This window comes from Ambystoma mexicanum, chromosome 5q (assembly GCF_040938575.1).
Source record: "Ambystoma mexicanum isolate Mex_15411 chromosome 5q, UKY_AmexF1_1, whole genome shotgun sequence".
Taxonomy (NCBI): domain Eukaryota; kingdom Metazoa; phylum Chordata; class Amphibia; order Caudata; family Ambystomatidae; genus Ambystoma; species Ambystoma mexicanum.
The window spans coordinates 1,338,947,432-1,340,094,718 of NC_090933.1; the positions used below are offsets into that span (position 1 = coordinate 1,338,947,432).

The 1,147,287-nt window shown below is 48.0% G+C and overlaps 1 protein-coding gene across 7 annotated transcripts; it reads left to right on the top strand.

Annotated features, from left to right (window-relative positions):
• Window positions 1-32,460: 32,460 nt before the first annotated feature.
• MFSD3 (major facilitator superfamily domain containing 3) lies at window positions 32,461-958,927 on the top strand. 7 transcript variants are annotated; one of them, XM_069621958.1, is made up of 8 exons: window positions 32,461-32,550; window positions 214,085-214,850; window positions 361,094-361,241; window positions 689,800-689,906; window positions 775,402-775,456; window positions 819,543-819,652; window positions 845,086-845,127; window positions 845,465-845,644. In XM_069621958.1, the coding sequence occupies exons 2-8, from the start codon at window positions 214,169-214,171 to the stop codon at window positions 845,470-845,472; spliced, it is 1,152 nt and encodes a 383-aa protein (XP_069478059.1). In that variant the 5' UTR covers window positions 32,461-32,550; window positions 214,085-214,168; the 3' UTR covers window positions 845,473-845,644. The 7 variants fall into 7 exon arrangements, with proteins under 7 accessions (XP_069478059.1, XP_069478060.1, XP_069478061.1 ...); XM_069621959.1 differs by lacking the exons at window positions 845,086-845,127; window positions 845,465-845,644 and adding an exon at window positions 956,356-958,927; XM_069621960.1 differs by lacking the exon at window positions 845,086-845,127.
• The last annotated feature ends 188,360 nt before the right edge of the window (window positions 958,928-1,147,287 follow it).

A 1,147,287-nucleotide genomic window follows, 5' to 3' on the forward strand; every position in this document is an offset into this window, starting at 1 on the left:
TTCCAAAAGGTCAGGGTTTTCCCAACTCCCTTGGAAGCAGATCCATAACCCAGGTTACGAGTGCCAACCAGTCCCAATTGGGACCTTTTGGACCCAGTCCTGGCGCCAGTGGCACCAGGCTCATAAATATGCCCAGTCCCAGCGCTGGAAGCGCAGGGCTCATAATGCTTGGGTGGACTTACCTGCAGCAGACCATGCTGCTTACTTGCCTGCCAGTTGAGCCTCTGATCCTCTTCTGTTTGGAACTACTTTTCCTGTTGGGTGGGGCTGGAGCCACTCCCTAGATTCAGAACACTGGAACTCTTCTGGAAGGCAGGAACTCTTTTCTTACCAGGAACTCTTTTCTTACCTAGGCGTGGCTGTGGAAGGAGACACCTAAGCACTACAGGAGGCTATTTAAACCACACCCGGTGGATGAATCTTGCTTTGCGTTATTCTGCAACCTCTGCAGCAGGACGCTCATCGTGTCTTCTGCATCCAGTCCTGGGCCTAAGGAAAAAGGCTTACCATCCTGAATCCAGTCTTCAGCAACACCTATAAAGACAAGAAAGAACAGGTTAGCATTCCGGCATCTGAAAGGCAAAGGCTTACCATTCTGAATCCAGTCTTCAGCAACACCTATAAAGACAAGAAAGAACAGGTTAGCATTCCGGCATCTGAAAGGCAAAGGCTTACCTACGCTTCGTGCGCTCCGGAGGCCTTCGGCGCTGCATCCCGCATCTGAAAGACAAAACAAGGTGCGTTTAAAGACATTGGGGAACTTTAATACTCACGTGCCATTACTCCTTTCCACATCTAATCCAGTGGGTATTCCGGCACCCTGCAGCCGCTCCGAACTCGTACCTGCAAAATAAAAAGACAGTTAGAGCGCATCGTGAAGCAGGCAACAAGCGCTTACTTACGTGCTTCCAGGCGCTTCTATTCATCACACGGGCTCCATCTTCAACTCACTTCAGCCCGTCATCCGCCATCGCCGGAACCCTGCAAAACAAGAGACATCATTACTAAAGACTTTAAAGACATTTGAATGACTCGAAATTTACCGTTCGTGCAGTAAACGACGGACAGCAGTCCTCTGAAGTCAAGAGGCCTGCGCTACCTATCCAGTGAAGAAACTGGTTACAGCACCCTGCCCCGAGGCAGATGGAGAGCTCGGCATTCACTTACCTAAGGTGGGAGCGTTAACCTTTGGGGGTCTACAGGAGAGGAGAAGAGGAAAGAGATAGGGACACCCCAATAACCCCAGTTCATTAACCCCATATTTTCTATCTGCAGAAATCTTACTCTACACGTCAGGCATACAGTGCACAGAGGTCCAGCCCAAAGAGCCAACCGGGTGCTACACATCACCTTTGAAGATACGGTAGTCGCCCAGTCAAGACCGGCGCCTCTGCGAGAATCAGGTGAGCGTCACACCAATCGTATGCATGCCATTAAAGCATACATTGATAGTGGCGCAATCGGCAATTACGACTGTGAATTGGCCGTCAGGATGAATCTATCTCTTTGTCCTAAGACGGTGAAAGACGTCATCACCACCGTGGACGGTATGGAAATAGCTTCCGGACCAGTAACTCACACCACCATGGAAGTGACTTTGGTAAACCAAGATGGACATCAAGAGAAGATCGTGTTTGATGTGATCAAGGCTCCGCAGTTTCAAGTTATCCTGGGAATCCCTTGGTTGGAGAAACACAATCCCCAAATCGATTGGCGAGCAAAGACAATCCGGTTTCCAGAATGCGCTCCTACCTGTTATCCTCAGCCTACCACTAAGCTAGTAGCAACTACTTCTGAGAGTCATCACCTGCCTCCTGAATACCGGGAATTTCAGGATGTCTTTTGAAAAGATCAAGCTAATTCGCTGCCTCCTCACAGATCATACGACTGCCAGATAGACTTGGTTCCAGGATCCACTCCTCCGTGCAGTCGAATTTATGCCCTCACAGAACCTGAAAATCTTCACCTGAGGCAGTATTTGGACCAGTACCTGGCTAATGGATTTATCCGTCCTTCGAAGTCCCCAGCCTCTTCAGCTTTGTTCTTCGCTCCAAAAAAAGAAGGAGACCTGAGAACATGTATAGATTACCGTGCCCTGAACCAGATTACGATTAAGAACAGATATCCGTTACCATTGATCCCTGAACTTCTTGACCAAGTTAAAAGTGCCTGTATCTACACAAAGCTGGACCTCAGAGGAGCTTACCATTTAGTACCAATAAAAGAGGGCGACGAATGGAAGACGGCCTTTCGTACTAAATATGGACTGTTCGAGTATCAAGTAATGCCCTTTGGGTTATGCAACGCACTGGCTGCTTTTCAGTATTTTATGAATGACGTCCTCAGAGAGCTCATCGACGTATGTGTAGTTGTCTATATTGATGACATTCTGGTCTACGCGTCCTCTGAGGCGGATCATCGAAAACACGTCACAGCAGTACTGGAGAGGCTCCGAAAACACAGACTTTTTGCAAAGCTGGAGAAATGCGTTTTTCATGTCACGGAGGTCGAATTTTTGGGATTTATTTTGTCACCTAATGGAGTCCACATGGACTCAAGAAAAGTGGACGCTATCATTAAGTGGCCCTCACCAGCGTCTGTGAAAGGAGTTCAAAGCATGTTGGGCTTTGCCAACTTTTATCGTAGATTTATTCCTGATTTTTCTCAAGTAGTCCAACCCATTACTGCCCTTCTCCGAAAGAATAAACGTTTCGAGTGGTCTACGGAGGCTGAACAAGCTTTTCAGGAACTAAAAACAAAATTCACCTCGGCTCCAGTTTTAAAACATCCTCGCCCGGAACTTCCCTATATCGTGGAGACTGATGCTTCCAGTCTCGCAATGGGAGCAGTGCTCTCGCAAAGAGACCCAGAAACAAACCAGTTACACCCAGTAGCATTTTGGTCCCGCAAATCTTCGGCTCCCGAAATCAACTATACCATTACAGATAAGGAACTTTTGGCTATTAAGTCCGCCTTTAAAGCCTGGCGGCATTATCTCCTGGGAGCCCGACACACAGTCACCGTCATCACGGATCATCGTAATTTACAGTACCTTAAATCAGCCAAAGCTCAATCATCTAGACAACTTCGCTGGGCATTATTTTTTGCCGAATTCGACTTTGTGATAATTTACCGACCAGGCAACAAGAATGGTAAAGCAGATGCTCTCTCCCGAATTGGAGTAGGTGAACTCACGACCAATCCTGAACCAGTACCCATAATTCCGGAACAGAGAATCCTGGGTTTAATAAGTGCACAAACCATTGAAGACCTTGAAGCTAAAGTTAAAGAACTTCTGACTCCAGCAGAAGTGCAAGACTTGCAACTCAAGGGAAAAGATTTCACAATGGATAAGAACTTACTATACTTTCGAGGAAGATTATATCTACCATGTACCGATTTACAAAGACAGGTGATCTCTTGTTACCATGACTCCTTAATGGAAGGACATCCCGGCATTGCCAAAACGTCGGAAAAGATATAAAGACATTTCTGGTGGCCGTCTTGGAGAAAGGACATTAAAGATTTCATAAATTCCTGTGGTGTGTGCGCTCAAAGCAAAAGCCAGAAGGAGAAGCCAGCAGGTCTCTTACATCCAATAGACATTCCTCCACACCCATGGCATACTCTCTCCATGGACTTCATCACGGATTTACCACCATGCTCCGGATTTAATACAATCTTAGTGATTGTGGACCTATTCTCGAAGATGGCTCATTTTATCCCATTGAAAGGGTTACCTACAGCTTCAATTCTGGCCCGAGAGTTCCTCGAAAACATCGTTCGGTTGCACGGCTTTCCTTCAGTTTTAATCTCAGATAGAGGAAGTCAATTTATTTCCCACTTCTGGCGGAGTTGTTGTCGCCTAGCCCAAATTGACGTAAGGCTTTCAACCAGCCATCTTCCCCAGACCGACGGGCAGACCGAGAGGACCAACCAAACCCTGGAACAGTATCTGCGCTGCATGTTACAACAGTCGGAGGGCACTTGGAAAGACATTCTCTGGATTGCGGAGTACGCTTATAATAATTCAGTCCATGCCGGAACCGGAAAAACTCCTTTTTTTCTTTTATATGGACTCCACCCTCGCACTTCAAATCTTGATCCACCTCAAAATCTTGGGACACCCGCTGTAGATCATCTGCATTCTTCAATCACTCAAGCCTTTAAAGAGGCCACGTCTCACCTTAAGCGGGCCAAGGAACAATACAAGAAGTGTGCGGACATACATCGAAAGGAAGCTCCTCAATATCTTGTGGGAGATCAAGTCTGGCTATCCACCAAACATTTACCTCTAAAAAGACCGCGTACTTTCAATCCGCGATACCTGGGACCTTACCCAATCACTGCCATAATTAATCCAGTGGCAGTTAAATTGGGCCTACCTGCCCATATGAAAATACATCCAGTTTTCCACGTTTCTCTACTAAAACCCTTGCAACCTGGAACCCGTTTGACGAAATCTCCAGACCCTATTCTTGTGGACGGAGAACTGGAATTCGAAATACAAGACATCTTAGACTCCAAGATTTCCAAATCAAAATTATACTATCTGATTGACTGGAAAGGTTATGGCCCCCAGGAACGATCTTGGGAACCGTCGGAACATGTTCATGCACCCCGTCTGGTTAAGAAGTTTCATCGAACTTTTCCTGATAAACCCAAACCCCCGGAGAAGACGAATTTGGGAGGGGCCTTGAGGGGGACTGCTGTCATGACCATTGCTTCCAAAGAGTCAGGACCTACCCAACATCCTTGGAAGCAGGCTCATAACATATACTATCGGCACCAGCAAGTCCCAATAGGGACCTTTTGGACCTTTTGTGGAAGAAGACACCTAAGCACTCCTATGGACTATTTAAACCACACCCGATTGGTGCAAGGTGCTTCGCGTTATTCTGCATCTGCAGCAGGACGCTCACCGTGTCAGCTCCAGCGAATCTTCAGTTCCGGATCCTGTGAATACGGAAATTTCCTGCTGGGAACCAATCCTCAGTCTTCAGCAGCTCCTGCAAAACAAAAGGCACAGGTTAGGCAAAGGCAAAGTTAGCGGTTCAACTTACCCGATCCATCGGCAGCATTCAAGGCGTTTTTTCTGCATATCTCGTCCGGCATCGGGCCTGCAAAGACAAAGAACATTGGTTAGTAACGCTTAGTTACAAAACTGCTTACCTGTGTTACGCTCGCTCCAAATCTGCTCACGCTGCATTCCGGCACCTGTAAAGACAAAAGAGACATTAAGGTGCATTCTACAGCCCTAGAGCAGCCTTTCTACTTACGTGCCTTCGTGTGCACCATCTTCTTGTTACGCTCTCTGCCACGAACCTGGGGGGAGCATCTTCTTCGGCACCGACAGCATCTGAAAGGGAAAAGACATAGACATTAAGGAGATAAGACATTTGAAGAGAGCAATCTAAAGGGAACTTTTATACTTACAAGTCACGCTCGTGCAGCACACGGCGGCATCGCTCTCAACTTACCCTCTGCAATTAAGAGGCTGAACTCATATCCAGTGAAGTAACTGGACCAAGCGCCCCTGCATGAGACGCAGGATGGAGAGCCCAGCATTCACCTATTTAAGGTGAGCACAACAATCAACCGAGTACCACGGGGAGAGAGGGGCTTGGAACTTCTCCCAACCTTCCAGCCACTAATACCTTGATTTTCCACTTGCAGACACCTCACCCTTCAGGTCAAACTTTCGGTGAGAAAGGGGTCAAATCCGGGAGCCAAACGAATCCTACGCCTGACATTGAAGACGGTTTCACCGCCCAGTCAAGACCTGCGCCTCCGGGGGAACCAGGTGAGCGTTACAGCTACGGAGTCCTTCAACTTGCAGGGGTTCAGTAACAGCCTCAGAGGGAGAGGATGCCATGGAGGAGGCGAGACCAGAAAAGCCAGTTTCGGATCTTCGTTCTAAACGTCTGGCGTCGATTTGAAGAGCCAAATCCACTAAGTCTGGGATCAACGTGGGCAAGGAGGGCACTACTGAGAGAGAATCTTTCATGGTATTATTTAACCCCTATAGAAAACAACAGCCTTCTTATTCTCTGGCTAGGAGGTCTCAGCAGAGAATTGGTTAAATCGCGTGAGGTATTCAATGAGTGTTCCTCTACCCTGGTGTAATTTCAACAGTTCCAGATCCCGGGATTGTACCTTATGGCAGGTGTCAAAGACGCGTGACATTTCGGCCACTACAAGGTCAAAGTAATACAATGTAGGGCTGTCGTTCTCAAGAGGGGGATTGGCCCAGGCTGCAGCCGTACCAGACAAGTGGGACAACAAAAAGGCCGCCTTTGAAGTAGAGTCGGGGAAGGAAGTGGGACGACACAGAAAGTGTAACTTGCACTGGTTGACAAAGGTGCAGAATTTGTTGGGATCTCCCTGAAATCTTTCGGGTGCAGCCAAGGGAAAAGGAGAAGGAAGAATCACGGGGGGGGGGATGCTGGTCTCGTGGCCTGGGGCACTGGGGCTGGTGGTATGGGGTTTCCGAATTCTGAGTCTGCGGGTAAAGGATGGCGGACGCTCTGAATGGCATCCAGACTTTGGTGAAGGGCTAAGGTTGCTGCGGCCATGTCTGCTCTTAGTACTGTGATCGCTTGAACCATAGCCGCCATGGGGTCATCCGTGGAGCCCTCCATACTCTGCACGACAAGAAGGCTTCACAGTCTGTCAGGTATCTTGATTGTCGAGTATGGAACCTCCGTCCCCAAGTACCACAAAGAGAGAATACAAGATCACTCCCTATACGATCATTGGGGCCACAGGTGGGTAGTCCTCAAAGCCCGGATCCACGGAATGTTGATAACCCAAGACCTCTGCAAAGGAAAGCTTAGGTTAGCAATCAAATGAGCACAGTACACAAGAGAGACTTAATAAGTATACAGGGGCTTACCTAAACAAGGGGTTGTTGTGACCCTATATCCTATGCTTGGTGTAGTTCCGTGGAGGATGACACGTGAGCAGGCTCTCCCCAATGGTAGAGGGGAAAGGAGGAACAGCAGGTTGGGCGTGAACCCCAACCTACCCGCCTGTAGTGACTGAAAGCGAGCTGGAATCACAAAGGCTGATGGAGCTTGAAGGCAGGAAAGACAAATCCAAAATAGGGCAGTCCGAGGCAGTCCAAATAAAAATCCGAGGTCAAGTAAACAATTCAGGCAGTTTAAGCAGAGAGCGTAATCCAAGAAGTCTGTGAAACAGTCCGTGATCAAAAGCCGTGAAACAAAGTATCCAAAGTGCCGTACAGAGTCCTCCGAAGTGAACAGTGAAGCGCGGTGCCGCGGGAGTTCACTGCATAAATAGTCACTGCCCCCATGTCACATGACCCACTGTCGTAAATCTCCCCCGTCTCACCTGGGATCGCTTCTTGCTCTGTTCCGCAGGAGGATTCCTCTTGTGGACGGATCGGGTCTTGTATAGGCTCGATCGAGTCTCGTCCGGCTCCAGAGCGCGTTCAGAGTTCCAGGAAGATCGCAGTTCCAGCATGTCCAGGAAGAAAGTAGCGGTCGCTAGGGTTGAGGATTCCAGGAGCAGATTTAGAGGGAAAAGGTGGAAGGAAGGAAGAAGGGATCATGAAACTAGGAATAGTGGATTCGCCGATCAGCACACATACGTCTAGTCACTACCTAATGATAGCGTTGAGAAGCGCGGGGCCGCGGGGGTGTGGCCAATTTATAGAACGTGCCTTGTCCGACATAAAGGCTGGTGCGAGGCAAGTCACTTGGCACGGCCATGTTGGGAGTAACAAGGAATATAAGCCCCGTCACGATAAGGACCAGGAAGTCCAGAAAGGGCAAGTTCTATGGGTCATGACACCTGCGAGTGAAGTGGAATAGCACATAACGTGATCCGGGGTTGTGCCACATGACCACTGGATTCGTCCCAGTGATTGCCGTAGCGACCGCCCCCGCGCAGCATCCCGCAGATGCCACGGAAGCTGCCAGCGGACGAATGGGGAATCCCTGTGCCTGTGTGAGCGGAGCGCTCGGCCCCTGGGGTAAACCCGCTCACGTGTCACTCCCCGAACATGGGTAAGGGGTAATGAGGTTGGGGGCAAAGTGATTGATGCAGTATGAGAGATGGGACGAGGTGAAAGCGTGACAATGAAAATATCAGATAGAAATATCAATGTTTCGCTACCGTTCAAAGAGACATAATGCCAACCAATAGGCTTCTATCTACCACAAGGTCAGCTTGTTTCAAATTGTGATACGTCATACATCATTACAACGTAAGCTTGAGTCACCAGTGCGTCCCCAGAAATTATGCCTCAAAGACATCTCCTGGTGCACAGATATTCAAAAAGCTATTCTAGACAAAATTGCCCTGCTCCAATCAAAAATTGGAAAAAAAAAGTTGAACTTCTCTCCTAACCAACCTGGGCAGATCCCTATATACTCAGCACAGAACCCTATCACCAACTTTGACTTAGCCCCTGTCACAACAACAGAAGTGTGGAAAAATATCAGCAGCCTCAAATCCTCCCGAAGCCAAAGCGACCTATGCCCAGCCTCTCTCATTAAAAAATGCACTTCCGAATTGGAAACAAACACAGTCCCTATCAACCTCAAAGACGCATGGGTTCTCCCACTACTTAAGAAACCTAACTTAGACCCTAACATACCCCCTAACTACCATCCCATAACAACTGTTCCTTTCCTTCTCAAAACACTGGATCGGGAGGCCACCAGGGGGCACACAGGCAATGGCACCTTGAATGTTGTGCTCCTCCTGACCTGGCCCTTAAGGGACTGAGCCCCCCATATAAACCCCCCCCCCAGAGACAGGAAACCTCAGAAGCTGCCGGCTGAACATCCCGGGCACCCCCTGGGAGCAAACCCGACGCTCGGGGGCCCCCGGGATACAAAGAACAAGCCCCTGCTGGCTCTCATCAGTGGTGAGCAGAGCCTACGCGAATCACCCCATCCGGGGACGTGGAATGAAAGTGGAAGGCCGCACAGTAGCAGAGACGAGGTGCCCCACTGTGAAGAGCACTGACTGAACGGTAAAGCCTTCCTGCTTCTCAACGGCCGCCCGCGGAGTGGAAAGCGGGGGCAGGGACAACAAGGTGCCGCAGCGCGAATGGCTGCGAGGCTCCAGTGAAAGGACAGAGGCTTGGGCCGACCCGCGCCTCGAGAAAGCTGTCTCAGGTGCACGCCACCCATCGTCAGAGGAGACGGGAGAACCGGTGGGGTGGCCCGGATGGGGGGGCCCGCAGAAGAGCATTGCTCCTCCCCAGCTTGGAACCGGAGTTGAACGAGGTGAGAAGCGCATAGGAGAGCGGCGTGCAGTGGTCTAACAGGCATGTCACAGCACCCGGAGGCAACCCAGGGAATCCCCCATAAAGAGGACCATGACAGTGGAGGAGGGGTAAGGCAATCACGGCCACAGCGGGCAGCCTCCTCCACAGCAAATATAGGGAGTGACTCTCGAGAGGGGGAGAACATACAGCCTTAAAAAGGGCCCAAACCAGCTTTCTCTGCGAATCACCAATGCAGTAACATGGACATTCACCAGTGTATAGATTCCTCTCCAATCTTTAGGCTGTCTGATGTAGGCCTTGGATCCACAAGCCCAAAAATGATCCATGATTACTGCTGTTCCGATATTCATTCCTGGTGCATCAAAGATTCGTCCACAGTTCTGATTCTCCCCCATTTGTCTTGTACAATTGTTTCTGAAGCACAATTTAGAACTCTCCAGTGGTACTATGTGCTCAGGTCCTCCTCTATCTTCGGCCCATGTCAGCAGTTTAGCATGTTTTGGCCATAATGGTTTACACATTTGTGCATTCTCGATTGTTGGTTGGTATTGACCCATTATTACCCAATCTCTGCAGATTACTACTCCTTCTTCCCAGACATCTGGTGATAGAACAGTTCCCCAAATCTGCACCTGGCCTCTGTTCTTCCATCTACGGATCTCTTCTGTAGATTGTCCTGCAACTTTCCGTTTTTCAATTGCTATGAAGATCTTCGACTTCCCCATGCTGTGTGGCAGGAGTGCACATAAGAAGCATTCTTCATCTGACGTCCTTCTTCCAACTTCTTTCATGCGTTTGTACCATATGTAGTTTCCCAAGTGTGCTGTGTGTATGGGAGGAAAGGTCTTCAAGACCCCCTCCCCTCCAGTCCAACCCACCTGCAGATTATGATTTGTCCACCAGCCACTCTCGCGCCTGTGGCCAGGGATGCGGGATGGCTACGGGATGACCCATATGGATGCATACCTAGACCAGAAGGCTGATCCCAGACTCCATTTTGTACCACAACCAGACTCAATTTTGTACATGGTACCACAGGCCCCATGGACAAAGGGCGACTGCCGAGCTGCAGCTCTCCCCTCGAGATCGCGCACAGCAAGCCAGTCACGTCCCTCACCCTCCTCCCCTGTGCATGTCGTCTAGGAGGCCCGTTCCCACGGGAGACCAGGCGCAAACAAGCTACATGACAAACACTGTATCTTTCACCTTCCGCAGTTCTTCGCTGACCTGTGAATGACCGGGCAAAGGCTTGGATTTGAGGAAAACAATTCACCTCCACACACATGACCTGTCCCCTTGCAGACCCTACATTTATGACATACACAGTGGATAACACCCCAACCTTCCTATCCCTTTGAAGTAACAGATACATACCCTACGCCTGTATGCCACTCTGTTTCACCCACACTGCTAATCCCTCTGTAAAGGTTATAAATCCCCTCCTGTAGGTGTGTATTAAGGGGCTGCATGCCACTCACAACGATGCAGCAGGACTCAGTAGCCGCGGTCAGACTTTCCGGTCTTTCTCGGGTCCCCCTGGTGTCTGGACGCCGAAACATTTCACAGAGTGTGTCGTTACAGTGGCAGCTGAGAGTGTGCCACGTTTCAGGTGGAAACTCAGAATGGTAACGAAGATAACCTGGTAGCCCAAAAAGGAAGCTGGTCAGCCACAGGATGATTCCCGGGCACTTCCGAAGGCGTTTTTTGTGCTGGACACCGAGTAGGCTTCGGGAAAGGACAGTCCCTCCACGTCTGGGGCTGTAGCACCTTCGCAGGCCTTCTGGAGATCACAAGATAGTCAGGGCTCCACTAGGACTGCAGCAGAAGTTTGTTGCCAGGCCTCCTTCGGACAGGTTTCAGGGTTCTTTGCAGGTCTTCTCACCTGGATGGATTCTTGGCTCCTTCAGGTTCTTCCAGGATCTTTCAGAAATGCATGCAGGGGCCCTCTTATTATCCTAAAAGCCAGGTAGGAGTCAAAGCTTCTACTAGCCAATGGCAGAACTAGCCCACACGCACACACCTCACAGTGGCCCAATCAGGACCACTGGCGGGAACACTCATGCATACCACTAAGATACACAGAAACCAGGATGTGTCTTAGGGTCAGACTGACCCAGCCCACATCCTGCCTGCAAACACATGAAGCCCTCCAGTAGCCCGCCAAAAGCTGCTGCTTTCCCGGGCACTGGAAGTCCTTATAAGGATCTTTCTGGCCTCTGAGGCCAGGAAGAAGGCTAAACAACAAGATGGAAAAAGAATGGGCGAAAAACCTTGTGGCAAAGCCATGTTTGACTAGTAGCCACAGTAAGTAGCCAAACGCGGTAAATGCGGTTAAGCTAAAACGAAATTCCCCAAAAAGTGGGGAAAAGTCACTGCTGCCACGAGTCCATCTTTTAAGCACCTCTAGAGTAACCAAAAAATCCTCTGAGTGTTAGTCTAGGGCAAAACAAAAATGACCCCATTGCACTGCAGTGTAAGCTGCTGTGTGTAATGATAAAAACTTACCACATGTGATACAAAAGTAACCACAAGTAGCAACATAGTCACAAGACTAAGGGAAACACTGTTTCCCAGTACTGATAGCCTTAAGGACATATCAGTTTCCCCATAACATGCGAGCAAAGGCCAGTACAGTGAAGCTTAAGGCTTCACTGCACTGCAAAAAGTACAGTTCAGATTGAAAAATAAAAGCAAAAAGTTTGGGGGTTCCATAAAGATGAATCTTTGCTAACAGTAGTAAGACGAGTAGTAAGAGGAGATAAATCAATGGGGTCTATCTTTTTTGTTTATTTCTAAGAAGTAAAGGATTTGGGGTAGCTTGATAGACGGGTCAGATGAGTATAGGTTAGAAGTATGCTTTGGGCGTTTAATAAGGAAGAATTCATAGATAAAGATTTGGTATTTTCAATGAAGGAGTTGTCATGTAGGAGAAAAGAATTACATTTCCAACTAGGGGAAATTTTAATAAGCAAAATCCATTAAGGGTGGTAAGAACAGCGGCATGGTCCGAAATGGTTATGGGGCCTATATCAGAATTAATCAAGATGGAGGCTAATGATGAGTTAACCAGAATGTAGACCTTTCTCAAGAAGGATTGGTGGGGGGGGGAGAAAAAGGTATACTCTCTAACATCAGGGTGACAGAAGGGCCATGAATCAATTAAATTCAGATTATTTATCATTTTTAAAAACTCTTGCGAGATTTGGAATTAACAAAGTTGGACAAGGATTTTCGGTCCATACTGAAGTCTAGGAGTTGATTGACATCTCCACATAAAATAAGCCGTTCAAAGTTTTTCTGTATCAATTTCAATTTAAGATTAGACCAAAACGATGGGTCGGGAACATTAGGACCATATACGTAGACTAAAGACACTGCTACATTATTGATAGTCGCATCCAGAATGATCCAATGACCCCCGGGTTCTTTTTCTTCATTTATCAGAGCAAAGTTAATACTTTTATTAATCAGAATTGAAACTACTCCTTTCTTTTCTAAAGCATTTGAGAACAAGGTCAGGCTGATCCAAGACATTTCAGGCCGATTAATGGAATTAACGTGCGCAGAAATTTTTGGCGCAAGCGTGCGAATTCGTGCGAATCGCAGCGCAAGTGCGAAAATCGCATCAAAACCTGCGCACAGCGATTCATGGAAGTCTGTGCGTGTGTAAATCCCAGGATGTGCGCCAAAATTCTGTGTGGCACATGCTGGCGCTCACGTCTCCAAACAGCGTGTGCTGCGCGCACAGCGAAATCGCATAGTGCGGCACACACAACAAAAGTAGGCGGAACAGGGGACATGACACATGGAATGGGGAACAACGCGTGAAAATGTGGGTGTCACGGGGGAAGTACAGGAGGCAAATGCGCGGAACGGCCACACGCACGGTATTCATGGAATCGAACGGGGCTAACGCGTGCACCAAAGAAGATGCACTAATCCGGAAACACGTACGCCAGCAGAAAGCAGGCGTACATGGACCCGCGCAGCATAAAAGTGCGCGCAAACAACAAACAACCTCAGACGCCAGGATGAATATACCGTTCTTAGCAGCAGTGGTCATGTTATAACGCAGGAGGAGGAGGAGGATAGTCAATCCCAGAATTTTTACACCCAGAACCAGCCTTTTTGGGATGCCTGATGACCAGGTGTATGGGAGGTACAGGTTTCCACCTCACATAATACTTGACCTGGTCAGTGAGTGGGAGGATGACCTCACATCACCCACCCTGTGCTCCCAAGCACTCAGCCCCCTGGAGAAGGTCCTTAATGTACTGCAATTCTTGGCCACTGGATCATTTCAGCGGACAACTGCTATAGTGGGGGGGAGGTGTCACAGGCCACTCAGTCACGCTGCCTACACCAGGTGTTGGCCATCATGACTGAACGCCCATCAGTCCGCAGGCACATATACCTGCCCAGAACACCTGCAGAAAGGCAGGCTGTCGTCTAGGATTTTTACGGGGTGGCACAATTCCCCAAAGTGCTAGGTGCCATTGATTGCACCCATGTGGCTTGTATGGGAGGATTGGTCCAAGAGACCCCCTCCCCTGCATCCTCTCCCCCGGTGAAGTCCATGGCTCGTCAGGGGTCCTCCCTGCCACCAGGGCCCAGGTGATGGGTGGGCCACTGGCTGAAGACATTGACCAAACCTGCTGAATTTAGCTAGGCCCTGGAAACCATTTTGTGAAATAAAGATGGTTTGAGCCCTGTGCACCGCAGCGCGGCCCCCACCCTTGGAGAGTTTCAATTATCCCTGTGGCCGCAGCTCTCTGGCAGATCCGCTGAGAGCCCGTTCCCCACGAACAGACGGACATGAGCTAGTGTTAGATACCAACACTGTAACATTTCGCCTTCCGCAGTGTATCGCTGTTTCCAGCATGACCCGGCCAGCAGGGCCTGGGTGGAAAAGAACTGTAAAACGGTCCCCTGACAAAAGCAGAGTCCCCAAACACTAATGAGCAAACCACCTGTGGTGAAACTTTTCTCTCCACGGCCCCTCTAACTAAAGACCTGTAAACTCCATAAAAATGGCAGAATGTGTGTTTATATGACATTAGGGATGAAGCACCCATATCCCTGTAGCTATGCGCAAATAGTAAAAGTGTCCCGGGGGGTTTTCGTGTTATGTGTTTCATCAAGAAGACTGCACCCCACGGTCCCGCGCCATAAATGAACTAATGCTGCTAGAGTGCAAAGGAAGACAAATGCAACCATATTGAGAGCTCACGTAAGGGGTGCACGAAAATGCACCATATGTATGTCCAAGCTCACCATGTTCCACTGCCGCCAGTCTCATTGGCGGGTTGTTCCTGCGTGCTCCACCAACCTTACTACTACCTCACTTACCGCGCATGTATAGGCATATAACAAAATGTTGTAGTTGTTAAAAACTTAGTGTACAAGTAATATGCTCTAATTGGCAACATGGATGTCACTAGCAATGTCAAAAACGTGAGCTTTGAAAAGACTCAATGAGTATTGTATATTATATGAATGTTTATGTCTCTTCCACCTAAAATATGCAACACACGAGGAAAATACCTTTGCAAGCACATGCAAGGCCATTCCCCATTCCCCCCAGTGAAGCCTGTCAGACGAAAGAGCAGAGGCCTGTGCTGCCCTGCTCCACCTCCCCCAATTCGGCTGGAGCCGCTTCAAGCATTCACATTCCCCCGCAGCACCCAAGGCCACGGCCTGCCACCTGAATTATTTACAACCCAGCAGTAAACCCCGGCCTTAAAACACAGATCCAAAGGTGCCCTTTCTTAGGCTCCACGACCCACTGGCTCACCTTAGGTTAATGGCCCCTGTAAAATTAGGACACCCAATATTATGGCAACACTACAGGAACACATCCATAATGACTTCTAACAAGACATGATAACGCGGACCGCCTGTTCCATGCCATGAGACCCAACCCTGCGACCTATGATACCCGGTCAACAGGACGATGGTAACCATGTATTGATGTATCGCCACAAGACCCCCCTCTAGGTGCATTCCTCCTGTGTTGCATTAACCTGTAGAATAACCTATTAGAAGATTTACCAGGGAAGATAATATTACAATGTTGAATGACTGCGGTGTGCGTGGCCCTAGGGCAGAAAGTCAGGAAAGACATTAATCTCTGACACTGGTCACGGTTGGCACAACAACACCATCCGGATGAGCCCAGCTGACCTGCCAGGCCCAGCCCAACCCACGAGGGTAACCAGTGACGTCCTCCAGCCACGGCAAACCACATCGCAGCAGCACCTATAGCTAGTCGTCGCCACCCAATCCCCACGAACTTGTGCCCCCTATAGCATGTAGGTTCTTATGACGCTTTTTGTAAATATATACGCCTGTCTTTGCTATTGTCAGACAGAGCGCTCTCAGAGTTTGCAGAGTTATTTGCATGCCCTATTCTTATTGATAAACTCCCATTTAAGCTCACCCGTACTTTGTCCTGGCCTTATTCCCATCCGGGGAGAGTCCATTATTGTCTCTCATTGTGGGGAGGATCGTGCTATCTGGGGACGCTCGCCTTCAGGCTCTATGTCCCCCCAGGGCATCTGAGCACATCTACAGAAACCGCAAGCACTGGCATTCCATCAACGTCCAGGTAGTATGTGATGCCAAGGGAATCATCACCTCAGTATATGCCAACTATCCAGGGTCCACCCACGACAGTTTCATTTACAGAATATCAACCCTAAACCGGGACCTAGAAGCTGGGCGGCATGGCGATACATGGCTGCTTGGTGAGAATAAATGCCTCTGCACATGCATGCATGTCACATACTGAGTAATGTCACAACCCCACTAATGATACCCATCATCACCTCCCCAGGGGACAGTGCCTACCCTCTGAGCACCCACATGATGATGCCAATTCGGAGCCCCACCACGCCACCCGAAGTAAGATACAACACAGCCCATATTGCAACCCGGGGCATAGTGGAGCGCACATTCGGAGTGCTCAAGTCACGCTTTCGCTCCCTTGACCGTTCTGGTGGGCAGCTACTATACGCTCCCCCAGTAGTGTGCAGGATCATAGTGGCAGCATGTGTCCTGCACAACGTTGCAACACGCCGGGCCTGCCGGTGGACATGGTGGTGCCCCCACATCCCCAACCACATGCACGCCCGCTGCACATGGGAGGGGAAAGGGCACGTGGTGAGGCAGCCCGTATGCAGCTGGTGGCTAATTACTTCACCTAAAATCACACCCCTGCGGATTGCACATAGCCCTGGCACATACCAGCTGACAATCAATGATGATGGCATAAGGGACAGTCAACTGTCAGTACCATACCAGCCTGAGATTGGTCACCTGGAAGTATTACATTGTGTGCATCCCTACCTACTTAAAGACAACCAATGATGTGTGATAAAAAAGACACATATATTTATGCTGCATGAATGACTACCCCCTTGCAAAATACAACATGAAACTAGTGCCATGTCACCCAACCCCTCCCCATCTCAGCTACCTAACACACCATGGCATGTCATACAATGTGAAAGCAACCAAATGAATGCACAACACATGACGCAAGTGTCACAAAGTGCACTGTCTGAAATGGAAACAGGCCACAGACAATATGCTCCCAGTAATCAATAAGAAACAGCACACATGAACAAATACTTACCAGCAACACAATACAGAAACACAGGATGAAACAGTGGCAAAATATGACAGTACAAAATCAAAGTAGTGCAAGTCTTACAACCTGAATACGCCAGCACATCGACCCCTTCCAACTGTACAGTGTTACTGCAACGCAAATGTCTCAGGGTACTGCATACAACATGAACTCCATCTGCAAAGAAGACGGCCTTGTGAAGACATGAGGAAGGAACCTGCAAATTAGGAGGAAGACATGGATGCACAAGCACATATCAATACACCATGCAGTGTACAAAACAACAACAATATCCACTAGGAATGTCTACATAGTATTGACTACAGACTGCCCACACAGCTCATGGGAGCCCAACGTCACTGTGTAATTCACTGTCACTTGGTCACACCCTTTGCAAGCCCATGGAAACGGGAAGCAGGAGGGGTGTGTGTCTCACAAACCCAAGCATCTAACCCAAACTCAGGACAAGCCTGCATGTGCCCAGCCGGAATACAGTGGAGGCCCACGGGAGCCACACAAGGCAACACACTGTAAAAAAAAAAGAAACATGGCCATGTGGGGGATGGGGTGGGAGAGGCCACCCATGAGGTTCGAGGACAGGGTGCACACCAACACCCACCTGTGTGGATGTTGCGGAAAAAAAAACCTCCTTGGGCTCATGGCCTGCACGGCTATGCCATTGTGGGAGAACTGCTGTCGCTCTCCTCACCCTCTGCCGCTACATCAGGAGGTGGTGGCACCCCATGCAAAGCCCTGGTATGGTCCTCCATGGCAGCAAGCATGCAGGTCTGGAAGGTCTGATTCTGGAGTATTAATGTGCAGAGATCCCCATGCAGCACCTCACGGGTTGCCTGCATTTCTGCACGCATAGCCTCGCGTGATGCCCGGATCTCCTCACGTGTTGCCTGCATCTCAGCTGAGAGCGAACGTGTGAGCTGTTCCAGCTGCTGTTCTGCCCTAAAATTAGTGTAAGCCTCAAGGTCAACCAGAGTCTGCCTGAGGGTATGTAGTTCTTCCCTCAGGGCTTCCCTGTGGGCCTGGGACTCTATTGATATCGATTGGTGCAGAGTCTCCAGTGCCACCCGTTGGTCCCTGTTGGACGCCAACATGTCTTCCCTGTGTGATTGGCAAATGGAGTCTGTTGCCTGCTGTAGTTGCTCCACTCTACGATTCAGGAACACTGTTAGCAAGGCAGAGAGCGAAAAGTCACTGGTGAGACAAAGTCCCAAGGCTGGGCCCACTCTTAGAGAGAGCAGAGCACAAATGCGCCCAAGATCACACAGTTACACTAGGCTTAGAAAGTCTTGCAGAGAGTTCAGAGAAGAGTTTAGAGAGGCTTAGAAAAGTTTAGCCAGGGTGTCCCAGACTAGCCCACGTTCAAAAGCCGGGGGCTAAATCTACCCCGTACAGTCGGTTGCAAGGGAAGCCAGGCGGGACACGGTACCTTAAGTGGGAAGGATCCTCCAGCGGTGGCAGTTGTTCCTGGTAGTGGTTGAAAGTTGCAGCGTCATCCAGGGGAAGAGAAGATTTCGACGTGGAGGAAAGATGAAGGTCGTTGCACTGCCAGGGCAGAAACCAGCCGCAGAGTTTTCCGGTTAAAGGTGGTACCTTTGTCTCGCGGTCGTGGTAAAACGTGGTATCCCGGTTGCCGGGGTGCTTGGCACGGGCAAGGCGGCCACGAGATACGTCGGGAAAGCGAAAAGATGGTGAAACTGGTTATCCCCACCAGTTAAAGGAAGAAGACTCTCCGGCGGGAGATCGCCTCTGTCGTTGGGAAAAAGTGGTGAGACAGTCCAGCAGGGCTCCACCGGTCGTGGTGTCGTGGCAGGTCGGCTCAGCTTCTCCCTCGTCGGATTCTTAGGTCCTGTGGCGACTTCTGAAGTTCCAGTCCCCAAAGACCTGCTTTTCTGCAGCAAACCCCCATTCACTCAGTCTAGCTGTCACTCAAACATGCTAAGTGGTGAGCCGGCCGGCTCACCACTTGGGCCAATCAGGAAGGAGTGCGACTTGAGTTGCCTAGGCAACTCAGTCCAGGGTGCCTAAATTCCCCTCCACCCCTCCTAAGTACCCCAGACATAGTGGCACCACTTTGGAGGGCTTCTGTGGAGAAGCCCGCCAAAAAGTGGAACAAAGGGCTCGACTTGGGTTGGAGTCACAGAAGAGAACACAAACGCCATTTTAGATTCAAGTTTTGGCAAAAAATACCAACCGGAGAATTAATATTAATGAAATAAACCGGCGGTATGTTCGAGGCTACCGTAAATAATTAAATAAAGATAGTAGCCTAAAACAATGGGAAATCCCATAGGAAAATATTTGCGGTCGAATATAAAAAGTAGTATCCACTGCCACCAGCCAAAACTCGATCAGGGGGGACGGAGACATGCCCCCTCGACTAACAGACCCTAGCAATCGAATTGCCCCAGCCAGTACGTCCACAATATGATGGTTTGTACTGGTTCTGTTCAGAATTTAAGACTAGTAAAGTCAATGGTGACTTTACATGCCCTGGGAGACAGTAGTCAGTCCCAGGGTATGGAGTCTATACTGGGGGGTCACTATGACACCCCTGTGTCACTGCACTGAGGGTGCTGTGTAACACACCTCACAAAAACACATGAAACCCTATGGAGTAAAAGACCCCATAGCCCATTAACCACTTCTAGATTCAAAGAAACACACTCAAATCATGTCCAAGAGTGAGGGTAAAAGAGTCTCACTCTTGGCAGGAGAAAAAAATAAACCCCAAAAATCCAGCAAAGCTGCTGGGGGACTCACTAGGTTAGGAAATTCAGCCTAAACAGAGAATTCTTCCTAACAGTGCCACACACTGAAACACATCCAGTGTCCAATAACACAGTCTTTGTGGGCTGATCAACGGTTGGTCCCTTTGACATCACAGGAAACACCTGTCATCTTCCACATGCAAACAGGCCCTTATGAAATGTTCTGCGGGCCAAGACTCCATCGGCCTGAATGGTCTAATCATTAACATAACCATGTGAAAATAGTGCCCCAGTGTGGGCTGTGAACAATGACCGAAACATAGCACATATGTCGCAATAGTGAAGAAAAATGTCTAGCAAAAAGGGGAGCATGGAAACAATCAGCCTGAATGAACACTTACAAAATGTGAACTATGTAGTTGCAAGATGACAGTTCAAGGTAAAGTGCACTATTGTGTGCCTAATTGGCAACTGTGGGCAGAAGGGATACAGTCATACCCAAATCCAAGGCACGTCAATGTATGGGAGGAAGCAAATGGGGGACCCATAACACTCAGGAGTACACACCCTCACCTGGCACTGAATCAGAACCCGTCACCCAAACAACATACACATGGATTACACACACACGCATGGCCACTCACCGGACAATGCTTCGTAATCAGGTAGATCTCCCACACCTTGGATCTGTTCCTCTGTGACGAAGGTCCCAGCAACAGACTCATGTTCAGTGAGTTTGTTGTCCTCTTGTGGAGACCCACCGCCAGTCACCAGAGTAGCAGCATGATTTGAGGCCAGCTTGTTCTTTGCTCTGCATTTCAGGTAATTCCACCGCTTGTAGCAATCATCAGCTGTGCGCCTCACAAATCCAAGGGCACTTATGCGGTCCGCGATGGTCTGCCAGTGTGCCCTACGTTGACCAGGTGTGGTCTTGCACCCTGCAGTCACCAACATTTCGCGGCTATGTGCCGACACATAGGTCACAAGTGCATCAAGTTCCGGGTCATTAAAGTTAGGCTTCCTTGACGTGCCGGAGTGTGTAGCCGTGTCTGGGGTCTCAGCCTGTTGTGCCAGAGCACCCTTCTTCCTCTTCTTCAAAGGTGGAGCGGAGCCTGAGTGGCTTACGCTGCTCTGGTCAGTAGGGGCAGAAGCGCAGGTGGACTGGGTACTGGGAGTGTGTGAATGCACAATGACCATAGGTCTTGGTGTAGGCATTGGTTGCAGGGTGATGTTGGCAGGGGGAACGTCAGTTTGATGGACCTGGACCGACACTGCCCCTGCAGCCTCACCACCCTGACTACTTGGGGCAGCAGATGACATAGCTGCCCCAGATCCACGTGGCTTGGTGACAACAACTTGCACCACCACACGTGGCCTAGACTTGCCGACCTGGAAGTCAGCCTGGGAGTCATCCTGTGCCAGGTCAGGTGCCACAATGGGCTGGTCCAACAAGGGCTGAGCTGGGATGGTGTCAGCCACGTTTCCCTCAACCATGGGGGGGGCATGGGTGTCCCTGATTGGTCCTCCACACATGGGGGTATAGGGGCACCCTGCAAATCCCAGCCATGTCCCCTACCGCGCCCACCACAGCCACCTTTTGAAGGTCGGCCACCTTTGCCTCCCTTACCGCTTGGTCGCCTCCCAACCATGGCACTGATGTTGTTGTGTGTATGGGAGTTGCAGTAAACAATTGTCCTGGGCAATTGGGGGTCAAAGGGGTAGGGTACTAGATGGAATTCGTACCCTAGTGCTCTACCAAGGCTGTCTGTGACCCCTGGGGGAAGATGACGGGTCGCGCAACGCACAGGCAGCTCAAAATCAAACAATAACGTGCACGCAACCCCTTGTAGACCACGTGCGTGAATAAATCAACCCGCACTACGCTGTGGCACCCAGAAACACAAAAATAAGCGTATGCGTAATACATGCAGCCTACAATGACCTCTGAAGGGGTACGCGACACACGGGGCAAGCACAGTTGTTAAATACGTGTGCGACTCACTGTCTGCCTGGAAAAAGAACGTGAAAAATACGCGCGTGTGCGCGTTGGCATCACCCCCGCCAAAAGAAGAATTGTACGCTGTCTGAGGAGACAGGACAAAAGAAGAAGTGAACGCTGTTTGAGGAAACAGGCCCAAAAGAAAATCAGAAAAAAGCTGTCAGAGGTAACAGGGAGTACGAACTAGAAACGCTGTGAAGTAATCGCGTGTGAACCGACAAGAAGTACAGATTTCACCCACTCGCTCTCCACGAAAAGCACGTAGAAGGAAATGGCGTCCTACACGTAGCTTTTAAACCGGCCCACACGTACATGTCACATACTCATGTACGCGGGCCCTTTCCTCCAATTACACGCGATGACACTCGGACGTGCAGTTTTTCCACGTGTGCTCTGTCATCACGTGCTATGAGGGAAATGCCCGTGCATGTAATGTAACTTACGCGCTTACACGCTAAGGCCCTTTCCTCGAATTACACGCTGACGTGCAATTTTTTCACGTGCCAAATCACTCCGTATCAAGCTGGCCACGTGAAAACACACGGAAGACCACGCTCCTGCCCTGAAGGCCGAATTACTGCCCCCCCAGAGCCCCGAGCATGCTCCCACCTGCCATCTGCTCCTGCCTGACTGCCTGCTGCCCACATGCCCTGCCATTTGCTGCCTGCACGTCAGCCAGGGGTGCAGTTGCTGTGACCACCCCTGCTGGAACCGAAGACTCCCGACTGGGATTCCATCGCTCCACAGCCCAGCCCCAGGACCCAGTTGCCCACCCACTCCTGCCTCTGGGGTTGCCATGTCCAGCACAACACCATCTGGCAGCACTGGCACCCCCAGCCAGAGAGGCAGAGGGCCACCAGCTTCAGTGCCAGGGAAGTTGGTGTCCTGGTGGAGCAAGTCCTGGGGCAGTATGATGCCCTCTTTGGATGTTTGCGCGCCGACAATGAAGGACGGACCAGGATCTGGATGGACATCGTGACTGCCATCAACGCGGAGGGGGTGGCAGTCCGCGACTTACATCATATCAAGAAGCGCTGGGAGGACTTCAGGTCCAAGACCCTCAACAAGGCCAGGTGCCTCGCTAAGGCAGCGGATGCCAAGGGCCGCCAGGGCCAGCTGTTGGACCACCAAATGAGGGTCCTAGAACGCATATGCCCAGCGCTCTACGTCCAGATCCTTGAGAGGCAGACCCGTCTGGAGTTGAGCGGTAAGTGTACATGTATGGTGATTAGACGCTGTGCGGGTCGTGGTGTGCCAGTAGTGTGCAGGTTGCACATGTGTTTTTGTAGGGCCATGTAGGGATGTGTATGAACATGGGCGTGAGGCTGCCACATGTGAGTCCTCTCAGGTGTGAGACACATTAATGGTGTATGTGTTGGTAAGCATGCTGGGCAAATGCAGGTGTGGGAGCACACATGTTTGAATTTCTGTGTATGTACATTCGCATGGTTGTGGCATGGATGGTGGTTCATAATGCATGTATCTGCGCTGTGTACATGTGCATGTATGTGGATTTCACAAGTGTGCAACTCTGATGCAGCATGGATGCACGTGACACTGATATGTAGAAGGCTGAATGTCAGATGTGACATGTATGGCGATCTCATCACTGCGACAGTTGGTGGAGATGTACACATGCATGTAAGTGTGGTGGCGTGTGTGCATGTCTAGTGCACTCCCAGTGTTTCATGTGATGTCAGGCTCACCTTTGGCTGTACATGCTGTTGTATGTGTATGGATGGTGCTGCCTGGTGCAATATTGCTGTGGAAATGCTCATGTGTGTGAGTTAAAATGACATGTGTGTCGTGGAGTGTGATACCGTGTCTGAAGTTTGACAATGCCACTCATGTACAACTGTCATGTGTGTATCAGTCCAATGCACTGTGCCCTGATGCCTGTGTTTTATCTCTCCCTTTCTGCAGCGTTGACTGATGAAGAGGGCGGAGAGGGTGCTGTGGAGCACAGCGGCAGGGATCGCACCACCAGCCGGAGATGCAAGGCCCGGCTCCCCTCCCAGATTGTCATCTCATCGGGGAGAGAGGAGTCTGGTGCCGCGTCCCAGGCCGCAGCTGCCGAGGGTAGGTCCAAGAGGCGGAGGTTGGAGGTGGACCCCTCGGCAGCAGAAGGGGCAGCTGAGACCCCACAGGGTCCGACAGAGGAAGGTGGCATGGAGTCATCCAGGTTGGTGGGGGGTTTGGTGGAGGAGGAGGCCGTGGAAGGGACACACACGGTGTCTGGAGGTGGGGATTCCACTGGTGCTAGTGGTGCAGTGCAGGACCAGGGACAGGAGGCAGCACAGGCTGCCGCGGAGGTGCCTGTGTGCAATCCTGTCCCTGATCCTGTCACTGCATCATCTGGCACCAGCAGGGATGCCTACGTCCAGACCCGTTTTCAGGGAGGGGATGAGCGCACAACAACTGGCCTTCCTCTCCCTGCAGACGTGGCTATCCGGGACCGTGTTGAGCCTGTCCTGGCTGGGATAGCGTTGCGTCAACGGGGCATGCGAGTTGACGTACGGTCTTTTCATGAAGAGACTGCACGTCATCTCGGGTGCCTCTTTGACCGTGTTGACCTACTGGGACGGGTCACCAGTGCTGGATTCCTCCGTGTGCTGGACCTCCTTGCGACCCCCTCCTCACCTGAACCCCCAATGCACCGTCGTCCTCCATGCCATCTTCCCACCCATGTATCACCTGGGTACCCTGTGGAGCTGCCTCTGACCCTGCGGCCAGGCTGGTGGAGGACACATCCCTGCCACAGTCGGGAGTCGGACGTCCAGCAGGGGTGGCCACCTCAACAACTGCACCCCAGCCAGAGGAGGATGTGCAGGCAGCAAGAGCCAGGGCACAGGCAGAGGCACAGCAGCAGCAGCAACAAGGTGGGAGCCATGATGGCTCGGGGCCTTCGACATCGGAGGGGTAGGCATCAGCAAGAGGGCAGGAGGACCCAGGACTGGAAGTGTCTTCCGTGTGGCAGCGGTTAGGCCATGCTATAGATGCGGAGCGGCAGTGGGAAGAAGAGGCACGGCTCACAATGGTCAGGGCGGAGAACTTCATGCGTAGGGCTCTGAGGCTGGCCGAGTGCCTCGAGGCAATTCGCAGGGAGTTGGAGGAGAACATGTCGTTGTCCCTGCAAACCCTCTGGGCCATGGAAGAGGACCGCCTCCAGGACATTGAGCAGGAGTTCGATGATGCCCTGGCCCGGGACATCCAAAAGTGAGCCGTTGGACTAGCCGGCTGCCATTGTAAATAGTTTTTAGAGTTAGGTTTCCTTTTCCTTTTCCTTTTATTTGTGGTCAATGGACAATGCCACACACATTTGTATATAGTTTTATTTTTAGGCAGTTTCTTAGGTAGATTTCATTTGTTTGGTTGGGCTCATGGACCCTTTACATCGTTGGACAATGGATTGATTTCTTTTTTTTTATTTTGCACATGGATTAATGGATTTTTATTTTGGACAATGGATTGTATAAAGTTAGATCATGGATTAATTTGGATTTTTTTTTCATTATGGACATGGAGTAATGGGTTTTTTTTCAGGAAAATGTATTGTAAATAGTTGGACTATGGATTGATTTCTCTTTTTTATTTATCATTATGAACATGAAACAATGGATATCTTTTTTTTACCTTTCCTTTGGATTTGCGTTGGTGGAGGGAGACATTGGACTGTTTTTCTTTCCATTTTGTTTGGATTGGTTATCATTTTCATTCACTCTTGTTTTTCACATGCTTTTCATTTCATGTTTGATATTTTGGTATGCTTTCATTTCATTTATTTATTTATGTACATAATACATTTTCATATTTTAGTTCCATGTGCGGGATTCGCTCATTGGGTTGATGCATGTGAAAATGTGGGTTTACACAATCAATGCCAACCGGTGTATGTGTGTGATGGACATGTGTAGATGTACATAGTTGACTTTTGGTTTGTGTCTTGAGATAGGCATGTCAGTGTGGGGTGGATTGGGAAACCATTGCGTCTCAAGAATGGGGTGGCGTGATGTGGTTTTTTGGTGTAGAAGTGGGCCATGATTGTGCATCTTTATTTCGTGTAGGGGGGGACATGAGTGGGACATGAGTGGGGGCCTGCTGGCAGGTGCCTCTGACTGCTGGGTGGTGGGGGTGCAGGGGGACATGAGTGGGGGCCTGCTGGCAGGAGCCCCTGACTGCTGGGGGGTGGGGGCACAGGGGGACATGAGTGGGGGCCTGCTGGAAGGTGCCCCTAACTGCTGGGGGCTGGGGGACATGAGTGGGGGCCTGCTGGCAGGTGCCCCTGACTGCTGAGGGGTGGGGGTGCAAGGGGACATGAGTGGGGGCCTGCTGGCAGGTGCCCCTGACTGCTGGGGGGTGGGGGCGCAGGGGGACATGAGTGGGACATGAGTGGGGGCCTGCTGGAAGGTGCCCCTGACTGGTGGGGGGTGGGGGTGCTGCGGGACATGAGTGGGGGCCTACTGGAATGTGCGCCTAACTGCTGGGGGGTGGGGGTGCAGGGGGACATGAGTGGGGTCCTGCTGGAAGGTGCCCCTGACTGGTGGGGGTTGGGGGCGCTGGGGGACATGAGTGGGGGCCTGCTGGCAAGTGCCCCTGACTGCTGGGGGGTGGGGGTGCAAGGGGACATGAGTGGGGGCCTGCTGGCAGGTTCCCCTGACTGCTGGGGGGTGGGGGTGCAGGGGGACATGAGTGGAACATGAGTGGGGGCCTGCTGGCAGGTGCCCCTGACTGCTGGGGGGTGTGGGTGCAAGGGGACATGGGTGGGGGTCTGCTGGCAGATGCCCCTGACTGCTGGGGGGTGGGGGTGCAGGGGGACATGAGTGGGACATGAGTGGGGGCCTGCTGGTAGGTGCCCCAGACTGCTGGGGGGTGGGGGTGCAAGGGGACATGAGTTGGTGATCGGTAGTGCAAGCTGACATGTGGCTTGGCTGGGGGGCATGCCCATGGTGGATGGGCTGCCTGCGGGACATGACCAGGGGTGCAGGGTAGTCCCCTGTGGTGTGGGTTGCCTGCCTGCAGGGGCCGTGGAGGGTGTAGAGGAAACACCTGGGAGGACCCATACTGCCAATTCACGTGTAGGACTTGTGTGTGAAACTACCCGCGCACCCCAGGAATACACGTACCCCACTCACACAGGCCCTTTCGCGTGTGAAACTTCCTGTGCACCCCAGTAATACACATACCCCACTCGCACAGGCCCTTTCGCGTGTGACACTTCCAGCGCACCCCAGGAATACACGTACCGCACTCGCACAGGGCCAATTGCGTGGTAAACTTCCTGCGCACCCCAGGAATACACGTACCCCACTCGCACAGGCCCTTTCGCGTGTGAAACTTCCCACGCACCCCAGGAATACACGTACCCCACTCCCACAGGTCCAATCGAGTGTGAAACTTCCCGCGCACCCCAGGAATACACGTACCCCACTCGCACAGGGACAATCGCGTGTGATACTTCCCGCGAACCCCAGTAATACACGTACCCCACTCACACAGGGCCTTTCGCGTGTGAAACTTCCCGCGCACCCCAGGAATACACGCACCCCACTCACACAGGCCCTCTCGCATGTGATACTTCCCGGGCACCCAAGAATACACGTACCCCACTCGCACAGGGCCAATCGCGTGTGAAACTTCCCGCGCACCCCAAGAATACACGTACCCCACTCGCACAGGGACCTTTCGCGTGTAAAACTTCCTGCGAACCCCAGTAATACACGTTCCCCGCTTGCCGTGTGCTGTGTGGCGGCCCTGTATACTGGTCCAGGGTTATCGCAGCCCTTTGCGCTGGATTGGGGATTTTGATGGCTTTTCGAAAATCCATGAATACGCTGTGCGCGGAAATGGATTTTAGCGCAAGCGGCTGGCGCAGAGATTCGCACGCGCACACTGTGCGCCAGCCGCGTGCGCCACTTGTGCGCTACTTGTGCGCTGAATTCTATGAATTACCCCCTTTAACTTTGCAATTTTCAATGTCTGAACTGAGGTGAGTTTCTTGCAAACAGGCAATGTCTACTTTGTGTCTAGTAAGTTGGGAGATATATTTGCTGCATTTAATGAGATGATTCATTCCCTTAACATTACAAGTAATAAGCTTATTTGACATTGTTATATTGTAATTGTGAATCAAACATCATTAGAGTATAATAAAAGGGGAGAGTTTGTATAAGCATAAGCAATGGCAAAACCAGGAGCATTGCATAAGAAAAAAATTAACCTTCAAGCATGTCATGGTGTAGGGACAATAAGAAAAACACAGTAGGGTGGGAATAAGGATAAGTAGACAAATAGTAGTGATTACAAAAAAGGTAATGTGGATAGTTGATGTGATAACAATAGAAAGAATTGAGTAATGACCACATAAAATACCATAGCATGAATGAAAAAATACCATGAGGGTTTCAAGAGCAGAACTGCGGGCAAGCATAGGAGGTAAGAGTTATCCCACAGAAGATAATAAGATATATCAACACTATATAATAAATAGGGCATCACATTAACTATTAGTGTCAGGAATTGGGGCTGGCGAACAAAAAGGCGTACGGTGCACTGAAAGACTACAGTTTCGAGCAGCCCTGGGGTGAATTAGCAGTAATTCGAGCTTTGAGCGCACGAATAGCTGAGAACTGATTGTATGGACTATTTCAACCGCTGGCCACCCGTGCTTAGGTGAGGCTTATTAACGGGTATGCAGCACAGGCGGTCACAGCGGTTTGCGTGAGGAGTTTTGGACATCTGTGGGACGCCAAAGGAATGATTCATCACCTTCATCCCGGGCTGCAGCGGTGAGCACGAAGCCGGTCCAGTGATTCTACGCTCTGCAGCATCTGGTCTGGGTCGTCCCTTGGGAGGCCCGGACCTTCATGTTAAGTGGTTGGGGAGTGAATGTGGGCATGTGTCTACATTATGGTTACCTGCATTGCTGAGCCCGACAGGCAAAGGGGTTACAGGGGTTGGAATTGGAATACATAATATGTACAGTTGCTTAAAAAGACATTACGTGCCTTCTCGCTTAGAGCGAATGTTTATGGACCAGACTACCCTTGCATTGTGTTTAGTTCCATGTTTGGTTAAGCAGCATTCCATGCTTTGAAGGGTCTCCTTTTCAATATTACGCTACTCGTGTTTGCTTTTGCGAGCCCAAGGGGCCATGTGTTTGTCTCTCTCGTGAAGGGGATAAACCCTGTGTGTGTTACATACAGCTTGCTCTTGTGATAAGTGTTTTCAGTGCCACAGCTCAATATCTGTTCCATGCGCTAGGCAGCAGGGATGCAAGGTATTAAGTGCTGCCCTGTGAAACTAAGTACTGGTGGCAGACTTCATGTTATGCATGCTTTATGTACTATGTCTTCTTGGTGTATCATGTTGTGTCACAAGCTACATGGTGGTAATCCCACACAGTGATAGGTAGGAGGAAGGTCAAAACAGGAGGTTACTAGTAAGCAAGCATCATAGCAAACAGGTTGTCAGGAAGGCTGGTGTTAGGATTGCATTTTTATGTGTGTTTTCTTTTTCCTTGAAAATCCCTTTACCTATCCAAGTTACGAAACCCTTACCCTTTTTCTGGTGTTCCTACTACCCCTTCCCTATCCACAACCTCTCCCTAATCCCTCTTCCCCCCATTGGCTGTCACGTGGTCACCTGTTATTCTAACATCAGGAGCCCGTGCCAACCACAGTGGGAGGGGTCGATCTATCCGGCTTCTGTGGTTCGGGGGAGGGTGTCGAACCCTCACCCTTTGCATGTGATATCTGACAATTAGAACCAAAAGAGTGAAATGTAAATATAATGAGTTGAGCAGGATACAAACATATAAGATCAAAGTGGAATACATCAGAAGGTGAATAATAAGATCATGTTTGTAAGGTAGCGTGAGTAGGGTCTATATTTTTAATAGGTGTTCTGGACTTGTCTCTGGAGCAATTAGAGTTGGGAGAGGAATCTAGAAGTGCTGATGGAGTAGGTCTATTTCGGGAAACACTGAATTTGGGTTGTTTGCTCTTAGATCTTTTGAACACGGGTTGCAATGAATGGGGATCCGAGTTAGGAGCATTGGATGTATTATCAGAGATCGGAGAAGTATCCATTGGTATTGAATGAAGTGACTGGAGTAGATTGTAAAGTTTGCTGGGTTCTGTGAATTCCTTGGTCGGGCCATCCGGAATAGTGATAATCATTCTCGCAGGATCAAGCAAGCCATGCCATATCTAATGCCTAGGGTTTTCATAAGCGGTCTTAAATCTAAAAAGGTTTTCCTTCTGGCTTGGGTGGATTTTGAGAAATCAGGGGAGATAAAGATTTGATGTCCTTGAAATATAATAGGGGATTTTTTCTTGGCAGCCAATAAAATGTGGCGTGCTTGTTGGTGCCTGAGGAAGCAAGCAATAAATGGTCTTGGTGCTGAATTATTGGCGGAGAATCTAGGTCTTATACGATGAACTTGCGGTAGTTCCAGTGGTGGAGAAAAAGTGATACCCAATGCTGCAGGGATCCAATCTGTGAGAAACCAAATAGGATCATCTGATTACATTTTCTCTGGAATGCCATAAAATCGCAAATTGTCACGACAGTTTCTATCTTCTAATTCCGTGACGTCTAGCTCCAATTGAAATGTATTTTGTTGCATGCCTTCAAAGCCTTCTACTTTGTCTTCTACACAGGAAATTCTCTGGTAAGCTTCATGTTTAACATTTTTATTTCTTCTTGAATATCAGAGGATTTAGAGTCCAAGGTAGTAATTGAAGAACATATAAATGAGAATTCTTCTAGGATCTTCTCCATACACAGGTTTACTAAGGGGTTGTTTAATGACAAGGCAGTATTTGCGGTCTTAGCCATATTAGCGTGCACACAGTATATAGTTTTACCACCAGATGTCAGTGTTGAGAAGGCCGCAATGGTTCTCCTGAAGCCAGGAAGGAGCGTGAAGCAACACGGCAGGAGCGGAGATAAGGCACCCCTGTGGTTACCAGTGAGAAACAACGATGCAGTAGGAAAAAGGTCAAATTGCTAGATGTGGACCATCTCGTGCAAAAAAAACAAAGATGTGCGAAAGAAGGGAACGAGTAGCATGTTAGTGTGCTGAGAACCGGAAAATATATTTACCTCTGAAGAGGGGAAAGAGTCATAAATAGCACTCTTACCAGTTCTCTTGTCTTTCTTATTGGAAATTAATGTAAGCCTTCAGGTGAGCCATAAAAGAATTCTCACAGTTTAGCATGGTCAGCATGTCAGTGCTGAGTAGGCCGCAGCGGGCTTCCCGAGGCCGGGGAGGAGCGTAGCGTAATATGGCAGGAATGAAGGGAAGGTATCTTGGCAATCTTGGGAGAGGGAAATGGTCAATAAATGGCGTTCTCACCGGCAATGTATGTCTATCCTCGTTCTTTTTCATTCTGAATTAGAGGGGGCCATCACTCATCTTCATGTATATAATCTGGCATGTGTCACCTGCTGGGCTCTGGGGCCAAGGTACGGCAGACGGAGCTTGTAATGTGCGTATCCCGCAGCGTCTGTCATTCGAGGCAACCATAAATGAAGTACAAGATATTAGTTAAAATGTATCATCCATTACTTTCTTGTATCTTGACCGTAGTTTTCATTTGGTTGATGTTACCAAATAATGACCGCAATTATGAAATTATCATTGTCAGGAGATGCTTCACAACTATGCGCCATCTTCGGTGCTGCTTGGCCACGCCCCCAATCTCCGAATTGTGTGCTTTTCAAGCCATCTTTCATAAATATAGAAATGTGTAACACATTTCTATGTTTATAAAAGATGGCTTGAAAAGTACACAGTTCAAGCCATCTTTTATAAAGCTTTGTCGACAAAGACACCTTGGGTTTTGTCCGTCCTCAAAGCTTTATAAAAGAGGGCTTGAATTGTGTACGTATCAAGCCATTTTTTATAAACATAGAAAGATGTTACATATTTCTATGTTTATGAAAGATGGCTTGGAAAGTACACAACCCATACTATGGTTTGTGCACTATGCATACCTCTCAACGCAAACGCTTTTGGCGGGTATCACCCGCCACTTAAGCAGCTCCATAGCTCTCAAGCTTTGGTGTCACCAAGTCGGGTGAAAACACTGATTTCTTTTTTGGCAGGTGAGCACTCATGGAAGTAAATGGGCATATACTGTGATTGGTGGGTGAGTCAGCTCATTGCAAGGCGGAAGACACCCGCCAACAGCATGTGAATTGAGACCTGTGCAGCTCTCTCACCCGCCAAGCTCCCTACACGCCCATACGAATCAATGGGCTTTCACCCGCCAAACATAAAATCGTGTGTTTTCACCCACCCAAGGGCCATGAAAGGTTGAGAGCTAGGACTATGTTTATAAAAGATGGATTGAAAAGTAAATAAACCATAGTAAGGAACGCACATAATTGTGCATACCTTACTATGCTTAGTGCACTTTTCAAGCCACCTTTTAGAAACATAGAACTATTTCTATGTTTATAAAAGCTGACTTGAAAAGTACACAAACTACAGTAAGGTAGCATACAAATGCGTACATACATGTCTATATTTGTTTGCACACTACTGTGGTTTGTGCACTTATTAGGCCACGCCCCCAAATGAGCCCCCCCTCAATTTCTTACTCCACTTAATTAAAGCACTGCCTATATTAAACTATTGTAACATAATCAGTTAGCTGAGCGCCAAGGCCTGGGTTTGTGCTGGGGTGGACCTCCAGAGGGAGGGTGCAACAAGTGGCTTCAGAGTGATGAGTGTGGTACTTCCCGGGCCCTGTAGCAGGTGTCAGTGGCATCCATGTTTGTGTCAGGCACTTTGTCATAGCATTGAAAAGTTTCATCAGAAGCAACAGACGCCTGATTCTAATATGGCCACCAGCGCAACTTGATGCAGCCAAGAAGTATATCCGGCTTTTCAGTACGCACTCACTTTGAACGTTTCGTTTGACAGGTAAGGCCTGGACACCGGGCACCGCTTTTGCTTGATTTGCGGAGAACCGCGCATTCAAATAGCTCGTAGCTACGCACCTAACCGGATAACTAAATGTGCAGAAACGATGAATTCTCAAAGGACGTGGAATAGAGCTAGAAGTAGGACTACAATACCCGTCTCTCCCGCGCCAATGACGTAGGGACGTGACTGAGATGCCCGTATGTTGTTGAACGTCACCAGCGCCGCCTCCTCACGGGTACCTCACACGACGGCTTCAGTCGACTCTCCTTAGACTCTGAGGCGTTCTGCTTCCTGGCCCCCGCTAAAACGCCTGACAGAACTCTGCCCGCGTTATTATAGAAATGTAAGGAAAAAAACGTATGCAGAAGGACACGAAAACCACAGTACACTTGATTTACTTATGTCTATTTATCATAGCGTAACAACAGTACGAATCGCGTACCTTCGCAGATAAAATAACACAAGGTGTATTTAATTGTTATTTGTAACGTGCAAAACGAGCTAGTCGCTCTGTATTTTAGTTCGGTATAAGGTAACTTTTGAAAGATGTGTTGAAGTACTTGGATGGAAGTTCTGGTTGTAATCTTGTCGGTACCAAGACACAAATTTCCTTTGAGGGGTGGGGAGTTGTATTTTTTATTTTATTTATTGCTTATTTTTCAAGGTGCCACAATAAAGAAAGGGGGAGGGGACAAGGGAGAAGGATACAATAACAATCCCTAGGCCTTGTGAGGTGCGGATCGTGCAAGTGCGGAACAGGGAGGGCGGAGTGCCAGTCTGCGAAAAACAAGTGCTATGGTGGAAAGGGGAGGCCAGAGGCCTAGTGCCTGGGAATGCAGGTAAGGGGGTGGGGGGGGAGCAGAGAAAGGTGTTAGTGGAGGAGAGAAAGAGGGTCTTGAGACGCTCCTGGAATTTAAGGCTCAAGCCGGAGTGGGTCAGGGAGACCATTTCAGAGTGAGACTTCTGCAGAGGAGAGACCCCCCCAACCCCCACTCTTTGCTTAGAGAAGCGCCTGACTCGCAGAGAGTTGGAACTAGCAGAGGAAGGGCTCTAGCAGGGAGGTATTTAGGAAGAGAGAGTTGGATGTAGCGGGGGTACCAGGCCCCAAAAAGCCTTGTGGATGATGCAGAGGGTCTTGAACTTGATCCTAGCAGCAACCGGGAGCCAGAGGAGAGAAATAAGGGTGGAGATACACGGTCCCTGGGCTTGAGGCCAAGAATACATTTTGCATTCCTATTCTGGATTAGTTCAAAGGGAGTAAGAAGGAAGATTGAGGAAGAGGCTGTTACAGTAGTCAAGCCTAGAGAGGACCAGAGCTCTGGAGACATAGGGGGTCATTACGAGTTTGGAGGTAGCCATGGTGCTATTAGCACCATGGCTGCCTTCAAACCCGGGTCCAGTGTCTCTGAATGCGGACTTACCGGCTCATTCCAACCTTGGAGGACCCGGTAAGTCCCCATTCAGAAAACCATTTGCATTTGAGATCCCATAGGGCTCAGTGGGAATGGGGAAGGAGCTAAAGGAAAGGAGCCTGCAAATTGCGGGTCCGTTATTAGCTCCAAGGCCCCGTAACGGATCGCTCTAAGCACGGCTGGTCAGACCAGCCGTTCCTTAGTTGGACCCGCTAAGGGACCTCGGAATGTGGTGGGAGGGGGTTAACGGCATCCTTACCAGTGTCGATAACGCCCTACAGCCATACTCTGAATGAGGCCCATAGACTTTATAGGGGAAGGTGAGGAAAGGGAGAATACCTCTGAGGAGGTGCAGCTGATAGTGGACCTTCTTGGCAAGGTCCGAGATATGAGGAGAGAAGCAGAGGGAGGAATGAAAGATGTCACCAAGGTTCTTTACTTCACAAGAGGGTGAGGGGAGGGGACCTATTGAAGGTGGCCAGAGGGAGGGAAGGTGGGAGCAGGGGTTCCAATGCAAAGGATCTCAGTCTTACTGGCATTATGGCAGAGATCTTTGACAGCACACCATGACTGAATAGCAATCAGGGAGTCCGGAATGAGAGGAGGAAGAGGAGGGAAGCTTGAAGGAGAGCTGCATGAAACTGGAAATGAGGAGATAAGGAAGCGATCCAGTGGGCCAAAGGGGCAAGGTAGACGTTGAATGTGGAGGAAGGTCGTCTGAAGGCGCACTGATGTGCCCTAGCGATGTGGCGGGAAGCAGTATCACAGGCAAGTGGAAGGTGCGTTGGCTAGGTAGCGACCATTTGCTAACCAGTCTTAGTTGTGTCAAACATGGTAACATTTCTGTCGGAACTGTTAGATCAAGTGAATTTGTTTCAGAAATGTCTTTCCTATGTTGACCTTATCAGTGCTTCCATAAGTATTAGGTTGACTATCTGACACTGACCCAAGTTCAGGACAGTCGGTACAAAACAGACGAAAAATCAATTTGATCGACACAAATTCTGATGAAAAGGGTCACATTTACGGACACGCATTCTGGATGAAGAGTTGTGATAGTCGGACCACTTGTGCTACATTTCACCTTCCCATAACTCAATAGATAATGATTCAAGTCACATTGACACAAAATGCAGACCTATCATTCATAAATATGATAGCTTTCCTATGTATACCACGGATTGAATCAAAAGGGTCCCTGTGTTTAACAACCCTGGGTTATTGAAACCAATAGCTGGGATTGAACCATATACGAGTATCCACCACTATATGTTCACAGGCCTTGCAAATTGAAGACCTAGTGAATTGAAGCACAAGAGTTTTAAGAGATGCTTGCAATGAAGAGATCAATCGTAATATTGTGTTATTGTTGACACCAACGACATTTGAGATAAAGTGCCCTGAGGAAGATCTTTTCAAGCGTCGAAACAGACGTTGGATATCTAGTAAAGCTATCATATTTTTTAATTGCCGGTCTGCATGTTGTGTCAATGTGACTTGTATCATTATCCATTGAGTTATGGTGAGGTGTGGCGCAAGTGGTCAGATTATCATAACTATTTATGTTCTTTGACCTTGGCCTTTGGTCACATTATCTTTCCAACTCATACTAGCCAACCCACAACATAGAATATGGTATTTATAGATTAGAGAGCTTCACGTATATATTGTGGTAGATGGCTCAACTTGGTAGCCTGCTTCTAGTATTCTATATTCTGGATTAAGCCAAATATCTTTTTCAACTTGTTCTCATACACTCTGATATTACATTAACTGTACTCTTGACATTGTCTAATTTACAAATATAACATGGAATATTAAAGGCATATGTAATCCTGTAAATGGGCATAGCCTATGCCGATGCTTGTGAGCTACTAAGGTGGACTGTTTTTGTAGGAGACTCATGACTCCTACATACACTCCAAGACTGGTTACAGGGAGAAGACAGCACTCTACCCAGATGTCAGAGTGCTAAACCCTGGGCTCCGATGGGAATGGAGTGCTACCAAGATCCTGGCAGATTTCTCACCTGGCAGAGCAGTCAATTTACATTTAAACATTCATTAGCATTTCAGCAGCAAACATTGTGGCAGAGGACAAAAGCCTATCTAGGCGATATCAATATACCCTATGATGGTGAGCTTTCAAAACTGTCTTGCAGCCACCTCTGAAATCCCTAACCTGTTCAAGTCTGGCACCAACACCGCGCCCGCTCAGGATAGCTCTTCAAGGCTTCCCCGTCTCATGCAAAAGAAAAGCTCCCGGCACCAGCAAGGGAAGCTTTTCTGTTCAGAGGACCCCGCTGACCCAGGAAATTCCCAGATATGTTCCCAAGCCCAGCTTCAGAAGACATGAGATGAGACTGAATGCAGAAACAGCCAGTCTCACATCATGTACAAAAGATGTCCAAATTGGTATTTGTCTTGCAATTTACAGACATTTTGGGTGCAGATTGTGATCAATGAAAACAGCAGAGTCAAACTTCCATAATTGTGGGCATTCTTAGTAAGAATGTCCACAATTTTAAAACTAATCCATGCTTTTTGCATAAAAGCAAAGGTCATTTCGAAAAAATGCACTTTGCTTTCATGCAAAAACCAGGTTTGGCCGCAACCCTTGGCTTCGCCCTTCTGCCCCATGGAGGAGGGAGAGCCCAGGGGGATTTTTTGGGCTGCGGCCCCCTATTTAAGTGAAAAGCTTCCCTCTCCATTACAGGAGCGGGAGCTTTTCACTTAAATAGGGTGCCGCCACCGCTCCAGCTCATGGAAGTCTTTCAAAGGCTTCCTGTGCTGGCATGGCAGCTTTGCTCTATTAGAGTGAAATGCTTTTGCTCCAGCATGGGAGCATGGTGCTTTTCACTTTAATAGGGAGCCGCCACCACGCCGGCTTGTGAAGCCTTTGAAAGGCTCTCCTGTACTGGCGTGGCTGAGGCACCTTATTCAATTGAAAATGACCTTGCTCTTGTGCTGGAGTTCCTAGCACATGAGCAGGAGCCCTCAAAAGGCTCCCTGGAGCTGGTGTGTCAGTGACGCCCTTTGTACTAGAAAAGCCGCTCTCCCATGCTGGCGTGGCAGTGGCGCCCAACGTTATTGGAATGCTTCTTCCCCATAGGGCATCTCTGCAGTGCTAATATGCGGGGGCGCTTTATTTTACATAGGGAACTGCTGCTGCGCCAGCACAAAGAAGCTTTTTAAAGGCTCCTCCATGATGTGTGGCAGAGACATTGGTGCTGTGTGCAAATGATTATTAGTTTGGCGCCCAGGTTACCCATTGTAAAGACAGGAGGGGGGTTTCTGTACTCCTGCTCTATATATGGCAGAGTAGAAGCACAGAGCACCCCAGCAAAGATTCGCTGTTTGGTAACGTTGGACAAGCAATCAAGGCTTAAGCCCTCAGGAGGTGATGCAGTATGGTTCTTAAGTGCAGTGTAGTCCCCAAGCCCGCACAAAGGAATGTCCACACACTATGTTAGTGATAACACAGTTCTTTATATAAATAAGGTTCAAGTTATAAACAGACACACACAATAACACACTTTGTGCTCAGGCAATACTATAATGATACATGTATAATTTCTATGTGGTACCACAATTACTCTTTGACTCCATTAAAATGCACCGACTGCTGACAATTTGAAATGGCATACAAATCAATAGCAAAAAGTGTCAACAATAGACTTGGGAGAAAAACAAGTTGGTTAAACAATTGGCAGAATACTGGTCCCCTACCACTAGGCACAGTTCTGTGTGAGGATCCCCCCCACCTGGGCAACCTGTAAATAAAGTATTAAACAATCCTAGTACATATATTGCTTAGCAGAGTCTTATTTCCTTCTGTAAATGTTCTACTCCAATGTACATGATTTAGCAGAGTTCTAAGATGGGTCATCAACGGATCCTTCTTGAGTGAACTCCCTTTAAGGCAGGAGCCACGGATCGTCGAGATTCCTCGAAGAAAGCGGTGAACAATGTTGTTGAGGCAGCAGTTTTGGTCTTTGCGGTGGTCGTCGACGATCAGTCGCGGACGTCCTGCGAAGAGGAGGCGTGCGGTGCACCTTGACGACAGTTTGTTGCCGCATAGTCAATGAAGAACGTAGGCCCAGCAAGGGCGTTGAGTTGTTGTCCATTTGGTGTCAGCGGTCGGAACTAGACCACGGCTGACTTTTGGATCTTCACGTCTTTGAGGACTTTGGGTGGCGGGAAACCCACCGGTGGATTCTCCTCGGTTTGTCTGCAAACTTGATTTTCTCCGGCAGGACAAATCAGTTGACAGTGATGAGCAAAGGAGTCCTTGATTCAAAGTGTTCTTTGGCAATGGAGCGTTGCAGCTCTGATCGATGATGGTCGTCAACAGTGTAAAGACTGGAGGGGGGGGGGGTCTGTACTTCTGCTCTCTATATGGTAGAGGAGAGGCACAGAGGACCCCAGCCAAGATTCTCTATTATTGGTAACTTAGTTGGACAATCACGGCCTAGCTTCTCAGGAGGTGATGCAGGCTGGTTCTTAAGTACCCCCACAAAGGAATGTCCACACACTGTATTTGTTAAGACACCGTCCTTATATAATTAAGGTTCAAGGTTATATACACAATGACAATAACTCACTTTGGGCTCAGTTCATCTACAATGGCAAATATATATACAGTTCTAAGTGGTACCACAATTTCTATCAGATTTAATTAAAGTGCATCAACTGTACTCTGGTTAAATGCCACACAAATCACTTAATAAAGGAAACCAACAATAGATATAGGAGGAAAGCAGTTGGTTCGAACAATTTGCAGAGTATTGGCCCCTACCACTAGACACAGTTCTGTGTAGAGATCCCCCCCACCTGGGCAACCTGTAAAATAAAGATATGCTACAAGCCCAGTCCATATATTGTTCTATAAGTCTTATTTCCTTCTATAATATTTCTACCACCCAAGTGTACCTGGAATAGCAGAGTTTGACGACGAATCTTCGATGGATCCTTCTTGAGCAGCTCCCTTTATAGCAGGAGCCACAGATCGTTGAGATTCCTTGAAGAAAGTGAACTCGGCGTTGAGGCGGCAGCTTCGGTTCCAGCGGTGCTCGTCAACGATGATTCGAAGATGTCCTGCAAGGAAGAGGCGTGTGGGGCACCTCAATGTCGAAAGTTCAGGACCACAAAGAGTTTGTGAAGAGCTGTGGCCCAGCAAGGGTGTTGAGTCGTCCGGCGTCTCTACGGTCGTTGGGTGTCGGGAAACCCACCGGCAGATGCTCCTCGGTGCGTCGAGGTCCTGGCTTTCTCTGACGAGATAAAGTAGGCGGCGGTGCGGACGAGTGCGTCTGTAAATCAAAAGTCTTAGGCAGGAGCCGCCAGGGAGCGCCGAGATGTGCTGGCGGGTCTTGGCTGATCTCCTCCCTTGGGTGTGGAATTTGACAGTTTGGGCCCCCCCACCCCATGGAAGTTGAGGTCTGACCCCCCCCCCGTGTGTGCTGAAGCTGGTGGGCGTCAGGTGACCGCGCCTGCGGTGCTGGTGGGATCTTCCGAGCCGGTGATCGGCCGACGTCTTGCAGCGAGCGGGAGTAAAGTGACAGTTCGCCCGGCGAGGGGAACCGCGCGGCTGCTGACTGCCTCTCGGAGGGGGAGGGGCAGAAGACTGGGCCGTGGCCCTCCCCCCGCAGCGAAGAGCTTTGGTGTGACGGTCGCGGACCCAGTGGGGGCTGCGAAGAGGGCGCCTCGAGCGGTCCTGAAGGGCCGAACAGCCCTGCTTGCGGGACCCTGGGTGTCGGCTCCTGTGTGCCTGGAGGGTACCCGCGGCGCTGTACCATTAGTGTGGCTTTCCGGGTGCGTGCATCCTGTGGTGGTGGTGCCCCCTTGATCCTGCAGGGCCCGGTAGCCCCCCCCATGTTGGACTTTTCCTGGGCCGGGACTGCCCGTGCAGTTTCTGGCGGGGGCCGGCAGCCAGCCTATAGTTCGCTTGCCTCCATTGCCCCGAGCGGGTTTTCTGTGGACTTTCCCTGAAGCTCAGACTGTTTGCGTGGTCAGTGGTGTGTTGGGACTGGGGCTGGTGTCCTCCGTAGTTTGAGGTGCGTTAGGAGGACTGTGATTTGTCTCTTTGGCAGTCCCTTTGTGAACAGTGACACCTGGACCGCAGAGGAATCCCGTGGGGGACACTACTGGCCCAGCTTTTGCCCTGCATTTGCAGGTGGTCACTAGGCATCTGGGTGGCACGGTCAGGAATACCCGCGCGCTGGTTATGGGGCACCTCAGGCTCTGTGGTTGTGCTTGCTGCTGTCCACTGCGCAGAAGGCTCTCAGAGGTAGTCCAGGGAGTGGGTGAGGTCTGCTCTGCAGTGTGCCGGGCCAGTGGACTTTGCTGGTGGGTCTCGTGTATGGGCCTGTAATGCTGGATCTCCTGGAGCTAGCTAGCAGTTGTGGCCTGCCTGGTATCACCCTAGAGTGTAGAGGGCTGAGCAACATCTGGATCGCTGGGAGGACTGTGGGGGGATCTTCTTCTGCCTGCCTCTGGAACGTCTCAGGTGGTTCGCGCCTCTCTCGTTCCTGGATGGACGGGGTGCAATGGCTGCAAAAGTATTGGCGTGCCCCTGAACAAGCGCCAGGTGGGACCAGTATGCAGGCGGGAGGTCTATCGGAGACATCGGAGGCTCAGTCTGAGCCAGAACATGGCGGCCCTGTTGGAGGATATCCGCGGCTTCAGGGCTGATATTGGCAGGCGGCTTCACTCTCTAGATAAAAAGGTGGACGCTGTTGAAGACCGGGTCCAAGCCCTAGAGGCCAATCAGACCTCGCAGACCTATTTGAAGCTCAATTCGACATGCGCTTGGCAGAGTTAGAGAGGCGAGAGGAGAAGGTCGCTCTTAAGCTTGATGACTTAGAGAATAGGGAACAGCGATCCAACCTCAGGTTCCTGGGTATCCCGGAGCGGGAGGGGAAGACCCAGCTGAACATTGTGATGAGAGTCAAGTCAATCATAAGTAAGCTCTTTGATGGAGAGAATAACAGCGAGGCCACATTTGACAGAGCCCACAGAGCGGGAGATCGTGCGGTCAAATTTCACTACTATGTAGAGAAGTCGAACATTCTGGAGCTGGCACGACGGAAGGGCCCTATCGAGTGGGAGGGTGCTAAAATATCGATCTATCAGGACCTTTCGGCGCTCACCCTCGCCCGCGGGAGACTGTGTGGCCCTCTGACGAAGTGGCTCCAGACTAAGGGAGTGCGCTATAGGTGGGGGGCACCCGTTCCCACTTACGTTCAAGTTGGATGGCTGTAAGTACTCCCCATCTATGGAGTCGGAGATTCAGAAAGTCTCTAGCGAATTGCTGGGGGCCACGTCCTCGGGTCCGGAGTTGGGAGCCGGGAAGGAGGGGAGTCGGCGGTGTCCTTCCCAGAGCAGACTGCGATGGGCCGTTGATGTGGAGGGTCCTGCTTATGCATGCTTGAGTGCCCGGGGACCTTATGGTTGGTTATCTGACCTTGTGCAAGAATGTTGAGACCTTCCTAGGTTCAGTCTGCAGGGCTATGTTTTGTTGGTGGGGGGGTTATGGAGTTTGAACTGTTGGGTTGTGTTTTTGTAGTTGGGGGAGACCCAGAATTTCAGGTTGCTCTTGTCGTATTCCGCCCAAGTGCAGGTGATCTTTGGCGGCCTGGTGGTGCGGCAAGTGGATGTTGTGTCCGTTCCAGGCACTCAGGGCTAGGTTGGGTGGGGGGTGGGGGGGTGTTTTGTTGGGGAAGGGTGCAGTGGGTGGTGGTTCGAAGTGGGTTTCTTATTTGGGAGTTGGGGTGGGTCGTTTTTTGCACTTAGGTCTACCTGGTTTATGGGGTCACATATGCTTTTATTTGTGCTTCACATGTGCACGGAGGTCTAGGGGTTGGGCACTCTCAATAGCCCCCCCTGTGGGGGCAGAAGATCTTCTTGGCTTTTCTTATGGTTGACTCTTTACAGCTGATGTAGGTGGGGTCCTTAAATGTGCGGGGTCTGAACTCTCCGACTAAAAGTTCTTTGTTGTTGAGGGAATTTGATAGATTGCAACTTCACTTTCTTTTCCTACAGGAATCCCATTGGGTCAAGGGGAGGGAGCCTGCACTCAGATCTAGAGCTGTCCAACAAATGTTTCATGCCTCTTATGTGGCGAAAAAACATGGGGTTGTCCTTTAGATTTCTCAGAATGCCCACTTCTCCCCCAAAGCCCACGAAGCTGACCCTGAAAGGCGTTATATTATGGTTAAGGGAGAGCTGAGGGTCCGACTTCACTTTTGTGGGTGTATATGCCCCGAATGAAGGCCAAGATGCTTTTTGGTAGGGAATGCGGGAGAAGATCAGAGGATTTGCTGAAGGCGCGCTAATTGTTGGGGGGGACTTTAATATGGTTTTGTGTCCGGAGAACAACAGGAGATCCCCCCCAAACCTTGCCCTGACCTCAGATCCCAATTGAGGATGGCGGAATCATTCAACCGGGCTAATGGTGAGCTGGGTCTCGAGGATGCGCACTCTGCTTGGCGCGACCGCGAATCCCTTTTTACGTTTTACTCCACGGTGCATCAAGCCTACTCGAGGATTGATTATCTGTCGGTGGATGCTGCGATCAGGGATTGCATGTCCGATTTCAGGGTTGTGGCTGTCCCATGGTCCGATCACAACTTAGTTCGTCAATTTGGGAATCCCTCCCCCGGCTACGAGTAAGTCGAGGTGAATATGCAATGACTTGTTGCTAATAGATAAGGAGCTGAGGCAGTCCCTACTGTCTTCTATTGAGGAATTCTTTAGCCTTAACGACACCGGTGAGGTGGAGCCTAGAATTGTTTGGGATGCATTTAAGGCCACGATTAGAGGGACGTTGATTGAAATGGGAGCTAGGAGAAAGAGGGAGAGGTTGAGGGAGGAGTCTTAAGTTGAGGGAGCAAATCGCCGCCATTAAGCCGGGGGGTAGGTTGAAAACGCAGATTGCCCCAGGTCTGCGTGAAGCGCTTCAGAACCTCAGAGCGAAACTATCCGCCCTCCTTGTAGGCCAGACGGAAAGAAAGCTTGCGTTCTTAAAACAACGATACATGGAGAAAGGGGAAAAAGCAGAAAAGATTTTAGCCTGGAGGCTGCGAGAGCTGCGTAATAGTAGGAGGGTTAATTGGGTCTCTGGTCGGGCGGGAGAGAAAATCTTGTAGGATAGCCAAATAGCGGAGCAGTTCAGGCAGTATTATGAGGGTCTCTATGCTTCCGAATATGGTGGGGATGATAAAGAAGTGGACCAGTTCCTGGACTCCCTCCCTGTCCCCTGTCTCACTCGAGAGTCCTCAGAATATTTAGAGCACCCTATCTCGGCTCAGGAAATAATTGACACTATTGTGTCCCTGAAGAGTGGTACTCTCCAGGAGATGATGGTTTCTCGGTCCGATTCTATAAGACCTTCCGCTCCACGTTGGCTCCCTTCTTGTCTAAGGTGTACAATGCGGCCCTGGAATCTGGCTCCCTCCCTGCTACCATGATGTCTGCCCTTATAGTGGTGCTTCCTAAGGAGGGGAAAGATCCCTCACCTTGTCAGTCTTATAGGCCCATCTCTGTCCTTAACGTAGATGTTAAAATATTAGCTAAAATGTTGGCGAATAGATTGTCTAAACTTCTCCCCTATCTAGTCCATGGTGATCAAGTAGGCTTTATCCCCGGGCGCCAAGGCTCTGATAATGTAAGGAAAGCCCTGGGCCTTTTGCATGAGGTGTCTAAGCGGGACTCGGAGGCTTACCTCCTTTCGTTGGATTCTGAAAGGCCTTTGGCCGCGTCGAATGGCCGTACATGGTGAAGGTCCTTCGTAAGATGGGCTTGGGTGACAATTTCTGTGGGTGGGTTGCGGCCTTGTACAATGGTCCTCTAGCGCGGGTACTGGTGAACGGCTGCACTTCGGGCGATTTTCCGCTCTCCAGGGGTACCTGTCAGGGGTGTCCTCTCTCCCCTCTTTTGTATGCTCTGGCAATGGAGCCCGTTGCCATCACGGTCAGAACTGATAGTGGTGTCTCTGGGGTGCAGTGTGGGGACTGCGAAATCAAGCTCTCCCTCTTCACGGATGACATTCTAGTATACCTGACCAGGCTTCACAAATCCCTCCCGCACTTATTAGGCTTGATCCGCTTCTTTGGGGCGTTTTCGGGGCTTAGAATCAACGTATCCAAGTCATGTACTATGCCGATGGGCAGACTGGACCGTGAGATCAGTGGTAAATCGGAGGTGCTTGGGATGAGAGTAAAGCGGGAGGCAACTAGGTATCTTGGCACTAACATCCCTAGAGATTTAAACAAATTGTATGAGCTAAATTATCCTCCTCTCCTGGCTGGGATCTTTAAGGATCTGACAAGGTGGGCTCCTCTCACTCTCTCTTGGTTTGGGCGCATGATCTCGATTAAAATGAATGTGCTCTCCCGACTCCTATCTTTTTTCGTCCCTTCCTTCCATTGTCCCAGACTCTTTTTTTGATTCTCTGCTATCCCGTCTACAGAGTTTTGTCTGGAGCGGTTAGAGGGCAAGAGTGAAATAATTCACCCTGACCCTCCCAAAGTCTCACGGTGGGTTCGGTCTCCCTGACTTTAAGCTGTACTATAAGGCAGCCCAGCTGCGGGTGATGCTAGAACATCTGAGGGACGACCTTAGGACGTACTGGACGTATGTGGAAGATGTACAGGTCCATCCTTACAAAGTCAGGGATTTACTTTGGTCTCCTCCACGATCCCTCCCAGCAGTGGCTAAATCGCACCCAATCCTGTCTGTTCTGTGGGCGTCCTGGAGATGATAAACTCCTCTCTTCTTGGCCTCCCCCCCCTCTTCTCTATGGGGCCCCCCACTCAATATAGGATCCAGAGGTTTCCACGAAACCCAATCCTGGTCTGACCAGGGGGTGGAGAGGGCGGCGCATATCTTTCACCTTGGTGAGTTTATTGAATTTGGCCAGTTGTCGGAGGTGTTGCGTGAGAAACCGCTTTCCATCTTCGATTACCTACGGCTCAGGGGTATCCTTACCCAGGCTGGGTGGCGGGCTTCCTTGACTCGTCCTTTAACCCCCTTCGAAAATGTTCTTGTGGAAGCTAAGTCCAGAAAGGGATCGCTCTCCAGTATATACAACGTGCTGGTTACAGCTAACTTGGAGGATAGACAACCGTTCAAGCGTATCTGGGAGGAGAGATTGGGCATGACACTCGATGATCGCACATGGCAGGGAGTCTTCAGATCTATCTTTAGGAGGGGTTTGTATACAGCTGCTATGGAGCATAATTTTAAGATTCTCCACTCTTGGCATCGTTCTCCGGTCACCTTATCTAAGATGTTTGCCAGGTTATCTCCTATGTGTCCCAGGGATTGCTCTCTCCGTGGTATTTGGTACCACATGTGGTGGGATTGCCCGGTCATTCAGGTCTTCTGGGCGGAATTGCTTAGTTGGATCAAGAGCATTTTGGGGTTGTGCCCTTCTCTTCACCCCTTGGAGATCCTCCTGGGTACCCCTTTGCCCGATAGTGAGTCAGATCCCTTCACTAGGGTGGTGAGTGCTATGTTACGGGCGGGGAGAATGGCCGTGGCTCAAAATTGGAAAAGTACCTGTGCCCCTTCTAAGGCGGAATGGCTCACTCAGCTGCTGGCAATTTTTACGTATGAGAAACTGTCAGCCATAATTAATGATAACATGTCTTCTTTTCTACAGGAATGGACTATTGTTTTGTTAAGTGTGGAATGTGATGCCTTGAAATTGTAATCAGTTCAGATGTGGGGGGAAGTTTGCAGCTAGGGGAATGTGGTTAGTTCGCTGGTAGTCCACTAGCTCTTGCACGTCCCACTGGGAACCTAAGACATCGAGGTTGTGTGGAAAAGTCTCAATGTATGCTGTGTCCTTTCTCTATTCCTCGTGTAGTCTTCGCTCTATGTAAACCTGGTAGCTTTTGTTGGGGGGGGTGGGTGGGTTTGGGTTGGGGAGGGAGCGGGTATGTTTTGCGGTCTCTTTGATTTGTGCTTACTCTTGGCTATTGTCTGTTTTAGACTGTAAAATGTAATGTATGATGAAATGTTCAATAAAAACTAAGTGGGAAAAAAAATTCTTAGGCAAAGGAGCATTGCGGCTCCGGTCATCAGTGGCACAGCGTCAAGCGGTCCCTGCTTCTGGGCAACACGGCTTCGACAGGCCTCCAGTGGTTACAGCAAACGGAATGTCCGGTGCTTATCTAGATTCTCCTCCGTGGTCCCCATCTCTGGTCGGCAACCTGTCGAGGGTCTGACTTCCAGGGCGCTTCAGTGAAGGTTAGCCCTGCTCTATGGTCCATCTGAGCACGGGAAGAGGGCGCCTAACCAGGCCCTCTCTTGGATCAGTCTCGACGGCTTTCGGCTTCTGTATTTCGGTGAAGGGAGACAGCTGTCAACCTTCTTTAGGCTCGGCTTCGAGATTAAGCGTCAGTTTCAACTTCAGCTTCTGAGTGAATTCTAGCAGTGAGAGGCCCCCAGATATACTAAAACTTAGGCTTGGTGACCTTTTTGTGATCTCACTGTGAAACCCCTACGACCAGTATTTTAATTTAGATTTGTAGGTATCGCATTGGTGTGTGAAAGACTGAAACTAAGAGATCCCCCCACTCCATTTGTTTGTAAGGTAATGTGTATTTTCCACACACCTTCTTTCTGCGCCACAATTGTGTATGAACAAAGTTCCAAAATCACATGTGTTGGTGCTCAAAATAGTTTTGTTTATTGGCCCTTTCTGATTACACGTGTTTCGGCATTTACAATACCTTTTTCAAATCGGGGCATATCCTTCAGCATTATGATGATGTAAAACGTACATGTCAGGTCAATTTAATGCTCACATTGATACTACGTGGCCATTGGCCCTCAATGTTTTATGGGAATTGTAGTCCCAAGTTGGTGAAATTGAAATGCCCATAAATTCACCAAACCTGTGTCAAGAGAAAGTACGCCTAACACCTCTTCTGCCAGTTCAGATGCAGAAGAAACTGCAGAAGGAGACACAGCCGTTACAGAAGATGCAAACAATACAGGAGATGGTTTCCTCAACCAAATAAGACGATACAAAAAAGGCAATAGAAACACAATGCAGAAACAAGTCAGTTTCCAACTGACAAATCAACCGGACAAGAAACAACCTTTACCCGGAGGAGAGGAAGGAGGGGGTCAGGTCGACTCAGGCAACCCGGAGGCCTTAGAGGATTACCGAAGATTTACAAGAGCATAGTCAATGACAACTGACAACCCTGACAGAAGATCAGATAAGTCTCCTGAACAGGGGCCTTTCATTCGCAACCTACATCATAGATCCATGAACAAAGGATTACTATAGGCCAAGCCATCAAAAAAGACGAACGGATTAGGTAGAGCATTCCCTACAAAAGCTATCGCAAAATGGAACACTCTACCTGAATCCCTAAGAACTGAAACTTGCAACGCTTTAAAAAGAAACTGAAAATCCTCTTATTCAAATAATCATCCACTCAATTGACCACCTCAAACTGCTTTAATTACACCTTTTTGTTGTCCAGTCACCAGGTCCCATGTCTCTGTGGAAAGCGCTCTGATGCCTGCGGGCTGCAGCGCTATAGAAATAAATAAATAAATGAAGGACTTCTGTTACAGAGACTGGTTTGAACTCAAAAGAAGGTGGATTATGTAGTGCAGCTTGGAGCTCGTGGGTGGGGGTTGCAGTTGCAACACTACTCATGGAGTATTTTTTTCATGGTGTTCTTTTTCTGGAGTGTTTCAGTTTTAAGTAGTAGGGCATTTTGGATGTTAACAAACTAAGTGCTGTCCTGTGTGCTGTTTGTAGGTGGGAGCGCAGGAGACTCAATCTTGCGCAATATGACAATGAGCTCACTTGAGTTTGCCTGGTATTGTAGCAGATCTTTTCTTGGATAATGGCCTTCTCGTAATCGCTTGCTGCGTGAAGCCATCTTTGTTTAGCCCAGTAGGGTTGTTTTTACACTTGGTGTCAGCTTTGCGTTTAAGTAGGCAGAGAGCTTTGAGGACAGGAGAAAGCCAAGCATTGCAGTGCGCGGCAGTTTGGGGTTACCACAGTGTGGATGGTGCCACAGTGTTGATAGCTTGAGTAAGTGTAAGGTTATACAGGTCTACTAGGATGGCAGGGTTGTTAACCGGAGACTGTTGGTGGACTAGCTCATCAAGCAGTGGCAGAATCCATGATTTAGTAAGGTTTTTGGAGCTCTTTGTGGCTATAGCAGGGAGTGGTAGGGCTACAGTGGGAGTGGGGTTGGATAATGGTGTAGTGAATAAAATAATGTTATGATCCGTCCAAGGGCAAGGCAAATTGGAGGTAATAGAGGCGTTCCAGTTTAAGTCGGCCTGCCAGTCAGGATTCATCCTTTGGAGTGCATGGGGCTGAGGATGCATTTTGCGAAACCTAGCGCATAAGAGAACTAGATAAGGATAAGGCATAAGAATCTGTCTCATTGTTGAAGCCAAGGTTGAGGTTGTTGGGGGTGGTCAGGAAAGGCCCCAATGATTGAGGGGTTCATGATGCGCACTGTGACTAACTGGGGGTGGCGGCAAGCTGGCTGCCATGTTGCAATTTCATAGGTATCAAAGTGTGGTTAATTATGGATGGGATATGTTACATCAGAGTTCCTGTTGGCCTAGAAATTGATACATATGAGCTTGCATGCACACAGAAACATAAAATGTTAAACCCATCAAATGTAAAAACATACATATGCAATAATAACACAGTAGTTGGGACCCCTTTTGCAAAATGTACTTTGACTTTTAAACTAGCCATGCCAGGTTTTTAGAATGCAGGTGAATGAGTAACTTCAACCTTCGCAGTCAGTACAGCTGTAGAAAATAGCCATGAGCTTTCATGGTCTGATAAGCATCGTAGATAGTAGATGTAATCTCCTGACGCCTGAGAGCGTGACAGAAGGAGTTTTGTTATTTATTTTGGTCAGTAGTAAAACATTGGGCAAGTCAGTTCCTAAGGCTATTCAGGAGTTTTCAGTTGTGCAATGAAGTGGGAGTTTTTGTAGATCGAAAAATGGAACGGTGACCTGGGGAATGAGATGGCATCTCTAATAAAGAGAAATCATTCACCCAGCCTTCCTCATATCGCGGGAAATATTCTTGCAAGACATGTTCAAATCAAAAGTTGGGGTTTAAACGACTTGGGCCAGTTTTTGTTAGAAATGAATTATGTTTTAATACTAATGTTCAACCATGTGTTGACGTAATGACCTACTACGGACGAATCATCAGAAGAGGTGTGTATGACTATGATCTGAAGATGATTAGTAACATAAAACCAATGAAAACATAGGAATTAGGAAAAGATGGGATTTTTTGGAAGAGGGTTATTTTTTCTTCTATTGTACATTTAGTTCCAAACAAAACCTTAAGCAGGGTTTGATGAGGGTTTTGTCCAAGCATGTTTGGGGGGTGGATTGCAATAAAATATTTGGTGCAAAACTGTTTAAAAAATGTGAACTGATTGGTTTTTGAGACTTGGGTTAGTTTGGTCCTGCAACACCATCTAATTGCTCCCCAGAGAATTGTACAATAAACCTGCTTTATGGACAACCGTGTACTCCACTCTTAAGTGGTAGGACTGTTTGGGTTAAAGTGATTAAAGGCCCATCCGCACAAGGTCAGTGAGGAGTATAGTCTTGGATGAGGATTTAGCATTGGAGAGAAGGTGCAGGATGTCTTCAAAGGAGAGGAGAGGGCCAGGAGCACGATATACCACATGAATGGTTACCGTGGAGGTGTGAGATAGGCTCAGTTCGGTAGTCAGGAGTTCGCCAGAAGAAAAGGGTTACACATTTCTCTAAGCAGTAAAGACCTAACTATGAGGGCGACTATGACTTTCTTTTAACATTGTGAACCTTTTTATTTATGAAACCTTCGAACCTCTACTTGTACAACAAATGATGGATTAAGCATAACATACACTAGACACTACCCTATACAACATCGATTGCACCCATCTGCACATAGCCTTGCATTGAAAACTTTTTCAGAGCCTTTTTATCATATCTATTTGTGTCCATTCTTGCTCACCTTACATTTTACAGACACTCATCTCACTAATGTCTTCAGCTGTATACGAACATGGTTTATTTTTGGTCATTTTATGTCTTGGGTACAAGTAACGTCTGCTGACATTGCAATTATAAGTAAAAACATTGTCAATAAAATACGTTTGTTTGCTAATCAAGAACATTTTAGTTTACAAACTCTGCACATTTTTTGAATGTATGCCTTGAACAAGCTTAAAAAAAAAGATACCAGACTCCCAATCCATCATGGCCACCATAATGAAATGAAAGAAGACTGCCAAAGCAAAAATAGTTCTAGCCAATAAAAGCTGTTATGTTATTTGGCTTTTATACTGCACAAGTCACCACCGTAGTGATTTTAAAGCGCTTAAAGATTATATACCACGTTAGCATATGTTTTGACAACATAAATCGTGACGCCAGAGACAATGATAATTGATGAAATAAACGTTGGCCAAGTATGACCTCTGTCCTCCGTCCAAGGCCCAGAGAGTGCCCAAGAAAACCAACCTTGCAGGGCAATCTAGCAAGAGCTGCGAGCTCCCAGCAGGGTAGGAGCTGCGTACACCCCCTCCATCTTCGGGCTATATCACGACTTATGTGGTGTTGATTTAGACATACTTCTATCTCGGGAAATGTTCCTGGTGTTGGGTCTCCTAGATAAGACCGGTTTGGGGTTATTCAGACAAACCTTTAGGTATTAGTTTCTATGTTTTTCATTCATTCCATTTCACCATGGGGAGTACTCTCCTGCGCCTGAATGCCTCTGGGCCTTGCTCGATTATAAATAAAATAAAGTAAAAAAGGTTCCTACCATGGCTTGCCAGTGTGAATACATTTGGCTACCTTGCTAGTACTGCAAAGGTCACTAAATCCGTTGAAGATCTCTAATGGAAGTATGGAAAGGCACCAATATCCCTTAGCAGTGGGAATCGCACTACATTGCTTACAGGGGACTGGGGAGCTATAACCCTGGATCATGAAGAAGTAAACCAGACACTATATTTACAGTGTAGATTACATATTGCAAGCTTGGAACTATGTTATAGTGAAGAGGACCCGTGGGGAAGGAAGCTGCTGAGTGCCATGTCCCTGTGACTGTAACCCAAAGTGTGAAAGACACGTGGGACACCTAGGATGATTCCGAGAAGGACATCCTTTTAATAAACATGTTACAAAGCCAGTATTGAAGAACAACGCAGCCATCATGCAATTAGCATATTAGAATGCCATCAGAATTTCTCAGGGTTCTTAAAGAAGAAATTATGTTGCAGATAAATTCCTAGTCCCTATATGTATTTATTCCAATAACTTCCTTTTTGTAAAAAGACTATTTTATCCTTTATTACATGTATATTCAATTTATTGCAAAATACAATGCAATCAGCACATAAGTGGAAAGCACATGAATGTACGAATCTGCATGGAACGGAAACCAGCTTTCAAAAGCAACATTCAACAAATCTCTCCCAAGTTTAACAGCTACAAAAAAATGGCTGACTCTATAACGCAGCATTCACCATGATGCATTTGTTCTGGATTACAGATTAGTTTATTGCCATCAGGTTCTCTGTGTCTCCAAAAGCCCTAGCAGAGAGCTAATGATTTTTCTAGCCAGACATTAAAACAAAGATGTATTGGCTACACAACTAAGAGCAATGGTTTCATTAAGCCCAGTCCATGCATATACACCACTATTTGAGGAAAGGACCCTTTTTTTGTTTACAGGAGAAGGGTTCTATAATAACACTTTAAAACGTTAAAATAATGTTTCCCAATTAGCCTCCTTGCACCTACCGCACTCCGTTATCCCAATGTGCTCTTTCGAAAATAACTACTCACTGAAAACCCTTTGACAAAGTCCTTACTTGTCAGTTTAAGATGTAGCAGAAAAAGTAAATGTTTGTGAATTTCAATTGCTTAGTGGAACTACTTTAAATCAGAAAAATCTAAAAAGGGAGAGAGCCATTTTCATCCTAATACTGACAAATGTCTTCTTTATGCATAGGTTAGGTTATGTAAAGGGATGGAAAAAAGGATTAAGGCTAAAAAAAGAGAGCGGATGAAGTGAATGGGACAAAGGGTCCTTCATATGATGAGGTGGAACCCCACTAAGAAAAAAAGGCACAAAATAAATCTGAATTAAAAAATGTTCCTCTTTTTTCCGGGATTTGAAATAAAGTCTCAAAACTAACATAAAACATATTTTAACTAATTCCCTGTGTTTCTCATGGATGCTTATTAGTTTCAGATGATATTTTAATAATATGTAGCATTCTCTTTGTTATTGCGCCTCAGCAATGGAACTCTTCCCTCTCCATCAAAATCACGGTCAGGCCACAACTTATGGGAGCTGGAACTGATCCTCTCATCTTCCCAACACTTCCCAGGAGATAACCGGGTGAATTGGAAAGGTTAGTGGGCTGTGTGAGAAACCTGAAGGTGTCTCCCTGGCTAAACCCCGGGGATCTGTCATCCAGGTGGTTAGGACACAGCCATCGCTATTGGAGCCAGTTCCTGGGGGTGGACCGGTGAGGGGGGATGACCTGGATGTGGGGTCCTCGTGGAGTGGGACAAAGATGAGGGAGATGCTGTATCCCCCTTCTTTCAACACTTTTCACCCATCCTACAGCTAGGACATTCAAAGCCACCCCCCCTCCTCTTTCTCGACACAAACACTTTCGCACGACACCCAATAGGATGGGCTAACACCAGAGCCGTTTGCCTGACATGTAATAGAAGGGTCAGGCAATTGATCAGAATCACACACACCTGATGGCCCTTTTCCTTCCTCACAGGGATAAAAGGTGGAGCAAGAGAGCACAGTGTAGCATGGCCGACCGCATGACGTGACAGCTATCCAGGCCCAGGTGAAAGGTGGCAAATATCGAGAGGTTGACAAGGAGGGTCACAACCTTGCCCTTTTCAACGCAGACCCGCGAAAACCTCCGCAGAGGGAATCGTAAAAGCTAGGACAATAGCCTAAGTGTTCTTCAACAGATGTCAATGGTACACGGAGCGAGGGAAGCTCCTGCTACTGTGGTACCGGCCTTGACTCCAGTTACGAGGAGAGCCAAGCGGTTTATCACAGCCGGCGAGTCGAGGGTCAAACCAATAAGGGCCGGCCTGTGGTGAATGAATGTCACAAAGTGGCAACTTGAACCAAGGTGAAAGAACTGTAAAAGTGCTAAAGGAGAGACCAGCTGCAGAGGGAACCAGCACCATGTGGGTTCTTACTCGAGAGACTCTGGTCGATCCCCGTCTGAGTGAAACTACAAATACCAGAAGGCCGTAGGAGAGCCGTCAAGTTAGGTCAAAGTGGTCATACAGGAGGTCAAGCAGCAGGTCAAGCAAAATCCCTGTATGATATGGCATTTATAACACGCCTATTACACAAGTGTTTCAGAATCGTGACCAGGCAAAGGAGGGGGAACAGAGGGAATACCGAGACCTCGATCATACTAGGCCAGGTGACATTGAGATCGCACAAGTGCAGGTGAAGGTGCAGGGGAAGGGGAAGTACAGGGGAAAGGGAGAGGGGGCAGTGCAGTACATAGGATAACAGTAAAAAAATAAGATAAAATTAATAAAGACAATAAATAAAAAGTACGGCCAGCGGGTGGCAAGTGCAAGGGTAAGGGCAGACGTCAGGTGTCAAGTGCTGGTAGGGGGCTGTAGGGATACAGAAACAGTCTCTGAGTGCAAGGGTTTCCAAGGGGGCAGTGCAGGTGTGCAGCTGGTGGGGGGGAGACCTGGGCCCGAGATCAGAGGGTGACCAGGTAAACCAGTGCAGTTTCAGTTTCAACCAGGAGATCAGCAGGGGAGAGGAGGAGAGAAAGCAAAAGCAGAAGCAAAGAGGAAGGTCTTGAGGTGCTTCAGGAACAGGAGATGGTTCTCACAAAGTTTCAGAGAGGCAGGGAGGCTGTTCCCGAGGGAGGCCCCAACAGAAGAAAGAGATCTACCACCAACTCATTGCTTGGAGAAGCGACTGACCCTGAGCGAGTTGGAGGCGGATGAGCGAAGAGCTTGAGAAGGAAGATATTTAGGAAGAGAGCGTTGAAGGTATTGAGGCCCCACAGTCGAAAGCCTTTGACCTAAGAACTATAAAGAAAGCAAGGGAAGTGAATCCGTAAACATTGAAAGTAAAAGTTGGCAAGAGTGAACCCGGAAGAGGGATGCTGACAAGAAGAGGGCAAAGTATAAAGTCCCAGGAAACGGTGTGTTGACAAAGATGAACCCAGCAAAGGGATGTTCACTTGAACTGTTTAAAAAGGCATTAAGAATTGATGAATAGAGGACAAGCCATTGTGAACACAGATGAGCGAGGCTGAAAGTATAGAGGGGTCTGTCTGCACCCGGAAGAGGGGGACACAGGGGTGAGCCATTTTCACCCTGATGAAGTGAGCCTGAGAAAAGGAGGTTCACAGCCAACTAACGATAGAATTTTACGAAAACGATGGAGGAAGACTTTGATGAAAGCCATAGTGAACCTGGCGGAGCGAGAGGGGTACGAGCCCGAACGAGGGAGATCCAGGGGTGAATCCATCACCCAAAGAAAACGTGAAAAGGAACTTTGTGTTTGTTATTTTTCTGATCCTCGAAGGCAAGAGACTTTTGTTGAAAAGAGATTTGGCCGTCGAGAACTGTTGTCTCGTGCTGGGGAAAGCTCGAGAATTGTGCTGTGCTCCAAGATCCTACCTTGTCCCGTGCTCAAAACGTGAGGAAGGGAGACCCAAGTTACTGCATCCTGACATTATTTGAGAACACTACTTTCTTTCCTTGAAAGCCACCCCACACCCTTTTTGTGTTAGTTGTAAGGTTTGGCAATAGTTTCTTAGTATAGACCCTTTTTATTTGACACAACACCACTAGGACTTCCTTATTTTCATTTGATGGTCGACTCTTCCTCCCATCTTAGATATAGGTTTAGATTAGGTGTTTTTCCAACCTGCATATAGTTTAATGAACACTATTGAACTGTGATCACCTGTGCCTGTCTTTACTGTTGCCACCAAGAGTTCCTTACAGCTGGCATTGTCGTGGGAAGGAGGAGCAGTCATCTTTCCTCAAACTTGTGGCATAGAGGTGAAGAGTGTCTGTAACAGCTGTGCAGTTGAAACCAGTGTAGCTAGAGAACCGAGAACAACCTCTTTAACAGGCTTCCTGAAATTCACACCCACCAGCTAATGCTCTGAGACTACTGTTAGGGACAATTCTCAGAATTTGCTAATTTCCCTTACCTTTTGATTCCCCCAGCAACGTTGCTGGATTTCTAGGATTTTATTTTATTTACCTGGGAGGAGTGTGAGCCTTTTTTCCCACTCTTCCATGTATTTTGATGTGTGTTCTACCTTTGTGTTCTTTGGTTGTGGAGTTTTAAAACAACTCCATAGGCATCATCTTTTTCTGTGTGTCACACAGCAACTTCAGCGCGGTTGCACAGGGATGTCTTTCAGACTTCCCAAGGTTTAAATACCTTCTCTGGGACTGACTACTGTCTCCCAGAGCATGTAAAGTTAAATTGACTTTACCAGTCTCTTTAAATTTATTGACCCAGCACACCCTATCTTCCTATGGAGTGCTGGAGGGGTTGCCTAGCATCCCCTGAGTCAAAACACTTATGTAACAGTCAAATGTTATCCTTTCCTATTTTAAATGGCTGGTGGCAGTGGTTTAGATCAAACTACCATGATTTTTCCCGACCACGAACAACGGTAGCTAAAAATCGGGTCAGCCATGTTTTTCAATATGGCGCCCCTGACCCAAATGTAAAAACAGACTCTGGTCAACTGTTTTCGCCATTTCTTTTAGGAAAGGTCCTTCTTGTGTTTGTCTCTGCGCACCAAACCAAGTTTAGCCCCTTTGTTCATTGGCCTTTGGCGGGCTCCAGTCCGAAACTCTGTGTGCTTAGTCTCCTAGGAGACCTGAATGCACTCTGGTGTGATTGGCCAGCTGGCTGTCCGGCAAGGACAGCCACCCTGCTGTGTGAGTGACAGCCAGGCTGGAATGAATGGGGTAAAACTGTTTAAAAGAAGGTCTCTGTGACTTGGAAAGCAGAGTCGACCACTGGTACGAAAGAGCCGAAGACGAGCTGAAGGAAGAGGACTGCTGTAACTCCTGGACGACCGGTGAAGCCCTGCTGCAGGTCTGAATTGCCTGGAACTCCATCGACAGAGAAGCCCTTCAAGGTTAACTTCCCTTGAGTTTGGTAGGAACAACCAACTCGTAAGCCGCCTGGACACCGTCCACTCCTAGTCAAATTTTCTGCAGAGTGCTCTGGAAAACCGGATAGCCAGTGGGAAGGATACCAGCTTGTGGTCTTTAAGGCATTCACACCTTAAACCGACATCTAAGCTTGTCGCCTCATCCCTGGGCAGTGCAGGAACCTCCCGACGTCCTCCTTCTTGTCCCCACGACTGAAGCTCAGGAACAGCGAAATCTGCTCGAACTGCCAGTGTCAACCGGCTCAGCTACAGCTCTTCTTCAATTCAAAGGTACTATGCAAACACTGTCTGGAAATCTTTTCGGCCATTACGAAAGTTTGTTGAACTTTCCCAACTTCGAAGGCTTGTCCTTCCCTAAACATTCGTCTAACTTTTCGCCTAGCCAAATTCTTTTAAACTCTGTGGCAAAGACTTAACCGTTTACTACCAGAACTGTGCTATCTTATACAAAGACTCTCAACCATTGACTTTGGCCCAGGCCTATGAACTGAATTTCTGGTTGTAGTTTACTGAAACCCTTTGCCCTGCCTATGAAAGAATTTGTGCTGTTGATTCTTATAACGTTGTCTTTTTACTCCTTTGTAAAGTATCTGAAGTGCCATTTTGCTCCCATTTCAGGGGAGCTGAACTAGTTCAGTAACTTGTTGGTTGTGTATTTGTAGTATATTAGTAGATGATATTGAGCTGCTCTTGTGAGTCTAATGTTTTCAAACTGACTTTGTAAATGTATATTCTTTTACCAAGAAACCTTGAGTAAGTGTTTGTTTGAACCACTGTATTTTATGGCCCTTTTGTTTAACTTATTCTACTGCTCACTTTACTCTTGAGATAAGTCTGGCTGCTCACCCACTTCTACCACATAACTGTGTAGTACAGGCTTGTACCAAAGGTGAAATTGTACTGGCACTTGTAGTCTTAATTGCATGTAGTGTTCCAAAAGGGTACTGCATGTGATTCTTCCTAACAACTACACCGTAGATCCAGGGCTTACCAAGGTGGTCGGTCCAACAAACAACACCACTGGAGGAGGACAGGGCTGTAGATGTGGTGGAGGATTATGAATTTCTGTAGAAAGAAGCCTAAATATGAAGTGATGGAGGATTGGCTGTAAGTTAATTGCAGAGATGCGTTTCGTAGGGCAAAGCTTTTGCAGGCAATGAGATGAAGTCTTCTTTGGGTTCAGGAGAGGAAGGTGAGATAACGTATGACATTGCGAGGAAAACGGCAGAAGCAGGGTTTTGCAGTCTATCAGCTTAGCTGTTCTGCATTAATGCAGTAACCTAGCACGTGACAAAACACTTAGTATGAACACTTGTGGTGCCCGCAGAGATCGCCGCTACCTGTGGGGCTGTTGATCTTTTAGTGGGTCTGAGATGATTCCTGACACTCGCCACCTTTATACAAAACACTCATCAGTTTAACATCTCCTTGGCCTCTTAACATTCCCCAGCTGCACACTCCTCCAGTTGTCTTATGCAATATTATTTCACCCTGTGTCTATATTGTTAAGCATGTTTTTACAATAGATGCATCTGGGCTCAAGAAACTCAAATGACTGCCTACATCATCATGACCACCTTCTACAATGTAAATGCATTGCTGTACAAGTACATATTCCCTCACGAACATCGTAAACAGTCTCCGAGTGATACTCCTCCCAATGTACAGCACACTATCATTTTTGAAGCAAGGTGTCCTCATCATTAGTTCACAAAATAACATAACCAAGTTCATAGATGGACAATAGACGTCTAAAGCTCCTTCTGAGATGGTTGCAAAATATAATATTTGATGACTGGTCAAATGATATTACTCCCATGTGGACATACTTTCTGAAGCAAAGAACAACAGCATTGTACTACTGAGTATCAAATATCCATGAAACGGACTGCATATCCAAAATGATCACAGATTAAAAGCCCAATAAAAATACACACTTTCAGAAGAGCTAACAAGGTTCATATCATACTGGTGCTGCCGGATATGTCTATGCACATTGAGGGTAGGGAAGCCCCCCATATTAGAGTCCTCTGATAGCCAAGCGTCCACCTCCCAAAATAGAAGCAAAGATAAGGCATGGATCAGTGGAACTCTTAGCTGTGAAGGTGCCTTTACTGTCCTATCTTGCTCGAACCAAAGTATCACTGTGCAATTGAATATGATTTTACAAACCACAAGGAATATTCAATTTGGTAATTCCCACCTCCGCCCCCCCCAACAACATCCATATTCCACACAATCAAAAACAGCAGCAAAGTCAATAAAAAGTGCATACATAGGAGAATTTGCCTTTTTTTTTAAAATGCTCTGTTTATTCATAACCTGTAGTTGTAACTCTTTTAACAATATTGTTGCAAATATCTTACTGGTATGTCTAATAAAGTAAGCAGCCTATAGTTTGCTGCATTAAGCCTCCTTTTTTAAAGACTGGTGTTAATAGAGATTTCTTCCAGGAATGCGATTTTCTCCACGTACACTTAATCCAATCCAATCCAATCAAATAGTTGTTTGATGAGGCAAGACCAGCGAGTAGGATTATTTTTTAAAACAGCATTTGGTAGACTGTCGTATCTCAGCAGGAATGCATTCAATGATGTCCCTAATATCCTTCGTAGTTATAATTTTGCAGTAATGGCAATTGATATTTTCATAAACATTTCTCTTAGTTACAGCTTGACCAAATTAGTTCTTTCTGTGACTATGCCACCGAAATTCGCTATTATGATTTATCAATCGTTTTGAATCGCACAGTCTGTCTGTTTGTTTGACATTTATTATGCGCAGCAGACCCGAAGGTATCAAGGCGCAGGCAAAGTAAGAAGTCATTCAGCTTGGTACATAGGTTATATTAGTTACAGTAGGTACAAGGTAAAGGGGGAAACAGTTCATCTGGGGATAATCGCTGAAAGACAACACTGACAGAAACCTACATAAGCATGGTCGTGACTATCCAATTACAATGGTGGGGAATAAATAGATCAACAATATACAAGAAAATGAGCAGTTATTTACAAGATAGGTGATTTACACTTTACAGGATCACTTTACAGGAACACTTTACAGGATCACTAAGCATCATTTTCTCTGAGCCATGTGATCAGATTTAGCCTGAATTTGGTGAAGCTTTGGTCCATTCTAAGTGTAGTGGGAAGTGAGTTCCAGAATTGTGCTGCTTTGACTGGGAAACTGGTGCCCCCGATTGTGGCTAGTTTAAAACAAGGCACTTGGATGCAATTAGAATTCGCTAGTCTTGTGGGTCTCGTAGGATTCTTCCTGGAGAATCTTTCTGTTAGATATAGTGGAGCTTTATTTTTTAGGCATTTATGGATGAGGGACCTAGATTTAAGTTTCATTTTCTCTAGGGTAGATGGCCACCTGTGCTGCCTTCTTGTTTCGGAGATATGTTCTCTTTTAGAGATACTAAGTGCCGCTCTAAGGGCATTGTTTTGGAGGGTCTGTATTTTATTGAGGATGCGTTTAGTTGTTCCGATATAAAGGGCATTACAGTAGTCTCATTTGGAAAGTATAAGGGCTCTGGCTAGTATCATGCAGCTGTTGGAAGAAAGGAATTGTTTGCCGGCTCTAATCGGCTTACATGTGTAGGCTGTCGAGGAGGCTGGGGTGTTTACCTATTTGGTGAATGATAGGGTAGCATCTAGGTGGAATCCTAGAGTTTTAAACTCTTTGGCGACCTTAATGAGGTTCCCATCAATAATGAAAGAGGAATATTCCTTGCCAGGTTTGGTGAGAAGGGATGAGGTTCCCAGAATGAGCAGATCTGTTTTGTCATCATTCAGGCAGAGGCCATGAGTGGCCATCCATGCCTGAACGATGCTGCACATTCTATTCACCAGTGCTAAATCCTTGCTGTAGTCCCCTGTGAGTGGTAGGAGGATCTGGGTATCGTCTGCATAATTAGTGTAGGTGATACCCAGATGGTCCAAATCATCAAACAGGGGCTTGGTGAATATATTATACAGTGTTGGGGAAATACATGAGCCCTGGGGCACCCCACAGGTAATGGGGATAGGGTCTGCAGCAGCAGAAGGAGAGAAAAACCTTATAGTTTGGTCGCTAAGGAATGATTGTATCCATGCTATTGCCCTGTTGGAAAAATGGGCAGCTGTTTCTAAGTGGCTACAAAGGACATTGTGATCCATCAAGTCAAACGCCGCCGACATGTCGAGCAGTAGGAGTAGTGAAGGTTTCCCATTATCCCTTAGTTTATCTATTTGGGCTTTAAGGTCAGGGCTTTAAGGTCAATGAGTGCAGTTTCACTGCCATGCAGTGGTCGGAAATTAGATTGGTGGGAGCCTAGGAGTTGATTAAGTTCGAAGAAGTTCTGAATTTGAATATATGCTACCTTGTCTAGAATTCTCAGCAAGAATGGTACAGTAGGGATGGGCCTGTAGTTTGTTGGTATAGAGGGGTCTAACGTCTGCTTCTTTGAGGAGTGGGAGTACCCAAAATTCCTTCAAGTTAGTAGGTATCGTGCCAGATGTGAAGGGGGCATTGATAAGTTTAGTGATGAACGGAGCTAGTTCCCTAGCGGCATGCTTAAACAATTGTGCTGGACATTGGTCTCCCTTACAGTTAGACGGTTTAAGACCTAGTATGACTTTCTCAACCTCTTTGATAGAGACTTTGGAAAAGTGGAATTGGATGATAGGTTACATTTTTGGTGGTGTTAGTGTTACTCCTTTGGCGGAGGTGGTGGTAGAGTTTAGTGACACTTTCTTTAAAGCTATTTTGTTTTGAAGGTTCAGAACTTTGTTAGATAGCGCGTGCTGAATGTCCGAGCACCAAGTTTTATCTTTGACACAGTTGCCTTGGGAACTGATGGTGTTTTCTAATTCTTTTAAGATGGTGAAGAGCTCCCTCATACTGGAGTTTGATTGCGTGATTCTATCGTTGTAGGTTCCTTGTTTGGCCAGTAGGATATCCTTTTTGTATTGGGTTGAGGTCTTAATTAGCTTTTGCTTATTTTCTGAAGTGGGGTGACGTTTTGAGGCAGTTTCACATTGTCTTTTGGCTAGTCCTAGGTTTTTTAAGTGAGGGGTATACCAGTTGTTGAGATGGCTTTTAGGCTTGCTACTTCTAAGTTTTAGTCGGCCGATAGTATCCAGAGATTTGGTCATGACTTTGTTATATGCTTTGACTAGGCGGCTGGGATCTGTGTTGTCAGGAATGGCGTTGAGGGTGGGCAAGATGCGGTGGAGTAGTTTGTCTAATGTGATATTTTTCGTGTTTCTGGTGAGTGTTGGGAGGAGGCGTGGTAGCTGTGTAATAGTTTTTTTGCTGGCTAGAGTGAATGATATCAGATAATGGTCTGTCCAGATTTGAGGTGAGATGGAGGAGATAGAAGCCTTTTAATTATGATCTGCCACCCAGTCAAGGGTTCTCCCTTGTTGTGAGTTGGTGTGTTCACTCTTTGCGTAAAGCCAAGTTCTGTCAAGGTGTTGGCCGCTACTATGGCATATTGGTCATTTGTATCATTAAAGCCTAAATTGAGGTCTCCTATCAGTAAGGTTTGGGAAGAGTCTTTTAAGTTTTCCGACAGAATTGAGGACAAGTCATCAATGAAGGTATTGATGGGGCCAGGCGGTCTGTAAATAAGGTGGATATTTAGAGTTTGAGAGTTGGCTGTAGGTTTTTTAATTCACATAGCTTCGCAAGATTGTAGATTAGCAAAATTGTAGATTATGCGAAGATGATAGTCTCATGTCTAGATTTGATTTTGCAATAATAGCTAATCCTCCACCTCGCACTTAAGCTCTGTCCACTCTGAGGATGGTGTAGTCAGTAGGAACTGCTAGAGTCGGAGCAGGGCCTGCTGCCTCATGAAGCCAAGATTCTGTGATCGCTAAAAAGTCAAGGTCTTCAGTTTGTATGGCTTCTGCTATTTCTGTAACATGAGCGACTAAAGGTCTTGCGTTAATTAGCGCTCATTTGAAGTTTTGTGAAGGCTTACCAAGAGGGGAAGGGATAGTAGTGTCTAGAGATGTAGGGCATGTGTGAGTCATAATTCTTTAGTGTAAGAATTCTGATTGCAGGTATTGGTCTTAAGGCTAATCTTTGATGCATATTTCTGAGATACTTTGCTTACAGTGTTAGACGTTGCTTCGTATCTGATAAATGGATCGTAAATTCTGGGTACTGGTGCCCGGAGTCTACAGTTTCTAAATTGGATGTTCCACGGGGTTGTGTGTGAGCATGGGTTAGACATATGCAAAGGTACTTTAGGGGGTGTGTGGAGGATATGTAGAGTGTCTACTATCCCTAATGGTGAAGACATTATGTAGAATACTATAAGTGTAACAAGGACGCCCAGGTAGACTAGGTTAGGAAGTCTAGTGTACATGTTGTATTGCTATAGTATGTGGATGAGATAAGTGGACGGCAAAGTCCAAAAGGGCACAAAGTGCTGTTACTTTGGAGCACAATGGTAACTGGAGAAAATCTGTATGCAATAGGCCAGATGTGAGTCATGGAACGCAGTTTCCTAGATTTGAAAGGCTGGCGATAGGCCAAAAACTAACAGTAGTGCCACTAAAATTGGAAGCACGAAATACAGTTGCCTAGATTCGACAGGCTAGCGATAGGCCAAAATCTAACAGCAGTGCCACTAAAATGGGAAAAACAGAGTACAATAACTTAAGCCATATGCATTATGCTAAATGTGGGATACAAATACAGTTGACTGAATTCAGGGTAAGCAATGGACATGATCTAGGGCAGTATGGCCAATTGGCACAAGGTGCAGTTAGTTAAAATCAAAGTTTGAGGTAAGCGCAGAGTCTATGTGCATGAACCTGTTGCCTGTGGACAAATTAGGCATACATGTGGAAATGCTTCTGGATTTGTAATCTAGTTATAGAATTACTGAATTGCGGCATCTTCTGGATATGTTATGCATAGTGTGAGCGACAGACACACACAATTAACAGCATAGTGAAGCAGACCTAGTGACATTGTGAGCATAATGTGCATATGACAATCAATTGCCTGACATGTCCGGCATAGGTATCCGCCCCAGAACGGCCAAAACAAAGTTGGCAGAGGTTGTTATACAGGTGGACAGGCAGCCCGACAGTATGGAGAAGTAGCGATGTTGTTAGGAAAGATTTCATATTTGAATGTAATTTTCCCTCTATGTGTCAACCCCCAAACCTTTTGCTGCTATTGTAACACCATTGACTAACCTTTGCCAGAGAAGCATGGCCCTCAGCTGCACTCCTCTGGACTTTCGCTCGCTTTTTATGGGGAAACTGACATGCCCTTAAGACAGTCAGTACTGGGAGACTTTGTTTCCCTTAGTCCTTTCCTCATGTTGCAACTTTTGTGCAACATGTAACAAGTGTGCAATGTAACTTACCTTACCGTACACTTGGATCTCTAGTCATTCCAAAGGCCCTAGAAACTCTTGCTGGACTTTTTATGAACTGTGCAGATGTGTCACAGACAGGACTGGTGGCAGCTATCGTTTTCTTATATTTTTAACCCTTTCTTGCCATGTTAATTCGCGCTTACCGCGTTTGGCACGAATAGGAGGCCTGGTTCCAAAATGGCCATGCCACGAGGTTTGTTGTCCTGTCCTTTGGCCATCTTGCCCCTTCACCTTCCCCAGGTCGAGTCGACCTGGGTCAGTCCTTTTTTGGTCATGCACTTTCCCGCGAAACCCAATGCTTTCACGGGCTTCTGCATGCCTTGTGTGTGTGCCTCCAGGATGTGGGCTGGGATATCTGTTCCCAATACACATCCTGGGTGCCAGAGAGTCTGGAGTGTCCTGAATGCCTGGGACCACCGTGGACAATGATTGGTCCGCGTATGGAGTGAGTGTTTGTGAGCAGATCTCCCATTGGGTCCTCTCCGTTTTGGCGCGAAGGGAACTTTGGATAAGAGGAGGCTGAAAATACCACTACCATGTCGATCTCCTGAGTTCACACGAACAAAGGATAAGGAGCCAAGTATCCTGCAACAAGAAACCGAGACAAGGAACCGCTGGTGATCCGCTGGAAGGTTTGGCACCCTGAGTCGACTGTCGTCCCGTGGGACCCCTCTGCATCTGTTCGTCCTAGAAGGTCTGCAAAGACGCTTCGACCCATTGGAATAGTGGGATCAACTATTCTCGGCACCTTCACCAAACCCTGCAAGTAAGCCTCTTCGGAAGTGTCCCTTGGCCAACCAGTGGGCTGACCAGCTTACACGGGACGTTTGCTCTGTCACTGCCGCCGTTTCAATGAGGCCCTCGAAACTTGGGATACTGCTTGCTCTGTGTCCACGGCACCCTCACACCGAATTTCGTACACTTGGCGTTCCCAGGTCTGAAGTGAGACGAGTCCGCCCGGACTGGAGTAAACGCGGTTACCGTGTTGCCCTGCTGTGACAACAACCTGTGCAAGTTCGCTGCACTGCATTTGTGACCCCCTCGCCCCTGAAGCCTGCTGCAGTGGAATTGGGCCGATTCCTCCACCCGGAGTGGAGAAATCGCCACTGTCCAGTTTGGGAATACTCGTTGCATCTCGGGAACTACACGGTGTCGAGACGTCCTGAATGTCACATTCGAACCTGCCAGCGAAGTGGACTGTACTGGCGAAGTTTGGGTCTGCCTGCGTCGGGGACCGATGAGTAGTCCTTACCCCAACCGGTGGTCCCTAGCGCAGGAGCCCATTTTTACGCACAAAGTGGCCCCTGAGGGCCCCTTTCCTTTCCACAGTTATTGCGAAATAGCGACTCCATCCCGCACTCTCAAACTGCCTCTGCCCTCAAGTGGAGGTCCTGCTTGAATAGTGGGAACTTGTTCTTCATCGCCTTATCCACTTTCCTGAGCTGCTAGAGACACTTGAAGAGACCCTATTTTGTCCATTGGCACCAGCGCGTACAGGTACTATTGAGTATAAGGCTCCTCTCTTCGTAGGGCTTGGACTGCTTCTTAGTTAGGTGTATTTTGAATGTGGAACTGGGTCTAAAGATTACTTGCACTGCCTACTTTCCTCCCAATCTAGGTGGTCTACATATTTCGTGCTTTTAACCCCTTAGACCCCATTGGTCTTGTATATATATTGCGTTGATTGTGATGTATTGGTTTACTTTAGTGTGACTGTGATTCTTTGCTATGGTCTATGTTACAAAGGCCTTGTAATAAATGTGTCTATATTTTTAATATAACACCTGCCTGGAGTAATTTGTAAGTGTCCTTGCTTTGTGTGCTCATTGATGTCTTTGTCACCCTCACCCCTCTTTAGACTTAGGGCCTCATTACACGGTAGGCGGTAAAAATCGGAATTTTACGGCATGGCGCCATTAGCGTGTCCGCCCTCGCAAGAGGCCGCTAATAGCGTCCCATCACGAGTACGCGGACACGAGCATAGCGCCATGCCGTAAATGACCGTTCCGCCCTGCCGCTAAATACCCCAAAAAGCCCCTTACCGGCGTCCGCAAAACCGCCGATAGCGCCTCCGCCCTCCCGCTACCTGTAAATAGCGGACACCGCTATTACCGGTGACCGTTAAAAGGCGGAACCGGAAATTACGTCATCGCACAGGAACGGGAAAGAGCACAGCGGCCATCTTTAAAAACACAATCCATTGCCATCCTCTGCATCCAGGACATATATCCAGGCAACTCCGACCAGGAACCATACCGGATAGCTCGAGGATGCCGAAGGCGCGTAAAAAAACTGCTGATCGCCAGCGCAAAGAAAAGTTTTCTAATGAGGAACTTATGATGCTGACCACCACACTTGCTGCAAATGCAGAAGTAGTATTTGTGAACGATATGCGGCGGGAGGCCCTCCTTAAGAAGAAGGCCATCTGGGCCGAAGTCGCGCTAAAAGTCAGTGCGGTGGGCACCACCACCCGGAGTGTCAGGGAATGCCGCAAGAGGTGGGACGACCTCCGGGTGCGTGTGCGCAATATTTTATCTGTGAACCGCAACATGGCAATGGCCACAGGAGGTGGCGCAGAGTCCCCCTTGAAGATGAAGGAGTGGGAGGAGATATGTGCCTCCACAATTGGAGTCGAGTCGATAGAGGGGGTCGGCGATATGGAGCATGGCGTGGCCGTTTCATCGGATGGAGGTGAGTGTATGCACCCAAAAATGCGCAGTGAAGGGTGAGGGGTCCCACAATCATGTCCATATGAATGCCGTGGATCCAGCCACAAACAGACATGCATGCATCATCACATACCCGCCAACACAGGGCCAATCATGCATGAGCCAGCCAACATCCCCATTCCATGCCTCCACAATGATGACCCCAAAATGCATCAAACTGCATGACGTATACATCTGCCATAATGCAGGTAGACCCATAGATGATGATTTACCCTTTTTATCACCCCTGCAGGATCACACACGGAAAATGAGGAGCCACGCACGTCAGCACCCACTCCCACACCCATGAAAAAAGCCAGGAGGAATGCCACCGGGGACCACGCAACATCCTCTAGGGGACCCAAGAGTAGTGACCGGGACAAAGGCAGCAGGAGCAGCAGTGCCACGCAGCCAGAGGCCATGCCTGCCGCTGTTGTGGTAACCACGGGAGTGTGTCTCCCATCAATTGAAGGCAGCATGGAGGGAGTGCACTCTGCTGCCACCAGCTCTACGGGTGAGGCAGCAGCCACTGCCCCACTTTCCGATGCGGAGGAAGCACCGGTGATTGAGGATCTGAGTCAGAGCCCCATCCCGACACGCCACTTACTCACATCCCCAATGTTTTCACCAGGTCCGTTTAGCCAAGGCGGATCGCCCACCCACACACATGATGTGCCATGGAGCCCCCTGGAATCCACACCTGATGCCAGTGCTATTGATCCAGGCGCATCAGCCATTCCACCGGCAGACCCCGTGCAACTTGAACTATCAGCCATCTTCCAGAGGCAGACCGAAATGGCTGGTCTGGTAGGTCAACATGTGGCTGAGACAGGGCACCTAAGGGAGGACATTGGTGCATTCGCACGGCAGACGAGGGAGGGCATGGAGGCATGCACCAACCGGATCTGCAATGAGATGGGGCAACTCAGGCAGGCCATGAACCGCATTGCAGAGGCTATTGAGCGCAGATGTCCACTCCCTACCCAGGAGGAAACAGGCCCAGCCTCCTCTGGGAGTTCACGGCAAACAAGCCCCCTACGCCGTTCTATGCGCAACCTCAGGCGCACAACATCGCAAACACCCGAAGAAGGAGCGGACAAATAGGGCCATCAAGGAATATCGGCCACATTTGGGGAAGGACATGTTCACGCCTTGAGACTCACGTGGGAGTGTTGTGGGGGGAGGAGGGGAGGGTGTATTCGGGGGTGTTGTGGGGGGAGGGGGGTGAGGGTGTTTGCACAGTTGGGGTAATGCACTTTCTGTTCACGTTATGTTCAAAATACACTCTTCTGCAGTTGAAAAACAGGCATGGTCTCCATCATTGTGTATGTGTGATTTTCTTTGGGAGAGGGCCCTTTGTGGGCCTCCAGACGGCCACAAGGGCAACAATGCACGTCTCTCCATGCATGATATTCCACCTTTGTTCCTGATGCTATTCCTGATTCCGATGCTGACGCGGATCCTGTCCCGCCATGCCATCGCCTCTTGCATGTCCGGGCTGGCCATTTCCACAATACTCATCCACATCCACATCATGCTCATCTGGTGTTTGCATGGTGCCATGGGCACATTCTATCAGATGCACATTTAGTTGTGCCTTACACATACCATGGTCATCTTCGCCTTGATTCCGGGGGTTTGTTGGCTGCCCTTGTGGTGTTTCTGGGTGCCCCGGTGGTGCTTGCTGCGCCAGTCTCGACCTCCTCCTCCTCCTACTCCTACGTCTCTTCGGTGCTGCCTGTTGTTGTTGGTGCTGCACTGCAGTCATGTACGCAGGCCCATGTCATGCTGCTGGTGTTGAGACCATCTTGCTGTGGGAAGGGGTGTGGGAAGGGGTGTGGTGTGCTCTTTAGTGCTGGCTGTCTCCATTGACTCCACCTGTGCTGGTTGTGTCCACCTGGGGCAGATGGGAACACTGCTCAGGTCTCTTAACGTGTGGTTTTCGATGCTGTTATTAGCGCCATGCCGGTAAATGCTTTTTGGGTCTTTGGGATGCCGGTATTGCCGTGTACGCATGGGTTGTGATTGCGTGCTATTAGCGCCATGGCGCTATTTACGGTGTGGGGGTCGCGCGCAAGTGGCCACGCCGCTATTGGTGGCGCCGTACTTTACGGGTCCACTAATAGCGGTGGGTCCGGGTCGTGATCGGCTTGGGAAAATACAGTTACCGGTATTTCGTTACCGGTAACGGTATTCCCTTACCGCCTACCGTGTAATGAGGCCCTTAGTCTTGACCGCCTGCCATAGCTACCCTGATTGGTCTGGCTTGTCCAGAGGTTACCCTGTTCCAAGAAACTAGGTTGGCCTTCTGAACCTCTGCCCCTCCAAGTCTGAGTTCAGAAATCCCTCTTAACAGATGTTGTAGATAATTATGGCGAAATATTTCTGCACAGCTGAATTCAGTGGGTGGCAAAGGTCTAACGTTAGTATGTCGGCAACAATAGCGAGGAAGCGGCCGGTCAGAGAGTTTCGGGTAAAGGAACAAATTGTCTGTGGATAGTGTTACGAACTGCAATGTAAATCGAGCAGTTCAGAATGTTACCTCATATGTGGAACTGGCAGGGGGTCGGGCCCTGGCCTCTGGACTACTCTGGACAGTCTCAGGACAGTTGGAGTCTTATTTATTACAGATTTGCAGATTTATTTTTGTATTGTTGGTGCATGGCACTTTTAACACCAATTGCCATTGTGTGTTTTTAATTGAGTATATGTAATTTTTAACTGATTATTGTAACACAGTAGCCTTTCTTTGTAGGTGTATCCGTTCTTTCCTCAGCACCTGTAGATTCTTAATACGTCATACGTTTTTTCTAAGCAAACACTTTTTTCATAGGATATCTTGGTGCCAAACACCTCTCCTTCTTTTACTTTAGAATCCCTAACACAATTCCTGAAACTCAGTGCTCCAAACGCAGCCATGGTTTTACGTATCTAGGCAACAATAGACTCAGGAGACATTACCGGATCTAAAGAGAAGTTCTTAAAGTTAATATTCTCTACAAATATAGTAATAATGTCTACATTTTGTACTGTCCAACTAATTCAGGTGCCATCCATGTTAATAGCAACCTGACCAACTACGCAGTTAATTTTAATGTATTGTATGCTGTGACCATATTCGATAACCAAAGAATCAACCTTTCTAAAATCCACATATTCGTTTAATACAAATAATCAATTGAGGCATATTGGCTGCGCAAGCATAAAGTCAAATTACAGTGTATATCACCCCTGGCTCTCCTATTTACTATAATTGACTCCCACATCACCATGAAATGTATCAATTTCTTCCCCTGGATGATCCAAGTCTTTTGCTTCATTTCCGCCGTAGGCTCACCAAACTGCACAGCACCTTTGAAAGTACCTTTTCTATTGCAGTGATGATGTCTCCCTCAGTGATCACAGTTGCATTGGAAACATGACGTCAACAAAATCAGCAAGAATTGCCAGCACAGAGACACCAGCTCTGCATCCACAGACCCACTTCCCGTCCCTCCTTGCAAAATCTCCAGACCCTGGACAACATTCAAGACACTCAACAGAGGACCTAAAGTATAAACCTGCCGCCCTCAAAGCCACAATGTATAAAGGCGACCTCCCAGCATCCTTTCTCAAGACTCTCCCTGCAGAAGCTCTCCTTCGCTACCTGGAGATCATCAACAACTCCCTAACTGAAAAGACCTTCCCATCAACCCTAAAATAGGACAAATCCTCCCTCTACTAAATAAACCCACTCTGTATCCTGACAACCTAGGTAACTATCGCTCCATCAACCATCTTCCCTTCTTAGGTAAGGTCATCGGGAAAGCCGTAGCCTCACAACGGCAGCAACACATCGACACCATCAATCTCCTCCAAACCTACCTAACCAACCTACCGGTTCCAGACCCAGATGCAGCACGTAGACAGCAACCATACAGGTGGTTGACGACACCCTCAACATCCTTGGTGACTGCCACCCCTGCCTCCTGGTTCTACTCCACCTCTCAGCCGCTTTCGACCTAGTGGACCACTAGGCTCTAACGGACACCCTACATCGGCGCATAGGGATCAGCAACCTTGTCCTATGCTGGTTCAAGTCCTACCTCGCCAACCGCTAGCAGTTTGTTCAGAGGACTCCTAGATCGCAAATGCTACCTGTCACTGCAGGGTTCCATCCTCTCCCCAATGATCTCCAATCTATACATCAAGCTGCTGGGAGCCCTCCTAGCCACACACAACATCCACAAATATGCCAACACAGCTATACCTCTCGACCGACTCCATCAGGAACATCCATAGGCCCAAAACCTGCCACTTACTGATCCGGATTTGGTTGTCCACTGCATACCTGAAGCTCAACCCCTCCAAGACCAAATTCCTACTCCTCACCAATAACACTGAACACCCAGGCATGCAGACCTGGCTATCAACCATGAACTCTGAGGGCTTCACACCTGAGCTCACCTCCTGCGCCAACTCCCTCTGGTTCCACATCGACAAACGCCTCTCCTTCAGGAGACACATAGCTAAGAAAACTCAGACAGCTTGGTATCAGCTCTCCCTCCTGCAAAAAGTAAAACCCTTCTTCCCTCCGGGCAGCTTTAGATCCGCTGTTCAAGCACTCGTCCTATTACACCTGGATGGGGGTAATGTACTCCTCGAAGTCCTCCCTCCTGCCCCTGAGAATTGTTGTTAACGCGGCTGCACACCTTATCAAGGGTCTACGCAGATACGACCACAACAACCCGGCCCTCGTTGACCTTCACTGGCTCCCAGTGTATGCACAAATCATGAATTGCTGCATCATCTATTAGGCAGTCGCCCTCGAGTCACCCAGCTACCTTGCAGAGAAGCTCAGCATCTCTAGCGGACAGCGCACTACCGGAACCCAGGACACATGCTGACTTGAAATCTGCTGCTGCAAAAAGGAAAGGACAAGAAAACGAGCCTACACCACAAGACTATGGAACCTCCTCCCCGTCGGCATCAGACTCTCATCAGGCTCTCCCCCACGATCTTACAATTCTGAAAACAACTCAAGACACACCTTTTCAAGGAATCTCTCTGCTTCAACACCTAGGTCATCACATCGATCTCGTGCCACCTGACTCGCTAGATGCTACCCGCCTCTCTCCACCCTGCCAACTGGTACAGCTGTACCCCTCCTCTGTGCCCCTCTGTATCCCAGCCCTGCTGTATACCTTATTTTGTTACCTCTGAAAAATGCTCTGTTATGCATCTGGGCTGTTTTATGCCTCTGTAAAGCGCTCAATTATGTATCTGTATTGTTGTACATTCCTGTGTTGCTTCTTGAAGCTAGGTCAGCACTTAACAAAATATAATATTAATAATAATAATAGCCATTGGGATTGCTTGGGGCCAGTAGGACACTCAACCCCTTTGCCATTACAAAATAATCTTAACGATTTGAGAAGACTGGTCCGGCACTAAGTGCCAGTGGTGCACACTAATGTAGTTCAAATCTTTGGGAGAAATCTCTCCAGTCTATAGACAATTACATGTATTAGGCTTAGTTATTCCTTAAAAAGAAACAAATGGATATTCATTACAATCACATTAATATCCTAAATGGAATTATTCACTTCATCTTTCTTTGTGTGCTTTAGGCATTCTTGGGATTATTTATGTATCTTTTTATAATGCGCCGGAGACGGCAGGCATCGCTGCGCAACACGATTTGCTAAAGGCAAACAGATCATAGGAGAGGAAAGTGTTTTGTGTGAAAATAGAATCTTCATATGCTTCCTAAAAAAAAAAAAATAAATAAAAAATATACAGGTCTGAAGTCATTCTCAGCTCCACAGGCAGCTTATTCCATGTAGTCCGGAGCTAGTGATGGAAAGGTGCAACCGTTACCCCTGGCTCTTTTGATGCGGGGGCAACGAAGGAGCATCGCGTCACTTGACCTAGTACTCCTCGTGGATTGCTTCAAATGAATACTATCCCGAAGATATGTTGGAGCTAGTCCATACAAGCATTTGTGAGTGATATTGCAAATCTTAAAAATGATCCTCTCCTTAATGGCTAACCAATGAAGAGCTTTTCTGGTTTCATTGACAGGGGCACCTCTTGGGATACATTTAACAATATGGACCGCTTCATTTTACAGTACCTGCATCCTATGGATCCACCTTTTGTTAGCCCCGGCCAGAACAGCATTACAGTAGTCCAGCCTTGGCATGAGTACTGCCATTACTAACGTGATGCAGTTAGCCTGGGAAAGGAAAGGTTTGATTAACCTAAGTAACCGATGATGGTATTGTGCTTCTTTGCTGGTATGGGCTTCTGAGCTCAATGAAGACTCAATCATGATGCCCAATGTCCTAACCTCCGTAGAGGAATGGATCAAGTGATGTTCAATTTCATACTCCGCTTCGCTCTTGATTGGGTGGCCCCAAATACAAGAAACTCGGTGGATCCATTTATACATAGTCCGTTTTCCATCATCCATATCTTAATCGATTCATCCACAAGAGAAATCTCCTCTGAGTCCCTGCTATAGTCCCCACTTAGTTCCATGACGAGCTGGTTGTCATCCGCATAATTAGTAAAGCGGAGGGGGGCGTGGCTTGGCAGCCATGGACTAGGCTGCTCTTCTGACAAGCTCCTGGATCCGAACATTGATCCGGACGAACGCAAGCTTTTTCAACATTAATTTCAGCAAAAAAACAAAACCAAGGCGATCGGAACGCAAGTGGACCCTAATGAATGCAGCCGTAGTCAGAACGAACGGATACGTGAGAAGTTAGGAGGCTTGGAAGAGTTCAACAAGTACTGCGGGGTCGGCAACAAAATGGCCGCAACTTCAGGGCAAAGGGGCCCCTGAGCGTGAGGACCATCACCGAACTGGAGGCTCAATTGGGCAGTTCAGTTGGCGCTACCAGGTAAAAGAAGACTGCATAGGGGCAGAAGGAAGCACGCCCGGCGGGACGCTGGGGCGCAGTGGAACGAGTCTGCCTGCACCGGAGCGCCGCAAGGCTGTTCTAACAGGGGGTGGCCCAAAAGCGCTGTGAGAAGGGACACAGAACCCCCCCTGACGGACCGGGACGCGGCTGGAAGCCCGCTCCCGGTAAGGCGAATTCGCAAATACATGCAGGCATACTGAAGAGGCGAGGCTGCATGGAATTAGCAGAGGAGCCGCACACAACAGGGGGAACACAGGTGTGCAGCGCCACGATGCTGAGTTAGCGAATCGTGCGCTTTATCAGTAACACAAACATTCCAAGACCACGAGGACTATAACCAAAAAGTGACGGATACTGTAAGGATGGCTCCCTTGAAAGTGCATTGCTGACACGATAAGCCTGCTGAGGGGAAGTAGCAATTCAGTGAATTTCGGCGGTGATCCAGATGGACGCCCAAGGCAGACTCTGCAGCAGTTTAGTGAGCGACACGCAGAACGGACCACAGAGCAGCGCATACGTGCTGAAATATGGGGCACACAGCTGGTGTTAGTGAACAAAAGTATGGTTGCGCTGTAAAATGGTTCACCAGATGAGTGGCGCCCGACATGACATGCGGATGAGTTTGTTATAGAGGCCACCGCACGCCCGGGACACAGCAGGGCTTGTCAAGGGCGCCTTCAGGAGACTGCAGTCATTGATACAGTGGCCCTACCCCGGATACACTAGCAGGTGTGGGGGCGGTGGCTGGAATGGTGGAGGTGGACAGTTCCACAGGTGCGGCGAGCAGAGTGGGGCTGACAAACGCAACAGGCAGCGCCATCCGGATATACTGATATGTTCCCTGCTGGATGGGAGCTGCACAACAGTTCCCCTTGAGGTGGGCATACAGCACCGAACTCCACAGAGGTCTGAGGCACAGTGGTGGTGGCAGGGAAGGTGTGCCTATTGGCCTGCAGGAATTGGCTAAAGAGACTTTGCCTACAGAAATCGGGGGAGGACGTCGGAGGACACAGCCCACTCGAAACGCAACCTCTCAGGCCACCACATATCGCAACTGTCTGAAGTAGGTGCCCCAGCGCCTGACTGAACAAGTGGAGGCATAACAACACTGCAGAGCCGGAACCAGACACGCAGGGAAGGCTACACAATGTCAGTGAAAGGAGCAAGGGCCAAGAGCAAACAACCTACCATGGAGACCTTTGCAAAGGCACAGCGGACCCCCTTGACCCCGGCGCAAAGTGTAGCGGTGGCCTCCGTGGAGGGAACCTCAGAAGGAGAAAATCATCAGATCCTGGCCGCCATAATAGAACTGAGCGCTAAATGGGGGACGGCCATGGCATATCTGCGGACGGCCTTGGAGAACAAAATAGACGCGGTAAGGGTCGAAGTCACCCTGCTGCGACAAGATGTTAGGGCACTGGCAGAATAACAAGTGGCCTGGAGAGCGCGGTCAAGACTAACACAGAAGTCAGTACAAATAATGCGAAAGAGGTCCACATACTAAAACAGGTTGCTAACCTCAAAAACCGAGTAGAAGAAGCAGAAGGAAGGGCCAGATGGAACAACATCCGGGCGGTCGGCCTGCCGGAGGGAGAAGAGGGTCAAGTGTGGAGAACATGATTTTGCAAGAGATAGGGGCAGACAAGCTCTGACATGGTTTCACGGTTGAATGTGCTCATCGGGCCCTGATGAGGAAGCCATGGCTTGCGGCCCCACCGCGAGCAATAATTGCGAAAATCCTGAACTATAAAGACAGGGAGAAGATCCTGGAGAATTTTCGGAAAGGGGGAACGATAGAAAGAGCATCCACTAACATCACAGCATATCCAGACTATACTATGCTGGTGCAAAGACAGAGGTATAGCTACGTGGCGGTCAAGAGGAGACTGTGTACGGCTGGAATCAGGTACATGCTCTTGTACCCTGCGAAGCGGTAGAGCGCTCTTTTTTGATACCCCTGAGGAAGAGGCGAAGTGGCTGGATTTGCAGGGCTGCCCAGAGCAAGACGAGGAACATGATTGCCAGAAGAACGATAAGTGAGGAGAATGTATCGAGAACACTGAGGGGATAAGCGGAGGGAATTCCTAGCATCACGTTTCGGAACATTTAAACTGTACTGTGTAGCTTACGGACTCTATAACCCTGTTGGACTGGAATATAGCAAATAAAATGCGCAGGTGAATTGGGTAGCACTAGGCATAGTAAATTTAGAATAAAGAGGAGCGACAGGACGAAGGCAACCTACCCCCAGGAATTAGTAGCATTGAGGCCATTAGGGTGACTTTACCCTGCTGAGCCGCGAGTACAGGCTTTTGCCAGAAAGGGCTAGATGCGGGGGTGCCTGAGATCCAGGGACGGAGCTGGGCAACAGTTGGGGAGGGTGTTGTTGGGGGGGGGGGAAGGTAGGGAGGTGGGAGGGAGGGAGGTGGAAGGGTTTGTTGTGGTTATAATTAGGGGAAGTTTAAGTTGGGGTACGAGCCTACATAGACAAGTTAAGCGACTGGAGTTGGATTGCATAGGCGGGGGCGGAGAGGGACTCTGATATGCCATGGGAGATCTTAAAATAATCACTTGGAATGTCGGGAGACTCAATAGTTACCTGAAGAGAAACAAGGTTATGCTATACCTACGGAGACAGAAGATAGATATTGCCTTATTACAAGAGACGCATCTAACACGAGTTAAGTTGGAGATGATTGGGAGGAAATGGAAGGGAACTGTGATGGGTTCGCCATATTCGCCTTAAGCCAGGGGTGTGATCATCTGGGTGGCACCGCTAGTGGAGACGGACGGGAGGATGATGGTGGTGAGGGGATTGGTGGAAAACCGGGAAATAAGTGTTGTAAATACGTATGCCCCGAACCAGAATACAGCGGCATATTTTAAAACCCTGTGTAACAATCTTAGTATGTGTGTGGGGAGTGCGGTGATCTGGGAAGGGGACTTTAACTGTGTATTAGACCCTAGGGTAGACAGATCGGATGGAAAAATGGATAGGCCTGCCCCGTCGGCTAAAGCGCTACAGACGCTGCTGCAAGACTTTGGGTTGGATTCGAGTGGATTCCTGCCACTGTCACTCCTACGCAGACCTACTCCTCTTTTGAATGCCTTGTCTGCCGACTCTCTCTCTCTCTCCTAGCCATTCCCTTACCGTGGCTACTATCTATCGGCCACCCGGTCAAATTTCCTCCTTCCTCTCTGAGTGGGCTGACCTCTCCTCCTCACTCCTGTCCTCAACCTCCCAACTCCTCTTTCTTGGTGACTTCAACATCCACCTGGATGCCTCCTGTGCCCCCTCTGGACTCTTTCGTGACCTCTGCGACTCTCTCTCACTCTCTATTCTCCCGTCTGGGCCTACTCATTCTGCAGGGCACACTCTTGATGCTCTGATCTCTTCTGACCTTCCCCTCTCCGTCCCTCTCTCCACTCTCTCCTGGAGTGACCACTTTCTCCTATCCTCCCACCTCACCTTCCCTACCCCACAGGCAAAGCCACCCTCATCACTGCCACCCACCTTCTCGGTCATCCGACCCATGAAGCGCGTGTCAGTTGAGGCTTTCGCTGCCACCTTCTCATCCCCCCACCCCCCTCGGCTGACTCCCACCCTGACACAGCCCTCTCCACGCTCCACTCTGCTATATCTGATACTCTCGATATCCTTGCCCCTGTCATGAGAATCCACCTGAAGCCCAAAGCCAAATGTAACTCCTGGTATGACTCAGATCTCGTCACCCTAAAACGCAAGTGCAGGGTGGCAGAGAGGAAATGGCGAGCTTCATTTTCATCCTCTGACAAACTGGCCTGCCGCCTGCTCCAAAGGCAATACCGCCTCTCTGTTCTCACCAAGAAGAGAGCCCTTATCCAAGCCTGCATCTCTGCGACAATTCGGCCGAACTCTTTAAAATCTGCAAGGAGCTTGCCAACCCTGCTGCAGTCTCTACCTCTCCTGTGCCCTCCCAGGCCCTCTGCACCGCATTGGCCTCGCACTTCATCTCTAAAACTCAGGACATCCTGTCCTCACTCTCCTCCTTTCACCTCCCTCCCTCTCTTCCCTGCTCTTCCTCGGGCCCTTCTGCAGCCACCCCTCCTCCCTCCTTCTCTGCCTTTCCCCTTTTTTCTGCTGACAAGGTTTCCAGACAAGTCCGATCACCCCTGTTCCTCCAAAACTATCAAGGACCACATCGACTCCCTGGCACCTACCCTGGCTGACTTTTGCAACCACTCCTTCGCCTCTGGAGTCTTCCCATCCCCCCTCCCCTTAAGCACTCCCTTGTGCACCCTCTTCTTAAGAAACCCTCTTCTGACCCCTCCTGCCCGGCTAACTATCGCCCAATCTCCATCACTCCCTTCCTGGGCAAGCTCCTGGAGAAATCTGTTGGTAGTCTTCATGACCATCAATCTGGCTTCAGAGCTGCCAGAAGCACGGAAACCGCTCTCCTGAACATCCGTGAGGACCTGCTCTCGAACCTTGACTCCAACACTCTGTGTGTTCTCATTCTGCTCGATCTCTCTTCTGCCTTTGATACTGTCAACCATGCCATCTTGCTCAACCGTCTCCGTGATAACCTGGGTATCACTGGTCAGGCTCTGGCGTGGCTGACCTCTTTCCTTTCCAATCGACCCTCCCAGGTCCAACTGGAGTCCTTCCTCTCTGACATCTTTCTCTCTACCTGTGGTGTCCCCCAGGGATCTAATCCCTCTCCCTGGCTGTTCAACCAGTATCTGGCACTCCTTGCCCACTGCATCGCCGCTCTCTGCCCCAACTTTCAGTGCTATGCGGACGATACCCAGCTCATTTTCAGGCTACCCTCGGCCTCCTCCTCTCCTTCCCTCATCTCTGACTGCCTGTCTGCTATCCAGGAATGGTGTGCTGCCAATGACCTCTGCCTTAATGCCAGTAAGACTGATATTCTACTCATCGGCACACGCACTCCCTCCTTCCCTGCAGCTCTCTGGCCAGCCTCTCTTGGCCCTCTTCCGGCTCCTACCTGCAAGGCAAAAAACCTCAGGGTCATCTTCGACTCCACACTCTCCTTCTCTCCTCATATATCTGACGTCTCTAAGAAGTCACACTACCAGCTGCACCTCCTCAGAGGTATTCTTCCTTTCCTCTCCTTCCCCCAGAAGCTCACTGTCTCCCGAGCCCTGGTTCTCTCGAAGCTGGACTACTGTAACAGCCTCTATCTACATCTGTCTGCCTCCACTCTCCGCCCTCTGCAACTCATCCAGAACAGGACTGCGAGACTTGTCCTTGGCCTTAAGCCCAGGGACCGTATCTCTCCAGGACTGAAATCTCTACACTGGCTCCCAGTGGCTGCGAGGATTAAGTTCAAAACCCTCTGCATTGCCCACAAGGCCTTCTGGCGTCTGGGGCGTAAATACCTTCAACTCTCTCTTCCTAAATATCTTCCTTCTCGAGCTCTTCGCTCATCCGTCTCCAACTCCCTCAGGGTCAGCCGCTTCGCCAAGCAACGAGCTGGGGGTAGATCTCTCTCCGCGGCAGGGGCCTCCCTCTGGAACAACCTTCCTGCCTCCCTGAAACTTGAGGAGAACCATCTCCGGTTCCGGAAGCACCTCAAAACCTTCCTCTTTGCTTCTGCTTTCTCTGTCCCTCTCCCCTGCTAAATTCTTCACTGAAACTGCACTGAATCTGCAACTGGGCCACTCTCACCGACCTCGGTCCTTGGCCCAGCCACTCTCCACTTGCACTGCCTCCCTGGCAACCCCTGCACTGCGGGACTGTCTCTGTAACCTTACAGCCCCCCCTTCCCAGCACTTGTCTGCACTTACCTTGCACTTGCCACCAGCTGGCCCTAATATTTATTTTTATTCTTCTTACCCTTTACTGCACTTCCCCCCCTCCCCTTGCCCTTGCACTTTTTCCCTTCCCCCTACCCCTGCACTTGCGCGATCTGAATGACACCTAGCCTAGTAGGATCATTGTCTGTCTTCCCCTTGTTCCCCCTCCCTGCCTCGTCGCGCCTTGAAACACTTGTGTATAGGCACGTTACAAATGCCATATCATATCATATCATATCTTGGAAGATGTATGGAGGGCGCGCCATCCTCACGAGAGGCAATACTCTGCCCTGCAACAACTGCACACAAGGCTGGATTATGTCTTTGTCAACCCAAAGATACACAAGTTGAATATAAAGCTAGGGTCCTTTCGGACCACTCTCCCCTGATCCTTAGGTGGCAATGTTGTCCCCCGAGAGCAAGAATCCCGATGTGGCGCCTCAGGGCAGAGGCGCTCAGAGACCCCCTTTTTAGGGAGGACATGAGAGAAGAGATTGTTAGCTACTTCGACACGAATACGGGCAGTGTGGACTTGGTGGGCACGTTGTGGGAGGCGTTCAAAGTTGTGATGAGAGGAGTGGTTATAGCAACATCTAGGGGGATGTAGGGTGGGATCCTGGCGGACCTGCAGGAAACTGAGGGAGAACTGGAAAGGGCACTTAAGGGAGAAGGCAGTACCAGCCAGGACGCTGATCTGATACTAAGACTGCGACAAAAGTGCGCAGGACACTGGGAGAGGTTGTGTAACCTTAACTATAAAAAGTACATAGAGAGACAGCATGCAGGAGGAGACAAACCAGGAAGGATCTTGGCATGGTTATATAAGAGTGAAACCCCTAGACCCCCAATCAGATCAATAACAAGGGAAGACGGAAGGGTGGTGGATACCCAAGAGGGAGTTAATCAGGAATTTGCAAACTATTATGGGCTGCTATATGGGGACGATGGAGAGGACAATCGTGCAATGATAGCAGAAACACTGGAGGACATAGGATTGCCGCAGATTAGTGCTGAGGAAAGGGAGGAGCTGGACACACCGATTACCTTAGAGGAGCTAGAAGAGGTGGTGAGACAGTTGCCAACTAGTAAGACGTCGGGGGCTGATGGACTCCCAAGTGAATTTTACAAAATATTTAAGGATGAGGTGCTACCCCCGCTGCTAGATATGTTGAACGAGGCGTATGAGCTAGGCAGATTGCCAGAGTCACTCAGAGAAGCAATTAAAATACCACTTCCCAAACCTAACAAGCCAGGGCATAGCTGCAGTTCCTATAGACCCTTGTCGATGTTAACTCAAGACAGTAAAATTCTGACTGCCGTTTTGGCAAACAGGCTAAGAAGAGTCATAGGCAAATTAATACACCCGGACCATACGGGCTATGTCCCCAATAGAAACATATCCAATAATCGTAGAAGGCTCCATAGAGTCATCGAATATGGAAATGAAAGCCAGGACGAACTGGCAATTGTGTCGCTGGATGCAATAAAGGCCTTTGACTCGGTCAAATGCCCGTGGTTGTTGGCGTCCCTTGCTGGCTATGGGATGGGTCCAGGATATCTACAGTGGGCTAAAATGTTATACAGTGAACCGTTGGCCAGAGTTAAAACAGGGTCGGTGATATCAGAAAGGTGGAAACTCCGAAGGGGAACCAGACAAGGCTGTCCATGGTCCCCCATGCTTCATATATTGGCCCTGGAACCCCTAGCAATCTATTTAAGGCAACAATATGACATGATAGGCATCTCGGTGGGAGGTGACCGACACCTGATATCCCTATATGCAGAGAAGATACTATTGTATTTGTGACATCCAAAGGAAAACCTCCAATATATTTTGGAGGTGATGAGGTATGCGGAAATGCCTGGTATAGCAGTGAATCCTCAGAAGTCTAGCATGTTCACATTAGGTGTATATAAAGGGATCCCCCAAACAACTACCGGTGTTGCAGGTACCATGGGCAGCTAGTACATTTTGCTATCTTGGAATAGATGTATACCACACGGTTGAAGAAGAGCACAAGTGCAACACGGAGGTGGCCCTTAAGAAAATTGAGAACTGCATGTGGTTCTGATTAAGGCTGCCTTTAGCAATGATGGGACGTAGTGCAATGTTAAAGATGGTGGTTTTGCCTAGGCTCCTGCATTATTTCGGGAACATCCCGCATTTGATACCAAGGAAGTTTTTCAGTAGACTGGACAGCATGTGCAGGGACTTCCTGTGGCACGGTACACGAAACAGAGTAGCCTTCTGGAAGCTGCAGAATTTTCACGAGAAGGGGGGTATAAAATTGCTTAATTATGAAGTCTATTACGTTGCAAGTCAGCTGCAATATGTGGCTAAATGGCTCTCGGAGGAGGTAACATCTGAAACCAGGTTGTTCATGCGGGATTGTGCCCCGTTTTAGCTGAAGGAGGTTATGTGGTTGCCCCCAGCAGTAATGCACGGGCGCCCAAAGATGTTGGTACTCGGGTGGAAGATGTGGCGTAGAGCTTGTCAATTGGTGGAGAACCCATACCCGTGCTCCCCACAGGTGCCACTGGTCGCACTGGTGGGCGGAGAAGAGCAGTTAAGGAAGTTAATCAGAAACCACTGAGAGCCGGCTGGGATAGCAACAATGGGGGATATTTGGCAGGATGGGACTATAGCAGACTTTGAGGAGTTGGGGGCGGAAACTGGCCTACACACTGGCCAATATATCACGTACCATAGACTGGTGCGGAAGATCAAGCGAACGTGGCCTGAACCGGTACTGGTAGAAGAACCGGACGCTACCATAGACATTATATATGATATAGCGGAGGGGGGGGCATGAGACGTCTAGAATATATGAGATGATGATGTCCAAAGTGGGAAAGGAGGTGGCGCAGCTGAGACTAGAATGGGAAAGGCAAGTAGGAGCCCCGATGGAGGACGGGATGTGGGAACGAGTCCAAGGGCATCGCAAGAAGGTGTTGAGGAACACAAGACTTAAACAGATGCGACTGTATATTACGCATTGGGCGTATCTGACACCCCAGAGGATAGCCAAGTTAAAAAATGCAGGACGGCAGGCATGCCCTAACTGTGACGAGGAGAACGCAGGCATGGTGCATATGTTTTGGTCATGCCCGATTATTGAATGCTTCTGAGGGGAGGTCGCACATAAACTTGCAGAAAAGGGTATTGAGATTGTGGTGGACACAGTGTGGGCCTGCCTGTTAGTGGGGTTCCCTAGGCCACGTAAACTTGGGCACGTAAGCAAACTGAAAGATCTGGCATATGCGCTTGCGAAAAGGAGAATTGCTATGGGATGGAAGACATGCCACAAACCACGATTGGAGGTATGGTGGAGAGATTTACAGAAATGGGCGGAGGCTGAAACCATGATATGGCAAGAAGCTAGCAGTGCTGGAGGGGGAAGAGGAGGTTGAGGCCTTGATGGCCTGGAAGCAGCTGATAGCAGACCTATTTGGGTCAATGCAAGACCCATCAGAACCCTCGGAAAGGAATACTCTATCACAAGATACAAGGATAGAACTTCAATAGAAATAGGCTTATAACGGGGGTGGGATAAGGGAAGCAGTAAACGCAATTGAAGAATGTATAATTGAAATGTTCTTGTATACACTGCAAATTTGGTTTGTGGTGTTTGTTTAAATATTTTATAAAAATTGTTAAAAAAAAAATAAACACTCAGCTCGTCTAAATGGTCACCCAAAGGCCGTCAAAACACATTAAATTGTGCCGGGGACAAGCAAGCCGCATTCCATGTATTCTGACTCTGCCCAATGGATTTTTGACATCCTATTGCTAAGGAATGCATCCATCCATTTGATTACTGCTTCTGAGCAGTGTCCTACTTCTCCAAGCCTCTCGAATAAGAGATCATGGTTCACCAAGTCGAAGGCGGCCGATAAATCTAAAAGCATCAGCAGCCCCGACTTACTGTTATCCACGATGGCCAGCCTCCCTGTCTGGCGATCTATCAAGGCACATTTAGTGCCATGATAGGCTCTGAAGCCTAATTGTTTTCCATGATATGCTATTTAGATTACATTGTTTGGTTACCAATTTCAGTCCTATTTACAGTGATATTGGTGGAACTGTTACTTGCATATTTTATATACATTATGTTCAAAATGACAGTAATGTCTTTAGTTACTGATTATTCCAGCACACTAAAGGCATTATGATTGGTGGGTATGTACACACCATTGTGAGCAAACCTGATCATAGGGCACTGTGAACAAACACATGCTCCATTACAAAACCATGCAGTAAAATATGTACGATTGTGGTGTTAATATGTAGATGATAGCTTCTTCCTATGGGATGGTACAGAATCAGATTTTAAAGAATACACATTATATTCCAGTCACAATAACTTTGGTTTAGAATTAGAGGGCCACATTATTAAAACAACAATATCCTTTTTGATCTTCTATTAAGAACAATAAAATACACGCACAGTCTTTCTATAAATCAACAATGGTTAATTCTACTCTGTTTGTAGCCGCTTGTCATCATCGTAAATGTATAATAGAGAACATACGACCACGAAGGAACTCTGGTGAAGAAAATATACTTGAAAGTGAAATCTAACGATTTGTTAATAAGGCAGCTAAGAAAGCAGTGCTCAAAACAAGGAAGTAATTACTGTTTCCAAATAAACAATTATGCCAAAATGCAGAGCCTTGACAAAGACCACGGGGTGGACCACATGACCATGCTGTTGGCCACTAAATGACTAAGCACGGGGGACCATAAAATCAAGTACATATGTGAATCATGTTATGTAATGAGCATTTCATCTGATAATATTTAATGTAAATATGATTGAAATTGTTAAGCAAACAATTTAATATATATAGCATTCGTTGAAGATATTAATTTGATTCTAATTAATATGAATCTATTTCTTTCTTTATAATGAATGAATAGGTCTTTCATGCTATTGTCTATAGGCTGGGCGATTTCTCTGAGATTTGAACTACATTAGAGTTCATCATTGGAACTTATTGCAGGACTAGTCTACTTCAATATATCTAAGTTTCAATAAGTAACATTAATTTTAACGCACAGCCTGAAATACATTGTACACGAGTGACAGGTTGATATTCACCTTCTATAAAATCAATATATTCAACGGGGTTCAGAATTGCTTCCAGCTATTTAGCTCCTGCTTTTAGCCCAGGAGAGCCTGGTTAGCTTGCCACCAACAGCTACCAGGACTACATTTGGCTTCCCACGCCAACTGGTGCCATACAAACCTACCTATGCGACATGAACTTTTGTTTGGCAATACTACATATGAAGAAGCATTAGAGCGCATTGTGAGGGGTCAGACATGTGTGGTGGTCCACGTTGTGAGGTTTTCTCAACAAATGCCATTTTATTATATTCCAAGGTTTGGTAAACGCCTCACTATGCCTACCCTGACAAGGATTTCCCTGCCTAAAATTAACTAAAGGAAACACTCTAACAAAGGATATCTGCCCCTCACACTGATGCATACCACAAATAAACAAGGAAATGCATGGCAGGTCAAAACAGTAATTATTGAAATATAACCACAGTCTCTCTTCACAACTTGGGCGAACTACCCTTCCTCAGGGTTAAACTTGATTCTGCTTCACAGTTCAAGAAAATAAATTCTTGGTCGGGATGATTTTGCCAAAATTGATAACTTCTATTGAAATATAACTTCTTTGTAACTGCTTCACACAACCCTTCATCAAGCATCACAAACAACATAAATGGTCTCTATCAGGACCACCTTGTAGCACTTCTTGAACTTCCACCTGGTATATTTTCATGCCTGGCCCACAACCTCAGTTCGCACCTGGTTTATTCCCATGCCAGGCCCACTTCATCAAAAGTTTGCCATGGTATACTTCCGTGCCCGAACAGCGTTTCACCATAAAAAGTGTTTTTTGTTGATGAAGAACTGACGTTCACAACAACTTCACATCATTCAACAAATTGCAGCTTCAAAACAAGATTCAAATTTGTGCTCTTTAATACTATTCTGCAAATGATGTGCCTCTCCTTCTGGATATCATTTCCCAGAACAGCAGCCTTTTTGCCACTCTTGTTTCCCCACTGCACAAGTAACCAAAGACTGATGTGTCTATCCCAGCTTTTAGCACCTGTCGTACACAATATGGGCAAAACGTTTCAGAGCTTATAAACCTTGCATTAGCCCCTTCTGCTGTTGGCAATATCTGTTAGCTTGTATTTGCCTTGGTTTTAGTCTCTCTTGGCTGGGGCAATGCTTGCAGGTATTAAGTCACCCCCTCGAGTTGCTGAGGTTTCCACAGATTCACACTTTTAAGTTTAGTCATTTGTCTTTCGTATAATAGGGTTTTGTCCCCTTTCCCTAGTTCGGTATTTAAAATTAACTTGGGAATCACTTTCACTCATACGCGAGTGCTGCTTCTGCTGATTTGCAATAGTTCAGCATTCAAAATAGTTCTCTGAACTAAGATACTTAAGTTTTTGTGGAAACAACACCCCGTGCTGGGAGTGCGCACGCCTAATAGATATTGTATCTGCTATATAGGATATAATTGGAAAAATGGCTGCAGCCGTGTGGTAAGTTAGGTGATCTTCCACTATCACCTATAATACATGCATGTCCTTAAAAGGACTGACCTCACAGACTGCACTCAAACTGCTTTTATGAGATATTTGTTTCACCTATGTTAGTTTAATTCAGTATTTGACAAACCAAAGAATAAAAGGGAGTCTTAGGGAAACATAAATTAGTAAATTCCTGGTTTGGTATTCAAACATATGTATTTGGTTATACATTTGAAGGTTTAGGTACCAGGTATTGGTCCAACAATCAGCATAATAGTAGTTCCGATCACAACAGTATTGGAATCATACCCATTGGGTGGTATTGGTACCCTGTATGGGTCAAGCATGAAACATAAGAGTAGTTAGATCACAACTGTATTGAATTCATACTTATTTTAAATAATGAATAAACAACAACACGCCAACGCGTGTTTCAACCCAACAAGGTTGTCATTAGGGCATCAAAACAAACTATATAACTTCAACAATTGCACTTGGAATTTGTATATATGTGGCTTTTTAACAGCTCCTGTAGCGGAAGGGGGAGGGGAGAAAAAGTTGCCAGAGAGGGGAGAAAAAAACAAAACAAAAAGAGACCACGTCAAATGGATGTGGACATAATAATCAGAGTGCTTCTTTTGTGTATACACATCATATGATGGTGTGCTGGTCTAGCTAGATAAAGCTGCGCCATGGCATGTATTGTAATTGCTACTTCGTCAAATTTTGTCGAATTTCTACTGATTTGAGAAAAAGTTGTAAACATAGACTCGGTCATATTAGGTATATACTACTGCGATATGAACATGGGGCACTTAGGGCACTACAAGATTGGTAATGGCCAAGAATTAGATAAATAGTAAATACCTATAAATTCCGTTACTGCAAGGCTGTCGTTTTAACAATTTTTGAAGCGAAAAGTTGCAGTAAGGTGTATCTTCACCTACTGGATTTTTGGTGCCTTTTGGTCCTGGCTGAGAGTAGCTGTTGCTAGTTAGCTGTAGTGGGGTAAGCACATATATGATCGCTTGAAAAAGTATATATATCTTGCATATTGTATACAAATTCTTGAAATGGTCTTAAATTACTTGGCAGGTATCATCTATTGGTTTTATCTGTGTCACATTGGCTGTTCCGTGCAATGGGTGACAGCCGCCATAAAAGTGTAGCGAGTTTGAGTGAGTTTCCTCTCCTAAGTATCGACGTAATCTAAAAGTAGAAGAAATAAGGGGGACAGATAAATCCCAGACCTACTCATGTCTACGTGAAAGTTAATGTGCGCATTGTCTCGCGGGATCATTTTAATCAGAACTCTGATCATAACAGTGTTCGGTTTGCACTTACCGGCAAGAGTCAGAGTGTAGAGAACACAATGGCAGAACGCCAGAGCGTCGGGCACCGCTAACGCATCGGCAGAAAGGGTACGTTTCTATGACAACAAAAGCTGACTTGTGGTCATGTGATGCATCACGTGTCACCTGTTGATAGGGAACAGATCCGTTTCCGGAAATAATGTAAAAAAGAAATGTTAAAGACAAATTGGTGCTTCGTAATGGTAATATATGCAAGATGTGTTGCTCTTGGGAACTAATAGTCAAGAGGATTTGTATACTTTTGCTGATGCTATACGTTGCAGGAAAGGTTTTAGCCACAAATATTATCTTACTATGTATATATTAATTAAATTGTGTTATATTATAGAAGCCACCTATTTTGCGGATGGCACGTAGAGTAGTAGTGGCTTGTTGGATAATATTTCGGCATACCCAATGGACAGAAGAAGCAGAAAAGGCCTTCCGGGAACTCAAGGTGAGGTTCACTTCTGCCCCGATTCTACGTCGTCCTCGTCCAGACCTCCTGTACCTGGTGGAAACGGACGTCTCAAGTATGGCAATGGGAGCTGTTCTCTCATAAAAGGACCCAGAAACTGGTCAATTACACCCTGTCGCCTTCTGGTCGCGTAAATTCACACCACCCGAGCTCAATTACGCTATCACGGACAAAGAACTCCTAGCCATCAAGTCAGCTTTTAAGGCCTGGCGACTTTATCTCCTAGGTGCCAGGCACACAATCACCGTAATAACTGACCATCGAAATCTACAGTACTTAAAAACAGCAAAAGCTCAATCTCCACGGCAACTACGCTGGGCCCTTTTCTTCACTGAATATGATTATGTGATCACGTTTCGACCGGGAGTCAAAAACGGAAAGGCCGATGCCCTGTCCCGTATGGGTATTGATGAACAGTTATATAAGGCCCCCGATCCAATAGCCATTATTCCAGGTGACAAACTCCTAGGAATTACAGCAACCATGACTCAGAGTGAGCTACATGAAGAAATCCGAAGCTTGATGAGTCCTGAGCAATTACAAGAGTGTAGTACACAAGGAGAACATCACACAATCAAAAACCAACTAGCCTATTTCAGGAACCGTTTATTCCTGCTGAATAAAGAATTACAAGAACAAGTCACGTCCGGTTATCACGACTCCTTAATCGAGGGCCATCCTGGAATTGCAAAGACTAGCCAAGGTAAAATGAAGTTCCTGGTGGCCCACGTGGCGTAAGGACATTATCCAATTCATCCTATCCTGTGGTGTGTGTGCACAAAATAAATCAAAGCAAAAACCAGCTGGACTTCTTCAACCATTGGAAATTCCACCAGCGCCCTGGCATACGTTATCCCTCAATTTTATTTTCGACTTACCACCCAGTCAAGGATTTAACACCATTCTAGTGGTTGTGGACCTATTTTCAAAAATGGTACACTTCATTCCTCTTAAGGGTCTCCCAAACGCATCCAGTTTGGCGAAAGTGTTTCTCGAACGCATCGTACGGCTCCATGGGTTTCCTTCGGTACTGGTCTCGGATCGAGGTACTCAATTCGTGGCCAACTTCTGGAGGAAGTGTTGTTCTATGGCCCAAATCGACATCCGATTATCCACCAGTCAAACGGAGAGAACGAACCAAACGCTCGAGCAGTACCTACGCTGTATGCTACATCAAGTAGAAGGAAGTTGGACCGGCCTGTCATGGATAGCTGAATATGCCTATAATAATTCTCTACACACCAGTACTGGGCAGACTCCCTTTTATACCATATACGGCAGGCATCCACGCACTTCCGAACTAGATGTCCCTACTACCCTAGAAATGCCAGCAATTAAAACCTTGCACGTGACCATTTCTGAAACCTTTAAAAGGGCAGTCGAACATTTACTCCAAGCTAAGAACCGTCAAAAGAAATTTGCTGACCAGCGTCGAGCAAAGGCCCCCAATTACCAGGTTGGAGACGAGTCTGGTTGGCATCTAAACATGTGCCCATAAAAGGAACCCGGACGTTCCTCCCACGATACCTAGGTCCTTTTACCATCACCTCTGTGATAAATCCAGTATCCGTTAAACTAGCCTTACCATCCAACATGCAAATTCATCCTGTGTTCCGCGTATCTCTCCTGAAACCTGTTCAACCTGGAACCCGTGTTACAACGCCACCGAAACCAATGGTGATCAATGACGAACCAGAAATTGAGGTGAAGGACACTCTGGACTCAAAGTATGTCGGATCTAAATTATACTATCTAGTGGACTGAAAAGGGTATGGCCCGCAGGACAGAACATGGGAACCTTGCGAGTATATCCATGCACCTCGTTTGCTCAGAAGGTTCCATCAAACCCATCCAACCAAACCAGGGCCAGACAGGAGAACTACCATGAGATGGGCCTTAGGGGGGAGTGCTGTCATGATCCCTGTCCCTAGCCCTCTTAGGCAAAACACTGGAGCCAGGCCACGATCCCCCACATGGGACCTTAAAGGTCTCCCATCTCATTTGAGACCCACTTGGAGTCAGACCTCTGGCGCCAAGCTCATACATGACTCAGAGGACAGACTTGGTAATGCACTTTGTGCAATATGGATGCCCCCACATAACTCCGTTCCATGAACTGAGCTATGCGGTCTAGCTTTTTGGGGGTGGTTCAACCTAGGGATACCTGTGATACATGGAGGCTATTTAAACCACGCCCAGGCAGAGAAACACGCTTTGCGTTACTCTGCGCCTGTAGTTTGACTCTCACTGCTTTCGGATCGGTCTCCCGAAGACCTTCGCCTTTCCGCCGTATCCCGAGTACCTGAAAGAACAAGAACAACATTAACACAACACTTACCTTGAGGAGAATCCTGCTTCCATCCATCGTTCCTCCGGTCCTGTGGACAGCATCTCGGCGGCGCCATCTCCATTTCGGAACGCCGCATCCTGGGAAGAAAAGAACGAAGGGAAGAGACATTAGTAAGCATTCTCATATCCCGATTCCCCTAAAACAGCAAGAAGAGTCACACGCTTACCTGGACTCCAGCCGCTAATGGTAATTTCAGCTCCGGAGCACGCCATTGACCTACAAAGGGAAAAAACACAGGTTAGCACATAAAGGATAAGAAGGCGCTGCACATTGCGCTTTACTCACCGCACCTTATTCTCTGCCGGCAGCCATACTGGGATGTTGCAGCGGCCTGCAAGGGACAAAGAGAGACATAGGTCAGCACAAGAAAAGGCGAACAGCGCCGCACATCGCGCTTTCACTCACCGCTTAGTGCTCTGCTCCCTTAAGCAGCACAACACCATCAACGACTCCCTCCAACACCTAAAGGGAGAAAGAGGAGACATTAGAGGCAAGAGACAAGAAAAGGACAGTTCACCAAAATCAACAAACCTACCTTGTTGGGCTGGAGTCACAGTAAGCCCAGACACATTGGGGGCCCGCACCAGTGAAGCAGCTAGGAAGCGCAGCGCCCACATCAAACAACGCATCCCTGCACCGAGGAGCAGGACGGAGAGCACACGATACATGATCAAATCCTCAAAATCCAGCAAAGTTGCTGGTGGTCTCTAAGGTGGAGGTGATTAGAACATTTCTGCAAATTCTCCCTAACACCGTTCGTCCAGAGGAATGATCCCTTGCTTGCAGAACCTTTCCTTCATGTGTTAGCTGAAGAGGAGAGCAGAGAGACAGTGGGGCCATTTTTTTGTCCTAAAATCTGAACTATTATATAGCAGAGATCCTAGTCCCTATGGTTCTCCGAGGTCTCAGAAAATGTTGCCCAGAAGCCATAAAGAATAGAAATCGCTCACTCCGATTCAACAGGTGGTCTATTAGGAACAACCAAGACCCAGGTACAAATATTAAGCTGTTTCTATTAGCTAGGAATATATGCCGATGTAAAAAGCGTTGTGCTTACTTGTGCCCTGTGCCAAAAGACCAGTTTTCGAATACCCCCTCCAACCCCATTACTACCTTTTACCAATAATTGAGGTGCCATTTTCCATTATAGGCATGGACCTAGTTGCGCCCCTCGAACCATCAAAACTAGGGAACCGATTATATATTGGTAATAGTGGATTACGCAACTCTGCATTAATACAACCCACCACCTTCCATTTATTTTGCGAGTTGGATACCTGAAGGAGATCCTAACGGACCAGGGAACTACCTTTATGAGTCGACTAATGTCAGAAGTAAAGGAACATCCTAGATATAAAAAGACTTAGGACTTCCACCCACAAACTGACGGGTTAGTAGAACGATTCAATAAAACCCTGAAGAATGTGCTAAAGAAGTAAGTTGAGGTAGACTGCAAAAACTAGGACCCCAAGACACCATGGGCCCTTTTTGCCATCTGTAAAACACCTCAATCTTCAACACGGTTTCTCCATTTTTGTTTATTTCTTTTATTATGATTCATGTTGTCCATACTCAACCTTACACAAGTTAAAACAAGAACAAAAAGAACAACATATTATATGCATTTATGCAGCCATATTTCATATAAAAATGTTATTTTAATACCAGAAAGAAATAATAAAAGTAAAAAGAAAGAGCACTTTTTTTCCAATAACGACAACACATATTCAACATTATAATGATCACAGAATGTACTTGGAAGAGAATGGAGGGGCGCTGTTGCGCGGCTCGCGAAATGGCCGCAGCCTGAGAGTGCTCCAGCAGAGGCTCGGGGAAATATTGGACTTTCCTGTGATCTTGGCGGTGTGGCTGTTCTCCGGACGCAAGGAAGAGACTATTGAATTAACCACCACGCATTTTTTCATGACATTTTGAAGTGTGAGAGCTGGTGGAGAGCGGCATTGAGGACTTTGTTCTGGCGGCTGGCCCCCCTCTCCCCACTGTGCCGGCCATTTCCACCTATATTTGCCGGTCCCTGAATTATTGTGAGCTATATCAGTATCAGAGGACATAATCTCACCTGCACTGCCTTCTGGAAATCAAATTACAATCGGGCTTTGTGTCCTGCTGTCCTAGGCTCTACTTCTCGCCCTCCCCTGTCTCCATCGGTGGTGTCTGTGGCGAGAACTGCATTTGGTGCACACCTATTTGCGATACGGGGAACCAGAAAAAACAATCTCAGATGGATCACTGTACTCGTGCTGACCCCCAACAGCAGAGCGACGATCCTGCACCCCATCACTTGGACATTTCTACTCTCAATCAGACCCTGCTGGTGCTTAAGAGTAGCATGGACAGCCTGGGCGCAAAAATAGATGCACTTACTTGCAAAGGCGATGTTTCAGCAGTTCAGATTGATAAACTGTGCGGCAGGATGACTGAGGCAGAACAACGGATTGGGTCCGGCGGAGATAAGATTACGGACTTGCAGCAGGAGGTGGCCTCATTACAGCAAACGGTCAAAAAGCTGGCTGCTAAGAATGATGATTTAGAGGGTAGGTCAAGGAGGAACAACATCAGGATCACCGGGGTAGCAGAGTCTACTCCAATGGATAACATGGAGATGTTTGTGGAAAACCTACTTAAAGAGATCCTGGAGAACCCGCCAGTCTCGGACATGTTTATGGTGGAGCGCGCCCATAGATCCTTGGCGGTCAGACCTCCTCCTGGGGCCCCCGAGAGAGCTATAATCGCCTGCATTTTTAATTACTGTGACCGAGATATATTGCTTCGGGCGGCGCGGGCCAAGTTGCCCCTGCGACTATTAGATTGTTCCCAGATTTCAGCCAGCAAGTACAGGAGCTCCGGAAACCTTTTTAAGTAGCAAAGAGCGCTCTTAGAAAGAAAAATGTACAATACTCTACGCCGCTAGGACATCGATTAGTGCTGTATTGTAAAGACAATTTAACTTGTTAAATTGTCTTTACAATACAGCACTAATCGATGTCCTTGCGACATCTGTCATCTCAGGTAATGCCACCTCAGCAGTAACGTGGTAGTCACACCGGGGCTATATCCCTCTGGTAACTCAGATATAACATCGCTAAGCTCAGGGTGGTGTATGAGGGAAAGACCATATTTTTCACTTCGCCGTAGGCAGCAGAGAAATTCGCTCAGGAAATTTGGTCCCCGGGTCATCGAAGCTGGTTTGGGAGACCCCTTGCCCGCCTTGTGGTGGGGATCGGATCTGTCTTTCAGCTGAAATGACCACCTTGCGTTCAGTGTGATATGGTCTAACTTTTTTTTTGGTATGAATGGCCACATTGTGCCAAACAGAATATGTGGTACCCGAGCCTCTGGCCATTGAGAGGCACAGCGGCCGCCGGCTCCCCCCATTGCCCAGCGGCGCTTTCTTGGGAATTAAGTGCTATGGTTGTTAGTTGGGGGTGGGGAGTGGGTCCTTGAGGCCTGTAGGTTGTTGTTTCTGGCGTGGGTGTGGGGTGGAGGGGGTTAGTTTCAATTGTGGCGTTGTATTCTGTTCTAGGGGGTGGGGCGGGGGGACTTCCCTTCTGGGAGTCTAATGTTCTCGGTGGGTCATAACTTAAATTGTCTTTATAATACAGCACTAATCGATGTCCTTGCGGCATCTGTCATCTCAGGTAATGCCACCTCAGGAGTAACGTGGTAGTCACACCGGGGCTACATCCCTCTGGTAACTCAGATATAACATTGCTTACATGGAACATTCAGGGCTTCACTAATGACAAAAAGGCACGGCTAATTGCTAACTATGCGAAGAATCACCGGGTCAATGTCCTTTGTTTGCAAGAAACCCATTTAGGAAAGAATCACAATCTCCCCGCCTTGCCGGGCTGGGATGTCCATAGATATGGGTCTCCTTCTCAACGCACTCCTGTGGGGTTTCAATATACATTAATCGTTCTTTGGAATTTAAACTTCATAAACAGGTCTTGGATGGGGAGGGGCGGTTCATTTTAGTAGCTGGAGAGATTGCTACTTGGTCTGTCATATTTATAAATATTTATGCCCCTAAATATGATTCTCCCGACTTTTTTCAAGCATGTTCGGCACACCCGCCGGCCTTTCCAGGTAATGAGATAGTTTGGGTGGGGGACTTTAACTTAGCCCTTTCCCCAGTATTGGATAGATCTTTAGCGGTCCAGAGGCAGCCCCCTCGTGCAGCACAAAAATGGCAGTCTATTGCGTCAGATTACTCGTTGTTTGACATTTTGCTTTTGCTTCATCCTGGGGAGCGGGAATTCAGATTTCACTCCGATGTCCATGGGAGTTCTTCTAGGATCGACTACATATATATGTCCATGTGGCTGTCCCGGGTGGCAGACTGGGTGGCGATACTCCCTCGTACTCTGTCGGACCACTCTCCGGTGCTCGTGAGATTTAGGGGCCCCTCTTCTCCTCCCAAGACACTCCGATGGCGGTTTGGGGCTCGGGCTTTGGAGGATGCGTTGTTCCGGGAGGATCTGCGACAGTCTATCGCAGAGTTCTTCCAGTTGAATGCAGCATATGTCCCCAGCCCAGATGTGGTATGGGAAACTTTTAAGGTGTTCCTACAGGGATGGTGTATATCACGTGAGGGGGGGCCCCTCAAAAGTATTCGCAGAGCGATCGCTCTGAAAGAAAAAGAAATCAAAACCCTAGAGCTTCGGCAGGACAGGGGGAGCTCCCCTGCCCTTTTGGCCGATCTAGCGGTAAAAAGACAGGAAATCTGCTCTCTAATGGATGGGGAGGAGTGGTATCTGGGTGACACTGTTGCTGCAGCAAGGTACGCGGAGGGAGATCGTCTAAGCAGAACTCTCGGTCTTCTTTGCTGGAATTACGTGCTTTTAACTGTGGAAACGAACAATTTTTTTTTCTTCTTCTCTTCCTTGAACTTGCCTGTACTGCGAGCTGCTACCAGGCTCTTGCAGGACCTCGAGTGCTGCAGTGAGGAGGCGGGGCCTGTGCTAGTCACGTGAATCATCACGTGACCAACTCCATCCTTAAAGCTCCCTGCCATCCACCCTTGCGGCGCTAAGCCCGGAGGAGACAAGGCCGCTGGCTGTTGTGCGGCTGTTCGGCGCTAAAGGCGTGAACGGGAGACTGCGGAGGTATCCCCTCTTTGATCCCGTTCCTGAGACTAAGGTAAGCCTCAGCAACACTGACTGCCCGTAGGTCTAGGGAAGAGTCCCGCTTCGTCTGGACGTCTTGACTCTTTCTCTGTGCTTCCCAGAAGAAGAGGACTGTTGCCGCGGACTACTCTTCCCACAAGGCATTCTGTAACATCCAGTGGGCGTGTGTATAAGGCAACATCTGCGCGTGAATCGCGCTCAAGCACCCGAAGAGTCCCGCTTTGCCGCTTCCCCGCGGCTCCCGGGGATCCAGAGGTGCTTTATTTCACTGCCCGTATCATTATATGTTAACTCAATTTCTACAGCTTGAGTGACCAGCACACATTGTTTGTTTGGTTAGAACTAAGGAGAAACACCCTTGCGTGACTTATGACTTCGAAGGGCATCTATCGTTTAACAACTGCGATGCCGGTAAACATTCGGCAGCGAATTATGTCGGAATCTCAACAAATTTATGAAGAGCAGCCAGCAACTAAGGCAGCCATGAACGTCTGTTCAACTCCAATTTTGCGAACTCCCCGACGTAAAACAACAAACAATAAGAAAAAAGGGGGAGTGCAAGATAACATTGATATTCGCAAATATGGTTTTGGCAATGTTGCTGTGTCTCTGCCGTCCATGAAAGATGTTTCAACAGCTCCTTTACCAGTTCAAAATATTGGCTTAGGTGACACGAATTCCAAAGTGGGAATGTCTACCAACGGTCCAGCAGGTTCCAAGGACAGTATACAGGTGGAAGTACAGCCTAATTCTGATGACACTAGTACTTCCCTTACGGATAGCATGATTCCACGCAATGCACTGTCAGGAGCTCCGGCTCAAGTAATTTTGAATTCATCCAACTCTAGCCAAGAAGCTGTGATTGAATTAGACTCTAAAAAATCCTGTTCTTTGGCTATCTCAGAGGATGCAAATCTTTCTCAATCTCTTGATTTGTTCCGGCAATCTGGCTGCAACATATCAGGAATAGACGCATCCTATAGAGCACCTACACCTCGGAGATCCAATGGAGACTTGCCAATGTTGGCAAAAAACATTGAGCCCTCCAAGACCCCACATTTGACCTTAGAGGTAATGAATATTGCCTTAATGGCACTTGCCAAATTATTTGAATCTGTTGATAATAATTTGAAAGATCTTTCTAAAAATGTCAACATTATGAGACATGATCAGTTAATTATGACCACAGCGTTTGATCATTTACAGAATAGTCTAAATGAGAAACTAGACAAGGCAATTAAAGCATCCAAAGAGTGTTCCCAGATGCTGGTTGAGAAACAGAAAGGTCCTTTAAATGCTATGGCAGTTTATACTGATGGTGACACACAAACAACCAAAATTACTGAGTGCCATTCTGTTATAACTGTTTCGGATTCTATTGCTTGTGAAAATATCATGCCTTTGAAAACTGTGACATTGAAAACATCATTGCCTTATGTTAAAGGAATAATTAGAGAAAAATGTGTAGCATCTGATTCAACATCTATTCCACTTGACACACAACACTCGAGTCACCCTAATAATCCTATGAGTGGCTCTCATGATTTGAAATCCCCATACCCTGTTTTTGATGTAAGGACCTCCAACATCTTGATCCCAAAGAATTTAAACCCTAAAAAAACCCATGCGCAAAAGAAAACGAAAAATGTGAAGACTGTGAAACTAGTTGCGACCTCTGCGACAAAACAGTTTATTAATAACTTAACGCGTGCAAATAGCAGAACTCTTGCTGTATCCAATAATATAACAAAAAAATATACAGCGCTGGTAAATTTAAAGAAAAACAAGTTCATTGAATCAAGTGTTTCTCCCAGAAAAATTATTGACCATCCTCCATTAGATGAACTGATTAAATTAGCAGTAACCCAGCAGACATCTCAATCAACAATCACTGAGAATCAATCGCGTCCTTCTCAAAATGTTCTCGCCAGTTGCGCCTCCAAAATACAAAATGGATCTCTCAAAAACCCTACTGATGCGAGAACAGCTTTAAGGCGAGAAATTGATTTGTACCTAGAACAGCGCACATTTGGTCCTCCTGCCATTCCTATCATTACAAATGGACCTGCTAAATGCACTTCTGTTCTCCCAATTTCAACTGCACTGTCAATGATCCCTAATGAGAATAAGAGTCTCCTGTCTAAAAAAGTATCATTTGCAGAATTGGAGTCTCAGGCGACAGATTACACTTTGTCCAAGAACACGAACTATGCACATTCTTCTCCAAACGAACTTCAGGAGTTAAGAGACTCAATTGCTCAGTTATGGCAACTGAATGAGAGACATGGTTCAATGTCCCAATCAGGTAATCCAGTAGAACGCAAAGGCCAAAAATCTCAAACAATGTATAGACAGGATTCTAGCATTATGCCGGGGTCATCTCAAAAGCGTCCATTACCCCCTAGCAAAAAAACAAGTTCCATGCCAGAAACGAGATATTCTATGTTGTTATCATGTCGTCCTGAAGTCTCTCCTGTGTATATTATGAATCGTCAGAGTATATTAAAAATTTTCTCTGATACTTTTGAGCTACAAGAAATTCGATCAGGGGACTTAGATCAGATTGAATTCCCCAACCAAAATAATTTGGGTTCAGCTCTAATATGGACTCGCTCCTTAATAATACATAATATCATTTGTGCTGCAGAGGTTGCCCTGTTTAACTTGGGATTCTTGGTTACATCCAATTATAATGTTAAAAGTCCTTTAAAATCTTGCCTTAAGAATCTGCGGTATCCTGTTTCTTACATTCCTAGACAAAATGTTCTAGAACACAAAGAATTTAATCACACCACCAGAGTGAAACTAGATTCCGTTACTGACAAAGTGAGCTTAACAGTAATTAGTTGGAATACCCGAGGTTTTAGCCATTTTATTAATAACTCTCGTTCTATTCTGGGAAATTACGATCTTATTCTCCTCCAAGAAACCTGGCTGACTAGTTCTCCGGTTTGGAACAACTATGATATTAATCTGGTACCTGCTATACGTGCAACCAAGGGTAGACCAATGTCAGGATTGCTAACTGCCTCTAAATCTACATCTAACTTGCATCTGCATTCCTTGCCCTCTGTTAATCCTTTTATACAATGCTCTTTTTTTGTTATTAATCACATCAAAATAGCATGTATTAACATATATTGGAACCCTGTGGGCATATCGACTAACCTGTTTTTTAAAAATCTGACATCCTCAATGGAGCATATCATGTTGGAAAGTGGCATCATTTATGTCATCATTGCAGGTGATTTGAACATCCATCTTGTAAATAAGCCCGTATCAGGAAACCAGGACCGAGTTAAATCATGCAACACTTTTTCCAAGGCTTGGAATTTGGTAATGCTGAATGGAACTAGTGTGGATGATTCTCCCCCAAAACCAACTTGGGCCTGCCGCAACCATAGTGCGATTATTGATTACATTTTTGTCACCAGAAACTTGCTTGTTCACACTTTAGAATTTGCAGTAATATCATCTGAATATAGCGATCACAAACCGCTAACTTTCAAACTGGTCATATCATCCCCCATTTGTCCACAAAGACAATGGTTTCAAGGTGTGGTGAATACAAATAACTCCCAGAACCGATTAAAATGGTCGGAAAAATCCCTTGTTAAATATAGAGATCATCTGAAAAGATTTGATCAGACGGGTATGAATGACACAGATGAGGACTATGTAGCGCCCTTTGACTTAATGCAGTTGGATGCTACTTGTCAGAACGTAAAATCAAAAATACCTCGCTTTAATGATAACATTGTTAGCATTAGGAAAGCATTATTTAAGAAGCAGAAACGTCAAGCCTGTTTGGTACCTGCGGCTTTTAGAGATGCAGCCTTGAAATCCATTAAAACAGCTTATAAAAATTGGATGATTGAATACAGACGATTTTTACAACAAAAAGAGGGTGAGAGCATGATAATGCATATTCAAAATAAGAACACTGCTCAGATCTGGCAGTTGCTTAATGCAACCAACAAGGCTCCACCATTAACATCAGAGCTAAATGGAGTCAAAGAAAATGTCTGGATAGACTACTTCTCGGCCATTTATGCTTCTTCTGTTCAACAGGTTGTTGTAAGTCCTATGCCTATCGTTTTCGATCTACAATTTGACAAAGATGACATTCGTCTTTATATTAACAAGGCTAGCATGTCTAGAGCCCCGGGTCCCGATGGACTTTCAAATGCAACATTGAAAAAAAATGTTGACCTATGGGTACCAATTTTGTACACTTTATTCAAACTGATCATATGCAACCAAGAGCTAAATCCTGGACTCATTCAATTATTGTGCCATTATACAAAAAGGGCGATCGACAAAATCCTTTGAGCTATCGGCCTATTGCACTCTTAGATGTGCCAGGAAAAATTTTTTGCAGATTAATTCTACGTGATTTAAATGCTTGGTCGTTGGGGCATCAGTGCAGAGACCCGTTTCAAACGGGTTTCGTTTCAGGTCTAGGTACCTCTATCAACCTCACATTACTTAACATTATCAAGTCCTCATGCACTACACGGAAACAACCCATATACATGGCTTTTGTTGACTTTCGCATGGCATTTGATTCTGTTGACAGAAATCTTCTCATAAAAAAATTGATAAAATACAAATGCCCTGAATCTTTGATAAAATTGGTGAATCTTTTGCACACAAAAACGTCCATACAAATAAAGCTGAATATGGAAGGCCTCTTATCTAGGACTATACCCACCGCCAGAGGCTTGAAGCAAGGCTGTATTCTTGCTTCAACATTGTTTAATCTTTTTCTGTTGGACATTTCGGTTGACTTGGCTCTAGCTGTTTCAGACTCTCCAAAGATAGAAAACCAAATTATATCTTGGCTGCTATACGCAGACGATTTGGTTTTAATCTCACAAACTCCAGCAGGTCTACAAACTCTCCTTGATACACTGGAGCGCTATGTATGTGCCAATAATTTAACGGTGAATGAAGACAAAACACAAATAATGATATTGAACAAACCAAAATCCTCCTTCTCAAACAAGCATGAGTGGTCAATTTCTGGGTCAAAGCTACAGATAGTCTCAGAGTACAAATATTTGGGGATGATGTTTAACAACTTAAAATCGGATAAATCGATTGAAATAATAATATCTTCAAAACGTACTATGTTAACATCACAAGCAAAAATAATTTTGGCGAAATATTGTAAGTTTACATGTAATCCAATTATGTCCTACTACCAACAAAAGGTCATACCTGTGATTACTTATGGAATGGAATCCATGTTGCCCAATACCCCACTATTTTGGAACCGAATAGAGGCTAAATTTTGGAAATCTGTGCTTAATCTTCCAAAAAGTACTCCTACTATGCTATTAAGATTTGAATTAGGGCTTTTGTCTATGCATTCGCAAATTACTTGGAAAATGTGCACACTGTTGAGAAAATGTATGCTGGGTATATCTAACAGAAATAGTCTAGCCATCCTAGCGAACCATTTATTGACCTCAAATCAGCTATTTCCATCCAAATGGCGAAATTATGTATTAAATGCACTTGCCAATGCAAAAATCTCAATTGAATTATTGCTCACAAATCCGTCTAGAGCTAAGAGCAAATTATATCAGTTCGATTGGACACTCACTCAAGATCAATGCATGAAGCTGAAAGATTTTGATAGGACTGTCTTTGGTCATAAGTGATTTCGCTTGATGGCTGATTATCTTGTGAAATGCCCGTCTGCTGTCCTCAGACAGAAAATTCTAAGATTTCGATTGAACCTATGGCCGGTAAATGAGATTTTGTTTAGAAGAGGGTTAGTGGAAAAAGATCTAATCTATTGTCGATTCTGTAAGAATTTATCTTATATAGAAACTCTTTGTCATATTGTCACAGAATGTGAGGCTTTTGTGGAAAACCGAATTAAATTGGCCAAATGCATGCAACATAAGTTTAATACAAGATCTGCAAATGAAATCTGGGCCGAAATTTTCAGCACTAAAAAGATTTCGGTTAGAATTGCAACCATTAACATACTTGATGCTGCATTTCCATTTGATCAAAAGAAATAACACAATGGTCATGTGATAAGGAAAAATGTAACTGTGCTGATAACATTTGACGTCTTTGGAAGATAATTGTATTATCTCCTAAATTTTATCCATTATGTGCTTTTACTTTTTCTTTTTATTGTGTAACTTGAATGATGTAAATTAATTGATTATATTGTAATAATGATGAATATTTTATATATTTGTAAAGTTGATATTCAACTAAATCAAATAAATTATAAAAAAAAAAAAAAGAACTCTCGCCTGGGCCATTAGGCAGGAGATCCACTTGACCCCCACACTAGAAATAGAGAACGTAAGGGGGGAACCCACCAGGGATGCTGAGGAGATTAATGAGACTTTTCGCCAATATTATGAGCAGCTGTATTCTGCTCATAGTTCTGCAGGGCATGATGATATCGTTCAATACCTCGACAGAGTGGCCCTGGGCTGGCTGGAACCGGAGGTGGTATCGCTTCTTAACGACCCCCCCACTGAAGAGGAAATTCGTAAGGTGATAAGGTCGCTTCTGAACAGTAAGGCCCCGGGTATAGACGGGATAACAGCTGAATTATATAAGGCCTTTCCGGACCTACTTATTCCCCACCTTTGCAAGATGTTCGAGGAAGCAGCATCCTCCGGAGTTTTTCCTGAATCCACTCGAACTGCGCTAGTTACGGTGCTACTCAAGCCTAATAAGGACCCCAAAAAATGCACATCTTACCGTCCCCTGTCACTGATAAACACGGACAATAAAATTTCCGCGAAGCTACTCGCAAACCGGCTTCTCCCTCACGTGCCCGCCCTGATTCTTCTGGATCAGGCGGGATTCATCCCGGGCAGATCTACTCAGAATAATCTCCGTAGACTTTTTACATTAATGCATAATGAGAATCCAGATGTTCCTATTGCGGTGGTGGCCTTGGACGCGGAGAAGGCATTTGACTCTGTTGAATGGCCTTTCCTGTTCGAGGTCCTCCGCCGCTCGGGCATGGGCATCACGTTTCTTCACTGGATCCGCCTTCTTTATTCAGCTCCCCGTGCACTGATATACACAAACGGGATTCAATCCGTTCCCATTTACCCAACACGGGGCACCAGACAAGGGTGCCACCTTTCTCCCCTATTGTTATCTCTTGCTATTGAGCCGTTGGCCTGTGCCCTGAGGGAGTTCCATGCCCACCGCGGGATAACAATCCGCTTGCATGTCTCTATTGTCTCCCTCTATGCGGATGACATGTTATATATAAAACACCCTCGGATCAACTTGCGCCCTGTGATGGGGGAGATATCAACATTTGGGGAGCTGTCCGGCCTACAAATAAATTGGTCTAAATCTGAAGTACTCCCGCTTACGGCCGGGGTTACCCCGCAGGATGTGGGTGAGTCCTTTGCATGGTGCCCACAGAGTATCCGTTATTTGGGTATAAAAGTGTCTACCTCCAACACACAGTTGTTTGAGGAGAATTATACCGCAGCCCTGAAACATCTGGAGCATGGAGTAGACACGTGGGTGCGTCTCCCTATTTCCCGGGCTGCCCGCATCTCATCATGGTTATTTTGTTAAAACTGTTATACATTTTTAATAATGTTCTGGTTTGGCCTCCCGCCTCCTTTTGGAGCCGCACAAATTCCTTTATGGCTAGGCTGATTTGGGCGGGGAAACATCCCTGCATATCATTGCATACACTGTGTAACACATGTGCCCATGAGGGGTTGGAGGTCCCCAACCTGTTTCTTTATTTTTTGGTTGCCCAGATACAATATTCAATTTGGTGTTGATCCCCAACGAGTGAATCCCCACGCTCACTCCTGGAGAGGTCGATCACCCAGACGGAGGATATCAGGGGCTTCTTTTGGGCGGCCCAGGAGCGTCATTTTGGCGCTTAGGTCCAACCCTGTGAGATTACGCTCAAAGCTTGGGATCAATTGGCTAAATGGGCCGGTGTTGGACCTTGGTATTGCCCGAAGTGGCCATATACAGGGTAAGAGGGATTCCTTTAACGCATGAACAGGTCTTTATTCGTTATTTTCAGAAATTGCAAGTTTACTCCTTGGGAGACGTGGCGCCGCAGGGTAAATTTATAACCTGGGAGGAACTTAAGTCCAGGGGTAACTGGACTCCTGTCACCCTGTTGTTGTATTTTCGCCTCCGGGAGGTGCTGAAAACTAAATGGCCCGACTTCCCACATGCCCCTGAGGTGTCTTCAATATTAGAGTATGTGGTGGTGCCGACCTCTCTTAGGGGGTAACTTTCGACCCTATACAGCCTGGCGTGGTCGCTTGGTCCTCCTGTCTCATCATCATACAGGGACAAATGGGAGGATTGTTTGGCTCGCGCACTAACAGAATCTCAATGGGGATATATATTAGCCCAGAATAAATTGATCTCCATCAATAATAGATTTAATTTGATCCACTTTAAATTTCTTCACCAGTTATATTACTCCCCTCTCACTTTACATAAGCTGTTCTCACCCAGACCTTCGAACTTTAAGAGATGTTTAGAATCTTCAGCTGATTTTTTTCATGTGGTTTGGTCTTGTTCTCATATTCAAACTTTTTGGGTGGCGGTTGCAGACGTGATGGAGCGTGTGGTGGAGTCTTCAATCCCCTTTGTCCTGGAGACCTGGGTCCTGGCCTGGGTGGACCTGCAGGCACATAGCGACAGGCGCTTGGTCGGTATGGCCTCAGCAGTTGCTAGATCATTAGTGGCACGCACTTGGGGGGCAGCTTTAGCCCCTTTTGTACAACAATGGCTGAACCTTATGGTGTCATGTGAGCAGAGGGAGACGCAGTATACTTTCACGCTCCCCTTACACAGTAGACCTAAAGACCATTGGCAAGCCTTTAGAAGTTTTATGTCTCGCGAGTCAGACTGCGAGAAGGCTTCACTGTCTCCAGATAATGGGGTAGTTTAGGAGTTGTCGCTCTTCTACTTGGACCAGTCTCCGGGCTTCGATGTGGGTTCCGGTTGGGGGCTTGTTTACTATATTATGATTTGGATTGCGATAGTTATGTGCTGTAGTGTATACCAAGGATTATTAGATGGGTCATAACTGCATGAATTCAGAACCTAGAAGGGAAGGGGGGGTTGTTTGGGGCAGGGGTTTTACCCTAAGGGGTGGTTCTGTTGGTGTTTTCTTTTCTCCCCTTTGTTTTATGGACTGGTTGTTTGCTTTTAACCGGCTGTATTGCATTTAATTGAAAATGTTAATGAAAAGAGTTTTACAAAAAAAAAAAGAAGAGAATGGAGAAGGCAGCAAATCCGTATATTATCTTAGCTTAATCCAAGCTGCCTCCTGCATGATTTTAATGACAGCAATGGTGCAAAGAAATAGTCTGTTTCCAACAATGCAAAATGATAAATGAATCGTCCCAGCCGTAGAGTTCTAATTGTTCCTAGAGCGGGGCAATTCAGAAAGCTGTACTCTCCATTTTGTAACACTTCTTGATTTTTGCATAATACACCGCCATTACCTATTTCCCTGCTCAAAGATCTAACATGTTAGATCTTACTAGTAGGGAGTAGGTTCAGCCTATATCTTAGGAATTGACCACCCCAATAAGCATTTGGAAACTTTTTCAGAGATTTCGGGTTAATTCCCTGAGGATTTTCGAATGGCGATAGACTATTAAAAAGTTTATACTGTTTCAACTTAGTGATTCTAGTTATCCAATCACTTCTTAGCAGGATCTTATTTGCTTCATTCGGATGTTTTATAAGATCACTAATCAATAGCTTTAAACTGTTCAGAATCCGGGCAGCACTTCTCCAGAAATGAGTCAAGGCACTCGGTGACGAAGAGTACAACATGCCTGCCAGATCTTCATATAAAGAGCCCTTAAACCTTCAACCTTGTGTGCAGTGAGACTATTCTCCAATCTAATGAACAGCTCTATGAGATTAGGCCCAGCTTGAATCTCTGTGTCGGGTAAGCCAATGCTCGCTTCCATACCCAGGACTCAATCTTATCGTAGGCAGGCAATCACAGTTTGAGATTTTTATAATATGTTACCAGCGGGCAGATGGAGAACCAACAATATTGAATTTTGGTCTTCTTCAATCTACATGGACGCTTGAGTAGACTTGGTCATCAGACGCACCCAGGGCTCCAGATAAGGCACGCAGTAGCCTTTTTATGCATGAAAATCTGATAAAAGGAATGGTTTCTTTCCGCTCAGCTTCAGAAGGAAGCACTGCATGTTTTCCTAGAATTTTAGGATTGTATAATTAATAAGATGGAAAACTAAAATGCAATTGAGATTTTTTTTTTGGATCAAGTTATGCTTTTTTTCCAGTGAAAGCAAACCAGTATTGCACAATTGTATTTTTCAGAGTTCCGGGTCTGTGTGCATAATCATGCAGAGGCAGATCATTTTTACACTTCTAATTTAATTTACAGTCAAATTATGAAAACAGTTTGTAAAATGATGACTATGCACAGTCTAGTTTACATCCATTCAACCTTGCAGTCAATGGGGTACATTACTGTAAATGGTCAGTAGCAGCAGATTTTTTGCTGAAGGGTGAGTAATTGTCATTACACTGATCACAGGTGTTCTAGCCTCTCAAATCTTCAAGACTACAAATAAAACATCGAAAACCTGACTCTCAAGAAAGTGCAAGCTGCTCAAAAACAAACAAATGAAAGTTACATTGGCAATTGAAATAGAAACTCAGCAACACCTGTCCCTGTGATAATCCATATAGGTATTTAACTTTATGTAGCGCTTCATAATGTTTTCGTCATCCATCTAGGTACTGTGATCATTATACCTCAGTCGATACTCAGTTAACCAACCTCTGAAGGATGTTAGCCAATAAGAGAGCTCAGCCGGTTGAGCACTCGTTGCTGCAATCTCTGCGTGATCTGGGTTGTGGGTTCGAATCCCGGCAAGTCCAACTCAGCCTTTCATCCTTCCGAGGTCGATAAAGGAGTACCGACTTTGGTTTGGTGGTGTGATAAATATGTTCTGTGTACAGTGTTTTGCCAAAAGAGCAATGTAAATAACAATTTGACCACTATATTAGATACAGAATTTAGCATGGAGTCCTTGCCTCTCTGCACTGTTGTATCATAACATTGTCATACCATTAGGTAGTAATAGCTCCAGGAAATTAGGTCTTTCATTAAACATTAAAAGACAATTCTGCTATCGAATCTCAAAACACACAATACAAATTAATGTATGCTTTACTATATAATTGGCTAGGTTTTTGTGATTTCAACATTTAAATATATACAGGAGAGATCAAATGGCCAGAAATAATGAAAGGTGTATTCTGTCAAAATGCAGAAAGCTGCCGCATAGTAATGATTTCCATACAGTTTTTTACCACGTCGGCTGGATGTTGCATACATTTTACTCTCTTGCAAAGGAGAAAAGTCATTTTTACTCTCTTAAAATCACATTTACTCTCAAAGTTTAAAAATAGAGAGTAAAATACTCCCACCTCAAAATCTTATCTGGAGCACTGGACGAACCATGTGCACACTGCATCCATTTTAAAACCTAGATAGGCTAGAGTTTGAGTAGGGATCAACTGTTGGTCTTACGCCCACCAGCTGTACCCATCTTTACTTTTTGTGTTACTTATGTATATATGTGTGTGTGTGTGTATTACACGGCCACAGTAGTGGCTATGTAGTTATGGTTAAGTTGCTGTTTCCATAGAAAGATCACTTTTTGGGTGACTTATAACTCCGCTCCCCCTGGACGAATCCACACCAAACTTTGCAAAAAAAGTATATGGGCCACTTAATTTTTTTGCAAGGTTTGGTGATGTTTGGTCTAGGGGGGTGGGGGGGGAATAATAGGGGGAGGTCCCAAAACGTCTTTTTTTTTTCCCCATAGACTGAATGGGGGAAAAACTTTGCGCACGCCTACAGGCCAACGGCTGGATGGATTTCCACCAAATTTGCAGCAGGAGCTTGGTCCCGAAAGCGTGCTTTTGTGAATTTGGTGCCAATCCATCCAGTAGTTTTCTTTAAAACAACCAAAAAGTATGTCTCGAAAAATTAGTGATATCTATGTCCACTCCGCGGGCACACTTCCCTGTTCGCTCCGTGGACAAGATACTGATTGGCTAATGCGTAGCGTCATGTCCACAGACATGTGATGCGTTCACTGATTGGATGTTGAACAGCGTGAAGTGCTTCAGATTCTTTCGCTGCGCCCGCCATCTTTCATTCGTGTTTTGGTTTACGTGGACACCGCCGCTAACACATATAAAACAACACACCATTCCACTTGTTAAACTTATGAAATACTGTTTCGGAAAGTGAGGGTTAATGAGGCTGGGATGGGATGTGGCAGCAGGAAGTAAAAAAGGGTATTTTCTTGTCACCAATGTCATACGGTAAATTGGAAGTTGCTTCTCAATATAGTGTCCATTAAGTACAGGCGAAGATTTACTGTGTCTGTGTTAAAATGTATGTAAAATAATATTGCAGTCAGACTGGCATCCTAGAGTTTGAAATCTGAGGCAGCCACCTGCACTGTTTGATGGAAACAGCGAGTCTGCAAGTGTATGGGATTAGCAGTTCTCATGAATGCATTCAGATATGTTGTTGCAAAGTCAGAATGTATTTTCATTCCGAGTGAAGGTAACTTGCTTTTTTGGTTGCAAGCTCAGTAGGCCCACTCATCCGAGTGAACCGATAAGGGTCAATTGGTTTTTGACCTTGAGCGAAAGGGAAAATTCAGTAAGAATGCAGGGAGTGACAGTTTGTAAAAAATACCATTTGATAAGGTTATGTATTCAAAACGTTTGTAAGACGCATGTAATATCAGTTCAAGAAGATTCTTTGGTGCAAGTGCATTGCTGTCTGAGTTTAACGAAGACAATGGAGACGATAAATATCGTGTATGTTTACTTTTGAAGACTCTACATCGGTACGAGTTTTAATTTTTTATTACCAGAACAATCATTTTGGCAATGTAACTGAGGTACTCTTTCTGTGTAGTTGTCATTTTTTTTTTTTACTTATGGAGAGTGCAGATTCTCGGCGTTTGTAGGCTATCACTAGATTCACCCATGTTCAACGCTAGCATTTTTTAAAAATGTCATGTATGACCACATCGATTTGTGTATCAGCTTCCACGTTCCATTTTTCCTTTTTTGAAATTGTTTGGTAAAGGATGGGTATTGATACCTATTTTCTGTTACGTTTTCCGAAAAGCTACATTCTGCCGTACTGTGATTGCCATGGATTCCAGATGCCAAGTCATGGCTTCTTTGCACGGCAGATGCACGTACTCGTGACCGGCTGCCTAACCGTCACTGTTTTGTGGGACGATCGCCTAGGACCCATATGTCCATAAACTGCAGTGGCCATTAGTAGTAACATGACATCTTTTATGGTGGCGTAGGCCAAAGTTCATGCTGACGTCTTGGAAATCACTGTGCGCCCGAAGAAGTTGCTTTATCGAAAACAAATACTTTGTGTATGCGAAAAGAACAACGTGTGCCTCACGATTAACATTTTCAATGACGACTGAGCAAACAAAGTTACTATTTGATTGAAAATGGGAATAGTCCGATGGTCTCGGACAGTTTATTGTGAAATAAAAGTACTTTACAAATTCTAAACTGTTAATGTTTTCTTTTAAAAACCAGTTTATTATTTCAAAATGTAACGTGCTACATTGTACGTCGCTGTGTGTTCATTTTCAGGTTCTGCGTCACGGCACGTAGGTGCTTATGGGCGCATTTGGCTACGCTGGAGAGGAACATCACCCAAAAAAAGTTTTTACCATATCATTGGGGTTGGTTATGTGACAAGATGTGGGAGTGTTTTCGTATTACACAAGTGTCATAATGTAGTTTAAAAACATAGTGGTATACATTTATTGACTGAGGGGTAGGCTGCAGCCATGGGGAGTGGGCAGAATGTCGGGGTCATGGTATAAGGTCATGACCAGAAGGGAGAAAATATAGGATTGCAGTGGCAATGTCCACCTGGGACTGGCTTTGTGGTAAAGTTGTTCGACATTAGAATACATTTGAAAGGGAGGAAAAAAGTGCTTGCGGTAATATGTTAACAGGGTTTCCTTTTTGCGGCTGCCATGGAAAGCGAAGAGGGGCCATGTATGGAACAACCGTCTTCCCCTTCTATGGTGGCCATCTTGGAAAAGGATTTTGTTTTCTAATCCGGGATGCCACAGGCGTCCCGGGTAGAAAGACAAATCCTCTTTTTTAGTAGCACACGTTACTGCTTTTCAAATCTAGATTGTTAATGGCATTCATCCCCCCATTGTAGGGGTGGAATGGTGGGCAATGATCCAGAGATCGCGTTATGCACTCTCGCTTCGATTGGCCTGATAACTTGGTGTGCTGGCCCTTTAATTCACCGTTCCAGTCCCTGGGGAACGGGGACGAACGCTGCAATATTCCCATTTGCATAAAACAAACTGCAAATAGAAATGTTGAAAAATATTATTGCGTCTATGTCCTTTACTGAGAAATATAAAGTAGATGGAGTGTAAGCGATTGTTTTAAAAAAAAAAAAATGTTTTTACACTGTTAAAGGTGGTTCCTAAAGGAACATTTACTTTGTTTACGGATGGCTTTTTCTTTTTTGGAAGGACAGGTAGGAAGGAAAGTTGCGGATGGAAATGAGCAAAGAGGTACCAAACAGTAATATGGGGGGGTAGGTGGATGGGGGAAAATGTTGTGTGTGTGTTATTTGTAAGGTAGGGGCAGTGTTTCTCCTGCTCCTTCATTAGAGCACTGGTGCTGTTCCTTGGGGAGGAGGGATGGCCTTAGCGCATGTCGTTTTCAGATAAATAGTACTTTTGCTAAAAGTATGTACTGTGTACTACATTGTTAATGGCTGACTTAGAAAAGGTGTTGGAGCTGTGCAAGGGAAATGTTGAAGGTGGAAGTTCCTACATCAGTAAGAAATGTATTTCCACACTGTCCATGAGGCATAGATCTTATTGTTACGTGTGTACGGATTCTCGGACACGTCACTGTGCTGTGCGCCAGCATATGGTCATATGGCATTCTCCACAAGGTGTGCAATGAAGTCAGATGTTAGATTACATTATGGTTACGTGCCACTACTAGAAACCGATGACCTTTAGTAAAAAAACTTTGTTAAAGGGACGTTATGGTTCCAAGTAAAACCGAAAATCCCTTGAAATTCACCAGTTATGGTAAGGTAAGCAACCATAACTAGCGCCACCACAGTGCACTGCTAAGACTAACACCCAGGACATCAAAGATGACATCACAAATGTAATTGATGACATCACTGATGACATCACATGTGCATTTACTTTTCATGAAAACTCTGTACAAGGGCTTCTTATTATAATGTTGACCAAAAAGTGTCAGGGATAATTGGAATAAATATCATGAGCTAATTAGTGCATTAAGCAATGCATTGATATAAATAGCATTCTAATATGAAGTTCTATCCAGTATACTAAGCTACTCATGCAGAAACATAGGCAGTGTGTGCAGCATACATGATGAAGGTGCAATATTCATAATCTTGCCATGTTGAATAGTGAAATGATAACTGCTTTCTTATTAGAGTTTTGCGTACTGTGAAACATCGAACAAGTAGCTAATAAAACCCACTTAATACATAATTGCATTATTACAGACAAAACACAAAGAGACAACAACACATACAAATATGAGTATATACAGGGAAAGTGAAGTAAGGAAAAAAGCAGCAGTAGTAGCAGAAAGTGTTCATAACCTAACTGATTATCTTTATGCAGAGAAATGATTTCTCTGTTTCAAAGCTGCTACTTACCCTGTGTATATGTATCACATGATTTGACTGGACCCGAAGGAAAGTAGTGCGAGTACAATGTATACAAATATGAGCATATACTGGGAAAGTACAGTAATAAAAAAAACATAACTATCAGAAAGTGCTGATAACCCTACTGATTATCTTCATGCATAGAAAGGATTGCTGTCTTTCAAGCCTGTGTCTTCCCCTATGTATATGTTTCATATGATGTGACTGCACCCTAAGGGAATTACTGTAAGAGCATACTTGAAGGATAAGTCTACAAATATATTACCTTTTCAATTTTTAGTTCCTGACTGTTACTGAAGAAAACCATGTGGCCCAGATATGTCAGTATAGGAAAAAAGGGGGAGCCAGACATGTGATGTCATCAATGATATTTGTGATGTCATCTTTGATGTCCTGGGTGTTAGTCTTAGCAGTGCACGGTGGTGGCGCGAGTTATGGTTGCTTAGCTTACCATAACTTGCGAATTTTAAGGGTTTTTCGGTTTTACTTGGAACCATAACGTCCCCTTTGATAGTTTTTTTTACTGAATATATATATATATATAATATTTTTTTTCTTTCTTTTTTTACCATTGATGCATAATTCATTCAACATGGAGTATTCCCTGACAGCGTCTAATTGTCTTTGAAGGCCCACGTCCTATCAATGAGAATAACGTCCACATATGTTAAAGACGGGACGATCACATAAGAGATCCTGGGTGGAGCAAATGAAAATCTAGAGAGGACATTTCCAAGAAATGACAAGTAGAGGTTGAATAAGCAGGGAGCTAATATGCAGCCCTGACGGAGACCCCTTATGGTACGAAAGACCTCCATCAGTGCACCCTGCCCATTCAACCGTAGCTGTAAAAATATGTACTCATGGAGGTGAACCAGGATCGATGGAAGGGGCCCTGGTGTCTGCCAATCCCTAAGCTTGCGCCCTAACAGATTGCGATTAACGCAATCAAAGGCCTGTGTGTAATCAATAGCCATATAGAGTAGTCCTTTTTCAGACCTAAGTGATTCTTCCCTTAGCCAGCTCTCAACAAGAGCATTTAGCTCTGTACCCAGTGCCCTTTTCGGAAGCCATTCTGGTACTTCTGTAGGCGGCCAGTCTGTGTGGCCTAGGCTACTTACTCACGCAGGACCAATGCTGGAAAGATCTTGCTTTCACTATCAAGAAGGGAGATAGGACTAGTCCAAGTAACTATCATCCCATCTCCCTTCTTGTAGATGGGCACAGTAACAGCAGTATGCCAGGAAGTCGGAGTCACCCTTTTCTTCAACACTGAGCTGAACAAAATTAACAGAGTCTTGGACCAAATCATTGGATCTACTTTTAAAACCGCATTCAACAAGCCATTTGGGCCTGCAGCCATGGACTTGGAGGATTTCATGATCAAAGAATCTATAAGTTCCAATGACATGGCCAATTCCCTCAAGATTTCTCCCAAAGGACAAGGTATTTCACATTCTGGTTTCCCATATACATTCTGGAAATGGCTCACCCACTCACCCTCAGAAATAGGGTTGCTTTGCTGGCTACCTTGGGTTTTGTTCATGACATTGATCAGGTCGCAGGCATTTCTGGAGTCATTCTTAGTTATAAATGCAAGCATTTTGGAGTCTTCATTATGTGTTAGGGTACATTTATAACTCTTCAGCCAGTTTTTAAATTTTTGTTTTAGATGTTTAGATTTAGCCGAATACATCTCCCCGCTGTAGCCACATATTTCTTAAAGCCCGTATTTCATGTACATTTTTTGTTGACTTAATATATCAAAAGAGTGAGTTACTGAGCATTCAACATTCTTATTACCGTGAAATATTTGTTTAAAATCAAGGGAATTCTGAAAAGAACAGAGTAATACAAGCTACTTTCGAAGGGATTGTGTCCTCCGACGTATTCCTTATCTTAGATAGAAATCCTTCAGCTTTGCTGGCCTCGGAAAATTTTTTCGCCAGAGGGCGCTGCGCGTCGATGATCGCCGAGTCGATGACCCTCGACGGCCTCCGTGCCGACGTCGACGTCATCCTGCCTATAAAGGCCGCGCGCAGCGTCCGTTGCTCAGTTCCGTTTTTCCGCGCTTCGTTGTGCCTCGGAACACCGTTGCTCAGTTCTCGATATAATATCTAACCTCGATATCGATGGCATCCTCCTCCGACCCGACGACCCCTCGGTCCGGTTTCAAAAAGTGCCGAGACTGCGGGAAGAAAATGTCGTTGACGGACCCTCACAGGGTCTGTTTGTGGTGTCTGGGAATCACGCACCAGAGTTCGGAGTGTGAGGAATGCCTTTCCATGACGGCGAAAGCCTTGAAGGAGCGTAGGGGGAAGCTCGAGAGAGGTAGGTCAACTTTAACTTCCTCGAAAGCTTCTTCGGTAGAGTCGAGACGTTCGTCTCCTCACCATAAAAAAACACTCTCGTTCTAGATCACGAAGTGGCTCCCACCACTCGTCGACATCGAGACACTCGAAGAAGAGACGTAGGAGATCCCCTTCGTCATCTTCGTCGAGTTCTCCTGAGAGAGTTCATTGCCCCACAAAACGCAGCTCGCAAGCTGAGTGGGAGGAATTCAGGAAAAAGATGCTAAGCGTCTTCGAGAAAGCGGCCTCGTCCCCCTCGAAGACAGCTGAGGGTGATACCCCGGGTAAAAAACCCAAAAAATCTAAACGCCGCGAGTCGCAGTACCCGGCGGAAAAGTCAACCCGAAAGCGCCTCGAGCCATCGGGAGATAAAGCATCATCGACGCCATCGTCGAAAACTCCTTCGAAACAGAGGTCGGCGCCATCGACGCCGTTGTCGAAGGATTCATCGGCGCATCAGTCGATCGAGTCGACGCCGACGTCGACGCCGATATCGACGCCGGTGAAGGAAAGAACCACGGCTACTCCACAGCCAACGGTTAGACAAAAGACCTCCGACTCGACGCCGAGAACGTCGACGTCGTTCTCGAGCAGGACTCCGATCCTTTCGAGTTCCTCGAGGCCTAGTACACATTTCTCGACGCTTTTCACGGCGCCTTCGAGTACTTTCACGTCGGTGTCGACGACATCGACGTTTTCAAGGCCTGTGATGATGGCTCCTTCTGCATTGGAAATGGGGTTTATACCATTCCAAAAACCAAAGTATCCCCCTTTAACCTCGATTTTTGAGGAAAGGGAGGATTCAGACCAAGATATTGATTTACAGAGGACCACATCACCAGAGCCAGAGACTTTCGCCTCTGAGGAAAGAGGATTAAAAAATCTTCAGGATGCACTTCAGGAAGCTAGTGGCTTGGACACTTCTCCTGAAGCAGAATTTATCAAACCAGACCCAGCAGAACATGCGGAGACTCCATATAGAGCTCTGATGTCTAGAATCATAGAATTTATGGGTTGGTCTGCACCTTCTCCTGCCTTTCAGCAGGATGACCTCACTGACATACTGGACAAGGGCCCACAGGAGGATCCTGTGGTTCCATTTCACTCTGCTCTACAGAGAAGGATTTTGACAAACTGGGAAACGCCGGAAATTATCCCGGCAGTAAATAAAAAACTGTCAACAAAATACAGGGTGGCTAGTTCTGACCCTGAATATTTGTCAAAACACCCTACTCCTGAGAGCTTAGTTGTACAGGCTGCAACCTCATCAGGCAGCACATCTGCATACCCCACTGCTCCGCAGGATAGGGATGACAAAAAGTATGATGCCATGGCTAAGAAGGTTTTTTCTGCCTGTAGCATGGCGTTAAAGTCTATTAACGCGACCTGTACGCTCGCTAGGTTCAGCCACACCCTTTGGGAGTGCGCTTCATCAGCGGCTGACTGCCTCCAAGAAGGAGAGGAAAGGGACGCATTTTTAAACATCATCAGGGATGGTAAAGATGCGATGTGCGAGACCCTACAAACTGGCCTAGATTCTGCTGACAGTATCAGCAGGGCCATGGCGGCAAGTACCACAATCCGCAGGCATGCGTGGTTGAGGAAGTCTGGTTTTGCCTCTGACGTGCAGACCAGGCTTTTGAATATGCCCTTTGACGGTTCTACCCTCTTTGGAAAGAAGGCGGATGACAGTTTGGAGAAACTGCAAACGTCCAAGGCAGCAGCCAAGTCATTGGGAGCTGCTATCCGTCAGAATACCTTTCGTCCTTCGGGATCATCGTGGAGAGGACGGTCCTTTCGTTACTATTCCTCATATGGAAAGGGCAGAGGACGACCGGCTCAAAGAGGCCAAGGAAGATTTACCCGTGGTGGACGGGGTAGGGGAAAGAAAGCCGCACCCGCAGGAGCAGGAGCCACTTTACCTTCGGCAACTGCATCAGCCGCTTCAAAACCACTCTGAGGTCTCCCCTCACAGAACACCAGTAGGGGGCAGGTTAACTCACCATCTGACGGAATGGCAGGCTATTACGTCAGATGCTTGGGCTCTGGAGACAGTGGCCCAAGGTTACTGCCTGCCCTTCCTACATATCCCTCAGAGTCATCCACCGGGGAACAACCCTTTGAAGCTTCCAGATCCGCTCCTCTTGCAGGAGGTTTTAGACCTGCTAGAGAAAGGTGCCATAGAACTGGTACCTGTAGCGGAAAGGAACAAGGGTTGGTACTCCCCCTACTTCATAATACCGAAGAAGGACGGAGGACTGAGACCCATCTTAGACTTACGGGAATTGAACAAATTCCTCCGAAAGGACAAGTTCAAGATGGTGACTCTCTCTCAGATCCTTCAGGCCCTCCAGCTTCAGGACTGGTTGGTATCTCTAGACCTCCAGGACGCTTATTTCCATGTGCCGATCCATCCCAGGCACAGGAGATACCTGAGGTTCGCAATTGGCAGCTCTCATTATCAATTTCGAGTTCTGCCATTTGGGCTAACCTCCGCCCCGAGGGTCTTTACCAAGCTAATGTCGGTTGTGGCTGCAAGTCTAAGGAGGGAAGGGATTCATGTCTACCCTTACCTAGACGATTGGTTGATCAGAGCTGTATCTTCGGAACAGGTTCAGAGACAACTAGATTATGTTTGCCACTTCCTTCACAAGCTGGGCTTCTCCCTCAATTTAAAGAAGTCACAGATGATACCATCACAGAGACTCCAATTCATTGGAGCAGTCCTGGACACTTCCCTGGGAAGAGCCTTGCCACCAGAGGTGAGGGCTCGAGATATTCTGCAGATGGTCATCAGATTTCAGAATGCCCAATATCTCCCAGCCTACGACTTTCTGAGGTTGCTAGGCCTCATGGCATCCTGCATATTCCTCGTGCCGGAGGCTCGCCTGAGAATGAGATCCCTCCAGTGGGCACTGAGAACTCAGTGGTCACAGTTCTCAGGAAGGATGACAGATCTCCTTCGGATCCCGGTCAAAGTAGCCCGAGACCTTCAGTGGTGGGCCTGTCGGGAGAACATCCTGAAAGGAGAAATGTTTTGGCAACCATGGCCGGAGATAACAGTAGTCACGGATGCCTCACTCACGGGGTGGGGAGCTCACGCCAACGACTTGACCATCAGCGGTCGTTGGTCTCCATCGGAGTCCAGACTACATATCAACCTGTTGGAGCTGAGAGCCATCAGACTAGCGCTGAAGGCTTTTCTGCCGTCTGTACGGGGAAGAAACGTCCTAATAATGACGGACAATACAGTGGCCATGCACTACCTCAACAAAAGAGGAGGCGTAGGCTCACTACCACTGTGCAGAGAGGCGATGCAGCTCTGGTTTTGGGCAATTCAGGAAGGAATCTCTCTATCGGCAATTCACCTAGCCGGAGAGAAGAACTTGACAGCGGACGCTCTGAGCAGGCAGAGCACAGTCTCTCACGAGTGGGAGATAGCTCAGGAAGTCCTTCAAGAGATCTTCGCCCTTTGGGGAACCCCTCAAGTGGATCTGTTCGCCACCAGTATCAACAGGAAGTGCGACAGATTTTGCTCAAGGGAATTTCCCCCGAGAGGAGCTCTAGGAGATGCGTTCGTAGTGGACTGGGAGTTCCCACTTCTGTACGCGTTCCCTCCGGTCCCTGTCATTCCTCAAATGATCAGGAGGTTGAGAAGGTTTCGGAAGACCATGATCCTAATTGCCCCGGATTGGGCCAGGAGAACGTGGTACCCGGACCTTCTAGACATGTCCATCTGCCCTCCAATTCGACTGCCATACAGAGAGGATCTTCTCTCGCAGAAGGAAGGTCAGGTTCTCCATCCAGCCATCAAGACCCTCAACCTTCACGCTTGGTGTCTGAAAGGTTGAGGTACAAGGATTGGGACCTTCCGGATGATGTTATGGAGGTGTTGCTTTCGGCCAGAAGGCCGGCAACTAAAACTCTATACCGCTGCCGTTGGAACAAATTTTGCAGCTGGTGCAGAGAAAAGAATATTGAACCCTTTTCTTGTGGTACACCTATGGTGTTGTCATTCTTACTTTACCTGGCTAATTCAGGCCTACAGGTTGGCACAATTAAGGGCTATCTCGCAGCGCTATCAATCTTTAAGCGCACTGCAGAGGAGCCTTCATACTTCAAAATTCCATTGGTAATACAATACCTAAAAGGATTAACTAATGTTTATCCCCCGAAACCTTTTCAAGTTCCCTTATGGGATTTAAACCTAATTTTAAACTTCCTAAAGGGTGCCCCTTTTGAACCACTACACTCTTGTTCATTGAAGCTTCTCACCCTCAAAACTGTTTTGCTAATAGCATTGACATCTGCTAGAAGGGTTAGCGAGTTGCAAGCCTTATCGTGTAAACCTCCACATACAATCTTTTACAAGGACAAAGTTGTTCTTCAGGTGAAGCCTAACTTCCTCCCGAAGGTAGTCTCGGAGTTTCACATCACTCAGAAGATTATATTACCTTCTTTCTACCCTCCTCCTCATCCGGGGAAGGAGGAAGAGAGACTGCACAGGCTGGACCCTAAGCGAGCCTTGAGCTTTTATATCAGCAGATTGGCTAAGATCAGACAAGCAGACCAACTCTTTGTAGGTTATGCAGGACATAAGTTGGGCCTTCCAATAACAAAACAAACCATCTCCAGATGGATTATTTTAGCCATTCTGGAGTGCTACAAATTGGCAGGAAAGGAGCCTCCTCAAAATCTAAGGGCTCATTCTACCAGGGGTATCGCAACATCCTCAGCCCTTCAAAGAGGGGTGCCAATTCGAGATATATGTGCGGCTGCCACATGGTCGTCCGCACATACATTTACCAAATTCTATAGCCTGGATTCCTCCTCTAGTCAAGAAACTAGATTCGGCAAGGCTGTGTTACACTCTGTCCATTCTGGAAGGGTAACATAACTTTTATTACTCCCGCCTCCAGTCACAATACCACTGCTATGGGAGTCTATCTAAGATAAGGAATACGTCGGAGGACACAATCCCTTCGAAGAACTAGTTACTCTTACCTTGTAACGTTCTTTCGATGGGATGTTCCTCCGACGTATTCCTTATCGACCCTCCCATCCATCCCCGCAGTATGACTTCCTGTGGGTTTGCAGCCTATGCTCCTTCAAGGTGATTAGTCTAATCCAAAAACATTACTGGGGACTACAAAACGGAACTGAGCAACGGACGCTGCGCGCGGCCTTTATAGGCAGGATGACGTCGACGTCGGCACGGAGGCCGTCGAGGGTCATCGACTCGGCGATCATCGACGCGCAGCGCCCTCTGGCGAAAAAATTTTCCGAGGCCAGCAAAGCTGAAGGATTTCTATCTAAGATAAGGAATACGTCGGAGGAACATCCCATCGAAAGAACGTTACAAGGTAAGAGTAACTAGTTCTTTTGCTATAAAGAGGATTTTTTTTAAATAAATGGTAGTGTTTGGCTATTATATCTACTGGTATTTACAATATATCGTGAGATTCTATTACCACTCTGATTCACTGTCATATGATTTAACCAGGGCCTTCCTACAATCGAGGCTCCATATTTCATTCTGATTTTAACCTGGGAATGGTCACTCAAATCTGTGTCAACTCTCATTTCCTCAGAGATGAAACAGGGCTTGTGTAAGTGCGACATAATCCAAAAAAGATTTCTGACCAGATCTCCAGGTCGGTCTTGTGGGAACAAGCCTTGGTCACGAAGCCTTGCAAATTCTTTAAAATCCCACTAGACCTGCAGGCCGAGTTCCTTAATTCACATATTCGACTTAAGAGAAATGCACTTGCCCCATGGTAACAGGTGACAAAATATTTACCTCTGGTTTCTAAAAAACGTTGCTTGTCACCAAAAGCACACTTCATATTCGGTGCAGTGTTGCCACGCAAAGGCTAGCCATGCACAGTGAAACCTTTATTTGCCATTTACTGCAAACAAGGTTTGTTTGCAGTAAATGTCAAAGTTTCAAACATACCCATATTCTCAAGCAAGGTTGAGTACCTTGCAAATGGTTCTCGCCCTTCAAAAACTCTTTATGCCAATGTGAGTGGGCTAGTAGATTTTGCAAGCCCTGGACACATACCCTAATGGATGATGAGGCCACCTGATCTCCACATAAAATAGTTAGCTCATTCTCCAAAGTACAACTCCTGGGCATAAGAGAGCTGCGGGGACCTTCCTTCCCATTACCTATGTTGCTGATGTTACATTGGGAGCCCATAGTCCTTATGTGCTATCCTTCTATACCAGTAGCAACCTTCCCCTCACACCTTGAGCTCCTCCAATATCACATTGCAGACTGTGTGAAACCTGGGGGTATTCTCCCATACAGATCCCGGGATTACCTTATTCAGGTGGTCTGTGAAGGGCCGACACTCTCAGACCCCAACCTTCGAAGCGGACGCGCGAGAGCTGATCACCTGGATGGGTTAACCCGGGGTTGTGCTCTGGAAAATACACCAGATGAGACGCAGTATTTTTCCAGGGAAGGAGCGGAGGACGAGATCCCTAAAACCTTTGTAGGCTGTACCACATGTGCCTCCCTTCCTCACCACATCACATCTCTTGCCCAAATCCAACAAGCCTGTTTCATTCAGAAACAACCTCTCCCAGAATCACTGTACTACCCAAATAATCTGTTTTTCTCCTTCCCGTCCCTCCTGATTATTGTTCCCGCACTCCCAATCTGATCAGACAACACACTACCGCTCCCACAACCTCCCCTGTTCATTTCAGGACAATAATCCTGGTTATTCCCGTTTGTTTCACAAACCCTACCAAATGTACCCTTCCAAAATCACCTTTTCCCTCCCCGCAGGACGAAGAATACAATTTCCCTTCTTAAAACACCTTCTCCCCATCCATTTGTTGACAAGAATGAACCCGGCATAGGGTTGTCCACAGTGAACTGTTTAAAAAGACATTAAGATTTGTGAATGTCAACAGAGGTGAAGGTATTTGTAAAAAGCCGTTGTGAACCCGACGGAGGGAGGCAAACAGTCGAGAAGGGTCTGAGCCCATAAGAGGGGGATCCAAGGGTGAAAAGCCATCACTAACTGACCCGTGAATGCAACAGAGAGAAGGCAGCAGAGTCTTTTGAACACAGGCCAGAGCATACCCGACAGAGGGAGGCTGATATTTGAGGGGGGTCTGAGACCGGTAGAGGGGGACCTAGGAGTGAAGAAGTATAACTCAAGTAGAATCAGAGAAGAACGTCAGAACTTTTGTTGAACTTTTGTTTATTATTTTGAACCTGTCAGGCCCTCGGAAGCAAGAATACTTAACTACCGAAGGTCGGAGAGGGGGAACCAGGGGTGAAAAGTCATCACCCAACGTGCCTGCAGAAAAACTTTTTTTAAAATTATTTTTGTAACAGTTCCAGTCCTCGGAGGCAAGAGACTATTTATAGAAAAGAGACTTACCCACTGAAGTTCCTGATACTTGAGAGCTGAACTGTAGTCTCATGCTGGGAAGGCTTGAGTGTGTGCTGTGCTCTGGAGTGCCATCTTGTCCTGTGCTCAAAACCTGGGGAAGGAAGACCCTGACTACCGCATCCTGACTTATTATTTATCAACACTTATTTCTTTCTTATGAACATTATTCCACACCCTACGTATTTAGTGTAAGGATTGCCAATACGTTTTTCTTAGTATAGGCCCTTTTATTTAACAAGACACCACTAGGACTGCCTTATCATTTGATGGTCGTAGCTTACTCCCATCTTAGATTTAGGTTTAGATTAGGCTTTTTTCCAACCCGCCTATATAGGTTAATAAACAGCCTTGAACTGTGATCACTCGTGTCTGTCTTTACTGTTTCCACCATGTGTTCCTTACAAGATCTACAGTGCTATGCCCCAATAGTGCCTTGTCAGGCTCCTGGTGATACTTTGGTCACTGCCATCTTCACTAGACCGAAAGGGTAAGGACCCCCTTTCTTTGGCACTGATCCATAGCTCCGCCGGCCCTCAAACGTTCCCTCCATTAAGGGCTGTCAAGGTAGAACATTATCGGATCTGTTCTTCTTCAACATTCGTCTCTGGTGAATAGATCTGACAACGGGTCTCAGTGTTGGTTCCTTTACTCCTTCACCCATAGTTCACTGCATTTCTACTTCCCCGTTCCCCTTTGGGATACTGGTCTCCACTGCATATTTTTCCAGGTCAAGCTGTTTTGACTGTATTTGCTTTGGCACCATACCAATTTCCCCAGGTTGGCCCTCAGTGCCTCTACTTTCAAAGCTTATAACCTGGACCCCTAGGGGCGCTGTTGCGCACAAAGCCAAATGGAGCATGGTGTGTGAGCTCCGTGGGCATGCTGTGGTCTTTAGACAATAGCTAACGAAATTCAGCCCGGTTCTACACCAAAATCTAGGAAGTGCTGGGGGAAGTAGCTGCCCAGCCACCCTGTGGGCTTGGTGCGATTTGGTCCGCAGGTTCCTGAAACATCGTGTGCTCGATGCGACCCGAGAAGAAGCCTGTTGGCTGACCCAGTCACCCGTGTGAGGCCGAGAGCCGCAGCGCCACCAGCGCCACTGTGTAGGAACAGCTGTGCTGATGCCCACTTTCACGGCTCGCCGAACGATCATGTGACCTACGGCCACTACAACAAACAGATGCCGAAATCAAAGCCACATACAGCCGTGAAGCAGGCAGGCGCTCCGGTAATTCACTGTAGAGCGCCTGCACATGCCCGGCTACTGTAGACTGCCCCGTGGAGAGAGGCGTGCATCTAGTCAATGATCACTGGCGCATAAGGTGAGGTTGCCCCGCCCACCCTTCATCCGACCCAGTCCCGAAGTGAACGACCTGAACAATTGGGAAGCTACACAGGGCCAACAAGGATCCATTTGAGAAACCCGCTCCACTCAACCCCTACTAACTCCAGCAGTAGCTGCGGGCTCCCGTACAGTTGCACTTGATCCAGTGTAACTCTCCAGGGAGCACTCAGGGCACATATGTCTCCGATGTGTCCCGGGAACTGTTCAACCCAGCAGGGGCTCTGAAAGCACTTCATAACCATACATAACTGCGGACCTGCCACTCGGGACATTCCGGTAATACGCCGTTGCAAGAGGCCAACATACTTGTAAGGACTGTACAGTAGTGGCCCCATAAGGAATCCACGGCACCAGAGGACTCTGTAAGGCCCACGCCACACTAGGGACACATCCTCTATGCCGCAACACCATCGCTGGAAGAAGTTGAAGCGACCCTCCGCCCCTCACGGCCACCCGTCGCTCCTTCCAAGGCGGATCATCAGGAAGTCAGGGCACACGCAAGAGGAAGCATACTGCTCCGCTGAAACACCCAACCCGATCATACCTTCCGTATCGTAGTGATAGCTGGATGCTGGGGCCCGCAATAAGGTGGTGAGATACCGGCCATACACCACACTCTATGGTCTGGCATTATGGTTGGCTGCATGAGAAGACGCGGGTTAGGATAGGAAGCACGGACCGCCCCATTGGAGAGACAGACAAATTAACTGAAGTGGAGGGACACGGTGAGGTCCGGGTGGGGCGGACCAGCCACCTAGCCATGGTGCAACAACAATAGAGCTAACGTAGGCACCGCCACAAGTGACTCAACCAATATAATATAACATTAAGGTCTAACTTACTCAAGACAAGACCTGCTCCGACTCGGGGAGAGGGCTGTGTCCACAACACGGCAATTCACGGATCAACACAGTTGTCACTGGAGGGGGAGGGATTAGTTACACTTCCAGAACAGATCACGTAAACTGGTACCTGGCAGGGACGGTGCACTGCACATAGCAGTCACAGCAATATACCATAGCTGCGAACAGGAGGCAAGATGGGAGGCATATGGTATATAAAATACTGCCTTAACATACCAGACTTACAGCAATGAGAGGGAAAACGACAGCTCAGCTGGACACTGCTCGGCTCTCTCTCTACATTGAAGTAAAACAGCGGAGAAAGAGAAAGCACAGTCACCTAAACCCGCATCACTATTGGGCACATTATCCACGATCAGCTCTGAAGGGAGAAGATATACAATGCCCAAGGGGCGCCGTCCAAGAAATGGAAAGGCACAATCGAAAAATACACAACATCAACACCCAAAGGCAACGACGGAAGCACCACGAACCTCGGATCAAATATGTAGAGCTCTGTAGGGACCACGTCTGCCACTATGGACCCTCAAGCGGTCTTTGCCTCGATGCAACATGGCTTCACTGCCCTGAATGATAGACTAGTTGGCATCAACACAAATGTGACCACGATAAGAAACCAACTGGAGAAAGCCACAAGCCACATCACAGAGGCGGAGACTCAGATCAGCACCACAGAAGACACGCTACAAACACTTCAGAGCACCGTGACAGAAATGGCAAAAGACCTGGGTACAGTAGAGCTTAAGGGCGAGGACTTGGTAGCCAGATCCAGACGTAATAACCGGTGGATAGTGGGAGTGCCGGAAGATGTGCTGAAAGGCCAGATGGAGGTAGCCGTGGAGGAGCTGCTGAAAGATATATTGGGTGACCCTGGCTGATCCTCAATGTTTGTTATTGAAAGAGCGCACAGAGGGGGGGGCGTGGCTAGCGCGCGAACGATGCGGACGTGAGCCGAGTGAGCTCCCGTAAGCGCTGATACAATCCTGTACTTTTATCCTGATTCCTGGGGATTTCGAGCGACATCAACGCCGCGATTGTGCCCACGAAGCTGTGGGCTGGGATCGACTGTAATCTGGGCACCCATCTGCCCACCCGGCGGGCCAAGTCTACAATTTGCTGAAGGCCGGTGGCCCCGTCCGAACTGTGAAACCAAGATGGCTGCCGGGGCCTGAGGGCAGACCTCCTTTGCATGACTGGGGCTCGGGGCGGCCTGACATGGTGCGGTGTGGAGCGGTAAACGAGGCGGACACCAGTTGAACCTGCTGACATCCGGAGGACGCCCGGACAGACCCGAGCCCGGTGACAGGCGGCTCCTGCTCTTGGGCCGTCTCGACCCAGCCCCGAGCGGTGGAGGACAGCAGCGGCTCGGCTCGACCGCGCCAGAGGTAGGTGGGTTCCCGCCCCCCTGCTCCATACAGAAAACGAACTCGGGTGTCGCATAGGAGGCATAAGGGGGCCACCACCTAACGGGTGAACTGTGAGATACAACGGAGGCCTGCACGGTCTCTGGAGGCCCCATCAAACCCCAATAAAGAACGCCGAGCCCCTGCCACCCAAAGTACATATTAGCCTGTTGGAAGACGCTCTGGGGGACCCGCGGCTCTCCATCTGACCCGCTGCAGGGCTGCAACACCACACACCGGAGAGGATCCAACTGAGTATAAATAATATCGCTCGACCCATTGTGCCGGATGCTCCACGCCCTTCGGAGCCATGGGGAAAGACAGGCAGAAAAAACCATCTACACAGAGCAGTATGGACCAATTTGCCGTCGCTACCACCCCGGCCCCGGCGGGCCCAGCAACACGACCGAACTCCCCCACCGGGATTGGCTCTCTTTCCCTACATGACGTAATGGCGGCCATTGCTAATTCCCGATCCTCCATGGAGGCCAAAATAGACAGTATGGCGGCGGACGTTTCCTTCCTGCGCCACGACCTGCAGAAACTAACTTCCAGAACGGGAGAGGCGGAACACCGCATTTCTGAAGTGGAAGACAACATTGGCGGGATCAATCGTCAAGTGTCCCAGGCCTTAAACCGCCTTAAAACCCTTGAATCAAGAGTGGAGGATGGAGAGGGAAGATCCCGCCGCAACAACGTCCGCATCCTGGGCCTGCCGGAGGGGGAGGAGGGACAATGCATGGAACTATTCTTGGAGCAGTGGCTCGTGGACATCTTCGAGGCCACATCCTTCTCAAAGTTTTTCTCAGTGGAGAGGGCTCATAGGATGCCGCCGGGCAAACCACGCCCGGGTGCTCCGCCACGTACTATCATTGCCCGCCTACTCAACTACCGAGATAGGGATGCCCTCCTGCAACTGTCACGGGCACAAGGGTGGATTACCCATAACGGCTCCCGAATCGCCTTCTTCCCGGACTATACCCGAGAAGTGCAGCGGGCACGACAATCGTTTGAACCACTCAAGAGACAACTGGCTCAACTGAATGTGAAATACGGCCTGCTCTTCCCGGCCCAACTAAAGATATACCATAAAGGAACTACGGTTCACTTCAACGACCCACAAGAGGCATGGAAGTGGGCGGAGGCCCACGTAGAAGGCGACTGGACAGCAAGACCAAGGAGACCGAGAGGAAGACCCCGGCCGAGGCCTAGGCGAGCTTCCCCGAGGAGAAACCCAGACCGGGAAGGACAGGAGATCCTGGAGCCAGTGGCAGATCAGGAAGAACATTAAACGGACTATTGCCCCCTATTCCGGGGGCCTAGGAGCAGCGCTCTGACATGTGGGCGTGCATTTTTCACACCCCTGAGCCCGACGCATAAGTAGTCCACCATGGAAGATGTTGACATTGGCGCAAGGGAGGGAACTCTGGAGGAGGCTCTCACCCCCCCCCCCTAGCCAAGTCCTTTCCCTTTCCTTTTCCCTTTCCCCCCCTCTCTTTCTTGTTCATCTAGACCCTGCCCAAGGGTCTGGTTTTCGAGCTGACACCTTAAGTTGAAGGTTCAGCTATGTTTGGGCGACAGGTACTTCGTGTTGGGGTGGAGTATAGGGTGGGGGTGAGTTGGGAATGTTCGAAACTTTGTTTGTTATTTCAAGACTGTCACATGTTCATAGGTGACACGAACCATTATCTCTGGTTGAAGTCGCTCTCTACCACTTTACAGAGCACCCCCCGCCCTTCTGATACAGGCGGGTACCATATCACCATCTCTCACTGATTGCTACACTCTTGAAAACCCCATCATGTGTAATAGGTATCCTCTGCACAGACTAACAAGACACCCATGCGACATACTAAATCCCTGAAATTCCTTATTTGGAACGTGAATGGGATGGGGTCCGGGATTAAACGGCGTCTTCTCAGGCAATTTCTAAATAGACACTCCCCTGATGTGGCCCTTCTGACAGAAACCCACCTGGCCGGATCACACTGTACCTTTTTTCAGAGGACTAACTACCACCTTTCCTTTCAGGCGGGGTACACAATGGGCTCCAGGGGCACCCTCATTCTGATACACAAGCGCATCCCATTTACTCAGCAAATGGTTGAACGGGACCCGAGGGGCCGATACGTGTTCGTCATGGGAACGATCTGGGGTCAGACGGTGGCTATTGCCTCAATTTATTCTCCACCTGGGCTGGGACAGGAGTTACTGGACGACCTCACTACCCTTATAGGGAAACACCATCCTGATACACTTGTTCTGGGGGGAGACTTCAATGACACCATGAATGATAACATTGACCGTTCCCATCTCCGAAATCGCAACCCAGACACTCCCACTAGATTAGCCAACTTTACGTCTGCTCTTGGGCTCCGAGATGTATGGAGGGAGTTACACCCGAACGCTAGGGAGTATTCTTTCCACTCCGGCGCTCACGGCTCCATGTCCAGACTGGATTACCTCTTTTTGCCACATACCAACCTTTACAGGGCAATGTCCGCAGATTTACTCCCCCGGGGTATCTCGGACCACTCACCTTTCTTAGTTGAAATGTGTATGCAGGGTCCCCTTCCCCCTAGAACGTGGAGACTTAACAACTACTATCTAGGGATTCCTGGAACTGATAGATCGCCTAGAGGAAGTATCTGCTGAATACTTCGAAATTAACGAGGAGTCGGTGGACAACCCCGTGATACTATGGGAGGCATATAAAACAGTGCTCAGGGGTGAAATTCTCTCCTGGACGACACATAAAAGAAACATCCGGCTTCGGGAAATACTAAAAGCCGAAGAGGAAGTGAGTAACTGGGAGACTAAGCATATTTCTGACCCTACGCCCGAGACCCATCGATCTCTCCAGCGCGCCCAAGAGTGCCTCCGGAACAGAGCGATGGATGACGCTAAGCAGGCCCATTGGCAGGCTAGAGCGAGGGTGTACGAACTAGGGGACAAGGCGGGTAAACTGCTCGCCTGGCTGCAGAGGAGGGACGAAGGACAACGCCATGTCCGGGAAATTGTTACGCCACAGGGCGACAGCTATCACTCAGACTCTGGGATTGCTGGGGCCTTCGCAGAGTTTTACGCAGACTTGTACGGAGCCCCGACCTCACCGCTAAACCCCTCCCTCTTAGATGCGGTAACGCTGCCAACTCTCTCGGGGCAACAGAGAGACCAGCTGGACTCTGCCTTATCGGAGGCTGAGATTTCAGAGGCGCTATCTCAGCTCCAATCAGGGAAGGCACCGGGCCCGAATGGATTCCCTGTTGAAACTTGGCAAAAGCTAGGAGCAGATAAAATGGCTGCTCCTCTACACAGAATGTTCCTTGCTGCCCGGGAACAGGGGACCCTCCCACCAGATCTTTGCAAGGCGACTATTGTGGTCATTCCCAAGCCTGGCAAACCTCTACATGAATGTGCCTCCTATAGACCTATATCACTGATCAACGGGGAGGCTAAGATCCTCGCTAAGTTACTAGCGAACCGATTACAGTCAGTTGCACCGACCCTGGTCCACCCGGACCAATGTGGATTTATGCCTTGCAAATAGACTCGGATGAATCTACGCCGCCTCCATTTAGCATTGGAGAGATCCCCGATCATAAACGAACCCTTGGCCCTGTTGGCAATCGATTTCGAAAAGGCGTTCGACTCCATTCGATGGGACTGCCTCTGGGAGATCATGCGCCGTATGGGATTCGGAGAGGCCTTTCTGGGATGGGTGCAGTTACTTTATACTAACATCAAAGCTGAAGTGAAAGTAAACGGCTGGTCCTCTGGGTCCTTCCCCCCTGGGTCGGGGTACACGACAGGGATGCCCACTGTCCCCTCTCTTATTCGCCCTTGCTATCGAACCACTGGCTCTTTGGCTTCGCCAAAACACCGCCTGGAAAGGATTCAGATGGCCGGAGAGACATGAGGATCGTACATCCCTGTATGCAGACAACCTCCTTGTATATCTGGGTGACCCACCAAGGTCTTCCCCCATTGTAACACAACTGCTCATCCGCTTTGGGGAATTCAGCGGACTCAGAATCAACTGGGAGAAATCAGTCTTCTTTCCGGTGAAGGGTGGAGAACAGGCAATTCCCCAGGAATGCCCGTACCGGGTGGAACGACAGGGCTTTCGATACCTGGGAATATGGATATCTGGGGACCTAACAAGTTATATAGAACACAATCTCCGACCGATCACAGACCGCTTCATTATTGACGTCCAACACTGGAAACTCCTCCCCCTGACACTTATGGGAAGAGCGGCACTCTTTAAAATGATGACCCTTCCCAGATTCCTTTACGTTCTTCAGAATGCCCCACTTAAAATCCCCGATCTGGAGTTCCACCAAGTGGAGACACTTCTCAGAGATCTCATATGGGGGGGAGGCCAACCACGAATTGCGTTAACCACACTTCAAAGATCGATCTTGGAGGGAGGAATAGGAGTTCCCCGCCTCCAAACGTACTACTGGGCATCACAACTGGTAGTGGTTAATGATCTTCTCCACGGAAACCGAGACCTGCCCCATATACGTGCTGAGATAGCCACTATGCGGAACACCGACCCGCTGTCCCTCCTCTATCAACCCCTCCCGAGAACTCCCCCACTCACAACCAAAACACACATGATTACGGTGTGGAGACAAGCACACCGATTCATTGGGTGGGGAAACAAAGTTACTACTGCACAACCCCTCTGGCAAAACAATAACCTAGCTGAGACCCGGAAGTTTGAGCCGTGGCCCAAGTGGGTGAATGCGGGGATTATTAGGATTGGGAATGTGCTCACGCAGGGGAGATTGACCTCATTTGATGACCTGCAATTGCGATTCCAGATTCCGAATACGGAACGATACCACTACATACGCCTGGCCCACGCCCTAAGACCTTACCTAACAGTAGATACACAGCTACCAGACTATACCCCTATAGAGCGTAACATCCTCCCGGCGTACATTCCCACCAAATGCACTTCCATCCTCTATAATGCCATATCCTCCTTTGCTACCCCTGAATTGAACAAGCTGAAGGCGAAATGGGAAGTGGATGTGGGGGAGATAGATCCAGAGGACTGGATACAAGTCCTCATGCACCCCCGAGAAATCGCTATTTCCTCTAGGCTTCGACTCGTGCAGCTGAAAATACTGCATCGGGTTTATTACCCTAGGATGCGCCTATATGGCTGGAAACGGGCCCCAAACCCGAACTGTTTGCGATGCGGGGACGAGGAGGGAACCTTCATTCACATTTTGTGGGCATGCCCCCGGATACAAACTTTTTGGAACGCATGCTGTAGGGAACTCTCCCGAGTTCTGACCCGCACCATACCACTGGACCCAAGGGCCTTGCTCCTAGGTGTGCCTGACGAGATAGAAGCTAATAAGTGGGAGAGATTACTCCTACACACGGCGATGGGACTGATCAAGCGCAACATAGCGCAGAAATGGGGAGCCCCTGACTCCCCAACACTGGACCAATGGAAATTAGATATGGACATATGCGCTATGATGGAGCGTAGGATTTACTCAGCACGAGGCTGTCCCAACAAAGCCTCGGAAATATGGGACAGATGGGAAGAAGGAGCGACCTGAGAATCCCTCCTACAGGCTAGGGAATGTGCACTGGGTGTTTTGTATTTGTATTTATATTACACATTACTACACATGCTGAGGAAGCCGCTCAACTTCTGATGTTATGGGTACTATCTCCACTGATTATGAACGACCATGACAGTCTTTGAGTTGATTTGTTTGCTTGTTGCTTTATTGTGATTATTTTATTATGTTAATAACAATAAAATACTTTATAAAAAAAAAAGAAAGAGCGCACAGATCTCTCGCACCTCGCCCCAAACTGGGTGCCTATCCCAGACCAATCATAGCCAGACTGATGAACTATAGGGATAGGGACTTGGCACTCTGCGGAGCAAGAGAAAAGCAAGAACTGAGACTGGACTCCACCATTGTCCGGATCTTCCCGGATTACACACTGTCAGTAAAGCAGGAACAGCGCTCGTTTACGGGAGTTAAGAAGATGCTTCACGAGAGAGGAGTGCCATATGTATATCCCGCTAGGCTTTGCCTACAACATAATAACAAGACATACTTCTTCACTTTCCCTGAAGAAGCTGTTTCCTTCGTTGAAGCTACAATCCCGTTGCCATCTAAACAGCCTGCTGGCACAGCACCCCCGGCGGGGGCGGAGGAACCTCGCCACGGTCTGGACAAGACGACTCAGCCATTTTACTCGACATCGCACTTCAGAGTTGTACATGAGATTACAGTGGCATATATCCATGATCTGTATTGTATACCTACATAATTCCTATTGACAGCGCATTGTTATAATACTGAAAGTCACTGTTCATACTGTGCACTGGGAACGAATATGTCAGCAGCCCAAGGGCAGAGAAGTCCATCTCCTTGACCTCGCCAGCCACAGATGTGCCCCCCAATGCGGATGCCTGGCTTCATTAAGAGGGGAAAAGGTTTGGGGTGGGGGGAGAAATGCATAGTCAAGGTCTGTGGGACTATGAGGGAGGGGAAGTTGGATTGTGAGGGCTTTGGGGATGCCAGTGAAGACACGGAATATAATGGCATACATTAACAGATCCAGCGCAAAGATTGCATTCCTCCAGGAGACGCATCTACTGGGTCACCAGGCAGACAAGATAGCTCCCGGCTGGGGCAGACACCGCTTCTACACGTCCTATTCAAGCAGAGCACGGGGGGTTCTCAGGTTGATACACAAAACCCTACCATACACACACCTAGCGACCGAGTGCGATCCAGAAGGGAGGTACGTGATTGCACACAGGAAATTGGCTGAGATGGAGGTACAGGATCACAATCAGGGAAAGTTGAATTATGTTTTATATCTCACCCTTAAGTGTTAATTAGAACATAGTTTTCACACACAACAACACTTCGTGGGGTCCACTATTTAGTGTGAAGGTTTTTCATTCTTTTTTGCCATTTAATGTTTGGCCTCAGCAGTTATTTCTTCTGGGGTAGCCCTCGTAGCATTTATGGGCTTCTGTCCTTAGGTGTGGGGTGATGGAGTCTTCTGTCCGTCTAGGGTTAGGATTTAGGGCTGGTGGGGATCCTGTCCCTAATGTTGAAATGAATTGGCTGTTGACCACCTGCTGCTTGGTGATGATCGTAGCTTGTCAGTGTCTCAGAGGACATTGGGGCCACATTTCTAGGAGGAGCTATTTCCATGGGTCACGGGACCGTTCTTCTTTTATTGACCATCACAAGAAGTGTGTGGTCCCCAGGTTATAGATCACTTATTGATTAAAAAGGGTTAAAAATCAAATTCGTTGTTGTGGACTCCTTTTGGTTACTTCAATAGATCCGGATGAGGTGTCCGGTATCTTTTTTTTGATGGTCTAGACAAGTGTCCCTGCTCCTCCAACTGACCCAGAACAGGGTGTGTTAGTGGTTCAAACTGTGCATGAATTGTCAAGAGATCCCTCATGGAAATCTGTGGAGAAAAAGAGAAGAAAGGAAAAAGGACCAAGCAAACGAGAACAAGAAAGTTCTTCAGAAAGCTTCACTTGACAAGAGGAAGCAGCTAACGCTGCCCAAGAAAAGAATATACAGGTAGAACTTCCTGAGTGGCCCCATTCCTTAGGGATACTTGGAGAAAATTGAACAGAAGTGGAAAAAGAGCAGGCCTACACTTCGAGTGAACTACAGGAGGGAGTAAGTGGTCAACCTAATATGGTCACTTTCCCTAACAGCCCCACCGCTCCAGACAAATCAGTGACTGCGGCATGTATCATCTCTAGGTTAATTTTCACATCACTTAGCTGTAAAGTGTGTGTATTGAGTTCCAGTCGAATATGGTCATATAGAGAATAAAACTAACTCTGCACCACGTTTAGTGCTGAGATTTGTGGAGCAGACAGTCTAATATGATTTTCCAGGTGCTGTAATGTGTGATGCATTGACTGCTGAGGTAATACAGGGCTTTGCTCAGCACCTCTATTTGTGTTCCATTAGAAAAGAAAACTGGTCCTCATCACCAGCAAGTACAGCTGGTCCGATTGCAGCCATCTCTTATCCAGACAAACATTGAACCGTATTAGCCCGGGGACACGGTTATAACAGACTTTGATCAGTGATAAAGGTGTAACTAGTTGTCTAACAGATTGTTTTGATTTGTGAAATTGTCTGGCGCCTAAGATCTGTGCTCATGATTGGGCCCTGCTTCTGAAAATATTCCAACTTTTTCTTCATGTTCTTATTTTTGTGCTCTGGCAATTTTTTATTCATCAGTTTTATTAATAGGCTTGCTAGTGGCTGCCTCCTTAGTTACCGTCATTAGATGTTGCAGCTTGTAATCGACCAGCCAGTGATTTGAAGGTTGATCTTTTACTCTATTTGCAATTCCGGACCCCCTCAGCATTCACCATATACTCAGCAAGTACTCCCCCACTACCAGCCAAGTCCCCCTCTGTTGTAACAGGGTGCATGCTGCGCAGGCTTTCGCCATTAGGTTCAACATTTTCACAAGTCGCCTGAGTTTCTCCTACGCAAGACAATATTAATAATGTCTGTAATCATGGTTGTCATAGTTGACATAGGGTTAACACACAGAGCGGCCTCACGTCGACCATCACCAAAGTCGAGTGCCATTGCTTTAGCTGGCGTATCAGTCCCTCTCTGAGTGAGTGTGCAGTGTTTGCACATTCTGATATTAAATTAACTGAGGATATCAGTGAATACCGCTGCCTGATTGGAGCCATTATTGCGTAATCCATCCGTTCACGATTACGGTCAAAGACCAGGATTTCAATGTAGTGTGTGAATCGGATGGAACCATTACAGCTTTATCCCCTGTACGGTTTATTTTCTCAGACAGCATGCAGTTACGAATGCAAGGTGATAACATTTCTTCAGTAGCTGCAGTGGTAGTATGCGAATTAAATAAAACTTCATCGCCCATAGGATTTATTTCCTTAGCAGGAGTGCAGCTATGAGCATAAGATGATAGCATTTCTTCATTAACTGCAATGTTAGGGAACAACATTCGAATACCAGCCCCATGTACGGATCCACACACACTTACTCCTACGTCCCATCCCCTTTTCTCCATACTTATGGGACATTCCTCCGTCCCGTGGGACGGGACCAGAGCACTTTGTAAAAGCATCCAAAATGTTGCAAAAAAATATATATTAGTAGTCCTTCCTCTCTTTCTACTCAGCACGCGGCCGCAGCCCTGCCCATCTCGGCTCCGCCCCGCGCATCGCCCATCAGTCCTTTTCTCCGCTCGTTCGGGACTGGACGCACTTGCATACGCAGAAGATTTTCTTCCTTTTTTCCTCCTCTCTGGCTCTCGCTAGCGATCGTGTACTAGTCTGTCTATGTCTTTCAAACTAGACTTTCCAGATTGTTCATCGTGTCATCGACGCTTCGCGAGGGCGGTTCCCCATCCTCTTTAGAGTGTTTGGGTCCAGACCACCGTTTGGATTCCTGTTTTTATTGCGATTCCCGTCCGGTCTGGGCACTTCAACGTGGATTGGAGCGGTGGGACGAGGTGTTTCGGCGTACTCCGCCTTCGCATTTTCAATCTTTTATCGACGAAAATAAGAAACGCCTGGTAAGTTCTTTACTTTTCTGAGCACCCCCGCCGGGAAACATCTTTCCGGGTTCTTCCCGGGCCGGGAGGAGCGTTGACCGCTCTTTCACTGGGGCTTGCCCCGAGGTGCCTTCTGTGCCTAATAATTGTACCAGAGTTTTCTCTGAGGGTCTCCGTAAGGGGCCTGTGGATACCGGAGTACGCTCTGAGGCCCCTCCTGTGGGGGCTGCTTGTAGACCTAGTTCTACTGAGTCGTGGGGTACCGAAGCTCGCTCGGAGGCCTCTTTACTGGCTTCCCTCAAAACTACCGGGGTGCGCCCCAAGGCCTTGGTTTGGCTTGGTGTTACTGAACGCATGTTCGAAGCCCGCGCTAGTAAGGTTGCGACCGGACCTGGGTCCGAGGTCCCTCGTACAGAGGCTAAGGAAACTAACATTTCTGAGAGGCCTGACAAGGCCTTATCGGTGAAAGCCGTTTCTCACCATTCCCGCTCTTGCGGCGACACCAGAACTGTTGAGGGGGCAAGGAGTGAAAATTCCTCCTTTACCGGCAGTGCCGAGGTCCTTCACTTGAAGGCTAGTTCAGCTATTGGTATGTCACACAAACATTCCAGGCCACATAGTACCGGAATCGGCTGAGGTTCCTTGTGTAAAGGCTAAAATTAAGACCCCTGATCCACCAACGGGGACCCCTGCCACACTTCCACATGTGCCGCAGTTCCCCTCGGGTGATGGCAAAATGACGTCCGTTCCCGCCACAACCACGGCGGCCATTTTGGGCGCTCCTCCTGCAACTACGCCATCTGCCACAGGTGTAGGAGTTGGTTCTGTGGGTGAACATAAGATTCCGTGTGTCCCTGCAATTATCCTCCTCATGAGAGGCCTCCTCTGGCAGCTCCAAAACCGTTTCCGGAGGATGCCTTTTTCGGCAAATTTCAGACGCTCATGCGTACCGACCCCATGAGAGAGTATTTCAAGGGTCTTTTTAGGGAGATATGCCCGCCTGCGCTTCCGGCTCCACCCGCTCCCCCGGTGGCTCTGTCGGTGCTGCCTTTGCCGACAGAGCCTCCCCCGACCCTTCCGCCCTTGCCTCCATTGTCCCCCGTGGACAAAGCGGTGCCTGACACGGTTCAGCAGGATCCTGACCTGTCGGATGATGCGCAGGGCGATCAGGACAGCGAAGACAAGCCCCGCTCTATTAGAGCTTTCCATGACCGGGTACTGGACATGATGTGCCTATTGGATGTTCCAGTGCCCGAGCCACCCGCTCCGCAGGAGGGTGTGCTTTCGTGGTAGTTCACCCTGTCTCCTTTGGAGCATACTGGCCTGTTCTTGCAGAAGGACGTTTTGGGCGAGGTCTGTAGGGTCTGGGAAAAGCCACACTCTGGACTTTTCGTCAATAAGAAAATTGACGCGCGATACAGGCTGCATTCTTCAGAAGAGGTTGCCCTGTCATCTTGTCTGCCCCCTTCCTCCACGGTGGTGGCTGCGGCCACTTTACAGTCCAGGCCTGCAGCATCCTCTTCTACGACAGCTACTCAGATCGTGGGGAAAGAGGACAAGCTCCTCCACTCCCTTGGGAGGAAGATTTTTGCTAACTTGACCCTGCAGCTCCGGCAGGCCAATGCAGAACTGGTGTTAGCGGGGGGCGAATATGAAGATGTGGAAAGGTCTGTCGGAGTTCGAGGAGTTCATTACGGTCGAGAAGCTGGAGGACTTTAAGGCGGGATTGTCCGATGCCAGGGTCTTGACCCAGGATCTGCTGGAGGCCGCGGCTCATCACGTCGACACTTCGGCTCTGGGCCTTATGCTGGGAGTTGATACCTCTCGACAGGCGCGGTTGCATGACACCAAGTTCTCAAAGCAGGTGCAGGACAAGGTGTTGGACCTGCCGTTTGACAGTAAGGAGCTTTTCCATTCCACAACAGATGTGGAGCTAACCAAAACGAAGGACAGCACCCAGACAGCTAAGTCCTTGTCCGTCCTGGTTAAAACTCTGTTTAGGACTTGGAGACCGTTGTCGCAAAGCCAGCCCTCCTCTGGCTTCAGGGGGTGTCTAGACCGGAAATCCCGCAGAGTGGATACCCCTTTGGGTAATTCCCGCCAGAGGCAGCAGCGGACTCGGTTTTTCTCCTGCTGCACTGAGGAGAGGTGGGTCTTGTCAGTCGCTCTTACCCCCTACCCCACCCTTCAATCCTCCCTTCCAGCAGTCAGTGTCGTCCTCCCTAAAAGCCAAGGTTCAGAAACTGCGGGACCTCAGAGCTGTAGAACCTGTTCCCCTTGGGGAGTGAGGGGAGGGCTTCTACTCCCGGCTGTTTACGGTGCCCAACCAGGCTGGCCTGCGAACCATCCTAGATCTTTCCCAGTTCAATCTTTTCCTACCCCAAGAGAAATTCAAGATGATCACGCCTGGCCAGATACAGTCCTGCTTGCAGATGGGTGATTGGCTCAGCGTGGTGAATCTTCAGGATGCATACATGCATATTCTGATCTGGAATCCACACAGGAGATAGCTCTGTTTCTCTGTGGGAGAGGAGCACTTCCAGTTTCGAGGGCTTCCTTTTGGCCTCAGCTCGGCGCCGAGTGTCTTCACGCCCCCGGAGTAATGGAGAGCTGACTTGTGCTCTAACTGTGGCGCCCTTGTAAGCAGTAGGCAAGGAGTCCCGCCGGGGGGGCATTGTGACTCGGAGACGGTTGTCAGCGAGCGGGGTGTTTCTGCCCCTCCCCAGTCGCCCAGCTTGGCGGGGGCCGCCGCGTTGGAATGAAGCGGGACGGGAGCCCATCAAGCAGAGTGCCCTGAGGAGGCGAGTGCGTGTGCCGGAGGAGGCGGTGGGCGGTGCAGCGCTCCTGTGATCATCCGCCGGAGGAAGAGGCGAGCTGTCTGCCGGGCCCAGGCACGGCGGGTGGGCTGATCCGGCCAGGGACCTGGCACGGATCTGCGGTGCTGGGCCGCCTGTCCCCCCCCCTGCCTGGCTGGTGGTCCATATGTGAGGAGGCGGCGAGGCGCGGAGACCCGCTGACCGAAGTGCCCTGAAGGGGCAGACGGCACGGCCCGGAGTGCGTACACCGGAGGAAAGGCGAGGTGTGCAGCGCTCTGGTGTTTGCCTTTCCATTCCGGTTGGAGCCTTAGCAGCCGGAGGAGTGAAGCGGCGAGGAAGACAAGAGGTGAGGAGGCGTGCTACAGTGGAAAGAGCCCTGGATTTGTACGCTGTAGGGCAGGGAAGCGGTGGCACCAGTGCTAACTGTGCTGTGTTGGGGCTGGAGTGAGGGGAGCCCCGAGGCATACAGAGGTTTTCCTCCTGGACTAGTGCTGCTGGAGCCGGGGGGTCGGGATGGAGACAACCTGAAGAGAGAGCCTAGGTTGCCCTAAATATCCTGAAAGGGACGCATTGTGCGGGTGGTGCCCCCTCCCCCCCCCCCCCGCAACGACGCCCGGCAGCCCACAAGGGCGACACGACTGGAGGTCCCCAGGGTGAGGTGGACCCAATTCCGGGGAACAGCGTTCAGCTACACCGGAGTGGAGAAGTGGAGCTTGAGGATCCCATATAGCTCCGATAACAGGCATTATGGGGCTAGTACCAGCACTGTAGTGGTGGAGCACCTCCCTTATATATAAGGACAGCACGGACCCTGGGCGACCCACCCTATTTACCACTGGTGGCAGAATGTCTAAGCAGGCGGGAAAGCCCAAAGGTTCGGAATCCGGAGATATTAAATCCATGATGCAGTCTGCGGAGGCTCAGAAGCGCAATCAACTACAGGCGCAGGCTCAGATCCACTCACCCTCTTCATGGGGTCTTGGAGGATCGCGAAGATCCACCGATTCGCAGATCGGACTTATTAGCAATGTTACAGGAACTGAAGAAGGACATCAAGAATAGCGCCACTGACTTAGCCAAGTCTATTGCTGATCTTAATAAGGGAATAGTGGCGGTTGAAAGGAGGGTTGACGAGGTGGAGACAACAGTAGCTGAACACAGCCATGAGCATGAAGAGCTAGCACAAAGGGTCCGGACCCTTGAACAGCAAATGGAACGGGTCCAGGACAGACAGGAGGATGCAGAAAATAGATCCCGGCGGAATAACATACGTATCCGGGGGATTCCGAAATCTGTCCCCGATGGAGACCTGCACCAATATGTGACAGAGTTGTTCCGTCACGTCCTGGGCCCAGATACTGAGAGGGACATTGTCCTGGATCGGACTCATAGGGTCTATTCATTGCTCCAGCTAAAGAACAACTTGATCCCAGATGTTTTAACCCGAGTGCATATGTTTCTGCTGACAGTGCTAATCATGCGAGCCGCACGGGAGAAAGAAGCTATACGTTTCCGCTCTACGCCTATTCTTCTGTTTCAAGATCTTTCCCAAGCCACCTTGAACAAGCGGAAACGGCTGCGGGTCGTCACGGACTGGCTACGGACAAGGAAGGTTCGCTATCATTGGGTGTTTCCGACTGGTTTGCGCTTCGAGTGGAAGGGACAAAGGCATACGATCACAAAAGAGGAGGAGATGGACGAGCTCATGGGAGAGCCGGAAGGCAGCAAGGGCAAGGACCAAGCAAGTTCCCCGCAGAGGAGTGAGGGAAGAGAAGAACCTTCAGCAAAGGAACAATGGAAATCAGTGCGCTCCTGCCAAAGAGGTCACAGGAGGGATCCTAAGGCCGGGGACCCGGTCTGAGCGGGGAGGGTGATGCTGCCACCCAAGCTGGTTGGAGCATTTTATATTGAGCTCTGGAAGAGCCGTGTTTTGATTCTATACACCTTGAGGGTATTGGAGATCTGAGCAGTGGTTGTATAAGCTTGTAAAAAGGGGGGAGGGACAGGACGGGGGAGGAGACTCCTACATTTCCTGGGGGGTGATACACCCAGTGATATTCCGAGGTACAGTTATGGGGATTGGGCTTGTTGAAGTTCAAGGGGTTAAATTATGTTTGGGTGTTGAGGGGGGGATGGTTGAATATTCTTTCGTGGTGGAATTTCTATATGGGAGGATTAAGATGCCTAGGAGAATGACCCAGTTGGAGAATATCATATTGGGCATATTGTTATGGTATATGAATGGCTGAACTAACCTTCGTCACATTAAATTTCCAGGGGCTTAATTCCCCAGTTAAAAGAAAATTGATTCTGACTAGACTCAGGGACATGCAGGCCTCGGTTGTTTGGCTACAGGAGACACATCTGCTCCCGCAGGATGAACATAGATTGCGGAGCAGGGCCTTCCCGGTGAAATTTGTTGCCTCTAGTAGTACAAAAAAGAAGGGGTGTGGGCATCCTCTTGGCTAAAGGGATCCAATTTGAGAAACCGTTTGTACAGAGGGATCCAGAGGGCCGCTACTTGATGCTAGGGGGATTATTGATGGGCCAACAGGTCACGCTGATGGCGGTTTATGCCCCCAATGAGAGACAAGATCGCTTTCTGTTAGAGATGTTACCCAAAATTGCAAAGGCGGGATTGGGACAGATCATGATTGGGGGCTATTTTAACGGGGTGATGGACGCGACACTGGACAAAACTCTTCCTGCCACCTCCAGTGATTCTGTGTTTAGACAGGCCTTAGCAAAATTCCTTAGGGACCTGCATTTAATAGAAACGTGGCGGTTCTTTCACCCCCTGGAGAGAGCGTACACCCACTACTCGGCAGTACACAGGGGGCATTCTAGAATTGAAATGGTCTTGATTTCAGATTCCCTTGTTCCGCAGGTCACGGGCTTGGATATTGGGGTGCGGTGCCTCTCAGATCATGCCCCGGTTTCCCTAAGGATGGAGCCTCTTACCCCACAGCCGCCAACTCGTAGGCCGTGGCGCCTAAATGAGGAGATTTTAAAAGATCTAGCCCTGAGAGCAGACATAGAGCGAGTCCTGAGGGACTATTTTCAAGACAATGTCACACGGGAGGTGGACTGGGCCACAATTTGGGATGCAAGTAAAGCAGTGGTACGGGGCGAGTTTATAGCGCATACAGTGGGATATGTTAAAAGAAAAGAGGGTGTGAGGCGGGAGTTGGAAGCCAAGATCAGGGAAGCAGAGGTGGAGTATAAGAAAAAAGGCTCACAAAGAACCTGGAGGGACTTGAAAAAGGCCAGAGCCGCCATAGAAACTTTACTTGCTGATGAATCTGCACAATTCCTTTTACGGAGTAAGCAATCTTATTATATACATGGGGACAAAGCCAATCGCTTTTTAGCGGCTAAATTGAGGCGACAGAAAGCCTGGAATCATATTGTACAGCTCAGAGACCGGGATAGGAACCTGGTGAGGGGAGAGAAGGAACTGGAAGGGGTTATGCTTTCCTACTATACCAACATCCTAAAGGGGGAGAACCTAGAAAAGGAAGCACAGGCGGCCTTCTTGGACCAGGTAACTCTGCCACAACTTAGTGAGGCAGACAGATTAATGCTGGAAGAACCCATATCAGTGGAAGAAGTGGGGGAGGCAATAGGGGCATTAAAGGGTCATAAATCTCCAGACCGGGACGGGTTAAGTAACGCGTACTATAAAACGTTCAGACCGATCTTGGTAGGCCCTCTAACGAACGTATTCAATTTTATCAGGGTCTCGGGGCGAATCTCAGGGATATGGGCCCAGCCACCACGGTCCTCCTGCTAAAGCCGGATAGGGACCCCTTAGATTGCGCCAGTTATCGCCCCATCTCACTATTGAACGGGGATGCAAAAATCTACTCCACTGTATTGGCCCGTAGATTAGCAAGAATCCTCCCAAAAATAATAAACCCGGACCAGGCAGGCTTTGTAAAAGGGTGGCATACATATGACAATATACGCAGGGCCATGGATACGATAGAGTGGGGGCGGAGGACTGGGTAGAGGTTCTCGGTGTTAGCATTAGATTCCTCCAAGGCTTTTGACAGCTTGCACTTGGGATACCTGCAACTCGTCCTTGAGAGGTTTGGGTGCAGACCAGCATTTATACGCATGGTGATGGCCAACTTTGTGAACCTGTCAACACGGCTGTTGATCAACGGACGGCTCACAGACAGCATTCCTATCCGCAGGGGCACGAGGCAGGGCTGCTCATTGTCCCCATTTGTAATAATTTCTGTTCAGATCTTTCTCATTTCCAGTAATAATAATATTTCCCTATAAACATGCACCCACTGACCTGATCCTGTAACCCGGACGTGTGGAATTTGAGAAGCCCCCCCGGGGGAATCCCCTCCTATCCCGTGATAGCTTACACCAGGAAGGAATGAACTCCCCAGGGAAACCCTCTGGGGAAGAAAACCCTGTCCGCCTTAGTAGTTGGAAGTCTTCTCTGTGAGCAGGTAAGGGCGAGTCTTTAACACATTTCCAGGTGACTGGATGCAGGTACCGTAAAGAAAAATAAGAAAGGCACAGATTAGAGAAAGGTAAGTATGTGCTTAAACACAGAGTAGAAGCGGATGTCAGTAGCCTAATATTTACCAGTATTAAGCGGATTGTGATCTATATTGCCTCAAGATTGCATACGTTCGGATTGCATCTGTGGAACGTTGAGAGTGATGACTCATGGACAACGTGATGGAACTTCGGAAGCCTAATATATATATAAAAGGATGCGTGAGGAGACTAGAAGGTAGAAGAGACGGGCAGGTAGTTCGAAATAACGAGAAGAGAAGGAGAAAAGGGTACCTGGCAGCAGATTCGAATCGAAGCAAAAGCCTTACGAACAACGCGGCTGGGAAATGAGTGAAACCGCTGACTTGAATCAATGTGTGTAAACTGTCCAACCTGGTGTGAATGGAAGCGGTTGTAGAAGACAGGAGAAGGATCTGTCTTGCTCCGCACTGGAGCTCGTAAATATAGTTTAGGAAGCGGAATCGCTGTCTTTGAAATGCAACAAGGAGGCTTCTATAAAAACAGAGACAGAAGAAGGTTTAGCAAGAAGTAAATGAGAATGCAAATAGTGGTAAGCCTAGAGACGAACTTACGAAGCGCTGACTGGGAAGAGTAGCAACGCACTCGAGCGTTGTGCCTGCCGCAAGATAACCGGATCTCTGCCGAGGAGGAGGAGCCTCCACAGCCAGCAACTCTTGCAAGACTGGAACACTGCCCTCGGACGGTGCCGCCATCTTGGGAGACAAAATGGCCGCCACCCGTGATTGGGACCAACGGCGCCACAATGACCATCTCCTTCTATGGAATATGACACCATTGATCTTTGCCATAGCCATGAAGCCGCTGGCGCAACCGGGCTGTCCAGGGTATCGGAGGGGTGGAGGTTGGGATGGATGGTCCTCAGAAGGTGGCCCTCTATGCAGATGATATCCTTTTGTTCACGAAAGACACGACAAATTCCCTCCCTAGCTCTATAGAGTTGCTGGATAAATTTGCTAAAGTTTCGGGGTTTCACATTAACTACCCTAAATCTAAGGCACTTAATATTACAGAGGCTACTGAACACGTGTCAGAGTGGGAGAACCGATATCCTTTGAAATGGGAACAGAAAGCTATAAAATACCTAGGTGTCCATTTGACCCCCACCTACGATAGGTTATATGGGGCTAATATCCCGGGCCTTTTGAACTCCTTGTCGCAAGATCTTAAACGATGGGATTTGCAGGAATTGTCATGGCTGGCACGCATAACGGCGGTCAAGATGAACCTGCTTCCCAGGTTTCTATACGTGACTGGTGCCCTGCCAATACGTATACCAAACCCAGCAATTAAAAAGTTGCAGGCAGAGGTGATGTCCTTCACCTGGAAGGGGAAGAAACCAAGGGTTCCCAAGAAAGTCCTATTCAGACCGCAAGTTCTGTGGGGTCTGGGGGTTCCGGAATTTCGCAGGTACTTATGGGCAGTACAGGTGGCCCCCATGTTGCAATGGTCACCTAGGGACAATCAAAATAGGTGGGTGATCTTGGAGAAAGCAGCATCAAAGATGCCTCTGGAACATTTGGGCTTCCTCGCAAGCCGACATAGAGATAAAGGGGGCACACTACTGGGGTCTTCCAAGGCCACCCTGTGGTATTGGGACAAAGCACTACAGGGGAATAAGGTGAGGGTGGGGGCGGCCCGCTTACCCCGGTAGCTCATAATCCAGATTTTACGCCAGGTTTGCTGCAAAACATTTGGAAGCAGTGGGGAGGCAAGGAACGGGCTCTGGTATTGGGGGATCTGTACTCGGAGGGTGAGCCGTTGACCTTCGAAAGTTGTAAAGCTAAATTCCAGATAACGGAGACGGAACGCTTTCATTACATCCAACTCCGACACTGGATCACCAACGGAAGGTACGAGAGAGAGCTGTAAGAGCTCCCACAGGGCTGGAGCTTACGGTACAAGAGGGAAAAGATGAGAAAGGGGTGTCAAGACTGTATCGGCTGATGGGGGGGGGAGCGGACCCGGAGGAGATCCTTCCATATGTGCAAAAATGGGCTGAGGACGTGGGTGGACCTATTTCGGGGGAGTCATGGGGCCGCATATGGCATCGCACTGCCAAGGGTTCTAAATGTACATCAATTAAAGAGGGGGCGTACAAGCTCTGCCTTCGTTGGTACATGACACCACAACGAATGCATTCCATCAACTCAGACCATTCCATCCTCTGTTGGAGGGGCTGTGGACAACCCGGGGATTTAATTCATATGTGGTGGAGGTGCCCGGTGGTGGAGACCTATTGGAAGGAGGTCCTAAATTATATAAAGGATATAACCGAGACCCAATTGCCATTTGACCCGGTGGTCGTCTTGTTGGGCGATGCAATAGAGGGGAGCTACGCCAACTCTGGAAGTAGGGCTGGCCTCATTACTCACACGCTGAGCGCAGCAAGAATTACCATAGCGCAGGCATGGAAGAATAAACAAGGGCCTGTGGTGGCCGCATGGTGGGTAAGACTCTGGGGGGTGATGGCCATGGAGAAAGTGACAGCAATTGCCGATGGCTCCTACTCGAAATATATTAATACCTGGGCACCACTACATGAATTCATGGACGACAGGGATCAAATGTACTTTAAACCTAGGTTGCTTTGCAATGTCTCTATCCTATAACTGGGGACACCTGAGTGGCGAGAAGGTTTGGGGTTGGAGGGTTCTCCCGGGTGATTGATTGTAGACGCTATATTCCACGCAAATGTTAAAGTGTTATTGAAGCGGGGGAGGAGGGGAATGTTTGGGAGAGGGGGTGAGGGAGTTGTATTGTTGTATTAGTTAAATTTCAGCAGCAAATTGCACCCCAGATGGGGGTAGTTGGCGGGAAGGATGCTGGCGACATTATTATTTGATATTCTTTTTGATATATGATCATTTGTAATCCATTCTGCTGAAAAATAAACACAGTTGATAAAAAAAAAGTTGTATTGATTTTTCAAAACAAAATAACATAAGACTTTGTGAATGACATCCAATGATGCATCTCGTTGTACATCTGCTCAACCCTCCCAAAACCCCCCTTCCCTCTCCCTGCCTATTCCACTTGAATGTCTACTCGTGGTGTAAATTATCCCACTTGAACTCCTCGCCACAACCCTATTCAGCCTTTTATGATGGTGTGTGTATCTGAATCTTAGTGTCATCTTGTGAAGGGGGCACCAGTTCTTGTATCATGTTTCCAGGCCAATACATTTATGTTTTGCTCCTCCTGACCATGGAGGGATGCTTCTTGCCACACAGCAGTTTCTGCCAGTGACCATTTCTAGAGGTCCCTAAACCATACACCCACACCTGGGCCTTTAAGTGCTTTCCACTCCATTGCTATCCTGCGTTTCGCCAAGATATACGCCAAGTCTCTCAATTTACTAACATGTCTCGTCTGCTTTGGTCTCAGGAAAATACCTAGCAGGCACGCCTTGGGGGAGACCGAATCTGCCAATAGGTCGATCCTAGCTAGGGTCTGGACTACGTCCACCCAAAATAGACGTAGTTTTGCACATGTGTATCAGTTCTGCGTTGATCAGGCTGCATTTCGAACATGCTTGTTTTCGCTTTACTAAATTTTGCAATTTTCTCCGGAGTTAAATATGCTCTGCGAGTAACATATAATTGGATCAACTGTAGTTTCGCGTTTCTGGACACCACCTTGTGATACCCCATGGTCCTACTCCAAGCATCATCTGACAATTGCTCTTGCAAATTTACTTCCCACCTTTGTTTAATCTGTATAAGATTGCTATCTGCCTTCGCCATTAGATTCTCATATAGTCTTGATACTGCATGTCCTCCTTCAGAGATATCATAGTGTTTCTATTGTCTTGTCTTCTGCCAACACTCCGTCTGTTCCGGCCATTTCAATTTCAGTCTTTGTAGAAGCGAGGCGCGAGTTATATTTTGTCCTACCTGTACTCCTGATTCTGCAGCGACATCGTTAAAGGTCTTTGGTTGTCCTTCCGTCAATATTTCGCCCAATGTCACCACCCCCTAGGCTTCCAATATTTCCTGACATTCAGCCTAAGTTGCGCATCCTCACTTTTAAGTGTCAACAATGAGATCTGGGGTGAATAGGGTGCGTTTTTGCCCAGAAAGCGGCAAGCCCTATGCCACGTTGCCATGCCTAGTTTCAGCAACATAGGGGGCTTGGAATCACGTGGTACCGTAGTCCACACCATCTCCTTCAGAAAGAACGGGGTGCATACCGGTTTTAGTAACTCTGTATCTTGGGTCTGTTCATCAGATAACCAATACGTGGCAAACTGTAGTTGGCTCGGCACAAAATACCCATCAAAATCCGGCAACTTTATCCCACCTTGCTCATGTGGTCTCTGCAATTTCTCCAGCGATAATCTAAACCTCATATTGTGCCATAGGAAACTCCGGCAAGTGGTGTTCAGTTTCTTAAAAAAGGCTCTGGGTATATTATATGGGACATAGGTGAAATAATGAAGCAACCTTGGAAGCGCTACCATTTTTAACAACGCGGCCGTTCCCATTAACAAAAGCAGCTGCTTGGCCCAACATTTCCTTTGAGTTCTCTATTTTATTCACCGTCTACACTGTGTTCTGCATATGTTCTACTTTAGGATTGTGGAAAATGTCAACTCCTAGGTATCGAAATGTGTCAATTTCCCATTTGATCGGCAATACTGGAAACGCCCCCCCAGGGACTTCCCTGTACCCCGCCAGGAGGAACAAGCTTTACTTCTGTGCATTTATTGTAATCCCGGAGAGGTCTGCACAGCGCTCCAACACATCCTATATATATATATATATATTCTAAATTAATCTACAGTTGTTGTAGGTAAAGAAACATATCATCTGCATACAGGGAGATCAGGTGTGTGTTGCCCCGTATTCTGATGCCAGCCTCATGACATTCTTTTCGTAAGTATACCGCTAGCGGATCCAAGGCTAATGTAAATAACCTAGGAGACCAAGGACAGCCCTGTCTGGTGCCCTTGCTTAACTGCCATTGTTCAGATATTGTGGTGCCCGTCTTAACTCTAGCCACCAGATTACTATATAGTAACTTCACCCATTTAATATATGTCAGGCCCATACCAAAACCTTTTAGCACTGCTAGTAACGCTGGCCACCTGACTGAATCAAAAGCCTTGACTGCATCCAGCGAGGTTACCGCCAGGTGCTGGGCGCTGTCTTGTGTGTGATCAATGACGTGGTGCAACTGTCTTAGATTACATGTAATATTCCTGTTTGGAACATAACCAGACTGATCTGAGTGTATGAGTTTGTGAATTACTGGCTTCAGCCTGTTAGCCGTCAGAGCCGCAATATCTTCCCATCCTGATTAAAGCACATGAGGGCTCTGTAAGAGCCACCTTCGGTCTCAGGTTTGTTAGGCTTCCGTAATGGGACTATAATTGACTCTCCTAATGACAGCAGCAAAATGCCTTTATCTAAAGATTCCTTCAGCATTGCCAATAATGGGGGCATAATGTCTGCCATAAATTCTTTATAGAACTTGCTTGGTAGTCCGTCTACTCCTGGAGCTTTTCCTGACGGCAGTCCTCTTATGGTGCGTTCCAACTCCTCCTTAGTAATTGGGGCTTCAAGCTTGTCTGCCTCATCTGAATTTAGCTTTGGAAGATCTATCAACTCCGAAGCATCTGCTATCTCTGCCTCCCGGGTTTCTGATGTCTCCTCGTATAACAATTTATAGAACTCAAAGGAACATTTATTTATGTCCTGTTGCGTCTCATAGTGTGATGCTGGAAATGCATTGGAGGGACAGGGCCTCCCTGTCCTTGACCTGTAGTCCTTTTTCATTTGTGTTCTGTATTGTTTTCTGCCCAGGAGTCCATGTCGGACTCCTGGCAGTGCAGCTCTTCCTGTTTTTGGTTTGGTGTACAGACCCATGGGATACCCTTATGGCACCCATGGTTGGGGGTGCAGCCCTGTGCCCCTAGTGTATGTTTTTGGGCACCTTCGTGTGGCCCACAGAGCAGGGTATGGGCTGGTGGCAGCTCCATGCTGAATTTGACAGGTGCTCTGAGTATCCTCCATTTTGGGATACCCAGGCCCTGCCATTGGGATACGTTGATTCCTGATAGGAACCAAGACGGCACCTTTGGCCTCTTGCTTTTTATTGCCTGTTACCTTGTTTTCCCAAAGTCCTGGGAAGCCCTGACTCTGTCCCTTCCCCCTGACTGGCTGTTGGGTGGAAGTTCCATATATGGTATTGTTGTGAAGTCCAGGCCAGACTGGCTGGAGCCTTCCCGGTGACTGTATGTTGTGGGTACACCCTGTGGGTGGGACCTGGGTGAATGGAGTGTGTGACCAATATGCACTTCTTGTTGTGGATGTCTGGTTATTGGTATGAGAGACAAAGACTGAGACAGCCCTGCCCAAAACTGGCATGAATGCAGTGTGTAGTGTTGAATGGCTGGGTACTTGTCCCAATCCACATTCCTTGTTGTGAGTGTCTGAGAGGGAGGAGTATGGCCTGAATGCACTGTATGCCTGATTGGCTGACTGACTGCATGAATGCCCTTAGGTATGATTGGCTGCCGAGTGTGACCCAGCAGTGTGAATGAGAGACAGAATAGTATATCTGGGGACCTCTCACCACTGGAAGTTGTTCAGAAGCTGAGTTGACACTTGAATAGTAACTGGAACTGCTTATCCTCGACGCCCAGCTGGAAGAAGAACTGCTGCTGCATTTGCTTCGACCCGATCCGAAAGCTGTCAAGTTCGTCGAGGACTGATCCGAGAGAGGACCCGGTTAGGCGCCCTCTTCCCGTGCTCCGAGGGACCATCGAGCACCGCTAACCTTTGCCGAAGCTCCCTGGAAGTCAGACCCTCGGAAGGCTGCCGACCGGAGACGGGGTCCGCCGAGGAGAATGAAGTAAAGTACCCGGACATCGGTAAGTCGAAGTCCATTGGCGTCGACCAGGGTTCGGAGTATCGCCGTAACCGCTGGAGGCCTGTCAAAGTAGTGTTGCCCAGAAGAGGGGACCGATTGATGCTGTGCCGCCGACGACCGGAGCTACCCGCTCCTTTGCCTAAGACTGTTGAATCGGAGGACGCTGATGCGCCAAGGAGAATCCACCGGTGGGTTTCCTGCCACTCTAAAACCACAAAGACTTTGATGACTCGACGCCCTTGTCGGGCCACAGTTCTTCAGAAACTCTTTGCAGTCCTGAACTATCAATCGCCGAGGTGCCCCGCACACCACCTCCTCGCAGGACGTCGCCGACGAGCACTGCCTGAATCGACGCTGTGGTCTCGGCACCCTCGAACTTTTCATCAATGCCAAGTTCACCATCTTCGACGATCCCTGGCTCCTGCTTTAAAGGGAGTCACTCAAAAAGGATCCATCGACGCCACTTCGAAGAACTCTGCTCTACCAGGTACATTGGGGGGGGGAGGGTAGAAACATTATAGAAGGGAATAAGACCCATAGAACAATATATGGACTGGGCTTGTGATACATCTTTGCTTTACAGGTTGCCCAGGTGGGGGGGGGATCTCCACACAGAACTGGGTCTAGTGGTAGGGGCCAGTATTCTGCCAATTGTTTTAACCAACTGCTTTCCTCCTATGTCTATTGTTGGTTGCCTTTATTAAGTGATATGTGTGACATTTGACCAGAGTATAGTTGATGTACTTTAATGAAATCTAATAATAATTGTGGTACCACTTTAGAACTGTATATATTTACCATTGATTTTCTGAGCACAAAGTGAGTTATTGTGATAGTGTACATAAACTTGAATATTAATTATATAAAGGCTGTGTTTTAACTAATACAGTGTGTGGACATTCCTTTGTGGGGGTTTGGGGACTACACTGTACTTAAGAACCAGCCTGAATCACCTCCTGAGAAGCTAGGCCTTGATTGATCGACCAGCGCTACCCTATAGAGAATCTTGGCTGGGGTCCTCTGTGCCTCTCCTCTGCCATATAGAGAGCAGAAATACAGACCACCCCCCCTCCAGTCTTTACACATAGGTCTCTCCATTCTCTGCCGTTATTGCGCGAATCATGCTCTTCTGTCTCGCTTTTGTATAACCAGGCTAGCAGGCGCCCAGGTTTGTCTCCTTCAGCATGTTGCAGATCGACAAATTTCCTGTAACTCAATTTACCTAGTCTATCCCAGTGTACTAAACACACCTGCTGCATGGCAACTGCCTCGCGAGTGAACTCGCTCGGGAGATCGCTCTGACAGTTTATGGCTTCTAATTTAGCCTCCACCATGTGCAAGTCATTCTCTATTGCGGCCTGAACCCTATTTGCCTTGGTGATTGCAATCCCGCTAATCACCACCTTAAAGGCTTCCCATAACGTGCCCGCTGACTCCCCACTCCCTGTATTGTGCGTAAAATACTCTTTTAGCTGGGCCCGTAATGCTCCGTCTCCCAGGGGCTCACTCCTAAGTCTCCACGTCGGGATACATGCTCTTGGGGGGGGAGGGAGGGGTATCTCGCCACGTAACCACCAGCGGGGCATGATCTGACAACACTTGTGCTTTATATTCCGCCCACTCAAATTCCCACAAGGTGTCCTCCCCTGTAGAGATATAATCTAACCTAGTGTACAGATCTTGGGGAGCAGCGTAATACAAATATCCACTGGCTTGCGGATATAGAATCTGCCATATGTCTGAGCGCTTAAATGCTTGCAACGGTGTGTGTGTAGGGCTTTTGCCGATGGGGCCGGGTGCATGAATTTATGTTGTGACCAGTCCAATATAGGGTGAAGCGTACAATTAAAGTCACCTCCACATATCAATTTACCTTCTCTATGTGGACTAACTAATGGATATAACGTGCGAAAGTAAGCCGCAGTTTCTTTGTTTGGTGCGTATGTGTTAATTATACACAATTCCCTGTGTTCAAACCGCCCTCGCAACACAAACTTTCTGCCCTCTTTATCTTGGAAGGTCTCAAGCACCCTCAATGGTATCAACTGTGCCTCCCATATTAGTACCCCCCCTAGCATAAGCAGAGCACGACAAACCCAGCGTCATGCATCTCCATCTCTAGGCAAGCGCCATTTGTTTCTCTTTTGTAAGGACAGTCTCCTGCAGGAATGCAATATTGATTTTCAGCCGCCTTAGGTAGGTCATAATCCTATTACGTTTGCTATAACTGTTAAGGCCCCTGACTTTCCTGGATACAATTCTAGGTTCCCACATAGCACTTGAATATTCTGACGCATACCAACAAACCGGTATTCAAGTTAGAGTTCAGTACATACATTTCGAATTAAATTTATTTTTCAGTAGAGGACACTGTGCGTCGATGCCTGGTCAAGTCGATGTCCCTCGGAGGCCTCCGTCTTGACATCGCCACAGGTATAAGTTGCGCCCGTTGCTTAGTTCTGTTTTTCCGCGCTTCACAGCTTCGGTAATGTAACGCTTAGTTCCTTGTAATAACCCTTTTGGCGAGTTACTGTGGAAATTCATTGAGTTTTCGACGCAATATGGCTTCATCTTCAGCTCCGTCTACTCCTCAGTCCGGTTTTAAAGTGTCGGGACTGCGATGCTAAAATGTCAGGGACATACCTGCACATGATCTACCTGTGGTGTCTAGTGTCAGACCATCTGTGTTTGGAGTGTGAGGAATGCTTGTCAATGACGACTAAGGCCTTGAGAGAACACAGAGGGAAGTTAGAGAGAGGTAAGCCTCAAAGATCTGTTACCCCCTCGAAACATACATCTTCAGACGAGTCGAGACCTTCGTCTCCTCATCGTAAGAGGTCTAAACGATCCTGTTCCCGTTCGAGAATGGTTTGCATCATTCCTCGTCTTTGAGGCATGGCAAAAAGAGGCGCCATAGGTCGCCGTCCACTTCTTCTAGTTCACCCGAACGGGTCGTTTGCCCATCAAAATCCAGTACGCCAGGTCAGTGGGAGGATTTTAGACTCTGTATGATGGTGTTGGAGAACACGGCTTAGCCCCCCTCGACAACACCTGGAGGCGATGCCCCAGTCGAAAGACCTGTGAAACACAAGAGCCGTGCGCCTTCAGACCTGGCCGTTGAACCTCCTCGAGAGCGATCTCATCCCTCGAGTCCAGAGAAAGCCTCGAAACATAAAAAATCGACGTCATTGATGCAGAAGGAAACCTATACAGGTCCGAAGAATGTGTCTTTGACGCAGTCGGCGCCGGTCCAGGAGAAGCCATTGACACATTGCGTGTCGACCTCCTCGGCACCGCAAGTGTCAATTCCTTCGACATTTTTGTCGAAGTCATCGTCGATAACGATGAATACATCACAACATTGTCGAGTCTATCGAAGTTATCGACGTTTGTGTTGAAGACGTCAACATCCATGTTTTCGGCACCTGTCATGACTTCTATAACACCTACTGCATATGAAAAGATATGTACACCACAGCCAAGGTCAGAATACTTTAAGAGCCTACCTTCAATTTATGAAAAACCAGAGGAGTCCTCTGATGAAGAGAGACTCTTTGGGTTGCAGTATGGTACTCCATCTGTTCCAGGTGAACTCATATCTGAAGAATCTCGCATGAAGAATTTACAAGATTGTCTTCATAAGGTGAGTGGTATCAATACTTCCCCGAAATGGATTTTGGGAAGGCAAATCCTGGGGACCATGCTGAGGTCACGTACAAACAACCCATGACTAGAGTCATGGAGTATATGGGATGGTCCAGACCCTCACCTGTTTTCGAACAGGACGATTTAACAGACATATTGGACAAAGGACCACAAGAGGACCTAATTGTCCCTTTCCATCAGGCTTTACCGAGGAGAGTGACTGCCAATTGGGAAACTCCTGAGGTTGTCCCGGCAGTAAATAAAAAACTAACAGCCAAATACAGAGCTTCTAGTGCTGACCCTCTATACCTATCAGAACATCCTACACCAGAAAGCTTGGTAGTGCAAGCAGCTACTTTCTCAGGAAGACAAAATGCCACGATTCCACAAGATAGGGATGATAAAAGATAAGATGCCATGGCCAAGAAGGTTTTCTCGGCCGGCAGTATGGCTTTAAAATCAGCCAATGCTACGTGGACGCTAGAAAGATTTACCCACACCCTTTGGGAGTGTATTTCTATGGCGGCTGACCATATCTCCGAAGGGGAAGAACGAGACGGTTTCCTTAACATTGTCAAAGATGGGAAAGACGATATGTGCAAATCCCTCCAGAATGGTCTCGACTCTGACGGCATCAGCAGAGCTATGGCGGCTAGTACAGTGATCCGCAGATTTGCGTGGTTGTGAAAGTCAGGGTTTGCCCCAGACGTTCAATCCACACGTCTCAACATGCCCTTTTGATGGCGCACATCTATTTGGGAATAAAGCTGATGAAAGTTTGGAGAAGCTGCAAACTTCCAAGACGGCCGCCAAATCCCTTGGAGCTGCAATAAGGCAAACTCCAAACCGCTGTACAGGTGCGCCCTGGAGGGGTAGGTCCTTTCACTATTCTTCCGCGTTCGGAAGGGGCAGAGGACAGCCAGCTGAAAGAGGTCAAAGATGATTCCCCCGTGGTGGACGGGGTAGAGGTACTAAGACCACAACAGCAGGGGCTGTCTTATCTTCAGCCACTGCATCAGCCGCTTCAAAACCTCTATGAGGTCTTTGTTCACAAGACTGGAGGGTTTAAGGTCAAAGATTCGAATACAAAGGTTTGAATAGCAATACTCTCGAAACAAAAGGTCCGGAAAAAAAAAATCGAATGCACTTTTAAAAAAAATTTTTTTTTGGGGGGGGTCCCCCCAAACGCCTGTTTTTTGGCCAAAAGCCATTATTTTTACTTATACCAAAACCAAAATAAAAAGACATTTAAAAAAAAAAAAAATGTATTCAGTCTGTGAGGAGGTCAAAGTGGCAATGGAGATAAAAGACGACCCCATTCTAACTTTCAGACCGAGCCCCCAAAAGGTTATATCCGCAGGACAAAACAAAACTGCATCTCCCATAAACCACCACGAGAAATGGAGTCAAGGTGGGGGAAAGGGCAGAATGAACAAAGTGAAGCGGTATAGGTACAGCCCAGTCTTGCGGTATAGTGACCGGTACACATATAGAAGTACAGGTTGGGATGGACAAACAGTGCCTGGAACGGGTTGGAGGGGAGAAGGAAAACTGGCTGCAGGTGTGGGAAGTGGGCAGGAAAGGCGGGTGGAAGCTGAATGGAGGGGAGGAGCAGAGCATGAGTTAAAAGAAGCCCCGGCAAACTCACCAGCTGTCTCGCATTACAGCAGCAGCACTGGCCGGAGACCACAGAGGAGTGGGAGGAATCCCCAGGTGATGTACATTGGGCGTACTAGGAGGCTGACGGAGCGGCATCGCGGAGATCCTTATCAAGAGGCAGACTCTCCACCAGGAAAGGCTCGAGGAGCGGCAGCGCAGAAAAACACACCCGAGGCTGATTCACTGACAAGGGACCCCTGGCGGTAAGCCATTTCAAAGGACAGTGCTTCCGTGGGTTTACCTTCTCTGTTTGTTTGTTTTTGAAACCTCATTTTGGACAGCTGGCGAAGGAACGGAAAGCTAGCGTCCGGGAAAAGGGAATTTATGTGAGCTGGTTATTATTCTTTCAAAGAGGCGAGAAGCCTAAGAGGACATTCCTATGAACTCTGAATTGATTAACCCTTTACAGCGCAAGCCGGCTGAGCCAAAAATAAGCATGTTTTGTTGTTTATACTGAGGGGCTGGTGGGAAGGTAAACACAGCAATAAATCTTAACTTGTTAACCCTGCATCCGACTAAAGCCTACTACTTTACACAGTCTTTTGTTTTTCGGTTAATGACTGGACACCGACTGGAGTAAGGAGGCAGGTTATCGCAACATCTGACAGAATGGCAGGCTATTACTTAAGATGTTTGGGCATTGGAAACATTTACCCCAGGTTACTGCCTACCTTATCTTCAAAAACCTCATAGTCCTCCACTGGGGAACAACTCTTTGATTGTTCCAGATCTGCTCCTTATGAAGGATATTTTAACCCTGCTAGAGAAAGGTGCTATAGAACCAGTACCTGTAGCGGAGATGAACAAGGGTTGTTACTCACATTATTTTCGAATTCCAAAGGATGGAGGAGTGAGACCCATCTTGGACTTAAGAGACTTGAACAAGTTCCTCAGGAAGGAAATGTTCAAGATGGTAACCCTTTCTCAGATCCTTCAGGATTGAAAGGTATCATTGGACCTCCAGGATGCTTACTTTCATGTGCCGATCCATCACAATAACCAACTGTACCTGAGGTTCGCCGTTAGCAACTCTCACTATCAGTTTAGTTTTCTGCCATTTTGTGCTAACCTCCACCCGAGGGTTTCACCAAGCTAATGGCGCTTGTGGCAGCGAGTCTCAGGAGAGGGGGATTCATGTCTACCCCTATCTAGACGATTGGCTGATCAGGGCCAGTTCCCCAGAACAAGCCCAGGATCATCTCAGCTATACTTGCCACTCCCTCCACAGGCTGGCTTTCTCCCTCAACTTCAAGAACTACCACATTATACCATCACAAAGACTCCAATTAATCGGAGCAGTCCTGGACGCATCCCTTGGAAAAGCCTCGCCACCAGAGGTGAGGGCTCAGACATTCTGCAGATGGTGACAAAATTCCAGAATGCTCAACATCTACGGGCCTTCGATTTTATGAGGTTGCTCGGTCTCATGGCAGCCTGCATTTTTCTAGTGTCAGAGGCGCGCCTGAGAATGAGATCTCTCCAGTGGGCTCTCAGGACCCAGTGGTCACAGTTCTCAGGAAGGATGTCAGATCTCCTACAAATCCCAAACAGAGTCTCACTGGATCTCTAGTGGTGGGCCTGTCGGGAGAACATTCTGAAAGGAGAGCCATGGCAACCATGGCCGGAGAAATTACCAGTGTCGGACGCCTCACTAACTGGGTGGGGAGCCCATACCAACGATTTGACGATCAGCGGTTGTTGGTCTCCATTGGAGTCCTAACTACATATCAACCTGAGGGCAATCGGACTAGCGCTGAAGGCCTTCCCGTCATCTGTACGGGGAAAGAATGCCCTGATAATGATGGACAACACAGTGGCCATGTACTACCTCAACAAGAGAGGTGGTGCAGGGTCACTACCACTGAGCAGAGAGGCAATGCAGCTCTGGTACTGGACAATACAAGAAGGAATCTCTGTCGGCAGTTCACCTAGCTGGAGGGAAGAATACGACGGCGGGCGCCCTGAGCAAGCAGAGCACAGTTTCCCACGAGTGGGAACTAGCTCAGGAAGTCCTTCAAGAGATCCTCACCCTTTGGGAACCCCTCAAGTGGATCTGTTTGCGACAAGTGCCAACCAGAAGTGCGAACTGTACTACTCAAGGGAATGTCCCCCAAGAGGAGCTCTAAGAGAGGCATTCACGGTGGACTGGGAATGTCCCCGTCGTTCCTTATGTAATAAGGAGGTTGAGAAGGTTCAGGAAATCTATGATCCTAATTGCCCCGGATTGGGCCAGGAGTACGTGGTACTTGGACCTTCTGGACATGTCCATCTGCCCTCCGATTTGTTTTCCACAAAGAGAGGACCTTCTCTCGCGAGAGGAGGGTCAGGTTCTCCATCCAGATATCAGGACTCTCAGCCTTCACGCATGGTTTATGAGAGGCTGAAATATAAGGATTGGGACCTCCTGGATGACATAATGGAGATTTTCCTTTCGGCCAGAAGGCCAGCAACCAAATCTTTATACCGCTGCCGCTGGAATAAGTTCTGCAGCTGGTGTAGAGATAAGAATGTCAACCCTTTTTCATGTAATACAGCTATGGTGTTATCCTTTTTGCTACATCTGGCAAATTTGAGGCTCCAGATTGGTACCATCAAGGGATATCTTGAAGCGCTTTCTATTTTAAAGCGCACTTCAGAGGATATCTCCTATTTTAAGATTCCTCTGTTAATACAATTCCTAAAGAGAATGTTTTCCCTCCGACACCCTTTCAAGTCCCACTGTGGGATCTCAACTTGGTTTTAAAGTTTCTGATGGGGGCTCCTTTCAAGCCTCTACATTCTTGTCCATTAAGACTTCTTACCTTGAAAACAGTTTTCTTAGTGGCAATAACATCAGCCTGAAGGGTGAGTGAGCTATGGCAGATTCAGGTACAGGCGAAAACCGGATGGAAACACAAGTGGTATAGAGTAGGCGCTGGACCTGCAAGGGAAGTGAGTGGTTAACACAACACATAATGCAAGGTCAACCCCAGAACTAGACAAGATCAAAAGCCAATGACCAACCCCAAAGGAAAAAAGGTTGCTAAAATGTTTGTGCGTTCCCCTATTTCTTGTTTTACTAAACTTAGTATAGGTCCCTCCTCCCCTTTGCATACACGTTGTCTTAATGAACACAATAATGGCTTACCATATTCTTGCTCTTTTCTTAGCCAGGACAGAATCCATGTGGGGGGAAGCAGGAAGGCAACATCCAACAATCCAAAAACAGAAAAACCAGCAGACTATCCCGACGGCACGAGGACGCCTAGTACACACTGGAAGTCTCTAGTCCGTGTACTGGACAAACAAGGAAGTCCCGAGTTCCAAAAGTTCCAAATATCCACGAGTGTCACACACGATCCAAATCAGTTATCCAAAAGCAGTCCAAAAAGAGTCACAAGGAAGAAGTAATCAGAAAAAGGGGTCAGGAGGCAGCCGGAGGTTGAATGCGGCGTAGTTCACTGGGCGTAGGCAAAAGAAGGTCCAATGGCAATCCAGGGTCGATACACAAGTCGGGCGTAAACCAAAACAACAGTGTTCCGAATGCAGTTCCAGGTAGCGGTCCGGGTCGAGGAGACAGGAGGTTCAAGATGCCAGGAGAGGTAGGAGGGGGAAAGGGAAAAACAGCAACTGGGAATACAAGTTACAAGGCAAACAGTACGAAAACTTTGTAGCGCCAATAATTAACAAGCAGAAGCACCGGCAACTACGAGGGTGGTGCTTAAGAAGAAGTCATGTGACAATGCTGCGCGTTGTTCGCGTCGGCTGTAGAGAGGACGCCAGTGTTGCAATGCCAACTTCCAGGCTGCAGAGTCTATAAAGGGCTACGCCACCGTGTTTTAGTGTTGCACGAACGCCCATACATGACAAGCTACAGGCTTTATCCTGCAAGCCTCCTCACACTGTTTTTCATAAAGACAGGGTAGTACTAAAGGTGAAGCCTACTTTTCTCCCCAAGGTGGTTTCTGAGTTTCATATTACTCAGAAAATAACTTTACCTTCTTTTTATCCTCCACCACATCCAGGGAAAGAGGAAGAAAGACTTCACAGGCTCGATCCTAGACGTGCACTCAGTTTTTACATTTCTAGAATGGCAAGACTGCGGCAGAATGACCAGTTAATTGTGGGCTATTCAGGTCACAAATTGGGTCTAGCCATCACCAAACAAACCATCTCCAGATGAATTATTTTAACCATATCGGAATGTTACAGACTAGCTGGTAAAGACCCCCCAGACCATCTAAGGGCTAATTCGACCAGGGTTGTTGCAACTGTTTCGTTGCTGAGGGGAGTTCTGTGAAAGGATATATATGCAGCTGCCACATAGTCATCTGTACACACCTTTACTAAATACTATAGTCTAGACTCCTCCATGAGCCAAGATTCTGCTTTTGCAAAAGCATACATGATCACTTCAGATTTTATACATGATCACTTCAAATTTTACTCTCTCCTCCAAATTATGTAAACTGCTTTGGGAGTGTATCAAAGAAAAGGAATACGTGGGAGGACACAATCCATTCGAAGAACAAGTTACTTACCCATGGTAGCGCTCTTTCGACTGGATGTTCATCCCACTTATTCCTTATCGCCACAGCCAACCTTCCCCGCAGTAAACCTCTCTTGCGGTTGCAGTCTGCTCTCTCTCAGGGGGAGTAACTCAAGTCAGTACTTCACTCTTCAAAATGGAGCTGAGCAACGGGTGCTGCGTGTGCTACTTATACCTGTGGTGACGTCGACATCAAGAAGGAGGCCTCCGAGGGACATCGACTCAACCAGGCATTGACGCACAGCGCCCTCTACTGAAAAGTCTTTTCCGAGGTAGCAAGCTGGATATTGGGAAATTCAAAGATAAGGAATACGTGGGAGGAACATCCAGTCGAAAGAACATTACCATGGGTAAGTAACTTGTTCTTTGGACTCATAGGCTAACTCCCAACTAACTACCCCAACTCCCTTACCCTCCCCCTTCCCAACAATTGCCCAGCTCAATACCTTGTGCTCAGGCATCCCCACTTCTGGCCCTCATTCCAGGGTATTGTCCTGGTGGTTGGGCTCAGTAGGCGGATACATAACTGCTAGTATCTGAACAAACAAACAAGCGAACAAACCAATCTTAGGGGTAGGGCGCTCCTGTGTGATGCGCTTTTAAGTAAGCACCACATCGTGGACTCCTGCATTTACAATCTTGTCTTCGTGAAGTCCCCATATGATAGGGTCTTCCTGTCGCTTCACTTTACATTTACAGACCTCTACTACCTGCAGCTGTCCTTGTCCACTGCATGTATCTATTCATCGCTCCTCGGACCAGCTTCTGTTCCTGTTGGCAGGTTCTGCTTGTCCATCCATTTGTCTGCATCGTTTGGATTATCGAAGAAAAGGGCACAACCTTTGAATCACTTTTAGCCTGGCCAGATACAGCAACATGTACTTCAAGTTAGATGCTCTCAATCTCCTTTTGACTGCTATGTAGTTTGTCCATTGCTGCTGCACTCGTATCCCACCGAGTCCAGCCATTGCTAGTAAAGCATGGTGCACCACCATACAGAACGCCCTATCCACCAAAATCAAATCCCTTCAAGACAAAATTATTATACAAAGAAAACTATTGGTACAGAGTGCTGACACCGCCCCAGTTGTTTTGACTGAGAATTCAGCACCAGCACCCCAGTTCAACTTCACCCCAGTCACCCAAGACCAAGTAATTAAGACCATCACCTGTCTCAAACCCTCGCACTGTAAAGGAGACAGCTTCCCTGTCAACCTATAAAGTCCTGCACCCCAACGTTCGCTCCCATCATCACCGCTTCCTTCAGTACCAACAGCTCTGTCCCATCAGACATCAAAGAAGCCTGGGTCACGCCCCTATTGAAAAAACCACCCTAGACCCCACTGTTAGGGTAATTTCTGGGGCTGGCAGAGCCATGCCAAGGGTCCGCAGACGCCCAGCTCACAGAAGGCCCTAACTCCTTCCCAGGTCCCAAGAAGCCAAGGCCCACACAAGGAGCAAAGATAACTGTGGTTTATTATACCAAACGCACAAAGGGTATATGCACGAACAACGCTCAGGCACACCTCGCCACAGTCTGGCTCGCAGGCCAGTTTTGTATACTTGTGACGTAATAACCTTTATCACTTGGCAAACTACCACCTAAACCTACCGAGGCCCCGGATTGGCCTCTGACTAGTAGGTCCAGTATAGGACCCTATACAAGAGTATTCTGAGTGAACATCACTGTGTCAGGTGGTATACTTGGATCATCCCCGAAAGTTGCTACTTTGGAAAAGTTACAGTGAGAAAGCCTGGTAATTGGTTGGCAACCCTCGCCATCTGCCCCCAAAACCCAGTGTCCTGATTGGTCAGGCTGCGGGCTCCCAAATCTGGGACAAACTTTGTTCCCAGCCCCCGAGACACCTGTTCCCAGTGCATGTCTACTATGTCTCAGCAATTTGCAACTATGTGTCTGTGTATTACAATATTGTGAAGACTAATGTCATGAGAGTACTCCATTCCCATCGTAGAAAGTGTATGGATGTAACAATTATGTTACAAGTCATTGCCAGCCGTGGGGCTGTTGCTTGTTCCCAGCCTCCGCTTCTTGGTCTGTTCACAACTCAGCCGGGTCACATGGTCCAAGACCACTCTCGCAAGCTCAATTGCCTTAAATTGGTGTGTATTTTACAGTGAACACTCATTGCTGCCGCCAATGTCATCTTGGCTCAGGATATAGAATCTCGCTTTGCAACATGGTGTCCTTGGCAGTCTGCTGCTTACGTCGGAGGTTATTCTGCAAGCACAGCACCTTTATGGTTTGGGATTTCTCTGCGATCACTGCAGCCTACTGTATTCTCCTAAGGCCTGCTCTGGCTTCCATTATCGAGTCGTCATAATGTCCATAGGTTAGTGAGAGCTTTACGGTTGGTCAGGTCATTTGGGTGCTCCTGTCCTTCCATAGGGTTAGTTGCGTGTAAGCATCTGCAAGCGTATACATGAGCTCATCTTTGCATCTTGCGTTTCTGCGGTGCTATAGCGAGCCTGATGACAAAATAATAAGCGTGCTAATAGTGTTTATGTCAGTCCTCTATCTCCCAAACTGTACGTGTGTGTGTGTGTTGCACGGATTGTGCGTGTGCTTCGTGTCTATTGTGGCTATGTCGTCGGGATGTCTCTGATGTTCCTGTCGGCTTTAGTACAACGTTTTTAGTCCAGTCGGTCCAAGTGGTTCTCTCCAGCTCTGTCTTGTGTCTCTTCGTCCATTTTGGGCAGAGTTCGTATTATGGCAGGAACGTATGGCCGGCCGGCAGGAGACCATTCGCATTAGTTTCCCCCGGCTGGAGCAGTGGGGATTGACATAAGGTCGTATGATCGGTGGCCATGTTGCTGCTGGTGCTTCTTCGGGTTAGGGGGTCGTCCAGGACTGAGGGTCTGCTCTGATTTTCCCTCTTCACCACTATTCCCACTAACTACAAACCCATTACCACAGTCCCCTTCCTCCTTAAATTAATCGACAAATTTGCATTTGCCTAAGTACAAACTCACTTAGAAAACAACCACTTACTAGGCGGCGATAGACAATCAGGCTTTCGTCCCAGACACAGCACCGAGACAGCATTACTCGAGCTAAAAAATCAGATGGACGCTATTCAGAGACTCGGGTAATGTATGCATCCTATTATTACTTGACCTGTCCGGTGCGTTCGATTTAGTGCACCATGACAAATTATGCCTAGCGTTATCTAATAACTTTAAATTTTCACAAAATGCAACCTCTTGGATTAAATCGTTCTTATCAGATCGCACTTCTAGACTGTGGAGGCGGCAGATCCTATACCAGTCCCCATAGGTGTCATGGCCACTAGTAATGGGGCCAGTCTTTCCTCATCCCCAGGGTCCCATTGGACCCAGTCCTGGTGCCTCTGGCGCCAGGTTCATGTTTAAGTGTGCTCTGCACACTCTAGGCCTAGGGCGTGTGCAACTGGGCCGGGCGTGGCCCATGGAACAGAACTGGAAGGCACGTGCTAAGGCCCAAAGAAGGGCAAGGTGGAGTTTGTAGGCGGAGCTAATTGGAGGGGCCTGAACCAGCCTATATAAAACCAGCACATCCACGTGCCCTCGCTTCGCGTTATTCTGCTTCCAAGCAGCGTAACGCTCTCCGCTGTACCTCCATGTGCCTCACTGGATTACAGCCTCATCTTTGAGATTTTCTGGGAACGCTTCTTACCTGCAGTGTTCCGCCTCATCACCGCAGGCATCTTTTCTCCAGCTACTTTGTCGCTGCGGACGCGTCTTACCTGCTGTCAGCCGCTCCATCTCTGGACGTGCTTCCCATCTGCTACCAGCCTCTATATTGCTGAGCACGCATCTTACCTGTTGCCAGCCACTACATCGCTGAGCGTGCATCTTACCTGTTGCCAGCCGCTCCAGCGCTGAGCGTGCATCTTACCTTTTGCCAGCCTCTACATCGCTGAGCACTCCAGCTGCTACATCGCTGAGCGCGCCTTTTACCTGCAACTCATTGCGGCCTGTGCCGGACTCTTCTTCTTACCTCCATTCCATTACGGCCGGAGCAGAGTCTTCTTCCTAACTGACATTCCACCACAGTCGGAGCCGGAGACGCCCTCCTGCAACCGCAAATCTTCGAGGACCTGGACACCACCCTTCATCGTCGGCCTGCACCTACGAGGGAATAAGACCAAACAGGTTAGAACTCATATGCATTCACACGGCCGCATATGTACAAGAGACTAAAGTTCCCTTCTAAAGACCAACTTACTTGTCACTGTTGAAACTCCATCAACCTCTAAGGTCTTCCAGACTCTCCTCAATCCAGATTCTCTTCCCGTACCTATGGAAATGGAATGAGACATTGCAAGAATTACCGCTAGACGGAATACAGTCATTCAGATCGAACTATAATCATACTAAAGACTTACCGCATACGTGGATTGGTCGCAGCTGGTCTGGATCAACCTTCCCACGGGCCAGTAAAGTAACTTGGTCCGTTCTACGCGCCCTTGCTAGGAAAGGCAGGACGGATAGCTCAACATCATAAAACTACAGGTGAGCGTCTATGGGAAAGTGCTTGCCCACCGTATTCTTGCATGAAAGGGCTGGGGGAAGTCACAGGGTCCACCCCCCATTCTCATTGCCGCTCCTCTTCACGCAGGGGCAACACCCATCTCCTGAGCCGCAGGTCGAACCACTCTCTGATGGGGAAGGTGATTTCGAGGAACCAGGCCAAGGAAGGGCTCCTGCCGTGCCCCAATGCTCCCGGGGAGACCAGGTGAGTGTAACAATAGGTGTACCACAAGATCATGTCCCTCCCCCATGCTCTATAATGTCTACACAAAACTTCTTCGCAGCCTTAGATGCCATGGGAGTAATCTATACCAACTTCGCAGATGATGCACAGATACTCATTCCAATCACTGGCAATCAATAACAAGACGCCATTCTCATAAATACAATTTACTCTCTAATCCAGAACTGGATGGCAACAAACAGCCACTGCGTGCCGATGCGTCCCTTGTACTTGAGCAATGCCACCGACTCTGTTATGGAGTTCAGGTAAGTCTTTCAGTTTCTGTTCCTTCGCCTGTCTTCTTTTCATTCTCTTGTGCTCTTAATGTCTCTTTCTGTCTTCCACAGGGGTTGTGGTGGTTGCGGAGCTGCAGCGCTGGATGGATAAGGCTGTGGTAAGTAGTTTAGCGCAAAGTGCGGCGCTGCTCAATGTGAGCTAGTTGCTATCCTGTATTTCTTTCTCGCCTTCTTACAGGGTGCAGTGCGCTGATGGTCCGGAATGAAGTTCAATCGGCGACCGGTTATTTAGGTGAGTGGTTATTGGTGTTTTAGCTTGTCACCTTTGCAGATAGCGTCGCGCGATGTCAAATCCGCTGCTTGCCGAGTACGGATTATTATTGATGCTGTCCTTTTTTATTTTGCAGGTTGTGGAGCACTCCGGAGATGGGTGAGGCCGTCGAGCGCAGTTGGATGCTCGGATGGACGCAGGAGCTGCTACTCACAAGTAAATGTCCTTTGTTAATGCTGTTCTTGTTCTTGCAGGTTGCCGATGGAATCCAGGTTGATGGCCTCAGATTTAAGCCTGACTCCATGTCTTCTGTTGGTGGGCTTTTAAGGCCCTTGTAGCCATTGTGGGGGGCTGTAGCCTCACTGCTGTCAGGGGGCTTTTGCATCTGAGGGGGTCAAGGATAGGGGCCGTGACACCCACCAGCAACTTATGACTGCTTGGCGCTATATATTGTCGTATGATGGCTCCGTGCACATCCATAAATTGGTTGACCACTGGGGTGCGTAAGTATACCCTGGGCTATTGCACAACCAGCCTTTTGTGTCTAGGGGTAACCAGGGGCGCCTGCTCTGTCCACTCACCCTGGATGCAGAATCCTGGTTTATTCGTGGTGGTGCCTGACTGTTCTCAGCGGTGCTCTACACATCCAGTCACCCCCAGGCCCACGTGCATAGTAGCTCTGTTACTTTCCACTTCAGCCTTTCAGGCAGTACTTGCATTATACCATCCGCTCCAGCTTCGCAGGGCACATCTGTGTCTCGTTCCATAATAGAGGCACAGCTTTTGAGTGTAATGTGTCTGTCTTGCTGCCGTCTTTGTACACTCCTTACGTCTTCCCCCTATTGGTAGTAGTCCGTTATGCTAGCTTCGTCGTGCACCTGTCATGTGTGAGCCAGCATTAGTATTGTCCTCCACAAGACCTCGGTGCCACATTTGTGCAGTTTACTCACACTGCCGGCGCTGCCTCCATACCCATGGCTACTGAAGAACGATGCTCTTGGCATTCATCTCCATCAGCTGTTGCTTTTGTGAGTCTTGGTTGTGCCACAATGGAAATTGGCCATATACCTTGCATGCTGGCTCAACTACAAGCGCCCCTCAATTCGGACCAGATCACAGAGGAAACCGTGTTTGCTGCGCTTACTCCTTCAGGCAGCCCTGCTCCTCCTCATGGGCCAAGCCATGATGTATTAAATTGTCCCGCTTGCTACTGTTCGTACTGTGGGCTATGCTCAGACTGGACCGCAAAGGAACCCTCATTTGGTTGCCTTCACTCCTTCAGTAGGCCCCGTTCCTCCTCAGGGGCCGAGCCAGGCTGGATTCTTCCAGTTAATTGTCCTCCTACTAGTCACACCGTGGGCAGCGCGTGTGCCGGACCACAGTGAAAACCACATTCAACTTAATTTACTCGTTCTTCCTGTCTCGCTCCTCATCGCAGGCCGGACTTGCTGTAGAATGTTCCATGTAGGCAGCCGCAGCACCTCTCACTGTGGTGCGGACCACTGTGGAAGGGCCCTGCAATTCCTTTACACTGGTCAGGCCTCGCTCCTAATTTTGAGCCGGACCGTAACAGGACCCTACAGCTTATTGCTTCCCTCATGCTGTCAGCAACGTTTGTTCACGTGGGCGGACCACAGTGGAAACCGGTCACAGTTCGTAGTACCTCACAGCCACTCACACGTATTGATGCAGCCGGACCACAGTGGAAGCTGTGCAATATCTGATGTCGACCCGTTCCCAGTCTTCCTTAGTTTACTCCGCCGGTCTATCCTGGCTTTGACTTCAAATATTACAGCTGACTGGGCCCCAACAGGCCTGTCACGCTGTGGGCTGAACAGCTGAACACTGCCATTTATTAATGCCATATCCTTGGCTCTTCTGCGGCTATGATGCCGTGCCTGCAACAAAGGATTACATCCGCTGGGCCTCTCCCAGTTCCGGCATGCCTAGGAATCTGCTACAACGTGAGAAGCCGCTTATCTTAGATCTTAATGGGTCTTCTGCAGGTACGATCTCGCCAGCAATACACAATCCGATGTGCGGCGACCACCCGTGACTCGTCACTGCTGAGCTGCGCTGCCTCTGTCAGGATCTGCTAGATCCCTTGATGTGCTTTCGCCCATCTTGTTTTGCTCCTATCTTATCGGGTCGGCGACTTACCAATTTGACATCTACCCCGTGCCAAGAATTGACAAGCTGATTGATCGCTGCTGTTTTCCTCTCCACGATTGAACTGACAAAGGCAAGTCCCTGTTAATCCAGAGGACAAGGAGAAAACTACTTTTTCCACTCCCATTGAACTATTTCAGTCCTATTCGTTTTGGACTAAACAGGGCTGCAGCCACCTTCCAAAGGTGAATGGACCAAGTCTTCTGACCGTACTCCTCCTTCTGCAGGGCTTATATTGCTGATATAATCATTCATAATTGGACTGGGGAAGAACATCTACACCACCTATACCTAGTTACCAGAGCCTTAAGACAAGCTGGGTTCACATCAATCCCAAAGAAATGCCATTTGGCACAGTCTGCATTTAAATTTTTTTTTTTTGTTGGTAACAGGCTGGTTCAACTCCAAAGTGATAAGGTAAGCTGTCCAAGAAACTCCTGTACCTAAGACCAAGAAAGATCTAAGAGCCTTGTGGGGTTTGGGGGGTATTATAGACAATTTATCCACAGTTATTCTTCCATTGCATCTTGCCTCAGTCATAAACTGCAAAATGTGGAACCCCAAAAGATAAAGCGGAGAGATGAAAATCAATTGTTTTGATAAACTCCAAAATATTCGGTGTAGTGAACCTGTGTTAAAGGTGGCCGATTTTAAAAGGGAGTTAATTCTACAGACAGATGCTTCACATATTGGGTTGGGTGCCGTACTTTCACAAGATCACAATGGCATTGAGCACCCCATTCTCTACATTAGTAGGAAACTATCCCCAAGTGAGAACTATGCCACTATTGAGTTATAGGCCCTAGCTATAAAGTGGGCAGCACCATATCTTAAATACTACCTCAGCAGCAGAAAATTTAGATTGATCACATATCGCTCTCCATTAACTTGGACGAGCCTGTGCAAGGACACCAATGCATGGGTCATGCGCTGGTTCTTAGATATGCAGCCCTATTGTTTCACGGTGAAACATCCAAAAGGAAGAGAATAGGGAAATGTAGACTTCCTTGCCCATTTCACATTAGACACTGAGAGAACCAGCAGCATTAGGGGAAAGGTATGTGATGAATCTGATGGGTGTTGTCACTCCTTTGGTGGCCTTCCCCCATGTGGGCAGTGGACGGCAGTCACTACCTGGTCCTGAACCTGGGTCTGGCTATATGAGGGTGGATCACATTGGGGGAGGGAGGAGGGCCACCTCCGGGAGGATGTCATGGCATCATCGGATGAGACATGGTATCCCCTTTATGATTTAGAAGGTACCCTATCCATGCCCAGTGCCTTCAAGGCATGTTGTCATGCTCCTCCTTGTCTACCTAGGAAGAGTACTGAATACCTCTTTATGAAATCTAATGGTAAAACATCAAAATCTAGTCTGCCTTTTAAAACTCAAAACATTTCCTCAGACTCAACCTATAAATCCTCCATAATGGACTTATCCTTAAAAAAAACATTGAAGACATTGCCCTGGACTCTGTATGCAAATCATCAGGTATTGACATCCATTCTCATGAACACCAACATACTGAGATGAGGAAGATGAGCCAAGCAATGTGGAGCAATGAAGGCCACGAGTGCAAGCAACCCTCTAGTTGTTGTGAGCGTTCACCTGCAGCTGGGAAAATTAAAACAAAGACAACTGCTTCAACAGAGCGAGAAGATGGCTGTCTCGGCAACAACTGAGATGGGGAGTCGTGAGAAGATTCTGTGGAGGCAGCCGGCTCTAGTGGGAGAAGGAGAGCTGTCCAGAAGCAAGAACATGCTGCAGGCATGTGTGAAGGAATCATGAAGTAGACAGACAACTGAATAGTATTTTGGGTTACACCTGTTTATTAATCAAAGGTTAGGGTTAGAAAAAGACCTATCTTGCCCTATGTGGGTTTTCCCTAATGAAATAAAACTAATGATAATCAGTGTCAGGAAGTCAAAAATAAACAACTGTCTGTGTCCAAAATCTATACTTTCCCTCCCTCACGTCTAACTGTATACAATGCGTAGGGATGTCAGCATCAAAGGAAAAGTCTTCAAATAAAAGTTCAAAGCTTTTTCCAGCTCTAGAATGGAAAAGGGGCTTACCTTCCCCATGCGTTCAAGTTTCTCAAAGTTCTCAAACAAAACAATCGTCCAGAACTTTGAATGTTCCAAATAACACAACTCCCGAGGATGCTCCCCAGCTCTCCTGGTTTAGTCACCTTTCACAAAGTTCTAGAGTTCAATTCCTCACTTTCAGTTCACATGTATCTTCTTTGGTTCAAACACAAACGTAGTTTCGAGGGGATTGTGTCCTCCGACGTATTCCATATCTTTGACATTGATTGCCACAGCTGTGCTGCTTTGGAAAACTTTTTCGGCGTAGACGTCCTGCGTCGATGACATCGATACGCTCCTTCGAGGATCTCCTCCGACGGTCGACGTCACTGGATGTTATATGTAGGACGCACAACGCCTGTAGCCTCAGTTCCGTTTTTTCCACAAACGTGTTCGCTTTAAAATCTCGGCGTGCCTCGGTTCTCTCTTGTTGAATCGGTTCTACTAAAGTTTTGTTACGAGAAAGATGTCTTCGTCTTCTGCTACCCTGAAGTCAGACTTCAAGACGTGTCGGGGCTGCGGTTCCAAGATGGCACTTATGGACCCGCACAACGTCTGCCTCTGGTGCCTCAGTGAGAGCCACGCCACCGATGACTGCGACGAATGCCAGTCTTTGACGTGGAAGGCCTTGCGGGAGCGGAAGAAGAAGCTGTCGGTAGGTAAGGTTTCCAAACCCCGTAAGTCGAAATCCGCTGGACTTTTAACTGACGATTCGAGGGGTGACTCTCTGCGTCGGCATAAGTCCAGGGGGTCTCGTTCTAGTTGTGGGTCCCGCCATTCCTCTGCCTCTTCGAGGCATTCACGGAAGCGCCGTCACCGGTCGCCTTCCCTGTCCTCGTCAGAGGACTCCGCCAGATGGCGGGTGGCTTGCCCCACAAAACACTTGTCGCCGGCCGAATGGGATGAATTCCGCCAGCAGATGATGGCGATTTTCGAATTGCAGGGCACCGTTCCGTCCGCGCCTTCGTGAGAAGCTGGCAGGGAACGCGCTAGAGCCACCACTCGCACGCCTTGGGTCGCGGTCATCGGTAACCGTCGAGGTCCTGATCGGACAAGGTTGATCGCCACCGTGCCCGATCTGGGTCCCGGTCCTCAACGCCGTCAAGACCATTGGAGCCTGTGAAGTCATCGGCACCTCAGTCGACGTTGACGCCACTCCCATCTGCACCCTCCACGCCTTTTGAGGAAAATTTGCCGGAGGTGCCCCGGAGAGCTATGGAAGCTCTGAGAAAGGCGCTCAGCAAGTCTGTGCGGCCTATATTTGACTCATACTCTGTTCCTCCTCCCAGGGTGGACTTGTTCCAACCCTTGGAGTACTATTCAGAGGTAGAGGGAGGGTCTGGTGAAGAGGGGGTTGTTCCTCCTGAGGTTCCTCATGACTTGTTGTCTGGTCATAGCCAGTTGGAAGAACTTTGTCAATCATTACATGATGCAAGTGGTCTTGATACCTCCCCGGAGGTTGAGTTTGGCAGGCCTGAGTTTGGTACACATGCTGACTGCTCGTACAGGTGCCTCATGTCTAGGGTGACAGAGTTGGGGTGGTCTGCTCCACCTGTGGATTTTCTGCAGGATGACCTGACGGATATCTTGGACCAAGGTCTACCCACTGACCCGGTGTTGCCATTTCATATGGCTTTACAAAGAAGGGTGGCGGCGGCTTTGATTGGTCCGGAGAGTCTCCCGGCAGTGAATAAGTCGTTGCCGAAAAAATACCGCCCAGCCAGTGGTGAGCCCTTGCAAGATTCACGCACACTCTGTGGAATTGTGTGTCATTGGCCGCTGAATATATTCCCGAAAGGAAGGAACGGGATGGTTTTCTTACCCTCGTTCACGATGGCAAGGATGCCATGTGTGAAACCGTTCAGTCGGGTCTTGATGTGGCAGACTGTCAGCCGGTCTATGGCGGCGAGCACTGTGATGCGCAGGTTTGCGTGGTTGCGGAAGTCGGAGTTTGCTCCTGATGTACAGTCCCAGCTTCTGAACATGCCCTTTGATGGTGTCCATGTTTTTGGCAGCAAGGCTGACGAGAGCCTTGAGAGCTTGCAGACCACCAAAGCTTCAACGAAGTCCTTGAGCCCTGCAGTGCGTCACCCTCTGCCTTTTCGGCCTAGGGGACAGCAATGGAGGGAAGGTTCCTTTCAATACTACTCTTACTTTGGTAGATTGAGGGGAGCTCCCAGTCAAAGGGGCCACCGTAGGAGTACCAGAGGTGGAAAGCAAAGTACTGGAGGTGCCAAAGGCACTCGGGCAGTTGCCTCCTTGCCCTCTGGCACTGCCGCAGCCGCTTCCACTCAGTCATGAGGCCACGTCCCATGGTTCGCCGGTTGGGGGAAGGCTGGCGCAGCATCTTGTAGAATGGCGTGCCATTACTTCAGATGTGTGGGTTCTGGAGATCATAACCCACGGCTACTGTCTTGCTTTCCGGCAGAGGCCTCACGCCATTCCAAAGGGCAAGCTCTCTTTGAAGCGACCGGATCTGCTCCTTGCGCAGAAAATCCTATCCCTGCTGGAGAAAGGTGCCATAGAACTGGTGCCTGTAGAGTAGAGGAACAAAGGATGGTATTCCCCATATTTTTTGATCCCAAAAAAAGACGGAGGATTGAGACCCATCATGGACCTGCGTGGTTTGAACAAGCTCCTCAGGAAGGACAAGTACAAGATGGTTACTCTTTCTCAAGTCCTCCAGGCCCTTCAACTTCAGGATCGGTTGGTGTCTCTCGACCTCAAGGATGCTTACTTTCATGTGCCGATACATCCCAAGCACAGGAAGTACCTGAGGTTCGCGGCTGGCGAATCGCATTTTCAGTTTTGGGTCCTGCCGTTCGGATTGACCTCCGCCCGAGGGTCTTCACCAAGCTGATGGTGGTGGTGGCAGCGCATCTCAGGAAAGGGGGGATTCACGTCTACCGCTACCTGGACGATTAGTTGAGCAAGTCCTGGATCATCTGTAAGTCACCTGTGTTAGGCAGAATCCTGTGCAGTGCACTTAGGGACCACTACACACAATTAAGACTACAAGTGGTAATACAAGTTCACCTTTGGTACAAGCCTGTACTACTATGTTAAAGTGGTAGCAGTAGCAGAGCAGCCAGGCTTATCTCAAGAGTATATGAGCAGTAGCAGAGATTACACAAAGGGACCACAATTACTGTGACTCAAGGTTTCAGGTAGAAAAATATAAGTACATTTATTTTTAAACCATTTGTTATAAAACACAAGACTTCTATAAATTCAAAACCACACGTAAAATACGCTGCAACCAACCAATTCTCTTGGCACAGAACAACTCAAGGTAAGTACCTTATGTTTTGGCAGACCGGTGTTGTGAAACAAAAGACGTTACCGTGAATACGTATGCGATCACTTTTTGACAGTTCGGTCTTACTAAAGATATGCGTATCCGCGGCAGGAAATGTTGCTGGGGCAAAATACACTTAGCACCTGGGTTAACCAGAGAGACTTGGGGCTAAAATCATAGGCAATACTTTTGCCAAGGCAGACAGAATCAGAGAACACTCGCTGACAGAAATTCAAAACTTATAGGCCGGAGCCAGTGTCAAGTGGAACCGGGTTCCTGTTGTCGAGGATCACACAGTCAGACAGTTCAAGATTCAACGTTGACAGGAGTACTTGGATATTGTCAACAGAGGAAGCAAAAGTAATAAGAGGGAAGGAATACAAGGGCAAGCCTTGGAGGAGGAGAAAAGGGGTTCACCCTAATTCCTCGAAACAGAATACAGTACCTTATTCAATAAACAAGCTGGTGCCACGGCAGTTGTTCCTGGTAGTTTCCTGCGGACCTACGGTTCCTGGAGCTTCGGTCGTGGAGACAGAGGAGGTCTGGAGGGGTCTGCACCACTCATGGATGAGGCCAGCAGCAGCGACGGTGAATAAAAGGTGTACTCCTCTAAAACAGGAGAGGCTCTTCAAATGGCTATCCAGACCACTACAGCAGGGTGCAGTGATTTCGACCACAAAGAGGATCCTCTGGCTGTGGAAGATGAGCTGGTTGACCCCACCAGGCTCAAGGGAAGAAGACTCCGGACTGGATCTTCTCTGGTCGTCGAAGGGTTGAAAGCTCAGGACTGCAGCAGAGCTTCGCTGGGACGGGGTAGCTGCAGCAGTCGTCGTCTTCTCCGCTGCTCTTCGGTTCCTTGCAGTTCCAGTGGCGACTCTTACTTCCAGCTCAAGAGTCCTGCTTTTTATGCCAGAATCCCCCATTCACACAGCCTGGCTGTCAATCACTCATCAGGGGGGTTGTCCAGCCTGGACAACTGCCTCAGCCAATCAATACAAAGTGGGACTTGGGTCTCCAAGGAGACCCTGTGCAGGGGGTGACTACACCCCTCCCTCACATTCAGCCCACCTAGACACCCAGGCGCCAGATGAGGGCTTCTGGTCAGAAGCCCGCCAAAGGTCAGCGAACAAAAGAGGCAAACCTGGTTTGCCGCACAAAGAAAGACCCAAGAAGGATGTTAACAAAAAGAAATGGCGATTAAACCCAACCAGAGCCGAAATAAAAAGTATTTGGCCAAGTGGGTTTAAAGTTCGAGGCTACTAAAATAGCCTAAAACAATACCACGTTATGTAATATAATCGCGGTAGGAAAATTAGGGTAGATACCACTGCCACCAGCCAAGTCTTGATGTTAAGGGAGCGAAACAATGCTCCAAGAGGTACAGATAAAAAGGGCGAAGAATGAACCCTTTCCAATACTCCATATAAGATGGGGTGTACTGGATCTGTGGTTAAATGACTATGTAAAGTTAATGGCAACTTTACCCTTTTCTGGGGGACAGTAGTCAGCCTCAGAAATGGAGTCGGTGGTAAGTCGAAACGACAACCCTGTGTTACTGCACTGAAGGTGCTGTGTAACACACAAAAGAGGGGGGCTACTGAAGTGGTGTACTCCAGAGTCCACAATCACAAAAACAGCTAAAATACACGTGGTAAAACACAGGTAAGAGTGGGGGAAAAGCTCACACTCTTACCAAGTGAAAAAAATAGACTCCAGAAATCCAGCAGAGCTGCTGAGGGACTCACTAGGTGAGGGAAATTAGCCATAGAATGAGAATTCTCCCTAACAACCTGCCACTCCCTTCACAAGCTGGGTTCGTGGTGGACTGGGAATTCCCACTACTTCATGCATTTCCACTGATCACCGTCATTCCTCATGTAATCAGGAGGTTGAGACGGTTCGGAAGCCGCATGATCCTAATTGCCCCGGATTGGGCCAGGAGAACGGGGTACCCGGATCTTCTAGAAATGTCCACCTGTCCTCCAATTCGTCATCCTAAGAGAGAGAATCTTCTCTAACAAAGGGAGGGTCAGGTTCTCCATTAAGAGGTCAATACTCTCAACCATCATGCTTGGTATCTGAAAGGCTGAGATACAGGGATTGGGACCTCCCGGATGACGTCATGGAGGTGTTGCTTTCGGCAAGGAGGCCAGCTACCAAGTCTCTATACCGTTGCAGTTGGAAAAGGTTTTGCAACTGGTGCAGGGAAAAGAATGTTGATCCTTTTCCATGTTCAGTCCCAGAGGTGTTATCTTTCCTCTTATCACTGGCACATAAGGGTCTCAATATTCGGACCGTTAAAGGTTATTTGGCAGCGTTTTCCATTTTTAAGCGCTCTTCGAAAGAGTGTTCATATTTTAAAATTCCTTTGGTAATCCAATTCCTAAAAGGGCTCACAAATGTGTTCCCTCCTTCTTCATTCCAAGTCCCAGTTTGGGACCTTAATCTGGATCTAAAGTTTTTAATGTGTGCCTCGCCTGAACCCTTGCACACATGCCCTTTAAGGTTGTTAACCTTCAAAACTATTTTATTGGTCGCATTAACATCTGCACGAAGAATGAGCGAGTTGCAGGCACTATCTTTAGAGCCACCCTATAATGTGTTCCACAAAGACCGGGTTATTTTAAGGGTTAAACCCTCATTTTTGCCCATAGTTGAGTCGGATTTTCATCTGAATCAGAAAATCATTCTACCAGCTTTCTATCCTCTCCCGCATCCCGGTAAGGAGGAGGAAAGACTCCACAGATTGGACCCTAGAAGAGCGTTAAGCTTTTATATTTCTAGACTCTCCAAGCTTAGAGTTGAAGATCAACTTTTAAGTCGAACTGTGATGCAGCGACTTGGTCCTCAATACATACTTTCACAAAGTTTTACAGTTTAGACGCTTCCCACTCTTAGGAACTTGCCTTTGGTAAGGCAGTACTATATTCAGCACTGTAAAAAAAAAAATGATGATAATAATTCTACTCCCTCCTCCTCCAAATTCCTACACTGCTTTGGGAGTCTATCTAAGATGTGGAATACGTTGGAGGACACAATCCATTCAAAGAACAAGTTACTTAACTAGTGGTAACGTTCTTTCGATTGGATGTTTCTCCAACGTATTCGTCATTGCCCTCCCAGCCTATCCCTCTGGAGAATTTCCAAGGTTATCTCTACTTCAACTCTCGCAAGGCCGAACCGTGTCGACCTACACTGACTGTCACCACGAGCAAGAGGGGAAAAAACCAGAACTGAAGCCAATGGGCGCCGCGCGAGCTACTTGTATACCCGATGATGTCACCTTCGATGGAGGCCTTCGAAGGATCCCGACTCAACGCCATCAACGCACAGCGCCCTCTGCCGAGAAAATTGATCCGAAGCAGCTAAAGCTGGACATGAATATCTAAGATGAGGAATACTTTGGAGGAACATCCAGTCGAAAGAACGTTACCAGTTGATAAGTAACTTGTTCTTCTGTCGCTATCCGAACAAGAGTTTCCCTACCTATGAAACAAAAACTAAAGATTAGTCTGTCTTGTCGTCAAACATATAAACTATCCTTGTGCCCAAAACATATTATTCTGACCCTCACACTAAGAAATGAACAACTAAGGGTGCAAGGCAATTTATGACTTATATTTTGGCAAAAAGGTGTTCAGAAATAAATAGATACATCCAACAGAAACAGTCTTTTCCAAAGAGGAGTTCTTCGATCAAGAGGGTGGTTTTTCCTTCCCCTAGATCTTTTAATTAAAATAACAAGAGAGTCTCTTTCAAATACCAAGACTGAAGACTGGCATAAACTGTCTCTTCCAATGAAAAGCTTTTTAAGGATGGCAAGTGTCTCTCTCAAACAACAGTTCTTTGAAGATGGATGGCAAATTGTCTCTTTCAAATAAGTTTTTTTAGGAGAAACAAAAATGTTTCTGGTATATTTAACCATATACTTTGTAAAAATAATTGTTTCCTCATAAAACTCTAATGGATCTACTGGTATACTCTCTTGCCAGGAATCCCTTTCTAGGTCATAGAGTTCTTCCGGTATACTTTACGCTTTCTGCCTCCCAATGTTCACTGCCTGGTGTGCTCCTTTTCACCAGGACATTTTCTTGAGTTTACTGTCTTTTAATTCAGCACAGTTGTATTACTTCTCTGTGCTCCACTTTTGTTGGATTGAGGTACTACTTGTTCAAACATTCCCCATGCTGACATATCATGTATGGAGACTTGTTCAAGTTTGCCTTTTTATATTCTCATTAGTATTAATTTGCTTAGGGTAATGCTTGCTCAACTTTCCCCATTCTGATCTCATGTATGGAGATTTGTTTAGGTTCTGTCTTTGTTTTTCGCTTGGTCGCTATTAAGATATGTTTATATGCTTACTATCGGTATGCCCCGGGGACCCCAATGTCTCTGAGTAGACTCACCCGTGTATTGAAGCGTTCACATCCCATGGCACATTTCTGCAGTGAAGCTCCTGCTTTGGAAAGGTCGCTCTTGCACGGCAGACCTCTTTCCAGCTCTCCAGACATCTTCGCGTTAACCAGCCAGCACAACCACTGCTTCCATGCACAACCGTGCTCCCGACAGCTGTGCCGTTGATGCTGGCTCCTTGACGGCTCTCTCTCGGTGCCTGCGCTGTCCCTTCTGGTCTTGCGCCACACTTCTATGTCAAGCTTCCAAGCAGCAGAGTAGAAGCAACTGTTTCTTCCAGCACGTTATTTTCTTGTACTGCTGTCTGCCTCGGCTCTGTTTCTCTCATCTCCGGCTTCTCTTCCTTCTCCGGTTTTCTTGATCTGAATGCGGATGCCATCTTTATATGTCCCGCTCACTTGAGCCTCCCTAAAACAACTAGTCTGCATGCTTGACTTTGTATTTCTTCGGATCCACATTAACTCCTTTTTCTTCTTACTCTTCTCAGTTCCTAAGGTTTTCTGGGAATTGGAGTCCATAGCGTTTTTTGGATTTCCAATGTGATATTGTTCAGCATTTTTATTCAGAAAACCATTACAGATGGGAAATGCTCAGTGTGTGTTATGAGTGTATGAGGTCTGAATTATTTTTGTCTAGACTGATTTTCAAGAAGGGGCTTCGGGGGTTTACAATGGATAGGACTTGTATAGGGACAACAAGCTATCAAGAAATTAGGAATGATGATGTCATCTTCGTTTGGAAGGGAAGAATAGCGCCCCACCCCTGAAAGGGTATTCACTTTTCCCCCCGACAGCCGTCTGCTCCCACGTCTCCCTCATAATACCACCCCGAGGGTCAGGTACAGGTAGCGGCTGGCCACATAGTAGGAGATCTTTATCGAGGAATCAGTGGTGATTACATAGGACTCATCACACCACTCTGGGCCTCTTGGCTTTTCTCCTCACTCTTGGGCATCTCTTTTCTTTACTCCTCTTCTCTGGAGTGGGGTATTATTCTTCTGTCCCCGCTGTGGGTTTGTTTCTGTCTTTCTCTTGCCTTTGTCCGCCTCCCTCTCCAACAGAGCCACTACGTACCTGCTTGCGTTAAGCATTGCTCTTCAGGAGTGGTGTTGGTCTCTCTGGTCTTTCTTCCATCACTGAGCTGCTTACGCGACTCTTCAACTGGGCTCTGCGCTGGTCTGCTCAGGCTCGTTTTCCTCAGTCTTGCAGCTCAATCTTCACAGGGTCGCTTACACGATGTGTCAACTGGACTCTTCGTCGGCCTGCCAAGGATCTGCTTCCTCTCTCCTGCAAACTCTCTGGCTGGCCAGCAGCTGCGTATTGCTGCATTCTTGATGCTCTTCAGGGGCCTCCCTCCAAGCCAGCCACCCTCTGGGTCTTTTAGCAAGTTTAAATGCTGCAGCATCTGTTCAGGACCTCCTGTGATTGGTCATCCTAAGTATAAGCGCCTAACAAATGTTCAATAAAATAAATAAATTAAACAGCTCTAGGGGGTCAGGGCACTCATTCTTTCAGACGTTTTGCAAGAGATTAGAGACAGGTCACGTCAGAAGCTTTATTGGAAGCCATGGAGGTATGGGGAAGCCGTGTGGCGCTTGTTGCATTTTCTTTAGTTACAGACATACGAAAATCAAGCCCTGCTTGAGACCCAGAGAATCTGCTGCCCCAGGAAAATTCCTGTCTGTTAAGAAGCAAAGCCTACGGTCCGGGGAGCTGTGAATCCTGGTTACACAGTATTTTGAAAACGATCTAAGGACCATCATGAATGCATATTTGGAAATACACTTTTTTGACTGATGTCTAAGGGTTTTGATCGTATTTAGCTTACTAACGGCTCATTTCTCTCATTTCCAGCACTGTTCCCACTAGTCCTCCCCCCACACTCTCAGTAATGCTTGTGCGACCATTTCGGCCATCTGTTTGCCTGCCCATCTAATCCAGCACTGCTACCTCTGTGCTTCTTCAGCAACGCACACCTTGCTGGGCCTGTGGTGCCTTTTATGCTTACTCAGACATGCCTCCTAGGTCCATGAACGTATGATTCTGATGTAGCGTGCAGTTCTTGCCATGCAAATGTAATTCTCTAGTGATGGTGATTGGTCCCATCATTGAGAGCATGGTTCTGTGTAGTGAGCTGTTAAAAGGTTTAGCCACCGTCTTACTTTCCCTAACATGCTGGGCACCAGCACTACCCCCAAGTTACGCTGCAGGTCGACGCGGGGTCCATACCCATTTCGGAGAATTAAGTCATAATCTTTCTAGTGTGGCCCTAAGGTTGATATTTGCCCTCTGTAAACGGCAGGAACCCCTGGATGATGATTCTCTTGCAGGTTCAGCTTTTATAAGTTGGTGGTTTGATGTATGAACCTGGTGGCTGCCATCACTGGATAATTTGTTCAAATCCAGCTTTGGGCAGTTGTTCGGGCAGAGGGCTCTGTTGCTCCTATAAACTTGAAAAAATATCCGGGTCTTGGGCTAGTAGTGACTTTCTCCTCCTATGTAGGTGAGGCCCTAGGCGAGCAAGCAGATTATTTCTGGTTATAACCTCTCTCCCTGGCTTTTCAACCAATACCTGGCACCACTTGCTCACTGCATTGCTGCTCTCTGCTCCAACTTTCAGGGCTATCAGATGACAGTCAGCTTGTTTTCATGCTCCCCTCTGCCTCCTCTTCTCCCTCTTTCATCTCTGACTGTTTGTCTGCAATCTAGGAGTGGTGTGCCGCCAACAAACTCTGCCTTAATGCCAGTAAGACAGAGATCCTCCTCATCGGCACTCCTGCACCTTCCTTTGCTGTCACTCTCTGGCCGGCCTCCCTTGGCCCTCTTCCTGCTCCCACCTGTGAGGCTAAGAACCTCAGGGTCATCTTCAACTCCACACTTTCCTTGGCCTCAAGCCCAGGGATTGTATCTCCCCATCACTAAAATCTCTTCATTGGCTCACAGTGGTTGCAAGGATTAAGTTCAAGACCCTCTGCATTGTCCACAAGGCCTTCTGGGGCCTCAATACCTTCAACTCTCCCTGTGGAAATACCTTCCTACTCAAGCTCTTCGCTCCTCCACCTCCAACTCCCTCAGGGCCAAGCAACGAGTTGGTGGTAGATGTTTCTTCGGCTGGGGCCTCCCTCTGGAACAGCCTCACTGCCTCCCTTAAACTTGAGGAGAACCATCTTCGGTTCCTGAAGCACCTTAAGACCTTCCTCTTTGCTTCTGCCTTCTCTCTTCCTCTCCCCTGCTGATCTCTATCTGTTACTGCACTGGGCTCCTGGCTACCCTCTGTATTCGGGCCCAGATCCCTGCCCACCCATCTGCATACCCTCATTGCCCCCTGGAAACCCTTGCACCTGGGTCTGTATCTGCAACCCTACAGACCTGCACTTATTAGACACCCGTTGTCTGCACTTAACTCTTGCACTTGCCACCTGCTGGCCGTACTACCTGTTGTTGTTTTGATCACGTGTTCATCACTTTCCACTCCTCCCCTGCCCTTTGCACCTTCCCTGCACTTGCACGTTCTCAATATCACTGGGCCTAGTAAGATCGTTGTCTTGTCCTCCCTTGTACCCCTCCCTTGCCTCGTCACGCCATGAAACACTTGTGTATGGGCGTGCTATGAATAAAATATATATCATACAGCCCTTCTCATGTAGCATTTAAGCAATTTTTGGTGTAATCTTCCCTTAGTAGAAAAAAGCTTTTTGGAGTTAGGTATGTGTACTGATGTGTTCTAACATTCCTACAGCTGTGACGCTATCACCATAGCATGTCCATAACAAACTACAAGAGTTTTTCCATATGCAATCTTCCAAACAGCAAAGTATCACATCACAGCAAATTGTTACGCTCACCTGGTCTCTGCAGGGACGTTGGGGCACGGTTGCAGCCCTCCCTGGAAGTGGATCACCCCTGTCAGGCTTCTTCCCCTGCACATATGCTGTGGCTGCGACAATTGGTGACACTGCTCCTGCGTGGATATGAGAGATCGTGAGAATGCTGCTATGTGACTGTTGTCTCTCTCAAACCCTTCTTCCCAAAGTGTGGTGAGCATGCGCCGACCCATATAGGCTCAACGGTTGATTAATGATGATGAGCTCTCCGTCTTGCTTCTCACTGCAGAGGTGCTTCTTGATGAACTGAGTTCCTTCACTGGCCCATTGTACGTGGCAGCCTAGACCAGCTGTGGCTTAGCCACTCCTGATGGTAAGTGTCTTAGGGCTTTAAAATATTGTGATGTTAGTTCTTGATTATTGTCTGTGGCTTTTAATGATGTCTCTCTTCTGCTTTCTTCTAACAGGTGAAATTGCGGCCATGCGGTAGTTGCAGTGCATGAAGCAAGGCCAAAATGGAAGAGAAAGGAGCCCACGATGCTCCGACAGCAGGTGAGTGTTGGTTTAAGGTTGAGCGCGAAGATTTGTCAAAAGCGCGACCTTAAATGTAATGGGCCTCATTCCGAGATTGGAGGTAGCCATGGCGCTATTAGCACCAATTGCCTCCAATAATGGTACCGAGTCCGCCCTCATTCAATGGGGACTTACCGGTCTAATCGGACCTTTGCGGGACCGGTAAATCCCCATTGAAAATACCATTCCCCATTCCCATTTGAGCCCCCACAGGGCTCAATGAGAATGGGGAAGGTGCAAATAACGGTACCGCAATTTGCGGAACCGTTATTTGCTCCCTGGACACTTTGCGGCTCCCGCTAAGGCCGCCTGGTCTTACCAGGCGGCCTTAGCGGGAGCCGCAAAGGGACCCCGGAATAGGGCGCAAAGGGATTACCGGCACCGATGTCCTTAACGGTGCCCGGTATCCCTTTGCGCCATACTCGGAATGAGGCCCACTGTCTTTGTAATTTCTAACCTTGTCTTTATCTTTTTCTCTTGCAGGTGCCGCCTTCGGATGAAATGCTCGCCGTGCCGCGATGTCGGGGTTGAAGTGCTGCTTTCCGGAAGTCTGGAGAAGGATGATGAATGCCAGAGTCAGCGGTGATGCGTGCCGACGAGAAGGTCCCAAGGTAAGTGCTGAGCATGGTAGCTGGAATCAAAGGTAAGATGCGCTCAGGTGGCGGTGAGCATTACGCTGCCATCAGTGCAGAATAACGCGAAGCGCTTGCATGAAGGCTGGGCGGACATATATAGTCTACCTCTGGCCAAGGCCGTTAGCCTTGGCTTACCGGCCCCACCCTGCCACTCTTAAAGGATGCTGCAGTGCAATCCAGTTTTCACCAGCAGCCACGCCCGGATAAATGCACTTGGATGTTCCTGCAGGTGAAATAAAGTACATTTGCACCAAATAAAGTATGTCGGCTTACATTTGTTGATGAGCCTGGCACCAAAGGCGCCAGGACTCAGCCCAGCTGGGCCCTCTATGCTTTATTGTCCCAAAGGGACAATTAAAAGTTGTTACCCTTTACCCTCTTCCCCTGATGGTGCAGGGTCGGGTGTTTTCGTGCCAGTGGCCATGACAATTATGCGGCATATAGCATTAATCATAAAAGGAGGTGTATATATCACATCAATGGATTGTTGTAGGTACTGTGAAGGCATTAAGAATCAGAAACAGACAAATGAATAAAACTTGGGTCATTACCTTTTATTCAAACAAGAGAAGATTGGGAAAAAGCCTAACTTGCCCTATGCTAAGGTGTGATTTTCCCTACTTAATTGAAACTAAGGAGAGTCTTTGTCAGGAAGTCCAGAGCAGATATCTGCCTGTGTCCAAAACCTATACTTGCCCTCACAACTACTTGAATATAATGTGTAGGGATGTTGGCGTCAAAATGAGAAACGTTCTGTCAGGAATAAGGGCTGGTGCCGCCGGGGAGTAACTAAGTTTGCTTATTAAAGCATTTCATTGGTAAAGAGAACTACATTTCCCAGCATTCCGGGGAGAACCTATAGTTCAGCGCAAGTTGCCGCGCGTTGCCAGCTGCAAGTAATGAAGGGCAGCATAAAGCCAACACGCTCGCAACCGCAGGTGTGGCTTATTTTGTGTTCCTGGATGGGTGCGGTCGGAGCGAGAAGTGAGCGAAGCTTTCCTTACAGCCCGTAAGACTTTGGAGCAAGACGAAGCTGGCGGACTGGCTGGCAGTTGTTACAGCGTTTTTCTTCAGACTCCGAGTGGTCCCGTGGGGCCGCTCGGAGCTCAGATAAGTACTGGGCACATTACGAGTTTCCTGCAAAGTGTGTGTTTTCAGTGAATCCTTGTTAAGGACTTCGATGCTCAATACGCGTGTGTTTAAAGGCACACGGCAGAGTGCCGACCATGTTTAAGGTTGCTAAATCAGCAACATACAGTACAGGACATTCAGGTTTAGGGGTTGTTTAGGCACAACAGTTATCTGTGTCCCTGTCTGGGCATGTACATTATGGCTATATGTGTTCAGTGTTGCTTCAGCTTGCCCAACGGGCCATGTGTCATGTATTTCATGTATGGAATCTAATTCCATTGTTGGTGTTCATCTATGCTTGCTATATGTTTATCTTGTTACATGTTCACACGTATTAAGGTGTGTTTATATGATTTAGGGGTAGGCTGGAGGCAAGATTAATAGCGCATACCCTGTGTTTGGTTTCGTAAAAGAACTAGATAAGGAGGTTTTATCCCTGTGCTTCCCCTTTCCTATCCACCTTAGGAGTTCCCTAACCCTCTATCCGGTGTTCCTACATCCCTACCCTATCCACAACCTCTTCCTAACTCCTCTTCCCCCCATTGGCTGCCACGTGTTGTCCTGTGTCTATAATCAGGCGCCTGTGCCAACCACGGGTGGAGGGTCGAATTCATTCGGCTTCTGTGGTTCGGGGGAGAGTGTCGATTTCTCTCCTCCATTATTGTGTGCATACTGACACGTTCAAAGAAAGGTTCAGAGCTTCTTCCAGCTTGTGGTTGGAAAAGGGGTTTTCCCTTCCCCAAGATTCAGGATGGTTCACTTTGTCAAACAGAGGGGTTCCCTTCCCTACGCTTTCAAGTCTCTCAATGTCCCAAAAACCAATTAAATTCTTTTAGGATATTTCTCAGCTTTTCTGACAGCTTTGTCTTTAATAAATTTCACCAACGTCATAAAAGTTCAGTTCAACAATATCAAATCACCTGAGTTTCTACTTGACAGTCAAACACAAGCATGTGGGTGAATTACGTGGCTTTCCTTGAGGGAGGTGTACTCTGTCTAGGCTCAGTTGTCGGACCACACAGTCCACCCATTACAGGTCACACAACCGACATACCTTACTTGCATCCTCTTCAGTTACACTACACTGTTTCAGCTTCATAGTGGTCTTGGGTTTTCCTACTGATACTTTCTCAAGACTTATTTTGCCACCATTCACTTGACATACCTTCAAGTAGTCTTCAAGCTTTTGCCACTGCTTGTTCTTTCAATTTGCACAGTTCTTTTCACTTTTGTGGAACTTGCTAATGCTTGTTTTCTTCAGTTTACACAATTCACAGTCCCTTTGTATGGGGGAACATCACCAACTGTTTGAAATTCAAATGGAGTTCAATCACAATTGCTTTCTCTTGGTTCGGCATTCAAAACTGTGTCCGGTCAAAGTTTTGACTCAAAAGTGTCGAATGACAAAAGGGTCGAGTCAATTCGACCGAAAACAAAAGGATCACATTTTTTTTTAAATGTATATATTTTGTTTTGTTGCTTTATTATAGGTTAAAAAGGTGTTTTTACACCAAAAACAGGGATTTTTTTCAGTCGAATTGACTCGACCCTTTTGTCGTTCAACCCTTTTAGTCGAAACTTTGACCTATAACCATTCAAAACATAAAGCTTCCTTTAATTCCATGAAGCACATTGCATCACTTGCCATCAAATTCCCAGTTTACTCTCCTGCTGAGAATTTGCACCCTGCTCACAAGCGTTTTCACACTTTTCAAATACTTTGATTCCTTCGTCCCTCTCCTGGCCTTCTCAATTTCATCTGTTTCATAGTTCGGTATTCACAAATCCTTCTATTCGTTTTTCTAAGCCTTCAAATTATAGCCTTCAACTTATCCTTATTGCATTATCAAAGTCTTTCTTTTAAGCTGGACCAGCCTTCACAGAGCCAGAACGTCCATCGCTCACTCGTGAGGCATCCAACCTGCTCGGAGCATGTGGTTTACCCCACAGCGTCCTCTAGTCATTCAAACTCCCTTGACTCAGTGGGTACGCTGTCTCCAGGTACTGCTATCCGAGTTGGCAGGCTCTCTGTGGCTGTTGCTGCTCCCGGCTCGGCACGTCCTGGTTACAGGATCTCCGACGCCTCGGTTGAACAGAGAAGGAGGCCTCCGACTCCTTGAGGGTTGCAGACCAGTTTTGCCAACAGAGACCTTTCCCACTTCCGCTGCAGCTCCTACACACTTTTAGCATGCGTTTCCCTGTTTTCTCCTTCCGGATTCTCCTGCAAGCGTTCCACAGGCGATCTCCTTGCGAAAGGGAAATGGGGGATACTGCATCTCACACAACGGTGCCTCATCCCCACTCCCCAAGTCTACTCCACCCAAGTGATCCTCCCTTGCATATCGTCATGATCTGAAAGCAACAGCCTTTCCCAGGCCACCTGGGAGGAGGGTATATTGGGGAAAGAAGTGAGGATGCCTTCAGATTCCTCACAATACCTAACACCATTCGGTTGTCCATCTTATTAATATCCTGACATTTACCGTAAGTTTTTTTTTAGAACACCCTATATGAGGATCTGCGTGACCTTTTTGGGGATGGCACAGCATTAGTTATTAAGAGCTTTTCCAATAGATGCAATAACATCCTGGGCACTTGTAAATTGAGAAAGACAGATTTGATATCTGACCCTGCTATGGTCAAACAAATGTTTTTAAATAGAGACTGGTGTAACAAGATAAAATAGATTTCATGGATAAGTCAGCTTGAGACATTTGGCTCAGGGACGCAAGTCCCTAGGAGAAGCAGTGTTTTATCTAAAGATATCCCCCTGTCCCAAGGATGGGTACGATTTTGTCCGGTTTAGATGGAATCTGTACCTTACCGGGGGTATTATGCTAAGACGCAAGGCGGCGAGGTGCAAGTTTTGCAATAATGAAGTATTGGAGACTTTGAAGCACCTCATTGTGTTTTGCACCTTCTTGAAGCACCTGAGACTATTGCACTTTAAAAAATTGTTGCTAGAAGGTGACTTCATTAACTGAAACATTCTGTTCGAAATGTCTCAGCAGGCATCCAACATCAATTGCTATTGCAGTTTTACATTTTTTAAATGATTTGCACTTGGGGGGAAAAGAGAAATTCATCTTGGGTGAATTTGGAAGGTCTGTAATGTCTTCCTTTTCGATAATTAATTGTTTATGTGTCTTATTATTGCTATGGGTCTGCATTTGGAGAGTAAGTTTTAATGTTAGGTAGTGTGAAATAATAAGCATGAACTGATTTTAAATTTAGCGATTTTGCACATGGACATAGGAACTGTTTTGAGGTGGGAGGCTAGCTGCATACTAATTTTAAATGTGTGAACTTCATATGTATTGAATTTATGATGCCTTTCAGACTCACAAGACTGGTATCGGGGTGCTGTGAATTTGCATGTTTCATACTTTTATGTAGTTGTTACGCAATGTGTTATTTTCTTCCTTCATTTTTATTACTTTTTTTCTCTTTTTTTCTATGAAATCTCATTAATATGTTTCAATTGTTACGGATGTATTTGATTATTTAACCAACTAAACAATTAATAAAAAAATAGATATCCTGCTTGACTTGGCAGATCAACAATGACGGCTAATTTACTTTGTGAAAGGCAGGTCCGATTTCTTTGCACTTTGGGCCTTGAGCTTAGATGATTGGTTGTTGCTTAAGTAGCGCGATTTGTGTTTGATACAGATCTGCAAGCTTATTTTATTTTGTCGTTCCATAGGCTATTGCTATTGTGCTTCCCCTTGGTTCTGCTATTGAGCAGCTGTGCAAGACTTTTGAGGGCACCACAAAGCAAATTCACTCATCGGATAAGCTTGATAGGGCCTGGGTCTTGTTCTGGTTGGGATGGCCAGTGTTCTAATTGTGCAATAACAACACTTGTTTTTGTTTTCTTTTGTAAATCTTTTTTTTTCTTTGGCAACAGAGATGTGTATCACAGCTTAAAATAAAAATATCTCATAGACCCTTTGTATTACATGCATCACGTCTTCCAATTTGACTCCCAACAATCCACTGAATCTCCGTTTTCTGTTTTCTTTCTAATTCAATACCTACCGAACTAAGAAAATCCTCCCTGGGACCAGAGTGGAGTCGGCTAAACAGTAGCTAACAATCGATATATTAAAGTTTAAGTAGCTTTGACATAACCAGCAACACCACCTCAAGAGATAAAGAAAGTAAAGAGGAAGAAAAGGGGGACACATCGTCTCTACCTCATTGTGTGTGTGTATATATATTTCTGAGGCTTGTGGAATCTGCTTAGATCACATGCTGTGCATAGGCTGACATCTAGTGGAAGCTGCTGAGTATTACAGTTTGTTTTTCGAAACGCGAAAATGAGTGTCGACACAGGGCGTGCCAGTAATACTATCCGTAGTGTGACGTCCGCTGTACCCATGATCCCTCACGCGTGTAGGACCCTCAGATTGTTTTTTTCCACCATACTTGTTGGAAGCATTGCGCGGAGTTCCCTGGCTTTAAGTCATTTTGCAAAAATCAATATTAATTTCCCCGTTCTTTCACTCCCACGTCGAGACATCGAAGATCGACGCCGGTCCCAAGAAGAAACAACCGTTGAGAGCTTCACGACGGACTTTGGGCCTCGGAAGGCCTCGGCCCTGCAAGTAGGGAGAGTGGGGGTTGGAAACATACTCTACACTCTTTATTTTCCTACACACACTAGCCCGCTGCCATAAGGTGACATATGAAGAGTACTCCATTTAAATTTTGCCCCAAGTGCAACCGCAAGTACCCTTGGGTTGACAAACACACCACCTGTAATCTTTGCTTGCTGAGGGACCACCCCGAAGCTAACTGCAGAGCGTGTAGGCTTTTTAAAGCTAAAACACTCAAGACCCACTCCACTAAACGTTGGGCACACCACGCCAGGCAGCTCAAGGTCATGGAAACAGTGGGTGCCTTCGGTGATGGCAGCGACGCCGCCCTTTCGGATGGCGAGGGCACAGGGTGTCTAAAGACACCCAAGCGCTAGTCCCCGACCTCGGAGTATTGTCCGGCAGGGTAGTTATGGGGAACACACCCGGCAACACGAGCGCTACCCAATCTTCTTCTACATCTAAGAACACTAAGGCCAACCGAGACTCGACACGCGTGTCGAGTTCACGGAAGAAAGAGGCATGAAGAGAGCGGTCCACCGAATCGGTGTCCTCTGGGCGTTCCAGGTCGAGATCGCCACATGACACACGGCAACCGTCCACAGTTGCCAAGAGTGCCTTGCTCACTAAAGTAACGGAGGTACGTTCGTCAGAAGACGAATCCGACCTACATCGCCAAGCCGCACACCCAAAGTCGGCTCTGGCAGCCCGTGCGGCATCTGCCTCCGAGTCCCGACGTGCGCACACAAAAGAGAGAGAGAGTACCCCCGAATCTCGACACCAGGCGTCTAAAGATTCCGGAAAGGCCAAACCGTCAGGGGAACACTCTTCCACTCACGGGAAAGGGGACAAACAGCAGAAAATGTCTACACATTCAACTTCTGCACCCCAGGTACACATGGACAAACACAGGTCGTCAGATAAGGACACATCTAAGACCCCTGTCCCTGTCACTACACCCAGGCTCATCCCTCCCACTCCTTACGATATGGGATTAGAAGATGAACCTCAACAGGAGGTGGTCATCCCCAGTTCCAGAGAATGGAACACTGAGGACATAGACAGGCTGATGAGGAGAATGTCTTCCTTAGCTAATTATTATGAGAAAAATCTACAGCATTTTCTTAGTTATACCCCTGACAATGCTACTCCTTCAGGATCCAAGAACCCTCAGCCTCCTAATAAGAGATCTCGGCTTGATACTCCAGCTCAGGGACTGTCTTCAGACCCTTACTTTATTCAGCCTTACCAACAGTATGATGATGACCCAGACGTACTGGTGCTGGACGACCAAACTGGGGTCGAGTATTATGGAGATGACGATGGCCAGGATGAGGAGGAGGAAGACGATGCAGAAGTTTACAATATGGACTCCCCGGTTAGCAAGGAACCACAGGTTACTGACTCACCTATAGATAACTAGCCACTCCTAAATCAGGTCTTGGCTAAAGCTGCAGAGCACTTCCACATAGATACTCAGGGGACCCAAGAAGAGAGGGACTTTGCAGAGGAGCTAGTGGGGGGGCAAGAGACCCATTGCTCAAGCCATTCCTATTCTAAAATCAATCCAACGTAGAATGGATCCTTCCCTTCTCACTCCTAATCTCACCAAAGCTGTGAACCCCAGAATTGAGAAGATGTTCAGGGCTGCCCAGTCAGACCCTCTTTACATAAGGGGTCAACTGAAGCCCGACTCCTTGGCAATCACAAACACCAGAAAAAGAGTGGGGACACCTCTATCATCATCTGAGGCTCCCCAAGACAAGGAGAGCAAAAGAATGTATGGGTTAGGAAGAAAAGAGACTCCACTTACCAGGCAAGAATCGCCAAAACACCACCACTCTTGGCAAGCTGTAATTTCCACCAGTGGGAGCAGATAGCTGCTCTCATTGACTCTGCACCGGAACCACTAAAGGGTCAGTTGGCCCAGATCGCGTTGGAGGGTAGAGCCGTGTCCGGTTGCATTCTGAAGACAACCTTTGACGCTGCAGATAATGCAGGCCGGCTCATAGCATAAAGCACTGTCATTAAAAGGCACGCTTGGCTAAGACAGTCAGGGTTTAAACCCGAGACCCAGGAAACACTTATTACGCACTGAAAACTGCCAAAGACGAGTATGATACTCTAAAGTCCCTGGGACAATTGACGAATAAGCCCACTAATCAAAGAGGGAATAGTAATTTTCGTCGCTCAGGAGGCCAGAATTCCCAGAGGGGCTCTAATTATGCACAGGCACAGGGTACATCATGGGGTGGCAACCTGCAGACTACCCAGAGTTATGGAAGAAGTAACAAGAGGAGCCGTGGTAGAGGTAGAGGCAGCCCCGGCAGAGGCCGTACGCCTCCCACAAAGCAGTGACGTTCCGCTCAGGGTCCCTTCCCACGCATCCCCAGTAGGTGGGCACATTTCCAACTTCACCCAAGCATGGGAAGGGATCACATCGGAGAGATGGGTGCTGTCCACAGTGTCCGCAGGATACTGCATCGAACTGCTAGAGCGCCCCCGAAACCACCCTCCACATCAAAAGATACATTCACTGGACCACCAGAAGATCCTCCTCGAGGAAATCGTCAATCTTCTCGCAAAGGACGCGATAGAACTCGTCCCGGGCAACCAGGTAAACAAGGGTATCTATTCAACTTGCTTCCTTGTGCCAAAAAAAGATTTGACAATGCGCTCAGTATTAGACTTACGCCCTGCAAACAAGTATGTCAGGCCCCAAAAATTTCGCATGACTACTCTCCAAGAAGTAATCCCCCTCCTAAAAAGGGGGGATTACATGGCAACATTGGACATGAAAGATTCCTATTTTCATATTTCCATGTTCCAAGCCACAGAAGATTCTTGCGCTTCAAGGTGGACAGTCAGCACTACCAGTTCAAGTTGCTGCCCTTCGGTATAGCCTCGGCTCCAAGGGTATTCACCAAGGTACTGGCGGTGGCGGCGGCGGCACACCTGCGCAGGGAGGCAATCCCAGTGTACCCTTTCCTGGACAACTGGGAGACCCCAGTAATTTGCAGATCAAACATCCAAAGAACGATCAACCTACTCTTCGTATTGGGTTTCTCTATCAATGAGAAAAAATCAAGCCTGGTGCCAAGCACCTCCAAGCAGTTCCTAGGAGCTGTGCTAAACACTCAAGAGGGGTTGGCCTTTCCATCAAGGAAAGAATTCAGAGTCTACTACTGCAAATTCCTCGTTATCAGCCCAGTCGCCAGATAAGGGTGCGCAAAGCGATGCGTTTGCTAGGCATGATGGCGTCATGTATTTACCTGGTCCCCCACGCGCGCCTGCGCATGCGACCCATGCAAGATTGGTTGGCGAAACAATGGTCTCAGGCAAGTGGTCAGTGGGACAATCTAGTGATCATTTCGCCAACACTTGTACAAAGCCTTCACTGGTGGACAAGAGAGAACCTGTCAAAGGGGAAAACCTTTTATGATCCGGAGGTACAAGCTGTAGTCACTTCAGACGTGTCCCTGTCAGGGTGGGGAGCACACCTCCTCCACCACACAGCTCAGGGTCTCTGGTCTCACATAGTGGCCAAGAATCATATCAATCTGCTAGAACTCCTGGCAGTCTTCAGAGCGCTTCGAGTGTTCGAACCCCACCTGTTGAACCTGTCAGTACAGATCCTAACAGACAGTACGACAGCGATGTTTTACATAAACAAACAGGGAGGGACTTGTTCGCCAAATCTGTCCAGGCTTGCCCAGAAAATTTGGACATGGGCACTCAGATGGAACATTTACCTGTCATCTCACCATGTTTCAGGGGATCTCATTTCACTAGCAGACGCTTTAAGCAGAGATCCACTCCCAGAAGAACACGAATGGTGTCTACACAGAAAAGTCGTAGAACACATCTTCTCACAGTGGGGTTTCCCCACTATAGACCTATTTGCCACAAGCGAAAACAGGCAATGCCCAGGATTCGCATCCAGCTTCCCTCAGCCAGACTACAAGGGGTACGCCCTGTGGATGAACTGGTCAGGAATGTTTGCCTACACTTTTCCACCAACTCCTCTCATGAGGAAGGTGGTCAACAAGATGCACAGGGAATCGATGACGGTCATTTTAGTTGCTCCCATGTGGACGAGGCAACCGTGGTTCCCACATCTACGCAGACTAGCAGTGTGCAAACCCATCAGACTCCCGTGCTGGCACAACCCACTATCTCAGCACCAAAGTCAAACAGTGCATCCTCGACCCAGCTCAATGAACCTGGCAGCATGGCTCCTGAAGTCATAGAGTTTGGACATCTCCGCTTACCACAGAGATGCATGGACATCCTAAAGGAATCTAGGAAACCAAACATGAGGCACTGTTATTTTGATAAATGGAAGAGATTCGTTATCTGGTGCGAGAATAAGCAAATCAACCCGGTTGATTGCACTCCTTCCAATATTGTCACCTACATGCTCCACCTGCTGGATGCAGGGTTGGTATTTAACTCACTCAAGGTACACCTGGCGGCGCTGTCAGCCTACACCAACTCCCATAACAAGGTTTTGTGGTGGAAAGTACCAGTGGTTAAAGCCTTCATGGAAGGGGTAAAGAGACTCCACCCTCCAATTTCTAACCCAGCACCAGGATGAGACCTTAATGTGGTGCTTGCTAAACCCATGGGCCCACCCTTTGAACCTATGCATAAAGCCAGTCTCAAACACCTGACCTATAAAACTGCCTTCTTAGTAGCCATTACATCCATAAGAAGGGTCAGTGAAATTCAGGCTCTGTCAGTGCATGATCCTTTCTTTACTGTTCATAAGGATAAACTGGTTCTACGAACACACCCTAGGTTCTCACCTAAGTTCATTTCTAAATTCCACGTTAACCAGTCCATTGAGCTTCCGGACTTCTTCCAAGAACCCAAAAGCTCTGCTGAGGAGAAACTACACACTCTAGAAGTGCGAAGAGCGGTGCTCTACTATGTAGACAAGACCAGGCCGCTAAGAAAAACAGACCAACTGTTTGTCTCCATAGCTACAGGCAGAGAGGGAGATCGCATCTCTAAAGGTGCCATCTCGAAGTGGATAGTCAATTGTATCCAGCTATGTTACTCCCTTCCTGAAAGAACTCTGCCTTTTACGGCAAGAGCCCACTCTACAAGAGGCACTGGGGCCACTCTGGCTTTCATTGCAAATGTACCCCTTGACACCATTTGCAAAGTAACTACTTGGAGCTCTATTCACACTTTTACTCGGCACTACTGCATTGACACTCATTCCAAGACAGATACTCAAGTGGGACAAGCGGTTCTAAGACACCTGTTTGCTCATGACCCTTCTCACATCCCATCTCCTTCTTCTAACACTGCTCGCTAATCTAAGCACAGCATGTGATCTAAGCAGATTCCACAAGCCTCAGAAGGGATACATTACTCACCGTGATCGTATTTCTGATGCTTGTATCTGCTTGTGTTGCAAAAAAGCATTTTAATCGATGCCATTGTGCACTAAGCACTTTATTCAAGACATTAGAGACTTGACAAATTGAAAATATTGGCAGCTATAATGCATTTTGCACTTTTGGTAATGACATTTAAGATTTCATGCTGTGGTAACTTAAATGGAAATGGCTTACTCTCAAAAGAATGTTTGGTCATTTTTGAAGAATTTGGTAAGACATGACCTATGACAGTATGAACGTTATGAAATGTGTGGGAACACACATTGTCATATTGCACAATGCACTTTATAGATATGGGGATAATACATTAGCCCATGAATATCTGAGGGTCTACTTTTGTAACATTTTTAGAAGTAACACATTGGATGTAGGACATATATGTATATACCTTTTACCATTCCAAGATGTCACTCAGAGAAATATGCATTGGGTTTGAGAAGGAAACATAAGGGAAAGTAAAGAAGGACTTCTTTCTTGCATGCACGAGTGTTTAAATGGGAAGCCTGTCATTTATGTTTACAACCAGACGAAGCCCTTTCGGGTGAAACGCGTAGTTGTTGTTTTTGTTCTCTCCTGAACAACTTGTCCACCATGCTTTACAAATAAAGGACGTTTGATGGAGATCCTTTTTTGACGTATTCTGGATGATTTCTATGACTAAGGAAGAGTGCCGTCCAGGAAGCGATATTCCGCTTTCTTTTTTCCCTCCTTTTTTTGTTTTTATATATATATGTATATATATATATATGTTGCTGATGAGTGGGTGAGCTCCAGGCATTGCCGTTCTCCCGATTATGAACATACAGGTCTCTGAGTGGGTGCCAGGTATCGCTGTCTCCCTGCCTTGAGCTTATGTGAAGTCATCATGAAGCAAGACACAGACAACAGATTCAAAGTTCAACCAAAATGGTTCATTAACTTAAAGGGATGGTGCGCCCAAAATGTTTTATTTCAAAAATAGATGGGCAATATTAAAAAAAAATGTTGTGAAATGGATGCCCGCCGCTGTGCTCGCTTTGGCTTTTGCGGCACTAATGAAGGAAAAGCCAGCCAGCTGTAGTAAACAAAAGCTACCACTGGGTGGCTTTTCCTTGGTGCTGTACGCGGAGGACGGGGACCATAGACTACAGGCAGAAAAGCTGCAGCTGCATCTCGGTAAGTGCTATTTTTTTAATAAAAATAAACACTAGCTGTGTTTTTTTGTATTTATGTTTGCGGTAGCTTTTTAAGCGACCGCAAACATAAATACAACGTTATTGTGTTTGAAAACGCTGCGGTTTTTCTTTCTAAGTTTCTCAGGCTCCTCTGGCTCGGAGGAGCCTGAGAAACTCAGAAAGAAAAACTGCAGCGTTTTCAAACACAAACGCGTTGTGTTTCTGCCTGCCGTGGCTATCACTTTGGGTCTCCGGTGCTCCACCGGAGACCCAAAGTGAAAGCCAAGGCAGGCAGAAACACAACACGGTTGTGTTTACATGCCGCAGTAATTCTGCCTACAGCTGATTTCCCATTTGGGGCTCTCCGGCTCCGCACGGGGGGCCCGAGAGCCCCAAATGGGAAATGCTAAATGCTGCAGTGTTTCTGCCTAAATCTGCTTTCCCATTTGGGGCTCTCGGGCTCCCCATGGATTTAGGCAGAAACACAACGCGGTTGTGTTTGAAAACGCTGCGGTTTTTCTTTCTAAGTTTCTCAGGATTAGAGGAGCCTGAGAAACTTAGAAAGAAAAACCGCAGCGTTTTCAAACACAATAACGTTGTATTTATGTTTGCGGTCGCTTCAAAAGCTACCGCAAACATAAATACAACGTTTTAAAGTGCGGTTTTATTTCTAAGTTTTCCGGGTTCCTCCAGCCTGAAAAACTGCAGCTAGTGCTTATTTAAAAAAATAAACAAATAGCACTTAACGATATGCAGCTGCAGCTTTTCTGCCTATAGTCTCCGGTCCGCATCCTCAGAGTCCCGGCACCAATGAAGGAAAAGCCACCCAGTGGTAGCTTTTGTTTACTACAGCTGGCTGGCTTTTCCTTCATTAGTGCCGCAAAAGCAAAGGCCAGCACAGGCGGGCAACCATTTCACAAAACTGATGCGCCCATGTGCTTGCTTTTGCAAATTTTGAGCTTGAATTGCTCAAAATTTTACATAGGGACTTGGAAAAAAAAAGCCAATTGTGTTTTTTTAATATTGCCTATCTATTTTTTGAAATAATAAATTTTGGGCGAACCATCCCTTTAATGTCAGGATGGTTGAAGGCCTAACTTGCCCTAGCTACGGTGGGATTTTCCTGCCGAAAGAAACTAAGGATATTCCGAGTCAGTAAGTTCAACTCAAGTTTGTCTGTATCCAAAACCTATACTTGCCCTCACAACTGAAGCTAAATAATATGTAGGGATATCAGCAACAAGAGAAATAGTGTTCCAAATAAAGGTCTGCACTTCTTCCAGCTCCTGGCTTATTCCCCAGCTCTCCTTCCACAAGTTCAAGACAGTTCCACAAAGTCTCGGGATTCCCCTCTGCAAGAAGACAACACAGTTTCAAAAAGGGGTCTCGAAGTTCAGAAAGTCTCAGGTTTCCCTTCCCCAAGACTTCAGCTTGCCAACTTGTACTTGGTCTCAGTCTCTCAATATTCTAAACCAGTTCCAGGTCAACTTTACATTTCTTTTCGTTCTTGACTGTTAATACAGATTGCTTTCTTCTGCTTCACTTTAGCAATCTCTTTCATACACTTGGATTTGCTCAATGTATGTTTCTTTGGCTTTCGCAGATAGGGTATCCCCGGTTTAGGCGCAGTTGTCAGACCACATGGTTCGCCCGTTACTGGTCACGCAACGAGAACCCTAGGCTTTCTTGCCCACACAGGTTCTTTTGCAACGGCACCTGTGTTTTGGTTCACCCTCACTTGGCTATTCTCCTTGCAAGCCTTTTGGCATTGCCACAATGTGTTTTTCCTCTTTGCCAGTCTCTTGACTTCACCAAAATGTGTTCTTTTCACACTGTTCACTTCGTGGTGCTCTCCTTCTTTCACCACATTTCTTTCATACTCTTCAGCAATATTCCATACTTGCTTTTCACTGCATTTCATAGGCTTCATTCTTTGCTTTCAATATATTATACGTGTACTTCACACAAACTTGTCATCTGTTTATAGATTTGTCAAAAGCTTACATTTAGTTTGGAATTCAATAGTATGGAGCTTTCTTTCTGCTGCTCACAGTTCATCTTTTTTTTAATATTTAGCACAACCCGTTGCTTTGGGTTTATGGTATCTTGCACACCATCTCCGATTCACTCTGCATCTACTGTCTCTCTAACAGCCCCCAGGAGCGCCCTGGTGTGCGTGCTCCCTCCTGTGCACTCACCGCTTCCTGGCGTCTCCTCTGAGCAGCTGCTTTCACTTCTCTTGCTCCGCTGACACGTGCTCTTTGGATTGCGAGCCCTGCTCGCATATCGGTCTTCTGTGGGTTGCCTGCAGCTCTGCTCGCTTCCCGCAGACGCTGGCAGTAGCTTGCAGCTACCAGTTCTCTTCTGTGCCCCGCAGCTCCTGCTACTTGCACCCAACCACTGAGGCTCCCACCTCTGTTGCTTTCATGGCCCGCCCGGGTCTTGGCTCCATAGCGCCTTCAGGATTCTTGCTGGCATCCTGGCTTTCCAACAGGACCCAACTCGTTCGTCTCCTTTTGCACAGGATTCTCCACTCGCTTGGTTGGCTTCTCACCTGCTGGTCTCTCTCCTTGTTGTTTCCACCTTTCATGCACCTGCAACTGTTGACAGGCTGCAGGTGTGAGTCCTCAGGCCTAATTGACCAACCACAATTAATGAAGATTTCTGGACAAGCCTGGCCTTTACAACCATCTGCAGGCCTCTTCCTCGTCTCAGCACTAGAGTGGTGAAATGGCATGTTAGTGTGCACTACTACTAGTCACCTCTTCCTCGTCCCAGTAGTATACTGCTATGAATGAGGGGAAATGATTTACAACAGCCTATAAAGGCAGAGGGGGGGTGAAGTTGGTTCTCACAAGGGAAAGTGGATACCATGTCTCGCCTGTGGACCTCCTCCTCTTCACCCTCTTCCTAGTGTCCCTATATTGATGATGTCTTCTGGCGTTATCCTGGGCAGAGGGAAAAGGGTAACAATATTCCATAAAGGCAGCAGGGACTGAGGGTCACTCATGGAAATGGGGGGATACCGCATCTTACCCAAGGACATCCCTCTGCCTTTCCTCAAGTCTCCTCTACCCAGGTGATCCTCATTCGCATCTCTACCCCCAGGGTTGGGATCCAAGAGCAATGGCCCTTCCCTGGCCACCTGAGCAGAGGATGATGGGGAGAAAGAAGTGAGGATGCTCCCAGGTTCCTCACACTTAGCAATTCCTTACAATTCCTTAAACCAGAGAAAATTGTTTCAGGAGACTCTGCCTATAATACAGGTTTTACATAGCCCTCACATACTCAAAGAAAGGGGCCCATGTGCGATAATATTGCGGGAATCCATTGTGCAGACGGGCAGTGATTTATTTCCATAGCTGCCACCTCCCAGATTTTTACCCACCACTGTGCTATGACCGGCCCCCAAGGGTCCTTCCAGAATTTTGCCAATGTCAGTCTAGCCGCGCTCAACAGGTGAGTGATTGAGGTGGCCGATACCCCCGACATGCAATACTCTCCTACCTCATCTACATCCCCTAGTACTACGACTAACGGAGACATTGGGAGCTCATGTCCTGTGATCTCCTTAATCTTTCCAAATATTTGCTCTCAGTAATTTCTACCCTTGTGGCATGTCCACTACATATGAGTCATGTTCCCTATCTGTGTGCAACCTCTCCAGCATGTTAGTGGGGTCAGAGGGCTGATTTTATGTAACCTTTCTGGTGTCACATACCATTTCTGTATGATCTTGTACATCCCCTCTTGGATAATTGTGCTCTTGGATGCCCTGTGGGCTCTTTCCCAGATTCGATCCCACCTGTATTGCAATCCCCAATTTGTACTCCCACTTTCTCATGCATATAAGCGGTTCATTATCCGCCGTTGGGTCTAACAATCTGTATAGTTTAGAGAGTTGTCCCCCCTCAATGCCCTCTGCCATCGCCAGCTCCTTTCTCCCTGCTTCTCTTGGGCCTGCTTCTTTAACTTGCCTCCGGGTGATCCAATGACAAATCTCAATTATAATTGTATCTTACTCCTTCTATCCCTAAATCAGTTTTGAGTTGTTCAAAGGTCTTTGGTACTCCCCTGGAATACATGTGCTGTAAGCGTAGTGTCACATAAGTCTCCCAGTCTTCCATCCCTTTTGCTTAACCCCCGAGCTGAATTTCGCATTAGGTAGAACTGGGTCAGTGGCCCTCTTTGGGGTATCCCTTTGTACTTGGGTCCCCTATCCCAGCATAGCAGTGAATGTTCTGAAGAGGGCAGGAATCTCCCCAACCCCCTGTTGCTGAGAGCCACCCGTAACAAAAGGTAGCATTTTCAGTGGGGTTGTAGTCGCCCATTTTTCCACTTTCCTTCATCTCTTCTCCCCTGGGGGATAACCCCACTCCATGATTGGCTTAATCAGGGCCGCTGTAGTATCACCGGTTATCAGGGACCCCCATTCTGCCCCAGAGCAGGTTCATCATCATTACTTGACGGCTGACTTGCGGACGCTTTTCACCCCATAGAAAAGAGAAAATCTTCCCCTGGATCTTCCGAAATTGCACTGCCACGATCGGAATCGGTGGAGCCCATATTTTTAACATCCTGGGTAAGAGGGTAATTTTAAAAGCTATAATTCTGCCTACCCAAGAGATTTCCTGTGTCTCCCATCTAGTGAGGTCCCTTTCTGTGTCCCATAACTCTTATGTTTGCCTTGTAAAGCCCTTCGTTGGAGGGGTTGCGGTTCACTCCCAGGTATGGGACCAAAGTCTCCCGCCATTCCAGGAGGCAGGCCTTGCGAATCCTCCATATTGCCTCCGGCTGTTCCGTAATTTAATTTCCTTGAGTTAATTGAGCATCCCAACACCACCCTAAGCTCTGCTGTGGCTCCACCTTTAGGGATAGTATGCTAAGAGTCTGCAGCAAAAACCATGTTGTCTGCATATAATGCAAATTTATGAGTCCCATGTCGCCCCTCCACCCGCTTGATCTCTGCATCTCCCAGTATCATAGCCCCCAGCGGTTGCAGCGCCATTGGCAAAAACCAGGCGGGACAAGGGGCTCATGGTCAGTATCTTAGTAAATATTTTAGTGTTGCTGTTAAGCAGGGTGGTTGGGCGGTGCGAATTACAGTCTGTCCGGTCCTTGTTCTGTTTCAAGACAAGTACTGTGTTCGACTCTGCCATTGCGGGGGTAACCCGCCCCATCCCCAAGAATGAGTTGTACAGAGTGGCCAGTCGAAGTGCAAGCATTTGTCTAAATGTTTTATAGAAGAGAGAAGAGATTGGAGAACCCATCTGGCCCCGGTGTTTTGTTTTTTGGGCGGCATTGTATAGTATAATTAAGAACATTCCACGGACAGAACAAATCTCAAAATATAGGAGAGGTCTCCATTGGCTGCCTGTACAAGACTGCATAGATTTCAAAGTATGTACCCTTGTCTACCGTTGCCTTTATGGCAATGCTCCATCCTACCTAAAAGCTCCCATCACCCACTATATATATGAAATCTAGTATTGTCCCAGACAACCTCAAGGATGCCTGGGTCATCCCATTAATCAAAAAGCCCACCCTTGACCTGAGTAACCCATCAAATTATAGGCCTATTACTACTGTGCCTTACTTACTAAATATTCGGGATCGCGCTGCCTACCTACAAATTCAGGACTACCTCGAAACAAATAAACTATTTGGTCTATCAGGTTTCTGCCCCAGACATGGGACTGAAACTGCCTTGATAGACTTAAAAACACAAATTGAGGACCTAAAAGATAAGGGAAAGTTGGCACTCCTACTTCTTCTTGATCTTTCAGCAGCTTTTTATTTGGTAGATCATCAAATTCTCTGTCCTTACCTCAAAATAGCTGCTCATTTCCCAGATGCTGCCACATCTTGGATCAGCTCCTTCTTGGCTAACAGAACCATGAGGGTTTTTTCACCATCTGCCTCTCCTGAGCCAGCACCTGTCCCATTTGGAGACCCACAAGGATCTTGTGTCCCTCCCACACTGTACAATGTGTTTACAAAGCCGCTCTTTGACATACTTGACTATCTGGGTGTCTCTTACACCAACTATGCTGATGACACCCAGATACTCATCCCCATCTTAGGCGACCATGTAATCGACTCTAAAGCACTCAATGAAGTCTACACAGTCATCCAGGCTTGGATGGCACATCATGGGCTCTGTCTTAATGATGAAAAAACTGAGTTACTTGTCCTCAGTTCTCACATCAAACTCACTAAACTAGACCCTGCCTATAAATCATTTACCATCGATGGGAACATTATTAAAGTGTCTAACGACACAAAAACACTTGGTATTTACCTTGATTCGACACTATCCCTCACCAGACAAACAAATGCTGTTGTATCTGCTTCGGCTTACACCTGCAAACTTTCCTGGCGACTGGCAACTGCATTATCCTTGCTAGAACTCTCATCATGGCAAAAATTGTTTACTGTAACGCCCTCTATTTAGGGACTAGCCAAGGAAACATCAGTGAGTTACAAGTTACTCAGAATAATGCCATTCGGGCTGCCCTTAACTTCCCAAGGAGATTACACACCTCTGATACAAGATGCAATTTACATTGGATCCCTGTTTCTCACAGAATATCGCTCAAAACCTTTGCTCTAACATACAAGGCCCAGAACAATCTGGCACCCGCATACCTGGCCAATCGCTTCACGCGGCACACAGCTAGCAGACCCCTGAGGTCAGCCCATGTCCACACACTGACTGTACCTAGCTACAAGCTTCAGACAACCAGGGGCATCAAGTTTCCCAGTCCTTGCGGCCAAACTATGGAACACAAAACCTACTACACTCGGAGGAGAGCGGTCCGTTCACTCCTTTAAGAACAAAACTAAATTCTGGCTCAATGAGCTTTACACAGCTGCCTCATCCACCTAACCACCTTGGCCTATTATGGCAATCTGTTCATATCGTATTCCCAGCCTTCCTCTGCACATCTATATATTTTTTGTACGCTAGTATACTTTGTAGTATGCACTTCATACTACTAGAAATGTCTATAGTAACCGCTGTAACTATGTGCGTGTCTGTAATACGTGTTGCCTTAAGAACTGCATTTTCATTGTTAAGATTTGTTTTCCCCCTGGGAAATTTGTTTACCTGTATGTAACCATTACCTCATCAAAGTATGCGCCCAGATGCTCCAGGGCAAGGTGTGCAATACAAATACAAGATTGTTGCGCTCCTCAAACCTTGCACAGCTTGTATGCCCCGCTTTCAAAAAATGGTCTGGGAAGGTCCTTTTCCATCAGGGCTGCCCAGTTATGGAACTATTCCCCCATCCCCCCGAATTTGATTGGTACAGAATACTTTACTATTCAGGTAATCGGTCTTCCCCAGTCTTAGTGAGTATTGAATAATGAATGTTTGTCTTGCTTTTGTTGTGTTGTCTCATGTGTATGCCGGCGCGTTACAAATAAACAAATAGAATAGTAATATCCACCTCCTCAGCCTGTATTGGTTGATCCAACTACTCCTGTATTTCCAGCATAATTTTAGGCTGGTTGGCATAAGCCAGGTACCTTCCCTGCGCTCTGGGATCTAACCTTTACCCCCTCCATTAGCCCATCAAAATAGGAGTGCACCACCTTCCATTTCTCTACCTCAGAGTATCTGGCTACCTTTGTCGGATCTCTTATTGTAGTTATGTAATTTCTGGATCTAAGCTAACAGTTTTGCTGCCAGTAGCCAACTTGCCTTATTCCCTTATGTGTAATAAATCTGTCTGATGCTGAAGACCGGTTGAGCTGACTAAAAGCGCTTCCAATTGGCTCCTGGCGATCCCCAGCTCCCTATTATTTTTATTTTATGATTTATTGCTCATTGTAATGTGCACTATGCAACAAGATGTGTGTTTCGAGGCGCATCAAGATGATGGGGAAGGGGATGAGGAATGTATAAAACAAACGTTCTTAGACGGTCTTGGAAGCATTCAGAACATGCAAGTACTATGGCGTGAGAGCAGGGAAGACGGGGAAGGAGGGGAGGTGCAGGGAGGGGGTACAATGGAAGAAAACTAAAACATTCTGACTAGGTCGTGAGACGATTTAGAACGTGCTGAATATGAAAAAAGGGAGGGGATGAAGGGAGGTGCAGGGTGCTGAAGGGGTTGAAAACAGACAGGAACATACAAGATGCAGTAAGTAGGCAGCAACAAAAGTAGTAGGGCTGCAGGGATAGAATGCCAACATTAAATGCAAGAAATACAGATTACAACCTTTTTAGGCAGCGCGCAAGGGAAAGGGCTGCAGAAAAGTAATGTCCACATGAGTGCAAGTGATACAGAATACAACATTAGTAGACGGCAGAGCAAGGGAAAGGGATGCAAAGAAAGAATGTCCTCATCAGTGCAAAAAATACAACATGGTCGGCAACAGTGAAGGTGATTAGGCTGCAGAGATGAAGTCCAGCAAAACTGCAAGGATAGTGGCAAAAGGTTCCAGCCAAGAGTCAAACAGTGAGGTACATCAGACAAGGACCCAGGAGTAGGCCTTTGAAACCAAGGCAGCACAGTGAAGTTATTGCATGAGTGAGCCACAGCAGGGATCTGGGTAGAGATAATGAAGTCAAGGGAGGGGCAGGCTCATGGATTGGTAGAATGAAAGTGAAGGCAGGCATTTGGACGACCATCAGAGCGCAATAGGGGAGCAGTTAGGGTCCCAGGCAATGAGAGAAATCAATCGAGGTGAAGGAAAAGGAGAGGTGAGACCGGGAAATGAAGGGCATGTGGCCGGTGCAAGGTGCGAGACATCGCGCTTACCTTGAGGCCACAAGTCTGCAGTTGCACTTTGGAAAGGTAGCAGGTATTGAAGAACATCAGGCAGGAGGGCAGAAAGAACAGTGGGGACATATCATCCAACTCCACCTGTTGTCTCTTTGACCCTCAAATATCTTGCTGATAAACACCTCTCCAATGACAACTTAACACGCATCCCAAATGGTTTCCCATTCGGTTTCCCCATTGGCATTCTCGTTAAAATAGTTGGTAAGTACCTCTGCTATTTCCTGCCGAATGACCGGGTCCCCAAGTGTGAGTTTATTTAGCACCCAGGGTCTCCTTTCCACCCCAAGGGGCTTCATAACCCGTATAGTAGCTGTAATTGGCGTGTGGTCGGACAGGATCCTGCTACCGATCTCCACCCCTACAACCGAAGGAATCAGCGAAGATGAGACCAGCAGCATACAAATTTCGTGAAGCTTCTATGCACATGTAAATAATACATGTACCCCCTACCTGTCCCATTGGAAAAACCTCCATGCTTCTATTATCCCCAGGTCTCTCAGCAACTGCCCCAATGCTTCTTGGTTTATTCGATTTGCCATGGTCACTGGGGAGGACCTATCAAGTGTAATGTCTAGGAATATCATTAAAATCCCCTCCCACTTTCACCTCTTCCTCAGCGAAGTTCACGGGGATCTCAGGGATTGCCGAAAGTATACATCCTGGCGATTGTTGGGTGTGTAGACGGACACCAGTCTATTATTAAGGAGCCCTTTAACCATGAAAAGCCTACCCTCCGGATCCTTATATACTGCCCTCTTTTAGAACCTGACACTATTGTGCAGTAGGACCGCCACCCCTCTCCTCTTCACTCCCCCTGGTGCAAAAAACAGCTCTGGGAAAAGCCTATGCCGCATACGTTTTTCATCGGTGGGAATTAGGCGAGTCTTCTGTAGGAACAACACCCCTGCATTCATTTCCAACAATCTACGGAAGACTGACTTCCTCTGAGGGGGATAGATTAGGCCATGCACATTTAGCGTTAAAAACTGCAATTCACCCATGGTCTAAGAGGAGGATATGTCTCTGTCCCCTCGTTTTGCCGGTTGGGCTCCAGGTTCCACCCCCCCCCCCCACCTCTATAATCCCATTATCAACCTTCACATTCCGATCAGAGAAAAACATGACCAACTTAACCTCAAAATGGTCCCAACGTAGCAAGAAATAGGAACTTAAAATGCATAACTTCACAATGAACGTTACTGCAACTCCATAAACAGTAAATAACATTCCTGTATCGTCATTCCGGATCCCCCCCACCTGAGGCCTCTCTCCCACAGTCCCGATCCCCCCTTTCCGAGCTAATCACACGCACCTGTGTGGCACGAAGCAGTGCAGCCTTCTCCCGAGCCCCACCCAATTCTCACAACTGGTCACAGGGAGACCCATTGTCCACTCCCAACGCCCCCCTCCCCTTGTGTGTCTGCGGGTTCCTCAATGACCTTTCAGCGTTCTCCCTCAATGCAGGCCTACCTCCCCCTGCCTACCCAGGTTCCCATCTTCGGCAACGCACTCAGTCACCCCTCCGCACCATTGAGGTAACCTCCTTGTCCGTTGTGGGGGATGGGACCCACCCCCGGAGCTGTTCTGCCTCTCCTCTGAGCTTCCTTCCTCGACATCTTCTTCTCCCCTTCCCCAGAGAGTGTCTGGGGTCGTTACTCTCTTTCTGGCTTGTTTCCGCCAGGCCTAGCAAGTGTCTAACTTTGTGTTCCTTCACAATGTAGTATTGTCAGCCTTCATGTTTGAATATCAGTCGGAAGGGGAAGGCCCACCTGTACCTAATTTCCTTCTCTCGCAACCATGCCATGACCGATCTGAGATCCCTTCGCTTACGGCAGCGTCTATTGATCCAAGTCCTGGAAGAGGAGGAGTGAGGAGACCCGAAATGTAATTCTGTTATAGCCTCTCGTAGCTGTCATTATTTCCGCCTTGGTCTTGAAAAGGTGGACCCTCATGAAAAGCTCCTGGAGGAAGCATTTCTCCTTCTGGAAGTGGGTGTGCACTCTGAGTGCGGTCTAAGGGGACATCTGTAGATTCCGGGAGGCTCTGAACTTGTCATAAGAACTCTTGTACATATCCTTCCAGGTCCGCATCCGCCACCTGCATCAGTATGCCCCTTATCCTAATGTTATTTCTGCGCGTTCTGTTCTCTAGGTCCTCCTGTTTAGCGAGCAGGTTCTCCACTCGCTCCTCCAGTGGCTGGACCCTATCACCCATCTTCCCCCTGTGCATAGTTCCGCTTGCAAAATCCGTCTTCCAGGTTTTCTATGCATTTCTTAGCTGCATTGACATGGTTATGGAGTTTTGTGATGGACTTCGTCAGCTCAGGTGTTGGACTTATGTTCCTTAGTCATGAAGTTCATGAGCTGTTGGATGCCCACCTTTGTCGATGGCGCCATGTTCCCTTCAGGGATTTGCTTGACAAGTGAACCAGCCCCCGCCCCCTCCATAATAAGGGTTTTTATGTCCGCCGTCTGGCCACTCCTGTTCTTGCCTGGGGTCTTAGCCACGGTATCTGCGCACAGGTCGGTCACTTCGTGGGGTACACCCGCCGACTTGGGCTCGCCATTTGCCTCTCACTGGCCCTCTGCGCTTGGCTGTGCTTCTCCTGTGGGGGAGTATGGCTTGCCGGGCTGTGTCCCCTTGCCGCAACCTGCCCTAGATGTACTCAGCCCCCACCGCAGGTCGCCCGCTTATGAGCTGGAGCTCACTGGGGTCAGTAACCTTTCAGTCCTCAAGAGTCAATGATGTTGCACTAGCACTGTGGTGGCTTTCCTATCTTGGGGCTACCCCCATGGACACACTGCACATGACCATTCCAGATTAACTGATGAGGAACCTGTATCAGCAAAGTCCCCATAGCCAATAGTGCCTCTTCCCATGCAAGGGAAGGCGCTATGCGTCGGCCTACACTGCGCATAAGGGGAGAAAAAGAAACTGGCCAGCTGTTTGGTCAACAAAGCAAGGCACAAGAAGTTCAGGCTCTGCACTTCTTTATTCAGCGGACGGGATGCCTGACATCAGAGGCGCGCATCGGGAAGTGCTCGGAAGTGCCTTTTTGTGCCGAGTACTCTGTTGCTCCTGCTGTTTGAGGATGCGTGGATTTACCAGTGGACCGTGGTACGCTTTCTACAGCCACGTCTAGGACTGAATTTACATGTGGACTTATACTGAGGACTTACTATTTCGAGTAATCTAATTTTTTATTTCCTTTATTTCAGAGTGTTTGAACGTTTAGACTATAGCCCTGCCCACCAACGTTCACTTCCCAACATATACGTGCGCATCGGGAAGTGCTCGGAAGTGCCGCTTTGCTGGTTCGCTGCAACACAAGCAATGAACAGCACTACGGGTGAGCTTTTGTTTATAATACACTGTGGTTGATTCCCGTTTACGGTAAGGGTGTACAGAGATCATTATTTGTACAGCCTAAGAGTCTTCATGTGCTGCAATCTCTTTTCTTTAAAGTTCGATATGCCTGTAAGAATGATGGTCGCCAGAGCCTCGGTGACGCCTGAAGCTATTACCCCGAAAGTATCAACAGAAATGCTTAAAAAAAGAACCTTAACTGGGGGTTTGATGAACTCTCCTGCCAGTAGGAACACAGTGGGAGACATTCGTGATTTTTGTTTGCCACGCGCTGAAACTCTAATTGGTCATGGAATCCCAGAAGGCGTGAGTATTTCCTCAGTTTCTACAGAAACGGTTTTTAATGTATTGAAAACAAAAAAGACAATACAGAAAGTATACCGATTTCAGATACGTTAATACTCTCTGATGCAAGTTGATCAGCGGTAACGTCTCTGTTATCTGATGTTCAGAATTCGGCAATAGGCGAGTTCAATGGTACTCAACCTGTTACAGTTGTTTTAACCAGTCAAAAAAGTGGCTGATTTCTCTGTACCTGAAGCGAAAAATGAAAATGTCATAATATGTAATAGTGTTGGGACAGAACAAGTGAATGCCGAAATGCTACCATAGTGGGGATAACGGAGGCTGACATCATGGGTGTGATTCCTTCTTCTCTCTCACCTATTAAGAAAGATGTATCAGTATTGGACAATAATCTATCAAGATAACCGAATATATTCGAAAATGCTATGCATGAATCTCGTGACTTGCCATTATCGTTTAGTCATCCAAGTCCTCATAACTCACATGCTCCCCTTTGCTTGCCTCAAACACCATTTCCTGTACCGAGTGTAACAAAAAGTCAGTCGCCCCTTTTGGAAATTACTCTGTCTGCCATGAACCTAATGATCTAATCCTTAGCTAAACTATTTGAGAGGTTAAATAACAAAATGATGTTATAATCGAAACAGTTGGAACAGATTCTGACTTGGATGGCAGAGGTTGTCAAGGAGAAAATGACCCATATTGAGTCTACTGCACCGCCTCCTTATAACATTGTGCCAATGTCTATATCTTTACCCATGGTGCAGTTCAAGAAAATTATAAATCTTGCCACGTTCCAAATAGTAATGGAATGAGTATATTACCCATATTTTCTCATATAATACATTCTGAAGGGGATATGTTTAATAAACAATCACCACCTTTGAAACTGAATGCACCTAGTAGAGCTAGAGAGCAAGTACATGCAATATCGGTTGACAAGCCATCATTTCTTAGGAAAAAGACTAAAAATCAAAAGACAGTAAAGCAGCAATCAAAAGTTAGTGTGAAACAATTTGTGCAGAGAATTCCAATCCCAAAAAACAAACTACCAATGCAAGTGTTGCTGTATTAACAAAGTATAAAAACATGGCACGCAATAAGCGAGGCACCGATGTATCAAATGTGAGTGTTATTAATTCTTACCCTTCATTGGATGACTTGATATGATATGATGGGTTATTTATAACGTGCTTAATACCCACAGGTTTCTAAGTGGGGACACGGGGATCGAACCTGTGTTGCTCTGTTTCGTCTTGCTTCCAAGGCGAGCACGTTGCCGCTGAGCTATCCTCCCAAGACCGTTTCTGCCATTAACTCAAATAAACAGGGAGAATCCGAGTCTGCTGCTCCTATTAAACCCAGTGTAAAGGAGGAACGAAGATCATCTAATTTGAGAGCGAATTTGCTTACGGTAAATTCTAATGCAACATCATTGCATAACACCTTACAAGCCCAAATCAGAAGTGAAATTCAAAAGTTCATATAACAATAATTGAGTCAAACACTGGAGAATGCTATGGCTGATAGCTTACAATTAACAAGTCTTGAGGAAGTCAAAGAACCCAGTCATAATGATTGTAATATGAATCATTAATCGAACCAATTTAACACGACTGCGTATGCAAAATTGCAACATGCTACAAGTAATTTTAATGGGTGGGCTTCAAGTGAACAACTTGGACACCAAGAGATTAAAACCTCAACCAATTTAAATCCAATGCATAGATTAATATTGAGATGTCGCCCAGCCCCGTTTCATGCATACGATTTGAGCAGAACAAGTGTTCTTGCAATTTTTGCAGAAATTGTGTTGCTAGACAATGTCACTTCAATTGACATTGAACAAATAAGAGTTCTTGAATGATGCAGACTTAACTATGGTGAGGTTGTGGATTTGTTCTGGAGTGATGAGGAATATCATCTGGCAAGCAAAAATTGAGCATTTTGCTCTTGGTTTCGTTCTTGCCCAAGATCCGACAATCTTCAATGAAATCAATAGAAATGAGCAGTCTCAAAATACAGAAAACATGAGACCAACGAGAAGATATAACCTTTTCAATCGGGGGAAAGCAGCAGAATCTGTGCATAAGAGCAACTATTTACCCACCAACAATGGTCTAAGAAGACAGAGATCACTATCATCTGAGAATCATCACACAGTAACTACATTCGCAAGTTGGAATACATGTGGGCTTTCCCATTTGCTAGGCCCAAGTGGTCAATTATTACATTCTTTTGATATCCTAACATTGCAGGAAACATCGCTTGTGGGAAAAACCCATATGGAATGACCATTATATTGCTTTACATCCTTCCAGGATAGTTCAAAAAGGATGTCCTTCTTCTGGTTTGATGGTTGCAGTGAAAATTAGCTTACGCTATAATATCCTCCCGTGGGAAGCCCCTAATTTATTTCTACAGACGGTAAAAATAAACCGAGAAGGTGCAATTGCATTAATTAATATATTCAGGAACTTGGCTGCAATTTCTGACACTAAATTCTTTGGTGATCTGGAACATTTGTTAGATCTGATTATACACGATCCTCATATTACCATACTATTCTGGCCGGCAATCTAAATTTAAAATGCCTATCCTTCAACAAAGAGAAATTCAATATGAGTTCTAAAAGATGGAACGCAAAGATGAAGGAAAGACAACTAAAAATGTTTAATGGATCTTTGCCAGGCAACATACCATCGCAAAGTAGATGGCGTAGAGGCAAGAGTGAATCGGTCATTGATTATATTTTTGTTCATGGCTACACCTTGGTGAAGTTGGTTGATTTCAAGGTGGTCAATCATTGTCACAGTGATCATGAAATGCTGACAACGCAGTGGTCTTGCGAGCACTCTGCAAGTATGGAAATATGTAAACGGTATAGTGAACAAGTGGTGGTCAACAATTCAAGAACTCTCTTCCGATGGAGTGTGGATTCTTTGAGAAGCTTAAATGTCTTGAATATCTCTTATCTAGCCAGAACACGCCATTTGTAGGAGAAGCATACACGTCTATCCTGCAAGCCTTTAAAATCCATTCTGTAACCAACAGCCGGCATCAGTATAAAAATACCCATAACTTTGACCCTGAAATCCAGAGATGAAAAAGTGTCTTGAGGAAGCAAAAGAAAATGGCCTTATCACTTCCTCTATCAGTAATATTTAAAACAGTAAGATCACTACAATGTAAACACAGAAATTGGCTTAAAGCCAGAAGAGCCCTTCTATTTCAACACTACATTGAAGCTATGTTGAGAACCATAGCGAACAAAAGTTCAGCGCAAACTTGGGCTTTACTTAACATAGCTAATCACGTTAGACAAACACCAGTTCAAATTAACAGTTTCCGAAAATCAATGGGTCTCGTACTATTCGAATTTGTATGCTAGGCCACCTGGTAGTGTTCGTCAAAAAGTCACAACTAAACCGACTAAGGGAACCTTGCAAATCTTGGAAGATGACATTTTATACTATATCGCAAGGTCCAGCAGCTCTCGAGCTCCTGGCCCAGATGGGATAAATAATTGGATGTTAAAGCAACATACCAAATAATGGGCGTCCATGCTTCATAAGATCTTTGCCCATATACTTGCCACTAGGGTCATTCCAGATACGTGGCAGAGATCGTCATCGTCCCTATTTTCAAGAAGGGAGATCGGTCTTGTCCTTCAAACTACATACTGATCGCCCTTCTGGATGTACGAGGCAAGATTTTCTCTCGATTTGTCCTTGGGGATTTCAACAAGTGGACCATTGAACAACAAAAACGTGACCCGTATCAGACCGATTTTGTGGCGGGTCTTGGTACTTCCATTAACTTGACCATCACATCAATCATGTTCGTCAGCAGCAGCAAAGCAACCATTATTCCTTGCTTTTGTTGACCTACGGGCAGCTTTTGATTCTGTGCCGAGAGAGCTTCTTCTGGATAACGAAGAACTTACCGGATGTCCTGGTTACATTGTTGAATGGATAGAGGCCCTGCATACGAACACCAACATACGAGTTAGACTGATGCTAGAGGGTGACCTGACTGCGTTTATTGATACCAGCAGAGGCCTCAGGCAAGGTTCTATCCTTGCCTCAGGTCTCTCTAACTTTTTTTATCTCTGATGTGCGACAGGCTCTGAGTGAGGTCATTGCTGATGCCCCGAAGCTGCCATCAGAATCGATTCCAGCTTTGCTTTATGCTGATGACTTGATTCTGATGTCAAAGACACCTAAGGGTTTACAAAGATTGTTGGATGTTCTATAAACTTATGTCCAGAAGAATTATTTGACCATTAATCTTGACAAAACAAAGGTGTTGGTTCAGTCTGGGGGAAAAATTAAAAAAAACATAGTTGAAATGGCTTTTACACAGTGTACAACTTGAGACGGTACATCAGTACATATACTTGGGAGTTAGTCATAAGTGATCAGAAACAATAGTGATGCTTATTACCCAACATTAGAGCCGAAACTCACTGCGTCTGTGTCACAAGCACTTATTATCCAACCTAAGTATGGAACATTTTCTGTAATGCCGGCTTTATTATATTACCAACAAAAAGTTGCCCCGATATTATTGTATGGTTCTGAGTCTAAACCATTTTCTTCTGAAAAAATATGGCAAAGATATATGAAGGGAGGTTTTGGAAGCAAATTTTAATGCTACCAAATTGTATACCTGTGGCATGGATGGGACATGAGCTGGGCTTAATATCTTTATATGCAAGACACATGTGGCAACTGATTACACTATTTAGGAAGCGTCTTATATGTCCTAAGTGTAACATACTGATAAGAACTCTCTCAAGATATGTTTTCTCTAGTAGTGACGAGTTCATCAGAAGGTGGAAATCAGTTGTGATTCATGCTCTCGCAGAAATTTAAACTTCTCTCGAGGTACTCATAGAGAATCTTGTACAAGTAAAAACTAAATTATATCAGAAGGACTGGATTAAAACTAGAGATGAATGTCAAAAGTATAAAGATTTTAACAACCATCCTTTCCATCATAAAAAAATTCAATGTTCCCGAAACTTATTTGAGTGGAAGTGTATCCCCCTCCCATAGAGGTGATTTCCTGCATTTGAGATTCAACTTATGGCCCACTAGAGATATCCAAGCTAAACATAAAAAGATTGATTGGCAAGAAAATATGTGTTGGTTTTGTCAAAAAGCAGGTCAGAGTGAAACGTTACAACAGCCACAAGCTGATTGTGAATGTTTACAGCAGACTCGTGCATTTTACTTGAAAAAAAGTTACAAGATTTTAATCAAATAACTTCTGATCTCTTATGGCAAATCATATTCAGTGGAACACTGACTTCAGTGAGAAGTGGTGCCATACATTTTTTACATGCATTGCAACTAAACTGATAACGTGGAAGTAATTTACAAGCTCCCACAATGAAGCAAACTATCAGAAGTGCCCAAAATTACATGCAGCCTAAGAGGAACCACAAATTTAATAAATTAAGAGAAAAGTGCATTTTAAAAAGTTTATTGTTTTGTATCTTTATAATCAAATTGATAAATTAATTTATGTAATGAACCTATGTAATGAACTAGTGAGAATTATAGTTTCGTGGGATATATATATACGTGACCAAGCTTTCAGGGAAGCGCGAAACGCGTAGTTCAGGACCTATCCTTGGCATCCTGCTTTGTTTGCTGTGTGTGTTGCTTTTTTTCTTACCATTATTAAAACTCGTGTCTTTACATTGATTCGAGTTTGTCATTTTTGGGACCAGCAGTACCTCATGTCTGGAGTGCGTTTTTTTCCTCTGCTGTGCTTTTCGATACATATATATATGGAAGTAAGTGATGATTTTATGATTGTGATTTTACATTGTGTACTTGTGTAATGTTGATTGTGCCAAATGATTTTTTTTCCTTCTAATTCTAATGAAACCTATTTGAATAATTGTATAATTTTAAGAAACCTGAATGTATATTATAAAGTTCATGAAATTCAGCTAAAACAATTAAAAAAAAGGTGCAAGTTTAAACAAATACTATTGAGGTCTTCACTGCAACACCAGGCTCACGACGATTTGAGCTATAGGGGAGAGGCATCCTCAGGCTGCTCACCGCTGCGTCCACTGCCTGGGATGCCAGCGTTATCTGTACCCACCTCCCTGCTCTGCCAAGCTGCCCCAGCACAACGCATCTCCCGGCTTCTCTCTGCACTCTGGAGCGAGGCTCCTCTCCCCGCCTCCAAGGCCTCTGCTTTCTTAGGCTTCACAACGTGGGGTAAGCCCAGGCCGCCTGCCTATCAGTCTCAGCCGCGCTCACTGCATAGCTGGCTCCAGTCCAACGGCTGTACACCATGAGGTTAGCCAACGCTGCCCACTCCTCATTGCCTGTAAGGGTGCCCCCCCGCCAAAGCCAACACCCCACGGTGGTCCGGGGCTCATCTCCTCCTTCCTCCTGCTCGAGGCAATGTCCAAGGGCCTCTTTACAGGGCGGTCGCGCCGTAACTGCACTATGGCACTTTATCCTGGGGCATACACCCTGTGCACACCCCCTCTCTACAGGCTGTGGGACAGTGGCCAAATCACTCGGGCATTTTCTCGTTGAAGGGACGGGGCTGGGCGGCTACAGGCAGAGGGTCGACCCAGAGCTCACGTGAACCCGTCTGCTACGCCCCTCAAATACCTTTCAATACACACACACTACCTTGTTTTTATTTTTTAGCTAGCGGAATATGAAGTAGATTAGTTATTTTATTTAATAAATCATGTACCAAACTTTACAAATAAATTTTAAAGAAATGAAAGCAATATTTTAAATGTGTTCCCAAGTTTAATTTGTTATTTTTTATAATCAACGCCTCATCCTTTATTTAATGCACTCAATCTAGAAAAAAGAAATTAACAAAAAAGCGAGGACCATATGTAGGGAAGGATGTATATGCAATGTCAGTGCTACTTAAAGTGGGAGTCTTCGCAAATATATTGTCCTAGGTTACAATGAAGAAGATGGGTACTGCAATTTACAACTACCATTGCGAATCGTACACATTGAATCTCTTGCGTGTTGCAGGATGGCATACATGGAAAGTGATTTTCAAACCTTTCTACCAGCTCACACAGAAATGTATACTTGGTTTCTGCCCGCTCATGCAAGACATAAGTAGAGGGTACATGTGATGTAAGAGGACGGTTTGGGTATGTTTGACCTTGTGCAAATTGCCCTCGGGAATTTGACCTAAAAACATTTGACCTTTTGACCAATTGACCTCCATTGTTAAGGATGCGGGGGACACCCCTGCAACCCCCCTTTGACCTACTCACATGAACATGAGGAGCGGGGAATACCCCTGCAACCCCTGCGCCTTATGTTCAGTAGGTATTAACCTATTTGACCTAAAACAAAAAGGTCAATTTGGACCACTCAGAAAAGGTCAATTTGGTCAAAAGGTCAAATGTTTGAGGTCAAATAGGCTAATACCAAGTGGACACAGTGTCCCTGCTATTTTTAAAGGAGGGGGTTACTTCCACCATAAGCTAATTATGGAAGAGTACTTTCCCAGTTAGGCATATAGGGTTAGAGTAGGGGTAATCACACGTAGGAAGGTCTGACATGTTACTGAATGTACCCAAACCCTAGTAGCTGTAAGAACGCATTTGCCTGTTGGGTAGTCAGCCAATTCCACCAAATCTCAATCCGCATCTATTTATCTCACAACCTTCTCACCACACAAAAGTCTCCAAAGCTCTTTGGCTTTTTCTGTGTCTCTTTAACCTTCCATCCAACAACACTAGCTCTCTCACTCTCTGTCCTCGGCCTATAATGTTTATGGAGAAATTTACCAATAAGCAAGTTCTCGCAAGGAGCTAATATGTATTGCGAAATGTTGGCCACATCTTGCACTGCCTGCACATGTAAAAGATTCTTCTCCAGCCCTTGTTGATTTAAAAGAGGCTACCCAAATGCCGGAAGTATTTATTTCTAAACATCCTCCCCTCCTACCAATCTTCCCCTCCTACCAATTTCACTAGCAGAGCATAGATCTTTGACTATGCCCTATACAGGGTCCCCACAAATATCTCTCTATGCTCCCTCTGACAGACAGCCCAGAGGAAAACCAAAGAGATTTCCCAGTAAGAAGTTACTCTTAGGGCTTTTGGGCAGGGGCAGCATGTCACTCTGCCTGAAATGTGGTTGGCTACTTCAGTCCTACTAGTCTCCACTCCCTGTTATAAATTGGGTTTCTCCATAGGCGTTTCCCATAGGAAGAAACAGTACTCGCCTCTAAATCCTTCTCATCCCCTCGCTGAAGTACAGAAACATATGCACCTTAGTCTTCTATATAATAAGGAATTTGTTCAGACAATGTTTAATTCCTTTGCTTTTCCATTCTGCACTCCATATTTGCTTCTTTGTTGTTATATTGGATTTAACTCAAAAGACAAAGTATTCGGCTGAGCCATATAGCAAGAAATTATTTGTCTGCAGCTGACTAGCTATTTTTCAGCTACAATTCAGCCTAAGGCCCTCATTACGAGTTTGGCGGTAGCCATGGAGCTATTAGCTCCATGGATGCCACCAAACCAGGTTTGTTTACCGGGTTCCTGCAATGAGGAATAACCGTGTCATTCCAACATTGTAGGACCCGGTAATTCCTCCTTGCAGGAGCCATTCCCCATTCCCATTTGTTCCCCCCTAGGGCTCAATGGGAATGGGGAGGGGAAAAACAGGCACATTACAGGTGTCCCGTTGTTACCTCCTTCTTCCCCTCGCGGCACCCGGAAAGCACGCCTGGTTTTACTAGGCGTGCAATCCGGGTCCCGCGATGGGAAGCTTGTAATCGGCCCTGACGGAATGAAGGGGGCCTGTTCTGTACTGGCCCCCTTCATTCCGCCAGCGCATGCCTCGCAATGAGGCCCTAATACTTAGTTGAAGCTGAAGTTTGGTACATCACTATTTTTTACATCCACCACTTCATTCCTTTATACCCAGTTCAGTATTTAAAGTGTCCTAGTTCCTGAAATAATAAAGATTGTATATCATGTCATAAATATTATTTCTATTTTAAAGGCCATGAGTCTCAATTTTAATAAACCTACCCAAAATGTTAGTGATGCCATATCCTTTAGCTCCTTTTTACGACTGTTAAAGCAACTATATCCCTCGTAAGCACTCAGTTACATGTATGTAATAGTACTGGTGGATCACTGAATATTTTGTGAACAGTAATTCTTTTGTGAATGCCTGGAAACACCTGTGTATAGGCGCCATACAAATGTCCAATAAAATAAAACTGTCAGATACAGTTAGGTATAATGCTGTGTATTTGTACTTTTAGGTCTGCATCGTGTTCCAGTTTTGCTCTACACATCCATAACTGTGGACACCTAATGTACTGAAAGAGCCCCTGCCTGTCATTGCAATGGCGTCTAAGTATCTGCTTCTGGGGATGCTGTACTTTGTACAAGGGATGCCCTATGGATTACAGTCCGGGTTATTGCCAATTTACCTGCGGACGGTCGGCCTATCCTTTACAAGCATCAGCTTAACCAAAGCTCTCTATTTTCCATGGATCCTAAAGGTTTTCTGGGCTCCCTTTGTGGATCAGTGCTGGAACAAGCAAACCTGGCTGCTACTGAGTATGTGTGGTTTGGCGGTAGCTTGCCTGACCTGTGCCTCATTATCTCCCGGGGAGAATTGTAAAGCTCTTGCAACAGTGCTGATCCTGATGAACCTCATGGCCTCCACGCAAGATATTGCAGTAGATGGGATGGCAGTAAGGCTTCTGAACCAGGATGAAGTTGGCTATGGGAACACCATCCAGGTGGTGGGCTACAAGCTAGGATCTGTGCTGGCAGGTGGTGGATTTCTTGCAGTCATCCACCTTATTGGATGGCGCTCCCTTTTTCTGCTTTTGGCTTCAATGTACTGTCTGGTAATGGTTTATACCTGGCACGCAACAGAGTTACAGACCAGACCTTCTTGTCGGAGCGACAGGGAAAAGCTTCAGCACAGAAGCCTGAATCCTTGCGACCTGCTGCAAGAACTTCTCATAGTCCCGGGCACTACTTGGACACTCATCTTTGTTATAAATTACAAACTGGGTATGTTTTTCTAATTTTCTAAACCTCATTTGTAATTTTGTTCACCGTTTGCAGGTTGCCATGGTTGTACAACATTGTAGAAAAGTGTATGTTGGGATACTCAATCTTTGTTAGCTGCATGGCTAAGAAGTTATTTGTTTTTGAAAGAAAGTCCCTACCTTCTCCATGCTTGCACCTACTGCCCCACCTTGCTGACAGTTTCTATCCAAGTCGCTGGCACTATCAGAATGACGCATCTTCTTTCCTGATAGATCACCCCGTCACTGAATACTCAACTCTGTCAACTCTGCTATCTCCATCATATTTTGTCTATCCTACTGCTGGCTGATTAGCTATATTGAGCCCTTTTGTTGGTTATCGTTTGGCTTGCACAAACACGTTTTTTAATGGTCATACAAAGATTGATATTGCTCGTGTAGAGTAAATTCTGGGTACATCCGTACCTCCTGCGACTCCAGAGGGCATGGACATGCCTTCTCTGCACCTCTCTGAGGGAGATTAACATTCAGAAAAGTTTGATTTTAAAGTCCTTTCTGATCCTGAAGCGGTTGCGTTGGAGCTGCATTGAGATCGGGAGTTGATTCCACAGCATATCGCTGAGATAAGATAAGCATCTTTTCACCCATGGTCTCCTTGATTTTCGGACCATAGTCCAGTGCCAATACAGTGGAAAATTATACAAGAGATTGTGAGGGTGCAGAAGTAAGGCTCAGACACAATGGTGGCATGATTTTGGGTAGCAACATTTATTATATGCAAATGGGTTGGAAAAATGCCTCTCTGTCCAAACTAAAAGGGGTTACTTGCCTCCAAGAAAACTAAGTAATTGTCAGAATATCCCAATTACTAAGTCTGTCACTGTTGTGTCTCCAAAAAGCCTATTTCTGCCCCTAACGCTGATATCTTAAACCAACTGTGCAAGGATGATCTCTTCCTACAGTAAAGTGTTCTGTGTAGATACAACCAACAGAAAGGTTCCCAGACTCTTGGAGTGGGAAAAAAATAAAGAAATGTTCAAAACTGTAGGACTCCAAGGTTAGGGTCGTAGTGCTTTCCCCTAGATTCCTTCTTGCAGTGTGTCTCTCCTTTTGGGCCTCTCAGGATTGTACTTGCTTATGCAAATGTCAATAGGCAGTTCACAATAATATGCTCCTTATGCTGCACCTGTTTATCCTGCCAACTTGGCACACTCCTTTTGCCAAGCGTAAGATTTGTTTACACAATGTATTCTTCACTTATTTTGGGTGCGGGTCCCAGATTCACAGTATTTCGGATGACTTTGTTTCTTCCTTGCCAAGCAAATATCCTCTCATGGACTGTCGCATTTAAAAAAAAAAATGTTTAACTTCTTTTTATTGGCATTTAGAATATACACGGCACCATGCGCCAACAGTCTCAACATCACCCTTCCCCGGTACTACCCCACATTTCAGATAATACATATTGTCCATCATGTCCTGTATCGTGTTTACATCAGACAGTGTTGTATTTAGTTAAGCATTTTGGATAGAAGGGTGTTGATTGTGCATCATATAAGTTCGTTTATGCAGTTTATCCATGTCCCACTCACCCCATCATTTCACGGTTTAAGCTAAGGTGTAGTAGGGTCCTCCACCTCAACACCAGACGGACTGATCAACTAGTGCGTGTAAGCATCCCACATACCTCTGTCACCACACCAGTCTCGAATCATTGACCCCCCAGCCACTTTCCATATCATTACAATATAGGACATCTGCATTCTATTGAGATATTTTTGGCTTTGTTTCTCCCCACAACATCGCTACTGGTTTCTAAGACATTATTAGGAGTAACCCAACAAGTTTCAGAGTATGTTTGGGCACGATTTGAGTACAACCTAACACTCTTCCTCATCGTGGGGCGAGGGCAGGAGCCCCCCCAACACCCCAGCCCAGCAGAGGAACACGGACAGGGGCCTGCCTGACCCTGTCCCCACACGCCGCCTGACTCGCGCATGCCGGGCGCAGCGCGGCCTGAAACCGAGGCTGAGCCTCGCTAACATCAGCTGTAACCGCCGGCAGGCGGATCGCGCCGGCGGCCAGCTCCAAGGCCACTCTAAGGCCTGTTGGGTGCCTGCTCACCCCCTCACTCCACTCTTCCTCATCGTGGGGCGAGGGCAGGAGCCCCCCCAACACCCCAGCCCAGCAGAGGAACACGGACAGGGGCCTGCCTGACCCTGTCCCCACACGCCGCCTGACTCGCGCATGCCGGGCGCAGCGCGGCCTGAAACCGAGGCTGAGCCTCGCTAACATCAGCTGTAACCGCCGGCAGGCGGATCGCGCCGGCGGCCAGCTCCAAGGCCACTCTAAGGCCTGTTGGGTGCCTGCTCACCCCCTCACTCCACTCTTCCTCATCGTGGGGCGAGGGCAGGAGCCCCCCCAACACCCCAGCCCAGCAGAGGAACACGGACAGGGGCCTGCCTGACCCTGTCCCCACACGCCGCCTGACTCGCGCATGCCGGGCGCAGCGCGGCCTGAAACCGAGGCTGAGCCTCGCTAACATCAGCTGTAACCGCCGGCAGGCGGATCGCGCCGGCGGCCAGCTCCAAGGCCACTCTAAGGCCTGTTGGGTGCCTGCTCACCCCCTCACTCCACTCTTCCTCATCGTGGGGCGAGGGCAGGAGCCCCCCCAACACCCCAGCCCAGCAGAGGAACACGGACAGGGGCCTGCCTGACCCTGTCCCCACACGCCGCCTGACTCGCGCATGCCGGGCGCAGCGCGGCCTGAAACCGAGGCTGAGCCTCGCTAACATCAGCTGTAACCGCCGGCAGGCGGATCGCGCCGGCGGCCAGCTCCAAGGCCTGTTGGGTGCCTGTTCGGAGCCACAGGAGCCAGGGGCCACAAACTCTGCCCGTGCTGCTCCAGGCATCACAAACACCTTGTGTAATCACCTTGTTTGCCTCCGGAGCCTCGGAGCCAGTGTCTACTCGGACCTTTAATCTTTTGTGAGTAAAGGGGATACCCCCAGTTTACACTATTGTGCTTTCTGGTATGTCTTCTGCTATTCCGCATTCATAAACATTTGAACTCGGTTTCTTTCACCTTCGATAACTGTTTTAACTGTTTGCTACATACGCTTATGCTTCCAACTCCGCCGCCTCTATGCGTTACTGCTGCCACCTCTTTAATAGTTCAGTCATTTTCAGCCCCTAGTGCTTTATGCCTCATGACTGCTATTGGCCGTGCCCTTTGGTCGCTAACTGACCACTGCACTGTATTGTGCCTTATGGTCGCCCAGAGACCACTGTATTATTGTGTAGTGCCTTATGGTCGCCCAGAGACCACTGTATTATTGTGTAGTGCCTTATGGTCGCCCAGAGACCACTGTAGTATTGTGTAGTGCCTTATGGTCGCCCAGAGACCACTGTATTATTGTGTAGTGCCTTATGGTCGCCCAGAGACCACTGTATTATTGTGTAGTGCCTTATGGTCGCCCAGAGACCACTGTATTATTGTGTAGTGCCTTATGGTCGCCCAGAGACCACTGTATTATTGTGTAGTGCCTTATGGTCGCCCAGAGACCACTGTATTATTGTGTAGTGCCTTATGGTCGCCCAGAGACCACTGTAGTATTGTGTAGTGCCTTATGGTCGCCCAGAGACCACTGTAGTATTGTATAGTGCCTTATGGTCGCCCAGAGACCACTGTATTATTGTATAGTGCCTTATGGTCGCCCAGAGACCACTGTATTATTGTGTAGTGCCTTATGGTCGCCCAGAGACCACTGTATTATTGTGTAGTGCCTTATGGTCGCCCAGAGACCACTGTATTATTGTGTAGTGCCTTATGGTCGCCCAGAGACCACTGTACCATCACTCTCAGCCCAGTATCTGACCTCGGTTTTTAGACCTACATCTGACCGTCGCACTTAGCCCAATATCTGACTGCTACTCTCAGACTAGTACGTCACTGCTGCATTAATCTCGCTAAGTATTTGTGAACTGTACTCTGCCAACTCTGCCCCGTATCCATCCACGGCAACTAATTCCAGCCCACCTAGCTCAGCTAGTAGTAACAGTATGTACTTCCACATGCCCAACCCAGTTCACCTTGCACAATTCTCCAAACTGACAATTATCCTTACCATCATCTACACGACCATGCCTACAGTTCTGCCTACAGAGGGCCTTGGTGCCCACATACAACTCATCGCTAAACCCTGCAACTTAGAACAAAGGAAGCTTAGACTCCGGGCTCGACTACCTAAAATATTCGAACCTATTACTAAATATAACATTAACCTAGAACACCTCCGACCCAAAATATGCCGACCACTGGTAATCACCGCCCCTCTCAGACACCAACCACACCATAAAATCAATAAACTTATAGCCAAACCTCCGCTCACAGCACAGCTAGAACCTGAACTAAAAGCTGCTCTAATCAATGCCAGATCATTAGTCGCCCATGCCACTGACATAGCAGATATCATATGGGATAATAGCCTTGACTTCATTGCCATTACTGAATCTTGGCTCCACGATGCAGCAGGTCCGGCTCTCACTCTGGCAGTCCCAGAGAATTATACCATTCTCAGAGCTGACAGACCAGACTCGCGCGGTGGAGGAATTGCAATTATCGCCAAATCTAATCTCTCTATGAGAATCACACCCACACCCTCCCTCAAATCCTGCGAGCTTCTCTCTATCAAATTACCGACTGCAAACTCCCAAACACTAAATATCCACCTTATCTATAGACCCCCTGGCCCCGTCAGCACCTTCACTGAAGACATCACCACTGTTATCTCTGAGAAGCTAAAAGAATCCTCCCAAACACTAGTACTAGGAGATTTCAATCTAGGGCTCAACGATATCAACGACCATCATGCTACTGCCACAGGCAATACTCTGTCAGTGCTAGGCTTCACGCAGTTCGTGAATACTTCCACACATATCAAGGGAAGAACACTAGACTGGATTGCCAGTCACAACTGCTACCCCTCTATAACAGCCATCACCCCCCAAATATGGTCTGACCATTACCTTATCTCTTTCACCCTCAACACCAAAAGACCCACAGTCTTAACACCCACGCCAGCCACACCCACCTTAACGAGAAACAAGAAAAACATCACAGCCGACAATATTCTGCCCCACATCCTACCCAAACTAAATTCCCTACCTGACCACTCTGACCCAGGCATCCTAGTGGATGCATTCAACGCAGCCATGTGCTCTGCTCTTGACAGTATTGCTCCATTTAAACTTCGGATCAGTAAACCCAAAAAGCATTTGAACTCATGGTTTACACCCCACCTAAAAAACCTAAGACTACAGAAGAGAAAATGCGAAACAGCTTGGAACCGACATCCGACCGCTGAAAATAAAACTAACCTAATTAACATCTCCTCGCAATACAAAAGAGACATCATCCTAGCCAAACAAGAAACCTATAATAATAGGATCTCCCAATCCAACTCCAGCATGAAGGAGCTATTCTCCATCCTAAAGGAATTGGAAACTCCTATCACAGTACAGGATGACTCCATCAAAGACAAAACTTGGTGCACAGACATACAACTGGCACTAACCAACAAAGTATCCAACCTCCAAACAAAAATTGCCCTAAAGAAAGCCTCTCTGCCAACTCAACCTCTGATAGTCAAAATTCCCTCATCCAACAATCCAGAATCCACCCAATTCCGTTTCTCCAAGGTCTCAGTAATTGAGGTAGAGAAGACCATTTTGACTCTCAAACCTTCTAATTGCAAAGGCGACCAATGCCCCGCACAACTGATCAAGGATGCGGCTAGGGATTTAGCCCCCTTTATCACAAAACTTATCAATGCCTCCTTTACTACGGGCACCATCCCCCGCAATCTAAAGGAATCTTGGGTACTCCCCCTCCTAAAAAAGCAAACATTGGACCCCAACATTCCTACTAACTACAGGCCCATCACCACGGTTCCCTTCCTACTAAAAATATTAGACAAGGTAGCATACACCCAAATCCAGAACTTCCTTGAGATGAACCATCTCCTCGGCACCCGCCAATCCGGTTTCCGTCCGCAACACGGCACAGAGACTGCCCTTATCGACCTAAAAGCCCAAATAGATTCACTCAGAGACGAGGGAAAACTAGCTCTCCTCCTCCTTCTAGACCTCTCAGCCGCCTTTGATCTGGTGGACCATAAAGTCCTATGTAATCACTTGGACTCGGCTGCCCACTTCTCAGAGGAGGCTATAGTCTGGATTCAATCATTTCTTAGTGACAGGACCATGAGGGTGTTCTCCCCCGCAGCGGCAGCAGACCCTATCCCAATCACCTGCGGAGTGCCCCAGGGATCCTGCGTCTCGCCGACACTCTATAACATCTTCACCAAGCCACTCTTTGACGATCTTGATAATCTGGGTATCACCTACACTAACTATGCAGATGATACTCAGATTCTCTTACCACTTACTGGGGATTACGTCGAAGATCTGGCTCTGGTGAATAGAGTCTACAGCATCGTTCAGGCATGGATGGCCAACCATGGCCTATGCTTGAACGATGACAAAACAGAGCTCATCATCCTGGGCACGGCAGCCCGTATCTCCAAACTTAACCAAAACTACTCCGCCTTCATCATCGATGGCAACACTATCAAGGTCGCCAGAGAAGTAAAAACCCTAGGTTTTTACCTTGATGCGACACTATCTTTCACCAAACAGGTGAACTCACTGTCATCATCCACTGCCTATACATGCAAGTTAATACGAGCTGGGAAACCATTCCTTTCAGAGGACAGCTGTCTTATTCTAGCTAGAGCCCTCATTTTATCGAAACTAGATTATTGCAACGCCCTCTACATAGGGACTACCAAACAAATCATCCACAGAATCCAAGTGCTCCAAAACAATGCACTTAGAGCGGCCCTAAGTATCCCCAGAAGTGCACACATTTCAGAAATAAGACGAAAACACAAATGGCTTTCCACCCAAGAAAAAATCAACCTTAAATCTGCGTCCCTTATCCACAAATGCCTAAACAACAAAGCTCCCCGATACCTCTCAGAACGCTTCAACAGGAAAAATCCAACGAGACTCACAAGGACAGCCAGCCCCAACTGCCTCCTAGTGCCCAGATTCAAACTAGCCACCATTGGAGGTTCCAGCTTCCCAGTTAAGGCAGCACAGTTATGGAACTCCCTACCCCTTGCACTCAGATCTGACCAAACCTTCAATAACTTCAGAAAGAACACCATAAAATGGCTTATTGAGAATGCGACATAGCGTATGTCACTTTATACGTAACGTCTTCTTATAATGTTTGTACTAACCTGCTTTTACTGTTTGATCGCCATAGATTTGACTGTTTAGCTACGCCTTATCTGCACTTGCACTTGCCTTACCCTGCAGATTCGAAATGTCCACTATGCCTGTAACCTGTAACGTTAACTAATCTGTAACCTGTAAACGTTAACTAAGCTGTAAACCTCCTTGTTCTCTTGCGCCCTGCTACCCTAGGGTCTGGTGCGCACAATAAATAAATAAACAAACAAACAAACAAACAAGGCAGTCAGCGGGTCTGGTTCGATCTCCTGGCCTGTGATACCACTGCCTGTCTCGAATACCTGTTCCCAATATTTTCTTATAGCCGAGCAACCCCATTCTATGCAGAGGAAGCCCGCCAGCAGCATACTGTTGCATCTGATGCATCTGCTCGAAGTGTCTGGGAAATATTCCTTCAGCTTAGCCAGCGTGTAGTAAGTAAGATTGGTGCAAGTATTTGAAATTAATTAGTTTAAACCTTGCATTGATAGCCCCCTTTCTGGTCATCTCACAACCGCACTTCCACATTTCTTCTGAAATTTCCCATTCTAGGGTCCCCTCCCATTTCCTCTGTGGCGAGATCCTCACTGCCTCCTCAGAGTTTATGCACATAGCGTACAATCCTGATATTACCCTACTGCCCAGACCTCCCTGAAGCAGTCTGTCTAGTATGCAGGAAACCTGTGGTTACTCAGGAAAGGTTGTTAACAATTGGCGCAGGGTTATCTTCAATCTGTAATGCAATATGTCCAGGGCTGATAATTCCCCCTTCTCCCTCAGCATATCCAATGTTATGAACTTCCCATTGGTGAAGAGTTCCCCAAAGTGAGTCACACCCAACCTTTTCACCAAGGCCACAAACCCCACCTCACTGGTGATAGGGATCCCCGGGATATGCATCACTGGGAGTTAAGCGGAGTAGAGGACCTCCCCCCCTGGTCTTGTGTACTATGGAAGTCCAGGATCTGCAGGTTACCTCTTCCATGTTTGATGTCCGTTGTGTTCTATCCGGTGGCTTAAGTGTCTTGTTAACATGTCTTCTGTCTCCTTGCATTTCATACCAATAACGGAGAAACCCCGCCTGTGCCACATTATAGTAGGTTTCGAATTTGGGTAGTGCCAAAACCCCCTCCTGTATAGGCGCTACTAGCTTGTCCCAGGACACCTCTAAGCAGGATTGCAGGTAAAGGCCCAATGTGTGCGCTTTACACGTCAGTATTCACAATATATGGAGTCGGGCTGCGTTGCTGTGGTCAATGAGCTGTGCATGCCTACTAGTACACAGCAAAATTAAACGCTTAAAGAGATGTTGACCCACAAATCGCGCTATCTCCTAAGCCTAGACTGTGGTATTGAATGTTTTATCATGTCTAGATTAATCAAATCATGAGTCCATATATAGGTGAGATTTATTAACTCTCTTAGTCAGCTGACACGTGTTTCGACATATGCGTCGTCTTCAAGTCTGATAATATTGAACACATTAACAGATCATTATAAAATGTACCCATTGATATGGTAAATAATGATGTGGCAGTTTGTCCAAGAGTATGTCAAAAAATATAACACAGCATTGTTTACATCATACAAATAAGATTAAATTCACATAGCAAATTCGTAGAAGTCAATATGATATGTCGCAGGAAATTGGCAGGAGAAAACATAAGGACAGTACATTAATAAAACTCATTTTGAACAAAGTTATGTAATCATGCAAAGCTTTTGTACGGATAGCACCTCAAAGTGACACCAGTACAGATCACCATAGTGTTGAATAGTTAATTAGTGTTTGTATTACCAGTATTGGGATAGTGATCAGTTCCGTGTTGGAATTACGGTTAATGGCATGTGTCACTTAGTAATGGAGAACTGCGTTAAGCAAAAAAACTGTTACAATAATTGAGTCTCACCTAGTTTCTTCTATATCATATATTGGTGATGTCCTGTTGTTTATTAAATTAGGATTGTCATCCATAAGATATTCCTGTCCATTACGTGCTTTCTGTACAATAAATCCCTGTAATAAGTAGTGCAAAATGTAAGTATTGATTTGAATGTATTTAGTATATTAGTCTGTGAGCCATTCTCAATATTCAAAAGTTAGAAACAAAATTGCTCACCCATTATCGGTTAAATTTGGTCTTGATTCTTAGAATCTCAAATTGAACGTAGTCCATGCGGTAGGTTTCCCTGTTGCGTAGGTATATGCAGTTCCTATCGTTTTAGTTTAAAAACATACTATTAAAAAGCGCACGCTTTATCTTTTACAATTCTACATTCAAATGATTAACTTGCAGGAACACCTACCTAGTCATAGGCTGAATCCCTGGTTCACAAAAAAGTATGGGCATCAAAGAGGGAGCTTTCGTTCCATTCGATATTATATACTGTTTGTTACGTAGCAACGCAACGCGCGAATATGCGTAGCTACGCATGCGTAACCATAAACCGCTATTCCTGAGCGCATGCTCTTGTTAATCCGGATAGTGTTATGTTTCTGCACATGCGCTCGCGATCTGAGTATCAGTATCTGATATTTCACTCATGCGCATTGCCATCCATATTGGTATCGAATAGAAATAAGCTTGCTCATTAAATTCTTATACTACACAAATGCCTGTTTCCATATTGTTAAAGTATTAACAATGTAAATAATTACGTTGGTTGTCGTGAGTCATTGTATACCAACTAATTCTGAATTACCTTTGAGTATTTAGTAATGTAGTGGGAAACAACTACTTCTAAGTTACCTGATGTATTCAGTAATATATTTGGAACCAGTACATTATCGCTATGTGATGCCATTGAGTGTGCTGCCCGAAACAAAATAGTGCATGGTACATTAACTACCACTAATAAGTTGAATGACACCATAATGTATATTGGCAGATCTTCATGCTGAGTGGAACCATCAATCATCAACCTCCAGAACATATAAGTCTCCTTATTGACCTCTTTAAAACATTGTTATGTGTGTAGTTTAAATATGACCACATCAGTATTCCCAAATAAATTCAGACGTTCACTAAACATTTTGCTCCTCGTTTATCTATTCAACCTCTAGATGCTTAGAAATCCCACATATTTCTGGTCTACTGTAGTATGTCTCATCTTCATAATAACATAATGTATTGTTGGCTATTGCTGTTGCCTGAAAGAATACTTTTGCTAGGGAAAATATTCACAGAAACACATGCATCTCATGGTCAGTATTGAGACCAATATGTGTACATCGATAGAGACAAATACATTTAGCCTCCGTTTGTCTGAGTTTGAGAGTGATGTCTCCCCCCTCTTTTACCTGGTTTGGCTTTCTTAAGTCCGATAAAATTCATGTCATCTTTGTTATCTGTTTGATGTTTGGTCCGCCAATGAATGGCTAGGGGCAATCTTTGATCTTGACTGGCAAGACTAGCCAGATGCTCCCGTATTCTAAAATGTAATTGTCTGATAGTAGACCCTATATAGATCTTATCACACACACACATTAATGCATAAACAACATGAGTACTTTTGCAGTTGATGAAATCTTTAATCTGGATGTTATTGCCATTAATGACTGTGTGTTGTATGGCATTACTGTCAGCATGTTTGCACATGGAACAGGTTCCACATTTATGAAAACCTGTCGGAGGAAGCAACCATGTTTTGCTAACTCTTGGTGTGGTTCCCTGAATCTGAAGAAAAGGACTAATTTTGTCCCGAATAGTCGCCGATATAGTGAAGATAAATTTGGGTTTGTCTGCTAAATAAGGTCTGATATCTTTATCAAGCAGAAGTATATTCCAATGTCTAAGCAACCACTTATACAAAGACTTTGAATCCCTTGAATATTGAGTAATGACATCCACTGTTCTGCGGGTATTATCTTTGTTTGTCAGACTGCAATGTGGTGATTCTGGCCAATGTATGATATTTGTTTAAGCTTTTCTTGATATTATCCTGAGAGTAACCTCTTTGACAGAACCGGGTTGATAGGAGCTCACATTCACGCTTGACATCATCCCTGTCCCTGTTACAGTTCCTACGAGCCCTGTAAAATTCCCCATTTGGAATATTCTGGATAGTCGATGAGCGATGGCAGCTGGTAGAATGAAGGGTAGAGTTGGTCTCAGATGGTTTGCGAAAGGTCTTATTGTTTATGGTCCCATCCTCTATAAAAATTGTAAGATCAAGAAAATCTATAGTACAGCTACTATGCTGTGCTGTAAATTTGATACCATATGTGTTATTATTGACATATACAAGGAAATCAGATAGTTCTTGAGCGGATCCTGACCATATCATGAAAACATCATCTATAAATCTCCTCCACATTACTATGTACTATCTATAGTGGGCATTATTTAGAATGTGATTCTCTTCCATCTGTGCCATAAATAAGTTAGCCAGTGACGGGGCATACTTGGCCCCAATTGCAACACCTTTCACCTGAGCAAAGTATTGTTCATTAAATAAAAATACATTGTTTTCTAATGTGAATTTCAGAAACATTTTGAGCATAGTTATGTGCGTTCTGTATGAAGTTGAGTCATTCCGAAATGTGTAATCCAAGCATGCCACTCCTAAATCATGTTCTATACTTGTATAGAGTGCAGAGACATCCAAAGTAACCAATAAATATTGAGGCTGCCACATGATTTGTCCAAGTAATTGCAGCATATGGGTTGTATCACTTATGTATGAGGGCATCTTAATTACATGGTGTTTGAGTGCATTATCTAAATATTTAGATAATCCTTCGGTGGCCCAGCCTATCCCACTCATGATAGGCCTCACATCTGGTAACTGATCAAAGGATTTATGTATTTTAGGCAAAAAATAAATGGTGGGCATGATAGGTTCCGTGATGCTCAAGAACCGTTTTTCATCATCCGTTAGGTACCCCAGTGAATGCCAATTGTTGATCACGGTTAACATATTCTTAACAATGGGCCTCATTACACGGTAGGCGGTAGTGGTTTACGGGCACCGGTACCGGTATACCCCTACTGCCTTACTACGAGTTCCCTTTGCGGGACCCGACTTTAACGGCTGGTTTTACCAGCCGTTAAAGTAGGGTGCCGCAAAGGGACCTCGGAGCTAATTACGGTACCGCAATTTGCGGTACCGTAATTAGCACCTTCCCCATTCCCATTATGCCCTATGGGGGCAAAAATGGGAGTGCGGAAGAGCCTTGGTGAATGGGGAATTACCGCCCCGCTCACCTTGGAGTAGGGCGGTAATTCCGCCATCCACCAAGGCGGACACGGTAAAATACCGGCGGCAACCATGGCGCTAATAGCGTGAAAGTTACTGCATACCGTGTTATGAGGCCCACTATCTTTAGTGGGATTTGCTTTTAAGCGTTGGTAACAGTTGGGGGTCCCTAAATGTTGGTAGGCCATCTGAAGGTAGTCTTCGGTGTTGAGTACAACTATGTTGCCCCCTTTGTCAGCTTCTTTTATGATAATGGATTGGTCTTTTGCTAGTTCATTCAAGGATGCTCTTTCCCCTTGCGTTAGATTTGAAAATATTTTATAAGACTGTGGATGTTGCCTGTCCATGTGATTATGAATGTCAGCTATTATGGCTTGATGAAAGGTTTCAATGACATTATCTGTTCCTAGGTTAGGGGTAAATCTGGATTTGGATTTGAGTTCATGGAGTTTCAACATAGCTTCTTCAACCCCTAAGTCTTTACTGACAAGGGTTTGGTCAATAGGGGTTTGCGAGCTGAGTGACAAAAGCGTGCTGGTATCCTCTGTGTCGCATAGAATGCATGCTCACTGGCTTCTTAGGTGGTGGTTTATAGGTTTGTACTTGTGTTGTAAAATATTTCTTGAGCTTCAGCTTCCGTACAAATTTGAACAGATCTATCTGAAATTGAACAAAATCTGTGCTCGAGGTGGGTCAAAGGAAAGTCCTTTGTTGAGGACAGAAATCTCATTGGATGCGAGTGTCTTGTTAGATAGATTCACAACTAGGTTCTGAGCATTTATCTCCCCTGTTGTTTGCGTGCTACGGACCTTGTTAAAATTCCTCTTGGTCTGTTTCCCTCTTCGGTGTTTCCTTCTTCCCCTCCTGCCCCTGATGTGGGAGTTGTTGTTGTAATACTCGATTATGGATCGATCCGGAATCTGACTTGCTTGAAAGATTTTACCTAGTCATAGGCTGAATCCCTGGTTCGCAAGGTAAGTGTTCCTGCAAGTTAATCATTTGAATGTAGAATCGTAAAAGATAAAGCGTGCGCTTTTTAATAGTATGTTTTTAAACTAAAACGATAGGAACTGCATATACCTATGCAACAGGGAAACCTACCACATGGACTACGTTCAATTTGAGATTCTAAGATTCAAGACCAAATTTAACCGATAATGAGTGAGCAATTTTGATTCAAACTTTTGAATATTGAGAATGGCTCACAGACTAATAAATTCAAATCAATATTTACATTTTGCACTACTTATTACAGGGATTTATTGTACAGAAAGCATGTAATGGACAGGAATATCTTATGGATGACAATCCTAATTTAATAAACAACAGGACATCACCAATATATGATATAGAAGAAACTAGGTGAGACTCAATTATTGTAACAGTTTTTTTGCTTAACGCAGTTCTCCTTTACTAAGTGACGCATGCCATTAACCGTAATTCCAACACGGGACTGATCACTATCCCAATACTGGTCATACAAACACTAATGAACTATTCAACACTATGGTGATCTGTACTGGTGTCACTTTGAGGAGCTCAACCGTACAAAAGCTTTGAATAATTACATAACTTTGTTCAAAATGAGTTTTATTAATGTACTGTCCTTATGTTCTCTCCTGCCAATTTCCTGCGACATATCATATTGACTTATACGAATTTGGTATGTGAATTTCATCTTATTTGTATGATGTAAACAATGCTGTGTTATATTTTTTGACATACTCTTGGACAAACTGCAACATCATTATTTACCTTATCAATGGGTACATTTTATAATTATCTGTTAATGTGTTCAATATTATCAGCCTTGAAGACGATGCATATGTCGAAACACGTGTCGGCTGACTAAGAGAGTTAATAAATCTCACCTATATATGGACTCATGATTTGATTAATCAAGACGTGATAAAACATTCAATGCTACAGTCTTTAAGCGTTGTCCCAGGACACCCTGGCTTGTTTACTCACCCAGATGAACTGTAGTATTGCTGATTTCAGGTCTCGGAAGTATTCCCATGATACCACTATTGAGGCTTACAAAGAGACGTGCAGAAACCTAGGGAGTAAGGTCATTTTAACAACGGATATCCGGCCATATAGATTAAGAGGAAGGTCCTTCCACCTAGACATAGCCTCCTTCGCCTGCTCCAAGACCCTCATATAATTGCTGGTGTTCACTACTTTATTATCCCTAGCTATGTTGATCTCCAAGTAACGGGTTTGGACCATATGCCATTGGAGTCCCACCCATCCTTGTACCGCTCAACCCCTTCTTTTAATGGGAAAAGGACCGACTAAGAAGCATTTACCTTCAGCCCCGAAAAGTTCCCCAAATTGCTGCACATCCCTCATAATTGGGTCTAGGTTAGTACTGGGATCCTTAATGAACAGCACCATGTCATCTGCATATAATGATATCACTGCTGTGAACATGCAATTCTCGTATTCTTTCCGACAATGGCTCTATTGCCAGGGTGAACAGCAATGTGAGAGGGACCACCCCTGAGGTGTCCCCCCTCTCCAATGCTATAGTTGGTGTTAACTGACCATAATCATTACAGGGCTTATCCTGCTTTAATACCGCCACTACCATTGCTTCCCTCGGTTTCTGGCAGATGCCTCTCCTCCAGGCTGTTTTGAAATATGTCCAGCAGGTAAGAGGCAAGCCTGTCAGCATAATGTTTGTAGAATTCTGCTGTGAGCCCGTCGGCCCCCGGGAGCTTCCCATTGGGTAAGGATTTGATTGCGTTCAACACTTCCGCCAATGTCAATGGGCGGCTCAGCTGTTCCCTCTGGTCGTCTGTGCACCAATGTAGAGCCACCTGATTCAGATCCGTGTCTATTTCCGCCTCGGAGGCGCAAGTTTTGGGAGGAGTATAATTGATCATAAAACCGAAAGAACTGCAGTACTATCTCATTGTCCTCAAATCGATCTACCCCTTGCTCATCCGCTATCGCCGAGATCCTGCCTCTAAGGTTCTCCATCTTAGCCGCCCTTGCCCTGGGGCCTGTTCTTCCCCATATTGACGTATCGCCACCTAACCCCCAATGTATTTATCCTCCCTAAGCACTGATGTCTGGTAATCCTGTAGATGTTGCAGGATCTCTGCTTGTTCTTGGTTTGTTGGGGTGGGAGCAGCCATCTGCATTGCTTTTTATACTACTCTCTTTATCAGCCAGTTCCCTTCTGATTTGTCTTACTATTCCTGCTTCCTTGGATATACATTCCCCTCTAAACACGCACTTGAAACATTCCCACAGTGTCCCAGCAGATCTCACTGATCCCACATTAATTTATAAAAAAAGTTATCTATGGTTGTTGTCAAGCTTTCCTGCAAACACCGTGTCTGTGAGGCCTTTGCTTTTGAAGTACCAGGGAAGTTTCCCCTTCACCCGGTCCGACAGCTCAATGACCAGTAGTACAGGGGCATGATGAATTCCCACTTCCCTCACCTGTTCCAGTAGTGACTGTGACACCAGGAAGAAGTTCAGCCGTGACGCCGAGTTATGAGGTGCTGAGTGGCACGTGTATTGCCGCTTATTGTGGTTTCTGACCCTCCAAACATCTTCGACCTATCATGTGAAAACCATGCTCAATATCCTACTTGTCCCTCTTCCCCCTGTCCGGTAGCCATCCCCTGTTCGATAGTATGCGGGGTTCATGACTGCATTGAAGTCGCCAGACCAAATCATCTCCCCCAGTGGCAACTTCCCCAGCTGTTGATCTATCCAATCCAATGTATATGCTGTGTCATCGTTTGGACCGTAATAATTAACTAGCATGTATAATTTTCTCTGGATAGTGCCCTGGACCACAAGAGCCCTTCCCTCCCTATCCTTGATAACATTGGTATGACGAAACCCAACAGAGCTGTGTATAAGGGTGCCCACACCCCTTGCATACAAGGAGTATGACGAAAAATATCTGACAGCCCCAGCTTTTCCCAAATTTAGACTCCACATCCAGTGTTAAATAGGTCTCTTGTAAAAAAGCAATCCTGACCTGATGCCGCTGCATATGCAACAGGACCTTCCAACGCTTCGAAGGACAGTTTAGCCCACTGACATTCTAGGTAACAAAGCTAAGTGTTGCCATTGCCCTTTGTTAGGACATTAATGTCTACAGGAGTACGATCTCTCAAACCTGTTGTCCCCTTGCTTCCTTTCGTTCACACCATGTAAGCTCTGAACAATGTATATGTAGTGTGGTACTCGTACCAGTCTTGTCCCTCCCGTCCTCCCCCACGGACAACCCCAACATCCTGCCAACAACCTTTGCACGCCTGATTCCCCCCCCCCCCCCACTGATACCCCAACTCATCAGCATTCCCCCTGCCACAACCACATACAGAACTTGGCTTCCGCTTGAGGGACAGCTATGAGACCAGCCCATAAGGATGTGTGGTTACCCCAACACACACAAATCTGGGCCCAAAGTATTGTGTGTTATTAAAGGATAGGCTTCATCTGGCGTGATTTCATCCATTGACCCCTCATGGCTGAGGGTTCCTTGGTAGCATTTCCAGAAAGGCAGTGGCCAACTCTGGGGTTTGAAAGAAAAGTTCTTGCCCTTCATGTTCAATATGCAGCTTAGCCGGGAACAATATGGTGTACCGGATGCCCCTATCACGCAATTTGATTTCTGTGTATGTTCTCCTAGAGGCTTGCACTTTGTCTGAGAAATCCGGAAATAGTTTGATCGCGTCTTCTTTGTATGTCACCGTCCCCTTTTCTCAAGCTTTGCAGAGGGCATCTCTGTCACGTTAGTTCAACATGTGGGCTGTGATCGGACAAGGTGGCGCACCTGGAATCGGCATCCTTCTGTTATGGCCACTAGTCAAGGGGCCAGTCCTTCCTCATCCCCAGGGTCCCATTGGACCCAGTCCTGGCACCTCTGGCGCCCGGCTCATGTAAAGGTGTGCTCTGCACACTCTATGCCAAGGCTGTGTGCAGCTGGGCCGGGCGTGGCCATAGAACAGAATTGGAAGGCACGTGCTACAGTCCCAAAGAAGGGCAAGGTGGAGTCAGTAAGCGGGGCTAAAGGGAGGGGACTGAGCCAGCCTATATAAGGCCAGCCCATCCATGTGCCTTCGCTTCGCGTTATTCTGCTTTCAGCAGTGTAACACTCTCCGCTGTGCTTAGCTGCCCATCACTGGATTCCAGCAGCCTCATCCTGAAGATACTCTGAGACTTACCTGGCCTAGTAGGATTGTTGTCACCCCTGCACTTGCGCGATCTGAATGACACCTGGCCTAGTAGTATCGTTGTCTGTCTTCCCCTTGTCCCCCCGCCCCCTGCCTCGTCGCGCCTTGAAACACTTGTGTATAGGCGCGTTACAAATGCCATATCATATCATTACCTGCAGACTACCGCTACATCGCTGTGAGTGCCTTTCACCCCAACTACTCCATCGCTGTGGGCGCTTCTTACCTGCTGCCAACCGCTACATCCCTGGGCGCGCATCTTAACTGCTGCCAGCAACTACATCGCTGGGTGCGCATCTTACCTGCTACCAGCCACTACATCGCTGAGCGCGCATTTTACCTTCTGCCAGCCGCTAGATCGCTGACTCAACTCATGGTGGCTGGAGCCGGACTCTTCTTACCTGCATTCCATCACGGTCGGAGCCGAAGTCGTCTTTCTCACCGGCATTCCATCATGGTCAGAGTCGGAGTTTACATCCTGCAACTGCGAATCTTCATCGAGAATCCGGACACCAGGTTAGAACTCAAATGCATATCGAACGCACGGCTGCATCATACAAGAGATTAGAGTTCCCTTATAAAGACTAACTTACTTGTCACTGTTGAAACTCCATCAGCCTCTAGGTCTTCTGGACTCTCTTCGGTCCCGATTTACTTCTCCATACCTATGGAAATGGAATGGGACATTGCAAGATTTATTATTAGACGAAATACAGAGAGCCTAATCGAACAATAGTCGTAACAAAAGACTCCCCTTATAAGTGGATTGGTCGCAGCTGGTCTGGATCAACACTCCCACGGACCAAGTTCTATGCGCCCCTGCTAGGATAAGCAGGACAGATGGCTCAACATTACAAAACTACAGGTGAGCTTATATGGGAAAGCGCTTGCACACCATATTTTGGCACGAAAGGGTTAGGGGAAGTCACGATATCCCCACTCCATTTTCATTGCCTCTCCTCTTCACTCAGGGGCAACACCCATCTCCCGAGCTGCAGGTCCAACCACTATCTGGAGGGGAAGGCGATTCCGAGGAGTCAAGTCAAGGGAGGGCTCCAACCGTGCCCCAATGCCCCTGCGGAGACCAGGTGAGCATAACACCTTCCACTGGTTATCCGGTGTGCCCTTTCAACTATATACACTGCTGAGAATTCCTCCGGTCCTAGTGCTTCCCGCAGTATCTCCTCCACGAGAGGACCCATATTTCTCTGCTCCACTGACTCCGAAATTCCGATTATTCTAAGGTTGTTCCTTCGCGATCTGGATTCCAGGTTGTCCTGTTTATCGGTAAGCTCCTTCAATGCCCGTCTTACCCATGTCATCTCACTGGTCACCGTTGCAGACTCGTCCTCCACCCTGAACACTCTTCCTTCTACCTCATCTAGCCTCCTTATGAGAGTGTCCAGTTTTCCGGTCCAGGGACTGTATGCTGGTTTGCAGTTGATTGAACACCTCCTTAATGTCTTGAAACGCTCCTGCTGGGTCCTGGGACACCGCCTGATTCTGGTCCTCCAGGGAGTCCTCCATTGGTGTATTGTTTTTTGCCTGAGAGGTTATTTGGCAGCAAGGCGGACGAGAGCTTTGAAAAGCTGCAGACCTCGAAAGCGGCAGTAAAATAACGCTATCAGGCAACCTCAGCAGCACTCTAACGCAGGCTCATCTTCCTGGAAGAGTCGCCCGTTTCGCTTCTATTCCTCTTTTGGAAAAGGGGGAGGGCAGCCCAGTCAGAGAGGCCAACAGAGAAAACCATTTTGTGGTGGAAAAGGGAGAGGCGCTAAATCAGCCGCAGCAGCGGCTACTACCTCCTCAGCCACTGCTGCAGCCGCTGCAAAGCCACTTTGAGGTCTTAGCCCACAAAACTCCGGTGGGAGGCAGAATCACTCAGTATCTGGAAGAATGGCAGGGCATTGCGTCAGATGCCTGGGCACTAGAGATAGCGACCCATGGTTACTGCCTTCCTTTTCATCAAAGGCCTCAAGATCATCCACCGGGAGCCAACTCTGTAAAAATTCCAGACCCGCTCCTTCTGCAGGAGATTTTAACCCTGCTAGAGAAAGGTGCAATAGAACATGTACCTGTAGCGGAGAGGAACAAGGACTGGTACTCCCCCCTATTTTCTCATCCTCCAAAAGGATACAGAGGATTGAGACCCATCTTGGACTTGAGAAATATGAACAAATTCGTCAGGAAGGACAAGTTCAAGATGGTGACCCTTTCTCAGATCCTTCAGGCTCTTCAGCTTCAGGACTGGCTGATTTAATTAGAGGTTTGCAATTGGCTGATCTCACTATCAGTTTCGAGTTCTGCCATTTGGGCTGACCCCCGCCTGAGGGTCTTCATCAAACTAACGACGGTGGTGGCAGTGAGTCTCAGGAGGGAAGGGATTCACATCTACCCTTACCTGGACGACTGGCTAATCAGGGCAGGTTGACCCAAACGAGCCCAGGAAGAACTAGCCATGACCTTTCACTTCCTACACGAGCTGGGCTTCTCCCTCAATTACACGAAGTCGCTAATGATTCCGATCCAAAGACTCCAATTCATCGGAGCTGTCCTGGACACCACCTCAGGGAAAGCCTCGCCTCCCGAGGAGAGAGCTCACCACATTCTGCAGATGGTAGCAAAGTTTCAGAATGCCCAACATCTACTGGCGTTCGACTTCCTAAGGTTGCTAGGCCTCATGGCATCCTGCATTTTTCTGGTGCCAGACCCTCGACTGAGGATGAGATCCATGCAATGGGCCCTCAGGACTCAATGGTCCCAGTTTTCGGGAGAGATGTCAGATCTTCTACAAGTCCCGTCCAAGGTGGCTCAAGATCTCCTATGGTGGGCTCGCAAGGAGAATATCCTCAAGAGGGAAACTTTTTGGCAACCATGGCCGGAGAAAACTGTAGTGACGGACGCCTCACTCACGGTATGGGAAGCCCATACCAACGATCTGATGATCTGACAATCGGCGGTCTTTAGTCTCCATCGGAGTCCAAACTACACATCAACCTTTTGGATCTGAGGGCAATCAGACTAGCACTGAAGGCTTTTCTTCCCTCTGTACAGTGAAAGAATGTCCTGATAATGACAGACAACACAGTGGCCATGTACTACCTCAACAAAAGAGGAGGCGTAGGATGCCTTCCACAGTGTAGAGAGGCAATGCCAAAGCTCTGGTTCTGGGCAATGCAAGAAGGAATCTCTCTATCAGCAGTTCATCTTGCCGGAGAGCTGAACACGGCAGCGGACGCTCTGAGCAGGCAGAGCACAATCTCCCACGAATGGGAGTTGGCTCAGGAAGTCCTTCAAGAGATCTTCACCATTTGGGGAACCCCTCAAGCAGATCTGTTCGCGACCGGGGCAAACCAGAAGTGCGAACTGTATTGCTCAAAGGAATTTCCCCCGAGAGGAGCTCTAGGGGATGCGTTCGTAGTGGACTGGGTATTTCCACTCCTTTACGCGTTTCCTCCAGTCCCTGTGATTCCTCATGTAATCAGGAGGTTGAGAAAGTTCAGGAGAACTATGATCCTAATTGCCCCGGACTGGGCCAGGAGGATGTGTTACCCGGACCTTCTGGACATGTCCATCTACCCTCCAATACGTCTTCCACAAAGAGAGGATCTTCTCTCGCAAGAGGAAGGTCGGGTTCGCCATCCAGAGGTCAAGACACTCAACCTTCACGCTTGGCTTCTGAGAGGTTGAGATATAAGGATTGGGACCTCCCGGATGACGTTATGGAGATTTTGCTTTCGGCCAGAAGGCCAGCAACAACATCTTTATACCGGTGTCGTTGGAAGAAATTCAATATCTGGTGCAGGGATAAGAATGTGGATCCTTTTCAATGTACCTCTCCCATGGTGCTTTCCTTTCTATTACATTTAGCCAACTCAGGGCTCCAAGTTGGAACTATTAAAGGATATTTGGCAGCGCTATCTATCTTCAAGCACTCCTCAGAAGAAGTTTCATATTTTAAAATGTTCCATTTGGAATTTAAATTTAGTTTTAAAGTTTCTTATGTGTGCCCCTTTTGAGCCTTTACATTCTTGTCCTTTAATGCTCCTAACTTTTAAAACTGTTTTACGAGTGGCTTTAACTTCAGCCCGCAAGGTGAGTGAGTTGCAGGCACTCTCTTGTAAGCCTCCTCGCACGATTTTCCACAAGGATAAAGTTATTTTAAAGGTCAAGCCTTTTTTCCTACTTAAAATAGTTTCAGATTTCCATCTGTCACAGAAGATCACTTTACCTTCCTTTTATCCTCCTCTGCACACGGCTCTCAGCTTCTACATCTCTAGACTGGAAAGATTTAGACAAACCGATCAGTTATTTGTCGGTTACACTGGACACAAATTGGGCCTTGGTGTGTCCAAACAAACTTTATCCAGATGGATAATTCTAGCAATATCTGAATGTTACAAATTGGCTGGGAAAGAGCCTCCAGATTGTTTAAGGGCTTATTCAACCAGGGGCATAGCAACTTCCACGGCTCTTCAGAGGATTGTCCCAGTGCAGGACATTTGTGCTGCGGCCATATGGTCATCCATGCACACCTTTGTAAAACATTGTTTAGACTCAACTTTTTACCATGTGGGCCTTTTTTGCAAAAGCCGTCCTTCATTCGGTCCCTCCTCCAAATTACTATTGCTGTGGGAGTCTATCTAAGATGAGGACTACGTGGGAGGACACAATCCAGTCGATTCGGCTGGATGTTCCTCCCACGTATTCCTCATCGACCCTCCCAACCTACCCCTCTGTACATTTTTTACGATTTTTTGCACTTGTACTTCCTTAAGAGCCCAACATCCGTCGATACCTAATACAACTGATGCAACCATTAACATTGAAAAAACAGAACTGAATCCAACGGGCGTGGCTCGAGCCCTTTATATGATGCATGACATTGACGCTCGACGGCAGCCTTGGAGGGACTAAGCTACGTGGCCTCGAGCACAGCGCCCCCTGGCGAACATTTTTTTCCAAAAGAAGCAGCAAGCTGGCTAATATATCTACGATGAGGAATACGTGGGAGGAACATCTAGTCAAAAGAATGTTACAGTTGGTAAGTAACTTTTTCTTCTCCACTTCACCCTGGTCAATGCTCGCTCTCTACCAGCCCATGCACGTGACATTCATGACCTCCTTATAACATGCAACCTGGATGCCTTGACCATCACTGAAACATGGCTACATGTAGTCTCCGGCCCAGCCCTTTCACTAGCAACCCTGACAAGCTTCACCATCTTCAGGAATGATGGACTTGACGCCAGTGATGGAGGGGTTGCTCTAATAACTAAAGACTCCCTTCCCATAAGGCCGTTCAACGCCTCCTTGAAGGGGAACTGCAACATCCTATCAATTAAATGGAGCACCTCCCCTACAAATACCTTCAAAATCCATGTGATCTACTGCCCACCGGGCCCAATCCTAACCTTTGAACAAGACCTTCTACACACCCTAAGTACCAATTTCAAGCCCTCATTTTAAGTAATCCTCCTAGGTAACCTAAGTCTGGGCTTTAATGACCCTACTGACTCGCAGGCGTCCTCTGTGGCAACCCCCCTAATGCACTTGGTTTTAGTCATTGCATCACCACTACCACCCATGTCAAATGTTGCACCCTGGAATGGATTGCAGACCTCAACTGCCAGTTCACTATTTGATCCAATGCTCCCTGCCTATAGTCCGACCACATCATTGTCTTCACGATCCCACACTTCAGGCACACCAAACCTATCACCGTACCTCTGCCGCCTTCAATGGCTCACAGCTAGGGTAAAGGTGGGCACTACTGGGTTCAGTAGAAGCCATTTTTCGTTATAATTCAAATACTCTTTATTTGTGTGGAGCAACCAGCCTATGAGGGTCCTTTTGACACCCAGCCCCAATCTGGCTAGTCACGAAAAGAAAAAGCTGGATAATCAATCCAACAAAGACTGATGCTCTCACTTTGGCTCAGAAACCTGAGTATTCCTGTTTAAGGTTTCTTATATATTTTTAATAGTAATGATTCATCAAGTCTCTTGTGATAAATTGTTGATTCACAATTTATTACTTTTTAGGAATACATTTGTGGAATTATTCCATTCGTATATTCATCTGCACAATAGGTAAACACATAGCTGTGTACATAAAAGAACCATCTTAGTTAACTGAGTTGGATTGTGGTTATCTATGCCTATGCATTTCGGAGACAAACTACTTCTTCGGGGCCTAAACCATATTCTGTTAGGTACGTTTAGGTATCAACCAAACATTATAAACAACAAGAGAAAATATGTGATTGTTCAACAATTATTAAATAATGACAATAATTAAATAAATACATACCGTATATCACTTACAGGTATATTGCAAGGAAAAAAGAATATAAGAAAACGTAATGGGAGGTCACAGCTCACGCAAACCTACAATAGAACGCATCATACTCCTCAATACTCTCACACAGGAGCACCATTGCTCACATGACCCTAATATATTAGCAGATCTATATGCCACGACCTTGACCATCGCGGCAGACACTATTGCCCCGATAGCTGGACACATCAATTCCTGGCTCACCCCTGACCTACTAGAACTGGGGACCAAAAAAAAGACTTGCCGAAACAAATTGGAAAAAAAAAACATCAGATGCACTGAGGTTCGTGCTCACAAGGGCATCCAGGTTGTACTAACAAGCGATCATTTGCGCCAAATCTACCACCTTCAACTCTAGAATAGCCAATGCCAAATCTAACACCAGAGAGATATTCACCATCCTCAGGTCTCAGGGAACTGGAAGCTCCCACAGCCTCCCCACCCGCCCTCCCACTCTCACTAAGGACAAAGCATGGTGCACCAATATACAAAATGCCATGCTCCTCAATATTGAAACATGACCCCAAAAAATTATCAAGAAACAAGCCACTCTGAAACCTTTGCACCTGGCCACAGCCGCCGCCACCTCTGCTATGGCTGGCTACTAGTCTAGACCTCCCACTGTTTTGCTTCCAAATTGTCTCAGAGCTGGAAGCCCTAATTATCTTAAGCCTGGAACCCTTGAGATATAAAGGCGATGTATGCCCAGCCTCTCTCATTAAAGAGTGCTCTGAAGTACTGGTACCTTTTATCACCACTTTCATAAATGCCTCATTTGCTGCTGGTACAGTGCCCTCCAGCCTCATGGATGTCTGGGTTCTCCCCTTGCTAAAAAAACTCTCTCTTGACCGTGCAGTCCCAGTTAATTGCCAGCCTATCACTACCGTCCCCTTCCTATTAAAAAGCTGCTTATGTCCAAATTCAGCCCTACTTGGAAGAAAACCATACCTTGGGAGTTCGCCAGTCTGGATTCCGTCTTGGCCATGGCACTGAGTCAGCTGTTCTCGACCTTAAAAACCAGCTCAACGAGTTTGGGATGAAGGGAAACCTGTCCTCCTCCTACTTTTAGATCAAGTCTGCAGCCTTTGATTTAGTTGACCACAAAATCCTCTATCACAACCTCACCACATCTGCCTTCTACTCACCTGAAGCCACGGCTTGGATTGCCTCTTTATTAGAGGGCAGGGCAATGAGCGTGTTCTCTGAGAATGCCAGTGCTCCACCGGCACCGATCAGTTGCGGCCTACCTCAAGGATCCTGATTCCCTCCCACGCTCTATAATATCTTTACGAAGCCACTCTTTGACCGTCTGGATTCTATCAGCATAACATACACAAACTATTGTAAGGAACACATGGTGGCCACAGTAAAAACAGCCACAAGTGATCACAGTTCAAGGGTGTTTATTTAACTTTATGCAGGTTGAAAAAACACCTAATCTAAACCTAAATCTAAGATGGGAGCAAGCGTCGACCATCAAATGAAAATAAGGCCGTCCTAATGGCGTTGTGTCAAATAAAAAGGGCTTATACTAAGAAACCTATTGCCAAATGTTACAACTAATACAAAATGGGTGTGGGATAGTTTTCAAGAAAAGAAAGAAGTGTTCGAAGGGATTGTGTCCTCCGACGTATTCCTTATCTTTGATGTTATCCATTCCAGCTTGCTGGCCTCTGAAATTATTTCAGTAGAGGGCGCTGCGCGTCGACGTCCCTCAAGTTGCTGTCCCTCGACAGCCCCCGTATCGGCGCCAACGTCATCGTGCGTATAAATAGACTCGCTCAGCTTCTGTTGCTCAGTTCCGTTTTTCCGCGCTTCGTGGGCCTCTGAAACATGTCGCTCAGTTCTTTTCCTCAGGAAGATTCTGTTTATTCTTCGAAGATATCAATCTAAATTCGATGGCTTCTTCATCCGAACCATCGACCCCACGGGCCACTTTCAAAAAGTGTTGACTGTGTGAAGAAAATGTCATTGACGGATCCTCACAGGATCTGTTTGTGGTGCCTAGGATCGGAGCATCACTGTTCGGAATGCGAGGACTGTATGTCCATGACGGCGAAAGCCTTGAAGTAGCGTAAGGGGAAGCTAGAAAGAAGTAAGACTTTTAAAACTTCCACTGCCTCGAAAGTTTCTTCGGCAGAGTCGAGACATTCGTCTCCTCGTCGTCACAAGAAACATTCCTGTTCAAGGTCTCGAAGTGGTTCCCATCAGTCTTCAAGATCAAAACACTCTAAGAAGAGGCATCGTAGATCTCCCTCTTCTTCTTCTTCCTGTACCTCCCCAGAAATGGTCACCTGCCCCATGAAACACAGCTCTCCAGCTAAGTGGGAGGAATTCCGTAAGAAAATGCTTAGTGTCTTCGAGAAAGCGGTCCCGACCCCGTCGGAGACGTCTAAAGGTAATAGCTGTCACGCTCACCTGGCTCCCACAGGGGCTTCGATCGGACCCGGACAGTTGTGGTCTCCTTCAACGTGAAGCGTAGTGCAGAGATGACAGACTGGACTGGCCCACCTAATCTCGTCTGCTTGACCCGTAGAAGTATTCTCCTGCAAGTGGAGAAAGGGATTAAGCCACCCGTGGATTCTAGTAATGGCACCCCACTGTTCTCGCCACTAATCACCTCCGATATTCCCTTTCAGTAATCTCACCTTATGTTTTGAATGATGAGCTCTCCATCCTGCGTGGAATGCAGGGGCGCGTAGATACCAGTTACTTCACTGGTTCGAAGGCGTTGGAAGAGCTCCGGATGAATATTGACTCTGAGGTTCCTGGCGAGAACCTGTAAGTATAAAGTCCAAAGAGTTCAATATGTCCTATGTTCACTCTTATCCCATTCCCTTCTTGTGTTGCAGCTGGGACCAAGAGAAGATTGTCTTGTGGCAGCTGATGGCGTTCAGGTAAGGGTCTGTATTACCCAACACTGTCCGGTAAAAGATGCGTGTATTTAACTTGTTGTTTTCTCTCTCCTTACAGGTGCGGCGTAAGAAGTTGCGGGATGTTAAAGAATAATGCCTCCGGTGGTAAATCAGGTAAGTCTATGGTGGTAAAAAGAGATTGTATTTGTTGGCCCTCTCGGCTCACCTTATATTTCTTTTGTCCCCTATATGCTGGAGTTCGGTGAGGAAAATGATGGAGGCAGCGCCTAATCGAAAAATGCTGTGAGGACTGGTGAGTATGGTGCGGCGCTGCAGCTGGCGATGCAACGCGTGCAGAAATAATGTCCTTTCCAAGTTCGAAGACGTGATGGATCCGGAATCAGGTAAGGAATTAAAATAATGTCCGTGTTCTAACATTTCCTTCTTCTTTCCTCTTTTTCTAGGAGCTCTGGATTCGAGGCAGGCGTGGCAGAAGACTGGATGCTGACTGCAGGCACGGTGAGTGTTACGCTGCTGGATGCAGAATAACGCGAAGCATGTGATGCTGTTCGGGCATGGTTTAAATAGCCTTCAAAGTAGTCCCAGGTAAGAAGTTTCCCCAGAACCACACCCGAGTAAAAAAAAAAGTCCCTGAAGTAAAGTAGTCCCATTCAGGCCTCAGGTTTGCTTGACTTCATTGCAGCATGGTCTGCATGAGGTAAGTAATGTACATGAGCCTGGCGCCTATGGCGACAGCACTGATTGCCTCTATGAGCCTGGTGCCAATGGCGCCAGGACTTTGCCCAGACAGCCCCTAGCCGGGGCTGCTGAGCTTTTAGTAAGCACCTGGATGCCTGCTCCCGGGGCTGATGGGCTTGGTCCGGATGCCCGGGGGTAGGCATCATGACAATAGCCTGGGTGAAAAGCCCGAAAAGTCAAAATGCTGCGAGTCGTTGAACCCGGCGAGAGAAACTGCCCGAGGGCGTCATGAACCCTCGAGTAAAGGCAGTAAGACCGCATCATCGACGCCGTCGTCGAAAGTTGCTTTGACACATATATCTGCGTCATCGACGCCTTTGTCGAAGGGCCCTTCGATGCATAAATAGGTTACATCGATGCCGTCTTCGATGCCACTGTCGACTCCGATAAAAGACAGACCTACAACTGTCACTACATCTCAGACAGTAGAGGTGTTGAGGATTTCAACCATTACATCGAGGATGCCGTCGACAATTTCGACGACACCGAGTAGGATCCCGATCCTCTCAGGCACATCGCAGTCTTTTTCAAACTTTCGGGATTATCGAAGCCTTTGACTTCTACGTCGACAATCTCAACGGTTTCTCAGCCAGTGACAACCAGTTTGGCTCCTTCTGCTTTAGAAATGGGTTTTAAACCATATCCTAGATCTGACTATTTTAGAGCTTTGTCTTCTATATATGAGGAAGGGGAGGATTCCGACCATGAGAGACCCTTTGGTTTACAAAGGACTACAACACCCATGCCAGAAGAATTAATCTCTGAAGAGAATTATTCACCTTCAGGACTCTCTACATGAGGCAAGTGGTTTAGATACTTGTCCAGAAGTAGAGTTTGCTAAACCAGACCCTGGGGAGCATGCTGAGACCCCTTATAGGGCTCTGATGACCAGGATAGTCGAATTCATGGGGTGGTCTACACCTACACCTTCTTTTCAACAGGATGACCTTACTGATATTTTAGATAAAGGTCCTCGGGAGGATCCTGTAGTTCCCTTTCATGCTGCCCTGCAGAGAAAAATCTCTGCAAATTGGGAAACTCCTGAAGTTATCCCGGCAGTGAACAAAAAACTTTCCGTGCTTCAGATCCAGAATATTTGAGCAAGCATCCAACTCCAGAGAGTTTAGTTGTCGAGGCAGCAACTTCATCAAATAGTAGGTCTACATACCCTACTATTCCACAGGACAGGGATGATAAAGGATTTGATGCCATGTCAAAGAAGATCTTTTCGGCATGTAGCATGGCGCTTAAATCTATTAACGCCACTTGCACGCTAGCAAGATTCAGCCATACACTTTGATAGTGTGCTTCATCTGCGGCTGACTGCCTCCCGGTAGGAGAGGAAAGGGGAGCATTCTTGAACATCATCAGGGATGGAAAGGATGCAATGTGCGAATCCCTTCAAACAGGCATTGATTCTGCTGACAGTATCAGCAGGGCCACGGCGGCAAGTACCACAATCCGCAGATTTGCGTGGTTGCGGAAGTCTGGTTTTGCTCCAGATGTACAAGCTAGACTTTTGAACATGCCCTTTGACGGCACTTCTTTATTTGGTAAGAAGGCTGATGACAGCCTGGAGAGATTACAAACATCCAAGGCAGCGGTGAAATCTCTTGGGGCTGCAATCCGGCCGACTCCGAATCGCCCCTCAGCAGCTTCCTGGAGGGGTAGGTCCTTTCGCTTTTACTCCGCATTCGGAAAAGGCAGAGGACAGCCAGCTCAAATGGGCCAGAAATGATTCACCCGTGGTGGACAGGGAAAAGGTACAAAAGCCGCAGCAACAGGTGCCACTTTACCCTCGGCATCTGCGTCAGCCGCTTCAAAACCCCTCTGAGGTCTCCCCACACAAGACACCAGTAAGGGGGCAGGTTAACTCAACATCTGGCAGAATGGCAGGTTATTGCGTCAGATGCTTGGGCATTGGAGACAGTTGCCCAAGGTTACTGCCTGCCCTTCCTACACACCCCTCAGAGTCCTCCACCGGGGAACAACTCTTTGAAGTTTCCAGATCCGCTCCTTATGCAGGAGATTATAGACCTGCTAGAGAAGGGTGCCATAGAGCCGGTACCAGTAGCGGAGAGGAACAAGGGTTGGTATTCCCCCTACTTTCTAGTACCAAAGAAGGACAGAGGACTGAGACCCATCTTGGACTTGCGAGAATTGAACAAATTCCTCAGGAAAGACAAGTTCAAGATGGTAACTCTTTTTCAGATCCTGCAGGCCCTCCAGCTTCAGGACTAGTTGGGATCTCTAGACCTTCAGGATGCTTATTTCCATGTGCCAATCCATCTCAAACACAGGAAATACCTGAGGTTCGCAATTGGCAACTCTCACTATCAATTTCGAGTTGTGCCATTTGGCCTGACCTCCGCCCGAGGGTCTTCACCAAGCTAATGTCGCTAGTGGCGGCAAGTCTAAGGAGGGAAGGGATCCATGTCTGCCCCTACCTGGACGATTGGTTGATCAGAGCAAGCTCAGATCCAGCTAGATTATGTCTGCCACTTCCTTCACAAGCTGGGCTTCTCCCTCAACTTAAAGAAGTCACAGTTGATACCATCACAGATACCCCAGTTCATTGGAGCGATCCTGGACACTTCCCTGGGGAAAGCCTCGCCACCAGAGGTGAGGGCACAAGATATTCTGCAGATGGTCAACAAGTTTCAAAATGCCCAACGTCTCCAGCCTTCAACTTTTTGAGGTTGCTAGGCCTCATGGCATCCTGCATCTTCCTTGTGCCAAAGGCTCGCCTGAGAATGAGATCCCTTCAGTGGGCACTAAGAACCCAATGGTCACAATTCTCAGGAAGAATGTCAGATCTCCTTCAAGTCCCAGACAGAGTAACTCGAGACCTTCAGTGGTGGGCCTGTCTGGAGAACATTTTGAAAGGAGAACAGTTTTGGCAACCATGGCCGGAGATCACAGTTGTCACAGATGCCTCACTCACGGGGTGGGGAGCCCATACCAACGACTTGACCATCAGCGGTCGTTGGTCTCCATCGGAGTCCAGACTACATATCAACCTGTTGGAGCTGAGAGCAATCAAACTAGCGCTGAACGCTTTTCTGCCATCAGTACAGGGGAAAAATGTCCTGATAATGACGGACAACACAGTGGCCATGTACTACCTCAACAAAAGAGAAGGCGTAGGGTCACTGCCACTGTGCAGAGAGGCAATGCAGCTCTAGTTTTGGGCAATTCAAGAAGGAATCTCTCTATTGGCAGTTCACCTAGCCGGAGAGAAGAACTTGACGGCGGACGCTATGAGCAGGTAGAGCACTGTCTCCCACGAGTGGAAGCTAGCTCAGGAAGTCCTTCAAGAGATCTTCGCCCTTTGGGGAACCCTTCAAGTGGATCTGTTCGCCACTAGCATCAACAGGAAGTGCGATCAGTTCTGTTCAAGGGAATTTCCCCCGAGAGGAGCTCTAGGGAACGCGTTCGTAGTAGACTGGGAGTTTCCACTTCTGTATGCGTTTCCTCCAGTCCCTGTCATTCCTCAAATGATCAGGAGGTTGAGAAGATTCCGGAAAACTATGATCCTAATTGCCCCGGATTGGGCCAGGAGAACGTGGTACCCGGACCTTCTGGACATGTCCATCTGCCCTCCAATTTGTCTTCCGCAAAGGGAGTATCTTCTCTCGCAGAAGGGAGGTCAGGTTCTCCATCCAGACATCGTAAACCCTCAACCTTCACACTTGGTTTCTGAAAGGTTGAGATACAAGGATTCGTGTTGCTTTCAGCTAGAGGCCAACAACATAGACTTTATACTGCTGCCGTTGGAACACATTCTGCAGCTGGTGTAGAGAAAAGAATATCTAACCCTTCTCATGCAGTACACCAATGGTGTTATCTTTCTTACTCTACTTAGCAAATTCAGGTCTTCAAGTTGCTACGATCAAGGGTTACCTTGCAGCGCTGACAATCTTTAAGCGCACTGCGGAGGAGCCTTCATATTTCAAATTACCCCTGGTAATCCAATTCCTGAAAGGGTTAACTAATGTTTTTCCTCCAAAGCCTTTTCAAATTCCATTGTGGGACCTAAATCTAGTCTTACATTTTATGATGGGTACTCCTTTTGAACCACTCCATTCTTGTTCATTAAGGTTTCTCACCCTTAAAACAGTATTCTTACTGGCTTTAACATCTGCCAGAAGAGTTAGCGAATTACAAGCTCTATCTTGCAAACCTCCTCATAAAACCTTTCATAAAGACAAGGTTGTTTTACAAGTGAAGCCTAATTTTCTCCCAAAGGTGGTCTCTGAATTCCACATTACGCAGAAAAGAACTTTACCTTCATTCTATCCTCCTCCCCACCCAGGGAAAGAGGAAGAGAGGTTACATAAGCTGGATCCAACGCGTGCCTTGAGTTTTTATATCAGCAGACTTGCTAGGATAAGGCAAGCAGACCAACTGTTTGTAGGATATGCAGGAATCAAATTAGGATTGCCAATCACGAAACAAACCATTTCAAGATGGATTATTTTAACCATTCTAGAATGCTACAAATTGGCAGGGAAAGAACCCCCTCAACATCTTAGGGCTCATTCAACCAGAGGTATTGCAGCCTCTTCGGCTCTCCAAAGAGGGGTTCCGATTCGAGACATTTATGCGGCTGCCACATGGTTGTTCGCACATACCTTTACAAGATTTTACAGCCTGGATTCCTCCACTAGCCAGGAGACAAGATTTGGGAAAGCTGTGTTACATTCTGTACATTCTTAAAGGGAAATATTCCAATTTTACTCCCACCTCCTCTTTATATCACTGCTATGGGAGTCTATCAAAGATAAGGAATACGTCGGAGGACACAATCCCTTCGAAGAACAAGTTACTTCTTTCCTTGTAACGTTCTTTTCCTTATCGCCCCTCCCATCCATCCCCGCAGTAAAACTTCCCTTGTAGTTGCAGCTTACGCTCCTTCAAGGTCAATAACCAATTCATGCACAGCTAATTTTAAGCCTCAAAACGGAACTGAGCAACGTACGCTGCGCGAGTCTATTTATACGCATGATGACGTTGGCGCCGATACGGAAGCTGTCGAAAGACACCAACTCGAGGGGAGTTGACGCGCAGCGCCCTCTACTGAAAAAAATTCCGAGGCCAGCAAGCTGGAATGGATAACATAAAAGATAAAGAATACGTCGGAGGAACATCCCATCGAAAGAACGTTACAAGGTAAGAAGTAACTTTTTCTTCTCAAATAATATGTCAGGATGCGGTAACTTGGGTCTCCCTTCCTCAGGTTTTGAGCACGGGGTAAGGTGGGATCTTGGAACACAGCACACACTGGAGCTTTCCCAGCACAAGTCGACAGTTCTGTTCCGGTCTATCAGGAGCCTCAATGCCCAAGTCTCGTTTCCTTGGAAAGTCTCTTGCCTTCGAGGGCCTGACGTATTAAAATAACCAAAACAAAAGTTCCTTTTATCAAAATTAGTTTGTTTCCTGGTTTCATAAATTAATAACAGTTCCTTCTCTTAATGGACTTTGGATGATGGCTTCACCCCTGGATCTCCCTTGTTCGGGCTCGGATCCCTCACTGGGTTCACTATAGCTTTCAACAAACCTTCCTCTATCATTCTTGTATAAAGTCTTTTCAACAGTTTGCTGTGAACCACCCTTTCTCAGGCTTACTTGATCAGAGTGCTACTGGATTACCCCTAGGTCCCCCTCTTCCGGGTGCAGACCCTTTAAATGTTCAGCCTCCCTCCACTGGGTTCACTATGGCTTCTCCTTCATTCACCAATCTTAATGTCTTTCTAAACAGTTCACCGTGGACATCCCTCGACCGGGTTCACATTTGTCAACACACTGTTTGTTGGGACTTTAGACTTTGCCCCCTCTTCGCCAGTATCCCTCTTCCAGGTTCACTTTTTCCAACTTCACATTTGCTTTTAATTACTTAATGATTTGCGAGCCTCGCTTCCCTTGCTTTCTCACGAGGTGGGATTCACTTCGCTTACTTTCTCTACAGTTCTTGGGTCCGAGGTTTTTGACGGTATGGGGATTTTGCTTGACCTCCTGTATGACCATTTTGACCTAACTTGGCGGCTCTCTGGCAGCCTTCTGGTATCTGTAGTTTCACTCAGACGGGCTGACCAGAGTCTCTCGAGTTAGCACCCACGTTATGCCGGTTTCCTCTGCAGCTGGTCTCCCCTTAACACTTTTACAGTTCTTTGTACTTGGTTCAACTTGCCACTTTGTGACTTTCATTCACCACAGCCCGGCTCTTATCGGCTCAACTCACCGGCTGTGATGAACCGCTTAGCTTCCCCTCCTAACTGGAGTCAAGGCCGGTACATCGGTAGCAGGAGTTTCCCTCGCTCCCGCTAATCGGTGTCGCCACGCTCCATGTACCGTTGTCATCTGTTGCAGCACACTTGGGCTATTGTCCTCGGTCTTTTGTTTCCGTCTGTGGAGGTTTCGCAGATCTGTGACGAAAAGGGCAAGGTCGTGAATCAGCCTCTCGATATTCGCCGTCCTTCTCCTCCTCTTGAACTACCGGGCCTGGATAGCTAGCTGCCTCGTCATGCTGTCTACCTTGCTTGTACTGTGCTCTCCTGCTCCACCTTCTATCCCTGTGGGGAAAATAAAGGGCTGTCAGGTGTGTGTGATTCTGATTAATTGCCTGACTCTGCCTGACCCTTGTGTCGGAAATCTCAGCTAAACCGCTTTATTGTTAAACCTTTGTGTTTTATGTCAGGAGGAAGAAGGCCATAGAGGTTCCAGATATCCTACAGGTTCGGAAGGGAAAGAGGTGTTGCATGGAACTATAACCCTAGTATTAGGGTTTGTGGTGATCTCGGAAGGGTAGGTTTTGTAGGGTTTGTGACATGAGCAGAAGGAGGGTTTGAGGGAATTGTAGTTGGTTACATTCGATCGGAAAATGATAATCAGAGGGATGGGATTGGTAGGGTTTGTGACGCAAACAGGAATAACTGGGATTGTGAGATGAACTGAGGGAATTGTGGGAACCGTAGTGGTTTGTCTGGGTAAACTGGGTGTTCTGGACAGAATAACCAGAGGGATGTGAAAAAGCATGTTCAGGGTTGTTTGGGTGGTGATGCAGGAAAACAGAGATTCTGGGGTAGATAATCCTTGGGTGCAAGTGGATTTGAGATCTTAAGGGATTGGTTACATACAGAGAAGTCAGTGGATTTGGTTAGAGTTTTATTGGGAGGCAGGGGGGCATATGTGGCACAGCTTATAAAGGTCTCAGGGATCTCACCCTCCTCTTCTTCTTCCTCAGTGACCTACTGCGTTTCCCTTTTGGGCATTCTCCTGAGCATAACCCGTGGGCTCCCCTACCCAGGTGCTCTTTCCTGCTAGTCTGCCTTCAGGGTTGAGATGAGCGACGCCCAGCCCTTTCTTGGCCACCTAAATAAGGGATTCTGGGGGTCTGCTGGGGAGAGTACCCTCGGGTTTCTCACACTATGCTGACGATACACAAATTCTCCTTCCCCTCTCTGGCAGGTACTTGAAAGACGTTGACACACTTAATGTTGCCTACTTGACCATCCAAACCTGGATGGCAATGCACAGCCTCTGTCTTAATAAGACAGAGATTACTTAGTTGACCCCTCAGTGGTGCAAAAAAAAAATCAATCCCCAATATGCAGCCTTCTATATCGATGGTACCCAGATTCCAGTCTCCACTTCTGTGAAAACACTGGGGGTCTACCTTGATGCCATCCTCTTGCTGAGGCGCCAAGTGAATGATGTCACCTCCTCAGCAGCTTACACGACTAAACTGATAAATACCTCTAGACTGTTCTTATCCAAGGGTAGTTGTCTAACCATTGCACGTGCAGTCATTAGCGCCAGGTTGACTACTGCAATGTACTCTTTGCTGGTACCTCTGCGGACAACCTCCAGATCATCGAAACAATGCTCTTCGAGTGCAACATTCCTTAAACACATATCGGCCGCATAAAGAGCTGTGCACTGGCTCCCGATTCGAGAAGGGATCATCTTCAAAACTCTGTCCATTACGCATTGGTGCATCTCCAAGTCTGCCCCAACTTACCTTTCTCAGAAAATCTCCAAGGCTCATTTCTCCAGGCCCGCTAGAACACCCTATGGCCCACCGTCTTGTCCAGCCCAAATTCAAATGCATAAAAGCGGGAGGGTCGAGTTTCCCGTCCATTGCACCTAAACTATGGAAATCCCCTCAACCTGCATTGAGGGCCGAAGATTTATACTGGGACTTCTGACGAGCTCTCAAAGCCTGGCCATTTCCTAAATGGGGTTCCTGCACAAGGTTCACCTAGGTCAATAGTGTCTGCATGTAACTGCCAATTGGTCTGCATGCAACTGTAACTGCTACTCTTCTGCACTTAACTGGTCTCTGTAACAGCAACTCAATGTCTTCAGGTTTTTGTGCGCTTAATAAATGAAAAAATAAATTAAATAATCCTACTCTGCAATTCTGGGACAATGCACAGCCTGTATTTGCTGTTAAAAGTCATAAATACTTAAATAAAAGAGAGCCAAAGGTAGTCCCCAAACATTTTGGTTGCTTGGTAAAGCACCACAGTAAACTATATTTACATTGATAACTGGTTTACAGAAGTCAAAATTGGCCTCCCTGTGAATATCTCACTTTGATCCAGTGGACCCATGCAGTCATTCTATCAATCAGATGATTAGTTTTCTGAATGTCTATTTCTAATAGATTGTGCAATTTAGAAGTTATTGTCCTAAATCCATAATCACATTGCCACTTGTAGGCCAGTGTGTTCAAATACTTACCTTAATATTTATTTCAAATTCATTTTCTTTTTATAAATGACAACCTTAAACTTTTTATTTTATTTTCCACAATATCAAAAACAAATATTGGTATCGGAGAAATGTTACACAGAAAAATGCATTTGCTAGAGATTTCCTATTCACAGTATGTTCCTGTATGCCACGTGGTGTGATTGGTTTCTAGTGTATGCATGTAAATGAAATCCTGTCTGTACTAAGCTACACTATCAATGTACAACACACAGAAGTTTGATTAATACACACAAGGTTATGATTTTCTGAAAGAGCAACCGTCACCTAATTCCCTTGGATGATTTTCATGTATCTAATTTGTGGTCCTCGCTTTAACGCAGTCTCATTAGTGACATTTCACTGTTCCTTTGAAATTGTGTCTTTTGTATGAAGTGGTTAAGCTAAGCTCCCTTTCATCACAATAACTATTTTTAAATGACTAGTTTTTCTCAGGTGACAAGATACCAATCCATCGTGGAAATGTAGAATTTACCCACCATTTCACAAATCCAATGGCAGACTGCACTTGTAAAAAGACAGGTTTACATTTACTTGCTATTGTCTAAAAAGACTGTGCTCTCTACGTTGGTAAATGCTGTTTATACTGTGCATAAAAAGGCAAAATGCTTAAATGTAATAATTGTTATAATTGTTCATTTATAACGCAATTAATACCAGCAAGTGGTTTCTAAGCGCGGGATCGGGATTCGAACCTGTGCTGTACTGCGTTTATTTATTTGCATTTTGAAAGCGCTCACACAACCCGTGGGCATTGAGGCGCTGTTGTCTTGCTTCCAAGACAAACGTGTTGCCCCTGAGCTATCCTTCCTCCCTGATGATCTCACTGTACTTTGAATACAGTGGGAAAAGGATATAATTGAGACTTATATGCTGCAGTATCATAGACCCATTATTTTGGTGATAGTTTATCAGCCTGTGTGCTATGCACAGGAAAATGCTATGGGCCTGATTCACAGAATGTTTTCCAATGGGATTATAAAATACGTCTGTGAATCAGGCCCTGTATGTGTTCTATAATAAATCAGAATTAACATGGCCTTAAATATAGTGGGAAAGAAATGTTGCATTTCACGCTAAAATGGTGTAGCATTCGATTTGGAATGAGCCCTCTGTAGTGGCAATCCCTCCGAGTCCACCCACTCCTGAGACTTTGCAGAGAAGTAGTTCTAGAGGGCCTGTGACTTTTCATAATCACTTTTGAATAATTATTTTGGACACAGAGCCAGCATGGACTCTCAAAGGTTACCAGGCAATGCCCAGTCAGCTAGGCCCCTTCTAGTTTCTTTCTCTTTCCTTTAGGGAAAGCAGGTCGGGTAAAATCTGCTTCTTGCTTCCTCATGGATAATGTCAAAACACCTCCAGATAGTATCCAAGCACGTCACTCCTCCATTCGAAACATGTGTTCCTTTTCTTCAGCCTTCATAATCCAAGAGCTCGTCTTTCAATACACTGTATGTTTCTGCTTACATAAGGTGTAATATGACCACACTATACCAATATGACCTCACGTTGCCTGATTGGTCAAGTCTTTCCATTGGCTTGCTTAACAGGTTGGCACACCTACAGAATGCCCCCCTTCATTTTATAGGTTGATCATATTTCTTGAGCTTGATAGTAAAGCACGCTGAACCATTCTTTACTCAAATGCCTATCACTTCCATATCTCCTCGTAGCAACATTGCACATCCATGAAATATGGATTTCTAGACTCCTTTAATCCCCCCAAAAATTCAGGAAATGCAGCATGAATTTGTGTAATGAAATATGGCTTGTTTATTAATTTGTATAGTTTACCATTATTCACATAATTATTCAAATGTTTCCACGCATTTTGCAGAGTAGAATCTCATATTCAAAACATTGTTTCTTTTGACTCTGTCACATTGATGTGGATTTGGAGCTAATCTTCATTTTTAAATGCATGAAATAATGCAAGTTTTGAATAGTCACAATTGTGAACATAGAAACCTGTGTTAGCATAATGAGTCATGTGAACAGCTCACAGAGGCCACCTTGTGAAGCATTCAGACGATGATTGATATGAGTAGCTGACTGGACTCTTTTGTGTGAGTTTCTATTAACTAGACCTCTGGTGAATTTTAATGGGTAATTCTATATTGGCAGTGACACTCTTAAGTGCAAAAAGCTGTGTTTGAAGCACTGGTCCTGTAAAGCATAGCCCTGTGTCATGTGCTCAGTCCAGATTCTTACTCTTCAGAGGACGGTAGATTTGGATCCACTGAAATGCATTTGAATACTTTTCTAAGAATATTTCTTGTGAAATGATTCCATGTGAGCATGGGCATCTCATTAACCAGAGGCCTTGAACAGATGGGTCTTTGTTATAGTGATTTTGATGTGTTTCTTTAGTGCAAGATAGATAGGTTTTTCTCCAGATGGACAAGCTAATCTCCTGGGTCTCCAAGCCTTCACCCATCAGAAATATGTCCAGAGCTAAACTAGAAATTAGCTTCTTGTAAAGTTCACTAGAAGACTCAGCAAAACTGGTATTGGCAAAGCTAGGTTAGAATACCAATCCGCCCATGTAGACTTAAACAGTAATGTATTCCCCGTTTAACATTTCACATATAACTATAACACTGAATACATTTACAATAAACTTCTATTTGCATCTTAAAGTGCATCGCAGTATTTTTCTGGCATATGTTTTTGAAAAAGTAATCCACTTGGTTTTGGTTGCTGTTGGGAAAAGAAATGCATACGTCGCATTCAACATTGCCACGTTTTTCAAATGAGATAATGTTAGAACTAGCGCCATTTCTTCTCACACTCTGCTCCCCTCTATTTGCAGGGAAAGTATTTGTAGAGTTGTCTACAGTACATTGTTTTGATGTAATAATGCACCACTTTTGCTATGAAAGAGCATTTAATATTGAAAATGGGGCTTTCAGTATTTCCTGCTGAGTGTTTATACTTCAAAAGAACCCAATATTGATTCAAAGTTTGTGGGCAATATAGTCATCATTTATCTGGTGCTATCTCTCAAGTTAAGTCTGCATTTTACAGGTGCACCTTTTTGTCATATTTGAAGAAAAACATAACACGCGAATAACACAAGATACAAGTTCTGGCATTTTTCGCTTTAAATTCAGGCGGTCTACATGTGTCTTAATTCATTCTACAGGTGCTTCAGTTTCAAAGTTCACTTTAACTGTGCATCATATGTATATATCGTTTACTTTTGACATTTGGTCTTTTAAAATGTACAGAAGTCCTGATTACAACAAAAACAAATAGCTGCCTGTGGTACCATCATACTGTGTGGCCAGCAAGGGGCATGTGAATGAAGAGCCATAAGCAGAGTAGTACGCAGTGAGAGGCTGGGCGGCCCTCCCCTAAGAAGCTGGTGGTGCATCGATGGATAGCCTTCAGTAGACTGGATCATGGTGAGCGCAGGTGCCTTTATCCCAGGAAAACGGGGGCCATGTGGATGAATAGCCTTTAGCAGAGTAGAACAGGATGAGCAGGGGATATGTAGATGAATGGCCATTAGTATTGCAGAACAAGGAGAGCTCAGGCACCTCTCTCCCAGGAAAGCAAGGGGCATTTATATTATTAATTGTATTATTATATATTGAACGCAGGACTAGCTTTTGGATGCAGGAGAGCACATTACAAGTCATAGGGGGGAGGACACAGTGAGGGGAGCAGAGATGCAAGGGAGAGGGGAGCTACCAATGGGTAGGGGGAGGGTGGGTCAATTTGGCAGCAAGAGATCTGCAAGCAACCAGGGAAGGAATCCGGTTGGAGCAGATTACTCAGTCACAGGTTAGGTGGGGATTGGAGGGTGTGTGGACCTAGGCGTTGGGGAGGAGCCATTATTCCCTTGAAGAGGAGAGTCTTGAGTTCCTTCCTGAAATGTTGAAGTGAGGGGTTAAGTCTAGTCTGATGTAGATGGGAAAGCGGTTCCAGAGTCTTGCTGTGTAGACCGAGAAGGCCAGCCCTCTGGTTCTTTCCCTCCTCCACCGTCAAGATTTCAAGTCGCATATGTTCTTACTTCTGGTGGCTCGAAGACTCCAGAGATGCTGAGTTTCTAATGGATTGGGTCCTCCGATGTATTCCTCATCTTTGATATAGCCAATATCCGGCTTGCAGCTTTGGAAACTTTTCATCAGCCGAAGGCGCTGTGTGTCGTCAACTCGAGGTCCCGCGGATGCCTTCATCCTGCTCTCGGCCGTGATGTAGACACTGGTATAAGCAGCACACTCCACGGCCGTTGCTTTAGTTCCGTTTTACCACACAGCACGCTTTGAAGCGGTTTGTTCGCCTCAGCGATTTTGTCTACTGCATTATTAACTTTCTCTGAGATGTCTATCTTGAAGACCTGGTTTAAGAGTCTTTCGGATTGTGGGACGAAGATGTCCATCATGGATCTACACTAAATATGCCTCTGGTGTTTGGGAGTAGGCCATAAGGTTGACGACAGCGGCTCATGCCTGTCGATGACCGTGAAAGCCTTGAAGGAGAGGAAGAGGAAACTCGCCGTAGGTAGGCCCTTGTCCACATTTCCTTCCCCGTCGAAGATGAGGTCGGACGACAAGAGCTCGAGAGAGGTTTCACCTCACGGAGCTAAAAAGCGTGAACATTCCAATTGCTCTCGGTTGACTTCCCGACACTCTTCATCTTTGCATAAGAATTCCAAGTGGCCTGGATATTTCTCCAGAGGTGGAGTTTGCCATGCCAGAGGTGGCTGGTCATGCTGATGCCTGTAATAGGTCCGTCCCAAGGATTCAATTCTACCTTTCCATATGGCATAGAAGAACAGGGTCTTGGAAAACTGGAAAAAGCCTGAGACTACTCTAGCAGTTAATAAGGTCTTGGCTATGAAGTACAGGCCTTCTGCAATAGATCCTGAATTCCTGTCGAGACATCCGTTTGGGGTTGTCCGGGTGGCCACATCAACCTCAAAGGCTGCTGCCTGTCGCACAATTCCTGCAGATAGGGATGATGAGAGGTTTGACGTCCTGGGAAAAAGGGTTTTCTCAGTGTGTAGCATGGCGCTGAAAGCAATGAATGCTTCTGGTGCCCTAGCAAAATTCTCACACACTTTGTGGCAATGGCTGTGGAGCATAATCCTGAGGGTGAGGCAAAGGAAGACTTCCTCAACATTGTGCAGGATGGCATGTGAAAGTCGCTGCAATCTGGTTTGGATACCTCAGATTGTGTCAGTCATGCGATGGCGGCAAGTGCTTTGACTGTATGGTATGAACGGTCACGCATATCCAGCTTTGCCCCAGATGTTCAGATGAGATTATTGTGCATGACCTTTGATGGCTCTCAACTGTTTGGTTCTAAGGCTGACAAGTGCTCCTGTGAGAACTTTGCAAGCTGGTTCCATCCCGCCCTGTTAGGGAGAATTCTCTGTTTAGGCTGAATTTCCCTACCTAGTGAGTCCCCCAGCAGCTTTGCTGGATTTCTGGGGTTTCTTTTTTTCTCCTGCCAAGAGTGGGACTCTTTTACCCTCACTCTTGGACATGTTGAAGTGTGTTTTCTTGGTTAAACCTTGTGTTGAATGGGCTATGGGGTCTTTTACTCCATAGGGCCTCATGTATTTTTGTGATGTGGGTTACACAGCACCCTCTGTGCCGTGACCCAGGGGTGTCCTAGGGACTCCCCAACATAGACTCCATACCCTGGGACTGACTACTGTCTCCCAGGGCATGTAAAGTCACCAAAGACTTTGCTAGTCTTGAATCCTGAACAGAACCAGTACAAACCATCATATTGTGGACGTACTGGCTGGGGCAATTCGATTGCCCCAGGGTCTGTTAGTCGAGGGGGCACGTCTCCGTCCCCCCTGATCGAGTTTTGGCTGGTGGCAGTGGAAACTATGTTTTATATTCGACCGCGAATATTTTCCTATGGGATTTCCCATTGTTTTAGGCTAACACATTTAATTATTTATTTACGGTAGCCTTAAACATACCGCCGGTTTATATATTTATTTTTATAACTCCGGTTGGGACTTTTTGCCAAAACTTGATCCTAAAATGGCGTTGGTGTTCGCCTCTGTAACTCTGACCCAAAGTGGAGCCCTTTGTTCCACTTTTGGCGGGCTTCTCCACAGAAGCCCTCCAAAGTGGTGCCACTCTGTCTGGGGTACTTAGGAGGGGTGGAGGGGGATTTAGGCACCCTGGACTGAGTTACCTTGGTAACTCAAGTCGCACTCCGTCCTGATTGGCCCAAGTGGTGAGCCGGCCGGCTCACCACTTAGCATGTTTGAGTGACAGCTAGGCTGGGTGAATGGGGGTTTGCTGCATAAAAGCAGGACTTTGGGGACTGGAACTTCAGAAGTCGCCACAGGACCAAGAATCCGACGAGGGAAGAGCTGAGCCGACCTGCTTCGACGACACCACCCGGTGGAGCCCTGCTGAACCATCTCACCACTTTTCCCGACGACCGAGGAGAACTCTTAACGGAGTGGCTCCTTCCCTTGACTGGTGGGGACAACCAGTTTTCGCCTTCTTTTCGCTTCTCGAGGTATCTCGTGGCCGCCTTGCCAGTGCCAAGCACCCCGGCAACCGAAACCCCACCACTTTTACCCCAACCACGAAAGTCGGTACAACCCTTTAACCGGAGGACTCCGCGGCTGGTTTCTTCCCGGGTAGTGCAACGACCTTCTTCTTCTGCTCTTCAGCGAGAACTTCTTCTCCCCTGACCGACGTCGAGCCTTGCTGCCACTGCCTGGAACAACTGCCACCGCTGGAGGATCCTTTCCGCTTAAGGTACCGTGTTCCGCCTGGCTTCCCTTGCTTCCGACTGTACGGGGTAGATTTAGCCCCCGGCTTTCGACCCTGGGAGTGCCTGGGACACCCTGGCTAAACTTTCTAAGCCACTCTAAACTCTTTCTAACTCTTTGCAAGACTTTGAATCCCTAATAACAGTGTGATCTTGGGCACATTTTCGCTCCGGCTACTCTAAGAGTGGGCCCTGCCTAGTGACTTTTGCTCACCTGTGACTTTGTGCTTCTCTGAGCCTATTGCAAGTGTTCTGGACCTTAGAGTGGTGTGTTTAACCCATTTCTGTTTCTTTTTACCCCTTTCTTGAACCTACTAGAGTGTCATCTAACGTTAAGCGCTCACCTCTGTTTTAATTATGTGGTGTTAACTTAGAGTTGTCTAGATAGGAGTAAGGGTTGAAACTGCTTTCATTATAACTGTGTTTGAAGTGTTTGTACTATATTTTGCTAGAGTGATTTCAACTTGGGTGTGTTCTTAAAAATAAATAACTATATACTTTTGAAACCAAGCTCTGGTCAGTGTTTGTTTGTGCTATTGTATTTGGGTACCTATTGTGTATACTTTACATACTGCCTAACTCTTCTTGAGGGAGGTCTGACTGCTCAGCCACAGCTACCAGGTAAATCTGGGTGGTGCGGACTGCTACCAAGTGGGTTTACTGTTATACCTGTAGTCTTAAATCTTTTGCAGTGTTCCCCAAGGGAACTGCACAGGTTTCTGCCTAACACTGGTGTACAGCGGTGGGATTTGTATTGAGTATACATTTTATTGTACTCTAGATACCTTAGTGCAACTAACCACAAAGCTTAGCACTGTAAAAGTAATCCTCTAACATGTCAGTTATGGAAAGCTATAGTCAAGAGTCCCTTGCAGCCAAAACTGCTGATTGTTTAAGAGTGCTCTGTAAACATAAGGATCTCCTGACTAAGGGCAAGAAAATGGAGCTGATTGAAAGATTGTTGGCTAACCAAAGTCTGGGTGATGGTTCAGAGGAACCTACCACTCCAGCAATTGTAGATGACAGTATTGAAGTTAACATGGAGCAAAATGTTGATGATTCTGAGGAAGAGTCAGAAGAGGAGGGTGAGGCTGTTGTAACTGTCCCCCCTAGGCCTCTGCCTGCTCTACCTGATGTACCTATTGGACCTTTACCAGGTCCCACATTTAGTCCTCAGTACTTTGAACTGGAGAAAATGAAACTAGAATTGGAGTATAAGAAACTTAATGCTCAAACTGACAAAGAACTAAGGCTAAGGGAAATGGAGCTCAAGTATGACTTAGAAATGAAGAAATTATCTGTTGAGAATGTTTCTCTCTCTGGCTCCTCTAGAAGTTCCAGTCCTAAAAGACCCCGGATGCCTAAAGAATTGATTGGTATGTATGAGCCTAAGTTGGATGTGTTGGATTGGTTGTCTCTGTTTGAATATAATCATGGGCTCCAGAACATCACAGGAAATGACTTACTCACCTGGTTGTTCTCTAGGCTTCCCCCTGTTGCAACTGATGTGGTAATGGAGATGGGGGAGGAGGATAGGAAGGACTATGAATGTGTGAAACTAGCTTTGATAGCTAGGTTTGGGAAGACCCCTTCCCAGTATCTTAAGAGGTTTAGGAACCTCAAAAAGCATGATGGTACCCCTTGGGCTACCTGGGTGAGTGAATGTTTGAAAAACTTAGAGGGATGGATTAAGGGTTACAAGGTGAACACTTATGAAGGTATGAAGAATTTGTTTATGTTGGAGACTATTTATGACGCCTGCTCTCCTGAGCTCAGACAACACTTGGCTGATTCCAAGGAATTAGATTCCCGGAAACTGGCTAGGGCTGCTGACTTGTGGGTTGCCAACAGGGCCACTCACAAGGATTCTGGGGTAACTCAGAAGAAGGATGGGGAGAAACAGCCAAAAACAGACTCCAAAGAGAATTCTAATAATTCCTATCCCAAAGAGGGCCCCAAACCACAAAATAACCAGGGTAAGCCACATGGGAAACCTATTCAGGCTACTGTACCTTCTGGCCACAAGCCAGAAGGAGGTCAGAACAAGCCACCCTTCCAGAGAGCATTTGGACAATGCTATGTCTGTCAGGGTACTGACCATATCAAAGGAGATCCCAAGTGCAAGGGTAAACCTGCAGGGATCAGCACAGTCTCCTTAGCCTTCACTCCTGAGGATGAAGTACAGATGGCTAGTGCCCACTTTGAACTCTTTGCTGAAGAACCCTTGGGTCTTCAAGCAACTGTAAACTTAGAGCCTATGGGTCTGGTTAGTCCCCAGAATAGGGTTGTGTATAACTCCCTACCTGTTAACTCTAAGGTGTATTATGTGGACAGTGTTCTTGTCAATGGCCAGGATACTCCTGCCAGGAGAGACACTGGGGCCAGCAGAACAGTAGTGGATGAAAGCTTCTTTCAACCTGAGGATGTGGCCAAAGCACCCAAAGGTCCCACTAAGATGTCTGGAGGCCCTGTCCAAATGGTTCCTATTCTACCAGCCCTCATTCAGTGTAACAACATGACAGTGAGGATCCCTGTCAGTGTTCAGACTGAGGTACCTGGGAAGGTCCTGTTGGGGAATGACCTAAGAACTCTAGGAGTAGTGTCACATACCCCCAGGCCTCCCAGTATGGAGAAGCAGAACTTAACCAAATTGGCTAGAAAGGCTACCTTGAAGGACCCTTCTAAGCCTGTGGGACCCTCTACTGAGAACCCCACTACAAGCCCTGGGTTTAGTAAGTTGACCTCTGACCCAGGCACCTTTCAGGATAGTATGCTAGGAACATGGGAGCCCCAACCAAGCTCCATCATTGTTCCCCTAGTCTCAGAGTCTCTGACTCCCCCTGCTTCTGAGGAAGAGGTGGATAGACCAACTAGGCCCCTATCTGGACCTGAGAGAACTGGTAATTCTCAGTGCTGGTGGAAAACCAGAAAAGAAAAGTCTAAGGCCAAAAACCTTCAGACTGTGGGACCTTCTACTGAAGACCCCAACTCAAATCCTAATATTAGGGGGGAAACTCCTAAAATAGGTAAGGGTAGATCTAAGAGGAAGGGGAAGCAGGTACATTGCCTAACCCCAACCCCTCCAACCAAGAGGCCTAAGACCCAACCTGCTCCCACAAGAGAGGTGGTGAGGAACCTTGGAGGCCCCTCTAGATCTAAGGGAATCCTTTATAAGGACCCCTTCAAAAAGCCTAACCTAGGTTCAGAAGTTGTACCAACTTCTGAGGGACTGGTCAACCAGATCCCCTATAACAAAAAGACTGATGTTCCTCAAAGGGTCTGTAGGTCCGTTAGCTTGCAGAAGAAAACCTTTGAGTTCTCCATTGAACATAGGTCAAGGTGTCACCATCAAAATGCTGATGGACTCTCTAGGATGTATATCATCGTCTAGAGGTATGAGGTTCATCCAGGAGTGGATTAAATCCTCCTGTCCCTTAGTCTGGGGGGGGCGAGTGTTAGGGAGAATTCTCTGTTTAGGCTGAATTTCCCTACCTAGTGAGTCCCCCAGCAGCTTTGCTGGATTTCTGGGGTTTCTTTTTTTCTCCTGCCAAGAGTGGGACTCTTTTACCCTCACTCTTGGACATGTTGAAGTGTGTTTTCTTGGTTAAACCTTGTGTTGAATGGGCTATGGGGTCTTTTACTCCATAGGGCCTCATGTATTTTTGTGATGTGGGTTACACAGCACCCTCTGTGCCGTGACCCAGGGGTGTCCTAGGGACTCCCCAACATAGACTCCATACCCTGGGACTGACTACTGTCTCCCAGGGCATGTAAAGTCACCAAAGACTTTGCTAGTCTTGAATCCTGAACAGAACCAGTACAAACCATCATATTGTGGACGTACTGGCTGGGGCAATTCGATTGCCCCAGGGTCTGTTAGTCGAGGGGGCACGTCTCCGTCCCCCCTGATCGAGTTTTGGCTGGTGGCAGTGGAAACTACGTTTTATATTCGACCGCAAATATTTTCCTATGGGATTTCCCATTGTTTTAGGCTAACACATTTAATTATTTATTTACGGTAGCCTTAAACATACCGCCGGTTTATATATTTATTTTTATAACTCCGGTTGGGACTTTTTGCCAAAACTTGATCCTAAAATGGCGTTGGTGTTCGCCTCTGTAACTCTGACCCAAAGTGGAGCCCTTTGTTCCACTTTTGGCGGGCTTCTCCACAGAAGCCCTCCAAAGTGGTGCCACTCTGTCTGGGGTACTTAGGAGGGGTGGAGGGGGATTTAGGCACCCTGGACTGAGTTACCTTGGTAACTCAAGTCGCACTCCGTCCTGATTGGCCCAAGTGGTGAGCCGGCCGGCTCACCACTTAGCATGTTTGAGTGACAGCTAGGCTGGGTGAATGGGGGTTTGCTGCATAAAAGCAGGACTTTGGGGACTGGAACTTCAGAAGTCGCCACAGGACCAAGAATCCGACGAGGGAAGAGCTGAGCCGACCTGCTTCGACGACACCACCCGGTGGAGCCCTGCTGAACCGTCTCACCACTTTTCCCGACGACCGAGGAGAACTCTTAACGGAGTGGCTCCTTCCCTTGACTGGTGGGGACAACCAGTTTTCGCCTTCTTTCGCTTCTCGAGGTATCTCGTGGCCGCCTTGCCAGTGCCAAGCACCCCGGCAACCGGAACCCCACCACTTTTACCCCAACCACGAAAGTCGGTACAACCCTTTAACCGGAGGACTCCGCGGCTGGTTTCTTCCCGGGTAGTGCAACGACCTTCTTCTTCTGCTCTTCAGCGAGAACTTCTTCTCCCCTGACCGACGTCGAGCCTTGCTGCCACTGCCTGGAACAACTGCCACCGCTGGAGGATCCTTTCCGCTTAAGGTACCGTGTTCCGCCTGGCTTCCCTTGCTTCCGACTGTACGGGGTAGATTTAGCCCCCGGCTTTCGACCCTGGGAGTGCCTGGGACACCCTGGCTAAACTTTCTAAGCCACTCTAAACTCTTTCTAACTCTTTGCAAGACTTTGAATCCCTAATAACAGTGTGATCTTGGGCACATTTTTGCTCCGGCTACTCTAAGAGTGGGCCCTGCCTAGTGACCTTTGCTCACCTGTGACTTTGTGCTTCTCTGAGCCTATTGCAAGTGTTCTGGACCTTAGAGTGGTGTGTTTAACCCATTTCTGTTTCTTTTTACCCCTTTCTTGAACCTACTAGAGTGTCATCTAACGTTAAGCGCTCACCTCTGTTTTAATTATGTGGTGTTAACTTAGAGTTGTCTAGATAGGAGTAAGGGTTGAAACTGCTTTCATTATAACTGTGTTTGAAGTGTTTGTACTATATTTTGCTAGAGTGATTTCAACTTGGGTGTGTTCTTAAAAATAAATAACTATATACTTTTGAAACCAAGCTCTGGTCAGTGTTTGTTTGTGCTATTGTATTTGGGTACCTATTGTGTATACTTTACATACTGCCTAACTCTTCTTGAGGGAGGTCTGACTGCTCAGCCACAGCTACCAGGTAAATCTGGGTGGTGCGGACTGCTACCAAGTGGGTTTACTGCTATACCTGTAGTCTTAAATCTTTTGCAGTGTTCCCCAAGGGAACTGCACAGGTTTCTGCCTAACACGCCCGCAGACTTGTATTATGCAGGTCCAGTTATAATGTGGCCCATAGACTTTTTCTCAACTCTGGAGAACGCCCAATGCCCAGATTATGCCTCCAGGTACTCACACAGGCGGTCCAAAAGGAATAGTTCCTCGATAACATGGTCAGGGAGATTTGCCTACACTTTTCCCCCAATTCTTCTTTTCAACAGGATAGTGCACAAGATGTGCCAGGAACAAGTCACAGTGATCCTAGTGGCTCCAATGTGGGCACGACAGCCATGGTTCTCTCATCTCATGAGAATGTCAGGCATCCTAGGAAACTGCACAAGACCTATGGAAAACACAGCATCCATGCCCCCAAACACTCAACTTAGCCGGTTGGCTCCTGAAGTCTTAGAGTTTGGGCATCTCCAGCTACCTCAAAGATGTATGGACAACATTAAAGAGTCAAGTAACACCAGGCACTGTTACTCCAATAAGTGGAAATATCAATCCTATTGACAGTCCACCTAAATATAGAGTCATATCTAACACACCTATTAGACTCGGGACTTGTTTTTAATTCTCTAAAGGTTCACCTCGCTGCTCTCTCTGCATATACCACAACTCGGAGCAAGGTTTCAAAGTGGAGAATTCTTGTAATCAAAGCTTTCATGGAAGGGGTAAAAAGACTTCACCCTCCTATTTCCAATCCAACTCCCGGATGGGACTTGAATGTTGTTATTACAAGATTAATGGGACCTCCTTTTGAGCCAATGCATAAGGCTAGTCTTAAGGTCCTCAACTATAAGACCGACTTCCTAGTGGCAATTACCTCTATAAGAGTAGTCAGTAAACTGCAGGCTCTCTCAGTTCAGGACCCATTTGTGACTATTCTCAAACTGTGGTATTGCGCACACACCCATGTTTTGTGCCTAAATTCATATCTAAGTTCCAGGTGACCAATCAATCAATCCATCTATCTTCATACTTTCTTTCAGAACCCAACTAACAGCTGTAAGAACCCTCCATATACTAGATGTTAGGAGAGCACTAGTAGGCTACCTTGAAAGACTAAACCACTAAGAAAGACAAACCAATTATTTGACTCTGTGGCAGATGGTAGAGAAGGGGACCATGTCTCTAAATCAGCTATTTCCACATGGATTGTAAATGCATCACACTGCGTTGCTCTCTTGTCAAGAGAGATTTACCCCTTATGCCTAGAGCAACTTGAAGCACAGGAGCTACTATAGCCTTTATTGCAATTGTTCCTCTTGATTCTATTTGCAAAACAGCTACCTGGAGTTCTGTTTATACTTTCACTCAACACTACTGCTTAAATACACACTAAGTTGGATTCTCTGGTGGGACAGGCGGTGCTGCGACATCTTGTTGCTACTGTTCCTTGGCCGATCTCCTGGTACTGCTAACTAGCCTATGCACAGCATGTGATTCTAAGCAGACTCACAAGCATCAGAAGACATACATTACTCACCGGAATCATATTTCTGATGATTGTATCTGCTTAGATTCACATGCAATCACCCTTCCTCCCCTCTTGGAGTAGAAGGAACATAGACATTGTACACCTCCTTCTTCTGTACTCACGCATTCTGTAGGCTCCCTCACGCAAGAGCAAAAACAACTGGTGGGACCTCGACGCGTGAATGGATTGAGGTACACTACACGCCACATTAGGGATAGTGTTAGAGTCACGCCCATGTCGAAGTGCCTTTTCGATTTTAGGTAAAAAAGGTGCAATAATCTGCGATTACCACTAGATGTCGGACTATATGCATAGCATATACTAAGCAGGTACAATCCTCTGAAATATGATTATGGTGAGTAATGTATGTCTTTTTAATTTGGAGGGGAAAAAATTGTAAGCGCGGTTTCAGTACATCATAGAATGAACTTGTTGGAGGCCTCTCTGAGTGGTTCTTTGTGCAGTGCCTATGCCACTATCCTAATAGCTTAAAATTCCCAAAAGTAGATCAGTAGATACCTTGTTGTACAATGATGACCCTTTGTAGTACACACCAGGAAGCTATTGGGATTAGAAACATATCCTGAAACTACAACGAGTGCTTTATTCAAGTTAACATTACTGTCCGTTGGCATTTGTGTCAGATGTTTATGGATCCTGGGGATTGATGTTTTGGATTCAAATTTGTTGAATTTGTCTTGTTAATATAAATATTTTATTTTGGCTATACCTTGTGTGGGGATCGTTATCACATGTTTATATTTGTATCTATAGGAGCACTCATATATGCTGTTCACAGATGTAAATAATCACAATTCTTGAAAAGCTTGTTCTATTAAATGTCACTATGTATAGAAGTAAACAGACTTACTTGTTTATGATGTGTGTAGATCAGAGGTACCTTGTTGTCCAAAGGTGACAAATAAGTAGTTTTTTGATTGGCCCCATTTAGTCATCTTTTTAAACCATTTTTATTTGTTTTCCATCAAAGGAGGTATTCAATTAGTCACAGCGATTCACAGAGCAGTGACATGCGTTTTCATGGTGATGGATACTCTTCCGCTAAACCCCCTGAGTGGAACCCTCCACTAACCCAGCCTCCCACCTTCCCTGCCCCACTCCCCGTGCTCTACACCCCCGTTGTCTAGTCCATATGTCCCTTATTTGAGGAAGGTCATCATCCCATGTCTTACCACTTGCCTCAAATCCGATGTTGCTTTTGGGGGCAGCCCCTATCGCTGTACACTCGATAGTCCAAGTCACAACAGTAATCAATTCCCTCCATCCACATTGAGATCCTCGGGGCGATCGCCCCACCCCCTCGCGGTATCCCTCTTTGCTACCATCAATGCTGTTATGATCAGACTCTTCACCATCCGGTAAAAATCTGTAGCCCCTTAACATGAAGTAGACGCAGCTTGGGGCAGTCCAGAGGCGTCCTGCCCACGATCCCTGACAATGCGTCCCTAATGGCACCCCAGTAGCTCCTGGTCCTGGGGCAGCATCAGATGGTATGCAGGAATGTGCCCTCTTCAACACCACACCTGCTGCTCTCCCCATCCCATGCAGGCGATCTCTGGTGTAGTAAGTACTCCTATGTCCCGTCCCCTTTCCTCCATACTTATGGACATCTCTCCGTCCCGTGGGACGGGACCAGAGCACTTTGTAAAAAGCATCCACATTTTTTTCAAACATTTGTCCCTCCTCTGTTTCCTGCGCGGGGCCCGGCACGCGGCCGTAACCCCGCCCAGCTTGGCTCCGCCCCGCGCATCGCCCATCAGTCCTTTTCTCCGCACGATCGGGGCCGGACGCACTTGCATCCTCGGAAGACTTTCTTCCCTTTTTCCCCTCTCTGGCTCTCGCTAGCGTTCGTTTACTAGTCTGTCTATGTCTTTTAAACTAGATTTTCCAGACTGTTCATCGTGTCACCGTCGCTTTGCGAGGGCGGATCCCCATCCTCTTTGTTTAGAGTGTTTGGGTCCGGAACACCGTTGGGACTCCTGTTTTTACTGTGACTCCCTTTCGGTCCGGGCACTTCAACGTCGGTTGGAGCGGTGGGAGGAGGTGTTCGGACGGACTCCTCCTTCACATTTTCAGGCGTTCATCGACGAAAAGAAAAAACGGCCGGTAAGTTCTTTACTTTTCAGAGTACCCCGGCCGGGGGATACCTTTCCGGGAGGGGCGTTGATCGCTCTGTTACCGGGGTTCACCCTGAGGTGCCTGTCGGGCCTAATAATTCTACCGGAGTTTTCTCCGAGGGTCTCCGTAAGGGGCCTGTGTCCACCGGAGTACGCTCCGAGGCCCCTCCTGTGGGGGCTGTCTGTAGACCCAGTTCTACTGAGTCGTGGGGTACCGGAGCTTGCTCTGAGGCCGCTCTTTCGGCTTCCCTCAAAGACAAAGCCCGGGTGCGCCCCGAGGTCTTGGCTGGGCTTGAGGTTACCGAACGGGTGTTCGAGGCCCGTGCCGATAAGGCTTCTACCGGGCATAGGTCCGAGTTCCCTCGTACAGAGGCTAAGGATACCAACAGTTCTGAGGGGCCGGGCAAGGCCCTGTCGCTGTAAGCGCACGTGTTCCCGCTCTTGTGGTGACACCAGATCTGTTGAGGGGGCAAAGAAGAAAGTTCTTCTTTTACCGGCAGTGCCAAGGCCCTTCCTTCGAAGGCTCAGTTGGCGGTTGGTATGTCGCAGAAACATACCAGGCCTCATAGTACCGGCTCTGCCAAGGTTCCTTACGTTAAGGCTAAAATTAAGACCCCTGACCCATCGACGGGGACCCCTGCCTCACTTGCTCACGTGCCTCAATTCCCCTCAGATGAGGACAAAATGGCGGCCGTTCCCGCCACGACCACGGCGGCCATTTTAGGTACTACCCCTACAACTACGCCATCGGCCTCTGGTGTAGGGTTCGGTCCTTTGAGTGAACCTAAGGTCCCTTGTGCGCATCCTTACCAGCCGGTTTATGATTGGAATGCCCGGATGCCTCTTCCGCACAATGTTTCGTTGCCCGCGGGGGCGGCTCCCTTGATTAATGTGGATTCGTCGGTGTAGGGGCCGGTGTGGCACCCTTCTCCGTTACGTCCCTGGATTTGTCCACCTCATGAGAGGCCTCCTCAGGTTACGAAACAATCTCCTGAGGACGCTTTTTTCAGTAAATTTCAAGCACTTATGCGCACCGACCCCATGAGGGAATATTTCAAAGGGCTTTTCAAGGAGATATGTCCACCCGCGCCTCCGGCTCCACCCGTTCCGCCGGTGGTTCCGCCGGCGGCTCCCTTGCTCGTGGTGCCTCCCCCTGCACTTCCGCCTGTGCCACCATTGTCCCCAATGGACAAGGCAGTGCCTGTAACGGCTCAGCAGGATCCTGACCTGTCAGATGGCCCTCAAGGCGATCAGGACAATAAGGACCTTCCCCGCTCTATCAGAGCTTTCCATGACCGGGTGCTGGACATGATGAGTTTCTTAGATGTTCCTGTGCCTGAGGCACCTGCTGTGCAGGAGGGCGTGCTTTCTGGGGCGTTCACCTTGTCTCCTTTGGAGCATACCGGCCTGTTCTTGCAGAAGGACGTTCTGGCCGAGGTCCGAAGAGTTTGGGAAAAGCCACACTCGGGACTTTTTGTCAATAAAAAGATTGACGCGAGTTACAGGCTGCATTAGTGGCCTTGTCGTCTTTCCCGCATCCCTCCTCCACAGTGGTGGCTGTGGCTACGTTGCAATCCAGGCCTGCAGCATCCTCCTCCGCGACGGCTAACCAGGTCTTGGGAAAGGAGGACAAGCTCCTGGACTCCCTAGGGAGGAAAATCTTTGCCAATTCGGCCTTGCAGCTCAGGCAGGCCAATGCAGAATTGATTTTGGCGGGAGCTAACATGCGGATGTGGAGAGGTCTGTCGGAGTTTGAGGAGCACATTCCGGTCGCAAAGTTGGAGGATTTAAGAGGAGGCCTTTCAGATGCCAGGGTCTTGTCACAGGATCTCCTGGAGGCTGCGGCTCATCACGTAGACACCTCGGCTCGGGGTCTGATGCTTGGGGTTGATACCTTGCGGCAAGCGTGGCTGCATGCCACTAAGTTCTCGAAGGAGGTGCAAGACAAGGTTCTGGACCTTCCATTTGATGGTAAGGAGCTTTTTCACTCTTCTACTGATGTAGAGCTCACCAAAACCAAAGATAGCACTCAGAGGGCTAAATCATTGTCTGTCTGGTTAAAGCTCCCTTCAAGTCTCAAAGGCCGTTGTCGCAATGTCGACCTTCGTCTGGTTTTAGGGGCTTCCTCGACCGCAAATCTCGCAGAGTGGATACCCTTGCGGGGAATAACCACCGTAGATAACAGCGTACACGGTTTTTCTCCCGCTCCTCAGCCTCCTCATCAGGTTCAGGTGGCACCGCCACCGATAAGCCTGCCAAATGAGGGTTTTCCGCGCTCGCATGAGACCCCGGTGGGAGGATGCATTGTGTCTCATTGGGAGGCGTGGCAGGCCATCACAGAAGACAGATGGGTCTTGTCAGTCACTCCAGCGGGCTTCCGCTTACCTTTACCCCCTACCCCACCCCTCAACCCTCCTTTTCAGCTGTCGGGCTCACCCTCCCTCAAGGCTGAGGTTCAGAAACTTCTGCACCTCAGAGCTGTGGAACCTGTTCCCCTTGGGGAGCAAGGGGATGGCTTCTACTCCAGGCTGTTTATGGTGCCCAAACCCAGCCAGGCTGGCCTGCGCCCCATCCTAGACCGTTCCCAGTTCAATCTTTTCCTACCCCAAGGGAAATTCAAGATGATCACGCCCGGCCAGATTCGCTCCTCTTTGCAGATGGGCGATTGGCTCAGCGTGGTGGATCTTCAGGATGCGTACATGCATATCCTGATTTGGAATCCACACAGGAGATACCTCCGCTTCTCTTTGGGAGAGGAGCACTTCCACTTTCGGGTGCTTCCTTTTGGCCTCAGTTCAGCGCTGCGTGCCTTCACGAAGATGATGTCGGTGATTGCGGCCTATCTTCGTCTCCAGGGTATCCATGTGTATCCCTATTTGGACGACTGGCTCCTATGCAGCCCTTGTCCGTTGGCAGCAGCGGAAAACCTCCAGTCTCTCCTTCAGCTCCTGTTCCATCTTGGGCTGTCGGTGAACTGGCGGAAATCCTCCATGACGGTCTTACAGGACCTGACTTTCCTGGGTTTTCGTTGGAACACGATCGACTGCCGAGTGTATCTGACCGGGGACAGAATGGCGGATCTGTTGGCCACGTGTCACATGTTTGCGCAGTCGGAGAGCATGTCGGCCTGGTGGTTCCAGAGGCTTCTGGGCCTCATGGCCTCGTGTGTACTGGCTCTTCCTCTTGCTCATCTCAAAATGAGACAGACCCAGATGGCTCTTAGGAGTTCCTGGCGTCAGGCTGTGGACCCGGATTCCAAGCGGATAATGATTACGGATTTCATGAGAGTGGACCTGGACTGGTGGTCATCTCTCAGCAGCCTGTCCGTGGGCGCGGGGTTCCAGGACCCAGCCCCCATGGTGACGATCACGACAGACTCCTCCCTTTTGGGGTGGGGTGTGACGTTAGATCTTCTTCAGGTCTCGAACCTCTTGTCGCCTCAGGACAAGCTCCTGCACATAAATCATTTGGAGCTTCTGGCGATTTTTCTGGCGCTCAAGGCGTTCAGACCTCTCATTGTCAACAAGGTGGTCCGCATAAGAACAGACAATGTGGTATCAATGTATTACATAAACAAGCAAGGGGGAACGAAGTCTCCCCCTCTTGTGGACCTGTCCATCCAGATTTGGGAGTGTGTTGTGCTTCATGGGGTCTGGCCGCTTGCCGTGCACATTCCGGGCCAGCTGAATGTCACTGCGGATGCCCTCAGCCTTCGGACAGTGGTCAGCTACGAGTGGGAGTTGAAGGCGGAGATCCTCTCATGGATTTTCTCACGTTGGGGCACACCGGAGGTGGACCTCTTTGCTACGGCGGTAAACAAGAAGCTTCCTCAGTACGCCTCCAGAGGGGATCTGGAGACGTGGGAGATTCCATGGCACAACATGAGAGCTTACGCCTTCCTGGCTCTTCCCCTGGTTCGAGCAATTTGGAAGTTGAAGAGCTCTGTCGACTGTTCTCTCTTACTGATAGCTTCGTGGTGGCCGGCCAGGTTTTGGTTCTCAGAACTTCAGCACCTGTCGGTGTGTCTGCCGATCAGGTTACCAGTAACTCCCGATCTTCTTCACCAAGGGGAGCAGCAGATGTGGCACCCCTCCTCACAATCGCTCAACTTGGTGGCCTGGTGCCTGAGTTCACGTCTCTAGAGCATTTGGGTTTGTCTGCGGATAACATGCGCATTATCCAGGCAGCCAGGAAACCCTCGACCAGATCCCAATACAAGAGTTAATGGCTCAGGTTCTGTCATTGGTGTTTGGAGAAAGAATTGGACCCGAGGATGGCAACGATTGACACGGTGCTGTCCTTCGTATCCTCCCTAGCAGAGTCAGGGGTTCATTTTCTGTCTTGCAGGACTTATCTCTCTGCGATTTCTGCTTACCTCTCTACAGACCGGTGTTCTTATTCTTTAACTAACCCGGTGGTGAAGAGACATTTTGCTGGCTTGACACGCATCTACACTCCGGTTAGTAATCCGCACCCGCCTTGGGACCTAAATGTAGTTCTGACGGCGCTGTGCCATGAACCCTTTGAGCCAATGGCTACGGTTGACCTCAAGTATGTGTCTTGGAAAGTGTCCTTTCTGGTAGCCGTTGCATCAGCGAGGAGAGTGAGTGAGCTCCAGGCACTGTCAGTGGAGCATCCTTTCTTGGTCTTTCACAAGGACAAGGTAGTCCTTCGGACGAACCCAGCTTTCCTACCAAAGGTAGTGACCGAATTCCATCTGAATCGGTCGATTTCCCTTCCGGTCTTTTTTCCGAACCCTGCCTCGGAGGCGGAAAGGGTTCTACACTGCCTGGATGTCCGAAGAGCTCTTAAGTTCTACCTGGACAGGACTTCCGAGCTTCGGAGCTCTTCCCAACTGTTTGTGACCTTGGGTAAGCCTCAGGGCAGGCCGGCGTCTAAGGCATCTATTTCCAGATGGATTACCGCCTGTATCACAGAATCTTTCACCGTCCAAAAGCTGAAACCTCCTAAAGGTATCCATGCACACCAGGTGCGAGGCAAGGCAGCCACGGTTGCTTTTCAGAAGTATGTTCCCTGGGAGTCCATCGCTAAAGCGGCTACTTGGGCCTCCCCATCTGCTTTCTGTAAGCATTACTGCCTCGATATGAGCTCTAGAGCTGACGCTCAGTTCAGCCAGGCTGTGCTGAAGAACCTGTTTTCAGTAAGGGGTATTTCCATCCACCCATAGTTCCTGTAAGGAGTGCTTGGGAATCTCCCATAAGTATGGAGGAAAGGGGATGGGACGTAGGAGTATTACCAGGTTACTCACCGTAGTGACCACCTTACTCCATAGTCCCCTTTCCTCCATACGCCCACCCGCCGTCCCCTCTAATAAGGTTCCTCTGTTATTGCTAATGGGTCTTTGACCCTGCGATAGAAAAGGGCTGATGGTCGATGCGCGGGGCGGAGCCAAGGTGGGCGGGTTACGGCCGCGTGCCGGGCCCCGCGCAGGAAAGAGAGGAGGGACTCATTTTTGAAAACAATTTGGATGCTTTTTACAAAGTGCTCCGGTCCCGTCCCACAGGACGGAGAGATGTCCCATAAGTATGGAGGAAAGGGGACTATGGGCTAGGAGTAAGGTGGTCACTACGGTGAGTAACCTGGTAATTCTATGTAAAATCTTGTATTGAACAAGCTGTAATTTACTGGAAATTCCCGCCTCACTGGGGGATCCCAAGACACCCACCCAGTCTTCCTCCTCTATCGTCCCCAGCTTTCCTCTCCCATTTTTCTTTCCGCTTCCTCAGGGGGTGTGTGGACAAGTTGTTAATGACTTGGTAAAGTGTGGTGACCACCTTCCCCGTCATCCTCTCCTCCAGTAGTTTGGCCTCCAGTGGGGAGCACTCTGGTAGATCCCACTCCTCCCTACCCTCATGCCGCATTGCGTGCTACAGCCGCATGTATGTGAAGCGATCGCTATCACGCAGCCCGTGGGAGTCCTGCAGCCGCTCAAAGGGGCCAGGTGTTTTTGGTCGATAATACACATTTTCTGGATGCCTGATGCCGCCCATTTCTCCTGATAGCCCAACATACCCACCTCTCTGAGGTCCTTGTTACCCCAAATGTGCGCTTCCATCGTCGCCATCCCATCCCATTTTTCCTAAGGCCGCGGACCATACTTCGATTGTGAGTCAACCTGGTGGCGGCAGGGAGACCCTATTTGGGTGTCTGTGCAGCGGTAGCTCTGGGGGGCGATTCCCTATTATGTGTCTTTCTAGCTGGATATGGGAGGCCCCCCTATCTGCATAAAGCCATTTGTTCACGGCCACCTACTGGGACGCTCAATAATATTTTTTTACATCAGGAATCCCCAGTCCCCCCCTCCCACACTGACCTGACCAGGATTGACCGTGCAATCCTAGGGGTCTTATTGCCTCACACAGCCTCCCTCTGCAGTCCCTCAATAATGCAGAACACCCCCGAGGGGACCTTGGTGTGTTCTGGAGGACATAGAGCAGTCTTGGGAGCTTCAATATTTTATACAGGTTGACACGCTCCATACCCGGTCTTCCCAGTCCTCGGACCAACGGAACCCCCTAATCCTGGGGTATGCCCTGATCTTAGCCACCAGCGGTTCCACTGCCAACAAAAACAGGAGGGAAGAAAGCGGGCACCCCTGCCTTGTCTCCCTTCATAGTGGGAACTCCTCTGAGTGCACCCCGTTCACCCTTACTCTAGCCGAAGGTTGTCATACAGGAGTTTTACCCACCTCTGGAATTTTGGGCCGAATACCATCCTGCTTATTACCGCCCAAAGGAATCCTGAGTCAAAACATTCTCTAAATCCAGGGCGATGAGGGTATGGGGTCCCTCCAACTTTGCTACCATACCCAGGATGTTGTGCAATCTTCTTAAGTTCATTTGGGTAGCCCTCCCTGGTAATAAGCCACACTGGTCACTGTGGATCAACCTGCTAATCAACCCAAGTAGCCTTTTGGCCAGCACCTTCACCAGGATTTCGCTTCATCGTTCAACAAAGAAATCCGTCTGTATGTGCCGCAATCATCAGTCGATTTCCTTTTCCTAGGGATACTACAATTGTAGCCTGTCAGAGGTCTTTTGCCAGCTCTCCCACCTCTAGACTATCAAAGAACATCCCCCACATTGCCGCATTCACCTTTTGGACCCGCAACCTTCCAGAAGTCCATGGGGAAAGCCATTGGGGCCTGGGGTCTTTCCTGCCTGCAACTGCTCCATCGCTGTTTTGAATTTCATCCTCTTTGGGCTCCAACTCCAGAGATTGGTTTTAATCTTCCCCTATACTAGGTATGTTCAAGTGGCCATTTAGGCCTCTGTCTCCACCGTCCCTCGCCCCTCTTGCTCCCCATACAGGTTTTTGTAGAACTGCACGAAAGCATCCGCAATGTCCCTTGTCTCTGTAAGAATTTGTCACGTATCAGTCCGGATCACTCTGACTCAACGACTCCCCTTGTCCCTCCTCTCTAGCCAGGCCATCATTCTACCACACTTGTCCCCGATCTCATAGATTCGGGCCATTATGTCGCAATGTGTCACTTTGGCCTCGTCTGTGGCTAACATGCAGAGTGGTTAGGAGCAGCTCTCTCTTGCTCTCCTCTGTCAGACGTTCTGCGTGGGTCGCCTCTGCCTCTGCTACCTCCTCCTCCCTCTCCACCATCTGGAGGCGCCTCAATCGTCTATGAAGTCTTATTGCTGCCTCCCCCTGCATCCATCACCATTTTATATCCCTCCCGCAGCTCTGTCCAGCTATCAATGGACCCCTCATTGATCGAAAAATATTCCTCCGACGCCTGGGTGCATCGCTTCGCAATCTCAGGGTTACGTAAAACGTATGCGTTCAGCCTCCATCCCCTATGCCGTCTGTCTCCTGTCCCATCTATGGTGATGGCGAGAGGGGAATGGTCTGAAATATCCCGGGGCAATAATTCAGCCTTAATCACCCTATCCATCATTGTGGCAGCCACCAATAGATAATCTTTTCTGGAGAAGGAGTTATGAGCATTGGAATAGAAAGAGAACCCCTTTGTCGTTGGCTGTAGCACCTGCCAGGTATCCCTCAATCCCAGAGTGTCTGAGAGTGTACAGTTTATTGTTTGAGCCTACCTTGCCCCCCGGAATATACGGAGCGATCCTGTGCAGGACAAACCGTGTCATTAAAGTCACCCCCCACTATTGTAATGTCTCCTCTGTGAGTGGCCAACAAGTACTGGTCCGTGGTGCACGTGCCCGCTTGAAGGGAAGGAGGCGCATATATATCGATACTATGCAGACACTATCCCCTCAGAGCAACCCCTTGACCAGAAAATACCTGCCATTCGGGTCACTGACCACCAGCTCAACAATCAGTGGGAGGGACTTCCTCGTCAATATCGCAAGCCCTCTGGAGCGACAGGAAAACCCTAGATGCTCAACCACGGCTGTCTCGCTCTACCCAGAAAGGTGCATTTGGGACCAAGCAAGTGCGTTTCCTGTAATTGCACTACATCCTTTTTGCGTGCATTAAGGAAGTTGGAGACAAGCCCATGATTGATTTTGTTCAATAGCTTATTGACGTTCCAGGACATACATGTAAAGGGGAAGACTCTCTCCGATCTCACATCCTAATTACTTCAGCTATTTGTGGGCCAGTTCTAGACTGACATTTTCGGGGAAATCCCATGGTTGTCGCCAACGCGCCTTCAATCTGAGCTTTGGCCGTACTTCATCAACAAAAACACCCACCTGCCCCCACCGAACTTCTCCAACCAGCTCACCCACCCCACTTCCCCCAACCAGAAGCATCTGTCGACGCCCCCCGCCAACCTGAAACCAGAACCACCTTCTGCATGCAACTACTCTGGGTGCATGCCAAGAGAGGGGCGTGCAGTCTCGGGACAGGATCCCGCTCCGGCAAGAAATGTCCTATCAAGTCAAAGAAAAACACAGCAGCCTCAGGACACTGTGGTATCCTGCCATCAGTTATCGATTCTGTTGTGGGTGATTTCATCCGCTCTGGGTTGCTTCATCTTTGCAACGTGTCCCCTCAGTTGGGTGCGCCTTCTGGTCCAGCCAGTCCCATGCATCAGCCAGGTCTGTATAAAACATTGCCCCCCTGGGGCACACCACCCGCAGGGTCGGCGGGAAGAGCATTACATATTTATGTGGCACCATTCTGAGCCACCTTTTAACTGCTTCAAACGATTGTCTTGCTTTCTGGACGGCCCTTGTGAAGTCTGGGAATATCACCACTTTTGCTCCATTCACCTGGTTGGTCCCGACTTTCCGGGGAGCCTGCAGGGTAGCGTCCTTGATTCCTATAATTGAGGAGCTTGCCAATCGCCTGCCTGGGTTGGGTACCCAGAGGGCCCCCACTGCTGGGGATCCTGTGGGCCCGCTCCAACGAGGAAAAATGTGACAGGCCAGTCCGATCCATCCACTCCTTCAGCCAGTACTCCAAGAATAGCTCCGTGGACGGGTCCCAGTTTAGTAATATTTGAGGGCACTCCATTATTTAGTTCAGATTATTTGGACCTGATACTAGGGATCATACCTTGTTGTACTATATAATATCCAAACACAGAGGGGCAAGGGTTCAGTGTTAGGCATGTGCGAATAAGGGAGAAAAGTTTACAGAGCAATACTCTGTGTGTTTTCAGATAGTAGGTAAGTTGAAAGAAATCATCTATTATATAGTTTAAAAAAAGGAAATGTACCACTAACTTCTAAGGTATGTCCGGTGCCTTTGATGCTTGGGGACAAAATAAGAGGAATTCAAAAAGATGTGTAATTAAGGCATTATTCGGAGAGCTGGAGCTGTTGAATGAGTGTCTCTCCTTTAGAGATGGCAAAAAAGACTAATGGAAATATATGTTTATGTGTAGAACTCCGGCAATTGAATAGCTGTGTGGTGGTGGAGAGACATCCCCTTCCCAGTATTGGGGAAATGTTAAACATGATTGGGAATTGAAGAGTCTTTTCTAAATGAGATTTATCTTCTGCATACCATCAGAATTGGTGCTAGCAGGGGGCGCTGTTGCGCACGGACGGAAATGGCAGCCTCCGTGTGAGCTCCGGCAGTGACCAGGGCCGAAAAGCCTAAAGAATCTGTTTATTCGCCTTGGTTTGGAGCGATTTTTTTTTTTTTTTTTTTTTTTTTTACACGAAACGTGTAACTATACCTCCTGGACAGCCCACGTGAAATCCAGACCCGAACGGTGAAGAGAGAAGCGAGTTGTGGACCCAGGAGTAGCCCAAGGCGGCGAGGGACGTGCCTGCCGCGGAGGGGGAGGAGGAGCCCGGTGCTGGAACAACTCGAGCAGTGGCAGTAACGGTCGGGGCCGCCTGCCCGGGAAAGGGAGAATCGCGGGAGCCCCGATCCTCGCTGAGCGCCTGCGGACCCCATTCACCAGCACCACAGCAGCGACATGTGAAGGGAGGAATCGCCCTCCCCCCTCCTGGCCCATCAGCCCACGGCGGCGAGGGTAGGCCGGGCCCGGGCCTGGGCCTAGGCCGGAACCTGTGGCGGGACGTTGTGTCCTCCGCTCTGCAGCCGCGGGGGACAGCGAGGTGAGTGGGCAACCACCCCCCCCAACGAACATATTCCGCTCCACCATATACAACAGAATGCGCGAAAAGGGTCTGACAAGAGCCGAGCGGGTCCCCCCCCCCTCTGCCCCGCTTAATCCACCATCGATTGGAGGGTATACTGGAAGACCGGGTCCTGGCCTCAGAAATACAGTGCAACTACGAAGCAATTGGCGAAGGCATCTAGAGGAAATTGCACTCGCTCCAGATCCGGAACGATGCCCAAAAACTTTGGCCATAAAAGGAGCAGAGGAACTATCGATAGGTTTACGACCATAATGCAGAAAGATACCGAGCCTGAAAGGGAGGGAGAAACGCCCGCACAGGCGGAACAGATTCCCTCTGCCTCTATTATGGATCCTCAGGCTGTTTTCCAAGCCATGCAGCAAGGTTTCGCAGCGTTGACAGACAAGCTGGATGGTATCACGGCTAGTGTTGCGGGTATAAAAACGCAACTCGACAAAACAGCTCGCATGACAGAGGCCGAAACAAGAATATCAGGCACAGAGGACACTGTGGAGACCCTGAAGACAACAGTGTCAACAATGGCCATCGAGCTAGGGACAGTGAAATCCAAGTGTGAAGATTTGGAAGCAAGATCCCGAAGAAATAATGTCCGTATTATTGGTGTTCCGGAGGGGGCTATTAAAGGATCAATGGAAAAAGCGGTGGAAGACCTGCTGCGCACACTGCTGGGGGAGCCGGGATTGTCGCCTGTGTTTATGGTGGAAAGAGCACACTGGTCCCTGGCTCCGAAGCCGAAACCCGGGGCATACCCCAGACCCATTATAGCATGCATACTAAACTACAGAGACAGAGACCTGATCCTAAAAACAGCTAGAAAGAAACAAGAACTGAAATGGGAAGCCAACACTATACGCATCTTTCCGGACTTCACCGTGGCGGTTCAACAGGAAAGGAAACTATTCTCAGGAATCAAGAAAATGCTACGCGAGCGACAAGTACAATATGCAATGCTCTACCCCGCAAGGCTCAAAATTCAACATCAAAATAAATCATACTTCTTCACATTCCCTGAAGAGGCCGCAAGCTTCATAGAGACACATATCCCCCCAAATAACGGACAAACCTGAAAGAAGAGCTATCGAAACGTCCATAGGGCAAGACTGCCACCGTGGCGTACAAGAAGTCGGAAAGAAAGGCAAAGGCTTCCTCGGGAGCCCCCACATTGCAGAGGATGTAACCCAGGGCTCAAAACACATGGAAAACGTTCATCCAAAGACGTCAGAATAAATAACAAGCCTGAACTGGAGGTAACGCCCGTACACGATAATGGCTTGGGCACTGGAGACGCCGCAGCCCCCCCTGTAGCAGGTGCTCATGTTGTTGTTGGGAGGGGGGGGGGGACACAAAGGCACAGTTGAAGTTTGGGGGACTGTGAGGGTGGGGGGTGGGACCGATACGGGGAAGTTGGGTTTTTGTTATGGGAAGAAGGTTGGTAACACAAAAAGCACACAGGTTCTAGGCACAAAAGAATTTAAGCATAATGCAGAGCTACATTGGTGGAAAGACACAGACAGAATCCCCATAGATAATGGCTAAACCCGACAAAGATGGTATTAATGTTCTGAGCTGGAATGTGAGGGGTCTAGGCTCCAAGATCAAGAAAAGGAAGATCATGGCCTACCTTAATAGACAGGCTGCTAAAATAATCTTCCTCCAGGAGACCCACGCAGGACCCAGACAGGGCGATCAGCTGAAACCAAATTGGGGGACTCATCAATTTTCACAACTTACTCAGAGCGAGAGGGACTGCAATACTAATACATAAAGCGCTGCAGTTCGTCTGCATCAAAGCTGAATGTGACCCAGATGGGAGGTTTGTTTTGCTGCATGGTAAGCTCTATGACAGGGAAGTAGTGTTCCTCAATATCTATGGGCCAAACATTGACCTCCCAGACTTTTACTCCTCAGTATTTGAAAATCTAGCGAGGTACCCTACGGCACGTGTGCTTTGCGGAGGAGACATCAATACAATTCTGGATGTTCAATTAGATCGCTCATCAACACAAAATGGAACACTAACCAAGGCAGCACAGACAATACTTACACAAATGGCAGATCTACAGTTAAAGGACGTCTGGAGAACACTAAACCCCGCCAGAAAAGAGTACACGTACTATTCCACCGTCCACGACACACACACACTCCAGAATTGACCTATGGCTGATAGACAGACAGCATGGCATGGGTCACGGAAACACACATACATCCTAGGACCTACTCAGATCATTCTCCGATACAATTGACATTGCACAAGATCAGGGACCGACCACCTTCGAGATTCAAAACGGCGGCCTTAAGGGATCTAGTATATAAAGATTCTATGGTGCAATACATACAGGAATATTTCGAGATCAATGAACACTCGGTATCAAGTCAAGCTACACTATGGCAGGCATTTAAAGTATGCTTAAGAGGTCATATCTATAGAGGGGGGAATTCTCAAAGACATTCGGGCTAGACTGGCTAGGTTGGAAGCACAACTAACATCACTGCAGACCCAACATGCTCTGTCCTCCTCCCCTCATCTGGGTACAGAAATAAAGATTAAGCTAGATGAGTTTCGGGAAGCAGCGGACCAAGAGATCAGATACTTCGACAGACACACAGCGGCGCGTAGATATGGAGAAGGGGAACACCCAGGGAAACTATTAACCAGAATGGTGCGCGGAGAGAGAGGCCCCACGAACATACCTTGTATTCAATTAACAGATGACTCGATGTCCACAGATAAGGAGAAACTGAAAAACATTCTACACGTTCTATAAAGAATTATATTCCCCCCAGTGCTCTGTCACAGAGGCTGAGATAGAACAATACCTCTCTCGGATACCGACAACGCTTATAGCAGATGCGACTAGGGAAGCGCTAGAGGAACCCATAACAGTGGCAGAAATAGGTGCAGCAATAAAAGATCTCCCCAACGGGAAAGCCCCGGGCTCCGATGGGCTGGGAGCGGAGTTCTACAAAGAATTCAGTCGGCTTCTAGCTCCCAGGCTGCATGCTGTATGGACGGAAGCACTAGATAAGGGTGAACTCCCAGAATCTACTAGAGAAGCAATAATCGCACTTTTACTTAAACCGGGGAAACCTCCTGGAGAATGTGGATCATACCGCCCACAGTCCTTAATAAACACTGACGCCAAAATCCTGGCAAAAATACCAGCAACCAGACTCGCACCATTGATGCCATACATGGTTCATGAGGACCAGGCCGGTTTTATACTGGGTAGATCCACAGCAACAAATATAAGAAGATGTCACCAAATAATAGCTTCGATACCCCCTACCACTCGGGGAATAGCCATCTCACTTGACATGAGGAAGGCCTTTGACAGTCTCCTGGCCCTTTCTCTTTGGAGTGCTACGGAACTATGGGTTCGGTCCAAAATTCATAAAATGGATCCGGATACTATACACAAGACCCTACGCTAGGATTAGAATCAATGGATCCCTCACAGACATATTGGAACTGTTGGGTGGCACCAGACAGGGTTGCCCACTCTCCCCATTACTCTTCGCGCTGGTGATAGAACCTCTAGCGGACATACTTAGGTCACGTTACAGTACGTTTGGGCAAATGCTGGAGGGCAAGCTCCATATTATAACGCTATATGCGGACGATATTTTACTATATCTCAAGAACCCGGATCGCACACTTGGCAGGGTGCTGGCGGAGGTGGGAAGGTTCGGTGAATACTCAGGGCTGCGCCTGAACCCCAATAAGTCAGAGATATTCCCGCTCACAGACAACACCACACAACCCCAAAACCTACATGGGCTTTTATGGAACATATTGTTTATTTAGGAGCTCATATAGCCAGAACTCCCCAACTGTCCCGTGCTCTGAACTACACGACACTCGCTGATGCACTGTGTGCCAAGATAAAACGCTGGAGCGTGTTACCCATATCACTGGCCGGGAGGATAGCCTTGATAAAAATGGTATTATTGCCGAAACTCTTCTACCTTTTTAGCACAGTGCCAGTGTGGCCAGGCCGCGCCCTGTTCTCTAGAATTAATAGCGCCTGCACAACATTTGTATGGGGAGAGCATCCCAGACTGAGTTGGAGGGTACTAACAGACACACACTCCAGAGGCGGACTGATGGCACCAGATATGGAACTATACTACCTAGCAGCGCAGGCGCACCATGCGGCTGGGTGGGCTACATCCTTTTTCAACCCCACTCCCCCAGCCCCCACACAGAGGGAGCACGAGGCGATACTGGCTCTGCATGGGATAACAAAGCCCACCCCTAAACAGTACAACACGACAAACCCATCCAGGGTCACTATCACGGCATGGTCCAGGATTGTTGACATATACGGAGCCAATAAGCTATACCACCCAAGTATGCCTATATCGGGGGACCCACACACACCCTTCCTTATCGAGAGTGAAATGGTAATGCACTGGAGTGCTAGAGGTGTCACCCAGTGGGGATGGTTGTTCCCAGATCATAGCTTTCTCCAATGGGAGGACATAAAAAATGTAGTAGGAAACACAAACACACGTAAGCAACAATACCATAGGGTGGCAGCCTTCGCACAACATATGTACCCACCATTCCCACAGGAACCTGAGATAAATATGGCACTAGGTTATATATTCACGGGAGGGACCCAGAAAATAACTGCATCCACTCTATATAAAACCATACTGCAAACATGCCCAGCGGCGACTCACACAGCTAAGGGCAAGTGGGAACAAGACCTGGGGCAGTCGATAGAAGACCAGGAATGGTCCCGGATCTGCGCAATGACCAAATGGATATCTTGTAATTCACGATTCAAACTGATTCATTATAAAATAGTCCATAGGGCACACTACGCACCGTCCAAACTTAAGCAAATATACCCCACCTCGGCTGGTACCTGTCCAAAATGTAACTCTGAGAATGCGAACATATTTCATATGCTATGGGACTGTGCTAAATTGAGACAATACTGGGCAGAGGTTTGCGGAGCACTGGATAAGATGGCAGACCAACCGGTGAAATGGACACCACGGATCTGCATGTCGGGGGCAGAAGGGAAAATGAACCCGACGTGGCGGAAACTATTGAATCTAAGCTTTCTAATAGCGAAAATGTTGATTTTATTGAGATGGAAGAATGCGCAATCACCCACACTAGAAGATTGGAATAGAGATATGCTGTGGGTCAACGATACTGAAGAACTTTACATAGACGCAGTTATGGCCCCCTGTACACCCAGAAACATATGGTCCCGATATAAACAATATCTGGCTGAACAGGCAGGCCTCGATAACCTGAACACTGAAGAGAATCGACCTGTATATGTATTTATGCTTGATTAATCAAATGGTATAATTGTAAGTACATAACCTGTGTGCAAATATAAATAAAGTTGTAAAAAAAAAAAAGAATTGGTGCTAGCATCACAATTGCTTTCATTTTTCACAAGGGGGTATTTCAATTTTGTAGAATCCCATTTCGTTTGGTTTTGACCTCTTCGGTTTTTCAAAAAGCAATGCACAAAGTATTTGGAGAATTAAGCAATTTTTTTTTTTTCAGGATGATTTTGTCGGTGACTGGAGAATCGGAGGACGAACATGATTAGACATTAAGCAAAGCTAAGATCTAAATCTAAAGGGGGTTAACTTTAATGACAAGTGTGTGCTCAAAAAAGAATTGATTGATTATTTAGGACATGAAATCTCTCGAGAGGGAGTGTGACCAAAATGGGAATTAGTTCCGGAAGTTAGAAAGATTGACACCCGGGAATAAGAACAAGCAGTGCTCCTTTCCTGGATTGAGTGTATCAAAAATGTCTCAAGAACTTTGCAGAAAGGATTGTAGAGATGAAGTTATTGAAAAAGTCAGTTGAGTATGAGTGGAATTGGAAGTGTGAGAATTAATTTAGCAAAATTATGGATGAAATTGACATGTTAATTCCTTTGAGCCAGTTTGACGCTTGCAGAATAAATGTAATTACTGTAGATGCAAATGATGTAGGTTTAGAGCAGTACTTTGTCAGATAAGTGATAATGGTAGAGAAAAGGGTATTGTTCATGCATCAAGAGTATTCAAGGGACTGGAGAAAATATATTCTCTGGTAGATAAAGAAGCGTTAGCTTGTCATTGGACGGTTGAGAAATGTCTGACATTTGTATGAGGATCAAAATTTGTTCTGCGTACTGATCATCGTCCCTTGAAGGCGATATTCAAATCAAAAGGAATGGATAAAGTGTCTCGCAGCCTAGCGGTATGGGTGGTAAGAATGCAGTGTCACTTGTTTACTATGTAGGTGGGAGCAGGTAAAAACAATAGGCTTCATTACAAGGATGGCGGTCTGGAAATAAACGTGCCGATAGGGTTCAAAATTGAGGGGAGCTATTTAGCTCCTGCTTCTAGCATAGTAGAGCCTGGTTAGCTTGAAACCAACAGTTACCAGGAGCTACTTTTGGCGCCTAGTGCCAACTGGTGCCTTCCAAACATGTAAATGTGACAGAGTATTTAAGATGCTTAATAAAGAATGACAGAAAGTTAGAGGAGCATCTCTGGTAGCTCCTAGTTCCCCTGCGGTAGCTCCTGCTTACAGGGTGATGCCGAGACCGAAGAGCTGGTTTTAGCTCCTGCTCATTGAATCCCAATTTCGAACGCTGTAACAGCACCCTTTCCAGACTGCCATACTACGAGAATGCCGGTAGGGTCATGTATCCCCAGCAGGCCTGACCTGCCGGGAATTAAGGCCCCTGCCGGCATGTCTCTCACTGAAGCACCGGCACGATTGGCAACGGTGCCAGTGCATAAGTGTCCCCATTCCCATGGAGTACTGTGGGACTCCATGGGGATTTACCGTTCTGCCGCCATTTGTAATATCCCGGTTGCACTAGTGTTATCAAACGGTGGAATCAGTGTTGAGGGTTTACCTCCAACTTCGTAATGAGGACCAATGAGTTCCAATCATTTGTCCCGGTTGGGGAGCAAGGAAGAGGAAGGTGTAGATGATTGGTGCAAATAGGTATTTGTACTTGACGATGGATAATAGGCCATGAAGGATGGATAAACGCAATGACGCATGATGAGGACCTGACCAAAGAAATGGAATGTATGAATTTAGAATGGCTGCAGAGAGATAGGATACAATGCTAGGAAGGATGAAGGTGAAACACTGGTGAAAAGCTGTTTTACATGTTCTTTAATTCTTGAAATAAAAAATAAAAAGGCAAGGTGCTTGGGGGTGCAGTTGAGCAACCAAGCAAGATGGCCGCTTGGCTATGAAGCTCTGGGCTGAGGCTGCGGATCCTCCATTAATTTGGAGGCGTTGATGGTACCTTGAGCGGTCGCTCATATACTCGCTGTTAGGGGAATACCTGTGGTGAAGAATGAGCCCAGCGGTGGCTCTGTTGTAAAACCTGATCGTATGGAGATGCCTGGTTTATCATCATTATGGAATCATTACCCATTGTTAGAGAATCATTACCAATTTAGGGATCCAGTTATCCATCATTGCATCCTATTTAGTTATCCATCATACATTCTGATTAGTACTGATTAGTAGTGACATGAGATAGTAACATTAGACTATCCACATTATTCTGCCACTTTGTATGCATTTGTAATTAGCTATAGAATGTGGCCTGTTATATTTGAAGTGCCATGTAGAGACACGTTATATTTGTAGAGATATGTTATGTATTGTGTATGCATCGTAGAGACACCATGAATTGAGTGTGCACTTAGAATATGCATTGAGCTTTGAGCATAGTGCTTGGTATGAATGAATGTGTTAGGCACTACATTCGAGAATAGAGAAAGCATGAAGCCAGAAGGGATGTGATCTAGCAGTTCGGGCTGGACTGCCCCTTTTGGGGTAGGACCAAGCCTGATTTGCATATGGTTTTGCCCCTTCTGTAATGGCTTGGCAGGCTGAAAACCGATGGTCTGGAGGGTTGCTGAGATCCTTGCCCGTGGTTATGATTAATTCAAAACCTTCCAGCCATCACCTTTCTGTTTTGCGTACTTCTTTACTGTGCCGGATGTGCCAATGAAGTTTATTGAGGCTAAAGTCCCGCTGCCAGAGCTGGGGGTGGATCCAGGCCCATACAACCTGAAGGGGCTGTCATGGTGCAAAATGTATTAAATGATATACTATCCTAAATTGCAGAAGCTATTGTAATACATACTTAAACAGTGGCTATGGATTCAGGTAACTGCCTTGGTCGGAAACAGTTTACCCCAGTGTGTATGCAATGCTGGTTGTTTAGGTGAGCAGGGAGTCACTATTAGTTGGGGGAGGGAAGTGAGTGTGGAGGGGGATTTGGGGTGTGGGGGTAACAGTTAAAAAACACTTGGCAACCGCAGGGAAGGGATGTTGACGCAAGATATACAGAGGGAGCCACAAAATTCAGTGACTGTCAGCGTTCAGGGTTGGAATAGTCCCAAACAGATTAGATTGGTGAGTTGGAACATGAGGGGGTTGTGCAATTACACTAAGGCTAGACAGGTGATGGCTCAGGCTGCGAGACTGGGGGCCCACATTGTGCTGCTCCAGGAGACTCGTGACAGAACAACTGGCAAAAAGAATAGCACCGACCAGGGAGGGGATCAGAGATACTACACCACATACTCTACTCAGGCTAGATGTGCGATTTTGCTGATACATAAATCACGACATTTAGCTGCACTAAATCCATAGTAGACCCTGCAGGGAGATTTGTGTTGGCACACGGTTGGTTGTGCAGGAAAGAGGTGGTATTATTGAATAGCTACGGCCCCAACACGGATGATCCAGAGGTTTATGAAAGGTTGTTCAGACACTTGGGAACGTTCCCAACAGCCGAAATTATTTGGGGAAGAGATTTTAATACAATACTGGATGTGACTTTGTATAGGTAATCCACGTGCACCCATAGTCGGACACAAGCTGTGGGGGCAATTTTGGAGGATATGTGTGCTCTGGGATTGCTTGACAAATAGAGTACTTGCACAAGGCACAAAGGGGTTACACATATTCTCCAGCATGGGGTCTGGCATGGATTTATATGCTCATGAATATTCCCCATCGTCAGGCTGGGAATCCTCGGTAAAAGATAAATCAGTTTCAGTTTCGTTTCTGAACTGTCTTTCTCCTAATAACCAATCGCTGGTCTCTGGGTCATACTGCCCCCAGCCAATGACTGCCCTCTACCTAAGCCACTCCTCAGGCAGCCATCTTCAGATTTTTACCACATGCTCAAGTGTTGGGAGTCCTTGTGCTTAGCTCTCTAGCTTTTACTGCGTATTGCGTTTTTCAAAAGAGTTTACTCTTATTTTTTGGTCAAATTGAGCCTCAAGCTCCAACGTTTCATCTTCCGATAAACAGGGACCCGTTTCGGAAATCTCTCCGCCCCTGAAGGGCACATTTTCGTCTAATTTCACTTCTTGGAGGCCTACCCCTCGTGGTCATGGCCGAAGACAAAGGAGACTCAACGCCTCTGTTTAGGATCTGCCCAGGATGTGAACTACAGAATGTCCTCAAGGAGGATGGGCACTCCCGGTGCCTCTACTGTCTGCACGCAGATAAATCGCACGTCGAGGAGGCCTGTGCGTTCTGCAAGGACATGTCCTCCCAGACCATGAAGGACTGTCACAAGCGTCTCACTGACTGGCTGGAGTTGAAGAGCCCGGCGGCAGGTGAGCCCCAGCAACATACCTCTCCCAAGAGGAAATCCAAGCCCATTTTCTAAGACCTTTGGGGGCACTCTGGCGACGGGGGCCCAACATAAGGCAAAGCACTGCTTTTGGTACGGGCTCCGCGGCTGCCGTCAACCACGAGCCAATGCTCCGGCTCGATGAAAAGGAAGTCGGACAACTCTGGTGAGCTTCTGGAGAAGGCGCGGTCGGTTCGGACAGAGAAAGCCAGGGGGGAGCGAGGCGGTGGCCCGCCCCCCACGGTGAAGGCCTCAGACGCGCCTAAGGCCGTGAAGGCCCAGATTCACCAGGCAAAGGCTTTGATTGAGGGAGTGGCAACGTCCCTGGCGAAGACCGCCAAGGCGGCCCCAATGGAGACGGCCCTCAAGCCAAGAGTTTCCCTGCCCGGCCAGAGGCAATCGTCTTTCAGACCCTGGGCGAGAAGAAGGGGGAAGCACGATAGTCCTACCAGAACCAGATATCTCCTCCGAGGACAAGCTTTTGGGCTTCAAGTCAGTTCTTGACAAGCAGTTCGCTGAAGTCCGAGCCTACGGGAAGGACCCCGACGAGTCGGACTTGAAGAACAACTGGGGAGACGACGAGGAACAGCAGATCGATGAGGAGCCGGAGGACACTACGCCGCTGCTGACGCTCCCGCCGCAACCACTGTCAGCACCGACGGACAGGTCAGAGGACATCTTGCCGGCCTTGCACACAATGTGCATAGAAATAAGGACAAGGATGCCTTTGCTTCCGGCGGACGATCCAGCGGTGCCTGGACTGTCAGGGAGCCCTCCATCCAAGCGGAGGTGGGTCAATTCACCCCAGCCTTTCATCCTTCACCTTCATCCCCTCCACCGAGGGACGAGACGGGTACAGAGACGACGGGGACGGATGACGGCGTGGACGATGGAACTGATCTCCCGTCGCCTCCCCCCTGGGCTTCTCCTCCTGACGAGATTGGCTCCTTTTACGCCATGATCGCTAGGGCCTCAGAGCTTTTTCAGCTATGCCACGAAGAGCAGAAGAAGGAGGTATTCCTGTGTCAGCGACGAGAGGCCAAGAGGAAGACAGTACTCTCGGTCCCACTGTTAGACGACATCTTGGACGAGAGGCTGGCCTTCCTGAAGAACCGATCCTCGGCCCCGGCAAATAAAGACTGGTACGAGAAGAAGTACCGGGTTCCAGACTCTGCCCCTATGTGCCTCAGAGTGCAGCTGTCCCTGGACTCAGTGATCTCTGCGGCGGCCAAGAAGAAATCTGCTGGGGCGACTGCATTGACTTCCACTTTCCCGCCGGGCGGTGAGCGGAAGAAGCTGGATACCATGAGACGTCGGGTCATCTCGTCGGCGGCGATGACCATTAAGGCGGCCAACGCTCTCGCTATCGTAGCCCGCTACGATAGGGGGCTGTGGTTTAAAATCCCCCCCCTCCTGGACTTCCTCCCAGACGACAAGAGGCCGGAAGCCCTTGAGATCTTGCAAGAAGGCGAGGTGGCTTCGGACCACACCATCATGGTGGCTACGGACATTGCTGACACCGGTTTCCGCCAGATTGGCAACAGCGTTTGCCTTCGCTGGCGTGGCTGGTTCAGGGCCACCGATTTCCATCAGGACGTACAGACGAGGGTACTGGACATGCCCTTCCACGGGAACAACTTGTTCGACAAGGCAGTGGACAAGTCACTGCAGGCCATCAATGCAGACACCGAGAGGGCCCGCGACTTGGGCACGCTCCATCGACGACGACCGCCCTTTCGGCCCTCTGGAGTCAAGTCACAAGATGCCTCCAAAGGATTCGGAAGCGGCTCTTCTTCATACCGTCAGGCGGCCTGTTCTTTGTCCCAGGAAGCCTACAGAGGCCGCATCAAGGCCGGAGGACATCGTTGTCGTCAACGAGTGTCCCAGAGTGGTAAAGCCTCGGCGAAGCAGGACTGAACTGGCCATGACGTCGGGCCCCCCCACCTGAGCACCCCAGTGTGAGGCTGGCTGGCGAGATTCGTCAGCGTGTGGAAGTCCATCTCCAACGACCGTTGGGTGCTGGATGCCCTGGCCCACGGACACACTCTGGAGTTTGAAGGGAAGTGTCCCCGTTTTCCACCGGTGGAAAGAAAACCACATTCTGCAGCTTCTGTTGGAAGTGCGAGCAATTCTAAAAAAGGGCGCAATAGAACTCGTCCCAAAAAGGCTCTGGGGCTCCGGAGTTTACTCGAGGTACTTCCTCGTCAGAAAGAAGTTGGCGACCCATTCTAGATCTTCGCCGCCTCAACAAATACATAAAATCCCAGAAGTTCAGGATTGTCACCTCCAGCACCTGCTGGGACAGCTGGAGGAAGGGGACTTCCTGTCGTCTCTGGACTTGGAGGATGTCTACTTCCACATCCCCATTGACATGGGACATCGAAAGTTTCTGCGCTTCGTGGTCCAAGGGCGGCATTACCAATTCAAGGCCCTCCCATTCGGGTTGAAGTCGGCCCCAAGAGTCTTTACCAAGTGCCTGACACCGGCGGCGGTGCGGCTGCGCCTGCAGGGGATCGACGTCTACCCCTACCTGGACGATTGGCTCATCCGAGCAAAGTCAAAAGAACTCGCCGTCAGGCACACAGCGAGGACTGTCCGCCTGCTCACGGAACTGGGGTTCTCGATAAACTATGCAAAGTCCTGCTTGGAGCCATCTCAGGATGCCCAGTTCTTGGGAGCCAGACTCAACACGGTGGCGCGCCTAGCCGCACCGTCAGTGGACAGGATAAAGACCATCCTGGGCAAGGTGCAACAGCTGTTGACCATGAAGGTTGCCAGGGTGAGGTCCATCAAGTCCCTGCTCGGCATGATGTTAAGGAGTTAATGAAAGGACTGTTCCGCTCCTTCCCGCCGGTGAAGGCTCCGGCCTTTGCGTGGGAACTCAATGTGGTGCTGACTAGGCTGATGGGTCCCCCGTTCGAGTCTCTGCATTCGGCACCCCTGAAATTGCTGTCGCGGAAGACGGCGTCCCTGGTGGCCATCACCTCCGCACGACTGGGAGAGATCCAGGCCCTCTCCTGTATACCTCCGTACTTGACTTTCCACGCAACGAGGGTCATGCTGAGGACGCACCCCTCCTTCATGCCCAAGATGGCCTTCGGACTTCCATCTCAACGAGCCCTTGGTGTTACCTGTTTTCTTTCCGTCGCCTTCGTCACTGGCTGAGAGGACTTTGCACTTGCTGGATGGGGCTAGTGCGCTGAAGTTCTATGTGGACCGCATGAAGAGTTTTCGCAAGACGTCACAGCTGTTTGTGAACTTTGGCCCTGTGAACCAGGGGAAGGCCCTCTCCAAAGCCTCCATTTACAGGTGGCTCTCCGGCGGCATCACGCACTTTCATCGGTTGGCAAACCGACCGTTGCCTAGTCGTCCGAGAGCCCCCTTCGACCAAAGGGATCGCTGCAACTACGGCGTTCATGTCTGGTGTGCCCTTGCTGGACATCTGCAGGGCTGCTACGTGGAGGTCGATGCACACCTTCAATAAATTCTACTACGTTGACCGGGATTCCAGGGAGGAGTCCAGAGTCGGCCAGGCAGTGCTGCGCAACCTGTTGAAGGTGAGCCTGGTGAGGAGGTAAGAGATGCTTAATGTTGAGCCTTACCACCTCCTGTGGTTGTGCATGTGTGTACTGCTATGTATTCTCGTATTCATGAGCATGTGAATCCATGCCAAACCCCATTTTGGAGAAGGAACAAGTTACTTACCTGTAACTGTTGTTCTCCAGCACGGCATAGCACTGGCGTCTGAATTTGGGATTTCGAGAACCATTTGGCGAGAATTGGGGGAATCGGAATGATGACTTGTGGACCTCCAAGTGAGGTATGCTCACGCGTCCTCTCCCGACCCCCGAGTTGAGGCTCGTGATTAAATTGGAACTAGACACATTCAGAGAGATCGCTGCTCGTGAGATTCAGCTGTTGCATGAACCTGGAATGGCCGGAAGGTATGGGGAGCAGATAGGCCAGGGTGCCTCCTAGCGCGAGTGGTGAGAAGGGAAAGGGGGAGGACACCAATAGCTTATGTGGACCAGGAGGCCGGGGAGCGGGTCTGCACAGAGCAGGGTATTGATAATGTGTTCCACAAATATTATGAGGCCTTATATCAACCTTAGTGGACTGCATCAAGTGCAGAAATAGACATCTACCTTCAAAACATCCCGACATCCCAACTGTCCCTGGAGGCAACAGAGATGTTGGAGATGCCCATGACACCTGATGAAATACGCGAGGCGATTGGAAGGTTGCCAAGTGGTAAGACAACGGGTATGTACAGCCTTGTAGCTAAATTCTATATGGAATTTCAAGCAGATCTTGTCCATTATTTGCTACAGGTGTGGAAGGGTCAGTTGCCAGAGTCGCTCCAAGAGTCCGTGATCATCCTTTTAATAAAGCCAGATAAGCAGCCGAGTGACTGTGCTTTATATTGTCTGCTGTCCTTGATAAATGTGGATGTCAAAATGTTTGCAAAAGGTATTGCGGGTAGGTTGTTTCCACTGATGCCACATTTGATACACAAGGACCAGAGCGGATTCATACCAGGCAGGGCTGCGGCTCTCAGTCTGCATAGGCTATATGTGTCAAGAGGTTTGCAGGTAGAGACGTGCTCACAAAGCCGAGGGGAGAAAAGTGCCCAAGATACAGGAGTGTAAGGAATCCTGCAGACAAAAAAGGATAGGCAAGTACTACAGACAGGCAATAATAGAAAGGGTCAGGGAGTACAAGTAAGACAAACACTTTAGGTTACCACTTGAGGTGTACGCAGAATGGGGGAAGAGTTGCCCACAGTGTCAGGGGAAACTCTAGCCTTCTGAGCTGGTTACTATTACAGGGCCCCACTCTGAATGCTCATGGAAAGGTCAGCAGGAGTAGGTGTCTGTGTCTGGACCTTAAGGCATGAACAAGGAAACAGTACTCACAAGAAGCAGGAATCAACACACTGTTAACAATATGGCACAAGGTACAATACTGAAATGTGACAAAGAAAAGGGTCAGAGATTGTCTGCTGGGAAACCCAGCAGCCAAACTCTGATCAAAGAATTACACAAGCATAAGTGAGGACAAGAACAGTTAAAAACATATCCAGGGAAGAATAGGAAGTTATAGTAAGCAAGGTACAGGACAGAGATCAGGAATGAAAGAGGAAAAGCAAGAAGAAAATAATCTAAGTGCAATGGTGCAGGAAACTAGAACTGCAGACTAGAAACTAAGCACCGGAATCAAGGAACAGCGGTCTGAACTATAGACCAGGAATAAGAAAACTCTGAACTGAAAATCTGGACTAGGAAAACAAGGACTGAGTAACAAGGAATTAAAGGAACTGTACATTTCTGACTGTGTCAGAAACCAGAAGGTGTCTCACCCGCTAGTCCCCCGGGAGATCTGTCATCTAGGTGGCCAGGACACGGCCATCGCTTTTGGATCACGTTCTTGGCGGTTGACCAGTGCGGGATGATCACCTGGATGAGGGGTCTTGTAGGAGTGGGACACCGGCTGGTGAGACGCGGTATCCCCTTCTCTGTAACATCTTTTCCCCATCCTACTAGTTAGGATACTTAGAAACTCAACCCCCCTTTGCCCCCTTTCCTGACACAAAAACTTTCTCACAGACAGCTCACAGTGAGAGAAAACAGACTAACACCCGAGCTGTATACTTGACATGACCCAACACAAGGGTCAGGCAGAGTCAGGCAATTACTGATAATTACACACACCTGACTTCCATCACACTTCCCCACAAAGATAAAAGGCGGAGCACAAAAGCACACTCTGAGCAAGGCAAAACACACAAGAATGCAGCAGTTCCGAGATGCAATTTAATAGGAGGAGAAAGACGGCAAGACCAAAAAGGGTTGCAAGGAGGGAATTGCCCTTGGCCCTTTCGGAAGAAAACCGTGACTTTCACCAGCCCTCGAGAATAAGAAACATAGGGCCGCGAATTGGACCGGGAATTAAAGCTTAAGAAAGGTGCATTGTGTGTCGAAGGGGCTCTCCCGCATCGATAGCCGAGGCGGGGAGGTGCGGTTGCCGCGGGGAGGTGCGGTTGCCACTGTGATACTGTCCTTGGCTCCTACAACAAAGCAGCGCCAGTAAAGTCAGCACAGCCATTGAGTCGGGGAGAGTGATAGCAGACCAGTCTGTGTTAGAACCAATGTTCTCCAGCATGGGGTCTGGCATGGATTCACATGCTCATGAATATTCCCCGTCGTCAGGCTGGGAATCCTCGGTAAAGAAAAATCAGTATCAGTTTCGTTTCTGATCTGTCTTTCGTAGTAGTAACCAATCACTGATCTCTGCGTCATACTGACCACAGCCAATGACTGCCATCTCCCTGGCAGCCATCTTCAGATTTTTACCGCACGTTCAAGTGTTGGGATCCTCGTGCTATTGCTCTCAAGCTTTAGTGCGTTTTTGCGCTTTTTCATAGGAATATTCTCTCTTTTTCGGTCAAAAGAGCCACAAGCTCCACTGTTTCTTTATCCGATCAACGGGGACCCGTGTTGGATTCTTCTACGCCCCTCAAGGGTGAAGATTTCGTCAAGCCACGCTTTTGGAGGACTCCAGACGTTTCTCAGGCCCATCTCGGACATGGCCCAGGGGAAGGGAAGCTCGACGCCCGGAAAGCTGTTCAGGGTCTGCCCTGGATGCCAGCTTCAGAATGTCTTTAAGGAGGACGAACACTCTCTTTGCCTCTACTGCCTGCATGAGGACAAGACGCACGTGGAGAAGGACTGTGCGTTTTGCGGCAATATGTCGGAGCGGACCATGAAGGACATCCATCTGCGTCTCGTCAACTGGCTGGAAGGGAAGAGCCCGTCAGGTGAGAAAAAGAAGAAGTCCGAGCGGTCTTCTAAGACCTTTGAGGGCGCCCCGGCGACGGGGGCCCAACAGAAGGCCAAGCACCGTGAGTCCGCTGGCACCGGGAGCGCCGAACGGTCGGGCTCTACGGTTGCCAGGCAGGGCGCATCTTCCCCGGCGCCATCAACCACGAGCCAATGCTCTGGCTCGGGTAAGAGGAAGGCCGAGCACCCGGCGAAGCTCCTGGAGAGACCCCGGTCGAGCTTGAGGGCCCCATCGGAGGGGGAGCGGGGCGGTGACCCTCCCCCAAGGAGAAGGCGGTGAGCGCACCTAAGGTGGTGAAAGCCTTGATCCACTCTGCCAAGGCCTCTATCGAGACAGTCGCAGCGGCCCTGGCTCAGCCTGTGGAGGCTACACCAGTGGAGGCGACCTCGGGGCCCAGAGTCTCCCTGCCACTGCGGAGGGAGTCCTCTTTCAAGTCCATCAACAGGACCCCCGTGAAACCTCCGACGGAGAAGAAAAAGGGGGGGCAGGAGGTCGTCGTGGATTCAGCCTCAACCTCTGAAGAGGAGCTGATCGAAGTCTTAAGCCACGGCATTGGCGTGGAAGAAGACCAGCCTGTTGGGAGGGACCCCGACGTAGGAGACGACGAGTACGTCGAGGGTGCCGACGAGGCTCCTGATCGCCCGTCGGAATCCCCTCAACCAGTGCCGCAAGACAACTCGGCGGCCATTTTGTTGGCTATACAGTCCTTATGCTCGGAGATAAGGACGAGATTGCCGTTAACACCAACGGAGGAACTGCTCCCGACGGGGGACCCGGAGCCAGGCCCTTCTGGGAGCCCTCCTCCTAAGAGGAGAAGGATTCATCCTCCACCTCCTTTTCAATCATCGCGCCCTGCTCAGCCCTCCTCCCGGCCCACGACCTGTGGGGATGATACGGGGACGGACACGGCCGCGACGGGTACAGACGACGAGGTTTACGACGAAGAACTTCCGTCGTCACCTCCTCCCAGGGCTTCCCTGCCCGACGAGATTGGATCGTTTCATGCCATGATCGCCAGGGCATCCAAGCTTTTCCAGCTCTGCCCGGAAGAGAAGAAGAAGGAAGGTTTCCTTTATCAACGGCGCGAGACCAAGAGCGATATCTGGGATGAGGGTCTCGCCCTCCTCAAGAACCCATCCACAACGCCTGCGAGGAGAAGGGATCGGTACAAGAAGAAGTACCGGGTCCCGGACGCAGCCCCCTTGTGCCTTCGGGCACAGCCGACCCCGGACTCGGTCGTCTCCGCGGCAGCCAGCAAGAAAGCAGGGGGGGCTTCGGCCTCTACGTCAACCTCCCCCCCCGGACGGCGAGGGAAAGAAATTGGACACGATGGGACGCAGAGTCATCTCATCGGCAGCGACGACGATTAAGGCTGCCAACGCCTTGGCTATCGTAGCCCGCTACGACAGGGAGTTGTGGTACAAGATCGCCCCCCTGCTGGACTTCCTACCGGACGACAAGATGGCGGAAGCCCTAGAGATCTTGCAGGAAGGAGAAGTGGCGTCGGACCACGCCATTACGATAGCGACGGACATCGCGGACACTGGGTTTCGCCAGTTGGGCAACGGTGTGTGCCTTAGACGGCGTGGAAGGCAACGGACTTCCGGCAGGACGTGCAGACCAGAGTTTTGGACATGCCATTCGACGGGAGCAACCTGTTTGGGAAAACAGTGGACGATTCCCTACAAGCCATCAAGACGGACACGGAGACGGCCCGGGCTCTTGGTGTTCTCCTGCGACGGCCGCCCTTTCGGAGCGCCGGAGGTAAGCAGGGTGCCTCCAAAGGTTCCGGCGGCGGATATTCCACCTACCGTCAAGCGGCCCGTTCGTCATCACAGGAAGCCTAGAAGGGGACGAGGCAAGTCGGGCGGACCCCGCCGTCGTCGCCAGGGAGGACAAGGCGGCAAAGCCTCGTCGAAGCAGGACTGAACCGGCCGTGGGGTCGGGCCCCCACCAAAGCATCCCGGTGGGAGGCCGGCTGGCGAACTTCGTCAGCGTGTGGGAGTCCATCTCCACCGACTGTTGGGTGCTGGACGCCCTGGCCCAGGGTCACGCGCTCGAGTTTCTAAAGAAGTGCCCGCACGTCCCCCCGTGGCCAGGGAGGAACATCATGTCCCTCAGCTTCTCTTGGAGGTAAAGGCGATGCTCAAGAAAGGCGCCATCGAGCTCGTCCCAAAGAGGCTTCGGGGCTCCGGAGTTTACTCAAGATACTTCAAGAAGAAGACAGGAGGATGGCGTCCCATCCTGGACCTACGACGACTGAACAAATTCATCAAGGCACAGAAGTTCCGGATGGTCACCCTCCAGCACATCCTGGGTCAGCTGGAGGAGGGCGATTTCCTGTCGTTGTTGGATTTGGAGGATGCTTACTTCCATATCCCCATCCTAAAGGGACACCGAAAGTTTCTCAGGTTCGTGGTCCAAGGGCGGCACTACCAGTTCAGAGCCCTTCCCTTCGGATTGAGGTCAGCACCCAGGGTGTTCACCAAGTGCCATGCACCGGTGGCGGCTGCGCCTGGAGGGGATCCACGTCTACCCCTACCTGGACGACTGGCTCATCCGAGCAAAGACAAGGGAGCTCGCCGCGGAGCACACGGCGAGGACCGTCCAACTACTCACGGACCTGGGATTCTCCATAAACTACGCCAAGTCCCATCTGGTGCCCGCGCAAGACGCACTGTTTCTGGGAGCAAAACTCGACACAGTGGCGCTTCTGGCCTCTCCGTCGGAGGAAAGGACGAGAGCCATCATGGGCAAGTTGCAGCGGATGCTGGTTGCGGACACGGCCAGGGTGAGGTCCATCAAATACCTCCTCAGAATGATGTCTTCTTGCATTTATCTCATCCGCCTGTGCAGGCTTCGGGTGCGCCCGTTACAGGAGTTCCTGGACGCTCGCTGGATCCAGACGACGGGCAGCTTCGAGGACAGGATCACACTCGACGAGAGCTTCCGACGAGCGATCCGGTGGTGGGGCACCCGCGCGCATCTGTTGGCGGGCATGGACTTCCAGACCCCGGGCCACCAGAAGACCGTGACCACGGATGCCTCCCTGGAAGGGTGGGGAGCGCACACCGAAAATCTGCACGCGAGAGGCCTTTGGCTTCCGACGGAGAAGTCCCTCCATATCAACGTCCTGGAGCTCCGTGCAGTGTTTTGGGCCCTTGGGTCCTTTCTTCCGTCCCTCAAGGGCAAGGTGGTGAGGATCTTTACCGACAAAACCACCACCATGTTCTACATCAGGAAGCAGGGCGGCACCAGGTCCCCAGCCCTGTCCAAGGAGGCGCAGGATCTGTGGCATTGGGCCGTCGCCCAAGGGATGTTTCTGGTGCCGTTTCATCTGGCAAGAATAAAAAACACCATCGCCGACTCGCTCAGCAGAGAGCTGCGCTCGTGCCACGAGTGGGAACTACGACAGGATCTAGTGGACCGGCCTGTTCCGACGGTGGGGCACACAGTGTGAAAACATAAAAAATTGATATGAGGCTGGGAAGCCCAAAGGAAACACACCAACACAGGTTACAAAGGACATACAAGTGCTTTATTTAAAAGCTACAACAGTTACCAAAAGTCAGTTGACAAACTGATAGCTATTCGGCTCTCAGGGTAACGTAACAAACTTCAACGAGGGTTCGATGCATTAGTAGAGAGACCGTACATTGGAATACTTTGGGCTTTTATATTCTTTATCCAGCCCTTGGCCAACCCCCTTGCGGGTTAACCATTCTTGGGACCAGGCCTAGGGTTCCTTGCCAGGTCAGTCCTATAATGTATGCATTTTTGATCATTTCCTTGATACAGTTGTTCATTTACACATAGGTCAGGGATAGGACAAGGTCTCAGTTCGCGACCCCGACAAGTGGCCTGCAGGCATATTAATTATTTGTGTGTGCGGAGGTCACAACGGCCAGAATCTCACTCAGAATGTCATTCGGCCTCCATTTTGATGTTCAGGGTGACTTCCACATTTACAAGAGAACCTAAAATGGCGGCTAAATCCAAGATGGCGACTTACATTATTTTTCGTTAAGGTCAAGACCTTGCCGCGGAGTCTATTTACATGATATTTTAGACAACTTGGCGTAGGCCAATACACATTCAAATACTACGATTGGAGGCATAATATCATTTCAATTCCAACAGACCCTCCTTTTGGCCTATGCCAAGTGCTAATATCATTTCTAATACTTTTGCAAATAACTCCATGTGTTGTCATCCATACATCCCGAATCATTGTCTGTAATATCTATAGCCATTAGGTCGTTCATCAGAACCTCTTGTAACACAAACTCTTTGGATGCTGCATCTGGGGCATACATTCTGTGCCCTATTGTGCTCACTGCTTGGGCACAACATCCCCCTAGCATTCCACATATACTCGGAAGACATTGAAAACAGCAACAAAGAAATAGCAGGATCCCCAAAATAACCAGAATAACAGAAAGCACCTTCCAACCCCAAGATCGTAAAGAATCCCAGAACCAGGTAATAAGATTCCAATCTCCTACAGGGATATGTACTTCAGAACTAAGAATATGCAAGTTCTGTATTGCTTTAAAAATTGTCGGCGAGGAATCTGGTATGAAAACACAGCAAGCGGACCCCACTAATTTGCATACTCCACCTCGTTCTGCCAGAATGACATCTAATGCCATCCGATTTTGGAGTGCTACCAATCTTATCGCTTTTTGTTCTAGTGTCATATTGTAGAGTATGTCCGTGGTCCGGTTGATCGTTCTCTCCAGTACCCTTGCTAATCCCCTAATGTTCTCAGAGTTTGTTATTTGACCCCAAAAGGGCCCAACTGATTTTGCTATATCTCCCAATACTTGCCCAGGGGTATCTCCGTTCTGGTCCCGCCGTGGGCGAGCCTTAGAAACCTCCAATGTACTAGCTACGAATACCCCGGGTAACAGGATTCCTAAATAACAGGTTCCCTGCCAATCCTTGGGCAACCAGGGAAATGCTAAACTACCACAAACAAAATAAACAGGCCCCCCTACATACAGAGGCCTGTTTTCTCCAGTCAAATTTACAATGTTCATACAACCTTCAAAATCTCCCATTGGCCGAGTGCCATTTCTTTGTACACAAAAGGGGACCGAGTCAGGGCTATGATTTATAGAGTAAGAAGGAGGCACGGCGTCCTTATTGCCTATCGGAGCCATTTTAAAGGAAATTAAAGTTTGAAAAGGAAGAGACAGTTTATCAGACGGCCTAATAGAAGCGACATTAGGTTTATTTCTATTTGCGAAAAGCGAGCATCCCAGGGGAGTCAATTCACGTTTCTCAAAATCTTTCAAGTTAGTTCCATCAAAGTTCCCTGAGATGCTATCATTCCATCGGCCAAAGAATAGTGCTCTAAGAGAGGCATAGCAAGCAGTCGTTAAAGGTAAAGGGTGAATATACCATCCTAGCCCCTTGTTCCCATGTTGCGGTAAATGAGTGCAAATCCAACAATTACTCTTATTAAAAATGGCATGCGTTGCATTCATTACTATCATTAAAGTGTTATTATGATACTTTCGTCTTATGTTGGGAGTCTCTAGGGGACAGAGTGTGAAGGTGTACAGAGGGAGTCAAAGCAGTTGGTACAATCTCGGTCGGTAGTAAAGGTTTTAGAGGATAGATTTCTTCAAAGTACCAAAGTCCTACAGCAGTAATTGCAAAAATAACAATTATCGTTATCAAAACACAGCAGTACGTTTTCGGGGCCCAGGCACATTGTTCATTGTCCAAGTTGGTCACCCCCTTATTCACAAGTCCAATGCGGGGAGCAGCAGTGGAGGTGGCAGGCATTGTAGTTCCTCAATCGACGACCCCAATGTTCGTTGCTGGCGACGCTACGGTCGCGCGATTTCTTAGTCCTTCCCAACCCTAGCCAGCAGAATCCCTTTTGTTCAACAGACTTTCTTATACAAAAGAAAACTTCCAGTCACTTCTCTTTTTCCAAATGCATGGAAAAACCCGTGCCGTAGCTCTATTTTCTTTGTCGAAGGTTGTACCTGGTGGTACCCAAGATTGTTTGATCCGAAAACAAGGCGTCGTCACTTCCTGAGGGAAGCGACGTACCGGAGGCGACGGATGTCGCAGTACTTGAAACAGTGTTTTCCGGAAGTGATTTTTCAAGAGAGTGCGGAGACGAAATGGACTGTTCCCCAAGCTCCACGGGCTCAGAGAAATTCTCCGACGCACTCACAGCGCTGTTTGCTACTCCAAGATCAGAGACTGTAGCATCAGCTAAGGGTTCTGCTTCTTCTGTAACGTGTGGCGTCAGGTGAGGAAGTTTCTTTACATGCGTCGCGTGGATCCAGTGTTTCTTTCCAGCCACCCGCACTGCTGTCCGAGTGACCAACAGCACCTGGTAGGGTCCCTTCCAACGAGGAGCGAGACAGGAAGACCTCTCGTAGGCCTTCACTTGGACCCAACTTCCAGGCTTTATATCGTGTCCTCGGCCCGTGAACCGTACAGGTAAAGCTGAATGCACCTGGTGATAAATGAAATACAGGTTTTTAGTTAACTGGTTACAGTAGTCTACAAGCAATACATTTTCCACCTCTCTCAGGGCTTTAGGTTTTGGAAGACCCCAAATGTTAGCAGGTCTCCCCATCACTAGCTCAAATGGAGAAAGCCCAGTCTTAGTTTGAGGTGTGGTACGCATAGCCAATAATTCAATAGGTAAGGCATCTGGCCATTTCAGTTTGGTATCGGCACATGTTTTTGCAAGCTTATTCTTTAAGATAACATTGTGTCTTTCCACCAACCCAGCACTATGAGGATGTCTATCTGAGTGAAATTGTTTCTCAATATGTAAAGCTGTGCATATCTGCAAAATTACTGCTGCAACAAAATGAGGACAATTGTCCGACCAAATTACCCTTGGGAGCCCAAATCGAGGAAAGAATTCTTTTACCATAATCTTGACAGTGGTCATGGCGGTAGCATCTTTAACAGGGAAAGCCTCGACCCATTTACTGAAGGCACAAATAATTACAAGAACATATTTCAGATTGTTACACCGTTCCATCTCAATAAAATCAAAGTGAATGACCTTGAAGGGAACAGAAGGGGGCCCAAAGCTTCCCCTTGGAGTTACTGTCCCCTTACCCACATTGTGCTGTAAGCAGATCATGCAATTTCGGACATGGTGTTTCGCAGTCTCCGGAATCTTATTATTCACCCAAACTTGTTCTAACATTTTCGTGATCTGCTGAGCACACACATGTGTAGGACCGTGTGCCATCGTAACCATTGCCAGTACATATGAATCGGGGAGCAATCATTTTCCTTCAGATGTATCCACCCAACACCCATCATCATCTAGTTTCCCCATTCCTTCGGCCCACCTTTTAGATTCTTCTACTGTGGCATCAGTTTGAATATCTCGCACAGACCCAATACCTTCATCCATTATATAAGCATCTTTCATTTCCCTCAAAGCATACATGTCCGTGCTAAGGTTTGTGGCCGTTTGCCTGGCTATCAGGTCCGCAAAAGCGTTCCCTTTTCCCACATCATCTATGACCTTACGATGTGCTGCACATTTCATGATCGCTAACTGCCTAGGGAGTGAGAGTGCCGAGAGCAATTGCACTATCAAGGGGCCATGCTGAATCTTGGTCCCATGTGAGGTCAGGAACCCTCTTTCCGACCAGAGCCTCCCAAAGTTGTGAGCCACCCCAAAGGCGTACTGGCTATCAGTATATATATTTACTATACGCCCTTTGGAGAGTTCACAAGCTCGGGTCAATGCTATAATCTCTGCGGCCTGCGCGGAGTTATGCGAAATTCTCTTAGTTCCAACAACTTTACTCAATGTAGAACTGCGTAAGCAGCTGTAGATGTACCATCTGAGACTTTGAAGCAGGAGCCATCACAAAACAGCTCCCCTTCTGCATTGTCCAAAGGAGTATCTATAAGATCTATCCTGCCCTTCGTTTCTTGTTCAGTGGTATACAGGCAGTCGTGTAATCCTTCGTCACCGCAAACAGTGTTTTGCGGGAAAGGTAAGAGTTCAGCCGGATTAAGAACACAACACCTCTTAATTTGAATGTGCGGGGCAAACAGAATTAATTCATACCTTGTTAACCGTGCAGAGGTGAGGTGTTGCGTTTGGGTTTTGTTCAATAGGATATCTACAGAGTGAGGTACCATCAAAATCAAATCATGGCCTAGGACCATTCCCTCACTCTGTTTTACAGACGCGGCAGCAGCAACGACAGCTTGCAAACATCTTGCCAAAGCGCATGCGACAGGATCAAGGGCGGAGGAGTAGTAGTCGCATGGCCTATTCTTCCCTCCGTGTTCCTGTGTTAACACAGCCAAAGCACATCCATCACATTCATGCACAAACAACACAAAGGCCTTGTCATAATTTGGAGTACCCAGAACCGGTGCAGAGCATAACGCGGTTTTGAGAAACTCAAATGATCGTTGATGTTCCGATTTCCATGGCAGTGGCAGAGAAATGCCCTTCTTCGTTAAAGCCACCATCGGTTTTATCACTAGCGAAAAGTTTGGGATCCACAACCTACAGTAAGAAGCCATACCTATTAAGGCTCTGACTTCCTTCTGTGTATTTGGAACAGACATGCCAGAAATGTGTTTTATTCTTTCAGGTGTCAATCTTCTCCCCTCCTTTGACAGGAGGTAGCCTAAATAGGCGACCTCCTGACAACAATATTGACATTTTTTTAGCGAAGCTTTATGACCATTTTTAGCTAGATGAACAAGCAACAGTACAGTGCCTTCTTTACAAGCACTTTCAGAGTCTGCAGCCAAAAGCAAATCATCGACATATTGAAGCAGTGTACAAGTAGGTGGCAATTCAAGGGTGTCGAGCTGCTCTTTCAAAGCTCTACTATAAATGCTTGGACTTTCAGTATACCCTTGAGGTGCCCTAGTAAATGTAAATGAGCGTCCCCCTAAGGTGAACGCAAACAAATATCTACTGTCCTTATGTATAGGGATGCTAAAGAAAGCGTTTTTTAAATCCACAACGCTGAAGTGCGTAGCCGTAGCAGGGATCATTGTCAATATCGTCGTCACATCAGGCACGATTGGAAATTGTGGGGCGACAACTCTGTTAATAGGCCGAAGATCAATTATGAACCGGTATGGGATTGCATTGTCGCCTTTCTTATATACAGGCAAGATCGGACTGTTACACAAACTACCTGTAATCTCCTCGATCACCCCACGATGCACAAAATCGGAGACAATGCATTTCAAAGCACGCTCGCCCTCAACTGATATTTTATACTGCGGAATGCGTGGTTGTTTCACTCCATGTTTCAAAACTATTTTAACGGGCTCAATCTGTAGTACCCTGACATCATTGTCGTCAACCGCCCATAAACATTCCGGGACAATACTAAACTCGGGAGGTAAAGGTCGAATCAGAAACTGAGAATTAGGAAGCTGTTGTGGTGAAACCGTCAGCCGTACTCCATTAGAGGAACAATGAATTACTGCATTCAATTTCTTTAACAAATTCAACCCCAGCAAATTCTCTCCACAGTTCGAAGTCAGAAGAAAAGGGCAGTGGTCCGTAAAGGGACCCAAAGAAACAGACACCGGTGAAGAAACCAGACAGACAATTGGTATACCAGAAAACCCTACGGAAACATTTGTTTGCCCTGACAGTGGAATGTTTGGAACCCGAGAATGATCAATGGAGCACTTCTGTGCTCCAGTGTCTATCAAAAACTGGTGTATCCTATTCCCTACTAATAATTCAACGTAGGGGCCTTTCTGATTAACGGGAATAGGTGAAGGTCCCAAACCCTGCTTCGGGCAGTCCTAATGAAATAGAGTATCGTCAGAAGGAAGCTCTTCAGAAAGGTAGGCAGCAGAAGGGTGATCAAATATGTTCCTCGAGTCCACACTCGAGGTCTGGATTTCCCGTGAAAAAGGTTGCTGAGGATCTTGCAAAAACTGACCTCTATCAGGGCCCCCCGCTCCAGGGCGGCCCCTAGGTCGTCTACCCATACTCCCAAACGCACTGTTTGACCTTTGTCGAAGGACGGGACACTGTGCTCGCCAATGACCTTCCTGGCACATTGATTAATATTCACAGGACCCAAAGGGGCATTTCCTTTTGGGACATACTGACCTCTGGTCTGTGTCGTGCCTCCTCTGGGGTTTCTAACAATTTGTTGTAACAATACTTTGGTTTTCAAATCTCCTTTCCTCTTTTCTATTTTGTCCTTCTCATTATTAACACGGTTCTCATAATACTGAGCCATGTGCAAAACCTCAGATTCAGATTTTGCCTGCCAAGCGCTCTCAGAGGACATAATCTGTGACTGGATGTCGGGCAACAATCCACGTACAAATTTGTCCACTAACAACCTTTTCCCAGACTCTGTACCCAAATCCTGCCCACTGAAGTCAGAAAATACCTGCTCAAATCTGTTAAAGAATTCGTTGGCGCCCTCAGTTTTCCCTTGAACACAGGCCGTAAGCTTGTCCCAAATAATTAATTTCTCTGGAATTATAGTTTTTAATTTTGCGACAATTCTATCAGGCAAAGTAAGTATTACCTGTGGTGGTTTCTCACCTGCTGGTCTTTCCCCATCAATCCTAATCATATTAGCCCACGTATCTCCCAACCCTGGCACATCGTCTATTGTTCGAACCTGCTTCCATACATCTACGGGTAGGAGTACAGGGAATAGCAAGTCAATATCACTTAAAGTGAAAACAGAGGACTGCAAGACGGACTCTATCTCTTTGTAAAACCCGGTCAGGTTTTTTCTGATATCGGGAACTGATTGTCTAATAGTGTTCACTTCCTGTCGTGAAAACGGGACGTGAACGAATTGCGATACATAATGTGCAGGGATATCCACAGCGGGTGCACCAGTCCCAGCGTTGGCGGGAATCTCAACTTTTGGGACAAAGGTCGGAGGAACCTCTCTCATAGGCAACTGAGATATAGGTATCTCCGGCCGCTTACTAAGCAACAGAGCCAGGTCGAGCGCTAAGGCAGCCGAAGAAGTGTCGGGCGAAAAAGCCCTTCTACAAATCCCCAACAATTCTATGGGGCAACTAACCTTCTTTCTTACACATTCTTCTTGCAGGTACTGTACCATTACCTGAATTACCCTTCTTTGCATTTCTACTGTATACTGACTATACGTGTCATATACTTCATCTGGCGGAATCGATGAATACGAGATCCATCGAACCGCATCTTTAGTACAAATTCGTATTTCCTCAGGTGCCGATCTACGACACGGAAGGAACCGTTTCTGTACATACATACTATCGTCTTCGTCATCCTCATCTCGTGACTTTTCAAAGTCCTTCCTATACTCAAACAATTTTTCAACATGTCCGTATACTTTCTGCTCTGTGTCCCTCGAAAGTGCCAAAGCATTTAGATCTCTCACCCCTTGTGGAAGATCCGAATTTTGTAATCTACCCCACATCACACATAAATGAGTCCCCAAACCTTCGATAAAAACATTTTTCTCGGGAAAACTGTTCAAATTAGATAATGTGGAAAAAACATTAACTTGATCACCTTTCTCCATACAGTGCTTAGCCCATGCAAACAATTCCTGTTTCTTATCTGCAGAAACAGTATTACGAGTGATGATCTTTGATCCTGCACCTTGATCAACAATAGTCAATACGGGACCACTCAGGAGTGGAGGTGCAGGTAAATAATAAAGGTGCAACTATCGGCGCAGAAGGACGGGGCGGTGCGATAGGTGGAGGAACAACAACTAGAGGAATAGGAACAATAGGTTGTACAGGGGGAGCAGGAATAACAGCAGGAACAACAGCAGGAATGGGCAGAGTGCCCAAGAAAGGATCATACGGAGGTGGCGCAGAGGCACCAGGCCTGCGTTCGTTTAACAATTTTTCAATAAATTCTTCAGAAACATGGAAATCTTTAGAGGGGTAAATTTTCTGGATTCCAAGTGAAAACGCCCTATCCATATTTTTAACTGATTCTGAATGTTTTTCTTTATCTTATAACAACGCTTTTTCGGCATTTGTTTTATGACGGCGTGCATGTTTATCCCTACTTTTAAGCTGCTGTAACACTTCTTTTTTCCAATTCTGTAAAACATCAAAGGCTGCAGGTCTAGCCTTCTTTTTTAGCAAGACTGATTCTAGGTATTCAATACGGGGGATCTCAAAACAGCCATGAGCATCAGACAGACCACCCACGTGGGAGCGTCCACCCGCGACAGCAACTATTGACTATATCTTCGCATCGCAGTCATTATTACCAATTACTGAATCTTTCACGGTACGTCGCACATCCATGAGCGACCACAACTTACTTGAAACAACTTGGTCTCTAAAAAGTAAAAAAAACATGCACTACACCACTCAAATTGCAACTAACGCGCAAGGCTTAAGGCTAAGAATAAAGGCCTCAGATATCTGCGAAGTAACAAACAAGTATACCAAAAATAGACATTCAGATGACAACGATGGAATAGATTATCAACCATTACTGACTCCGTACATGCATCACAAGCGGGGAAACGGATCAGTTTCTGACCAAATCACCAAGCATGTTTTTAACAAGGAATTGGTTGAGACAAGGCGCAACTACAGAAGAGCGAAAAGAGCAGCACGCAGGACCCCGAATACAGATATACCAAACGCCATCAAAGATATAAAAAAAAGGTACAAGGACTGGGTCAAATTTCATAGGCACAAATTATATCAAGCGGATGCCGAGAAGATAACTAAAGCTCTCGTCACTAACAACAGCCGAGAATTCTGGTCTCTAATAAGGGACGCAGATAAAACATCGGACAATCAGATCCTAAATAACATTAACCAGGTAACCTGGATAAAGCATTTCAGCAAAGTTTTCCAATCAGCCATCAGTACACCAGCCAAAGAGCAACAAGAAAATAGAGCAACTTGGGTCAACTTAGAACAAGAAGATGACATCCTTAACATCATCAAAAAATTAAAAAACTCCAGAGCCCCAGGGCCAGACGGCATTTCAAACACAGAGTTAAAAAGTCATCCCAAAGAGTGGGCAAGCCTAATGAGTGCCATATTTCGGGGGTGCACTGAAACTCAATCTATACCACACTCTTGGACTAAAGCCATAATCATCCCAATTTACAAAAAAGGCAACATGACCAATCCCGAGAATTTTCGACCGATTGCCTTATTGGATGTAATGGGCAAGGTGTATGCCTCACTCCTTATGACCAAATTTCAAAAATGGGCAGCAGAAGCCAAGTGCAACGACCCCTTCCAGGCAGGTTTTAAGAAAAGTGCAGGCACAACTTGTAACATCTTAGCATGCAGCACGCTGAAAGCAAAATCACTACAAAGCAAGTGCTATTTATTTGTCGTATACATCGACTTTACTCAAGCTTTTGACCGGGTGGAAAGACTGACGCTATGGGATAAATTAAAAGCTTGGCATTGCCCCGAGGATTTACTCGCACCTATCCAAGCCTTACATCGTGACACCTCAATGAAAGTTCGTCTGAATCGTGATGGAATAATATCAGATGAAATCTACAGCGAACGAGGTGTAAAACAAGGGTGCCCGTTAGCGTCTGCACTCTTCTTGACATACATCGGCGACATCAACTGCATAAACGACACAACCAGAGCCTTTCCGCCAAAGCTGGGGCAAATGCAGATCGGACATCTTTTGTACGCTGACGATTTAACAATATTCGATCAGACAGAAATAGGTCTGCAGCGGAAACTTGATGCTCTTCAAATATATGCCATAAAGAATCATTTGGAAATTAACACGAGCAAAACAAAGGTTATGATCCTTCAAAATAGCGAGAAAAAAAAACCAAAGAAACAATTTTAAATGGCATCTGTGAGAAACCAATCTCGAGAGCGTTGCACAATTTAAATACTTGGGAGTGATTATGGACAGCTCTCAAAGAGAAACAGCCATGCAGGTGGAACTTTATGCAAAGACCAAAAAACTAGCTGCCCAAGCCAAAGTTGTGGATGTCAAATTCGGAAAATTCTCCTTAGTACCAACGATCAATTTTTACAAAATGAAAGTTGTACCAACAATTACGTACGGCGCAGAAGCAATGCCCACCCTACCAACAGGATTGTGGTCCAAATTGGAAGCGCTGTTCTGGCGCACAGTACTACATCTTCCGTCTTCAACACCAGGGTCAGCAATCAGGCGCAAATTGAGCCTACTATCGCTAGAATGCACAGTCCTCTGCAACTCCATCATGCTGTATAGAAAATGTCAAATGGCACACAATAATGAAATCTTCAGGTTATTAAAATGCGAAATGGACAGCAGAAAATGCAAAATGCTAAATGAGTGGCAGGATAAAAACCAATTGATTCTGAAGAACATTGCATCTGAAGACCAAGAGCTCATAAGCAATCCATGCAGAATACTAAAACAATTAAAAGACAACGATTGGGCTTTGACAATAGAAAACGCTGCCAAATTGAAACTCACTCTGCATCTTCCTGGTAACACGTTAAAAAGGAACGAGACACATACGAAACGCAATCCTGCGAGCACGGCTGAACTTATAGAAAACGAAGGAGATCCTACATATTCGAGGACAAGCAGCAACAAACGGATGCCGCTTCTGTGAAAACAATCCTGATCCTCCAAAAGAAACATTAAGGCATTTGATTATGAGCTGCTCAGCCACAACTGTCATCAGGCTACAATATGTACCACCTATGGCAGGTTTTGACATCTTGGCAGAAGAAAAGACATGGTGGTGTCGACTAATAGGAGGCGAAAAAACCACATGGTAAATTGCAATGGCACAAATGATTCGATACATCGAAATCAATCTACTAAATGAAAATGGTGAGCAATAAATAGAACAGTATGTAGAAAATCACCTGTTCCATCACCAACCAGTTGAAATGGATGTAGTGAAAGCAAAGATTACCGCTTGCTTGAGCTTAACAACTTCAATAACAAAAAGCGAGAAAAGCCTTGGCAAAGTCCTGCCCTGAGAAAAGGATCTGGTTATGATGATGAAAGAACTTATATTCTGTATTGTAAAATCTTATTTTTGATTAAACAATAAAAAAAAAAATAAAACTGCCATTGATTGGCCACTGAAATTCGGAGGCATGTCTGGTCTGTCTGTGCCAAATTTCATTAAATACTATACTACCAATGCCATACTTACAGTACATAGTACATGCCGGCGACCCCTCTTGTGGTGCCGGGCGGCTAAATTCCAAAGATTGTCGATCGCTGCGGAACAGAGCCCTAAAGCAGCTAGACAATTTCCCAGGCATTTCACAAAAAATTGGTGTTACCTGGTCAATAATTGTGTCTGCAGATACAATACGCCAAATTCAAATTGTCAGGGTTAAATTAAGAGCCGGGTCACGACTGCACCTGACCAAACCTAAGGAGGACCGTACGGTTTATCAAAGAACTTACCTAACGAATTTTACCTTGTGTTTGGTGGTTTCGACAAATCTGCCCGCCTCAAAAATGGACACTCGTCCAAGGATCGGATCGTGCAGCGCTGCCGAGGTATTGCGTCTCGTTCGGTCGGGCCCGCAGAATCACACCGCCCGATCCTGGTCCGATAGTCTGCGTCAACCTTCAATGATCTGGCATCAATGTTGAGGGTCCCTATTCGGGCGCCAACTGTGAAAACATAAAAATTGATATGAGGCTGGGAAGCCTAAAGGAAACACACCAACACAGGTTACAAAGGACATACAAGTGCTTTATTTAAAAGCTACAACAGTTACCAAAAGTCAATTGACAAACGGATAGCTATTCGGCTCTCAGGGTAACGTAACGAACTTCAACGAGGGTTGGATGCATTAGTAGAGAGACGATACATTGGAATACTTGGGCTTTTATATTCTTTATCCAGCCCTTGGCCAACCCCCTCGCGGGTTAACCATTCTTGGGACCAGGCCTAGGGTTCCTTGCCAGGTCAATCCTATAATGTATGCATTTTTGATCAGTTCCGCTGATAGAGTTGTTCATTTACACATAGGTCAGGGATAGGACAAGGTCTCAGTTCGCGACCCCGACAAGTGGCCTGCAGGCATATTAATTATTCGTGTGTGCGGAGGTCACAACGGCCAGAATCTCTCAGAATGTCATTCGGCCTCCATTTTGATGTTCAGGGTGACTTCCATGTTTACAAGAGAACCTAAAATGGCGGCTAAATCCAAGATGGCGACTTACATTATTTTTCGTTAAGGTCAAGACCTTGCAGCGGAGTCTATTTACATGATATTTTAGACAACTTGGCGTAGGCCAATAAACATTCAAATACTGCGATTGGAGGCATAATATCATTTCAATTCCAACAACCCCAGATCGATCTGTTCGCGACGGCGACGAACTCCAAGTGCCGGAGGTTCGCCAGCAGGTTTCCCCAGCCGAGGAGCATGGGCGATGCTTTCTCGTTCCCCTGGGAGGGCCTATTTCTATACGCGTCCCCCCCCATTGCCGTTGCTGATCCGGCTCATCAACCAGCTCATGAGGTCACGCTGCAGGATGATCCTCGTCGCACCTGCGTGACTGAGGCAGATATGGTTCCCGGACCTTCTGGACTTGTCAGCGTCCCCGGCATTCAAGCTGCCAGTGGACGCGGATCTTCTCTCCAGGGAAGGAGGCACCATCCTCCATCACGACCCGAAGTCGCTGAACTTGCAGGCCTGGCTCCTGCAGCGTTAGAGTTTGGAGGTTACGACATACCGGCCGACTGCAGAGAGTTTCTTGCAAAGGCCAGGGCGTCCTCAACTCTTAAATGCTACGGACACAAATGGAAGAGGTTCTCGGTCTGGTGCCACGCACAGAAGATTAACCCTCTACGGATTACGGCTCCTCAAGTACTGCCGTACCTACTGACGCTGGCCAAGGCTGGACTGGCGCACGCTTCGATCAAGATTCATCTTGCTGCGATCTCCCGATACACCCGAACCACGGGACGGACGTCCTTGTGGTCTCATCGTCTGGTGAAAGAATTCATGAAGGGACTGTTCAGATCGTTCTCGCCGGTGAAGGCTCCGGCCCCGGCGTGGGAGCCCAACGTGGTGCTGACCAAGCTCATGGGACCTCCGCTCGAGCCTCCGCACTCAGCTCCGTTGAAGTTCTTGTCGTGGAAAACAGCGTTTCTTGTGGTCATCACCTCTGCACGACGGGTGGGAGAGATACAGGCCCTTTCCTGCAAGCCCCCGTACTTGACTTTTCACGACATGGGGGTAGTGCTCAGGACGCACCCCTCCTTCATGCCCAAGGTGCCGTCGGACTTCCACCTCAACGAACCGTTGGTGTTGCCTGTTTTCTTCCCGTCGCCTTCGTCGCCGGCTGAAAGGACTTTGCACTCGCTGGATGTGGCTAGAGCGCTGAAGTTCTACGTGGACCGCACGAAGAGTTTTCGGAAGACGTCACAACTTTTTGTGAACTTTGGACCTGTCAATCAGGGGAAGGCTCTCTCAAAGGCTTCCATTTTCAGATGGCTCTCCGGCTGTTTCATGTACTGTCATCGGTTGGCAAACCGACCGCTGCCCGGCCGTCCGAGAGCCCATTCCACCAGAGCGATCGCAGCTACCACGGCGTTCCTATCTGGTGTGCCCCTGCTGGACATCTGCAGGGCTGCTACGTGGAGGTCGACGCACACCTTCACGAAATTCTACTGCGTCGACCGGGATTCCAGAGAGGAGTCCAGGGTCGGCCAAGCAGTGCTGCGCAACCTGTTCGCCTAAGGTGAGCCTGGTGAGAAGGTAAGAGATGCTTAATGTTGAGTTGTTGTATTGCTTAATGTTGAGCCTGTTGCCACCTCCCGTGGTTGTGCATGTGTGTACTGCTATGTATTCTTTGCATGTGAATCCATGCCAGACCCCATGCTGGAGAAGGAACAAGTTACTTACCTGTAACTGTTGTTCTCCAGCATGGGTCTGGCATGGATTCACATGCGAACCCTCCCGCCTACCCCTCTGCGGCTCTTCACTTGGTCATACTGCCACTTCACGTGCTACCAAATCTGAAGATGGCTGCCAGAGGCGGGGCTTAGGGAGATGGCAGTCATTGGCTGTGGTCAGTATGACGCAGAGATCAGTGATTGGTTACTACTACGAAAGACAGATCAGAAACGAAACTGATACTGATTTTTCTTCACCGAGGATTCCCAGCCTGACGATGGGGAATATTCATGAGCATGTGAATCCATGCTAGACCCATGCTGGAGAACAACAGTTACAGGTAAGTCACTTGTTCCATATGCAAACGGCAACATTGTACGAAGAAATCTGCAAAGAACATAGTGTGAGGCGTATGTGATGAGCGACACAAACATAATTGAATATCCAAGGAGTGACTGAACCTTTGAAACCAAGATAGATAACCTATACAGAGTGGTCCGACACCACATGGGTGTGGCACCACGTGGGTGCTCATTCGAAGGTCTCTGTTAGGTTCCAGCTGAGAGTGTAAAATTGTGAACTGTGAAATCGAACTGGTCCTACAACGGGTCAAGCTAAAACCTGTGCACATTCGAAAGTCTTTGATAGTTAATACGAACTGCAATTAGTCTCTGCTTGGCTGAGGGAGACTTGATTGTGTAAAAGTGTCATGAATCGGTCCCGGAGGGTCTTGGATCGCTGGAAGACTCCATTACAGCCCTGACATGTTCCTGTTGGAATGTGTCTTAGCGGTCCAGTATCTCACCAACATGCCACACCATGCATATCTGGACTTCAGGGGATCGCATCAGTGCATTGCAACCCTGCTACCCAGTGTGGTGAGATGCTAGTTTCCGCTTTCAGACGGTTTACTGGCCTTCCTTGCTTCTGTTTCTCTAAAGGGCTCCCACCTGCTTTTCTCTCTACCTTTTGCTGCACGTTCCGCGCTCCTCATTATTCTCCCTTTCCTTCGCCCGGCCGCTTAGTCTCTGCATGCTTTCACGTTGTAGCGGTCTCCTGCTTTTTTCCCTCATCTTTGTGGACTCCCCATTTTCCCTGCTTACATTGTGTCAGCTGCTAATTTCTGGACTGTTTCTTTCCTTCCGTTCTTCAGTTGCCATCCTGCTGATGCATCCTGGTCCATGTAGTTAATTTCTCCTATCTGTGCCTGACACTTCAGATCAAGCCTTTCTCCAGGGATCTATCTGCTCAGCCTTCTCTCGAGAATACTCCATACATCCTCTCCTGGACACTTTAAACAACCGCTTAACTGGCCATCCTGTTACTCACCTGTACCACACTACATCAGCAAAGGATACCAGGGTTTTTCTGCCTGTCGGCTTTTCCCTGGACTGGGGTTGGCTCCTCGAGCCCCCACTCCTGGGCTATTTGCACATTTAGGCAAAGTGGCCTCAGGGGGAGCCCGCCCCTATCTCTTCCAGAAGAAGGGAAAGAAGAAGACAGCGCTTTGGAGGGGACAGAAGATCGCGTCCTCTGACGGCTCCTTTGAAACACCAGGTGAGGAGTCAGAGGAGAGGCTTGTATAGTCACCAAGAGTAATCCCATCGATTCTGAGAAAAAAGGATCTGAGCCCGGCTGAGGAGCATCCAGGGGGAACCGTGAGTCACCTGAGAAAAGATATTCTATAAGCATTGGAGAAGAGGATATGAGCCCGGAAGAGGGGTATCCCAGCGAAAGATTGTGGTATGAAAAGTATCTGAGCCTGGCTGAGGGGCATCCAGCGTGAAGAGGGACTCACCTAACTTGAGTATTTGTAAAGGAACTCTTCATTTGTTTTGGTTCATCAGGACCTCTGAATCAAGAGACGTTGATAACTTGAGACTTGGGCATGTAAGGCCCTGAAATGGAACTGTGTCCTCGTGCCGAAGAAGCAGAAGAGTGTGCTATGCTCAAGTGAACCGCGTTGTCACGTGCTGAAAACATGGGGATGTGAGGCCAATGGCCTGTACATCCTGACTTATCATTTAGTGAACACTTCTTTATTTTTTATGAACATTATCCAACACTATTTGTATTTAGCGGTAAGGATTGGCAATAGTTTTATTTACTAGAGGCCCTATTTATTTTGACGAGACTCCATTAGGACTGCATTATTATTATTTGATGGTCGTAGCTTGCTCCCATCTGTAGTTTTAGGATTAGATGGGCGCTTATTACACCTTTGTTAAAGTTCAATAAACACCCTTGAACTGTGATCACTTGTGTCTGTTTTATCAGTATGGGTTGGTGTCGGCCTCTACCCTCTGGTGTGAGCACTTCACCAGTGAGGGCACAGTTTTTCTCTTTCCCAGGCACTTGGGTTGTCAAGGCACTGCATATTTGTAATGTGCTTGTCATGGAACGTGAGGATTTACATTTGGGAGTTACCCTTGTCCATCTGCATGAATAGTTGTCTAAATTGACCCTTTGCAGGTTTAAATGTTAGGTGTATCACAGATGAGTTTTACATATATGTATACTTTTTTTATAGAGTGTAATTGGTTCCCTGATGGAGACGTGGGGAAACTACAACTATACGTTGAAACTGGTTGGTTCTGAAATAGCTTTGGTGATGTGATCATGCTTTATGCAGCTACTATCAAGATCCACTCCAAAAAAAACAACATAGATATAACTTGTTGAACATTGTGTATTAATTGATGTCAGTAAATGTTACCTTTGAGATGCATGAAAGTATGATTGGCGAAGTATGGCTATTGAAAGAATGAGTGAGGATTTTTGTGTGGGAATGATTGATGTCATTCACACTTTTATAGATCTGATGATACCTGCAATTTAATTGTTGTCCTTGTCCTTGATTTATTCATGATTGATTTTCATTAATAATTTTTGTATCATCCTAAAGAAATATTTTTCATACGGATTCCTAAAACTGTCCTCTGGATCTCCTTTCTGCTCATATTTGTTTTATCTTGATACCATGCCTTCCTTACATATGGATGTGACTCAATTGAAACAAATTAGGGAGCCCTATGATTCCAGAAGCTTAACCGTCAAGCCTCAAACCCCTTTGTTGCCATGAAAGAATCAATGGACTTTGATATCCGTAGTAGCAGAGAGGTTACTATCCCGCCTGGGAAAAGAGGAATGATTCCCCCAGACTTAGTTTTGATACCCCCTCCTGGGTGTTATATAAGCTTGGCCCCAAAATATGGCCTGGCCTGGAAGTTCAGTATAGACGTTCTAGCAGGCGTCATCGATCCCGACATCCCAGGAGACATAAAGGTTCTCTTATAGAACCATGGTGAAATCCCATTTGAAGTACATTGTGGGGACCAGATTGCACAAGGAACTCTTGGTGCAAGAAATGTTTGTCTTTCACTGCTTATGAGCGGGTAGGGTAAGTAGATGTGTTCTCACTACAAGTATCTCTGGATTTAGGATTATTTTGGACACACTCCTGATACAGATTTTACCTCATTGTTTTCAGAACTTTATAGAATCAACAAAGTTCCGCCTTTCAGGACTTAGTCACTTTGACTAAGGCCAGGTAGGTCCTTCAACGTCAAGCTTGTTTTAAGCCCTACCACATAGCGCATGGGTGCGGTTTTGAACACGGCAGAGGGTCTTTTAAATCTAAGCTTTTTCAGAATGTCCACTTGGACAACCACAATGTCACAGGTTGTTGGTTCACAAATATATCAGTGGAAACTATTGGTAGCCTCTGAACATGGGGGTGAAGACTATGAACAGACATCTATTGATTAATATAACTTTGAGACTGTATAAACTGATATTGGAGATTAAACAGTTGTGATATATATGTTTGGATCTTTTTTTTCAGTAAGATTTGGTCTTGAAGAAGGGGTTTTGGTCCCCAAAACGTGTTGAGCACAAATTAGACTGTTTGGCCTCCGCAGGAAACAGGAATCAATCTTCAATGACTTCATTAAACTGCACTGTTGCAGTCAAAAAAGGAGTTCTGTATTGGTGATTTTTAGTATGTATTACGTGTGTGGGGGATGGGAGAGTCCATAGATTGGACTCTTTGTTAAACTATTTGTACTATGATTTTGTGTCAAGGTCGTTATTCCTTCCCTGCACCTAAACCTTACTAACATTTGTAGCAAATTTACAGGATGATCAACATTTTATATTTTTTTTATTTTATTGGTTTATAGAAACCTTTAAAAATAAAGACATAAGAAATACAGACAGTGTAGACAATATAAAACAATAAAAACCATGAAGAAAAAAGAAATGCAACAGAATTGAACACTAAGAACTAATTGAGCAAACAGAACACACCCAAAGCCAAATTTCAGTATTGAACAATATTACTAAATTATTGACTTAGTTTTCCTCAATGGTTTCTAGGAGAAAGGTCAAAGAATACGTTAGTTTTTTATTGACTTCCGTAAAGCATTCCTCCCACCATTCTTCCATTGATAAATGTGGTCTGTTTGCGACAATTGCACCATACAAAAGATTTCTTTTGGGTAAAAAGGCTTTACAGGTGAGGATTGGGTGTTCTCTTCATGGTGGTTGCAAAATCTGCATTTAGGGTCCAACTTCCCATATTTAGGCCACCGCATAATCACTTCCTTAGTCTTAAATTGGTTCAGCCTAAACTTCATAAGTAGCATTCTCTTCTGCTTATTTGGACATTTTTCAAGGTATTTATAGATTGAATTATAAGCTTTCCCTTCTAAAGGTACATTTTTCATGAGCGAATATTTGGCTCTATGTATACCAGTACTTATCCAGTCTTCTTCCCACAATTTTTTCTTTACAGCATCAGGGTTTGTGATCAATGTATCTTTATCGCTATTTATGTCTTTTAATAGTTGATAACATTGACTTATCCATGCTGTAAAGACTGAGTTTGATTCTTCATTAACATGATCGTTAAGGATTTTCAGCTGCGGGGCTCCATCAGGCAGCAATATTTTACGGAAAATTGACAAGGTGTTCCAGATGACTTTTGCATTTATGGAAATCAGCCCCAATTCGTATCGGACTAATGCAGCAGGTATTACTTTTGCGACTTTCAAAATACTTCCCCAAAAGATGTTTTCAAGGGTGTCTCACAAGGCAGCCGGACATCCAAAGGCAATTTCCTCGCCAAAGATTAAGGATGGAACGGCCTTTTGATTATAAAACTTTATAGTAGGAATCAATGAAAATTTGCCATATTTTTTGTCCAGATTCAATTATCAAACAAGGGCACATGGTTAATGCCTTACTCTGCCCAGGTGGGTAATATCATGGGTAGGACAGGATTGAGTAAGGTCATGAGGGTCTGACTGCTGAGAGTCGAATGACCCAACTCCTTTGTGGCACCCACCTTGCAGTGGTGGATGTCAATTCATATGACTAGGTCGTGACACAAATGTGACTGGACAATTCTGGACAGTGGCTTGTACACTGAGTTGACGACATTTTGCTTTGATTTTTCCACCCAAATTTGATCATTTATATTTGAATTCAACCACATGCCTAAATATTTTAGATGTTTCACGGGTAGCAATGGTTCGCCATCTAATTTCCATTTAAACTTTTTCGCATATGGTGCAGTTTCAGAAAGGTCTTGTAATGTGAGAACAACAGATTATTTATGTACAGGCCATTATTCTCAACATATTGCTCCAATGCCTGAAGTTTACTTTGGAGTCTAATAGGCGTAGGATCTTTCAATACTAAATCGTTAGCATAGAGAATCCAGCTCAAGGCAGAATCATATATTTTGGCATCAAAACCTTGGATGTTCTCGAACATTTCACCAATGTCAGAAAAATAAGCATTGAAATTTATAGCTGCCAACGGGCACCCTTGTTTAGCACCACAAAAGGTGCAGATGGGTTTGGACAGAGTGCCATTAGCGTCTAAGCGTATACTGATTTCAGTGTTCGTATGTAAATCTTTGATGGCTGATAGTAGGCTGTCAGGACAATTCCAGGATTTCAATTTTGTCCAAAGCATTTCTCTGTCAAAAGTGTGAGACAGGTCCACGAATGCAAGATACACTTTTGAACCTTTCCTAATGGCATCCATTTTCAACAAGTTAATGAGAAGAAGATTTAAGCAGCATCCCACACTCTAGATGTTTAGATAGTACTAGCCATTCCATCAGTTGGTGCTGGAGTTGGGTCGCATTTATTTTTCCTACAACATCCAGTAGGGCAATTGGACGATAGTCCATTGGATTCGATCTGTCGCCTTTCTTAAAAATAGGCACGACAATATGCCGTCCGGGCCTGGAGCATGAGACTTGGATAATATTTTGATATTTGTTAAGATGTCATCTTGGTCAAATTGGATGTCCCAGTGTTGTAGAACTGGGAGTACAGGATTAGGGTGTTACCCTTTTTTGAAAACAGCACTGAAAAGTGTTTAATCCATTTTGCTTCTGGAACCATATTTTTTTGAGATGCGGTTTGAACGCTGCATTCATTGTTAATTACTTTCCAGAAGTCTGATGAGTTATTTTATTTTAAGCATTTCATTATTTTTTCTGCATCATTTTGTTCAGTCATTGCGCGGTGAGCTACTATCCAATTCTTGTAACCATTTAGCTGTGTACTAGGCATTAGTTCTATGTGAGAAGGGGTAGAACTCCCTGTGCATCACCTGCTGAATTACCCTCCGTGTAACTGTAGCATCAAAGTGACGCTTTCACCCATAAGTCTGTGGTAGAAGGCAGACTGTCGCAACATCTCCGTAGTTGTCAAAGCAGAACTTCGGATGCATGGGTGCTACAAACGCTAGCCAACAGTTTCTGCATTCCATTCTTAAAGAAACCCCTGGATTGCCCCCCGAAAGCCAGATCTACCTTGGTTCCAGATCTACTCCTCCAACAGGAAATTCTCATCCTGTTTGAGAAAGGTGCAATAGAGCTGGTACCTGCAGCAGAGCGAAACCAGGGTTGGTATTCTCCCTATTTCCTAATCCCCAGGAAGGACAGAGGAGTGCGACACATCTTAGACTTCAGATGCTTGAACAAGTTCCTCAGGCAGGACAAGTTTAAGATGGTAACTCTTTTGCAGATCCTTCGGGCCCTTCAAGTCCAGGAGTGGTTGGTGTCATCGGACCTTCAGGATGCTTACTTCCATGTCCCCATACATCAGAAGCATAGAAAGTACCTGAGGTTGGCGGTTCTCATTATCAGTTTTGGGTTCTGCTATTCGTGCTCGCCTCAGCCCTGGGGGTCTTCACCAAGCTTATGGCAATGGTTGCAGCAAGTCTAAGGTGGAGGGGATTCCCATTTACCCCTACCTTGATGACTGATTAATCAGGGCTTGTTCTCTGGAACAGTCTAAGTCATCTCAGTCGCACCTGCCACTTCCTCCACGAACTGGGCCTCTCCCTGAACTTCAAGAAGTTCCACTTGACGCCTTTACAGAAGCTTCAATTTATTGGAACAGTCCTGGATTCAGCCTCGGAAAAAGCTTTGCCACCCGAGTTGAGGGCTCATCATCTCTCGTAGATGGTCCAAACATTTCAGAGTGCCCAACATCTCCCAGCCTTTGACTTCCTAAAGTTGGTCGGCCTCATGACACCCTGCATTTTTCTGGTGCAGGAAGCCTGTCTGAGAATGAGGTCCCTTTACTGGGCTGCCAGATCCCAGTTTTCGAAGGGATCGTGTCCTCTGACGTATTCCACATCAATGACGGTTGTGTCCCACAGCTGTGCACTTTGGAAACTTTTCAGCAGAGGGTGTCTTGCGTCAATGGCGTCGATCCCATGTCCCTCGAGGGCCTCCGTCGAGGGTCAACATCACTGGATGTTATATATCGGAGGCACGGCGACCGTTGCCTCAGTTCTGTTTTTTCCGACAGCGAACATGTTAGCTTTGTGAAACTCGGCGTGGCTCGTGGATTCTTGGAATCTCTTAGGATGTCTATTTCTTCTACACCTCCGACTCCAAGGTCCGGGTTTAAGACTTGCTGGCACTGCAAGTCCCAGATGTCATTGACCGACCTGCACTGTATTTGCTTATGGTGCCTGGGTGAGTCGCACGACACCGACGACTGCTCCAAATGCCAGTCTCCTACAGCCAAGGCCTTGCATCAAAGGAATGGGAAGCTCCGTGCAGGTAAGCCTTCTAAAAAGTCCCGTAAGACTGTTCGAAGTCTAGGGTTTCCACTGACGACTTGAGGGGCGACTCTCCGTGTCGGGAGGAAGCTCAAGGTACTCGGTCCCAAAGTGGTTCCTGCCGTTCATCGTCTTTGCGGCACTCTCGGAAGCGCCTACACTGGTCGCCTTCCGCCTCCTTTTTGGAGGATGGTGCCGTGCGTACGGTCACTTGTCCCACAAAGTCCTCCACACTGGAGGATTGGGCGGCCTTTAATGAACAAATGATGGTTATTTTTCAGTCACAAGCCACGGTTCCTGTCGCGCCTTCTCACGAAGAAGGCAGAGAACGCTCTCGATACGCGGCTCGCACGCCTTTGGGCTTGGGCTCGCGTCGCGACTCGCACCGGGAGCCCTCGAGGTCCCGTGCAGATAAGAAGCGGCGGTCTTGACGTCGATGTTCTGGATGCCCTCTGCTTCTATGTTTATGATGCCTTCGACGTGGGGGCTCTCCGTGCCGTCAGCGTTTTTTGGGCATACGGTGTCAGAGGAGTTTCTTGGGGCTTCCTCTACGTCTGCGAGGCCGGTATTGGGCGCCAGGCCCTCTTCTTTAGCTGTGGCTGGGTTTTCTGAGCCTTTGCCTGACATTTTTGAAGAGGAGGAAAGATCAGACATTGGAGATCCTGTTTCTCAGGATGAGGCTCTGGGATTGTTGGGTGACAGTCTATTGGAGGAATTGAGGCAGTTCCTACATGACGCCAGTGGCCTGGATACTTCTCCGGAGGTTGAGTTTGATAGGCATGAGCCGGGGCTCATGCATACTCTTCCTACAGGTGGCTCATGTCTAGGGTTTGCAAATACCTGGAGTGGTCCAGTCCTCCTGAGGATTTTATGCAGGATGACCTTACTGACATCTTGGACCAAGGTCCCCCCTCTGACCCGGTATTGCCCTTCCATCTTACATTGCAAAAAAGGGTGTCATCGGCTTTGCAAGCTCCAGAATCGCTTCCGGCGGGCAATAAGAATTTGGCGAAAAAGTACCACCCATCTGTTAGCGACCCCAGCTATTTGTCTACTCACCCCACTCCTGAGAGTTTGGTGGTTCAGGCGGCTATGGCCACCTCGAGTCAGCAGGGGTACCCTACCATCCCTCCGGATAGGGAAGACAAGCGCTTCGACGGGTGGGCTCGGAAGGTCTTTTCGTCAGGGAGCATGACACTGAAGGCTGTCAACTCCACATGTGCCTGGCAAGATTTACACACACTCAGTGGACCTGTATTTCCTACGCGGCTGAGCACATTCCCGAGGGGGGAGGAAAGGGATGGCTTCCTAGCCATCGTGCGTTATGGAAAGGATGCTGTGTGTGAATCCCTTCGGGGTTGGACACGGCAGACTGTGTCAGCCGGTTCATGGCTGCGAGCACCGTACTACGCAGGTTTGCGTGGTTGCGGAAGTTGGGGTTTGCTCCTGATGTGCAATCCTGTCTTCTGAACATGCCCTTTGATGGCGTTCATTTACTTGGCAGCAAGGCTGACGAGAGCCTTGAGAGGTTGCAGACCTCCAAAGCTGCAGCAAAGTCTTTCAGCGCTGCAGTACGTCAACCTCTGCCTTTTCGGCCTAGGGGACAGCAATGGGAGGGGATGTTCCTTTCATTTCTACTCCTTTCGGTAGACCGAGAGGGGCTGCCAGTCAAAGGGGCCACCGTAAGAATACCCGTGATGGAAAATAGGGTACTTGGGGTGCCAAAACCACTCGGCAGTTGCCTCTTTGCCCTCAGGCACTGCCGCGCCAGCTCAGTCATGAGGTCATGTCCCATGGTTCGCCGGTTGGGGGCATACTTGCGCAGCATCTTGGATAATGGCGTGCCATTACTTTGGATGTGTGGGTTCTGGATATCATAGTACGCGGCTACTGCCTTCCCTTCCTTCAGCGGCCTCACGACAATCCACCGGGGAAGCTCTCTTTGAAGCTTCTGGATCCGCTCCTTGCGCAGGAAATCCTATTCCTGCTGGAGAAAGGTGCCATAGAACTAGTGTCTGTAGCATAGATGGACAAGGGATGGTATTCTCTTTATTTTTTGATCCCAAAGAAAGACGGGGGATTGAGACCCATCATGGATTTGCAATGGTTGAAAAAACTTCTCAAGAAGGACAAGTTCAAGATGGTCACTCTTTTTCAAGTCCTCCAGGCCCTTCAACTTCAGGATTGGTTGGTGTCTCTGGACCTCAAGGATGCTTACTTTCATGTGCCGATTCATCCAAAGCACAGGAAGTACCTGAGGTTTGCGGCTGGCGACTCGCACTTTCAGTTTCAGATCCTGCCGTTCGGATTGACCTCCGCCCGAAGGTCTTCACTAAGCTGATGGTGGTGGTGGCAGTGTACCTCATGAGATGGGGGATTCACGTCTACCCCTACCTGGACGATTGGTTGATCAGGGTGCGCTCTCCGGAGCAAGCCCTGGATCATCTCTCCGTCACCTGCCATTCCCTTCACAAGCTGGGCTTCTCCCTAAATTTAAAGAAGTCGCAGTTGACAACTTCCCAGCGGCTCCAATACATCGGAGCAGTGCTCGACACGGTTTATAGTCAAAATCTCGAAAAGTAAAATCTCGAAAAAAAAGCACGAATTTAAAATCTCGAAAAAAAAAAATATCGAATTTTTTTTTCAATGCGTTTTTTTTCAAAATGGGGGGTTCCCCCCAACCCTCCTTTTTTCATTATTTTTTTTTATTTTACCCCTTTTTTTTACTTACCTGACCCCAAAAACACATATAAATAAATAAATAAAAAATGTGATATTTTTTTTTCGAGATTTTTATTTCGTGCTTTTTGTAATTCGAGATTTTATTTTCGGTATTTTGACTGACCACCGCTCGACACGTCCCTGGGGCAGTGTTCGCCTCCCAGGTGAGGGCTTATCACATTCTGCAGATGGTGGACAAGTTTCAACGTGCCCAGAGTCTCCCGGCTTTCAAATTCTTAAGGTTGCTCGGCCTCATGGCGTCCTGCATTTTTCTGGTGCCAGAAGCTAGACTGTGGATGAGATCTCTGCAGTGGGCTCTCAAGATGCAGTGGTCGCAGTTATCCGGCAAGATGTCGGATCCCGTTCAGATTCCGATCTCGGTCGCCCAGGATCTTCTATGGTGGGCCGATGAAGCCAATCTGAGGAAGGGGGCGCCGTTTTGGCAACCGGAGGTGACGATCGTGGCAGATGCCTCCCTCACAGGATGGGGCGCTCATGCCAACAAGTTGACGGCCAGCGGCCGTTGGTCTCCGTCGAAGTCCAGACTCCACATCATCTGCCGTCTGTGCTGGCGAAGACTGTCCTGGTTATGACGGATAACACAGTGGCCATGCATTACCTCAACAAAAAGGAGGGGCAGCGTCACTACCGTTATGCAGGTAGGCGATGCAGCTCGGGTTCTGGGCCATACAACAGGAAATTTCGATCTCAGCAGTTTATCTGGCCGGAAATGAAAACTCAGCGGCGGACGCTCTGAGCAGGCAGAGTGCGGTCTTTCATGAGTGGGAGCTGGCTCAGGAAGTCCTTTTGGAGATCTTTGCCCTTTGGGGAACCCCACAAGTGGATCTCTTCGCCACCAGTGTCAACCGGAAGTGCGAGCTATTTCGCTTGTGGGAATTTCCCCCAAGAGGAGCCTTAGGGGACGCGTTCATAGTGGAGCGATCCTTTCCACTGCTGTATGCGTTTCCTCCAGTCCCCGTCATTCCTCAAGTGTTGCGGAGGTTACGGAGGTTCGGTTCCCGAATGATCCTCATTGCTCCGGATTGGGTCAGGAGAGCGTGGTACCCGGACCTTCTCGACATGTCCATCTGCCCCCCACGTCGCCTGCCCTACCGAGACGATCTGCTCTCACGGGAGGGGGGGTCAGGTTCTCCCTCCAGAGGTCAGGTCGCTCAACCTTCATGCTTGGTATCAGGCAGCCCGCAACGAAATCCATGTACCGTTGGCAGAAGTTCTGTGACTGGTGCATGGGTCAGAATGTGGTTCCTTTCCAATGTTCTATTCCTATGGTGTTGTCTTTTCTGCTTTCTTTAGCCCACAAGGGCCTTCAAATGGGTACCTTTAAGGGTTACCTGGCGGTACTGTCTATATTTAAGCGCTCGTCTGAAGAGTGTTCTTACTTTAAGATTCCTTTGATTTCACAGTTTCTGAAAGGACTGTCTAATGTGTTTCCACCGTCCCCTTTCCAGGTGCCGGGTTGGGATTTGAATTTGGTTTTAAAGTTCCTGATGGGAGCTCAGTTTGAGCCATTACACTCTTGTCCGCTGAGACTATTGTCTTTTAAAACCTTTAGTTGCGGTTCCTTCGCACGCTGAGTGAGTGAATTGCAGGCACTTTCTGCCAAGCCACCCTTTACTTTTTTCCATAAGGACAGGGTTGTCCTGCGGGTGCGACCTTCTTTTCTTCCGAAGGTTGAGTCTGAATTTCATTTGAGCCAGAACATGGTTTCTCCAGCTTTTTATCCTCCTCCACATCCTGGAGAGGCTCCATAGGTTGGCTCCTAGGAGAGCTTTGAGCTTTTATTTTATACAGATGTCCCGGGTCAGAGTGGACGATCAGCTCTTTGTAGGTTATGCTGGACACCGCTTGGGTCAGACTGTTTGCAAACAGACCTTATCCAGATGGATTGTTTTGACTATCACTGAATGCTATCGTTTGGCGGGGAAGGACCCTCCGGTAGGCTTACAGGCGTACTCTACTATGGGTGTGGCTGCCTCCACTGCTCTACAAAGGGTTGTTCCTATTTGCGATATTTTTGAAGCAGCCACATGGCCTCTGTCCATACTTTTGTTAAACACTATTCCTTGGACTCCATCCATGGGCAGGATTTGGCCTTTGGTAAGACACTCCTCTATTCAGCCATTTTGGGTACTCTAAATTTCACTTTCTAAATTCTTTCTCTCCTCCATAGTTTGGTACTGCTTTGGGAGTCTGTCATAGATGTGGAATACGTCGGAGGACACAATCTCTTCGAAGAACAAGTTACTTACCAAACTGGTAACGTTCTCTTGATGGGATGTTAGTCTGACGTATTCCACATCGGCCTCCCAGCCTGCCACTCTGGAGAATTTTCTCTGTGATTACAGCTTCCATTCTGCAAGGCTGTAGGCTGTTACACTGGCAGGAGACTGGTGTCACACGTTCTGAGGGAATAAACTAAACTGAGGCAACGGGCACTGTGCCGATGACATCGACCCTCGACAGAGGCCCTTGAGGGACATGGGATCGATGCCATTGATGCAAGACGCCATCTGCTGAAAGGTTTCCATGTGAAATATGTCAGAAGAACATCGCATCGAAGGAACGTTAACAGTTTGGTAAGTAACATGTTCTTCTGCCATTTCTGTTCCCAATATGGCAGAGAATGCTACAATGTCTTAAATTAAAACCCATGAAATTACATTAAAACTATTAACTTTTTACATTCCTGCAAAGTCCGGTTGCAAAGATAAGTCTGAAAAGTTTCTTAATAAAATAGCTGTTTAAAACAAATGGTCAGCATTGTCCTCCAAATATGGTCAACGCAAGTATGTTGAATAAAACATCCCATATATGTTTCACAGCACCAACCCCCTTTACGTTGCTAGACAAGGACAGGGCCTTATCCAACATACACTTTTAAAACAGGTATTTTCCTTTATTTGCAAAAGTGCAGCAGTAGGTTAAAACACAGATGCACTGAAATTGACATAGGCTCAGAAAGCCAGGGCCTTTTTGATGCATTGATCCTTGACATTAAACCAGTAATTGATTAAACCAAATGGTCAGCATTGTCCTCCAAATATGGTCATGCCTTTCCAGGCTGCCCCCCTAAGCCCAGGGTTGCCCTGGAGTTATTCTTTGAAGCTTCTTGTAGAAGTCACAGGGAGGTGTGATTTCCTTTTTCACATCTTCGTGTCCCAGAATTTCTATTGTAAGAGGCCTCTGCCCAGACGAAAGTCTGATGAGTATGTGAACTTTCTTTGTCTTGGTTAGTCGAAGTTTCCAAACCTAGTAATTATCAGCTACGTGTCCTGGAAGTCAATGGTGTTTCCCTGGAGCTTGCAAAATCCAGCCATTGCAGTTTAATTGCTTTATTTTCTTTCATTTTGTCCTGAATCAACACAAGTATGATGAATAAAAACATCACATATATGTTTCACAGCACCAAACCCCTTTACCTTGCTAGACAAGGACAGGGCCTTATCTAACATACACTTTTAAAACAGGTATTTTCCTTTATTTGCAAAAGTGCAGCAGTGGGTTAAAACACAGATGCACTGAAATTGACATAGGCCCAGAAAGCCAGGGCCTTTTTGATGCATTGATCCTTGACATTTTGTAGCCAAAAAGTAAAGCATTTACCATGTAGCTGGAGTAAAGCTTCTTTTGATTTCTTCAGATCTGAACCACAGCCTATCATTCAGAAATACTGCTCTTGTCTGCTTAGAGCACAATGTGAATGTGGAGGGGCATTGCAAGGTCTCATTAATAAAAGTATTGTGATGAGGAATCGGAGGAAAAGCGCATCAGAGCGACATCATTTTTAAATGTATATATTTCCCTTTTTCAATGAGAACTTGGGCTTGGAGCTTTTTCACTCCCCTTCTTTTATACATGTAAGAACACACTGGCGGGCTTTCTCAGTGTGCCCTCTTGCTCCATCCTGCCCAATAGGGGCTTGGCAAGATGGTGCAGCCATCTTTTTGTAGCTGAAAACACAGTTTTGGTGTGAGGCAATGGTGCTCACAGGAGCCAGCGCAGCCATTCTACTGTTTCTGCTCAAATGCAGCTTTGTTATGGATGGGTGTACTGCTGAGTGAGTCAAAGTAGCCCACACTAAAACCTCTAATTCCGTGGTAATTCCCATCCGTACCACCTTGCTTCGATTTACTTCATAAGTGTTCATTATGTGGCTTTGTTTTATGTACCATCCAAATATATTCGTACTGTCTTTCAGTCACTTCTTTATTCAATAGTACGTGTTTCACCTTTCAAAAACATTTGTAATAGCTTGCAGATTGCTCGGCATTCAGATATACTTGCTTTGGTTCTTCCACAATATATATAGCAGTTCTTAGCTTGTTCATCATTCATACACGTTTGGTTCCAATCCCTGGAGCTCCCCGGTATGAGTGTTACCTTTGTTTCACTCGCCAATGTTGTGCGTCTGCTCCTTTGGGTTTCCCGTGTTTGCTCCGCTTCCCTGTCACAGGAGCTACAACGAGCAGCGCTCACCATTCTTAAATGTTCTAGCGCGTAGCTCTGCTCTTCCCTAGTGGATGTTACTGAGAGCACCACTTGCTCTCTGGGAGACCTCCAACGATCGGGAGGCTTCCGTGATCTCTTGCTGTGAGCACCGGGCAGGGAGGACAGCAGGGTCCCAGACCCTCGCAAGGCCAACCTTGGACCCAGCATCTTTTGCGCACTCCTGGTCTGCACAGCTTCTCTCAAGCCTGTTCCTCTCTGCCTGATTCACTTCTCCAAACTGTGTCCTTCTCTCCAGGCCGTCTCTCCCCTTGTGTTGAGCAGTTACCCCTTTTCTACACCAGGGACTTGGAAAATGACTGCAGGTGCTTAACGTTGATGGCCTGACTATGATGAAACCTATTAGCTGGACATGCCAGTCTACAACTGAGCTCCTCCAAGGCCCTCTTCCTTGTCTCAATACCAAAGTGGTGTTAAGGGGATATTGAATGAAGGGAAGTGTACATCAGTTTGAGTTGTTTATTTCTCCTTTTGGTATTAATCTGATATTTGTCTGTATTAACAAGAGGAGACTGATAAGTAATGATCCCGCCCAAAAGTCACTCTCTTCCTCATCCCAGTATAACAGTGGCCTTTCAGAGAGCCGTTTGGAAAGGGGCAAAAGGTTGACAGTAACCTATAAAGGTGGTTTGGATAGAGGGTTCATCAGGAAAAGGGAATCGGGGTACCATGTCTCACCCAAGGACATCCTCTCCCCTTTCCCCAGATTCCCTCTACCCAGAAGATCCTCCCTTGCATATCCACCCCCAGGGCCGGGATGCAAGAGTGATGGCCTTTCCCTGGCCATCTGAGCATAGGATGCTGGCAAAAGAGATGGGAGGAGGCCCTCGGGTTCCTCACACACCCCATAATACAACACCAAATTCTAAACAGTTGTCAGGTCTTCCCACCAACACCCGTTTACATCCAACATCAATTTTTTGGAATCCCCATTTGTTTTCACAGCAATTACTAGCCCACCACTGGGGCGACCTCTAGGCCCCTTAGTAGCCAATCCAGAAATAGTGACAAATCCATCAAATTGTAATGGGTCAGTGGACCAGGTTTCTTGTAATAATACTATGCCAAACACCTTGAAGCATTCACACAGCCCCCAGCTTAATAATGGGAATGCCCCCTAGTGTTCAATGAGCACAATAATAGCCTGTCATTGGGGTTTTTTATTCAAATGTGTTTGGAAGGCCTTGGGTAACCATTGCCAATATTCCTCATTCTTCCCTAAATCAATAGGGTAATGCCTGGTACTAGAACTGCATCGTTCTGTAGCTCCGGCTATTCCTTTTCTAGTACCAACTCGGTGCAGCCCACGACCACCTTGCTGCATAGATTGTCCATTTGTCTTCTGTATTTGTCTTTTGTAATTTTCACAATGTCCCATTTATAGCCCTTTATAAATGGCGCTACCTCTTGTGAGCATACAAATTCTAGTAGTTCGTCAGAGAGCTGAAAGTGGATGACGACCAAGAGCTGAAGCACATAATATATTCAAGGCAGAGTAATGTGACTCCATCTCAGTCTGCTTTTCTAGGGTACCTTCTAGTGTAGGTGAGGTGTGCCCTACAACTACACTGTCTAAGGCCACAACACTAGTGTCATATGTCTGTGTGGCAGAGGGCGTGGTGTTTTTACCCGCCTCTAATACTTCATCATCAAACAATGATATCATATGATGTGACATTTATAATGCGCCTATGCACCAGTGCGCCTATACACCAGTGTTTCAAGGCGCGACCAGGCAAGGGGGGGGGTGGGGACAGAGGGAAGACAGAGACAACGAATTTACTAGGCCATGTGAAATTGAGATTACGCAAATGGAGGGGATGGTGTGGGGAGGGAAAAGTGCGGGGGGAAAGGGGAAGTGCAGTACATAGGATAACAACAAAATAAATAAAAGCCAATAATTAAAATAGACAATAAAACAAATAAAAGTGAGGCAAGCTGGTGGAAAATGAAAGGGTAAGTGCAGACATTAGGTGTCAAGTGCTGGAAGTGGGCTTTAGGCATACATAAACAGCCCCCGGGTGCAAGGGTTGCCCGGGGGGCAGTATAGGTGTGCAACTGGTGGGGAAGGGGACCTGGACCCGAGATCAGAGGGTAGCCAGGTAACCAGCACAGTTTCAGCCAGGAGATCAGCAGGGAAGAGGAGGAGAGAAAGCAGAAGCAAAGAGGAAGGTCTTGAGGTGCTTCCGGAACCAGAGATGGTTCTCCTCAAGTTTCAGAGGGGCATGGAGGCTGTTCCAGAGGGAGGCCCCAGCGGATGAAAGAGATCTACCACAAACTCGTTGCTTGAAGAAGTGACTGAACCTGAGGGAGTTGGAGGCGGATGAGTGAAGAGCTCGAGATGGAAGATATTTAGGAAGAGGGAGTTGAATGTATTATCACGACTCCTGCCCTTGGACTGGGGTGTCGGACCAGGTGGGCTGCACCCAGTACCTCCATCAGGGCCTCAAGGGCCTTGACATTTGCCCCCAGACTCACTTGGAGTCAGTCCTGGCGCCTTTGGCGCCAGGCTCATGTGAAAAGCCAATAATCTGGGCACATAAGGGCATTTTTTCAACAACATGGATGCTCCCACATGGCTCAGTTCCATAACTGAGTCATGCGGTCTAGCATTTTGGGTGTGGCAGGCCCAGGGACACCTGGGATACCTGCAGGCTATATAAGCCACGCCCGGATTGCAGAACACGCTTCGCGTTGCTCTGCTTGCTGCAGCGTGACGTTCACCGCGGTCAGCTGGAATCTTCATCTGCCCGCCGGACCTGATCTCCTGCAAGAAACAAAGATAAGACACCATTAGTATTCGCTTACCTTTTGGAATCAGCTCTCGTACTCCGCTTTAGGATCCCGAACAGTCAACATCTCGGCAGATCTTGCTCCATCAAGAAAACCGCTACCTGGGAAAAGAAACAGAGAAAACAACATTAGTAAGCGTTTATTCTTCACATTCAATAAACACTTGCTTACCTGCATAGAACGGCCTCCAACACCTGCAGAAGAACGGAAGGGGTGGTTCCAACTCAGAGTGCCAGTAAGCGGTTCGCTCACCACCACTCACCGCTCTCCATCTTCTCGGCACGCGTATTCCGGATCAGCACCGCAGCCTGCAAGAAAGACAATATAAACAGGATAGCACAAGACAAGCATGTAGCGCCGCGCTCTGCGCTTTCTTACCGTCTCGTGCACAAACTGCGCGACATCACGAGGACAGCATCCACACCTACCTACAAACAAAGGAAAGAGTTAAATAGAGACAATTACAAAAGAAAGAACACACCATCAAGACAGACTTACCTGAAGAACAGAGTCGCAGCGGGTCTAGACTCTGTAGAGTCGCTCCAGTGAAGTAACTAGGCAGCGACGAGCCCTACTCCAACCCACCCCTGCACTGAGTGGCAGGACGGAGAGCACACCTTATCAAGAAGCAAGACCTGGTCTTCAGCCACACGAGGGTCCAAAGGAAGAGGTACAAGGGTGAAACAGTTTGGACTGGGTGGCGCCCTCATGGCTATCAGGTGAGCGTTACAGGTATTGAGGCCCCAGGCCCCAGGCCCCAGACGGCCTTGTGGACAATGCAGAGGGTTTTTTACTTAATCCTCACCGCCACTAAGAGCCATTGCAGAGATTTCAGTCCTGGAGAGAGACGATCCCTGGGCTTGAGGCCAAGGACAAGTCTTGCAGTCCTGTTTGGGATGAGTTGCAGAGGGCAGAGCGTAGAGGCAGGCATATTTAGGAAGAGGCTGTTGCAGTAGTCCAGCCTAGAGAGAACAGGGCTCTGGAGACCGTGAGCTTCTGGGGGAAGGAGAGGAAAGGAATAATTCTTCTGAGGAGTGCAGCTGCAGTGTGACCTTAGAGACGTTGGAGATGTGAGGAGAGAAGGAAAGAGAGGAGTCGAAGATGACCCCAAGGTTTTTAACCTCACGGGTGGGAGCAGGAAGAGGGCTAAGAGGCCGGCCAGAGAGTGACAGGAAAGGAGGGAGCAGGTGTGCCGATGAGGAGAATCTCGATCTTTCTGGCATTAAGGCAGAGATCATTGGCGGCACACCACTCCTGGATAGCGGGCAGTCAGAAATGAGCGAAAGAGGTGACGGGAGGGACCCTGAAAATGAGTTGAGTGTCATCTGCATATCACGAAAGGTCTGGCAGAGAGCGGAAATGAGGTGGGCAAGAAGTGCCAGGTATTGGTTGAACAGCCTGGGAGAGAGGTTAGACCCCTGGGGAACACCACATATAGAGATAGAGGAGAGGAAGGACCCAAGATGGACCTGGGAGGGTCGATCCGAGAGGAAAGAGGTCAGCCTAGCATTGGTGATACCCAGGCTATCATGGATATGGTTGAGCAGGATGGCATGGTTGACTGTGTCAAAGGCAGAAGAGAGATCAACTAAAATGAGGTCACAGGTGTTGGAATTGAGGTTGGAGAGCAGGTCTTCACGGATGTTCAGGAGAGCAGTTGCCGTGCTTCTGGCATCTCTGAAGCCAGACGGATGGTCATGGAGACAACCAACAGGTTCAGTATGAAGATTAAGCTGGGAGATGGCTAGCTTTTCCAGGAGTTTGCCCAAGAAAGGAGTGATGGAGATTGGACGATAGTAAGCCAGGCAGCAGGGGGTCAGCTGCGGGTTTTTTAAGAGGAGGGTGCACAAGGGAGTGCTTCAGGGGGAAGGGAAGACACCAGTGGCGAAGGAGTGTTTGCAGAAGTCAGCCAGAGCAGGGGCCAAGGTGTCAATGTGGTCCTTGATGGTTTTGGAGGAACAGGGATGAACCTGTTCTGACGAGACTGTCATAGATTGGACTTTTCTAGAAATCTTGTCTGGGGAGAACAAGGGAAAGGCAGAGAAGGAGGGAGGAGAGGTGCCCAAAGAAGGGCCAGAGGAAGAGCGGGGAGTAGAGGGGCCATGGAGAGAGGAAGAGAGAGCGGACAGGATGGCCTGAGTTTTGGAGATGAAATGAGAAGCCAGGGCCGTGCAGAGGGCAGTCTCGGGAGGATAGCTCAGGGGCAACGTGCTCGCCTTAGAAGCAAGACGTCATGGGGCACCACAGATTTGATCCCCAGGTCTGTGCTTAGAAACCTCTGGGTATTAAGCGCGTTATAAATAACCTATCATATATCATATCATATCATATGAGAAGTAGAGACTGCAGCAGGATTGGCCAGCTCCTTGCAGATTTTAAAGAGTTTGGCCGAGTTGTTAAATGCCGCAGAGACGCAGACTTGGATGTGGGCTCTCTTCTTGGTGCGGACAGAGAGCCGGTATTGCCTTTGGAGCTGGCGGCAGGCCAGTTTGTCAGAGGATGTACCGCATTTCCTCTTAGCCACGCTGCACTTGTGTTGTAGGGTGGCGAGGTCTGCGTCGTACTAGGAGTTGCACTTGGCTTTGGGCTTCAAGCGAATCCTCATGACAGGGGCCAGAACATCGAGAGTATCAGATATAGCAGAGGGGAGAATGGAGAGGGTTGTGTCAGGGTGTGAGTCAGCAAAAGGGGAAGGGGAGCGGGTGGTGAGAAAGTGGCTATGAAAGCCTCAACTGACACACGCTTCATGGGTTGGATAACTGAGAAGGTATGTGGCAGTGCTGGAATTGGCTTGGCCTGAGTGGTGGAGAGAGTGAGCTGGGAGGAAAGGAGAAAGGGATTGCTCCAGGATAGGGGAGTGGTGAGAGGGATTGAAAGGGGAAGGTTTGTAGAGATCAGAACATCAAGAGTATGCCCTGCAGAGAGAGTCGGGCCAGAGGGGAGGATAGAGAGTGAGAGAGAGTCGCAGATGTCGCAAAAGAGTCCAGTCAGAGAGGAAGGAGGAGATCTGACCAGGTGGCTGATAGATGGTAGCCACAGTAAGGGAAAGGCTTGGAGAGAGAGCCTGAATATGAGGCATTCGAAAAAGTAGTAGGTCTGCGTAGGAATGACAGAGGAAGGAATCCACTCGGGGAAGATCAGGGTTACACCTCCTCCAGAACGGTTGGACCTGGGCACAGAGAGGATCTTGTAGCCATCAGGGAGGAGAGTGTCAAAGCTTGTGACAGAGCTGGCCGAGAACCATGTCTCGGTGAGACCGAGAACATCAAGGTTAAGTTCTTCCCGGAGGCTGCAGATGTCTGAGGAGTGTTTGACAGCTGAGAGTTAAGAGTGGCAATATGGAGAAGGTTGCCATCCTTGAAAGACTTCTGGGGAGGGGTACAAATCAGAGGTACGCCCTGCAGAGGTGTAGAAGGAGCCAGAGGGGGGAAGAAGACAAAGGAGGAGAGGGAAAGGTAGTCAAGGAGGAGACATGAGGGGGAGTCAAGGAAACTGTGGAGGGAAGAGAGGGGAACAACAGGAGAAGGACGGAAATTGATGAGGCACGAGAAGTGTCTATCAAAGAGGAGAAGGTTGGCCTGGGGGCCTTGCACCAAGACGGTACCATTCAGGTAAACATTTATGATGACCTTAGAGGAGTTGAAGGAGGCCAGGAGGGCCTCCCAAAGGGTGCCACCATTAACAGGAGAAGGAGAGAGGAGAAAGCACAGAGACCATATGAAGGGAACAACAAAGAGGATGTCAGTGGAGGTTTGCCAATATCCAAAATTGGATCAGTAGAATGGGATGACACTAAAGTAAATTTTAATACATTTCAAAAATGTATTCAATAAACTCATCACAAGAAAAAATTCATCTAAATATCGTAAAAATCAATAAAAAACAATTACTTCATACCGACAGCCCTAGCCACATACAAAACTCATTCAGAGATTCACACAATAAGAACACCGAAGGTGTTTAATACATCGATAAGCATTGGAAATGTTATTATACCAATTCTTTTAAATTAACACATTGAACAATGACCCAGTCCCTAGTATCGGGGTTCGTTGTGTGTCCAATGCCAGATTTGATCAAATATCTTTCACAGAAAAGCGTCGACACGTGTTTCGGTCGGAGACCTTCTTCAGGTCGTAGGGCTTAGAGAAAATATTCCGCCCTATTCTCTACGAGTATCGGCCCGTGATAGATCTAAAAATTAATAATGAAAACAAAAACAAAGTGTCATCCCTATTTCTTAAAGTAGGTGACTAATGTCACAATGTGCTAGAATTCAATCAACTCATGTGGAGATTTGCCTACAGGAGGCACTGATATAGGTGTCCGCGATAGGGAGGCCTGGGTTGGAGACCAGGATGTCCCTTTTAAACTTCTTTCTACCAGATTTAGTGAGGACAAATGAGGCACAAGATCATGGCCCAGGAGGGTCCAAAAACCACAACCACTCACCTGGGCAGGCCAAGGCAGAAGAGCTGCGCACCAGCGACGCGGGCAAAAAGTACCCAGCAAGGGGAAAAACAAACGAGCCTTGCACGGGTGGAGGGAGGCCTGGGAGGAGAAGGGCTGAGGGGATGGGACCAAGAAGGCTACACGTGGGGCCTGGGGTGGGGCTCAAGTTGACAAATGAGGGGCAAGATCACTAGCTAGGAGGGTCCAAAAAACACAGCCATTCACCGGGGCAGGCCAAGGCAGAAAGGCCATGCACCAGCAACACCTGCTGTACCCAGCAAGGGGAAAAACAAACAAGCTAATCACTGGTGGAGGGGATGGCTGGGAGGAGGGAGGAGGTAGGGAGAGGGAAAGAGAAGGGCAGAGGGGATCGGACAAGGAACGCTGCATGTGCAGCCTGGTGGGGCTCAAGTTGACAAATGAGGCACAAGATCACGGCCCAGGATGGTCCAAAAAAGACAACCACTCACTTGGGCAGGCCAAGGCAGAAGAGACTATCACTAAACCTTCAAAATCTTCTGTTACAACCTCTACCACACTATGAGATCTAGCTAGCCTTTTTCTCCTAGAGGGTCTCACATATGGTAAGTCTGCAATTAATTTTCATCCCCTAACATGCTTCTTCTATCTCTGTCCTTTTGTACCAATCTGGGGGTTTGAATTGTTGAAGTATTTACACTCTGCTTTCTTATTTCTACCATTGTTTTTGATTCAAGATCAAATCGACTATCATCGGTCACTGTAAGATCCACGGACGTCAGTTCCTTTACGAGTGGGCGCTTTTTCATATTTTCTGTCCTATATTCATGATTGCTTGTGATAATGGCTTATTTTTCCTTTTTTAGGTATGGTTTTATTATTCATACTAACCTCTGCTTTTACCACAAATGTGGGTCCGGCCTGATTACCATTCTCATTCTCAAGCTACTTCTTATTCATCTGCCTATCATTCGATATCACTGACAAAGCATTTTCAGCTCTCATAATATTGCAGACCTAGTTTTATTCACTCATGATATTTGCATCAGATATTACTGTGACATTTGACCTGTGTCCGTTATTTGATCCTTTGCCTCCAAAGCTTCTACCGCCAACTGAGATGCAACGCCGCCCCCAGCAGTCAGACGGCTATTTAAAATGTCAAATGGATCAATTGCGGCAGACCAGTACATTTCCGTGTAAAATACAATATCTGCCGTGGTATAGGGCGCAGAGGGCACCATTTCATCCAGGCCACCTCTCGGTCTGCCCACAGCATGAGTCAAGGTAATATTAATACTCCTACGTCCCGTCCCTTTTCCTCCATACTTATGGGACATTCCGCCGTCCTGTGGGATGGGACCGGAGCACTTTGTAAAAAGCATCACATTTTTCAAAAATGTGTCCTTCCTATCTTTTTATGCAGGGTACCGTACGCGTCAGTAACCCCCCCCCCCTTAGCTCCGCCCAGCGCATCCCCCATCAGTCCTTTTCTCTGCACGTTCGGGACTGGACGCACTTGCATCTTCGGAAGTTTTTTCCTTCCAGTGTCCTTTTCTCCTGCTCTGGCTTAGCGGTCGTGTGGTAGTCCGTCTATGCCGTTTCGGTTAGATTTTCCTTCTCGTTCTTCCTGCGAACAACACTTCACTAGGGCGGATCCTCATCCTCTTTGTTTGATGTGTTTGGGTCTGGACCACCGGTGGGATTAGTGCTTCTACTGCGATTCTCTTTTGGTCCGGGCACAATGTCTGGAGCGGTGGGAGGAGGTGTTTCAGCGCGTTCCTCCTGCGCATTTTCAGAGTTTCATCGACGAGAAGAATTTCAGAGTTTCATCGACGAGAAGAAGAGACGTCCGGTAAGTTCTTTAGATTTTAGGGCACCCTGACTGGGGGACTCCTTCCTGGGGTCTTCCCGGTCCGGGAGGGGCTTCAAAAGCTCTGTTACCAGGGTTTCCCCTGAGGTGCCTTCCAGGCCTAAGAAAAGTACCAGAGTTTTCTCAGAGGGCCTCTGTAAGGGGCCTGCTCAAACCGGATTGCAATCCGAGGCTCCTCCTGTGGGGTCTATTCAACTGCCTAGTTCTACTGAGGCGTTGGGTACCGCAGCTTGCTTAGAGGTCTCCTTGTCTGGAGCTTCACATAAAAACACTGGGGCGTGCCCCGAGGTCTCGATTGAGGTTTTCTGTACCAAACCAAGGTTCGAAGCCCCTCGTGAGGGAGCGGTTACCAGACTCGTTTCCGAGGTTCCTCGATCAGAGACTAAGGTGACTGACAGAACTGGGAGGCCTGTTAAGGTCTTGTTGGTGAGGTGGGTTCCTCATCGGTCCTCACAGCCTCTGTCTTCCTCTGGATATCGAGGGTTTCTAGATCGAAAGACAGAGTCGATCCTCCAGCTGGAAACTCCTGTCGACGTCAGCAGCGAGGCCGGTTTTTCTCTCGGTCCTCTGCCTCCGCCTCAGGATCTGGGGGTCTCACCTCTGAGAAGCCTGCTAAATGAGGGTTTTCGGCGCTCGGACGAGACCCCGGTGGGAGGGCGCCTTGCGTCTCACTGGGAGGCGTGGCAGACCATCCCTGAGAACCGGTGGGCCTTATCCGTCGCCTTATCCATATTACCCCACCCATCAATCCTCCCTTCCAGCAGTCAGGGACGCCCTCCCTCAGAGCCGAAGTCCAAAAGCTTCTGGATCTCAAGGCGGTGGAACCCGTTCCTCTAGGGGAGCGAGGGGAGGGCTTCTACTCCCGTCTGTTCACAGTGCCCAATCCCAACCAGGCTGGCCTGTGCACCATCCTAGACCTTTCCCAGTTCAACCTTTCTCTGCCCCCAAGAGAAATTCAAGATGATCACCCCTGGTCAGATAAAGTCCTCTCTACAGGATGCTTATATGCATATCCTCATTTGGAGCCTGCATCGGAAATACCAACGGTTTTTCATGGGGTAGGTGCATTTCCAGTTTCGTGTGCTCCCGTTTGGTCTCAGCTCGGCACCGCGTGTCTTTACGAAGATGTCGGTCATCGCAGCTTATCTTCTGCTACAGGGTATCCATGTGTATCCGTATTTGGATGATTGGCTGCTGCGCAGTCCCTGTCCACTGAAAGCCTCGAGCAGCCTTCCGTCTCTCCTCCAGTTCCTGTTCCACCTTGGGCTGTTGGTGAACTGGCGGAAATCGTTCATGCCGGTCTCTCAGGACTTGATTTTCCTGGGTTTTCGTTGGAACAAAACCGATTGCAGAGTGTACCTGATGGGGGACAGAATGTTGGATCTGTTCGCCCACCGACAGATTGCTGAGAGACAACCACCACAAGAAGTCCGTCCTCATGACAAGTATCATTTTGGAATCTGGATCCACTGCTTGAAGCCAAGAGCTCCGCAGAGCCATCTGCGCCCATCTCATCTTGAGACGAGCAAGAGGAAGAGCCAGCACACACAAAGTCATGAGGCCCAGAAGCCTCTGGAACCACCAGGCCGACATGCTCTCCGATTCCATAAACACCTGACATGTGGCGAACAGATTCCTTATCTTTGATATTTCCAATATCCAGCTTACTGCCTCAGAAAAAAATTTCAGCAGGGGGTGCTGTGCGTTGATGCCTGTCGCCTTGATGTCCCTTGGAGGCCTCTGTCTCGATGTCGACGTCACCGCAGGTATATGTAGCACGCACAGCGCCCGTTGGCCTCAGTTCCGTTTTTCCATGCTTCACAACTTCGGATGCATAATGCCTAGTTCCTGACAGGAATACTGTCGAAATCTTCTTTGAGTTTTCTTAGAAAATTCATCATTATCACTTCCAGTTTCGACGCGACATGGCTTCGTCATCGGCGTCATCCACTCCTCGATTCGGCTTCAAGAAGTGCTGTGACTGCACTGCATAGATGTCCGTGACGGACCTGCACAGGATCTGCCCGTGGTTGGGATCAAATCATCTGTGTTCGGAGTGCGAGGACTGCCTGTCGATGACGGCAAAGCCTTGAGAGAGCGTAGAGGGAAGTTGGCGACAGGTAAGCCTAAAAAATCCCCCTCTACTCAATCTGAATGAAAGACATCAGACTAGTCGAGAGCAACTTCACCTCGCCGAAAGAGGTCTAAACGGTCCTGTTCAAGAAGTGGTTCGCACCACTCCACGACTTCGAGGCATTGAAAAAAGAGGCACCATAGGTCGCCATCCTGTTCGCCTGAACAGGTCGTTTGTCCTTCTAAATCTAGTACACCAGCACAGTGGGTGGAGTTTATGCTCTGTATGCTAAAAGTTTTCAAGAACGCGTTGTTGCCCGCCTCGACAACACCTAGAGGCGATGCTCCAGTCGAAAGACCTCGGAAGCACAAGAGCCATGCGTCTTCGGACCCGTCCGCCGAGTCACCTCGAGGTCGATCTCATCCCTCGAGTCTAGAGAAAGTCTCATCAAAGACAAAAAACCGACATCGAAGGAAACCTCTATTACAGGACCGAAAAGTGCATCGACGCCGTCAGCTCCGGAATGGATGGAGAAGCCATCGAAGCCTCGAGTGTTGACCTCCACGGATCCACATGTGTCGATCCCTTAGATGCTATCGTCAAAACCGTGGAAGCCATCAACACCTTTGTAGAGGCCATCAACGGTGACAATTTCAACGTTTTCCGGTCCTGTGATGACTACCATAATTACTACTTCAATTGACAAAAGGTATACACCTCTAGCACGAGCATTACTTTAAATCACTCTCTTCAATTTATGAAGACGCAGAGGAGTCCTCTGAGGAAGAAAGACCCTTTGGGTTGCAATATGGGACAACATCAGTGCCTGATGAACATATATCAGAGGACTCTCGCATGAAGAATTTACAAGAATGTTTCATGGAGCTAGTGGTATTGATACCTCTCCTGAGATTGATTTTTGGAAAGGCAGACCCTGGAGAACATGCAGAGGTAACATACAGACAGCTAATGACAAGGGTCATGGAATATATGGGATGATCGAGACGCACGCCTGATTTTGAACAGAACGATCTCACAGATATATTAGACAAAGGGCCACAGGAACACCCAATTGTCTCTTTCCATCAGGCTTTGCAAAGGAAAGTGGCTTCCAATTTGGAAACACCAGCGGTCATTCCAGATGTGAATAAAAAACTAACAGTCAAATACAGAGCCTCTAGTTCTGATCCTTTTTACCTCTCTAAGCACTCTACACCAGAATGTCTGGTAGTGCAAGCAGCCACTTCCTCAGGTAGGTAAAAACACCTATCCTACGATACTGCAGGATAGAGATGATAAACGTTATGACGCTGTGGCCAAGAAGGTTTTCTCAGCCGGTAGTATGGCTTTAAAATCTGCCAATGCTACATACACGCTAGCGAGATTTACCCACACCCTTTGGGAGTGCATTGCTATGGCAGCTGACCATATCCCTGAGGTGGAGGGACGGTTTCCTTAACATTGTCAAGGATGGGAAAGATGCTATGTGTGAATCCCTCCAGACTGGTCTGAACTCTGTTGACAGTATCAGCAGAGCCATGGTGGCTAGTAGAGTGATTCGCAGATTGTCTTGGTTGCGAAAGTCAGGATTTGCCCCAGACGTACAGTCTAGGCTTCTCAACATGCCCTTTGACAGCATGCATTTATTTTGAAATAAAGCTGATGAGAGTTTGGAGAAGTTGCATACTTCCAAGGCGGCGGCTAAATCCCTTGGAGCTGCAACAAGACAAACTACAAACCGGCCCATAGGTGCGCCCTGGAGGGGTAGATGCTTTCGCTATTATTCCGCATTTGGAAGGGCAGTGGACAGCTAGCTCACAGAGGACATAAAAGATTTCCCCCGTGGTGGACGGGGGAGAGGTACTAAGACCGCAACAGCAGCGGCTGCCTTAACTTCATCCACTGCGTCAGCCGTTCCAAAACCTCTGAGATCTTCGTACACAAGACTGCAGTAGAAGGCAGGTTGTCACAGCCTCTGACAGAATGGCAGGCTATTACTTCAGATGCTTGCACATTAGAAACAGTTGCCCATGGTTACTGCCTACCTTTCCTGCAAAAACCTTAGTCATCCCCCGTGGGAACAACTCTTTGAAGATTCCATATCCGCTCCTTATGCAGGAGATTTTAACCCTGCTGGAGAAAGGTGCTATAGAACCAGTACCTGGAGCGGAAAGGAACAAGGGTTGGTACTCCCCATATTTTCTGATTCCAAAGAAGGATGGAGGATTCATACCCATGTTGGACTTAAGAAACTTGAACAAGTTCCTCAGGAATGACAAGTTCAAGATGGTAACTCTTTCTCAGATCCTTCAGGCATTCCAGCTTCAGGATTGGATGGTATCATTGGACCTTCAGGATGCTTACTTTCATGTGCCGATCCATCACAAGCACAGACAGCACCTGACGTTCGCTGTTGGCGGTTCCCATTATCAGTTTTGAGTTCTGCCGTGTGGGCTGACCGCCGCCCTGAGGATTTTCACCAAGGTAATTGTGGTTGTGGCAGTGAGTTTCAGGAGAGGGGGGGGGGATTCACGTCTACCTCTACCTAGACAATTGGCTAATTGGGGCCAGTTCCCCGGATCAGGCCCTGGAATCTCAGCTCCACCTATCACTCCCTTCACAGACTGGCCTTCTCCCTCAACTTCAAGAATCCCCACATGATACCATCACAAAGACACCAGTTAATCGGCGCAGTCCTGGATGCATCCCTGGGAAAAACCTCACCACCGGGTGAGGGCTCAAGACATTCTGCAGATGGTGACAAAATTCCAGAATGCCCAACATCTACCGGCCTTCGATTTTCTGAGGTTGCTCGGCCTCATGGCATCCTGCATTTTTCTGGTGCCAGCGGCTAGCCTGGGAATAACATCTCTCCATTGGGCTCTCAGGACCCAGTGGTCACAATTCTCAGGGAGGATGTCGGATCTCCTAAAAATCAGTCTCTCGCTGGACCTTCAGTGGTGGGCCTGTCGGGAGAACATCTTGAAACGAGAACCTTTTTGGCAACCATGGCCGGAGATAATGGTAGTGATGGACGCCTCACTCAAGGGGTAGGGAGCCCATACCAACGATTTGACCATCAGCGGTCGTTAGTCTACATCGGAGTCCAAACTGCATATCAACCTTTTAGAGCTGAGGGCAATCAGACTAGCACTGCACGGGGAAAGAATGTTCTGATAATGATGGACAAGACAGAGGCCATGTACTACCTCATCAAGCGAGGAGGTGTAGCGATCACTACCACTTTGCAGAGGCAATGCAGCTGTGGTTCTGGGCACTACAAGAAGGAATCTCCCCGTCGGCAGTTCACCTAGCCGGAGAGAAGAACATGACGGCGGACGCTCTGAGCAGGCATAGCACAGTCTCTCACGAGTGGGAAATGGCTCAGGAAGTCCTTCAGGAGATCTTCAGCCTTTGGGGAGCCTCTCAAGTGGATCTATTTGCGAGCAGGGCCAACAGGAAGTGCAAACTGTACTGCTCAAGGGAATTTCCCCCCAAGAGGAGCTCTAGGAAACGCGTTCGTGGGGGACTGTGCATTTCCACAACTGTACGCGTTTCCTCCAGTTCCCATGATTCCTCACGAAATCAGGAGGTTGAGAAGGTTCAAGAAATCCATGATTGTAACTGCCCCCGACTGGGCCAGTAGGAATTGGTACCCAGACCTTCTGGACATGTCCAAATGCCCTCCGATTTGTCTTCCACAAAGAGAGGACCTTCTCTCGCGATAGGAGGGTCGGTTTCCTCATACGGATATCTGGACTCTCAGCCTTCACGCATGGTTTCTGAGAGGTTGAGATACAAGGATTGGGATCTCCTGGATGACGGAATTGAGGTTTTGCTTTCGGCCAGAAGGCCAGCAACCAAATCTTTGTACCGCTGCCGCTGGAATAAGTTCTGCAGCTGGTGTAGGGATAAGAATGTTGACCCTTTCTCATGTAACACAACCATGGTGTTATCCTTTCTATTGCATCTAGCCAATCTGGGGCTCCAGATTGGTACAAGACATAAATTAGTTTTCAAAAATGTATTAGCAGATTTTGCTAATAAACATTTTTTTGATTAGAAAATAAACTAATTTGATTAGCAATTTTGTACTAATATTGAATGTCACCAGAATTAGTTGTACCCCAAGATCTAGAATTAGCAAGAATGCAGAAATGATTTCTATGTACCTCTGATTTATAACATCAGTGCAATGTCTGTAAAATGGAAAGCTTCGCTGCATGAATGGTATTACTGGCCCAAACATAATGGGAGCTGTGTGGGTGAAAGCAGAGGCACACTTTTTGTTGGGTCATGTATTTGCCTTTTTTAAGGGAGTAAAATGGGCTGATACACCCCTTATCTGTAGGGCTGAGTCCACTGACACCAGTATGGGTAAAATAAAAATGTCTGTTCTTGCCAGCATTTGTATGGTTGGGTGGGTCAAATGATTTGGCCAGGATCACATGCTTTGGTTAAGCAGTGAAGCCAGAATTGCCAGCAATTTAACTTACCTGCCACAAACTTCCAAGCTCTAATTAGTACACATTTGTTTTGTGTTAAACAAGAGCCACAATGGTCTTGTTTATTTGCAAAGTACACTCAAAGCAACCTCCTTGGAGTATTTGCCCCACCCTGAACCGACTACACATCTCAGAATGCAAAACCATGTTTGATTTTATGGATGAACTCGGCTTTAAAAAGAAATAGCTTTGAGTCACTTTCTGTGCAAATGTCTCCCGTTTCCTCTTGCTTCCAAGCACTATTCTGATTCAAGTGCTAACATGTTGATCACAAATCTATTAATTGCAAGTCATGGTTGCTGATGACAGGAAAGAATAAATGATTTAGCCTTCTGCAGGCTTTATCAGTGCAGAGCTGCGTGCTAGCAAAGGGCTCTGGGACGAATATTTTGCCCACCAAATGCACATGGCCCTGCAATTTTAACACCGCCTGCTCAGAAAAGCTAATTTTCTTTAAACTGTGATTGAAAAGGCTTTCTACCAGCACCGGCAGTGCTTTTAGTGCACGGCTGAGCGCAAGCAAGTGGCTGGTATTGAGATTTCTCCCACCACGGGCAGGAGAAAATGAATTCCCAGCGCGGCCACCTGCACCAATTACGCATCCTGCTTGCAGAAGGCCTTTGAATACATTAAAAAGATTTGTTTAGAATAAAACGTTGGGCTAGGCTTACCTCTCAGGGCCGTTGTTATCAAGTAGGTAGATCCTCTCTGCCTAATCTTCCTCTACACTTCTTGCTGACTCTGGCTGCTTGCCTTGTGATAAATTCGACAGCTAGCCTCCCTGCACCACTGCAGGCTGCTCGGACTGGCCTATATAGGGCAATAGGCCCATGGCTTAACCAAGAACGCAAAATGCTTGTGTGGGCCCATTTAGTGGGTCAAAGTGAGCCACCTTTTTGGCCAATGTGGGCCAGTTTGATGAGTCCAGTAACTCATCAAACTGGCCCAATAGTTTTGACCAGTGTTGCTGAATTAAAATGTACAATTTGCATCACCTCCACCTTGGGTTATTCAAACAATGTCACAAAAGGAATTGATTAATTGTGGAGCACTTTTTCGGTTGGTGGGCGAGACAATTGTATGCCCCAGTTCGACCCTGCCCCACTGTTTCCACCATCAGCAGTGGGGAGGCCGGGGGCCGGGGGCAGGGGGCACACATCACCTCCACGGTTCTATATCTGGTCCTGCACCCTGGCGTCAATAATGTGCTGTTATTTAATGACCTTCACTGTATGACCAGTGGTGTCGCAAGGGGGGGGGCAGTGCCCCCCCTCTGAAATCATGTGCCTCCCATTGTGCCCCCCTACCTAACCTGATGAAAAACAACTAAGGTGGAATGTCCAATTTTGGTACTACAAAATTCAGGGAAAACCTTTGCATTGGTTCTTGGAGTTTACATGTGCACATTTTAAAGTGTTGATTTTATGTAAGGCAAATGCCTTTTGTCCAATGCAATTTGGGTGGTTGTGAAAAGGCAATTTAATGAAATATGTATATTTCAATTTGAACTGCAAATTTCTGTAGTCACATCACATTACAGCAAAGTTACCTTTTGGACATGTGGGCGGAGCCAGGTGAAAAAGGGTGGGGTTTTGTGACTGTGGGCAGGGCATAAATCTCAGGAATTTTGATTTTCAAATGTAGGCAGGTATGGGTGCTGGGTGTTAGAGAGCGCCTGCTCTGTAACACCCAGCACCCACCATAATAATGCAGCCTGCTGCTCGTAGAAGAAGCCTTCTATGAGCAGCAGGCTGCGTTATTACGGCGGGTGCTGGGTGTAAGTGGCTAATAATATTTCCGGGCGGGAGAAATAGTATTGGCCATGGCCCAGCACCCAACAGATAAATTAATAAATTAATTAATAAAAAGGGGCCCGGCTCCCCCACCCAAACCTCCTTACCGTTGAAGCTGGAGTCAAGTTTGACCGCACCCGGGCTGGGCTCACATTGATGCAATGTTTTGAGCCCAGCCCGGGTGCTTCTGCCTTCCTCGCCTGTAGTGCAGGCTGTGCACAGAGGTAGGCATTAAAAGGAACCTTTTTTTTTTGTTGGTGGAAAATCGTATCGCAGTCCCACTATGGTATCTCAACTTGGTGTTAAACTACTTGATGGGAGCTCCTTTCAAAACTTTACATTCTTGTCCATTAAGACTTCTAACTCTGAAAACGGTATTCTTAGTGGCAATTACATCAGCCCGAAGGGTGACGGAGCTACAGGCCTTGTCCTGCAAGCCTCCTCATACTGTCTTTCATAAAGACAGAGTGGTACTAAAGGTGAGGCCTTCTTTTCTCCCTTAAATTGTTTCTGAGTTTTATATTACTCCAAAGATAACATTACCATCTTTTTATCTCCACCACATCCCGGGAAGGAGGAAGAAAGTCTTCACAGACTTGACCCTAGATATGCACTGAGCTGTTACATCTCCAAGATTGCGACAGAATGACCAGTTATTCGTGGGCTATTCAGGTCACAAATTGGGACTGGCCATCACCAAGCAAACTTATCTCCAGATGGATTATATTAACTTTATCGGAATGTTACAGACTGGCAGGTAAAGACCCTCCAGAACATCTAAGAGCTCATTCGACTAGGAGTGTTGCATCTTGGTCTGAGTTGTAGAGGGGAGTTCCGTTAAAGGATATATGTACAGCTGCCACATGGTCGTCTGTGCACACCTTTACTAAATACTACAGTTAGACTCCTCCACGGGCCAAGATTCTGCTTTTGGGAAAGCAGTGTTGCACTCTGTGCATACATAATCACATTAATGTCTACTCCATCCTCCAAATTATGTAAACTGCTTTGGGAGTGTATCAAAGATAAGGAATACGTGTGAGGACACAATCCATTTGAAGAACAAGGTACTTACCCATGGTAGCGTTCTTTCGACTGTATGTTCCTCCCACATATTCATTACCGCCCCACCCAACAAACCCTGCAGTAGAATTTCCCTTGCGGTTGCAGTCTACGCTCTCTAAGGGTGTGTAACTGTCACATACAAGGTAAAGCTCCATGCGTCAAAATGGAACTGAGGCCAATGGGCGCTGCACATGCTACATATACCTGTGGTGACGTCGACATCGAGACGGAGGCCTCCGAGGGACATTGAGTCGACAGGCATCGAAGCACGGCGCCTCCTGCTGAAATTATTTTCTGAGGCAGCAAGCTAAATATTGGAAATATCAAAGATAAGGAATACGTGGGAGGTTCATCCAGTCGAAAGAACATTACCATGGGTAAGTAACTTGTTCTTCTGAAGGAAGAGTGGTTGATGCAGGGGTTACTGGGCATTGAAGCCAGAACCAACCTGCCCCCGGGTTGCAACATTACTCTGATGGCCACATTGCCCAGGGCAATGCCCCCCCCCCACAGGCATTAAGGAGGGCCCACACCTAGCGGGTGACCCGTGGGGCAGCCGGGCAATTAGGGAACCACTGTGGCCGGCCATCATGGGCATGAGGATTACACTGACTATCCCAGATTGAGAATCACAAGCAACCCCTGGGCAGTCTGTGTCTGTCCTGGAATGTAGCAGGCTTAGGCAAACATCTTGAGGACAATGACTGGGTCGCATCTCTGGAGGAATATGATGTCATCGCCTTCCAGGAGACATGGGCTCAGGTAGACCCAGTGGTTCAGGGTTTTGAGATTCTCGGAATTAAACCTACAAAAGGACTGAGGAAGAGGCTCTTGGGAGGCTTGGCAGTTTGGGTGAAGACTGCGCTAAACTGGAAGATTAAGCAAGGTATCACTGGATCCCTGGACCACTTGTTATTAAAGGTCAGTATCCTCAATTGTAATGGCTGTTTGTTACTTAACATTTATAATAGAGTGAAAGACAAGTCAACATCAAACACGGTAACGGCTCTATGCAACGAAGTTGACCATATGGAAGTGACAGGTGGGCAAAAGAAAAGCGTCATTGTGCTGGAGGATTTTAATACCCAACTGGAGTTTCCAAGAGATTTGGAAGGTCTTTGGGATGACCAGGACGAGGCCCGGGGAGTCATGTGATAGCCGCTACACCAGCAAGAACTCAGCCGGGAAGGGTAGAGATCGTGAGGAGGCTGCATAACATCGGGCTTAAGGCATGTAAAGGCCGGTTCCAAGCCGATCAACCAGCAAAGAACACTGTAGCATGGTGACATCTGCTGCATTGATGTCATGGAATCTACAGGGATTCTAGAAGGGAATGTTGAGGAGAAAAGGAGGAACATTGAAGAGGCGGTTGGAGAGACTGAAGCATCTCTCTTCAGAGACTCCTTATATTTATCCCCTTCTAATATATATATATACCTATATTTAAATACATCAATAAATCCCAGTTATATTTATACAACTACGTCTCCTCATTGATGCTACAATTGGCGACAAAGGAAATTGAATATCTAGGTCATGTTATATCGGAGCAAGGGATTACACCCAAACCAGACCTGATGTTTGCAATCAACAATATGGCTACACCGGGCAATAAAGAACAATTGAGGACATTTCTAGGAATGGCCGAGTATTATTCCAAATATGTTAGAAGATTTGCTGATCACACAGCTGTATTGAGGGATCTCACTAGGATGAATGTTAAATATGAATGGAATGAAAATTGCGAGAAGGAATTCAACTATATAAGGATGCCCTGACAAATGCGCCTGCACTGAAGAACTTTGTAAGAGGACAGCGTACGGTGATCACAACGGATGCCAGTAATGTAGGTCTGGGTGCAGTATTGGCGCAAATACATGATGGAGAGGAAAAAGTAATTGCATTTGCTTCACGGCTGTTAAAGGGAGCAGAGAAGGCGTATGCAACTATCGAAAAGGAGGCTTTGGCTATTGTATGGGCAGTGGACAAATTCAGAAGTTTTTTCTGGGGGACACAATTCGAGATAAACACAGATCACAAACCACTAGTGGAACTATTTATGAACAAAGGTTTGGACAAAGTGTCATCTAGGATACGAAGATGGTTTCACAGAATGCAGGAGTTCAATGTAGTGGTTAAGTATATTCCAGGAGTGAGGAATTATGCTGCAGACTGTTTATCTAGGCTTACGAATGTCCAAGAGGAGAGTGGAAATGGAGATGAGGAGCATCAACAAGAAATGATATGTATGTTACAGGACACAGATATTGCTAAGGAAGAATGGTTGGGAGCCATGAATAAAGACGTAAAACTGCAGTTTATTATGGAAAACATAAACAAGATGTGCAAGGATTATGGAGTGTCAGAGATGAGTTAAGTGTGCAAGATGGATATTTATTTAGAGGAGACAGACTAACTCCACCAGAAGATGTCGGGAAGAAAATAATTGAGCTGGGACATGAAGGCCACCAAGGCATTTCCAAACCCAAGTGCCGGATAAGGAATACATACTGGTGGCCGGGATGTGATGCAGAAATCGAGAGGATCATAAGAAACTGTATCCTTTGCAATAAGTCAGATAAGAATTGTGTGAGTAGTGTGTATCCGATGGTTATGACTGATGTGCCAAGTAGACCATGGATGAAAGTAGGGATCGATGTAATGGGTCCCATATGGAGTGAAGGAAGCCAAACGTTTTGTGTGGTTATGATTGATATATTAACAAGATGGGCAGAAGTGAAATTGATGTTGAGTGTTACAACTAAAAACATTATCAATTTCATAGAAGAAGTATGTGGTCGGGAAGGATATCCTGGAGCTATCCTATCTGATAATGGCCCTCAGTTTGTCTCGAGAGAGATGGAAGATTATTTAGAAAAGAAATCGATTAAGCATGTGACCAGTGCGGTTTATCACCCACAGACCAATGGTGTAGTGGAAAGATATAATAGGATTTTGAAAGATGCGAATAAAAGTGATGTAAGTGAAAATAGAGAGAACCAGAAAATGTCCTTACCAGCAAATTCCATATATGTACCAACTGTGATGAAGACGTATGTATCAAGGTTTGGAAGAAGGTACCAGAGACCGATGTACTTAACGGACTATGGAGAATAAGGACTTGTCTAGAAAGAAGAGGGATGTGTAGCATGGTGACATCTGCTGCACTGATGTCATGGAATCTACAGGGATTCTAGAAGGGAATGTTGAGGAGAAAAGGAGGAACATTGAAGAGGCGGTTGGAGAGACTGAAGCATCTCTCTTCAGAGACTCCTTATATTTATCCCCTTCTAATATATATATATACCTATATTTAAATACATCAATAAATCCCAGTTATATTTATACAACTACGTCTCCTCATTGATGCTACAAACACGTACTACAACCCTAACGGGATAGCTTATGCCTTGGTGTTGGGATGCGACTGGCAACTGGTGGTAGGGTTTGAAGTGCTGAACCGCACAGAAAATGATCACCGGCCAGTAATGCTCTGTCAGGGGATTTGCTCCTCCTATTAATAAGGGCTGGTAGCAATGCTGTGGACATAGCAGTCCAAGGCCGTGCCCGTTGAACAATCAAGTGGGCCTCTGTGATCCAGGAGGATATTGCTCCGATACTATATGGCAACATACTGAGACCTATTGAAATGATGTGTGATGAGAACAGGCAGCCCGACTACATATTTCGGAGCTTTGACAAAACAGTAACACTTATAAAGTCCATGGTAACAGTTCCGATAGCAGGCAGAAAAGGCGGGTACATGATGGGGACTGCAGGGAAGCTAAGCGCAGCCTGACCACATACCTGAGGGGAACGGCACGGATTGACAGGGAACCACTACGCTCCTTGAGGGAGGACTATAAGAAAATAGTGGCAACAAAAAAAAGTCTGTACATGTCTGGAAAGTGGCCACTATGGATGATTCAGTGAAGGAAGGGACCATGTTAGATTCTGGAAACTGATCACTGACACAGATCTGAAGGGTGACACAAACGTTAACGAGAGCATCACCCCGACCATGTGGAAGTGCCACTTTGAAGCACTGCCTAGGCCCCCGGTTGGTGGAGGAAGGCGAGGTGTGCTGGGCACCACAAAGGTAGGTGCAGAGGTAGAGAGGGGGGCATCCGCACACCTGGCGCTAACTTTAGAGTTGTCGAGAGGGCGATGAAGGCTTAGAAAGGGAGAAAAGCACCTGGCCTGGATAGTGTATTGGTAGACCTATACAAAAGCAAGATTTCCGTATGGGCTCCGGTGCTAACATCTGTCCTTAACGCTCTACTACAGCTAAATCGAGTCCCTGACAGCTGAACTTCTGCTGTGAATGTCCCAATATTCAAAAAAGGGGACAGGGCAGACAACAGCAATTACCGCCCTATTTCCCTACTGGACGTAACATGAAGAATCTTTGCAAAAACATTGTCATACCATCTAATGGCATGGGTTGAGGGCACCAACCAGCTTAGCCATTTGCAGGCTGGGTTCCAGGTGGGAATGAATGAGCACGGTCGATCCAAAAGCATCTCACAAACTCCAACTCTAGTATGGTGTATTTATAGATTTGAAAACAGCTTTCGATAGCATCCCAAGAGACAAACTGTGGGCTGCATTACATGCTAAAAATATCCCAGAGGAGCTACTGCAGCCAATACAACTCTTGTATAAGAAAAACACTGCAGTGGTCCGTTGGGGTTTGGGAGGAGAAGTTACAGACCCATTCGCTGTGGAGAGAGGGGTTCGCCATGGGTGCGTCCTGTCTTGTTCTGCATATGCATAAATGCAATGATAGACGCACTCCTTGCCACCAAAACAGACCCGCCAAGGATGGGGGGCGATTGATTGCCCACATTATTTTTCACGGACGACGCAATCCTTTTGTCAACTCCAATGGGGCTGCTTCTGGCTCTTGTCAATTTTCTCTGAAAAATGTAACGAGTTGTGCCTGGAGATTAAGCTACCAAGACCATGACTATGATGTTTTCTACCAAGAAAACAGGGTGCAAAGACCTGAATCTAGAGGTGGGTGGCTGCAGATTGGAACAGGTTAAATCGTTTGACTACCTGGGAATCTGCTTTTCCAGTGGGGGGAATTGAGCTGGTCAACTTCTTAAGGCAAATATTACCCTCAAGAAAAATAGCAGGGCCCTGAAAAGTTACCAAGCAAGGAATGGGGGGAGGGGGGAGAGCTATACAACCAGCCCACAAACTGTACCGGGCTAAGGGAAGGGCAGCAGTATTATTTCGGAGACGAAGTTTGGGGCTACACTGATGCTGTGTCTCTGACCATAAAGGAAAACTAATTTCTGAAAAGCACCCTCTTGTTGCCTTAAAAGTACGCCCAGCGTGACAACTTGCATGAAATGCGACCTCACCCCACTCTGAGAAGAAGTTGAGATCAGACCGGTTCACTACTGGCACTGGGTGTGGGGAAGACAGGAGCTGGTAAAATACAGGGATGGTCTAAAGTATGTAATGACATTGTGGGGTTGGCAAAGGATTCGCTGGTTTGCTCATGTAAGAGAGTGGCTTGCCCTTTTGGGCTTGTCTGATGTTTGGGACAACCCAAACAACATGGAAATAAATGCAAAGGCAAGGGTGAATGCTGCTTTTGTAAGATATAAGCAAAGCAGGGCGTCAATTAGGTGCCTTGCTTTGGCCAGTGGACCAGATTATCTTAATTTGAAGCCAACTATAGGCTTTAAAGAATATTTGGACGTAATAGCTCTGACATATGCTTTTGCTTTGTATTTGAGGTTCCGACTAGGTTGCCTCCCGGTGCAGGATTATACCACTCATTGGGGCAGGAACCATAGCAGTGATTGTCTGCTTTGAGGGGGAAACACGGAAACCACTCTCCACTTCATGCTAATATAAATAATAATAATAATAATATAATAAATAATATAATTTAAATAATAATATGCGAAGGCCTAAAAGATCTTGGGGCCAGACATTTATGATATGATATGATAGGCTGTTTATAACACGCTTAATACCCAGAGATTTATAAACGTGGATCCGGGGATCAAACCTGTGGTGCTCTGTCTCGTCTTGCTTCCAAGGTGAGCACGTTGCCCCTGAGCTATCCCCCCGAGACATTTGAACCCGCTTTTAAACATCTTGTCAATTAGTGATTCCATGCAGCTATTTATATCATTTGATAATTTGAATGCAGTCTACTTTGTAGCAAAGTATATTCACAGGGCTTGGTTGAGAAGGGCCTAACCAATACTAAATTAAGGGTGACATTTTATTACTGCGTGTATGTTTTTTCTCACATGTGTAACATCATGCATAGTACATTACAATATGATTATGGCTGCTCCTTGTGAATTATTTCCGAATATTTTGTCTACTTGCCACAGAACCATAAGACTGTGAGACTAATGTATTAGTGTTTTAATCCTTTTAACTTGTAATGTTTATGCTTTTATGGCAACTGCCTAATCAAGTTATGTAACAACAACATATAGATGTCTGTAAGGTCTTTGATTTCGGCATTCTCTGTGGTACACCCTTCCTAATTTGTAAATACACTCTCTTCTTGCTAAGCCATTAAGTGACCTCTACTAAAATGTTCTACCATCTGCGTACCTAAACAGGCTATCCTTCCAAATAGTTTGATTTCTAGAGGATTTTAATGTCTTTTTGTCCTTTCCTTCATGCTCCAAAAAGAATTGTGTGAGTTTAGCTGTGGAAGGCTTTGTTGTTATGTTAGTGCAGCCAGTTGAAGCCTTAATCACTCTAAGGGGACACACACGAGTATGTCTAAAGGAATTATGGTCGGCTTCCCCAGAGTGTCTGGGTTCAGCTCCCTCAGTTAGCATGGAAATGGAAGGGTTGGGAGGAGCAGAAAGATAATTATTCTGTGCTTCCAACAGACGGCTGCCAATCATCACTTCTGCTATATCCGTCTCTAGCACGTGCGTTGCATCACATTCCAGGTTTCGTACGTCAGCTGACAGAGACGATGTATATCATGTGTATGCCGATAGCCCAAGGACTACGTCCCTCAGTCGCTATCAGCAAGGCAAACCGAGTAATTAACTGGATACTACCGCCGCCAATACATGTCTATAGTCACTCCTGAAATGATTGTGACTCACCGCAAGCTTAGTAAAAGTTTTGCAAGCAAACGGGGCCATAAGCGGAGATATGCTGCACACTGCCGCAGCCAGACCGTGAGAGAGCACTGGCCCTCAGCACACTCCTGATTGCACGCGGCCTGCAATAGATAGATGTAGGCTTCTGGTACACCAAGGCAAGACTTATTAGACTGACTAATGGAATGAATTTGTTTTGTGTTGCAGCTCCAATCAGCGCCCGTAGCTGTGTCTCAGTGGCAGCAATGTTTGTGAAACCGGCATCCGCATTGTCATCCTCATCTGCGTCGCAGCTGCTCAATAAGGAGGTTAGGGCCCTACAGGGCTGGGTGAGAAGGCGTTTGCGAACTGAGCCTTACAATTGAGACAATCCAACGCCACATAGATGCTCGCAGCCACAAACCAATGGCTATGGAAAGATTTGGTTGAATTTGAGAAATTCATCCCTCAGAACCGCTTGGAAGGGTTCAAGGGTGGTTTGACGGATGCTAGAATGGTGACGCAGGTCCTCCTCGAGGCGGCTACGCAAAACGTTGACACATCAGCTAGAGAAGTGGCGTTGGGCACAGAAGCGTGCAGGCAGGCGTGGCTGCACGCTACGAAATGTACAAAAAGGTGCTGGCTAAGGTGCTCCACCTCCCGTTTGAAGGGATAGATCTTTTCCATAGTTCAGACTATGAGCTTGGTAGAAAGAAGCTTGTTCTCTGACAGCGAAGTCACTGTTGGTGCTTATGAAGTCTGCCCCTTCCAAGCAAATGTCTTAGTTCAGATCTGAGGCGCGATCCAGGTCTTTTTCTGGATTCAGAGGTTTTTAAAAGGGAAAGGTGAGGCTGCAGGGCAGGTCGCCCAGTATGCAAAGAAAGAAGTAGCAGAAAACCACTTTTAGGGTTTTTTTCTACCACCAAGCTGCCTCAACCAGTTTGTCAGCCTCCTCCACATATAAGGCAACGAAATGATGGGCTTGCCTGGTCCCACAAGACTCGGGTAGAGAATTGCCCTCCATTTTGAATCCTGGATGACCGTAATGATGGATTAATGGGTGCTGTCAGTGACCAGCAGTGGGTTCAGACTCGCCCTTCCTGCCACCACCCCCCTTCCTCCATTGAAGCACACTGTGGCCCACTCCAACGGGGCTGACATTTCCAAGCTCCTACAGATGAGGGCGATAGAGTTCCAGCTATAGAAATTGGACTGGGGTTTAATTCCTGTCTGTTCATGGTGCCAAAGTCCAACCAGGCAGGTGCACCATTCTGGACCTAGCCGACTTCAATCTTTTCCTTCACTTCCGAAATTCTAGATCCAGTCGGCCTTGCAGCAGGGGGACTCGATATGTGCAGTGGATCTCAAAGATGCTTTCATGCATATCCTGATATGGGCCCCACATCAAAGATTTTTGAGGTTTGCAGTGGGGGAGTGCCATTTTCATTTTTGAGTCCTCCATTTTGGTCTCAATTCCGCACCGAGAGAGTTCAAAAAGATGATGGGTGAGGTGGCTTCCTTTCTCCGTCTCCAGACTACATACATCTACTTGTACATGGACTACTGGCTGGTTGGCATGGGGACTATCCCCGAAGACAGTGAACTCTCACCTTTATTGCCTGTTGGACTGGGTTTGTCAGTCAATTGGAGGAAGTCAGATCTGACTGCGTGCCAACGCCTGGTTTTTATAGGGGTCCTGTGGGACACGCTACAGTCCAAAGTCTTCGCAACACCAGAGATAGTAGCGGACATCCAGCAGACATGCTCTTTTTTCTCTTCCACCAATGCCATGGCCTGGTGGTTCCAGAGGCGGTTGGGGCTGATGGCTTCCGGTGTTGAGGCAGTCCCTCTGGCCAGGTTGAGGATGAGGACGACCAGGCTGGCACTGGGGCTCTCCTGGTTGCAGGGGGTGGATCAGCAGTCAAAGTCGATTCAAATTCCTCAGGATTTGATTCAAGACCTACTCTGGTGGTCGGACCCCCAAACTCTGTTGCAGGGTGTACCCTTCCACCACTCTGTACCTCAGGTGTCCAACACAACAGATTCGTTGCTCCTGGGCACATCGTGAAGGCCATTTTTCTGGCATTGAGAGCTTTCTCCCCAACATTCAGGGCAAGACGTTATCTATAAGGATGTACAACGCTGCCTCAATGTTCTACGTCAACAGAAATGGGGGTACAAGGTCTCCTCCCCTCATACATGTGTCCCTGGAGTTCTGGGAATGGGCTGTTGCTCACAATGCATAGCTCCAGGTAGTCTACCTGCCGGGTGCATCAATTGCGGAAGTGGACCAATTGAGCCAGCTTGCAAAGGCAAACACTAGTGGCAACTACAACCAGAGGTGGTGAGGCGATTGTTTCACTGATGTGGGTTTCCCCAGGAAGATCTCTTTGCCTTCAGCATGAGCAGTCACTGCCCTGCCTGTGCGTCCATGGGGGCGGGGGGGAGAACAGGGAGGGAGCTTCCTGAGAGTCACGCAAGAGATCCCATGGGATGGGATGATAGCTTGTGCTTCCCGCTGGTACCTCTAATACATAAAGCGCTGCAGAAGTTTCAGGAAGCTGAGGTTTGTTCTCTCATTGTAGTCGCACCATGGTGGCCAGCCAGGTTCTGGTTCTCAGATCTGGTGAACTTAAAAGAACAGATTGTTTTGTCACCACTTCACCAGAATTTACTGTCCATGGAGGAGGGGAGGATCCTCCATCCCTCCCCACAATTGCTGATCTTGACAGCATGGTTCCTAAGATCAGGTCCTTGGGACACCTGGGACTCTCACATGAAAACAGGCAACTCTTACAGACGGCCCGGAAGGGTTCTTCCAGTGCTCAATATATGTAACGCTCACCTTCTATCCACAGGGACGTCACTCAGCCTGTTCTGACCTCTAACGACCTCAAACCCTTCCCTGGAGGCTATTCGACTGGAGACTGGGCCTGAAACACAGGATTGGTAGAGTTTAACTCCCTATTGTGTGCTTGAACCCCTTCTTCCCCGGGGTCCAACCCTTCCCTTTGATCCACAGCTCACCTTGTTTTCTTGGCTAGTGTGCTCTCCGTCCTGCTTTCAGCGCAAGGGCACGTTGATTGATGCAGGTTCGTTGCTGCCTAGTTACTTCACTGGCAAGAGTCCGACAGGTAAGTATAATGAGTCTTTTGAACAGTTCTCTAACTTCGTTCCTTTCCTTCCTTAGATGATGGCCGGCGTCCGGGGATGGCGGCGTGCTGCTGAGATGAGTAGCGCTGAAGGTGAGTGAGAGCGCGATGCACCCCTTTCGTATTTGCATTGAACTGAGTTCTTTTTCTGTGTCTTTTAGGTGCTGCGACGTTTTCAGCGTGGATGCCGGTTATGAAGAACAAATGCGGTGGGTAAGTGCCGTATGCTGCGCCTCTAGATGTTCCCACGCTAACCTGGAGTGTCTTTTCCCTCTTGCAGATGGATGAGAAGTTCCAGAAATAGAGTTCCCCCAGAGCGGCTGGGATTCAGGTAAGCGTTTGAAGCTCGTACAGTATTTAAAAATAAGCGAAGATTTGCAGAATGCTTACTAATGTCTTTTTTCTGTTCTTTTCCCTTTTCCTTAGGAAGCGGCGTACCGGGATGGGAATGACACCGCCGAAGATGCCAGCAGAACAGAAGGAGCGATGAATGATGGGCAGAAGCGCCGCAAGGTAAGGCTGTTCCTAACGGTGTTCTTGTTCTTGTAGGAGCTGAGCGCAGAAGAAAGATGCAGGCCTACTGGAGACTGATCCGAACACGGTGAGTGTCACGCTGCAGGTGCAGAAAACATAAAGCATGTTTCTCAGCCTGGGTGTGGCTTAAATAGTCTCTGGATATCCCAGGTGTCTCTGGGCTGAACCACACCCAAAAGACTAGACCGCACATGCAGTTCTGGGAACCGAAATATGTGGGGGCATCTATCTTGTCCCCATCAATGCACTACAAGTCCAATCCCCAATGTTATCCTATGGGAGTGAGTGAGTATTGCGCCACAAGCGCCAAGTCTGACTCCAAGTGGGTCTTTGGAGGGATGGAGAGGCCCTTGAGGGCCATGTAGGTGATCGTGGCCTGGCTCCAGCCTGACATCTTGGAGGGCTGGGGACACGAGGGGCAGGAATCATGACAATAGGAGTAAGTGGCTACGATTATGCCACTGGTCGTTGGGGAAACACAAGAAACCTTTATCAGCCTCTTTGGGTGATGTGCTTTGCTTTATTTCCTATCTGGCGGAGTCTGGCAATAAGCCTGAAACCTGCAGAACTTACTTGTCAGCACTGGGTGCCTATCTGAATTTGGACAGTCAAACCTTCTCCATCAGGAATCCCATTGTAAGGCGACACTTTGAGGGCTTGTAAGTATCGTTGTAACCGCCGTATGTCCCTAACCATTTGAACCAAGAGCTTCAGTAGATATCAGGCTGTTGTACTGGAAGATGGCATTCCTGGTGCCCATAATTTCAGCCACCAAGAGAATAAGAGAAATACAGGCCCTAGTGGCAGACAAAGCTTCCACAACATTCCATCGGGACACTGTGGTGCTGCGTTCGCATCTTGCGCTCCTCCTCAAGATAGTTTTCGAATGTCATATTAACCAGGAGATTTGCCGCCTGGTGTTTTTTCCAAACCCAACTTCAGAGTCAGAGAGAGTTCTTCACTCGGACAACAGGAAAGCCTTGAAGTTTGACCGCGACAGTAGCGAGGGAGTTAGGAAATCCCTGCAATACTTTAACGCATTTGAGGGAGTAAACGGGGGCGCATCGGCTTCAAAAGCGACCATTGCCAGGTGGAATGTGGCAGCAACTCTGGAGAGCTAATAGCTAGAGAAGCAGCCACATCTGAAAGGCCTTCATGCCCATCTTGTCAGAGGTAAAGCGGCCTCAGTGGAGTTCCAAAGACCTGTCCTGTGGGACACTATCTCAAAGGGAAGCAATGTGGGCTCCTCCTTCATCCTTCAGTTAACACCCTTGCCTGGACATGAGCTTGAGAGCAGATGCTCTTTGGTCAGGCGGTCTTGATAAATCCCTTCAGCTAAATTAATGAGAGGGCGCTTCCACCCCTTGGGAGACATGTGCTTTGGAATCTCTCACAAATATGGAGGAAATGGGACGGGACGTAGGAGTAAGGAAAAGTTACTCACCGTAGTGACTACTGTACTCCTAGTCCATAGTCCAATTTCCTTCATACATCCTCTCTCCGTCCCCCTAAAATGTCCTCAGTTAGTTAGAAACATACTGACCTAGGCTAGTCGAAAAAAAGGCCTGAGTTGCGAGGTCCGGAGGCAGGGCTTGGGGGTGCCGGGGCGGGACCTGTGGCCAAGCATGCACTCAGGCCCGCAACAAAAATATAGGACAAAGCATTTTTTGTATGGTGCTACAAAAAGTTATGGTCCCGTCACGAAGGAGGGAATATCCCACAAGTATGAAGGAAAGGGGACTATGGACTACAAGTACAGTAGTCACTACAGTGAGAAACATTTCCTATGAATCTTAAAATCCATCCATCATGGTCAACCATAACCTTTCTTTGGGAAAATAATAGTGAGAATAGCAATAACCTTTTACCTGTCCACTAATGTGGCTTCTGGCCAAATAGGGTGATAGTCTGCCTCACTCTTCATTAGGAATGAACTACTAAACTACTTGGACATTGGCACACCTGAATTCTCATCTTCCTTTTCTTGTTCGTGGCGTTTGACACTTTGACACTTTGAACAATGATCTCCACTCAATCGCTTACGAGCTCTCGAGTGGGTTCCTCCTTCCTGCATGACAGGTGAGTTAGGACCCTTTTGTCCTGTACTCAGTGCTTGTCCTCTTGTCATAGCCTTTTAATGCCTACCTCAAACCACTTGTTGATGTCCTTGCTTCCCACTCTGCTTCTTTTCAGACTTGGGCAGAAGCTACCCAGATTGCTTTCACATTGCAAGCTCCATATCTACCTGCCTTTTGAGTACCACCGACTGGATGACGGACAGTTGCTTGTGGTTCGACACATCTAAAAACGAGATCATTATCGCAACGCTAAACACCCTCTGAGTTTCCTTTTAAGTCACACTTCCACTTCCATTTGCTGGAACAAATACTTCCATGCCTAAAAATGTCCCATGAAGTGGTGGTCACCAGGGCTATGTTGCTCTCTGTTTTTTTATCACTGTTCCAGATTATATATTTTCCACCCAAAAGGCCTAGATCATAATACAAGATAAGGAAGGAAGACTGATCTTGAACCTGAAACAAAGAGGCCACATGTCAAATCCTGAGGTCCACGTGGATTAGTATACCTCCGTCCCCAAGCACCAGTCAGATAGGGGTAAAAATACTCGCTGACCGGTTATTGGAGCCACAGGTGGGGGGGTAAACAGGAAACACCAGGTCCCGGGTGGCTGCAAAGAAAATACCAGGTTAGCTAATGGCTACTCGGTATTCACAACAAGCATAAACAAATAATAAGAAAGACCTACCCTTGAGGTGAATGATGAATGCCTTGAACCTAACTGTATTTCCCCCCCAGGGGTGAGATGAGTGGTGCAGAGGAGAGGATGGGACCACGGGATCTGAAGGGAGAGGAGAGGGTCTGATTGAAGGTACACAGTACTTGATAGAGTTCCAAGAGTTCAGACAAAAGGTAGCTGAAGGTTTACCAAGCGCCAAATCCAAAGGTCAATCCATAAACAATCCAAGAATCAGTTCAAAGTTCAGGTAATCCAGGTATACAGGTCAGAAATAATCCAAGCGTCAAAATTGAGGGCAATCCAGAAGAGAAAACGAAGTCCAAAATCCAAGAATTCGATAACCATGAAGTTCAGAAATGCAGAAAATCGCTAAATGCCGAGAGATCAGCTGAGAAGCAATGTGCGCAAAGGCCAAGCCCCTTTTATTGCAGTCTTCCTGGTTCGTTGGCCAATCGCGGACGATTTCCTGGTCACGTGTTCATTCACCTGGTCACATGACCCACTGGTTCATCTGGTGCCTGTTTCCTGGAAGCCGTGTCACGTGACCCCTTCTTCGTGACAATCGGTGTCGAGCGGAGGACCGCAGTATGGAGTGGCGATCCCCTCCGCGCCTGCAGTCTCCAAGGCAATCCCCAATGCAGGCGTGGAAAAGCGACGCCAGGGATTCCTCAGAGCGCAGCGTCCCCCTAAAGATCGAGCAGAGGTAATCGCGGGAGGGGTCCAGGTTTCTCTCCGCCACCTGCATATCACGTGATCGTGATCGGGTGAGTCTGAAGGCATGACACCACATCAGCTCAACTCTCAAGCCCTTTCATTGGCTACCTGTCTTTACAAAGCCTTACCGCCTTCAAACCCTCTGCTCACCCCAGAGTCTAGCATGTACTTCTGCCAGGCAAAGTCCAACAGAAGGTAATCAAATACCATCCGTCAGAGTTCTAAGGCCGGCTAATTCCTTCACCTTCTTGCTTGTCTAGATCATAAAAAGAAATTTGGAAGCAAACAATTCAACATGGCTGCTGCAATTCACTGAAACAGCATCACTCTTAAGAGTGCTGGTCAACCATCGCCTGTTAAAGAAAGGGCTGGAGAATTTCCTTTTTAAACTCTTCGTTGCTATGGGAATATTCTCTATATACGTAAGAGCTCTAATCCTCCCCTGCTATGCAGTAGTCACGCTTTCGCCGTGCCACCCAGTACCCCGTTGACCCCCTCTTTAGTCGTATTTCTTGCACTTTTAGTTAGGGAATATTGTGCTTTGTTATTTGGATGTTGTTCACCTCTTCCGACCCTGGGCCTTAATTGTTCCTGACCATTCCAAGACCTTTCTTCCCTCTAGCCTTTCCCTCTTTTCCTCTTGGGTGCTACCAAGCGACTGCGTTTGTGGTTTGGGACCATTTAAATCAACAGTAAAGAAATAAGCTTCAGTAAATTAGGAGTGATTGAGAAATGTCTAATATTTAGCTAGCTACAGGCTGATGATTTGCTTTTAGCAGTTTTATACAAGAATGGAAATTAAATGATTGTTGGTTAAAAAAAGAAAACACAAAATCTTTTGTCCATGCTCATTTTACAGCTATGTTTTTTGTTTGCAGGTGAGCAAGGTGCTATGAGCATGTTTCCGCTCTTTTTGCTGGATAACGGCTTCTCACCCCAAGAGCTGGGAGTCTGGAATGGAATGGTAGCCATGGGCTTCTCCATTGCTGGTTCAACACTGGGTGGTGTACTGATTTCCAGAAAGGGGTAAACATTTATGCTTTTTAATTCACATATCTTAATTGATTTAAGACTATCAGAAATGGAAGCAACACCGTTATTACTCCTATGATAATGTTCCCTCCTCCCAAGGGTCCCGTTGGAGTGGACTTTGACCTTTGAATTGTGACTATACTACTACACTACAGTACTACTAGATAACAGTCTGTCCATTTGCATTACCCATATGTTGCATGACGCCTTTATATTACCTCTTTGCATGTCCCCTATATCTGTGGCTGTTTTCCACGTGAGCTATGAATTATTGTGTGTGCAATAAGGTGTCTTTATAAGCAGCAATTAAAAAAAAGAACAGAAAAAACAATTGTTATAGTAAATGGAAATAGCCATAGATTTGAGGCAGTAATCTGTCCAGAATGTACTTTTTGAGTGAAATATGGCATGTGTGGTAAGTTGTGAGGAGGAGTGGGACAAAGGGGTGGCATTTCAACTCACGGTTTGTATTCAAATAATAATAACCTCTTTCCCTATGAAAGGGTGGTTGTCAAACTTAAGAATCAGTCCTCTGTCCGAAACCTATCCTACTCTGACCCTACCACTAATCAAACCTATTCAGCAAACAGAAATAAAGCCAGGAGAATTTACTCCCTTCTCCAGGTCCAACTGGTTCAGCCTTATGGACTGGTTTTAGATAGTTTCTAGCGACAGTTCTTATCGGTTCTTGTAATTCCTCCAAAGGACTTCTCTGGACTTGCTGAAATTCCCTGCAGGTATTCATTCCCTGCATTATATATTTCTGTCATGATGCCTACCCCCAGGCATCCGGACCAAGCCCATCAGCCCCGGGAGCAGGTATCTAGACATTTAGTAAAACCTCAGCAGCCCCGGCTAGGGGCTATCTGGATTCAGTCCTGGCGCCTAAGGCGCCAGGCTCATAGTCATTACATACCTCAGACAGACCATGCTGCAAATGACTCCAATCCAACATGAAGCCTGAAAGAGACTATTTTTCTACAGGGACTATTTTTTACTCGGGTGTGGTTCTAGGGACTTCTTACCTGGGACTACTTTTGAGGCTATTTAAACCACGCCCGACCAGCAACACACGCTTCGCGTTATTCTGCATCCAGCAGCGCAACGCTCACCGTGCCTGCAGCCTGCATCCAGTCTTCTGCCACGCCCGCCTCGAATCCGGAGCTCCTAAAACAAAGAGGAAAGAAAGGGACAAGGTTAGAAAACGAACTTATTTCTATTGCACACCTGATTCTGGATCCATTTCGTCTCCGGACCTGTAAAGAACATCATTTCTGCACGCGCCGCACCTCCAGCTGCAGCGCCGCGCCATACTCACCAGTCTTCACAGCATCCTTCGGGTCGGCGCTGCCTCCATCATTTCTTCGCCAAACTTTGGCACCTAGGAGACAAAAGAAAACCACAAGGTGAGCCGAGGGAACCAACAAATATAATTCTTACCACCATAGACTTACCTGATTTACCACGGGAGGCATCCTTTTGTGACTCTCCATATTTTCACGTGCCGCATCTGTAAAGAGAGACAAAACAACACGTTTCCACGTGCAACATTTACCGGACAGCGCCCGGTAATACAGACTCTTACCTGAGCGCCACCAGCTGCCACAAGAGCATCTTTTCATGAGCCAGCTGCACGACAAGAAAGGAAGGGGGGAACAAGAGTGAACATCGGACATATTGAACTCTGTGAACTTAATACTTACTCGTCCTCACCAGGAACCTTAGAGTCAATACTCTCCAGAACTCTCCCGAGCCTTCAAACCAGTGAAGTAACTGGAATCGACGCGCCCCTGCAAATCCACGCAGGATGGAGAGCTCATCTTTCAAGAATATAAGGTGAGATTGCTGTGAGGGCATTTCGGAGATGATTAGTTGGGGACTGTGGGGGTGCCATCACTTGAATCCACAAGTGGCTAAATCCATCTCTCCACTTGCAGGAGAATATTTCTAAGGGTTAAGCAGACAAGATTAGGAGGGCAATCCAGTCAGTCATCGCTGCACTACGCATCACGTGGGTGGAGACCGCAGCTGTCCGGGTCCGACCGACGCCCCTGTGGGAGCCAGGTGAGCGTAACAATTTCCTTTTCTTCCTCTTGACTCCAGCAACAAGTTAGATTACCTTGAAGACAGTCCTAGTCTCTTTCCTCAAGTTCTAAAGATGAGGGAGATTGCTCCTGTATTAGACTTTATCCTGGATAGCCCTTTTGTAGTTACTTCAGCCGTGGTATCTTTTCTGCAGTAGCTGTGGTGAGGGGGATTACTCTTGAGGCCTCTTCACTCTTGGTATCTTTTCAGTTATCACTGTAACGAGGGATATTCCAGAGATATTCTTTACTCTCGCCCAAACCCTTACTGGGTCTTCCGTGGCTCCTGTTTCCTTTGTTCTGGAGGAGGCATGTCACTGGTTCATCCCGCAGTGTTGGTCTTTCTCTCTTTGGTTGAACGATCTTTGTGTTTCTCTCCGATTCCCGCTGCATGAGATTGCTCAGTGGGGTTCTTGACTTTTCGGTATCTGTGATGCTGAAGGACCGCCCGTTCCACCTGTCCGAGGTCACGCCACCGCCGGCTTCTCTCCAGCTTCTGCATAGGTCGAGTCTCCGTCGGCTTACGGAATGCTCTGCCGACCATTCCAGGATGTCTTCTTGACCGAGAACCAGCTATTCTTGTTAACTTCCTTGTTACCAGGTTTGAATCTCTCGGGGCTAACAGCAGGGGTGTTGCTAGGTCTGGAAATGATCCGGACTATGTTAATGTCAGGACTGTCGAGGCTAGCTAGCCTTTTGTTTGTAGCCCCTGAGCTTCTATCCGGTGCTACAACCAAATGACCCAGGGCTATAGCTCCCCAGGCTCCCAGTCACCTAGCAATGCCTCTGGCTGACCGTCTTCACGTGGGTTCTCCTCTAATTGAGTCCCTTCTTGCTTGTTATGTTCAGTATCTGGGTCCTCCCAACACATCTGGACTTGCCATGACAGGACAGGCTACAGCGTCCTCTGCCAAGTGCTGGGGTTATCCTTTTGAGATGAAAGATAATGTAACAAGAGAAAATGCAAAAAGGTGTTAGGCAGTGTGTAGTAACATCAACACAAAACAATATTTTGTCTTTGGGTATTGGTTACACAACATCTTTAAAGGTAATTGTTCTTTCTGAGGGTGACTGGGGCATGGTTTGCAGAAATTCCTACTTTATCCAACATGTTCTTCTTATCAAGGCCTTTCCCACAGTTCACAGGATAGCAAACAAGGTTGGTTATCTTTTACGACTAATCTTTTAAACTTATTTCAAGATAAGTTTCTTTTAGCAATTTGGTAGATTGGCCACTTTTAATAGGTGATTTTGAAGCAAACGTCATTACATTAGAAGTATGTTGCTGATGAATACCCACAATGTCATTTTATTGGCAGAAAACTGTTAGGTTTGAACTTTCAAGAGACAAATGTAATAAGGATTGCAAGTTTCATGTTAGATTGCCAGCTTTTGTCAATCGCAAATAGGTTAACTCCTGAGTTTGTCTTTTCATATGGATGAATTTAATCTGAAAATCAGGAAATGTTATCTTTGATTGATAGAGGTACATATTATTTTGTAGTGTAGTTTCAGAGAGTCTGTTAATTATAATTATTTCCCTTTGTGCATCTCTGAGGGCTCCCCATACAAAGATGAATCTCTCCAAATTGGTTAAGTCCTCATTACTGTGTCAGCAGAGACAGGAACATAAAGTGTTAATAGCTGAAAACTAATGAGGCACACTCCTCTATAAAACCGGTGACAGACAACAAGTAATCTTTGCATTTCTTAATCTCCAGATGTGGTTACATGCTTATGAGTAAAATATTTTTGTACTGGGTGCCAAAATCTTATAGTCGGTTCTGGATTATTCTATTGCGTACATTTCTGGTTAGCCTCAGTGAACTTTTTACTACGCAAACCACATAATCACATCGGGCAGGTCATCCAAACACAGTAAAACATGGATTTCATCTGATCATTTTGAAAAGCACTTTGGGACGTCAATTCGCCAACATTTGGACAACTTTGCTGATTTCCAAAATTGCTTCTGATGAAAAGAAAATGTAAACACAATTTGTAATAAACCTATAGGTGCCTGCTATAGAAGTCTGGTAGCACCAGTGTTGATGAGTGCAGCATTCATGTGTCCCATGATAATTTCAGCAATGACTCATTATTCCAGTTATTTATTTTCTTCTAGGTCTTTTATTCTTAGACTTGTGGTACAATTTCTCAATTGAATACATTTAAATGTGGCTATTCTAGGGTCTATCAATGCACGTACCTTCTCCCCTGACTTTGGGGTCAGGTTGTCTAGTATGCCCCATAGCTTATTGATGCCTGCTTCTCTCAAGGGAACAAACACTTAAGTTTAAGTTGTTAATGGCCGATGTAAGACAGGACATTCCTGGTAATTATAGCTAACCGTGTTTTGACACACCACTGTAATACCTTTAACCTTATTATTTGAAAGAATTTCTTTGGGGAAAATGTCATTGCATAGTTCCTGTCAGGAGCGGCAAGAGCCTCCATCCCTTTGTCTGTTAGCACCCAATGTCCCGCTCCAATTAAAGTTCTCATACTCTTGATAGATAACAGAGAGCAGTTTCCATGCTCTGGCTGCTCTAAAGCCAGACTGATTGTCATGGTGAAAACCAACAGATTCGGTATGGAGCGTAAGCTGGGAGATGGCCAGCTTTTCCAGGAGTTTGCCCAGGAAAGGAATGATAGAGATCGGGCTGTAGTTTGCCGGAGAGGAAGGATCAGCAGAGGACTTCTTCATGAGGGGTTGCACAAAGGAGTGCTTTAGAGGGAGGGGGGAAGTTCCAGTGGCAAGAGTGATCGCAGAAACCTGCCAAGGCTAGAGCAAGGGTGTCGATGTAGTCCTTAATGGTTCTAGAGGAGCAGGGGAGCACCTCCTTGGACAAGACTTTCATAGATCGGACTTGTCTAGAAACATAGTTAGGAGTGAGCATGGGGAAAGAGGAGAATGGAGGAGGAGAGGGGGTGGCGGCCGGGGAGGGGCCGAGAGAGGGGACAGGATGTCCAGAGTTTTAGTGGTGAAGTGAGAAGCCAGTGCCCTGCAGAGGGCCTGGGAGGGAACAGAAGAGGTGGAGACTGCAGCAGGATTGTGCAGTTCCTTGCAGATATTGAATAGTTTGGCCATGTTGCTAGAAGCCACAGAGATGCAGGCTTGGATGTAGGTTCTCTTCCTGGACAAGACAGAGACTCTGTATTGCCTTTGAAGCAGACGACAGGCCAGTTGGTCAGAGGAAGCACCATATTCCCTCCACTTTATCTCGGCCACCCTGTGTTAGGGAGAATTCTCTGTTAAGGCTAATTTCCCAAACCTAGTGAGTCCCCCAGCAGCTTTGCTGGATTTTTGGGGTTTATTTTATTTTCCTGCTAAGAGTGAGACTATTTTTCTCCCACTCTTAGGCATGATTTGAGAATGTCCTTTGACTATGTAATGTGTTTATGGGCTATGGGGTCTTTTACTCCATAGGGCTTCATGTGTTTTTGGTATGTGTGTTACACAGCACCCTCAGTGGTGCAGTAACACAGGGGTGTCATAGTGACCCCCAAACATAGACTCCATACCCTGGGACTGACTACTGTCTCCCAGGGCATGTAAAGTCACCATTGGCTTTGCTAGTCTCAAATTGTGAACAGAACCAGTACAAACCATCATATTGTGGAAGTACTGGTAGGGATAATTTGATTGCCCCTGGGTCTGTTTTCCAAGGGGGCACTGTCCAGTCCCCCCTTGTCGAGTTTCTGGCTGGTGGCAGTGGATACCACGCAAAATATTCCACCGGAATATTTCCTATGGGATTTGCCCATTCATTTTAAACGCACCACTTTTTGGTGCAATGTTAAAGATACCGCCGGGTTATTTATTTAATATTTATTCCCCGGTTGGGTCTTTTTGCCAGGACTCGGTTTTAAAATGGCGTTTGTGTTCGTCTCTGAAACTCTAACCCAAGTCGAGCCCTTTGTTCCACTTTTTGGCGGGCTTCCCCACAGAAGCCCTCCAAATGGTGCCACTCTGTCTGGGGTCAACAGAATGTGTGGGAGGGGGATTAGGCACCCTGGACTGAGTTGCCTTGGCAACTCAAGTCGCACTCTTGTGTGATTGGCCCAGTGGTGAGCCGCCCGGCTCACCACTTAGCATGTTTGAGTGACAGCTAGGCTGATGAATGGGGGTTTTGCTGCATAAAAGCAGGGCTTTGGAGACTAGAACTTCAGAAGTCGCCATAGGACCTAAAGAATCCAAAGAGGGGAGAAGCTGAGCCATCTACGACGACGACACCACCAGTGGAGCCCTGCTGTACGAACTCACCACTTCCCCGACGACAGAGGAGATCTTCTTCCAGGAGAGTCTTCTTCCCTTTCAGTTGGTGGGACCAACCAGTTCGCCATTTTCGCCTTCCTGGACCGTCTCGTGGTCAAATCGCCCGTGCCAAGCACCCCGGCGGCCGGATAGCCACGCTTCACCACTACTGCGAATAAAAGGGTCATACCTTTTCACCGGGAAACTCTGCGGCTGGTTTCTTCCATGGCAGTGGAACAACCTCCAGCTTTCATCTTCGTCGAGATCATCTCTTCCTCTGGTTGAAGCCACGACTTGCACCCGCTGCCAGGAACAGCTGCCACCGCTGGAGCTTTCTCACCATTTCAGGTACAATGTCCCGCCTGGTCTCCCTTGCAACAGATTGTCCAAGGTGTCCCGTAAATCCTTGACTTTCTAACTGGGTTGACCTCAGACCTGCTAACTTTGCCTTTCTGAACTGATCCAACCTCTTTTGACTTTTCTGCAAAGACTGAGTGCATTTCCACTGTGTGATCTTGGGCACATTCCGCCTTGCTCTCTCCAAGAGTGGGCCTGGCCTATGAACCCTGCCTTTCTTGACTTGCTGTGGTTTCGTAAAAGTGTTGGTACTGTCTTATTTTCCTACTCTGCCTTTTCTCTCCCTTTTTAAACAAATTATTGGAGTGCCATCTACAAGACGGAGGACCCGGTTGTGAAGGGAGGGAGACGCGTGTCCAAGGCACTGAGGTGCTGCAGAGTCATTGCAGCAGTAGTAGTTTGTGGCGAGCATTGTCGGAAGGTCTCTGGTGGCAGGGTCAGGCTGCCGACCTCCTAGAGTCAAGGACTCACTTTCTGGTAGCCTGACATGCCAGAGACCCAGAAAGAAGGGCTTGCCGAGCTGGGAACAGCAGCTGCCAGCAGGAACCGACCGAAGCAGAGAAGGGCTCACGAGGACAGTGTACTCAGTGAGTCAAGTGAGGCTGAATGACTCCAGGACGCTGTGGTGCGAGCCACATTGTGAATGCCGGTCAGAGCACATGCGAGTGAGCGGAGGACAGCGGGGGTGATTGGTTTGCTGATACAAATGTAAATCACAGATGTTTGACGACAATGATAATGTGAAGGTTGATGAACGGAGCGGTTTGTGAGAACCGAACTGTGTTGAAATTGGAAAGTTTGCGGAAGGGCCAGAAAGCAGTAAACTTTACATTGAATGAGAAGTTAATGAGCAGGGTGGAAATTCCAAGCAGGAGAGTGAACTGTGAATTTGCAGTTACGTTGTTGTGATAGGAATGAATTGAAGTTTGGAATACCAAAGGAAAGTTATGAGTGACAGCCACATGAGTGGGAAGCAGAGAAAAGTGTTCCCTGATGCAAAGGAACTATTAATCTTGGAAAGTAAAGAAAGCAAGCACTGGTACTGAATATAAATAACTATGAATTGTACAAGTTGAGAAAGAACAAGCATTGGCAAGAGCCATAAGGAAAAGAGGAACTGTACAAATTGCAAGTTGAAACTGTGGCAATACTAGGAGAAGGTTTTGGAACAAGTGAGCGAATGGTGGCAAAACAAGTGCTGAAAAGGACTGCATGAATATAAGTCCAATACCACTGTTGAGCTGAAGCAGTGGTGGTGTAAATGTGGAAAAGAAGCCAATCGGTTATGCTGGTTGCGTGACCTGTAATGGGTGGAACATGTGGTCCGACAACTGCGCCTAGAGCAAATACACCCAACTAGAGAGAAGCCACTTGACTCATCTATAAGTTTATGGTTGAATATCCGGAGAAGATGGTACATTGTGAACTTCAAGAGTTGATCTTGATGAGCCAAAAAGCAAGAAAGCTGGAAAGAATCCAGCTGTGCTGTGTTGCTGTGAAAACAGTGAGAGACTTGAAAGCTGAGAAGGGAACCCCTTTTGATTGAAAGTGAATTATTTGGAATCCTGCGGAAGGGAGAACCCCTTTCCGACCAAGAGCTGGAAGAAGCTCTGAATGTTTGTTTGACCACTTTTTCCTTTGATGCTGACATCCCTACACAGTTTGAACAAATAACTGTGAGGGCAAGTATATGTTTTGGACACAGACGGATATTTACTTTTGACTTCCTGACACAGACTATCATTAGTTTCATTGAGTAGGCAAATCCCACCCTAGCATAAGGCAAGATATGCCTTATCCCAACTCCTTTTGTGATTTTAAAAAAGAGTTTGTAACCCAAACTTTCCCCACTTGTCTGTGTTTACTTCCTGATGCCTTAACAGTTGTTAAGATAGTCCCAATTACACCAATAAAGAGAACAAAGGTGTCCCCACACACGCACCCTCTGCTTCTTATTGACCAGAGCTTCTCTCCAAATGCCACCAGCTGACTTCTGGTGTGCTTCTCTTCCCACAGTCCTTCATGGGATTTCTTCTGCCATCAGTCACGCTTCCTGCTCTACGCACTGTGCAACCTGCCATCTCTCTCCATCCATGTGCCTGTTGTAATTCCTGTCTTGTCTCTCTCTCTCTCTCTCTCTCTCTCTCTCACCATTTCAGGTACAATGTCCCGCCTGGTCTCCCTTGCAACAGATTGTCCAAGGTGTCCCGTAAATCCTTGACTTTCTAACTGGGTTGACCTCAGACCTGCTAACTTTGCCTTTCTGAACTGATCCAACCTCTTTTGACTTTTCTGCAAAGACTGAGTGCATTTCCACTGTGTGATCTTGGGCACATTCCGCCTTGCTCTCTCCAAGAGTGGGCCTGGCCTATGAACCCTGCCTTTCTTGACTTGCTGTGGTTTCGTAAAAGTGTTGGTACTGTCTTATTTTCCTACTCTGCCTTTTCTCTCCCTTTTTAAACAAATTATTGGAGTGCCATCTACAAGACGGAGGACCCGGTTGTGAAGGGAGGGAGACGCGTGTCCAAGGCACTGAGGTGCTGCAGAGTCATTGCAGCAGTAGTAGTTTGTCCAATATTTACATGAAGACAGAATGGATTTTTGTGTAGACGGGGTAGTTCTCAAATTCTTAAAATCAGATGGTTTTGAATAATGGCAGCAAGCCATCAAAAACCATGGAATTAATGGATCTTCTTCACAATACAAAACAGCATATTGCTTCTCTCCCCTTACAGCTATTTCCTCCCATGTGATCCATCCTCAGAATACCACCCCCAGGGTCAGGATCAGGCAGCGGCTTCCTTCCCCTGGCCACATGGGAGGAGACCTTAGGCTGGGGATCAGTGATAACTCTGCAAGATTCATCACAGGGTTGCAGTGCAAGAGGTGGAATGGGTATTATAAATAGTCGGCTAACCTCTAGAGCAACTGTCTACAGTTGAGGGCCCTGCTATACTTTACATGTAAAACACATTCACACTGAACATGTAGTCAACACAAAACAACCTGCAACCCTGCACTCCCACCACAGTGATAAAAAACAATGGAAATGCAGACACAAATGAATGATGGAGATTCCTGGCTGAAAATATTTCTAAACTACCTCTGGTGCAGTACAGTATGTTGAGTATACAGGGTGATAGGGCACCTCTAGTCCTGGCCCCTCCATAAACCCAGGTATGCCTGTCCAAGCTCACAGACTTCATCTGGAGGTCGTGGCCAGTGTTCCAACTTGGAAAAATAAATACACTATAAGAACAAACAGGCTGTTGTGGCAAGTAAGGCCAGTATTTCCCACTGGGGGAACACCTGTTCTGGCTGTGCCCAATAAGGTTGTTAATTTCATTGTAAGGACATCCTTGTGTAAGGACGCTGTAACTACTGCCAACCGTCCCCATCCCAGTGTAATAACCTTTGTTCTGGCGATGCTGCGTTAGGCCAGTGCCTGCTACTGTAAGAACACGTGTGTTAGCTGTGCACAGTAAGCTAATATGTGCTACTGTTTCTACCGATGATCCTTACCCCCATCCCTCCACATTGGTTGGCCCCGTAATGCTGTTATTTACCAAAGTAAGAACACACATGTTGCCCCCTGCCCTCAAGTCTCTGTTCAGGCCCATGTCTGACCTCTTTTGTCATAATGGTGTAATCTCCAAATATCTGGTGTCCCAAGTCCTGCGAACTGATGCCTTCCTACACACCAATTTGATTCACTATTCCACCCTTGCAGCTGTGTGCTCCCTCTTTTACCCTCTCTTGCATGCCATCCCTTATGCCTGTTCTCCCGCTTGCAAATTTAACTTGCATGCATACCTGCTTGCACTCACACTCCTCGTACTTACACTTGCATGCTTACACTCTTGCTCATTATCATACCAATGATAGTTTTTACTCAGCCTAACAACTGCACCCTCTTGCACGCTCTCAAATTTGCTTTTTACCACATCTATGCTTTTCTTACATCCCCTTGTATTCACACACCCACTTTCAGACCATTACTTGCTCAGAAAAATTGTAAGATTTCAAAATATCACAATGCAAAATATCAACTGCAGGGGATTGGCACACAGATGACTTCTCTCTGGCCTGCACAGTGTCACATACAGCAGGAGAGTAGTAGATCTAATCTATGCTATCATTTCAGCTTCTGAAAGGCAATTTATTGGCATTTGAAAAACATTTCACATGGTCTGGTTCCAGGAAGATTATTTTCAGCATTTGGTACTTACAGCTGCATTTTAGCTCAAAAGAACAGTTGCATCAAGCTGATAAGGCATTTACTGACGCTTCAAGCCGAGATCACCAGACTGGCACCTGCGAGAGTGGCACCTTCTACAGTGAAGCTGTACATCGCTGTACATGGCAATGAGTTGAAGACGCAAGACGGAAACGCGCTCCACATATTTTGAATGGGCAGTGCTGTCCCTGACCAGTTTATCTGCAAGCAACATGCAGCATGCTCCCAAGAATCAGGATGGGGGCTGCTACCCTAGTGCATGCATGGCTATGGTGATGCTACCTATCTTAAAAAATTATACACAGATGAAGGCTCTGCTCTCTTCTACTCAGCCTGTAAGAATGAAAAGAAATTCGGGGTTGGCACTGCAGAGTCTGCTACAAGGCTCACACATGCTAAAGTAGTCCGACAATAATGGCATCTACTGGAGGAAAAAGGAAGCGAATATATAAATAATTACTGTATCAAGGCTGCGTAAATGATACGCAGTGAACAATTAAATTGGCCGTATTTACAAGAATTAACTGCGTAAAAAGGACTGATGCGCCCCTTAGCTGGAGGGCTGGCCACTGTTATATGGCCTGCCTTGCTGCAAGGGTGACATTTAGTGGCAGGCTCAATCTGTGATAGTGGGCATAGGTTCACTGTACCTCATATCCTCTCTCTGATGATATGGAGGATAAGAGGTTGATAGGTTTACTTCAGGGTCAAGCTCCTTGTCCAGGATTTATGTGGGGCTAAATTCCTGCCACAGCTGTAGTCAGGATTTCTCTCTCTCCTCGCCCTCGAGCACCAGTGGATGGTCCGGTTAGTGAAAGCTGTGCAAAGTAGGGCCTGTGACATAAATCCCTACCAGTCCCTTGGCTTGACGGTTAGCTTGACCAAGGGGGGGTGGGTCCTGCCACCTCCACTGTGAGGCATGGACATAGAGGCGGGGTGATTAGACTTGCTTGGCCTACACTGCTGTGCAATGATCAAGACGACAGGCTTGCCACAGCAAGATACCGTTCTGCTGTCATTTTATGGGACTGAGATGTGACTGAAAAAATTATGTACTCAACCCAGTCCCCATGCACTCTTCCCAAGGAACCCTCCTGCAGGGTGTTTGCAGCAGGGAAAAACAAACAATTCTGAAATTATGGCTGTCGCTTTTCAGGAGATCCAGGGACAGATTTGCAAACACAGGAGAAGAGAACTTGTTGGTTAGATAGCACAGCGACCTGAGTGCTCGCCTGTGATATCTGTGCGCAGCCTACTGTGGCAGGTTCAAATCCCAGCATGACCAACTCAGCCTTTCATCCTTCCGACGTCGATAAATTGAGTACCACTCTGTGGGATATCATCTGTTATTTTAGCGTTCTGAGACCCTTGGGTGTGCAGCTCAATGTAAGAAATAGATATTAGTATTATACTTTTTATCGTCATATAGTAACAAATCGGTATCCACGTTCCTTACAGAACATCCTGTGTTTGTAGCAACCAATACTGAATACTAATATGCAACGTGTACCAAAAACTTAAACACAACCAAAGAAGATCTATGATGTACTTGCTTGTATGGCTCCTATGTAACATAATCTGTAAGCACTTAGCTACATCTCTTATAGTTCCAAATAATGCCCCCACCCCTCATCAATAACATGCGTCACACCTCGCCACAGAGGGTGCTTCCGGGGAGGACATATTCACTGCGGCTCTGTGTCAGGAGGGGAAAACACTACTTGTGTCAGTGAATCCCAAGCAGCAACATCTGTACTTCTCTCATCCCTTTTATATACTGCTCTGTACCATGCTGCAGTCTCGGCTATCACCCAGTGCTCTAAGTCTACCCACCATCGTTCGATTCTGGGTCCCTCGGCCGACTTCTAGGCCATTGCTATTCTGCGCTTGGCTAACAAGCAAATTAGGTCCTTCATCCTGGTGAGGTGGGCCATGTGTTTCATCCCTCGCGAGAACAACCCCAGCAAGCAGGCTTCTGGAGGTATGCATGCCTCTGTATCTCTCTCCTGACCACTTTGTCTGCGATCGGTTGCCAGAATTTTCTGATCGCTGGGCAGGTCCAAAACATGTTTATAAAGTCGGCCACGTAATGGGCACATCTCAGCTTCCCTGTCCCTCTGAATCATGAAATCCTGTTGGGGGTCAAGTGTGCTCTGTGAGAGATATACAGTTGTGTGAATTTAAATCTGGAGTTCCTGGAGACCTTTTTAGTGTACAACTGAGCCCTCGTCCATTCAGTATACGTAAATGTCTTCCCCAGCTCATCTTCCCACCCACTCATCTTCCCTACAGCTAGGTCTGGCTCTCTAAGTTTGTTCAGGAGCAATTTGTATCACCTAGAGACCGCATGACCCCTGTGAGAAACCTAAGGGTATTCTCCCAAGTAGACGGTGGAAATCCCTTATTCAGGTGGCCAGGGAAGGGCTGGCAATCTCAGATCCCAACCCTGGGGGTGGACGAGCGAGGGAGAATCACCTGGGTAGGGTAGCCCAGGGTTATGCTCAGGGGAATGCCCCAGGTGAGACGCGATACTACACCAGAGAAAGGGACAAGGAAGACGAGGTCCTCAAGTCTTTTATGGCCTTTATCAACTCGACCTCCCTTCCACCCAAGGCTTTTATGGCCTTTATCAACTCGACCTCAGTTCCACCCAATTAACCTCCTTTACGAGAATACACCATCTCCTCCACATCTGGTGAATGCATTAGACACCTAGTTGCACGTAGAAACCATATTACCCAGAATCCCAGTTTCGAATGGATTGTGTCCTCCAACGTATTCCACATCTTTGACATGTGATGTCCACAGCTGTGCACTTCGGAAACCCTTTCAGCAGAGGGCGTCCTGCATCGATGACGTCGGGTCGATGTCCCTCGAAGGCCTCCGTCGAGGGCGACGTCATCGGATGTTATAAATAGGACGCACAGTGTGTTATCATTGTTGAGATGTCTTTTTCTTCGACCCCTCCGACTCTGCGGTCTGGCTTCAAGACCTGCCGGGACTGCAAGTCGAAAATGTCAATCACCGACCCGCGTCGCATTTATTCGTCTTGGGCGAGTCGCACGACACCGACGACTGTTTGAAATGCCAGTCGCTGACTGCCAAGGCCTTGCAGTAGCAGAAGAGGAAGCTCCAGGTAGGTAGGGGCTCTAAGCCTAGTAAGTCCCGAAAATCTAAATCGTCCAAGGGTGTTTCCACCGACAACTCAAGGGGTGACAGTCCGCGTCAGGAGGTGGCCTGGGGGTCTCGGTCCTGGAGTGGTTCCGGCCATTCTTCTTACTCGTCCCGGCACTCTAGGAAGTGCCATCACCGGTCGCCTTCCCTGTCCTCCTCGGAGGATCGTGCCTCGAGGATAGTGGCATGCCCGACGAAGTCCTCGACTCCAGAGGAATGGGCTGCCTTTGAGGAGCAGATGTTAGCGATATTTCAATCGCAGGGCACGGTTCCGGTGGCGCCTTCTAACAAAGCAGGCAAGGAACGGTTTCGTACTGCGGCTTGCATGCCTTCAGGCTCGGGTTTGTGACTCGACTCGCACCGGGAACCTTCGAGGTACGTCCGGACAAGTCGCAAGAGACATGTCTCCAGGTCTCAGTCCTCATCCCCAGCGAGACCGCTGCAACCTGCTTTGGGCTCGAAGCCGCTTTGCAGTCATATCAGCCCACAGCGCCATCAGCACCAGTGTCGAAGCCGAAGCCTTTGGCGCTCACGACGTCGAAGCATTCAGCGCCCTCGACGCCTTTGGGTATTTTTGCCCGCAATTTGCCATTGGAGTACCCTGATATCATGTATCCTCCTAGGAAGGCTACTATGAAGTCTGTGAGGCCAGTATTGGACTCCAGGTACTCTTCTGTCCCCAGGCCAGGGTTTCAATTCCCGCTGGACGACATTTATGAAGAGGAAGAAACTTTCTGATTTTGAGGACCCTGGTGAACTTGATGTGGCTCCAGTTTTTTCTGGTGACAGTCAGTTGGAGGAGTTGAGGCAAACCCTTCATGATGCCAGTGGGTTGGACACTTCTCCGGAAGTGGAATTTGGTAGGCCTGAGCCTGGGGCTCATGCTGAGTCTTCATACAGACTGCTCACTCATGGCTAGGGTCTCAGAGTATCTGGGCTGGTCTAGTCCTCCTGAAGTCTTTGTACAGGTTGATCTAACGGACATCTTAGATCAAGGTCTATCCTCTGACCCGGTGTTACCGTTTCATCTCACCTTACAGAAAAGGGTGGCAGCTGCTTGGTAGTCCCCGGAATCTTTTCCGGCTTGTAATAAATCTTTGACAAAAAAGTACCGCCCTTCCGTTAGCGACCCCAGCTATTTATCCACTCACCCCACTCCCGAGAGTTTGGTGGTCGAGGCAGGTGGCGTACCCTACCATCCCTCCTGATAGGGACGACAAGCGCTTCGACGGTTGGGCTCGGAAGGTATTTTCTGCAGGGAGCATGGCATTGAAATCGGCCAACTCCACTTGTGCCTTGGAAAGGTTCTCACGTACGTACTCTGTGGAACTGTTTCTTTAGCGGCTGAGCATATTCCCGAGGGGGAAGAAGGGGATGGGTTCCTTGCTGTAGTGCAAAACGCCAAGGATGCTATGGGCAAATCCCTTCAGTCGGGTATGGATACGGCCGACAGTGTCAGCCGCTCCATGTCTGCGAGCACCGTTATACGCAGATTTGCGTGGTTGCGGAAGTCTGGTTTTGCTGCGGATGTGCAGGCCCGTCTTCTGAACATGCTCTTTGATGGCGCACATTTGTTTGGCAGCAAGGCTGACGAGAGCCTAGAGAGGTTGCAGACCTCGAAAGCTGAGGCTAAATCTTTAAGTGCAGCTGTGCCTCAACCTCCGCCTTTTCATCCTAGGGGACAGCAATGGAGGGGAGGTTCTTTTCGTTACTACTCCACCTTTGGTAGAACGAGAGGAGCCGCCATGTTAAAGGGGCCAGCGAAAAAGTACCCATGGTGGTTGGGGAAATCGTGGTGCCAAAGCCGCACAGGCAGCTGCCTCTTTGCCTTCAGGCACTGCCGCAGCTGCTTCTAAACAGTCATGAGGCCATATCCCATGGTTTGCCGGTTGGGGGTAGACTGTCTCAACATCTAGAAGAATGGCAAGCCATTATTTCAGATGCGTGGGTTCAAGATACCATAGCCCACGGCTACTGTCTTCCCTTCCATCAGCTGCCTCACGACAGTCCACTGGGGAAACTCTCTTTGAAGCTTCCAGATCCGCTCCTTTTGCAGGAAATCTTAACCCTGCTGGAGAAAGGCGCTATAGAACTGGTGCCTGTAGCTGAGAGGAACAAAGGATGGTATTCCCCTTATTTTTTGATTGTGAAGAAAGACGAGGGATTGAGACCCATCATGGACTTGCGTTGGTTGAATGAACTTCTGAGGAAGGACAAGTTAAAGATGGTTTCTCTTTCTCAAGTCCTCTCCAGGCCCTTCGACTGCAGGTTGGTTGGTGTCTCTGGACCTACAGGATGCTTACTTTCATGTGCCGATTCATCCCAAGCACAGAAAGTACCTGAGGTTTGCGGCTGGCGACTCGCACTTTCAGTTTCGCGTCCTGCCGTTCGGATTGAACTCCGCCCGAGGGTCTTCACCAAGCTAATGGTGGTGGTGGCAGTGTACCTCAGGCGAGGGGGGATTCACGTCTACCCCTACCTGGACGACAGGCTGATCTGGGCGCGCTCTCCCGAGCAAGCGTTGGATCATCTCGGTCTCACCAGCCGCACTCTCCACAGGCTGGGCTTCTCCCTGAATTTCAAGCAGTCGCATCTGACACCTTCCCAACAGCTCCAGTACATCCAGGCTGTGTTAGACGCGTCCTTGGGGAAGTGCTCGCTTCACAAGGTGAGGGCTCATCACATTGTGCAGATGGTGGACAAGTTTCAACATGCCCAGAGTCTCCCGGCTTTCGATTTCTTAAGGTGCCTCATGGCATCCTGCATTTTTCTGGTGCAAGAGGCCAGGCTGCGGATGAGATCCCTGCAGTGGGTCCTCAAGATGCAGTGGTCGCAGTTCTCTGGTAAAATGACAGATTCCGTTCAGATTCCACTCTCGGTCTCCCAGGATCTTCTGTGGTGGGCCAACGAAGGGAACCTGATGAGGGAGGCCGGAGATGACTGTAGTGACGGACGCTTCCCTCACAGTATGGGGCACTCATGCCACCGACTTGACCGCCATCGGGCGTTGGTCTCCTTCGGAGTCCAGACTCCAAATCAATCTGTTAAAGCTGAGGGCCATCAGGCTGGTCCTGAAGGCTTTTCTGCCCTCTGTACGGGGGAAGAGTGTCCTGATCATGACGGACAACACAGTGCCCATGCATTACCTCAACAACGAAAAAGGGGGGCTAGGGTCACTACCTTTGTGCACCGAGGTAATGCAGCTCTGGTTCTGGGCCATCCAGCAGGAAATGTCGATCTCGGCAGTTCATCTGGTCGGAGACGAAAATGCGGCAGCGGACGCTCTGAGCAGGCAGAGCATGATCTCTCACGAGTGGGAGTTGGCTCAGGAAGTCCTTTAGGAGAGCTTCGCCCTTTGGGGAACCCCACAAGTGGATCTCTTTGCCACCAGTGTCAACCGGAAGTGCGAGAGATTCTGCTCAAGGGAATTTCCTTCAAGAGGAGCCTTAGGAGACACGTTCGTAGTGGATTGGTCATTTCCACTGCTGTACGCGTTTCCTCCAGTCTCCGTCATTCCTCAAGTGTTGCACAGGTTACAGAGGTTCGGTTCCCACATGATCCTCATTGCTCTGGATTGGACCCGGAGAGCGTGGTACCCGGACCTTCTAGAGATGTCCATCTGCCCTCCATGCTGTCTTCCTTGCCGAGAGGATCTGCTCTCACCCGAGGGGGAAGAGGGGTCAGGTTCTACATCCAGAGGTCAAGACTCTCAACCTTCACGCTTGGTATCTGAAAGGTTGAGGTGTAAGGATTGGGACCTCCTGGATGACGTGATGGAGGTGTTGCTTCCGGCCAGTCGGCCTGCAACAAAATCCCTGTACCGTTGCCGTTGGCGTAAGTTCTGCAACTGGTGCTCAATGCTGATCCTTTTCAGTGCTCCATTCCTATGGTTTTGTCTTTTTTGCTTTCTTTGGCCTACAGGGGCCTTCAAGTTGGTACCATTAAGGGTTACCTGGCGACGCTGTCTATATTTAAGCGCTCGTCTGAAGAATGTTCTTACTTTAAGATTCCTTTGATGTCTCCATTTCTTAAAGGACTGACTAATGTGTTCCTGCCGTCTCCTTTCCAGGTGCCGGTTTGGGATTTAAATTTAGTTTTGAAATTTCTCATGAGTGCTCCGTTTGAACCTTTGCGCTCTTGTCCTTTGAGATTATTGTCCTTCAAGACAGTATTCTTGGTTGTGGTTACTTCCGCTCGCAGAGTGAGTGAATTGCAGGCACTTTCCTCTAAGCCACCCTTTACTGTGTTCCACAAGGACAGGGTTGTACTTAGGGTACGTCTGTCCTTTCTACCTAAGGTAGTTTCGGAATTTCATTTGAGTCAGAAAGTGGTCATCCCATCTTTCTATCCTCCTCTTCATCCTGGTAAGGAAGAGGAGCGACTCCATCGGTTGGATCCTAGGAGAGCTCTGAGCTTTTACATTTCTAGGATGTTCAGGGTCAGAGTGGACGATCAACTCTTTGTAGGATATTCTAGACACCGATTAGGCCAGGTTGTTAGCAAACAGACCTTGTCCAGGTGGATTATCCTCACCATTACGGAGTGTTACCGATTGGCGGTTAAAGACCCTCTTGAATGGTTGTGAGATCATTCCACTAGGAGTGTGGCTACAGAGGACGCCCTCTGTTGAAAAAGTTTCCGAAGTGCACAGCTGTGGACATTACATGTCAAAGATGTGGAATACGTTGGAGGAACAACCAGTCAAAAGAACGTTACCAGTTGGTAAGTAACTTGTTCTTCCCTGTTTCCTACTTTAATGCTCCCAGTCATTCTTCTTCACGTCCCTTTGATTATTCTTTCCCGAAACCCAAGTATACTGCATTAACAACACACTACCAATCCTACAAACCCCCCACACCCCTGTTCAGGTCACGATAAAAACTCTGGTTATTTTTGCTCATTCCACAACCCCTACCAATGTCACTCTTCTGAATTTCCCCAAACCCCCAGGACAAGAACTATGATCCGATACAAAACCTCTTCCTCTCTATATCCTGTAGGATACTCTCACCCTCTTAACCCCCCGCCCCCTCTTCCGACACGAACACTTTTCTACACCACAAAAAAACACACTAATTCCAAAGCTGTTTACCTGACATGTCCCAACCCAAGAGTCTGGCAAAATCAGGCAATTAACCAGGATCACACACCTGATGGCCCATTCCTTTCCCTACTGGGATAAAAGGTCAAGTACAAGAGCACAGGAAGAGCATGGAAGACCGCACAACGTCAGGGCTAACAACACAGCAGTTCAAGAGGACGAGAAAGACGGCGCATGCCGAGAGGGTGACGAGGTGAGATGCGACATTGCCCTTTCCGACCAAGGCCCGTGAAACCGCTGCAGAAGGAATCGTAAGACCACGAAGAATATCCAGTGTGTGTTGCAGCAGATGTCAACGGTACACAAGACCCTCCTCCGCTGATAACTAAGCCGGGGAGAGACGCTTGTCTCCGTGGTACCAACTTTGACTCCAAAGAGAAAGAAAGCCGAGCGGTTCATCACAACCGGTGAGTTGAGGGTAAGAAACCGACCTGTGTTGAGCGAAAAGTAGCAAACCGCTAGTTTGAACTGTGAACGGCTGCTAGAGCTATTGATGCAAGAAGGGGGAAAACCAGCAACTGAGGAGTCCGGAACCACATGGGTGCTAACTCAGAAAATCTGGGCGATTACTGGATTGTTGAAAACTACCATAACCAGAAGGCCTTGGGGGGGGGGGGGGGGAGGCAAAAATGGGGTCAAAGTGGTCATACAGGGGTCTTATAAAATCCTCTGTACAGTTGAACGTCTTTGGCCGACAGATGATTGTGAAATTGGGAAGTGAATCCTGCATCGTAAGAGTTGAAAAAGAAAGATGCAGATTGGCAAGAGTGAACCCAAAGGAGGGATGCCGATAAAAAGGGGCAAAGTCTGAAGTCCCGAAAAACAGTGTGTTAACAGGAGTGGAACGGACCGAGGGATGTCCACAGTGAACTGTTTAGGAAAAGTTGGCAAGCGTGAACTCGGTAGAGGGATGTCGACAAGAGGGGGCGAAGCGTGAGGCCCTAAAGAGTATTTTAAGACCAGCGGAAGTGGATTGTCCCACTTCGCATTTTGAACCGAGCCCGGCAGAGGGAGATCCCAAAATGAGCGCATGAACAGTGTGGTGTAAAGGTTGGCAAGAGTGAACCCGGCTAACAAAAAGGGGAGAATCCTGAAGTCCCTTGAACATTGTGTTGACAGGAGTGAACGCGACCGAGGGATATCGATAATGAACTGTTTGAAAGGACATTAAGATTCGTGAATGCAAGGAGTATTGTAAGACCTGGGGAAGTGGATTATCCCCTTGGCAATTGGATCCGAGCCTGGCAGAGGGAGATCCAGAAAGAAAGGCCGGAGCCCAATCGAGGGTAGCCTAGGGGTCTGAGCCCGACCTAAGGAGATCCAGGGGTAGAAAGTCATCACCCAAAGTCCATTTGGAAAGGAACTTTTTGTTTGTTTGTTTTGTTGAATACATCGGGCCCTCGAAGGCAAGAGACATTTTATTGAAAAGAGACTTAACCATCGAAGAACCTGATAGCTGCTACGGAACTGTCGGTTCCTGCTGGGAAAGCTTGTGTGTGTGCTGTGCTCCGGAGATCCACTGTGTCCCGTTCTCAAAACATGTGGAAGGGAGACCCCTGACTTATTATTTGTGAACACTTCTTTCTTTATTGAAAACCCTATCCCACACTCGTTCTATAATTGGTTGTAAGGATTTGGCAATATTTTTTTTTTAGGTTAGGCCCCATTACTTTGACAAGATGCCACAAGGACTGCTTTATTTTTCATTTGATGGTTGAAGCTTGCTCCCATCTTAGATTTAGGTTAGGTTAGGTGTTTTTCCATCCTGCATTTACAGTTTAATAACCACCCTTGAACTGTGATCACTCGTGTCTGTCTTTACTGTTGCCCCCATGAGTTCCTTACACCCCCCCCTCTGCTACACCATACATGGTGACAAGTACCAAGTCGCTGTTAATGCCGTCCCGAAAATCTGACCATCTCTATCCTATTTCTCTAAGCCCAAATACAGCAAGAATTGGCTGCTACGTATGCCAAAGCCCTGTGTCAGCAATGTCAGCATTGTAAAGTTCATTAAATTCCCTTCCTGTAGCAAATCCCCTACCGTGACCATCCCATTGTTCTCCCAGTAACTCCTAATCTTCTTGTTGGAGTCCAGTCTATACCCAACCAACCTAACCAGTGTGAATTTCGGTGAGTAAGAGTCCAGGGTTCCCATGATTTTCCAAGCCCTGTGCCACAGTTCCCTGGCAAGCACGAGGAGCTGGGGTGGCTGTGAACGCCGGGCTTCTCCAACCCATGGCACTTCCTTCAGAAAATATTGACCGATTTATGGTTGCAAGATCATTGTGTCTGAGGGCTCATCAGCCAACCAGCTGGTGACAAACTGCAGCTGTCCTGCTAAATAATACATCTCAAAAGGGTGTAGACTGATTCCACCACCGCTACAGTGTCTGTGCAATTCGGGTACTTTTCCTGCCCCATAGAAATACTCTAGCCACTGAATCTATCTTATTAAGGAACCTCTTGGGGATGTTATATGAAATATTAACGAAGTGGTACAACAGGCAAGGTAGTGCCGCCATTTTCAGAATGACGGCCCTGCCCACTATTGACAGGAGCAGTCTCTTCCAGAACGCCATGGATTTTATAATGTTATTTAGGGCCCTCTGTGTGTTGTGTTCATGTGAGGATGTAAAATCATGCCACATGTTGACTCTCAAGTATCGGAAAGTGTCTGTTTCCCATTTCAGTCCCAGGCAGGGTAGTTGGCTTAGATTCAGGCCCTTGAGGTCTGCCAGCGGGAACAAGCAGGGCTTGTCTCGGCTAATGTAAATGTCTGAGAGCTCTGAGAAGGTGCCTATAATATCTAAAATATACAGTAACAGGGTTCAAAATTGCCAGGATCTGGGAGCTATTTAGCCCCTGGTTATATACACTGGAATCTATTTAGCTTTGAACCAATAGCTACCTGGAGCTCCTTTTGACTCCCCGTGAAAGTGGTGCCATACAAACAAATCTATGTGATATTAACTGTGTAGGTTTAAGAATGTGAATACAAGAGAATTAAGGGCACACCTAAGGGACATTTAAAGCTTATTGGATAATGTATAACAGACTCAAAATTAGAGTTTGCATCTTGTGTAACATGTATACATTAGAGGTAGCTCCTGTGTAACGGGTGATGACTGATACCCAGGACCTGCTTTCCGCTCTTGGTAAACCAATCCTAATTCCGAGTTCTGCGGTAAGTTGTCTGCAGGGTGGTTGACATAAAGTAACATATCTTCGAATGGATTGTCTCCTCCCACGTATTCCTCATCTTTTGATTTCCCCAATATCCAGCTTCAGCTGCTTCTGCAAAACATTTTCAGCAGATGGCGCTGTGCGTCGATACGGTAGACTTGATGTCCCTCGAGGACCTCTGTCTCGAGGATGATGTCATCGAAGGTATATATAGCATGCTCAGCGCACGTTGCCTTCTGTTCAGTTTTTCTGAGTAAGCTTTTGCTTCGTGAACTATGCCGCGCTTCAGATATTTGTTAGAGAAATTATTAAAAAATGTCTTTGTCTTCGGCTCCGACAACCCCGAAGACAGCGTTTAAAAAAGGCCAAGACTGCGATGCCAAGATGTCGCTGACGGACCCGCATAGAGTATTTTTGTGGTGTCTTCGTGTTGAGCAAAACATCTTGGCCTGTGAAAGTGTCAGTCGATGACTGGAAAAGCTCTGAAGGAGCATTATGTGAAATTGGCGGTAGGTATACTTCCCAAAAAATCCCCCTCGACTACCCCATCAAAAAAGAAATCTTCTGACAAAGCGAGAGGCGACTCTACTCAACGGAAGAAGACTAAAAGGTCCAAGTCACGGGGTGGATCCCGCCACTCATCGTTGTCGAGTAAATCAAAGAAAAGGCACCACTATTCGCTTACTTCGACATCCCTGTCCGACTCCTTCCCAGAGAAGACTATATCTTACACCACTAAGGATTTAACTCCGGCTGAATGGGAATCATTCAGGCAGGAAATCCTCAAAACCTTTTGAGTGCCAGAAATCATCGAAGCAAGTAGGGCATGCTCCTACCGCGCCTTCTGAAGCAGGTAAGGAAAAGGCTTGAGCCAAATCCTGCGCGCCCTTGAGCCCGGGCGAAGGCCGGATTCCCATTGAGAGCCGTCGAGGCCTCGACACAATGATGTCATCGAGGAATCCTTCGAGCCATCGAAGTCCGTCACGGAAAAATCCAAGGACAAGTCCTTGTGGAAGTAGTCAGAGCCAGAGGCGCCATCTACGCCACCCGTGCCATCGAGGATGACTTCATCGAAGACAACGACTCTATGGGCATCTGGCTCGAAACCTTCAAAGCCGTAAACGCCTTTGACAGTAATTCAGAAGACCTTCACTCCTTTACCTAGGAAGGATTTCTTTGTCACTCACTTTCATTTGAGGACAATGAGCCATCTTATGATAATGATGCTCCCTTTGGATTGTAGTATAGCACTGCCAAATGTCCTTGATAGCTTCATATCAGAAGGATCTAGATTATGGGACCTGAATGAAAATGTACAGACGGCCAGTAGAGTGGACACTTCACCAGAGTTAGATTTTGGAAAGCCAGAAATAGATGAGCACGCAGATGCCTCTTACAGGCAATTCATGACCAGGGTAGTTAATTATCTGGGATGGAGCAGGCCTGCCCTACCATTTGAATAGGATGATCTCACGTATATCCTGGACAGAGGTCCTCAAAGGTATCCTATTCTACCCTTTCATGTTCGCTCTACAGAAGAGTAAGTGCTAATTGTGAAGCACCAGAATCAAGTCCGGCAGTCAATACAAATTTGACAAAGAAATACTGACCGTCAAGTAGTGACCCCAGCTACTTGTGGAAACATCCTACACCAGAAAGTCTGGTGGTGCAGGCAGCTACTGCTACATCCAAGCAGGCTGCTTATCCGACCATCCAACCAGATCGGGATGATAAATGTATAGACGCCTAGTCAAGGAAATTCCTTTCTGCTGGGAGCATGGCTCTCAAATCAGCCAACTCCACATGTGCCTTTACGAAATTCACTTACACTCTATGGGACTGTATTTCCATTGCTGCTGAACATATTCCCTAATGGGAGGAAAGAGACAGGTTCTTGGCCATTGTAAAAGATGGCAAGGAGGCCATGTGTGAGTCTCTTGAGTCGGGTTTGGATTCGGCTGACAGCATCAGCAGAGCCTGGTGGCAAGCACCATGATATGCCGGTTTGCATGGTTAACGAAATCTGGATTTGCACTGGACGTGCATGTCTAGACTCCTTAATATGCCTTTTGACGACGGGTCTCATCTTTTTGGCATCAAGGCTGGCGAAAGCCTTGAGAAGCTGCAGACCTCGAAGGCGGCAGCCAAATCTCTAGGTGCCGCTTTTAGGCAGCCCATGCCTTTTCACTCCAGTTGAACAACTTGGAGGGGTAGATCCTTTCGCTACTACTCCTCAGTTGGAAGAGCGAGAGGAATGGCTGGTCAAAATGGAATAAGAAGATTCCCTCGTGGTGGACAAGGGAGAGGTGCAAAGCCTGCCCAAGCAGCGGCATCTTTACCAACAGCCACTGCTTCAGCCGCCTCGAAACCTCTCTGAGGCCTTGACTCACAACACCCCAATAGGAGGCAGACTCTCTCAGCATCTGAAAGAATGGCGGGGTATTACTTCAGATGCTTGGGCATTACAAACCATAGCCAAGTTTAATGCGTTCCCTTCATTCAGATGCCTCAGAATCATCCACCGGGGAGCCATTCTTTAAAGGTTTCAGATCCGTTCCTTATGCAGGAAGTTTTGACCCTGCTAGAAAAAAGGTGCTCTAGAGCCAGTACCTGTAACAGAGAGGAACAAAGGATGGTATTCTCCATATTTCCTAATCCCCAAGAAGGACGGAGGACTGAGACCCATCTTGGACTTGAGGTACTTGAACAAGTTCCTAATGAAGGACAAGTTCAAGATGGTCCCACTTTCTCAAATCCTTCAGGCCCTCCAGATCCAGGATTGGATGGTGTCATTGGACCTTCAGGTTGCTTATTTTCATGTACCAATCCATCTCAAGCACAGAAAGTACCTGAGGTTCGCCTTTGGTGGTTCTTATTATCAGTTTTGAGTTCTGACGTTCGGGCTGACTTCCACTCGAGGGTTTTCACCAAACTGATGGTGGTAGTAGCAGCGAGTCTCAGGAGAGGGAGGATTCACGTCTACCCCTACCTAGACGATTGGCTGATCAGGGTGCGTTCTCCTGGACAAGTCCTGGATCATCTCAGCGTGACCTGCCACTCTCTACACAGGCTGGGCTTCTCTCTTAATTATAAGAAGTCCCACATGATACCATCTCAAAAGCTCCAGTTCATCGGGACTATACTGGATACTTCCTTGTGAAAGACCTCGCCACCCGAGGTGAGGGCTCAAGGCATTCTGCAGATGGTCACCAAATTTCAGAGTGCCCAGCGTCTCCCAGTCTTTGACTTTTTGAGGTTGGTCGGCCTCATGGCATCCTGTATTTTCCTGGTGCCAGAGGTTCGTCTGAGAATGAGATCCCTTCAATGGGCTCTCAGGACACAATCGTCTCAGTTCTCGGGCAACATGTCAGATCTACTTCAGCTTCCAAACAGGGTCGCACAGGATGTCCTGTGGTGAGCCTTCGAGGACAACATTCTGAAGGGAGAACCTTTTTGGTAACCATGGCCGGAGATACAGTAGTGATGGACGCCTCACTCAAGGGGTGGTGAGCCCACGTCAACGATATAGCAATCAGCGGTCGTTGGTCTCCATCTGAGTCCAAACTGCATCTTAGCCTTTTAAAGCTGAGGGCAATCAAACTTGCGCTGAAGGCTTTTCTGCCCTATGTACAGGGAAAGAATGTCCTGATGATGATGAACAACACAGTGGCCATGTACTACGTCCACATGAGAGAATGTGGAGGGTCACTACCACTGTTCAGAGAGGCAGTGCAGCTCTTTTACTGGGCAATTCAAGAAGGAATCTCCCTGTCGGCAGTTCACCTAGCCTGAGAGGAGAGCACAGCAGCGGACACTCTGAGCAGGCAGAGCAGAGTCTCCTACGAGTGGGAACTAGCTCAGAAAGTCCTTCAAGAGATCTTCACACTCAAGTGGATCTGTTTGCGACCAGTGTCAACCGGAAGTGCGAACTGTACTGCACCACGGAATTTCCCCCAGGAGGAGCTCCCAAACAATACAATTTCCCACCCCACTTCCTGGCAATTACGTTTGGTATGTCCACTGCGAGGTGTGTTTCCCGGTGTCATCTGTACCCCCATCCTTCTTAAGTAAACGTGCACCCTGAGTCTGTTAATGTAGCTATTAACACCCCTGGACATTCTAGCCATCTGTCTGATCTCCCCGAGTCTTGTCAATCCCCATCAACCCGCCCCCCCAATCTTATTTACAGTTTCTTAAACATGCGCCCGGACAGTATAATCACCCAAGGCCAGACTAGGTTGCTTTTGTACATCTGGCGAGCGTGTCCAAACTATGGGGTGCCGCAATCTGCCATGATAATACCCATACTGGTGCTTTGTTTGACTGGAACAGAAATAACATTTAAACCCCCCAAGGAACAAGGCAAACATACCAAACAGACGGTAAAGGGAAAAAAGGAAAAAAGGCAGGAAATACCATCCCTCAAGCATGCCCAATCTATCGAGACCAATTTGAACAGCCACAGTGCATTTGACATGCAATAGCCATGTGCGGGGAGACACTGTTTGCAAAGATCGTGCCCATATGTATGCAATGACCATCTGTATGACATTGGAATCATTCAAACCCTCCAACAAACAAGTCAAACGTACCAATCAAACAATATTGGAAAAAAAGAAGAAAAAACATGGGAGATAAAACAAAAATCTTATCCTGAACCACATAACAAAAGCCCAGTAACATAATCCCTACTCAGACCCAGCACCCCCCCACCACCCCACCACTCCGGTCACGCACAGCAGCGTGATGCCATAAAACAGGCATCCTAACTTACAATGCCAACTGGGGTGTGTCAGTCTTCAGTTGTGGCCGCCATCTGGGCTCCAGCCCTGTGTTCTTGTGTCTCAATGTTTATTACTCCCACAGTCTGCTACTGTTTCATTGCCCCACTGCGTATAAAGAAAAAGTGAGTTTGTGCACATATTGTGGCCTTGTGATGCTCTGGTGTGTTGTTTCTTCTGTCTGGAAGTTGTGCTATTCCTAGCTTGCCCATCAAGGCGTGCACCTTTGTTGTGTCCTCAAAGAAGTGCGACCTGCTGTTATGGAGAACTTTGAGCCTAGCTTGATAAATTAACATGTACCGTAGGTTCGCTCGGCATAGCCGTTCCTTGGTAGGGACAAGCATTGGTCTGCGTCGTTTTACATAAACTGTATAGTACGGTAAAATAGCCAACTTCGAAGACGCTTGCACAATATTGCCTCCATCCCTGGAGAAGGCCAAGATCCTCTCCCTGTCTTTACAGTTCAATATTTATTGTGAAAGTGGCCTCTGGGCCATCCAGGCAGGGGGCTTTCTCACCAGGGACCTATGCGGATGCTCTACTGTAAATCCTTGTGTTAGGATGCCAAGGCTCACTTCTTGCAACAGTTAGTTTTAGATGTATGAAGTTGGATCATTGCCCTCCTCACCTTCAGTGAGGCCCAGGATTCTGATGGTATTTCTCCTAGCTTGGCCCTCAGCTTCCTGGCTCTCTGCTCCAGCGCTCAGACTTTTCCAGCCAGTTTGGTTACCTGAGATGTTAATTATATTGTTTGTGTTGTCCGGCAACTGCGATTCCACGGGGCCCAGGCGGCTTACACATCCTGTCTTAGTAGGCCACCATCTACAATGACCATGCCAATTTTATGTTCTATGGATGTTTACAATGCTGCATAAGTCTTCAAGTATGTGACACTCTCCTTGTTGGCTCACCAATGTTGGGGTCGTGCCTTCTGCTGCGGTTGAGGGCAGATGAGATGTTTTTCCTCCTTCCTTGCGCGTCTTTCCTCCTTAGCTACGTCTGAAGGCCTCCATCACTGTCTGTTTGGGATTACCCATGTGGTGCTTGTCGGGCATTTGCGGCTGTGGTAGAGGTGTTGGTCAGAGGCTGAGTGACGTCTCTCAGTGCTGTTTCGGCTGTGCATGAGTTTAGTGTGATGGGTGAGTGCTGTAAATACCAAGCCACAGAAGTCAGCACGGATGAGACCGGTCGTACCTGTTGGATCTAACCCACAGCCTGTTTTTGCTAATGATTGCCATCCTGCAGTGTGTACCGGGCAAGGTATCGGCGCATGCGCTTAGTATACTCCCCAGGCGTGGTACTATACTCAATCTTCTGGAACTACTTGAATTCAATAGCTTTATTCGGCATAAAAACCTTTAGCATAAATCAAATGCATCAGTTATATACATAAATCACAATGAATTCGATAAGCATTTGTAAAAAAAAATAAAGTAAAAACAAAGCAAAGCAAGGAGCCCTGCTGCAAATATTATTACATCTTCATCTAATGTCACTTTTATGAAGAGGCACTACATATTATCCCTGTGCCGTTCTGCTGTGGTTCCCTTTGTAGGCGCAGCACGCTGGCATGCCTCATATATTCAGGCGCTCTATACCTCTTTCCTTCGCCAACTGCCATTACATGGGCACAGAGGATACTTTCGCTTTGTAGGTCACATTTTCTTAAAAACCCCAGCTCCATCCCAGACATGTTTTGGCGCTGTTCCAGTTCTTCAAACTCCCGGCTTAGATTTATTATTTTTCCCTCCCTTGTGCCTTGAAGCACAACTCACAGGGGCCCAGGATACTCTGCTATGATCTTTCTGTTAAAATCGGCAAACTAACATCTTTATGGTCTGTGGTCTGGGACTGACCTGTACTTTGGAATATTGGGGTCTTGGAACAGGGGCATCTGGGCACTATAACTTAGGGCTTGTGCTGGGGGAAGTCAGAGGCTCGTGCCCTTCTTCTGGTGGGATAACTGCTCTCAAGGAACTCTCTGCCCCCTCATGGCCTTGTAGGGCGCATTCTTTTTGGGTTACATGTGCTACTAGTATGAGACAGTGAGAGGTTTATGAATCCCCGCAGATTTGGCCTTCCCACTGCTGCCCAGGCTGCAACCCCCTCCTGCATTCACACACATAGTTCTATGTTTCGTGCCCAGGCCTACTGACCTGGCTGTAGCATACGCCAAGCCTCTATTTCAATATGGCTGCTGTTTTCCAAGCTGGCGTTTCATTTTCCAGTACAATCCACTCCCAGTCATATAATATACACATAATACTGCTTATATTGACACCCTCCTAGCCCCTATAATCTCCCCAAGCATCTACAACACACTGTTCGGTCTCTGCCACATTCTGAACCTCTTGGGGGACAGGAACGATTACCCCCGCTTCCCAACATTCCCCACTTTTGTTAATTCCACATTAATAAACTGCCATGCAAGCCTCTCTCGGTCCTTCTGCATTTCTCCCTTTCCAATCTCTCTGCTTCCAAATATGGCCATGTTCCCTCTTTGGGTACCCATGCTTTGCACACAGAAAGTAAACGTTCCCCTGCTTGCACGTACTGTTCAGGGGTAAACGCATATGTGTGTGTGTGTGTGTGTATATATATTTCTGAGGCTTGTGGAATCTGCTTAGATCACATGCTGTGCATAGGCCGACATCTAGTGGAAGCTGCGGAGTATTACAGTTTGTTTTTCGAAACTCGAAAATGGGCGTCGACACAGGGCGTGCCAGTAATACTATCCCTAGTGTGACGTCCACTGTACCCAAGATCCCTCACGCGTCTAGGATCCTCAGATTGTTTTTTTCCGCCATACTGGTCGGAAGCATCTTGCGGAGTCCCCTGGCCTTAGCCATACTTTTGCTAAAATTTTAAATTATTAATCTATTGACATCCTTCCCCACCCCAACGTCGAACTTCGACACTCGACGCCGGCTGGAGAAGAAATCGACGGTCGGCTGCTGCACGACGGATTTGGGCCTTGGAAGGCCGCTGGCCTCGGCCCGGACCTGGTAGGCTGCTGGCCTCGGCCCTGCAAGTAGGGAGAGTGGGGGGTGGTACATACTCTACACTCTTGGTATATAGGTACACCTTATACATTTCCTACACTTATCAGCCCGCTGCCTCAAGGTGCGTATGGAGGGTACCCCTTTTCAATTCTGCCCCAAGTGCAACCGTAAATACCCTTGGGTCGACAGGCACGCCACGTGCAATCTCTGCTTGCCGAGGGACCACCCCGAAGCGAACTGCAGAGCGTGTAGTAGGTTTAAACCTAAGGACCGTTCGACGAAGCGTTGGGCCCACCACGCTAGGCAGGCGGCCATGGCAGCGTAGGGCGCCTTCAGCGATAGCAGCGACGCCGTACTTTCGGACGGCGAGGGCATTACGGCGTCGAAAGACAGCCAAGCGTAGGTCCCCGACCTCGGAAGGTCGTCCGGCAGGGCGGCTATGGGGAAGACCCCCGGCGACGCAAGTGCTTCACATACTACACACACTAAACACACTAAGTCCAACCGAGACTCGACGACGTCGAGTTCTCGGAAAGAGGCACAGACAGAACGGTCCGATTCGGTTTACTCTGGGCGCTCTCGATCAAGATCGCCGCATGACTCCAGGCAATCATCCACTCTTGCCAAGAGTGCCTCGCTCCCTAGGCTAACAGAAGTTCGATCGTCGGAAGACGAAGACGACTTCCACCCCCCAGGCCGCGCTCCAGGAGGCGGAGCCCGCAATTAAAGCCAGCGAGGCCCCACGCTCGAAGGACAGGGACACCTCTCCCGATCCTCGACGCCAGGCGTCGAAAAACTCCGGAGCCACTAAGGGACAGGGAAAACATTTTTCTACACACGGGGAGGGGGGAAAACAGCAGAAGAAACTACCTGTACATTCTTCCACACCTGTGAAACACTCCACCCCCCCTAAACAGACAGACAAGCCCAGGTCTGCTGATAGGTCCACAACCAGCAAAGCTACTCAAGATAAATCCCATAGACTTGCTGAGAGAGTCATTCCCAGTTCCAAAAAATGGTCCAGTGAATACATAGATAGGGTCATGTCAAGAATGTCTTCTTTGGCTGATTTTTATGATAAAAATCCAGAACATTTCCTCTCGTATGATCCTCAAGGGGCCACTCCCTCAGGCTCTACTGATCCTATCCCCCCCAGTAAGAAGGCCCGGTTTGAAACCCCGATGAGGTCTGAACCCTTCGAGGTACAACCTTACGCAACACCATACTCACGGTATCAAGGAGAGGCTTCCTTTTGTGAAGACCAAGAATTTGGTATGATAGAAGAGCAAACCGGGACGGGCTACTATGGGGATGATGAGGAACAGGAAGAAGAAGAGGATGACCCGGAAACATACAGAGTAGATTCCCCGGTAGAGAACGAAGCCCCGGTTACCGACTCCCCGGTCGATAACCAGCCCCTCCTAAATGAGGTTCTCGCTCGCGCAGCAGAACATTTCCACATTGACACCCACGGTGTACAGGAGGAAAGGGACTTCGCAGAAGAGTTAGTGGGAGAAAGGAGGCCGGTTGCCCAGACCATCCCTATCCTTAAATCCATTCAGCGGAGAATAGATCCGTCCCTGGTGAACCCAAACCTCACCAGAGCAGTCAATCCCAGGGTTGAAAAACTTTTCAGGGCAGCTCAGTCTGACCCTCTCTATATAAGAGGACATCTGAAGCCAGACTCCCTAGTTGTTACCAACACTCGTAAGAGGTCTGGAACACCTTTCTCTTCGTCAGAAGCTCCTCCCGACAAGGAGAGCAAAAAACTATACGGTTTCGGCAGGAAGGTAGCCTCAACGTCCGCCTATCAAGCAAGGATTGCTAACTCCACCACCCTGTTGGCCAGCTACAACTGCCATCAGTGGGAAGAAGTCGCGGCTCTCATAGCCTCTGCTCCTGAACCGTTAAAGGGCCAATTAGCTCGGATTTCCGCAGAGGGTAGAGCCGTATCTGGTTGCATTTTGAAAGCAACCTTCGACGCCACAGATAAAGCAGGCAAATTGATAGCAGAAGGTACTGTTATAAAGAGACATGCGTGGTTACGTCAGTCTGGTTTTAAGGCAGAAACTCAGGCATCACTGTTAGACAAACCGGTGGAAGCCGATCTGTTGGTTGGTAAGGCGGTCGAAGACGCACTGAAAAATGCCAAGGACGAATACGAGACACTCAAATCCCTTGGCCAGTTAACCAATAAACTCCCTAACCAGAGAGGGAATAGTAATTTTCGTCGCCCACGCACAGTGGAACAACAACCAACAGTCTACCCAGGGTTACGGCAGAGGTAATAGGAGAGGTCGTGGTAAAGGCAGAGGCAGCCCCAGCAAGGGAGGCGGCACGCCTCCACCAAAGCAGTGACGCTCAGTTCAGGGTCCCTTCTCACGCAACCCCAGTAGGGGGACGCATTTCAAACTTCACCCAGGCTTGGGAAGGGATCACATCAGACAGATGGGTGCTGTCAACAGTATCCAGGGGATATTGTATAGAGCTACTGCAGCGTCCCCGAAACCATCCTCCACGACAAAGAGTACACTCCTTAGAACATCAGAAGATTCTCCTCGAGGAGATCGCCATTCTTCTACAAAAGGACGCAATAGAACTCGTCCCGGGACACCAGGTAAACAAGGGTATTTATTCAACTTACTTCCTTGTGCCAAAGAAAGACAATGCGCCCAGTATTGGATTTACGGCCTGCCAACAAGTATGTCAAGCCCCAAAAATTTCGTATGACCACGCTACAAGAGGTAATCCCCCTCCTAAAAAAGGGGGATTGCATGGCAACCTTGGATATGAAAGATGCTTATTTTCATATTTCCATGTTCCCAGCGCACAGAAAGTACTTGCGCTTCAAGGTGGACAGTCGCCACTACCAATTCAAGGTACTGCCCTTCGGGATAGCTTCAGCACCAAGGGTATTCACCAAGGTACTGGCGGTGGCAGCTGCACACCTACGCAGGGAGGCAATCCCAGTGTACCCTTATCTGGACGACTGGCTCATAACGGGGGAAACCCCAGGAATTTGCAGGACAAACATTCAAAGGACTATCGACCTCCTCCACGAATTAGGCTTCTCAATCAACGAGAAGAAGTCAAGCCTGGTGCCAAGCACCTCAAAACAATTCCTAGGAGCAATCCTGGATACCCAGGAGGGGTTGACCTTTCCTTCAGAAGAAAGAATTCGGAATATACTACTGCAAATTCCGCATTATCAGTCCGGTCAACAAATAACGGTACGCAAAGCAATGCGTTTACTGGGTATGATGGCGTCATGTATTTACCTGGTCCCCCACGCGCGCCTGCGCATGCGTCCAATGCAGGAATGGTTGGCGAAACAGTGGTCTCAGGCAAGTGGTCAGTGGGACGATCTAGTGGTCGTTTCGCCAACACTGGTACAAAGCCTTCACTGGTGGACAAGAGAGAATCTCGCAAAGGGGAAACCCTTTTACGATCCCGAAGTACAGGCAGTAGTCACTACAGATGCATGTCTAATGGGGTGGGGAGCTCACCATCTCCACCACACAGCTCAGGGTCTCTGGTCTCACTTAGTGGCCAAGAACCACATCAACCTGCTAGAGCTTCTGGCAGTATTCAGAGCGCTTCAGGCGTTCGAGCCCCATCTAATAAACCTGTCAGTGCAAATCCGGACGGACAGCACTACAGCCATGTTCTACCTGAACAAGCAAGGAGGGACTCGCTCGCCAAATCTGTCCAAGCTTGCCCAGAAAATCTGGATATGGGCACTCAGACAGAACATCTTCCTGTCATCACAACATGTTCCAGGGGAGCTCAATTCCCTAGCGGATGCTCTGAGCAGAGACTCCCTCCCAGAGGAACACGAATGGGTTCTTCACAGATAGGTCGTAGAAAATCTCTTCTCTCAGTGGGGTTTCCCCACTATAGACTTATTCGCCACAAGCGAAAACAGACAATGCCCAGGATTTGCATCCAGGTTCCCCCAACCAGACTCCCAGGGGAACGCCCTGTGGATGAACTGGTCAGGGATGTTTGCGTACGCTTTTCCACCAACTCCTCTCATCAGGAAAGTGGTGAACAAAATGAACAGGGAATCGATGACGCTCGTCCTAGTTGCTCCCATGTGGGCAAGACAACCGTGGTTCCCACACCTACGCAGGATGGCGGTGTGCGAGCCCATCAAACTTCCAGCCTGGTACAACCTACTGTCCCAACACCAAGGTCAAACAGTGCACCAGCAACCCAACTCAATGAACCTGGCAGCATGGCTCCTGAGGTCATAGAGTTTGGACACCTCAATTTGCCACAGAGGTGTATGGACATCCTAAAGGAATCTAGGAAGCCAAACACAAGGCACTGTTACTTTGACAAGTGGAAGAGGTTCGTTACCTGGTGCCAGAGTAGACAAATCAACCCAGTTGATTGCACTCCTTCCACTATTGTTACATACATTCTCCATGCTTTAACTCACTGAAAGTACACCTGGCAGCTCTCTCGGCTTACACCACTTCCCATAGCAAGGTGTTGTGGTGGAAAGTACCAGTAGTTAAAGCCTTCATGGAAGGAATAAAGAGTAATAAAGGAGTAAAGAGACTTCACCCTCCTATTTCAAACCCACCGCCAGGGTGGGACCTTAATGTGGTGCTAGCCAAGCTCATGGGCCTCCCTTTCGAACCCATGCATAAAAGCAGTCTCAAACACCTGACTTATAAAACAGCCTTCTTAGTAGCTATTACTTCTATAAGAAGGGTCAGTGAAATTCAGGCTCTGTCAGTGCAGGATCCCTTCTTTACTATCCATAAAGACAAGCTGGTTTTACGCACACACCCTAGGTTCTCACCTAAATTTATATCAAAATTCCATGTAAACCAGTCCATCGAGCTTCCGGCTTTCTTCCAGAACCCGCAAAGCTCGGCTGAGGTGAAACTACACACCCTAGATGTGCGTAGGGCGGTCCTCTACTATGTAAATAAAACAAGACCGCTAAGGAAAACAGATCAACTGTTTGTCTCCGTAGCTACAGGCAGAGAGGGGGATCGCGTCTCTAAAGGTGCCATCTCGAAGTGGATTATTAACTGTATCCAGTTGTGTTACTCACTTTCTGAAAAGACTCTGCCTTTTACGCCAAGGGCCCACTCTACTAGAGGCATTGGGGCCACTCTGGCTTTCATTGCAAATGTTCCCCTTGACACCATTTGCAAAGCAGCTACTTGGAGCTCTATTCACACTTTTACTCAGCATTACTGCATTGACACCCATTCCAAGACAGATACACAAGTGGGACAAGCGGTTCTAAGACACTTATTTGCTCATGACCCTTCTCACATCCCACCTCCTTCTTCTGGTACTGCTCGCTAATCTATGCACAGCATGTGATCTAAGCAGATTCCACAAGCCTCAGAAGGGATACATTACTCACCGTAATCGTATTTCTGATGCTTGTATCTGCTTAGATTCACATGCGACCCACCCTTCCTCCCCTCCGAGAGAAGGCGCATGATTGCTTGTAGTCTTACCTTCTGTCTATCTGCTTGGATTATCTGTACTCACGCTACTCCTCATGCTACCTCATGTCAGAAAAAATACAATCTGAGGTTCCTAGACGCGTGAGGGATCTTGGGTACAGTGGACGTCACACTAGGGATAGTATTACTGGCACGCCCTGTGTCGACGCCCATTTTTGAGTTTCGAAAAACAAACTGTAATACTCCGCAGCTTCCACTAGATGTCGGCCTATGCACAGCATGTGAATCTAAGCAGATACAAGCATCAGAAATACGATTACGGTGAGTAATGTATCCCATATATATACATACATATAATATCCCCATCTCCTGCTAGGATGACCCATTGTTCTTCATTATATTCTGGGTATGGTGGGGGTGCTGTTACGCTCACCTGATATCCCCAGGGGCGTCTGGAAGGCTCTGAGATCTGGAACCCTGGATACGTAGTTGCCCAGTCCTGAATAATGAATCTTAGTTATTTGTAGGGTAAGCTATCCGTCCTGCGTTTCTTGTGCAGGGGCGCTTGACGTTTGTTGGCGAGCTGCCCGAGTTGCTTCACTGGTGCAGTACGCCTTCCTTGGGCCCAGGCCTGCTGTGACCCCCGAATCTGCTGGTAGGCAGGTAGGTTTGTTAATTGTAAGTCTCTGTTCTGTTTATGGTGGGAATTTGTTAATGTCTTTATCTCCTTCTTTTCGGGTGCGAAGGTCTTGAAGCTGGCGTGCCGGATGGAGAGGCACGTTTCTAGGTAGGAGAAAGCGTGAAGCGCAGCGCCTTTGTCTTTTGAAGCTGACCTGTTTTCTTCTTCTTCTTCTCCTCACAGGCCGCTGTGGTGCTGCGAGTGGATGAGAGCGCGATGAAAAACAGGCCCCCAGAATCCGTTAAGTTAGTACAGCGCTGTGCGGTTGTTTAATATTGAAAGCGAACCTGAAAATGTCTCTTTTCCTTTGCAGATGTTGCTGTGGTGCTCCGGATGGCAGCGTGGCGTAGCGTGATGGAATTCAGATAAGACTGATGTAATTCGATGTTTTGGAAGCGTGCGTTCTAATATTGTTTTTCCCTTTCACGTTATTGCAGGTCACAATGTTCGAACAGCAGCTCTGGCAGTGGTTCGCCGGAAGTCCTTAAGCTAGTACTAACAGGTGAGTGATGTTTCTTCTCTCGGTTTCCACAGATTGCAGCCCAGTTGAGATGCTGAGTGCTGGATGGTGTTTTCTCAGGTAAAACAGAATAATCTTGTTCTTGCGGGATTACAGGAAGATGCTGAAGACCAGGAGCTGGACACGGTGAGTGTCACGCTGCTGGTTGCAGTATAACACGAAGCATGTACTCCTACGTCCTGTCCCCTTTCCTCCATACTTGTGGACATCTCTCCGTCCTCTGGGACGGGACCGGAGCACTTTGTAAAAAGCATCCAAATTTTTTTCAAAAATGTGTCCCTCCTCTCTTTCCTGCGCGGGGCCCGGCACGCGGCCGTAACCCGGCCCACCTTGGCTCCGCCCCGCGCATCGCCCATCAGTCCTTTTCTCCGCACGATCGGGGCCGGATGCACTTGCATCCTCGGAAGATTTTCTTCCCTGTTTTTCTCTCTGGCTCTCGCTAGCGTTCGTTTACTAGTCTGTCTATGTCTTTTAAACTAGATTTTCCAGACTGTTCATCGTGTCACCGTCGCTTCGCGAGGGCGGATCCCCATCCTCTTTGTTTAGAGTGTTTGGGTCCGGAACACCGTTGGGACTCCTGTTTTTACTGTGACTCCCTTTCGGTCCAGGCACTTCAACGTCGGTTGGAGCGGTGGGAGGAGGTGTTCCGACGAACTCCTTCTCATTTTCAGGCGTTCATCGACGAGAAGAAGAAACGCCCGGTAAATTCTTTACTTTTCATAGCACCCCGACCGGGGGATACCTTCCCGGGTTCCTCTCGGGCCGGGAGGGGCGTTGATTGCTCTGTTACCGGGGTTCGCCCTGAGGTGCCTGTCGGGCCTAATAATTCTACCAGAGTTTTCTCGAGGGTCTCCGTAAGGGGCCTGTGTACACCGGAGTATGCTCCGAGGACCCTCCTGTGGGGGCCGTTTGTAGGCCCAGTTCTACTGAGTCGTGGGGTACCGGAGCTTGCTCTGAGGCCTCTCTTTCGGCTTCCCTCAAAAACAAAACCGGGGTGCGCCCGAGGCCTTGGCTGGGCTTGTGGTTACCGAACGGATGTTCGAGGCCCGCGTCGATAAGGCTTTTACCGGGCCTAGGTCCGAGGTCCCTCATGCAGAGGCTAAGGCTACCAACAGTTCTGAGGGGCCGGGCAAGGCCCTGTCGGTGAAAGCGGTTTCTCACCGTTCCCGCTCTTGTGCTGACACCGGATCTGTTGAGGGGGCAAAGAAGAAAGGTTCTTGTTTTACCAGCAGTGCCGAGGCCCTTCCTTCGAAGGCTCAGTTGGCGGTTGGTATGTCGCAGAAACATTCCAGGCCTCATAGTACCGGCTCTGCTGAGGTTCCTTACGTTAAGGCTAAAATTAAGACCCCTGACCCATCGACGGGGATCCCTGCCTCACTTTCTCACGTGCCGCAGTTCCCCTCATATGAGGACAAAATGGCGGCCGTTCCCGCCACGACCACGGCGGCCATTTTAGGTACTACCCTTACAACTACGCCATCGGCCCCTGGTGTAGGGTTCGGTCCTTTGGGTGAACCTAAGGTCCCTTGTGCGCATCCTTACCGGCCGGTTTATGATTGGAACGCCCAGATGCCTCTTCCGCACAATGTTTCGTTGCCCGCTGGGGCGGCTCCCTTGATTTATGTGGATACGTCGGTGGAGGGGCCGGTGTGGTACCCTTCTCCGTTACGTCTCTGGATTTGTCTACCTCATGAGAGGCCTCCTCAGGTTCCGAAACAATCTCCTGAGGACGCCTTTTTCGGTAAATTTCAAGCGCTTATGCCCACCGACCCCATGAGGGAATATTTCAAAGGGCTTTTCAAGGAGATATGTCCACCTGCGCCTCCGACTCCACCTGTTCCTCTGGTGGTTCCGCCGGCGCCTCCCTTGCTCGTGGTGCCTCCCCCTGCTCTTCCAGCTTTGCCACCATTGTCCCTAGTGGACAAGGCAGTGCCTGACACGGCTCAGCAGGATCCTGACCTGTCAGATGACCCTCGAGGCAAACAGGACAACGAGGACCTTCCCCGCTCTATCAGAGCTTTCCATGACCGGTTTCTGGACATGATGAGTTTCTTAGATGTTCTGGTGCCCGAGGCACCTGCTCCGCAGGAGGGCGTGCTTTCTGGGGCGTTCAAGGGAGACAAGGTGGAGCGTACCGGCCTGTTCCTGCAGAAGGACGTTCTGGCCGAGATCCGAAGAGTTTGGGAAAAGCCACACTCGGGACTTTTTGTCAATAAAAAGATTGATGCGCGGTTCAGGCTGCATTCTTCGGAAGAAGTGGCCTTGTCGTCTTGTCCGCCTCCCTCCTCCACAGTGGTGGCTGCGGCTACGTTGCAATCCAGACCTGCAGCATCCTCTTCCGCGACGGCTACTCAGGTCTTGGGAAAGGAGGACAAGGTCCTGGACTCCCTAGGGAGGAACATCTTTGCCAATTCGGCCTTGCAGCTCAGGCAGGACAATGCAGAATTGATTTTGGCGGGAGCTAACATGCGGATGTGGAAAGGTCTGTCGGAGTTTGAGGAGCACATTCCGGTCGAGAAGTTGGAAGATTTCAGAGTTGGCCTTTCCGATGCCAGGGTCTTGGCCCAGGATCTCCTGGAGGCTGCGGCTCGTCACGTAGACACCTCGGCTCGGGGCCTGATGCTTGGGGTTGATACCTCGCGGCAAGCGTGGCTGTATGCCACTAAGTTTTCGAAGGAAGTGCAAGACAAGGTACTGGACCTTCCATTCGATGGTAAGGAGCTTTTTCACTCTTCTACTGATGTAGAGCTCACCAAAACCAAGGATAGCACTCAGACGGCTAAATCATTGTTCTGGTTAAAGCTCCTTTCAAATCCCAGAGACCGTTGTCGCAAAGTCGACCTTCCTCTGGTTTTAGGGGCATCCTCGACCGCAAATCTCTGAGTGGATACTCCTGCGGGGAATAACTGCCGTAGACAACAGCGTATGCAGTTTTTCTCCCGCTCCTCAGCCTCCTCATCAGGTTCCGCTGGCACTGCCACCGATAAGCCTGCTCGCACGAGACCCCGATGGGAGGACGCATTGCGTCACATTGGGAGGCGTGGCAGACCATCACAGAAGACAGATGGGTCTTGTCAGTCGCTCGGGCGGGCTTCCGCTTGCCTTTACCCCCTACCCCACCCCTCAACCTTCCATTTCAGCTGTAGGGCTCACCCTCTCTCAAGGCCGAGGTTTAGAAACTTCTGCACCTCAGAGCTGTGGAACCCGTTCTCCTTGGGGAGCGAGGGGAGGGCTTTTACTCCCGGCTGTTTACGGTGCCCAAACCCAACCAGGCTGGCCTGCGCACCATCCTAGACCTTTCCCAGTTCAATCTTTTCCTACCCCAAGAGAAGTTCAAGATGATCACGCCCGGCCAGATTCGCTCCTCTTTGCAGATGGGCGATTGGCTCAGCGTGGTGGATCTTCAGGATGCGTACATGCATATCCTGATTTGGAATCCACACAGGAGATACCTCCGCTTCTCTTTGGGAGAGGAGCACTTCCGGTTTCGGGTGCTTCCTTTTGGCCTCAGCTCGGCGCCGCGTGTCTTCACGAAGATGATGTCGGTGATTGCGGCCTATCTTCGTCTCCAGTGTATCCATGTGTATCCCTATTTGGACGACTGGCACTTACGCAGCCCTTGTCCGTGTGCAGCACCAGGCAACCTCCAGTCTCTCCTTCAGCTCCTGTTCCATCTTGGGCTGTCGGTGAACTGGCAGAAATCCTCCATGATGGTCTCACAGGACCTGACTTTCCTGGGTTTTCGTTGGAACACGATCAACTGCCGAGTGTATCTGACCGGGGACAGAATGGCAGATCTGTTGGCCACGTGTCAGATGTTTGCGCAGTCGCAGAGCATGTCGGCCTGGTGGTTCCAGAGGCTTCTGAGCCTCATGGCCTCGTGTGTACTGGCTCTTCCTCTTGCTCGTCTCAAAATGAGACGGACCCAGATGGCTCTTCGGAGTTCCTGGCTTCAGGCTGTGGACCCGGATTCCAAGCGGATAATGATTCCGGATTCCATGAGAGTGGACCTGGACTGGTGGTCATCTCTCAGCAACCAGTCAGTGGGCGCGGGGTTTCAGGACCCAGCCCCCAATGTGACGATCACGACAGACTCCTCCCTTTTGGGGTGGGGTGCGACGTTAGATGATCTTCAGGTCTCGGACCTCTGGTTGCCTCAGGACAAGCTCCTGCACATAAATCATTTGCAGCTTCTGGCGATCTTTCTGGCGCTCAAGGCGTTCAGACCGCTCATTGTCAACAAGGTGGTCCGCATAAGAACGGACAATGTGGTATCAATGTATTACATAAACAAGCAAGGGGGAACGAAGTCTCCCCCTCTCGTGGACCTGTCCATTCAGATTTGGGAGTGGGCCGTGCTTCATGGGGTCTGGCTGCTTCTACACGCCTCTCCCCTCCGGTTTGTGGTCCGCACCCGCCTTGGGACCTAAATGTAGTCCTGACGGCGCTGTGCCATAAACCCTTTGAGCCAATGGCTACGGTTGACCTCAAGTACGTGTCCTGTAAAGTGTTCTTTCTGGTCGCCGTTACGTCAGTGAGGAGAGTGAGTGAGCTCCAGGCATTGTCGGTGGAGCATCCTTTCTTGGTCTTTCACAAGGACAAGGTAGTCCTTCGGACAAACCCGGCTTTCCTACCGAAGGTAGTGACCAAATTCCATCTGAATCAGTCAATCTCCCTTCCGGTCTTTTTTCCGAACCCTGCCTCGGAGGCTGAAAGGGTTCTACACTGTCTGGACGTCCGAAAGAGCTCTTAAGTTCTACCTGGACAGGACTTCTGAGCTTTGGACTTCTTCGCAACTTTTTGTGACCTCCGGTAACCCTCAGGGCAGGCCGGCGTCTAAGGCATCTATTTCCAGATGGATTGCCGCCTGTATCACGGAGTCTTACACCGTCCAAAAGCTGATACCTCCTAAAGGTATCCAGGCACACCTGGTGCGGGGCAAGGCAGCCGCGGTTGCTTTTCAGAAATATGTTCCCTGGGAGTCCGTCGCTAAAGCAGCTACTTGGGCCTCCCCATCTGCTTTTTGCAAGCATTACTGCTTCGATATGAGCTCTAGAGCTGACGCTCAGTTTGGTCAGGCTGTGCTAAAGAACCTGTTTTCAGTAAGGGGTATTTCCATCCACCCATAGTTCCTGTAAGGAGTGCTTGGGAATCTCCCACAAGTATGGAGGAAAGGGGATGGGACGTCGGAGTATTACCAGGTAACTCACCGTAGTGACCTTCTTACTCATAGTCCATAGTCCCCTTTCCTCCATACACCCGCCCGCCGTCCCCTCTAATAAGGTTCCTCTGTTATTGCTAATGGGTCTTGGACCCTGCGATAGAAAAGGACTGATGGGCGATGCTCGGGGCGGAGCCAAGGTGGGCGGGGTTACGGCCGCATGCCGGGCCCCACGCAGGAAAGAGAGGAGGGACACATTTTTGAAAAAAATGTGGATGCTTTTTACAAAGTGCTCCGGTCCCGTCCCACAGGACGGAGAGATGTCCCACAAGTATGGAGGAAAGGGGACTATGGACTAGGAGTAAGGTGGTCACTACGGTGAGTAACCTGGTAATTCTGCAGTCAGGGTGTGGTTTATATAGCCCAGGTAAAGTAGTACCAGGGAAAGTAGTTCCAGGCCTACCACACCCAAAACACTAGACCGCATGGCTTTGTTCTTAGAACTAAACTGTGTGGGTGCTTCCATGTTGGATTTAAAGGCCCATGTACATAAATGGGACCTAGTTTGAACAGCCATTCCTTCCTACATATGAGCCTGGTGCCAAAGGCGCCAGGACTGGCTCCAGGAGCCCTTTTGCAGTGGTTTTAATGCCCTCAGGGTTCTTGTGGGAGCCTGCTTGTGGCACAGCGTGTGCCCCCTCACAGTGGTCATGACAGGTGCTGTTGCTCTAATCTAACCATGCAGGGCTTGCCAGGGTCATCTGTTTGTACTGCACTTTCTTTTGTACAGTGAGGTGCCCCATATACCCCAGTTGAAACCATCATGTGTGCACTTCTAGGCATTGCTTTGGCACAGCATCCAAGTCCCATCTGGCAGGTGCAGAAGATCACCAAAACGAACACGATCACTGGTAACGTTTACCCCCACCCACGATGGCGCCCAAGTGACAAGGTTGTGGAACCAGTCACTTCTTTGAATGGCAGCCTCTGTTTGCATGTGGGTGCCGTGTGTGTGCATGGCCTCTATTATGTGCGTGAGAGACCCGTTTGCAGCGTTGTTTGGGGGCTCGTATGTGCAGCAAGAATCCCCAATTTTTTTGTTTGCAAACCCCGCCTCCTTCCACTGCTGTAAGTATGTCTAGCACATAGTGAATTTGCAATGTCATCAACCGGATTGCTCGCATCTCCATCTTTAGGCCTTGTTCAGTATTATTGCCATCTGTATCACCTCCCAACGGATGATCTGGAGCCACTTGGCATTTGGAGCTGCTTGTACTCCTGGTAGTAACAATGATTCGAAAAAGTTCTCTTTGCTATACAGTCTGTATTGGTCTGATATTTCTTTCAGCAACAATGGTGAGTCTTGGGACACGTAGTTGGATCTCCTTTTTCTTTGAAATGTTTCTTTCTTCTCTGTTTCTGGCAGGATAGGAAATGTGGGCTGCTGTGGCAGGACTGCGGTAGAGACATCTTGTTGTTGGGGTGGGCAGCTTGCCTGGTCCTACTATTAAGTGCTCTTCATGGACCACCAGGAGTACTAGTGCAAAGAGGCCAGCGAGCAGGTGCCCCTTCAAAGTGGCGGGAGGTGCAGAAACATCTGCTGGCCACAGACCCAATAATTGCCAATCACTGCTGCTATTCCTCTTTAGAGGTCTGGAATGTGCAATGTCTTGTTGCACTTGTTGTTGGCCCCTACAAAGACTGTTCCTTCGTTATAGAAACACAGTTCATATTGTTCATACACCTTCACTGGTTTTCCATCGCCTCGATCCACTTTAACTTTGCCACATGCTCATTCCAGTATTCCCCGCACACATTGTTCACCTTTTTGATAACTTCTTCACTAAATCCCACAAGGCCTCCTACTATGCAGCTCATTGTAGACTCTTGTCAGAAGTCTGCCACAAACTTGACACCTTCCAGCTTCAGATATGGCCTTTGTAAACACTGCAGTCTTTTGGGGTTGCGGGAACACTGCATTTCGTCCTGGTCCACCATCACGAGATGTATGCTTCGTGCCTGAAAGGTGCTTCGCAGCCTACATAATGTTACATGGACTAAACATTGGGCCTCCAAAAGTGGAGTTTATTGTGGAATTAATATCTTGTGGGCTCCCGACGTGTGTGGTAACGAGGAACAAATGTAACCTCTCCCATTACCCCACTTTTTCCCCACCTAGCATAGTTTTGCGTACCAACTATTATTAATGCTGAATGGTGCACATTTTCCATCACATTTAAACCTAGTCCTCTATATTCATCAAACTTGGCTCTTTTCAATTGTCTCTTGGAACGTTTTGATGTAGCAGCATGCAAGGAATTTAAACTTGCAGTGGCGTTAAACACATAATGTCATAGCCAGTTTAGTAACCTTCTCCATGAGCTCTCTGGTAATATTTGCGTTAAGAATAGATGTGTTTCCCAGTTTCTCCATAGGATGCAAAGAAATTAGCATTAATGGTGTATAATGCAGACGAATTGGCAGTAGTAGTAGCATTCGCCTGGTGCCCCCTTTTATGTGCCCTCCCCATATAAAACTACATCCTAAATATACCATGCCCCCAATCCGAACATGGACAAAGCAAATAGTCCAGCGACACAATGCATAACAGAAAATGTGGTTACCCCAGAATGTACAGTTGAACGTAAATGTTGCTCTCACCCAAATAAATGTGTATGAGGCTGCATTTTTATCATAAAAATGAAAAAGAAGAAGAAAGGGAAAAATAAAGAGCGAGAGAGAGCAAGAGGGAGATCAATGCAAATTGTGCATAGTAGCGTAAATAATTTGTAAACAGGTTGCAAAAAATTAAACTAGAAACTAATATAAAAAACAAAATGTAATTGTAACTTGTAATATGTACATGAGCTCAGAGACAATAATATATGTAACGAATCAGCGTGTATCACTGTTTTCACACATCTTTTTTCTTTTTTAGTATTCGGTTTATTATTTTACCATAAAAGAAAACAAAACAACCACAAGCATAGGTACAACTTGAGTATAATACAGCTGGCTCCGTAGAGCAGCATAAGTATGGGAACACAACAAAGCAGAGGGTACCAGCGGGCTACATTATAATTGGTTATTTTATAATTGCTTATTTATAACGCGTGTAATACCCAGAGGTTGCTAAGCGCGGACCCGGTACTTTGACCTGTGTGGCTCCACGTCATCTTGGTTCCCCTGAGCTATCCTCCGACTTAAAAGTCCAGGATTAAAACAATGCCAACTGTCATATTCCCTCAGCCCTCCCCCACCCACCTACCCCATATCTTCAAAGCATTTTGGGGACAGCCCCTTGTCCTGAACCCTCTCGTCTCCAGGGACGAGCGACGGTCCACTTCTGCATCCCACTGGCTTAGTCTTGGATACTCTGCAGAGCCCGAGGATGCTGCAATCAGTCTCTTGGCAAGTCCCAGTGTTACCGCCAGGAACGATTTCTCATGTTTCGTAAACCCAGTGTCTTCCTATATCCCCAACAATTCCAGTTTTGGTTCTCGAGGTACCTGAGCACCCACCACAGTGGGCAGTTTGTGTATGCATTTGCCCCAAAATACTTGAACCTGTGCACATCCCACAGTATGTGATAGATGGCCCCTTCTGAGATATCTGAGACATGCATCACTTCCTACCATGCCCCAGTAGTATACCCTGTGAAGAATCTTAAATTGTATTAGCCGCAATTTAGCTGCAATTCTCACTTCCCATGGGAACACCAGAGCTTCCACCCATTCTTCCGGCTATAGCTGCCCCACGTTCTGCTCCCATTTCTCCCTTAGGTGGGTCGGCTCTGTGGCCCCAAATGCCGTGAGCACCTGGTACAATGTGGACGTAACCTTGAAGGAGAGCAGATTAGCCTCCAGAGGAGAACTACTTTGCAACCTCTCCCAGGGAGGAAAATTGAGCACTCTAGGCGTGCGATGTTTGCATATAATGGAACCCCTCCCTTACTCGCAGGCCATATTTCCCTTGCAACTCCTCAAATGAGCAGAGGTCCCTCCTGCACCACATATGCTAAGGTGTCTATTGCTTTCGTTGCCCAACTCCCAAGATACTCCATCTTTAACAGCTCTGTCAGGTGCGTGTTATGTCAAATGGGCTGATCTAGAGTTTTTTGTCCTCCCATCCGATGTCCCTAGCCCTTCTGTGCCTTGCCCCCCCTGTACCGTACAAGTCTAGGTGTCCGGTCCATCATTGTTTTGCATTCAGTCGCAATGTGAGGAAGTGTCAGGTCCCCATGTAGCCAATAAATTCACAGCACCCAGCTGTGCGACCAGTAATACCTACGCAGGTTGAGAAACCTATGCCACCTTCCCACACTGACTGTTGGAATGTCCTCTGTGCCACCCGTGGATGCTTCCCTGCCCATAAGAGCCCCCGTAGGGATCGCTCCATTTCTGCAAACACCTTTCTTGGTACCGGGAGTGGGATGTTATGCACAACATAAAGAAATGTGGGCAGTGTTAGCTTTTAAGAGGGCCACTTTGCCCAATAAGGTCAGTGGGAGAGTTTTCCAGTGTGTTCTATCCTGCACAAGCGTATTCCCCACCAGGAGGAGATTAAGCGGCGTGAAGTCAGATGGGTACGGACTAAGGTAAATAGTATTGTAAGCCTGAGGTTGCTATTGTGTACATGCATTCCTGCAGGATCATGGTTACGCTCTCCTGCACCGGGAAGAGATCTGACTTTTGCCAATTAATATTGAGCCTGCTAAAGCTTTGATATGCCTGCAATGTACGAGTTACTGCCGGCCATGATACCCCTTGGGTTACTCATGTATATTAGGAGGTCATCTGCGTAGAGGGAGACCCTGCCTCCCCTCCCCATCCCTATGGCCATTTGAATCCCACCCATTCCCGGCTTTCCCTAAGCTTTATTGCCGTTGGCTCTACTGCTAGTGTGAACAACAGTGGTGAAAGGGGGCATCCCTGCTGCGTACCCTACCCTAGGGCGAAGGCCCGAGAAGAGACTCTGTTTATCCTTATTTTCGCCTCTGAGGAGGTGTATAGCAGGCGTACCCAGGACAGGAAGTTTCCCCCAAACCGCATGCAACCCTTAATCTCCCAAAGCGAGTCCCACCTCAAAAAATCAAATGCCTTCTCGAACTCTATTGCCAGTAGAGCCAGTGAGTCCGGCATTTCGTCAGCCAAGCTGATGGCGAGTTGCACCCTGCGCATGTTCCTTTGTATGGATCTGGAAGACATGAACTTGCACTGATCCGGATGTACCAGAGAGCCGATTACCCCCAACAAGTGATTAGCCAGCACTCGGGCGAGGATCTTGGCCTCTCCATTTATTAGAGATATTGGCCTGTATGAGGCACACTGTTCCGGGGTTTTACCAGGCTTCAGGAGAACCACTATGCTGGCCAGTCTGAGATCAGGTGGCAGACACCCATCTTGCCTACATTGTAAAAAAAAACGATGCAGAAGACCGGCTATCCTCTCCCCCAATCGCTTCCTAGTCTCGACCGGGAAACCATTGGGTCGTGGTGCTTTACCCATCTGTAGCTGTGCAAGTGCAGCTTAGATTTCTCCCTCCAATATAACTGTTGCCGTACTGTAAGGAAGGCATAGTATCAAACAGTGAAGACAGACACAAGTGATCACAGTTCACGGGTGTTTATTGAACTTCAATTGGCTTTGAAAAATGCCTATCTAATCGTAAATCTAAAGATGGGAGAAGCTATGACCATCTAATCCCTTTTGAACAAAATTTTCCAAGTTATTCAGACATGAATGGCCATTCATGGCTTCTGTTTGAATGACAAAAAAACAGAGATACTACTATTCGGCTCCTAAAACCGCTTAAACAAATTGTCTGATCAATTAAAATCCTTTGTTATCGATAACATTGCCATCAAAGTTGATAAAGAAGTTTACACGTTAGGGATTTATCTAGACTCAAAACTCTCTAACTAAACAAGTTAATGCTACAGCCTCTTCGGTGGCCTATACAGCAAAACTCATCACAGCTTGTAGGCCCTTCCTATCCGCTGACAGCTGTATCACCTTGGCCAGAGCCCTCATATTATCAAGATTAGATTACTGAAATGCCCTATATATTGGTACTAGTTGCCTTAATCTAAATAAATTACAAGTACTTCAGAATAATGCCTTAAAAGCGACATTAAACATACCGAAATCTAACCACATCACTGCTACTAGACAAAAGGTCCATTGGCTTCCAATAAAAAATAGGATCGCCTTCAAAACACTATCAATAACCCACAAGTGCCTTGGGAACAAAGCCCCCAAATACCTAAACTGCAAGTTCACCAAGAACCAAACTAACAGACCGACCAGAGCCTTGCAGGTCAACCAACTAATGAAACCTAGGTACAAACTAAAAAAAACAGGAGGTAAGAGTTTTACAGTCCTAGCCTCTAAACTCTGGAATGCCCTGCCTTTAGACTTGAGAACTAGGAAAGCCTACTGGGCCTTTCGAAAAAAACTAAAAACTTGGCTATTCTCACAAGAATAATGCTACGTAAATATTAGGTGTCGTACATAGAGAAATGTATGTATATTACGACTGTGCCTTGCTGTGCACCTGAGCCTGTTTTACACCTGCACTGGAACTGTACTATTTGCTGTACTTTGTATTTGTTATTTTGCCTTGTATATACCTTCAAATGTAAAGTGTAAATGAAACCACTTGTAACTCTTTGCAACCTGCAATGCTGTGCCCAGATAACTTCGGGTTAGGTGCGCTATATAAATAAACAAATAATAATAACGCTGTCCTAGTAGAGTCTGGTCACAATGAAAGGGCCTATACTAATAAACCTATTGCCTATCCTTACTTATAAATAAAAATGGTGTGGTAAACAATGTTGTACAAAAGAAAAGTGTTCAAGAAATGATATGTCAGGATAGTTGAGCCGTTGGCTTCCCTCCCCCACGTTTTCATCACGGGACAAGGCAGAACACTCACTAGCATATAATCTGGCTAGGACGCAGTTCAGAACCTCGGTATCAGGGCCTTCTGTGCCAAAGTCTCTTATTTCAAAGGACCTGATGCGACAAACAAACGTTCAAAGTTCCTTTCTTGTCAGGATTTTCATATGCACGATTTATCAGGTGATTCACTGTCCACCCCGGTACCCCTCCGCCGGGCTCAGACCAAATGTATTTCATTTTCCAAACTTCCTTTACTATATCAAAATAGAAGACTTTCAACTGTGCTCATGATTTTGCTTGAACCTCCGCAGGACTACTTCGATTCACAATTCTTTGTTCTTTTCTTAATGTAACCCTTTAACTTTCCCTTCGCCACTTTTCATCTGGATACCTTAGAGACCTTCGATTGAGCAAAGTTCAAACACTCATCAGCAGTTCAACTTTTAATTGCGTCTTTTCTCACACACTTTTAAATATTCGTTCCAGCGCTCGCCATACAATGTTGGTGCTTGCAACCTTGGCTACAACACAGACCGGTCTTGTATCGGTCTCCCCAACTCACCGGATGTGTTGATTTCACTGATGCTGCTTTGTTCTTGGCGTTAAGGACGGTACCACAGTGGCTGCTGCTTCTCCCCGCCTTGATTAGTAACTTGGGGACCTTCTGTGTATCTCCAACACACAATACAGGATTCTTGAGCCTGGTTTCCTGGTCTTATGCTTTCTAATCTCGAGGGCTTGTGAAAGTAACGGTCTCTTGTCGGAAAGGTGAAGGGAATTTCCCTCCTTGCGATCCCTTCCTGTTTTGCCCTCTTTCTTTTCTCGTTTAGCTGCAGTCTCGAAACTGTTGTTTCCTCGTGTGCTTTCGCGTTCTGCCTTTTATCCTTGTGGGGAAGCTTAATGAAACTCCTGTGTGAGTGATGGTCAGTAATTGCCTGATGTAAGGAACTCATGGTTGCAACACTAAAGACAGACACAAGTGATCACAGTTCAAGGGTGTTTATTAAACTGTTTAATGGGTGAGAAAAACACCTAATCTAAACTCAAATCTAAGATGTGAACAGGCTACAACCATCAAATAATAATAAGGCAGTCCTAAGGGCGTCTTGACAAATAAAAAGGGCCCATACTTAAAAAAAAAAAAAACTATTGCCAATCCTTATAACTAAGTTACAAAATAGTGTGGCATAATGTTCTCAAGAAAAGAAAGAAGTGTTCACCAAATGATAAGTCACGATGGTATGGCTTGGTCTCCCTTCCCCAGGTTTTTAGCAAGGGACAAGGCAGAACCTTTGAGTACAGCACACTCCTGGGCCTCGCCAGCACGAGGTTACAATGCCTCTCAATGATGCCGGGACCTTCCGGGGCCAAGTCTCTTTTCCTCCAAAAGTATCTTGCCTTAGAAGGCCATCTGTACCAAACAATAAACAAACAAAAGTTTCTTTGACAATCTTTTCACCTTGAGCGACTGCTCCTCGCCCCTGGGATCCCCCTCAGCGGGGCTCTGATCCTTCTTGCAACGTTAGCCTCCCTCAATCAGGTTCGCTACAGCCTTTCACAATTCTCAATTTGCAGGCATCCATCTGTCGGGTTCACATTTGCCAGTTCCAATCATTTTTCCCTCATGTGTCAAAGACGTTTGAGTATACGAAGGGTTTTGCTCGACCCTCGTAGGACTACTTTGAGACTATACACTAGCCTCTCCCAAGGCCCCCTGGTCTTCGTAGTTTCACAAAAACCACACAGCCCCACAAAGGCTTTAGTCCGAGTACTTTGAATGAGCGCCCCCGCGATGCCTGATCACTCTGTTTCTGAACCTTTTCCTAGGGTTTCTTTAAAGTTGAATTGTACAAGTTCTTTGTTCAACTCGGTTGCCGCCTACAACCTTCACTATCTGTCTCCTCCGACTCACCGGCTGTGCTGAACTGTTGGAGTTTCTTGTCTCTGGCTTCAGGACGGCACCACGTTGGCAAGCGCTTCTCCCCGCTTTGACTATCAGCACGAGAGGGCTCTGTGTGCTGTTGACAACTGTCACACCACACACACCAGCTGGACTTCCCGGTCTTATGTTTTCCCTTTTAGAGGCTTCGTGGGTCTGAGGTGAAAAGGGTAAGGGTAATTTCCTCGTAGTCTTCCCTCCAGGTCTCTCTGCCTTTCTGCTCAGTTTCAGCTGCCGGTCCGGAATTGCTGTTTCATCGTGCATTCGGCCTTGCTCGAAGTGTGCTTTCGTGCTACGCCCTTTGTCCCTGTGGGGAAGAGAAAGGGCCGTCAGGTGTGCATAGTTTTTGTCAATTGCCTGACTTTGCCTGACCCTTGTGTTGGGACATGTCAGGTAACCTGCTCGGGTGCTAGTCTTTTGTCTGTCATGGTGTAGGAAAGTGTTCGTCTTGGAAAAGTGGGGGGGGTAGAGCTACTGAATATCCTACGGGGTAGGATGGGGAAAAGGTTTTATAGGGAAAGGAGTGGTCAGTAAATTCAGAAAGCTGAGCTTTGCAGGGTTTGTGAGGTGAATAGGGGAGATTGTGGGAAGGGTAGTGTTTTGTCACAAAAGATTGGGAGTTCGGGAAATAATAAGCGGGACGGGGACAAGAGTAACTGGGAGTATTCGAGTAGGACACAGGAAAACAGACATTCTGGGAGAGATGGTTTCCGAGTGCAACAGGGTTTGGTTTCCTAGGGGATTTGTCATATATGGAGGGGTCGTTGAATCTGGGCAAGAGAGATTCATTGGGAGGAAAGGAGGTAGATGTGGTGCAGCCCACAAAGGTCTCCGGGATCCCGTCCTCTTCTCCTTCTTCCCCGGTGTAATACCGCGTCTCACCTGGTTCATTCCACCGAGCACAACCAGGGGCTCCCCTATCCGGGTGATCCTTTCTCGCTCCTCTGCCCCCAGGGTTGAGATCTGAGGGCACCAGGCCTTCCCTGGCTACCTGACTAAGGGATTCTTGAGGTCTGCTTGGGAGAATACCCTCAGGTTTCTCACACTGACCTCTCTTGACCATTGTATGGGGACAAGTCCGGTATACTGCTCGGTTGTTACTCTGTTTTCTCCCAGAGAGGGCTGCTAATGTGAAAGTGTTCACGTAGGAAAGGGGGGGGTCAGGGTTTTTGTATATCCTATCTGATTGGGGTAAAGGTGTTACAGGAAAGGGGATACCGCGTCTCGCCATCCGGCATCCCTCTCCCCGAAGACCCCTCACCAAAGTGATCCTGCCGCACTGATCCACCCCCAGGAACTGGATCCAAAAGCATGACCGTGTCCTAGCCACCTGGATGACAGGTCCCCAGGGACTAGTGGGTGAGATACCTTCTGGTTTCTCACAATACCCAGAGCCTGTTGAGCGGTGAGCCTCAGGAGAGGCGCCTGATCCAGTGCGTCCGGCCCTTCCACGACTAGGTCACCCTGCCCGGGACTATATAGCGCCTTTTAATATTGAGCAGTATTGGTCAATTCCCTCCCTTCGGTGTCATGTAAGGCCCACACATATCCACTCCCTTTGCCCCTCCTCTCCAGCCAGGCCAACATTTTACCCGCCTTGTCCCCAGCATTGTGTATTTGACTTTGCCCGCTTGACTTTGCCTTGCCCAGTGCAACTCCCTGGCTTTGGCTAGTGCCATGTTGCGCAGTGATTCTTGCACCAGAACCAATGCCAGCTTGGCCTCCTGTGGCCCGGAGGAGAGGAATGCCTCCCCGCTTGTCGCGCTACCCCCCTGCCTCTTCCACCCCCTTTATGTGCTTCTTATGCCTAGCTATATTGAGAGTGCCTCCCCCCGTAGCAATGCCTAATAACCCTCCCAGAGCAGAACAACGTTGTCAACTGTCCCTGTATTTAAATCAAAGTACTTCCCAGTTTTAACAGACGGGTCATCCACCAATTCCGGGTCCCCAAGAGTTTAGTCGCCAGCACCCATTGGGTTTAGTCTGCGCCTTCTTTAACTCCATGACTAACGGGGAGTGGTTTGATATCCCTCTAGCCAGGAACGTAGCGGACAACCGCTTGTTGATTATGTTGATTGGGGCGAAAAAGTTGTCAATCCTTGACATGGAGGCATGTACCCCAGAAAAGAAAGAGTAGCCTCTTTCTGTTATATGCAGCCATTTCCATGCATCCACCCAAGTTAGGGCTTTGGCGAAAGAGCACAATTTGGTACAGGGCACCGGGTTCTTAGTGCCGACATGCGTCCTGTCTAAGCCCCAGTCCATCACCTCATTAAAGTCACCCCCAGTACCCAAACATCTGCCTGGTTCTGAAGAGTGAGCCCCCGGAATTCTGAAAGGAGGTCTGATGCAACTGGTGGGGGTGCATATACTGCGACCATGCTCCAAGTGACTCCCCACAGTAACCCCCTTACCAAAACATAGCACCCCCTGGGGTCAGACCTCAGCTCTTCGAGCTAAAATGAGACCGTCTTGTGCAGGAGTATGAGCATCCCCCGGGAGCCCCTTGTGAAGCCTGTGTGGAACACCACCCCATAATTGGATCTGAGGAAGAATTTGCACTCAGTTCCAGCTTGGTGTGTCTCGAGGAGGAATACGCCAGGGCACTGTCTATTAAGAACCTGTAGCGCCAGCCTGCGTTTAACACCAGCCCATTGCCGTTCCAGGTCATCAGTGACACATTTTCCCGTTATGAGCCATCGTCAAAGAGGTTTTCGCATATCTAACATCTATTCAAATTGTGTGTGGGGTGCTGCAATGGGGGCCCTTCGGACTGCCGAAAGATGTATCCAATACTGCAGCTTCCTTACTTTTACCGCCAGGGGAGTGGCATAGACAACAGTGAAGGGACTGTTGTAACTAGGCTCACTCGACCTGTGGGCTAAAAATTCTTAACGAAGATCTTGTCGCCGGGAATAACTGAAGTGGTGGTGTCGTCACCGAGGTAGATGCAGCGCTGGTTAAATCTTCAGACCGTGTTAGTGCTATCTGTTGAGAAATTAATTGTATTGCTTTTGTTAACGCAGAAAGATAATCCCTGAATTCATCGACCAGAATGGACGCATCACTGTGAGCATCTGTAGCTCTACTGATGGCTGCTCTGTTACCACCTCATTTGGTGATAAATGATGATCCTTACAGGGCTGTGTGTGTAAGCTAAATAAAGCCTGGGACAAACGGTGCACCCAGTTTGTCTTTAACATTCTGCATAGTTTTGACAGCTTGTTCTTTAATAAGCTGGTTATCCGATCTACAACCCCTGTTGGCCTGGTGGTGGTAAATTGTGCACATTCGATGATTGATGCCCAATAACGCGGTTATCTCCATGAACATCTCATTGAAGAAGTGGGTGCCATTGTCGGATCTTAATACATCACAGACTCCCCAGCAAGAGAAAACCTCTGTGATCGACATTGTGGCCATAGATTTGGCATCTAGATGTACATAAGAACCTACCTCCACCCATCGGGAGAAGGGACATTCGATCACAAACATATAGCAGTATCCATTACATCTTTCACCCATGTCTGCGTAGTAGATGTGCAGAATTGTACATTTGGGCGTGGCAGGGTCCTTCATATAGTTCTGGCTACTGTACGATTGACAAGTAGTGCACTTAATTATCATTTCAGCCAGTATCTCCTGCAGATTAGAGACAACGTGTGAGATGGATGGTGCAGATGGTCCAAGGCGACCAGTAACAACTCATGCGGCATGACCACTTTGCCTGGTATTTCCTGCTGCCACAATACATCTGTCAGGGGCTGCTTACATCCTCTTTTCTGCCACGGGTCCTTCTGTTCCTGTGGGCCATGGCCCTGCAATTCAATAATCTTGACCGGAATGATGCCATGAAAGTATTAAAGCTAGCAAAATCTAATCAAGCAATTGAGCGTGGGAAACGCTGGGAACAGGAAATGGCAATCAGAAATTGTGAGATGTTGATTGGGCCAGACCAGAGGAGATTTCCCAGCAAGTTCTGCCTGGCATAGAAACGGGACCCACAAAACACTTGATTACATGTGGGCGTCAAGGAACTTTACACATGTAATCAGAAACTTGAAGATCATCAGGATGCCACACAGTGATCATGATGCCGTAAATATGATCTGGCGATCAGAAATGGCATTTATAGGTGACCGATGCGGGTGTAACCTGAGAATTAATCAAGGTTTGAACCGATTGTGGGTGAACAAAAAGGAGATTGAGGATTTGTCAAAGAAATCCTCCTTGCGGAACACTCCTGATTGTGGTTCTCTGGATTGTTAGGGAGAACGCTCTCTTTAGGCTGAATTTCCTAACCTAGTGAGTCCCCCAGCAGCTTTGCTGGATTTCTGGAGTTTGTTTTTGTTCCTCCTGCCAAGAGTGAGACTCTTTTTTTTTCCCACTCTTGAACATGTTTATGGTGTTCCTTTGACTGTTAATGTGTTTTATGGGCTATGGGGTCCTTTACTCCATAGGGTCTCATGTGTTTTTATTATGTGTGTTAAACAGCACCCTCCGTGCAGTAACACAGGGGTGTCATAGTGACACCCCACCATAGACTCCATACCCTGGGACTGACTACTGTCTCCCAGGGCATGTAAAGTCACCATTGGCTTTACTAGTCCCAAATTATTAACAGAAACCAGTACAAACCATCATATTGTGGACGTACTGGTCGGGGCAATTCGATTGCCCTGGGGTCTGTTAGTCGAGGGGGCACGTCTCCGTCCCCCATGATCGAGTTTTGGCTGGTGGCAATGGAAACTACGTTTTATATTCGACCGCGAATATTTTCCTATGGGATTTTCCCATTGTTCGAGGCTACCAACTTTAATTATTTAATTCACATAGCCTCGAACATACCGCCGGTTTATTTATTTAATATTAATTCGCCGGTTGGTATTTTTTGCCAGGACTCGATTCTAAAATGGCGTCTGTGTTCTCTTCTGTGACTCCAACCCAAGTCGAGCCCTTTGTTCCACTTTTTGGCAGGCTTCTCCACAGAAGCCTCCAAAAGTGGTGCCACTCTGTCTGGGTACCACAGGGGGTGTGGGAGGGGGTTTAGGCACCCTGGACTGAGTTACCTTGGTAACTCAAGTCGCACTCTTGTGTGATTTGCCCAAGTGGTGAGCCGGCCAGCTCACCACTTAGCATGTTTGATTGACAGCTAGGCTGAGTGAATGGGGGTATGCTGCATAAAAGCAGGGCTTTGGGGACTGGAACTTCAGAAGTCGCCACAGGACCTGAGAATCCGACGAGGGAGAAGCTGAGCCGACCTACCACGACAACACCACCGGTGGAGCCCTGCGGAACCGACTCACCACTTCCTGACGACAGAGAAGATCTCCCGGCTGGAGAGGCTTCTTCCCCTGACTGGTGGGTACAACCAGTTTTACCTTCCTTCTTCGCACCCCAGACCGGTTTGTGGTCGAACTGCCCGTGCCAAGCACCCCGGCGGCTGGATAGCCACTCACCACTGAACCGCGAATCAACGGACCGCTCCTTGTACCTGAGAAACTCTGCGGCTGGTTTCTTCCCTGGCAGTGCAACGGACTCCTGTCTTCCTCCCCGACGAGATCCTCTCTTCCGCCGGACGAAGCACCGACTTGCATCCGCTGCCAGGAACAACTGCCCCCGCTGGAGTGTTCTCACCACTTTAAGGTACCGTGTCCGCCAGGCCTCCCTTTCTAAAGATTGCTACAAGGTAATAATAACTCCTTAACCTTCTGGACTGGGCTGGCCGCCTTGACCCTCTAACTGGTCCCTTTCTTTGGTCCAACTCCCTTTTGAACCATTACAAGACTTTTGTGCACTGCAACCGTGTGACCTTGGACACATTTCATTTGATCATCTGAAAGTGGATCCGGCCTACTGAACTCTAACTTCACGGTTTTACTTTGCCTTCCTCTCTTGTTATGTTCTTGTAAAAGTGTTGGGATCTGTTTCAACTTGTTCTCTGCTTTTCTCTCCCTTTTTTTTTTTTTTTACATTTGACTTTTATTGTTTTTAACATGGAGTGTGAACATACAGGTGGGTATACATTATGCATTGCGAGCTGCTTCATTAGCATATCCAAGTCAACCTTAACAACAGTTATCAACATTAATGCTCCTTATTCCAGGAGAAAGCAAAAAAGAAGAAAGAAAGAGAAAAGAAAAAGGAAAGCAGGAAAACAGAAACCAACAAGGGAATAAAGAAGGGAAAAGAAAAGCCCCACCCCCCACCCCCCTCCCTACCCCCCTCACTCATGTCCACTTCCTTCGGGGCATTGACATTCTGAATCGTAGTGAGCTGCGTGACGCGCATCTTGAATCATCCTAAGGTCATTGATCTCCTGTGTGGTCTGTGACACGCCAGGGTTGTCAACGAGGGGCCTTTCATTTTTCAGTGATCGGTGGCATGAGTCAGGAGCAGTTTCCTTGCTGTGACGAGCTTTCCATGGTGGAACGCGAGATGTATTTCGTGGTGAAATCGAACCAGACTTCCTCTTGTCGTGTAGCTTTGTCATGTAATATTGCCGTTACTTTCTCCATAGTGTAAATATTTGTAGCGATCTGTATCCAGTCCCTCTTGTTAGGTAGACAAGGGGCTTTCCATTTTATCACAAGGGCAGCTCTTGCCGCAAGTAAGAGGGGAGATATCAGTCCTTTCACTCTTGTCGTTTCGTCCTCGTCTTCTTCGAGGCCAAACAGGATCAGAAGGGGTGACATTTCCCTATCTATGCCTTCCAGCTGTTTGATCCATCCCAGGACCTCCTGCCAGTAAATGCGGACCTTGGGGCAGGCCCACCACCTGTGCCAGTAATCGGCGTTCATCCCGCAATTTCGCCAGCATCTTGGACTGGAGGTCTGGAACATTTTGGACAGTCTTTGTGGGTCGTATTGCCATCTATGTAGTAATTTTATGGCATGCAATTTGTACTGGGCCGCGATTGATATTTTGGATGGTGTCTCACATATTTTATTCCAGTCTTGCTGGTCGAACTCTCTGGCAAAGTCTCGTTCCCATCTTGCTTTGAGACGTTGGTTTGGTGCGTCGTCTTTAGTAATTAAGGCTCTGTACATTCTCGCTATGAGGCTCTTAGAGGTAGTAGTTGTGTCTAGGATCGTCTCGAAGGGCGTTAGTTCTCTCTGCGTGGTATCTTTCCATTCCTTTCTGGATATGACGCCTTTCAGACGTAGGTACAGGAAAACTGGTATCGGGTGGATTTGGAGGGCCTCCTCGAGTTCCGTTATCGTGATGAATTTCCCCTTTCTCCAAAGCTGACCGACCCTCTCGAGGCCGGCATCAAACCAGGATTGGTATCTGGCATGTTCCGGGATTTCCTCTCTGATTCCAGGGGACCAAAGATGGCTCAGTGGCGAAGGCCATGTGGTGACTCCTGACATTGCTCTTCCCTTCCTCCATATGTTCCACAGCGTGCCTAGTATCGGGTGGTTGCGCAGCTTCCTCGATAGCTTCGATCTGGGGACCCATAACCACTCTGCCAGAGTCACATTGTATAGAACGTTGTTGTCTAGGTGGACCCATTGGAGGTCTTTCTTATCCCGCAGATGTGGGATTAAAATTCTGAGCTGTGTGGCCTGATAATAGCGTTCTATGTCCGGTAGGCCAACCTCTCCTAGTTCTTTTGGTAGTATTAAGACATCGTAGGGGATTCTGGGTTTCTTCCCATTCCACAAAAAGTGTAGGATGGCCTTTCTGACCTGCTTGAAGAATTGATCCGGAATCGTGATAGGCAGGACCTGAAAGGGGTAGAGAAACCGAGGGAGGGTCACCATTTTGATCACATTCAAGCGTCCCATCCAGGATATTGTTAGCGGTTTCCATTTCTTGAGGTCCGTCTTGAGGGCCTCGAGGAGGCGGGGAAAGTTGGCTTCGTAGAGGCCGTCGAGGTGTCGCGTTAAGTTAATTCCCAAGTATCTCAGTGTCGGGCCTCCGATGATCAGCCCGAGATGCTCAAGGGCGCTCCGGTGTTCCGACGATGGTTCATGGAGTGGAAAAAGAGTAGATTTGGATTTGTTGATTTTGAATCCCGACAGTTCGCCGTACTCCTCTATCAGCTGAATCGCTCTCGGAACGGAAGACGTTGGGTTTGACAGGTGGAGCAGAATGTCGTCCGCATATAAGGCTAGCTTATATTGTTTACCATTCACTAGGATTCCCTCCACTGCAGGATCAGCTCGCAGCATCACGGCGAGAGGTTCAAGGGACAGTGCGAACAGTATCGCCGACCGGGGGCAACCTTGTCTTGTACCTCTGCTGAGGGGGAACCACCGGGAGAATTGGGCGTTCGCCGAGACCGATGCCCTTGGAGACTTATAGATTGCTTTGATCCCTCGTCGGAGTGTGGGGCCTAGGCCTATCTTTTGCAGCGTGGCCTCGAGGAAGTGCCAATCGACTCTATCGAATGCCTTCTCGGCATCAATTGAGAGTAGAGTTGGGTTGCTCAGCGAAGTTTGGGCCTCGTGGATTAAGTGAAGAGTTTTCCGGGTAGAATCCGCTCCCTGCCTGCCTAAAACGAAGCCTACTTGGTCATTGTGGATTATTGCCGGCATGTGTGACTCCAGTCTTGCAGCCAGGATCCTCGTGTAGATTTTGGCGTCGATGTTTAATAGGGATATTGGGCGGTAGGAGGCACACAACCTTGGGTCCCTGCCCTCCTTGGGGATGACCGTTATCAGCGCCTCACAGAAGGAGTCGGGTGCCACGCCGGAATATAGGATGTTGTTAAATAGGGCAACCATGAATGGAAGAAGGGCATCTTTAAAAGTTTTATAGAACCCTGCCGTGTATCCATCGTTTCCGGGGGCTTTCCCCGTTGGGAGCCTTTGGATAGCTTCTTCAATTTCCTCTCCTGTTATGGGGGCTTCTAATGTGAGTGCAATCTCGGTCGGGAGGGTGGGCAAGGGTGCCCGATCCAGATATTCATTTATGGCTTCCGTGTGCAAGGGGGCGCGCGCTGAATATAATTGTTCGTAAAAGTCGGCAAAAGCTTCAGGGACACAGGGAGAAAGTGGTTCACCAGAGTTCCCTTCTGTTTGAATCGTGGGCACCCACCTCTCTTGGCGTTGGCCTCGTAGTCTTGCGGCAAGCAGGGCGCCCGCTTTGTCCCCATATTCATAGTGCTTCTGCTTCAGATGCTGTAGCTTGCGCGCTATGCTTCCTGCCTCTAGTTGTCTTAATTCTTCTCTCTTAACGGTGGCCTCTTTGATCTTTTGTGGTCTATCTTGATCCGCTGTTTGTGCCATGAGATCCAGTTGTGTGATTTCGTTCCGGATCCTATTTTCTATTAGTTGTCTTTCTCTTTTTTTGGCTGCTCCTTCTCGAATAAGCAGTCCTCTCCAGGTCGCCTTGCCTGCCTCCCAGACTGTGTTCATAGGAGTTTCCCCAGTGTTATTGATCTCCAAGTATCGGATAATGTCCTGCTCTAGTTGTTCTTGAAAGATGGGGTCCTTAAAGAGGGTTTCATTACAGCGCCATTTGGAACATCTTCGAGGCAGGGCCATTTGGTCGAGGGTGACCGTGACCATGTCATGATCCGACCAAGAGACAGGGTTTATAACGGCTTCGGTCATCGCCGTGATGAGGTCTGGGGTTAGGTATACATAGTCTATTCTGGAGAAGGTTGCATGTGGCGCCGAGAAGAAGGTAAAGCCAGTTCGGTTGGGGTTGACATGTCTCCATGCGTCGGTGAGGTTGTAGGCGGTCATCATGTCTGCGGCTAGTGGGGGTCTAGCACCGGCGAGCGGGGGCGTAGAGGGGCGGCCCGATTGTCTATCCTGTTCCGGGTCCATCCACATGTTCAGATCACCTCCGATAATTACTTCGCCTTCTGCTTCGCACATGATTTTGGGTATTATCCTCTGTAGGAATCTGTCTTGTCCTGTATTGGGGGCATATATTGCCACGAGGGTAACAACCGTGCCCTGTATGCTGCCCACAAGGGTTAGTGCTCTACCACTGACGTCCATCCATGACTTTAAGAGTTCAAATTGGATCTTTCTGTTGATTAATACGCCAACTCCTGCCTTCTTCAGCGGGCCGGAGCCCCAGTATTCCGATCCCAGCTTGGCATAGAGAACCTTCCTCTCTTCTCCCTTGCTATATCGAGTTTCTTGTAAGAAAAGTATGTCCAATTCAGCCCTCCTGAACTCTCTCGTCACCAGCGATCTTTTGGTGGGGGAATTAAGACCCTTAACATTCAGCGTGCCAATTTTAAGCCTACCCTGCGTGTCATTTGATTCATCATGTCTGTGTGTCATCAGTGCGTCCGTGGAGTGCCTTCGCAGCGTCTTGGAGCCCATTGTAAGAAATTGCCGTATTGGAGGTATTATTGTAGCTGCCTCTATCTAACAGAGGCTTTGTCTGAGGCTGTGCCATTCCCCATTTCCCTCCCCCCACCCGTCCCCGTAGGGTATTAAGCTTCATACCCATCACCCTCTGCTCTATCACGTCGATCTTTGATTCTACGATGAGGGTTTGTGATTGTCCGTGGTGGCGTCCGAGTTGGACTGGATGTGAACAACCGGTCTACTGTCGGACCACCAGTGAGGGCCGTAACCGTACGACCCCATTAACTAATAGCATCAAGGTAACATTTTTGAGCCCCCGCCCCCCTTCTCATGAGATTATGTAACAAACAACGATGTGTCAAACAAGAGGAATTTTAACTTTGAGCTAATATGCTCTTATGATACATGCGATTTCGGGAGTCATCCTTCCTCGGCATCTTCCTTTTGCTGAACTGGCAGTTCACCCCTCGTGTGGCGGCGCAGTCTAAGGGGTGCCAAGATCCGTGATGTAAGTGGGTTCTCTGCCAGAGCCTTGAAAGCCTGATTCGCCAGAATTTGGAGCTTGAGGCCACTATGTCATTTGTTGTGTTCAGGTGTATCATTGGGCCGCCTGTACTTTCTGGAGCCCTTTACTCGTTTCCTTCTCGGGCCCTGAAGTTCCCATCGTGGTCTGTCTTGCGCTGGTGATCCCTGAGTCCCCTCCTCCGGGGCCTGTCCGAGGAGGTTGGCAATGCATTCTCGAATTTCTTCTTCGGAGCGGAGTAGGAACTTTCTGGTTCCATGTTCAAACGCAAGGGAGAAGGGGTATCCCCACCTGTATCTCGTGCCTTGCTCTTTAAGCCATCTCGTGAGAGGACCGCATAAGCGACGCAATGCCAGCGTCAGTGATGAAAGGTCGTGGAAAATAGTAATCTGGGCTCCCCCAAGGGTAAGAGTGCCTCCAGACCTGGCCTTAGCCAGTATCTTCGTTCTGTCCTGATATCTATGGAATCTGGCAAGGGCTGATCTCGGGCCTCCTGGGGGGCCGCCGGCTCTGTGGATTCTCTCAGTCTTGAGTTCATCAATGTCCTCGTCCGCGGTCAGGATTTTGACGATGTCGTGTATAGTCTGCTTGAGGTCTTCTTCTGTCTCCCCTTCTCTCTCCGGGATTCCAAAAAACCGTAGGTTATTTCTTCTCTCTCTATTTTCTAAATCGTCTATCTTCAGGCGAATCTCACCCTCCTTCCTTTCTATGTTTCGTATTCTGAGCTCCATTTGGGCTTCTAGAGTGTCAATTGAGGCTTGGTTATTCTCGACCCCTTCTAGTCTCTCCTCGATGTTATCTATCCTTTGGGTCATCTTATCCATTTTGCCGCCGAGGTTGGCACCCATGTTTCGGATTTCGGCTAGGAGGGCGGCGATATCTCCCTTAGTGGCAGCTGCACCTGTTTCGATGGCTTCTACCGACATTGTTGACCCAGGGTCGGGAGCCTGAGATGGCGGGCTGTAGGCGTATTTGGCAAGCTTGCTCGGTATGTTCATGGAGCACTAGCCAACGAGGAGGCACACGCCCCTGGATCGGGGGCCTTACCCTCGAAATCAATGTGTTGAAAGGCACGTAGGGAGTGTCGGAGAGTACCGGGGTGGTTGTCCTCGTGGCGGAGGTTCCTTTGGCGGGAGTGGGAGGAGGCACACGCCCTGTCTCCAGGGGCTCTACCCTCCACGCTGATTTATGTCCTTCGTCGGGTCCAGCGTCTTTTCGGGGGATGTTAGTTGTCGGTATCGGCCTGCAGCGGGGTACTGGCGGAGGTATGTGGGCCCAAGTCTCAGGGCGAGGATTTGAGGTGCAGATGCAGGGGGGGGCGAGCGCCACCGTGTGGTGCACTGTATTCCAATTGTAGGGCCTCTTGTCCTTGTTCCGTTCTGCTTGTGAATTGGGGGCTTGTCAGAAGAGGGCACACGCCCCAGGAGTGGGGGCCCAACCTTCCGCCCCCCCTTTCGTGTGCTGGCAGGTTTGCTACGTGGGGAGAGATCCCCAGCAATGGGGTCCTCCGTATGTGTGAGCTTATGGTCCTCCAGGAGCACTAGAGGTCGAGATGTACACTTTCTCCCCTGCTGATGTGCGGGTCCCCTGCAGCTAGTTGGGGAGCGCGACCTCGTGGGAACCCGCGTTGCGGCCGGTGCTGGGACCGTGGCACCGTCACCGAGTTAGGGTCCCCTCTGGTTGGTCCTTGTGCTTCGATTAGAGGGGGGGCGCCCCGGGGGTCAGGCTCATGGCAAGTCTCCCTTGGTCGTTGGAGATTCGGATCTCCTGCTGGTGCGGGGGGGGGTCCAGATCGTGCGGTTATTCTAGTCTGGGGGGGCGGGGCAGGCCCCCGCCGGGGCGATGGACTCCGAGGCCCCTATGACTGGGCGGGCACTCACCTCCGCAGGGCCGATCCCTTGCGGTGTGGGATCGGCCATTCGAGGCGTCCGCTCGCTAGAAGCCCGGGGGGGGCCGGCCCTCCAAGTATTCCAGAGCAGGCGGCGGTCCGCTGCTTTCCTCTCCGGAGCCCCGGTGCCGCGCTGGTCTTCCGCGTCGAGAGCCGGGGGCGGAGTCCGGCGCCGTGGGCCGCGGCCTTCTCCCGCGTCTGCGTCCCACCGGTGGGGGGAGGTCGATTCCGCTTGAGTTTTCTCGCGGACCAAAGGTATGATTCCGGCCGGGTTTTCGCCCGAGGGGTGGGGGGCGCTTCCGGTGGCTCCGGCTGTCGTTGTTGGTCACGGGGGGGGGCCAAAGTGGGGGCTCAACTCACTTATAGGGGCCCGTGGGTTAGGAGCTCACACGGAGGCTGGCATCGTCCGTGCGCCCCCTGGTGGCCAATTTTCTTTCCCTTTTAAAAACGAACTATTAGAGTGCCATCTACGTTAAGCGCTCACCTCTGTCTGAAAATAAGTGGGGCTTTACTTAAGACTTGTCTAATATTCTTTTAAGGGAGTGTATATCTTTTAGTGACCGTGTTTTTGAATTGCTTACTATTGGTGCCTGTGTGTTTTTCTAGATGTGGTTTTAAATAAATAATTATATCTCTTTTACACCAAGCCCTGGTCAGTGTTTACTTTTTCTATTGGGTTCTCTTGACCTATTGTGAATACTCTGTATACTGCCTAACTCTTCTTGAGGGAAGTCTGACTGCTCAGCCACAGCTACCAAGTGAATCTGAGTGGTACAGACTGCTACCAAGTGGGTTTTCTGCCAAACACCTGTAGTCTTAAATACTTTGCATTGGTCCCAGAGGGAACTGCACAGGTTTCTGCCTAACATGGATTATGTCCCCTTCCTAGCACAGTACAAAACTAGGCAAAGTGGTTTTAGAACTGACCACTACCTCAATAAATATCCATACAATACAAAAGTAGCAGAAGAGAAGAACAAAATGAGAAGAGACATCAGAGCTTTAAAATCCACCGATTTCCCCAGACCAAGTGTTAGCGGTGAAGAAGCGTCGACAAAGATACCGGAACTGGTTGATTTTGTTCAAACTGATACGTGACCAAGAGAAAGCAGAGGCAATGCTAAAGAAAGTCTATGCAAATCATAGCTGAGACACTTGTACCATAATTAATGAAGGTTCACTATCTCAGAGAGCAAATATGAGCATCAGTGTGAGTGCTGAAGCATGGGTTAAGCATTACCCATCTGTCTTCAAGTCAACTGCAGCCAGAGTAGTTGGAGGTGAAGTAAGGAATGCTCATTGGAACTTTCATATCGATAAAGAAGAGATTTTGGACGCTATTTCAAAATTGAAGAACTCGGGCGCAGCCAGTCCTGACTACTTATCTAACATTGACTTAAAAAGGCATAAAGAGCAATGGGTGACCTTTATCAAAAAACTTTTTGCAGAGATTGTAGCAAGGATGTCAATCCCAACATCGTGCCAATCGGCGGTAGTCGTTCTGATCTTCAAAAAAGGGGATTGTACAGATCCGAACAACTACCGTCTGATTGCGCTTCTTGATGTTATTGGCAAATTATTTGCCTCCTCCTTGCAGAAAAGAGTGGCAAAATGAGCAGAATATGTTGGCTTCTTAGATTGTAGACAAACCGGTTTTACTAAAGGTGTAGGAGTGGAACTAAACCTCATGATGTTAAATCTCTTGAAGCTTGAATCAATCAAAAACGGGACCAATTTGTTTATAGCATTTATTACCCTATGTCAGGCTTTTGATAGCGTAAATAGAGCAACACTATGGAAGAAATTGGAGAAGTAGCAATGCCTGCCAGACCGACTACAAACAATATGAACGCTGCATTCCAACACGTCTACCAGAGTTAGATTAAATGCAGAAGGCGAGCTCACAGAATGTATACCAACAGAAAAAGGGGTCAAACAAGGTTGCCCGCTTGCTGCTCTATTATTTAAGCTGTATATGGTGGATCTACCAACAGCTTTTTCAAAATGTATTTCCTTTCCCCCAAGAATAAATGGAAACCAGTTAATCTGGGCAATTTACCCCAGTGATCTGGTGCTTTTGGACACTACGCAAGGAGGGCTCCAGAGACTACTGAGCAACTTGGTAGTGTACTTGAAGAACAACGGCCTGCAATTAGATGTTGCAAAGTCGAAAATCATGGCCTTCGGTGCAAACCTTGGGAAAAGAGGAAATGACTTTAAATGGTATGCCGCAGGCGAGCAACTTGAGAAAATTGAGTCAATTCGATACTTGGGCATCCAGTTTAATAAATCAATCAGAGAATGGCAATGGAATCTGAAATTGAATGCTGAATTTGGGAAATTCACACTCAAACCTGTACTAATGTTCTACCGTCAGAAGGTGATTTCCAAAATTAGTTTTGGAAGGAAAGCTGAGCTAAATATCAGTAGAGCAGTATGGGATGCACTAGAGGGTTAATTTTGGCATAAAGTCCTCTGGTTACATATGTTTATGCCGATATCGGCCATTCGTTATGAATTGGGGCTGCTGTCCATGTTTGCAGCTGTTTTGTGGAAATCTGCCGCCATGATGAGGAAAATGTTTTTGAAAACACCAGCACTGCCGTACAAGATTTTTGATCAGAAAACTGAAAGCCAATTTCATAGTCTACTGAAAGAGTGGACAGTGAAGTTACTTGTCCAACTGGCCACGCCAATATTGACATGGAAACACTACTAAATAATCCATGAGCTGCTAAGAAAAAACTGATATACTGCGATTGGATAGAAACGCAGAATAGAAGAGTCAATTATGCTACTATATTGGACTTGGAATGTGAGGTCAAGGGAGTGACTATCACTGCAAAGTACCTGGAGAGGTTTCCATGTCGGCACCATCGCGACCAATTTCTCTGGTTGCGCTTGAATCTTTACCCAATAAGAGAACTGTTATTCACTGGACACCAAGCCAACATTTTAAATAATCTGTCGATTCTGTGCCAAAGTGGCAGAATCAATAAAACATCTGGTTATTGAATGCCTAATACTGAAAACTCAAACCTGCACCTAAAAATGGTGACCTGGAGGAATGGTGGCAGGGATTCCTGTCCGGTAAAAACTTTGTTGGTATGTGCAGTAATTGATTATCTTGACAAAATTCTGGAGACTTAGGGAAGACTGATTAAATGTGGAAATTGATGTTGTGATGTCTGATGTAAGTATTCAATTTAATGATGTGCATGTAAATTAAAGTTTGTTATAAACTAATTTTACAATGAAAAAAGAAATGATCTGCGCAATTGGCGATGAGTTGTATGATTCAGGTAATTGCGCACGTCCCTGTGCTATCACTGGATATTCTGAAACTCTGGGCCTAGGGAAATATGCTGCTTGTTTGGCTGCCACGTCCCCGGCAGCTTTACTAAGTGAGACCTTATCTGTGTCTTTGGTATGGGTGGTGCATTTCACCACTGCCGTCATGGAGGGTTGGGAAAGTGCTTGTATTAGTTTTCCTAACAATTCTGCCTGTTGGACCGGAGACCCGCCAGCCCTCCTAAACCCTCTCCACTTCCATCATGCCGGCTCCAAATGGTGATGACATAGGCTGAGTCCGAGTAAATGGTCACGCGACACCCCAGGGTGCTAGAAGCGCCTGGATAAGCGATATGAGTTCTGCCGCTTGAGCCGAATAGTGCATGGGCAGTCTTTTTTGCACCATCGCTTCATACTCTCCGTCCTCCAGGCAGACAACCGCCACGCCAGTATGCCTCGTACAGTGTTATAGAACAGCCCATGACAACTGTACAACTTTTTTCAATGACAAACACAGCTGCGGCAAGCACCTGTTTGCAAGGGCATTGCCCCTGCCTCACGGAATCTAGCACTACACAGTAGTAGGCCAAAGACTTGTAGCCCATAGTGCTTTTCTGCATCAGTCATCATTTGACCATTGGCATGGGAAAACAAATGGAATTCTTGGGTGTAGTAAGGGGTGGCAAGCACTGGAGCAGTACAGATGACCTGGTTTAGTTAATTAAAGCTCATAAGCATCTCTTCCGTCCAGATTGTTTTTATCTTTTGTGCTTCTTTGAGGCCTCGTAACAGGGTCCTGGTGTATGCGGTGTAATCTAAAATCCATGCCCTGCAATAATTACAGTCCGAGGAATTTCTGCATCTCTTTAACCGTTTTTGGCTGAGGCGTGCTTCGCACTGATGCGGCACGCTCAGGTATGATTTTCTTCCCATGAACAGGCATCAATTGTCCCAGGTAGAGTAGTTCTTGGCGACAGCACTGTAGCTTTGCCTTGTCTACGTTGTACCCTTGGTATGCTTACAGCTGCATGAGAGTGATGGAGCCACTTAGGCACTGTTGTTCTCTGTCACTGACATTATGCTGACACATGGGGTGACCCAAGGGGCATGTCGGTCTCGCTCATTCTATAACACTTTCACCGTCCCATTCCTCAACCTTTTAGAAGAGAACAAGATTGATTTTACTAATTACGCAGAAGTCACACAATGTGTTATTCCTTTGTCTGGTAATTATGCTTTAGGATAAGAAAAGCAATCAGATCTATGGATTGATCCAATGGTGGATGAGTAACAATGAATTAGCCCTGAAGATGAGAAAAACAGAACTGATGCTGGTGGGCACTGAGGCAAAAATCTGACAGATGGGAACTGGGCACTCCCAATTTCAAATTGATGGCTGTGACATAAAATCTAAAAATAAAGTGAGAACGCGGGGGGTCCTTTTTGATTGTAATCTTAATATGAAGGCCCATGTTGGCAGTTTGGTGTACCATATCAAACTGCTGGCACAACTATGTCCTTTTATATCAAGAGCCAACCGTGAGACAATAACAAGGGTTGTAATTGGTTCTAGGATCGACCATTGCAGCAGTCTGCTTGCGGGTCTATCTAAGTCTGACTCCGGTTGGCTCCAGGTTATACAGTATAATGCAGGAGGAGTTATTATAGATCTCAAAAAAAGAGATCATGTATCAGAGGCAAGAAGGAGCCTGCATTGGCTCCCAATCGAAGCCAGAATTGATTTTCGTCTCCTCCTAGTAACACATAAGTGCTTGATGGGATCATCCCCAGTATACTTGAGTGAAGTGCTGGAAACAAAATCGAGTGTATTTAATCTCAGATCCAATAACACCAATCATCTTCGAGTTCTAGCCCACAGGTTGACCCAGTTGAAGAAAGGCGCGTTCTTTGTAGCAGCCCCCACCGTTTGGAATGCTATTCCGACAGACATTCGGGAAGAAAGATCGGCTGCCCTGTTCAGGAAAACACTTAAGACCTTTCTGTTCAGATAGTCACCCTGTGTATGATAGCTGTATTGCCCCATGACCAAACTGTCTATCGAGTTGTATCGTCTCTGGATGCATCGTTGTGTTCGTTCTTCATCTGTCCTTTCTGTTTGGTTTTGCACCCTTAAGCCTCGGGGTCAGTGGTGCGCGGTACAAATGTAATAAAGTATACTGCACACTAGTAAATCGTCCTCATGTTGAATGATGGTACTGGCCACTTGGGTGTTCCCTAGATCGGCATGTAATGTTCTGTTAAAGATACTGGGAGATTTGCAGTACCCCTGTTGTAATCTTGTGTGTTTGAATTCTCATTTTGCCATGCGTGAACGCAGTGAGGTATTGTGGCTCTGGGTGCAAGGGTATGGAAAAGAAGACATTCTTTAGATCCACCACAGTGAAGTGTGTCGCTTGTTTAGGGATACTGCACAAAATGGTCGCAGGGTTAGGAACTACAGGAAATTATGCCTGAACAATGTCATTTAGGGGGGAAGAGATCCTGGCTCATTCTTCACGTCCCCCCTTTTGCCTTTTTTATCCGATATATAGCCGTGTTACATGGGGAGGTGGAGGGTGCTATAATCCCCTGGTTTAGGAGTGCAGAGATGGTGTCTCGTATTCCCTCCTCTGCTTCTTTGGACAGCGGGTATTGTTTTGCCCAGGGCAGTACAGCACCGTGTTTGTGTTATTTATACGGGTGGCCTAGGTCATGGCCATTAGTTGTCCATAGTCGCTCTGGGATTAGCTCTAGCTCTTTATCAGTAAATGAGGGCGGGGAGACAAGGGCCATCAAAGAACATTGCACTTTTACGATATTGCACCATAAAATCACGAGGGATGCAAATAGTCAGCACTATTTCACCATCGTCAAACCGGTTCCCAACAATTTTGCATCTGTCACTTCTTTTAGCAGTACTGTCGGAGCAATACACAACGCAGAGCGCCATTCGCACCCATCTGAATCTATTCCCACCACAACAATCCTTTTCGCCGACACCACCAAGCTCTGCAATCCTGCCAAAGTATTGTCCCTCACACAATCTCTAGTCAACATGCCTTGCCAATTTGGGGCACTGCATCAAGTAAAACTGTGATCCCATACACAAACACATCAGAATCAACAAGAATGCCACGAACTAACGCCTCCCCTCCTCTGGCCCGCTTTATCACCATCGCCCTTATGGTACACATTCCTGGGGTGGCACACACTATTTTGCGATCTGTGACGGAAATTGTCATCTGCAATTTACTCAACAGATAGCGGCTCAACAAATTTACCAGGGAGGTCTCTGAATATAATAAGGGTGCACGCATCACTTTTCCTCCTATTTTAATATCTACCTCTTCTGTGTATGGAACGGTTGCGTCAACCCGAGAGAAGCCTTGCGTGTCAGAGTTTCACCTGATAGCAGGTAGTTTACCTTGCTGATGCATGATTTGGTAGCACCCATGTTGACTATAAAGATGAATTGCTTATTACCTACCTCAGCGCCCACCACGGGTTCCTCATCAGGGTGGGTAGTCATGGACAAGACTGGCCTCGCAAGGGAGGGCTTTCTGTCGGCTGTCCTAGTCAGAATATCTATTGGTACCCGGGAACGTGAAAGGGTTTCCTTCCACAACACTCACCCATCACTCGGTGCCACCGTCCCGTTTGGGACGGTGTTATTTGTGGGTGCGTGCCCATCCCATATTATTGGTTTTGCTGGGTCGCTTGCATTTGGACATTGGATGGGGCAGGCAATTGCTCCTGAGAGGGCCACGGAGGTGACTCTGTGTATGCCTATTGTATTTCGTATGGTCTGGATGTGGGCATAGGGGGCGTAGGAAATGTTGCTGTTGTTGCACTGGGCCAGCAGGGTCATATGGATTATAACCCGCTCCCATCCTACTTCTGCATTCCCTTGCGAAATGACGCCACTTCATGCACCCCCAACACTGAACTGGTCCCACTCCTCCTATCAACCCCATCCCTGCAATCCCCCTCTATCCCCTCCTCTTCCGCGCTGCTATCCTCCTTGATACCACTCAGAATTCTGCTATTGCGGACCACCGTTCCATTGCCATTGCCCTGCACCTGGCCAGAACACTGCTATTCTTACATTAATTTGTGCTGCTGCCTGTTCTGCTGACTCTGTGTGACTGCAGTTACTGCTGCTTCAAGCGCTATTTTTGCTAGCTTTATCTGTACCAGTTTTGCTTCCTCTGCCTGCAAACTTTGCGCCGTTTCCTTCTCTCTCTCTTTAATCTGCTTTCGGTGATGTATAATTATAATCTGTATTTCGGCCCACCCCTTTGCTACAATGGCCACTATTTTCTCAAGTGCCTTCTGTTCTGCTCTGGGAACTCCCCTTACGACAACGAAATAGAAAAGAGGAACCGATTGTTCCCACTAGTCTCCCGTCTCTGTTCTCTGCATCTTCTGCACTTTTAAAATGTACTGAGCGGGCTCTTCATCATCCCCCATTGTATACTGCATTATGGACTGCAAGTCCGGTGTGTCGGGGTGTGCCTGCCACAATGCATCCCACACCTGTGCTCTGAGATTATTAAAGAGTGCCCTGGCATGTGCATCATCATCTAGTTTAACTCCTGGATATCCAGCCTTAACCCATACATCCCCAGCCCAATCTCCCACAATTGTTACAAGCAAACGTTTTATGTCTCCTACAGCTACAGGGATCCTAGCCGTTTGCTTCTCAAACACATATCCATTTCCCAGCCCCCGTAGTGAGTGGCAGGAGCACTTTAATCAGGTTGTTCTTATCCATTTGCCCCCATGGTACATACTGCACCCTCCCAGGGCCTTTATGAAATAATGGCAACTGCGTGCCCATTCTTCAATTTGCTTTCCGTTTGTCACTTTCCTTTTTCCTGGCCACTGCTACCCGCCCAAATCTGTCCCTCAACTGCAGATTCCACAAGCTCTTTACCCTTGGGGTAATTTCTGGGACCTCCTGCGCTTCCTCTTCCTCTAATTAATCTATAGTGTCCCATTCTCCTTCCCACAAGTCTCTGTATGCACCTCTGTCTGACCTTACTGTCCCGTAACCTACACTCTCCGGTCCTCGGTCGCTGCTCTTCTCATGTGCACATCCTTTATTGCAGTGCTGTCCAATCTAAACAAAATATCTCCGGCCCTCCACTCATCCAGGCCACACCCCGGTTTGCTCCCCACTTCCCTGAGGGCCCTTAGCCATGCCAATTCTGCTTCTGCTGCTTCTAATGCTTCCTCCAAGTCTTTCTGTTGCTTGCTATCCTGCTGTGTTGTGGGTTTATGTGTCGTTTGATATGGGGGTTGTGCTGTCGAGTGTGAAGGCACATATGTTGGGTTAGTGTACCCTGTGGCTGGGAGGGTGGTGAGCAGCTAGAGCCCTCCTTGGGACGATGGCGGTTCTCTCCCCTGTGGGGTTATTGGTTTTGCTACGCTCGGGCGTGGCTGCTGTCACACTGTGGCTTACTGTTAGGCAGAAACCTGTGCAGTTCCCTTAGGGACCACTGCAAAAGATTTAAGACTACAGGTGTTGGCAGTAAACCCACTTGGTAGCAGTCTGTACCACCCAGATTTACCTGGTAGCTGTGGCTGAGCAGTCAGACTTCCCTCAAGAAGAGTTAGGCAGTATGCAAAGTATACTCCATAGGCACTCAGATACAATAATACAAGCAAACACTGACCAGAGCTTTGGTATCAAAGTATATAATTATTTATTTAAAAACACACAGTTGAAACACTCCAGCACTCTTATTGTAAAATATTCTAAACACAGTTACTATTATGATATATACACCCCTTTTTCTCTATTAGAAAATCACAGTAAAACACCACTTATTTTCATACAGAGGTGAGCGCTTAACTAGATTGCACTCTAATAAGTTTGTGAAAAAGGGAGGGAAAAAGACAGAATATGAAGAGGTACACCACTCTATGAATCAAGAACACTGTTAGCAAGGCAGAGAGCAAAAAGTCACTGGTGAGCCAAAGTCCAAAGGCTGGGCCCACTCTTAGAGAGAGCAGAGCACAAATGCGCCCAAGATCACACAGTTACACTAGGCTTAGAAAGTCTTGCAGAGGGTTCAGAAAAGAGTTTAGAGAGGCTTAGAAAAGTTTAGCCAAGGTGTCCCAGGCTAACCCAGGTTCGAAAGCCGGGGGCTAAATCTACCCCATACAGTCGGTAGCAAGGGAAGACAGGCGGCACACGGTACCTTAAGTGGGAAGGATCCTCCAGCGGTGGCAGTTGTTCCTGGTAGTGAGTGCAAGTTGCGTCGTCCACCAGGGGAAGAGAAGATCTCGACTTGGAGGAAAGATGAAGGTCGTTGCACTACCAGGGCAGAAACCAGCCGCGGAGTTTTCCGGTTAAAGGTGGTACCTTTGTCTCGCGGTCTTAGTAAAACATGGTATCCCGGTTGCCGGGGTGCTTGGCACGGGCAAGGCGGCCACGAGATACGTCGGGAAAGCGAAAAGACGGTGAAACTGGTTATCCCCACCAGTTAAAGGAAGAAGACTCTCTGGCGGGAGATCTCCTCTGTCGTTGGGAAAAAGTGGTGAGACGGTCCAGCAGGGGTCCACCAGTAGTGGTGTCGTGGCAGGTCGGCTCAGCTTCTCCCTCGTCGGATTCTTAGGTCCTGTGGCGACTTCTGAAGTTCCAGTCCCCAAAGCCCTGCTTTTATGCAGCAAACCCCCATTTACTCAGCCTAGCTGTCACTCAAACATGCTAAGTGGTGAGCCGGCCGGCTCACCACTTGGGCCAATCAGGACGGAGTGTGACTTGAGTTGCCTAGGCAACTCAGTCCAGGGTGCCTAAATTCCCCTCCACCCCTCCTAAGTACCCCAGACATAGTGGCACCACTTTGGAGGGCTTCTGTGGAGAAGCCCGCCAAAAAGTGGAACAAAGGGCTCGACTTGGGTTGGAGTCACAGAAGAGAACACAAACGCCATTTTAGAATCAAGTTTTGGCAAAAATTACCAACCGGAGAATTAATATTAATTAAATAAACCGCCGGTATGTTCGAGGCTACCGTAAATAATTAAATAAAGATAGTAGCCTAAAACAATGGGAAATCCCATAGGAAAATATTTGTGGTTGAATATAAAAAGTAGTATCCACTGCCACCAGCCAAAACTCGATTAGGGGGGGACGGAGACGTGCCCCCTCGACTAACAGACCCTGGGGCAATCGAATTGCCCCAGCCAGTACATCCACAATATGATGGTTTGTACTGGATCTGTTCAGAATTTAAGACTAGTAAAGTCAACGGTGACTTTACATGCCCTGGGAGACAGTAGCCAGTCCCAGAGTATGGAATCTATACTGGGGGGTCACTATGACACCCCTGTGTTACTGCACTGAGGGTGCTGTGTAACACATATCACAAAAACACATGAAACCCTATGGAGTAAAAGACCCCATAGCCCATTAAACACTTCTAGATCCAAAGAAACACACTCAAATCATGTCCAAGAGTGAGGGTAAAAGAGTCTCACTCTTGGCAGGAGAAAAAAAATAAACCCCAAAAATCCAGCAAAGCTGCTGGGGGACTCACTAGGTTAGGAAATTCAGCCTAAACAGAGAATTCTCCCTAACACTTACGCTCCTCATTGTCCTCTGTCTTCTACCATTTTCCATAGCTCTAAAATCTATGTCCTCCTCTGAAGGTTATTGCCCTTGTATTTGGCAGCTAAAAATGTGGACATGTCGTCCAATATCATTTGTGCCCTGCTCTGGCCATGGGCGGAACATCCCCTTTTGTGTCTCCACCACCCACTGTATGTGGTATTTTTTTATCTTGTCCCTATATAAGCAAAGCACTACACATATACTCCAACGGAGTCATCACCCCATATTGAAAAGTGGTACAAAATATCAGACAATATAAAAAATACAACTTGTCATGAATGTTCCTACCAGTCCTTGTTCTCATTCCCCCATCACCCCTATCCGTGCTCCCTCTTCTCCTGCTCGCTCCACAAACTCTTGCTTCGCGCGTACAATGCTCATACTGCCTCTCCCACAGGCCCTCCCTCTGCCTCCACGTGATACACAATAAAATGTAATACACTAAAACAACAAATACAAATAATATGCTGAAATAACAACCACTACCTTGTCTCATTACCTCACCCGGGATTTATTTGGCATCGGAATCCGAGCTCTCTAATTTTACAGAGCCTCTACTTTTGTATCCTCTTTTCACATGTAAGAATATTGCGCCATCTTCTCTCCTTGCTTGGAAAGGATCCCACTCTTCTGTTTCTCTTCTTGTATACTTATAATAATAATAATAAAAATAGAAATAAAAAAGACATGTGGTCTTTGCACACTCTTCAACTCTATCGCACGCCGATCCACCACCCACACTTGCTTCCTCTCCTGCAATACACACGTTCACACACACACGGTGGTCCCCGTTCTCCCACTTCCCTCTTATATCAACCACTGTTGTCACCCGCAAGAGGTGCACTTATATCTGCGTGTTCACCTGAGCTCCTCCACCACGAGGTCCCAATAACATGCTGCACTTTCCTGGAAGCCGCGCCCAGCTCCAAAAAGCAGACAGGAATTCTGTGAAATCGGCTCCTGTACACCACTGCAGGTTGCGCACTCAGGACTGGTCACCGCAGGTGAGCGCGGCCCCTCCAGAAGTGCAGCCTGGAAGCTTCCATCTTTGCGGAAAATCTGGGAACATGTCGGGGCAACCAAAATGTAGAGCAGCCCTTTAAAGCTCACACCAGAAAAAATATCACCCACTAGGGAAAAAGGCCCAGAACACCGCTTGCAAGGAGAAGAATGTTTATTTCCATAATAAAGGTAAAGACGTGCCTGCAAAGAACTCTGCTGCCACGGAGTGCTCTGATGAATTCAACATGGATGATTGTAAAGGAAAAATATGTCACAACTGACGTACATCCCACAGGTTACAAATCCACATAGCTGGTTGTTGCGACCCTATACCTAGGTGGCCTGCTCCATTTGGGATGCCAGGTCATTGGTCCCAGCTTCTCCTGTCCATCTTTTTCCACATGGGGTTCTTCTTAGCATGTCATTGGGTACAAGGCTTCTTATTGCCAATTTAAAGCACAAATCATAGCATGCCCAATCTGTCACCTAATGTGCACCTGGTACTGCAGACATGGCCGCAGAGGATACTTTTGAGGTCTCATTATCTTACAAACCCCAGATCGATCCCAGACGTGTCTGCGCCGTTCCAGTTTTTCCCACACCGGGTTTAGATGTGTTGCTTTCCCTCCCTGCCACCTCGCAGCACAAATCATAGGGGCCCATGATACTCTGCTGTGATCTTTCTGATAAATTGGCTAACAGCTTTATGGTTGGTCGTCTGGGACTGACCTGTACTGAATGTTGGGGTCTTGGGACAGGGGCATCTGGGCACTATAACTTAGGGTTTGGGCTGGGGGAGATCAGCGGCTCGTGCCTTTCTTCTCGTGGGATAACTGCTCACAGGGTGCTCTCGACCCACTCATGGCCTTGTAGGGCACTTTCTTTCTGGGTTACACATGCTACTAGTATGAGACAATGAGAGGTTTATGAATACCTGCGATTTTGGCCTCCCCACTGCTGCCCAGGCTGCAACCCGCTCCTGCATTCACACACACAGTTCTATGTTTCGTGCACAAATCTACTGTCCTGACTGTAGCACACGCCATGCCTCGATTTCAAGATGACTGCTGTTTTCTAAGATGGTGTTTCATTTTCTAGTATAATCAAACACCCAGTCATATAATTATCTACTTATAATGCACTTCTATAGGCACCCACTCCCCCTCCCTAAAACCTCCAAAAGCACCTACATCACCCTGTTAGGTCGTTTTCGGAACCTCTTGGGGGACTGGGACGATAGCCCCTGCTTCCCAACACCTGCGCGCACGTCCCCCCCCCCCCAGTGTGCCCGCCGGCAATCAGCCCACACTGCAACGGCTCGCCCAAGGTGATCCACCTTACTCCGGTATACTCCGGTATACAGTAATGTTATTGAAAGAAAAAAACAAAGAATTAATTTTTAAAGAACCCGAAACAATGGGGGAAAAAATTCACACTTTTTTAAAAAGTGTACAAATGTAGTGTGGAATGGGAATAGTTTTGGGGGTCGATGAAAAGTATGTGGAAAGGGAGGGCTTTGGGGGTTGTCCCACCAAAACAATAAAAGTAAAATGTGTTATTTTTTTCTCTCAATGTTTTGGGTTCTTTAAAACTGCATTCTTTATTATTTTTGGGGGATAAAATCACATGTAACCCCTTCCTCCTTTGCCCGCTAGGCTCTGCCGCTCACACTGGGTGGTTGCCCGGCGTCCGCCATGGTATAAAGGGCATATGCTGCTGTGTACGGGATCCCCCAGTCCACCTCCAATGTTCGGTTTGCTTCCTGATGCTCCTCTGCACCATGGGGCTCCCCTCCATATTGGTCCCAACACTGAGGCTGATGTCTCCCTTTACCGCACTCCAGTCGCCGCAGGAGCCTCGGCGCCAGTGCCTCCTTGCTCCGCTTCAGACGGTGCAAAGCCGCTTTCAACAGTAGCCACCACACAAGCCGCTGGACTCTCCGGGGCTTCAGTCGGTGCTCTGCCAAGTCTTCTATTCTATTGTATTTTTGTGTAGCGCTAACTAACCCACAGGCCTTAGAGCGCTCTGACAGACAATACCAACATAGAACAGGAAAAGAAGAAGGCAGCAGGAATACGGGTTTAGCTATGATCAGAGGGTGGTCAGAGTAGCATAGTTTTATATGCCACTTCCATCAAATAGGAGAGTTTTAAGAGCTTTCCTAAACTGAGCCAGTGATGGCAGCAGTCTGATAGACACGAGAAGGCTATTCCAGGTTCCCAGCCGTCAGGACTCGAAGCTCTGGCCACCGTATGTCTTCAGTATAAAGCAAGGTTGTAAAAGAAGATCCTTATCATTAGAGCGTAGGGTGCATCTAAGAGGTTGCTTCATAATCCAAGATCGATGGTAAATTGGAGCAGTGCTTGCAACACACTTATAGACCAAACAGGAGGCCTTAAAGTGGATCCTTTCATGGACTGGCAGCTAGTGCAATTTCCTCCGTGCATGAGAGACATGGTCTCTGCGTCCCAGGCTACGCACAGCACCTACAGTTCCCTTTTGTATTGTCTGAAGTCTTTTCATGTTGGCTGTTGTAGTACCAGCCAGAAGACTATTGCAGTAATCAATTTTCGAATTGATGGTAGTTGTCGCTATCATAGCTCTGTTACCTTCTGAAAGATAGGGTCAGATTTTCCAAAGAAGATGGGTAGTATAGGTACAGCTGGCACCAATATTAGCCACTTGTTTTTCAAAGTTTAGGTTACTGTCAAAGAACACACCCAGTGTTTTGACAGAGCTGGAGACCTGGATAATGGCTCTCCCCACCAAGAACGTTTCATATTGTGGTTCAAGAACTTTTAATTTGGCTGGGCTACCGACAATCATGATCTGTTTTTTTATTGTTGAGTGCCATAAAATTATCCTGCATCCAGGTTTTTATAGCATCATACACCATGGTGACCAAAAGTGAATCTACCTCATAAGAACCTGAGAGTTCCAGGGCGATCTGGGTGTCCGCATAGTTTGCAAATTGGACACCCAGACTGTCCACCACATCAAAACACAACTTTAAGTAAAGGTTGGAAAGCAAGGGAGATACTTTGGAGCCCTGATGGACTCCGCAATTAAGGACCAATTCCTCTGACTTAAACTCCCCTTGGACTACTCTTGATCTCCTGGGGCCTAGGAAAGATCAAAACCAGTTAGCCACTGATCTTGAACAACCTCCCATCTCCATTAGCCTGTCTGCCATCCTATCATGATTGATGAGATCAAAAGCGGCAGACAGGTCTAACAGCATCAACATGGGCACTTTCCCTTTGTCAACTATGCCAGTGAGCAGGGATTTGACATCTACCAGCGCTGTTTCTGTGCCGTGGTGTTTTTCGGAATCTCGAGTGTCTGGTAGACAATAGGACTTTCCCCTCGACAAAGTCATCGTATTGAACTCAGGCTACTTTGTCAATAATCTTGAAGAGAAAGGGAGGATTTGTAATAGGGTGGTAGTTCAACGGTTCATGTGGATACATACTGTCCTTTTTCAGCAGGGGGGAAATCCAGGCTTCCCTGATGCACTCTGGGACTATCCCCCGTTGAAAGGAAAGGTTTATGAAGAATGTGACAGGGGCGGCGATATTGGAGAATTTTTTTTTTAAATGAAATGCCGCAAAAATATCTCCACTACAGGAAGTGGGTTTAAGATTTTCCACAATAGTGCATATTTCGTTCACTGTGACTTGCTTGAACAAGGTGTCCCTGTTATTGTCCACCTCCTTATTTGCAATAGTGATTTCTAAAACAGCTTCAGAGCGTCTAGGGGTTTTAGTCTGACTGTTCTCTTGGTGGTGTTTAACCTTTTGCAGAAAACAGTTGTGGATGTTCTGACACCAAGCATTAACAACTAAACGAGATTCCTGAGGTTTGCCCTTCAGTTCTCCAAGAATGTGAAATCATTCTTTGGTGCTGGATTTGGCCTCCAGGATACGCTCCTCTAACTTTACTCTTTTTGCTGGAAAAATAGTGGCTTTAAAGTACTGAATTGCTTGCTTATAAAGGGTCGTAGTGGCAGCTGTCGGACGTTTCCTCCAGCCTCTTTCGGCAGCCCTTCTAAGCTCTCTGGCTGCGAGAACCACAGGAGAAAACCACTGGTTAGCAGTGTACTAGAAACATATACATTAAGGCTGTCCTTGTAAATGATGACAACCACCCTGCCCCTCGGTCCCTCACGATCTGCATGAAGAACCTTATATCCTGCTGGGGTAGCCAGCTGTGGAGAGATAGGTTAGTATTACAAATCCAAGTCTCTGTTAGAAGCATTATGTCTAAATCGTTCATAAATATATAATCTGCCACCTCTATGGTGTGATTAGCCAAAGAGCAGGTGTTTAGTAGCACTGTTTTAAGAGCCACACTAGTGCTGCAGTAGCTTTTTGCTCTGCTAATGGTGTTGGAGGCACCAACACCTTCCTCATGCTTCACTACTGTGAGTGTCTCCTGGGGGAGTGGGCCAGGTAGGGAGTGGTCCTCTAAAGTCTCATGACTGGGAGACTGAGCCCGGGAGAGAAGAGGAACTTCAGAAGTGCGATTGCGCTCATCTGCCAGCAGCCTCGATAAGTGATTCTGTTGAGTCTTGGTCTCTCAATCTCGGCTTTGTCGGCCCGCCAGACACCACACCCCGTGGTATAATGAGCATGGCAATCACCTTCAGTAATGATTCTGGTACACACATCACCCGTTAAAAGCGAATTTAGGGCAATATAAAGCTCATTTCAGAAAGGATCATGCGCGAGCACCGAGAATAGGCAGCCTCACTGCATGGCTGCTGGCCACGCCCTTAGATATTATTATTAATATTCATGCAGTGTGTAGCTGCAGCAGCCCCCCCCCTCCTGAGCATGCATGCGAGAAAAAAAGATGCTAGAACGAGCCTTCATCAGTTTGTATGACAAGGTCCTGCAAAAAAATGGGATGGCACTGAACAAAACCAATCAACTAATCAGAATATGTATGTGCTACAAAAGCCTGCCTGAATCCCATTAAACAACGGGTGTCAGAGATGCAGAAGTAAGATCCCTATGTAAGGCCAGGGTTCTGGTAGAAGGATGCAGGTATTGGAAGGGAATCGTGTTTCGAGAATACTAGAGGTAATGGCTTACAGAGCGGGAACAGGAATCTAAGGTTCAAAGAGAGGAGGAGAATAGAAGGACCAGGCAGAGTGTACCATGAAAGAAGAATACCCTGATAAGGTGAGTCTGAGACAGTTGGCGGAGCAAGCTTGTGGCAGAGCATCGAAGGGGTGCAGGTGAAAGGCAGAAGATTCCATGGGGTTGGTGACTGGTGCTCCTTTTAATATTTCCAAATCCTCATTATATCACTCCTCCATTAGAGGATTTGCAAAATTCGTTCCCACTAAGGCTTTCCTTACAGGCTCTACCAAGGGGTAATCATTAGACCTGTCAGGGCATGAATCTCTAGGGTTTATGTATGGGGGCTGAGTCACTGGTGATTTTATGCCCAAGTACCTATGCAGCCTTATCTGGTGATGACCTTCAGACCAGTTTTCCTCTTCATACTTCATACTATGGTTTATGGTACCATCTCTTTCTCAGTGGCACTGGAGTCTTTGGACCCTGTTGTTCCTCTCTCTTATCACAAGTCAAGTGGCATGAGAGCCTGAACCTACATGTTTCTCTAGTCTCATGTGCTGATGCTAGAGAAGGTGATGGGCCATGTTGGATTACAATGATGGGAGGGTATGTACCCACAGAAAGATGTTACCCCTTGTAGGTAAAGTTGGCTTTTAAATCTACTGGGCAAACCTCACCTTTCAGGATGTTCATGTGACATCTGTCTATGCTCGTTAAGTATGACCCATATCCCCTTCTCAGACCTCCAATCCAAGTTCTTACACCACTTGTTATGATAAAGGAAGAACAGACCACTCAACACCCGTGCCAATTGAAGTATGAAGGGTTTTATTATTTCTTGAACCAAGATTGGTGGTCACTGGAAAATGTTTGTGCGATAAAGAGAGGGATGCCTTGTTGGCAGGATAGAGAAGTTAAAGTAGAGATTCACAATAAACAAGGCATGGCATATTTGACTGTATGTGTTTCACTGTGTTCCCAGGAATAAGACGACGAACTGTAGAAGTAAGTGTTCCTCCTTCTCATTTCTGGTAGTGTAACTGGTCTGGTCTCCATTGACCCCTACCAAACTATGTCCTGGGTTTACCTTCATCCAAGACTGAGCATTAGGCCGGGTGGGAGAACCTCCAAAAGACCCTGGGTTTACAGGTAACAAAACACAAAAGGGACAACTACATCTTTAAAGTGTTTGGGGGATGGAGTATGTTAAATAGGTGAAATGGTGTGAGCTAAGAGGACCAAGTGTCCTTAGTCCAATGTGCAATCCCTATTGTAATCCAGGAGTTACTGGAGCTGCATCACCTGGGGAAATGACCCAGCACACTTGATTATTTTGATAGATGGTCCAGAAGATATGTTCTTTGGGATTCTGTAGTATGTGACATATTCCTACTGGGGCAAGACATTGCAAGGTTTCCCCTCTTGCACAAGGGAAGGACTTAAACGTCTGCCGGGGCACAATGGACTACATATGTGCTTCTGAAAAAGCTTTGGAAACGGTGGGAGCAGAGGGATCTCATAATGGGTTTGATTCTTTCACTGAAAAATAAGTCTCCCCCAGTGGAAGTTCATCACCTATCCCTTCTAAGAAGCATACTAGAACACCTTGTCTTAAGTGGCAAACAGGTCCACCTTCAGCCAGCCCCGTTGGGGAATGTGGCACAGTACTGTAGAAGACCTCTCCCATTCGTTGAGGGCTTGCATAAGCTTTCTGACGTTGTCCGCATTGTAGTTGAGAGCACTGGACAAATGCATGGTCACTGGAAAGGCGTGCTTGATGGACCATCTCCAAAACATGTGTAACGGCCAGTACAGCTTTGGTATGTACATGCTAATTACGTGCTCCCTGATTGTTCAGGTAAAACATAGTGGCTCTCTTCCCCTGAATGGTAGTTATAAGGTTCTGGAGGGCCAAGGAGATGGTTGTCACTTTGAGGATACAGATATGTTTGTCGAGCTCCAAAGGAGCTCCATTGGTTGTGAAGTATGGAATTTCGCTAACCAAGTTCTAGTGTTTTGCCCGATAAAGGATATTTTCCTTGACATGTACATTTGTGATCTAAATGCTGTTATCGAAGAACCCTATAACATTAGATAACGTGTGGTCTGCACACTTCTTATCACCCCTCTCAAGCTGTAAGTGCTTTTTTAACATTTCTCCATGCCCATCTTGGGTTCTGTGCATCCTTCAGATTTTCCAGACCCCTCTAGGTGCATTCTAAAACTTCTCAACACCCCTCTTAAAGTGCTGAAGAGCCTTTTAGGGGTTCTGAGAAGTTTATAAGATGCCGAAATTCTGTTGGACGGGGGTGCTGTTTCGTGCGACGACGAAGGTGGCCAACTAAACCGGAGGCTCTGCAGCCTGGAAGCTCTTCACAACGCATCTCTTGGCCTCACGCGTGCATGCTGCGGATAAAACGGTTTAAATTACATGGCGGAACTTACTCACTCCCGACTTCTGCACCTCGGTTGCTGCTGGTGCTTGCCGCTGCTGGTTGCTGCTGCTGCAGGAGGGCCACACCGCCCGCCCTCCACATCCGTCAATATTGGTAGGCCCCTGCGGTCATATGCGACGGGGCCCCCCGACTGCTGTTGCTCGACTCCTGTCAGCAGCGCCACGACTGGTGGCTGGCTTCCTGCCTAGGACCACTCAGACTGGTTCCACCAACCGCCCGCCATTACAGTGGTCACTGTGCTCCTACTGGCGTACTCTTGGTACTTGGGGTCCGGAGGCCTTACATGCTGCGGTGCCTAGCCTACGAGGATGCTGCACAGGGAGTGGTCCCCTGATGACAGAGGTCCTCTCGACCAGCGCCACCTGGCCCTCCTCTCCGACTGCGGCTGCCATACAGATAGGACGACAATGCTGTAGTTGGGTGTGGTGCCTGTCTGCACTACAGCAGCGCTGAGGGTAGACGGCCCCCCTGCCACTTTCTCTTTTCCTGTTGGATTTGCAGCTGGCCCCCAACTCATCTACGCCATGGTGCCGCGGTGCACCCCTAAGATCGACTGCGGTGAGTGTGTACTGCACTGCAGTGGTCCCCTGACCCCTAGGCTGACAGTGGGGTTGTTTGGTTCTCGCCACCCTGGATTGCCCTGTGTCATTTATCATTGCATTACATGAAAGGAGCCCCTTAAGCATCCTCAGTTGCTGCCTGGGGCGGCGTGCACGGCTGCCACTTGAGTGCCCCGGGGACCTTGGTTGATGCAGCATTGCTTTACAGATTGTGAGTTGCTGAGGTGCTCAGCTGTATAAGACATGGCTGCCTCCCTTCCCATCCTGCCCCTCGCTTACCTCAGCGCCACTCGGGTTGGTGTGATCAGCAGCCTGACTCATCATCCCCTCTTGGCCCCTTCTACGTTCCCTGGTGGTCTGGCCTCCTTGCACTGCAGACTACTCCTGAGGGTGCTTGTGGATATGGAAGCCCCCGGGGAGTCGCACATCGACATCCCTTGCACTACCCAAGTAACCTTGCGTGATTACTGCTGCTGTGGTGTGCCGCACAACTGGCATGATAGGCCCTGTCGGTGTCCCTCTAGCAGAGCTACCTCTCAGCACAATCCTAAGTGCCCCTCCTGCTATACTGCTCTGCCGCCATGGCCAAGGGTGGGGGCAAGAAGCAAAGCTCAATAAATATATATACTAAGGCCACACCTAAAATCCAGTGCGGTGTCGAGGGTGACTGCAGTGAACGTCTCGTGCCGGAGGAACCCAGTGAACTACAGCGCATGATGGACTATATGCGTGAAGGATTCACGGCCCTACACTCCATGCTGGATGATATGCACGGCACAATCAGTGCTATAAAGTCTTGTATGGAAAAAAACGAAATACGGATAACTGAGGTGGAGGCTAGAGTGCGGACAACGGAAGACGATATCACTGCACTAAGGACAGATGTAACCTCACTCACTAGGCAGGTGCAGTCCATCAGTAAGAAAAATGAAGATCTAGAGTCCCGCTCGAGCCGTAACAACCTACGTATCATAGGTGTTCGGGAAAAACAATCTTGACGGCTCTATGGAAGACTCTGTCAAGCATACTCTATCAACCTTGCTGAATGGTCCTAAACTCTCGCCATAGTTCGCAATAGTGCGTGCTCACCGCTCGCTGGCTCCCAAACCTAAACCTGTTGCTCTTCCCCACCAAATAGTAGCCCAAGTCCTTAACTATCGAGAGTGATGCATTGTTGAGGGCTACCAGGGCCAAGGGGGAGCTAATGCTAGGCTCCAGCAGGATACATCTATATATTGATTTCTCGATTGCGGTACAATACGAACGAAAATCCTTTTTGGCTGCAAAAAAGAGGCTCTGTGGCCTGGGGGTTAAATACGTAATGATGTACCCGGCCAAGCTCAGGATCGAACATGCTGCAAAGGTATATTTCTTCACAATACCATGACATTTCTGGATGATCATTTCCCTGGATGACCCCTACCCATCAAGATTACTTGCGTGTCCCATGGGATCGTCCCCGTTGGGAAACTGGTTCGAGAACGCATTGTGACTCTACCATTTTCCACAGGCCACAAGAGTAGGAAGGGAGGACAGGTGGGGTTGTGATGGAGGCTGGCTGAGGTGTGGGCCAGATGTGAAAGGGACCTTAATGCAAGATGTACCCAGATCAGGACAGCGGCACATCAGGAGAAACTACGCAAGCCCAGCGCCTCAACTCTGGACAGAGATGCCAACTAACCAATTCCACTAACAATTTTCCCCTCTGCACACACCTCTCAAACTCCAAACCTACAGAACAACAAACCGCACAAACTTCACTACATTGCAACAACATAACAAAAAAACACACACAGACTTCCACAACAGCACAAAACGACTACCAGACGCAAACACCCCAGGCCCAGCCAACAGACCCACCAGGCTGTGGCCGCCAACAACACATCACTACTCTCTTGCATTATTCCTGCTTCCTCCCACTAACTCACCCTCCCTTCCTCTTTCAGAGCCGCCAGTGCGCCAGGGGACCACTCCGTTGGTGATAGTGCGCGGTACAAATGTCCTTTAACATCAACATTAACATTGGCATAAATCTACCTGTTAAATCTCTCTGCTACAACTTAGCTCCTAGTTAGCTGCAAATACACTAATAATTTAGTTTCGATATGTAACGTTCTGTTGTGCTGGGCCAGGCTGCAGTCGGCATGCAGCCCCATGGAAAGCTGCAAAGATTGTTGGGTTGTTGGGAGTGGCATATTCATTCCTCTGATTGGGAGAGGTGCGGTGGCTGGAGGTGGGGAGTTGGGTGGAGATAAACAAAATGTGCTTGACATGTATCCCTCTTGTATTAACTTAACATAGTACTTGCATTCTACTCACTCTGGGCCCACAATCTACTTTGGTGCGCACACTGGATGTTGGATAAGACACTATGTTGTATAAGCTGGAATGTGCGGGTATTGGGCAATCGTGTGAAAATGCGGGAGTTCAAATTTTATATTGAATGGCATAAGACCCGTGTTTTATTTCTGCAGGAAATGCATGCACTGTCAATGGGCTTTGACAAATTTGCTAAAACCTGGGGTACACAACGTTATTACACAGTCTATTCCACTCAATGTCTGGGAGGCATGCCTCTTACTCATAAAACAATTCCATATGTACACAAGTCTTCACATATAGACCCAATGGGCTGCTGCGTTCTGGCACACGGAGTACTAATGGGCCAGGAAATAGTGCTGATGAACATATACGGACCAAACGACGACCCAGACTTTTACTCCCAGGTTACAGACCTGCTTGCATTGTACCCCTAAGTGCCCATTTTGTGGGGCGTAGATTTCAATACCATTCTGGGCACAAACCTCGACAGATCTGGATGTAAAGCCTGTTAACTGACCAGGGCTGCCCGTGTGATAACAGAAGGTCAGACTAGACTGGGGATAGTAGACGCTTGGAGACTGCTACATCCATCAACCCGCATATATTCCTTTTACTCCACAGTGCAGAACTTTCACTCACGTATTGACATGTGGCTGCTATCTGATACTCTCACCGGCAGCATCGAAGGGGCCAGTATTCTGCCTAGGACCTTCTCCGACCATTCTCTTGTCACATTGACACGTACAGTGGGGGCAGCTGCAGAGGTGAGATGTCCATGGAGACTCAAGGCACTAGCACTGGTTGATCCGGTTTTCGTGGCCGAGATGGGAAAATGCATCGAAGAGTACTTTGAGATCAACACTGGCTCCGTCGACGCTCACGCAACACTATGGGGCGCCTTTAAGGCATATATTTGCGGCATGGCCCTGGCTAAGGAATCTGGGCTGATCAGAGTAGTACGCTGCAATATCAAAGAGAGCAAAGAAAGACTTAGTTGACTTGAGGCGCAATACGCAACGGCTTCAGCTGCGGGTACATTCTGTGATATAAAAAATGAGCTTGATAACTTTAGAGAGCATGCAGATAGAGATTGAAAGTTCTTGGACAATCCCAGACTGGCAAGGAGGTATGGTGAGGGAAACTCCCTGGGAGACTCCTGGCCAGGGTCGTGCGGCAGGAGTGAGGTAGCCACCACATTCCGTTCATACAGGACATGTCTGTAATTCTGGTCCACTCGACATCCGACGTGAACCGGGAGTTTCACTCTTTCTACCCTGCACTTTACACTAATACTGATGAGAGGTCAGCCCCCAAGGTTAAATCTCTCATTGATGGTCTGCAACTCTCCATTCTGTCCGAGGCTAGGAAGACGCTGGATTGTCTGATGATGAGATAGGCCGGGCTATTGATGCGCTCCCGTCCGGGAAGGCCCTGGGCTCTGACGGTCTAACCATGGATTTGTATATATTGCTCAAACCTGACGAGCCGGCAGCACAATGCGCCTCCTATCGGGCCCTGTCACTAACCAATTCAGGTGTGAAAATATTCGCTAAAGTACAGGCCCTCCGACTCGCCCCATACATGACACATAGTCCACCCAGATCAGTCGGCTTTGTTACTGCCCGTTCCACAGCATTAAACTTGAGTCGCCACTTCAATATCCTTGCCCAGATGGATCTCAGTGAGCAGGCGGTCGCAGCTACGCTTGATATCCAGAAGGCCTTCAACTATGTGTCCTGGCAATTTCTTTGGGTGGTGCTTAAAAAGTGCAACTTCAGTGCTCGCTTCATCTCTTGGGTGCGGTTGCTTTATACGCTCCCTGTTGCCAGGGTCTGCACAAATAAGCGCTCTCCGCTCCTATTCCTATCTGCGGGGGGATTCGACAGGGCTGTCCATTCTCTCCCTTGATATTTGCCATTGTGATGGAACCCCTAGCAAACCTGATTCGGTATAGACACACTCATAGAGGGATCAGGCTATCGGGCACACCAGAGATCATCTCGCTCTACACAGAAGTTGCATTATTCTTTGTGTCTGACCCAGAGCCTCATCTAGCTCCTATTCTACAGGACATCCTAGCCTTCGGCGCCCTATCTGGCCTGTAGCTAAACAGTGCTAAATCAGAACTATTACCATTGACAGATGCCACTGTGGCTCATCGGGACCCCATGAGATTTGCCTGGTCACCTCAGGAGATTAAATACCTGGGCATTACTGTGACGCAACAGCAGGCATATACATGCTGCAGCTCTCACAAAAGTTGCGCAATTGGACGAAACTTCCCCTCACTATCGCAGGGAGAGTGGTACTCCTGAAAATTGTCGTTTTGCCTCAATTACTATTATTTCTTGAACGTTCCAATGTGGCCGGGCGCCAAGCTTTTCAAGACACTGAAAGGTGAGCACGCAGGAGCGGTGAGGCTAAAGTGGGGAACGCTGGCTAGACCCTACAATCTGGGTGGCCTGGCTGCCCCTAATTTTGGAAAATATTGGATTGCAGCCAAGGCACAATTTGCAGTTTACTGGTTTGACGACGCCCCCCCCCCTCTACCGCACGTTGAGATCGAGCAGCTCACTGCTGGTATACATGATGTGTGGTCACAGATTCTGCCACCACGATTGAGTGGTTCCGGAGGCATGGGGCAAGATTGGGGAATTGGTGGACAACCCCCACCCATTCCATGGGGGCCTACCCCTGTGGAACTGTCTCCCGACATTCCCCAAAATAGGTAAAGGAACTGCGAATAAATGGACGTGGGAGGGATGTGCCACATTGGGTGAGGTCTACGACATGGGATCCATGGTTGAATGGTGTGACCTATGTCGTTTTGCAATACACGATCTGTGCTATGTGGACAGAATTCCCCACAAAACACCCAGACGAGCCCCTGCTTGGTTTGGCGTTGGAGGGTACTTCTGCTCATGGCCGGGTAACCAGAATATATAACTCGCTGCAAAAGCGAGCCAATAAACCACTCATTGAGCTCAGAGAATCCTGGGGTACAGACTTGGGTATAGACATTACTGATGAGATCCGGGAGGCAATGTGTTAACAGACGCACACTGTCACTCAACTCCAGATTCTGCCTGATACAATTTAAATTGTTACAGGTTTCATTACACCCCAGCCAGGCTTAAAATATTTTCACCAGGTTGATCTTCCCTATATCCGAGATGCAATATAGACGGGCGGGCTATCTACACATTATTTGGGAGTGCTCGAAACTTCCTCAGTTTTGGAGAGGTTCTGTGAAGTAGTATCTAAAATGTTTGACAGTACAGTTGAGCCTAGCCACCTGACCTGCCTATTGTATGAATTTGAATTGCTCCAGTCACGTTCCGCAGGCTGGCTAGTTTATGTATGATCCTTGCTGTGCAGAGCTTGCTCTTGCTGTGGCCCTCATGCCCCTGTGTGGGGCAGTGCACACAAGCTGTTACATGGGCCTCTGACCAAGAGGAGCGGTGGAGATAGATGCAACCGACTCAGTGCAAGCCTGTGGATATATGGACCCCTTTCCGAAGTTACTTGCAGCAACTGCAAGACGACTAGGCTGATGTCATGGATTCAAACTCTTGATTAATTTCATTAGTCGTACAAACATTGCTGTCTGGACCTCACTAAACACCTGTACCTTAAAAGCTCAGCCCACCATGGTGAAAGTATGTTTTAATGCAGATGTAAGTTGTATCTCACTGTTCGATACTGGCAACTTGTTTTTTGTTGTAATGTGAAGCCTCAATAAGCAAAGTTTAAAAAAAGAAAAGAAAATCTGTTGGACTTTTCAGAGTCACTCTCAGGCTTTTCAGTGTTCTCAGTGGCCCCCAGGTTCTAGGTGGTTTTCAGTGTTCTTCACACCTCTGGGGTTTTCGGCTTTTTCAGAGTCTCTGGAGGTTCTTCAAGCATCCGCTTCTTGGTGTGGGAGCCAAGGACTGGGATTCAGAGTCTGTCTCCATCCACCTCTGAATAAAACATCTCAATGCTTCCTTTTACAAATACCTATACTCCCTCTCCTTCAGCACACCTCTTTTTCTACCCCTACTCTTGAGTGCTGGTTGGTAGGGAGCATACCTACCCTTTCTTTAAAATTCCATAGGCTGCTAGTTTAAGCTGTGCCCCACGCCCCATCATGCTTTGCTTCTGGCCTCTTACTAATGAACGAGGAAGGTCTGGTGATGTAAACCAGGTTGCCCATCTTGGATTTGTCAGTTACACTTTACTTGTAGAAGCCAGCACATGGAGTTTCTACATATTAGAAGAAGAGGGTCTTTTAAATGTGTTTTCTTTTTTGGGGTTATGACACCTGAGGAACATTTCAACGATCAGAGGAAAAACAATCTGAGCACCTTTCCAGGATTTATTTTCAGAAAACCCAGGGAGAGTCAATAAAATATATGACCAAATTTAGCCATGCCAAGCAAAATAATTAAACATCCATACCACCTTCCAGGAGTGAAACGATGCTATAAATGTCATTGATAGATCAATGGCAAAACACTGTTGTTGGGACATACACTGAGTGAAGGGGACAAGTCCTTGTGATCATGTGAATGGTGAGCCCCCGGGTCAGCAGCAGGTAAGACACGAAGAAAGAGTTTTTTCCAGAGAGAGGAATCAGATCAGCCAGAGGTGCCCAAGTCCCTTTGTCTCTCAGCTGAGTCGAGAAGCAGCATCTGAATAACCTCCCTGTTCTGAATGGGTGGTGAAAAGGGGGAAGTGAAACACTTTTGAAGGCACGATAAGTGGTACACCAGGTGCCGATTTGCAGCGCAAGGAAAGAACACTGGGTGAGCCCGAGTGAGTGGATCATAAGTTGCTGGCTCACTGAGCGGAAGTGAGATGACAGACTGAGTCCGGCTGATGATGCAGACACCAATGAAGGGGTCAAGTGCTATGGTGTAGTAGCTGAGGAGGAATGTAGAACAGCTAAACGATGGAAGACGAAGCCCAAGAGAATAGAAACCACCACTTGCCAAAAAGGTTTCCTGAAAGATCTTCAGGAACGTAGTCCATGTCGAGCAGTTAAGCAGATAAGAGACATAACAAGATAATGAGACTGGAGCAGGAGGTGAGAGATCATTAACAGCAAAAAGAGGAGACAGAAGTGACTGGCAAGACCAAGGGTTTCGGCCCAGCGTGGGCCAGAGAAGAACTGGAGATTAGGGGAGTATTTGATGGAGTGGGTGCCGGGGGGAAGTTTCGGTTGCATACTGATAGACTCATACCCAATTACTGAAGTGTAAATGAAATACATTTTTGTTGTAGGTTAGGACTCCCTGTACACTTTGAAAGATAAGTGTATGTAATAATTTTGGTTGCATGCTGGTAAATGTCCCAATTGCTAGCACTGGTCTACAGAGAATTAAGGAAAGATATTAGTGTTGTATACTGGAATCACCAGCCCATGTCTAAAAAGAATTGTAAAGACTCATTCATGTTATAGAAGTAGTCCCAATTTCAACCCAAGATTAAAGGCAATTTCAGACATTTACGTTCCATGCTAGTAGACTTAGGCCCTCATTACAACTTTAATACTGTTTATCGGCACCTTTACTGGTCCTGCAAATTATGAAGCTGCCGGAATTACTGACACTGATAGCACCTCACCTGGAATTACCTGTGCCGGTAATACCGGCAAAGTAAATGCCGGCAGCGCAAGAAAACTGCAGCGGTAGTACCAGCACAATGGTATCAATGGCATAGCACGACAATGGATTCACCGTAATACCAGCAGATTATTGCCGGTAATGCTGGTAAAACCAAGCCGGACATAACATCACCTGAGACCAGCTGATAAATGGAGACAGGTGAGGGAAACAAGGCCACGGGTGCACCCAATCCACCTAGGTGCACCCTATGCACACAGGAACAGTACTTAAGGGCCACACCTCCCCCAAGAGTACCATCAAACACAACCATGCTGCCACTTATTGCTGCTACCATGGACCTGGAGGTTCTCCATGCTCCATGTCCCGCTGCCTGTGCTGGAGCAACAGCAGTGGCGAAATGGGGACAGGGATAGGAGGATGGGGATACAGGTGATGCAGGTGGCGAGGCAGAGACGTACTGTATCCATTGAAAAAAGACCACACCCATGGCCCTCTGTGAAGGCATATTGGAGAAAGGCACAGACAACAGATTCAAAGTTCAAAGAAAACACTTTCATTAATTCAAAAATGCCTTTCTTGCCCTATACTATGGTGGGATATTCCTACCAAAACTAAGGAAAGTCAAAGTCCACAAGTTCAACATAGGAATCTGTCTGTGTCCAAAACCTATACTTGCCCTCACAACTAATCTTATACAACGTGTAGGGATGTCCGCAACCAACAGAATAGTGTTCAGCATAAACTTCGGAGCTTTGCCGAGCTCACAACTTTCTTTTACGTCCCTAAAGCAGTTCTAACAAAAGTTTCAAGATTGCCTTTGGTTCCAAAGTAATACAGGATGAACCAGTACTCTGGCTTCCCTTCCCCAAGTTCCAAAACACATTTCAAAACAAAAAATATCCTGAGGCTCTGTCCTCATGTCAAACCTCAGGGTTCCCTTCCCCAAGATATACTTTCAATTATCTAGTAACATGATGGTGTTTCTCAATTTTCTTAATGTTCTGCGCCACCCTTGCACTCTCTGCATATGGCTAGTCTTTGCACAACTAAGGGGGTCATTTATAGAAATCAGTGCACAAGTGGCGCACGCGGCTGGCGCACAGTGTGCGCGTGCTGCAGTCGGCGTCAGCGGCGTGGGCCAAAAAACATTTCCGCGCACAGCATATTCATGGATTCAAACATCCATAACCAGCCGTGGCGCGGAGTGGCACAGCGACCCTGCAGCAGTGCCATTTACGCCCCCAACCCCTCCCCGTGCACCATGAACAGCGCACAAATCCCGTACATGGCACACAGATCAGTGGACCAGCATACAGCCCCCCCAACCACGAATGCGAGCGGGGTACGTGTATTACGGGGGTGCGCAGGGAGAATCACACGCGATTGGCCCTGTGCGAGTGGGCTACATGTATTTCGGGGGTGCGCTGGAGGTTTTACCCGCGATTGGCCTTGTGCGAGTGGGGTACGTGTATTACGGGGGTGCACGGGGAAATCACACGCGTTTGGCCCTGTGCGAGCGGGCTACGTGTATTTCGGGGGTATGCGGGAAGTTTTACCTGCGTTTGGCCCTGTGTGAGCAGGGTACGTGTATTACAGGGGTGCGCGGGGAGAATCACACGAGATTGGCCCTGTGCGGGCGGGCTATGTGTATTTCGGGAGTGCGTGGGAAGTTTTACCCGCGATTGGCGTTGTGCGAGCAGGGTGCATGTATTACGGGGGTGCGCAGGGAGAATCGCACGCGATTGGCCCTATGTGAGCGTGCTACGCGTATTCCGGGAGTGTGCGGGAAGTTTTACCCGCGATTGGCCATGTGCGAGCGGGGTACGTGTATTACGGGGGTGCGCAGGGAGAATCACCCGCGATTGGCCTTGTGCGAGCGGGCTATGTGTATTTTATGGGTGCGCGGGGATAATCACCCGCGATTGACCCTGTGCGAGCGGGGTACGTGTATTTCAGGGGTGCCCCAACAAATTGTTAATGTTTCCTCCCAGGTGTACCCTCTCCCCCCTCCCCAGGGCCTGCAGGCAGACCACAACACAGGGGAACACACTGCACCCCTGACCATGCCCCACAGGCAGCCCATCCACCCTGGCGAAGCCCCCCAGCCAGCCCACATGTCACAGCGCACAACTGAGCACCAACACATGTCCCCCAGCACCCCCATCCACCCAGCATTGAGGGTCAGGCCCCGACTCATGTCCCCCAGCACCCCCATCCACCCAGCATTGAGCGTCGGGCCCCGACTCATGTCCCCCAGCACTCCCATCCACCCAGCATTGACGGGCACCTGCCAGCAGGCCCCGACTCATGTTCCCCAGCACCCCCATCCACCCAGCATTGAGGGTCAGGCCCCGACTCATGTCCCCCAGCACCCCCATTCATCCAGCATTGAGGGTCAGGCCCCGACTCATGCCCCCCCTCCAACATTTCCTAAAGATGCACAATCATGGCCCTCATGTCCACAAAAATCACACAGCACGCCACCTCAGTCTTGAGATGCAATGAATTTCCCAATGCACCCCACACTGACATGCCTATCTCATGACACAAACCAAAAGTCAACTATGTACATCAACACATGTCAGTCACACACACACACTGGGTGCCATTGATTGTGTAAACCCACATTTTGACATGCATGAACCCAATGAGCGAATACCACACATGGAAGTAAAATATGAAAATGTATTATGAACAAAAAGATTGTAATAAAAAGAAAGCATAAAAAAATTTCAAACATGAAATGAAATGCATGTCCAAAACATACTAAAATGAAATGTAGAACCAATCCAAATAAATCCAAAAGAATATTCGTACAAACTTTCCGTCCACCAAAGCAAATCCAAAGGGAACGTAAAATGTCAAATCCATTGATCCATGGTGAATTTTAAAAAATAAGTTCCCACAAATCCAATGTTCAACTATGTACAATGAATGTTCAAAGGGTCCATGAGCCCAACGAAAGAAATGAAACCCATCAAAAAAACTACCTGTTAGGTAGAAACCTGTGCAGTTCCCTCTGGGACCACTGCAAAAGATTTAGGACTACAGGTGTTTGACAGTAAACCCACTTGGTAGCAGTCAGTACCACACAGATTCACTTGGTAGCTGTGGCTGAGCAGTCACACTTCCCTCAAGAAGAGTTAGGCAGTATACAGAGTATTCACAATAGGTCAAGAGCACACAATAGAACAAGTAAACACTGACCAGGGCTTGGTGTAAAAGAGATATAATTATTTATTTAAAACCACATCTAGAAAAACACACAGGCACTAATTGTAAGCAATTCAAAAACACGGTCACTAAAAGATATACACTCCCTTAAAAGAATATTAGACAAGTCTTAAGTAAAGCCCCACTTATTTTTAGACCGCGGTGAGCGCTTAACGTCGATGGCACTCTAATAGTTCGTTTTAAAAAGGGAGAGAAAAGCAGAGAACAATTTGTAACAGATCCCAACACTTTTACAAGAGCAGAACAAGAGAGGAAGGCAAAGTAAAACCGTGAATTCAGAGTCAGTAGGCCGGATCCGCTTTAAGAGGATCGAAACAAAATGTGTCCAAGGTCACACGGTTGCAGTGCACAAAAGTCTTGTACTGGTTCAAAAAGGAATTGGATCAAAGAAAGGGACCAGTTAGGGGGTAAAGGCGGCCATCCCAGTCGAGAAGGTTAAGGCTCACCACTTGGGCCAATCACACAAGAGTGCGACTTGAGTTACCAAGGTAACTCAGTCCAGGGTGCCTAAACCCCCTCCCACACCCCCTGTGGTACCCAGACAGAGTGGCACCACTTTTGGAGGCTTCTGTGGAGAAGCACGCCAAAAAGTGGAACAAAGGGCTCGACTTGGGTTGAAGTCACAGAAGAGAACACAAACGCCATTTTAGAATCGAGTCTTGGCATAAAATACCAACTGGAGAATTAATATTAATTAAATAAACCGGCGGTATGTTCGAGGCTATGAGAATTAAATAATTAAAGTTGGTAGCCTCTAACAATGGGAAAATCCCATAGGGAAATATTCTCGGTCGAATATAAAAAGTAGTTTCCACTGCCACCAGCCAAAACTCGATCGGGGGGGACGGAGACGTGCCCCCTCGACTAACAGACCCCGGGGCAATCGAATTGCCCCGACCAGTACGTCCACAATATGATGGTGTGTACTGGTTTCTGTTAATAATTTGAGACTAGTAAAGCCAATGGTGACTTTACATGCCCTGGGAGACAGTAGTCAGTCCCAGGGTATGGAGTCTATGGTGGGGTGTCACTATGACACCACTGTGTTACTGCACGGAAGGTGCTTTGTAACACACATAGGAAAAACACATGAGACCCTATGGAGTAAAGGACCCCATAGCCCATAAAACACATAACCAGTCAAAGGAATACCATACATAATGTGCAAGAGTGGGAGAAAAAGAGTCTCACTCTTGGCAGGAGGAAAAAAACAAACTCCAGAAATCCAGCAAAGCTGCTGGGGGACTCACTAGGTTAGGAAATTCAGCCTAAAGAGAGAATTCTCCCTAACACTACCTAAGAAATAACTATATACAAAAGTGTGGGGCATAGTCCAATCACCCCAAAATAAAGCAAGGCATCATCAAACTCCTGCTCTATGTCCTGGAGGCGGTCCTCTTCCATGGCCCGAGGGTTCGCAGGGACGATGCCATGTTCAACTCCAACTCCCTGCAAATTGCCTCGAGGCACTTGGCCCGCCTCAGCTCCCTCCGCATGGAGTTCTCCGCCCTGACCATTGTGAGCCCGCCCGCCGCCGCTCCGAATCTATGGCCTGGCCCAACCGCTGCCACACCGAAGACACTCCCAATCCTGGGTCCTCCTGCCCTGTGGCCGATGCCTGCCCCTCGGATGTTGATGGCCCCGAGCCATCATTGCTCCCACCTTGTTGCTGCTGTGCCTGTGCCCTGGCTCTTGCTGCCTGCACATCCTCCTCCGGCTGTGGTGCAGTTGTTGTGGTGGCCACCCCTGCTGGACGTCCGACTCCCGACTGTGGCTGCGATGTGTCCTCCACCAGCCTGGCCGCTGGGTCAGAGGCAGCTCGACAGGGTACCCAGGCGATACATGGTTGGGAAGATGGCATGGAGGACGACTGGCGCATAGAGGGTTCAGGTGAGGAGGGGGTCGGAATAAGGTCCAGCATACGGAGGAATCCAGCCCTGATGACCCGTCCCAGTAGGTCAACGCAGTCAACGAGGCATCCGAGATGACGTGCAGTGTCTTCACTAAAACACTGCAGGTCACCTCGCATGCCCCGTTGACGCAACGCCATCCCAGCCAGGACAGGCTCAACCCGGTCCCGGATTGCAACGTCCGCCGGGAGAGGAAGGCCAGTAGTTGTGCGCTCATCCCCTCCCTGAAAACAGGTCTGGACGTAGGCATCCCTGCTGGTGCAGGATGATGCAGTCACAGGATCGGGGCAGGATTGCACACAGGCACCTCTGCGGCGGCCTGTGCTGCCTCCTGTCCCTGCCCCTGCACTACACCACTAGCACCAGTGGAATCCCCACCTCTAGACCCCGTGTGTGTCCCTTCCACGGCCTCCTCCTCCACCAAACCCCCCACCAAACTGGATGACTCCATGCCATCTTCCACCGTCGGACCCTCCTCAAACCGCAACGAGATGACAACGTGGGAGGGGAGCCAGGCCTTGCGTCTCCGGCTGGTGGTGCGATCCCTGCCGCTTTGCTCCACAGCACCCTCCCCGCCCTCTTCATCAGTTGACGCTGCAGACAGGGAGAGATAGAACACAGGCATCAGGGCACTGTACAGTGGACTGATACACACATGACAGTTGCACATGATTAGCAGTGTAAAACTACAGACATGGCATCACACTCCCCAACACACATGTCATTTCAACTCACACACATGAGCAAATCAACAGGAATATTGCGCCAGGCAGCACCATCCATACACAAACAACAGCACAAGCAGCCAAAGGTGAGCCTGACGTCACATAAAACACGGAAAGTGCACAACACATGCACACACGCCACCAGACTTACATGCATGTGCACATCTCCACCAACTGTCGCAGTGATGAGATCGCCATCCATGTCACATGTCGCATTCAGCCTTCTACATGTCCGTGTCACATGCATCCATATTGCATCACAGTTGCACACTTGTCAAATACACCCACATGCACATGTGCATAGTGCAGATACATGCAGCATGAACCACCATCCATGTGTGACACCACAACCATGACACAGTACATACTCATAATTCATTACATGTGTGCACCCAAACATACATTTGCACAGCATGCTTACCAACACATACACCATCGATGTGTCTCACACTTGATAGGAATCACATGTGGCAGGTTCACGTCCTTGTACATACGCAGCCATACATGTCCCTACAAAGACATATGTGCAACCTGCACACACCTGGCACACCACAACACGCACAGCATCCGATCAGTATGCATGTACACTTACCGCTTGACTGCCCCTCAAGGACCTGGACATGGAGCACTGGGCGTATGCGTTCCAGGACCCTCATCTGGTTGTCGGTCAGGTGGACCTGGCACCCCTTGGCATCCGCTGCCTTCAAGAGGCGCCGGGCCTTGTTGAGGGTCTTGGACCTGAAGTCCTCCCAGCGCTTACGGACATGTTTGATCTCACGGACTGCCACCCCCTCCTCGTTGATGGCAGTCACGATGTCCATCCAGAGCCTCTTCCGTCCTTCATTGTCGACGCGCGAACTTCCAAAGAGGGCATCATACTGCCCCAGGACTTGCTCCACCAGGACACCAACTTCCCTAGCACTGAAGCTGGTGGTCCTCTGCCTGGGGGTTGCCAGTGGTGCCAGATGGTGTAGTGTCCGACATGGCAACCCCAGAGTCAGATGTGGGTGAGCAACTGGGTCCTGGGGCTGGGCTGTGGAGCAATAGTATCCCAGTCGGGAGTCTTCAGTTCCAGCACGGGTGGTCACAGCAACTGCACCCCTGGCTGACGTGCAGGCACCAAATAGCAGGGCACGTGGGCAGCAGGCAGGCAGGCAGCAACAGATGGCAGGTAGGAGCGTGCTCGGTGTTCTGGGGGGCAGGAATATGGACTTCTGGGCAGGAGCGTGGTCTTCCGTGTGTTGTTGTGTGGCCAGCTTGATACAGAGTGATTTGGCACGTGAAAAAGTGCACGTCAGTGTGAAATTGGAGGAAAGGCCCTTCGCGTGTAAGCGTGTAAGTGACGTTGCACGTGTGGGCTGGCTTAAAAGGTACGAGTATGACGCTATTTTCTTGAACGAGCGGGTGATTCTTGTACTTCTTGTCGGTTCACACGTGATTACTTCACAACGTTTCCAGTTCGTACACCCTGTTTCCTCAGACTGCGTTCTTTTCTTCTTTTGGCAGGGGTGTTGCCAACGCACACACGCATGTCTTTTTCACGTTCTTTTTCAAGGCAGACGGTGAGTTGCACACGTATTTTCCAACTGTGGTTGCCCCCGTGTGTTGCGTACCCCTTCAGAGGTCATTGCAGGCTGCGTGTAACACGCGTACGCTTATTTTTGTGTTTCTGGGTGCCACAGCGTAGTGCGGGTTCATTTTTCCATGCATGTAGTCTACCAGGGGTTGCGTGCACGTGTACTTTTGTTTTTGGGGTGCCTGTGCGTTGAGTGACCCGTCATCTTCCCCCCAGGGGCCACAGACAGCCATGCTAGAGCACTAGGGTACGAATTCCATCTAGTACCCTACCCCTTTCACCCCAATTGCCCAGGACAATTGTTTACTGCAACTCCCATACGCACAACAACATCATTGCCATGGTTGGGAGGCGACCAAGCATTAAGGGAGGCAAAGGTGGCCGACCTCCAAAAGGTGGGTGTGGTAGGGGACATGGCCAGGATGGGCAGGGCACCCCAAGAGGCCAGTGTGTGGAGGACCAATCGGGGTCACCCATGCTCCCCCCAATGGTTGTGGGAAATGTAGCTGACACCATCCCAGCTCAGCCCTTGTTGAACCGGCCCATTTTGCAACTGAACCGGCACAGGATGACTCCCAGGCTGACTTCCAGGTCACCAAGTCTAAGCCACGTGTGGCGGTGAAAGTTGCTGTCACCAGGCCACCTGGATCTGGGGCAGCAATGTAAACTGCTTCCCCAAGTAGCCAGGGTGAGGAGGCTGCAGGGGTAGCTGCAGCTAAATCCACCCCAGCTCCGAGTCTCCCAACCGGGATAGTGTCGGTCCAGGTCCATCACACCGACGTTGGCCCTGCCAACATCACCCTGCAGCCAATGCCTGCACCAAGACCTTTGGTCATTGTGCCTTTACGGGCTTAAAGTACCCAGTCCACCTGCGCTTCTGCCCCTACTGACCAGAGCGGCGTAAGCCACTCACGATCCGCACCACCTTCCAAGAAGAAGGGTGCTCTTGCACTGCAGGCTGGAACCCCAGACACGGCTACACACTAGGAAGCCTAGCATCAATGATGCCGAATTTGATGCACTTGTGGCCTATGTGTTGGCACATAGCCGCAAAATGGTGGTGACTGCGGGCTGCAAGACTACGCCTGCTCAACGTAGGGCCCACTGGCAGACCATCGCGGACCACATTAGTGCCCTTGGATTTGTGAGGCACACAGCTGATGATTGCTACAAGCGGTGGAATGACCTGAAACGCAGAGCAAAGAACAAGCTGGCTTCCAATCATGCCTCTACTCTGGTGACTGGCGGTGGGTCTCCACCAGAGGACGACCAACTCACTGAACATGAGTCTGTTGCTGGAACCTTCGTCACAGAGGAACAGATCCAAAGCGTGAGAGACCTACCAGATTATGAAGCATTGTCCGGTGAGTGCCCATGCATGTGTGTGTAATCCATGTGTATGTTGCTTGGGTGATGTGTTCTGATTGAGTGCCAGGAAAGGGTGTGTACTGAGTGGTATGGGTCACCCATGTGCTTCCTCCAAACCATTCACCGGCCTTGGATTTGGGTATGACAGTATCCCTTCTGACCACAGTAGCCAATTAGCACCACATTACTGCTGTTGCCCTTGAACTGTCATCTTGCAACAACATTGTTCAAAATGTTCAGTGTTCATTCAGCCTGATTGTTTCAATCCTCCCATTTTTACAACGCATTTTTCTGCCCTAATGCCACATATGTGACATGCTTCTGTCATAGATTGCACCCCACAATGGCCCACATTTATTACTTTGTTATGGGAATGATTTGACCATTCAGACTGATTGAGTAAGGGCCTGCTCACATTAATTTTTGGGCCCTGTTTGAATGTGGAACATGACTGTTGTCTCCTGTAATGTTTAAGTGACCAACCATTGATGTATCCATCTGCCTGCCATCACTGTATAATTGAACACTGGATGTGTTGCAGTGTGTGGCACATGCATATTTTGTCACACTATTTTGCATTTTTCATCTCATCATGTCCATCTCACATGGATGGGTGACAGTACTCATTCACTAACATATGGCTGTACTTGTGAAATGTACCATGGCTATGCTACGTGCCATCTGTGTGCTGGCATGTGTCATGTTTGTGTATTGGACATGCCACTCACAGGCTGATGTGTGATGCCAGTGCTATCCAGCATGCAGCACATGTGTTGCTTTTCCATCTTGGAGTCCTCAGTGTCTGCCTTTTGCCTCCCCTTCCTACTCATTGACAGTGCATGCATGCCAGGGTTATAGTCATGTGGGACATGTGTAATTCATGTACTGGATCTCTGGCTTGTCAGGCCTATGTGTGTGCTATGGTGCGCATGCCTGTTTCCATTTGTTGTCTTTCATGTTTTTGCAGGTGATGACGCACTTGATGCTGTTGAGGTGGAGGAGATGGTGCAGACCCAGGAGGAATCTCTGCCACAACCGGGCACCAGTGGAGGACGTGGGGTGTTGGTGGGTGAAAACCCAATCCTCCTGCAGACCATACTGTCCACGGGTGTCTCTGGGTGCACCTCCCCAGACCTCTATGATTCAGGTGCTGAATCGGACAGTGAGACATATGTGCCGTCGCAGGTGAGTGTTTCTGGCAGGGATGCTGTTCTGTCCAACCCACCTGCACCGGGGGTAGACCCCTCTATGGGGATATCAGTGTTGGTAACTCCGCCTTTGGCGGTTACGGATGCAGGGTCACACTCCACAACATTTGCTCCTGTTCCTGGGCCAGCAGATCAAAGCGGAATGCAGTCCTGCAGCCTCAGGCAGTGCCAGCACAGCAAGGTTGCAGATAGCCTTGCCCCAAACAGGTGTGGTGGCCGCCAACGCGGTGGCCGTGCGCCACCAGGCAATACTGTATGGGAAAACTCCATGTACGGTATAGCGGCACAACAGGGAGCATCGTGTGAAATGATGGCTCAGGCAATGGATAGGGTGGCCACTTCCATTCTCCCCCCTGAAAGGCAGATGGAGTTCCAACAGCAGGCAACCGACTCCATTTGCCAATTACACAGGGAGGACATGTTGGCGTCCAACAGGGACCGACGGGCGGCACTGGAGACTGCGCGAAGCCATAGCTGTAGAGTCACAGGGAAGCCCTGAGGTTAGAACACCAGTTCCTCAGGGAGACTCTGGGTGAATTTGAGGCTTCCCTAAATTTTAGGTCAGAACAGCAGCTGGAGCAGCTCACAGGTTCACTCTCAGCAGAGCTCCAGGCAACCAGTGCGGAGATCCGGGCATCACGCGAGGCCATGCAGGTAGAAATGCGGGCTATCCGTGAGGTGCTGCATGGGGGATCTCTGTACCATCATCCTCCAGAACGAAACCTTCCACACCCGCATGCTTGCTGCCATGGAGGACCATACCAGGGCTTTCGTGGGCTGCCTCCTGTTGCACGGCCACCTCCTGATGTAGCAGCAGAGGCTGAAGAGAGCGACAGCAGTTCTCCCACAGTAGCGTAGCGGTGCAGGCCATGAGCCCATGGAGGTATTTTGTTTTTCTCAACCTCAACGCATGTGGGTGTTGGGGTGCACCCTGTCCTCGAGCATCCTGGGTGCCCCCCCCCGGTCCACACATGGCCATTTTTGTATGTATGTATATATATATATATATATATTTTTTTTTTTGTACAGTGTGTTGCCTTGTGTGGCTCCCGTGGGCATCCACTGTGTATTCCAGCTAGGCACATGCAGGCTTGTCCTGTCTTTGGGTTAGATGCTTGGGTTCCTGACACACACACCCCTCCTGCTTCCCCTTTCCATGGGCTTGCAAAGGGTGTGACCAAGTGACAGTAACTTACACAGTGACATTGGGCTCCCATGAGCTGTGTGGGCAGTCTGTAGTCAAAACTGTGTGTACATCCCTAGTGGGATGCGCTAAACACTATATAAATAAGGAACACTAGTAGTACAGTTGATGCTTTAATTGTAGCAGGAACAGCCGACACGTGTTTCGACACGCAGGTCGTTTTCAAGGCTGAGTAGTTATATGCAACATTGATATTTCATAACAAAAAGCAAAATCCAAGGATTGTTACAATCACATTAAGTTAGAACAAATACAAGCCGTATCACATTATATTAGATAATGATTTAAATAAAACCGAATAACACAACACATTGTATAATAAAAAATCATTGGCATACCGTAAACCATGGTTGAAGGGTGGAATAAGCAGAAGCAAATGGCGGTTGCAAATGATAAAACAAAACAGAAGATATATGGTAAGTAACATGCTTTAGCAGTTAGAGAATACATCACTCCGGGTATGGGGGAACAAAAAACACAAAAGTCCTCTTGAACTGTGCGCAACAACACCGGAGCCCCAATCATGCATGGTGTGCACATATCACCCATGCAAACCATGAAGTAATGGTCTATTCGGCACCAAAGTTAAAGGCCACAGATTGGCCAGAAGCCAGTGTCCAATGTAGAAATAGAATGCAAGTAATAAACTAAACTTACCACAGGCAAATGAAATATATCGAGAAAATCAGTGATGGGAAATCCCTGTATAAAGCAAACATCAGTGTCAAATAGATGGCACGGCATAAGAAGCGGTTCTAAGAATTGTATGGAAGTATGAATTATAAATCAGAGTATTCGAGTCTACATACCACAAAGAGCAGAGCGTTGTAAGTATCACGCTGATGTCACATTCAGAAATTAAGTCCAAGCCGTAATGGCCGTAACCAATATATAGCCTAGAGAAAATCAACAGAATAGCTAAGTACTACAGCCAGATTGGATAGAATCAATTTACCTAATACTGAGCAACAAAGAATCAAACTTACTCGCTAGATCGAGCGTTCACAATTACAGAGGAAATCCCCAAAGCAGCCGTCCAAGCAAAAGTTTAGAGAGAAATAAAGGAAAGGCAACCAACGTCACAGCGGTGACGTAGGTTGCGTCGCACGCAAATGGCGTTGCGTGAATGACGTCAGTTGTAAACAAACAACTGAATTGAAAGTAAAATTAAAACTAAGCCGTAATGGGCGTGGCTTGGAGCCATGGCAGTCGGACGTGCTCTGTGAGAGCTCCCGGCTGGTATCACGTCGCCACTGAAAATGCCTGCGTGAACGCCAGATCTACTCGATCCACTCGACAGCGATCGAAAGCTGAGATGCTGCGGCATGCCTGGGCTGCATAACGAAGCCCCACCGATGCGGATTGCATAGATCCGCCGCCTGCGACACACCAAGAGGGTGCGAGGGACGGAACAAGATGGCGGCCTCTTCCCCAGCCCGGCGCTGGGTTCGGGGCCGGGGGGCTGGTGTTGGAGCTCCCCGGAGGCGGGACTGGGCTGGCGGGATTCAGTGACTTGGCCACCACATCACCCCTGAGGCTCGCCGGCTCCCTCCTGGGGCCCGGCTGCACCCAACGGGGAGCCCGGCTCTCGGAGCCCCTCCCCCACCTCTCCTGCTCCGGGGATCGGAGATCGGCGGGATCGGCGGCCCGCAGTTCCATACCAGCCCCGCACCCCGACTACTCGGCCTGGACCGTGGTGCCTGAGCGGGGGGCTGGGTGTCCGGGGGCCTCCCCGCCTCCTCCTCCCTCCTCCCGGATAATTACATCGGCGGCTCCCGTCTGCCTCCGGTCTCCTGTGGGGGCAGTCCAGCAGCAAATCGAGCCGACCCGGAGGACAGCTAGCCGCGGCGGGTCATCTGGGGACCCGGCCTCCAGGCCGGCAACCTTGCGGAACGTTCCGGGGGGCCTCCGGCTGTGAGCCCGGACAGAAGCCGCAATCTAACAGCCGCCCAGGGGCTGCAACCAATTCGCTACTCACCGTGCCCCCTCCTGCTTCATCCTCCGGCCACCGCCATCGGAGGGATCCGGCTCCTCAACAGCTCCCACCCTTTCCTCGCCAACTTTCAGCCACGCCGGCGCCTGGATCTGCCCGCTGCAGTGTGGACGGGGCCCACTCGCCTCGGGGCCACTAAGGCCCCCATCATCCAGAATACCTCCCAGGAGGGGGGCTCATCTCCGGAAGCAAGGTGAACCTGGCAACTGACGACCCCCCTTCCTCGCACAGCATTGGAGTCACAACAAGGTCCCCCCCTCGGTGCCCTGAGGCAGCAGTTGGGAGACCCGGTTCCGGGGGTCTCTCCACGCTCCCAACCCTGCAGGTTGAGTCCGCGCCGGGGCTTCCCTCAGCTTCTGCTCCACGCCTCTGGGCCCCTGGACTCCCTCTAGCCACACGCTTCTGGCTCACCTCCAGAGAGGCGAGGCAGCCTTCCTAAGCTACTGCCACAAGGTAAGGCGGCACCTGCCACATCCCGCCCTGCCTGGACGCTCTGCTGCCCTCCAGGCCTGGCTGGTTGCCCCTCTGCCTCTGTCTTAGCTGCAGGGGCGGCTTCGGGCTGCCATGTCCAAATCGGGTAAAGCCGCCAAGCAGACGGATATTTCTACACTATTAACTATGCCTATTGGGGGGGGAAAAAGCAAGAGGCGTGAACGCATTGACGCTGGGGTGGGGAACGGCCTCCCCGAGGACCAAGCATCACAGGCGGTCACGAAAGCAGACCTCCATGACCTTCTATCGGCCCTCACCAGGGAATTTCAGAAGGGCACTGAAGAAGTTAAGACCCAAATTGCCCAGTTGGATAAGAGAGTGGGGGAGGTGGAAGCAAGAACCGAGGAGATTGAGACTACATTGTGTGAGCAGAACTTTGAGATCAGAGAGGGGGCGGACAGGGTTAGGGCCCTGGAGTGCAGGTGCGAGGCGCTGGAAGCTAGACAAGAGGATGCCAAAAAACCGCTCGAGGCGGAATAACATCAGAATCCGGGGGATCCCGGCTGCAGTCCTGGAGAAGGATCTCTCATCATATGTTTCCGATCTCCTCCGCCACATTATCACCCTCCCAGATAACTCCCCCCTGGAGCTGGACAGAGTACACAGGGCTAGACCCAGGCAGAGGCCCAGCGGGGCGGCTGATGTCCTGGTCAGGGTTCATTTCTATAAGCTCAAGGAGATCATGCAGGAGGCCAGGGCCATGGGTCAGATCCACTTCCGCGACTCGGAGATTGCCCTGTTTCAGGACTTAGCTGCTTCTACCCTAGCCAAACGAAGAGCTCTCAAACCCATGACTGATTGGCTACGAGAACGCAAGATCCCCTACCGCTGGAGCTTCCCTTCAGGCCTCTCCTTCACTTGGGAGGGGAAGACTCAGCAAATTCCATCTCCACGGGAAGCGGCAGCATTTATGAACCTGGACTCGGAGGAGGAGGTCCCAAGGGGCCCGGCCCGCTCTCCCGAAGGGGCTGAGGGGGGGCTCTTCACCCTGGTCCCAGGTGGTCGGGCGACGCAGGATGCGAGGCCCTCTTGCAAAGGGGAAAAACACCAACACCCATTGAGAGCCCGAACGCCCCAGTTCCAAGCTTATCCTCTCCGGGGCCCTGCAGCGGCCGCCTGTCCGCCCTCTGGGAGTCTAGATGTCAATTCTATAGCCTCACAATTATCTGGCCCATCTGGGTTGCTGTTGAACGATCCTCTAACCTTACAAGCTTGTGGGCCGAGGGAGTCTGCAGAGCGCTCTCTTGAGCTACAAGATCTTCACCACTACAGCATGAGACCCCTTGGTCTCCGACACAGATGGCGCCTGTGGCCCAGCCGACAGCCCGGTTGGTAGAAGGCTGGCCTGGATACCTTTATTTGTTTGCTGTTTTAAGTTATGTTTTAGTTTATGTTGTTGGTTCTCCTTGGTCAGGGGGAAAAGGGGAGCTGGAGCTTGGGCTCGAGCGGGAGGCGTGGGGGAAACGAAGGTCAAAAATACAAGCTGTCGGAGCGCCCTGCTCGGTAGCCCCAAGGCAGCGGCGAAGGGTCCTATCAGTTCTGCGGGGGCTCCAGCTCCACAATCCAAAAGATGCAGCATAAAGTTGTTATCAAACCCACCCAACAATGCCTCAGCCGGATAAGGAACTCTCAATCTTGACCTGGAACGTCCTGGGTCTGAACTCCCCCCGGAAAAGAAAGTCCGTGGAGCATAGGCTTGCCCAACTGGCACCCGACATTATTTGCTTGCAGGAAACTCATCTCCTCAGAAGCGACGAACGCCGCATGACCTTTCAACGCTACACCAAAAGATTCTTCGCCTCAGCGGATCTCAAAAAGAGAGGGGTTGCCATCCTGCTAAGCCGGGACTTACCATTAACCAATATAACCACCAAACGGGACCCCGAGGGTCGTTATCTCCTGCTAAAAGGCCTCTTGGTAGAACTTCCCATCACCATCGCTGCTATATACTGCCCTAACACCGGGCAAAGCAAATTCCTTCGGAACCTCCTACCAACACTTGCTGCCTTCACTGAAGGTCGCGTATTTATAGGGGGCGACTTCAACTTGACCCCCGACCCAAACCTCTCCATCGAAAGAGGATTTTAGCAAGGCCTTGGCCATGGCAGAATTCTTAAGGGAAACCGACACCATAGATGTGTGGAGATTGGCCAACAGGGGAAAAAGGGACTACACTTTTTTCTCCCACGTGCACCTGGGTCACTCACGGATCGATCTTCTCATCTCAAGCGCCCTCATTCCCTGCGTCGAATCCATCCAAATCGGGCTCAGAGCACTCTCGGATCATGCTCCAGTCACATTGAACCTGAGGGTATCATATCTCCCGGAGCCGCCCCAGAGGCAATGGAAACTGCAAGAGCACATTCTATCGGACATCGCAATCAGAACAGAAATTGCGTAAACCCTTAAAAATTATTTCAGGGAAAATACCACCAAAGACTCCTCGTTGGCCACGATTTGGGACGCCATGAAACCTGTCATTAGGGGCACGGCAAACGACTGCACAGCTCGACTCAGACGTCTTGGCAAGCTACAACAAGACGCACTTGAAGTAGAGGTGGCAGAAGCGGAAAGCATCCTTAAACGAGGCCCGAACAGGAAAGCTAGCCGCATGCTCCAGAGGGCGAAACATTCCCTAGAAATGCATCTGGCCGACAAAGCGGCCAGGGCTCTAGCATACACCAAACAGTTTTATTATGTGCACAGCAACAAAGCAAACCGGCTTCTGGTCCACAAATTAAAAAAGCTACAAACAAGAAACCTCATCCATAGCCTCGCGGATGCACAAGGGACTCTTCGTTACTCCATCAAAGAGAAAATGGAAATCATGGTTTCTCATCACAGAACGATTATGTCGGGGGTCCCCACGTCCGAAGCAGCACAAGCCAAATACCTAGCCGAAGCGCAAATAGCCGTCCCATGCCCGCAACTCGAGGCCCTGGAGGCCCCCTTCTCGGCAGAAGAAGTTAGTGAAACCATAACCAAACTGAAAAATTCAACCCCTGGTCCAGATGGGCTTACCGCCCAATTCTATAAAAAATTTTTATACATCCTATCTTCCCACCTGGCCACCCTATTCAACTCATTCCTATCCTCAGGCACGACCACCCCCTCTATGGAAGAATCAATAACGGTACTACTGCCGAAGCCTGGAAAGGACCGGAGCCAGTGCGCCTCCTACAGACCCATCTCCCTTCTGAACTATGACGCAAAAATGTTTACCAAAACCCTAGCGAACAGGTTGGCCCCCTTGCTTCCGTCTATCATCCACCCGGACCAGACGGGATTCATACCCGGCCGCAGTACCCATGATAACATAAGAAGAACCATCAACGTCATCGAATCTGCCAATAGAAGGGGGCAGGCACTGATGATACTATCCTTGGACGCACACAAAGCTTTTGATATGCTTGACTGGGGCTACATCCAAAACTCACTCTCACATTTCGGCTTCGGCCCAAACTTCATAAAATGGACATTAGCAAACTATCAGCACCTCTCCACCAGCCTCAGAATGAATGGAGTCAGGTCCGAAATGATCAAAATTTCAAGAGGCACTAGACAGGGTTGTCCCCTGTCCCCTCTGGTATTCGCCCTCTCCATGGAGCCATTCGCGATCAGAGTTCGCCACAATGCAAGGATCCAAGGTCTGGCAATCAAGTCCCAAACATATAAAGCCGCCCTTTACGCCGATGATGTCCTCCTCACCTTAACCAAACCAGAAGAATCCATGAAGGCCCTATGGAAGGAACTACTGGAATTCGGGGAAGCCTCGGGCTTTAAGGTTAACCTTACCAAGTCTACAGCATTAAGCATCAATCTACCTAGCCAGCTAGTATCAGGCCTGGAGAAAGAATATCAGATCCCTTGGGCCAAAAAGAACCTCCCGTATCTGGGGGTCCAGCTTCCCGGCGCTTCCAGTAGATTATATAAAGCCAACTTTCCGGCACTCCTGAAAGAACTCAGAGGCGATCTCATACGCTGGCAAAAGCAGGAGATCTCATGGTTCGGAAGAATCACGGCCTTGAAGATGAACCTCATCCCTAGACTCCTTTACCAACGTGCTACCATACCCACCACAATCCCGAAACAAGAGATCCAGAAGCTACAAAAGAATATCATGAGTTACATCTGGGAGGGGAAACAGCCACGCATCCCGCGGAAGGTCATGCTCCGGGGTCGGGAGCCGGGAGTTCTGGGAGCGCCCGATGCTGCAAGATATGTGCTGGCCGCTCAGCTCTCATCGGCGTTCGCTTGGCTCCCCGCCACATCTAAGCCTCGCTGGTTGGAGTTGGAGGAGGCCTGGAGTCAAAGCCCAATAAACTTGCTGCCACACCTTAAGGAACCCAGCGCAAATGAGGGCAGGGGTCCCCTGGCGGCAACTGAAAATACAGTAAGGAGCTGGAAGAAAGCGGCGCGACTGTGGAACCTTCGCGGCACGACGGGCCCACTCACCCCGGTCTGGGGAAACCCAGAATTTACCCCGGGCTGTAACCCCAGGAATTTTAGGAGCTGGAAAAATGGAGGTCTGGAGAGAATACAAGATTTTTACGAGGAAGGAAACCCCCTAAACTTCGAGGCCTGCAAGGCGAAATTCGATGTGCCGGAGAGCGAGAGATTCAGATACTCCCAGCTCCGCCACTGGCTCTCGAGCAGGGAAATGAAACGTCACGGAAGCAGAGCCCTCACAGCCCTTGAACTCACCCTCACAGGGTCCCCGCCAAAGGGCAGAATCTCCATCCTCTACAAGCTCTTGGACAGAACAGACCCATCCCGCAAAGAGCCATATATGCTGAAGTGGGAAAACGACATTGGGAGGCCTATCGAGGTGGAGGAGTGGAACCACATCTGGGCAAGAGCAAACAGAAGCTCATAATGCGTCTCCAACAAGGAAGGGGCATTTAAGGTATGCTTCAGGTGGTATCGGACCCCGGAGACACTCAATAAATGCAACCCCACAATTCCCCCGGCTTGCTGGAGAGGATGCCCGGACAAAGGCACACTCTTTCATCTGTTCTGGTCATGTCCCAAGGCTACTCAATTCTTGAAAACAGTGCTGGATCACATCAATAAAATCACAGGACTTACTATCCCATGGGACCCGGGCATCGTTCTATTGGGATCAAGCGGGGAGGGCCAATTCCCCCTCTCCGGGCACAGAGCAGAGCTATGCTCCCACCTGTTAACGGCCGCAAAAATCTCCATAGCTAGGCTGTGGAAAAACCCAGAGGGCCCGGCAGTACAAATGTGGTGGACAAAATGCTGGTACATAATTGCAGCGGAAAAAATTACGGCCCTTCGGTTCGGAAACAGAGACACATTCTCCCAAACATGGGCTCCCTTTTTGGACTTCACCCAGAAATTCCCAGGTCTGGCACGACAACCCCCCTCCCTACGATGATGGATGGACAAAACCGAATAAACACAAAGGGGACAAAGCAGAGCAGAGGTACAGATTGGCCCAGGGTCCGGACTGCTAATGAACTCAGGAATGATGCTCCAATGCCCGAATAATCTATCGCTCACCGCAATCTAAGAACGACTCAGTACCTAAAGCCCATACTAGGATCCCTTTCCGCCCACATGCAATCCATCACTGCCCATCAGGGCTAGACTAAACGCTTGCTTCGACCCATGAACTGCCCTCTGACCTGTTATGATTGTTGTTTTGTTATGAAGGACATTGTCCTTGTTGTTCTACTACTTGCACCTCTAAACTCAATCGCGCTGCGCGCAGCGCTCTTTATGTATTCGCAAACAGTTGATGCAATGTATGTACAAAACCAATAAAAATATATTCGGAAAAAAAAAAAAAACTAAGCCGTAATGCTGGGAGAGTACAAAGAAGACTTATAATAGGCTGCTGATACCTGAATAATAATAAAAAAGTAAAGGAGAAGTAGAAGAGAAGCAGCCGACGTCACAGCAGTGACGTCCGTAGCGTAGTACGCATTTTGACGTCGCCTTGATGACGTAAGTCTGGCTGTAGTACTTAGCTATTCTGTTGATTTTCTCTAGGCTATATATTGGTTACGGCCATTACGGCTTGGACTTAATTTCTGAATGTGACATCAGCGTGATACTTACAACGCTCTGCTCTTTGTGGTATGTAGACTCGAATACTCTGATTTATAATTCATACTTCCATACAATTCTTAGAACCGCTTCTTATGCCGTGCCATCTATTTGACACTGATGTTTGCTTTATACAGGGATTTCCCATCACTGATTTTCTCGATATATTTCATTTGCCTGTGGTAAGTTTAGTTTATTACTTGCATTCTATTTCTACATTGGACACTGGCTTCTGGCCAATCTGTGGCCTTTAACTTTGGTGCCGAATAGACCATTACTTCATGGTTTGCATGGGTGATATGTGCACACCATGCATGATTGGGGCTCCGGTGTTGTTGCGCACAGTTCAAGAGGACTTTTGTGTTTTTTGTTCCTCCATACCCGGAGTGATGTATTCTCTAACTGCTAAAGCATGTTACTTACCATATATCTTCTGTTTTGTTTTATCATTTGCAACCGCCATTTGCTTCTGCTTATTCCACCCTTCAACCATGGTTTACGGTATGCCAATGATTTTTTATTATACAATGTGTTGTGTTATTCGGTTTTATTTAAATCATTATCTAATATAATGTGATACGGCTTGTATTTGTTCTAACTTAATGTGATTGTAACAATCCTTGGATTTTGCTTTTTGTTATGAAATATCAATGTTGCATATAACTACTCAGCCTTGAAAACGACCTGCGTGTCGAAACACGTGTCGGCTGTTCCTGCTACAATTAAAGCATCAACTGTACTACTAGTGTTCCTTATTTATATAGTGTTTAGCGCATCTCCACCTCAACTCCCATTTTGTATACGATTTTCAGTACCAGCCAGGGTGGACTGGTTGGCGCAGGTGGTAATGCAGCTTACACTTCCAATTCCTTAAGGTTAATTGAACTATTAACATAATCAGTGAACACCAGCGCACAGACCTTTACGCGTTAATCCACATCTTCGGTTTTACATCCCTAGTGGGGATTGTTGTTGGATTGAACACTGCATGGTGTATTGATATGTGCTTGTGCATCCATGTCTTTCTCCTTATTCACATGTACCTTCTTCATGTCTTCACAAGGCCATCTCCTTTGCAGATGAACTTCATGTTGTATGCAGTACACTGACACAGTTTGCCTGACAGCAACACTCTGCAGTTGGAGGGGGTCGATGTGCTGGCTTAGTCAGGTTGTGAGACTTGCACTACTTTGATTTTGTACTGTCATATTTTGCCACTGTTTCGTCCTGTGTTGCTGGTAAGTATTTGTTCATGTGTGCTGTTTCTTATTGATTACTGGGAGCACATTGTCTGTGGCCTGTTTACATTTGGGACAGTGCACTTGGTGACACTTGTGTCATGCGTTGTGCATTCATTTGGTTGCTTTCACATTGCATGACATGCCATGGTGTGTTGGGTAGCTGAGATGGTGAGGGTTTGGGTGACATGGCACTATTTTCATGTTGTATATTGCGAGGGGGTAGTCATTCATACTGAATGAATGTGTGTCTTTTTGTGACATAGCATTGGTTGTCTTTAAGTAGGTAGGGATGCACACAATGTAACACTTCCAGGTGACCAATCTCAGGCTGGTATGGTTGTGACAGTTGACTGTCCCTTATGTCATCATCATTGATTGTCAGATGGTGTGTGCCAGGGCTGTGTGCACTCCACGGGGGTAGGATTTTAGGTGAAGTAATTAGCCACCAGCTGGGTACGGGCTGCCTCAACATGTGCCCTTTGACCTCCCATGCACAGCGGCCATGCATGTGGTTGGGGATGTGGGGGCACCAGCATGTCCACCGGCAGGCCCCGGCGGGTTGCAACGTTGTGCAGGACACATGCGGCCACTATGATCCTGCACACTACTGGGGGCGCGTATAGCAGCTGCCCACCAGAGCGGTCAAGGGAGCGAAAGCGTGACTTCAGCACTCCAAATGTGCGCTCCAATATGCCCCGGGTTGCAATATGGGCTGTGTTGTTTGTATCTTACCTCAGGTGGTGTGGTGGGGTTCCGAACTGGCGTCATCATGTGGGTGCTCAGAGGGTAGGTACTGTCCCCTGGGGAGGTGATGATGGGTATCATTACAGGGGTTGTCACATTGCTCAGTATCTGACATGCATGCATGTGCAGAGGCATTTACACTCACCAATCAGCCATGTATCACCATGCCGCCCAGCTTCTAGGTCCCGGTTTAGGGGTGACATTCTGAAAATGAAACTCATGGGTGGACCCTGGATAGTTGGCATATACTGAGGTGATGATTCCCTTGGCATCACATACAACCTGCACGTTGATGGAATGCCAGTGCTTGCGGTTTCTATAGATGTGCTTAGTTGCCCTGGGAGGACGTAGAGCCACATGAGTGCAATCAATGGCACCTAGCACTTGGTGGAAGTGTGCCACCCCGTAAAAGTCCTGGACGGCAGCCTGCCTTTCTGCAGGTGTCCTGGGCATGTATATGTGCCTGCGGACTGAGGAGCGTGCAGTCATGATGGCCAACACCTGGTGTAGGCAGCGTGACTGCGTGGCCTTTGACAACCCCCCGACCCCACTATGGCACTTGTCAGCTGAAATGAACCAGTAGCCAAGAAGTGCAGTACATTGAGCACCTTTTCCAAGGGGCTGAGTGCTTGGGAGCACAGGGTGGGTGATGTGAGGTAATCCTCCCACTCATTCTCCAGGTCGAGTATTATGTGTGGTGGAAACCTGTACCTCCCATACACCTGGTCATCAGGCATCCCAAAAAGGCTGGTCCTGCGTGACAAAATGCAGGGCCTGGCTATCCTCCTCCTCCTGTGGTGTCCCACGACCACTGCTGCGAGGAACGGTATATTCATCGTAGCGTCTGAGCTTGTTTGTTGTTTGCATGCACTTTTATGCTGCGTGGGGCCGCCTACGCCTGCTTCTTGCTGGCATACGTGTTTCCGGATTAGCGCATCTTTTTTGGTGCACGCGTTTCTCCTGTTCGATTTCATGAATACATGTTGTAGGCGCGCGTGTGTGCGTTGCGAGCATTTACCTCCTGTACTTCCCCCGTAACGCCCACATTTTCACGCGTTGTTCCCCATTCCGCGTGTTACGCCCACTTTTGTTGCATGTGCTGCGCTATGTGTGCTTTCACTGTGCGCGTAGCGCACGCCGTTTAATGACGTGTGCGCCTGCGTGCGCCACCCACGATTTTAGCGCACATCCCAGGATTTACACGCGCACTCACTTCCATGAATCGATGTGCGCGGCTTTGGCACGCTTGCGCTGCGATTTTCACGCTTGCGCTGCCATTTTCGGCGCACATTAATTCCGTGAATCTGCCTGTAAATGTCTTGGTTGAAAATGGTAGTTCGTTTTAATTCACTTTTTAAAGTTCCATTCACTTTGGATGACAATACTCATTGGCTTTGTTGAAGTTCTATCCACCTTAGAGATCAATATACATTGGTTTCTTTGATTTAACACTTAATTGATTTATAGATTTAGTGTTTATGAACGTTGCTTGCAATTTGTTTCATTCACTTTTGGACTTGGCATACAGTGCATTTATTTAAATGGTAAAGCTTAATTTCTTTAGAATCTTCAAAAGTAACAATCTCTCAGTGCGGTATTTGGAATGTGAAGATATATTTGTCAAGCTTTGTTTTCAATTTGTCATTCAACAATGTTTAAAAGTTTTCATATTAGTCGCACTGTTATTTTCAATTCACTACGTTGTAATTTTCCTTCATAGTTTGCCTTTAAATATGCCCAGCACTTGAGACTTTCGGAAACATGCTTTCAACTGCAAACGGCCACTCCGTAAAAAAAGTATTCTTACTTGTTTAAAGATTAACAAGTCCTATTGTTCGCTGGTTTGCAAGGATTCGGATCGGAGGACTTTTGAAAACGTGATTCACCATTCACGCGACCACTCTTGATACAAAATAACATTGCGCGTGAGATCAAACACTTGCATACCAGGTTTCTGTTCATTTAGACACTCACTGGTTGCTTCGATGTGAGTTCCTGCAGTGCAGATCTCCCGGCTTTCTGGTTGTTGCCACTTGGCTCCACCTCCTGCCCATCAGGCACTCCTAGGTCGGCTTCTTGCCCCCAGCATAATGAGCACTTTGAGCAATAGCAAAAGGGGCAGCCTTCCGACACGGCTACTGTTTCAAGCCTCCTTCGATTCCACAGAGCCCCAGCTCCCTGGTCGCTCTTCCCTGAACCATGTGCGAGCTCTACACGGACAGCTCACCACCTTTTCTTTTGGCCTTTCTTCTGCTGCTGCAATTTCACTGTCACTGCCCTTGTCGCTGCTTCCTCTCTCACTCATTTGAGGGGCCTTTTTATACAACTGCAGCCCCTTAACAGGCTGCAGGTGCGAGTTTACAATTAGCCCGGCCTGACCTTCATTAAGGGGACATGTCTGACCTATACTGCTCTGAGCAGGCTCCTTCCTCGTCCAAGTACCAGAGTGGTAAAATCAACTAGTCTTCATTGCCTTTCCTCGTCTCAGTACTTTTTGTAGTTATAGATGAGGAAGTCAGGGGAGTTGATTTATAATACCCCATGAAGACTGGGGAAGGGTTGGTTTGGGCATTACTAGGAAAAGGGGGAAACCATGTCTCTCCCAAGGGCATCCCACTCCCAGTCCCCACTGACCCTCAACCCAGGTGATCCACCCTTGCTTGTCCACCCCCGGGTTCAGGATCCAAAAGTGATGGCCTTTCCCTGGCCACCTGTGCAGAGGTCCAATGGGGAATAGGAGTGACACCTCACAAACAGACAGATACTTACCCTGTACCGCCTGAACAGGGAGACAATTCATGACCTCCTGACCCACATCCAGGAGGACATTGGGAGCAGGATTGGCATTAGGATTGCCCCTGACGCTGGTGTCGGTCCTGCACCTCCTGGCCATTGACACCTTCCAGCACTCCATGGCTCACCTGCATGGAATTTCACAGCCTGCCTTCTCCAGAGTGCTGGTTCAGGTACTGGAGGTCCTCCGGGCCATGTGGGCCAGCACATCGCCCTCCCCACCACTCAGGCACAGTTAAACGCCACCAAGGCTTGCTTCTATGCGATTGCGGGCATGCCAGTGTGTTGGCAGCATTGGACTGGACGCACGTAGAGCTGTTTTCCCCCACCCACACGCCTCAAAGGAGGTCTACAGGAACCAGAAGGAGTTCCATTCCCTCAATGTCCGGGTGACCTGTGACGCCGACCTGACCACCACGCACTGCTGTGCCCGGGTTCCCAGTATCAATCCACGACTGCATGGTCCTGCGGAACAGCACCCTGCCGGCTTACATGGCGCGTCACAGAGGACAAAGGACCTGAATGTTGGGTGAGCACATGAACATTTGCACCTACATTGCAGCACGGGGCACTATATCAGAAATGTATGTCGAGCAAGCACCTTGCACAAGACCAACCAGCACACGCCTCAATTGACAGGCCACAACACACAGGAGTAGCACATGACTGGAGATGTAGCAGTCACTGACCAGGTCATTTCAAACCTAAAAGGTCATCCACATGTAATGCACTGTAGGTACAAGAATGCAACACACCCACCTGACCACCCACCGTTCAAATCTGTAGACAAGGCCACCTCGGGTCATGAGATCTATGTCCTGGTGAGACATGGGGCATGCATGCACAGACTGACCGTTGAGATCCCGTTGTCACAACACCACTGCCGAGCATCATAACTCACACGAGTCCTTACCCCTTGCAGGTGACTCAGGATACCTTCTGCTTCCATGGCTGATGACCCCTCTGAAGAATCCCCAGACGCGGGAGAAAATGGCATATAACGGGGCATATGTGAGGACCTGTGTGAACATCGAGCAAACCTTCTGGCTCTTCAAGGCACATTTCAGGTGCTTAAACTGGTCTGGTGGTGTGCTCATGTACATGCCAGAGAAGGTGGGGCAGATGGGCCTGTGCAATGTTACATTCTATCTGCGTCAGATGCAACATACCCCTGTCCCCATATCTGGACACGCCTCCGCCAGAGGATGATGCTGATGATGCAGTGCCAGCTGGGCCCATGCATGTGTGCCAGGAGGCCAGGATGGGCGCATGAGCCGTCAAGAACTCATAGATAACTTTTTCTGCATACCCGTTTCACTCTACACTTCCCTTGCACTTTACTGCACATGTGTTACTCACCGCTCCGTAAGCAGGTCAGGAAGATGGATAGATGACCTTGGAGACGATATGTGTACAGGAATCGATATTCAGCCTCCAATTCCAGCTCCCCTGAGTACAAGACTCAGGCTTCCTCAAAGAGGGGCTCTTCTTTACAACGTACCTCTCTGCTGTTTCGATTGGAACAGGCAGAGGTGTCAGTTGAATAAAACAGCGGGGAGAACACGCACCGCCAATACCAATGCTGCAAAGGAATACAAAAATATTAAACAGTGCTGAGAGGAACAATAAGCAATCAAGCAACAGTAGTGGACAGAAAATACCTAGGCAAGGATTGGAGTGGAGCTTTCCCCGGGATGGACCTACAAGTAAAGAATTAAACCCAGTGACTGAAAATAGTCTAATGGACTCTTCCTATAGAGTTTTTAGCCAAAAAGCAACAGACCTGGATTGTGGGACTCTCAAGGGTTAACGATGTTCAGGATTGGAGAAAAAGACAGGATAAAATAATAAACAGGTAAGTTAGTACAGGGAAGCGGGCGGCACGAGGGTCGCGCTAGAGCCAGGTTGGTGCAGTATCAGGAAAGCATCAATATGCAGTTTGAAAATAAGTTCACTGAGTATTGTAATCCAATAAATGTCCAGTAGAGAGAAATATAAACAGAGCAGTAGGTAATTGAGGTACAATAGTCAAAGATGGCGCTGGCAGAATTACCAATAAATAAACACAGCAGGTTACCTGAAACACACACTTTCCAGACGAGTATTGGAGCAACTGAGGTGTTCCGAGTAGCCTCTGGCGAATGAGCTGCAATGGCAGCAGGAGCAGGGAAGAACAATCCAAATAACGTTCCGCGTCGAATACCAGGAGATCACGACAGTGATAAGGAAGGAGAGAAGGCAGTCCAGGAGCAGTCCGGGATGATACCGTAGCGGTCTGTAAGAAGTGCCAATAGGGTAGAAGGCGTAACAATCCAAAGGTCAGGCGTGGGTTGGAACCAGGAGATCAAGTCAGGATATCGTGACAACAGTTTCACGAAGGAAAACTAACGTAACCACAAAAAGCAAGAAACACTAATTGGCAGCAACAAGCCAGCTGGAAGACGGCAGTTTTAAACCCGTATAAGGACGTGTTTTGCTGTACGTCCTCCACATACGAGACGTGTCAGCTGACACGGGTTCCGCCGTAGCTTGTACAGGCGCCATGGCAACCTGTATCTGCTCCACAAAGAAGCTTGTGAACGAGACGTACTCCGCAGGGAAGCCTTTCTCTGCCAAAGTGTAACAACATGATGCACGTACACAGTAAATACTTGTTCCAAAATGTGGAATGTCCACTCATTGCTTCTAGTGAAAACCATGTATTCAAAAATCCAACACCCTGTGCTCGCCTTCCACATACAGCCTCCCCACACGCCGATCTCCCATTCCTACTTCCCGTCCCTCCATTATGTATGGGCATCCCTCGCTAGGTATCGGAACGGAACCTTTTTCACCAGAAAGTCTTTCCCCTTTAAATTTAGTTGCACACAGGGGCGCGGCCCCGGGAGCATGCACTCCCTTGACTCTGCCCATCAGCACCACACCCCAGTCCTCTTTTCCATGCCTATGGGAGCGGACCTGTTTCATCTGCGCTTTGGTTGAGGTCCTTTTTTTCTCCTCATAATTCCACGTGTATCTACTTCTTCTCCTGGGATCTCCGTTGTTAGGCAGAATCCTGTGCAGTGCCCTTAGGGACCACTACAAACAATTAAGACTACAAGTGGTAATACAAGCTCACCTTTGGTACAAGCCTGTACTACTATGTTAAAGTGGTAGCAGTAGCAGAGCAGCCAGGCTTATCTCAGGAGTATATGAGCAGTAGCAGAGATTACACAAAGGCACCACAATTACTGTGACTCAAGCAAACACTGACTCAAGGTTTCAGGTAAAAAAATATAAGTAAATTTATTTTTAAACCATTTGTAAAACACACACTTCGAAGGGATTGTGTCCTCCGACATATTCCTTATCTTAGATATCTCTTTCCAGCTTCGCTGGCCTCGGAAATGTTTTCTCTAGAGGGCGCTGCGCGTCGACGTCCGCCGAGTCGATGTCCCTCGACAGCTGCCGTATCGACGTCATCCTGCCTATAAAGGCCGCACGCAGCGTCCATTGCTCAGTTCCGTTTTTCTGCGCTTACTCAGTGCCTCGGAATATCGTTGCTCAGTTTCGTAGAGAATTATTCCAATTTCCTCGAGATATTCGATCCATACTCGATGGCTTCCTCGTCTGAACCGACGACCCCTCGGTCCGGCTTTAAAAAATGCCGAGACTGCGGAAAAAAGATGTCGCTGACTGACCCTCACAGGGTCTGTCTGTGGTGTTTGGGAGCTGAACACCATTGTTCGGAGTGCGAGGACTGTATGTCCATGACAGCTAAGGCCCTGAAGGAGCGTAGGGGGAAGCTGGAAAAAGGTAAGACTTCTAAAGCTTCTTCTTCCTCGACGAAGTCGAGACATTCGTCTCCTCGTCACCATTCGCGCTCAAGGTCTCGAAGCGGGTCCCATCACTCCTCGAGATCGAAGCACTCGAAAAGGAGACGCCGAAGATACCCTTCTTCGTCCTCCACTTCCTCTGTTTCACCTAAGAGAATCCCTTGCCCCACGAAACATAGTTCCCGGGCTGAATGGGAGGAATTCCGAAAAAATATGATGAGCGTCTTCGAGAAAGCGGCCTCGACCCCCTCGAAGATTGCCGAGAGCGATGCTCTGGTCGAAAGACCCGAAGGTCCAAAACGCCGCGAGACGCAGTACCCGGCGAAGGAAGCTTCTCGAGCGTGTCACGAACCCTCGAGTAAAGCAAAGACCTCGAATCCTTCTTCGAAGGTTCCGTCGACGCCGAGGTCGGTGTCTTCGACGCCGTTGTCGAAGGGACCTTCGACACACGGGTCTGTAGACTCGACGCCATCCTCAACACCGGCGTCGACGCCAAGGAAAGTCACGGTTGCGGCGCACCCAGTGGCTATTCGCAGGTCTTCGATGACGATGTCGTCGAGATTGTCGACATCCTCAAGCAGAATTCCAATTCTATCGAGGACCTCGAGGCCTCCACCTTTGTTTTCGACGCCACATTCGAAGCCTTCGACGTCGGCGTCGACGACATCGACGTTTTCGAGGCTGATTACAACAAGTTTGGCACCCTCTGCCTTGGAGATGGGTTTCACACCCTTTGTGAGTTCAGACCAATTGAGAACAATGTCCTCAATTATGGAAGAGGGAGAACTATCTGACCAGGAAGAGACATTTGAGTTGCAGGGATCTGCAACCCCAGTTCAAGAGGAGTTATCCTCAGAGGAACGCAGATTAAAGGAACTCCATGATTCCTTACATGAGGCAAGTGGTTTAGACACTTCCCCAGAGGTGGAGTTCGCTAGGCCAGAACCGGGGGAGCATGCTGAAACCCCTTATAGAGCCTTAATGGCCAGGATCACAGAATTTATGGGGTGGTCAACACCTTCACAGGCTTTCCAACAAGATGACCTCACGGATATTCTTGATAAAGGTCCACAGGAGGATCCTGTAGTACCTTTTCATAAAGCTCTTCAAAGAAAAATCATGACGAACTGGGAAACCCCAGATGTCGTCCCGGCAGTAAATAAAAAACTGTCTACTAAATACAGGGTATCTTCTGCAGACCCAGAGTTTTTGTCCAAACACCCATCCCCAGAAAGTCTGGTGGTACAGGCAGCATCTTCTACTGACATCAAGACTGCTTACCCTACCGTCCCACAGGACAAGGACGATAAAAAATATGATGCTATGGCTAAGAAAGTCTTTTCGGCATGTAGCATGGCGTTAAAATCTATTAATGCTACTTGCACCCTTGCTAGATTTAGCCATACACTTTGGGAGTGTGCTTCTACAGCGGCTGACTGCATCCTGGAGGGAGAAGAAAGGGAGGCGTTCCTAAATATCATAAAGGACGGTAAAGACGCTATGTGCGAATTCCTCCAGACGGGCATTGATTCGGCTGACAGTATCAGCAGAGCAGTGGCGGCAAGTACAACAACCAGGAGATTTGCTTGGTTGAGAAAGTCTGGTTTTGCCGGGAACATGTCTCGCATTCTAAATTGCTTCTGTGGGTCCCAGGTACCCTGGAGTGCCTTATCAAATGTGAGGCTTATGCCTGGGAAGTTCCACAGTGGCACCTCCGGGTCGTACAGGGTTGTAATGGCAAGTCTCTTATATATCCTGGCCCATGCACGCACAGTGGTGCTTACAGGATCATATTTGCATGTGACCTTCCGATTAAGGTCAAACATAACCGCTTGCAGTTCTAAGGGGGATGCCGCAAACCTTTCCAGGGTAATGTGTGGTGCCGTGTCCTCTGGGTCGAACCAGTGTCTCGCAAAGTGTGCCTGTGATGTTAGGTAATAAAGTTCAAAGTCTGGTGCTGCAATCCCACCTTTTGCAAAGGGTTCTGTCATTTTGGACCACTTCAATCTGGGCGTTTTCCCTCCCCATACAAATGTAGTGATGAGCGTATTGAGTTTGGTAAAGAATGTTCTGCCCGGCCACATCGCTATGTTGCAAAAAAGGTATAGGAGTTTGGGTAGCGCTAACATCATAAGTAACGATATTCGCCCATATAGGGATAGAGGGAGCATGTTCCAGACTTGTAGTTTAATTGTTAAGGATTGTGTTCACCATAATTTTCTGCGAGCAATGTACTCCTGTCTCTGGATACCCTGATCCCCAAATAACGGATGTGTGTTGGTGACCATTTGAATCCCTGTATGTCTGACATATCTCTAGTTTTAGGTGTAAGCGGGAACAGTTCTGACTTGGAAACATTAACCCTGTACCCCGAGTATTCAGAGGACCTCGCAACCTCAGCCATAACTGGCGCTAGATTTACCTCCGGGTTCCTGATATATAGTAGGGTGTCATCCGCATATAGGGAAATGATTTGTGGTCTTCCTGTCATATGAAGACCTCTACATGTATGGTTTTGTCGGGCGTATTCAGCCATGGGTTCTATTATAAGTGCAAAAAGGATAGGGGAGAAGAGGCAGCCCTGTCTAGTGCCTCTACCCAGGCAAACCAGGGATGACATAGCTTGATTAGTTAGTATCTTCGCTCCCGGGCAAGTATACAGTAACCTGACACAGTTAACGAAGTATCTTCCCAAACCAAATATCTTAAGGACCTGAAACAGATAGACCGAGGAGACAGAGTCAAAAGCTTTCTCGGCATCAAGGGACGCCGCCACCGCATCCGCTGCTGGGTCTATCTATGTCATCACTCCAAAGAGTCTGCGCAGATTAAGAGCAGTGGACCTCATTGGTATAAAACCAGCCTGCTTAGGATGCACCAATATAGGCATATAGGGCAGGAGCCTGGTAGCTAGGACCTTTGCGAAAATCTTTGCGTCGGTATTAATGAGTGAGAGTGGTCTGAATGACCCCATGTCCTGAGGGGGTCTACGGGGTTTAAGAAGGACCATTATCCCTGCCTCTCGCATCGTGTCTGGCAGTATGCCGCACTCCATCGCCTCTTCCCATACCTTCAGTAAGACAGGGGCTAGTATGTCATGGAACTCTTTGTATAATTCGGCACCTAGACTGTCGGGACCGGGGGCTTTACCTGATGTCAATACTTTCATTGCCTCTGTAATTTCCTCTAGTGATATGGGGGTATCTAATATCATGCGTGTCTCCGGAGTCAAGGTTGGGAGATCAATCTCGTCCAGATATTCCATTATTTCTTCTTTAGTTTTGGTGTCCCTATTGGAATATAGTGATTTATAGAATGTGGCAAACATATCATTAATTTCTTGGTCCCCATTGACTATGTCGCCACTAGGTGTCTGGATTGTCGCTATTGGCGGATGGCCGTGTTCGGCCTTAAGCATCAGGGCTAGTAATCTCCCTGCATTATTGCTTTCCCCGAATCTACGAGCTCGGACCGGGGCAGCCATGTATTGTACCTCCCTTGCCGCAAGTTTATTAAATTCTGCCAAGGTAATGTGAATATCCAGAAGGGCCTCTTTACTATGTGTACAGGTGTATTCGAACTCCAGGAGCTCCAGTTTGGCCTCCATTGTGTCCAGCTCTTGCCTAACTGCCTTCAGTAGACCTGTAGTTTTGGCCATAATTGCACCACATACCCATACTTTAAATGTTTCCCACAATGTAGCACTCCGGTCTACTGACCCCTCATTTAGTTGACAAAATTCCTCTATTTCAGTGCGCAGTGATTCGCAAACGTTAGGGTCTCTAAGTAGAACAGGGGACATTTTCCAGCATCTGGCCCTCGGGGCAGCTTCGCCGATACACAAAGTAATTGACACAGGGGAGTGATCTGAAAGAGTACGGGGGTACATCTCGCAGTGCTGGACCATATTCGTGAGTGTTGAACTGATAAGCCAGTAATCAATTTGAGATTCAGATTCATGCACTGATGAATAGAAATGTAAAGCGCTGTTCTTGGGGATTTAATTCTCGCCAGATGTCTACCATGGTCATCTGTTGCATTATTTGTCGTATAGCTTATGCGGTTTTGGTCAAGGATCTATGAGAAGTTGTAGACCTGTCGAGGGTCGTGTCAAGGATCGTATTGAAATCTCCTCCCCAAATCACTGCTGCATCGTCAGCTTCAACCAACATGTTATATATAGTATTGTAGAATTCAGGGACCTCTATGTTGGGGCCATACGTGTTAACTATAACCATCTTCCGTCCCGCCAACTCGCCCCAGATTACAACATATCTCCCTTGTGCGTCAGTTTTAGCGTCCTGGACACGAAAGCCCAGATTCGGATGTATTAGGGTTAGGACCCCTCTGGATTGGGAGGAATATTCTGTATAAAACCGCAAAACGCCCCATCTGGAGAGAAAATTGGAACAGACCTGCCCCAATGCGCGAGTTTCTTGCAGTAACACGATCTGGGGGTTATGTCTGGTTATGTATGCTGCGATTTTCCTGGCCTTAATCGGGTTGTTTAGGCCCCGGATATTCCATGAAAGACGTTTAACAGTTACCCCCAGTCACCCAGTACCATGGTATTGTGTTACTATCAGTGTGTGAAGTGATTCACTTACGCCACCAACCTTAACAGTTGAATCCGATGCAACCCGTCTCTGCATTTTAGAACTCTTGCCAACCGCGGCAAAACTTTGTACCTTACCCCCACCCCCGCCCGCACCATCAACCCCAACCCAATGATGTAACCCTTACCCCATAACCTGTGGAACTTTCCTGAGGGTCGCTAGTTGCAGTCGCAGGGCCTCCGTCAGTAGAGGCTCACGACCCCACACTTTTCAAACAATATCAGTTGGAGCCGTTGCTCTCGGGAGAGACGTCTTCACAGCTTGAGTAAGTATGTTTCCGTAGATCCATTTCAGTCAGCTGAGTCCGGTACTTCGTCTCCCGGACGTGGTGGCCTGTTCCGATCTCGTGGATATTCATTGGGAGGAATGGGGATGGACGCCTCAATGTACGCAATGGCTTCCGCAGGGGTCTCAAAGAAATGCGACTTGCCTGCATGTTGAATCCGTAGTTTCGCCGGGAAGATAAGGGCGTATGGGACATGACGCAATCTCAGAAGCTTTTTGGCTTGTTCATAGGATCTGCGTTGCATTTGGACGCTGGTCGAGAAATCCGGATAAATGTGGATGTTTCCCTCATATTGCAGGGAGCCTTTTTCCCTTGAAAGTTTTAATATCGCATCCCTGTCCCTATAGTTCAGGAGGCGCACAATAACCGTGCGTGGTGGCGCCCCAGGCTTGGGTGTCGGCGCTAGGGAGCGATGAGCCCTCTCAACAAGAAAGTGGTTAGAAAAGGATTCCGTGCCCAGAAGAGTTTTCAAAAGGACCTCTACTTGTCGCTCCATCGGACCCTTGCAGAAGGATTCTGGAATGCCGACAATACAGATATTGTTTCTTCTAGATCGAGATTCCAGGTCATCGCATTTTGCTTGAGTCTTATGCAGTTCCCCTTTCAGCTGTGCTATGTCTCGACCATGTTGTGTTATCACGTCTTCATTTGTGCTGATTCTGTTCTCAGCTTCTGTAACGCGATTGCTCTCCTTGTCCACTCTAGCCTTAAGGGAGCTGATAGTTGAGACAATATTGTCCAGCTTGACGTTCACTGCCAGGAAGCCGTTCTGTACCATGTCATTAGGCGGTCTTCTCTGTCGTCATGTCGCCATGTTCAATCTCAGCGGGATTGTCATCCCCCATGGTTATGGCAGCCGGTGTCCCCTGAGGTTGGGAGCTGGCATAGGAGTCCATTGGGCCAGTTTTTTTCACGCCCGTGCTTTTTTTTCTCGTTGCGGCCCATGTGTCACCTGTGCAGGGCAAGGGTCGTTGACACGGTTAGTCCAGTCGTCCACACAGGATTGGTATAGCCCATACAGAACAACGTCAATGCCTATATTGTGCGATCTGTTGGGTACCAGTATACCGAATCTTAAGTCACGTATATGATGTTGCCACACGGATCCACGTTGGTTCTGCTGGGAGGAAGTGCTCCCCATGGAGCTGTCCCGCTGTGTATATCGGATTTTTATCCATGGTAGCTGCAGGCGAGGGGCGCGTCCGTTGTAAGAGCGGTTAACCAGACTGTTAAATTGGATTCAGGCCGAGCGCAGGCCGCTGCGTATGCTGGTTTGGGTATTGTGCAGCTAGTGGTGGCAGTGGTCTCGTACTGGTCACGCCTGGGAGTGTGTTTCGGATTCCTATAGGTGGTAGCTGCAGGCTAGGAGCGGGTAGCTTGGGCATTCAACTGAATTGCGGCTGAGCTCGGGTCGAAGCACATACTGGTTCAGGTCCTTTGCAGCAAGTGGTGATGGCGTTCCTGTCTTTTTGATGTCACAAGTCTTCGTATTAGAGCTTCACCGCCGTCACCATCAGCCCGTCCCCATACAGGCACACAGAGGTCCACTGACATATGGCTCGCCACCTCCCGCGTTCGTACACCACGCCCCGGTCTTCATGGCGCTGGACGCCCAGCTCCCTGGCACGACCAGAACACGGCGCAATCAGGCCAGTTGCGTCGGGGGGGGGCCCCCCTGCTACGGATCTCCAACGTCCTCCGGTAGCGTGGGCTGTGTTGAGGGGTCAATAAAGTCTTGTGTGGGCCCCCTCAGCGGGAACCAGCAGTGGGGCGGTGCCCTCTGGAGAACCCACACCGATACTTGCAGGAATAGTACAGTGCCCAGTACACTTCACGGACGTATTGTGGCCTCCCACGTTAGCACTGTCTCTGAATGGCAGCCAGTACAGAAAGGATTGTTTTAAAACACTTTACTTCGTGACACAGCCAATGTCTCTGGGTTCTCCCACCTTTACATCACTCACCTGCACTCGCAACGTCAGACAAGGGCTCGCTCGGCGGCAGGCCCGAAGCCTGGGTCGGCTGGGGCCCTGCGCGAAAGATGGTTATCCGGGAGGTGGGCCGGACCCACAGACCATCTCGCGTCCACCCTGGGTCCTGATGTCTGTGCCCCCGGGCCCGTGCTATGGGGCTGCACCGTGGTGATCGGTGCTCCTCCCCCTCGCGGCCTTGTGCTGATGACGGCGCCTCGGTCTGGCGTAGGATTCTCCTGGAGCCCTGGGGCGGCCCGCGGTCGCCTGGAAAAGCCGTTAGTCCAAAGGGAGCTGCGAACTCCCCCGCGCCTTTGCGGTTTCGAGCAGGATTTGCACACAATGTGCAGCAGGAGTACGGGAAACAGACGGTGTAGTAGTTTCTTCCCTCCGCGGCTCCAAATAGGATTTATTTATATATAGGATGTTCGTGGGATCGGAGCGCTCGATCAGGCGGCCATCTTAGTTGCGCCGACAGCGCCCCCCCTCGATCTATCCTATTTAAACTTACCCCTAACCCTACAAAAGTTCAAGATGGTTATGCTAGTGCTGATTGCTGAATATCTATGCGGGGAGGCTGAATGTGCTCCCTGGACTTTAAGGATGCATACCTACACGTCCCTATATGAAAACCCCACTGCTCCTTCCTTCGGGTTTCGAGAGTTGGGCTCCCATTTTCAGTACAAGGTACTTCCATTCGGGCGCAATTATTCAGCCCCTTGGGTTTTCACAAGGCTCATGAATGCAGTGGCGGCATTGCTCAGGTCAGAGGGCCACCATGTATACCCATACATCGACGACTGGTTGGTCTGAGCGGAATCCCCGGTGGAGGTCCGGAATACGGCCTCCAGGCTTAAGGATATCCTTTTCGAACTGGTGTTCTCCATCAACCACAAAAAGTCTCTGTTACAGCCAAACCTTGATCTTCCTGGGTCTGTTGTGGGATACCAGGGAGCAGAGGATCTTCCCCACCATGGTAAAGGTGACAGCTATGAAAAGGGTCACTGGACACTTTCTCAGCAGATCGGTAACCTCAGCCTGGTGGTACCAACATCGGTTGGGTATTATAGCGGCATGGCTGTTGGCGGTTCCGTATACAAGGCTCACTATTAAGAAGGTATAGTTGCAGCTATCAGCAATGATGCTGCTGGGCTTAGTGTGCACTATACACGTATAAATAAATAAATAAAACAAACAAATAAATGAATGAATAAATGAAGGCATGCCCCTCCACGATCACACCAGAAAGAATACAGTTCAGCCTTCTTGGGGAAAAAGGCCCAAGACACACTTGCAAGGATGACAGTATTTGTCTCCAAAATACAAATGCATCAGCAAAGAACTCTGCTGTCGCAGGGCTCTCGGAGCTCCATAGGGATGTGCAGTGCATAATAAGCACAAAGGACGTCACTGATGATGTCTTAACATATAGTACAATTCTACAATACGGATTGCAGTGATCCTATATGTGTATGGCCTGCTCCATATGGGATGCCAGGCTATTGGTCCATTTTCATCTGTCCATCTCCTTCTATGTGGGCGCTGTTGCGCTCGTCATCTGAGGTGAAAATGGCCTAACAATGAATTTGCTACTAACGCAAACAATGTTATTTCATCGATGTAATAAGTGCCTGGGAGATACAAGGATGGGCCTGTGGGGAGGGAAGGTCACACTAACTCACATGCTTCAATCTCTCTCAGACAAGCCAGCAACTCCCACGGTCCTCCACCTTTGTTTTAGGGTATAATTTTGATGCTACCCTGCAGCTAACTGCACAAATCACGTGACCCATTTCTGAAGGCGTAATAACCTTGTCTTCTGATCTTAGTGATTGATCGAGGGGTGTAAAGGTTTTATGGTCGGTGGTCTGGGTTTGGACGGTGCCATGGCATGTGTGGGTCATGGGATGAAAGCATAGTAAAGCTGTATTTCTTTTGTGGGGATCGTTGGGGGGGGCAGGAGGGCTTTGCTATATGTCCCGTGGGATGGTACTGCAAAGAGGCACTCTGCTCCCTTTTCATGACCTTGCAGGGCACATTCTTTCACGGGCGTGGGAGCCTTTACCTTTTTTAGAATAATAGAGGATTTTGTGGACTCTGAGACCTGGCCAGGGTGGGGGGGAATGTTTGCGCTCATGCAATGTGATCTAATACTAACACACAAAATGATGTTCGCCGCGCTTGGGCCTACTTCTGAAATGGCTGTCATTTGCCGCGATGGCGTTTGCGCCCGCATCTACCCTACAGCTTGTAATGCATGCACTAAGGTAGTCGCACACCGTCCGTTATGTGCACCCCTTTGTTTCCTGATCCCTATATGTGCTCTTTTAGCCTTTATTTATCATTTGGTACCGCCTCGGTGGGAGGGAAGGCCCTCTCTCCTTCCCAACAGCTTCCTGGAACCAGGAGACGGGGTCCCAATCGGCATTAGTTGCCATCCCAGCGGAGCTCCACCAGGACTTGATTTGGTGGAGGCAGGACAACAATCTTATGGCAGGCAGAGACTTCAGGCAGCCCCTGCCCGATGGTACTATCACAACAGACTCCTCCCTGGAAGGGTGGGGAGCCGCACTGGGCAACCACAGTGTACATGGCCTGTGGACAAGGGAGTACCAAAAGAACCACATCAACCTCCTCGAACTGAAGGCCGTACAACTGGCTCTCAAGGCCTTCCTACTGGTAATCAAGAACAAATCAATTTGTGTTCAGACAGACAGCTCGACTTGCATGTACTACATCAACAAACAAGGGAGCACCAGATCGGCTCCCCTATTCAGGCTCACCATCAAGATATGAGAATGGCCGATAGCCCGCAACGTATGGCTGTCTGCAATCCGCCTTCCCGGAGAGTCCAACTTGGAGACGGACAGATTGGGAGTCGACAACTACGACCGGTTTGCCACAGACCAGAACCGGTGATGTCAACAGTTTGCCTCATGGCTGGGCCACGGCACAGTCTCGATAGGGAGTGCCTTACATCTTCAATGCAGCGGGATGTGGGCTTACGCATTTCCACTGACTCCACTAATCCACAGAGTCAACTACAAGATCAGAGAATCAGCACACTTGCTCCTAATCTTGATACCTCTGTAGTGGACGGCCAGACCACGGTTTTCGGACCTCACACGGCTCTGACTGTTGATCCCAGAGCCTCTCCCAGTAGGGTGGACACTGCTCCTCTCCCACCGGGGGGTGGGGGTGAGCAGTGGTTCACCCCTGCCCGGAGAGATTCATCTTCACGCTCATTCAGTCAGGGCCAAAAGGCAGTCGCCTTCCAGAGGAATGTGCAATGGCAAACAATCAGCAGGGTGGCTACCTGGGCTACTCCCTCAGCATTCTGCAAGCACTATTGTTTAGATGGCAGTGCACGATTAGACGTGACCTTCGGGCAAGCGGTAATAAGGAACCGGGCCTCTTGAAGGTCTTTAGCGTCTCACCTCCTTTTGACTTCAATCAGTGGTAATCGCCCATACAGTATGGAGGAAAGGGGACGGGATGTAGCTTCCCGTTCCTGCGATGACATTTCTGTCAGCTGTTTGGTTGCCAGTAATGCTATTTCGAATGGAATGTGTCCTCCCACGTATTCCTCATCTTTGATATATTGAAGACTGCTTGCAGCTTGCTTTGGAAATTTGTTTTCTATGGCCTCCGTGGCGTCCCTTATAACGTTGACGCTGGTATTTGAAGCACACGCGCTGACCGTTTCCACAGTTCTGTTTTTTCCGCATTCCTGCGTGCTTCGGGGCTACTTGTCTCAGCTCATTTCAATTACGTTGTTATATTCCTCGAATATGTCCTTGACACCGAAGACAGGCTTCAAGAGGTGTTCAGACTGTAGAGCCAAGATATCTATCACAGACCCTCACCACGTCTGTCTGTGTGGCTTGGGGTAGGGTCACAAAGTTAACTGTGGCTCATGTAAATCCATGACTGTCAAGGCCTTGCGGGAAAGGAAGGAAAAACTTGATGCAGGCAATCCCTCTTCCAAATTCCTGGACGTTACCCCATCTAAAAGAAAATAATCCTCCGAATTGAGAGATGTGACTCGCGTTAGAAAGCGTCCTAAACTCAGAAGACGTTCGAGGTCTAGTTCATGACACTCGCCGTCCTCATCTCATAAGATGAATAGAAAACGACGTCCCTGATCCTCATCGTCGTCTTCTGAAAATGTTTAGTTTTTTTGTTCAATATCACACAAATATATAACTGTAACCGTGTAACAATCTAGATTTAACCTTACCCCCCCACGACCCTCAAGCCCTCAACTAAATCATCTCTTGATCAATGGTGTAAGTGTCCTTTAATGATGCTTCGGATCCGAAGGTTCACATTGTGTGTCTATATAGGCCTTGTTGGCTCCATTCCGGGGCCTATCCCCCATCATCCTCCTCACACTCCGAGCACCCTCTAGGCTATTCCACCTGGCTACCTTCCTTCAGCCCCCATTTAAGCAGTAAGGTTGTCCATTCAGTTTGAAATTATTCCATTCTGTCATTCACCACTGCAGTTATTTTCTCCATTATCATATAGCCAGCCTCCTCGCTCTTAACATAGCTTCTCACATCTTCGGAAGTCTATTTTCTTCTCTATCTTTTTGCGGAAGCCCCAACAGAGACTGCAGTGGGTCTAATTCCAACTCTTATCCCCATTACCTCTTCTATCCAGCTCAACGCCTCCTTCTAAAACACCTGTACCTTGGGGCATCGCCACCACATGTGTGCCAGGGTCCCCACATCCCCTAGGGCAGAACAGGGATGCCCCCCGGAAACATCTTATCCACCGGGTCCCTGGGCCATCCCATTAACAGCTTAAAGTTGTGTTCTATCGTGGAGGTAAACACCCCCCCCTGAAAGACCACTTTATATATTCATGCCCATTCCTCCTCTGGGATTTCTTCCCCCACCAGCTCCACCCAGTACCTCGAAGGTTTGCCTCCCCTGCAGATTGGTCTCTTTCATAGACGTGTATAATTTGGACAATATCCCCTTCCTTGTCGTAGTCTGGTCCAGGGCTCTCCACCGCTGTTAATTCTCTAGCCGCTTTGGGTCTGTCAGAATACCTTTAATGCAGAAAAATAATCAAATGTTGAGATTGAGTCCCCTCCCATGATATCCCGTACCTTATCCCATTCCTGGAAGCTCCCACCCTCAAACATTTTTCCCACCCTCTCAAGCCCTGCATCTGACCACCTCTACGAATGCGCAAATCTGTGGCGCCCCAACTCGAACAGTGGCTTCTGTATTGAAGACATGGGGGAGGGCCACGATGTATAACACTGCACATCTCTAGAATCTCGCCAGACTGACCAGAAGACCCCTAATGTAGGGTGTGACGGTTATAGGTCAAAGGATCGAATCAAAAGGATCGAAATACAATAGGGTCGAATCAAAAGGACCGAAAACAAAAGGGTCAATTATTTGTATTTATTTATTTTGGGGTGCCCCGCTTGCCCCGACAAACCCCCTTTTTTGTGGTGAAAACCACGTTTTTATCCTATATGGAAACCCAAAAAATATATATATTTAAATAAAAAACATTCAACCCTTTTGTTTTAGGTCCTATTGACTCGACCCTATGGCATTCGATCCTTTTGGATTCGAACCTTTGACACGACACCGGGTGTGACCGGATACGTTCCGGTATTGATCTGAGCGGGGACCAGAAGTAATCCCTGACCTTCAGAGGGTGCGCACCAAGATCTTCCAAGTAGGTCCAATACGTCCTCAGACCTTCGTTCATGTGTTCCAGCATCCCACTGATTTGTGCCGTCTTATAATACAAGTGGATCTCCGGAAACCCAAATCCCCCTAAGTCTCTTGGGTGAGTAAGTGTTGCCATTTTCACTCTTGGAGTCTTGTTCCCCCATATAAATCTTCAAAGTTCTCCTGTGACCACTAAGAAAAACCTATCTGAGAGCTGCCTCGGAATGCCTGCAAACAGCCACAACAGTCTGGAGAGCATGTTCATTTACTCCCACGTCCCGTCCCCTTTCCTCCATACTTGTGGGACATTCCTCCGTCCTGTGGGACGGGACCGGAGCACTTTGTAAAAAGCATCACATATTTCAAAAATGTGTCATTCCTCTCTTTTTACGTGCGGTACAGCATGCAGCCGTAACCCTGTCCTCTTTAGCTCCACCCAGCGTATCACCCATCAATCCTTTTCTCCACTCGATTGGGGCTGGACGCACTTGCATCTTTGGAAGATGTTTTCCTTCCAGTGTCCTCTCCTGCTCCGGCTTAGCAGTCGTGTGGCAGTCCATCTATGCCGTTTTAGTTAGACTTTCCTGTTTGTTCTTCCTGTGAGCGACGCTTCGCTCTCCCCATCCTCTTTGTTTAGAGTGTTAGGGTCCAGACCACCGGTGGGACTCGTGTTTTTACTGTGATTCCCTTTCGGTCTGGGCGCTTCAAAGTCGTTTAGAGCAGTGGGAGGGAGTGTTTCAGCGCACTCCCCCTACACACTTTCAAACTTTCATCGACGAGAAGAAGAAACGCCCTGTGAATGCTTTACATTTTTAGGGCACCCCAACCGGTCCGGGAGGAGAATCAAAAGCTCCGTTACCGAGGCTTGCCCTGAGGTGCCTTCCAGGCCTAAAAAGTGTACCAGAGTTTTCTCCGAGGGCCTCCGTAAGGGGCCTATTGACACCAGATTACAATTCAAGGCCCCTACTGTGGGGGCTGTTTGTGGCCCCAGTTCTACTGAGGCGGCGGGTACCGGAGCTTGCTTCAAGACACTGGGGTACGCCCTGAGGTCTCTGAGGTTGTCTGTACCGAACTAAAGTTCAATGCCCTTCGTGCAGAGGCTTTTACCGGGCTCGGGTCCGAGGTCCCTCGTTTAGAGGCTAAAGTCACTGACAATTCTGAGAGGCCTTTTAAGGTCTTGTCGGTGAGGTGTACTCCTCATCGTTCCCGCTCAAGCGGTGACGCCAGTTTTGTTGAGGGGGCACGGAGTGAGGTCTCTGACCGGAATTCCTCTGTTACCGGCGTTGCTGAGGTCCTTCCGTTGAAGGCTATTCTGGCTGATAGCATGTCTCAAAAACCTTCTAGGCAACGCAGTACCGGCTCGGCCGAGGTTCCTTGTGTCAAGGCTAAGATGAAGACCCCTGACCCAACTGTGGAGACCCCTGTCTCACTTTCACACGTGTCGCAGTTCTCCTCAGGTGCTGCAAAATGGCGCTACTCCCGCCAAGACTACGATGGCCATTTTGGATACCTCCCTTACATCTACGCCATCGGTGCTGGGTGTGGGGAGTGGCATTCAAGGTGAACATAGTTTTCCTTGTGCGCATCCCTTTCGTCCAGTTTTTGACTGGAACGCTCGGATGCCCCTATCGCACAACATCTGTCTCGCTCCCTGCGGCATCTGTGCCCTTGATCTATGTTGATAACAGCGGAGAAGGGCCCTCCTGGCAACCCTCTCCCTTACGTCCATGGAGTTACTCCACTCATGAGGTCTCCTCCAGTTGCCCCTAAATCGTCGGAGGAGGACACTTTTTTCGGCAAATTTCAAAAGCTAATCCGCTCTGACCCCATGAAGGAGTATTTTTGATGCTTATTTAGGGAGATATGCCCTCCTGCGCCGTTGGTCCCAGTTGTGGCACCAGTGATTCCGTCAGCGCCGCCTCTACCGGTCGGGCCTCCACCAGCCCTCCCTCCATTGCCTCCATTGGAAAAATCTCCAGCAGTGCCAGATGTTGCGCAGCTTGATTCGGATGTGTTGGACGACGCACAGGGGGATCAGGACAGCGAGGACCAGCCCTGCTCTGTTAGAACCTTTCACAACCGGGTGGTGGACATGTGTCTTTTGGATGTTCCAGTACCCGAGGCACCTGTTAGAGAGAATTCTCATTCTATGACTAATTTCCCTTACCTAGTGAGTCCCCCAGCTGCTTTTCTGGATTTCTGAAGTTTGTTTTTCCACTTAGTAAGAGTGAACCCCTTTTTCCCACTCTTACTTGTGTTTTGCCATGTGTATTTCATCTGTTTTTGTGATTGTGGACTCTGGAGTACACCACTTCAGTAGCCCCCTTATTTTGTGTGTTACACAGCACCTTCAGTGCAGTGACACAGGGTTGTCTTTTGGACTTCCCACTGACTCCATTTCTGAGGCTGACTACTGTCCCCCAGAAAAGGGTAAAGTTGCCATTAACTTTACTTAGTCATTTAACCACATATCCAGTGCACCCCATCTTACATGGAGTACTGGAAAGGGTTAAGCCTTAGCCCTTTTTATCTGTACCTCCTAGAGCATTGTTTCGCTCTTTTAATATTTAGACTTGGCTGGTGGCAGTGGTATCTACCCTAGCTTTTCTACTGCGATTATACTATATGACGTGGTATTGTTTTAGGCTATTATATTAGCCTCGAACATAAACCCGCTTGACCATATACTTTTTTTATTTGGCTCCGGTCAGGTTTATTCGCCATTTCTTTTTGTTAAAGTCCTTCTTGTGTTTTACTTTGCGCGGCAAACCAGGTTTGCCTTCTTTGTACACTGTCTTTTGGCGGGCTTCTGCCAAGAAGCCCTCCTCTAGGCGTCTGGGTGTCTAGGTGGGATGAATGTGAGGGAGGGGTGTAGTCGCCCCCTGCACAGGGTATGCTAGGAAACCCGAGCCGCACTTTGCCATGATTGGCTGAGGTGGTTGTCCAGGCCGGACAACCAATCTGCTGCTTGATTGACAGCCAGGCTGTGTGAATGGGGGATTTTCGCATAAAAGGCAGGTCTCTTGGGCTGGAAGTCAGTCGCCACTGGAACTACAAGGAACCGAACCGAAGAGAAGTGGAGAAGAAGTCGACTGCTGCAACTATTCCGTCCCGGTGAAGCCCTGCTGCAGTCCTGAGATATCTACCCTTCGACGACCAGAGAAGATCCAGTCCGGAGGCGTCTTCCCTTGAGCTTGGTGGGGATAACCAGCTCATCTTCTACAGCCAGAGGATCCTCTTCGTGGTAGAAAACGCTCCACACTGCTGTGGTGGTCCGGATAGCCATCTGAAGAGCCTCTCCTGTTTTTAAGGAGTGAACCTTTTATTCGCCGTCGCTGCTGCCGGCTTCAGCCCTGTGTGGTGCAGACCCCTCCAGACGTCCTCCTTGGGATCGAAGCTCCAGGAACCATGGGTCTGCAGGAAACTACCAGGAACAACTGCCGTGGCACCAGTCTCTTCCTTGAATAAGGTACTGTGTTTTGCTCGAGGAATTAGGGTGAATCCCTTTTCTTCACCTCCAAGGCTTGCCCTGGTCTTCCCTCCTTCTTATAACTTTTGCTTCCTCTGTTGACAATATCTAAGTACTCCTGGGTACGTTGAATCGTGAACTATCCGACTGTGTGGTTCCACTTGACACTAACCCCGGCCTATTGACCCTTGAATTTCTGTCTAAGAGTGTTCTCTGGTTCTGTCTGCCTTGACAAAAGTATTGCCTATGATGTTTGCCTCCAACTCTCTCTGGGTATCTCAGGTGCGAAGTGTTTTTGCCCCAGTAACATTTCTTTAGTAAGACCGAACTGTCATTACTGTCAAAAAGTGATCGCAAGTGTATTCCCGGTAACGTCTTTTGTTTCACAACACCGGTCCACTAAAACACAGGGTACTTACCTTGAAGTTATACCTGTAAGAGGATTCAATTCAACACTACAGCTAAGTCAATGCCTAGTCTGGGATACTGAATGGAAACCCTTATTGATATATCTTTATGTCCAGTTCATGCGTTCTGGATGACTACCCCTATATAACACCCCTCTCTTGGAATCCCCCTGACCCCACTGAGCCAAGAAGTAGTTCTGTTTTGCAAGTTTAAAGGTTTATTTGATAATTTAAACAATAGATATATATATCACACTTTATAATAATTTAATAATTGAATATCACACTGAATCTGAGCAGTAATCAATAATGGATAGTCTGGCACTAGCACACTTCTTTATAATCAATGATGAGTGGTTATAGGATGGATAAGATAGCAACAATACTTTATGGTTTCAAATGGATGCAAGGTGGAATGAAAATGCAGTACAGAAAATACTCAATATGCGTTCAACAAAACAATGTAATCACTTTTCTCTGGCAATCCCCTCCCCCCTTTTATGCAATGCAAGGAAATGGAAGGAAAGCACACAGTTCTCAGAAATGCAATCAAATGTAATTCAGTTCACCCCAGCAAGCTTAGACCACAGAAGTTGGAACACAGGCCCAAAATGCTTTTATATGTGCTGGCAATGAAGTGAAAAATATGCTAAAATGCTTTTAATTCCCTCTAGAGGTTCAGGGTGAGTGGTATCAAGTTAATATTAGTCCAGGCTCACTCTAGCAACGATTCAGGGATGATTGGCAGGTTAAACGAATTTTTAGCAAGGAAAGCAAAAAAAAACTGCTGTTTTCAAACGTGGCGAAATTTGCAAATCGCGGCAAATTCGCGAGTGCGTTCTTCGCGATTACAGAGGAACTACAAGGACTAGCACTATCGTTTTGAGGTCCTAGGACAGCCTAGGATCTCAGCTTCCCGATGAAAGTTACTGCAAGTCTCTAGCACAAACGGTTACGGAGTTATGAGCGATTAAATAAAGGTCGTTTTTCAGATTTAAAATTTTAAAGTTCAAAAAGACAAGTGACAGCTAGCAACTAGAAAATGACAGGTGACAGCTTTACAAATGACAGGTGACAGTTAGGAGACAGTTCTACTTAGATTAAAATAGATTGAATTATATTATTTTAACTAAGAGATTGGTTCTGCACAGTCTTGCTAGGTACTCACACTATATTCTTGAATTAAATGGGCCTCGCCACGGATCTGGTCAGGTTTTAGACTGGACTCTGGTCTGGTCTCTGCACTTCACAGTGATCTGGGTCAGCTCTCTCTCTCTCTGGATTCTGGAGATTGATGGATTTGAAGTCTGGATCTTTCTGCACAGCTTTCTCTAGAGATTGATGGAGGTAAAGTATGGATTTTCCCGGCAGAGCGTCCCGCAGCAAATGGATTTGAAAGTCCCTATCTGTCCTGTCTGTCTGCTTTTATGTGTTTTGAAAGTGGGTGTGTGAGCAGCATCACTAAGCTCTACCCCTCTCCACTTGTCATTGGCCAAGCTTTCATTTCTCCCCTGATTGGGGGGGCTAAGTTGTGTCAGAGTGATGTCATTTTACAGCCTGCAGAAAGTCCACTCCTCTTGTCAACTTGCACACAAATCTAGATTTGAACCAAATACATATTTGCAGAGGTACATATTGTTTTAAAATCATATGCACCCCTCACATATCACAGGAGGTGTACCCTGTCCAAATCTGCTCTTCCTGGGAGCTTGCATTCAGAAATGGCGACATTTGCACTTTTTAACTGGTTTCGCAATATCGGACATTACCCCAAATTTACACACATGTGCGCAAGGAGTATGGACATTAATTGATGAAGTGTCAGATTTTTAACATGCATACATTTTAAGTAATACCCTCTTAACTGCTAAAACCCCCCTGAACATACCACCGGGTCCTAACACGTCTTCAAATGTGCACCGAAAAATCACAAGAATTATGGCATCATTTAAATAATTATGACAAGTCCGTACTATGAGTTATTCATCTTTTTCTAAAACCATATTCTGGCTACAGGGGTGTGTCTTTTCAGGTCACATGGTACAGAAACCAGTCTTTCCAGTTTCTGCCAAGCTCAGAGACCCTGCCCCTCCCAGCTTCTGCCAAGAGGAAGCTGTTTTACGACACCTGCAATAAACCATCTGCCTGGGCCCTGGAAGGCCCATTGTTCAAGAGGAAGCCATTTATGGCCCCCATAATAAAACATTTGCCTGAGTCAGGACAGGGCTTTGTTCAATTTCCTGCAGAGGCCAGGTAATTCAATCAGAGAAATGTCATATCCCTTTTGGTGGGAGCAGCAAAATGCAGGTCGGCCTGGGAACACAGCTGTTGTGCAAGTCTCAACTCCTGTCGGGGGTAGCTGGTGGGCAGAATTCAGTTCCTTAAGCCAGGTTTCAGATAAAATGTCACTTTTTGTTCCCCAGTTTAAGTCAAGACAATGTTTACATATGCAGCTAGAATGCTGATTCTAAGTTCAAAACTATGACATTTAAACAATTGCAACCTATGTGACACTCAAAAGTAGGTCACTCCTTTAATTTAAACATTTCGATTTTGGTGGTTTTAATCCAGTTTCAGTTAGGCTGCTGACATGCATAGCCCAGCCAGTTTTGTGATGAACATTGTTTTAGGCTCATCCTCTTTCCAGATTTTGTATGCCCACAAGACTTTATTCTGCCAGATGTCCGCTGGTGTTCAGTGAGATTTTTGGATGTGTTGCAAATAGGCATTTTGAGCTGGCATTCAGAGAAACAAAAGGTGATTTTAAAGTGCGGTTTTTCCTTTGGCACACATTTCACTCATGGCACCCCGGCCCATCCTGCTTGCATTGGTGGGTGGCAAGTTAGGCAATCATTTTAGTGTGCACAACTGCGCGGTTTTCATAGATTCTGGCGCACATGTGGGCTTTTTCGGCCATCTTGGATTTCCTAAGCCCACAGCACCAAATGTTGTAGCATAATAGTCCAAACGTGGGTCAGAACACCCAACAAACCCCCCCGCCCGACGGCACTTGGATTGAGTCGAGGGGATGTCGGGTGCACAAGGGTTTTGACCCACGCACTGGTATGTCCGCATAATCTTCTTCCAATTCTGCAAATGGCACAGTTCAGCATCTTTTCCTCCATCCGGTACTGATCGATCGGTTCTCCTCGCCGGTCCTGATGGGAATATTGGGCGGTACACCGGGCCCCTTGCGTCTCTGCTCCCGGTCTCCGGGTCGTCGTCCTTGTCCCGTCTCCAGGTTTTCTTTCTCCTAGGACGACAAAGGAAGAGCGGCAATACCTATTCATAAACATTTTTCCACCACTGTTGAGATAGTGGGGCAGCATATGCATTTCATCATAACGAAACATTACATTCTTATTTTGAAAAAAAAACAGTATAACTAAGAGACAGTTTCATGCAAATCACAATATTTTAGAGACTAGATGTGGTATGTTTTATGGTTGGAACTGAATTAGTCTGAGACAGTACCCGCTAGGATTCCAGAGGATTCCTCCAGTTGTTGCAGAGTGTGCCTGGGATGGCAACATTTCAACTGGTTTATGTGGACCCACTTGTCTTCCCCCGCTGCCAAAGGACCTTTGGGGATGTGGATTTTGTAGGCCACAGGGGAGATCTTGTCGATGATCTCAAAGGGTCCCTTCCATGTAGGCAAGAATTTCCGCTGTTTTGCCTGGTTTCTTTGGAAGTTGTATAGATACACCCGGTCCCCCACCTGATATTCCTTCCTGGAAGTCTTCAGGTCATAGTGGGTCTTCATGCTATCAGCTGATCTTTCTAGATTCCGCTGAGCATAAGCAAAAGCATGTTGAAGGTGTTTCCTTAAATTCTCCACATACTCGTGAGTTGGGTGAGGCTCTTGGGTCCTGTAGAGCAAATGCTGAGGAAGCACCATCTTGCGTCCAGTCATCAACTCGAATGGTGACATTTTGGTTGCAGATGAAGGGGTAGACCTGATAGCCATTAGGACCAGAGGTAATCGGATATCCCAACTTGGCCCAGAATCTGCCACAAACTTTTTTAATATGCTCACAATGGTTCGGTTATATCTCTCAACTGCCCCAGAAGAAGCTGGCCTGTAAGCAATATGTAACTTCCTTTTGACCCCCAGTATCTCCCACATCTTTGTCATTACTTCACTGGTGAAGTGGCTACCTCTGTCTGACTCAATCCTTTGAGGTAGACCAAAACGGGAAAAGATGTGGTTAATCATCAAGGCAGCTGCGGTTTCTGCCTTGCAATTCGGGGCTGGGAGACATTCCACCCACTTGGTAAACAAGCATGTCACAGTCAACATGTACTTATTCCCCCTAGCAGAGCGAATCACAGGGCCTACAAAGTCGATTTGTAAATCTGACCATGGCAGTGTCATCCCCCTCTTTTGGAGAGGCGCACGGTGCGTGAGGGATGATGGCTGAAATTGTGCACACACAAGACACCCCTTCAAGTATTGGTCGGGGTCCTGCCCCATGTGTGGCCAGTATGCAACCTCTCTTAAGATTTCCAGTGTTGTGTGAAACCCCCTATGACCGGCGGTGGCCGCATCATGGGCGTGACTTAACATCAGGTTTCGGAATGAGGTAGGAACCACCCACTGATCATGGCCAGCTTGGGATTTCCTTACCAGCAAACCGTCTTGGATTCGGAACATTTTTGGACATTTCATCAACACTCTTAGACCCTCTTTCCCAATGTAATCGGTATCCGTCAGGGGAAAGTTCTCAGGGTCCTCAAGGTGTTGGTAAAACTTACCAATAATTGGATCCCCCTTCTGAGCTGTAATCAAATCAGCATCAGGGGTCTCCTTGCTCCATTGGGCAATTGAAAGATCACTGTGAGCATTTGTCTGGGACCTAGTGATAGCAGTGACCTGGATTTCCCCCAACAGGGACTCAATCTCAATTAGATCCCCTTGGATGGCCCCGGTTTTGGCCAGCTGATCAGCTAAGTCATTTCCAGTTTTGTCTGGTCCCTCTACTTTGGAATGACCCTTGATCTTTTTCCAATAGATGGTCATCTCATTCGAGGTGACCAGATCATCAATGTTTTGGATCAACTTCCCATGTTTCAAGGGTTTGTTGTTAGCACATAACATGCCTCTGGTTTTCCATTTAACCAGGTGCTCCACGAACCCGTTCCGTACATAATCCGAATCTGTGATTATGACCAGTTCGTGGAGTTGATGCTGGACAGCAGTGAGGATGGCCTGATGCACAGCCATCAATTCTGCCACCTGACTACTTCGGGGACCAATTTTGTATCCAGCGGAGGGTTCTGGGGACTCATTCACCCATGCACTCCCTACGCCGGCCACCAGTTCTTTCTCCCCGTCGTTGTCAACATGGTAAGAGCATCCATCCACATAGACAGTGGGCATTCCCTCACACTTGTCCTCTTCAAAGACTTTGTGGGGGGAATTAAGGTATGCCTCCGTGTTGTCCTTGATTTTTAGACTTTCGTCCTCGAGACAGTTTTCTCTGGCACAATCATGCAAGTCAGCCAGACCTTGCGCGAGGGGACTCTTCTTGTTTTGGCCATATCTGACCTCCACAGGAAAGCCTTGCATTGACAGAATCCAGGAAGTAATTCGGGAATTACTCACATTTCCGGCCCGGATTCTGTCACTTTGGAGATATTGCAGAGGCTGGTGTGGAGTCTCCACTATGATGTGTTCCCCCTGGATAAACGGGCAGTAATTCTTCAATGCCCACACCGTTGCCAGGAGTGCCTTCTCACAATCGTTGAATTTTTCCTCCACAGAGGATAAAGTTTTGCTCGCATAGGAGATTACTTTATTGACCTTGTCATGCTTTTGGTATAATACCGCCGTCAAGCACGTATTAGAGAACCCCGTCTCCAGGAAGAACTCCTTGTTTCTGACAGGGTAAGCTAGGCAAGGCGCTTGTGAGAGGCTTCTTTTGAGTTGTTTTACTGCCTCTGATTGTTCTGGACCCCATTCCCACTTGACCCCCCCCTTCAGGAGATGAATCAGGGGTCTGGTGATCTCTGCGTAGCCCTCAATGAACTTTCTGCTGTAATTAGTCAGTCCAAGGAGGCTCCTTAGTTCCCGCAGAGTTGTGGGGTCTTTCAGTTTCTGAAGTGCTTCCACTTTCTTTTCCTGGGGACAGAGGCCCTGAGGAGTAATCTCATGCCCCAAGAAATTAACACGGGTTCTACACCACTGTGCTTTCTGAAAGGAAAGTTTTGCTCCGGCGGCCCTCAACTGCGTCAGAACATAACGGATCTCTGCTATGTGTTCCTCCACAGATGAACTTTTGATGAGGACATCATCTACATAAGCCAGGTTACCCCTCGAACCCAGGTCGGGCATGGCCTTATGTAGGAAAATATTGAACTCATTACCGGAGTTAAGGTATCCGAAGGGAGTCCGGGTCCATGTGTACTGCTGGCCCCCAAAGGTAAAAGCCAGTTTGTATTGGTCCTCCCTGCTGACAGGCACGGTCCAGTATCCATTGGTCAGGTCTATTGCAGTGAATACCTGTGACCCCTGAATCTGGGCCAGCCCTTGGTCAATGTAGGGAAGAGGCCATCGGGAAGTATGGACCCGTTTGTTGAGCTCCCTGAGGTCGGCACAGAGTCTCCACTGGCCGTTTGGCTTCAATATTCCCAGCACCGGATTATTGAAGGTGCTGTGGACTGGACGGATTATTCCCCGGGACTCAAGGTTCTTAATTATTTCAGTAAGGGAGTCCATGGATGCGAGAGGCAAACGATATTGCTTCACAAACACTGGAGTCATGCCAGGGTCCGTGGGGATTGTTGTCGTGTGGATGTCAGTGCGACCACAGTCATATGAGTCTACCGCAAAGAGATCTTGGAAATCCAAGAAAACTTGTTTCAACTTTTGCTTTTGTTCCAGAGTCACACAGGCATCAGCTAGGTTGACTCTCTCTTCCACCATCTGCCTGAAGCCTGGAAAGACTTCTGGTTTGGCTATTTCAGCGGCCTCCTCCAGCTGGGTGGAGAAGTCCCTGGTCAGAGTGCTGATTTGGACTGGAGGCTTCAGGTGGGAAAGGCAGCCCTCATGGACCTGGAAAATCACCTCATCCCTCCTGAAGTCACAAGTCACATCTTCCTTACCATAAGGGCAAGAAGTGTACACCAGGAAGTTCCCCCCATGCCGGGTAAAAATCCTGTCTGGTGTTGTATTGTCATCACTGTCACTGTCAAAGCAGTCCTTGGGGATTGGCCCTAACAGTTCATCACCTAAATCTATGGAAAAATGTCGGTCATCAACCGCCATTCCAATAATGGTGCCTGCGGCTAGAGTAATACTCTTTAAGTCGCTGTTATCCACCTCTATTGGAATGGTGTCATGTTCTATGTTGACTAATGGTGTTGGGTTTACCCCCAACCCTTGCTGTTGGAGAGAAGCATTTAGATGTATGTAAGCATCAGGGTTTTGCAGATATTGTCCTCTTTTAACTTTCACTTCCAGGGAGAATTGTCGGGTCCTTTCTGGGATGGTGACTTCCTCTTTGATCTGAATTTCAACTGCATAAGGTAGCAATTGAGCTGACCTAAATGCTTTTTCTGGATCATCAAAGCCCATGGGATTATCCGCTAATCGGGACCAAGCTTTGAAGTTTATTAGGTCCAAACTAATGGCAAAGCGATTGAGAATGTCACTGCCTAAGTAAAAGGCGGCAGTGACGTCTCACACGACCCAACAATTATGGACTATGCTCTTGTTGCCAATGGAGATTTTGAGCATACACCTGCTTGGCAGGAGATGTTTGGAATTAGGTGCTTCCAGGTCCATTTCCCATTTGTCTATCAGTTTGAATGTGGGAATGGCTGGATCTTTTGGGAGTTGGCGAAACATGGCTTCGCTGATGAAGCTCTTACCGTTGTTCACACACACTCGAGTGAGAACAGAGTCCTTCCCATCATTTAACTGGACAGGGATGAACAACTGCTCTCCAATTTGCTGAATATCAGCCAGGCTCTGAGCTGATTTCACATCTTTCTGGACTATAGGAGTGGGAGTTTCTGATTGTGGATTAGTATAGAATCTCAGAGTGTTCTCTTCCAGCGTGGAGTACCACTTTAGACTGGAAGGAAGGTTGATTTTCAGAAATAGAGAGGACCCTCCATCACCAGTCTGTTGTCCTACTGCTATTACTGTCACGTCTGGAATTTGGCTATTCTGGAAGTGAAATTCTACTTGGTCAGGTTTTTGTTCAACCATGTGGCAGGTGCGGTTTAAACTAACATGGTTGACACTCTGTTTTAATTTTATTGGTCGGCTAGTCTGGGTCCATAGGACCTTGTTTACGCAATCTATTAAGGGTGACAACCTCCTCAGGAGGTCATTCCCCAGTAAACAAGGGGTGCCCTCTGGAGTCACAACTATGACCAGGTGTTTCAACTTGTGTCGCCCAATTTTAATGTCCAAGTCTGCCGTCCCCTCGACGGGAATTTCCTTCCCGTCAAAGTTCTGGAGTTATCCAGGAAGTGAGGTGAGAGGAATTTGGTAATTCCCTCCCCTTCCTGCATTCAGTTCATCAAAGACCCTTCTGGACAGAAGGGTAGCTTGAGATCCCGTGTCCACCAGCGCTGAAATTGTACCCTGCCCCTGTACTTGTACCGGGGCATAGTATCTTCCATCCTTCTCCTCAAGGGGGCACAGATAATGCACATTTTTGGACAACTGGTGGGCTAACTTTCTGGTTTTGGACATCGCTAGCGAAGAGATTTGGGCAGAATTCTGTGGAGAGCCTTGGGAATCTGAAAGAAAAAGTTGGCAACTGGAGATCAGATCCATTGTGGGTTCCCCTGGTTCCGGTTCTGGGACGCCCCGCCCTTTTTGGAGGCAGTCATCAGGATGGGTTTGAACCAGGGGATTTTCTTGCTGTTGGTTCTGGGATGAGATGGTGGGCGGCGGTAGCTCGGTCTCCACATCTCCCCAGTCTGGATTTGCATCCCTAGGGACCCATTTTTCTTTGGGAGGAGTTCCCCCCTCTCTGAGGGAGAAGATCCTTTTCCCAGGATCCTCTGAGGATCCCTCTCCCTCAAATTGGAAGACCTGTACCTCCTCCTTAAACTGAGTCTGTTTGGGTCTTTTGTTTCTCCTACCCCCCCTCTGCTCCTTTGGAGGCAGACTTTCAGGGGCAGGATATTTTGTTTCCGGTTCCTGGGTTTCCAGGGGCTGTTTACAAGTGAGGAAGGAAGCTTCCTCCAAGGCTTTACACCCCCCTTCCCTTTGTGCCTCCTCCCTGGGAACCGGTGAGTTATCGGGGTGCTGCCCCCGTCATTGTTCTGGAGCACCAGGTCCAGAGTTTGGGGCATTCTGTGCCGGCATGCCCATCTGAGGGTTCTGCTGCGCCCTCAGTATTTGACCCAGATCCCGTGCCATATTTTGGACCTGGCGCTCTAACTGGGAAACCCGCTCAGGCTGATACGGGGCCCTGTTTTCTCCCCTGGGCTGATCCCGGGAAGGGTAGCTATCCCTTCTTTGGTAGTACCCCTGGTTGGGAAGATTTGGATACCCCTCCACCCTTGGCCTCCCCTCTCCCGGATTCGGTTGTCTGGGCTCAGGGAATTGGGGAAAGAAGGGTGGAGGATTTTGGGGCTGGAAATTTTGTGGATACCTGGGGAAGAAGTTCTGCCCAGGATTTGGAGAATTTCTGCCCTCCTGTGGGAAGTTGGGAGGGAAGTTCCCTGGGTTAGGTGCTTGGCTGGATCCCCCCCCTTGGGCGGGAGGAGTCCACACATAACCCAGGATGGGTCGATTACCCTTGTAACGGGGACTTACATAGTCAGGAGCGCGAGGGACCCCATTTGTGGGGCTGCCTCCCTGGCTCCCTGTCTGTGACTGGCCCGAGGATCTTCTGGGCCTAGCATTATTAGGTGCAGGTAGGTTTTTAGGCCCCCCCATCTCCAAATCCAAAACGGGGGTGACCTTTACCTCTGCCACCTTGGCAGCAGCAGGGGTGCTGTTGGTTTTGGGATTTTTCTGGGTATTGCTTTTATTTTCTATGGGCTTCTGCACCTCATAGATCCGGGTAGCCTGTTCGATGACCCAGTCTAAAGATCTTTTCTCATGAAAATCTCTCACGAGCTGGGCCATTATATATTTGGGCAAGGCATGGAAAAACGTATTAATAAATTCCCTGCTATCCGTGCGCACCCTTCTGGTGGTCTGCGCAAAGGCACGTTTCAGTTCTTGCACAAACTCTTGTGGGGCCTGATCCTCCCCACACTGCAAATTGTAGGCTGCCTTGCGAGCCTCTTGGGGATTTCTGTGAACAGAAAAATGTTTTAATATGGCCGCCCTATAGGTGGACCACCTGGAATGATTTTGGTCCTCCAGCCCTGCAAAGAAACTGGAGTACTCTGGGGAGAATGTCCACTTTACATATTGGATACAGCTTTGGCTGTCCTTCAAATGAAAAGTCTCCATCATTTGCTCATAGAGCTCCAAGTGTTCCCAAACAGAGTACTTGGCGTTCTTATGATAAGGCGTGATGACACTCCTGATTGCCTTAATCTGTTTCAATGGGTCCTTAATCAAGGCCCTTTTTGCCTTATTGGCCTTTTTGGTCCGGGTAACCCTTGTCCATTCATCTTCTGACTCAGAGGCACTGCTCCCAGAGGTTCCCGTCTGTTCTTCCAGGTTTTCCCGGATTCTGCGAGCCTGGGAATGGCTGGCAGAATGTGGGGACCTGGTCTCCTGTGTCCTGCACCGCTCAGAGGAGTCTTCAGATCCCTCCTTGCTGCCAGGATTTGATGGGTACCCCCCCCACTGACCTAACTGGGCAGAGGTTTTCAGGATGCCCTTAATGGGCCTACTCACCTGGGGTTCCCCATCAAATTGCACTGTGCTTGGGTGCCCATACCCGGAGGCCCGCCCCTCCATTCCTGGGTGGTACTGGCCTATGAGCCCCATGCTTCTGGCTGGATAGTAATCTGCCATCCCTGTGGCCCTGTGCTCATGTGTGCCAGGGGACATGGGGGTGGCAGAGTCCAGGGACTGAGAGAAATAAAGGCCTCTGGTACTAGGGCTCCTGGGGTTATGCTCAGGAGTTTCTCTTTCCCAGCGAACCTCATCTCTATCCGCCCCTGCTCCCTGTTGCAATGCAAGAGCCTGCGCCTTCAGTTCCTCAGTTAAGGCCTTACTAGACTCTATCAGTCTCTCCTGCATCGCCACCTGTTGTTGGAGTCTATCATTGTGCTGGCAGAGAGCCTCATTCTCTCTCTGCGTTTCCTGATTGGTCCTGGAGCACTGGGCCAGTCTTTGCTGCAGGAGGGTTACCTCCTGAGCTGTGTCCCTATTGGCCTGCTCCTTTCTTGCCAGAGCATCCTCCACCTTCCTGGTGTGCTCTAACAAGTTCTGGTGTTCTTTTTGGAGGTCACCCAGTCCCTGGAGGGCCAGGTGATTTTCTTCCATTTTCCTTTTTAAGTGGCAGACTTCCTGGCCTAAGGTATCCCTTTCCTGACTAAGAGCCTGCATCTGTGCCGCCAGGTCGTCCCTTTGCCTTTGGAAGGCACCAGCTTTCTGGCGCTCCTGGTCAAATTCTTCCTGGGTATCCAGGTCTTTCAAAATCAGTTTATTGCTCTCTGCCTTCTCCCTATCTAGGTGGCTTTGCAGGGTGACTACCTGCTCAGCACATGCCCTATTGAAGTCTAACTGTTGCTCCAGCTTTTTCTGGCTCTGCAGTAGGGAGTCCAAACCTTCTTGGTACTCCTTCTGCAAGGCCAGAAATCTGGTATCCTGGTCAGCCTTTTCCTGTTGCAGGATGTCCATATCCTTCTTTATTTTAATGATGTGCTGTCTACTCTCATTTTCTGACTCCTGGCTCCCCTGCAGCCTCTGCTCAGAAGAGACCAGGTCAGATTGGACCTTCTCTAACGCCATCTGTCGCTTGTTCGCCAGATCTTGGCTTTCCGTACATTTATCCTGCATGTCTCCCATATATAGGTACAGGTATGCCGCTATCCTAACCATCTTGTCTTGTTCATCCTTAGCTTTAGGAGCCATGTATAGTTCACTCAGGGCCACATGCAGGGGACCCTGATCTCCCCATATATCTGACCCTGTTTCAGTGACCTGTTGCGTGATGGCCTGCAACCAGACCATGCGGTCCTGGTGAGTCCACTCACCTCTCACAAATAACTTATGTAAGAAGTGCTCTCTGGCTATTTTCATGTCTACTAAGGTCGTCATTCTGGAATTTGAGTTCCTTCCTGACTTACAGAAGTTTGTATTTTATTTTTGCAAAACAGACCTTTTCCTTAGAGCGTTCCTTTGAGGGTTGCTTTACAGCGTAACACAGCGTGTGATCCGACCGGATATGTGTATCTGGTCAGCTGGCACGCTGTATTAATCTGCACAAGTGATAAATCTAATCCAAACGTCCGGCACGAGCCCCCAATTTGTAAGAGGATTCAATTCAACACTACAGCTAAGTCAATGCCTAGTCTGGGATACTGAATGGAAACCCTTATTGATATATCTTTATGTCCAGTTCATGCGTTCTGGATGACTACCCCTATATAACACCCCTCTCTTGGAATCCCCCTGACCCCACTGAGCCAAGAAGTAGTTCTGTTTTGCAAATTTAAAGGTTTATTTGATACTTTAAACAATAGATATATATATCACACTTTATAATAATTTAATAATTGAATATCACACTGAATCTGAGCAGTAATCAATAATGGATAGTCTGGCACTAGCACACTTCTTTATAATCAATGATGAGTGGTTATAGGATGGATAAGATAGCAACAATACTTTATGGTTTCAAATGGATGCAAGGTGGAATGAAAATGCAGTACAGAAAATACTCAATATGCGTTCAACAAAACAATGTAATCACTTTTCTCTGGCAATCCCCTCCCCCCTTTTATGCAATGCAAGGAAATGGAAGGAAAGCACACAGTTCTCAGAAATGCAATCAAATGTAATTCAGTTCACCCCAGCAAGCTTAGACCACAGAAGTTGGAACACAGGCCCAAAATGCTTTTATATGTGCTGGCAATGAAGTGAAAAATATGCTAAAATGCTTTTAATTCCCTCTAGAGGTTCAGGGTGAGTGGTATCAAGTTAATATTAGTCCAGGCTCACCCTAGCAACGATTCAGGGATGATTGGCAGGTTAAACTAATTTTTAGCAAGGAAAGCAAAAAAAAACTGCTGTTTTCAAACGTGGCGAAATTTGCAAATCGCGGCAAATTCGCGAGTGCCTTCTTCGCGATTACAGAGGAACTACAAGGAATAGCACTATCGTTTTGGGGTTATGAGCGATTTAATAAAGGTCATTTTTCAGATTTAAAATTTTAAAGTTCAAAAAGACAAGTGACAGCTAGCAACTAGAAAATGACAGGTGACAGCTTTACAAATGACAGGTGACAGTTAGGAGACAGTTCTACTTAGATTAAAATAGATTGAATTATATTATTTTAACTAAGAGATTGGTTCTGCACAGTCTTGCTAGGTACTCACACTATATTCTTGAATTAAATGGGCCTCGCCACGGATCTGGTCAGGTTTTAGACTGGACTCTGGTCTGGTCTCTGCACTTCACAGTGATCTGGGTCAGCTCTCTCTCTGGATTCTGGAGATTGATGGATTTGAAGTCTGGATCTTTCTGCACAGCTTTCTCTAGAGATTGATGGAGGTAAAGTATGGATTTTCCCGGCAGAGCGTCCCGCAGGAAATGGATTTGAAAGTCCCTATCTGTCCTGTCTGTCTGCTTTTTTGTGTTTTGAAAGTGGGTGTGTGAGCAGCATCACTAAGCTCTACCCCTCTCCACTTGTCATTGGCCAAGCTTTCATTTCTCCCCTGATTGGGGGAGCTAAGTTGTGTCAGAGTGATGTCATTTTACAGCCTGCAGAAAGTCCACTCCTCCTGTCAACTTGCACACAAATCTAGATTTGAACCAAATACATATTTGCAGAGGTACATATTGTTTTAAAATCATATGCACCCCTCACATATCACAGGAGGTGTACCCTGTCCAAATCTGCTCTTCCTGGGAGCTTGCATTCAGAAATGGCGACATTTGCACTTTTTAACTGGTTTCGCAATTTCGGACATTACCCCAAATTTACACACATGTGCGCAAGGAGTATGGACATTAATTGATGAAGTGTCAGATTTTTAACATGCATACATTTTAAGTAATACCCTCTTAACTGCTAAAACCCCCCTGAACATACCACTGGGTCCTAACACGTCTTCAAATGTGCACCGGAAAATCACAAGAATTATGGCATCATTTAAATAATTATGACAAGTCCGTACTATGAGTTATTCATCTTTTTCTAAAACCATATTCTGGCTACAGGGGTGTGTCTTTTCAGGTCACATGATACAGAAACCAGTCTTTCCAGTTTCTGCCAAGCTCAGAGACCCTGCCCCTCCCAGCTTCTGCCAAGAGGAAGCTGTTTTACGACACCTGCAATAAACCATCTGCCTGGGCCCTGGAAGGCCCATTGTTCAAGAGGAAGCCATTTATGGCCCCCATAATAAAACATTTGCCTGAGTCAGGACAGGGCTTTGTTCAATTTCCTGCAGAGGCCAGGTAATTCAATCAGAGAAATGTCATATCCCTTTTGGTGGGAGCAGCAAAATGCAGGTCGGCCTGGGAACACAGCTGTTGTGCAAGTCTCAACTCCTGTCGGGGGTAGCTGGTGGGCAGAATTCAGTTCCTTAAGCCAGGTTTCAGATAAAATGTCACTTTTTGTTCCCCAGTTTAAGTCAAGACAATTTTTACATATGCAGCTAGAATGCTGATTCTAAGTTCAAAACTATGACATTTAAACAATTGCAACCTATGTGACACTCAAAAGTAGGTCACTCCTTTAATTTAAACATTTTGATTTTGGTGGTTTTAATCCATTTTCAGTTAGGCTGCTGACATGCATAGCCCAGCCAGTTTTGTGATGAACATTGTTTTAGGCTCATCCTCTTTCCAGATTTCCAGATTTTGTATGCCCACAAGACTTTATTCTGCCAGATGTCCGCTGGTGTGCAGTGAGATCTTTGGATGTGTTGCAAATAGGCATTTTGAGCTGGCATTCAGAGAAACAAAAGGTGATTTTAAAGTGCGGTTTTTCCTTTGGCACACATTTCACTCATGGCACCCTGGCCCATCCTGCTTGCATTGGTGGGTGGCAAGTTAGGCAACCATTTTAGTGTGCACAACTGCGCGGTTTTCATAGATTCTGGCGCACATGTGGGCTTTTTCGGCCATCTTGGATTTCCTAAGCCCACAGCACCAAATGTTGTAGCATAATAGTCCAAACGTGGGTCAGAACACCCAACATACCGTACAAAGGGAATTGATTAGTTGTAGTGTATTTTACGTGTGTTTTTTTTTAATTAATAGAAGTGTTGTCTTTATAACAAATGGTTTAAAAATAAATGTACTTAGTTTTTACCTGCAACCTTGAGTCAGTGTTTGCTTGAGTCACAGTAATTGTGGTCCCTTTGTGTAATCTCTGCTACTGCTCATATACTCTTGAGATAAGCCTGGCTGCTCACAGGATTCTGCCAAACACCCGTTCCGCAGGAGGAGGTGCTTTCGAGGGCCTTCACCTTGTCTCCTTTGGAGCGCACCGGCTTGTTCTTGCAAAAGGACGTTTTAGCCGAGGTCCGTAAAGTCTGGGAGAAACCACACTCTGGACTGTTTGTTAACAAAAAGATTGACGCTCGTTATGAGCTACATTCTTCAGAAGAAGTGGCCTTAGCGTCGTGTCCGCCCCCTTCCTTCACGGTGGTGGCTGCTGCTACATTACAATCCAGACCCGCTTCAACATCTTCTACAGCTGCAACGCAGGTTCTGGCCAAAGAGGATAAGCTTCTTGACTCTTTGGGGAGGAAGATTTTCGCTAATTCAGCCCTGTAGCTACGTCAAGGTAACGCGGAACTGGTATTAGCGGGGCCGAATATGAAAATGTGTAAAGGTCTGTCAGAGTTTGAGGAATTCATTCCCGCTAATAAACTAGAGGATTTTAAAGCGGGATTGTCAGATGCCAGGGTCCTGGCGCAGGATATGCTGGACGCCGCGGCGCATCATGTCGACGCCTCAGCTTGGCGTGGACACCTCTCGTCAGGCTTGGCTGCACGCTACCAAGTTCTCTAAAGAGGTGGAGGATAAAGTTCTGGACCTGCCTTTTGATGGTAAGGAGCTTTTTCACTCAACGACAGATGTTGAACTGACTAAAAATAAGGACAGCACCCATACTGTCAAGTCCTTGTCTGTCTTGGTGAAACCGCCTTTCAGGGCACAATGAACGTCTTCGCAGCCTCGGTCTTCCTGTGGTTTTAGGGGATTTCTGGATCGGAAGTCCGGTAGGGTCGATACTCAATCAGGAAATTCCCACCGACGGCAACAACGCGGCAGGTTTTTCTCCTGTTCCTCAGCCTCACTTTCAGGTGGCGCCGCCACCGATAAACCAACTAAATGAAGTTTCTCTGCGCTCGCACGAGACCCCAGTGGGATGGTGCATTGTTTCTCACTGGGAGGCGTGGCAGGCCATCACCGAGGACCGGTGGGTCTTGATAGTCGCTTGTGCGGGCTTCCGCTTGCCCCTTCCCTCTACCCCACCCTTCAATCTCTCCTTCCAGCACTCAGGATCGCCCTCCATCAGAGCCAAGATTTAGAAGTTGCTGGATCTCAGGGCGGTGGAACCCATTCCCCTAGGGGAGCGAGGGGAGGGCTTCTACTCCCGGCTGTTTACAGTGCCCAAACCCAACCAGGCTGGCCTGCGCACCATCCTAGACCTTTCCTAGTTCAATCTCTCTACCCCAAGAGAAATTCAAGATGATCACGCCCTGTCAGATAAAGTCCTCTTTACAGAAGGGTGATTGGCTCTGCGTGGTGGACCTTCAGGATGATTATATGCATATTCTGATTTGGAGTCCGCATCGGAAATACCTATGTTTTTCCGTGGGGCGGAGCATTTCCAGTTCCGAGTCCTCCCGTTTGGCCTTAGCTCGGCACTGCGTGTCTTTACGAAGATGATGTCGGTTATCGCAGCTCATCTTCGGCTTCAGGGTATCCATGTGTATCAGTATTTGGACGATTGGCTGCTGCGCAGTCCTTGTCTTCAATCAGCCTTGAGCAACCTTCAGTCCCTCCTCCAGCTCCTGTTCCATCTTGGGCTGTCGGTGAACTAGCGGAAATCCTCCATGACGGTCTCTCAGGACATGATTTTCCTGGGTTTTCAGTGGAACACGATCGACTGCAGAGTGTATCTGACCGGGGAAAGAATGGCGGATCTGTTGGCCATGTGTCAGGTGTTTGGGCAGTCAGAGAGCACGTCAGCCTGGTGGTTCCAGAGGCTTCTGGGTCTCATGGCCTTGTGTGTGCTGGCTCTTCCTCTTGCTCGTCTCAAGATGAGGCGAACACAGATGGCTCTTCGGAGTTCTTGGCGCCAAGCAGTGGACCAAGACTCCAAAATGATTCCTGTTCCATCTTTCATGAGAGCCGTCCTTGTGTGGTGGTCGTCTCTCAGCAATCTGTCGGTGGGCGCGGCCTTTTAAGATCCCGGCCTGCTAGTGACAATCACGACAGACTCTTCCCTTCTGGGGTGGGGTGCGCTGTTGGACCTTCTTCAGGTTTCCGATCTCTGGTCACCACAGGACAAACTCCTTCATATAAATCACTTGGAGCTCCTGGCGATCTTCCTGGCGCTCACAGCGTTCCAGCCTGTCATTAGACCTCATTACAAATCAGGCGGTCCGGAAATAACGGTGGCGGTAAACCCGCCGCCACCATTGTTTCCGGACCGCCTGATCCCGACTCCTGCAGGCGGGAGGTGATGTTCCCACCAGGTTTGACCTGGTGGGTTTAACACCGCCCGCCTTCAGGCGGACGAGGAAACACCGGCAGCATGACGAGATGCTGCCGGTGTTTCCATGATCCCCATTCCCATTGAGTCCGATATGGGAATGGGGATTAACACCATTCCGCCTCCGTGATTCCCGGAAAACCGGGGTTGTAATGCCCCAGTAATTCTGGGAATCACGGAGGCGGAATGGTAATACGAGTCTGGCGGTAACCAGGCGGTTTTACCGCCTCGGTTACCGCCGGACTCGTAATGAGGCCCATTGTCAACAAAGTAGTTCCGATCCGCATGGACAATGTGGTGTCCATGTTTTAGATCAACAAGCAAGGGGGTACCAAGTCCCCTCCTCTTGTGGATCTTGGCATTCAGATATTGGAATGGGCGGTTCAGCATGGCATCTGGCTGGTGGCAGCGCACATCCCGGGTCAGCTGAATGTTACTGCGGATGCCCTCAGCTGGTGTACAATGGTCAGCTACGAGTGGGAACTGAACTCGGAGGTCCTCTTGCAAATCTTCCGGTGTTGGGGCACTCCAGAAGTGGACCTCTTCACAACAGCGTCAAACAGGACACTTCCCATGTATGCCTCCAGGAACAGGTTGGGAGCCTCCTCTCTGGGGGATGTCCTCGGAATTCCCTGGCTCAACATGAGAGCCTATGCTTTCCAGCCTCTGTCACTGATTCATCGGACGCTGTGCAAGCTGAGGAGCACGGTGAACTGTTCTGTTCTGCTCATAGCACTGTGGTGGCTGGCCAGGTTTTGGTTTTCAGAGCTTTGGCATCTGTCGGTGTGTGCACCGATCAGGCTTTCGTTGGTTCCCGACCTGCTTCACCAGAGAGATCGGCAACTGTGGCACCCCTCCCTACAATCGTTCAGCTTGGCGGCATGGTGCCTGAGTTCAGATCTTTAGAACACCTCAACTTGTCTGCTGATAACATGCGTATTATTCAGGCGGCCAGGAAGCCCTCGACGATATCTCAATACAGGAGCAAATGGCTTTGGTTCTGCCACTGGTTCTTAGCCAGACAGCTGGACCCCAGGGGGCTACGATCGACACAGTGTTGTCCTTTGTCTCTCATCTAGCAGAGTCGAGCATCCATGTCTTGACATGCAGGACTTATCTTTCGGCTGTTGCCGCATACCTATCCACGGATCAGTGCTCGTTTTCACTGGCAAACCCACAGGCACTTTGCGGGTCTCATGTGTCTTTACCATCCTGTTCGCAAACCGCATCCGACGTGGGATCTGAACGTGGTCCTTAAGGCCTTGTGCCATAAGCCCTTTGATCCAATGGCTACTGTAGACCTTAAGCACTTTTTGTGGAAAGTGTCCGTGGTCGCTGTGACTTCGGCAGGACGTGTGAGTGAGATCCAGGCCTTGTTGTTCGAGCATCCCTTTCCAGTTTTTCATAAGCATAAGGTTGTCCTGAGGACGAATCCTTCTTTCCTTCCAAAAGTGGTTTCTGATTTTCATCTGAATCAATCTCCTTGCCTGTCTTCTTTCCAAACCGAGCCTAAGAGGCTGAGAGGGTTTTGCATTGCCTGGACGTTAGAAGAGCTTTTAAGTTCTATCTGGACAGAACATCTGAAATTAGGAGTTCTTCTCAACTCTTGGTGACCTTCGGTAATCCGCAGGGTAAACAGGCCTCCAAAGCGACTATTTCCAGATGGATCGCTGCCTGTATTATGGAGTCTTACGCTGTTCAAGGTCTTCAACCTCCAAAAGAGGTTCATTCACATCTGGTACGGGGCAAGGCAGCTGCTGTTGCCTTTCAAAAGTATGTCCCCTGGGAGACCATTGCAAAAGCAGCTGCCTGGTCCTCTCCATCTGCCTTTTGTAAACACTACTGTTTGGATCTGAGCTCCAGGTCTGATGCTCAGTTTGACCAGGCTGTGCTTAAAAACCTTTTTCAGTAAGGAGTTATCCATCCACTTGTAATTCCTGTGAGGAGTGCTTGGGAATCTCTCATAAGTATGGAGGAAAGGGGATGGGACGTAGGAGTATAAAAAGGTTACTCACCGTAGTGACCACCTTACTCCTTGTCCATAGTCCCCTTTCCTCCATATGCCCGCCCGCCGTCCCCTCTAATAAAGTTCCTCTGTTATTGCTTACAGGCGATAGAAAAGGAAAGGGGACGGGACGTAGGAGTATAAAAAGGTTACTCACCGTAGTGACCACCTTACTCCTAGTCCATAGTCCCCTTTCCTCCATATGCCCGCCCGCCGTCCCCTCTAATAAAGTTCCTCTGTTATTGCTTACAGGCGATAGAAAAGGACTGATGGGCGATGCACTGGGCGGAGCTAAGGAGGGCTGAGTTACGGCCGCGTGCGGTACCCCGTGTAAAGAGAGGAAGGACACATTTTTGAAAAATGTGATGCTTTTTACAAAGTGCTCCGGTCCCGTCCCACAAGTATGGAGGAATGGACTAGGAGTAAGGTGGTCACTACGGTGAGTAACCTTATTATTTATGGCGGTCATCCTATCGTACTATGTCAGTATCAAAGGGTGCCATCTCTTCAGGTCAGATGTCAACTGAGCGCGGAAGGGATTATAATTAGCCGCCACCATCTCCTCTAGATTCCTTGTCACCTGCATGCCCAAATATTTGATACTCTTCTGGTTTACCATCATACCATGTTAGCTTTCTTTAGTGCCTACTAGGGGGCTCCTCTCCAGCAACAGCAGGATAGCAGACTTTCCCATATTAATCTTGAGTCCCGAAAGGCAGCCATACTCTGCTATCTGGGTCATTAACGATGGAAGGGAGACATGACTGTTCTTAAGGTATACCAGTACACCGTCGGCAAACAATGAGATTTAACATTCGACTCCTCCCCCCGATATATCCTTAATCCGGTCATTTATACAAATTGTAATTGCCAGTGGCTCCATAGCGAGAGCGTACAACAGTGGCGAGAGGGGATATCCCTGTCTAGTGTCTCTGTGAGTCCCCCGTTTATCCGGACCTTCGCCCTGTGCCTGTTGTATAGTCCGGTTACCCATTTCAGGAAGTTTGATCCTAGCCCCATTCTCTCCAGGACCTTCACCATGAAGGATTCACTCGACCCTGTCAGAGTCCAACGTCTTCCTGATGCTATCTGATCTCTGCCTTCCTCTGATAAATTCCACTTGGTCCCCATGCACTAGGAGTGGCATACCCCCCTCCAGTCCTGTTCCCAGGACTTTGCCAGTATCTTTGCATCACTGTTGAGGAGTGAAATGAGCCGGTAAGAGGCGCGTTTAGTAGAGTCCTTCCCTTCCTTTGGGATTGCAGCAATGATCGCTGCCATCATCGTGGGGGGGAGGGTTTTGCCTGCCAGCCACACATTAAATACCTTTACTAAACGCGGGGCTAACAGGGATTTATATAGTTTATAAAAATGTTATTGTAAACCCGCCTTCTCCCGGGGCAGTCCCTGCTTTCATTCCGGTAATGGCTTGCGTTACTTCCTCCACGGTATTGGGGTTCTCAAGGTTTTCGACAATTTCTTTGGGAAGCCCTGTTATTGGTAGCCTTTTCAAGAATTCATCTATTTGGGTCTCTTCAATAGCCCATTCCGTGGAGTAGAGGGTCTTATCATATATTGCAAATTCACTCCCTATGCTCTTGACGTCGTGGAGGCCCCTATGGTACTCCTCTTTTTCTCCTCCCTCTTTCTCTATGCCAGGATCCTATCCACCCGGTCCCCTTTTTAGTGGTATTTTTGTTTGTCAGTCAAACAAGTTTATTCGGATTTAGAAAATCCATCAAACATAGAATAAATACAAACAACCAAAGGTTATACAGTTCCTAAGTAAATTCTAAAAACCTTCTAAAAACCTATGCAGACAAAGTTAAAAGCAGGGCATAATAAAAATAGAACAATGGTTAGTTCATAAACACTAATTCATGGGCCCCTGTTTATACAAGGGCACATTTAAATCATTATACCGAGTAAGTCCTCCAATATTAGGTTGTTTTCATAAATTGCTTTCTGCTCCCTGGATCCTCAACAAACCTTTTCTAAAATACATTGCTCTTTTTTCTGCACTCGAAAGAAAGGTGAGTGCAGCTTTGTGGTGGCATATTTCAGACCTCCTTAGGGCTGGTAATAGGGTTGCTCTACGAATGCCTATATAGCCTTGGCAAAAAAACAGTAAATGAACCAGATCTTCTGGCTGGTGGCCACAAACCGGACAGCCAGCCACATCTGGGAATCCTTTCCAGCTTATTGTATTCACCTGTAAGAGGAGGGAATCAAACTGTGCCCTTGTAATTAGCCATCTATCTTTTTTGTATGGACTCCAAGTTAAATAAGGGTGTATCCCAGAGGGCCTACTGATCATAGAGTGGAATTCATCTGTCTTGTTACCATATTCCAGAAGTATTCTTTTACTCGCTCTAGCCTCTTACCACAATTTTGTGGCTGTACTCCTCAGACTTAGTAATGAGGAAGGCTGGCGGGAAAAGAGCACTGAGGTTCACCTCCCCAAGAGCATTGGAGATCTAGGCAAGTAGAGGAATTTTTTGCCATCACACTTTGCCCACCACAGACCTGATAATAGAATGACACAGGGATGCATGTTTGTTGGCCCACAACCGGATCCAAAAAAAGATCGGGGCCAGCGCCCACTGGTCCTCCCAAAACTCCATTTCAGTTCTCTATGTATTGAGATGCAAGCTGCTGAGTTTGGGAGGCCCAGTAGCTGTCTAAAAAATTTGTTTTCTTTAACTTGGATTTCCGCAGTCCTTGGAAGCCCCATATAGGTGCACCATACATAGTGATGGCCAATGTTTGGGCACAATAGATCTTGGTGATCACTTCCAGAGGCTGTCCCTTACATCTGGACATAAAACAAAAAATGTCCCCCGTTTGTTGACTCATTTTATCCAATTGTTTCAGGATCAGGAGTTTCTTTTCAGTGTCCTGCGTCAATATGGCTTTCAGTTGTGTCTTATACCGCTGGAGCTCTTCTGCCCTGGCGGCAAAATTTATTGCGCTTGAGTACCTCCCGGCTGTATCTCCTCTATATTCCTACGGAGCTTGACCTCCTTCTCATCCCTTTCTTGTTTTTTCTTTGAACCTATTCTCATCAGGGTCCCTCGGATGGTTACCTTGAAGCCGTCCCAGACTGACCCGGATCCCCACCTCCCCTGTGTCGTTGAAATGGAAATACTCCTTAATCTCCCTAAGCAATTCCTGTTGCACCTCTTTATCCTTTAGCAAAAAGTTGTTACATCTCCACTTCCTCCGGGGGCCTCTCAATTCCCCCATCTCCACCCAAATTGTTACCATGTCGTAGATCGAACTACGGGATCAGCACTACTCGGGATTGCAGGACCTGTTCCTTTCGGGTCATATCAACCAGGACCAGACCGATACGTGAGAAGGAATCGTGGACCGCGGAGTAGTATGTGAAAGGCATGTCCCCCTCGGGTATCGGGCGGAGGGAATCACATAACCCCAGTACCTCATTAAGCTCTTTAAAGCACATAGAATCTCCCGGGTTAGCCCTGCCCATTTGTCCACCCCCATCCTCTTGCGGTCCCTCAGCAGATCGAACACCATATTTGTATTGATTTATTTGTATTGTTTTTATATAGCGCTTTAATCCAAATTAAAATCCCTTCCCACCACCAATTGACCCTTTACAAATTGAATACGTTTATCCCTGACCTTTTCCCAGAACTCGCATTGCTGCACAATCGGTGCATAAACTGACCCAATCGTGAGCTTGACACCCTGAAGTTGATCCTTTGCAAACACATACCTCCCGTTAGGGACAGCCAGAACCGATTCTATCATTAAACTCAACAGTTTTGAAATTAGGACTGCAACCCCACGCCTCTTCTTGACATCGAAGGCTGTAATCAACACACATCCAATCGAACTTGGCCCTCTTGAACTCCCGGAGCACCATTGATCTTTTGGAAGGTGAGTTGAGGCCCCAGACATTTAAGGAGCCCATCACCCTGGCCAGACATCTCCCTTTTCCCACGGGATCACACTAGCCCTTCCTCCTCCGAGGCAATTCCATGATTGGGACCCTCTTGACCGCGCCCCTACACCACACCATAGTCTGAGAAAACACTTCCCTTGAACATTAACTGCCACCATACACCAATCTCTCCCCCCTCGGCATCCAACCCTGTCCGGAACCATCTCCTCCGACGAGATTGAATCACCAGTGGTCCTCCCCATTCAAGGACTGGCTCAACCAAACACTCCATCGATATCGCAGTCCCTGCTCGTTAAGACACTTTGTGAGGGGGTAACACAGGCGCCTCTTTGCCAGTGTAAGAGCTGATAGTTCTTGGTAAATGGCCACCTTTACACTTCCCAGGGAGACAGAACCCTGCCTCCTTGCCTTCTCGAGGACATTTTGTCTATAATGGTAGTTGTGGAAGCGTTAATATGTTCAAATAGGTACACACAGTCCCTATCTATATAATGACATCTTACTCCACCAATAGGGATATCAATTTATATAATACAATAAAGAGCAAGATGATTTGTTTTCTCTACTCACACCCAACCCCCTCAATTAGGAACCTCTGATAGATTTTCCGGCACTACAAGTCCTGACAGAATAGACCGCGTGCTATAATTAATTTACAAAAAAATATATAATTTATTCAAAATATTTCAACTGAAAATTGAACATAAAACACTACCCTCACCTAACACAGTGTAGCTTCTAAACACTAGAAAAAAAAGTTGCTAAAACATCGGCCTCAATTAAACACATACACAAGACACAAAAGATATCACATAACAAAACACAAAAATCTCAATGTGTCATTAAAATAACAATCCCAACGTGTTTCTGTTGTTCACAACCCCTTTCGGGCGAATATTCTTCAGGGGATAATTTAAAACCTCCACTATTCTCCTCAACACCGTGTTGAATGGCTAGTTTCAGGCACCCTCAATGGAATAAAGACACGCGGGGCCTGTAAAAGGAAAACAGAGGAAACTAATGAGCTCCAATGGGGAGGGGTACTACAAAATGTTGAATGAGAGGCTGGCTCATAAATTGTGCCACCCTCACACGGGTCCCAAAAACAAATGGACCACTAAGATTTACCTTTAATTGGTGAACCTTCAATGCGCATCTCAAAATGACAAATTTGCTAGTCTCTCGCCAATGGGAAACCAATACTTCAGAAAGCGTCACAGTCCGCCGAGGTATCGCCACACCTAAATGAGACAAACAAACACACAGAGACCACATGCTCTGTTTCATCCAGAATTCACTCAAATACAGGCTTCAACAAAATAGCAACAGAGCTATAGTCATAATTACCTCCACAACTGTAGGGATGGGTACTGCGGAAAGCAATGCAGCAATGAAAGTCCCACAAGAAAACGCATGGACCATATCCATAAGTTTGTATATCCACCTTCTTCACACCATGCATTATCAGAACTAAGATCACCATGGTGGAAGAATACATGCCCCTCTCATACCAAAGTATATGAAAGTATATGCCAGCACCATAGGTTTGGATATCCAATCCCTATATACAATGATACCCCAAGGAGCCATGCTAGAGGTGGTTGAAGAAATTTTGCTTAGCAGAGAGGATGGACATCCAGTGAGCAATGCTTTCATTTTATGGTGCACCAAGTTTGCCCTGACTCAAAACTTCTTCCAATTTCAAGGGACATTTTTTCAACAAATTGAGGTTACTGCCATGGGGGCTGCCATGGCCCCCAATCTAGCTAAGCTTTATGTTGAGTATTTTGAGAAAGCGGTGATATACCCAGCCACGAATCCTTTTATCCATCACTTGAGGAAGAGTCTGAGGTATATAGATGATATACTGATCATATGGGATGGCTCGAGGGAAGAGGCTGACTGTTTCGTGACTTGGCTCAATCAACAGAACCGGTTTTTGAAATTTACGGGGTCTATATGCGATCTTGAGACTCATTTTTTAGATATCGCCATCTTTCATCACAATGGGCTATTGAAAGTGAAGCCTTACAATAAGATTATTGATAAGAACTCTCTATTGCACTTTAATAGTCATCATGGAAAGCATTTAAAGACCAATTTGCCTTTTGGTCAATTTCTGAGGTTGAAACGCAACAGTAGTTTGAAAGATGATTTCACCCAGAGTGCGGATGTACTAACCCATAAATTGTTAGCTAAAGGCTACCCGTCTAGAGTGATCAGAAGCGCTTCCAAAAGAGCCTACAATAATAACCGGGAGGCATTGCTAGAGAAAAGTAAGAAAACCACTAGAAAGATCGGCACTGTTTTTGTGAACACTTTTCCAATTTGTCCTACAAAATCAAAACTATTGTCATGAGAACATGACAAACAGAAAGTTTACCGAGGTAAAGAGGTGTTGCCTCCCTTAGTGGCTTTCAAAAAAAGTCCGAACTTACGGAATATATTAATCAGAAATGATGTGACAGAAACTCATACTCCACCTGTCAGACAAACAAGATTGTGGGGTTTGCCGGAAGTGAAAGGACATTTTCTGTGTGGCAAATGTAGCATGTGTGCCCAAACAAAAGAAATCAGATCTATACAAATTTTGCCTAATGTCAAGTGGGTTTTCACTGAAATGACCAATTGTAATAGATCCAATGTTGTGTACCTAATCACGTGCCCATGTGGCCTACATTATGTGGGTAAGACCAATAGACAGTGTAAAGTCTGAATGGTGGAACATCGTAGCTGCATTAAAAATCAGGTGATTACTGCTCCGCTAGTCAAACATTTCGTTGAAATGAAACATGGCTTCAATGATTTCACATGGCTCATTTTGAAAAAGGTACATGGTCACGCTAAAGCTGAGACGGATCAAAAATTATTGAATTTGGAGCAGAAAATGATTTTCAAATTACAAAGTAATGTGCTAGGGCTCAATGAAAGCATTGATTGGCATTTGGTTAGTCAAATATGAATATGAGTATTGCATGACTAGATTATGTACACATATTCTGCTTCTACAAATTGTGTGTTGCCTTTAATATTAGGAAAAAATGGGCGATGCGACTCTGAATAGAGCTGGCACGGCACTGTAAAAAATTGGAAAAAATATTGATTACAATTTTGTGTATATATATTTTTTTATATATATTTTTAATACCATGTATTGGCAAATGTGGTCTAATATACTTTGTGCTGCCCTTGTTTTGTAATCACAACAATTAGCACTTCCTTGTTGTTAACTACTGTCCAGCTTTGAGTTCTGGGTCCATTAATCTCTTCAACACCGACTGTTTGTTGGTCTTTGCTAAGATTGCCACTCGTTTTTCGGTAACTTTGTGCCATGCTGAGGAGATTAGTCCCTTTTTAGTGTTTACACTCTGTGTTGGGGTCATAGATATACAGACAGCGTTTTCTCACGCCTGCATGAACTTGTGGATTGATGGCTAACAGCTTTCCATCACCGTTTTGGGTTTTGGAGTTGTTGGCGGAGTAAGCTTGACTTTCAGGTAAGCATGTCAGTGAGTGTATGATCCTATGTGCACGTTGTTACGCGTGGACACGTATTATCACCTAGAGATTTTTTGTACTCGCGGTGTGTAGTGATGGTATAGCCAGGGGTTTTCATTTACCACAGATGCCACGACCTGGTGTGTCACGGGGGTATGGTTTAATTATACTCTAATTCGAACCCGTATTGACACGTTGCGCTGTTACTCGTACATCACACAGTTGTGCGCTTTGACCTTCTGCCACGCGGGTGGTGCTGGCATATACTTTCATATACTTTGGTATGAGAGAGGCATTTATTCTTCCACCATGATAATCTTCCTTCTGATAAAGCATGGTGTGAAGAAGGTGGATAGTCTGACTTTGAAAGGCACCACAGGGTGTTTGACGATCATATTTGCCTTACAGATTGATACTGAGATAAGCCATACAATCTTGTGGATCTGGTCCATGTGTTTTCTTGTGGGACTTTCATTGCTGCATTGCTTTCCGCAGTACTCATCCCTACAGTTAGAGGTAAATCTTAGTGGTCCATTTGTTTATGAGCCAGCCTCTCATCTACATTCTGTATTACCCCTCCCCATTGGAGCTCATTAGTTTCCTCTGTTTTCCTTTTACAGGCCCCGTGGGTCTTTTTTCCCAGAGGGTGCCTGAAACTACCCATTCAACACGGTGTTGAGGAGAATAGTGGATGTTTTAAATTATCCCCTGAACAATGTTCGCCCGAAAGGGGTTGTGAAGAACAGAAACACGTTGGGATTGTTATTTTAATGACACATTGAGATTTTTGTGTTTTGTTATGTGATGTCTTTTGTGTCTTGTGTATGTGTTTAATTGAGGCCGATGTTTTAGTAACTGTTTTTTTCTAGTGTCAGAAGCTACACTGTGTTAGGTGAGGGTAGTGTTTTATGTTCAATTTTCAGTTGAAATATTGTGAATAAATTATATATTTTTTTGTAAACTAATTTAGCACGCGGTCCATTCTGTGAGGACTTGTAGTGCCGGAAAATCTATCAGAGTTGTGGAAGCGTGCAAGCACAGAGCGCAGATCCCTCCCTGCTGCTCCCGCTCTGTGGACCCTCTCAAGTTTGCGTTTGTCCATATTTTCGTCGCCAAACAGCGTCTTCACCACCTCATGGATGGTTCTCCAGAGGTCTTCTGTTTCACCTTCATTCTCTGGGATTCCCAAAAATCTCAAGATTGTTTCTTAGTTCCCGGTTTTGGAAGTCATCCATCTTCAGGGGGTTCCATGTAATAATGTCGCCACAAAAAGCTTGCCATGCAAAAATATTGCTGTAAAATGGCCGTTTTTTGTGGCGACATTATTGCATGGAACATGCGGGGGACACCCCCGCACCCCCAAACTTTTCTTTTTTTTTTCCCCTTTCCCCATATACATACATGGTCACCCATATAATATTGCTGCAACCTTTTCCCGGCGATATTATTTACAGCGACCATATATATGGGGCTAATATAACCTGATACCCTTCAGGGCTACTTCGCCCTCTCTTGTCTCCATCTCTGCCAATCTCATATCCATCTGCGTCTCTAATGTTTCTAGGGAGGACTGGTTGTGTTCTGCCGCCTGTAACCTCTCGTCCATACTGTCAATTCTGACATTTATTCTGTCTACTTTTCCAACTATGTCCGCCCTCATGCCTCTAATCTCTTGCAGCAGGGAGGTGATATCGCTCTTGGTAGATATGGCATCGCTCCCTGCCTCCGACATGATGGGGTTGGGTGTTTCGCTCCCAAACACTGGTTCATGGTATTCAAAGGTTCCCAGTTTGGCTCTCCAGTCCATGAATGGGTTAGAGCCCTGTTGTATATGGTTGGGTCATATCTCAGCCCTCGTTCCCTTATTGTTTGTTTCACTCGCTTGGGAGGCCCAGATCACTCACTGCTGGGGGCACGCTCTCTGACCTCCACCACTATCTTTGCCCCCCGCAGTCCGGGTCCCTCAGGTGCTCGGGGTGGGGTCGGGTGATGGGACATCCACCTTCCCTCCCCTCTTCTAGGCCGAGAAGGCGGTCTGTCCCGTCGCACCCCTTCTAAGCATATGGCACCAGGTAATGTGGCTCCTCACCAAGGCAGACACACGCCCCAGGCAAAGGTCCTGGGGGCCCTCACCTTAACCACCTTCACTTGGGTCCGTTGGGGCCTCACGCGGTGTGCGAGGTGGGTCGATTCTGATCCGGATGCCCCCTTTCGTGGCATCCTCACTTTATTTCACTGTGCACGTATCGCCCTCAGTTTATAGGAGCCGTGGGTGGGTCCTCTACAAGGCGGGCCAACGTCCCAGGATGGGACCTGGGGGCCCACACCTCCACAGGGTCTCCCCGGTGTAGTTGGGCTCTCAGGACCCCTTCTCTGGTTATCCAGGCTCATCTCAGGCTTTTTTCCCTCCTCTGCGTGCACTTACTCCCAGACCTTCCTCACTTTCCCCAGGTGCAGGGGGAATCCGATACCCCTGGGCTCCAGCAGAGTATTTATTGCAGGTATCGCTTGTGGGTCCCTGCTTGTTGTGGGGGGGTTGGAGCATCCCCTGTGGCCAGTGAATGGGGTTCTCCCCTTGGGCTGTGGGGTGTCTCCTTTAAATCTGGCATGGTGCAGCTATAGGTGCTGGGGTCCCCCTTTGTGGGCAGGGGGCATCTCCCCTCCAAATGTTCTTTGGTCATTCTCGTGGTCCTTCCCATCACCCCAGGCTGTCCCCCTTCTCCGTTGGTGCACTCAGCTCCAGCCACTAATGGCACCCACCGGGTAACGTGCCAAAATGCTCTATAAGGTACCCCCTCCAATTGGGACCCTGTGTGGGCTCCGAGTTCCCCAGGCACAAACTATTGAAATTAGGAGTTGTTGGCGTGCCTCCCTCCCGCTTCACGTATCTCGTGGGGATGGCCACACGGGGCTCTTCTAGGGATCTGGCCTGCTATTTCCTTGCACTCGGCCGCTTTGTTTCCTCACTGTGTGTGCCCAGCTGTCTCATATATTAACCTCCGGCATGTGGATGGTGCGCGGCTCCCACGCTGACACCGATGTAATATAATGTAATGTAGACTTCTATAGCGCCGGTAGCCCGCAGGCATCAGGGCGCATTAACAAAACAGGACACAAACTACCTGAGGATCTTATGGGAACAGCAGGAGTAGCAAAAACTAAGGAATGGGATTACTTAAAGAGGTGAGTCTTCAGGAGTTTTCGAAATTGTAAGTGGTTCTCCTGTAGTCTCAGGATCAGTGGAAGAGAGTTCCACAGCTGAGCTGCCTGCACCACAAATGATCTGCCCATTGCTGATTTGAGGTTATGTCTGGGTACTGCAAGCAGATTTTTTTCCAGCTGAGCGCAACTGTCTCTTCTGCGTGTAGGGTACAATGCTCTTCTTCAAATAATTGGGTGCTTTCCCAAAGAGGCATTTGTGCACAAGAGTGAGGGATATAAACATTATCCTCTCTTCTACTCCCAGCCAGTGTATTGCTTTTCTAGCCGTATTAATGTGGTCTCTTCTCATAAGGTGCTTTACTAGTCTTACAGCATCATTTTGAATGACTTGACAGATGTGCAGGTCTTTAGCGCGAGCACCTATGAGAAGGGCATTGCCATAATCTAGCCTGGACAACACCACAGCCCTGGCAATGCTGGCCATGTTGTTTTCACACAAGAAGGGTCTGATAGACCTCATGAGCCGCAGATAGTAGGCTGTGTTCTTTCGCAAGAAATTGGCCTGGGCTTCTGAGTTAACAGAGGAGTTCATCATCAGGGTTTTGACCTGGCTATATACTGTTATGATGGCCTCCTTGATCTGAAATGATTTATACTCTCCCCTCAGTTTGTCTAGAAGGCGGCTGGATCCAAACATCATGAGTTCAGTATCATTGAGGCACATCCAGTTGGCTTGCATCCAGTCATCGATTTTGCTGTATATTATTCCTATTTTATCACTGTCTGCTCTGGGGGAACCTTCTAGCTCTATTATTAGCTGCATGTCATCTGCATAGTTGGTGAAAAAAACTCCAATTCCATCAAAATATCACACAGTGCACGCATATTTAGATTAAAGAGCATAGGTGAAAGACTTGCACCCTGGGGCACTCCAAAGAGTATTAGAGTGGGATCTGAAAAATTGCCTCCCCAGTGAACTCTAGCTTGGCGGTTTGAGAGAAATGAAACTAGCCACTTCTGTGCTATATCCGAGCAGCCCACAATATCTCGCAGGGCTTTAACCAGTAGATCATGATCGACCAGATCAAATGCCGCACTAAGATCTAGAAGCATTAGAATCCCAATTTTACCCTTGTCCATGAGTCCTAGCATATGGTTCTGGAGATCCAGCATAGCCGTCTCCGTGCTGTGTGCCGTTCTAAAACCGGACTGTTAATGGCGTAGGGATGCATGGGTTTCTACATGGTCCTGCAGCTGCTGGGTAGCTATTTTGTCTAAAATTTTGAGGATAAAATTAGAGTTGGTGATGGGCCGTAGGTTCCCTGGGTCCTTGGGATCCAGCCCAACTTTCTTCACTAAGGGTGTGATGGTGACCTTTTTGATTTCATCAGGAACTGTTCCCTCTTTAAAGGAGGCATTGATGATCCTTAGCAGAATCGGAGCAAATGTTGGGTGGTATAACATTTTCCGCACAGGATGTGGGCTTCATATGACCAAGCACCTTCAATAACTCTGTTTCGGTTATGGGAGTGAATGTAAAAGTCTCCTGTCCCTGGTTTCTATCAGTCACTGTGGTGCTGATGTCCTGTTTTAGTTTATTCCTGGCGTTAATAATATTCTGCCTAGCTTTAGCTATTTTGGCAGAAAACGCCTTTTGCACGATGTCGCAATCTTCTTTCGAAGGTGACCAAGGTGGGGTAAGATTTTGCGTTTTTTTCTCTACACTCAGTATTTCAAAGAGTTTGCTGGTTTTATTATCTACTAATTCAATTTCCTTGTTGAAATAGTTGGCCTTGGCTAATCTTATTTTATTTTTATATTTCTTGTTAGCTATTTTCCATCTCTCTTCATTTTCGGTGGTCCTGTCTGTGTGGCACTTCCTTTCAAGAGCTCTTTTTTCCCTTTTTGTGGTTTCTATGTCCGAATTATACCATTTCTTTTGATTGCTGATTTTCCTTGCTAACTTAGATTTGATTGCGGCTATTTTGCAAACTAATTTTTGTATGTGTGTGGTATATTTTTTAAGCATTGCATCACAACTATCCTGCTCCTGAAAGGAGGCGACTATAGTATCTAAGCATGGCTGGATGTGTTCTGGTGTCAGATTTTTAAAGTTTCTGCTGGTGACCTTGACATGAGGATTATGTTTTGTCTGAGGGGCCTTAAGTTCTATATTCAAAGTGACTAAATAGTGGTCACGCCATATGCATGGCTCTGTCTTACAGTTTTGGTATTTTAAGTTATTTGTCCAATTGATTCCCTTGAGAAGTAGTGGGTACCTTATTTACAATCATAAAATCTAGGTTATGCAGTGCTTTTTCCAATGAGATAGCTTCCTTACCTTTTATATCCCCCCGCCAATGGTTCCTACCACCAAGGAGGATACATTGGTGGATTTCAGGTTGACTAATTGAGAACATAGTTCGTTAGAGAAGTCTGAACTCAATGACGGAGGTCTGTATACAACTATTAAGTTGAAACAACTATTGGGGGTAAATGTCAGTTTCAAACGGATCTTTTCACACCCGTCACAGCTGAATGAGGCTTTAAACAACAAACGTTTCCCTGGCTATAATGGCAACACTGCCTCCCGTAGCTCCCTCTCTGTTAACATTATAAATAATGTATCCAGGTGGGACCGCTGTTTCACATGTAGGACCTATAGGGTCCTTAAGCCATGTTTCTGTCACACAACATAAATCAAAGTCTTGTTCCAGTATTAATTCATTTATATTGTGTGCATGTTTAACCATTAAGCGTGTATTGAGCAGGCCCACTTTCAGGTTTATATGGAAGACTCTCCTCCCCCAGATGGACCGGCTCCTCTACACAGGACCCTGCTGACGGTGGGGGTGGTGGGCCACTCCCTCAGCGGAGCTCACCTCAGGTGTGGTGGGGGGGGGGGGCAATGGCTTACCTTCCCTTCACTCCCAGCCTGTTTCCTCCTTATCTCCTCGCGCAGGCTCCTCTCCTTGCTGCGCATCCCTCTTTAAAGCGCCAGCTGGGCAGGGAGAAACGCTTTCGTTTTCGCCCAGGGAGACAGCTGTTATTTCTCCCTCAATTAAGGGACGATTATGCCCGTTCTTGCACCCATGGGTACTGCTGTTGTTGCTCTTTCATCTGGTTGAGCCCGAGGGACGTGAGGGGAGGGGCAAAAGTGGGGGCTCAATCCTCTTTACGGGTCCCCAACAGGGGAGAGTCACGCTGAAGCTGGTCATATCAGCACGCCCCCTGGTGGCCTCCGTAAAAAGTTTTGTTTCCAAAAAAGAACTCGACTCTGGCAGAATTAGAAAACTTACGTTTAAAAATGCTTCAAGTTTTCCAGGGGCAAGCTCCTCCAAGTTCCCCTCTGAAGAAGTATGAGAAAGGACACCACCCCTCAGCGTCTAATAAGACCAGTAGGGATTCTCGTGTTTTTCCTTCTCACGTGCCTCAAGGCCTGGAAAGAGAGACTCCTCAACACAAGCCGAAGGGGTCTTCCTCGAACACCCAATAAAGAGCCTGTGTCTGGCCCCTAGAAGCATTCATCTTTGGTATCGAAGTCATTATGTTTATCGCCTGAACCTTCGAGGCATGTAATCCATCTACAGCCATCGAAGCATACTAAATTGTCGTCTCATTCACCAACTGCTACGAGGAAGTCGCCAAAGACTTCTACGCCTTCATCTTCGTCGGAGCATTCAGTGCTCTCGAAGACTTTTAAACCTATGGCTGATATGTCTAAGTGTTTTAAACCCATTCCTCTACCTGATTTCTTCAGGTAAATGGGATCAATCTTTGAGGAAGATGAAGAAGAAGGTCAGCCTTCTTTTGGGTACGAATATGGGACACCACATGTGAATATGGGACATCACATGTTCCAGAAGAGTTGATCTCTGAAGAATCCAAGATGCAAAATCTTGTTGAAACCTTAAAGGAGACCAGTAGCTGAGAAACATCACCACAGAGAGAGTTTGGTAACCCAGAGATGGCTGGTCAGGCTGATCCCTCATACAGTGCTGTAATTTGTAACGTGGCTGAGTATCTGGGGTGGACCAAACCCACGGCTGCTATTGAGACTGATGACATCACTGATATTTTAGACAGTGGTCCATTTAGGGAGGATGTGTTAACCTTTCATGCAGCCTTACGAGTAAGGGTTATGGAAAACTGGTTAAAACCAGATTCTGTTCCACCGGTTACCAAAGAAAAACAGAACTGCGTCTGTGGACCCTCCTTTTTTAACAGTCACTGCACACCTGAGAGCCTGGTTTTTCAAGTAGCAATAGTTTCTTCAAAAGCTGCAGCTTATGCCTCTGCTCCGGCAGATAAGGAAGATAGAAGAATTGACTCTTTAGGAAAAAGAGCATTTAGTGCAGGGAACATGGCATTAAAATCAGCTAATGCTACCAGTGCCTTAGCAAAGTACACTCGCACCCTTTGGGGTGTAGCTGCTCTTGCAGCAGAACACATTACGTGAGGAAGAAGAAAGAAAATGTTTCTTAAGCCTAATACAGGATGGAAAAGATGCCATGGGGCAGTCTTTGCAGTCCAGCTTGAATACGGTTGATTCAGTAAGCAGGTCCATTGCTGCCAGTACAGTGCTTAGGCGCATGTCTTGGTTAAGAAAATCTGGATTTTCTGCAGACATCCAGGCACGTTTGCTTGACATGCCATTTGGTGGGACTTCCCCATTTGGTGAGAAAGCTGATAGTAGCCTGGAAAAACTGCAAGCATCTCGGGCTGCAGCAAAATCATTAGGGGCAGCAATCAGACAACCTCAACCTTCAAATCAAGTATGAAGAGGGCATCCTTTTCGTTTTTATTCCTCAATCTCTAGAGCAGTGGTCTTCAAACTTTTTTGGCCTGGGCGCCCCCCCCCCCCCCGAGCAAAGTTTGGGCAGGCCGGGCCCCCCCAAAAGTGCCAGATGGACAGTATGTAGAAATCGCTTTGAACCTTTGCGTGCCGTCACCACACCCTACTCCCAGTACAGACCCTGGGCTCTTCCCACCCTACTCCCACCACTATCCCAGTGCTGCCGCCCATCCTGCTCCCACCACAGTCCGATAACACAAGCATACACACATCCATACACATTTAAATAAAAAATAAATCACCCTAAACGTACCTTCTGCAGGAGCCTGTGCGCGGTTGCTAAAATTCCCCGCTCCAGGTTGCTCTGCCCATATGTGCGAGGAGGCGGAGGAGCACCCCCTTGCACATACATACATGCAGTGCCCCAGCCAGCATTTCCAATGAGCTATGCAAGGCTGGCGAAGCAGAACACCCCAGCGGCTGGGGAAATGAACTGTCAAAGGCAAACAGTGTTTCCCTTTGACAGTTCAGCCAGTCCAGGAGCACTCCCTCAGCTGGAAAAAGCAGCTGAGGGAGTGCTCGGTGATTCACTGGGCTGGCTCCTCGGCTCCTCCATAATGGGTGAGGTGGCCAGTGGGTGGACGCCCCCTCACCCATTATAGATGATCAGACAGGCTTGGACTGAACTATAGGGCAATAGGGCGATGATGTACCAAAAATTCAAAATGCTAGTGTAGGCCAGTCAAAATGGGCCACTTTTCTGGCCAATGTGGGCCAGTTTGAGGAGTTACTTCACTATGCAGCTGGTAGTTTTGACCATTGTTGCTGAATAAATATTCTTTAAATATCACAATTTGTTTACATTTGAACAAAAAACAACCTCTTGGGTACTATTCAAACAGTCTGTGACTAAAGGACTGAATATCCATTTGCAACTACTGGCAATTTTTTCATTGGTGCCTAAGACCGTTTTATGGTCCAGTCTGACCATGTGAGATGCCCCTTCCCATTGCCTCCAATCTAATTAAAAAAAAAAAAAAATAGTTTTTCCTTTTTTTTTACATTTCATGCTGGGCTCTGGCACCTCCGCTGGGATGCGGGCGCGCCCCACAGTTTGCAGACCTCTGCTCTAGAGGAAAAGGTCAATTCTCACAAAGGGGCCAAAGAATAGCCCCTTGTGGAGGTAGAGGTAGTGAGACAGAAATCCCTGTTCAACACCCTCAGAGTTACCCTCATCTGCAGGTGGTACAGCAAAATGACTCCCATCACCCACTATTTTGTGGAAGGGCGCAGACTGTCATGTCATCTCTGGAGTTGGCAAAGCATAACTTCGTACGCATGGGTGCTACAAACCGTAGCAGACGGTTACCGTCTTCCATTTCTAGAAAGACCCTCCCCATTACCGCCAAAATCCAGATCAACCTTGTTTACAGATCCGCTCCTCCAACAACAGATTCTCGTCCTGTTGGAGAAAGGTGCAATAGAATTGATACCTGCGGCGGAGAGAAACCAGGTTTGGTACTCTCCCTACTTCCTGATACCCAAGAAAGATGTAGGAGCGCGACCCATCTTGGATTTGAGATGCTTGAGCAAGTTCCTTACGATGGACAAGTTCAAGATGTTAACTCTTTTGCAGATCCTTCAGGCCCTTCGACTGCAAGATTGGTTGGTGTCATTGGATCTTCAGGATGCTTACTTTTATGTTCCAATACATCAGAAACACAGAAAGTACCTGAGGTTCGAAGTTGGCGGTTCTCTTTATCAGTTTTGGGTTCTGCCATTCGGGTTCTCCTTAGCCAAGCTTATGTCAGTGGTGGCAGCAAGTCTAAGAAGGGAAGGGATTCACATCTTCCCCTACTTAGAAGACTGGTTGATCAGGGCTGTTTCTCGGGAACGGTCTCTGAATCATCAGTCACATCAGCCACTTCCTGCATGGACTGGGCTTCTCCCTGAACTTCAAGAAGTCGAAATTGACACCTTCACATAAGCTTCAATTCACTGGAGCAATCCTGGATTCAGCTTCAGGAAAAGCTTTGCCATCTGAGTTAAGAGCACAACATCTATTGCAAATAGTCCAAAAATTCCAGAGTGCCCAATGTTTTCCGGCCTACGACTTTCTAAGGTTGCTCAGCCTCATGGCATCCTGCTTTTCCTGGTGCCACAGCCCACCTGAGAATGAGATCCCTTCAATGGACTTGCAGATTCCAGTGGTCTCAATTCTCTGGCAGAAATTGACTGACCTTCTCCAGTTCCCGACAAAGATCGCCCAGGATCTCCTGTGGTGGGCCAGCCGAGCGAATGTGATGAGAGGAGAACCCCTTTGGCATCCATGGCCGGAGACGAAGTTGTGACAGGACGCCTCCCTCACAGGATGGGGAGCGCACATGAGAGATCTTTCAGTAAGCGGACACTGGTCTCAGTCAGAGTCCAGACTCCATATCAACCTTTTGGAGCTGAGGGCAGTCAGACTAGAGCTGATGGCCTTTCTGTCCTCAATATGGGGGAAGAGTTTCCTGATAATGACGGACAACATAGTGACCATGCACTACCTCAACAAGATAGGGGGTGAAGGGTCACTGCCCCTGTGCAGAGAGGCAATGCAGCTCTGGTTCTGGGCACTGAAGGAAGGAATAACTCTTCTGGCTGTTCATCTAGCCAGAGAAAGGAACACCGCGGCGGACGCTCTGAGCAGGCAAAGCACGATCTACCCTGGAGATCTTCGCCCTTTGTGCAATGCCTCAAGTCGATCCATTTGCGACCAGTGTCAACCGGAAGTGCAAGCTGTTCTGCTCCAGGGAATTTGCCCAAAGAGGAGCTCTAGGGACGTGCTCGTGGTGGACTGGGAGTTGCCACTACTGTACGCGTTCCAGCCAGTCCCCGTCATTCATCATGCAATGAGGAGGTTGAAGTTCGGGAAAACCATGATCCTGATTGCTCCGGATTGAGCCAGGAAAACATGGTAGCCGGACCTTCTGGAAATGGCCATCTGCCCTCCAATTCGTCTTCCCCCAAAGAGAGGACCTACTCTAGCAAGAGGGAGGTTGCATTCTTCACCCAGAGATCAGGTCTATCAATCGTCACGTAACAACAAATCGGAGTTGAAAGGCAGTCACGTCTCGTCTATACCTTAAGCATTGTAACACATTAGTGACAGAAGGATAATTTGTTAAAAAGTTATTCCTAACGCTGAGTCCCTAGCAATAATTAGTTAGTCCTATATGTGAGGAAACTCATGCCCATTCGGTACCGGCCCTAGTTGGTACTGATGTACCGCCTACAAAGGGGTGTAGAGATCCTGACCCTATCCTCTCTCACTACTTTCCTAGTGTCTAAAAGTAAGTGCACACGTGATGGGGGTCGGTATGCGTATTTAATATTTCCGCCTCCAGAGTGTGTGTCTTATCACTAAAATGATTCCATGACCAGTGGTCAGTAGAATAGTATTAAAAACTAATTTACTCTTCACTAGACAGTGATAAAGAGAAAATTAGTGATGATGAATTCTTAAATTTCTTATGCAAGCCCTTTCATCTGTGTATGAGGGTATCGGAGTCTGGTTTATCAAGCCAGTACTACTTAGGAAAAAAGTCAACCGTTTCAGGGGGATTCGTGAGTGGCCGCTTTCTTCAGGACGAATACATGTGGATGTAGTATTCTATATGTGGTCTTCAATCCTATGAAGGTTATGGGGATATCTTTGGGTGTCCAATGGGTTTATTGGGTCAATGCCTAAATCCTAAAGGATAAAAAGACAAAAAAGACAAGTGGAACTGTCATCAGTTTTAAGGTGCTTCTAACGCCAAATTGCAGGTCTGGATATGTGCATCTGTTTTCTCCATACTCCAGGAGTGAGTATCTTCAGACCTCTATGTGGTAGTTTTCTTATTCATGCCTGCTATATGTTGAGCGTCTCTTAGGCTCTACTGGGTATGTTCCTTGCAGGAATCTGTAAGAGATGGATGATCAATGCTAGTATCCCATTCTCTTTGCCGGTTATCGTCTATACAAGCAAGACCCAGACTATTCTTTCACCTGTCTTCACTGCTTGATCCTGTAATGTGGAAGGTGCACGGTTAGTTCTTCTGTCCTTGGGGTATTTTTCTCCTGTAATAAAAACAGGAACCCTTAGACAGTTGCTTGTATTATAGGTCTGGTGTGCATAATTATTACTAATGTCCCATATTCTACTACTCTTAGTGATGGGAAAATTGCACAGGCCAAAAGAAAAAGAGTCACACAGTCCATGTATTCACCTGTCTTCACTGTTTGGTCTCATAAAGCTGAAGATACAGGATCAGTCCCTCTGTCCTTAGTGAATTCCTGCAAAAAAATTAGTATACATTGTTGTTTTTTTCCTCTCTGGATAACCAGGTAAAGCGTCTACAACTACTCATTGGGTTATCTACTCCGCCACTCCCGCTGCGATATACATGTTCTACTGCCATGTGAGATTATATGTATTCATACGGCCTGTACCGTAATATATATCATGCAGGCCATATTTCAGCAACTCAGGGCGGCTGCCGTGCATTATTTGGAAGCATAGTTCGCTTTTAAATTGCCGTCTCCCGTGACCGCTAGATTGTATTCAGGAGTTCATTTCACCTATGCGGGGCTACATATTACAAAAACCCCTGCTAGTATGCCCATAACGGCTGTTTAAACAAAATCCTTAGCAAGATCAAGAAGCCGCAACTTTGAATGCTCACCTTAGTTGCTTATTGCTGCCGCCTCTCGGTCGCGGTGGACGCCATCTTAGATCAATGTTTATTTTGTACTCGCGTCACGCTCACGTGACCATGTTATTGTCACGTGTGGACTACAGTTCTGTCCCGGGCAGTTCTGGGAGCTGTGGTTAATAATCGTTTACTCGTGTTCACGGGTTATTCGCTGTTGAAGTATCATGGTCTGTCCTGGGCAATACTGAGAATTGTAGTCCATATTTATATCACATTATTGTCCGGCCTCCGTGGACATGTGCACGGCATGCGCAATGTCCACCGATCAGTCACGGGTAATACTACGAACTGTGGTCTATGCTCTTACCAGCAGGTTGCTGGCTATTTATGTAGCAGTTCCTATATCCCACTAGCATGGTCTGTGCCTGTCGGATCCATGTTTGCATATAGCCACGATAATTGTCAAGTGGTCAAAGTGGGATCTAAGAGTCTTGGAGCAATGTTATACTCCAAAGGCGGGGTAAGGTGAAAAAAGTCTTCCTTGGTTCCCAGTTGCATTGTAATAGAGAATGAAATCTCATGTAGCGTGGTCATGTCCCAAAACTTGCAGTGTTGGCCAATATCTTAACTCGATGAAGCCCATGGCTGTTATATGGGTGAGCCTATAGTTGGTTGGGAAGTCCTCAAATGGGGAAAATTATTCTGATGGATGATGTGGTGGTTGCGCGGTATCCATTTATTGAACCGCCAAGGCTTGCCAACAGATTTCTTCATTTAGGCCAAGCTGGTGACTGCGCAGCCTAAAGATCCATTGTTGCTCTCCATGTGAGATCATTCTCTGTGTTTCATTTCAATGTAGTGATCAACTAATGGAGCAGTTCTTTTTTTCGTCCTAATATTGGACCTGTGTTCTCCAATACGTATTTTTATGGCTCTCGTCATTCCAATGTATTTTTTGTTACATGGACACTGGATCAAATACACTACATTGGTGGTGTACAGTTTGTGAGATTCCTCTGTTCCCAGGGGTATTTCCAACCTATGTCTATAGATGTGGTACGTTGGGTGAATTTGCAAACTGTGCAATTTCCACACGGTGTGTGGCCCAAAGATCTGGGTGTGTTCCAAAATGTTTTTGTATCAGTTAGGGGAATTGTTTCTTTATAGGTATGTACCAAGGAATCCTTTGGATTTTTCCTTCTTCTAATTGCAAATAGTGGTTCAGGTAGTGGATTTTCTTCGACATTCAGTATGTGCCAGGCTTTCCGAATCTCTTTTTTCAAGCGGTTGGTGACTGATGAGTGACTAAATACTGCTGTAATTGTATTGTCATCTCTCTTTTGCCATGTTGGTTGAGGGTTATTTCTCTAGGTATATTTCTCGCCCTCTCTTTGGCTTGTTTAATTACTCTGTATGAATAATTTCTATCTTTCAAATTATTTGAAAGTCTTTCCGCTTGTCGGTCATATTCAATTCTCGTGGTACAGTTCCTTCTAAACCGAAGAAACTGGCCAAAAGGTAGATTTTCTTTTAAGCTGGTGTAGTCAAGCAAAGAATTTCTGTCCGTCGGTTTTTGAAAAACTGTGGTTTCAAATGTGTGTCCTTACCTCGTGATTTTTAAGTCGAGGAAAGTAGCTTCTGTTTTGCATGCTTCGTGTGTAAATCTGAGGGCAGGGTTTAATCCGTTGATCCATCCGATAGTTATTGAGACTGGCTCGTCTCCATCGAACAATAAGAATATATAGTCGATGTAACGGTGCCAACTAACAATATTGCTGGCAAAAGGGTTGGTCTCAGGATATATGTGTTTTTCCTCGAAATCTGCGACATACAAATTTGCTAGAGTAGGTGCAAAAGTCGCACCCATTGCTGTTCCGGCATCGATCTAAGATGACGTCCATGAGTATTAACCACAGCTCCCAGCACTGCCCGGGACAGAAATGTAGTCCACACGTGACAATAACATGGTCACATGAGCGCGACGCGAGTACAAAATAAACATCGATCTAAGATGACGTCCACCGCGACCGAGAGGCGGCAGCAATAAGCAACTAAGGTGAGCATTCAAAGTTGCAGCTTCTTGATCTTGCTAAGGATTTTGTTTAAACAGCCGTTATGGGCGTACTAGCAGGGGTTTTTGTAATATGTAGCCCCCACATAGGTGAAATGAACTCCTGAATACAATCTAGCGGTCACGGGAGACGGCAATTTAAAAGCGAAATATGCTTCAAAATAATGCACGGCAGCCGCCCTGAGTTGCCGAAATATGGCCTGAATGATATATATTACGGTACAGGCCGTATGAAAGGCTTGAATACTTATAAACTCACATGGCATTAGGACATGTTTATCGCAGCGGGAGTGGCGGAGTAGATAACCCAATGTGTAGTTGTAGACGCTTTACCTGGTTATCCAGAGAGGAAAAAACAACAATGTATACTTGTTTCTTTTGCAGGAATTCACTAAGGACAGAGGGACTGATCCTGTATCTTCTGCTTTATGAGACTAAACAGTGAAGACAGGTGAATACATGGACTGTGTGACTCTTTTTCTTTTGGCTTGGCCAATTTTCCCATCACTAAGAGTCGTAGAATATGGGACATAAGTAATAATTATGCACACCAGACCTATAATACAAGCAACTGTCTAAGGGTTCCTGTTTTTATTACAGGAGAAAAATACCCCAAGGACAGAAGAACTGACCGTGCACCTTCCTCCTTACAGGATCAAGCAGTGAAGACAGGTGAAAGAATAGTCTGGGTCTTGCTTATATAGACGATAACCGGCAAAGAGAATGGGATACTAGCATTGATCATTCATCTCTTACAGATTCCTGCAAGGAACACACCCAGTTGAGCCTAAGAGACGCTCAACATATAGCAGGCATGAATAAGAAAACTACCACATAGAGGTAAGAAGATACTCACCCCTGGAGTATGGAGAAAACAGATGCACATATCCAGACCTGCAATTTGGCGTTAGAAGCACCTTAAAACTAATGACAGTTCCACTTGTCTTTTTTGTCTTTTTATCCTTTAGGATTTAGGCATTGACCCAATAAACCCATTGGACACCCAAAGATATCCCCATAACCTTCATAGAATTGAAGACCACATATAGAATACTACATCAACATGTATTCGTCCTGAAGAAAGCGGCCACTCACGAATCCCGCTGAAACCGGTTGACTTTTTTCCTAAGTAGTACTGGCTTGATAAATACAGATGAAAGGGCTTGCATAATAAATTTAAGAATTTATCAACACTAATTCTCTCTATATCACTGTCTAGTGAAGAGTAAATTCGTTTTTAATACTATTCTAAAGACCACAGGTCATGGAATCCTTTTAGTGATAAGACACACGCTCTGGAGGCGGAAATATTAAATACCATACCGACCCCCATCACTTGTGCACTTACTTTTAGACACTAGGGGCCTCATTACACGGTAAGCGGTAAGTGTTTACCGGTACTGGTAAGGGCACCGGTACCGGTAAACCCATACCGCCTTACCACGAGGTCCCTTTGCAGGACCCGACCGCAAAGGGACCATGGTGCTAATTACGGTATCGCAATTTGCAGTACCGTAATTACCGCCTTCCCCATTCCCATTATGCCCTATGGGGCAAAAATAGGAATGGGGAAGGCCCATGGAGAAAGGGGGAATTACCGCCCCGCCAACCTTGCAATGGGGTGGTAATTTGCCTTTCCTCCATGGTGGTACCGGTATGGTACCGGCGGCAACCATGGTGCTAATAGCTAGGGACTCAGCGTTAGGAATAACTTTTTAACAAATCATCTTATCAATCTTCACGCCTGGTGTCTGAAAGGGTAAGGGTAAGGAGAGGGGACCTTCCGGAGGACGTAATGGAAGTGTTGTTTTCGGCAAGGAGACCAGCAACTAAATCCCTGTATCGCTGCCGCTGGAACACGTTTCACAGCTGGAGCAGGGAAAAGAAACTAGATCCTTTCATGTGTAACCTCTCCCATGGTCTGTCTTTCTCCATCTGATACATGCGGGTTTCAAGTAGCCATGGGGAAGGGCTACTTAGCAGCATTATCAATCTTCAAAAGACCTCAGATGAGGGGTCAAACTTCAAAGTGATGATTGTGCTGCAGTTTCTGAAGGGCTTAAACGATTTGTCTCCACCCGCTCCCTTCATCGTGCCATCATGGGATTTAAATCTTGTAGTAAAAAGTCTTATGGTAGCTCATTTGAGCCCTTACATTTGAATCCTCCAAGGATGTTCATTATGAAAACGGCCTTTCTAGTGGCTATCACGTCTGCCCGTAGGTTAAGTGAGCTATAGACCTTATCTTTCGAACAACCTTTTACGTCCTTTTCCAAGGATAAAGTAATTTTAAGAGTTAGGTGATCTTTCCTTCCGAAAGTTGTCAGATCTTCATTTAGCAAAATGCATTGTACTGCCATCTTTTTACCCTCCTGCTCATCCATCTACAGAGGGGGAGAGACTACATTGTCTAGACCTGAAATGGGCACTAAGCTACTACATTACAAGGACTGCAGGTATTTGCCAATATGATCAACTTTTCATCGGTTATGCTGGCCATAGACTAGGCATGGCAGTCACAAAACAAACAATCTCTAGATGGATTGTAATGTGCATAACAAAGTGTTACTCGTTAACAGGCAAAGATTTGTCTGTAGGTTTGAGAGCACATTCCACTAGAGGGGTGGCTGCTTCTTCAGCTCTGGAAAGAGATGTGCCAGTGTGAGAAATTTGCAGAGCGGCCACCTGGACGTCCCTTCACACTTTCAGTACATTTTACTGTGTAGATTCTTTTTCAGACGAGGAAGCTGTCCTGCATAATATTAACACATAAAAACATTCTTGGCACCCACTGCCTAACTCAAACTGCTTTGGGAGTCTATCATAGATGAGGAATACGTGGGAGGACACAATCTATTTGAAGAACAAGTTACTTAACCGTGATAACTTCCTTTTGTCTGGATGTTACTCCCACGTATTCCTCATCACCCACCCATACATCCCATCCCACCTTCTTTCCTGTCTAGAAATCCGGTTTCTAACACCTTCCTTTCTCGCAATGTCAAGATTGTCTCCTCCTATGACACAGCATGCAAGTTAAAGGAGGGAAAAAACTAAGAACTGTGGTAACGGTCAGCGTATGTGCTTCATATACCAGCGTCAATGTCACAAGGGACGCTACAGAGGCCATCTAGGACCAAGACTCGGTACCACACAACAGTAGACCATATGAAAAAAAAATGCAAAAGCAAGATGCAAGCAGACTTGAGTATATCAAAGATGAGGAATATGTGGGAGGAACATCCAGTCGAAAGAACGTTACCATGGGTAAGAAACTTGTTCTTCTGCCGGAAACACTGGTGCTTTGCTGTCGATGCCGGTAATTCTGCTGTGCCGGTATTAGTGTTTCCGACATCGGGGTATGCGCGTGCCCGAGGCCCTGTAATGTGCCAGTATTACCAGCAGTCGGCCTACCCAAAATGGTAATACTGGCACAATGGAATTACTAGCGTTTTAACAGAAAACTTGTAACGAAGGCCATTTTGTTAATTGCCAGCCAAATAAGTCTAAATATGAGTTTCTGGAAGACATAGTATTAATTGACAACCAAACTCTAAAGAGGATTAAATAAAGACAGTCATGTTTCGTGTTGGTAGAGGTCTTCTCAATTGCTCAAGTCGAAAGAGACTTAAAGGAAGATATTGAATCTGTATGGTTATGTTATCGCCAAGCATAAAAAGGATTCTCGAAAGATGCTCTAATATTCTGACCTTCTAGCTCTCTCTTTCAAACTCACCAGTATTGCTTTCCTCACAGAGGGACACAGCAGAGGGGTCAATTCCTCCGTCCATCCGTCCTGCATCTCGTGTCTTCTCTCCACTCTCTCTTCATCACCCCCTCCTGCGCCTACTTTGCACCTCACCATGTGCTCGCACCTCCCCACCTACTTCGCTCTATCCTTTCAGGCATGCAATGTGCCTGTTCGTTTTCCACTCCTTCAACCTTTTTTTCCTTTTCACCTTTCTCCTTCCTTCCCCTCCTCTCCATCGATCATCAGACCGCTCTTGGGTGTCTTCAGTGCTTTCCATCTCCTTTCTCCTATGTTTCCACCAAACATCAACTTACTGTATTCACCCCCTCCTTCAGTATTACTTCCATTCACTTCTCCAATATTGTCCTTCTCCTCTCCTCCCTAGCTTTTCCTCCTACACCTATCTCTCTCCTGCTGTTCCTATTTACCAACCCCTCCTTGTTCTGGACCTCATCTCTCCACTGCTTCCTACTGGCAACCTCTCTAAAGATGTCACCTTCCAGCTGTACCTCAACTTCCTTCCTGCTCTCCACCAACTCTCACCAATGATCCATCTCCTTCCCAAAACACCCACACCCCTCTGTGCAGGTGCATGGCTTATTTAAAGGACTTGGGTGTGGGCCATAATTATGTTTGATATCTGATCGAGTCGACTGCTTTCTTTCACAACTCCGGTTGCCCTGCACCTAGACCTACAGAGATGCCACGTTGTACTTGAACACCATTTTTTTGTTTATGATTTATTTTATTGAACATGTTAAATAATACAAACAAAATGAAGACGATTTTTCAAAAGTCAACCAAACATCAGGCAATAGAATCCCGTAGTATATTGTTTTTTACCAATTCCTTTGCACTAATGTTTCAGCAGTAAGTCAAAGCACTTAATTTCACCTTCAACTGGTTCACATCCCCTCCCTAAGGGAAGAGAGAACAGCATAAACTATTGTCTGTGCCCTAGCGCCACGATGCCCTTTGGGTGAATGTGAGCGTTTAGAAATTCTGCTAACATAACAGAATAGAAATACTTGTAAAATCTGGAGGAAGGGGCAGATGCCACCTCTGTACCCTTAAATAGTCAGCAAAATGGGCACCAAATTCAGAGATTTCAAAACATGTCCACTTAAAGGGATAGTATTTTTTTTATTTATTAAAATCACCCACGTTTTTTAATATTACTCAACAAAGTCTGGAATTTCACCATGCTTACGTCTGTTTGCTATTAAGGGCCTAGCTGCCAAAAGAGATTTTGTGATAAGGTTACCATATCTGCAAGGGTTCTGTGCATAAGGTTGCCTGTTTGAGGCCGCTCCAAACAAAAAACACTTTATCTGGCTGCACCACAGCATCCTCAAACTGGCCACCAATACACATTTATTTTCTTGGTAGATGCCCACTACCGGTTTACAGAAAGACTGTATGATCCCTTGGTAGATACACCTTCATGATAACCGCTTTCTCATCTATAATCTTCTCACAACACGGAACCAACTCTGGGCAGGATCACCAAATATGCAAGAAAGAGCCAGCTCTCCCACTTCCCGTCCAGCATCGCCCTAATTCATCCTTGGTGTAGTTGAGTATCTCCAGTGATCCTATACCATCTATAGAGCATCTTGTAAAGTTGCTTTTTCTACTGAGTACAAGTGGATGCTCCATGTGCCCTGGGCAGCATCTGGCCCATTCCCTGATTGACAGCTCTCACTCTTTGTCATGCTCTTCTATATGCCCCTCCCCCACCCCCCAGATTGTCATTGCAGAGGCAGAGAGCAAGTTGTAAATTCTAGCAATCAAGTTCTTTGTGGGTGGGGATGAAAAGACCTGCTTCACAATATCTGTAAATGGCCTAGTCACTTTGTTTAATGCCCCTATGTAGCATCCAATTTCTGAACTGACAATACTTTAGCCATTCTCCCTCTCCAACACCATAGACCCTATTAAATTCAGTGAAGAACTTGATTGATCCTGCCCTAAACATATAAGCAGCAAACTCCCAGCTACCCTTAAAGTCTCTCCCCCTATGATCCAGAGAGAAGGTTGCGTATCTATGGATCAATGTTGATGGCACTGGATCTGTTGGTCAGCCTTGAAGTTTACCATTGTTTTTAAATCTTGTTTTTTTGCTTTTTTGCCTCTACCTTGTTTGTTTTGGTGCTCTGGTATTGCGCTGTTACACCCATGGGCTTAAGCGCATAATAAATAATTAAATTAAATAAATTACTCATATCCGCATTGTGGTGGCTATCACTGGGAGCTCATGAACTGCCATTGGTCTGTCTCTAAAGACAACTGACTTACTTAAGAGTGCGTTTTTCAAGCTTTGTGAAACTGCAGAAGCCATGTATTCGCTCCTAGAGAGAAAAGCAAGGCATTCGAAAGAGTGAGGGAATAGCACAGAGAAAGTGTCAGGAATTGGAGGCTGTGGAAGCGCTGGAAGCTTTGATCACGCTCCAGTCCTCACCCAAGATGGCCTCCGATCAATCACGCTCCAGTCCTCACCCAAGATGGCCGCCGATCAATCACGCTCCAGTCCTCACCCAAGATGGCCGCCGATCGATCACGCTCCAGTCCTCACCCAAGATGGCCGCCGACCCTTTATAGGCTGGCTCCTCCCACAAGCCAACGCGTTGTATCTATTTACCAGCGCTCGGTTCGTGTGGAGATTCTCTCGTGAAATTCATCCGTTCCGACTTCCTACTTTCGCCTACTGTGTGATTCCTTTCTGTATTCTTCAGCCCAAATACTACTGCACTGTACGCGGTATCGGCTTACTCTGGGCCGTGCCGTGCTTACTTTACTCTTGCCTTCATTCTTTTGAGCACTATTGGTCTTTTCATTTCTTTTAGGTACCGGGGGTATACTGCTACCGGCGCCGTCACTCTGTTTTAGCGAGCGAAGCCTCGCTCACTGAGACCTTAAGGAGCATTTCTTAACTGGTGAGTGGGTTTCTTTCACAGTACTTCTTCCTTTCTTCCTAACTGTTCGTCTTCGCGGTCTGCTCTGAATGGGTTCTTTCATTCTTACCTACTTACCTTTTCTAGTACTTTTCTCTGTTATTCTGTTTAGTCTAAACCTCTGGCTCTAGTAGCTTTCTTATATCTCCTGTTCAAATATTCCACATCTCCTGGATACACTGAGCATTCATCAGCGGGGGAGTTTGTTCTCAAGTCTAACGGACTTCCTTGCCTGCTGCAAATGGAACTTTCATAACGGGAAGAGAGGAGTTCTAATTGCCGCCCAGCAGAACCCAATTGGGAACAGGGTTTTTTCTGCCTTAGTGCTTTTTCCCTGAATCTAGGACTGGCCCCCTGGGGATCCCCGCGGTCAGGGATTATCTCTGCCAAGGTGGCCTCCGGAGGGGACAGACCCTATCTGTACGATAAAAAGGCCCGAGCACCAAAGGACAAGACTCCCACAAGGAAGAGGGATCAGAAGAGATCAGAGGCTACTCTTACAGAACCCATTCCGGAAGAAACAGGTGAGGAGTTGGGGGAGGAAGCCTCGGTATCTGACAGAATACAACGCCCAAGATCCTTCATGGCGTCACTCGAGCAGTATCAGGAGTTGGTGGCTGCTCTGCAGAACCTTACTATGGAGGTGTAGGCCCTGCGAACAGAGAACGTAGCCCTCCGACAGCAAGTGGTGTTACATCGGGATGATCGTGGGGACCTGCCTACGATGCCCTTTTCCTTTGGCAAATACAATGGACATCCAGGAGATCTGAAGGAATTCCTTGACGCTTGCAGGGTGTATTTCGCCTTCCGACCTCATGCCTTTGAGACAGCCAGATCAAAGGTTGGGTTCATTATAGCCAATCTTACCGGAAACGCTCTTTCATGGGCTACACCCATTGTTACCCGAAACGATCCCCTTCTGAGTGATTATGACCGTTTTACGGAACTTTTCAGTGAAAGGTTTGATAGGCCAGAAATATTCTATTCATCCTTGGAAGCAATCCTAGACATCAAACAAGGAAATACAGACGTCCAAACCTATCTAACTCGCTTCCAGAGGCTAGCAGCCAAGGCAGATTGGCCTGATTCCGCCCAGCAAACCATCTACAGAAGAGGTCTCCAGGACGAAATCAAAGATGAACTAGCCAGAGTAGCCCGTCCTGCATCTTTTCAGGAGCTAGTGACATTGTCCCTTCAGATTGAATTTCGTCTTCAAGAAAGAAGATCTGAGAGAAGAAGAAACCGAAGCTTCTCACAACCTAACCCTACTCCTCCACCTAGAGCCAACCCTGCTACAGATGAGCCTATGCAGATTGGAGCTGCCCGTGGTCCTCTGACGCCAGAAGAAAGAAGAAAGAGGAGAGAGGCAGGTCTATGCATGTACTGTGGCTCCTCGACACATTTGTTGAGAGAATGCACTGAAGTCCCTCCTCGTCGACAGGGAAACTTCCGCCCCCGATCTATAGCAAGGGAAGTCTCGGGGGAGGTAACAAGCACCCTTGCAGCTACAAAAGAGCAGTGAATACCCCGGAAGACAACAGTTTAATGGTGTTCAGAGTGGACCTATGGTTAACCGAAGAAGCTCCCACAGAGGTGTTCGCCATGTTGGATTGTGGAGCAGCAGGAAATTTCATCGACTCCAAGTGGGCTACAGAGCACTTGGTACCCGCCAAACCCAAGGTCACCCCGATTCCGGTAGAAGGGGTTGATGGTAGACCCTTGTCATCCGGACCCATAACATTGGAAACTGTTCCATTAAGGGTGAGGTTAGGTCAACATGAAGAGTTCCTGGTGTTTGATCAGATCCGAGCTGCTCATTTTCCATTGGTATTAGGGATTCCTTGGTTAAGAAGACACAACCCTCACATTGATTGGACTGCAAACCGAGTTTCTTTCAATTCTAAGTTCTGTGATAATCACTGTATGACCTTGTGTAACGCTCCCCACACCATAGACCGCAGGAGAAGTATCCAGAAGCCAGTCACAGTGGCCTCAGTACCCTTACATTACCAGGACTTTTCAGAGGTATTCATGGACATAATTCCAAAACAACTACCACCCCATAGAACCGAGGATTGCTGTATCGATCTGATACCGGAAGCAGTAGTACCGTTCGGAAGAATGTACCCTTTGTCACTACCGGAAAGGAAGGCGTTAAGAGAGTATCTAGATGCAAATTTGCAGAACGGACTCATTCAAGAATCCAAATCTTCATGTGGTGCCTCCCTTTTCTTCATTCCAAAAAAGGACTCGACAGAACTTCGTCCTTGTATAGACTACAGGGGTCTCAACAAGGTCACTGTCCGGGATAGATATCCCATGCCCTTGATTCGGGACGTCTTGGAGGCTGTACAAGGGGCTGAGTACTTCACGAAGCTTGACCTGAGAGGCGCCTATCACCTCTTGCGAATCAGACAAGGAGACGAGTGGAAGACGGCTTTTCGCACCCCATTCGGGCTCTATGAATATTGTGTGATGCCCTTTGGCCTAGTAAACGCACCAGCCGTCTTCCAAAGGTACATGGACAAGGTTTTCGCTGACATGCTGTTTGTGTCGGTAGTGGTGTACCTGGACGACATCCTGATCTACTCCAAGTCCTTGTCTGAGCACAGATCATTGGTCCGACTAGTTTTACAACGTTTGCAGTCTCATTATCTGCTAGTAAAACCAGAGAAGTGTTCATTCGAATCCAAAAGGGTGTCCTACTTGGGTTTCGTATTGTCCAAGGAAGGTGTTGAAATGGATGCAAATAAGGTAAAGGCCATAAGAAACTGGAAAGATCCTACCAACATCAAGGAACTGCAAGGGTTTCTAGGATTGGCAAATTTTTATAGGAGGTTCATTCCCAATTATTCCAAAAAGGTACTCCCTCTGACCTCCTTGTTGAAGAAGGGTGTTAGATTCGCTTTTGACGGTGAACCTCGAAAAGCATTCGACTTTTTAAAGGATTGCTTTTCTACAGCACCCATCTTGGTTCAACCAGATCAGGCTAAGCCCTTTATTCTGGAAACTGATGCTTCTACGGGGGCAGTAGGGGCAGTATTACTTCAAGAGGCAGAAGACAGCTATGAACATCAGATCGCATACTATTCCAAGACTTTAACTAGTAGTGAGCGAAACTACTCTGTTATCGAAAAGGAACTTTTGGCAATAAAGCTGGCCTGCCAAGAATGGAGACACCTCCTGCAGGGAGCCACACATCCTTTCACTATTAGAACTGACCACCGCAACCTACGGGTCTTACAACAATTGGAATGTTCCAACGCCAGACACGCCAGATGGGCGTATTTTTTCCTACAATACGACTTCATGATGACTTACATACCAGGCACAGAAAACAAGAAGGCAGACGCCTTGTCTAGAAGCCTAGGAGATCCATCCGGATCCTATACAGGACATGAACTGGTTTTACCACATCTCACTGTGTTGGCTTCTACGGTTTCATTTCTTCAAGATTTAATCCCTCATTATCAGATGTGTGCGGAATTTCCGCTATCTACTAAACAGGAAAAGGACGGGTTGTTTTATCATGAGGGAGCCCTCTATATCCCCACAAAGAAGCTGCAAGAACAGATACTTTCTTGGTGTCATGACACCCCCCTGACAGGGCATTCTGGTATTAGGAAGACCTTTGATTTGGTCCGTAGAGGATTCTGGTGGCCTACCCTACGAAGGGACGTAGGTCAGTATGTCTCTACTTGTTCAATATGTGCTTCCAATAAACACCAAACAGGAAAACCTCTGGGGTTATTACACCAACACTCCTTACCGGATCGCCCATGGGAACACTTATCCACTGACTTTATTGTGGATCTGCCTCCTTCATACGGAATGACCACGATCATGGTGACGGTCGATTCCTTTAGCAAGCTGGCACATTTCTCCGCCTTCAAGCAAGTGCCTTCGGCCTCAGAGATGGCTGCAACATTTCTCCAAGACATAGTCCGTCTACATGGTCTACCTAAGACCATAGTTTCGGACAGAGGACCACAATTTACCTCAAAATTTTGGTCTTCCCTCTGCCAGGTTCTCGGAATTCATAAGGCTCTTTCCTCAGGATACCATCCTCAAAGCAACGGCCAAACTGAGAGACTCAATGCCAATCTAGAGCAGTATCTCAGGTGTTTTTGTAGTCCCCAGCAGGAAGAATGGTATCGCTTCCTCCCGCAAGCGGAATTCGCCTACAACAACTCACTTCACACTTCGATCCAGATGAGTCCTTTCTATTGTACCTATGGCTACCATCCTCAACACCTGCCCGGGCTCAGTCCGCCTTCAACCAAAATTCCAACTCTGGATACGATTCTACAGGACTTGCAAGAAGCTCACAAACTCGCTAAGGAGGCACACCAAGCAAGTCAACTTTCACAAAAAAGATGGGCCGACAAAGGTCGGAGAGCCCATCCCAGCTGGAAGGTGGGACAATTAGTCTGGTTATCCACCAGATTCCTACCCAAGTGGGTTCATAGGGGGAAGTTCTCCTCTCGTTTCCTTGGGCCATTTTCCATCATACAACAAATCAATCCAGTTGCTTATAAACTCAGGATGCCAGAATACCTCAGAAGGATACATCCTGTCTTTCATGTCTCCCTTCTCAAAGAACATAAGGAGGATCCTTTCAAGAGACCTGTAAACCATCCACGAGCCTGTGTGAAACCAACACCTGAAGAATACGAGGTGTCTCATCTGGTGGATTCTAAGTACCGCAAAGGGCGGTTGTACTATCTGGTCCATTGGAAGAACTATCCAGTAGCAGAGAGGACGTGGGAACCTGTGGGTCATTTACACGCCCCGCGTCTGGTGCAGAAGTTCCATCAACTCCATCCGGGCAAACCCGGGGGTGCCCCGAGAAAGAGGGGGTATACTGTCAGGAATTGGAGGCTGTGGAAGCGCTGGAAGCTTTGATCACGCTCCAGTCCTCACCCAAGATGGCCGCCGATCAATCACGCTCCAGTCCTCACCCAAGATGGCCGCCGATCAATCACGCTCCAGTCCTCACCCAAGATGGCCGCCGATCGATCACGCTCCAGTCCTCACCCAAGATGGCCGCCGACCCTTTATAGGCTGGCTCCTCCCACAAGCCGACGCGTTGTATCTGTTTACCAGCGCTCGGTTCGTGTGGAGATTCTCTCGTGAAATTCATCCGTTCCGACTTCCTACTTTCGCCTACTGTGTGATTCCTTTCTGTATTCTTCAGCCCAAATACTACTGCACTGTACGCGGTATCGGCTTACTCTGGGCCGTGCCGTGCTTACTTTACTCTTGCCTTCATTCTTTTGAGCACTATTGGTCTTTTCATTTCTTTTAGGTACCGGGAGTATACTGCTACCGGCGCCGTCACTCTGTTTTAGCGAGCGAAGCCTCGCTCACTAAGACCTTAAGGAGCATTTCTTAACTGGTGAGTGGGTTTCTTTCACAGTACTTCTTCCTTTCTTCCTAACTGTTCGTCTTCGCGGTCTGCTCTGAATGGGTTCTTTCATTCTTACCTACTTACCTTTTCTAGTACTTTTCTCTGTTATTCTGTTTAGTCTAAACCTCTGGCTCTAGTAGCTTTCTTATATCTCCTGTTCAAATATTCCACATCTCCTGGATACACTGAGCATTCATCAGCGGGGGAGTTTGTTCTCAAGTCTAACGGACTTCCTTGCCTGCTGCAAATGGAACTTTCATAACGGGAAGAGAGGAGTTCTAATTGCCGCCCAGCAGAACCCAATTGGGAACAGGGTTTTTTCTGCCTTAGTGCTTTTTCCCTGAATCTAGGACTGGCCCCCTGGGGATCCCCGCGGTCAGGGATTATCTCTGCCAAGGTGGCCTCCGGAGGGGACAGACCCTATCTGTACGATAAAAAGGCCCGAGCACCAAAGGACAAGACTCCCACAAGGAAGAGGGATCAGAAGAGATCAGAGGCTACTCTTACAGAACCCATTCCGGAAGAAACAGGTGAGGAGTTGGGGGAGGAAGCCTCGGTATCTGACAGAAAGACTGCCCCCCCTTCTGAGCTTTAACAAAGCAAGGGACTTTCAACAAGTGTTGGAACTCTGAACGCAAGCACCTAGTTGGCACGTATCGCTCAGGTTTGGCTTGGAGATGGGCAGCTCCCATATTGTGAATCGCTCGATGAGTGATAAACAAGATCTTAAACTCGATACCATTTTTTACGAGGAGCCAGTGAAGCTGCTGTAGCAGAGGAGCAGAAGAAGTGAGTCTAGGCACCGCTAAGGCCAGTCGTGCTGCAGAATTTTAAAGAACTTTCAAGCAATGGATCTAAAAGGCCGGTTGGCCTAAGTAGATTCCGTTGCAGCAGTCAATTGATACCATAATAGAAGCAGTGACCAAACTCACCCGACACTCCGCATGAAGAAAAGGAAGTACATTCTTGAGCACTTTGAGCTTTGTGAAGCCAACATTACAAACTGCAGCGATCTGTGCTTCTCGTGACCCCATTGAGAGAAGCTTCACACCCAAACGTTTTACAGATGTGCTATGGGCCTGGCAGGGGCTGAGAGAATCTTGCCAATACTCATCATTCCAGCTTGAGAGCCAACTACCAAAACCCCAGTCTTCAGGCCATGAGCCAGTTGCGAGACATCCAGCCTCCAATAGCCGAAAGGCAGGCCCTGAGTATAAGTGGCAGCTCTATTAGAGGTGTGTCCAGCCGAAACACCAGTTGGGTGTCATCTGCATATGTGTAGAAAGGAACCCCATGACTGGAGATCCGGTCTGCCAGGGGACGACACAGGTAAAGGTTAAAGAAGACAGGTGAGAGTGCATAGCCCTGAGTCACTCCGCAGGAAAGTGGGGAAGGCTCCGGACGATAGGAGCAAAAAGAAATGGTCTGAAATCGCTCTGCAAGAAAGGACGTGAATCAAGCCAGCGGGATGCCAAAAATCCCTGTCTGTCCCATGCGGCGGGGAAGGATGTTGTGTATACTGTATCGAACTCTGTGGAGAGATCGAGGTGAATCAAAACCTAGACCCCTCCGCGGTCCTGGATCATGGTCAAGTCACCCAGAAGGGATATCAAAACAGACTCTGTGCCCATCAAGGGTCGCAAACCCGATTCAGAGGAATGCAGACAGTTATTTGTCTCCAAAAAACTGGAAACATTTGGGGTTATAATGGCTTTCATAAGCAGAGGCAGCAGAGATATAGGGTGATAGTTTATCGCCTTTGTTGGATTAATATTAGCTTTTTTCAAAAGGGGGTATCCAGTGCGTGTTTCAGCAGAGCAAGGATAACTCCTAATGAAAACGAATGGCGCATAGCCGCTGTAAAAACAGACAGAACACTCAAAGGAAGGTTCCGGAGAATGTGCAAGGGTACTGCATCACAGGGAGATGCTGATCTAAGCTTACTAAGAGCCTTAACTACCATAGCATCATCAATGGGCTCAAATTGAAAAGTTTCAAAGCAGCATGTATTAAGAACCTCATCCTTCTGATAGGGGTTGACATGAAGCGGGCACTCATTAGCAATTGACGAATCAGCCATCTGTCAATGAAACAAGTGCTAATGGCGTTGCATTGTGTTTTTAGGACAGGGAGGCACCAGCCTCAAAAATAGGGGTAGAGGAGAGTCATTGGGCTACTTTAAATAGTTCATATGCAGAACAAGCTGCAGATGTTATGCGTTTAGCGTAGAACAAGGCTTTTGCTACTGAGATTGCAGTGTAGTAGTAACTCACTTCCAGCTTATACACATCTCTGGCCTCTTGATCGTAGTTTGAGTGCCATCTGCGTTCAAGGCGGCGGTGGCGGGAACTTTGTTTGAAGGCTCAGAGACTCAGTGTAAACCAAGGGGCCAAGGGTTTGCGTTGCCCAAACCGTGTCTCAGTAGGAGCATAAAAATCTGCTACATCGGTGAGAGCATTGATAAAGGCACTACAGGGCTCCAGACCATCAATAGTTATAAGGTGGTTCGTACAGCCCAGTAAATGGTCTGACAGCAAGAGGGGTACTACCCTATTCCAGAAGTGTTGGGTGTGTAAGCATTTAGAAGATTTATGAAGAGGAGCCGGCAGAGTAACAATATAGGATAGGAGAGGATTGTCAGACCATGTCACCGGAAGGGGGCTAAAAGTGGCAAAAAATTGTCTCACTCCAACTCTCGAAGACAGTTTAAGGATTTTATTTGTTTAATAGTCAGGGAGCTCGCTAAGGGCCTCCCCACTCTATCTAACCCAGAGATGGGCGGTTCCTCTGCAGTAGTCTCTGGAAAACCCAGTGCAGACACTGGTTCCTGTGGTCTAAGCGGAGCTCCACTCCCTAGATTCCGCTGCCATTGTCCACAGTTCTGAAGGGCTTTTATCAATGCAAAGGTTTTTTTCCTAGCTCAGCCTTTCTTGTAATATTGCTGTTCTGTCTTCCTGGATATCCCTGTTTGTTTCCTGCCTTTTCCTTCAGCCTCCTCCTCCATTCCTAGCTCCGGTCTGTTCTTGCATCTTCCTGTGGTTCCTGCTCCTCAGTCTTCTTCCTGGATTTCTTCTTACATGTACCTTTTCCTGCCTCCTTCTGCCCGTGTTCTTTTTGGACTCTGTGAAACTTGTGCCATGCCAGCCTCTCTGCATTTGAAGCCTTGCATGTACTTACCTGTGATCATCCACTGCAGTATATCAGTCTCCTTCTGTCATCTGGATCAGATTTTTTCCTTCTTGAGGGTTTTTCGTGGCTGGCGTCTGGCTCTAGGTGTTTCCCTGTCTGGTGTAACAATCACCGGCCAGGGTGGCGTCCAGAGACAGTTGCCCTTATCTTCCCGACTTTTGCTCCATACAAAGAAAACACCATAACAAAGTATCCACCGCCGCTTCAGACAATAACGCACAGCTTCAGTCCTCTGACAGTTATACTTGTCATTCTTATCCAAAACCTGACAAGTAGATCAGAATCAGGAGACTGACAGGGTGGCATGTTGTCTAAATGTGATTCTTCATTATAAATCACATAGCCGAGGCTATTTCTACATCTACGGTTCTATGCCCTACTCTATAAAGAAAAAAACAATAAAGGGTGCTCATCAGGATGTCTTACAAAACAAGAAAGGTCCTCTGTCCAGAAACATATGCTAGCCTAATTCTGTCCAAACCACTACAATAGAAAACAATACATTTAACAAAGGTTACTTTAGAGGCCCTGGCCCAAGCATAGGAGTAGTGGCGGGTTTCTGTCACCATCCTGGTGTACCTGTATCAATATACGGATTGTGTTGTAATCTTGCTATCCTTGGCACAGTTCAAACAAGTACACTAAATGTCTTTCATCCTCCTTCCCACTTGGAGACCCACGACTCGTGTCCCCACATGTCTCCTTGTGTTTCTTACCAAGAAAAGTGCTGCCGTTTTCTCCACCTGAGCAGTTGCTTAGCTTTAGCTCGCCTTGGGGTCTTGTCTCCCTCAACCTTCCCTAGGGTCTGGTTTCTCTCACCACGTCTTGGAGGTTGGTTGCTCTAACCCCGACTTGGGGTTTAGTTTCTTTCACCCCACCTTGGGGTTTTGATTCTTTCACCCGCCTTGGCTCTACGTTTCTTTCACCCGCCTTGGCTCTACGTTTCTTTCACCCGCCTTGGCTCTACGTTTCTTTCACCCCGCCTTGGCTCTTCGTTTCTTTCACCCCGCCTTGGCTTATTGTTTCTTTCACTCCTCCTTGGGGTTTCGCTTCTTTCACCGTACTTTGTGGTTTGTTTCTTTCACCCTGCCATGGGGTCTGATTTCTCGAAACCCACCCTTGAGGTCTGGTTTCTTGCACCCCACCTTGCGGTTTGGTTTCTTTCACTATGCCTTGGAGTTTCGGTAGGCCTTGCTGCCCTCCTTCTGGTTCCACAGAGCCCCTGCATACCTCTGGCCCCTGCGTGATGCTCCTCTGGGAGGTCTGCTGCCGCAGCACTGCTTACTTGTCTACTTCTCGGTGTTCTGTGTCTTGCGAAGCTAACCCTTTCTTCCATGCTGGTTTCCGGGTGGATTTCACGCCGACTCTTCAGCACACCCGTTGTTCCCTCCCAGAGCGGCGTTCACTCCTCACTGTCGTTCTGGGCCGGGCACCTCCAGCTGTAGGCCCTGCAGGGACTCTTAAGTGTTCTGCGGGTTCGACCACGGCTGGGTCTGCCATGCCAGGCATATGCTTCCTCGATCCTGTCACACTTCCCAGAAGGAGGTCCCTGTACATTGGCAGCTCTGTGGTGTGCACTTCGAAGGGATTGTGTCCTCCGACGTATTCCTCATCTTAAATATATCCTTCCAGCTCTGCTGGCCTCGGAAAAATTTTTCTCCAGAGGGCGCTGCGCGTCGACGTCCCTCGAGTCGATGACCCTCGACAGCCGCCATATCGACGCTCGACGTCATCTTGCCTATAAAGGCCGCGCGCAGCGTCCGTTGCTCAGTTCCGTTTTTCCGCGCTACTCGGTGCCTCGGAATACCGTTGCTCAGTTCTTAGTACTATTTACCTCGAGTTATTCGATACCGTACTCGATGGCTTCCTCGTCGGAACCGACAACTCCTCGATCCGGCTTCAAAAAATGTCGAGATTGTGGGAAAAAGATGTCGTTAACCGATCCTCACAGAAATTGTCTGTGGTGCTTGGGAGCCGAACACCATTGTTCGGAGTGCGAGGACTGTATGTCCATGACAGCTAAGGCCCTGAAGGAGCGTAGGGGGAAGCTGGAGAAAGGTAAGACTTTTAAAGCTTCTTCTTCTTCGACGAAGTCGAGACATTCGTCTCCTCGTCACCATTCACGCTCCAGGTCTCGGAGTGGGTCTCATCACTCCTCGAGATCGAAACACTCGAAGAGGAGACGTCGAAGATCCCCTTCTCCGTCTTCCTCTTCCTCTGTTTCGCCAAAAAGAATCCCTTGCCCCACGAAACATAGTTCCCGGGCTGAATGGGAGGAATTCAGAAAAAATATGATGAGCGTCTTCGAGAAAGCGGCCTCGACCCCCTCGAAGACTGCCGAGAGCGATGCTCTGGTCGAAAGACCCGAAGGTCAAAAACGCTGCGAGTCGCAGTACCCGGCGAAAGAAACCTCTCGAGCGCGTCTCGAACCCTCGAGTAGGACCATGACCTCCAAACCTTCCTCGAAGGTTCCGTCGACGCCGTCGACGAAGGTTCCGTTGACGTCGAGGTCTTCGACGCCGTTGTCGAGGGGACCTTCGACACACAGGTCTGTCGACTCGACGCCGGCCTCGACACCGGCGTCGACGCCGAGAAAAGTCACGGTGACCACACATCCAGTGACGATCCCCAGGCCCTCGACGTCGATGGCGTCGATATTGTCGAGTAAAATTCCAATTCTGTCGAGGTCCTCGAGGCCTCCACCTCTGTTTTCGACGCCACGCTCGAAGCCTTCGACGTCGGCGTCGACGACATCGACGTTTTCGAGGCCAATAATGACAAGTTCAGCACCCTCTGCCTTGGAAATGGGATTTACTCCCTTTATTAGTTCAGAACAATTGAGAACTATATCCTCAATTTTAGAAGAGGGTGATTTGTCCGAACAAGACACATTCGAGTTACAGGGACCTGTAACCCCAGTTAGAGAGGAATTTTCCTCTGAAGAGCGCAGATTAAAGGATCTTCATGATTCTTTACATGAGGCAAGTGGGTTAGACACTTCCCCTGAGGTGGATTTTGCTAAGCCAGACCCGGGGGAGCATGCTGAAACCCCCTACAGAGCCTTAATGGCCAGGATTACAGAGTTCATGGGGTGGTCTACACCTTCACAATCTTTCCAGCAAGATGACCTCACGGATATTCTTGCCAAAGGCCCACAAGAGGATCCAGTGGTGCCCTTTCATAAAGCTCTTCAGAGAAAAATCATGACAAACTGGGAAACCCCAGATGTAATACCAGCAGTAAATAAGAAACTGTCTGCAAAGTACAGGGTATCTTCCACTGACCCAGAGTTCTTGTCTAAACATCCATCCCCAGAAAGTCTGGTGGTACAAGCAGCATCCTCTACCGACGTCAAGACGGCTTATCCTACTGTCCCACAGGACAGGGACGATAAAAAATATGATGCTATGGCTAAGAAAGACTTTTCAGCATGTAGCATGGCGTTAAAGTCTGTTAATGCTACTTGCACCCTTGCTAGGTTCAGCCATACACTTTGGGAGTGTGCTTCTACAGCGGCTGACTGCATCCCGGAGGGAGAAGAAAGGGATGCGTTCCTGAATATTATACAGGACGGTAAAGACGCTATGTGCGAATCCCTCCAGACGGGCATTGATTCGGCTGACAGTATCAGCAGAGCAATGGCGGCAAGTACATCAACCAGGCGGTTCGCTTGGTTGAGAAAGTCGGGTTTTGCCCCAGATGTGCAAGCCAGGCTCTTGAACATGCCATTTGATGGCTCTTCTTTGTTCGGGAAAAAGGCGGATGACAGTTTAGAGAAACTGCAAACTTCAAAAGCAGCAGCAAAGTCCCTAGGAGCTGCAATCCGTCAGACTCCTTTTCGTCCCACAGGAACCTCTGCGAGGGGCAAGTCCTTTTGCTTCTACTCCTCATTCGGAAGAGGTAGAGGACGACCGGCTCAAAGGGGTCAAAGAAGGACTACCCGAGGTGGACGGGGTAGATATTCTAAAGCCGCAGCAACAGCAGGTGCCTCTTTACCTTCGGCATCTGCATCAGCCGCCCCAAAACCACTCTGAGGACTTCCCTCACAGGACACCTGTAGGAGGCAGGTTGACTCAACATCTGGCGGAATGGCAGGCTATCACGTCAGATGCTTGGGCATTGGAAACAGTTGCCCAAGGTTACTGCCTACCTTTCCTACGTATTCCTCAGAGTCATCCACCGGGGATCAGCTCTCAGAAAGCTCCAGATCCGCTCCTCTTGCAGGAAATTATAGACCTGCTAGAGAAAGGTGCCATAGAACCGGTACCTGTAGCGGAGAGGAACAAGGGCTGGTACTCCCCTTACTTTCTCATTCCAAAGAAAGACGGAGGACTGAGACCCATCTTGGACTTGCGAGAATTGAACAAATTCCTCAGGAAAGACAAATTCAAGATGGTCACTCTTTCTCAGATCCTCCAGGCCCTTCAGTTTCAGGATTGGTTGGTATCTCTGGACCTTCAGGACGCTTATTTCCATGTGCCTATCCATCTCAAACACAGGAAATACCTGAGGTTCGCAATTGGCAACTCTCACTATCAATTTCGAGTACTGCCTTTTGGGCTGACCTCCGCCCCGAGGGTCTTCACCAAGTTAATGTCGGTAGTGGCTGCAAGTCTAAGGAGGGAAGGGATTCACGTCTACCCCTACCTGGACGATTGGCTGATCAGAGCTGTTTCTCCGGAGCAAGCTCAGATCCAGCTAAATCACGTGTGCTACTCCCTTCACAAGCTGGGCTTCTCCCTCAATTTAAAGAAGTCTCAAATGATACCATCGCAGAGACTCCAGTTCATAGGAGCGATCCTGGATACTTCCCTGGGAAAAGCCTCGCCACCAGAGGTGAGGGCTCAAGATATTCTCCAGATGGTTACCAAGTTCCAACATGCCCAACGTCTCCCAGCTTTCGACTTTTTGAGGTTGCTAGGCCTCATGGCATCCTGCATTTTCCTTGTGCCAGAGGCTCGCCTGAGAATGAGATCCCTCCAGTGGGCACTGAGGACTCAGTGGTCACAATTCTCAGGGAGAATGACAAATCTTCTTCAGGTTCCCGGCAGGGTGGCTCGAGACCTTCAGTGGTGGGCCTGTCAGGAGAACATTCTGAAAGGAGAACAGTTTTGGCAACCCTGGCCGGAGATAAAAGTAGTCACGGATGCCTCACTCACGGGGTGGGGAGCCCACGCCAACGTCTTGACCAACAGCGGTCGTTGGTCTCCATCGGAGTCCAGACTACACATCAACCTGTTAGAGCTGAGAGCCATCAAACTTGCGTTGAAGGCTTTCCTGCCAGTTGTACAAGGGAAGAACGTCCTGATAATGACGGACAACACGGTGGCCATGCATTACCTCAACAAAAGAGGAGGCGTAGGATCACTACCCCTGTGCAGAGAGGCGATGGAGCTCTGGTTTTGGGCAATCCAAGAAGGAATCTCTCTATCGGCAGTTCACCTAGCCGGAGAGAAGAACTTGACAGCGGACGCTCTGAGCAGGCAGAACACAGTCTCCCACGAGTGGGAGCTAGCTCAGGAAGTCCTTCAAGAGATCTTCACCCTTTGGGGAACCCCTCAGGTAGATCTGTTCGCCACCAGCCTAAACAGGAAATGCGACCTGTTCTGCTCAAGGGAATTTCCTCCGAGAGGAGCTCTGGGAGACGCGTTCATAGTGGACTGGGAGTTTCCGCTTCTGTACGCGTTCCCACCGGTCCCTGTCATTCCTCAAATGATCAGGAGGTTGAGAAGATTCCGGCGAACCATGATCCTAATTGCCCCGGATTGGGCCAGGAGAACGTGGTACCCGGACCTTCTAGACTTGTCCATCTGCCCTCCAATTCGACTTCCTCTCAGAGAGAACCTACTCTCACAGAAGGGAGGTCAGGTTCTCCATCCAGACATCAAAACCCTCAACCTTCACGCTTGGCTTCTGAACGGATGAGGTACAAGGATTGGGACCTCCCTGATGATGTTATGGAGGTGTTGCTTTCGGCAAGGAGGCCAGCAACAAAGTCTTTATACCGCTGCCGTTGGAACAGATTTTGCAGCTGGTGTAGAGAACAGAATATCGACCCATTTTCATGTGGTACACCAATGGTTTTGTCCTTCCTACTATATTTAGCAAATTCAGGCCTTCAAGTTGGCACCATTAAGGGCTATCTCGCAGCGCTATCTATCTTTAAGCGTACTGCGGAGGAACCATCCTATTTCAAATTACCCTTGGTAATACAGTTTCTAAAGGGGTTAACCAATGTTTATCCCCCAAGACCATTCCAAGTTCCCCTATGGGATTTAAACTTGGTATTAACTTTCCTGATGGGTACACCTTTCGAACCTCTCCATTCTTGTTCGTTAAGATTCCTTACCCTTAAGACTGTTTTATTAATAGCACTTACATCTGCTAGAAGGGTGAGCGAATTACAAGCTCTTTCTTGTAAACCCCCTCATACAATCTTTTACAAAGACAAAGTTGTCCTGCAAGTGAAGCCTAATTTCCTCCCAAAGGTAGTCTCTGAATTCCATATCTCTCAGAAGATTACCCTACCATCTTTCTATCCTCCTCCTCACCCGGGGAAAGAGGAAGAGAGGTTACACAGACTAGACCCTAGGAGGGTTTTAAGTTTTTATATTAGTAGACTAGCCAGGATAAGACAGGCAGACCAGCTATTTGTAGGCTACACAGGTCACAAGCTGGGGTTACCAATAACTAAGCAGACCATTTCCAGATGGATCATTCTAGCCATTCTGGAATGTTATAAACTGGCAGGGAAAGAGCCCCCTCAAAACCTTAGGGCTCATTCGACCAGAGGTATTGCAGCTTCATCGGCCCTCAAAAGAGGCGTGCCGATTAAAGACATATGTGCGGCCGCTACATGGTCGTCTGTCCATACCTTTACACGTTTTTACAATCTGGATTCCTCCTCTAGTCAAGAGACTAGGTTTGGAAGGGCTGTACTACATTCTATTCATCAATAGAAGACAGCGTGAAGTCAGTACTCCCTCCTCCGAATATAGAATACTGCTATGGGAGCCTATCTAAGATGAGGAATACGTCGGTGGACACAATCCCTTCGAAGAACAAGTTACTTCTTACCTTGTAACGTTCTTTCGACGGGATGTTCCTCCGACGTATTCCTCATCGACCCTCCCATCCATCCCCGCAGTTCTACTTCCCTTGTTGTTGCAGCTTACGCTCCTTCAGGGTGATTAGTCTAGTCCAGACAGTAATACTGTGGGCTACAAAACGGAACTGAGCAACGGACGCTGCGCGCAGCCTTTATAGGCAAGATGACGTCGAGCGTCGATACGGCGGCTGTCGAGGGTCATCGACTCGAGGGACGTCGACGCGCAGCGCCCTCTGGAGAGAAAATTTTCCGAGGCCAGCAGAGCTGGAAGGATATATTTAAGATGAGGAATACGTCGGAGGAACATCCCGTCGAAAGAACGTTACAAGGTAAGAAGTAACTTGTTCTTCTCCTTGTATTGAGTTCTGATTGGCTCTTTCTTTCCCTCTCTTGGGGGTGGCATTATCGACTGTACCCTCGTATTAGGTGAGCGAGGACAGAGTACCCAGAGGGTCAAAAACCATACTAACCATTCATACAGGCAGTTTCAAGTCATGACACACTTTAATTCCCATATAGTCGACAAAGATATTGGGATCTTGATATAAGGGAGGATAGCTGACATCCCTATCTGGGTAATTCCTGTCTTCTAAAGTGAGGTGGAGGGGGGGTGAGTCGCCCTCAGTGGTATCCTGCTTGCCCTGTCCCCTGGGGGTGTTAAGCTTAGCAGGCTCATCTTCCTAGTACCAAAGGGGGTGGCTACCCATGGAGGAGAGGAGACAAATTCCCTGGATTTGTCACACCTGCCTAACCCAGGGATCCCTAAACCCCATGATGGTTTCTAGAGATTAGTAACCCCCTACTGTATAAAGCTCGTCTTCCTAATGGCGATGACCTACAGGCAAACACCTTACCTATCTAAGAGCCCCTCTGGGAACAATCAAGGTGGTCCCTGCTTTAAAATCGCTTAGATAACTTAGTTTGTAATTTGGGTGCTTTCCAAACACTCAGGACTCACTTGCTCTTCCCCTTCCTGGCTCAACTCCTCCTCCTCCTTCGATCTTGCGTTCACTCTCCCTTTCTCCTCCTACATTCCTCCCTCCCACCCCATCCACCGTCCTCGTTCCTACTCCAACCACAATGCACTCTCCCTCTTCCATCTCTCCTATGTTCCTCTCTCTACTATTCGCCTCCACCCTCTGGTTTTATTACTCCACTCTATGCTACCTATTCTTGCCTCCTCTCTTGACATCACTACTACACCTGCTTTCCACACTGCTACCCCTCTCTCCAAACCTCAGTCACTCTCCTTTCACCCTGTACTCTTATCTCACACACACCCCTTTCATGCCCATTCAAACATCAGTACCACTCTAATCAATAGCTTACCTTGCACACTCCTTGAATAAATCTTCACCAGGCTTCCCTGCTCCATCCTTCTTTCAAATGGTCTCTTGGTCCCCTTGCTCCTTCTTTGGCCTTGCCCGAATACCCCACACCTTCCTGCTTCCTGTCCTCCCTCCACCCCCCACCTCTTCCTCCATTGGTTCACTCCCTTACCTAGTTCTCTGGGCCAAACACTTGCTGTACCTTTCCTAGGGGAGGTAGCAATTAGTTCCAGTGTTCTCCAGAATGGGGTCTGCCATGGATTCACATGCTCATGAATATTCCCCTTCGTCAGGCTGGGAATCCTCGGTAAAGAAAAAATCAGTATCAGTTTTGTTTCTGATCTGTCTTTCTTAGTAGCAACCAATCACTGATCTCTGGGTCATACTGCCCCCAGCCAATGACTGCCCTCTCCCTAATCCCCGCCTCTGGCAGCCATCCTCAGATTTTTACCACACGCTCAAGTGTTGGGAGTCCTCGTGTTTAGCTCTCGAGTTTTTTGCTGCGTTTTCATGCTTTTTCAGGAGATTTTCTCATTTTTTCGGTTTAATCGAGCATCAAGCTCCACCGTTTCTACTTCCGACAATGGGGACCCGTTTCAGAATTCTTCTACGCCCCTCAAGGGTGAAGTTTTCGTCGAGTTTACACTTCTTGGAGGATTCCGGAAGATCTGCGGCCTACCTCAACGGACATGGCCCAGGACAAGGGAAGCTCGACGCCTGGATCCAAGCTGTTCAGGTGCTCCCCTGGATGCGGATTACAAAACGTTTTCAAGGAGGACGAGCATGCGCAATGTCTCTACTGCCTTCATGAGGACAAGATGCACGTGGAGAAAGTCTGTGCGTTCTGCAAGAACCTTTCGGAACGGACCAAACAAGATCGTCGTTCCCGCCTCGCCGCTTGGCTGGAGAAGGGCACAGCAGGTGAGAAGGCGAGGAAGAAGTCTGAGCGGACTTCTAAATCCTGTGAGGGCGCCCTGGCTACGGGGGCCCAACAGAAGGCCAAGCACTGCGAGTCCACGGGCACCGGGAGCGCCGAAAGGTCAGGCTCTTCTGCTGCCAAGCAGGGCGCTACTACCCCGGCACGTTCGACCACGAGCCAGCGCTCTGGTTCGGGGAAGAGGAAGTCTGAGAACCCGGGTAAGCCGCTGGAGCGGACCCGGACGATCTCGAAGGGGGAGCGAGGCGCTGCCCCTCCCCCCAAGGCAAAGGCCCAGGACGCACCTAAGGTGGTGAGGGCTTTGATCCACCCGGCAAAGGCCTCTGTCGAAGTGGTCGCTGTGACCCTGGCGAAGCCAGCTGAGACTACGCCAATGGAAACGCCCTCTGGGCCCAGAGTATCCCTGCCACCACAGAGGGCATCCTCTTTCCAGCCCATCGTTAAGACCCCCGTGAAGTCCCCGGCAGAAAAAGAGTGGGGGGGCGGTGGCCATTACAGACTCGGAATCCGCCTCTGAGGAGGAGCTGGTGGAAACCGAGAAGGGCCTCAACAAAAGGTCCATAGGCCTCAACGAAAGGTCCATAGGCCTCAACGAGAGGTTCGATCCCAGGGGGCGGTCCCTGCTGACGTGATCGAAGATAGCGACGATGACGACGAACAGGGCCCAGTGGAGCGGCCATCCCGTCCCTCGCAGCCATTACCCGAGCCCCAGGACAGCTCGGCGGCCATTTTGTTGGCAATCCAATCCTTATGTACCGAGATAAGGACGAGATTACCACGCACCCCGACAGAGGATCCAGAACCAGGCCCGACGGGAAGCCCTCTGAACAAGCGGAGGAGAGTCCACCCCGCTCCGCCCTTCGTGCCTGCGAGACCGGTGGATCCCCCATCCCCCTCGCCGGACCCTAGAGAGGATACGGCGACAGATCCAGACGACGACGGCGGCGGCAATGACACAGCGGACATCCCGTCATCACCCCCCCACCCTCCGCGGGCGTCCCCAGCCGACGAAATTGGCTCTTTCCACGCCATGATAACCAGGGCATCCAAGCTCTTCCAGCTCTGCCCTGAAGAACAGAAAAAGGAGGGGTTTCTGTACCAACGACGAGAGGCCATGAGGAAGACGGTCCTTGCGGTGCCTTTACTCAATGACATCTGGGACGAGGGGCTTGCTGTCCTCAAGAACCCTTCCACGACACCCGCCAAGAGGGACAGGTACGAGAACAAGTACCGAGTCCCCGATGCCGCCCCCTTGTGCCTCAGGGCCCAGCCCACGCCGGACTCGGTCGTCTCGGCAGCGGCTAAGAAGAAGGCAGCATGTGCGGCTGTTTCAACTTCCACTTCCCCGCCGGACAGCGAGGGCAAGAAGTTGGACTCTATGGGACGACGAGTCATCTCATCGGCGGCGACGACGATTAAGGCGGCCAATGCCTTAGCGATCGTGGCCCGCTACGACAGGGAGCTCTGGTTCAAGATAGCTCCCCTGCTAGACTTCCTACCTGATGACAAGAGGGCGGAGGCCCTAGAAATTCTGCAGGAAGGCGAGGTGGCGTCGGATCACGCCATAACGGTGGCAACGAACATTGCCGATACCGGATTTTGACAACTGGGCAATGGAGTTTGCCTCCGACGATGAGGATGGCTCAAGACGACAGACTTTCGCCAGGACGTCCAGACCAGAGTGTTGGACATGCCGTTCGACGGCAAAAACCTTTTTGGTAAGGCGGTGGACGATTCGCTACAGGCCATCAAGACCGACTCAGAGACGGCCCGGGCCCTTGGGGTGCTCCAACAGCGACGGCCCTTTTGGAGCTCCGGAGGCAGACAGGGTGCCTCCAAAGGATCCAACGGTGGCTCCTCCACTTACCGCCAGGCGGCCCGCTCCTATTCCCAGGAGGCCTACAGAGGTTGCGGCAAGCAAGGGGGATCCCACCGTCGTCGCCAAGGAGGCCAAGGCGGCAAGGCCGCCTCCAAGCAAGACTGACCCGGCCGTGTTGTCGGGCCCCCACCGAAGCACCCCGGTGGGAGGCCGGCTGACGAGGTTCGTCAGCGTGTGGGAGTCCATCTCCACCGACCGTTGGGTGTTGGACACCCTGGCCAACGGGCACTCACTGGAATTCCAAAAGAAGTGCCCTCGCATTCCTCCCGTGGCCAGGAAGGAGAATCACGTCCCTCAACTGCTGTTGGAGATAAAGGTGATGCTCAAGAAAGGTGCCATCGAGCTCGTCCCCAGGAGGCTCCGGGGCTCCGGAGTGTACTCCAGGTACTTCCTCGTCAGAAAGAAGACAGGCGGTTGGCGCCCCATCCCCGACCTGCGTCGGTTAAACAAATACATCAAGGCGCAGAAATTCAGGATGGTCACCCTCCAGCACGTGCTGGGACAGCTGGAGGAAGTCGACTTCCTATCGTCGTTGGACCTGGAGGATGCTTACTTCCACATCCCCATTCTAAAAAGGCACAGGAAGTTCCTCAGGTTCGTGGTTCAGGGACGCCACTACCAATTCAGAGCCCCACCGTTCGGATTAAAGTCGGCAACCAGGGTTTTCACCAAGTGCCTGGCACCAGTGGCGGCGCGGCTGCGCCCGCAGGGGATCCACGTTTACCCCTAACTGGACGACTGGCTAATCCGGGCAAGGACAAGGGAACTCGCCGTCGAACATACGGCGAGGACCGTCCGGTTACTCACGGAGCTGGGGATCACCATCAACTACCCCAAATCCCACCTGGTTCCATCGCAAGTAGCACTGTTTCTGGGAGCGAAGCTCGATACAGTGGGGCAATTGGCCTCCCCTTCAGAGGAGAGGACCAAGACCATCCAGGGCAAGGTGCGGCGCCTGTTACCCACGGACATGGCCAGGGTGAGGTACATCAAGTCCCTTCTCGGGATGATGTCCTCATGCATCTACCTTGTACCCCTTTGCAGACTTCGGATGCGTCCGCTACAGTAGTTCCTCGAAAGCTGCTGGTTTCAGGTGACGGGCTGCTTCGAGGACAGGATCCCTCTCGACGAGGAGTTCCGTCGGGTGATCCTATGGTGGGGCACCCGGGCTCACCTCACTACAGGCACGGACTTTCACAGCGTTTTAGGAGACGGTGATGACGGACGCCTCTGTGGAGGGTTGGGGGGCCCACACCGGAGATCTCCACGCAAGAGGCCTTTGGCTCCCGGAGGAGAGGTCTCTCCACATCAACATTCTGGAGCTCCGAGCAGTGTTCTGGGCGCTCAAGTCGTTCCTTGAGGACAAAGTGGTGAGGATCTTCACCAACAACACCACCACGATGTTCTACATCCGGAAGCAGGGAGGTACCAGATCCCCAGCCCTATCCAAGGAGGCCCAGGATCTGTGGCACTGGGCCGTCGCCCAGGGGATGTTTCTGGTTCCCTTCCACTTGGCAGGAATAAAAAACACCATCGCCGACTCACTCAGCTGGGAGCTGCGCTCGTGCCACGAGTGGGAACTGCGACAGGATCAAGTGGATCGGCTCTTCCAACGATGGGGCAAACCCCAGATCGACCTGTTCGCAACGGCGACGAACTCCAAGTGCCAGAGGTTCGCCAGCAGGTTCCCACACCCGAGGAGCATGGGCGATGCTTTCTCGTTCCCCTGGGACGGCCTGTTTCTATACGCCTTCCCTCCGTTGCCGTTGCTGCTCCGCCTCATCAACCAGCTCAAGAGGTCCAGTTGCAGGATGATCCTCGTCGCACCGGCGTTGCCGAGGCAGATCTGGTTCCCGGACCTTCTGGACTTGTCAACGTCCCCACCAGTCAAGCTGCCGGCGGACGCAGATCTTCTCTCCAGAGAAGGTGGCGCCATTCTCCATCACGACCCACAGTCGCTGAACGTGCAGACCTGGCTCCTGCGGCACTAGAGTTTGGAGGGTACGATATACCGGCTGATTGCAGAGAGGTTCTTGCAAAAGCCAGGGCGTCCTCTACTCTCAAGTGTTACGGTCATAAATGGAAGAGGTTCTCTGTCTGGTGCCGTGCACAGAAGATTAACCCTCTGCGGATTACGGCCCCTCAAGTACTGCCGTACCTACTGTCGCTGGCCAAAGCTGGACTGGCTCACGCCTCCATCAAGATACATCTGGCTGCCATCTCCCGATATACCAGGACTACGGGACGGGCGTCCTTGTGGTCTCATCGCCTGGTGAAGGAATTCATGAAGGGACTATTCCGATCATTCCCGCCGGTGAAGGCTCCTGCCCCGGCGTGGGAGCTTAATGTGGTGCTGACCAGGCTCATGGGGGCCCCATTCGAGCCTATGCATTCGGTGCCTTTGAAGTTCCTGTCATGGAAGACAGCGTTCCTCGTGGCCATCACCTCCGCACGTCGAGTGGGAGAGATCCAAGCCTCATCTTGCAAGCCTCCATACTTGACTTTTCATGACACAAGGGTGGTGCTGAGGACGCACCCCTCCTTTATGCCCAAGGTGCTGTCGGGACTTCCACCTCAACGAGCCCTTGGACTCTCTGGATGTAGCTAGAGCGCTGAAGTTCTACGTGGACCGCACGAAGAGGTTTCAGAAGACGTCACAACTGTTTGTGAACTTTGGGTCTGTGAATCAAGTGAAGGCTCTCTCGAAGACTTCCATTTCCAGATGGCTCTCCGGCTGCTTCATGCACTGTCACCAGTTGGCAAACCGACCGCTGCCCGGCCGTCTGAGAGCCCATTCGACCAGAGCGATTGCTGCTACCACGGCGTTCCTGTCTGGTGTGCCCCTGCTGGACATCTGCAGGGCTGCTACGTGGAGGTCGACGCACACCTTCACAAGATTCTACTGCGTCGATCGGGACTCCAGGGAGGAGTCCAGGATAGGCCAAGCAGTGCTGCGCAACCTGTTCGCCTAAGGTGAGCCTGGTGAGGAGGTAAGAATTGCTTAATGTTGAATTTTGGATGTAATGCTTAATGTTGAGCCTTCGCCACCTCCCGTGGTTGTGCATGTGTATACTGCTATGTATTCTTTATTCATGAGCATGTGAATCCATGCCAGACCCCATGTTGGAGAAGGAACAAGTTACTTACCTGTAACTGTTGTTCTCCAGCATGGGTCTGGCATGATTCACATGTGAACCCTCCCACCTACCCCTCTGCGGCTCTTCACTTGGTCATACTGCCACTTGGCGTGCTACCAAATCTGAGGATGGCTGCCAGAGGCGGGGCTTAGGGAGAGGGCAGTCATTCGCAGTATGACCCAGAAATCAGTGATTGGTTGCTACTAAGAAAGACAGATCAGAAACGAAACTGATACTGATTTTTTCTTTACCGAGGATTCCCAGCCTGACGACGGGCAATATTCATGAGCATGTGAATCCATGCCAGACCCATGCTGGAGAACAACAGTTACAGGTAAGTAACGTGTTCCTTGTTGGGCATACCACACCCAGGCTTGTGCTGGCCCTCTGCCGGCACAGACTCTCGCATGATAGATATACAGTGGTGGAGCGTTTGCCATGCTGTTTCTTCAAGATCAGGTCATATTAGTGGCATTCCTGGTCCATGGTGCTGCATGCTTAGCTTGTCTTCTGATCCCTAAATCTGGTTTTCCTGCTCGATACTCACTTGCTGCTGGTTGGGGTGACAGATCCTGCAAACAGAAAGGGAAAACCATTGGCCAAAATGGTGTTGTGCAGGCATGGGGTCTTATTGCTGTCATGTAACAGGCGCAGGGGCAAGGGGTAGGGACTGGAGCCCTCTCAATTCCCTTACCCAGTCCTGACAGAATCAGGGCTGTGACACTGTGACACTTTGCAGATTCCTTACACTTTGTCCAGCATCTGCACTGGTATGGTCTGAAATACATAAAGCAACCTAGGCAATATAATCATTTTCATTAAATATAGCCTTCCATACTCCTACGTCCCGTCCCCTTTCCTCCATACTTATGGACATCTCTCCGTCCTGTGGGATGGGAGCGGAGCACTTTGTAAAAAGCATCCACATTTTTCCAAAAATGTGTCCTTCCTCTCTTTCTTGCGCGGGGCCCGGCACGCGGCCATAACCTTGTCCACCATGGCTCTGCCTCGCGCCTCGCCTATCAGTCCTTTTCTCCGCTCGATCGGGGACAGACGCACTTGCATCCTCGGAAGATTTTCTTCCCTTTTTCCTATCTGGCTCTCGCTAGCGTTCGTTTATTAGTCTGTCTATGTCTTTCAAGTTAGACTTTCCAGATTGTTCATCGTGTCACCGTCGCTTCGCGAGGGCGGATCCCCATCCTCTTTGTTTAGAGTGTTTGGGTCCGGAACACCGTTGGGACTCCTGCTTTTACTGTGACTCCCTTTCGGTCCGAGCCCTTCAACATCGGTTGGAGCGGTGGGAGGAGGTGTTCCGACGAACTCCTCCTTCGCATTTTCAGGCGTTCATCGACAAGAAGAAAAAACACCTGGTAAGTTCTTTACTTTTCAGAGCACTGCGGCCGGGAGGGGCCTTGATCGCTCTGCCACCGGGATTCGCCCTGAGGTGCCCGTTGGGCATAATAATTCTACAGGAGTTTTCTCTGAGGGTCTCCGTAAGGGGCCTGTGAACACCGTAGTACGCTCCGAGGCCCCTCCTGTGGGGGCTGTTTGTAGACCCAGTTCTACTGAATTGTGGGGTACCGGAGCTCGCTCTGAGGCCTCTCTGTCGGCTTCCCTCAAAAACAAGACCGGGGTGCGCCCCGAGGCCTTGGCTGGGCTTGTTGTTACCGAACGGCGGCCATTTTAGGTGCTACCCCTACAACTACGCCATCGGCCTCTGGTGTAGGGTTCGGTCCCTTGGGTGAACCTAAGGTCCCTTGTGCACATCCTTACTGGCCGGTTTATGATTGGTACGCCCGGATGCCTCTTCTGCACAATGTTTCGTTGCCCGCGGGGGCGGCACCTTTGATTTATGTGGATACGTCGGTGGAGGGGCCGGTGTGGCACCCTTCCCCGTTACGTCCCTGGATTTGTCCACCTCATGAGAGGCCTCCTCAGGTTCCGAAACAATCTCCTGAGGATGCCATTTTCTGTAAATTTCAAGCGCTTATGCGCACCGACCCCATGAGGGAATATTTCAAAGGGCTTTTCAAGGAGATATGTCCACCTGCGCCTCCGACTACACCCGTTCCTCCGGTGGTTCCGCCAGCACCTGCCTTGCCCGTGGTGCCTCCCCCGGCTCTTCCGCCTGTGCCTCCATTGTCCTCAGTGGACAAGGCAGTGCCTGACACGGCTCAGCAGGATCCTGACCTGTCAGATGATCCTCAAGGCTATCAGGACAACGAGGACCTTCCCCGCTCTATCATAGCCTTTCATGACCGGGTACTGGACATGATGAGTTTCTTAGATGTTCCGGTGCTTTAGGCACCCGCTCCGCAGGAGGGCCTGCTTTCTGGGGCGTTCACCTTGTCTCCCTTGGAGTGTACCGGCCTGTTCCTGCAGAAGGACGTTCTGGCCGAGGTCCGAAGAGTATGGGAAAAGCCACACTCGGGACTTTTTGTAAATAAAAAGATTGACGCGAGGTACAGGCTACATTCCTCGGAAGAGGTGGCCTTGTCATCTTGTCCGCCTCCGTCCTCCACAGTGGTGGCTGGGGCCATGTTGCAATCCAGACCTGCAGCATCCTCTTCCACGACGGCTACTCAGGTCTTGGGAAAGGAGGACAAGCTCCTTGACTCCCTAGGGAGAAACATTTTTGCCAATTCGGCCTTGAAGCTCAGGCAGGCCAACGCTGAGTTGATATTAGCGGGAGCTAACATGCGGCTGTGGAAAGGTCTGTCGGAGTTTGAGGAGCACATCCTGGTTGAGAAGCTGGAGGACTTCAAAGGAGGCCTTTCCGATGCCAGCGTCTTGGCCCAGGATCTCCTGGAGGCTCCGGCTCATCACGTAGACTCCTCGGCTCGGGGAATTATGCTGGGGGTTGATACCTCACGACAGGCGTGGCTGCATGCCACTAAATTTTCTAAGGAAGTGCAAAACAAGGTGTTGGATCTTCCATTTGATGGTAAGGAGCTTTTTCATTCTTCTACTGATGTAGGGCTCACCAAGACCAAGGATAGCACTCAGACGGCTAAATCATTGTCTGTTCTGGTCAAAGCTCCTTTGAAATCCCAGAGACGGTTGTCACAAAGTCGACCCCCTCGACCGAAAATCCCGAAGAGTAGATACTCCAGCGGGGAATAACCACCGTAGACAACATCGCACACGGTTTTTCTCTCGCTCCTCAGCCTCCTCATCAGGTTCAGGTGGCACCGCCACCGATAAGCCTAGCAAATGAGTGTTTTCCGCGCTCGCACGAGACCCCGGTGGGAGGACGCATTGCGTCTCATTGGGAGGCGTGGCAGATTATCACAGAAGACAGATGGGTCTTGTCAGTCGCTCGAGCGGGCTTCCGCTTACCTTTACCCCCTACCCCACCCCTCAACCCTCCTTTTCAGCTGTCGGGCTCACCCTCCCTCAAGGCCGAAGTTCAGAAACTTCTGGACCTCAGAGCGGTGCAACCCGTTCCCTTTTGGGAGTGAGGGGAGGGATTCTACTCCCGGCTGTTTACGGTGCCCAAACCCAACCAGGCTGGCCTGCGCACCATCCTAGACCTTTCCCAGTTCAATCTTTTCCTACCCCAAGAGAAATTCAAGATGATCACACCCAGCCAGATACGCTCCTCCTTACAGATGGGCGATTGGCTTGTGGACCTTCAGGACGCGTATATGCATATCCGGATTTGGAATCCATACAGGAGATATCTCCGCTTCTCTTTGGGAGATACATGTGTATCAGTATTTGGACGATTGGCTGCTGCGCAGTCCTCGTCTTCAATCAGCCTTGAGCAACCTCCAGTCTCTCCTTCAGCTCCTGCTCCATCTTGGGCTGTCGGTGAACTGGCGGAAATCCTCCATGACGGTCTCACAGGACCTGATTTTCCTGGGTTTTCGTTGGAACACGATCGACTGCAGAGTGTATCTGACCGGGGACAGAATGGCGGATCTGTTAGCCACGTGTCAGATGTTCGCGCAGTCAGAGAGCATGTCGGCCTGGTGGTTCCAGAGGCTTCTGGGCCTTATGGCCTCATGTGTATTGGCTCTTCCTCTTGCTCGTCTCAAGATGAGACGGACCAAGGTGACTCTTAGGAGTTCCTGGCGTCAGGCTTTGGACCTGGATTCCAAGCTGATAATGATTCCGGATTCCATGAGAGTGGACCTGGACTGGTGGTTGTCTCTCAGAAACCTGTTGGTGGGTGCGGGGTTTCAGGACCCAGCCCCCACGGTGACGATCACAACGGACTCCTCCCTTCTGGGGTGGGGTGCAATGTTAGATCTGCTTCAGGTCTCAGACCTCTGGTCGCCTCAGGACAAGCTCCTGCACATAAATCACTTGGAGCTCCTGCCGATTTTCCTAGCGCTCAGGGCGTTCAGACCGCTCATTGTCAACAAGGTGGTCCGCATACGCACGGACAATGTGGTGTCAATGTATTACGTCAACAAGCAAGGGGGAATGAAGTCTCTCCTTCCCCCACCTCGTGGACCTGTCCATCCAGATATGGGAGTGGGCTGTGCTTCATGGTGTCTGGCTGCTTGCAGTGCACATCCCGGGTCAGCTGAATGTCACAGCGGATTCCATCAGCCGGCGGACAGTGGTCAGCTACGAGTGGGAATTGAAGGCAGAGGTCCTCTCATGGATTTTCTCAAGTTGGGGCACACCGGAGGTGGACCTCTTCGCTACGGCGGTGAACAAGAAGCTTCCTCGGCTTGCCTCCAGAGGGGGGATGCTCTCGAGATTCCATGGAACAACATGAGAGCTTACGCCTTCCCGCCTCTGCCTCTAGTTCATTGTGTGATCTGGAAGTTGAAGAACTCTGTGAACTGTTCCCTTCTACTTGTAGCACCGTGGTGGCCGGCCAAGTTTTGGTTCTCAGAACTTCAACACCTGTCGGTGTATCCGCCGATCAGGTTACCAGTAACTCCCGATCTTCTTCACCAGGGGGAACCACGGATGTGGCACCCCTCCCCACAATCGCTCAGCTTGCCGGCATGGTGCCTGAGTTCAAGACTTTAGAGCATCTGAATTTGTCTACGGATAACATGCGCATTATCCAGGCAGCCAGGAAACCATCGACCAGATCTCAGTACAAGAGTAAATGGCACAGGTTCTGTCATTGGTGTTTGGAGAAGAAGTTGGATCCAAGGGTTGCCACGATTGACACGGTGCTGTCCTTCGTGTCCTTCCTAGCAGAGTCAGGGGTTCATGTTCTGTCATGCCTGACTTACCTTTCAGCGGTTTCCGCTTATCTTTCTACAGACCAGTGCTCGTATTCTCTGATTAACCCAGTGGTTAAGAGGCATTTTGCAGGTTTGACACGCCTCTTCCCTCCGGTTCGTAGTCCGCACCCGCTGTGGGACCTAAATGTTGTCCTGACTGCACTGTGCCATAAACCCTTTGAACCAATGGCTACGGTGGACCTCAAGTACTTGTCTTTTAAGGTGTCCTTTTTGGTTGCCGTTACGTCGGCAAGGAGAGTTAGTGAGCTCTAGGCATTGTCGGTGGAGCATCCTTTCTTGGTCTTTCACAAGGACAAGGTAGTCCTTCGGACAAAGCCGGCCTTTCTATTGAAGGTGATGACCGAATTCAATCTGAATCAATCGACCTCCCTACCTGTCTTTTTTCCGAACCCTGCCTCTGAAGCTGAGAGAGTTCTACACTGTCTTGATGTTAGAAGAGCTCTTAGGTTCTACCTGGACAGGACTTCTGAGCTTAGTTCTTCTCAACTTTTTGTGACCTTCGGTAACCCCCAGGGCAGGCAGGCGTCTAAGGCAACTATTTCTAGGTGGATCACCGCCTGCATCACGGAGTCCTTCACCGTCCAAGGGCTGAAACCTCCTAAGGGTATTCATGCACACCTGGTGCGGGGTAAGGCAGCTGCGGTTGCTTTTCAGAAGTATGTCCCCTGGGAGTCCATTGCTAGGGCAGCTACTTGGGCCTCCCCATCTGCTTTCTGTAAGCATTATTCTCCAGCATGGGGTCTGGCATGGATTCACATGCTCATGAATATTCCCCGTTGTCAGGCTGGGAATCCTCGGTAAAGAAAAAATCAGTATCAGTTTCGTTTCTGATCTGTCTTTCGTAGTAGTAACCAATAACTGATCTCTGCGTCATACTGACCACAGCCAATGAATGCCCTCTACCTAAGCCCCGCCTCTGGCAGCCATCTTCAGATTTTTACCGCACGTTCAAGTGTTGGGAGTCCTCGTGCTTAGCTCTCGAGCTTTTAAAGCGTGTTTCGCGCTTTTTCAGGTGAATTTTCACATTTTTTCGGTTAATCGAGCCTCAAGCTCCATCCTTTCTACTCCCGTTAACGGCTACCCGTTGCAGGATTTTCCTACGCCCCTCAAGGGTGAAGATTTCGTCTAATCAACTTCTTGGAGGATTCCAGAAGATTCGCGGCCTACTTCGAGATGGCCCAGGATGCGAGTTCGTCGCCCGGACCCAAGCTGTTTCGCAGCTGCCCTGGATGCGGGCTGCAGAATGTGTTTAAGGAAGACGAACATTCGCAATGCCTCTACTGGCTTCATGGGGACAAGACTCACGTAGAGAAGGACTGCCAGTTCTGCAAGAACTTGTCGGAGCGGACCATGAGGGACCGTCGATCCCGTCTCGCCAGCTGGTTGGAGAAGGGCTCAACGGGTGAGAAGAAGAAGAAAGGGTCCGAGCGGGCTTCTAAGTCCTGTGCGGGCGCCCCGGCGACGGGGGCCCAACACCAGGCCAAGCGCCGCGAGTCCGCTGGCTCCGGGAGCGCCGAAAGGTCGGGCTCTTCGGTCGCCAGGCAGGGCGCACCTTCCCCGGCACCGTCAACCACGAGCCAGCGCTCCGGTTCGGGGAAGAGGAAGTCCGAGACCCCGGGTAAGCTTCGGGAGAAGCCCCGTCCGATCTCAGAAGAGGGGGAGCGAGGCGTCGCCCCTCCCCCGAAGGAGAAGGCCCGGGACGCACCTAAGGTGGTGAAGGCCCCTACCCAGCAGGCAAAGGCCTCTATCGAGGCGATTGCGGCGACTCTGGCCAAGCCGGCAGAGACCCCGCCAGTGGAGACTGCCTCCGGGACTAGAGTTTCCCTGCCGCCAAGGAGGGAATCCTCTTTTCAGCCCATCGTCGTGGCCGCCATGATGGAAGAAGCGAGGGGGGGCACGCTAGCCTCCTCGAGCTCGGAGTCAGCCTCGGAGGAGGAACTGACCGAGGCCGTGAGGAACCTCGAAGTCCAATTCGAGAAGGTTTGATCCCGTAAGGAAGATCCTCGGGAGATAACCGAGGAAGACGACGATGGCGAGGAAGAGCAGCCTTCCCTTCCGGCGCGGCCGGAACCTAGGCCTCAGGATGGCTCGGCGGCCATTTTGTCTGCGATCCAGTCCTTATGCTCTGAGATAAGGACGAGGTTCCCACGGCCCAGGCCGGAGGACCCGCAGCCTGGCCCGTTGGGAAGTCCTCAGAACAAACGACGGAGAACCCCCTCCTCCGCTCGCCCCCGTAAGGCCTACAGTTCCCTCCTCATCCTCCCACGAGTCGGGAGATGACAGTGCGTTGGGCTCAACGACGGGTTCTGAGGGCGACGACAACGGAACGGGTCTCCCGTCGCACGGGCTTCGCCGCCCGACGAGATTGGCTCATTCCACGCCATGATCGCCAGGGCGTCCGAATTGTTCCAGCTCTGCCCGGAGGAGCAGAAAAAGGAAGGTTTCCTCTATCAGCGCCGGGAGGCCAAGAGGAAGACTGTCATCGCGGTGCCTCTAATCGATGACATCTGGGAGGAGGGCCTGTCGGTTCTCAAAAACCCCTCCACGGCACCAGCCAAATGGGACCGGTACGAGAAGAAGTACCGGGTCCCCGAAACCGCTCCCCTGTGCCTCAGGGCCCAGCCAACGCCAGACTCGGTCAGGAGCCTCGACGTCGAATTCCCCGCCGGACGGCGAGGGAAAGAAGTTGGACACCATGGAGGACAAGAGGTCCGAGGCCCTGGAAATACTGCAAGAGGGCGAGGTGGCGTCGGACCACGCCATAACGGTGGCAACCGATATTGCCGATACCGGGTTCCGCCAGCTGGGCAACAGTGTTTGCCTACGACGACGGGGTTGGCTCCGGGCGACCGACTTCCGTCAGGACGTCCAGACCAGGGTGTTGGACATGCCGTTCGACGGCAGCAACTTGTTCGGGAAGGCGGTGGACGAATCCCTCCAAGCCATAAAAATGGACACGGAGACGGCCCGCGCCATAGGAGCCCTTCAGCAACTACGGCCCTTTCGGAGCTCCGGAGGCAGACAGGGTGCCTCCAAGGGATCCAGCGGGGGCTCGTCCTACCGCCAGGCGGCACGCTCCTCGTCTCAGGAGGCCTACAGGGGTCGCGGCAAGCAGGGAGCGCCTCGCCGCCGTCGGCAAGTTGGCCAGGGCGGCAAGGCCACCACCTCCAAGCAGGACTGAACCGGCCGTGGTCTCGGGCCCCCACCGAAGCACCCCGGTGGGAGGCCGGCTGACGAATTTCGTCGGCGTGTGGAAGTGCATCTCCACCGACCGTTGGGTGCTGGATACCCTGGCAAGAGGACACTCTATCGAATTCCTGAAGAAGTTCCCTCATGTTCCACCTGTGGCCAGGAAGGAAAATCACGTCCCGCAACTGCTGTTGGAAGTACGGGCGATGCTCAGGAAAGGCGCCATCGAGCTTGTCCCGAAGAGGCTCCGGGGCTCCAGGGTGTACTCAAGGTACTTCCTCGTCAGGAAGAAGATGGGCGGCTGGCGCCCCATCCTGGACCTTCGTCATTTGAACAAATACATCAGATCACAAAAGTTCAGGATGGTCACCCTCCAGCACGTACTGGGACAGCTGGAGGAAGGTGACTTTCTATCATCGCTGGACCTGGAGGATGCATACTTCCACATTCCAATCCTCAAAAGTCACCGAAAGTTCCTCAGGTTCGTCGTCCAGGGACGCCACTACCAATTCAGAGCACTGCCGTTCGGATTGAAGTCGGCCCCCAGGGTCTTTACCAAGTGCCTAGCACCAGTGGCGGCACGGCTGCGCCGGCAGGGGATTCACGTCTACCCCTACCTGGACGACTGGCTCATCCGCTTAAGGACGAGGGAACTCGCCGTCGAACACACTGCGAGGATCGTCCAGCTACTCACAGACCTGGGATTCGCCATAAACTACCCAAAGTCCCACCTAGTGCCATCGCAGGTGGCCCTGTTTCTGGGAGCAAAGCTCGATACAGTGAGGCGCCTGGCGGCCCTGTCGGAAGAACGGACGAAGGCCATTCTAGGCAAGTGCAGCGCCTGCTAGCCACGGACGTGGCCAGGGTGAGGTCCATCAAGTCCCGCCTGCGGATGATGATGTCCTGCATCTACCTGGTGCGCCTCTGCAGACTACGGATGCGCCCTCTTCAAGAATTTCTCGACGCCCGTTGGATGCAGGCGACGGGCACCTTCGAAGACAGGGTCCCCCTCAACGAGGTGTTCCGGCGGGCGATTCAGTGGTGGGGCATTCGAGCGCACCTAACGGCGGGCAAGGACTTTCAGACGCCGGCGTACCAGGAGACGTTGACGACGGACGCCTCCCTCGAAGGTTGGGGCGCCCACACCGGAGATCTCCATGAAAGTGGCCTCTGGCTCCCGGAGGAGAGGCTCCTGCACATCAACGTCCTGGAACTCCGAGCCGTGTTCTGGGCTCTCAAATTGTTCCTCCCGTCGCTCAAGGGAAAGGTGGTGCGGATCTTCACGGACAACACCACGACAGTGTTTTACATACGGAAGAAGGGAGGCACCAGATCCCCAGCCCTATCCAAGGAGGCACAGGATCTGTGGCACTGGGCGGTCGCCCAGGGGATGTTCCTGGTTCCCTTCCACCTGGCGGGAGAAAGCAACACCATCGCCGACTCGCTCAGCAGGGAGCTGCGCGCGTGTCACGAGTGGGAACTGCGCCAGGATCTGGTGGATCAACTCTTCCGACGATGGGGCAAACCCCAAATCGACCTGTTTGCAACAGCGACGAACTCGTTCGCCAGCAGGTTTCCCCAGCCGAGAAGCATGGGCGATGCGTTCTCGTTCCCCTGGGACGGCCTATACCTGTATGCATTCCCTCCGTTGCCGTTGCTGCTTCGACTCATCAGCCAGCTCAAGAGGTCCCGGTGCAGGAGGATCCTCGTCGCACCGGCGTGGCCGAGGCAGATCTGGTTCCCGGACCTTCTGGACTTGTCAACGTCCCCTCCCATCAAGCTGTTGGTGGACGCGGACCTTCTCTCCAGAGAAGGAGGCGCCATCTTCCAGCACGACCCGGCGTCGCTGAACCTGCAGGCTTGGCTCCTGCAGCGCTAGAGTTTGGAGGCTACGATATACCGGCCGATTGCAGAGAGGTTCTTGCAAAGGCCAGGGCGTCCTCGACTCTCAAATGCTACTGTCATAAGTGTAAGAGGTTCTCTATCTGGTGCCGAGCACAGAAGATCAACCCCCTACCGATTACGGCCCCTCAAGTGCTGCCGTACCTGCTATCGCTGGCAAAGGCTGGGCTAGCCCGTGCCTCCATTAAGATTCATCTGGCGGCGATCTCCAGATATACCAGAACCACACGACGGACGTCCCTGTGTTCCCATCGACTGGAAAGAGTTTATGAAAGGACTGTTCCGGTCGTTCACGCCGGTGAAGGCCCCGGCCCCGGCGTGGGAACTTAACGTGGTGCTGACCAGGCTCATGGGGCCCCCATTCGAGCCGATGCACTCCGCACTGATGAAGTTTGTGTCGTGGAAGACTGCATTCCTGGTGGCCATTACCTCCGCACGATGAGTGGGAGAGATCCAGGCCCTATCCTGCAAAGCACTGTACTTGACTTTCCATGCCTCGAGGGTGGTGCTTAGGACGCACCCCTCCTTTATGCCCAAGGTGCCGTCGGACTTCCATCTTAACGAGCCGTTGGTGTTACCTGTTTTCTTCCCGTCTTCTTCGTCGCCGGCCGAGAGGACTTTGCACTCGCTGGATGTGGCTAGAGTGCTGAAGTTCTACGTGGACCGCACGAAGAGTTTCCGGAGGACATCACAGCTGTTCGTGAACTTTGGACCTGTGAATCAAGGGAAGGCTCTCTCGAAGTCTTCTATCTCCAGATGGCTCTCCGGCTGCATCATGCACTGCCACCGGTTGGCTAACCGACCGCTGCCAGGCCGTCCGAGAGCCCATTCGACCAGAGCGATCGCTGCTACTACGGCGTTCTTATCTGGTGTGCCCCTGCTGGACATCTGCAGGGCTGCTACGTGGAGGTCGACGCATACCTTCACGAGATTCTACTGCGTCGATCGGGATTCCAGGGAGGAGTCCAGGGTCGGCCAAGAAGTGCTGCGCAACCTGTTCGCCTAAGGTGGGCCTGGTGAGGAGGTAAGAGATGCTTAATGTTGAGTTTTTTGTATTGCTTAACATTGAGCCTTTTGCCACCTCCCGTGGTTGTGCATGTGTGTACTGCTATTTATTCTTATATTCATGAGCATGTGAATCCATGCCAGACCCCATGCTGGAGAAGGAACAAGTTACTTACCTGTAACTGTTGTTCTCCAGCATGGGTCTGGCATGGATTCACATGCGAACCCTCCCGCCTACCCCTCTGCGGCTCTTCACTTGGTCATACTGCCACTTGGCGTGCTACCAAATCTGAGGATGGCTGCCAGAGGCGGGGCTTAGGTAGAGGGCAGTCATTGGCTGTGGCCAGTATGACGCAGAGATCAGTGATTGGTTACTACTACGAAAGACAGATCAGAAACGAAACTAATACTGATTTTTTCTTTACCGAGGATTCCCAGCCTGACGACGGGGAATATTCATGAGCATGTGAATCCATGCCAGACCCATGCTGGAGAACAACAGTTACAGGTAAGTAACTTGTTCCTTGTCTCGACATGAGCTCAAGAGCTGACGCTCAGTTTGGTCAGGCTGTACTAAAAAACCTGTTTCAGTAAGGGGTATTTCCATCCACCCCTAGTTCCTGTAAGGAGTGCTTGGGAATCTCCCATAAGTATGGAGGAAAGGGGACGGGACGTAGGAGTATTACCAGGTTACTCACCGTAGTGACCACCTTACTCCTAGTCCATAGTCCCCTTTCCTCCATACGCCCGCCCGCCGTCCCCTCTAATAAGGTTCCTCTGTTATTGCTAATCAGTCTTTGACCTGGTGATAGAAAAGGACTGATGGGCGATGCGCGGGGCGGAGCCAAGGTGGGCGGGGTTACGGCCGCGTGCCGGGCCCCGCGCATGAAAGAGAGGAAGGACACATTTTTGGAAAAATGTTGATGTTTTTTACAAAGTGCTCCGGTCCCGTCCCACAGGACGCAGAGATGTCCATAAGTATGGAGGAAAGGGGACAATGGACTTAGGAGTAAGGTGGTCACTACGGTGAGTAAACTGGTCAATCCAAGAGATGGTCAGTGTTCTTTATGAGCACATGTCTTACCGAATTTTAGCTACTCAACCCAGACTATTAGTCCTGTTTGCACCTATGGTTAGGAGGGCTATAAGTTGGTAAGCAAGGTCCCTGCCAGGTTTGGGTTAAGACTATAGCTTCTCTGATCGAGGAAGAGACTGCCTTCCCCTGCATGTCTGTGTTGACAAGTTCAGTGGGCATTTGGACAGGAACATGCTTCAGGTCTTGTCGAAGAGAGACAAGTATCCATTGGGGCTGGGAGCTTTTGTCTAGCTTTAGTGAGAGGATAGCTGTAATCACCACCTCCTTTGATACTGTACAGTCCATGCATTTCTTTCTGGAGAGGAAAGTCTAGAAAGACTCATCCCCCTCAAGGAACAAAAGAATTTACCATCTAGCCCTAGTGTAAAGCTATTTATAAAAGGCTCTGAAAAATGTACGTTTATTGTATTCTTTGTGCAACTTCGAGCACTTTTTCTCCAGCATGGGGTCTGGCATGGATTCACATGCTCATGAATATTCCCCGTCGTCAGGCTGGGAATCCTCGGTAAAGAAAAATCAGTATCAGTTTCGTTTCTGATCTGTCTTTCGTAGTAGTAACCAATCACTGATCTCTGCGTCATACTGACCACAGCCAATGACTGCCATCTCCCTAAGCCCCGCCTCTGGCAGCCATCTTCAGATTTTTACCGCACGTTCAAGTGTTGGGATCCTCGTGCTATTGCTCTCGAGCTTTTTCATAGGAAATTTCTCTCTTTTCGGTTAAAAGAGCCTCAAGCTCCACCGTTTCTTTATCCGATCAACGGGGACCCGTGTCGGATTCTTCTACGCCCCTCAAGGGTGAAGATTTCGTCGAGCCACGCTTTTGGAGGACTCCAGAAGTTTCTCAGGCCCTTCTCGGACATGGCCCAGGAGAAGGGAAGCTCGACGCCCGGAAAGCTGTTCAGGGTCTGCCCTGGTTGCCAGCTTCAGAATGTCTTTAAGGAGGATGAACACTCCCTTTGCCTCTACTGCCTGCATGAGGACAAGACGCACGTGGAGAAGGACTGTGCATTTTGCGGCAATATGTCGGAGCGGACCATGAAGGACCGCCATCTGCGTCTCGCCAACTGGCTGGAAGGGAAGAGCCCGTCAGGCGAGAAAAAGAAGAAGAAGAAGTCCGAGCAGTCTTCTAAGACCTTTGAGGGCGCCCCGGCGTCGGGGGCCCAACAGAAGGCCAAGCCTGCGAGTCCGCTGCCACCGGGAGCACCGAACGGTCGGGCTCTACGGTTGCCAGGCAGGGCACATCCTCCCCGGCGCCATCAACCACGAACCAACGCTCTGGCTCGGGTAAGAGGAAGGCCGAGCACCCGGCGAAGCTCCTGGAGAGACCCCGATCGAGCTCGAAGGCCCCATCGGAGGGGGAGTGAGGCGGTAACCCTCCTCCAAAGGAGAAGGCGGTGAGCACACCTAAGGTGGTGAAAGCCTTGATCCACCCTGCCAAGGCCTCTATCGAGACAGTCGCGGCGGCCCTGGCTCAGCCTGTGGAGGCTATACCAGTGGAGGCGACCTCGGGGCCCAGAGTCTCCCTGCCACCGCGGAGGGAGTCCTCTTTCAAGCCCATCGACAGGACCCCCGTGAAACCTCCGACAGAGAAGAAAAAGGGGGGGCAGGAGGTAGTCATGGATTCGGCCTCAACCTCTGAAGAGGAGCTGATCGAAGTCTTAAGCCACGGCATTGGCATGAAAGAAGATCAGCCCATTGGGAGGGACCCCGACGTAGGAGACGACGAGAACGTTGAGGGTGCCGACGAGGCTCCTGACCGCCCGTCGGAATCCCATCAACCAGTGCCGCAAGACAACTCGGCGGCCATTTTGTTGGCTATACAGTCCTTATGCTCCGAGATAAGGACGAGATTGCCGTTACCACCAACGGAGGAACCGCTCCCGACGGGGGACCCGGAGCCAGGCCCTTCTGGGAGCCCTCCTCCTAAGAGAAGAAGGATTCATCCTCCACCTCCTTTTCAACCATCGCGCCCTGCTCAGTCCTCCTCCCTGTCCACGACCCGTGGGGATGATACAGGGACGGACACGGCCGCGACGGGTACAGACGACGAGGTTTACAACGAGGATCTTCCGTCGTCACCTCCTCCCCGGGCTTCCCCGTCCGACGAGATTGGATCGTTTCATGCCATGATCGCCAGGGCATCCGAGCTTTTCCAGCTCTGCCCGGAAGAGAAGAAGGAAGGTTTCCTTTATCAACGGCGCGAGACCAAGAGGAAGACGGTCCTCGCTGTACCTCTACTGGACGATATCTGGGATGAGGGTCTCGCCCTCCTCAAGAACCCATCCACAACGCCTGCGAGAAGGGATTGGTACGAGAAGAAGTACCGGGTCCCGGACGCGGCCCCCTTGTGCCTTCGGGCACAGCCGACCCCGGACTCGGTCGTCTCTGCGGCGGCCAGGAAGAAAGCAGGGGGCGCTTCGGCCTCTACGTCAACCTCCCCCCCCGGACGGCGAGGGAAAGAAATTGGACACGATGGGACGCAGAGTCATCTCATCGGCAGCAACGACGATTAAAGCTGCCAACGCCTTGGCTATCGTAGCCAGCTACGACAGGGAGTTGTGGTACAAGATCGCCCCCCTGCTGGACTTCCTACCAGACGACAAGAGGGCGGAGGCCCTAGAGATCTTGCAGGAAGGAGAAGTGGCGTCGGACCACGCCATTACGATAGCGACGGACATCGCTGACACTCGGTTTTGCCAGTTGGGCAACGGCGTGTGCCTTTAGACGCCGTGGATGGCTTAAGGCAACGGACTTCCGGCAGGACGTGCAGACCAGAGTTTTGTTTGGACATGCCGTTCGACGGGAGCAACCTGTTTGGGAAAACAGTGGACGATTCCCTGCAAGCCATCAAGACGGACACGGAGACGGCCCGGGCTCTTGGTGTTCTCCAGCAACGACGGCTGCCCTTTCGGAGCACCGGAGGCAAGCAGGGTGCCTCCAAAGGTTCCGGCGGCGGATATTCCACCTACCATCAAGTGGCCCGTTCGTCGTCACAGGAAGCCTACAGGGGACGAGGCAAGTCGGGCGGACCTCGCCGTCGTCGCCAGGGAGGACAAGGCGGCAAAGCCTCGTCGAAGCAGGACTGAACCGGCCGTGGGGTGGGGCCCCCACCGAAGCATCCCGGTGGGAGGCCGGCTGGCGAACTTCGTCAGCGTGTGGGAGTCCATCTCCACCGACCGTTGGGTGCTGGAGGCCCAGGGTCACGCGCTTGAGTTTCTAAAGAAGTGACTGCGCGTCCCCCCGTGGCCAGGAAGGAACATCACGTCCCTCAACTTCTCTTGGAGGTAAAGGCGATGCTCAAGAAAGGCGCCATCGAGCTCGTCCCAAAGAGGCTTCGGGGCTCCGGAGTTTACTCAAGGTACTTCCTCGTGAAGAAGAAGACAGGAGGATGGCGTCCCATCCTGGACCTACGACGACTAAACAAATTCATCAAGGCACAGAAGTTCCGGATGGTCACCCTCCACGTCCTGGGTCAGCTGGAGGAGGGTGATTTCCTGTCGTCGTTGGATTTGGAGGATGCTTACTTCCATATCCCCATCCTAAAGGGACACCGAAAGTTTCTCAGATTTGTGGTCCAAGGGCATCACTACCAGTTCAGAGCCCTTCCCTTCGGATTGAGGTCGGCACCCAGGGTGTTCACCAAGTGCCTTGCACCGGTGGCGGCTCGGCTGCGCCTGGAGGGGATCCACATCTACCCCTACCTGGACAACTGACTCATTCGAGCAAAGACAAGGGAGCTTGCTGCGGAGCACACAGCGAGGACCGTCCAGCTACTCACGGACCTGGGATTCTCCATAAACTACGCCAAGTCCCACCTGGTGCCCGCGCAAGACGCACTGTTTCTGGGAGCGAAACTCGACACAGTGGCGTATCTGGCCTCTCCGTCGGAGAAAAGGACGAGGGCCATCTTGGGCAAGGTGCAGCAGATGCTGGTTGCGGACACGGCCAGGGTGAGGTCCATCAAATCCCTCCTCGGAATGATGTCTTCTTGCATTTATCTCATCCGCCTGTGCAGGCTTCGGAGGCGCCCGTTACAGGAGTTCCTGGACGCTCGCTGGATCCAGACAAATGGCAGCTTCGAGGACAGGATCACACTCGACGAGAGCTTCCGACGAGCGATCCGGTGGAGGGGCACCCGCGGGCATGGACTTCCAGACCCCGGGCCACCAGAAGACAGTGACCACGGATGCCTCCCTGGAAGGGTGGGGAGCGCACACCGAAAATCTGCACGCGAGAGGCCTTTGGCTTTCGACTGAGAAGTCCCTCCATATCAACGTCCTGGAGCTCCGTGCAGTGTTTTGGGCCCTCAGGTCCTTCTTCCGTCCCTCAAGGGCAAGGTGGTGAGGATCTTCACCGACAACACCACCACGATGTTCTACATCAGGAAGCAGGGCGGTACCAGATCCCCAGCCCTGTCCAAGGAGGCGCAGGATCTGTGGCATTGGGCCGTCGCCCAAGGGATGTTTCTGGTTCCGTTTCATCTGGCAGGAATAAAGAACATCATCGACGACTCTCTCAGCAGAGAGCTGCGCTCGTGCCACGAGTGGGAACTACGACAGGATCTAGTGGACTGCCTCTTCCGACGGTGGGGCACACCCCAGATCGACCTGTTCGCGACGGCGACAAACTCCAAGTGCCGGAGGTTCGCCAGCAGGTTTCCCCAGCCGAGGAGCATGGGCGATGCTTTCTCGTTCCCCTGGGAGGGCCTGTTTCTATACGCGTTCCCTCCATTGCCGTTGCTGATCCGGCTCATCAACCAGCTCAAGAGGTCACGGTGCAGGATGATCCTCGTCACAACTGTGTGGCCGAGGCAGATATGGTTCCCGGACCTTCTGGACTTGTCGCGTCCCCGTCAATCAAGCTGCCAGTGGACGCGGATCTTCTCTCCAGGGAAGGAGGTGCCATCCTCCATCACGACCCGAAGTCACTGAACTTGCAGGCCTGGCTCCTGCAGCGTTAGAGTTTGGAGGTTACAACATACCGGCCGACTGCAGGGAGGTTCTTGCAAAGGCCAGGGCGTCCTCAACTCTTAAATGCTATGGACACAAATGGAAGAGGTTCTCTGTCTGGTGCCACGCACAGAAGATTAACCCTCTACGGATTACTGCTCCTCAAGTACTGCCGTACCTACTGACGCTGGCCAAGGCTGGACTGGTGCACGCTTCCATCAAGATTCATCTTGCTGCGATCTCCCGATACACCAGAACCACGGGACGGACGTCTTTGTGGTCTCATCGTCTGGTGAAAGAATTCATGAAGGGACTGTTCAGATCGTTCCTGCCGGTGAAGGCTCCGGCCCCGGCGTGGGAGCTCAACGTGGTGCTGACCAAGCTCATGGGACCTCCGTTCGAGCCTCTGCACTCAGCTCCGTTGAAGTTCTTGTCGTGGAAAACAGCGTTTCTTGTGGCCATCATCTCCGCACAACGGGTGGGAGAGATCCAGGCCCTTTCCTGCAAGCCCCCGTACTTGACTTTTCACGACACGAGGGTAGTGCTCAGGACGCACCCCTCCTTCATGCCCAAGGTGCCGTCGGACTTCCACCTCAACGAACCCTTGGTGTTGCTTGTTTTCTTCCCGTCGCCTTCGTCGTCGGCTGAAAGGACTTTGCACTCGCTGGATGTGGCTAGAGCGCTGAAGTTCTACGTGGACCGCACGAAGAGTGTTCGGAAGACGTCACAACTTTTTGTGAACTTTGGACCTGTCAATCAGGGGAAGGCTCTCTCAAAGGCTTCCATTTCCAGATGGCTCTCCGGCTGTATCATGTACTGTCATCGGTTGGCAAACCGACCGCTGCCCGGCCGTCCGAGAGCCCATTCCACCAAAGCGATCGCAGCTACCACGGCGTTCCTATCTGGTGTGCCCCTGCTGGACATCTGCAGGGCTGCTACGTGGAGGTCGACACACACCTTCAAGAAATTCTACTGCGTCGACTGGGATTCCAGGGAGGAGTCCAGGGTCGGCCAAGCAGTGCTGCGCAACCTGTTCGCCTAAGGTGAGCCTGGTGAGAAGGTAAGAGATGCTTAATGTTGAGTTGTTGTATTGCTTAATGTTGAGCCTGTTGCCACCTCCCGTGGTTGTGCATGTGTGTACTGCTATGTATTCTTTTATTCATGAGCATGTGAATCCATGCCAGACCTCATGGTAGAGAAGGAACAAGTTACTTACCTGTAACTGTTGTTCTCCAGCATGGGTCTGGCATGGATTCACATGCGAACCCTCCCGCCTACCCCTCTGCGGCTCTTCACTTGGTCATACTGCCACTTCACGTGCTACCAAATCTGAAGATGGCTGCCAGAGGCGGGGCTTAGGGAGATGGCAGTCATTGGCTGTGGTCAGTATGACGCAGAGATTAGTGATTGGTTACTACTACGAAAGACAGATCAGAAACGAAACTGATACAGATTTTTCTTTACCGAGGATTCCCAGTCTGAAGACGGGGAATATTCATGAGCATGTGAATCCATGCCAGACCCATGCTGGAGAACAACAGTTACAGGTAAGTAACTTGTTCCTGATCTCTTAGGAGGGATAAGCTTTTATGTGTTCTCTAATCATGCTTTAAACTGGAAGGCTAATAAACTAGTAGGTTTGTCCCCAATTCATGAAATGTATTAATTTATTTGATTTACGAATTAGGTATTTACATTTGAAGGTCAGATAATTGTTTCCTTGCCAGCTGTTTAAATCTTTAAGGGAGCCCTTAGTACTATGTGTATACTCGGACATTGTAAACTTCCTGTACGACTTCTTTTGAGACAAACTGAACCTGCCCGATCTGCACAGTCTCACCATCGAGAGTGCTCATTGTGCACCTATCCCTTAACCGCAGACATACAAAAGATCCATTATAATCACACTGCGTCTTCTGAATTTCCAACATAAAATAACTATTCTGAAAGCATATCGTGCGGCCGGCTCTGAACATATTGACAAGACGATTGTACAGATTTTCAATGACTATGCCTTGGAGATGTTGAAATGCAATACGATATTCAACGCACTACGTGACTACATGAAATTTATGAGGGAGCATGATGTTGTCACCACTGATACTATCCCTGAAGAGCCGGAGCTTCCATCTGGTCGTGCCACTGAACCTCTGCCACCAAAGCCTCGCGCCCTGCACACTCGCTGGACAAAGGGTGGCCGATGCCCGAAAGGACCGGATCGTGAGCCGTGGAGAGCAGATCGGCCACCAGCCTGAACCTGACATTGCCTTTCCACTGACCCAGTGAGGATCTGCCGTTCTAGCGGCCTAGCCCCTTGGCTCTCTGACTGGACAGACTCACCAGCAGTGACTGCAGGGAGACATCACTGCCGATGTTCTCGCAGAGATGTCTACCTTGCTCTACTGACTGCAACTCCTGTATATCGACTCTAGATGCAGGACTTCTGGTGACCCCGGGATGCCCGCAGGGAGGCATCCTTCTCATGTTTTGTGCTCCATTTTCTCTTTTGAATTACCAATGAATGATCACCTACAGCAGTGGTCAAGGCGCTGCCCCATTTTATACCCCTCTGTTTGACCCCAGAATGGGGTGGAATGGTTGCCCTTGGCCCGTGTTAGACCTCTCCATTCCGACACGCACGGCACGGTCTTCTTTCAAGTTATATTGTGTCCATGTTTATAGGCCCAAATGTTCCTTGTATTTGGCTGTTGCCCACTGTTACTGTTCTCGTTGTTTTTGGGTAATTGTACACTACTTCCTGGTTAGATTAAATTTCACAGCCACCACTTCATAATTGTCTCCTTCAATTTACCCTTACGCGATGGAGTGGTACATCACATGACTCATCTAGGTCCTGTATTTTCTGCAACACTTCATATGTTGTATTACGCTTTGTCGCCCTAATGTGCATGATACATATACTGGTGGGATGCATTCAATGCTATATAATAAAAGTTTGCTGCCGCTTCCAAGCCCTTTTCTGGGCGGCGAGACATTCTCTGCCGCCCGATGGTTTTGCATAATTGCATTACTCTTAACATTCAGGGACTAGGTCACCCCATTAAGCGGCACCGTCTCCTTAATGATGTCAGAGACCTGAATGGTGATGTTTTGTTCCTGCAGGAGACACATTGAATGCAATAGAATCTAATAAACTGGCTAGGGGCTCTTTGGGGGCAGCTGTTCACTCCCTGTTCCGTGGGAGGCTTTGTGTTTCAATCCATGTCCATAAACACATCCCCCTCACCATTGTAGACACTAAAACAAGCACGTTACCCTCCTGTACACAGATACCCCTGGCTTCTTTACCCACACACTGGCCGTCTGTGCCCCCTTTCTTGGGCATTTGACGCTAATTGGTGGTAACTTTAACGTCGCCTTCAACCCGACAATTAACAGGTAGTCGCCCCACACACTATACTATACAACAAAAAAGGCACTGACTACTCTTCCACTAATGACCGAACTCTGGGTGATCGGGGTCTGGCGACACCTACAAAGAGAGACAAAGGACTACACATTCTTCTTACACCACTATCTTAGCTGCTCCATGCTCGACTACTGGCTCCTCCCTAGCAATACAATACACATGTTTACAAACTGCACAATCCTCCCTACGGTGGTATCCGATCATGCTCCCGTATTCCTGCACATTACGCTCTCGAACGAGCTGCAATGTATCCCACCCTGATTTCATACAGCACCTTTTAGACAATGTAGAGGGGTTCTGGCTTGATAATCCTACCGACAGGTTCCTGGTCATACGTTGTTGGGACTCATTTAAGGCCTATCTGCGAGGACAGTGTATCTCACGATGGGCGTACAAATTGCATACCTGGAAAACTAAGGAAAAATCGCACAGTGAGACGCTGATGTCAGATGAACGCGCACACAGAATTCCACAGGATCTGACTGTTTTATACCGGAATTGTTCGTACTAGATCTGAACGCCCACGGATCTCTAGATTAAGAGCACAGAAGGCATTCAGTTAATGGGCATATATGTTATACACTGAAGGGGACTGCCCACTCCGCTTGTTGGCACTGGCAATGCGGGGGAAGCAACGTGCGCAAATCATAGACACCATACAGGACAGCGCAGGGAACTCACTGGTGGGGGACAAAACCATTAATCAACGGTTTGCAGAATATTATACAAATGTATATGCCTCGCCATCCGGATAGGGATCTGGGTTTAGTCCATGACTTTTTATGCCCACTCAGTCTTATGCTGGTGTTGCAGGAATAACCAGCTGTGCTTAGCAGGCCCTTCACCAATGAGGAGACTGTGCTATTAGGGAACTGGTGGCTGGGAAGGACCTGAAGGCTTATCCATCGACATATATAAGCGGCTGAGTGATGTCAATGCTCCCAAATTAGGTCAAATGTTTAGGGAGGCGACTGAAACAGGACATCTCCCTAAATCCTTGCTTACAGCAAGTATAGTGGTCTTTCACAAAAAGGGAAGCAACCCAATACAATGCACTGTATGTGGACTGATTTCATTAATAAACGCTGATGCGAAAATCCTAGCGAAATGCATAGCCAAACGACTCGAGCGACTTATGCCAACCCTGATGCATCAGGATCAGACTGGCTTTATACTCCATTTATCACTCGTCTGATAATCTGCAAGTAGATTGTGTTTCAAAGCACCCACAGGGCAACAGGGAGGGAACATGGGAATGAAAATCAAATATAACAGTGACAGATGGAGGCGGACCTACTAGGCCTCGTGAGCATTCAGAACATGCAAGTGCAGAGAGAGAGAGAGAGAGAGAGAGAGAGAGAGAAAGAGGGAGAGAGGAAGAGAGGAAGATATATATATATATGAGAGTGTGGGGTGGGGGGGTAAGTGCTATGGGGTACCAAGAGGGGAGGTTCTAGGTGAGTGGTCAGCTGCCAATAAATAAGTGCAGGCTTATGGTGGCATAGGCCAGTTGGTGCCAAGGAAAGTGCTGTGAATGGGCGGAGGCTGAGGCGTTTGGGTGTGGCAGGCCAGGGCCCAGGAGGACACACATGCAGAGGGTTTGAATTTGATCCTTACAGTAACCGGCAGTCAGTGGAGAGTTTTTAGGGTTGGAGAGATGCGTTCCATGGGCTTCAGGCCAAGGATACGTTTTGCAGCCCTATTTTGGATTAGCTGGAGGGGTCGTAGACAAGAAGGGGCCAGATTATGGAAAAGGCTGTTGCAGAAGTCTAGCTTAGAGAGAACCAGAGCTATAGAGACATTTAGTTTCTGAGGGAAGTGAGGAAAGGAAGAATTCCTTTGAGGAGGTGGAGTTGAAAGTGGGCCTTCTTGGCAATGTCCATCTGAATCTGAGGGAAGAGGGAAAGGGAGGAGTCGAAGATGACTCCCAAGGTTTCTGGCTTCAGATGAAGGGGAAGAGCCCATAGAAGATGGCCCAAGTGAGGGGAAGAAAGCAGAGGCAGGAGTCCCAATAGGAAGGATCTCGATCTTGCTGGCATTGAGGCAGAGATCATTGGAAGCACACCAGGACTGGATGGCATATAGGCAGTCAAGAATGATGGTGGAGGTTAGGAGAGGGTCAGGAAGTTTGAAGAAGAGTTGTGTGTCATCTGCATAACACAGGAAGTTAGGAGAGAAGGTGGAAATGAGGTGTGCAAGCAAAGCAAGATAGGTGTTGATCGCCAGGGAGAAAGGTTGGAGCCCTGGGGTACCCCGCAGGTGGAGATCGAGGTGGGGGAGGTGAAAGAGCCCAGAATAACCTGGGAAGGACAGTCCATTGAGGAAGGAGGTCAGTCAGTTCAGTGCCCACTACGAGAAATCTAGGGTAGCGTGGAGCCGTTTTTGAGGATGGAGTGGTTGACCGTATAGAATGCAGAGGAGAGATCAAGTAAGATGAGAACAGCTGGAGAGTTAGAATCAAGAGAAGCAGTGCGTCACGGGTGTTGAGAACAGCAGTTTCCATCCCTCTGAATGTTCGGAATCCAGATTGATGGCCGTGGAGGCAACCAACAAGTTCAGTGTGCTGGGTAAGTTGGGGGAGGACCAGCTTCTCCGAGAGTTTCCCAAGGAAGGGGGTTGTAGATATGGGGCATTAGTTGGTTGGATTAAAGGGGTCTGTAGAAGGTTTTTTCAGGAGGGGGAGCACAGGGGAGTGCTTGAGGGAGGAGGGGAAAGATCCAGTTGCAAGATTGTTTGCAGAAATCGGTATGTGAAGGGGCAAGAGAGCCAATATTGTCCTTAATTGTTTTGGAGGAGAATTGGGAAACCTGTTTGGAGGAGACGTTCATGGAGTGGACAACTCTGGTGACCTCATTGTTAAGATGGATTTTGAGGGGATTGGGTCCACCGATGTATTCCATATCTATGACAGTAATCACCACAGCTGTGCTGTCCTCGAGGGCCTCCGTCGAGCCGACGTCACCGGATGTTATAACTAGGACGCACGACACCCGTAGCCTCAGTTCCGTTTTTTCTGCGAGCGTGTTCGCTTCGGAGATCTCAGCGCGCCTCGGTTGTACTGAATCCTGTTCGTTCGGTTCTTCGAACCTGTTTGTGTATTGAAATGTCTTTTTGCTTCTTCCACCCCGCTGTCGGGTTGTAAGAAGTGTCGGGTGTGCGGGTCCAAGATGTCGTTGACTGACACGCATGTCGCTTGCCTCTGGTGCCTCGGGGAGGACCACGATACGGATGACTGTGTCGACTGCCAGTCGCTTACATTGAAGGCCTTGCGGGATCGTAAGAAGAAGCTGTCGGTGGTAAGGTGGCCAAGCCCCGTAAGTCGCGATTCACTGGACTTTCGACGGACAATTCGAGGGGCGACTCGCCGCATCGTCGTCATCCGGGGGGTCTCGGTCCAGGAGTCGGTCTAGCCATTCCTCTTCGAGGCACTCACGGAAGCACCGTCACAGGTTGCCTTCCCCGTCCTCATCCGAGGACTCCGCCTGCTGGCGGGTTGCTTGTCCCAACAAGCATTCCACTCCAGAGGAATGGGATTCCTACCGAAAGGTGATGATGGCGATTTTTCAATTGCAGGGCTCTGGTCCGTCCGCACCGTCGAAGGACGCCGGCCGTGACTGTACTAGAGACACCACTTGTATGCCTTTGGGCTCGAGCGGTCGTCGCGACCACCGGGCGCCTTCGAGGTCCCGGTCGGACAAGGATGGTCGCTCTAGACATGCCCGTTCCAGGTCCCGGTCCTCGATGCCCTCGAGCTGGTGTCAGCCTGTGAAGTCTTCGAGGAAGACATCGCTGCCGAGGTCGTCGAGGGACTCTCTCGAGGCTCCGCCTCCGAGGAAGTCGTCGACGCCATCGGCGCCCAGGCTGTCGAAGGACACGCTCGGGGCTCCGCCCTCGAGGCCTGTGTCGACGCCGTCAAAGTTGTCGGCACCTCACTCGACTCCGATTCCGTCAACACCCTCGACGCCCTTCGTGGTACCCCGTGGCACGGTGGAACCCCCCCCGAAAGGCTCTGGCCAAGGCTAAGAATGTCTTTGTCCCTTTTTCTGTGCCCTCTTTCCAACCTCTGGATTATATTTCTGAGGGGGATGAGGGATCTGAGGAAAGTTTGGTGCCTGTGGAGGTGCCTGACAAGATTTTGTCAGGTCACAACCAGATTGAAGACCTGCGTCAGTCAATGCACGACGCCAGTGGTCTGGACACTTCTCCGGAGGTGGAGTTCTGTCGGCCTGAGCCTGGCATCCATGCCGAGTCCTCGTACCGGCGCCTTATGTCAAGGGTCACGGAATACTTGGGGTGGTCTGCGCCACCTGTGGATTTTCTGCAGGATGACCTGATGGACATCCTCGACCAACGTCCTCTAAACTGACCCGGTACTGCCATTCCATATGGCTTTGCAAAGAAGGATGGCTACAGCTTGGACTGCTTCGGAGAGTCTCCCGGCAGTGAGCAAGTCTTTGCCGCGAACATACCACCCAGCCAGTAGTGAACCCTGCTACTTGACCACGCACCCCACTCCGGAGAGTTTGGTGGTGCAGGCGGCCACAGCCCCAGCAAAGCGGGCGTCGTACCCTACCATCCCTCCTGATAGGGACGACAAGCGTTTTGATGGCTGGGCGAAGAAAGTGTTTTCTTCAGGGGGTATGGCTTTACAGGCAGCCAACTCCATGTGTGCCTTGTCACATTTCACGCACTCTGTGGAACTGTATTTCCTTGGCAGCTGAACATATTCCCAAAGGGGAGGAACGGGATGGTTTTCTTGCTATTGTACAGGATGACAAGGATGCCATGTGTGAGGCCGTTCAGTCGGGTTTGGACATGGCAGGTTGTGTCAGCCGGTCCATGGCCGCGAGCACCGTAATACGCAGGTTTGCGTGGTTGCGGAAGTCGGGGTTTGCTCCTGATGTGCAGGCCCGGCTCCTCAATATGCCCTTTGATGGTGAACATCTTTTTGGCAGCAAGGCTGACGAGAGCCTTGAGAGGTTGCAGACCTCCAAAGCTGCAGCGAAGTCGTTGAGCGCTGCAGTTCGCCAACCTCCACCTTTTCGTCCAAGGGGACAGCAATGGAGGGGAGGTTCCTTTCGATATTATTCATCTTTTAATAAATCGAGAGGAGCTGCAAGTCAAAGGGGCCACCATAGGAGTGCCAAAGGTGGAAAACAGGGTACTCGAGGTGCCAAGGCCGCTCGGGCAGTTGCCTCTTTGCCCTCAGGCACTGCTGCAGCCGCTTCAGCTCAGTCATGAGGCCATGTCCCATGGTTCGCCGGTTGGGGGAAGGCTGGCGCAGCATCTTGTAGAGTGGCGTGCCATTACTTCAGATGTGTGGGTTCTGGAGATCATAGCCCACGGCTACTGTCTTCCTTTCCGGCAGAGGCCTCACGACAATCCACCAGGGAATCTCTCTTTGAAGAGTCCGGATCCACACCTTGCGCAGGAAATTCAATCCCTCCTGGAGAAAGGCGCCATAGAACTGGTACCTGTAGCGTAGAGGAACAAGGGATGGTATTCCCCTTATTTTTTGATTTCGAAGAAAGACGGGGGGTTGAGACCCATCATGGACTTGTGCGGTTTGAACAAGCTCCTCAGGAAGGACAAGTTCAAGATGGTTACTCTTTCTCAAGTCCTCCAGGCCCTTCAACTTCAGGACTGGTTGGTGTCTCTCGACCTCATGGACGCTTATTTTCATGTGCCGATCCATCCAAGGCACAAGAAGTACCTGAGGTTTGCGGTTGGTGACTCGCACTTTCAGTTTCGGGTCCTGCCGTTCGGATTGACCTCCGCCCGGAGGGTATTCACCAAGCTCATGGTGGTGGTGGCAGCGTATCTCAGGAAAGGGGGATTCACATCTACCCCTACCTGGACAATTGGTTGATCAGGGCACACTCTCCCGAGCAAGTCCTGGATCGTCACCTGCCACTCCCTTCACAGGCTGGGCTTCTCCCTCAACTTAAAGAAGTCCTACTTGACGCCAACCCTTCGGCTCCAGTACATCGGAGCAGTGCTCGACACTTCCCTGGGGCAGTGTTTTCCTTCCCAGGTGAGGGCTCATCACATTCAGCAGATGGTGCACAAGTTTCAACATGCCCAGAGTCTCCCGGCGTTCGAGTTCTTGAGGTTGCTCGGCCTCATGGTATCCTGCATTCTTCTGGTGCCGGAGGCAGGTTGCGGATGAGATCTCTGCAGTGGGCCCTCAAGATGCAGTAGTCGCAGTCCTCCGGCAGGATGTCGGACCCCGTTCAGGTGCTGCCCTGGGTCGCCCAGGACCTTCTGTGGTGGGCCGTTGACAGCAATCTGATGAAGAGGGCTCTGTTTTGGCTACCCTGGCCCGAGGTGACAATCGTGACGGACACATCTCTCACGGGATGGGGAGCTCATGCCAACGAGTTGACAGTCAGCGGTCGTTGGTCTCCGTCGGAGTCCAGACTCCATATCAATCTGTTGGAGCTGGGGCCGTCCGGCTTGCCCTTAAGGCTTTGCTGCCGACTGTGCAAGGAAGGAATGTCCTGATTCTGACGGACAACACAGTGGCCATGCACTACCTCAACAAAAAGGGGGGGCAGGGTCACTTCCTCTGTGCAGGGAGGCGATGCAGCTCTGGTTCTGAGCCACCCAGCAGGAAGTTTCGATCTTGACAGTTCATCTGGCCGGAGACAAAAACGAGACGGCAGACACTCTGAGCTGGCAGAGTGCAATTGGCTCAGGAGATTCTCCTGGAGATCTTCACCCTTTGGGGGACCCCTCAGTTGGATCTTTTCGCCTTCAGTGTCAACCGGAAGTGCGAAAGGTTCTGCTCGCGGGAATTTCCTCCAAAAGGAGCCTTAGGAGACACGTTCATGGTGGAGTGGTCCTTCCTACTGCTCTATGCGTTTCCTCCAGTCGCTGTCATCCCGCAGTTTCTCTGGCTTGGGCTCGGAGGACGTGGTACCCGGACCTTCTGACTTGTCCATCTGCCCTCCACATCGTCTTCCCTACCGAGACGACCTGCTCTCACGAGAGGGGGGTCAGGTTCTTTTTGGGGAGAATTCTCTTATAAGGCTAATTTCCCAAAACTAGTGAGATCTTTGGGGTTTGTTTTTTCTCCTGCTAAGAGTGAGACTCTTTTCCTCCCACTCTTAGGCATGATTTGAGATATGTCTTTGACTTTTTGTGTGCTTATGGGCTATGTTTTTTTGTTACTCCATAGGGTATCATCTGTTTTTGTGTATGTGTTACACAGCACCCTCAGTGCAGTAACACAGGGGTGTCATAGTGACCCCCAAACATATACTCCATACCCTGGGACTGACTACTGTCTCACAAGGCATGTAAAGTCACCATTGACTTTACTAGTCCAAAATTGTGAACAGAACTAGTACAAACCATCATATTGTGGAAGTACTGGAAGGAGTTAATTCGATTTCCCCTGGGTCTGTTTCCAAGGGGGCACTGTCCAGTCCCCCCTTGTCGAGTTTCTGGCTGGTGGCAGTGGTTACCACGCAAAATATTCCACCAGAATATTTCCTATGGGATTTTCCCATCGATTTTAATGCACCACTTTTTGGTGCAATGTTAAAGATACCGCTGGTTTATTTATTTAATATTAAATCACCGGTTGGGTCTTTTTGCCAGAACTCTTTTCTAAAATGGCGTTCGTTTCTGTCTCTGTAACTCCAACCAAGGTCGGGCCCTTTGTTCCACTTTTTGGCAGGCTTCTCCACAGAAGCCCTCCAACTGGTGCCACTCTGTCTGGGTTCCACAGGATGTGTGGGTGGGGGAATTGGCACCCTGGACTGCTTTGCCTTAGCAACTCAAGTCGCACTCTGTTCTGATTGGCCCAGTGGTGAGCCGCCCGGCTCACCACTTAGCATGTATGAGTGACAGCTAGGCTGTTGAATGGGGGTTTTTCTGCATAAAAGCAGGGCTTTTGGGACTGGAACTTCAGAAGTCACCACAGGACCTAAGAAATCCGAAGAGGGGAGAAGCTGAGCCATCTGCAACGACGTCACCACCGGTGGAGCCCTGCTGCAACGACCTCACCACTTTCCCGACGACAAGATCTTCTGCTGAAAGAGTCTTCTTCCTCTGAGCTGGTGGGATCAACTAGTTCGCCATTTCGCCTTCCGGGACGTCTCTTGGTTGAATCGCCTGTGCCAAGCACCCCGGCGGCCTGATAGCCAAGCTTCACCACTGTTACCGCGAATACCAGGAACGCACCTTTTAACCGACAAACTCCACGGCTGGTTTCTTCCCTGGGCAGTGCAACGACTCCAAGTTTCCTCCTCGACGAGATCCTCTCTTTCCCTGGTCGAAACCACAAACTGCACCCGCTGCCAGGAACAACTGCTACCACTGGAGCTTCCTCAACTTTAAAGTACTGTGTTCCACCTGGCCTCCTTTTCTACGGTTTGCTAAAGGTGACCCTTAAATCCTTTGCTTTCCAACTGGGTTGGCCCCAGACCTTCTAACTTTATCTTCTGAATCAACCCAACCTCTTTTGAAAATTTTCACAAAGACTTGAATGCATTTGTCAACTGTGTGATCTTGGGCACATTTCACCTTGCTCCATTTAAAGTGGGCCTGGCCTATGAACTTTGGCTCTACAAAAGGCTCTGCCTTCTTTAACTTGTTTTGGTCTTTTAAAAGTGTTGGGAACTGTTTTATTTTTGTGACCTGCCTTTTTCTCTCCCTTTTACTTAATTATTGGAGTGCCATCTAAGTTACGCGCTCACCTCTGTTTTGACAAAAAGTGATGTTTTTACTTAGACTTGTCTAATAATTCTTAAGGAAGGTGTGTATACTTTTCTGATTGTGTATTGAACTTGCTTTGATTAATAGTGCTAGTGTATTTTCTAAAGTGTGGGTTTAATAAATAATTATATACTTTTGATACAAAGCTCTGGTCAGTGTTTGCTTGCTCTACTGTGTTTTTTGCCCTATTGTGTATCCTCTGTATACTGCCCAACTCTTCTAGAGAGAGGTCTGACTGTTCAGCCAAAGCTACCAGGTAAATCCGGGTGGTACAGACTGCTACCAGTTGGGTTTACTGCTTACTCCTGTAGTTTTAATCTTTTTGCAGTGTTCCCCAAGGGAACTGCATAGGATTCTGCCTAACAGTTCTCCATCCAGAGGTCAGATCCCTCAACCTTCACGCTTGGCTTCTGAAAGGTTGAGGTATAAGGATTGGGACCTCCCCTGAAGACGTGATGGAGCCGTTGCTTTCGGCCAGACGGCTGGCAATAAAGTCCCTGTACCGTTGCCGTTGGAGAAAGTTCTGCGACTGATGCAGGGTTAAGAATGTGGATCCTTTCTCATGTGACATTCCTGTGGTTCTGTCTTCTTTGCTTTCGTTGGCTCACAGGGGCCTGCAAGTGGGTACTGTTAAAGGTTACCTGGCGGCGCTATCTATATTTAAGCGCTCATCTGAGGAGTGTTCCTATTTCAAAACTCCTTTAATTTCGCAGTTCCTCAAAAGACTCACTAATGTGTTCCCGCCGTCACCTTTCCAGGTGCCTGGTTGGGATTCGCAGAGTGAGTGAGTTGCAGGCACTTTCAGTTAAGCCACCCTTCACTGTGTTTCAGAAGGACAGGGTTGTCCTTAGAGTTAGTCCTTCCTTTCTTCCGAAGGTGGTGTCGGAATTTCATTTAAGCCAGAAGGTTATTCTTCCGGCATTTTATCCTCCTCCCACATCCTAGTAAGGAAGAGGAGAGGCTCCATAGGTTGGATCCTAGGAGCGCTTTTAGTTTCTACATTTCACGCATGTCCCGGGTCAGAGTGGACGATCAGCTCTTTATTGATTGCGCTGGAAGGCGTTTGGGACAAGCTGTTACTAAGCAGACTTTGTCTAGATGGATTATCTTGGCAATTTCTGAATGTTACCGCCTGGCGGGTAAGGACCCTCCGGTAGGCTTACGGGCCCATTCTACTAGGGGTATGGCTGCCTCTACAGCCCTGCCGAGGGGTGTTCCTATTCGTAACATCTGTGAAGCAGCCACATGGGCTTTGGTCTCTACTTTTGTACAACACTACTCCCTAGATTCTATCCATGGGCAGGATCTGGCCTTTGGCAAGGCAGTCCTTTACTCTGCAATTTGATTGGGCATTCTAAATTTCTATATTCTAAATTCTTTTTCCCTCCTCCATACGTTGGTACTGCTTTGGGAGTCTATCATAGATATGGAATACGTCGGATGATCCAATCTCCTCGAAGAACAGGTTACTCTCTTACCTGGTAACATTCTTTCGATTGGGATGGTCCGACGACGTATTCCATATCGCTCCCTCCCTACCTGCCCCGCTACAGGATTTCTTATGCGATTGCAGCTTACGTTTCCGCAAGGCTTTCTGTGGTCATACTGGCAGTGGTTTGGTGCCACACTTTCTGGGAAAAAACTACAACTGAGGCTACGGGCGTTGTGCGTCGTACTTATAACATCCGGTGGCGTCGGCTCGACAAAGGCCTTCGAGGACAGCGTATCGACATCATCGACGCAGGACGCAGACACCGAAAGATTTTCCAAAGCAGCACAGCTGTGGTGATTACTGTCAGAGATATGGAATACGTCGTCGGACCATCCCATCGAAAGAACGTTACCAGGTAAGAGAGTAACTTGTTCTGTGGGCGGTTTGATCTGCCTTAAAAGATTGTATGTTTGTATATATGTTGCTGCTTGAGCGATGCTCGCTCTCTTGCATCTCACGAGGTCTGGGTGACACACGTTGCGAGACGTTAGACCCAGTCGGCCGACTGAGCATACTTTGCAATAAACCATAGTACTTGGAAAATCGAACCTTGTGTCTGTCGTATCACTAGTATATAGTGATTGTGCCTTAGTTTCCATATGCGGAGGGTCTTCAGGGCCTAACAAAAATGGAGCCCGAATAGGGACCCTCCCCCTTTTTGCCCCATCATATACGTTAAGTTTGAAGAAGGCAAAATCGAATCGAGGATGAAGCTGTCGAGTCGGGATTGAAAGGTGTTCGAGGCGCCCCTGTAATATAATATAAATGACATAGATATATTGGGTGATACATGGCAAAATTTGATTAGAATTCATGCAGACAGAAAAGTGGGAGAAAAACCGCCGCCAGTCATGTTGGCCTTACCAGCGCGAATAGTACAGAAATTGAAAACTTTGGTACCTGAGAAAAGAATTGTGTGGGATAAATTAACGACTTGCTTACATGGCAAAGGTGAAGCTGCAACAGATTATTTTAACCGATTTGAAGAAGTATTTGCAGATTTTAGTGGCCAAGACTTGAGTACTGAACCCGGGAAGAGGTTGTTTGTTAAGTTTGTGCAAGGGTTGTTACCGAACGTTAAAAATTTAATAATGACATCTGAAAGTGCATGACAAGCAAAATCACAGAGTGAAGTATTGCACACGGCCCAATATTATGAGAGTAGAGTAAATGCAGAGAAGGAGAAAGAGATAAGGGACAAAGGGAATTTAAAAACGAGGGTATTAATGCAGCAAGTAGCAAACAATAACGGAGGGGGCGAGAACGCACAAACAAGAGCTAATTTTTCCAACATGCACGGTGGTCCAATTGTGCTTAATCAATGTGTCTATTGTAGACAAAAAGGCCATTAGCGAGCACAGTGCCCGCAGATACAGAATCAGAATGGGACTTTCCCGAAAAGGCAGAATAGAGGTCGCCCGGGAACACAGGCACAGAATAGAAACACAAGAGCGCCACAAGTTCAGAACAACCAGGGTAATCACAACCAGAATCAGAACCAAAACCAGCAACTGCAGAATAGCACGAGGGATGGAAATGTTTTCGATAATCAGTCCAATGCATATTACTCTGGCGATTTTACATCTGATGATGTATTGTTTTCCTAGGACAGCCCAAGACAGGGGTGGGAGCCAGTATATATTCCCGTAGACCAGAAAGGGCCCTACGTGGAAATGAAGGTTGGGAATAGGGAGCACACTTTTCTAGTGGACACAGGTGCACAGAAATGTTCAATTGACCATCACCAGGTTCCAGATATACCACTGTCAGGGCAAAATAATGTCTCAGTAGGGTTCGCAGGTACACCAGTAATTAAAACAATTGTCACGCACAAAACGACTGAAGTAGTGATGGCGAAGATCTACCAAAGCAAATAATTCTATTATTAGATGGTGTAAAGATTCAACACTCAGTGCACAGTACCTACATACTCTCTCCGAGCGAGGCATACCCTGTCTTGCAACGAAAACGTCTTTTGTCAAAAGCAAATTCAATTTAAAACATAACATATCAAATCTGTTTTCTATATGGATGTTTGAGGTAGGAAGTCAAACTGTTAAAAGCTCTTATTTCATACTTTAAAGAATAAAAAAGGTGATAATTCATAGCTATACCTCTGTTCCTGATCCAATCAGATTCAGAAAGAGGCTTTTTACTGTTAATTGATGGAACCATCAAGGCCAGTGATTCTAAATTGTAACCTCCCATAATGCTCAAGGAGTCCTGCGCCCAGTCTCTCAAGACTTTGCAGGTGTTAGTAAACAATGCAGAACGTAATTCAAACCTCAAGCAATTTTCTGGAGGTTGCATAATTACTTTCAATAATTGCAGTCTCTTCCAATCTGCCCTGGCCTGAAGACAAATCGGCCCATCTCATGTCGGAGGACTGTAACGGGAGTTCCCTTTAGGACTATAAGCAGCCTCTTCCATAGCATTGACTCCAATCTTTCCCATTGATTTATTAAACGCCCTTTGTCGGCTCCATAAAGCAGATGCAGAATAATCTTCTGGTGATAATATTTCCAAACAGGGAGTGCCAAGAATCTTCCAAACCTTTTGTCAAAAGCTGATAATTCAAAAGAGTTAAATCTAATTGTATTTTTTATCTTAATTAGGTCAGTTCGACCTGATCGTCTTTCAAAGATTTCGACTCCAAGATATTTAAAACTAGGGACCAGTTCCAGACATATGTGCTTAATAGACAATTTTAAATGTCTCCTTTTTTTGGTGTAATTTGTCATCGCAACTTATGATTTGGGCACATTCAATGGGAGATTCAAGGGTGTAAAATAGGAGTTGATTGCTGTCAAAGATCTTTGAAGACCGATTGGGTTCAAGTTGAACAAAACTATATCTTCAGTATAGGCTAGATAACTTATTATACGATTTCCTAACTTTGGGGGAAAGTTACTTATTTTTCGAAGAGGCTTTCCCATGAATATATTTGCATGATCGGGGCTGTTCAAAGATATATAGTCAATAGTACTGGAATATCAGCTATAATGCGTCCATTTAACCTGTGTGGGGCCAAGTGCAATAAGGATCTTTAACATGTCCTGCCCGTACTATTGTTTTAATATTGATGGTGGTAGCTGCCCGTTTCCCAGCAGCTCAATTCAGTAGGGATGTTTGCACTAAAGACCCCAGCTAATAGTATAGCAGAGATACTCCATTCAATCTTCTCTATCTGCACAAACTTTTTAATGGCCATACTGTTTGCTTCTGTGTGCGTTAAGCCAGGGGGATCATAAATATGTATGAGCAATATTTGTTTACGGTTTCCACCCAATCTAATACTTATAATTAGCCCAGTCAATATATTCTAGCTGTGTTCATTTCTCTAATACGGTAAGTGTTCCTAACAACAAAGCCTCCGTTGGGTTTGTCTACCTTTGATTCCCTTGCATGCAAGTCTGTGTATTGTTTTATGCCCATCCATATTGAATGATTCAGTGCTCCATGTTTCTTGTAGTACAATAATATGCGCGGAGTGAGCAGCAGAGTGAGGTTGCAGACAGCGGCAGACCGGAGTCTTTCTGCTGTTTCTCCACTTTTTTTTTCCCAGCGTACCCATCTACAAAAAGGCCTCCCACCCGCGGAGCGGCCGCGGAGTGAGCAGCAGAGTGAGGTTGCAGACAGCGGCAGACCGGAGTCTTTCTGCTGTTTCTCCACTTTTTTTTTCCCAGCGTACCCATCTACAAAAAGGCCTCCCACCCGCGGAGCGGCCGCGGAGTGAGCAGCAGAGTGAGGTTGCAGACAGCGGCAGACCGGAGTCTTTCTGCTGTTTCTCCACTTTTTTTTTCCCAGCGTACCCATCTACAAAAAGGCCTCCCACCCGCGGAGCGGCCGCGGAGTGAGCAGCAGAGTGAGGTTGCAGACAGCGGCAGACCGGAGTCTTTCTGCTGTTTCTCCACTTTTTTTTTCCCAGCGTACCCATCTACAAAAAGGCCTCCCACCCGCGGAGCGGCCGCGGAGTGAGCAGCAGAGTGAGGTTGCAGACAGCGGCAGACCGCGGTTTGAGCGAGGACTAAGGGACAAGCCACCGACATGGATATATACCCGTGTACAGATGAGCCTGTGAGGACTACTGCTGTGATGCACCGTGTGAACGAACAGTCAACTACAAGGGCGGAGATACCCCAACCAGGTACGGCACCCCTTACCCATCACATGTGGGGAGCGGTGGATCCCGCTGATTTCTCAGTTCTTCCAGCTGCTCGTCCGATTTCTCCGCCTCTCATGCCGGAAAAGTCACCCCTCCATGAAACCCGTCTTCCCGTTATCCTACCTACTTCCCTTACCCCTTCCCCGCCTTTCCCTCTCCTTACCTGTTCGACTTTGGAGGCGGAGACTGTAACAAATCAACGGGTACTCAGGCCTTTGAAGGAGTCTGGTCCGGGAAGAGGACCCCTTCGGAAGCGTGGAGAGAAGAGCATTGCTCTCAAGCGGGTGCCGAAGCGCACTATCTCGTCTGGTCAAGCAGAGCCTTCTGAGACACCCAAACTCAAGACCGCGAGACTCCTGCTGGACACTTCCTGCAACGAAGTGTCCTGCCGCATACTGGAAACGGACCAAGGCAGGCCTTCGTTCTTGATGGACTTGAGAGACAACTCGCTAGCAGAGACTCAGCGGGGAAGAACTATCGTACCGCCGATGCTGCCCCCCGGAGATGAACGTGTGTGCCAAGAGGGGGAGGTGAACCAGATTACCAGAAATCGCACAGCTTGTGAGCCATTGCCTACCGCTGAAACGAATCGCAACAGCCCCAAGAGAGAAAAAGACCAACCTGAGGCACTTGCGGGACAACGCCCAAGGACGATAGCGACCACCGACGACGAGTCTTCAAAACATCTAATTATCAAGGACAGTGACCAAGACGCCACGCCCAAGCTGTCGGAGCCTGCAACGAGAATCCTATGTGCTGCGCAAATTCATACTGCATCAGCACTAGATAATCAACAGCGCCAGGCAAAGGAACCCTGGCTGATGACATCCGGGGCTAATGATAAATCTGGAGAAGCACACAATTGCAAAATTGCCCATCGAAATCCGGCGGTTTTTGATCACTCAGAGGATGGAACTACTGAGGATATCGAAACCGCTGCGGAACCGGGCACTGCAACTAAGACCCTGGTAAAACCGACCGTCGCATACTTTCAAATGAAAACTCAATCGAAAAAGAAACAAGAAAAAACGGGAACGGACAACGAGAGGCTGGACATTTCATCCTTAACGACGATCTGCAAACCGCACCGCTATAATCACAACAAAGCGAGAAGTAGAATGGCCCCAAGACCGAAAGCTCCATCAAAAAAGAAACTAGGGCCAAAAACCGGTCCCATTAAAGGCGGCATAGTGGCAGCCATGAATGACTTTTTTAGATTGAAATTGGAGGCAAATCTAAATCAAGGTCACGAGTTGTCCGACAATGAAATTCTTGAGAGTCTAGGCGAAGCAGAAACAAATATATTAAGATCTGAGTGTCTTATAACAGAGACCACTGCGAGTCCAGACTTAATGACCAGTTTATCAGATAAAGCACAAGGAGGGTCCTCTACCCCCCTAAGATGGCATTATTCTAACAATCATAAGAAGAGGTTTGACTTTGGTGAGTCAATGGGAAAGACCACTGAAATACGTTCCCAAGCTCTACCGGAGGCTGAACTAAGGACAGAAAAGGAGAGAACTGAAGAAGAGATCTTGACCCTAGAGCCGAATACATACCTACATGAAACTACAATCATAGAAGGTAGCTCTACCAAAGAACCACGAGATATGGATACGAAAAGTGTTAACAACAAGAGTCCACAAGCCGACGAGAAGCTAGTGATAGACGTCGGAGCAGTGTTGCTTCCAGCCGAACAAGGCCTAATTGTTTCCCCAAAGGAACATGAGATCAACAGGGAAAAAACAAACCTACTGCATCGAGCACGATCTGTGACGCGGTATTTTGAGGAAACTCAACGGTCTCCTTCACTAAATCTCGTGCAGCAAAATAGGGACCAATCAACATTAATGTCGTCAGTGACGATAGCAATGGCACCATTCACAAAGATGTACGAGACTATTAACGACACGCTTCGGGACCAGATGTATATGCTCTCAGCAATGCAATCTAAATTGCAATATTTGGAAGGTTACATAATGGGGACCCAAAACCCTGAAATGGAAAAAATCACGCAAAAAAAAGGACAGGCTCCATCTTGCAGCTGCGCTATTGCCTATGGATTCCATCCTCCAGCTGAGGAGCCAGAGAACAAACAATCACAAAATCCCATTACGGATCAGATAGCCCTCGCTATCAGACAGGACGAAACGGTTGAGCCACTGGCCCACGATGACAGAACCACCTACATCTCCAACATCGAACAAGGCGAAGAGCCACTGGACGATATTATTGCTATCCTGGACGAAGGAGAGAACTATATGGTGACGGAAAACGAAGCAGGCACGTCGGGGGCAAATCAAGAAACAGCTAATCCCTTTTCCTACATCAAGACCGGGGGAAAATTGGGGAACCCCAGTAAAAACACCACTGTAAAGCCAAAGAACTTTACATTTGGAATATTCTCGCAACAAAAATCAATTGTCAACCAAACTTCGAAGAAGGATGTGAACAGATCAACCACTTCTTTGGTCTCTCAAATACCTCCGAAGCAGTCAAAGGTTGACGTTAGGAAAAATGGTCTTGCAAAGAGAGCAGTGAAGAAAACAGTTACTCGAAGTACTGAGGAGAGTGAAAAGCGACCCAACCGTGCAAAGGAAAAAGAACCAGTCCTCATGGTTCTGGAGCAATTAGACGGGAGTATTGCTATTGGGGATGAGACAGGATCCGAAATTCATCTAACAAAATCGTCAAAGAGAAAAATCCACAGAGCGATCATGGACTCTCCCAAAAACGAACCGCCGCACAAGGTCTTTATGTACGAAATTCCTGATTCTCCAATAGAAGCATCAGTGAAAACTCATAGACCGCAAAAAGTAGACTATATATCCACCCGGAGCTCAAGGCCTAGCATCCAGAAAGAACAAAGATCAATCGAGAGACGCAGACACGACACAAACATATGGAAGGAAAATAAAACCCGGTCTATTCCAGCTCACACTCGAGGACAGGTGGACCCAGGAGAGCGGAAAAAGGCTCGTAACTCTAGCCTTGAAAACAAAAAAAAAAAGACCTCAGATTCTTACCTCCAATATATCACTGAGGTGAACCAGAAAAAAAAAGGAGAAAGCACATTAGAACAAGACCAAGAACGGAAAAAAGCAGCAAAGCAAATCCTAACCGCCCATATGTTAAGACTGAAAAATATCAACTCAAAGCAAGAGGATATAACTATGAACAGATCAAATATTCTAAAAATTCTGACTCGAATTACAAGTTTGAAGAAGATTGGAAATAAAGACCTGTGGATAGTAGAACCAAGCACCATCGGGAGAACTGACTATTCTTATATACATCTCTACTCGGAAAATACTAAACGATACATACTGAGAGAATCCGAAAACCTACTTTCCATGGGATTTGAAGTAACGGATCCGAAACAGGCTAACATAAAAAAGGACCTATCTACGCGAACCGAAAGAGTCAAGAGAAACACAGAGGCCACCCTGCAAAAGAGCACTAGATACATCAGCAAAATGCCTCATGCACAACCTGGCCGAACGAACCGAAGTCCACTGAATTTAAGAAACGGAGCGGATAACCAGAAAGAGAGAAAAAGATCTGAGATAACTCCTCAAAAAGACACGCACCGGGAGCAAAACACTCTACGAATCAAACGACCCCAACATTCCAACTGTAATAACTGGTCTCCTAACAACGATGACAGACTAAGTTCAAACGAAGTGGAATCTTGGACATGGCACAGAACCGAAGCATCAAACCACAAAAATTACTAGCAACGATCGAGAGGAATGAAGACCCATATGTGCTTGGGAAAGCCAAAAGAACGAAAAACACAATTTCCATCGCCACATCCATTAAGATTTGGCAGTTGGAACACGAGAGGTTTTGCACACTTAACAAGAGAAACCGATGTTAATCTGGGAATTTTCGATGCACTTTGCCTCCAGGAGACTTGGCTAACCACTAAACCCCAACTAGATGGTTACGACATAGTTTTCACGTGTGCTAGAAAAGGTGAATCGGGAAGACCATCAGCTGGCCTCATTATCGCCATTAGAGCAGGATCAGGCCTGGAAATTTTCAAAACACTACAAACTCCTTATTGGATGCAAGCCGTGCTTCTTACAAGAAAATCCGTCACACTGAATCAAAAGGAAAGCTCGATTCTTTTGGTCAACGTTTATTGGAACCCTCAGGTAACAACCAACGAAGACCTCCTCAACGAACTTCAAAACGCTTTTGAGGAAGCACAGAAGATATGGGATGATCACAGTACCATTATAGGCGGGGATTTCAATGCCATATGTGAAGGAATTGGCAACCGCTCTACATCGCTAAACCTAAAGTCTCCCGTGCGGGAGAGAGGTATTTTTCTGGACAAGATCATGGCCGAACGAGACATGCACAATCTTCACTGGCAGCGAAACAAAGCAAATCTGGCAATTCCTTCATGGCAACGAGACGATCAAAAAGGAACAATAGACCATATTTTCGTCTCGAGAGACATCTTGCCAGAGATTTGCTCCTTTACAATCAGGCCAACAACTTTCAGTGACCACAATCTCTTGGTGATAGAAGTTTGGGCCACCAAATCCCAAACGATTCTGAACAATCTGCCACTGGAGATAACAGAAAAAGGTAAGCGAGTCAAAATATCTGCAAAGGGCATACGGGAACTGGAAGCCCAATTCGCTGGCTCTCAAATTACAGGATCAACAGTGTCTAAAAGAAAAGAGTTGGACCTTGACTACACACCCCTGCTAACCAGATTTCTAATGGAACCAGCTAAAGCATCGGTGGAGAAGAAAGACCAATCTTATCCCCATGCTTACAACAAAGATCTGGTAATGAAAAGGAAGGAACTTAGAAGACTCAAAAGATTAGCACAAAGAACTCCATCCTCAGAGAACAACGAAAAGTGGCTAAAATCGGCCCGGCACTACAGAAGCTGGCTTCACAACCATCGCTACCAGCTATACCTGAACGATTCTCAGCAAATGCTGTCAACCATCTGTGGCAAGAAGCCTAAAGAGTTCTGGAACTTGATCAAAGGAACACAAAAGAATACCAACGAGAGCATCCAGAACAACGTGGGCGAGGCACGCTGGATCGATCATTTTTCAAAATTATTTGCTCCCACTAGTGAAGTGAACGTAACTGAAACTCCGACGAGCGACCGCCACAAAAAGACAAGCCCATGGTCTATCCCTGACGATAAAGAGTCTATCCTAGACAAATTAAAAAAACTAAATAACTCGAGGGCTCCAGGACCTGACGGGATCAGCAACATGGAATTAAAAAAAAATCCTGAATGCTGGGCCAACATCATGAGCGAACTCTTCTCCAACTGTAACAGTAAAAGAGCAATACCACCAACATGGCGAAAAGCCAATATTGTGCCCATCTACAAGAGAGGTGCGACAGACGATCCGAACCAATACAGGCCCATCGCCCTCTTGGACGTAATGGGGAAAGTTTTTGCGTCCTTGGCCCTAGACGCGTTCCAAGAATGGACGCGTTCGTCAAAAGCAATGGACCCATTCCAGAACGGTTTTATCAGAAACTCTGGAACTTCAACAAACATCCTACTCATGAGTGTGCTAAAGGGAAAGGCTCTTCAAAGTGGCAACCCAATCTATATCGTTTTCATCGATCTGGTACAAGCGTTTGACCAGGTAGATAGGGAACGCTTATGGGCGAAACTGGAATCTAAAGGCTGTCCGGAGTCAATTTTAAATCCAATCAAGGCTTTACATCAAGAAACATCAATCCGAGTTCGTCTAAGTGCAGACGGCCGACTCTCGGAAGAAATTGTAACAGCACGTGGAGTCAAGCAGGGTTGCCCTTTGGCTCCATCGCTGTACAACTCTTACATCGCCGATTATGAAGATTCCACTCTTACGATCAGACACTTTCCCCCGACAATGGGAGGGGAGAAGATAGACCGTCTACTGTACGCGGATGATATCATCCTGATGGATTTAACCCCTATAGGTCTTCAACGACAACTGGACAACATGGTAGCATATATGTCGAAAAACAACTTATGCCTTAACACCGCAAAGACCAAAGTGCTTACCCTGGGGAGACCCTCAAAGTGGAACTCTAAGTTTACTTGGCATTGTGATGGAAGGAAGCTGGAAAGAGTGGAAGCCTTTAAATACCTTGGGATTGTAATCAGTAACGATAAAGAGGAAAAACCCGCGCTTGAAACACTCTGGACAAAGTTAAAAAATCTCACAGCCCAAGCTAAGGCCGTGGACAAGAAACACGGCCGTTTTTCGATTGTACCCATCGTGAGATTTTACAAAGCCAAGGTTGTTCCTACCCTAGTTTATGGGATGGACGCAATGCTGCTAGCTCCGAACACCATCTGGGAGAAACTGGAAGCTTTTTTCTGGCGAAAGGTCCTCGGTTTAGCCCAATCCACTCCAATCGCACTAATAAGACGAGAGCTATGCATTTCCTCACTGTTGGCAATAAGACTGAGAGCCACCTTGATGTTATACCGCAAGGTAATAAACAATCCAGAAGTCAAAGTATTGGACCTCATACGGAAAGAACTTAACGAGGGAAACAATCGGGCGCTTGTAAGCTGGGAGCAATCCAACCGGAAAATGTTGGAAGAACTGGATCTTTCTGTTGAAACACTCATACACAATCCAAATCGAGTGTCGCAAAAACTTTTAGAAGCAGATTGGATCCATACCCAAGAAATGGCCTGGTCGTATTCCACCACAGCAAAATTACCAACTGCTCCAATGAAGCTAAACGACATGCGGGGCTATCTACTGAGGTTTCCAGATAAGAACTTAAGTCGTCTGTTCCTAAGATTTAAGCTGAACCAAATAAAAACCAACGAAATTTTGGCACTACGCAAGCAAGTACCATCAAGTTCCTGCCGCTTCTGCCAATCGATAAATGCCATCGAAAGCACAAAACATCTGCTAATGGAATGTACTGGGCTCAAAACGAAAAGAGATAGATACCTTGCAGTCCCATTGAAAAATTACCTCACCCTCGACGAAGAAAACCTCTGGATACTCCTGACGAACGGGAACAACATTAGATGCGTTATAGGAGTAACACTCTTCCTTAAATCCTTGACGCTCGAGTAGGAGGATTTCCCTTAAGGCTAAGCCTACTAAACAAAGACACTTCTAAAAAGAATTCGGACATTTGATATATGAAGACTATCATTCCTATATTTTTGTAAAAATTGTGATACAATTAAAAACAAAATAAAAAAAAAAAAAAAAAAAAAAAAAAAAATAATATGCATTAGGTGAAAGTCACCAATGAATCCCCCAAAGTCTGAGTAGTGAGAATGTCCCCTGGTGTTACAGGATGTTATGGTTACCTCATGAGCAGCATTATCGTTAGGTCCTTAATTTTGATTTAGTAGGAAGGACTGTAGGGGGCCAATCCCATTGTATCTTATGAAGGATTTCACAGTGAGCGTTAGGCTTGAGGCAATGAGATCTGTACTTTCTTACAACCCTCAAGTGCTCTCTTGATAGCAAAACATTTGTCAGCTAGGTTATGTTTTTTAAAAGCGTTGTTTTGTCTCTTTGCTGTGTCTCCTATCATTCTATCATAATAATTATATATTTCACAACAATAGCCAAGGCAAAATATTGACTTTGAGTGTACCATAAACAATGAGGTCACTGCTTCAATAGTTACATATACAATAGTGGAGCTTGCCTCGGTTTCATCAAGTATATCAACGATATCTATATCCTCAGAATGTATAACCCTTAGTTGAGGTATTGTTTGTAATAATTTGATAATGCATGACCTATTCAAGTATAACTGACTAGAACTCCTGAACATGCTCTGCAGTATTACAGCTCTAATAGCAATTGGCTCTGGTGTGCAATGGTCTTGGCGAGTGTCACTACAAGTAAAAACGGTATCAATATCAATGATGGTGTTATTGTTAGGATTGTTCCCACAAAATGTGTCTTTCTAGTTTGGCTGATCTTAGTAGAAACAGGTTGCAGTCACTCACTGTAATTTACTCTCTTCATTGAACCCATTAAGGTCACATGCTTTTAAATTCCAATGTCACATTCAGGAAGATCACAGTTCTGTATACGTTACTCAAAGAGTTTTTGCACACCTTCTAGATGCATACTGTCTTCACAATCATCCAGATGCATGTTACAGTTATTGCTCAAAGTTCCAACTTGTTAGTCCCTGTTGTTTGTTGGCATATGTCTGAATATCCTTAGATTTACATATTTTTATTGCATGCTGACCCTCTCTTTTTTCCATTTGTTTCCTACCCTTCTTCAGCATTGAATTTTTCATAGATTCAAATGCTTAAATATTCCCCGTCAGACAGGGAATCCTCTGTGATTTAAAAATAATTATACATATACACTATTTCCATAGTAAAAGCAATGAGAATTGCCCCTTATGTCCAATGAGACATTCACTTGTGTAGTCCCTCCACCTCACTTTGGTCCTTTATGACCCTAACTAATGAGGTGGCATTGCTTAAGGTCCACCACAGCAGCCATCTTCAGATTTTTCACCACAGTCTAACAGACGGGGGGAATCCTCCAGCTCTCTGAGCTTTCTTCGATTTTCCTATGATTAGCTGTTCAAGCTACAGTTGGAATTACATTTTCTCTTGTTCATCTAGTCAAGGACTACCATCTGTGACTTTCTGGGATCAGAAAAGCACAATGTTTCAACCTTTTTTCGTCGAGTACAGATTTACTTCACACCATGGCTGAGGAAACCCCAACTGCCAAGAAGCCTTGCTTGATGAAGGATTGCAGCAGATGTAGAAAGAAGCAATGTACATGAGGGCTCACGTGAACAGTGCAACTACGGTTTATACCCTCATGATATCCTCCAGTGTGAAATCTGTAAAACTTTCACCACAAGACTTTACAAAACAGGCACAGGAGGCAACCATTACTACATCTAGAGTCCAAGTGCCACTTCTCGGATGAGGAATCTGCCAAAACAGCCCATGTTACATCTCACAAAACAACTGAGAGACAAACTTGTAAATGAAGGGCCTCTTCAGTGGAAAGGGTGGACATCCCCTCCTCACAAGAGCAAGAAAAAGGTAGAGAACAGCTGCCTTACACCTTCCTTGAGTTATGTGGGTCAAGAAAAGCATCATATGGAAGAAAAAACTACCTCAGAAGGTAAGGAGATAACTTCTAAATCTTTGTCTGGGGAACGGCTGTCTGCGGGACCGCTGTCTACGAGCGGTTGTAATAAGTGTTCGTCGAAGTCCAGGTCTTCCACGAAGGAAAAACCATCTACGGCCACGCTCCAAATGTCATCGTCAACTAGCAAGTCCTTATCGAAATAGTCGTCGACGAACAATCGTCGATGAAGGCGAAGGAAACACACCATTCGTCCACAAAGCTCTTGTCGATGGAACCAACGCCACAACACTCTTCCACAGAATCATCGTCCACGAAGCATCAGTCCTCTTCAACAAAACCATCAATACCAATGTCGACAGGGAAAAACAAGCCAGAAAAGCCGCCCGCGGTCATCCCGTCAGTGGCAGGAACACCGTCCAGGGAGGACAGCGCAAATAAGTCTAAAGACACAACTCCATCCACTCCAGGAGGACAGGAATAACCTATAATACAATTATCACCAATCAAGGAGATGGTATAGTAACCAGATATCATTCTGCAAGAGGAATGCTCTGACACTGAAGTCATTGTGGTACAACCCATTTATACCGCGAAAGAGAATAGTCCACCATGGCATCCTACCACTGAGGACGTCACAACCCATATGCTGATGGAATCCATGCAAAGAATCATAGATGAGTTCAATAGACGCCAAAGATCCCAACCATTGGCACCATCTGCTCCCAGACATAGAAATGCATCAGCAAGCTCAAGGAGCACACAATATTCCACAAAGAGACAAGTCACCACATTACAGTATGCCGAGAGGCTCTCCCACCAGTTGTAGAGCCCATAAACGCCCATGCTCCCTGAACCTCTTCACAGGTCATGGGACAGACCACTGTCATGCAGTGCTTCACCGAGAAGTCTCACCTCCAAGATCCTCACCTAGACCAAGGTGACCCCCACCAGCAAGGGATCCAACTATAGTACCCTCAACTGCATCAATTTGAGATTGGCAGGCAGACCCGTTCAGAGACTTCATGGACACAGAGGAAGGAGAGATCACACACGACCCAGACACACACAGTGAATGGGATGATTATGTAACAGAGAAACCAAGAAAGCGTGATTCCCCAGGGGAAACCTCACTACCTGATGACCTCGTATCCTTTCACACCATTATTGGCAAGGCAGCAGACCGTTTCAGAATTCAGGTAACCTCAGAGGAGAAGAAATCAGTCATATACGAACACAGGGATAAACGAAGAACTGTCACTAGTATCCCTCTTTTAGACAGTCTGCGATGCAGGCGTAAGAATCCTTTCTACACCTCTGTCTACACCCGCTCTGGTATCAGGACCAGGATAAAATATAAGGCCCCAGACACGACGACTCTATGCTTAAGAGGGCACACAAAACCCGACTCAATCACAGTCGTGGCAAAAAAGAAAGTGGCAAACCCCTCATCACCAATGACAGCGCCACCTGACAAGGAAGAACGAAAACGTGAAGCCATGGGCAGAAAGGTCTCGTCATCAGCTTCTCTAACCATCAGTGCAGGTATGCTCTAGCTATGACAGCTCGATTTGACCAAAAACTCTGGCTTCGTATATCAAAGCTAACCAAACACCTACCAGCTGAGTTTCAAGAGGAAGCCAGGGCAATAATAACCAAGGGGGAAGCCACCTCCAATCACATGTTTGATGCAGCGGTAGACGTTGCCGAATCAGGTATCTGGCAAATGGCCCAATGAACGGTTCTCAGAAGACAGGCTTAGATGAAAGCAACCAATTTCAGACCAGAAGTTCAAGCACACATTTTAGATATGCCCTTCGATGGACATGACCTTTTTGGCAAAAAGATTGAGGACCATCTTAAAGGCATTAAACCGGCCACAGACACAGCCAGAGCTATCAGCTCACTGAAAGACAAAGACAAGGACCGCCACACCTTTCAATCTTTTCAGGGCTCATCCTCCAGATTCAGAGGTTACAACAGACCGGCCTATGGTCAGAGAACACAACGCAGTACCTTTCAAGACAATAAATACCACCAATCCATGGCCAGATTCAATACCCAAAGAGGCAGACGTGGCTTGAACCACGCCAAAATACAATCTAAGCAGAACTGACAATCCATACCCAGCCCTCCCATAGCACACCCCAGTGGTAGGAAGGATAAGCCAACATTACCACCACTAGCGAAACACCAGACAAGTGGGTGTTACAAGTAATTTGCAAGGTGCATACAATCATATTTTTAGACCAACCTCCCTCTCTCCCGCCCCAACCACGCAAAACACACTTGATGAAACATATGAAAATAGAAATTCACAAACTGTTCCAAAAAGCAGCCATAGAACACAGTCCCAGTAGACCAAAGGGGAAAAGGCTTCTATTCCCGGTTCTTCCTGATCAGGAAAAAGAACGGCCAGTGGCGACCATATTGGACCTAAGGGCGCTAAAACAAATGTGTCAGGCGCATCAAATTCAAAATGACATCCTTACAAAATGTTCTCCCATAGCTAAACAAAAACGACTTTCTAGCAACCCTGGATTTGGAAGACTCGTACTTCCATATCCTAATCCACCCAGCACACAGAAGATTTCTCAGGCTCTCAGTGGGAGATGCACATGTTCAATTACGAGTTCTCCCCTTTGGCCTAAGGTCGGCATCAAGAGTCTTCACCAAGTGCCTGCCACCGGTGGCAGCAAACCTCAGACGCTCAGGAACTGAGGTTTTTCCCTATTTAGACGATTAGTTAATAAAGGCATGTTCGTTCAACCTCGCAACGGCAGCGGTTGCAAAGACAATGAATCTCCAGAAAGACCTGGGATTTTCCATAATCGAAGCCAAATCCTGCCCAGTACCTGCCAAGACACCTCTTTTCCTGGGAGCAGAGTTGAACACCTGCATCCCCAGGGAACGACCCTCTGCAGAGTATCCACGATGTTGCAACTAATTTCATGGTTCTTCGACAGTACACCAACCACGGTACGATCTTTCAAATCGATCCTGGGCATGATGTCCTCCTGTATATATCTCATACCCAACTGCAGACTGCGGATGAGGCCAATACAAGAGACTCGAGACCACCAATGGGCCCAAGCACACGGGTCATGGGAAGATACCATCCTACTTCCACTAATCTTCCACAGAGGACTACAATGGTGTGGCACACCACAATATCTGTCACAGGGAATGCCATTTCAAGCTCCCACGTTAACGCTTCTTCTCAGAACAGACACGTCCCTGTCAGGCTGGTAACCACACTTGGCAGAACTACAGACAAAAGGGCACGTGGTCAGCCCAAGAGTCTCAACTACACATCAATGTCATGGAGCTCAGAGCAATACGCTGGGCACTTAAGGCATTCTTACCTGTAGTAGCAGGGCAAATAGTCACGATTCAGATGGACAACACAACCTCCATGCTTTATACCAACAAGCATGGAGGCACAAGATCAGAGATGCTATTTAAGGAAGCATAGCGTTTATGGACATGGTTGTTACAGCACAAGGGCCAGCTGAAAGCAGAACACCTGCCAGGAGTAGACAATATACTAGCGGGCAAATTGCGCAGGAAAATCATGACCTCCCACGAATGGGAACGAGGCAAAGAAGACACTCGGCGTATATTCTGCATGTGGGGACAACCAGAGATCGATCTCTTCGCCACCAGCAACAACAAGAAATGCCACCTCTTTGCCTCGAGATACCCAGAGCTCTATCACCGGGGGACACATTCTCAATAACCTGGACAGGCCGGTTCCTCCACGCCTTTCTGCCGACCCCATTGATAGCACGAGTGCTACGCAGAGTGAAGGAGCAACCGTGCAAGATGAGGATCATAGCTCCGGAATGGGTTCGACAAGTGTGGTACCAGACCCTCCGGCACCTCTCCCAAGGATCGCCAATTCGACTCAGAGCGCATCAGAGTTTGCTGACGCAACAGAACAACAAGGTGGTCCACCACGACCCAGCGAGCCTGTCGCCCAAAGCATGGTTCCTGAACAGCAAAAATTTGCGAACCTAATGCTTGCTTCAGAATGCTGGGACATCATCAAAGCATCTAGAGCTCCGTCCACACGGACCACCTATGTTCGGAAGTGGACCCATTTCGCTAAATGGTGTGAAGTGAAACTTCACATATAGATCCTCTTACTACATCAGTGGAGCAAGTGTTACCATATCTACTACAAAAAACAAGAGAACAATGGACACCAGGTATGTCAACCTCCGGTCGCACCTGGTTAGCACCAATATATGTAGGGGTACAAAGAGGCCGGGGTTGGTATGCTTCTGTGAAGTGAAATGCAAGGTAACAAGACTAACACATAGTCCAGTATCTAAACACAAAGCAGATACCAATTAAGTAGAACATGAAAAGATTCAATTCACATCCTGTGGGTAATTTTCTACAATAAATTTAATAGTCATAAAAAATCCATTAATGAACTTTTACAATTTCACATACCAAGATGTAATTTGTCAAATGCAAACATAAATGTCTAACAAACATCAATACATTTTTAGTACAATCAATGTTGTAAATGCACAAAAACAGAAAAGACAATGCACACACTTCAAGAGAAATTCTCATGCACTCATCACTCACACAGCATATCCATGCAACGCATTCACCTAAAACAAATTAAACAAAAAAGGCAATTGAGAAATAAACCAACACTGAAGTGTCGACTGTAAATACAAATATTAACACAAACTAAGCATAATACTCCAAAAAGCAAAAACACAGTTATATACAATTCATATAACCAGACAATCTAGTCAGTGCCTATTTATAATAGGTTACCTTTACTAAAAATAGAACGAGAAAATCCCAACATGTTTCTTTCCATATCCGACATCAATTTTAATTATGTGGAAATTCATCCGGGGTTGGGTGACATGAAAATCTTCAAATGGTAGCAAAGCTTAACGATTGTTGTACACCGTTCTCATATACCTTGGATTTCACCTGCAAATGTGACAGAAGCATACATTACTGAACTGGAATTGTTAATAAGTTCAGTCTGCAACACATACCACTATTAATGAGTCATGGGCAAAGAGGTCAAAGGACCTCATCAGAAATTCACACTCACCCTGTTGGCAATTCATTAATCTAGCTGGGTGGATAATGTCCTCCAAGCCACAGCATTTCCCAAGGAGCAGAATAAACAGCACGATTTCCAACGGGACAGGACAATCCCGGACAAGCAAAAGAAAGAGCTGGACAAATAGTATGGAGGCCTCTCATAAATTATTCACAGTCTAAATACTAAAATACATACGATGCAGAACACTCAATAAATGCAAAGTATAATGTCAACGGATAATAATTACACTCAACAGTTGTCACATCAACCATGTGTGTTGCGATGGCTGGTTAATAATGGCTTCAAAACCATAAATAGCACACACAGGTAGCTCATGCGTCACCAGTCATCAATCCTGGTCATTGTCGGGTATGGACTGAAAAGTTAACACAAACAACAGAAGTCCATCAGTGCCCAAGCAGTTAATACAATATGATTTTGGCTGGCTGTCCCATCCCAGTAAACCATTAATAATTTTAGTATAAAACTTACTTATGAAAGGTTTTACGGGCCGGTCACATGAGGCGTCTCAGTGATCCTCATTTATTTGGAAACGGTAGTGTTTCTCACGCTGGTGCACCAAACATTCGTGGTCTTGTCAATACCCTAAGGGAAGACATGACAAATGGTCGAATGTAGTGTCATTCTAAAATGTGTCGCATATACAACATTAGGAGATTCCTAATTCACGCGAAATATGCAACATTAATAAATTCATTATCTCGGCCTGCAAATGCCCACACCGTTTGTGTAGACTTCCATGGTCGGATCCTGTACCAGTACGGCTAATAGCAGTTCTACGGTTTCGCACTGACAAAATTTCAGGCTCGTTCAGTGCGTAACAGAACTCTGCTGTGTGTTCCCTAAGCAGCACGAAATACGGGTGCTTACTCATAATCAATTATCTGCCCTTCCATAGCGTCGTTCTTACCGGGTGTCATAAGGACACCAGCCTCCATAGTGAATCTGTGTCGATCCAAGTAATTAGGAGGACGACTGTGGGACCGGTATAAATATAGTCTCCTTTTGTAATAGGACGGACTAACCCAGTCGTCTGAATTCGAGGGCGGCCATTTTGAAGTCTTATCTAAACCATAACCAATGACAGGAAGTGTAACACCTGTAATAGTAAACAAAATAAGAGAAACACAACTTGTTAGGTTATATGCTCTGAACTGGGGCGTCTTCATCCAGCCTCCTTTAAAAGTTAATGTAATGAAAGTCATGAATTATTCGTTAATTCACATACCACCTCCCACATATCGGTGTCATCGACCACCATGGCAACCAGTCCATTTGCTCATTCAAACCAGTCAGATGACTTTTGGTGAGAAATATCAATCTCATTTCTTCTTTCACCAGAATATTTTTATCTATATTCACGTTATTGGACGTGCAGACTTTTTTTTAGAATGGACCATTTCAAATCCTCGCAACCATGGTTATTGGATACAAAGTGTCCAACCAGTGGAGCTGTCATAACTTTGTTTCTGATACAGCTTTTATGTTCGCTAATTCAGATTTTTATTTTGCATTCAGTTTTACCAATGTACAGTTTTTGGCATGGACACCAAATCGCATAAACAACACCACTTGTGTTACTATTAGTAAAACATTTTTTCTGCCTAGGTCTGGTAAGGCCAATGTCAACACTTGTGCTTCTTTGAGTTAATAGGTAACATTTGCACATACCACAAGAAGCATATCTACTACACCTAGCAAGAAGGGGGCTCTCCTTGCCGTCCAATAAAGTTAATCTATCCGCCATATTGGCTTATACAACAAACCCTAGTCAAGCGTCATTGCTTACCAATCCAGCTATTACACATTTTCACAAGGGATTGCTCCGTACCTTTCCACCAACGACAGAACCGGAGCCTTCTTGGAGCCTAAACACGATTCTGTCAGCACTCATGGAGTCAACCTACTAAACCCATCCATAGATGTGACCTAAGATTCCTATCCTGGAAAGTTGCTTTTCTAATAGCCATCACATCGGCTAGAATTGGTGAACTGCAAGCCCTCTCATCGGAACCGCCGTTCACCCTATTCCAGAAGGACCACGTCATCCTCATGACACAGCTTAATTTTTACCTAAAGTAATATCGGAAATGACACTCTCGGAGCGTACTGTGCTCCCTACCTTTTTCAGCAACCACATGTCAATGGCAGAAAGAGCTCTGCATTCGCTAGATGTTGCGCGAGTCTTCAAATTCTACATTCGAAGAACCAAGGAGTTCCGTGCTTCCCCAAGGCTTTTCGTAGCATTCTCGAGTAGCACATAGACAATATATCTCTAATCAAGGCCTCTCACGCTGGCTGACTAACTTTATAAGCAATTGCCATCAATCTAAAGGTGACCCGCACACTAGACCTCCTACAGCTCACTCCACCAGAGGCAGAGCAGCTTCGGTCGCCTTCCACACAGGAATAGCGATAAAAGACATTTGTAGAGCGGCTACCTGTAGCACGCTACACACATTCACCAAGCATTATTGCTTAACAGAAGACACCAACAAGGAATCATTGGTTGGACAGGCATTCCTCCGCCACCTATTTGTTTGGGGTAGGAGCAGCCTTTTCTCCCGCCTTCCCTAGTATATGTGGCTTAAGTTGAGTCGCTGTACACTAGGTATACTGAAGATTAACCTTCAGGGTGTAACCAATTTTGGACATGCTTAACTGCTTTGTATTCTATTCAAGCATGTGAATGTATGAAAGATCCAATGCTGGAGAAGTCTTAGTTGCTTACCTGTAACTGTATTTCTCCATCATTTGTATCTTTCATAGATTCACATGCGCCCTCCCGTCTCTCCTGAGAGGCTGCTCCAAGGCTCGGAAGTCATCATAAATGTAGTCTACATACGGCTCAAAATCTGAAGATGGCTGTCTGGGGTGGAGCTTAAGCCCTGCCACCTCATTGATTAGGGTTATAAAGGACCAAAGTGAGGTGGAGGGACTACACAGTTGAATGTCTCATTGGACATAATGGGCAATTCTCATTGCTTTTACTATGGAAATAATGTGTATGTGTATATATATAATTAATTTTAAATCACTGAGGATTCCCGGTCTGACGACGGGGAATATTCAAGCATGTGAATCTATGAAAGATATCAGTGCTGGAGAAATACAGTTACAGGTAAGTAACTAAGACTTCCCCATTAAACTCTCCTCAATTACATAAGTGTCATCCTCTTCCATCCCAAAGTCTTTTCTTTCTGAGATAAAATCAATAATAATACATCTCTGTCATTTTTCTCTTCCTTTTCTTATTCCTTTTCTCCTTATGTTCCTTATGTTTAGTATAGCATTTGGGGTTTTTTTCCCTTTAGAGTGGTACATCATCTCATCTTTACAGGCATATTGTGTCGCATTTAAATGTTCAATCAACTAATGAAATAGAGTGGATTCTGTTGTCATCGTTGTGATGTGTGTTCATATCTGCCTGCATCTGTATAGTCGGTACAGATTTAAGTGTTCAATCAAATCTAATGAAAAAGAGCTGATTCTTTTGTCATATTGTGAGGTGCGTCCATATCGGTCTATGTCTGTATAGTTGGTACAGATGGAATCGATCTAATTGAGTTGTCTTCTTTTGTTATGTAATTCCTTGTCCATATGTATGCAATTACTAGCAGTGTGTAATTCCTTAGCATTTGTAGGACTACTGACCATCATAGTGCCAACTAAAGGAATTGCTTCTGTAGTAGTAGAAAGCTGCTCTCGTATTTTAGTTATTACTTATGTGGAACAGTTTCAGTAAATATGGCTTCACATAATTTCACTAATGAGCTGAGCAGATAATGCAATGATTTTTATAGAGCCTTAGGGTTGTTAATATTAGTAGTTTGTATATAATCATCCCCGGACTTATTAGTAGCAACATCATTAACACAGATCCTGTCAAGGTCAGAAGCAGTAGAATTCATCAAAGCAATTCAGGAGTTCAAATGATACTTTTGTTCCTAATGGCCATGCTAGAATAGTTACATCATTCACAATTATGTTTTTGGGTATTGCAAAGAGATTGGGCTTCATTACAAGTTTGGTATCTCAGCAGTAAATCTGGCGCGCATTTGTGGGAAGTGCTTTTGTGCAAGTGCTGTTTCGCTGTGACCGGCTCTTCCTAGTCTCTGTGGGACCAACACCAAAAGAAGCGGTACAACAATTGAATTGCTATTATCTTTGCTACAAACTACTCTGTTCACTATATACTGTAACTGGATTTTCACCTCTTGCACTGGGGTATGTATCTGTACCCATACAGCCCCCCCTTTTTCGTTCTGCACTTATCAGACCTACCCTGTCTGCTGCCTTAAACCTAGCACTTGCAAATTGCTGGCTGCTCTACTAATGTTTGTTGCCTATATTATTTATTTATTATCTGTTTCTCCTTTGCTTCGCACTTTCCACTTCTCCCCCCTTCCATGCACTTTCCCCCCCCCCCCTCTCCCATGCAATTGCGCGTTTTTACTGTCACTGGGCCTAGTAAGATCGCTGTTTTGGTCTCCCCTGTTCCCCTCCCTTGCCTTGTCGCGCTCTGAAATACAAGCACGATAGAAATAGAATATCAATATCAATTCTTGATTATTCCGTAGATTTTTACTGTTTTTCAAATTGATTAAGAAATGCTGCGCACATTTGCACGCATGCATTTGTGGGAAGTGCTTTTGGGCAAGTGCTGTTTTTGCTGTTTAGAGGTTGATTGCTGGGTGCTGTTTTGACTTTTCATTTTTGATACTGTGTAAACCTTGTATTGTTTAAAGCGTAACAAACTTCACTGCCGCTTGGTTAATGCTAAATCTTTACCTCATTTTACGATTCTGTCTGGTGTCTACTCGCTAAAGACAGAAATGCCTCCTTGGAAAAAAATGAGGCAACTTTTGGCCCAACCCAAACGCACCCCGACGCAAGCTTCTCGTACTCGACACGGCTCCATACGCAATCCTTAACTGCCGACATACAAGGCTTGTGTTCCCCCGATCCCTCTACTTTTCAATCTGGTAAAGATGATTTGACAGTGATGATAATCACTCAACCCCCCCCAGCAAACAACTTAACGTCAATATGCCATGAATTGATTTATCTACACCGCCTGACACTATAATGGTGGCGGGCTTCACGCTCACACCAGCAAACACAGCTAGACCCTCTGCTTTAACTATTTCTTCTACAGCAACGCTTCAGTCTGTAACTGAACACAAAGCACTTAACTCAGATGTTCACATTGGAACTACAGTAACAGCGCAAGTTCATAATAATGCTCCCCAATCACCACCTACTGTCAGTCAAGAAGAGGTTATGATAAACCAAGATGATGTTGCCAATAATTCAGAGTTGGATTTGCCCCCTGGCCCGGATGACGTGATGCCTCCACCCGACGTGCCTCACTTTTACCCGTAATCATCCCTGCACCGCCCCCTTTGCCTTCCCCTACCCATCCATGTTCCACAAACCTATCTCAATAACCCATTATGTGTGTGAACTCTAACACAACTCATATGTAAACCCCACTCCCAGAAAATCTGTTTTTCCACAAACCCATCAATCTATTTCTCTGCGAGCCACTGTCGCTCCTTTTTTAGATCTGACATTGACCGCCATGAATACAGCTCTGTTGTCATTAACTAGGCTTTTTGAAAATCTGGACAATAAGATTAACTCGCAAACTTCTCTAATACTGCAACTTTTACAGGGTGATCCTGAAAGGCCTACGTGTCCTGATTGTGGCTCCATTGAGTCACTTACCAATAAAATGACGTCACCCTCAGTTGTACATGTAAAAGAAAATTCTGCGGTGGCCACCAGGGGGCGCTTGGATGAAGTCAACCTCCACGTGAGCTCCCGGATCGACGGTCCTGTAAGAGGGTCTGAGCCCCCACTTTGGACCCCCCACCACCGAAATGGTTGACTCAAAGAATGTGTGAACCCCCCCTGGGCATAGAGAAAGAGCAAAGAAAATCCTCCACTGACTACGGGAGGAACGGCTCCCCGTAACAGAGCGAAAGTGAACCCTGTCCTGAGATAGGACCGGGTGGATCCTGCCTTGTGATAGGACCGGGTGGCCTGGGGCAACGGAGCGATGATCATCAGCAGAGGAAGGGACCCGGTCCCTATGAGTGGTTCTGAGACAATATGAGAGCTGTCACCTCCTGCCACCTGACTGTGCACCGATTGCGTACTGGATGATATGCCAGGATCCATGGATCAGCCACGTGAAGGACCCGGAGGAGGAGATGCTGCGCGCATCCCAGGAGGAGTAGCACCCCTATAGAAGCACCACGTGGCAACAGCAGAGTGTGAGGGTTCCCCGGAACAGCACTGGCCGAGAGGTCCTTCCGGCGCACAAGCCCATAACCCGTGTTGAGGATCCATTCAGTCGCCGAGAGTGAAGTCTCTGCATGAGAGCCAGTCTGTCTTCTGAGATATGCCATCACGCCCTGACGCAGAGGACTCACTACTATAGGCCGAGATTTATGGGCTACAAGATGCATGGCAGTGTTTCCACCCAAATGAGACAGGTTACACCTTTTATTGAACACTCCATGGCACCTTCACCTGGATTGACTATTGATATATTACAGACGGCCCGAGGGAGGGGGCAGCGGTTGATTTGGATCAAAGTGGAAATGTAATGAGGCACTGTGGAAAGATACGGTCTTTCGGTCAGAGCTGGAAAGTGAAGTAGGGGAATACTTCAAAGCAAACAACATGGGAGAGATATCAAGAGCGACGTGTGGAGGCAGGGAAGGCAACGTGGTGTGGGACCCTAATATGGGCGGGGACCAGTAAAAAGAGAGAAAGGGTCCTGATAGAGGGTAGACAGAGGAAGGAGATAGTCCATCTAGACAGAGTGAAGCGGAACGCCACAGAGGAGAGGGAAGACCGGGCCCTCCAGGCCAAACGGAAGAGAGAGAAGCTCTGACTTCTGGAGGGGAAGGGCAGATAGTCCAAAAATTGCAGCTTCTCAAACAGAAGTACTACGAGAAGAGAGATAAGGCAGACGCGCTACTGGCCGCCAGACTGTGGGGCAACGCAGTGATAGAGTGGTGGCGACCATAGAAGGGGGAGGTGACGAGAGATGTTACCCCCTTTGAAAAACTGTTAGATAGCAGGACTGAATCTAAAGGCCTAATCTCAACCATGTACAGGGTGTGAATAGAAGCTGGGAAGGGATCAACTGTAAATCTGAGGCTCAGGTGGGAAAGAGATCTGGGGACAGTAATGGACCCTGACTTGTGGGGGAAAATATTTAAAGGGGCCTCACAAATATCGATAGCGAGCCAGTACAAACTTAACACCATTAAGCTATTACACAGATGGCAATATGATCCGCACAGATTATCAAAGATGTTCCAGTCAACGAGTCTCCTATGCTGGCGCCAATGCGGTGAGAGGACTGATTATTGGCATGTGTTGTGGGGATGCCCCTGTATTAAAATGTTTTGGGATGAAGTCTTGGGATGGATCAGGGAACTGGATGAGATCCAACGCATCTCTGGACCCTCCTTGTACTGTTTGGGTTGGAGGAATGTGAAGGGGAATACAGGAGGGTGACAGGAGTAGCAACACCACTCTTGCTGGCTGCACAGGCCTGCCTTGTGATGTGTTGGAAGGCGGCTATGGTACCTGGAAAGAAAGAATGGACAAATGTGGCCACCAATATCTGTATAATGTAAAAAATTACGGCAGCCCTCCATGAGAAATCTACTCAGTATGAACTGTTATGGGGCGGGTTTGTGACTAAATATATGTCTGCCACTTAAGAGGTTGTATTTTATAAAGACCAAGGACCTAGACCTAGATCTAGGCGATCTACTGAACACGCACAGAGAATCTAATTTATGTTATAGACCTGCCTCTCTCGGGGAGGCCCACAAAGCATCTCAGACTGTGCCCCAATCAGGCGGCCAAAGCCATTGTCTAATAAGAAATGGCTAAACTGTCCACATGCCATGACCACAAAAACATTCGATAATGATAAATGCCAGAGGAGACACCGTTCCCGGGGGGGGAGGAGGGCGGGAGAAGGGGAGGGTTGTTGTAAGGCAAAGGACAAGGGGTTGTTTGGGGGTGTGGCGGAATTAGAAAGTAGAACGTTGATATAATATTCTCCAAGTAATGTATTTGTATTGTGTTCAATGTTTTTGAAAACCCTAATAAAACCAAATTAAAAAAATTAAGTTAAAAATTCTGCTCAACATTCGTCCCAAATTGATGCAGTCATAATATTCCCCCAGGCCCACCTCTCAGTTTATCTCTTACCATTAAAAAACATAGAAAAGCCAGCATTTACCATATTTACTAAATCAAAAAAATCTGCGAAATCATCTGACACCCTGAAAAAGACTAAAAATATGAAATCCTCTATGCCATAAGCACGATCAGGATCGCAGCACGTTATCCATTCCTTGACCCTGCCGAATAAGCAAGTCCAAATAGCTAAATCTGCTATACCCAAAAAATATGCGCTGCCAGCTCACAATAAGAAAACCACGCTGAAAAAGAGCACGAAGTATGCTTGTTCTTCTGCCTCACCTGATAATCTACAATACAAACCGCTTGATGAACTCCTCCAAGAAGTTGAGTTACAGGACAAGAAAGCCCTCCCCCCACTCCTCCTTGAACACTGAACGGACCTAATTTCCCACACACCCAAATCCTTCTTTAGATACGCTTCCATCTCGCATCCTAACTTTGGAACAAAGGTGTATTGAGATTTCTAAATCAATTGCCTTATTCAGTACCCTTCCACAAGGTAAACAAGATAACATAAACAATATTCCTCAAAGTTATGAAGAATATAAGCTCAGCCACCCCGCAGCAGAGAGGCTACGACCAGGTTTACCTTTACCTAATCTAGCATCTAACCATCGATCAAAAAGTGATACTGCCCCCAGTCAAATTGAATGGGCTGTGGCAAGATCTCCCACCTAAACACGATGTTCATACCTCGACATATTATCATCAATTCACCATTCAATGCAGAGGTAATCCTTATCCAACATTTGACTCGAACAGGACTAGCAGTTTAAATTTCTTTAGTGACATTCCAAGTCTGGAAGATCTGTCCTCATCTGACCTGGAACAAGTTGAGTTCTTGCAGGATAATGACCTGTCAATTGCTAGACTATAGATACGATTGGGCATTTTAAAGGAACACCATATGGCAAGCCAGAGCTCCTCTGTTTGACTTGGAATTTCTACTCTCCCAACAGCTTTTGTCAAATAGATTCAGGAGACTCAGGTCAACCGAAGAAAGCACACAACTAAAGAGGGAAAATTCATCTCTTCCGTCCCTAAAGGTAACGTGCACACAAGGAGCCTTTGACTTATCTCGTCAGGTAGAATCTGCTACTGAATTAAGCTACACTTCATACCTGTGCCATACAAATCAGAATTAACAACTCAAGACTGATCATACTCATCTTTTCAATCTTGCCAGTTGAATCACCAGAGTCTTCAAGCATCTGTTAGACACTAGCTCAAATTCCTTGAATAATTATGACATTATTGCCCTTCAGGAAATGTGATTATTGGAGCTGCTAATTTGGGATGGCTATAGTATCATTGTTGCCTGCTAAAACTTCATCCAAAGGCAGACCTATGGATGGCCTTTTGCTTGTGGTCAAGGCTACCTCTGGCCTACAACTTGAATCGTGGGCCTCTCCCAACACATATATCCAACTGACAAAGATAAAGACTTTATAGCTTTAATACATGTATAGTGGAACCATGCTGGCATTAAGACAGATGTATTTCTACAAGATTCAGAAGACTCTTTGGATCTCATCATCGACTCCTCCTCAATAGCACACACCAACTTGGTAGGTGATCTGAAAATACAATGTTTATCCAAAGCACCCTCTTCAGAAGTAGCTCTTGTACACTGTTGGTCCTCTTTAATGACCAATAGCCAACTGGTCATGCTCAATGGAGTCGTTCCAGGTGATATTCCACCGCAGTACACTTGGAAAAGTCAACAGTAAAAAGCCATTGACTACATATACACAGACCGAGATCTATTTACTTCCATTGAATGCTTTCAGATTAAGTCCTAGAAGCATAGTGACCACGAGATTCTTTCACTAACTTGGATATGGGACTCGGATATGGGAATCTAACCCGGCACCATCGAAATTGCAACTCTACAACTCAAATGTTACTCTATCTGGTGGTAGAAATCGATTTCGATGGACCCCAGAAGCGTTGAGAAATTTAAATGACCAGGGAAATATACTATATCCAGAACTAATATATACTGAAGGCCTCTATGTTGCAACTTTACAGACGTTTAAACAACAACCGTCTATCTACTCGAAGTGCATACATAGACAAACGTGCATATGATGCCGAATTACAGGCAAGGAAAACTGTGTTTCACCACTCTAAAAGAAAACTCGATCACGGTCCCCCCCGCGATAAGATCTAATAAACTGAGCCAGCTCACTACTGAGTATAAAAACTGGATTAAATCATGCAGGGCATTAGCTATGCAAAAAAGACGCGAATAGATGTTACAAACTCAGCTCAAATTTGGGACTTACTCAGTCGAGCGAAACATATCACCCAGATCCCCATGCAAATCAACGCAGTCCCTGAAGAAGTTTGAAACTGTTATTATCGCACCCTGAATGCTGCTACTTCTACTTGTGGACATTCTTCCAACGAAACAACTTCCGGTGACATCACTGTTGCTTTTGATGAGGACAACATCTTTCATTACAGCTCGAAATTGGTTTCCTCCAGAGCCCCAGGGCCAGATGGGCTCAGTAACGCTATGTTTAAAGCTCATCCTGATGGCTGGGCCAGAGTTCTCTATACCATATTTGTCTACATCGTAAGATCTCAACAGATTCCACCTTCATGTCAAAAATCGATCATTGTTCCCATCTTTAAAAAACGGGATCAGCAATTGGCAGAAGATTATCGGGCCATCGCCTTACTTGATGCCCCGGGCAGGTTGTTTGCCCAGTTAATTCTGAGAGATTTCAACCATTGGATAATTTCACTGAATATATAAGATCCATTTCAAACCGGTTTTGTTCCTGGATTAGGCACAGCGGTCGACCTATTAACAATCAATGCCATTAAAAGTTATGGTCAACAAACGAAGCAGCCAATTTATATGGCTTTTGTTGACTTCAAAACTGCCTTTGATTCTGTATCCAGAAATCTCCTAAGAATAAAACTAAGTAATGCATCATGTCCCCCAACAGTCAAGCCTTGATATTACAACTGCACACTGATACAACTGTACATATCTGACTAACCTTGGTTGGTAAACTTTCAGCCCATATCTCCACCTTCAGAGGCCTCAAACAAGGATGTCTACTGGCTTCTGCTTTATTTAATTTTTTTTATTTCTGACATGAGGCATCAGTTCACGGGAGTCGTCTTTATTTTTTCTATGCAGACAATTTAGTTCTCCAGTCAATCCCCCAAAAGGCCTGCAAAACCTTCTCAAAGCCCTAGCAGACTATGCTAATATAAATCTGCTCACAGTCATCTTGGAAAAGAGAAAGGTTCTAGTTTGTGGGTCAAAGTGTCGGGCCGCTAGCGCTATTGTTCCCCTGCTTGCTACTCGCAGTAAGTAACCATAACCACCCCCTAACCTATTTTTGACTACCCCGCACCCTAAACTTTTAGCACGAAGCAATTAGTTACCTACCCGAGACATTATTGGAATCCACGTCTGTTCAAATACTACTGCTCATATCTAGGAGCAGCGTACGCCTATGCTCCCTAATCACTCTGAAGTCACCTTAGGTGCGGTCAGACCGATTACCTACTAATGTTGATGTTCATGTTGCACGGAGACGCTACCGACCCCTGCACACAAGTATCCTGCCTCACTTTCTAAATGTGCATCGAATGGTCACTGTGTACGACAGCTACATATTGCTCTCTGGCCGCCGCACCTTGTACAGCTCATTTTGTGCACAGACTATTGTGAATGTCAAATCTGCTCCGGCACAGATGATAATCTGAACATTGGTCTCTGAGCATCGAGTAATTGAGTATGGATCTTTAACTTTGCTCTTGTCCTTGATTAATTAATAATTCAACACCTGCTTTTGTCATATTATGCCCTCTTATCAGAACCTTTTGCGCCATTGTATATTGTGCCTCCATTGTGCTAGCCCAGTTGCGACTGGCATCCTAGTGCGACTAATGCTACTTAACGCAACAGTTCAACTGCCAACTTAGCCGTATGTATGATTGTATTACGCTACAAGCTAGGCCGCCTCGATAAGTCTATCTGTAGCCTTCTGAGTTGTATTCCAAACCTTTATGATGGTAAACTATGCCTGCACATTCATGATTGAGCCATATGTTCAGAATCTCGCATAGCATTGTAGCCTTGCCTGCATTATGATTCTTGTATATTATATGTTGCACCCAGAGAAATTGTACTATAGCTTAACATATACTGTGCTTCAATTGGTGATATGAGCTTAGAGCCTACTACTATGATATTCTGCATCCAACTTAGTTCTGCAACACTGTTAGCGTCACGCTTTTAACACATATTATACCTCTCTTGTGCAAAGCGTTTCACATCCTATCATTGCGCACATGGAGCATCTAGCATAGTAATTCACGCTACATGTAGTTTTGCACTTAGCCCATACGAAGTCTGTGTGTAACCTAGAACAACTACTCACTAGACCTGCTTTGTACTCTATGCTGACATTATGTACTCAGTACCTACTATAGCAATGTCTTAACTGTAACTTCCTAACTGCTTTTCAACAACTTGCTTTTAGCCGTGCACCTACCTGTGCTATCCTGACAACCTGTTTTAGCCTAACTACTCAGCCACATTATTATGGTTTTCACCAAGCCAGCCCTTGATGCTCTAATAGGCCTCCTCGTACTGTGTTCACACCTGCTAGTATTGCAGTCTGCCCTGCATTTCACCATGAAAATGCCTGGCCTTTTGTAAAGACGCCGGAGGGGGGTGTCTGCACTCCTGCTCTCTATATGGTAGAGGAGAGGCACATAGGACCCCAGCCAAGATTCTCTAATGTGGTAGCAATGGACGAGCAATCAAGGCCTAGCTTCTCAGGAGGTGATGCAGGCTGGTTCTTAAGTACAATGTAGTCCCCAAACACCCACAAAGCAATGTCTGCACACTGTATCGGTTAAAACACAGTCTTTATATAATTAATATTCAAAGGTATATACAATATCACGATAATGCACTTTGTGCTCCGGAAATCAACAATGGCAAATATATACAGTTCTAAAGTGGTACCACAACCATTATTAGATCTCATTAAAGTGCATCAACTATACGGTCAAAATGTCACACAGATCAATAAAGAGGAAACCAGCAGTAGAGTGAGGAAGGTAAGTAAGATGGTTGAACAATCGGCAGAATACTGGTCACTACCATTAAACACAGCTATGTGTGGAGACCCCCCCCCCCCCACCTGGGCAACCTGTAGAATAAAGATACAAGCCCAGTCCATATATTGTTCACACTAGACTTCCCAATAGTTCTGCAACCCCAAAGTACCTGGCGTTGTAGCGTTCCTCGTCAGGGAATCGACGCCCCTTTTTGAGTGCCCTCCCTTTAAGGCAGAAGTCACGGGTCGTCGAACATCCGACGGAGAACAGGTCGCGCTACGACAGTGAAGTGGCAGCTTCGTTCCTAGCGGTGCCCGTTGACGGGGAAGCGTAAACGTCCTGCAAGGAAGAGGCGTGCGGGACACCTCGGTGTCAATAGTTCTGGACCGCAAAGAGTTTCAAGAACTGTGGCCCAGCAAGGGCGTCGAGTTGTCGGCGTCTCTGTGGTCCTTGGGTGGCGGGAAACGCATCGGCGGATGCTCCTTGGTGCGTCGACGGTCAGGCCTTCTCCAGCGGGAAATAGCGGCGACGATGCGGACGAGAGCGTCCTTGGATCAAATGAAGTTCTTAGGCAAAACGGGAGCACGACGGCTCCGGTCGGCGACAGCGGTCGTCGACGGTGGCGGACAACAGTCCGGGCGCTTCTCCTTGTGATTCCGCGGCAGTCCCCGTCTCGGGTCGGCAGCGTGTCGAAGGTCTGTCTACCAGGGAGCTTTGGCAAAGATCTGCTGGTGCACGATGGTCCCTCGTAGCTTGGGACGAGGGCGCCTTACCAGGTCTTCTCTGGGTCAGTCCTTGGAGGCACAGCAGCTTTCAGATTGTGAAGGAGAGCAACAGCAATTCTTCTCGTCCAGCAGGGCTTCAAGGTCAAGCTTCAGTTACTCCAGTTACTCGTCGTAGTGGACTTCAGCTTCTGAACACGATTCCTAGCAGTGAGAGGTCCCCAGATATACTGTTGATCGTCCCATTCATTCCGCTGAGTCATACTCGAGCATCCAATCACGACTAAGGTCAATCAGGCAGGCAGGCAGCCAATCAGGCACACGGTGCGTTCAGGCCATTCACTTCTCTCCAGACATTCACAACAAGTTATGTGTATTGGAACAAGTACCGAGCCATTCAACACTCCACACTTCATTCATACCGGTTTCGGCAGGGCTGTCTCAGTCATTGTGTCAAACACCAGATACTAGACACCCACAACATAGAATGCGTATTTCTCACACACTCCGTTCACCCAGGTCCCACCCACAGGCGTACCCACAACATACAGTCGTTGGGAAGGCTCCAGCCAGTCTGGTCAGCACTTCCCCACTCTACCATACATGGAACTTCCAACCAACCACCAGTCATGGGGAAGGGACAAAGTCAAGGCTTCCCGGGACTTCGGGAAGATCACGGTAACAGGCGATGGAAGGCAAGAGGCCACGGGGGCCATTTTGTCTCCATCAGGAACCTACCGATTCCAATGACAGGGCCTGGGCATCCCAAAATGGAGGACGCTCAGGGTACCAGTCAATTCAGCACGGAGCTGCCACCAGCCCGTACCCTGCTCTGTGGGCCACACACAGGTGCCCAAAAACATACACTAGGGGCACAGGGTTGCACCCCTACCCATGGGTGCCATAAGGGTATCCCATGGGTCTGTTCACCAAAACCAAAAGAGAGCTGAACTGCCAGGAGTACCACATGAACTCCTGCGCGGAAACCACGACAGAACACACGATAAAAAGCAGTAAAGGACAAGGATACGGAGGCCCTGTCCCTCCGATGCATTTCCAGCATCACAACTTTCTATGGCCAAACCTACACTCTTCCTCCCTCCACTTCAAATAGCCTCTTACTCAGACGCCATTAAACCCACCTTGTTCCTACCTAATTTTCTCCTTAATTTAGACAACTGTCAAACTAAGCAAATTAATTGTAACAGCCTATCCACACTTACCCCACTACAATGGATTGAGCGGTTCACCACCAAGCCTACCCCTAACCAACCATGCCACGGCATCCATAGAAATAACAGGCTTGCCTCTCGGTTTATTTTCGGTGCACCCTTAGTCAACATTTACCAGGAAAAAATGCCTACCTTGACACTCACCCTAGCCCCTTTCAGAGCTTTCCATGTCCGACCACTATCTGCTTACCACCTAAAAAACTTAAACCGAAGCGAGACAAACCACTCATCCCAATACCACAGCTTAACCAGCACCCACAAGTTCAGATCAAACCTACTGTCATCAAAGGCGCACTGATAAATGGAAGATCTGTCACTGCACATGCAATCGAAATAGCTGACCTAATTACTGACAATGATCTTGACTTCCTAGCAGTGACGGAAACATGGCTCCATGCCACGGCTGGGCCGTCTCTCATGCTGGCCATTCCGATTCTTACACTATCACCCGAGCAGACAGAGAAAATGCCAAAGGTGGAGGGGTCGCCTGCATAGCTTGCGCAAACTTGGCACTTAGACCATCAACCTCCTTATTGTTTAATTCATGTGAACTCAGTTAAAATAAAAACGTCCCACTCTAGCACACTCACTGTCCACCTTATATACAGGCCTCCTGGCCCCACAGGTGACTTTGAGGAGGACATTATCACATTGCTGTCAGACAACACTAAACCAACGTAACAAATATTAATACTAGGTGACTTCATTTTAGGCCTCTCAGACTCTAATGAGGAGGCTGCCAAATCCCTGGAGGAACCACTAAACAAATTGAATTTCACGCAGAGAATTAACCAAACTACCCACACAAAAGGACGAACCTTGGATTGGTTAGCAGACCGTAATTGTGCCATGACAATTACCACCATTGAACCACAAACTTGGGCTGACCACTCTCTTATTGCTTTTTCCATTAACGCGACCCACCCAGCCAACGCAAACCAAGACCATTGCGCCTCCTCTACTGACTAGAAACGAGCGCAACATTACAGCTGAAAATCTCACCCCTATCTTAATCCCAACGCTAACAGCACTGAAGACCCTGAAGAACTAATGGATCTCTTCAATAATACTATGACAATGGCCCTAGACTCTATTGCTCCTTTAAAACTCTGTAAGAGTAAGCCTAAAGACCACCTTAACACCTGGTATACACCACACTTGAAAGCCTTTTGATCTGAAAAAAGGAAATGTGAAGCGACATGGAAAATCCTACCCTCTAAAGAGAACAAAGACTTAGTGGCTGAAATATCTACTTGCTACAAAGCAGAGATTATTAGAACTAAACAGAACTAAACTTACAACGACAGGATCCAGAATGCCAGTTCCAGCATCAAGGAACTATTCGGAATCCTAAGAGAATTAGAATCACCTATAGCCCCAGACGAGTCTCACTCCAAAAATAAAGATTGGTGCACCGGCATCCAAAATGCCCTGGCCAACAAAAGCACCACCCTGCAAAAGAAAATGGCCCTAAAGAGACTTAATTTAAACGGTACTGACACACATCAGAAACCGGATAACACTGATCTGACTAATACTCTACCAGAATTCAAATTCAGCGAAGTCACGACTATGGAGTTCCCTGAAACCCTTGCGCTGCCAAGGGGACATCTGCCCAGCCCAAATTATAAAAGATGCAGCGAGAGATCTGGCTCCTTTCACTACTAGGTTAATAAATGCCTCCTTTAAATCTTGCCAGGTTTCTTCCAACCTGAAAGATGCATGGGTTCTCCCCTTACTTAAAAAAGCCACCCTTGACCCTACTATCCCAACGAACTACAGACCGATAACCACAGTCCCCTTCCTACTCAAAATCATCGCCAAAGCAGCCTACATCCAAATCCAGAAGTACCTAGAGGCTAATAATCTCTTAGGGCTTAGACAATCATGATTTAGACCCCTCCACGGCACTGAAACAGCGCTAATAGGCCTGAAGACTCAGATAGACCTAATAAAAGACAATAGACAATGTGCACTACTTCTTTTATTGGACCTATTGGCTGCCTTCGATCTGGTAGACCACAAGATTCTCTGTGAGCACCTTTCATCTGCAGCACATTTCTCACCTGAGGCTGCAACCTGGATCAAGTCCTCCTTAAATAACAGAATGATGAGTCTTCTCTTCGCCAGATGCTGCCAACCCCATTCCTATCTCTTGCAGAGTGCCACAAGGATCCAATGTGTTTACCAAACCTTTATTCGACATCCTCGACCGTATGGGTGTCATCTACACTAACTATCCAGATGACACCCAGGTACTGACCCGACTCTCAGGCAACTATGACACGGACAATGATTTACTAAACAAAATATTCCTCGTCATTCAGGCCTGGATGGCCACCCACAGCCTCTGCCTGAATGACGAGAAGACTGACATTCTCGTATTAGGTGCTCCCATTTACCTAAAAAAAATTCATCCCCAAGTACACCTCATTCAACATAGATGGTAACTTAGATGGTAACTTGATCTTAACGGCTAAAGAAATAAAACTCTAGGATTCCATCTCGATTCAGCCCTGCACGTTAGGAAACAAGTCAATGCCACAGCGACAGCGACCACCTATACTTGCAAACTTATTTATGCATGCAAAAACTGCCTTTCCACCAACAGCTGCGTGATCTTGGCACATGCTCTACTCTTGTCCAAACTCGATTATTGCAACACACTCTATGCAGGAGCAAACAAACAAGTGCTAAATAAACTCCAAACCTTGAAAAACAACGCCTTAAGAACGGCATTGGGCATTCTCAGAAATGACCATATCTCTGAAACAAGAAGGAGCCATAAATGGCTTTCTATCCAAGACAGAATCTACTTCAAACTTGTCTCCATCTCTCACAAATGCCTCAACAATGCTGCCCCCAAATACCTAACAGATAAAATTATTCCTAAAACATCAGCCATACCCACTAGATCAGCCAACTCCTTCTGCATTACTTCACCACGTTTCAACCTAAAAAGAGCCGGAGGCACCAGCTTCCCAGTACAAGGAGCATTAGCGTGGAATGCCCTACCGCTCAACCTACGTTTGACCTAAACTTCCATAGCTTTAGCTTCAATGCTAAAAAATGGCTCCTCAACAAAGGCAACACTGGCCCTCGGGGAAGGAGCTTGTAAATTAGGAATTACCTCACTGACTGAGCTTGCAACTTAGGTTCTACTATGCTCAAGTACTAAATTCTTATCGCTTTCATGTGTATTTTGTACCAAGTTCCAATGCAATGCCTGTATGTATCTTGCACCAAGTTCCAATGTAATGCCTGTATGTATTCTAAGATGTCTTGCATAGCGCCCTCATAGCTTAGGGTGTGGCATGCTGTATAAATAATAAACAAAGATCCAAATTAGCAAATGATCTTATGCCTGGCTTTTGCATGGAACTCGATTGCAAGCGGTTAGTGAATATTGCTACTTGGGACTAAATACAAATAACCATATCTCCAACATCCCTTACTCCATACAATTGAGGAGAAAACTATTAACTGCTGCTGCTCACGCTCGCATTATTCATGCAAAATAAGGAAAATGTTCTATCTTAACGCTAATTTTTGCAACCAAAAAGTAGTGCACACAATCATGTATGGTGCAGAGACCAGAGCTTGGAGACCTGAACTTTTTGGCATCGATTAGAAGGCTTGTTTTGGAAACCAGTCTTTTCTCTACCATCGAGCCAACCGATATGCATTGTCAGGCATGAATTGGGTTTACTTTCATTGAACATTTCCTAGCTTGGAAACTTTGTTCATTATATAGGAATTTTTTAATACCCTCCAATCCCTCAGCTTTGTTGCATGCTCTGTGTACACATGTAACTTCTAGTTGACATTGTTTCATGGGGGTTTGGATTCAACAGATCATCGATGCCATGGCTGCAGCTGATGTTTCGGTTGATCTTTTGCTTACAAATCCAACACGTACCAAACAGAAGCTTTAGCGATATGACTGGATTCACACACGCCAATTGTGTATGACTTACAAAGACTTCAAAACTGAGCAATTTAACTTCAAGAAGTTTCATACAACCGGATCCCGGGTTAGTTAAATTTCCATCACCACTATACAGAAATCTATTTTTGCGGTTCCGTTTGAATCTGTGGCAGAGAAAGGTGTTCTAATGTATGTAGATTTTGTGGAGATATGAAGGAACATGAATCGTTGAAACATCTACTTCTATTATGTGCAATGTTAACTGACAAACATTATATCTGAAACATTACGTCCTAAATTTTCTGATTGAAACAGCTGAAATTTTGTGGCATGAAATATTTAACACCAAATGTACCGGACTCAGAATTGAAATTGTAAAGTTCCTGCTCTCTCTGGCTCTAGTTTGAGCTTTTTAGCCGAACTCAATTGTACCTGTTCCCATTTGACTGTGTTTATGAAGTTGAGATAATCCCTACTAGGATCAAATACTAAGAAACTAACTTTTTGAACAATGTATTTTAAGTTCTTTCTCACGAGCAAGAATGTATGTAAGTAAGTTGTACATTATGAAGAATTGTACATGATGAATTTTATATTTTTCTTTTTATTTGAAGTTTTTATTACATTGGTATATATTGAAAGGTTGACCTTATTCAACCATAACAATAAAAAAAGGGGAAAAAAAGAATCTGCCCAGATACCACCAAACAGAATTACTATTACCACCACTTGTAATCTGGCTGTAATACCGCTGGACCAAGTGGTGTTAGTCCCCATTAATTGGAGTCCATAGGACTCCATTGGAGATTTTGGCTGTATTACCACCATTATGGTGGTAAGGTGGTGGAATTACCTCCAGCTTCTTGGTTTTCCTCTACTGTACCCCCAAAGTCATAGTTGGACTGTGCGGTAATGCAGCGGTATACGGTAGTGCTGGCGTATTACTGACGATTATTTTTACAGCACCATCCAACTCGTAATGATTCCCATTATTGTCGTCCACAGTGCCCACCCCATGTGGTTTCTGTTGTTCATTGCACATAGAAGGTATAGCATCAGCTTCTTCCAATAATCTGTTCATCAAAAGGCAATTTGAAGTAGTCACCTCATCTACTAGTATGAAAGTTGGTGTACTACTGTTCAAATCATTTTCATGAGTGGTTATCTAGCTTGTTCCCCAAAGTGTTTTATATTAAGATCAATGCAGAGTAAATCTAGTGTTTAAAATGTTAGGCGAGGATTGATCCACCTGCACGACAGAGGACACCATCCCCTTATCCTTTCTGGTCTCCTGATTTAATACATTTACCAGGAAGTCAGTCAAGGCTGAACACAGACAGGCCAAATTAGTCTGGATCGCCTCCTCAAGAGGAGTAATCATGTTGCTTGCCAGTACTGCAGGGTTCAAAATTGAGATTCGATGAGCAGGAGTTAAAACCAGCCCCTGGGTTTTGGGCATCACCCTGTAGGCTGGAGCTACCGCAGGGGAAACAGGAGCTACCGGAGATGATCCTTTAACGTTTTGTCCATTTTGTTTTAGCCATTGTGTTTAAATGTATATTAGATGTGTTTTAATTCTTTGTTATTAACATTCTCAAATACTCAAAGCTAATGTCACATTTACATGCTGGGAAAAAACCAGTTGGCCCTAGGAGTCAAAAGTAGCTCCTGGTAGCTGTTGGTAGCTGTTGGTTTCAAGCTAACCAGACCCTACTGTGCTAGAAGCAGGAGCTAAATAGCTCCCAGCGCCCCTCAATTTCGAACCTTTTATTGGTGAGAAAAACATAGTAATTTTTGTAGAAGAGCAAGTAGAGGTGGCTTTTTTTATTAGCTGTGTCGGCAATGTATTCCTCTCAGTGCGTAAATTATATGGAGTGTCTCATTGAGGGGTTTGTCTCCAGTCATCGTGTGATCATGCAATGGCGTGACAGCAATGGGCTGACCTCTCCTCCTCACTCCTGTCCTCAACCACCCAACTCCTCTTTCTCGGTGACTTCAACATCCACCTCGATGCCTCCTGTCCCCCCACTGGTCTCTTTCGCGAACTCTGTAACTCTCTCTCACTCTCTATTCTCCCGTCTGGGCCTACTCACTCTGCAGGGCACACTCTTGATGCTCTCATCTCTTCTGACCTTCCCCTCTCCCTTCCTCTCTCCACTCCTCTCTCCTGGAGCGATCACTTTCTCCTATCCTCCCACCTCTCCCTCCCTACCCCACAGGCAAAGCCACCCTCTTCACTGCCACCCACCTTCTCGGTCATCCGACCCATGAAGCGCGTGTCAGTTGAGGCTTTCGCTGCTACCTTCTCGCCCCCTCCTCCCCCCTCAGCTGACTCCCACCCTGACACAGCCCTCTCCATGCTCTATTCCTCTATATCTGATACTCTCGATATCCTTGCCCCGTCATGAGAATCCGCCTGAAGCCCAAAGCCAAATGTAACTCCTGGTATGACTCGGATCTCGTCACCCTAAAACGCAAGTGTAGGGTGGCAGAGAGGAAATGGCGTGCTTCATGTTCATCCTCTGACAAACTGGCCTGTCGCATGCTCCAAAGGCAATACCGGCTCTCCGTTCACACCAAGAAGAGAGCCCGTATCCAAGCCCGCATCTCTGAGGCATCTAACAACTCGGCCGAACTCTTTAAAATCTGCAAGGAGCTGGCCAACCCTGCTGCAGTCTCTACCTCTCCTGTCCCCTCCCAGGCCCTCTGCACTGCACTGGCCTCGCACTTCATCTCAAAAACTCAGGACATCCTGTCCTCGCTCTCCTCCTCTCTCCTCCCTCCCTCTCTTCCCGGCTCTTCCTCTTGCTCTCTTGCAGCCGCCCCTCCACCCTCCTTCTCTGCTTTTCCACCTTTTTATGCTGTTGAGGTTTCCAGACAATTCCGATCTATGAAAGCCTCGTCTAAACAGGTTCACCCCTGTTCCTCCAAAACCATCAAGGACCACATCGACTCCCTGGCTCCTGCCCTGGCTGACTTTTGCAACCACTCATTCGCCTCTGGAGTCTTCCCATCCCCCCTCAAGCACTCCCTTGTGCACCCCCTCCTCAAGAAACCCTCTGCCGACCCCTCCTGCCCGGCCAATTATCGCCCAATCTCCATTACACCCTTCCTGGGTAAGCTCCTGGAGAAACTGGCCATCTCCCAGCTTAACCTCCATGCTGAATCTGTTGGTAATCTTCATGACCATCAATCCGGCTTCAGAGCGGCCAGAAGCACGGAAACTGCTCTCCTGAACATCCGTGAGGACCTGCTCCTGAACCTCGATTCCAACACTCCCTGTGTTCTCATTCTGCTCGATCTCTCCTCTGCCTTTGACACTGTCAACCATGCCATCCTGCTCAACTGTCTCCGTGATAACCTGGGTATCACTGGTCAGGCTCTGGCCTGGCTGACTTCTTTCCTCTCCGGTCGACCCTCCCAGGTCCAAATGGGCTCCTTCCTCTCTGACATCTTTTTCTCCACCTGTGGTGTCCCCCAGGGATCCAACCTCTCTCCCTGGCTTTTCAACCAGTATCTGGCACTCCTTGCTCACCGCATCGCCGCTCTCTGCCCCTACTTCCAGTGCTATGCAGACGATACCCAGCTCATTTTCAGGCTACCCTCGGCCTCCTCCTCTCCTTCCCTCATCTCCGACTGTCTGTCTGCTATCCAGGAATGGTGTGCCGCCAATGACCTCTGCCTCAACGCCAGTAAGACTGAGATTCTACTCATCGGCACACCCACTCCCTCCTTCCCTGCAGCTCTCTGGCCGGCCTCCCTTGGCCCCCTTCCTGCCCCTACCTGCAAGGCTAAAAACCTCGGGGTCATCTTCGACTCCACACTCTCCTTCTCTCCTCATATATCTGACGTCTCTAAGAAGTCACACTACCAGCTGCACCTCCTCAGAGGTATTCTTCCCTTCCTCTCCTTCCCCCAGAAGCTCACTGTCTCCCGAGCCCTGGTTCTCTCAAGGCTGGACTACTGTAACAGCCTCTATCTTAATCTGCCTGCCTCCACTCTCCGCCCTCTGCAACTTATCCAGAACAGAACTGCGAGACTTGTCCTTGGCCTCAAGCCCAGGGACCGTATCTCTCCAGGACTGAAATCTCTTCACTGGCTCCCAGTGGCTGCGAGGATTAAGTTCAAAACCCTCTGCATTGTCCACAAGGCCTTCTGGGGCCTGGGACCTAAATACCTTCAACTCTCTCTTCCTAAATATCTTCCTTCACGAGCCCTTCGCTCATCCGTCTCCAACTCCCTCATGGTCAGCCGCTTCTCGAAGCAACGAGCTGGGGGTAGATCTCTCTCCGCAGCAGGGGCCTCCCTCTGGAACAGCCTTCCTGCCTCCCTGAAACTTGAGGAGAACCATCTCCGGTTCCGGAAGCACCTCAAAACCTTCCTCTTCGCTTCTGCCTTCTCTCTCCCTCTCCCCTGCTAATCCTGCTTAACTCCCCACTGAATTCAGCACTAAACCTGCATCTGGGCCACTCTCAGCAACCTCGGTCCAGGGCCCAGCCACTCTCCACTTGCACTGCCTCCCTGGCTCCCCCTGCACTGTGGGACTGTCACTGTATCCCTACAGCCCCCTTCCCAGCACTTGCTCTGCACTTACCTCGCACTTGCCACCAGCTGGCCCTTTTTATTTATTATTTATTATTTTTGACGCTACTTACCTTGTACTGCACTTCCCCCCCACCTCCTCCCCCTGCACTTCCTCCTTTTCCCCTTACCTCTGCACTTGCGCGATCTGAATGACACCTGGCCTAGTAGGATCGTTTGTCTGTCTTCCCCTTGTTTCCCTCCCTCCCTGCCTCGTCGCGCCTTGAAACACTTGTGTATAGGCGCGTTACAAATACCATATCATATCATATCATATCATGCTTTGTCCATGCCGCTTATGCACCTCTTTAATGCGAGAGGTGTCTTTTATGTATTGAGTACAGTAATTTATGGGTGGATTCTACCACGTCACAAAGAATCCAAGCTCTGCAGGCGCAGCGGTCTCCAGACCAAGCAATCGGCCAACAAAGTTCCCACAGCAAGTGATCAAATGATATGCTAATTTTCAGGTTTCGGGTCTAGGTTGTTCCTCCTACCAAGCTGTCGCAGAAGACTGAAGTGTGTGGTGTGAAAGGGAGGCTGGGTCCATGTTAGCTTGCCCCTAGGTGACAGATAGTCCTTCGTCAACCATGATGTAGTCAATGTGGGATTATGTGCCATGGACTTGCAAATAAATAAAAATTCCTTTTATGCCAGATGCTGTTGCCTCCAGGCATCGATCAACCCTATATCACTGAATGCTTACACCACATACTTTGCTTCTTGGTTTCCTCCCTACCTATCTGCCTTAGTGCTGTACATGTCCCCTGCCATAACTTTCTATAATTCTCCCAACAAAATCTTTAGCCCCTTGCCACAGCTTGAAGCTTAGATAGAAAGAATCAAAAATAATTGGTTGACCTTTATTTGGCACCTATAATGTGTGGCCAGCGTGATCTCCCACCCTCCCCCAGACACCATCAACATATAAAATCTACTCTAGTTTTTAGTACTTTGCTCTGTGAGGATGAATGCAAAATCATGGGGAAAAAGACCCTTTACTACCCATGCCCTACCCTTCTCTTCTTTTCTTTTATTGCAGACAAATACTGGATTGGGAAATGCCCTGACCAGCCATGTGTGTTACATCAAGGTAAGTAAGTTTTCTTTTGTCGGGCAAATTAAGTCCCAGATCGCCAGCACAATGGTCATAACTGCATGACCCTCTCTATTGTGTGGATGGACCTCCAATCTCCGTATCCAAAAATAGGCCCACCACTTAAGAGGCGAGTGCATGTTGTCTGTAAAGCAAGGTTATTGTACACACGGCCGGAAGGGGCTAGATGACGTTGTAGAGTCAAACTAACCTGAGTCTCTCGAAACACACAAACATTTCACATTATATACATTATGGCGACAGTTAGCATAGTCCCACATATTTCGTTACAAGGTTGTTAGGGAAAGTTTCTCTTAGGACTATTTTACCTCTATTTTGTCAGTGGATCACAGCCATCTGGGCTTTCACTCATCGTTCTCGGGAGAATGACATGTCCTTCAGGCTGTCAATACTGAGAAACTTTGTTTCGCTTGGTCTTTAGACTTTGTTGCCACTTTTAGTAACATTTTATCATTGTGCAAGTACAATACTGTACCCAGCAATGGGATACTTGCTTTATTGGGTCTTAGTCATCCACTAAGGATTTTTTGGTGACTGGACTATTTGCATAAGAGTGGACTGGTGGCAGCAGTAGCTTTTTCGTATTATTTTATAGCTTTTCACCGAGCCATACCGTGCTTTCTGTGTTTGGCTCATGACTGTGGCTAGTGTCTGTCATGGCCGTGTCACGAGGTCTTTTGTCTACTCCTTTGGCCATTTTGTCTGTTGGCCTTCCCCCTAATCTTTGTGACCCGGGAATTCTTTATTTGGGCATGCAGTTGCCTGCGAAAACTGCTGCTTTCATGGGATAATGCAGGTCACGTGCGTGGGTACCCAGGAAATGGGCTGGGACAGTCTGGTCCCAATCCACAAAACAGGTGCCAGGATGTCTGGTGTGCACGAGAGCATGAGTGCGGCAGATCTCCGTATTGGCTGGCTGGGTGCGAGCACTCACCAGACTTGTGGATATGAGGAGGGGTCCAATGCAGATCAGCAACAGGTCCAAATCGACCTGTAGACTAAGCCAAGTATCCTGAAGAGCCAAGCAGACCCAAGCACTATCCGGAACCATGCAGAAGAAGGTAGGCATCCTGAGCCCGCTGTTGTCCTGGTAGAGCCCTGCTTAGCGCCCTATCTCAGAAGAACTGTGAAGGTGCTTCAAACCTTTGGAGTGGTAGGCCAATCACTCTCGACGCCTCCTGGTTTCCCTGCAAAAGAGCCAGTTCAGAAGTGTATCTGGGCCATTCAGTGTACTATCCAACTCGAACTTTGGCAGCTGTGCAGGAGCGTGTCGCATCGTGAACTTTTACCTCAAAACTTTGGGGTATCCTAGCTTGCACTGCAAAGCACCTTTTTCACAAACTCCTGTGCGAGAGTGACGGTCGCTGAATGCAGTATCCCGTGTTCATTCGTGAGCCCTGAGAACAGCTGCATCAGTGTTTTCTTTGTTCTTTAACAGAGACGAGAGATACAGCTCCTGGTGTAACCTGGACCCGCATCTGCACCCGCAGCGCCTGTGCACTTTGAAGCCGATCCAAGGGGTGGAAAATCGTACCTCTGACCTGCCTAGTTTGGACCCGAACCGAGCTAACGGCAGTGAGTACTGCAACCCCTTACCGGTGGCCCCTCGTTCATCTGTTGTATTTTACACACACTCCTTGACTTGGGTAGCCCCTGCTTTGTAAAGTCCTCTGAAAGTTGGGAATAGCTTTGTTCATCGCAGCAGATCCACCCCTGACTCTTGGAACCTGTTTCAACCTGCAGAATACTGTCTCTAACTTTGCCAGCTCCTTAGAAATTGTACTTTGTGACTTTACGCATGTTTGAGCGCTTTTACATGTGTATCGAACATTCAGCGCAAGGCTTCATTCATCGTAGGGCTGGACTTAAAAAGTTAATGTTATCCATCTCTGACGACTGTCTATGCCATAAAGTTTGCCTGCCCTTTTCCCTTACAAGTTTTGGCGCTGTTCTGCACTTTTCTGCATTGACATAAGTGACTACTTTACAAAGTGTGTTGTTTGATTGGTGTTTTTACTGTGCATTTCATTATTCACTTGTGTTTATTCTTGGGCCTAATACATTGTATATTTCCATATACTTGTCTAAGGGTAATTCTTGGTGTCTTAGTGTGTGTGCTAATCAAAGACCTCGGATCACCCCCACTCCTCTTGTGACTTGGCCATGACTGCTCTCCAAGCTACTGTGAATTGGTTTGGCTATCTACCCAGATGTGTTAGCAAGAGTAGCCTCCTAAATGGTTTTTCACCAGAGCAGAGTTTAGAAACCCATTCTAACAAAAGTCATCCCCCAAACATGATTGGTCAACCATATACAAAGAAATATAATACCCTTCAGTTCCCACACACACATTTGATACATGTATTTAACGATTTATGGTCTTTCCATCGAAAATTATCCATCAATACTAAAATCCAACGAAACAAATCCAACGAAAACAAATTCATTGAAATGCTATCTTTTTAATTGCAAGTGGATATCCATCGAAAATTGGAATATGATTGAAAGAAATAGCAAAGAAATAAAAGATGTAAACGTAATATTAGAAATACATTGGGATCTGTAGCTTTGTTATGGTGGCTCCCCCAACCCCCAAGGACTTCACCCCCTAATAACTCATATCCCCAACCCCCACTGTTAACCCTTGTTAGAAGAGACAAAAGTAATGCACTCTATGTTGTGACATAACGTAAAATGACAGTTGCTCCTAACGTCATACTATCAATTGTATGCGGAGTGCTGAGAGAAACTAACTGATTATTGGAGCGAAGTGAGAAAAGAATGGTACTGCACACTATTGGTAAGAAAGTTTATTCATAAAAATGCCGTAAATATAGCGTACAACGATATCATAATAACAAGTAAGCATTCAAAATACATTTCGGTTTCTTTATTTTGACAGTAGAAACGACACAGAAAATAGAGTTTATTAGCTCACAAATCGGTAAGAAACAGCTAGCCTATTTAGGCTATACGTACAACAAAGAAAGAGAAAATAATGAACGCATCTATTGAAATGCACTGAATATTTCAAAAGTCACTGTAAGGGACGTGCTATTAGTCACGGAGAAAAAATTATACATCAGAGTGAACACAATAATACAACACAACACGATAAAGAAAACACTAGATGAAATAAAAAAAGGCCAATGAAAACACAACAGAAGTGAGCGGTTCAGTCATTAAACAAGTATGTACAAAAATGTTTCATGTGGCAGCACAGATGCCTGAAATTAAAACGAATCAGCGGCAAATAAATAATCAGAGACTAAAAAAAGACAACTTTCCTAAAATACCAACAACCTTCAAGGACATTGAAATTCCTTCACTATTACAAGTGACAGAGAAAAATGAACATTTCTTACTGTTATCTAAGGACATAAAAGACCAAAAGATCCATATATTCGGAACATCTAAAAACATGGAGTACCTCAGACAATCAAAAATATGGCATCGGGACGCAACTTTTAAAGTCTGCCCAAAGCCATTTGCACAGTTCTATAGCGTACACGCAATGGTGGAAGAAACTCTGGTACCGTTAATATACGTGCTAATGCCAAGTAAAACAGAGGAAATGTAAAAAAATATTTTCAGGTTCATTAAAGACAGTTTTAATCTAAACTCTCCCCAAATCATGGTACCTGATTTTGAAATTCCACAAATTAAAGCAATCTCATGCACTTTCAATCATGTCAAATTCAAGGATGTTTTTTTCATTTTTTACAAGCAATATGGTGAAAATTACAAATACTGGGAATGCAATCAATGTACATAAATGATTCAGAATATCAACATAATATAAAACTGTTATTCGCACTTGTTTTTGTTCACATTGATCAAGTTGAAAATTACTATGAACATTTAATTGACACTGAGTTTTTTTTTTAAATGAACATTACCTAGAACCATTATTAGACTATTTCGAAAGCACTTGGATTGGAAAACTAACTAGAAATGGCACTAGAAGGAGACCAAGAGTCTGTAAAAATGTATGGAACTGTTTCAGTGCAGTACAAGAAGGACATGCCAGAACAAATAACAGAATGGAGGTAAGGCACAAAGGGCTAAATAAATCATTTAAAACACTTACTCCGTCACCATGGAACTTTTTGAAACAACTGAAAACTGAACAATCAAACCAAGAAATGTCCATTGCACAAACAATATCAAAAGAAGAAACGGGAGGCCACCAGGGTGCGCAGGCAGGATGGTCGCCTGAGCTTCGAGCTTTGTACCCAGCCCCGGGAGAACGACGGTGCTAGCACGGAACGAGAGTCCCATGACCTGCGGGACCCCCACCATACACTGTGGGAGCCTGTGGCCCCCCGCTACACCCAACTCCGGTGCCAATCCGACACCCCTGAGCCGAGTTCTATGGGCCTGAAAGTTCCCGCGGCTCCTCCCCCGCGGCGCGGCGCACTGGAGGAGGCCGCAGCTGCCGCGCATACGCGGCCTCGGTTGGAGTGAGGAAGCCACGGGCGAGGAGGAGGCGGCGCCGCACGGAGGAAGAACCTGAGGCCATACACCCGCAGCGCATCGGGGCTTCCCGCCCCGGCCCTAGCTACTGGGCACGGTTCTGGCAGAGCGCGACTGACGCGGCCCAACGCAGGAGAGGCCTGAATCAGAGAGGGCCAACGGCCTACGGCCCACGGAACGGCAACGGAGCCAGGTGAAAAGAGAGGGCCACCGGCCCACAGGGCAGCAACATCGTCAGGGGGCCGACGCGGGAGCGCGCCCCCCTGACCTCCCCTCTTCCGATCCCACCGGGCGGCAACCGGGGGTGATCCCGGGACCCCGGAGCCGAGTAAAAACGTGCAGTGTCGGGGCCCTGGAAATTGGATGCCCGCCCCCTCTCCACATTGAGCGGACCAACAGGCCACCAGGAGGCCACCGTCGCACAGCGACCCGTGGGGTCCGAGAACCTGGGGTCCGACGCGGGAGCGTGCCCCCCCCAATACGCACCCCTCCCCCACGGTCACAAGAGGGGCACATCTAGGGACACTTGTGATCCAGAGCCCCCTAGCCGCAAAACCACCACCACAGGGGGAACTGACAGGTCCGGACAGGCCAGACACGCACTGGGACGACCACGGAAAACACGCTGCCCCTCCGCCTCGCCAATAGCAGGTGGCCAAAACAAGCCTCCCATGAGCTGGAAAGAAAACCTGTCGAAATGCCAATTTGTGGCCAGCGAGAACGTCATGGCGACCGGGGGCTCCTCCACCCCACCCCCAGACCTGGGTGATATCCAGAATAATATTCAGACGATTCTGGAAGAGATCCGCGGGATAAGGACGGACATGGGAGCCAAATTGGCGGACCTTACGACTAAAGTCACCACCTTGGAAGATCGAATGGAGGGAGTCGAAAACAATCAGCTCTCCACTACTCTCCTTGAGACCCAAATGGAAATCAGATTCCGGGACATGGAAAGACGCGAAGAGGAACTCCGGCTCAAGGTGGACGATATGGAGAAAAGGGAGAGAAGGAGTAACCTGCGTATTTTTGGTTTAGTGGAGGCCGAGGGAGAAACCATACAAGGCCTTGAGGGCAAAGTACATGACATCGTAAGGATTGTCTTGGGGGCGGACGCTGAAGGTGCGATTCAGTTTGACAGGGTCCATCGGGCAGGAGGAGGGGGCAGAGGCCCGCGTTCGGTCCTGGCCCGGCTACACTATTACAAGGACAAAGCTAAAATTCTGGAGAAAGCGAGGAACCTTGGCAATATTCAATACGGTGACTCCAGGGTGTCCATCTTTCAGGACCTGTCGGCTCTCACCCTGTCAATGAGAAGGAAATGTGGAAACCTCACAAGATGGCTTCAGGGAAAGGGGGTCCGATACCGCTGGGGACACCCCTTCTGTTTGGAATTTGAATGGCTGGGGGAGAAACATCGCCTGGTGTCTGAGGAAGACATTCAAAGGGCCACGGACGACCTGGTCGGCGACCAGGCAGGCCACTCAAGCGGTCAAGATGGAAGAGCCCGGGACCCCCCGAGGGGCCCCGACAGACTGGGACAGCTTAGCGGCAAATCTAAAGTCAAGGGGGCCCGGAAATTTCGGAAAACCAGGCACCCGTCAACGACCTCCGAGGATCACCCGAAGCCATAACAGCACCGCCCTTCCGGAGGTCGAGGAAATCCTATGATGAGCATCAGTCCCAGGATCTGGCAGTAAGGGGTCCTGGGGCCCAGGGGGGCGCCGCGTTGGCGCGACATGCGGCCCGCTGGTTTGGAGGGCGGGCAGAACTTTATTAAATGTTAGCTGTTTTGTTGTGGTGACCCACGTAGAAAGTCTGAGTTTGGAGTTTACAGGCTGAAGCGGGGGTTCACGGTTCCAGAATTCCACCTCGGTCATTTACACCGAGGATTTGGTGGGGTAGACCTATATTGATTCCAAGACTTGAGATTGCCTAATACAAAAAAATCCCGGGGCTGGGGTTAGAGTCCTTGGTGGTTCGTTGACCAACCCCGACACTTGTTGGGGGACGTGGACGAACGCCCTACACTACAAGGGAAAGGGGGGAGGGGGCAGAAGGGGAGGCTTGGGCTTGGAGGGGCGGGGGTGTAATGATTAGCGAAAGAGATGGGGAGGAAGGGGGGGGAAACCAGTTCAAATCACAGATACTTGCTTGGCTGCGGGCTTTGAAACGAACGCAGATGTTAGGAGGGGTTCAAGGTGCACAACCTAAAAGACGATAATGATTGAAGGAAGGATAGGCACGCTGAACGTCAAGGGTCTTAACTCCCAAAACAAGAGGTCCCTTACGAGCAACATGTTCCGCAAACAACATCTAACAGTCCTCTTTCTACAAGAAACACACTACAAACGGGGAAGGGAATCCAGAATTAAGGGGAAGGACATTGGTTCCAATTACTGGGCCTCACATGCGAACTCCAAGAAGGAGGGGGTAGGTATTCTCCTTGGGAGGGCGTTCCATCTCACGGGGGTAGAAACTAAGAGGTTTTGGGGGCCGATTCTTAGGCGTCAAGGGGTTCTGCGAGGGACAACGCATCACCCTGGCCACCTTATACGCGCCCAGTTCAGGGCAAGTGCAGTTCCTCACTCGGATCTTTAATGTCATGGATGAATGGGCAGAAGGGGCCATGATACTGGGCGGGGATTTCAACCTGGTAGCTGACCCCGTCTGGACTGGTGGTCTGCCAAGGGAGGGGGGCCCAAGGGGATTTCCAAGGATAATCTGGCCCTGCAGGCCCTCTTGAGAGACCATTATTGGGTGGACGTCTGGCGCAGGGCATATCCGGGTCAGGGAGGTTACACCTTTTCTCTCCCCCATACTGTACCTACACTAGAATTGACCTCATGCTAATCTCCGAAGAGGGGAACAGGGTGGTTCAACAGCCAAGGGTGGAGGCCATAATGTGGTCGCACCATGAATTGCTTGTGGCTGACTGGTCACTGCCTGTCGCCCCAAGATCCTCCCGTTGGCGGTGCAACAACACGCTTCTTAGGGACCCCGTATTCCGGGATTTTATGAAACAAGAAATGTCGGCCTATTTTGAGATGAATGATAATGGCAAGACCGACATGTCCACAGTATGGGATGCCGGAAAAGCCACTTTTAGGGGTCTCCTCATAGCAGAGGGCTCGAGGCGTGAACAGGAGAGGGGCCTGATTGAGGGCAAACTCCGTGCGGAGTTGGGGGCCTTGCGGGCCAGACTGGGCGTTCCCGGAATAGACAGAGAGGCACTCCTAGAGGAAATGCAGGGCAAAAGACAAGAGCTACACACGGTTCTTATAGGGGAGGTAATTAAGAAAATGCGGTACACCAAGCAAAGATACTATGAACGGGGAGACAGGGTGGGGACTCTTTTGGCACAAAGATCCCGGGGCTGCATGGTGGAAAGGGGGGTTACCCAGCTTAGCGATGGGGAAGGCAGGATTCACAGGGGCCGGGAGGAAATAGCGGACTGCTTCGCCGACTATTACAGCAAACTTTATTCCAGGCAAGCAGGCGAATCTCTGGAAGATATCTCAGCCTACTTGGCGGAGCACCCCCTCCCTAAGCTATCCGACGAAGACATGGGGGCCCTTGAGGGGGAGATTTCAGAAGAAGAGGTGGAGAGTGCCATTAAGCGACTGAAGGCAGGAAAGGCACCGGGTGGGGACGGCTACACGGCTGATTTCTATAAACAGACCCAATCGATCTTGGTGAAGCCCTTGGCCAAACTGTTCAATCAGATTAGGTGCCGAGACTCAATTCCACCGACGTTTCTGCAAGCCCTCATCACCGTCATACCCAAGTCCGGTAAAGACCAGACTGAATGTGGGTCCTATAGACCCATCTCACTCCTTAACCTAGATGCCAAGATTTTTACCAGAATCTTGGCCTCCAGACTTGAGATCTGCCTTCTACGCCTGATACACCCTGACCAAGCGGGATTCGTCCTCAACAGGCAGGGCTCTAACGTACGGAAGACACTCCATATACTTGCCACAGTGGGGGTCCGGGACGAGGTGGCTCTCCTACTGGCTCTCGATGCGGAGAAAGCCTTCGACAGGGTTAGCTGGGCTTTCATGGGGGAGGTTTTTGCATCTCTGGGGATGGGTCCTAGGTGGCTGGGGTGGATTGCCACGCTTTCCTCCTCCCCCTCGGCTAGAGTGGTGGCAAACGGGACAGAATCGAGAGAGTTCCCCCTCCAACGTGGTACAAGGCAGGGATGTCCCCTGTCCCCGCTAATTTACGCACTAGTAATGGAACCATGGGCAATCTCAGTCCGCAATGACGAGGCTATTAGGGGAGTACAGATGGGAGACAGCCAATGCAAAATCTGCCTCTTCGCGGACAACACCCTACTCTACGTCACCAGACCGTCCCAAACAGTCCCCCGGTTATTACAAGGCCTCACGCGCTATGGAGAGTTATCGGGTTATAAAGTCAACCTGGATAAATCAGTGGCGTTTATGGGTGGGAACCTGTCAGATCCGGAGATGGCCTTTGTGAAAGGGCTCCCCTTTAGACGGACTGAAGAGGGATTCTGGTATTTGGGAGTACAGATTACGCGTGACCTTGAGGAACTGTACACAGCCAACTTCCCCCCCCCCCCTCTGGTCCGCAATCAGAAGAGATGTAGAGAGGTGGGCGGGATGGGGGCTCTCCTGGATGGCGTGCCTTAACCTCATAAAAATGGTTCTCCTCCCAAAGTTTTTATTTCTCTTCCAAATGCTCCCGGTGATAATCCCCAAGACCTTCTTTATAGCGAGTCCTGCTCAACTTCCTCTGGTCGGGCAAAAAGCATAGGATCTCCTACGAAGTGTTGACTAGGGCTAAGGAAGATGGGGGAGTGGGTTATCCTGACCTGGAAACGTACCACAGAACTTCTCAGCTGAGGGTTTTGGTTGATCACTTCTCCCCAGATACGAAAAAACAATGGGTTGTCATGGAGAACAGGCCCCTTGCCCCTGTCGCAATAGAGGAATGGCTTTGGGTCCCGAGGAAGAATATCCCCAGAAGCGTCCTGAATCATCCAATCTTGAAGGTGCTGTGGTCCCTGTGGGGAGAGGGAGGTTACTATCGGTCGCTCACGACGTGGCCATCCCCGTTGAGCTGCATTTGGGCCCCTCCCTTCCTGGCCAAAATAGCAGAACCAGCAGCGTATCAGTCGTGGTTCGAGGCAGGCCTTAGCAGGACTGGCCATCTTTGGGTGAAGGGTTCTTTTCTGCCCTTAAGTGACCTCGAGGAGGCCCTGGGAATTGGTACCCTGTCCCCCTTTCGCTACCTCCAGCTCAAGGGTGTCCTCACCGAGCCATCCTGGGGCGACACCCTCAGGAGGGATCTCACGAAGTTCGAAAAGCTTCTCCTATCTGCGAGGGGCTCTAAGGGGATAATATCTCGCCTTTACAAACTCTTCCTGTTCGCTGTCCCCAGGGATCCTCCACCGGCGCGCACACGATGGGGTAGGGACCTAGGAGAGGAGATTGATGACGAGAGGTGGGCAGAGATGTGCAGGCGGGCCAACCGATCCACGGCCTCCCTCGAGTATCGCCATCAAGCCCTCAAAATACTACACCGATGGCATTACCCCCCGCAGAGGATTGCCAGGATAAAACCAGGGTATGACCCACACTGCTGGAAATGTAAGACCGAGAGGGGGGGACTACATCCAAATGTGGTGGGGATGCCCAGTGGTCCAAAACTATTGGGAAAAGGTGCTTGCCTGGATCAAAGGGGTGGACGGGGTTGAGCGGTCTTCCTGCCCTTGGCTCCTCCTGTTTGGAATCGACATTGGGGAAGGTCAGGAGGACACTCGGGACCATATGCTCCAAATCATATTGGTGGCGGCCAGATGCTGCCTCGCACAAAAATGGAAACGCCCGGAAATGCCGGGGGAAAAAACGTGGGTGACCAAGGTGCGAGCCATATATGACATGTAGTTTCTCACACACTTACTCGATGAGTCCAAGTCCAACATCGAGGAAATCTGGCTCCCCTTTTTTGACAAATATGGCCGATCAATTTAACGCTCTGCGCCTGAGCCGGGGGTCTTCCCCCAGGGGCACTGGACCATTGTACACTGACCTGATCGTGAACTTCTCCCAGTCGGACCCAGGAATTCGGCGCGCCAAGTGCATTGTGTAACGATACATCTGTCTCAGGAAAGTCCGTCAAACAAGCAACAAGCAACTAATGAGATCTTGAACTGTAGGGGGGGTGGGTGGAGGGACAGGGGGGGTGGGGTGTTACGATTGTTTTTTTTTGTTAACTCATGCTTACACAGGCTATGTAATGTCGTACTACATCTATAAAACTTAATAAAAATTGATTTTCAAAAATAAAACAAGAAGAAACGCAGCAACAGGAAAAAGTATGCAGATTATGAAGAAAGATTGAAGAAATGCATTCAAAATTTTGAAACAGACAAAATAACATATCTTAACAGCATAAAGTGCTAAAATTACATATCAAAACTCACCAAATCCAGTGGTATCCACAAATCCAAGAAACAAGAATCCAATCCATGAAAACAAAACAAAAAAAATCCAAAACACGAAACGGGAGAAAAAACAGCAAACAAAAGTGTAAAAAAACCAATAAAATCCATTAAAAAAGTTATAATCCACCGGCAAAACCAATACAAATCATCAAATGAAACAAACACAAAAAAACATGGAATCCATAGAAAAAGTCCAAATTCACCGGAATAAAATCAATCCAAGAGAAAAAAAAGTAAAACATATCTTTAAAAAAATCGAAATGCAACAGGAACTCTGAGTGGAACATCCCAAACCACGAACAGAGACTTGCAAAATGGCGATCACGTCGTACGTATGACGTAATAAACACACGTTTTGGAAAAGAAAACAAGTTATTTGAAAGTGAAAGGTGAACTAACAGCACCATCAAGTGGGCAGTCACAATATAACGATTTAAAACGTTTTATCGAATACCTTCTTACTCCTACGTCCTGTCCCCTTTCCTCCATACTTATGGGAAATCTCTCCATCCTGCGGGATGGGACCGGAGCACTTAGTAAAAAGCATCCAAAATGTTTTTCAAAAAATGTGTCCTTCCTCTCTTTCTTGCGCCGGGCCCGCGGCCGTAAACCCGCCCACCTTGGCTCCGCCCCGCGCATCGCTCATCAGTCCTTTTCTCCGCTCGTTCGGGACTGAACGCACTTGCATCCGCAGAAGATTTTCTTCCCTTTTTTCCTCTCTGGCTCTCGCTAGCGATCGTGTACTAGTCTGTCGTTCAAACTAGACTTTCCAGATTGTTCATCGTGTCACCGACGCTTCGCGAGGGCAGATCCCCATCCTCTTTGTTTAGAGTGTTTGGGTCCGGATCACCGTTGGGACTCTTGTTTTTACTGCGATTCCCTTTTGGTCCGGGCACTTCAACGCCGGTTGGAGCGGTGGGAGGAGGTGTTTCGACGAACTCCTCCTTCGCATTTTCAGGCTTTCATCGACGAAAAGAAGAAACGCCCGGTAAATTCTTTACTTTTCAGAGCACCCGGGCGGGGTGCCCGGTGGGCCTAATAATTGTACCAGAGTTTTCTCTGAGGGTCTCTGTAAGGGGCCTGTGGCTACCGGAGCACGCTCCGAGGCCCCTCCTGTGGGAGCTGCTTGTAGGCCCAGTTCTACTTAGTCGTGGGGTACCGGAGCTAGCTCTGAGACCTCTCTATCGGCTTCCCTCAAAAATAAGACCGGGGGGCGCCCTGAGCCTTGGTGGGGCTTGGTGTCACCGAACGGATGTTCGAGGCCCGCGCAAATAAGGCTGTTACCGGACCTGGGTCCGAGGTCCCTCGTACAGAGGCTAAAGCTACCAACATTTATGAGAGGGCTGACAAGGCCTTATCGGTGAAGGTTTTTTCTCACCGTTCCCGCTCTTGCGGCGACACCAGATCTGTTGAGGGGGCAAAGAAGGAAAATTCTTCTTTTACCGGCAGTGCCGAGGTCCTTCCTGGGAAGGCCATTTTGGCGGTTGATATGTCGCAGAAACATTCCAGGCCTCATAATACCGGATCTGCCGAGGTTCCGTGTGTCAAGGCTAAAGTTAAGACCCCTGATCCATCGACGGGGACCCCTGCCTCACTTCCTCACGTGCCGCAGTTCCCCTCAGGCGATGTGACAAAATGGCGCCCGTTCCCGCCACGACCGCGGCAGCCATTTTGGGTGCTACCCCTACAACTACGCCATCGGCCTCAGGTGTAGGGCTTGGTTCTGTGGGTGAACATAGAGTTCCTTGTGCGCATCCTTATCGGCCAGTTTATGATTGGAATCCCCGGATGCCCCTTCCGCACAATGTTTCGTTGCCTGCTGGGTCGAAACCCTTGGCTTATGTGGATACGTCGGGGGAGGGGCCGGTGTGGCACCCTTCCCCATTACATCCCTGGAATTATTCCCCTCATGAGAGGCCTCCTCTGGTTCCAAAACAGTCCCCGGAGGACGCCTTTTTCAGCAAATTTCAAACGCTCATGCGTTCTGACCCCATGAGGGAATATTTCAAAGGGCTTTTTAGGGAGATATGTCCACCTGCGCCTCCGGCTCCACCCGTGCCTCAGGTGGTTCCGCCGGTGCCTCCCTTGCCTACGCTGCCTTCTCCGACTCTTCCGCTTTTGCCCCATTTGTCCCCTGTGGACAAGGCAGCGCCCGACACGGTTCAGCAGGATCCTGACCTGTCGGATGACGCGCAAGGCGATCAGAACAACGAGGACCTACCCTGCTCTATCAGAGCTTTTCATGACCGGGTACTGGACATGATGTGCTTCTTGGATGTTCCGGTGCCTGAGGCACCCGCTCCGCAGGAGGGCATGCTTTCTGGGGCGTTCACCCTGTCTCCTTTGGAGCGTACCGGCCTGTTCTTGCAGAAGGACGTTCTGGCCAAGGTCCGCAGGGTCTGGGAAAAGCCACACTCTGGACTTTTCGTCAATAAGAAAATTGACGCACGGTACAGGCTGCATTCTTTGGAAGAGGTAGCCCTGTCGTCTTGTACGCCCCCCTCCTCCACAGTGGTGGCTGCGGCCACTTAGCAGTCCAGGCCTGAAGCATCCTCTTCCATGACGGCTACTCAGGTTCTGGGAAAGGAGGATAAGCTCCTTGACTCCCTTGGGAGAAAGATTTTCGCCAACTCGGCCTTGCAGCTCAGGCAGGCCAATGCCGAACTGGTGTTAGCGGGGGCTAATATGCGAATGTGGAAAGGTCTTTCTGAGTTTGAGGAGTTCATGTCGGTCGAGAAGCTGGAAGACTTCAAAGCGGGATTATCCGACGCCATGGTCTTGGCCCAGGATCTCCTGGAGGCTGCGGCTCATCACGTAGACACCTCGGCTCGGGCCTTATGCTGGGGGCACAACAATCGTAATTTACTACAACTATCAACTGGTCGTAGACATCTAACTCCGGTTGTGATGCACATGGATTTTCCAAGGATGGAGAGAATCAAACAAGTTCCTTTTGAACTGCAGATAAATATCTTATCCGCCCAGACTTCCTTCCATCCTCATTTCATGCTAATTTCTAATGACTATCATTTCAGCACACATTACCTCTGGCCACATACTGGACATTCCTGAGAACCTGATCAAAACCCATAAACCATATGTCCGCTGTGTCCTTCAGCACCCCTTGCACCGGGTTTGTTACCTGGCCCTAAATGACCCTACCAGGTGGCTGGACTTCCCATAACAGGTTACCATGTACTTAAAAAGATTACAGCTCCGCTCCACAATAGTATGAAGTCGTAAAACCTGGACCTGGTCGTAGCTGACCATTTGATGTTATCACAGCTACCCGAATGTCGTTAGCTGCCTTCCCCCAGCCTTCAAACCTCGATCAACCAGCTTCCCTGGTCACAGAGTTTATTTCACCACCCCACGTTTCTGCGGCCAACACAAACCCCTAGCTATCAGGGGCTCCATGGTATAAGTATACAGATGTGTGTATTCCCTTGTATATTTGTAACTAGCTCAGGGGCAGCGCATTTGTTTTGGAAGCAACGCAACGCAACACAGGTTTGAATCCAGATCCTGTGCTTAGAAACCACTCACTGGTATTAAGCGCATTATAAAAGAATAATTATAATTATAATAATTAAAATGATGTCTGTGCATGTATGTTCAAGCTTACTGCGTCCCCTCACAGTGGCTTCTATATCTGCAAATCTCCTTTTTACTTGCGCATATGAAACTGCTCGCTTCCCATCTTCAGGCTCTACGTGGCACACCACTCAACTACATAGTCTTCATATTGCATCAGCAAATTTGGCATTATGTTGCTACGCGCGTGCAAATCTAAAATGTACCAACTAAACACAAAGTAACTCCGTCCTATTCTCATTAAATACACTAGATACATGCTAAATCGCAACATCGGTGTTACCCTAGTCACCAATATTGCGCGTGCAACGCGAAACCCTCTTTTCCATTGCGACCTGTATTGATCACCACAACACTATCCACTACCTTCTTTCTGCCCATTGTGACGTGGTCACCCGCAAATAGCATTCTTGAGGCTTGTATGACTTCCAAAGGTGTTTAATCAGGATCTTACAGAAATAGTGGACTTGGTAGATATCGCCAGATTTTTGGGCAAACCGGGGCATTGGGGAAGACTGGCGCTAGGGCTGTCCCTCTCTCTCTCTCTCTCTCGTCTACTATGGGCTCCCAACACCCTAACCCAGGTGGCCTTAATCCCGTTAGTACTAAGGCATGGTAATGCTTACTGTCTGGTGGTGGTCCTGGGGCTATAGGAGTTCTTCCAGAAGTGATGTCTACCAAACTCCCTAAGCCCTTCTTAGTTTTCTAGAGGAGTTAAGGTTTGTGCTGCCTTCTGCTCGATGTCACTTGCACGGCACTCAAACACTGTTTCATATGACCCTCCCCTACACTAGGTCCCAATATGCTCTCCTCACACCACACTTCTATCCCTCTGATCTTACACTCCCCTTCCTATCTACACCCTTTGATCTTATCTTTCTTCCTGCTTCTCAGTTCCTCCACTCACAAATGCCCCCACTGCTTCACTACTACCTCTGATGTTACCTTTCTTTCTCCTTCCTACTACTACTCGTCTCCACTATCTCTCAGGAACTATCATCACCTCTCCACGTTTGCCACTACTTCTACTCCAGTACTGCCTCTCATTACCTCTTCTACTACTACCACTTCAACTACCTCTCTGCAGGTATAACTACTTCTTCTCTACTACTACTGCTCCTCCACTCAACACCACACACTACTATTGCTACTACCATGGTACCATATATTAGAGGATCTCAACTTCATTGTAATGCTATAGGTTTTTTGTGTTATTGAAGCAAGGTCCTGCGAGATTGAACGGTTGTGGCGGCCCAGAAAGGGTGTGCCATTTAGTTATCTTGCTCTCCAACAGTCTGTGGGCCCTAATGCTTCCCCTGTTCTTTGCATGCTGACTCTGTGCACCCTATCCAGAGTAATGCCTGCTGCATATGCTGTAGGGTCCATGTGGAGAAAAAGCTCTTGAATCCATGCTTCCAAGCTCTTTCAGGTGAAGATTATGTCTCCTATGGCAATTTTCCAATTCGTCGATGCACATTTGAGCCAGTTCTTTTGTTACCATGCAACCTTGTACTCATTCAGAAGAGAGCTCACACTCGACAGGTCCCTCTGTAGGTTCTGTGTTGCTTTTTGTTGGCCTCTACCCTTCCTGTGGTGACCAATTGTCTTGGGATTGTCAACAGATGACTTGATGGATTTAGCAGTGGCCTGTACTCAATTTTACAATGTTTCCGATTTCGGCCTGTTAGGTAGCTATGCATATATTCAATCTTGCTTAGGAAGGGGCTGAGGTGTACGTCCACTCACTGCCATCCCTCTGATGAACCCACATGTGGGGGGCACATTGGCAGCCCCATACATGACATATCCAGTCACTACTGCCTGCGTTCTCTATGATGCTGGGGCTTTTTAGGATCAGTACTCTGGAAGCATGGGTCACTTAGTCATTGAGCCTTTCCGTGCCTTCCTTCTCCAATGGTGTGTAGGCATCCAACCCTCAGTTCCTTGCAGAAATGGTGGGCTGCTCAGTGGTCCTTCAGCGCTAGTTTGTGTGTTGGTGCTGTTAGGCAGAATCCTGTGCAGTTCCCCTAGGGAACACTGCAAGAAGATTAGGACTACAGGAGTAAGCAGTAAACCCAATTGGTAGCAGTCTGTACCATCCAGATTTACCTGGTAGCTGTGGCTGAGCAGTCAGGCTTCTCTCGAGAAGAGTAGGGCAGTATATAGAGTATGCACAATAGGGCAAAACACAGTAGAGCAAGCAAACACTGACCAGAGCGTTGTATCAAAAGTATATAATTATTGATTTAAAACACACTTTAGACAATACACTAGCACTCTAAATCAAAAGCAAGTTAAAACACAGTCAGGTAAAGTATACACACCTCCCTTCATAACTATTAGACAAGTCAGAGTTAAAACGCCACTATTTGTTAAAACAGATGTGAGTGCGTAACCTAGATGGCACTCCAGTTAAGTTAAAGGTAGAGAAAAAAACCAGGGCATAAAAATAAAACAGTTCCCAACACTTTTAGAAGTTCAGAGCAAGGGATTAAAGGCAGTTTACACTGTAGAGTCAAAGTTCATAGGCCAGGCCCACTTTAAATGGAGCAAAGCTAAATGTGCCCAAGATCACACCGTTTAAAATGCACTAAATGTCTTAGCAGAATGTTCAAAAGAGGTTGGGGTGATTCAAGAAGTAAAGTTAGAAGGTCTGGGGCCAATCCAGTTGGAAAGCCTAGGATTTAAGGGTCACCTTTAGCAATCTGTGGAAAGGGAGGCCAGGCAGAACACAGTACCTTAAAGAGAGAGGAAGCTCCAGCGGTGGCAGTTGTTCCTGGCAGTGGTTCCAGGTTGTTGTTTCGACTAGGGGAAGAGAGGATCTCGTCGAGGAGGAAACTTGGAGTTGATGCACTGCACAGGGATGACCCCAGCCACGGAGTTCGTCGGTTAAAAGGTGCGTTCCTTTTATTCACGGTCAAAGTGGTGAAGCTTGGCTATCCGGCCGCCGGGGTGCTCGGCACGGGCGATTCGACCAAGAGACGTCTTTGGAAGGCGTAAGGGGCAAACTGGTTGATCCCACCAGCTCAAAGGAAGAAGACTCGTCCAGCAGAAGATCTTCTCTTGTCGTCGGGAAAGTGGTGAGTTTGTTGCAGCAGGGCTCCACCGGTGGTGTTGTCGTTGCAGATGGCTCAGCTTCTTCCCTCTTCGGATTTTTAGGTCCTGTGGCGACTTCTGAAGTTCCAGTCCCAAAGGCTCTGCTTTTATGCAGAAAAACCCCCATTCAACAGCCTAGCTGTCACTCAAACATGCTAAGTGGTGAGCCAGGCGGCTCACCACTGGGCCAATCAGAATAGATTGCGGCTTGGGTTGCCAAGGCAACTCAGTCCAGGGTGCCTAATCCCCCTCCCACACATCCTGTAGACCCCGGACAGAGTGGCACCATTTGGAGGGCTTCTGTGGAGAAGCCCGCCAAAAAGTGGAACAAAGGACTCGACCTTGGTTGGAGTTACAGAGACGGACACAAACGCCATTTTAGAAGAGAGTTCTGGCAAAAAGACCCAACCGTTGATTTAATATTAAAGAAATAAACTGGCGATATCTTTAACATTGCACCAAAAAGTGGTGCGTTTAAAATGAATGGAAAAATCCTATAGGAAATATTCCGGTGGAATATTTTGTGTGGTAACCACTGCCACCAGCCAGAAACTCGACAAGGCGGGACTGGACAGTGCCCCCTTGAAAACAGACCCAGGGGCAATCGAATTAGCCCCTTCCAGTACTTCCACAATACGATGGTTTGTACTGTTTCTGTTCACAATTTTGGACTAGTAAAGTCAATGGTGACTTTACATGCCCTGGGAGACAGTAGTCAGTCCCAGGGTATGTAGTCTATGTTTGGGGGTCACTATGACACCCCTGTGTTACTGCACTGAGGGTGCTGTGTAACACACATGAAAAACAGATGATATCCTATGGAGTCAAATACCCCATAGACTATAAGCACACAAAGTCAAAGACATACCTCAAATCATTTTAACACAACAAAGACTGAAAATCTTTTATTCAAAGTTATTCCTCAGGCTTAATTCCCTATAATTAACTAGCTGTCCCTACAGATATTCTCTTTATCCATGTAATAGATGTTCTCGCCCTAGTAGTGCGCTGGTGTATCGCCTACTAAGGTTAGCGGATAGAAGAGGGAACTCACCCTTTCCTCCCTCACTAGTTTCCTAATGCGCTAAATAAGTTGCACTTCAATTGGAAGTCAAAAAATACTATTTTTTAATGTTGCTTCCATTTGGTGTGGCTTATCACAAAATCTAAAAGGTTGTTATCATATGAAAACTAAATTGTTCCATATAGGTCTCGGTGTCTAGTTTTAGTACTTTTGACACTGGGGTATAGTAAAAAGACTTGGTAATGTTACAGACCCATTTCTGTTCTATATAGGTTCTGGGGGTTGGATTGTCAAACCAAACCACTTTCTGTCTACTGGTTTCAGCGGATATGGACCAGCTCTCTGCTTTCTTCAGGACTTCCCTATATCTTTAACTTGTACAGGGAAATGATTTTCTAAAAAAGACAATCTTGTCAATTATTTGTCTTGTGCTCCTTTTTCAGTGTGGAGGGCGCCTCAATTTGGATTTCGGGACTTCGTTTTCTGCTTTCTTCCTGTCCTTAAAAGGGAATGTATACAAAGGGACAACTGTCAATATTAAACATGTCTACAAACGTTTTGTCCATGCTAAGCCCTATCTAGGACAGAGCGCTTACCTCTTCAGATGGAAATCTCTGAGAGGCTGTTCCTATTCAGTCATTGGTTTTTGGTGCTGCATCGGTCTTCTCTTATGGGTTACATCTGTGAATGAATAGTGAATCTGGATTTAATAATCATGTACCCTATTTTGCAAACTTAGTCAGTAGTACTGTCAGGGGGCATGTATGGTACTCACCCCCACATGGTCTTCTGATGTTCTCCTCGTTGGATTATGGGAGACTGGTATGGTGTTCCGGTGACCGGTGTTCCCTCAGGTAGGTGTGCTGAGAAAATCCACCTATCAGCGCCTAATTACTAAAGGTAGCACGTCAAAGCCCTAATCTCATGCGATTGAGCAGAGGCAATGCATCTGTCTCCATATATAACGTGGATATTACAAATCAATGTGGTCTCATAGACTGTCTATCTCGTTGGATTATGGGAGACTGGTATGGTGTTCCGGTGACCGGTGTTCCTTCAGGTAGGTGTGCTGAGAAAATCCACCTATCAGCGCCTAATTACAAAAGGTAGTGCGTCAAAGCCCTAATCTCATGCGATTGAGCAGAGGCAATGCATCTGTCTCCATATAACGTGGATATCCAGGGAGGAAAATGTACCTTTTGGACGGGAATATGGCACCCCAAATGTCCCAGAATGCTTGATCTCGGAGGAAAGCAGAATGAGGGATTTGGTGGAGTCTTTACATAATGCAATTCTCATTGACACTTCTCCTGAGAATGACTTTGGTAGACCAGATCCAGAAGAGCATGCCAGTCCATCTTACCGTCAGTTAATGACCAAGGTGGTAGATTACTTGGGATGGGCTAGACCACCAGCCCAATTCGTCCAAGATGATTTAACAGACATATTGGACCATGGTCCCACTGAAGACCCAGTACTACCTTTTCATGTAGCCTTACAAAACAGATTCAAAAAATGGGCTCCTGGTTATGGACCTATTCTACCCAGGAGGGTTACACTGTTTCACCCCTTATTAACCTCTGCATTAAAGGAGAAAAAGAAAGAAACTCACTTTCTTTGTTGTTTGGAGAAAATAATAGTTTGTTTATCTATGCAGTTGAAAAAATCAACATAGAGTGAACAGTTCTCCAAACAGCATAACATCACACGGTTTAATGAAACCAACCGTACAGGCTTATAGGATATATTTACAAACACATGGGGTCACATAGTTTGACACAACAGTCGTGTAGGTAACGCAAACTCAATCAAAAGACATAGTTTGTTATGGTGATTCATATACTTCAGTATAAAACAACACAATTAGACAAAGTAAGCAACAACAGAAAAAAAAGGGGTTCGTGAATTGACAATTGGTAGTGGACAGTGACAATGCACTGTTGTTCGGGGTGCGTCTACACCAAGGTGTTTCGGCCGTTTAGGTGGACCAATTATGTCCCAGCATATGTACGGCCTTCATCAGGACGAAGTGCTGCACGGGGTGGAATAGGTGCTGCAGGGGAAAGGGAAAAACTCGTCAGGGGAGTGTGTTCGAGCGTGTATCATTTAAACAAAGGAATAAATCCAATACTGTGAGGCCCCAGCTTACCTGTGGATAATTATTTCCACTGGCACGAATTTCTAGTATTACGCCAGGCGTGGGAAGGACCTTAGTGTAATCCTATTAAAAAGCAAAGAAGGGCACTCAATAGTGATCTGGTGTCTTACAGATACTTAAATAACAAATGAGTTATAGGTCAACCAATCTTACCTCACTTGTGAGGATCTTGGAGTGGGATGGACTCTGATTTTAAATATGCGGTCCTCGCGCGGAAACCTGAACACATAAATGAATAAGGGGCATATTAGTGGGGGTTCCACTCAGGGAACAAAATGCCTGACCTAATGGTGGTGTGTCTACAAAGATCTTACCTTTGTGCATGAATCACGAATAGCGGGCCAGTGGAGAGCGCTGTTACAAAACAGGGTGGCCAAGAATTGGGAAACTCCGGATTCTATTCCTCCGGCAAATAAGTCCCTCGCATCAAAATACAGCCCAGCCAGTAGCGACCCCGGCTATCTGTCAAAACATCCAACTCCCGAGAGTCTGGTCATACAGGCAGCCACAGCTTCCAACAAACTTGCGTACCCATCTATCCCTCCAGACAGGGACAATAAGCGTGTGGATGGTTGGGTACGGAAGGTATTTTCAGCCGGGAGCATGGCATTAAAATCTGCCAACTCCACATGTGCCTTGGCAAAATTTTCGTACACTCTGTGGGAGTGCATCGCAATGGCGGCGAAGCACATACCAGAAGGGGAAGAAAGGGAAGGTTTCCTAGCCATTGTTGGAGATGGAAAGGAGGCCATGCAGGAATCCCTTCAATCTGGATTGGACACTGCGGATAGTGTAAGCAGGTCCATGGGCACTAGCACGGTAATGCGCAGGTTTGCGTGGTTACGGAAGTCGGGTTTTGCACCGGACGTACAGAACCGCCTTCTGAACATGCCTTTTGACGACGGTTATCACTTTTTTGGCAACAAGGCTGGCGAGAACCTTGAGAGGTTGCAGACCTCAAAAGCAGCGGCCAAATCTTTAAGAGCTGCTGTTAGGCAACCTCAGCCTTTTCGTGCGCAAGGGCAATCATGGAGGGGACGATCCTATCGTTATTACACCTCATATGGAAAGACGAGAGGAATGGCCAGTCAAAGAGGCCAAAGAAAGGCCACTCGTGGTGGACGAGGAAAACGTGCTAAGCCAGCTCCAGCTGCAGCCTCTTGCCATCAGCGGCTGCAACATCCGCCACAAAACCACTTTGAGGACTTGCATCACAAAACACCTGTAGGAGGCAGGCTGTCGCAGCATCTGCAAGAATGGCCAGCCATTACTTCAGATGTTTGGGCTCTAGAAATAATAGCCCAAGGCTACTGCCTTCCTTTTCTAAAGCAACCTGAAAGCAATCCACCAGGGAGACACCCGTTGAAGTTTTCAAACCCGCTCCTACAGCAGGAAGTTCTAACCCTGCTGGAGAAAGGTGCTATAGAACCAGTACCTGCAGCGGAGAGGAACAAGGGATGGTACTCCCCGTATTTTGTGATCCCCAAAAAGGATGGGGGACTGAGACCCATCTTGGACTTAAGAAACTTGAACAAGTTCCTCAGGAAAGACAAATTCAAGATGGTTACCCTTTCTCAGATCCTTCAGGCCTTTCAACTCCAGGACTGGTTGGTGTCATTGGACCTCCAGGATGCTTATTTTCATGTGCCAATTCATCTCAAACACAGAAAATGCCTGAGGTTCGTAGTTGACGACTCACACTATCAGTTTCGAGTCCTGCCATTCGGGTTGACCTCCGCCCGAGGGTCTTCACCAAGTTAATGGTAGTGGTGGCAGCGCACCTCAGGAGAGGGGGGGATTCATGTCTACCCCTACCTGGATGATTGGTTGATCAGAGCGCGCTCTGCCGAGCAAGCACTGGATTCTCTGAAAGTCACCTGCCACTTCCTCCACAAACTGGGCTTCTCCCTCAATTTCAAGAAGTCTCAAATGACACCTTCCCAAAAGCTTCAGTACATAGGAGCTGTACTAAACACATCCTTGGGAAAGAGCTCGCCTCCCAAGACGAGGGCTCAAGACATTCTTTAGATGGTTTCCAAATTCCAAAATGCCCAAAATCTCCAGGCTTACGACTTTTTAAGGTTGCTCGGCCTCATGGCATCCTGCATCTTTCTGGTGCCAGAGGCACGCTTGAGGATGAGATCCCTTCAATGGGCTCTAAAGACTCAGTGGTCCCAGTTCTCGGGTCAAATGACGAACCTTCTTCAGATTCCAAACAAGGTCAGAAAAGACCTTCTATGGTGGACCTGTACAGAGAACATCCTAAAAGGAGAACCTTTTTGGCAACCATGGCCGGAGATCACAGTAGTGACGGACGCCTCACTCCTGGGGTGGGGAGCTCATGCCAACGATTTGACAATCAACGGTCGTTGGTCTCCACCGGAGTCCAAACTACATATCAACCTTTTAGAGCTGAGGGCAATCAGACTAGCGCTGAAGGCCTTCCTGCCATCTGTCGGGGGAAAGAATGTCCTGATAATGACGGACAACACAGTAGCCATGCACTACCTAAACAAAAGAGGAGGTGTGGGGTCACTACCGCTGTGCAGAGAGGCAATGCAGCTCTGGTATTGGGCGATTCAGCAGGGAATCTCTTTAACGGCAATTCATCTAGCCGGGGAAGAGAATATGACGGCAGATGCTCTAAGCAGGCAGAGCACGGTGTCCCACGAATGGGAACTGGCTCAGGAAGTCATTCAAGAGATCTTCGCCCTTTGGGCAACCCCTCAGGTAGACCTATTCGCAACCAGTACCAACCGAAAATGCAAAAGGTATTGCTCAAGCGAATTTCCCCCGAGAGGAGTCCTGGGGGACGCGTTCGTGGTGGATTGGAATTTCCCACTATTGTACGCGTTCCCTCCGATTCCCGCCATTCCTCAGGTCATCAGGAGGCTGAGATGCTCGGGAACCGCATGATCCTAATTGCCCCGGATTGGGCCAGGAGAACGTGGTATCCGCACCTTCTAGAAATGTCCATCTGTCCTCCAGTACGTCTTCCTCAGAGAGAGAACCTTCTCTCTCAAATGGAAGGTCAGGTTCTCCACCCAGAGGTCAGAACACTCAACCTTCATGCTTGGTATCTGAACGGCTGAGATACAGGGATTGGAACCTTCCAGATGATGATATGGAGGTGTTGCTTTCGGCAAGAAGGCCAGCAACAAAGTCTCTATACCGTTGCCATTGGAAAAGGTTTTGCAACTGGTGCAGGGAAAAGAATGTCGATCCTTTTCTATGTTCTATTCCGGAAGTACTATCTTTCCTTCTGACCCTAGCACATAGAGGTCTGAATATCGGAACAATAAAAGGTTACCTTGCAGCGCTTTCCATTTTCAAGCGCTCATCGGAAGAATGCTCCTACTTCAAAATTCCTTTGATAACACAATTCTTAAAAGGTCTCACTAATGTGTTTCCTCCTCCCCCATCTCAAGTACCGATTTGGGATCTAAATTTAGTCCTAAAATTCTTAATGTGTGTCCCTTTTGAGCCTATGCACACGTGTCCATTAAGATTACTAACATGGAAAACGGCCTTTTTAGTTGCTCTAACATCGGCAAGAAGAGTGAGCAAATTGCAGGCACTGTCTTCTGGGCCACCCTATACTGTGTTCCATAAGGACAGGGTTGTGTTGAGGCTTAAACCATCATTTTTACCAAAAGTAATATCTTTTCATTTAAGTCAAAAAATTGTTTTACCCTCATTCTATCCTCCACCACATCCTTCTAAGGAGGAAGAAAGATTACACAGACTGGATCCAAAAAGAGCTTTAAGCTTTTACATCTCTAGACTTTCTAGGCTTAGAGTGGACACCCAGTTGTTTATAGGCTACACAGGAAGGAAACTGGGTCAATCGGTAACAAAACAGACAATTTCACGCTGGATTGTACTTTGCATTTCAGAATGCTACAGACTAGGACAAAAATACCCACCAGAAGGGTTGAGGGCTCATTCCACCAGAGGCATTGCCTCTTCCACAGCCCTTCAAAGAGGTGTCCCAATAAGGTCCATTTGCGAAGCAGCAACTTGGTCTTCACTTCACACCTTCTCAAAATTCTATAGCCTGAATGCTTCCCAGTCTAGGGAGCTGACTTTTGGAAAAGCAGTGCTTTATTCCGCCATCCGCATTGATAAAAAAAAAAAAAAAAAAAAAATCTGACCCCTCACCCCTCCTCCAGAGTAAGTAACAAAATACTGCTTTGGGAGTCTATCTTTAATGAGGAATACGTTGGAGGACACAATCCACTCGAAGAACAAGTTACTTACTAACTGGTAACGTTCTTTCGATTGGATGTTCCTCCAACGTATTCCTCATCGCCCTCCCAACCTACCCCTCTGTAGATTTTTCCAGGTTATTGCCATCTCAAATCTTGCAAGGCTGATACCTGTTTGATATGATATGATATGACATTTGTAACGCGCCTATACACAAGTGTTTCAAGGCGCGACGAGGCAGGGAGGGGGGAACAAGGGGAAGACAGACAACGATCCTACTAGGCCAGGTGTCATTCAGACCGCGCAAGTGCAGGGGTAGGGGGAAGGGAAAAGTGCAAGGGGAAGGGGAGGGGGGAAGTGCAGTACAAGTAAGTAGAATAAGTAAATAAATAGGGCCAGCTGGTGGCAAGTGCAAGGTAAGTGTTTGCCGGCACAATCTACACAGTACAAGATCACAGGCAAATAAAGGGGGACAAACGGAACTGAGGCCAACGGGCGCCGCGCGTGCTACTTATACACCCGATGACGTCGCCCTCGAAGGAGGCCTTCGAGGGACCATCAACTCGACGACATCGACGCACGGCGCCCTCTGCCATAAAAATTTCCGAACAGCAGCAAAGCTGGATGGAATACATCTAAGATGAGGAATACGTTGGAGGAACATCCAATCGAAAGAACGTTACCAGTTGGTAAGTAACTTGTTCTTCGGTCTTTGTTGTGTTAAAATGATGTACGGGTAGAGACAGGATCGCTAACCCATCGACTTTAGTTGTGAATAACCATACCTCAAATCATGCCTAAGTGTGGGAGGAAAAGAGTCTCACTCTTAGCAGGAGAAAAAAAAAAATCCAGCAAAGCTGCTGGGGGACTCACTAGGTTTGGGAAATTAGCCTTATAAGAGATTTCTCCCTAACAGTGCTCACTTCTACCATTAGAAACCCTCCTCACTCTTCCAAATGGCGAGCGCTACCACCAAGTCTTCAGGCCACAGCTCACTTTAGCTCCTCACCAAGGCCTTTGGTGTGCCAGCATGACTCATGGTATGGCCGTCAGCATGAGTGGCTCTCTAGCTGTTCACTCATTCCGATCCACCTCCATCCCAACCTGCCGCTGCAAAGGCCCTGTCTACTTCACAGTGGAGTGCCTATGTTCTTTTTTGGGATAGGCGGCATTGTCTCCTTTTTGCACTCAGCTGCCTCTCCAAAGCTTGTGTGAGGCACCAGCTACAAAAGGCCAGACACCCAACTGATGGGGAATTATCAGCCTCACCTCAGCTTGAAGCTCATCCTGTCCTCCTCTCGCTTAAGATGAGCTGTAACTGTGCCCGCCTCTTTAAGGAGGTGCACTACGCTCCCATGAGCACTGAGTTCTCTGGGTTAGCAAGAGTCCACTACACTGCAGGACCATCTTTGTATAGTTTACCTGCTCCTGGAACACATGCTTCCTGACCCCATCCTAACAGGTCGCACTAGATGAAGCGAGGGACGGGAATTAGGGTTGCTGGATATCCTCTCGTATGCAGCCATCTTGTCCTGCCACCGGTCACATCCCGGCCATCCATATCCTGAATCCGCACTGGTCCCCAAATTGAATGAGTTTCTGGGTGTGGGGCTGTCCGCGTATACTGTTACATTGCAAGTAACAGTCTGAAATGTGCACAATGTGTTTCTTTGATTGTAGCACTCTTCTGCTAGTATTAGGTTGCCAATCTGAATGTAATATACCTTCCTTCTCTGGCAGCCCTAATAATGCACCCTCTGTATTGTGAGATATTATACAAAGATGTGTCGTGGAAGGTGGGACTCCCTCGACAGCTTCAGGATGTGATCTTTGGGAGCCAAGGTGCCACCGGTTGGCATATGGTTGGCATATGGCTTTGTAAATTTACCTATGTTTAGTGCTTCTTTAAAGGGGTTAGAAGCATGTGGTGGATCAATATGAAAAGCCGCTGCTAAAGACGGGTCATGGTGGTGTGGACCAGAGGGTCTTCCCCACACTGCGCTCCGGTTCAACATTATGTATTGAGCAAGTGCATGACAAGGGGTAAGTGCAGGAAGGAGTAGAGGGAGAATTGCAGGAGTGGTGTGCCCTCAAGGGCAGGCAAAGGCGGGCAAGTGCTGGCAAGGGATGCTGGGGTGGACTCGTAGGGGGGGTGGTCTGGCCCTGGTATGACTCTGAAGGGACCAGGCCGCAGTCACAGAGGGAGAGTTAACACAGGAGGGGGAGAGGGAAGGAAGAGGAGAAAATGAAAGTCTTGAGAAGTTTCCGGAACGTAAGATGATCCGGCTCAAGTCTGGGGGGTGAGGGGTGAGGCCATTCCAGAGGGAGGAGCCAACCAAGGAAAGGGATCTACCTCCCACTCTCTGCTAGGGGAAACGTTTGACCTGCAGAGAGTTGGAGCCAGCAGACCAAAGGACTCTGGCCGGGAGGTATTTAGTGAGGGAAAGCTGAATGTAGAGAGGCTCCATGCCCCAGAAAGCCTTGTGGATGATGCAGAGGGTCTTGAATCTGGTCCTTGTGGTCACCGGCTGGAGAGATGCGGTTCCTGGGCATGAGGCCAAAGATGGGTCTTGAAGTCCTTTTCTGGATTAGTTGAAGGGGCGAAGGGAACAAAGAAGCAGATTGAGGAAGAGGCTGTTGCACTAATCTAGTCTAGAGAGAGAACCAGGGCTCTGGAGACCATGAGCTTCTGGGGGAAGGGGAGGAAAGGTAGAATGCCCCTGAGGAGGTGCTGCTGAAAGTTGGACTTCTTGGCCAGGTCTGTTATGTGTGGAGAGAAAGAGAGAGAGGAGTCAAAAGATGATCCCAAGGTTTTTTGCCTCACAAGTGGGTGAGGGGGGGGGGGCAAGGAGTCTGGCTAGAGAAGGGGGGACAAGGCACAGTCATCCCAATGAGAAGGATCTCTGTCTTACTGGCATTAAGGCAGAGCACCATGCCTGAATAGCAGTCAGGCAGTCGGGTATGAAGGAGGAGGCAGAGGAGGAAGAGGATGGCAGCTTGAAAGAGAGCTGCGTCGTTGGCATAACACTGGAAACGAGGAAAGAAGGTGTATATTAGGTGGGCCAGAGGGACCAGGTAGGTGTTGAAGAGCCATGGAGATAGGAGAGAGTCCTGAGGCTCGCCACAGGTAGAGAGTGAGGCGGAGGAAAGAAAGGGACCCATTTGCACTTGAAATGGTCCGTTTGAAAGGAAGGAGGTTAGCCACGCCAGTGCCCTGTCTGTGATTCCTAGGGTATCATGGAGACGGTTTATGAGGATGGGGTGGTTGACTGTATCAAAGGCAGAAGAAAGATTGTGAAGGATCAGAACAGAGTGAGTGTTTGAGTTCAGATTAGAGAGTAGGTCTTCACAGGTGTTCCGAAGAGCAGTTTCCGTGCCTCTGAAACCGGACTGGTTGTCATGTAGGCAGCCAGCCACTTCAGTATGGAGGGTCAGTTGGGGGATGACCAGCTTCTCCATGAGTTTGCCCGAAAAAGGGGTGATAGATATGGGGCGATAGTTTGCCGGGCAAGAAGGGTCAGCAGATGGTGTTCTAGAAGATAGTGCACAAGAGAGTGCTTAAGGGGTTGAGGGAAGGAGCCAGTGGCAAATAAGTGGTTGCAGAGGCCAGTCAAGGCTGGGGCGATTGAGGCGATGTTGTCCTTGATGGTTCTGGAGGAGCAGGGGAGCACCTGTTTAGAGGAGACTTTCATAGAGTGGACAACTATAGAAATCGCATCTAATGCAATGGGAGAGAAGGAGAGTATGTGGGCAGGGGGGGTTCAAGGGAGGCGAGAAAAAGGGGTGGGGAACAGCTGACAGAGAGGACAGGATGTCCAGAGTTTTGGAGAAGTGGGTGACCAGTGCAGAGCAGAGGGCCTGGGAGAGAGGAGGGGACTGCGGTAGGCGTGGCAAGTTCCTTGCAGATTTGAAAGAGTTCCGCCATTTTATTGTTGGCTCCAGAGATGCTGGTTTGGACATGAGGCCTCTTCTTGCAGCAGATGGCGAGATGATCTTGCCTTTGGAGTAGGCGACAGGTCAGTTTGTCAGAGGATGAGCTAGATGCCTGCCACCTCCACTCTGCAGCTGTGCACTTGCTTTTCAAAGCTCCTAGGATAAGTCTTGCAGCCCAATTCTGGAGATTAGCTGAATGGGACGTAGGGAGGAAAGGGAGATATTGAGGAAGAGGCTGTCCAACATAGAGAGGACCAGAGCTTTGGAAACATTAAGCTTCTGGGGAAAGGTGAGGAAAGGGAGAAGGCCTCTAACGAGGCGAAGCTGGAAGGGGGGCTTCTTGGTAAGGTTCAGGAGGTGAGGGGTGAAGAAGAGAGAGAGGAGTCAAGATGACCCTGAGGTTTTTGGCCTCAGGGGATGGTGAAGGTAGAGGGCCCAAGGAGGGCAGGCAAAGGGTATGAGGGAAGCAGGACTTGGGAGTCCTGATGGGAAGGATCTCTGTCTTACTTGCATTAAGATAGAGGTCATTAGCCCCACACCGTGCCTGGATAGCAGGCAGACCATCAGGAATAGAGAGGGGGAAGAGGAAGTGGTAGATGGAAGTTTTTACGGAAAGCTGTGTGTTATCAGCATAACACTGGAAATGAGGAGAGAAGGAGGGGGATCAGGTGAGCAAGAGAGACCAGATGAATATTGAATAATCATGGCGATAGGATAGAGCCCTGGAGTTCGCCGCAGATAGTGAAGTGGTGGAGGAGAACGGGCCCAGCTGCAACTGGGAGGGGCGGTTAGTGAGAAAAGAAGTCAGTCAATCCAGTGCCTGGTCCATGATGCCGAGGGTATCTCAGAGCCATTTTATGAGGATAGAATGGTTGACCAGGCCAAAGGCATAGGCAGGGGAGAGATCGAGGAGAATAAGAACAGCAGGAGAATTAGAATCAAGATTTGCAAGCATGTCTTCACGGTTGTACAGGAGAGCAGTTTCTGTGCCTCTGGATGCCACCTCTGGTTGATGGTCATGGAGGCAACCAACGAGTCCAGTATGAAGAGTCAGTTGGGGGGGGGCAACTTCTCCCAGAGTTTACCCAGGAAGGGGGTGGTGAATATGGTGAGATGGGGCGATGGTTAGCCGGGCAGCAAGAGTCAGCAGACAGCTTTTTTAGGAGAGGGTCACAAGGGAGTGCTTAAAGGAAAGGGGGAAGTAGTTAGTGGTGAAAGAGTGGTTACAGAAGTCTGCAAGACCGGGGCGAGAGAGGAGATGTTGTCCTTAATGGTTCTAGAAGAGCAGGGCAGCACCTGTTTGGATGAGACCTTCATAGACCGGACAACTTTAGCGAACCCATCAGGCGTTATCGGCAGGAGGGAGGAGAGTGCATGGATTGGAGGGGGGGGGAGCCAAGGGAGGCAAGACTGTGGGAATGGGGGCGGTGGAAAGTGGAGACAGGATGTCCTGAAACTTAGAGGTGAAATGAGAGGCCAAGGCAGTACAGAGAGCTTGGGAAGGAAGAAGAGAGGTGGAGACTGCATTTGGATTGGCGAGTTCCTTGCAGATTTGGAAAAGTTCTGCTGTGTTGTTAGTGGCTCCAGAGATGCAGGCTTGGGTGTAGGCCCTCTTCTTCCTTTGGAGTAGGCGACAGGCCAGTTTGTCAGAGGATGAAGTCTGCCACTTCTGTTCAGCAACTCTGCACCTACGTTTCAGAGATGCCAGAAGCGAATCGTACCAGCTGTTACATTTGCAGGCAGGTTTCCGTCGGATCTTCGTGACACGGGCAAGGATGTCGAGGGGGTTGGAGATGGAGAGGTGCAGGTTAGCAAGAACAGAGTGAGAGGGAGAGTCAGGAGCAGGGGTACGAGGGGGGGTGGAAGCAAATGCAGCGACTGACACTTCGGTTCATCAGTCAAATGACGACAAAGGAGGCTGGCAGTGCAGGGGCGGTTCGGACAGTGGGCTGAGTGGCCCCAAGCAGGAGGAGAGGAGAGTGTGGTCAGACCAGGAGAGGGGAGTGGTGACCAGGTTAAAGATAGAGATGTCCTCATAGATGAGGGCATCCAAAGAGTGTCCGGCTGAGTGGGTTGGACCAGAAGGAAGAATAGTGAGAGAGAGGGAGTCGCAGAGGTCACGGAACAGTGAGGTGGCTGTTTCAGATGAGTCGAGGTGGATATTGAAGTTTCCGAGTAGAAGGTGTTTGGAGGAAGAGGTCAAGAGGGAGGAGGTGAGGTTGGCCCATTCAGAGAGGAAGAGAGAGATAGGGCCAGGGGGCCTGTAGGTGGTAGCAAAGGTGAGTGACAGAGTATGAGAAACCCCAAGCCTACAGACGAGGCATTCAAACAAGAGGTAGGTTTGAGTAGGCATGATGGCAGCAGGGCCCCACTCAGGGAAAATCAGCGTCACTCCACCTCCAGGCCGGTTGGGCCTGGGTTTGGAGAGGATTTTGAAGCCCTCGGGAAGGAGAGTGTCAAGAGCAGTGACAGAGCTGGCATTGAACCACGTCTCAGTAAGGGATGAGGACGTCTTGGTCAAAGTCTTCAAGAAGGTGACAGATGTCGGAAGAGTGTTTGACAGCAGAGCAAGCGTTCAGAGTAGCTAAGTGAAGCTGATTACCACCTTTGAAGGTTTATCGAGGAAGTGTACAGGGGCGTGGTACACCGGTCGGCTGTGGTGGCAGAGTGAGAGCAATGGGGTAAGGAGGGGTAGCAGGAGAAGGGAGCAAGTTGATGGGAGAGTGTAGGCGCCAGTCAAAGAGGAGAAGAGTAGGTTGAAAACCTTGGGCCATGATAGTTCCATTGTGATAGACATTAATGATGCATCTAGGGATGACAATTATGCCACCATTATTGGGTGGGGAGGAGAAAGGAGAAAGAGTGGAGATCAGGTGGGGGTCCAAAGGTCCAGGGAGGGGACCGAGAAGAGAATGCCATTAATAGTCTGTCTGGAAGTAGCATTAACGTAGGTGTCAGCAATAGGTAGGCCTGGGTTGGAAGCTAGGAAAGCTCTTTTAAGCTTTTTGCTTCCAGACTTCGTGAGCGACATAGGTGAGAGATTTGCAGTTAGAATAGATAGGGGAGATAGAGAGTGCCATGTGGCGAGGGGGATGGGGGAAAGGAGAGCGATAGATAGGGGAGCTGCACAGTGCACGAATAAGCTGGCAGGCACAGATGGAGGAGGTGTATTAGGATATGCTTGGTTATTTATAACACGCTTAATACCCAGAGATTTCTAAGCGCGGGAACCAGGGATCGAACCTGTGTTGATCCGTGTCGTCTTGCTTCCAAGGCAAGCACGTTGCCCCTGAGCTATCCTCCTGAGATGAGGAATTAACCAAGAAATGCACAGGGAAGCGGTATTTGTAGTGGCCCAGACTGGATGTGCGTTTAAATACAGCAGAAATAGTCCAGGTGCAGGTTTAAAAGCACATCTAGATTCAACAATCCAGCAAGGCACTAAAATGCAGCAGAAATAGTCTAAGCGTAGGCTTTAAAGCCAACAGACCGAGGACGCATCAGTGCCACGCTAGACTGAAAACAGGGCACATCAAGAGCCCAGCTGTGATGCACAGGACCTACCCAATTCAGATACAGGATCCCACATGGGCATAGACAACTACCAATAGCCTTGATAAAGACCCACAAGGTCGAAACATGTGTCGGCTGACCACAAATGGGCCCATGAGCCCACACCAGAATTGATTAATAAAACCCACACTGTGTAGAAAATCTACTTTCGAATGGATTGTCCTCCAACGCATTCCACATCTTTGGCATGTAATGTCCACAGCTGTGCACTTGGAAAACGTTTTCAGCAGAGGGCGTCCTGCATCTTTGGCGTAGGGTCTATGTCCCTCGAGGGCCTCCGTCGAGGACAACGTCACAGGATATTATAAATGGAACGCACAGCACCCGTAGCCTGAGTTCTGCTTTTTACGCGAACGTGTGACTCGGCACGCCTCGAGTGTTTTCTTCATTGAAGATGTCTTTCTCATTGACCATTCCGACTCCGCGGTCCGGCTTCAAGACCTGCCGGGACTGCAAGTCTAAGATGTCATTCATCGACCCCCACCGCATTTGTTGGGGGTGCCTGGGCGAGTCGCACGACACCGACGACTGCTCGAAATGCCAGTTGCTGACTGACAAGGCCTTGTGGAAGGGGAAGCTCCAGGTAGGTAGGGGCTCTAAGCCCGAAGTCCCGGCCTTCCAAGTCCAAGGGGGTTTCCACGGACGACTCGAGGGGCGACTTTCCGTGTCAGGATTCCTGGGGATCTCGGTCCCAGAGTGGTTCCCGCCACTCGTCTTCCTCGTCCCGGCACTCAAGGAAGCACCGTCATCGGTTGCCTTCCCTGTCCTCCTCGGAGGATGGTGCCTCGAGGAAGGTTTCGTGCCCTACAAAGTCCTTGACTCCGGAGGAATGGGCGGCATTTAAGAAATCCATGATGGCGATTATTCAATCGTAGGTCACGGGTCTCGTTGCGCCTTCTGATGAAGCCGGCCAGGATCGGTCTCGTTCCGTGACACGCATGCCTTCAGGCTCGGGTTCGCAACGAGACACTCACCGGGAGCCATCGAGTTCCCGTACGGACAAGGAATTGAAGGGTCACAAGAGACGTGTCTCTAGGTCTCGGTCCTCGTCCTCAACGAGACCGCAGCAACCTATTGAGGGCTCGGGGCCCGCATCGACTCATACCGCGCCGCGTCTGTCCGATTCGGACATCGACGCCTTGCCGTCGTATCAGCCCACAGCACCGTTGACACCTATGTCGACGTCAACGCCTTCAGCGATCACAATGTTAACGACGCTATCAGCGCCTTAGGGGATTTTTCTCTAAATTTGCAGTTGGAGTACCCAGACATAGTGGATCCTCCAAGGAAGGCTACATTGAAGTCAGTGAGGCCGGTTTTGGCCTCCAGGCCCTCTCTTCTGTCTCCAGACCTGGGTTTCAACCCCCTCTGGATGATATTTTTGAAGAGGAGGAAAGGTCTGAGGTTGAGGAACCTGGTGACCTTGATGATGCTCCAATTATTTCTGGTGACAGTCAGTTGGAGGAGTTGAGTCAGACCCTCCATGATGCAAGTGGACTGGACACTTCCGGGGAAGTGCAGTTTAGTAGACCTGAGCCTCGGGCTCATGCGGAGTCTTCTTATAGGGGACTCATTGCGCGAGTTTCGGAGTATCTGGGCTGGTCTAGTCCTCCGGAAGACTTTGTGCAGGATGATCTGATGGACATCTTGGATCAAGGTCCCTCTCCTGACCCTGTTTTGCCATTTCATTCTACCTTGCAGAAAAGGGTAGCAGCTGCTTGGCAATCCCCGGAATCTCTTCCGGCTATGAATAAAAATCTAACTAAGAAATACTGCCGTTCCGTTAGCGACCCCAGCTATTTATCTACGCACCCCACTCCTGAGAGTTTGGTGGTTCAGGGGGCTACGGCCACCTCGAGGCAGGCGGCGTACCCTACCATCCCTCCAGGGACGACAAGCGCTTTGTCGGTTGGGCCTGGAAGGTATTTTCTGCTGGGAGCATGGCCTTGAAATCGGCCAACTCCAAGTGTGCCTTGGCAAGGTTTTCACACACTCTGTGGAATTGTGCTTCGTTAGCGGCTGAGCATATTCCTGAGGGTGGAAGAAACGGATGGGTTCCTTGCTCTCGTGCAAGATGGCAAGGATGCCATGTGCGAATCCCTTCAGTCGGGTGTGGAAACGGCCGACAGTGTTAGCCAGTGTTAGACAGTGTGATCCATGGCTGCAAGCACCGTGATACGCAGATTTGCGTGGTTGCGGAGGTCAGGGTTTGCTCCAGATGTGCAGGCTCGTCTTCTCAACATGCCCTTTGATGGCGCACATTTATTTGGCAGCAAGGCTGACAAGAGCCTTGAGAGGTTTGAGACCTCAAAAGCTGCGGCGAAGTCTTTGAGCGTCGCGGGGCGTCAACCTATGCCTTTTCGTCCTAGGGGACAGCAATGGAGGGGAGGTTCTTTTTGTTACTACTCCTCCTTTGGTAGAACGAGAAGGGCCACCAGTTAAAGGGGCCAGCGAAAAAGTACCCGTGGTTATTGGGGAAATCGTGGTGCCAAAGCCGCTCAGGCAGCTGCCTCTTTGCCTTCAGGCACTGCCGCAGCCGCTTCTAAACAGTCATGAAGCCATGTCCCATGGTTTGCCGGTTGGGGGCAGACTGTATCAACATCTAGAAGAATGGCGAGACATTATTTCAGATGTGTGGGTGTTGGATACCATAGCCAACGGCTACTGTCTTCCCTTTCTTCAGCAGCCTCACGACAATCCACTGGGGAAACTCTTTGAAGCTTCCGGATCCGCTCCTTGTGCAGGAAATCTTGTCCCTGCTGGAGAAAGGTGCTATAGAACTGGTGCCTGTAGCGGAGAAGAGGAACAAGGGATGGTATTCCCCTTATTTTTTGAACCCAAAGAAAGAATGGGGTTTGAGACCCATCATGGACTTGCGTTGGTTGAACAAACTCCTCCGGAAGGACAAGCTCAAGATGGTCACTCTTTCTCAAGTCCTCCAGGCCCTTCAACTTCAGGATTGGTTGGTGTCTCTGAACCACAAGGATGCTTACTTCCATGTGCCGATCCATCCCACGCACAGGAAGTACCTGAGGGTTACGGCTGGCGACTCGCACTTTCAGTTTCGGGTCCTGCAGTTTGGATTGACCTCCGCCTGAGGGTCTTCACCAAGCTCATGGTGGTGGCAGCAGCGTACCTCAAGCGAGGGGGGGATTCACGTCTACCCCTACCTGGAAGACTGGCTGATCCAGACGTGCTCTCCTGAGCTAGCTTTAGATCATCTCAGTGTTACCTGCCGCAGCCTCCACAGGCTGGGCTTCTCCCTGAATTTCAAGAAGTCGCCCCTGACTCCTTCCCAACAGCTCCAGTACATCAGGGCTGTGTTGGATACGTCCTTGGGGAAGCGATCGCCTCCCAAGGTAAGGGCTCATCATATTTTGCAGATGGTGGACAAATTTCTACATGCCCAGCTTTCGAATTCTTAAGGTTGCGCGGCCTCATGCATCCTGCATTTTTCTGGTGCCAGAGGCCGAGCTGCGGATGAGATCGCTGCAGTGGGTTCTCAAGATGCAGTGGTCGCAGTTCTCTGGCAAGATGACTGATCCTGTTCAGATCCCACGCTTGGTCTCCCAGGACCTTCTGTGGTGGGTGAACGAAGGGAACCTGATGAAGGCGGAACCGTTTTGGCAACCATGACCGGAGGTGACTGTAGTGACGGACGCTTTCCTCACAGGTTGGGGTGCTCATGCCAACAACTTGACCACCAGCGGTCGTTGTTCTCTGTCGGAGTCCAAACTCCACATCAATCTGCTAGAGCTGAGAGCCATCACGCTAGCCCTGAAGGCTTTTCTGCCCTCAGTAATGGGGAAGGGTGTCCTGGTTATGACGGACAACACAGTGGCCATGCATTACTTCAACAAAAAGGGGGGGCAGGGTCACTCCCATTGTGCAGAGAGGCAATGCAGCTCTGGTTCTGGGCCATCCAGCAGGAAACTTTAATCGCAGCAGTTAATCTGGCCGGCGATGTAAATGTGGCGCCGGACACTGAGCAGGCAGAGCACAGTCTCTCACGAGTGGGAGTTGGGTCAGGAAGTCCTTCAGGAGATCTTCGCCCTTTGGGGAACCCCGCAAGTGGATCTCTTCGCCACCAGTGTCAACCGGAAGCGCGAGAGAGTCTGCTCAAGGGAATTTCCTCTAAGGAGATGCATTTGTGGTGAATTGGTCATTCCACTGCTATACGCGTTTCCTCCAGTCCCCGTCATTCCTCATGTGTTACGGAGGTTCGATTCCCACATGATCCTCATTGCTCCGGATTGGGCCAGGAGAGCATGGTACCCGGACCTTCTGGAAATCTCTCTCTCTCTCTCCCTCTCTCCCTCTCTCCTTTCAGCAATCACCAATACTCTTGATATGCTTGCCCCAGTCATGAGGATCCGCCTGAAACGAAAGTGCAGAGCAGCAGAAGCTACAAACTGGCCTGCTCTAAAGGAAATACAGACTCGCCATCCATACCAAAAAAAAAGGGCCCCATTCAGGCACGGGTATCGGGTGCATCCAATAACATGGCAGAACTTTTTAAAATCTGCAGGGAGCTAGCCAACCCTTCCACAGTCCCTTTCCTTCCCAGGCCCTCTGCAATGCACATGCCACACACTTTGCCACCAAAACTCGGGACAATCTTGACCACTCTTGTTTCTCAGCCACCTAACCAATCTTCTCTCAGTTGGTCACTCCCCGGCTCCCACCTCCTTCTCCCCAGTCACACCTGAAGAAGTCACCAGAGTTGTCCACTCTATAAAGGCTTCTTCCAAACACATTCTCCCCTGCTCAAGGACAACATTGGCTCTCTTGCCCCTGCACTCGCTGATTTCTGCAACCACTCTTTCGTCACTGGCTCTTTCCCCTCTAGCACTCCCTTGCGCGCCTACTACTGAAAAAGCCTTCAGCAGACCCTGCCTGTCCATCCAACTACCACCCTATTTCAATCATCCCTTTCCTGTGGAAACTGCTGGAGGAGCTGACCTTGCCCCAACTCACCTCTCACACTGAACTTGTCGGTGGTCTCCACGATCATCAATCTGGATTTCCAGCATCCAGAGGCATGGAAACTACACTTCTGAATACCTGTGAAGAACTGCTTGCATCCCTGAACTCCAACTCCACAGCTGTCCTCATTCTACTTTATCTCTCCTCTGCCTTTGACACCTTCAACCATTCCATCCTCATACAAAGGCTCCACGATACCCTTAATACCTTGGGACGAGCTCTGGAATGGCTGATCTCCTTCCTAACTAACCACTCTTCCCATGTCATCCTGGGAACTTTCTCCTCCTGTGGTGTCCTGCAAGAATCTATCCTATCCCTCTGGCTCTTTAACATCTACCTTGCTCAGCTGGCACGCTTCATCTCCTCCTTCTCCCCCAACTTCCAGTGTTATGCAGGCCACACCCAACTCTTGTTCAGATTTCCTGCTGACTCACTCGCACCTTCCTTCATCCCTGAATGCCTGTCTGACATCCAGGCTTGGTGCTCTTCCAATGATCCCTGCCTCAGTTCCAGCAAAACTGAGATCCTTCTGATTGGGACCTCTACTCCCTCCTTCTTCCCTTCTCTCTGGCCTCCCACCTTGGGCTCTCCCCCTGCTCCACCTTCTGAAGCCAGAACCCTTGGAGTAATCTTTGACTTCTCTTTATCCTTCCTCCCTCACACGCAGGACATTGTCAAGAAGTCCCACTTCCAACTCTTCCTTCTCAAAGGAATTCTCCCATTTCTCTCTTTCCCCCAGAATCTCATTTTTTCTTGAGCCCTGCTTCTCTCTAAGCTTGACTGTTGTAACCGCCTCCTCCTTAATCTACCTTCTTCCACTCCGCGACCCCTTAACTAATCCAGAATAGAGCAGCAAGACTTATCCTTGGCCTTAAGCCCAGGTACTGCAACTCTCCTGCCTTACAAAAGCCTCCACTGGCTCCTGGTTGCTGCACGGATCAAATTCAAATCCCCCTACATCATCCACAAGGCTGTATGAGGCCTGGAACCGCACAATCTGCAACTCTCTTACAAAACACATTCTCCTTCTAGACCTCCACTCTCGTCTGCCAGCAACTGTCTGTGTGTAAAGAGTTTTGCTATACAGAGAGCAGGAGGCGGCTCACTTTCCTGAGCTGGACCCCTCCTCTGGAACACCTCCCCATCCCTCTGCATCTTGAGCAGGACCTTCTGGAGTTCCGAAAGCACGTCAAACTCTGCCTTTCCTCCTCCTTTCCTCCTCCTTCCCTTCTTCCTTCCTCTGCTAATCCCACAGTTGCTGTGATTGGTGTATTGGACCCTTATGCATCCTCTGGGCCTCTGACCATTCATACCCAATCTCCCCAGCATCTTTCTTCCTCAGCATTTGCCCCGGCATACCCTCTGCATTGGTGATTTGCACTTTCCACCCAACGCGGCACCTGGCTGCATAGCACTTACTTACCATACCTTGCACTTCATCTGTTGCGCACCGCAAGCACAGACACCACATCACCTACCCTACTGCCCTCTTCCTTCCTGCACTTGCAGGTTTTGAATACTCGCAAGGCATAGTAGGTTTGGCCATCCCTTCTCCTCTGTATTCCTTGTATTTAATTGTACTACTATCCCATGTTCCATCCCTGCTGCCCTGTGAGCACTTTGAAACAGAATGTATTTCCTGTATGAGCGCCTAACAAGCAAATAATAAATAAATAAATAATTCCAGGTTCAGGCAGTGCAGAAACAGCAAGCAAAAAGGCCTCATGAGTCAGAGCAGACAGCGAGAGCATACTTAATGCGATGTCAAGACATTAAAAGGGGGCAATTGCATAGGAATACTAGCTACACAGTACAGGCAGTGCTTAACCAGAAACGGGAACAGAAGCTAAAGGCAAGGAATGTGTGGCTAGAGGAGCAAGGTAGTCCAAAGTGTTACTCACAGAAACTCTGTGGGAAGGACCAGGGTCAGTTAATGAAGGACAAACTCCAAAAGTGGAGGGCAGACCAGATAAAGGCTGGAGAAAGGGCAGAGATTAGGCCAATAGTTGCAAGATGTTATGTTAGAAGTCCAAAGTTCCAGGTGAAGTTTGAGTTATGAGAGTGGCAGGCTGCATGTCATGGGCTGCTAGACACTGCGACTCAATGCCAGGAAGGTGAGAGGTGTTGGGCACCATGAGCGGTGAGGAAGAGGGGATGAGTGCCATGCCCAGGAGGTGAAACCAGAGTAAGGTGGAATCAGGAGTAGTGGAAGAAGCGGTCTTAACCTCAGCAGGCAGATCACCAGAAGAGTGCTTAGGCGAGGCAAGATGAATGCTCTGGTGAGACAGCAACAATGGGGTCCCTCCAAGCGTTGACAGGGCCAGACAGGGAGAGGCCCTGACCCTTTTAGATGGCCTTTTGAGGGGGCCGATGTGCAGATAAGGAGGTGCCCAGCCTATGAGGTGGGTCGGCATCGGAGTCGAGGATCAGCATATGATTCTGGAGAGCTAAACAGCCATGATGGAAGACCCTTGCGATCTTATCTGATGCAGGCAAACTGGATACTGCTCTGGTTGTGGGCTGGCAGATGATAATGCTGCCTAGATGATAGGCACTGCAAGAGGATTCAATTCAACACTACAGCTAAGTCAATGCCTAGTCTGGGATACTGAATGGAAACCCTTATTGATATATCTTTACGTCCAGCGCATGCGTTCTGGATGACTACCCCTATATAACACCCCTCTCTTGGAATCCCCCTGACCCCATTGAGCCACGAAGTAGTTCTGTTTTGCAAGTTTAAACGGTTTATTTGATAATTTAAACAATATATATATATATCACACTTTATAATAAATTAATAATTGAATATCACACTTAATCTGAGCAGTAATCAATAATGGATAGTCCGGCACTAGCACACTTCTTTATAATCAATGATGAGTGGTTATAGGATGGATACGATAGCAACAATACTTTTATGGTTTCAAATGGATGCAATGTGGAATGAAATGCAGTACAGAAAATAACTTGATAGGATTTCAGCAAAAGACAATGTAATCACTTTCTTGGACAATTCACCCCCCTTTTATGCACTGTAAGGAGATGAAGATGACACAGTTCTTAGGAATGCAATCAAATAGAATTCAGTTCAATTCCCCCCCAGCAGCTTATACAACAGATAGGAGTTTTGAAACACAGGCAAAATGCTTTGAATATGATGACAATGCAGTGAGAAATATGCTGAAAATGGTTTTAATTCCCTTTAGGAGGTTCAGGGTGAGTGACGTATACTTGGGATGAGTTCAGGCTCACTTTAGCAAGGATCTAGGAGTAACTAGCAGGTTAAACAAATTTTTGGCAAAGGAAAGCAATGAAGCTGCTGTTTTCACACGTGGCTGGATTTTTAACCAAATTGCAAATCGCGGTAAAATTCGCGAGTGCGAGAATCGTGATTACGGCAAAAGTATGAGGAGTAGGAAGTCGGTTCTAGGCGTGTTGAGATTCTAAGCTTTCAGAGGAAAGTTAAACCAAGTTCCTAGCCCAAACGGTTCCAGAGATACGGACGATTAAATAAAGGTAGTTTTACGGATTTGAAATTTTAAAAGTTCAAAGCGACAGGGTACAGCTTGCAGCTAGAAATTGACAAGTGACAGCTTTGCAAATGACAGATGACAGTTAGGCAGTTCTGGTTAGATTAAAATAGATTGAATTATATTATTTTAACTAAGAGATTGGTTCTGCACAGTTCTGCTAGGTACTCACAATATAATTTTGAGGAATGGGCCTCGCCACGGATCTGGTCAACAGGTTTTCTTCACTCGGCAATGACGGTTTCCTGCACAGCGTCTGGGTCAGCTCTACTCTGCTGGTCTGGTCTGGGTCTCTGGTTCTGATCAGGTCTGTGATACAGCGGTCTCCGGTTCAGCTGGTCTCTCTCTGGATACAACATTGCTCTCGGGCAAATGGCAAGAGTTCTTGCAAAGAATTCAAACAGCTCGCCTGGCTGTGAATAGTGGCAATGATTTGAGGCCTGCTAAAGAGGGATTTAGCTTGTAGTTGACCTCTCTGCTACAAATTCTGAAGTAAAGTCTCGGTCTCTGAAGGTGGATAGATTGAAGTCTCTATGTTGGCTCTCTGGAGGTTGATGGAGGTAAAGTATGGATTTTCCCGGCAGAGCGTCCCGCAGCAGATGGAATAGAATGTCCCTATCTGTCCTGACTGTCTGCTTTTATGTGTTTTTGAAAGTGGGTGGAGAGGCTAGCTTTCTAGGCCCTACCCCTCTCCACTTGTCATTGGCCACTTCCTCCTCTTCCCCTGGATTGGGGGAATGAAATGAAGTGTCATCATGATGAGGTCTGTTTATGATACAGAGAACCCACCCCTGTCAACTTTACACACAATCTATATTTGACCTAAAGACATATTTCATAGATACACAGTGGTTTGAAATTACATGCACCCATCACATATCACATGAGGTATACCCTGTTCAAACTCTGCTCTTCCTGGGGGCTTGGGTTCAAAAATGGCAACATATTTCACTTTTTGGTCGGGTTACCAATATTGGATTTGTCCCCGCATTTACACAAATGTTCGCAAAGCATGTGGGCATTAGGTGGTAGAGTGTCAGATTTTTAACATACATACATTTAGAGTAATATCCTCTTTTCCGCTAAAACCCCCCCTGAACATACCACCGGGTCCTAACACGTCTTCAAATGTGCACAGAAAAATCACAAGAATAATGATATCACTTATAAAATTTTCACAAGTCCGCTCTATGAATGATCCATCTTTTTAGATTTATGTTCTGGCCCCAAAGGGGTGTGGTTTCCCAGGTCACATGGTGTAGAAACCAGTTTATCCAGTTTCTGCCAAGCTCAGAGACCCTGCCCCTCCCAGCTTCTGCCAAGAGGAAGCTATTTTACGGTCCCCCTAATAAACCATCTGCCTGTGCCCTGGAAGGCCCATTGTTCAAGAGGAAGCCATTTATGGCCTCCCCCCAATAAAACCTCTGCCTGGGCCCAGGACAGGCCTTTGTTCAACTCCCTGTAGCTGCTCCACCCCTAATCTAATCAGAGAGGTGACAACTCCTTTTGGCCAGGGGAAGAGTGGCTGAGCAGATTTTAACTCCTGTGGGGGTAGATGTCAGGCAGAATTCAGTTCCTTAAGCCACGCCCCAGCTAATGTCACTTCTAGTTACCCAGTTTTCTGCATTCAAATAAACTAACAATTTTTACACATGCAGCTAGAATGCTGATTCTAAGTTTAAACTATGACATTTAAACAATTGAAACCTATGTGACACTAGTAGGTCACTCATATCTTTTAAACATTTAGATTTTTACTGTCTTTCAGTCCAAATTTACTTAAACTGCTGAAATCCACAGCTCAGCCAGTTTTGCTATGAACATTATTTTAGGCTCATCCTCTTTCCAGATTTTGTATGCCCACAAGACTTTATTCTGTCAAATGTCTGCTGGTGTTCAGTGAGATTGTTGGATATTCTGCAATGTTTGAAATGGGCATTCTGAGCTTGCCTTCAGAGAAACAAAGGGTGATTTTTAAAGTGCTTTCTAGCGAACAGGCACTGCTGTTTTTCTCTTTGGCACCCCATTTCACTCATGGCTCTTCTGACCCAGCACACCCGCACCGGGGGGTGGCAAGTCAGGCGACCATTTTGGTGTGCGCACAAACTTCGCGGTTTTCATAGATTCTGGCGCACATGTGGGCTTTTTCGGCCATCTTGGATTTCCTAAGCCCACAGCACCAAATGTTGTAGCATAATAGTCCAAACGTGGGTCAGAACACCCAACAGCACAAAGGACCCAGAGGTGCAACAGGGCACCTTTAGTGTGGCCCTTGAGGGGGCCAGCCATCGCCTGCCGGTTCCGGGGACTTGGTGCAGATAAGGTAGTGCCCAGCCAACCAGGCGGGTCGGCGAAAGAGGCGAGGATCAGCTGATGATTATGGCAAGCGAGGTGGCCATGATGGAAGGCCTTTGCAGCGTGATCAGATGCATGCAAACTAGTTTTGGGAAGGGGGCACCCCCGTCCCACCCCCCTAGGCGAGATGCATTTGAAGCACTGTAATGGGCCAGAGGGAATGGGGCATGGTGAAATCAATATAATCAAATATAATCAATTCACATAGTGTAACGTGGGTGCGAGCGACATTGCTATTGTGCGTAGATATTAGTAAACCTAGGTAGAAGGTAAGGCCGGCATGACGAATGCAGCATTGTATGCGTTAGGCCGAAATTGCGAGACAAGGGAAATCTCCAGCCATGCCTGAGCTCCAATTAGGACAGCCCACACCCCCAACACGCCTATTCATTTTTCTAACAGTGTTGCAAAGATGTGTTTTGTTTTTTACTCAAGAGGAATGTTCCTGCAAGGCCCTGATCACAGACCAGCGCCTGGTGTGCATGGTATCAGGTAATAAAATTTCGGCAAAAATGTTGCTGGTAAAGTAAACCGTGGCAAAACTGTTGTGCATTTGTACCGCAATATTTTGTATTAACGGCCATTATTGCCGCGATTTTAAGACATGGCACTGTGTGCATGTTATCTCACACTTGCCAAAGCATGACCCAGCCCATCCACAGGCCACCACGAGTTATAGCCCATATAACTGACTAAACCTTAAGACCCCTGAATTCCATGGCACAAGGAGCTCTTTGACCACCAACCCCAAAGCAACAAGTGCTGAAATGTTCAAAGAGAACGGGCAGGGCACATTGTTGAAGTGACAATCATGTGATTTGTATTGCGAGGTGCTGAGAGGGATAAATTATAGTTCAAAATGAAGGTGGGGGCCTTGGAACCGGATGGCGTGGAAGGGTGTGAGTGAAATGTGTGTGTCAAGGTTAAAGGATCCCAGAACCTCCTTTGTGCTTATCTGGAGGCCTGCCAGGTGCACATTATAGTGATAAAACAGCGTTATGTCAGAAGTGTTGTTAATTTGTTCTTTGACCTTCGATGTGAGAAGAAAATGATCACTGCAGCACCCATGTGATGGAAGACGGACAGATTGGGCTGGAACCAATGGCCTGGCATCTCTTACGGAGGAGGCGGATCATGTCTTGGCGCCCACCAACCAGCTGCGCAGGATTTTACTATACGCATTGCGTCATGTGTGACAATGTTTTTCTTTATGAGATTCTGCTTGTACTACTTTTCGGCAGAGCGTTCTTAGCAGCAGAGGTTTTTCTGTTGCTCTCCTCTGCGTGTGGGATTAAAAGTTGTTATCCTTACAAGATCGACTTGGGCCTTTCTTCCCTAGCGGGTTGTATTATCTCAGTGACTTGGCTTCAATGGATACTGCTCTAGTTGTAGACAGGCAGATGATAATTCTGCCAAGATGTTGGGCACAAAGGGCCTCTCGCGGTCTGCTGGTAACTGTGGTTACCAAGGGTTTGAGGGGAGTTAGCCTTAGCCTGCTTTACTTGCGCCGCCACGTCCTGTCCGGATCTCCCGCACCACTGGTTAACTTGATTTGGTGGTAGGTGCGTCACTGGGGCTACCAGGGACAGCTGTCCTCCAGCTTGCTTCTGTGGTGGGCCCTTCCTCTGACAGCTTTCCACTGCTCGCCTTCCCTCTGGTGGGTTGCTCAGGCCCGCTCCTGAGGTCCTGCCGAAGCTCACTCGGCGACTGCCAGCATCCTCCATTCTCTCCTTCCGCTACACCTGTTGCAGATCCATGGTCCACTGACCACAGCTTGTAGCAATAATTAGTCATTAGTAAGTTAACTTACTCCAGGGCATGGCCAATGCCCAGACCCACCATTTCTTGTCCATTTGCATTAGTTGTTCCATAAGGAAAAATGTAAATTTGTTTGCTTAAATGCACAGGCCAGTCTGCTGAATAGGTATTTTCCCATTTTTATTTTTTGTTGCCGTAAAAAAGCATGGACTATGTGCTTTTCTTAGTTTGGTGGAAACCTGTCAAGTATTTATTTTTAAATTAAGCACCTGTCCTCCAAAACATTTATATATCACCCAGGATGCTTTGCAGGAGCTGAGGCTTTTTAGAATGGAAGATCTGCTATTTTAACTTGCAGGCTTCTACCAAAACATGCTTAAAATAAAGAAGTGGGGAATTGGTTTGTTGGTGCCCTGAGATGATGTGGGGAGGTTATAAGAATCAGATTTGTGAAGATTCGGTCCGCATAGGTAGCCCAAAACAGTATTTGTTTTTCAACCTTTTCCTGAACCACATGAATTTCTTCCCAAGGGTTTCACAAACACTTGTAAAAAAACTAACTTTTCTATATCAAGAAGCAAAACTATACGCTGTAAAGAAAAATACAGAAAGCCTAATGAAGGATGGCAAATGTTTTAGGTTCAATGGTGCGAACGGGGCAGCCCCGTCCTATCCCCTAGGCGCTTTAGAGTGAGGCGAGATGCATTTCAAGCACTATGATGGGCCAGGGGAAGGGGGGATGGTGAGAGGGATGCCTACCCATTTAACAGGGCCCCTACTTCACTATAACCAAATACAGTTTAACAACAAAATACAGTATAAGGCGCGAGCGGCATCGTTATTTTGTGTAGATGTTATATATCATAGGTAGAAGGGAAGCCCTGCGCGTTACATGCGGCATTGCATGCACTAAGACCAAATTTGTGAGACCACATCAATCCCCAGCCATGTCAGAGCTCCCAGAAGGACAGTTCTCACCGATGAGGTAAGTGGCAATTGTGTTCAGTCAGCAAAACTGAGGGAAAGTTGGACCTCGGGCTAGTATGAAGAGAAAAGTAAACATGTGGTAGCTGTCACGTTGCAAATGTGAATAATGGATCAATCAATGCTGATTTTCCAACTTGTCTTCTTTTTTTTCAGGCCACCGCTATCACTGTTAAAAGTTTCACTTATCTTGCGTCTTGCCAGCCTCTGCTTCCAGGCTCTCGTACTCTTTCTGTTTTCCAGCAAGTCTAGTATCATAAAAGGTAAGCTTCTAATGACTGCGTGAAGGAGAAGATTTTGGTCTTCATGAAAAAAACTGCTAGTTTGTGCCCTTGCCAGTTTGAATAATTTTGTGCTTCCTAAATACTTCAGATCTCTGCAACAGCATAGAACATTCTAAACATGATTGTTTCATAGGCTATACCAGTGGTATCATCTAAAAAGGATAGGTCGTAAGACACATACTGTTTAAGTCATATTTGCCCATCACAAGTTGCGTGAACCAGTTTGTTTGCTTTCAGTTCATATTTCCCTTCCACCAACCAAAGGTAGAAAATTAAGAATCCAGTGGCATGCAGTGATCGCATTAACCACAATTAATTTGTTGACTTTTGTTTGTTTTTGTCTTTGTGTGTAGCGGTAGTATTTGGTGCGGTTAGGGAGCAGGGGGCTATGGACCATAAAAAAAGAAAAAAGTCGTCGTGGAAGAGTAAAAGTGGTCTATAGAAACACATAAGGCCGAGTCCAGTGGGTATGAGCTAAGTCTACTTGGAGTTTCTGTTCATAAAAGGCTGCAGTATCTTACTATGTTTTAGTACTCCACTTAATTTTCCTAAATAGAGTAGTGCCCCTTATAAAATATCAGAGTTGGTGTATTTTCCAAGTCAAGTTCCCTTTCCTCTTCAGCATCTTAAACTGTCCCTCTCCCATATGGAGGGCTTTCCCAATATATTACTTAAACACGCCGTGCAGTCTCTTGTTTTATCTTTTTGAAGGGTAGAAATATGCTTCAATCCCCAAGATGCCCCACTTCCTTGTCCCAAGATATATTCTGTGAGGCTTCATCCTCCGCGACAAGTCATCCTTTAAAATAGTTTCCTTCCTTGGACTCCACCCCCTTTGTTCTTGGTGTACAAAGATCCTTAACTCCCATCATTCCCAAGTTCTTTTCTTGTAGTTGGGACCCATTCATGTTGCTGTGCTTCACGCTACAATAATTTCACTCATTGCTCGACTCTGGAGTGGCAATCTGTCTTTTCACCCCATACTTGGTCTGCTCCAGAGCAGCAGATCAGGCACCAAATGTAATGCTTCTGCCTACCCCAACCGAGCAGAGGATATTGGTTGGGGAACAGAGCCTTATTCAGGCTGACAAAGTCAGCAGTGGTAAGGGCTGAGGCACTGGAACAAAGCGCAACTGAGCAGATTTGGCAGGGTTAGATCCCAGTGGGTAGCTACTAGAAGGGGATGCTTATCCCTGCAAGGAGTGGGGGAGGTGGGTAACGTGCAACCTGAGGTACAGCTGCAGCCTCATTATTAGTCAAGGCAAAGAGTCTGTGTATGATGGTTACATCTGAACATGTTGGGTAGGGCAACGATGGAACGCACCAGATAAAATCTGTCTTTCCAGGTTTCTTGCTACTATGTGTCCTCTGAAGGGGAGGATAAAGACCTTCCACAGTCACTCCAGATTGATGATCTCTTCCCAAGCTTGGTAGGCTGTGCAACAATGACTTTCAAAGAACCAGTAAAGGAATGGGTTGATAGAAAAGCATATTTTTCAATGAGGAAGTCCTAATCAGCAGGTCACCTAACCTTGGGAACAAGCACGTATGCATCTTATGTGGCAGAAACAGTGCTTGGGGAATTTGCACAGTTTTCAGCAGAGCAGTATAGAAAGGTTTCGATTGTCTTCCCATTCTAGAGAACATGCAGTCCCAAGTTGCCCTTCTTTCAGACCTGGCATATGATGTAGTGGAAGCATCTGCACTCACCATGGGGGCCGTGGCGGCTGTGTGGCAACGTTTACGTCTGAAAGATTGGTGCACAGATTTGCATCAGAAGGCTGCAGCCCTGAGAATTCTCTTGAAAGGTTGATTGTTTGACACGTCATTTGAAGACAAGGAGCACCAAGCATTCAATGGGGATAAAATGGAGATTAGTTGAGGATTCAAAAAGAGTCCATGAGATGTGGCATGAAGTCTCAAAAGAAGCATGTTAACTATCTGGCAAGGATTAAGACCAGTGTTTGGCACTCATCCAAACCTTAGTAAGGCGTTCAGCAGTCAACCGGGAAACTGTTTCCATCATAAAACACGCAGAAATCCTTACACCAGGCAAGTTGGGGCCAGCCTCCTATGGTTCTATGAAAAATTGAAGGTTTTGTCATCCGCTGCCTAGGTCAACAACATAGAAGAGGTTACAGAAAATAATTCTTAAGGGCCCCTAGACCCTCTGGTCTAATAGTTTGTTTATTTTTAAATAAACAGTAGTAGTCAATCATGTTGGCAAACTCAAAGAGAAGCGTTTGGCTTGACAGCAGGGATCCCAGGACTTAGAAAGAAGACTGTAGTGTTGACCACAAGATGTACAGAGAACGAGTTTCTACTCCACTAGCTTCATGGTTTTGAAACCATTTGGGACTTATTGGCTAGTTAGTCAAAGAGCATGACTTTCTCCCATGCTCATCCCTAATCACATTTGTCTGGCGAAATCCTACTGAACTATGAATCATTAAACATACCCCTCTTGCATATGAGGAGTAGGATGAAAACTACCTGTAGCACCCCCAGCTTTTCCCGAATTTAGAGTCCTCCCCGGTACTCGGGAGGATAGCTCAGCAGCAATGTGCTCGCCTTGGAAGCAAGACGGCACGGAGCACCACAGGTTCGATCCTCGGGCCGCGCTTAGAAGCCTCTGGGGATTAAGCATGTTATAAATAACCCATCATATCATATATCATACTAGGCGGGTCTCCTGCAGGAATGCGATCCCCACTTGATGGCGTTGCATATAAAACAGGACTTTAGGGCATTTAGACAGGCAGTTCAGTCCCATCACATTCCAGGTGATGCAATTAAGTGGTGCCATATGGTGCCCATGCTGGTAGCCTATGCTACCAGCACAACCCTAACTACCTAAATACCTTTCCCTCTCTGTTCACAGATTTGTGGTTATCACCTTCCCGTTCCCCCCTCACGCCCACCGACAACCCCAATCTGTCAGTAATCCAGGTGTACCCCCCACCCCCAAACAACCCCTGGCTCCTCCCTCCCTCTAGCTGATCACCCCTCAGCTGTAACCAATTTTCGTACAACTTGAGCTTCCGCATGGGGGATAGCTTGGAGTCCAGGCATCCATCACACCGCCATTTTCCTGCGATTAAACTCAACTGCACGGATCTCGCTCCATTTGTTTCAGATGCCCTACAATGTCAAAGGATATGTTATTCCAGGTTGAGGTCACCCATTGTTTCCTCGCTGCCGGGGGTTCCTTGGTTGGAGTTTTAAAAGGCGTTGGCTTCCTCTGGAGTGTGAAAAAAGATTGCCCTCCCTTCGTGTTCTATCTGCAGCTTGGCTGGGATCAGCATAGCGTAGCATATACCCTTCTCCCTTAATCTTTTCTTGACTTCCATATACGTTCTTCTGGAGGCCTATACCTTGTCCGAGAAATCTGGGACCAGTCTGATTGTGTCCCCTTTATAAGTTACAGTTCCTTTATCCCTGGCTTTGTGGAGGGCAGTGTCTCTGTCCCGGTAGTTTAACATACTGGCTATAATCGGACGCAGTGGGGTCCCCGGTACCGGCCTTTTCCCACTTGGTACCCGGTGTGCCCTTTCCACAATACACACTGCCGAGAAGTCCTCTGGTCCCAGCGACTCCCGCAGTATCTCTTCCACCAGGGGTTCCATGTTCCTCTGTTCCACCGTTTCTGGGATCCCAACTATTCTCAAATTGTTCCTTCTAGACCTGGATTCCAAGCCATCCTGCTTGTCGACCAGTTCCTTCAGTGCACGCTTCACAGCCGTCATATCCCAATCCACCGACGCAGACTCATCCTTCACAGTAGACACTCTTCCCTCCACCTCATCCAACCTCTCGCCGTGCTTGTAGAGACATACCTGCATGTGGTCAACTTTACAGGTAAGGGTGTCCATTTTCCCATCTAGAGACTGTATCCATGTCTGTAGTTGGTTGAACATTTCTTTAATGTCCTGAAACGCCCCGCTAGGGTCCTGGGGTCGTCTCTCCGGAGATCCCTCCATCTGTTTGTCATTTTTTGCCTGAGAGGATACGTCAAAATATAGTTTCGACTGTTGTTTGCTTCCTTAATTTGATCTGGACATGGCAGCGGTGATCGGTCCCTGTGCGGCGCGGGCCTTGTCGGCTGATTCTGTGCTAGTGGCCCTTGTGCAGTGTCGTTTGTAATTTCAGCTGTCTTGTGCTACCAGCCACTTTCATGTGTGGTGTATGTCCTCTTGCATGTTATTTTACTGCTGTTAGGACAAGCCATGGGTTATCAGTTCTCTTCCGCCACCCGGTAGCCAGAGAGAGGTGCCCTTGGCGCCAGTCAGAGCGTTTCTCCAATGGCCACATCCCGAGGTTGTTGTCTGCCTCCACACGGGCCTCCTCGTGGCCTGTCTTGTTCACAGCCTTTATGATTGCTCTCTGCCAGTCCCAAACTGAAGCAGATCTGTCTTCATGTCCAGTAGTCTGTCTCATGGGGCCCCTCAGTAGCACCACCCAAGCTGGACCGCCCCCTGCCATTCCAAATGTTTGTTTATAGATGTGGAGCCCTCCCCATAGGTTGCTGGTGTCCAGTCCATTCGCCCGTAGCAGTTTCGAGACTCCTCTCATTTGAGGTGTCGGATCACTCTATCAGACTTATTTGGGCCTGTAGCTCAGGTTCAGATTGCCCAAGGATGGTCCTTACTTTGCCCCAACGGTCTGACAGCCTGTTTCACTCCGTTCTCATGCAGTCCTGTAGCCTAAGAACAGACCTCTCACTGGGCGTACCCACCACTGTCGCTGTAGCTACTGTGCAAGTTTTTCCAAGTTCAATACAGGGGGTTGTGTGCTGTTGAACCCCTTTATCAGTCCCCCTCCTCACTTGCCTGCTCTCCTTGGGTTCCTCAGGTGGGCACCACCGGGTAGCAGCACTCCTTCATGACACTGCCTCTCCCCTGTCTCACCAGATTCTGGGCGCAGCAGTGCTTGTTATTCGCCGCTGCTTGATGTGGTGGGCCGCCCCTGCTTAGGTTTATCCCCAGATTCTTTAGAGGGCTTGGCATCCAGCCCCATCCACAGCAATATCGCTGTTGGTTAGATCTGGTGCCTTGCGTCCCTGGTGATTTGAAAAAAGTGGCCTGGTTGTATCCACACTCTGGGGTGTAAGGCTGCTCTGACCAGTCACCTGGATATTGTCTTGTTGCAATTGGGCATGTTTATTTCTCCTCCCGGGTCTGTGCAGCTCTGCATGCTCCGGGGAATGGGTGTCCCAGTGCTCCCTCTTGCCTCTCAGCCAGGCCTCACCCGAGTGTCACTGGCACAATGGATCTCTTTGCTTCCCCTCTTGTTGCCGGCGGCCCGGCTTATGTTACTCCGAGGGTTCCCCTCTCGCTGCTCCAACAAAGCGTTGTCATTGTCACGATGTTCCCCGGCTCTGTCTGCACTCATCTGAGGTACCCGCTCGCCTGGGGCCTTCCAAGATTCGGGGAGCCCCCGGGCGCTATTTCTTGGGATGAGGTACTCTGGAGCACTCATTGTTCCTCAGTCCCCCCGATTGTCCACAGCATTAGCTGTGTCGTCCAGGGAGAGGTTCCCTACTTTCCCCCGTGATTAGGTGCCGTCCCTCACAGCGCCACTCTCGGCCCTATGTGTGTGCCGGATGTTCAACGTTTCTGCCTACCGATTGTCACCAGTGTTAGGGAGAATTCTCTGTAAAGGCTAATTTCCCAAACCTAGTGAGTCCCCCAGCTGCTTTGCTGGATTTTTGGGGTTTATTTTTTTCTCCTGCTAAGAGTGAGACTCTTTTTCTCCCACTCTTAGACATGATTTGAGGTGTTCCTTTGACTTTGTATGTGTTTTATGGGCTATGGGGTCCTTTACCCCATAGGGCTTCATGTGTTTTTGGGTTGTGGGCTACACAGCACCCTCCGTGCCGTAACCCATGGGTGTCGTAGCAACCCCCAAACATAGACTCCATACCCTGGGACTGACTACTGTCTCCCAGGGCATGTAAAGTCACCATTGGCTTTACTAGTCTCAAATTGTGAACAGAACCAGTACAAACAATCCTATTGTGGACGTACTGGTCGGGGCATTTCAATTGCCCCGGGGTCTGTTGTTCGAGGGGGGCACTGTCCAGTCCCCCCCGACCGAGTTTTGGCTGGTGGCAGTGGATACTACTTTTTATATTCAACCGCGAATATATTCCTATGGGATTTTCCCATTGTTCGAGGCTACCACTTTTTAATATACCCTCGAACATACCGCCGGCTTATAAAATTAATAATAATTCACTGGTTGGTAATTTTTGCCGAAACTTGGTTCCAAAATGGTGTTTGTGTTCGCTTCTGTGACTCCAACCCAAGTCGAGCCCTTTGTTCCACTTTTTGGCAGGCTTCCACAGAAGCCTCCAAAAGTGGTGCCACTCTGTCTGGGTACCACAGGGGGTGTGGGAGGAGGTTTAGGCACCCTGGACTGAGTTGCCTCGGCAACTCAAGTCGCACTCTTGTGTAATTGGCCCAAGTGGTGAGCCGCCCGGCTCTTAGCATGTTTGATTGACAGCTAGGCTGAATGAATGGGGGTTTTCTGCATAAAAGCAGGGCTTTGGGGACTGGAACTTCAGAAGTCGCCACAGGACCTAAAGAATCCGAGGAGGGAGAAGCCGAGCCGACCTGCAATGACGACACCACCACTTTTCCCGACGACAGAGGAGATCTCCAGTCCGGAGAGTCTTCTTCCTTTGACTGGTGGGGATAACCAGTTTTCCGTCTTTTCGCCTTCCTGGACCATCTCGTGGCCGCCTTGCCCGTGCCTAGCACCCCGGCAACCCGAATACCACGGTTTACCACTACCGCGAAGAAAAGGGTGGTACCTTGTAACCGGGAAACTCCACGGCTGGTTTCTTCCCTGGCAGCGCAATGACCTTCAGCTTTCCTCCACGTCGAGACCTTCTCTTCCTCTGGACGAAACACCGACTTGCACCCGCTGCCAGGAACAACTGCCCCCGCTGGAGTGTTCTTCCCACTTTCAGGTACTGTGTCCCGCCTGGCTTCCCTTGCGACAGATCGTTCGGGGTGACAGTAAATCCTCGACTTTCTAACCTGGGCTAGCCTGGGACCTGTTAACTAACTTTTCCTGACTTGATCTCAATCTTTTGTGAACTTTCTACAAAGACTCTTTGGGCATAACCCCACTGTGTGATCCTGGACACATTTTGCTTGCTCTCTCGAAGAGTGGGCCTGGTATTTGAACTTCCTTGCTCTCCAGTAGACTTTACCTAACGTGCCTCATTGTGGTTCTTTGAAAAGTATTGAAATTTGTGTGCTTTCATAACTCTGCCTTTTTACCCCTCACTTTTTTATAACTTATTAGAGTGCCATCTTATGTTAAGCGCTCACCTCTGTCTGAAAATAAGTGGTGTTTCTCAGTAAGACTTGTTTAATAAGTAATTAGGGTTGTATATATATAATAGTGACTGTGTGTTGAATTTACTTACCTCTTGGTGCTAGTGTAATTTACAAGTGTGTCTTTAAATAAATAATTATATACCTTTACACCAAAGCTCTGGTCAGTGTTTGCTTGTGCTACTGTGTCTCTGTACCTATTGTGTATACTCTATATACTGCCTAACTCATCTTGAGAGAAGTCTGACTGCTCAGCCACAGCTACCAGGTAAATCTGGGCGGTACAGACTGCTACCAATTGGGTTTACTGCCAACCACCTGTAGTCCTAAATCTTTTGCAGTGGTCCCTAAGGGAACTGCACATGTTTCTGCCTAACAACCAGTCGCAGCTCCTCATTTCAGATCAAGTCCATCCTTTACTTGCGGCGGGGCTTCCCAGGGTGGTAGGTGCGCCGCAGCTTCGCACCCGCCGATCTCGAGACATCTGCCCCATGCGGGTCCGATATGGACCAGGCAGGAGTTCTTTTGTACAGTCGTGTAGTGTTTGGGTTAGCTTCCCCTCAAGGCTGCTTGCTCCAGAGCCGATTATATCTTCCCCCGTAGCCCCTCTCAGAGCCAGCTCCTCCTTCCCGCCTCCAGGCGGTCACGATCCGCGACAGAGCGGTGCTCCGGATCATATGTTTCCGGGCACCCTCAGACTTCTTTTTTGGCCATGGTGGACCCCCCCCCCCCCCCGACTTCTTTTTTGGCCAGGGTGGACTTATGGATGTTCCTCCACTCTGTACCACTTTTGGGCTTTAAGGGCACTCAGGAAACATCTGGATATTTGCCAGTTCTTCCGAGGCAATCGGGAGCTCACGGGCACACAGCCATCTTGGCTGGGCTCTCTAGTGCCCCCCCCCACCTGTATATTGTTAACCAAATGCTGATAACTCTTTCTCTCCTTATCACTTCTTTGGCAATGTGCGTTTAAGATATTCTCTACACTTGGGCAATATTCTTCACACAGTCAGTGATCTTCGCTTGGTTTATGTAACGCTGGTTGCTTATCAGTTGACTTAATGCGTGCCTCTTTTGGCTTTGGCAATATTGGTTTGGGTTCCCTTCTCGATATGTTTCCCCTTTGTGTGGTTGTCTGTTAGTATTACCCATTATATAACAATCACCTCCTTCAGGTGGGATCTTTAAAGTCTCTTTATGCCAACTGTTTTGGTTTACATCGGCTTGGTATGCTTCACAATCATTAATTTGGTTTGCATCAGTTCGTTATTCAAAAGGTAGTCTCAATTAAAGCAACGGGTAATCACAGAGCGCTCTGGGGTCACAATAGAACATTGAACCCACCAGGTTTGGCATGCGTGTCCGTATACCTTCCAGCTCATCATCTTTAGTGCGGCCCGGCAGCCTCTCCTGCATGGCTTCCCACGTCTCGTGTCTGCACCCTTCAGAGCTCTTAAGTGGCTCCCCCAGCTATCCAGTGCTCGCCTGCCACTGCTGAACGCTCAACAATGGGGAAAGTTACCGAAAGGTGCGCTTTCCTCTGCGCGACCTCTGCAACTCAAGCCCATGTGATCCCCTCAGGACCGGCATCAATTTCTCTCGCCACTCTCGTCCTGGCTCTTATGTGATTTCTTCCTCTGCTGCTTCATGAAGATTTCAAACTCCTGTTTCCCGGGGGTCCTTCTCCTCCCAGATGATCCTCCCAGCTAACACTGCCCCCAGGGTGTTACGCTCACCTGGTCTCTGCAGAGGCGTTGGGGCAATGTTGCATTCCTCCCAGGAATTAGATCTCCCCCTTCAGGTCTCTCCCCCTGCGGATAAGCTGTGGGCGGCGACAATTGGTGGCACTGCTCCTGGTAAGTATGGGTGATGAGCTCTCTGTCCTGCTACTTCTGGCAGGGGCGCTTGTTGGTGGGATCTAGTGCCTTCACTGATCTGGGTAAGTAATAGTCCAGTCCAGCTGTGACTATGCTCTCCTAGTTGGTGGTAAGTGTCTTTTAATGTCTCTTGCCTTTTCCCTTTTTCTATTGTCTTTCAATGTCTCTTGCCTTTTCCCCTTTCTGTTTTGCTGTCTCGGTTTTATTGCTCTGTGGTGTTGTTAATTCCTGAATAATGTTTTCTCTTCTGTTTTCTTCCCAATAGCTGGAAATGCGGCCCAAAGAAACTGTGGAGGCGCAGAACGCGGCCGGGAGATAGATGACTGAAACCGCAATGTCCAACAACAGGCGGGTGATGGTTTAAAGGAAAGCGTGAGGTTCAGTGGTAGCGCGACCTTAAATGTAATGTCTGTTCAGTGTTTAACCTTGCCTTTTGTTTTTATTTGTAGGTGCTGCGTTTGCGGTTGAAGCGGTCATCCGGGACGCGATTTCAGCGTCCCGGATGATGTGGAAGTGAGCCGTGGTTTCCCAGATGAAGATGTCTGCTCTCCGGAAGATTTGGAGGTGAGCCCTGATGCCAAGATGAAGACGCGCACAGGTGAGAGCAGCATTCCCCTGATGGTAAGTATGGAGGCCGGCAGGCGACGAGGTTTCCAAAGGGAAGTTGAATCCCAGGCGGCGGTGAGCGTTATGCTGCATTAAAGTGCAGAATAACGCGAAGCATCTGCCTCAGGGATCTGAGCAGCTTTTATAACCGTGAACGTGGGCACGCCCACTAGGCTTGGCTTGCCTGCCACACCCTGCCACTCCTAGTGAGTCAGCACGTGCCTGGCAATCCAGTAACAGTAGCCCCACCCAAGAATACATGTGGGGCTACATTACAGATGAAACAAAAGTTCCATGTGAAATACACTATGCACCCAAAATGAAGATGCCATGTCCATAATAAAAACATTTTTTCCTCAAATGAGTGTCTTGTTTATTATTCTTTATGAGCCTGGCGCCAAAGGCGCCAGCACTGTGTCCATCTGGGCCCCCTGTATGTGTGACCCTGTAAGGTCTGTGTCCTTAGTCCGATGACCATGACACAGGTTCAGGATCAGGAAGCATCTGCCTGTCCCTGGCCAACTGAGAGCAGACTTTAGACAGGGTTTTCGTGAGGACCCCATGGGATTCATCACACTTGGCCACTTTGAAATGTACAAACATTAGACAAGTATGTTAGCACCTGTTTTTCACCACTTTCGACTTTTGATCAAGTATCGTCCAGGTAGAGAAAACGGAAAAGCAGATGCCCTATTTAGAAACCAAGGTGTATTTTATGGTATGGTAATGTTTATTTGTAAAGCGCTATACACAAGGAAAGTGTTTCAAAGCGCTCAAGGAGGGAAGGAACAAGGGGAAAAAAACAACAGTCATTCAGAGCCCTTGAATTTCTGAATGATACAAATCAGCCAGTGCCTACAATACAATTAACAGTGTTGATAATAGCAAATAGGTCTGACAACGATTCTGCAGTTTTTCCAAGTGCATTGAGGTGCCACTATGCAAGGAGGGGAGACAGGGAAGATAGACGATCTTCAAGGCATGGTGCATTCAGATTGTGCAGCGCACAGACGGTACAGGAGAGGGCGGGGGGCGAGAACATGTGCAGGGGAGAGGGTTGGGGAGAGAGGCCAAGTGAGCCCAGTCAGTCAGAAACTGGGATTAGTGCGAGAGATGCCACTCTCATGGGTCATTAACCAAGTGCAGTAACAATGAGGCAAATGCAGGCCCCGAAGGTAAGTGCGGGAGGACTGGCGAGGGAGCCAGGGAACTGAGAGACTCTGAGGTACACCCGGCGGCCAGTCAGCATGCTGTGTGGAAAAGGATTAAGAGCGGGATAGAGCGGAGAGAAGTTAACAGGGTAGGGAGAGCGAGAAGAAAGAGGAGAAAAGGACTGTCTTAAGGAGTTTCCGGAACTTAAGGAGATCGGCTCTAGACGGATGGCGGCAGGGAGGTTGTTCCAGAGGGATGCCCCTGCTGAGGATAAAGATCTCCCTGCAAAACTCTGCATGGAGAACCGGCTCACTGGCAGATGGTTGGAGGTAGATGAGCGGGGGGCTCGGGAAGGACAGTATTTTGGAATACATCGTTGGGGATAGGTAGGACCAAGGCCCCAGAAAGCCTTGTGGACAATGCAGGGAGTCTTGAACTTGATCCTTGCAGCCACGGGGAGCCAGTGGAGGGATTTAAACGCCGGAGAGATGCAGTCCCTGGGCTTGAGGCCAAGGATAAGTCTCTCCTCTGGATGAGTTGCAGTGGGCGCAGAGGCAGTGAGGTTGAGAAAGTGGCTGTTGCAGTAGTCCAACCTTGAGAGAACCAGGGCTCTGGAGACAGTGAGCCGCTCGGGGAAGGTAAGAAAAGGAAGAGTACCTCTGATGAGGTTCAGCTGGTAGTTGTACTTTTTAGAAATGTCTGAAATGTGAGTGGAGAAGGAGAGAGTGTAGTCGAAGATGACGCCAAGGTTTTTTGCCTCACAGGTGGGTGCGGGCGCAGGGCCAAGGGAGGCCGGCCAGAGAGAGTGGGAAAGCGGGAGTAGGAGTCCCAATGCGAACCATCTCAGTCTTACTGGCATTGAGCCAGTGGTCGTTTGCAGCACACCATGACTGAATTGCAGTCAGTCAGATATGAGCGAGGTAGAGGAGGTGGCTGAGGGTAGCCTGAAGGAGAGTTGCGTGTCGTCCGCATAACACTGGAAGTTTGAGATGAAAGTGGCAATCTCACGTGCCACGGCAGCCATGTACACATTGAAGAACCATCGGGATAGGTTGGAACCCAGGGCAACGCCACAGGTCGAAAGAGTGATAGAGAGAAAGGACTCAAGTCCCATCTAGGATGGGAGGTCGGAGAGGAAGGAGGTTAACCATGCCAGAGCCTGACCTGTGATTACCAGGGTGTCCCAGAGACGTGCAATCAGGATGTTGTGGTTTACCATGTCAAAGGCAGAGGAGAGGTCAAGAAGAATGGAGTGTTGGTGTCAAGAATTGAGAGCTGGTCTTAACGGGAGTTCAGAAGAGCAGTTTTATAAACGATTTTACAGGCACAGCAACCTTTAGTGCAGGAAGGAGAAACAGGCTAAAAAACGATTTTACAAAAACAGATACCCTCAATGCAGGAAGGAGGCACAGGCTAATAACGGTTTTACATGCACAGCTACCATCAGTGCAGGAAGGAGACACAGGCTAAAAACTATTTTACAGGCAAAGCAACCTTCAGTGCAGGAAGTAGGCCCAGGCTAGAAAACAATGTTCACGCAAACAGACACAGAAGGGAGATGGCACAGGAAGTGTGACTCAGCAATGTATTAGTTGGTATCAGTGGGAAGGGATACAATGAGTGAAAGGCAGAATGCAGAGTCACCGCAGTGCAAGGGGAAACTGCAACAGTAGATTACTTTGAAGGAAGCTGGAGTAAGTTCAGTGGGCCGAGGCAGTCACAAGGTTGCAGCACTCACGTGAAGACATGATGTAGAACACACAGTCCAAGGGGGCGCTGCATGAGAACACGACATTGCAGGGCATTTTTACTGAGAAGTCCGGCAAGTGGAGCAAGAGCACGGCCAGGCACTGACAGGAACGGACAGGGCCTTCGATACGGGCCTTAGGTGGAAGGGCCAGCTCCTGTCTCCCAGTTCCTGTGACTGGCTAAAGAAGAAGCTAGCCAGTCAATGGGAGGGGAGCAGTCTCCAGCCACAGTGTGCATCCAGAAGGCTATGTAGAGGGCGGCCATCTTAACTGGGCCATAAACTGCAGAAAGCAATAAAAGTTTTCGAATTTTGTTTTTTTAAAGTGCGTGCCGCAAGTTACGTCATACGAAATGCAGGTGGAATGCTGGTTACTGCTCACATGCAATTTGGAGATATTGGCATCGGCGTAGCGTGCCACTTCGGGGGCAGCAACTTATGCTTACCCAAAACAAAGAGGCCATCAATGGGTCAGCAGGAGAATTCAGAGCTCCGGAGCACGGCCTTCAGCTGTTTTTCACGCAATTGTACAAGAGATAGGGGGAGACCTTTGCCCCATACGCCTGATTACATGCTACAGCAAGAACATTTTGTGTGTCATTGCACAGCACCACCTACCTTGGTACTTGACATTCATTCTTGGGTACTCACTCATGAACACGAGTTAAGAGAATGGAATACAGAAATATGAGAAGGACTGACATATGTACAAGGCTACATATACGTTTCTGCTATTCCCCTTCGACACCAAGCATTACACTTGTGTCATGATGCTAAGTTCGTTGCACATCCGGGACAAAAGAAAACCTTATCCTTATTACAAAGATGGTATTGGTGATTTAATATGGCAAGAGACGTAGTCGATTATGTCGCTGCATGTGCTATCTGAAGTCAGAACAAAACAGATAAAGCTTCACCCATGGGCCAGTTACAGTCCTTGCCTGTAGCTCATACACCAGGGTACATGGTTTCAATGAATTTCATCTCTGGTTTACCACCCGCACATCAATGTGACACCATATGAGAGGTTACTGATTACTTTTCTAAAATGGCTCGATTCGTCCCATTGCCATCTGTTCCGGTGCTGGTAACCCTGTATTTCCGCCATGTATTCTGTTATTTGGTGTACCCTCAGTGATACTTTCTGACCGGAGGTCGCAATTTACATCATACTTTTGGTGAGCCCTCACTAAACTCTTGGGAATAGATACTCGTTTTTCTTCTGCCTACCACCCATAAACAGATGGCCAAACAGAGAGAATAAATCAGACTTCAGAGCAATATCTTAGATATCTCTGTCTTCCACATCAGGACACATGGTGAGCCTTGCTCCACATCACTGAATTTGCATATCACAATGCTTCTCTTTCTTCTACAGGGTCTTCACCGTTCTATGTAGTACATGGTCAGCATCCCCACAGCTGTCTATTACTGTATTAATCCTCTCTGATTCTGGCCACGAATATCAGCTTTACGCATATTCGACAAATACATTTAACGACGAGACAACATCTTTTGACTGCACAAGAAAGAATGCGAACCGACATAGACGAGAAGCACCTGCTTATGCACTCGGTGACCAAGTCTGGTTAGCTACCTATTTGTGCATTTATGGCTCAAGAAAACGGATTTCCCCGTTATATTGAGCCTTATCAGATCATGCATGTTGTTAATCCCGTCGCCTTTTGTCTGGCTGTTCCTCGTTCTTGGTGTATACATGATGTTTTTCATGTATTCCTTCTGAAACCCTTTCAACTCAGTACCTGTCTTCAGACTCGTCTAGTGCCTATTCAAATAGGATCGGAGGTAGAGTTTGAGGTGTACCAGGTATTGGCCTTTCTGCTACAACAAGGGGTCTTACAGTACCTCGTAGACCGGAAGGGCTATGGTCTGGAAGAAAGATCATGGGAATCCGCCTCTGACATTCATGCTCCTTATCTCGTGGCTCGTTTTCACTGTACCAATCCAATTGCCTTATGCCCCCAGAGACCCTGGAGAGGTGGGGTCTGTCATGACATAAAATGTGCATACTGAATGGAGACTTCCTTGCCGTCTTGCTCAGCAGCAATCCCGCAGGACACTAAGGGCCCTAGATGCACCTGCATGCTGTGCACCTCGTCCCATCGTACATGTTAGGTAGAATCCTGTGCAGTGCCCTTAGGGACCACTACACACAATTAAGACTACAAGTGGTAATACAAGTTCAACTTTGGTACAAGCCTGTACTACTATGGTAAAGTGGTAGCAGTAGCGGAGCAGCTAGGCTTATGTCAAGAGTATATGAGCAGTAGCAGAGATTACACAAAGGGACCACAATTACTGTGACTCAAGCAAACTCTGACTCAAGGTTTCAGGTAAAAAAATATAAGTACATTTATTTTTAAACCATTTGTTATAAACACAACACTTCTATTAATTCAAAACCACACGTAAAATACACTACAACCAACCAATCGACTTGGTACACTCTAACTCAAGGTAAGTACCCTATGTTCTAACAGACTGGTGTTGTGAAACAAAAGACGTTACCGGGAATACATATGCGATCACTTTTTGACAGTAATGACAGTTCGGTCTTACTAAAGATGCGCGTATCCGCGGCAAGAAATGTTACCGGGACAAAACACACACTTAGCACCTGAGTTAACCAGAGAGAGTTGGGGGCAAAAATCATATGCAATACTTTTATCAAGGCAGGCAGAATCAGAGAACACTCGTTGACAGAAATTCAAGAGTCAATAGGCGGGAGCCAGTGTCAAGTGGAACCAGGTTCCTGTTGTCGAGGATCACACAGTCGGATAGTTCAAGATTCAACTTTGCCAGGAGTACTTGGATATTGTCAACAGAGGAAGCAAAAGTTATAAGAAGGAGGGGAAGACAAGGGCAAGCCTTTGAGGCGAAGAAAAGGGATTCACTCTATTTCCTCAAGCAGAACACAGTACCTTATTCAATGAAGAAGCTGGTGCCACAGCAGTTGTTCCTGGTAGTTTCCTGCAGACCCACGGTTCCAGGAGCTTCGGTACAAAGGGGGACGTCTGGGGGGTTCTGCACCACACAGGAATGAAGCCGGCAGCAGTGACGGTGAATAAAAGGTGTGCTCCTTAAAAACAGGAGAGGCTCTTCAGATGGCTATCCGGACCACTACAGCAGTATGCAGCGATTTCAACCAAGAAGAGGATCCTCTGGCTGTGGAAGATGAGCTGGTTATCCCCACCAGGCTCAAGGGAAGAAGACTCCGGACTGGATCTTCTCTGGTCGTCGAAGGGTAGATAGCTCAGGACTGCAGCAAGGCTTCACCGGTATGGGGTAGTTACAGCAGCCGTCTTCTCCGCTTCTCTTCAGTTCCTTGTAGTTCCAGTGGCGACTCTTCTAGCCCAAGAGTCCTGCCTTTTATGTGAAAATCACCCATTCACACAGCCTGGCTGTCAATCACTCAGCAGCCCGGACAACCACCGCAGCCAATCATGGCAAAGTGCGACTTGGGTTTCCTAGGATACCCTGTGCAGGGGGTGACTACACCCCTCCCTCACATTCAGCCCACCTAGACACCCAGGCGCTTGGAGGAGGGCTTCTTGGCAGAAACAAAGAAGGCAAACCTGGTTTGCCGCCCAAAGTAAACCACAAGAAGGACTTTAACAAAAAGAAATGGTGAATAAACCCGACCGGAGCCAATAGAAAGAGTATTTGGTCAAGCGAGTTTATGTTCGAGGCTAATATAATAGCCTAAAACAATACCACATTTATATTGTATAATCGCAGTAGAAAGGTTAGGGTAGATACCACTGCCACCAGCCAAGTCTAAATGTTAAAAGAGCGAAACAATGCTCAAGGAGGTACAGATAACAAGGGCTAAGGATTAACTCCATGTAAGATGGGGTGTACTGGACCTGTGGTTGTTTGACTAAGTAAAGAAAATGGCAACTTTACCCTTTTCTGGGGGACTGTAGTCAGCCTCAGAAATGGAGTTGGTGGGAAGTCTAAAAGACAACCCTGTGTCACTGCACTGAAGGTGCTGTGTAACACACAAAAGAAGGGGGCTACTGAAGTGGTGTACTCCAGACTCCACAATCACACAAACAGAGGATATACACATCGTAAAACACAGGTAAGAGTGGAAAAAAGAGGCACACTCTTACCAAGTGGAAAAAAATAAACTCCACGAATCCAGCAAAGCTGCTGTGGGACTCACTAGGTGAGGGAAATTAGCCATATAATGATAATTCTCCCTAACACTACAACATCACGTACGTTCCATCATGGGATGCGGTACCTCCCGGACACGAGCTGGGAGTGAACGCTACACTTCAGGACATAAGCCAAGTGAAACCTGACTTACGTCCTCACAGCTGTGCTTTTTCCCTGCTGTGATGCTGCGTTTGTTTGCTTTCCACTCTGAGCCTGAACCTCAGTTTCGACTTGTGGACCGTTTCTGACCTTCCTTTTGGATTCTGATTTGGATTGTCATCTGTGCCTTCTTGTTGGATTATCTGTACTACTGGATTTGGATTTCCTTAGATTTATCTTGGACTATGATATAGATTATTGATAGCATGTTCTTGCTGGACTACATGGGTTTTACTCTTTGTCCTTCTGATGTTTTGTCTCGCTAGCCCCTGTGGGCGTCCCTTGTACTGTTCGGGACAGTTCTCCCGCTAGCTTCTTCCTAGTTTTTGTTTAAGGAGTTTGCATGTTCTTCCTCGGTTAGTCCAGACCCTTCTTGCAGTAGTTCGGACCATTTCTGGACACAAGACAGGTAAATAGATTACATGCACCGGTGGGTGGGTTCTTGGGCAGTACATATTTTAATCCTGTATCCTTGTTCTGTTACAGTTTCTGTAAAAAGGTGCATGTGCACCATTCCTGGCCTTTTGCCCAATCATCCTGTTGAGATATTAATAGGTTTTAAACCTCGATGGGGCTATTGGGAGAAAGTAGTGTTTTCAACTTGCCTGGGAATAACTGTCATGATCTCTGCTTCCAAGGGGTCAGGGTTTTCCCAACTCCCTTGGAAGCAGATCCATAACCCAGGTTCCGAGTGCCAACTAGTCCCAATTGGGACCTTTTGGACCCAGTCCTGGCGCCAGTGGCACCAGGCTCATAAATATGCCCAGTCCCAGCGCTGGAAGCGCCGGGCTCATAATGCTTGGGTGGACTTACCTGCAGCAGACCATGCTGCTTACTTGCCTGCCAGTTGAGCCTCTGATCCTCTTCTGTTTGGAACTACTTTTCCTGTTGGGTGGGGCAGGAGCCACTCCCTAGGTTCAGAACACTGGAACTCTTCTGGAAAGCAGGAACTCTTTTCTTACCTAGGCGTGGCTGTGGAAGGAGACACCTAAGCACTACAGGAGGCTATTTAAACCACACCCGATGGATGAATCTTGCTGTGCGTTATTCTGCATCCTCTGCAGCAGAACGCTCATCGTGTTTTCTGCATCTGATCCTGGGCCTAAGGAAAAAGGCTTACCATCCTGAATCCAGTCTTCAGCAACACCTATAAAGACAAGAAAGAACAGGTTAGCATTACGGTCTTCAGTGACAGCGCTTCACTTACCTGGTCCATCGGCTGTCACCAACGCCTCGCGCTGCATTCCGGCATCTGAAAGACAAAGGCTTACCTACTCTTCGTGCGCTCCGGAGGTCTTCGCACTGCATTCCGGCATCTGAAAGACAAAGGCTTTACCTACTCTTCGTGCGCTCCGGAGGTCTTCGCACTGCATTCCGGCATCTGAAAGACAAAAGTTTACCAACTCTTCGGCGCTGCATCCCGCATCCGAAAGACAAAACAAGGTGCGTTTAAAGACATTGGGGAACTTTAATACTCACGTGCCATTACTCCTTTCCACATCTAACCCAGTGGGTATTCCGGCACCCTGCAGCCGCTCCGAACTTGTACCTGCAAAATAAAAAGACAGTTAGAGCGCATCGTGAAGCAGGCAACAAGCGCTTACTTACGTGCTTCCAGGCGCTTCTATTCATCACACGGGCTCCAACTTCAACTCACTTCAGCCCGCCATCGCCGGAACCCTGTAAAACAAGAGACATCATTACTAAAGACTTTTAAAGACATTAGAATTACTCGAAACTTACCGTTCGTGCAGTAAACGATGGACAGCAGTCCTCTGAAGTCAAGAGGCCTGCTCCCCTTATCCAGTGAAGAAACTGGTTACAGCACCCTGCCCCGAGGCAGATGGAGAGCACGGCGTTCACTTGAGAGCGTTAACCTTTGGGGTTCTACAGGAGAAGAGAAAGGGAAGAAGAGAGAGACATTCAATAACCCAGTTCATTAATCCCATATTTTCTATCTGCAGACATCTTACCCTTCGAGTCAGACATACAGTGCACAGAGGTCCAGCCCAAAGAGCCAGCCGTGTGTTACACATCCCCTTTGAAGATACGGTATACGCCCAGTCAAGACCGGCGCCTCTACGGGAATCAGGTGAGCGTTACAGAACGCAAAGCCTACCGCAAAACTCCCGTCCAGGCGCTATGGAAACCTCGGATACCGACCAGCTAGCCCAGTTACTTGGGGAACTAAGGGCAGAAGTGCATGCAGCCCGTCAGGAAACGAACGCTCTAAGAAGGGAACTGATTATTTCCAAGGAGCGAACAGATGATCTCGCTAGACAATTGCTACAGTCACAAGCCGGACAGACCCCGTTACCCGCATCTGGGGGAAATCTTCCTTCTACATCCTCTATGAATCCAGTGCAGATCAACCTACCTGGGAATGTACCTCTGGCTCCGCCCGAACGATTTTCTGGTGACCCAAAGAGGTTTGCAGTATTTATCAATCAGTGCCGGTTGCATTTCTTATGCCGGCCAGCAGCCTTTCCAACTGATCAAGCTAAAGTAGCTTTCGTGCTTTCGTACCTTAGTGGCAATGCGGCAGACTGGTCGATCCCTCTAGTAAATCAAGATGATCCGGTCCTCCATGATTTTCAAGCTTTTCAGCTCAGTATGGAAAAACTGTTCGCAAGACATTCACAGGGGCAGGCCTTGGACAATGAGCTTCTTTCGTTGCGACAAGGTAATCAAGACCTTTTGGCTTATATTGCGTCTTTCAACAGACTGATAGTGGAAACTCAATGGCCTGAGGACAAAAGGATTACGCTGTTTTATAGAGGTCTACGTGGAGAGCTCAAAGATGTGTTAGCCCAAGTAGTGAATCCCCCACAAGATTGTTCGGACTATATAGACTTAGTCGTTCAAATAGATCACAGACTGCAGAACAGGAAGGCCGATCGTTCCAAGTTTGATGCTCGAGTATTTTCCAAACCGCCGACTCCTTCCAAAGGAGTAGACTCCGGGGAACCCATGCAAATAGGGGGCATGAAAGGTCCTCTAACACAAAAGGAGCGGGAAAGGAGAAAACAGTTGCAATTATGCCTCTATTGCGGAAACTCAGGGCACTTTCTTCGAGACTGTCCGGTGAAACCTGCCAAGAAGGCAGTAGGAGCTGCAGTTACCAAAGTTACAAACTCTGAGCAGGGAAACGACCTCGCCCGACAAGAATAGAGGTCCTCTTGCCGAGCGTGAAAACCAGTTCCGTGACCTCGCATTTCGTGATACCTATGGTCCTCATTAGCCCTGATAATCCGGATCGATTACATGCAATTGAAGCTTACGTCGACAGCGGTGCCATCGGCAATTATGTGGATCATGAAATGGTTTTGAGGATGAATCTAACTCTTTGTCCCAAGGCTGTAAAGGACGTGATTACTACGGTGGATGGAACGGAGATAGCCTCCGGACCAGTAACGCATACCACTCAAGAAGTGACGCTAGTAAGTCAAGATGGACACCATGAGAAGATCGTGTTCGATGTGATCAAGGCTCCTCAGTTTCAGATTATTCTAGGAATACCTTGGTTAGAGAAACACAATCCTCTGATCGATTGGCGAGCAAGAACGGTCCAGTTTCCAGAATGTGTCTCTACTTGTCACCCTCCACCTGGTGTTGCACTGGCAGCAATTTCTTCAGAGACTCCCCAGTTACCTCCCGAATACCTAGAATACCAAGATGTTTTCCGGAAGGATCAGGCTAACTCTCTACCTCCTCATAGGTCTTATGACTGCCAGATAGACCTGATACCTGGATCTACTCCTCCTTGTAGTAGAATTTATGCCCTCACCGAGCCTGAGAACCTTCACCTTCGACAATACCTGGATCAATACCTGGCAAATGGGTTTATTCGTCCTTCCAAGTCCCCTGCTTCTTCAGCTTTGTTCTTCGTTCCAAAAAAGGAAGGAGACCTTAGAACTTGTATAGATTATCGCTCCCTGAACCAGATCACCGTCAAGAATAGATATCCGTTACCTTTGATCCCTGAACTCCTGGACCAAGTCAGAAAAGCATGCATATGTACAAAGCTGGATCTTAGAGGAGCCTACCACTTGGTACGAGTAAAAGAGGGCGATGAATGGAAGACGGCCTTCCGCACCAAATATGGGCTATTTGAATATCAGGTCATGCCCTTCGGACTTTGCAATGCCCCGGCCGCCTTTCAATATTTTATGAACGATGTCCTCAGAGAGCTCATAGATGTGTGTGTTGTTGTTTACATTGACGACATCCTCGTTTATTCTTCATCGGAATCTGAACATCGGAAACACGTGAAAATGGTCCTTGAAAGATTGCGTCAACACAAACTTTTCGCTAAGTTGGAAAAATGTGTTTTCAACGTGACTGAAGTTGAATTCTTGGGATTCATATCACCTAGCGGAGTGCGTATGGATTCAAAGAAGGTCGATGCAGTTCTCAAATGGCCATCACCATCCTCCGTAAAAGGTGTGCAAAGCATGTTAGGCTTCGCTAACTTTTACCGCAGGTTTATCCCCGAATTTTCTCGAATAGTCCAGCCCATCACTGCCTTGTTAAAGAAAAACAAACGTTTTGAATGGTCTACCGAGGCGGAACAAGCTTTCCAGGATTTGAAGACTAAATTCATCTCTGCACCAATCTTAAAACACCCTCGCCCCGAACTCCCCTACATCGTGGAAACTGATGCTTCAAGCCTTGTCATGGGGGCAGTTCTATCACAAAAGGACCCGGTAACCAATCAGTTGCATCCCGTGGTATTTTGGTCCCGCAAATTCTCGCCTCCTGAAATCAATTACACGATTACTGACAAGGAACTTCTGGCTATCAAGTCTGCCTTTAAGGCTTGGCGGCATTATCTGCTGGGGGCCCGACACACCGTTACTGTGATTACGGATCACCGAAACCTGCAATATTTGAAAACCGCAAAAGCCCAATCCTCTAGACAACTCCGTTGGGCATTATTCTTTGCCGAGTTTGACTTCATAATTACCTATCGACCTGGTACAAAAAACGGTAAAGCTGATGCCCTTTCTCGGATGGGAGTGGAAGAACACTTGATCAACCCTTAACCTGTACCAATCATTCCCGAACAAAGAATTCTGGGTGTAATCGCCACACAATCCATAGAGGAAGTTAAGGATAAAGCCAGGCAACTTGTAACTCCAGCAGACATACAGAATTGGCATCTGCAGGGAAAGGACTTTGCAGTAAAGGACAACTTATCGTATTTCCAAGAACGATTATACCTGCCCAGCACAGATTTACAGAAAAAGGTAATCTCTTGTTATCACGATTCTTTAATGGAAGGACATCCCGGTATGGCCAAGACCTCAGAAAAGATCAAGCGCTACTTCTGGTGGCCGTCTTGGAAAAAAGATATCAGAGACTTTATAATGTCCTGTGGAGTATGCGCCCAAAACAAGAGTCAAAAGGAAAGACCAGCAGGCCTCTTACGCCCTATTGACATCCCACCTCGCCCTTGGCATACGCTTTTTATGGACTTCATCACCGATCTACCTCCATGCTCCGGATACAATACGATTCTAGTAATCGTGGACTTATTCTCCAAGATGGCGCATTTCATTCCGCTCAAAGGCTTGCCAACAGCAGCAACTCTGGCCCGAGAATTTCTCGAAAACATCGTCCGACTGCACGGTTTTCCTTCAGTTCTAATTTCGGATCGAGGTAGTCAATTTATTTCTCATTTTTGGCGAAGTTGCTGTCGGTAGGCTCAAATTGATGTTAGACTATCGACCAGTCACCACCCTCAGACCGACGGACAAACCGAGAGGACCAATCAAACTCTGGAACAGTATTTACGCTGCATGCTGCAACAAACTGAAAAAACTTGGAAAGACATCCTTTGGATAGCCGAATATGCCTACAATAACTCTATCCATTCGGGAACTGGGAAAACCCTGTTTTTTCTTTTATACGGCAGTCACCCTCGAACCTCGGAGTTGGATCCCCTCCAAGATCTTGAAACACCAGCAGTAGACTACCTGCATTCTACAATCACCCAAGCCTTTAAGGAAGCTGTTTCTCACCTTCAAAGGGCTAAAGAACAATACAAGAAAGGAGCAGATCAACATTGGAAGGAAGCCCCTCAATATCAAGTAGGGGATCAATTCTGGTTATCCACCAAATATCTACCTCTAAAAGGGCCACGCACATTCAACCCAAGATACCTTGGTCCCTATTCCATCACTACCATAGTAAACCCAGTAGCGGTCAAGTTGGACTTGCCCCCGCACATGAAGATACATCCGGTCTTCCACGTCTCTCTATTAAAACTCGTGCAACCTCAAACCCGACTAACTAAATCTCCAAAACCCATCCTAGTTGATGGAGAACTCGAGTTTGAAGTCAAAAGCATTCTGGACTCCAAGATCTCCAAATCTAAACTATTTTACCTAATTGACTGGAAAGGCTACGGCCCCCAAGAGAGATCCTGGGAACCTGCTGAATATGTCCACGCTCCTCGCCTAATCAAAAGATTTCACCGAACATTTCCTGACAAGCCAAAACCCCCAGAGAAGCCCGGTTTGGGAGGGGCCTTGAGGGGGGGTACTGTCATGATCTCTGCTTCCAAGGGGTCAGGGTTTTCCCAACTCCCTTGGAAGCAGATCCATAACCCAGGTTCCGAGTGCCAACTAGTCCCAATTGGGACCTTTTGGACCCAGTCCTGGCGCCAGTGGCACTAGGCTCATAAATATGCCCAGTCCCAGCGCTGGAAGCGCCGGGCTCATAATGCTTGGGTGGACTTACCTGCAGCAGACCATGCTGCTTACTTGCCTGCCAGTTGAGCCTCTGATCCTCTTCTGTTTGGAACTACTTTTCCTGTTGGGTGGGGCAGGAGCCACTCCCTAGGTTCAGAACACTGGAACTCTTCTGGAAAGCAGGAACTCTTTTCTTACCTAGGCGTGGCTGTGGAAGGAGACACCTAAGCACTACAGGAGGCTATTTAAACCACACCCGATGGATGAATCTTGCTTTGCGTTATTCTGCATCCTCTGCAGCAGAACGCTCATCGTGTCTTCTGCATCTGATCCTGGGCCTAAGGAAAAAGGCTTACCATCCTGAATCCAGTCTTCAGCAACACCTATAAAGACAAGAAAGAACAGGTTAGCATTACGGTCTTCAGTGACAGCGCTTCACTTACCTGGTCCATCGGCTGTCACCAACGCCTCGCGCTGCATTCCGGCATCTGAAAGACAAAGGCTTACCTACTCTTCGTGCGCTCCGGAGGTCTTCGCACTGCATTCCGGCATCTGAAAGACAAAGGCTTACCTACTCTTCGTGCGCTCCGGAGGTCTTCGCACTGCATTCCGGCATCTGAAAGACAAAAGCTTACCAACTCTTCGGCGCTGCATCCCGCATCCGAAAGACAAAACAAGGTGCGTTTAAAGACATTGGGGAACTTTAATACTCACGTGCCATTACTCCTTTCCACATCTAACCCAGTGGGTATTCCGGCACCCTGCAGCCGCTCCGAACTTGTACCTGCAAAATAAAAAGACAGTTAGAGCGCATCGTGAAGCAGGCAACAAGCGCTTACTTACGTGCTTCCAGGCGCTTCTATTCATCACACGGGCTCCAACTTCAACTCACTTCAGCCCGCCATCGCCGGAACCCTGCAAAACAAGAGACATCATTACTAAAGACTTTTAAAGACATTAGAATTACTCGAAACTTACCGTTCGTGCAGTAAACGATGGACAGCAGTCCTCTGAAGTCAAGAGGCCTGCTCCCCTTATCCAGTGAAGAAACTGGTTACAGCACCCTGCCCCGAGGCAGATGGAGAGCACGGCGTTCACTTACCTAAGGTGAGAGCGTTAACCTTTGGGGTTCTACAGGAGAAGAGAAAGGGAAGAAGAGAGAGACATTCAATAACCCAGTTCATTAATCCCATATTTTCTATCTGCAGACATCTTACCCTTCGAGTCAGACATACAGTGCACAGAGGTCCAGCCCAAAGAGCCAGCCGTGTGTTACACATCCCCTTTGAAGATACGGTATACGCCCAGTCAAGACCGGCGCCTCTACGGGAATAAGGTGAGCGTTACAATAACACAATAATTTCAGTGAGTCCTTACATAGCTATGCTTAGGAATCCTCCTATCGAAAGGACTGTTAATCACTGTAACTACTGTGCTCTTATTCTTTCGGCCCCTTCACTCAGAGGGCCTGCCGTCTGTCCTATTTACTCGAATTTCTGCTATAAAAACATCCCCCTTCAATTGTGAAGAAATAAAGATTGATTTCACAGGCGATGAAGCCGAGAGGTGGGGAGAACATTGAGAGTCGGCAGTGCCACCAACACCCCTGAGCTTAGATTGAGCTCAAGGGTGTTTTTGGAAGCGCTAGTGGTCCTTCCCCTGAGAGGGCTTTCAATTTGTATGACTTTATGGGCTGGAGATTTAAGAATACAATAGTTACTATGGTGTGCACATTTCATTTCTTTATGTATTTGTTATGATTGTATTGTCTGTGTATGAATGTGGCTGTAATGACTTATTTCAGTAGCCTTTTAAGGTACAGCATTGTACTGGCAAAACACATTTGGTTGTTTGGGGGAGATGGGAGGTTTTCCTCTGAAATGTCCACTGTCTGGATTTCACTACCCGAGCCTTATGCATGGCCACTTGAACTGTGACTAGGTCTCTGCATAAATCGTTCCAACTTACACTCTTCCAAGGCTCACATAGGTGTCTACAACGTTCTCATTTTCTGGCTCTCCACACCTCATTTTGTATGCAGTTCTATTTTTTTTTTATTTTTTTTATTTGGTATTTATATAGCGCCTTAATCCAAGAGCTTTACTTAGCAAATGTATAAAAACAGTACAAAATGGAACAAATTAAAACTGACATTAGATGCACGGAATCAGCCTTGAAGGGTCAGATGTAATTTCAATGCTTTGTGAAATAAAGAGTAAGAGGTGATAGAACGTATAGAAAGAGGAAGAAGATTCCAGTGCAAGGGAGCAAGATGCGCAAGTGTACGAAAAACGTGATTGTGCACAGAGAGGGGCTGGAACAGCCAGTTGAAACGGAGTATTAGAACAAAGCGAGCGAGAAGGAGTGTAGAATGAGACCAGTGAAGCAAGATAATCAGTGGTAAGACCATAAAGAGATTTGAATATCAAATACAGAACATTTAATTTAAGATTTGCGTGAAAAGGAAGCCAACCTAGAGTATGGAGAGTAGATGATATTGAGTCACGTGCAGTCAGACGAAAGAGTACCCGAATAGCAGTGTTAAAAAACGATTTTAGAGTAACAAGTCGAGATGCAGGAAGACCAAAGAGCGCAGTAGAGCAATGCAAAAGACGTGGAAAGATTCAAGAGGATATGAGTGATTTTGTTTTGTCAAAAGTTAGAAAAGACCACCCTTTTTTAATGTTAAATAGATGATAGCGGCAACCTTGAGAGGAAATGGAGATATGATGTTTAAATGATAAAGCAGAATCAAAATAGAGCCCCAGATTGCTGGCAGTAGATACAATGAAAAGTTGAGAAGGAGGAAATGAAACAAAAGGAGGAGAAATAGGAGAGGGGAAAGTAGTAGAGGGGGAAAAAAAAGAGTCATTCAGTTTTTTTGGTATTAACTGTCAGGTAATGAGCGACATCCATGATTTAATGGCCATTAAACATGAAGAAAGTTGAGTATGAATATCACAGGAGAAGGAGGAAAAATACAGAAAAAGCTGGGTCATAAAAATGGTGAGATAGACCGAAAGAAGAAATAACTTTAGCAAGAGGAGAAGTGTAAAGTGAAAAATGGAAGGGCCCTAAGACCGACCCTTGTGGAACACCATAAGCAAGAGGATAGGAATCCGAAGTTGTTCCACCCCAGGAGACAGAGAACATCCGATGGGATAGATCAGATTTAAACTAGGAAAGAACAGAATTAGAAAAACCAAAAGAAGATAGACAGGCTAGCAAAAGTTGGTGATTGACAGTATCAAAAGCAGCAAAAAGGTCTAGTAAAATAAGAATAGAAGAATGTTTAGAGTACCGGTTTGTGAGTAGCTAGTTTAGAAGTGAGTGAAGAGCAGTTTCAGTTGAGTACATGTGTCGGAAACAAGATTGAAAACGAGAAAGAATAGAATTATCGGAAACAAATGAGGAGACTTGAAGATAGACAAGGCGTTCAAGTTGTTCAGATAGATAAGGAGGGAAATAGGATGAAAGTTAGAGACAAGAAAGGGAATAGACGAAAGTATCTTCAAATAGGAATGATGGAGGCATGTGTAAAAGAAGAGGGGAAAGTTAAGGTTGAAAGACAAACATTATAGAAAGAAGTGAGATATGATTGTAGAGAAGGATAGACTTTAGAAATAAGGACTGATTGAATGGGATCTGTGGGTGCAGCAGTAGGATGGACACAAGCCATCAGAAGAGAGATATCTTTAATGGTAGAAAAATTAGAAATAGAAACAGCCGGGGGAGAAGTAGTTGCAAGGGATGGATTAAGAGAAGAAGATGGTGAAGAGTCGATAGCAAGGTAAAGAGACGTCCCCTTGGAAGAGTAAAAGGAGGCAATATCAGAGGCCGATAGAGATGAGTTAAGCAAGGATTCCATTGTGGATGAGTTGACTGGGCATGAAGAATATCTGAAAAATAGTAGCGCTTAGCAGCTAGAAGGCAGTCATACACAATATGGTATGATGAATAGGATATAAAGTAATCGTCCTGTTTGTGACAAAGCCATTGCCTTTCAAGCCGGCGCAGAGCACGCTGCATTGACTAGAGGTGGGTGGTAAGCCATGGTTGAGAAGGTTTACAGGATGGAGTGAAAGGAGAGGCAGGATATAGGGTATCAATACATATTATCCCCACCAATAATATCGCTGTATATATGGTCGTCTGGACTGGGGGGGGGGTAATTTTTGGGGTTTTTGAGAGTAGGGTTGTGGCGGTGTCCCCAGCTCCTTTAAAAATAATGCAGGGGTTGCAGGGGTGTCCCTCGCAGGTTCCATGCCTTAATATCGATATTTGTGTATGGCGATATTTTTGCGGGTATATTAACACATGGATCCGGATATAGAGTGTCAAGGGATGAAGAAAATGAAGTAAAGAGTAGAAGCTGCATCATCAGCAGTTAAAGTGGAGAAAGTAAAATAAGATGGTAGAACAGAGGCACAAGTAGAAACAAATAATGAAGTATGGAAATTATGTAAGTCCCATCGAGAGAGTGTGCAAGGAGAATTAGACACGGGTAAAATAGGAGCTATAGGAAAAATCGAGGTAAGAAGAAGATGGTGATCGGAGAGATAAACAGGAAGAGACGACGCACCGACTATGCACCTGAAATAGATAAGGAGAAGTGCAAATTAAGTCAAGCTGAGAGCCGGAGATATGGGACGAGGGAGAGGCAACAGGGGAAAGAAAATAGGAGTCCAAAATAGCGATAAATGGGAGTGATGAGTGAATTTTGGCAAGCTGAAGATTAACGTCCCCTAAGAGTACAAGAGGGACAGTTTAAGGAAGAATAGCAGAAAGAAGTCTGATTGAGGCGTTCAGTCTGCCCGTTTGTCTGGGGATGGTATCCTGAACTAAGTGCCCTATTGATTCCCAAAATGTGACATACTCCTTTCCAGTATTGCGAAGTGTATTGAGGCCCTCTGTCCGACACTATGACCTCAGGTAAACCATGTCATGAAAATACTTCTGAAATTAATAATCTTGCCATTTGAGCTGCTCCTGGAAGCTTAGTGAAGTGAGCCGTCTTGGTTAGTCAATGGTGACCATAATGGTGGTGTATCTGGAGGATGGTGGGAGATCCATTATAAACTCTGTGGAAATTATTTGCCAAGGTTTCTCCGGTATGGGCATGTGGGTAAGTAATCCGAATGGAGGAGCTCGTGAGGATTTGGACTGAATACACGTAGTACAAGCGCAAACATAATCCTGTACATCAGTCTGAACTGTTGGCCACCAGAAATGTCGTTTGACCAAATCTAGAGTAGTCTGTATACCACTGTGACCGTCCGCTCTAGAATCATGACACATTCGGAGTACTTCCGCTTGAAGAGAACTGGAAGGAATAAGTACTTGTTCTGCATGGAAATACAAATCACGATCCTTTGTAAGATGATAAGTCGAAAGAAGACTTTCGCACCTTGATTGATGTTTGGTGGTTTCTTGTTTCAGTAGTTGTAGAAAGTCGGAAATAACAGCAACAAAGCTTGCCTTTGGAAACATTTTTTCAGAACAGAACCGTGTAGTCTGCGGTTTCTTCCGAGATAGAGCATCAGCTCTCAAATTTTGGTTTCCTTGGAGAAAAGTAAATTCGATCCGGTATGGTAAAATAAAATGAGCCCATTGTGCCTGTCTACTATTAGTAGTTTGAGCATGTTGCAGAACTTTCAAGTTTTGATGATCTGTGTGGACCTCCACTGCAAAGGGGGAGCCTAGTAGTAGATGTCTCCATTCTTCGAAGGCCCCCTTGATGGCCAATAATTCTTTTTCGAGTACAGAATAATGTTCTTCCGAAGAGTTAATTGTCTTGGACAAATAGGCCACTGGTCTCTCTTCTCCTAGATCTGTCTTTTGCAGGAGAACGGCTCCTAAGGCATGATGCGATGCGTCTGTTTCGACAATGATCTGTCGAGATTGTTCAGGATTGAGTAGGATAGTTGCAGAGGTAAATATTCCCTTTAAAGTTTCAAAGGCTTGTTGAGCTAAAGAGTCCCACGAAAAGGCTGTTCCCTTCTTTAGTAATCGAGTACTGTGTAAAATTGTCTCAGAATAACAAGGAATAAATTTACGATAAAAATTTGCAAATCCAAGGAATCGTTGAACCTCTTTTTTAGTAGACGGGAAGGCCAATCCAAAACGGCAGAAACTTTTTTGGGATCCATGGAAATACCATTTGCAGAAAGTACAAATTCTAGGTACGTTATTTGTGTTTGATGGAATTCACATTTCTCCGCTTTACAATATAACTGGTTTGCCTGTAAAAGACTTAGGACAGTGTTGACATGCTGGATGTGATCCTCCATATATGTGGAGAATATCAGGATGTCGTCCAGGTAAATGACGACAAAATGAAGGAGAAGATCTGCAAAGAGGTGATCCATAAATCGCTGAAAAACGGCAGGCGCATTTATCAAACCAAACGGCATAACCTGGTATTGGAAATGACCAAAAAGAGTTCGGAAAGCCGTCTTCCATTCATCATTAAGAGCAATCCGAATAAGGTGATACGCCCCCCTTAAGGTCTAACTTAGTGTAGAAAGTAGCACCTCGAACAGCTTCAAGAATATCTTTTATCAGAGGCATAGGGTACTTGTCCGGTATTGTGATCTTGTTGAGTCCTCTATAATCGATGCATGGTCTAAGTTCATCTGTGTTCTTCTTTGGAATAAAGAATAAAGAGGCACCAGCAGGTGACTTGGACTCCATTATAAAGCCGTTCTGGAGATTAGAATGAAGATACTCCCTAAGGGCACCCTTCTCTCGTTGGGAAAGAGCATACATCCGTCCAAACGGAATCGGCTGGTCCGGAAGAAGGTCTATATGGCAATCATCCCTTCAATGAGGAGGAAGAGTGGGAAACTGTGGAGTAGAAAACACTCTGAGGAAATGCTAGTGACATTCAGGAATCGGACCTAAGTGACGATGGAGGGGATCTCAGGTGGCTCAGAGGGTATATAAACTCCAACCGACTTTTGGGACAGACAATGCAAGACACAATGCTCAGATCCCAAAAAAACGGTTCCAGCCTTCCAATTGATATAGGGGTTATGAAGACGTAACCAAGGAAGGCCTAGAATTACTGGGAAATGAGCCGCTCTGATTAAATCAAATTCCAAGGTTTCTTTATGAGAGGAAATCAAACAAATAACGGGCTTGGTTTGTTCTCGAATTGGTCCAGAGCTCAACGGGCTGCCATCTACTCCTTGAATGGGTATTGTATATAACTTGGAAATCCTGTCTATCCCATTCTTAGCTGCCCATTGATCGTCTACAAAATTCCATGCTGCACAGCAGTCAAGTAAAGCAGGAACACCCTGCAAAGTCTGAACTGGCAAAATGATAGTTAATGAAAGGACTATCATAGAAAGAAGGATTGGGAGATAATGGATCAACAGATGATTGGATTTTAACCAGGGAACCCTGAAGCTGACCTCTTACCATGGTTCCCCTTACGGCAGGGACTTGGCGTTTACCGACGGCATAAGTCTGGATCTGCGGGGAGGAACAACAGGACAGTCTTGCAAAAGATGAGAGGAAGATCCGCAGTACATACACAGATTTAAGGATTTTCGCCGTTCTCTTTCCGTAGCGGAAATAGGACCCCTAACGGATCCTGTCTGCATGGGTTCTTCTGAAGGGGTAGACTTATGCGGGGTAACCAAAAGATCGGAACTCGGGCAAAGACCCTTCCCTTTTTTCCTCTCCAGTGAACGTTCTTGAAGACGATAGTCTATTTGCACAGTCAAGGTTATCATTTCCGCCAAATTAGCTGGCCGCGGAACATTAGAAACCTCTTCCTTCAGGTCCTCAGCGAGTCCCCGACGGAAGAGGGTAAGCAATCCATCATCAGGCCAACCGGTCTCAGAAGACAACTGTTTGAATTGGGTGATGTATGTCATAAGATCCTTGTGACCTTGTCTGAGATCAAGGAGTCTTTCCTGCGTGGCTACAGAAATTTCTTGTCGACTAAACATAGTCCTAAGACTGTTTGAAAATGCCGGGTAAGAATCTAATATGGCGTTTCCAGATGTGACTAACGGAGTAGCCCATGCAAGGGCAAAACCCGTTAGATGAGAGATGAGAAAACCCACCTTGTCTTTATCGGTAGGAAAGAAACGAGGTTTGAACATAAATTTATGAGGGTCCCCATCATATTTGCCCGAGGGTAATGTTACTGGAGGGGTCTCAGAAAACGCTTGGGCAACCTGTTGCCTCAACTGGGCGTTGTCCTGTCTAAGGGTCTGCATCTCTAAAGACATAGACTGCATTGCAGCCATTAGCTGCTGCATTTGTTGCTCCATTCCAAGAGCCCTCCGACCTGGTCAGACTTTCGTAAGGCGTTGCTAACTGTAACAATCTTGCCAAGAGGATGAGAACAAGCCACCACCTTAATGAGTATATATAATGAGGTATTCACTAACCTGGTCAGAATGCCGGGAAGGTAACAGCAACTGCAGAAAAGAAAAGCCTCCCTGAGGATCCTGAACCCCCTCCCGGGAAAGTAACTCCCGCGGGGGAGGAGCACGAACCCCAGGAAACCCTCTGGGGAATAAAACCCTGGATGTGTCACAGGTGTCCCCCCTTCTCAACTGTCTATGTTGCCTGATATCCTCTTTAGGTGGAGTCTTCTTTCATATGGTTCGGGACTTAAATAAGCCTGCTCGTCCTCGGCTTCCAGATTACATTCAGCTTCAATGTCCAGGATCACAGTAAACTCGGGGAATATTCAAGAAGGAGTAGGGGGGCAAGCGGAAGCGACGCAGGAATTCTGGGAAGTTAGGAAAGAGGGAAGAAGTCGGAAGGGAGACCAGGGGCCAGGGGATAGCAAGTAGCACTAGAGAAGGTTTGGAGCACACGTCCAATCACAGCTAGTAGCAGCGTTGAGACGCGCAGGGCCGCGGGGGTGTGGCTTCTTTATAGAGGACGCTGCGTAGATCGTGAAGACTGGCTAGCAGCGTTCTGAGCTTGCCGCCATGTTGGTAGTATTATGGAGTGTAAGGCCCAACGTGTCAGGGACCAGGAGGCCCAGAAGGGGCGAGTTTGATTGTTCATGACAGCATGCCTCCTCCGGAAACTCATTCCACCGGGTTTGCCCGGGTGTATGAGATGGAACCTTCTGAGTAACCTGGGGGTATTTAGATTTGAGATAGGTTCCCAAGTGCATTCACTGGGGGGATATCCTTTCCATTCCACCAGGTACTGGAGTTTGCCACGTCTATATCTAGAATCGCAAATCATGGAGACCTCATACTCCAGTTGGTCATTGATGAGTACTGGTTTGGGCCGAAGGTTAGTTCGAGAGGTCTGAACATATGGCTTCATTAAGGACGTGTGAAAGACTGGGTGGATTTTCTTCCAGGAGTCTGGAAGCTTGAGTCGGTAGGCCACTGGGTTGATGATTTCCTTTATAAGGAATGGCCCATAATATAGAAGAGCCAATTTATTTGTTCGCAAATGCCGTGGTAGCCCTTTCGAGGACAGCCAAACCTTATCCCCTATTGTGTAGGAGGGGCTTGGTCTTCGTTTGGAGTCTGCATACAGTTTGGTCTGGGTCCTAGCCTTTTCTAATTGTTCTTTGGCTTCTCTTTGAACATGAATGGGCATTTCAATCCAGGAATCGACTGTTGGAACTGGTGTAGGATGAGGAACGATGGAAGTTAGAACCGATGGGTGGAATCCTTGGCTACAGAAAAAAGGACTGGTCTTAATAGCAGAGTGGTCCGAATTATTATAGGCGAATTCAGCCACTGGTAATAAAAGGGACCAATCGTCCTGGACCTTGGTAGCGAAGCAACGGAGGTATTGTTCCAAGGTTTGGTTTACGCGCTCTGTGGCTCTGTTGGTTTGGGGATGATATCCTGAGGAAAGAGCGCGTTGGATTCCTAGAATTTGGCAAAGATGTTTCCAGAACTGAGAAATGTATTGGGGCCCTCTGTCTGATATGATCTTGGAAGGAAGTCCATGCAGTTGGAATGTGTGTTCCAGGAAAATTCCAGCAAGTTCTGACGAGGATGGCAGTTTAAACAGAGGTGTAAAATGGGCCACATGGGTGAACAAATCAATGGTGACCATGATGGTTGTGTATCCCCTGGAAGGTGGTAATTCCACAATGAAGTCTGTTGCTATGAATTCCCAAGGCCTTGTTGGAAGTGGAGGTTGCTGCAATAGACCCGCTGGTCTCTTGTTGTCATGTTTGTTTTGATTACAGACAGAGCATGCCTGGATATACCTTTGTACATCAGCTTTCACTCCAGGCCACCAAAATTGCCTTTGTATTAATCGGAGGGTATTGGTAATACCACGATGCCAGGAGTAAAGAGTATCGTGACAGAGATTTATTATCCTTTGCTGTAGTTTTTGTGTTGGGATGACCAAGGCATTGTCTTTGAACAAGTATCCATTTTGGTCTTCAGTTTCCACTGGTTCTTGTCCGAGATATCTTTCCAGAGTTCCGAGGATTGAGTCTGAATGCGGACTTCATCTAGGAGACTGGTCGCCTGGGCTACAATTATTGTGTAGGGAAACATCTTGGGAAATGTTCGGTCATCAGGAGGTTCATAGTCAGGGCGCCGAGACAAGGCGTCAGCAATTACGTTTTGTGTTCCCAGAACATGATGAATCTGGAACTGGTATTGGGCAAAGAAGAACGCCCTACGGGCCTGACGGCTGTTCCTGCATTCCAGGGCTTGTAACACTTGGAGATTTCGATGGTCCGTCCAGACCTGGACAGGATGTTTAGCTCCTAGAAGTAAATGACGCCACTCGGCGAAGGCTTGACGGATGGCTAGAAGTTCCTTTTCTAAGACTGAGTAATGAGTTTCACTGGAGGTCAATGTCCGTGAAAGATGGGCAATAGGATGTTCCAGCCTGTCATCGAGTTCCTGTTTCAGAACTGCTCTGATGGCATAGTTAGAAGCATCTGTTTCCACTAGGAATGGTCAATTTATATCCGGTTGAACCAGCATGGGGGCTTGTGTAAATTCTGTTTTCAGGCTTTGGAAGGCCTTCTCCTGGGCTGTGGTCCAATGATGGGGAGTATCTTTCTTCAACAAGGAGATGATCGGTTGAACAATCTCGGAGAAGGATGGTACAAACTTCTGATAGAAATTGGCCAAGCCCAGGAAAGATTGGATCTGTTTTACGGAGGTCGGAGTTGGCCAGGATAGTATGGCCTTAACCTTGGATTGATCCATGCCTACGCCATCTGGGCTAAGGACAAATCCTAGATAGTGAACAGTGGAAACATGAAAAAGGCATTTCTCTGGTTTTGCTAGAAGCTTGTGTTCACGTAGCCGTTGTAACACTGATTTAACATGTTCTTCATGCTTGAGAGGATCCTTAGAGAATATCAAAATATCGTCCAAGTAGACGATGACGAAAAGAAATAGCATATCCGAAAACACCCAGTCCATAAAGCGTTGGAAGATTGCCGGAGCATTAGAGAGTCCAAAGGGCATGACCAAGTATTCGTAATGACCAAAGGGTGTTCTGAAGGCTGTCTTCCATTCGTCACCTTCTCTAATACGAATCAAGTGATGAGCTCCCCTGAGATCCAATTTGGTGAATATTACGGCTCCTTACGGCTTCCAGGATATCTGAGATCAAGGGTAATGGATAACGATCCTTAAGGGTGCACTGATTAAGACATTGATAATCAAGACAAGGTCTGAGTTCCTTGGTGTCTTTTTTCGGAACAAAAAATAATGAGGCTCCAGCCGGAGACTTGGATGGTCGTATGGTGCCGTTTTTTAGGTTAGTATCTAGGTATTCACGAAGGGCCTTTTTCTCTGGTTCAGTCAGGACAAACATCCTTCCAAAGGGAATCACGGCTGAAGGTTCGGTTTCAATACCACAGTCCTCAGGCCTATGGGGTGGTAGGGCTTGGACAATAGCAGAAGAGAACACATCGGCGTATTCCTGGTAGGTTTTAGGAACCTGGATGATGTTGGAGACCATAAGAGGATCTTGCTGAATTGTTGAACGTTCTTCTGATGTTGTCGGTGAAGGATCCTGGAGCAGACAATGGGACATGCAAAATTCGGAACCTAGGAACAGGGAGCCAGCTGTCCAATTGATGTATGGGTTGTGTTTTTGTAGCCAGGGCATTCCCAATACCATTGGGTAATGGGCAGATTTTATGATGTCAAACTTTATCCTTTCTCGGTGATGCTTTGGCTGCCGCTTTGGAAGTTTGCAACTTCTCCAAATTGTCATCAGCTTTTTTACCCAATAGATAGGTGCAGTCAGTCAAAGTGTTACACCTTTTCGATGTAGCTCAATTTCCTTAGTCTGAAGGGTTATGGGTCCAGAAGAAAGAGGTCTTCCATCAATTGCTTCTACAGGTTGCAGGACGTCCCGGGATTCGTAAGGAATATGATGTTTAAGGACCCATTCCTGATCTATGAATATTCCCATGGCCCCACAGTCCACTAGTGCCAGAATGGGGTAGGATTCCTACTTGGATGACGATAGAAAAGCCTGTAAGACTACCAGGGAGTTTTGTCCAGGAGAGTTCAAGGATGGTATAGATGTGGAGCCTGCATCTTTCTCCCGAAACTGAGCTCCATCTAGGATCGGGAGCTGGCGTTTCCAAAACGCTGTGGAGGGGCTAAGGGACATTCTCTGACTAAATGCTTGTCCGAGGCACAGTACATGCATAAGCCAGTATGGATCCTTCTCAGCCTTTCTTGGGGGATATGGGTCCACGAAAGGCCCCTAGCTGCATGGATTCGGGTTCATTTGTAGGAACAGGAGAATCTTCGGATTTTGAAGGGCCCACAAGAGGATTTTTTTTGAATGGCTGACTTGGTCTTCCTTTTCTCTGCCCTTCTTTCCTGGATGGGGAAATCAATCTGTAGAGCAAGATCCAGAAGTGCCTGGTAAGAACTAGGACGTGCTACCCTGGCTAATTCATCCTTAACTTCTTCATTTAGCCCTCTTCGTAAGAGGGTGAAGCAAGCTTCAGAAGGCCAACCCGCTTCTTTAGCCAATTGCTTGAATCGAGTTATGGAGGTGAGCATGTCCTGAGAGCCTTGCTGGAAATCGAGTAAACGTTTTTGAGCACTAAAGACCTGTTCTGGGCGGTCAAACATAGTCTTTAGTGCTTGAATGAATCCATCATAATCATCCAAAAGGGGATCTCCGGTGTTAACTAATGGTGTGGCCCAGGCTAAGGCATTCCCACAGTGGTGAGAAATAATAAAGCCCACTTTAGACCTGGGGGTGGAAAAATAATAAGGTTTAAAGGTAAAGTGGACCAAACAAGAATCCAGGAATCCTCAGAGGTTTTTTGCACAGCCGTCATATTTGTCAACAATGCCACCCAATAGCACGCTGTCCTTTGAGGCAGAGTCACGTGAAAGTACCAATTGTTTCAGCGCAGAGTTCTCCACTTTCAAGTTCTGTACTTCGGTCGATAATTCATGCATGCCACGCATAAGATCCTGGATGGCCGCCTCCATGTCTGTATCGACTTCGGTCAGGTGGTGTCTCAATCTGTCACAGGTTTCCCCCTTCTCACCTGTCTGTTGCCTGATGTCCGCTTTAGGTGGAGTCTTCTTTCGTATGGTTCGGGACTTAAATAAGCCCGCTCGGCCGTCCTCGGCTTCCAGATTACATTCAGCTTTGATGTCCAGGATCATGGGAAACTCCGGGAATATTCAAGGAGGAGTAGTGGGGCAAGGGGAAGGGACGCAGGGATTCCGGGAAGTTAGGAAAGAGGGAAGAAGTCGGGAGAAGGGAATCCAGGGGCCAGGGGATAGCAAGTAGCACTAGAGAATGTTCGGAGCACACGTCCGATCACAGCTAGTAGCAGCGTTGAGATGCGCGGGGCCGCGGGGGTGTGGCTTCTTTATAGAGGACGCTGCGTAGAACGTGAAGACTGGCGAGCAACGTTCTGAGCTTGCCGCCATGTTGGTAGTATTATGGAGTGTAAGGCCTGACGTGTCAGGGACCAGGAGGCCCAGAAGGGGCGAGTTCGATGGTTCATGACAGGATGTGCAGATAGATGGTCTTGCGGGTTTTGACCAAGATGACCTAACAGACATTTTAGATAAGGGACCTCAAGAAGACCCTATAATTCCCTTCCATACAGCATTACAGAAAAAAGTAGCCACAAATTGGGAGACTCCAGAAGTAATTCCGACAGTCAGTAAGAAACTCTCTGCGAAATATGACATCAATTTCAGACCCTCCTTATTTATCTAAGCACCCAACTCAAGAGAGTCTAGTAGTCCAAGCTGCTACTTCATCAGGCATACAATCAGCATACCCCACAATTCCACAGGATTGTGACGACAACAAATTTGATGCCATGACCAAGAAGGTTTCTCGGCATGTAGCATGGCTCTTAAGTCTGCTAACTCCACTTGCACGCTGGCAAGGTTCAGACACACCCTTAGGGAGTGTGCTTCGATGGCGGTTGACCACCTCCCAGAGAGAAAGGAGAGAGACGGTTTCTTGAGCATTATCAAGGACGGATGAGATGCGATGTGTGAGTCCCTTCAAACTGGTCTCGACTCTGTTGACACAACAGCAGAGCCATGGCGGCTAGTAACACAATCCGCAGATTTGCGTGGTTGCAGTAATTTGGCTTTGCTCCTGATGTGCGATCCAGACTTCTGAATATGCCCTTTGTGTAACAATCTTGCCAAGAGGATGAGAACAAGCCACCATCTCAATGAATATATATAATGAGGTATTCACTAACCTGAACAGAATGCCGGGAAGGTAACAGCAACTGCAGAAAAGAAAAGCCTCCCTGAGGATCCTGAACCCCCTCCCGGGAAAGTAACCCCCGCGGGGGAGGAGCACGAACCCCAGGGAAACCCTCTGGGGAATAAAACCCTGGATGCGTAGATGGATGGTCTTGCGGGCGGACGATTATCCTAGGCGCAGAGTCTCTGGAAGACTGTAACTCGGGTTCTTCTGAGTAAAGAAAAGACAGATAAGTTACAAGGAAGGTGGAGGGACAGGACAGCAGAAACAAGTGTTGAATAGATCTAACGGGAAGATCCTAACCTGGTTAGATTCGGGCATAGATTAACGAACACTCAGTGTTGTTGAGGAATTGTGACTGATAATCTGAATCCTCCAGGGTGTTCTGCAGTGAGAAAAGTAGTGAATAGTTGAACAAGAGAAGGGAAAGGGAAATTTACCGAAAAGAGAAACTCACTGAATCAATAGGAACTGGGATCCTAATATTTGCTGCTCGTGAGGATGAGGGCAATGAATCAGGTAAGTAGAATAACCTGGAAGAGAGGTCTGGATCGGAAGAGTCACAGGAAGGAAGCACTGCAAAGGAATACTGAGTAGAAGGCAAGCGCGAAAGGGTGAGTACAGACAAGAATCTCAATGCTTGGAAAAAGTATGTCCTAGATTTCGAACTTACGGAGCATCATGCACAACAGTAGCGACGCAATGAGAAGCAAGCCTTCGGTCCTTAAATGATATCATGTGACTTGCTGTTGGCGTCATTTGACCGCGTGATGTGATCACGTGGCTCGCCTCTGACGTTCGTTGACAGCGTGGAACAGCTAAACCGCTGAGATAGTTATCGTCAGAATCTGCCGTCTTCGAAGAAGAATAGTAAAATATAGAACCACATAATTTCCTTCTTTGCAACCAAGACCAACATCGAAAAGGTGTAACACTTTGACTGACTGCACCTATCTATTGGGTAAAAAAGCTGATGACAATTTGGAGAAGTTGCAAACTTCCAAAGCGGCAGCCAAATCCCATGGGGCTGCAGTTCGACAAACTCCAAACCGCCCCACAGGTACACCCTGGAGGGGTAAGTCCTTTGGCTTTTATGCCAGTTTCGGAAAAGGCAGAGCTCAAAGGGGCCAGAGACGATTTACCCGTGGTGGATGGGTCAAAGGTACCAAGTCCGCATCCGCAGGTGCTGCCTTGCCTTCAGCATCAGGTGCTCCAAACACCTCTGAGTGTTCACCAAGCAAGACACCAGTAGGAGGCAGGTTAACTGAGCACCACTCAGAGTCATCTACATGGGGAACAACCCTTTGATGTTTCCAGACCCACTCCTTATGCAGGAGACTTCGGACCTGCTAGAGAAAGGTGCTACAGAACTGGTACCTGTAGCGCAGAAGAACAAGGGTTGGTACTCCCCATATTTCCTAATTCCGAAAAAGGACGGTGGAACGTGACCCATCTTGTACTTGTGAGAATTAAACAAAAGACATGTTCAAGATGGTAACCCTTTCTCAGATCTTCCAGGCCCTCCAACTTCAGGATTGGTTGGTATCTCTAGACCTTCAGGATGCTTACTTTCATGTGCCAATCCATCTCAAGCGGAAAGCACCCGAGGTTCGCCATTGGCAGCTCTCACTATCAATTTCGGGTTCTGCCATTTGGGCTGACCTCCGCCCAAGGGTTTTCACCAAGCTAATCGTGGTTGTGGCAGCAAGTCTCAGGAGGGGAGGGATTCATATCTACCCCTACCTGGACGACTGGTTGATCAGAGCGGTGTCCGCGGAACAAGCTTGAGATCATCTGGACTATGTTTGCCACTTCCTACACAAGCTGGGCTTCTCCCTCAACATCAAGAAGTCCCACATGATACCATCACAGAAATTTGAATTTATTGGAGCAGTCCTGAACAAATCCATGGGAAAAGCATCGCCATCAGAGGTGACAGCTCAAGATATTGTACAGATGGTGACCAGATTTCAAAAGGTGCAGCATCTGCCAGCCTTCGACTTTTTGAGGTTGCTCAGCCTCATGGCAGCCTGCATTTTTCTAGTGCCAGATGCCTGCCTGAGAATGAGGTCTCTCCAGAGGGCTCTAAGGACCCAATGGTCACCATCGAAGACCATATACACATCAACCTATTGGAGCTGAGAGCAATCAGGGTAGCACTGAAAGCTTTCCTGCCATCAGTACAGGGAAAACATGTTCTGATAATGACGGACAAAACAGTGGCCATGCACTACCTCAACAAAAGAGGAGGCGTAGGGTCACTGCCACTGTGCAGAGAGGCAATGCAGCTTTGGTTCTGGGCAATTCGAGAAGGAATCTCTCTATCGGCATTCCACCTAGCCGGAGAGAAGAACACGGCGGCGGACGCTCTGAGCAGGCAGACCACAGTCTCCCGCGAGTGGGAGATAGCTCAGGAAGTCCTTCAAGAGATCTTCGCCCTTTGGGGAACCCCTCAGGTGGATCATTTTGCAACAAGTCTCAACAAGAAATGCAAACAGTACTGCTCCAGGGAATCCCCGAGAGGAGCTCTAGGAAATGTGTTTGTGGTGGACTCGGAGTATCCGCTTCTTTATGCATTTCCTCCAGTCCCTGTCATTCCTCACGCAGTAAGGAGACTGAGAAGATTCCGGAAAACCATGATCCTAATTGCCCCGGACTGGGCCAGGAGGACATGGTACCCGGACCTTCTAGACATGTCCATTTGTCCTCCGATTTGTCTTCTTCAAAGAGAGGATCTTCTCTCGCAAGAGGAGGGTCAGGTTCTCCATCCAGATATCAGAACTATCAACCTTCATGCATGGCTTCTGAAAGGTTGAAATACAAAGATTGGGACCTCCCAGATGACGTAATGGACGTGTTGCTTTCGGCCAGAAGACCAGCAACCAAATCACTATACCGCTGCCGTTCGAACAAATTCTGCAGCTGGTGTAGAGATAAGAATATTGACCACTTTTCATGCAACACACCGATGATATTATCTTTCCCATTATACCTAGCAAATTCAGGTCTGCAAGTCGGCACAGTTAAGGGTTATCTCGCTGCGCTATCAATTTTCAAACGCACAGCTGAGGAACCCTCATATTTCAAGATGCCTTTAGTCATTCAATTTCTGAAGGGATTGACTAATGTCTACCCACCAACTGCTTTTCAAGTTCCCCTGTGGGTTGTAAATCTAGTTAGAACATTTCTAATGGGCACTCCCTTTGAACCCCTCCATTCCTCACTCTCAAAACTGTGTTCCTAGTGGCTATAACTTTGGCCAGGAGAGTGAGTGAACTACAAGCTTTATGTTGCAAACGTCCACATACTATATTCCACAAGGATAAGGTAGTCCTTCAAGTGCAGCCTAATTTCCTCCCAAAGGTTGTGTCAGAATTTCATATTACGCAAAAATAACATTACCTTCATTTTATCCTCCCCCTCATCCTGTGAAAGAGGAGGAAAGGCTGCACAGACTTGACCCAAAGCGTGCTTTGAGTTTCTACATCAGCAGACTCGCAAGACTTAGTCAAGCAGACCAGTTGTTTGTGGGGTATGCGGGACATAAACTAGGCTTGTAGTTGCAGCCTACGCTCCCTCAAGGGTAGTAACCATCTCATACTGGACAAACATTGCACTTCAAAACGGAACTGAGCAATGGACGCTGCGTGCGACTATTTATACCTATGATGACTTGGACGCAGATACAGAGACCTCCAAAGGACATCGACTTGCGGGACATCAATGCACAGAGCCCTCTACTGAAAAGATTTTCCGAGGCCAGCAAGCCGGAAATGAATATCAAAGATAAGAATACATGAGAGGAACATCCATTTGAAAGAACGTTACAGTTGGTAAGTAACTTGTTCATCTTTCTCGTCTTTTTACTTCTGAAATCCACCTCACTCTTATAGCCTGTCTTTCTGCTATCAATCTTGAATGTCTTCCCACTTCCTCACCTTAAATACAAGGAAGACTGAGGTGCTATTCTTCCCTACTAACACCCTTCTGCCTCACCCACCACCTCTTTTCATATCTTTTCCACCCGTTGGTCTTACTATTTCTCCCTCAGCTTGGAATCTTGGCCTTTACTTTGACTCTAATCTTTCTTTTGCTCATCATACCTATCTTACCTCTCGTTTTCATCTATACAATATTCGTAAAGTCCGCCCTTTTCTTACTTTTCCAAGCTTCTTATGTCTTCCTTAATCTTTTCACGACTCTTATGCTGCTCTAACACTCTCTTCGGTCTCCCGTGTTCTCGTCTTGTTGCCTTGAAATCAATCTATAATTCCTCTGTTCGTCTACTTTGTCTTATTTCCTATCATGACTCCATTTCTTCCTCACTTGTGTCACTTGGCTGGCTACCTTTTCATTCTCAACTCATATTTAATTTCTTATGTTTAGTCTTCAAATCACTTTACCAACTTGTACCTGATTATCTTGCTTCACTTCTATCATACTACAGTCCATCTCGCCCCCTACCTTCTTCCTGTCCCTTCAGATTAAATGTTCCTTGTCCACTATGTACACAGTCCCGTTTCTGGTCCTTTCAGCTTCTTCCTCCCCTACATTGGAATGCCCTTCCAGTGGCTATTCGTTCTATCAGTGATTACTCTATCTTCCGCTCTTCTTTGAAATCTCATCTCCTACATTGTCCTTGATTGTCTGCTACCAGTATTGATGATCTGATGTTTTACTTACCGTCATTGTTGTACAGCACTCTGTTTTTGAATTGATATTGATATTTTATTTCTATCGCGCTCGTACACAAGTGTTTGAGAGCGCGACAAGGCAAGGGAGGGGAACAGAGGAGACCAAAACAGAGATCTTACTAGGCCCAGTGACATTGAGAACGTGCAAGTGCACGGGAGAGGGGGAGGGGAAAAGTGCATGGAAGGGGGGTGAAGTGGAAAGTGCGAAGCAGAGGAGAAACAGATAAATAACAATAAATAATAAAGGCAACAAACCGTGGTACTGCAGCCATCAATTTGCAAGTGCTAGGTGTAAGGCAGCAGACCGTGTAGGTCTGATAAGTGCAGGAATAAAAAAAGGGGGGGCTGTATGGGTACAGATACAGACCTCAGTGCAAGGTGTGGCCCGGAAGCAGTGCGGGAGGGTGGCAGGGTGAGCAGGTACCTGGGCCCGAAGGACAGAGGTTGGCCAGGTGCACGGTGCAAAGAGAGAACAGATCAGCAGGAGAGAGGGTGAGCGAAGGCAGAAGAAAAGAGGAAGGTCTTGAGGTGCTTCCGGAACCGGAGATGGTTCTCCAAGTTTGAGTGGCAGGGAGGCTGTTCCAAAGGGAGGCCCCAGCCGAGACAGAGATCTACCCCCACCTCGTTTCTTTGAAAAACGACTGAGCCTGAGGGAGTTGGAGGTAGAGGAGCGAAGAGCTCGAGAGGGGAGGTATTTTCGGAGGGATAGCTGAAGGTATTTTGAACCCAGACCCCAGAAAGCCTTGTGGACAATGTAGAGGGTTTTGAATTTAATCCTTGCATCCACTGGGAGCCAATGGAGAGATTTCAGAGCTGGAGAGATACAATCGCAGGGCTTGAGGCCAAGGACAAGTCTCGCAGTCCTGTTCTGGATTGGTTTCAGAGGGTAGAGAGTAGAGGCTGGTAGATTTAGAAAGAGGCTGTTACAATAGTCTAAGCTATAGAGAACCAGACCAGAGCTTTGGATACCATGAGCTTCTGGAGGAAGGAGAGGAAAGGCAGAGTACCTCTGAGGAGGTGCAGTAGGAAATTTGACTTTTTAGAGACCTCAGCGATTTGGGCGGAGAAGGAAAGGTTGGAGTCAAAGATGACCCCGAGGTTCTTAGCCATGCAGGTGGGGGTAGGAGGAGGGCCAAGGGAGGCCGGCCAGAGAGTGAGGGGAAAGGATTGTGAAGGTGTGCCGATGAGGAGGATCTCTGTCTTGCTGGCATTCAGACAAAGATCATTGGCGGCACACCAATCCTGAATGGCAGTTAGGCAATCCGAGATGAGAGAGGGAGAGGAGGTGGCAGAGGGCAGCCTGAAAATTAGGTGTCATCAGCGTAGCACTGGAAATTTGAGCAGAAAGTGGCAATGCAGTGGCCGCGAGTTGCCAGGTATTGGTTGAAAAGCCAGGGCGAGAGGTTAGACCCCTGGGGAACATCACAGGTAGAGAGGAAGATAGATGAAATTGAAGGACCCAAGTTTGACCTGGGAGGGTCGATCTGAGAGGAAAGAGGTCAGCCAGGCCAGAGCCTGATCAGTGATACCCAGGTTTTCACAGAGACGGTTGAGCAGGATGGTATGGTTGACCGTATCGAAGTCAGAAGACAGATCGAGGAGGATGAGGACAGAGGGAATGCTAGAGTCAGGGTTGGAGAGCAGATCTTCACGGATGTTCAGGAGAGCAGTTTCCGTGCTTCTGACAGCTCTGAAGCCAGGCTGGTGGTCATGGAGACAGCCAACAGAATTGGAATGAAGGTTAAGCTGAGAGATGGCCAACTTTTCCAAGAGTTTGCCCAGAAAGGGAGTAATGGAAATTGGGCGATAGTTAGCTGGACAAGAAGGATCAGCTGTGGGTTTCTTGAGAAGAGGATGCACAAAGTAGTGCTTTAGAGGGGAGGGGAATGATCCTGAGGCAAAGGAGTGGTTGCAAAAATCAGCAAGGGCCGGAGTGAAGGTGGGATGAACCTGTTTTGACAAGGCTTTCATAGATCGGACTTGTCTAGCGACCTTGTCATGGGGGAAAAGAGGAAAGGACAAGAAGGAAGGTAGGGGGGGTGGCTAAAGGAGGGTCAGCAAGCCCAGATGGAGAGGGGGGTTTGGGTGGAGACGGTGGACAGGATGTCCTGTTTTATTTCTAATGAAGTGAAAGGCAAGGACATTGCAAAGAGCCTGGGAGGCAACAAGAAGGGTAGAGACTGCAGCAGGGTTGGCCGGCTCCATGCAGATTTTAAAGAGTTCGGCCGAGTTGTTCGATGCCGCAGAGACACAAGCTTGAATGTGGACTCTCTTCTTAGTGAGGACAGAGAGTCGGTATTGCCTTTGTAGCAGGCGACAGGCCCGTTTGTCAGAGGATGAACAGGAAGTCCTCCATTTCCTCTCAGCCGCCCTACACTTAGGTTTAAGTGTAGCTAGGTCAAAGTCATACCAGGAATTGCACTTGGCTTTGGACTTCAAACGGATCCTCATGACAGGGGCAAGAGCATCAAGCGTATCAGAAATTGAAGAGTAGAGCAGAGACAGGGCTGTGTCAGGATGTGAGACAGCCAAAGGTGGAGGGGCGGCAGAGAAAGTGGCAGCAAAAGCCTCAACTGACGCACGATTCATGGGCTGGATGTCCGAAAAGGTAGGTGGCAGTGTTGGGGTAGGCTTGGCTTGGTGGGAAGAGAGGGAGGGATGAGAGGAGAGGAGGGAGTGATCGCTCCAGGAGAGAGGAGTGGTCAGAGGGATCGAGAGGGGGGAGGTCGGAGGAGATCAAGACATCGAGTGTGTACCCTGCAGAGTGAGCCGGGCCAGAGGGGAGGATGGACAGGGAGAGGGAGTCGCAGAGGTCACGGAAGAGTACAGAGGAGGAGCAAGGAGGGTCTAAATGTATATTGAGGTCACTGAGGAGGAGGAGTTGAGTGGTAGAGGCCAGGAGGGAGGAGGAGAGGTCTGCCCACTCAGAGAGAAATGAGGTGATTTGACCAGGAGTCCGGTAGATGGTAACCACAGTAAGAGAATGAGTAGGCGAGAGAGAAAGCCTACAGACAAGGCATTCAAAAGAGGAGTAGGTCTGAGTGGGAATGAGAGGCAGGAATCCACTCAGGAAAGATCAGGGCTACCCCCCCACCGGACCGGGAGGATCTGGGTGCTGAGAGGATCTTGTAGCCATCAGGGAGGATAGTGTCAAAGCTTGTGACAGAGCTGGCAGTGAACCATGTCTCAGTAAGACCAAGGACATCAAGGTCTAGTTCTTCAAGGAGGTGGCAGATGTCAGAGGAGTGTTTGACGGCAGAGCGAGAGTTGAGAGTGGTAATATGAAGATTTCCAGCCTTAAAGACCTTCCGGGGAGGGGTACAGATCAGAGGTACGCCCTGCGGAGGAGAAAGAGCCCTAGGAGGGGCAGAGGAGGAGGAGGAGGAGAGAGAGGGCAAGGTAGCCAAGGGGGGAGAGGAGGGGACAGCAGGAGATGAGAGGAAATTGATGAGGCGAGGGAAGCGCCTATCAAAGAGGAGGAGATTGGCCTCAGGGTCTTGGACCATGACAGTGCCATTAGGTAGACATTAATGATGACTTTAGAGGAGTCGAAGAAAGCCATGAGAACTTCACAGCGAGTGCCACCATTAATGGGAGAGGAGGAGATAGGGCAGAGCACAGAGACCATATGAGGAGTCCATAGATCTGGCGAAGGAACGATAAAGAGGATGTCGGTGAGGGTCTGTCTGGCGGAAGCATTGGAGTAGGTGTCAGCGATAGGAAGACCAGGGTTAGAGGCCAAGATATCCTTTTTGAACTTCTTCCTACCAGACTTAGTGAGAAGGGAAGGATAGTCAATGGAGAAGCAGTTGGAAAAGATTGGAGAAGCAGAAGTTCAGAAATCCATCTTAACAAATTGGTGTACAGCGGTGGGATACGACTGGAGGTATCCAGTGTTGCGCACGAGCGAAGTCATTTCAAGTTATTCCTAACAGGACACGTAGTGAATCGTCATAGTATAACTCTTTAAAGGCCATAGTCCTATCGAAACAGTATGGAAAAAGGTACCTTGAATTTGTTAAGATGGATTTCTGAACTCTGTTCTGGCGGGGCAGAGGTTCAGAAGGCCAGGCTAGTTTCTTGGAACAGGGCAACCTCTGGACAAGCCAGACCAATTAGGGTAGCGATGGCGGCGGTCAAGACTAGGTCTCAAGAGGAGTGAGGGTGACTGAAAGCCCGCAATGAGCACACAAAGCAAGGACGCTTACAAATTACTCCAGACAGGTGTTATATTAAAAATATAGACACATTTATTACACGGCCTTTGTAACATCGACCATAGTGAAGAATCACGGTAAAACTCCAATAAACCAACACATCACAAGCAATACAATATATATACAAGACCAAGGGGTCTAAGGAATTAGAAGCACGAAATATGCAGACCACCTAGATGGGGAGGAAAACAGGCAGTGCATGTAATCGTTAGACCCATTTCAACATCCGAGGCCACCTAACTAGAAGGAAGTCCGAGTCCTACGAAGAGTGGAGCCTTGTGCTCAAAAGTACCTGCACACGCGGGTGCCAACGGGCAAAGGGGAGTCTCTTCAGGGAAATCAGGCAGTTCAGAGAGGTGAACAAAACGATGATGAACATTTCCCCGCTACTCAAGCGCGGCCTCCACTTGTGGGCAGAAGCAGGGCGTGAGTGCGGAAAAGGGTTGCTGTTTACGACAGCGATGGAAAGCCACAGGCTCCTGCGGGAGGGCAACCGGTTAGGGTATTGACTACTCACTGGTCCCCGATGCAGGCAGACCAAGGCTTCTCCGGTTCCGTTTCATATACTGGCAGGTTCAGATGCGATCAGCAGGATGTCTCGACGCCGTGTAGATTCCGGGTCGAGGGTATCCCAAATGCAGCGGACACGCACAGGTTTTTTACCACAGCATTGCAACTCGGCAACCGCAGGTATTCCGGTCCAGAAGCACACGTCTCACTTCAGACATGGGAACGCCAAGTGTACAAATCGTGTGAGAGTGCCGAGGACTCGGAATTTAGCAGCAGCCAGACGGCGGTGACAGAGCAAGATTCCTGTGTAGGCTGGTCAGTCCACTGGATGGCCCAGGGACGCTTCCGAAGGCTTACGTACAGGATTTGGTGAAGATGCCGAGAATAGTTGTTCCCACTATTCTAAAGGGTCAAAGTGCCTTTGCAGACCTTCTCGTATGATCAGAGGCCGAGTGGTCTCGCAGGACGACAGCAGTGCAGGGTGCCAAATCTTCAGCGGGTCACCAGCGATTCCTCGTCTCAGCTTCTTAGTTGCAGGATACTTGGCTCCTTATCCTTTGTTCGTGAGAACTCAGGAAATCAACATGGTAGTGGGCCTTTCAGCCTCCTCTTATCCAGAGTTCCCTTTGCGCCAAAACAGAGAGGGCCCAATGGGAGATACGCTCACAAATACTCACACCATACGTGGACCTATCACGGACCACGGTGGTCCCAGGCATTCAGGACACTCTAGACTCTCTGGCACCCAGGATGTGTATTGGGAACAGACATCCCAGCCCACATCCTGGAGGCACACACAAGGCATGCAGAAGCCCGCAAAAGCGTTGTTTCTCGCGGGAAAGTGCATGACCAAATAAGGACTGCCCCATGTCAGCTCGACCTGGGGGAAGGTGAAGGGGCAAGACGGTCAGCGGACAGGACAAAGAACCTCGTGGCATGGCCATTTTGGAGGCCAGGCCACTCATTTGGGCCAAACGCGGGAAGCGCGGTTAACATGGTAAAAAGGGGTTCAAAACGCAAAGAAACGATAGCTGCCACCAGTCCCGTCCGTGACACACTTGCACATTTCATGATAAGTCCATCAAGAGTTTCTAGGGCCATTGGAATGACTAGAGACCCACGAGCGTGGTAATGTAAGTTACGGTGCACTCTTGTTTCATGTTGCTCAAAAGCTGCAACATGAGGCAAGGACTAAGGGAAACAAAGTCTCCCGGTACTGACTGTCTTAAGGGCATGTCAGTTTCCCCGTAAGAATGGAGCGAAAGCCCAAAGGAGTGCGGCGGAAGGCTGCGCTTCTCTGGCAAAGTCTAGATCAGGGTGTTAAACAACAGCAAAAAAGTTTGGGGGTTGCCACATGGAAGGAAAATTACCTACAATTATGAAATCTTTCCTAACACCAATCTCCCCAGATTTTGTCATACTTCCTCTCACATTCTCTATTCTTGTAGACCAACTGATCCCAATTTTCAACAGCATCCATCCCTGTTCGCCAATTTCCCACACTCAGCGCCTCCTTACTCATCCACTTCTGAGCAATCCTCTTCTTTGTCAGTACAAAAGCAATATCCAGGAACTTCCTCTGATATCGCAAGTGTTCTCCATCCGGCTAAATCCCTAATAGAGCCCCCTGGGTTCCAAATCTATTGTCTCTAATTCCCCTTGTATCTTTTGCCAGAAAATCCATATGAAAAGACGTGCCTTTGCCATTGAGGCATTTGGGACATCTATCGTTCTCCCCCCTACCCATTTTTGCTAGCCTATCCTTGGAATAATAAAGGGTATTTAAACTGTATTAGTTTCATTTTTGCTGATGTGGCCACTTCCTTGTGCTATTTCAGGGTATCCCTCCAGTCATCTTCGTCTATTGCCCGAACGTCCTCCCATTGCTGTTTCACTTTGTCTAGCTGCCTGGTTGAGTGACAGACTATGGCCCTGTAAATCGTTGAGATTTAACTTGCTATGACCTATCCATCCTGTACTTTTATATTCATTGGGGAAGCCTGTGGAATCTGCTCCCTGACCCTCATATGTGGAGCAGTTCCGTTTTCTCATCAATAAGGCATAGCTTGTGTTGCGCCATCCAGGCTTGAATGGTTAGGTATATTTCACTTAGTACGTTGGAGTTGATTCCATAGTTGCCAGTGATGGGACAGAGTATTTGGGTGTCATCCGCGTAGTTGGTGTACATGACTCCCAGTTTGTCTAGAAAGTCGAAGAGTGGCTTGGTGAACATGTTGTATAGGGTTGGTGAGATGCAGGAGTTTTGGGGCACTCCACAGGTAACTGGGGCTGGAGGGGCTGCAGTGGTTGAAAATACTCTCATGGTACGTTAGATGAGAAGCATTCAATCCATTTTATGGCATTGGCTGAGAAGTGTGCAGCTAGGGCAAGGTGTTGGCATAGTATCTTGTGATTTACCCCAAAAAAAAGGCTGCTGACAGGTCAAGTAGGAGGAGGACGGCTTCCCTTGTCTTTTATCTCATCCATTTGGATTTTGAGGTCCAAAAGGGCGGTTTCCGTTCCATGACCATTGCGGAAGCCTGACTGGCAAGAGGCTAAGGGCGTTGAGCGTTTCTTAGTATTTTTGGATTTGCACATAGGCCCATCTTGTCAAGTATTTTCAGAGAAAGGGTACAGTTGTGATAGGGCAGTAGTTGGTGGGGATATTAGGGTCCAATGTGAGTTTTTTGAGAAGTACGAGTACCCAGGCTTCTTTAAGGTTTTCTGGCACATTGATGGTGGCGAAGGAGTTGTTGATTAGGGCTGTGATGAAAGGGGAAGTTCTTGAGTGCAGTCTTTCATGAGAGAGGCTGGGCAGATGTCTCCTTGGCATCTGGTGGGTTTCAGGCTGTTGATGACTTGGTGGTTTCCGTGATGGTTACTGGGGTGAAATCGAAACTTGGAGTGGGGCTCGGAAGTGTAGGACGTGGGTCAGGGGTCAGGAAAACTGGGTCAAGTTGTGATTTTTTTAGCATTGATTTTGTTTTGGAGTAGGACGAATTTGCAGAGGAGGGCTTCTTGAATATTCTTGCACCAGGATAGATCTTTGTTACAATGGTCAGGTGAGGGGCTGGTGATTCGAGTTCACGTTGTATTGTGATGATCTCTCTCGTGCCCGAGTTTTCTTTTTCAATTCTCTCATTGTACGAGTTGCCTTTTGATTGGAAGATGGCTTGTTTGTACTCTATGGTTAAGGTGTTGAAGTGCTGTTTGTTCGCATGAGAAAGTGTTTTTTCCAGTTACTCGCAGCAGTTCTTTTTTCGTTTTGTAGAGCTTTGAGGCTGGGCTGTTGATTTGACTTTACGGTTGCTCGGAGGAGCACATTTGTTAATGGCATCAAGGAGAGTTTGGATGTAGAGTGTCAACATGGAATTGGGGTCGGTGTTGGTGTGAGAGTAACTTGTGAGTGGAAGTAGCAGGGGGAGTACGTTGTCTGGGGTGATGTTTCGGGAGTTTCTAGAGGGTGCTGCGAGATAGATTGAGACGGGATGTTCGGCTGGGCTTTATCATTGCTAGAGAATAGAATGATGTGGTTTGACCAAGGGCATGGGTAGTTTGCCAGTATGTTGATGTGGCTATTGAGGTTCGCTAGCCAGTCTAGTATACGGCCTTTGTCATGCTTAGGGTTGGACATTCTGTGAAGGAGGCCTTGTTCTTCGATAGTGTTTGCAAGGACAAGTGCCTTGGAATCTGATGGGTCATTGAGAGCTAAGTTGTAGTCTCCCAAAATGATGATTTTTGAAGAGGGCTTGGTGTTGGCTGAGACAAGTTGTGCAATGTCTTCCTCAAATAATGACAGGGGACCTGAAGGTCTGTAGATTAGGTGGATTGTGAGAGTGGATGTAGCAGAGAGGTTTTGAGTGAGATGAGTTATCCCGATGGAATAGTTTGGTTAGGTATTTCTCTGAATGGAAGGTTATTTTTGGCAATTACATCTACTCTGCCTCGTTTTAGATACCAATCTGTCTTTTCTGAGGATGGTGTAGCCCTCAGGGATGGCCAAGGAGAGGACAGTGCCCACAGCTGGGTGCAGCCAGGTTTCTGAAATGGCTAGGAAGTTTAAGTCGTTGGAGGTGATGCGATCAGAAATGTCAAGGTCATGTGCCTGGTGGGATCTGGCATTGATGAGGGCTCCCTTGAGGTGAGTTGTGGTATCTGTTTTCGGGTCGCGATGTGTGGTCTCCTTTTAGAGTGTTGGGTTCTAAATGTTTTCCTTTCTTCGGTATCTGATTGATGGTCGAGAGGGGATTGTGCCTTGCGCTCTTGGGTGATTTTGTGTGGGGTTCTGTGGCCCCAGAGGGGCTTGTTAGAGCATCGGGGTTGAGTGGCGGGCTCTTTCTCAACAGGGTGTGCTGATTTCTGATTGTTGAGGGGTTCTTAGTACTGGAATTAAGTTGTTTGTTATTGCGGGCGACAGATGAGGGAGTAGTTTGTGGGTTTTGTTGAATGTGATTATGCGAGATGCTAGGCGTTTGTTCCTGTGTTCGAGAGAACACAGTTTCTTGGAGTTTAGGGTGGTCTTGTGTCCAGTGGTTTGCCAGGTTGTAGAGGTGTAGCTTGTATGGGTAGGCGGGATGCTAGGTGCTTGTTCCTGTACTCTGAGGAGCACGGTTTCTTTGAATTTAGGGTGGTCTTGTGTCCAACAAGTAATCTATTGTTGTGAAAGATGAATGCACTGCTGAGTAGAATGAGTATTCCCTTTGCTCCGGGTTCATTTGCCTCCAGGTAGCCACTAAACCCATTGTCATCAGAAAACCCCCCAACTGTGATTTCCCCTGCCTTGAGTGCCTCCTACCCTCCACCTGCCCGCTGTCGGGGCCACTAGTGCATTTAAATACCCTGCAATAATCAAGAAGCCCTGCTGGGCAGCAAGTACCATCTTTTTGAGATTTCCAGAGTATCTGTCAATAACCTGGACGGTAAATACACACTAATTAAAGTTTGTTTCCTGACCCATTTTTCCCGTAACCCCACCAACCCAACCCGCCACTGAGATCCTTCATCACTCAAGTAACTTCGAGACTCGGTGGCCTTTTTATCAGAATAGCCACCGTCTCGATCCCCTTGATAGCCCAGCATGTTGCACACATTTATATGTTGCCCTTCCTAATAGGGTGCCAGAGTCCTCCAGGAGGTGTATCTCTGGAAGCAACGTTTCCTCCGGTTTATGCATTTTTATGTAATGAAATGCTGCACTTCACTTAATCTTATCATTAGACCATTTACATTCCACGATATACATTTAATCCTTCCTCCCCCTATTCCGTGCTTGTCTCTCTCTTCCGGAGTGGTGTCCCTTCTCTGCCAATCCCACCCCTTCTATCCTACTTCATTGCATTGCTCTTACCAACTTCCCCGCCTCCAATCAACATTCAAACACCCCAACTCCTCTGCCCCGCCACCCACTCCCCCAACCTTGAAGTATCTGTCACCCTTCTCAAAACTTATGTCAGCTACGCCTCGGCCCTCCCTTAACTCTCATGTTAGTAACCCCTGCGCCTATACTATGCATCAACCCATCTCTTTGCCTTGTACGCCCTCTCAAGTTATGTCACTATGAATCCTTCCCTTCCCATCCAAATACTTTGGACATCCATCCCACCGCCCTCCATGTTGCTTTCCCATGTTAGGGCACTACACCACCCAGGCCCCTCCCCCTTCTCCCGACCCTCTCAGCCTCTGGTAACAGAGGTAGTCCCACCCCCTCCCACAGTTAAGAATTCAGGTCTTGTGCTCCAGTCCCCGATGACTTCAGTGTTCACTGAAAATATGTAATCATCATGTGGGTTATCTGTCGGTTCAAAAATCTTCCTGACTGGTCCCTTGTTCTCTTCCAACCACCCATTGTTGCCAACTCTGCTAGATGGAAATCTCTTCGGATTCGATTCTCTTCTTACTTGGCGGCCCCTACTCTTCATCCAATCCCATATGTTTCCTGGCTCTTGAAAGACCCAGGAGTGTTCTCCCAGTATCACACTCAGTTTAGGTGGAAAAATAAGCATATACTTTATTGGGTAGTTGTAATGCACCTATACAGCAAATGTTGTTTCAAGGCTGCAACAAGACAAAGGGAGTGGGGGAGCAGGGATGAAGAATAACAAAACCGGTCCTACTAGGCCTTGTCATTCGCATCGTGCAAGTGCAGAAACAAAAGGTGTGGGGGTGAAGTGCAGGTCAGAGCAGAACGCGCTAATGCTGTGGAGGGAAAGGACATACAGGTTGTAGTGGGGAGCGTGCAAGTGATGTGGGGAGAAGAGGGCCCCTGGCTTTGGCAAGTGCTAAGCGGGGCCAGGTGGACAAGTGCCTGGAGAATAAAGGGAGTGCAGGGAATGAAGGTCCACATGCTAAGTGCGAGGACGGGGCTGGATGGGCTCAGTAGGGGTGCAAAGCCCGCCAGGGGGCAACTGGGGGAGGGAGCCCAGTAGGGCAAGTGCATATATGGGGGGAGAGGGTGTCATGGTAGACTGAGGTGCTGGGGTAGACTGGGCGAGGAGGGCCTGGTGTCATGTATGAATCAGAAGGAACCAGGCAGCCAGTCAAAATGCAGCAGAGGGGGACATTAGCAGGGGAGAGGGAAGGAAGAAGAGGAAAGGAGGGTCTTGTGAAGCTTCCGGAACTGAGATCCGGCTCAATGCCATTCCAGAGGGGGGCCCCTGTGGCAGAGAGTGATCTAACCCCCACTCTCTGCTTGGAAAAGTGTCTGATCTGCAGCGAGTTGGAGCTAGAAGACCGAATGGCTCTAGCAGGGAGGTATTTAAGGAGAGCGAGTTGGATGTAGCGTGGTCCCAGTTTCCAGAAAGCCTTGTGGATGATGCAGAGGGTCTTGAACTTGATCCTCGCAGCAACCTGGTGCCAGTAGGGCTGGGGAGATGCGGTCCCTGGCTTGAAGCCCAGGATAAGTCTTGCCATCCTATTCTGGACTAGTTGGAGGGGGTGAAGGGAGGATTTAGGCAGATTGAGGAAGAGGTTGTTGCAATAGACCAGCCTAGAGAGGACCAGAGCTCTGGAGACATTGCGTTTCTGGGGGAAGGTGAGGAAAGGGAGAATGCCTCTGAGGAGGTGCAGCTGAAAGAGGGCATTCTTGGCAAGGTGTGTGATGTGATGTGAGGTAAGGAGGAAAGAGAGGAATTGAAGATGACACCAAGGTTTTTTGCCTCACAAGATGGTAAGGGAAGGGTGCCCATAAAGGGTGGCCAGAGAGTAGGAGGGAAGGAAGGAGCTGGGGTCCCAATGAGAAGGATCTCAGTCTCATTGGCATTAAGGCAGAGATCGTTTGCAGCATACCATGCCTGAATAGTGGTCAGACAGTCAGGAATGAGAGAGGAGTCAGTGGAAGGAAGCTTGAAGGAAACTGCTTGTCGTCCGCTTAAAACTGGAAATGAGGATCAAATGGGCTAGAGGGACAAGGTAGATGTTGGTGAGCCACGGCGAGAGGATAGATCCCTGAGGGATGCAACAGGTGGAGAGTGTGATGGGGAGAGAAAAGGGCCCAGTTGAACCTGGAATGGTCGATCAGAGAGGAAGGAGGTCAACATGTCCAGTGCCAGTTTCATGATGTCAAGAGTATCACAGAGCCGATTTATAAGGGTGGCATGATTGACTGTATTAAAGGCAGAGGAAAGGTCAAGAAGGATGAGCACGGAAGGAGAGTTGGAATCAAGATTTGAGAGCAAATCTTCACAAGTGTTCAGGAGTGCAGTTGCCGTGCCTCCGGCTGCTCTGAAGCCAGACTGGTGGTCGTGGAGACAACCAACAGATTCAGTGTGGTGGATCAGCTGGGAGATTACCAGCTTCTCCAAGAGTTTACCCAGGAAAGGGGGTAATGGAGATAGTGCAGTACTTGCCAGGAGGGGTCGGCAGAAGGCTTTTTGAGGAGATGGTGCACAAGGGAGTGCTTGACGGGTAGCGGGAAGGAGCCAGTGACAAAGGAGTAATTGCAAAAATCAGCCAAAGCTGGAGCAAGGAAGGCAATGTCGTCCTTGATAATTCTGGAAGAGCAGGGGAGCACCTGTTTGGAGGAGACTTTCATAGAGAGGACTGGTCTAGAGACCTCATCTGGTGGTATGGGCAAGTAAGAGGGATGGGGAAGGGGGGCCAAGGGAGGCCTGAGAGTGGGTGATGGAGAAGGGAAGGGTGTGGAGGAGAGTGAGGACCGGATGTCCTCAGTCTGTCAGAGGATATGCTCGAAGCCTGTCACTTTCACTCAGAAACTCTGCACTTTCAGAGAGGTTAGGTCTGAATAATACCAGGTGTTGCGCTTGGAGGCAGGCTTCATGCGGATCCTCATGACCGGGGCAAAGATGCCCAGATTGTTGGAGATGGAGAGGTGAAGGTTAGCAAGGGCTGTGTCAGTGTGAGAATCAGGAGCTGGAGTGGGTGGAGAAATTAAAGTGGCGACAAAATCAGAAACTGACACTCGCTTAATCGGCCGAATGGCGAAGGATACTGGCAGTGCGGGCAGAGGCTTAGCCGGACGACCCAAGAGATCCAGGTGAGAGGACAGGAGAGCATGGTCAGACCATGAGAGGTTTAGTGAAAGGTATGGAGATGGAGATGGAGATGGGATGTCTGCTGAGATGAGAGCATCCAGGGTATGTCTGGCTGAGTGCGGCTGACTGGAGGGAAGAATGGTGAGGGAGAGAGTTGCAGAGGCTGTGGAAGAGTCCAGGGGCCGTATCTGGGGAGTCTAGGTGAATACTTGAGGTTGTTGTCGCATAATTGCTGCTTCACTTCACCAAATGATCTTCTAGCTCTCTGGACCTGTTGAGTATATTCCGGAAATACTGTGAGCAAGACTTGAGCGACACGGATCGGTCCCCTGCTCCTGGTCGCCTTCAGGATTATGGCCCCCTCCCTGTAATTGAAGAGACTGGCTATCACCGACCTCTGTGGTGCTCCTGGTGGAGGTGGCATCCCTGGGACTCTGTGTGTCCTTTCAATTGAAAAGAAGTTGGTCAAACCTTTGGGCTGGAGGGTTTCTCTGATACATTTTTCCAGGAATAAATTCATTGCTGCTCCCTCAATCCTTTTAAGGCAGTCCAGTCACTCTAATGATAGCCCTCCTGGACCAGCCCTCCGCGTCTTCAGTCATTTCCTCCAGCATATGCGTCTTGCATGACAAATCATGTACCCTGGTCTCAAGTGTCTGTACTGTTTCCTCCAGCAAACCAATCCTTTCTTCTGTGTCTCCCACTCTTGGTGCTATGGCCCTCAGGTCCTGTCTGTAGAGAGACGTCTGATTCCACATGTCTAATGTTATCCTCTAGGATTGACGTGGTCTCTTGCGCCACATTCAGAATCATATCCATCTGTAGTTTTGCCTGTTTGTGCCTCTTCTCCCAGGGACCGGTCTGCCCCCCGAGATGTCCTCTTTTCCCCATATTTGTCCATTTTACTCTGCAACGTCTTCACCATTTTTTCCTTGACCATATTGCTGCATGCGCTGGTAGGCAATATTAAATCTGTATCCCCTTCCTCTCCCCTCCACTGCAAGCAATTCAGTTGAGATCTGTATGTGCAGTCCCCACTATCCTTCCCCGGAGGCCTCTTCTGTGATCACTCCTTTCCTTATACCCACCAGCCATGAATCACCACTCTAAATGTGGCACACCCCACTTCCTCGTGTTAAACAGGACCTCTATGCTGCCCTCTCTGGAAGCCCTCCCTCACTATGCGGGTCGAGGTCTTTCACTGAGGCCTATACTCTCCTTCCAGGCACCTGCCGCACACTCGCCACCCACAGTCTCCTCTGCAGGGCCTCAGGTTGTTATCCTCCAAGTTTGTTAACCCTCCTTGGCTCTCCCAATCTCTTGGCAGTCCTCCAAGTTCGCCCGGCAGATCTAACCGCAGATCTCTGTGCACCGACGAGAGGCACTTAGCCTCCACACCACGTTTCATCCTCTTACTTCTACCGTCGTACTGATAGATGTGCACTGCAACAGGTGCTCAGGGTCCTCGCTGTGACCATTGGACTCACCCGGCTGCTTTTTGCCGCGGCACTGGGCTCTGCTCCTACAGCACTGTCAGGTATCCCTCAGCTTCGCTTGGCTTGCCTCCTCTTGCCGCCTTCGTAGCTCTGTGCACTGAGGGGACTGGTCTTCTCCTTCCGCCCGAGGCCTTCTCCTCTCCCGCTGTTTCGCCTGCTTGCGTGTATTTCAGATCGCCCTGCGACTGTTGTACAACCGTTTACTTTATTTTATTTTCATACATTCTCTTCCCAGAGGGATCTGCTATTGCCTCCCTCTTCCAAATCCTGCATCCTCTGCTCAGAGACGGATACATTTTCTGGATCCCTGTTGGGATGGGTTGACGCTACACAGCTAGTCGCCCATCTTGTGTGCTGCTCTCTAGCGCCCCTACCATCTTTGATTTTTAAGCAAGGCCTTGTCCCGCCTCCCCATGCCCTGCCTTGGCCTTGCAGTTCAGTCCATTTTTTTGCACAGTTGGGATTGAACCATTTTTTTCCTTATACTTTTATTATCAGAATCTCTTTACAAACCCCTGCGCCTTTTCTGCTGTCAGCCTTCTCCCACCAATTATGCTGGTTCAAAGACAGTTTGCAACGTGCTCTTAGTGCAACAGTCACTACATGGCTGCGAAAACTCACACTCTTTGTCTCAAGTGTGTCGTTCTGCAGCACCAATGAAGCACGTGTTTCTATTGCGATTCACTATTGGCATGCCCACTCGCAGAAAGACTCTCAATGTTGGGAAGAGTGTTTCATTGTCTGAAGTGGCTATCCACTTCAGAAAATTCATCACAGAGAAAGAACACAGACTGGTCGAGGGGTTTCTTTGCAGGGCACCACAGCCAGATGACCTCTTCCTAGGGGTCTCTGGCACAAAAAAGGGTTGACTTGACCCAAGCGCTACCAGGACCAGTCCTGTGGTACCCCACAGTGGTTCTAAATCTGAGACCAGAGTGACCTCTTAGGTTCCCTACACATGGTTAAAAATTGCTGCAGGCGACTCGGAGGTTCCGTGTACTGGGGCTAAGGTGGCTCATGGCAAAGCCTGGTTCCCCGAACTAGGCCTAAAATTATCAGATTATCCCCAGGTAGGGGCTAACAAAACTACCAGCGATGCTGAGTTTTCCCTCTCTGGTGGTAAATCCCCTGGGACTCGCCCCGAGGCTAAATGATTGAGCATCTCAGCAGATGATCCCTCAAAGAGGGCTGAGTTTCAAACATAGAAGAAGGCTTTGGCCATAGGGTTCTGTCAGAAATCAGAGGCTCACTGAGAAATCTCTCATAACAGCCTTAGACCAACAATTTCAGACCACAAAATGCCAGCCACTCGTGATACGTTTGAGGCTGACATTTCTCCAACTGATTGACCGGAGCCGGGCCAAATTTTACATCCATTAGCGCCAAGTAATTTGTGGTTGCCTCTGTGAATTTCGTTGCCCCCCTCTTTTTGTACCCCAACCTCATCTCATCTATCTTATGTTGAACCCTAGAGGTGAAGACCTTTGTGGCAACCTACTGCGCTGGATTACTGGACTAGACTGGTACCCGTCCAAAATCAGTTCCTCAGCCGCAGACTCAAAAATAATATGTAGATTCATTTTTTCAAACTTTCAGGCATGGATGTACTCTGACTCAATAAAGGCTTATTTTAACAATCTTTTTTGGCATTTATTCTTACAACAGTTGGATCCTTCTAAAACTTCAAACCTTCAGATACCGGCCACCCACTGTCCCATGTCCAGGGCCTAAGCCACAGGAAGAGCCTACCTGTGGTGAGGAAGAGTAGGACGAGGAGTAATTAAGATTCTCGGTAAGTAATCTGGCCATTACCTCCACCTCCACTCCTCCTCGTCCCAGCACTTATCAATGAAGCGTGCCAACTCCACAAGGAATGGGACGAGTGCAAAGAAAAACACCAGAAGTCAAATAGAATTTGCAACCTGACCAACAACAATTTATTGAATTACACATTTCTAGAAAGTAACAACAAGTTATTTCACAAGAGCGCCACACCCAAAACACCCATCCCCAAAGGCTCCTGCCTCCCGGCAGTGAAGAATTAAACGATAGTAGTTAAAGTGTTCGGTTCAGACCAAGTGATGGTGCAGCAAATGTCCTGGATACCGGCACTACTGACAGAAGGGGATACCCCACAGAAGAGTAAGCCAAAGAGATAGCATCCCAGAGTCAACGGCTGATTGTGGGCACAGATTCCTTTCTCCCGGGGATCCTCCCATCCCCAAAGGTAGCAAAGAGGCTAGGAGAAGAACGAAAAGCCCTAGTTCAATTCAAATAGAGCAGTACCGCCCATCGCACATCTAGAGCGGCCCAACCAATCTTCTCCGGGGAGGAGGGAGAGGGGAAGAAGGAAGGAAGAACAATCTCCTGCGTAACATGAAACTTAGAAACCATTTTAGGAAGAAAGGACGGGTGGCACTTAAGAAGCAACGCATCGGGGGAAACCACCAGGAGAGGGCACATTGGGGGAAATCACAGGAGAGGGCACCAAGCTCCTCCAATCGCTTTGCTGAAGTGATAGCCACCAGGAAAACCGCTTTCAATGTGAGGACCCGAAGAGAAACCTCCTGCCAAATCCAGGAGAAGTGGAAACCAGCATCTGCGAGGCCAAAGTGGGGCAACGAAGATCACCACTACCTGAGAGTCTCGAATGCGCAGCAACACCTTCTGAATGAGGAGGAGAGGCGGAAAGGAATACATGAGCCCCAACGGCCACAGGAAGGTCAGAGCATCCACCCCGAAAACACGCAGAGAGGGGAATCTCGAGGAAAAAACAGGGGACTTTTGCAGACAGGGGAGAGGCAAACAAATCTACCCGAAGAGTCCACAGAACCCTGAAAATCCTCTGAAAGACCACCTCCCGCAGCACCCACTCCTCTGAGGAGAACACATTGCCGAGGTGATCCGCCACCACATTGTCCCGGCCCCTGCAGACAGCAACTGAAGATGAGACTCTACCCAAGTATGGCGGACAAGAGCAAGAGACTCTAAAGACCGTGAGCTCACCTGGCTGATCGGTACATGCCACTATGGCAGTATTGTCTGAGTGGAGGAGAATAGCCTGCTCCTTCAAAACTGTAAAATGACTTCAGAACCCTGAAGGGCGCCGAGAGCTCCCTCCAGTTGGAGGACCTGGCTGCTTCACCCCAGGACCACCTCTCCTGATGGTTCCCATCCCAGGTCCACCGCCCCTCACCCCACCTGGATGGCATCCATGGTAACAATGATCAGAGAGGACGCACAAATCAAGAACCCCACCAAGAGATTGGGCAGGTGCAGCCACCATCGCAGCTGGTCCCTGGGAGAGTGACCCTTAAGGATACGAGACTCGAAGTGTAGAGATGACTCCTTCCAAAACCTGTGGATGTGGAACAACAGGGGACGTAGGTGATGTCTCGCCCAGAGAACAAGGAAGACACACGCCGCCATGTAGCCCTGAGCCCGAAGAAAGTCCCTGGCCGACTCCCGACCCAGAAGATGCACCAGGCAGTCCTGCAGTCTCTGAGCTCTGACACGGGGAAGAACAACGCGCCCCTCCGCTGTCCAAATCCTGGACCCAATGAACTGAAGATCCTGCGAGTGCTTTGTCCAGCGTATGAGAAACCCCAGCTAGGCCAGCAGGGCACAAGTAGTCTCCAAGTGTTGTAGCAGACGATCTCTCGACCAAGCCTTCAGGAGCCAGTGGCCGAGGTATGGGAATACCTGAATCCGCCAGAGGCGCAGAGCACCTACGACCGGTCCTAGAACCTTAGTGAAGACCCAGGGTGTAGACCGGAGACCAAAGAGCAAGGCCCGGAACTGAAAATTACCCTTGCCCACTGCAAATCAGAGAAACTTCTGATGGGAAGACCAAATGGGAAAGTGCAGGTAGGCGTCCTGAAGATCCAGGGAAACCAGGAAATCTGAGTCCTTTACCAGAGGAATGACCTGCTGAAAACACTCTAACTAGAACTTCGGAATCAGTATGTGCCGGTTCAAGACCTCGCGGTCTATAATGAGATGGAAAGACCCCGAAGATTTAGGCATCAGGAAGACAATGGAGTAAACCCAAGACCCCTTTCTAATCGAGGCACTCCCCGAAGGACCCTCTTGGATCGAAATTCCCTTTGTCCCAACCTCTTGACAGGGCACCTGGGAAGGGCCGTCTGGATTGGACCAGACCGAACAGGGGGATAGGGGGGCAGAACAATTTCAACTTGTACCCCCACCTCACCAGTCAATTGACCCAGGCATCCCCTGAGAGTCAGGGCCATTACTTTCAATAGAGTGTCAGGCGGCCCCCAACAGGCCTGGCCTCAGGACATCAGCTGGCGTGGGGGTGGCGAGGGGGCTGGACACGAGCACCTTTTCCTCCCAGTCACAGGCCAATCCCTACCCCTAGTGTCAACCCAGCAGAACTCCTGTGGGTAAGGGCAGACTTTGTGTTGGGTCTTGGGGAAGGCAGGCTGTTATGTCCAGAGGTGGGAGATGGAGGGGCGGGGCCAGAAGGAATTAGTGATCGATTGAGCTTCCATCATCCTCATCAGATCCTACACCTCAGGTACCAGACCTAAAGCACCCCTCAGGAAATCCTTCGAACAAGGACGACGATGCCCAGGAAAGACACGAGGAAGCACATTGATTGACACACTCTTTCCATGACAGAACTTTGGACCTCATGGGGTTTCTAGAAATCTTTCACCAGAAACGCCTCCACCTGAGGGGCCAGAGTGGTAGCAGGAGCTCTCTCTAAAATACTCAGAATGGTTGGGATTATTCTTTAGAAAGACATTGTAGCAGAAGATAGAATGCTTTGTGGAAATCACATTCTGAAACGCCCCTAAATAATAAAAATGTATATATGATGTACACTACTAGATTCAGAGAACGTCTCCCATACCACTTGCCCTCAACTTTCCTAAACGCTTCTGCTCATGCAAGCTATTCTTGCAGCAGCGAACCAAAAACCATGGAAAGGATTTCCGTGTTTAAGCAGTTCATTCCACCTGATCGGAGCAAACAGTTGAAAGGTGATCAGCACAGGACTTGCTGGAGGCAGCAGCGTAACATGTGGACACCTGCCAGAGGTATCACAGTAGGTGCTGATGTATGTCATCAATTATGGCACAAAATTCCCTAAAGAGGTGCAAGACAGGGTACTCTCATCTGTTTGATGGAGTCTACCTCACCATTCCACCGATGAAGAAAGCCAATGACAGTAAAACCGATAACAGCTTAGAGATATACTTTTCATTTCACTCCTGTGTGTGGTTTCCTGGCTTCCAAGAACGGTAGTCCAAGCAGATGGACAGATCGCCTAGCATGCACCCAAAAAGCAACAAAAGACCACAAGAAGAGGTATCCACCTCCTCAGCTCATAAATCCTACATGTGACAGTCGCGAATGGTCCCACAGTACTCTAGTAGAGTGGCAGCTGTCCAACCAGGTTGAAGCTTGGAGGACCATCACGTCAGACTTATGGATTTTGTCAGTTGTGTAAAAATGTTTTTGTTTTCTCTCTCTGCTCAGTACTCTTCACAGCCCCCCTAGTCCCAGGCGTTGCTGCAAGTCCCTGTTGGACTTCAATTTGTATTTACCCCCAAGAGAATTTCAAGATGATCACACCTGCACAGATCCGGTATGCTCTTCATCAGGAAGACAGAATATGTGCAGTGGTTTTTAGATTGCATAACTTCATCCACCCCAGTAGAAGTTACTGTGATGTTTTGATCAGGAATTCTCACTTCCAGTACCTGTCTTGCATTTTGGCCTGAGTTAAGTCCCAAGATTATTCACAAAGATGATGGCATTTGTGTATGCCTTCCTTAGGCTCCAGGGCATCCATGTATACCCCTGCCCGGACGATTGGCCGCTGAGGTCTCATTACCTGCATCTGGCTTAACATCAGGCTAAGATTCTCCTGGATTGGGTACACCATCTGGGCTTGTCTCGAAGCTGGGCAAAGTTGTCTTTGATGGGCTCTCAGGACCTGAACTTCACAGGCATTTGCCAGAATACATCGGGCCATAGTATTCCTCTCCATAGGGGGAACAACTGACATATTGTACACATGTTCACTATTCCTCAAGTCGAAGCTCATGAGCGACTGGTGGGTTTAGAGGCTTCTAGGCCTTATTGCCTCATGCTTTTTAGTAGTCCTTTCCCCCTCACCCCAGCCAGGCGCAAAAGTTAAGAACCTAGATGGCCTGCGGTAGTCGTGTTCCCAAGCCTCTCACCCTCATTGTCAACTAGGCGAAAGTGAGCTGAAAGTGTTGAGCGGTGACTGCGGGTGAATATTGCTCTTTGTTTTCAATTAGGAGCACACAGCACCTGTATCAGCTGATCCCTGTGGAATTGTGCATCACAGGACTTCAAAAGCCCTGCCAGCGTGTGAGGCGTGGAATAAAGATCAAAGTAACCCTCAGTTGAAATTTCTGGCTGACTGGTACCCACACGATAAGTCTTCTCTGCCACCATTTAGATGGCTTATACTATAAGCCTATAGCCATGGGGGGCGTGGCCTGGAGCTGATGGCGTGCAGCGGCTGATCCGCTGAGCTCCGGCCGAGATGCCGTTTCCTGATCCTTTTTCTCCGGCATACGAGAAGCAATAACCCGCTGAAAAGAACGCAGTTGTGGGGGAAGCGGTTCCCTCCAAGAATCTCTCGAAGGGTTGATTATCGGACTCCCTGGACAGCAGTGCTTGGCCCGGAATACGCTCCCTCCCCCGCCGGGCCCGGCTCCAAGATGGCGGCCTGAACAACTTGGCAGGGTCCCCGTGTGGAGCACACACACTTCCGCGCCCCCGGGCCTGTGCACCAGTCGGGACCGGAGAGGAGGCGTCAACTGGCGACGCCCGACCGAGGCAGGCCCCGGGACCCCGAGCTCTCGCCCTGCTCCCCCTCCACCGCAGAGATCGGCCTCAGCTGGCATTACGCGCCGACGAGGGAACACGCAAGGGTCCCCGAGCTTGCGGACCCCCGCTCCACGACCAGACAGCGAGCGCTCGGACGGAGGAGCACACAGAAGAACGCGCCGATGCTGCCAGCCTCCGGACCCCAGGAGCTACCCCAGATCCTGGTCGAGACTGCGGAGTGAACACGGGACGCAGGAGCCTGGCAAACAAGGTGCGTGCAACCGTAAGACACCCGCTAGCGGGACCCCCGGTTCCGCCCTTCCTTGTCGCCGCCTGTGCCCACCTCCTAGGCTGGAGCATCTTCACTGCTGTGCCCCACGCGCCCCAACGCCTATACGCCTGTGACCAGAGTGCAAGCGTGGTGGGGGCAGCTATAGCGAGAGCCTGGATAAGCTGGTGGAGGCCCGGAGCACTCACGTCATTGGCGGCCAGCGTCCCAGATTTCTCCCAATTTTTACTCATCTAACACTCTGGGTACGCTCTACTCGAGAACCTCCCATCTGGACACATAAGTGGCCCCAAACTTTTTTACTCCGGCGGTTGCATAGATCTCAAACTTTAGCACACCCGCTCCTACTCCCCCAAAATGGGCGCCAAAAACAAAACTAAAGCTGCCACCATGGATTCCTTTGTTTCAACTAGGGCGAAGACCCCCACCCAAGCCAAGACTAGCCCCACCGAAAACACTCGGCCGACTGAGGCGGAGGCCAGTGACAACCACTCCCAAATCCTCTACGCTATTGCCTCATTGAAAACCCATATCGACTCCAAGTTCGATGAGTTTAAGATAGATATACAACTCATCAGACAGGATGCTCGCAACTTGGCGGAGAGGGTGACGATCTTAGAGAACACGGCAGAGGAAACGTCCGGGACCTCCGCAGCCCTACAGTCCGAAGTCTCGAACCTGAAAAGGTAGGTCGCAATCCTCGAGGAAAGGGCTGAAGAGGCCGAAGGTCGGGCCAGGCGGGGAAATATCCGGATCCTGGGAATCCCAAAGGGGAACGAAGGCTCGAATACCACATCCTACGTCGAAACCCTGCTGATACAGGAGATTGGAGCCGGCAAGCTGTCACAGGGGTTCGCGGTCGAAAGGGCCCACAGGTCCCTCCAGTAACGGCCGCCCCCCGGCTCACACCCACGACCAATAATAGCCAAGATATTAAATTTTCAAGACAGGGAAATTATATTGAGACACTCCAGGGAAACAGGTCCTATCGAACGAGGAGACTCCAAGATCTCCATATATCCAGACTACACTCAGAAGGTGCAGAGGGATAGGAATTCATTCGTCCCGATCAAGGCTAGGCTTCGCCAACTGAACTTCAAATATAGGTTGCTCTACCCGTCCCGCCTAAGAGTCATCTACAACGGCCGAGTGGTATTCCTCGACAACCCGGAGGCGGCCAATATGTGGCTAGAAGATAATAACCTTGCTGAAGGCAAGGACGCTCCACGGAAGGAAGACTAAACCCCATGGACCTTTTCACGGCACCCGCACGCGGCCATAAAGCGTGCATGAAACGCACATTGCCGGACCCCAGAAGGTAATCCAGTCAACAGTTTGCCATAGGAAATGGCCCTCGTTCGGCCCTGCCGCCTCGCACCAGCCCCACCCCCAGCAAAAAACAAAATCGGGCCAGTTTTTCGCCCAACCCGACTCGCGCCTGATCCCCGGATGGGTTCATACGGCTCGAGTGCACCTGAGCACCGCAACAGTGTTGTAGTCGCTGGGTGCACCAGTTTGAGTTATGTTACTAGTTTTGTTAGTTTCACAGTCTTCGTTTCACTAATGCCAGTAAGACACAAGATGGACACAGGTGATAAACCAAGTGATTGCGAACCAGACGCCGCCACCATGCAGCCCGCTATCCGTGGCCTGACACCACACCAGGCCACAGGGATTGTATCTCATCCTAAATCCAGAACACTGAATCAATGGCGTCACATCTTACCATGATGACGTGGAACGTGAGGGAAATGGGCTCGTACCTCGGAAGGAATCGCATTCAATCCTACCTCAGAAGGAAAAAAGTCTCGATTGCGATGTTACAAGAGACCCATCTCACGGAGGACGCAATGTCCAGGCTATCAGACCGATGGGAAGGGACCTTGTGTGGGTCCCCATACTCCAAATATGCGAGAGGCGTACTAATATGGGTGAACCCGAACGTGCCCTTCCAGCTACAGGGGTGTGAATCCGACAAGGCAGGAAGACTCGTGATAATGTGGGGCACCATAGAACAGACGCCGATTTGCCTGGCCAACACATACTTCCCACAGCACGGAATCCCGTCATACCTCAGCGTATTAAATGCCAAGTTGGCACACCATCGTGGCCGTACCTTCATAAGGGGTGGAGACTTCAATTGCGTCATGGACACAGCCATGGACAGATCCCTTCCTCCCCCCCCAATCAAGAAACCCCGCAACTCACACCCTGACGGAAACAATCAACCAACTTAACCTGGTGGACATCTGGAGGGCACAACACCCAGCTGACAGGATCTACTCACACTACTCAGCCCCCCCCGGAGTCCACACAAGAATCGATTACTTGTTCATAGACAGGGAAAAGGTCCCGCTGGCAATAGATTCCGAGTACTTGGGGAGATCCATCTCTGACCACTCCACGCTGAGCATGCATTGGCAGCTAAGGGGACACAGACCCCCGATTCCCTTGTGGAGGATGCCCACCGCGACACTAGATGACCCCGAGTTCAGAGAAGATCTTGCTGACAGATTGGAGGATTATGTCGAAATCAACAAAGGATCGGTGTCCACCTGGAGCACACTTTGGGAAGCCATGAAGGTGGTTACCAGGGGAGAAATCATATCCAGAGCTGGCGGCATCCGCAGACAGTTAAAGGCGACCCTGGAGACACATGAAGCAGAGATCACCCGCATGGAAGCCACCTCAGACATTTCTCCAGAGGTCGAAGTGAAATTGAAAGTAGCCTGTGAAAATTGTCAGAAATCCTGGGATAGACTGGAGAAATTTGACTTTGCAACATACACCACCAGATCCCACAAAGAGTCAGACAAACCGGGCAGATTGCTGGCCTGGCTGTGTAGGCGTGAACATCCCAAACACCTGCCCACGGAGATAAGGGATGATGAAGAAGTATCCCACAAGACGCAAATGGGGATCAACGAGGCATTCGCTAAATTCTACTCAAAACTGTATGCCCACGAAGCCCAGATACCCACCGAGTCATTAATAGAAACCCTGGATGAGATAGGCCTGCCCCGAATATCCAGCGAGCAGAGAGACGAACTGGAGCTGGAGATCTCTCCCGAAGATGTTAGGGAGGCTATCAGGTCGCTCGCCACCAACAAGGCCCCTGGCAGTGACGGCCTCCCGCCGGAATTTTACAAAACATATGAATCTATTCTCACTCCCATCCTACACGAAGTTTACCAGGAGGCCTATGCGAACGGGATCTTGCCCAATACTATGAAAGAGACTATAATCATCCCCATGCTGAAGCCTCACAAACCACCCACTGATTGTGACTCCTATCGACCGCTGGCTATGCTAAACTATGACAGCAAGATCCTCACCTCGATATTGGCCAGCAGAATTGCTAAAGTGATGGGGTCCATAATCCACGAAGACCGGAATGGATTTGTTCCCGGACGTAACACTACGGCTAATCTGAGGAGGCTACAGCACATCATGGCCGAAACCTACGAGTCCGATGAAGACCTAGCGATACTGTCACTCAACGCCATCAAAGCCTTCGACTCCATCTATTGGGAGTGGCTTGTGGAGGTCTTGAGGAATTTTGGTTTTGGTAAAGGATTCACTAGATGGATCCAGGTACTCTACAACTCCCCGACGGCCAGGGTCAAGACAGGCAGAACACTATCGGAATCCTGGGAAATACAGAGGGGCACGAGGCAGGGATGCCCACTCTCGCCCATGCTATACATACTGGGACTAGAACCTCTCGCCATATACTTCCGACAACAATTCTTCGATGCTGGCATTAAGGTGGGCAACGTCTACAACATAATATCGCTATATGCGGATGACGTCCTTCTCTACCTAAGGAATCCCGAGGCCAATGCACCGACTGCACTGGAGGTACTTGATAACTTCGCGAAATACTCTGGAATACAGTTCAGCAGACACAAATCCTCTGCATTCCCCCTGGCCAGATTGCGGGACACCCCAGCAAACGTCCTCCCGCCCATAGGGATAAAGTGGCAACTAGACAAGTTCCGGTACCTAGGAATCAATGTGGCCCACACTCCGCAGCTCACACATGAGCACAACACTGAAGTTGCAGTCACCAACCTCCGAAGATCTATAAAATTCTGGCCCAAGCTCCCACTAGCGATGGTGGGAAGAGCGGCGATCACCAAAATGATAATTCTCCCCAGATTCCTATACTTCTTCGTGAACATTTCCCACTATGTTCCGCCACACGTCTTCAGGAAACTAGAGGCTATCATCGGGGACTTTCTGTGGGGCCCCCATAGGCACCGACTGTCACTGGCCACGCTAACTTTGCCACATAAAGAGGGAGGAATAAAACTCCCAGACCTACAGCTCTACTACCTGGCCGCTCAGCTCAGCCACATCACGAAATGGTTATCGGATGAACCAACGGCCGAATTGGGGCTACTGAAACAATACCACACCAACCTAATCCCTAAAGAAACCCTGTGGTACCCTCTCCGGCAACCTCTGGACATCCCCCTAATCGTTGAGCTCGGCAGGAAGATATGGGCCAGGACCTGCTACATAAGGAAGGTGAAGCACCCGTACTCTCCTGACAACCCTATAGTGGTGGATGTGTGCAAAACCAGGGCAGACCTCTCTGTAGCTAGGAGATGGGAAGAAGCTGGCATATACACGTGGGGGGACTTGTTCGGAGAAGAGGGATTCAGGGACTTCGAGTCGCTACAGGACATTGAAGGACTCTCCAGGGGCCAATTTCTCTGGTACCACAGGCTCAAACAGGCCGCCAAGAAGCAGTGGAACAGCTGGCCAGAGGAACCCACCCCAGACCCGCTGCTGCAGGAACTGCATGACCTCTCAGATGGTTGGAGACCAATCTCCAGGCTTTACAACAAGCTCATCGATACACCTAATCCCAAAGGATTGACACTGAAGGCGAGATGGAAAGCAGACCTTGAAACACCACTCACCGACAAGGAATGGGAGAGAGCACTAATACACCCCAAGAAGGTGTCAAGAAACTCCAGATTTGGCCAAATACAGCTGAACGTCCTTTACCGAACTTACATGAGTCCCCAAAGGGTTGCTTCATTCAACAAGAGGGTCTCACCGGCATGCCCATGGTGCGGGAACGACAAGGCGGATATGATCCACATGTTCTGGACTTGTACGAGGGCGATGTCACTCTGGTCCAAAGCCAAACAGTTTTGCAAGGACGCTGGAATGGAAAGATACGACTGGATACCCAGAGAATGTCTACTTGGGACCTACCCCAGACCAAGTAAGCTTAAACACATTGTGAAGTTGATGGACCTTTCTTGCATATTAGTAAAGAGAACCATAGCAATGGCCTGGAAGACGCCTGCCGGTCCCAGGTACGAACGGTGGCTACATGAGCTGGAAAGATGGACGGCTGCCGAAACCAGAGCCTGGCAAGAAGGAACCATACCCAGCGGGGATGCCACAAGCGGCACCTTGGAATCCTGGAAGGCTCTCCTGAGAGACATGCACTTCAACGCAGACCATAATCCTCCCTGAGAACCCATAACGCTTTGTAGTATTGTCCTTTTGCACCACCACAGAGTCGATGCCCCCTGAAACTGTTTTCCCCTCACTTCCCGAATAATCAGCACTCTGTTAATCACAAGCCATCTCGGACTCTAAATATACCACCACACGAGGACTGTTGTTTTTGTTGTTGTTCTTTTATTTTTTTGTTATAGTTCGTAAAGTTTGTATTCTTTAATTCCTGTTTCAAAACCAATAAAATACTTTTTTAAAAAAAAAATTAGCCTATAGCCATATGTAGCGCACGTCGAGAACGCTGTGAACTTTGAATACTTCCATATTTCTGTAATGGTTGCCTGATAGCAACTGTTGTTGTCAGTATCTTGTTTCAGCAATACAGATAACGCACATAGTGCACAAAACATTGTAGAGTTCATCTTGTGCATTGTGCTATGTACTACACAATTCAGCTCCGTAACATTTCACTCCATTGCTATCTAAGTAGCTGGCATTTAGAAGAAAATGGTGGAAACGGCAGCTGAATTCGGATTTATCCAAATAAAGGATTTATTCTAAGGATACACAGCGGGTGACTGTGGAGGTTAAATGTCAGCTAGTTCTGTCAAGGAGGACATGTGATAAAAACGTTTATGGTTCTCTGATCTCGAGAAGCGTAGAACCACTTCCCAGGTTACTTTCCCTACTGACTCTCACATTATATGTTAGGGTGTGACCTTAGGGACCTTGCACGTTTTCAATCTGTTGTCCTCCCTCTACAGGAAGTCCTGTATCAACATCTTGAAGTTGACTGCCAACTTTCTGGCCCTGAAAACCTTTTAACCCAGTATTTGGAACAAAAAGTACGAACACACAGGGTTTTGCAAAATCAAGACAACAGTCTTTGATGGCAGTAGAGATTTGGGAATGGGCTGCTCAGGTAAATTTTACTTCAGGTGATGCACCTTCCAAGGACATAGAACTTGGCGGCAGATTCCGATTCGGTCTGCAATTGCCACACACGAGTGGAAATTCAGCATGAAGATCCTGCTTCACATATTCAACATCTGAGGATTCCCCAAGTTCATCTTTTTACACCGAGCCGGAACAATAAGTGCCCTACTTATACCTTGAGGGTGTTGGAAAGCTGTATCCTCCCGGCACAGGGTATCTAAAACATCCAATTGGTTCCTCAAAAGAACTAACTGGCACACTCGTGAGCTACTACCTGCATTGTTTAGCACCTTCCAGGCCCTTTGTTTTAGTCAGCTCATATTTATTAGTTCCATTATGTTCTCTCTCTTTACTTGGTTTATACCAAGTTCGGTTTCCTTGCATGCCCTTGTCTTTGATAAATTCTCTTTATTCCCCCGATAGTCTATTCCTAGTTCTAGGGTAAAATGGTCACTCTCCATTCTGCTTGAAACCTCAAACTTTCAGATGTTATTAAAAAGGGAGAAATATACTATAGCGTAGTCAATTAGCGTAGTCAATTACTGAGTGCTAGCGCATAATTAAGGACCGAGGTCCGTAGTAAGTATTTGCAATGTCTCTCTAGGAGCTCCGCGTAAGGCGACCAGAAGCTGGGCGGAAAAAAACAATCTGAGGGACCTCGACGCGTGAGGGATTGTGGATACAACGCACGTCACTATAGGGATAGTGTTACAGACACGCCTTGTCGACGTCCCCTTTTTCGACTACGAAAAACAAAATGCAATACTCCGCAGTGACCACTGGATGTCGGACCTATGCACGCATGTGAATCTAAGCAGATACAACCATCAGAAATGCTTTTACGGTAAGTAATGCATTGTCATATCCTCTAGCTGGGCCAAATCTGTGTCTTTGGCTGGACTTGGACTGACCTTAACATTTAAATCACCCATTTTGATTGTATCTTGCATTACTTCATTAGAGGGGCACCCAAAATATTTTTAATGATGTTCTCAAATGACAACCAGATTTGAGAGGATTATAGATATTTAAAATCATCAACTTTCTTTGTTTTTCTCGTCATAGAGGGAGAGGTGTGATGAATCCTGTGAAATCATCACTAAAATCCCGGTGTTGGTGGGGGGAACAGGTTGGGGATGTTACATGTTGAATAAATAGAAAACCACTAAAAATGTTTTTTTTTTTTTTTTTTAAACCGTGTTGTCCCCCTCTCATGTGCCCAGCAACAGGCAGCCGCTACCTGATCCTGACCCTGGGGTTGGTATTATTAGGGAGGATCACATGGGAGGAGAAACTCATCGAGGGAAAGTGGTAACTCCATTAATGTATGATTCTTCCATTTTCCCTAAAACACTGATGGCATATTATAAAGTGATATGATATGTAATTTATAACGCACCTGTACACAGGTGTATCTAGGTGCGACAAGACAACGAAGGGGAAGACAAAGGGGAACAAAACAAGCAATCTTACTATACCTTGTGTCATTCAGCTCGTACAAGTGCAAGATGAGGAGAAGTGCCAGGGGGAGGGAAAGGGAGAATGTAAAAGCAAAGCTCAAGTAAGTGCCACTGGGGTGGCCGGTTCAAAGTAAGTGCAAGGAGGCAGTGACTGTAGGGTTGCAGATACAGTCCCTAGTGCACGGTAGCCCAGGAGTCATTGCATAGGGCTACTGGTCGTGAAGGAGCCTGTTGCCCATAAGGTTTAGGGGGAGGCCAGGTAACCAGTTAGTGCAGAAGACAAGAACATCAGAAGGGCAGAGGGAGAGAGAAAAAGTAAAAATGGTCTTGAGTTTCTTCCAGAACCTGAGGTGGTCCTGCTCATGTTTGCGAGAGGCAGGGAGGCTGTTCCAGAGGGAGGCACCAGCCGAGGAGATAGATCTACCCCTCACTCTCTACCTGAAGAAGCGTCTTACCCTCAGAGAGTTGGAGGTGGATGAACGGAGGGCTCGAGAAGGAAAGTGCTTTGGAAGAGAGAGCTGGATGTAGTGCAGGCCCCAGCCCCAGAAAGCCTTGTGGACAATGCAGAGGGTCTTGAACTTCATCCTTGCAGCCACCGGGAGCAAATGGAGAGATTTCAGGATTGGAGGGATGCAATTCCTGGGCCTGAGGCCAAGGACAAGTCTCGCAGCCCTGTTCTGGATTAGTTGTAGTGGGCGAAGAGTAGGCAGGCAGATTTAAGAGAGTAGAGGCAGGCAGGCTGTTGGAGTTCATCCAAGAGAGAACCAGGGCTCTGTAGACAGCTTCTGGGGGAAATGTGAGAAAAGGAAGAATACCTCTGAGGAGGTGCAGCTGGTAGTGGGACTTCTTAGAGACGTCCGTGATGTGAGGAGAGATGAAGAGGGTGAAGTCGAAGATGACACCATGGTTTTTTGCCTCGCAGGAAGGTGACGAAAGAGGGCCCAGGGAGGGCGGCCAGACGGAAAGAGGGAAAGCAGGAGCAGGGGTCCCAATGAGAAGGATCTCAAGTCTTACTGGCATTCAGGCAGAGGTCATTAGAGGCACACCATTCCTGAATCAGGGATAAACCATTAGGAATGAGTGAGTGAGGGGAGCCTGAAGGAGAGCTGAGTGTCATCCGCATAACACTGACAGCTAGAAGAGAAGGTAGAGATGAGATGGGCCAGAGGTGTCAAGTAAAGGTTGAAGAGCCAGGTCGAGAGGTTAGAGCCCTGGGGAACGCCACATGTGAAGAGAGAGGGGGAGGAGAGAAAGGACCCTAGTTGGACCTGGGAGGGTCGATAGGAGAGGAAGGAGGTCACCCAGGCTAGGGCCTGGTCCGTGATGCCCAGGTTGTCATGGAGACGGTTGATCAGGATGGCATGGTTGACCGGATCCAAAGCAGAGGAAAGACCAAGGAGGATGAGGAGAGAAGAAAGATAGAGTCGAGATTTGAGAGCAGGTCTTCACGGGTATTCAGGAGAGCAGTTTCCATGCTTCTGGCTGCTCTAAAGCCAGACTGATGGTCATGGAGACAACCAACAGATTCGGTATGGGAAAGTAAGCTGGGAGATGGCCAGCTTTTCCAGGTGTTTTCCCAGGAAAGGAGTGATAGAGATCGGGTTGTAGTTGGCCATAGAGGAAGGATCGGCAGAAGGCTTCTTCATGAGGGGGTGCACAAGGGAGTGCTTTAGGGGGAAGGGAAAGTTCAAGTGGCAAAAGAGTGATTGCAGAAATCAGCCAAAGCTGGAGCCAGGGTGTCGATGTAGTCCTTGATGGTACTGGAAGAGCAGGGGAGCACCTGCTTGAACAATACTTTCATAGATCGGACTTGTCTAAAAACGTCGTCGGGAGTGAACACAGGGAAAGAGGAGAACAGAGAGGCGGGCCAAGAGAGGAAGAGGAGAGGGAGGACAGGATGTCCTGAGATTTAGTGGTGAAGTGAGAAGGCAGTGCCATGCAGAGGGCCTGGGAGGGAACAGGTGAGGTAGAGACTGCAGCAGGATTGACCAGCTCCTTGCAGATTTCGAAGAGTTTGGCCATGTTAGAGGCCGTAGAGACGCGGGCTTAGATGTAGGCTCTCTTCTTGGAAAGGACAGAGAGTCTGTATTGCCTTTGGAGCAGGCAACAGGCCAGTTTGCCAGAGGATACACCTGATGCCCTCCACTTCCTCTTGGCTACCCGACACTTGTATTTGAGGGTGGCAAGGTCGGAGGCATACCAATAGTTGCACTTGGAGGTGGGCTTCAAACGTATCCTCATGGCAGGGGCAAGGGCATCAAGAGCGTTAGTGATAGAGAGATGCAGGTTAGAGAGGGGCATAGGAGGCGGCGAGAAGGTAGCAGCAAAAACCTCCACTGACACACACTTGAATGGCCGGATGGCTGAGAAGGTGGGTGGTAGTGCTGGGGTCGGGTTTACCTGGGGGACAGAGAGCGTCAGGTAGGATGAGAGTAGAAAGCGGTCAGTCCAAGAGAGATGAGTGGTGAGAGGGTTTGAGAGCAGGATGTCTGAGGAGATGAGAACATCCAGGGTGTGCCCGGCCGAGTGTGTCAGGCCAGAGGAAAGAATAGAAAGAGAGAGATTTGCAGAGATTGCAAAAGAGCCCCGAGAAGTGACTAGAAGCATCCAGATGGATGTTGAGGTTTCCATGGAGGAGCAGTTGAGAGGTGGAGGCAAGGAAGAGGAGGAGAGGTCGGCCAACTCGGAGAGGAAGTGGGCAACCTGGCCATGTGGCCTGTAAATGGTGGCCGCAGTAAGAGCGAGTCCAGGAGAGATAGAGAGCCTGCACAGCATGTATTCAACAGAGGAATAGGCCTGCGTAGGAATGACAGAAGCAGGGATCCACTCCGGAAAGATCAGAGCTACTCTACCTCCTGGATGGTTGGTTCTGGGTTCGGAGAGGATCTTTTAACCATCGTGGAGGAGAGTGTCAAAACTTGTGACAAAACTGTCCATGAACCATGTCGTGGTGAGACCGAGGACATCCAGATCAAGTGCTTAGAGATGTCGGAGGAGTGTTTGACAGCAGAGCGAGAGCTGAAAGTAATGACGTGGAGCAGATTGCCACATTTGAAAGACTTCCGTGGAGGGGAACAGGCAGGAGGTACACCCTGCGGAGGTGGTAGAGGGGCCCGAGAGTGGGCAGAGGAGGGAGAGGGTGCCAGACAGGTGGCGAAAGAGGGAGGTGGCGGAGGAGCCAGAGTGGTGTAGGTAGGAGTAGCAGGAAAAGGAAGTTGATAAGACATGCGAAACGCCTATCAAATAGGGGGTGATTAGGCTGAGGGCCCTGGACCAAGATGGTGCCATTCAGATAGACATTAATGATGGTCTTGAAGGAGTGGAAGAGGGCCAGGAGGACCTCCCCCCGAGTGCCACCATTAATGGGAGAGGAGGAAAAGGGGAGGGAACAGAGACCATATGGGGGATCCATAGGCCTGGATAGGGAACGACAAAGAGGATGTTGCTAAGTGTCTGTTTGGAGGAAGCGCTTGTGTAGGTATCAGCTATAGGGAGTGCTGGGTTGGAGACCACAATGTAACTTTTGAACTTCTTCCTACCAGACTTAGTGAGGGGGATAGGATAGGAGATAGAGTAGCAGTTAGAGAAGATGGGAGAAACAGCGAGCACCATAGAGGGTGTGAAGGAGGGAGGAGGGAGAAGACGGGGCTTGCGGGAATTTGAGATGCGCAGTGGGGACCTGGAGGCCAGGGTCACAGCAAAGGAAGACACACGGGAGAACAAGTAACACACAACAGCGCACGGCACACCTAGTGGGATGAGATCAAGGTTCGAGGGAGCATTCAGAGATCCAGTAACAGTGCCACAGTTACCAGAATGCAAACACCAGATTGAGGCAAATAATGTCACTGCTAATATTCATATGACCTCTCATGTTTCTAATAACTTTCAGTTCAGCAAACAATTGAAACAAAATGGCTTTGAAAGCTCTAAAACCATTATGGACTTCAAGACCCATAATGCTTATGGTACAGAGACGAAGGAGAGGAACAAAGAGCAAATGATGATTACAAGTGCTGCAAAGGAGACCGTGCGGTCTAGTTTCAATCACAGTCAAAGAAGCTGGACCTTTAAATTTAATAATCACCCACAGGCGAGGGGAAGCTGACGCTGTGTGTATGAAGCGGGAAGCGGAACTGTGAAGAACGGGAGCAGGGGGTGAAGCCCAGCTGCAAGAGAGAGGTATACCGAGCAGCGGAGAACCACGTCGGTGTGTTAGAATGAATTTCGAAACTCTGCTCTGGTGAACAGATGTTTAGGAGGCCACCCTTGTTGGTGAAACAGGGAACACTTATCCAGGACAATTCAAGGTAGCTTGGAGAACAGTCAAAGCTAAGTCTCAGGAGTAGTGTGGGTGATCTAAGGTCTTGGATGAGCACACACAGTAAGACGACAAGACTTACCCTTAGACCATAGTATATAAAAAATACACAATTTATTAGGCCCAGAAATATCAGAAGTGAATAATGGAAAACACATAATATCACTACTTAAGCACACGCTATGTAAAATATAAGCGCTCGGTTGTGCGTAAATACACAAAGTACAACATACAGTGAGGTGTAAAAGTTAGAGAGGGGATTCTGGAGTGTGCAAATTCGGTTCCAAGAGCCAGGGTAAGATCTGCTGCGTAGAATAAAGCTATTCTCAATTTTCGGACGGTGGCCACCCAAGCTAATGCAAGCGTCACAAGGGATTCTTTCTGCGTAAAAAGCGAATGAATGAACGTGGGGCCACCGGTAAGTGGTATGATTACTCACCTCTTCTGGATACTCTCTGTGTATAGGTCGATTCGGACCTATTGGCGATCGGTGGGGCTGCATTCAGGGCCCCTCCTCATATCCACAAGTCCAGGGAGTGCTTGCACCCAGCTGGCCAATTGCGATACCTGCCCCACCCATGCACTCCAGCAGTGGTCCAATTAGGGACCACTGCAGCGCTCATGCTCTCGTGCATACCATACATCCTGGCACCAGTAGTGTGGATTGGGACTAGGCAGTCCCGGCCCACTTCCTGGGTACCTACACACGTGACATGCATTAGCCCACGAAAAGCGGTGGATTTTGTGGGTAACTGCATGCCCAAATAAGGATTCCCCTGGTCACAAAGATCTGGAGGATGGCCAAAGGAGAAGACAAAAGACCTTGTGGCACGGCCATGATGGACACTAGCAACAGTCATAAGTCAAACGCAGTAAACGTAGTGTGGCTCGGTAAAAGTTCATAAAAATACATGAAAAAGCTTTAGCTGCCACCAGTCTACTCCTAGGCACAATGTCAAGTTACCAAAAAATCCTTAGTGGATGACTAGGCCCTAGAAACACAAGAACCCCATTGTGCGGTACTGTAATGTACTTTGCACAATGAAATACAGTTGCCAATAGTGGCAACAAAGTCATAAGACTAAGAGAAGCAAAGTTTCTCAGTACTGACTGTCTCAAGGACAAGTCAGTTTCCCCATAATGATGAGCGAAAGCCCAGTGGATTGCAACTGAAGGCTCCACTGGCAATCGTCAAGACAGGAGGCCGCAGCAAAAGCAAAACGTTGGAGGGTCCACAAATAGAGAGGTAAAATAGCAGTAAGTGAAATGTTCCCTAACAGTGTGCTGGAGCACCGGGAGGTCCAACGAAGACCGGCAAGGTCCTGGGAAGAGCCGGGTGGACAAAGGCAGCTGTGGCAGAGCTGTGAAAGATATTGTCAGACTTTGGAAGGTTTGATAGTGTACTGAAGTCCAACACACAACAAAAATGCACTGCAGTATCCAGAAACTGTGAGTTGGCCTAAGGGAAGAGGCATCCCTCGGGCACTCCACAGAGAACAGTTACAATTCAAAGACAGTTATGAATACTGACTAATAAAAGTGAGGGACAAAGAGGGCACAATTCTCCTTACCTGGAATGTCACTTTGGGAAAATCTGTAACCCACATTGCCACCAGACAAGAGAAGGGACAACAGGGCAAAGAGGGCACAATTCTCCATACTGGGACATCAGTTTGGGCAAGCCTGTAACCTGCATTGCCACCAGCCAAGAGACTATAAAACTGGCAGACATTGTACAATTCTTTCCATGAGTGGTACTTGGGGGAGAAACGTGGAACCAATATTGCCATAAGCAGAAGGAAACACTGACAGTTGCTTTGAAGTGGAAGTTAATCCTGGCAGGTGAGAAAACCAGGATAGGAATCAAATTGTGTGAGGTGGAAGTTAACCGTGGTAGGTGAGTAAACTAGGATAGGAATCAAGTTGTGTGAAGTGGAAGTTATTCCTGGCAGGAGAGTAAACCAGGAAAGGAATAGTTGTTTTACAGAAGGAAACTTGGTCGTGGTTTCGAGAGTTGTAGTAAGAAAGCACACACTTTATCATCCTGACACACTATTGTTTAACAAGAGACCTTCGTTGTGCTGCCCTGACAAAAGTATTCTGCAGAAAGGATGGATGTGTTGCACCACTCTAAAAAAATCCTTTTCCTCTTCGAAATAGTACTTTGGGAAAGAAACAGTTTTTGTTCTTTTCTGTGAACAAGTCGTTTTGTGAAAGAGACATTTTCTTTAACAATGCAAAGATGTGTTGGATGGAAAAGACATTTGCCATTGAACTTAATAAACCAATGTTGAAAGAAAACTCTTTCATAAGTCTTCCTGAATTGATTGAAGGGAAGGAAACCAAACCCTGGTCACAAGGATAGCTTTGTGAGAATTATACGTTTTAACTTTTATACACTTTTGTTAAACTGAACATAGAGAAATGATACTTTTGCATTTTGGTTGTGAAGTATAGTGTGAGTGTCAGATACAGTTGGACGCAAGGTTATTTTTTATTTAGTTTCAGATACATTTGGACAAAGGGTTTTTCTTTTTCTTTAGTTTTAATGGGGTGGGAACATTCTCGTTAGGGTAGTGGCAGATAGGCGTTCATCCCATCCCTACATAACGTTAATAAATATGCAAACGTTGAGAAAACTACAACTTTGTGTCTGTCTCTGATTTCTGACTCCTCACAGAGGCCTATCAGATCTTTGAGTTATAAAGGATTCTTTCAGCCTTGAGTGAAATAGACTTGTTTGCTAAAGTTACCAAACCGCCCTTACTTTCTCCCCTCTTTCAGTTGTTTTATTTTTAATGCCAGCCCCCTTCCAGGATGCTATTTTGAAGTTGATTGCCTGCGTGCTTGAATTCCACCAATTTGCCCCTCCCCCAGACCATGCTTAATCAGTTCAAGTAAAAGGGTTGTTGTTTTTGGAAATGAATACTTTGGTAGAACATGTCAAAAGCCTCCCTCGAAGGCCTAACTCTAGAATTCCATTGGACATTACCTCCCTTCAGAGGCAATGTGTTTGGTTGGACGCATGTGTCAAAGATTCCTTCCTCCAAAATGTAGCATGCATCTAATTTCATATTCTAAAACCAGGAGTCATGTAAATGTAATTTCTATGTTTAGACTGGAGGCGAGCATTATGCTTCAACTTCTTTTATTATTCACTCTTCAGCAGTTTTAACTTTGAAAAACACTTCTTTTTGTTTTTCTTAGTTTTTTATTGGGGAATTACAAGTCCCTGTTAGTCCCTTCAATCCAGTAGTCCTTATTCGGACCTCCTTCTTCTTGACCTAGTATTCCCCTTTCCTGTCTAGGTCCTTTCCTCTTCTTTTCTGCTCTTCAGCGCAGATAAGTAGACTATTACATTGTGGGCATATGATATATTATTTCGATAGAATTGTTTGCTTAACTAGATATTTATTATGTATTTGTGGCAGATTAGCCATGGTCCTAACGCGTAGGAGCTTGGTGCGTGTGTGGTATCTTTAGGGGTACGTCTGTTACTGGAGGAATTGGGCACTCTAGAGACCCACATAGGGAAAGCTGGCAGTGGCTCCCAGAGAGACAGAAATAGACACGCCCGACCATAGTCACCACAGATGGCAGTGACAAACAGGGGAGTAACAAGACCTGGAAGCGGAAACACTCTTCTACTCCCAAGATGTCAGGGGCAAAAAGTGTACCCCACAGTCTGATGACGCGTTCAGGAATCTGAAGAAAAGTTTTCTTAAAAGGCAGCTGTGCCAAGCCTCCTACTCTCTACCCAACTGGACGATAATATGGAAGATGCTGACTGTGATGCTGGAAATGCATCGGAGCGACAGGGCCTCTGAATATTGTCCTTTATTGCTTTTTATCATGTGTTCTGACTTGTTTTCCGCGCAGGTGTTCATATGGGACTCCTGGCGGTGCAGCTCTTCCTGTATTTGGTTTGGTGAACAGACTCTTGGGATACTGTTCTGGCACCCATGGGTGGGAGTACGACCCTGTACTCCTAGTGTATGTTTTTGGGCACCTGTGTGTGGCCCACAGAGCAGGATGCGGACTGGTGGCAGCTTGGTGCTCAATTGACAGGTGCCCTGAGCGTCCTCCATTTTGGGATGCCCAGGCCCTGTTATTGGAATCAGTGGATTCCTGATAAGAAACAAGATGGCCTCTGTGGCCTCTCGCTTTCTATCGCCTGTTACCTTATTTTCCCGAAGTCCCGCAAAGCTCTGACTCTGTCCCTACCCCCTGACTGGCTGTTGGGTGGAAGTTCCATATATGGTAGTGCGGGGAAGTGCCGACCAGACTGGCTGGAGCCTTCCCAATGACTGTGTGTTGTGGGTATGCCTGTGGGGTGGGACCTGGGTGAATGGAGTGTGTGATGAATATCCATTCTGTGTTATGAGTGTCTAGTATCTGGTGTTTGTGTCATGATGCCTGTCCCCGGAAGACCAGACCAGGCCCAGCAGCCCCGGAAGCAGGCATCATGCCATTTGGAGCATGCCCAAAAGCCCCAGTTAGGGGCTGTTTGGGTACAGTCCTGGTGCCTATGGCGCCAGGCTCATTATTGATAACTTACCTGAAGCAGACCATGCTGCATGAAGACTCAAGCCAAATGAGGCTTAGGAGGGACTATTTTACTGAAGGGACTATTTTGTTACTTGGGTGGGGCTGTGGAAGAATACTTACCTGGATCTTCTTCCAAGGCTATTTAAACCACGCCCGGACAGCCACACGTGCTTCGCGTTATTCTGCTTGCTGCAGCGTAACGCTCACTGTGTTTTCAGCAGCTCCAGTCTTCAGCCACGCCCGCTTCAGTCCTCGGACTCCTGAAACAAGAAGACAAAGAGGATAAAGGTTAGAACAGGAGTTTTAACTTTAATCCTTACCTGAATCCTGATCCATTTCGCCACGGAACTGAAAGACAGAAGTCTTTGAGGCATTGCTTCGTATTCCTACGGCGCCGCGCTGAACTCACCTGCTAGGTGGTACTTCAGCATTCCATCACGCTCTCTCCATCTCGCGGCCGCCCTCTGACACCTAAGGAGACAAAGACAGCAAGGTGAGCAAGGGGACTCTCTAAGGCCATACAAGCTGCCCCCAAGGACTTACCTGATTTCCCACTGGAGGTACTCACCTCATTTCGGGTCGGCGCAGTCAACTCTGCTTCATCGCCGTACCCCGGCCCCTAAGGGGAGAAAGCAAGGACAATTCCAGTTACCCCCCAGAAAACTTACCTGATTTACCACGGGGGGTCTCACCTCATCTCTGGTCGGCACAGTCAACTCTGCTTCATCGCCGTACCCCGGCCCCTAAGGGGAAAAACACAATAGACTTACCTGAATTTTCCCGAGTGCCATTTGGAAATCTTTGAGTGGATTAATCGGCAACCTGCAAGGAATCGGACAGAGTGAAGAGCAGACATTTGAACTCTTATGAACAATTGGACTTTAGAGTCAATCCTGGAACTCACCAATTCCTCTACGCCAGTGAAGTAACTGGTCATCAACGCGCCCCTGCGGTCGACGCAGGATGGGGAGCTCATCCTTCCAAACCATCAGGTGAGACTAAGGAGGGGACATCAAGAGTGATCAGTGGGAAGACAACAGGAGTGGGGAAAGTGGGTTGACACTCAATTCCACGGGTGGTTAATTCCTCTTCTCCTTTGCAGAAGAATATTCTTGTGAGCCAGACAAACTAGGCTGAGCGGGCCAGTCTAGTCAGTCATCTCGGCGCTACACGTCACGCTGGTGGAAATAACAGCGGCCCAGTTCCGGTCGACGCCCCCGTGGGAACCAGGTGAGCGTAACAGTTTGACACAATGACTGAAACATCCCTGCCCGAAACTGGTATGAATGCAGTGTGTAGTGGTGAATGGCAGAGTACTTGTCTGAATCCACATTCTGTGTTGTGAGTGTCTGGATGTAGAAGAATGGCCTGAATGCACTGTGCGCCTGATTGGCTGGCTGACTGCCTGAATGCCCTTCTGAGTGATTGGTTGCCTGAGTGTAACCCAGCAGAATGAATGGGAGATCAACTAGTATATCTGGGGGCCTCTCACTGCTAGAAATCGTTCAGAAGCTGAAGTTGATACTTCATGCTTACTCTTGAAGCCGAGCCGAAAGAAGAAGTTGAACCGCTGTTCCCTTCTGTGTAATCTAAAAGCTGCTGTGTCTTCAAGAACTGATCCAAGGGAGGACCTGGTGAGGAGACCTCTCCCCGAGCTACGAGTTACCATCGTGCACCAGCTGATCTTTGCCAAAGCTCCCTGGTACAGACCTACGAAAGGCTCCTGACCGGAGAAGGGGACTGCAGAGGAGAACCAAGAAAAGCACCGGAAAGCCGTCCACCGTTGCCGACTGCCGCCGCCACCGACCGGAGCCACCATGCTCTTGTTTGCCTAACAACATTTGATCCAAGGAATCCCTTGTTCACCACCGTCAACCGTTTTTGTTCTGCTGGAGAAAGTCAAGGCTGCCGAAGACCGAGGAGAATCCGTCGGTGGGTTTCCTACCACCTGAAGACCTCAGAGACGCTGACGAAGCTACTGAAGTAGGCTGTGGTCACATCCCGTTCACCGACGCCTCAACGCCCCTGCCTGGCCAAAGTTCTTCACTAACTCTTTGCAGCAACGAACCATCATTGTCGCGGTGCACCGCACGCCTGCTCTGTTGCAGGACGTCTTCGATCACTTGTCTACGAGCACCACAAGGACCGAAGCTGCTGTCTCAATGACAACGTTCACCTTTTCTTCATCACAGAAGTTCGACGACCCGTGGCTCCCGCTTGAAAGGGTGCACACTCAAGAAGGGCCTGTCGATTCCCCGTGAAGTACTCTACAACGCAAGGTACATTTGGGTTGCAGAACTATAGAAGAAGGTAAGACTCTAGTAGACAATATATGGATTGGGCTTGTACGATATATGGGGACCAGCTGGGGAGCAGGTGCAAGTGGATCTAGGTCACCTAGCCTAAGCCCTGCCCATCTGGTGCCTTCCTACTTGCTGCTCTTTTTCACCACTTAGCAAGCCACGCCCACCTGGTGCCTTCCTGCTTGCCGCTCTTTTCCCTTCTTAAGGAGCCCTCCAGCCTCTCTTCCTTTGCAGCTGGGGAGCAGGTGCAAGTGGATCTAGGTCACCTGGCCTAAGCACAACTCACCTTCTTAGCCCAGCTTCTTCCTTCCTGCTCTTAACTCTTAGATCAAGGGCGTCTCTCGCCCCCTGTCACCAGAAGCAAAGGGCAAACAAAAAAGGGCAATTCCTGTTTAGACCTGTTCTGACCAGGAGGACCCAGGGGCGCCGACCCCCTGCTCAGACAGTAGGTAAGCATGCACCAACATGTGTTTACACCCTCTGTCCCCACAGGCCAATCCCACCCACTCTGCCCCCCCCCGTGATGTTCCCTTGTGCCCTCCCTCGCACACACAGGTGTTGCCTGTTTTGCTTGATTCTTCGACACGGCTCGCCCCTCAGCCCCCCTCCAGCCTACTTTTGCAGGAGTCTGTCCTGAAACATTCTAGTTTCAACATCACCGTCTTGTGGCCTATGCTAGATTTGACTTTTATGGACTTAATCTATTCACGGTGCGTCACCCTTTCTCAACTTGCATGCTGGACTTCCTTTGCATCTTGTACTCATGGTGGCCCTGAATCATGCTGTTCCCGTCTTCATCTTGTATCCTGGCTTGCAGCATGATGTGTTACTACTGACTTCTGCAATTGTATTCGCTCTCCCCTCTTGCTTCTCCACTCTTTTTTGACAGCTTACACTCTGTTCTCCCCTCCTCTCCCTTCTCCTATCTCCTCCCCTTACTTTCTTCAATGCACTTACTCTATCAGAATTGTCCCTGGACCTAGTATGATAGCAACCTCGTCTGTCTCCTCCCACCTCCCTTTACAGTACCCCCCACCCTCCATCCAGCACTATCGGAAATGTTGTCAGGCCTAGTACGATAGTCGCTTGTTTTGTTCCTCCTTTTCTGCACCCCTCTCCATCACCTTTTCTTTTTCTCCGGCTCTACCAGAAATGTCATCAGGCCTAGAACGGTAGTCGCCTATCTGTTTCCATTTACTTCCCACTCTCCCCCTCCCTTCCTTATCTATGGCTTAGCTCTTGCACTATCTGAAATGTCGTCAGGCTGAGTAGGATAGTTAATTTCACATCCTTATTGTTCATGGACTGTAAGAATGTCATTGTATTTTCCCTTGATCCCTTCTGTTTCCTTGAAGTGCTTTGAAATACATTGTGTATAGGTGCTATATAAATTACTATCATATCATAAAATCTTTATTTACAGGTTGCCGAGGTGGGGAGGATCCTCATACGGAACTGTGCCTAGTGGTAGGGGCCAGGTATTCTACCCATTGCCTAACCAACTTGTCTTCCTCTTAAGTCTGTGCTTAACATCGTTTTGTTGTGTGGATTCGTATGCTATTTGAACTGAGTACAGTTGATGCATTTAAATGGAATCAGATTAATCGTGGTACCACCTAAAACTGTATATATTTACCATTTTAGAATTGTGGGAGCACGTTTATTATCGTGATAGTGTATGTTTTATCGAACCTTATTTATGTAAAGACTGTCTTTTAACTAACATAGTGTGTGGACATTCCTTTGTGGGTGCTTGGGGACTACACTGTATTTAAGAACCAGTCCACATCACCTCCTGAGAAGCTAGGCCTTGATAGCTCGTCCACGTTTACCAATATAGCGAATCTTGGCTGTGGTCCTCTGTGCCTCTCCTCTGCCGTATAAAGAGCAGGAGTACATAAACCTGCCTCCAGTGCGTTTCTTTGCACTTGTGGCAATGCTGGGATGCTTATGGTTTTACGAATCAGCGTATAACCTTGCCACTTACAAAATATATACACTTTGTTGAACTGAGGTTTAGTTGTGTACAAGATCACTACATTACAAGCAATGGAATCTATTGCATATGGTAAATTGACTCAGATGAGCTTAGAGGCTCTCCAGAGTGCTTGTGAAGCCAGGGAGTTGGACTTTGTGGATAAGTCTAGGGCTGAGCTGATAGCTGCCCTGGTGGACTACCAGACTGATTGTGAAGTTCTATACGGGGGGAATGCAACCAATGAGGACTCCGCCCCTGGGGTTGTTACTGAATCTGATTCTGGGAACGCCACCACTCCTGCTGCCTCTGTTCCGACCGCCAGCGATCTTTCTTCAGGGAATGCCCTGGAACTGGAGTTATTAAGGATAAAGTTTACCTTTGAATTCATAAAGTTGGCAATAGAAACTGAGCTTAAGAAAGAGGAGTTGGCACAACAAGTGATCCTTAAAGCCAGGGATCTGGAACTAAAGAATGGGGATCTTGAACTCAAAGACAAGGACACTGAATCATCAGCAAATCCAACTAAAGAAAGCTAGAGTGGAGATTTCAGCGAAACCCGTTGAGCGTCAGGTTCCCTGCCACCAAGTTTATGAAAGATTTGGTTGGTGTGTATGCGGAGGGTTCTGATATCCTCCAATGGATTGAAGAGTTTGAGGTGGCTTGTGGAATCCATGATGTTGATAAGAGAGATTGGGCTAAGTGCTTGTTAAGCAGAGTGCCTCAGACTGGGTATGACTGTATTCTGAAACGAAGTGTCGAAGAAAGGAGTCAGTATGAGTGCATGAAGTCTGCTTTAATTGCCAAGTTTGGCAAGACACCGACCCAATACCTTAAAAGGTTCAGGGAATTTAAGAAACGAGAGAACGTGTCCTGGGTTGACTGAGTGAGTGCTGCGCACATGAACATGATGGGGTGGATTGATGGTTACAAAGTGAAAAAGTTTGTTGAGCTGTCGCATCTTATGTTTTTTGAGCATTTTTCGGAAGCCTGTTCACCGGAGCAGCGTCAGTCTGTTGCTGACCAGAACATGTTAGATCCCTTTAAGCTGGCCAGGGTGGCTGACAAGTGGCTCTCTCACTGGGTGTCTCCTAAGGACTCCAGTGGGAAGGATAAGGACAATGAAAAGGGGACCTCTCAGAAGGCTGAGGAGTCCCAAAAGCAGTCAGTTGAATAAACCAAAACCTTACTCTCCTAAGACCTAACAATCTAGTGGGGATAAGTCTGTTGTGGGTGGGAGTAAGAGTAGTGGTCCGCTTGCTGCAAAGCGGGGTCCCTGTGGTTTCAGTACCGGTCCCCCACGCTCCTGGCACTTGTTGAGACTTTGGGGCTCTGGATCACAAAAGAGGTGACCCCAAGTGTAAGGTTAAGGCACTTAGTGTCCAGGCTGTCAGCCTGACCTACCTCTACTCTGTACCTGAGGTGGAGGCCACTGTCCTCCCCTCCTCTACCGGGATCACCTTCGGTGCTCCCGTAGAGATTTCCCTACTGTCGCTTGGGGCCTGGGACCAGTACACGGAAGTACTGGCGAAAATCCCACTGAACACTGATATGTTTTTGTGAAGTGTCCTCTTGAATGGCCAGCCTTCTACTGGTTTGAGAGACACTGGGGCAAGCATGATAGTGGTGGAAAGGACCCTGCTCAAACCAGAGGACTATGTGGGTGCTCCTCTGCGAACTACCAGGTTAGCTGGTGGGCCTCCCAAATTATCGGCTGTAGCCTTAGTCAACATTACGATTGGAGACAAGACAGCAAAGCTTCCTGTCCTGGTTCAGGACAACGTACCTGCTAACATCTTGTTAGGAAATGATTTGGGGATGATCGCGGATGGTCTACCCATGACTGCTGCGGCAGTCGCCCGATCACAGGTCTTACCGGGTCTGGCTGTGAGTCTGGTACCCTCGCCGACGGGGAACCCCAAGTCACAACGAAGAAGGAAGAGCAAGAAGGCCGCCTCTGCGAAAGGGACCCCTTCTCTTCCTGCTGCTCCTGCAGCACCCATTGGGATTTATGCTCCGGTCGGGCTGGATCCAATGGTGACCCAAGCCTCCTGTGGGAGAGGTACTCAACCCGGAGGACCACCCCGACCTTCAATGCTTGTTAGCTGAAGGGGGACCCTCCCGGGAGGACTTCTGTAAGGGTCAGAGAGAGTGCCACTCTCTCGTTGGTCTGAGAAAAGAGGCCCTGAGGAAAGAGGCCCTGTCCCAGGCACATTGAGAAGTGCCTAGGACATTCCGGATTTATTGGGAGGGTGAGCTCCTTGTTGGTGAGCCCACTAAGCCTGAACCTGGTGCCCTAAAGAGGTGGTTGGTACCAAGGTTACAGGCCCTTACTACTGCAGTTGGCGCATGAGGTGCCCTTGGCTGGTCATCTTGGGACCAAGAAGACAAAGCAAAGGCTCTCTGCCCATTTCTACTGGCCCCAGATGGGAGTAGGAGTGGAGTCTCACTGCAAGACCTGCCCAACTTGTCAGTCGTCTGGCAAGACTGGAGGCAGCTTTATTGAACCACTGCAACCGTTGCCAGTGGTGGGCACACCATTTGAAAGGGTGGGCATCGACATTGTCGGTCCTCTGGACCCTCCCACTTCAGGTGGACATCGGTTCATCCTGGTCTTGTTGGATCATGCCACCAGGTACCCTGAGGTCATACCCCTTCGGACGGTTAGGGCCAAGGTGGTTGCCAGGGCACTCCTGGGAATTTTCACCCTTGTTGGATCCCCTAAGGAGGTTGTCTATGACAGAGGATCCAACTTCATGTTGAGTTACTTGTAAACCATGTGGAAAGAGTGCAGAGTTACCTACAAGTTCTCCACCTCTTACCATCTGCAGACCAATGGTCTGGTCGAGAGATTTAATAAAACTCTCAAGGGCATGCTAGACGCTTTGGAAGAACCCATAAGGAGGAAATGGGAAATCTCCTCCTGCAATACAGGCTGTTCGCTTACAGAGAGGTACCTCAAAAGGGTGTTGATTTCAGCCCCTTTGAGTTACTCTTTGGACATTCAGTGAGGGGACCCCTTGCCTTGATCCGTGAAGGTTTGGAAGCCACCCCTCTGGGTCCTGCCAAGCAAGTAGAGGACTATGTGTTATGCCTCAGACGGAGGATGACACAAATGATGGGTCAGGCGACAGCGAATCTCAAGGCCAGCCAGGAATTGAACAAATACTGGCATGACGTTAAAGCCTTGCAAGTAGATTGGACTCCGGGACAGGAAATCTTTGTGATGGAGCCTTCCAAGCATAGAGCGTTGGAAGATAAGTGGACTGGACCCTTCAGGATAATCTCCAAGATGGGCAAAGTCAAATATCTGGTTGACTTGGGAGTCCCTGGGGTAGCCCCTCAGGTATTCCATGTTAACAGGCTCAAGCCTTTCCACCGGCAAGCAGAAGTCACGTGCCTCTTGCTGGCTTCCGAGCAAGAAGAGGAGAATGAGCCCCTTCCTGATTTTCTGCATAGCAACCCTCATGATGGATCAGTGGAGGGAGTGCATCTCTTTCCAGATCTAACGCAGAGCAGCAGAGGGCCTGGCCTGCAGGGCTTTAACCCGGCTGTATGCCTCTCTGTTCTCAATAACACCAGGCCTTACACCGTGGTGTAGGCACGAAATTGACACTGGTGACAGTGTGCCTGTCAAAAGCAGGTGCTACCGTATGTCAGATACAGTTAAGAACCACATCCAGGCTGAGGTTGCCAAGATGTTTGATCTGGGTGTTATTGACCCCTCAACCAGTCTCTGGTCCAGTCCAGTGGTCCTTGTTGTTAGGCAGAATTATATGCAGTACCCTTTGGGAACACTACACACAATTAAGACTACAAGTGACAGTACAATTTCACCTTTGGTACAAGCCTGTACTACACAGTTATAGTGGTAGCAGTAGCGGAGCAGCCAGACTTATCTCAAGAGTAAGTGAGCAGTACAAATAGTTACACAAAGGACAGCAATTACTATGATTCAGGCAAACACAGAGTCAAGGTTTCTAAGTAAAAGACTATGGGCCTCATTACGACCCTGGCGGAGGACCATGGTGCAATTTGCACCATGGTCCATGGCGCAGAGCTGCCAACTCCGCCATGGGGGTTGGCGGACTCACCGCCCCATTCCGACCTTGGCGGGACGGTTAGTCCCCAATCCCCATTTACCCTTCCCATTTTTGCCCCATAGGGTATAATGGGAGTGGGGAAGGCGTTAATTACGCCACCGTAGATTACGGTGGCGTAATTAACAAGAGGTCCCGTAGCGCCATGGATTTTTCCGCCCGGAAAATCCGGGCGTAAAAATCACCATGGCGCTACGGAAAGTCGTAATCTGGCGGAGAGGTACGCCATGCATTACGCTGGCGTAAACCCCTCTCCGCCAGGGTCGTAATGAGGGCCTATATATTTATTTACTCAACAGTTGTATAACATTTCACTATTGTAAGCAAGTCAAAAATCACAATCATAAATACACCACACCACTTCCCTTCCCTTAAATTCCAGACAAGTTAAGCTCACAAAATGAATTGGGAGCAAAATGGCACTCCAGCAATTTAAAAGGGAGGCAAAGACAAAGTTATTAGAAATTAGGCAAAACCAACAGGTAAGTAAGCAGGGCAACTGAACAAGAGAGACTACAAGGGTAAAATCAGATAGAAAAGGCTTAGGGCCAAAGTCAATGGTTCAAAAGTCATTTGCTCAAGATAATAGGTTCAATGTAGTTCGCAGTAAAGTTCGTGGCACAGTTTCCGGACGGGGTTGGTTGGTAGAAAAGTTAGTTCAAAGAGAAGAGAAGGACAAGCCCTCCGATTGGAGAAAGATTTCAAACACTTTCACCTCTGCTGAGCGAAACGCACAACTGGATTTGCACAGTACCTTAAAACGGAGAGGGAGCTGTAGCTGAGGCGGACGTTCCTGGTGGTTCCTGCAGGCTCACAGTTCCTGAAGCGACTGTCGGACTGACACGAAGTAGGAAGACTGGAGGGTCCTGCGCCAACCAAGGAAGAAACTAGCAGCAGAGCAAAACAACGGATAAAAGGTGCGCTCCTTAAAACCCAAGCAGGGTCCGACCTTCCTGGCTATCCGGCCCACTGTAGCTCTGTACAGCAAATTCGACCAGAGGAGGGTTCCTGGCTTGTAGTTTCGGCAAACTGGTTGCTCCCACCAGCTCAAGGGAAGAAGTTTCCTGGAGGATCTTCTCTATCGTCAGATTTGGAGATTCGGACCTGCAGCAGGGCTTCACCGGGCGGTTCAGTCGTTGTAGGGGTCACCTTCTTCCAGTTCCTCGTTGGCTCTTTCGTTCCAGTGGCGACTCTGCTCTTCCAGTCACATAGACCTGCTTTTTATGCAGTTTACCCCCATTCATACAGCCTGGCTGTCAATCACACAGCAGGGTGGCTGGCCTGGCAAGGCCAGTCCCCTTAGCCAATCAGACAAGAGTGCGACTTGGGTTATTAAGGCAACCCATGGCAGGGGTCCGAAGGTCCCTCCCTCACATCCTGCCTATCTAGACTATCAGGCGCCTCAAGGAGGGCTTCTGCGCAGAAGCCCGTGAAAAGACAGCGAACAAAGGAATAATCCCCGGTTTGGCGAGCAGAGAAAAACACGAGAAAGACTTTAACAAAAAGAAATGGCGAATAAATCCAGCCGGAACCAAAATAAAATGTATTTGGTCAAGCGGGTTTATGTTCGAGGCTACTATAGTAGTTTGGAACAATACCACGTTTATATAATATAATCGCGGTAGGAAAGTTAAGGTAGATACCACTGCCACCAGTCAAGTTTTAAAGTTAAGGGAGCGAAACAAGGCTCCAAGAGGCACAGACAAAAAGGGATAAGAGTTGACCCTTTCCAGTACTCCATGTAAGGTGGGGTGTACTGGGTCTGCAGTTTAAGTGACTATATGAAGTTAATAGCAACTTTACCTGTTTCTGGGAGACAGTCAGCCCCAGAAAAAAGAAGTTAGGGGGAAGTCTCAAAGACAACCCTGTATCACTGCACTGAAGGTGCTCTGTAACAAACACAAAAAGTGGTGCACTTGGAGTAGGTGAGGCTCTAGTGCCCAAGATCACACAAACAGTGAAAATACACACAGCAAAACACATGTAAGAGTGGGAAAAAGGCTCACACTCTTACCAGGTGGAAAAAATACCCCCTAGAAATCCAGCAAAGCTGCTGGGGGACTCTTCAGGTAAGGGAAATCAGCCTTGGGGACAAGTGTTAGGGAATTCTCCCATTCAATCTGAATGGGAGAATCTTTGGATCTTTGGGACCAATCTTTGGTCCTGAGGAAGGCGTTTTCTGTTTAGATCTCCACGCCGAAACGTATTTGACCACACCTGACTGACCTCCTTTGGCTGACAGCGGTGGCCACTGTGCCTACATGTGTTAGGCCAGTTCATATATACGTAGACCTGAGCAGCACTGTAAGAAGCGGTTGGCAAGTGTGAATGTACAAACCAAGTTTACACTAGCCATATATTTTCAAACTCTACAAGGAATTATAATTGTCTTTTCTTTCCCTGGGTATCCTTGGAATGTACACATGTGGACTTCCATAACTAAAATAGGGTGAAAACTGAATAATCTTATAATATCTTTCTGCTATAAGGGTAGAATTTATGTCCTGTGATACTCAGAACTTCTGTTTAAATGGAAAGTCTTTTTTTCATTGGTCTGTCTTTTTGAATTGTTTAAATTTTTGTATATTTTCTTTACTTTATTTGTTCTCAATTATTATTGTCTTTTATGGTGCATGATCTATTCAGATGCTGATAATATGATTGAAATGTTATGTATTCAAAATTGAGCCCGCTTCTAGATAACATTTTGTAAAATGGTATTGAGGCTCATGCACAAAAGATTGTTTTATGTTATCCATTAAAACAACGAGAAATATTACTTTGTCCATGATCAAGATCCTGTATCGAGTCAAATGTAAATATTAAAGCAATGATCCTCTGATAACATTAATGACACGATCATATGCAAATAAGAGGTTAAACACACATAGATAGAGAAAATCAGGACACCGTCTGGAATTAGGGAGTAATGTATCCAGTCAAGAGTGATATTTCCTTTTTCTTTTTCTTTTCTCCTTTTGGAAATTGTTTTGTGCTAGACTTGTTAATATACCATCTGGAATTAAGGAGCAACATATCCAGTCTGTGGTAATCCTTGTTCACAACAGTCTTGTACAAAAATTGAGGTTAGAGAAAATAAGGTGAGTACCGGTAATGGATATACCGCATCACCATTACTTTATACCCTGTGGGGACATTATTTTTTGATTTTTGTTGTATTCTTTCCCCAGTCCCCCACAGAGTAGGGGATTTACCCTTCAGTATATATACTTTTTGTCAGCTTAGGCTGATTGTAGGGTCGCAAACAGGTGTAGGGCACCAAATCGCATTTAGGGTCCCCTAGCCCTTCAACTTGTAGTGTTCCTTTGGAACAGTTTTATCCCTTTAATAGATTTTTTTGTTTACAATTTTCACCAGTTTCTGTTCCATACTCTTTTTTTACTTTCACGTCTTTCATTGATTCTTTCCTGAACTTTCTCTAACACTTCTGCTAATAGGTTCTTTTCACACTGTCCTTCTACTATACACCTTTTGGCCAGGATATGGCATAGAATGCCACATTGAGTTTCAGTGAGGAACAAATATTGAATATAATTGGAGGCCCTTTGTTCTTTGACCAAGGGGACAATACTATCCCCATACTAACACAAAGTAACACTGAAGAACTGTTAAAATTAAAGAAGAAGAGATTTAGAACAGAATTGCATGGGCATTTCTTGAGAGAATATTTGAGAGCAAGCATCATTCCGGCTGGGCTGGTGATTCATAATGTGCCAGGTCTATTCCTGGAGGATGAGGAATACAAAACTGGCTTTAGCAAAATTGCCACCAAATGCAGTAGAGATCTCATGGCCCTAACGATCTCAACAGCACAGAGATTAGCAGTAAAAGTACAAAAGGAAATTGAGACCGATGAATTGAAATTTAAATCTAATCCTCTAATTGTTAACCCAGAGGATAAACTAAGAGAAATTGAAAAACTCTTTGAAGAATTTAAAACATCTACATTATCAAAAAAAAAACAAAAAACTCAATAAAGACATTCAAGAATTTAGACTGGAGAGAATATACCCATACCTGAGTGTAGGATATTTACAACAAAAAAATCAAGAAAGATCACAACAGACCGGACGAAATAGGAGAGGACCTAGTAGGTTGGTCACATTCTCCGATACTAGCAGTGACTCTGCAGGGGAAGACCAACATCAATCGGGATCCCAACAAAACTTTAGATCTAGGGGCCAAAGACTTTTTTTAGGGAGAGGCACGTTCCGAGGCTATCAAGGGGACTTCTACAGTCAGCCATGGCACATATGGGGGGGCCGGAGATGGCAACGACCACGCAGGAGAGGCTACAACCAATAGAAGCCCCTGCTATCCCTTCGGCAACAAATATGGAAGTTCAAACTATTCCAGTCTTTAATTTATCGGATATCATACTGTCCGACCAACAAATTCAACTCCTTACAAAGGGTCTCTCTTTCGTCCCCACCAATAGGACGGATTGGTACTCCACGGAAGTGGAGATGAAACAATTCTTCCGGAAAGTTAGATTGAGTAACTATTTTCGTGAACAGGGGGAAAGTGAAACCGTAACAGACACAGGACTGAGGGTCCCATCTGCCTTTACTCCATCAGACAACCAGGTGGCGGAGGAAATCATCCTATTTGAGAAATGTTTCCTGAATGATCTAAAAAGACTTCAGAGCACAAATCATCAGGTTAGAAATAACCTTTCTAACGAAGAGAAGAAAGCTCTGGAAGAATTAACATCCAACCCTAATCTGATTATTAAACCTGCAGACAAGGGGGGAGGGATTGTCCTTTTCTCATGGGCGCGTTACAATCGCATGACCTTGGACCTCTTGGAAGATACCCAAAGCTATTGCCCTTTGAGGAAGGACCCTTCATTAGACATAGAAAAAGAGATCAGGGATGTCACTCAATGTGCAGCAGATCGATCATGGATAACTAAGGAAGAACTTGAATATTTAAATCACTCATAGAAAAGGACTCCCTCCTTCTATAGCCTTCCTAAGATACATAAAGATCAAACACAGCCACCAGGCAGGCCGATTGTGTCTGGTTGTGGTTCCACTTTGGAACCGTTGTGTAAGTTTATAGATCTATTCTTGCAACCAATTAGCAAACAAACTGACACATACTTGAAAGATATTACAGCAACTATAAAAATCTTTGAGGGAGAACCGTTCGATGTAGATCAGGACGTTCTAGTCACGATGGACATTATTGCACTCTATACTAATATCCCTCAAGAGGAGGCAATAGAGATAGTCCATCTCTTTCTTACCCATCAGGCAACCCAACATAGGGTTCCAGAGGCTTTCATAATAGAACTAATGACGATTGCACTACAAAGGAACTTCTTTGTCTACTCAGGACACTTCTACCTGCAAACAAGAGGCACTGCAATGGGAGCAACCTTTGCTCCCAGGCTTGCGATCTTGTTTATGGCGGCCTTCGAGATGAGATATGTCCTCTCAGAAAACAACATCTATAAACCACATATTAGAAAGTGGTATAGATATATTGACGATGTCATTTTCCTTTGGAGAGGCAACATTGAGTCCCTACAGGAATTTTTTGCCTACTTGAATTGCCAACACAACACCATTAAATGCACGATGTTACATTCCAAATCGACTATTAATTTCCTGGATTTATGCATTAACGTGAAAGTTGGATATTTGGCCTGTACTTTATATAAAAAAACTACAGACAGAAATACTTTTCTACACTTTAAGAGCTTTCACCCTAGATCCCTCAAAGAGAATCTGCCATTGTGTCAATTTCTTAGACTTCGAAGAAATTGCACTGAGATTGCTGACTATTACACACATGCTAACAAATTAGCAAGTGATCTAAAGGAACGAGGCTACCCGAAGAAATTGGTATCCCATGCCCTCAAAAGAGCAAGATTCACGCCCCGAGAAAACCTGCTGGAACCCAACTCGAGAACACAAAATCAGGATCGCATAACATGTGTCACTACTTATAGTACACAATCATTTGCAATCAAGAAGACACTTTTGAAATATTGGTCAATGGTGAGTAACTGTCTCCAAGATAAAGGCAAACCTGTGTTTGCATTAAAAGATCGAGAAACTTGAGAGACAAACTGGTGCATTCTACTAGCCACAGCAAACCCAACACAAGTCACAGAATTCTTAGACCTTTGTTAGGACACTTCCCTTGTGGAAACTGCATGCAAATATACAAAGAAAATGTCCAATTTCAAAATTCAGGAGAGAATATGGGACATACGCTTTCTGTCGAATTGTAAAACAGCCAATGTCATTTATTGCATCCAATGTCCATGTGGACTGAGATATGTGGGTCAGACCACAAGACCAGTCCACATAAGGATCAATGAACATCGATCCAGGATTAAGTGCAAGAATCACCAAGCGCCAATGGTGTCTCACTATGTGGCCTTTGCCCATACGTCTGAGGACATTCAATGGTGGGTATTGGACACTGTGAAAAATAGTTCCAATCCTAAGAGAGCATTGAATGACAAAGAGTCTAGATGGATCCATCAACTGCGAACTCTTGAAAAACTGAGAGGACTTAATGAGGAAACTCCCTCCTATCAATTTTTATATTGATTTTGGATACCCCCTAAATTCATTTTCCACCTTGTCGTGGGCCACTCCGATGCTCAGTTCTATCTCCCCATTTTGACTTTGTTCCTAGTCATTGTCCCCCCAGGTCGCTGTCTTCTAGTTAGGATCTGGTTCTCCTTTTGACTCTACGTGGCTCCAGTAGTGCCTTTTCCAGCCTCCCTGTTTAGATGTCCAACCTACCATGTTTTTGCAGTACACCAGATTGGACATGTTATTATCAACTGTTACTGCAGGTTGGACATGTTATAGTCAGCATGAGTTTATCCATCTTCCGTTCTAGCTTAGACGGCATTACTACTGGCCCTGGACCCTCCCCTCCTAGCTCTGTCAAACTATTAGATAGTTCATCTATTCCCTCTCCGGTCTCAGAGGGTTAGCAACACTATGAGACTAGGCTCTGCCCGTTTCATGCGGTCTCTCCCTTCTTTTTCCGCCTTGTGTTACCAACAATGACTGCGTAGTGCTTATAGAAGCCCATTAGAAGTAATAGCACTAATTCATCCAGGCAGCTACAAAACAGACCACACGGCTTTCTGCCCGAGATGTGAATTACTTTTCTATTTTGAATTAAGTGGCCTATTTGATCACTGTGCTACAATTATATGCAGGGTGCTATTCTCCCTTTTGGCCACTACCACAACAATGGCGCACTTTCAGGCACTCGGACTGTATTACCAGTCTCGAATTACGTGAGCAACGTGGACACTCAGCCGCACGCCACACAACTCGATGATTTCACATCAACGCGATTGCAACCAGGGCACGCTTAACCCAACCAGGGTTGCATTACTTAACTTTGGACACCATAGCTGTGAGGACTTTTAGCCACGCACAACTCAATTGGTGAGAATGTTGGAACTGCACGACGATGGCACACGCCGTTTTCTATTCCGGAATACTCACATGACAGCCCTGCAGTGTAGACCTAAGATTCCTTCTCTCATCGGATCCGGGTGAGTACACACTTGCTGCTGTTGCTCCCTGCTGTTCCCAGCCCACACTATAGTTGTGGGCATCATATAGTGAGGACGTTGCCTTAATATACTAATCTGGCATTTGTTTTCCTCCATTTCCAGATGCATATATTCAAGATGAGCAATTAGCGATCTAATAGCTACGTGCATACATGAACACACGCTATTTTCAATGACCAGCCTATACCACGGCTTCAGGTACAGCCTCTTCTTGTACTACATTTATTGTTTAGTTTCTATATACTGTTTACCATTCAGGTTTTAGGAACATGAAGCTAGAGAGCTTGACACATTTTGCGGTTTGAATTCTTGTTTCCCTTTTAGAAAAGGGGTGTGCGTATACACTATATTGGGCCCACTGCACCCCAGTGCCATCAAGCTAGCTGATACAACAGAATTCCAATCCAGCAAAGCTGTGATTTGCTTCCAGGCACTTCTCCTATTATCCCATCTGAGGTAAATTTACCCCCTTGGTGTCGGGCACACTACCCAGATCTGGTGTTGTTTTTACACCGTTAACTCCTTAGGTTTCCTTGCTTGTATCCACCAAGCAGCTCTGGTCTATATATACAATTTGTTTCTCTGCCATTTTTCCAACACGGCTTTTCTTGGCTTAATTCAACTATGCACAGATTGAATTACTTCTTATTCTTTGGATTATGTGCACACACTTCTGCCAGAAGCAACACTCTCTAGAACTTGGCTTTTTACTGGCTTTGGGTGTTCATCTCCACTTTTCTTCTCTATCCCCAGTTGAGGCATTGATCACTTTGTTCACGACTTGCTTCTTTTCTTTTACATTTACTTCAGATAGGAACTGGAATGTTTTTAATCTTTCATCAGCCATCTATGGGTGGCCTTTTAACCTTAATTTTTGCCCCCTCCGCCCTTCCTTTTCTGTTTATTTCCATAGGGGTTAAAAACCATACACATCTGACCTTTGGTCCTGAGGAAGGCGTTTTCTGTTTAGATCTCCATGCCGAAACGTATTTGACCACACCCGACTGACCTTCTTTGGCTGACAGCGGTGGCCACTGTGCCTACATGTGTTAGGCCAGTTCATATATACGTAGACCTGAGCAGCACTGTAAGAAGCGGTTGGCAAGTGTGAATGTACAAACCAAGTTTACACTAGCCATATATTTTCAAACCCTACAAAGAATTATAATTGTCTTTTCTTTCCCTGGGTACCCTTGGAATGTAACATGTGGACTTCCATAACTAAAATAGGGTGAAAACTGAATAATCTTATAATATCTTTCTGCTATAAGGATATAATTTATGTCCTGTGATACTCAGACCTTCTGTTTAAATGGAAAGTCTTTTTTTCATTGGTCTGTCTTTTTGAATTGTTTAAATTTTTGTATATTTTCTTTACTTTATTTGTTCTCTATTATTGTCTTTTATGGTGCATGATCTATTCAGATGCTGATAATATGATTGAAATATGTTATGTATTCAAAATTGAGCCCGTTTCTAGATAACATTTTGTAAAATGGTATTGAGGCTCATGCACAAAAGATTGTTTTATGTTATCCATTAAAACAACGAGAAATATTACTTTGTCCATGATCAAGATCCCGTATCGAGTCAAATTTAAATATTAAAGCAATGATCCTCTGAAAACAGTAATGACACGATCATATGCAAATAAGAGGTTAAACACACATAGATAGGACACCGTCTGGAATTAGGGAGTAGTGTATCCAGTCAAGAGTGATCTTTCCTTTTTCTTTTTCTTTTCTCCTTTTGGAAATTGTTTTGTGCTAGACTTGTTAATATACCATCTGGAATTAAGGAGCAACATATCCAGTCTGTGGTAATCCTTGTTCACAACAGTCTTGTACAAAAATTGAGGTTAGAGAAAATAAGGTGAGTACCGGTAATGAATATACCGCATCACCATTACTTTATACCCTGTGGGGACATTATTTTTTGATTTTTGTTGTATCCGGTTTTCCACAGCACTCTGCAGAAAATTCAACCAGGAGGGGACGGTGTCCTGGCGGCTTACGAGTTAGTTGTTCCCACCAAACTCAAGGGAAGAAGTTAACCTTGATGGGCTTCTCTGTCGATGTTTCAGGCAATTCGGACCTGCAAAAGGGCTTCACCGGTCGTCAAGGAGTTGCAGCAGTCCTCTTCCTTCAGCTCGTCTTCGGTTCTTTCGTTCCGGTGGTGGACTCTGCTTTCCAAGTCCCAGAGACCTGCTTTTAATCAGTGTTCCCTCATTCATTCCAGCCTGGCGGTCACTCATACAGCAGGGTGGCTGTCCTTGCCGGACAGCCAGCTAGTCAATCACGCAAGAGTGCATTCAGGTCTCCTAGGAGACTAGGCACAGGGAGTTTCGGGAACCTCCCTCACACCCTGTCCATCCCAGACACCCTGGCGCCAGAGGAGGTCCTCAGCACTGAAGCCCGCCAAAATGCCAACGAACAAAGGGACCAAACCTGGTTTGGCATGTAGAGACAAATGCAAGAAGAACCTTTCCTAAAAGAAATGGGGGGGAAAAAAGTCAACCGAGGTCTGTTTTTACAGATAGGTCTTGGGTGCCATATCGAAAAACATGGCTGACCTGATTTTTAGCTACCGTTGTTCACGGTCGGGAAAAATCATGGTAGTTTAATCTAAACCATTGCCACCAGCCATTTAAAGTGGAAAAGGGTAACATTTGACTGTTAAATGTGTGTTTTGACTCAGGGGAAGCTAGGCTACACCTCCAGCACTCCATAGGAAGATAGTGTGTGCTGGGTCTGTAAATGTAAAGAGACTAGTAAAGCCAATTTAACTTTACATGCTCTGGGAGACAGTAGTCAGTCCCAGAGAAGGTATTTAAACCTTGGGAAGTCTGGAAGACATCTCTGTGCCACTGCACTGAAGGTGCTGTGAGACACACAGAACAAGATTAAAACTCCATAACCAAACAACACAAAAGTAAAACACACATCAAAATACATGGAAGAGTGGGGAAAAAAGGCTCACACTCTGCCCAGGTAAAAAATTAAATCCTAGAAATCCAGCAAAGTTGCTGGGGGTCTCAAAAGGTAAGGGAAATTAGCACATTCTTGAGAATTCTCCCTAACACAGACGCTGACGACTCGACGCCCTTGCTGGGCCAAAGTTCTTCACTAACTCTTTGAACCAACCAACCATTGTCGTCGAGGTGCTCCGCACGCCTCCCCTGTTGCAGGATGTTTTGGATCACTTGTCTACACGCACCGCAAGGACCGAAGCTGCTGGCTCAACGACAACTTTCACCTTTTCTTCATCACGTAAGTTTGACGACCTGTGGCTCCCACTTGAAAGGGAGCGCACTCTAGAAGGGCTTGTCGATTCCCCAATGAAGAACTCTACAACGCAAGGTACATTTGGGTTGCAGAACTATAGAAGAAGATAAGACTCTAGTAGACAATAAATAGACTGGGATTGTACGATATATCTATTTACAGGTTGCCCAGGTGGGGGGATCCTCTTGTGGAACTGTGCCTAGTGGTTGGGGCCTAGTATTCTGCCCATTGTCTAATAAACTTGTGTTCCTCTTAGGTCTATGGTTTATATCGTTTTACTGCACGGATTCATATGCTATTTGAACTGAGTACAGTTGATGAATTTAACTGGAATCAGAGTAATCGTGGTACCACCTAGAACTGTATATATTTGCCATTTTAAAATTGTCGTAGCACAAAGTGTATTATCATGATCGTGTATATTATATTGAACCTTATTTATATAAAGACTGTGTTTTAACTAACATAGTGTGTGAACATTCCTTTGTGGGTGCTTGGGGACTACACTGTACTTAAGAACCAGATCGCATCACCTCCTGAGAAGCTACGCCTTTATGGCTTGTCCACGTTTACCAATATAGAGAATCTTGGCTGGGGTCCTCTGTGCTTCTCCTCTGCCGTATAGAGAGCAGGAGTACAGACACCCCCCTCCAGTACATTTCTTTACACTGACACTCAAGACTCCGACCGCTTGTCATCTGACGGAGAGTCTGATAAGAAAGCGGTGTAGGTTAGAAAGAGAGCAAGTAAGGAGCTACATTTAGACCAGCAAGAGACGGAAGTGGCTGACATGTTTGATCCAGATAGCATCAGACATCCAAGGTCCACCGATTGGCAGCCATTTGCATGAGTGGCCATTTATATGGCTCAGAGACTGAGAAAGCCACCAGAGAAAGAGACTAGGCTCTGTCTGCGGTCAGAGTGTACAAGGCCAGAGTTAGCAGGGAAGGTGGCCGAGACACCCGAACTGGATCTGCAAATTATCACCTTCGAATGGATTGTGTCCTCCCATGTATTCCTCATCATATGATAATATCCTTCCAGTTTCAGCTGCTTCTGAATTTTATTTCGACAGGGGTCGCTGTGTGCCTTCTCGTCGAGTCGATGCCCCTCGGGGGGCTCAGTTCAAATGTCAACGTCATCATTAGTATAAGTAGCACACGCATCGACCGTTGGTTTCAGATCCATTTTTCCTAGCGAAGGCTTCAAAGAATTACAGAGCGCTTCGGTTCTTCTGTGAACTTTGATAGTTATTTTCGATCTACGAAAATGTCTTCCCATGTCGGCTCCATCAATGCCTAAGACAGGCTTCAAGAAGTGCCAGGACTGTTGATCGAAGATGTCGATCAGCGACTTCTGCCGCATATGTCTGTTGTGCCTTGGTACCGGTCTGTTTACCTCCGACTGTAACCCCTGTCAGGCGATGACCGAAAAGGAGCGTAAATGTAAATTGGTGGTGGGGAGGTTGCCTTCGAAGTCTCCTTCGAAGAGTTCAAAGAGAAAGACTGATGAGTCAAGGGATTCTCAACGACTTAAAAAATCTAAATGGTCTCGATCAAGAAGTCGATCTCGCCATGCTTCATTGTCTTCTTTGAAGAAGACCAAGAAACAGCATCACAGGTCTCCTTTGACCTCTAGTGATTCCTCGTCTGAGGTAATCAAATGTCCAACTAAGTCTGACTCCCCAGCAAAATGGGATGTGTTTCGTGATGAAAGGCTCAAAATCTTCGAGAATGTGGTCCCAACCCTCTCGAAGGACAAGCCGTAAGCCCAATGCCCCTCTCGATCTGCATAAAGACGACAAAGGGAAGTCGGAGACGAAATCTTCGAAACCGAGCCATAAACTGGTACTACATTGAGAAATATCTCAATTCAACGAGAAATTGTCAAGGGCTTTGACAAGTCAGGAATCCAGTCCATCAAGGGTTTCTTCAAAGAAGCATAAGAAGTCTACAACATTGATGCTTTTGGTAACACCGTCGGCCTTTGAGCCGTTGACACAATTATCGCAGTCGAATCCTACAAAAACAACTCTATTTCGAAGTCATTGTTGACAATTACTTCGAAATTGTCAAAGCCAGTAGTAACCCAGGAAAAGGTTTTCAAACCTTTGCCGAAAAAAGATTTTCTTAAGTCTTTAACATCCATCCATGAAGATAATGAACCTTCAGATGATAACACACCACTATTTGGGTTACTATATGGCACCCCTAATGTGTCAGAAGAATTTATCTCTGAAGATTCTAGATTAAAAGACTTATATGATAACCTTCAGTTGGCCAGTGGTTTAGATACCTCTTCGAACTGGAATTTGGCAAACCAGATCCTACTGACCAAGCTGATTCCTCATATAGGAAACTGATGAGTAGGGTGATTTTTAGGTTGGAGCAGGCCTACTCCTTCGTTTGAGCAGGATGACCTGACAGATATTTTGGATTGGGGTCCCCAAAAAGATCCAATTTTGTCATTTCACACTGCACTACAAAAGAGGGACTCAGGAAATCGGGAAACACCAGAGGCATGAGCTGCAGTGAAACAGATTTTTGCTAGAAAATATAGACCATCCAGCAGCTACCCAGAATACTTGACAAAAACATCCAACACAAGAAAGTTTGATGATTCAGGCTGCTACATCTACCATGCAGTCAGCATACCCATCAATCCCTCCTGATAGGGTTGATAAGAGAGTGCATGCCTGGGCGAGAAAGATATTTACTGCTGGCAGTATGGCATTAAAGTCAACTAATGCAACTTGTACCTTGTCAAGGTTTACGTTTACCCTGTTGGACTGCGTAGCTATGGCTGCTGACCACAACCTGGAAGGCAAAGAAAGAGTCGGCTTCCTGGCAATCATCAAGGATGATAAGGAGGCAATGGGTGAATGCCTCCAGTCAGGTCTGGATACTGCAGACAGCATCAGCAGATCCATGACAACTAGCACTGTGTTACACAGGTTTGTGTGGTTGAGGAAGAGGGTCCTCAAGACTCCTCAACATGCCCTTTGACGGCTTGAGGCTGTTTGGCAGCAAGGCTGATGAGTTTAGAAAAGCTGCAGACCTCGAAGGCAGCGGCTAAATCCCTTTGCGCCGCCATTGGACAACCTAAACACCCCTACTCCGGTTCATCTTCTTGGAGGTTCTTTTGATTCTATTCCTCACTTTGAAGAGGACAAGCCGTTTAAAGAGGTCAGAGAAGATTCCCTCATGGTGGACACGGGAGAGGTGCTAAGCCAACCCAAGCAGCAGCAGTTTTACCCTCAGCCGCCGCTTCAGCCACTTCGAAGCCACTCTGAGGCATTGACTCACAAGAACTTGGTGGGAGGCAGACTTACTCAGCATCTAAAAGAATGTTGTGGCATTACTTCAGATGCTTGGGCACTGGAAACTGTAGCCCATGGTTACTGCCTTCCTTTCCAAAAAAGGCCTCGGGGTCATCCACCGTGGAACAACTCTTTCGAAGTTCAGACAGAATTCGCTCCTTGTGCAGGAAATGTTGACCCTGCTTGAGAAAGGTCCTATTTAACAGGTACCTGTGGCGGAAAGGAACAAGGGTTGCTATTCCCCATATTTTCTGATACCCAAAAAGGCCGGAGGATTGAGACCCATCTTGGACTTAAGAAACTTGAACAAGTTCCTCAGGAAGGACAAGTTCAAGATGGTTACCCCTTCCCAAATCCTTCAGGCTTTCCAACTCCCAGACTGCATGGTGTCATTGGACGTTCAGGATGCTTGCTTTTATGTCCCTATCCATCTCAAACACAGAAAGTACCTGAGGTTTACGGTTGGCGGTTCCCATTTTCAGTTTCGAGTTCTGCTATTCGGGCTGACCTCTGCCCCAAGGGTTTTCACCAAATTGATGGCGGTGATGGCAGCGAGTCTCAGGAGAGGCGGGATTCACGTCTACCCCTACCTAGACGATTGGCGGATCAGGGCTCGTTCACCTGAACAAGCCTGGGAACATTTCAGCATAACTTGCCAAACTCCTCACAAACTGGGCTTCTCCCTCATTTACAAGAAGTCCCACATGATAGCATCTCAAAGACTCCAATTTATTGGAGCAGTACTGGATGCTTCCTTGGGCAAAGCCTCGCCACCCGAGGTGAGAGCTCAACATATTCTGAAGATGGTCACGAAATTCCAGTGTGCCCAGCATCTTCCGGCCTTCAATTTCTTTTGAGGTTGCTCGGTCTCATGGCTTCCTGCATTTTTCTGGTGCCAGAGGCTCGCCTCAGAATGAGATCCTCCAATTCTTAGGCAGGATGTCAGACCACCTGAAAGTTCTGACCAGAGTCTCTCTGGACTTTCTGTGGTGGGCTTGCAAGGACAACATTCTCAAGGGAGAATCATTTTGGCAGCCATGGTCGGAGATAATGGTAGTGACGGGCGCCTCACTCACGGGGTGGGGAGCCCACGGCAACAGTCTGACAATCAGCAGTCGTTGGTCTCCGTCTTAGTTCAAACTACACATCAACCTTTTGGAACTGAGGGTAATCAGACTAGCACTGAAGCCATTCTGCCCTATGTCCTGGTAATGACGGACAACACAGTGGCCATGTACTACATCAACAAGAGAGGTGGTGTAGGGTCACTACCACTGTGCAGAGAAGTAATGCAGCTCTGGTTCTGGGTAATTCAAGAAGGAATCTCTGTATCAGCAGTTCACCTAGCTGGAGAGGAGAACACAGCGGCGGACATCTGAGCAGGCAGAGCACAGTCTCCCACGAGTGGGAACTAGCTCAAGAAGTCCTTCAAGAGATCTCAAGTGGATCTGTTTGCGACCAGTGTCAACTGGAAGTGTGTGCTGTTCTGCTCCAGGGAATCTCCCCCAAGAGGAACTCTAGGGGACGCATTCATAGTGGTCTGGGAATTTCCACTCCGGTGCGCGTCTCTTCCAGTCCCCTTCATTCCTCACGTGATCAGGAGGTTGAGAAAGTGCGGGAAAGCCATGATCCCAATTCCCCCGGTTTGTGCCAGGATGACGTGGTACCCGGACCTTCTGGACATGTCCATCTGCCCTCCAATAAGTCTTCGACAAAGAGAGGACCTTCTCTCATTAGAGGAGGGTCGGGTACTCCATCCAGAGGTCAAGACACTCAGCCTACACGCATGGTTTCTGAGAGGCTGAGAACAGGGTTGGATTGGCCCGTGGCCGATCCGAAAACACTTGGAGACGAGCGAGTGGCCGGTTTGAAGCCCACGCCTGGGCCGGTTTAATAGTTTGCCATGGTGTCGAGCGCCGACTCAGGGCTGGCTGCAGGGTCTGCAGGCAGCGAGTCAGCGTGAGACACCATGGCGCCAGCCACCAGGTGAACTTTGCAAATGAAGTGTTACATTTTTACAAAACGTGTTTTTATAAAAAGTAACATTTCACTTGCAAAGTTAAGGTTGGGGCCATGGCCCATGGTGCCTGCCCTTCGGCTCTGCTCAGTCAGCTGCAGGAGGTGAGCAGGAAAGAGAAAGACTGACAGCAAAACAGGCTTCAGAGAGAGGGGGCTTTCAACAGACTAGTAAGGGAAAGAGGGATATAGAAAGAGAGAGAGTTGATCAGACAGAACAGGGAACACATGACGAAGAAGGGTAGGGAAGGACGACAACAGAGAGGACCCGAGGAGGAGGGGCGAGAGTTTGCGAGGAAGGAGAGGGCAGGGTTCGGATAGAGGAGGATCGAGGAAAGGCTGATCTTGGGAGAAATCTGTCCACAGGAAAATACACAAGCGACCACAGAGCCAGATCCTCCCGGGCGCAGAGCTGCAGCCCACAGGCATAGACTGCAAACCTGGAAACTATAGAGGCCTTTAATGCAAAAATGGGCAAAGTCTGCAAACTAGAATCGGCACGTGACTGAAGAGACCTGGGAGCTGGAGACCGTGGCGACGACGATTGGAGAGCAGAGGCTGCAGAGTGTAGACATCAGAGACTGCGCAAACAGAAAAACAGAGACATTCAGGAGAGAAGACGCAGAGACTGGAATTAGAGAGTGCAGAAAGGGCTGGAAGGCAGTGGAAGCACAAGCCTGGCAAGCAGAGACAGCCAGCGGCAGATGGTCACAGGGAGTGCATGCGGCTCTTCCGTTCACATGTATGGGGTTGGGGTGCCGTTACTGTATGTCACCAAACGTGGTTCCAATTATCAATGAACGCTGGAAAGGGCGCTAGGGGGGCGTAGTGCGCAGTGTTTTCCAGATGTGAACATCCGTGTTGCCTGGGTTATCAGGGGCAAGCTCATTTCCCCATGCCACCCCAGAGTTTGTACACAACACCCCTAGAGGGATGTGTGCTAAATACAAGTGGGCAGTTGGGCATGTTCTCTGAAGCAGGGGGTGTTGTTTCTCTGGTGGGCAGCCAGGCCCCTTATGGGTCCAAAGTGGTCCCATAGCACATACATGGAGTTTTGACCTCTGAATGGGGTTTAACTTAAAAAGAAGACTTGTAGTGGTGGAATGACTGACACACCACAAAGCACTGATATACATAGTCAAGCCTGTCAAATTCTTCTGGTTTTGTGGTGAGGGCGCCTTGAAGCAGGCTCCTAATGTGGGGGCTTAAGTTATGTTCATTGCTGGGGACACAGTGCACAAGGTGCACTTTTCTCACTTTTGTCAGAACACATAAGCGTTTAGTTGACATGGTTAGACGGTGTGTTTGCTAGTCCTCGCCTCTCTTGTTTCCAGCGATGCCCTGTTCTGGAAGCTGTGGATGGGATCTGCAGCGGTCACCGCCAGCTAGTGGCAGAAGCAGAACTAGTTGGTAAGTACGTCTGCCCTCCAAACTTTGCTCTCCTGCTGTGCCTTCTTTTTTTTTGAATGAAGGCAAATAATAAGTGAGTCCTAAATACAGCTTAGTGGGTTAACTGCTGGTCAAATTGGGTGATAGCAACTGATTAATAACAGCTAGACTGGTTATTATAGCGCTTTGAAGATAGAGTATATATATCATTAAGCACTATATAAATCACCAATATGTTAATGAACAAACCTGTCTTGTAGTCACTAAGATCACGCTACACCTTTACCACACATGAAGACATGATTTACAAAGCTTGTTTCAACAGAGTTTTCCCGTTGGAAAATGTGTTTGTAAATCAGACCCGCTACTTTCATAGCTAGCGTATAATGCCACGGTTAGTCTCTTTCAAATGGCAGCTTGTATGCATATTATTTATTAAGCACTTGTAAGCTTTATAAGGGGAATAGCCCAGGATCACACAACTTGTGCAAGCGTGGGACCTGTGGTTAGCTGAGGGCTTCAGTGCCACCAGCATGCTTTTACAAGAAAACATGCATAGTGTTTATTTATCTAAAGCGCTTGCTGGTGGACTCTCGGTGTTGTCCAAAATACAAATCACGTTTTTATTGTTATATTTTTTTATTTTTTTGCGTGTGTATGATTTCCGGTGTTGTGGTCCTCTGTGTCATTCCTGGTTGTCGGTAGCTTCTGCATTTTGGATTTGGTTTGGAAGTGGGTGGTGATGAAGTATGACAGTTATTGGGGGGTTACTTACCCTTAGCTCGCTTGGTCTGCTTTCATTGGCAGAATACACGTGTGCCACACCTAACACCCAGCCCGTCCATCTTAGGTTAGTGATAGATCTCCAGACTCCACCTCGGCCCCTCAAGGTGGAGAATGTAAACAAGCTCTTGAAATTGCAAGCTGACCGGTACTTCACACTATGCTCTCAAATTATATCTGTGAAAAATACTCTTTGCATGACCACGGTACCAAACTAATATATAAGAATAGCAGGGCTTACTTCACCTGCCCGCCTCCACTTTTTCTTAATAATGGCTACTTTTACATGTGGAAATTTGGACAGTCCCACGAAGAGAGTGGATTGTTTTTCGGTGCCTGGTATTTACCCCTCTAAAGCATCCCTGTTTCTATAACACTTTGTGTCTGCTTTGAAAAAAACAAAAGAATGCATGTCGAGTACAAAGTTTGATGATAAGGCTTAATTAAAGAGAGCTCAAAGAGTTCCCATGAGAAGGTGTTTTGGGCAGGGAGCGGCAAGAACAGGATTGGGGATTAGCATGGCAATGGGCAGTCGCTCGCACTCCGAATGCCACTGCAACGCCAGCAATCGGAACACACAACAAGCCTGCTCGCCTTTGCTGCCCATGCACCGCCCAAATGACTCAAAATGTGCTTGTATCACATACTGCCACCATCGGACTCGCCCGCACTCTGAATGCCGCTGGACCCGCCTCCGCCAAGCCTCCCAGCAACCCGTAGATGCAGCCGACCACCCACCATCTTATCCCAAAATATCACTCGCCAGCACATCACACGTGCAGGCTACTAACCACATCCAACCAGAAGCTCTGCACATAGCGCGAGGCCATGGCCATCCATCATGACCTTCATCTGTAAAGTCGTGAATTTACGGGATTCACAGATGATGGTTTGAGGGCCACTTTTTTTGAGGTGAGGGATGGGCCACTTTTTTGAGGCGAGGGGTGGGCCACTTTTTTGTTTTGGGTGTCCGGGCCTATTTCTTGTCCCAGTCCGACCCTGGCTGAGAGACGAGGATTGGGACCTCCCAAATGACGTTATGGAGTTCTTGCTTTCAGCCAGGCCAGTAACAAAATCTTTGTACCACTGTCATTGGAGCAAGTTCAGCAGCTGGTGCAGGGATAAGAATGTGGATCCCTTTCTATGTGACGCACCTATGGTGCTTTCTTTTTTGTTAAATTTGGCGAATCCAGAGCTCCAGACTGGAACGATTAAAGGTTACCTGGCGGCACTATCTATTTTCAAGTGCTCTTCAGAGGAGGATTCATATTTTAATATCCTAAAAGGTCTTACTAATGTATTTCCACCAGTTCCATTCAAAGTCCCTGTACGTGATCTTAACTTGGTGTTAACATTTCTAACGTGCATTCCTTTTGAGCCTATACGCTCATGCCCATTAAGACTGTTTTCCTTCAAAACTGTTTTGCTAATTGCAGTAATGTCAGCCCACAGAGTAAGCGAGTTGCAGGGTCTTTCCTGTTAACCTCCACATACAGTTTCCTATGAAGAGGAGGCTGTTCTCAGGGTGAAACTTTATCTACATAAGGTAGTCTCTGACTTGTCGCAAAATATTATTTTGCCAACTGTCTATCCACCTGCTCATCCTGGGAAAGAGGAGGAAAGATTACATAGACTGGACCCAAAAAAGGGCTCTCAGTTTTTACACATCAAGAATGGCTAAATTCTGTCAAAATGACCAATTATTCATTGGCTATACTGGGCCTAAATTAGGTCTAGCTGTTACAAAACAAACCATATCCAGATGGATCATCCTGGCTATTGGTGAATGTTAAAGGTTAGCAGGCAAAGACCCGCCGGAAGACTTAAGAGCACATTCCACAAGGGGCATGGCAACCTCTGCTGCTCTTCAAATAGGTGCGCCAATCAGAGACATTTGTTCAGCGGCCACTTGGTCGTCTGTTCACACTTTTGTGAGATATTACTACCTGGATTCATCTTCCAGTCAGGAAGGACAATTTGCAAATGCAGTCCTTCATTCAGTCCATGACAACAATTAAAACAAAATATATTTCATACTCCCACCAGCAAATTTTTACTAATTTGGTAGTCTATCATAAGATGAGGAATACATGGGAGGACACAATCTATTCGAAGAACAAGTTACTTAACCCTGGTAACGTTCTTTCGATTGGATGTTCCTCCCACGTATTCCTCATCGCCCCTCCCAGCCTATCCCGCTGTAGAATTTACGTGTACTCTTACAGCCCGTCCCCATTCCTCCATACTGCGTGGGCGTCCCTTCCAAGGGACGGTAGACAGAAACTTTTTCACCAGAAAAAACCTTCTTCCCCTTTAAATTTAGAGGCACGCTGGGCTGCGGCCCAGGGAGCATGCGCTGCCCTGACTTAGCCCTCCGGCGCCACACCTCAGGTCCCTTTTCTGCGTCGTCGGGAACGGGCCGAATTCACCAGGCCATGTAATTCCACACGCAGATACGTCTTCTCTTTGTCTTCTTTTTTGTCTTTTTATCATTCAAGCACTCGGTCCTCAGGCGTCACTCTCCTCCCCGGTGCATGTCGACTTCTACAGGGTTCAGCAGGTGTCCATCCTGCAACGGCTCCTCCCAACTTCAGACCCCTATGCCGTCTGCCTACGTTGCCTTGGCCCAGACCATGGTTGGCAATCTTGTTCAGCGTGTGGCTCGCTGTCCTCGAAAGCGCTGAAGAGCAAACTAGCCAGGTGGAGGGAGCTCTTTCAGAAGTCGCCTCCAGAAGACCTCAAGTTCTTTGTGAAACACTGATCCAAGCCCAAGGTAGGGCCGATATTCTCCATCGCAACCCGCAAGGGAGACTCCTTCCTTGGGACTCTCCCACGCGGGAGGGTCCGATCAGGTCCTTCTACCAGCACGTGCACCGAGGCTGCGGCAGCTACCGGCCTCTGGCCCCGAGGTATCCCCGGTTCCTCCTGGTGACAGTGTTGAGGGACCGGAAGGTTCTTTTAACAGGTCTTCACCCGAGGGACTCCACCCTTGTACCGGCACCCTGGCCGAGGGACTACACCCTAATACTGGCAATACATCCGAGGGGGCACCTAAACGCAGCTCTACCGACCCCCGTGTCGAGGGTGTCGCACCTACCAGGCCTAGGCCCGAGGAGCAGGGTAGGCCTCGTGATCCACACGCAAGAGACTTGGAGGAGGCCGGGCCCAGTGGGCCGAGCAACATGTTGCTCGACAAAATGGCCGCCACGCCAGAAAGAGGCACCATTCCAGGAATTCGGCGAAGAACGAGTGTCAAGGTGGGACTGGTTTCAACCAGGTGCGTGGCTACAGTCTATCCCTCTTTTACGCAGGGCAGCTTTCCTTTGCGTCCGTATGGGCAGGATACGCAGCGGGTCCAGCAGCCTCCCGCTACCCCATCAGCACCCCCTGCCACCTCCTCGGTCATTGAAGAGGGTTTCTTCGAGAGGTTCCTCGGCCTCATGAAGTCACCTCGGATGGGGGTTATCCTCAAAGACGCCATCAGGGAAGACCTTCCCGCAATGCTAAGCGGCATCATAGATGCCTCCACCGGCACCCCTGCCCCCGGCGCAGCCGCCTCCTCTGGCTCCCCAGCTGCCTCCTCAGGCGGCTCCTGTTAGGCAGAAACCTGTGCAGTTCCCTTAGGGACCACTGCAAACATTTTAAGACTACAGGAGAAGCAGTAAACCCAATTGGTAGCAGTCTGCACCACCCAGATTTACCTGGTAACTGTGGCTGAGCAGTCGGACTTCTCTCAAGAAGAGTTAGGCAGTATATAGAGTATACACAATAGGGCTAAAAACACAGTAGCACAAGCAAACACTGACCAGAGCTTTGGTATAAAAGTATATAATTATTTATTTAAAAACACACTTATGAAAATAAACTGGCACTAATATATCAAGCAAGTTCAAACACAGTCACTATAAGTATATACACCTCCCTAGTTAATTATTCGACAAGTCTAGGTTAAGCCACCACTTATTTAGCAAAACAGAGGTGACTTCGTAACCGTTGATGGCACTCGATTAATTCGTTTAAAAAGGGAGAGAAAAGGCAGAGAAGGAAAATAAAACAGTACCAACACTTTTAAGAAACCACAGCAAGTCAAGAAAGGCAGGGTCTACTGTAGAGCAAAAAGTTCATAGGCCAGGCCCACTCTTGGAGAGAGCAAGGCGGAATGTGCCCAAGATCACACAGTGGAAATGCACTCAAAGTCTTTGCAGAAAAGTCAAAAAGAGGTTGGATCAGTTCAGAAAGGAAAAGTTAGAAGGTCTGAGGTCAACCCAGTTAGAAAGTCAAGGATTTACGGGACACCTTGGACAATCTGTTGCAAAGGAGACCAGGCGGGACACAGTACCTGAAATGGTGAGAAAGCTCCAGCGGGGGCAGTTGTTCCTGGCAGCGGGTGCAAGTCGTGGCTTCGACCAGAGGAAGAGATGATCTCGACGAGGAAGAAAGCTGGAGGTCGTTGCATTGCCAGGGAAGAAACCAGCCGCGGAGTTCCCGATTAAAAGGTACAACCCTTTTATTCGCGATAGTGGTGAAGCGTGACTATCCGGCCACCGGGGTGCTTGGCACGGGCGATTCGACCACGAGACATCCAGGAAGGCAAAAAAGGCGAACTGGTTGGTCCCACCAGCTCAAAGGGAAGAAGACTCTCCTGGAAGAAGATCTCCTCTGTCATCGGGGAAGTGGTGAGTTTGTACAGCAGGGCTCCACTGGTGGTGTCGTCGTATATGGCTCAGCTTCTCCCCTCTTCAGATTCTTTAGGTCCTGTGGCGACTTCTGAAGTTCCAGTCCCCAAAGCCCTGCTTTTATGCAGAAAACCCCCCAATCATCAGCCTAGCTGTCACTCAAACATGCTAAGTGGTGAGCCGGGCGGCTCACCACTGGGCCAATCACACAAGAGGGCGACTTGAGTTGCCAAGGCGACTCAGTCCAGGGTGCCTAATCCCCCTCCCACACATCCTGTAGACCCCGGACAGAGTGGCACCATTTGGAGGGCTTCTGTGGAGAAGCCCGCCAAAAAGTGGAACAAAGGGCTCGACTTGAGTTAGAGTTTCAGAGGCGAACACAAACGCCATTTTAAAACCGAGTCCTGGCAAAAAGACCCAACCGGGGAATAAATATTAAATAAATAACCCGGCGGTATCTTTAACATTGCACCAAAAAGTGGTGCGTTTAAAATCAATGGGAAATCCCATAGGAAATATTCTGGTGAAATATTTTGCGTGGTATCCACTGCCACAAGCCAGAAACTCGACAAGGGGGGACTGGACAGTGCCCCCTTGGAAAACAGACCCAGGGGCAAGCGAATTACCCCTACCAGTACTTCCACAATATGATGGGTTGTACTGGTTCTGTGCGCAATTTGAGACTAGTAAAGTCAATGGTGACTTTAGATACCCTGGGAGACAGTAGTCAATCCCAGGGTATGGAGTCTATGTTTGGGGGTCACTGTGACACCCCAGTGTTACTGCACTGAGGGTGCTGTGTAACACACATACCAAAAACACATGAAGCCCTATGGAGTAAAAGACCCCATAGCCCATAAAACACATTCACAGTCAAAGGACATTCTCAAATCATGCCTAAGAGTGGGAGAAAAAGAGTCTCATTCTTAGCAGGAGAAAAAAATAAACCCCAAAAATCCAGCAAAGCTGCTGGGGGACTCACTAGGTTTGGGAAATTAGCCTTAACGGAGAATTCTCCCTAACAGCGCCATACCAGCCTCCACCGCCTCCTCAGCCTCCAGCTGCGGTCTCTGTACCCCAGCACCAACTACTACTCCTCCTCCTCCTCCACAGGATCCCCCAGATCCATAGGTTATGGACGAGGAGGAGGATCCAGACACACCTCAGGATCCTCAGCCAGGGCCTTCCACGAACGTCTTGCTGGGCAAGTTCGAGCAACCGGCAGAGGGGGTTCTGGCGGAAGTCCCCACACAACGCCCCTCAGCTAAATCGTGGTGGAATACTCTGCAGACCGATGTAGTTTCCCTGGTCTGTTCAAGAAGGGAAGGCTCAAACCCCACTGGACGCCAAGTACAGGCAGGTGGAGGGGGATACCCTCTTGCTTTCGGCCCATCTTCAACCACACTCCTCGGTGATCGCTGCAGCATCACTATACTCCAAGCCTCAGTCGTACTCAGCCACCTCCTCTGCGGTGCTGTTAGGCAAGGAGGAGAAGATCTTGGAGGCGTATGGCAAGAAACTCTATTCCAACGCGTCCTTACATCTTTGTCAGGCCAACGCTGATGCCATGCTGGCTGCTGCCAACCAAAGATTATGGCAGGAAATTGCGGACATCCTCCTGGAACTCGCCACCCAGAGCCAATCCCGCTTTAAGGCGGGGCTCGCCGAGGCCAAGCTGGTGTTGCATGACCTCATGGAATCCATGGACATGAGAAGGACAGCCTGGCTCCGGGCAACAAAATTCAACCTGACGTCCAGGAACGCATATTAGATCTACCGTTCGTGGGGGGGCGGGGCTATTACACTCCTCCACGGACGCAGAGCTGGACAAAAAGAAAAACAGCTCACAAGTAGCCAAGACTTTACCCATCCTTACAAAGACCCCGTCCAAATCGTACACCCAATCAAAGCAGCGCTCCGATAGGGTTCGTACGTTCGAGGGTTCCGCGGCTTCCAGGAACGTAGATCCAGGCAGCCGGACCGCTCGCCGTCTCAGACACCAGCGCAAGCAACAAAAAGGGGGTGGGGTGGAGTAAGGGCTTTTTCCAGTCCCCCTCCTCTGCGACAGCCTCAGAGGGAAAGTAGGCATGACACGCCCCTTCGGGTCTACATGTCTCTGGTGGGGGGCAGGCTTGCTCTCCATACACATTTCTGGCGCCAGAATTCCGCATACCCCTGGATCCTTTCTGTATTATCCATGGGGTACCGCCTCCCTATTCCTCTCCTCTTTCCTCCCCTTCATCCCCTCCACTCCTACAGGTTGGGACAGCAACTCTTTTGGCAGAGATCCAGTCGCTCATAGAGAGCCAAGCGGTGGAGGAAGTTCCAGCCTCCCAGCGAAGCTTTGGCTTTTAAGCCAGGATTTTTCGCCATTCAGAAGACGAACCAGGCGGGCCTGAGAGTTGTGCTGGACCTTTCCACCCTCAACCTCTCCTTACCCCTGCAAAAATTCAAGATGGTTACGGTCCCAATTTGGCAGCCCCATTGTTCATTATTTCCTTCGGTTCAGGATCATGGGCTATCAATTTCAATACAAAGTCGTTCTGTTTGGCCTCAACTCGGCCCCCAGGGTCTTCACCAGGCTCATGAATGCAGTGGCAGTCCTCCTTAGGGCACAGGACCTCCACATCTACCCATACCTAGACGACTGGCTCATCAGGGCTACCTCTCCGGAAGCTGTTCACCACTCTTCCCAAGCCCTCATGAACACGATCTGGGCTTTTTGCTCAATCTCAAGAAGTCGCAGTTGCAGCCCACGCAGACTGACATTTTTGGGCCTCATCTGGGACATGTGCTCCCAGAAGGTATTTCCTTTGGAATACAAAATCTCAGCTATCAAGAGGGGCCACCACCCACTTCCTCAGCAAAGAAGTGACCTCGGCATGGTGGTACCAATATCTCCTGGGTCTAATGGCAGCGGTCCTATTAGCCTTCCCGACACGAGACTAAAGATGAGGAGGATTCAGCTACACTTCGCAGCCTTATGGAACCAGGAGCGGGGCTCGCAATCTGAGATGAACAACCTTCCTACATCTCTCCATCTGGACCTGACTTGGTGGTCCAGAGACTGCAACCTACGGATGGGAAAGCCCTACGACCGCCCACTCTGCAGGCCACAGTCACCACGGATTCCTCGCTCGAGGGCTGGGGAGCCACTCTGGACGATTTCTCTGTCCATGACACCTGGACTCGACAGGAGCAGGAATACCACATCAATTGGCTAGATCTGAACGCTATCTTGGTGGCCCTTAGGGCATTCCTACCACTTCTCAGGGGCAAGGTTGTCCTCATCCAGACGGACAACTCGACCAGCATGTACTACGTCAACAAGCAGGGAGGCACCAGATCAGTATGTGGGAGTGGGCCCTGGAAAACATCATCTACCTCACGGCAGTCCACCTCCCGGCGGAATCCAACCTGGAAGCGGACAGGTACAGCAGGCTGGGAGCGGACAACTAAGAGTGGCAGCTAAACAACCTCGTTATTCAGTATAACTTCAACAGCTGGAGTCACCCCCAGGTATATCTCTTTGCCACCTGGCACAACAAGAAGTGTCCCTAGTTCGCATACTGGCAAGGGCAGGGCCCGGCTCTCTCGGTGACACATTTCACCTCCAGTGGACCGGCATGAAAGCCTACGTCTTTCTGCCCACTCCTCTGATTCACAGAGTAATTTGCAAAATCAAGGAGTCTCGCCAACTCCTCATCGTTCTAATAGCTTCATGGTGGCCTGCCAGACCATGGTTTTCTGAGCTGCTCAGTCTCTTGGAGTTGCCCCTGATTCACCTCCCAACAGGCCCAGCACTTCTTCTGTCACAGCAGGGGCACAGAGTCATCCACCCCGCGCCACAGAAACTAGCCCTCACCGCGTGGTACCTGAGCAGGTAACACTGTGGTATCGCAGCCTCTCACGGGCCAACCTGGAGATCATACAGGGCACTAGGAGCAATACTACCAGGGCCCAGTACAAAAGCAAATGGACCAGATTCTGCCACTGGGCAGACTCCAAGGGCTTCGACCCCTTGGTGTGCACCTTGGACAATGTGCTCTTCTCGGTGCACCTCACCCACCCCGGCGTGTAGGTGAACACCTGCCGTACATACCTCGCAGCCATTGGAGCTTACAGGAAATCGAAGGAAGGCATCTTCTCCTCCTCCAATCCCATAGTCAAACATCTGACGGGACTCGCAAAGCTCTATCTGCCCGTCAAGAGACCACACCTGGTGTGGGGCCTTAACATAGTCTTGGGCACCCTGGCGCACAAACCGTTTGAGCCAATCACGTCCATGGACATCAGGCTGGTCACCATCAAGACCGCCTTGCTAGTCGGCCTCACGTCGGCTCGTAAAGTCAGTGAAATCCAGACGCGGGTCGCCTCAGAACCATATACTACCTTTCACAAGGACAAAGTAGTCCTGCAGACACACCCAGCATTTCTGCCCAAGGTGCCGTCTGCTTTCCACTTGAACGAGGAAGAAGCACAGAGAGTGCTACACTGCCTGGATGTCAGGTGTGCACTGAATTTGTACTTGAACAGGACCAAGGGCTTTCGCAAGTCAGAAGCCCTGTTTGTCACTTTCGGAGGCTCAAGCCCAGGCTATGAGGCCTCGAAGGCTTACATATCCCACTGGATGGTCTCTGCCATCAAAGAAGCGTATGAGGGCCAGCACAAGCCGCTCCCGGCCAACATGCATGCCCTCGCTGTCAGGGCCAAGGCAACGACCACCGCATTCCAGCGCCATGTCCCGTGGCAAGTCATAAGCAGGGCGGCCACTTGGGCCACTCCCTCAGCTTTCTGCAAGCATTACTGTTTGGATGCCAGCTCTAGATCTGCTGCGGCTTTCGGACAGGCGGTTCTCAGGAACTTATTTGCTTAAGGAGGGTCTCCTCTCCACCCTGGGCTACAATCAGTTGTAATTGCCATGCAGTATGGAGGAAAGGGGACGGGATGTAAGAGTAATTATAAATTATTCACCGTAGTGACTAACACACTCTTAGTCCATATTCCCCTTTCCTCCATACGTCCCACCAACCCCCCCCTAATAATACTGGTGTCATTAGGCAATGTTAAAATCTATTGTCAACGCGCCAATGGGGACTGAGGTGTGGCGCCAGAGGGCGGAGTCAGGGCAGCGCATGCTCCCTGGGCCACACCCCTATGCGCCTCTAAATTTAAAGGGGAAGAAGGTTTTTTCTGGTGAAAAAGGTTGCGTCTCCCGTCCCTTGGAAGGGACGCCCATGCAGTATGGAGGAAGGGGGACTATGGACTAAGAGTACGTTAGTCACTACAGTGAGTAACTTATAAATTCTTACACTTTGCGCTTTATTGAACCCTACGGTCTATGGTACGCCTGGTAATTCCTCTTCAGGAGGGAGGAAAAATAGAACTGAAGCCAACAGGCTCTACTTATACTAATGAGGACGTCAACGGTCAAATGGAGGCCCTCAAGGGACATTGACTCGACGAGAAAGCACACAGCGCCCCCTGTCGAAGAAGTTTTCCGAAGCAGCTGAAGCTGGAAGGATAATTATCATACGATGAGGAATACGTGGGAGGAACATCCAATCGAAAGAACGTTACCAGGAGTAATTAACTTGTTCTTTGTCACTAGAGCATCAAAAGATCTTTGCTGTGGAAAGGTCCTGGCTGGAAGAGCTGTCAGGAAAAGCTCTTAGACCTAGCAGGACCAATTGCGAAGGTTACGGACCTCGCAGAGAGAGCTAGAGACGCAGGCGAGCCAGTCGACCCAGACGTGCTAGCCAGCTGGGCTCTGAGGGCAGTATGGGCCTCATCACGAGTTGGGCCACAGCCCTTAAATGCTGCGGTAACACTATTACCACTGCATTTAAGAGATGGCCCAATTTCGAGTTGGGTGGTAAGGTGGAGTTTTACCTCCAGCAAAAGGCTGTAGGTAAATATTTCCACTTACCGCCCGTTTTTGGCACTATTTCCACTAGCGCAATTACCGCCGGCGGTAACAGCACCCCCAAATACCATTGTGTTCCTATGGACCCATTGGGGAATGAGCAATAACCGCCCAAGCGCTACTTTTGATCCGGTGCTAATAGCGCCGGACCGAGTAGCGGTAACGCTATTTGCTCTGGTGGTATCCCGACCATGAGGCCTTATGTCTCCTCGGAAATGCCAGCTTCACGCTGTCCTCCAAAAGGAGGAGGGGACTCCTCCTTAAATTAGACGCCAAGCTGGAGTACCTAGCATCTTAAGAGGCTAGGGACCTTCTAACATCCATCAGATTTCTGTTCAATCTAGAGAAATCGGACTTCAAGCCCAGCAAACGGCTGAACTTTGTAGGGTTCGTAGTGGACACAAGGATTGCCACGCTAGTGCTGCCGGAAAGAAAGCTCAGGGACATCAATAAAGAGATTTCTCCAGCATTGAATCTTTCATGGATTCACATGCTTAGAATATTCCCCGTCGTCAGGCTGGGAATCCTCAGTAAGTTATATAGACATTTTCCATAGGAAAAATTCCGACACTTTTGTGTCCTATCTACGTCGTTTTGGGCCGCGCACGCCGGCGCCACTAGGACGTAGAGATTCGGCTCCCTCAGATTTCAAACGTCTTCCAAAGTAGTGGTATTACCTCGCGTATCTGCTTTTTGGTTAGGTTGTACTTTCTACTTCTGCGACTGTTTTTTCTTCTCGAAAAAATGTCTGGAAAGGCGTTGTTTCGTCCGTGTGCTACATGCGGTCTTAAGAAGGTGTACGAAGGGGATGGACATATGGACTGCATTTACTGTCTTCATCCTCACCACACAGCGAACACATGTGAAATCTGTCAGGGTTTCTCCCAGAAGACCCTCAAAGACCGAAAAAGACGCCTTGTCGATTGGCTCAATGACGGGGCGGGTGCGTACCCGGCATCGGAGGTGGGCTCCACGGCCTCGAGAAGTAAGTCAGAACCCCCGACGAAGAAGGCGCGTTCTGCTGAAAAACGCCCCTCGGAGAAGCATTCGGAGAAACCTTTGAAGGCCCCCTCTTCACACAAGGCGTCGTCTTCGTCCTCCTCGTCTAAAAAGGAGAGAAAAGAACCATCTAAATCCTCCTCAGGAGTCCGTCATAAGTCTACCTTGAGTCGAGAGGCCTCGGCCAGCAAGTCGGCCCCGAAAGCGGCAAGAACACCTCAAGGCCCTGCGCCACTTGCTTCGTCGAAGGCCCGCTCGTCGACGCCTGCGTCCTTGGCGGCTCCTCCCACGGTTCAGACTGCGGCTGTAGGAAACATATCATCGTCGTCGGTGGTTCCGTCTATGGGATGGCAACCGGAGGTTTTCGACCCCGTTCCGCCTGAGGCCCTGCTGCAACCAGAGGCGGTTTTTTCCATCTCGTCGGCTAACGAGGAACGTGGCCCAGTCGTGCACCCAACCGATCTGGGGTTGCAACCAACCAGTGCGGTGACGCTCTTGAGTGGGGGTACCATCCCTATGACCTCGTCATTACTGAACCCCCAGGCAGTTCTGTCCTTAGAGGTGCTAAATACGCTACAGAAGCTGTTAGAGCGTTTGGACACACGGATACCTCAGCCCAGTGCCCCGGCACTGCTACAGTCTACGCCACTCGTCGACGAGCCGGGCCCGGCTCCTCGCTCAACGACCAGGATTACTGCCGCTTCCCAAGCTGCGGAAGATCGCCCTCGCCCACAAGAAGAGGGAGAACTACCGGACTCTGATTCAGACCGCAAAGGGTCGGGTTCAGACATCTCACTATCCCCCTCAAGGGACCCAACATGGGACTCTGAAGCGGAAATGGAAGCTCCGAGAAGTCCGGCGCAGCCATCACCACCTGACAACGTGGGGGCGTTCCATGCCATGATGAGTAAGGCGTGTGCAGAGTTTGTCCTAGTCCCTCAAGAAGAGAAAAAGGATTGTTTTCTTTTTGATCATATGGGCAAGAGAAGGAAATCCATATTGGCCATTGCTATTTTAGACCATGTCTGGCAAGAGGGCCTGAAGACCAAGCGTCATCCTTTCTCGGAACTGGCAGTAAAAGGTTGTTTGGAGAAGAAATTCAAGGCTCCGGAATCGACTCCCAAGTGCTTGACGTCTCAACCTTCGCCGGAATCGGTAGTATCTGCGGTGGCGGCTAGAAAGGCCAGGTCTCAACATAAATGCACGACCCCGCCGGACAACGAAGCCAGGAGGCAAGACGCTTTTGGCAAGAAGGTGCTGTCGGTCTGCGCGACTACAGTTAAAGCAGCCAACTCCTTGGCGATTATGTCTAGGTATGACAGGGAAATGTGGCACCGGCTGGCTCCTATCTTGGAACATTTGCCCGAAGAACATGGAAAGTCCGGCATGTTGCTAGTACGGGAAGGAGAAGAGGCCTCCAACCATGCTATAAACATTGCTGTCGACCTAGCCAAGTCCGGATTTAAGCAAATCAATAATGGCTTAGTACTACGAAGACAAGACTGGCTCAAGTGCACTACGTTCAGACCGGAGGTGCAATATAAAGTCTTGGATATGCCGTGTGAAGGGGAACAACTGTTCGGTGAAAAAGTTGATGAGGCCTTGAAGGGCATGAAAGAGGATACTGACAAGGCGCGGTCACTCGGAGCCCTCCAGAGTGGTAGGAATTTTCGTTCCTTTCGTCCTTTCAGAGGGGCTTCTGGTAACTCCCGGTTTGGGTCATCTAGAGACTGAGGTTTCAACAGACGCTCCTACTCGTCCCAAGGCTACAGACGTGCGGCCCAGTCTTCTCGTAGAGGCAGAGATTACCAAACCTCCAGACGGCGGGGTGCCTACCCTTCGTCGACGAAAGATAAACAAGCCAAGAACCAACAATGACATGTTTCAGGACGTCCTGGGGAACCGAGTGTCTCGTCACGTCGACGAGTGGGAGCGCATAACAGACCAATGGGTTTTGGACACGATTCATCTGGGCCACTCTCTACAGTTCAAGGACAAGCCACCACACATTCCACCGGTGTTCTCGGCTCAGCCCCACCTTCAAATACTACTGCAGGAGGGTGGCGCTTATGCTGCAGAAAGGGGCTATAGAACTGGTCCCGGTGGCAGAAAAAGGACAGGGAGTGTACCCCCGTTACTTTGTCGTCAAGAAACCAAATGGAAAATGCCGTCCCATTCTGGATCTATGAGCACTCAACAAACTGCAAAAGAATTTAAAATTCAAAATGCTTACGCTCCAGGTGGTGATCCGATCGATACAACCCGGAGATTATTTGTCGTCGCTAGACCTTCAGGACGCATACTTCCATATCCCGATGCGTCGACGACACAAAAGATTTCTGCGGTTCGTCGTCGGACGAACCCACTATCAGTTCAAGGTCCTCCCGTTCGGACTAAAATCGCCCCCCAGGACGTTCACCAAATGTCTGGCTCCAATAGCAGCCTGGTTAAGAAAGGAAGGTCACCATGTGTACCCTTATTTGGACGACTGGCTAGTGAGGGGATTGTCTCTGGAAAGGGCACAAGAAAGCCTAGATGCCACCAGGTCCCTCCTACAACGTTTGGGCTTCGCAGTGAACTTCGACAAGTCCTCATTAAAGCCATCAAGGACCTTGGTCTTTTTGGGGGCAGAGTTCCACACACAGTCAGGGCTGGTGAGGCCATCCCTCAAAAGGATTCACAAACTGCAACAAAAGGCATCGGAATGGAAGGTCGACACCAGAGTGTCATTGCGAAGGTACATGTCCCTGCTGGGGACCATGTTGTCCTGCATACCCTTGATCGACAATTGTCGCCTCTTCATGAGACCTCTTCAGGAATTCTTGGCGGATCGATGGGCACAGAGTCAAGGGCGCTGGTCGGACAAGTTGACCATCAACGGCCAGCTCGTGCAGGCTCTTCAGTGGTGGAGAATTTTCATACATCTGACGAAGGGAATGCCCCTGCTGGAACCTGCGTTCCAGAGGACAGTGGTGACGGATGCTTCTCTAACTGGGTGGGGAGCTCATCTGGGGTCCCTACAGGTTCAGGGTTGTTGGTCATCGGAAGAATCCGCCCTTCACATCAATCTGCTAGAGTTGAGGGCGGTGCGTTGGGCCCTGAAATCCTTTCTACCACAGATAAAGGGCTCAGTGGTGAGAATCATGACAGACAACACAACAACAATGTTTTATCTACGAAAGCAGGGAGGAACTCGCTCCAGGATCCTGTCGACGGAAGCCCAGGAGATCTGGCATTGGGCCCTCCAACACGACATACATCTGTTGGCGTTCCACTTACCAGGAGTAAAAAATGTGCAAGCAGACGCTCTCAGCAGGGAGATGAATCATCTACACGAATGGGAACTGAACGACCAACAACTGCACTGTGTCTTTGCGAAATGGGGTCATCCGGCCCTCGATCTCTTTGCGACGAGAGACGACAAGAAATGCTCACAATACGCGAGCAGGTGGCCACAACAAGACTCGCTAGGGGACGCATTCTCCTTCCCGTGGACGGGCAAGTTTCTGTATGCCTTCCCCCCCATTTCCTCTCATCCGTCAGACTCTGCAATGGATCCACAGATATCCATGTCGGGTGATCCTGGTGGACCCGTATTGGGCCAGACAAGTGTGGTCCTCCGATCTACTTCACCTTTCAGCGGTAGAACCAATGAGGTTCCAGAAGATCCCCAACCTTCTGTCTCAGGAGAAAGGGGTTGTTTGGCATCACGACCCGGACAGCCTCAGTCTGACGCATGGCTCCTGATTTCTCTGAGTTTGGCGCGTTAGCGATTCCAGCGGATTGTCGTCGCATTTTGCAAGCTGCAAGGGCACCTTCCACAAACGCTTCATATTCATACAAATGGAAAAGGTTCTGCATATGGTGCGCAGGTCAACCAGGTTTGGTCCCGCTGACGATCACACCGGAACAGCTCCTACCATGCTTGTTGCTCCTGGCTAAAAACGGCTTGTCTGTTTCATCCATAAAGGTGCATCTGGCTGCCATCTCGAGATTTACTCGGAAGAGACATTCAACTCCATTGTTCAGTGACCGCCTAGTTAAACACTTCCTTAAAGGGTTGTTTCAAACCTTTCCTCCCACGAAGAAGTTTCCTCCGATCTGGAGTCTAAACCTGGTTCTAGCAGCCCTGATGAAACCCCCTTTTGAACCAATGTCGTCGACATCATTAAAATTTTTGTCTTGGAAATTGGCTTTCCTGGTGGCCATTACTTCAGCTCGACACCTGTCAGAAATACAAGCTTTAGTGATCGCCCTCCGTATTTGAGGTTTTTCAGTAATAAAGTTGTGCTGGCCACTAACCCGCATTTCATACCTAAAGTGCCTTTCATGTTCCATAAACACGCTTCTATAGTGTTGCCTACATTTTTTCCAACACCGTCTTCGGTGGCGGAGAAGACTCTCCATACATTGGACGTGAAAAGAGCTTTAAAATGTTATCTCCATCGCACTCAAAGCTTCAGAGACACGAGACAACTTTTCATAGCTTATGGTCCTGCGGCTAAGGGTAAGGCGATCTCCAAACGAGGACTATCCAGATGGGTGTCTTCGGCTATTTCTTATTGTCATTCCAAGGCCGGAAAACCGCTAGAAAAGCGTCCAAGGGCCCATTCGACGAGATCTACATCGTCGTCGACGGGGTTGTGGTCCGGAATTCCGCTGGGGGATATCTGCCAGGCGGCTTCCTGGTAGGTAATACACACGTTTACCCGGCCTTACTGTCCCGCACAGCAACATGCTGAAGATACACAGATGGGGCCTGCAGTACTACGTCACCTGTTCCAATAAGGTAAGCCCCAAGTGGGGGTTACACCCTTCGGCAACTCTGCTTTAAAGTGTTGTGTCTTTCACTGTTAACATACTATAATGTAATGTGTTGCCATGGTAAATATGCATTGTGATTATTGGGATGTTGGTTTGCATACACGCCTCCAATGTTGGGGGATACTGCTATACAATCTATTCTAAGCATGTGAATCCATGAAAGATCCAATGCTGGAGAAGGGAATAGTTTCTTACCTGTAACTCCATTTCTCCAGCATTGGTATCTTTCATGGATTCACATGCGCCCGCTTGCCTCCCCTGAGCATGCAAACCAGAGATCCCCCCTATACTACTTTGGGGGCCGAAATCTGAGGGAGCCGCGGGGGCGGGGCTATATATACCTCTACGTCCTAGTGGCGCCGGCGTGCGCGGCCCAACACGACGTAGATAGGTCACAAAAGTGTTGGAATTTTTCCTATGGAAAATGTCTATATAACTTACCGAGGATTCCCAGCCTGACGACGGGGAATGTTCTAAGCATGTGAATCAATGAAAGATACCAATGCTGGAGAAATGGAGTTACAGGTAAGAAACTATTCCCAAGTGCGTGTCTCAGAAAGGCAAGAGATATCTCTGCGGACTCTAGAAAGAATCGTCGGGTTGCTAGCCTCCTCCATCCAGTCCATATTTCCAGTGTCAGTACACTACATGGTCCTGCAAAGGATAAAGACCGAGCACTTGCATCAGGGACTCAGGTATCACCAGAAGCTTCCCTTGGATCAGATGGGGAGGACGGAGCTGCAGCCTAACTGTTCCATTTGCGTAGCCTTCTGCATATAGGAGTACGAGATCACAACATGTGTAAGTTTGGCACACATTCAGTGAGGGGGATGGCAGCTTCCTAAGCCTTTATCGCAGGTGTTAGTTTGCAGGATTTCCTGCGGGAAGCATACAGGATGATTGGTTGCATTTACAAGGAATTCTACTTCAAGCTCATGGCATCAGTGGCAGTGGGTATAGTTCATAGCTTTGAGCAAGCATAATGCTTGCCTCCAGCCTTGACATAGAATGAAGATTACTCACGCTTACAGCTCAGGGAGTCTTCATTCTATTGAAGACATGGAGGCAAGCATTTTTCCCACGAAAAAAAAGTGTTATCAGAATTGTTTATAATATTGATATGTATTTGTACCGTTGATTGGCATATACCTCCCTGCCCCCCTGCGTCCTACAGGAGATGAGCAGAAGAACGGCTGACGGTGGGATTGTTGGGAAGAAGAGTCCCCCATCGGAGTTACCAAAGCTGTCATGCCTGCGCCATGGGCGCACACATTGGCAACCATCATGGACTATTTGTTATTCATTTTTCTTCAGAATACTCTTGGAACAACCCCTATTCACACTTCGGTACTTAATTCCCATTTGCGCGACTTTGGTGCCTTCTTATATAACTCAACTAACTACATGTACCACAATGCACCTTGCTTCAGCTATCAATTCCTGGCCATTCCCATTTGTCAGCATTGGAACCACAATCCCCAGAAGCCCTAGGAATCAGTGCTGCTTCCACTATCTCAGGACCAGAGAGGGAGGAGGCAGATTGTATTCAGGTGTGCTGCTCCAGGTGCTGCCAATTAGCCTGCTGCAGTACAGGGCAGGGCGGTATTTAAGCAGCTGCCTGCAGGAGCTCAGTCTCTTGCATCAAGAGTCCTCCCAGCCCCTTTTTGCCTTTTGTCTCGAATTTGTATGCTGTTCCTGCTGCTGCATTTTCCTGCTTTTGTTCCAGGGCTCTTTCTGGGCTTACTGTCGTGCAGCCTGCTACACCCTGCTGCCTACAGCCCTAGTCTTTTGGGCTCCCTGCCTCACAGCCCTGCTTCTCTGGGCTTCCTGCCTTGCAGCCTGCTACTCCCTGCTGCCTACAGCCCTAGCCTTTTGGGCTCCCTGCCTCACAGCCCTGCTCCTCTGGGCTTCCTGCCTTGCAGCCTGCTACACCCTGCTGCCTACAGCCCTAGCCTTTTGGGCTCCCTGCCTCACAGCCCTGCTCCTCTGGGCTTCCTGCCTTGCAGCCTGCTACACCCTGCTGCCTACAGCCCTAGCCTTTTGGGCTCCCTGCCTCACAGCCCTGCTCCTCTGAGCTCGCTCCTTGCTGCTCTGCTCCGTTGGGCTCCCTGCCTTGCAGCCTGCTACTCTCTTCTGCTTTCAACCCTGACCCTCAGGTCTCTCTGTCTCTATGCCCTGTTCCTTTGGGTTCGTTCCTTTGGGTTCGCTCCTTGCTGCCCTACTCCTCTGGGCTCTCCGTCTGCCGCCTACTACAGCTCTCAGTCCTGCTCCTCTAGACTCTCTCCCTAGCAGCCTACTACAGTCCTGTGCAATCCACTACAGTTTTTCTGTACCTTGTACCATTTGGTACTGCAGCCCTGCTTCCTTGTTTGCAGCCCCCCTCTTTCCTGGCTGCTGCTCCCTTGCTCTCTTCCTTGTTTGCAACCCCTTGTTCTTGATCCCTGTCCTTCTCTTCCTTGTCTCCTCTGTCCTCCCCTTTAGTTTACCCATTTCTATTGTACTGTTTCTTCCTTCATTCCCTTCAGCTAGATTTCTCTTAGACTTCCTTGTCCCTGGTTATTTCTGTTCTTGTCTCTCTTGTGTCTTATGTTGATCCTTTGTACAGAGCTTGACTGTTGGTTTGCGGCAGGCAACCGCTGCCCCTTCCCTTGTCGCGTTTTCTGTTTAACAGACACCCACAGCTGTTGTTCCCAGCCATGAGCAGACAGAGTGGGCCTCTGTAATAGTAATCCGTGCAGAAGGCTGGAGTTTCCAAAGGTCCGTGGAATACTCTTTTTCCATATCTGCATACACCCCAAGAGGGAATCCAGTTTGTTTGTATCTTTGTATTGCCTGCCCTTTTCTGTTCACAACAACAGTTGCCTACTTTTCTTTCTTGATGAGTTTCCTGCTGTGTGTGTACTTATCTGTCACCTTACATCAGCACAGCCACCCAAACCCTACCTGGGCGCCCTGTGCCACTCTTGACAGAGTGCCATCCTTGACAAAAGCACAGCAATCCAGAAGGTTGATACAGCGGACCAAGAGGTTGAGTGTGGTGGCGTTTGTCTCAAGTTGCCTAGATGAGACTTTTATCTGAAGGTGCCATTTTGGACCATCAAAGAAGAAGAAAGGAACTAGAGAAGGACTACAGAATTGAAGGGACTAACAGGGACTTATAGTTCCCTAATACAAATAAATTAAAAAAATTAGTGTTTTTCAAAGTTAAGAGATTAAAAACTGCTGAAGAGTGAATAATAAAAGAAGTTAATGCATAATGTTCACCTCTGTGCCTTTAATAGAATCAAGACTTCCTGGTCTGTAAGCCGGGGTAATCTTCATTCTTTGATTTAACGTCCAAATATATCATGATCCCCGATTTCCTTGGTTCTTCCCTACATTGAATTAAACATGTACTGAGGTGTGGATTGCTAAAAACCTAACATTGCATCCACTACAGGACATACAGTCAGAATTCACATACATGTGGAATATTATAAAGAAACTTGGGTAAACTCCAGGACTTCACATAATTGCACTTATCAGAGTATATTAGTCCTTATTCCCATGGGGCCTTCCTTCGAATGTAGAAATCGGACTTAATTTTCTCCATTCAGTTGGGGGATCATCCAATGTGAATTTACTCACTGGCATTCTTCTATCAGGCTGGAGCTGTAAATACACAAAGGGCTGAGATGCTTCATTAAGTATTTCTTCAGATGTAAGATCCACTATACTATTTGTGGTTTTAGTCTATTCTTGAGGAGACCTTTCTAGATGAGTCTCTGGGGGGCAACAGTAACTTGTTCATTTTGGTTGGCAACTTTTAGCTTAGTCTTTAGGGGGTAGATACTCCTGAGACTTTTTCTTCAGGATTGACCCTCTGTCTTGGTTCCTCTCCCGAGGGGATTGTAATGCCTTGCATTTGAAGATCTGCTAGCGTTCTTTGTCTCAGTCCCTAAAACCATATCATCCTCTTGCCTGATCGAGTGGACCCTTAACGGCTGAGGCTCTACATTAGTGATCTTGAGGGGGCCTAAAAGAGACACCTATGTTATTAATTGTGCCTAAAGTTTTGGTAAGACAGTATTTTTGATAGTTTGTCTGGTCTGCCTTAGCGCTGCCATGGTGATAAATACATAGGTGGAGACTTGTCATTAACACATATGGTAATAACAGAAATTAACACACGTGGTATCTTATTACCACATGTGATAATGGCGGGTGAAAAGCCACCAAGCTTGTTATAATGAGGGCCATATTGATATTGTTATTTTGCCAAGCGCATTTTAGGGAGATGTAAATAGTTATGTTTACGTCCAGGAAATTGGAGATCAATATTTTTACTAATAAGATTGTTTTCCTATTATGGAGACTTGTGCAATTGTCAATTATATTTGCTCATTTCTAAACTGTTGCGGCCCGTTCCTCCTTTCCACCTGTTTTCACTATTTACATCGTCCATGGCTGTTCTGTTATTTCTCTGTTCTTTTCTTGTGTACCATCTGCTCCTCTGATCCCCCTTTTGTTCTGGTGACATTTTCCAACATGTACATTAGCCATGACTTTCTTTCTTTTGCCTGTTTCTTTTCACGATCAGTTTTGTCTATTGCTACTCATTCCACCTCTCTCCCCTAGTTGGTATAGTAGAATTTGTGAAAATTGCCATTGACTGATAAACACTGTTCTTTCTTTCTGTGTCTGTTTGGCAGTGGCTGCAATCTTCAGCATCATCTTACAGCACTTTATGGCCGGGATAATCTCAACCTTAACCTTCAGTATCATGATGCACTGCACACAGAGGGCTGTGGAGAGTATACAGGTATGCTTGTGCTATGCCACGGGACGATATTCTGTGTAACCGACCATATGGTATGAAATTGAAACTGTCTGCATGCCTGTATCGGCAACCAGTGAGTGGCAATAGTTCTCTTATCTCTCAGGTAGTAGATACATCAATATTTGTGCCTGCTTGAGAGATTTATATTGTTTCCTCATGTGATTACAAGTCCTCTAGAGAACTACCGTCCATAACAGGAAGCACCCATGAGAAACAAAATGCCAGTATAACGCCTACATTTGTTGGAAAAAAGAAGCACTATGAAAACAAAGACCACCACAATTAACCCATTTAGTTTGTTTCTTCATACTAACTGTAACTCAAAATGTCCAGCTTTAGTTTGCATGCAACAGAAAGGGACTTACCTGCATTTTAAATCGCCCTGCGAGAAACCCTAAAAACAGTCCGTTAAGCAGCATAGCAAATCATTGTATCATTCTATGGGCTAGTTTTCAGTGGTTGATATGTCACTAAGGTATGGTTCCAAGCTTCCAATATGATGCTACACAAAGGCTTTTTTAAATTTCAGCTTGGGCTCTTAGAGCCATATTCCTGGCGGGGAAAATGTCAGAATATATCTAAACAAGCATTGGCAAACCAATAGTTCTGGCGTTTATTACTGTTCTTTGCATTTTACATTTATAGGGACTAGGGTTCAAGTAGAATAGTGCAACGTTACAAAGGAGGGTGCAAAAAGGGGCACAGGTGTAAAAAAGAATAAGGAAGGAGAATAGAGCAAGGGGGAAAAATTAAGAGAGGGTGCCATCGATGATGAGAAAAAGAAAATCTGAGCGAGAAAAGTTGAGACTGAGAGGGTAAGAAATAAAGTGTGAGAGGAAGGATGAGAGTGGATTGAGAATGGGGGTTGGTGGGTTGGGTGGGTTGGTTGTAGAGAGATTTGCGTTGGTGGGGGTAAAGTGACTGGGGCTAGGGTGGGTGAGGGTAGAGAGGTGGGGTGGGGTAAAGAGAGTGGGGGAGCTTGGGATGGGATAGAGAGAGTGGAGGAGGTTGGCTGGGTGTAGAGAGAGTGGGGGTATGGTAGAGGGTAGGGAAAGACAGTTGGGATTGGGTGGGTGGGGGTAGAGAGTGGCGGAAGGATGGGTGGGTAACAGAGGGAGGAGCTAGGGGTAGAGAAGGTGAAGGTAGGATGGATGGATGGATGGGTGGGTGAAGGTGATTCACTTAGATGGGATATTGAGGATGCTCTAAAGGAGATTGATAAGGTGATTGATTTGTTTGTTGGGTCCTGGAAATGGTCTGCATGTCGACACAATTCTTTTTCGGTTTATGATTCAACCATTGCCACTAAAAAAACGGGAGCTGAATTCACTTATACGTAGATCGAAGAAATATTCATCTGATAGTATAACAAGAAAGACCCACATAGCCAGTCTTTGTATGAAGTAGAAGAATTGACTTTTGACCCTTAAAGGCTCTACCCGCAGTGCTCAATGGCAAATTATTTTCACAGCCCTTAGATCTCGTGATAACCATACATTTTGGTATTATGTGATAAACCTATTTCTAGGAAAGATAATAAGGAGATTAATGCAATATCTGAAATGTTCTGGGTTAAGCACGTTAGCAGTTATACTATAGAGAAAAATGCACAGGAAATCAGTTTGAAAATAATGTACATCTTGGATCTCGAGTGTCTACTAATGGCTCCTCTTGATAAACATATACTGTGGATGATATTACAGAAATAAGTTTGAAGTTAAAATCTTGTCATGCTCCTGGGCCAGCCGGAGTCTCTAACACTACAATTAAGGGCTCACCTGTATTTTGGGCCAATTTATTACAATTTTTTAAATAACTATTTCTGGCCTGATACCTAGAAGCTGGGAACAATCCAATTAATTCCCATATATATAAAAAAAGGTCTAGAAATAGCACTAACATGGTCTGTTGGCTTTGACTGAGTCAAGTTCTATAATCGTCTCAATTTGCCTATTAAAGAGTGAATGAATGGGCATTGAATCACAACCTGTTAAAATCGCAGCAAACTATTTTAGGAAGGGCCTTCACACTATTGATAATACTTGGACCGTAGGTTATCTTACTTGATCTACCTTGTGGAAAAAGTTAGAAAAGTGTGGCTGTGATCCTAGTTTGCTTCATTAATTAAACAACTATATCATGCCACTACTGTAAGGAGGGTCAGGTTGAATCATGAAGGACTGTCATCATTCTATACTGTGACTAACCATGGATTAAAGCCTGTGTTATATAATCTGTATGTGGCTAATCAACATGAAACACTTAAAACATGTAACAATTTTCCTCCTCATAGTGGCTCTTGTCCTATAACCTTTCTCTCAAATGCAGATGATCTCGTTTTTGCCAAAATGGCTATTGGAATTCAAATGATCTTAATACTCTAAAGCTAATGATTTAATTATTAACTTGAAAAAGACCAAAATAATGGTAATTGGTACTTGCAGGAACTGTTCAGCTATCTTTGTCTTGAGGATTGATGACATTCCAACTGATATTGTTAATAATTATATTTATCTAGGTTTTCCAGTTCATCATCGTCTTAATCTTAGTATTCAAATGTATTGTGTCCTCCCACATATTCCTCATCTTATGATATCTTCCTTTCCAGCTTCAGCTGCTTCGGGAATGTTTCTCTTCTTGGCAGAGGGTTCTGTGCGTGGACCTGATGTCTCTCGAGGGCTTCCATCTCGATTGATGTCTTCGTCGAGTATATATACCACGCGCAGTGCCTGTTGGCTTCAGTTACATTTTTCCACTAACGCGATAGCTTCGACAATTAGAGCACGCTTCAGTTTTTGTCAGAAAATGTTTTAGATATGGTCTCGTCTTCGACACCGGTTACTCCGAAGACCGGCTTTAAAAAGTGCCTAAAATGCAGGGACAAAATGTCCATCACGGAACCGCATAAAACATGTATCTGGTGGCTGTCCATCGAGCATAAAACCTCTGATTTTCGATCTTGTCAGTCGATGACGGGTAAGGCCTTGAAAGAGCATAAAGCTAAATTGTCAGTGGGTAGGAGTGCCCCAAAATCCCCTTCCACTCCATCGAAATTTGGGTCGTCCCACGAGACGAAAGATTCATCTCCTCATAAAAAAAGATTGAAAAAACGATCTCACTCCAGGAGCAGACGCTCCTCTTCATCTTCAAAAAAGTCAAAGAGAAGGCATCATAGAATAACCTCTTCTTCTTCCTCAGATACTTCTCATGAAAGAATCTAGTCTGCCCGACTAAATCCTTTATTGAAGATGAGTGGGAATATTTCAGAAACAAATGGTTAAAATCATTGAGAAAGAGGCCCGTCCTCCTTGAAACACAAATAAAGTGGCCATGCTCCAGTCGACGACAAGCATAAGGCCAAGGCAAAACCATGCGTACCCTCGAGCTCGGGTCTTAAGCCTAAAATCTCCTGAGATTCTTCGAGTACTCGACGGGACGAGAAATCGTCAAAGAAACCCTCGGATCGAGCATTGAGTCCCTTTGAAGCGTAAATTCAAGAGTAAAACGTCAATATAGTCTAAAACCAAGACATCGATGCCGGCAGTGGAGTCACTGATGACTTTATGACAAAAAAACTCAGGAAAAGGTTTTTAAACCTTTACCTAAAAATCACTTTTTCAAGTCTTTAATCTCAATATATGGCCTTCAATTGGATACTCCTAATATACATAAGGATACTTCTAATGTCCCAGAAAGTTTAATCTCAGTGGAAACCAGAGTCAGGGAGCTGCATGATACTCTAAAAACAGTCAGTAGTGTTGACACTTCTTCAGAATTAGATTTTGGGAAGCCAGACCCGGACGATCGTGCTGATGCACTGTTCAGAGGTCTGTTGACCAGGGATGTAGATTTTATTAGAATGGAGTAGCCCTGCTTGTCCATTTTAGCAGAATGATCTCACAGACATATTGTACAAAGGTCCACAAAATGACCCTAAACTACCCTTTCATGTGTCACTCCAGTAATTGCAAACTGGGAGGTTCTGGAATCTACTCCTGCAGTTAATAGAAACCTCACGAGAAAATACAGACCGTCCAGTAGCGACCCAAGCTACCTGTCAAAACATCTGACACCGGAATGTTTAGTGGTCCAAGCAGCTATGTCGGCCTCTAAGCAAGCTGCGTACCCAACTATCCCTCTAGATCGGGATGATAAACGTATTGATACCTGGGCAAAGAAAGTTTTTTCAGCTTGAAGTATGGCATTAAAGTCGGCTAACTCTGTCATGACCCTCGCCCAAAACCCCCTCTGGCAAACCCATTGGCCAGGTGGAGTCAGGACTCGGGCCTCTAGAGCCTGGCATCCTCTTTAAAAGCCCTCATGGGGCCAGTCCTGGCTCATACACCATGAACAACAATGTGCTTGGGAACTACTTTATTGTATTGTCAGCCAACATGGAGGCATCCACATAGCTTGGTTCCTAAGAGCCAAGCTATGCGGTCTAGTGTTTTGGGTGTGGCAGCATTGGAACTACTTTCCCTGGTACTACTTTACCTGGGCTATATAAACCACACCCTGACTGCAGAAAATGCTTTGTGTTACTTTGCAGCTTGCGACGTGACGCTCACCGTGTCCAGCTATTCCCTCGAACCTCGGAGAAGCAGAACCTGCAAGGAGACAAAAGGAACATCATTAGCAGCAGCATCTCACCTGCAGTCTTCATCTTTAAACACTCGCAGCTACTGAGAACAGCTTCCTCGAATCTGCGCGCCTCTTGGACAGAACGACCTGAAAGAGGAAGATAGAGGCAACATTAAAGAAAGCTTTAGAGACATTTACAAATTACGAACTGCTCAAAAGGCTTAACTGCTGGTCGCCTCTCGGCTGGCATCACTCCGGACATTCCACTCGCGCTAAAGAACACTGCCACCTACAAGGAAGGAAAACAAAGGTTAGCATAGGCAAGACTTTGCAGCGCTGTGCATAGCGCTTACTTACCGCATCATAGCACTCTTAATGCGCCATTATTTACCAGCAGGGCTCAACCAAGCCAGTTCGCTGCGATGAAGCTCTGCATACATAAGGGAGAAAAATGAGACATTTTAAACAAAGAAAGGCATGCAGGATAGCAACAAAACTAAAGAACAGCAATAAGACCTACCTGAACAATATCAAACGGGCCGGCGTCAGTGAAGTAACTGGACCGCACTCGCCCATGAAAGACAACGCGCCCCTGCAAAGAAGGCAGGACGGAGAGTACGCCTAATTCTACCACAAGTATTTTAAGGCAGAACCTTCCTCGCAGACCACATCAGGGCAAAGCTGAGAAGCATACCAGCGAGTAACCCAGCTGGGACTGTTTAGCTATGGCAGCTGAACACATCCCCGAAGGGGAGGAAAGAGACAGCTTCATGAACCTGACAAGAGATGGCAAAGAGGCTGTGTGTGAGTCTCTTCAATCAGTTCTGGACTTTGCTGACAGCATCAGCAGAGTCATGACAGCAAGCACTGTTATACGCAGGTTTGCATGGTTGAGGAAATCAGGATTTGCACCTGACGTACAATCTAGACTCCTCAACATGCCTTTTGACGGCTCTCATTTATTTGGTAATAAGGTTGATGAAAGCCTTGAAAACCTGCAGACCTCAAAAGCAGCAGGCAAGTCCATAGGTGCCGCCATCAGGCGGCCACAGCCATTTTATCCCAGCGGATCATCTTGGAGGGGTAGGTCATTCTGTTTCTTTTCCTCAGTTAGAAAAGCGAGAGGACAGGCTAGTCAAAGAGGACAAAGAAGATTCCCTCATGGTGAGCGAGGGAGAGGTGCAAAGCTCGCACAAGCATCAGCGCCTTTACCATCAGCCGCTGCTCCAGCCACCTCAAAACATCTCGGAGGTCTTGACTCTCTGATGAGGTATTACTTTGGATGCATGGGCGCTCGAAACAGTAGCCCAAGGTTATTGCGTCCCCTTTACAGAGAGACCTAAGGATCATCCACCGGGACGCCATTTGATAAATGTTCCAGATCCATTACGGTTGCAGGTAACTTTGAGCCGGCTAGAGAAAGGTTCTATAGAGCCAGTACCTGTGATGGAGAGGAACAAAGGATGGTACTCTCCCTATTTCCTGATCCCCAAGAAGGACGGAGGAATGAGACCCATCTTGGACTTGCGATACTTGAACAAGTTCCTCAGGAAGGACCAAGTTCAAGATGGTCACACTTTCTCAGATCCCTCAGGCCCTCCAGCTCCAGGATTGGATTTTGTCATTGGACCTTCAGGATGCTTACTTTCATGTGCCAATCCATCAGAAGCACAGAAAGCACCGAAGGTTCGCCGTTGGCAGTTCTCATTATCAGTTTAGAGTTCTGCAATTCGGGCGGACCTCCGACCCGAGAGTTTTCACCAAGCTGATGACGTTGGTGGCAGCGAGTCTCAGGAGAGGGGGGATTCATGTGTCTCCCTACCTGGACGATTGGCTGATCACGGCACGTTCACCCGAGCAAGCCCTGGAACATCTCAGCATAACTGCCACTCTCCACAGACTGGGCTTCTCCCTCAATTACAAGAAGTCCCACATGATACCATCTCAAAATCTCCAGTTCATCAGAGTGGTCCTGGATGCATCCTTGGGAAAAGACTTGCAACCCGGCGTGACGGCTCACTACATTCTGCAGATGGTCACCAGATTCCAGAGTGCCCAGCGTCTTCCGGCCTTTGACTTTTTGAGGTTGCTTGGCCTCATCGCATCCTGCATTTATTTGCTTGAGAATGAGCTCCCTTCAATGGGCTGTCAGGACACAATGGTCTCAATTTTCAGGCAGAATGTCACACCTACTTCAGGTTCCGAGCAGTGTCCCACAGGATCTTCTGTGGTGGGCCTCAAGGCCAATACCCTGAAGGGAGAACCTTTTTGGCAACCGTGGCCAGAGATAACAGTAGTTACGGAGGCCTCGCTCACCGGGTGGGGAGCCCACGCCAACGATCTGACAATCAGCGGTCGTTGTTCTCCATCAGTGTCCAAACTAGACATCAACCTTTTGGAGCTGAGGGCAATTGGAGTAGCGCTGAAGGCCTTTCTGCTCTCTGTACGGAAAAATAATCTCCTGATAATGACGGACAACACAGTGGCCATGTACTACCTAAACAAGAGAGGTGGTGTAGGGTCACTACCACTGTGCAGAGAGGCAATGCAGCTCTGGTTGTGGGCAATTCAAGAAGGAATATCCCAATCGGCAGTTCAACTAGCCGGCGAGGAGAACACACCGGCGGATGCACTGAGAAGGCAGAGCATAGTCTCCCACGAGTGGGAACTAGCTCAGGAAGTGCTTCAAGAAATCTTCACCCTTTGGGGAAACCCTCAAGTGGATCTGTTCACGACCAGTATCAACCGGAAGTGCAAACTGTTTTGCTCCAGGGAATTTCCCCCAAGTGGAGCTCTAGGAGACCCGTTCGTGGTGGACTGGGAGTTTCCACTTCTTTACACGTTTTCTCCAGTCCCCGTCATTCCTCACGTGATCAGGTGGTTGAGAAAGTTTGGGAAATCCATGATCCTAATTGCTCTGGATTGAGCTAGGAGGACGTGGTACCCGGATATACTGGACATGTCCATCTGCCCACCAATGCGTCTTCCACACGGAGAGGACCTTCTCTCGCGAGAGGAGGGTCGGGTTCTCCATCCAGACGTCAAGACACTCAACCTTCACTCATGGTTTCTGAGAGGTTGATTTATAAGGATTCGGACCTCCCCGTATGACGTAATGGTGATTTTGCTTTCTGGCAGAAGGCCAGCAACAAAATCCTTATACCGCTGCCGTTGGAACAAGTTCTGCACCTGGTGTAGGGAAAAGGATGTGGACCCTTTTCAAGGCGATACATCTATGGCGTTATCTTTTTTTGTTACATTTAGCAAATCTGGGGCTTCAGATAGGAACAATGAAGGGTTACCTGGCAGCCTTTTTTATGTTCAAGCGCTCCTCGGAGGAGGCATCAAACTTCAAAATACCGTTAATAACTCAGTTTCCTAAGGGACTCACAAATGTGTTTCCTCCTACACCTTTCCAACTTGGGACCTTAATTTGGTTTTAACATTTTTGATGTGTGCTCCTTTTGAGCCACTCCATTTCCTGTCCATTAAGGTTGCTAACTTTCAAAGCTTTTTTGTTGATTGCATTAACATAAACCCGCAGGGTGAGTGATTAGTTTAGTTTAGTTTATTATTTGTATAGCGCCGCCTGGCCCTAGGGCATCCAGGCGCTTGCGATGAATACAACAAGAATAATGAATACAACAAGAATAATGCAGCAGAAATGTACAAATCGAATACATATTTACAAATTTACAGTCTTGGTGCATGCTGGTGCGGTAGGGCTAGGCAGTTTCTTTGGATAGAAGCCAGGTTTTGGTGTTGTGTCTAAATCTGTGAAAGGATGGTTCTGATCTCAGCTCGAGTGGAAGTGAGTTCCAAAGTTTGGAGGCAAGCACGGGGAAGCTGGAGCCACCTGCTTTTTGGAGCTTAAATCTTGGGATATTTAAGCAGTGTGTTTGAGCTGATCTGGTAGGGCGCGCTGGGGTGTGGTGCTTGAGGTTGTCGGATAGGTATCTGGGTGCTTGGTTAGCTAGGCATTTGTGTGTGAGTGAGATGGTTTTATATTCAATTCTTTGTGGTATGGATAGCCAATGGCAGGTGCGTCTGGCGTCCGAGATGTGTTCTTGTTTGGGTATGTTCAGGGCTGCTCGCAAGGCGTTGTTTTGTATGACTTGTAGTTTGTTGATGTTTTTCTGACTGGTTCCCAAGTATAGCGCATTGCAGTAGTCAACTTTGGAAAGGACTAGCGCTCTGGCTAAGGTGATGCAGTTGGATGGTGAGAGGTAAGGTCTGCTGGCATTGATAAGTTTACAAGTGTAAGCAGTGGCTGATGAGATGGAATTGATCTGTCTTGTCAGTGTGAGGGAGGAGTCGAGGTAGATTCCTAGGGTTTTGACGCTGTTAGAGACGGTGATGTTATTGCCATCTATGGTGAATGCTTGATAGAGTTTGTCGAGTTTATTAAGTCTGGGTTGGGAACCTAGGAGAAGAAGCTCGGTCTTGTCGTCATTAAGGCATAGGCCATGCTTGGCCATCCATTCTTGGATAATGGAATAAATGTTGTTGAGAGCAGTGAGGTCAGTGGAGTAGTCGCCTGTTAAAGGGATCAGTATTTGGGTGTCATCTGCGTAGTTGGTGTAGATGACACCCAAGCGGTCCAGTATGTCAAAGAGGGGTTTCGTGAATACATTGTATAGAGTGGGGGAGACGCAGGAGCCCTGGGGGACACCGCAAGTGACTGGGGCTGGGATGGCAGAGGCTGTGGGTGCGAAGACTCTCATGGATCTGTTGTTAAGGAAGGAATGGATCCATGCGTTGGCGTTATCTGAAAATTTGGCTGCTGAGGATAGATGTTTGCAGAGGATGTCGTGGTTGACCAGGTCGAAGGCGGCCGATAAGTCAAGGAGGAGAAGGAGGGCTAGTTTACCATTGTCTTTAATGTTGTCCATCTGTGTCTTAAGGTCAATCAGGGCGGTCTCAGTGCCGTGTTTGGGGCGGAATCCTGATTGTCTGAGTCCTAGTAAGTTATTTTTCTCGAGGTGGTTCTGTATCTGGAGATAGGCAGCTCTGTCGAGGATTTTTAGTAGGAAGGGTACAGTCGTTATGGGTCTGTAGTTGGTGGGGACATTAGGGTCAAGGGTGGGCTTCTTAAGTAAAGGAAGAACCCAGGAGTCCTTGAGGTTGTTGGGCACTATGTTGGAGGTGAAAGATGCGTTGATGAGGGAGGTGATGAAGGGAGCAAGTTGTTTGGCAGCATCTTTAATGATAGGGGCTGGGCAAGTGTCGCCTTGGCATTTGGACGGTTTAAGAGAGTAGATTATTTCTTCAACCTCTTTAATGGTTATGGTGGAAAACTCAGAGAGGTTATTGTCATCATTTTGGGGGGTGGTGTGGGTGTGTGTAGAGGGGGTGATGTTATCGGAGAGGGTGAGGCTTTCTTTCTTTGTCAGGATTTTGGCTTGTAGCGTGGCAATTTTGCCTAGGAGTGCTTCCTGGATGTTCGTGCACCAGTGGATGTCTTTGTTGCAAGTGTCTGGAATGGGGGAAGGTGATTCGAGTTCTCTCAGGATATTGAAGAGCTCTTTGGTATTAGATTTGGCGTTGCTGATTCTTTCATTGTACATGTTTTTTTTAGACTGGATGATGGCTGATTTATAGATGTTCGATGCTAGTGCGTAGGATGTCTTATTAATAGTGGATGGTGACTGTTTCCATGCTAATTCAGCTTGTCTTTTGGCTTTGCAGAGTGTTTTTAGTTTGGGGGTGAACCAGGAATTGAGGTGTGCTCGTGGTTTGGCTTTCCGAAGCTTGAGTGGTGCTATGGTATTTATGGCCTTAAGGATAGTTGTGTTGTATAAATCTACTAATTCAGTAGGGTTGGTCATGGTGGGTGAGAAGTCGATGATGGGTTGGAGTAGCGGGAGGAGTTTCTCTATTGTGATATTTTTGTTGTTTCTTGTGAGTGTGGGTGGGGCATTGGAGGAGGGCCCTGGTGTTTGAGTGCCTTTGTTGATGGTGAAGGTAATAAGGTGGTGATCGGTCCAGGCGCATGGAGTGTTGGAGAGGATGGTAGTGTTGCAATTGAGGTCAGCTATCCAGTCAAGGATGCGGCCTTTGTTATGTGTGGGTTGTGCGATATGGTGGGTGAGTCCTAATTCTGAAATAGTGTTGGCGATAGTGTGAGCTTTGTCATCTTTCTCATCATTGAGACCTAGATTAAAGTCTCCTAGGATGAGTAGTCGAGAGTTAGGTTTGGTATTGTTAGAGAGTAGAAGGGCTATGTCGTCATTAAAGGATAGTATGGGGCCTGGCGGTCTGTAGATGAGGTGGATGGTGATAGTGCTTGTGTGCGTAGTGGATAGTTTGAGGGTGAGTAATTCCGCTGATGTCAGTGATTGGTTTTGTATGTGTCTAATGTTGATGGAACTTTTTGCAATAACGGCTACTCCACCACCTTTAGCTGTTTGTCTGTCTGCACGGTAGATGGTATAGTCATTGGGTATAGCAAGTGATAGAGAGGGGCCAGATGCTGGGTGGAGCCAGGTCTCTGTAATAGCTATGAAGTCGAGATCATTAACGGTAATAATGTCGGCAATGTCTAAGGCATGGGCGACTACAGATCTCGCATTGATGAGTGCACCTTTAATGGTTTCGGTGGTGATGCATGATTTTTTGATGTGGGTGCGGGGGGAGGGTGCGATCAGGCCGTGTGATATCTGGTCTGTCGGAAGTGTAGGGCGTGTGCAGTGAGGGGCAGATTTGGTAAAGGTTATGTTTTGTTTGTTGCCTAGATTGGGGAAGGATGCGGGTGTGTGTGTTCTGGATCTAAGTCGGGTGAATCTCGATAATCCTGAGCAGGGATAGGATCTGCTGGTAGTGAGGTTTGTGATAGTGGGTTGGCCGATGGGAGTAGTTTGTGATGCTTCTTGGGGGCTGGGGGTGTCTGCTATGCGATGAGAGTCAATGGAGGAGGTAGGTTGGAAGGGGTTGATGTTGGGTAGGAAGGGGGTGGGGCAGGGTATGGGATAATGTCTGGGGCAGGCTAGTCTGCTGAGGCCGTTAGGGTGTAAGCGAAAGTGTGACCCTGTACAAGGGGTGTCATGGGGGACCAGGCAGAATGGGAACATAATGAGGAAGGTCCAGGTTATCATTTCTGAGTTTAGAGGGAACTGACGCACAAAATCGTCAGAGAGAAGCTAGTGCGCAATGTTAGTACACAATGGTGCTGCAGTGAGGGTACTAGCGCAGAGAATCGGAGAAATGCTAGTGCACAGTGCTGATACCCAGTACTAATACGCAGTGTAATCTAGGCGACCATAAGGCATTACACAATGTCACAGTAGTCTCTAAGCGACCATAAGGCACTTACACAATGTCACAGTAGTCTCTAAGCGACCATAAGGCACTACACAATGTCACAGTAGTCTCTAAGCGACCATAAGGCACTTACACAATGTCACAGTAGTCTCTAAGCGACCATAAGGCACTACACAATGTTGTCACAGTGGTCTCTAAGCGACCATAAGGCACTACACAATGTTACAGTAGTCTCTAAGTGACCATAAGGCACTACACAATGTCACAGTAGTCTCTAAGCGACCATAAGGCACTACACAATGTTGTCACAGTGGTCTCTACGCGACCATAAGGCACTACACAATGTTACAGTAGTCTCTAAGCGACCATAAGGCACTACACAATGTTGTCACAGTGGTCTCTAAGCGACCATAAGGCACTACACAATGTTACAGTAGTCTCTAAGCGACCATAAGGCACTACACAATGTTGTCACAGTGGTCTCTAAGCGACCATAAGGCACTACACAATGTTACAGTAGTCTCTAAGTGACCATAAGGCACTACACAATGTCACAGTAGTCTCTAAGCGACCATAAGGCACTACACAATGTTGTCACAGTGGTCTCTACGCGACCATAAGGCACTACACAATGTGAGCAGTAGTCTGTGTTATACCGTACTGCGAGAACAGGGTTCAGTGAAGGCTTGAAACAGTTCAGGTTGCTGGCTGGAACAGTTGAGAAAAGGTTGCAGTAAGGGGCGGTATGTTACCCCAGAGGAGATGGGCAGGGGATCTAACCCTATGCTCGGTGGTGTATACAGGCTAGAGATAGGCACAGTGCACAGTGCCTTCGAGGTGGGCCGGTTCGGAACCTGCTGGCTTGTGGTTGGCTCCCAGTAGAGGAGAGGGGCCAATCACGATGTTTGCAGGGTAGCGGGGCCGGATGGAGGGCTAAAGATGCGGCGGACAGCCATCTTTAAATGGTGTGAACCTCAGGGCTGGATGCACTTAGAGTGCATTAATGGGGCAGATCCTGGCAGGAAGGGCCGCACTGGGCAACGCTGGAGCAGTGCGGATATTACTAAATAATTTGCAGGCCTTATCCTGTAAACCTTTGTTTACCACCTTTTACAAGGATTGTCCTTAAAGTCAAGCCCTCATTTCTACCTAAAATTTTATCGGATTACCATTTGGCACAGAAAATTTGGCTTCCAACCTTCAATCCACCGCCTCATCCTCGCAAGGAAGAGGAAATATTTCACAGACTCGACCCAAGGAGAGCTCCAAGCTTTTATATTTCATGAATGGCAAAATTACTCCAGCATGACCAACTCTTTATTGGGTATACAGGAAATAAGATAAGTATGTCAGTTACCAAGCAAACCTTATCCAGATGGATAATACTGGCTAGCTGGAAAATATCCCCCAGTAGGCTTAAGGGCTTATGGCAACTTCCATGCCCCTTCAGAGGTGAGTTCTGGTAAAGGTTATCTGTGAGGCAGCTACCTGGTCTACTACCTACACTTTTACAGGATATTGTCTAGATATTTCAAACAACGAGGGAATATTTGGGAAGGCAGTTCTATGCTCCATTCATGAAAAGTAATAATAATCAAAATGCATACACCCTCCTCCAAAAATGTAATACTGCTTTCGGAGTCTATAATAAGAAGAACAAGTTACCCGTGGTAACGTACTTTCGATTGGATGTTTCTCCCATGTATTCCTCTGCAACCCTTCCAACCTAACCTCTGTAGAATTTCCAGGCATTAAACTTTACACTCTTTTAAAGCCTGATAAATTAAAGACACTTGATAATGTCGGTAATTCTGCATATGGGTGGCATAAAAACAGAACTGAAGCCAACCAGCGCTTCACGTTGTATATTTACTCGACAATGACGTCAACCGAGATGGAAGCCCTCGAGGGACATTGGGTCGACCGTGTTGACGCACAGTGCCCTCTGCCAAGAATAAAACATTTTCCAAAGCAGCTGAAGCTGGAAACGAAGATATCATAAGATGAGGAATACGTGGAAGGAACATTCAAATGAAAAAATGTTACCACGGGTAAGTAACTTGTTCTACTATCTAAAACCATCATGACAAAAATATTTAAAACATTTCGCCTAATTAAGGCTTTTATCTCCTCTCGTGGGGGATATTCTGTCAAAGTCTTATTGAAGATTTATAGAATGAGCATTATACCAGGGATTTTATATGGTCTCGAAGCCTTCGATAAGAAAGCTGTTGCCTGGTTTAATTTAGTAGTAGGTAAATTGTGGCACTCTTGTTTAGGCCTCCTTAACTCAGTCCTGGTTGATGTGATTCGCTGTGAACTTGGATTGACATTAATTACATAATGGAAGATTGTGCATAGCACTTTATTGTTTAAGATTCTGGATGATAAGGGATTCGAGACTGTATGCTCAGTTTAACAAAATGCTTAGGGAGATGATTACTGTCTGTACTACGTTTTGGAACTTCAAATGTGAAGTTGAAAGGATTCATGGTCTAATAGATTTTAAAATTGATATACCTTGTAACTTGTGTTATTCTTAGAAAGAAATGAAGCGTAAATCTATATTATGGGATAGAGTTTGGTCAATACGGTCATTCTTCGGCGTGCCTGGAAACTCTGGAATTGGTGGAGGAGCCGTCATTGGCCTTTCCATCACGTTTGTTGTGCACGCCACCCCTCTCTAGTATTTTCTTCCTTGTATCTCACCAGGCGCATATAGCCAGTAGACCCTGCCCCCTCCTTGCGTTGCATTTTTCACCCGCTTTCGGTTCCAGCACGACTGCATTGTTTTCTTACGTGCATCTTCTGTCTCCTTCTGCCTGTCTGCCCCATGCAGCCATCTTGCCTCCTGGCTTCCTCTGCTCTTGGTTTCTTCTGCCTTCGCTGGATTCCCTTTTTGCTGGAGTCTCGCTGGAGTCTCTCCTTCACCCGTTCTGTTCACACCTACTGGATCCCGACTAAGTTGCCTGCTTACCTGCTGGGCTGCTCTCCCGGGCCTCTCTGGTCTTACTTGGATTCACAGCATATCTGGATCTCACACTGACCCTTGTTTCTCCTGACATACTACAGAACCTTATTGGATATACCGATTCTATACTTTCCTGCATAACATCACCGGAAATACCATCTTGGCTGGGTTTTTTATGCCCAATTTCGGGCTGTTGCAGAGGTTTGAGCCCTTCTTTCCACCGGATCCCATTCCTAGGAAATTGTGGCGACCCCCAGGAACAGACCCTACCTCTTCAAAAAGAAGGGGACCCCCTCATCGAAGCTCCAAGGACAAGGATATTGATAGATATTTTATTTCTATCGCGCTCGTACACTAGTGTTTCAGAGCACGACAAGGCAAGTGAGGGGAACAGGGGAGAACAAAACAACAATCTTTTTTTTTTTAATCTTTATTTAACGATTGTGGTATACAACAATGCAACAACACGACATTCCATGCATGTACATATCATAAACATTCGATTCAGTCTCTGAACATAATATGCGGTATTACAGAATAGGCGTAATACTAGGCCCTGCCGGGCTACTGCTGGTCGAGTCCAATTCACATAAATATACTCTGACCGGGGCCCAGATGTCCTTTGGTTTACATGGGCTCGGGAGTGCCATAACATAGTGTTCCTCGCATTCATTAACATACATCAGTTCCTTAAGAAAATGGTTTACTTGGGGTGCCTGTGCACTCTTCCATTTCTGCAGAATGCACTTTTTGGCCACTGAGCATGCGATGTTAAAGAGCCTTCTGATCACCTCAGATCTCTTTCCTATATCCCCAAACAGGTATTTTAATGGTGTGAGGTCTGCCGGTATCTGCGTAACTTCTTCCAGAATTTTCGCCACCTCCCCCAGAATACACATATGTGTGGGCAGCTCCAATACATGTGAAACGAGTCAGCCTGATCAGCCCCGCATTTCTGACACCTGCCAGGACTGTTTCGTGTGAAGTTCGCAATTTTTGTGGGAGGTATAGTGTAACTTGTTCAACACCTTAAATTGAATCAGCCGGAGGCCCGCGTTCATGGATACCCTCTTGGTCAGTTCACAGTACCTCTCCCAGGATCTGTCAGTAATGGTAGCACCCAAATCCGATTTCCAGGAGGCCTTTATCATGTTTACCGTTGGAGTGTTGGCTTGTACAGTCGTGTGAAGTCCCGAGACACTGGTTCCCGATCGGGTGGACAGAGCCACCAGGCACGGGTGTGGTGGGGGCTCATCAGGGAACAGTGGCCATCTAGCCTTAAATGCCATTCTCATTCTGTAATATTGTAATACCATCAACTGATCTCTACCCATCCCTGTTTTGAATTCTTCCAATGTTATAAACTTGCCATTAGGGAATATGTCCTTGATTTTAAATTCTCCCTCCGGGTCCCATGTCTTTTGCACATCCGGATCGTATGTGGGTGATATACCGGGGAAGTTCCAGAACGGGGCCTTCGAGTAGTATGGTGTCTCCAACCCGAGCCTATGGTAAATCTTGGACCATGCATGCACTGTTGTACTAACTGGGTCGAATAGGCACTCATCCTTGTGTTTTTCTTTAAAGATAACTGACCTTAAGTCGGTTGGGCGTGCTGCGTGTATCGTGTATCTCTAGGCAGATGTGGAGTGAGGTGTCTTGCTCATCATACCAGTGTTTAACAAACTGGGCCTGTGCCACTAGGTAATATAATTCAAAATCTGGGGCTGCTATGCCACCTTTGTTATAGGGTTCGACCATCTTTTCCCACTTCATTCTACTGCCTACCAAGCCATATCGGGACATTAGTAAATATATATAATAGCTTGGGAGAATAACCATTTTCAATACAGCAACCCGGCCGATAAGTGAAATGGGAAGTTTGGCCCAGAAACGGAATTTAGTGGCAATCGTGTCCAATAGGGAGTCATGGTTGTTTGAAAGTAGGGATGCTTTATCTCCCGACACGATAACACCCAGGTATCTTATCTTAACAGGGGACCTTTGTAGGCCGTGTGTGTTGTCTGGGCATCTAGTGGCAGGGGTTAAGCGAAAGATTTCAGATTTGGAACGGTTGGTTTTGTATCCTCAGTGTTCTGCAAACTCATGTACAGTCTCCATCGCTGGCCCCAGGTGTGTGTCTGGTTCTCGGATATATAACAGAGCGTCATCTGCATATAGAGATATTGATTGGGTCAGGCCCGACATCCATATGCCCCTCTGACTTTGGTGTTCCCTAATTGCTGCTGCGACTGGTTCCACAGTGAGGGCGAACAGTATAGGGGAGAACGGGCAACCCTGTCTCGTACCCCTTCCCAGCTGAAACCATTCAGACATGGTGCGATTAGTCAATACCCTAACCCCGGGGTTAGTATATAATAACTTAATGCATTGTAGGAAGTGTGAGCCTAGTCCAAATCTCTCAAGCACCATGAACAAGTATGTCCATGACACTGAATCAAACGCCTTTTCGGCGTCCAGAGAGACGGCCACCGCCTGGGCCTCCGGCTTAATCTGGGCCATGATACCAAACAACCTGCGGAGATTCAGTGCCGTCGATCTGGTGGGGATAAACCTGCATTGGTCCGGATGCACCAGCACGGGCATGTTAGGTAGGAGTCTTGTGGCCAGAATCTTTACAAATATTTTGGCGTCACAGTTTATAAGGGATAGGGGCCGGTATGAGGACATCTCATTCGACGGGCGCCTGGGCTTGAGGAGCACCGTTATTATAGCCTCTCTCATGGATGTTGGGAGTGTCCCCAACTCCATGGCCTCCTCCCACACGGACAGAAGCACCGGGCCAGCTCTTCGTGGAGTTCTTTGTATAGCTCAGCCCCCAGTCCGTCTGAGCCGAGTGCTTTTCCGTTAGCTAGTGATTTTATCGCTTCCTTTATCTCATCGACCGTTAGGGGCTGATCTAGCAACAGTCTGTGCTCTGTTGACAGTGTCGGGAGCGTGATGTTGTAAGTATTCTCCAATCTCATTGGGTGTTTTCAGATCATGGTTGGCATACAGGTCTGTGTAGAATTGGGCAAATTCTCTATTTATGCCTTCCTCACTTGTGGTTACCGTACCGTACCGTCCCCCGCTACTATGCTAGAAATCGTGGTATAGTGTCTCTCGGCCTTCAACAAGTTGGCTAGGGTGTGACCCGCCCTGTTCCCCTCACCATACCGGCGTGCTCTGACTGGGGTTGCCATATACAGCAGCTCCCTAGTGGCCAGTCTATTGAATTCCTGTAGGTTACCATTGATGTCTGCCAGGATGCTGTCTTCATGTGCGGCCGTATATTGCATCTCCAACTCACCCAACCACTTCTCTATTTCCGCCAGTTCCACCCTGATGGCCCTCAACAGCCCCGTGGACTTGGAGATCAGAATCCCCCTCATCCAAACCTTAAACGTCTCCCATAAGGTTGCATTTCTATTTACTGAGTCTTTGTTTGTTTCAAGGAAGAGCTCTACCTCTATGTGTAGTGCCTCTGCCACTGTAGGGTCCCTAAGAATATCGGGTGGCATTCTCCTTCTTCTGGCCGGGGGTTTTACATTTCCCAGTGTCATATCTAAAAGGATAAGGGAGTGATTCGATAGGGTACGGGGGAGCATTTCACTACTGTCGATTTGGTTCATAAGAGACGCGGACCCCAGCCAGTAATCTATGCGGGACTCGGTGTCATGCACTGAGGAGTAAAAAAAGTACTGCCTTTTATGGGGGTGTAGTGTTCTCCAGGCGTCCAATAGTGTTAGTTGCAATTTGTTGTAGGATAACAGCGGTTTTGGTGGGATTTCTGTGTCTGGAGGTGGAACGGTCTAGGGTGGTATCCAAGATGGTGTTGAAATCCCCCCCACACCACTTGTTCGCCACCAGAGAAGCCCATCTCTTGCATTACATTCGTATAGAAGTCAGGATCGTCCACATTCGGACCATATGTGTTCACCAATATAAATTTTTCCCCAGCGATGTTTCCCCACACACACAGCGACCAAGTGGTCTATTTTGCTTTTCTCAAATTGAAACCCAACAGAGGGGTAGATCAGGATGAGTACTCCTCTTGCCTGTGAAGAGTATTCAGTATAGTATCTATTCTGACCCCACCCCTTCAAAAGCTCAGTGTTGACTTTCTGGAGTGCATGAGTTTCTTGCAACATGACTATCTGGGGATGGTGTCGACTGACATAGGTCCCCATCTTGTTTAACTTGGCCCGGTTGTTCAGCCCACGGACATTCCATGTGAGAAGTTTTAGTCTCAACCCTCGGGCCGTCACATTAGGATTACCCATATCTGTATACCCTCATCATGTCTTTTATCTTGCTGTTACTCAGGAGAGTTCCATGTGCTGTACTGTTACCACAATTTGTAACTTGTAGGACTCTTCCAACTGAGTCCCAGCACCACAACACCCCCCGGTCATTCCCACATTGCTCAACGGAGCTAAACACCCTGCAATACTTTAAGCCCCCACCCACATCATCTACCCCAACTTGACAATGCTGGCAAGCAATTAACATTTCCTTAAACTGGTAGAGCTTTCCTGAGGGTCACTGGTTGCAGCCATCTGTCTCGCTCTCGACGGAGGCGCACAGCTCGGTTAATCACAAGTCTTTGTTCAGTCCGTCCACGATATGGAGCTTCCCATTTTTCTCTGGCACCAAGTAGCTGGCCATCATTCTCCCTTTCAATCTGTGGGGTCTCGCCTCTCATCTCTCGGTTGTGGTCTCGCATTTTGGTCCACCGCTCGACCTCCAGGGGGCAACGGAATGGAAGCTTCCACATATGTCATGGCTTCTGTGGGATTCTCGAAGAAGTGAGTCCTTCCCCCATGTTGTATTCTCATCTTCGCCAGGAAGATAAGGGCATAGGGTACATTGCGCATACGTAGCTGCCTTTTCACCCCTTCATAGGATCTCCTTTGTGTTTGCACAGTGGCTGAGAAGTCTGGGTATATGTGGATTCTGTTTTGGTCATGGTGCAGAGTTCCTTTCTCCCTCAACAGTCGGAGTATAGTGTCCCTGTCCCTATAATTAAGGAGCCGTGCAATTAGAGTTCGAGGGGTGTTAGGGAGAATTCTCTGTAAGGCTAATTTCCCAAACCTAGGGAGTCCCCCAGCAGCTTTGCTGGATTTTTGGGGTTTATTTTTTTCTCTCCTGCTAAGAGTGAGATTCTTTTGCTCCCACTCTTAGACATGATTTGAGGTGTTACTTTAACTTTCCATGTGTTTTATGGGCTATGGGGTCTTTTACTCCATAGGGTCTCATGGGTTTTTTTGTTGTGGGTTACACAGCACCCTCTGTGCCGTAACCCTCGTAGCGACCCCCCAACATAGACTCCATACCCTGGGACTGACTAGGGCATGTAAAGTCACCATTGGCTTTGCTAGTCCCAAATTATGACCAGAAACCAGTACAAACCATCATGTTGTGGACGTACTGGTCGGGGCAATTTGATTGCCCCGGGGTCTGTTGTTCGATGGGGCACGTCTCTGCCCCCCCTGATCGAGTTTTGGCTGGTGGCAGTGGATACTACTTTTTATATTCGACCGCAAATATATCTCTATGGGATTTTCCCATTGTTCGAGGCTACCAACTTTAATTATTTAATTCTTATAGCCTCGAACATACCACCGGTTTATTTATTTAATATTAATTCGCCGGTTGGTATTTTTTGCCAGAACTCGATTCTAAAATGGCGTTTGTGTTCTCTTCTGTGACTCCAACCCAAGTCGAGCCCTTTGTTCTACTTTTTGGCGGGCTTCTCCACAGAAGCCTCCAAAAGTGGTACCACTCTGTCTGGGTACCACAGGCGGTGTGGGAGGGGGTTTAGGCACCCTGGACTGAGTTACCTTGGTAACTCAAGTCGCACTCTTGTGTGATTGGCCCAAGGCCGGCTCACCACTTAGCATGTTCGATTGACAGCTAGGCTGAGTGAATAGGGGTGTGCTGCATAAAAGCAGGGCTTTGGGGACTGGAACTTCAGAAGTCGCCACAGGACCTAAGAATCGGAGGAGGGAGAAGCTGGGCCGGCCTGCAACGATGACACCACCGGTGGAGCCCTACTGAACCGTCTCACCACTTTTCCCAACGACAGAGGAGATCTCCAGCCCAGAGAGTCTTATTCCTTCGACTGGTGGGGATAACCAGTCTACCTTCTTTTCGCCTTCCTGGAGCATCTCGTGGCCGCCTTGCCTGTGCCAAGCACCCCGGCAACCGGGATACCACGTTTTCACCACTACCGCGAACCGAAAGGGTAGTACCTTTTGTACCGGAGAACTCCGCGGCTGGTTTCTTCCCTGGCAGTGCAACGACCTTCATCTTTCCTCCACAACGAGATCTTCTCTTCCTCTGGACGACACTGCGACTTGCACCCGCTGCCAGGAACAACTGCCCCCGCTGGAGGATCCTCTCCTTTAAGGTACCGTGTTCTGCCTGGCTTCCCTTGCAACCGATTGAACGGGGTGTATTAAATCCTCGTCTCTCGCACCTGGGTTAGCCTGGGACACCTTAGCTAACTTTTCTGAACTGAACTAAACCTTTTTCGAACTACCTCCACAAACTTCGAAGACTCTGTTTAACTGTCTGATCTTGGGCACCTTCCGCCTGGCTCCCTTGAAAGTGGGCCTGGCACCTAAACTTCCTTGCTCACCAGTAGACTGCGCCTTCCTAACTGTGGTTCTTTAAAAAGTGTTTAGTGTGTATGCTTCCATAATTCTGCTTTTCCCTCCCTTTTTATTTAACTTGTTGGAGTGCCATCGAACGTTAAGCGCTCACCTCTGTCTGGAAATAGGTGGTGTTAACTAAGACTTGTCCAACAAGTAATCAGGGATGTACATATGACAATAGTGATTGTGTTTTGAACTTATCGTACCAATTTGGTGCTAGAGTGTTTTATAAGTGTGTGTTAAATAATTATATACTTTTACACCCAAGCTCTGGTCAGTGTTTGCTTGTGCTACTGTATTTCTGTACCTATTTTGTATGCTCTGTATACTGCCTAACTCCTCTTATGGGAAGTCTGATTGCTCAGCCACAGCTACCAAGTGAATCTGTGTGGTACAGACTGCTACCAAGTGGGTTTACTGCCAAACACCTGTAGTCTTAAATCTTTTGCAGTGGTCCCTAAGGGAACTGCACAGGTTTCTTCCTAACAAGGGGGAGCTCCTGGTTTTGGGTGTGGTGGGCCCTTTCAATCAGAAAATGTCCCGAGAAGGAGTCAGCACCTAGGATGTCCTTCAACAGGTTTTCCACTTGTTTTTCCATGGGTCCTTTGCCAAAGTTCTCTGACACCCCAACAATCCGGATGTTGTTCCTCCGGGAACTCGATTCGAGGTCCTCGCACTTGTTTTGAGTTTTGTGTAATTCCGTTTGGAGGGCTATGTCACGACTGTGTTGTGATATCGTATCCTCGCTTGCGCTTATCCTGTTTTCCGCCTCTGTAATATGTGCGCTCTCTTTCTCCACACGTGCTTTCAGGGATCTGATCGTCGCCACTATCATCTAGTTTTACATTCACGGCCATGAATCCATTTTGCACCAGCGTTGCTAGGCGATCTATCGGGTCATTCTCCTGCCCATTAGGTGCCGATGGGGACCTCCCTAGTCGCCCCATGCGGTTGCGAACTGGCGAAGGTGTCCCTCGGGCCGATCTTTTTCCCTCCTGCCCCCTTCTTCTTGTTGCGGCCCATGTGTTGTGGCTTGCAGTTGGAGGTGGACTGTGTTCTCCCACGTATTGTCGCCCAATGCACCGCTGTATGGCTCAAGATGGGGGGATGTTTCCCTATGCATCTACTCCTAGCACATGGTGCGTTGTTTATATACCAGGAATGAGTTTGGCAGTTGTGTGCTGGCAGGAACCCCCCCAGCCACCCTCCAGGACTGTGTGTGTGAGGGCCTTGTTAGGAGGTCCGACGGTGCTCGGGGAACAATAAGGGTGGCCCGTGTGGTCTGCCCGGCTGTGCCCGCTTGGTCTGGGGCTTCAAGGTTGTGGGCGGTTATTCCGCACCTGAGGATTTATGCTTCTCGTCCCCCGTAGTCACATAAATGCAGCCTGGTGGTCCTCCTAGATGTGCCTGTGTTGTTTAGGGTGTTGTAGGGTTGAGGGCGGCCACCTCGCGCCCGAGGATCAGTACTTATTTCCCCATAGTCACTGGAGTGCAGCCTAGTGGGCCAAGACAGCAGCTGTGGAGCGCAATGCGGGCCCCCTCCCTCGGCGGTTACCACCGTGGGCCGTGCGTTAAAAAAGCCTGCCTTGTGGGCGTTGAAAATGGGGCTCCTGCCCGGCCCAAAGTCACTTACTTGGTGTGGGGGGGCTTCCCTTCCCGCATGTCCTCGGCTTGAGTCCACACCCCCAATGGAGATTGCGGGCAGCGCCGCGCGGAGCCGTGGCCCGGGGGCAGGGCTGTGCAGCAATCACAGTGCCTCCAGCCGAGAGCAGCACACGGCCTCCGGGTTCCTCTTCCCCGCTCCTGCCTCCTCCCGTCACCTTCCACGGGTCGCGAGGAGCGTTCGCTGGCGCCGCTGCAGTCGTCTCAGGGCGGCCACACGGGCGTCTCTCAGCCGCCGGGAATGCCAGAGGCAATATCTCACCAACGCAGCCACGGTTTTTCACCGTTTATTTTCCAGGTTGTGTCTTAGGCTTTCCGCCACCAGATTCCAGCTTCTTGTTGGGTCTGGGACGGTTCTGAGAGGATTTATTTCAAATCAGGATTGTGTCCAAGCCAGAGCTCTCCCTCTAGGCGGCCATGTTTGATGTGCGCAACAGCGCCCCTTCGAACAAAACAACAAGCTTACTAGGCCCAGTGACATTGAGAACGAGCAAGTGCATGGGAGAGGGGGAGGGGAAAAAGTGCATGGAAGGTGGAGAAGTGGAGAGTGCGGAGCAAAGGAGAAACAGATAAATAATAATAAATAAATAGTGCAGCCAGCAATTGGCAAGTGCTGGGTTTAAGGCAGCAGACACGGCAGGTCTGATAAATACAGGAAGAAAAAGGGGGGGACTGTATGGGTACAGATACAGTCCCCAGTGCAAGAGGTGGCGCAGAGCGGGAGGGTGAGCAGGTACCTGGGCCTAGAGGACAGAGGGTGGCCAGGTGCATGGTGCCAAGAGAGAAGATCCAGAAGACTCCGGACAAAAAGACATTACCTCTTCTTCAGGTGAGAGTGAAGGGGACCTTGGGTCAAACCTGACAATTACATAAGCTTTCAATGAAAGTACGATATATGGAATATACTAGACTGAGTTTTCCCATGTCCTGCTCCTTTTAGTTATATAGTTAAGTCAAAATGTATACAATATAGAAATTGTATAATTGGTTTTAGATGTAATTGCGTACATACTAATGAATCTATTGGTGCAAGGATTTTTTTTAATTTGAAATGAGAATCTGTAGATTGAAACCTCTAGACATGTACTAACTAGCTGCCCAGTGTTAAACAATCTGTATAAGAAAAGTTACATACAATTTGTCAGTATCTTGATACAAATTAAGACAGATCAGTATTGGGGGACATTTTATTGGGTAATTGGTTGATTGTTACAGCTGCTGCTTATTTTATTTGGAAAGAATTGGAGAAGAACATCTCTGCTAAGATTTGAAATATTAATCTTTATATAGGGCTAAAGATTTTATCTATGACTCGTGCAAAATTCTATATAAGATTGACTGTTTTGATGCTGTGAATCTTAATATCTGTTTTTTAGGTTTTGTATATGTATAATTAAGTTAAAAATTGCATTTTATTTTGTAATTGATAAAGTTGTGTGGAAGTTTTAAATGTAAACCCAATCCACAATAATAATAAAAACAAAATATATATATATATATATATATTCAGTGTAAAAACTTTGTTAAAGGGCGTTATGGTTGAGTTGCACTAGTAAAAACCTATGAAATTTGCCACTTATGGTAGCGCAACTTAACCATAACGTCCCTTTAACAAAGTTTTTTCACTGAATTTCATAGGTTTTTAGTAGGACAATTTAATAATAATAACTCTGACTTTATGTACATGTCAAATTGAACATACTGAACCCCCTCTACTGCGTTTGATGTCCGCAAACTCTTTTAATGTCCGCGGACATGTTCGGACAACAGCACCACTACCCAAAAACTCTGGGGGGGTATATTTAATTGTTATATCATAACATATTAACATTTTACAAATTCACAAACCAGCACACATACACATTATATGTAGTAATACATAAGAAGTGTCACCCATATATGTAACACACTAACCATTCATTTAAATACAATATGTTCTAAAATGGAATATACCAAAAGAAGAAAGATAGGCTTCCAACATAATTACCTCACAGACACTCCACAACCAAGAACAGCAGCAGATCTACAGACCGCTTACAGCATACCTTACCTGAAATAGTAAGTGTACTGCATTTTACTCATATATTTATACATTTTCTGTATTAGATTAAAAGAAATATTATGTTTGTTTTCTCACAGAAATGTCTAGTACTCTGGAGTGGCTAGAGGAGCATATCCCACATGAGGAAATGTCAGAAGATAGTGAATCTAATGGTACACTTTACAATATATACCCGTTATTATTTTATATAAATTTAACATATATATATTTTTTTGTACAGAGCATACCAAAATAGAAAGTACTACAGAAAAAGATGTTATGGGTAAGACTCTTCGCAGCATACAAGAAAAAATGGATCTACTTTTGGCTAATTTTAATCATTTAAAAACCTTTGTGGAAGATCATTTTAAACAAAAGACCACGTACCGGTCCCCCCTCACCATATCCCAGTCAATTATCCCCAAACCCTCTCCATGAACTAAAACGTTTTGATGAGACTTCCATCCCTTCTTCACCTCATACAAATCCTGTTGAAACCCCTAATTCTCCTATTTTCGTTTCTGTTTCTGCCTCACCTGTCATAAATTAATCACACATGTTAAATAAAGTTACATTTTTATATTGTGTTCTAATTCATTTCATGTTTTTTTTTTTAAAAGCAATTTAGGTGTCCGCGGACAGCCCGGGTGTCTGGAATGTCCGTGAAGAAACGAAAACGGAGGTGTCCTGAAGAACACTATACCTGTCCGTACTGTTCGCTAGCAAGTTGAAACTGTTCTAAGAACACTTGCGGTGTCCTGAAATGTTCGTAAATAAACAAAATGGGGGTGTCCTGAGAACGGTATGCCTGTCTGTTTTGTTCGTAGGCAGGTTGAAACTGTTCTAAGAACATATCATTGCCCTGTAATGTTCGTAAATAAACTAAATAGGGGTGTCCTTAGAACACTATACCTCTCTGTAATATTTACATGCAAGTTGAAACTGTTCTAAGAACACATGTGGTGCCCTCAAATGTGCGTAAATAAACAAAGTGGAGGTGTCCTGAGAACGCTATGTCTGTCCGTATTGTTCGCAAGCAAGTTGAAACTGTTCTAAGAACAAACGCATGTCCGTAACTGTTCGTTTGACGTGTGACGCACTTTTAATTACTTCAGGACCCGCCCCGTGTCGGTAGAACATCAACGCGCATGCGCAAACCAATGTCCGTGCCTTTGGTGTCCTGCGGACAGCCGCTCCCTTCGCGGACATATTCGCGAAGCGATCATGTGACCGCGCCCACGCTGATCATGTGTTTTGAATGCGGACACTGTTCGTGTCCCCGAACAATTTAAAAGTACATTTTCAAGTAATCCACAATATTTATCAATAAAAACTCACCATAGCACAAGTCCCACATACTAATTCTGATTTTCTACAAACTTTTTGAACCTTTTTTTGTGTTCGATCTGTCCGCGGACAGAGCGCATGTCCGTGAACCGCATATAAGCACCCCTATAAAAGAAAACGCCTTAGAGCTTAATCTCATTGTGTTTCTGGCTATTCTACAGAGCACAGCGAATTTTACTGCCACCTGCAGATTTCAATCTTGAACCTGATGGCATCCATGGCTGCACTGCTGCCACTAAAACGTTTTGATGAGACTTCCATCCCTTCTTCACCTCATACAAATCCTGTTGAAACCCCTAATTCTCCTATTTCTGTTTCTGCCTCACCTGTCATAAATTAATCACACATGTTAAATAAAGTTACATTTTTATATTGTGTTCTAATTCATTTCATGTTTTTTTTTTTAAAAACAATTTAGGTGTCCGCGGACAGCCCGGGTGTCTGGAATGTCCGTGAAGAAACGAAAACGGAGGTGTCCTGAAGAACACTATACCTGTCCGTACTGTTCGCTAGCAAGTTGAAACTGTTCTAAGAACACTTGCGGTGTCCTGAAATGTTCGTAAATAAACAAAATGGGGGTGTCCTGAGAACGGTATGCCTGTCTGTTTTGTTCGTAGGCAGGTTGAAACTGTTCTAAGAACATATCATGTGCCCTATAATGTTCGTAAATAAACTAAATAGGGATGTCCTTAGAACACTATACCTCTCTGTAATATTTACATGCAAGTTGAAACTGTTCTAAGAACACATGTGGGGCCCTCAAATGTGCGTAAATAAACAAAGTGGAGGTGTCCTGAGAACGCTATGTCTGTCCGTATTGTTCGCAAGCAAGTTGAAACTGTTCTAAGAACAAACGCCTGTCCGTAACTGTTCGTTTGACGTGTGACGCACTTTTAATTACTTCAGGACCCGACCCGTGTCCGTAGAACATCAACGCGCATGCGCAAACCAATGTCCGTGCCTTTGGTGTCCTGCGGACAGCCGCTCCCTTCGCGGACATATTAGCGAAGCGATCATGTGACCGCGCCCACGCTGATCATGTGTTTTGAATGCGGACACTGTTCGTGTCCCCGAACAATTTAAAAGTACATTTTCAAGTAATCCACAATATTTATCAATAAAAACTCACCAGAGCACAAGTCCCACATACTAATTCTGAGTTTCTACATACTTTTTGAAACTTTTTGAACCTTTTTTTGTGTTCGATCTGTCCGCGGACAGAGCGCATGTCCGTGAACCGCATGTAAGCACCCCTATAAAAGAAAACGCCCTAGAGCTTAATCTCATTGTGTTTCTGGCTATTCTACAGAGCACAACGAATTTTACTGCCACCTGCAGATTTCAATCTTGAACCTGATGGCATCCATGGCTGCACTGCTGCCACCTGGTGCTACATCTGCCTCAGCACCACCCCCACCCTCTCTACCACCACCACCTCCCCAAGGTCCTGAAGAGGGGAACAGGAGTGAGGATGCAGAGGAGGAAGAAGAGGATGACGAGGATGAGGTAGTTGAACTCCTTACTACCCGCCCTCAGCGTGTGTCTTGGGTGTGGCGGTTATTTACAATTCGTGGGAATGGTCCTAAGGCTTGTGCGAACCAAGTCACCTGCAACGAGTGGTACTCAGTCGCGGGAGGCTCGGTTCGTACAGTTTTGGGACCACTACCATGAAGCGACACCTAAGGTCATTTCACACTGGGGCCATTCGCAGGGTTGTACCTTGCGAGGAGCGTAGCAGGTTGACTTCCTCTACTTCATCCTCCGTTTCTGATCCTGTCACCACAAGGAACACTCCTGTGGGACAGCGTATTCCTCAAGCTGCCTCACAGGCCATACACAATGCTGATGACCCTTACCTTTCGAGGGTCACAGTTGTGTGTATGTACTGCGACGCAGTACTCTGCAGGGGTGAGCGACTTCGCAGTGCTTTTGAGACTATCGTCTCAGAGCACGAGAAGATCTGCTCACTACCCAAATAAAACCCTCTCTACATCTTCCTCTCTCAGCACGCCCTTTCTTATCCCCGTGGTTGGTGTCCCCCCTTTACGCCCCTTCCCCTCCTCTCCTAGTGTGTCTTGTATAAAAAAAACAAAAAAATATAAAACAACAAAAATCTAAAAAAATAAGGCTCTTTTCAGAGCCGCCTTTCACAGTTAAATAGAAGTGAAAATAAATGAAGCAGGGCCATTTGTATTTTTTAAATGTCTGCAGACAGTCCGCAGACATCTAAAATTTTGGGGTGCTACCCTATCATAACCATTGCAATTTTCTCTGGGAGGAAGTGGTGACTCTGAAAAGAGCCTTTTGGTGGTGTTTCTGTTTGAAAAATTGTAAATACTCAACGCCTACTACAAAATGGATGCTGTAATTCAAAAAAAGGTCGCAATGCATTTTGTATATTTCTCCGAAAAATCTGATTGCCAGCATAAGTTTGATGGACTATATCTCTGCGAAAAATGTATGTACTACGAAACATATTTTCATTGTGAAAAGAGGACATGCCAGAATCTCTTAGAAAGGCACAAACCGCCTTATTGACATTGCGCTTTGCTTTCTCCATTTGTGGACTTAATGAAGAAGAACGAAGCCACATTTGTCTCTGCGCAATCCGTGAAATAATTACTTGAGAATTTCGAAACATGTCCATGACCTTCCCAAGTCCTTCTTTCATTGAAAATTGCAATGAAATTCCAGACACATGTCCTAAACTGTTCCCTCCTCAATTAATTATAATTATATCTGGATGTTGCTCTGTCTCCAAAGTAGGACAGAGAGGTAGCAAGTCCAGCCACTTCATTCCACGTACTCCATGCCAGTGTATTTCCACACGTGGAAATCCAAGATCTACAGCTACTCCACAGCTTTCTGCATGCACCTTCAACCAATGTATCCACGAATCTCCCAAAATCCAAACAATCTGTTTTCTGAAACACACAGCCATAGCTATCTGTTCTTCTCTCAGCAAAAAGAGTATCTGAGAAACTCTCTACTGGCACAACACATCCACTAAACTTTCCTGACCAATCACTTTCTATGCTCATTCTAATTTGCATGGCTTCCCAACCCAAAAATCCCTGGATGTAACACCCGATGTCCGCGAACTACCGCAATGTCCGCGGACATATCGTAACATGGACAGCCCTTCTACCATTTCCACTTCAGCCTCTGTGCCATTCGCTCATTGGATGTAGCTAAGAAGTCACATGACCATCTACCAATCACATAGAAGACCTCTACATCTAACTGCATCATCATAGATCAGCACTGCACATGTACTGTGAATCTCTCTTGAGTACAAGTGCCAATTTCATTGGAAAGCACCTTCTACAAGAAATACTGTACAAGTCTCCAAGATTTCTACTTGCAGCTCCATGCATATCCATATGCATGAACACTAACTACAGGTATGCATATTTTCTGTAAAGTACATGTACAATTCTTCTAGTTTCATATAAACAGATTAACTGACTTTTACCTTGTATAATCTGTAAAATGAACTTGCTGTCTTTTTTTCCATTTCCTAAAATCAATTGTCACTTACAAACCTTTATACTATTTAATTTCTTTTTACACACACATAATCAAATCATGTTGAAGTAACATTTTTTAAATAAAATATATAGACTGCATATAGTCAAACAAAATTGCATGCACACACTATGTTCAAATCTCAAACAACAATACTTGTACAATAACATAAACTTTTATTTATTTATTTACTTATATTTATATAGCGCAAGCAGCCCATGACATTGAGGCACTACTACTTGCAAGAGCTTAGTTACAGGAACAGTGGTATTCACTGGTACATTATGAATTTCACAAGGCATAGTAAAGATATTTTGTTTGCTACAGTTAGTCATTGCAATACAGTTTATTCATTAAGAACATATGATATTTATTCAACTGGTGCGATGTATCTTATGTGAATAAGATCGTTTTAATGGTTTTGAGGAAGGCGCTGAGGATGTCAATTAAAAAAATCAATGTCTAAATTAAAAACAGCGCTATATACAAACAAAATTACTAATTTGTTTCATTTATAATTGCAGTGAAGACCATTCTCCTGAAAAGAAACAGCCGAATGTGAAGTACAAAGAACAACTAAGAAGTAACCTGCTCATTTTAGAAAAAAAGTAAGTTGAATACCATTAATATTTGTATTATTACTCAAACACACTGTAAGGTTAATTCATGCTATGTCCGTGCCTAAAAATAGAGATTGTGCACCATTCTGTCCAAAAATGCCCATTTCTTAAACAGCGATTTACAGCCAGAATGGCCTACGAATTCCTATTTTTCGACACACAAATTACCCAACTCAGCCGCTAGAATTTTGATGTTATAGAACAAACACCTGTTTTAATTGTATAGCATTAGATTTACTATTTGTACTTCTCCACACCACTAGCTTACTTTTTTCTGTCATATGAACCCCAGTTTAGTAACACATTAATTCAAGAATATCCATCCCTACTAGTTGTAGTTGCCCAATGCACAATCACACACCATTACATACATCTTTATCATCTTACTCAAACACTCATGCACACAGCACACATACATTGCAGAACACCCCAACCTTCTTTATTTTTTCAACAGACCCTAAAGAATGCCTACCAAAAATCAAGTCCGTAGAAAGCAACGCAGAAGCAGAACAAATGAAAATAGAAGTGTCCAACATAAGCATCCATCTCTAGCAGAATTTATAAGAAAAGTTGAAACAAAACAGCTAATACAGTCATTTAGTGAAACAAAAGAAGTTTCAAGTACAGAAAGTTTGCCTCCTCTATCAAAATGTAAACAAACCAGAAAACAATTAACAAAAAATCAACTATCACTACAGATAAAACTGCTTTGATAAATCTTGATATAGTGCAAAGTAAGCATACCAAGAAAAGTATTTTAGCTAAAATGTTCCATCACAGAGTCCTTCAAAATCTTATAAAAACAGGAGAGAAACCAGGTTCAACCCTTAAAACCTATCGTAGGAAATTAATCTTAGAAGCGTTGAAAAGAAAGTTATTTATTTTAGTGTTAAACAAAATGAAACCACTAACAAAACTAATGACTAAATTATAAAAAAGACTTCTCAATAAACGAAATGTCAAGAGAAAGAACTTTTTAAATATCTGCAGAGGTGAATGGAGTCACACTACAAGCACAGAACCATACTTTAATGAAGAAGCATACAAACAAAAGCAAACAAATACAATTGCCATACATAGCAGTGGTCGAGGTTATGAAAAAGTTAATAATACCATAATGGAACAACAAGTACTGCTTACAAAAATATGCCCTGAAAACTTAGAATTACCTCTCCATTCAACCGAATCAGAATGCCTAGTGTACAAATGGCCATGCACGTCAATTTGTAACATTCCCAAAAACATTTTTTAAGTCTTTACACCAATTCCTCAATCAATATGTGAAAGGCAAAGACAAAATCAAAATTAAACTACTGCAAAATATGGATACCTGTCCAGTGCGCAAGTACACAGGACTACAAGGACATTCATTGGCCTGCATTACAGGACCTATTTGCAAAACCTCCTTCATGATATCAAAAGGATATCAACACATCATTCAACTATAAGAAATGTAGTCTATAAACTGTACTATGCTAAACGTCCTGCTTTAGCACTAGCCAATTTAAATAACATTCTTCTACATGGTACAGCAAAAGACCTACTTGAAGAAATAGACTATATCCAGAAAAAATATTTTGGAAGTGAAAGCCACTTACAAAATGAAATAGCTTTAAACCAAATTAGCAACAATTCTATGCATGGCAACCTTTTACTACACACATGCAAAAAAGAAATACTAAAATTTAAAAGTACATCAGCTCAAGTACCAAATCATGTGTGTGTATGTTGCCGCAGAACTTTTTATAAAAGTAACACAAAAACTGTAGACCTATCATACAAAATAGAAGACAATGAAGATTCTAAATGGTTTGAATTAGCTCTCTACCTTATAGCAGAAAACAAATACGAAATAACTGACCCCTTAATACTTTGCGGTTACTGCACTACAAAACTTGACAACAACCAAACTCCTTCACGTGCTATCACAAATAATTTGGAATTATGTCCACTACCAAAACCCCTACAACAACTTCATTTATATTAGAGCATCATAATTCAAACAGTACACCCATTTCAAGCAATAAAACGCCTTCACCCAAAAACAGCAAAATTACCTCCCTCTGAATTAGTGAAAGGTATTTGTGGAAAAGTAGTGTATTTACCATTAGATCTAAAAGAAAATGTGCACACTCTAGGAGTGCAACATCCAATTCAGCAATCTTTAATTATCTTAGTAAATGGAGTACCTACAAAAGACAAAAAAATATGGCAACTGCTGGTAGATTTACATAAAGTTAGACAAGCCTTGCAATATCTTAAAGAAAATAATGAATACTACAAAGAAATTAATATTGAAGAAAACTTGAAGGATACAACTGAAATAATTCAAGAGACACAAGAAGCTGGTCAATTTGAGCTCCTAGATCCTGCTACAATATCAAATACTTTAGACCATTATACAATTCACCCATTGCACTCTAATGACACCATAGAAGATGCATTAGAAACATACCAAAGTCGTCAAACAAAAGGATCACCAATCAGCATATGGGAAAAAAGTATAGAAGCACGTGCTTTTCCTCTACTCTTTCCTACTGGCAAAGGAGAAAGGTACGATGATAGACCTATTCAAATATCAGCATCAGAATACCGCTCATTACGGATGTATTCTGAAGATCCGAGATTTAGACAAAATGTGGAATACATATTCCACCTACTCTTTGAAAGTGAACTAGCAACTTTATGTTACAGAGTTGAACACACATTAAAATCAGGATCCCACTTTCAAAATATGTCAGCGACACAATTATTACAAAAAGTGCAACAAAAATATGAGGTTTTACAATTAAATATTACAAATCTATTAGCAAATATGCGTGGTACTAAAGAGTACTGGTTTCGACATCATGGAGATGTACGTTGTATGATCAGAAACCTTGGCCCACCCACTTGGTTTGTTACATTAAGTTGTGCAGAATATGCATGGGAAGATTTACATGATTTCCTACGCATATCAAACAAAAACAAAACAAACATAGATATACTAACACCTGGAGAACTTGGTTCTCTGGATCCTGTTAATGTTTCAGATATTTTCACCATCACTTCATTGCTATGCTACACTTTATTTGTAATAAAACTGTTCCTCCCCTTGGAGAAGTGCAACACTTCTTTTGGGGAAAAGAATACCAAGCCACATGCTCTTATGGATTAAAGATGCTCCTAAGTTTGGTCAAGACAGTGATGCCACTGTTTTACAGTTTATTGAAAAATATGTCACTTGTGAAATTCCATCAGAAGCCACAAATAGTGATCTTCATGCACACATTTTACAATTTCAAAGACACAAATGTGGCAAATATTGTCGTTGCAAATACAAAAACAAAGGGAAATACTACACCAAATGCTGCTTTGGTTTGCATAGACCGGTTACAAATACAGGTCAAGTGAACAACCTCATGTCTTCAGTTAGGCATATTGTTAAAGGTAAGTCACCTAAAAATACATATTACATAAAAAGAACAGAAGAAGAAAAATATATCAATGATTACAATGCAATCATTGCCCACTTATGGAATGCAAACATAAATGTGCAATACATTGCAGACAATTCCACTGCAGTTGCACAATATGTTACAGCATACTTAACCAAAGCAGAAAAAAACAGAGCTCCAAGACCTCTGGAATGACCTGTCATCAGATAAAACAGTGTCTCAGAAATTATACAGCTTGGGCATAAAAATGCTCTCCCATAGAGAATGTGGATCCTATGAAGCAGCAGATCGTTTAACTGGTACTGCATTATATGGTAAATCTGAAAATATAGTATGGCTAAGTCTTGGTCCTGCTAAATCTAGAAAAAGAGTTCTAAAATCATACAAAGATATAGAAACAATAGCCAAACATGATCCCAACAGCCAAGACATTTTAAAAAACAATTTATTGGACACATACTACCCAAAAAGAAGTAATACTTTGGAAACCATGTGTCTATACCTCATAGCCCAAAACTTCACATACAGAAATAATATTAAACCTGATGGAAAAAAAAGGTAAATACAGAGTGACAAACTGTGAAGGCAGCTTAGTAAAACTCACCATACCAAATTTTATTAATCATATCAAATTGTCATTAAAGACTCCTCAACATAAAGAACTATATTACATGTCTCTGCTACAACTCTTTAAACCATGGAGAAAAGAAGAAGAAATACTAGATAACTATGACTCAAAGCAAATGAAAGTACTTTTAACTGATGTAAACTTTACACAGTACAAAACAATGTTGCACAATGAACAGCAACACGAAGAACTACTGCAGGCCCAACTAGATAAGGACACTCCTGACAGTAGTCAACCTTCTGTAACAGGAAGCCAAGAACCACTGGGAGAACCACTAATAACAAATGAGGCATAATTAGCTATGACAGAAGTAGAAATCACCATGTGTCAGTATGAAGATAAAGAAGGCTTAACTATACTACAATCAAAACTAAACAATGAGCAACGTAGCATTTTTGAAGAAGTAACAAAAGAAATTGCACATGGTGTACGTCATGAAAACAAAGAATGCACCTGCCAAAATTACAGACATATACTACTGTACGTCAGTGGTGAAGCTGGTTCTGGCAAAACATTCCTAATCAAAATCATCAGTAAGTTCCTTCAACAATTGACAAACTGTCAGCTGTTGTCACTGCCCCCACAGGTTTAGCTGCCTACAACATAGGCGGTGTCACTTTACACCGATTACTACTCCTGCCAGTAGAACACCAAAACAAATTTGACTATTACAAACTTTCTACAGAAGCTGCAATGGAACTACGCAGAGTATTAAAACAAATGAAAATGCTACTAATAGATGAAGGGAGCATGGTGCCCAACCTAATGTTGGCTTTGATTCACCTCAGATTACAAGGAGTACTCAAAACAAACTACGAAGAGCTCTTTGCAGGAAAACACATTATTGTTTTCGGAGATCTTCAATTGACACCAGTAAAAGGTGAGCCTGTTTTTAAAACATTAGGACACAAACTCTGCCGTAAAACTGTTGGCAGCATTGGAAATGTCAACCTTTGGCAACATTTCCAATACAGAGAATTAACAGAAAACATGCGGCAATCTGCAGATCTCACTTATGCCAACATCTTAAAAAGTATTAGAGTTGGTATACTATCTAAAGAAGCACACGCAATATTGAAAACCCGGCACATTCATGCACTTTATGGCGATAATGCATGTGCTACAGATGTTATGGAAAAATTGGCACATAAAAATGTCAATTGTATGGCCTTAATGCCAACTCTTGCAAGCTGTTTCAAATTCAATGAAATAATGTTAAATAAAGAAATGCAACCAATAATGGAAATTAGCGCCACAGACAAACTAGATGTACATGGTATGACACTACCCATGTGTGAGCAAGCCACAACAAGACTAAATAGTTGAGAAAATTCAATCTCCAACACATATGGGTTGGAAAAGATATTAAAATTATCCTTAAATTGCAGAGTAATGCTTAAACGTACACTTGAAGTGGACTAAGGACTAGTTAATGGAAAACTGGGTACAGTTGTTGGCTTTCAAACATACCCACGTGACAACAAAATTCAGTGTGTCAATATTCTCTTTGACAAACTTTCAGAAGTAAAAAGGATAGGATGCTCAACAGCTCGATTCCTTCTCTTCAAAGACATGTATGCACGCAGAGAACAATTTTCTCTAACTCTTGCATACGCAGTCACCATTCATAAATCACAAGGTATTACCCGAGACAAAGCAATGATCGACATTGGTAACACAGTCTGTTATCACTCTTACGTACACTTGACGGTCTATTTCTAATCAACTTTGATGCAAGTAAAGTAAACGCTGATATTCCTTGCATTTTAGAATACAATAGACTTCACTCACTATACACCCCCATCTAAACACATATTCTGTTCCACAAAAAGTAAAACGTAAAAGAAAACTAAATCAAACAGAAATGCAACAGGATGTCACTGCAAATCCTCCAAAGAGAGTAAAAGAAACGAAAACGTCATCAAGTACCACAAACATAAAAGAACCAATAAGGGAAAGTAAACCAGGTACTTTGTCAAAGAAGGAAGACAAACTAAAAAAAAAAATCAATCAGATACATACCTACCTGGTCCATTTAAACTCTCAAATATAGTTGGAGTAAGTTGCTACACAAATGTAGAAATGAATATTCTATTTCAATTGCCACCAATTGTTGACAACATTTACTTACACGGTACAGACTAATTGTGTCTGCAAATGTTAGTACTTCATAGAAACGCAACAAACAATCCTGACAACACGTATAGTGTTTATGGAATAAGACAACAATTGGACTACTGTGCTGGAATGGTTAAATTCACTATAAACTCACAGGAAGATCCACAAGAATTTCTAATGTACTTACTACAAGTACTGGAAAATAAAAACATACCATAAATGAAATCTTCCAGATTTCATACATGTGGAGACATACATGCACTCTCTGCAACAATGTGACACAAGAACAAATCCCCAATGAAGGCTTTATATATATATCAATACCTAATTGTGAATCCATTCCATTTCAGTAACTTGTACAAAATGCAAACTATGGTAGATTATGTACTAACTGCAATTCGGATAATCGCTCCACCTTATTAATACAAACACATAGTAAATACGTAATACTAATGCTTCTACGTTCAATGCAGATGGTACCAAAACAACTGCAAGCTGACTGGATTCACACATGGTCAAGTATCACTTGGTAAGAAAACCTTCACAACAATAGGTATAAACTACCACGCAGGAGCCACAACCAATTCAGGTCACTACACTGCATATATAAAAAAGAAATGTGGATGGTTTGAATGTAATGATAGTACCATTACTCTAAAGCAGAGATTACCAGCAAATCTTTCAAACGCTATTTAATGTTCTTAAAACCAAAATGTATTAACTAAACTGTACTTAAACCTTAACTAACCTTGTAGTAAACAAATATAAACTGTTAGAATATTCCAACAGGTATCTAACTGCCCAAAGATTCTACAACAAGTAATCAGATAAATGAATACCACTAAATTAGAGCAAAAAATAGATAGTTGGAATACACCAACTTGTATATAACTAACCCAAAATTTTACAATATACAAACTAATTAATCAATACCACTAAATTATATAAAAAAAAAATAGACAGTTAGAATACACCAATTGGTATCTAAGTGCCCCGATATTTTACAATATCCAAACAGATAAATCAATACCACTAAAATATATAAAGAAATACAGTTAGCATACGCCAACTGCTATCTAACTACTACAAAATTTTACAATATCCAAACAAATAAATGATATGTAACTGCTCCAAAAATCTGCAACAAGCCAATATATAGAGCATTAGCCAGAAACAAGTGAACACTGAAAACAAACAAATAGACTGTAGCATAACATTTTTTAAATCCAACATGGATTTATTTTTCTCCCACAGACCCAATGATTTTAGCAACAAACACAGAAACTGAGCAAATTGCACAGTACACTGGTTTGTAATGAACTAAATATGAGGGTAAAAAAAAAATGTTGATTATTCAATGTTATAAGTCGTTACAAAATACCAATACTAACATGATCTTTTCTTTTATCACAGAAATGAACAAGAAATACATGTACTCCAGTTACTAAACCAAACAGTAAGTACATTATAATAAGTACAACCATCACAGCATATCACACCCATAGTGGCTTATAACTTTGTTCCTTATAAATTTGTTTTTGGATCCCAAAGTTATAAGCCACTATGATTGTGATATGCTGCGGTGGTTGTGGCCTGGGCATAGAGTCTTCGGTGCATGGCCATATGGCCATGCTCCCAAGAGACTATGCCCTGGCCACAACCACCGCAGCATATCACACCCATAAAGTCAAACATTTTAACTATGCCTTATGGGAACTTTTAATGTCCGCGGACATAATGAGTGTTCTTAGAACACTTTCAACTTGCCAGCGAACAATACGGACAGCGTCCTCAGGAAACCCCCATTTTGTTTATTTACGAACATTTCAGGACACCGCGAGTGTTCTTAGAACACTTTCAAGTTGCCAGCGAACAATACGGACAGCATCCTCAGGACACCCCCATGTTGTTTATTTACGAACATTTTAGTACACGGCGAGTGTTCTTAGAACACTATCAACTTATCTACGAACAAAACGGACAGACATATCGTTCTAAGGACACCCCCATTTGATTTATTTACAAACATTTCAAGACACCGCGTTCTCAGGACACCCCCATTTTATTTATTTAACAACATTTCAGAACACCGCGAGTGTTCTTAGAACAATTTCAACTTACCAGCGAACAATACGGACAGCGTCCTCAGGACACCCCCAACTTCTTTACTTAAGGACATTTCAGGACACCGCGAGTGTTCTTAGAACAGTTTCACCTTGCTTGTGAACAACACGGACACATATTGCGTCCTCAGAACACCCCCATTTAGTTTTTTTAGAACATTTCAGAACAGCCGTGTTGTCCGCAGACAAATCGAACACAACAAGAGGGTCTACCACATAAAAAAATACATTTAACCCATCTCATACTCTTCCACCCTCCCCAAACACTCTTACATACCAACACACTCTACTAAATACAATTTTTCAACAAAGTTTCACTGCGCTGTCCGCGAATCCAAGTTGATGGGCGCTACTGAAAATCTGACGCGCTTCACGCTCTACGCCGTCCAATCGGCAAACACGTTGCATGTCCGCGGACATGACGTAAGCCGATTGGCCAATCAGGACAGTGTCTGCGGAGCGAACAGGGAAGTGTGTCCGTGGACCGAACACAGATATCACTCATTTCATTTTTACCTACTTTTTGGTCATTTTAAAAAAAAACTACTGGATGGATTTTTACCAAATTTGCAAAAGCACGCTTTCGGGACCAAGCCGCTACTCCTGGTCCAAATTTGGTGAAATCCGTGCTCTTCCTATGGTAACAGCAACTTAACCATAACTACATGGCCACTACTATATATATATATATATATATATATATATATATTCCTAAACTACACTAATCGGAATCAAAACAAACACCTTTTCCTAGGAGGGTTCCTTCAGGAGTTGCTCACAGGCTCCTTTAGGCTCACTGTTTTCATCTCATGCCCCATGTATCCAGATCTTCAACTTTCACTTCTTGGAACTCACTGGATCCTTGGAATATTAATCGTTAGGCTTCTCCCCCACTATTGGGTCTTCAGTATTCTTAAAAGGTCTCTCCTAGACCTTGCATTGCTCAGTCTCCTTTAGACCTTGGGTTTCAGGTTTCACAACAGGTTGGCCCTGTATTGAGTTTTTCTCGAACTCCACCACCTCCTCGTACAGGGTCCTTTTCAGACAGTTGCAATCTCTTGTCCATCTGCCACAATAATCATCCCTCTTCCAGAGGTGTGAAAAACCTTTGGCTCTGGCTTTCCAATCCCTGAAGGGACTTGAGAGGTGCTGTTGGGCCCTCTGGCCAGCCTTCCTTTTCCAGGGCTTCCTAGGCTTGCCAATTGTTCACCTCTCCCTCCAGCCTCTCCCAAACAATGGTCCTTCCAGTCTTGTCTCTCCACCAACCTCCCCTTCATATCAAGGAAGCATCAGCAAGTGCATCTGCTTCCTCTAGATCCAACACCCTGAAGGAATGTTCCCATTCCCATTTATATCCAAAAGGCTGTAGAGTGTTTTGTAAGCCTGGCTGTGATTGGTTGTTTTACTCTGTGAAGGGGGTATCTGTACTCCTATATGGTTGGGGTAGAAGCATATGGTTGGGGTGGAAGCACAGAGCACCCCAGCCAAGGTTCTCTATATGGCTGCAGTGGACGAGCAACCAAGGTTTAAGCTCTCAAGGGGTGATGCAGGCTGGTTCTTAAGTACAGTGAGTCTCCAAGCCCCCAAAACGGAATGTCCACACACTCTGTAGGTGATAACTGTAAGGAAGGCATGTTATCAAACAGTAAGACTGACACAGGTGTCTACAGTTCAAGCGTGTTTATTGAACTTCAATTGGATTTCAAAAATGCCTATCTAATCCTATATCTAAAGATGGGAGCAAGCTACAACCATTAAATAATAATAAAGCAGTCCTAGTGGTGTCTTGTCAAAATAAAAGAGCCTATGCTAATAAACCTATTTCCAATCCTTACTTCTCAATACAAATGGTGTGGGAAACAATGTTGTACAAAAGAAAGTGTTCAGGAAATTATGTGTTGGGACAGTTAAGCCGTTAGCTTCCCTTCCACACGTTTTCAGCATGGGACAAGTTGGCACACTCGAGCTTAGCACATACTCTAGTTTTTCTAGCACAAGGATGCGGTTCAAAATCTCAATATCTGGGCCTTCTGTATCAAAGTCTCTTTGCTATTCAAAGTCTCTTACTTCAGAGGGTCTGATGCGACAAACAAACATTCAAAGTTCCTCTCTCCTCAGGATTCTCATATGCATAACTTCTCCTGTGATTCACTGTTTACCCTGGGTCCCCCTCTGCCGGACCACTTCGATTTACAATTCCTTTGTAATGCTTCGAGTTTCACTTTTGCCACTTTTCAGCTGAATACCTTACAGGGACCTTTGATTGAGCACACACACACTGCCGAACCACTCTGTCAAAAGTATTTTATTTTTCCTCTCAAAGTTCAAACCTCATTGGCAGTTCAACATTACTTGCATCTTTTATCACACACGTTTTAACAATGTTCGTTTCAGCGCTTGCCATACAATGTTGCTGCTTGCAACCTTGGCTTCAACAGAAACTGGTCTTGTTTCGGTCTCCCCAACTCACAGGCTGTGTTGATTTCACTGATGCTGCTTTGTTCTTGGAGCCAAGGACGATACCACGGCAGCTGCTCTTTCTCCCCGCCTTGATTAATGACGCAGGAGCAGCCTGGGTATCTCTGACACACAATGCAGGATTCTTCCGCCTGTTTTCCTGGTCTTGCTTTCTACGGTTCCTTGTCGGAAAAGTCAAGGGAATTTCCCTCCTTGCGATCCCCTCCTGCTTTGCCGTCTTTCTTCTCCCATTCAGCTGCCGTCTTCAAACTGCTGTTTCCTCATGTGCTTTGCCTTGCCCAGAGTGTGCTCCCGTGCTCTGCCTTTTTTTTTTAAAATAACGTGTTTATTAATTTTCACAAAACCGTGGAGAAGTACATTTTCCAATATACTATAAAGGGGGAAACCCAATTTTTACTACTTGTGTAGTAACTCTATCTTTTATCGGGAGTGCTATATTATAGGACAGAAGAGGTAGTTAGTCAATTTATCAAAAGCACATTATAATCTTAAAAAACGATAGGAAAATCCCATTCACTTTACATAAAACAATTGTATATTGTTAAAAAACAAACAACATTCTTGTGACACTTTAATTATTGCCAGAGAAGTTAATGGCTTCCGTCTAAGTGACAGAAGTATGGTTCAGTGAAAAGTGTGGGAAGCTGTAGCTGTCTCACACTGGTCACGGGACCTTAATTAGGGTTGTTAGATCGTCATTCTAGTGTCAATGCTAGATAAACTCGACATGTTTCAGTTCTTATAGTTATTCATAGAACTTTCTTCAGGAGAAGTGTCATATTCTAAAAAACAACATCAACTTAGACAACTAATTTAGAGTTTGCTATTGTTGCACATCTCTTTGGTTGGTGGTTACAGTTGCCCGTGTTAGGTAGTAAACTTGATTGTTCTTGTCCAAGTTGTTGATAACAAGAAAGTATAGAAAAGTGTAAGCTTTAAATGCTATTAATACTTTAGAAATAAATGTAATTTATCAGCCATGGCTAGGTTTATTAATTACCCAGTCTGGTCAGTGACGAGTGGTTCTTGATGAGGAGTCTTCCTGAGGTAAATGCAGGCTTTAGTCCTCTAGGTTCGTAGTGGATAATTATTTTATTTTTTTTGTATTTAATCGTGATTAACAATTTTTACAAACTTAGTGCATCTTTTGTTGTCACATTTCCCTTTTTTTATTTATTTTTTTTTCTAAGAGATGCAGCCTTGAGGGAGCTATGTCCTCTTTGTACCAGTTTTAATCTGCGGCCTTTCCGTCTAGGTCCAAATCGCACAAAAATTTAGCTGTTGCTAATATCAGCGATGTCGAATCTCCGCTCATCATCCGATTCCACCAAACATCGTCAGTTGTCGTCTGATGTTTGAGTCTGTGTGGCCGAAGATAAATTGTTCTTAATTTGTCTGTTCCTGGATAGAGAAGAAGTAGATGTCGCACTGTCTCGGTGTTTTGTGTACCTGAGCAGTAACGGCATATGTTGTTTTCGGCTTTTTTTCGGAAATATAAGACTTTGTTCGTCTTTAGGGCGTTCAGGCGTGCTCTTAAGAAGATTGATCGCAAGTGTTTATTCTGAGATTTCTTTAGATAAGTTCTCACCTCGTCTATTTTTTGAGTGTTGAATGTCAGATGTGACGAGGATGTGTATTCACTTGCTTTATCCAGTGTATCGATCCAGTCTTGAGTTTTCAATCTGTCCTTGATCTTTCCAGGTATTCTTTCGATGTCCCATTCCGAACACCCGATTTCTTTTTTTTTTTTCTTTTTTTTTTTTTCACCAGGTCAAGTTGTTTTTCGTACCATGTGGTCAACGTCTGGGTCTTTTCGCTTACCATTTTTCTGTAGATGATGTCTAGGATTTCCGGACAAGGAGTTCTCAGTATTTTTCCCAGGAATAAAAGACTGTTTCTTTTGATCACGTATTTCATTGAAGACAGACTTGGCTCTCGTCTGATTACTGCTATAGGTGTCGAATTGGGCAGCTTCAGTACTTTACGCCAAAATAGGCCCTCGAGTCTGTCCCACATTGTGGCAGGAAGTTGTAGCATCGCTTCGGCTCCGTATGTTATTGTCGGCGTGGCTTTTGTTTTGAAAAAGTTTACCGGAAGAAGCGAAAATTTGCCATATTTTCTGTCTAGAATCAGAGCTTGAGCTGCAAGGGTTTTTGTCTTTGCGAAAAGGTGTACCTGCATAGAAATTTCAATTTTGCTGTGGCAGATTTTGACTCCCAGATATGTGAAGCTTTCTACTGTTTCCAATTTCACAGAGTTTACGAACCAATGGTGTTTTTTTGTTGCTTTTTTTGGCTTTTCGATGATCATGATCTTCGTTTTGTTTGTGTTGATATCCAAGTCGTTTTTTTTTAGGTAGGCTGAAAGGCTGTCTAGTTGGCATTGTAGGCCGATGGCAGTTTGGTCCAACAAGATTATATCGTCCGCGTAGAGCAACCTTGTAACCTTGGATTCACCTATTTTGGGAGGAAAAGAACAGGTGTCATTTTCTGAATCCACAATGTCGGCCATATAGGTTTTATATAATGCTGGGGCCAAAGGGCAGCCTTGCTTGACCCCTCTTGTGGTCTTTATGGCTTTTGACAGTAGGCCGGCCCCGTTTAAACTCACTCTCACTGAAGTTTCACTATATAGCTTCTGATCGGTGCTATTATGGAAGGGGGACATTTTGATCTTTCAAGTTTCTTCCACAGTCTTTTTCTATTTACCCGGTCAAAAGCTTGCACTAAGTCTATGGAGGCTATGAATGTTGATGATTTGCCTTCCCAAGCTCTTGCCTTCAAAATACTGATCATCATGATGTTGATCGATGTTCCCAGGTTCTTTTCAAATCCAGATTGGAACGGGTCTGCTGTTTTGGCTTTTTTGCCATTCTTGCAGACCATCCAGAATTAGTGATCCGAATAGCTTCCCTATGACGTCCAGTAAAGCTATCGGCCTGTAGTTCTTTGCTTCACTCTTTAAACCCTTTTTAAAAATTGGAACGATGTTTCCAGGTTTCCGCGATAGAACTTGTTTCAAGGCATCGATTGAATATCTCCATGATCAAAACAGCCCAGGATTCAGGGTCCTGTTTTAGCTGGGCATTTGAAATTCCGTCCGGGCCCGGCACTCTTGAGTTTTTTCGGTTTTTGATTTTTTTCACTATTGTTGTTTTGTTGTTAGTGATTGACCAGTCACTCTCGCCCTTGTTTGTCGCTTCGTCGTCTCCAGTGGTTTCAGATAAATTGTTAAAATGTTGCACCCATTTTTCCTCGCTGACACTATTTGAGATGGTCGTGTCCGTTATCGCTGTTGAGTTTTTAACTAGAGACCAGAAGTCTTTGGAAGATCTTCCACAGACTGCTCTCAGCATAGTCTCTGCGTCATGTTGGTATAACGTCCTGTGATTTTTCAGCCACGATTTATAGCCTTTTGTTTGTTCTAATGCAAGGGCTATATTTTCTTTAGATGGAAATTTTTGTGCACGTCTTGAGGCTTTTCTTTGCAGGGCTCTCCTGGCCCTATGTTCCTCATTAAATTTATGAAGATGTTGGTGATCTGGACCGTTTCTCCTCACCCTAGGTTGTAGGTAGGGAACTAGAAGTGGACAGTAGTCCAAGGATGCTTGACTTTGATTTTCGGTTTCCTTCTTTCGGTTATAAGCCATCGTGATGGAAGTGATGGCTTTTTTTGTCCATTTTAATCGGTTTCCTTGAACATTTGTGTCTAACTGGTATGACGTTATCTTTGGCGTCTTTTTGAATGAGGACCACGTTGCTGTAAGTAGATTGTGGTCACTCCTGTTTGTTTTTAATACTTCAAATGATTCCATTAGGGTGTACAATTCCTTTGAGGCGAAGATATAGTCGATGGTACTTTTGTATCCTGATGTTTCCCATGTTGCCACAGGCGGAAAAACTGTTTCTAAAGAATTTAGGTTGTCCAGGTCCCGCGAATCCATTAATTCTGACCAAGCACTACCTCTTTTCTTCCCTTGTAGGTTGTGATTAGAGTGCGGATTAGGGTATCTACCTTCTGTATCTGGACAGCTGGCATTTAAGTCTCCGCAGATCAGTGTATGATTCACGTTGAACTCAGTTGCTGACTCCGTTAGGATCGTTTCAACCTTATTTATGAAATCTTTGGTGGCGATCGCCCCTGGGTTCCAGTAGTTGTTAAGAAGAAGTATGAACTTGCATATTTTGTTCACTAACGGCCTGCAGTATTTGTCCCATTCTAAAATTATGGCTTGTATGAAGGCATATGATACCAAGATTTTGTTTATTCGCAGGCTCCCTCCTGTGCGGACTGCTGTTAGGAGGCCCGATGTCGGGTGACCCGTGGGACCTTTATGTTCTAGTGAAAGATGGATCTCAAAGCCATCTATGCTAGGAGGTAATTGAAGCCAAGTCTCTTGAAGGCTTAGGAGATCAAATAGGCCTATATTGATCTGTCCAGCCTGAGTGAGGTGGATGTGTCCTCGGGTATTCCATGAGCCAATGGTGAGTTTTTGAGGCACGGTCTTTTCCCCAGATGGTTCTATGTTGGTGCTTATGGCCTCATTATTTGGTTGCTATTTTCTAGAGTATCGAGCAAGCGCTGTGGGTATCCATGCCTCCATGCTTATCTATTTGTTTCTTTTTCCTTAGATTTTTGCTGTCCTTCTTTTAGCAATGTCGGAGTTGTGATCTCTTTGTTCTTTCCATTCTTAGTTTGCAAGTAGGTCGGACCGACCGGTTTTCTGGACCTATTTTCCACCGTGTCTCTAGTCGCCTCTTCTTTTCCAGAGGTTTGATTTCTCTCTTGTTTTTCTCGAGACTTGTTTCTTTCCATCGATATCGTGTTTGTCAAGTCTTTCTCCTGCTGGGCCATACTTTCGTTATTTCGGGTTCTTTCTATGTTCTTTGTTTTAGGGCAGTCAAGACCTCTTTCTTCGGCCGTTGTTTCTCGAAGTAAGTATTCTCTCTTCTCGAGGTCCCCAGCCACCGACAACAGGAGATTCTTTACTGAGTGGGATGTAATGTGTAGGAAGATGCTATCAGTGCGACGTTTGTGAGCAAATTCTACCAGTTTTTTATCAGTTGTTCGAATGCGATCTTCTTTCGTGGTTTTTTCGAACAATCTTAACGTTGCTCTTCTATTTAGTAGTATTCTGTCTCTTGAGCCCGTCTGTTTTTCCAGTTTCAATGTTCTCGTTGACTTACTTCTGTGGGTAAAGAGGGCTGATGTTCGTGTTTGGTCGAGAGATGAGGCCATACTGGAAGTTCTTTGTTGATGTTTTTGGTTTTTGTCTAAGGAATTAGCTTCTGAGTTTTTACTTTTGGTAGAGGAGCGATAACTTCGGTCATTGGAGTGAGCAAGTTTTGCTCTGATTTCCTTAGAGTTTTCCTGATATTCTCTATTTTTCCTTTCGCTATTAGGCGTTCCTTCGCTGAGCCTTAGGTTCTTGGCATTGGTATGCTTTTCTCTGTGTTCCCGGTCACTGTTAGGCGTTCTATCGTTTAGTCTTGAGTCGAGAAGAGTGCGAGTTGTGTCTCGTCTTGGATTTGATGTACTATGGCCCTTGTGGTTCGTTTCTTTGTTAGGGTGGCCTTTGTTTAGTTTTACACCGGCAATCCGGTGTAGGGTACTGCTTTCTTGATTAGGCCACTGTCTGTTTTCAGTTTTTTCGTTGTGTTTTTTATTGTTCTTTTGAGGCGTTATGTTGTGTTTCGAACCGTTTTGCCTCGAAGTTTCCATTGTTGAGTCTTTATCCCTAAGTGATACTTTTCCTTTTTTTTTGCTTGGGATGTGAGATTTCTGATTCTGAATTCTCGATTGAATACGTGCTGACGTCCAGTAGGTCAATAGAGATGTCTTTATGTTCTTCATTACACTGTTCGCTTCTTTGACACTGTGTGTTTTCTCCGTTGGAGCTTTTTTTTTCTAGGATTGTTATCCATTTTGTCATGGTTTTTTTTGGCTTAGCGATAGGCTCCATTTGCAATTGTGTTTGTTGTGTTTTTGGGTGTTTAGTTACTGAAACTGGCGTCTGTTTTTTAAAAGCTGTCTGCTCATTAGGCATAACTTCATTTGTCCCAACTTCTGATGGTATCATCTGGTTTTTAGTTTACCCTTCACGATTCAGTTTAGGGTTTTGTTTGTTCTGGTCAGGGATATCCTTTTCGTGTAACTTCTTTTTTTTCTGATGTAACTTGGTAAACTCTTCTTCAGATGATGTTTCCTTTGAACCAATGGGTATCTTCCCTTGAGTATTCTCCACGTTCTTTTGTGGGCTACTTATTGAGACGTCTCTCGGGTGACTTTCCTGAGGCGTCAAATGCTTTGTCGTAAGGTTTGAGTGCCGATGGTAAGGGATTTCTTTTTAAAACAAAAGACCTCTTGTCTTTGGTGTTCCAATATACTAGTTGATGTTTGTCGGTCATTGTGCCTTGATCTCTTGTAATATCCTTTAGGCTTCTGCAGCCATTATATAGCCTTCTAGGTGGATCTGTTTTGAGCTTACAGATGCTAGCAGCGATGTGTGATCTTTTAGAGTTTCACTGAGCGATTCATAAAGCTTTCCGAAAGGCGCCAGGGCTATGGTCACCGCTGACATTATGGCAAAGATGTCAGGTTTTTTGCCAGGAGAGTTTTTTTCTAAGGATTTGGAAGATTCTTGTCCCTCTTTCCTTTAGTTGGAGTTGGCAGGAATGATCGAGAAATGTCCACCGGGATGTCGTCTCTATGCTGTTGAAGTGTCAATTTCTGCCTCGTGATCCTCTAACTTTGTTTTGAAGCTATATGTTCAGCATCTTCGCTGTCTTTTTCCTCGGATACTGTGCCATTTGGTATCGGGGATTGGAGAAGCTGCCCTGGATTCTTTTTCTCTTTCTCTGGTGTCCTATTCCTCATGTTTTCGGTGAGGACGTTCGTTTCTGTTCCTCGGGGAAACCCCTGCACCACATGGTTTAGTTGACTGTGCTTTGAGCCGAAGACTCTCGCCATGGGTACGAAGCATTTTAGGTTGGCCGTAATGCCAACGAGCTTGACGAGCTGGTGGCTCGTCGAGCGGGGTCAGTTCAGTTTTCGACTTTTTGTAGAGTTTCTCGCAGGGTGATGCTGGAATCCCCTCTAGTATTTCGGCGTCTGATAATTTGAATTAGCTTGTAGATTGAGTTCTTGCCAATTTGTTAAAGAACTTGCCTAGTGAGTTGTTTATAATCTGCTGGTTTAAGACAAGTTTTCTAGATTGAGGTTTCATGGTCGTTCGATAGTTTGGTGTTGATGACGTTGTTAAGGTGGATTTTATCTGTCTGTTGCAGGGAAAACTTTGGGATTTTGGTTTATTCAATTTTTGTACAGGGGTATTCCTTTCAGTATTTCGCCCAGCAGATAAGTAGTTATGAGTTGTGTTCAACTCACTTGGATTGGGCTTTTCTATTTGCTTATCCAATGATGGATCCATCCAATCTTTTGCCCAATTATGTTCTCTCAATATGTTGAGGTCACCTGTTTCCAAGCCTTCCGAATCACCTGAGTTGATATTGTTGTATTAATGAAGTTGTTTGATCTTAAATCTAATCTCTGTTTTGCAGTGGGCTCGGTAATTCCCCCCTAGCTGTTACTGGGTGAATCTCAGAGTCTGTAGTTACATATGAACTACTTGGCCCAGATTCCTTTTCAGTTTCCTTTTTGTCTTTGTTAGTATTTAGGAGTAATTTGGGGTTTTTGACCGTGTTGATTTTAGGTGGTATCCTGTGTTGGTACGTGTGCAATCCCTCTGTACTGGCCTTCACACTTGCCAGGGAGATCCGTGGGACTGGTTGTCCCCCAACATCTGCCGCACTCTTCCGCCTGCCCTCCCACAGTCTCTCCTCGACGAGAGGCTGCAGAGGCTCCTCTGCGTTTGCGCTCTGCTCTCGGGCAACAGCCGAGCCGCCTCCCGTGGATGGAGCTAGCCGGTCGTCAGGAATCCAAGCAGACTCGGCGGCCTCCAGGGCTCTCCTGCCCACAGATCCATACGTTGCCGTCGCGGCCTCACCAAGCTGCTCCTGTTCCCAGGACCCGGCCCTCCCAGGGTCTCCCCCACGAACGCTTAAGTCTCTGAGCACTTGACTCATGTTGAAGGCGCGGGATCCTCCCCCAGGAGCACGGGGAGAGCCGGCATCCCGCATGGCCAGGTGCTTCGCACGTCACCACGTATCATAGTCACCATGTCAAACATTTGAAAAATAACCTCCCCTACGGGCAATTTTTGTGATTAAAAAGAAATAGTAGCACTAAAGAAACGTATGAATCAGAAGCTACTATTCTCATGCAAAAATTAAGAAATCGAGGATACCCAAAAAAACTTCAACGTAAAGCAGCCAAAAGAGCATTTAACAATAATCGGGAATCGCTGCTTGAAGACAAAGTGACTAAACCTGCAGACGATAGACTAGTCAGTGTAAATACTATTACTAATTTGAGCCTATCCATAAGTAATATCATGCGTAAACAATGGAACATTTTTGAAAAATCCACAAGTAAACTTCCTTGTCCAATCTTTGCTTACAGAAAATCCACAACAATCGGAAACAAGGTAAGTAGCAGTAAATTTAGAGGCAAACTACCCGACCCCGTGAATCTCTCCACCACATGGGGTTTGAGCCCTATTATTGGCCATTACCCATGTGGACACTGTTCAGTATGCAGATTTACTAAAAAGTCTAAAGAAGTTGAAATCGGCCTAGTTACACCATGGAAACAGATGCAGCTGACGAACTGCAATTCAGAATATGTTATATATATGATTACTTGTCCTTGCGGTAAAAATTACATAGGTAAAACGATTCGAAAATTAAAAACCTGCATGATAGAAAATAGAAGTTGCATTAAAAACAAAACTTTAATGGCACCAATCGTCAAACACTTCCTAGAATATAACCATTCTAGTGAAGACTTCAAATGGACAGTGTTACTGATGATAAAAGGCAAAGACTCATTGACAAAAAAAAGACTACTTTTGGAAAAGGAACTAAGACTTATTTTTCAGACCAAAAGTGATAAAGTGGGGCTCAACAAAGACATAGAATGGCATAAAATGTAATCTAACATCGATACGTATTTAAGAGCTTATTCATGAACTAGTCTCCCAGTCGTCGAATCCCATGTAGGAGTATCCCACTTTGATTTGCCCAGCACTTATGAATACTAAGGACCTATTTATAACTAGCCATATTAATACACATGCTAGACATCAACATCTAACTATCGGGAATACTATCCTTCTGGGTATTTTTACATTCCAAAAGGATCATAATAAAAAGGCAATACAGCCTATTACATACTTGTCTAAGAATCACACGGGACAATCGTGATTTTTAGGCCTTCCCCACTCGTCTTCGTAAACACACGTTCTTTCTCATCCATTTCAAGGAAGAGACTGTTTTGTTTAATTTTGTTTAATAACATTTATCACGTCGTGTCTGCGCTCACTACTCTTTAGTGAGCAGCCATAAATGGGTTTCTAGCATAGTAATATTCGCGGAGCATATAGGAACAATAGAAGGACTATGTCATCTATTTAAACCCTCCACACCTAAGATGGTGGTTGTTTTCCACTTCGAAACAATGCCACGAGGAGGTTCGGGATCAAGAGAGCTACTTCCAATTTACAGAGCCGAACATACTAAGGTAATTATTCAACTTCTCCCCATCCCGTAACCTCTTTACAACAATAGGGATACAATGCACGCGGTTAGACCCATAACAAAGGTCTTTATTGAATATATCGACCCATACGATTTGTTTGCTAATAGTGATGTCACCCTATTTTTTAGAAATCCGTGTATGGCTTACACGACGGTTGGATCTAAAGAAGACTCTACATAGAGATATTACTAGCATTGCTGGACCACACTGAGCGCCAGCTATTACAGTATTAAGGTGAGGCCTCAAAACTATGTTTATATCTACCAGCCTCTATCTATTTACCTAAACAATGGTTACAAGAGAGATCATATCTTTTTCAGACTGACCTGACCGCTCGTTTGCTAAACACTTGTTCTACATTAGAAGAGCTTCATTTGCAAAACTCTGGCTCATACTCAGCTTATATCTTTGAGAATTGCTCCCTCATTCAAGGTAAGCAATTAATGATTACACTACACATGCTAAAGGAGACTAAGACGGCCTGTTCCGACTATAGTGTTTTTTTTTTTAAATTGTACAAATTAAATTTGCAGATCCCAGTGGACATATTTCATTATCCACTACGGACCTAGAGGACTAAAGCCTGCATTTACCTCAGGAAGACTCCTCATCAAGAACCACTTTTCACTGACCAGATTGGGTAATTAATAAACCTAGCCATGGCTGATAAATTAAATTTATTTCTAAAGTATTAATAGCATTTAAAGCTTACACTTTTCTATACTTTCTTGTTATCAACAGCTTCGACAAGAACAATCAAGTTTACTACCTAACACGGGCAACTGTAACCACTAACCAAAGAGATGTGCAACAATAGCAAACTCTAAATTAGTTGTCTAAGTTGATGTTGTTTTTTAGAATATGACACTTCTCCTGAAGAAAGTTCTATGAATAACTATAAGAACTGAAACATGTCGAGTTTTGCCATCTAGAATTGACACTAGAATGACGATCTAAAAACCCTAATTAAGGTCCCGTGACCAGTGTGAGACAGCTACAGCTTCCCACACTTATCACTGAACCATACTTCTGTCACTTAGACGGAAGCCATTAACGTCTCTGGCAATAATTAAAGTGTCACAACAATGTTGTTTGTTTTTTAACAATATACGATTGTTTTATGTAAAGTGAATGGGATTTTCCTATCGCTTTTTTAATATTATAATGTGTTTTTTCATTGATATGAATATTAAAAATTAAATGAACTATATGAAGTACATTTTCCAACATTCGTTGACCAAGATCATTCATAAATATCTCACTCCCTCGCTTGGATCCTTCCCTCCTGCCACCGTTCCGCCCACCTTCCACTCCCCTTGCACCTAAATACAACTAAGGGTATTTCAATTCAGAGAGGTCATAAAAACTATACAGCAACAACATGGTGCATACCGTTTAGGATCAACAACCTACTAAAGGGCCAGGCATCATACTCTGAGGGGTCAGCGCCGCCTTTTGCCCGAACCTCAAAATGTGTTATGGTACCCTAGTCATTCCCCTTCCAACCCAAGCTTCCCCTGTGGATTGCAGCCATGATCTTCTCCATAAGGTAAATGTCCTTAGCCTTTGCGACCCATTCATCCAACCTCGGCAGATGCACCATTTTCCAGTATGTAGCCAGGCACGCCCTGGCCGCAAGCAATAAGAAATGCACCATATGGAGCAAAGTACTCCAGTGCTCACCCTGCTTCTCCAAGCCAAACAATATCAACATTGGGTCTAGGCTACGGTCCACCCCCTCAACATCCATGATCCACCCTAGGACTTCTGCCCCAAAGACCTGGACCTCTCGACACCCCCACCACATGTGCCGATAATCCACCCTGTCCCAACAACCATGCCATAACAAAGGGCTTACAGATGGAAACATTTTGGACAGCTGTAACGGATCTTATTGCCATCTGTGCAATGGCTTCACTCCATGCAGTTTGAACTGACAGGAGAGAAGACCCTCCTACACATCAGGGTCCATAGATGATCATCCAACTCCACCTCTAGGATTCTTTCCCACCTTTGCCGTGCACCCTTAGTCACCCCCACCAATGCACCGTAAAGTAACAAAATGAGTCCCTTCATTTCAGTATGCATGTAAGGATCTTCTCCATTTCTCTACTGTTAGAGCACCTTTCAGTCTCAGATATAAGAAGACAGGCAACTTCCCAATGTTCAACACTGTCTTCAGCTCTTGTATCCTAATAATATTCCCTTTAACTCATGGTGCTCTGCCTTTTATACATGTGGGGAAGTTTAATGGAAGTCAGGTGTGAGTACTTGTCAGTAATTACCTGACCTTGCCTGACCAATGCATTGGGAAAGTAAGGCACACCGCTCAGGTGTTAGTCTATTTTCTCCCATAGTGGGCTGTCCATGTGAAAGTGTTTGTGTTGTAAAGGATGCAGGGTAGAGTTCCTAAATATCCCACCTGATAGGATGGGGAAAAGGTGTTACGGGGAAGGGGATACCGTGTCTCACCATCCGGTGTCCCACTCCCCGAATACCCCTCACCCAGGTGATCCTCCCGCACTGGTACACCTCCAGAGAAATCCGCAGGGGCTAGCGGGTGGGACACCTTCTGGTTTCTCACATAACACAGCTTCTTTATATAAAATCAGGATCAGTAAAATATATACATATAAATAATAACATTTTGTACTTTAACAATTCTATTCAAATAATGGCAACATGATATATATTCAGGGTTTGAAATTGAGATTCGATGAGCAACAGCTAAAACCAGCTCATGGGTGTCGGCCATCACCCTGTAGGCAGGAGCTACTGCAGGGCAACCAGGAGCTGCCAGAGATGCTCCTTAACTTTTTGTCCATTTTATTATGAACCATTGTGTTTAAATATATATTAGATGTGTTCTAATTCTTCATTAACATTCTCATATATTCAACGTTAATGTCACGTTTGGAAGACACCAGCCAAAAGTAGCTCCTGGTAGCTGTTGGTTTCAAGCTTGCCAGGCTCTACTATGCTAAAAGCAGGAACTAAATAGCTCCTAGCTCCCCTCAATTTCGACCTGTGTGTACTCTGTGCGGTACCACACAATACTTAGATCCATAAAAATGCACCAACTGCTGACAGTCTTTAAACGGCATGTGAATTACTAAGCACGGGGGGAGGCTGCATAGATTAAGGAAGAAAGGCAGGTTAGTTTTAGAACATAGGCAGGATACTTTCTTTAGACTGAAATAATACTGTGTGCGGATCCCCCCCCCACCTGGACAACCTGTAAAGGAAAAGTCAAGGTGTACTTTATCTTGTCTACTACAGCCCAGCTCAAATAAGTTCAATAATGCTCTGCTTTTCTTTTTTATAGGTTCCACCACCCCAAAGTACCTGAGAGGCCACAGGAGAGCAGGATCCACGACAACTCTGGGACCTCTGGTTGATTCCTGAGGCTGGAAGATGCTTTTCCTTGTCACAGTACCTTTGGTGCCTTGGCAGGATAAGTGGTGGAGGTTTGTGGCTTCACTCGATGGGACCCTTTAAGGATGGACCCACTTTGTAAGATGGAGTTTCTGGGATGTCGAGGACAAGAGAAAAAGCTAAACCAGACCGTGTCGGTAAGGCAGCAGTTTCGGTCTTCGCGGTGTTCTCCGTTTGGTGGGTCGTTACTCCTGCTATGGATGTCCCACAAAGGTGAAACTTGCTGTGGACTCCGGAAAGGTCTAGATGAAGAAGATAAGACCCCTGGGGACCTTGGATGCCTTTTGGTGCAGACGTGTGCAGTGGCAGAAGTAGGTGTCGGGTTTCAGGATTTCACGGTTTACCGACTTTTGGTTATTTGGTGCTGCAGCACAGACCTTTGGATGGCTTCTGGTGACCTGGACTATGGACCCTCGCCAAGGCTGGGCCCTCGGGACGTCTTCATTGGGTTTTGGGGGTGGGAAACCCACCAGCATATCTTCTTTGGCACACACCGAACTGGGATCTTCTTCGGCATGAAAAAGTGGTCAGCTGTCATAGCAATGATGTCCCTTGAAGCTTTCTCAAGAGATTTGGGCGGTAGACAGCAATTTTATTATTTTTATTTTTTAATTTATTTATTGTGCAGTAGCCAAGAATTTGACTTTTAACACATTTCAATAAATAATAAAACGATATAAAATCCAACCGAAATTTACATATTCTAAATACAAAAACAGTAGACATCCTAAGAAAAAAGAAGCAAAAATTCAAATCACTAATAACAATTCAATCTATTGCTAACTTCAGATTGCTTAAACACCTTCCCACCTCAATTGATAAAGCCGACTCATTTCCAGAGGATATTCTTGCCCACAAATCCTCGGTATTGAGGTAAGACTTATCATAAACAAATCTACTAAAATGTCTATCCCTAGAACTCGAGGTTCCAGAACAACTAGATAATAAATGCTGAATGGTCTGGACTTCGTTATTAGGGCACCTATCACAGATAGATAAAATCCCCCCTTCCTTATCTCTAGTAGCTAGTAATTCTAGGGTAGGGAGTACATTTAAACAAAATCTCAAAAAAGTTGATCTAAACCGAGGATTAGGGGACTTCTTTAAGTAAGCTGGGATACTTGAAAGACGTTTATCCAGTACTGTCAGAGAGGCTGATCTTTTGGTTTTTCGCATGTCATCAATAGTGTCTATCCAATCGCTCAACATCACAGTCACAGCCAGACAGAAGTTCTAAGCATTTATGCCCCAATCTACATAAGAAGTCATTGTTCCCATGTTGGAGCTCTATGGCCATTTCCTCAAATAAGCAATTCTTTGGTGGATCTAAGATTAGTCTGTAAAGAGTCAGCCACATCCATTCTAGCCATGGTCTAAGTGACGAAAGAGCAAGTTCATAGCGCAAACATACAATGGGAACACAATCCGGCAAACCCAAGGTGCGTTTCCAAATCCTAGACCCTATTACATCCCAATCTATCTCCAAAGCTATATTGCTATAATCAAAACCATATAGAATTATGGGAACTATCTTCCCTATGTAAAATCTTACCAGTGGGAGGATCGAGAATTTGCCAAACTTAAAATTTATTTTTTTCATCTGAGCACTCAGTTTCACTACTTTTAGATCAATAGAGGACAACAGATTACTCTTTGTAGGGAAAGATCTGAGTACTGCTCCCAGATATGGTAATTCTGAGACAACCTCTACCGGACACTGATCCATCTTCCAAGCAAACATTTTTACTATTTTATTTGGTCTCTTAAATAATAGGATCTTAGTTTTTGAGGGGTTGATCTTTGGTTTATTGCTCCTTGCATGAGATTCTAGGGCGGTTAGCAGATGTTGTATCCCCACTTGCGAATAATCCAGGACTACTATATCACCCGCATAAGCTAACCAATTTATTTTAGCATTGCCAATGGATGGAGGTATTAAACCAATATCATGCAACCAATTAGTTAGATCCGCCATAAAAAGAATGAAAAGCAAAGGAGCTAGTAAACAACCTTGTCGTACCCCTCTAGTTATCCTAATTGGATTAGAAAGCAAGCCCGATCTACCAAGTCTGACCCGCATGTAGTTATTAGAGTGCAACTCTCTCAGTATAGAAAGTAATCCAGCAGGAATTCCCCAGGCGTCAAGTTTTCTCCAGAGTAAATGCCTGGGAAAGGTCAATCCAGGCTCCAAAAAGGGTAGGGCATCCCTTGGTAAATGACTTTTTACAGCAAGGCAATTTAAGACAAGCCCATTCAATGAAGTAGATAGACCCTTCTTAAAACCAGATTGCTGCTTAGGGATAATTCCCCTTTTTTTTGTTTGCCCAGGCTTCCAATTCCCCTAAGATGATGCCTGAAAAGATTTTACTGTCTGCATCTAGCAAAGAAATAGGGCGATAATTAGAAGCCAGGGACCTATCACCCTTTTTATAGATATACCTATGGAATATTTCCAGGAATCTGGAAATCTCTTCTGAGTAATAACGGTATCAAAGAGTAATTTTAAAACCTTCGCCCAGGTGACTGGGTCCATTTTCAGAATAGTTGCTCAACCCATTCAGACCAGACACTCTAGAGGTTGATGATTTCTTAATTAACAATTCTAGGTCCAGAACATTAAATTCAAAAACCCAATTGGGTGTTAAATCCATCGTCGAACACTCTGGAGCCTCAGAGTCGTAAACCTTGGCAAAATGATCAAGCCACACCCCCTCCTAAATTATGGAGTCCTGTTTCTGATGATGGATTGCCTCATTCATTCCCACCATTAACCAGAAGTTTCGGGAGTTCCTGAGAGATAAGGCAAAGAGCATTCTCTCAGCATCCTGCTGTAACACCAAATGCTTATGGGCACGAAGCCAATTCCTATAGTTATTCTTTAGCTTTACTACTCCTGCCCTATAGGCTTTCATACATAAACCCGAGTTCTTTAGGATAGATCTATGATACCTCATTTTGATCTTTTGGGCAATGATTTGATCGTTAAAAGAATGTTTATGGATCTTATGAGGTTTCTGCGAGGCAGGCTCCACCGGAGCCAGATCAGATAGAAAATTCATAAAAAGCCCTGGCATACACGACTCGGACAATTGCTGGATAGAAAGATCACTCACCCTAATTCTCAGCTCCTCGTTTAATAGTTGACCCCCTTTTGGAAATGTTCTAATTACATTCCCTGCATTATTAATGAGGAGCTATTGACCATAGCGGGGGACCTCTAAAGCAGACTCATAGAGTAAGGCCACCTTCAACATAGCATGGTCATCGTTTTTCCCCTCACCCACAACCAAACTGCAACATCTCTCAAAAATATTTCTTGAGGCAAAAAGATAATCAATCGTAGAGAAAGAAGCACCTCTATGGCAAGTCGGCGAATTTGGAATATCCCCCCTGATGTTACCATTCAGCATAAAGAGATTCCAATCCTTCATAAACTCTGACCATATTTTGCCAGTACTGGACTTCTGTATAAGCTTTCCCGATCTAGGGTCCAGTGTAGAGATACATTGAGAGTTTAAATTGCCAGCAACTAAAATGTCATCTGCCGGGAATCGTAGGGAGCAATCAACTAAACCATCAGACATTACATGCAGAAACTCAGTTAGTGGACAGACCACTTGATTCCAATACAAATTTACCACTATCCAACAAGGACATTTTGTAGGACCTCTTCTTGCCAGTCTCACTATAAGAATCCCCTGGAATCCGCTTTAAATAATAACAGAGGATTTAAAAACTTCATTGCTAGAGGCCACCAAAAGACACCCCCTTGGTCTACCAGCCCCCGAGCCCACGGCCAACTGCTGAAGAATAGAGAAGCCATCTATACCCACCAAGCAAGTTAACCATGTTTCTTGAAAAAGAATTAAATCAAATGATTCAAAAATATCTGACTTTCTGGGCTCCTCAGAGAAGGAGGACTAACCTCTAGTGTTCCATGATATCACATTAACCTGGGTTCATCCCTAAAGCTTTGGTTGGGTCATCTCCATTTTAAGGAATACTTGTGAAATTACTTCAGGGAGCATGTCCCACACATTCAATTGAGAAACTGCAGGAACATCCTTAATTGTAACTCCCCTAACTTGCGCTTGGTTCACTGCCTGATGAGAATGAGCAGAGACGGGTGCCGGACAAGACAAAGAGAGCTTCAAACCCCTCTGGTCCCAAGCCTCAACCTCTCCCATAATTATATCTAAACCAAGTCTTGACTTCAGGACCATTGCAGCCGTATTCGTGTCTGGGCTAAACGGAAAGCTCACAGCCTCGATGTCAGCTGATGAAAAATACTTCAGAGCAGGAATTGAGTTCATTTCCGAGAGGATTGCAGATCGATTTAAAGGAGAGTCATTCCTTGTAGATGGAGTATGCCTTGACAGAAAGATTCTCAAATCAGAATTTTGCTTATACAGATTGTATGACATCTGGGATCCTCAAGGAGTATTACCATTCCTCACAGGAGCTCCGGTTCCATATGGAATTGCAGAACCTATAGCAGGCAGCAGTCCTTTTTGTAGATCTTGTGAGAGACCATCTGGCCTATGTGGGGCAGAGCAATCCAGTGAGCAATTAGTTATACCAGTGGTATTAACTTGAGGATTTTCAGTATTAGCCGTCATGCCCTTGGCACAGGAACGTAGAGCCACCCTCTGATTTTTTCAAAAAAATTGGTGCAATTTTCAACAAAGGGATAGACTGAGTCCTTTTCTGTTTTGCAAGCAAAAAGATAGGAGCTATTTTCTTAGATTTCTCTAAGAAATCAGTTTGACTTCCCACGGTTAATTTACCCACAGGCACTTCACTTTCGGACAGTGTCTAAATTTTTTTGGTTTTCAGTTTAGGAGCTTTCTGAGCTTTCTTCCCCTTTTTAGAATCAGGGGGCATTAACGCCAGATCCTTTTTAGATTTTCCCAGGTTCTTTATACCATCTTTTAGCTTACGCAGATGTTGATTAGTTTCTGAGGCAATCTGCCTTTTTTTCCTTTTACATTGTTTCTTAGGTGGAGAGATGGTATCATCCACTACTATCGCCCTTCTTTTTTTTTTCTTTTTAGACTTTCCATTCAGTTTCTTGCACCGTGGGACTACCAAATCCGCATCAGAAGGAGAGATGTTAGTTTGGGGGCCCACCACCTGAGCCATAAGTTCATGATCCGCGTCCACCATTACAGCTAATCTCAGAAACTCCTCCAATACCGAAGCTGAAAGAGGAGTATCATCCAGAGTAGTCTCCGGTAGAATAGGGGCAAGAGAGCTTGAAGGACAATCGTGTGTCTGTTGGTCATGACGTTCTGCTTTTTCTAGTAGAATCACAGACACCTTTTTCAAGTCCCCACAGAGTTCAGTCAAGTAATCCATTTTACGGGATTGGTCCTTTACTTCTTTATGAAGTTCACTCAAGAATCCTCCCAATGAGTCATTAATGGCTGCTTTTAAAGCCACCATAGTTATTTCATTGACTTCCAAGTCCTTCGTAATATCTGATAATATGCCCGTATGTTGGTAAACCTCAGTTTTCAAATTTTCGAAGACCTTAACCAAAGAGGACAATACAAAATTTAGGGCTGTTATGGTTGGAGGCACAAGTTCCTCAGGAGTATTCTCAACGTCGTCAACCGGCCTCTCATAAGCAGATGAAACATTTACTAGATCGTGAGGCTTCCTTTCTACATCTGGTCTCACACCCCCCCCCCAAATAGGATGCCGAGACCACCGCTTCCCACTCCAACATATCATCATCTCTCGGCTCACCAAAATCATCACCAGGATGAGCCGAAAGTGCCTCTGGTTGGACTGAGCCCTCCCCTAGAACTAACAGAGGAGGCGAAGAATTATGCAAAGGAGGCTCACTTGATGAAGCAAGATGGTTTGCAATCACCTTCTTCATGGTGGTAGTCCTCAGGGTAAAGTCAAGATTATCTTGGAAAAGGGCACAAATAGGATGATTTTGAAGCGTTGATTCCCCCTCCTTCTGCCTCCGCTGCAGAGATAAATCCTGAAAACCTGATCCAGCAGGGGACTGATTATCTGAGGGATAAACACTAGAGGGTGGAAGAAAAATGCCCCCTCCTGATTTGTAGGGCTTAAAAAAGGATGCCCTGTTCCTTTCCTTCTCTTTACACAGAGATTTCTTGCCCTTTTCAGCCCGAACAATTTGCAGAGGTTCACAGGCTTCTGAGGATAGAGCCGCGCTCCGGAGGTCATACATTTCACCACTTTATATAAGAGTAATTAGTTTAACACAAAATCACTCTTCCTTAGACTTGGGTCAAAGGCAGGAAAAAAAAAAAGGAAGGGCCCGCAGTCCCCAAGTCACACAACAGATGGAGAGTGAAATAATATAAAGAATAGTATGACTGGAGTTTATTTGTTTTTCTTTTAACAATAACAATGTCACAAAACAATAATGCTGTCACAGCTCAGCCCTCTGTGAATATGCCTTTTTACACCCCCTCTGTCGCTCCTCACTCCTCACTCTCGCCTTTACCTCGAAACTCGGCACTCAGCCCCCCCATCCCCCCCGGGGCAACGAGGCACTGCAAGGCGCAGAGTACCTGGCTGCGCTTCAATGTGGTCAGGCGGTACGGATAGCCGTCGCCGTAGAGCCGCAGCACCGTGGAGCCAACACTAGAGAAAGCATCACTAGAGGAAAGAACCCGAGTACAGCTGACCTCCTCGTCCACGCTGCGTTGCTAACGTTGCGACTGCTAGCAGAAACTCCACCTCCTACAACTGCACTCGTAAACCATCAAGCCGCACTGAACCTACGGACTCAGCCGCTTCCGACAGTCTCTGCTCTGGCTGCTCTGGCTGCATGCGGGTGTACACTTGCATTATCAATGGCGCCCTCTGATAGACAGCAATCTGGCTTCCAGCGGTCACAAACACTCATCTGGACCCTGGGCAACACAACTGGACTTCTTCCGATCAAGGTGTCTAATCACTTCTCTTCTGGATTCCGGAAGACCCCTTCTCTGGACAGCAGGCCCACATGACTGACCTCCAGGGTACTTCCCTCGTAGCTCGGGAAGAGGTCTCCCATCCAGGTCCTCTCTTGGATCAGAACTTGGAAGAATACAGCAGCTTTCGGATTTCTTGAAGAAAATACATCAGCAGCCTTCTTCCTTCCTGCTGGGCTCCAGGGAACAGCTTCTTCTTGCTTCAGCTTCTGACCAAATTAGTGAGTGAAAGGTCCCTAGATATACACATTTGTTCCCCATTCACTTAGCCTGGGCCAGGCTCAGGCAGCCAATCTTTCATGAGTGCATTCATCCAGGCCGGCTGCCAATCCGGCTCACAGGCATTCAGGCCATTCACCCAAAGTAGACACCCATAACACAGAATGTGGCTTTGAGTAAGCACCCAGCCTTTCAGAATATTACTCTGCATTCGCTCCAGTCTGGGCTGGCCGAGGCATTGTATCACACAAACCAAAACCAGACACCCACAACACAGAATGTGAGTTGAATTCAGACTCCATTCATACAGGTTCCACCCCCAGGGTGTACCCACAACACAAAGCCCCTGGGAAGGCTACAGTCAGTCTGACAGGAGGCAGTCCCAGAGCCATACATGGTCTTTCCACCCAACAGCCAGTCAGGGAGAAAGGGACAGAGTCAGAGCTACCCAGGACTTTGGGAAACAAGGTGTAATACAATAGAAACCAAGAGGCTACAGTGGCCATCTTGCCTTTGTCCAGGAATCCATTGATTCCTATAGTAGGGCCTGGGTGTCCAGAAATGAGGACACGCAGAGCCTCTGTCAAATCAGCATGTAGCTGCCACCTGCCCATAACCTGCTCTGTGGGCAACACAGGTTCCCAGAAAAACACACACACAAGGGGAACAAAGGTGTGCTTCCACCCATGGGTGCCATAAGGGTATCTCATGGGTGCTGTTAACCAAAAGAAAGAATTAAGAGATGCACTGTTGCAGGTCAAGGCTGGACCTCAGTGGCAGAAAGCATAGAGAAAACACACACAGAGAAGTGGTAGGACAAGGACTACAAGGCCCTGTCCCTCCAAAAGGCATTTCCAGCATCACACACTTTGATCTGGTATTCTCTCCTGGTGTTGGCTATTCCTATGAGTCTTAATTCCCCTCTTTATCTGATTATTGGTTAAGGACAGTTATTATCTCCTCGGGTAATGGCTTCTATTAACCGCAAGATATTCTAAGTGTCCTCGGTATGCAGCACAATCTTGAAAATCCTTGTATTGTGTTTGCCGGCTCTGCAGCATTACATGGTCTTTTTATACTTGGAGGTTATTTGTCCTGGTTGATGGCACACTTTGTTCCATTATGAGCTGTTATGGGAACTGAAGGCCTTTGATTGAATGTCAGGCTGGATTACCCTGGGAAGAAAGTTAAGGCCTCTCTCGCTGGGACCCCTGATCCTGTCACACCACATACTTCCTCTTGGCGCCAGCACATGTACAGATTGTTAAGATGGATTTCTGAACTCTGTCCTGGAGGGGCAGAGGTTCAGAAGGCCAGCCTAGTTTCTTGGAACAGGGTAACCTCTGGACAAGCCAGACCAATCAGGGTAGCGATGGCGGCGGTCAAGACTAGATCTAGAGGGGTGAGGGTGACTGAAAGCCTGCAATGAGCACACAAAGCAAGGACGCTTACAAATTACTCCAGACAGGTGTTATATTAAAAATATAGACACATTTATTACAAGGCCTTTGTAACATCGACCATAGTAAAGAATCACCGTAAAACTCCAATAAACCAACACATCACAAGCAATACAATATATATACAATACCAAGGGACCTAAAGAGTTAGAAGCACGAAATATGCAGACCACCTAGATGGGGAGGAAAACAGGCAGTGCAAGTAATCGTTAGACCCAGTTCGACATCAGAGGCCACCTAACTAGAAGGAAGTCCGAGCCCTACGAAGAGTGGAGCCTTGTGCTCAAAAGTACCTGCACCCGCGGGTGCCAACGGGCAAAGGAGAGTCTCTTCAGGGAGATCAGGCAGTTCAGAGAGGTGAACAAAACGATGATGAACAGTTCCCCGCTACTCAAGCGCGGCCTCCACTTGTGGGCAGAAGCAGGGCGCGAGTGCGGAAAAGGTTTGCTGTTTACGACAGCGGTGGAGAGCCACAGGCTCCTGCGGGAGGGTGACCGGTTAGGGTATTGACTACTCACCGGTCCCCGATGCAGGCATACCCAGGCTTCTCCGGTTCCGTTTCGGTACTGGCAGGTTCAGATGCGATCAGCAGGATGTCTCAACGTCGTGTAGAATCCACGACAACGGGATTCATGGTCGAGGGTGTCCCAAATTGCAGCGAACACGCACAGGTTTATTACCACAGCAGGGCAACTCGGCAACCGCAGGTATTCCGGTCCCAAAGCACACGTCTCACTTCAGAGCTGGGAATGCCAAGTGTACGAATCGTGTGAGAGTGCCAAGGACACAGGATTAGCAGTAAGCCAGACGGCGGTGACAGAGCAAGGTTCCTGTGTAGGCTGGTCAGTCCACTAGATGGCCCAGGGACGCTTCCGAAGGCTTGCGTACAGGATTTGGTGAAGATGCTGAGAATAGTTGTTCCCACTATTCTAAAGGGTCGAAACGCCAGTACAGGCCTTCTCGTTCGATCAAAGGCAGAGAGGTCTCACAGGATGACAGCAGTGCAAGGGTGCCAAACCTTCAGCGGGTCACCAGCGATTCCTCGACTCAGCTTCTTAGTTGCAGGATACTTGGCTCCTTATCCTTTGTTCTTGAGAACTCAGGAGAGTTCCCTTCGTGCCAAAACGGAGAGGAACCAATGGGAGATCTGCTTACAAAACACTCACACCATACGTGGACCTATCACGGACCACGGTGGTCCCAGGCATTCAAGAAACTCTAGACTCTCTGGCACCCAGGATGTGTATTGGGAACAGACATCCCAGCCCACATCCTGGAGGCACACACAAGGCATGCAGAAGCCCGCGAAAGCGTTGTGTTTTGCGGGAAAGTGCATGACCAAATAAGGACTGCCCTGGGTCGGCTCGACCTGGGGGAAGGTGAAGGGACAAGACGGTCAGCGGACAGGACAAAGAACCTCGTGGCATGGCCATTTTGGAGGCCATGCCACCCATTTGGGCCAAACGCGGGAAGCGCGGTTAACATGGCAAAAAGGGGTGCAAAACACAAAGAAACGATAGCTGCCACCAGTCCCGTCTGTGACACACTTGCACATTTCATAAGTCCAGCAAGAGTTTCTAGGACCATTGGAATGACTAGAGACCCAAGAGCGCGGTAATGTAAGTTACGGTGCACTCTTGTTTCATGTTGCTCAAAAGCTGCAACATGTGGAAAGGACTAAGGGAAACGAAGTCTCCCGGTACTGACTGTCTTAAGGGCATGTCAGCTTACCCGTAAGAATGGAGCGAAAGCCCAGAGGAGTGCGGCGGAAGGCTGTGCTTCCCCGGCAAAGTCTATATCAGGGTGTAAAACAACAGCAAAAGGTTTGGGGGTTGCCACATGGAAGGAAAATTACCTATAATCATGAAATCTTTCCTAACACAGATGATGACTCCAGGAATGCAAACAGATGAATGGGCACACTCAACACCACTCTGATTTCAAAAAACGAATTGCCTAGTGCATCAGGGAACAAACCATGATGGGCAAAGGGCTTCAAATCACAAACACAGGGGACGAATGCTTCCTAGTCCTCGTACCTCTCGGCCGCCTTCAACATATATGACCACTTAACACTCATTTCCTTCCTCACTGACATGATGGGCTTCTCTGGAACCATCCTAAAATGGTCTACATCCTACCTATCCGGTACACAGCAGGCCGTATAGGTGGGCTCATTTAGATCAAACTACCTTCGAGTCCCATGGGTCCTGCAAGGTTGCATCATGTCCCCAATAGTCTTTAATCTATATATGAAACCCTTGGGGATTCTCCTAAATTACCCCAACATAGCTAACCATTAGTACGCTGATGACACTCAGCTGTACCCTAAGGTCTAGGCTCGCCTCTGCAAATGCCTGGCTACCATCCAAACATGGATGCGAAATACTTGCCTCAAACTGCACTCCACCAAGATAGAATTTGTCCTCATCAGTCTCCCCACCAAACAACAACTCGTGCATAAATAGGTGGACGCAGCCCTACAGATAAGGGATGTATCTGCCATTTTTACTCCCTAAAAATAGGCAAACACTGCCCAAAAATGGGGATTAAAAACACTCCCAATAAAAAAATAGGAAACGGACAGGTAGAACCATGTGCACCTGTTTTCAACTACACATCTCCATGGATATTTTTGGACTGTTAGTGCATGTAGTACTACAGGCACACACTACTATTATTACTGCCTGCCCTAACAGAAGAAGTAAACATGTATCTTTTAATGTGCATGAATAACTAGGTGCAAAGAAATAATAATTACAAAAGCATTTCCGTTTTCCAGTTAAAACCTACTTCTACGTCTCGTCCACTTTCCTCAATCCTTGTTGGGACGGTGCCGGAACCTTTAGCAACAAAAAATGTAGCTTCTCCTTTAAATATAGAATAGTGTGCGGTGGGGGTGGCCTCGGTCATGAGAGCGCCCTGCCGTCCGGCGCCTCACCTCATTCCCTTTTTCTGCACGGACGGTGTCCGGCCTGGCAGCCAGCGCAGACACTTTGTTAGCTTTCCTCTGGCTTTCCGTTTGTTTTTTCCAATTCTTATTTCAACTTACCTACGGTGTCTCACCTAGCCTGGCGCATATCGACCACAGGAGGCTTCACCAGGTGTTACTCATGCAATCGTTTGTTCCCGGCCTTGGTCCACCATGCACTCTGTCTTGAGTGCTTGGGGCCTGACCACCTCCACACGTCTCCTCTGCCCCACCTTAAAGACCAAGTCTCCAGGACCTCTCGTCAAGACAGAGTAGGCCCTCTGTTCAGCACGGCCTCACAGCGCAGTGACTCCTTCCCTGGGGACCCCACGGATCGGGGTTCCTTGGATTCAGGGTCTGGCAGGCCGGAGTCCTCTAAGGCTACCGGTTCCCAAGCTGAGGGGGACGCAGGCTCTTTCGGGCAGTCCGTGGACGGACCGAAGGCCTTCCAGGCTACCGGCTCCCAAGCTGAGGGAGCGCAGGTGCCCCACCAGGCTGTCCTCTTCTTCTACCACAGGGGGTAAGGGATCGTCAAGTGCCACCTCCAAGAGTCTGTCCCAGAGTAGGTCCAGCACGGCTACAGACACAGGTGCAGAGTGCTCCCAGCCTACCATAGCTCGCTCCGAGGCCGTGAATCAAGGGCATTATGACTACCGGCCGACCGTCTGAGGGCTCATTGCCTACCAGAGGGATCTCTGAGGTCGATACTTCTCCGGGTGCTAGACCTAAGCTGTATCCTCTCGTGTCTGAGGCCTCTCAGGGCCTAGGCGCCCTCCCACCCAGGGCGTGGCGCAAGGCTTCAAAATGGCCCAGTGGCACGTGGCAGAGCCTGCCAGGCAGGCGACCTTCGTGGATCCATCTCAGGGCCCGCCAGTGCTTTCGCCTATACTGTGACGCTGTATGCTGCAGATGCTTTCGAAACCTCTCTGTTGCAGGCCAGGGCGGTTGAAATCTGTTCACCCATCAGACAACACACACAACCATTCCCTAAAGAGAGGAAGATATCATAACTGAGTGTGGCCAATCCCAGGGAAGGAAGAAAGAGGCATAGGAAATAACATCAGAGTAATTTTTTTTCTTGGGCCTATAGGAACCAGTTGTAGTTGCTGATTCTCCCTTGATACAAGGAGAAGCTGCTGGAGGGAGAGCTACTGGAATGACTGCTGCCTGGAGGAAGGTAATGGTATCCTGAAGAGGCTAGGTGCAAGCGAGCTGGAAGAGCAAGGCTGACCTGAATGACACCACAGCTCTTTTCCACACTTTGGGGGAACTGGAAAGCCAAAGGTTTTCCACTCACTGCCCCTTAGGAAGAGAGGTTCCAGACCATGCCAGGAGGGGCTCAGGCCTAGGAGAGAAGCCAAAGAAAAATGAAAGGTGATGGCTGGAAGGTTTTGAATTAATCATAATCTCTGGCACCGCTCTGGTTAACCCTCCAAACCATTGTCCTTTAGCCGGCCAAGCCACTACAGAAAGGGGAAAGACGATATGCAAATCAGGCTTGGTCCCACCGCAAAAGGGGCAGTCCAGCCCAAACTGCTAGGTCACGTCACTTCTGCATGAGACCACAAGCATGCCCAGACATGTTTCAGCCACATTGGGCGTCATCAGTGAGGAGTAGCTTGGGTTGCTAGGCCCAGCAGTCTCTGGCACACGTCTGGGCATACCCGTCCCACTTGGGGTGACTAAAGCAAAACAAATGGTGATGGCTGGAAGGCCTTGAATTAATCATAACCTCTGGTGTAGCTCTGGGCAACCCTCCACACCATTGTTCTTTAGCCTGCCAAGCCATTGCAGAAAGGGTAAAGATGATATGTAAAACCTTCCACCCATCAGTTTTCTGGTTATAGTTTGTCTCCCTATGTGAGAGAGGGTATGCCCAGACGTGGGTCCCTTGCTCGTTGCCCCATAGGAAACCAAGCTACACCTCACTGAAGCCCAACATGGCCGAAGCATGTATAGGGTTGCCCATATTTCTGTGCAGGGGGGACCTGTCCTAGCAGTTCAGGCTGGGCTGCTCCCATATTGGTGGCAGTACCTGACTGATTTGCATATGGCTGGACTCCTTTTGCAATGGTGCAGACAGGCTAAAAAATGGTGGTGTGGGAGGTTGCCCAGAGCAGTGCCAGTGGTTCAGATGAATTCAAAACCTTCCACCCATAACTTCTTTGATTATAGTTTGTCTCCCTATGTGAGAGAGGGTCCCTTGCTCACTGTACCATAGGAAACCAAGCTTCGCCTCACTGATGAGGCCCAACAAGGCCGAAACAAGTCTGGGGTTTGTGAAGGCATCATGAAGCAAGACACAGACAACCGATTCAAAACAAACACTTTTGTTGACTGAAATGCCAGGATGGAAAAGGGCCTAACTTGCCCTATGCTAAGGTGGGGGTTTCCCTACCTAAATTAAACTAAGGAAAGTCTTGAGTCAAAGAGTTCAACTTAAAAATCTGTCTGTGTCCAAAACCTATATTTGCCCTCACAACTAATCTATACAATGTGTAGGGATGTCAGCAACCAAAAAAACAGTGTGCATCATAAAGTTCTGAGCTTCTTCCAGCTCGCAGCTTCCTTTCAGCTCTCTTCCCCAAGGATAAAATAGTTCCAACAAAAAGTCTTAAAGTTACCTTTCTAAAGTTCAAGGTGATACAGTTTTAACCAATACGCGGGGTTCCCTTCCCCAAATTTCAAGTAACAGATTACCAAATACAAAGGCACCTTTAGCCTCTGTCCTCAAGTCGGTAAATACTTCAGATCTCGGGTTCCTTTCCCCAAGACTCAATTTCAGTATCACAAAAATGTCCTTGATCTGTTTTTAGGGTGCTTTGTCGCACTTGCGGCCGCTTTTTACTGTTGGCTTTCATGTATTGTCATTTTGACACAATTTAGTTTTCAATATGCCTTTCTTTGGTTCAAGGTTAAAGTTGCATTGATTTTAGAATGCAGCACACAGTGGTTTTAGTTGAGGTTTAAAGTTTAATCTCATTTCAATATTAAAGTTCCAATGATTTCAAAGCTTCATTAATTTTAGGATTTAACAAACGGTTGTTTTTCACTTTAGCGCTCAACATACAGTGGTTTCCAAGTTTTGTTCATTTCTGAACTCAAGATATAACGGTTCTGCTTATTGGTAGAGTTTTCATTCATTTTGATCTTCAATAAAGGTGGGTTGCATTCATAACACACTTTCAATTGAACCCGTTGTTTAATAATGCTTCAGTTTGCTTTAATTGTAGAGCCCAACCCTAGGCGACTTTCGAAAATGTTTCCTTCACCACGCGACCACTCCGATAAAAAGTATTCCTTTAGAATGAAAGAGTTCAAACGCTTGCACACTGGGATTCTTACTTGTTAGAAACTCACTGGTCGTGTTCACATCTTTCCCAGCTGCATGGATCATACAGCCTTCTGTGTGGGATGTTAGGGTTCCATATCCTGCCCCTCAGGCACTCCTGTGGTGGACTCCTTGAAAATAAGAAAAAGGGGCAGCTTCTCCACATGGCTCTCTTCACAATTTTCAATTTCTTCCACAGAGCCCCTGCTCCTCTACGCCACGCTACCATAGATCGCCTCTCTCTGCAGACCTTAGCTTCTCGACCTGTTTTCCAAACATAGTTTCCTGCTGCTTACACTGGCCTTCCTGCTGTTTCTCCCATTGCTCTGTTTGCTGCTGGGCCAGTCAGCTTTTATACACCTGCAACCCCTTGACAGGCTGCAGGTGTAGATGTCCAATCAGCCCTGCCTGACCACAATTAAAGGGACATGCCTAACCTTGACTGCTTTTAACAGGCATCTTCCTCATCCCAGTACCAGAGTGGTCAGGGTGTAGTCTTCACTGCTCTTAGTTTCCTCTTCTTACTCTAAGTAACTGTCAGGGTTTACATGTGAGGAAACAAGGGGAGCTCACTTACAATAACCTATAAAGGTTGGGGAGGGGTTGGTTGTCATTTGGGAAAGGGGATACCTTGTCTCGCCCAAGAGCCCCCATTCCTAGTACCTAAGGACCCTCCACCCAGGTGATCCACCCTCGCTTATCCACCCCCAGCCACTGAAGTGGGCAACCTGACTGCTGATGACATTTTAGAAGGAATGGGCGGCAGAGCCATTGTGGATGGAAATATGAGTCGGAGTGATGGTTTTGCACTGGGTTTTGTAGCAGCTTGGGCAGTGGTGGAGTCGCCAGGCATATTAGCGAGCTCAAGGGGGAAATGGTCTTACCAGGGACCCCCTCAGGTCTTTGCTGTATCCACTCTGGTGGTTTTCAAATCAGTTTGGTCGTCAAGTAAACCGAGCCCCATAAAAGCTGTAGAGGGGTTGACATCCAACACCCCCAATACGATCAAATGCACATAGCAGGTCAGTCAGCTTTTAAGGAATTAAGGCGGGGGATAAGGCAATGGAACGTTCCTTAAAGAGAGACATTGCTCGAATAAAGGATATGATTAAATTGGTTTAAGCCAAGTAAATCACAGAAACAAGGTTGCCACTACGAACTCCTAGAAGGTTTGTACTGTAACGGACCTGGACATCGAAGACATTTATGAGAAATTGGACAAAAAATTAGGAGAACTGGGGCAAGACATCCTGCAAACGCCAGATTTGATGGGAAAGCACCTTGTAGCAGACCGTGATAGTAAGAGTCCCTTCCCAGGTAAAAATAAGCAAGCCTATGAAGGTGGAGAGCAGTCTCCAACTAAAGGAACCTACTGTAATGGAAAAGAAAATCTGGGATTTCAACAGTGGAATGTCCATGTTGACTTTGGCTGTAGCCCCCTTTTTGAAGATGAATGAGGCGATCAACGATACCCTCGAAGATCCAGCCATGTTACTGGCAATGTTGCATACCAAGATTCTTTTTATTGAGGGTTTCTTTGCATCTTGGCATCTTCCACCGCATACACCTGTAAATTAATCAGAGAAGGTAAACCTTTCCTCTCCAACAACAGTTGTATTACCTTGGCAAGAATGCTTGTTCTGTCAAAGTTGGACTATTGTAATGCGTTATACATTGGAGCCAATAAGGCTACCATTAAAAGAATTCAGATCCTCCAGAATAACGCCCTGAGAGCAGCTCTTGGTATTTCCAGAAGAGAGCACATATCAGAAGTTAGCAAACTAAATAACTGGCTCTCTACTTATGACAAAATCCAACTTAAAGTTGCCTCACTCACATTCAAATGCTTGAACAATGCAGCACCTTGCTACTTTGTAGACAGATTCATCAAAACTATCCCCAGTAAGCACACTAGATCATCCAGCTCGAACAGTCTCTTTGTACCGATATTCAAATTGTCCAGTAGGGGGACAATGTTTCCAGGTTAAAGCAGCATCACTCTGGAATTCTCTACCCCCGCTTCTGCGCGCGGATCAAACTTACTTGAAGTTCCGGCAGAATTTCATAACATGGCTCAAAAACTCTGACAAACAATGACTGACGTCATTCCCCTCCTGACTAACCATTGCGATCTATGAACCACTCTGCAATAGTGGTACACTATGTAAATTGTGATATATGACTCTGATACTGTATAATGTGTATTTAACCTCTATATAAGCATACTATCCTTTCTACTGCGTAGACGAGTGGTAATTGTACGATACCATGTAATTCTAAATTTGATGTGTTGTGTAAATGGATAACATTATGATGTTGTGTAACTAAGCTGTAAGTCTTCTTCTGCAATGCGCCCTTATACCTACGGGTCTGGAGCGCAATACAAGTAATAAAATACAAATACAAAATAAATACAAGGAATTAGAGTCTTGAGTAGCCCCTCCTGATACGTACACCCCGATACTGCCTGGTGTACCAACATCCAAAAGGTACTTTTAGACAAAATCGCTACGCTTCAAGCCAAAATCAACGCTAAAAGAAGCCACCTCTCGGATTCGGCAGGCAACCCCCCCATTGTACAACATCCCCACGCCTAAACACTCCTTCAAACCATTCAGCATCGCACCTCTTTATTGAAGAAGTTGAAAATATTATTAAGAACCTCAAACCGTCTAATTGCCAAGGGGATTCATGCCCCACCGCCATCAATAAGGAGGCTGCACACGATCTCGCGCCCTTCATCACCACCTTCATAAATGCCTCATTAAAATCTGGTATTGTCCCAGATAACCTTAAGGATGTGTGGGTCATCCCATTAATCAAAAACCCACACTTGACCCAAGTAACCCATCCAATTACAGGCCCATTACCACGGTGCCTTACTTACTTAAAATCCTGGACCGGGCGGCATATCTTCAAATCCAGGATTACCTCGAAACAAATAATCTATTCGATCTCAGACAATCAGGCTTCCGATCCAGACATGGGACTGAGACAGCCTTGATTGATTTAAAAACACAAATCGAGGATCTGAAAGACAAGGGCAAGCTGGCACTCCTACCTCTTCTTGATCTTTCAGCAGCTTTTGATTTGGTTGATCATCAAATCCTATGCCAGCACCTTAAAATAGCTGCCCACTTCTCAGACGCAGCCACATCTTGGATTAGCTCCTTCTTGGCAAATGGAACTATGAGGGTTTTCTCACCTTTTGCCAAAGCTGAACCAGCACATGTCCCGTGTGGAGTCCCACAAGGATCCTGTGTATCTCCCACACTGTACAATGTGTTTACTAAACCGCTCTTTGGTATACTTAACTATCTGGGTGTCTCTTAGACCAATTATGCTGACGACACCCAGATACTCATCCCTATCACAGGCGACTATGTAACTGATTCTAAAGCACTCAATGTAGTCTACACAGTCATCCAGGCCTGGATGGCACATCATGGGCTTTGCCTTAATGATGAAAAACTGAGCTACTTGTCCTAGGCTCCCCCAACAAACATGAGCCAGACTACAAATCTTTTACTATTGACAGGAACATTATCAAAGTGTCCAACGTTACAAAAACACTTGGCATCTACTTGGACTCGACACTGTCTCTTAACAGACAAACGAATGCTGTTTCGGCTTCGGCCTACACCTGCAAACTCATCACCGCCTGCAACCCTTCCTGACAACCGGAAATTGTGTTATCCCCGCCAGAACTCTCATCATGTCCAAAATTGATTACTGTAATGCCCTCTACTTGGGGACTAGCCAAATAAACATGGATAAGTTACAGGTCACTCAGAACAATGCCATCAGGGCTGCCCTCAACGTCCCGAGGAAATCACACATCTCTGACACAAGACACAATCTAGACTGACTCCCTGTTGCACTTCATATATCTCTCAAAGCCCTTGCTCTAGCACACAAGGCCCAGAATAACCTGGCACCTGTATACTTGACCAATCGCTTCATGCGGCACACCGCAACCAGACCTCTGAGGTCTGCCCATGTGCACACACAGACTATACCTAGCTACAAGCTTCAGACAGCCGGGGGATCGAGTTTCCCAGTCCTCATGGCCAAACTATGGAACACCTTAGCCACCACTCTTAGAACAGAACCTTCCATCCACTCCTTTAAGAACAAAATCAAACTTTGGCTCCATGAACTTGATGCTTTAGCCTTATCGTCCTAAACCACATGGGCCTATTACGGGAATGTGTGACTTGCACTTCCCTATCCTGCCCTCCCGCACTGTATCTAGATACTCTGTTGTTTGGCATATGTTGTAGTATATCAAAACTCCCAGGAATTTTCATTTTTTATTGTTAAGATATACCGTTTCCTTGTGGAAAGTTATTTTTGAATGTTTGAAACCTATTGTAACCACTTCCTTCAAATTATGCGCCCAGATGCCTCAAGGTGCGCAATACAAATAAAACAAATACTAATACAAATGTGTGGCCTTTGTGGACTTTGTCCAAGCATTTGAAAGCATAAATAGAGCGAGAATATAGGCGAATCTTAAGCATTGGGGGTGCCCCACCGATCTAATAAACCAAGTACAAGCCTTGCACACGGGAACGACTTTAAGGGTAAGGTTGGACAGAAGGGGCTGTTTAATTTAGGAAATGGGAACATGAAGAGGCCTAAAGCAGGGGCCCTAATGGCGCCCTCGCTGTACAATCTTTATATTTTGGATTTGGCCCAGACCTGGGGCAGGGCAGTTGCATTTCCCCAAAGTTCAATGGAATTCCGGACCAGATGCAAATAGGTCTTCAGCGGTTGTTGGTTAAGCTGGAAGATTATGTAAAAGGGAATGAGCTAACCATCAACACAACCAAAACAAAAACTTTGATTCTAAAGAAACTATAAGCTAATTCTGGAAAGCGATTTAAATGGTATATTGGCCACTGCCAAGTAGCCATGGCAGAGCAATTTAAGTATTTGGGTGCTTGCATTAATGCAAGCAAGACAGAGGTCAAATCCATTGAATTATTGAGAGGAAAGGCAACTGCTTTGGCAGCCCAAGCTGGAATATTAATGAAAATGTATTGTAGGTTCTCACTTAAACCCTTGATAGACTTCTCTAAGTTAATGGTTACAGCAGTGCTAGCATTTGGTTCAGAGGTCTTGTTTTATGTCCCGGAAAAGATTTGGCCACTGATTGAAGGCCTATTTTGGGAAAAAGTTTTGGGTCTTCGCAAGACCATGCCGATCTCAATAATTTTCTGTGAACTTGGGTTGATCTCGTTGAGAGGCATAGTTGAGTGGAAGTCTTTCATTATACAGGAAATTCCTGGAAAACATGTCCAGTATACTTGAAATGATAAGAGATTAAATGAACGGGGGACGATCTATAGCCTTAAGGGAGTGGACACTCCAATGTGAAGAGTTATTAGGGAAACCCTCAGCAGATGTGGAAGATCTGAGATCAAACTCAATAAAGGTTAAGAAAAACCTATGGAGGGAGGATTGGATTGTGACTTTGGAGGAGGTAAGTAAATGTAAGCTGTTCTATGATCGAAAGCTTGAGCCAAGGGTTGTTGATACGCTCCCCAAATATCTTGTGAAGTTTCCGAATAGCTCTTTCAGATCTCTTTTTTTGAGGCTGAGATCGTAAATCTGCGACCTGTCAGTTTTGTAAAACGGAGGGCATGGTGGAGAGAGTTGGCTATTTGGTTTTTGTCTTGTAGACAGTTTAGCGATATAAGAACAAGCCTTAAGGGGAGGTTACATGAGTGAGGCAACAACTCTAACAGTGGATGAATCGTGAAGTCTGATACTGAGTGGAGAATGTTTCCTGCAGGTTTTTGCAGTATTGAAATTGGTTGATAAAATACTTGGGATATAGCAAGTTCCTGGGGAAACGGATAACTATGTCAATGTGGATATATTAATGGTTTTAAGTTGATTTGATTTTGTTGCCTGAGGGATTTGTTGTTGTTTGTGTGTTTTTTGTTTTCTCTCTTTGTTTTGTCTGTATTGTAATTGTATGTGTTTTGCAAAAAGGTTTCTTTGTCAAATTATCGAATTGCAATAAAAAAGGATCATTATTAATTTCACCCTATCCAGATGCAATTTTATTTAGTTGTAGATCTCCTCCTAACACCTGTTAGGCTTTTATCTGACCTAACCAATTTATTAATAAAAATTAAAATGAGTTGAACCCTACGTTAGTAGTGATGTGTGTCATTGCCTCGAGTTCTCGGAGAGTGGATTAAGGGTAGTTATGTGAAGGCCAGTGGAACATGCATGTTATCACTTTAGGGGACAGTGATCGATCCTATGTGCCGTAGCAGGATAGGGGTTATTTTTTAAGCCTGCAGCGCTCATACAGCAGTGTTGAAAACTGGCGATAAAGATGTATGCTAGGTGTTGCATCTGTTTATTCACATCTCCAGATGTACAAAATTGTTGTAGGAGCAATGGGGTACCTAATGGATTGGCCTTTCCTGCTTGCCTTTTCCGCATTAAGCCACCATTTTTCTTAAGAAATCTGCTTTTTTTGCACCTACTAAAATCGGGCAGACTGCATACAAATCCATGTAAATAGCTTGCATCATTCAGTCACATGGGTGATCCATTTGCGTTACATTCTGAATGATGATGTATTTTGAACACGAAAACCCTGGTCTGCACTTTTTTTCAATGTTACTGTTGCACCGCATTTCATATGTAAGCATAATAACATGGAGGGAACCGCTTGCACGTAAGTGGGAACTTTTGCAGTCCGCTCCCTGCTCTCCTCATGGCCTTGCAAAATAACACGCAACATATTTGCTTTTTCTGTCTTAGATATGTCCAATTCTTTTGAACATCGTCTTCTCATGACTACATCCCAATTGATGCATCCTGTGTGCTTCAACATGCACGCCCTTCCATGCACGCTAGCCAATACACCACTCTTAGAAGCCCAGCATATTGTTACAGTTCACTAGGTATCGTCACATCTCCCCAAGGGGGAACCCCTTTCCATGAGGCTCTGGAGGTGCAGCCACTACCCAATAGTTCCTTTAGGGGTGGCTTAATGCGGGAGGGACTCCACCCAACCCCCCACCCCCCAAAACCCCCCATTTGTAGATCGGGATAACCACCTTGGGTACATCCCACTATATTACATCACACCCCCACATTCTTTAGCCCCCCCTCCATCTCAAACCACTATATTGAACTAAGCCAATGTATTTCTGTAGTACCTGGGTTACAGCCAAGACAGAAAAAAATACTAGAACGAAGAAGAGCGTAGTAAGCCCTATAAAGTGGAAAGAGAAGGAGGACTCTGAGTCTTCCCTCCTCGTCGGAGAACCGGGAGTTATGAAGTAAGCACTTCACCCGAAGAGAGGGCTCTGCAGAGGACACCAGCGAGTGGCTGAAGGAGTCCGTGATGGGACCTACGTCGGCAGGACAGAGCCCAGTGGGAAACAGGTGAGGTAGTGGCAGGTCCTCCAGGAGGAGGTGGACCGCTCGGTTCCCAATGGTTGCAGAGACTGCAAGGAGCCACAATACACAGTTGCGCCACTGAAGCTGTAACGACGGAAACGGCTGCCGGAAGCAAGAAGGAGACTGATCCCAGAGAGACTGGCGCCGTGCAAGCAAGTCCCTGAAGGTAATGGGAAGCATGGAAGGACCGGTAGGGATTTTGGGGGGTTGAGGTGGGGAGTGGAGTATATCAGTCCCCGCTTTATGCTGGGACAAGTGTGAGCGCTTTATGCTGGGGCAAGTGTGAGGCCTATCAGAGGGCCATCAAGGGTCTGGGACCCCAGAAGAGAAGAGTCCATCCAAAAAAAACTTCTTTGTACCAGTGGTGGAGATAAGTCCACTGACTACCAGAGAAGGGTCCGGGACTCACAGATAGTGAACAAATATCAAGATAAAACCCAAGTTGAAAAAGAACTCTCAATCACCAGGAGAAGGGAGTCATTCTGCTGGGGAGGAAACTGAATCCTTTCAAGTACACTGAAGAGACACCAGGGGAAGGGAGTCATTGCCCCTGGCCTTATATGTGAACTATATTGAAGAAGTGCAGAACAGTAACAGGAGAAAGGAGCCATTATCCTGGTCCATAAAGTTGACTGCACAAAACACTGGACTACCAGCCAGGGGAAGAGAGTCCTTCCCCCTGGCATCTGTTTACAAGAGGACGTGTTGGGAACACCACCAGCATACCAGGAGAAGGGAGTCATTCTCTGAGGGAAGGAACTTTCTGTTGGATTGCTACAAGCCAGGGGAAGGGAGTCATTCCCCCTGGCACCTTGTTGCAAGAGTACATTTTTGGGAACAGCACTTGTATACCTGGAGAATGAACTTTCCTTTCGATTATATTATTATTTGGTTGTAGTCTAAGGGATAAAAGTAGGTTGTGACACAGGACGGTGGACTTTCATTTGGACGGACGTTCTGACAGATCCTTTATTATTAGTTTTGAGGCAGGGAAACCCTTCTTGGAGATCGGAATAGTGAGCGTTCTTTTACCCTCAATAATAGTCTATAGCAATAAACATTCCTCCATTGTCAGCTTCCTTCTTCGATACCCTTACAATATCCACCAATTCCATGAGCATCCTGGACTAGGATACCCCACATCTGGCTCTGGCAAACCCTCAGCATACACGCCAACATGCCCGCTTTCATTTGTGAACTTCTTTTTTAGTACTGCTTTTGCATTATTTGACTTGTAGTGTAGTATTGATCATTGATGGAAAAGAGCAACCTCTTCTTGGATTTCTGGTTAACTACTTTTATTTTGGCCTGTGTGCTTCCTTGTTTTGACAGGGGTTCTCCCATCTGAACCATAAAAGGTTGGGGCAAAGGCTTCAAGTGACAATGAGGTCATACATGACCTGTTTTTGCCTCACTCTCCATGCATATCTTTTTGTCTTGGAGCCACACTTTCCTTTTTTCTGCCATAATGGGACAACGTTGGCAACTATGTGCAGGCGCTGCTTCCTTATGCCAGTCATTGCCCACAAAGACATATTTGATTGCTATATGTTGTGCACAGCATTACATGCCTAATTTTGCTTCCAAAAATGAATGATTCCTTGAGACAGCTGGAGGCAAATCCATGCATATGGTTCACAGTACAGTAATTCCATCCACAGAGTTACCAGGCCATTCCCTAGAACAGAATGAGCTATGCTGCAAGCAGAGGGGATCAAGGATCACTCTACTAGTTTAAAGTATTTCTGCACGAGTGCTTTGTGGGGTATATATGCCAGCCCCAACAGGAACCCCCCTACAACAAAAACCACATATCCACATTTCACCCAAAAGCGGCTGTGCTTGCTTTCCCTGGCGCAGGGGTGGCAAGCTTTAAACACTGCCACCACAAAGAATGGCTTCATTTGCCTCTTTCATCTATATCAAGCAGGAAATGACCTATGCTCAGAATGGCATCACCTTTTTCTGTACTGTCATGCTGAACACTAAAGCTGCACACATGACACCCAAGACGGCTTTGCTAACTACTCTTGATTCATTTTTCACAAAGTTGTGCCCTTCATGGAAACCCCTCCTGGTATGTTTTAATTCTGCTGACTAGCAAGAAGTGAGGCAAAAACATTCCCAGAGCAGCTGATGTACTGGGAAATCACTTGAAAGACAAAGAATTTACTTTTGGAAACAAATTAACTCAAGCAAACTACATCAAATGAAGCTCTCTCTCTCTTGCTATATGTCAATTACCAAGAACTCATTTTCCAAGCTCATCCCTGGGTACAGAAACTGACCAGGGCTATAAAAAACCTTCAGAAAGCAAAGGCGAAGAAAAACACATTTTGGAAAATGAACATGAGGAAAATAAAAATGAACCAGTGTAAACCTGCCTTTGCAAAGCAGTGAAATGACATTTTGAAAACGATATGGGAAATAATACTGTAGCTCGCACAGAAACACAACTGTACATTTGAGAAGAGGGGCTGCAAAGACATATGTATATTGTGCTCTGTGTTTTTCCCCCCAAAAAGAACTTCAACAGCCTGGCTGAGGCTCGGGTATTCCTGTCAGACCAGTTTGGTTTAAAGACCATACTCCTACGTCCCGTCCCCTTTCCTCCATACTTGTGGGACATCTCTCCGTCCTGTGGGACGGGACCGGAGCACTTTGTAAAAAGCATCCAAATTTTTTCCAAAAATGTGTCCTTCCTCTCTTTCCTGCACGGGGCCCGGCACGCGGCCGTAACCCCGCCCACCTTGGCTCCGCCCCGCGCATCGCCCCTCAGTCCTTTTCTCTGCTCGATCGGGGCCGGACGCACTTGCATCCTCGGAAGATTTTCTTCCCTGTTTTCCTCTCTGGCTCTCGCTAGCGTTCGTCGTCTAGTCTGTCTATGTCTTTTAAATTAGACTTTCCAGACTGTTCTTCGTGTCATCATCGCTTCGTGAGGGCGGATCCCCATACTCTTTGTTTAGAGTGTTTGGGTCCGGAACACCGTTGGGACTCCTGTTTTTACTGTGACTCCCTTTCGGTCCAGGCTCTTCAACGTCGGTTGGAACGGTGGGAGGAGGTGTTCCGACGCACTCCTCCATCTCATTTTCAGGCGTTTATCGACGAGAAGAAGAAACGCCCGGTAAGTTCTTTACTTTTCAGAGCACCCCGGCCGGGGGATACCTTCCCGGGTTCCTCTAGAGCCGGGAGGGGCGTTGATCGCTCTGTCACCGGGGTTCGCCCTGAGGTGCCTGTCGGCCTAATAATTCTACCAGAGTTTTCTCCGAGGGTCTCCGTAAGAGGCCTGTGTACACCGGAGTAACTTCCGAGGCCCTTCCTGTGGGGGCTGTGTGTAGACCCAGTTCTGCTGAGTCACAGGGTACCGGAGCTTGCTCTGAGGCCTCTCTTTCGGCTTCCCTCAAAAACAAGACCGGGGTGCGCCCCGAGGCCTTGGCTGGGCTTGTGTTTACCGAACGGATGTTCGAGGCCCGTGCCGATAAGGCTATTACCGGGCCTAGGCCCGAGGTCCCTCGTACAGAGGCTAAGGCTACCAACAGTTCTGAGGGGCCGGGCAGGGCCCTGTCGGTGAAAGCGGTTTCTCACTGTTCCCGCTCTTGTGGTGATACCAGATCTGTTGAGGGGGCAAAGAAGCAAGGTTCGTCTTTTACCGGCAGTGCCGAGGTCCTTCCTTCGAATGCTCAGTTGGCGGTTGGTATGTTGCAGAAACATTCCAGGCCTCATAGTACCGGCTCTGCCGAGGTTCCTTATGTTAAGGCTAAGATTAAGACCCCTGACCCATCGATGGGGACCCCTGCCTCACTTCCTCACGTGCCGCAGTTCCCCTCAGATGAAGACAAAATGGCAGCCGTTCCCGCCACGACCACGGTGGCCATTTTAGGTACTACTACTACAACTACGCCATCTGCCTCTGGTGTGGGGTTCGGTCCTTTGGGTGAACCCAAGGTCACTTGTGCGTATCCTTTCCGGCCCATTTATGATTGGAACGCCCGGATGCCTCTTCCGCACAATGTTTCGTTGCCTGCAGGGGTGGCCCCTTTGATTTATGTGGATATGTCGGCGGAGGGCCTGGCGTGGCACCCTTCTCCGTTACGTCCCTGGATTTGTCCACCTCATGAGAGACCTCCTCAGGTTCCAAAGTAATCTCCTGAGGACGCTTTTTCCGGTAAATTTCAAGCGCTTATGCGCACCGACCCCATGAGGGAGTATTTCAAAGGGCTTTTTAAGGAAATTTGTCCACCAGTGCCCCCGGCCCCACCCGTTCCTCTGGTGGTTCCGCCGGCGCCTCCCTTGCCCGTGGTGCCTGCCCGTGCTCTTCCGCCTTTGCCACGATTGTCCCCAGTGGACAAGGCAGTGCCTGACACGGCTCAGCAGGATCCTGACCTGTCAGATGACCCTCAAGGCGAGCAGGACAACGAGGACCTTCCCCGCTCTGTTAGAGCTTTTCATGACCGGGTACTGGACATGATGAATTTCTTAGATGTCCCGGTTCCCGAGGCACCTGCTCCACAGGAGGGCGTGCTTTCTGGGGCGTTCACCCTGTCTCCTTTGGAGCTTACCGGCCTTTTCCTGCAGAAGGATGTTTTGGCCGAGGTCCAAAGAGTCTGGGAGAAGCCACACTCAGGACTTTTTGTCAATAAAAAGATTGACGCGAGGTACAGGCTGCACTCTTCGGAGGAAGTGGCCTTGTCATCTTGTCCGCCTCCCTCCTCCACAGTGGTGGCTGCGGCCACGTTGCAATCCAGACCTGCAGCATCCTCTTCCGCGACGGCTACTTAGGTCTTGGGAAAGGAGGACAAGCTCCTGGACTCCCTAGGGAGGAAAATCTTTGCCAATTCGACCTTGCAGCTCAGGCAGACCAATGCCGAATTGATTTTGGCGGGAGCTAACATGCGGATGTGGAAAGGTCTGTCGGAGTTTGAGGAGCACATTCCGGTCAAGAAGTTGGAAGATTTCAGAGGTGGCCTTTCCGATGCCAGGGTCTTGGCCCAGGATGATCTGGAGGCTGTGGCTCATCACGTAGACACCTCGGCTCGGGGAATGATGCTCGGGGTTGATACCTCGAGGCAAGCGCGGTTGCATGCCACTAAGTTTTCAAAGGAAGTGCAAGACAAAGTATTGGACCTTCCATTCGATGGTAAGGAGCTTTTTCATTCTTCTACTGATGTAGAGCTCACCAAAACCAAAGATAGCACTCAGACGGCTAAATCATTGTCTGTTCTGGTTAAAGCTCCTTTCAAACCTCAGAGACCGTTATCGCAGAGTCGACCTTCTGGTTTCAGGGGCTTCCTCGACCGCAAATCGCGCAGAGTGGATACTCCTGCGGGGAATAACCGCCGTAGACAACAGCGTACGCGGTATTTGTCCCGCTCCTCAGCCTCCTCATCAGGGTCAGGTGGCACTGCCACCGATAAACCTGCCAAATGAGGTTTTTCCGTGCTCGCACGTGACCCCGGTGGGAGGACGCATTGCGTCTCATTGGGAGGCGTGGCAGACCATCACAGAAGACAGATGGGTCTTGTCAGTCGCTCGGGCGGGCTTCCGCTTACCTTTACCCACTACCCCACCCCTCAACCCTTCTTTTCAGCTGTCGGGCTCACCCTCCCTCAAGGCCGAGGTTCAGAAACTTCTGCTCCTCAGAGCTGTGGAACCCGTTCCCCTTGGGGAGCGAGGGGAGGGCTTCTACTCCCGGCTGTTTACGGTGCCCAAACCCAACCAGGCTGGCCTGCACACCATCCTAGACCTTTCCCAGTTCAATCTTTCCTTACCCCAAGAGAAATTCAAGATGATCACGCCCGGCCAGATTCGCTCCTCGTTGCAGGCGGGCGATTGGCTCAGCATGGTGGACCTTCAGGATGCGTACATGCATATCCTGATTTGGGCTCCACACAGGAGGTACCTCGGTTTCTCTTTGGGAGAGGAGCACTTCCAGTTTCGGGTGCTTCCTTTTGGCCTCAGCTCGGCGCCGCGTGTCTTCACGAAGATGATGTCGGTGATTGCGGCCTATCTTCGTCTTCAGGGTATCCATGTGTATCCTTATTTGGACGATTGGCTTTTACGCAGCCCTTGTCCGCTGGCGGCAGCGGGCAACCTCCAGTCTCTCCTTCAGCTCCTGGTCCATCTTGGGCTGTCGGTGAACTGGCGGAAATCCTCCATGACGGTCTCTCAGGACCTGATTTTTCTGGGTTTTCGTTGGAACACGATCGACTGCAGAGTATACCTGACCGGGGACAGAATGGCGGATCTGTTGGCCACGTGTCAGATGTTTGCGCAGTCGGAGAGCATGTCGGCCTGGTGGTTCCAGAGGCTTCTGGGCCTCATGGCCTCGTGTGTGCTGGCTCTTCCTCTTGCTCGTCTCAAAATGAGACGGACCCAGATGGCCCTTCGGATTTCATGGCGTCAGGCAGTGGACCCAGACTCCATGCGGATAAGGATTCCGGATTCCATGAGAGTGGACCTGTACTGGTGGTCTTCTCTCAGCAATCTGTCTGGGGGCGCAGGGTTTCAGGACCCAGTCCCTATGGTGACGATCACGACGGACTCCTCCCTCCTCGGGTGGGGTGCGACGTTAGATCTCCTTCAGGTCTCGGACCTCTGGTCGCCTCAGGACAAGCTCCTGCACATAAATCATTTGGAGCTTCTGGCAATTTTTTTGGCGCTCAAGGCGTTCAGACCGGCCATTGTCAACAAAGTGGTCCGCATAAGAATGGACAATGTGGTGTCAATGTATTACATCAACAAGCAGGGGGGAACGAAGTCTACCCCCCTCGTGGACCTGTCCATCCAAATTTGGGAGTGGGCCGTGCTTCATGGTGTCTGGCTGCTTGCAGTGCACATCCCGGGCAAGCTGAATGTCCCAGCAGATGCCCTCAGCCGGCGGACAGTGGTCAGCTACGAGTGGGAGTTGAAGGCGGAGGTCCTCTCAGGGATTTTCTCGCGCTGGGGCACACCGCAGGTGGACCTCTTCGCGACGGCAGCGAACAAGAAGCTTCCTCTGTATGCCTCCCGAGGGGGGCTGGGAGCTTCCTCTCTGGAGGATGCTCTAGAGATTCCATGGCACAACATGAGAGCTTACGCCTTCCCGCCTCTGCCTCTAGTTCACCGGGCAATTTGGAAGTTGAAGAACTCAGTGAACTGTTCTCTTCTACTGGTACTGTTTATCCGCCGATCAGGTTACCGGTAACTCCCGATCTTCTCCACCAGGGGGAGCAGCAGCTGTGGCACCCCTCCCCACAATCGCTCAGCTTGGCGACATGGTGCCTGAGTTCAGGTCTTTAGAGCATCTGAATTTGTCTGCGGATAACATGCGTATTATCCAGGCAGCCAGAAAAGCCTCAACCAGATCTCAGTACAAGAGTAAATGGCTCAGGTTCTGTCATTGGTGTCTAGAGAAGAAATTGGATCCAAGGGGGGCCACGGTTGACACGGTGTTGTCCTTCGTGTCCTCCCTAGCAGAGTCTCAGGGGTTCATGTTCTGTCATGCAGGACTTACCTTTCAGCAGTCTCCGCTTATCTTTCTACGGGTCAGTGTTCGTATTCTCTGACTAACCCAGTGGTAAAGAGGCATTTTGCTGGTTTAGCACGCCTTTACCCTCCAGTTCGTAATCCGCACCCACCATGGGACCTGAATGTTGTCTTGACGGCGCTGTGCCATAAACCCTTTGAGCCGATGGCTACTGTGGACCTCAAGTACTTGTCTTGGAAAGTGTCCTTTTTGGTGGCCGTCACATCGGCAAGGAGAGTGAGTGAGCTCCAGGCATTGTCAGTGGAGCATCCTTTCTTGGTCTTTCACAAGGACAAGGTAGTCCTTCAAACTAATCCGGCTTTTCTGCCAAAGGTAGTGACCGAATTCCATTTGAATCAATCGATCTCCCTACCGGTCTTTTTTCCGAACCCCGCCTCTGAGGCGGAGAGGGTTCTTCACTGTCTTGATATCCGAAGAGCTCTTAAGTTCTACCTGGATAGGACTTCCGAGCTTAGAAGTTCTTCTCAACTTTTTGTGACTTTCGGCAACCCTCAAGGCAAGCAGGCGTCTAAGGCAACTATTTCTAGGTGGATTGCCACCTGCATCATGGAGTCTTTCACTGTCCAAAAGCTGAAACCTCCTAAAGGTATTCATGCACACCTGGTGCGGGGCAAGGCAGCTGCGGTTGCTTTTCAGAAGTATGTTCCCTGGGAGTCCATCCCTAGGGCAGCTACGTGGGCCTCTCCATCTGCTTTCTGTAAGCATTACTGCCTCGATATGAGTTCTAGAGCTGATGCTCAGTTTGGTCAGGCTGTGCTGAAGAAACTTTTTCAGTAAGGGGTATTTCCATCCACCCGTAGTTCCTGTAAGGAGTGCTTGGGAATCTCCCACAAGTATGGAGGAAAGGGGATGGAAAGTAGGAGTATTACCAGGTTACTCACCGTAGTGACCACCTTACTCCTAGTCCATAGTCCCCTTTCCTCCATACGCCCGCCCGCCGTCCCCTCTAATAAGGTTCCTCTGTATTGGTAATGGGTCTCTGACCTGGCAAAGAAAAGGACTGAGGGGCGATGCGTGGGCGGAGCTAAGATGGGCGGGGTTACGGCCGCGTGACAGGCCCCGCGCAGGAAAGAGAGGAAGGACAAATTTTGGGAAAAAATTTGGATGATTTTTACAAAGTGCTCCGGTCCAGTCCCACAGGACGGAGAGATGTCCCACAAGTATGGAGGAAAGGGGACTATGGACTAGGAGTAAGGTGGTCACTACGGTGAGTAACCTGGTAAATATCGCACCTCACCGTGAACTGATACTGCCAGGGCAGCGGCCCTGTTCTATCGACCTGACAAGTGTGATGATTGCAGGTTGCTTGAGACTGCCTGGCAGAAATGTTCCCAAGGACAAAGGAAGAGTCAAGCCCTGTGTTTGACTCAGAAGTGTGAGTTCCTGCTGCATCCAAACTAGAGGACTTCAAAGGGGGAGTGATGTGCAAGCTGACCAAGGGAAGACATATGGGCTGGGTGTCAGGCTTTCTCAAATCTGATGTTGTCCCCGGAAGCTGCTGAACCCCCGCAGTCCCCTTTGGATGCTAACCTCTTAACTGGTATCAAACAGTTCAGTTGAGAGCACCCCCAAGGGAAAGGGGGAAAATGGGACAAAATAATAAACTTCAGGTTTTGCTCAGCTTCTTTATCTGCCAACCTGTTGGTGAAAATAACAACAATTCACTTTAGTCACTAACCTTTGAATTCCTTGGCTCTGACTTCTCTTTATAAATTTAAGTAAATAAACACGCCACCATACCTGATTATCCTCTGTGAATAACGTAGAGGACGTGTATGAATTCTACTGAAGAAAACATAAAAATAGAGTCTTAGATGCTCTTACTGATTTCTTCAATTCGGTTTTGCAAAAAAAACTGCTATCTCTCTCAGTTTAAGGAGTTTGTCTTCAAGCAGTTCAACTGTCTTTTGCCCAAACAACCCGCTGGAAATATTATACATGTAGTTTGTATTGGTGTCTAGCTTCAACACAAATTCCAAGAATGACACTCTAACTATTCAATTTAAAATTGTTTGTTTTCTGAATGTGTAAAAGTGTTCATTAATTGGATCTTTTGCTTGCAAAGAAGATCGCTCGTAAAAGAAGCGTTCCTTTTACCAGAATATGCGCATGCGTGAAGATATTGTTTACTCCTTCTAAAATGGAAGCGCACATGAACAAGGAATTGAGTTCAAAAATTAAACTGGCTTGGGCGCATGCGTAAAGGAATAGTCTTCCACTCTTCTTAATATGAATTGCTCAAACAGGAAAGGAGTAATTCCTCAGTTCCAGAGACTAATCCTTGAAGAGGCAGCCCAGTGAAGATCACGCCCCAGGTTAGAATGTTAGTAAATTAAACATAAAGCCTCGGAGTCGCGTGGCTACCACACTGTCACTTGCGCAGACAGTGTAAGATTTCTAACGCTAGTCCGACGCTAAGAAAAAGCACTGTTACCGACAAAAGGTACAGTACTCAATAAACTTCTATACGGCCGAAAAAACACACGACGCTAAAATGAATAACAGACCTCCACACTCCAATTTGCCAGGTGCAAAAAATGTGACGCAGTTCAATTAATTTAAATACAGTTCTAGAAGTTCAAAAATAAATTCTTGAAAGAACAAAAAGAACTACTATATAAACAAAAACTAAGAAAAAACAGGAACAAGTTAATTAATAGTTTTGATATTTAACTCCTGCTTGATAATCATAAAATTCCATAAAAGATAATGAAATCACTTAGCTTGCTTCTTTCTTTCACCGGAACGTTTTCTAAGTTTCTTTTTAAATCTCCAACACTTTCCTGGTCCAAATAACTAATATTAGGCACAAGGGCCTAACTAAAGTTTTCTAAAACTTAAGAGCTTCAAACATAAGACCTTCCAGCTGGGCTTCTGACAATGAAAGGCGGTTTAGAATGTTCCAACAATGCCTTTCTTTTACTTCTGGCCAATCACTGATCCTTTTGGAATTCTCCATTTTGACTTGGGAAGCTCTCCACACTCTGCACAGAAAGTTAAGGCCCAAACCATACTATGTTAATCATATCCTCATTTCACCTCATTCATCCAAATCCCACGAAACCTGACACTGGGAGGTTGGAAAGACCACCCCCATTTGGGGCAAAATTCAGCCAATTTGATTTAAAGACTTTTTACATTAATACATTTATATCAATAATCTGAATAAGCAGTAATGTGAGATTATGACAGTTTTAATGTAATTTTAGTACAAGTAAAATAAGACTGTGTGTCTTCCTGGCATGTGGTGGATGTGAATGGCAGTAAAAAGGCTTTTCGGGGGAAAGCGTAAATGGCACAGATATTAAATTGCGAGAAAATATGGCAGACACTATTATGCATATATGGAATCATTTGTAGAATTTTAGATGAAATGTTTCGCCCGAAAAACTGCAAAATGTTGCCCAAAGGGCGAAGCAGCATTGTACAGATTTGGCGTATTCCTTGTAAAATATGGGATCTGCCTATCTGATTTTTATGAGGGTGACGATGGTAAATATAAGGGTTTTTTTCCATAACTTATTTTGGTAAAAATAACTGTGGTGAAACAAAGCAAGTCATAAAATGCACACGATAAAACTGACGTCACTTCCCTGGAACCAATCCGCCTGCAGGGAGTTGGCGTCTTCCATAGCCTGACCTATCCCATCCAAAGGTTATGTTCAGATTACTCCCGCCCACATTGTAAACATTCTCTGTCATCCTGCCTATATAAGAGGGAGGCATAGGGAGATTCAAGACACAGACATTCAAAAATCCATCCTACAAGATTCCAAGACTCCAGAACCACCTATCCTGATCCATATCCAGGCAGAACCACCCATCTAGATCCAGGCAGAACCACTAATCCAGGGAAAAAAGAGGAGAGGCTGCTGATCTCCTTTGGGAGAATCCAGAGACGAGGACCCTTTTGCCCAGCTGTTATCATAAAGGAGAGCCCAGCCTCTGCCCAGTGACCAGATTCTTGCCTCGCTGTCCAGAGACCCGGCTAAGCTGTCCCAATTCCCCAACTCAAGTGCATTTTGTAAGTATCACACTCCCCAGTACCAAAAACTGCATACCACACTCTGTTACCTTGCATTCTGTCTAAATCCTATTAAAATCCTATAAGAACACTAGTAATTTCCCAAATTGTCAGCATCCTTTGTGTATCATGTCCTTAGAAGAATCTGTGTTAATCTCCATGTGTTGGTGTAATTCTTTTCAAATAATTCCAGCTATCTGTGTAACACTTGTGTATAGGCGCGTTATAAACGCCATACATCATTCTTAAGTACCATTTTTGAGATAATTTAATTCCCATATAAAGAGGAATGCAGCGCAAATTGATTAAAATTGCAAATTAACCTCCTTGCATGCAGTGACTTTATTTAATAATCTAGCCACTAAAATACAGTCTTTGTAGAACAAATCATTTTGTCAAGAAAACCGATTTTTGCCTGTCTGATTGCTTTCGTTATAAAATCCGATTTTCATTTCCTAAAAAGAAACCCATACTGTCATACTTCACTTCAGTATCTTATCTGTTATGTGCCTTTGTACATCACCAGAAAAACCAATTTCCAATTTTGGCTGTTTAGATCATTTCCTTAGCTGTTTGCTTGTGTAAATCCGTGAAAAATAAGAAATTGCAGCAAAAATCACACGTGGCAGAATTGCAAAGTCGATTTTCTTACCTGTATCATTGTTGCTTTAGTTCCCTGCCCAGTAGCTTGTAATCTTTCTTGCCTCTGTAGTACAGCCACTTGAATTCCTGTCCTATCCATTCTACCGCACATGTAAACTGACCTCTAACTAGCCAGTGAATTCCGAGCGCCATTTTGGTCCTTTTTCAAGGGTTTCATTTTGGCTTCCCATTCTGGGGTGGTAGAACGAAATTAAAATCTGATTTTTCCTTCTTATTTGTGACTCCTTGCCACTCCTTTCCACCCACACTGGATTTTGTCAGTAGGGGTTTGGGTGAGTGTTGTAGGGGGAGTGCATAACAGTTTTGCCATCATTTTGTATGACAAAAAGTGATCTTGCTTCCATCTCCATTTAAAACTTCTGTATCTGATGTTACAAAGTGAAATAAATTGTATTCTAACATTTTGCTGGATAATATCACCACACCAAATGTGCTGCCCTAAATTTGATTTGTTTGATTTTGCATATGAATTTTAAAAATAAATATTTAATTATTACACACCGTCCTGGTTCATAGTCCATTGAAACATGGTGTGTTTGTCAAGGTGGGTGTGAGACGGGTTGGGTGCCTTTGCAAAGCAGAATCCGAAATCAATCAAATTTGAAGCACTTTTATTGTGCGCCACATCCCTTGCCAGTGGAAAGAATCCTGGTCTGGAGTGTGCTGTGTCTTTAAGTCCGTTACAGCCTTTACACTCAGCACACGGGTTGCACCGGCAGGGGAGGTTCACTAATTGCTCTGATGGACAAGACATTTTTCATATAACATGTCATGTGACAAGTACAGGTCTCCAGTAGAGTCGCCAGTGCAGTCTGCCCGACTTGCATTTCAGTCATGCCATCCGCATGTGGCCCATTACGTCTGTGTGCTGTTACCCAAATGTATGCACAGTGGGAAGAGGTAGGGTCATATGCAGGGCAGGTGTGTTAACAGATACCTTAGCGAGGTGGTGTGGTTTGAGGATACACAACCACCAAGCCTGGTGTTAGTTTATCTCTCCATGTGTCTGTCGGACTGCACCAAACTCATGGTTGGAGCAAGGGAATCTGGCGAAAACACACGTGGAGGGCATCTGCACAATGATGGTACTCTGCATGCGCCCGCTTGTAGATAGCTGTTGTCTTCCCTGGTGGTACAAGGAAAACACGTGCGAAATCCCAGGCCCTACCACATTTGAGAAGCTTGCAATGGCATAAAACTGGTACTGAATATGGTTGAGTGCCACAGGATTAGTGAGGAATTAAATGGGGTCTCGTTATGGCAGACAACACATGTGCGAGGGGTGTGACTTGATGCTGCCATGCACCAGGGACACAGCATGCTGAAAAGTAAATATGCTAAGATCCAACGTTTTGTACATTTGTAGTACAATATGATGGCCGTAAAAGTACTGTATAAATGTTTTACTAATCTGGTGACTTGTAATGTGAGCCCACATATCTCTTCTGTTCCAACCCAGCGCTGAAGCATCATTTGGAAGGACTGTTAAACACTTTCCCCTGCCTGATTGAGCAGTGTGGTTCTTATGGCCAAGGTTCTTAAGCCTTTCGTACCTGGTGATTTGCAAAAGAGCGTTCTTGGTGGCTCTCACCACTGGACAAAGGGTTAGTGAGATTCATGCCCTTCCAGCTCGTGAGCATCATACAAATCTTCACAAGGACAAGACAGTCTCGAGGATCCTCTTTTCCTTTTCCCTAAACTCTTGTCAGAACATGGTACATTTCTGTCCCTACCTTTTTTCCAAATCCTTGCACAGATGCAGACAGGTTTATCCGCTGTCTTGATAAACTGAGGTCTCTAAAGTTAGACACGGCAGGAGCTTTTAAGACATTGCTGAGCCTCTTTGTTGATTATGGCAATACTCACCCATACATGCAGACTCCAATTCTTCCATTGCTCACTTTGTGAATTTTGCGTTTTAGTAGCCTACAAAATTAAATGCCTCCTAAGGATTACCTTGCATGCTAAAGCTACTTCCATACTGTTTTAGAAGCATGTTACTTTTGATGTTATCTGCAGGGCAGCCACATGGCATTTTAAATCCTTCTTCTTTAGACACTACTCAATTGATGTTAATCCTCAAAGTGATGGACAAATGGTTTAGTCAAGCTGTGCACCATAGCATTTTTAGTTAAACAATAGATTCCCAACCATCCTTAAGAGTGTTACTGCTTTGTGAATCTCCCGCTAGGTTAGAGAGAAGGGGGTAAATGATAGGCACGTGTAAATGACTCTCACGGTAGTGACTAACGTGTTCCTAGTCCATTTTTACCCTTTCTTTCATATGCCCTCCTGTCTTCCCCACTAAACCTATCCATTTGTCGGTCCCAGCGTTAAAGGAATGATAACATACAGGTCGGGTCCGCATGGCAAAGCATGAGGAGTGCTGTATGGATGCTTGCATGTGAAGTGGGAGAATGGAAGACCAGGCTCCCGTCCTTCACCTCTCGCGCTTGGCCTAGAGGGTCACGGCCCAGACACCCGCCGCGGGAAGAGTTTGTCCATTTACCAGACGACCAGGTACCCTGGTACAGGAACATACGGATGTGTCCACCTGCCTGCCCAACAGCCCGCACTGGCCATGCCGACACCTGCGGCTCGGATCAGCTAGACTAAAAACCACACGTCGTTAGAGATGCCATGACGACCTAGACAACGGGAAGCACATCTGTACAAGTATACACACTTAACATTTCCACACCAATTTACACGAAGAACATACTCAGTGCTCTGACGTAGGCGACAGGCATATTCACGGACGTGCATCTTTATTATTTTTACATAGGCTTTCAGAATGCAGAAACGCAAGATGCATCATGAACTCATCTATAACGCTTGCTCACGCTTCCCTTGAAACCCGTTACCACCATGAGAGGTATAATGGAAACACGATACTGGTCATGGAAATGTATGCTACTATAATCTAAAGCACCTATGCACCAAACAGACTACTTAAGCACCAGGCCCGAGTAGGCCTCAAACAAGAGCTCCCGTGGACATTAACAAAGCAAGAGTCAGGTTGCTGATCCTGCAGAAAGAACCCGATGGAGCAACCAGCCAAGGTCGCAATGTTGCAAGCCCACATCCAAGAACAAATCATCAAAGGCACGATGTTGCAACCTCGTACTCCGCGTACCAACGTTAAAGTCATATCTACAAATTAAACCAGACACACAGTGGAAAAGCAATATTAATTGTGCAGAATTCTGCCTCAAACACGGTCCCGCCTCACGTGACCAAGCCGAATCTGACGAGATGCCAAAACCCAGGAGAGAAAAGGCGTCTGGGTCCCTCACTACGAGACACAGGCCGAGACACTTGAAAGGCTCAATGGACACCTGCTACAGTGGGAGCGGTCAGCGGGAGCGATCAGCCTTCCACCTATGAATAAATCCTCACATTGTCTGCACGTACCCATATTGAAACATTGTTGCAAACACAGGTACACCGAGAGCTGGGAACAACGGTGGTCCCAGGCTGGGGAGCTCACGGGTGCACCAATCAGAACATGGGGCTCTTATCTCAGACGTCAGTAACATTAGCCAATCCTCAGGAGCCTTCATGTAACAATTCTTATGTATCCAATTATAGGGACAACCCAGATATACCACCTGACTACACCTTGTCCACTAATATCATTCTCTATATGTGTACTATACTAACCCTACCACTCGAGCAACCAATTAAGAGTGGCGATAGGTTTTTTGTTAACTTTCTGAAGTGATGCAAGTAGCGCGTCATAATGCAGTAAAAAGGGCCTGCGAGCCCCACGATTATGTGTGTGTCAGGACGGACGCGTACGCTCCTTGACCCATCCCTGCCGTTTTGTATAAATAAACAGCAGAGTCGCCTTGCTCCTTGTGTGCGTCTCATACTCTATCTCATCTGGGATATACGGGAGGAGTTGGGGCCTCCCTGCCCGGAGGTCTGCGGACGGCCCGGCCGACCCCGGCAGAATTTCCCCCCCGACACATGCATGTAGCTCTGCATTCCAAAAATTGGATATTACTTTGAAAAAATTGCTCCAGTGTCAGACTGCTCTGCTGTGCGGCTGACTAGTATGGAGGAAACGTTTCTATGGAATATGACTACACTAGCCACCGTGTTGAGCAATCTTCATGTTACTGCATATAGTCTGATTATTTTTTTAGTCTAATCATTCCTGTTTACTACATTGAGGACCAAGTTGAGTACACAAACAAGAAGCTGCGTGATACCTGCCTCTGAATCTTAATGTGCATTTCATTTTGGGAAATAGTTCCTTCAGAAATCAAACAATTGCCTGTATGTCCAACAAATCCATTTTGTATATGCCGAAAGCTCCAATTTGGTTACATCTAGAAATTGCATATTCTAGCTGATCAGTGTGCAATAGTGAATGGTGGGAACCCACAAATATCTTATCATACCCATTTATGTCATTCCTAGTATCTTTGTTCTCTTAAGCGTGACCTTTAAACAGGTATTTGAAGCCAGCGAAACAAAAAGGGTGAACCCATGCTTGACTATGACATTTTTTTGAATAAATCTGAGATCTTTGCCTGCACATCTTTCTGGAGGGGTCAACAATTTTATATGGTTTACTAGTGAATATCAATAGAGTTGCCTAAAATCAGGCCTAGAGAAGCCTCCTATTTCTGTTGGTTAGCAGCATCTGATGTTCCAGGCAAACCTATTTGCTGTTATGAATAAATGCACTAAATAAATAAATAAATGTCTACTGCGGAGGAGGACACTCTTCTTGTAGGATCTAGCGCCTGTCCAACAGTGAAGCTACATAAAATAAGTGAAGGATGAAAGTCGCTCATCAGGGAACACATGCTTTGCGGTGAAATGTCCTGGGCATGCAGCATCTTCCCATAAATCCTTGGTAAGTTTGTGATGCAAAGATTTTTCATGGAAGGACCACCGTGGTGCTGATAGATAGATGGAGGGACAGTAAACATGGCACTCACCCGCGCTCTTTGATTGAGGTGCAGCCGCCTTGCCAGAGGTTAAGATTGGTGAAATTTAAGAGGCGGGGAGAGAGATTTACAATGAGACGCACTAGGTGGTGAACGGTGCAGAACTGGGCATCTGTGGGTTTTCCACACAAACGCATATGGATTGGCAAAGCTGTGATGTGTGTCTGAGTACTGTGCAGACAGACTGATAGTAGTTAAAACTGTGCAGGATTACATCCTGGGAGCCATGGAGGCACTTTAGGTCCATGTTGAGGATAGTGTGATAAATCTTGTGTAATCCCTACAAAAACCCTCCCTAAACAGGGCTCACAAAATCTACTAGCCCACTAGCATTGGTGAGTAGTTTTTATAAAGGGCGAGTACCATTTGCACAATACTCGACCTTGCTGGCGAGTATGGGGATGTTAGAAACTTATTTCACAAATAAGTAGGGTGCTTATGGCGACATGCACCATTTTACAAAAAGCAATGGTAAATATTTTGTCACCAGTCACCTTGGGGCAAGTGTGCATTTCTCTTAGGTGGAGTATGTAAACTAAGGAACTCTTATTGCAGGTCTAGTGGGATTTTAAGAATTTGCAAGGCCTGCTAAAGTCTCTTCCCAGGTAGCCAGGGAAAGGCAGATGCTTCCTGATCCTAACCCTGGGGGCAGTGTTAGCCGGGAGGATCACCTTAGGGAAGGGCCCCAGGGAGATGGGAGGACTTCATGAGATGAAATACAGTATTGATCTTCCTCAAGGAAGGGAATATCTGTAATGCAGGAATATGTAATGGCTTGCTATCAGAGAGTTTTTATTTTACCAAGCTGACTGTCAGAATATATATGAAGATAACCATAGCCGTTATAGTCTAAAAGTCATAAAAACCCTCTTAAAATCACTGACATTTATAAACATAAAAGCCCCTGTGCGTCCCAGAGAAATAAGGAAGAAAAGTCTTTAAATGTTGCCAATTTAATTCCTGAAAAACCATACTCTTCTGTAAAGTCAAATAACACTTGGAATCCTCATAGTACTTTGAGGAAGAGATATACGATGAAAAGTGAACGTGATCATTGATACTTTCATGAAGAAAGCTGAATTTGATATTATGGACTAAAAGTCCCATACCTCCCAAAGTACTGGGACGAATAAGAGGATTGCAGAGGCACAAGACTGCAGGTTGCAGTCAATTGGGAATAATGACCCACACCTCAGGAGGACTGGGAGGCATAAAAAGCCCCCTCAGGTGCAGGCCATAGGAGGAAGTAGCATTAGAAGGTGGGGTAGTTTTCCTACCTCCATGTGGCAGCAACAGAAGCAGAGGTTGTGCGGGAGCAGAGATGCCGGGACCACAGTGGCGAGTGAGGTCGATGCCGGTCCTAAGAAGGTCCTGATTGCTCCTGACCGTAATTTCAGAGCTGGCGCAGCAAGAAGCGCCAGGAGAGACGACTCTGTTGAACACAATCTTACTTGAATCTGGGGAAGGGAAATTCACCCGGATTGGAAGGATAAACATTTATTATGATGTGAATTTAACTGTTATGAAAAAGCTTCAAACAGTTATCCGCCATACATTTCTGACCCCTTACAATAGATAGTGGCTTTAAATCTACTTTACTGAGGCAGAAAATTCTGAGGCGTGGAGCCCCCCAAAGGAGACACTCCATTGGTAGTAGTCGGAGATCTAATGACATTGGGGACTCTGTAGAATTAATTGGAAGAGATGTCATCCCCCTAGTGTTAATCTCCCACTTTAGAACATTCAGCAGCTACGCCACCTCAATGCCTCAATGCTGGACGTTCAATAAGTCAGTTTACAAAATGTGCATCTAAAGTTGAGACATGACCTTCACCACCTGGGGGCTTGTGGGTGATAGCTGTCAGGGAGTAGGGGAATATAAGCAGTGCTCTGCCAAAGGAGTTCTTGGGATTTCTAGGCCCATCTTTTTCCTTCCCCACCTGTACACCATTATGTGGATGACAGCGATGGCTCATAGTTTTTTATTGTTTATAATTATTTTGTGGATGCACTAAGGAATGAAAATAACAAGACTCTTGAGGGATCTCGAATCTTTTACAACCTGGAATTTAGGGCTTGCAATGGAAGGGCTCCAATGGACAAGACAGCTAAACCTACATTTGTTAAAGGAACTATGAGTTCACATATAGATTATATATCAATGGAAACAGAAAATTGGCATTTGGTTAAGTCTTTGAATATTATTGACCGAGAGGAGAGCGACCATTGTACCTAGAGCTAATAGAAATGGCTGTAAAACGGAGAAATATAATAAGAGGGGGTAAAACAAGTGTTGTAGTATGTAACACAAGAAAAGTGTCAAATGGGCGGAAATTCGAGTTTAGAAATATTTTGACAACCATCTACCAAAATATCGTACCACTAATGGAAACATTCCTGGGTGCTAGCTACATGGATAGCCGAGAACTGATTGCAATGTATGAGGAAATAAACCTGCTAGTAATGAAACGGAAGAAATATGTAAAAGACGTTGCAATCAAACACGAGAACTCGTATGGCAAGGAGTGCTTTAAGGCAAAACCAGCACTGATAAAGCTCTAAAAATGCAGAAAACTGGGAGACCGCTAGGGGGCGCGTACCTGAATGGATGCGTGAGGAACGTGCTCCTCTCCTAAGCGGTGTGCCTTTGAGCTTTATCCTCCCCCTGGCAGAAACTGGGTAGTTCCGGACAACACTCGGGGCCCCAGCGACATCCGAGGAGCGGAAAGCTGTGCCCCCCAAGCCTGGGTTGGTGACGGCGTCTTGGGAAACTGAGCCGGCCGAGGAGCCCCGCACACTGCTGACTGCGCGACCCTTGCACCCGGTGCTGAGAGGCCCAGGCCCCCGACCAAGTGGCAGGCTGAGGGACACGTTTCCGTCCTTGCAGGGCGCCGTACAGACATCCAGGGCCCTCTCGGGATCGGGCGGCTGCCCCCTAATTGGCACCACAGAGAGGGTAGACTGTCCAGCGGTGCCCGAGCCCAGGGCGCAGAGGGAGCCACAGGTGAGACTGCGAGGCCCCGGGCGGAGCGGCACGCCGGAAGAGCCCCGAGAGAAGGAGCACCCTGCGGAGGCGTAGCAGAAGAGGATTGATATCGGGCTGACCACCCTACTCCCTAAGCAGTGAGGAAATCCACAGCGCGGAAAACCAGGTGGCATCTGCAGGAGCGCGGCCACCCATTTGCCTCCCGCCCAAGCAGGCATTCCATAATTTGCCGCCCAGGCGGCGTGCACCCAGAAGAGACAAGGTGAGGGGGCTAAAGGAGAAGGGGAGCCGGCCCGGAGGCGGAAGGCCTGTGATCAGGACCAAGGGAGGCATAGGAGGAGTGACCCGTCCCCTCCACCGAAAGAGCTAAGGGAACAGAGAACCACAGGGACCCCCTCCACCAGAGTTGGGGCCCGTTGAGAGGCCTTGGAGAGAAGAGGGCCACTGCTGTGATAGGGGCTAACGCGGCGCTGTCCAAGCCCCCCCAAACTGTGCAGCCACCAAAGGGGGAGCATCAACGGAAGCCCGACCCGAATAGCGGCTAGCTTGGAAGGCCGCGCGGGCAATCTGGGGCCTGGTCTCCCTCTCCCTGCTCAGGGCGTGCAGTTACATTGCGACAGGGAGACCCGGGCGGACCCCAGGAGCTAAGGAGGGGTGAGCTCACACCGGAACCCAAGAGAGCTACACCCCACGGAAGAGAGGAGACTGGACCCGAGGAGACTATGAGGGCCAGGGAGGAGCTCTGGTTAACCCGCAAGTGCTTTCCAGGAACTCCCAGTCGGGGCGCTTGCCAGTCGAGATTCCCCACATTCGATAGGGGAACGGCTCCAGTAAAAGGAACTAATCGTCCTCGAGACATGTGGGCAGCTGGTGGACACGGGGCACTGGGACCCCACACCTCCCTGCATTTAGGAGCAAGAAAGCAGGAGCTGACACTTAGACCACCTGAACTTCATAGAGTGCTATTAGCGGCGTGTGTACAGGGGACTAGCGCCCACATTGACACAAGTGAACCTCACGCCAGCACCTCACGAGATAGCAGGGGAGAATTATAAACTAGAGAAGCGGTCCTGAAGCAACATAAGGACCTGGGGAAGGGGTGTGTCCCTCCTACCCCCTGGAGACCTGCCGCCCCACCATCCCACACACTACGGGAGGGAGGCCAACCGCAATCGCCTGGACACAGGAGTAAGCTCCAGTAAGAGCCCCCACACAGGCTCAGAGCCCGGGGGTCCTGGGAGACAGGCACCCAGTGCGGGGGAAGTTTGCCTCCGCACGCGCCGCGTGCTCAAGTGCCTACAATTAAGAGACATCACCCCAGAGGGGAGTCATAATACGACCCTGGAGGAGCCTCAAATTGGGCCCACTACCAGCGGGAGAGCCCCCACTGGAATCCTATCACTGCAATGCTTTCGGCGGCCCCCAGGAGGCATTGGGGGGTGCCATCTGCAGCCCACACAAGATGGCATCAGGGGAGGACTCTACTGCCCCAGCACTCACCAGGAACGACCTCAAGGACATACTGCAAGAAATCAAAGTGATCAGAACTGACATACAGGCCTCAATTTGTGACCTCAAAGGCAGGGTGGACAGAATAGAGGACAAAATAGACAAAATAGAAAACAACCATTTACATGTTGACGTCCTCAACATGAAGTATGAAGCACGCCTGACCTACCTCAAAACGAGGGAGGAGGAAACGTTGCTGAAACAGGATGACCTGAAAAACAGGGAGAGGCGTAACAACATAAAAATCCTGGGAGTGAGTGAACAGAGAGGGGAAACAGCAGCCGAGGTTGGACAGAAGGTGCAGGGTTTGATAAATCGATTGTTAACCCTCGAAGGGAGAAAAGAGGTGCAGCTGCTGGAAAGGTCCCACAGGGGTGGGGGCAGAGGGGGATGAGGCCCGAGGTCCATTGTGGTTCGTTTCCTCAGAAACAGGGAAAAGATGGAGGTACTCGAAAAGGCAAGGCGCTTGGGGAGCTTCCTTTTTGAAGGGGACACGATCAAAGTATTTCCAGACCTCTCAGTCCTGACGCTGGCTCGTCGTAAAAAATGTCGTCCACTCACACAATGGCTCTCCGAACACGACATTAGATACAGATGGTCTTACCCCTTTGCTATGACTTTTGAACGTGGGGAAGTGGACTACCAGGTGACCGATGGTAAAGAAGCGCTCCAGGTCCTTCAAGTTATCAAGAAAGAAGAAGCGGCTGGGGAGAGGGAAGGGGAAGTGCCGGTGCTACTGGGACAGCCACAGGGTCCCAGCGGCCCTCGGATCATGAAAAAAAGATGCAAGGCGGCTGAAAATTCAAAAAGTTGAATACCCCCCAAACCTCTGCCCCGCGAATAGAGGGGGGATAAGGGATGAAGGCCATATTCTCACAGCTTACCAGACAGGGGTGCCTCTAGGTGCTACACCACCGCCGGGGGGAGGTGAGGTGATAATGGGATCAGCAGAGGGGTAGCGTTTCTTATTTCTTAGTGGCTCATCTCCGGGTGAGCGTCTCAGTCAACACAATGTTTTGGGAGAGGGAAGGAGGGGTGGGGGGTAGGGGATTGAGGGGGTTCAACACACCAAAGGGCAGACCAGGGTCACAAGGGGGAGATATGGCATTCCTAAGCACCGAGTGGTCAAGGGCGGTAGACACGGCTCCCGATGGCACACCATGACATAAAGTCGGATCGGGGTCCTCAAGTTAGGTTCCCTAAATGTAAAAGGCCTTAACACACCTAGAAAACGCTCTTTACTGGGAAAAGAAATGAAAATTCTGATCTAGACGTTCTTCTGGTACAGGAAACCCGAACTGGGTCCGGGGAAGAGAGAAGGGTCCTGGGTCCACATATTGGGCAAGTCTTCTGGGCGGCTGGGTCCCTGAAAAGGGAGGAGTGGGGATTATACTAAACAAAAGGCTCAGACTCTCAGAACCGGTGGTCTGGAACCGAAGGGATGGACGAGCGCTGGTGGTCTCAGGGTCCCTAGAAAACGCCAGGTTAACCATAGCGACCCTCTATTGCCCAAATGTCAGCCAGATGCAGTTTTTGAAGGAGGCCATGGGGGAGGTACTAGATGGAGCAGAGGGCCTACTTATTATAGGGGGACTTTAATATGTGGGCAGACAGAGAAATGGACCATAGTGGCGGGCTAATCCCTTCGGGGAGCAGGGGGGGGAGCCGCAAATGGGGCTTGTCGACATATGTAGGGACTCCCACCCAACGACGAAAGGCTACACATTTCAGCAGGCGGTCCATGGCTCCAGAACTAGGATAGATTACTTCTTCATGGAGCAACAACATAATAACAGGGTTGGCAATTACGAGCATCTCCCAATTAGTTGGTCAGACCACGACCTGGTGGGGATGGAAATAGCTCTCTCTGGGCTGAAATCTAGGGAATCCTTATGGCGTTGTAATGACCTCCTCTTTAGAGACAAGGTCTTCATGGAAGAAATGAGAGAGGCCATCAGGGAATTTTTTGAGCATAATGACGCAGGAGAAGTTGATAGAGGGATGGTATGGAACGCGGCAAAAGCCACCTGGAGGGGCCTTCTCATTAGGGGGGGCTGCTAGGAAGAGACTCTGGGCCCTGCGGTCCTGGAACCTGCGCGGAGAGATCCGCCTCCTGGAGAGGGTTGAGGGGAAGGAGGAAGGAGAAAGGGAGGAGGACCTCAGGGTGGCAACGGAAGGATATTGAGATGGGGAGAGTTCTGTCCAGCCTCCAATACCTCAAACAGAAATATTATGAAAAGGGGGATAAGGCAGATGCCCTATTAACAGCAAAGCTTACAGGCCAGAAAGCGGAGAGGTGGATGACCAGGATCCAGGGAGAAGGGGACCCAAGGTGTTCAGGAACATAGGCAGTGCCGGGGGAATTCACCACATTCTAATGAGAATGTATATGGGAAAGAAGGGGACTCAGACTGGGACTCATTAGACACTCACCTCGAGGGGGTGTCCCTCCCGAAACTCTGTATTGGGAAGTCCGCTGATCTGAACATACCCACCACACATGAAGAGCTTCTGAAGGCGATTTTCACGATTCCTGCCCCCAGCCCTCCGGCATATCGGGTTGGAGCCAGGCCACGATCCCCTAGTTGGCCTCTAAAGGCCTCTCAATCTCCCCAGAGTCCTATTTGGACTCAGACTTGGCGCCTTTGGCACCAATCTCACACATAGCCCTAAGATCCATTTATCATTGGATTTGCAATGTATTATGGGCCAATGGATGACCCATGTAATTCAGTTCCCTGAACTGAATGAGCAGTCTAGCCTTTTGGGTGTGGCTCAGCCCAGGGATACCTGGGATACCTACAGACTATTTAAACCACGCCCGGCAGAAGAAACACGCTTTGCGTTTCTCTGCACCTGCAGCGTGACACTCACTGTGCTCGGATCTCTCTCAAAGAGGCCAACTTCTTTCTTCCGCGCCACCGCTCCTGCAAGAACATCATTAACAATACTCACCTTGAAGAGCATCCAGCTTCTGCCCAGCTCTTTCTTAGTCTTGCGGATTCCACCGGCGGTGTCATCTTCATCTCGGCACGCCGCGCCTACGAAAGGGGAGAACAGAAGAAGAGCATTAGTAAGCATTCAGCAATACCTTTACCCTCTCGAAACTACAAGGAGAGTTAGTTCCTTACCTGAATTCCTGCCGATCGGACATCTTCTGTTCCGGAGCATTCCGCCGATCTGCAAAAGTGAAAAGACACATCAGGTTAGCGCAAAAGACATTTATGAGGCGCTGCACATCGCGCTTACTCACTGCAGCTCACCTCCTCAACTCGCTTCCACGCTGGGTTTCTGCGGCATCTAAAAGGACACAGAAAAAACTAACATTGGTTAGTGCGAAGGAAACCAACTAGCATCGCGCTCTACGCTCTTACTCACCTCAGCAGCGCCTCGCCATCCTCAAGACCTTCACCACCTAAGGAAGGAAAGACATAGTTTAAAGAGACTAGAGCCATCAGACTTTTCGCAAGGCTCATTCCACTTATCGGTCGGGCTGACGTCATAGCAAGCCCTGTCCGCCGGGCCCGTGCCAGTGAAGCAACTAAGCACCATCCAGCCCGCATCACCCAACGCACCCCTGCACCGAAGGCAGGACGGATAGCACCCCACATCAGAAAACAAGGTGAGGAGAGAACCCGGGTGAAGGTTGGGACCCACGGAAGAAGGGGAGGTTAGACAAGCAAAACCAATAGGGAGTTGACCTCTGGCAAACCTGTGTTTCAGACCCCGTGCTTGGTTGAGCAGATTCCAAGGAAGGGTTTGAAGTGGTCGGAAGTCCAGACAGGCTGAGTGGCATCTCTGTGGATACCAGATGAGCGTTACAGCGATAGCTGGTCTGAAACTGGTGAAAGCGCCGGGGGAGGACGGATATACAGCAGGCTTCAATAAGACCTTTGCAGGACCCCTCTCGAGATTCTTAGCGGGTTTATTTTCCAACATCATGGCCACCGGAAGCGCCCCCCCCTCCTTCGGGAGGGCATTGATTATAGTCATCCCGAAGGCAGACAAAGACCCAGAGGACTGTAGGGCCTACCGCCACATCTCCTTACTCAACGGGGATGCTAAAATCTTCACTAGAATTCTGGCCACAACAATGGAGGGGCTTATGCTGAAACTTCATCCAAGGGGGGGCAGACACCCTGCGTAAGACACTATATCTCATGAGAGCAGCCATGAGAGATGTGGGAAACCCGGTCCACGTGGCCGTAGACGCAGAGAAGGCTTTCGACTGGGTGGACTGGGGATTTATTAAAGGGGTACTACAGAAATTTGCCATTGGTAGGGGAATCGAGCTGGCCATCCCGGCCTTGTACCAGGGCCCCTCAGCTAGGGTTACAGTCAACGGACGGCTATCCCCGACCTTCCAGCTACAGCCGGGAATGAGACAGGGCTGTCCTTTATCATCACTGCTGTTCGACCAAATGATGGAAGTATTGGCAGAGTACTTGAGGGGTTCTACCCAGGTGGAGGGCATCAAGGTTGGTGATAAAGAATTTAAACTCGGGCTGTATGCGGACAATGTCATGCTGCACCTGAGACACCCTGCTCGGCCCGTCCCCGCAGCCATGAAGGTGATGGAGAAATTCAGAAGGTTCTCAGGGTTTAAGATTAATATTGGTAAGTTAATAGTTTTCCCCTTTGCCCTCGACGCTGTCAGGAGAGTAGGAGAATTGGAAACCCTTGGTCTGCAAATCCAGGAGGAGAGGGTGAAATACCTCAGGGTTAATATCGTTCGACCCGGAATGGACCTGGGTCAGGCCAACTAAGCCCCCTTGTTCGAAAAGTTATTTGCAGAAATTGAGATATGGGGGAAAGGCCAGCTGTCATGGATGGGGAGGCTTAATGCAATAAAAATGAATCCCCTCCTGAGGGATTTATACCGCTTTCAAATGCTCTCGGTTAGGGCCCCGGAGGAACTCCTGAAAGAGACCAAGCAGCGCATCATGAGATTCCTATGGCAGAACCAGAAACCTAGGTTGGGGTAGGAGACCCTGGTTCTCCCAAAGGTAAGGGGCGGAGTGGGACTTCCGGATCTGATGATGTATTATAGAGCGGCCCAACACAGTGCATTTGTCCCTCACCTGCGGAAAGACCCAGACAAACAATGGGTATACCTTGAAAATCAACACCTGCTCCCAGCTACGGTCAGGGAATGGCTCTGGGTCCCCAGAAATTATCTCCCGAGATGAATTAGAGAACATCCGATATTGGGAGTCATATGGGAAGTCCTGGCTATAGGGGGAAAGGGAACAGACCACCACTTGGCCCTCACCCATGAGTCACCTCTGGGCACCACCGGTCAGGGGCGAGATACCAGAAGTCGAGCACTACCAGTCCTGGTTTGAGGCAGGGCTCAATAGGGTAGGCTAGTTGGTACAAAAGGGGGAAGTTATAAGCATCCAGAAACTCGAAGAGGCATTGGGTATTGATAAACTGTCAGTGCTGCTATACCTAAGGTTGAAAGGGATATTTATGTCAGAGAAATGGAAACTGTCCATTCAGAGGGATCTCACTCCAGTTGAGAAGGTTCTAGACGGGTATGCAGACATGAAAGGCCTCATTTGAAGCCTCTACAGGGTATTTTTGGAACCCAGGGAGGGGACCACTAGGGGACTCAGAACAAGATGGGAGAGGGACTTGGGCACGGGACTGTGTGAAGACCTGTAAAGGCGAATGTGTAGCCGGGCTTTCAAGACCTCAATTTCTTGCCAGTACAAGTTACATGCAATAGAACTGCTGCACCAAATGCAATATGACCCCATGAAACTCTCCAGAATGTTTCCCGCAGTGGACAACCACTGTTGGCACGGGTGCAGAGCCAGAGCTAATTACTGGCACATGTGGTGGACGTGCCCTTGGGTGCAGGTTTCCTGGCTTGAGGTCTTGGGTTGGATCAGAGATGCAGGGGGGTGGAGTATAAAGTTTGGACCCTTTCTTTATTCTGTTTGGCCTGGAGAAGCGTGACGAACAACGGGACACACCATCACCCTTGGTACACTTCCTACTGTTGACGGCACGGACATGCGGAGCCAGGCACTGGAAAAGGGGGATCCTTCCCTCCGTAGAGGAATGGGTTAACACAGCCAAAGAGATATATCTCATGCAAAAGATCTCTGCGGCGATCCACGGAGACAGTGCCCATGTCGAGACTGAATGGTTACATTTTCATAACAACTTCTGAGGAAAATGAAGGGGGACAGGTGTGCAAATTGGGGGGATCGACTCGGCCCTTCCCCGAAAGGGGAAAGAAAAAAAGGGGGGATGAAAAAGAACAAGAGAAGTGTGCCACAAACATCAGGGGGATAAGTATGATGCTATCGCATCCACTCGGTCAGGAACTTGCACAGGTGTGCACAAACTGAGCCCTGGTATGCCCAAAACGAGAACATATATGCAATAAGGGGCGGGGGGAGTTAAGATGGTAGTAGGACATGTTGTCAACTACATAGCTAGCAGGCAACTGCCCGCATGTTGTTTCATTCTATTACTCAGAATTTGAGAACACTAGTCTGCACCATATCTGGACACAGTTGTGAATTTTAGCATCTACCATACGTAGATGGAACTTGAATGTTAGCATATGCCACACTTAGAATTTGAGAACATTGGCCTACGCCGTATCTAGATGGGACTGTGAATGTTAGCATGTGCCACACTTAGATTTTGAAAACATTAGCCGGTGCCGTATCTGGATGGATTTGTGAATATTGGCAAGCGCCACACTTCGAATTTGGGAACACTAGCCTGCGCCGTATCTACATAGGACTGGGAATGTTAGCGTGTGCCACAATTAGACGGAACTATTTTGGTCAGCATGTTAAATGTCATATAACCCACTAACCAATATAAGCTCAAACTCTCTGCATTCTTATATCACTGAAACTCACACAACCATCTCTCGCACAACAAGCTGCACACACTTCACCACACCGCAACACATTAGCCGCACCAACTGCACACGTGGACTGACACCGATCCAATACTCGCACCAAAGTTCACCACCCGGTGTCCACCGAGTTGGAGCTGCCAACAATATACCACCCCTCCTACTATCCTATTCCCTCTTCACCTTACTAACCCTTCCTACCTTCTCGTTTACAGATCCACCAGAGCGCCTGGGGACCAATTCCGTTGGTGACGATGTGCTATTTAAATACCCTTAACATAACATAACATACTGTATGACCTTGTTAAATGCCAATGAAAACAAATTTACAAAAAAAAAAGGAAAATTATGATGGGGAGCAGATCAGACTCCTTAGATGTTCCTATAAGCAACTGATATCCAAAAAAAAGAAAGAATACGAACATGGTAAATGTCAGGAGCTTGTAGAAATTGATGCTATGAATGACAGTGCAGGAGATTGGTGACTGTGGCATGGACAGACAAGGGCAAAATTTTAAAAGAAAATATTCCAGCAGACATATGGCTGAATCATTTCAAAAGGATTTGTACTGAGGAAAGGAGTATATTGGAGCTAGAGAAAGATAAAAACCACTGCTTACAGGTACAGATGTATGGCAATGATAGACATGTACTAAAATAAACTCTTCATATATATGATATGGTATTTATAACGTGCCTATGCGACAAGGCAAGGGAGGGGAACAAAGGGAGGACAGACAACAATCCAACTAGGCTAGGTGTCATTGAGATTGCGCAGGGGGCAGGGACAGTGCAATACATGGGAATAGATAATAACAATAAGTAAAGTAACGGCCAGCATGTGGCAAGTGCAAGGGTAAATGCCGACATCAGGTGTCAGAGGCTAGTAGGGGGACTGTAGGGATACAGAAACAGTCCCCAGTGCGGGTATTCGCCAGGCGGGCAGTGCAGGTGTGTGACGCTGGCGGGGGAGGGATCTGGGCCCGAGATCAGAGGGTGTCAGGTAGCCAGTATAGTTCCGGTTACAGCAAGGAGGTCAGCAGAGGAGAGGAGGAGGAAAAAGCAGAAGCAAAGAGAAAGGTTTTGAGGTGCTTCCGGAACCGGAGATGGTTCTCCTCAAGTTTAAGGGAGGCAGGGAAGAACCAGCCGAGGAAAGGGATCTACCACCGACTCGTTGCTTGGAGAAACGACTGACCCTGAGGGAGTTGGAGGCGGATGAGCGAAGAGCTTGAGTAGGAAGATATTTAGGAAGACAGAGTTGAAGGTGTTGAGGCCCCAGGCCCCAGAAGGCCTTGTGGACGATGCAGAGAGTTTTGAACTTAATCCTCGCAGCCACTCGGAGCCAGGGCAAAGATTTCAGTCCTGGAGAGATACGATCCCTGGGCTTGAGGCCAAGGACAAGTCTCGCAGTACTGTTCTGGGTGAGTTGCAGAGGGTGGAGAGGGCAGAGAGTAGAAGCAGGCAGATTTAGAAGGAGGCTGTTGCAATAGTCCAGCCTGGAGAGAACCAGCGCTCTGTAGACAGTGAGCTTCTGGGGGAAGGAGAGGAAAGGAAGAATACCTCTGAGGAGGTGCAGCTGGTAGTGTGACTTCTTAGAGACGTCAGAGATGTGAGGAGAGAAGGAGAGTGTGGAGTCGAAGATGACCCCAAGGTTTTTAGCCTTGCAGTTAGGAGCAGGAGAAGGGCCAAGAGAGGCCGGACAGAGAGCTACAGGAAAGGAGGGATCGGGTGTGCCGATGAGGAGAATCTCAGTCTTACTGGCATTAAGGCAGAGGTCATTGGCGGCACACCACTCCTGGATAGCAGACAGACAGTCGGAGATGAGGGAAGGAGAGGAGGAGGCTGAGGGTAGCCTGAAAGTTAGCTGGGTGTCATCCGCATAGCACTGAAAGGTGGGGCAGAGAGCGGCGATGCGGTGGGCAAGGAGTGCCAGGTAATGGTTGAACAGCCAGGGAGAGCGGTTAGACCGCTGGGGGACACCAGAGGTAGAGAAGAAGATAGCCGAGAGGAAGGACCCAAGTTGGACCTGGGAGGGCCGGTCAGAAAGGAAAGAAGTCAGCCACACCAGAGCCTGACCAGTGATACCCAGGTTATCACGGAGACGGTTGAGCAGGATGGCATGGTTGACAGTGTCAAAGGCTGAAGAGATATCAAGCAGGATGAGGATGCAAGGGGTATTAGTCAAGGTTGGAGAGCAGGTCTTCATGGATGTTGAGGAGAGCAGTTTCCGTGCTTCTGGCAGCTCTGATGCCAGACTGATGGTCAAGAAGACAACCAACAGATTCAGTGTGGAGATTAAGCTGAAGCTTGCCCAGGAAGGGAGTGATGGAGATAGGGTGATAGTTTGCCGGCCAGTAGGGGTCGGCAGAGGGTTTAAGAAGAGGGTGCACAAGGGAGTGCTTCAGGGGGGAAGGGAAGACTCCAGTGGCGAAGGAGTGATTTCAGAAATCAGCCAGGGCAGGAGTCAGGGAGTCGATGTGGTCCTTGATAGTTTTGGAGGAACAGGGGGGAACCTGTTTCAACGAGACTTTCATAGATCGGACTTGTCTAGAAACCTCGTTTTAGGAGAACAGGGGAAAGGCAGAGAAGGAGGGAGGAGAGGTGGCTGCAGAAGGGCCGAAGGAAGAGCAGGGAATAGAGGGAGGGAGGGGTTAGGAGGAGAGTGAGGACAGAATGTCCTGAGTTTTAGAGATAAAGTGAGAAGCCAGTGCCGTGCAGAGGGCCTGGGAAGGGACAGGAGAGGTAGAGACTGCAGCCGGATTGGCCAGTTCCTTGCAGATTTTAAAGAGTTCAGCCGAGTTGTTAGATGCTGCAGAGACGCAGGCATGGATATGGGCTCTCTTCTTGGTTAGGTCAGAGAGCCGGTATTGCTTTTGGAGCAGGTGACAGGCCAGTTTGTCAGAGGATGTACATGAAGCGTGCCATTTCCCCTCGGCCACTCTGCACTTGCGTTTTAGGGTGACGAGGTCTGAGTCGTACCAGGAGTTGCACTTGGCTTGGGCCTTCAGGCGGATTTTCATGACAGGGTCAAGGATATCAAGAGTATCAGATATAGCAGAGTGGAGCGTGGAGAGAGCTGTGTCAGGGTGAGAGTCAGCCAAAGGGGGAGGGTAGGTGAGAAGGTGGCGGCGAATGCCTCAACTGATACGCGCTTTATGGGTCAGATGAGCGAGAAGGTGGGTGGCAGTGATGGAAGTGGCTTGGCCTGAAGTGTAGGGAGGGTGAGGTGGGAGGAGAGGAGAAAGTGATCACTCCAGGAGAGAGGTGAGATCAAAAGGGCCATTACAGAGCATAAAAGCCGGGTAAAATCCTGATCGGATGTTTTTAAAATAGAAACATGTATATGGGCACAATGTTTTTTTTTTTCAACGCTATTCTGGAAATGGGTATGTTACCACCTTCCTGAACAATAGCAGAAATTGTCCCAATAAACAAAAAGGAGAAGAGAGGACTCAGTCAATTGCAGGCCCATCTAGCTGCTTGATGCAGCTAGAAAAACATTTGCAAAAGCAATATTAATTAATCTGCTAGATTGGGTGAAAGACAACCATATAATAAGTCATCTTCAAGCTGACTTTCAACCTGGTCTCATTACAGTTGATCAGCTGTTCAGACTTTACCTACTGATATAAAAATATGTTAAAGGAATAGTGCGCTCAAAAATATTGGCCAGAGTGTTCGGGCATGTGTTTTTAAGCATACGATGATCGATCGTACAAACATTACCGTAGTTTTCCTACTTTTACACATGCGAAAACAGACAGCAGGGCGCTGCCATCTTGTGCTAATCTTATCCCTTGCCGCATCGCCGTAAGGTCAACTGCTCTGACGGCACTAAATCATATCCCCGCCCCTGAAGCTGACATCACTAGACGAGTACGGGCCATTTCACAACGCCAATGCACATCTCTTGTCAACGTTGTCTGCGCTCCAGCTAATGTGTCTCCATGGAAATGGCAAGACGACTCTTTCCTCAATAAGTATAAACAGACCGCTTCTCATCAGACATCATCAGAGTTGATTTTTCAATCGTTTCACTGTCTTTTGTTGTGTATCCTGTGGCTCGTTTCTGCTCTTTTCAGCTATCTTCATTGCTCGTAGCCTGTGCGAACAGATACTATTACTATCATTACTATCTATTTTAATTTTGTCGCATAATGGCAGCAATACAGCCCTACTAGTACGAGCCCGAGTATTCTGAGGCTGAATTACTTGAAAGAGAAAAATGCGGAAACAATGAGGCTTCGGATGACAGTTGGGAGGACGAATCACCAGATCAAGAGCCTGAGCCTAGTCGCATGGACGACGTCTCCACCTGGTGTACCTGCAATCGATGCAAGATCATGCCAATCGAGGAGAACTGCTGCTGCCGAGAAAACTCTGTATGCTTGGTTTACATATCGGAAGACGAGACACGGCCGCAATGCGTTACCGAGCTGCATGACTTCAGGGCAGCCTGCCTCACACGGTCATTGTTTAGGATTATGATGGTGCTTATGCACGAACTTCGCAACAGTTCGCCCTCGCAATCCAAGTAACGAATAAATGTACTCTAGATGTGATGTGATGTCACTTAGGCCACTAACATTTCATGTTTGTCTCCTATATTGTCGTAACTTTGATCTATCACTGCCAAATGAATGTAGTCTTGCAATTCTATACATCACTTGCGATTTGGGGAAATCTTTACCTTTAACGTACAACCAAGAAACGATAGTTCTCTGTGTCCCGAATGTAAGGGAATGCATAGTTGTTCACTTTTGTAATGTGTCTACACTTTAAAGCCCAAGTTGATTGATCAGTGAAGTAACATTTGTACTGGCAACAATGCCATAGGATTCAAGATTGCATTTTCAACTAAGGTTTGATACGCTTATCTTGTTCAATTAAATACAATTTGTATTGTATGTTTCTCTTCCACGTGTGGTACAGGCTGGTGGCCTATCGTGCGTTTACATGATGGCTTCATGGGAGGCTTGAATATCGCTTTTGACGAGTAATACCCGCCTGTCATTGGTACCATTAGGACTTTCCCACACTGTGCTGCAACCCGAAGTATATAATGTGTAGTACATTTTTGACATCAACATCAGCAACAAAATAAAATACAACTGAACTTTTATGAATGGATGGTTCAATTTTTCAGTGAATCAAGGACAAGCTCACTTGTCTTGGCAGGGATGACTGGGTGGGAACGGCCAAGGTGCCAAACACCATGTCCACTTCAAGGTTATCTTCCGCGCAGGGGCCATTGTTCACATGGCCTCCCCAGACCCAGTGTCTACAGACAGGCTCCCCTGTAGCAGACCGTGCTCCTGCAATCCACATAAGTGTGTCTCTCCCTTCAGCGATGTTCCGGGCCTTGGCTGCACGCCTCATGCCCATCCATCCCCCCTCCATTATCAACGGCAGTTCTCACCAGTGGATGTGAGCTGCCAAAGGGGGCTGGCAGGCGTGGAAACAGCCAAGGTGCCAAACACTATGTACACTTCAAAGATATCTTCAGCGCCGGGGCCATTGTTCACATGGCCTCCCCAGACCCAGTCTCTCCAGGCAGGGTCTCTTGAAGCAAACCGTGCCCCTGCTATCCACATAGGACCACGCCATATACACGTCACTCATGCACATACACACTCACTTTTCTAATTCTTTATAAACCCCTTGACATTTATCATGAGAACATCTGTGAGCACTGAAAGTCAGCTAGTCATTGTGCTACCTGTGAACATCTCTGAGCACTGGAAGTCAACTCGTGATCACGCTACCTGTTCTCCTACTACTCACTACCCTGCTTGCTGAATCTAACTGTTTGTTGGTCAAGGTAAGGGCAGGTCACCTAATAATCTCTTCTTGATCTCTAAATTTCTATCTATTTCGAACAAATGTACCCAGTAGTGTAATGTTCATTTAACTCATTGCCATTACCATTGACTTGTGTTTAATTTGTTCAGTTCTCGATATATAGCAATTGTCATTAGTGTCAATTGGGATAGAATTGCATCCTTCACGGACCGTGTCTATAAGCATGTTTCCTTTTGATGCATGAAAGTACATTCAATGGATGAGTAACACGTTACGATTTGCGTCACATCAATCAATTCTGTATGAAAGTTATCCTAGTGTATAGTCGACTAAGCTACACAGGATTTGCTTATGTGACAAAAACAAACATTGCATAGAAAAATCTATGATATAATTCCATCTTTGCCCAAGGAGTGTCCAACCCAATCCCGTGTCAAAAGGGATAAAAATCATGAGTTGGAACACACGGGGCTACGTGCATCTCCTCGGAAATTCAGCTGTACACCTGTCATCTTACGACGTCTTTTGCCTGCAGGAAACCTGGCTGTGTGACCTTCCCCTTTTGGACAAGTTTGAGCTATTTTTAAATCCAGCAATAAAGGGCTCAAAAGGGAGACCGAGTTCAGGCCTCCTGTTAGGGGTAAAGCGCACTAGTGGCTTAAAAGTGCTCTCCTCGGTAAACAGGAACCCTTGGATCCAACTTATAAGAATTTCTTCCACAATAAAATCATTACTACAAGTGCAAGACTGGCAGTTGCTCATATGCAATATATATTGGGGTCCTACAGCACGCGAGGAGGATACATTTACGGAAGTACTCATGAAAGCAATAGACGATGCTAGGATCGAGTGTCCGAAACTCAAAATTCTTCTATGTGGGGATTTCAATATGGAATGCTACGACAAGAAGCAAAGGAAAATTGAGTTTTTGCCTTTGACCGCCGCTAAAAACACAACAAGAGGAGTAAACATGGAGAGGGAACTCACAGCTAGGAATATCCACATGGTAAATGGGAACTTGGCCGACCAGCTAGCTGCCCCTACATGGAAACGGGCCAACCAAATGAGCACATTGGACTACATCTTTGTATCAGAAAATCTTTTTGGAAACCTAAGATCGTTGAAAGTGGTCGCTACGACCCAGATTGACCACAACATCCTGGAACTCGAAACTGAGGCCTGGGTCAAATCTCCCATTATTCCTGCTAAACATCTACCAAACCAGTTCCTTGAGTTAACTCCGGGGGGAAACAGACTATGCATGGGAAGAAAAGAGATGGGCCTGGCGTTGGACTCCTTAATCATAGGACGAAGGCTCCAACCTGATGGAATACGCTGAAGCACTGAAGATCTTTCGTACAAAGGGTGCTGCCAAGGGTAACAACCAATGTACCCGGCACACCTATGATTACCAAGTAGTGACCAATGACCAAAAAAAAAAGTTGTGAGAAGAGCCAGGAGGCAATTTCTTAAAACCAGTGCACCAGTTGTCTTACTCTTGTATAAAAAACTCAGAAACAATTACAGGAATTGGCTCACGCAGCACAAACGCCAACTAGTGCAACAAGATAGTGAGACGATGTTAAAATTGTTAACTACTCAAAACATCTCCGGTATCTGGAAACTGATTAATGAAATAAACATTCCTCCTGACTCCAAGATGGTGAATCCCATAGCAGCAACTGTATGGGAAAGTCACAGTCGGAACCTTTACTCCTTGGGGAAAACCCGTGGTCCACAAACACCCCTATTATCTAACGAGTCTTGGATCCTTAAATACGACAAACAAGACATCCTAGACCTCATTAAAAAAACTCAAACTCCTCAAGGGCCGCAGGACCGGACGGCCTAACCAACGACATCCTCAAAAAGGACCCGTAAAAATGGGCCACATTTATGCTGTTGTTGTTCAACGACATAAAAAGATTAAAAAAGTTACCCAAATCGTGGACGATGTCCATAATCGTCCCGATTTTTAAGGAGGGTGACAGATCCGTGCCAACGAACTATAGACCAATAGCCCTCTTAGACGTTATGGGAAAAAATTTTGCAGCACTTATTTTGAAACATCTGAACGATTGGAGTAGGTTGGCAAATCATTTGGATCCTTGGCAATCAGGTTTTCGTAAGGGCATTGGGACTTCCCTAAATGTTCTAATAATAAACATACTAAAATGCCTGGTCAAGGAAAAGAAATACAAGAACATCTACATTTCCTCCATTGATTTGGAACAAGCGTTCGACTCCGTCGACCGTTGTATTTTATGGCAAAAACTGGGGGTATGGGGTTGTCCGAACAACCTGAGAGAACCCTTGGAAGCACTGCACACTGGGACAACTCTAAAAGTTAGGTTGGACAGACAGGGCAACCTTTCAAACAGTGTGGAGGCTATGAATGGGTTGAAACAGGGCTGCCGGTTGGCTCCAGCGGTATTTTGTCTCTTTATATCGGACATGCAGGAAAGATTCGAAGCAGTGAGATGCTTCCCCCCAAAGATCGCGGGGACTTCCGTGGGAAGACTGCTGTTCACTGATGACCTCTTGTTACTAGATCAGACCGCTGTTGGACTACAGCGTCAACTGAAGGCACTGGAGTCGTAATGGCCTCCGAATAAATCCAAACAAATCAAAGATCTTGAGGCTAGGTCCCATCATGGGTGCCAAAAATCTAACGTGGTTCCTGTCGGGGGAAGTGGTACCAGTAGTTTCAACAATGGTATATCTTGGAGTAAACTTGAACAACAGTATCCAAGATGGTCCGGGTGTTGAAAGACTTAGAAGCAAAGTCATGAACTTGGCTTCTCAAGCCCTTTCAATCAAGCGGCGATACTGTTCCTTCTCTCTCCGACCACTGATAGACTTCTATAAACTGAAAGTTTCTCCCATTTTGACTTATGCTGCGAAGGCAAACTTCTTCCTTACCCCCGAGATTTGGAAATTGTTAGAGGGTTTATTTTGGAAAAGAGTACGGAGCCTACCATCATCTATTCCAATTGAAAGCGTCCGTAAAGAACTGGGCCTATCCTCACTCTACATATCTATGGTTTGGAAATCATTGACACTTCTTGGCAAATGTCTGCACCCACAGGAAAGAAGCGGTTTCTTGGCCACTAATGAAGCCATGACAAGAAAACAGATCCCGGCTTTAACCAGGTGGCAGCTAATCTGCACAGAAATCTTGAACAGCATAGCCTTGGAACCAGACAACCTAGTGCAAAACCAACACCTGGTAAAGAGGAAACTTCTGGATTGGGACTGGACAGTTACCTTGGACAGGCTTAGTGCCCTCCCGTCTATAACTCAGGGCACGGACAAGCACTATAGTAGAGGTACCGTGCACCCATATTTGGACAAATTTTCTTCTAACACGGAAAGGCATTGCTTTCTAAAATTCCGATTAAATCTTCTCCACACGAGAGAAGTTTTGGGGAGAAGAAACAGAAAGGAGGAGAAACCAAGTTTGATGTGTCGTTGCTGTGGACACAAGGTTGAAACTTTACAGCATCTGGTGATGAACTGTGCCAATCTATCCGGATCCAGAGAAAAATGGCTACGGACGCACTTTCAAAATTTAAGTACTTTATCCATGCAGGAGAGGTGGATCATTTTAAGAAGGGGAGGAAAAGTATCCATGACTTTGGCCCTGTTGAACTTCGTGAAAGAAATGTTTACAAAATTGGACACTTAGTGTCCTTTTTTTTCAGCACACCACTCTGCCTCCCCTATATAGAATCGATGTAATTTGTGTTCTGTAAGAACATTTTTCTTTTATTATCATTTAAAGTTTTTTTTTTTAAAACTAAAACTAATTGATGAAATAAAATAAAAAATAAAAAATAATTCCATCTTTCGAAGGGATTGTGTCCTCCGACGTATTCCTCATCTTAGATATATCCTTCCAGCTCTGCTGGCCTCGGAAAAAATTTTCTCCAGAGGGCGCTGCGCGTCGACGTCTCTCGAGTCGATGACCCTAGACAGCCGCCGTATCGACGCTCGACGTCATCTTGCCTATAAAGGCCGCGCGCAGCGTCCGTTGCTCAGTTCCGTTTTTCCGCGCTACTCGGTGCCTCGGAATACCGTTGCTCAGTTCTTAGTACTATTTACCTCGAGTTATTCGATACCGTACTCGATGGCTTCCTCGTCGGAACCGACAACTCCTCGATCCGGCTTCAAAAAATGTCGAGATTGTGGGAAAAAGATGTCGTTAACCGATCCTCACAGAAATTGTCTGTGGTGCTTGGGAGCCGAACACCATTGTTCGGAGTGCGAGGACTGTATGTCCATGACAGCTAAGGCCCTGAAGGAGCGTAGAGGGAAGCTGGAGAAAGGTAAGACTTTTAAAGCTTCTTCTTCTTCGACGAAGTCGAGACATTCGTCTCCTCGTCACCATTCACGCTCCAGGTCTCGGAGTGGGTCTCATCACTCCTCGAGATCGAAACACTCGAAGAGGAGACGTCGAAGATCCCCTTCTCCGTCTTCCTCTTCCTCTGTTTCGCCAAAAAGAATCCCTTGCCCCACGAAACATAGTTCCCGGGCTGAATGGGAGGAATTCAGAAAAAATATGATGAGCGTCTTCGAGAAAGCGGCCTCGACCCCCTCGAAGACTGCCGAGAGCGATGCTCTGGACGAAAGACCCGAAGGTCAAAAACGCCGCGAGTCGCAGTACCCGGCGAAAGAAACCTCTCGAGCGCGTCTCGAACCCTCGAGTAAGACCATGACCTCCAAACCTTCCTCGAAGGTTCCGTCGACGCCGTCGACGAAGGTTCCGTTGACGTCGAGGTCTTCGACGCCGTTGTCGAGGGGACCTTCGACACACAGGTCTGTCGACTCGACGCCGGCCTCGACACCGGCGTCGACGCCGAGAAAAGTCACGGTGACCACACATCCAGTGACGATCCCCAGGCCCTCGACGTCGATGGCGTCGATATTGTCGAGTAAAATTCCAATTCTGTCGAGGTCCTCGAGGCCTCCACCTCTGTTTTCGACGCCACGCTCGAAGCCTTCGACGTCGGCGTCGACGACATCGACGTTTTCGAGGCCAATAATGACAAGTTCAGCACCCTCTGCCTTGGAAATGGGATTTACTCCCTTTATTAGTTCAGAACAATTGAGAACTATATCCTCAATTTTAGAAGAGGGTGATTTGTCCGAACAAGACACATTTGAGTTACAGGGACCTGTAACCCCAGTTAGAGAGGAATTTTCCTCTGAAGAGCGCAGATTAAAGGATCTTCATGATTCTTTACATGAGGCAAGTGGGTTAGACACTTCCCCTGAGGTGGATTTTGCTAAGCCAGACCCGGGGGAGCATGCTGAAACCCCCTACAGAGCCTTAATGGCCAGGATTACAGAGTTCATGGGGTGGTCTACACCTTCACAATCTTTCCAGCAAGATGACCTCACGGATATTCTTGACAAAGGCCCACAAGAGGATCCAGTGGTGCCCTTTCATAAAGCTCTTCAGAGAAAGATCATGACAAACTGGGAAACCCCAGATGTAATACCAGCAGTAAATAAGAAACTGTCTGCAAAGTACAGGGTATCTTCCACTGACCTAGAGTTCTTGTCTAAACATCCATCCCCAGAAAGTCTGGTGGTACAAGCAGCATCCTCTACCGACGTCAAGACGGCTTATCCTACTGTCCCACAGGACAGGGACGATAAAAAATATGATGCTATGGCTAAGAAAGTCTTTTCAGCATGTAGCATGGCGTTAAAGTCTGTTAATGCTACTTGCACCCTTGCTAGGTTCAGCCATACACTTTGGGAGTGTGCTTCTACAGCGGCTGACTGCATCCCGGAGGGAGAAGAAAGGGATGCGTTCCTGAATATTATACAGGACGGTAAAGACGCTATGTGCGAATCCCTCCAGACGGGCATTGATTCGGCTGACAGTATCAGCAGAGCAATGGCGGCAAGTACATCAACCAGGCGGTTCGCTTGGTTGAGAAAGTCGGGTTTTGCCCCAGATGTGCAAGCCAGGCTCTTGAACATGCCATTTGATGGCTCTTCTTTGTTCGGGAAAAAGGCGGATGACAGTTTAGAGAAACTGCAAACTTCAAAAGCAGCAGCAAAGTCCCTAGGAGCTGCAATCCGTCAGACTCCTTTTCGTCCCACAGGAACCTCTGCGAGGGGCAAGTCCTTTCGCTTCTACTCCTCATTCGGAAGAGGTAGAGGACGACCGGCTCAAAGGGGTCAAAGAAGGACTACCCGAGGTGGACGGGGTAGATATTCTAAAGCCGCAGCAACAGCAGGTGCCTCTTTACCTTCGGCATCTGCATCAGCCGCCCCAAAACCACTCTGAGGACTTCCCTCACAGGACACCTGTAGGAGGCAAGTTGACTCAACATCTGGCGGAATGGCAGGCTATCACGTCAGATGCTTGGGCATTGGAAACAGTTGCCCAAGGTTACTGCCTACCGTTCCTACGTATTCCTCAGAGTCATCCACCGGGGATCAGCTCTCAGAAAGCTCCAGATCCGCTCCTCTTGCAGGAAATTATAGACCTGCTAGAGAAAGGTGCCATAGAACCGGTACCTGTAGCGGAGAGGAACAAGGGCTGGTACTCCCCTTACTTTCTCATTCCAAAGAAAGACGGAGGACTGAGACCCATCTTGGACTTGCGAGAATTGAACAAATTCCTCAGGAAAGACAAATTCAAGATGGTCACTCTTTCTCAGATCCTCCAGGCCCTTCAGTTTCAGGATTGGTTGGTATCTCTGGACCTTCAGGACGCTTATTTCCATGTGCCTATCCATCTCAAACACAGGAAATACCTGAGGTTCGCAATTGGCAACTCTCACTATCAATTTCGAGTACTGCCTTTTGGGCTGAGCTCCGCCCCGAGGGTCTTCACCAAGTTAATGTCGGTAGTGGCTGCAAGTCTAAGGAGGGAAGGGATTCACGTCTACCCCTACCTGGACGATTGGCTGATCAGAGCTGTTTCTCCGGAGCAAGCTCAGATCCAGCTAAATCACGTGTGCTACTCCCTTCACAAGCTGGGCTTCTCCCTCAATTTAAAGAAGTCTCAAATGATACCATCGCAGAGACTCCAGTTCATAGGAGCGATCCTGGATACTTCCCTGGGAAAAGCCTCGCCACCAGAGGTGAGGGCTCAAGATATTCTACAGATGGTTACCAAGTTCCAACATGCCCAACGTCTCCCAGCTTTCGACTTTTTGAGGTTGCTAGGCCTCATGGCATCCTGCATTTTCCTTGTGCCAGAGGCTCGCCTGAGAATGAGATCCCTCCAGTGGGCACTGAGGACTCAGTGGTCACAATTCTCAGGGAGAATGACAAATCTTCTTCAGGTTCCCGGCAGGGTGGCTCGAGACCTTCAGTGGTGGGCCTGTCAGGAGAACATTCTGAAAGGAGAACAGTTTTGGCAACCCTGGCCGGAGATAACAGTAGTCACGGATGCCTCACTCACGGGGTGGGGAGCCCACGCCAACGACTTGACCATCAGCGGTCGTTGGTCTCCATCGGAGTCCAGACTACACATCAACCTGTTAGAGCTGAGAGCCATCAAACTTGCGTTGAAGGCTTTCCTGCCAGTTGTACAAGGGAAGAACGTCCTGATAATGACGGACAACACGGTGGCCATGCATTACCTCAACAAAAGAGGAGGCGTAGGATCACTACCCCTGTGCAGAGAGGCGATGCAGCTCTGGTTTTGGGCAATCCAAGAAGGAATCTCTCTATCGGCAGTTCACCTAGCCGGAGAGAAGAACTTGACAGCGGACGCTCTGAGCAGGCAGAACACAGTCTCCCACGAGTGGGAGCTAGCTCAGGAAGTCCTTCAAGAGATCTTCACCCTTTGGGGAACCCCTCAGGTAGATCTGTTCGCCACCAGCCTAAACAGGAAATGCGACCTGTTCTGCTCAAGGGAATTTCCTCCGAGAGGAGCTCTGGGAGACGCGTCCATAGTGGACTAGGAGTTTCAGCTTCTGTACGCGTTCCCACCGGTCCCTGTCATTCCTCAAATGATCAGGAGGTTGAGAAGATTCCGGCGAACCATGATCCTAATTGCCCCGGATTGGGCCAGGAGAACGTGGTACCCGGACCTTCTAGACTTGTCCATCTGCCCTCCAATTCGACTTCCTCTCAGAGAGAACCTACTCTCACAGAAGGGAGGTCAGGTTCTCCATCCAGACATCAAAACCCTCAACCTTCACGCTTGGCTTCTGAACGGATGAGGTACAAGGATTGGGACCTCCCTGATGATGTTATGGAGGTGTTGCTTTCGGCAAGGAGGCCAGCAACAAAGTCTTTATACCGCTGCCGTTGGAACAGATTTTGCAGCTGGTGTAGAGAACAGAATATCGACCCATTTTCATGTGGTACACCAATGGTTTTGTCCTTCCTACTATATTTAGCAAATTCAGGCCTTCAAGTTGGCACCATTAAGGGCTATCTTGCAGCGCTATCTATCTTTAAGCGTACTGCGGAGGAACCATCCTATTTCAAATTACCCTTGGTAATACAGTTTCTAAAGGGGTTAACCAATGTTTATCCCCCAAGACCATTCCAAGTTCCCCTATGGGATTTAAACTTGGTATTAACTTTCCTGATGGGTACACCTTTCGAACCTCTCCATTCTTGTTCGTTAAGATTCCTTACCCTTAAGACTGTTTTATTAATAGCACTTACATCTGCTAGAAGGGTGAGCGAATTACAAGCTCTTTCTTGTAAACCCCCTCATACAATCTTTCACAAAGACAAAGTTGTCCTGCAAGTGAAGCCTAATTTCCTCCCAAAGGTAGTCTCTGAATTCCATATCTCTCAGAAGATTACCCTACCATCTTTCTATCCTCCTCCTCACCCGGGGAAAGAGGAAGAGAGGTTACACAGACTAGACCCTAGGAGGGTTTTAAGTTTTTATATTAGTAGACTAGCCAGGATAAGACAGGCAGACCAGCTATTTGTAGGCTACACAGGTCACAAGCTGGGGTTACCAATAACTAAGCAGACCATTTCCAGATGGATCATTCTAGCCATTCTGGAATGTTATAAACTGGCAGGGAAAGAGCCCCCTCAAAACCTTAGGGCTCATTCGACCAGAGGTATTGCAGCTTCATCGGCCCTCAAAAGAGGCGTGCCGATTAAAGACATATGTGCGGCCGCTACATGGTCGTCTGTCCATACCTTTACACGTTTTTACAATCTGGATTCCTCCTCTAGTCAAGAGACTAGGTTTGGAAGGGCTGTACTACATTCTATTCATCAATAGAAGACAGCGTGAAGTCAGTACTCCCTCCTCCAAATATAGAATACTGCTATGGGAGCCTATCTAAGATGAGGAATACGTCGGAGGACACAATCCCTTCGAAGAACAAGTTACTTCTTACCTTGTAACGTTCTTTCGACGGGATGTTCCTCCGACGTATTCCTCATCGACCCTCCCATCCATCCCCGCAGTTCTACTTCCCTTGTTGTTGCAGCTTTCACTCCTTCAGGGTGATTAGTCTTGTCCAGACAGTAATACTGTGGGCTACAAAACGGAACTGAGCAACGGACGCTGCGCGCGGCCTTTATAGGCAAGATGACGTCGAGCGTCGATACGGCGGCTGTCGAGGGTCATCGACTCGAGGGACGTCGACGCGCAGCGCCCTCTGGAGAAAAAATTTTCCGAGGCCAGCAGAGCTGGAAGGATATATCTAAGATGAGGAATACGTCGGAGGAACATCCCGTCGAAAGAACGTTACAAGGTAAGAAGTAACTTGTTCTTCTCACTCATTCATGCAAAAGAATTTTTTAACGAGGTGGACTTTTTTTTTTACTGATTTTTCAACCATGCCTGCTTCTATGGTTTACGGTTGCCGTTCTAAGATGCATTCCAAACCCAAGGGCACAATAATGCATATATTCCCGAAGAATATAGATCTAATGAGAGAATGGGTCAGATATTGCAGATTTGTGCCGGTCGATCTTGAAAGTAGAGCCCAGGATGTCTTGGGAGACTTGAGGGGCGATCGATTCTGCAGCATGCACTTTACCCCGAATATGTGCGACCAATCGCAGTACACAAAGAAGCATTAACTCCGAACACGTCGCAAATTGCTTCCAAATGCAATTCCAACTCTATTCATGCACACGCTGCCTCAGGTGAGTCACGGTTCATGAATTAGCTCTCGGCCTTGGGGTCCTGAACAGGTAACTACATGAACGGATTGGTGCTTTCGGTGTAAATGTTTCTTACTAATCTTTTCATATTTACCAGATTGTATTGCTTTATAAGTATACCCCATTATGCTAGACATCTGTCACTGGTTTTAGGAGCATTATAGAAAATTATTTATGAACGCTGAAAACTATGCTATAGTGCCCTTCGAAATAAGCATAATCTTTTCGTAATCGGTTGCTTCACATGTCAATTCTTTTAGGTGAGCATATTGACTGAAGCACAGACTATCGGTAGTGACGACATCATCGACACGTCCAGTATACCAATGGTGATCCACACAGACTTGCGGAAGTTCATATTCTTGAGAGTTGGATCTTCGCACATATCTAATGCAAATCTAATTTTCCCTTTAACACTTCGTGACAATGCACTGAAAATGAAGGAGTAAGATTCTGCATCCATTTCTTTTCCGGAGTTAACAACAACTTCGAGCGCCTATCAGGTAGTTTTATTTTGCTTTTCGATCACGCGAATGTATTATGCATGGAATTTTACATGATATGAAATAGTTTATGTATCCTGTCGTTTGTTTACATAATGTTTCATTTATGGTTTTCTATTTATATGTAACATTGTCTGCACCCTATTGTCTCTATTCAATTTCACCTTTTTTCATCCATACTAAAACAAGTACTGTGTTACATGGGGATGCTGCTGCTTCGTCTAAAATTACAGATTACATCATCCTTTGGAGTTGGTCCAAAGTATGAGGTATGCGTACTGACAGTTCCCTCGAATGAAAGAAAGTAAATCCTACATCGGATACTATTAGACAGTGACATTCATTTAAACGTGTAGTGTTTCCAACTCTTATCATTTCAGTTCTAACGTTACAATTTCTACGCTAATGCTGAATACAATGCAAAATGCTTGAGTGCAACAATACAATCAGTAGGTTTTGCACAGTGATCGCTGATCGAGTGCACTTGCCATCAAACTGATGAAATCAGAAATGTCTATTTTGACTAAATGACGTACACTGTTTACGAGGGTATGTATGTGTGCGATGAAAGACTTTGAGTTCAAATATGATTGACTTTTGTTTTTTTAATGAATATTCTATTCAAGGAAAGTATACAAGGTCGGTAATTAGAAGAGGAGGCACATGGATCAGAGGTGGTGGACCAGCTTGCTGGTGCGGTTGTTGCAGTGAAGAGCACGGTTTCACAGAAAATCAATAAACCAAGGGTAACTTACAAACAATTTCATTTATTAAAAGTGTTTTGGGCTGGTGTTGTGTTCATAACATGTTTTTTAATCTAAAGTGCTATATACTGTATGTTGAATATACATTGAATATGTTTTAACAACCCATCTCCTTGAGGCCCAGAAGAAAAAGAAGTATAAAGACACAGACAACAAATTAAACCAAAGATGCAGCTTGCCAAACAGATTTCACCATGGATCAACTATTATTTGAGGCACAGCGTGGTCTAGTCAATAAGCAGACTCGAGATGCTTATGCCCAATGGCCAAAAAATGAATTGAATGTGATGGGCAAAGCAAGCAGTGTCTTTGGAACATTGCTACAGTGTGAGAACTCGACAAGATGAAGAAGAAACTGAATATAAGCAAGATGCTTTCGAATTACTCAGTGACCACTTCACACAATCTACACCCGCAAAAAAAGGGCCACCCAATAAACAATCGACATTGATGGTTTCTCCAATTCTTGTGCAAATAACACAGGCTGAAATGACAGAGACTGAGGCCTCAACGGAGTTGACCGAGGAACTTGCCAAAGATCTTGACTTCAGTGTGTCCTGTTAAGCCAATATGTCCACAACAGTTGAGTCACAAACCACATTCATGCAGGACGATAGTCTAATAAAGGAGCACAAATACATCGTATTCGCCAGCTGCCTGTAGAGGTTATACTGATGCTGAAATGTGTCCATCCAGTGAGGGGGGAAGTATCCGGGCAGCCATTGGTGAATGTGACTTGTGTATCACAAGGCACTAACCTGAAAATCCAAACCACCTGTGGCCAGCTCATGCTACATTTTCATGGTCCGCTCAACCGATGCGGCCAAAGTGCCAGCTGGAAATCTGCTGTGTGCAGCAACTTTACTTTTCAGTGGCTCTACTTTTAGTAAGTTGTCCAGTTTCTGTCGATTTGTGGGACTCCAGTTCCTTTGAAAAACACAGTACTACAAATATCAACGAGAATATTTATTCCCTGCTATTAGTGAAGCTTGGAAAATGGTCAATTGAAAGGGCATTCTCTGACAAACGGTTCAGGCTAGCTGGCGATGGACAGTGTGACAGCCACGGATTTTCAGCAAAGTACTGCACATACCACTTTCAGGGCATGAAAACTAAAGAAATTGTGAGTTCTGTGGTCGTGCAGGTGTCCCAATGTAAATCCTCAGTGGCCATGAAGAAACAAGGTTTTATACAATCCCTGGAAGATCTCCAATCGAGGGGAATGCAAACAGACATCATAGCCACCGACAGACATGTTTCAATAGCCAAGGCCATGCGAGAGAAGAAACATTCACCATCAGTTTGATGTATGGCACGTTGCCAAATCAATCAATAAAAAAATTCACAGCTGCTGGTAAAAAAGGGTTCTAAAAATATTTTACAGTGGTCCCAGTCTTTGAGCACCCATCGTTGGTGGAGCTCCAAAACTTGTGGTGGGTCTGTGGAAATTGTACTTGAAAAATGGCGCTCATTATTGCACCACTGTTCCAACGTTCACTCTTGGAAAGAAAACCTACATTTTCACCAATGTGCACATGGACCTTTATCGGAGGAGCAGGAACGTAAGAAGTGGTGGTTGGTTCCATCTTCACGTCCACACAAAGCTCTTGAGAAGATTGTGTTTGATAAAACTCTATCAAGAGATGTGATGGGATTCACAGAATTCTGTCACACAGGAGATTTGGAAGTGTTCCACAATATGTGGCTAAAGTACAGGCCCAAGAGATTGCATTTCGGCATAGACAGGATGCAATATCGGACATTACTACCAGTCTTAGCGCATTATGAGAACGTGGGGATAGAACAATCGAGGACTGCAGGAAACTTTGGGCTGCTTCGTTACACAATGGCCTTTACGGAAAGAAGCAAAAAATGGGTGGTCAAGCCAATATACCAGGAAATGGAATTCGATTTTGTGAAAGATCTCACTTTGACGATGTTGGACATACATACCCATGGAATTGCTCATGATTTTGTTCCTAGGACAAATATATTGCCACAAAACATTGCAAACATGCCCTGTCCACCCAAAGCAGACCTCGCGGAACAGTTCACTTCTCGGTTCAAATGATTAGCAGCTATTTATTTATTTGTTTATATAAATTGTCCAATAAAGCATCCAAATTGTCTTTTGAAATGTATACTCTTCGTCAATTTTTTTTGCAAGAAGTGCCTTTTGGAGGTTGCCATACCGTCTAACACTGTGCTTTCACACTTCCCGCTTTCGTCAAGCTTTTGTTGGTCCTTCACTGATTGGGTGAGGGTCAGATGGATATCAGCATGAAAGCAACTTTGGGGTTCTGCAGTTGCCTTACCAAGCATGTGTCCAAATAGCTAAATAAATACGTGTCCCACAAAGGAATGAGACCTAGGCTAGATAAGAAACTTCACACGCATGAATGACTGACTTTAAGCAAAACAACGCATGAAAGGCGGTTGTTGGTGAGAAATAGGTGCATTCTGACCTATATTATTGTGGAGGCATGTGTTAGGGGTTGTTGCAATCAGAGGCCTTATCAGAGGGGCCGATCTTTGATTTGCTGCCTTTGGAGTCTTACGATTTCAAACGCAGTGTGTTACCAAAATATATGACCACTCCGGATTAGGTATATGGGAGGTGAATTTGAGGTGGTGCAGGGGTAGGATCTGGGGACCAGATGCGTTCAAAGGGAACAAGAGTGATGGGTTCAGGTGACCGCGGCCTGGCAGGAGGGGTTGGAGATGGCATGAGTCAGTGAGCAGGATTGTGCACTGAGGTTGGAGGATGGCTTGCTCCGACATTCTCGTACGAGCACATTTTGTCAGGGCTTGAGACTCGGTACTTGCAAAAATGATTAGCTACATTGCCGTGTGAGCTGACAGGTGGTGGGGGCTGGCAGTGCGAGGCGCTGGGAGAGTGAGCAGTTCAACAGAAGGACTCTTTAACAATAAGGCATTTGGAAGTAAACTGTTTTCATTAAAAAAAGTAAATCACTAGAAATTGTGTGCGGCATTGATGGATGATAGCAAACAATTTGTTTTTTTCAAAAATATTTCAAATGCCACCATGGTCTGCAAGGCTATTCGCTCCCATAGGAGTGGAGGTCAACGCGTTTGAATTTTGCTTGTGGAAACCCACGCATCCTGCAAAGTATAAGGTTCGATTGTTTTTCGTCCTTAGAAGAAAGGGATGTTTCAGAATGGAATGAATGAAGGGACGTGTGTAATACCGTCAAAAATGATAAGGTTCACCATTCCAAAACTGAACAAAAGAACATGTAATTTCATTTTATAAAAATTCGTTGGTCTGAACGGAGACTCTGTGTTACTCCGAGAGAATGGAAATGCCGAATATTATGTATGTTTTACTGTAGACGATTTTATAGACAAACGAGTCAAGGTTTTATTTTCTGTCCGCTATTGCTGACTTACATTGTAATGGGTTGTTGTTTGTGGCATATTGCAACGACATGCAAAAACAACCTGTGTATACTTGTCTTTGTCCTCGGCACATGGGCAGTCCAGCACTGAAATGCATGTAGTCCACATCTGGGTTGCCCCAGGTTCCACCAACGCCAAATTCTACGCTAATATTCTGTTAAAATGGTGTCTGTGTTCTTCGAATTCTTCCGTCAGCTTCTGCATCCCATTGTGAGCTAAACATACTCCATAACACTAACCTCCCAAGCACATCATAGACTCCAACTTTCCACAATGTTTTCCATTGTTTCACGTTTGTGTTCATTAGTTTTCACACAGTGTAGAACTAATGGGTAAATTGATCAATTAGAATAAAGAACAGCTACTGAAACACATTTCTGTTATGTTTTCTACACAGCTACATCCTTCCTTTTTGCGAATGTCATCGATTACAGATACCAATTGATGGCTTCTTTAGCAGCCAGCTGCAGATACCCTTAAATGGCTTGATTACAATGACGCTGTTTTGGGACGATCGCCCCGGGCTGATATGCTCTTTCGCTGTACCAGCAATAAGGAGCAACCTGACATTGTTTACAGTGGCCTAGCGCCAAGCTGATGCTGAAGCCTTGCGATTCACGGTGCGTCCAATGTGCTTCTTATACCCAAAGGAACACCGTGTGACTCACGATAAACATTTGTGGATCGAGAACAAAGAAAGAAATTACCAATGTGGTTGAATATGGAAATCGGCGGAAGTTGTTGGAGCGTTTATTGTGAAATAAAAGCACTTTATAAATGAGTATTGCGGTTGACTTTTAAAAATAATATTTTGTATTCAAATTTGGGACGCGCTGTCTTGTGAGAGGATTTGTGTTGATATTCCGGGTTCTGGGTCAATTGACATCAACACGTAGGTGATGACTGGGTGCGTTTGGCTACGCTGCCCATTAACCTCATTGAGATGGGCAGAGAATATCGCTAGGAATGGTGATGTCAGCTTCAGGGGGGGGGAATGTGATTTAGTGCCGCCAGGGCAGTTCACCTTAGGGCGATACGGCAATGGATAAGATTAGCACATGATGGCCACGCCCTGCTGCCTGATTTTGCATGTGTAAAAGTGAGGAAAACTACGGTAAGGTGCATAGGAAATGTTTGTACGATCGATCAACGTATCCTTAAAAACACATGCCTGCTCGGGACAATAATAATTTTGAGCGCACTATTCCTTTAAGTTACGGAAAATGGGTATATATGTTGTCTTCATTGACCTAAAAGTGGCGTTTGATGGGGTGCCAAGGAAAACGTTGTGGAAAGCCCTGATCGATAATATCCCAGTCGATTGCTAAATGTGACTTTAAGCCTCTATGAAAATAATACAGCTACGGTGAGATGGGACCTTAAGGGTAAAATAACATAACCCTTTCCAATCCAAAGAGGAGTGAGACCTGATGTGTACTTGCTCCTGCGCTATTTTGTATTTTTTTAAAATAGTATAATCAACAAGCTAACTATACCTCAGTCATACGCTCCATCACTAAACAATGAAAAAACACCACTTTTATTATATGCAGATGATGCATTTTAAATTACATTGTCCCTTTCAGGATTAAAAAAAACTAATGCAATTGAAGGAAGGATGTAAGAGTAATGAACTTGCAATGAATCTGAACAAAACCAAATCTATGGTATTCCATCCAACACATAAGAAAGTGCTTCATTTACATTTGGTGCAGAATGGCTATGCACTAGAACAGGTTAACAGTTATAAATACTTTAGGATTTGCTTCAAGGCAATGGAAGTTGGCTAGAACAATTTGAATAATCAACACTTTCACTTGAAAGGACAAGTAATGCCGTCATTATATTTGCTAATGTGCATGGCAATGGTGCGCTTACTCCAGCTATTAAAGTATTTAATACCCAAGCAAAGATGAAAATGAGTGGGAGCCCCTCTACTGAGAATGAACATGGGCAAATACCTTGTTCTATGAAATGTCTTCCACTCAGGAGGGTCTACAACCACGTTTTAGCTCCCTTCACAGAGGAGAAATATCTATTTGCATATTAGTCTTTGTCCCGCCCACAAAGCCCATTCATCACCGAAATGCTGGGCAAAGGTGGCTGCAATGTACGGTGCAGAAATGTGGGGTTTTATTAGGACATCTAGTATGTCAATTGTGGAAGAAATTGCTGAGTCTACCTCTGAGTACCCCAACTACACTTTTTTAGTTATTGAAATTAATCTTGAGCTTATTGCAGACAGCATTGCACTGTGACCAACATTATATTGGGCACTATTGTGGGCATCTCTGCATTCGACAGGGATGCTATGCAAGATCTATTAAGGCAGAAGGGAAGACAATTTCTACCGTGGGTCAGGCACGTTAGGACTATTTATTTATTTTTGTTGTTTATATAGGGCGCCAAGCCCAAAGGCTTCTGGGTGCTTCTTATATGAAATTATACATTTGTTGCATAGGTTACAGGTGTGCAGATATATTTACAATTACACATTTTGTTTGCAGTTTTGAAAATGTTCATATTCTCTCAAATACAGGTGTATAGTTACAGGTATGTGCATGTTGCAGCGGTTATTTACATGCGTTGGATCAGTGTGTGTCTCAGATACTATGTTAAAAATGCTAGGGCTGAAAGGGATCTGGATTAACACCACCAGCACAATGGGCAATATGAAATCAGAGATACAAAATGCCCATAGTGCAAAATGAAAGGAAAAAATACTGGTGGATGTTACTACCTCCAGCCAGATGGCAGTATATTCGGAATGTAAGAAGAATTTTGGTCAGGAGAAGTACCTGAATCCAATCATTCCAGGGTGTATACAATATTTATATATAAGATGCCACTTGGGTACTCTGCCTCTGGCATGTCTGCAGTATATATGGAAGTGATACTGAAATGTGCCCATTATGTGAGAGATCCGTATCTAAAGCCCATTTTACTTACATTTGGCACCAGACACTTAGGGGCCGATTCATGGAAGCAACGTGCGCCGAAAATCTTCGCGCAAGCCGGCGCAAGCGGAAAAAAAAAGGCGCACGCGTGCGATTCATGGAAGTCCCTGCGCGTGTTTACCACGGGATGTGCGTCAAACCCGTGCATGGCGCACACGTCACTGCAACATCCCAAAAGACGTGCGCGATGCGCACAGTGAAAGCGCACAACCTCTGCGCATACACTAGAAAGTGGGCGGAACACGGGGCGTAACGCGCGGAATGGGGAACAACTCGCGAAAACAAGGGCGTAACTGGGGATGTACTGCAGGGAAGCAGACGGAACGCCCACACGCATCCGAACCACACGTATTCATGGAACCGAATAGGGCAAAGTCACGCACAGCGAAAGACACGCACAAGCCGATACACGTCCGCCACACGAAGGCAGGCGGTAGCGTCCCTGCGCATTACAAAAGTGGCAACATACAGCAATTGTGCGAGCGGGGCACGTGTATTTCGGGGTTGCGTGGGAAGTTACACACGCGATTGAGCGGGATACGTGTATTCCAGGGGTTCGCGGGAAGTCACACACGCGATCGGGCCTGGGGGAGCGGGCTACGTGTATTTCAGGGGTTCGCGTGAAGTATCTCACGCGATCGGGCCTGGGGGAGCGGGCTACGTGTATTTCAGGGGTTCGCGTGAAGTTTCTCACGCGATCGGGCCTGGGGGAGCGGGCTACGTGTATTTCAGGGGTTCGCGTGAACTTTCTCACGCGATCGGGCCTGGGGGAGCGGGCTACGTGTATTTCAGGGGTTCGCGTGAAGTTTCTCACGCGATCGGGCCTGGGGGAGCGGGCTACGTGTATTTCAGGGGTTCGCGTGAACTTTCTCACGCGATCGGGCCCGGGGGAGCGGGCTACGTGTATTTCAGGGGTTCGCGTGAACTTTCTCACGCGATCGGGCCCGGGGGAGCGGGCTACGTGTATTTCAGGGGTTCGCGTGAAGTTTCTCACGCGATCGGGCCCGGGGGAGCGGGCTACGTGTATTTCAGGGGTTCGCGTGAAGTTTCTCACGCGATCGGGCCCGGGGGAGCGGGCTACGTGTATTTCAGGGGTTCGCGTGAACTTTCTCACGCGATCGGGCCCGGGGGAGCGGGCTACGTGTATTTCAGGGGTTCGCGTGAACTTTCTCACGCGATCGGGCCTGGGGGAGCGGGGTACCACTGACCGTCTGCCTTGCGTGTAGAAGAACGCGTAGCCAACACCCGCTGTGAAGTAATAGCGTGTGAACCCCAACGGATGGAAAACACACGCACCGCACGAAAAGCACGTACAGAACATAAATGCACGTGGGATCACCAAGCCCTGCCAGGGCAACGCCCGTGCGCAAAACGTCACAGACGCGCTTACGCTGCAAGGGCCTTGGGTCCAATGAACTCGCGTACGCGTGCTGACGCGCTTACGCGCTAAGGGCCTTTCCTCGATTTTCATGCTGACGTGCAGGATTTTCACGTGCCAAATCACTCCGTATCAAGCTGGCCACGCGAAAACACACGGAAGACCACGCTCCTGCCCAGAAGGCCGAATCACTGCCCCCCAGTGCCCCGAGCAGCCTCCCACGTGCCATCTGCTGCTACCTGCCTGCCTGCTGCCACCGTGCCCTGCCATTTGGTGCCTGCACATCAGCCATCTGCAGGTGTCCAGTTGCTGTGTCCACCCCTGCTGGAACAGAAGACTCCCGACTCGGATAACATCGCTCCACAGCCCAGCCCCAGGACCCAGTTGCCCACCCACTCCTGCCCCTGGGGTTGCCATGTCGGGCACATCCACATCTGGCACCAGTGGCAACCCCCAGCCAGAGGGGCAGAGGGGCACCAGCTTCACTGCCACCGAAGTTGGTGTCCTGGTGGAGCAAGTCCTGGGGCAGTATGATGCCCTCTTCGGATCGTCCCGCGCCAACAAGGAAGGACGGGACAGGATCTGGGCCGACTGTGTGGTTGCCATCAACGCGGAGGGGGTGGCAACCCGCACCATCCAGAAGGTCAAGAAGCGCTGGGAAGACTTGAGGTCCAGGACCCTCATGAAGGCTCGGCGCCTCGTGGAGGGGGGCCGGGGCTGCATGAGTTCCATCCAGTTGAGGGTCCTGGAACGCGCGCACCCAGCGCTCCACGCCCAGGTCCTTGAGAGGGAGACCCGCCTGGAGTTGAGCGGTAAGTGGCCAAGCATTGCTGTGTGAGACAGGGCATGTTGCAGTGTGCTGGTTGTCTGATACTTGCCTGGATGTGTGACATAGCCCATGTACGCATGTATGTGTGCAGGGACATCATGGGAATGCATGTGCGACCTGTAATGTGAACTGTGAACTGTAATGTGTCTATGTGAACCGCACGGTTGTTGCATGTGTTTGAATGCGACATGGGGACCCCTGTGCAGATTGCACACATGAGAGCATGGCAGTCTCTGTTCCTGGACATGGGTGGGGGCGAGGGATGGGTGCTGATGCCAGATACATATGTGGTATCCATGTCTGTGTGCCTGACCTGCGTGTCTGTGACTTGTGAGTGCCATGGATGCATGACACATGTCTGTGACAATGTACAGATTCACTGATGCAGCCTAGTCATCCTTGTATGCACTGTGATTGGGGTGTACGGGGCCAGATGGATGTGACTGAGGTGAAGTGTGTGCATGTGATAGGCATGACCCATGATGCATGTGAGTCCCATTACATTGTATGATTCGAGAGTCCATTGGACATGCATTGAAATGTCCATGGCACGCACCATGACTGTCACTGTGTGTGTTTTGCCTGGACTGACACATGTGTTGTGGTGTGACATGATGGAAGTGTACTTTGACAGTGGCACTCATCTGCTATTGCTTCCTGTCTAGGGGACCATTGTACAGTACCCTGATGCTTGTGTTCTATGTCTCCCTCTACGCAGCGGCTAGTGAAGGAGAGGGCGGAGACGGCGCTGTGGAGCAAGGCGGCGGGGATGCCCCCACGGCTGCAGCGGAAGGGGTGGGTGAGCCCCCACAGGGGCCTGCTACGGCGGTAGACGGCGAGGAGCCATCCAGGTTGGTGGTTTCCACAGAGGAGGAGGAGGCCGCCACTGAGGTGCACATGGGGCCTGGTGGGGGCATCCCTGCTGGTGCAAGTGGTGCAGTCCAGGGGCAGGGGCAGGAGGCAGCACAGGTCACCGTGGAGGGGCCTGTGCATGTCGCTGTCCCTGAACCTGTGGGTGCACCACCTTGCACCAGCAGGGATGCCCCGTCCCAGGCCCGTCCGCAGGTAGAGGGGATGTCCATGTCATCTGACTCCCCTCCACCTGCGGACGAGGGGACCCCTGGCCGTGTGGAGAAGGTCCTGATTGGGGTCGCGATGCGCACGGCTGTGATTCGTGATGCCGTGCGTGCTTCCCAGGAGGAGCACGCACGTCATCACGAAGAGCACCGTGCCGACGTGGCCCAATTGGGATCGGCCATGTTCGGGGGTTTCCTGCATGTGTCGGACAATCTGGCGGCCCTCTCCTCCTCTGTGGAGACCATACGCCAGTCGTTCTCCTTGCCGTCTTCCGGCCCAGATGCCACCAGGGCCCCCTGTGGACCTGCCCTGACCAATGCAGCCAGCTCGGTGGGGATCCCATCCCTGCCACAGTCGGGAGTCAGAGGTCCAGCAGGGGTGGACAACACAGCAACTGGACCCCAGCAGATGGAGGATGTGACGGCATCATCGGGCAGGGCACGTGCACGACGGCGTCGGTGGTTTCCATCATCCTGGATGCCGTCGTGCTGGCAGAGGCAGTGGCGTCGGAGGCAGCAGCAGGCTCGACGTGGGAGGCATCATGGCTCGGGGCCATCAAGATCAGAGGGGCAGGCATCGGCCGGAGGGCAGGAGAACCCTGGGATGGTAGTGTCTTCCGTGTGGGAGCAGTTGGTCCAGCGGATAGGGGCGGAGCGGCAGCGGGCGGAAGAGGAGCGGCTCACCATGGTCAGGGCGGAGTTCTCCATGCGTCGGGCGTTGAGGCGGGCTGAGTGCCTCGAGGAAGCTCGCAGGGAGTTTGAGGTGAACATGGGGTTATCCCTGCGAGACCTCGGGGCCAGGACAGAGTCTCGCCTCCAGGACATCGACATGGAGTTCGATGATGCCCTGGCCGGCAACATCACAGAGTGAGCCGCAGGACTTGCCCGCTGCCATTGTATATAGTTATATAGTTAGTGGTAGGTTTCCTTTTAATCAATTTTTTTTTATTTGGTTGCGATTGGACAATGCGCCACTTTTTTGTATATAGTTCAGTTTTTAGTTAGTTGCCATAGTTAGGTTTCATTTGGTTGGGCTCATGGACCCGGGATTGTCTTGTAAATAGTTCTTCCATGGATTTTTTGGATTTTTTTCCTTGGACATTCATCTTCTTTTTGTTGTTTTGCTTTGTGGTTTTTCTAATTTCATTTCCATTCTAGTTGATTTTCAATACATTTTTATTTTCATCCTTCAATGTGTCGTATCATCTCATTACTTTCATGCATGTCATGTTGGTTGTTTTGACATTCACTTGCAGCCATTGTGTGTGACAGACATGTGTTCATTTGCAACATTTACATTGGGTGTGTAACATGTAATTGCCTTTGATATGTGGGTGGATGTGATAGTTGGTTGGGCCTTTTGGCAGGGGAGGATGGCCATTACGGACATGATTGGGGATTGTTGGGACCCAGGTGCAGGGGGGCATGGATGGGACATGGGCGAGGGCCTGGTGGAGGGTGCCCCACAGTGCTGGGGGGTGGGGGTGGTGGGGGACGTGAGTTGGACATGGGTGGGGGCCTGCTGGCAGGTGCCCCACAGTGCTGGGGGGGTGGGGGTGGTGGGGGACATGAGTTGGACATGGGTGGGGGCCTGCTGGCAGGTGCCCCACAGTGCTGGGGGGTGGGGGTGGTGGGGGACATGAGTTGGACATGGGTGGGGGCCTGCTGGCAGGTGCCCCACAGTGCTGGGGGGTGGGGGTGGTGGGGGACATGAGTTGGACATGGGTGTGGGCCTGCTGGCAGGTGCCCCACAGTGCTGGGGGGTGGGGGTGGTGGGGGACATGAGTTGGTGTTCATTAGTTCAAGGAGACATGTGCCTTTGCTGGGGGGGCATGCCCATGTTGGGTGGGCTGCCTGCGGGACATGACCAGGGATGCAGGGTAGTCCCCTGTGGTGTGGGCTGCCTGCAGGGGCCGTGGAGGGTGTACAGGGAACACCTGGGAGGACCCACACTGACAAATCACATGTAGGACTCCCCGGCACCCCTGAAATACACGTACCCTGCTGAAATCGCGTGTAAAACTTCCCGCGCACCCCTGAAATACACGCGCCCAGGCTATTCGCGTGTAAAACTTCCCGCGCACCCCTGTAATACACGCGCCCAGGCTATTCGCGTGTAAAACTTCCCGCGCACCCCTGAAATACACGCGCCCAGGCTATTCGCGTGTGAAACTTCCCGCGCACCCCTGAAATACACGTACCCTGCTGAAATCGCGTGTAGAACTTACCGCGCACCCCTGTAATACACGCGCCCAGGCTATTTGCGTGTAAAACTTCCCGCGCACCCCTGAAATACACGTACCCTGCTGAAATCGCGTGTAAAACTTCCCGCGCACCCCTGAAATGCACGCGCCCAGGCTATTCGCGTGTAAAACTTCCCGCGCACCCCTGAAATACACACGCCCAGGCTATTCGCGTGTAAAACTTCCCGCGCACCCCTGAAATACACGCGCCCAGGCTATTCGCGTGTAAAACTTCCCGCGCACCCCTGAAATACACGCGCCCAGGCTATTCGCGTGTAAAACTTCCCGCGCACCCCTGTAATACACGCGCCCAGGCTATTCACGTGTAAAACTTCCCGCGCACCCCTGAAATACACGCGCCCAGGCTATTCGCGTGTGAAACTTCCCGTGCACCCCTGAAATACACGTACCCTGCTGAAATCGCGTGTAGAACTTCCCGCGCACCCCTGAAATACACGCGCCCAGGCTATTCGCGTGTAAAACTTCCCGCGCACCCCTGAAATACACGTACCCTGCTGAAATCGCGTGTAAAACTTCCCGCGCACCCCTGAAATGCACGCGCCCAGGCTATTCGCGTGTAAAACTTCCCGCGCACCCCTGAAATACACGCGCCCAGGCTATTCGCGTGTAAAACTTCCCGCGCACCCCTGAAATACACGCGCCCAGGCTATTCGCGTGAGGAACTTCACGTGAACCCCTGAAATACACGTAGCCCGCTTGCCGTGCTGGTACAGGGTTAGCGCAGCCCTTTGCGCTGGATTGGGGATTTTGATGGCTTTTCCCTGCGCGGAAGGCGTTCTTGGGGGCGTAACTGGCGCTGCTGGAAGGTCGCTGCGCCACTGTGCGCCACGGCTGGTTTTGGTGGCTGGAATCCATGAATACGCTGTGCGCGGAAATGGGTTTTGGCGCACGCGGCTGGCGCAGGGATTCGCACGCGCACACTGTGCGCCAGCTGCGTGCGCCACTTGTGCGCTGAATTCTATGAATTACCCCCTTAATAGATACAATAGCTATATGTAAATCGAATGTCGATGACTTTGTTGCATTAGCAGTGTCCAATTTATCTACAAAGGGTGGTTAATCAGAACAAAGATTGTTGCAATGTTACACTGATAAATACACTTAATTATTGCTTGTATTAAGATTTTGATAAATTATTTATGGTAGGGTATAGGTTGATCGTTTTTGAAGAAAAGAAAAATCTTTTTACATTTTTCATTTTGTCATGAATGTCATGTTTATATGAAATGTTAATATATGATTTGGAACATGTTTTTACAGTATTTAATACCTGCATTGCGATTATGCTGCTGTATGGCTGTCGGTCTGATAAAGCTATGAAATTTAATGAAAAGGAAGGCCTGTGAGGTGTGGTAACAAAGGCGATTATGTTTTTACCCAGATCGGTCCATGAATCTTTGGCAAACAAACAGTATTTCTGGGTGTGATATCACAGAAATTCCCATTGGAAACAAATGGGTCATCCACCCATAATCAGATCTTCAAATCTAGGCCATTTGTGGACTATTCTTTATTGATAGCGAGGTCCATAGTTGTTAATCCATACCTGTTGAGCAAGGATCCTGATATAAAAGGTATAAAGTAAATGCAACAGTTGGCAATACCGCCTAGTACCCCGTGCCTCAGATATCTTTTCATAACCTTTGAAGGTGCCTGATGAGAGCATGGCAAACCAGCTACATCAGCAATCAGTAAGGGTACCGGTTACATGGGTGAGTTGAAATAGTCGTGTCAGTCATACTGAGACGATGGGTGAACCAGCTAATGTTTTCATATGATAGTGTCTTACCTTATGCATAATAAGGTATGGGCAGCAACATCAAGTGAGATGTATCGGACGTGTAGGAAAGTGAAACATGGATAGAGAGGAAGCAGAATGCAGATAATTCAACCAACGAAGATCTAGAGACATGATTCAGATTGCCAGAAAATTGAATATGCAAATTAGAGCATAGGTGGAATGACGAGCAGCCTGAGGATGAAGGATAAAGCTATTCGCCCATGAGGAGGCTCATCATATGTGGATGGCACTTTTATGTCACATGAAACCCTCCAGTGATTCAGCTTTCAAACAACTCTTTCTTTCTCTTACAGGCCACGCACTACAGTTTTTTGGCAACTGCGGAAGTGCTGGGTAAACTTGTCTGCAGTACATTAGTTGGTGGACTCGTTGATGCCGTTGGCTTTGCACCCAGCTACCTCCTTTTCCTTATGCTGTCTGGCTTGACTATTATTCATGTTATGAAAGCACCTGTTATTGGGAATTGACTTTATGTAAAATAAAGAACGTTATTTTTATATACTTGAGCTGGGTGATCTTGACGTGACATTTCAGTGCACAGTTCCTGTTTCCAAAGTCAAGATGTCATCTCAAAACCATCTATGGGTCATACATGATAACTTCTATTGTTACCTGCAGTTCAGCAGTACCGTGCTAGGACACTTCACAACACACTACATGTTTTAACATTACCAGTGTTCAACATACTCAGGTAAATATGCTGCTGGTGGGAAAATCCAGTACAGTTCTCTCACTTGATTTTGGTTGCCCAACAAATTCTATTATTTTTTTATTCACTGTAATATGGTGGCCATTTGCCTTCTTTAAATGTGAATACCATTCCTGTGCGATGTAATATTCCCTCTGTAAGATAAAAAGGTAAAGACTGCAGATGTTGCCCCTGTGCAAATGCCATATTAGGGATACTGTGTTCTAAATGTACCCCTTTGGTGCGTAAGCTGCATTTGTAACCTTGTGTACTCCTATCTCCCCTCCCCTTTCCTACATGTTTATGGGTGCCCGTCTAACGGGATAGAACCAGCATATTTGCACAGCAAAAATATGCAGATATTTCACAAATGGAGTTTCCCAGTTAGATGTGTTTACTTCGGAGAACCAAGCGAAATGCAGAAGATTTGCACCTCAAGGAGCTCTAGGTGTAGGCTCTCTCTAGGATGCTCTCGTCATTTACTCTTTGCAATTCCACCGATCCCTTTCTTTCTGAATATGATGCCCAAATGGTGCATATCTTGCAACTCCTCCATGATCCTGATCACACCAGAATTGTTTGCTATGACTTGGTTTTTCGGACCTAGGTGAGCTGGCTTCAGCAGGCCTGCTATTTCTCCCAGTCTTTCCAAAAATGTTGGTCAAACAGGGAGGACAATAATTCCCCCCTCAACTCAATCATTGAACTTGGCTAGCTAGATTCTATAGGTCAACTGGGACTTTGGGATAACAATCTGAAGATTATTCAAGGAGCCAGAAAACCTTTTAGTCAATCACAGCATAGAGGTAAATGGCTCAGTTTCTGTCATTTTTCCATCAACAAAGATAATTCTTCTTAATTGCACCTTCAATCATGGTCTGTTGTTTATAAGTCAAAAGTGTTTGTGTGCATGTCAATCCCTGTCAGACTTATCTGGAAGGAATTCTTCTGACATTTCCTTCTCTACCTCTAATCCTGTTTTCTGGTGTCATTTTGAAGGGCTTTTGAGACTCTATCCACCAGTGAAGATCCCACACCCAGCATGAATCGGACACCAATGTCTCTTAAGCCTTTCTAACATATGGTGTTGATGGATAGCCTGGAAAAATAACTAGGTGCAGAAGCGAAATTCAAGCCCTTTCAGCATGTTTCACACAGACAAGGTGATCATGCGCACTCATCGTACGTTTTTTCCTATGGTGGTATATTCCTTCCACATCAATGGAAGATTTCTCTTCCGTCATTTTATCTGAATCCTCAGTCTGAAGTGGAGTGGTTACTACACTGCATGGATGTATTCTGAGCATTGAAATTATAACATGACAAAACAAAGTCATTCAGGAAAGATCATCTAGGAAGCTATAAACCGGACAGGAAGGTGCCCAGTGTTATTGCTTGGTGGGTAGTCATGTACATTCAAAATCCTATTTGCAACACAGAAATGTTTCAAAAGACATCCATGCACATGTGGTCAGCGCTAAAGTAACTGCTGTAGCTTTTCAGAGACGGGTTGCTTTGGATGTCATGCCAAGAGTAGGCATGTGTTCTTACCCCTCTACTTTTGCAAACACTACTGTATTGACACCAGTAGTAGATCAGATGCTAGTCTTGGCCAAGCTCTGTAGAACTACTTTGCTTAGGATAGATCCTTCCACCCAGAGTGGAATGCTGGACATTCTCCCATAGGATTGGAGAAAAGAGAATAGTGCTACTGTGGTCCTAGTCCATAGTCCTATTCTACCATACACTCACTGTCCCTCCACCCCCTTAAATAAAATAACCAGTTAGACAGCCTGTGTAATGCGGAGGAAAGGGGCACTGAGGTGCGTTGCCGGTGGGCACATTCAGTGTGTGTTCTGGCCAAACCCAGTGTGTGTGTGAGCTCCACACCCAAATGCATACTTTGAGGATTTTCTGTGCAGATGTGCTGGCCCATCCATAAGTATGGAAGAAAGGGACCTATGGACTAGGAGTTGAGTAGTCACTACAGTGAGTAACATTTTCTGTAGTGCGCCATATAATGTTCCTATTTCGTGTGTACTGTGAGAATGTTGTACCTCTATCCCATAGGTTTTTAAAAAAAGTTTTTTTTGTTTTTTTTAACTATGGTTTCCTTTGTTTGCTATCAATTGTATCCTGATTTTTTTCTTGTTTTAAATAAAAGATATTTAAAGGAATGTTTACCTTTTAATTAAATAAATCTTCAACAATGATTGCTTATTTTTGGTGTTTTGTACCAAGAAGGCTGCCTCCACTGCCTAGTGCAGTGACCCTTCTTTGAAGTTAGCCTTTTATGCTGCAATCTCCACAGACGAAGGCAGGGCACTAAAGGGGAGGAGGGGGGTTGTTTTTGGAAATAAATGGATTGTTATATTAGATCTTCAGTAATGTGAAGGGGGTGGTCAAACTAGATATCAACTGCTTGCCCATCCTAATTTTCGAAGGGCAGTCATAGAGTTGCTCTTTGTCACATGTCAGCAGGGAGACAAAGGGGTCACCAAAACCTAACAACATGTGCTCAGATAGTTTTTCGGGCACATGTACATCAGAAAATCCTGAAGTATTGCCTGGATTTCCCCCCGTGACAAAAAACACACAGAATGTGGTGGGGGAGTACCCACCTTCAGCCCTTGCCCCTTGTTAAGTAAACGTTCTCTCCCAAATTGATATAGATGTTACAGGACACATGAGCCCTTCCCAGGCCGGGAACTGTTACATTCTGGTGATCTAAGATGATCAGTTGCAGCATGGACAGGTTTGACCATGACGCTTGCCAGGCGTAATCTCAGCATGAAGCATTCTGGCGGCTCCATCATTTTTTTATGTGGATTGAAGGCTAAAAATGGGATACAATTCCTTAATTGGTCTGCTTGAGGTAATGTCACAGGTCACCAGAAGAAAGCCATATAGAGCTGGTGCTCTTTTGTCGTCAGCTGAATGAAAGCTTCAAAGATTTTACATAATCGAAATACGTAATGTTACCCAGAGATACCAGGTCGGTCTTTCTCTCTCTCTCTCTCTTTCTCTCTCGCTCTCGCTCTCTCTCTCTCTCTTCTCTCTCTCTCTCTCTCTCTCTCTCTCTCTCTCTCTCTCTCTCTCTCTCTCTCTCTCTCTCTCTCACACTCAGTCTCACATATAGTCACTTCTCCAGCATGGGGGTCTGGGATGGATTCACATGGTCATGAATATTCCCTGTCGTCAGGCTGGGAATCCTCAATAAAGAAAAAATCAGTTTCAGTTTTGTTTCCGAACTGTCTTTCTCCTAATAATCAATCGCTGGTCTCCGCCAAGTGCCTAGCACCAGTGGCGGCGCGGCTTCGTGTGCAGGGGATCCACGTCTACCCCTACCTGGATGATTGGCTCATCCGAGCAAAGACAAGAGAACTTGCCGTCGTGCACACAGCGAAGACCATCCAACTGCTCACGGACCTGGGATTGTCAATCAATTTCATGAAATCTCACTTGGTACCGTCGCAAGTCGCTCTGTTACTGGGAGCCAGGCTCGACACAGTGGCGCGATTGGCTTCCCCATCGGAGGAAAGGACGAAGGCCATCCTGGGCAAGGTGCAACGGCTGTCAACCATGGACGCGGCCAGGGTGAGGTCCATCAAGTCCCTGCTCGGCATGATGTCCTCGTGCATCTACCTTGTGCGCCTGCGCAAGCTGCGGATGCGTCCACTGCAAGAGTTCCTCGACGTCAGTTGGATGCAAGCGGAGGGCAGCTTTGAAGACAGGATCTCGCTCAATGAGACCTTCCGCCAAGCTATCCGGTGGTGGGGCTCCCGCGCTCATCTGGTGGCGGGCATGGACTTCCAGACCCAGCACATCAGGAGACGGTGACGACGGACTCCTCCCTGGAGGGATCGGGAGCGCACACCGGAGATCTCCACGCAAGAGGCCTTTGGCTCCCGGAGGAGAGGTCACTTCACATCAATGTCCTGGAGCTCCGAGCCATGTTTTGGGCGCTCAGGTCGTTCCTTCTGTCCCTCAAGGGCAAGGTGGTAAGGATCTTCACCGACATCACCACCACGATGTTCTACATCCGGAAGCAGGGAGGCACCAGATCCCCAGCCCTATCCCAGGAAGCCCAGGATCTGTGGCACTGGGCCGTCGCTCAAGGGATGTTCCTGGTACCCTTCCATCTGGCAGGAATAAAGAACACCATCGCCGACTCACTCAGCAGGGAGCTGTGCTTGTGCCACGAGTGGGAACTGCATCAGGATCAAGTGGATCTCCTATTCCAACGATGGGGCAATCCCCAGATCGACCTTTTCGCGACGGCGTTGAACGCCAAGTGCTGGAGGTTCGCCAGCAGGTTTCCCCAGCCGGGGAGCATGGGCGATGCCTTCTCATTCGCCTGGGACGGCCTGTTCCTGTATGCGTTCCCACTGTTGCTGCTGTGATTCATCAATCAACTCAGACGGTCCTGGTGCAGGATGATCGAGGCAGATCTGGTTCCCGGACCTTCTGGACATGTCAGTGTCTGTTAGGGAGAATTCTCATCTATGGCTAATGTCCCTCACCTAGTCAGTCCCCCAGCAGCTTTGCTGGACTTCTGGAGTTTATTTTCCACTTGGTAAAAGTGAGAGCTTTTCCCCCACTCTTACATGTGTTTTGCTATGTGTTTCACCTGTTTTTGTGATTGTTGGCTCTGAAGTACACCACTTCAGTAGCCCCTTCTTTGTGTGTGTCACACAGCACCTTCTGTGCAGTGGCACAGGGTTGTCTTTAAGACTTCCCCTGACTCCATTTCGCTGGGGCTGACTACTGTCCCCCAGAGAAAGGTAAAGTTGCCATTTACTTTACATAGTCATTTTTACCACAGACCCAGTACACCCCATCTTACATGGAGTACTGGAAAGGGCTAATCTGTACCCCTTTTCTGTCTGTACCTCCCTGAGCATTGTTTCACTCTTTTAACATTTAGACTTGGCTGGTGGCAGTGGTATCTACGCTAACTTTTCTATTGCGATTATATTAGATAAACGTGGTACTGTTCTTGGCTATTATATTAGCCTCGAACATAAACCCGCTTGACCAAATCATCTTTCTTTTGGCTCCGGTTGGGTTTATTCGCCATTTCTTTTTGTTAGTCCTTCTTATGTTTTACTTTGAGCGGCAAACTAGGTTCGCCTTCTTTGTTCACCGTCTTTTTGGCGGGCTTCTGCAGAGAAGCCCTCCTTAAGGCGCCTGGGTGTGTAGGTGGGCTGAACGTGAGGGAGGGGTGTAGTCACCCCCTGCACATGGTATTCAAGTAAACCCAAGTCACACTTTGCCATGATTGGCTGAGGTGGTTGTCCCGGCTGGAAACCCCCCCCGCTGCGTGATTGACAGCCAGGCTGTGTGAATGGGGGTTTTGCGCTTAAAAGGCAGGTCTCTTGGGCTAGAAGTTAGTCGCCTCTGGAACTACAAGGAACCGAAGAGAAGCAGAGAGAATGACGGCTGCTGCAACTACCCCGTCCCGGTGAAGCCCTGCTGCAGTCCTGAGCTATCTACCCTTCGACGACTAAGAGAAGATCCAGTCTGGAGTCTTCTTCCCTTGAGCCTGGTGGGGATAACCAGCTCATCTTCTTCAGCCAGAGATCTCCGCCGTGGTCGAAATCGCTGCACACTGCTGTAGTGGTCCGGATAGCCACCTGCTGAGCCTCTCCTGTTTTTAAGGAGCACACCTTTTCGTTGTTGCTGTTGCCGGCTTCATCCCTGTGTGGTGCAGACCCCCTTCAGACGTCCTCCTTCACAACGAAGCTCCAGGAATCGTGGGTCTGCGGTAAACCCAACAGGAACAACTGCCAGGGCTCCAGCTGCATTGTGGAAATAAGGTACTGTGTTCTACTCGCGGAAAGTGGGTGAACCCCTTTTCTTCATCTTCAAGGCTCGTCCTTGTCTTCCCTCCTTCTTATAGCTTTTGCTTCCGAACATTGACAATATTCAAGTACTCTTGGGCTATACGGAATCATGAACTGTCTAACGGTGTGATCTTCAGCCCAGGCCTCCGGTGTCATCTAAACCTGGCTCCGACCCTTTGACTTTTGAACTCCTGGTTCTGAGTGTTTCTCGATACTGACTGCCTAACCTAAATATTGCATGTGATTTTTGCCTCCAACTCCCTCTGGGTATCTCAGGTGCCAAGTGTGTTTTTGCCCCGGTAGCATTTCATGTCACGGATACGCGTTTATTTAGTAGACCGAACTGTCAAAAAGTGATCGCAACGGTATCCGCGGTATTGTGTTTTGTTCATAACACCGGTTCATTCAAACACAGGGTACTTATCTCGAGACTTACTGTACAAAGTTAATTGGTTAGTTGTAGTATATTTAACATGTGGTTTTGTTTAAAGTTTAATAGAGGTGTTGTGTTTATAACTGATGGTTTAAAAATAAATGTACTTATATTTTTTACCTGAAACCTTGAGTCAGTCTTTGCTTGAGTCACAGTAATTGTGGTCCCTTTGTGTAATCTCTGCTACTGCTCATATACTCTTGAGATAAGCCTGGCTGCTCTGCTACTGCTACCACTATAACTTAGTAGTACAGGCTTGTACCAAAGGTAAAACTTGTATTGCCACCTGAAGTGTTAATCGTGTGTAGTGGTCCCTAAGGGCACTGCACAGGATTCTGCCTAACAGCGCCCCCCCAGTCAAACTGCCGACGGACGCGGACCTTCTCTCCAGAGAAGGAGGCGCCATCCTCCACCACGACCCGGGGTCTCTGAACTTGCAGGCCTGGCTTCTGCAGCACTAGAGTTTGGAGGGTACGATATCCGGGCGGACTGCAAGGAGGTGCTTGCAAAGGCCAGGGCGTCCTTGACTCTCAAGTGCTATGGACACAAATGGAAGAGGTTCTCTGTCTCGTGCCGTGCACAGAAGATTAACTCTCTGGGGATTATGGCCCCTCAAGTGCTGCCGTACCTACTGTCGCTGGCCAAGGCGGGGCTAGCTCATGCCTCCATCAAAATCCACTTAGTGGCGATTTCCCGCTACACCAGAACTCCAAAGCGATCATCTCTGTGGTCCCATCGCCTGGTGAAGGAGTTCATGAAAGGACTGTTCTGGTCATTGGGCCGCCATTCGAGCCTCTACATTTGGCACCGTTGAAGTTCCTATCGTGGAAGGCAGGGTTTCTTGTGGCCATCACCTCTGCACGACGATTGGGAGAGATCAGGCCCTCTCCTGTAAACCTCCGTACCTGACATTCCACGAGACGAGGGTAGTGCTGAGGACGCACCCCCTCCTTCATGCCCAAGGTGCCGTCGGACTTCCATCTCAACGAGCCCTTGGTGTTACCTGTTTTCTTCCCGTCACCTTCGTCGCCGGCCAAGAGGATCTTGCACTCGCTGGATGTGGCTAGAGCGCTGAAGTTCCCTTAGGAAGACATCACAGCTATTTCTGAACTTTGGACCTGTGAACCAAGGGAAGGCCCTCTCGAAGCCTTCCATTTCCAAATGGCTCTCCGGCTGCATCATGCACTCTCACCGGTTGGCAAACCGACCGTTGCCCGGCCGTCCAAGAGCCCATTTAACCAGAGCGATCGCTGCTACCACGGCGTTCTTGTCTGGTGTGCCCCTGCTGGACATCTGCAGGGCTGCTACGTGGAGGTCGATGCACACCTTCACGAGATTCTACTGCGTCGACCGGAATTCCAGGGAGGAGTCCAGCGTCGGCCAGGCAGTGCTGCGCAACCTGTTCGCTTGAAGGTGGGCCTGGTGAGGAGGTAAGAGATCCTTAATGTTGAGTTGTTGAAATGCTTAATGTTGAGCCTTGCCACCTTCCGTGGTTGTGCATAAGTGTACTGCTATGTATTCTTGTATTCATGAGTATGTGAATCCATGCCAGACCCCATGCTGGAGAAGGAACAAGTTACTTACCTGTAACTGTTGTTCTCCTGCATGGGTCTGGCATGGATTCACATGTAAATCCTCACTCCTACCGCTCTGCGGCTCTTCTCTTGGTCCTACTGTCACTTTACGTGCTACCAAATCTGAAGATGGCTGCCAGAGGAAGGGCTTAGGTAGAGGGCAGTCATTGGCTGGGGGCAGTATGACCCAGAGACCAGTGATTGATTATTAGGAGAAAGACAGTTCAGAAACGAAACTGAAACTGATTTTTTTTTTTAAACGTATTTCTTTAAGGCAAGGCAGGACAGGTTACAAATAGCATTGCATGGCAACATAGCATATCAAGGCTTGTTTCTGCAGGTCTGTACTCTTCCCCCCCCTCCCCTTTTCGGTTTCCCAGTTCCGGAGCTCCAATCCCCTCTTCCGGTTCTCCCAGGCCACAGCTTCAGCCCATCGCCCCCACCTGGTGAGTGTCGTCCTGATCTCTCAGAGCCTATCGGGTGTTGATCGGTTGGAATGCCAATGCGGGGAATCGCTGGTCATAGTCCAATACTGGGGCCTAAATATTCTGAAAGCGGTGCAGAAACCCCGCTCTCGCCACGGTGACCGTCTCAGCGATCAAGATGTCCTAGAGTTTCCCCACCAGTGAGCCATGCAGGGACCGTCCGGGGACTTCCAGAATCGGGCCAGCACAATCTTGCCTGCTAGGAGGCATTGCGTTAGTAGCTTTGCTTTATTTCCAGAGCAGGGGTAGATCCCGGGGGCCGGGACCCCCAGCAGGACGGTTTCAGGGTCCATTGGGAGGGCGGTCCCGGTAATCTGTTCGATGGTCGAGGGACACCTGGTCCAAAATTGCAGAATCTTGGGGCAGGACCACCACATGTGAAAGAAGGAGCCAGGCTGAGCACAGCCCCTCCAGCAGGAGCGAACCACTTGTGGGTTCATGTGGTGAAGTCTGAGTGGGGGGTAGTACCATCGCAGGATGAGCTTGTATGCGCATTCCTTGTTGGTGACGCAGCAGGAAGAGGTGTGGGTGCGAGTCCAGATGTCTACCCATGTTTGATTGTCAATCGGGTGGCCCAGATCCGCCTCCCACTGGGCCATACATCGAGTTTTTGTCACCAATACGTCCCCCAGGAAGCATCTGTATAAGGTCGAGGTCCTGCCTCTAGCTGGTAAGTCTCTGAGAGTTAACTCAAGGGGCGTCAGGGGGCGGGTGGCCACCTGGAGGGTTTGGGGGTGGGAGCACCAATGGCAGAGTCGAAACACCTCTTTGCATTGTTCGAAGGTGCACGGTTTATTCCCAAAATATAGCTGTTCCAGGATTTCGAGGCCCCCATCTATCCAGTTTTGGAAGTTAAGGGGCTGAGCCCCCGGAGAGAAGTTTGGGTTATGAAAGATCGGTGAGAGAGGGCTTGGGCCTCTCGGGATTCCCTTCCGTTTCAAGGCCCAGTCCCAGGAGCTTAGGGTGTGTTTCGTCGTCCGCAGACTGTTCTTCCAGCGTTCCCTAAAGGGGGGCTGGATGTGTGGGAGGAACCAGAGCGGGAGTTGAGCTTGTTCTAGTTACACCCATCTGGGGCGGGCTGTGCTTGTTTGCCAGGCGTGGATGTGTGCTAACTGCGCCGCTGCTCTATAAGCCTGGAGATCGGGGACCCCCAGGCGGCCAAGCCTGGCGTTACCGACCAGGGTCTTGTGGGGGATCCTTGCCTTCTTGCCTTTCCATATAAACTTTAACATTTTCCTCTGTAAATCTTGCAGGGCCCGAGTCGTTATGGGTATGGAGAGGGAGGAGCAGGTGTAGAGAAATCTTGGAAGCAAGTTCATTTTGGTGTCCGTGATCCGACCCATTAATGAGATTTCTTGCGTGGTCCAGCGCTTCATGTCTCCCTCTAGTTCTCAAAACAATCTGGGGAAGTTTGCCTGGTAGGTGGCCTGCAGGTTTGCTGAAATGTGAACTCCCAGATAGGAGATGGACCGATCCCACCCCTTAATTGGGCACAATCTAGTTAGTGCCTGCCGTTCCTCTGGTCGGAGGCCGACTCCCAGGCCACTGATTTGGCAAAGTTGACAGTGAAGCCGGTGACCTCCCCAAAGTTCCTTATTTCAGCCGGGGCATGCCTCGCTGAGGTGCTAGCTTCTGAAAGCATCAGCAGTACATCGTCCAAGTACAGGGCAGTTTTATGTTGAGATGGGCCCACCTGCGGGCCCTTGATAAATTCGTTCTGCCTGATCCTCTGGGCGAAGGGTTCCATTGTGAGGGCAAAAAAAAGGGGAGATAGCGGACAGCCCTGTCTTGTCCCACAGGACATTTGGATCGGAGCTGAGAGGGCGCCATTGATCCTCAGGATAGTTTTAGGGGCCTTGTAATTGGCTAGAACCATGGACCGGAACGTCGGGCCAAATCCAAAAACTTCCAGGGTGCATTCCATGAATGACCAGTCCACTCTGTCAAAAGCTTTGGTTGCATCTAGGGCCATTAGGGCGAGACCCTGGGAGTTTCGGTGGATAATGTCTATCAAGTTCAGGGTTCTCCGGATATTGTCTCCCGCAGATCGGTGGAGGATGAAGCCCGTTTGGTCAGAGTGGATAATGTCTGGAAGTATGAGTGATAGCCGGTTAGCCAAGATCTTAGAGTATAGGTTGGCGTCTATGTTCAGTAGGGCGATAGGTCTGTACGTGGCTGGGTCTCTCGGGTTCTTCCCTGGCTTAGAAAGGAGAATAGTCGTGGACTCTTGCATTGAGGGGGTCACAGAGCCCGACCCCTTGAATGAGTTGAAAAGAGATACCATGTGGGGGATCAGTTGGGGTTTGAATATTTTATAGAACCTTGAAGAGAACCCATCCGGGCCCGTGATTTGAGGGCCTTGATAGCCTCGTGACCTCTTCGTCAGTTATTGGAGTCTCCAGCTGCTCTCTCGTGGAATCGGGGAGGCGTGGTAGGGCGGCCTTGTTTGCATCGATCACGTGGAGGTGCCGTCATGACCTCGGTTAGGTGGTCCACAGCTAGTTGTCGTTTCATTGACTCAGAGTAGTGAATCACCCCCTGTGGGTCTCGGAGCCCTGCGATGGTATTGGTGCATCTCGTTTTGGCCGTTTTGGCTGCCACTAGCTTGTTAGCCTTATTGTTTTTGGCATAATAGAATTGTCTGGTCTTGGCCAGTAGCTGCGCAGTATGCTCAGCGTAGTGGGCCTCCAGTTTCTTTCTGGCTGATCGGAGGGCTCGTTGAGATCTGGGGGACCAACCGTTTTTCTTTTGGGCTTCTTCCGCTGACAGAAGTTCCTCTTCCAAGGCTTGCCGGATACGTCTCCGGTCCCAGTGGAATGCTACCCCTTGGGCTATCAGGGCTCCCCTAACTACAGCTTTCATCGCATACCAGTTGTTAGCAGGGGAGGTATCTGAGACCGGGTTCTCCTCAAAGAAGTTCCTGATGGTGGTAGCAATTTTGTCCCTGATTGGCGTGTCATTGAGGATCGGGTCATACAGCGACCATCTGCGTGGGGTGTTAGCTTTGGGGTTCTGGGTGCGAAGTTCCATTATTATCGGAACATGGTCCGATAAGATTCATGGGCCGATGGACACCTCATTGGTGAAAGCGAGGTTTGGGGCGAGGATAGGAGGAGGTCAATTCTAGAGAATGTCCGATGGACATAGGAGAAAAAGGAGTAATCTTTCTCGGTGGGGTGGAGCACCCGCCACGTGTCCACCACCTCCAGGGTTCTGAAGAGGCGCAGGAGGCTGAGGGCCTGTGCGAAATCACCAGGGGTGGGGGGTGCGATTTGTCTCTGGTGGGGTCTGGTACTCCATTGAAGTCTCCTCCTATTATTGTTTGGCCTTCTACAAAGCCCGCGAGGGAGGAGCCCAATGAGTCATAAAAGGTTGCCTGCCCCGAGTTGGGGGCATATACTGATACCAAGGTGTAGAGGTCCCCCAGCAAGAGGCATTTGATGGCCACGAAGCGGCCCTCTGGGCACGTTATGGAGTCCAATATCTGGGGAATTGGGTCCTTCCGGAACAGGATCGCCGTGCCCCCCTTCTTGGCATCGCCTGAGGCAAAAAACTGGCGTGGATAGGCGCTGGATCAAAGACGACCAAAGTCAGCTGGGAGGAGGTGAGTTTCTTGGAGTAATGCCACCCCGGCATCCTCGTCTTGTAGCTTATGTAGGATTGATTTGCGCTTGGGGGGGAGTTGAGCCCGTTAACGTTCCATTAGAGGCATCTCAGAGTCTGGTGCTCCAGGGACAGAACCCCGGACATTCCCTGCTCGGGGGAAGGGGGGGGGGAGTTGACCGGACGACCATTAGTTGCCATCATAAGGGTGATTTGGAGGCATACTGTTCTGCACTTGCGGTTTTAACAAAGGCCCCCAACGGGATGCCAACTTTTTAACTGGCGGGGTGGGTGTAGCCCAACCGGGCCAATTGAGACTGTAAGAATGACATGTGTTTCCAAGGACACTAAGATGGAACGAACCTTGGAACGGGCATAATCCGTGGACGAAGCCCGCCGCAATGGGGGATCATAAATGTGTGCAGGGCCGGAGCTGATGTTTTAAATTAGCCAAGGGGGGGATGGGCACCTGTGCAGATAGGACGGTAACAGATTTTTTAGCGTAGCTCAGGGTCTGATTACCTCCTCCTGTTGCTTCGGGATGCCCTTGACCATGAAGACCGCCTGGTTTGCGAGGGAGGGGTTGACTTAGGGCTCCCTGATGCCTCCGGGCTCGGGGAGGCGGCTCCCTCGGGGGAGGTCGGATGCATGATCTTAGCGGCATCTTCAAGTAGCTAATTCACCGGAGAGAGCCATTGAATGAAAATTGCAATGCCGTGGGAAAGAGCCTTCTGTACCTGATTTGTCGTTCCTGGAGGAAAAGGGCCAGGGGTCGGAGAGCACTTCTTCTTTGCAAAGTCAGAAGGGATATATCTGAATAGGAAGGCCTTGGAAGGAGAGCCCATCACGAGAGCGACTGATGGCGGAGATGGCTTCTTTCGTGGAGAAGTAGTGGACTCTAATGATGACATCTGGAGGAAGGTCTGAGTCCACTCCCCGGCGCGGGAGCAGTCTGTGGGTCCGATCCAGCAGTAGCTGGGATTTGTCTAGTTGCGGGAGGAGGTTCTGGAAGAAGTCTCCTATATATTCTGGCAGATTTTTGTCGAGAACTGAGGATGGGACTCCCTGGATCCGAAGGTTGTTGCGGCAGGCTCTATTTTCCAAGTCCTCTTCTTTGAATTTGAGGAGTTCACACTTGTCTTGGAGAGCTGTTACTGCCTGCTGGATGTCTCCTAATGGGGGTGCCTGGTCTTGGGAGCAGTCTTCAACTTCACCCAGCCTTTGCTCCACCTCGGCCACCCTGTGGTCAGTTTGCTCCAGTTTGGTGGTGAACTCTGACATGCAGGACCGGAATTCGGCCTTAATGGCTGCTATAAAAGCCAATAGGACGCCCCTGGTGGCTGGGGTGTCTCCCCCCTCTTGGGAAGTCAGTAAGGTGGGCTTGGCAAGCTGTGGTTTCTTCCCCCTGTCTGGAGCAGTAAGCATGGTGGCAATGTCTGCGTTTTTAGTTTTCGTTTGCTTGGACATGGTGGCGGACCGTGGGGTGGAGGAGGAGTTGAAGAGGCTGACCACGCGTCTAGCCACCAAGGCGCAGGGTTAAAGGCTGAGGGTGTTGGTCCTGGCATCGGCCGATGTAGGCAGCTTAATGTGGAGGAACAAGTTCGCTAAATTTGAAGGCTTTGTATGATGGAAAAGTCCCCTCCGTCTGGTGGAGGGCCGAGGTAAGGTAGTCAGTTCTAGGGAGGCGAACAGATTGCCCGGCTCCCACTTGAATCTGGCTGGGAGAAGGAGCGTGAACGAAGCAGTGGGCCGGGGCGCCCCAGGAAGTGGGTAGCTGAAGTGCGCCGCCTCTGAAGGTGTTATGGATTTAGGGATATTCCTTAGCCGGGTGGTGGGGGAGGGCGAGGCAGGGCGTCCCAGCATGGGGAACCCCAGGAGCTATAGGTGGAAGCATCGGGCTGGGGCACCAGGTGGGCGGCGTTGTTGCTTGGTAGGTCCACCTACCCCCAAGAAGCAGTAAAAGAGGTTGAGGGCCCAGGACAGCAGGTTGGGTAGACGGTGAAGCCAGAGAGGGAGGTATGCATGCCCCCCACGATGGCCACGTGGGGTCCGCTATGCATACAGGAGCCCAGTTTCAATCCCACAGTTGGAGGAGATAGCAAAGAGGGGCCTCCGGTTCCCAGACCAGGGAAGAGGCACAAAGTGAGGGCATGGGCCGGGGTGCCCCAGGGATCCTGCGTGTGGGGTCCAGGTCATCTAAGGAGACGCCCTCCGGCGTGGATTAAAGAGCGTGGAGAGGAGGCTGAAGCATGTTCTGGGGGCTGCCGGGGGGGGGGGGTTTAGGGAAGGGGCAGCCTCTCCATGAGGAAGCGGAGCACGCCTTGCAGGCTCCATTGGGGAAGCCCAGGAAGGACGTGAGGCAGGCCCCCAAACCAGCCCTTATTCCCCAGCAGCCCCTACCTGATAGGCACCGTCCGTGCTGTTGTCCGCTCTGGATCCGGTGCCGAGGTGCTGCGTCCCACAGGGCCGCGAATCGGCGCAGGCGGGCTGCGTGGGATGCAGGGACCTCGCAGTGTGCCCTGCTGCATACTGCTTGCTTCGGGGAGGTTGCGGGAGGGAGAGCCGGGGGGGACACTTGCTCGGCACCACCTCAACGGGTCTGGGGGCCACGGCGAGCCAAGTCGCTGTTGAGGGCGGCTTCAGGCACCATCATCCACACCTCCGGGGCTGCGGGATAGGCGCGGCCGTCATCTTGGGTATTCCGGCGCTGGAATCGGCCCGGTGGATCGGGGCGGATATCTTCGTTCTAGGGGAGCTTTACGCTCCCTAGTTCAGCCCATAGATGCCCAAGGCATTCCTACGCCCTGAGGATTAATTGGGCTCCTGCAGAAGTGCGTGGGACCGCATATATATCGGGATTGCGGCGGGCTTCGCATGGCTGGCCTCAAGGGAGCAGCCACATCGATGGGGCTCCAAGCCACGCCCCCCCTGATTTTTTTCTTTGCTGAGGATTCCCAGCCTGACGACGGGGAATATTCATGAGCATATGATTCCATGCCAGACCCATGCTGGAGAACAACAGTTACAGGTAAGTAACTTGTTCCTTCCACTCCCTCTCACTCTTTCATTCTCTCAAGATTGTAAATTGTAATTGTTTATTTATACAGCGCTTGTACACAGGTGGGGTACTTCAAGGCAGGAAGGGAACAAGGCCAGCTGATCACCGATCGAAATAAGGACTAGCGCGGTAAGCATTGCGCTTGTACCTTGACCGCCGACTTGAAGCCCCACGCAGCATCTGTTTTGAAAACCCTGATGCATTTGGATAAAAAGTCCCACTGATGGGCAAAACAACTTGAAATGTTGTTTTTCACCACCATATCTGCCATTAAGGTACACGAGGTACCTATCCATTTAAAGATGGCCGCCCGCCTGCCCGCACCTGTGTGCCTCCAAAGCCTAACCAGGCCCCCAACAGCATCTGCCCTCGCCTGATTGGCTCCCCTACCTTCTTCAACCCGACTGGTTGCCGGCAGGCGTAGCCGGCCCACAACGACAAAGGCCCACGAGAATAAGGCTGTCGCCTGTTCTTGCCGGTCTGCCGTCTGCCAGACCCCCTAGCCCCTCCTATACGATCGTCCCAAAGGTAACTCACCTGCAACTCGCAAGCGCAGCTCGCCTTTGTATCCCACAGCCACTACCGATGCTTCCTTAAACTCACTGATCACTCTGAACATACCTACTGCACTGAGTCCTGCATTCACTCTAATAATGAACCTGTACCATGCAACCTATGCCTACGCTCTGCACAAACTCGCAACCTGCATGCGCTCCACCGCAATCCTGCAATGTGCATCTAACAGCTACGCCAGACGTTGCCTCGTAGCCTGAGGCGCCATTCGGATTCTAGGCACTGCCCCTGCCTCTTGGCCTAATCTTGTCACCTAGCTACTGCATCCTAGCCTCACATGTAATCTGGAATCTACACACAGCATTTCAGCTGCCTCTTACCCATCTGTGCAAAATAGGAATCTAGCTAATGCATTTTCTCTACGTTTTAGTCTCATATGTAAATCCAAATCTAGGCACTGCATTTAGCTGCATTTTAGCCCCGTGTGTAAATTTGGAATCCATGTACTGCATCTTAGCTGCATCCTAGCCTCACGTGTAACTTGGAATCCAGGTACTGCCCATGTCGCACTCTAGCCTAAACGTGTCATTTTGAATCCAGACACTGCCTTTAGCCCTATGTGTAATTTGGAATCTAGGTACTGCATTTTATCGGCGTCTCAGCCACACATGTAAATCTGTATCTAGGCACTGCATTTTCAGCTGCATCTTAGCCCATGTGCAATTTGGAATCTAGACACTGCACCTTATCTGCACCTTAACCTCACATGTAAGTCTGAATTTAGCCATTGCATTTTAGCTGCATTGTAGCCCTATGTGTAAATTTGGAATCTAGCCACTGCATTTTAGCTGCATTTTAGACCCATGTGTAAATCTGGAATCTAGATAATGCATCCTATCTGCACTTCAGCCTCACATGTAAGTCTGTATCTAGGCACTGCATTCTAGCTGCACTGTAGCCCCAGGTGTAAATTTGGATTCTAGGCATTGCATCTTATCTGCACCTTAGCCTCGCATGTAGCCCCACATGTAATTTAGAATCTAGGTACAACACATTCTGCACGCGGAACTTAGATACTGCAATTTAGCCTTTGCAACCTTGAATCTAGTACTGCCCCTGCACCTTAGTCCAACTGCGCTATCTTGAACCTAGGTGCCGCCCCACGGCACTCCAGCCCATATATATCACTCTGAAAACTAGAGACTAGAGGCCCCGCTCTAACCAGCAACTACCAGCCACAGCCAGCGGCACTCTTCCAACCAACTGCACTACTCAGGCCCCGCTGCCAGACCATGGTCACCTTGCTTGTTTTTACAATGTTCCCCTTCTGCATTACGTTGGACAACGTACCATGCAGCAGCAATAGCTACATAGCCCACAAAGATGGTCTAGCCAAACTCGGATGCCTGAGACACTACCCAATCCCCTGCCCTACTCCCTACCATCCCTGCCTCCCTTCCCACCCCCCCACTACCTGCCTTCTACACCCCCTGCAACCCTCAACATCCCAGCCAGCGTTGAATCAACCCTCAACACGCCCGGTCCCAGCGCTCCAGGCTCCTCCTCGCCATCTACAAAGCCCATCCACACCGACCTGAACACCAAACCCCCCACCCCACCCAAGCTCCCTGGACTGACCCCCTCCTCCACTCCCAACCTCACAGCCCGCAAATACAGACTAGGCAAAAGGCTCCCTTCTTCTCACAACAAGCCCACTACCAAATCCAACTCTAAAAACCAACAAGAAGCAGAAGGCACCCAACAAGCCTACCCCATCCCCACTAAAAGGAGCCCTACTCAATGTCAGATCCCTTGCTGCCCATCCCACGGAAATTGCTGACATCATTCTAACCAATGATCTTGACTTCCTAGCCCTAACAGAAACCTGGCTCCACGAAGCATCTGGACCCCATCTATCACTAGCCATCCCTGACAAATACTCCATACTCAGAGCCGACAGACCTAACGCCAGGGGAGGAGGTGTCGCAATTATCTCAAAATCCTCCTTAGGCTTCAGATCAGCCCCCTCGTGTCACTCTCTTCCTGTGAGCTACTTACAGCCAAGTTACAAGCCTCCCCCATAAGCACTAACACCTTTCACCTCAAATATAGACCTCCAGGCCCCCCAGGGGCCTTTGAAGAAGACATCACTTCTCTCATTGCTGAAGATTGCAAGCCGTCAGCACAAATAATTACCCTAGGGGACCTTAACCTCGGCTATTGCCATCCCAATGATGCACCTGCTGCATCACTAGCCAATGCCTTAACAGAACATGGCTTTGCACAACTCATTGCCCTCCCCACCCACCAGAAAGGTTGAACTATTGACTGGGTGGCGACCCACAACTGCGACACCATCTGTAAGGACCCCCAACCTCTACCCTGGACAGATCATTACCTCATACCTCTTGAGATTGATATCACCCACGCCACACCTGAAAAATGCTCTATAGCACCAGCATGCCCCACCAGAAGCAAACGCAACATCACTGCTGAGGCCCTTCTATCCCTGGTCCTGCCCACCCTTAATGCATTCCCAGCTAACGCTGATTTAAACCTACTAATCGACACCTTCAACAATTCCATGGCCAAAGCAATGGACACCATTGCCTCCCTAAAATTGCGCAAAGATAAACCAAGAGCACACCTTAACACATGGTACACCCCCGAACTTAAGGCACTCAGAAAAAATAAAGCTAAGGCTCAACTCACTTGGAAAGCCAATCCCTCTGCAGAAAATAAACTAAACCTCACAAATATAATCACTCTTTATAAAAACGAGATTATTTGCAGCAAAAAAGAAGTTTACAACGTCAGAATCGATCAGGCAGGATCCTCCACTAAAGAATTGTTCAAAATTCTAAAAGAACTTGAAAACCCTAATCCACCCACAGACACATGTCTGAAAGACAAACCTTGGTGCACTGGCATGCAAAACGCCCTTAACAATAAAATCATAGGACTCCAAACCAAAATCAAGGACAAACGCCAACAACTTTCCAACAACAAGCCTACTAACCCTAACCTACCAACGCTCTCTGTCACCATACCTAGCTTCACCTTCAAGAAAGTAACCACGGTTGAAGTTCAAAAAATCATCACCTCCTTAAAACCCTCTAACTGCAAAGGGGACAGCTGCCCCGCCCAGATCATAAAAGACGCAGCCAGAGATCTATCCCCCTTCATCACCAAACTTATCAACCTATCATTCACTAACAATTCTGTCCCCAGCAACCTTAAACAATCCTGGGTTCTCCCACTCTTGAAAAAACAATCATTAGACCCAACCATACCCACCAACTACAGATATGATATGATATGATATGGTATTTGTAACGCGCCTATACACAAGTGTTTCAAGGCGCGAAAAACAGACCCATCACCACAGTCCCATTCCTCTTAAAAATACTGGACAGAGTCGCTTACCTCCAAATTCAAGAATATCTGGAATCCAATCAACTGCTAGGATTGCGTCAGTCTGGCTTTAGACCTCAACATGGTACAGAAACTGCCCTTGTTGATCTTAAAAGCCAGATTGACGAAATCAAAGACACAGGCAAGACTGCACTCCTTCTCCTCTTAGACCTCTCAGCGGCCTTTGACCTGGTCGACCACAATATCCTCTGCAATCACCTGGCCACCGCAGCTCACTTCTCCTCCCCCGCCATCGCTTGGATACAATCATTTCTGGCAAACAGAACCATGCGAGTCTTCTCCACAACAGCTGCAGCAGACCCTATACCTATCTCATGCGGGGTCCCACAAGGCTCCTGTGTCTCCCCCACTTTGTACAACATATTTACAACGCCACTCTTTGATCAACTGGACCGTCTGGGTGTCACCTACACGAATTACGCAGATGACACCCAGATACTCCTCACCATCACCGGCAACCACCACACAGACGTCACCCGGATTAACGAAATATTCTCCATCATTCAGGCATGGATGGCCTCTCATGGCCTCTGCCTGAATGATGAGAAGACAGAGCTCCTCCTTGTCGGCTCTCCCAGCAACCTGTCTAAACTTAACCCCAACTATAACAATATCACGATCGATGGTCACACCATCCCGATCGCCAAAAATGTGAAAACCCTTGGCTTTTATCTCGATGCCAACTCTAACCTTCACAAACAAACCAACATGATCGCCTCTGCCGCCGCCTACACCGGCAAGCTTATTAGGTCCAGTAGACCCTTCCTTTCCACCAACAGCTGCCTCACGCTTGCCAGAGCCCTCATACAGTCTAAACTAGACTACTGCAATAGTCTGTATCTAGGTGCTAACCAAACCATAATTAACAATCTACAGGAACTAAAAAACAACGCCCTTCACGTAGCACTCAACATTCCCAGATAAGAGCACATTTCCAATACTAGGAAATCATGCAAACACCCTATGCTTAACAGTACCCAGATTCTCATTAAAAAGCACGGGACGAACCAGTTTCACAGTACTTGCCTCCCAACTCTGGAACACCCTACCCCTTAACATAAAAACCATTGAGTCCTTCCAGGTTTTTAGGAAAAATGTTATCGGTTGGCTCCTGAACAAAGAGTAACACCCAGTTAGGAAGGCACACATCCCTTTACCTAACCATGTCTGCAAAATTTGCTCTGTGAATTGTTTACTTCACAATTGTATTTATCACAATATGTAACTGCTGTATCCTGATTTTCTCAATTTGTTTTATTTTGCAATTGTATACTTCAAAATGTAACCTTCGAAGGGATTGTGTCCTCCGACGTATTCCTCATCTTAGATATCTCCTTCCAGCTCTGCTGGCCTCGGAAATTTTTTTTCTCACTAGAGGGCGCTGCGCGTCGACGTCCTCCGAGTCGATGTCCCTCGACAGCCGCCGTATCGACGTCAATGTCATCCTGGCTATAAAGGCTGCGCGCAGCGCCCGTTGCTCAGTTCAGTTTTTCCGCGCTTACTCAGTGCCTCGGAATACCGTTGCTCAGTTTTGTCAGAGTTAAACCTATTTACCTCAAGTTATTCGATCCGTACTCGATGGCTTCTTCGTCGGAACCGACAACTCCTCGATCCGGCTTCAAAAAATGCCGAGATTGTGGGAAAAAGATGTCGCTGACAGACCCTCACAGAGTTTGTCTGTGGTGTTTGGGAGCTGAACACCATTGTTCGGAGTGCGAGGACTGTATGTCCATGACAGCTAAGGCCCTGAAGGAGCGTAGGGGGAAGCTGGAGAAAGGTAAGACTTTTAAAGCTGCTTCTTCCTCGACGAAGTCGAGACATTCGTCTCCTCGTCGCCATTCGCGCTCCAGATCTCGGAGTGGGTCTCATCACTCCTCGAGATCGAAGCACTCGAACAGGAGACGTCGAAGATCCCCTTCTCCGTCTTCCTCTTCCTCTGTTTCGCCAAAGAGAATCCCGTGCCTCACGAAACATAGTTCCCGGGCTGAATGGGAGGAATTCCGCAAAAATATGATGAGCGTCTTCGAGAAAGCGGCCTCGACCACCTCGAAGACTGCCGAGAGCGATGCTCTGGTCGAAAGACCCGAAGGTCAAAAACGGCGCGAGTCGCAGTACCCGGCGAAGGAAACCTCTCGAGCGCGTCACGAACCCTCGAGTAGGACTATGACCTCCAAACCTTCCTCGAAGGTTCCGTCGACGCCGTCGACGAAGGTTCCGTCGAGGTCGATGTCTTCGACGCCGTTGTCGAAGGGACCTTCGACACACGAGTCTGTCGACTCGACGCCAGCTTCGACACAGGTGTCGACGCCAAGAAAAGTCACGGTTACGACACACCCAGTGACTATCCCCAGATCCTCGACGTCGATGGCTTCGAGATTGTCGAGCAGAATTCCAATTCTGTCGAGGTCTTCGAGGCCTCCGCCTTTGTTTTCGACGCCACGTTCGGCACCCTCTGCTTTGGAAATGGGGTTTACACCCTTTATGAGTTCAGAACAATTGAGAACTATGTCCTCAATTATGGAAGAGGGTGAATTGTCTGAACAGGAAGACACATTTGAGTTGCAGGGACCTGTAACCCCAATTAGAGAGGAATTTCCCTCTGAAGAACGCAGGTTAAAGGATCTTCATGATTCCTTACATGAGGCAAGTGGGTTAGACACCTCCCCTGAGGTGGAGTTTGCTAGGCCAGACCCGGGGGAACATGCTGAAACCCCCTATAGAGCCTTGTTGGCCAGGATCACAGAGTTTATGGGGTGGTCTGCACCCTCACAATCTTTCCAACAAGATGACCTCACGGATATTCTTGACAAAGGCCCACAGGAGGATCCTGTGGTGCCTTTTCATAGAGCTCTTCAGAGAAAGATTATGACAAACTGGGAAACCCCAGATGTCGTACCGGCAGTAAATAAAAAACTGTCTACAAAGTACAGGGTATCCTCTACAGACCCGGAGTTTTTGTCTAAACATCCATCCCCAGAAAGTCTGGTGGTACAGGCAGCATCCTCTACCGATGTCAAGACGGCTTATCCTACCGTCCCACAGGACAGGGACGATAAAAAATATGATACTATGGCAAAGAAAGTTTTTTCGGCATGCAGCATGGCGTTAAAATCTGTTAATGCTACTTGCACCCTTGCTAGATTCAGCCATACACTTTGGGAGTGTGCTTCTACAGCGGCTGACTGCATCCCGGAGGGAGAAGAAAGGGATGTGTTCCTGAATATTATACAGGACGGTAAAGACGCTATGTGCGAATCCCTCCAGACGGGCATTGATTCGGCTGACAGTATCAGCAGAGCAATGGCAGCAAGTACAACAACCAGGAGATTTGCTTGGTTGAGAAAGTCTGGTTTTGCCCCAGATGTGCAAGCCAGGCTCTTGAACATGCCATTTGATGGTTCTTCTTTGTTCGGGAAAAAGGCGGATGACAGTTTAGAGAAACTCCAAACTTCAAAGGCAGCAGCAAAATCCCTAGGCGCTGCAATCCATCAGACACCTTTTCGTCCCACAGGAACCTCTGGGAGGGGCAAGTCCTTTCGCTTCTACTCCGCATTCGGAAGAGGTAGAGGACGACCGGCTCAAAGGGGACAAAGAACTACCCGAGGTGGACGGGGTAGATATTCAAAAGCCGCAGCAACAGCAGGTGCCTCTTTACCATCGGCATCTGCATCAGCCGCCCCAAAACCACTCTGAGGACTTCCCTCACAGGACACCTGTAGGAGGCAGGTTGACTCAACATCTGGCGGAATGGCAGGCTATCACGTCAGATGCTTGGGCATTGGAGACAGTTGCCCAAGGTTACTGCCTACCTTTCCTACGTATACCTCAGAGTCATCCACCGGGGATCAGCTCTCAGAAAGCTCCAGATCCGCTCCTCTTGCAGGAAATTTTGGACCTGCTAGAGAAAGGTGCCATAGAACCGGTACCTGTAGCGGAGAGGAACAAGGGCTGGTATTCCCCTTACTTTCTCATTCCAAAGAAAGACGGAGGACTGAGACCCATCTTGGACTTGCGAGAATTGAACAAATTCCTCAGGAAAGACCAATTCTCCAGGCCCTTCAGTTCCAGGACTGGTTGGTATCTCTGGACCTTCAGGACGCTTATTTCCATGTGCCTATCCATCTCAAACACAGGAAATACCTGAGGTTCGCAATTGGCAACTCTCACTATCAATTTAGAGTGCTGCCATTTGGGCTGACCTCCGCCCCGAGGGTCTTCACCAAGTTAATGTTGGTAGTGGCGGCAAGTCTAAGGAGGGAAGGGATTCACGTCTACCCCTACCTGGACGATTGGTTGATCAGGGCTGTTTCTTCGGAACAAGCTCAGATCCAGCTAAATCACGTGTGCCACTCCCTTCATAGACTGGGCTTCTCCCTCAATTTAAAGAAGTCACAAATTATACCATCGTAGATACTCCAGTTCATAGGAGCGATCCTGGACACTTCCCTGGGAAAAGCCTTGCCACCAGAGGTGAGGGCTCAAGATATTCTACAGATGGTTACCAAGTTCAAACATGCCCAACGTCTCCCAGCCTTCGACTTTTTGAGGTTGCTAGGCCTCATGGCATCCTGCATTTTCCTAGTGCCAGAGGCTCGCCTGAGTATGAGATCCCTCCAGTGGGCACTGAGGACTCAGTGGTCACAATTCTCAGGGAGAAGGACAGATCTTCTTCAGGTTCCCGACAGGGTGGCTCGAGACCTTCAGTGGTGGGCCTGTCAGGAGAACATTCTGAAAGGAGAACAGTTTTGGCAACCCTGGCCGGAGATAACAGTAGTCACGGATGCCTCACTCACGGGGTGGGGAGCCCACGCCAATGACTTGACCATCAGCGGTCGTTGGTCTCCATCGGAGTCCAGACAACATATCAACCTGTTAGAGCTGAGAGCCATCAGACTTGCACTGAAGGCGTTCCTGCCAGCTGTACAAGGGAAAAACGTCCTGATAATGACGGACAACACGGTGGCCATGCACTACCTCAACAAAAGAGGAGGCGTAGGATCACTGCCCCTGTGCAGAGAGGCAATGCAGCTCTGGTTTTGGGCAATCCAAGAAGGAATCTCTCTATCGGCAGTTCACCTTGCCGGAGAGAAGAACTTGACAGCGGACGCTCTGAGCAGGCAGAGCACAGTCTCCCACGAGTGGGAGCTAGCTCAGGAAGTCCTTCAAGAGATCTTCGCCCTTTGGGGAACCCCTCAGGTAGATCTGTTCGCCACCAGCTTCAACAGGAAGTGCGATCTGTTCTGCTCAAGGGAATTTCCCCCGAGAGGAGCGCTGGGAGACGCGTTCATAGTGGACTGGGAGTTTCCGCTTCTGTACGTGTTCCCACCGGTCCCTGTCATTCCTCAAATGATCAGGAGGTTGAGAAGATTTCGGAGAACCATGATCCTAATTGCCCCGGATTGGGCCAGGAGAACGTGGTACCCGGACCTTCTAGACTTGTCCATCTGCCCTCCAATTCGACTTCCACTCAGAGAGAACCTACTCTCACAGAAGGGAGGTCAGGTTCTCCATCCAGACATCAAAACCCTCAACCTTCACGCTTGGCTTCTGAAAGGCTGAGGTACAAGGATTGGGACCTCCATGATGATGTTATGGAGGTGTTGCTTTCGGCAAGGAGACCAGCAACAAAGTCTTTATACCGCTGCCGTTGGAACAGATTTTGCAGCTGGTGTAGAGAACAGAATATCGACCCTTTTTCATGTGGTACACCAATGGTTTTGTCCTTCCTACTATATTTGGCAAATTCAGGCCTTCAAGTTGGCACCATTAAGGGCTATCTCGCAGCGCTATCCATCTTTAAGCGCACTGCGGAAGAACCATCCTTTTTCAAGTTACCCTTGGTAATACAATTTCTAAAGGGGTTAACCAATGTTTATCCCCCAAGACCATTCCAAGTTCCCCTATGGGATTTAAACTTAGTCCTAACTTTCCTGATGGGCACACCTTTCGAACCACTCCATTCTTGTTCGTTACGATTCCTTACCCTTAAAACTGTTTTATTAATAGCACTTACATCTGCTAGAAGGGTGAGCGAATTACAAGCTCTTTCTTGTAAACCCCCTCACACTATCTTTCACAAAGACAAAGTTGTCCTGCAAGTGAAGCCTAATTTCCTCCCAAAGGTGGTTTCTGAATTTCATATCACTCAGAAGATTACCCTACCATCTTTCTATCCTCCTCCTCACCCGGGGAAAGAGGAAGAGAGGTTACACAGGCTAGACCCTAGAAGGGCTTTCAGTTTTTACATCAGTAGACTAGCCAGGATAAGACAGGCAGACCAGCTGTTTGTAGGTTACACAGGTCACAAACTGGGGTTACCAATAACTAAGCAGACCATTTCCAGATGGATCATTCTAGCCATTCTGGAATGTTATAAACTGGCAGGAAAAGAGCCCCCTCAAAACCTTAGGGCTCATTCGACCAGAGGCATTGCAGCTTCATCGGCCCTCAAAAGAGGTGTGCCGGTTAAAGACATCTGTGCGGCGGCCGCTACTTGGTCGTCTGTCCATACCTTTACACGATTTTACAACTTGGATTCCTCCTCCAGTCAAGAGACTAGGTTTGGAAGGGCTGTACTGCATTCTATTCATCAATAGAAAGCAGCATGAAGTCAGTACTCCCTCCTCCAATAATAGAATACTGCTATGGGAGCCTATCTAAGATGAGGAATACGTCAGAGGACACAATCCCTTCGAAGAACAAGTTACTTCTTACCTTGTAACGTTCTTTCGACGGGATGTTCCTCCGACGTATTCCTCATCGACCCTCCCATCCATCCCCGCAGTTCTACTTCCCTTGTTGTTGCAGCTTACGCTCCTTCAGGGTGATTAGTTTAGTCCAGAAAGCATTATTGTGGGCTACAAAATGGAACTGAGCAACGGGCGCTGCGTGCGGCCTTTCGTCGATACGGCGGCTGTCGAGGGACATCGACTCGGAGGACGTCGACGCGCAGCGCCCTCTAGTGAATTTTTTTTTTTTCTGAGGCCAGCAGAGCTGGAAGGAGATATCTAGATGAGGAATACGTCGGAGGAACATCCCGTCGAAAGAACGTTACAAGGTAAGAAGTAACTTGTTCTTTTTTAAGCACCCTTCTACCCCAGGGTCTGGAGCGCTATACAAATAAATAAACAAACAAATAAACAGTAATCATTCTATCATTCTTAGGCCTTGAAGTTTCTGAATTATCGAAACAGAAAACTAGCATACTAGGCCTAACAGCGTTTCTTCTAGTGCAAGTGCATGAAGTGTAACAGTTTCAACGCAGCTAGGGAAGGTGGCCAAAAAAAAGTTGGGGGGAGGGAGGGCAGGACAGACGAATATTGCTAGTTCTAGTACATATAGGTAACGCATGCATAGGAGGTGCAAGGAACAGGGGGTGGCGAGGGGAACAAACGTGTCCAGTCCAACCTACCTTCTCGGAAATCCGGCCCATGAACCGGGTGTCAGTTGAGGCTTTTGGCACCACCTTCTCTTCCCCCCACCCCCCTCCACCTCTGGCTGACCCATGACACAGCCTTCTCTCTGCTCTATTACACTATTTCTGATACTCTTGATTCTCTCTTGCCCCTGTTATGAGCATCCGTTTAAAGTCCAAATCCAAGTGCAATTCCTGGTATGACTCTGACCTAGCTACACTTAAACGTAAGTGTAGGGCAGCTGAGAGGAAATGGAGGGCTTCTTGTTCATCCTCTGACAAACTGGCCTGTCGCCTGCTACAAAGGCTATACCGATTCTCAGTCCTCACCAAGAAGAGCCCACATTCAAGCCTGTGTCTCTGCGGCATCTAACAATTCGGCCGAACTCTTTAAAATCTGCAAGGTGCTGGCCAACCCTGCTGCAGTCTCTAACCCTACTGTTGCCTCCCAGGCTCTTTGCAATGCCCTTGCCTCTCACTTAATCTCAAAAGCCCATGACATCCTGTCCACCTTCTCTTCCCCTGCCCCTCCTCTCCCCTCTGTCTGTGGCTGCTGACCCTCCTTTAGCAACTGTCACATCCTTTCCTCTTTTCCCTCCTGATGAGGTTGCTAGACAAGTCTGATCTATGAAAGCCTCGTCAAAACAGGTTCATCCCTGTTCCTCTAAAACCATAAAGGACCACCCCGATACCCTTCCTCCGGCCCTTGCCGATTTCTGCAACCACTCCTTTGCCTCTGGATCCTTCCCCTCTCCGCTGAAGCACTCCCTTGTGCATCCTCTTCTCAAGAAACCCACAGCTGATCCTTCTTGTCCGGTTAACTATCGCCCAATTTCCATTACTCCTTTTCTGGGCAAACTCTTGGAAAAGCTGGCCATCTTTCAGCTTAAGCTTATATCAGGTTAGGAATCACTTTGCCAACATAGAATAACACCAGAGGTTGTATAGAAAATCTACAATATTTCCTTTCAATGACATGCATTTGAGTGCCCATAGACACCACCTAAATCAATAAAAAAATCTAGCAATTTCCCTTTATCAAGTATCAAGGAAAACCCAAATACATAATGCTTTCCGCCACTAGCTGCTTCTTAGAAATCTAGTATTCTGGTCTTGTCAGGGTTAACAGTTCTACAAATATTTTAAGCATATACAGTGAATGCAGATATCAATCACTGTAAATCTAATGGTGTAGAATCAAACCGCATAATATCAGTGTAAACCATGCAAAATACATTTAATGAGGCAAATCTTGGTAGAGCAACACTTACTGGAGCAAGCTTTTTATCCAGGTCCGATAAGTATAAATTAAATAAACAGGGGCCAATATACAACCCTGACTTAATCTATTGTTGGTAGCTATCTTTTGTGAAAGCACCCCTTCGTTATTCAATATAACCTGGATATAAGTATTACTATGCAGAAGAATTAACAATGTCAGGAGTCCCTGAGGAATCCCCCAGTAATCCAATTTTTTCCGAAGTAATTCTCTATTCACAGAATCAAAGGCAGCCAAGAGGTCCATAAATGCAACAATTATATGCTTATACTTCTTGTTTTTATGGCAGGCTGTGTCGTGCAATATTCTAATCAAAAGACCATTCATGGACGTACACTGATCTTTTTCTTAATCCCACCTGGAATTTCTTCTCTACCTGCTTTCAATGCCCATTCCTCCAAGTTTTGTAAGAGAATAGTTGCAAATAATTTCTGGCAGGTGTCCATTATCATCAACGGTCTGTAGTTACAGGGACTAAGGCAGTCCCCTTTTTTTATGAATTGGCAGGACATAAGAGGTGTGCCACGAATCAGGTAAGACGCCTACCTCTAATACCTGTTTAAAAACAAATTCAAAACAAGGGCCCAAGAGGCAGCAGCAATCTTAAACATTCGATTATTTAATCCATTAGGACAAGAGGCTCTAGAATGCATAAACCCTTCCTATTGCATCTCTAACCATATCTAACGTTATATTAACTTCCTTAAGAGAAGCACACTCCAAAAGTAGACACGGCTCCAGTCCCGGACCATCTTTTCTATATATTGACTCAAAATGTTTAATCCAACACTCCTCAGAAATAGTATTGAGATGAAGATAAGACTGGGCATTTTCCTGAACATTAATTACTTGCCAAATAGCTGAGGAGTTACCGTGTTTCAACTTAGCCTCCCCGTCATTCTGCAACATTATGCACCTATGACTTTTTCACCAATTCTTATACTTATTCTTGGGAGTTTTTAACCCACTATTCTTCTGAGCCAGAGGGGCCTCACTATTTTGAATTTGTCAAATACATTGTCTAAGGGCCTTTTTACGTTGCATAACTACATAATCATATTTATGTGAATGATGAACCATTTGTTTCGATCATTTGGAAAGTACTTCTGTACCTAAGAGAACATTATCCAATGTTTATCTTAAAAAATCATGAAGAGTCCACATTAAAAGTACCCAGTTTCCAATTATATGTATGAACATTCCAGAGATGTTCAAGATTTTCATTAAAAATATTCAACACCTAGTTGTTCAAGTAAATCTTATTTTTACCTCTACTGACACACAAAGGGCCATCTGCCGTACAAGCTATTTTCTCTATTGGTATATCAAGTTCCATGATTAACATATTATGGTCACTCAAATCGGCCGTCTTTACATTAAAACTTTTACAAAAGGAATACAAGGTCTGGTCCACAAATACATAATCGATAATAGACTGCATGTTCCCATTTTTTTCGAAGTGCATCTCGGGGCCAATCTCCAGGTTTATGGCCATTCAGCCTTCTCAAATCAGAGAGGCTGACATTTGACTCCATATTCTCCCATAAGTCACCTTCCTAAGTCCCGCACCCATAATATCCCAACCTCATTCTCCTCATCATATAAAACCGCCATACAATCAGCATTCCTCTATTATCTATTTATTTTTATTTATTATTATTTATATGTTCTCCTCTGCTCCGCACTTTCCACTCTCCCCCTTGCATGCACTTTCCCCCTTTTCCTTTCCCATGCACTTGCGTGTTCTCAATGTCACTGGGCCTAGTAAGATAGTAAGATCATTGTTTTTGTTCTCCCCTGTTCCCCTCCCTTGCCGCGCTCTGAAACACTTGTGTACGAGCATGATATAAATAATCATATCATATCATTAGATGTTGATTACCTTTCAGATCGAGCCAATTCTGTATCTGAGTTTCTAATTGGCTTAAGAATTATTTCAGCAAGTGAATACCATCATTCCAATAAATATTTATGAAGAGGCAATACCAATAAATACCTTAGACACACACACACACACACACACAAGGAGAGAGACTGCTAACACCCCGCTCAGCATGTCCACCTCCTTTGTAATTATATGCAGGTTGTTGGATTTAATGGCAGTCATCAACCCATGAGTTGGGCGACTAAGAGAACCCATATGCCCACTTTGGGGGAAAAACACATGTGCATCAATCAAAGGTGGCCTTAGCAGCCAAGTTTCCTGAATCAATATAATACTAAAACTATTTAGATAGCCCCTTAGGTCACATTCAGACATTAAGCAACTATGGCCTCTAGAATTCCAAGAGATCAAAATCATATCTTCATCAAGGAGAGGGGTTACCACCCTGTTTATTTAAGGCTGCACTGATTCAAGACCAGACCACAATATCCGTTTCTTGGGGTCCCATAATGGGAGCACGTGCTTTTGTCGTCCCCAGGTACACCTTTATGGGTACAAAAGCCTTAATCCCCTGGTTTCTGAATTCTCCAGCATTGGATCTTTCATGGATTCACATGCTTAGAATATTCCCCGTCGTCAGACTGGGAATCCTCGGTAAGTTATATAGACATTTTCCATAGGAAAAATTCTAACACTTTTGTGTCCTATCTACGTTGTTTTGGGCCGTGCACGCCGGCGCCACTAGGACGTAGAGGTATATATAGCCCCGCCCCCACGGCTCCCTCAGATTTCAACCGTCTTCCAAAGTAGTGGGATTACCTCGCGTCTCTGCTATTTGGTTAGGTTGTACTTTCTACTTCTGCCACTGTTTTTTCTTCTCGAAAAAATGTCTGGAAAGGCGTTGTTTCGTCCGTGTGCTACATGCGGTCTTAAGAAGGTGTACGAAGGGGATGGTCATATGGACTACATTTACTGTCTTCATCCTCATCACATAGCGGACACATGTGAAATCTGTCAGGGCTTCTCCCAGAAGACCCTCAAAGACCGAAAAAGACGCCTTGTCGATTGTCTCAATGACGGGGCGGGTGCGTACCCGGCATCGGAGGTGGGCTCCACGGCCTCGAGAAGTAAGTCAGAACCCCCAACGAAGAAGGCGCGTTCTGCTGAAAAACGCCCCTCGGAGAAGCATTCGGAGAAACATTCGAAGGCCCCCTCTTCACACAAGGCGTCGTCTTCTTCCTCCTCATCTAAAAAGGAGAGAAAAGAACCATCTAAATCCTCCTCAGGAGACCGTCATAAGTCTACCATGAGTCGAGAGGCCTCGGCCAGCAAGTCGGCCCCGAAAGCGGCGGGAACACCTTAAGGCCCTGCGCCACTTGCTTCGTCGACGGCCCGCTCGTTGACGCCTGTGTCATCGGCGGCTCCTCCCACGGTTCAGACTGCGGCTGTAGGAAACATATCGTCGTCGGCGGTGGTTCCGTCTATGGGATGGCAACCGGAGGTTTTCGACCCCGTTCCGCCTGAGGCCCTGCTGCAACCAGAGGCGGCTTTTTCCATCTCGTCGGCTGACGAGGAACGTGGCCCGGTCGCGCCCCCAACCGATCTGGGGTTGCAACCAACCAGTGCGGTGACGCTCTTGAGTGGGGGTACCATCCCTATGACCTCGTCATTACTGAACCCCCAGGCAGTTCTGTCCTTGGAGGTGCTAAATACGCTACAGAAGCTGTTAGAGCGTTTGGACACACGGATACCACACCCCAGTGCCCCGGCACTGCTACAGTCTACGCCACTCGTCGACGAGCCGGGCCCGGCTCCTCGCTCGACGACCAGGATTACTGCCGCTTCCCAAGCTGCGGAAGATCGCCCTCGCCCACAAGAAGAGGGAGAACTACCGGACTCTGATTCAGACCGCGAAGGGTCGAGTTCAGACATCTCACTATCCCCCTCAAGGGACCCAACATGGGACTCTGAAGCGGAAATGGAAGCTCCGAGAAGTCAGGCGCAGCCATCACCACCTGACGACGTGGAGGCGTTCCATGCCATGATGAGTAAGGCGTGTGCTGAGTTTGGCCTAGTCCCTGAAGAAGAGAAAAAGGATTGTTTTCTTTTTGATCATATGGGCAAGAGAAGGAAATCCATATTCGCCATCCCTATTTTAGACCATGTCTGGTAAGAGCGCCTGAAGACCATGCGTCATCCTTTCTCGGAACCGGCAGTAAAAGGTTGTTTGGAGAAGAAATTCAAGGTTCCGGAATCGACTCCCAAGTGCTTGACGTCTCAACCTTCGCCGGAATCGGTGGTATCTGCGGCGTCGGCTAGAAAGGCCAGGTCTTAACATAAATGCACGACCCCGCCGGACAACGAAGCCAGGAGGCAAGACGCTTTTGGCAAGAAGGTGCTGTCGGTCGGCACGACTACAGTTAAAGCAGCCAACTCCTTGGCGATTATGTCTAGGTATGACAGGGAAATGTGGCACCGGCTGGCTCCTATCTTGGAACATTTGCCCGAAGAACATAGAAAGTCTGCCATGTTGCTAGTACGGGAAGGAGAAGAGGCCTCCAACCATGCTCTAAACATTGCTGTCGACCTAGCCGAGTCCGGATTTAAGCAAATCAATAATGGCATAGTACTACGAAGACAAGCCTGGCTCAAGTGCACTACGTTCAGACCGGAGGTGCAATATAAAGTCTTGGCTATGCCGTGTGAAGGGGAACAACTGTTCGGTGAAAAAGTTGATGAGGCCTTGAAGGGCATGAAAGAGGATACTGACACAGCGCGGTCACTCGGAGCCCTCCAGAGTGGTAGGAATTTTCGTTCCTTTTGTCCTTTCAGAGGGGCTTCTGGTAACTCCCGGTTTGGGTCATCTAGAGACCGAGGTTTCAACAGACCCTCCTACTCGTCCCAAGGCTACAGACGTGCGGCCCAGTCTTCTCGTAGAGGCAGAGATTACCAAACCTCCAGACGGCGGGGTGCCTACCCTTCGTCGACAAAAGATAAACAAGCCAAGAACCAACAATGACATGTTTCAGGACGTCCTGGGGAGCTGAGTGTCTCGTCACGTCGACGAGTGGGAGCGCATAACAACAGACAATGGGTTTTGGACACGATTCATCTGGGCCACTCTCTACAGTTTAAGGACAAGCCACCACACATTCCACCGGTGTTCTCGACTCAGCCCCACCTTCAAATACTACTGCAGGAGGTGGCGCTTATGCTGCAGAAAGGGGCTATAGAACTGGTCCCGGTGGCAGAAAAAGGACAGGGAGTGTACTCCCGTTACTTTGTCATCAAGAAACAAAATGGAAAATGGCGTCCCATTCTGGATATACGAGCACTCAACAAACTGCTCAAGAATTTAAAATTCAAAATGCTTACACTCCAGGAGGTGATCCGATCGATACAACCCGGAGATTATTTGTTGTCGCTAGACCTTCAGGACGCATACTTCCATATCCCGATGCATCGACGACACAAAAGATTTCTGCGGTTCGTCGTCGGACGAACCCACTATCAGTTCAAGGTCCTCCCGTTCGGACTAAAATCGTCCCCCAGGACGTTCACCAAATGTCTGGCTCTAATAGCAGCCTGGTTAAGAAAGGAAGGTCACCATGTGTACCCTTATTTGGACGACTGGCTAGTGAGGGGATTGTCTCCAGAAAGGGCACAAGAAAGCCTAAATGCCACCATGTCCCTCCTACAACGTTTGGTCTTCGCAGTGAAATTCGACAAGTCCTCATTAAAGCCATCAAGGACCTTGGTCTTTTTGGGGGCAGAGTTCCACACACAGTCGGGGCTGGTGAGGCCATCCCTCGAAAGGATTCACAAACTGCAACAAAAGGCATCGGAATGGAAGGTCGACACCAGAGTGTCAGTGCGAAGGTACATGTGCCTGCTGGGGACCATGTCGTCCTGCATACCCTTGATCGACAATTGTCGCCTCTTCATGAGGCCTCTTCAGGAATTCTTGGCGGATCGATGGGCACAGAGTCAAGGGCGCTGGTCGGACAAGTTGACCATCAACGGCCAGCTCGTGCAGGCTCTTCAATGGTGGAGAATTTCCATACATCTGATGAAGGGAATGCCCCTGCTGGAACCTGCGTTCCAGAGGACAGTGGTGACGGATGCTTCTCTAACTGGGGGGGGAGCTCATCTGGGGTCCCTACAGGTTTAGGGTCATTGGTCATCGGAAGAATCCTCCCTTCACATCAATCTGCTAGAGTTGAGGGCGGTGCGTTGGGCCCTGAAATCCTTTCTACCACAGATAAAGGGCTCAGTGGTGAGAATCATGACAGACAACACGACAACAATGTTTTATCTACGAAAGCAGGGAAGAACTCGCTCCAGGATCCTGTCGACGGAAGCCCAGGAGATCTGGCATTGGGCCCTCTAACACGACATACATCTGTTGGCGTTCCACTTACCAGGAGTAAAAAATGTGCACGCAGATGCTCTCAGCAGGGAGATGAATCGTCTACACGAATGGGAACTGAACGACCAACAACTGCACTGTGTCTTTACGAAACGGGGTCATCCGGCCCTCGATCTCTTTGCGACGAGAGACGCCAAGAAATGCTCACAATACGCGAGCAGGTAGCCACAACAAGACTCGCTAGGGGACGCGTTCTCCTTCCCGTGGACGGGCAAGTTTCTCTATGCCTTCCCCCCATTTCCTCTCATCCGTCGGACTCTGCAATGGATCCACAGATATCCATGTCGGGTGATCCTGATGGCCCCGTATTGGGCCAGACAAGTGTGGTTCTCCGATCTACTTCACCTTTCAGCGGCAGAACCAATGAGGTTCCAGAAGATCCCCAACCTTCTGTCTCAGGAGAAAGGGGTCGTTTGGCATCACGACCCAGACAGCCACAGTCTGACGGCCTGAGTTTGGCGCGTTAGCGATTCCAGCGGATTGTCGTCGCATTTTGCAAGCTGCAAGGGCACCTTCCACAAACGTTTCATATTTATACAAATGGACAAGGTTCTGCATATGGTGAGCAGGTCAACCAGGTTTGGTCCCGCTGACGATCACACCGGAACAGCTCCTACCATACTTGTTGCTCCTGGCTAAAAACGGTTTGTCTGTTTCATCCATAAAGGTGCATCTGGCTGCCATCTCGAGATTTGCTCGGAAGAGACATTCAACTCCATTGTTCAGTGACCGCCTAGTTAAACATTTCCTTAAAGGGTTGTTTCGAACCTTTCCTCCCACGAAGAAGTTTCCTCCGATCTGGAGTCTAAACCTGGTTCTGGCAGCCCTGATGAAACCCGCTTTTGAACCAATGTCGTCGACATCATTAAAATGTTTGTCTTGGAAATTGGCTTTCGTGGTGGCCATTACTTCAGCTCGACACCTGTCAGAAATACAAGCTTTAGTGATCGACCCTCTGTATTTGAGGTTTTTCAGTAATAAAGTTGTGCTGGCCACTAACCCGCATTTCATACCTAAAGTGCCTTCCATGTTCCATAAACACGCTTCTATAGTTTTGCCTACATTTTTTCCAACACCGTCTTCGGTGGCGGAGAAGACTCTCCATACATTGGACGTGAAAAGAACTTTAAAATTTTATCTCCATCGCACTCAAAGCTTCAGAGACACGAGACAACTTTTCGTAGCTTATGGTCCTGCGGCTAAGGGTAAGGCAATCTCCAAACAAGGACTATCCAGATGGGTGTCTTCAGCCATTTCTTATTGTCATTCCAAGGCCGGAAAACCGCTAGAAAAGCGTCCAAGGGCCCATTCGACGAGATCTACATCGTCTTCGACGGCGTTGTGCTCCGGAATTCCGCTGGGGGATATCTGCCAGGCGGCTTCCTGGTCGGTACCACACACGTTTACCCGGCCTTACTGTCTCGCACAGCAACATGCTGAAGATACACAGATGGGGCGTGCAGTACTACGTCACCTGTTCCAATAAGGTAAGCCCCAAGTGGGAGTTACACCCTTCGGCAACTATGCTTTAAAGTGTCGTGTCTTTCACTGTTAACATACTATAATGTAATGTGTTGCCACGGTAAATATGCATTGTGATTATTGTAATGTTAGTTTGCATACACGCCTCCAATGTTGGGGGGATACTGCTATACAATCTATTCTAAGCATGTGAATCCATGAAAGATCCAATGCTGTAGAAGGGAATAGTTTCTTACCTGTAACTCCATTTCTCCAGCATTGGTATCTTTCATGGATTCACATGCGCCCACCTGCTCCCCTGAGCATGCAAACCAGAGATCCCCCCCATACTACTTTGGGGTCCGAAATCTGAGGGAGCCGCGGGGGCGGGGCTATATATGCCTCTACGTCCTAGTGGCGCCGGCGTGCGCGGCCCAAAACAACGTAGATAGGACACAAAAGTGTCGGAATTTTTCCTATGGAAAATGTCTATATAACTTACTGAGGATTCCCAGCCTGACGACGGGGAATATTCTAAGCATGTGAATCCATGAAAGATACCAATGCTGGAGAAATGGAGTTACAGGTAAGAAACTATTCCTTTCCTTCTTACTAGGGCCTGGTCCATCACTTTACAAGTGTGATACTGACACCCCAAAGAAGTTGAGGGAATCGACTTCACTCATTATTAAATCTGTTACAATCTCAGATACTGTCACCACTGCAACTATGTCAATTCTATCCTCATTCACAGATTCTCTGCTCCCAATATCCCTTGTGTTAATGGGTTTCAGCCAGTGTATCTCAGCAAATAAAGCCAAGATATTACCACGATTCAATGGAAAAGAGCCACAACTTTATATCAGAAAATCAGACTTCGTAGAAATCCGCAGTGTTGGGTAGCTAACTTACGAAATTAGACCAACTCACGCTAAACTTGGATTTCAACGGGCATTCTGTCTCTGTTGAATGATCCTCTCTTAGGATACTCCTAGGAGCAGAATGTGCTCCCGGCAATGTGCTCCCCGCTAAAGGTGTGATTACTTTTCACAATCTTGACATGCTTCTCACCTAATGTATAAGATAACCTCCTTGAGCTCTCCATTCCCTTGATTTTGCTAGGGCCACATTCAGAATGAATAGAGGGCCACATACCCTCCTCCCCATTCAATTGGGTCGGTTTCAGGCAGTTGCCCGTACATCGAATCTCAATGCTTTTATTACCTTCCTGAACCAAATCACCACCTTTCCTTTCTCCAGGTTCCTGCAATCAATGGAAATCTTCATTTCCATTCTGCGTTATCCCTACTTTATTTAGGGATTCCTCAATATAACACTTATGTTCCTTAAATTGGATTTCCAAAATAAAGGCAAGATCAGACTGAAGTTCTCCCCCCAGTTCAGAAATAAGGAACTTCATTTCCACCCCTACACCAATGGCCTGTTCACCAGCTATCACCAGAGCTGTCAATAGAACCACACTGGGGCACCCACTGGGACCCACACCCATATCAGTTTCCTTCACAGGGTCCACATTCAGTACTGATAAGTTCTTAAAACACTTCCTGGATGAATTAGAAGTCCCCTTTCTTTACTTTAGATTCTTAGCATTCCTAAGGTTGTTTCCCACCAACTTCAGTAGCCTGGGCTATAAGCTGACCCCTAAACTATTCTGAGGCATGTCCTTTTCTACATTCTGAGATATTGTTATCTCAATCACCTTGGAAAGTGTAGAAGGAATGACATTATTATTTCCACTTGAACCACATGGCACTGCACCACCTCATCTCTTATCACCAGCCTATCAGCGACAAGAAGATTTTGCAGTACATTCAATAAGTATGTAAGGGTAGGGCTAGCTATGATTACAACAATGGGAGGAGTGGAAGGCTCAGCGTCCCGGGTTGGGCCTTCCAAGTTCTCATCTTTCCCCCAAATTCAAATTCTCTACCATATCACACACTAGGGGCCTACCCAAGCCTCCCACACTTTCTGTAATAGTATAGAATTAACAGACACCTTCTGAAAAATCTTCTCGTGTGAAACTATAAATTCCGAGAGGACCCCATTCAAGCCCACAATTGCTGTTGCATTCTGGTCACGTCTCTGTATTTGGTACAAAAGAGAGGAAAGACCCCTCCGATCCTCCTGCACAGAGGATTCTAAAAAATAGCTCTCCGTGCCACTATCATCTGTCACAAGCACCTTAAAAAAGGCGAGGTGTCAATATATCTATTGGTATTATTGCCCTCTATCAAGCTGGTATTGATATCCAACAGGTCATCATCCGAAATTAAAGGCTCCTTAGATTCTCTTAATAATTCCAAACCTTTTGTTGTAGTTCTCCCCAATGTTGCCAAAAAAGAAGTGATTTTTGAACCCACTGATTTTTGTCATAGGGTTAATAGGGATATCAATCACCCCATTTATTTACGGAACACCTTCCTCCACAGGAGACGCTGGCAGAGGTAATGCCCTAGCTCAATCCATATGGCGTCTCAAATCACACTGAACTCCCATCTTCATATTGGTATCCTTTACTTTATTGCTTCTTAAGGCATACTTATGCGCTCAGACACGTATGCGCTTAAACCCAATCAAGGCGCCATTCGCAAGAATATTCCCATTTCCCACAGGCAAGGACGTTCCAAATACATTGAAGTTAGTCAATGAACGCCTGTATGGGAAAATGTAACAATGCATCTCTGCCGTGGGTGAGAAGCAGAGGCTGCACTTTGGGGCCTGAACGAGGGGTGAGTCACAAGGGCCAATGTGGGCAAAGGTTCTCACAGACAAAAGATAACTCACCTGCCTTATACTGGTCACAGTGCCCCACAGCCCAAACACCAAGACGCTCTTCTACACTCTGCCCGCTCCTCCATCTTCAGAGTAGTTGAAGGTGCAGCTCCTCCAGGCAAAGGAAATAATAGACCACTAGGCGATGTGAAAAATTTAGTGTTGTTCCACCAAAACACACTGCTACATTGCAGTGTATTGTTATGACTCAATGCACTGTCGAGTCATTAAATTGTTTAAAATGTCCAGATGAGCATTATTTTGTATTGTATTTATTATGCCACTGTTTCTACACTTTGTTATACTTTTAGACAATAATAAAACACCAGCCCTCTCCAGCATCCTTGCAATACCTTATTAGCTAGAGGGAGCTAGTGTTTGTTCACTGCCCTCAATGCATTGAATTGTAAAAAGATACTAGTGTTGTAACTTTCATTAGACACATGCCAATCTTATGAAAGTAATTACACTGCTGTGTTTTTAGAATTAAATTCTAAAGACTCAACAAACATGTCTGTATAGTCGAATGTGAGCAGAAAGCTAGCTATACAGGCAATGTTACAAGTTTCCTGTGTGTTTAGTGTTGAGCGTTTCTTTAGAATTCTGTTCTGAAGACTTGCCAAGCATGTCCCCTATATCTGAATTTCTGCTTGTATTCGGCTATACAGGGCATCTTTCCATGTCTTTAGAATCAATCTCTAAAGAAGCAGGGTGGCCAAGTAGTGTATCAAGGAGAATTGTTCCCCATGGGACAATGTTCTGTGGGCCCTCTTCACTCCAGACCTATCTGATCGCACTGAATTACTGAGCCGCAGGCTGATGAGAACATCGCTCCCGGAGCACCCTGTCGGCCCCATTCAAAATGGCACCTGATCACAGAGGAGCTGGTGCGCAGTGAAGACAGACCAACAGGTGTCGCAACCGGGAGTCTCGTGATCCCTCGACTGTCCTCGGCCCAATACAGAAGCTCTGGGGTTGATCAGGGTTCTCCTTGCCCCCTCCGTACACGGTATCTGCTGGAGTGGAGGAACTGGGAAGAAAGGAGGAAGTAGTGAAGAGGGAATAAATGCCCCGGTACACTCTGCGGCCTGAACATCCTCCCCTCTCTCGGAGGCAGCACCGAAACATGCACTCCCCCGCAGAGCCGCTGCAGGAGGCCTGATATTCAGCAGGATTCGAGAGGCTGAGGTGCCCCCAAGCAGATAAGTAGTTGGGACATGACTGTAGGCAAGGCATGGTACCACAAGTATGTTACTGACACAATGGGTGCAATTTGTAAAACCTTTATTGAAACTGTTAGGGCTGGAAAAACAGCTAATTGGCCCTATAACTAGGATGGGAGTAGTCTCGACCATCCAATAATAAATAACGCAGTCCTAGTGGAGTCCGTCAAATCAAAATGGCCTTTGCTAACCAAACCTAATGCCTGCCTTATCTCTTGTACATAAAAGTGTGAAAAGGAGAAATGTATGCAAAAGGAAAAATCTGTGTTCAAATTATGTTGTTGAACCAGCTCTTCTCCCCACGTTAAACCTTACGGAGTAAGGTTGGTCTCTGTAGGCAGGATAACACACTCTGGCTCGGCTACTAACACAATACACAGTCCATCGCGGACCGCCTGGCCTTCCATGATAGTCTTTTTTTACTTCCAAAATAATGTTTGAACCAAAACGTTCACAAAGATCCCCCTCTGTCGGGCTCAGATCTTTCACCACACCCTACTTGTAGGTTGCCCTCTGTTGTGTTCAGACCTCTCTCAATAAAGTTCAACACAAACTTACAGAGGGGCTCCCTTCTGCTTACTATACTTTGTGTCTCCCTCTGTCAGGCTCGGACCACTTTCGTATGTCGAAGACTTTTGAATGTGCGTGGCTTTCTTTTACAGACCCCTGCAGGACCACTTCAACTCAAAGTTCACAGTTTATCTTTCACTCTTCCTTTCTCTAGGAATTAGTCTTCTTTATTTCACTTTTGCTGTTCATTCGTTTTCTTGCTTTATACAAAGTACCTTTCATGGATACTTTTGAGTGAGCTACTTCCTTTCACCGGACCTCTCCGTTACTTAATATCGCTGATTTCATAGCTGGCCTTTACATCAATGTTCACTCAAAGGTCTGCCTTTCTTCATGTCTCATCCACACATGTGCAGCCTTCACTTGAGATATACTGTTCTATTTGAAACGTTAACAAACACCAGTCTCTCAGGCTGCTTGCCAACTCACCAGCTGTGTGGGTCTTTTCCTGGGTTTTGCAATTTATATTTCACGAGCCAAGGTTAGTACCACAGGCTTGGCCTCTCCTCCCCAACTCTGCCGTTCACCCGGGAGGTCACAAGGAAAACACAATGCAGTCTTCAGTTCTGGGATCTGGCCTTCTCCACGTGTCTTTTGCGGTCTGTCGGAGGCCACCTCCAGTAGGGAAACCTTGGGGTTTTCTACCTGCAGCTCTCGTCCCTTGATCCGTTGCTCTGCTCCAGTAGGTGTGCCTTCGTCCCAGAAGTTCTGCTCCTACTAGTGTTGTGCCTTTCTCAGAGTGTGTCTTTAGGTGTTGCCTTTTATCCGTGTAAGGAGAGCTAATTGATATCAGGTGTATGCACTTAAAGTCAAGTGTCTGACTTTGTCTGACCCAATTAACTGGACATGTTCAGTACCATCTATTAGAGTTAGTCATGTTACTCTCAGTCACCCTCTTCCTCAGCCCAGTGTTTGTGTAAAAATGGGCATGGGAGTTGGGGACTTCGAAGTATCCTAAAAAATAGATGGGGTAGATGAACAAAAAAGAGTGGAATACTGCGTCTCGCCATCAACTGCCTCACCCCCACTTCCTGAAGACCCCTCCGACCCCCAGGGTCTGGGTCTGGGTCCGTGCCCTGGCGACCTGAGACAGAGATCCCCTGGGACTAGCCAGTGAGACAGCCTCTGGTTTCTCACAGGACCTAGAGCTACTTGAAGCGCTACTGGCATGAGGAGCTGGTGAGTTACTGGGAGAGTGGAGAGGTTTTTGGACACCCAATCTTTGTAGGCCAGGCTGAGTAGACAATCAAAGATCCATCCTGGTGAGAGTAAGGGGCTTAGAGGGCGTTTGCTAATTTGTAGACCCCTAAGGTGACATCTGAGAGCTGGTGCCACGCCCCTCATCTGTAAATGCGTCAAATGTCCAAACCAGTTGCTAAGACAAAAACAGGCGTCATCAAAACCATGCTAGCTGCACAGGAAGGGACGTCCAAATAGCCACAGACAGTGGTAGTCCATGTGCATGCTCCCCATATGGAGTTTGAAAAAAAGAAGCCCTAGCAACTAAAAAAGATCTTCTCAACTTGCTAGCTGGGATTATGCAAGAGATCAATGCAGATGGGGACAAGCTCTCTAAATCTATAGCAGAGCTAGACAACCACATGCTGATCACTGAGAAGAGGCTGGATTATATGGAGAACACCTTATGCAAGCAGCCGCACAACCAAGAGGAACTTCTAAACAAGGTTGTCAGCCATGAAGAACAACTTGAACTGATGTGGATGAAACAAGAATACAGGAAGAACAGTTCATGGAGAAGAAGCATAAGGGTGGGGAGACTACCACAACAGATACAAGTCCAAAACCTAGAACAGTTCATCCAGAGCCTCTTTTGAAGCCTTCTACTCCCAGACCAAACAACCTTGACTGTGGACAGGACACACAGTTTATTCTGCAACCCAAGAGACAAAATCTTTTGTCAGATGTCCTGACCATGGTTCCCTTTTTCAACAGAAAGAAAAGATAATCTCAGTGCCTAGGGGGAAGAGAGTTTATCAAATTCTGCGGGGCAGACATTACCCAATTTCAACATCTATCTCTGTGCACCTTGGGCAAGAGGCGAAAATTAAATATGGTAACCAGCTGGTTAAGGGATCATAAAGTTCACAATAGATGGGGCTTCCCATGTAAACTTCTGTTTGATTATCAAAACAAACAATATGCCATTGTGACAGAAGAGGAGGCTACTGCATTAATGGGAGAACAGTCGGTCTGATCTCCAAAGGATTAACAGATGGACTTAGATCCAGTGAGAGCGTCGGATGGAGAGAAATGTACCAGATCAGCCAGGAAACCTTCAGGAAGGCTGAAATAAGACGAAGAAGATCGCGACACACTCCAGAGACAAACACTAAAAGCTCCTGGAACTATGACACAGGCGTTTGTGAGCCACTTTTCTGAACAGCTCAGGCTGTCCCTGAATGGGGGTTCTCTCCTCTCTCACGTAGTCGCGACAGAATGACTTTTCGAATGGATCGTGTCCTCCCACGTATTACTCATTTTGTGATAATTCGTTATCGCCAGCTTTGCTGCTTCTGAACATTTTTTTTGCCAGAGGGCGCTGTGCTCGAGGTTGTGGCGTTGAGTGTCCCTCGACGGGCTCCGTACCGTGTCGACGTCACTGATGGTATAAGTAGCTCGAGCCGCGCCCGTTGGCTTCAGTTCCGTTTTTCCGATTGCTTCGCTCTCGTGAACGGCGCGCTTCGAGATTTTCCGTCAAGAAAATGTCTTTTTCATTGACCGCTTTGACTCCCAAAACTGGGTTTAAGAAGTGTATTGACTGCGGGTCGAAGAGGTCTTATCACCGATCCTCACCGTATCTGTCTTTGGTGTCTGGGCTCAGACCATCGAACCGGCAACTGTGGCTCCTGTCAGTCAATGACGGAGAAGGCCCTCCGTGAGAGGAAAAGTAAGTTAGCGGTGGGGCGGGAGGCGTGGAAGAGCTCTTCGAAAGCCTTGTCAAAAAAACATAAAAAATCATCCGATTCAAAAGAATCGGAACGTCATAAGAAACATTCGAAGAGATCCCGATCTCGTAGCAGGTCGAGATGATCATCTTCGTCTTCTTCTAAAAAGCTCAAAAGGAGACATAGATCTCCATCGTCATCATCCGATACATCGACGGAATTGGTTCGATGTCCAACAAGATCGGATTCCCCTTCAAAATGGGAGAGGTTTAGAAGAAAAATGATGCAGGTCTTTGAGAACGCGGCCTCGACCCCCTCAAAGAAACCTCAGAAAAGCTAGACCCCGGTTGCTCCACAGGACAACGCAGGGAAGTCGGAACTACGGCGGTAAAGTCCAGTAGTACCCATAAAACCTCTTCGAGAGTTCCTCGAGGATCGAGTGTTTCTCCGATCCCTCAGAAAAGGCAGAAATTGTCGAAGTCGATTGCAGTTTCGCCGACGGCTTCGACAACGAAGCCGATATTATCCTCGACGCCTTTATCGAAGGCTTTACCGAGTGTGTCGAAGGTTCCTTCGACCTTCGAAGAAAACACCTATTCCTTCGATGAAAAATCAGGAGGAAGAGAGAAGGTTTACACCTTTACCAAAATTGGATTTTTTTAGGTCCATTTTTAGGTCCATGTCTTCAATTTTTGAAGAATCTGCCTCAGAGGATGAAGATGTCACTCCTTTTGGAGTAAAATATAGGAGAGACCTATGTAAAACTCTGCATTCTGCTAGTGGTGTGGACACATCACCTGAATTGGAGTTTTCTGCACCCAATCCTGCAGAACATGCGGACTCAGGGTATAGGAATTTGATGAGTAGGGTGATTGAATATATGGGTTGGGGAAGAGCCTCCCCTAAGTTTGAGCAAGACGATATGACGGACATTATAGTCCGGGGACCCAGGAAAGACCCAGTTCTCCCTTTCCATGGGGCGCTCCAAAGGACAGTTGAAAGGAACTGCGAAAAACCAGATAGCATTGCTGCAGTAGACAGCAATCTTCCAAAGAAGTACAGAACTTCTACTTCTGATCTAGAATACCTGAATAGACACCATAGGCCAGAAAGTCTGGTTATTCAGGCCACTACTACTTCCAGGCAGTGTTACGCTCACCTGGCTCCCACAGGGGCGTCGGTCGGACCCGGACGGCTGCGGTCTCCACCAAGGTGATGCGTAGTGCAGAGATGACTGACTGGACTGGCCCTCCTAATCTTGTCTGCTTGACCCGTAGAAGTGTTCTCCTGCAAGTGGAGAGATGGATTTAGCCACCCGTGGATTCAAGTGATGGCACCCCCCCACAGTCCTCCCCACTAATCATCTCCGAAGTGCCCACTCAGCAATCTCACCTTATACTCTTGAAAGATGAGCTCTCCATCCTGCATGGATTGCAGGGGCGCGTTGATGCCAGTTACTTCACTGGTTTGAAGGCGTGGGAGAGTTCCGGAGAGTATTGACCGTGAGGTTCCTGGCGAGGACCAGTAAGTATCAAGTTCATAGAGTTCAATATGTCCGATGTTCACTCTTGTTCCCCCCTTGCAGCTGAGTTCTTGAGAAGATGCTCTCGTGGTAGATAGTGGCACTCAGGTAAGAGTCTGTATTACCCTACGCTGTCTGGTAAATGTTGCACGTGTTTAACGTGTTGTTTTCTCTCTCTTTGCAGGTGCGGCACATGAAGATGTGGAGAGTTATAGAATAATGCCTCCGGTGGTAAATCAGGTAAGTCTATGGTGATAAGAGTTATATTTGTTGGTTCTCTCGGCTCACCTTGTTGTTTTCTTTTGTCCCCCAGGTGCCGGAGTTCGACGAAGAAATGATGGAGGCAGCGCCGAATCAAAAGATGCTGCGAGGACTGGTGAGTATGGCGCGGCGCTGCAGCTGGAGATGCAATGCGTACTGAAATGATGTTCTTTCCAGGTCCGGCGGCGAGATGGATCCAGAATCAGGTGAGGAATTCGAAAATAGTTCGTTTTCTAACCTTGTCCTTTTCTTTCCTCTTTGTTTTAGGAGCTCCAGATTCGAGGCGGGCCTGGCAGAAGACTGGATGCTGACTGCAGGCACGGTGAGCGTCACACTGCTGGATGCAGAATAACGCGAAGTGTGTGCTGCTGTTCGGGCGTGGTTTAAATAGCCTCCAAAGTAGTTCCAGGTAAGAAGTTCCCCAGAACCACGCCCGAGTAGAAAATAGTCCCTATAATAAAATAGTATCATCCAGGCCTCACGTTGGCTTGGACTCACTTGCAGCATGGTCTGCATCAGGTAAGTAAAGTCTATGAGCCTGTCGCCTGTGGCACCAGGACTGATTTCTATGATGAGCCTGGCGCCTAAGGCCTGGCGCCCCCAGCCGGGGCTGTTGGGGTTTTATTAAGAATCTGAATGCCTACTCCCGGAGCTGATGGGCTTGGTCCTGCTGCCCGGGGGTAGGCATCATGACAGGCAGACAGCATACCCAACCATACCTCTGGACAGGGAGGACAAAAAGGTTGATGCCTGGGCTCGTAAAGTTTTTACTACGGATAGCATGGCCTTAAAATCGACCAATGTCACCTGTACCCTGGCCAGATTCACACACATCCTGTGGGAATGCATTTCGGCGGCGGCTGAACATATTCCGGAAGGGAAGGCTTCCTGAATATAGTCAGTGACAGGAAGGAGGCAATGGGGGAATGTCTCCAGTCTGGACTGGATACTGCTGATAGTATTAGCAGGTCTGTGGCATCAAGCCCAGTGCTAAGCAGATTTGCATGGTTGAGAAAGTCTGGGTTTGCCCCAGATGTGCAGACCAGACTTCTCAACATGCCCTTTGATGGCTCGAGGCTGTTTGGTAGTAAGGCTGATGAGAGCCTAGAAAACCTACAGACCTCAAAAGCGGCAGCTAAATCCCTTAGTGCCTCCATGCGACAACCTCAGAAACCCTATTCGGGCTCATCTTCCTGGAGGAGTCGTCCTTTTCGATACTTCTCCTCGGTTGGTAGAGGAAGAGGACAGGCTTTTCAAAGGGGCAAGAGGAATGTCACTCGTGGTGGACGAGGAAAGACTACAAAGCCATCTTCAGGAACGGCATCTATGCCCTCAGCCGCCTCCAAATCTCTCTGAGGTCTTATAATACAAAACACCAGTGGGAGGCAGAATCTCTCAGCATCTGAAAGAATGGCGGGGCATTACTTCAGATGCTTGGGCACTGGAAACAGTAGCCCAAGGTTACTGCCTTCCCTTCCTAAAAAGACCTCACGATCATCCACCAGGAGCCAGCTCTACCAAAATTCCAGATCTGCTCCTTTGGCAGGAAATTATAACCCTGCTAGAGAAAGGTGCAATAGAACATGTACCTGTAGCGGAGAGGAACAAGGGCTGGTACCCCCCCCTATTTTCTCATCCCCAAAAAGGACGGAGGATTGAGACCCATCTTGGACTTGAGAAATTTAAACAAATTCCTCAGAAAGGACAAGTTCAAGATGGTAACCCTTTCTCATATCCTTCAGGCTCTCCAACTCCAAGACTGGTTGGTATAATTGGACCTTCAGGATGCCTATTTTCATGTGCCAATCCATCCCGAGCACAGAAAATACCAGAGGTTCGCTGTTGGCGGTTCTCACTATCAATTTCGAGTTCTGCCATTCGGGCTGACCTCCGCTCCAAGGGTTTTCACCAAACTGATGGCGGTAGTGGCAGCGAGTCTCAGGAGAAGGGGGATTCACGTTTGCCCCTACCTGGACGACAGGCTAATCAGAGCACGTTCTCCAGAACAAGCTCAGGAACACCTGTCGATCACCTGCCACTTCCTTCACAACCTGGGCTTCTCCCTCAATTTCAAGATGTCCCACATGATACCATCCCAACAACTCCAGTTTATCGGAGCAGTCTTGGACACTTCCTCGGGCAAAGCCTTGCCGCCCGAGGTGAGAACTCTTCACATCCAGCAGATGGTAACATAATTCCAGAAAGCCCAGCATCTGCCGGCCTTCGATTTCCTGAGGTTAAAAAGGCATCATGCATTTTTCTGGTGCCAGAGGCCATATGAGAATGAGATCCCTCCAATGGGCCCTCAGAACTCAATGGTCCCAATTCTCGGGGAATATGTCAGATCTTCTGCAAGTCCTGAGCGCAGTTGCTCAGGATCTATCATGGTGGGTTTGCAACGACAACATCCTCAAGGGAGAATCTTTTTGGCAACTATGGCCGTAGATAACAGTAGTGACGGACGCCTCACTCACGGGGTGGGGAGCTCACACCAACGATCTGACAATCAGAGGACGTTGGTCTCCATCGGAGTCTAAACTACACATCAACCTATTGGAGCTGAGGGCAATCAGACTAGCGCTGAAGGCCTTCCTGCCTTCCGTACAGAGAAAGAATGTCCTGATAATGACGGACAACACAGTGGCCATGTACTACCTCAACAAAAGAGGAGGCGTAGGATCACTACCTCTGTGCAGAGAGGCAATGCAGCTCTGGTTCTGGGCAATACAAGAAGGAATCTCTCTATCGGCAGTTCACCTAGCCGGAGAGCAGAACACGGTGGCAGACGCTCTGAGTAATCAGGAGGTTTGGAAAGTTCAGGAAAACCATGATCCTAATTGCCCCGGATTAGGCTTGGAGGACGTGGTACCCGGACCTTCTGGACATGTCCATCTGCCCTCCAGTACGTCTTCCACAAAGAGAGGATCTTCTCTCGCAAGAGGAAGGTTGGGTTCTCCATCCAGAGATCAACACACTCAACCTTCATGCATGGTTTCTGAGAGGTTGAGATACAAGGATTGGGATCTTCCGGATGATGTAATGGAGATGTTGTTTTCAGCCAGGTGTCCAGCAACAAAATCCTTGTACCTATGTCATTGGAATAAGTTCAGTAACTGGTGCAAAGATAGGGATGTGGACCCTTTTCAATGTAGCACACCAATGTTGCTTTCTTTTCTATTACATCTAGCCAAACTGGGGCTCCAGATCGGGACAATCAAAGGATATCTTGCTGCGCTGTCCATTTTTAAGCGCTCCTCGGAAGAGGCTTCTTACTTTAAAATGCCATTAATAATACAGTTCCTGAAAGGACTTACAAATGTATATCCACCAATACCATTTCATGTTCCAACTTGGGATTTAAATTTAGTTCTTAAATTCCTAACATGTATACCATTTGAGCCTCTGCACTCCTGTCCATTGAGGCTTTTAACATTAAAGACTGTTCTTGTGGCATTAACATCAGCCCGCAGAGTTAGTGAACTACAGGCTCTCTCATGTAAACCTCCATACACCACATTTTACAAGGACAAGGTAGATCCGAAAGATAAACCATCTTTCTTACCGAAATTAGTTTCTGAATTCCATTTGTCGCAGAAAATTATTTTGCCAACATTCTATCCTCTTCCTCATTTGGGAAAAGAAGGGGAGAGATTACATAGGGTGGACCCCAAGAGGGCCCTCAGCTTTTACATTTCAAGAATGACAAAATTACGTCAAGACGACCAACTCTTTGTGGGTTACACAGGTCGTAAATTGGGGTTAGCGGTGACGAAACAAACTATATCCCGCTGGATCATTCTAGCTATATTGGAATGCTACAGATTAGCAGGAAAAGACCCACCAGATGGCTACGTGCTCACGCCACTAGGGAAATGGCTACATCTGCGGCTTTGAAGAGGGGATTCCCTGCAAAAGATATTTGCTTGGCTGCAACATGGGCATCAATGCATACTATTATCAAGCATTACTGCTTAGATGCCTCCTCCTCCAACGAGGGGCTATTTGCCAGAGGGGTACATCACTGTGTCCATGATAACAAAAAATAGCACTCCCACCTCCAAATTAATCACTGCTATGGGAGTCTATCACAAGATGAGGAATACGTGGGAGGACACAATCCATTCGGAGAACAAGTTACTTACCAACTGTAACGTTCTTTCGACTGGATGTTCCTCCCACGTATTCCTCATCGACCCTCCCAGCCTACCTCGCAGTACAATTTGTCTTTTCTTACAATTTCCTCTCACGATGGGCCTATCAGTCACAGCATACGCCTGGATATTCCACAAGTATTTCCTCGGAAAAACAGAACTGAAGCCAACGGGCGCGGCTTGAGCTACTTATACCATCAGTGACGTCGACACGGTACGGAGCCCGTCGAGGGACACTCAACGCCACAACCTCGAGCACAGCGCCCTCTGCCAAAAAATGTTTTTCTGAAGCAGCGAAGCTGGCGATAACGAATTATCACAAGATGAGGAATTTGTGGGAGGAACATCCAGTCGAAAGAACGTTACAGTTGGTAAGTAACTTGTTCTTCTGTGGTTGATCATTTGCTTTTCTCTACAAGTTGGGGTTTGTTATAAGAGGGGCTTAGGGGTTACAGCATTTGGCGAGCAGTTGGGAGGGTTTGCGGGACGGGGCCTTCGGATTCAGTGTCCTTTTCATATAGGAATTACTGCCCGGTGGAGGGAACCTCCTGCTGAGGCAAATGTTTTTTGCTGATAACGAGAATCTACATATAGGAGAGAGGGAAGTGGGACAAATTTGTGGGAATCATTTTGTTTACTTTTTTTACAATGTTTTTTAGTTTTTATGTTGAGCCAAACCTGTATTATGTGAGGAATCTGAGGGCGTCGTCACTTCTTTCCCCAATATATCCTCCTCCCATGTGTCCAGGGAAAGGCTGTCGCTTTCAGAGCCTGACCCTGAGGGTGGATATGCGAGGGAGGATCACCTGGAGGGAGATTTGGGGAGTGGGGATGCGGCACCCTTTGGTTGAGACCAGTATCCCCCATTTCTCTTTTATAAGGAGACAAATGTCCCCTGGGCTTTTATAGGGTATCATCAATCTCTTCCCTACGATTCCAGGAAACACTCTTTTAAACCACACCAACCTGGTATGGAGACGAGGAACAGACAACACAGTCATACTGCCTTCCTTTTATTAATTCAGACATACACAAACACCACTCTGAAACTGGGACGTGGAAGAGGAATGCTGAGAACCCAGACTGTAATACAGTAGAGGAATATTGCCTGCACCTGGGGCCTAGAGGGCGGTATAAATGGCCTGCTCAGGTGAGGCAAATGAGATCGCGCCTGCAGGAGAATCCTGAGGTGAAGGCAGGGAGATGCGTCTCCAAAGCGCCAAGGAGCTGCAGAGTCATTGATGTGAATTGTGGCGGGAGCTTTCGGAAGCTCTCCGGTGGCAGGGTTGGCCTGCCTACCTTCTGGAGACACCCTCTTCATTAACCCGAGTTGGCGGAGACCCTGGAAGAGAGACGTGCCGAGCCGTGAGCAGCATCCGCCACAGAGAGCCAGCCGATGCAGGGGAGCAGCACCCGGAGACCGCTTACCCAGTGAGTCAAAGCAGGCTGAATGACTCGGGGACGCTGTGGTGCAAACTGCATGATTTATGCTGGTTGGATCGCTCGCGAGGGACCGTGACAGCAGTCGGAATGCTGGGCCAGCGTAAAATACAGATGATTGATAAATACGATAACCTGAAGGTGGAAAGAGATGAGTGAAAGTATTTTTGTGAATACCAAACTGTGAATGAAATGAAACTAACAAGGCCAAGAAAGGGCCGACGAAACAGTGAACTTTCAAAGCATGAATAAGCCCGTGACAAGGGTGAAAATTCCCAGCAGGAGAGTTAACAGTGAATTTGAGGTTTCTTTACTATTTGTGAATACCGAACCGAAAGAAATCAAGTATGACTGAATTGAAAGCAATTGATGAACTTCCTTGATAAAAAGGAACAGTGAACTGTTTAAGCTGAAAAGAACAATCTTAAACAGGCAAGTGCCATAAGAATAAAACAAGTGAATGGTGGCAAAACAAGTATTGAGAAAGCGGCATGAGGATAATGCCAGTTCCACTGTGAAGCAGAAACAGTGGCAGTGTAACTGTGAAGAAGAAACAAGTAAGGTGTATTGGTTGCGTGGCCTGTAATGGGTGGACCGTGTGGTCCGACAACTAAGCCTAGACCGAGTACACCCATCTAAAGGAAAAGCCACTTAATGCATCTATAAGTTTGTGATTGAAAGTCAAGGAAAACTTGTGTGTTTTGAACTGTTTGTGATATTGAAGACACCGAAGCTGAGAAGGATCCCAATGAATTCTGTTGGTTTTTGAACATTGAGAGACTTGAAAGCTTGGGAAGGGAACCCCTCTTTTTGATAACGTGAACTATCATGAATACTGAGGAAGGGAGAACAAAGAGCTGGAAGAAGCTCTGAACTTGTATTTGAACACTTTTCAGTTTGGCGCTGACAACCCTACACTTTATGTACAAGTAGATGTGAGGGCAAGTATGGGTTTTGGACACAGACAGACATTTACTTTGGACACCCTGACACAGACTGCCCTTGGTTTCAGTTAGGTAGGGAAATCCCACCTTAGCAAGTTAGGCCTTTTCCCTACCTCCTTTTGATTTGAATAAAGGTTTTCTAGCCCAATCTGTACTCAGTTATCTGTGTCCGCTTGCTTATGCCTTCACAACACCATGAAACCATGTTGGGGAGGTCATTTGGAGGGTGAGGCAAAAAGTGTCAATCCCTGCCGGCTGGAAGATGGCAATTCCTGACCTCTGAATTGTTACCTTGAATGCTCAGTGACTTAACTCCCTAATAAACAGTGACCTGACAAACACTGAGAAAACAAAAATCATGATTCTGGAAATGTGCAAGAAAGGGTCTGGACAGCAGGTTAACTGGTACTTATCAAGGGTGGAATTAGTGGATTCATTCAAATACTGGGAATATGCATAAATATGAGCAGGATCGAGGCAAAAACAGGCGCGCTGATCAAAAACAGGGCAAAAATGTTGGCAAACCACGCTAGATTGCTTAACAGAAATGTTTGCCGTTTGTCGATTATATGTTAGATTTTTATAAACTAAAAACTACTGCGGTTTTGACCTACTGATCAGAAGGACTGTGTTTTTATTTGTCACGCCATATGGCTAGCGGCTGAGGGACTTTTTTGGAGGAGAGTCACGGGATTGTCGAGATCCATCCCAATACAGGTCATTAGGCGTGAGTTGGGGTTGATCTTGTTAAAGGCAATGGGCGAGTGGAAATCACTGGCTCTCTTCAGAAAGTACATACTGAAAACACAGCCGCCCATTGTGCCCTTACTAAAATTTGAAATGGAATTGGGCCATGACAAAACCCTTAGTCAGGGCCTATGGCACAATCCCTAAATATCTGACTCAATTTCCAAATAGGTTTTACAGGTCCCAATTTATGAGGCTCCGCCTAAACGTATTCCATATGAAGAAGGTTCTGTCGGTAAGATCTGCAATAAGACCCAGAGATGTGTAATGTAGCTGTAAACACTTTGCAAGCTTTTTGAAAAACGTGAGCACTTCAACACCCGCAGAACGGTGGAATTTTTTATTGAGAGGGGAACGGATACCTTTGGTGTTAGCAGCAGTACATTTTTTTAGAATCTTTTTTTTCCAAGAAATGGAAAATAATAGCTTGTATATCGCATGATGGTTTTAATAAGTTTACCATTGTTTTTGTTATAAAGGAGTTGGATGAAACGAAATTGACATAATTATTTTAAGGATATGAATTATAGATGTGAAGGATATTGAATTAAAATATATTTTGCTAAAAGGTTTGTAATAAGCCAATAATGCAAATAAAATATAAAAACAAAAATAAAAAATATTCTCCACATACGTGGAAGGGTTACTGTGTTCCTCCCTCTTCGGCAGTCCCAAGATCCTAATGTTACTCCTCGTCGTGCTGCCTTCTGCATTCTTGGCTCGATATTCCAGCATTCACACTTTTGTTGTGATATCCTGAATCCTTGATTGTAAGTCTTTCATTGTAGACGTCGCCTCCTTAATTTTCACCTAATTCGTCGCATTTGACCTTGTCTATCCGCAACTCCATTGATGCTCTGAGAGCTGATATTTTTCCAAGTATTTTGGTGTCAGCACCTCTCTGTTACTGCGTATCCCCTTCCATGGAGTGTTCTCTAATATCCAAGGGATCAGTCTTCTCCTTTTTTATCCTTGCAGAAGTGTCCGTTTTTGTCTGCTTCAATTTCGCTGGGGCCTTTTTTGTTTCTGGCATGTGTCTCACTAGCAATGGCATAAGGCTTCTTCCTGTTCTACTCAAAGTACCTGTTGTTGCCCTATTGGATACTCTCTGTATGGGGACATCTATATGCACCTTCTTTTTCAGGTACTGCTTATTTCCTGCCTTCAGTACCTATACTGGCCACCATCTTGTACACTCTGGTGCAACAGGCTCTACCCCACCCTCTACCGATGGCGCTGCTGATTTTGAGACCTATCCTATGGGTAGCGTTTTTATATCTACCAGTACCCCCTCACTGCTCCTCCAAATGCAGAAGGTGTATGATAAACTATACACAGGCCGTGGGTGGTCATATGCCAGACCAATCCCCACTGCCAGTCCTTGCCTCCTGCAATTAACATGGTTCTGAGGGCCTGGTCTCCCGCTCCCTCTAGCAGTGCGACCAGGCCACCCCTTGTTTCCAGTCATATGCCAGACCAATCCCCACTGCCAGTCCTTGCCTCCTGCAATTAACATGGTTCTGAGGGCCTGGTCTCCCGCTCCCTCTAGCAGTGCGACCAGGCCACCCCTTGATGCTAAAGCACTGCAGCCCACGGTCGTCTACTCCTGCTACTTCCTAATCAGCCTCCCAGGCTCCTGTTGACTACGCAGCGGCCACAGCTCATTCTGCAGCCATAGTCGCCCCTTCCCCCGCCACCACACACCTTTGCTGGATACTGCTGCGTCCTCGCAACCCTCTGCTCTGCCTCAAGTTCATAACCCTGCTGTTTTTACGGACGAGTTAAACAGCCTATTATTCTGCATCTTTGTATGTTCTGGAAGCAGCCCACTGCCACAGATCCTAGGAGCGGAGCCCGTTGCGGCCGCCATCTTGGTCTCACGGGGATCACCATCCATGCTTCGCTCTTGTCCTCAGACTGCCCATAAATCCTATGTCTTGGTCCAAGAAGGAGTGTGGCGTGACCACGTTGTATATCAGCACTTTAGGTGCAGCCTTGTGCACTGGAAGATTATCTATTAGAGGATCCACTGGGAGCTTGACTTCCTTATATCACTGCTGGCCATGCCTACAACCAAAGAAGCAATAGATTATGAGAAATATCTGGACATCTTTCAACTGCCCCTTGCAGTTGTCACCAATTCCTGGAGTAAATTATCTTTTATCATGTGCCCTTACTGCTTAAATACTAAAGAAGCCTTTACAACACGCTTTGTTTCTCTGCCCTGTATATCGTGATCTGCGACATGAGAATCTGGAAGAAGGTCTAAGGGACTATAGTGTGAGGAAGTTAAGAGACTGAAAAAGTAGGTAAAACAAGTTTTCGGTTTCATGTGTTATTTCCAACACCTATCTTGAAAGAGCATGACATAGGAGAAATTAGTATTGTAATAGGCAAAGTCTGTACAGTCTAGTTGTACTTGTTTAGCCACAATACCTGAAAATTGATAAGTATAAGAATATAAATCTGGTGCGTATAGCATGCCCCCAAAATTGAGCAATGATAGGGGCTTCGTACATAGGAGTATGAACTTGTGTTACTGGCATTTTAATATTAGGACGATCCAATCAGTCTGAAATTTCAAATGATTTGCACAATTTGAATGTGATGATCTCAGTTGAAATCATCTTTGTGTTCTTCGTGAATGTTTAAATCATGCCACAGAATAGTGAGCAATGATAGGAGTATCAAACATGGCATCATGATCCTGAATTAGGGGCATTTCTCTTTAATGAGGATGTAATCAACAGGAAATTGTATAGTAATTTGAATATGATAATCTCAATGGAAACCTTCCTTTGTAATGTTTCACTTACTGGTCAAGAAGTGGTGATTGTGGCTGCGCACACACCTGTAGAGGAAAATATGCACAGTAGCGAACCTAGCTTGCTCCGTTTCCCGGACTCTTCCTCCTCCAAGATGGCGGCTGCTGTACTATCCGGGGAGCTTTGTAAGATGGCGGATTTTCAGTTCTGGCTCGCTGGGAGCGCGATGCCCGACACTTTAGCGGCTTCACCGTGGCATCAATGCGTCTCAACACTTAGATGTATTGCGCTTGACGCTGTCATTGTTCCTTGTCCCTGTCTTTCCTGTGCCTTTCTTGTATTCTTTGCTCATACAAGTTAGTTCCTGGGCTCCTTCTGGCCTCTTGAACTTTCCTGTGTTGCATCTTGCCCTGCATTATCCTGCTTTGCATGCTGACTGCCAGCTCCTCCACTGCTATTCAGACTCCTTCTGAATCAAACAACACTGAAGCAATATTTTACTATCCAGAGTTTTTCCCCCTTAGGTTTTTGTTTTTTGGCCTTACTTTCTGGGGCCCCCGTCAGAAGGTGTTTACTATCTGCTGGCACGGTGGAATCCCCAGCAGGAGGGAGACCAACTTTCACCAAGTCCTGACGGAACTGCACCCAGGTAAAACCTGTCATCCTTCTGCATCTCAGGCCTTTGTTATTTTAACACTTAGGATGGTGTCACAATCTATAGTAAAAGATGTGTAGGCCTTGTCCAGTTTGATAAGACGTGTTTGTGATCCAACAAGCAGCAGTTCAGTTTGTTCGTCATTAAGGCACAACGAATGCATAGCCATCCAGGCCTGGATACTTTGGTAGAGTTAGTGTTGGTAGTGTAGTCAACAGATATAGTATAAGGATTTGGGTATCATCCGGATAATTAGCGTAGAAGATACCCATTGAGTCTAGGAGTGTCTTTGTGAATATGTTGTATAGCGTGGGTTAGACACAGGAACAATCGGGGACAACACATGGGACTGGGGCAGGTAGTGCAGATGCTGATGACGAGAACACTCAAGGCAGAAATGATTCAATCCAAGCTATTGCCTTACGGGAGAAATGGGCCTCTGGGGCAAGGTGAAGGCAGAGGATTTTGTGATCTACTAGATCGAAGGCAACTGAGAGGTCGAGCAAGAGGAGAGCTACTTTACTGTTATCTTTTAATTCCACCATTTGTATTTTTAGATCGAGGAGAGCGGATTCAGTTGTGTGAGCCGGCCGGAAGCCAGATTGGCCCAGTCTTAGAAAATTCTTCTTTTCCAGGTAATTTTGGATCTGCAAGTACGCTGCTCTGTCCAGTATTTTAAGAAGTAAGGGGACAGTAGTGATAGGACAGTAGTTTGTGGGGATGCTAGCATTGAGTTTTGGCTTTTTGAGGAGGGGAGGACTCAGGCATTTTGCAAGTTAGTTGGCACTGTGCTTTTGGTGAATGAAGTGTTGATGACCATGGCAATGAACGGGGCTAGCTCAGTGGCGCAGTCTTCGATGATGGGGGTCGGGCAGGTGTGGCTTTGGCATATGGAAGGTTTTAGGCCTTTGATGATTGAGATGACTTCCAAGTTGGAGAATTCGAATGGCCGGATAGAATGGTCATGAGGTGCCAACGTTTGAGCTAGGAGTGTTCCATTGGTCATAAGTTTAGTTTTCATTGCTGAGATTTTGGTTTGGAGAGAGGATATCTTGTCCAGAAGTGCGTTTTGGATGTTAGTGCACCAAGTATATCTTTGAGGCAGGTGGCGGGTGGGCAACTGGAAACTCTAATTCACACAGAATGGCAAAAAGCTCTCTAGAGCCGGATTGAGCACTATAAATCCTTTTGTTATACTAGACCTTTTTTGCTTGGCAAATGGCTTGTTTGTGAGTTTTCGATAGTTAGGTGAAGTGGGCTTTGCTAGTGTCTGAGAGATCCTTTTTCCAAATTGTTTACACTGCTCGCTTTGAGGAGCGAAGAGTTTTGAGATCAGTTGTGAACCATGTGTTCACATGAGCTGGGGGTTTAGGTTTATGCCACTTTGTCTATGGCTTGGAGTAGGGAGTAGTTGTATAGGTCACCCAGTGCTGCAACATCCCAGGTCGATGTTTGGAAGGCTGTGAGTGGCTTCAATAACGGGAGGATGGTGACAGGAGTGATGTTTTTGACATTTCTCGTTAGAATGACTGAGAGTATCAGGGTTTCCTGCAGTGATGAGAATGAGATCACATTGTGGTCTGACCAGGGGCATGGTATGTTGGCTAATATCTTGATGTTACTGTTGTATTCGGCAAGCCAGTCTAAGGTGCAGCCTTTGTCGTGGGTGGGCTCCATGATACACTGGGTGAATCCCAGGGCTTCTGTAGCATTTGCTAATGAGTGTGCCTGTGCGTCCGTAGGGTCGTTAAATCCTAGGTTGAAATCACCCAAGAGAATGATTCTGGAGGAGGGCTTGGCCTCCCAAGAGAGGAGTGATGAGATATCTTCATCAAATGAGAGGGTAGGTTCAGGCGGCCTATAGATAAGGTGAAGATTAAGGGTGGCTGTGTTGGACAGGGCTAGTTTAATGGATAGTAGTGTGCACATTTGGAACACTGGGTTACTGATTTCTCTAATAGGTAGTGCCTTTTCATCAATAAAGGCTATTCCCCACCTTTATATAGCGGTCTATCCTTCCTAATGATGGTGTAATTGTCTGGGATGGCCAATGATAGGGAGGGGCCGACTGCAGGATGAAGCCAGGTTTCTGTGATGGCTAAGATGTCAAGGTGACTGGATGTGATGAGGTCAGAGATACGTGTAAATGTGCAAGTAGTGACCTAGCCTACGGTAGCGGAGGACAGCGTCATTGTCGCCCGCATGACAGGACGCCGGCCCCGAAACAGGCATGAACCGGCTGGGACATCGGGCCTCCACACATGGACCCTGCTGGGCGGCCGGCTGGCGAAGTGCGTCTGCAAGTGGAAGGATATCACCACCGACAGATGGGTGCTGGATTCTCTCACCCATGGCCACACCCTGGATTTTCAATGCAGGTGTCCACGGATGTCTCCGGTGCCCCGTCAGGAGCAGCACATCCCCCAGCTCCTGGGAGAGGTACGGGCCATGCTGCGAAAAGAGGCGATAGAGGTAGTTCCCCAACAACTGCAGGCCTTAGCTGTCGGACACACAAAGGCGACCGTCCAGTTACTGACAGATCTGGGATTCTCCATTAACTATCTGAAGTCCTGCTTGATACCATTGCAGCACGCGATGTTCCTAGAAGCCAGACTCAATACGGCGTCCTTCCTGGCGTCACCCTCGGAGGAGAGGGTAGCAGCCATTCAAGGGAGATGCAGCGGCTATTGTTGATGAAGATATGCACTGTGCGAACCATCAAGTCGTTGCTCGGCATAATGTTGTCCTGCCTTTACCTCATCTGCAGGTTACAGATGTGACCTCTTCAGGAGTCCTGAAAGTTCGCTGGCTACAGGTGTCCGGAAGCTTTGCGGACAAGATTACACTGGACGACGAGTTCCCTCGGGCTATAAGGTGGTGGGACCTCTGCTCCAACATCGCCCGGGGCACAGGGTTTCAAAACCCTCTATACCAGGAGACGGTCACCACAGACGCTTCCATGGAATGTTGGGGATCCCACACCAGACGTCTGCACACCAGAGTCCCGTGGCTGCCGGTGGAAAAGGATCTCCATATCAACAACAAGGGAGTGTTCTAGGCCGTCAAGTCATTCCTTCCATCTCTAAAGGGCAAGGTGGTGAGGATCTTCACGGACAACACCACCACAATGTTCTACATCAGGAAATGGAGCACTCGATCCTTGGCGCTCTCCAAGGAAGCGCAGAACTTGTGGCACTTGGCCATCGGACAAGAGATGTTCCTCTTCACCCAGCGGGAGTCAAGAACACCATTGCAGACTCCCTCAGCAGGAAGTTGTGTTCCTGCCACGAGTGGGAACTTCGGCAGGACCAGGCGGACCGCATGTTCGTCAAGTGAGGCAGACCCCAGATCGATCTGTTTGCGACAGCGGCAAACTCCAACTGCCAAAAGTTTGCCAGAAGATTACACCAACCGAGGTGCCTGGGGATGCGTTCTCCTTCCTCTGGGAAGACCTGTTTCTGTACGCGTTTCCCCCGTTGCCTCTCCTTCTACAAGTCATCAACACACTCAGACAGTGCCAATGCAGGATAATACTCATCGCCCCGGAATGGCCGAGGCAGATTTGGTACCCAGACCTTCTCAGCCTGTCAGTGTCGCCTCCGGTCAAACTGCCGGTGGTTCCGGATTTTCTCACTATGTTAAGGGAGTGCAATCTGTTAGGCAGAAACCTGTGCAGTTCCCTTAGGGACCACTGCAAAAAGTTTAAGACCACAGGTGTTGGCAGTAAACCCAATTGGTAGCAGTCTGCACCACCCAGATTTACCTGGTAGCTGTGGCTGAGCAGTCAGACTTCACTCAAGAAGAGTTAGGCAGTATATAGAGTATACACATTAGGTACAAAAATACAGTAGCACAAGCAAACACTGACCAGAGCTTGGGTATAAAAGTATATAATTATTTATTTGAAAACACACATGTAAAAATACACTGGCACTAATATGTCAAGCAAGTTCAAACACAGTCACTAGAAATATATACACCTACCTGATTAATTATTTGACAAGTCTTAGGAAAAGAACACCACTTATTATCAATACAGAGGTGAGCGCTTAACCAAGATGGCACTCCAATAATTATTTAAAAAGGGAGGGAAAAGGCAGAATTAGGAAAACACACAATACCAACACTTTTAAAAGAACCACAGTAAGTCAAGAAGGGCAGAGTCTACTGTAGAGAAATAAAGTTCATAGGCCAGGCCCACTCTTGGAGAGACCAAGGCGGAATGTGCCCAAGATCACACAGTTGAAGTACACTTTAAAAGTCTGCAGATAGTTCAAAAAGGAGTTGGATGAGTTCAGAAAAGTTAGTTAACAGGTCCCAGGTCACCCCAGGATAGAGAGTCAAGGATTTACGGACACCTTGAACAGTCTGTTGCAAGGGAGACCAGGCGGGACACAGTAACTGAAATGATGAGAAAGCTCCAGCGGGGGCAGTTGTTCCTGGCAGCGGGTGCAAGTCAGTGCTTCGTCCAGGGGAAGAGAAGATCTCGATGTGGAGGAAACCTGGAGATCGTTGCACTGCCAGGGAAGAAACCAGCCGCAGAGTTTCCCGGTTAAAAGGTACTACACTTTTATTCACGGTAGTGGTGAAGCGTGGCTATCCGGCCGCCGGGGTGCTAGGCACGGGCGATTCGACCACGAGACGATCCAGGAAGGCGAAAAGAGGGCAAACTGGTTAACCCCACCAGTTCAAAGGAAGAAGACTCTCCAGGAAGAAGATCTTCTCTGTCGTTGGGAAGTGGTGAGTCGGTTCAGCAGGGCTCCACCGGTGGTGTCGTCGTTGCAGGTTGGCTCAGCTTCTCCCTCTTTGGATTCTTTAGGTCCTGTGGCGACTTCTGAAGTTCCAGTCCCCAAAGCCCTGCTTTTATGCAGAAAACCCCCATTCACCAGTCCTAGCTTTCACTCAAACATGCTAAGTGGTGAGCCGGGTGGCTCACCACTGGGCCAATCACACAAGAGTGCGACTTGAGTTGCAGAGGCAACTCAGTCCAGGGTGCCTATTCCCCCCTCCCACACATCCTGTAGACCCAGACAGAGTGGCACCACTTTTTGAGGCTTCTGTGCAGAAGCCCACCAAAAGTGGAACAAAGGGCTTGACTTGGGTTGGAGTTACAGAGGCGAACACAAACGCCATTTTAAAACCGAGTCCTGGCAAAAAGACCCAACTGGGGAATAAATATTAAATAAATAACCCGGCGGTATCTTTAACGTTGCACCAAAAAAGTGGTGCGTTTAAAATGAATAGGAAAATCCCATAGGAAATATTCTGGTGGAATATTTTGCGTGGTAACCACTGCCACCAGCCAGAAACTCGACGAGGGGGGGACTGCACAGTGCCCCCTCGAAGAACAGACCCAGGGGCAATCTAATTACCCCTACCAGTACTTCCACAATATGATGGTTTGTACTGGTTCTGTTCACAATTTAAGACTAGTAAAGTCAATGGTGACTTTACATGCCCTGGGAGACAGTAGTCAGTCCCAGGGTATGGAGTCTGTTTGGGGGGTCACTATGACACCCCTGTGTTACTGTACTGAGGGTGCTGTGTAACACATCCCAAAAACACATGAAGCCCTATGGAGTAAAAGACCCCATAGCCCCTAAAACACATTACAAAGTCAAAGGACATCCTCAAATCATGTCTAAGAGTGGGAGAAAAAGAGTCTCACTCTTAGCAGGAGAAAAAAATAAACCCCAAAAATCCAGCAAAGCTGCTGGGGGACTCACTAGGTTTGGGAAATGAGCCTATATAGAGAATTCTCCCTAACACAATCCTACATCACGATCAAGGATCGCTGAACCTGAGGGCTTGGCTTCTGCAGTGCTAGAGTTTGGAAGCTATGAGTTGCCAGCGGACTGCAGGGAGGTCCTTGCAAAGGCCAGGGCATTGTTGGGCTTTAAGTGATACGGCCACAAGTGGAAGCATTTCACTACGTGGTGCTGGTCAAAGAAGATTACTCTTTGAGGGTCACAGCCGCTCAGATCCTGCCATACTTGCTATCCCTGGCCAACGCCGGACTGGCGCGCGCCTCTACAAGGTGCATCTGGCGGCTATCCCCCGCTACACCAGGTTCCCAAGAGGTTCTTCGATTTGGTCCCATCGACTTGTCCCGCCGGTGAAGGCTCTAGCCTGTCGTGGGACCTAAGTCTGGTTCTGAGGACCCTCATAGTTGCCCCCTTCGAGCCTCTGCATCACGCTCCACTCAAATTCCTCTTGTGGAAGACTGCTTTCTTAGTGGCCATCACCTCTGCCAGGAGGGTAGGTGAGATCCAGACCCTACCCTCAAACAACCATACCTGACTCTCCACTAATCAAGGGTGTTGCTACGTACGCACACATCCTGCATGCCGAGGGTTCTGTTGGAATTCCACCTCAACAAGCCTTTGGTGTTACTTGTTTTTTTCCCATAACCTTTGTACCGGTGGAAAGGGCCTTGCATTCGCTGGACGTTGCTCGTGCCTTGAAGTTCTACATTGCACACACAAAGTGCTTTTGGAAGACTTCATAGCTGTTTGTGAACTTTGGTTCTGTGAACCATGGGAAGGCCTTGTCCAAGGCTTCCATTTGAAGATGTCTCTCTGGCTGCATCACGCACTGTCATCGGTGGGCTAACAGACTGCTGCTCAGCTGTCCAAGAGCCCACTCTATGAGAGCAATCGCTGCAACAACGGCGTTCCTGTCTGGCATGCCCCTGCTCTACATCTGCAGGGCTGCTATGTGGAGGTCCACTCACACCTTCACAAAATTCTACTGCGTGTACAGGGATTCCAGGGAGGAGCCCAGAGTTGGCCAAGCAGTGCTACGTAACATGCTTGCTTGAGGTGAGCCTGTTCCAGGGGTAAGTGTAATTGCGTATGTTGAGCCTTGCCAATACCTGTGGTTGGGGAATGTACTGCTATGTATTCGTTATTCATGAGCATGTTCCACCATGCCAGACCCCATGCTGGAGAAGCAACAAGTTACCTACCTGTAACTATTATTCTCCAAGATGGATCTGGCATGGATTCACATGTGAACCCTCCCTCCAACCCCTCTGCAGCTCTTTTTGGTCATACTTCCAATTTACGTGCTTACCAAATCTGAAGGTGGCTGCCAGAGGAGGGGCTTAGCAAGAAGACGGTCATTGGATGGGGGCAGTATGACCCAGAGGTCAGTGATTGGTTTAAAGCAGAAATACAGTTTGTAAGTGAAAGTGAAACTGTTTTTTATTTCACAGAGGATTCCCAATCTGATGACGGGGAATATTCATGAACATGTGAATCCATGCTGGAGAACAATAGTTACAGGTAAGTAACTTGTTCCTTATGGGCACCTCACTCACAGGGTAGGGAGTGCATGCCAACGATCTGACAATCAGCTGTCGTTGGTCTCCATCGGAGTCCAAACTACACATCAACCTTTTGGAGCTGAGGGTAAATCAGACGAGTGCTGAAGGCCTTTCTGCCCTATATACGGGAAAATAAAGTCCTGATAATGACGGACAACACAGTGGCCATGTACTACCTCAACAAGAGAGGAGGAGTAGGGTCACTACCACGGTGCAGAGAGGCAATGCAGTTCTGGTTATGGACAATTTAAGAAGGAACCTCCCTATCAGCAGTTCACATAGCCGGGGAAGAGAATATGGCGGTGGACGCTCTGAGAATGCAAAGCACAGTTTCCCACGAGTGGGAACTTGCTGAACAAGTCCTTCAAGAGATCTTCACCCTTTGGGGAAACCCTCAAGTGGATCTGTTCGTGACTAGTGCCAACCGGAAGGGCTAACTGTTCCACTCCAGGGAATTTCCAAGAGGATTTCTAGGGGACGCGTTCGTAGTGGACGGGGAGTTTCCACTCCTGTATGCGTTTCCTCCAGTCCCTGTCATTCCTCAAGTGATCTTTCATACTCCACTCATACTCCACTTATCAGTCCATTCAAATGTGCTTTTAAGTCCTCTGCTCTTCACTGAGACTTTGTAGCAGTGGCCTTGTGTAGACTGCGTAGTCTAGGATCCATGCCCTACAATAATTACATAAGCCCAAAAAATTGCTTAATTTTCTTCACAGTACTGGGCCAAGGGGCGGTGCATACTGCCGCCACCCTATCTGGTAATATTTTTACTGCATTACAAAAATTAGTTGTCCCAAATATAGTCCCTCCTGTTGGCTGTATTATAGCTTCTTTTTATCTGCCTTGTACCCTTTGTGAGCCAGCAATTACAATGATGCAACAGAATCCCTCCTGCACTGATGTTCATTTTCACTACATACCAACCGATCATCCACATACTGGATGATTTGTGCTAAGCACCTTACTTCAATGCAATCTGTACAGGGGTTACATCTCTCAGTAACCCATCGTCATGTGGATTAACAATCCATAATTATTCTGGCACATATTGCATGTCCTCCTAAAAAAATAAAAAAAAACATCTGAGTTACCTCTGCCATCAGGGGGAACTGTACCTTCCTATACGGCACCATGATATCAGAGGGGATGCAGATTTCCAACATAATCTCCCCATTTTGTTCACTGTCCTCAAATAACTCCTCAGTCATTTTCTTTAATTACACTAGAAACGCAAAACTACGTTCAAGATTACCTAGAATTTACGAACCATTAGCTAGACTCAATACCTCTTGCAATAGAAGTAACACTAACATCCGAAACACTCCTCCTATAAAGATTGACCTCCATCGCAATAACCGCCCAAATAAGCAGCCCAATGCTAATAATAGCATACCTAAAAAGAAAAGTAATGCCACCCAGGCCACAGCAAAGCCGAACATCCAACTGAAGTGCGCTCTTATTAATGCCAGGTCACTAATAGCACACGCTACCGAAATTGCGGATCTCATTCAAATAGGAGACTATGACATCCTCGCCATAACAGAAACTTGGCTGCACCAAGCTGCAGGACCTGCCCTAATGCTTGCCTTACCCCATAATTACACCATACTCAGAGAAGATAGAGTCAACTCTCGAGGAGGTGGCCTAGCTATTATTGCTAAAAATAATCTCACCCTAAAAATTGAACCAAGTTCATCGACTAACTCCTGCGAATCATTAACTGCTAAACTCCTCGCATCTCCCTCTCAAACTATTACTATTCACCTTATCTATAGACCACCAGGCCCTATTGGCACGTTCGAGGAGGACATTTCCACGATCCTCTCAAACAACCTAAAAACTTCATCCCAAGCTATCCTTCTAGGAGACCTAAACCTAGGCTACAATGACCCTAAACACCTGCAAGCAACTAATGTCACTAATGTCATCTCAGAACTAGGCTTCTCCCAAAAAATCCTACAACCCACACACGAAAAAGGCCGTATACTTGACTGGGTCGCTGACTATAACTGCAATACAACGATTGTCGATATCACCCCACAAATCTGGACAGATCATGCACTGATAACTTTCCTCCTAAATGTTAACTTGGCCCTACCTATTGAAATTGCTCTGGCTCCCCCCTTGCCAACCAGAAACAAAAAACTTACAATATAACTACAGAAAAACTGCTACCACTCATCCTCCCCAGACTAAACTCTCTACCTGACTTATTGGACACCTCATCACTAGTAAATGAATTCAACTCTTCCATGGCTACAGCTCTAGATACTATTGCCCCACTGAAACTTAGAAAGAGTAAGCCCAGAGCCCACCTAAACACCTGGTTTACTCCTCACCTCAAATCTCTAAGACTTGAAAAACGCAAATGCGAATCTGCCTGGCGACTAACCCCAACTGAGACAAATAAAATTGCACTCATCAATGCCTCCAAGATTTACAAAAATGAAATAAAGAAAGCAAAAAGAGAGAACTTCAACAACAGAATACTGCAGGCCAAATCTGGAACGAAAGAACTATTCCTTATACTAAAGGAACTAGAAAACCCCATTCCTGTCCAGGATAACTGTGACAAAAATAAAATATGGTGCTCGAACATCCAAAAAGCACTAAATGACAAAATTGCCACACTCCAAACAAAAATTGAGATAAAGAAACAGAATATTCCACCCTCAACCAACCTAAGAGGCAAACCACCAACCAGCACTAAACCAGACCATAAATTTAACTTCTCGAAAGTAACTATACTTGAAACCGAAAAGATAATACTTTCACTCAAGCCATCCAATTGCCGAGGCGACCTATGCCCAGCCCAACTAATAAAAGACGCGGCCAGAGACCTCTCCCCATTCATTAATTTTAAGCTTATTAATGCCTCCTTTGCTTCAGGCACTATACCAGATAACCTCAAGCAATCTTGGGTCCTCCCCCTCCTAAAAAAACAAACATTGGACCCATCCATCCCGACTAACTACAGGCCTATCACAACTGTACCCTTCCTATTAAAAATCCTAGACAGGGTAGCCTACCTGCAGATCCAAAAACATCTGGAGCTGCACCACCTTCTAGGCACAAGACAATCAGGTTTCAGACCTCAGCATGGAACTGAAACCGCGCTCATCGATCTTAAAACTCAGGTCGATGAGCTGAGAGACTCCGGAAAGATGGCCCTACTCCTCTTACTGGACCTCTCTGCAGCCTTCGACCTGGTGGATCATGATGTGCTTTGCACCCACCTAGAAACAGCTGCCCACTTCTCCACACATGCCATCGCATGGATCAAATCATTCCTAACCGGTAGAACTATGAGAGTCTTCTCTACTTCTGCTGCTGCTGACCCTGTATCCATCACATGTGGAGTCCCACAAGGTTCTTGTGTCTCCCCCACAACTTCCTCTCCGCTCCCGCTGTCCCCCCTCCTCTGTCCTCGGCTACCTTGCCTCTCCCCTCCCTCCCTGCCCCTTCTCTTGCTCCCTCTTCAACTCCTTCTCTAACACCTCCGCAGGGCGTACCTCTGATCTGTACCCCTCCCCGGAAGTTTTTCAAGGGTGGCAACCTTCTCCACATTGCCACTCTAAATTCTCGCTCTGCCATCAAGCACTCCTCTGATATCTGTCGCCTTCTTGAGGAACTGGACCTCGACGTCCTCGGTCTCACTGAGACATGGTTCACTGCCAGCTCTGCCACCAGCTTCGACACACTCCTACCTGACGGCTACAAGATCCTCTCCGTGCCCAGGCCCAACCGTTCAGGGGGTGGTGTTGCCCTTATCTTCCCTGAGTGGATTCCTGCCACTGTCACTCCTACGCAGACCTACTCCTCTTTTGAATGTCTTGTCTGCCGACTCTCTCTCTCTCCTAGCCATTCCCTTAACGTGGCTACTATCTATCGGCCACCTGGTCTAATTTCCTCCTTCCTCTCTGAGTGGGCTGACCTCTCCTCCTCACTCCTGTCCTCAACCACCCAACTCCTCTTTCTCGGTGACTTCAACATCCACCTCGATGCCTCCTGTCCCCCCACTGGTCTCTTTCGCGAACTCTGCAACTCTCTCTCACTCTCTATTCTCCCGTCTGGGCCTACTCACTCTGCAGGGCACACTCTTGATGCTCTGATCTCTTCTGACCTTCCCCTCTCCCTCCCTCTCTCCACTCCTCTCTCCTGGAGCGATCACTTTCTCCTATCCTCCCACCTCTCCCTCCCTACCCCACAGGCAAAGCCACCCTCTCCACTGCCACCCACCTTCTCGGTCATCCGACCCATGAAGCGCGTGTCAGTTGAGGCTTTCGCTGCTACCTTCTCGCCCCCTCCTCCCCCCTCGGCTGACTCCCACCCTGACACAGCCCTCTCCATGCTCTATTCCTCTATATCTGATACTCTCGATATCCTTGCCCCCGTCATGAGAATCCGCCTGAAGCCCAAAGCCAAATGTAACTCCTGGTATGACTCTGATCTCGTCACCCTAAAACGCAAGTGCAGGGTGGCAGAGAGGAAATGGCGTGCTTCATGTTCATCCTCTGACAAACTGGCCTGCCGCCTGCTCCAAAGGCAATACCGGCTCTCCGTCCTCACCAAGAAGAGAGCCCTTATCCAAGCCCGCATCTCTGAGGCTTCTAACAACACGGCCGAACTCTTTAAAATCTGCAAGGAGCTGGCCAACCCTGCTGCAGTCTCTACCTCTCCTGTCCCCTCCCAGGCCCTCTGCACTGCACTGGCCTCGCACTTCATCTCAAAAACTCAGGACATCCTGTCCTCGCTCTCCTCCTCTCTCCTCCCTCCCTCTCTTCCCGGCTCTTCCTCTTGCTCTCTTGCAGCCGCCCCTCCGCCCTCCTTCTCTGCTTTTCCACCTTTTTCTGCTGATGAGGTTTCCAGACAAGTCCGATCTATGAAAGCCTCGTCTAAACAGGTTCACCCCTGTTCCTCCAAAACCATCAAGGACCACATCGACTCCCTGGCTCCTGCCCTGGCTGACTTTTGCAACCACTCATTCGCCTCTGGAGTCTTCCCATCCCCCCTCAAGCACTCCCTTGTGCACCCCCTCCTCAAGAAACCCTCTTCCGACCCCTCCTGCCCGGCCAACTATCGCCCAATCTCCATTACTCCCTTCCTGGGCAAGCTCCTGGAGAAACTGGCCATCTCCCAGCTTAACCTCCATGCTGAATCTGTTGGTAATCTTCATGACCATCAATCCGGCTTCAGAGCGGCCAGAAGCACGGAAACTGCTCTCCTGAACATCCGTGAGGACCTGCTCCTGAACCTCGATTCCAACACTCCCTGTGTTCTCATTCTGCTCGATCTCTCCTCTGCCTTTGACACTGTCAACCATGCCATCCTGCTCAACCGTCTCCGTGATAACCTGGGTATCACTGGTCAGGCTCTGGCATGGCTGACCTCTTTCCTTTCCGGTCGACCCTCCCAGGTCCAAATGGGCTCCTTCCTCTCTGACATCTTTTTCTCCACCTGTGGTGTCCCCCAGGGATCCAACCTCTCTCCCTGGCTTTTCAACCAGTATCTGGCACTCCTTGCCCACCGCATCGCCACTCTCTGCCCCTACTTCCAGTGCTATGCGGACGATACCCAGCTCATTTTCAGGCTACCCTCGGCCTCCTCCTCTCCTTCCCTCATCTCCGACTGTCTGTCTGCTATCCAGGAATGGTGTGCCGCCAACGACCTCTGCCTTAACTCCAGTAAGACTGAGATTCTACTCATCGGCACATCCACTCCCTCCTTCCCTGCAGCTCTCTGGCCGGCCTCCCTTGGCCCCCTTCCTGCCCCTACCTGCAAGGCTAAAAACCTCGGGGTCATCTTCGACTCCACACTCTCCTTCTCTCCTCATATATCTGACGTCTCTAAGAAGTCACACTACCAGCTGCACCTCCTCAGAGGTATTCTTCCCTTCCTCTCCTTCCCCCAGAAGCTCACTGTCTCCCGAGCCCTGGTTCTCTCAAGGCTGGACTACTGTAACAGCCTCTATCTTAATCTGCCTGCCTCCACTCTCCGCCCTCTGCAACTTATCCAGAACAGAACTGCGAGACTTGTCCTTGGCCTCAAGCCCAGGGACCGTATCTCTCCAGGACTGAAATCTCTTCACTGGCTCCCAGTGGCTGCGAGGATTAAGTTCAAAACCCTCTGCATTGTCCACAAGGCCTTCTGGGGCCTGGGGCCTAAATACCTTCAACTCTCTCTTCCTAAATATCTTCCTTCACGAGCCCTTCGCTCATCCGTCTCCAACTCCCTCATGGTCAGCCGCTTCTCGAAGCAACGAGCTGGGGGCAGATCTCCCTCCGCAGCAGGGGCCTCCCTCTGGAACAGCCTTCCTGCCTCCCTGAAACTTGAGGAGAACCATCTCTGGTTCCGGAAGCACCTCAAAACCTTCCTCTTCGCTTCTGCCTTCTCTCTCCCTCTCCCCTGCTAAACCTGCTTAACTCCCCACTGAATTCTGCACTAAACCTGCATCTGGGCCACTCTCAGCGACCTCGGTCCAGGGCCCAGCCACTCTCCACTTGCACTGCCTCCCTGGCTCCCCCTGCACTGCGGGACTGTCACTGTATCCCTACAGCCCCCTTCCCAGCTCTGCACTTACCTCGCACTTGCCACCAGCTGGCCCTTTTTATTTATTATTTATTATTTTTATTATTTATTTACGCTACTTACCTTGTACTGCACTTTCCCCCCCACCTCCTCCCCCTGCACTTGCTCCTTTTCCCCTTCCTCTGCACTTGCGCGATCTGAATGACACCTGGCCTAGTAGGATCGTTTGTCTGTCTTCCCCTTGTTTCCCTCCCTCCCTGCCTCGTCGCGCCTTGAAACACTTGTGTATAGGCGCGTTACAAATACCTTATCATATCATATATCATGTACAACATCTTCACGAAGCCCTTGTTCGATGATCTAGATAATCTGGGTGTCACCTACACTAACTATGCGGATGACACTCAGATTCTCATACCACTCTCAGGGGATTATGAACAAGACTTGGCCTTGGTGAATAAGATTTATCTCATCATTCAGGCATGGATGGCCACCCACGGGCTATGCCTGAATGATGACAAAACGGAACTCATCATACTGGGGAACACACAAAACATCAAAAGATTAAAAGAAGAATACTCCTACTTCGTCATAGACGGTAACACTATCAAGGTAGCAAAAGAGGTAAAAACATTAGGGTTTTACCTTGATTCCCACCTCTCCCTAACCAAACAGGTGAGCGCAATGGCATCCAGCACCGCATATACCTGCAAGCTGATTAGAGCCGCAAAACCATACCTATCCACTGCCAACTGCCTAACCCTTGCTCGAGCATTAGTGCTGTCGAAATTGGACTACTGCAACGCACTCTATATAGGGGCCAATAAACATACGCTGCAAAAGATTCAAACACTACAGAACAATGCTCTTAGAGCTGCCTTAGGAATTCCAAGAAGGGAGCATATTTCAGAGGCTAGAAGACAATCCAACTGGCTCTCCACAGCGGACAAAATCAAACTCAAGACAGCTTCTCTAACTTTCAAAACTATCAACCATCTAGCACCCAAATACCTAGCTGTTAGATTCAACAGAAAAATCTCCACTAGACCCACCAGAGAAGCATACTCCAACCAGTTAGTGATACCCCCATTTAAACTAAGTACGGCCGGAGGAAACAGCTTCCCGGTCAAAGCTGCCCAGCTTTGGAACTCCCTCCCGTCCGGCTTGAGATCTCCCCAATCCTACGCTCTCTTCAGATCTAACTGTATCAATTGGATCAAAGAAAATGACCGATAGTCCTGCCCTACACCAACATAACCACTGTTCTACAGACGTACTATGTACATAATTATATACTCTCTATCTTCCTACTGCATATTTCCTGTATATATTATGTTATATGTATATATTATGCACAATGTATATTCTCCTTACTGTCCTGCATTATGTAATTTCTACCATATATAACCACTACTTGTAAACATGCGTAACCTGTAAAGTTTAAAGTATCCTTGAACAACGCGCCCGGTTACCTTCGGGTCTGGCGCGCGCTATAAATAATAAACAAACAAACAAACAAACAAACACTGTCTGGTCTTTACAAAATATTGTGAGCCACTCGCACCCAACATGGTCTGTTCCAATTAGGACTGCTCTTTTGTCTGATACTACTAGTCCTTATAAATCTAATGACAATATTGTCTGTGCCACCATCTCGGGTGGCACCATGGGTCAGAAAATAAAATCTGTAGGCACTTGCCAACACATTGTCGCAATCGGAGGCACTGCTTTTACTAATACCTTAATACCATAACAAAAAATATATCTGGGACCACAGCAACCCCTTCTACTACTGACTCCCTTGCTGTTGCTTAGACTATTACCTTTGCATGAGTTACACACATCCCTAGAGTGGAACACACTACCCCTTGATCTGGGAATGATATAGTTACATTGATCCCTACCCAACAAGTTTACAGAGGAACTCTCTGAATATAACTAGGGGGCTCGTACTACCTCCCTTCCCACTTTTATATCCAGATCCTCAGTGTATGGAACTTTTGAATCGCAGGGCACCATTCCGTCCGTGCCTTCGAGAGAAGTCGGCAAGGAACGCGCCAGGGCCACCGCTTGCACGCCTTCGGGCTCGGGTGGTCGGCGCGATCATCGGGAGCCGTCGAGGCCCCGATCGGACAAGATCAATCGCCATAGCCGTGCCAGGTCCAGGTCCCGGTCCTCGAAACCCTCGAGACGTTGGAGTCTGTGAGGCCTTCTAAGAAGGTATCAACGCCATCGGCGCCATGTCCGTTGAGGGACTCTCTCAAGGCTCCGGCTCCAAGGAAGCCGTTGGCATCGAGGACGTTGAAGGACATGCTCGGGGCTCTGGCCTCAAAGCCATTGTCGATGTCGTCAGCGCCTCGCTTGATGGCGATTCCATCGACGCCTTTTGAAGAGGCTGTCCCGGAAGTGCCCCGGAGGACAGTGGAACCTCCGAGGAAGGCCGTGAGTAAATCAGTGAGGCCTGTGTTTGAGCCTTTTTCTGTACCTTCATCCAGGGATTTATTCCAGCCTTTGGATCACATCTCAGAGCTGGAAGAAGGGTCAGAGGAGGAGGGGATTGTACCTCCTGAGGTTCCTGATGACCTGTTGTCTGGTCATAGCTAGATGGAAGAACTGCGACAATCCTTCCATGACGCCAGTGGTCTGGAGACCTCTCCGGAGGTTGAGTTTGGCAGGCCTGAGCCTGGTACTCATGCTGAGTCCTCGTACAGCCGTCTCATGTCGAGGGTGACTGAGTATTTGGGGTGGTCTGGTCCACCTGTGGATTTTCTGCAGGATGAACTGACCGATATATTGGACCACGGTCCACCCACTGACCCGGTGATGCCATTTTATATGGCCTTACAAAGAAGGGTGGCGGCAGCTTGGACTGCTCCGGAGAGTCTCCCGGCAGTGAATAAGTCGCTACCGGAAAATACCGCCCAGCCAGTGGCGACCCCTGCTACTTGTCTACGCACCCCTCTCCGGAGAGTTTGTTGGTGCAGGTGGCTACGGCCCCAGCAAAGCAGGCTGCGTACCCTGCCATCCCTCCGGATAGGGATGACAAGAGCTTTGACGGTTGGGCGAAGAAAGTATTTTCATCTGGGGGTATGGCTTTAAAGGCAGCCAACTCCGTTTGTGCCCTGGCAAGATTCACTCACACTCTGTGGAATTGTGTATCTTTGGCGGCTGAACATATTCCCGAAGGGGAGGAACAGGATGGTTTTCTTGCCCTTGTTCAGGATGGCAAGGATGTCGTGTGTGAATCCGTTCAGTCGGGTCTGGAAGTGGCAGACTGTGTCAGCCAGGCCATGGCGGCGAGCACAGTGATGCGCAGGTTTGCGTGGTTGCAGAAGTGGGGATTTGCTCCTGATGTACAGTCCCGGCTTCTCAACATGCCCTTTGGTGGTGACTATCTTTTTGGCAGCAAGGCTGACGAGAGCCTTGAGAGGTTGCAGACCTCCAAAGCTGCAGCAAAGTCGTTGAGCGCTGCAGTACGTCCACCTCCGCCTTTTCGTCCTAGGTAACAGCAATGTAGGGGAGGTTCCTTTCGATACTACTCTTCCTTTGGTAGATCGAGGGGAGCTGTCAATCAACGGGGCCAACGTATGAGTACCAGAGGTGGAAAGCACGGTACTCGAGGTGCCAAAGCCGCTCAGGCAGTTGCCTCTTTGCCTTCAGGCACTGGCGCAGCCGCTTCCGCTCAGTCATGAGGCCATGTCCCATGCTTCGCCGGTTGGGGGAAGGCTGGTGCAGTATCTTGTAGAATGGCATGCCATTACTTCAGATGTGCTACTGTCTTCCTTTCCGGCAGAGGCCTCACGACAATCCACCGGGGAAGCTCTCTTTGAAGAGTCCGGATCTGCTCCTTGCGCAGGAAATCAAATCCCTGCTGGCATAGAACTGGTGCCTGTAGCTGCGAGGAACAAGGGATGGTATTCCCCATATTTTTTGATCCCGAAAAAAGACGGGGGATTGAGACCCATCATGGACTTGCGTGGTTTGAACAAGCTCCTCAGGAAGTACACGTTCAAGATGGTTACTCTCTCTCAAGTCCTCCAGGCCCTTCAACTTCAGGACTGGTTGGTGTCTCTCGACCTCAAGGATGCTTACTTTCATGTGCCGATTCATCCCAAGCACAGGAAGTACCTGAGGTTTCTGGGTTGGCGACTCGCATTTTCAGTTTCGGGTCCTGCCGATCGGATTGACCTCCGCCCGAGGGTCCTCACCAAGCTAATGGTGGTAGTGGCAGCCTATCTCAGGAAAGGGGGGATTCACATCTACCCCTACCTGGATGATTGTTTGATCAGGGTGTGCTCTCCCAAGCAAGCCCTGGATCATCTGTCGGTCACCTGCCACTCCCTTCACAAGCTGGGCTTCTCTCTCAACTTAAAGAAGTCTCATTTAATACCTACCCAGCGGCTCCTGTACATCGAAGCAGTGCTCGACACATCCCTGGGGCAGTGTTCGCCTCCCCAGGTGAGGGCTCATCACATTCTGCAGATGGTGGACAAGTTTCAACATGCCCAGAGACTCCCGGCGTTCGAGTTCTTGAGGTTGCTTGGCCTCATGGCATCCTGCATTCTACTGGTGCCAGAGGCCAGGCTGCGGATTAGATCTCTACAGTGGGCTCTCAAGATCCAATGGTCGCAGTCCTCCGGCAGGATGTCGGATCCCGTCAGGTGCCGCCCTTCGTCGCCCAGAATCTGAATTCTGTGGTGGGCCGTCGAAGGCAATCTGATGAAGGGGGCTCTGTTTTGGCTACCATGGCTGGAGGTAACGATTGTGACGGACGCATCCGTCACTGGATGAGGAGCTCATGCCAACGAGTTGATAGTCAGCGGTCATTGTTCTCCGTCGGAATCCAGACTCCATATCAATCTGTTGGAGCGGAAGGCCGTCAGCTTAGCCCTGAAGGCTTTTCTGCCATATGTGCAGGCGAAGAGTGTCCTTATTATGACGGACAATACAGTGGTCATGCACTACCTCAACAAAAAGGTGGGGGCAGGGTCTCTCCCACTCTGCAGTGAGGCGATGCAGCTCTAGTTCTGTGCCATTCAGCAGGAAATTTCAATCTCAGCAGTTCATCTGGCCGGAGACGAAAATGCGGCGGCGGACGCTCTGAGCAGGCAGAGCACGGTCTCTCACGAGTGGGAGCTGGTTCAGGAAGGTCTTTTGGACATCTTTGCCCTTTGGGGGACCCCACAAGTGGACCTCTTCACCACCAGTGTCAACCGGAAGTGCGAAAAATTCTGCTTGTGGGAATTTCCTCCAAGAGGAGCCTTAGAGGACGCATTCGTAGTGGAGTGGTCCTTCCCGCTACTGTACACGTTTCCTCCAGTCCCCATCATTCTGCAAGTGTTGTGAAGGTTACGGAGGTTCGGTTCCCGAATGATCCTCATTGCTTTGGCATGGGCCAGAAGAGCGTGGTACCCAGACCTTCTCGACATGTCCATCTGCCCTCCACACGCCTTCCCTACCGAGACGATCTGCTCTCACTGGAGGGGGGTCGGGTTCTCCATCCAGAGGTCAAGTCTCTCAACCTTCATGCTTGGTTTCTGAAAGGTTGAGGTACAAGGATTGGGACCTCCCTGAAGACGTGATGGAGGTGTTGCTCTCGGTCAGAAGGCCAGCAACAAAATCCTTGTACCGTTGCCGTTGGAGAAAGTTCTGCGACTGGTGCAGGGTAAAGAACGTGGATCCTTTTTCATGTGCCATTCCTGTGGTTTTGTCTTTTTTGCTTTCATTAGCCCACAAGGTCCTGCAAGTGGGTACCATTAAGGGTTACCTGGTGGCGCTGTCCATATTTAAGCGCTCGTCTGAGGAGTGTTCTCATTTTAAGATTCCTTTTATTTCTCAGTTTCTGAAAGGGCTAACTAATGTGTTTCCTCCGTCACCTTTCCAGGTGCCCGGTTGGGATTTGAACTTAGTTTTAAAGTTCCTGATGGGAGCTCCATTTGAGCCCTTACATTCTTGTCCATTGAGACTGTTGTCCTTTAAGACTGTATTTTTAGTTGCGGTTACTTCCATTCGCAGAGTTAGTGAGTTGCAGGCACTATCCGCCAAGCCCCCTTTCATGGTGTTCCATAAGGACAGGGTTGACCTTAGGGTTCGTCCTTCTTTTCTTCCGAAGGTTGTGTCAGAATTTCATTTGAGCCAGAAAGTAGTTCTTCCGACGTTCTATCCTCCTCTGCATCCTAGTAAGGAAGAGGAGAGGCTCCATAGGTTGGATCCTAGGAGAGCTTTAAGTTTCTACATCTCACGCATGTCCCGGGTCAGAGTGGGCGATCAGCTATTTGTAGGATACGCTGGAAGGCGTTTGGGTTAAGCTGTTTCTAAGCAGACCTTGTCCCATTGGATCATCTTGACAATCTCTGAATGCTACCGTCTGGCGGGTAAGGACCCTCCGGTGGGCTTACGGGCTCATTCTACTAGGGGTGTGGCTGTCTCCACTGCTCTGCAGAGGGGTGTTCCCATTCGTAATATTTGTGAAGCAGCCACATGGGCCTCTGTCCATACTTTTGTAAAACACTACTCCCTGGATTCTATCCATGGGCAAGATTTGGCCTTTGGTAAGGCTGTCCTCTATTCTGCAATTTGATTGGGCATTCCAAATTCTTTTCTCACCTCCATACGTTGGTACTGCTTTGGTATGTCACAGATGTGGAATACGTCGGAGGACACATTGCCCTCGAAGAACAAGTTACTTTCTTACCTGGTAACAGTCTTTCGATGGGATGTTCCTCGTTTCTCTGACGTATTCCACATCGCACCCTCCCAGCCTGCCCCTCTACAGAATTTCTAATGCGATTGCAGCTTACATTTCCGCAAGGCTTTCTGTAGTCGTACTGGCAGAAGATTGGTGCCACACGTTCTGGAAAAAACGACAACTGAGGCTACGGGTTTGTGCGTCCTACATATAAAATCCGGTGACGTCGGCGCTCGACAGAGACCCTCGAGGGACAGCGTATCGAAGTCATCGACGCAGACGCCCAAAATTATTCCGAAGCAGCACAGCTGTGGTGATTACTGTCATAGATGTGGAATACGTCGGTGGAACATCCCATCGAAAGAACGTTACCAGGTAAGAAAGTAACTTGTTCTTCTTCATCATCAGCAATTTATGGCAGCCATGCTACTTAAAATATTAATACCTTACATAGGCAACCCTGCAGATTTTTACAACCCTCGAGGCCTAGCCCCCGGGAAACATTTTCAGAACTAATTTTCATTCATATTTCACTCATCTTACTCATATTTTTATGTTGTCCTACAATCTCTTTTAAACCTGATTTTATAATTCTGTATGTCGTGCATTGAATTTGTACACTCCCCATTTAGAATACATGGGCTTTTGATGGAGGGGGAACAGCTGCTGAGTTACCTTGTGTGCTCTGTCAGAGCTAGCCAGGCCTATGCAATGCCTGTAGTCTATTTTTTAGCCCAGGCTGCATTATTTTTGGCACAGAGGCTTCTGCTGTTTACCGTGCTTTGACAAAAGCTAACTACACTTTAGCAGTTTTACAGATTTAGGGGTCGATTCATGGAATTAATGTGCGCCGAAAATTCCCGCGCAGAGGTGCCAAAACGTGCGATTCGCAGTAAAAGTGCGAAAATCGCAGTGCAAGTGTGAAAATCGCAGGGAAACCAGCGCACATCGATTCATGGAAGTCCGTGCGCGAGAAAAACATTGGATGTGCGCTGAAAAAGTGCGCCACGCACGCCGGCGCACAGGTCATCCAACAGCGTGCGCCATGGCCACGGCGAAATCGCACATAGCGCGGCGCACATCACAAAAGTAGGCGTAATACGGGGCGTAACACTCGGAATGAGGAACAACGCGTGAAAACATGGGCGTCACGGGGGAAGTACAGGAGGCAAAAGCGCGAAACGCCCACACGCTCGCCTACAACCCGTATTCATGGAATCGAATAGGGCAAACCAGCGCACGGTGAAAGACGCGCATAGGGCCAAACAAGTACGCCACAAGAAAGCAGGCGGTAGCGTCCCTGCGCCTGAAAAAAATGTGCGCCAAAATGTGCGCTAACAAAAAGCACCCATATACAGCCATGATGAATGGACCATACAGTGGCCCTCTAGGACAAATGAGGTGCAAAGGGGTACCGACAAACACGGACACCCGCTGTGTGAAAAATAGCGTGTGCGTGTGTTTCGGGGTGCGCGGGCAGTTCCACACGCGATTGGCCTGGGTACGTGTACTTCGGGATGCGCGGGAAGTTCCACACGCGATTGGCCTGGGTACGTGTACTTCAGGTGCGCGGGAAGTTCCACACGCGATTGGCCTTGGTACGTGTATTCCGAGGTGCGTGGGAAGATTCACACGCGATTTCAGCAGGATACTTGTATTCCGGTGGTGCCGGGGAATGCTACACGTGATTTGGCTGTGTGGGTCCTCCCAGGTGTTCCCTCTACACCCTCCATGGCCCCTGCAGGCAGCCCACACCACAGGGGACTACCCTGCACCCCTGCTCATGTCCCACAGGCAACCCATCCACCATGGCCATGCCCCCCAGCCAACCCACATGTCACCTTGCACTACTGATCACCAACACATGTCTCCCAGCACCCCCACCCCCCAGCATCCAGGGGCACCCTCCACCAGGCCCCCACTCATGTCTCCCATTACCCCCACCCCCCAGCAGTGCAGGGGCACCCTCCACCAGGCCCCCACACATGTCTCCCACCACCCCCACCCCCACCCCCCAGCAGTGCACCAGGGCCCCACACATGTCACCCTGCACCCCCACCCCACAGCACCCAGGGGCAGCCTCCACCAGGCCCCCACTCATGTCTCCCACCACCCCCACCCCCCAGCATCCAGGGGCACCCTCCACCAGGCCCCCACTCATGTCCAACTCATGTCTCCCACCACCCCCACCCCCCAGCAGTGCAGGGCACCGTCCACCAGGCCCCCACACATGTCTCCCACCACCCCCACCCCCCAGCATCCAGGGGCACCCTCCACCAGGCCCCCACTCATGTCTCCCATCACCCCCACCCCCCAGCAGTGCAGGGGCACCCTCCACCAGGCCCCCAATCATGTCTCCCACCACCCCCACCCCTAGCATCCAGGGGCACCCTCCACCAGGCCCCCACTCATGTCCCCCTGCACCTCCACCAGGCCCCCACTCATGTCTCCCACCACCCCCACCCCCCAGCATCCAGTGGCACCCTCCACCAGGCCCCCACTCATGTCCCCCTGCACCCCCACCCCCCAGCATCCAGGGGCACCCTCCACCAGGCCCCCACACATGTCTCCCACCACCCCCACCCCCCAGCAGTGCAGGGGCAGCCTCCACCAGGCCCCCACTCATGTCTCCCATCACCCCCACACCCAGCAGTGCAAGGGCAACCTCCACCAGGCCCCCACTCATGTCTCCCACCACCCCCACCCCCCAGCATCCAGGGGCACCCTCCACCAGGCCCCCACTCATGTCCAACTCGTATCTCCCACCACCCAGCAGTGCAGGGCACCCTCCACCAGGCCCCCACACATGTCTCCCACCACCCCCACCCCCCAGCATCCAGGGGCACCCTCCACCAGGCCCCCACTCATGTCCCCCTGCACCACCACCCCCCAGCAGTGCAGGACACCCTCCACCAGGCCCCCACACATGTCTCCCACCCCCCAGCAGTGCAGGGGCAGCCTCCACCAGGCCCCCACTCATGTCCCCCTGCACCCCCACACCCCAGCAGTACAGGCCACCCTCCACCAGGCCCCACACATGTCTCCCACCACCCCCACCCCCCAGCAGTGCAGGGGCAGCCTCCACCAGGCCCCCACTCATGTCTCCCATCACCCCCACCCCCAGCAGTGCAGGGGCAGCCTCCACCAGGCCCCCACACATGTCTCCCACCACCCCCACCCCCCAGCAGTGCAGGGGCAGCCTCCACCAGGCCCCCACTCATGTCTCCCACCACCCCCACCCCCACCCCCCAGCAGTGCAGGGCACCCTCCACCAGGTCCCCACACATATCTCCCACCACCCCCACCCCTCAGCAGTGCAGGGGCAGCCTCCACCAGGCCCCCACTCATGTCTCCCACCACCCCCACCCCCCAGCATCCAGGGGCACCCTCAACCAGGCCCCCACTCATGTCCAACTCATGTCTCCCTGCACCCCCACCCCCCAGCATCCAGTGGCAGCCTCCACCAGGCCCCCACTCATGTCTCCCAGCACCCCCACCCCCCAGCATCCATGGGCACCCTCCACCAGGCCCACACTCATGTCTCCCATCACCCCCACCCCCCAGCAGTGCAGGGGCACCCTCCACCAGGCCCCCACTCATATCCAACTCATGTCTCCCACCACCCCCACCCCCCAGCATCCAGGGGCACCCTCCACCAGGCCCCCACACATGTCTCCCACCACCCCCAACCCCCGGCAGTGCAGGGGCAGCCTCCACCAGGCCCCCACTCATGTCTCCCATCACCCCCACCCCCAGCAGTGCAGAGGCAGCCTCCGCCAGGCCCCCACTCATGTGTCCCATCACCCCCACCCCACAGCATCCAGGGGCAGCCTCCACCAGGCCCCCACTCATGTCTCCCACCACCCCCACCATCCAGGGGCACCCTCCACCAGGCCCCCACTCATGTCCAACTCATGTCTCCCACCACCCCCACCCGCAGCAGTGCAGGGGCAGCCTCCACCAGGCCCCCACTCATGTCTCCCATCACCCCCACCCCCAGCAGTGCAGGGGCAGCCTCCACCAGGCCCTCACTCATGTCTCCCATCACCCCCACCCCCCAGCAGTGCAGGGCACCCTCCACCAGGCCCCCACTCATGTCCCCCTGCACCCCCACCCCCCAGCAGTGCAGGGGCAGCCTCCACCAGGCCCCCACTCATGTCTCCCACCGCCCCCACCCCCCAGCAGTGCAGGGGCAGCCTCCACCAGGCCCCCACTCATGTCTCCCACCACCCGCACCCCCCAGCAGTGCAGGGCACCCTCCACCAGGCCCCCACACATGTCTCCCACCACCCCCACCCCTCAGCAGTGCAGGGGCAGCCTCCACCAGGCCCCCACTCATGTCTCCCACCACCCCCACCACCCAGCATCCAGGGGCACCCTCAACCAGGCCCCCACTCATGTCCAACTCATGTCTCCCTGCACCCCCACCCCCCAGCATCCAGGGTCAGCCTCCACCAGGCCCCCACTCATGTCTCCCAGCACCCCCACCCCCCAGCATCCATGGGCACCCTCCACCAGGCCCACACTCATGTCTCCCATCACCCCCACCCCCCAGCAGTGCAGGGGCACCCTCCACCAGGCCCCCACTCATATCCAACTCATGTCTCCCACCACCCCCACCCCCCAGCATCCAGGGGCACCCTCCACCAGGCCCCCACACATGTCTCCCACCACCCCCAACCCCCAGCAGTGCAGGGGCAGCCTCCACCAGGCCCCCACTCATGTCTCCCATCACCCCCACCCCCAGCAGTGCAGAGGCAGCCTCCGCCAGGCCCCCACTCATGTGTCCCATCACCCCCACCCCACAGCATCCAGGGGCAGCCTCCACCAGGCCCCCACTCATGTCTCCCACCACCCCCACCCCCCAGCATCCAGGGGCACCCTCCACCAGGCCCCCACTCATGTCCAACTCATGTCTCCCACCACCCCCACCCGCAGCAGTGCAGGGGCAGCCTCCACCAGGCCCCCACTCATGTCTCCCATCACCCCACCCCCAGCAGTGCAGGGGCAGCCTCCACCAGGCCCTCACTCATGTCTCCCATCACCCCCAGCCCCCAGCAGTGCAGGGCACCCTCCATCAGGCCCCCACTCATGTCCCCCTGCACCCCCACCCCCCAGCAGTGCAGGGGCAGCCTCCACCAGGCCCCCACTCATGTCTCCCACCACCCCCACCCCCCAGCATCCAGGGGCACCCTCCACCAGGCCCCCACTCATGTCTCCCATCACCCCCACCCCCCAGCAGTGCAGGGGCACCCTCCACCAGGCCCCCACTCATGTCTCCCATCACCCCCACCCCCCAGCAGTGCAGGGGCAGCCTCCACCAGGCCCCCACTCATGTCTCCCATCACCCCCACCCCCAGCAGTGCAGAGGCAGCCTCCGCCAGGCCCCCACTCATGTGTCCCATCACCCCCACCCCACAGCATCCAGGGGCAGCCTCCACCAGGCCCCCACTCATGTCTCCCACCACCCCCACCCCCCAGCATCCAGGGGCACCCTCCACCAGGCCCCCACTCATGTCCAACTCATGTCTCCCATCACCCCCACCCCCCAGCAGTGCAGGGGCACCCTCCACCAGGCCCCCACTCATGTCTCCCATCACCCCCACCCCCCAGCAGTGCAGGGGCACCCTCCACCAGGCCCCCACTCATGTCTCCCATCACCCCCACCCCCCAGCAGTGCAGGGGCACCCTCCACCAGGCCCCCACTCATGTCTCCCACCACCCCCACCCCCCAGCATCCTGGGGCACCCTCCACCAGGCCCCCACTCATGTCCCCCTGCACCCCCACCCCCCAGCATCCAGGGGCACCCTCCACCAGGCCCCCACACATGTCTCCCATCACCCCCCACCCCCAGCAGTGCAGGGGCAGCCTCCACCAGGCCCCCACTCATGTCTCCCATTACCCCCACCCCACAGCATCCAGGGGCAGCCTCCACCAGGCCCCCACTCATGTCTCCCATCACCCCCACCCCCCAGCATCCAGGGGCACCCTCCACCAGGCCCCCACTCATGTCCAACTCATGTCTCCCACCACCCCCACCCCCCAGCAGTGCAGGGGCACCCTCCACCAGGCCCCCACTCAAGTCTCTCACCACCCCCACCCCCCAGCAGTGCAGGGGCAGCCTCCACCAGGCCCCCACTCATGTCTCCCACCACCCCCACCCCCCAGCATCCAGGGGCACCATCCACCAGGCCCCCACTCATGTCCAACTCATGTCTCCCTGCACCCCCACCCCCCAGCATCCAGGGGCAGCCTCCACCAGGCCCCCACTCATGTCTCCCATCACCCCCACCCCCCAGCAGTGCAGGGGCACCCTCCACCAGGCCCCCACTCATGTCCATCTCATGTCTCCCACCACCCCCCAGCATCCAGGGGCAGCCTCCACCAGGCCCCCACTCATGTCTCCCACCACCCCCACCTCCCAGCATCCAGGGGCACCCTCCACCAGGCCCCCACTCATGTCTCCTATCACCCCCACCCCCAGCAGTGCAGGGGCAGCCTCCACCAGGCCCCCACTCATGTCTCCCATCACCCCCACCCCCCAGCAGTGCAGGGGCAGCCTCCACCAGGCCCCCACTCATGTCCCCCTGCACTCACAACCCCCAGCAGTGCAGGGCACCCTCCACCAGGCCCCCACACATGTCCCCCTGCACCCCCACCCCCTAGCAGTGCAGGGACAGCCTCCACCAGGCCCCCACTCATGTCTCCCACCACCCCCACCCCCCAGAATCCAGGGGCACCCTCCACTAGGCCCCCACTCATGCCCAACTCATGTCTCCCACCACCCCCACCCCCCAGCAGTGCAGGGGCACCCTCCACCAGGCCCCCACTCATGTCTCCCATCACCCCCACCCCCCAGCAGTGCAGGGACAGCCTCCACCAGGCCCCCACTCATGTCTCCCAGCACCCCCAGCATCCAGGGGCACCCTCAACCAGGCCCCCACTCATGTCTCCCACCACCCCCACCCCCCAGAATCCAGGGGCACCCTCCACCAGGCCCCCACTCATGCCCAACTCATGTCTCCCTGCACCCCCACCCCCCAGCATCCAGAGGCAGCCTCCACCAGGCCCCCACTCATGTCTCCCAGCACCCCCAGCATCCAGGGGAACCCTCCACCAGGCCCCCACTCATGTCCAACTCATGTCTCCCTGCACCCCCAGCATCCAGGGGCAGCCTCCACCAGGCCCCCACTCATGTCTCCCAGCACCCCCACCCCCCAGCATCCAGGGGCACCCTCCACCAGGCCCCCACTCATGTCTCCCACCACCCCCACCCCCCAGAATCCAGGGGCACCCTCCACCAGGCCCCCACTCATGCCCAACTCATGTCTCCCTGCACCCCCACCCCCCAGCATCCAGGGGCAGCCTCCACCAGGCCCCCACTCATGTCTCCCAGCACCCCCACCCCCCAGCATCCAGGGGCACCCTCCACCAGGCCCCCACACATGTCTCCCACCACCCCCACCCCCCAGCAGTGCAGGGGCAGCCTCCACCAGGCCCCCACTCATGTCTCCCATCACCCCCACCCCCCAGCAGTGCAGGGGCAGTCTCCACCAGGCCCCCACTCATAACTACCACCACCCCCACCCCCCAGCAGTGCAGGGCACCCTCCGCCAGGCCCCCACTCATGTCTCCCACCACCCCCAGCCCCCAGCAGTGCAGGGCACCCTCCACCAGGCCCCCACACATGTCTCCCCCCACCCCCCAGCAGTGCAGGGGCAGCCTCCACCAGGCCCCCACACATGTCTCCCATCACCCCCACCCCCCAGCAGTGCAGGGGCAGCCTCCACTAGGCCCCCACTCATGTCTCCCACCACCCCCACCCCCCAGCATCCAGGGGCACCCTCCACCACGCCCCCACTCATGTCTCCCATCACCCCACCCCACAGCAGTGCAGGGGCACCCTCCGCCAGGCCCCCACTCATGTCCATCTCATGTCTCCCACCACCCCCACCCCCCAGCATCCAGGGGCACCCTCCACTAGGCCCCCACACATGTCTCCCACCACCCCCACCCCCCAGCAGTGCAGGGGCAGCCTCCACCAGGCCCCCACTCATGTCTCCCATCGCCCCCACCCCCAGCAGTGCAGGGGCAGCCTCCACCAGGCCCCCACACGTCTCCCATCACCCCCACCCCCCAGCAGTGCAGGGCACCCTCCACCAGGCCCCCACTCATGTCCCCCTGCACCCCCACCCCGCAGCAGTGCAGGGGCAGCCTCCACCAGGCCCCCACTCATGTCTCCCATCGCCCCCACCCCCAGCAGTGCAGGGGCAGCCTCCACCAGGCCCCCACTCATGTCTCCCATCACCCCCACCCCACTGCATCCAGGGGCAGCCTCCACCAGGCCCCCACACGTCTCCCATCACCCCCACCCCCCAGCAGTGCAGGGCACCCTCCACCAGGCCCCCACTCATGTCCCCCTGCACCCCCACCCCCAGCAGTGCAGGGCACCCTCCACAAGGCCCCCACACATGTCTCCCACCACGCCCACCCCCCAGCAGTGCAGGGGCAGCCTCCACCAGGCCCCCACTCATGTCTCCCATTGCCCCCACCCCCACTCATGTCTCCCTGCACCCCCACCCCCCAGCAGTGCAGGGCACCCTCCACCAGGCCCCCACACATGTCTCCCACCACCCCCACCCCCCAGCAGTGCAGGGGCAGCCTCCACCAGGCCACCACACATGTCTCCCACCACCCCCACCCCCAGCCGTGCGATTTGCCTGGGTACGTGTATTCCTGGGGTGCGCGGGTAGTCTCCCATGCGATACCATCAGGGTACGTGTATTATGGGTCCGCGTGAACTTCCACACGCGATACCAGCAGTCTACCTGTATTACGAGGTTCGCGGGAAGTTCCACACGCGATTGCCCTGGGTACGTGTATTTCGGGGTGCGCGTGAACTTCCACACGCGACTGGTCCTGTGAGAGTGGGGTATGTGTATTCCAGGGGTGGGCGGGAATATTTACTCGCGACTGGACCTGGGAGAGCGTGTTACGTGTATTCCTGGGTGGGCGGGAAGATTCACACGTTCGCCTACAACGCGCCGAAAAATAAATGGTCCAATCCTGAAACACGTACGCCAGCATGAAGCAGGAGTACGTCGGCCCACGCAGCATAAAAGTGCGCGCAAGCAACAAACAAGCTCAGACGCCAGGATGAATATACCGTTCCTAGCAGCAGTGGCCGTGGGTTACCAAAGGAGGAGGATAGTGAGGGCCCAAATTTTCACTCCCAGAACCAGCCTTTTTGGGATGCCTGATGACCAGGTGTATGGGAGGTACAGGTTTCCACCACACATGATACTGGACCTGGTCAGTGAGTGGGAGGATGACTTCACATCACCCACCCTGTGCTCCCAAGCACTCAACCCCCTGGAGAAGGTCCTCAATGTACTGCACTTCTTGGCCACAGGATCATTTCAGCGGACAAGTACCATAGTGGGTGGGGTGTCACAGGCCACGCAGTCACGCTGCCTACACCAGGTCTTGAACATCATCACTGCACACCAATCAGTCCGTAGGCACATATACCTGCCCAGGACACCTGCAGAAAGGCAGGCTGCCACTCTCGATTTCTACGGTGTGGCACAATTCCCCAAAGTGCTAGGTGCCATTGACTGCACCCATGTGGCACTACGTCCCCCCAGGGCATCTGAGCACATCTATAGGAACCGCAAGCACTGGCATTCCATCAACGTGCAGGTAGTATGTAATGCCAAGGGAATCATCACCTCAGTATATGCCAACTATCCAGGGTCCACCCACAACAGCTACATTTACCGAATGTCTACCCTAAGCCGGGACCTAGAAGCTGGGCGGCATGGCGATACATGGCTGCTTGGTGAGTATGAATGCCACTGCACATGCATGCATGTCAGATGCAGAGTTATGTCACTTCTCCAGCATGGGGTCTGGCATGGATTCACATGCTCATGAATATTCCCCGTCGTCAGGCTGGGAATCCTCGGTAAAGAAAAAATCAGTATCAGTTTAGTTTCTGATCTGTCTTTCGTAGTAGTAACCAATCACTGATCTCTGCGTCATACTGACCACAGCCAATGACTGCCCTCTACCTAAGCCCCGCCTCTGGCAGCCATCTTCAGATTTTTACCGCACGTTCAAGTGTTGGGATCCTCGTGCTATTGCTCTCGAGCGTTAGTGCTATTTTTCACGTTTTTTCGCAGAAAAATTTCTCTTTTTCGGTCAAAAGAGCCTCAAGCTCCACCGTCTCTTCATCCGATCAACAGGGACCCGTGTCGGATTCGTCTACGCCCCTCAAGGGTGAAGATTTCGTCGAGCCACGCTTTTGGAGGACTCCAGAAGTTTCTCAGGCCCATCTTGGACATGGCCCAGGAGAAGGGAAGCTCGACGCCCAGAAAGCTGTTCAGGGTCTGCCCTGGATGCCAGCTTCAGAATGTCTTTAAGGAGGACGAACACTCCCTTTGCCTTTACTGCCTACATGAGGACAAGACGCACGTGGAGAAGGACTGTGCGTTTTGCGGCAATATGTCGGAGCGGACCATGAAGGACCGCCATCAACGTCTCGCCAACTGGCTGGAAGGAAAGAGCCCGTCAGGCGAGAAGAAGAAGAAGTCTGAGCGGTCTTCTAAGACCTTTGAGGGCGCCCCGGCGACGGGGGTCCAACAGAAGGCCAAGCACCGCGAGTCCGCTGGCACCGGGAGCGCCGAACGGTCGGGCTCTACGGGCGCCAGGCAGGGCGCATCCTCCCCGGCGCCATCAACCACGAGCCAACGCTCTGGCTCGGGTAAGAGGAAGGCCGAGCACCCGGCGAAGCTCCTGGAGAGAACCCGGTCGAGCTCGAAGGCCCCATCGGAGGGGGAGCGAGGCGGTGACCCTCCCCCCAAGGAGAAGGCGGTGAGCGCACCTAAGGTGGTGAAAGCCTTAATCCACCCGGCCAAGGCCTCTATCGAGACAGTCGCGGAGGCCCTGGCTCAGCCTGTGGAGGCTACACCAGTGGTGGCGACCTCGGGGCCCAGAGTCTCCCTGCCACGGCGGAGGGAGTCCTCTTTCATGCCCATCGACAGAACCCCCGTGAAACCTCTGACGGAGAAGAAAAAGGGGGGGCAGGAGGTCGTCGTGGATTCGGCCTCAACCTCTGAGGAGGAGCTGATCGAAGTCTTAAGCCACGGCGTTGGCGTGGAAGAAGACCAGCCCGTCGGGAGGGACCCCGACGTAGGAGACGACGAGAATGTCAAGGGTGACGACGGGGCTCCTGACCACCCGTCGGACTCCCCTCAACCAGTGCCGCAAGACAACTCGGCGGCCATTTTGTTGGCTATACAGTCCTTATGCTCGGAGATAAGGACGAGACTGCCATTACCACCAACGGAGGAACCGCTCCCGACGGGGGACCCGGAGCCAGGCCCTTCTGGGAGCCCTCCCCCTAAGAGAAGAAGGATTCATCCTCCACCTCCTTTTCAGCCATCGCGCCCTGTTCAGCCCTCCTCCCCGTCCACGACACGTGGGGATGATACGGGGACTGACACGGCCGCGACGGGTACAGACGACAAGGGTTACCACGAGGATCTCCCGTCGTCACCTCCCACCCGGGCTTCCCCGCCCGACGAGATTGGATCGTTTCACTCCATGATCGCCAGGGCATCTGAGCTTTTCCAGCTCTGCCCGGAAGAGAAGAAGAAGGAAGGTTTCCTTTATCAACGGCGCGAGGCCAAGAGGAAGACGGTCCTCTCTGTACCTCTACTAGACGATATTTGGGATGAGGGCCTCGCCCTCCTCAAGAACCCATCCACGACACCGGCTAGAAGGGATCGGTACGAGAAGAAGTACCGGGTCCCGGACGCGGCCCTCTTGTGCCTTCGGGCACAGCCGACCCCGGGCTCGGTCGTCTCCGCGGCAGCCAGGAAGAAAGTGGGGGGGGCGCGGCCTCTACGTCGACCTCCCCGCCGGACGGCGAGGGAAAGAAATTAGACACGATGGGACGCAGAGTCATCTCGTCGGCAGCGACGACGATTAAGGCGGCCAACGCCTTGGCTATCGTAGCCCGCTACGACAGGGAGTTGTGGTACAAACTGGCCCCCCTACTGGACTTCCTACCAGACGACAAGAGGGCGGAAGCCCTAGAGATCTTGCAGGAAGGAGAGGTGGCGTCGGACCACGCCATTACGATTCCGACGGACATCGCTGACACTGGATTTCGCCAGTTGGGCAACGGCGTGTGCCTTAGGCGGCGTGGATGGCTCAAGGCTACTGGCTTCCGTCAGGACGTGCAGACCAGAGTCTTGGACATGCCGTTCGACGGAAACAACCTGTTTGGGAAAACAGTGGACGATTCCCTTCAAGCCATCAAGGCGGACACGGAGACGGCCCGGGCTCTTGGGGTTCTCCAGCAGCGGCGGCTGCCCTTTCGGAGCGGCGGAGGCAAACAGGGTGCCTCCAAAGGTTCCAGCGGTGGATTTTCCACCTACCGTCAAGCGGCCCGTTCGTCGTCACAGGAAGCTTACAGGGGACGAGGCAAGTCAGGCGGACCCCGCCGTCCTCGCCAAGGAGGACAAGGCGGCAAAGCCTCGTCGAAGCAGGACTGAACCGGCCGTGGGGTCGGGCCCCCACCGAAGCACCCCGGTGGGAGGCCAGCTGGCGAGCTTCGTCAGCGTGTGGGAGTCCATCTCCACTGACCATTGGGTGCTGGACGCCCTGGCTCATGGTCACGCGCTCGAGTTTCTAAAGAAGTGCCCGCGCGTCCCCCCTGTGGCCGGGAAAGAACATCACGTCCCTCAACTTCTCTTGGAGGTAAAGGCGATGCTCAAGAAGGGCGCCATCGAGCTCGTCCCAAAGAGGCTTCGGGGCTCCGGAGTTTACTCAAGATACTTCCTCTTGAAGAAGAAGACGGGAGGATGGCGTCCCATCCTGGACCTACGACGACTGAACAAATTCATCAAGGCACAGAAGTTCCAGATGGTCAACCTCCAACACATCCTGGGTCAACTGGAGGAGGTCGATTTCTTGTCGTTGTTGGAATTGGAGGATGCCTACTTCCATATTCCCATCCTAAAGGGACACCGAAGGTTTCTCAGGTTCGTGGTCCAAGGGCGTCACTACCAGTTCAAAGCCCTTCCCTTCGGATTGAGGTCGGCACCCAGGGTGTTCACCAAGTGCCTCTCACCGGTGGCAGCGCAGCTGCACCGAGAGGGTATCCACGTCTACCCCTACCTGGACGACTGGCTCATCTGAGCAAAGCGAAGGAGCTCGCCGTGGAGCACACGACAAGGACCGTCCAACTACTCACAGACCTGGGATTATCCATAAACTACGTCAAGTCCCACCTGGTGCCCGCGCAAGACGCACTGTTTCTGGGAGCGAAGCTCGACACAGTGTCGCTTCTGGCCTCTCCGTTGGAGGAAAGGACGAGGGCCATCTTGGGCAAGGTGCAGCCGATGCTGGCTGCGGACGCGGCCAGCGTGAGGTCCATCAAGTCCCTCCTCGGAATGATGTCTTCTTGCATTTATCTCATCCGCCTGTGCAGGCTCCGGATGTGCCCGTTGCAGGAGTTCCTGGACGCGCGTTGGATCCAAACGACGGGCAGCTTCGAGGAGAGGATCACACTCGACGAGAGTTTCCGACGAGCGATCCGGTGGTGGGGCACCCGCGCGCATCTGACGGCGGGCATGGACTTCCAGACCCCCGGCCACCAGGAGACAGTGACCACGGATGCCTCCCTGGAAGGGTGGGGAGCGCACACCGAAAATCTGCACGCGAGAGGCCTTTGGCTTCCGACGGAGAAGTCCCTCCATATCAACGTCCTGGAGCTCCGTGCAGTATTTTGGGCCCTCAGGTCCTTTCTTCCGTCCCTCAAGGGCAAGGTGGTGAGGATCTTCACCGACAACACCACCACCATGTTCTACATCAGGAAGCAGGGCGGGACCAGATCCCCAGCCCTGTCCAAGGAGGCGCAGGATCTGTGGCATTGGGCCGTCGCCCAAGGGATGTTTCTGGTGCCGTTTCATCTGGCAGGGATAAAAAACACCATCGCCGACTCGCTCAGCCTGAGAGCTGCGCTCGTGCCACGAGTGGGAACTACGACAGGATCTAGTGGACCGCCTCTTCCGACGGTGGGGCACTCCCCAGATCGATCTGTTCGCGACGGCGACGAACTCCAAGTGCCGGAGGTTCGCCAGCAGGCTTCCCCAGCCGAGGAGCATGGGCGATGCTTTCTCGTTCCCCTGGGAGGGCCTGTTTCTATACGCGTTCCCTCCATTGCCATTGCTGATCCGGCTCATCAACCAGCTCAAGAGGTCACGGTGCAGGATGATCCTCGTCGCACCTGCGTGGCCGAGGCAGATATGGTTCCCGGACCTTCTGGACTTGTCAGCGTCCCCGTCAATCAAGCTGCCAGTGGACGCGGATCTTCTCTCCAGGGAAGGAGGCGCCATCCTCCATCTTGCTGCGATCTCCCGATACACCAGAACCACGGGGCGGACGTCTTTGTGGTCTCATCGTCTGGTGAAAGAATTCATGAAGGGACTGTTCAGATCGTTTCCGCCGGTGAAGGCTCCGGCCCCGGTGTGGGAGCTCAACGTGGTGCTGACCAAGCTCATGGGACCTCCGTTCGAGCCTCTGCACTCGGCTCCGTTGAAGTTCTTGTCGTGGAAAACAGCGTTTCTTGTGGCCATCACCTCCGCACGATGAGTGGGAGGGATCCAGGCCCTTTCCTGCAAGCCCCCGTACTTGACTTTTCACGACACAAGGGTAGTGCTCAGGACGCACCCCTCCTTCATGCCCAAGGTGCCGTCGGACTTCCACCTCAACGAACCCTTGGTGTTGCCTGTTTTCTTCCCGTCGCCTTCGTCGCCGGCCGAAAGGACTTTGCATTTGCTGGATGTGGCTAAAGCGCTGAAGTTCTACGTGGACCGCACAAAGAGTTTTCGGAAGACGTCACAACTTTTTGTGAACTTTGGACCTGTCAATCAGGGGAAGGCTCTCTCAAAGGCCTCCATTTCCAGATGGCTCTCCGGCTGTATCATGTACTGTCATCGGTTGGCAAACCGACCGCTGCCTGGCCGTCCGAGAGCCCATTCCACCAGAGTGATCGCAGCTACCACGGCGTTCCTATCTGGTGTGCCCTTGCTGGACATCTGCAGGGCTGCTACGTGGAGGTCGACGCACACCTTCACGAAATTCTACTGCGTCGATCGGGATTCCAGGGAGGAGTCCAGGGTCAGCCAAGCAGTGCTGCGCAACCTGTTCGCCTAAGGTGAGCCTGGTGAGGAGGTAAGAATTGCTTAATGTTGAGTTTGATGTAATGCTTAATGTTGAGCCTTTGCCACCTCCCGTGGTTGTGCATGTGTGTACTGCTATGTATTCTTTATTCATGAGCATGTGAATCCATGCCAGACCCCATGCTGGAGAAGGAACAAGTTACTTACCTGTAACTGTTGTTCTCCAGCATGGGTCTGGCATGGATTCACATGCGAACCCTCCCGCCTACCTGCGGCTCTTCACTTGGTCATACTGCCACTTCACGTGCTACCAAATCTGAAGATGGCTGCCAGAGGCGGGGCTTAGGTAGAGGGCAGTCATTGGCTGTGGTCAGTATGACGCAGAGATCAGTGATTGGTTACTACTACGAAAGACAGATCAGAAACGAAACTGATACTGATTTTTTCTTTACCGAGGATTCCCAGCCTGACGACGGGGAATATTCATGAGCATCTGAATCCATGCCAGACCCATGCTGGAGAACAACAGTTACAGGTAAGTAACTTGTTCCTACCCCACTAATGATACCCATCACCTCCCCACCAGGGGACAGTGCCTACCCTCTGAGCACCCACATGATGACGCCAATTCGGAACCCAATCACGCCTCCCGAGGTAAGATACAACACAGCCCATATTGCAACCCGGGGCATAGTGGAGCGCACATTCGGAGTGCTCAAGTCACGCTTTCGCTCCCTTGACCGTTCTGGCGGGCAGCTGTTATATGCGCCCCCAGTAGTGTGCAGGATCATAGTGGCAGCATGTGTCCTGGACAATGTTGCAACACGCCGGGGCCTGGCTGTGGACATGGTGGTGCCCCCACATCCCCAACCACATGCACGCCCGCTGCGCATGGGAGGGGAAAGGGCACGGGGTGAGGCAGCCCGTACGCAGCTGGTGGCTAATTACTTCACATAGAAATTCCACCCCTGTGGAGTGCACACAGCCCTGGCACATACCATCTGATAAGCAATGATGACTCGACCTGACAATTATGACGAACAAAGGGACAGTCAACTGTCAGAACCATAGCAGCCTGAGATTGTTCATGTGGAAGTGTCACAATGTGTGCATCCCTACCTACACAAACACCACCAATGCAGTGTCATCAAAAGACACACTTCCATGCTGCAGAAATGAATACCCACTTGCAAAATACTACATGAGAACAGTGCCATGTCACCCAACCCCTCCCCGGCACGGCCACACAACACACCATGGCATGTCATGCAATGTGAAAGCAAACACATTAATCCCCACAACATGCCCCAAGTGTCACCAACTACAGTGTCCCTAATGGAAACATGGCCACACATGAAATGCTCACAGTAATGCAGGACCTACAACACACATTACCAAATACTTACCAAGAATACCAATCACCTACACAACCTCCAACCTACCTTAAACATGACATTACAGACTTCAAAAATTGGTATCCTCACTACCTGAGGATTCCAGCACTTCGAACACTTCCAAGTATACAGTGTTAGCGCCACGCAAGAGTGTAGGTGCACTGCTTACAACATGGACTCCAGTTCCAAGGTGGACCGCCTTGTGAAGACATGAGAAATGGACCTGCAAATTAGGAAGATAGATGGATGCAGAGGCACATATCAATACACCATGCAGTGTACAATACAACAACAATATGCACTATGAATGTATACACAGTATTGACTACAGACTGCCCACACATCGAATGGGAGTCCAACGTCACCATGTACGTCAATGTCACTTGGGCACACCCTTTGCAAGCCCATGGAAACGGGAAGCAGGAGGGGTGTGTGTCACACAAACCCAAGCATCTGAACCAAATTCATGACAAGCCTGCATGTGCCCAGCCACAATACAGCGTATGCCCACGGGAGCACACAAGGCAACACACTGTCCAAAAAAAAATAAAAATGGCCATTAATGGGCCCGGGGGAGGCGGGGGGGGTTTCGGAGGCCAACCAGGAGTTCCGAGGACAGGGTGCACACCAAAACCCACCTGTGTGGATCGTGCGAAAAAAAAAAAACACCTCCATGGGCTCATGGCCTACACGGCTACCCTATTGTGAGAGAATCACTGCTGTCACTCTCCTCACCCTCTGCAGCTGCATCAGGAGGTGGTGGCACTATGGGAGGCAGCCCACGCACAGCCCTAGTCTGTTTCTCCATGGCAGCAAGCATGCGGGTGTGGTAGGTCTCGTTCTGGAGGATAATTGTGCGTAGGTCCCCATGCAACAACTCACGGGATGCCCGGACCTCCGCCCTAGTTGCCTGCATCTCAGCTGAGAGCGTATGTGTGAGACTGAGAGCTGCGCTCGTGCCACGAGTGGGAACTACGACAGGATCTAGTGGACCGCCTCTTCCGACGGTGGGGCACTCCCCAGATCGATCTGTTCGCGACGGCGACGAACTCCAAGTGCCGGAGGTTCGCCAGCAGGCTTCCCCAGCCGAGGAGCATGGGCGATGCTTTCTCGTTCCCCTGGGAGGGCCTGTTTCTATACGCGTTCCCTCCATTGCCATTGCTGATCCGGCTCATCAACCAGCTCAAGAGGTCACGGTGCAGGATGATCCTCGTCGCACCTGCGTGGCCGAGGCAGATATGGTTCCCGGACCTTCTGGACTTGTCAGCGTCCCCGTCAATCAAGCTGCCAGTGGACGCGGATCTTCTCTCCAGGGAAGGAGGCGCCATCCTCCATCTTGCTGCGATCTCCCGATACACCAGAACCACGGGGCGGACGTCTTTGTGGTCTCATCGTCTGGTGAAAGAATTCATGAAGGGACTGTTCAGATCGTTTCCGCCGGTGAAGGCTCCGGCCCCGGTGTGGGAGCTCAACGTGGTGCTGACCAAGCTCATGGGACCTCCGTTCGAGCCTCTGCACTCGGCTCCGTTGAAGTTCTTGTCGTGGAAAACAGCGTTTCTTGTGGCCATCACCTCCGCACGATGAGTGGGAGGGATCCAGGCCCTTTCCTGCAAGCCCCCGTACTTGACTTTTCACGACACAAGGGTAGTGCTCAGGACGCACCCCTCCTTCATGCCCAAGGTGCCGTCGGACTTCCACCTCAACGAACCCTTGGTGTTGCCTGTTTTCTTCCCGTCGCCTTCGTCGCCGGCCGAAAGGACTTTGCATTTGCTGGATGTGGCTAAAGCGCTGAAGTTCTACGTGGACCGCACAAAGAGTTTTCGGAAGACGTCACAACTTTTTGTGAACTTTGGACCTGTCAATCAGGGGAAGGCTCTCTCAAAGGCCTCCATTTCCAGATGGCTCTCCGGCTGTATCATGTACTGTCATCGGTTGGCAAACGGACCGCTGCCTGGCCGTCCGAGAGCCCATTCCACCAGAGTGATCGCAGCTACCACGGCGTTCCTATCTGGTGTGCCCTTGCTGGACATCTGCAGGGCTGCTACGTGGAGGTCTACGCACACCTTCACGAAATTCTACTGCGTCGATCGGGATTCCAGGGAGGAGTCCAGGGTCAGCCAAGCAGTGCTGCGCAACCTGTTCGCCTAAGGTGAGCCTGGTGAGGAGGTAAGAATTGCTTAATGTTGAGTTTGATGTAATGCTTAATGTTGAGCCTTTGCCACCTCCCGTGGTTGTGCATGTGTGTACTGCTATGTATTCTTTATTCATGAGCATGTGAATCCATGCCAGACCCCATGCTCGAGAAGGAACAAGTTACTTACCTGTAACTGTTGTTCTCCAGCATGGGTCTGGCATGGATTCACATGCGAACCCTCCCGCCTACCTGCGGCTCTTCACTTGGTCATACTGCCACTTCACGTGCTACCAAATCTGAAGATGGCTGCCAGAGGCGGGGCTTAGGTAGAGGGCAGTCATTGGCTGTGGTCAGTATGACGCAGAGATCAGTGATTGGTTACTACTACGAAAGACAGATCAGAAACGAAACTGATACTGATTTTTTCTTTACCGAGGATTCCCAGCCTGACGACGGGGAATATTCATGAGCATCTGAATCCATGCCAGACCCATGCTGGAGAACAACAGTTACAGGTAAGTAACTTGTTCCTACCCCACTAATGATACCCATCACCTCCCCACCAGGGGACAGTGCCTACCCTCTGAGCACCCACATGATGACGCCAATTCGGAACCCAATCACGCCTCCCGAGGTAAGATACAACACAGCCCATATTGCAACCCGGGGCATAGTGGAGCGCACATTCGGAGTGCTCAAGTCACGCTTTCGCTCCCTTGACCGTTCTGGCGGGCAGCTGTTATATGCGCCCCCAGTAGTGTGCAGGATCATAGTGGCAGCATGTGTCCTGGACAATGTTGCAACACGCCGGGGCCTGGCTGTGGACATGGTGGTGCCCCCACATCCCCAACCACATGCACGCCCGCTGCGCATGGGAGGGGAAAGGGCACGGGGTGAGGCAGCCCGTACGCAGCTGGTGGCTAATTACTTCACATAGAAATTCCACCCCTGTGGAGTGCACACAGCCCTGGCACATACCATCTGATAAGCAATGATGACTCGACCTGACAATTATGACGAACAAAGGGACAGTCAACTGTCAGAACCATAGCAGCCTGAGATTGTTCATGTGGAAGTGTCACAATGTGTGCATCCCTACCTACACAAACACCACCAATGCAGTGTCATCAAAAGACACACTTCCATGCTGCAGAAATGAATACCCACTTGCAAAATACTACATGAGAACAGTGCCATGTCACCCAACCCCTCCCCGGCACGGCCACACAACACACCATGGCATGTCATGCAATGTGAAAGCAAACACATTAATCCCCACAACATGCCCCAAGTGTCACCAACTACAGTGTCCCTAATGGAAACATGGCCACACATGAAATGCTCACAGTAATGCAGGACCTACAACACACATTACCAAATACTTACCAAGAATACCAATCACCTACACAACCTCCAACCTACCTTAAACATGACATTACAGACTTCAAAAATTGGTATCCTCACTACCTGAGGATTCCAGCACTTCGAACACTTCCAAGTATACAGTGTTAGCGCCACGCAAGAGTGTAGGTGCACTGCTTACAACATGGACTCCAGTTCCAAGGTGGACCGCCTTGTGAAGACATGAGAAATGGACCTGCAAATTAGGAAGATAGATGGATGCAGAGGCACATATCAATACACCATGCAGTGTACAATACAACAACAATATGCACTATGAATGTATACACAGTATTGACTACAGACTGCCCATACATCGAATGGGAGTCCAACGTCACCATGTACGTCAATGTCACTTGGGCACACCCTTTGCAAGCCCATGGAAACGGGAAGCAGGAGGGGTGTGTGTCACACAAACCCAAGCATCTGAACCAAATTCATGACAAGCCTGCATGTGCCCAGCCACAATACAGCGTATGCCCACGGGAGCACACAAGGCAACACACTGTCCAAAAAAAAATAAAAATGGCCATTAATGGGCCCGGGGGAGGCGGGGGGGGTTTCGGAGGCCAACCAGGAGTTCCGAGGACAGGGTGCACACCAAAACCCACCTGTGTGGATCGTGCGAAAAAAAAAAAAACACCTCCATGGGCTCATGGCCTACACGGCTACCCTATTGTGAGAGAATCACTGCTGTCACTCTCCTCACCCTCTGCAGCTGCATCAGGAGGTGGTGGCACTATGGGAGGCAGCCCACGCACAGCCCTAGTCTGTTTCTCCATGGCAGCAAGCATGCGGGTGTGGTAGGTCTCGTTCTGGAGGATAATTGTGCGTAGGTCCCCATGCAACAACTCACGGGATGCCCGGACCTCCGCCCTAGTTGCCTGCATCTCAGCTGAGAGCGTATGTGTGAGACGCTCCAGCTGCTGTTCTGTCCTTCTGTTTGTTGAAGCCTCAAGCTCAACAAGAGTCGTCCTGAGGTGAAGGAGTTCCACCCTCAGGGCTTCCCTTTGGCCCTGGGACTCTATGGAAATGGCTTCCCGCAGAGTCGCCAGTGCCGCCCGCCTGTCCCTGTCGGACGCCAACATGTCCTCCCTGTGTGACTGGCAGATGGAGTCTGTTGCCTGCTGTAGTCGCTCCATCAGCCTTTGGGGGGGGAACAATGGAAGTGGCCACCCTATCCATGGCCTGAGCCATCATCTCTGATGATGCTGCCTGTTGGGTTGCCATACCATATATGGATTGCTCCCATGCGGTATTGCCAGGTGGCGTACGGCCACCACGTCGGCGGGCACCACACCTGTCTGGGGCAAGGCGAACTGCGCCTTGCTGTGCCGGCACTGCCTGAGGCTGCAGGACTGCATTCCCCCTCTGATCTGCTGGCCCGGGAACAGGATCAGATGTTGCGGAGTGTGACCCTGCATCCGTAACCACCAAAGGCGTACCTGCCAACACTGACATCCCCATTGAGGGTTCTAACCCTGGTGCAGGTGGGTCGGACAGAACAGAATCCCTCCCAGGAACACTCACCTGCGACGGCACATAGGTCTCATCATCCAAATCGACACCTGAATACAGCTCGGGGGAGGTGCAGCCAGAGACACCCCTTGAGAGCACGACCTGCAGCAGTTGTGGGTTCTCACCCACCACCACACCACGTCCCTCACTGGTGGTCAGTCAGGCCTGAGACCCCTCCTTGGTCTGCACCATCTCCACAACCCCAGCAGTATCAAGTACGTCATCCCCTGCAAAGACATAAGAGAAAACAAATGGAAACAGGCATTAGCACTATGGCACACAATTAGGGCTGAGAGGCTACAGAAACAGTACTTGATTGACACATATCCCACATGACTAAAACCCTCCCATGCATGCACCGTCACTGCGTGTGAAGGGTAGGCAGATGGCACACATTGATGACACCAAGATGGAAGATGAACACATTTGCTGCATGCTGCCTAGCAGTGGCATCACACATTGGCCAGTGATTGGCAGGTCAAATACACATGCCATCACACAGATGGCATGTACCCTATCCATAAAGTGAAGAGGGAGAGGAGGGCACCAATTGTTCATTCAGTCCAGTTTGCTCATGAAATTGATTTTTTCATTGAAATGGTTCAAATGTTTAACCTGGAGCTGCCAGTCCAAAATGGTCCTATAGCACATGGACATGTCTAAACAAATCATGTCCAGGAAACAAAGCCAGTCCACTGTACCATAGCCATGTCAGACATGTGACAATAGGACTGAGAAATGCAGAGTAAAAGTGGTGGCATGCAAACAATCTGCCTGAATAAACAGAGGAAAATAAGCAACAATGTTGTGGCAAGATGACACTTCAAGGGCAACTGGTGTGGTGTTGGGCTGGATGTCTAATGTTGGCAGAAGGGATACTGCTATATCCAAATGCTGATGCGCAGAATGTATTGGATGAGGCACATGGGTGACCCAAACCACTCAGGCACACACACCCTCACCTGGCACCCAAACAGAAGCCCTCCCACACACACCATGCACATGGATGACACACATGCATGTGCACTCACCGGACAATGCCTCGTAATCTGCCAGTTCTCCCACGCCTTGGATCTGTTCCTCCGTGACGTAGGTCCCAGCAACCTGCTCATGTGGAGTGAGTTCTATGTCCTCTGCTGGAGACCCACCTCCAGTCACTAGAGTTGCGGCATGACTTGAGGCCAGCTTATTCTTTGCCCTGCGCTTCAGGTCATTCCAGCGCTTGTAGCATTCAGTAGCTGTGCGCCTCACGATTCCAAGGGCACTTATGATGTCCGCGATGGTCTGCCAGTGTGCCCGGCGTTGTGCAGGTGTGGTCTTGGATCCTGCAACAATAACCATTTCGCGGTCATGTGCGGACACATACTCTACAAGTGCATTCAGTTCGGCCTCATTGAAGCTGGGCTTCCTTGACGGGCCGGACTGTGTAGCCGTGTCTGGGGCATCAGCCTCTACTGGACGAGCACTCTTCCTTTTCCGCTTGGAAGGTGGTGGGGATCCTGAGTGTCCTACGCCGCTCTGGACACTAGGGGCAGGAGCCCCGGTGGACTCTGTACTAGGAGTGTGGGATTGCACGCTCAGCATGGGAGTTGGTGCAGGCATTAGCTCAAGTGTGATGGTGTCAGGGGGAATGTCAGCATGATGGACTTGGACCGACACTGTCCTGGCTGGGTGTGTGAGAGGTGGGGTGGATGGAGCCGCAGCTGCCCCTGCAGCCTCCCCAGCCTGCCTACGCGGGGCAGCAGATGACCTAGCTGCCCCTGATCCACGTGGCCTGATGACACCAACGTGCACCGGCGCACGTGGCCTAGACCTGCTGACCTGGAAGTCAGCCATGGAGTCACCCTGTGCCAGGTCTGGTTCCACAGTGGGCTGGTCCAACAAGGGCTGAGCATGGATGGTGTCAGCCACGTTACCCTCAACCAGGGGGGGGCATGGGTGTCCCTGACTGCTCCTCCACACATGGGGGGCTAGGGGCACCCTGCAAGTCACGGCCACGTCCCCTACCGGATCCACCACTTGGGGCTTGGCCACCTTTGCCACCCTTACGGCTTGTTCGCCTCCCAGCCATTGGCACTGATGTTATTGTGCGTATGGGAGTCAATGTGAACTATTGTCCTGGGCAATTGGGGGTCAAAGGGGTTGGGTACCAGATGGTAATCGTACCCTAGTGCTCTAGCAAGGCTGTATGTCACCCCTGGGGAAAGATGACGGGTCACGCAACGCACAGGCACCCCAAAAAAGGGAAGTAAGGGGCACGCAACCCCTCCTAGACCACGTGTGTGGAAAAATAAACCTGCACTACACTGTGGCACCCAGAAACACAGGAATGAACATATGCGTGACACACGCAGCCTAAAATGACCTCTGAAGGGGTATGCGACACACGGGGCAAGCACAGATGTTAAATACGTGCGCGACTCACCGTCTGCCAGGAACTAAAGCATGAAAAATATACGCGTGTGCGCGTTGGCAACACCCCTGCCAAAAGAAGAATTGTACGCTGTCTGAGGAGACAGGACAACAGTAGAAGGGAGCGCTGTTTGAGGAAACGGGCCCAGGAAAAAGATGAAAAGAGAAAAAGCTGTCAGAGGTAACAGGGAGTACGAACTTGAAACGCTGTCAAGTAAATCGCGTGTGAACCGACAAGAAGTACATATTTCACCCACTTGCTCTCCACGAAAAGCACGTACAAGAAAATGGCGTTCTACGTGTACCTTTTATACACACGTCACAGACGCGCATACGCGATGAGGCCATTTCCACCAATTACACGCTTTGACACTCGGACGTGTATCTTTTTTTTTACACGCGCCATTCTCTACGGCCATGCACGTGACGTCATAGCTGCGCATGGGGGCCTTTGGGCCAATGAAATCGCGTATGCGTGCAGACGTGCTTACGCGCTAAGGGCCTTTCCTCGAATTACACGCAGACGTGCAGGATTTTCACGTGCCAAATCACTCCGTATCAAGCTGGCCACGCGTAAGCACACGGAAGACCACGCTCCTGCCCAGAAAGCCGATTTACTGCCCCCCAGAGCCCCGGCACGCTCCCACCTGCCATCTGCTGCTGCCTGACTGCCTGCTGCCCACGTGCCCTGCCATTTGCTGCCTGCACATCAGCCAGGGGTGCTGTTGCTGTGACCACCCCTGCTGGAACCGAAGACTCCCGACTGGGATTCCATCGCTCCACAGCCCAGCCCCAGGACCCAGTTGCCCACCCACTCCTGCCTCTGGGGTTGTCATGTCGGGCACTGCAACATCTGGCATCACTGACAACCCCCGGCCAGAGAGGCAGAGGGGCACCAGCTTCACTGACAGGGAAGTTGGTGTCCTGGTGGAGCAATTCCTGGGGCAGTATGATGCCCTCTTCGGAAGTGTGCGCGCCGACAAGGAAGGACAGACTCGGATCGGGACGGACATCGTGACTGCCATCAACGCGGAGGGGGTGGCAGTCCGCGACTTCCAACATGTCAAGAAGCGCTGGGAGGACTTCAGGTCCAGGACCCTGCACAAGGCCTGGCGCCTCTTGAAGGGAGCGGATGCTAAGGGGCGCAGGGGCCACTTGTCGAAGATCAGATGAGGGTTCTGGAACGCATATCCCCAGCGCTCCACGTCCAGGTCCTTGAGAGGCAGACCCGTCTGGAGTCGAGCGGTAAGTGTACATGCATCATGATTGTAAGCTGTGCGTGTGGTGATGTGCCAGTAGTGTGCCGGTTGCACATCTGTTTGTATGGGGCCGAGTATGGGTGGGGGTGTACAGGGCCGTGAGGCTAACACATGCGAGGGCTGTCATGTGTGAGACATGGATGGTGCTTGTGTGTGTAGGCTTGCATGCCAAATGCAGTTGTGTGGGCACACATGTTTGGATGAATGTGTATGTAAGTAGGCATGTTCGTGATGTCACGCATGTATGTTGTTTTCAGCTACATGTATCAGCACTGTGTACATGTGCATGTGTGTGTATTTGACAAGGGTGCAACAGTGATGCAACATGGATGCATGTGACAGCGGGATGTGGAAGCCTGATTGGCAGATGTGACATGGATGCCCATCTGAACACTGCGACATTTGGCCGAGGTGTACACATGCATGCAAGTGTGGTGGTGTGCGTGCATGTGTAGTGCACTCCCTGTGTTTGCATGTGATGTCTGGCTTACCTTTGCCTGCTCATGCTGTTGTATGTGTATCGATGGTGCTGGCAGTTGCGATGTGGCTGTGGTATGGCTCATGTGTGCAAGTTGAAATGACATGTGTGTTGCCAATTGTGATGCCATGTCTGAGGTTTGCCAATGCCACTCATGTGCAACTGTCATGTGTGTATGCGTCCATTGTACAGTGCCCTGATGCCTGTGTTTTATTTCTCCCTGTCGAATTTACAAAAACCGACAAAAGGGTACTCACACTCGAGACAGTCCTAGATTCTGTCCGACATTCAAATTAAATTAAATTTAAAGGCGAGGCAAATCACTAGGGATACACCAAGGGAGCAGTCTGAGAAGTGCTAACCGTAAATTTATTGTTGAAAGCATAGTTTTTTTGAGATTTTACACAATTTCTAAAGCAAAAAATAAGTAGAATAGAGCAATTGAAAAAATAAAGAAAAACAGAACATTCATCACAAATATATCAAGTGCAAAAGAAGGGATAACATATTAATCACATCAAGATAAAACAATTATTACAGGCTACCCATAGTTCCTGCAACATAAGGCCTACCAGGGTGTAAAAAAAATTACCCTGGTAGGTATGTAAAAAGAATATTATTTTAGCTGAGTTTGTATATTTAATCTGCCAACGTGTGGGAAAGAATCAAAATTTCGTTCCTAAAGGGAACAACATATATATAAATCACGTTTCGGCATGCCAAACTGGCATCAGTAGTCAGAGCCTTCCTCAGGGCAGGATGGAGGTGAGTTGATAGTATCACCCCAGTATAGATTAAAGAACGGAGTGCATTCCGTAGAAGGCTACTTTTCCAAACCTATTGAACTTCGTACGCTGTGTAACAATACAGCCAAGTAGAAAGAAAAAGGTAGAGCGCACCTGGGTCACGCTTCTGAAAATGCTTAGTAGTGAAATGCTCCGGGTAGAACTTGTCCGAAGAGTTAGGTGGAAAGGAAAACACGTCCGTCTTCAGTAAATAAAGATGGAGTCAGTAGTCACCAAGGGTGCTATAATGAGCAAGCACACCTAACCCATGGCTGTCTCCTTGCTGGCTGCAATCTGGCTTTGTTTAACTGGCTCCTCGGGGGCGGCTGCTCTCGCTCGCTAGCAGCGGTGCAGGCAGGCACTGGGGTCCTGCACCCCTGCTAGCGAGCCCAACGGGGGAAGATGGCACGGAGTCATCCAGGTTGGTGGGGGGTTTGGTGGAGGAGGAGGCCGTGCAAGCAACAAAGACGGGGTCTGGAGGTGGGGATTCCACTGGTGCTAGTGGTGCAGTGCAGGACCAGGGACAGGAGGCAGCACAGGTCGCCGCAGAGGTGCCTGTGTGCAATCCTGTCCCTGATCCTGTCACTGCATCATCTTGCACCATCAGGGATGCCTACGTCCAGACCCGTTTTCAGGCAGGTGATGAGCTCACGACAACTGGCCTTCCTCTGCCTGCGGACGTGGCTATCCGGGTCCGGGTTGAGCCTGTCCTGACTGGTGTGGCGTTGCGTCAACGGGCCATGCGAGGTGACCTGCAGTTTTTTCATGAGGAGACTGCACGTCATCTCGAATGGCTCGTTGACCGCGTCGGCCTACTGGGACAGGTCACCCAGGCTGGATTCCTCAGTTTGATGGGGCTTGCTACGACCTCCTCCTCAACTGAACCCCCTATGCGCCAGTCGTCCTCCGTGCCATCTTCCCACCCATCAGTCACCTGGGTGCCCTGTGGAGCTGCCTCTGACGGTGCGGCCAGGCTGGTGGAGGAGGCATCCCTGCCACAGTCGGGAGTCGGATGTCCAGCAGGGGTGGCCACATCAACGACTGCACCCCAGCCAGCGGAGGATGTGCAGGCAGCAGGAGGCAGTGCACGGGCAGAGGCACAGCAGCAGCAGCAACGTGGTGGGAGCCATGATGGCTCGGGGCCTTCGGCATCGGAGGGGCAGGCATCGGCCGGAGGGCAGGAGGGCCCAGGACGGGAAGTGTCTTCCGTGTGGCAGCGGTTGGGCCACGCCATAGATGCGGAGCGGCAGCGGGCGGAAGAGGCACGGCTCACGATGGTCAGGGCGGAGAACTCCATGCGGAGGGCCCTGAGGCGGGCCGAGTGCCTCCAGGCAATCCGCAGGGAGTTTGGGGTGAACATGTGGACGGCCCTGCGGACCCTCGGGGCCATGGAGGAGGACCGCCTCCGGGACATTGAGCAGGAGTTCGATGATGCCCTGGCCCGGAACATCCCGAAGTGAGCCGTCGGACTAGCCCGCTGCCCTTGTAAATAGTTCAGTAGTTAGTGTTAGGTTTCCTTTGGTTTTGCATTTTTTTTTTACCTTTTGGACAATGGGCCAGATTTTTGTATATAGTTTTTTTTTTTTAGGTAGTGTTATTAGATAGGTTTCATTTCTTCGGTTGGGATCATGGACCCTGGATTGTTTATCTGTATATAGTTGACTTTTGGATTTTCATTTTTTTTTATGATTTCCCCATGTAGCAATGGTTTTCGATTTTAATTTTCCATTGGATTTACTTTTGTGGACTGTGACTTTGGCCACCTTTCCTTTGTATTATGATTTGTGGTTTTGCATTATTTCACGGACCTGCTGTTTTTTTTTTTTTTAATTTCCATTATTGTTTATTTTTGATTAAATTTATGTTGCTTTTAATACATATTTTTTATTCAAACATCAATGTGTAGTATCATCTCATTGGTTTCATGCTTATCATGATATGGGTTTTGACATTCACTGACACCCATTGGGTGTATGTGAGGGACATGTGTTCATTTCCAAACTTGCAATTGGGGTTCTATCATGTTTTTGCCATTTCTAAGTGGGTGGATGCAATACTCAGGTGGGTGTTTGGCATTTGGAGGCTGACCATAAGGGCCAGGGATCTACATTGTGGTGACATGTTGGCTGGGGGACTTGAGTGGGGGCCTGGTGGAGGGTGCCCCTGGATGCTGGGGGGTGGGGGTGCATGGAGACATGAGTTGGACATGAGTGGGGGCCTGGTGGAGGCTGCCCCTGCATTGCTGGGGGGTGGGGGTGGTGGGAGACATGAGTGGGGGCCTGGTGGAGGGTGCCCTGCACTGCTGGGGGGTGGGGATGGTGGTAGACATGAGTGGGGGCCTGGTGGAGGCTGCCCCTGCACTGCTATGGGTGGGGGTGGTGGGAGACATGAGTGGGTGCCTGGTGGAGGGTGCCCCTGCACTGCTGGGGGGTGGGGGTGGTGGGAGACATGAGCGGGGGCCTGGTGGAGGGTGCCCCTGGATGCTGGGGGGTGGGGGTGCAGGGAGACATGAGTTGGACATGAGTGGGGGCCTGGTGGAGGCTGCCCCTGCATTGCTGGGGGGTGGGGGTGGTGGGAGACATGAGTGGGGGCCTGGTGGAGGGTGCCCTGCACTGCTGGGGGGTGGGGATGGTGGTAGACATGAGTGGGGGCCTGGTGGAGGCTGCCCCTGCACTGCTATGGGTGGGGGTGGTGGGAGACATGAGTGGGTGCCTGGTGGAGGGTGCCCCTGCACTGCTGGGGGGTGGGGGCGATGGGAGGCATGTGTGGGGGCCTGGTGGAGGGTGCCCCTGCACTGCTGGGGGTGATGGGAGACATGAGTGGGGGCCTGGTGGAGGGTGCCCTGCACTGCTGGGGGGTGGGGGTGATGGGAGACATGTGTGGGGGCCTGGTGGAGGGTGCCCTGCACTGCTGGGGTGGTGGGAGACATGAGTGGGGGCCTGGTGGAGGGTGCCCCTGGATGCTGGGGGGTGGGGGTGGTGGGAGACATGAGTGGGGGCCTGGTGGAGGCTGCCCCTGCACTGCTGGGGGATGGGGGTGCAGGGGGACATGAGTGGGGGCCTGGTGGAGGGTGCCCCTGGATGCTGGGGGGTGGGGGTGGTGAGAGACATGAGTGGGGGCCTGGTGGAGGCTGCCCCTGGATGCTGTGGGGTGGGGGTGATGGGAGACATGAGTGGGGGCCTGGTGGAGGCTGCCCCTGCACTGCTGGGGGTTGGGGGTGGTGGTAGACATGAGTGGGGGCCTGGTGGAGGCTGCCCCTGCACTGCTGGGGGGTGGGGGTGGTGGTAGACATGAGTGGGGGCCTGGTGGAGGCTTCCCCTGGATGCTGGGGGGTGGGGGTGCAGGGAGACATGAGTGGGGGCCTGGTGGAGGCTGCCCCTGGATGCTGGGGGGTGGGGTGCAGGGAGACATGAGTTGGACATGAGTGGGGGCCTGGTGGAGGGTTCCCTGCAATGCTGGGGGGTGGAGGTGGTGGGAGACATGAGTGGGGGCCTGGTGGAGGGTGCCCCTGCACTGCTGGGGGTTGGGGGTGATGGGAGACATGAGTGGGGGCCTGGCGGAGGGTGCCCCTGGATGCTGGGGGGTGGGGGTGCTGGGAGACATGAGTTGGACATGAGTGGGGGCCTGGTGGAGGGTGCCCTGCACTGCTGGGGGGTGGGGGTGGTGGTAGACATGAGTGGGGGCCTGGCGGAGGGTGCCCCTGGATGCTGGGGGGTGGGGGTGCTGGGAGACATGAGTTGGATATGAGTGGGGGCCTGGTGGAGGGTGCCCTGCACTGCTAGGGGGTGGGGGTGGTGGTAGACATGAGTGGGGGCCTGGTGGAGGCTGCCCCTGCACTGCTATGGGTGGGGGTGGTGGGAGACATGAGTGGGGGCCTGGTGGAGGGTGCCCTGCACTGCTGGGGGGTGGGGGTGATGGGAGACATGAGTGGGGGCCTGGTGGAGGGTGCCCCTGCACTGCTGGGGGGTGGGGATGATGGGAGGCATGTGTGGGGGCCTGGTGGAGGGTGCCCCTGCACTGCTGGGGGGTGGGGATGGTGGGAGACATGTGTGGGGTCCTGGTGGAGGGTGCCCTGCACTGCTGGGGGGTGGGGGTGGTGGGAGACATGTGTGGGGGCCTGGCGGAGGCTGCCCCTGCACTGCTGGGGGGTGGGGGTGCAGGGAGACATGAGTGGGGGCCTGGTGGAGGCTGCCCCTGGATGCTGGGGGGTGGGGGTGCAGGGAGACATGGGTTGGACATGAGTGGGGGCCTGGTGGAGGGTGCCCTGCACTGCTGGGGGGTGGGGGTGATGGGAGACATGAGTGGGGGCCTGGTGGAGGCTGCCCCTGGATGCTGGGGTGTGGGGGTGCAGGGAGACATGAGTTGGACATGAGTGGGGGCCTGGTGGAGGGTGCCCCTGGGGGCTGGGGTGCAGGGGGACATGCGTTGGTGGGCAGTAGTGCAAGGTGACATGTGGTTGGCTAGGGGGCATGGGCATGGTGGATGGGCTGCCTGCGGGACATGGGCAGGGTAGGCCCCTGTGGTGTGGGCCACCTGCAGGGGCCGTGGAGGGTGTAGAGGGAACACCTGGGAGGACCCACACGTGCAATTCATGTGTGGTGCTCCCCGCGCACCCCTGGAATACACGTACCCTGATGGAATCGCGTGTGATACTTCCTACGCACCCCTGAAATACACGTACCTTGCTGCTTTTGCGTGTGATACTTCCCGCGTACCCCTGGAATACACGTACCCTGCTGGAATCGCGTGTGATACTTCCCGCGCACCCCTGAAATGAACATACCCTGCTGCTTTTGCGTGTGATACTTCCCGCGCACCCCTGGAATACACGTACCCTGCTGCCACGTACCCTGATGGAATCGCGTGTGATACTTCCCGCGCACCCCTGGAATACACGTACCCTGCTGCCACGTACCCTGATGGAATCGCGTGTGATACTTCCCGCGCACCCCTGAAATGCACGTACCCTGCTGTTTTTGCGTGTGATACTTCCCGCGCACCCCTGGAATACACGTGCCCTGATGGAATCGCGTGTGTTACTTCCCACGCACCCCTGATGTACACATACCCAGGACAATCGCGTGTGAAACTTCCCGCGAACCACTGAAATACACGTTCCCCACTTGGCGTTTGCTGTTTGGCAGCCCTGTGAACTGGTCCAGGGTTAGCGCAGCCCTTTGCGATGATTTGTGAATTTTGAAGGCTTTTCCTTGCGCGAGGGCGTTTTTGGGGGCGTAACTGGCGCTGCTGCAGGGTCGCTGCGCCACTCTGCGTCATGGCTGGTTTCGGAGGCTAAAATCCATGAATATGCTGTGCGATGAAAAGGATTTTTTCGCACGCGGCTGGCGCAGTGTATTGCACGGGGACACTGTGCGCCAGCCGTGTGCGCCACTTTTGTGCGAATTTCTATGAATTACCCTCTTATTCAGCTAAAGAATTATTTGATTTAAATACTACCTATCTTTATTTAGTGACCCTCCTCTCCCCTGGACTCTTGTAGTGCTTAGAAAACAGTTAACAGAAGTCTTGCCTAATTCTAAAGCACTTGGGAGGCTTGGAAATGAAGAAAGGCACTAGCTCCTTCACAACCGGAGAAAGCTGTGTACCCTTTGCAATGTAATACACTTAGAGTTATCATTTCTGCTGCATTTGGAAAATCTGGGGCTCCAGATTGGAACAATCAAGGGTTATCTAGCCGCTTTCCATATTCAAGCGCACCTCGGAGGAGGCATCATACTTCGAAATACCCTTAATAACTCCAGTTCTTAAATGACTCACACATTTGTTTCCTTCTACACCTTTCCAAGTCCCAACGTGGGACCTTTATCTTGGTTTCATAGTTTCTGACGTGAGCTCCTTTCGAGCCACTCCATTCCTGCCCTTTAAGTTTACTAACTTACAAAACTATCTTGTTAGTAGCAATAACATCAGCCCGCATCGTGGGTGAGTTGCTGGCCTTATCCTGTAAACCTGGTTCACCACATTTTACAAGGGTAAGGTTGTCCTTAAGGTCAAACCCTTTTTTCTACCTAAAATTGTATCGGATTACCAATTAGCACAGAAAATTGTGCTTCTAGCCTTCTATCCTCCACCTCATCCTTGCAAGGAAGAGGACATATTTCATAGACCAGATCCAAGGAGAGCTCCAAGCTTTTATTTTTCGAGAATGGCAAAGTTGCCACAGCACGACCGGCTTTTTATTGGTTATACAGGACACAAACTAGGTCTGTCAGTTACCAAACAAACTCTGTCCAGATGGATCATACTAGCTATTTTAGAATGCTGCAGGCTAGCTGGGAAAGACCCTCCAGAAGGCTTAAGGGCCTATTCCACTTGCGGCATGGCAACTTCCTCTGCCCTTAAGAGGAGAGTTCTGATAAAAGATATCTGCGAGGCAGCTACCTGGTCCACCATCCACATGTTTACAAAACATTATTGTTTAGACACCTCGAACAATGAGGGAAGATTTGGGAAGGCAGCTCTATGCTCCATTCTTGACAAACAATAACTCCCAAATTACTCCCTCTTCGAAAAGAACTTAATACTGCTTTGGGAGTCTATCATAAGATGATGAATATGTGGGGGGACACAATCCATTCAAAGAACAAGTTACTTAGCCCTGGTAATATGTTTTCAACTGGATGTTCCTCCCACATATTCCTCATCTACCCAACTGTAGAATTTCGGAGCTTTAGACTTTACGCCCTTTTAAGGTCTGACAAATTAAAGTCACTTGTCAATGGCGGCAATTCTGCATTTGGGTGGTGAAAAAACAGAACTGAAGCCAATGGGTGCTGCGCATGGTGTATGTACTCGACAATGACGTCAACCGGGCTGGAGGCCCTCGAGGGACATCGGGTCAACCGTCTCGATGCACAGCGCCCTCTGCCAAGAATTTTTCTTTTTCTGAAGTTGGAAACGAAGATATCATAAGCTATCATATACCTCTCAGCATCCCAAAAAGAGAGCATCTCTCCCTTGCCAGACACTCAGCCCAATAGCTCCCGGTCAAGGAACGGATCACTCTCAAAATACTCACCCTCAGACCAAATGCCTCTCTCTCTCTGCCCCGCCCTATCTATCAGAGACCATCCTCAAACCATCCTCATCCCGCCCCACCAGGACGCCATACTGCAACTTCCTCTACATCCCATGCATCAAAAAAGCCAAAGCCGGAGGTCTTAGTTTCCCCTACATTGCAGCCAAGATCTGGAACGCCCTTCCTGCAGACATTAGAGCGGAAAACTCACTCCCGATCTTTCTCAGGAAACTGAAAACCTCTTTCCTGGCAAAATAATAGGCAACCCTCAGGAATCCATGTAAATATACTGCATTTCTAACTTGTATATATGTCCTTGTCTACTGTAAATATTTGATGTGTATGGAAATATTGTATCCTATGTAACTAAGATATTGTCGGTAACAAGAGCCACGATGCCCCTGGGCTGACGTGTGCTCTACAAATCTGAATAAATAAATAAATAAAGATGAGGACCAGTCGAAAGAACTTTACCAGGGGTAAATAACTTGTTCTTCTCGCATTCACAGAATTAACAAGGTACTTCAGAAGGGAAAATACCTGCAGTTCTGTGGGAAAGCTTGGCGACCAGGCTCGAAACTTCTCGCAGATTCTAAAAATTGAAATGCTAGTCCAAACCCCCCCCCCCCTATTTTAGCCCAGACTTGTTCCCAATAGACACAATTTCTGTCAGCATAGTAGTCAAACATATGATTTACCCCAGATCGTTACCACTCTTTTTGAATCATGCCACCACATGTCAGTGCTAGACACTGAGTATCCCAGACCGTAACCTCTGGGATATATGGAATTTGCACACGCATTATCTGGCACAATCTCCGCCATGCATGGACGTACACAATGCTGAGTCGAAGGGGCATCTGTCATTAACATGCATGGAAAGCAGGGTCCTCTGCAGCGAATATGGGTGGGCCGACCTCTTCTTGATAAGCACGTGTGGGAAAGACTGGGATCCCGACATCCAATATGAAACAAATGAAACCTGTACAGACAGGAAATACAGCTCCAAATCTGGTACATTTAGTTCCCCCTGGTCCCACGGCCCCATATGGGTCTCCCATTTAATTCTAGTTACTTTCTGGCTCCACACCAGTTTAGTAAACAGTGTCTTCAGCTCGTTAAAATATTGTGAGCCTGGCTACATCAGGATATTAAGAAATAAATACAATAATTTGGGGAGGATCCCCATTATTATTGCAATTTTACCCAGGACAGAATTTGGAAGCAATGTCTTCTGATTGACTTTACTCAAAAGTGTCTCTAAATCAGCCCTGTGGTTGTCCATGAGCAATTGGGAGTGGCTCCTACTAACTATTATGCCAAGATACTTTGCCGAAGTCTGGCCCCAGTGAAAACATTCGGCACTGGGGGCTGCCAAGTGGCCTCACTCAACGGAAATAAAATCGACTTAGACCAATTTACCTGCGGTCCAGATATTCTACCAAATGCTTTGATCTCCTGCGAGATAGGTTGCAAATTACTACGCGAGTATGTAACATATAGGATGATGTTCTCTCCATAGAGTGGGAGCAGTACCCTAACCCCTACCAAATGTCTGTGTAGTGCTCTCAGCGAACCACGAGCGGTTCCATGGCTATAGCAAATAGGAGCAGGTACGACCAACATCCCTTACGCATCCCCCGACCCAACTCAAAAGATGCATAGTGTCTACCAAAAAGACCAATCCTTGCAGTCACCCCTGAATACAGTACTTTGACGCATTGCAGGTAGTATGTCAGTACCCCCACCCTCCAAAGAACCGTGAACAGGTAATCCCAGGTGACAGTCAAGTGCCTTCTCCAGATCTAAAAGTGCTCCTATTTCCTGCACAGAGGGGTCAATCTGGGCTAGGACTGCAAACAGTCTCCATAAATTAAGGGCCGTAGAGCGACCCGGGATGAAGCCTGACTGATCTGAATGCACAATGGAAGGAAGGAAGGGAAGCAACCTATCAGCCAAGATTTTACAGAATATTTTAGTATCCATGTTAATAATGTATATCGTATAGGCAGCACAGTCCTTACCTGGCTTCAGTATCAAGGAGATAATACCCTTGCACATCGTAGGAGGTAGAGATCCTGACTGGAAAGTCTACTGCCACACTTTTATTAAACAGTCGGCCACATTTGGGCCAAATTCCTTAAAAAACTTGTGATCCTATCTGAACCTGGATTCTTAGCGATTGGGAGATCTTTAATCACTTTCAGGATGTCATGAACAGTGATGGGGGCACCCAACATTTATGTAGCCTATGTATCGAGTCCTGCCAACGTAGCCTCCTCTACAAACAGCCTCATGGTGTCGTGATCTGCACCTCCCCTAGCTGCATACAAACTAACCTAAAAAGTTCGAAATTCGTGAAGAATTAATTCATGTTCCGAAATCAATTCTCCGTCAGCCCGCCTAATCATCGGGATATCCTTTGGCCTCTTTCACCCCTCACCAACCTAGCCAAGTACCTTTCTGGCCGCCCCTCCTCCTTTCTCAGTTACCATCTTGAGTACAGCATTTTTGGGCAAACAGTATCAACACCAATCAGGGTTTTTTCCGCCAGAAGGCTTTTTCCCTGATCTTTTGGGGGCTTGCTCCTTGGGGATCCCCTGGATTGGATTATATTTCCGGTCAAGGTGACATCAGAGGGAGCTTGCTCCTATCTCCATCAGAAGGAGGAGAGGAAGCCTAAGGAACTCAAAAGACCATGCAAGAAGAATGACTCTGAAACTCCAGACAGCTCTATTGAAGATACAGGTGAGAAGGAGTGTCGGGAGGTAACCTCGGGGCTTGACACGTGCCTCCAGGTCTCGGTCCTCGTCTCCGGCGAGACCGCTGCAACCTGCTATGGGCTCAAAGATGGCGTCGACTAGGTCGTGCCGTGTCCGTCTGACTCAGACGTCAACGCTTTGCCATTGTATCAGCCCACGACGCCGTCAGCACCTGTGTTGACGTTGCTGTCGAAGCCTTCGGCGCTCACAACGCCGAGGTTGTCAACGCTCTCGACGTGGAAGCATTCGGCACCCTCGATGACTTCGGGTATTTTTGCCCGCAATTTGCCATTGGAGTACCTGGATATAGTGGATCCTCCTAGGAAGGCTACTATGAAGTCTGTGAGGCCAGTATTGGACTCAAGGCCCTCTTCTGTCCCCAGGCCAGGCTTTCAACTCCCTCTGGGTGACATGAAGAAGAAGAAAGTTTTGATTTTGAGGACCCTGGTGAACTTGATGTGGCTCCAGTTTTTTCTGGTGACAGTTGGAGAGGTTGAGGCAAACCCTTCATGATGCCAGTGGGTTGGACACTTCTCCGGAAGTGGAATTTGGTAGGCCTGAGCCTGGGGTTCATGCTGAGTCTTCATACAGACGGCTCATGGCTAGGGTCTCAGAGTATCTGGGCTGGTCCAGCCCTCCTGAAGACTTTGTACAGGATGATCTAACAGACATCTTAGATCAAGGTCCATCCTCTGACCCGGTGTTACCGTTTCATCTCACCTTACAGAAAAGGGTGGCAGCTGCTTGGCAGACCTCGGAATCTCTTCCGGCTGTTAATAAATCTTTGACAAAAAAGTACTGCCCTTCCATTAGCGACCCCAGCTATTTATCCACTCACCCCACTCCCGAGAGTTTGGTGGTTCAGGCGGCCTACCATCCCTCCTGATAGGGACGACAAGCGATTCGACTGTTGGGCTCGGAAGGTATTTTCTGCAGGGAGCATGGCATTGAAATCGGCCAACTCCACTTGTGCCTTGGCAAGGTTCTCACACACTTAGTGGAACTGTGTTTCTTTAGCGGCTGAGCATATTCCCGAGGGGGAAGAAAGGGATGGGTTCCTTGCTCTCGTGCAAGACGGCAGTGATACCATGTGCGAATCCCTTCAGTCGGGTTTCGATACGGCCGACAGTGTTAGCCGATCCATGGCTGCGAGCCCCGTTATACGCAGATTTGCGTGGTTGCAGAAATCGGGTTTTGCTCCGGATGTGCAGGCCCGTCTTCTGAACATGCTCTTTGATGGCGCACATTTGTTTGGCAGCAAGGCTGACGAGGGCCTTGAGAGGTTGCAGACCTCATTAGCTGCGGCTAAATCTTTAAGCGCAGCTGTGCGTCAACCTCTCCCTTTTCGTCCTAGGGGACAGCAGGGGAGGGGAGGTTCTTTTTGTTACTACTCCTCCTTTGGTAGAACGAGAGGGACCGCCAGTCGAAGGGGCCAGCAAAAAAGTACCTGTGGTGGTCGTGGAAATCGAGGTGCCAAAGCGGCTCCGGCAGCTGCCTCTTTGCCTTCAGGCACTGCTGCAGCTGCTTCCAAACAGTCATGAGGCTATGCCCCATGGTTCGCCGGTTGGGGCCAGACTGTCTCAGCATCTTGAAGAGTGACAAGCCATTACTTCAGATGCGTGGGTTCTGGATACCATAGCCCACGGCTACTGCCTTTCCTTCCATCAGCGGCCTCACGACAATCCACCAGGGAAACTCTCTTTGAAGCTTCTAGAGCCGCTCCTTGCGCAGGAAATCTTAACCCTGCTGGAGAAAGGCGCTATAGAACTGGTGCCTGTACCGGTGAGGAACAAGGGATGGTATTCCCCTTATTTTTTGATCCCGAAGAAAGACGGGGGATTGAGACCCATCATGGACTTGCGTTGGTTGAACATACCTCTCAGGAAGGACAAGTTCAAGATGGTTACTCTTTCTCAAGTACTCCAGGCCCTTCAACATCTGGATTGGTTGGTGTCTCTAGACCTACAGGATGCTTACTTGCATGTGCCGATTCATCCCAAGCACAGAAAGTACCTGAGGTTTTGCGGCTGGCGACTCACACTTTCAGTTTCCGGTCCTGCCGTTCGGATTGACCTCCGCCCGAGGGTCTTCACCAAGCTAAAGTGGTGGTGGCAGCGTACCTCAGGCGAAGGGAGATTCATGTCTACCCCCACCTGGACGACTGGCTGATCCGGGCGCGCTCACCCGAGCAAGCGTTGGATCACCTCGGTCGCACATGCCGCACCCTCCACAGGCTGAGCTTCTCCCTGAATTTCAAGAAGTCGCATCTGACACCTTCCCAACAGCTGCAGTGCATTGGGGCGGTGTTAGACACGTCCTTGGGGAAGTGCTCGCATCCCAAGGTGAGGGCTCATCACATTGTGCAGATGGTGGACAAGTTTCAACATGCCCAGAGTCTCCCCGCTTTCGAATTCTTAAGGTTGTTCGACCTCATGGTCCTTTGCCTTTTTCTGGGGCCAGAGGCCAGGCTGCGGATGAGATCCCTGCAATGGGTCCTCAAGATGCAGTGGTCACAGTTCGCAAGCAAGATGTCGGATCCCATTCAGATTCTACTCTCGGTCTCCCAGGATCTTCTTTGGTGGGCCTGCGAAGGGAACCTGATGAGGGGGAACTGTTTTGGCAACCGTGGCCAGAGGTGACTGTAGTGAAGGATGCTTCCCTCACAGGATGGGGCGCTCATGCCAACGACTTGACAGCCAGCGGTCGTTGGTCTCCGTCAGAGTCCAAACTCCTCATCAATCTGTTAGAGCTGAGGACCATCAGGCTAGCCCTGAAGGCTTTTTTGCCATCTGTATGGGGGAAGAGTATCCTGATCATGACAGACAACACAGTGTCCATGCATTACCTCAACAGAAAACAGGGGGTAGGGTCACTCCTGTTGTGCAGAGAGGCAGTACAGCTCTGGTTCTGGGCCATCCAGCAGGGAATCTCGGCAGTTCATCTGGACAGAGACGAAAATGCGGCGGCTGATGCTGTGAGCAGGCAGAGCACGATCTCTCACGAGTGGGAGTTGGCTCAGGAAGTCCTTCAGGAGATCTTCACCCTTTGGGGAACCCCGCAAGTGCATCTCTTTGCCAACAGTGTCAACCGGACGTGCGAGAGATTCTGCTCAAGGGAATTTCCTCCAAGAGGAGCCTTTGGCGACGTGTTCTTGGTGAATTGATCATTCCCACTGCTGTACGCGTTTCCTCCAGTCCCTGTCATTCCTCAAGTGTTGCGGAGGTTGCTGTTCCTATTAGGAAATTTGTGATGCTGCTACATGGGCTTCGCTTCACACCTTTGTTAGGCATTATTCCCTGGATACAATCCGTGCTCGGGATATGGCCTTTGGTAAGGCAGTTCTTTATTCTTTTTGTTACTACCAACTGTAGGGGTCGCAAACACAGTAACACCCAGATACATTACTTCTTTTACCACCGGTATCGGGTTACTGCCGATTGACCAACGGTATTTAACTTCTTTAAGGCCTTTTCTCTCAAAAATTACGACCTTCGATTTTTCAGGATTTACCACCAGGTCGTTTATTTTCATGAAAGCAGTACCAGTAAATGGAGGAGGAAAAATGGGTACTATAAATTATTTTTCCTCCTCCATTTACTGGTACTGCTTTCAGAGTCTGTCAAAGATGTGGAATACGTTGGAGGACACAATCCATTCGAAGAACAAGTTACTTACCAACTGGTAACGTTCTTTTGACTGGATGTTCCTCCAACGTATTCCACATCGCCCTCCTAGCCTGCCCTTCAGGAGAATGTCTTATGCAGCTTCTGTTTCCGCAAGGCTATGTACAGTCAAGCAGGCATGAGACTGGTGCCACACGTTCTGAGGGAAAAAAGTTAAACTGAGGCTACGGGCGCCGTGCGTCCTATTTATAACATCCGGTGATATCGCCCTCGACGGAGGCCTTCGAGGGACATCGACCCGATGTCATCGACGCAGGACGCCCTCTGCTGAAAAAGTTTCCGAAGTGGACAGCTGTGGACATTACTTTTTTTTTTTATTGTGATATAACCACATTTGTTTGAATATATACATTTAAACAACACATTATGAACTATATCAATTTAAATAATATTCCTTCATTTAACATTTAAAATTAATTCATCACAGTTTTATACATTTAACATGATTAAAATGAATTCATTTCACATCAATCAAAAATATCTATAAAACAATTTTACTCCTTAATTCAATAATCAGTTACCAATATTCTGGTGATATAAAACCTGTCAATTGCAGAACTCCTAAAATGATTAAAGTCAGTTTGGTTTCCTAGCCCGTGATCATTCTTTCCCAAAAAGCATCAGAGGGAAGTCGATCCAATGACCCGACTGAGTTCCCTAAATGTTCCACCCTGATTTTCCAAGTTCCTTTACAGAATCTTAACAGATGCTCTAAGGTTTGTTTACTTAAATCTGAGCATTCCGTACATAGACTCCGAGTTCCTCCAGTGACACCCCATTTGGTTAATACTGAGCCGGTCTTAATCAAGTTCAGCCGTGCCCTCATAAAGTTTTGCTTTCCTTTTAAATGTGGGAACTTTATCAAATACCTTGGTACGATACCCTGTTTTTTCCCATACTTAAAAAACCCTTCAGGTATGGAAGATGATCTCACCATATCCCCTGTTGAGATCCAATCTCTCAAAGATAAGGATTTCTTAACTTTCAACGGATTTGAAATTAGTGTAAATGTATCTGATTCACAGTGAATCAACACATTTTCTGCCGTCTTTCTAAGTTCTCTCAGGGTTAGGGAGGAATCAAGATTCATATTTTCTAAAAGGTTTTCAAATAGTGTGTTGGTCATTGGCTCAATAATGGATCTGTACAGGGAAAGAAGTTTCCAGTCGACTGCATACTTTAAAGATTTTAATCCTAACTCATATCTGAGTGTTGCTGTATGCAGTCCTTTAGGCAAGCCCAATACCTATTTCCAGATGTGACCTTCTATTTTTTGCCAGTCTATTGACCACAAAAGAGGTTTTGCCTCAATTCCGTACAGTAGTACAGGAATCACTTTGGCAACATAGAACTTTATAACTGGCATAATAGAGAATTTACCATAAAGGCTGGCGAAATTCTTCATCTGGGCTATTAATTGTGTCCCTTTGGCCAAAATTTCCCCGTGCTGCATTCCAACTGTAGGGGTCGCAAACACAGTAACACCCAGATACATTACTTCTTTTACCACCGGTATCGGGTTACTGCCGATTGACCAACGGTATTTAACGTCTTTAAGGCCTTTTCTCTCAAAAATTACGACCTTCGATTTTTCAGGATTTACCACCAGGTCGTTTATTTTCATATACGAGTCAAGTGCATTCAACAATCCTAGCAGACCGACAGGAGTCCTATCAAAAAGGACTATGTCGTCCGCATACATGAGCCATCTTACAGCTAATGACCCCACCTTTGGACTTATCAATGATGAAGATTCTAAGGCGGCACCAAAATCTCCCAGATAAAACTTAAAAAGAAATGGAGCTACCATGCAACCTTGTCTTACCCCCCTATCTATACTTATATAATCTGACAGGTGTCCAGCGATATCTAGTCTTACCCTGGCTGTATTTCCTTCATGAAGTTTTACTAGTATATTAATTAAAGTTTTCGGTGCCCCTTTTTGTTCCAATTTACTCCAAAGTTTGTCTCGATTTACCATGTCGAAAGCACTCGACAAATCAATAAACGCTCCATAAAGTCTTTCTGCATTATTTTTATCTTTTTGATTTGTTAATGAGGCAAGTATTATAGCATTCAAGGAGGTTGAATGACCTCTTCTGAACCCTGTCTGTTGTTTGGGGATTATGTTATTTCCCGCCCATATTTCGAGTTCTCTTAGTATCAAACTGGTAAATAACTTGCTCTCCACGTCAAGCAGCGTGATTGGTCTATAACTTATAGGGTTTCTATTATCCCCTTTTTTGAAGATCGGAATTATAATCGCGGTCTTCCAGGAAGGTGGAATTATTCTATTTTCAATCACTCTCCTATACAAAGTGTACAGGATTTCAGCCCACAATATCCAATTTCCTTTAAGAACTTGGTTAGTTAGACCATTTGGACCCGCAGATCTTGACGCCGAGGATTTTATAATCAGATTCAGGATATCCTCTTTATCAAAATTTAAACCCCAATTTCCATTGTCTCCTTTATATTTTTGTCCTCCCACTGGTTCCCGATATTTTACACCAAAATGAGTCATCCAACTTACTTCTGACACATTGTTCATTTGAACGGTAACTTGATGTGTTTGGGGAGCGTTTACTAATGACCAAAAATTTCGTGAGGAATTATTTTGCAATGCACGCAACATCTCTTCCCCATCCTTCTGCCACAACTCTTCTCTATGATGTCTGGACCAACTCTTTAAATCGTTCTTAATTTTTTTTGATTCTGTCTCTAATTCAAAAATGGATTTTTAGCCCATTTCTTAACCAGTCTTAGCTGTCTTTGTGTCTCACATTTTTTTACCCAGACTGCTTCGTCGAAACAATGTTTGTGAACTCGTTGGAAGCCCCTCTTGCTACTCGGTGGAGGATCAATTGACCACAAGAAATCATGAAACTGTAGCGGACCACAATGTTGATATAAAATATTTGGATCTCCCCAGTTAGAAAGTCCATCTAGGGCTTTATTTAACCGCTCCCCTTCCCTCTTATATTTTACCAACCGATTTTTCTGAGCATTAACTACTACTCGATGGTCCCAAATCTCTTTTGTATCCTCACAATACCAGTTTAAATGTGCAACTAATCGTTTGTGGTCACTTGTTCCACCGTCTACCACTGAAAAATGTGTACAATTATCAAAACATTTTGTTGACAAAAGCATATAATCCAATGTTGACGCTGACGGGCCCCTTTCCCACGTTGTGGCCGATAGGACATCACCTTCTATGGACCCATTTAAGAGTTTTAGGTCCCAATCATCAAAGAAATTCAACCACTTTCTACCGTTAGTTGTTACTTCTTTCATTTTCCCTGTGTGGCATTTGGAATTAATGCATTGCGAGTTTAGGTCCCCTGCAACCATTATATGTGCCCCTGGGTAGGTAATATTAATATCACTAAGGGTCACCGCAATTGATTCTAAAAACTCTGATAGTTTTTCCCTGGCGGGATTCCAGTACAAGTTCACAATTATTATCTCCCTAGCTGGCGTGCTCTCGAGGGGAGTGATCGCTCTCACCACCAGAATTCCTTCCTGTTTACAAGATAGGGATACAATTTCTTTGAATAAGATCTTGCTACAAGCGATCAGCAAACCTCCCGTCGGTCTACCCTTGGCTTTACAGTTTGCTGGTCGGGTTATCAATTTAAGGCCTTCGAGTTCCGGGGTGTTTACTAACCAAGTTTCCTGTAGCAAGATCAAGTCATTCCCCCCGAACAGCAACACTCTCATTTTCTTATTTTTAAATGAGCTGGACCCTCGAGAGTTCCAACTAGTAATCCTCAATTTTTCACTATTAAAGAGATCTTTGCGATACCCCCAGCTTCTGGCAGACTTGCATGATTATTTCTGGTAACATTGACCAAGATGATGGTTGTGACCCTTCCTTGTTGTTATTTTCATTTTTTTTCCACTGGCTATCATGTGATAAAAAGTCTTTCCGCTGGGTTAACTCATATTCCTCAATTTCATCCACTTCTGCAGCGTAAGATGGCAATTTCTCATACACTTCTAAACCCAACCCACGCAATCTTTCTTGTAAGTTTAGAAAAGCTTTTACCCCAGCTTGGAAACAAATCCAACTTCAACTAAACTAATACAGTCCGGTTTAGGAAAACGTACATATTCAATATCTTTTGTTGAAAATAAGTATAGTTCTGGGAGTTTCTTAACCAGTGACAAAATTGAACTCCTATTCAATGGTATACCGGACTTTCGATTTTCCTCGTTAATAAACCAGAGTCTCGGGATTGCATATGGATTTGGATCATCTTGAGGAGTTGTTATTCTCTCAGTTGCCAATTCAGAGGATAGAATTCCCACCGGAGCGTTCACATTCTCTTCTCTACCGACCTCTACAGATTGATCTTGGTTATCCATTTCCAATGTAGATGTTTGGTCACGAGTTATGTCCTCTACGTGACCCATCGTAGAGTTCGAGGGGGTCACCAAACCTCCAATCTTAGCTCTTGTTCGATTGAATATTGGAGCAATTCTTAAATCAATCCGAGTCTGCATTGGTACTTTAAAGGCATTTTTCTGTTTATGAAGGAATATAGGAGCTATTTTTAGCAACTTGCCTGTGATCTCAGATCTGACCAAATCAAGTTGTTGTCGATTTTTGTCCAGATCTGAGGTTTTTCCTTCTGTCTGAGTACTCATAGATTTCTTTACCGTTTGTGCATCTCCCTCTACTTCAGGGATTCTGTCAGTCTCAGTTCTTTTCCTTTGTTGTTTTTTGGATTTATTTACTCTTAAAATTCTGTTCTCTTCTTGCTGTAGGGAATCATTACCCAAACTCCTGCCATTTTTATCTAAGATATTTTGATTCTCGAGGATTTTCTCTGAATCTAAAATCCCCTTAACAAAACTATTTACCTTTGATTTTTTTGTTCTAGGATTTTTCATATTTTTTGTTTTCTTTTCTTGTCGCCCTCGTGATTTTGAAGTCGTGTGATTTGACTTTTGATTTTTCCGCCTTTCTCTTCGCCGTCTCTTATAAGTTTGCTGCAAACTCTTTTTCCACGTTCTTCCATGTTGGAATTTTCTATCTCTTCTTCATGAATCTCAGTGATTACCTCTTGATCTTCGGTCGGCTGTTCCACCATTAACTCAGCCACCTGTGCCAATCGGCAGAATTCTTCCATTACCGAGTATCGTCCGCAGAGATATTCAATTCAGGGACTAAATCATTTGTTTTAATTACTGATTCTTGATTTGGTGGAGAAGTTGATATATTTCTTGTATTCATTTGTAATAGCAAGTCCTTGATCTCCTTATTCTCCCTCAGCAGAGAAGTCATTTGTTGCTTAATTTCAATTAGGTCTCCACTGTACTTTGTGAGTCCATCTTCCATTTTTACCATCATGGGCAAAACTGAACAGTTTATTACATTATTTTGACCTACCACTCATTTCCATTAAAATCCCTGTGTGTATCTGCACATCTCTTTTCAAAAGGTCGAAAACGTTCACCAGGGAGTTTAGGACAAAATTTAAGGCTGGAAGAGATGAATCTCCTTCTTTCGGTTCCTGGCTCTTATTTCCCTGAGACATATTTAATATTTGAACTGGGTAATCTAGTAAAATTCCATCTGACACAACCGGGTCCCCTCTCGATACCGCTGTTGAGTTCAATCTTTCCTCATGTGGTTGTAAATTCTGAGCGAACCCAACAAATGATTAGGGGTCCTTGAGAGTTCCATGACTGGAATAGGTAGTTCCAACCGAATGTTCTCCGTGTGTAGATTGATGTTCTGGTTTAAAAATTTTAAGGACTTTGACGTAGGGCCACTTGAGTTATCTTGTCTAGCTTTCTGGAAATAATAATCATTGGTCCCTTTTATGTTAGTTGATGTCAAAGTAAAGTCTTTCGACTGTCTAAATGGGGTGTTTCTTATTATGTCCCTTTAAAGTGTCTCCCTCTGTTGTTTTATCAGCTTGTAGTTCTTGATGAACTTGTACCTCAGTTATGTTGTTATTCCTTATCGAGACAGTGGGAGTTTGGGAACCTGTGATGTTTACCTCCTCGTGCAGGGACTTTTCGGTATAAGAGCCATCCCATTCAGGAGCTCTTAAATCATCAACATATTGTCCGCTCCTTAAATTGTAACGGGACATTTTTCACAGTTTTGGTAACTATGTAAGTTAGGCAAAAGGAAATGAGGGATCAAAGGAGAAAAAATCTCCTACAGTCTCCCCCCTTTTTACTTTTTTATTGCCTAAACTTAAAGAGTACTTTAGACAATTTAAAAATGTAAATATAATTATAGGTATTAAAACTAAACAATCCCTCTATAAGTAGCGCACCAGCCACTTCACTGCCCACTCCAGGTTGCCCGAACTCCAGGCAACAAGCTGCGAGCCCTATCAAGTTCAATCGCAATGGCTCTAGCTCAATTCTGTTTATAGGGGCTTACAGTGGGTAGCTGATGCTAGCTAGTACTGGACTGCAATTGCCGTATTGCAGCCTACCGCATGCAGCATAAGAAGTCCGTGGGAGTCAAAGGGACGAGAGAAGGATAAAGGGTGGGTTACTTGGAGCAAAAAAAAAAAAAAATTAAAATGCCCTTCCAATTACCGCTCACCGACCACCCAATATCACAGTCGGAGACGGATAATCTCCTCTTCCTCTCCTTCCTCACCCTCTCTCTATCCCACAACCCTTTAATCCAAAGTTGACACCAGTGTCAGTGTATTAACACAGGCTCAAGCACCGGCGCACCGGCTCAGGTATAGGTGCAGGCTCGGGCACAAAAAAAAGCAAGTGACTCCGGCTCAGATTCAGGCTCAGGCGATGGCATTAGTCCAGGAAATGGCTCAGGCAATGCAAACACAGTCAGTGCGGCCGGTCGAATGCAGCCAATCAATGCAGCCGCTGCAGCACTGACTATGCGGCAATGCAGCTCAAGACCTACCAGTACGGATACCGGGCCTTCTGACGCCTCACCGCTTCTCCACTGGGTGTCGTTGGGCTGATGTCGTTGGGCTGTCACGGCTTATGCCCCCCCCCGGCAAACCCCCTCGGTATAGTCGTGCACTTTTTCCCAGTGTGCGGCTCGATTCCCCTCCTCAGTACGCCGCCGCTCTCCAAAAAACTCAGAGAACTTCCTGGAACTTCCTGCTAGAGGAAAGGACCTGGCACTGGTACTGGCACGTCACAGGCAGTCAAGCCGCACTGAGGATCTGCACAATCGCTCGAACACAGTGTACAGAATGTCAGCCGCTTCCGACCGCTACAGCACTTCCATGTCAAAGATGTGGAATACGTTGCAGGAACATCCAGTCGAAAGAAAATTACATGTTGGTAAGTAACCTGTTCTTCTGGCCCACCCAACCTCGTCTGAATTGCCTTAAGCACCCCACTTTCAATAGAGGTGCAGCTTCCCCTCAAATACACCTTGAACTTTTCCCACAGGGTCCCAACCGAGGCAACCAAACCCACACTGCAGGCAGAAAATGACATTCTAATTTAATGTTATTGGCTCTGATATAACACATCTAATAGCGCTTGGCCCTTTAAATGCCAGTGGAGTCTAGAAACCATTCGATTTTTAATCTGGAACTGCCACAGAATCGGAGAGCATGGTGCAACGTTTTGTGTGTCGAACTTGTCCCGGCCCTACCATTATGTAATTATGCGAGATCGCATACGTGTACGGGGGAATTCAAGGAGAAGTCCGTCCCATCCGGGTGTAGTGTCTACAGAGATTAAGCATTCTGAGATCTTCTAGCCTTAACCCTGTATTGCTCTAGCAGCCAAGGATAATAACTACATACCAGGTGTGTATCTATCCCTTTCCTCATGCAATGGCCCATTAAAATCTCCCATGAAAATTAGCCGAGTGTGAGTATTTTTTTTAATTTTGTTTATTTTTTATTTGTTTGGCTGAAGAATTCAACCTTTCAAAATGTCTGTTACAACATAACTAAAACATAATTAAACAATTAATTAGCAAAAAAAACATCATATTTTTCTTCCACAATTTTACAATTTTACAATAGTAACCACTATTATACACAATTCTTTAAAAACAACGCAATTATTTAAAAACAACGCAAATGTGTTCAAGAGTTCATTTACATATAATAACACAAGTTTTTAGTAAAACGGAAAACTCTCAGTTTCATAAAATATTTGCAGCACTTTTAAATTGAGCATGATCTGTTGCAGAACATAAAACAATACAGTTTTCAATTTTCATTAAAAATGGGATCGCACAGCAGTATTGTTTTTATGAACTGCATAAGCGCAATATGGATAGCGGTTCGGTTGCTCGTGATTAATAACTCCATATTTCATAGGAAGAACAATCAGAAGACAATTGCAATAAATTGCGAAAGTAATTGTGAAGAGGAAGGACCTCTAGCTCACAACAGCCGGTTGACGAGAGCGGTCACGAGTCAGTACCCGAATGCGGCCGCGAGTTGCTTGAACGAGACCACCAGACAAGCAAACCTGGCCGTGACTCGGGAAGGAAAGGCATCCGCGGTTCAGAAATTTACAGCGTGTCAGAACTTGGCAAGGAAGGAAATGGCACCCGCGGTACGGAATTCGACCGCGGGTCGCACTTATACAACGTGTCGGATGAAACTGATAAGAAACATAACACATCCAATACGGCCACACGGACTTGGGGTTGGTCGGATAGCCCGGTCCCCGACCATGAGGCAGCAATAATACCTGCTCCCCGGGCCTGTTACTTACTACACTCACCTGAAGTTCTCCCCAGCAACAGTCAGAACCAGACAGGAGGGACATGGGAGAGTGTAACAGAGCAACCCTCTACCAGAGAGAAAGGGGCCGGGGCTTCGGGGAATATTTATATTTATAGACGTGACAATAAAGATGCCTCTGATTGGTTGATTAGTGTTTTTTCCCTATATAAGAGTGAAACTGACAAAGGACTGGGTGTGTTTCTTCCACGCTCTTTCAGAACATTCGACCTGAGGAAGAGAGAGTCACACCAGAGAGGCTCTGGGCCTATGAAGATTGAAAGGAGGAATTTGAAGACTCGCCCATACCGAAGAAAACTGAATTCGTTTTTATTTTATTTTTTTCTTCCACCTGAATAAAGGATTTTAATTTTCTTTATCCCTGCCTTCCTGCCTCATCCTTACAAATTTGGTGGCAGCGGTGGGATAAGGCAACGCAATGGAGGCTATTATAAAAGCGCTGGCGGAAGGACAACTACTGCAGCAGGCAATACAAGTGCACACTCACCAAGCCCAAACTGATCGCCAGGCGTTGCAGCAGGCTTTGCAATTACAAGTCGCCAATAAAGATGCCTTAAAAAAAGTGACGGAAGCGGTGGTTGCTAGAGGAAAGCCCACGGCGCCAACAGCAGTCTTACAAGGCGAGGACCCCTATTTTTTTACTAACTTTTAGAGGGTTGCCAGGAATAGCCAGTGGAGAAGTGGGGACACTTCATAGCGCCATTGCTAACCGGACGCATGCAAGGGGCCTATCAGGCAGCCAAACCAGCCAGCGATACATCGTACACAGAGATAAAAAGGACAATCCTAGAAAGGATGGGAATGGATGATGAAGCTTATCGGATAAAACTACGGGAGACCAAGCTTAAGCCGGGGGAAACCCCCAGACAACTCTACTACCGCATCCATGACATCACCGACAAATGGTTGAAACCTACCAGTAGTAGTGTGCAAGAGGTAGTAGACAAAATAAAACTGGAACAGTTTACTGAGGCACTTCCACCTCCCATGCAACGATGGGTAAAGCAACACCATCGACCTACCATACCAGAAGCTATAGATATCGCCTCCGCCTTCCAGAAGGCCGGTACTTCAAAGGGTGGTCCACCAGATATACCCAGAGCTACACCCATGAAGGGGACAGGAGTCGGAGAACTGAAAATCCCTAGGGGAGATACAAAAACTGTGTCCTGGCCTAACATAAATCGACAACCACAGTGCTTCGATTGTGGCGACTGGGGACATATTGCAAGGTTTTGCCCCAGGAAGGTCAAACCGGCTGAACCTATGGAGATCGGATTTCTACAAGGGAAAGAGTATCACAGAAGTCGAGATCCATACTTCCTAGATGTGAGAGTAAATGGAACAAATAGACAAGCCCTCCTTGACAGCGGAAGTGAACAGACAGCAGTCCGACCAGAAGTAAGTGGGTCAGCGGGAGGGGCTGTGTCACAAATCCCAATCAAATGTGTACATGGGGATATTGAGACCTACCCCTCGAAAGAGGTAGTCATAGAGGTAAAGGGGGTTGAAAACAAGATGAAGGTTGCCATCATGCCCCACTTAACCACCCCGGTTTTATTAGGAACAGACCTCCCTTCTTTCCAAGAGTGTTTTCAAGAAATTGAATGGTTACAAAATGCTCCCTTCTCCCATGTAGACATCGGGGGTAATCCAACTTACAGACCCAAGAAAAGCAGGAGTGAAGTCAGATGAGGGAAAAGGGAGTGGGCTGACGGAACCAAATATACAGGGTTCATAGATTGGATGCCAGAGGCCAAGTGTCCCACATACCGCAGTGAATTAAGAACCGACCCTACCTTGAAGGTGGCATGGGAGCAATCTATTCCCTATCCCGATAAGGGAGTAACCTATCCCTGGTTCAAATCCGCAAAGGGTTTATTATATCGAGTGACTAAGGATCAACCAGATAGCGAACTTGAACAATTATTAGTGCCCCTGAGTTACCGAAAGACCGTAATAAAACTGGCCCATGACGACACTACGGGAGGCCATCTGGCCGGCGAAAAAACCTTGGAGAAAGTGTTAAAAAGGTTTTACTGGCCGGGACTCTATAGGGACATTGGGCGGTATTGTGAAGGATTGTGAAGAATGTGCAATATGTCAGAAGACCAATCCCAGGCTACATTCTAAGGCCCCGTTACAACCTATGCCGTTGATAAAGGAACCCTTCTATAGGATTGGGATTGATATCGTGGGACCTCTGGAACCTAACAGTCACGGCCACAAGTACATCCTAGTCCTTTTAGACTATGCCACAAGGTACCCCAAAGCCTTCCCAATGAGAGGCATCAGTGCATCTAATGTGTGCAACATCTTGGTACCTTTCTTTGCCCGGGTTGGGTTACCGGCAGAAATTATCACTGACCAAGGAAGGAATTTCGTCTCTGGCGTCATGCAGGCTGTATGTAAACAACTGAAAATACGGCAACTCAGAACGTTGGTATACCATCCTCAAACAGATGGTCTCGTAGAGAGATATAACAAAACTATTAAACATATGTTAAAGAAGATCACTGAACCAACAGGTGCAAATTGGGATAGAGTTCTACCATGGGTACTCATGGTGCTCAGAGACACTCCTCAATCCTCCACAGGGTTTTCTCCGTCCGAACTGTTATTTGGACACAAACCCAGAACAGTGTTAGACATAGCAAGGAGTGAGTGGGAATACCAGGAAGAGGAAATACCCCTTACCGATTATGTCTTAGAATTATGAGAAAACCTGTCCAAATTAAGGGACCTGGCACAAGATAATCTGGGTAAAGCCCAGCTAACCCAGGAGAAATACTACAACCGCAACTCCAGAGTATGATCTTTTAAAAAAGGGGACACGGTGTTGGTGTTGTTACCTACATCCTACAACAAGATGTTGGCCCAATGGAGAGGACCTTATAAAGTATTAGACGTCTTGGGCCCAGTGAACTACATGATCGAACAACCTGACAGAAAGGAGAAATCAAAAAACTACCACATAAATCTGTTAAAAGAGTGGAAAGAAGGCTCGGACAACCCTATTGACGTCAAAACCATGAATGTGACGCAGGCCAGTGATAAGCACAATCAAACAGCCCTTCAGTCAGTTCAATGGGGGTCTGAATTGACAGAAAAGGAAAAGAAAGAACTGCTGGAGATACTTACCCCGGTAGAAAATGTATTTTCCTTTGTACCTGGAAAAACCCACCTAATAGAACATAAAATAGAGACCCTCCCAAACCAGTTTGTGAGGGTACGACCATATAGGTTACCCGAAAGCAAAACAGAGGCGGTCCAGAAAGAGGTGGATGAAATGTTGAAAATGGGAGTCATTGAACGATCCACAAGTCACTGGTCATCCCCAATCGTTCTAGCGGATCCACTCGGTTTTGTATGGACTACAGAAAATTGAACGGCATATCAACATACCAAGCCTACCCTATGCCCCGCGTAGACGAGTTGTTGGAAAAGCTGGGCGCTGCATATTATCTGACTACAATAGACCTTACCAAAGGTTACTGGCAGATCCCTTTAAGACCGGAGGACAAAGTCAAAACTGCCTTTTCAACACCATCAGGATTGTACCAGTTCACGGTCTTGCCGTTTGGACTACATGGAGCGCCGGCTACGTTCCAATCCCTTATGAATCAAATATTAGCACCACATGGTGAATATTGTTCAGCCTACATGGATGATATCATTGTATATAGTACTTGTTGGAACGACCATCTCATACACCTTCAGAAAGTAATAACAGACCTCGATGTGGCAGGGTTGAAAATCAATCCCAAGAAAACAACTATAGGGGCACAATGTACTAGGTATCTAGGGTACCTGGTAGGGGGAGGAAAAATTAGACCACAGTTGGACAAAGTGGATGCCATCCTAAAACTTCCTGTACCGGACAATCGTAAACAGATACATGCCTTTCTAGGGTTCGAAGGCTATTACCGGAGGTTTATTCCCATGTTTTCATCAATAGCAACACCCTTGACAGAAGCCTTGAAATCATCCTACAAACGAGATATTCACTCCGATCCTAAAGCGCTCCAAGCTTTTCAATAATTGAAACAAGCCATTTCGGTATTACCGGTTCTGAGGTGCCCCAACTTTAAAGAGGATTTCTTTTTACAAACAGATGCCTCAGGTTCCGGTCTAGGAGCAGTACTTTCCCAGGGTACTGAGGAGGACTTATATCCCATTGCTTTCATAAGCCAAAAACTCCTGAGACATGAGGAGACTTATTCTACAATCGAGAAAGAGTGTCTAGCCATCAAATGGGCAGTGGAGACTTTGAGGTATTATCTACCAGGACGAACATTCACAGTTTTTACGGACCACGCACCCTTACAGTGGCTAGCAGTTCAAAAAGATTCAAATCAGCGTGTTCTGCGGTGGTTCTTGACTCTACAAGCGTTTTGTTTCAAAACCATTCATAAGCCCGCTGCCTTCCAAGTGGTCCCAGACTATCTATCCAGAAGTGTTGATCGTCCCGACCGGCTCGATTCTTCGGGGACGGTTTGTGAAGAGGAAGGACCTCTAGCTCACAACAACCGGCAGCCGGTTGACGAGAGCGGTCACGAGTCAGTACCCGAATGTGGCCGCGGCTGCGAGTTGCTTGAACGAGACCACCAGACAAGCAAGCCTGGCCGTGACTCGGGAAGGAAAGGCATCCGCGGTTCAGAAATTGACCGCGTGTCAGAACTTGGCAAGGAAGCAAAAGGCGCCCGCGGTACGGAATTCGACCGCGTGTCGCACTTATACAATGTGTCGGATGAAACAGATAAGAAACATAACACACTCAATACGGCCACACAGACTTGGGGTTGGTCGGATAGCCCGGTCCCCGACCATGAGGCAGCAATAATACCCGCTCCCCGGGCCTGTTACTTACTACACTCACCTGAGGTTCTCCCCAGCAACAGTCAGAACCAGACAGGAGGGACGTGGGAGAGTGTAACGGAGCAACCCTCGACCAGAGAGAAAGGGGGCGGGGCTTCGGGGAATATTTATAGACGTGACAACAAAGATGCCTCTGATTGGTTGATCAGTGTTTTTTCCCTATATAAGAGTGAAACTGACAAAGGACTGGGTGTGTTTCTTCCACGCTCTTTCAGAACATTCGACCTGAGGAAGAGAGAGTCACACCAGAGAGGCTCTGGGCCTATGAAGATTGAAAGGAGGAATTTGAAGACTCATCCATACCAAAGAAAACTGAATTAGTTTTTATTTTATTTTTTTCTTCCACCTGAATAAAGGATTTTAATTTTCTTCATCCCTGCCTTCCTGCCTCATCCTTACAGTAATGTTCACGTAGTCCACACAATGCAGTGTGAGTATGCTAAGCACTTAACCCAAAGGGATTCATAGAACCCTGGATCGTCCTTATTTGGACCATACCCATTTGCAAAGGTATACTATTACATATCTCCCATCTGGGTCACTTTCTTGATGTAGTGGCCTAAACCCCAGTGATTTATGGACAACAATCGAGGCACCACTGGAATATGAAGAATAAGAGGTATAGAACGGTGCGTCACCCAGGACTTGGTGAACGACTCATTCAAATTCCCCTTTAAATGTGTTTCTTGGATGAAAAGATTCCTGGCTCCATGCCTCTCTCCAGAAGCTAAGACCTATATTTTGGCGTGGTTGTTCAGACCCCGCAGCATATTCCAACTGAGGAGGGTGCATTGCTCTTACATCATCAGCCAGCACATGTGCGGCTCCCCCAAATGTAACATGACTCGAACATAAAATTGTGTACTCCACACAGCGTTCAAATCAGAGTTCATTTTTAATTCAACTCCTCAAGCCCCAACCCGCTCAGCCCACACCCTCCACCCTCCCACACTGCCAAGCCCCAACCAACAGTGAAACCCTAACAAACCCTTCATGAATCCCACCAACAGTAAACTCACAATCCACCCCCACCTGGCCCTACAGTAGCTTCATTGCTTAGGCAATGAGTCAAGAAACTGGTTCGCCGCTGCTGGGTCTGTAAAGAAGTGAGTTTTGTCTGCATGTTTCACACGCAGCCTGGACGAGTATAACATTGCATATTGGAGTCCTCAGTCCTGAACTTGGCGCTTCAAAGCGACAAACGATATGCAAGCTTTCTGTATTGCAGGGGTAATATCTGGGTAGAACGAGACCATGGGCCCTTGATATTGCAGATCATCCAGCTCACTGGCGTTCCAAAATATGCTGTCTGTCCTGATAGTTCAGAAGCCAAGTAATCACCGGGCGGGGGCTCTAATCAGGTTTAGGCACCACTGGAGACAGCCGGTGTGTCCGCTCAACCACAAACTGTGGGGGAAAGAGGCGTATCGGCCACTACTTCCTTAATGAAACCTTCCACAAAGGCCTCCATGTTCCTCTGCGAGGCCGACTCTGGGATCCCCAATACCTGAATGTTATTACATCGGAACCTTGCTTCTAGGTATTCATTTTTCACCTGAATGGCTTCTACCTCCTGTTGTAAAGTGCAAAAGGTCAGGCCCGCCTCCTCTGAAAGGTTCTCTAGAACCCCCAATATTCTGCTCTGCTTCAGAAATTTCTGTCACTCTCCTTTTCAGTCCTACGCTAAATGCTGTCCATCTTGAACACCAGGTTGTCCAATTTGTTGTTTACGGAATCGAACACTGCCTTCATCTGGGGCAGGAGAATTTCCATGTCTGCGGCCTGACTGTTGGATCCATTAAACTCTGCACGGTCCACCGAGCCACCCTCCGCCTCCCTATCCCCTCCAACACTGTCACAATTGTCTGAGTGCAGATCCACAGGGTTCCTCCTAGGAAGGGGGGCTGGTTGTGAAAAGGAGAGCTTCATCTGTTTTTCATTTCCTTTCGCAATTCAACCAACCTGATGAACTCTACTGCTGAGGTTGGTATATTTCAAATCATAGTGCGGGTTGGTGACGAGTGAGACCCAAGAACCCAGTCAGGGTCCTCTGACTACTTCTCAGCAAGTTTACACAAATTGAAGAAATGTGCCGTTGTCTCCTACTTTGGATACTCGGGGCCCCAAAACCCCACAATGCTCCTCCGGACCCCCGGGATCAGTATTCCCTTCAGCCAATCCTCACTTGCCTCACAGGACATCAATGTCAGTGCAAACGATTGGTCCACCAGCCCTCTCAAGCAGGCTCACAGCACGGACCAACCTCACTGCACCCCCCACCTCCCTACTCGCCGTCCGGTGGCCTCCTCTGACGCAGCCCTGCACCCTAGGGGCTGTATAGTGTAGCAGCAGGTGCTACCAGTGACCGATGTCAGCTGCTACGCCCCAGCTCAGCAGAAGTGGGAACCGAGTGGCACAATATCAAAAATGGCAGCTGTCTCTCTCCCCACTGCCAGACCAGGACCAGGGACCTCAAGGCCTCCCATAATTAAATGGAATATCAGTATTAGTATGTCTAGGAAAACCTCACTTTCAGTAATTTCACATTAACAAATACTGCATACACGTAACAATACAGAAGCCAGCACTTTAACTCTTGTTGATGATGACTTAAGCTATGCTTATTGCTGTTGTTCTTTGTGATGTCGTGTTTAATGATTCTGGAACTGCAGATGGGGATACATGTCATAATTGTGTTTCTTGCTATTTCTGCAGACTACATTTTGGTCAGTTGATATATGAGCTAATGATTGCGGTTCTTAAATTTGAGTGTTTTGGTAGGTCAGAATCGGGAGCTTTTATTCTCTCTAAACCTTTCCATATGCCTAGGATTCTAAACTCTGCTTTAAAGAGAAGCAAGTAAAAGGGTGCTCGGTATTCAGCAGGATGTCATACATAAATGAAGTCCTCGGTCCTGAATCCTATTCTAACCTAGCTTCTCTCCGTAGCTCTGAAAAGAAAAATACAAATGGAACCTAGACATACGTTGTGCCATTGTCTGAATAAAGGGATGTTGGCTTGTTTCTGACCCCCACCCTAGTGTCTCTTTACCATAGCCACCTTACCTATGTGCACAGTACCAAACATGCAGTTTGTATCCTTTCAGCCTCTTTCTTTCTCAAATTAAGTTTTCTTTCTACTTTCCCTACCCTGGGTTCTTTTTTTACTCCTACGTCCTATCCCCTTTCCTCGCTCCTTCATGGGCATCCTTCACTCGGGACGGGAACTGAACCTTTTTCACCTGAAAAATACCACTTTCACTTTAAATGTATATGCACGCCAGGGCGTGACCCTAGGAGCATGCACTCCCTTAACCTCGTCCTCCGGCACCACACATCAGCCATCATTTACGCGTCGATGGGAGCGGACTGGTTTCACCAGCGCTCGTGGTTAAGCCCTTCTGGTGCTTGTAATTCCACACGCTTTCCCATAGTCTTGTTTTAGAGCTATTAATTCTATTAAATATTTTTCAGACACAATGCTTCTAGCTTTACACCATCCACCGGTGCCCTAGCCTGTCCCCAGGGCATATTGTCCGCGGCTGGCTTCAGCAGGTGTCCGTCTTGTGTGACGGTTCGTTCCCACGTCGGACCCGCACGCCCTCTGTCTCCGATGCCTAGGAGAAGATCACGGATGGGAAGGCTGCTCGGCGTGCAACGTGCTCACTCCCCGGTCCCTCAAGAACCGGTTGGCTTGGTGGAGGGAGCTGTTCTACATTGTTCAACAAAGCACCCTAAAACGGCAACTTCCTGGGAAATTCTACCAACGGGAGGGGCCAGTCACGCCCTAGCAGTCGCAAGAAGGGTACTAAGGCTGCATCAGCTAACAGCCTATCGGCCGAGGAGTCCAAGTATCCTCCCAGTTCCACCACCAAGGGTCTTGCACACCGGGACACGTCCCCAGGGGCTTTGCCTGGCCTACTCCTGAAGGGGCACCTAAATGCAGTGCAGATAGCTATACTGGCCTCATGGCCGAGGGCCAACAGCCTACCAGGCGCATGCCTGAGGTGCAGGGAGGTACAGAGACTACTCCTACCAACAAACAGGCTGAACCTAGACCCATGTCATCCAAGGATCCACATTCTGTGGGTGCGGACAAGATGGCGACTCGACAAACCCCAAAATCGTGAATCCTCGACTACCAGGCCAGAGTCCTGCCCATCCGGCGAACCCGCAAGGCGGGAAACCACGGCCAAGTCAGAATGGGTGACTCTTACTCAGGTCATGTGATGCACAACCTACCCAACTGTCTCGGGACAAGCACCCTACACCGGTGTCGTCTCGCATACAGCCGGCAGGCAGCAGTACATGTCACCACTACAGGCCTCAGTCCAGGAGCGATCCCAGCCAGCCTGCAAGGACCGTTTCTTCGACAAATTCCTAACACTCATGAGTTCCACTCAAATGGGAAACATCCTTAAGGGCATCATACAAGAGATGATACCGCCCATGATTCATCGGCAGCCGGCTCCGGTGCAACCTACTCCACCGCTGCAGCCTGTGACACTGGTCGCTCCAATAGCCGCACCAGCACAGCCACTGTTACATAAACCTATGCTAGTCTACCCAGCGGCCCCCATTGACACAGGGGATCAGCAGGACACTGAAGATGAGGAGCAAGGCACACCTTCGCCGGCAAGAGTATTCCACGACAGAATCGCTGGCCTGGCAGAGTACCTTGGCATCCCACAGCCACAAAAGGAACAGCCAGCAACTGGGGTCTTGGCTGATGTTCTCACCATCAGGGCAAAGTCCAGATCCGGGATTCCACTGCAAGAAGATGTTGAGGCCCTGGCTAGAAAGGGGGGTGGTTGAAGCATCACTCCACACAGCCAACTAACAAAAGACTAGATGCCAAATTTAGGCAAGAGGAGGGCAACTCTCTGCTCTTATCGGTTCACCCTCATCCACTATCATCTGTCATTGCTGCAGCATCTATGTATGCCAAACCGCAGACCTCATCAGCAAGCACTGCCAATTGTGTGCTCCTAGTGTCATGGACCGCCCGCTTCCGATGGCCTCCCGTGCCCTCCGTTCCAGGCAAAATCAACAGTGGTGGCTGCCGTATCGATTATGTCAGCATAAGTTATGCTGATCGCCATGGACTACACTTCCCAGGAGACCCGATACTTCACGCACGTGACTCGTCACATGTTTTGTTTACCGGTGCGACCCGGAAGCTGCAAGTCGCATCAGTGCTTGTATTTAGGCATCCGGAACTTGCTGGGCGGCGCTCCTTAACTGTTTTACCCAGTGATTAGCTGTCCTTGCTTCTTGTCTTCTCTTGTTTCTTTCTGGCTTCCAGTCATTCTTGGCTACGGTTCTGTTTGGATTTGATTCTACCTAATCCCTGTCTGTTCTGGCTCTTGATTCCTCTTGTCACTGACTGCTCACCTGGCATCCCCTGAACTCGGCTTTTCTTCCTGGACTGGTTACTCTTCATGCTCTTTTTCCGTGACTGCACTGCTTTGTTCAACGGATTCCTTACCCGTCTGCTCCATGGACCCCTGTTTCCACGCCCTGGATTGCTTTTTGTTTCCTTTTCAGTCACCTGGATTGAATTTAGTATAAACTTGGATTTTCTTGGTTTTTCTTCATTTTTGATCATCGGCTCAGTGACTCCTTTTGTGAAATCGTTGGCTATGGGACCTGAACTGCCGGCACCATCCCTACATTGTGCCCTTGTGCTGTACGGGTCAGGTGTCCTCTTTTGTGAATAAGACATTGGGCCTCATTACGAGTCCGGTGGTAACCGCGGCGGTAAAACTGCCTGGTTACCGCCGGACTCGTATTACCATTCCACCTCCGTGATTCCCGGAATTACCAGGGCATTACAACCCTGGTTTTCCGGGAATCACGCAGGCAGAATGGTGTTAATCCCCATTCCCATTGAGTCCTATGGGACTCGATGGGAATGAGGATCATGGAAACACCGGCAGCATCTCGTAATGCTGCCGGTGTTTCCTCGTCCGCCTGCAGGCGGGAGATGTTAAACCCGCCAGGTCAGACCTGGCGGGAACATCACCTCCCGCCTGCAGGAGTTGTGATTGCCCGGCATGGAAACAACAGTGGCGGCGGGTTTACCGCCACCGTTGTTTCCATACCAGGCGATTTGTAATGAGGCCCTTTGTCAAGCTCTCCCTGGGGTTTTCCTTTTGGAACTTCTTGACTCAATGGACTTCCTGGCAGGAGCCTGTCAAGTAGGTTCATTGCCTCCATCTTTACAACAGCAGGTCGGAAATGGGTACTGTCAGAGGGAGGTGTGTTTTGTCTGTTCAAGGTTACTGAACAGAAATATTGATATATGATATGGCATTTATAGCGCGCCTGTACACAAGTGTTTCAAGGCGCGACGAGGCTAGGGAGGGGAAACGGAGGGAGGACAAAGACAACGATCTTACTAGGCTTAGTGACATTGAGATCGTGCATGGGGAAGGAGTGGGAGGATGGAGACGTGCCAGACATGGGATCAAAACAACAAGTAGTGCGGCCAAAGGGTGGCAAGTGCAAGAGTTAAAAGTGCAGACAACAGGTCCCTAATAAGTTCAGGTAAGGGGACTGTAGGGTTACAGATACAGACCTCAAGTGCAGTGGCTGCCAGGAGGCAGTGCAGGTGTGCAACAGGGGACGCAGGGACCTGGACCCGAGTTCAGAGGGTAACCAGTGCAGTATCAGACAGGAGATCAGCAGGGGAGAGGGAGAGAGAAGGCAGAAGCAAAGCGGGAAGGTCTTGGGGTGCTTCCGGAACCAGAGATGGTTCTGCTCAAGTTTCAGAGATGCAGGAAGGCTGTTCCAGAGGGAGGCACCAGCGGAAGAAAGGGATCTGCCCCCAACTCATTGCTTGGAGAAGCGACTGACCATCAAGGAGTTGGCGGTAGAGGGGCAAAGAGATTGAGTAGGAAGATATTTCCCAAGAGAGAGTTGGAGGTATTTTGGTCCCAGAAGGCCTTGTGAACAATGCAGAGGGTCTTGAACTTGATCCTTGCCACCACTGGGAGCCAATGGAGAGATTTCAGGGCTGGAGAGATACGCTTTCTGGTCTTGAGGCCAAGGACAAGTCTTGCAGTCCTGTTCTGGATGAGTTGTAGAGGACGTAGAGTAGAGGCAGGCAGATTTAGAAAGAGGCTGTTGCAGTAGTCCAGCCTTGAGAGAACCACAGCTCTGGGGACAGTGAGCTTCTGGGGGAAGGTGAGGAAAGGAAGATTATGTATGAGGAGGTGCAGCTGGTAGTTTAACTTCTTAGAGACATCAGAAGTGTGAGCAGAGAAGGAGAGTGCGGAGTCGAAGATGACCCAGAGGTTCTTAGTCTCACAGGTGGAAGCAGGAAGAGGGCCAAGAGTGGCCGACCAGAGAGTAACAAGAAAGGAAGCTGCATGTGTGCCAATGAGGAGGATCTCCGTCTTACTGGCATTAAGGCAGTGATCATTGGCAGCACACCACTCCTGTATTGCAGACAGACAATCCCGGATGAGAAAGGGAGAAGAGGCGGCAGAGGGGAGCCTGAAAGCGAGCTGAGTGTCATCCACATAGCACTGAAGGTTGGAGCATAGAGTGGCAAGGTGGTGGGCAAGAGGTGCCAGGTACTGAACGAACAGCCAGGGAGACAGGTTAGACCCCTGGGGAACACCACAGGTAGAGTGTGAGATAGAGGAGAGAAAGGACCCAAGTAGGAAAGAGGTCAGCCAGGCCAGAGCCTGATCAGTGATACCCAGTTTATCACAGAGCCGGTTGAGCAGGATGGCATTGTTGACCATATCGAAAACAGAAGAGAGATTGAGTAAGATGAGGACAGAGGGGTGATTCGCATCAAGGTTAGTGAAAAGGTCTTCACGGATGTTCAGGAGAGCAGTTTCCATGCTTCTGGCAGCTCTGAAGCCAGACTGATGGTCATGGCCGTAACCAACAGATTCAGTGTGAAGATTAAGGTGGGAGATGGCCAGCTTTCCCAAGAGTTTGGCCAGGAAAGGAGTAATGGAGATCGGGCGATAGGTAGCCGGACAGGAGGGGTCGGCTGAGGATTTCTTGAGAAGAGGGTGCACAAGCGAGTTCTTTAGGGGTGAAGGGAAGGTTCCAGTGGCGAAAGAGTGATTGCAGAAGTCAGCCAAGGCTGGAGCGAGGGTGTCAGTGTGGTCCTTGATGATTTTGGAAGAGCAGGGAAGAACCTGTTTTGACAAAACTTTCAAAGATCAGACTTGTTTAGAAACCTCGTCAGGGGTGAACAGAGGAAAGGAGGAGAAGGGTGGAGGAGAAAGGGCAACATGGAGGCCGGTGATAGGGGAGATAGTAGAGGGAGAAGGAGGAGAGGACGAAAGGGTGGACAGGAGGTCCTGGGTTTTAGAGATGGAATGAGAAGCCAGGGCCATGCAGTGGGCCTGGGAGTGGATAATAGAGGTAGAAACTGCAGCAGGATTGGCCAGCTCCTTGCAGATTTTAAAGAGTTTGATTGATTTGTTACATGCCGTAGAGACATGGGCTTGGAAGTGGGCTCTCTTCTTAGTGCGGACATAGAGCCGGTATTCACTTTGTAGCAGGTGGCAGGCCAGTTTGCCAGAGGATGCACAAGATGCCAGCCATTTCCTCTCAGCCACCCTAGACTTGCATTTAAGGGTAACGAGGTCCGAGACGTACCAGGAGTTCCACTTGGCTTTGGGCTTCAAGCGGATCCACATGACAGGGGCAAGTACATCAAAAGTATCAGAGATAGAAGAGTGGAGCTTGGAGAGGGCTGTGTCAGGATGTGAGTCAGCTAGAGGTGCAGTGTAGGAGGGGGAGTGAAAGGGGCGTTGAAAGCCTCAACTGACACACGCTTCATGGGTCGGATGACCAAGAAGATGGGTGGCAGTGTGGGAGTTGGGAGAGAGAGAGAGAGAAATAGAGAGAGAAATAGAGAGAGAAATAGAGAAATAGGTAGGTTGCAAAAGAGTCCAGGGGAGGGACAGGAAGCATCCAGGTCTCCAAGGAGGAGGAGTTGAGTGGTTGAGGCCAGGAGGGAGGAGGAGAGGTCCGCCTACTCGGAGAGGAAGGAGGTTATCTGACCAGGTGGCCAGTAGATAGTAACCACAGTGAGAGAGTGGCCAGAGAGAGAGAGAAAGCTTGCAGACAAGGCATTCAATGGAGGAGTAGGCCTGCATAGGATTGACAGAGGCAGGAATGCGCTCCGGGAAGATTAATGCTACACCCCCACCGGAACGGTTGGATCTGGGCACGGAGAGGATCTTGTAGCTATCAGGGAGGAGAGTGTCAAAACTCTTGACAGAACTGGCCGTAAACCATGTCTCAGGGAGGCCGGGAACATCAAGGTCGAGTTCTTCCAGGAGACGGCCGATGTCAGAGGAGTGTTTGACAGCTGAGCGAGAGTTGAGAGTGGCAATGTGGAGAAGGTTGCCACCCTTGAAAGACTTCCAGGGAGGGGTACAAATCAGAGGTACTCCTTGTAGAGGGTGAAGAAGGAGACCGAGGGAGAGCAGAAGAGGGCGGAGGAGAAAGCACAGTAGCCAAGGAGGAGGATGAGGGCACCAAAGAGGTGGCAGAGGAAGGAGGCAAGGAAGCGGAAGAAGGGACAGCAGGAGAGCAAGGGAAATTGATAAGGCATGGGAAGCGTCTATCAAAGAGGAGGAGGTTGGCCTGAGGGCCTTGGACCAAGACGATGCCATTCAGGTAAACATTAATAATGACCTCAGAGGAGAGGGAGGGGGCCAGGAAGGTCTCCCACTGGGTGCCACCATTAATGGGAGAGAAAGAGAAAGGAGGGAGCACAGAGTCCATATGAGGAGTCCATAGGTCTGGCGAAGGAACGACAAAGATGATGTCAGTAAGAGCCTGTCTGGATGAAGTGATGGTATAGGTGTCAGCGATTGGAGGCCTGGGTTGGAGGCCAGGATATCCTTTCTGAACTTCTTCCTACCAGACTTAGTGAGAAGAGAAGGATAGTCAATAGAGAAGCAGTTAAAGAAGATGGGAGAAACAGAGAGCACCATAGAGGATGCGTAGGTGGGGGAAAGAGGAGAGAGGACGAGGAGGGAGGTGAGGAGTGGGAGAATGGTAAGGGGGGAAACTGGGGGCAGCCACAGGGGGGATTGCAAGCAGATGAGACCGAACAAGACAAGAGCAAGTTAGTAAATAAATGAGCTAATTTTGTTGTATTGATTTCTTCCCTCTCTCTAGCTCTGCTGGTTGCTCCTGCCTCCTTTTCATTTGAGCCCTTAGCCTGACAGGTACTTGGTGGTTGTCTGCAGGCTGCACTCTCGAGGGGGGGCGGGGGGGTAGGAATCTCCATGTGAAAGGAGATCTTGGTCGTCCTACATGACTGGGGTTACCAGAGTCAGACTCAATCCTGAAAGATTGAGCCCTATTTTGTCATACTGTGATGGATCCAGGAGCAGACCCCATGGCTGCTGCACTGCAGGCTTTCTTTGCCCTCCGCCCCGTCATGGCAGCCACCCATGCGTCATTGCACTAACGCATGGCCGTAATGCTGAGCTTAGTACACCCTTTGCCTTCAGACGAGGAATTCAGGGATGGGGTTGCCGCGGCAGCCCCTCCAGCTCCACTTCCCCCAAACCCAGGAGTCACCCCTGTTGTTTTGCTTGGCCGTTTACATTTGCTCCACCCGAACGATTCACAGGCGATCCCAAGACCTACAGAACATTCATTAATCAGTGTAGGTTGCATTTCCTTTGTCGCCTTCTGGCTTTTCCGAATTCCACCATTAAGGCAACTTTTGTACTGTCACATTTAGGGGGTACAGCCGCTGCCTGAGCTAATCGTCTCCTGGAAACAAATGATCCTGCACTATATGATTTTGACGCCCTTTTGGGGGCTATGAATCTGGTGTTCGATGCCAGTTATAAAGCACAGGCATCAGACCTGGAGTTCTTGGCCTTGATGCAAGGAAAACAAAACCTTTTGACGTATTTCGCGCCCGTTTCAATCAATTGGCAGCATAAACCACTTGGCCAGAACAGAAAAAAGCAGTAGTGTTTTACCGAGACCTTTCTGACGAGTTGAAAGATGCATTGTCTATAGTCCCATCAATACCATCAGTTTTTCAGGAACTCCTGGATCTAGTTCTACAGGTGGAGGCCTGACTTATACAAAGACGGGGCGAACATTGGACACCCGAGATGCGCCCCGTAAAATCGAGGCTGTACCTCCTGTTCTCTCCGGCGAGTCAGAGCCGATGCAGATCGAGGCTATGTGTGACCCTTTGACCATCGGGGCTATGTGTGGCCCTTTGACCAAGGAAGAGGGGAGAAACGGATGGCAAACAACCTCTGTCTCTATTGTGGGCAAACCGGTCAATTCATCTGTGTTTGCCCAAAACGGCCTGTTAAACAATCTGAAAACAACAGGACTCATCCCTAGACGGGCCACTGAGACGAGTCACCCGTTCACTGGCTCTGAGATCGTCTCTTTGACTATGCACATATACCTGCATATGTCCTTTTCTGGGCTTGAGTCTCGAGTGTTCACTGTTCGGTGATGATTGACACTGGGTCAGTGGACTACCAGCTGGCAAAAGGAGTGTGATTCCCATACAAGTAAAAAAAAGTCCCGGAAACAGTGCAGGCAGTGGATGGTTCCTGTCTAGTGTACGGGCAGGTAACGGAACAGACCAAACCCATTTTGATAAGCACCCATAAAGGACATTCTGAATGGACATTTTTTTACCTTATAGCCACTCCTCAGTTCGGGTTATATTGGGTCTTCCGTGGTTGCAGAAACACAACTTGGCTATTGACTGGGTCTATCGGGCCGTGCATTTTTATCTTCGCGTATTGCAGGGAACACTTCCTATCCTTCAGGATGGATGCTACGTTCTATCCTTATTTAGCACAACTGTCCGGTTTGTCCACAGTTGGAGCCACCAATCAAGGATCAACAGTCTGTATACCCACAGAATAACAGAATGTTGCTGATGTCTTTAACAAGGGTTTGTCCAAAAGACTTCCAACACATTGTGAGTATGACTGCCCGATAGACATAGTACCCGGTGCCTCCATGCCCCATGGTCGCATCTACTCCCTTACACACAAGGAAGAGGACTTACTCGAGGAATCCATAGAGAAGGCCCTACGTCTGGGTTTCATACATCCTTCCTGGTCCAGGGCCGCTTCTCCTATCTTCTTTGTACCCAAGAAGGATGGGGGATTACGTCCATGTGTGGATTACAGAGCATTGAACGCAGTTACAGTCAAGAATCAGTACCCATTGCCTCAGAACTATTGGACCAGTTGCGGTCCTCGTTGTTTGGACCAAACTCGACATCCGGGGCATGGAGATGAATGGAAGACTGCCTTGAAAACCAAATACGGTCTTTTCGAGTATCTCGTCATGCCCTTCAGCCTGTGTTATGGCCCCGCTACTTTTCAATATTTCATTAATGACATCCTTCGGGATATAATTGATTGTTTTGTTCTAGTATATCTGGACGACATCCTAATCTTCTCCGAAACTCACAAAAAGCACATCCAACACATACTCCTTTTTCTACAGATACTGAGGGAAAGTGTGCTATACGCCATGCTAGAAAGGTCCATGTTCCATGCCTCTTCTGTTGAATTCTTAGGATTTGTATTATGCTCACAGGGGGTTCGGATGAGTAAAGCTAAAGTACCATGCAGTGGTCGACTGGCCGGCGCCCATTACATAAAAGCTCTACAATCGTTTTTGGGCTTTGGCAATTTTTATAGGCGGTTTATCGCCTCATTTTCTGGAATGGTGGTTCCGCTGACTCGCCTCACCAGGCCCTCCGTCCCGTTTCTTTGGAACACAGAGGCACAAGCAGCATTCCAGTCCCTGAAAGATGCTTTCACATCGACCCTCGACCCTGCAATGCCCGGACCCTTCCCTGCTATACATAGTGGAAGCCGATGCTTCAGCTGAATCAATCATTGACATCCTTTCACAGAAAGCCCTACCACACACCACCTGCATCGGGTGGCCTACTTTTCCAGGACTCTGTCGACATGTGAAAGAAATTACACAATTATGGGGAGAGAGCTACTGGCAATCGGCTGCTTTTAAGGAGTGGCATCACCATCTATTGGGTGCTAAACACCCAGAAACCGTGTATTCCGATCACTGTAACCTGCAGACATTATCGCATGCTAAATGCACAAACGCATGCCAGATTCGTTGGCATTTATTTTTTGCCATGTTTAATTTTGTGAATTATCGTCCTTGTCCTCTTCACGGCAAAGCTGATGCCTTATCTGGATACTACCCACACTGAAACCCCGGTACTACCTATTGGTTCTGTGATCTTTATTTGTTCGGAATCTCCTCCTTTGTTGGACAATATCCGACGTTGGGTAAAAGAGCATTCTTCTGACATTGCTTCCCAAAATGCACACGTTTTTTCCATCCTGGCCCAAGTAAGTGTTGGTGAATCTGTTGCCCCTGCCCCTCCATAACACCATTTTTGGGCTGCGCGTCCCTCGCTGCCTCCTAACTCCTGCAGCTGTTTCCCCATTGTTTGTCCTGCCTCCTGCAACCTCTCCCTCCCCCTATTTCCCTTACTTATCGTGCATGTCCCTACCACCTCTTCAATATCTGTAAAGTCCGCTCTTCTCTCACCTTCCATGCCACCAAACAATTAATCTCCTCCCTCATCTTTTGTTGCCTTTTCTATTGTTTTACACTCTTCTCCGACTCCCTGCTTCCCATCTTGCCCCCCTCAAATCCCTCTACCACTCTCCCATCCCCACCCTCTGTCTTCTCTCTCCTCATGACTCCATCTCCAACTCACTCTCCTAACTAGGCTGGCTTCCCTTCCACCCCCAATTTAAATTTCACTTTCTTTGCCTTGTCTTTAAATCTCTCCATGTCCTTGCCCCCCCATATCTCTCCTCTATTCTCTCATTCTATACCCCCTCGCGCTCCCTTCATTCTGCAGATCTCTTCTTACTTTCTGTTCCCCTCCCCCTTGTGCCTCTTCTCGTTTCCTCTCCTTTCAACGTATTGCACCCCTACACTGGAACTCCCTACCTCTTTCTATACGCTCCATCCCCACCTATTCCTCCTTCCGCGCCTCCTTGAAATCACCCCTTCTTCATTCCCCACCCTGACACCTTTTCCCCCTTTCACATTTCTCTCTCTCCCTCTAGTACTTCCTGTCATAGTTCTCTTTACCTTCCCCCTTCTCTCCTAAGTCCTTCTCTCATCCTACAGACTCACTTTATCCTTACTCTCTCTACCTCTTCCTTTCCTTCCCCACTCCCTCCGCTCTTCTTCATCCTCATATGAAAATTATCCTACTTACTGTTTTACTGGTTTGATTCATACATATTGTTGTTTGCTTCTACTGTTTCATGTTCGATGTATTCTTGTTGTTAAACTGTAAAGTGCTTTGGATGAAAGTGCTACATAAAGAAAATACAAATATGCAGTTGCGTGCTGGCTAGGGCCTAACACCTGGAATTTTCTCTTCCTGGGCCATTTCCATCCTGGCCCAGGTAAGCGTGTATGAATCAGTTGCCCCTGCCCTTCCATTCATTCTTCAGTGACTCTCCAGTCACACAAACTACCATGTAGAGAAGGTGAGTTGTGCTGCATACCTGAGCCCAGGACCTCTAAATCCCCCTTTGTGCCTGAAAACCTTTAAAAAACAAATGTCATTCAGTGCGCTCAGCACTGAAGGCCACCATTCCCCATGCTTCCTCCTTGCCAAGCCCCAATCCTGTTTCCGGCGAAAACCCGATTGGCCCCTCCTCCCCATATCAAGAACCCTTCAAGGGCAGCCTCTTCGGCGAAGGGCTCTAAGGAAAAGGGCGGCTCCAGAAAGTGTCAGCAGGAGACGCCAGGGAAGCCAGTGGCCAGCCGTCAACCAGCACCAACCACCAAAGTAAGTGTGGCATGGGTAAGGAGTAGTGCAATTACTCTATCAAAAAGAACTGCCACTGTACATTACCCTATCGTCCGTTTGGAACCCAAATCATACAACAAGAAAAAACTCGGAGGATCCTCTTTTTCTCACCTTGCCCCAAAAACCTGGAAAGAACTGCCAAAGAACATACGGAACACAAGAGATTACCTACAATTCAGGAAACTCCTCAAATCATGGCTCTTCACCCCATTACCAGAAACATGCTGATAAGGACATACACAGAGGAACTAGGCCAAGAGAAGAAGGTACCCTGACTCCCTAAATCATCAACCCTTATAAAACAAGGATATACAGATCTGTAACATATCCACCATCAAAACAAACCACATCTAATCATTCCAGTGAACTCCCCAGATCAATTGGAACAGAGAGCAAGGAATGACCAAGCAATGGCAACTGGCATCTCGAGGGCACAGGCAGCAATTGGACCACCAATCGTAATAGATAGGAAAGAGCAGGGAATGATAATAGAACTCCACTACCTAAGCAGGGGCTATACTCGCCCGATGGCTGTATTAGGGTCAATAACAGCTGGAGGCCAGCCTCACCCCACGGCCCTAAAACTAGACAGCCAGGCAAGGGAAGAGAAGTCTAAACCACCCAATGAACTACCAACAGTAAGTAGATAGAAAGGTTCTGGTTAATGATAATATAATTTCACTATCGAACTAGGGGTAATGCTCGCCGAACCTGTGGTACTAAGCCATTTTAATCTGCTGGAACCAGAGACGGTATCACCACAGAAACTAGACAATCAGTAAACCTAGAGAAAGAATATACCCACCCAGTATGACAACCTGATACATAAGATAGACTACAGGTATTATGAGACATACAACCCACTAACCAAAACCTCACACACAAACCCACACAACCACCTCTCTCACAGCAAACTGCACAGACTTCACCACACCGCAACAAAAATCAACACATAGATGACAACAGCACACGTGGACCCGCTTCGATCCTATATGCACACCCAAGCTCAGCGCACAGTGAAAACCGAACTGAAGCTGCCAACAGTACACCACCTCTCACTTTCCTATGCCCTCTTCACCCACTAAACCACCCACCCCACCTTTTCTTTACAGATCCGCCCGAGCGCCTGGAGACCAACTCGGTTGGTGACGGTGCTCTATATAAATACCTTTAACATTTCCCTACCTTTTGACCTGTGAATGTTAGCATGTGCCACAACTAGATGTAATCATGAACATTAGCCTGCGTCACATCTAGATAGGATCATGAATATTAGCATGTGCCACACTTGGCTAGAACTGTGAATGTTGGCATATGCCACACTTGGATGTAATTGTGAAAATTTGCCTGCGTCGCATCTAGATAGGATTGTGAATGTTAGCATGTGCCACACCTAGATGTAATCATGAACATTAGCCTGCGTCACATCTAGATAGGATCATGAATATCGGCATGTGCTATACTTAGATAGAATTTTTTGAATGCTAGTATGTGCCTCACTTAGATGGAATCATGAACGTTAACCTGCGTCACATCTAGATAGAATGTGAAGGTTTGCATACTCCACACTTACATGGAATTGTGAATGATAGCATATGAGACACTTAGATGGAATAGTGTACATTGGCATGAGTCACATCTACATAGGATTATCCAGGTTAGCAAATGCCACACTCAGATGGAATAGTGAATCATGGCAAGTGCCACACGCAGATAAGACTGTGACCAATAGCCTGCGTCACAACCAGATAGAATTGTGAATGTCGGCCAGTGCCACATCTAGATAGAATAACTAATGTTAGCCAGTAGCTCATCTAGAGTGCATCGGGAATACTATCAAACCCAATTTCCGATAGAATTGTGAACTCTAGCTCGCTTCACACATAGACAGGAATTCGAAGGTGGACCAGTGCCACATTTGGATACAGCGGTTAAATTTTGGTGGGCCTCACATATAGAAAGGATTGTGAATATTAGCCAGTACCGATCTAGATAGAACATGGAAATCTAATGCATCACTACTAAACAGCGATGCCAATAACCAACCCATTAACAGTTTCACCCCTCTGCATACACCTCTCAAACTCTAAACAAACACAACCACAACCCTATACCACAACAAACTGCACAAACGTCACTACACTGCAACAACAAAACAAACGCACATAGACTTGCACAACAGCACCCAACGTCTACCAACCGGAAAGCACCCCAAGCCCAGTGAATAGTGTTAACCATGTTGAGGCTCGCAACGGTACATCACTGCTCTCTTGCACTTTTCCTGTTTACTCCCACTAACTCACCCCCTTCCCTTTTCAGAGCCACCAGGGGGCCATTCTAGTGGTGATAGTGCACGGTACAAATATCCATTAACATTAACAAGTTATCAATGTTTGTTCTATGTACATGAACACCTATACATTCCTAATGAAAACACACGTCTCTCTGCGCTCATGTGGTCCCATGACGCTAAACTAGTCGCCCATCCAGGTTGACAACAGACCTTAGAACTGTTACAAAGATGCTGTTGGTAGCCCCACATGAAAAGGGATGTCGCAGATTACATATTGAAATGCTCTGTGTGTACGCAGTGTAAAAAGATCCCGGGTAAATAAATGGTCTTGCTACAAGCGATGCCAATACCACATAAGACTTGGTTCATGGTTTCCATGGAATTAGTAGTAGAAATGTCACTGGTACAAGGGATGACCACCATTTTAGTGGTGGTTGATGTTTTCATGAAAATGGCATGCTTCATCCCATGTCTAGGTTTATCCTCGGCTTCTGAATTGGCTATGTTGTTTTTTGGCCATATCGTCTGGTTCTTTGGCTTGCCCTCCATTCTCGTTGCAGACCGTGGCTCACAGTTTACGTTGCGATTTTGTCTGGCTCTAACCAGGTACTTGGGCGTTGATGCACGTTTTCCTTTGTCTTACCACCCTCAAACTGATGGCCAGACCGAGAGAACTAATGCCACCATGGAACAATACCTACGTCGTTTATGTTTGCAATACCAGTCAGACTGGCTTACAGTGTTTGGGGCAGCTGAGTTTGCTTATAACAACTCTCAGCGCTCCTTGGTGGGTTATTTCCCTTTTTTTGCCCTGTATGGTCAACATCAACATAACTTGGATGGACCTGGGAACCTGCTGCACATGTACATGCTTCTCACCTTCTGTGCACATTTCATACCTCCTATATGCGTGCTTCTCTAGGCATGGGTCCTTTGAGGGGGTGTACTGTCACTGTCCGCCCGCTTCCAACAGCCTCCTGTGCCTTCCGTTCCAGGCAACATCAACAGTGGCTGTTGGCGTGGCTATTATGGCAGAGTACGTTACGCTGATCGCCACGAACTACACTTACCAGGAGACCCAGGACTTTGTGCATGTGACTCATCATGTGTTTTGTTCACTGATGCGACCCGGAATTTGCAAGTCGCATCAGTGCTTGTATTTAAGCATCTGGAACTTACCGGGCAGGCGCTCCTTAACGGTTGCGTTTCGCCCAGCGAGCAGCTGTCCTGGCATCTTGTCTTCTCTTGTTTCTATCCAGCTCCCAGACCTTCTTGGCTACTGTTCCATTTGGATTTGATTCTGCCTAATCCCTGTCTGTTCTGGTGCTTGATTCCCCTTGTTACTGACTGCTCAACCAGCTTCCGTTGAACTCCCCTGGACTCGGCTTTTCTTCCTGGACTGCTTACTCTTCATCCCCTTTGGCTGTGACTGCAGTCCTTTGTTCAACTAATTCTTCACATGTCTCCTCTATGGAGGCCCTGGATTGCTTTTTGTTTCCTTTTCAGACGCCTGGATTGAACTTGGTATAAACTTGGATTTTCTTGTTTCTTTCTTTATTTTTGATCATCGGCTCAGTGACTCATTTTGTGGAATTGTTGCCTATGGGAGCTGGACTGCCTGCACCATCCCTAGATTGCGCCCTAGTGCCGCACGGGTCAGATGTCCTCTTTTGTGAATAAGACTTTGTCACACTCTCCCTGGCGTTTTCCTTTTGGAACTTCTTGACTCTTTAGACTTCCTGGCAGGAGCTTGTGAAGTAGGTGCATCGCCTCCATCTTTACAACAGCAGGTGGGAACTGGGTACTGCCTGAGGTTTTTCTCGTCTGTTCAAGGTTACTTAACAGAAATGTTGACATTGTTGTATTTGTTTCTTCCCTCTCTCTAGCTCTGCTGGTTGCTCCTTCGTTTCACCTGAGCCCCTACCCTGACAAGTACTTAGTTCTCTGCAGCCTGCACTCTCAGGGGTAGTGGGGAGGGGGTAGTCTGCCTGTGAAAGGAGACTGCGGTCGTCCTACATGACTGGGGTTACCAGAGTCAGACTCAATTCTGACACCTAGGCAAGGAGTAGAAGGTCCTGGAGGCATACGGTAAAGAAGTGTATTCCAACGTGGATCTTCATCTTAGACAGGCCAAAGCCGACACCATCTTGGCTGCAGTAAACCAAAGACTGTGGAGGGAAATCACTGACTTCTTCCCGGATCTCCCTTCCCACAGGCAGGCTTCCTTCAAGGCTGGCCTGGCAGAGGCCAAGCTGTTGGCCCAGGACATCATGGAGGCTACAGTCGCCCACATTGATAGGGCAAGTAGAGCCGTCTGTGTGGCCACAGACATGAGAAGGTCGGCCTGGCTAAGGGCAACCAGGTTCTATCCTGACATCCAGGAGAGAATATTCGATCTCCCTTTAGAGATAGGCGATTTCTTCCACTCCAATACTGATGAGGAGCGGGACAAAAAGTAAAGCAGCTCCCAGACATCCAAATTGCTGTCTATTCTTACCAAACCGGCAGCTAAGAGCTTTGGGCAGGCCCAGTCTCTGTTGGACAAGGGCCGGACATTTGGTGGGTTCCGAGCTTCCAAGACCGCCGGGCCAGGTAGCCTGACTGGTCGCCCAGCTATCACAGGCGTCAACACCATAAATCTTCCCATAAAGTTTTCTTTCAGTCCCCCTCCCATGTGCCAACCTCAGAACCAAAGAAGCAATGACGGGACATTTCAGATCCACAGCACCGCGCCTGGGTGATCTCTGTAATCTCACAGGGCTACAGGCTGCCTCTCTAACCCCTCCCCTCATCATCGTGCCCCTCCTTTCCCCCTATTGGGACACGATCACTCCTAGCGGAGATTCGCTCCCTTATGACAAGTTAAGCGCTAGAGTAGGTCCCAATCCCCCAGCAGGGGTTGGGCTTTTATTCCTGTATCTTTGCTATTCAGAAAAAGAACCACGCTGGCCTGTGATTGGTCCTAAATCCTTTCTTCTTAAACCAGTACCTGCCTCTACAGAAATTCAAAATGGTGACTCCAACTCTAATTGCAGGGACGCTGTGTGGGGGGGACTGGACGTGCTCCCTGGATCTGAAGGACGCATATTTATACGTCCCCATAGTGCAGGCGCATCAACCCTTTCTCAGGTTTTGGCTCATGGATCTGCATTTCCAATACAATCATGTAAACCTGTACCTCCACGACTGGTTAGTCCGAGCAGGGTCTCTGGAGCAAGTCAGGAGCTCAGCCACCAGGCCGATGACCACACTCTACGAGCTGGGGCTCTCACTCAACTTCCAGAAATCGCACCTCCAACCGACACAAACACTGGCAAAGGCAAATTGTGTTCCCCATTAAGGAAAAGGTGGCGACGATTAAGGCTGCAGTGGGTAACTTCCTGAACAGAACTGTAACCACGGCATGGTGACACCAGCACTTACTGGATGTCATGGCGGCCTGTCTACTGGCGCTTCCCTACACCATTCGACGGATGAGGAGGCTGCATCTACATTTGGATACCAGCACTCGGGTTGACGCTGCATACTGGCAGGAGGTTCTGCGTAACCTTTTTGCATAAAGTCCACAATCACTCTCCTCCCCAGGGCTTTCGAGTTAGTGGTAATCGCCTATGCAGGATGGAAGAAAGGGGATGGGACGTAGGAGTAATGAAGTTTTCCTCACCGGAGTGGCTAACATACTCTAGTTCTTAATCCACTTTCCTCCATATGTCCCACCATCCTTCCCCCCCCAAAAAAGAGCAGGGTTGTTAAACATTCTAATGCAGCCAACGCGTCAAAGGGGACTGAGGTGTGACACCAGTGGCCGGGGGTCAATGAGCGCATGCTCCCACGGCCGCGCCCCTACATGTGCATACTTTTAAAGGAAAAGTGTTATTTTTCTGGTGAAAAAGGTTCTGTACCCGTCCCTAGCGAGGGACGCCCATGCAGGATGGAGGAAAGGGGCTTAAGGACTAGGAGTATGTTAGTCACTCCAGTGAGTAACACTTAATTTCTCTCTCCCCACTCTGGTGTTTCTTGTCTCACTCCCTTTGCCAATACTCTGCTTCTCGTGTCTCCCCACTCCAGGGATTCTCTGCTTTCTTCCCGCCTTGAGGGTTCTCTCCTTCATTCCCCACCCTGGGGCTTCTCATGTCTCTCCCTACTCTGGGGCTTGTCTTCACTCTTCCTAACTTGTGTGTTCCACACTCTGGGGTTTCTCTTTGCTAACCCCTGACCCCACTCTGTGGTTTCTTTGGGTTCTTCCCACTCTGGGGTCCTTCTTCCTCTACCTTGCATCACTGCACTCCTTCCAGTTCCCTGGAACCACAGTGTACCTTCTTCTGCCTTGCAGTGCTCCTCAGGAGGGTGTCCTGTATGTCTGACGAAAAGCTGCTTACGTGACTCGTCAACTGGGTTCTGTGTCGATAGTAGTCTCTCGTCTCCTGCTTCTCCAGCATGGGGTCTGGCATGGATTCACATGCTCATGAATATTCCCTGTCGTCAGGCTGGGAATCCTCGGTAAAGAAAAAATCAGTATCAGTTTCTGATCTGTCTTTCGTAGTAGTAACTGCCCTCTACCTAAGCCCCGCCTCTGGCAGCCATCTTCAGATTTTTACCGCACGTTCAAGTGTTGGGATCCTCGTGCTATTGCTCTCGAGCGTTAGTGCTATTTTTTCACGTTTTTTCTCAAAAAACTTCTATTTTTCAGTCAAAAGAGCCTCAAGCTCCACCGTTTCTTCATCCGATCAACGGGGACCCGTGTCGGATTCGTCTACGCCCCTCAAGGGTGAAGATTTCGTCGAGCCACGCTTTTGGAGGACTCTAGAAGTTTCTCAGGCCCATCTCGGACATGGCCCAGGAGAAGGGAAGCTCGACGCCCGGAAAGCTGTTCAGGGTCTGCCCTGGATGCCAGCTTCAGAATGTCTTTAAGGAGGATGAACACTCCCTTTGTCTTTACTGCCTACATGAGGACAGGACGCACGTGGAGAAGGACTGTGCGTTTTGCGGCAATATGTCGGAGCGGACCATGAAGGACCGCCATCAACGTCTCGCCAACTGGCTGGAAGGGAAGAGCCCGTCAGGCGAGAAGAAGAAGTCCGAGCGGTCTTCTAAGACCTTTGAGGACGCCCCGGCGACGGGGGTCCAACACAAGGCCAAGCACCGCGAGTCTGCTGGCACCGGGAGCGCCGAACAGTCGGGCTCTACGGGCGCCAGGCAGGGCGCATCCTCCCCGGCGCCATCAACCACGAGCCAACGCTCTGGTTCGGGTAAGAGGAAGGCCAAGCACCCGGCGAAGCTCCTGGAGAGACCCCGGTCGAGCTCGAAGGCCCCATCGGAGGGGGAGCGAGGCAGTTACCCTCCCCCCAAGGAGAAGGCGGTGAGCGCACCTAAGGTGGTGAAAGCCTTATTCCATCCGGCCAAGGCCTCTATCGAGACAGTCACGGCGGCCCTGGCTCAGCCTGTGGAGGCTACACCAGTGGTGGTGACCTCGGGGCTCAGAGTCTCCCTGCCACCGCAGAGGGAGTCCTCTTTCATGCCCATCGACAGGACCCCCGTGAAACCTCCGACGGAGAAGAAAAAGGGGGGGCAGGAGGTCGTCGTGGATTCGGCCTCAACCTCTGAGGAAGAGCTGATCGAAGTCTTAAGCCACGGCGTTGGCGTGGAAAAAGACCAGCCCGTCGGGAGGGACCCCGACGTAGGAGACGACGATAACGTCGAGGGTGCCAACGGGCCCCTGACCGCCCGTCGGACTGCCCTCAACCAGTGCCGCAAGACAACTCGGCGGCCATTTTGTTGGCTATACAGTCCTTATGCTCGGAGATAAGGACGAGACTGCCGTTACCACCAGCGGAGGAACCGCTCCCGACGGGGGACCCGGAGCCAGGCCCTTCTGGGAGCCCTCCCCCTAAGAGAAGAAGGATTCATCCTCCACCTCCTTTTCAGCCATCGCGCCCTGTTCAGCCCTCCTCCCCGTCCACGACTCGTGGGGATGATACGGGGACTGACACGGCCGCGACGGGTACGGATGACGAGGTTTACGACGAGGATCTGCCGTCGTCGCCTCCCACCCGGGCTTCCCCACCCGACGAGATTGGATCGTTTCACTCCATGATCGCCAGGGCATCCAAGCTTTTCCAGCTCTGCCCGGAAGAGAAGAAGGAAAGTTTCCTTTATCAACGGCGCGAGGCCAAGAGGAAGACGGTCCTCTTTGTACCTCTACTGGACGATATTTGGGATGAGGGCCTCGCCCTCCTCAAGAACCCATCCACGACGCCGGCTAGAAGGGATCGGTACGAGAAGAAGTACCGGGTCCCGGACGCGGCCCCCTTGTGCCTTCGGGCACAGCCGACCCCGGGCTCGGTCGTCTCCGCGGCGGCCAGGAAGAAAGCGGGGGGGGCGCGGCCTCTACATCGACCTCCCCGCCGGACGGCGAGGGAAAGAAATTAGATACGATGGGACGCAGAGTCATCTCGTCTGCAGCGACGACGATTAAGGCGGCCAACGCCTTGGCTATCTTAGCCCGCTACGACAGGGAGTTGTGGTACAAACTGGCCCCCCTGCTGGACTTCCTACCGGACGACAAGAGGGCATAAGCCCTAGAGATCTTGCAGGAAGGAGAGGTGGCGTCGGACCACGCCATTACGATTGCGACGGACATCGCTGACACTGGATTTCGCCAGTTGGGCAACGGCGTGTGCCTTAGGCGGCGTGGATGGCTCAAGGCTACTGACTTCCGTCAGGACGTGCAGACCAGAGTCTTGCACATGCCGTTCGACGGAAACAACCTGTTTGGGAAAACAGTGGACGATTCCCTTCAAGCCATCAAGGCAGACACGGAGACGGCCCGGGCTCTTGGGGTTCTCCAGCAACGGCGGCCGCCCTTTCGGAGTGGCGGAGGCAAACAGGGTGCCTCCAAAGGTTCCGGCGGCGGATTTTCCACCTACCGTCAATCGGCCCGTTCGTCGTCGCAGGAAGCTTACAGGGGACGAGGCAAGTCAGGCGGACCCCGCCGTTGTCGCCAAGGAGGACAAGGCGGCAAAGCCTCGTCGAGCAGGACTGAACCAGCCGTGGGGTCGGGCCCCCACTGAAGCACCCCGGTGGGAGGCCGGCTGGCGAGCTTCGTCAGCGTGTGGGAGTCCATCTCCACCGACCGTTGGGTGCTGGACGCCCTAGCTCAGGGTCACGCGCTCGAGTTTCTAAAGAGGTGCCCGCGCGTCCCCCCTGTGGCCAGGAAAGAACATCACGTCCCTCAACTTCTCTTGGAGGTAAAGGCGATGCTCAAGAAGGGCGCCATCGAGCTCGTCCCAAAGAGGCTTCGGGGCTCCGGAGTTTACTCAAGATACTTCCTCGTGAAGAAGTCGGGAGGATGGCGTCCCATCCTGGACCTACGACGACTGAACAAATTCATCAAGGCATAGAAGTTCCGGATGGTCACCCTCCAACACGTTCTGGGTCAGCTGGAGGAGGGTGATTTCCTGTCGTCGTTGGATTTGGAGGATGCCTACTTCCATATTTCCATCCTAAAGGGACACCAAAAGTTTCTCAGGTTCGTGGTCCAAGGGCATCACTACCAGTTCAGAGCCCTTCCCTTCGGACTGAGGTCGGCACCCAGGGTGTTCACCAAGTGCCTCGCACCGGTGGCGGCGCAGCTGCGCCGAGAGGGGATCCACGTCTACCCCTACCTGGACGACTGGCTCATCCGAGCGAAGACGAAGGAGCTTGCCGTGGAGCACACGGCAAGGACCGTCCAACTTCTCACGGACCTGGGATTCTCCATAAACTACGCCAAGTCCCACCTGGTGCCCGCGCAAGACGCACTGTTTCTGGGAGCGAAGCTCGACACAGTGTCGCTTCTGGCCTCTCGTCGGAGGAAAGGACGAGGGCCATCTTGGGCAAGGTGCAGCGGATGCTGGTTGCGGACGTGCCCAGAGTGAGGTCCATCAAGTCCCTCCTCGGAATGATGTCTTCTTGCATTTACCTCATCCGCCTGTGCAGGCTCCGAATGCGCCCGTTGCAGGAGTTCCTGGACGCGCGCTGGATCCAGATGACGGGCAGCTTCGAGGAGAGGATCACACTCGACGAGAGTTTCCAACGAGCGATCCGGTGGTGGGGCACCCGCGCGCATCTGACGGCGGGCATGGACTTCCAGACCCCCGGCCACCAGGAGACAGTGACCACGGATGCCTCCCTGGAAGGGTGGGGAGCGCACACCGAAAATCTGCACGCGAGAGGCCTTTGGCTCCCGACGGAGAAGTCCCTCCATATCAACGTCCTGGAGCTCCGTGCAGTATTTTGAGCCCTCAGGTCCTTTCTTCCGTCCCTCAAGGGCAAGGTGGTGAGGATCTTCACCGACAACACCACCACCATGTTCTACATCAGGAAACAGGGCGGAACCAGGTCCCCAGCCCTGTCCATGGAGGCTCAGGATCTGTGTAATACAATAAAGAGCAAGATGGATACGTGTTGTTTACTTGCCTCCAACCCCCTCACACAGGAACTCTATAAGGTTTTCCAGCATCACTAGTCCTGAAGAAATGGACCGTCTGCTATAACTGATTTACACAAATGTATAACAAGTTTATTATTCAAATAATTCAAACTGAATTTAAACAAAAAACACTACCCTCACCTAACACAGTGTACTAAACATAAAAAAACAAATATAAAACAAATATAAAACATCAGATAACTTATTTATACGACACAGAAGATATCACATAACACACAAAAAAAATCTCAATGTGTCACTAAAACAACAAGCGTCCCAACATGTTTCTGTTCTTAACTACCCAGTTCAGGCGAACATTCTTCAGGGGATAAATTTAAAAGCATCCACTAATCTCTTCCACACCGTGTTGAAAGGGTAGATTCAGGCACCCAAGAGGGTAAAAGGAAAACAACCTCCAAGCCTTTAAATGGTGAAACTTCAAAGCACGTCACAGGATGACAAATTTGCTGGTTTCCCTCCAAATGAGAAATCAATACTTCAACAAAGCGTCACAGTCCGCTAGAGTATCGCCACACCTCCACAAATGTAGGGATCAAGACTGCAATTCACAATTCAGTAATGAACAAGTTGAAATGGAAACATCCATACGATCAAGCAATAAAGTACAGAGTCAATCTATACACACGGAGGGGTTTATTCACTCCACTTGCAGCATTCAAACATACTCGGCCAGCACTCGATTCAGAGGAGCCATGGCTGCTGCACAATCTCAAAAGCCCAGGATCTGTGGCATTAGGCCGTCGCCCAAGGGATGTTTCTGGTGCCGTTTCATCTGGCAGGGATAAAAAACACCATAGCCGACTCACTCAGCAGGGAGCTGCGCTCGTGCCACGAGTGGGAACTACGACGGGATCTAGTGGACCGCCTCTTCCGACGGTGGGGCACACCCCAGATCGATCTGTTCGCGACGGCGACGAACTCCAAGTGCCGGAGGTTCGCCAGCAGGTTTCTCCAGCCGAGGAGCATGGGCGATGCTTTCTCGTTCCCCTGGGAGGGCCTGTTTCTATACGCGTTCCCTCCATTGCCACGGTGCAGGATGATCCTCGTCGCACCTGCGTGGCCGAGGCAGATATGGTTCCCGGACCTTCTGGACTTGTCAGCGTCCCCGTCAAACAAGCTGCCAGTGGACGCGGATCTTCTCTCCAGGGAAGGAGGCGCCATCCTCCATCACGACCCGAAGTCGCTGAACTTGCAGGCCTGGCTCCTGCAGCGTTAGAGTTTGGAGGATACGACTTACCGGCCGACTGCAGAGAGGTTCTTGCAAAGGCCAGGGCGTCCTCAACTCTTAAATGCTACGGACACAAATGGAAGAGGTTCTCTGTCTGGTGCCACGCACAGAAGATTAACCTTCTACGGATTACGGCTCCCCAAGTACTGCCGTACCTACTGACGCTGGCCAAAGCTGGACTGGCGCACGCCTCCATCAAGATTCATCTTGCTGCGATCTCCCGATACACCAGAACCACGGGGCGGACGTCTTTGTGGTCTCATCGTCTGGTGAAAGAGTTCATGAAGGGACTGTTCAGATCGTTCCGGCCGTCGAAGGCTCCGGCCCCGGCGTGGGAGCTCAACGTGGTGCTGACCAAGCTCATGGGACCTCCGTTCGAGCCTCTGCACTCGGCTCCGTTGAAGTTCTTGTCGTGGAAAACAGCGTTTCTTGTGGCCATCACCTCCGTACGACGGGTGGGAGAGATCCAGGCCCTTTCCTGCAAGGCCCCATACTTGACTTTTCACGACACAAGGGTAGTGCTCAGGACGCACCCCTCCTTCATGCCCAAGGTGCCGTCGGACTTCCACCACAACGAACCCTTGGTGTTGCCTGTTTTCTTCCCGTTGCCTTCGTCGCCGGCTGAAAGGACTTTGCACTCGCTGGATGTGGCTAGAGCGCTGAAGTTCTACGTGGACCGCACGAAGTGTTTTCGGAAGACATCACAACTCTTTGTGAACTTTGGACCTGTCAATCAGGGGAAGGCTCTCTCGAAGGCTTCCATTTCCAGATGGCTCTCCGGCTGTATCATGTACTGTCATCGGTTGGCAAACCGACCGCTACCTGGCCGTCCGAGAGCCCATTCCACCAGAGCGATCGCAGCTACCACGGCGTTCCTATCTGGTGTGCCCTTGCTGGAGATCTGCAGGGCTGCTACGTGGAGGTCGACGCACACCTTCACGAAATTCTACTGCGTCGATCGGGATTCCAGGGAGGAGTCCAGGGTCGGCCAAGCAGTGCTGCGCAACCTGTTCGCCTAAGGTGAGCCTGGTGAGGAGGTAAGAATTGCTTAATGTTGAGTTTGATGTAATGCTTAATGTTGAGCCTTTGCCACCTCCCGTGGTTGTGCATGTGTGTACTGCTATGTATTCTTTATTCATGAGCATGTGAATCCATGCCAGACCCCATGCTGGAGAAGGAACAAGTTACTTACCTGTAACTGTTGTTCTCCAGCATGGGTCTGGCATGGAACCCTCCCGCCTACCCCTCTGCGGCTCTTCACTTGGTCATACTGCCACTTCACGTGCTACCAAATCTGAAGATGGCTGCCAGAGGCTGGGCTTAGGCAGAGGGCAGTCATTGGCTGTGGTCAGTATGACGCAGTGATCAGTGATTGGTTACTACTACGAAAGACAGATCAGAAACGAAACTGATACTGATTTTTTCTTTACCGAGGATTCCCAGCCTGACGGGGAATATTCATGAGCATGTGAATCCATGCCAGACCCATGCTGGAGAACAACAGTTACAGGTAAGTAACTTGTTCCTTACTTCGTATAGGGTTGTGGCTTCCCTTCAAACCGATCTCTCTGCGATCTGAAGGTCCTCGTTTTCTTCCGGTTTTCCGAGTTCGGCCCCGGTGCTGCTACCTTCCCATAGCAGACTGTGGGGTGGAACATCACGTCCGGTGCACTCTCTCTTTGCCTGGCCACCCCTCCTGCAGGCCTTTCTGGCTCCCTCAAGCTCTACAGGTTTTTTGTATATAGCTGTTTAACTGACGCACCTCCAGGAGGCTGGGCCATCCACTTCTCCACTGTCTCGGAGGAGGACTGGGGATAGTTGGGGTCAGAAACCAAACCAGCCATTAAAAAAGGGGGTTATCGTACATCTCAGTACCCTCATAGCCAATAAAGGTCTTCGAGGTTTGGGCGATGGGAGGGTGACTACTGTCCCTCTCTGGGGTTTTCAAGTCCCATAAGTGTGTGGGTGGCACCTCCACAGGGATCCCGCTTTCCCTATCCCCTCATTTTAGTGGATATTTTTAATAACATTACATTTCAAACTACTTTGCCAAACCCTGAAAGCATTCTACACTAAACAAATATGAAATAGGATTTGTAGTATTGAAGTTCCACGTGTAAAGGTCTCTTTAGATCCCTTAATTGGCACATTTGACATGAAATAGTAAAAGGGCCTCAACCCCATGACCCTTCATTTATTTCAACATTCCTTCTGTTCCTACCCGTAACAACACTTTTTTCTTTTAAAATATAGAAGGAATATCCCACTCTGTTTCTCACAGATATCCTCTTCTTGAAAAATATAGACAGCTGTCTAATAATATTACGTGCATTTTTGATAATTTTTTTTAGCAATTTGCTTAATGTTATACTATAACCCATAGACTTTTCAGCATTATTTCCCTTTCAGTCCTTCATCGGAAAGATTAAGTAAAAAGTTCTCGAATTTCTCCCAAAACTACCAACAATTGCTAATGTGAGTATTTTATTTTATTTGATTGTTTGTAAAGTACCAACTCATAGGAATGTCGCCTCAAAGTGGTCAAAGATTGAGCAAGAGAGAGAGAGATAGGCAGATGCAAATTGACCATGTCAGTGTGCGATTGACGTGCTGGGGATATTGTGCATTATGTAAAGAAATGGCCTTTTCAGGGCTTGGATAATGTAGGCACTGTATGGTATATCTTATATTATGAAACATGAGGAAGGAAAAAGGTATACGCATTAACTAGTTATTTAGAAGGGGCAGATAAGACTACTTTTGTAATACCCAGTGAGGCAAATTTGAGGTTAATAGAATACGTTTATCGTACCAAGTGTCAGCATACACACAATTGTTAAGAGTGAAAAAGTGCTGGCATACGTTAATGAGTATTGCCTGGATGGCTTGGTCCATATTTGATATGAGGAATTTAGATAGTCACGTTAGGATCTTTTCTGGGTGGTTGGGTTTCCTGTTCTGTGAGCCATGATTGTAGGGTGTCTCTTGAACCTCCTGTCATTAAATACATTTTTCAGGTAGATATACAGCTTGTTCCAGCATTTTGCACCTAATGTTGCTAGTGATCTTCCATATTTCATTCTTTCCAAATTAGGGATTGTTATTTTGTTTGTCACGGGTGATCTCAGGTTTCCTTTTGGTGTGTTTTTGAATGACATTAGGGTTAGGCAGCTTCTTTCCAGTATTAGCAAAGTGAAACTACGGGTGTACCGAATAGTAGATTTAAGTGAATAGTTGGACAGGTATTCGGCTGCAGCCGAATACTTGCCTTTTTAATTAATAAAGTTATGTAGACAAGAAAAACACTTTCTAAATGAAAGACTTTGTTGTCTACAGAAGATGTTTGTGTAAACCATGAAATGAATACATTATGAGAAAATAAACTGTTCAATAACAACACAGTTTGTATTTTTGTGCATTCATGGGTGTTGCGTGTTGGGCAGGACCCAAGTAACTAAGACTAGCCCAAAAGTATAGTATGCATTTATGCAATAACTTTGAGGGGAGACTGGGATGTGTCTACTTGTACTTTCAAATGTTCCTTTTGTGGCCTTCCCGTTCTTCAGCCTTTTGGCTCCGACAAGGTACTGAAACACAAAAGGAGTGATATCATCAATTAGCACCCTGCTGACGGCTGAGGTGCTGCTGAGTACAGACTTTTAGGATCTTAAAGCCATGCTTTCTACATGTGGTACTGAGTAGGCATTTAAAAAATGTCTTTCAATGGATTGTGTCCTCCCACGTATTCCTCATCTTTTGATATATCCATATCCAGCTTTAGCGGCTTCGGAAATCTTTTCCAGCAGGGGACGCTGCACTTCGATGCCTGTCGACTCAATGTCCCTCGAGGGCTTCTGTCTGGATGTCGACGTCACCACTGGTACATATAGTGCATGCAGCGGCAGGTTGGCTTCAGTTCCGTTTTTCCACGAGAGCTATCGCTTCGTAAGAACGGCACGCTTTGTTTCCTTCGTTAAACCTACTGTTATCTTGCTAAATATGGCATCTTCTTCGGCATCATCAACTCCCAAATCGGGGTTTAAGAAATGCCAAGACTGCAGGGCAAAGATGTCCCTTATGGACCCCCATCGGGTGTGTCTGTGGTGTTTGGGATCCGATAATACATCAGAGTGTGGATCCTGCCTTTCGATGACGGTGAAAGCTCTGAAAGAACGTAAAGGGAAATTAGCTTCAGGTAGGTCATTTAAATCCCTTTCGACGACTCTGTCAAAAAAGCTCTCCTCCGATGAGTCAAGGGGCGGCTTTCCTCGTTGGAATAAAGCTTAGAAGAAGCTCGATCTAGATGTGGGTCTTGCCACTCATCTTCATGACTTAAGAAGAAAAGACGCCGCAGGTCGCCACCTTGGTCATCGAGTTCCTCCTCTGAACGGGTTATATACCCGATGAAATCGGCCTCACCTGCTGAATGGGAGAGAGTCAGACTGAAAATGCTTCAGGTCTTTGAGAATGCGGCCTCGACCCCCTTGAAGAAGAAGAGTAAGAGTCATGCCCCTGTCGAGGGAATACCTGACAAAGGACAGACCTTGTGCGATCTCTAGCTCGGGTGTCCAGGAGAAAAATCCTAGAGAACCATTGAATGTTCGATTGAGTCGAGAGGATACTCCTTCAAAAGAAATACTTCAATGTCAGACACCGAAAGAGACAACAACCTTGTCGAAAAAATCTTTGACACCACATTTGTCTAAGACTTCGACTCCGTCATAAAAGCAAATGACAAAATCATTGAAGAAGGTTGAAAAATCCAGTGATTCTTTTCTTCTACGACCAAGAAAGTAATTTTTTAAGTCACTTTCTTGTATATATGAGGATCATGAGCCTTCATCTGATGAGGCATGACCCTTTGGGTTGCAATATGGGATAAAATGTGTTTCAGAGGCTCTGATATCAGAAGAGTCAAAGATGAAAGATCTATGTCAGACTCTGCAAACTGCAGGTGGGATAGTCACTTCTCCTGAAATAAACTTTGGAAGACCATATCCCTCAAACCATGCTGATGGGTCATATAGACAATTAATGTCTAGAGTAATTGAATATCTAGAATGGAGTAGAGCAGGATGATCTAACAGATAAAAAGGGACCCCAGGAGATGTAGCCTTACAAAGGCAGATCAATGCCAACTGGGAGACGCCGGTATTAATTCCAGCAGTAAATAAAACATTGACAAAAAAAAAAAATACAGGACTTCAAGCAGTGACCCCTTTTATCTTAGCATGCATCCCACTCCAGAAAGTCTGGTAGTACAGGCTGCCACATCTACATCAAAACAGACTTCTTACCTGACACTTCCCACAGGCAGATGAGAAATGCTATGATGCCATGGCAAAGAAAGTCTTCTTTGCTCAGAGTATGCCACATGTGCACTGGCTAAATTTATGTTTACCCTATGGGACTACATAGCAATGGCAGCTGAACATATCCCTGAAGGGGAAGGAAGAGATGGATTTTTTAGTATTGTGAAAGACGCCATTTGAGAGTTCCTTCAGATTGGTCTCGACTCTGCTGACAGCATCAGCAGAGCTATGGCGGCTAGCACTGCAATGCGCAAATTTGCATGGAAAAAGTATGGGTGTGCTCCATATTTACAATTAAGACTTCTTAACATGCCTATTGACAGCACACATTTACTTGGCAGCAAGGCTGACGAGAGCCTGGAGAAGCTGCAGACCTTCAAAGCGGCAGCCAAATGCCCCAAAACTCGCCCCAATGGAACAGCTTGGCGGGGCAGGTAATTTTGCTTTTATTCTTCAGCTGGATGAGCGAGAGGACTGGCAAGTCAAAGAAGTCAGAGAAGAATCCCCCGTGGTGGACGGGGGAGAGGTGCTTAGACCGCCCAGACAATGGCTGCTTTACTCTCAGCAGCCTCAAAACCTCTCTGAGGCCTTAACCCACAAGACCCTGGTGAAAGGCAGACTTTGAGCACTCTCAACCTCCCTGACACAAAGGAGCGGATCACATCGGTTGGACACAGAGACAAAGAAGAGATCGAAAAACAGGCCAGAAACGAGGTGAGAAGCCGCCAGAGCTCCAGTCCACTGCAAATCAGCAGGATAGAATGGAAGCAGAGCATCACATAGCCCGAGATAGAGGTGAGGAGAAATCTCACCCGCGCAAAACACAGCACAGATCAGGGGGCAGCGGTGCCAGTACCATCAACCCACTGTGTATTTGAGGCCCCCCTACCAGGAACAAGATTTGGGAAAACGTTGCCATGGAAAAACTGACCGCTCACATAACAAGATGCCACGATTCTCCCAAATATGGACCCCATTCTTCGAATATGCACAAAACAAAGAACATATGCTTTTTAGACCACACATTCTAAGGCATCTATTATAAGAATGAAGCATTAAGCAAAGAAAACAGCTAAGTCGGGTAGCAAACCAATAGAAAGACTGGCTGAGTAGAGGCAAGGACCGGGACACACAAACTGCATTGAGAAACAAGAACTGGAACCAAATATTACTATGATTTTAATATTATTTAATGTTTTAAACATATTTACCTTTGTTGGAGGGAATATTTTGGTTTAAAAGAAACATAAACTAACATTTCAATGTCATTACAAAGAATGCTATGTTGTTGTTGTTGCTATATGGCGATGGTTATTGAGATTTCAATAAAAAGATATACTTGAAAAAAATAAAAATAAATCCAGATCCGCTCCTTGCGCAGGAAATGTTGACCCTGCTGGAGAAAGGTGCTATAGAAACAGTACCTGTAGCAGAGAGCAACAAGAGTTGGCACTCCCCTTACTTTCTAATCCCCAAGAAGGACGGAGGATTGAGACTTACTTGAACAAGTTCCTCAGGGACAACAAGTTCAAGATGGTCACACTTTCTCAGATCCTTCAGGCCCTTCAGCTCCAGGATTGAATGGTATCATTAGACCTTCAGGATGCTTACTTTCATGTGCCAATCCATCACAAGCACAGGAAGTACCTGGGGTTCGCCATTGGCTGTTCTCATCAGTTTTCAGTTCTGCCATTCAGGTTGACCTCCGCCGCAAGTGTTTTCACCAACTTAATGGCGGTGGTGGCACTGAGTCTCAGGAGAGGGGGATCCATGCTTGCCCCTACCTGGACGATTGGCTGATCTGGGCTCGATTTTGCGAACAGGCCCTTGAACATCTCAGCATCACCCGCAACTCTCTCCACAGACTGGGCGTCTACCTCAATTGCAAGAAGTTGCATTGGATACCATCCCAAAGACTCCAGTTCATAGGAGCAGTCCTGGATGCATCTTTGGGAAAAGCCTGGCTACCCGCGGTGAGGGCTCAACACATTCTGCAGATGGTCACCAAATTCAAGAGTGCCCAGTGTCTTCCGGTTTTCGACATTCTAAGGTTGCTCGGCCTCATGGCATCCTACATTTTACTGGTGCCAGAGGCTCGTCTGAGAATGGGCTCTCAGGACTCATTGGTCCCAATTCTCAAGCAGTATGTCAGACCTTCTTCAGGTTCCGAGCAGAATCTTACAGGATCTTATGTGGTGGGCCGCGAGGACAACATACTGAAGGGAGAACCTTTTTGGCAACCATGGGCGGAGATTACAATAGTTACAGACACCTCACTCCTGGGGTGGGGAGCCCACACCAACGATCTGACAATCAGCGGTCATTGGTCTCCATCAGAGTCCACACTACACATCAACCTTTTGGAGCTGAGGGCAATCAGACAAGCACTGAAGGCCTTTATGCCCTCTGTACAGAGAAAGAATGTCCTGATAATGATGGACAACACATTGGCCATCTACTACCTAAACAAGAGAGGAGGTGTAGGGCCACTACCACTGTGCAGAGAGGCAATGCAGCTCTGGTACTGGGCAATTCAAGAAGAAATCTCCCTATCGGCAGTCCACCTAGCCGGAGAAAAGAGCACGGCAGCAGACTCTCAGAACAGGCAGAGCACAGTCTCCCACGAGTGGGAACTAGCTCAGGAAGTCCTTCAAGAGATCTTTGCTCTTTGGGGAACCCCTCAAATGGATCTGTTCGCGACCAGTATCAACCGGAAGTTCGAGTTGTACTGCTCCAGAAAATGTGTAGCTCTAGGGGACGTATTCGTAGTAGACAGGGAGTTTCCACTCCTATGCGCGTTTCCTCCAGTTGCCATCATTCCTCGTGTAATCATGAGGTTGAGAAAGTTTGGGAAATCCATGTTCCTAATTGTTCCGGATTGGGTCAGGAGGACGTGGTACCCTGACCACCTGGACATGTCCATCTGCCCTCCAATACTTCTTCCACAAAGACAGGATGGTTGTGTTCTCCATCCAGAGGTCAAGACATTCAACCTTCATGCATGGTTTCCGAGAGGTTAAGATATAAGGATTCAGACCTCCCGGACAATGTAATGAAGATTTTGCTTTCAGCCAGGCGGCCAGTAACAAAATCCTTGTACCGCTGCCATTGGAACAAGTTCTGCAGCTAGTGCAGGGACGAGAATGTGGACCTATTTACATGCAACACACCTATGGTTTTATCTTTCTTGTTAAACCTGGATAATCTGGGTCTCCAGGTTGGTACAATTAAAGGGTATCTGGCAGCGTTGTCCATTTTAAGCGCTCCTCTGAAGCGGTATCTTTCTTCAAAATGCCACTAGTGATACAATTTCTGAAGGGATTAACAAATGTATTCCTTCCGATTCCCTTTCAAGACCCAGTTTGGGATGTCAACTTAGTTTTAAAATTTTTCATGCATACTCCTTTCATACCTATTCATTACTGTCATTTAAGGTTGCTAACCATGAAAAACATTCTTTTGGTTGCTCTTACATCAGCCTGTAGGATGAGTGAACTTCAAGCCTGGTCTTGCAAGCCTCCTTACCCAATGTTCTTTAAGGATACGTTAAACCCTAATTCTTTCCAAAAATGGTGTCTGATTTTCATTTAACGCAGAAAATTATACTACCATCTTTTTATCCTCCACCTCATCCTTGGAAGGAAGAGGAGAGATTACACAAACTTGACCCCAGGCGTGCACTTAGCATCTACATTTACAGGATGTCTAAGTTAAGACCGGATGATCAACTTTTTTTTGGTTACACATGCCATAAATTGGGTATGGCAGTCACAAAACAAACCTTATCTAAGTGGATTATTTTAGGAATTTCTGAATGCTACAGATTAGCAGAAAAAGATCTTCCTGAGAGTCTAAGGGCTCGTTCGACCAGGGGCATGGCTACTCCCTCTGCTTTACAGAGAGTAGTCCCAAATCAGGATATTTGTTCAGCGGCCACATGGTCCTCCGCTCACACGTTTACAAAGTATTACTGTCTGGACTCTTCTTCAGGCCGGGAAGGTGGATTTTGGAAGGAGGCATTACATTTGGTACACACAACCCAATAAGGAACTCCTAAAATCTTACTCCCTCCTCCAAAAATGCAACACTGCTTTGGGAGTCTTTGAAAAGATGAGGAATACGTGGGAGGACACAATCCATTCAAAGAACAAGTTACTTACCCGTGATAACGTTCTTCCTCACTGCCCATCCCAAACTACCCACAGTAGAATTTCCTTGTTATTGCAGTTTATGTTCTTTCAGGGTGAAACACGGTCTTACGTAATGTATGCCCAAAAAGAATATTGAAAGTATGCATAAAAACGGAACTGAAGTCAATGGTCACTGTGCGTGCTATATGTACCAGTGGTGATGTCGACACTGAAACGGAGGCCCTCGAGGGACATCGAGTCAACAGGCATCGATGCGCAGTGCCCCCTGCTGGTAAGTTTTTCCGAAGCAGTTAAAGCTAGATATGGATATATCAAAAGATGAGGAATATGTGGGCAGAACATCCAATCGAAAGAACGTTACCACGGGTAAGTAACTTGTTCTTTCATTTATAGATATTTGTATTTGTTTTTCAGGGGGGGATATGCTTGTGTGTGGTGTTTTGGGGCATGGTAAAATAAGCCAGCTAAAAATATAAAGGGAATGGTAAGTCCTCCATGGTTCTCGGCTGATCCTATAGGGAAGGTACAGTGCTGATTAACAGATAATTAATTGGACATGCTTCTGTTTATTGACCGTCACAGGATAGACTTATCTCAAACCATTTCTCAGTTTCTAGAGGCGAATCCCCGCCTGCAGGAAGGAGCAAGAACTCTAAAAAGTAAACCGGCTCTGGTTGTGGAACCGAAAGGTCTTCTTTATGTCCAGCAAAGAGTGTTTGCTGTAACAACGCCCAGCGATAGAGTGAGGAGAAACGAAACACGAAATTAAGAAGTACCAACAACCTGCAAGCTGCATTAACACCCTCTGCCTGCAGTTCGGTGAACGAACTGTGCCCAAAAGCCAATTGGTGAAAAGGACGCCGATAGCTTTAAGTGGCGCTAAATCTGCATTCACAGACTCTGCCTAACGTGAACTCACGTGATCCACAGCTGAGCATAAAGCCACACCCACGCCGCCCTTGCGGCATAAGCCCTGAGGACAGAAGGGCTGATGTACTGCTGTTAGGCTGTGGCGCGGATGCAAGGAAGCGAAAGCACTGATTCGCACCTTGATAGTTGAAACGCTACGGATCCAAAACTAAGGAACCAAAACCAAAAAGCAGAAAGTGGAGACTGCGGGCCACCAGCCTTTGATCCACCTCTGCGCCCCCTGAAATTACCACACGGCATCAGAATCCATTTGCCAAAACGAAAACATAGCTGACTGCTCCTGACCTGCCCCTAAGAAACAAAGAGCACACGCAACCCACAAATAAACCCCCCCAACGAAGCAATCTGAAAGCTGTAGGAGGTCAACAGCGAACAAAAAAGACGGCGCAAAACTAACCCAGAGCGCAGGAAAGACCTAGTAAGAGATACAACACCAGCCTAACCAATCAGACCACAAAGAACGAAATAGCGGCAAACTAATCCCCTAACCACTCAGCAACCTTGACAAAAAACCATGACACGCACAACAAAGAAGAGCAGGAACACAGAGCTAACTCCCCCACGCATGACACTGAGAAAGAAGACAATGGAAATTTCAGACGAACAGCACGCACCTAAGAAACTAAACGAGGAAAGGCCAAAAGAACCCTCAGGAGACCACACCGACAAAGAGGAATGTGAAAGGAAAGGAATAGAAGGAAACGCAAATGAAATAACAGACGCAAACTCTCTCAAAAATACGTACAAAACCAGAAAAAAAGAGGAAAATGAGACAAAAGCCCTAATCCAACAGACACCCGAGCCCCATTTCACACCCGCTGAATCAGCGCACCAGCCACAGACACAAAGCACCCCAAAGCAACCAAAAAAACCATGAATCATTGATGATCTAAACCCAGGGAAGATGGACGCCCCAAGAGAAGATACCCAAAAGCAAACAAAATCAGTGATAGAGGTAAACACGCAAAAGAAGAATGATGAAGAAAAAAAAGAAAGTGACAACGAATACAGCGGCGCACGAAGAAACCGAAGAAATGGAGAAGATCTTAAACCAGCGAGAAAAGGCTTCGAAAGCACAAAAGAAATGGCAAACGCTATATGATAGCCAGAGACACTCACAACTTGAGACAAGGAAAAATGAACAGCCAATCCACAAAGCTGCTAGATTGTCACTCGATATAACTGAAATCTGAAACCTTATGAGGAACCACGAAAAAAAGGAGAGAGATATTTGGGAGCACATCCCCACCACCAACAAAAAACAAAACCAGCACTATGTTTGGAAATCTAAGAACAGCAATGGGACAAACAACGAATGAACAAAAGATCAAACACAACGGGAGAACCCCACAACAAGCAAATGAACAACATACAGATCCCATAGAAAACCTATACATACATAAAGAGCTATCCAATAATAAATGTAGCTGCAACAATCCTGAGGAACATAAGATAGCGTCCATAACAACGTCAATGCTAGATCTACAGAACATGCTAATAACTACTACAACACAATCTTTGCTGCCATATATGAAGCTACAAGAATCCCTAATAGAATCAATAAAAGACCAAACCGCCCTTACTGCATTAATCCACTCAAAACAAAGCTACCTAGAACAATGCATGGACAAAATAGTTGAAAGATTAGAAAGGGAAGCCCAAATCAGCTATACATGGCAAACATGACTATTCGACATTGCACGCAGCGACAGAGCTGAGAAAATGGATTTGACACATGCACTAATCACAATGATGATAACAAGCAACAAAGAAAAACTACGGCAAACACCGATAACAAACAATAAAAGACCAACTGAAGCTCCCCGACAGCAGGAAAAGATAGATAAGAACGAACTTATAAAAATCGCGGAAAGCCCATATGGAAACACCCCGACAACTGGCAACGAAACAAACTTGATTGATCTAAGGGAAGAGCCCAATCCAGCAACAAAAATGAACTGCCCAATCGCGAGAGAGACAGAAGAAGCTACAGAGCCAAAGGAAGATGGGACCGTGAGACAAAGATTAAAAAAGACAGAAATTTATGAGATCTTCTCTAAAGGAAACAAGACTGCTTTGAATAAAGAGCCGGCCAAAAAAGCAACAACCCCGAGAAAAAAAACAACAAAGAGGCTTCCGCGCTTTCCTACGAAACCTGACAAACCCGCCAAAGAATCCCAAGCTAAAAAAGAACAACAAAAAACAGGGCAACAATAAAGCACCACAGCGGAAACATTCCGAAAAGAACACACCAAAAGAAAAAGCACAAACAACTGATTGCAACGGCGAAGACACAGAAATAGAAGAACTAATCAACTTATCAACATACACAGAAGAACTGAACGACCAATCTGAAGAAGCGCAAATTGAAATTACAGAAGGCTCCATGATTATACTAGACGAATATGAAGAGGAGCAACCAGAAGAAAATAAAACCCAGGAAAGCTCCACCTATGAAATTAGCCTCGATGAGATATCTAAAACGGATTGGGAAGACGACGAAGAGTCAACTACTGATTTGAATGATGAACCCCCACCAGCAGAGAATGAAGATAACAACAAAGACAAGACTGACGCAAGGAATAGCAACATGAAAAATGCAATAAAACTACCAATCTTCACCCACCCACATATCAAACAAACAAAGGAAAAAGAAAAGAAAATAATGCTAAAAAGAACGACTGAAGACGACAATCTCATAATGAATCGTACCAACGTGCTTAGACTATTCCAAGCAATCCCAAGCATGAAGGAAATAACAACGAAAAATATACATACTGTAGAATTCTTCAATGAAACAACAACTGTCCAAGTGAAGATCACGTGTATGGCAGAAAAAGTCATGAACAAAATGATAGAGAACAAATCAATCTTTATGCAGCTGGGTTTTGAAGTATCTCTGATTGAAGAAACGTCAAACATGGAGGAAAAAAAACATCTTGCGCACCGGATCAGAAGACAATCTGACAACAATGAAAATACATACACCAAACAGATAGACTCTCAGAGTAAAACAACTGCTCAAGAGTACCCAAGAGAACAGAACAAAGAAAAGGAAAACGATTACAATGACTTTCAAAACCAGCAAGAGTTTTACCGAAAATACGGGATATGGAGACAACAAGATAACACAACATGGAAAATGAAGAAAGTTATAAACAAAGACGATAACAACTAAAAGAAGGAAACACGAACACCCGAGAAATTCATAGATGCAATATTCTCGACTCTGGACAACGCCAAGGAGTCACACAATATCGCAGAATGCATAATATGCGGAGATTTAAACATTCACATGTTCGGCAAAGAAGGGAAAGTACTAGAGAAAAACTTCCTGTCGACCAGAGCTAAACTGGAATAAAGAAACAATATGCAGGAACCTGAGTAGGTCGGACACCATAGACACAACAACAGGAAGAAGGATGGAAACCTGGGCAAGAGGGAACTCTATAGCCACAATTGACTATATATACTTGTCCAAAGGTATATATGATGAACTCGGCGAAACACAAAACCGCCAAACAAAAATCAGCGACCACTTCATAATGAGAAGAATTTGGAACACCGCAAAACCAACTAACGATAGAATGGAACCAACAGATTTGGAGATAAACAACGGAAGAAACAGACTAAGAATTGGACAAAAAATTATAGAAGAACTTCCGAACATAATGAGTAACTCAAGATTAGCAGACAACAAAAAGATCAACTATGAATGGTTACTCTTACCCTGCAAGTGCCAGAATAGACCCTCTAATGAAAGAAAAGCGATAAAAAATCACGCCCATGCCTTCAATGAGAAGATAAGAACATAAAAAAGGAACTGAGAACCAAAATAAAAGCGATACTGAAGCATAATACAAATGAGAAAACAAAACAACTAAAAGCGGCGAAACAAGAATACAGAAACTGGATAAAGAACAGAGCCACAATAATGCAAGACGACGCTGAGAAGATGCTCCAAACCATAAACAAAAGAAATACAAGACAACTATGGACGTTGCTACATGGCCAAACCCAAATCCAAAATACACTCATCGTCGATGTACCAGAGGCAAGTTGGACAACATACTTTACAGAGATATATGGACACAGAAAAAACAAGAAAAGAAAAATCCAAGACACAGTCAAACATGGCAATGGGATAGGGACTCCGAAGACATCAAAAAGCAATCAGATCCCTAAACATATCCAGAGCTCCGAGACTGGATGGTCTATCGAATATGATATTAAATCAAAAACCAGAAGCATGGGGAGCAATATGCGAGAGCATATTTGAAATGATCCAGAGTACCAAATCAATCCCTAAAACATGGAGGCAAGCGACGATAATACCCATATTCAAACATGGCTCCACAAAAGACCCACAAAATTGCCAACCGTTAGCATTGCTAGATCCACTGGGGAAAATCTTCGCCAAACTTCTGCTAGAGAATTTGAAAAGATGGGCAACAAAAGAAAAAAAATACGCAACCAGACAAACGGGGTTCGTAAAAACGATCGGCACTAATATCAACCTCCTATTTCTAAATATATTGAAATACGAAGCCAGAAGAACGAAATCACACATTTATGCCGCATTTGTAGACTTAAGACTGGCCTTCTACTCCGTGAACAGAGATGCCCTATGGGAGAAGCTGAATATGTGGAAGTGCCCCCCAAACAACATCATTGAACCTATCAAACTCTTATATGAAAATACCAGTATAAGAGTCAGGCTATCGAAAGAAGGCACTCTGACTGAACACATCAGAACATGGAACGGCCTGAAGCAAGGATGCCAGCTGGCCGCCACGCTTTTTCACCTTTTATATGGCAGATCTCGAAGAAAACATCTACATACCGCAAATGAATATGCCAAAAATACATAATACAGTAATACCATGCATTCTATATGCTGACAACACACAGCTGCTAGCAAAAACACCAAGAAGGCCTGCGGATAGCGCTGAAAAATCTGGAAGAATACACGGGAAAGAACCACTTAGTAATTAACACACACAAAACGAAAATTATGACAATAAAGAAAGAAAGAAGGAAAACCGGAAAAATGCCCCCCTTCCACATAGGAAAAGACAGAGTGGAGCTTGTAAAGATAATAAAATATCTCAGAGTATGGTATGGATATCACAATCCCCCACTGAAGAAGAATGGATGCAGTTACTCAATGACAAGACTGCATCACTTGCGAGACAGGCCAAAATAATACACAGAAGATATGGAAAATTCTCCTTAACTCCAGTAGTTACCTTCTACAAGCAAAAAGTAACAGCAGTGCTTACTTACGGAGCAGAGGCGATGATAAACATCGACAAATCCATCTGGACTTAATTAGAGGGAAAATTCTGGAAGAAGTGCTAAACCTACCAATGTCCCTGCCTGCACCACGTATACGAGCAGAACTTGCCTTACAATGACTTGAATCCATCATACTATGGAAACAACTCGACCTATACAGGAAAATCATGAGTCAAAGCTATGCACCACCGCTCGAAATACTCAGATCCGACAAAAACAACAATGCAGAACACACACTTGCAATATGGAAAAGAGCGATAGACGACAAAAGAATAGAACAAGACATATCTCTGGAAATGCTGTTAGAAAGACCTCAAAAAGCAAAGACCAAAATCAGGGAGAATGACTGGATGAAGACAACACAAGACAAATTCAAGTACCAACACCATATACAATGTGCACTTGATTCCAGAAGAGTTAATCAATTACCGGCGTACCTGACAATGTTCCCATCCTCAAAAATAAGAGACACATTCATGAGACTGCGCCTAAACATGCTCCCAACACGAGAAATAATGGCAGCGAGGAAGCAAATCCCCAAAGCAAAAAAATATTGTCGATTCTGCAAAGACAAGAAGACTATAGAGACACTACATTACATAATCATGATTTGCCCTGCTCTTGATGAAAAAAGGCAACTATCGAGAGAATGGTTCATGAAAATGACAAAGGTACTCGACCCGGAAGACCGTTGGGCAACGATGATAGCAGGAAATGAAAAACAACTGATCTTTGCCATAATTTCGTTCTGGAACAGCATCATGAATTTAAGACAAACAGATTAAGAAACAATAAGATAAACAAAGTAAAACCAAAGCAAACCTCAGATGACAAATGAGCGCCAACGTCATTGGATAAAACATTCAGCGTAGCTCAGCTGATTAACAACCAGAGGAGAAGGCAATAAGATGAGAGGTTTGAATGCACACCAAAGCATTTAAAAAATATATATAATAATAATTGCCATGTACATGCTTATTTTATTTATTTGCTTCACTTGTATATCCATTTGGTCCATTAATTCTAAATTGTAAACTTGTATCTCCTCATCATTATTACACAAATATCCCTCTTTGTTAACTCTCTAATGTTGGGAGGAATATTTCTGCTGCCACAGACTGGAGCATTTGGGTTGCCCATTTTTTTGTACCACTCACATTCCTTTGGTTAGCCACATTATTTTGTAACATCTGTCACTTATGCGCAATTTAAATTCATTTTAGTAACATGGGACAGTTGACGGGCAGGAATTGTAGCCTTTGTTTCGTTATTACGAGCACATCTATGCTGCAGGCACATTGTCCACAGAGCCATCTTCCTTGCTTCATAACCGTAGCCTGCAGGGAGAATACAGTTTTTTGTTGCATACACACCGCACCTAATGCTATTTTACTCAGCGTTTGGAATTTCCTTGATCTCCTCAGCAGTTATATTAATCCCCTTAATTATATTACTTGGATGGGAATTGGTGGTTTGGAACCTCTAACTTTCAGATTACTCACACGGGTCATCAGCAAATCAATAAACCCTTTAAGAAAAAACCATTATCCAATAGTGTCTTTGTAAACTATTGTTCCAGTTCAATGGTTTTCAACTGCAAAATACAAGGCGACCAGATGCATCTCATTGCACCTTAAAAATATTGAAAGTTTTGCTTCAGCTCACCCCTCCCACGCAGACCACCAGATTAAAGTCTGTATGTCCAGCACATGAAGGGTTGAGACTTTGCACGTGAAAGCAGCATTTCTTTATTGATCCTTTTAAAGGATTAAGTCAAAACAGAATAGTCTCAACACCTCTCAGAGAATCACCCTTAAGGATCTATATTCATCCCTCCAATCCTTTTTTGAGTCAGTTGCATCTGTGGAGGCGCTACATTGACGATATTTTCATTATTTGGGATGGCGACACAGTGTCGTTTGAGAACTTCAAAAAATGGCTTAATGAACAGAATCCATTTTTGAAATTCACAGCTACCATCAGTACCAGCTATATCAATTTCCTTGACATCACAATTTGGGCCGATGCCAGCGATAACACATTGAAAGTGAAGCCGTATCACAAACCGACCGATCGGAACTCACTTTTACAGTACGACAGCTGCCACCCGAGCCATATTAGGAACAACCTACCAGTAGGACAATTTCTACGACTCAAGAGGAATAGCTCTAGTAGGGCTATTTTCGAAGTAGAAGCAGCTACCTTGAGCCAGAAGTTGCGCACTAGAGGGTACCCGAAGAAGATTGTGAAGCGAGCTTGCAAACGCGCCAAGAACAATAGAGAAGCACTTCTCGAATATCGCAATAAAACTTCAGACAATGATAAAATCGTATTTGTCAGCACTTTTAACACTCTCTCCAACAAAGTGAATGCCATCGTTAAACGCAATTGGCATATTTTAGACACCGGTGATTGTCCTATCGAAAAGCCTCTGTGTGCTTTCAAAAGAGGCCAGAATATAAAGGATTTAGTTACTCGAAACGATATCTCAGTCCAGTCACCACAACTAACTTTGACTGAGTCATGGGGGCTACAAAAACCTATGGGACATACACCTTGTGGTCGGTGCAGCTGCTGTTCAAGTACTAAACGTACCAAAGAGATCGATATAGGCCTGTTAAAACCTTGGCAACAGAGGCAGTTTACCAACTGCAACTCACATATGGTGGTCTATGTGATTTGGTGTCCTTGCCCCAAAATCTACATCGGGATGACCGAACGTAAAATCAAAACAAGGATCACCGAACACAAAATCTGCATTCGAAATAAGAACATCACAGCCCCAATGGTTGGCCATTTTCTGTCGATGGATCATTCACCAGAGTCTTTCACGTGGAGTGTTGTGTCACAGATATCCTCGAAAAAGAATACATCGGTTAATAAGAAAAAATAGTTTGACACAGAACAAAGATTGATTTTTTTGTGTAATTCGGTAGAGTTAGGTCTTAATGAGACTATCGAGTGGGACCGCTTGAGTTAGGGTTTTGTACATTTCCCTTTCCTTTCAATGGGCGCGGCCCCCCCCCCTTTTTGAGCTCGCCTTTGGAGCAGTTGCATGTATCTAATGCAGGGGCTGCACTTGTATCCTAACTGCATTAAAATGAGTTATGTACTGTCTGATCAGGCGGCACCTTTTTCGTGTTGCAAGCTTTTTTTACATCGGAGTAGCTTTTCCATTTAAGATTTCCACAAATCTTTAGTTCCAAGGACGCAGTCCATAATAGGCAGGCCACTTTATATCGGGATAAGAGGTTTTCCCTCTTTTAAGATGGCCGCCGGCTTACACTGCAGTGAGTGAGGTTTTCCCACTACCTCGTCAGTTTCTATATAATGATGCAGCTAGTTAGAAATACACGGCGGCTCCGTACAGCTTTGGAGTTGCGCAGTAGCCAGACGAGCGCAGGAGCTGATCTGGGGAGCACCACGATTAACACGGTAAGGCGAGAGGGTGCGCGTCGATAATGTCCCATAGTGACCGTAATTGTCCTTACGGATAATCTTCGCGCACCGCAGGAGTTTCCAAGTCGAGGGGCACTTAACACGTTGTCTACGCGTGTCTTGTCCCCTATTCACAGGCGGAGCAAGGAACGCTAACCCGGCCATTGTGAAGAAGCCGAGAGCCCAGTATCGCGCAGCACAGTGGAGCCGCGGACGGCATGCTTTATCCTTCATGCGAGCCAAAATCACACAGAAGACCGCTCTTAAAATAAAGGTCAGTTTCGCACATTGCTCTGCACATTAGCCCACTCAGATTTTGGTGAGGCAAGCGCCATTTGAATCAGGCATGGTCGATTTCTCTGCAGTAAATTGGTCAACCACTTTGGGGCAGGATCACTAGTACAAGGTGTTTTCTACTTCCTACAGCCGTTTGTCACCAGTTCAAAAGTCTTATTCCCTGTCTAGTGGTTCTTTCACTCTATGGGTTGACGCTGCTCGAGTACATTTCATTTAAGGCTATAGTTGGGCCCCCAGCCACTATTTAGCACCTTATTACTGTTTCGCTAGGCTCAAAACGACATTCAGTATTAGCCATTTGCTGATCATGCTCTAAATATTGCCCCTTGTTCCATTTTTTAGAAAGAAAAGTTCTTCCACTGAAATAGTTCGCGTAAACTACCCCTGCTACTACTGATAAGTGAGCAGTAAGGTAAGCCCTCATTTTAGCGGCAAGTTAGAAACCTGATACTATTCACAGTGTTGGTTAGGAGGGATTCAACTGATTTGGCCTGCTTCTGTTTTCCGTCCTTTAGGTTGCTCGTTCATAATCAAAAGAAGGCACCTTTTATGAACTGCTCTCCTCGTTTGGCTCCAAGTGCTGCTGATTGTATACTATACATTATCTAGTCATTGACATGCTATTTGATGTTTTTTACATCGTCCCCTGAAGAATTTCCCAACACCTGTCTTCTTTAAGATTAATGGGAATGAAACATGTCGGGCTTTTGTTTTAATTGTGAGATTGTTGTCACAAATTGAACAAGGCATTTACAGCTACGTCATACTGAGAACCTAAATAAGTGTTTCAGTGTAGAAACGTTTTTCTTACAATTGCACATATTGTTTTCATGTCACACAGTTGTTTTGGTATACATTGTTGAGTTTTGTTTTTTCTTTTTATTAGCTTTCATTGCCTCTTATTTGTTTTTGTAGATTTGGTTGTTTTTCAATTGTTACTGCACACCCAAAGAATTATTTTCTTTGGTTGGTGTATTATTGTGTTTTGTCTATATATTAGAAGGTTTGACAGCTTTTCTACCGTCCTTTTAAAAAAAAATCTTTTTAACAAATAGAATGTTGTTTCTTAATAAACTGGTTTTTTAACCTAATTACATGCATTAAATAAAAAGATATATATATTTTTCCAATTTGTTCTCAGCATCAGTTGTTGCCAAAGAGGAGCCTAGTTCATAGTGTTTCCCCAGGGATGAATATAGATCCTTAAGGGTGATTCTCTGAGAGGTGTTGAGACTATTCTGTTTTGACTTAATTTTTTGTATAGGGCACCGTCTTGAGCCTCTCTAGTTCAAAAATACCCTAGTCCTCTGAAAGTTCTCCCCTTTTAAAGGATTAACATGGCACGCCTGAATATTTCCAGGCACAGTCAAAGCAGTACTTAGAGCCAACCATCTCATTTTCAAATAGAATTCGGCTGAAAATGTACTCCAAGCCGAATTTCGGTACACCTGTAAATGAAACAGAATACCCTGTAGATAATTTGTCGTCATCCATGATCCTAGGGTTTAAGGTCAAGGGTCAATCTGGCTGCTTTTGTTTTGGTAATTTGAAATGGATGCAGTTATTTTTTTAGTCTGTGGTGTAGGCTGTTGCATTCATGTAGACGTGAAAGGACAATCGCTTCCAAGTAAGATTGGATTTTTCTCAATAGGTACACTTAGAAATTGAATTGTTGTAATGATAGGTTAATTTATGGTTGGAATGTGACTTAATTAGTAAGGAGTAGCTCTAGATTCTGTTTCTTGTTCTAAAAAATGGTAGGACACTTTTAAAAAGGATAGTATTTTGGGAGTAGGTAGGCCAAAAAATGTATGCTTACCAAGTGCTGCCCTTTAGGTAATGAGTTGTTATTGTTATGGTATTTATTAAGCGAGGACCGAACCTCAAGAAGCATTGCAGTGCTTTACAATCATAGGGGGAAGATCATGGTGAGGAGGGCAAAGAAACAACGGAGTAGGGAGTGAGCAACAGAGATGGAGGGTGGCGGTGGGCGTGATGTCCAATTTGTTAGCAAGCAACCATGGGAGGAAACTGTGGGTATCAGCCCACCCAGTCTCATGCAGGGTGGAAAGTTGTGGGTCTATGGGCCTAGGTGTTGGGGAGGAGCCATTCCTATAAGTGTAGTGTTTTGATCCCCTTCCTGAACTGCAGAAGTAAGGGGTCAAGTCTGATGTTTTCAGGGTGGAGGTTCCAGAGTCTTGGAGTGTAAACAGAGAAGGCCTGTCTTACATTTTGTCCATCATCAGAAACATTATGTCAGTAAAAAAACTTAAATGCATGCATCCATAAAAATAAACAAAACATAAAATGAATTACTATCTCATTTGATTTACACGATAAAGAAAATGTCAAGACACATACTCTTAGGATTTCCTTCACAACACATTCATTAGTTCAAACGTAAAATGTATGATTCCTTATTGGTTTCCTGTGCAATAATGTAGAACCCCTTTTTAGTAGTTTGAAAGCATAGAAAAATTATTTGATGGCATTCGTTTCCATGCATATACTAGGTTGGAAAATGATTTTGCATCATGCATAATTATCCCAATAAGACCTTTACAACTACTGCACAACTAAACAAAATTGAGTTCTCTTCTTCCATGCTGCAACTAAAAACTTTGCAACATTCTCAATTATTGGCTGCTAGTTTGATGCTAGAAAAGGCCACTTGGACATTTCTTATTTTGTTGCTTCGAAGCATTGGAACTAGGCAAGTCCTCCTAATTGTTTCATACCAGGGGCATAGCAATACAAAGTACATTTAGGATTCCTCATTTTAATACAGTACAGACATTTTATGAAGACACCACCCTGCCAAGTGGCTGTATCTGTTTTGATGGGCATAATTGCCATTCTCAATAATAGTGTCCAATCCTTTGCTATCAAATGCACCCACAATATCAAGTGGAGTATCTGTCATTATAAATATTGGTTATTCAATTTTCTTCTCGTCTGGGGGTTGGCAGATATATTGATTATCAACCCTTTTTCGTCCACCGAGCTATTACAAGTAGATATTTGTTTTCGGAGTCCCCTTGGTGTTTTTGATATGAAATCCCTATCATCAGCAAGCATAAGATTGCCTGTTCCTGATCCCCCATCTTTGCAGAGTCCGCTTCCAAAGCTGTCAGTTTCAGCACACATCCTTCTCTCGCTCCTGTTTCTATTCTAAAGGGGATGTGCTTCCTGTGGTATTGTCTCCTCTGTTGAATGCATCATTTCTAGTGTATAGCAATTTAATAGTCTTCATTAATTCAGTTGGAATTGCAAGTTGCTCCAATGATGGCCATAGTTTTGCTTGTGATATTGGATCAAATGCGGTTTGGAGATCAATAAAGGCAAATGTGTCACTTTGAAAGAAGACATGGATATAGTATCAATAAAAGCTAAAATACCTGATCTATGGTTGGGACTTCTTTTTTTAAAACCAGCTTGCAAGGGGGATGAAGTATCATTCATGGTGCACCAATGTTCCGATTTATTTTGTCGGATTTTCCAAAATGTGTTCCATATGGACTCTTAAGATTGGTCTGTAATTTTGAGGAAGGTTGCGTGCACCTTTCTTGTACATAGGAACTACTATCGCAACTTTCCAGCTGCGTGGCATCTTCCCTGACAATATTATTGTATTAAGAATGTTTCTAAGGAAGCCCATACCTTGGCTTCTTCTATGATCGGATCAACAGGAAAACAGTCTGGGCCTGGCACTTTGTGTACTTTTATGGGAGCATAAGGCTATAGCAACATCTGCCATTGTAAATCAGAGAGTCTCTGCCCTGCCTTTTCTTGGTTAGTTATCATCGCTTAGGACTCTTTCCTTGAGCAGGTCTTTTTTACACAATATAGAAAACGTTTTAGCCAATCATTCTCAGTGATTCCGTTGTCTGTATTTGCTGGTCTGTGGCCTGTTTGTTATGCACTTTTTGCCAGAATCTTTTACTATTCTTTGTTTGTATGGTCAGATTAGTCCAGACCTCTTCACTGTATTCGTTTTTTTTCTGGGTCAACAGATCTTTGTAGTTCTCCCTCAAGCTATGGTAAGTCTATTTCTCCCTTCCACTTTTCTTTGCTTCTGAGAGTATGTTTTTCTTTTCTGCTCTACATTCGGTGTCAAGCCAAGTATTTCCCTTCTGTCTAACTTATTCGATCGAGATACTGGGGCTCATACAGAGTCCGACAGTAAAAATCAAGTGTTACTGTGATGGTAGTGGCACCGGTTCTGCCAGAGCAGGCCGCTGGAAACAAGGTTAGTGTTATGCCTTGTCGGCCGTGTCATCCCGTATATGCGGAACTGGTGCCACCGCCATCATGGTAACACTGGTGGAGACAGATGTACCACCACCAAGGTTGGCGGTGCATCCGCCTCACCGCGTGCATGCCAGACGTAGCGGCACTGTGGAAACAAAGCCGGGAACATCGGAACCGGAAATAACATGATCGCCGGAACTGGGAAAGAGCCCGGCGGCCATTAGAAAAATCACAATCCAGTGCAATCTCCCTGTAGTGGAAGCCATCCACCTCTTCTGAGTGGCTGAGCTAATCAAGTGATATGACAGCCAGGATACCGCAAACCCGCCAGCGCAAGCCACATTTTGGTGAGGCTGAGCTCAACATGCTTGTTGATCTCATTGTGGAGCATGCCAGGGAGCTTTTTTCTGCGGACCAGCGCCGCAGCACGCAACTCTGGAGGAAGGGAATCTGGGAGTGTCACAAGCGCTGGAACGACCTGGGTCTGAGGGTGCGCATCCTCCTTGCTGCACACCACAGGCACTGCATGGATACTGATGGCGGACCATCCTCCCCCCATCAAGCAGCTGCCCTGGGAGAAGTGCAGCGGTGTGCTGCAAATGGAGGGGATTGAGCGAGTTGTTGCAGCGGAGGTAGCAGCCGGGACACCTGTTGAGGCTGGTGAGTACAGAAAGGGCCCAAATGTAAAGCACACACCTGCCCACCCTTCCCCCCCGTACCACCACTGCATTGAAATGGCCATAGACCTGCCCACATTACCCAGACCTGACCCTGCACTACCATGCCCCCCTACCTAGTCAATGTGGCACAAAGCAAGTAACATGCCCTGCCTCCAATGAATGCCCCATACCCAACCACATGAAAAGGCACCACGCAGTGGCCCACATCCTGAGTGTGGGTGTCCCGAAACAAGGGTGCCTGTAAGTTCACCGGCACACATGTCACTGGACCGGCACACTCATGATGATACCCCATTACACTGGCTGCCAGGACTGCAGGGCCCAACAGGCCTGTCCCTGGTGGGTGCTGCAGCCCTGGCAGGCTGAGTTGCCATGGAAGCACCGGCACCGTTGTTAACGGTGCCGGTGCTTCCCTGTCCCCACTCCCATAGTCTATGAGATTCTATGGGAATCAACAGAATTTCCGGTGCCTGACTTCCTGGCCCTCGGACTTGTAATAGGCTGGTGGCATCGGGAAGCCAGGCGCTGGTTATTGGTTATTTATAACGCACTTAATACCCAGAGGTTTCTAAGCACAACTCCAGGGATCGAACCTGTGTTGCCCTGTGTCGTCTTGCTTCCAAAGGGAGCACGTTGCCACTGAGCTATCCTCCCAAGCCATACCATGCAGCACTGTATGCCCCCACAATGTAATGTTGCTCGATCACCATGTTGCATGTAACTGTACAATTGTTAGCCAGGCAGGTCACTGACATCATGCCTTACATTGACCCACAGGCACATCATCATTATTGAATGTGCTCAAAAATACGTGCCACCAGTGTGCACGATGTGGTTGTGAGTAGTGTTCAAAAGAAGTTGTGTATCAGTGAATCACATGCATGTTGTCCATCCATGGCCTCCCGTCATCATCCCCATCCTCCTCCTCAGGAGGGTCCATGTCCGGGGGCAGTGCAGTGCAATGTTGCATCTAATACACATTGCACAGGCCAGAACGATCTTTCCCACCTTTATGGGGCTATACATGAGGACACCGCCGGATCTGCTGAAGCAGCGTAACCTTGCCTTGAGTAGTCCAAATGTCTGTTTATAGTGCCTCTTGTACAGATATGGGTATGGTTGTAGGGCTCTTCATGTATGTCCCATGGCCGTGTAACGGGTGTCATCAGCCATGGCGTGAGGGGGTATCCGGTATCACCTGCATGAGTGACAGCAGGGTGATAGAATCATTGTGGTGGCAAATTTCATGTCAGTGAAGTGTACATGTACCCCTTTCCCACATTTACTTAGCACAAGACGTAGCACATGCCACAGATGACCCTAGTGATTGCTGCAATTTCACATGTAATCCAATAACCACATTCAAATGGTTGGTCACTCATTTGATGTGAGACTGTTTGGTGTGTTCACTGTCTGCAGTCATACATTGAAATGGCCTTGAATGCTCCTACTTTTGCTGGTATGGTAACAAGGATGCATGGCTGCATACTAGGAGCCTTGTATCTTGTACGGTGCTAACAATCTGCCTACCGCACCCCCAGCGCCCAAGAGGCCTGACACTGCTGTGCACTGTTGGCCCGGTAGGAAGGGTGCTCACGGGAGCACCAGCAACTTTTTCAACAGTGCCAATCCTCCCATGTCCGTATCCCCATTGCGTACTATGGCACCCCATGGTAAGGGGGACTTGCAATTTACCAGCACCTGGCTTCCTTGGCCACAGTAACTTGTAATGGCCCTGTGGCACCGGTAAGCCAGGTGCATTTAAGGTGTCTGGTGTCCGGCACAACCCCGGCAGGGGTACGGTTGGGCTACCCGCAGGCCTCAGGATGTGGCCCATGTGCGTGTTCACTTTGATGTCTCTCATATATTGATACCCAACCCCACTGCATTGTTCCTTCATGTTGTGTATTTTGCTTGCTCCTCCATGCCATTCTACATTTTCAGAGTGCTCCTATGTCAATTTGCATGTCTGCGATCACAGTTACAATTTGTATCATGATGACACACAGATGTGCATCAATTTGGGATATATGTACCTGTGTGCAGTGATACGTTTATCGTTCATCACACATGATGCAGCATAGGTGTGGTTGTCATTCTGGGTATTGTTTGCGGCGGGTGTGTGCCCTGTAATGTGTGCTTGGTGCTTGCTGAATAGTTGTGTAGGGGATGGCAGGTTGCCGATAGGCATGGTGACAATTGCCTTGCTTCCTATGCAGGGTTGTTGACTGGTTGTTTTGTAGTATGTTTTCCCTCACTGATTCTCACACACCATGACATATTGGCCTATGCCTCCATTGCGTCACCCCATACTGTGTCCCTTGATATGTTGTAATTTACTCAATCACTGCCATTCATTCATGTGTGCCACATTCAGATCCACATACATGTCACTTGCACAAGGGTATGTTTCTCATGTGACAGGCATGTGCACTGGCGCATGCTGTGGGGTTCACTGCTGATGGTGTGTAGGCTTGCATTCATTTGACTTGTCTGTGATGCAGGCAGTGGGGGATGTGCACAGTCTTTTAGCAGGCACTTTTGTAGGTTGTCTGAAGCATTCTGATACATGGGGTACTTGTGTGTTGCCTCAATGACTTCTAATTGATAGAGATTGGATGTGATCCGTATGCCCGTTTGGTACATGCGTTCCATGCCTTTGAAATCAGGGATGCAATGTATGTGTGTAAGGTTGCATTTGCCACATGCTCTGTTGAATGTTCATCTACCCCCCACTACACAGAGGTCATGCATTGTTCATTCTACTCACCCAACAGCCTGGTACACTCTGGTGAGGGAATATTTACCCCCACCCCCACTACACAGAGGGCCTGCATTGGTCATTCTACTCACCCAAAAGCCAGGTGCGCTCTCCGCTGTGCCGTGGCATGTACCCTGGCAATGTGGAGTTCCGCAAGAACATTGAGTCGTGGGTGGATCCCGTACGGAAACCGTACGCAACAATGGGTGATTAGGTGTTCTGCATCACAGACCATCTGCACATTGAGGGAGTGGAATTGTTTGCGGTTTCGATAAACTGCCTCAATGGCATGTCTGGCCCCCAACTCCACATGTGTGCAATCTAATGCACCGATGCAATTGGGCATGCCTGCCAGGGCATGGAAGGCCACTTTGCTGGCATTAACCTGGGCAGCGGTTCAGGGTAGGGCGATGTGGTCTGCCACATGGCGCAGCAGTGCATCCAGGACCTGGAACAAGACACTTGAAAAACAGGGTTGTGACAACCGTGCAGCTCACCCACGGTGTGGTGGTATGTGCCGGTTGCAGGGAAATGCAGTACCGACACTACCTTCAGCAAGGGGGGATTGCAGTCCATATATTTATCAGGCTGCTGATGTCGTCATGTATGAGGTTGACAATTAATGTTATGTTCTCCCCGTGAAGCCGGTACAAGGTGTGGATTTGGCTTGGGTTCAGGTTCCAGGGCGTGACCCTGATGCAGGGTATTGGTGGTTGCCTGCAGGGTGCTACCTGCTGGCCATTGATGTTATACATGGCCAACTGGTTCCTCATTCACCTCCTGCGCCTCTGCCACATCCCTGCTGCTTCATCCTCAATCCCTCCTTGCAGGTTCTGCATCCCAATTGCTTCTACAGTGACTGCCAGCATGGTTGTGTTCGGAGGTAGGTTGGGCGTGGGTGTGGTCCTTTAGTACATTCCGAGTGGTCAATGGCATGCAGCTTGGCTAATTTTGGACACCTGTGGCCCGTTTGCCAGCGTGGTTGTGTTGGGAGGGGGACTTAGGGAGGGTGGTCCTTTTGTACATTCCCAGTGGTCCATGGTGTGCAACTGGGCTGATTTTGGACACCTGGGGCCTGTTGTTGCTCACCTGGTCCGCGGTGCTGGTATTACAGGTGCGGCCTTTACGGTGCCCCCAGCATTTTTTCGGCGATGTTTCTGTGTAGGCGGTACTCTGAATGTGCCCATACTAACGCTGTGCCGGTAATTCGGGCACTTCCGGCGACTCATTCCGCAGTTTACAGTCATGGTCCTGCTGGATGCGGTGGTGCCATGGGTGTCACTTTGCGGTAAACCTGTTTCCACATGTACAACTCAGAATGTGCTGGTCCGGAAAAAAGTGCCGGTATGGTGCTACCGGCACCCCTCTATCCGGACCGGCATACTTGTAATGAGGCTCAATTTCTCCATCGTTATCCCTGTCCTCAAACAATTCTGCATTTGTCACCTTTTTGAGGGGCACCGTTGGATCAATTCACAATACAGTGCGCTACTCGCACCGATCAGAGTCTGTGCCCACAACAATCCTTGTAGCTGTTTTTAAGATCTGCCAGAGTGAAGTGGGTTGCCTCCTTAGGTATGCTGCATAGTATCGTTGCAGGGTTTGGACTACAGAAAGTCCCCTTTTGCCTTTTTTATTGGATAGATTGCTGTGTTGCATGTGGAGGTGGATGGCACTATTATCCCCTGATGCAGGAGTGCCACAATGGTGTCCCGTATGCCCTCCTGCGCCTCTTTAAACAGCAGGTATTGTTTAAGACTTGCCACCCCCTGCAAGAGCCCTGGATTGTGGGTGTTAGTTGTCCATAACCTTTCTGGTACTTGCTCAAAGTCACTCTCAGTAAAAGGAGGCGGGGTGACGAGGGCCATCAAGGAACATTTTACCTTCCTGTATTGTACCATAATGTCACAAGGGGTACATACAGTATCCCTCTTGCACCCATTAGGGTCTGTGCCCACCACAACAATACTTGTAGCTGACACAACCAGAGCCTCTAAATCTAGGGAAAGTATCATACATGCCACAAACTCTGGGGTTACTATGGGTCAGAAGATGAAATCTGATGGTACCTGCCAACACACCATGCCAATCTGGGGCACAAAATCAATCAGTACTGTAATCCCATACACAAACACAAATGTCCGGGTCCACAGGGATGCCACAAACCACCACCTCCCCTCCTCTGGCTGTATGATGGCCATGGCCCTTAAGAGACACGTGCTTGGGGTAGCACATGCCACGGTCTGTGACGGAAATGGTCATGTTCAGTTTGCTCAATAAATCTAGTCCCAACAAATTTACCGGGGAGGACTCAGAATACAGTAAGGGTGCATGCACCACTTTTCCTCCTATTTTGATAGCCATCTCTTCTGTGTAGTGATCCATTGAGACAGCCCCAGAGAATCGCTGCGTGTCAAGAGTTTCACTTGGCAATGGAAAGTCTCCCTCACTGATGCACAATTTAGTGGCACCTGTGTCGACCATAAGATGAATTGCTTATTACCTATTTCAACGCCTACCAAGGGTTCCTCGTCAGGGTGGGTAGTCATGGACAGGACTGTGCATGCAAGAGCTTTCTGTGGGCTGGCCTAATAAGGATACGTATTGGTACCTGGAAACGTGAAGGGGTTTCCTCCCATGATGCTGAGCCCCCTGTAGGACGCTACAGGTACATTCCGCACTGCACTGGGGGTGGGCATTTGGCTGACATACATGGTGTTTTGTTGGATCGCTTGTGGTTGCACATTAGGCAGTGCTTGGGCCTGCATGTGTGGGGGGTTAGGTGGTAACTAGGTGTAGGACTGGTGTATTTCATAAAATAGGGAGACAAACCTGGGTGGCTGTGGTAGTGCTGGGGCAGGTTGATTGTATGTTTTATACCCTGCCCCTGCCTGCTTCTACACTCTCTTGCAAAATGTCCCGACCTCCCGCAGCTCCAACACTGAGAGGGTTCCATACCACATCCAGGTCTCATTCCACCAAACCGCCCTCGGCCCCCTCTGTTCCCTTGGAACCCTCCTCTTCCCCGCTCTGACCTCTTTTGTGCCAATCAGGATACTGAGGTGGGTGTCCGCTGCCCCTGCCCTCTGCCTGGCCGAAGCCTGCAATCCTTCCTTCTGCATGAGCTGGAGCCTGCTCCTCCGAGTTTGTCTCTGTGTTCGCCGCCAGTTTTGCTTCCTCTGCCTGTAACCTGTTTTGTTTCCTTCTCTCATTCTTTAATCCTTTTGCAATGGTTTATTATTAAAGTATGAATCTCGGCCCACCCCATCGCCTCTATGCCCACTATCTTGTCGAGCACCTTTTGAACTTCCTTCGGCAATCCCCTCTGGATGACAAAATGGAAAAGAGGAACTGAACGATTCCACTGATCACCCGTGTCCGCTCGCCACATCTCCTGCACTTTTAAAATGTACTGAGCGGCATCTTCATAGTCCCCCATGGTGTACTGCATTATTTATTTAACATTTTTTAAAAGCGTTGCCCTGCCTGCTCATGCGCTTCAGAGAGACAGGAAAGGGAGAGGGTTGTTAGTCTGCTGAGTTGAAGATAAGAGTTTTGACTTTGAGGGTGGGAGGGCATTCCGTTCTTGTGGTGCATGGGATTCAAAGCTTGTTCCACCAAAGGCTTTCAGGCGGAAGCAAGGGTGTTCTGTGGGGTGTTTCTCAGAGCGCAATGCCCCTGTGAGATGTCTGATGCAGTCTTTTTATAACGTATTGTGGGGCTGTGAAATTTTGGCATTTGTATTGGTAGCCAGTGTAGGCTCTTTCTGGACTCGGAAACGTGGTCATGCGTCATAAGTTTCTCTGACAGCACCATTCTGCGTGCTCTGCTCCTCTGCAGGTTTGTTTTTGATGTGCCGGTAAGTAGGCTATTGCAGTAGTCCAGGCGTGAGTTAATTAGTGAAGTGGCCAGCAGTGATCTGTTTTGCATGTTGAGGTAGGGCCTGATCTGGTGAAGTAGTTAGATCACGTAACCGCAGCAGGACCGTATATTTGAGACATGTTATTTCATTGACAGCTCGGAATCGAGAATGATGCCTAAAGTTCTCATGGATTTGCTGACAGCGATCAGATTGCCTATGATGAGGAGATGCGAGTACATGGGGGTGACTGCTCACCATGGTGTCAGGGTACACCTATACAGTGCGCCCCACATTTGCGCCCTTATAGTCTGGTGTCAGGATATGCCCGCCACATTGCGCCCCAAATGTGTGCCCTAATAAAGTCTGGTGTCAGAATATGTCCGCTGCAGTGTGCCCCCACACTTGCACCCTAATATTGTTGAAAGGGGCCCCACCGTTTGCATCGTCCTCTAACTTCACCCAAGGGTACCCGGCCTTAATCCACATGTCACCTGCCTGATCTCCCATAATTGAGACACGTCTGTGTCTCCCACCACTAAAGGTATTCCTGCGGTCTGCTTATCAAATGCTCAAAGCACTGGTAGTAAGGGGCGAGAGCATTTTTGATAAAATTATTCTCATCAATCTGTGGCCACGGCATACAATGCGCCCTTCCAGGTCCCTAATGGAATAACGGCAGTTGTGTGCCCACTCCCCTACTCGCTTCTGTTTATCACTTCCCTTTTTCCTTGCTAGTGCTACCTGCTCAAACCTGCTCCTTAATCACTCATCCCGCAAACTTTCTACCCTTGGCCTAATTTCTGGAGCCCCTTGTGCCTCACCTTCCTCGTCCTCGAGTTCTTCCACATTGTCCCAGTCTCCTTTCCGTACCACTTGGTGTGCCTCCCTGTCCGACCTCAGTGTCCGATAACCTGCACTTTCTGCCTCTCGATCTCGACTACTGTGCTTCTCAACACACACATCCTTAATAGCGGTGCTATCCAGTCTAAACAAAATAACTCCAGCCCTCCACTCATCCAACCCACACCTTGGTTTGCTCGCCCCTACTTTTATTGCGCTCAAACAGGCCAAATATGTGTGTGTTGTCTCTAATGCCTCTAACTCTTTCTGTGATTTGGTCTCCCGCTGGTTAATGCTGTTTGGGGTTGGACGATATGGGGTGGGGCGGTGGAGGGCGGGAGCACATATGTTGGGTTGGTGTATCCTGTGGTTGGGCGGGTGGTGAGTGGATAAAGCTCCTCTCTAAGCACGGGCTGCAGCGTTTCCTGTGGATACTATAGTTGAAGTGGCACTATCTTCGCGTAGGGGCATACACCCGGCGGTATCCTCTACCATTTTCCACAATTCTAAAATCTCTTTTTCGCTTCTGCAGTTGTTTACCTTCATACTTAGCAGTTAGGAATGTGCTCTAATATCACTCTTTTATTAGTACTGTGCTCTGTCCAGAGGTGAGGCATTCCCCCTTGGGTCTTGTCCACCCACTGCTTGTGATACTTCTGTTGATGCCAGCAATTATGGATTGGGTTCAGTCTTGATGCAAGAAGCCGGATCTGAATTGCATATGATTGTTTTTGCCTCAAGGACATTGAAAGAGGCGGAGGTTAGGTACTCTGTGGTGGAGAAGAAGGCTTTGGGGTGTGTGTGGGAGTGGAAAAATTCAAGATGTATTTGTGGGGTCGGGAGTTTACCATTTGTACTGACCATAAACCCCTGATCAGTATCTTCTCCAAGGGTGGTCCGGGGGGAGTATCGAGGTGCATTATGAAATGGGTTAGTAGTCTTCAAGGTCTACAGTTTTCCATGGTACATATTCAGGGGAAGAACATTGTTGCGGCTGATGCTCTCTCCAGGCCGGTGGAGGAGGTTAGTGAGTCCAGTGGAAGTTCTGAGGTGGATGAGGAAGATATTGGTGAAATTCTTCGAGTGCATGAATGTTTGAAGAGGTATGAGTGGGACTTTAGCTTGTGCTGAGGACAGTGTATCAGGAGGTGGTGATTAGAAATGCCATCATTGTGAGAGATGTGAGAATGGAAGGTTATGGGAACGTGAGGAATGAAAGGTGGATACTTGTACAGCAGCCATAAGTTGGGGCATGCAGTGGTTGGGTTGGTGCGTTCTGGTCACTTAGGTTTGGCTAGGACCAAAGGGTTGGTGAGGTCTGATTTTTGGTGGCTGGGTGTCTACAGGGATGTTGAAGAACAAGTCATAATGTGTGTTGAGTGTGTGGAATGAGACAAAGGACGTTTGGTGCAGAAGACTCCCATGATTGTTAAGGTAGAGTCTGAGGATGCCGTGGGATGAGGCAGCATTGGATCTATTACGGAATTTCAATATTAGAGGATCTGGAGATGCCTATTTACTTGTAGTTATGGACTTATTGTCCAAGTGGCCAGAGGTGTGTGTGCTTAAGGAAGTCACCAGCAGCATAATACGGTTTCTGGAGCCATTGTTTTGGAGAGGGGACAGATAACGATTCGCAGTTGGTATCAAGAGAGTTTAAGGAATTCTTGGAGAGACATGGAGTAGAGCAAGTCACCACATCATTATATCATCCACAAGGGAATGGGTGTGTGGAACGATTCAATTGCACTTTGATGGAAGCCATTAGGATAGCGGTCGCTACAGGGAGTGATTGGGTCCAAACTGTCATGGAAAGGACATTTCAATATAGATTGGCCCCGCATGGGGTCACTGGTGTGCCTCCCTTTGAGTTGCTGCGAGGCAGGAAACCCAACTCACATGTGTCCTGCATGGATGGGCAGGTCGCAATGTGTTGGTGGGAGGGAGTGAAAGAAAAATTGTTGGCCAGTGGGCATAGGTCCAAGTTGTGATATGATGAGAAGAATTGTTGTAGAGAGTTGGTGGTCAGGCCAGGTGAATGGCTCAAGGTGAAACTACTAACAAAGGTGCAGAAAGGTAGCTCCTTGTTTTCAGAGCCCAAGGAAGTGATCAAAGATCTGGGCCCTTCAGTGTTAAAGGGGGAGCGGTATGTAACAAGGAGAGAGTGGCAGTGCTGAGGAGGAATGAGTCAGTTGTTAAGTAGTAAGAGAGGGAAGGGAGGTGCCTGTAATTGCA

What these genes read in the sequence shown, in the direction of transcription:
- MFSD3 (XM_069621955.1), top strand. Translation starts at nt 214,169, where the DNA reads ATGGCGTCTAAGTATCTGCTTCTGGGGATGCTGTACTTTGTACAAGGG. An exon ending in GTACTGATTTCCAGAAAGGG is followed by an intron (nt 361,242 to 689,799) that starts GTAAACATTTAT and finishes CTTTTTTTTCAG; the next exon opens with GCCACCGCTATCACTGTTAA. An exon ending in CAAGTCTAGTATCATAAAAG is followed by an intron (nt 689,907 to 819,542) that starts GTAAGCTTCTAA and finishes TCTGTTTGGCAG; the next exon opens with TGGCTGCAATCTTCAGCATC.